The sequence below is a fragment of the Gopherus evgoodei genome, chromosome 2 (assembly GCF_007399415.2).
Source record: "Gopherus evgoodei ecotype Sinaloan lineage chromosome 2, rGopEvg1_v1.p, whole genome shotgun sequence".
Lineage (NCBI taxonomy): Eukaryota > Metazoa > Chordata > Testudines > Testudinidae > Gopherus > Gopherus evgoodei.
Window position 1 is genome coordinate 221285524 of NC_044323.1, and position 1153433 is coordinate 222438956.

The following is a 1153433-nucleotide window of genomic DNA, read 5'->3' on the forward strand; positions in this document are numbered from 1 at the left end:
GGAAACACAGTGCAACAACCTGCCGATTAACAGATCTCTTTCTGAAACTGCATTCCTCCCCACCCTATTTTTACACACCTATTCATCTCGCCTTCAGTAGAAATCTCTCTTCACTTTTCTCATAACTCCCTGTCAATAAACTATCTGTAAATCCACTAAGATTAAATAGAAGGTCCTGAATCCTCTAGAGAAGTTGAGTTCCAAGTCATTATTGGTAAGGGAAGTTACTTACACACACGCATGCATGCGTTTCTCCATAAATTCAACAGCTGGTATCTTAGGTTCAATCTATACACAAGATTCTTTAATATAAATACTGTTTGTGATGGGTTGGATCATAGAAACCACCCTGGGAGCTTCCAACGGATGTGCCAAGACTATTTCCCTGCCAGCTCAGGACTCCAGCACCCCGTCTTGCTCAGCCAGACACTCCTGTCTGCTCTAACACAGATCCAGGGTCAGAGTTACTTGCCCCAAAGCTGCAGGTTTACCTGAAAGCAGCTCACAGAAGTGTGCTTGTCTTTAACACTCAGATGCCCAACTCCCAATGGGGTCTAAACCCAAATAAATCCATTTTACCCTGTATAAAGCTTATGCAGGGTAAACTCATAAATTGTTTTTCCTCTCTAACACTGATAGATAGATATGCACAGTTGTTTGCTCCCCCAGGTATTAATACATGCTCTGAGTTAATTAATAAGTAAAAAGTGATTTTATTAAATACAGAAAGTAGGATCTAAGTGGTTCCAAGTAGTAACAGACAGAACAAAGTAAGTCACCAAGCAAAATAAAACAAAATGCGCAAATCTATGTCTAATCAAACTGAATACAGATAATCTCACCCTCAGAGATGCTTCAGTAAGTTTTTTCCTCAGACTGGACACCTTCCAGGCCTGGGCACAATTCTTTCCTCTGGTACAGCTCTTGTCCCAGCATAGGTGGTAGCTAGGGGATTCTTCATAATGGCTTCTCCCTTTGTTCTGTTCCACCCCTTTATATATCTTTTGCATGCAGCAGGAATCCTTTGTCTCTCTCTGGGTTTCCACCCCTCTCCCTCACTGGAAAAGCACAAGTTTAAAGATGGATTCCAGTTCATATGACATGATCACATGTCACTGTAAGACCCCAGACCTTCATTCCTCCCAGCCTGACTCACCAGGAAGGCCTGCTTGCAAACAGAGCCCAGTCAATTGTCCTGGTTGATGGGAGCTATTAAGATTCCGAACCACCATTAATGGCCCACACTTTTCATAATTACAATAGGCCCTCAGACTTATATTTCATGTTTCTAGTCCCAGATACAAGAGTGGTACATTTATACAAATAAGATGATCACACTCAGTAGATTATAAGGCTTTGTAATGATACCTTACAAGAGACCTTTTGCATGAAACATATTTCAGTTACATTATATTCACTTATTACCATATTTTTCTAAATCCATATAGACTGCACAACATCTCACTGTCTGGTAAAACTTTATCTGTTTTAAGTTCTACATTATATTAGCTCTCTGCTATGGTAATGTGAGGTTCAATTTTAGCCAAGTTATTTGGCTTCTGTTTGTGCAATATCTCAAGACACTTCTGAAGCAAAAATACCTTTCAGCTTTTTTTTTTTTCCGATGTTAATGCTGCACTTGTGACAATGTTTTTGGATCATTCTTTCAACATCTTTAAAAAAATAAGCATCTAGGCCCTGAAATAGCATAGGTATGAACTATGAAACTCATTCTACCATCTTCTATTTTAGAATAAAAGATATGCTCTAGCTCACCAAGAGTTGTGACCTTGATGCAGGAATTACTGGGTGAGAGGCCTGTGTTGTACAGATCAAACTTCTTTAGATCAGACTCCTTTGGGGGCCAGTGAGCCACGCTAGTCGGACACTTAGGGCATTCACTTGAGAAGCTCAGGTTATTGTCCCTGTTCCAATTAATAATTGGTTATACAAAGGAGATAATCTTCAACAAGAGAAATTGGGAGAACCCCACTCCAGAATGCTCTATAATTCCATTTAAGTTTCTGACCTGTAATGTAAGAGACTCAAGTTCAAATCCCCTACTCTGAATAAGGCAGAGCACAGGTCTTCTATGTTTTATGTGACTACTTTAGCCACAAGATTATACAGGACGCTACCACCACCTCCTTCACGCCCTCTGTGAATTTAGTGCGCCTCCTTCCCAGGTTTTTTTGGGGGGCAGGGGGCTGAAACTAGTCAGCAAATTCATTTAGAATTCACAAATAGTTTTGTTCGACCCAAAACTACATTTTTTGGCAAATAAACTATTTCTTAAAAAAAATTCACACAGCTCTTACAGGAAGCAGGCCATAGAAGCTCCTCCCTTACAGAAGTAGCAGGAAAGGCTCTCTCCATAATGATCATTGAGGCAGTAGGAAAGAAGATTCACTAATGCACTGGCCTGTGTACCAAGGGGCATGCTTTTCGGGGGGAAATGTTTGGACCCCAAGCCAGCTACTTTGTTTGCTGTGAATAGCAGCAAAGTGCAACAAAGGGCCATTTTCTCAGATGGAGCAAATTGTCATAGCTCCATTAACTCCATAAAGCTATGACAACCTACACATGTTATGTTTATGACCCGAAGTGTCTTATCTAGTAGTTAGGAATCCTCTCCTAGCCAGCAGGACAAACTGGGGAAAAAATGCAAGTGATGGTTGTCTTTCAAACTCAGCGCACAATTGCAGCTCCACGCACTTAGGCTACAAAAAAGATGGTGCAACTCATTGAACGAAGATCATCCCGCGTCTGTCTTACATGGTTTGATCAGAATGAAATAGTTAGTGATGTTGACCTTTATATTATCATCACTAGAACTGATACCCCATTGAGATGAATGAGGCAGCTCACACTGCTCTGAGCTATTGTTTCAAGCTATTGACTTACATTCAGTTCACATTGGAGGTTTTTTTTCATACACATAAAGGACAGAGGCTTAATTTAATTTAAAAAATAAATAAATTCCAGACCACAGCCTGAAACTCCCAGGGAAAAGCACCAACTTGATGAATTGCTCTAAGCCATCCCATTTTGATGTCTGCTGACAGCATGTCATAATAAACTCTTCCCTGTAATATACTCACTAAAATAAAGTTGGAAATCCTACAGAACGTATTGTATACAATGCCAAAATGGAATTTGTGCCAGCCAAAGCCTTTGATATCTCCCCATTATTAAATCACACAAAATATAAAGCAGTTTATTTATAAAAATACAAGGCATAATTCTCAGATAACTGTTCTGTTACATGTACTCTGGTTTCTGATTGACTAAAGCACATAGTAAATCAGTTTTTGCTAAATCAATCAGACTAGAACAGCCAGGTAAGTAATGAGCATAACAAGCAACTGTCAAATCTATTGTATGCAACATCCATCAGATAAAATGATTATATCAGTTTAAACCAGGGGCTTTAAAAAAGTATGAATCTGGTTGGTTGATAAGGAATCTAAGTGTGGGTATTGGTATGACAGCATCTGTCACGAAAAGTTAGATAGTTTTTCCTCTGAGAAATCATTATCCACCCCAGGGGGAAAAATTAGTTAAGGGAAATCTCCCTTCCATCACCCAGATATAAACTTGTAAAATCTGTGCTTGTTTTTTGTGAATGGATGCTTTCAGTGCTCAGCAAACATTGGGAAGAGTGGCACAATCCTATGCTCATATACACAATCTAGTACTCAGGCAGGGTGGGAAATGCTTTTCCCATTCTACCTGGGGACAAACCTGAGACCATTCAGCATTAAAACAAGAAAAAACAGTAGCTCACCCCTAGCCTGCTGGTTAGGGCACACAGCACAGCTGCAAGAAACCCAGGTTCTAGTACCTGCTCCACCTAACTAGAAGCAGGGCTTTGAAACACTGCCTCCTACATCCAACTGTTTGTTTTCAGTAGGAGCTGTTCCTCTGTGTAAAGAAGTAAAACTGTAAAAGACTCAAAAAATCTTCATGGTTTTTAAAGCCAATATCATGATTGAGGGGAGGGCTGACTCATGATTGTTTGTACCGGTGGGCCTGGCAGTCCTGCATCCCCCTTGAGCAAAATACATCCTACCCAACTCCTTCCAGCTATCATAGTCCCCGTCAGCTCCTCCTGATTCCCACGATTCCTTTGAAGAGAGGACCCGAGTGACCTCTTGCACTTGCTAAAGCCCTCGGGGGAGAGAGCCTCTTTCCCAGCATTTCCAGTGCACTGCTCCAACCTCCCCTCCTGAACTACCAGCCACCTAAAAACAGATGAATGCCAAGTGTTACTGTTCTCCAGTATTTCATACCACCCCATCTCCTAACCCATCAATGCAGAGAGAACACTGTGCTACTGCAGTTGAGAGAGGAGTTGGTGAGCACCTAGTCTCTGCCTCACACCTGTATGATTTTCTGCAGCACAGGAGAGAAATCCCTGACTTGTTTTCTATCACAGCTGTTTCCCATGCACAGCAACTCAGGCTGATTCCACACACTTGGGCATACCTGCTGCAACCAGGAGTGATATAAGACCTACAGCAAGAGGTATGTAACCAATGCTATAAGGAGTGAGTTAATAGCCATGGTTACTGCTATCAATGGTGTGCATTTCAGAAATCAATATGAGCTGCATGTACGTAACTAATGGCCAATTTGGTATAGAGGTTACAACTCACAAAGACTGTTAAACTGCTAGTTCTGTGTTATAGTTTTGCTGTAAAGTCAATAGCTTAATGATCTGGGCTGATTCTTGTTGAACATCAGAGTAGATGAATATACAAGATGTTTCTAATTATCTGTATTGTTCTCCTGAGGGGGTGGGGAAATGGCAGCAACCATTTTTTTTCCTCACTACTCTCATTTTACTACTTTATGCTATTGTCGTGTTTACATATTTGGACACTGACTTGGAAAGTTTGTTAGTATTGTTATCCTAATCCCTCCTTTGCTGAAACCCACAAACAGGAGATAATGTGCAAATCAGGCCCCATGTGTCAACTTGCTGGTCCAAATTGCTTTAAAAATGTTGAGGCCAAATCCTGTTCTAGCTGAGCAGTGATGCTGCCTGCAGTATTCCCTGCAGGACTCTGTGGGGGAGGCACCGCTCTGTGGCGTTCACTGTGCTGTTCTTTTGAGCCCTCCTCTGTGAGTCTGTTTCTGTTAGCTAAATGCTGACTGCAGCAGTGTTTGCCAGAAGCTGGGAATGGGTGACAGGGGATGGATCACTTGATGATTACCTGTTCTGTTCATTCTTTTTGAAGCATCTGGCATTAGCCATTGCCCCAGTATGGCTGCTCTTATGCCTTGGGGTCTAGGCATGTCCTCCAAGCCATGCAAACGTCATGGTCCTGTAGGAATGTGGTGAGTAGGTTGGTGCATTAGCCAGGCCCACCTCCTGCCCTATTTGTGCTTTCAGGGGAAGAAGATGAGAAAAGCTGCCTGTGCTGTCTTTGCCCATAGCACTCTAGCACAATATAGGGCAGAATGTTTGCTTGTGTGCAAGTATCTGCCTGACATCTCGTGTCATCTTGGTTTATTTTATGAATAAAATATAACATAAAACATGAAATGTTACTTTCAGATGCTGTGGTGCTCATTTTACCCATGTGGCCTTGTCCTTACAGGGAAATCCACTTGCATGTGTTTGTAACATAATGACTAGGATGGGCAGGAGCAGAAGGGAGAATAGGCAGAAGAGCCTGTGCCCACGAGAGCACATTCCCCTCCAAAGTCTGAAATGGAACCGAAGATTCCTGAGCCTCACTATTCCCTGACAACAGCACAGATCTGTGAAACCCAATGACCCACACAGAAAGTGTTAACTACTATTGCTATCAGTTACTCTGTTAGCTCAAGCACAGTCCAGGTGGTAGATCAAAAGATTCTAACCTTGCTGTTGACCCATGTAGGTGTTAATACGATGCCATGTTTTAAAACTATGTTAAAAGAACAATAGGGGCAAAAAGTCAAGCACTTTAAAATTAGGAAATGGCAGAATTACAATGGCCAGTGCAACCATCATTTAGCCCCTTTGTGCAGGTACATTATGACAGTCTCTAATTACATGATGGCATTCTATTTTTCACAGGACCCCTGCGTCATTCAGTGTAGAGAATGAACCTGCTCTGAGGATGAGCAAGGGTTCTGTAGCATAGGAGACTCTTGCCTTAAATTTGAAGGTATGCAGGGGTTGCAGGAAGAGAAAGGATAATCTCATGGTTAAGGCAGTTGAATGTCACTATGGAGAATTGCATTCTAGCTGTATCTCTGCCACGGAGTTCATATGTCACTTAAATAATTTTTTTTGCCAGTAGTCAGCCACTGTGTGTTCCTCATTTTCTGTGTGTCTGACTATTGAGGCCTGGGTCTGATTAGCAGAAGTGCTGGGCACTCAGTTGCAAATGAAGTCAGTGGGAGCTGTGCTTTGAACATGTAAAGTGCTATATAATGGTAAGAACTCCAAAAAAATCAGGTTCCAGGTGTCTGAAATTGGGCACCCAAAATTAGTGGATACTTTTAACTTTAATCTCTCTGTGCTTCAGTTCCCTCTCTGTAAAATTAGAATAATAATGGCCCTTCACCTCACTGGAGTGTTGTGAAGATAAATTTATTCATATTTGTGGAACAATCAGATACTCTAGTGATGAGTAGAGCTGGATGGGAATTTTCTGGTGAGCCAAGTTTTCATTGGAAAATGCTGATTTGTTGAATCCATCATGAGGAATGCCCTAGGACCAGGCATGTCAGGGCTTCTGGGTCCACAGCTCCTTGGAAGCCCTGCTAACTATGTGATAGGAAGGAAGTGGCTGGATCTACACTAGAAGTCCGATATTGGCACCTCTGTAGTGCCTCTGGTGAAAACGCTCTATGCCAATGGGAGGCAGCTCTCCTGTCAGCATAATAAATCCACCTCCACAAGAGGTGGTAGCTATGGCAGTGGGAAAAGCTCTCTCACAGACATAGCGATGTCCACACTTGTGCTTAGGTCGATGTAACTTACATTGGTCAGGTGGGTGGCTTATTCACATCCCTGAGCGACATAAGTTATATTGAAGTAAGTGATAGTGTAGGTCTGGCTTTCATTGTTCATTTCCAGACTTTTTTACCTTTGGAGTTTTTAAGAAGTGTAAAGATTTTGGACAATAGGTGTAATTCATTGGGAATGTTAACAGCATTCAGTCGAAACACCTCTTCAACCTTAACTTTTAGCTGAAATTAACTGAAACTTCAAAATTCAAATCCTGTGTGTAAAGCATCAGGGTGCTGGTACTGCAGTTAGAAGGAGCAAATACTGATCGTGTAAAGCTCCCAGAAATAGTCAGATGCTTTTAGCTAAACATTCTGGGTGAGATCCTGGCCCCACCAAATAAGAATTTTTCTACTGATTTCAATAGGACCAGGATTTCACCCTCTCATTTCTGTATGGGATAATGGCCATTGTAATGTTTTTAAAGCAGGAGTCAGGTTAATCAGGAGAGAAAGCTCAGTATTTATTTGATTGCATAAGCACTCATCTCAGTGTGAATCTGTTCGGAATTCTACAAACACTCTAGGCATGCTTAGAGGCTCAACATGGGTATTAGCATAGTCACTCCTATATTAACATTACTTCATTTTCGTAGTATCACCCTTACTAGCAACATAATACCTGTCTGACCAGCCATGGCATGACCAGTCACATGGCTCTTCCATTGTCACCACTAGGAGTTTGGGGAATAATAGTAATTATATTAATTTTAAAAAGTTAAATAAAATGTAAAATCATCATGATGCTTTGCGGTTCAGGTACTGGACTGGGTCTCGGAAGACCTAGGTTCAGTTCCTAGATCTTCCATGGACTTTCAGTCTGACCTTGGGCAAATCACTTAATCTCTCTTTGTCACCCCCTGCAAAATGAGGCAATAATACTTTCTTCCATCCTTTGCCTGTCTTGTCTATTTAGAAGGTGGGTCAAATATTTAATAAATAATATGCACTCTATAAGGCATCTCTGCCACTATGTTTCCCCTTCCCTTGCTCCTTTCCCTTTTAAATTTCCCTGTCCCTGCCCTTACTCCAATTCTCCTCTCCTTCAATCTTGACTTGCCCCAACAACCTTAAAACTACAAAGCTCTAAAATTAAACATGGAATTGGCACAGTATCTAGTTTTTACCCTGTAAAGGGAGAAGTGCCAGAGACTCCATGAAGTCCACTAGGGATTCTGCTGTTACTGATTTTAGGTGGAAGGTGTTCATATACTATGGCAATGGGCAGCGATTTAAAACTCTAAGCTAATTAGGTATATGTTTGTCCTGCACCTAGCACAATGGGATGCCAAACTTGACTGAGGTCTGCAGTGGTATCACAATATGCATGTCTTTGCACTTGCTCCAAGCTCTGTAGTTGGGGAGGGGAGGGAAGAACCACTTTTAAGCAGTAGTCCTATACTAAATCAGTATGGCTGCTGCCAGAGCAGTCTGGAGTGTTGCTCCAGCAGCGTGGTTACAATACCACTGAAATTTGACCCTTCAGCCTTCCATCCACATAGAGGGGAGCTGGGCCAAATTTCAGTGAGTGGCTTTGCAACCTAGCGCATAGGGTAACAACACTACTCAAATTTGGCCTGGCATCGCCTCCATCCAGACTGAGGGGCAGCCAGGGCAAGTGGTGCCATAAGCTGGTGTACGGCAGTCTGTCCCGGAACAGGGGAGCCGGCTGAGAACTTGACTCCTGGAGGCACCTGCTCATGCTCTGTGTGGGTAAGAGAGAGAGTGGAGACTCCCTGGCCGGGTAAAGAGGTCCAGGGTCCCTGCAGGAGGATGAGGGATTGAGCATGGACTGGAACTGGCCCTCCCAAGAACTATCTGAATTGATGCCACTGCACTGATCCCTCCTCTTCCACAGTGAGTGAGTACTGGAAGTAGCACCTTGCCTCTGTCACCGGGATACTGTTGCCTCTGAAAAAGCAGGGCTGTATCTTAATCTCAGACACATAACAAATCATGAGTAAATGCAGCAGTGACCCTAGGTACAGTGAGAACCTGCAGGGAGGCTTCCAAGTAGAAAAAACTGTTTCAGTACATGGTGTCCCAATATCTGAAGATTTGCCTTGGCCCAGCTTGTAAGTCTGTAAACAATATACTATATTACCATGTTGGCATGTATTCAGCCAATCCAACACACAGCTTTATTTCAGCAGGGAGAGCTCTTTTACAACTTACCATATGTCAGGGACTTTCCAAGGCTAAGGTACTGTGAAATGCATTTTCAGTCCCGGCTGTCTGTTTTGGCCTGATCCATTGCAGTGAATAGAAGGGTTCCTATTGACTGCAATGGGCATTGGATCAGGACCTATGATCATCTGCAAAACTATATAAACACTTGCTTGACCCTTTCAAATGTTTCAGTGGGTTTTAAGGATACAGATTTTATCAGTTGTGTATATTAGTTGGATGGTTTCAAGTGTATGTTCAGATGTTAGAAATTTTGAATCCTGTGTGCTAGTGTTTGCACCTGTAAAATTTGGGGTGTGTGTATGTGTGCACAATTTTGTGCGTCCAAATATGAAGGCCTTTTTATAAAACATAGCCCAGTGAGTACATACCTGCCTGCTGGTGAATCGCCTGCATTGTGGTATTTTAGCCCTTTACTTTCTCCCACTATATTCTGCAATGTATCAGAAGAAGGAATTATCAACTCTCTGCCAAAAATAGAAACAAATTGTTTTACATGTAAAATCAGCTTGTTTTAGCTGGCAAAATAGCTCTGAGACCATACAATGGCCTACTCCAGCTGAAATGAAGAGGCACACTAGCACTGTTAAAAATGTATTATTGGCAGAGCCTCCTGCTGTTCATAGATTTGAAAACAAACTAGAAAATGGAGGAGGTTGGGTCATCCCCATTAATCCTTTGGTTGCTAGCTGGATTCCATTTTGACAGGTACATCGATGTGAAAGAAAGGAACAGCCCAAGTCATAAACAGGGGCAGTTCCCATGGGGAGTTTCACTTGCTTACACATAATCTAAATTCATTCCTCCACACCTAGATGTATTAGTTATCTGTTCTTTGGTGTATTCTGATGAACCAGGCAATAGCTAGGCCTCTGATCTCTATTGTGTAAGGGAGCAAATGATCAGTAAAACCAGCCATATATAGCTGTAAATCACAGAAGGGAGTGGAGACAGTGTGGCATGCATACCTTCTTCTCCTGAGGCCTAACAGCCCCTCGAAGCCATATTTCTAACATTAGAATACTTCTGGTATGATCAGTAGTTTGCTGCAGGGCACAGCGCCAAGGAATAGCCCCATGACACAAAATGTTGGACTCCCCATACTGGCAGAAGTGGAAGGATCACACAGTGGTGATGCTAAGCATGCCAAGGTTGTACCTATTGAAGACACTTGCATATCACATGTATAATTCTTACTCATTGCAGTATTAATTTCTGATGCACAGCTTCTATGCCATCAGTTGGAAGTAGTGCATAGTTATGGATCAATGCTAGCATAGTCACAGAGACATCTGTGCTAACATGGGGATGGCAGGGCAGGATATGGTATAGAGATAGACTGGCTCTCTGCAGGGATGTGATCAGATTGGTGGCGTTAGGGCCTGGATTTCCCATGGATCACTATGCTGCGTGTGATTAGGACGCCTTGTGAAAGATAGGATCATAGAAGCCAAGAGTCCGATATTTATGTGTGGGAGTCTGTTGACATCACTGTAAAGTATGGTAAACCATCTCTAGATGCTTAGAGTCAATGGGGCAGGAATTGTCCCTATCACCAAATCTAACATTTTTCAACTTAATTTTTTTTAAATGATGTTGGAGTTGAGCACACAGTAGAGTGGAATTAAAGTGAATGGAGCTGGATAAACTATTTGCAGTGAATATTTATTCTGCAAATTTAACCCTTTTTCTGTTTGAATTATCTGTGAACAGACATCAGTGGTTATGGTTTGCTATTCTAAATTCTTTAACGAATGCTTTATATGAACACATTTCAGCCGATGAACTGCTCTCAAACATGTGACAATTGCTGTGATTTGCTGTTTGTGCTATGATTGCTCACCTACATCAAAAGATACTGTTTTTGCTTCCCTATTGGAAGACCAGAGGTGAAAGTAAGCCAGTCCAGTCCGGCATACGGGCAAGAGTCAGTACGCCGGACCGGACCAGACCAGCTTCCCCAGGCCGGTGATTTAAAGGGCCTGGGGCCCCGGCCGGTGTGGGCAGCCCCCGGCCCTTTAAATCGCTGCTGGAGCCACGCTGCTGGGAGGCAGTGATTTAAAAGAGCTCAGGGCAATAGCGGTGGCTGGAGCCCCAGGCCCTTTAAATCACCACTGTAGTCCTGTTGCCAGAGCTCCTTGGGTAGCGGTGGTAGCCGGGGCTCTGGCAGCGATTTAAAAGGCCCAGAGCTCCAGTCGCCACTATTGCCCCGGGCCCTTTAAATCACTGCCCAAGCCCGGCTGCTGGAGCCCAAGGATAGCAGTAGCCGGGCTCCGGCAGTGATTTAAAGGGCCAGGAGCTCCAGGTGCCGCTACCGCAACGGAGCCCTGGGCCCTTTAAATCTTGATTTAAATGGCCCGGGGATTTAAAGGCCCCACCTCTTCCAGTTGAGGCACGCCCTTTCTGGTTGAGGCTCTGCACCCCTGCTCAGGACTCCAGCCTATCGGTAAATCCTTTAAATTACTTTCACCCTGTGGAAGACTGAGGCTTTATAAACAGGAGGAGGGTTGAAATAAGTCTGTTGAGATGAGAACATTTTCACGAACACATAAGAGGCCTGTGTCTGAGATGAGAGGGAATTAACTTATTTAAAAATAATAACCGTATTTCACATTGTTATAGCACCTGCTACCCAAGGAACTCAAAGAATTCATTACACATTAATTAATTACCACACATGCTCTCCAAGATAGGTGCTATTATCCCCATTTTAGAGAAGAGGAAGCTGAGGCATAGAGAAATTAAGGGACTTGCCCTTTGTCAAGAAAAAGTCTGTGATAGAGCTAGAGAACTGAACTCAAGTCTCACTTCCTAAGCTTGTTCCTTAACCACAGAACCATTCTTCATTTTCCAAAGTAGTGTCATCTGACAAGCAACAAGAGCATGTAAGAGTAGTAAAGTGATTTTATGTTGTTTTTTTCATTTTGAGTTTTTTTTATGACTCTTCACCTAAAAATTTAAGATTCAAATGTAGGTGTCCCATGGAACTCTCAACCCAGTGATGGTCTGTCCTGCACCTACCCAGTCACTGTTATTAAAAAAAAAAAGTATAGATAGACCCTGTTAATTTTCATCTTCTTCAGAAGTGATGTCTTCGCTCATAGTTTTGTAAATAAGTATGTTCTATTGATCTATTTTCATTATGCTGCATTTCCACCTCGCTGACTAAGAGGAACAAGCCATGAACTGCTGATCATAGCTCATCCTGGCCAAGGGAGATAATCAAAAAGATGCTTAGGCCTGTTTTCCATACAGTCTGTTAATTTTGAACAATATATTTTTTTCCTCCTGGGAATATGACTTATTAATCAGAACTTCAAAAGACAGATGGGGGCAGGGAGAAATAAGCTATGTACAATACAATGTTGTGGGCCACATCCACAAATTGATTCCGTTTTACTTCACTGTTACTCTGTTGATATCAATGAAGTTGCCACTGTGTAAATGAGATTCTCTGTCTTTTTCTCAGAACATTTTGGTTTTGATTCATATAAGGCAACATTAAAAACATGTTTTAGTTCTTGTAAAATACATATGTGAAAGTTAGCAGAGGAAACCCCAAGCCTATTTAAAATATAAAATAAACCACTAAGGGGCTTCAAGCACTTTTAGCATTCTTGAGAGGGAAAATAGGTAGAAAAATATATATTGTTTTGTAATGCTGCAAAAGACGTTTCCAAAAATCTGGGCTATTTTTTACCCAAGTTAAACAAAGCAACAGTCCAGTCTTCTGTGCTTCCAGCATCTCAAAAAATGTTAACAGAAGTAACCTGCTTATTTCACCATTTCCTCTGTTCCTCCACATATCAGATGTGTGTTTCATTAGCGAATATTGTCAACCGCAATCACTAGTCAGGACACAAAAAACTAGATTTCTAGCCCTCATGGTTGTAAAACCATGAGGGCTAGAAAGGTAGTTTTCCTTTCTTTTGTTGTTTTTCAAGGAAAGCTGAGATTCTTTTGTAAGCATTTTACTCCAGGAGATGGGACTTTAAGAAAGACACCAAATATTATGAAACCCATTATAACATCATGGGACTTGGCAGCACCAATACATAGGGAGCAACATATATATATAAATATTATTCACATACAATTTGCCTGGCTTTGCAGCCCCTTCAAACAGATTAATGGTTCTTGTGTAAGGATTTCTATGCATGGAGCCCTAGAATGAGTGTGAGATTACATTACTGACAGACAAATGTAGCTACAACATTCCTTTTCCTTAACTCTAGCTAGACAGTTACATTTTGACTTTAAATTAGGCAAGTGAGACAATCTTCACGGCATGATTTACCTGCCAAACATTCTCAACCACAACATCACCTGATAAATCTTTACTTGCTTGGCATTTTAGTTTTCATCCTGCATTCCCTAGTTTGAAAACCACTCCATTATTTCTGTTTTATGCTGGCTCTTTTCCTGCCCATTCAGGGCTGTTAAACAGAAGAGAGCTTTATTGGGTAAGCCCAAACCAAATCACCCTCCCCCATGGGCTGCGGGTATCAAAGGCAGGGGAAGGCTCAGCCTACCCAAACTGCCAGTGTGGCCCCAGCCACATGCTACCGACAGACTCCTTCCTGCCATACTCTGCTGCAGCTCTTGGCAGGGCCCAGGCCAGTGGCGCCAGAACCAGAGGAGCCAGGGGGATGCTGTGGCAGACCTTCCACCTGCCAGTGGTGTGGGAGGCCCGAGAGCAGCCCCCAGCTTGTGTCTCTGCCCCTGGTCCCCTGCACAGGGCATGTGGAGGGTTTGCACTGCGGCTTCCCACAGCTTCCCATGCGGCTCTTACCATGGCCAGACTGCGGTTCTGAGGCCCCACCCCCTGACCAGAGCCAGATTGGGGTAAGAGCCATGCAGGCAGTTGCAGGGAGCTTGGGACCCTCTACCTGTCTGGGGCTAGGGACCTGGGAGGTGGGGACACAGGCTGGGGACTGCTTTTGGCCCTCCCCTCCCTGATCTGGCTTCTGGTTTGGCTTGGGGTGGGGCCTCTGGGGGAAGAAGAGGGGCCTCAGGGAAAGAGGAGGGGCAGGCGCGGGGCCTCTGGAAGGTGGGGGCCCCTGACTCCCACTTTTGGGTAGGCCCTTCCGCCCCTGTTTAGAAGCCACCCTGCAGTTCATTATTTTATTCAGGTGCATGTTATTTCCCTTTTATTGCCCTAGAAAGTATTCTTTGCACATGACCTTTAGCCTAAAAAATTACTGAGGGATCCTCACATCAGAATGTCCCATAGCTCTATAGTTAGCATGCTCTCCTGAGGGGTGGGAAATACCTGCTCAGATCCTTTCTCCCCTCTAGTAGAGAAGGGGGAAGTGAACCTGGGACTTGCAAATCCCAGGTGAGTACTCTAACCTCTAGGCCAGTGGTTCCCAAACTGGGGTTTGCAAAATGTTACAGGGGGTTCTCGGGGAAAAAAATCCCTAATGGCAGACAGAGCTGTCCCTAGGAAACCTGGAGCCCGGAGACCCTGGACTTTCAAGAGCTAGGCAGATCAAAGCGAGCATATCTATCACACTGACGAGATTTAAACTTCAAGATTCCTTATAAGAAATGGAAAGGGAGGTGGATATTTATTTTTCTGTTTTTAAAATTAAATAGGCAGCTAGTATTGTTTTTAAAATTATTATGAAGAACAAGTTTAAGCTTTGTTGTCACGTGCGTTGTTTTCCTGGACTGCTCAAGACCTGAAAGCTTGTGTAGGAGGAACTCTTTGAGTTGGCTTCTTAAATACCTTCATGCTGTTTCACATCTGATACTCCTTGATGAAACATTGGAGCCTTGTCTTATAACAGGCTTATTCAAAGTGATACAAGCTACAAAAGTGAGATCTTGAAAGAGTGTTGCTATTTTCATAATGTAATAAAAATACTGTAATGATTTATAATTAATAATAAATACTATGTAATAAGCATGTCATAAAAACAAATTTTATATTTCCAAGATCACTGCTTTTATAATTTATACCCAGGTAAAGGAGAAAATCCCTGGAAACAGGGCCAGCTCCAGTCACCAGCCCAGCAAGCAGCTGCTTGGGGCGGCCAACAGTGAGGGGCTGCACGTCCGGGTTTTCGGTGGTAATTTGGCAGCGGGTCCCTCACCGTCTCTTGGAGTAAAGGACCAGCTGCCAAATTGCTGCCAAAGACTGAAGTGGTGGTGGTAGAGCTGCAGACCTCTATCGTGGCTTTTTTTTTTCTTTTTGCTGCTTGAGGTGGCAAAAACCTTGGAGCCGGCCCTGTCTGGAAATATTCATATTTAGGAGGGGGTTCGCAAGACTTGACATTTATTGAAAGGGGTTCACAGGTTGTTAAAGTTTGGAAACCATTGCCCTAGGCTAAAAGTTGTAAGCCCTCCTCCTCCTCGTTGTTTTGTGCAGCATGAGGCCTAACTCATTCCCCCAAGAAGCAGCTTAGGTGCATAAGCTGACTGACTTTCCAGGTAGCAGGTTCCCATTCATGGATGACAAGCAGAGATAGGTGCTGTCATAAACAGATAAGAAAAGTTAATAGCACAGAAGTACTTTCTATCTCTTTGATTGTAAAGGGTTAACAAGTTCAGTAAGCCGGGCTGTCACCTGACCAGAGGACCAATCAGAGGACAGGATACTTTCAAATCTTGAGGGAGGGAAGTTTTTTGTGCTGTGCTGTTAGATTTGGTTGCTGTTCACACTGGGGGCTCAGAGGGATCAGATGTGCAACCAGGTTTCTCTCCAATCTCCCTGATACAGTTTCTTATAGATCCAGAATAGTGTGAGTACTAGGTAGATAAGGCGAGTTAGGCTTATGTTTGTTGTCTTTATTTGCAAATGTGTATTTGGTTGGAAGAAGTTCAAATGTGTATTTGGCTGAAAGGAGTTCAAATTGGTATCTTGCTGAAAAGATTTTAATTTGTACTTGTATACTTAGGCTGGGAGGGTGTTCTCAGTGTCTATAGCTGAAAGACCTTGTACCTATTCCATTTTTTTTTTAATTTACAAAGATAATTTTTACTGTTTTTTTTCTTTCTTTAATTAAAAGCTTTTCTTGTTTAAGAACCTAATTGTTTTTTTTATTCTGGTGAGACCCCAGGGGACTGGGTCTGGATTCACCAGGGAATTGGTGGGGAGAAAGGAGGGAAGGGGGAGAGAGAGGCTACATTCTCTCTGTGTTAGGATTACTGTCTCTCTCAGGGAGAATCTGGGAGGGGAAGAGAGAAGGAGGGGGGAAGGTGTATTTTCCTCTCTGTTTCAGGATTCAAGGGGTTTGAATTACAGTGATCTTCCAGGGTAACCCAGGGAGGGGAAGTCTGGAAGAGGCAACGGTGAAGGAAAGGGTTTACTTTCCTTGTGTTAAGATCCAGAGGGTCTGGGTCTTGGGGGTCGCCGGGCCAGGTTTTGTGGGGACCAGAGTGTACCAGGCACTGTAATTCCTGGTTGGTGGCAGCGCTACAGGTTCTAAGCTGGTAATTAAGCTTAGAGGAATTCATGCTGGTACCCCATCTTTTTGGACGCTAAGGTTCAGAGTGGGGATTATACCATGAAAGGTGCCCAGATTAGGCCCCTATATCTGAGAGAGAGGCTTAATTTAGCACACATCCCTGTTGTCACCATCTCCTATAAGGTAGCTTAGCCAGTTCTGTGGATTGCTTTCTAAGGTTTTTGTGGATTTCATTCTAAGACACCTGTCTCTCTCTCTCCCCATTCATTGTATGGGGAGCCTAGGGGCCTAACCCAGCTTTGTGGATCACAGTGTTGCCCTGGTGATGTTGTAGACACCCAAAAGTGAGGCATTTTGATGCTCAGCGTTGTAACAGCTAAGTCCAACAGCGTTGGATCCCGCCCCAAATTCCCACTGGACAAGAACTGGATATCTGTGTTTTTAGTCAGACAACACACCTGAGGCTGAGGCTATAGTCAAATAGCCCCGTCCAATGTTTGATTTACTTCTTGTGTTACTGGGAAGATATTCACATTTATGTTTACTTCAAATAGGAGCCCCAGCTTTTTAGGTTCAAAGGTCACTGTCTGTATTCAGGTGCATGTTACTTCCCTTTTATTGCTTTAGAAAGTGTTCCTTGCTCATCACATTTAGCCTAAAAATCTACTCTAACTGAAGGATGGAAAGTCCTGTGTGAAGTTGGGTATTGCTGATGTAAATTGTATTGTTCTATGAGAGAGGATTTAGTCATTTATTATTAGTTTCCATATTGCTCATTGTAATGAGTGAATAGTTATTGGCTTGAATGTATTTTCAAATATAAAATTTAATAAAACAAACTTTAGTATCAAAAGACTGGTAGTGATGTGAACTGCTTACATAAAATCTGCAACCTAATTGGAAAATGTTATTTTTTATTGTCTTATTGTTACTCCCTCTGTTATGAGATGAAGCCAAATGTGCGTTCATGGGTGGTGTACAGAATTAATTCTCTGAGAGAACAAAGAAACACATGGTAGCATGACAAACAATGTTAGGAAGGTTTTTTGTTTTTTTTCCCAAAGCTCTATTGACTGGTGATATTCAGTCCCCAAGACTCTTCCACCATTGTTAGTTTTATTCCTTGTAGATTCATTTACACAAGTCCTGATCCAGCTTTCTAAACAGAGTTCATCTGCTTTTCAGGGTGGCTGGCTTTCTTCTGAGATATTAAAGCAGGGGTTCTTTCATTACCTGTACTTGCTAATTCACGGATTTTTATGTCAGATGCCATAGACTGAACTCATTAGCCTGTGGTATTAATCATGTGAATTAATTTATGTCTGAGGATGGAAGTGATCCCAGCTGGTATTAAAATCTGAAATGACTTCTGTGTCACAATAGAGGAAAAATGTCATTGTTTTTCAGATTAGGCAATTCCATTTGCCTTATCCTGTTATTTCATTTCTTCTATTACTGAGGGTCGTGGAGAAAAGAATACAGCTCTTTCCAACATTAGTGACAGTGAAAAGCACAAATAATCTTAAAGAAAATGTATTCTTTAAAGAATTTTAACTTCTGAGCCAGACTGTCCTATATTAGGGGAAAAACTGTAAAGAGCAGGTATCTCCATGAGTTTCAACTCAGTTTTCTTCAAATCATTTCATCACGGGAAGGATTTGTCCCAATTATAATACAGGCAAGGCCTGACTCCTTGCCCCAGCAGATGTCCATGTTCTGCATGGCTCTTGGGACAATTGTTAAACATTTGCAAGGCTGCCCGAGCCAATACCTCTCTAATGAGAACGTTTCCAGTAATAGCCATTTAATCTATCCTTTGCTGCTTCCCCTGTGGCTGTTCAGCAGTGGCGGTTCTGAGTCAGAGTTAATTATGCTGGGACAGTATCCATGCCTAATCAGATAGGTATGGATAGTGTCTGTGCTTGCCCCACCTCTGGCTCTCACATACCTCAGTTCCATGCACCCCAAGTTTCCACAGGTTACAGGGAAAGAAACATGTCACTGAGTCAGTGTTTCCCTCTTTCCATATGCGCTCCCTATCATTATCACCTGACAGGTATATTCATGGAGATGGCTATATGGCCCTAAAAAGAAGACTGTTACTTTTCTTTAATTGTAACCACCATTAAAGTTTAAAAATGCAATTCGTTCCCTGTTTCACCTATTTCTGTTTGACAAATATTTTTCTTCTGTTGCTAATGAAGCTGAAATTAATCTGAGTGTTTTTGTTTCTTTCCTTGGTTACACCATCTGCATCATGATTATCTGATCCAGAAATCTCATGGCTTGTGAGGCAGCAGCCAGAAGCCTGACAAAGAGCCACTGAGGCTGACAAACGCTAATAGGTTAAGCCATGATAACAGTGTCAATGGGAAGGCAAACTCAGTTAACCTGCACTAAAGCCATAGTAAGAGTCTGCCCAAACCCTTCAGCTTCATGGCCTACAATGAACCAAAAACAGATTATCCAAGATGACTGCATCACTTTGGGAATAAGATTAGTTGGGTCCTGATTCAAGAAAGCATCCCTAGTCAAGAAAGCACCAATACATGTTCTTAATTTGGACTTTGGTTAGCTGCTGCCTGCAGAGTGAGCAGGAAGAGCTCACCCATAGTGTGCATTATTTTAAAATGGTACCGTGTGTGTGTGTGGTTCCGGGTTTTTTTGTTTTTTTGGGGGGGGGGTTTGGTGGGGTAAGGGACTAAATATTATTTCTTGTCACCAAAATGGTGAATATTTGAATCAGGAAAAGATTTTTCTCTGGAAAATCATTTTTAAGTAGGTCATATTTCACCATGGGTCATATTTGACCCTACTGATAATATCCCTTTAACTTAATGTATTCTTAAAAGTAATTGGTTCATTCAGATTGAGTGAGCAGAAATAATATTCCCAGTGTATTTAGGATAGCAACAAAAACAAGTGACTATATCCTAAAGAATATTCCTTCAGAATTGTTGTAGTTCAGCCTAGCTTGCTGCAGTGGAACATTTCCAATGATTAATTACATTGCCTTTGCCTACGGGTGTCTCAGGATGTATCTCTGACAATTTATACTTCAGTGCACAACAGTAAGAGGTAAACTGGACAGGCTGTACTACTTCAACTGTAGAGACACCATTCAGGACAGGCTGTGTGCATTCCTCCAAACAATTCTACTCTCCCATCTAGCACTTGTGAGTTTCTTTCTGAAGACATTGCGGAAAAATGAAGAACTTTCTTAAATATATTTTACAAAGTTGTCATAAACAGATAAGTAAGAGTTAACAGAAGTACTTCATATCTCTTTTGCCTGTAAAGGGTTAACAAGATCAGTGAGCCTGGCTGTCACCTGACCAGGACCAATCAGGGGACAGGATACTTTCAAATCTTGAGGGAGGGAAGTTTTTGTGTGTGCTGTTAGTTTTTGGTTGTTCTCTCTGGATTCTGAGAGTGACCAGACGTGCAACCGGGTTTCTCTCCAATCTTTCTGATACAGTCTCTTATATGTCCAGAATAGTAAGTACTAGGTAGATAAGGCGAGTTAGGCTTATGTTTGTTTTCTTTATTTGCAAATGCGTATTTGGCTGGAAGGAGTTCAAATTTGTATTTTGCTGAAAGGATTTTAATTTGTACTTGTATACTTAGGCTGGGAGGGTATTCCCAGTGTCTACAGCTGAAAGACCCTGTAACATATTCCATCTTAAACTTACAAAGATAATTTTTTCTATTTTTTCTTTCTTTAATTAAAAGCTTTTCTTGTTTAAGAACCTGATTGTTTTTTTTTTTTCTGGTGTGAGACCCCAGGGGACAGGGTCTGGATTCACCAGGGAATTGGTGGGGAGAAAGGAGGGAAGAGGGAGAGAGAGGTTAATTTTTTCTCTGTGTTAGGATACTTTCTCTCTCAGGGAGAGTCTGGGGAGGGAGAGAGAGAAGGAGGGGGGAAGGTGAATTTTCCTCTCTGTTTAAAGATTCAAGGAGTTTGAATCACAATGATCTTCCAGGGTGACCCAGGGAGGGGAAGCCTGGGAGAGGCAACGGTGAGGGAAAAGGTTTACTTTCCTTTTGTTAAGATCCAGAGGGTCTGGGTCTTGGGGATCCCCAGGGAAGGTTGGGGGGGGGGGCAGAGTGTACCAGACACTGGAATTCCTGGTTGGTGGCAGTGCTACAAGTACTAAGCTGGTAATTGAGCTTAGAGGAATTCATGCTGGTACCCCATCTTTTGGACGCTAAGGTTCAGAGTAGGGAATTATATCATGACAAAAGTATGTCTCCAAACAAAGTGTTATGAACATATCTAAGCTACTTTCTCTCTTCAAGCTGTACTATTGCCATTTTCATTCTATATCTCACATAAGGAATGAGAAGACGGGAGGAGTTGCACCTCCACTAAAGGTGTTTATTCTTTAATATATTATTTAATCTTTCATGTTTCATACCCATTTGAACATAAAAATATTTAAAATTTTGCAACAACAAAAAAAGCATAATAGGGATTGCAATTACGTGACCTTCTCTTGACTGGAAGCTTCTTACACTGGAATTCCATACTCGATTCGATAAGTACTGAGTTAGAGCTTAATCTTTCTAGGAGCTGAGCACTCAGCTCCTATTGACTTCATATTTCCTATATTGCACAATGGAGCATAAATGCAGCGGGGTCCTGGGATCCAAAAAGAAAGAAAATTTCAAAGCCAATAATGTGCTGAATGCTAGAGCTGGTTGAAAGTTTTCTGTCAAAACTGTTTTTGATGGAAAAATAGGGATTTGGACTAAATGAATTTTTGTGAAAACTGCTTTTTATGGAATGTGACTTTTTTGTCAAAATATGTTTTGTTTTGCTTTTATTTTAGGCTAAAAACATTTTGGTTTGAGTTTTCAATGAACAATCAAAATTTTCCATGGACAAAAATAACATTTTCCAACTAGCTGTACTGAATGCTGCTTTTAATCAGACTATTGGTGGCATTCAGCTAAAGTTGAGGGAAATTTAATAATTCCTTGTGCTGTTCACCTTTAATTAGGCACTATATTTTTTCTAGGAAGCTTAGTTTTGTCACTATGGGCCCAGTTCAATACCTATTAAAGTCAATTGAAGGACTCTTAATGACTTTAATGAGAATTAGATCAGATCTTATGAACATAGCACATTTTGGGGCACTGTAAAGGTAAAAGAATAATAATACTGCATCCAACTCTTACAATTAATGAAGGAGTTCATGAAGGAGAAACAACTGAAGCCATAAATGCTGGCTTTAAATTCAGATGGCTTTGCAAGGTGTAAGTCTTTAGTAATATGACAAACTGTGCACTATATTTATGGGTTTGGTACTTTGGGTACCTCCTCATATACTCACAGAGTACTGTGCTGTTATGCACTACACAGGATAACTTACCCTTTCCTTCTCACTTTCCCAATGGAGAACCCACAAGATATTTTAAACTCAGTAACAAAGTAGGTTTAGAGAATTTAAATACAGTAATGAATTAAAGTGAGTCAGAGGGCCACATTTTGCCCTTAGCAGGAGCAACGTCAGGGTTTCTGGCTCCCTAGGCAGGATTCAGGAGGCAGCATTTTGTGCGCTCCCCACGGGGCGCACAGGAGCTTCCGTTTCCACTCCCGTCGCGCCGCCGAAGAAGGACCCTCCACCGAAATGCCACAGGTGACAGCGGCAGTCACTGAGCTGCTCAATTGCCTGCCGCTGTTTTCCGCGGCACGTCGGCAGAAGGTCCTCCTTCGGTGGCGTGACGGGAGTGGAACCGGAAGCTCCCGTGCGCCCCAAGGGGAGTGCACAAAATGCCACACCCCGAATCTTGGCACCCTAGGCAACCGCCTAGGGTTGCCTTATGGAAGCGCCGGCCCTGGCCCTTAGTTACACTCCTGCAAATGCATTGACATCAGTGAGGCTTCATGCATGTAAAAGATGGCAGGATTTGGCACAAAGTGTTCAGTAATAAATTAGGCTGAGCATCTTCCATTGCTTAATTGCTACTATTCCATTTGTGGCTGTATAGCAAGTGTAAAGAGCTCTTTACAAATATCTATAATGGTTTCTCACCACAAGGGTTGAGTGCCCAAAGATAAGCAAGCACACCTAATGATATACAATGACTGATCATATGGAGGACCTTCTATAATGCAATGGTCCTTTGTGTTTCAAGTTCAGTCCTGAACCAACTGCTGCTGTGTCCCTAGGTGTATAATATGTCCCTCTTTAGGTACTCATTCTATGTTTCAAATTCTGATCCTTGTTTTTCCTTTTTCTTTGCAGATTTGCTGCAGTTTTCTGTGTTTTTAAATGCTAAATGGGCACCTGAATTTAGGAGGTAGTGTCCTGATGAATGAACTCATGTGAACACTCGTGCATATGGCAGTGGTGGGCAACCTGTGGCCTGTGGGCCAGAAGCAGCCCATCAGGGTAATCCACTGGCGGGCCACCAGATTGGTTTGTTTGTTTACATTTGCACTGCCGCCCACAGCTCCCAGTGGTTGGGAACAGCGAACCGCGGCCATTAGGAGCTGTGGGCGGCCGTGCAAATGTAAACAAACAATCTGGCTGCTGGCCAGTGGATTATCCTGATGAGCCATGTGCAGCTGCAGGTTGGCCACCACTGGTCTAATCTGTTCCTAAAAACCTCCAGTTACATGGATTCCTCAGCCTCCGTTAACAGCCTATTCCAGTACTTAACTATCCTTATAGTTAGAAAGTTTTTCTTAATCTTAGTCTCATCTCAAAGCTATTTACAGACACAGGGAGCAGTACAGCATCACCCCCATTCATTCATGTCCAGAGTTTGTTTCTCAGTTAAACACAGCCTGGTCATGCCCTTGCATATAATGTCTCACCATCTAGTCATTGGTCTGTCTCTAGGTCCAACTGACCTTGTCTCTTTTTGCATCATTTTCTTTGGCATCCTATCATCTGTTTGTCTTCAGCAGCGTTCCCACCATCGTAAGCTTTTTGATTGCAGCCTGTAAAGGATTCACTCACTTCAGGTGTACCTCATTATGGTTGGATCTAATAATTAGCTTTAATCATGTCTGGCATCCCCTTCTGGTGGTTGCCCATGCTGTGGCCCCTCTCTCTCTCTCCATGACTCAGGGTACTCCCTCTTCATGTCTCAGCTCTCCAGACAGGTCACCATATAGTCCCCCTACTCCGGGGCAACAAAGTCCCATCAGACAAGCTGTCCAGAAGACTGCCTGAGATAGCAGATGTTCTGACTCCTAGTCCTGTGCCAGTTACTGTTAGGGGAACCCAGGCCTGCCCACTACTTTGGGTTCTAGCCAAGGGACCCTATGATTAGCAGCCTAGGTTTGCTCAGTCTCAGATACTGTTGCTGTTTCCTTGGGCTCCCTCCATCTCTACTTCCCTATCTCTTTGCCTGTTTGTGGGTTTACCCCTGGAGCTTCTTCCACTCCCTGTGGCTACTTCACCCTTTTCAGGCTCTTGTCAAATTCCCTAGTCTGGGGCAGGACTTCAGTGCTTACTCTCCCCCTGGATCACCTCCTTGAAAGGGAATTGACCAGGGAAAATGTGGGGTGGACAGCCAATCCCGTACCCTGACTTCACATCCTAATTGACTTCTAATTTCTTCATTTGTCTTAAAATCATTCCACTTTTAACCTGCTACCTTCTGAAAAAAACTCTCATCACTACTACTTCCAGCCTTCTGATGACTGTTCTGTTTAAGGCGGCTGCTTCCAGACCATAGAGTAATACTCATAATACAGTGGTATGAAAAATTCTCTTTGGCACCAAACAATGTTTTCCTCAGTCCATAATTTCATCAACTTCTGTGCAACACTTATCGCTAAAGCACATCTCCTTTTAGCCTTATCTTTAATGCAACCGTTGGAATTTATCAAGCTTCCAAGAAACACACAAGATTTTATTTCTTCTACAACTTCACTGCTGCTGTATTTAAACACTTTATTTATTGTCCCTTTTCCAAGATGCAACCACTTTGTCTTCTTGGCAATTATTTGTTAAGTCCAAATTGACTACACCAAACATTGACTTGAACTAGTTGCTTAATTTTCCACCAACTCTTACAGGAGTCTTCCTACATAACTGTTATAATTGTAGTTATCTTATCTGCAACTCCTTAAGATTTTACTACTTTCCATAATGTTTCCCTCCAAACCAAATCAAATGCCTTCATGAAGTCGATGACAACAGCAAGCATCTTTAATTCCTGTTCTCGCTTTTTTCCCCCCCATCAACTGTTGGAGTATGAATATATGATCAGTGCAACTTCAGTCCGGTCTGAAGCTGCACTATTCTGTGCCTACTACTTCCTTTAAAACTGCCCTTAATCTGTTGACAGTTACTTTCCTCATTATTTTTCCCAGTACTGATAATAAGCTTATTCCCCTATAATTATATGTATTGGCAGGCTTTCCTTTCTTCAGGATTGGTACAACTGTTGCCTTTATCTAACCATCTAGTACCTCCTGTTGCTCCCATGCCTTCTTATATACTCTTCCTAATGCTTTGACAGCACTTGTCCTTCCAGGTTTTTAAAAATCAGTGGATAAATTGTCTATTCCTGCAGCTTTCCCAATTTTTAACTCCTTTGCTGCTCTTTCTATTTCTTCTTATGGTGGTTCAGTGCTGGTAACCTTTCTACCTTGCAAGGGGACCTGTTCATCTAGCATTTCTAAAATCCTTGTATCTGGATGAACTGCAGGTTCAGCATTTTGTTAAAATGCTCCCTCCATCCTTCCAGCACCTCTTCTGCATTTGTTGTCAGTTCGCAGGTAGCCTTTCTTATTGCTTGAATTGTTGGCCTGATTGTGTTCCATACAACTTAACTTTTTTGCATATAATTTTCATATCTTTTCTTGACTCCGCCTCCATTTGTTGAGCTTTTTCTTTCCAGAACTTTTGCTAGTCCAATCCTTGTTATTTCTTCACAGTGCTTTTTAATTCTAATTCTTTCACTTTCCCAGCAGTCTTAGCCTGTTTACACTTTATCATAATGTTTTTGTTTCATTGCTTGTCCAGCTTTTCCTTGTTTGCTTATGCTTTCCAATAACTTCTCCACTGCATTTTTTATCCCTTCCTTGAATTTCCCCCATTCAGTCTTGAGTGAGATTTCTTTATTGTTGCATTTTAATGGCCTGAAATGCCTTGAAAGTGTCATCTTGTATATTCCCTCACAGAGCTATCCTTCAACTTATCAAGATCAAATTTGGCTCCAGTTGCACCCATCTTCTTTTTGGACTTTAACTTAATCTTTCCCATTAGTAGTTCATGCCACACTTGACACTTCTATAGACTCCAACATCCAGCAGTGACCATTTATGCCTTTTACTGATAATAATGTGGTCAATCTGGTTTATGGTTTGACCATCTGGTCAGTTCCATATAATCTTTGGCATATTTTTGTGAGGAAACCGAATATCACTTTGGCATTTCACAATAAGTTGATAACTGTTTCACATTATTGTTTGCTGTCCCAATGCTGTGTGGTCCAACACTGTTAATTAGCTCACCATGCCCACTACCAGCTTTGTATCTGTATCTGCCTCATGAAAATCATATCATGACCAGGAATCTTGTCTACAGTGCTAACCAGCTGTCCTCTTCCTCTTCTGCATCTTCTGTTGGTGCATCACAGCCAATCACAGTTGTGCATAGTTTACTGTAGGCAGTAGTAAAACCTTGCTATGACAATTTACTCAGACACCAGTTTCCAGCTCTTCACTGAAGTATCTGTTCTCTTGTCCACTGCTAAAGCAATGGCATCCTTATACTTCGCTTGTCCACCTGAATTTCCAGAATAAAGGAAAGAATAATTTTAAGCCGTGAATTCTCTTGTACACAGCTAGTTTGTGTCTTGTGTGGCAGAAACAGAAATATGTAAGTTCCTTACCTCCTCCTGCTACTAGCTCAGTCTGGCCTGGAGTAAATAGGGATCTAACATTCCAGCTCATAATATATGTAATATATTTGGTTGTTATCCAAAATATTCTAATATCTAACCTAAAACTCCCTTGCTGAAGATTAAGCTGATTACTTTTTGTCCTACTTATAGTGGACATGGAGAACAACTGATCACCATTTTCTTTATGATAGTCCTTACATATTTGAAGACTTATCAGCTCCCCCCTCAGTCTTCTTTTCTCAAGACTAAACAGGATCAGTTTTTTAACCTTTCCTCCTAGGGTCAGTTTTTCTATACCTTTTATCATTTTTATTGCTCTCCTATGGACTTTTTCCAGTTTGTCCACATCTTTCTTAAACTGGATACAGTACTTCAGCTGAGCCTCATCAGTGCTGAGTAGCATGGAACAATTACCTCCAGTGTTTTACATACATTCCTGTTAATACACCCCAGATTAATAATAATAGTTTATTTTGCAGCTGCATCATATTGTTGATTCATATCAATTTGTGATCCACTATAACCCCCCAGATCCTTTTCTGTAATACTACAATCTAGCCAGTTATTTCTTATTTTGTAGTTGTGCTTTTGATTTTTTTCCCTTCGTAAGTGTGTACTTTGCACTTGTCTTTATTAAATTTAATCTTGTGGATTTCAGACCAGTTCTCCAATTTGTCAAGGTTGCATTTGATACCTCCCTATCTCATAGGCAAGGTGTGAAAATAAACTCACTGATGTATCTGAGGAACTAAAATACTACCATAGAATATTAGGGTTGGAAGAGACCTCAGGGTGTTATCTAGTCCAATCCCCTGCTCAAAGCAGGACCAACACCAACTAAATCATCCCAGCCAAGGCTTTGTCAAGCCGGGCCTTAAAAACCTCTATGGATGGCGTGACAAAGTTCCTCCTCTACCTTGGTGGGTCCTGCGCTTATTGGCAGATTTGCTCACCTCAGTGATCTTCCCCTCTTGTGGAACCCACAGCCTGGGTCAGCTCCTCCTGTGTCTGATCAGGAGTTGGGAGGTTTAGGGGGGGAACCCAGGCCCACCCTCTACTCCGGGTTCCAGCCCAGGGCCCTGTGGATCGCAGCTGTCTATAGTGCCTCCTGTAACAGCTGCATGACAGCTACAACTCCCTGGGCTACTTCCCCATGGCCTCCTCCAAACACCTTCCTCCTGATGTCTGATAATGCTTGTCCTCCTCAATCCTCCAGCAGTTCACTCTCAGCTTCTTGCTCCTTCTCCTCTGGCTCCTCCCTGCCAGACTGGAGTGAGCTCCTTTTTAAACCCAGGTGCCCTGATGAGCCTGCCTTGATTGGCTGCAGGTGTTCTAATTAAAGTAGCTATCTCCACTGCCTTCTAGAAAGATCTTAAATGGCCCCAGGTGCCTTGATTAACCTGGAGCAACTGCTATTTGGTTACCAGGGCCCTATTGGCATCCAGTGGGGGTGGGCGGGCAAAGCCCGCCCACTTCTAAAGGGCCTCCCCCCAGCCTAAGGGGAGGACCCACAGGTCTGGGACACCAAGTAATTATGGGGGACAACTAATGAAAAAAACAGGATCGGGAGTGAGGTCATAGGGCTAAACGAAGGGAACCCGATGGGGACACCAAGCAGAGAACCCCGGACAACGCCCACTGCTCCTCGTTGGTTACCAGGGTCCTAGGGATTTGTTTAGCCTGGGGCTAACATACCTGTTTCTTGGTACTTTACTGTAGCCATCTGGCCTTGCCCCATCACAATGGAAATTCCACCACCTCCCTAGGTAACCCAGTCCAGTGCTTCACCACTCCGCTAGTGAAATAGTTTTTGCTAATATCCAACCTAGACCTCCCCCACTGCAACTTGAGACCGTTGCTTCTTGTTCTATCATCTGCCACCACTGAGAATAGCCGATCTCCATCCTCTTTGGAACCTCCCTTTCGGTAATTGAAGGATTCTATCAAATCCCCCCTCACTCTTCTCTTCTGCAGACTAAATAACCCCAGTTCCCTCAGCCTCTCCTCATAAGTTATATGCCCCAGTCCCCTAATCATTTTCATTGCCCTCCGCTGGACACTCTCCAATTTGTCCACATCCCTTCTGTAGTGGGAGGACCAAAACAGGACACAATACTCCAGGTAGGGTGACCAGAAAGCAAGTGTTTAAAAATCGGGATGAGGGTGAAGGGTAATAGGAGCCTATATAAGAAAAAGACCCAAAAATCGGGACTGTTCCTATAAAATCGGGACATCTGGTCACCCTAACTCCAGGTGTGGCCTCACCAGTGCGAAATAGAGGGGAATAATCACTTCCCTCAATCTGCTGGCAATGCTCTTACTAATGCAGCCCAATATGCCATTAACCTTCTCGGCAACAAGGGCACACTGCTGACTCATATCCAGCTTCTCGTCCACTGTAATCCCCAGGTCTTTTTCCGCAGAACTGCTGCTTAGCCAGGTCTATTAAATGAGGCTCGCAGAGGTGATAAGACTCTTTTTTAAGGGAGGAAGTTAATACCACTAGCCTGTGAGGTGACAAAGTAGAAATAAATCTGGCAGTTTCTCATGAATTTTTAAAAATGAGAACCTGTGATCCTAAGTATCAGTTTTGTTAAGGATTTATTTGGCTGCTCCCTTTTTTAACTGTTATACCTGGAATCTTGGTTATGTGTCTCTTTAGCTTTGTTTTATTTGTTTTTCCTCTTTGAAAAGAGTATGTTAACAGTTGAGAAATGGAAAAAAAAATCCATCAAGAGTAACAAGTAGTACCAATCCCCCAAAGACAGCATACACTTCTTATCCTCAGTTGGGATTTGCTATTATTGCCGTCCCCCACACCTCCATTTACAAATTTAGATGTTGCTTTCTGCAAAGTTTCCATGAACGTTCTTACCAGTAAACCCATTTGCTAGTGTATTCTTGGAAAGAATACAAATGGAGAATGAGCACAGTTAAAATAAATTCACTAAAAAATTCAAACTAATGTTCACTGGAGAATGATTTTGTGCAGTATTTTCCCAACTCTAGTTATACTCCGTTCAGTTCCCAAAACCAGGACTAACATATAACTATAAATTATCTGTTGAGATGTTTGAGCAGTTACAGACTTTTTCCTACTGCTGTATTGTTTGTTTTTGCAAACATAATGCCATAAACAAAATCAAATCAAACTAACATAGCTAATTAGCCATGTTCCTGCTCAGCAAGTTAGAGATTTGTACATCAGAGAGATGGAAGCTTCTCTAACTTGCTGAACAGAAACATAATTAATTGACAATGTTAATTAGCCATAGAATTACATGGTTATTTACACTCATTATAATATCCAAATGAAAACTGGAACAAAGTCATACTCTCAAAATAATACAAGTGTTGGACACCTGAGTAGTGTGTGCCATGTGATCATTAGCACAGAATAGCCTTGTGGAACAACTCATCTGAGGAAAGATATGGATGGAAGGCTGTTTCAAGAATATGAGTGATGTGACAGACATTGAAATCCAATGCATTATCTTTGGTGACTATATTGTATCAAGTCTATGTATCATTTTGGGCAAGGGATTGCATGGAACTCAGGGGGGACAGGGGAAAGGTTATAACAGTTCCTCCAGGAACCAAAAGCAGTGTGTGTATGTGTGGGGAAGGATGGAGGATTAAGGCAAATCACTTTGGTTGTAAACATCTCCTGAGACTTATCATACATTGGGAAGGCTTGCATATACTGGATCAATCTTGGCTTTCCAGAGATCAACAGACAAAAAATGGTTTTGATATAAAAAGGCTGGGTTTATACTCAGGGCCTTCTCTCTGATCCAGAAAATGAACAGGACCTTCTGTCCAAAGGGGCCCCTGCCTTTGCAGAAGGAATTAGAGCTAGTGTGGGTATATCTCCTCAGGTGGGAATTATGTGCCCAGCTCCAAGTGTAGACATACCCTAACTCTGCAGTCAAGCTAAAACCGTAACTCTGAGAAGTGTGAACTTCCCTAATTCATCTCAATAGGGTATTAACTCTGATACCTAAGTATAACAATTTGAATGTCAACACTTAATTATTTCACTGTTGATCATTTTAGCAGGAAAAGGCAGCTAACATGCTTACTCAGTGTGATGGGATATTACAGATTATAGATATTGACCGATTATTATATAAGACTAATGTGGTCATACAGTCCATCCCCCTGTCAATACATGACAGTTCTACAGCATACTGTATTATTCTCTATAACATTTCTAGTGCTTTATTCAGTCTAGTTTTAAATGAGTCAAGCAACGGGGCTACCATAACTTCAGGATAGGAAGGGATTTTTTTCTTACATTTTATTTTTTCTTAATTTCATCTAGTTATAACCCATGCACAAAGTGAACTTTCAGGGAAAGGAAAAGGAGGAAAAAAGACAACAGCAGTTATGAAAGGGGAAAAGGCACAGAGTGGGGATCACCGGGTAATGGGACATAACTAATTCCCTCACTATTTTTTTTCTACTTCAAACCCTTACTTATAGTGTTATGTGTTGCTTTTACAAAGAGAAGAAACCAGGGGGGAAATGTACAGAAGAGATCACCTATCCTCAATGTTTAATTTACAAGTATATGGACATGAGAGCTTAAAACCAAAAGACACAAAATGAAGATCCTATGTGGGCAGAACATCACTAATGGTCCATCTGTGAAGCAATGTATTAAAGACATGGTGTTGACAGCTTCATAAGGGAATCTCATTTCTTGGGAACAAGCTAGATGATTTTGGAAAAAAACCAACACGTGTGATTTCTAAGATTTTTATAGAAAAAACCAACTCCTTCCCTTATTTGGGTATTAAGAGCCCATTGCAGAACACAAGCTAAGGGGTTATGGGTTATTGTGCAGTGTGCAACTTCAGGGAGAAAACAAGGGAAATATAATAGGGCCTCATCCTACAAATAGCCAGCCCTAGAAGTATAGCCTAGTAGTTACCACAGCACTTGGATACCATGGAGATAGGCCTCTGCTATAAAAATCATAGCTGGAGAGAATGGCCCCCCTGGCGGAATGCTAATAGTGGGACTCTGTGCAGGAGTAACTTGATTTTTGAGCGTCACTCTTTGCACGCTCCTGTCCTTAGATTGTAGGGTCTTACCTAGATTGTGAGATCCCGAGGTCAGGAACCTTGTTGTCTCACGGTAAAGCGCTTAAGCTTAAGCTTGCTGCTACAGCTCGATACTAGAGAAGGAATGGAAATACGGCCGCTCTGTTTGGAACCGTGGCAAATTGTTCATCTGGGGATGTTTTTCCTATAAATGAAGATGTCCCAATCCCCTGGCACGATATTCTGTTGGCGGGAGGGGGGGTTGGGAGCTAGATGCATATTTTTCCTGGCTTTTTCTAGCTGCCACCGCTGAGACGTTTCCATTTAACTGCCCTTCCATCCAAGCCTTGTAACAGAGCAACCCAGGGCCAGCGTTACGGAGAAAAAAGAAAACATCAGGCTCCCCCGTCGCCGAGAATGTGCCCGGAGATAAGGCAGGGAGCGCGGGTGGCTGCTCACAGCTGTGACAAAGCCATTCCTCCGCCACTCGCCGGCACGCACACTCCTCCCTCCTCCCCACTTCCTCTGCCCCCGCGCTCCGCTCTCCTCCCATCCCCGGAGCGATCCGGAGCCCAGCGGCAGCCAGGGGCTTGCCCGGTTGGTTCACGTGGCTCTCGGGGTGGAGCAGCTGGCGAAGCGCAGGGGGTGGGTGGAGACAACAAAGCCCAGCTGTCAGCGGCCGGGGAGAGGGAAAGCTGCGGCGGCGGCGGCCCAGGAGAAGGCAGGTGAGGTGAGTCAAGTGCATTTAAAGCCGTACAGGCGCCTGGGCGGGGTGTGAGGGGTGCATGGCCAGGTGCAGTGGCTGGAGGGTGCAAGAAGTTGCCTTTGCCCACAGTCGCTGTGCGGACTGCCGCCCCGATTTAACCCCTTGCCATCCGGCAGCAAGGGACCAGCTCGCAGTCCCCTCCGCACCAGGGTGAAGGTGCTGTGGGCTGTGAGGGGAAGAGGCGCTGCCACGCTGGCAGAGCGCGAGGTGGAGGGAGTCACAGGACAACTCCCCAGCGCTCGCCCCCCGGGAAGGAAGGGCGGGGGAGGCGGCTGGCAGAACGATCCCTTCTGCAGAAAGTGCCTCGCCCAGCAGGGTGTTTGCGGCTGGGCAAGCCGCGCGGGCGGGGCGGGCTGTGCCCAGCAGCACTGCTGGGGACCGGAGTGGGAGACACGTGAGCTGCGCTGGGCTGAGCTGTCAAGAGGCGGCGAAGGTACAAAGCGCGCTTGGCAGGAAGTGGCTTGTTCCCCCTTTTTTGCAGCGCCCATCGCTTTGCTTTTTTTACAGGCGTTCAGGGAGCGGGGGTCCGTGGAGGAGGCGAAGTGTTTGGAGTCTTCGCCTCAGACGCACCCCCTGTACCTCTGCCAAGCAGCTCCTTAACCTGCCCTGAGCGCTATGCGGGGCACACGGGTTTGTTTGCCATAGTTTATCTGTTTCAAGATGAGCGCTCAGTTTGGAGAGCAAGTCTAGCAAGTACGTTCATCGCCCATGTGCGGAGGTTTCCGCTTGATTTGGAGAAGGGTATGGAAGGGAGGGAGGTTTTCGGCTAACGTCAAGCGTACAGGAAAAGATCACTACTTCAAACCGGTTTGGTTTTGGGGAAGTCCCCTTAACAACTAAAGCCGGGTAGGAAGTAGACCCCGCGTGTCAGCTAAATGAGTGTAGGCGGCTGCAGCACCGAAATAGTTTTCTGCTCTGTATTCCAGTACTCTAGGCTGCTAGAGCCACGCTTTGTGTATCAAGGGCTCTGCTGGAGAGGGAAACGAATCTATTGCTATATTGAGCTAAGGTGCATCCTAGGAGTAGTTGGGATTATTTGAGTTTGAAGTCAGTTTCCTGCAAAAGCTTTTATTTGTGGCCAGATTTTATAATTCAGAGAGAGAGTGTAATAAAAGATTCAGTGGATAAAGCGCACAGCTGTTTGAACATTAACTGGTATGACCTCTCCAGCTAGTTAACATCCATAATTCCCTTGTGTGCTGAAACAGCTGATGTCTTCTTCCCCTGCTGGTCTCTCCGCCTGTGTCTATCTAGACTAGACTTCTTCAGGAAATACTCCACTGTTCAACTGCTGCTACTGCACCCCACCAATGATAGCAATGATGACAGTACTAGGGCTGTCTAGTGTAAGCAGGGTACTGTTGCTGGAACATTTCTTTAGAGTAAGTGTGAGTCCAAAAATAACCCAGCTACAGCACATGTTGCAGAGTATACTAGACTTAAAAAGAAGGCTTACAATATGTTCATTGGCATGGGGTATGCATACAAGAGTAACTTCTACTGATATGGGTAGCAGAAAGACTCAGCTTTGATTTAGTTTTTACCATCACTACTGGGTTGCTTGAGATCCCTTATGCTCCTATTTTGGCCTTTTCTAAAAAAGGTGTGTAGTCTTGTAAACAAATGAGCAGATTAATATAACTGCCTATGGTTATTTAAAGAGCCCTGATATTGCTTTCATGTCCTTAAAAATAAAACATCTGATTTGAGACCTTGAACTTCTTGTCACAAGGTAATTATACATATAACAACCTAATCAGAGCTCTTCCGTAGTAGTTTTCTGCCTTATCTACATTATAATATTTTGGGAAACCTCTGACTCTTCCGTGTCGACGGGTGCTCGTCCACTGATGCTAGCAATGGTGGGAGTGCTACTGTAGACAGGGCTCAGATGGTCACTTAGTTTTTACCACTGTGGTAGCTAGATCTGCTCCAAGCAGGGTTAAATAGTACTGTGGTAAAAATGCTGCTAGTGCAGTGGTGGGAGATCTTTTAAAAAAGCTAGTACAGACACAGCCTTTATCTGTAGGTCTGAAAGGACTCTACAAAGGATGTGTAAGTATTATTTTATAGTTGAGGAAACTGAGGCACAGAGGCTAAATGATCCTGTGACACGTGATAGATCATTACGAGAGCCAGAATTACCCACTCCTGGACTTGACTCCAAGTCCAATGCTCTATCCAGTAACCTGTGCGGTTTATTTAAGCTAGCAATTTGGCAAACATTGTAATGTATACTGAATGTTACATAGGTATTGAGTTTCAGGGTGCATGGAAATTCAAATAAGAGTTTTGTCATTTAAGAGAAGGTTGCCATCATTGATATGATACAGGAAACATTTTGGGTGAGTCTATGATTAGTTCCTTACTGTGGCTCAAAGGGTTTCACAAATCACTGTGCCATTAAAGAGTTCCTTCTGCATTAATTTAAGTTTTAGCATTGCTGCTAACTCTATAATTACTGTCCAAGGCAGGTTTCTGCACTTCAGGTAAGAGAAGTGTAAAAGGAACCCTTCAGAATGCTGATTTAATAGAAAAGATCAGTGACAGGTAAACCTTATTACAGGGAATACACCTAAGAGAGCCTGATGAATCAGCATGTTGCATTTAGTGATGAGGCATTTAGCCATCACAGCATAGAAAATTACAGTAATAACAGTAGGGGTATTAACACCTATGGAAGCTGCAAAGTATACATGCAATTAGAGTATCTGATGTTAGCAAATGGGAGGAACTATTTTACAAACTATATTTTGCCACTGCTCATCTGTTTGTTTCATTCACAGATCTCTCTTAATAATGCAGAGAAGACCTCATTGTTTGTGGTGAATGGCGAAAATATGAAAATTTGTTCTCTGGACAGATATTTCCTTTTACCTGCCTCTTTTCAAATTGTGGGGTGTAAAAACAGAAGACACATGAGCTTAAATAACAGTATAAATGGCCTGGGGGACACATGGAGTGGGGAAGGGGAATGCCCAGGGGCAGAAGGTGGGGCCAAGGGAGAGACCCAACCTCAAACATTGCTGGAGTTGGGCTCCAGGCCAGGAATATTCCTGGTGGCCAGGCACCATGGGCCCATATAAATCACCGCCTATGCCTTGTAGCATTGGATTCAACATGACTAGGTGCCTGTTTATGACTTACCTACGTACCTCTAAGTTGAAAGACACCTGGAATGTGCGGGTATCTTTCTATGACCTCACTTTATGGGGTGTGCCATGACTTAATTTGACATAGTTTGGCAAACAGCTCTAACTGGCTGGACTGGAACTTTCTGATGCTGAATATGGATAAAACTGCAGTTCTGTGTTGTGGGTTTTGTTTTTGTTTTTTTTTTGTTAAGGTTTTGGCAACTGACCATCTATCTGGTGATTTGTTCTTTCAAGGTTAATTCTTGCTGCATTATGTCTATTTCAGTGATAAGGAACAGGAGTCTTCTGTAATGCCTTTGCTTCTTATTAGTGCTCTTGCCAGATGGTGTTTAGTTGCCAGATTTGTTTAATAGTTCAAACTTTAAATCTGACTCTACCTGTAGCTAAAACTCTGAGTCATGCTTTCATTTCTCATCTTGACTGTTACAATTCCAAACAATCTCCACTGCTTATCTCTGTCTCTTCTGGCCAATGCTTCCAGTCCCTGAGTTCAACTGCAACTTAAATTGACCTTCCCCAATCACTAATTAAGTTTCTGGGCAGGAAACAGAATTCACTACCAGTTTTAACCTTGATCAGTCACTTTTAAAAGGTCTTCAAACTCAATGTAATTTTAGCTACAAAATGTCATTCATACTGTATTTGTCTTTAAAGTAACCAGTGCTCCAGACTTCCCCCTCTTCTTAAATGGATGCAATTACATGTTTGAAACTTCCTCCCTTGTCACTCCCATACAGTCAAATCTCTCAAAATTGTTTCTATTTCTTTTAAATAACTTCAAGTAACTTGTCAAGCTGTTCAGTGGGAAATGATGCTATATCATATTAAGCTTCCAGTTGTCTCAAAAGAATTAGGCTGGGTCAGTTTTTGTAGGAGATGGCTAAGAAAAACGCAAATGTTGTTGCTCAAAGTAGTGTTGATGACTCTGTAGGTAGCACTGTTCCCTCAGAGTCATTTAATGAATCAGTGCCCCACTGTGGCATGGTGGCACATGTTTTGTCTCTGGGTGAGGCTTACCTGAGATCTTGACTACTAGCTTATTAAAAGTTTCATGATACTTTCCATGAGGACAGCCATTCATATCTATGCCCTGGCCCAATTATTCTGAGTGCATGGATTCTTATGACTTCAGTTGGAGTTGATTTTTTTTTCCTTAAGCAATGGGGATAATGTGCATAAGTCCATTTTCATGTGGCGTGGGGGAATAAGTGCCTTCTGATTTAGGCTTCTGCAATTTTAGAATTTAGATACAGATTTTATCAGAGTCAGTATTTCATGGGAAGTCAGCTTCTTCAGCTACTGCTGATGTGATGGGCAGACTATCTCAAGTTTCTGCAGCTTAAGCAGAAGCTAATTTTTTTTTAAATAGTTTCTGGGTAAGTGTTATAAATTTTAGAGGGTCCAAAAGCCTGTAATAACCAATGATCCCTTACAGTCTGAATGGAAAAAAATGTAGGCATGAAAAATGTTTTAGTCCTCTATAGTACAGAATATATGAAAATTACAAGCATTCAGTTTGTACTGAATTCAGTTATACTGGTTATCACCATACCATTACCATGGAAAACACCACATAACACTGGTAAACTGCTGTGAAAGAGGATTCCCTACACAGAGCTGAGGGCTAAGAAGAATGTGTTATACTTAAGGTGATCAGAGATGAGCCTTAGACATCTGAACTGTTCTATCTAAGTAAATCCATTTATGGATTTAGCCGTGAAACCCTTTTTAAAAAAAAGAAAACCACCTGCCTTTGATCTCAGCACATATTTCACAGTTGTGCAACGCTTGGAAGGTATAATATGAAATGGCAGCGAAAGCGTACATAATGATTTGTAGACCTACTCTTTCTTCCACTGGAATCTTATCCAGAACATGCCTTTGTGTAATAGCCATCTTTCACTTAAATTGCACTCCAATTTATTTATGAGAGGGAGGGTAGTTTCACAGATAGGACTGACTGGAGGTCAGAAACTGTGGGATCTGTTCCTGGTTGTGACAGACACGGTGACCCTTGGAAAGCAATGTCACATTTCACTGTACCTCAGTTTCCCTATCTGAGAGGTGGGGGTAACTCTACCCTTCCTCAGCCTTCAAGTCCAGGCAAATACTATGTTCCTACTTATACCTTTGCACCTGTTTCTTTCTATTCCCCCATCTTGCTTTATTTACTCTGCTACTGTTGAGGACATTCTGTGCCAAAAATTAGACATTCAGCACCCAATATTATACAATTCTGCAAATTTTGTCAAATGTGGAGGCTCCAGCATGGCATTGGGGGCACAGATGCCTGGCTGCACAGAGGTGAGAGATCACTGTACAGCTCCCCTCCCTCACCCCCAGGACACAGACTCTGCGGTGACTGGCTACACCCAAACTCGGCGCTGCACAAGGACCAGCCCTGCCCCACCCCTCTGTGCCAGGTGCACCAGCGTGGGCAGGTCGGCTCAGCAAGGCAGGATCCAAGTGTGGATGGGGTAGGTGTGGGTTGAGAGGGTTCTGTCTGAGGAAAACTGGGTGCAGGTAACTCAGTGTGGGAGCCAGATGCAGGGGAGATCTGCCTGCACAGGGGCTTTTGGGGAAGGGGTTCTGGGTGCAACCATAATGGGACTCTGCAGGTGGGTCCAGGTGAATGTGGTTGGGGCTCAGTGGGAGGATGAAGGGGGGGTATGGGGAGCTTAGGGGGTCCAGATGCTGGGGGAGTGGGGCTCAGTGGGGTGGGGATCCAGGAACAGCTGGTGAAGGCCAGTAGGGTGGGTGTCCAGGTGTGGGTGGCTTGTTAGGGTAGTTAAGATGCAGGAGGAGTGGGGATCATGGGGGGGCATGAGGCTCAGTGGGAGGGTCTGGGTATGAGAGAGACTGGATGCATGAGGGTTGGGCAGATGGAGGAGCAGTTCCCTGTACCGTGATCCCTCTCCCTGCAGCTAAGGAGCAATGGATTCAGGAAGCGCAGGGGGGGAGGGAGTTTGCAGAGCTTCCTACAGCCAGTGAAGAAATCTGGAGGTGGGTCTGACACAGCCCCAGATGCCATGCAGTGGAAGAGGCAGTCCTGTCCTCCCCCACCCAGCCAGGACTAGCAGCTGAGCCTGGCACAGGGTAGGAGCCACCAGCTGGGTCTTCCCCTGTCCTGTAGTGATTTACCTCTCTGCCAGCTGCCCTGGGCATGTGAAACATACTGCGGGAAAAGGCTGCATGACCGCTCTTGTTGCTTCCCTGTCAGAAAATCATTTTTCTGCAGAGAAGCGAAGAAATCTGCAGGAAACTAATTATGCACATGCACACAATTCCCCCAGAGTACTCTGCACAAGATCCCTTTCTAACTATTCTCTGTGCATGTTTCCATATTCTAGTCTCCTTGCCTTCCTTCTTACCACTCCTTAGGTTAGAAACTATCTCAGTCTTGTTTATTACCATCCTTGGATTCAAGTCCCAGCTTAAAACATACACCTGCAAAGCCTTTATCTAGCAGTTAAATATATACCATTAAAACAATGAGTTCTGTCATTGTGGAGAGCAGTGATTGGTTTATTAAGACTGACTTGCTTGCTCCTTGGCCTTCTGTGGTCTGTAGATTACTGTGTTCGGTGCCGATACTAAAAAATACTCGGGACAACTTAAAATCAGACTGAGAAGGAAAACAGCATCCATTTTGCTCAGCTCAGTAGCTTAAAAGTTTGGAATAAGTATTAATACAATGAGTCAATGAATCTAGCTTCATGATGGTAGATGTGAAATTTAGTCTTGGAAATCATGCCGAGGAACTAATATTTATTACAGCAGCAGTGCAACACCACTAGGAGAGATTTTAAACTGATTCTCAATGTGCTTCAACAACATTGACAATACTAGTAATAAATTATTCACATTTTAGGGGTGAAATAGGTATTAATTATTTAAAACTGCTTTAGTTTTCCATTGGATTCCTGAACTGTCAGTGTCCGAGATAACATCTGTTAACAAGATGGCTACTTTCAGCTATAGGCTCAAATACAAAATTGTTTATGGCAGCAAAAGTTTGTTGTGGTGTACTTTTGGGGAGAAGGAGGGGCAAATAAATACACTTCCCTACTATCACCACGACCATATGCACATAGGCACCTTTTCTTTCTAAATAAATTGGAAACATTGTGGGCATGTCTACAGCCACCATTAATGTTAATGGGAGCTAAATTAACCTATCAAGGAGATACCAAACCAGAGGCTCTGTAAATAGAGTAGGCATATAGGGGATATTTTTAATTCAGAGCGCCTACCTTATCAGGCTTACTGCTGAAACAGGAACTCGAGTTACCAGATTGCTCCAACAAGATAACTTCTCCTGGCACTCAATACTCTGAATAGCATCATAAGCATTGGAATCTTTCTAGTTGGTTTAATGGCCAAGGCATTACTGATCAATAGATTAAAGTGGTAGGACTATGTTAAAGCTAATTGATAGTTTAAAATATTTTTAAAGATAGATATACAAGGCACTGATGAAGAGTTTAGGATTTGTTTGATGACCTGCTTTAGTTAAGGGTTTCACTTGTTTGAGAGGATTGTGTAACTTGAGCTTTTAACTCAGCTATTGATTGTGGTGAGTATGAATTTTGGTAACTTTTTAGTCATCATAAGAAAGAGAATCAGATATTTTCCCCTTTGCGACTCAGCATTCTCCAGTTCCAAGGATCCCTTCACCCACATTCACACTCACATTGCCAGTGCCCTACTTCAGCAACCATAATCTTTCTGGACTGCACTCATTGAAGAAAGCAGTAAGTTTGGAAGTACAGGAGCACTAGTCACAGTGTTCAAATAAGTGATTGTGATTAGGGCTGGCCAGAAAATTCCATTCTGTGAACCTTGTCAAGGTTTTGAAAATGGTTTTTGTTCCAGTGCAGAACAAAAATAAGACCTTTAAATATTTTGTGGGGAAAAAAATGGGACGTCCCCTTCCCCCATCCCAAATAGCTCCATATCCCCATGATGAGGACATTGGCCTGTGAGTGGGAAACCAAAGTTCATGTCCCTGCTTCAGAGCAGAGTTAATCAATCAGGGAGAACAAGGATTGTACCTGGATCTCCTACAGTGCAAGCCTGTGCCTTAACCATCAGGCTGTAGAGTCTTTCCTTTCCTTTCTTCCAGCCCTCCCTCACAAATATCCTCGGCCTGCAAAACCCAATGAAATGTTGAACAGGTATGTTTCCATTAAATATTTTGATTTTGGCACAACAGCATTTTTTCCAATAGAAAAATGTTTTATCAGTTGTTTGGGGGGGAGGGTGAGCACTAGTCATGAGGATGATGCTTAGACCTCAGGGATCCAGGGACAAACCCCTGAAAGAGAGCTAGAGATCAGCATTTCTGAGCCAGAGACAATTTACTCCTCTGATCCCATCTCACCTGACGGATTGTTCCCTGTGGATCCCTCCAGCTTGCCCCCTCAATCTGTACCTTCCTTCTGTGATTTCCTGCTCATAATTCTGCCTTTGCCTGAACACTTCAAAAGTGACTTTTCCAGCACAGTTATTTTCATCCTCAATTTCTTCTAGTCAGCACATAGTCCTGCACATGCCATTAGTGCTCAGCTTGGTAATCAGCACTTGCTGCTTTGCCTGAACATGTTGCCAGATGAGGAAACAGACGCACAAACAAAGGAGCACTCATGTTACAGCATGGGTTTTCAACCTGGTCCCACTCTACCTCTGGGTATGGAACCTGTCAGTACTACTCCTTGGTCAAGGAGTTTACTCATGTGGATGCTCCGCTTTATCCAATTCAAGAGTTAATCACGTTGCTGTCATATCACCCCAGGTCCTACTGGCCCATGGAGTGGGAAGTTGGAAGTAGAAATGTAATATAGATCTTCCACATGGCATAGAGACTCTTGGTACTAGGTTGGTTCTACAGTTTAATTATTAAACACTGTCACAGTCCCTAATGGGGTCAAGGTTCTGATGGTATTTAAATTCTCTTACAATGTTAGTCTGTTCCTGGAAGTTTTGTACTTAATCCTATAGACTCTGAATAGGATAGCTAGCAGAAATCAAATTGATTTCAATAGAATTCCATGCTAAATTTTACTGTCATGCATTCTCAGACTTAGTCAACACTAAAAAAGTTTGTGCCTATAGCTGTGCCAATAAATGCTTCTAATACAGATGCAGCTTCTACTAACAAAAAATGCTTTACCAAGTCGTCAAAGGAAATAAGCTATACTGACAACATGACTCTTTTGCTCATATAACTGCATCTAAACTAGGGGTTTTGCCACTATAAAAGTGACATTAAAATCCTCCTAATAAACATTTATAGAAGTCTATAGTGAAGACTTGGCCTTAGCATCAAGATCAAGGTTATAAAAGTCTCCAAAGATGACTCTAAAAACATTAAATATGGAAGGTAAGTATGGCTTTTAGCAACAGAAATAGTTGATCCTTTACAAATTAAGGTCTAATTTGTTCTGGGATCTCCCCAGCCTAGTATTTCAAACAGCATGGACCTCAATTACATAGTGTAGTAGCAACAGAAGGTGACAGTGCACAATTTTATCCTCAAAAACAAAATTGATATTTACACCACATCTCACTTTTAACTTTGCCTTCCTCCCACAGCATGTCTCCCCCAATCCTATAAACACCCCCATTTGGTTCCCCTACTACCACTGGGAGAGAACAGCAACTAAAAATAAATGGGAATTCCACTGATTATACAGAATTTGACCCACATCAGCAGTACCTGGGGGGAATATTATTATTTGTACTGTCACAATCATGGATCAGTACCCCATTGTGCTAGGTCTGCATTAACACAGAACAGAAAAACAGCCTCTTCTCCAAAGAGAAATCTAGGGAAGAAGCTTGCCCCAGGACTACAACTCCACTGTCAGAAAACCTTAAAACCATGGTAAAGAAAAGAACTTGTATATTTCTCACAATGCACTAGTACTCATACATGTATATAAAGTATTTATCTACCTTTGCTTCAGTATTTTAATATATTTATCTTCACAACACCCACGTGAGGTAAGGAAATACTATCATCCCCATGATGATACAGACTGGAAACTAACCCACAGAGAGGGTAGAGCCCACCTAGTTAAAGTGTATTTTGCCATGTAGCTCTTATTGACTTCAGTGGGAGTTAGGTGCCTAAATACTTGTGAGGATTTGGGTTTAAGTGACTTGACCAAGATCACACAGAAAATATGTGGTGGAGCAGGGAATCAAGCCAGAGTCTCAAATGCCAGGCTAGTGTCCTAACCATTAGACCAGCCTTCCTTTTATCAAATTTAACTCAAAATATTAGCACGAAGTTAGAAGAAATTACTGAAACAAGGTTTCATAATTGGCAGCATACATAGCTCTGCAGAGCAATCTGGGAAGCTGCCTTTGAATTTATATACTCATTTTCTTCCTCCTTACACTGTGCTCAGTTTCTGGCAGGGGACAGTGCAATAGAATGTGGTCTCCTCCCCCAAATTAGCATTCAGCAACAAGCAATCTCTAAACAAAGTGAACTGCTTTTATAGCACAGTTAAAGTCTGCTGAATTTAATAATTCAGACACCAAAGAAGGCCAAATTATGAGTGTTCGGTCACAAAGAGAGATGTGGATCATTTATGCTGAATGTGTTATAAGAAATTAGGTTTAAATTCAAAAAAATATTTGACATCACTTTTTCATTGCTGTAGAAACCCTGCAGTAGAGAGAGTGAAAGTTAGTACCATAGCAGAGCTTCCTGTTGTCATGAAGATTTCTTCTTTTTTCAACTGACATTTCAAGTCAGAGCTCTTTCAGGGGGAGGGAGGGCAGGGCACTAAGTTGAGTGCTCTGATCCTAAAAATGCATATTGGAATTTTCATTAACTTGTAAAGGCCAATTTAATCTTTATAGAGAAATGATCAGTGTCCTTTTGCTGAGAAAGGCATTGAAAGAAAAATATATAGCCTAGCTTTATTTAAAAAAAATTCTAAAGAATTTGGAGAGAGCCGACTGAGTTACTAATTCAGAAACAAAACTCATTTCTTCACACAAAGAAGGAAAGATCAGAAATGTTGACTTTTGTAACAGCCATTACTTGTTCAGATCCAGTTAACAAGTGCATAATCACCTAATCGCTCCCTTGAAAGCATACCAGATGATAGTCAAAAACACTGGAAGCATGGCTGGAATCCTGCCAGGCAGCTCAAGGACTGAGATTTTCACACCAGATCTCCTGCAGCAGTATCAGGATGACCTCATTTAATAGAAGCATAAACTAATAGTCAAAATAAAGGGCTATGAATATGAAGATAATTTAAGACAACAGTGGTGGTGACTAGATGTCTTGAAAAGATAGATGACACTATTATTGATGAAATATGGTTACACTAGACTAGAAAGCCACTGAAAATAGCCATCTTGGTGAAGTTTCTCCCAAAGTAGTTCAGTGCAATGATTCAGCAGCATATATCAGTGAGTTTGCTTATATCACAGGCTATAGAGATAAAAGCTTATTAATGAGGATCTTTTTCACACTGTGCTGAGGTTGACTGTGGAGCACCACAAAGCAAACAGATGCATTAAGTGATCCACGTAGTGTGCTTCTTTAAAAGCGCATAAAAAGTTAGACAATAAAACCTGCTAGAGATAACCATAGCCACAACCACAGTTTAGCCCTAAACTTCTTGATTTTTGCAAAATAGTCAATCCTCAAAACTAGTATTACTTCCCAAATTGCCCCCATGAGCACACACAGTACAAGTAACTGTAAACTGTACATTCATTCACCCCAGCCCTGGTGACTCAAATACTGTACCTAATAAGCTCATAGAATTCTAAGTGGTTCCTTAAAAATCTTTTTATAGCTGCTCCCAAATTCTGGGTGGGATTAGGGGGTGGAGCTAGCCCTTTAGCTCTGCCCCTAGCCAGGTTCATAAAAGGGTGTGCTTTTCTGGGGAAATCTACTAGCGAATGGTAACTTGAGTGTTTGGTACTGAGGTTTTCTTTGCCCTACTTCCTCACTGCTGCTCTCATGCCAAAACACTGTAAATCATCCTCCAGTGGGGATGATTCTTTAAACACCTCTCTAAATACATCTTATAGTCAGCAATGCAAGGTAAGTCATGGAGCTTGCTTTACTGCTTCTCATTCCCTTTTTATATAAAATAATTGCCCTGCCCTTAGGTCTTTTAAAAGTAAATACAACTTGGCTATCCTTCTACAATATATATTTTCTTTGCCACCTGAATTTGAGTTTTGTTCTCCATAGCCCTTGCTCTCTATAAAGCTAACTCAGGGCAAAATTTAAGCTTTTAAAAAAAAAAATACCCAAACCCTTAACATAATAAACTTGCAAGTGGCTTCTACTTTCCACAAGCCCTGCCTGAATATCTGGGATGAATTAAGGCTAATTCACAACACCCTCCCCATGTGATCAAGATAGATTAATGTGGCTTTGATGACTGTTACACTTAAAATAGTCCAATCATAATTTCTCCATGTGTCTTGTGTTTAATTACATAATTGTAGCTTAGTCAGTGCTCTTTAATCCTTCCCTGGAGCTGTCTGATAACTTTTGGCCTGGAGTGTACCATGGTATTTTTGTGTACTTCTATGTACAATAGTTTGTGACTTGGCCCCTTAGTCAAAGAAATAAATTGTTTATCAGAGATCAAGTGCTGTAAGGGGCTGCTAATGGAAATGGGAGTCTCTGTGGGTGGAAAAGGGGGTGCGTGTGAGCTCTTTGGTACTTTGCTCTACCTATCTTACAGTAATTTGGTGACTCAGCTGCTTCTGAATTGAGCTATGGTACTATTCTATCCTCTCCTGATACAGCCACTTGTAAAACAAAACTATTCCTGTATATCATGGAATGCTCTTTTTGCCTTGTTTAGAGTGCCCCATAATGCAAAGTACCATTTTTGTTGTATATAAAACTTGACTAGGATGTTACATGGTAGTTAGTGAGTAGCTGAGCCATCTACATATTATATCAGGCAGGGGTGCTGGAACAGCGGGGGCCTGGGGACCATGGTTTCCCCACTTTTTACTGGCTGCAAGGATGAGAAATGGGAGTTGGGGGTGGAGAGGAGTGAGAAGGAGGGTGGTCTTGAGGGAGAAGGAGCAGGGCCACAGTTTGGGCACCTGTGGACCCCCACTTTTAGGAGGCTTCCACTGCTCCTGGCATAGGGTAAAATGCTGGCGGTTGCTTGCGAGAGTAGGATGAATGGACAGGCACCCCCCCTCTGACCACTGTTCCCCAGTTATACACTTAGTTGTCAGGGCATCCCATGTAACCCTTATGCTCACACCATTTCTTCCTACACACAGATCTTGGCAAACAACCCTTTCTTCAGCTTCTTGCAGCTGCTAAAACTTTCCACACATTGCAAGAGTTATGCGGTCTGCTCCTGTCCTTCTCCCAGTCCTGACTTCACCTGTATCTGCCAGTGAAAAATGCTCCTACCCAGCTCTGAACTGCAAAACCTTCCTGCAATCTCCACATAAATACTCTCAACTTGACCTCCTCTAGCTGATAAATCCTTCTACATCCACCCATCAGTGACAAGCACTACTAAACATTTCCCAGGCACCCCACTGACTAGTACCCCAACCATTGCCCCAGCTTCCAAACCCTCCTGCAACTTCCAGTGACAAGCAACGTTTCCTCCTAAGATGACAGAACCTGGCCAAAAAGCATCTTTCCTCATTCTAGCTAGAAAACATTTTTGCCCACTCCCCGAACAAGTCTCTGGGCTTCAGTTGCAGAACCCCTTATGCTGCTCAGCTACCAGAAACAACTCTCTCCTAGATGCCAAAGCCTTCTGCTGTGCACCATGACAAAAGGGAAGGGGTGACTTGATTAGTCTATAAGTAGCAGTATGATAACAGGCTATTCAGTCCAGCAGATGAAGGTCTCATGAGCCAGTGGCTGAAAGCTGAAGCGAACCAAATTCAGGCTGGAAGTAAGATGCAACTTTTTAACAATTAGTATAATTTACCAAAGGTTGTGGTGTTATGCTATACAAAGCACACGGAATCTTTTCAGAGGGAAAAGGCAAATACGCCGCATTTATTGAAAAGATAACAGTTAGCATATGCTTTTCAGTCACACACACACACACACACAGAGTCCTGCCAGTTGATGTTTATAGTTACCAGTCTGTTGTAGCTTGAGTCAATCCAACGGCCAGTTAGATTGAGCACGAGCGTGGAGCTGGGCTCTGTCAGTCGCAATCCGATGCTCTGAGGCTTTGCAGGACTGAACCCAGAGTTCCATGGCAAAACACCTCAGCTTTATAGTTGTAAATTCCCATTTGAGTCCATGCATTTTGCAATGTCATCCTATAATCGTTAGTCCTTAAATGGTGTTAATCTTGGGGTTTTCTGCTGTTATCATGTGATGGTTATTGTCGGACTTCCCATCGTTATCTTCTATTTGTTGTCTCGTCTTCAGGGGTGCCTGCCTCGCCTCTGAGGTCAACAATGCTGCTAACATGTTTAGCATTGGATACAATGGATGTTTTCTGATTGTCTCCTGGTTTTTCCAAGTCTCTCTCTTTTTCTTGACCATCTGGACATTTGTGATGGCTTTCGCACCTTATCTTTTCCTGATGCATGTGTTCCTCATTCACAAAAACAATCTCTTACAGACACAATCTCTTACAGAAACCTTGAAAGGTATACAGACAGCAGTATTTTATATTCAGCAGAATACACTGTAAATCAAGCCTTGCTAAATCTTGTAACTAGAACAATTCACATTGGGGCTTCAGGCCCTCAATGTTCCTCTGATCTCCTTAACATAGACACAATACAAGATCCTGTCTCTTACTTTCTAAACCTTAAAACAAAGAAATGTGTATTTAACTAGAGTGCCTAATTTGTAATGCATATAGGGCCACGTCCACACTACAGAGTAAAATCGAAATTAATAAAATCGATTTTATAAAACAGATTTTATAAAATCGATTTTACGCGTCCACACTAGGGCACATTACTTCGGTGGTGTGCGTCCATGGTCCCAGGCTACCATCGATTTCTGGAGCGGTGCACTCTGGGTAGCTCAGTAAAAGAATGGGACCAATAACTTCGATTTCCGTCCACACTAACCCTAAATCGATTTAGTAATATCGATTTTAGGGTTACTCCTTTCGTTTAGCTGGAGTACAGAAATCGATTTTAAGACCCCTTAAAATCGATTTTAAGTGCCTTGTAGTGTGGACGGGTACAGCGTTAAATCGATTTAACGCTGTTTAAATCGATTAACGCTGTAGTGTGGACCTGGCCTAGGAAACCAAGGTAGACATTATAACTTACCCTAAAACAAAAGGGCAACCATAATCAGTCATAAGGATTGTTCTGGTCTGTCATTCTGTTCTGTTATTAAAAAAGGGTGGCTGTCAGGATGAAATCAAATCATACATTAATTCTCATAGTACAATTATAAAATCCTGCTCCTACAGTGGTGATTTCTTTATTACTGGTACTTACTGGGGGGAGGGATAGCTCAGTGGTTTGAGCTTTGGCCTGCTAAACCCAGGGTTGTGAGTTCAGTCCCTGAGGGGGCCATTTAGGGATCTGGGGCAAAAATCAGTACTTGGTCCTGCTAGTGAAGGCAGGGGGCTGGACTTAATAACCTTGCAAGGTCCCTTCCAGTTCTAAGAGATTGATATATCTCCAATTATTATTATAATTTTTAAATCAAGACTGGTTGCTTTTCCAAAATATATGTTCTAATTCAAACAGGATGTATTTTGGAGAAGCCCTGTGTCCTGTGCTTTACAGAAGGTCAGAATAGATGATCACATTGGTCCCTTCTGGTTTTATTATCTAGGGGTATCTCTACTCTTCAGGCTGGGGCTATAATTCTCAGCTCAAGGGAGACATACCCACATTCATCAAGCTAGTGTGCTAAAAACAGTGTAGCTGTGGTGGCACCAACAGTGGAAGGGGACTGCCTGACTATGTACCTTGAGTCTCAGACACACGCTTAGGACAGCTAACCCCCTGCTCCCGTTGCTGTAACCACATTCTTGCTTTTAGCAAACTAGAATGGGTATGTCTCCTCTAGATGTGAATTGTGTCCCAGCCCAAAGTGTGAATCTATGAATATTTAGAAATGTCTTGGCTTTTTCTAAGAAAGTTTGGTCACCTCACTGGTATTCCATTGCCCATCATTACATAGAATATGTATACCACAGATACTTTTGGAAGAAAAGTTAACAAGCATATCTGAACATTTGCCTCACTAAGATTTGCAGTGGGTTTGCTTGTAGTGTGCTCTTTTTTTAATAGGTGACAGGCTCTGAGACTAATAAATTATTATATATTTTTTTCCATTTGTTAGTTGCTGCTTTGGAAGAAGTAAAAGTAGTTTTTGTATTTCTTTGTCAGTTATTACACTGGTTTGTATAATTCTATATTCTATATAAATATATATATATTCTATATTGTAAGCATTTTAGCAAATAGAACTGTCTTTTACTTGTTTTGCTATGTTCCTAGCATATTATTGGGCATTAGAAAAATAAACAGAAGGGTTTCTTAAATATTTGGTGGTTATCCATGAAGATAGGATAGCCATTTTCAAAGAAGATAGACCTGTGAATTTGTGTAGTTAGTTCTAAAGATCATAATTTCTCTTTACAAACTCAGATGCTGTGGTTTGGTGGCATTGACTGACAGGTTTTTAGCTGGTGTGGCTTTGAGAAAACAAGCACATTTCTTTACTCCAATAATTGAACTAACATATTTGTCTGGCTATGCTGGAAGGACAGGAGACACTGGATATGGTTTGATTAGGCCACAACTTTATTCCTAAATGCCTGGGAGTACCTGATGGATAGAATTGTACAGTGAAGATAATTTCATAATCATTTACATTTACCCTGGGGATAGGGGGGACTGGTGTCAGCCGTCCCTCTTTACCCATCCTAGTCCTGCTGCTGGGACCTTCCCACCCCTCCCCTCTAATGAGTGTTATGGGGGAGCTATAAAGGAACAGGGTGTTGACTCCCTATTATACTAGTCATAGGAGCCCTGACTCCCCCGTTTCTGCCCGTACCTTTAAAAAATACCTCCTTTTAAATCTTCTACCAATTCATTTTATCTGATTACCTTGTCCCTTTCCTATGGAGCACATGCCCTGGAAAGCCACGCTTACGTAATGAGTGGCAACATCATAGCCTACCCCCATTTCATGTCTGCCCCACTAAGCCCCCAACTTTCTGTGGAGAAGGCAGGGAAAAAACCTCACCTTGGCCAATCTGTCAGTGAAGAGGAAATTCCTTCCTAGCTCCCCCCCCACCCCCTTAAAAGACTGACTATTGTAGTACCTTCAGCAGAGCATGACAAACCTGGGAGGGAGGGTGCTGCTCTGCGTGGGCCAGGTAAAAGGGATTTTCTTGCACCAGCATGGACCTAAATAGTCTCCCCTGTTTTCTGATCACCCCTGCGGGGGATGGGTCAGCATCCCCATGCTGATGGGTATGAAGCTGCTGCAGCATGTCACTCTCTGGCTTGCTAGCCCTTAAAGGGGAACACACCTTTTCCAACAAGCCAGGCAACAGTTCTCACCTTGCAGTGAGATCATTATCCACCTTACTGGTGCTGCTTTTGTTTTCCCAACTATGCCATCATTAAACTTTTAGTGTGTTTATCTTCAATTATGTGGCCAGTGTTGTCCCCTCCCATCAATATTAATATATGTGATTTATTCTGAGGGCTGATGCATAATATTGTAGTAATAAAATGTCAATAACTGAGAAGGTAGAGTATCAGTCTAATAGCATAACAATCCCATGCAGATGAGCTCTGTTGGCTTGTTCTTATACCAGCTGTCTTGATACTCTTGTACAATGCAGTTAGGTTGTTTGTGGGCATTTTTAATTGCCTGGTATTTGATTTTAGTCAGTGCTTAGATGCCTTCCAATACATGCTCTATAAATTGATATAGCACTAAATTTTCAACAGTGACAAGTTAATTTGGGGTGCCTCTGTTTTTGGATGCTCAGCTTGATCTTCAAGCGGAGTGCCCCAGGGGTCAGTTGCAGGGCTGGTTTTGTTCAACATCTTAATTAATGATCTGGATGATGGGATGGCTTGCACCCTCAATATGTTCACAGACAACATTAAGCTGGGGGAGAGGTACATATACTGAAGGGTAGGGATAGGGTCCAGAGTAGACAAATTGGAGGATTGGGCCAAAATAAATCTGATGAGGTTCAACAAGGACAAGTGCAGAGTTCTGCACTTAGGACGGAAGAATCGCATGCACTGCTGCAGGCTGGGGACCGACTGGCTAAGCGGCAATTCTGAAGAAAAGGACCAGGAGGTTACAGTGGACGAGAAGCTGGATATGAGTCAACACTGTGCCCTTGTTGCCAAGAAGGCTAACGGCATTTTGGGCTGTATTAGTAAGAGCATTGCCAGCAGATTGAGGGAAGTGATTATTCCCCTCTATTTGGCACCGGTGAGGCCACATCTGTAGTATTGCGTCCAGTTTTGGGTTCCCCACTACAGAAGGGATGTGGACAAATTGGAGAGAGTCTAGCAGAGGGCAACAAAAATTATTAGGGGGCTGGGGCACATGACTTACGAGGAGAGGCTGAGGGAACTGGGGTTATTTTGTCTGCAGAAGAGAAGACTGAGGAGGGATTTGATAGCAGCCTTCAACGAGCTGAAGAGGGTTTCCCAAGAGGTCTAACTATAAAAGCTTGTCTATCTTTTTCAAAACCTTGAATGTCTTGTTGGCACCTTTAGGGTGCATGTTTTGTGAAATTTTATTTATTTATATATATATTTTCCCTAAATATTTTTTTGAAAATATATTTATATAATATGTACACAACTTTCATGTTTGAATGATTTATTCTCATGCAGGATGCTAAAAAGCCTCCAAGGTAATTATGGGAAAGCCCAAGAGAACTGTTCTGTTGGTTTGCCAAGTAATAAATGTGGAAAAAAGGAGCCAGGACAACTTAGATTACAGTAACTTATTGCATGTGCACTATCAAAGGACAACAATTAAATTTGAAAGAATGATCTTGCAATCTGGACTATCCCCAATAAATCACATTGCATACTAATATTTACCCTGCTCTTCACATTAAAATGTTTTAATAATAATATATATTAATAATAATATTTGCTATCAGAAGATCCAAGCAAGGAGAGCTGGCTTTAGTGTTTTTGGATGGACCATCAAGCCAATGTTTCTTTCTTCCCTCCCCCACCCCTATTTCATTGAAGGAGACTTCTGTCCATCATGATCACACTGGTGTGTTCAGGGCCAATCTGTAGATTTTAGAAAAGGTTATTGAGAATTTCTGGGGCTGGACCCCAAATGTGTTTGATTCATGTTTATGAAGTGTGTGTTAATACTCCTCCTACCAAAGCCCCCAGCTGCATAAGTGGAGCCCAGCTGCTTTTGCTGGAGTCGATGCATGGTTGACAATGGTTAAAGCAATTCTGAGGGACAATTGCCCAAATAAATTGGAGCTCTGGAGTACCCCAGGTCCTTAGCACAGGAGGGCTTTGTGTGCATTCTGGTGAACTTCATCTCTAAAGTGTCTCACATTGTCACAGCCACCCCAGAGGTAGATATTATCCCCATTTTTTGAATTAAGGAAATGGAGACTCTCATTAAATGATTTGACTAAGCTCACAGTGGAAGCCAGTGTTAGAAATGAGATTAAAACACAGGAGTACTGTGCTCTCATTTCTGTATTTAGTCCACTAGATCACAGTGCCTTGCATGCTATTTAGGAGCCTCTCCTTGTGGACAAAGTCACTAACATTAATATGTAGCATAGGAGCTGGCTCAGCTGCATGAAGCTTGGGGCGGAGAAGGGGAAGAGCTTGCATCACCCTAGTGCCTTTAGTGGAAACGGGTGGTTTTTCCAACTCTCTCATTGACTGAGCTGATCTGCATTCCTCAAAGCAATCAAGAGACTTGTTGACATCTGCAAAAGAGACTCTTCATATGCTGTGATCTTCTGGGGGGGGGAAGTAGAGGTGAAATTCTGACCCTTGTGAATGTTTTACATTTGTTCTTACATTTTCAACCCTGTTTTCCTAAAGAAGAGGACTAGAAATTTAGCTTAATATTTTCCAATGAGAGCACAATCTAAATCCACATTTCCACACCTAAATATAGTAGCCTCATATTCAGAAGTGCTGAGCTGACTTCAATGGGAGCTGCAAGTATGCAGCACCTCTGAAAGTTTGCCTGCTTAGTTGCATGCTTAAATGTAGGCACCCACGCTGAAAAATACTGATTCTCCTTTTTAATGAAATCTAAGGTCCTTCAAATTTCTAGGTCCCGAAGTCAGGGAAACTTCACAGATCCTACTGCCAGCTCTGGATGCAAGCTTGAGCAAAGCTTACTTCATATCACTGAACTCTCCTAAAATAATAGTTTTTTCCATGTGCTTCAAACCTGCTGTGTTTGAAGCATATAAGGGTCCTATCACTGTGCTACTATTTCACCCACAACTTGCATGAGAAGAGGACTCTTGCATTTTCCCTGGTCACAACATTGGACCAGTCATTCTATTGGTGAGGCTTTTACTTTATGATGTGCTCTCACTTCAGAGTCCTGTGTATCTAACCAAAGATATCTAAGAGTATCCCTCAGAGAACAGCAACAGAAAAACTAAGAAGACATTCTTATTCTCCCTGAAGAAGTGTTTGAGACTGGCTGACATGTTAATCTGGCACCAATCTCCCCTGTCTCTTCTGGTGTTGCAGACTGGCACTAGAATTGGGATTTTTTAAAAACTTTAATTCTGGTGAAAGTATCTTTTTTTCCCCATCTCCTAGCCATGCAAATAAGCCAATATTCCTATCACAAAGCAGAATCCTTAAGTTCAGCCTTGTAGCATCTTATGGAAAGCAGGCATCAACACTGTTAAACAAGGCTATAAGAATATTTCGTACCACTCTGAATATCACTGGATAAAAATTTCTAAAAATGGATATGCCAGCCAGTCACCCCGCTCTCTGGTGAAATGTTGCTTAACCAGAGACACCTATGAAGAGTATTTGTCAAAAATTTGAAGGCCACATTAGTGAAAGGTTGTGTTGTGACTAGTATCGCATGCAAAACCTTAATATTTAGAATGATGTATCATCTCTGTTGCAGTAAAACTCTTCATTGTGGTTCAGGGACTACAAGTGACACATGAACATGGTCAGACAGAGAAATACTATAATGCGGTTCTCCAGTGACAGGGAACTTATTATGTGGCTTATGGAACTGAGGATTTGCTGGACAACAAGAAATGTTTGTCTCACTGATGGTAGCTTTATCATTTGTCTTTATTTGAAAGGAACTAGGAGCTACTGGTACCGCTTTTTGTCGGTCAAAACAATAAGTCACACAGAAGGACTGGAAGGAGTGCTGATCTCTCACAGCGTTCCCTATGAATGCGTTAGAAAAACTCTAACCACCTCCTTGTGTGTTTGCTTCTTGAATTGTAGACATACTATGTTCCACTGAATTCAATGGAGGAAATAAAAATGCAAAGATTAGTTCTTGACCTTATGGTATAGCCTTGAGAAATATCTCTTATGTTAACTTTTCCTCCTCGTATCTTGTCTAGGAATTGAGTGCTCAGATAAGGAATTTTTTTATTATAAGTATTTTCCAACCTAAGATGTTAATGTCTATTTGCAACCTCTGTCACTTGTAGACTTGGTATGACTTGTTATGCCAGCTGGTTTACATGAGAAACAGACTGATCAGAGTATTTCATAAATGTAATGGTCATTTGAAACTGTTGCCTGGTGGAGTTTGATTTTTAATTACCCCATACTGCAGGGGTCCTTTAAGGGACTCTCTCAGGATATTTTAAACTCCTTTTAGCTTGGGGCTAGATTGTGATACCCTTGTTCACAGTGTTTAGGACCTTATTGCTCAGTTAGTATCATTGGAGCCTGTTACTCTTTCTGACAGACAGCATCAGAAACTGTCCCTTAATGTTCGATATCCCTTTGAAGCTGGAATCTGTTATGAACATTTTTTTTCATCATGGCTCTCACATTGACTGGTTTGTTGTTGGGTGGCTTCTGATTGTGACTGCTGGGCTTGCGGCCTTTGTTTCAGAGAAACAATTTTCTTCCACTGGCAGTGGGATAGACTAGATCTCCTAATAGTTCTAACTTTCAATGTAGTGGCTTATTTGAGGATTTTGGAAGAGCAGGGCGGAAGAAATTGCATGGACTGTACAAAAAGCTAGCAGAGTGTCAAATAATATACCTAGAAACCTTAATACTTTTCAAGTATCTCAGCAGTCCCTTATTTTTCATAGATATGGTTGTACTCTTCTAATTCCCTATAATTATATTACAGTCATATTTTTGTTCTGTGCATTCACCTTCTTCATATTCTAGCAGGTAACATGATTCAATTATTGTGCTGTTTCTCACTGAAGAATGATGACATGATCACATTTAAACTACATCGACTGTTTGGTGGCAGGTCCTTGGAAGCATGAACGCAATAGGCTCTTCCAATATTTCAGTACTTCTGAGGAAAGCACAACAATTTCTGAAAGTTCTTTGCCAAGAGACCTTTAGGTTCTCTTATTAACTGTGAATAAGAGGATAATTTGCCATAATTAAGTGCTTTGGAACTATGGTGATGAGCACCATATAAAAACTCTCAGAAATGTGAGCATTATATATTATGCAAGAAAACTTTATTTAAAGGAACACTTTACGTTTAGGTCTCACTTTTTTAATAAAGCAAACCTTAAATTCTTTCAGACCTAGTTGCTATTGTCACTGTTTACCTCACAGTTTCACCCCATTTAGTGGATGGATAACCCCATGAGGCTTGAACATATATTCATTTACAGAATAACACCTGTGAAGAGAAATATATTATTCAGTGATTGTGTAAAACCTCTGATAAAGACAAATTAAAGAAAAATATTTCATGATAGTTTTGCAACCAAACTGGCAGAATTACAAAAAGGGTATCTTACCAGATGCATGTAGACCATGAGATGGAGACCCCGATCCACTTGCTATATATATAGTAGATTTTATATCTACAAATCTTTTAGTCATGTTGGCACACTAATAGTTAATAATCACATTATAAAAATTGAAGTCCTAGGAAAGGTGTGCTCAAAGCAGGAGCCTGAAAAAGGGACTGAATCCTAGTCCCAGCCTTAAAGCTATCTTGCACATGGTATTGAGCAAATCATGTAGGGACTTAACCCAATTTCCAGTGGAATCAATGTGAGATGAGAGCTCAGCCAAGTTGAGTGCTGATGAAGTGTTTTGAAGATGAGAAGCAACATATCATGGCATGGAGAGCTATTAAAGACCAGCGGACACAGTTTTTATAGCATTTTATAATGCATATATTCCTGTGCTCTGAAAACTAACAAAACAAAATGGGTGAAAATATATGAACATAAATGTGGTTTCCAGAGATGGATCTTCTTTCTTTGGTATCACCTGATATCTGTGCTTCATGCATGTTACCAGATAGACCGGGGTGGGCAAACTTTTTGTCCCGAGGGCCATATCTGGGTATGGAAATTGTATGACGGGCCATGAATGCTCATGAAATTGGGGGTTGGGGTGCGGGCTCTGGCTGTGGGTGTGGGCTGTGGACTAGGGCCAGAAATTAGGAGTTCAGGATGTGGGGGGGGGCAGGCTCCAGGATGGGGCAGGGGGTGTGGGCTCTGGTGGGGCTGAAGATGAGGGGTTGTGGGTACAGGAGGGTACTCCGGGCTGAGACCGAAGGGTTTAGAGGGCGGGGGGGGGGATCTGGGCTGGGGCAGGGGGTTGGGGCACAGGAGGGGATTAGGGGTGCAGGCTCCTAGCGGCGCTTACCTCAAGTAGGTCCCGGAAGCAGCGGCATGTCCCTTCTTCGGCTCCTATGCAGCAATGCGGCCAGGCAGCTCTACGTGCTGCCCTGTCCGCAGGCATTGCCCCTGCAGCTCCCATTGGCCATGGTTCCTAGCCAATGGGAGCTGTGGGGGCAGTGTGTGGAGCCCCCTGGCTGCCCCTATGCATAGGAGCCAGAGAAGGGACATGCTGCTGCTTTCAGGAGCTGCGTGGAGCCACGGCATGCATGGAGCGAGGTAAGCTCCCAACTCCACTCCCCGGCTGGAGCGACGGAGTAGGGCAAGCCCTGGATCCCACTCCCTGGCGGGAGCTCAAGGACCAGATTAAAACGTCTGAAGGGCTGGATGCAGCCCCTGGGCTGTAGTTTGCCCACCCCTGAGATAGATGTTCATGTTCTGGAACAGACTCTCCACTCTAGTACTGAATATCTGTGGCTTGGGTTTCCAAATGTACAGAATCAGTTTTTAGAAGAAGCATCAACTTAACTTCCTAAATTTATTGGACTTTTTCCACTGCTATCAGAGAACTACTTTTATATCAATGTGTATCTCATATGTGCCACGTTCCTGGAGGGCAGCGGGGAAGAGGATCTAACTCTCTGCAAATAGTGACACTGTTAGAATGATCATATTAAAACCTAGGTCTCTATTTTATTGATGAAGGAATAGTACCATTTATGTGAATTAAAACATGTTTTTTTTTAAGGTAAGTTATTGTGTATTAGAAATAAGTCTTCTGGGACTGCATATATCCTTTCCTATTCTGGGATAATTTAGGTATCTTTTATCATTCAAAATTTTAACGTAGTGGATTTTTTGTATCCTGGAAATTCAAGTTCACATTTTTTTTTGTCCTGTGTACTGGAGAGGTGAATGCTAACAAACCTTAAATGTTTTGGTAGTGAAATGTTGAAACTAACAGTTTCTGTTGAGGAGGAATAGACTGACATGTTGAGGCAAAATGATGGCACTGATATGTGTAAGGCATTTGCAGTTTGTTTGATAAGCATTACTAGTGAAGAAAAAAAAATGGCTGCATGTTTTAGAGCAGTGGTTCCCAAACTGTGGTGCATGTATGTGATGAGGTTCCCAGGGTGCAACTTGGACTGCAGGACCACTGAGTGCTCCAAATCCACCAACCTGAGCTGGCTCTCTCATGGTGATGCTGGTGTCAAGCTGCAAGCCTCTGGCAGGCACTGCAGTTACACAGACATCCACAGGCAGGGACACACCCAACTGAGTTACGTGAGTGATCTCCCAGCCATTCATGAACCATCAATAGAGAGGCTTCGGCCAATTCTCCGCAACTGCAGTCCTGCACCCCAGAACTGTACCATCTTTGCAATGGTCAGAAGCCTGGCCAGTGTAAGCTCATTACCTACTTGGCCTCTTGTTCAGAGGAAAGTAGACATGCATCAGCCATTGTAATCTGAGCTGAGATTGCCTTAGCAATTTAACCAAAGCATGCTGTTCTAAGTAAAATATAAAACCTATTTATTAACTACAGAAAGATAGATTTTCAGTTATTTTAAGTAGCAGGCATAGAGATAAAAATTGGTTACCTAAGAAATAGAATTTAGACTGGTGTTTATATTTTAACTTTACAGACTAAGCAAAATTTGAATCAAGTAATCATAAAATCGAAGGACTGGAAGGGACCTTGAGAGGTTCTATAGTCCAGTCCCCTGCACTCATGATAGGACTAAGTATTATCTAGACCAGGGGTCGGCAACCTACGGCACATGTGCCAAACACGGCATGCAAGCCGATTTTATGCGGCACGCTGCTGTGGTCCTGGCCCCAGCCCCACTCAGCCCCTTTGCCCACCGCTTTCCCCAGCGGGGGCAGGAGGCAGAAGCTTGGTCTTGCGGCAGCCAAGCTTCCTCCCTCCCCCGCTTCTTCCCCTAGCGTGGTGCTTTCCTGCCCCTCCCCCTCTCCTTCCCTGCGCCAATCAGCTGATGGCCCTAGTGAGGGGGAGGGGGAAGAGCGGCAGCATGCACGCAGCTTTGTAGAGGAGCAGAAAAGAGGTAGGGACGGGGCCTTGGGGAAGGGGGTGGAACAGGGTATATCCCTTCCAGCCCCCTGCCATGTGCCTCAGATGGGGAACTGAGGCACAGAGAGACTAAATGGCTTTCCCAAGGTCACACAGGAAGTTTGTGGCAAAGGCAGGTCACCCAGTCTCAGGTGAGCGTTCTAATTACTGGACCATTCTATGAGCTCAGTCACACCTGTGCAAACTTACGGCCTTCAAATTCAGTCCTCTGATATTTGTAGTGTCTGTCTTCAGTGGCTTTGTACATGTGTAATTGTTTGCAATTAAGTAACTAATTCTTCGTATCCTGCTCATACTCTGCTGTTTTCTCAGCAGTGCTACCAAGAGTAATACAAGTTTATTTTCTATAGCTCTTACCTGATATCTCAGCATCCCACAAACATTAATTTAATTATCTTCACAATATCCATGTGAGGTAGGGAAGTAGTCCCATTTTTGGCTGGAGAAACTGAGGCACAGAGGTTACACAGGAAGACTGAGGCAGAGGTGGCAATAGAGTCCAGATGTGGTTAAGGCACTAGACTGATACTCAAGACAAGACCATCTACTGGGTAGGGAAGATGATTCCAGATGCAGATAGTGGGCAGCTCTCTGAAGTACAATGGCGGCATTTTTATATAGTCACTCTTTAGGACCACAAGTGCTTAACTATGCAACCCTAATATTTTGAAGAATTTTAAAAAATTAGTTAATGAAACAAGTCCCCAGTTCCATAACACACCAGACAGCCAAAGCCAATTAGTGCTTTTCATTGTTACCAGTAAACTACATACTTGTAATTTTAATATGCAACCATTGGTGAAAAATTGGCCTAGTATCTTAAAATTACAAACTAAACCTATGCATGTTCCTAGTCTATGCATGTTATGATATATTTGGAAGTGTATGAGTTAAGGTGACTCAAGGAATTGCTTACAAATACTTAAATAACTGCCTTTATGTCTACCAAACTGATTTGCTTCAATAAGGCTAGTAATTCTAAAGATAGGAACATTAAATCTATCAAAATTATTTTGAAAGTTGCATTGTAAATTAATTCACAGCAGATAGTGTGCATCTCCAAGAATACAGCACATCTTTGAACAAAATTTTCCATCATTCAATATTCAGTAACTGATTTCTGAAGGATATAACTTTGGTAACGTCAAAGCCATTAATTGCTAATTCTAATTGGTCTCTCCTCATGTTAAGTTTCTAACTGTAGTAGTTTTTGCAATAGTTGTGACTTAGAGTGTCGGTAGAATTTCTTAAATGGGAAAGACTGTGTTTTTTTTTTTACCTCTGCCAAACTAAAAACCTACAGAATTTTGCTTATACTCATTTTTTTAAAAAAAAAAAAAAAAAAAAAAAGCTACTTATGGCACAGAGAGAGCTTGAAAAATTTCAGCAGCAAAGCTGTACTGTAAGGCTGAGTATGTGCAAAGGGGTGCATAATGGAAATAGTATCCTTAGATATAGCAGTTACTGCCAGCCATCCTCTAATAAAAGTGCAGGTTATTTCCTAGTTACTGATGTGCCTCATGCCCTTAACCCACCTTGTCACTAATCTCCAGGTCCTGTCCTGTGCAATGGTCATGGTTACTTTTTCCAAATTATAACACATCTAACCGTCTAATATGGAGTGATTAAATCTAGTAAATTTTGATTTTGAGTTTAAAATATAACTTCAGTTCAGCCTCAAGGTAGTAGCTCAGTGCACTCCTCAATGGAAAATGTGGGTTCAGATCCCACTCTTTTTGCCTCATTGTTCAACTCATGGAACACCAGCATGGTGTGATGACAGGCGCTTGGGTTCTGAACTAATACATGAAGTTGGTAAGCAGCACTAATGCATGACCCAGAAATCTGATCAACTTCATTCATACTCAGATTATTAGACCTGTGGCGGTGCAATGACTCTCCAGTGCAGCACCTCCTGCTGGTCATCCAGGGAATTAACTCTTTCCAGCCCAGAGTGCCCTCTGCAGGCCAGTGTCTCGCTTGCCACTGGCCCTGTGTCCCTCCTGGACCCCAGGGCCCTTTGCCCAGGGGTTCTGCCCACCACAGTACCCCCTCAATGTGGGTCTCCCCTTTCAGGGGAATCCCCTATCCCCACCTTGCCTCAGTGGCTACTGCCAGTCATCATCTAACCCCTGCTCCCTGGGGCAGACTGCAGTTTGTAAACCACTCATCATCTGCCTATTTCTGGGCTGCCCCTCTGCAGCTCTAGTACCCTTTTGTGAGCCCTTAACTCGGCCTGCAGCCTGGGGCTTAGCTAGGCTGGAGCTCCCCAGCTCCCTCTGCCCTTCCCCAGCACTGCTCCACCCTAGGTACCGTCCTCAGCTTCCCAGGCAGCCAAGTCCTTCTCTCTCACAAAGCTAGAGAGAGAGTCTGTTTTTCTTCTGGCCCACAGCCCTCTTATAAGGAACAGCTGGACCCTGATTAAGCTAACCACAGCTGTGGCTGCTTTTCCCCATCAGCCTAGCTTTCTCTGCTGCAGCCCTCTCCAGGGCTACTTTATCTCCTTCAGGCAGGAGCGGGGTGACTACTCCACTACAAGACCCAACTCTAAAAATAGCAGACAGCCTACTGGTAAAAACAGATCAAAACATGTTCCGTTGGTATAACCTCTGTGCAGGAGTACCAGACTAGCAGACTTACAGACAGATGCTTAACATACTCATCCAGTGATCACACGCAAGATGTAGAAGCCAGCAGATATCAGACACATTGAAGATGCAGGTAGGAAAGACTTTAATCACTGTGACAGGAGAAACTGAAATGCGGACATTTTCTACTTCTCTGTACCAAAGAAAAAGAAAGGAGAGACTTGTTCTCATGATCAAAAAGTAGCATTGCATGCTAAAGTGGCAAAGAGAAGAAACCTCTGGAAGAAATAACAGTTGCAGAAAGTGTAGCAGCCTGTGCTACCAAATTAGAAATTAACAATAAGGCAAAATGGACACACTTTGTAAATCTCATTTATCCAATTACTATTAAGTCTACTATTTACATAGATACTTAGTGTATTGGCTGGCAATACTTGTCATACTAGTAGTAACAGAAATTACATTAACTGACTCTGAAGCCAGATCTATGGCACCCTCCCAGCTAGAAGATATTTATGGTGTCATTAAGCCTTTACAGAAAGCGATAGGAAGCTTATAAGGCATTGGAAGGGAATTAGGCCTTCATGAGAGTGCAGATGGGATCTTCATTCATAATTGCCAAGGTCCTGGATCCATGTATCATCTCTATATGCATCTCCATCTTGGAGGAGCTCAGCAAAAAGGAATTCTATTCCAAGGGTTAGAGCTGGCTGGCTGCTCTGTGAGGATGAAATCTGATGCTTCTTAGAGGTAAGGGCTGTGAGCGTACCCTAGCCACTTGTGAGGAACAGTGCCTGTTTGTCCTCCTTCTATGCCTATTAAGTCATTCAGCAGGACAAGACTGAATTTAAGAGTGTAACACTTTTCTTTTTGATCACTCAGAAGATTTATTGGTGGCTTTGTAAACAAGGAGAGGAAAACTTTTTCGCAGCCTATAGCCTTTATTCATGCCAATGCTCAATGTGAAATCAAGGCTTGGGAAAAGAATCAAAAGATTCAAATCAAAAATGTGTTTTAAATTACTAAGGTAGAAAGAGGCATGAAAAATCTGCCACATGCTTGTTGGAATATTCAGATGTGTACTCTCTGTCTCTCCTGTGAATTCATCTGAGTCAACAAGGATACCTTTGTGGGCTTTTTGGAATTGAAGGAAACACTGAATTCAGCTCCATTCCTACAATTGCTAGTGCTATTCTACCTGTGCAGAACCCTGCTCCCATAATATTTGTAGTTTTGAGATAGTCCAATTAATCTTCACCAGTTTATCTTGTAGCCAGCAAAATGATCCCATGCAGCAGTATGTTTGCTAGTTCACACTTCATGGCTATGACCCAGGGTATGTCCACACTACTGTCGAAAGTATGATTGCAGCACATATAGACATACTCATGCTAGCTTTCATCAAAGACACCTTCAGTAACAATAGCAGTGAAGCCACGTCAAGACAGGTGGTGGCGGCCCAAGTATGTAACCAGGGTACCTTGGCAAGCAGGTGTAGCCAGTGCAGCTGCACATGCTGCTGCAGCTTCGCTGCTGTCGTTACTTTAGCTAGCTAATTACGTAGAACCTCAGAGTTATGAACACCTCAGGAATGGAGGTTATTCAGAACTCTGAAATGTTTGTAACTCTGAACAAAATGTTATGTTTGTTCTTTCAAAAGTTTACAACTGAACACTGACTAAATACAGCTTTGAAACTTCACTATGCAGAACAAAAATTCTGCTTTTAATCATCTTAATTAAATGAAACAAGCACAGGAACAGTTTTCTGACCTTGTCAAATCTTTTTTTAAAACTTTCCCTTTATTTTTTTTTAGTAGTTTCCATTTAACATAGTATTGTATTTGTATTTTTGGCTCTGCTGTTGCTGCTTGTATACTTCTGGTTCCAAATGAGGTGTGTAGTTTACCGGTCAGTTTGTAACCAGGGATGGCTCCAGGCACCAGCGCAGCAAGCACATGCCTGGGGTGGCAAGCCAGGGATGGGGGGGCGGCATGCTGGTCATCATGAGGGGGGCAGTCAGGCAGCCTTCGGTGGCATTTCTGTGAGAGGTCCGCCGGTCCCATGGCTTCGGCAGCAATTTGGTGGTGGGTATGCCGAAGGCGCAGGACCGGTAGATCACCAGCAGAAACACCACCAAAGGCTGCTGACTTCTGTGCTTGGGGTGGCAAAAAACATGGAGCCACCTCTGTAACTCTGAGGTTCTACTGAAGATCACAACTTATTCAGGTATATCTACACATGCCACAATCACATCTCTTTGTTGAAGTGAGACATACCCTGAATTTATCCATTTCTGCAACCTGTTGTGGCTGGGGTAGTTATTCATTCATTGTGCAAAAAATGACTGTCCGACACTTTTGGCCCCTTTAAAATTCCCTTCCAATTTCTAAAAATTGTATTTATATCCTGTTTCTTTTTGCAAAAAGTGATGAAGACATTCAAAGCCAGGAGAGGAAACTTTCTAGCATGCAGAGCTTCTGTCTTTTTCACATTACAATTTGTTGTAAGAATTGCATCATGTAGCATTAAATTCCCAGTGCTTGGGGGGGAAAAAAATCTGCTTAATAGGATGGGAAGTGTCCAATCCCTTGAGGCACAGACGCAGAACACAGGGATTGAAACTCAAAAGAAAATACCTATTCCTAAGTCATTAAATTCTTAAAATACATGCTGAAATGTAAAAGATGCCTCCTGATTCAAATTGCATCAACAGTAGAACTAGGGGAAATTTTTTGGCAAATAGCTTATTTTTCTGAAAAATGCAGTTTTGGTTGACTTTATGAATGGTAATGAATTCTTGAATAATTTAGTCATTCATGATGACAATGAATAGTCATTGGGCCAGGAAAGCGTGCGACATGACCCTATAGCCTAGTGATAGGGCACTCATCTGGGAGACCCAAGTTTAAATCCCTGCTCCAATGAGTAACTATTGATGCAACGTGGAATTGCTTCACCAGAAGAGAGAGGCACCTTCCCTTCTGTTTTGTGAATCTAAGGCTTGTCTATATGAACAGTTAGGGTGTATATTTGCCTCACATTAGCCTGATGCACATGAACAGTCCACACTAAAAGTTCCCTAGTGCATTTTAATCTACTCTGCTTTGAAATGGGAATAGATCAAAGCACACTAGTGATCTTATAGCGCATGGCAACAGGGTCCATATGGACAGTTAGTGCGCAGCAGGCTAGTGTGAGGTAAACTTACATCCAGCTTCAGTGCACTAACCGTTCATATAGACAAGCTCTTGTGGTCCTTTGCTTTTATTAAAATGCCCAAAATTGAAACACAATTTTGAGTTTAGTCAAAAAAAGTATTCTGTTTGGCCCCTTTGTGTTTTCTGACTCTTCAATTGGCTAAAAAATTTGGAAAATGTTGGTTTTGGTTCAATGCAGCATTAAACATTATTTTTTTTTTAATGCTACCAAACCAAAAAGTCCATTATTCACCCAGCTTTGGTTAACAGCATTCTGCATAACCTCACCTCTCAGCCCCGTAATGAACAGCTGTGGAACACAGCAATGCAGTGAAATGTAGGGGATATAGAACCACGAGGTACAGTATATTGTGTTCTCTGCCTCTCTTCTGTTTCCTTTTCTTGACTTTCCTCCTTTTGTCTATCCTGCTTTCTTATCCCTTTGTTCTATTCCTTTTTTCACATTTTTTTGGAAAAAATTATTGGATTTTTTTTCAGGAGTACTTTGAAAATGCAGTAAGTTAAAGCCCAATATGTGTATGCAGTACTTTACAAAATGTTAAATAAGACAGTTCCTGCCTTCAAGAGTTTCTAACCTGACCATTTTTCTTACATGCTTGGTTCATTGCCAGGGCCGGCTTTAGGCCTATTCCGCCAGTTCCCCCAAATTGGGCCCTGCGCCTAAGAGGGCGCCGTGCCCAGTGAGAATGCCTTCCCTGGATAGAGGTGCCTTTTTAATTTTTACTCACCCGGCGGCGCTCCGGGTCTTCGGCGGCACTTCGATGGCGGGTACTTCGCTTGCTCTGGGTCTTCAGCAGCACTTTGGCAGCGGGTCCTTCAGTGCCACCGAAGACCTGGAGTGAGTGAAGGACCCGCTGCCGAAGTGCCGCCGAAGACTCGGAGCACCGCCCGGTGAGTACAAGCCCCACATGTTTTGGGGTTTGGGGGGGGTTGGTTTTTTTAAGTCACCCCTGTCAGGGCCCCGTCAAAACTGTTTGAATTGGGCCCCACGCTTCCTAAAGCCGGCCCTTTTCATTGCAGATGCTTTTCTGAAATTCTTAAATTAACAAAATGAAACTTGAACTAGATAGAAAAGCATCCATCTCCTGTTGCGAGTTCTCTTGCTTTCCCTTCTTCTTAATTATGTCCCTGCTTCCTCTCCACCCTCTAATCATTTGTTAGTCTCCCCCACATGCTTACCAGAGTAGAAGGAGTTAATATAGGTAGGATCCTTAATAGGCAAATGATTTACAAAACAGGTCCCCATCTCATAAAATACCTGCACTCGACTACTTAGTGAAAGTCTGCAGTCCAGAGAGCAGAAAATTTGGGATTGTTGATTTATACAATTACAAAAAAATCTTTATAGAATGCACTCTTCATTTATAATGGTTAGCATGCTGGTAGTGTTCAACAGCGAATGCCATTAAACAGGCAATGCTCATGCTTTTACTTTATGAAGAGAAAATGATATAATTTTTAAAGTCCACTTTGAGTCATAAGAGTGCAACTTAACTGTTTTTGTAAGGTGTTCTTGGATTACATGAAAAAATTTAATCATACAATGGTCCCCTTCAAAAGATGCTCAGTTGCCTTAGGTAATTAAATAATGTTATATCAGTATTTTCAGTATAGCATAGATATTGCCTTCTTTGTGTATAGGGAAGCGTATTATAGTAAATATTTACATAAGCTGAGGTAATGATATGTAGCTGCATAAGGTAAAACTGGAAAGCTTTTAAGGGAAGCCACTGCATTGTAATGTAGTATTAGCAAGAATATACCTTTACCTGTCTGCATTACACATGTTTTTCAACAGAGCCGACTCTACTGTTTTTGCCACCCCAAGCAGCGTGCCAAATTGCCACCACGGATGGTGGGGGCAGTCCGTGTGCCATTAGGGCGGCATGCGCATTTCCGCGGCGGCAGCAATGCGGCGGCAGCTTCTATGTTCAGCTGTCCATGGCGGCGCAGCTTCTGTCTTCCAGCTGAAGACAGAAGCTGCTGCCGAATTGCCACCGCTGCGGAAATGCGCATGCTGCCCTAACAGCACGTGGACTGTCCCCGCCGTCCGCGGCGGCAATTCGGCATGCTGCTTGGGGGCAAAAACACACAGACTGCCGCCCCTTGCAGATTGCTACCCCAAGCACCTGCTTGGAATGCTGGTGCCTGGAGCTGGCCCTGCTTCTCAGTAGTAGATTTTTTTATTTTTTTTTAAAGTGGGTCATAGCCAGGAAGATCAGTTTGGTGGAATGCTCATAAATTTACTGTGATTATGTTCTTGCTCAGAAAAGACTGGCAAAATCAAGGGGGCAGAAATATGACGTGCAACTCTGAATAAACTCTGAATGTGGCAGTGCAGGAGACCTAACAGATTTCCTATCATCTAGGAGGCACATATGACTGTTGTGCAGTTATACCAGACACTGTGCTATTGTGTGAACTCAGCTGAATTAGGGTATTGTGAGGAAGGGTTTCTCCTCTTGTTTCATTTTTAGAACAGACATGGTTGTTGCATTGCTGCACATCCCATATAGACAAAGACTATTCATTATTTTTTCCTATTTCCTTGCTGAGCTAATTGTTGTCATGTTTTCCTTCTAGTTCCAAATTGCTGCAAGGAATACTTCTTTCCGGCAACCAGGGAAAGTGCTTGGATGCTCAAAGTAAGTGTTTTATTTCTCTCTGTGGTGTGATAAAATGTACAGTATGTTGTGACTGACGTTAAAAGTAATGAGGTATTGACTTCAAGGTTGACTTGCTCTTTAAAAATATAAACAAAATCAAAGCAACAGTTGGGTGACATTCAGTATACAGTAGTTACTGAGATTCCTTTGCAGCAAGATCCAGCATGCAAGAATATATAGGTACAAGTCAGAATAAGTTGCCTTTTTTAAATGGTAGTATCCATGCAATACAAATTAATGGTAACATATTCACAGCTAGCAGCACCAATGAAAATTGCTTCCAGAAAAAATATTGCAAATGTGTAGGGAATAAGGGCAGGGGGTTAATAAAGAGGGAAGCCAAAGGTGGGAGAGGAATCTTTCTCTCTCTCTCTCCTATTCCTTGTCTCTCCTTCTCTCCTGCTTCAGGAACTCTGGTGGAAAACTGTCTGATGCTCTCTCTTCGATGCTCCTTTTACTTCATTGAGTTATCAGCTCTACCAATTAAATAAGGCAGCCTTCCCAATTTTAAATGGAGGAAAAGAGAGCTAGACCAAATGTTACTGTACATGGTTAATAATGCATATCCAATAAGGAACAACTCTTTGTAAATTTTCAGTTATTTGTGTATTGGACACTAGGTTAATCTATCCAGCCCTCAATTTGTCATGTTTGCAATTTGCAGTCATTATTTGACTCACCTGTAGGAACAGCAGAGAACAATGATACAATTAGAGGTAGGTCCACAAGATGGCAATGTTTTGAAAATCTTTAAAATGATAAACACACAAGCTGCTGTTGATAAAAGAAACATTGTGACTTATTAACTGTCTTTTTGTATCATGGTTGCCAAGTGTCTGTCTTGTTGCACATCCTGAATTCTAAACTTTCCCCAAAAGGAAGACTATTATATACCTACACTATTATAGTTTTTTTTTTAAGTAAAATAAAAATAAGAACACCTTCTAGCATGTGGTGTGGTGCTGTCAAAAGTATATGCACACATGCAGTCTCTCTTGGCAAGGTACAGAGAGTAAAGTTCACTGTATGGCATATCTTGTAACACATTATATTTTATGTAGTTATGCACTTAATATATACATAAAATGACATATCCCTGTTCAGAAACTTTTAGTTTAGAACCCACCTGCCAATGGTTGAAAGTCTGTCAATGTTACCATTTATAAAGTCTGACTTTGATGAGGCCATAGGGCATGTTTCACTTGCTAGAATATTTTATTTATGTTGTATATTTTAGCAAAGATGAGCCATGTTTTTCCTGTACTCTCTAAACAATATTAAGGCTTGTTTCACAAGGGAACTAGGGAGATGGTTCAGCTGTTGACTAAGGGTTTTGAATATCTTGAAACAGCTCAGACATATTTGTTAAAAATTAAAATAAAAGGTGCTACAAATGCACAGTCAATGGTTTTTTCGAATCAATAGAGACCTGAATGCTGCAGAGAATTGGGATATGTTGATAGGTTAGGATTAAAACACTTCCTAGTAAATGAAGAATTGGCGCTGAGCCTTGTTTAACAGGGGGCTGGGGAGAGGGAGCAAGGGGGGAGGGATAGCTCAGTGGTTTGAGCATTGATCTGCTAAACCTAGGATTGAGAGTTCAGTCCTTGAGGGGGCCATTTAGAGAACTGGAGTAAAAATCTGTCTGGGGACTGGTCCTGCTTTGAGCAGGGGGTTGGACTAGATAACTCTTTGAGGTCCCTTCCAGCCCGATTCTTCTATAAAAAGAAGACTGAAACCATGATAGGGAGAGCTGCAAGGGGATAACTGCAGACTTTAAAAGCTATGAGAATGAAGTGGTGAGAGCTGAGAGAATTTGAGGAACCAGAAGACACATGCAGTATATTTAAGCTGGGAGTTTTCATATTAAGACCAGTGGATAATTGCTATAGCACAAAAGAAGCTGAAAGAGGCCTGAAATGAGTCAAAGATGAAACAAAGGATCTGGGCCCCATGAAGAAGCTGAGAAACTCAAAGCTGTAGAAATTCTAATGGATTTCCTCCACCTGCATCTTGTTTAACAGTGGCAGGGCTGCACTACTGGAAGTGCCTATGTAGAGTGACCATAGCATTTTAATCATGTATTTTCTAACCCTGCTCAAAACATGTCTGGATGACACTGTTAAAACACTCACAGCTGCAATCAATCGGATTATACTAGTATTCCCGTAGGTGGTTGTGAAACAGTAGGAAATCTGAAGAAAACTACTAGTGTAGAGGCAACCGGGATATATAGTCTACTTTACGAAAGTCTGCTTGTGACTACACATTGCCTAGTAAAACTTATCTTGGACATACAGATTTCCTGGAGTGAATAGTCCCACCCTCAACCAACCGGCAGCTTTCCAGAGTATTCCCTCTGGTCTCTGCCTACTTAGTAGTCTTTCCTCCCAAAATCCCTGGAACTTTGTAGCACACTGAATATCAAAATAAAGTCCCAGCTGCCAGCTTTTTAATACCAGAGGTTCATCATATTGCTATAAAGGTAGCTGCACTGTAGCTGAGCATGGACCAAATCCAGGTTTCACATATCAATATGCAATGGAATTTTGATGCACTTTCATGCTTCCTTTGACATTTCAGTGATGGTTTGTGGGTTTTTTGTTTAATTGTTAAAGTTTTAGGGATAGCAATATAGGGAAGGAAGTTCAACTATCCAGGCAGTTTTACAACTTTCATTTAGAATACTCCCCCAGGATATGTAGAAAAAGTTTTCATTGGCAGTTAAACATACAATGCATTAAACAAGGAATTTTAAAAGAATAGATTTAGAATGCATCCTAACAACAAAAAACATTGCTGTTTCTATGGTGCTTTAGAGTACATGTTAACTTGAAGTTATTCAGTATTTTCTGGCTAGCAGTACAGGCCGCCAAAAGCATCTCAGTATGGATTAGAAAAAAGAATTTGTTCAGGAAAGGAACACAATGAAATTTCAATCTCCTGGCAAGTTTTCTTTCCTTCACTAAAGCTAAAACTTTCTAAATTTATTTGATAAGAGGCTTTCATTATTTGCTCTGCTGCTTGCATGTAGAAAAGTTATGCATAGTTACTTGAAAGCAGGAAAAGTAGAGGAACACAGTCTTTCCTTCCAGGCAGGGGAAAAAAGTTCCTCTACTTCTTTTGCATCTTCATTATTAGCCAGAGGGTGTCACTAAAACAAGTCACTTTAATCCTTTGGCTGAATGCTTCACTTTCACAGCATTTACATCCTCTGGAAACTGATTGATTAGGTCTCCCAAAAGTCAGTGCAGGGTAACATCCTATGACAGTCACAACTGCATGAAGACACAATTATTTTATGGTCAATTTTGATTTAACATGAGAAGAGAGCTGTAGTTTGGATCTAAATTTTGAACCTAAATGACAAAGTTAACTTGAATGGAATGTTTGTTTATAGCTTCATGCTAACCAGTATCCTTTCCCTCCCTTATTTAGTAATTGAACAACCTAAATATCCTTTTATGGTCTTGTCTTAAAATGTTCTGAACCACAGGGTGACTTTTTTTCCCCACTGTCCTAATACCAGGAACTATCCCACAGGAGTTTATCAATGCAACTGACTCGTTTAAAAAAAAACAAAAAACAAAAACCACCACAGTATTTTTTTTAAATGCAACATATGTATGTTTTTGTTCAAAGTTAATGACAGTCCATTCCGATGGCCAAGCTATCAATGTTAACTATAACTCATAACTATTAAATATATGGGTTTTAGTTACCTTGCATTAAATAAAATCAGCACATAATTTTCTAACACCATGAACAAAATATATTATTATAATATCATTGCTATATTTTTGTGTTTAAAATACTTAAAAGGTGGGCTTTTTACAACAGAGCAACCTAAATTCATAGTAATAAGACCCATTTCAGGCTATTGAATTTCATTACTTTGTTGCTATTCAAAAATATGCATAAAATAAATGGACAATAAAGTAAGGATTATATCATTTTATGGGCTTTTGGTAGATGGATGCCAGATTCTGGTTGGTATATAGTATATTGCATTTTGTCCATTTCAACAATGTATTCCTGTATTAAAGATACTTCAAGCAATGACTAAGTGCTCTTGCAGTCTGAGTAGAGAAATCTTCGATTGCTCTGCTTCTGTGATTCAGCAGTTTAAGAAACCCAACCTGCTTGCTGGAGCTGGCTCACTGGAAATATTTGTGACTCAATATGGCACACTCAGATTTTGCAGAAACAAGTTTTCATTTTAGAAAAAGTTTCTACTTCTTAAAGAACCTTCCAAATGTGAGCAGAGTCTAATCCAATGCAATGCTTTCTTCCTCAGTCTGCAGGTAGCTTGAAACAAGACTGGGGTAGTATTTTCCCCAAACTAACCCCATTAATCTTACTAGAGCAGTGGTGGGCAACCTGTGGCCCTCAGGCCGAACGCAGCCCATCAGAGTAATCCGCTGGCGGGCCACATGACTGTTTGTTTACATTGACCATCTGCAGGCATAGCTGTCCGTAGCGCCCAGTGGCTATGGTTCACCATTCCTGGCCAATGGGAACTGCGGGAAGTAGCGGCCAGCACAGCCCTGCAACCCACACTGCTTCCCGCAGCTTCCATTGGACAGGAATGGTGAATCGCAGCCACTAGGAGCTGCAGGAAGGTGTGCCTGCAGATGGTCAATGTAAACAAACTGTCTCACGGCCTGCCAGCGGATTACTCTGACGGGCCGTAGGTTGCCCAAAACTGTACGAGTGTACAAAACATACTGGTGATACTTAAAATATCATCAACTATTTAATTGTTGATCATTTTAGCAGAGGGAAGGGGAGTGATGGGTGATTTTTGGAGCTGCTGCAGGGAAGGATATGCAGAGGGAAGAAAGAAGGGACAAAGGGAATAGGAAGAGAAATGAAAGAAACATGGGGAAAGAAGAGAAACAAAGGGCTGAAATAGCAGTTGTCCTAAAGGTGAGCATATTTTCCCCCCAAGTGATATTGATGAGTGTGACAAAGACCTTGACATGTAACTAAAAATTTAGCTACTGTATATAGGCTATCTTCTGTTCCTCCCTTTGTGCAAATTTGTCATTGACATCTGTGGGAGATCAGGTGTGGAATGAAGGAAGCACATAGTCCTAAATGTGTGCTCCTGCCACAGGACCATAATTAGAAATGGAGTTCAGTCCCCTCCACAGAATGTTTGACAGCCTGCTTTAGTCATCGTCTTTCTTACATGAATTCTTTAAGACATGTAGAGGGAACGTCAGATGGAGAATCTTCTAAAGTATAGTAGTTGCCTTTAACATTTCCAATTTTGCCTTGCAAGAAGATAACATTACCGCAGTGCAACTGAAGCTTGCCTATACTAAGAATGGAGAATACCCAGGGAATAGCATGAATGTTGAGGGAGCAATATTTAATTGCATCAGACAACTGAATATTAAGCACTTGAGTGTTGCCAGTCTCCACATTCAGAAATCATGATTCAGGCTCCTCAAACCATGAGATTTGACTAATTTAAAAATCGAAATAAATATAAATGCATTTTGGGATCTTTTTATTTGACTTTTTGGGTTTGGAATCTTTAAAGGTCCACTTGGGTCCACACTGTTCTCTGCAGGCAGGAGGGTTAGCAGCTTGTTTTTATTAAATGAAAGGTTAGATTATCATGTAATTACATCATTCCAGGAGCTGGGGGCTTGAGAAAATCACCAATATTATGAGACTCGCAATAAAATCTCAAGTGTTGGGATCACTGGGGTAAGGTGGATGTGACAAATTTCTCAACTAATGTTAACTCTAAATGTTGTCTTCATGCGTAAAAAGTTAAATGCTGTGTATAATAATCACCTGCTCAGCCTACATAGAGTTGTTCTGTCATAACTAATAGTGTGACTAAACCACTATCATGTGGGCTACAATTTTTATTACAATAGAGGATGGTATAAAGCAAAGCAAAGATAAAGGAGTAGATAGTCAAAGTGCCTTTTATGTTTCAATAGGAACAGGGTACCTAAAGTACTCTTTGACTTTAAAAATCCCCCTCCAAAAGATTATATAACTTTAAGTGGCATGGCTATAATTTGATTCCTAAACTACTCAGAAAAAATCATTTTACCCCCTATAAACTTTTTGCAGCAGGACCCTGATAGTGCCTACTAGTTAAGATTGCAAATTGGCTTCCATTGGAGTACCACCCATTTATATTATGCTCAAATTTGACTCATTCTCTTTAATTGTCTAATCCAGGGGTCAGCAACCTTTCAGACGTGGTGTGCCGAGTCTTCATTTATTCACTCTAATTTAAGGTTTTGCGTGCCGGTAATACATTTTAATGTTTTTAGAAGGTCTCTCTCTATAAGTCAATAAACTATTGTTGTATGTAAAGTAAACAAGTTTTGTAAAATGTTTAAGAAGTTTCATTTAAAATTAAATTAAAATGCAGATCTTATCAGTTTAGTGCAGTGGTTTTTAACCTGGGGTGCACACAGCCCTGGGGCAGGGCTGGTGCAAGGATATTTTGCGCCTTAGGGGGAACTTCTACTTTGCGTCCCCCTTCTGCCCCCCACACATCGGTTCATTGAGGGGCAAATCTCAACAAGCCTTTATAAACCCCAGGGGCCAGCCTGCCCAGGGGCCAGCCATGCCCAGGGGCTGCTCCCCAGACCAGGTTCCCCCCTCCCTGCCCTCTGAACTCCCCTGGAGGATGCACAGTCCCCCCGCCCCCACGAGCCCTCCCCACCCTGCCCCGGTGGCCCCTGCTCCGAGTCCACTCACTGGCTTTGCTGGGCTTGGGCCGCTGCAGCAGCTGGGCAGGGAGGAGCTGCGTTCTGGAGGCACAGGAGAGCCAGAGTGTCCCACTTGCAGCAGCAGCGAGCCCCAGCCATGGAGCAGCCGGCGCGGTGCAGGGGGGCAGCAGCTCTGCAAAGGCGGCGGCACCGCTAGCAAGAAGCAGCGGCGGCCCGGCACCCCCCCGGGGGCTCCTGCAGGCTGCAGTGGATGTATATGGGTGCCAGCCCCCATGCGCTCCCCAGCTCCCTCCTCACTAAGGTTACCATATTCCAACAATCAAAAAAGAGGGGAGAGCCCTGCCCTTGCCCTGCCCCCATCCGCTCCCTCCCAATTCCCACCCCAAATGCCCCCATCAGAACCTCCAACCCCCCCCCCGCTCCTTGTCCCAGGACTGCCCCTTCCTGGGACCCCCACCCCTAACTGCCCCCCAGAACCCCACCCCCTACCTAAGCCTCCCTGCTCCTTCTCCCCTGACTGCCCTAACCCTTATCCACACCCCCGTCCCTAGACAGACCCCCGGGACTCCCACGCCCCATCCAACTGCTCCCTGACAGGACCCCCAGAACTCCCAACCCATACAACCCTCCCCCCGCTCCCTGGCTGACCCCCGGGACTCCCCTTTTAATGGAGTTCTATCTTTTTGGGGAGAGATGAGCTTTATATTGTAAGTGCCTCCATTTCGAGTAGACAGGAAGTAGACATACCGAAAGTACATACATCTTATTGGGAAGATAGCTGGATTTACTTCCTTTCATTAACCAATGACCCACTTTCCCTTTTCATTGTCTTGGTTTTGTTATCACAATGTGCTAACATAAATGTCTCACTAAAGAGCTGAAGTTCTTCATCCATAATATTTTCTGTTCATTTGAAATTTTCTCGTTAATAACACTTAGCATTTATTCAGTATCTTAGTGTTGTTCAAACATTAATCCTCATCAATCATGTGAAAAGGGAAAGTACTACTTTCATCTTATACAGATGTTAGGAAAACTATGACACTGGTTGCGTGACAACTGGTCAGTGGTAGAATTGTGGTTAGAACTCTAATTCCTGGCTCTCAGACCAATCTTCAGTGTGCTAAGCTATGCAGTCTTGTTTCTGTGCTATTTTTGCAGCCTTCTTTAACCTTTCAAAGGGCGAACCTTATAGATATTTTAACAGCCAAAAGGTATTTTTGAGGCTTAATTCGCTAGCTTGTGAAGTGCTTTTAGGTTCTTTGGTGGAAGGCTTTGTATAATGGAAGTGCTTGTGTACTCTAGGGCTTGCAAAATATTAATCAGCTAGCACTCTGAGCCATAACAGATTGGTAAACACTATAAGCAGCAAGGTAGGAAATTACAGATTTTAAAATTAACTGATATTAAAGAACTAGACATGCAATTCAGATTAGATGTAAGCAATAAGTAGCCTGAAATGCTTTTTTAAAAAGTACCTAACAGTAAGAGAATCCATGATAAAATCTAACCTCTAGATACAGCATGGTGAAGTGATGCAACCAAGTAGATTAACAGTGTTTCATGGTTCCCAGTAGTCTAGTACTGTATTCTTCTTAAGTGCTTGCATATGACCAGTCCAATGTAGGTGTGTGCATGGCTCATGCACAGTTGCTGGAATTTTTACCCTTAGTGGTATCCATAGGGTGAGCTCCAGCACTCTCTGGCTCTGTGTGCTTATAGCACTGGTATAAAGGGCCCTGCCAACCCTGCATCCCTTCAGTTCCTTCTTATCACCTGTGACAGTTGCTGGAACTACTCTTTGCTTCAGGCAAACCTCCCAGTAGACATTTTCTCTTCTTTTCCAGTGTATATACCCTGTTATAGTTGTGATCGTTTAGTTTTTGTAATTGTTGGACTCATTCATGCTTAGTTAGCAAGGTTCATCTGCTTCCTGCTGCCAGGGCATGACTCAGTCACCAGGCTTCAAGTCCTGTGCTTCCTGCAGCAAGTCTATGCCATTGAGCAACCCTCACTCAAGCTGTCTCAAGTGCTTACGGCAGCGGTTCTCAAACTTCAGTAACTCGAGGACCCCCATTTTTTATTTAAAATTTTGCCGTGGACCCCCAAGCTCCATGCTCAGCCCCAGGCCCTGCCCTTACTCCACCTCTGCACCTCCTTTTCCCCACCTCTTTCCATCCCCAAGAGCCCCTGTCCCCCTTCTCTCCCTCCCTTCCAGCACCTCTTCAGTGTTTAGGAGGTGCTGGGAAGAAGGAGGAGGAGTTGATCAGCGGGGCCAGATGGACCCCAGTTTGAGAAATGCTGGCTTAGGAGAGTCTCAGAGAAAGGACCACTGCCAAATCTGCAAGGACTTCAAACCTCACACTATAAAGAACCAGGAAACGAGATTGAAGGTCCTTCGTACAGACACAGCCCTAAGACTCGCTTCTGAGCTGTGCTTGGACTTGAGACCAAGTACCTCAGCTTTGATGCAGAGCTTTCCCCCCACTGGTCATGGCACTGGTCCCATCTCCGGTGCCCAAGAAGAAACATAGGAAACAGTCGGGAGAAGAGTTGATGCCCAGTGCCGAAGTCAAGCAGGCACGAGGACCAGGGTAGAGCGATGCCCACATAGGGCTGCATTTTTTCCCTGGCATTGCAACAGCCAGTATGGATGGCTCCAGTACCTATGCTTGACCCCCTGACTCTGGCATCTGAGACACTGTCCTCAGGCAGACAGCATGCCAGTCAGTTCACAGTGCCGTCTACTCCGGAGGTACTAGTGGCAGCCAGGGATCTACTTTCATTTCTGGTTCCTGTGTCCCTGGTGGAACAAGACTTGGCACTGCTGTACCATTGAATGGCAGGGAACCCTCCCCCACCCATCCTCCAGTACCACGACTGCCCTCTGGGGAAAACTCCCTATGGAAACTTCATCACAGGCTAATCTGCAGCACTGATCACCGGCACCAAGGCACAGCTCTGGTCCCATGAAGGGACTCTTCATCTTCATCAGAGTCAGAAGTGAGATCCTACTCTTCCCGTCATTGCAGCCGCCCATGCTGCTCCCTGGCCACTCCTATTCCGTTGTGCTCCCAAGCACAGGAGTACCACCAAGTGCTTGACTATTGGGTCCATGGGGGCCGGTATCCATGCAATGGCTCTTCTGGAACCCTTGGGGGTTCGTCCAAGGTCAAGGCACTCTCTTGAGGTGCTCCTACTTGGTGACCTCAGAGCAGAGCACCTCTGGTACTTCACTATGTGACCCCCAATCCAGACTCCAGTACCAAGCGTGGTACCGAGCCCCAAGAAGAGGCCCCGCGAGTCCTGATCATTACTCCAGAGGAGGAGTGGAGGCCCCTCAGCCGGTGCTAGACTCCTCTTCCTCTTACCCACTGCCACCACAGCCTCATCTGAGGATGTCCCCATCGCAAGATGATCACAATGCTTACCAAGACTTATTAAAGCGGGTGGCCTTGAATCTAGGCATCCAGGCAGAGGTGGTCAATGAGGCAACTCACAACCTATTGAACATTCTGTTGGTGGCAGGCCCCCCAAGCATGGCTCTCCCACTCAATGAGGCTATCACGGACCCAGTTAAAGGGCTACGTCAGACCCCTGCTTCCCTCCCTCCCACGGCAAAGCATACAGAATGGAAATATTTCATACTATGTGAAGGCTACAAGTTTATATTCCTTATATTCCTCCTCTGAGATCCCTGGTGGTAGTGGCCACCAATGAGAGAGATTGCCAGTGACAATTGGGCACAACACCTAACGCAAAGGAACAAAAAAGTTAGACCTGTTTTGGCCAGAAGGCCTATTTACACAGGAGGACTACAGCTTTCAAACCACTATCTCAAGAGCTTAAAGTTTCACATGGTCTCCCTGGCTTCCATCATTCCCTCTCTGCATCTGGGGGACTGATATGACACCCTCAGTTTAAAGGACACTTATTTCCACATATCATTTCTCCCCCCCAACCCCAGGCCACAGAAGGTTCCTAAGATCTGGTAATGTACTTGGTTCACAATGAGTTTGCAGTGCTTCCATTTGGCCTGTCAGCCACTCCACAGGTTTTCACCAAACATATGGCAGTGGTGGTGGCTTTTCTCAAGAAACGGAGTGCACATCTCTCAAGGACTAGCTAGTTAGTGGCCAGTCCAGAGCTTAAGTGGAATCCAAATATCCATCTCATCCAATCAGCCTTCCAGGCCCTTGGTCTACCAATTAATACCCAGAAATTCACCCTTGTCCTGATGCAGAGGATAGAGTACATCAATGCAGTTCTTGACTTCGTTCAGAAAGACCCTTGCTTCCGGCAGACCATTTTTGAGCAGTCACGGTCTTGATAAATCCCATCCAGACCCATCCAGTCACGACTGCTTGAAAATGTCTGTTTTCTGGGCCACATGGCATATGCATTTGCATAGTGTAACATGTAAGGCTGTGTCTCAGACCTTTCCAAACATGGCTGGCCATGGTGTATTCACATTCACAGCATCTGGATTCAGTGCTTACTGTGCCTGCTCAAGTCCTCGATTTACTGACTCGGTGGCTGAACTAACACATGGTCTGTGTAGGAGTGATCTTTTCATGGTCCCAACCATCGATGTCTCTAGTCTCACACATCAGCACTGGGATGGGGAGCCCACTTAGGGTCCCTCAAGACTCAAGGTCTGTTGTCCCCAGAAGAGCGCTCTCTCCATCTCGGTGTCAGAGAGCTCAGGCTGCCCACCTAGCCTGCCAACTATTCCTGCCCCATATTACGAACAAAGTCGTTTGGGTTCTCAGACAGCGAAACTACTGTGTTCTACATCAACAGGCAGGGCGGAGCTCACTCCTCCCTGCCCCATGTCAGAAAGCAATCCAGCTGTGGGATTCTGCATAACCCATTCAATCCATCTCGAGGTGTTGGACCTCCTGGGAGCACAGAACCAGCTGGTGGCTCACCTCAGCAGGTCTTACTCTCACCATGGATGGTCCCTTTGGCCAGACATCGGAAGGGACATTTTCCAGCAGTGGGGGATTCCCCTTATAGACTTGTTTGCTACCTGCGACATCAGTAAATGCCACCACTTCTCTTCCCTGTGAGGCCACAGCTCAGGATCTCTTATGGTCACCTTCCTGCTATCATGAGTAGATCACCTGTATTATGCTTTTCTTCCTACCCTGATGATACACAAGGTTCTGATGAAAATCAAGCGGGATCGGGCACAGATCATTCTCATAGGCCCAGGATGGTCCAAACAGCATTGGTTCACCACCCTGTTAGGCCTCTCAATGGAAACCCTGCTCCTGCTTCTGCTACACCCAGACTTCATCTCCCAAGACCATGGTCAGTTGCTCCATCAGAACCCCAGCTCTCTTCATCTGATGGCCTGGAAGCTCCATAGATGAATCCTTAGGAGCAAGCTTGCTTGGAGCAAGTCCATAGAGTTCTGCTAGGTAGTAGAAAACCCTCTACTAGGACCACTTACCTTTGAAACTGGAAGCCATTCTCCATCTGGTCCTCCCAACTCGGAGTTCCACCCACGCAATCCCCGTTGCAACTCATATTGGAGTACTTTTTGCATCAGAAACAACAGGGTTTGGCTATTTCTTCAGTCAAGGTCCACCTAGCAGCAATATCTGCCTTCCAACCCTGGGTCAACAACTGGTCTGTCTTTTCCCCCGTTCAAGCCACTGGCAACATGTTCATTGATGCACCTCTCCTGGACAGTGGCCTTCTTTGTGGCCATCCCCTCAGCCAGAAGGGTTTGAGATCTGTGCCCTCATATCAGAGCCCCCATATATGATCATCTTTAAAGATAAGGTGCTGCATCCGTACCTGGCATTCCTCCCGAAAGTGGTTTCACAATTCCATTGCAGTCAAGCGATCTTTCTACCAGTTTTCTTCCTGAAGCCACATGCAAACAGGGAGGAGCAATGTCTACACTCCTTGGATGTTAGAATGCCAGGGCATGTCCATTTACAAAGAATCAAGCCATTTCACAGATCAACCCAGCTGTTCATAGCAATAGCAAACAGGATGAAAGGCCTTTCCACCTCCGCCTTGAGAATCTCGTCCTGGATTACACTGTGTACATTGCAAGCTGGTTGGCATTCTGCCTCCAGCTAACCTAACTGCTTATTCCACAAGATTGCTGGCCTCCTCCACTGTATTCCTAGCACAAGTTCCATAGAAAAAATAGCATGGAATATCAGGGTTGGAAGGGACCTCAGGAGGTCATCTAGTCTAACCCCCTGCTCAAAGCAGGACCAATCCCCAGACAGATTTTTGCCTCAAATTGCACCCTCAGGGTTTGAACTCTCGGTTTAGCAGGCCAATGCTCAAACCACTGAGCTATTCCTCCCCCCCTCCTTCCTATTCAAGACATCTGTAGGGCAGCAACCTGGTCCTTTGGTGCACATGTTCTCAATGCCCTATGCCATCACTCAGCAGGCCAGATATAATACTGATTTTGGTCATGCAGTCAACTTGTTCTTGAACTTTGCCCACCTCCTATGCAGCTTCTTGAGAGTCACCTACACTGGAATGGACATCTGCAAGCACTCGAAGAAAAAACTGTTACTAACCTTTCTGTAACTGTTATTCTTTGAGATGTGTTATCAGAGTCAGCTGGTAAGAATAAACTGAGGGGGCACAGGGTCGGAAAGGCCCTTTATTTGGGTTCTGTGAGTGTGCAGCACCAGAGAATGCTGGAGCCGACACGATGGACACCACTAAGGGAAAAAACTCCAGAAACTGTGCTCAGGGTGTGAACCCCTGCTTTGGAATGGACATGTACAACACCTCTTGAAGAACAGTTACAGAAAGGTTAGTAATCATGATTTTTTTGGTTATATTAGCAGATTGAAGTGTATTATTGATACTTGCTTTTAATAAGCATGTTATATCCTTTTGTTGCTCGTGTGGCTGTTCTGTGGTAGGAATGTTAAACTTGTAACACAGAGCTGGGAGTCAGGAGACCTGGGTTTTACCCCTGGCTATGGCACAAGTTTGCTTTGTGATTAAAGCAAGTCTTTGTGACCTGAGAGGCATAGGGCTTTAATAGGCGCCGTAGTTGCTCAGCCCCTCTGAGAACCAGGTCATTAACATCTATGTTTGTTTTCGCATCTGTAAAATGAAGATAACTGCCCAAGGGATGTTGAGGTGAAGTTCATTATTCTTTGTAAAGTACTAAAGATGAAAGCACTAAGAAAAAATTGCACAACAGTGTTGTGTAATTTCTTGATAGTGTAATTTAGTGAGATCCAGGGAGTGGAACACTTGCTGTAAATTCCTTTTTCTTCAGAGAGAATATGTAATACTGTGACATGGAAGTGGAAATTGTCTGTAATATTTTTTGAATCCTAGGCATGCCTCAGTTTCCCTCTGTATGTTGCATGGCTACCCAGGGGGTGCCAAAGGGTTAACACTGCTCCTGGAACAGTGCAGGAGACAGTGGCTCCTCCCTGTCTGTGTAAAATGAATAGTAATTAAAGAACTGGCTCAAACCAACCCAAATCAACAGAGGGTTCAGCAAGACAGACACCCCAATGACTGAACAATCAAAATCTAACAGGAAACCCCAGCAGATAGGTCTTGTGAACTGAGCTGGAGAACAAGGTGTCAGGTGACTAGAAGAAGGAGCTGATATTTTGGAGGGACTCAGGAACCCAGCCATGAGGGGACATGGGGAGAGAACCAGAGATGGAGTCCACCATAGCTTGGCTGGCTCATCATGACATTGGCTTGGCCAGGATGGGCTGGCTTCAGCTCACCCCTCTGTGCTAACCTAAAGACTTTCAGATTGTGTGCCAGGTGACTAAAAAATGGTTAACTTGTTGTGAAAAAGACTGTCACTGTCAATACTCACTGAGAGTACTGTGCCCTGAAGGGGGACAGTAACAGCCTCCCATGGGATTCTGGCTCTCTCTGAGAGACAGGGATTGCTGGTGCCGAAGGCCCAATCTCTGAGTCTTGGAGACTATGGGTTTGGGCCTGTGGAAGTGTGTGGGTTCTTGGGGCCCAGCACATTAAAGGAGTCACTCCCAGGAGACTGGGTACAGGCTGGGGCATAGACCAGACCTTGTGACTCTGACAAATGCTTGTTGTACTAACAACATAAGAAAACTGTTCATGGAATTCTTTGTTCACAGTAAGGAAGTAATCACTTAAAGTGCCAGCCTTCTATCTTCGTTTTTCTTAAGCAGTGATGTTACAGATTCTTGACAGGGGTTGGCAAATGTAATGCTCATTGTGTTAGGTTACAATTCCTGTGCAGCTCTAACTCACAGGAGTCCTACCACTGACTCTCTAGACATGTTAGTATTGTATGCTGGGCCAGCTTCTAATGATTGAACTTTACTCAGAGATGCATGTAACAGTTTTATTGAACAATTCCAAAGTGTTTACATTTCCTCTGCTCCTTATGTAGACATCGTACACATGCAACAGGTATTTGTGTGAGGGATTAAATTTATTTTACTGTGTGCATAAATGAAATGGCCATTAACTGCAAAACATTTCACAATCAGAATCTTGCAATGTACTAGGAACAGAGAATTACCAGTCCCAAGAGACAGCATTCACTTTTTTGGAATCCATTGTGTAACATAAGGGCCAACTCATTATTTCAATTCAACAAGTGAGTTACAGCATTAAGATGATTACTTGGTGTATGTTACCTTGTTGGCAGGCAAGTGCAGGGCTGCCCAGAGGATTCAGGGGGCCTGGGGCAAAGCAATTTCAGGGGCCCTTTCCCCTCAGAAAAAGTTGCAATACTATATAATACTATATTCTCGTGGCGGGGGCCTTGTGGGGCCTGGGGCAAATTGCCCTACTTGTTCTCCCCCCCCCCCCCCAGGCAGCCCAGGGCAAGTGAGATGTAGGGATGTCAGACTCACATTTTGGAAAAGTTCTCTCTTCTTTGTCACACAAAGCTAACTAACTTTTTTTAAACCATTGCCTGGTGAAAGTGCCAGTTGGCTTAAAAGTCTCTCAGAGAATGTGTTTATCTCCCATTGAAGGACACAAGACATGACTTCATGCAGCTTCTTAAATCAGAAGACCAATGCCACTTATCTGTTCTGATTTTTTTCCTTTTGCACTTTTCCAGCTCCAACTTGGGCCACTTAAGGATAAAATTGAGTGTTTAGGAAGTGGAGAGCAGTTCTAAAATTCCTTAACAGTTTGAAATCCATCATGAGTCCTTTTTATACTTTACCTTCTCCCCCTGCCAGATATTCTCTGCTGTTCCCTCAGGCTTCCAGCCTGATGCCACGTTTATTTTATAGATTCATTTTATTTTGTCAAATGTAAATTTTTGTAGAAATGAATAAAATCTGTACAACCTAAAAATTGGACCAAAGCTCAAAACAAGAACCCCTCTCTAGAACATCCCATCTGCCTCCCACCCAATCAAGCTCTTCTCATCCCCAGAAAAAGCCTGAGAATCTAGATTACCTGAGTTACCCTCCCACCCCTAAAGGTGGTCTTCAGGTAAAACACCCATAGAGGGAAAGGTCCCAGAGCCTGGGCTTCAGCCTGATCCTTAACATCTCTCCTCCAATTTTATAACCCAAACCCTGTGAGCCTGAGCCAGCTATAGGTGTTTTATTGCAGTGTAGATATACCCTTCATGTTGAGTACCATCCTCAAATTTTGGACACTGGTAAACCAAAGTGAGGAAGCTAGTTCCAGCGTAGAGGACTCCTCCCTGCAAACACACTGGGCTGGACTCCGCTATTATGCCAGCATAAATGTGGAGCAACTCTGCATTTTGCACTGGAGTAAAACAGGTATAAATAAGATGGGAATCAGGGTCCTGTGTCCAGTCCTTTTCCATTTACAATGAGGGACAGAGGGAAAGTTACTGCCTCAGTTGATCTCAGCCCATTTATGACTTTATAGGTCAACATCAGCACTTTTTAAAATTGTACCTAGAATTCAGCTGAAATCAAATGAATACCACTGAACACAGGTGTAATATGCCCCTATAAGAATTCCATTGATTGTTGCTATGTCTGGAGGTAATGCAAGTAAGAGAATCCTTTTTAATTTCTCAGACTGAACTTTCCTTCACTGGGTGTGTGCTGCTGTACTGTATAGTGCCTTCAGCTGATGGCTTTATAATGTTCTTAAGTAGCTGGTGAAGTGTTTATTCATAAGAACACACCGGATATTTGGTGCAGACTTCTTATAATTGGATAAGCAGGAGAGGTTTAGTGTACACTGAAGGTTGTATCTTTCTAGACCATATCTGAGGGTGTTTTTTAGCTAAAGGACTTTTTGGCTTTATGGCCCAGTGGTGCTCAAGTTGGCTTGGGGAATGTCTAATTAAACATAATCTTTTCCATAACTTGTTTTCTTCAGCCATGTTAATTGAAGCATAGTGTTTTATCTTGTGATTCATTGTATGGTGATGCATTTACCTTCTGCTGCTAATAATCTGAGTAAATATTTCTAGTTTGGGGGAGTATCTCCAGAACGTAATAACTTAGTTTAAAAATGCTTTTAATGTTGACCATTTTCTGTAACTGTCTGTGTCCAAAATGTTTGGATCTGTTCATGTTTGGATCCACTGATTTTTGTGGTAACTAAAGGATGGCTGCTGCTAAAAAGCATAGGTTCCCACAGGCTACGGGGCAGAGCGTTAGCATGTGTATGAATTCCCTACTATGGGTCAGATCTTCAGCTGAGCACATTTGAAAAGCAAGCTTTAAGTGGCAAGCAGCTGAGTCTTTCCTGTTACTTTTCCTTACAGACACAGAACACTTTTTTTTTTAAAATACGAAACCTGACCCCTGGAATTTCAGTATGCCCCATCTTTACAAAAAATAGAGATTGATTCCCTCATGGTAATGTGGTCCATGCACATGGTGTCCTTGGCAGCCTGCTTTCTCCAGAGCAAACAAATAATTAAGGTCTATCCTGAAGTGGCAATAGGGGGCCTCCTTTCTTATCTACAAGATAGCTGGAGGGATAAGGAACTGTTTAGTAAATCGCATGCTGTATTTCTTTTTCTGCATAATGCCAGAAATAGCATTTACCATTTTGGTATGGTAGTGTTTAAACCTAATGTGACAAACATTAAGGAATAGAGCAAGTACCCAAGGGGATTTTATCGGTACTATGCAAGCCAATAAAGTTCATAAAAGGTCTAGGATCTGAATTTTCACTCCATCCACTTTAACATCACCACTGGATTGTCCCTTTGAGTTAATCAGAGTGATGCTGGTCACACGTCATGGAAAAATGAGAGCTGAGTAGTTCTCTCTGCATAACCTAGTTTAGCATGAATTTAAGCCACACAGTATATCACATCTGATTTGGTGTGCTCAGTATGTTGGTAACACTATATTGTCAACTGCTATTAATTCCTTTAAAGTAAGCATTTATGTAACTTATGCACTTATGTGTAATGTATGTCATTAAATCAGTACAGTATTCTAATCTATTGTAATCTGGCACAAATCTATGCCCCATAATACAGATGTACAATCACATTTGTCTATTTCACACTTCAGTTAGGTGACATCTTATCGTGGGCTCCCTAACACAATAACAATTTTCTTTAACTATTTAGTAAATAGAAAACATCAACAGAAATTTTACATTCTAAATAGATATTTGGAAAGAAAATATACATCCTGATTCAGCCTAATTTTAAATATGTATTATAAGTGATTAGTTCTACTAAGGTTAGTGGAACTACTCATGTACTTTAAAATGAAATATATGGCTAAGTAGCTTATCAGGTGTAGCTGAACAGTTAAGATGTGTCCATGCCTTACTGAGTAACCATGATTTTATTATTGTAATCTTGTCCTAAACCTTCTCTTCCCCATTTATCACATCTTTTTTACATGTATTTAGTGTGTAAGCTCTTTCAAGCAGGGGCATCTCTACGGGTTTGAAAAATACCCAACACGAGGGTGCTAAAAGATAATTTTAAAAATAATTTTCTGAACTTTCATTTTGCTTTAAAATGTCTCAGTTGGTTTTTCTTCAGATAACTGTTCATTCCCTCGTAGTGAATTCAAAGAAAACAAGAGTGACTGTTGAATGAACTAAGGAAATTGCATTGATCGGAAGTTCAGTGCATTGTTGCTTTACAAGTGACTGAGATGTTACCATCTAACACTTCATATGAAATTATCTTGATCTCACTCCATTTCCCAGTGGGCAATTGTCCATATCACAACATTGGTCATAAAACCTAGCACTAACTGGCACCTTTGGTTGCCTTAGCAGAGAGGCCAAAGATTGAATGGGTATGTAGCTGGAGTTTGACCTCTAGTGATTAGTGGTGAGTTCTACAGGCTGGAGTTGAGGCACATTATGAAGATGGTGCAGGAAAGTTTATACTCTGATGTCCTTACCTTTTAAAGACACCATAATAGAGGCTCAACTTAAATGTATACCCCCAAATAAAAAAACATGGAGAACTAAAAAACTGCCACCATGGCTAAACAACACAGTAAAATAAGCTGCGAGAGGCAAAAAGACATCCTTTAAAAAGTAGAAGTTAAATCTGAGTGAGGAAAATAGAAAGGAGCATAAACTCTGGCAAGTGAAGTGTAAAAATATAATTAGGAGGGCCAAAAAAGAATTTGAAGAACAGCTAGCTAAAGACTCAAAAAGTAATAGGAATTTTTTTTTAAGTACATCAGAAACAAGAAGCCTGATAAACAACCAGTGGGGCTACTGGAGAATCGAGAAGGTAAAAGAGCAATCAAGGCTGAGGATATGAGGGACATCCCCAAGGCTGAGCCATTATTTGTAGGTGGCAAACCTGAGGAACTGTCCCAGACGGATGTGTCATTAGAGGAGGTTTTGGAACAAATTGATAAACTAAACAGTAATAAGTCACCAGGACCAGATGGTATTCACCCAAGGGTTCTGAAGGAACTCAAATGTGAAGTTGCAGAACCACGAACTTTGGAAAGTAACCTGTCCTTTTAGATCCTTCTCTACCAGATGACTGGAGGATAGCTAATGTGTTGCCAGTTTTTTTTAAAAGGCTCTTGAGGCGATTCCAGCAATTACAGGCTGGTAAGCCTAACTTCAGTACCAAGCAAATGGGTTGAAACTAGAGTAAAGAACAGAATTATCAGATTAACACAATTTGCTGGGGAACAGTCAACATGGTTTTTGTAAAGGGAAATGTTGCCTCACCAATCTACTAGAATTTTTTGATGGGATTAAGCATGTGGACAAGGTGGATCCAGTGGATACAGTTACTTAGATTTTCAGAAAGCCTTTGACAAGGACTCTCACCAAAGGCTCTTAAGCAAATTAAGCTGTCATGGGATAAGCGGGAAGATTCTCTCATGGATTGGTAACAGGTTAAAAGATAAGAAACAAAGGGTAGGAATAATTGATCAGTTTTCACAGTGGAGAGCAGGGGCAGCTCTGTGGTTTTTGCTGCTATATGCACGGCAGTCAGGCAGCCTTTGGTGGCATTTCTGTGGGGGGGGGTCCGCCGGTCACGCGGATTTGGTGGCAGTTCTGCGGTTGATCTGCCAGTCCCACGCCTTCAGCGTACTTGCCGCCGAATTACCACTGAAACCGTGGGACCGGTGGACCTCCCGCAGAAACGCCATCAAAGGCTGTCTGATTGCTGCCCTCAGAGCGACCAGCAGGCCGTCCCCCACAGCTTGCTGCTCGGGCACGCGCTTGTGCTGGTGCCTGAAGCCGCCCCGGTGGAGAGAGGTATCCCTCAGGGGTCTGTACTAGGACAGTTCTATTCAACATTCATAAATCTAGAAAAAGGGGTAAACAGTGAGGTGGCAAAATTTGCAGATGATACAAAACTACTCAAAATAGTTAAATCTCAGGCAGACTGTGAGGAGCTACAAAGGGATCTCGTGAAACTGGGTAACGGCAACAGAATGGCAGATGAAATTCAGTGTTGATAAATGCACACTGGAAAACAAAATCCCAACTATACATATATAATTATGGGGTCTAAATTAGCTGTTACCACTCAAGAAAGAGATCTTGGAGTCATTGTGGATAGTTCTCTGAAAACATCCAGTCAATGGGCAGCAGCAGTCAAAAAAGCAAACAGAATGTTGGGAATCATCAAGAAAGAGATAATAAAACAGAAAATATCATAGTGCCTCTATATAAATCCATGGTATTCCCACATCTTGAATACTGCATGCAGATGTGCCCCATCTCATTAAAGATATATTGAAATTGGAAAAGGTTCAGAAGAGGACAACAGAAATGATTAGGGGTATGGAACAGCTTCCATGTCATGAGAGATTAATAAGATTGGGACTTTTCAGCTTGGAAAAGAGACGACTAAGGGAGGATATAGTAGAAGTCTATAAAATCATTACTGGTGTGCAGAACATAAATAAGGAAATGTTATTTACTCCATTTCGTAACACAGGAACTAGGAGTCACAAAAAATGAAATTAATAGGTAGCAGGTTTCAAACAAATAAAAGGAGGGATTTCTTCATACAATGCACAATCAACCTGTGAAACTCTTTGCCAGAGGGTGTTGTGAAGGCCAAGGCTATAATAGGATTCAAAAAAGAACTAGATAAATTCATGGAGGATAGGTCCATCAATGGTTATTGTCCAGGATGGGCAGGGATGGTGTCCCTAGCCTCTGTTTTGCCCGAAGCTGGGAATGCGTGACAGGGTATGGATCACTTGATGATTACCATGACAGTCGATTAATCATAGTTAACTCATCCGATTAACTCAAAAAAAATTAATTGTGATTAATCACAGTTTTAATCCCATTGTTAAACAATAGAATACCAATTGAAATGTATTAAATCTTTTGGATGTTTTTCTACATTTTCAAATATATTGATTTCAATTACAACACAGAATACAGAATGTATAGTGTTTGCACTGTAAAAATGATAAAAGAAATCATATTTTTCAATTCACCTCATACAAGTACAGTACCATAGTGCAATCTCTTTATCATGAAAGCGCAGCTTACAAATGTAGATTTTTTTTGTTTTGTTTTTGTTACATAACTGCACTCAAAACAAAGCAAAGTAAAACTTTACAGCCTACAAGTCCACTCAGTCCTATTTCTTGTGCAGCCAGTTGTTAAGAGAAACAAGTTTGTTTACATTTACGGAAAATAATGCTGCCTGCTTCTTATTTACAGTGTCACCTGAAAGTGAGAACAGACATTCCACATGGCACTTTTGTTGCCGGCATTGCAAGGTATATTTACTTGCCAGATATGCTAAAGATTCGTATGCCCTTTCATGCTTTGGCCTCCACTCCAGAGGACATGCGTCCATGCTGATGATGGATTCTGCTTGATAACTATCCAAGGCAGTTCAGACCAACGCATGTTCATTTTCATCATCTGAGTCAGATGTCACTAGCAGAAGGTTGATTTTCTTTTTTGGAGGTTCAGGTTTTGTAGTTTCCACATTGGAGTGTTGCTCTTTTAAGACTTCTGAAAGCGTGCGCCACACCTCATCCCTCTCAGATTTTGGAAGGCACTTCAGATTCTTAAATCTTGGGTCCAGTGCTGTAGCTATCTTTAAAAATCTCACTTTGGTACCTTTTTGCATTTTGTCAGATTTGCAGTGAAAGTGTTCATTTTAAGACAAACATGCTGGGCCATCATCCGAGCCTGCTATATCTTGAAATATATGGCAGAATGCGGATAAAAGAGCAGGAGACATACAATTCTGTTCGAAGGAGTTCAGTCACAAATTTAATTAATGCATTACTTTTTTAACAAAGAAGTAAGACTGAGTGGACTTGTGGGCTCTGAAGTTTTTATTTTTGAATGCAGTTATTTTGTACATAACTCTACATTTGTAAGTTCAACTTTCATGATAAAGAGATTGCACTATAGTACTAGTATTAAGTGAATTGAAATATACTATTTTTACAATGCAAATATTTATAATAAAAATAATTATAAAGTGAGCACTGTACACTTTGTATTCTGTGTTGTAATTGAAATCAATATATTTGAAAATGTGGAAAACATCCAAAAATATTTATATAAATAGTATTCTATTATTAATCACAATTAATTTTTTTAATTGCTTGATAGCTCTAATAATTACCTGTTCGGTTCATTCCCTCTGGGGCACCTGGCATTGGCCACTATTGGAAGACAAGATACTGGGCTAGATGGACCTTTGGTCTGACCCAGTATGGCCGTTATTATGTATCAATCTGTAGATAAATAGATGATGTCAAGCCAGGTCTACTTTAGGGAAGTTTTTTGCTGGTATAGCTATACTGGCAGTGGCAACCCCTCCTAGTACAGAAGCAACAAAAAAAGTGCTGCTGCCTACATAGCCTATAGTTCTTCACTTAAGCTATATTCACAAAAGTACTTTTTTGCCAGTATAACTTCATCTATACCAAGGCTTAGCCAGTATAAAATGTTGCCAAAAAATCACCCGGTAACCAACGTTGCTGCACTGGCAAGTTTCTTGTGTAGGCCTGTCCTTGGTTTTCTCCTAATAAAAGATGGTCTAAAGCAGGGGCGGGCAAATTTTTTGGCCATGGGTTTCGTAAATTGTATGGAGGGCCAGTTAGAGGAGAGGGTTGTGGCCCGGCCCCCACCTCCTATCTGCCCCCACGCAGGACTCCTGCTCCATCCAACCCCCACATTCCCTGATGGCCCCTCTGGGACCCCTGCCCCTGGAACTCCCACCCCTGACTACCCTCTGCTGCCCCATCCAACCCCCCTCCTTCCTGACTGCCCCCCCGGGACCCTTGCCCCTATTCAACCCTGTTTCCCACCCCGACCCCTATCCACTCCCCTGCCCTCTATCCAACCCCCATGCTCCCTGCCCCCTTACAATGCTGCCTGGAGCACCAGTGGCTGGCGGCGCTACAGCCACGCCGCCTGGCTAGAGCTGGGTCATGCCACCACTGCCACCACCACCACTCAGCACAGAGCACTGGGTCAGGCTGAGCTCTGCAGCTGTGCTGCCCCAGGAGCTCACAGCCCCACCACCCAGAGCATTCCGCTGGTGGTGGAGTGAGCTGAGGCTGCAGCGGAGGGGCTAGGGTAGCCTCCCAGGCCAGGAGGTCAGGGGCTTGGCAGGATGGTCCTGCAGGTCGAATGTGACCCGTGGGCCATAGTTTGCCCACCTCTGATCTAAAGCCTTGATTAAAGTATGTTTGAGGTATTTCTAAAACCAAAAGTGTTTTTGTTTCTTTAAGGGCTTAGTATCACATTTTTTTTGTTTTGGGGGATTTTTTGTTTGGTTTAGTTGTTTACCCATCCACACTGTGGCTTTTGATAGTAGTAATGAGACAAAGAGCACTAACTAGAATGGAGCTGAAAGTTCTGAGCAGAAAGAAGCAAACAGTGTTTTGAAAAATATTATGTCTTGGTTGTTGTGCTCTTTGCTGCTAGGCAGGAGAGCTGGGTTTCAATTACCATTCACGCACTCCGTCCCTATGCTGGTATTGGTAAGAAGGTAGAATGCTGACAAGAGACTTGTATTGGCTTTAGTGACTTGCTGGCTGGTTAAAATGTAGTATGATTGGACTTGCATCCCAGTCTCTACTCAGAAGTAATGTAGTCCCTCGTGGCGGGAATTAAGAGGGACATGGAGTGGAATCTCCAAGGATGCAGCACATAGGGATGGTGGTAGAAGGAAAAGCTTGAGCATTAATCAGGCTTTCCAGGTTCTTTTGCTTTGCTTAATTAGTGGCAATAGTATCCATTTTTCATTTTTATTAAAAAGTGCATTTGGATCTTCACTGGTGATCAGGGGTGCTGGAACAATTTTTATAGTTGGGGTGCTGAGAGCTATTGAACCAAACTGTAAACTCTGTATATAATGGAAACCACTTCAAGCCACTGAGTGCAGCAGCACCCCTAGTTCCAGCATCTGTGTTGGTGATGATAGAAATGTAGGATTTTTGACTTGACCTACATTCTTAAAGCTGCATTTCTGTTTGTGTGTTTACTGAATGTGAAAGCTATAAATAAAATCAGCAAGGAATGGTACAGCCATTTCATAACTCCTATGGCTTACTAGCTTTGTTCTCTGTCAGTCTAGATCTAGAATTCTTTGCAGAGAACTATGAATGTGGGAGGAGGAAACCTACAAGATGATTTACTGTACTTGTAGTGGTTAGCTTGCTGTACCTACAAAATGAGTTATATTTGTAGCACATGCGGTGTTTCCAAATGGAGACTTAGCCAGCCAGGCTGAAGGACTGTCATGCATATAGGACACAAATCACTCCCCCCCAATGTTTCCCCGATTGCATTAGATAAGATGTAGAAACACTGTTCTGTAAACAAATGAAAAACTGTAGTCCTGTCCAGATCTGGCACAGCCTGCAAAGGGAAACTAGATCTCTCTGGCCAGTTGAATTGAACTAGAATCCTAATGTGAACACACTTGAGAGAGAAATAATGCTGTAATGTTGTCTTCATCTGCTCTTCTCTGTGCTGTAGCTTTGTCAGTGCATGTTTTAAGCTATTTTGATGACCTCAATAAAGCAGCCTCTGTTCTTTGCTGTTGGTGAAGAAATAAAAATGCTTTTACAAGTTAGAGGTGGCTGAATGTTTTACTGCTTTCTGGTTTGATGGATCAGATAGGAATGTCTGGCAGCCAAAGACCTGCTACAAATTATTTTTATATTGTCTATCACTATATAGCAGCTTTTGCATCTGCATTATCTCATGTACTTCTAAGGCACCTGTGAGCTGTTTAGCAGCATTTATTTGCTTAAAAAAAAGGCACAGAAAAATGTTACAATGCTGACTATGAATGTGTTGTCTTTCCTGTGTTATTTCAAGTCCATTACCAATTTAACAATGGGGGTATTCTTCAATCAAGTGTGGGGACATAAGGTAACTGGGTATATCCTGGGACTGGTAATTGAAAAGTCTTCCACCTCTGTTTCCAGTTCAAATCCGGTGTGAATCCATAGTGAAAGTTCCCATCTGTCGGTTCAGTGGCCTGTAAGGGGTCAGTGGTCTCAGTTGAGTTCCTCAGAGATAGATGCCTACATTACAAAATTCACCACCATAACTTGAGTAGGCTTCCCTTCAGCACAGCCGGTTGTTTTGTTCTGTGGTTGAGCTCCTGCCAAATTAGCTATACTTGAACTCTGGATTTTTTTTAAAAAACATCACTTTATACAAAGGTGCAACTCTATAAACTAAGGTAACTTTTCCCCTAAGCATCAAATCCATCTGAAAGGTCACAAACCAACTATATTTAATCAGTGCATTAATTTTACTTTGAGAGGGAAGGGGAAATTGCTAACCCTGTCAGAAAATATAAATTTGGCCAGAGTCTGTGTTTATGATAGCTGAGAAAGCTGTGAGGTTTTTATTAAATCTTCTGTCACTGAGATCTAATCACTTACAGATATATCTCATGATTTCCACTTGATCAAACACTTGATTTTTAAAAGGTAAATGTAAGTGTTTTGCTTAATTTTGAAGCCAAAAATATCATGAGGTATCTGCCCAATTACTCATTACTCTTTTCCAACTCCCAGCCTTGAGTTTCCATAGACCTAATTAAAAGAGACTGTCCTCCCACACAGTTCAATGCACACTTGCTTATGTTCATTTTAGAGAAGAGCCAGAGAAACTCATTTAAATGGTTTGATTTTGGTTAACATATGTGTGAACCATCATGGTTTAACCTCTCATAATGGTGGGTGCCCAATTAAGCTTTTAATCCACTTGTATAGAAATGAATACTACTTGTTAAAACACATATTATTTAAAGTCAAAGCTCATTTTCCTTACTACCTTAGAAATGTGAAAATATGCAGGGAAGTTTTAACTATCTGTGAATATGCAGAGTAGTTTAAGGGGCAAAAGAGCCTGGGGGATAGGGAACTGTTTCTGAACTGTGGGGTAGAAGGGAAGGAAGAGGTACTTAACATGGCTATTTGCATAACTGCTAATTCTATTAGCAATGCTAGTTATTCAGTAGTCTCTCACCATATGTTGGCACCATTTCCTCTTTTTTACCCTCCCCCAACAAGATTTTTAAAAAATGGAAGCCATCAAATGGTTTTAGTACATACTCTAAAATTGGGAGAAATCTGGAAACTTAAAAATTAAGCTTAAAATGTTCATTTAAGCATGGTCTCAGATGAAGCTACAGGACACAAAATAGTGGATAGGGTCTCAAACCTGTTACAGGTTTAGGGGGAAATCCAGACTGAGTAGCGGAGAGGAGAGGAAAGCAACTACAGGTCTGGGTACTGGGAAGGTATTAAACGTAGACCTTTATAATACTTTATAGAGTGGGGCTCAATTCTGATATGCAGTTACATAATAACGTACATTTAAATACAGCCCCTTTCCAATAAGGGTCAGATCTACTTTCTATTTAAATTAAAAAAAAAACCCTCAAAAGCGGCAACGTTTTAAATGGGGAGAAGAAAGAGAAAATATTCGCGTTACTGCACATCAAATATGGCATGCATATTAAAATAGAAAAATACTGGGGGGAAATAAGGTGGATGTGTGAGCGTGTGCGCGCTGTTTTCACGTTTGGATTTTATCACTACCAGCTGGGCATCGTGTGCGACTATTGTGAGGCTTCCATGCTAATTCCGGAAGCCCGAGACCGAAAATAACTGCGTATTACTGGGGAGAGATGACAGTGGATTATGATCTTTCAGAAACGCTTGTTTTGTTCCCTCATGAATGTAGGTCGAAACACGGGTGACTCCCCATGTCACATGAAGCAGGGCTCAAAAGACGTGTTGCATCTCTGCGTCTCGAAAATGGCTTTTTGCCATGTCCCCCTTCTCCACCAACCATCAGAAGAGAATTGGGCTTTCACCGGGGGCAAAGTTAAAGCTACTGTGGAAAAGACCGTGGGTCATCCCAGCTCGTCCCCTTCCTCTCCCAAGTCCCGGCGGCTCCCTGCAGTGTGTTCTCAAGGGCTGCGTGCAGCAGCCTCCTTGTAAAACCCCACCGCTGACTACAGCTGGGGCTCGCTGCAGTTTCTGCCTCGCAGTGACTCTGCAAGCCGTGGGGTCGGCCCGCCTGCTCCCGGGCCGGTTCTCTGGCTGGAGCTGCAATGGAAGCACCCGCTGGCTGGGGACGCGCCGGCCCTGAGGAGGTTCCAGGGCGGCCCCCCGCCCGGGCCGGGCTCTTTGTGTACACAGCTGCGCTCCGCGCAGGGGACCGAAAGGAAATGGTTAGAGGAAGGGCTGGCTTTGGAGGCGGGGGGGGCTGGCGCGCTGCAAGCCAGATGTAGGCCGCCCCCATCCCCGCCTCTTCGGCTGCACTGGCGCGGCCACGCCGGAGCCCTTGTGCGAACCGAGCAGATCTGATGAGTTAGCTGGTTGCCATGGTGAGGGGGCCGTGTCACGTGGCCAGGGTGCTGCTCCAGGCGGTTTGACGTCAGCAGGCAGGCAGGCAGGCAAGGGGAGAGCGAGCGCGAGGAGCGAGCCGCTGTGGCAAAGCAGCAGAGCAGCCCCGGCGCAGCCTCTCCGCCGGCCTTCCGCGAGCGAGCGAGCCAGGCAGCCAGCCAGCCAGCCGTGTGGGGGTGGGAGCGCGCGCGCCAATGCCGGGACCTACCCAAACGCTGTCCCCAAATGGCGAGAACAACAACGACATCCTGCAGGATAACGGCACCATCATCCCCTTCAGGAAGCACACGGTGCGCGGGGAGCGTTCCTACAGGTAACCCGCGCCGGCTTGCAGGGATCGCCCTGCTGCGTGCGCGCGTGACTGGGGTGGGGGCTGCTGCGGGCATTGCAGCGAAGGGACAGGCAGGGGGATTACATAACAAAACACCGTGCTCTCAGCGGCGTGTTAAAAATAAGCTGGGACCTATTAGCTGCGGGTCCTGCCTCGCCTGCATGGAAGCCTGGTTCTTGGAAATAGCGTTTGCATTGTCCAGCTGGAAAACATTTTGTGAGTAGACTTGCTGCCTGTAGGGGCTCTCCCCCCCACGCCCCACAGATCCCTCCTTCCTTGCGTATTGATAAAAAATGCAAGCGAGAGAGATCTGTGGGGTCTTCCAAAGGGAACCGGGTTGCAGCGCCGAATTTCTTGCTGTGCCGGGGTCACCGGGCATCTGTGCGTGAAAGCCAAGGCGAAGGGATGGAGTAAAAACGGCTTGTGCCTGCCCTGGTGTGTGCAGGAAAAATGGAATCCTCTAGATTAAACTGCAGTCTGTGATGATGATGTTAAAGCGCCAGATTGATGGAGCTTTGTAAGAATTCTGCTCTCTGATTGGTGGAAGGCTTGACAGCAGAGGTCACGGTGTCACGCATTAACTAAAATTTCCTCCTCGAAACCGAGGGTTTATTAGAGACACGGTGGACTGCAGCCGTTTCTACAAGACACTGCGTATCCCGTGCCTTTTCTTTGATTCTGGTGTGTTGCAGGGAACACAGCCCTTCTTTCCAGTAGGGAGGCAATTGCATTACATTTTTGAGTATATGGTTTGAGGATGGTGGCTGTGTTCTTTGTTGCGGTTGTAAGCATTTTTGATTAATGGTTTGGCATGTATTGTTGGCACCATTTATACATTAACATATCTGACAATATGGTCCAGTAGATAAGCTAATTAAATTGTTGGCATTTTTTGATAAGGATAACAATGTAGCCTTGAGTGCAACTAGTTCTATGTGCTCTGAGCTGTAGACTTGAAGGATGATAATATGGTCAGTTGTATCTCCTCGGAAGTTAAGATGCATTATTTTAAATGCTGCTTTGATGACAGCAAGCTGTGCCTTTTCAGAGAACACACATCTTTCTACGCTCATATTCTCAAACCAGAAACAGGAAATGATACTGTCCTTAAAATGTTAGCTAAATGTTTAGGTAATGTATATTATTTGATTGCACATAGAACTGGATCAAAATAAACGTGAGTGTTTTGCTCAGTTAGCCAAAGAAAATCAGAGTATTTCACTTAATTTTTTTATTAGGAATAACCTGGCCCTAATAACTCAGTTATGCCAATATTAACTTTGTAAGTAAATCTTGGTTGAATCCATACAGTTCCCCAAAATCTCCTGGCTTATCACTCAGATTAATGTGGTGAGGTGACATATTTGTGGAATCCAAGTGCTTACTTTACCCTGAATGCCACACACAAATTTAGCCTGCACTTTCTTAGAATCTTATTGCTTCCCAGAGGCCTTCAGGTCTCTACAGGCATTTCCTTTATGTTCACTGGGCTTAGTTTTAAAGCAACATTATGAAACTTCCAATAGGTTTTTCACCTTTTGTAAAGAGTCATTCCTACTGGCAGGAAGACTGAAGCTCTCGTTTCGTAGATTTAAATTCCTGTCATGTAGCATAGTTTTGTTTGAGAGGACAGCTGGATTTTGACCACATGGCTAAATGGAAGCATTTTGCTGCATCTTTGCAGTTGGGCTGTACTCTGGTTACAATCTTTTGATAGAGGTAAGTTTAATTTTAGGCACTCCAGTTTGACTTACAAGAAATAGCACTGTCTTCAGTGTTTGTTGAAACCCTTTGTTCAAAAAGATCCTCCCATAGCACTATTGCACCAAAGACAAATCACTGTTTACATTTAGTACTTCTGCACCTACCAACAAAATAATCAATTTTCTTGACTGACAATAATGCATGTTGGAATGATAGTCACATCAACAAGACTATACCTAAAAATTGAAATTTTGAAAAATTGCTATATTAAGACCACTGGAGACTTTACGGTGGAAATGAATGTATCAATTGAATAATACTTCACATGAAAATTGCTTACATTTAGCCTTTTACCCAGAGACTATCCAGGCCTCAAGATGTGGCAAAGCCTCTTTATCATTCACCCACCTGTGAGAATGGAATATAGCACATTACCTGTCAACACTAACACTATATGTCATTTTAGGATACTTAAATGAATAATCTAATTAAATGCAAGCTAGAATGGCATCTTTATTTAGTGAATAAGCACTAGACTGGGATTCAGGAAATCTGGAATGTGTTCTTGGCTCTGCTAACAACATCCTTGTGACCTGGGACAAGTCATTTTACCTGTCTGTGCCAGTTTCCCTATATATCAAATGGGGGTAATGGTACTTTAATAAAGTGTTGTGAGACCTACAGATGAAAAGTGCTCTATAAGTGAACACTACTTAACAGAAACTTACAGGAAATATTTAGTTAAATAGCTAAATTGGGATTTCATGATGTCACAGGATCACATTCTTAATTTTGCTGAAACTGCCATGAAATCTTTAAAGACTCAGTTGGTTTAGGCCTCTGATGTACCCTGAGTTCCAGTAGGATGAAAGTCCTTATACATGAGTAAATTATATTTAATCTGAAAGGCAGCATTACATCCACTAAGATCATGCTGGAGTATTAGTTCAATTGAATTTGAGGGGAGAAAATGCACCTTGTATAAAACTCTGTCCAATTTCTTGTATAGCATTTTGCATTTTCCTTATAGCTTTCATATTCAAATAGTGACCAGAACAAACATCTCATAAAATCACACCCCAAGCTGGCATGACTCTGATGGTTAGTTGATTCCATCTATATTTAGAAATATGGATTAATTGTACTCTTAAAAAAATCCTAAAACAAGAAGTAGAAGTCAATTGTTGGGCAAATCTTGTGTTTAAAAAAAAACAAACAAAAATATTCTGCTCACGTTTGATCAAGTTAGACTGTGCCTACTATGTTTTCATGAAAAGCAAATAGTGTCTCTTTCTCCTACAATGTTAGACACCATCTCAAGTTATCCTCCATAATATACCTTAGATGCTTTTATGTAAACACATCTCAATTTAAACGAAATGGTTAAGTTAGTCATAATAAGCAAAAGTATATTTGTTAATCTAGTGAAAAATTAGTGCTTTTATAATATTTAATATTGTTAGGCATTATTTAAATCTTGTACAGTGCTTTTCATGTGTAAATCTCAGTGCACTTTTCAAAGGAAGGGAGTATCCTCTTCATTTTGCAGATGGAGAAACTGAAACAAAGTGACTTGGCCAAGGTTGTCCAGCATTCCAGGAGCAGACCAAATAATAGAACCTGAGTCCCAATACAGTGGTTTATTCACTAGGCCATGTAATAGTCTTCAACAACCTTGTAAGATAGATATTATCCCCATTTTACAGATAGGGGAACACATATACAGAGTGGTACGTGGCTTGCAGGAGGTTACCTAGAGAGTCAATAACAGAGCTACTATTCAAACTCTGAAGCAATTCCTGGTTTCTAATTCTGTGCTCAATCCATAACATGACGTTGCATCTTACAGTAAATAATTGTAAATATTAAATCTATATTAGTTTATTAAAATGCTATTTCTGGAATGGAAAGGAAGGACAAGAGGGTGTTAGTTTGATACATCTCATTCAGGAGGCTTGGCTGTAAATTTGGTTTGGAACTAAGGTGTAATAAATTTTGATGGCCAAGAATGAATCTTGGCCCCTGCCAGAGAATAGCCCATATTTGCTCATAATTACAATTCTCTGCCCTAGGTAAATATGAGTAAATCAGTAAAGCAGCAAATCGGGAATGACAGAGGTGGGTGGGGACATTTTTAAACAGCTATCTGCTCACAGCAGATACCTATGCCACAGTCTAGGCAATTCAATCAGTTCACCAGCCACACACAAATATTTAAAGTACTTGTCAAGTTTCATATTACAAATCTGAAGTAAAATTTTTAATTCACTAAAATAGTGGAGTCTTACACCCTCTTTCATGGGATACCACTCCTAATTTGTTTTATCCACATGCAGTTGGAAAATCAGATTTAATAATTGACCCTTTAACCAGTAGCCATATCACTTACTTCCCTATCCTAAGCTTTTCAGAATGATCGTTTAACGTTTTCAGGATTCTTTCAGGGTTTTTGCTGGTACATACAGCTTGAGTGTGTGTGTGTGTATATATATATATAATATATATATAATTTTCTGACACAATATCTTTGTTTAGTTATAAATATTTACTTACTGTAAGTGTCCTCTTCTCACTTTATAAAGAGAAACTGGTATTTACACTGCTCATGTGTAGCTTTTCTGTGCATAATAACGAATGTGGAACAGAAGTGGTGGTGTCCTCATCCACTGATTACAAATACTATAAAGTTTGACAGAATATGTCCAGAGTTTCAGTTGGTGTCAGGGTACAGGGATTTTCAGATGGTAATTTATTTAGGGTTAAATTAATGGTAGAATGTTAACAGTTTTAGGACCCAGAAGTCTAGAATCATACTTCACATCATTTTAATTACCAGTATTTTCTTTTATTTCTATTGTATTAAGTCCTGGACAGATTTTCTACTTGAGAATTTTGGACCATGAATCATTCATCCGTAAGAAAACCTGTAGTATGTCTCAAGAGGGTTTCTCTGTATTGTTAAAGTAGTTTCGTCCACTGATATTTTACTCTTGAATAAGTCTATTCCTTCTGTATGTCTAGAGCAGTGGAATTTACCTTTTGGTACAAAATAACTGTATTCTTTACTTAATGCAATAAGTCCTTCTTAAATTGGTTAGACAGAGCACAAACTCTTGTTGGCCACACTCCAGCAAATAGTTCAATTGACTTTAAATAAGGCTACTCGGATGAAATGAGTACAATAGGGCTCGAAGTCTTGTTGCAAGGAATGATGGGAGAAGATACTAAATTAACAAGTACTCTCATTTTATGGGGTTGGATAAGTAAGGCTGATGAACTGCAGTTCAGTACCACACCCTTCAGTCTGAAAATTTCAAATACTAATCATGACAAGTGCTGTTATAAATTAGATATAAAGGTTAGACTTTAGAAAGTGCTTAGTGTTGATCTGCTTGCTCCCATTGCAGTTTATGGGAGTCTTAGCTTTGACTTCAGTGATAACCCTTCTCGCCTTTCAAGCATCTGAAGTAAAATACTACCACTGTGGTAAGGTAATACCCTTGGTAATGTCATGTGTGTATTAAAAGGTAACTTAAAGGAAGCAATTCGTATTCAAGGTAACTTGTATGAGTGATGCAAGAATCTTTCCTTACCTCTTGCCTGTTGTCTGTCTGTCTGTCTGTCTGTCTGTCTGTCTGTCTGGACAACAGATGTTCTTCTGTGTTTATCTTTATTCCCATACAGGTTGGATTCCTTTCTCATCCCAATTCCCTTCCACAGAGTCTACTGTGTTTTGTGTGTGTGTTGAGGCTATTTTCTCCTCCTTAAAAGCTGGAGTGAGCAAATTCTGATTCTGGGATAAATTGAAGACACTGTTTCAATGGCTATAGCCTGTTTGAGAGATCCTGTTTACAAAAATGAGATAGAGTGGCACACCATGGAGCTTTACTTAAAGAAAACTTGTTTTGGCAAAGCAAGTGTTCTGAGTGTACTCAAACACTACAGCTGATCTGTAGGGCAAGGGGCTGATCTCATTTGCAGAATAGCATTGCACTGGCATTTCAAAATATAAATATTCCTTAGCCTGAAATTGTTGGTGATCCTATTCTGATTCTTGTTGAAGAGAACCTCTTTATGACTTACAAGAGAGTCTAGCATTAGGTCATGTAACAAAGTGAAACTAAAACTTTTTCCAACATACCACCCTCTTCTCAGCCTGTAGGCCAGTTCTGTCTGACTAAAGTGCTTTGGGTATAATTGAAATATATGCTGTGTTTGTAGGTCTATGAAGCATCCTGTGGCTAGATGGGTTTTATTTTAAAGGTGCAGCTTGTGGAGCTGCTTATTAATACGATCACCAGCCCAGTATTGTGTGGCTGCTAGCAAAAGGAGAGTAGATTTAAGATATTGGAAAATTTTACCTGATGTATCCTTTAGGAATAACCTTTTTGGCATTGCCCCAGCCATGTCCTCTTGTGGGGAGACCTTGTTGCTAGGTACTTTCCTGCTGGTGAGGTTAGCGTTTCCTGCTGCCACTGCAGCTGGCAGTGAAAAATGTCTTAACAGAATTTATATGGAAAAAAGGTTGGGTAGTTTGGGGGACATAGGTGTGGGGAGCTGCATGGTTTTGGATCCAAGAAGAAAGGTAATAAATAAATTGATAGGAGCAAAGTAGAAACCTTAATTGGCCTTTTTCCTTTGCTATGTGGGTAGAGAGAGTGAGGTCCAACTGCCCTGTCACATTTGGACTAGACTATAAGAATTGAACCCTCTGTGCAGGCCTAGGTTCTGTGAGATGTAATGGACCCATTGAGGCACTGGGGACTGGTGGATGTCAGCCTGGCCATTGCTAAAGCTCCCTCCCCCCTGCAGCATCAGGGGAGAGAGGAGCCACCAAACCCAGGCATCAGCTAAATTTGGGGAACAACAAATAAGGAAACAGATGGGAGTGAAGGTCAAAGGGATAAAGTCAGGGATTCAGAGGAGGACACTGAGCAGAGGACCCCGGACAGTGCCTGCTACTCCTCAGAGGTGTCCATGGAGGCAGTGGACACCTCCCAGAGGAACTCCGCCTGGATATGTGGCTTAATGAGGGACCGAAAATAGGCCCCACAATCACAGAGCACCCACCATCCAGCTTTCTTCTCCTGGTATGATAGATGGCCATCTTGGCCAATGGCAGGAGCAGGCTTATGAGGTGGTCTTGTGACTTTGTAGGGCCATAGACAGAGTGTCCTTGGATCAGGAGGTGTGGGGGAGAAGGGCAGCCAATAACCTCAGGAGGAGACTCTGGAGGAACTGGAAGACAGGTTGCAGTATGGTGCACCCTATATAAATGCATACCATAGTCTCCCTCTTGCTGGAGAAAGAGCAGGGATTGGGGGAGGTTGGGAACCATGCCAGATGCATGCTTGTACTCATGGTGAGATGTGAGGCAGTGAATGAAGTTAGATCAGGCAGTAACCTTTCCCATGTATACGATGGGTTGGAGGATAGGGAATTAAAACTAAAATAGTGTAGAGCTATATTTGAAGCACTTATTCACTCCAAAATGCAAGTGAATTTTTGAGATGTGTAACAATTGTTGGAGAAAAACTCCTGCACTCATCCTCCTTTCTTCCTCCCACTCTAAGGCAGCCATAGCTCAGTCTTGGTAAAGAAGCAGATTAGCATGTGTCAGCTTTTTACTCCCTGCAGACTTTCCAACCAAATCTCTTGATGGTTTCATAATAGAAAATTAGCGGTTTCATCACATATGTTGTCAATCCTATTAACTGGTGATCTTGTTAATACTAAAATGAATACAGTGTAGTTCAAAATGAGGATCTACTATCTGCATGTAATAATCTGGCTGTGAAGCTTTATTACTGAAGCGTTGCTGAAGAGTAAGTTTTGTGGCCCAACACTTATGTGCACAAACCATGGGGAAGGCTAGGACCATCTGGTAAAATCATATATGTATTTTAAAGGTCTGGCTTGACCAATTTGATTTCGTTCTCCTTTCATGTATAGCAGTAAACAAACTAACTGAATTATGATTCAGTTAAATCTGTTTCTCTGTCACACTGTCCAAAAAGGATTGGTTCATCAAGAGGAAATGTAAACATTAATCAGTGAAGGGAGGCTTAAGGATGTAGCTTTCATAGGAAATCCTACAACTGTGCCAAATTGAGCTGCTGAGGGAGGAATGTCCCATGCAGGCTGTGGGCCAGATCCTGCCCCTATTTATGCTAGTTTTACACCAGTTAACTTGTTTCAGATCAATGGGGTAATTCTCACCTACTGCCTTGTCAGAAAAGAATCATATGTTATGAATCTGGGACATATGTGGATAGCAAAGGAAGGGAAAGATTATTAGAATGATCTTGTGTAAATGTGGTTTTAAGAGTGCTGTATAATAATATTTTAAAAACCAGTGGATTTGACCAAGAAACTATTTCTCAAACGAAAAAACTTTAGCCAAGATTTTTGTCTGCATAACCAGGGTCCTGCACCAATAGTACTGCAATGTGCAGCTGAAGAAAGGAACAGCCCATCATTTTACTTCACTGAGATGCAGAAAATCAATTAATAATGTATATGTGCTTTTGTGTGTGTGTATGTTTTGTTTGTTTGTTTTGTAATGGTGTGGGAAGGTACGGTGAATGTAATTTCAGCTGCTTTTTAGATATGCATTTTTCAGTATTGCATTTCTTGGCAACGCTCTAGGAGATGGTCAGTCCAAAGGGCTGTGGATAAGTGACATTTCAGAGAAGATATATTATTAGAAGTATGTAAAATGAGCGTTCCTCGTACAGCAGGGCTGCTTTTTGTACAGTGCAAGTTTGCTACCTAAAAAGCTATGTTTAGTCAGAGATGCACTTGAATGCAAATTATTGTTTGTCACTCTGGAATGCAGAGTGTGGATTCTCAGAAGGGCTGTTAGTACAGTACTGTGTTCTAAAAAATAAAAATATGCCTCAGGTAAGTTTATACATTATTTTGAAGAGGAAAACCTTTTAAGGTTAATCCCTGTGGAACCAGTGCGATAGCTGCCTGATTGAGATGCATTAAAATAATATATATCCCATTAAAATATTTCAGTTACGGTGTTCAGTAGCTTAAAAAGGGTAGCTTATCATTAAAACCATTATAAAAATCCTGAGTAATAGCTTGGTATGTGGAGGTGGAGTATATATCTCCGGTGAGAGAGAAGCCCCTTGGGGAGTTTCATTTACAGAAAGAATATCATTAGTGAGAGCTGGAAACATGGAGGCTGTGAAATTAAAATTGGTCAAATAAAAGGGATGTGTCATACTGAAACTACAGCATTAGCTCACAAATAACAGAACTCTGGTGGAATCTTGTACACAGAGAGGGCTATGAGATTAAGTCGCTAAATTTTACTAAATTTGAATTATTTGTGTTAGGCCCTGTTGTAACACTTTTTTGTCTAGTTGTCAATATTAAAAATTGTGAATGTCCTACAAAATATTACACAAGATGCATGCAGATTCTGATTCAGAATCTGAAAACAGACTGTTCTCAGTTGCCATATTGCTCCATCCCAAAAATCAAAATGTCGCAGCCGTTAGACATCTTTGTGCATTACTGCCTGGCACTACTCACTGTCCAGCACCTATCGTTAAATCAAGGCCCAAACGCTCCTTTGAAAGTAGTGTAGCTTCTTTATGTGCTCTTTCTGTCGTCTCTAGGTCACATGCCATGGATTAGGTTTATTAGCTAAAATTGGTACTTTCTGAAGGGCAGGTTCTGTCTTTCCAATACCACTTCCACCATTTCCTGACGAATTACTAAATGTTAGAAAATGATAGAAATTAATTGGATTCAGAGCAAGGCATATAAGGGCTAACCTACACTACAAAGGCTTTGCTGGTATAGCTATAGTCTGTTAGGGGGGTGATTTTTCTTCTTTTTTTTTTTTCCCCTCTCTTCAGACTCCTGACAGACATACCTAGGCCAGCAAAGCTTTGTTGTGTCGACCTGGCCTAAGGTTCATGAAATGAGCAGAACATTTTAAAAGTTAAAAGAAGAGTCAAAAACAACTCTTTATTGTTACCAAAGTGAAATCCACCCCTTCTTATTTAAGGTAACTGTACGAAAACCTACATCTATTTTCTAATTAATCTCACTTCCTGCTTGGAAAAAAAATTATTTGCAGGAGGATGGTGTCATTAGAAATAACTTCTTGTAAATGTGCCATACGGTTTGGTTTTTTTTGACAGCTTGTGCTGTGCCAGAGGGCTGCTTCTGTTCCTGAAATACGTTGTCACCAAATTTCATCCAGCAGGACAGTGGTGTGTAAATTATAGGGAAATATTTCTTTTACAATATCACCATACAGAAATGACCACAAGTTCATAGGGCAGTGGAAAGGGGAGAGGAGTATAGGGTTTCTGCATAATAGGTAAATAGTGGGTTTTGATGCCAACAGATGATCTGATGACGTCAGATTTTACAATGCATTTCTTTAGGGCTGTCAAAAGGTTTTAAAAAAATAATTGTAATTAATCACGAGATTTTAAAAAAGTCATGATTAATTGCAGTTTTAATCTCACTGTTAATAATAGAATACCAATTTAAATTTATTATAAATACTTTAGGATTTTTTCTACATTTCCAAATATATTAATTGCAATTACAACACAATATCAAGTGTACAGTGCTCATTTTATTTTTTGTTTTTTATTACAGATATTTGCATTTTTAAAAGGTAAAAAATAATTTTCAGTTAACCTCATACAAGTGCTGTAGTGCAGTCTCTTCAAAGTGAAAGGGCAACTTACAAATGCAGAATTACTTTTTGTTTTTGAGTGCAACTATGTAAAAAAAAAAAAAAAAGGGTAAAACTTTAGAGCCTACAAGTCGAAATATGAAGTGGCACACGAATATTTAGCATATCTGGCATGTAAATACCTTACAGTGCCGGCTACATCAGTGCCATGTGAATGACTGTTCTCACTTTTAGGTGTCATTTTAAATAAGAGGAGGCTGTCATTATCTCCCATTAATTAAAACAAACTTGTTTGTCTTAGTGATTGGCTGAACAAGAAGTAGGACTCAGTGGATTTGTTTGAGGTGATTTAAAAAATTCAGTTTTTTATCTTTTTAAACTCTTACCTTAAAGAAATTCAATAAAGATCACAGCCACATCTGTTAAATCTAAATGTCATGTGAAGTATGTCATCTTATTGCACATGGATTAATGTTAGGGGGAGGGGGAGGAGCCTGACTAGTTTACAGGCCTACAGAGCGAACCTGTTTTGTTACATGACCTTGTAAGCAGATTGTTTGACAGTCTCAGGATTTAATAAATGCATACTGTAAATATGTAACTTAATTTACATACCAAGTGCGCCTATAGGTTACTGCATGTTGAGGTTTGTTTGTTGCATGATGCATTTGTCTTCAGCTAAATTGCTTGTTTGTTATTTACAGTGTTTATGGTGGGGATCGAACTCACCAGGGTCACCATGTGTCACATGGGAGTGTACTTTAGGACTTAACCTTAAAATATTCCATGAAGGGAGGCCAAACTCTATTAAACAGTACATCTACCTTTCTCTTAGCTTAAGGTGAACTAGGGCAAGCTTTGCTAGCCCTTTCAAATAAAAGAGGTGTGTCTGAACGGCCACTGGTAATTCTGTTCTTGGGAATTCAGTAGCATCAAGGCAACTAGCACAATCTAAAAGACGGATTGTCAGACAAACTGCAGCTGGTTCTTTTTAGTTTGTGTGTTTCCTTACATGGTCTAATAATTTTAAAACTGCTGGAGCTCCATCAGAGACCAATGTGGTAGGGGAAATGAGATTTGGGGAAAAATATTGTATCATAGTGATCAATGGTGAGCAACCTGTGGCCCACGCAGCTTACTGCAGGTCCCATTGGCCAGGAACGTCAATCCGTGACCCCTGGGAGCTGCTGCTGGCCGTGCCTATAAACTGTCAATGTAAACAAACTGTCTCGTGGCCCACCAGCAGATTAGCTTGACAGGCCACAGGTTGCCCACCACTGATACTGATAGTTTCAACCAGGGGGGGATTGATTAAATCAAGGCAATATAAAAAGTTATTTAAATCACCAAGTGGAAAGTCATGATTTAAATAACTGATTTTAATCAACTTTCCCACTTCTACTTCAGTTTTCTAAAGAAGGTTGCATTCTCATTGCTTGATGCAACCTTTAAAACATGTTGATTTACAACTAAATAGAGCCTTTATACTAGATTTGGTACATCTTTTTGCTACCTAGAATAGTACACTGTAATTATATACATTATTTAAGCAATTATGTACACCTCTACCCCGATACAACATGACCTGATATAGCGTGAATTCGGATAGAACATGGTAAAGCAGTGCTCTGGGGGGTGGGGCTGCACGCTCCAGCAGCTCAAAGCAAGTTCAATATAATGCAGTTTCACCTATAATGCGGTAAGATTTTTTTGGCTCCTGAGGACAGCGTTATATCGGGGTAGACGTGTAGCTTAGTATTTTCAGATTCTTAAATTGTACATTTTTAGTATGTTAGAAAATGATGAACAACATTGCTTGTTTACTAGATAATTAATTTTTGGTCATGGTTTATGTCAAGCTGTGCTAGGATGTTAACTGGAATTTAAACACACAAAACAGCATATAACATTTATTTTTATTAAAGAAAACAAACCTTAGATGTTTTGGATATATAAACATTTTATATCAAAACATGTTTCACATTTACCGACTAAATTTGATTTCTTAAATAAACGGGGATTATCTGTAGTCAGTGAATTAAACTGATTATTTCAAGTCAGCCTGGAAAATTTTTCAAATATACTTAAGTGAAAGTGACTGAAACTTAAGCTCCTACTTGCTTAAGTCTCTTGAAAATGTGAGAATCTCCTAAATTGCTTAAGCTGTCCTTCAAACTTTTAAAACTAGTTGATCTCATCCCCTCCTCTCTTGTTTTTATTCAAGACTGGAAGAGAGAAGTTTTTCCTGCTTTTTCAGATCCCAGTGAGTTTCCCAGTCAGTTTCTCAGATTTGAATGAAGAGGTTACTGCTGTTAATAGTTGATTTTAGCATTTCAACAAACTCTAGTTCCAGGTGCTTATTTAGTGACTTCCACCAGTGGTGAAACATCAGCAAACGTGTAGTGCTTGAATGGTTCACTTCCAGTCCTGAAATGTATTATGGTTGGCTTGACTGGTGGGTGATTATTAGATGCCCATGCTGTAGTAGTGTCTTCTTCTTTAGCAGTTAGGCATCTATCCTCGTGCTTTGGGTTGAGAATATTGGCAAGAAAATGAGGTGTAATAACTGCTTGATCCATCCATTCTTTACTGCCTGGAATTTACCTTGGTGAGTATTTCTTCAGTGTCTCTTCAATTCTTTCCAAATTTCAACAGCATCAATAATACAGCAGCAATCTTTCTGCATTTTTTTCAGTGCTATGGAAATAGTTTTCAGTATATTCAGCATATATTTCACAGTAGTCCGATGCTGACTTCTTTGGCTGCATTGATAGTTTCATCTGTTTTGTCATGTTTTTCTTTGCAAATTGTCATCAGGATAGGCCAGTTCTTAATAAATAGCACAAAACAGTCAACCAATGAATTCCATTGTACATCTTGGGAGAGAATTAGTTTCCTGCTCTCTTTAGTGAAGCTGAAGCAGCTGTAACAGAAGTATTTTGCAATTTAAACAACATTTTCCTTTATTCCTGGAGTTATGCTTGCGTCTTTGGCTAAAAGATGCATCAAGTGAGAACTACACCCATATATTGCAAGTTTCGGGTTCTCTTCATTATCTTCTTCTAGATTTCTTCTCATCTTTGCTACATTTTGAGCATTGTCTGTAACAAAGCTATACACTGGATACTTTAGTATTTGTTGGCAATTTGTTACAGCGTTTACTGCTACTTCTCTTAAGCAGTCTGCTGTATGGGCATTTCCTGATGTATCAATTATTTCTGTAAGACAGAAACGCCATCTTCTGTTGTGACACAAGAATATATTACTGGATCAGTGTGTACATGCTCATCCATCAGCACTCAGATTGATGGAAAATTCGTTAATTTTTTTTTCAGTGTTAAAATTTCCTTCTCATATGCTGTATCCAGCAGCCTTCCAGCAATGTCTTCTCTGCCTGGAGGAGTGTATGCTGGTCGTAAGATTGAATTATATAAATGAAATGTTTTATTCTGAACTAGACGAAAGAGAGAATTTGTTGCATAAAGGAACCGAGCAGTCTTTTCATTTATGGAGTTTTGATGGAATTTGCTGGTCCTGATTATAAATTCATCCATGGTTTTACTGGATTATGAAGAAAATCTTTTTTAATATAGGTAATTTTTTTGTCTGATGCAAAAAGTTTAGTTACAGCACTGTTGGTGGTACCAGCAGAAGTCTCTGAAGTGGTAAACATTTCAGATGGTGGACAATTATAACACCTTATGTCTAAGGTGGACTCTGAAAGAAAATGAGGAAAAAAGTCAATCTTTCTCAGTGCGTATTACCAAGTGCACTGCTTTAAAAAATGAGATTGTAAATGAAAGATTCCTTCTATTGCAGCTGCTTGTACCATTGTTTCAATGATATAACTTATTTTCTAAACTTAGTTTTATAAGGGAAATAATGAAGCATAAGAATTATCTAAATCTAGTTAAACCTTTATTTCTAGCACCATACCAAACAGCTTGAAAAAGGAACATTTTTAAATGTTGAAATTAATAAATGCCTAGTAAAACTTTACTTTTAAACAGGAAATCTTCACCTGTATTTGATTATATTGAGCAATTAAGAAATCACTACAGAAATCCAACAATAGCAGTAAAACATTGACATACTTCTCCAACAAACTAACATACCATTTATATATTGAACACAAACATTTTGAAATTCATAAGTAATCCACTCAAAACATAAATTTACAGTAATAATCTAAGTTAACATTTATTAGCATAATAAGACTTGGTAGGCAGTCCATACGAATGGTGCAAAAGTAAGTTTACTGATTAGTTGATCTAGATTGTTCAGACTTGTCCACAACATCATCTTCAAAGTCATTGCCTTCTGAGGAGCATTTTTCATAATGTTGTTTCATTTTGACAACCAGCCCTTGCAACTCTTTCTTGCAGTGTTTACATTTGGCACATGTTCCTCTTTTACTCGGAGGTACAGGAACTTCTTGAAAATACTCCCAAATAGGGTTTATTTTACAACTTGCAGCCAGAGCAGGATTATTTTTTTTTTGCCGTGTTCCCTGATGTTGAAATAAACGTTAGAGACTGCACTCTGAAGAATTTTGAACGTTCTTCCCACACTGTCCTGCTTAACACCAGTGTTACTCCTTGTTGCATACCCTGATCTTTCTCCCTTGTTACTTAACTCTCCCGCCTTACCCCTACCCTTACCACTAGAAAAACAAACTAACAGCAATCCAGGACTTCAGCTCATGTAACCCATGTGCCTTTTGCACTGCAACATTTTATTTGTTTAGGGACGGGGGCAGTTGAGAAACTAATTCTGTTTGTATCTGGCTGTGTGTATGTGCAAGGACACAGAGCACGGCCATTTATTTGAAGTGCCCAGATCCGAAAGAAAGGGCTGCTTGTTACTGGGCAGATCAGTGTTTTTCCATGAACTGGAAACTAAGTTTCCATAGTGGATGGAGTCATAAATATTCATAATTTGAGGACTGAGCCAATCAGAGCTCAGGTAGGGAGAAGCTATAAAATAGGCGTATGAGACCATCCAGGTGGGCTCAATGGATGACCCTGATGAGATACATGATGGTGTCTCCTGGAGTCAGAGGGGAGGTCCCAATGCCTGTGATGACTTTGCTGGTCTCTTGCATCCAGTAACACAACCCCAAGTCCCCCAGAGGATCAAGCCCTTAATACAATACATGACCTATTATGCCATATTTATAAAGCTTGAACTCAGAAATTAGGTCCTTTCCCCCTGAGTCTTTCTTTGTATGCACAAGCATTTCAAAGTGCTTTAACAAAGAGATAAAGATTTTATCCCCATTTAACCAATGGAAAACCAGCCACTTTTCAAAATTGGCCTTTAATTATGAGTGCCTAAAACTTGAGATGCCTAAGGCCACGTTTTCAGAGATGCTGAGCACCTGCCACTGTCTCTGACTTTCACTGATGTTGGGGGTACACTTTCACTCTAAAAGGACTGGGACTTCACGGGCTTTCCCTCAGTTCTAACTTCAATTCTCACCTTTTCTATACCAGTTCAGAGACTGCCAATAGTGTTTAACTGCAAGGTAGTTTTCAGATGGACAAGATTCAGCTAGGTAGTAGGATGAAATCACCAAACTAATTTAATTTTTGACCTGTGCAGAATTTTCACCTGCATATTCAGAGCCCTGACCTACTTAACCACTTACTCAGTGTATGTAGGCTTCAAGATGAGGTATTGTAATACTGTGTACTCATCCTCACCGATGCCCTAAGCAGATTCCAAACTCCTCACATATTTGCTAACAGCTAACTATGTATAGCTCATTCAAGGAATAACTAAGCAGGAGTGATGAACAGAACAATTTGTGAAGATTCAATGAGAGTGTAAGCATCAAGGAGGAAGGGAAACTACCTAGAGAGGTACACAAAGGGAATGACTAGAAGGAACAGGATGAAATTCACAAAAGTTGTGGCTAAATATTGGGAAGAACTTCTTGACAGTGCGATCTATCAGACTATGGAATAGCCTCCCCAGGGAAATTGCTTGGGACATCTGAAACTACGATGGACGCTAGAAAGTGTCCCCATAAGGAACAATCTTTCATTGGCAGAGAGATAATCCTAGTAAATATTTTCTATTCTTAGTTTCTACTTATAAAGAACCAGGAGATGGTTTGTGCCTGACGAGGATCAAGAGCACTCCAATACAAAGTATTTCATAGCCACTCTTGGGTTATACTTAGAGGAGGCAGGAGCATGATCAACAAAGACAAATCTAATTTTAATTAGATAATCTTTAATTAACCTGTAACTGTAGTTTCACATGGTCTTCTAATATATTTGTTTAAATACATGAATGCTATTTAATTCCAACTATCCATCATTCTCTAATATACACCTCTACCCCGCTATAAAGTGGTCGTGGGGAGCCAAAAATTCCTTCCGTGTTATAGCTGAAACCCCATTATATTGGGGTAGGGGCGGCAGAGCTCCAGCAGTGATTTAAAGAGCTCCGGGCTCCAGTTGCTGTGGGGAGCCTCAGGCCCTTTAAATCTCCAGTGGAGCCTGCTGCCCCAGCCCCGGGGTTGGGGCAGCAGGGCTCCAGCAGTGACTTTAAAGGGCCCAGGGCTCCCCGCGGCAGCCAGAACCCCAGGCCCTTTAAATCGCTGGTGAGCCCTGCTGCTGCAGCCCTGGGGTAGCAGCAGCAGCAGGGCTCCGGCAGTGATGTAAAGAGCTCCGGGCTCCCCCAGCAGCCAGAGTCCTGGACCCTTTAAAGCACTGCACGAGCCCCGCACCACAGCCCTGGGGTAGCAGCGGCAGGGCTCAGCGGTGATTTAAAGGTCCCAGGGCTTCCCACAGCAGCTGGAGCCCCAGGCCCTTTAAATCGCTGGCAAGCCCTGCTGCCACAGCCCTGGGGTAGCGGTGGCAGGGCTCCAGCGGTGATTTAAAGGGTCTGGGGCTCCCCACAGCAGCCGTGTTATATCAGGTCATGTTATAGCGGGGTAGAGGTGTACCTCTGGATTTTACTTACATGAATAATCTCTCTCAAATTATAGTCATGCCACTCAAAGCCAAATTAAAGCAGTCCAGAGCCCCCACCTAAATGTTTTACCTCTGCACTATGGCCCTGACACTTGGGGAGCTGGTGGCAGGGGCTACCCACAGAACAACCGTCTGCTTGGCAGGCTTCCAACACCACAGACACCTGAAAATGGGGGATTCCACAGAGTCCTCAGTTTCCCTCCCTGCCAGCACCATCTCAACAGAGCTATAATGAGATGGCAGCACAGAGCCCACACCATGTGTCTTCTGTTAGGTTTGTGTTTTCAAGCGTTCCCTCCCAAGAAATACATATAAATAAGAACTAGAAATATATATATGATTAAATGAAACCCTGGATTCTGACATAATATGACTGAGCAAAGGTCTTAATCTAGCTCTGATAACTCCTACTTTTGGTCTGTGCAACCTCAAATAGCTCAATATTGATAAAAAGTGTTATCTGGCTTTAATATTTCAGTCATCTCACCTTTAGTTGTTTCCTTGCAAGACTAAACAGTTGCATCACTCTCCTCATATTTTTGTTGCCCTGTGCCAGGGGTTCCCAATGTGGTGCCCGCGGGCGCATCTAAATGCACCCGCGTCCTGGCCAGCGGTCGAGCACCCACCGAAATTCGGCGGCAACGCCTCTGGATGACACCGCTTGTCAGCGTCAAGCAGCGTCATCGAGAAGCGTCGCCGCCGCCACGGTCCTTCGTCTGGCGCCCGCCAGATGAAAAGGTTGGGGACCACTGCTTTATGCTATACTCTCTCCACCTGCAGTGGGTGCACTTGGAAAGCTGATTCTGGTTAGAGAACATACTAGTAATATCTATATCAACTTAACAATTCTTTCCCGTTGTAGAGATATTACTGGTTCTAACAGTATTCTTCATTTCAAATGCACAGACTGTACAACTTCCAAATTATCTTCAAATAGGGTGGCCAAAACTGGACTGTACACTCCCTTGTGGAATAAACTGCCCATTATAAAAATTGTTTGCTCAATATCATTTGATTTATGTAATAAATAAATTCTTCTTTATACAGGCCAATATTCTATAAGCCTACTTTGTTGCGGCTGCACAATGAATCAATTTTAATGTTAGGACCAGGATGGATAAAAACTAAAATTTAAAAAAAGGTGGTGGTGTTTTTTTTAATTTAAGTCCTTGGATTTTAAAATGGGATTGTTTTTGATTATTTAAATTATAATAAATTCTGCTTTCTAAAAATAAACATGTTTAAAATTAGAATTTAATATAAAATATGTTAAGGCCTAAACTCATTACAATCTCTTAAAACATTTAGGTAAAAAAATAAATAGGCTGAATTCATGAGCCTCCATCAAAAACTGAGCCCCATACTGGTGAAAAGCATGATGTGCAACTGCTAATCATCCTCTGCTTAGAACCACAGATAATCTACTCATGGGTTGATCTGCTGTCTGCTGCATCTAACCCAGGAGTCTAATAAAGTGGCAATGTATTTATATCATGATGCCTTTTATAAATTGCTCCACGTATACAGTTGTATTGTCTTCGTAAGTGTGCCTAGCAACTCTTTAATTTAAATAGCAGTTGAACCACTTTACCAAGGCAATCTCAAATCCAAAGTCTCTCTTGGTGGGTTCAGGCTTATTTCATTGGGGATCAACCACAGATTAATAAATCTTCTCTTTCAAAGCATTGCAGTGACAGATGATCAGAACTCATCCTCAGTGTCCTTATCTAAATATTATGTAGATTTTTAAAATTTTACAACTTAAATTTAATATAGAGAATGAGTAATGTACAGATGTATTATGTGAAAAGCCCTGGAACGAGGGGAATCAAGCACCATTGCCAATGCCTAGCTCATTGAAAATTTTATAGATTTAATCTCGTCCTCCTGGAGGACAACATCGAAGGAGCAATTCAAGCGTAACTTTTTGGAGCTGAAGAAGGCCTCATCAGTAATATTTTAAATAAAGTCTGGCCAGTTTTGAAAGTGTTACCTCATTGACACTTAAAGCTTAAATTCCTCCCTTAAGGCCAGTTCAGAAATCCAACTGGGTATTGATCCAGCCACCATTGTAAGACCCCGTTTTTTATTGTATATTGTGAATTATTGGTTCCAAGCTGCTCATATATATAAAAACATATACATCTCTTTAGACTTTTCTGTTCCTGTCTTACTGATGAGTCTCTTTGGTTCACTCTGCTGCTCTCCTCATAAAATGTGTGAGCTCTAGTACAAAAAGATGCTTGGGTTCTCCAAAGCCCAATCATGTTTGTGAGCACGAGCTCCATTGCAGGTTAGATCACACAACTAATCAGAGTATGGACACTATGGAGATGGGGATCAATTATCGTAAAGTTGATGCTTGTCTCTAAAAAGTGGGACCCACATCCATTCAGGGCAAACTGCTGATAGCTGTGTAACGGTACCGGAAGACAAGCCAAACTTAGCTGAAACTACATTCGTGAAGGTTGATGTGCAGATCTACGCAGATCAAATGCAGACATGTTCAGTCCATGTTAGTTCCAAAGACATGACAACATATTCATAGATTCCAAGGCCAGAAAGGACGACTGTAATCATTTAGTCTGACCTCCTGGATGACATAGGCCGTAGAACTCCCCCAAAATATCTACTTGTGAACTAGACCTTTAAAAAAAATCTAACTTTGATTTAAAAATTGCCAATGGTGGAGAATCCAGCACAACCCTTGGTAATTTGTTCCAGTGGTGAATACCAGTGTTAAAAATGTACACTTTGTTTCCAGTCTGAATTTGTCTAGCTTCAACTTCTAACCATTGGATCTTGTTATACCGTTGTCTGTTAACTGTTTAACTACAAGCAGTGCATATGTAAAGACATGAACACTAAGAAACAGCACAGTTTGTAGTTATGCATAAGCTGGATCTGATACAGATTTGTCTGTACAGTTTACTGAATTGCAGTAAAATACTGTAGTGGTAAAAAATGGCAGGAAAAGATATAGAGAAAGTAGCCAAAGAATGAAAAATTTTGTCAGTTATCTGTGGCAGAGGTGAGACTGGAAACGCAAAATATATAAAATTCAATTAAGCTGTTGGACATGGCTTGTATTCTTTGAGGTGCCCTAAAGTGTTTTTAAGAACATCATCGCTTGTATGGAATTTGTAACTTAATTCTTTGCATTATTACAACTTAACTGTATTTTCCCAATTGGCTCAGTGAATAAACTTAAAGTAAAAAAATATCTTACAAGCAATAGCAAAGTAATATAAGGGGTACTATTTACTAGGTTACTCTAAAGATTTTGGCTCCAAAGCCCCAGTGGTGTGTATTGTCTGAATATTTTCAGGTGTGCTTTTGGGTTTTGGGACCTGGAAAACTTGTCTGAATAAAGTGGTATGGCATTTTTCTATCTAGCAAACAGTTTGCTGGTGTATAATGGTACACTTTGTGTAGTACAGTACAGTAATTCCCCTTTTAACATTGTCCCACTTAACATTGATTCAATATTACATCCCTGCTCAGTTAGGGAACATGCTCGTTTAAAGTTGTTTAGTGCTCCTTTATAACATTGTTTGGCTGCCTGCTTGTAAGATTCTGTGGAAGAGCAGCGACTTTACAAGGGAGCATTGCACAAGTTCTGCTTCTCCGCCTCCTCCTCCTCCCTCCCAGCGCTTCCCCCTCCCAGGGCTTCCTTGCTCCTGCCCCTCCCTTCTAGAAAGTCCTAAGCACGAAGTGCTGGGAGGGAGGAGGAGGAGCAGGGAAGTCCTGCATCTCCACTCCTCCCTCTCCCTCCCAGAAAATCCTAAGCACCACTAAACAGCTGTTTGGCAGTGCTTAGGACTTTCTGGGAGGGAGGGGCAGGAGCTGGGAAGCGCTGTCTCTGATCCACCCCCTCCCTCCCAGAAAATCCTAACAGCTGTTTGGCGGCTCTCCAGGACTTTCTGGGAGGGAGGGACAGAAGTGGGGAAGTGCTACATCTGCACTCCTCCCACTCCCTCCCAGAAAGTCCTAAGCACCACCAAATATCTGTTTGGCAGTGCTTAGGGTGCAGGGGCAGGGAGGGAGGGATGTAGGGTGCTCCGGAGAGGAGGTGGAGTAGGGGTGGAAAAAGGTGGGCCTGGAGTGGAGCGGGAACAGGAAGAGGTGGGCCTGGAGCATTCCTGGCAAAATCCGAGCCTGTTCTCCAGGGAAGCTGCTGCTGCAAAGCTAGCATCCTTGCCCGCAGCGGGCTGTGCCTGTGTGGGGTAAGCCAGGGGCACTTCCCAACCACAGTACAGTACAGTATATAATGTCTTCTGTCTGCCCCAAAAAAATTTCCTTGGAACCTAACCCACCGCATTTACATTAAATTTTATGGGACAATTGGATTCGTTTAACATTGTTTCACTTAAAGTTGCATTTTTCAGGAACATAACTACAACATTAAGTGAGGAGTTACTGTACTTAATTAAATATGGTCTCAACACAATCACTGAAATCCCAAACACCTTAATTTTTTTCAGGGTCAGAACATCATAGCTTTGATACAAAAATTAACATGTTATTTCAAATCTGTTTGGTAACACTTGAGAGTACAATGCACAGAGATTGACTATCACCATTTTTAAAGGTTTGATGTATTGGCTAGGATACGAAGAGAAATATACCAAGTAAGAAGGGTGTTTTTCATCTTTGCAGCTTTTATGGGTGATTGACTAGACTAGATAATTTGTAATACCTGCAACATAATTCATTTCAGTTACTGGTTCTGTGACCTATGAGAAAATTCTGGATTTGGGGGTTTGGTTTGTGTTTTGTTTTGTTACAGTTGCTTTTGGTACAGGAATATATTGTAGCTTGAAAATTGGAGGGTGTGCATCATATGTTGCCAGGATGTGCTGCAGCTTTTTTCACAAATTGTGTCCAGAAAGTGTGTTCAATACAGTGAGCTCCAGAGGAGTAATTGGCCTCTCTAATGATCAAAACTGAATATTGTATCTGTACATAATCTGTGTTAAGACAGCAACAAAGATCTAACCTTAAAACAACCTCTTCCCCCACCCGCACTCCAATTCGGGATGACATCAATAATTTTTCTCCCATAGAAAAATGGCCAGTGTGAAGCATAAGCTTCCCCTTTTTTCTGCTGCTTTGGGGTTTTTATTCTTTTGCAGAAGCAATTCATTTTAAATGGACTTCTCACACAGAACTGGCAGCCTCACTCATCTATACCTTGGCCTATTCATATCTTTTGCTTCAACAGCTTTGTTGTGAGAACTTTCCTTTTATTCAAAATGTGCATCTTGGTACTGTCAGGGGAGAACTTCTGGAGAGATTTCCCTTGGCATTATCAGAACAAGGTTTTCCCACTTTAACAATTTTTTATCCATTTATCCACATATCTCTTTCTTCTAGCACCTATGAAAATCCGCTGTTTTTTTTAAAATGATTTTCATAAATTGCATAAAATGGGTAAACTAATTTGGAAGTACTCCTCACTTGTTTAATCATTTATCTGGCTTCTACTACTGCTTTTGGCAGAAATAACTTCTGCTGCCAGCAATTGTTTGCTTATTATAAAAAAGTTGCTAAGTAAATGTTTCACATTCAAAAAGTTCTCCCCAAATATAACTGGATGATTTCTCTTATCAGTCATAATTATCTATAAGCATTTCTGGAGCACTTTTGTCATACCTTGTAATGTATGTTGTGCCACACACACATATCTAGCATTGTTTTGGATCAGAGTATGTATTATCAAGGGATACGCTAAACCAGGAACATCCTGATCCATCAGATTATTGTAAGCATATGCATAACTTTAAGCACCTGATTAATCCTGGTATGTCTACTCTGGAATAAAAGATTTGTGACACAACTGTAGCTGGCGTGGGTCAGCTGACTTGGGATTGGGTTGTAGGGCTAAAAATTGCAGTGTAGACATTTGGGTTTGGGCTGGAGCCTGGGCTCAGGACCCCATCCTGCCTTTTTCCAACCCTGCGTAGACATACCTGAAGAAGTCAATGAGAGACTCAAGTGCTTAGTTACTCATATGCATAAGTGTCTTGCTGAAACAGGGCTTGAATGTATATAATGTGAAAACTGATAAATATTAATTTTCAATTACATGGATTTCAATTTCATGTTTTCATAAATGAAAAGTGACTTTTTTTTCCTAACTACAACATTTGCTAACTCTTCGCTGTTAGAGGTCTGTGAGCTGCAAATTTCTGCTCTGAACTTTTATGAAGTATGGGGTATAGAAGGCCCAAGATGGAGTTCCAGATCTAACTCCTGTCTCTAGTTGTTGCTGAACACTGATATCGTTTTTTTGCCTAAAGGCTACAGTTAGATTGGGTCCCACTGAGCTGGGTCCCAAAACATAATGAATGACAGTCCCTGTCCCAAAGAGCATACAGTCAAAAAGACAAACATAACAGGTTGAAAATGCAAACAAGTGGGCATGGGAAGGGTTGGTGAGTCAGGGTAACAAACGTAATCAAATCTGCAAGTTCTTAGTTGCTTGGTCAGTAGTTGTGAACACAGCTTTCTTCCTGCTTAGCCATTATGTTGCACTTTGCTGAATATATTTTAAATTTGGTTCAGACTCTCTAAAGAGCTTAGCATGTTGGATACTGTGCTCTTCAGAAAATCTGGCCCGTGCTACAGATAGTGGATTGTTTGTTTTTTCCTGCATAGTTGTTGATTTATAAGGCGATAGTCTGTGTGAGCATCCATACAGGAAATGAGCACCAATTTAGAACAACACACTTACTTTAAATGTGGTCTTACAACTAAGCTTTTCCTTTGTTTATTTAAAAAACAAAAAATCTCTTCCACTGGAATAAACTCCAGGGTGGTGTACAAAGAATTTAGTGGCACATTGTAAACTATTTCAAAAGAAGATAATAAGGAAGATTCAGGAATGCACTATAAACTATTGCAAATAAAAGGCTTTATCCTTCTGTTTGATTGAGTGGCAGTCCCTCTCCCCCACTGACTTCATGGGAAATTTCTATTTTAAAATGGGTCATATTTAAAAACTGGCATGACATGGCCAAAAATATGCATCCAGATTTGTAAATATAAAATTGTCATCTCTTTAGCATTAACCTTAAAAAAAAAAATTGTGTTTGACCCCTGATTGTAATAAAATATTTTCTTACTATTGTACCAAGATTATGCAAATAAGAATATTACAGAGCTACACCAGGGCATCCTTTTAAATTTCAGGTTGTTCATTTCCTTGCACATTTTCCTTATGTGGAGTTGTGCTTTCTGTGTAGTATAGCATGTAGCTCATGTTACCGCTGTCACCGAAGATGAGCGTTGTGGGTTTTCTGCAGTATTAGCTTTTGGAAGAGTGCTAAGATGGGTTTATTACTTTCTTCGTTCTTGACAGATCTATATTTGTCTAATTGTATTTCTCATGGGCTAAATTTGCTCTCCCCAAACTGCTGGTAATTGGAAAAACTAATCATATTTTAAAAAAAGAGTAGCTTAACGTATTAAATTATCACTGAAGATTTCTTTGGCTATTTGTTTTTAGAGTCAACAGGCCAGCTGTATTCTTTAATACTAAAACCACAGCGATGAAAATCTTCTATTGATGTTTCTTAAGTTCAAAAAGGAGAAAAGGAATCCCACACGTCTCAGGGTTGGCAAAAATTAAGTTCAAATTTCAGTAACAGACACAGATTTATGCCTACCCAACCTCTCATCAGTTCTGGCCTTGGGAGCTAAGTTTCTAACAGGCCATAATAGACTCATAGAACATCAGGGTTGGAAGGGACCTCAGGAGGTCATCTAGTCTAACCCCTGCTCAAAGCAGGGCCAATCCTCAGATTTTTTGCCCCAGTTCCCCCAATAGTCCCCTCAAGGATTGAACTCACAACCCTGGGTTTAGCAGGCCAGTGCTCAAACTACTGAGCTATCCCTCCCCCCTTTAAAGGTAAGCAGGCACTCCTTGTTGCTAAATCCTTGTCAATGCTCCTCAACTCAGTCCAGATGTTGAAAAATTGTTCCTGCTTTAATGTTTAGCAAGTGAACAGCCCTCAGCACCAATGCAGTCAACACAATAATGGGACTACACAGGTTTAACTGAGAGCATAATTTGGCAAATAGAACTTTTACTATTAGAGAGAGAACCCAGCTTGACTATCAGATCCAAGGCTGAATTTCAGGACTGGCCGTTAAACTAGCAATTTGAGCATTTTCTATAAGGAATCACTGTGGCCTAAACAGTAGGTCCCCCGCAAACCATGTTAAGTACAACTTCCGGTTCTGAAAATGCTTCAGGTTTCCAGTAGTGTAGCAATTAATATAGCCAGCTCTTTCAGAAATGCACAAATGATTGAAATGGACTTTAAAAATGGAAAATAAACTGGAATTTTACAAATTTTACCCATGTCATCTTGAGCTGATTCATTCTCTCTTGGTAAGGGGTAACTTACAAGCCTTACTTTGAACAAGAATTCCTAGAACCACTCATTGGGATTAATAGGACAAACCATTTTACTCAGTAAACATCTTAAAGTATATTGAATATTAGACTTCAAATATAAGTACTTCCCAATTTACAAGATCCTTGTGACTTGTCACTTAAGTCAGGGTCCCTCCAACCCAGAATCTCTGTTATCTTTCCCAAACAGCATTCCCATTAGTATAATCTCCTCAAAGATATCTATCTAAATTGCCCTGACCATCTCTCACTATCCCCAGGAACGGTTAAAGATTATGCATTAGTTCCAGTCTAGTCCATCTTCTATTTCCTGGGCAACTCTGGCCTGGTCCCACTCTTCCCTAGACAGTTGTAGTTCATGGCTCAACTCATTATTGCTGTAGCTATTTTGGTAGCATTTTAGGCAAATCAAGCCAACATCAGTCCACTGATCTCTGGTTTCCCACTAGATGTTACTATGTTGGATAGACTCCTGGGCTCATTACAATACATTCACTCATTTGAACATGTCTTAAACCATGAATAATCTTTTAGGAAAGATGTGGAGCACTGCACAATTACAAATATGGGAAAATCTGTAGTAAAGTTCCAGAGTGTATGGATATATACCAAGCTTTTCCAGTCCTCTTGTAGTCTGTGAGGAAGCCTGTGCACCCCATTTACAGACAGCTTCTCAGTTTGGATATCCATGGAAATATATATATTTGTCTACACTATTACATGGATTTTTGCTGATGGCAGGTTACTGCTGCTTAGAGATTTTTTTAATTTACTATCAGTTTTCTGTGACAGATCATTTTGATTTTTGCAAGATAACATACCATACATTGTATTTAGGCTTGGTTGTGACTCCTCCCATATTTCTCCAAACCATACCCTCTTTCAGCAAATACTTTGAGTGACTATAGTGTAGGCATGTCAGCAGTATATCAAATAGAAAACATAGAATTTGGAGGCAAACTTTATATTGAGTTGATATGTTTTTCAGCACGAAAGCAGCGATGGAAACATATTGCACTTAATTAAAAGAAATTTGATGCATGAATCAGAAAATAATTTGGCTCAGTCCCCTGTAGCTAACTGTATTGGGTCTGTAGAATTAACCAGAGTCAAAGTAGGAAAAGCTTATTTTTGTCAGTAAAGCAACCAGATTGAGCTCCAAATATGCTTGAGGAATATATATCATACTGAGTAAAAAGGTGTTAATTTTAGTCACCTTCATAAACAAAACCACACTTAAGCTTATAGCTTTTCTTTCTTTGCATGTTTTTTACAATTTTTTGTTTTCCATTACATTCCAGAGTATTCAGACTGTTTTATTTTACAATAATTGTCCTGAGCCGATGTCATGTTCATAACTATTATGATCTTTGTAGTTTAATATATTTATTAATGTGCAGCACTTGTAGAACATCATACATCTTCAAAGTGCTTTATGTATATTAACTAAGCACAGCACCTAGATAAGGAAACTTCTAGCTGCAGAAACTACTACAGAGATATTAAATGACTGCAGAATCACACAGCAGTAAGTGGCAAACAGAACTAGACCCTCAGAGTCTCAGATCCTAGTCCCGTTCAAACTCCTTTAGACCATGCTTTATCTGAATTACACTTCAGCTTTGCTCCTAATAGATGTACACTAAAAAGAATTGCCACCATCCTAACTGAATGTCACAAACTTCTGTATGATATTCTCTTCTTTAAAGTTTGCCCTTTGCCTTTCTGCTGTAGTTGGCATAGGAGGAGACCTTTGGGAAATAACCCCTTACCAAAGTGGGTTATAAAATTTATGTGGAGTTAGCCTCCTTTCTCCAGAACAGAGAAAAGGTGTGTTTAATGCAGGCTCTTTCTTATAGACTGTGGAATTTTGTTTCCTTCTCTAGCACTGATTGAAATTACATGAAACTTGCTCTTTTTAAAATGTTTGTTTATCAAATAAATTCATTCAAATGTCAAGCAGACTTATTTATTTAACTTTTATTTTCTAGTTGGGGAATGGCGGTCAACGTGTATTCTACCTCTATAACCCAAGAGACTATGAGCAGACATGACATCATTGCATGGGTTAATGACATAGTAGCTTTAAACTACACAAAAGTCGAACAACTTTGTTCAGGTAAGATATTATTTTAAAATACTGTATATTCATAAAAAAAACTGTTGAATCTAAAAATCTGATTTGATGAAAATGTATATTTCTAATGCCATCTGTGTCAGAGGATAGCTCTTTTGAGGGAAGACAGTCTGAAGAGTATATCCAACCATGTGTTTTATGTAGCTGAGTTAAAAATAAGTTACGGAAGGATAAGGTTGTTTGAGGAAGCAAAATGAATGCAGAACACGAAGAGTCTAGATAAAGCTGCAGATAAATCATATTTATTACTAGATTTTAAGCAGCAAAGGAAAGGAATGCAATAGAGAATTTCTGTATTAAAAGTATAGTACAGTTACTGAAGAAAGTAGCTTTAAAACATAGGTACAAAACTGGGAATTATATTATCTGAAAAGTGGCAACCTTACTGAAAGCAACATTATACACTAATGGAATGGTGAGTACCCAGATGAATAAAATACTCTAAGAGTTATTCACTAGTGGTAAGTGTCCTGAAATCCTTGTTGGAGAGTACACAAAAAAATCACAGATAAGTGATGATGTGAAATGAAGTGAGACATAGTGAGTTTGAAGAAATCGTCATTTAACTGCTGCAAGGTGTTCTTAAAGTGTGTCAGGCACATCTGCTTATTTCCTCTGCATATATGACAGGCCCTTGCTGTAGGCAATACAATCAATGAGATCTAGGAATAGAGAAGATGTTTTGAGGAACTCCATGATTTAATGAAAGTGGAGGTTGCAAGCTGTCTGTAAAACAGCAGGTTCTGTAACTAGATGGCAGCTAGGAAAGTGGAAGTTATGGGCAGTGGGTGGTGTCAGATTGCATCATGGCTTCTGTTTGTAGTTTTTCAAAATGAAAAGTGTTTCTGTGAAGGAGATCTACTAAAATCATTGCTCCAAACTCTTTACCTGGCATGCTGTGACTTCATATCTGCTAAGACAGTGCTTTGAGGGTGCAGGACAACTGAATCCATGTAACCACTTCATCAAAAGTAGATCCATTGACCAAGGTGAAATTTTATTGTAAGAATGATGACCCAATCTTAGATATTTGATATTTGTAGATGTCCATTTCAGTCAGATTTTCATGAAAGATATGGTAAATCGTGTCCTCCAAAATGCTAGCTTACTGGGTACTGGAACAAATTATTGAACAATTATTTTGTAAGTACCTAGAGAATAATAGGATTATAAGTAATAGCCAGTATGGATTTATCAAAAACTTCTGACAGGGTTACTGGCCCAATGGACTGGGGCAGGGAGGAGAAGGTCTAGGCTTCATATAGCTTGATTTTAGTAAGGCTTTGACAGAGTCGCACATGACATTGTCATAAGCAAAGTAAGGAAATGTGATGTAGATAAAATTACTATAAGATGCTGCATAATTGAGTGAAAGACCATACTTAAAGAATAATGATCAAGGGTTCACTCTCAAACCGGGAAGATGTTATCTAATGGGGTCCTGCAGAGGTCTATCTTGGGTCATGAACTAGTCAATATTTTCCTTAATGACTTGGATGATGGAGTGGAGAGTATAGTTATAAAATTTGCCAGTGACACCAAGCTGAGTGACATTGCAAGCACTTGGTAGGATGGTATTAGTCCAGCAACAACAAGATAAAATTCAGTGAAAACAAGTGTGAAGAACTACACTTAAGGAAAAAAAATCAACCCCCCAACTACAAAATGGGGAATAACTGGGTATGCAGTGGTACCTTTGAAAAGAATCTTGATGTTACAGTGGATCACAAATTGAGTTAATCAACAGTGTGATGCAGTTAAGAAAAAAGCTAATATAGTTCTGGAGTGTATTGATAGGAGGGTTGTGTGTAAGACATGGGAGGTAACTGTCCCATTCTTTTTTTGGCAGTGGTAAGGCCTCAGCTGGAGTACTATGTCCAGTTCTGGGAACCACGCTTTAAGAAAGTTGTGGACAAACTGGAGAGAATGGGGGGGGGGGGGACAAAAATAAAAGGTTAGAAAATATGACCTATGAGGAAAGCCTTAAAAAACTAAACATGTTTAGTCCTCAGAACAGAAGACTGAGGACGACCTGATAAGTCTACAGATATGTTACGGGCTGCTACAAAGAGGATGGTGATCAGTTGCTCTTCTTGTCCTACGTTCAGTATACACGAAGTAATTGGCTTGATTTGCAGCAAGGGAGATTTAGGGTAGATATTAAGGAAACTTTCTAACTATAAGGATAGTTAAGCTTCGTCACTGAAAGTTTTTAAGAACAAGTTATATAAATGCCTAACAAGGGTGGTCTAGATATACATGGTTCTGCCTCAGGGCGGGGGGGCGGGTAAGACGAGATGACCTCTTGAGATTACAGCCCTACATTTCTGTGATTTTAAATTATCTGAATATAAGCTCCACAGAGTAGTCAAACAATTAAAAACTGATATGAAGGAACAACCTTGCAGAAATCTGTCCACTTTCCATACATAAGCAAATTTCACTACAGGACTTGTGAAAGTTGTGTTGCTACAGTACAGGTCAATGTAACTAATATAGTTGCAAACTAAGATGAGTAGTTAAAAATATTGCGTCATAGCATGTTATTTTTGCTGAACCGAGATATTCTTGGGTTGTTTTTTTTGTGAGTGTCTAGTTGAAGCAAAACCACTACATCTAGCTGGTGATTTAATTAAGTTTCATACATTTGTCTGAATATTGTTTTTGGCAAATTGTTTTAAAGTATTGGCATCTAAACATATAATTTGACACAATAAGGTACATGAGGATAGACACCTGATCCCAAAACTTCCAGCATTTATCACTGTTTAAGACAGGAGATGAGCTATTGATTTGTTCCTGTATGACCATTCAGATGCCTCTGAAATTTCTGCAGTTAAGCTTCAGAGCTAACACCCCATCATCTTGAATGTTTGCAGATTTAAATACTTCCATGATATAATTCCATAACCAAAAAGGAAAACTAGTTGATAATTTAGAATGGAAGAAAATTTAAATGTGGAGAATGCAGTGAAAGTTAGAGATCTTAAATCTCTAAATCTGGATTGTCCATAGTTGTCAGGAAAAATGTCATGAATTCATTATCCTCTTTTATTACCCATGTGAAGTTCTCATAGGAACTCTTTCTGTGCCTTCAAGGAAGGATTTTAGGGTGTACCACAGGGGAGGAACTGAAACAAGGCTGCTTTATCATAGTTCTCATCCCCACCTTTTCTGTACTTAGTATTAAATGAAATCTAGGATTGTATTAACTTTCAGATTCTGTCTTTGTATATTTTTTCCATTCTCCATGTTATTTTTATATTCAAATATTGATAGATCAAATTGCTTTACATTTATTTACCAATTCAGTTTGAGATTTTAGCTTTATATTTTTTTCCAGAGGCGTTCTTATTCTACTGCCTAAATGCTCATGTAAGAATCCAATCAAGGATTCAATCTTGCATATTTTGGTGTGAGAGAGTTCCAAGTTTCTGCAATCCAAAAAGATCTCAGTATCTGAAATATTGACACCGATTCAGGTTCTCACAAACAATTCTCATAATGTGGACTACAGCAGTCTGATGGACCACTTCCCTGGCCATTTGTGATTGCACAGATCCGTCTCCCTCCCCCGTCCTCCGCCTGTGTTATTAAAGAAAACCCCTGTGGCAGCTACAGTGATTGTTCACATGGCAAAGTAATATTAAGGAAGCACTAGTATTTTTTAAGTTGTCTTTTAATGCAGTTTAGCAGATGAAAGGAAGGAGGCAAGCTAGCACCCTGTGACCAGTGAGCTGTCTGTGGACCACCAGCAAGGGCTGCACGGACCACAGTTTGAGAATAGCTGATCTAATTCATTCATTGTAACATTCTTTTGGCCATCATTCCTTAATGCATTTGCAACCTTCATGCAGCTTAGCGTTAGTTTCCATAAAATATGAGCATTTCTGGAAGACTTCAAAGGGAAGGAGGATATGGGAAACTTTGTAACACTTGGAAGCATTTCACAGTATTATAGTGAGCTACAAAGCGACTAAGATAACTGGATTTTATCGCCTAATATAAAACTGTACGGGCATTTTGCTTTCTTTAAAATAAAATAAAATAAAAGCATTAAGATTTGTCATGCAGTCTTATGCATTTTCAATTTGTGCTCATTTTTGGCAAGAAGAAGCAATTCAAATGCCAGAAAAAGCTGGGGTCAAATTTAAAAAAAACGGAAAAATCATCTACTGTTTGAGTGGAAAACACTAAGGCCTGGTTTTGTAGAATGATGAACATCCTTGGCTCCCACTGATGCCAGCTGAAATAATGGCACTCAGGTTCTGCATACACTGGAGTAAAGCATATACTTCAGAAACAGTTTTAAACATTTTGAGTATAAAGGAAAAACAATAGAATGACACTGTGCCTTTAGGTAAGTTTTTGAGTTCTAAATAAATATTGCAGTGAAAAGCTTCAGGTGACAATTTTTAATGGAAGGAAGAACAGCTAAGGCCACTGGAGTCTGTCTTCATTTTTCATTGCTGATAAGTAGTTAAGGAGTGGTATTAATAGTGTATGTACTATAGAGAGACCAGCTTGTTTCCCAGTAGCTGGTTAGATTAATAGAGCTAGGATGAGAAGTAGCAAAGGAAGAGGCTGCTTTTACAGTTATAGTATTTGTATTCATCTTGAGTTTTGGATGTGTTTTTGTCCTTGCTAAGTAGGTCGAGTGCAGCGTAGTGTCCCCTGTGCTTTCAGAATGCCTGCTGTAGTAGTGATGTGCCAAAAGGACTGGGTTATGGATGAATTCAGCCCTGGAGAATCTAAATTTAGCCTGCAGCCCTGATAATTTAGTTTTGACAACATAGACAAGGAACACTTTCCAAATATATAAAAGCCTTGGAATTATCTTAACTTTGGAGGCGGGGGCAGTATTTTGTCATTCTTGTTCTCTAGCCAAAGAGGTTGAATTGGTTTTGCATTTGATTGTTGGAGTTGAATATGAAAATGTATATCTTCAAGTACGTGTCAGTATAGCATGTCAATCTACTGTCATAATGTTCTCCTAAGGATCTAGAACATTGTAGACTGTCATTCCTGTATACCAAACCAAAAAAACAACTTGACAGGCTTTAATGAATTGGTATCCTTAGACATAGCAGCCTTATTTCTAAGTTACGTTAGTTCAGACAGAAGGCAAACTCCATTGTCATACTTTTCCCAAGGGTCAAGTTATTTTTGTAATGAGTAAAAATAGGTTTTAAATAAGATGTATAACTAACCTGTCTTGACTAAAATTGTTTTTCCTCCATGGTGTATGCACAGTTGATTGAGTTTTTTGTTATAGGGTCGCTTGTGAATGTACTGCTGTGGTGTTGGAATGTTTATTCTAAACGAGTCATGCAAGGTTATATAAAAATAGAAAGGACATGTATATAAATGAGTTATATATGTTTGTATACGTGTGTGTATAAAATAGATCATTCTCTTCCTTGTCTTTAATGAATGCCAGTCCACATTGTAAAACAAACACACAGTTTGACTTTTGGAATTTTTGTACCATGCCGTTTGTCTTCACCCTGGTATCTGCAAAGTCTTGATCAGGAAACTTATTTCAAGTGATGAATAGCTTGGTTAATCTACTTTTTCTTTGCATTACTGTTTATACAAGTCTCTTCCACTCTGAGGACATTTCTGGTCACATTACAGGTAAAATTGTTGGTACTCAAACTGTTTGCTTTGTCCATGGATGCAGAGTAACATCTGAATAGGACAAAAATTAGGTCATTACAGGTGGAGGTTTTGGATGTGTTTGGGAGAATTTCATGCTGTATTCTGTGCTTTGGATCTTTTGTCTCTCGATTTGTGGAGTCCAGTGGGGAAGTACTGGGACCTTTGCTAGTGAAGATTGTCTCCATCTCCTTTGAGTAGGGCAGGATGCCAGTTGTTTTAAAGGAAGTACATGTTGGTCCTCTGTTCAAAGAAAGTCTCTTGCCACAGACAATCCATCCAACTATTACGAAGCGTTTTCAGCATAATACTCAGCTTCATATTTCTCATGCAGTCCACAGGGTGCTGCTGAATGTTATTCTCCTTGTGTCTGGAACCACACTGCTTGAGACAGGATTTCCCCTGGAGGTTATTTTGCCACAATGGAAAATCAGTGGAAGTGCTTAAGCTAAAGATCCCTCAGTGATAACATAAAGGGAAGTGTCAGCCAGACTCTTCTGTGAGGAAAGCAACTTTAGAATCTACTCCCCTAATACTTCCTTTGGTCTGATGCACACAAATTTGTTTACCTTCAGAGCATGCTTTAAAGACCATGTTTGAGTAGGGCCCTACCAAATTCATTGTCATGAAAAACGTGTCATGAACCGTTAAATCTGGTGTGGTTCCCCTCCCACCCCCAGTGAAATCTGGTCTTTTGTGTGCTTTTAGCCTATACTATACAGATTTCATGAGGGAGACCAGCATTTCTCAAATTGGGGGTCCTGACCCAAAAGAGAGTTGCAGGGGGGGTTGCCAGGTTATTTTAGGGAGGGTCACAGTATTGCCACCCTTACTTCTGCACTGTCTTCAGAGCTGGGTGGCCAGAGAGAGGTGGCTGCTGATTGAGGGCCCAGCTCTGCTGACAGCAGCGCACAAGTAAGGGTGCCAGTACTATACCATGCCATCCTTACTTCTGCACTGCTGCTGCTGGCAGCAGCTCTGCCTTCAGAGCTGGGCTCTTGGCCAGCAGCCACTGCTCTCCAGCTACCCAGCTCTGAAGGCAGAGCTGACGCCAGCAGCAGAGCAGAAGTAAGGGTAGCAGTACCAAAACCACCCCTACAATAACCTTGGAAACCTCGCCCCCCCCGCCGCGCCACACACACACATGCAACCTCTTTTTGAGTCAGTACGCCTACAGTTACAACACCATGAAATTTCACATTTAAATAGCTGAAATCATGACATTTATGATGTTTAAAATCCTATGATCATGAAATTGACCAAAATGGACCGAGAATTTGGTAGGACCCTCCTTACGAGCAAGGCTGAGGGTGGCTGGGGTAAAGTTTATTCAAGGATTCTACAAGTGGGAAGAAGTGTGTTTTGCTGTCTTGTTGTTATATACAAGAGGGAAATGTGTTTGTTTTGCTTTTAATTGATGGAAAAGGATACATAAATATTTGGTTACATATTGATTAATGTAAAAGCAGCAAAGAATCCTGTGGCACCTTATAGACTAACAGACGTTTTGGAGCATGAGCTTTCGTGGGTGAATATCCACTTCTTCAGATGCATCTGAAGAAGTGGGTATTCACCCATGAAAGCTCATGCTCCAAAACATCTGTTAGTCTATAAGGTGCCACAGGACTCTTTGCTGCTTTTACAGATCCAGACTAACACGGCTACCCCTCTGATAATTGATTAATGTGTTTGTTTTAAGCCAAATAAATAAGATTCTTATGCACACACTATGAAAGCCTGTGCTGTGGGACCCTTTTAGACCAGTTCTTCCCAAACATTTGGTTGGCAGTGCAGGCAGAACTGAAACATATTTCAGCATTGTTCTCTAATCACACTGCAAAATCAAGGCTGTAATGTGACTTGAAAACATGATTAAAACATAGGTTGATCCTGTCTGCGCTGTGTAACTGAACCATGTTTTAAGGCATTACCATGCTGTATTGAGGTCCTGCTACACAGTAGACTCTCAGTGTAAGTGACTCCTTAATGTCTTCCATATGATGTTTAGCATTAGAGTGCAGTGGATGTTGACAATCAGTTTTTAAGACCATGTACAGAGCTTCATGAGGAAGCTTGCCAAGCAGCTACTCGTAAACTCTAAACAGACACCAGTTATTTTCTTTCATGGGCATTAATAGTAATTCAGCAAAAACTTACAAGGAATAATATTTTTAAAAGAAAACAACCACCTTGCATATTTCTGTTAAAATTACTTGTGTTTCTTCTCAAACTGTCACTCTTAAAGGTAAATTGACTTTTATCCACATTCATTACTTGTCCTTTATTTATTAATTTTAGCTTAAAATTATCATGGAACATATGTCCAGAGCAAAATGCTTAAAATGAGTTTTTAGACAGGAGATGATTTAGAAAAACAAATTTAATGTAATGAATTCAGAATAAGTATTACTGATACGGAAGTACTTAATAAGCACAGCAGGTAGTGTTGCCAGGTGTCCAGTTTTTGGCTGGGGCGGGGCTGGCAGGCTCCATGCAGCTCCCCAGAAGTGGCGACATGTCCCTTGGCTCCTAGGTGAAGGGCCAGATGAGGGGGGGGGCTCCGCGCACTGTCCCCGCCCTGAGTGCTGGCTCTGCAGCTCCCATTGACCAGGAACTGTGGCCACTGGGAGCTGTGGGGGTGGCACGTGCAGACAGAGGCAGTGCACATCGTTTAGAGCTGCCTGGTTGCCCCTACGCATAGGAACCAAGGGACATGTCACTCTTCTGGGGAACCCCCTGAGGTACACGCCACCTGGAGCCCGCTCCTTACACCTTCTCTCTCGCCCCAACCCCTGCCCCAGACCTGAGCCCCCTATCACATCTAAATTCCCTCCCAGAGCCTGCATCCCCAGCCATGAGCCCCTTCCTGCACCCAAACTTCCTCCCACAGCCTGCACCCCTCACCTCCTCCCACACCCCGTCCCAGCCCTGAGCCCTCTCCTACATCCAAACTTCTTCCCAGAGCTTGCACCCCCAACCCTGAGCCCCCTCCTACCCCTGCCTCAGCCCAGTGAAAATGAATGAGTGAGGGTGGGGGAGAGCAAGTGACAGAGAGTGGAGGGATGGAGTGAGTGGGGGTGGGACATGGGCAGGCATCAGGGCAGGAGGCAGGGCAAGGGTGTTTGATTTTGTGGGATTAGAAAGTTGGCAAGCCTAACAGCAGGATTTTTTTTAACTGACTGCCTGAGGCTAACACACATTATTCAAGGAAAGAAGATTTTGAGGTCTTACAATCCAGAATGCATTATTTCATTCAAGTGTTCAGTGAATACCTGGATTGCATCACACAAACTCTTAGACATACGGAGTTCGATTTTCAGAAGCACCTATGTGATTTAGAAGCACAAGTTTCATTAATTTGCAATGGGACTTGTGCTCCTAAGTCACTTAAGTGCTTTTGATGTGCACTTAAGTGCTTTTGATGTGCATTTAATAACTTCTATTACTCCATGGGGACTGCATGCAGTATAATAAATTCCTAAACACATGGATACATTTAGCATGACTTTTCCATGCTACTAGTGCTAAAGATATTTTAAAAAGCATCATAAGAGCGGCATGAAGGTGCATGGGAATAGATGAAATATTCCATTAAGCCTCTTCAAAACAAAACTAAACAAAAACCATTTGCTTGTTCTCAAAATTCTTAGTAACTAAATCTTATCTAAAGATGGAAAGTTAATGCCTAACGTGCCGTGTAGCCATTGAAAATAGGAACATAAAAATCATGTTCAGGGAAGCAATTCTAGGAAGTCTAAAAATATGAAACTTAAGCCTCAAGTGCTATGTACTGTGTAACAGTCATTGCTGTACTCTGCAGTTTTTTCTGTTCGCATCAAAACTATGATGTCATGCATGCTCATTGCAAGATGCTTCTTTTTGACCCATCAGTTAACAGACAAGGTGTATCCCTTCCCATCAATGTTAATACCCATAATTTTTATGACTTGAAGTGTTTAATGACTAATATATAGAGAATTAATTCTGGGCTTTCATCTTTAATGTATTACTTTGTGTGTTCAGTGCCCATTTTCTTCTCCCAATAAAGCATGAGGATTATCAATCTTAAATTTTGTATTTACATGGTCAGATTGTCACAACTTCATTGTTAATATAATTTGCAGGAGTTTGCATCTAATTTCATGTGTTTTTTTAATTTAAGGATTAGCTGAAAAATCTTTAAAGAAAAAAACCTCTTAAGTATCCAATTTATTAGTAGAATATGTAGAGATACTTAGGCACAGGTTTTTAAAGCCATGTAGGCATTGCTATGCTCAGTGTTGTAATACCTAACTGATTTAGAAGCCTCAGTCTCTTTTCAGAATGGATTAAGGCACATAGGAGCCTAAATCCTATCAACTGTCAACGGGTTTTAAGGCTCCTGAGTGCTTAAATCCATTAAATAGATTTAGGATCTTAAATGAGTTTGGCACAGCAACACCTAAATACCTCTAAAAAATCTGGACCTTAAGGCAAAGTTTTCTGAAGTGCCTAAGACCCATTTTCAGACAAAGACACTTAGATGTGGTGACACTAACTTTTAGGTTCCCAAAAAATCTTTGGGATTCACAAAGCTCGAGTTAGGTACCTTGCTCCCTTTACAATAAATGGGGAGGGAAGGATGTCTCAGACTAGGACTCTCAAAAAGCCAGCACGCTGGGTGGCTTCTCGCCTAAGCTAACCTGAGGGAGGCCACGCTGAAGAATGTGTCCTAAGCCATGTCTCTCTCTCGGGCAATCTGTGCTTAAGTGCCTCCCTCTGCTTGGAATTCTCAGCTGCAAAACCCTCTCTTGGAGTTTGACACCTACCTCTCTTTAGCAAGAAGCAAAGAGGGAGAAGAATTCCCTCATAATTTTCAGTTCAGGGCTTCGGGTATTCATCTGGGGTGTGGGAACCCTTAGTCCAGGTCCCCTCTGTCTGAGATGGCGAAGGGATTTGAACTGGGATCTAATGCTTCACAGGTAAGTGCCCCAACAAGTGGGCTATGGGCTATTCTGATATGTGCATCCCTCAATCTCTCCTGTTGAAGCTGTCCCACTGTGGATAAATAATTTTAAAAACTCATTGAAGCAGAGGGACTGGATCAAAGGTCGTCCAACTCCCAGGGGAGCAGGGTGGATTTGATTTAAATCAAATTGATTTAATTGAGGCAGACGAGTGGAGATTTTATGGATTTCAGTGGGATCGACTTCTGAGAATTAGGAGTCTAAAGTGGCTGTTAGGTTCTTAAGGGCTAGATTCACAAGAGGACTTAGAAACCTATCTCTCTGCAAATCAATGGGACTTAGGCTCTGAAGTCTCTTAAACACATTAAAAAATGTTGCCCCTAAACTACATTTTAGAACAAATCAAATCAGTTCTTTCTTTATTTGTTTAGTTACCAGTTCAGGATCGAGTTTCTTTTGCCATAGTTTTGACATCAGTTAATAACTTTTTTGCATTCCCCTGCAGTGCTCTTTTAGTCTGAGAAGTGACACTGTAAACAGACACTGGGGGGTGCTGTGATGTCCTCAGGATGAAACTTAAAAGATGTTTTCTCTGCCAATCCTGCACCTTAGAAAGTAAAGCAGGTTTCTTGCATATTGTACATCACCATTAGAGCCCTGCAATTATGCGGATATCAGTTTTATATCTGTGGACATCCACATCTGTGGATGCAGATATATCCGCAGACCATATTTGTGGATCAGATGGGGATCCAAATTTTGTATCCATGCAGGGCTCTAATCATCATTAGTAATAGAGATTCTGCAGGCAAAATCATACCTCGAGTAACATCTGTGGAAGCCTACTTCTTCAGTAGGCTTGCACTGGAGTGACTAATTTTTAACTTGGTGCTAAGGAGTTAATATATGAAAAGAGTTGCAAAACTGTCTTGTTTTCATTAACAACTGACTTCATCAACTCTTCTTTGCGTCACTACCCAAACTTACCTCTTTTTAAAACTATCCATCAAGCCCCAAGATCTCCAAACCATCACCAGCTATCTGACCCAATCATCAAAAATATCTAGGTCCATTAAAAAGAAATTTCTTCAGGTACACAGTCTCATTAATAAAATCAATATTATTTGCTTAACTAACACGTGACACTCAGATTTATACTTATTCCTGTATTCCATTATCTTTTTGGGCCTACTTTGTCTTTGAAATATCCTTTGCCTTTATTATAACATAATCATTACAACCATATGTCATTTTCAGTTTCAGGAAATCCCACTTCCAAGGATTTTGTGAGAGTCTGTCAGTAGTGTTGTCAGGAGGAGGAATTTCTGGCTGTCATATCAGAACTCTGGGCAGCAGAGTCCCAGCCCTGTTTAACCCCTGTAATCCTCTAAGGCTGGAAACTTGAAAAGAGAGATGGAACAGTATTGGGAGGCCAGAACCATTGGGATAGTCAAGTACTGGCAGGGGTTCCATGCATGGAGGTGAGCTAGTATTATAAGAATATTGGGTCATTAGGAGGTGGGCAGAACCTGTTAATACGCATCGTGAGGTAAAGAGTCTCTCAGCAGGGAGAGGAGTTGACCTGGCTTCTGCTGCAGGGGATGAAAAATGACAGGACATGTTTGGCTTATATCAAGGACATTTTGTATAAAAATAACTAGGTTGTTTTTTATCAATAAAACTATCGTCTCCACATGTGCAAACCTGATAAAAAATACTATTGTATAATTGTGCAGGAGTCAGATGACCGATTTCCACTTCCAACTGGAATTATTTAGAGAAGCAAACTGAGAGCTGCATAAAGTTTTGAACAGTAAAGTTGCAAGGTGCCATTTCATTAGGAAACTAATGAGCAACTTTGTAAATTCCTTCCTGGAGATGGTTCTCATTTTCAACCATTTCTCCACTGTTCTTGCTCCTTTAGCAATCGGTCTCTCAGTGTTTCCACTGTGAACTCTGGATTTGTATTGACTATTTAATAATAATATAAATAATAATAATTGCACCAAGGCTCCCATTCAGTGCTTGGATATCATGGTGATGATGTTTCACTCTCTAATGCAGCTCAGCTATATGTGAATCGTATTAAACAGCAGCAGCTCATGTCCAGTTGTGTTAGTGAAAGTGAGTGATGTATTCATTGTCCCTTTGAAATGCCACAAATCCCAGGACACAAGATTCTGGGCCATATTAAAGATCAAAAGGCTCCAGCCTCCAGGTGTTAAGCAGAAAGAGTGCAGATTGTTTCTCAGGAGAAGACGAAGGGCAAGAGGGGACCTGGAAGCACTGTGCTGAAGACAAAGAAAACTTGAGATATGAAGAAAATGAATGTATGCAGCTTTGAAAACATTACTAAGAACTACCATTTACTACTATTTTAACTGTAGTTCTGGTTTTAAAGAAATGTACAGTCAGCAGCAAATGTCAGCCTTAACATTGCATATACTGAAACATTTGAATTAAAATTTAATCATTTGACACTTTTACAATCAGCAGTTTCTTCTTCCATGCCTTTTTTCTGCCATAAATGCCAGTTCCCTCCCCTACTACAGTTGTAGTCATCCTAGTTAGCATTGTGGGTGTAGTCTTGTCATTTACATTTGAGGCATGCTGTGTAGTAATCTCTATGCAGGAAACCAAGAAAAAGCCGTCAGTGTAAAGGGCTTGCTGGCAGAGCAACTCAGCACACACTTCCACACCCGAGTTATGAAGACTTAGTGATGTTCAGCTTTTAGATCTTAATCACAATGGAATCTTCTCTCTTGGAGGGAAGGAAAATATTATTCACAAGCCTCCCATGGGCCAGAAGCAGTAATACTTTGGCACCTTAGCCTGATTCAGGACTATAGAAACCGTCAATTGTAACTTCAGTGTATGGGGAACTAGTTATTTTCTTCTAAATATAAATACTTAAAACAAATCAACTTCATGTCTTTCTGCCAGCTGTATACAACAACAGAAGTAGGCAATACTGCTGTGTATAAGAAGTTAATTGCTATGCCACTTAATTTCAAAATGGGTATAGAATTTCTACATACTGATTGGATCAAAAGTAGTGACCGTTCATGTGTAATCAGCACAACCACACTTGCAAATACTTTCTGTGATCTAGCCTCAGAATATTAAAGAAGTCAATGACCACCAGATCAATATGCCAGAAAAACAAATATAAGATTTACATAGAAATTCAGAATTGATTTTAATAATCGTTAAAAACTCTTTCTTATTCTGTTCCAGCATTGGTGCATCTACAAAATCCAATAACCTCTCTATTGGTATACTGCTGATTATAATTTCATTTAAAAAAAAAGTGGAGTCCCTGGTAATAATTTCAAAAAATAAGATGTAGAGGGAAATATAGTAGGGGGTAGTCGGAGGCAGATTAACCATGAGAGATGATAGGTCTGATGTGGTTGTGGCTGGACAGAGACAGACTAACCATGAGAGACAGTCCTAGTGTGGTTGTTGCTGTACTGTTTCCAACATCCAATTTTTCGCTTTGTAAACTAGAGCAGAGAAGGTAAAGTTTTAAAATAAAGTAAATGACAAGTGGTAAATCTGCTGCAGAAACCTTGTTCGTGTAAATTACATAATAGCTATAATAGTTTTTTTTTAATACAGTTTCATTATTAGAATTTTCAGTTACATTAAAGGGGCTAACTTAAACTAGTCAATTAGTATTTGACAACTTTTATCTGCCCTGTGTCCCTTGCCATGTTTCATGATTTTTTTAATTTTATTTTGTTTTTTTAATTTCTCGCCCCTGGCTGTGCCAAAACTCTCCAACATTGTGGGAAAGTGACTAAACTAACTAGGCACAAAAGACCAAATATTAATCTTTGGTACAACACTGCACTGGGAAGCAAAGGAACATAGGATGCATCCTTACTTCCTGTATTATCTGGCAAGATAGCAGCATTCACCGTGCTAGCTATGTATGAGATTTCTTCTTGACACTTGTCCTGACACACATTTGAGCTCTGACACCATTCTCCTTTCTAGAGTTCCTAAAATACGTCAGCTGGTGATTGTGACTTGATGTGAGTTAGTCTTTGATGTCAACTTTGGCCCATTCTACTCCACTTTTATATTTGTTACTGTAATGAAACTTACTGTAGAGGAAGTGTTCTGGCAGCAAACTGTGCTGTCATTGGAGATCACAGTTCAGGTCAGTACTGTAAAGTGGATGTACTCAGTGTTTCTGGCATTTGGGTATTGCACGGAACCAGAACCTCCTATTGGCTGATATGAAATACAAGAAAAACAACTACCAACATGAGAGGGAAAGGACAACAAGGGGAGTTCATCACCAGGGTTTCAAACCTAGTAAGCGACTGCCTAGAGGGATGCAAAAGGAATTTGTTACCAGCAAAAACAATAAAAGATGACTTTGCAAACACATATATACTTACAAAATGATAGCTATAGATAAAATGGTGAGAACCTCAGCACTGTGAATATCTTTAACACTAGCGGTTGTGCAGTGAGTATTCAGGGACTCTTGGCAATTACCTAGGTATATTAGAGTATAAGCTTATATGTGAGGAAAAGGTAGGGAGAGAGAGTTTGGCGCAAACTCCCTTTATACCATGAATCAGTTACACAATTGACCCCGTAGACTGAACAAAGCGATCACTTTATATCTGACCTATCAGTCCACATCCTCAAAGGAAATCTGCACAACACTTTCAAAGGACGCACCTAAGAGCTTAAATTCATAACTTTGCTAGACACTAAAAAGCATGGTGTTAATAAAGACACTGGACTTAGGTTTTATTTCAACAATCTGTAACCCACTAGACCCCTCCCCTTTTTTTTGTCCTTATGACTGCAGGGGTTTTAGTGGGCTACTTCACCTTGAATGGCCCCTTAGAATACGTGCTAACTACTTATGCTAAACTATCTATTGAATCTAGTATTTAGCTGTGTTGCTCTCAGTACATTTCCCAGACCTGAAGAAGAGCTCTGTGTAGCTCAAAAGCATGTCTCTCTCACCAGTAAAAAATATTACCTCACCCACCTTGTCTCTCTACTATCCTGGGATTGACATGGCTAGGACAACACTGCATACTAAATAAATCCACATAATAATAAATAATATGGTATAATCAAGTCAAGCCATTCAATACTGTATCACTCTACTCATCTTCCTTTTTGGCAATAATATTTCACATACTTTCTATTGGTGGGCATTTATTTACTAGTTCCCATGTGATATAATTGTAGGCTCTGTGCAATTAGTTTGCTTTACAAAGCTTTCTGTATGATACATTATCTGAGGTTTTTAACTTGCCACAAGGCTCCTGTTCTACAGGGATTCTTTATTTTACGTCCTAAGCATACCAAAGCTATTGCAAGTAGCTAAATAAAAGATCTCTTTGGAAATTCAAATCTTTCTTATAAACTCCACCCACAAAGTCAGTAAGTATAAATATACCTCCTAAGAAATGCTGTGCAAAAAGGGTATTAAAAATGGCAGCAGTTTCTAGCACTAAGTCTTGGCTGTTGTCACAGCCTTGACAATATGTCACATGAAAGCCTCATTTGTAGCTTATGTAACTTGTTTTCCTGTGACTCTAGTTCAAACTGTTTTATTTTTTCTTTTCTGGGAAGATACCCTCTGCCTCCCTTCAAATGATGGTTGACTGAGTATAAAGAATAATGGGCCCTCCAGAACATGTTTGAGGCATATTGATAGAAAAGTGTGGTAGAGTTTCAACTGTTGCTATCTGTTCGAATCTGTCCTGTGGATAAATAGAGGATAATTTAGGATCCAACACATCTGTCACCTTGTAAGAGTACTAACAATTTCTAAAACTTTGGTTAAAAAAGGCTATTTGTGTGACACTGAGCCAAATTGTCAAAAGCAGGCACCCAAGTTGTGACTTTTGCCCCATACATCAGCTGATTGCACAAAACAGCCCTTTTTATAAATACTATTTGCACAAAAAGTTTAAAAACTTATTGTGCAAATAATTTTTAATGTGCAATTATCTGACTTGCATATGCAGCTATATAGGTGGTTGAGCTTATGCACATCTGAAAATTGACCTTAAATATGCTAATACAGTGGAATACTCTCCCAGGGTAAAGGACATCATTGTTCCACAAAGAATCTGAGTTGTTTTCTCTTCAAGCCCCCCCCGCCCTAATTTCCCCATCCCACATTTTTAGCACTTCACCAACATGTCATGACATTTTCGTGTCTCGATAGTAAAGATTACCCCTTCCCCAATGATGGTGCTGGTGTGACATAAGGACCTTTTAAGAGAAAGGTCACTAGGTGTAACAAAGTGCTACTTATATATTCCTAGCTAGTTCACCTTTTTTTTAAATTTCCCTGCACATTTGTGTAGTTGCACATTTTTATCCCCTGTGTCTGGTATCTAAATTTACTGAACCCTCATGCTAAATTTAGTAACCCTGTTTTGTGACAGAATTAAAACTGGCAGCAGTAAGAAGCCCAATATCTGGGTACGTCTACACTACGGGATTATTCTGATTTTACATAAACCGGTTTTATAAAACAGATTGTATAAAGTCGAGTGCACGCGGCCACACTAAGCACATTAATTCGGCGGTGTGCGTCCATGGTCAAAGGCTAGCGTCGATTTCCAGAGCGTTGCACTGTGGGTAGCTATCCCATAGTTCCCGCAGTCTCCCCCACCCATTAGAATTCTGGGTTGAGAGCGCAGTGGCTGATGAGGCAAAAATCATTGTCGCGAGTGGTTCTGGGTAAATGTCGTCAGTTTCCTTCCTCCGGGAAAACAATGGCAGACAATCATTTCGCGCCCTTTTTCCCTGGATTGCCCTGGCAGACGCCATAGCACAGCAACCATGGAGCCCATTCAGCTTTTTTTTTACAGTCACCGTATGTGTACTGGATGCCGCGGACAGAGGCGATACTCCAGCACTACACAGCAGCATTCATTTGCTTTTGCATGATAGCAGAGACGGTTATCAGTTGTTCTGTACCGTCTGCTGCCGGTGTAAATTGGCAATGAGGATGACGGTTACCTGTCATTCTGTACTGTCTGCTGCTATCGTGGGTGCCCCTGGCTGAGGTCGGCCGGGGGTGCAAAGGCAAAAATGGGAATGACTCCCTGAGTCAATCCTTCCTTTATGGTTTCTAAAAGTAGAGTCAGTCCTGCCTGGAATATGGGGCAAGTGTGCTAGAGAACCAGTGTATCAGAGAGCACAGCTGCTCCGTGCCAGATCCCGCAGAAAGGATAAGCTGCATGCGATTCACGAGGGGTGCCCCTGCAACAACCCCACCCGTTGCTTCCCTCCTCCCCCAACCTTCCTGAGCTACTGTGGCAGTGTCCCCCCCATTTGTGTCATGAAGTTATAAAGAATGCAGGAATAAGAAACAGTGACTTGTTAGTGAGATAAAATGAGGGGGAGGAGCCTCCCGGTGCTATGACAGTCCAGGCAGGACATTAAGCGGTGCGGGGGAGAGGAGCCCAGCATGCCGCTGCTATGACAGTCCAGGCAGGACAGAATCTTTTCTTTACACAGGAAAGGGAGGGGCTGATGGAGCTCAGCCCCCAGTTGCTATGATGAGGATGGTTACCAGCCGTTCTGTACCATCTACTGGAAATGACCGAGAATCATTCCTATTTTCACCCAGGTGCCCCCGGCCAGCCTCACCTGAAGCCAGCCAGGAGCACTCACGGGTTGATAAGAAGGATGGCTACCAGTCCTACTGCACCGTCTGCCACCGGGCAGGGGAGAGGAGTGGATACTGCTCTTCACTGCTGCAGCATCGCATCTACCAGCAGCATTCAGTAGACAGAGGGTGACATTGAAAGAAGTCAAGAAACGATTTCTTTCCCTTTTCTTTCACGTGTGGGGAGGAGGGAGTAAATTGTCAAGCTATACCCTGAACCATGCCGGACAATGTGTTTGAACCTACAGGCACTGGGAGCTCAGCCAAGAATGCAAATACTTTTCGGAGACTGCTGTGGACTGTGGGATAGCTGGAGTCCTCAGTACCTCCTCCCTCCCTCCCTCCATGAGCATCCATTTGAGTCTCTGGCTTCCCATTACGCTTGTCACGCAGCACTATGTAGCCTGTAGATTTTTTTTTCAAACGCTTTGGCATTTCGTCTTCTGTAACGGAGCTTTGATAGAACAGGTTTGTTTCCCCATACAGCGATCAGATCCAGTATCTCCCGTACGGTCCATGCTGGAGCTCTTTTTGGATTTGGGACTGCATCGCTACCCGTGCTGATCAGAGCTCCACGCTGGGCAAACAGCAAATGAAAATCAAAATTTCACGGGGCTTTTCCTGTTTACCTGGCCACTGCATCAGAGTTCAGATTGTTGTCCAGAGCGGTCACAGTGGTTCACTGCGGGATACCGCCTGGAGGCCAATACCGTCGATTTGCGGCCACACTAACCCTAATCCGATATGGTAATACCGATTTTAGCACTACTCCTCTCGTCGGGGAGGACTACAGAAACCGATTTAAAGAGCCCTTGATATCGATATAAAGGGCCTCGTAGTGTGGATGGGTACAGTGTTAAATCGGTTTAACGCTGCTAAAATCGGTTTAAACGTGTAGTGTAGACCAAGCCTCTGAATGCTTTGGCAGTGAGGTGACTCTGGGTGTCTCCTTATACAGATATTTACGTTTTGAGCTTTAGAGATGAAAAATTGTAGGATTTTGTTTTGGGAAAGGGGGAGCCATAATTCTGAAACTCTTTTTTTTTTTTTTTTTTTTTTTTTTTTTTCCCAAGCCTGTATTCATGTCACATTGGGTTTTTGCTCTCTCATTTTCAGCCTCTATTGCTGAGAGCACTGAATAGGATTGGCTGCCAACTGAGCAAGCTACCTTATATCAATGTCATTGATTTCTTTGGTTCCAGGAAACAAAAATCTTTTCCCTTGATTCAACTTCGGGAAGCTGTAGGGGTCTGAAGACATTTATTAGGTGGCTTCCATTTAAACTGACAGCTAGGGACTTTATTACTTACTGTACAGGCAGCCCTGCTGTGTATAGGGATTCTACTTCAGTACAACACCACTTGTAAATGGAAGAATGATTTACTTTGCCTCAGTCATGGTCATCTTTTAGATGTTACACGACAGTGCTTGGTGCATCCAGACTGAATGAAAATAATATAGATATTAATAGGTCACTTACACTATTCAAAATTGTAGTGGACAGATAGGCATTGGGTACATGGCACTAGAAATGAATTACAGCAGTAGCTCTTAAGCATGGTTACTTTCTTTTCTGACTATAAATGCCACTTATTTATAGCTGGGTGCATCAAGATTAATGTCAATGCATTTTCTTGTTATAGGAGCAGCTTACTGCCAGTTCATGGACATGTTGTTCCCAGGGTGCATTAGCTTGAAGAAAGTAAAATTTCAGGCAAAGCTGGAGCACGAGTACATTCACAATTTCAAACTTCTGCAAGCATCATTTAAAAGAATGAATGTGGATAAGGTACGTTTTTAATATTTAAATAATTGTAATGTTTTACAAAACAATTTTCTATACTGGGTAGTGTATAATGGATATTGAGAACCAAAATGATGAATAACCAGACCCAGTTTTTCAAATTCTAAAGCCTGAAGTGGAGATCCCAGTTCTGTATTTAGATGCTCTCTCTGGCATTTTGACATCTAAAATGGGTATTTGGGTACAAAGGCAGAAAATGTGTAAACAGGTACACTTAGTGCTCAAGGTGAAAAACTGGGCCCAAAATAGTTAGTTGTCAGTAATTAAAAAATTACCACTCATTAGGTCCCCAAGTTCACGAGAGGGCCTCATGATAAAATGCTGTCCATTGGTAGATCCTTAAAATGAATAAATACTGGGATCCTCGTAAGGTGAGGGGAAAACTCAAGATCATGTGTGGTGACATTCCCAATAGAAGTAAACAACAAGCATTCTGTATCTATCGTTGTACTGAATACTACTTACTCAAGGTAGGATGTGAGGAGTTGTACATTTTTAACTATTGGAACAACTTTCCAAATGATGGAACCATATTGCTTGATAAGTCATTAAATCAAGATTGGATGTCTTTCTTTAAATAAACAGACTACCTAAACCACAAGAAGCTTGATGCTTCTATGGCCTATTATGAAGGAGTTCTAAAAAGATGATCCTGCCAGTCCCTTCTGGCCTTAAAACATATGAAACCATGCAATCTATCCAGAATTTACCTTTGAACATTACCTGTGAACAAATCAAACCATGCCCTGCCTGTCTTAAATGTAGAAAACTTATAAAATATGTAATCAGCATTTTGTCCAAGCAGGTCGACTTTCCTAGCAAAATACACATTGACAAATGAAGCTTTTTTCAATGTTTGTTCTTTGTGGTGTTTAGTCTCTCACCTGTTGTGCATTATTTGTTCTGTAAAGCTAAATATGTCTTTACCTTTCCTTTCCTTGACTTTAATCAATCATGTTGACCCATCCTCTGTGTTCCCCAGGCTACTTCCCCTTGATACAATCAGGTGTATATTCTGTGTGCAGATAGGTTCCTATCACACATTTTACTCAAACTAAATTTGAAGTGGTATAAGATTAACTGTTTCTCAACATGAATTTGCCCAGTTTGTGTAAGCAGTAACAACATAAACTAAACTGAATAAAAGTGAAAAGGTTTAAAATGCTGTCATGTTTCTGTTTTGCACGTACAAAATATCTGTTTGTAAAGATTTAGCTTAAAAAATAGTTATATGCCTGCTTTTAACCTCTGTATTCTGAATCTTAAACTGTTTTAGAAAGCACTATATTTTGAATGAATGTTATAGGACTTTTTATTACTAATTCATTATTACCATAATGCTGTAGATGCTTCTATTTAAAATGGATTGTTTTGGCAAAGCATTGAAAAGCCTAATAAAGTTGACGATCATGTCTTATTTTATAGGGAATAAACTCATTGTTTGGCAGTGCATCATTAAAAATACAAGCACAATAGACTGAGGGGATATTGTACAAAATGTGACATGATCTGTGATGTACAGGCTAGCTCTTGGTTTTTTAAAACACTGTGTTGTCGGCTTAGCCTTGTCATTTCCATTCCCCCTGAGACTCTAGGCACCCCTTTTCCAGTTGAAGAAAATGTGAATTGTTGCTAAGCAAGCCAAGGTGGCACTTCTAGCATTCCTACAGTAGTCCTTATCTGCCCACTGAAACGGGGAATGGCAATTGAATCGTGATCTTCAGAGAGCAGTGCAGAACCCTATCATTATGCTGCAGTACTGGGATTTAATCAGTTTCATTAGAGTCTTCACATTGGTGAAGAATTCACAAGATATTGATACAGAAGGGACTTTCTCACAGTCTTCATTATAGCTCATTAAAACTTCATGGGCAGTTTCCCAAACTCTTGCATGTAAACAAACCATTCTGTATACAGCATATGGGGAAGGTGGGGTGGGAATGATCAGGTTAGTACCTCAGTATTAGAATGAGTGTGTATTTCAAAAATATATATGAGTTTGAACTCCATTGTGGCTTTTAAATCCATTGCTTCACTACAGAGACAGGGTAGAGGGTGCCAGGGCCTAGCAGTATTGGTTGGTGACAATCTTCTTGAACAGGACATAGGTGAGAAGAATGCTTCTGAGGATTTTGTGGGAGTGCACCAGGGAACAGCTTCTTCCCCTTTTGGAGACGTACAGTATCGTGGGCACCCCACTTTAAGAAAGATGAGGACAAATAGGAGAAAGTCCAGTGGGGAGCACCAAAGAAAAAAAAATTCAGAAAACATGAATGATGTAAAACAATGTAATACTTTAGAGCCTGTAAGTCCACTCAGTCCTATTTCTTATTTAGCCAATTACTCAGACAAACAAGTTTGTTTACATTTACAGGAGATGATGATGAGGAAAAGTTGAAAGAATTGGGCATGTTTAGAGAAGAGAGGCTGAAGGAGGACGATATAAGTCTTCAAATATGACAAAGGTTATTATACAGAGAATGGTGACCAATTGTATTCCTGGCCACTGGGGGTAGAACAAGAAGTAATTGAATAAATGTCCAGCAAGGGAGATTTAGATTATGTATTAGGGAGAATTTTTAAGAACTGGAATAGGTTTTCAGGGGGCTGTGGAATCCTCCATCACTGGAGGTTTTTAAGAACAGGTTAGAGAAACACCTGCCAGAGATGGTTTAAGCATACTTAATCCTGCCTCAGGACAGGGGAGCAATTAGATGATACATTGATGTCTCTTCCAGCCCTACACTTCTATGATTCTGTGAGCCTTTTGCAGACACAACCAGCACTGACAGTGCTTACATAGGTTTGTCTAATGAGAACGCTTGAGATTCTGTTTCCCCACCATGCGTACACAGGAAAGTGTGAAAGAGAATTTCCTGTGTTCTGACAGCTCCTTGTACACCTACTGCATGCAGGCCAGAATCTGACCCTTTGCTTTTTGAAGAAATTATTCTTTTTTAGGACATACATCTAATCTCATGAAATATGTTAACGAAAATCTCCAACAGACTCCCTGTTACTTGTTGTTAAAGATGACAGTAGTTTCAGACTGGCTACATGCAACCACTCAAAGCTAAAATGAGCGTATCTGAAGAACAACAGTTGTAAAGGCTTATGTACAATGGTAGAGGTCTGCACAGGCCTCATTTTAAAGCCCGTCCCAAACTTGACTAGCGCATGGCCAAATCCAACTTGAGTGTCAGGTTGTTTTCAGACCTGACCCAACCGAAACCTGACACTCCTCCCCACTTTCCCAACCTGTGTCAACACTGCTGCCATCTCATCCTTAAGGTTTGTTCTGGTGGGGGCTCCCCACGCCCTTTGCCCACAATCCATCTCCATTCACCTCCTGCTTGTGGGTGTCGTCACAGCAGTGTCTACATGTACCAGTGCGGCTGGCTGCCCCACCTCATTGCACTGTACATTCTACAGCATAATAGATGTTACAATTCCTTAGCATACTTGCTCTATGGTGCGCAAAGCTCAGCACAACCATGGCCAGCAGGAGCAGGGCACTTAGCAGCCTCTGCCACGTTGCCTCACCAACCCCATGGGCAGGAGGAGATCATGAGAGACTACCCGAGTCACGCCCAAATGTGTTGGGTTGTTCTCAGACCTGAGTTGAACCCGACACTTGGAGATGGGGCATCATGGTGTTTGGGTCAGGTTGCAAGACACCGTACTATGGTATCGTAGTACTGGTACTTCTACCTTTTAGAAGAACATGCACTATTGAGAGGTTAGCTTGATGTTGTTAATGGAAAAATAGTGCTAGAAAATGAGTATTTAAAGGGGCTTTATATATAACTAAGCACAAACCATATCACTGTAAATCCAGAATGATGCAGGAGACACCACATTGGTAGTTATTTCTCAGATTATCTAACAATTTATGTATGTACTGGCAATGCAGTGTTACTGGAACCTTTTACCATTGTATTTTATAGGTGATTCCAGTGGAGAAATTGGTGAAAGGGCGCTTCCAAGACAACTTAGATTTTATCCAATGGTTTAAGAAGTTCTTTGATGCCAACTATGACGGTAAAGAGTATGATCCTGTCATGGCTCGACAAGGCCAAGATGCTCTTCCCCCACCAGATCCCGGTGAACAGATCTTTAACTTACCAAAAAAGTCCCATCATGCAAACTCTCCCACTGCAGGTATTGTAAATCTTGGAGATTTCCATTCCCATTTTACAGATAATGGTATAGTAATGTCTTAATCTGCTGTAAATAGCTTCAAGGTGGGGTCAAATTAGAAATGGGGTTTCAACATGCAGCCACCACGCTCTTTGTGTTTGTACTTTGCGCTATCTGGGGCTCACCATCTAGATTACATAAATGGACTTTTTGTGGGCATTTATTTAGTTGGTGTGTTTTGACCTGCCACATTATTACTGAAGATTTTACGGTCTGGGAGATAAATCCTATGACTCCAGTGTACCTAATGTTGGAGACAAAGCCAACTGACTGTTTTGCTGCAGAACCTGGGTGATATAAACTACTCAAGAATATAACAAATAGTTCCCCCACATACAGTTGCTAGCATAGTCCGGTTTTCTAGTATCTGGAATGTTTCCAGATCCTAAGTGCTGGCCCAAAAGCAGAAAATGGATTGATTTGTATTTTTAAATGTGCTGATCATTCAGACACCGTAATCTTCTAAGTGGACCACATGAAGTAATGTCCTATATCTTCAAAGGCATCATTGATTTTTTTTATTATTATTATTACTCAGCATGTATCTGAAAGGGGAATAAGCACCAAAGATCCATTTCTCAATTGTTCCTACACTGTCCATAGAGAATATGGGTCACAAAACAGATGCTTTTTTATCACTTTGACTAAACCAGGGAACAAGAGGGCAGCAGAAACATCTTAAAAATAACCCTAAGCATGTAGTGCAATCTCATTGCTTTAATCTGTTTTTCATTGTTTTGGGGGTGAGAGTAAGTCCTTTCCCAGCCTGCTCTCAAATAAAATCCACACATTGTGTAGAGTCAAATACTCACCTTTTCCTGGAGTTTGCCTTCAGCATTTAAATTAACAATAACATAAAGTTCAGTTCAAAACTCTACCTACCCTAGGCTTGGCTGCTTCTACAGTTCCTTCGTCAGTCTAAAGCCTAGATCCTTGAGATGGAACATGCTGCTCCCTACTTTCCCTTATATCCATGTGGGGTTGAACCACCTACCTCCATGAATTAGCAACACTCACTTAATCCACTTTCCCAGCAAGGTCAACACCTGCTAGCGCAGTGGAGTGTTTCAGAAAAACACTGCCAGCCTCTTATGCCGGGTTTGTAACACGACCACATTTTGGTTTTGTACCTCCTATATTTTTAACCTTTCGTTCTGAATTTCTGAGGAGCTGGTGTCTTTTGTGTACTTAGAGATGGCCATAGGTGTGTTGTCACATAGGGTGGGACATGTTTTTGATGCTTCCTGAATGGCTAAACGAAAAAAACAACCCTGATTTGGTGCACACACTCCCCAGGTCATCCCTGGTAATGGTTTAGCACCCAGGGCAACAACCCTGATAGACAACTCTGTGTATACTTCCCTGAGTGGTAGTTCCCTACCCCCCTTCAGAAAAGGAAGATTGCTAAGCTCTATTGCTAATTTAAAGTGAATGGTTTTAAAAATACTTATTAAGTATAAGCTTAACATGGATGGCAAATCAGACTATCTGCAGAGGGAATTAGTGAGTGTTGCTAATAGCTGGAAGATTGAGGAAATGAAATAGCTTTCAGTATTTGAACTGGGCAAGAGAGGTGTGGGTAGTAATGCCATATCCTCAGTCTTCAGGCTGCTGCTAGTTTGAAGAAAAAAATTAAAAGCGACACTGGATCAAAAACTGAGACACAAGACATTTCTCCAGTTCAAGTGATGGATGGGACAAATAAAGGTCTTCTGACAATTTCTAGACAGGCTTTGAGGAGTCAGGAAGTACATTGCTTTTCTTTCCATTAATTTAAATCTAGTCCGGAATTAGTGTTTATCGGTAATGCTGTTTTGATATTTTTTTCTACCAGATTCCAAATGGAGAATGTTTGTATACTTCAACATCAGTTGTCCATTATATCTAGAACAAGATTCTGTGTTTAGTCAAAAGTGTTGGTAGTTCATTGGAAAGTAGGTTTAACCCATTTAGTAACGTGTATATTAGTTTCACCAATATGTCATGTCTTAACTCATGTAAATTGCACTGTCTAAAGGAATAAGGTCTCTTATTGGATGAGAATACTTGCACTTACCAATAGAGTCCCAAGAGGAATATATCATGCATGTATATACTAGGGCAGTCAACCGGTTAAAAAAATTAATCATAAATGTTTTTTTTAACTGCACAATTAAATTGTGCGATTGATCACACTGTTAAACAATAATAGAATGTCATTTATTAAAATATTTTTGGATACTTTCTACATTTTCAAATATACTAATTTCAATTATAACACAGAATACCAACTGTACAATGCTCATTTTATATTTATTTTTATTATTATTTGCACTGTAAAAAACAAAAGAAATAAAATTTTTCAATTCACCTAATACAAGTACTGTAGTGCAATCTCTTTATCATGAAAGTTGAATGTAAAAATGTAGAATTATGTACAAAAAATAATTGCATTAAAAAATAAAACAATGTAAAACTTCAGAGCCTGTAAGTCCACTCAGTGCTATTTCTTGTTCAGCCAATCGCTCGACAAACAAGTTTCTTTACTTACGCAGGAGATAATGCCACCCACTTCTTCTCTCCTGTAAGTGAGAACAGGTGTTCTCATGGCATTGTTGTGGCTGGCATCTCAAGATATTTGCATGCCAGGTGCGCTAAAGATTCATGTGTCCCTTCAAACTTCAACCACCAATCCAGAGGATGTGTGTCCATGCTGATGACGGGTTCTGCTCAATAACAATCCAAAGCAGTGCAGACCAACTCATTTGCATTTTCATCATTTGAGTCGGATGCCACCAGAAGGTTGATTTTTCTGGTTCAGGTTCTGTAGTTTCCCCATCAGAGTGTTGCTCTTTTAAGACTTCTGAAAGCTTGCTCCACACCTCGTCCCTCTCAGATTTTGGAGGGCACTTCAGATTCTTACACCTTGGCTCGAGTGCTGTAGCTATCTTTTAGAAATCTCACATTGGTACCTTCTTTGCGTTTCGTCAAATCTGCAGTGAAAGTGTTCTTAAAATGAACAACGTGCTGGATCATCATTCGAGACTGCTGTAACATGAACTATATGGCAGAACGCAGGTAAAAGAGCTGGAGACATACAATTCTCCTCCAAAGTGTTCAGTCACAAATTTAACTAACGCATTATTTTTTTAACAAGCGTCATCAGCATGGAAGCATGTCCTCTGGAATGATGGCCAAAGCATGAAGGGATGTATGAATGTTTAGCATATCTGGCATGTAAATACCTTGCAGCAATGTTGGCAACAAAAGTGCCATGTGAATCTCTGTTCTCACTTTCTGGTGACGTAAATAAGAAGCGGACTTCTGAGCTCTAAAATTTTGCATTGTTTTGTTGTTGAGTGCAGTTACATTAAAAAAAAAAATTAAAAAAATTTACATTTGTAAATTGCACTTTCATGATAAAGAGATTGCACTAAAGTACTTGTATGAGGTGAACTGAAAAATACGGTTTATTTTGTTTATCATTTTTATGGAGCAAATATTTGTAATAAATAATATAAAGTGAGCAGTGTACACTTTGTATTCTATGTTGTAATTGAAATCAATATATTTGGAAATGTAGAATAACATCCAAAATAGTTTATAAATTTCAATTGGTATTCTATTGTTTACCAGTGCGATTAATCACGATTAATTTTTTTAGTTAATTGTGTGAGTTAACTGCGATTAATCGACAGCCCTAGTATATATGCATTTTGTGACCTGTTATCTCCATAAATCAGGAGGACTAGGAAGCAAGTTACAGTGGTATGAACAATGACTCTCTTTGCAACTGAAGATAGCGATCATAAGAGATCAGGTATATGTATACCTCTGAACAATGTATAGATGGTATATAAACACATAATACATTAGTGTACTATGATTAGTCTTAGATGCAATGAAAATCAGGAAATTCAAGGTTTATAGTTTCTGTAGCAGCTGTAAGTTGGCAATACTACACACCCAAGCTAAATCCTACCTGCATTACTCACGCAAGTACTATACTCCATTGACTTAAATGAGACTGCTCATGTGAGTAAGATTAGTAGGATTTAGCTAGTTATATTAAGTAACTAACATTAATTGTAGGTCAGTATATGTGGCAAAATAACAGTTACTTTTGAAAAGAAAGTTTGGATTTCCTAATTTTTGGTCCTAAGTCCTTTCATCACTGAGTAAATATTTGAATGCTGAAATATGAACTCTTTAAAATCTAAAACATAATGTCATATTAATTTAGGTTTATATTTACTTTCATTAACCAAACATAAAAGAATTAAATGAAAAGTAAAATCAAGTGCCAGTACGTTTGTTTGAATGATTGATCATTTGATTGCTGGCGCATCTCAAATTTTGAAGTAATGAAACCTAGCATAGGTGGTGCATAGTGGAGGCAGGGGGAGGCTAAGTCTTCGCAAACCTTGCACCATTTGGGTGAAGGGAAACAGTGGAAGATTTAAGACCCCCTGAAAAATTCCCCCCCATCACAGCACCAGGGCTCTTGCTCCCCACTACAGCTCCAGAGCTACGGTGGGGGCATAGGCCTTTTCTGATCTTGAGGTGGTGAGGGGGGAGCTCATGGAGGGTCTGGCCTCACAGGTGAAGAGACAGAGTGAGGCTGGAATGGGGGCAGGCCCATGGATGGATGGAATAGGGTGGGGCTGCAGTTGAAGGGGGGAGGGGCTCCTGGCTCGGCTCTTCAGCTAGGGCAGAGAACTCTACCACGGTCGAGCTCTCACCCTTCTTCCCACCCCCCTCTGGTCAGCCAGGGCCACGGGGCAGGAAGGGGACAGAGCAGTGAGTGGGGGCAAGCCCTCAGCTGGAAAAGGCTGGCAGGGGCTAAGCTCCCTAAAGGGAAGCTTCACCCACCGCCCATGAAACCTAGGATGAGAGACTTAAAATTGCAGGTACTGGGACCTGGCAAAGAAGCTACAAGAGCTTCTTAGTCCCATTCTGATGCTTTCCTGGCATAGGTAGGCAGCGGAGTGATCTCTTGGATCACGTCAGTGCAGGGACTGTCCTGAGGATGTAGTTGTGTGAATGGATATTAATAGCTGCATTCTGTCCACTGCAATCAAATAGTTTTGTGGGATATTCAGATGCAGTCAGCACTGGTCTAACTTTGTTCCTATTGAAGTCAGTGGTAAAACTCCCATTTACTTAAGTGGGGGCAGAGTTTGGTCAGTGCTGAGTGCTTTTGAAAACTCTACCTTTAATGCTCTTTGCATGCATAATGCATTGTATTAAGCTGCTTTTTAAAAGCATCTAGAAATAAAGCAGATGCCTTTTTGACTGTTAACTTTAGTTTGCTAGCAAAATGCTAAATTATACAATGAGTATTCTCCCACTCTTCTACAGGACTAAAACTGCTCCAAATGTGTGTGAAAACTTCACTGGTCAGATTTTCAAAAATGCTCTCAAATTGTTCTGTAATATCTACACTTGTATGATTATCTGTTTGCAAATCAAGATAACCACTGTACGTGCAGAAACATTGATTTTATAGTATCTCATATTTTCAGCATTTCACTAAACTGAAGGTGACATCTGGTACAAAAATGCTAATTAGACTCTGCGAGGTATGAGTGTGCAGGTAAGCACATACGAAAACTTTTGTGGATACAGTGTAGAAGGTCCCTTCTGAAAGTTTGAATTATGTTGGTTCAGAGAGGGTCCTGAGGATGCAGATCTGTGTGTGAATGCCAATATATAGTGCTTAAGAGTGTCAAGAACAGGATAGATGTGTGGACACTAAAACTAAATTTTTAAAAATTTTAAAGTATGTTTCCTTTTAATTCTGGCTAACATTCTTTATAAATTAGTCAAATAATTCCAAGAAACGTGAGTAATATATATTTAGTAGAGCTATCAATTAATCACAGTTAACTAACTGTTTAGGAGGCGGGGCTTACCTGCTTAGGGGTCCTATAAAAGTAGCCAGCCAGTCAGGCAGCGGCACAGACAGCTGCAGCGGCACAGCAGCCAGCAAACAGAGGAGTTCCAGAGGGAGTTTACAGGGGGAGGTTGTGGGGGAGACTAAGAGACCTAGACAGAGGAACTGACAGGCTAGTTAAGGGAGTGGGTAGTGGTCTGCCAGTGTTCTGGTGCCTGTTGGGGGTTTGTGTTGTGTTGTGTTTCTTGGACTACCAGGCTTTAGATGGAAAGGCTATGGCTGATACAGAGGCAGCAGTGAAAGACACAATGAGGATGACTGGATGTGGAAGCTGCGGCATGTACATGATCCTGGAGGGGGTACCTGTAAAGAGTTTTTTGTCTGCATGAATTGCCATAGAGCTGATGGAAGAAAAGATCCGAGGACTGGAGATGCAGGTGGAAACTCTAATCGAGTTTAGAAGGGGGTTCGAGCAGATGATGGAGCAAAGACATGAGGAGGCTGAAGGGATAAGCTCAGACTTGCAGATGGAAGCAGGACCAAAGAATTCTGAGGAGATACTGGTGGGTGAGGAAAGTGGACGGTGGAAGCATGTGACTAAGAGAACCAGGCAGAAGAAAAGACGGGGCAGTGAAGGAGAAATAGAACTCAGGAACAGGTTTGAAGAGTTGGAAAATGAAGAAGGGGCACAGCAGGTGGTTGCTGAAGGAGAGAGGGCAAGGAAAAAGAGAAGAGCTGTTAGTCCTACAGGAAGAGGGGAGGAGTCAATGGAGGCAACACCAAATATGAGCCCCAGGAGGATTGCAAGGGTGAATAGGAATCGAGAGGACTTGCAGCCAGTGGGTGCGGGGGATAGACCAGAGAATCACACTGTCACCAGGAAAAGGCAGGTCTACGTGACTGGGGACTCCTTACTGAGAAGAATAGACAGGCTTGTAACTAGAGCTGATCCAGAGAACAGAAGGGTGTGCTGTCTGCTGGGTGCTAAGATACAGGATGTGGACCTGAGGCTGAAAAGGATCCTAACGGGAGCAGGAAAGAATCTGTTGATTGTCCTTCATGTGGGAACGAATGATACGGCTAGATTCTCGCTGGAACGTATCAAGGGAGACTATGCCAGACTGGGGAAGACGCTTAAGGAAATCGAGGCTCAGGTGATCTTCAGTGGGATTCTGCCGGTTCCTAGAGAAGGGCAACAAAGGTGTGACAAGATTATGGCGATCAACAGATGGCTCAGGCAGTGGTGCTATAAGGAGGGGCTTTAGGATGTACGGCCACTGGGAAGCATTTATGGACAGAAGACTGTTCTCTCGGGATGGACTTCACCTGAGTAAGGAGGGAAATAGAATTCTAGGATGGAGGCTCGCCCAACTGATTAAGAGAGCTTTAAACTAGGAATCTGGGGGAGATGGTTGGGAGATGTCCAGGTGATCTCCACGCCACAATTTAACCTTGAGAGTGAAGAAAACAAAGTAAGACGGGATACAGCCGTGGACAGAAGAATTGACATAAGGAGGAAGGGTAGTGTAGATACCAGTCTAATAGGTGATGCTGGTGGTAGAATGTCTGTGCCTAACAGGGTAAAGAATGTCAGTGAAGCCAAACGGCAAAAATTAACATGTCTGTACACTAATGCGAGGAGCCTAGGTAACAAAATGGAGGAACTAAAGCTATTGGTGCAGGAAGTGAAACCGGATATTATAGAGAGAACAGAAACATGGTGGAATAGTAGTCATAACTGGAGTACAGGTATTGAAGGCTATGTGCTGTTTAGGAAAGACAGAAATAAAGGCAAAGGTGGTGGAGTAGCATTGTATATCAATGATGAGGTTAACTGTAAAGAAATAAGAAGTGATGGAATGGATAAGACAGAGTCTGTCTGGGCAAAAATCACACTGGGAAAGAAAACTACTAGAGCCTCCCCTGAGATAGTGCTTGGGGTGTGCTACAGACCTCCGGGATCTGATTTGGATATGGATAGAGACCTCTTTAATGTTTTTAATGAAGTAAACACTAATGGGAATTGTGTGATCATGGGAGACTTTAACTTCCTAGAGATAGACTGGAGGACAAGTGCTAGTAAGAATAATAGGGCTCAGATTTTTCTGAATGTGATAGCTGATGGAACCAACCAGAGGGGATGCCATTTTAGATTTGGTTTTGGTGAGTACTGAGGACCTCATAGAAGAAATGGTTGTAGGGGACAACCTTGTTTTGAGTGATCATGAGCTAATTCAGTTCAAACTAGATGGAAGGATAAACAAAAATAGATCTGGGACTAGGGTTTTTGACTTCAAAAGGGCTGACTTTAAAGAATTAAGGAAATTAGTTAGGGAAGTGGATTGGACTGAAGAACTTGTGGATCTAAATGCGGAGGAGGCCTGGAATTACTTTAAGTCGAAGCTGCAGAAACTATCAGAAGCCTGCATCCCAAGAAAGGGGGGAAAAAACATAGGCAGGAGTTGCAGACCAAGCTGGATGAGCAAGCATCTCAGAGAGGTGATTAAGAAAAAGCAGAAAGCCTACAAGGAGTGGAAGAAGGGTGAGATTAGCAAGGAAAGCTACCTTAGTGAGGTCAGAACATGTAGGGATAAAGTGAGAGAGGCTAAAAGCCATGTAGAGTTGGACCTTGCAAAGGGAATTAAAAACAGTAGTAAAAGGTTCTATAGCCGTATAAATAAGAAGAAAACAAAGAAAGAAGAAGTGGGACCGCTAAACACTGAGGATGGAATGGAGGTTAAGGATAACCTAGGCATGGCCCAATATCTAAATAAATACTTTGCCTCAGTCTTTAATAAGGCTAATGAGGAGCTTAGGGATAATGGGAGGATGACAAATGGGAATGAGGATATGGAGGTAGATATTACCACATCTGAGGTAGAAGCCAAACTTAAACAGCTTAATGGGACAAAATCGGAGGGCCCAGATAATCTTCATCCAAGAATATTAAAGGAACTGGCACATGAAATTGCAAGCCTATTAGCAAGAATTTTTAATGAATCGGTAAACTCAGGGGTTGTACCATATGACTGGAGAATTGTTAACATAGTTCCTATCTTTAAGAAAGGGAAAAAATGTGATCAGAGTAACTATAGGCCTGTTAGTTTGACATCTGTAGTATGTAAGGTCTTGGAAAAAATGTTGAAGGAGAAAGTAGTTAAGGACATTGAGGTCAATGGTAATTGGACAAATTACAACATGGTTTTACAAAAGGTAGATCGTGCCAAACCAACCTGATCTCCTTCTTTGAGAAGGTGACAGATTATTTAGACAAAGGAAATGCAGTAGATCTAATTTACCTAGATTTCAGTAAGGCATTTGACACAGTTCCACATGGGGAATTATTAGTTAAATTGGAAAAGATGGGGATCAATATGAAAATTGAAAGGTGGATAAGGAACTGGTTAAAGGGGAGACTCCAAAGGGTCGTACTGAAGGGTGAACTGTCAGGCTGGAAGGAGGTTACTAGTGGAGTTCCTCAGGGATCACTTTTGGGACCAATCTTATTTAACCTTTTTATTACTGACCTTGGCACAAAAAGCGGGAATGTGCTAATAAAGTTTGCAGATGACACAAAGCTAGGAGGTATTGCTAACACAGAGAAGGACCAGGATATCATACAGGAAGATCTGGATGATCTTGTAAACTGGAATAATAGTAATAGGATGAAATTTAATAGTGAAAAGTGCAAGGTCATGCATTTAGGGATTAATAATAAGAATTTTAGTTATAAATTGGGGACACATCAGTTGGAAGCAACAGAGGAGGAGAAGGACCTTGGAGTATTGGTTGATCACAGGATGACTATGAGCCGCCAATGTGATATGGCCGTTAAAAAAGCTAATGCAGTTTTAGGATGCATCAGGCGAGGTATTTCCAGCAAAGATAAGGAGGTGTTAGTACCGTTATATAAGGTGAGACCTCATCTGGAATACTGTGTGCAGTTCTGGTCTGCCATGTTTAAGAAGGATGAATTCAGACTGGAACAGGTTCAGAGACGGGCTACTAGGATGATCCGAGGAATGGAAAACCTGTCTTATGAAAGGAGACTCAGAGCTTGGCTTGTTTAGCCTAACCAAAAGAAGGTTGAGGGAGAATATGCTTGCTCTTTATAAATATATCAGAGGGATTAATATTAGGGAGGGAGAGGAATCATTTAAGCTTAGTACCAATGTAGACACAAGAACAAATGGGTGTAAACTGGACACTAGGAAGTTTAGACTTGAAATTAGACGAAGGTTTCTAACCATTAGAGGAGTGAAGTTCTGGAACAGCCTTCCAAGGGGAGTAGTGGGGGCAAAAGACATATCTGGCTTTAAGACTAAGCTTGACAAGTTTATGGAAGGGATGGTATGATGGGATAGCTTAATTTTGGCAATTGATCTTTGATTATCAGCAAGTAGATATGCCCAGTGGTCTGTGATGGGATGTTAGATGGGATGGGATGAGTTACTGCAGAAAATTCTTTCCTGAGTGCTGGCTGGTGAGTCTTGCCCACATGCTCAGGATTTAGCTGATTGCCATATTTGGGGTTAGGAAGGAATTTTCCTCCGGGGCAGATTGGCAGAGGCCCTGGAGGTTTTTCGCCTTCCTCTGCAGCGTGGGGCATGGGTCACTTGCTGGTGGATTCTCTGCAGCTTGAGGTCTTCAAACCACAATTTGAAGACTTCAATAACTCAGACATAGGTTAGAGATTTGTTATAGAAGTGGATGGGTAGGGTTCTGTGGCCTGCTTTGTGCAGGAGGTCAGACTAGATGATCATATTGGTCCCTTCTGACCCTGAAGTCTGTGAGTCTGAGTCTATGAATTAAAAAAAATAACCGTGATTAATCACAGTTTTAATTGCACTATTAAACAGTAGAATACCAATTGAAATATATTAAATATTTTGGATGTTTTTCTACATTTTCGTATAATAATCTGTTTTATAATTGAAATTAAAGTGTGTATTTATTACAAATATTTGCACTGTAAAAATGATAAAATAAATATTTTTCAATTCACCTCATACAAGTACTGTAATGCAATATCTTTGTTGTGAAAGTGCCATTTACAAATGTCGATTTTTTTTTTGTTACATAACTTCACTCAAAAACAAAACTATGTAAAACTTCAGAGACTAAAGTCCACTCCATCCTGCCTCTTGTTCAGCCAATGGCTAAGACAGACAAGTTTGTTTACATTTACAGGAGGTAATGCTGCCCACTTCTTATTTACAGTGTCACCAGAAAGTGAGAACAGGCATTTGCCTGGCACTTCTGTAGCGGGCATTGCAAGGTATTTACGTACCAGATATGCTAATCATTTGTATACCCTTTCATGTTTCGGCCACCATTCCAGAGGACATGCTTCCATGCTGATGACACTTTAAAAAAAAACACACGTTAATTAAATTTGTGACGGAACTCCTTGGGGGAGAATTATATGTCCCCTGCTCTATTTTACCTGCATTCTGCCACATATATTTCATGTTATAACAGTCTCAAATGATGACCCAGCACATGTTGTTCATTTTAAGAAGACTTTCGCTGCAGATTTGACAAAACGCAAAGAAGGTACCAATGTGAGATTTCTAAAGATAGCTACAGCACTTGAGCCAAGGTTTAAGAAGCTGAAGTGCCCTCCAAAATCTGAGGGACGAGGTGTGAGCATGCTTTCAGAAGTCTTAAAAGAGCAATGCTCTGATGCAGAAACTACAGAAACCAAACCACTCAAAAAGAAAATCAGCCTTCTGCTGGTGGCATCTGACTCAGATAATTAAAATGAACATGAGTCGGTCTGCACTGCTTTGGATCATTATCAAGCAGAACCTATCATCAGCATGGATGCATGTCCTCTGGAATGGTGGTTGAAGCATGAAGAGACTTATGAATCTTTAGCGCATCTGGCATGTAAATATCTTGCAATGCTGGCTACAACAGTGCCATGAGAATGCCTGTTCTCACTTTTAGGTGACATTGTAAGCGGGCAGCATTATCTCCTCCAAATGTAAACAAACTTGTTTGAGTGATTGGCTGAACAAGAAGTAGGACTGAGTGGACTTGCAGGCTCTAAAATTTTAGATTGTTTTATTTTTGAATGCAGTTTTTTTGTACATAATTCTGCTTTTGTAAATTCAACTTTCATGATAGAGATTGCACTATGGTACTTCTATTAGGTGAATTGAAAAATATTATTTCTTTTGTTTTTATACAGTGCAAATACTTGTAATCAAAAATAAATTTAAAGTGAGCACTGTACACTTTGTATTCTGTGTTGTAATTGAAAACAATATATTTGAAAATGTAGAAAGCATCCAAAATATTTAAATAAATGACATTCTGTTGTTTAACAGTGCGATTACTCATGATTAATTTTTAATCGCTTGACAGCCCTAATATTTAGCCACCAATAAATCTTTATAGATATAGATAAATTGAAATATTATCTATATCTGCCTAGTTGGCAGAGACACTAATATTGATTTGCTCCACAAAATAACATTTTGTGTTTCAATCAGACACTTATGTAAATCTTTTAATTATTATTCCTAACTAGTTAATGCTTTTCCTAACATTTTGTTCTGTTTTTTCAGAAGTACAAAAAGATTTAGCTGGGAATCTCCCACTAACAAAATTAAACTGCTAAATCCCTAAAGGCTGCTTTGAAAGTTTACCCCTAAAAGGTAGTTGTAACAAGCTAGAATTATTTTCAATCTGCCTTAATCTGATGCCAAACCCTCAGAGCCAGATGGAGTTTGTCATCTGTTTACCATTTCTGTAAATAGATGTTTATCCATATCTGTGCAAATGCTGTGTTTGCTCCCCAACTTGCATTTAGCAACCTAAGTTTGTTTTGTTTGTAAAAATTAAGAATAAGGAGAAATATTAACTTTGTTTCAAAAATGAGGGTTCCAAGGAGCTTTTTCTGACATCTTCAAAGAGCAGTCACTCTTAAAAGTCAGGGCAGGTCAAGGATAATGCAGCTTGGAAATTGTAGCATAAATAGTTCCCTGGGACTAATCTTCTGTGCCACTCTCATGTTGCCTTCATTCCTTGGTAAGTCAGAGCCAATTTGTAAAAGAACTGATATATAGTATGATCTGTGTATGGAATTTGATAATGGTACCTTTCAGACTACATGAAGTGGCAGTTCTCTGGAATAAGGAGCCCCAATTCATCACATACTATTCCACTGTACAAGGGGAATACACATACCTGTTTTCATAAGGATTGGTACCAACAGTATATACTCCATTACAGGCTTGCCGCCAGCACCACAGGTTCCTCATATATAGTGCCATCTGCCAGCTCAATATTGCTCAGGTCCTTTAAATATTCTCTTATACCCTGTTTTTCCTTATGATATAGTAAACAGTCAACAGATGTAGGCTCAAAGTTGTTGTGCGGGATTAAAATACAACTTTTTTTTGTTGTTTGTGCCGATTTTAATTCTACCTGTATGAAATAGTCTGATCAGGTTGTTGGGATTTCAGCTCAGAAAGCTTATGCAAGCATTCCCAAATGTAAATCACACCTCAATAGGCCACCATATTTTTGGGGTGGGGAGCATCAAAAATTTGTGGACAAAAGACAACTTAGTATGGAAATAATTTTTTATTAGGTTAAAATTCCAGAAGATTCTTCAGTCTGAAGAATGTTTTGCCTTTTGAAGTATCCTGTGAGAATCAGATGGCTAAAGCAGTGCCTGGAAAATACTGGAGAATCACATGATGGCTAAAAATAAGCACATCTATGACAGGGAAAATAACCAGGGCAGAATTAACTGTTTGTCCGTGAACGTTTACAGAGAATGAAACAGCCATCTGAAGCCTTTTGTGCAAGGAGAACTGGTGTTTTTTATAATGCTGTATGGAAAGAGAAATATGTGAGATCTGTTTGCATGGGTTATAGCATCATACAATGTGAGGTGTGCTGTAAATTAATTTTTGGATAAAATATTTTTTTTTATTCTTAGTGTAATAAAACTTAAATGTAGGTGTTAGTGATATGCTGACAAACATGGAGACTTGAGTTAGCAGGTATTACTCAAAGAATTAATTTCTGCCATCTTTTCTCTCTCCTCTTTCCTTCTCCACCAAACCCTGTTGCCACCCTTCCTGTAGGTCAGACACAACTATATAATCACATCTGTTTTCATTTCAATATGTAGTTCTTTAACTCTTTCTCATGTTGTATTGTTGCAGAAGATCTAGAATGCTTTGAGGGCATAGTCTGTACGGGTGATATATATGCTGAGAGGGCATATTCAAAAGTGTGTTGTTTTTTACTTTAAAAACCTGGTGTTTGGAGTTCAGGGAAGGAGTTGAAATACCATTGGAAACTGAAGTGGTCCTTTCACAGAATCGGTACAGCACTGACAGTGCAGGCTTTCCTGTTCCACCTTGATACGTAGGAACCAGCTGTAAGAGTGAGAAGGTAGTTCAGTTTCCATTCATATTAAAAGTAATGGCCTCTCTACTAGAGGGCCAGCAAGCTTGTTCCAAGGTGACATGGACTACTGTTCTAGAAACTGGGCTGAAAACCTAGAAAAATATGGCACTATCAAGATGCTATAAATTATAAACTGTGCATTTAACATTAGTCTTTCTTGGGTCTCTTACTCTTTTTTCTAATCTCCAGTATGCCAATGTAGTTCTAATTGAGAAAATTTGTTAATAAACTGTCTTTCCCTCTGGGCAGTTTTTTTTCAGACTTCCCTTTATTGATGCACATTGCTAAATTCTGAATATATAAACAAAAACAAAACCCCACAGATATCGGTTTACAAGACATAGTGACCAATTTAAAATGGCTCCTTCTGCTGCTACAAAGTGGTTGAACCCATTTTACCTAAGCCATCGGGTGGTAATTAAGGCCAGGTGAAATTTTTCCATCAAAACTGTTTTCTGGTGGAAAATTGGATTTTCAATTAAACAATTTTTTCATTACATTCAAAAATGTCAAGTTTTTCCTTGAAAAATCTAAACCAGAAAAGCTTACGGTTTATGATTGAATTTTTGGTTGTAGGATCAAAAGTCAAAATTTTCCACAGGGCAATAATCCATTTTCCAGCTAGCTCTAGTGGTAATATCTTCCTAAATGGCTTTCCCAATCATTTTCAAATTGTGGTCTACAGAGCCTCTTCCATCACAAGGAGGAAGTATGTATAATTGAACTCCATCAGTCACACCCCATCCCAGAAATCTTTTACTGTGCATATACTGGATTACAAGTAGAGATTCCAGTATGTAGTCCTGTTAGGTTGCTGGAGTCTGTTTACAAAGATTTTCTTTGTCAGCTTTATGGCAAACACAGTCAGTGTGGGTTTATTAAGTTTGGAGGGCAGACTCAAACTGCAAAGAGGCCAAGGGCAGTGAGCGCTGAAGGCAAGGTGAAGAGATTTGTTACTAATGTAAAGTCCTACACCCATGGAGAGGAAATAAATAGCACAGTAGTGTCAAGCAGCTGAATCTATTGCATTAAAGCAAGTTTATTTCAACTGGTCTCTATAATAGTGTCCTACTATTTAATGTAACTGAGTCATCCAGCCACCACATGGAATGGAAGGTGTGGATAAGGGATGGGAAAAAGCTCTCTGAAGCCTCCCTATCTTAAATTCTGACCAATATGAAAGTTTGAGAACCACATCTATATCCCATTACTGATCTGACTTTCACATGATCCAGAGGAGAAAAGATCCTTAGTCTCTGCTAAGTTACTGGAGTGTACAACCATGGTAGTTCAGCATATTACTTACCGGTATGTTGTTAAGATTTACTACTTTGAACTGTAACATTTGTTTTAGACCAGCTGCCTCCATTCATGCCTTCTACTTTGAATGATCAGTTACAGGTTTTACTGGAAACAATATTTTTTTCCAACAAATCCCTCCATGATGCCTTGTAATTTACATTCCTGATGGATTCAACTGCTTCAACAACAGCAAAAAAAACTGCCTGGAGTGGCAAGCAGAGCATATGTACTCTTTGATTAATATCTAATGAAAGGAGTTGAAACTGCATTGCAAAAAATATATGGGGCTTAATGTTTTATTATGTTAAGTTCTAATTATACACATGCTGAAGTGGTTAATTATATATAGCTCTAGGCCTCTTACATAGTGTTCTATAATATAGAACAGAAATGAGTTATTCAGAGACATGGCCAACATTCAAGAGTGAAATGCAGAGCCTCATTTATGATACACTTTTAAGCAGAGTGGTCACACTTTGCCCAGCTAAAGCTGCTTTGGCAGCTTGCTGCGAGCCTAGGAGCATACCTAATTTGTCTAATATTAAGCAAATTGTGGCCTCCCTTCTTTAATGCTAAAGTGGAAATCAGACTATCAATCCACGTAGATAGTGCTCCAAATTGATCAAAGAGACCTCCAGTGGACTAGGTCTAGCACAAAGGCTGCACTTTCGCCAACCTGATATAAAGGTTTCCAGATCTGAGAATAGCAGTGTGCACTAAAATTCTGCTCTGTAACTTTCCCATGCAGACACTGTGGAAGTGAATGATTCTTGCCTACAGCATCCACATGGGAGAGATACAGCACAACATTTTGATGCATACTGCTATTCATACCCTTTTAGGTCAAACTGTGAGGCAGTGTAGACGGACTTTGAGTTACGCAAGCTCATTTCCTTTAGGTATGGGGCAGACTTAAGAAACAACATTTAAGTTTTTAGCAATAGCTAAGAAGTTTGGTCTGAGGATGTCAGTGGGTGAAAAAGGGGCCCTAAACAATGCAGTAGAGTTACAGTTCTTCTGAAGACCGAGGATTAGATTTTTGTCTTGGGTCACAAATGAAATGCGTTAAGTCTCTGATCCCATTCAGCGGGGAGGGTGTCATCCCCCCTACCCCACGCAAACCCGCCACACAATCGAGCAGGCTCCTGCATGTCCACTGAGCTGTGAGGGGAAGCATGCATGACCACTAATTCCCTTGTCTTTAAAACAAATCTGTGGGAAAGAGGGATTCTCTCAGTAATGATTTAGTTCATAGGGAAGCTGTTAATTCAAATGACCTTTTCTAAAGCTTAATCTTCCTGAAAGATTGTTTCTTCTCAGGAGCATGTCACCAGTGTAATTTCTTATTTCAGCCCCCTTTTTTTTTTAGTGAAGTTGACAGAAGAAATACTGCAGTTAATGTGAGCGAGTCCCAGATTCCACTCAAGCAATGACCATGAATGATGAAGCAGAGTACAATGTTTTGGTGTGTCCCTTCTCACTGCATTCATGTCGTTGTCACATGAGCAGAAGTTCATGCCATTTTCCACAAATATTAAGCAAGTTACTAATTACTGACATAGCTTCAGAGATAATTTGCCCTTGAGGCAATCAATAGTTGGGGTATTTTGTCTGTAGAACTACAAATAAAGCCTAGAAGTCATATTTAGACAGAATCCTGTACCCATTAATATGAATACATCTACTCAGAGTATTAAGTGACCTGACATTCTGATCCCACATTTTTGTAATCAGCAATGAAAAGTTTGGGATTGTAGCAGTTTATATAAAATTTAAACATTTTAAATCTGGACATAAAAACTCCTGTTTAGCAAAAAGGAAAGAAAATAGAAGCTGTAGTGGGAAATTCTTTGGCATAATGAGACTGATAGTAATTATGTTTTTTAGGGCATCATTAATATACTGCTTGAGAATTGTAATGTTTTTAATATCTGCTCTATCCAATTTATATTACATTGTCAAGATAAAAATAATTGCTGTCTTTATAAACAGTATATTAAATGATCTTACACCGGTGGTGGTTGTATGGCCAGGTACAAACTAAAATGAACTGAGGGTTAATTCAGGCAGCTGTGATGCTGCTAACAAGCTCAGTGACATGGTACATTTAAAATTGAGATGTGAGCTAACATAAAATCATAACAAACTGTCAGTTTTGGACATTTAAAGTTAACCCTGTATGACTGGGAGTTGAGACTGCCTGTTAGCATCCCATCTGTTGGTAATGAAATGCCTCATATGCCAGTGATGATTGAAAGGAACTATTACATGACATGATATGTAGGGGAGTCATTTGATTGTTTTCATGAATCTTTCTTTTGAAAATACAGTTGAAACTGTCATGGACATCTGCCTAGACAGGAATGTATAATAGATATTGCTATTTATTTCCATAGTACTAGCAAAGTGTCTGGTACTTTTGCAGGTAACAAGATATCCCTGTTACCCAAACGAATAAATGTATAGTTAAAATGGACAACATGCTGACACAGAGCAGGCTGGAGATCAGAGGCAATAAAAACTACGTTAATGAACAAAGACATACACAGAGCATGTATCTTGTTAAGCTGTTTGGGGCAGGGACTGTCCTCCTTGCTGCATATCTGTCCAGAGAATATGTAGTACAGTGTGGGCCTGATATCTGATTGGTGCCCTTGGATTCCATAATATACAAATAAATAATAATTAAATCACATTGGCTGGAGTAAGTGCACAGACAAAAATTAATAATGAAAGTAAAATACTCTTTTTCTCAATAAAGAAATAAGAAAGTCTGCTGCTATTCAGCTCTGAGGAGATACTATCCTATTTTCTGTGTACTGCATCTTTAAATGTAAGGACTTTGCCAGTCTGCTGGGAGAATGAAGGGAGGTGGGAAGAGTGTTGAGGGCAGGTTCAAGATGGAGGATGTGAGAGACTCAGTACCATGGGATTCTGGCTTGGAATCCTCATGCTAAAATAAGTCATCTAGACTGGAAGAACATGTTGGCTATTTGTGTATGGAAAATATAGCGCCTTTCCACACAGAATTAATGGAGCCATTCCAGATTCACAATGGTGTCAATAAGTGCAGCATTTGCACTCCTAGTGTTCAATTGTGCAGTTATTAAGTCTATCAAGGTTTCCCGTTGTGAGTCCCAAGTTACAGGTACTTAACTGATTAAAAATGGTCTGGGCTGAAATATTGCATTTAATCATCGTTCCGGATTGGAGCGGTTACACTTTTTTATAAAATTACGGTTCTGTTGGAAATTCATTTCCTCCCAGGGGCTTTCCCTGAGGCCAAACCAAAAGAGTAAACGTGGAGGTAAAACTTACTTTAATGCAAAAGATTTTCAGTTAGCAGAGGATGCCCAGCAAATTCTATTTGAATTTCATTTTCAGCTGTCTCTAGCTCATGCCATCTGGAGCATTCAGATTATTTAACTTTTTTTAAACTACATTACTGATTATGGATATCAGAACATCCTGTTCATTTAGGGCCTGATCCTGAGCAGTAAGGCGCATAGCTAACTCCAGCTGACTTTAGTGGGGTTGAAGTGCTTAATGTCACTCAGCACAAGGAATTAAAAAAGCCATAGACTTAATATTTTAAAGCATAGTCCTTTAATAACTCTTATGCTTATGAAAGATGCTATATGAGCAGTGTTATCAAATGATCTCTAACCACAGGCAGGAAACAGTCTGAGCTTTCCCAGAATACCCCACTATGGTGCCTCAAATTGCAATTGAAAGAGAACATCTAGAGGTGAGAGAGTAGGTAGATGACTGTGCCTATCCAGTTCGTGCTCTCTGCTCATATTCAGTACATGCGTTTTTATGATTAGAAGTTTTATGAGGTGGACTCAGGCTGTATAACATCAGATTCTAAACATATTCTATGTCCAGTGATTTATATGTTTCACATCCCATACCTAGGGACCTACCAAATTTATGGCCATGAAAAATGCGTCATGGACTGTGAAATATGGTCCTCCGTGTCCAGTGAAATCTGGTCTTTTGCAGGCCCTTACCTTACTATACAGATTTCACAGGGGAAACCAGTGTTTCCCAAATTGGGAGTCCTGACCCAAATGGGAATTGCAGAGCGATCACAAGGTAATTTTAGGGGAGTAGTGTTATTCCTATGCTTGCTTCTGTGCTGCCTTCAGAGCTGGGTGGTTGGAGAGTGGCAGCTGCTGACTGAGGGCCCAGCTCTGCAGTGCAGAGGTAAGGGTGGCAATACTATACCATGCCATCCTTACTTCTGCGTTGTTGCTGGCGGTGGCTCTGCCTTCACAGCTGGGCTCCCAGCCAGCAGCTGCTGCTCTCCAGCCGCCCAGCTCTGAAGTCAGCAGCACCGCCAGAAGCAGCAGCACAGAAGTAAGAGTAGCAGTGCTGCAACCACTCCTATAATAACCTTGCGGAAATGCCCCCCACCCCCGCTCTTTTTTTTTTTTAAGCCAGGACCCCTACAATTACAACACCATCACATTTAAGATTTAAATTGCTGAAATCATGAAATTTTATTATTTTAAAAATCCTATGACTGTGAAACTGACCAAAATGGACCATGAATTTTATATGTCCCTAGCCAGACCCTATTACTAATTCCTAAAGTTATACCACCATTTTTTAAGTTGGTATTCTAATGGTATTAGTTTTTGCCATTGTAGGTTGCAGTTGGAGATAATAAGTCTCGATCCTTGATCTTGATATGCATAAAAAGCCATATTCAGTTATTTTCTGGTAACAACTATCTAAGTGTGTGTGCGCGTGCACACGTGGGTGTGTGTGTTTTTTCAATGGGTGGCTTCTTCCGTTCATTGTGTTCTGGTCTAGAATGTTGTAACCCAAGGCATTACTGGACAAAGTGTGTCCATATTGCACTGTCTTGTCACTTCTGCTGTCTCCTGTTCATCTGTAAATGCAATTCAGAAATGCCCTCTTGGGTTAAACAGACATGAACTTACTGCTTCCTATACATCTGACCATGTATCCACCTAATTTCTACACTAGCGCTGCATATTAGTTATTCTGTACATTGTACCCTACTATAGAAGTGAAAAAGTTACTAGTTTCTGGAACTCCTTCTTTCCAAGCTTTTCAAATCTTTTCAAAACCTGTGTTCACTTTAACCTGTGACTCTAAATCATCCTCGCCTTGCCCGTCTTCTTCACATGCTGCCTTTCTGTCCTCTGATTGACTAGTCTGCAAAGATACACACTGGACTTGTTTTCGCAACTTAGAAACTTTATCTTTCTTTTCTGTTACTTTTTCTCTTTGTTTTTAAGTTTTATGGGTCACTGTACCAAGTTTGATGAAGCAATGTTTGTTAATAAGGGGGTCAACTTCCCTGCAAATGGTCTAATATCTTTCCAGGGACAATGAAGAGGATTTTTTTTCCCTTGCCTAATCCTTTCTGTAAGAAATATGCTCGGTACGTGCATTTGAAGACAGACACGGAGGTAGAGCTCCGGGTTCCATGAAGGCTGCCTTTACTAGCAGATTTTCGGAAATCTGGGCAATCTGAGCTAGTTGAATGCACTGTGACTGGTCCCACCTGGCTATGTTGCCTGCAGTCCCACTCAGAATGGCGTGACAGGAAGAATGAGATTGCACCTAGTTAAAGTCTGCTTACGGTGGCATTCTACCCTCTAGTTTGGAACGTCTCTCAAGTGATAGAATTGCACGGCTTGTTTCCTTTATGTGGCCCTTCTTTATGTTTTAACATCTTGGTCTTCAAGAAGTTTTTGCTGAACTCTTAAGTGGAAACAAGCCAGGAAGGAAAAGAAACAGGCTGCCCTTGCCCTAGCTTTTAAAATATGCACCTTTGTTCCCACTTTACAAAACTTACCATGTATGTGAGGAGATTATTTATCTGGCTCTAGTGAAGAGTAAGATTTAGAAACACTGATAAAAGCATTCCTATTCTACTTATGTGAAATATGTGGTGGCGATGTGTATATAAAAGGTATTGTATGAAAAATGAAGCTTATTGTCATATGAGATGCAGGGATCACTTAAATGTCAGAGAAGGCTGCTGGGATCCTAACAAAAGATTTGTTTTAATGAGTTGTGATTTCACTTGTTTTTAAAGTATTGTCCTGGCCCTTGGGGAAAATGTCAGTGAAGATTATACACAAAGATCTGCTGGTCTCTGACAAAGGAAAAATTGGCAACTAAAGATCTTACTCTATTGTCAGAGTACTTTACCAAAAAGACTTACTGCTTTGTTTGTGTAAGAGCAGTAGGGCACTGTTGGTGTGTATTGATTCATGTTAGCCTCATGAACCAAATTTTATTGTTCAAGATACTAAGTGCTGTTTCAAAAGAATAAGTAATTTTAGGCATGCGAACAGTGTAAATTTCGTCTTTACGAACTCTGTATACTGTACTTGAAACTCTGTTATCAAGAGGTAATGTGGTCCATGTATGTAACTTATAAGGACTTCAGGATGGAAGATGCTATATTTTGGCCAGAGTGGAGTTTTAACTTTCTGTTGGCATGTATCAATAATTTTATTTTGTAACAAATATGAAAAAGTGTGGTGGAATTTTAGCCAAAATGGTGTCCACTAAAAGCAGATGAACTGCATAATTGTTTATTCTCCAGTGAATGCCCTGAGAGTATATAAAGTGATGAGAAAAGATAACTCTTGGTACAGTAACCAGTGCAGTCTGTGACTAAATCACAAGAACCTAACAAGCTGGACTGAATCACCAATCATTGCAATTCCTCCCAATCAGCTTTTGAGCTTCTTGACTGAGAAGCCTGAGGGCATCTTGCGGGGGGAGTGTGTGTGATGGGAGGGGGGAGTCTTGCCACATCAAAGCTTATTTGTGGATTATTTGAGTTTCTTAGGTTTTTACTCTTTACTCCATTCCTTGAAGGAAAATAGGCAACCTAACAAGCCTAACTTTTCCTCCTCAAGCCTTAAGTATAATTCAGGTTGGCAGAGAGGTCTAGGGAGTTCATTTCTGTGCTTTTTAATTCTGCTCAGGCATTTTTGTTTTAAAAACTGGTAACCTTAGGCCACATTGATGTAATCACATCACAATGTTTGTGCACGTAAAGAGAGGGGGGCAGGAATTAGGAGCATGTGGTATAAGTGACTGTTTAGGATGGCAGGCTAGGTAGAGACCATTAAGTGGGTGGTCTCTTCTGAAGAATAATTGGAGTGGAATGTCCTGTGCTTTGGGAGTTGGTGCTGCTCATTACAGTACATGAAGCTTGGGCATCTCCTTCCACAAATGGTAAACTCAGAGCCCAGTTGAGACTTTAGTAATCACTCAAACCATAAAGAAGAGAGGAGAGAAGGGAAGGGCACCATATCAGTTGTCAGCCCTAAGTGCATATAAAGATAGCACTAGCACAACATTTTCTTGTGTCTGTACTTAAGCGTTTGTGAGTGCTTGATGCTTGTGAAAGTAGAGTACCTATCTGTGTGTGCTTGGTATGGGTGCTGTTTTCTGTAGGCAAAAGTGTTGCTGTACATTTGGGTACATTATCAGCTTTGCTTTTCACATAATGTACCAAAAACCACCTAAGCTGATCAGAAACATGATATTTTGGCCACTGCAGCAACCAAGTGCTCACTGATGGATTTAATTCTGTTTGCATCTGCTGAATTTCAGTGTGATTGTACAAGTAATGGTGTTAGTTTCTTCTCCATTTTAAATCATAGAAGCAGATAATTTAATTTGTGGTGATTTTATTTGTAAATCTAACTTGCCTTTTTCTCCACTAAATTTTTAAAATCAAGAAATATTAAATATTAAGCTAAATGATTTAGTTGTTGCCGGTGTCATCTTTAAAACTGTAAAGTAGTAGTAATTAAAGAAATTATGTTATTTATTCACCTTTCTTTGAGTATCGGTGAGCTATTTTGTCCTTTGAAATTGAAAGTAACATTCTTGTTATGGTATTTACTTTCCTTTTCAATATTTTGCACTAAAGTGATCATCTTTCTACTTACAACTGGGAAGTAACAGCACTAATGGTCATATTAGTGACCATTAATTAAACAGCTTTTTTTCTGTATCTGGAAGAGGTAAAAATTCAAATTTTGGGGAGTATAATACTTACACTGGACAGAAATACTGAAATCTGATTTTTAAAAGTGTGTTCTCAAAACAGTTTTATTCTTGTGCTTTCAGGTGCTGCTAAATCCAGTCCAGTTTCTAAACCAGGGTCTACACCTTCTCGTCCATCATCAGCAAAAAAAGCCACACCGAGCAGCTCAGCATCCAAATCAGATAAAGATTTGGAAACACAAGTCATGCAACTCAGTGAACAGGTAACTTTGCTTCAACCACAGAATTAGTTATCAGTAGGGACCTACCAAATTGATGGTCCATTTTGGTCAATTTCACAGGCATAGGATTTTAAAAATAAATTTCATTAGTTCAGTTATTTAAATCTGAAATGTCAAGATGCTGTAATTGTAAGGGTCCTGAAGCAAAAAGAAGTTGTCGGGGGTGGGGATGTGCAAGGTTATTGTAGGGGGATTGCAGTACTGCTACCCTTACTTCTGTGCTGCTGCTGACGGTGACTGTCTTCAGAGCTGGGCAGCTGGAGAGCAGCAACTGCTGTCCAAGAGCCCTGCTCTGAAGCCAGAGCCCCCGCCAGCATCAGCGTAGAAGTAAGAATGGCATGGTGTGGCATTGCCACCCTTACTTCTGCGCTGCTGCTGGTGGGGCGCTGCCTTTAGAGCTGGGAGCCCAGCCAACAGCCACTGCGCTCCAGCCACCCAGCTCTGAAGGCAGCACAAGAGCAAGCATGGGAATACCACGATCCCCCTAAAATAATCTTGTGACTGCCCTGTAACTCCCTTTAGGGTCAGGACCCCCAGTCTGAGAAATGCTGGTCTCCCCTGTGAAATCTGTATAGTATAGGGTAAAAGTACACAAAAGACCAGATTTCACAGGGAGAAACCCGATTTCATGATCAGTGATGCATTTTTCGTGGCTGTGAATTTGGTAGGGCCCTAGTAATCAGAAACACTAGGAAAGATGAAAAGTCATGAAACTGAAGATTGTACTGAGACAGAGCAAAACATTGAACAACTGAAAAATGAACTTCCGATTTCAATCTGGATTATATTCACTTCACAATGGTAAAGGATCTAACAAATGGAATAGCTCAGCTACAAACAAAAAAGTGATGTCATTAAAAAATCCTACTCTAGCAGATGGCTGCAGGATGGCCAGTGTTGTACCCATATTTTAAAAAGATGCTAAGGATGATTTTGGGTGAATCATACTGCAGTGTGAGAGCTGCCTTAAAGCTAATTGTACTTGAATATGCATATTACAGTTTTACTTGAATACATAGCTGCATGGTTTATAAGAAAAATTCTAGTCCCTCTAACATGTTGCATGAGAATTTAGAAAGAAAAAGAGAATTGATGGATTTTATATATTTAGAGTTTAAAGAGTATCTTGGTAATTATTTTGCCCTGTTATGAAGAATCCAGTAACATTTTGTGAGTTAAGTCTATCCTTATGGATTAAAACTTCTGATAGGAGGAATAATAAAAAAAAAACTTTTTTCACCAGGGAAAGAGGTTTAATAGTAGGGTGCCAGGGATCTGTAGTAGAATTGGGAGTTTGGTGGTGGTCAATATACTTTGCTATCTGGAAGGAAGACAACACAGAGGCAAAATACCTTTTTCAACTGAGAAAAGGATATATCTTTACATAGTGATTGACTAACCTATAGCAATGGCTCTCAACCTTTCCAGACTACAGTGCCCCTTTCAGGAGTTTGATTGGTTTTGTGTGCCCCCAAGTTTCACCTCACTTAAAAACTACTTGCTTACAAAATCAGACATAAAAATACAAGAGTGTCACAGAATAATTACCGAAAAATTGATTACTTTTTCATTTTTATCATATAATTATAAAATAAATCAACGGGAATATAAATGTTGTACTTACATTTCAGTGTATACTATATAGGCAGTGTAAACAAATAGTTTTCTGTATGAAATTTTAATTTGATCTGACTTTTTTATGCTTTTTATGTAATCTGTTGTAAAACTAGACAAATATCTAGATAAGTTGATGTACCATGAAAAACCTATGCATACACCCAGGGGTAGTGTGTACTCCGAGTTGAGAACCAGTGACCTATAGAACTTTGTTACAGGATGTTATTGAAGATTAAACTAAGATTTTTAAAAATTAGACTTTTATATTAAGAATAGAGAGCTTGATTTTCATTTCCACTAAAGATTCTTTACACTTATTTGACCTTAAACAGGCCTTAAATTAGGCATAAATTCCATTTACATCTGCTTTGAGGCCTCTTCACACTACTAAAATGGTGTACAGGGCCCTTAGTGGGTATGAGAATCAGGCCTGAATTATAATTTTACTAACTAGGACAGAATTACAAAGGCTGTTCCCCCTCGTGCTTCAGAGTAGAGACTGTGTACCTGTTTGAACACGGCTAAACATAACAGAGGTTGGATCCTGATTGGATCCTCTGTAAATATTTTTTTAGAAATCTATAATGAACCAAACTATAAACTAAATCATCTCTACTAGATTGCTGTATGTAGGAAAAACGTAGAACAGGGCTCAAACATTATGCACCATATCCATGCTTATAGGTGCCTGAAGTTGGGCACTGAAGTCTGTGGTTAGGAGCCTAAATAAGTGGCCTGACTTTCAAAAGTGCTCGGTTTCCCTTCCACACTGAGAAGGGTTCAGGCATGAGGCCTGATACCTGAATGGAGTGCACACAGAAGCTAGAAAAGGGGTCAAAGTTGCAGCTAGCCATGTAACCATGATAACATGGAGAGAACAGAACTTGCTAGACTGTAGTCACTGCTTCAACTCTGTTATTTGGAGTACTAACTGGTGGAGGAAATAAACTGGTTTGTGTTCTAGTATGGTGAGTTATCGAAAGGGAACTTCTTGGTACACCATCACGAATCTTCTACTAGCTGACATGTTATCAGGTTATTGAAAATGTAAATTTAGTCTATTTCTTTATAGAGATAACTTGAGTCTCAGGAACTACTGACTTAGAGCAGTGGTTTTCAACTAAGGGTACGTGTACCCCTTGGGGTACACAGAGGTCTCCCAGGGAGTACAGCAGCTCATCTAGATATTTCCCTAGTTTTACAACAGGCTGCCTAGAAAGCACTAGCGAAATCAGTACGAACTAAAATTTCATACAAACAAGTAATTGTGGGGGAGGGATAGCTCAGGGGTTTGAGCATTGGCCTACTAAACCCAGGGTTGTGAGTTCAATCCCTGAGGGGGCCATTAAGGGAACTTAATGGGTAAAAATCTGGGGATGGTCCTGCTTGGAGCAGGGGGTTGGACTAGATGACCTCCTGAGGTCCCTTCTAACCCTAATAGTCTATGATTCTATGAATTGTTTATATTGCTCTATATTGTCATAAACAGATAGCTAAGGGTTAATGTCTCTTTCACCTGAAGCACCTGACCAGAGGACCAATCAGGAAACCGGATTTTTTCAACTTTGGGTGGAGGGAATTTTGTGTCTGAGGCTTTTTTCTGTCTGCCTGCTTTCTCTGAGCTTTGGAGAAGTAGTTTCTGCTTTCTAATCTTCTGTTTCTAAGTGTAAGAACAAAGAGATCAGATAGTAAGTTATATGGTTTCTTTTCTTTGGTATTTGCATGAATATAAGTGCTGGAGTGCTTTGATTTGTATTCTTTTTGAATAAGGCTGTTTATTTATATTTCTTTTAAGCAATTAACCCTGTATTTTGTTACCTTAATACAGAGAGACCATTTGTATGTATTTTTCTTTCTTTTTTATATAAAGCTTTCTTTTAAGACCTGTTGGAGTTTTTCTTTACTTCAGGGAAATTGAGTCTGTACTCACCAGGGAATTGGTGGGAGGAAGAAATCAGGGGGAGATCTGTGTGTGTTGGATTTGCTAGCCTGATTTTGCATTCCCTCTGGGTAAAGAGGAAAGTGCTTTTGTTTCCAGGACTGGGAATGGAGAGGGGGAGTCACTCTGTTTGGATTCACAGAGCTTGTGTCTGTGTATCTCTCCAGGAGCACCTGGAGGGGGGAAGGGAAAAAGGATTATTTCCCTTTGTTGTGAGACTCAAGGGATTTGGGTCTTGGGGTCCCCAGGGAAGGTTTTTCAGGGGGACCAGAGTGCCCCAAAACACTCTAATTTTTTTTTCCTTTCTCCCTCTAGCGTAAACTAGAAAAACCACTTTATTTGCATGATATAGTGCTGGTACTTGCCTCCTAATGGGAGGGCTATTGCATGACAAAAGACCTGTAACAGCTCCTTAATGGCTTCTTGCTTAATATGCAAGCCACAAACTGCCAGAGAGAGCAGAAAAAAAAATTCTCTCTGGTTCCCTTTTAAAACCAAACTGTTTCTCTCTGCTAAAAAGCCCCTAGCAGAGAAAAGAAAAATAAAATATTTCTACTGGCTTCTGGATTCTGTCTATCCCGTAACCGCTGCACACCGTGTCATAACTCTAGTCCCAGATTTGGACCTTAGCGTCCAAAATATGGGGGTTAGCATGAAAACCTCCAAGCTTAGTTACCAGCTTGGATCTGGTACTTGCTGCCACCACCCAAAAAATTAGAGTGTTTTGGGGCACTCTGGTCCCCCTGAAAAACCTTCCCTGGGGACCCCAAGACCCAAATCCCTTGAGTCTCACAACAAAGGGAAATAATCCTTTTTCCCTTCCCCCCTCCAGGTGCTCCTGGAGAGATACACAGACACAAGCTCTGTGAATCCAAACAGAGTGACTCCCCCTCTCCATTCCCAGTCCTGGAAACAAAAGCACTTTCCTCTTTACCCAGAGGGAATGCAAAATCAGGCTAGCAAATCCAACACACACAGATCTCCCCCTGATTTCTTCCTCCCACCAATTCCCTGGTGAGTACAGACTCAATTTCCCTGAAGTAAAGAAAAACTCCAACAGGTCTTAAAAGAAAGCTTTATATAAAAAAGAAAGAAAAATACATACAAATGGTCTCTCTGTATTAAGGTGGCAAAATACAGGGTTAATTGCTTAAAAGAAATATGAATAAACAGCCTTATTCAAAAAGAATACAAATCAAAGCACTCCAGCACTTATATTCATGCAAATACCAAAGAAAAGAAACCATATAACTTACTATCGATCTCTTTGTTCTTACACTTAAAAACAGAAGATTAGAAAGCAAAAACTACTTCTCCAAAGCTCAGAGAGAGCAGGCAGACAGAAAAAAGCCTCAGACACAAAATTCCCTCCACCCAAAGTTGAAAAAATCCGGTTTCCTGATTGGTCCTCTGGTCAGGTGCTTCAGGTAAAAGAGACATTAACCCTTAGCTATGAAATCCAAGTAATTGTTTATATTGCTCTATATACTATACACTGAACTATAAGTACAATATTTATATTCCAATCCATTTATTTTAATTATATGGTAAAAATGAGTAAGCAAGCAATTTTTCAGTAATAGTGTGCTGTGACATTTCTGTATTTTATATCTGATTTTGGTAAGCAAGTAGTTTTTAAGTGAGGTGAAACTTGGCGTATGTAAGACAAATCAGACTTCTGAAAGGGGAACAGTAGTCTGGAAAGGTTGAGAACCACTGACTTAGAGGTTTGATGTTCTCACCATCTTGAATTGAATATGATAATGAAACCCGTGTATTTACCATTTGGCAATGCTACCCTTAATGGTCCTCACCTGTGCCTGTTCTACTGTTGTCTTCCCTTAATATCCCAATAAAACTAATGGAGTTGGTAACATGTTATTGTAGAGTTAAGTATACAGCAGCTAAGATATTTGTAATTTGGCTTTCGTTCACATAAATACTTTTTGAAAGAATAACTTTGAGGGCTCTGTTCTAGTTTATGCGAACCCTGTTATTTTAATATAGTCAGGATAAACCATAAATGAGTGCTTAGCAAATGAGCGCAACAGGTATAGTGGTGAAACAAAGCTGCCAAAGTGTATATTGGAATTAGATTCTCATGTACAGGTGTCAATTAAGAGAGTTACTTTGAAACTGAAGCAGTTTCAGCTTTTCTATCATGCGGCCATCATGGGCTTTTCTTGTGGCCACAGCCTTCTGGGCGGTGATTTGGGGGGGGGGGGGCAGAATAGTGCAGTGGCTCATCCCCCAAGGCTGCTAGCAGGGGTTCAGCCCTGCCCCACTCTGGAGTCACAAATGCCAGAGGATCAGCCAGCCGGTGCCACCTTCCTGGGGACACTCGGGCTCGGGCTTCCTGCTTCAGCTCTGGGGTGGCAACCACAGGCTCCAGCTGTGGGGCTTCGGGTACCAGCTGCAACTCTGGCCCCAGCTGCATGGTGGTGGGTGCTGGCCCTGGGCTCACCACCCCTCCATCACCCCTGGCCCTCAATGCCTCCCTACCCATCTCTCTGTCCAGGGCTTAATTTGTCCCCCAGGTTTCCACAGCAGATTTACTCATCCTTGGCAAGTAATATTTGTATGTCAATATCACTTTTCGCTGCCTCCCAGCTAGCTAGCAAGTCTGCTTCTATATATAAAACATACAAATATCACTTTTCACAGGAGCAGACTTACAAGCTAGCAAGTCTAATAAAAAAAGCAACCAAAAAAGCAAAAGAAACCACCACCACCACAACAATAAAAGAAGAGAACATGAAAAGCACCTTGTGTTTCTATTCTGTGTAAGTCCAGTGTAGAATAGAGACAATTGTATTTATTGTTGAGTTTACCACAAAAAAATCCCTACCTAAATAAATTACAATGATTTGGACATGATTATGTGCATAGTTATTTGTTTTTCCTAAAGTTAAATAAGTATTTTAGGAAAAATTGTTAGAGTGGCCACCAGCAAGAGTTGATGGCCGCTCTCTAAGGCCATCAAAAAATTTGTTGTGAGAACCCCATCAAGGAGCACCTGGATCAACCACCTGAAAGCTGGTATTTCAGAACTACCACTACATTTTATGCCAGCATGAGAGAATTCTGAAACCCAGCACCAGACCAGCTAAACAAGTGAAGAAAGGCATAAGCAGCCACACACAGTCCTTGCGCTCAAAAATTTTTTTAAAAAATGTATTAGGTCATCTAATTATTATTCTGCCAAGGCAGGATTGACAGAACACTAAAAAAAAAATATCAGGAAACAAAACTAAATGTTTTTAAGGAATAGATAAATTTTAGGATAAACAATACCTACAACAAATGTACATTAATTCAGTTGAAGTAGAAATGCAGCTATTATGAATATTGTGTTAATTGCCATCACAAATGGCACAGCATGGCACTTATAGCAGTCTCACCAGGAGCCAGGTTTTATTTATAGATCCAGAGCCACTCTGTCATTGTAGTTTGCTATTGCTATGTGTTACCACAGCACTGAAAAATTCTGTAAAAATGGTCCCTCTAGTGTCAGAGTTGAGGTGCATTGGTGGGTATTATGGGGAAGTTTACACTGCTTTGCCTATACTGCTCGGTGAACAAGGATATCTTTATTCAGACAATCTGGCACCTTTAACAACTACTAAATACACCTTATATTTAAAGAGTTGTAAAAAAGTATATGTATTAAGAGTATGCCTGTTGTGCACTGTCTTGTTCTGTAGGAAAAACCCACTCATAATCTATCTCACAGATGGCATATTCTGTGTCCCTGTTATTGGAACATGTATGTTTTATTCACAGGTACATACATTAAAACTTGCACTCGAAGGTGTGGAGAAGGAAAGGGATTTCTACTTTGGAAAATTAAGGGAGATTGAACTTCTCTGCCAAGAACATGGGCAAGAAAATAATGACCTTGTCCAAAGGCTAATGGAAGTCCTTTATGCTTCAGAAGAACATGTAAGTGCAAGATATTCTTTATTCTCGTGCATTTCCTTAATGTAAACAAACAGGCTTAATTTCATTTGAAGAATCACTGGCACTATATTGGGTCAAGTTCTCTAGGTAGATCAGCACAGCCTGTTGCAGCCTAGTCTTTTTAACAAATGTCAATTTAAAAAAACACTTTGCATCTAGAAACCAATAGTGTTTTGCTATTGGTGAATGCACTGAAGGGGCTGATAGCTTTTTAACGCAGTTGTGAAATTTTATGTGCTCTAATTTTGTTGAGATGTTAATCTGAAACAGACGGGAACGTCATAAGCATTTTGAAGTATTTTCATATATTCTTGTTCCTGCCTCTGCTTTGTAATCCTGTACCTTGACATGTTCTTGAAAATCAGATTGCATAAATATGATGAAATATAGAGGTTCTTAAATATCTCAGAATATTAAATTGAAGACCATATAGACATGTTCACACGTTTGCACACTGTATACACTGTGATTAATTCTGGTACAAGGAACATATTGCTTTTTTATTTATCATTTTTGTCCTGTTGCTGTAGGCAGAATCTTCAGTGCACAAAACCCAATAATCTTTTGTCCTTTTCAGTCACCAGTATTTCAGAATTATTTTATCTGGACAATTAAGCAAGAATCTCACTAGTATTATAGACATAGCACTGTAAACATTTAATAGAGCAGGAAGAAGAGGTCTGACAAAGGGTACTGACTAAATTCCTTAGATATGTTCAGGGGTAATGACTCCATGAGAATTTAGTTGGAACTGTTCCCATTCATGTTAGCTAAATCCCTGTGTACACTACTCTGAAGATTGATACCATGCACATGGACGCACCTCACCCCTCAGTCTCCAGTGGACTGTAGCTTTGGTTCCAGAATGTATTGGCATCAACATACTCTCACTGGTACTATGGCTTTGTTGGCACTTCCTTATTTAGCAGCTATTCTTAGATGATAATTTCAGTAGTAGTTGGTTTAGTTGTCTTGAGATAAGATTATTGGGTCATTAAAAGCAAGGCTAGAGTAATTTACCTTGTGTAGTTTTAAAAATACTATCAAGAACTTGAAAATTGTAATTATGATCTTGATGGCCACACACAGCTAAAACTGACTGGAAGTGGGAGGGATACATGGAGGTTTCCTTACAAACCAGTATTTCAATAGTGATAGGAGCAAACATTTAAAAAAAAACTTGACCAGACATTTGAGCAAAGTCATAGGAACTGCACATATATAGTGGTTAAAGAAAATGTCTGGATGCAAGAAGAGTAATTTATTTGTAAAGGGAAGCCGGAGAAATCCCTTCTCCCCATATCTATATTACATCTATTTGTTTGTTGGCTCGAATTGTTAAGCGACTTCCTAGCTAAAGAATGTTTGTTGACTCCCTTTTCTTTAGCTTTCATTATTGGCAAAACACATCACAAAATTCATCTTACCTCAGATCATAGTTCTGAGCCCTTTGTCTGGTTCCTTCCATCCTCCCCACTAGGAATGTCATAAACTAATAGCTGCACAAAAACATCTAGCATATACAGTGCATCCTCACCTGAAGTCTGTGATCAAGCGGAGTCTGCGGGTTTCATGTTACTATTACAGCCCTGTTCTCCCACATCTGGATACAGATAACTTCCAGAGAATTATTCATATTCTGCAATGGGAAAATTGAGCCCTTTGCTTTAGTAGGTGTCTTTTCTCCTTAGCTCTTTGGTGCTCAGTGCTGGTTTACTGAGGCAAGACATCAGCGCACTAGCACTTAAAACGAAGATCTAGGTGCTCTGATGCTAACAGTGGAGAGGGTACTTGCATAGCTTGCCTACTCTTTCTTTTGCAATTTCTTCTCTTTTCCTTGGCTTGCCTTGCATTCTTTGAGTTCCATTTTCTGCCTGTGCAGTGAATCTGTTCCTCATCTCCAAGTTAAATTTTCTCTCTATCGCCGAGCATTTTATAGGCTAATCCCTTGGTAACAGCAGTTAGGATTTCCTGAGCCCCAACTCCCAAAGCTACAAGCAGCTCCAACATTTCTGGTTTCTTGCTGAGTTCTTGCTAAATCCAGCTTTGGTTTAACCTCTGGCCCAGAAAGTCCCAAACTGCTAATGAAAGAGCTGGAGTGTAGGGGCTGTCAGTGAAGCGAAAGGGTTAACTTAGTGTTCAGGGTGCATTTTAGATATCAAGGGTCATGAGGCTCTCCTCAGCAAAAAGTTATACTTAGAACAAACTGTACAAATCATTCCTGGCAAAGGCCTCATGCTTGAAATATCATTGTTGACTTAAATTTGTTTTCAGTTCATATTTCCAGTAACCTTTTGGTAGCACTCACATGCCCTGGTTCATTTAAGCTGTAATTTTACAGGCATATATTGTATTCTTTCTAGAGAGCATGCCCTATTCAGACATGCCAACTGTTTTTATTCAGGACTGACAAATCCCTATTTTTAATAGCTCTTTTTTTTAAATAAACTTAATTCTTGTGAAAAATTCTGAATTGACAGCACTGGAGACTGGAGCTCACCTCTCAGATCAGCTACCCCCTAAGCAGGGCCATCCTTAGGATTTATGGGGCCCTATGCAGTATTATTAAACTGGTGCCCCTATGCTGATGCATTCAGCTCTGTGAATACTGGTGCCCCTATACCGGGGCAACTGGTGCCCCTAGGTTGGCTCTATGAATATGGCCCCTGCCTTCTGCCTAGTAAGGAGACTGCAGCACGTGCTGTGCGTGTGTGGGAGCCAACCCACTCTTACCTGCCGTCCCAGTCGTAGCCGCGGACTCCATGGGTGGGTACTCCGGGGCTGAAGCACTCACAGGGAAAATTTAGTGGGTGCACAGCACCCACTGACACCAGGCTCTCCTCCCCTCCCCCAGCACCTCTCGCCCAGGTGGCCCAGGGCTTACCAACTGCTCCCCCTTGCCCCCCAGCACTTCCTGAGTGCAGCAAACAGCTGATTTGCAGCGTTCAAGCTCCGGGAGGGAAGGGGAAGAGCGGGAATGGGGTGTGCTCAGGGGAGGAGGCGGGGCTGGGGTGGAGCAGGGGCGGGAAGGGGTGGAGTAGGGGCAGGGCCTGGAGTGGAGGTGTGGGGGGGGTCGAACACCCCCTGGCAAGATGAGAAGTTGGCGCCTGTGGTCCCAGTGGTGCCCCAAATTTTTGAGTGCCCGACACAGCCGCATATGCTGTGTATGCCGAAGGACGACCATGTCTCTAAGTAAATTCCTTCTCCGGGGGGCAGAGGCAGCCCGGAGCCAGCAGCACCGGGGAAGAGGCCACCGACCAGCTGCTGCTCCGGCCAGTCCCGGGGCTGGATCCCTGCTGCTGCTTCTGCTGCCTCCGGGCCTGATGCTCAGAACAGCCATACTGGGTCAGACCAAAGGTCCATCCAGCCCAGTATCCTGTCTACCGACAGTGGCCAATGCCAGGTGCCCCAGAGGGAGTGAACCTAACAGGTAATGATCAAGTGATCTCTCTCCTGCCAATCCATCTCCACCCTCTGACAAACAGAGACCAGGGACACCATTCCTTACCCATCCTGGCTAATAGCCATTAATGGACTTAACCTCCATGAATTTATCCAGTTCTCTTTTAAACCTTGTTATAGTGCTAGCCTTCACAACCTCCTCAGGCAAGGAGTTCCACAGGTTGACTATGCACCGTGTGAAGAACTTCCTTTTATTTGTTTTAAATGTGCTGCCCATTAATTTCATTTGGTGGCCCCTAGTTCTTATATTATGGGAACAAGTAAATAACTTCTCCTTATTCACTTTCTCCACACCACTCATGATTTTATATACCTCCATCATATCCCCCCTCAATGGCCTCTTTTCCAAGCTGAAAAGTCCTAGCCTCTTTAATCTCTCCTCATATGGGACCCAAGTCCATTAATGGCTATTAGCCAGGATGGATAAGGAATGGTGTCCCTAGCCTCTGTTTGTCAGAGGGTGGTGATGGATGGCAGGAGAGAGATCACTTGATCATTACCTGTTAGGTTCATTCTGGGACACCTGGCTTTGGTCACTGTCGGTAGACAGGATACTGGGCTGGATGGACCTTTGGTCTGACCCAGTATGGCCGTTCTTATGTTCTCATGTTGTTCCAAACCTCTAATCATTTTAATTGCCCTTCTCTTAACCTTTTCTAAAGCTAGTGTATCTTTTTTGAGATGAGGAGACCACATCTGTACGCAGTATTCAAGATGTGGGCATACCATGGATTTATATAAGAGCAGTAAGATATTCTCCGTCTTATTCTCTGTCCCTTTTTTAATGATTCCTAACATCCTGTTTGTTTTTTTGACTGTCGCTGTGCACTCCATGGACATCTTCAGAGAACTATCCACGATGACTCCAAGATCTCTTTCCTGATTAGGTGTAGCTAAATTAGCCCCCATCATATTGTATGTGTAGTTGGGGTTATTTTTTCCAGTGTGCATTACTTTACGTTTATTCACATTAAATTTCATTTGCCATTTTGTTGCCCAGTCACTTAGTTTTGTGAGATCTTCTTGAAGTTCTTCAGAGTCTGCTTTGGTCTTAACTATCTTGAGCAGTTTAGTATCATCTGCAAACTTTGCCACCTCACTGTTTACCCCTTTCTCCAGATCATTTGTGAATAAGCTGAATAGGATTCGTCCTAGGACTGACCCTTGGGGAACACCACCAGTTACCCCTCGCCAATCTGAAAATTTACCATTTATTCCTACCTTTTGTTCCCTGTCTTTTTTAACCACTTCTCAATCCATGAAAGGACCTTCCTTCTTATCCCATGACAACTCAATTTAGGTGAGGGACCTTGTCAAAGGTTTTCTGGAAATAAGTACACTATGTCCACTGGGTCCTCCTTGACAACATGTTTGTTGACCCCTTCAAAGAATTCTAATAGATTAGTAAGGCGTGATTTCCCTTTACAGAAACCATATTAACTTTTGCCTAGCAGTTTATGTTCTTTATACCTAACAATTGTGGACTTTTGCCTAACAATTTATGTTTGTCTGGCTGGTGGGCTGCCCAAACTGCTGTCTCAGGTCCACCTGAGCAGCAGTCCCAGGGCCAGCTGCTTGGTTGGCCCTGGGGTCATCCACACTAGCTGCTGCAGAAGTCACGGAGGTTGCGGAAAATCACTGAATCTGTGGCTTCCGTGACCTCCATGACAGCCCTATAAATAATCCATAAGGCACAACATGGTCAGTGGCTTTATCAGCTTCTCTACATTGTCTCTGTACTGAATTGGAGATAACAATTTTAGGGTATGAATAAAGCAGCTTCCATTCAGTCAGTGGACTTTCTCTCCTGAGATTGACGAGACAGGCACCAACTTGGAAGTGTTGTTTTTTCTTTTTGGTTTGTTAAATCTTTGTTTATAAGAATTTTTACTCAGTAACAAAGACCTGAAGGGAATACAAACAGATCACCCAGAGAAAAGCTAAATAATATTAGCAAGTAAAAATCATTTATTTATGTCTTTAAGAACAAAGCTGGATATAAAGATAGCTTGAGAGGCACAGTGCTGAGGAGAGGAAAGACTTTAAAGACTTCAGCAAAGTCACAGGAGCATTTAAGAAAGACAGATACTGGGTCTTTTTTTTTTTTTTTTTTAGTAAATGTATTGCTTATGACAGGGGTCAGCAACTTTTCAGAAGTGGTGTGCCAAGTCTTCATTTATTCACTTTAATTTAAGGTTTCCTGTGCCAGTAATACATTTTAACCTTTTTAGAAGGTCTCTTTCTAGAAGTCTGTAATATATAACTAAACTATTGTTGTATGTCAAGTAAATAAGGTTTCAAAATGTTTAGAAGTTTCATTTAAAATTAAATTAAAATACAGAGCCCCTCAGACCAGTGGCCAGGACCCAGACAGTGTGAGTGCCACTGAAAATCAGCTCGCGTGCCGCCTTCGGCACACGTTCCATAGGTTGCCTACCCCTGGCTTATGACATGGATCTGCTGAGAACTAAACTGAGACTTCAGTTAGCAAGTAAAACATTTGATAATCTGTTTAGCATAACAGCTTTCAGTCACTTTTGAACTGGGGTAATTCAGTCTTGTAATCCAGAGGTGAAAGGCTTCATATCCAATTATGAATCCCTGAGCCATGCAGTTCTGGCTTGTAGTGAAAAATTTGCTGCTTCTGTTCTCTCTCCTAAATAGTCTAGTCTCTTGCAATTCAATGGAAGCTAAAGGCTTGCAGTTGTTAAATGCTTTAGTACATATGTATCCCTGTCAGTCACTGAGCTCAAGGTTCTCTAGCAGTTTGTCTAAACTTCGTAAATTTTAGCACCCTACTGCTCCAGTCCCTCAGAAAGAAACTCCTATTGAAAGAGACACTTCTGAAGTAGTTGGACTTCATAATACCTGCCTTTGCCTGCAGTCACACCTGAGCAGTTAGATGGCTCACGGTATAAGTCAGATAGATTGAAGAGTCAGGTTATTCACAGCTGGAAAGCTAGCATCTCTGTTAAGGGAAGCTTGAGGTGACACAATCCTGCGATATAAGCTTAGAAGTAAATGCTTTTTAGGGGTGGTGTTCAAATAGACTATACAGTCCTAAAGTGATTGTGCATAGTGAAAGTCTGACTTTCCTATTTCATTTGTATAGGTACAGACTGTCTAAACTGAGAAATTAATGCCCATATTTCAGAACTTCTTCAGGAGTGGCCAGGGCACGGGGGGAATTTGCCATTTCCAGCCCAAGGAAACCATTCCTCAGGCAGACAGAAGACCACGAGTCTGTTCAGAGTCAGAGTAGGTTCCCAAGCCAGTTCTTAGCTCATGATTAGCGGCTTTCCCTAGCACATGTACAAGATCAGTATGTACAAGTTTATAATAAAATGCTGTATTTTTTAACTAGTGCCTCTTATAAAAAATCTGCAAGTCAGGGTGGATTGATTTATATCAAATGTATTCAAATAACTGATTTTAATCATGATTTAAATCAGCAGCCATGAAACATGATTTAAATCATGTTTTACATTCATACTTTTTAGTTATTTTCCTGAAGAAAGGTTTCAGAGTAGCAACTGTGTTAGTCTGTATCTGTAAAAAGAACAGGAGTACTTGTGGCACCTTAGAGACTAGCAAATTTATTTGAGCATAAGCTTTCGTAGCCTATGAAAGCTTATGCTCAAATAAAGCTGTTAGTCTGTAAGGTGCCACAAGTACTACTTTTCTTTTTCCTGAAGAAAGTTGATTTTTGTTGCTTGGTAATCATTAACACATCTTGATTTGCAACTAAATATAGACCTTACATTAAATCTGGTGTTTGTGTTATTCAGGGGGATATCTATACATTTTTATTTAAGCGATTATATTCATTAATTTTTTGCTTGTTGTTTGTGTTAAGCTCTATTTCAGTGGTGCCCAAACTTTTCCTGTCATGCCCCCATTACAAGTAATAGAATCTGTCCACACTCCCGCTCCGTTTCAGCACAGCCAAGGCTTCCTCAGCAGAAGAGCTTAGGCTGAAGGTGGAGCTGCGGGAGGAGCTGGAGCTAGAGGCAGAGCTGGACTGGGAACAAAGAGGGAATGAGGGCAGAGCTGGGCTGGGGGCAGAGTGAAGCTGCGGCTGGGGTCGAAGCTGGGCTGGGGCAGAGCTGGGGGCAGAACAGGGCTGGGTGGCACTCTCTCCATCTCTCCCATGGGGCTGGCCAAGCCCTGTGATGCAATCCCCAAACATTCCTCCGTGCCCCCCCCCCCCCCCAATGCTCCCTCCATAGTTTGGGACCACTGCTCTATTTGGATGGAAATTCAAATGCAATTAAAAATGCACAAAACCAGCATTTTTTTAATTAAATAAAACTGCTTTAAATATGCTGGTATGTGAAACAAAAAAGTTTATCAAAACATGTTTTGCATTTAAAACTAATTGATTTATAACCTGTATTGTCTGTAGTTAGTAAATTGAACTAATTGTTTCTGGTCATTATGGCCTTCAAGATTTTAGAATTTATAGATCTCATCCTCTTATGTTTAGCTTTTATACACAGATTGGTAAAGGAAAAACAAGCTTTCCTGCTTTTTTTTAACTCCCATCTGCTTTCTTAACTTGAAATAAACTAGTCTTTGAACTGAACTAGTTAAATAAACTGAAGTGAAGAAGATATTCTGTCTCTACCGGCAAAAGAGGCTACTGCTGTCAAAAACTGGTTTAGCACTTCAACAAACTCAGGTGACATCTACCAGTACAGTGGTTTTGACTGTCTTTAAAATTTGGCAGCAGACATGTACTGCTTAATATTTTAATGTTTAAATTAAATAATTTTAAGATTGTAATAAGTTTTGGCCAAACATAGGTTGTCAATTTAAAATTTAATTTTAAATAGTATATTAAAAAAAAATCCTGTATTTAGCTTAAATAAAATCCAATTTAAATAATGAAGAAAGCTGATTTAAAAAAAAAATCATCCTTATCAAACTCTAGCTTACAGATAAACTATTTATTCTTTAATGCCTATTCATAGGAACAATTTACCCTCGCATCTTATCAGACAAACACACAGGGAGGTCACTTTAACACCCAAGACTAGGAGCATCAGTGCTAATATTTTGACTTTTATGTATCATTCTGTTTTTATTTTGTTTAACTTCCCATCAGAAAAGGACCATTCCTACATGAGATGTCTCATGTGTAACTGTAGATAGATGGGGAAAGTTGAGGCTGCTGTGTCTCTGTACTGTGGGAACTCATATGTACAGCTCCCAGCCCAGGTTTACTTAATGTAGTCCTAAAGTTTTATACGTCTCGAACCCTTTAAATTCTATCTGTGACAATGGGCTATTTAATATTAATGTTAGAAGCCATTTTGGCCTGATGTACCAATAATATATGTATTAAGACCACTTCTCCCAAGGGGTCCCGAAGTGTTAAGTTATAATTCTCCGGATCGACACCTGGTATCTGCCTGAAAATTGCTTTTCCTTTAGCTTCCTAAATGAAGGATGATTCGGTTTGTTCAATTTGGAATTTTCCTGCTCTTAGAAACCAACTCAGCATTGACACCAAATGTAAAAAGCCTTATTCTGCCTCCCCTATCCTCCAGAAACATATTGTTAACCTGCTAAAATGGAAACACTTTATTGCATAGCCTGCTTTGAATTAAATTGAGAAGCCTCAAATTCTCTCCATCAGACTCTTCCCTTCCCTCCTCCCCTCTTTTTTCCCCCCAGCCTCTAAATTTGAAAATTAACAATATCCGTTTTGGAGCGTTATTTACACCAATCACGTCTAATAAAAATGGTCTGGAGATAGCAGGTCCTGCAGAGATACTGCATTATTGATGGTGCAGCTTGAATGGCAGCTAAGCAAAGTTTTCCCCCCGTCACCCCCGGCGTAGTCAGCTAGCTATCACTAATGTAGGGCAGGGATGAACTGTGTAGGATCTTTTCAGTAAAATCATTCTCCAGAATGATGAAATCTGCTGAGACAAAGCATAGCTTTTAATGGTGCTAGAGTCAATGGGAACATGGAAAAGGTCAGACAGTGTCACTAACAGGAGCCAGTGAAATCAATGAATGCCGAACTGAGATTTGTTCAAAGAAAATAAATACATTTTTCTATTTAATTATTCTTAAGGTGCATTTGGTGGATTAACTAAAACTCCCAACAAAGTTTAGGTATCCTTTTAAACTTTGATTTAGGTTAGCAGAATCGTGACTAAAACAACTAGGGAAAATAAAAATATCTGTTTCCTGAAGTGCATCCAGTTTTTGAACACGAGACTGTATTTCCTTCATTTGTAAAGCATTCTGGCCCTTGTGCATTTTATAATGTAATTTAGCAGATCATGCTTATGTGATAACACTTAGACTGCAGGAACTGTGGGATAGCTACCACAGTGCAACGCTCCAAAAGTCGCTGCTAGCCTCGGACTGTGGACACACACCGCCGACTTAATGCGCTTAGTGGGGACGCACACAATCGACTTTATCAAATCCATTTCTAAAAAATCGACTTCTATTAAATTTTCTATTAAATCGACCTAATTTCGTAGTATATACATATCCTTAGTTTTGCTGGGGAAGGGCAAGAAAATCTGCTCCCTAGTGCACCTCTGCAGGAGGCAGCGATACTGTATTGTAGGGGAAAGGAGGAAGAAAAACTAGATCTGCCATCTGTGCTAGCCAGCCCCAGAGGCCCTGCCCCTAAAGCATTCTCAGAGCTGCATTGGGGAAAATTCTTCCAAAAGGTAGCACATTGTTCTGGCCAGTGCTGCTCCCAGTGCCCAGAGAGTATTGCACCTGTGGGTATGGTGCTTCCTTTCTCTCCTCAGTTTGGATAATATTACTGCCAACCCTAAATGTTCAAAGGTGATGGGTCAGGCCCAAAAAATCATGAGAATTTTTTAAATGTTGGGTTCTTTTTAAATGCGCTTTCTGGCTTTTGAGCCTTTCAAGCTTCTAGCCATGAAGGCTAGACTTTTTTTTTTTTCTTCAGCCTAAGCCTGGGTACTCGTGTAATGATATAACTGAAGCTTTATGAAAAACAGCAAATATAGGGGTACTTGCAGTAAAATCATGAGTTGGCAGCACTGCTCAGATTCTTATGAGCCACCATTGAATTTTAAGAGACTTGACCAGGGTAGGTGAATGACAAATCAGGGAATATGTATCAGGAGCTCTTCATTTAGCCACTTGGCCACATCCTTATCAAATTCTAGCTTACAGATAAACTATCTATTCTTTAATGCCTATTCATAGGAACAATATGTCACTTAATGCTGTTCAAATCAACAGAATTTTGGGAGGAATAATCCCAGTTCCCGTCAAGCACAAACTGGTTAAAATAAAATCCATGTATTAACTAGTAAATGGGTTAATCTGTTATAATTAGGGCTGTCAATTTGTCACACTTAATGCATGCAATTAACATAAAACAAATTAACTAGATTTTTAAAAGACACAATCGCAATTTTAATAGCACTGTTGAGCAATAATGGAATACCAATGTTGGATGTTTTTCTACATTTTCAAATATTGATTTTTAGTTACAACACAGATTACAAAGTGTACAGTGCTCACTTTATATTATTTGTATTACAAATATTTGCAGTGTAAAAAAAAGATAAAATAAATAGTATTTTTCAATTAATCTCATACAAGTCCCCTCAGTCCTACTTCTTGTTCAGCCAGTCGCTAAAACAAATAAGTTTGTTTACATTTATGGGTGATAATGCTGCCCGCTTCTTTCTTACAATGTCACCCAAAAGTGAGAACAAGCATTCACATGGCACTGTTGTAGTCTGCATTGCAAGGTATTTACGTGCCAGATATGCTAAACATTCATGTGCCCCTTCATGCTTTGTCTTGTTGGTGCTAAAGTTTTAAATTGTTTTGTTTTTGAGTGCAGTTATATAAAAAATAATAATTTCTACATTTGTAAGTTGCATTTTCACGATGAAGAGATTGCACTACAGTACTTGTATGAGCTGAATTGAAAAACACTGTTTTTTGTTTATTTTTACAGTGCAAATATTTGTAATAAAAATAATAAAGTGAGCACTGTACACTTTGTATTCTCTGTCGTAATTGAAATCAATATATTTTAAAATTTAGAAAACGAAAAATATTTATAATAAATGTAAATTGGTATTCTGTTGATTAACAGTGCAATTAAAACTTCAATTAATTGCAACTATTTTTTAAATCTCATGATTAATTGCAATTTTTTAATTGTTTGACAGCCCTAATTATAATGTAATTCCATGATGAATCTGTGCTTTCCCAAGCTATTAGCTCCAGCCCATGTTCAAGTGGATTTGTCTGAATTGTTCTCTAAGACCAGTTGTGCAGTTTTAACTTGTTTACCACAATCATGTACCACAGGCCACTGCAGCAGACTGTATTAAACATGGTCTTATCCCAGTTTTCAGAGTCTTTAAGTAAAAAAAGAAAAGCTCTCCCAAAGTGCTCTGAAACTTATTTTTCCATAAAACTGTTATGAGTCATGTTACCTAGTATGCAACATTTATTCCACTGAATGAGTGTCTTTTGTACTGGAAATGAAATTATTCAAATATTAACCCCTTAGTCCCAAAGGTTCATCCTGTTACATTAAACAGATATACTTGCAAAATATTTTGGATATTGAGACTGAAGGGGACGTGGGAGTGTCCAACAGAGATGTCTTGCCTTGGTAGGCTTGAAATAATGGCTACCTGTTGTCCTCATACTTGAATGAAAATTAGAAGCCAAAACATAGACTAGGTTAAGTGCTATGGTAATATATCAAATCAGGAGTGTGTTCTGTTGAAGTCTCTTTTATTTTTTTATTTTTAAACATGCAGGAGAGCCACACAGATGAGCATGAAGGCGAGGAGCAGGTTCATGAACAGCCCCAGCAGCAGGAAGAATACTGACCTGTCCAACGTCTTTGACAGTTTTCATTCTGTGTGGGAACTTTCTTCTGGAGAAAGGAACATGTGTGGCCTCAAACTCGAAACCAGTCACTCCCAGTCTGCCATTAACATTTATTGTACCATAGCGAGTGCCAGCAAACCACTGCATTCTGTACCCATATTTTCCAAGATGCATTTGCAGAAGTCTTCTTTCAGTGTGTCTACCTGAGAGGTCGTAGGGCTACATCACCTACTGTACATCACTGCAACTTCACCACTTGGCTGCTTGAGATTTGTTCCGCTTTTTAAAAAATATATATATTTATTTTTTCTTTTTGTCTTAAGTATGATACATTTGTAATTTGTTCTAAAATGTTTATATTGGCATCTCTTGTGGCAAGAAGTATTGTACCACAGATGTGTTTGTCACTTGGTGGTGCTTTGGTATTTTCAAGTACATCTGCCTCGGGGCATAAATTTGGTCAAACAATTGGAACAAAGGGATACATTAGAAGTGATACTCAAGCTATAATGAGGAAGTGTGTGTTGTGGAGAGAAAAGGCTTATGTGACCCATATCGTTCCTATCCTGTATTCACAAAACAGAAAGCAAAGCAACAGTTTCCCTAATAAAGATTTAAAACCCCCTGAGTGTTTTACACCAAAGCATGTTAGAAAGCTGCACGATATGTTTTTATTTCTGGAAGATACATGTCTACTTAACTGTTGGAAAGTCCTCTCAATTTCCTGACTTTTCAACCGAAGCTTTCCCTGCAGCTTTCTTTTGAAGGACCTGTATTTATTAGAAATTCTGTCGCTGCCTCCAGCTCAGTGCTGATTCAGAAGACAACAATCTCCTCTCTCTTGCAGCTGCATCTGCAAAATACCATCTCTGACCTTGTGTTCTGCCTGCCACCCCTACAAATGAGGATCAAGTGGGTCAGCCATTCCTCTTTCCTATTGCTTCCTCTCCCCTTGGCCATACACATATGGAAGAGGAAGACTTCCTTACTGGGGCTAGGCATGTCCAAGGTTGATTTGCAGCAAGCCAGCTGCAGAACCAGTCCTGAAACTCTTAAGAGATTCTCCTTTTAAACATGAAATTATTTGAATACTGATTGAAGGATATTTTCCCCATTGGTGCTTAGGCCAGTTTTCATGCTTAGGGAACCAGCCAGAAGTCCTGTTAGAGGTAAAGAACACATTAGCAGGGGATCACCTGCAAGGGACAAAAACAGTTCTGCAGGCTGACTGACCTTACTACTGGATAGATTGGCCCAGTGCAGAACCAGAATTTAGAGACTTCTGTGCCAAGGGTGTTTCTTCTTAATTAGGGTCCTTGTTATCCTGTTCTAAATTATGGCATTTTATAGGCAGAAATATAGCATAAAATACATTTAAAAGCATTCCTTATTTTTAAAAAAATCGTAAAATTGCACATTTTGGATCTATTTCTGAATCAGTATTGCCTTTCTTTTACACTTGGTGTTCCTGGCTTCCATCACGTTATTTCTTAATTCTAAATTTATGACTTCGGTTATTTTTTGGCAGGCACAAGGAAAAGTCTCATCCCAGGCTACCATCACTGAAAAGCTCAATAAAACCTTCTGAATGGTGTGTCTTTTAAAATCTTTATGGAGTTGCTTTACTGATTAAGCTCCGGTACTAAATTTATACTGAAGCAGAAGGTTTTTTAATTTAAAAAAAAAATCTTCAATTCTCAGATCTTTTTCAGCAAAGTTAATCTACTTTAGTTAAATGTGAGCAATCACTCCTACAGAGTTTCATACCACAGCCAGTACATAAAATACCTTTAAACATTAGAACAGGTGTTTCCATTTCCTCAATTGCTCCCTCAGCTCAGCAGCATAGTATCCAGTCCCTGTGGGTTGAAAGAGTTTTCTGGCCCTGACCCCAGCATTGTCCTCACTTCCTACCCAGTAATAGGTAGTGAAAGAGCTGTACCCTGCAATGTAGCACTTTCATTGCTATTTTTAGCTTAATTGATTTGCTTGGTTTCAATTAAAATCCTATATATAAAGCAAATTAAAAAGTGAGGAGTTTTTTATAAGGATATACAATATATTCCCATGATCCACCATAGATAGAAGATCCAGGATATTTTCTGCCTAAAATATCAGCATTTAGGACCCAGTTCTTAATTTTGTCTCAAAAATTTCCATTAGCATCTGCAGAAGTTCTGATGGTGCAAGGAATTCAGGATCAGACCCTACCCTGCTACTGGCATCAGCACCAGATTGTGATCCCTGATACAATTCCATCATCTTTCAATTTATCGGCAAGCAGACGCTGGAGAGCGCTTCCTTAAAAAGTGCTTTTGCAAGGCTGCAAAATGGTTAGATTTTTCTGCTTGCGAGGTGGTTCTTGACAAGGCTACTCTGCCCTACCCCTTTCAGCTGTAAGTATAAAAAAGCCAACCTGTCCTTTCCTCCCTTTCTTCTTACTCTGCCTTGTAATTGGTCCGTGGAGTATAACCCTTTCACTGCTTTGCATCAGGCAGGAAGTGATTGATGTAGGGCACAGGAATGGTAGTTACCTTCCCAAGCCAGAGAGCCTCAAATGTGCTGAGAAGTGATACTCTGGAAGGGGATAGAGTTGTCCTCTCGCCCGGGTGAGTAACACCATTATTCCGTTATGGTTTTAATATGCATTTGTAATTACTTTTACTAAATAGCACACCATGAAGCTTTGGTTATATATTAAATGTAAACTGAAAGGAATGTAAACATATGTATTGTTAATTATAAATAGATAAGTAATGACATCATAGATGCAAAAAGGCTTATTCAGATGTATCAGTCATTTTACATTACCCACAAATTGTTGCATGGTAGAGTAGATTTTTTTTTCTGTCTCTGAGTATGTGAATAACTTGACTTGCGTTTATCTTTTTACATATTTAATAAAAAAAGTATATGTTAAAATCTGTGTAGCTCTAGAGACTATTCAAAACAGTTTAAAGTGGTAGTTCTCTATTTATATATTTAACTGTTTCATTATTACTTGCAAATGCGAGCAAGGAAAACAAGCCAAATGGTTTAAAAGAAAATGTGGTTCATAATGTATGTAGAAATTTCTTTTCAGGAGCCCAACAACTGTATCGCCCTTCCACAAATCTCAGGACGAGATGAATGAAAATATTAAAAAAATAAAATAAGATGCAGATTATTCTTTTGGCAAACTCTTTCAGTTTCAGAGTACTAAATCTCTTGCAGCTGTAGTTTAGTTTGGATATAGGTACAGCAAAAATAAACTCAGAGGTGAACAGGGAATATTATAGTGAAGATCTACAGGGAAATCCCAGATGGATCTTTGCCACAGAGGTCTAATTGTAGGGATGCCATCTTAAATGCAATTTCTAAAAGATTTAAATTGGGATCAGAAATACTTGCTCTGTGTGACGAAATAGCTGAAAGAATGCATTAAAGCCAACCCCGTGGATCTGATTCAGTGTACTGTGGGAAAGTGTGCTTAGGTATTTGCTGCTAAGCCTAGGGAACAGTAATGGGGGGCAGGGAATGATTCCCTTCCTAGAGGGAAGAAGGATCTAATCTAAATTGCTCTTGATCTCCACCTAGAAGTTTGCTGTAATGTTTCATCACAACTTCAGAGAAGGCTGCTTTGTCCATCCATTCAGCATGGGAGCAATTCAGCATCTTTAGCATGTCCTATAACAGTTCTTCTTCTTCAAGTGGTTGTTCATGTCCATTCAAAGTAGGTGTGCGCACGCCGCATGCACGCCAGCCGGAAGATTTTAACCTAGCAGCGTCCGTAGGGTCGGCCCCAGCGCCCCCTGGAGTGGTGCCACTACGGCGCCCTATAAAGGGGCCTGTTGACCCTCCACCCCCTCAGTTCCTTCTTACCGCCGGTGACGGCTAGCTGGAACTTCTCTTGCGCACAGCAAGTTAGCAGCGTCCTATCCTTGTGTATAGTCCCATGTATATAGTTACGTTATAGTTAGTTTACTTAGGTCATTGTATATAGTTCTTGGTAGTTGGGGAGTCCCTCCCCAAGTTTTGTCACCCGCTGGGGCATGCCCAGGTCCCCCAGGTTTAAACTCTGTAAGGACTGCGGGAAATTCATGCCCAAGAGTGACCTGCACTCTGCTTGTTTGAGGTGCCTCGGAGAGAGCCACCAAAAGGACCAGTGCTCTATCTGCAGGGGCTTCCGCCCAAGAACTCTCAAAGACAGAACTCAAAGACTTAAGAGTCCTCCTCATGGAGGCTGCCCTGCGGCCACCCTTGGAACCGGTTGAGGTGGTGCCCAGCACGTCTTCCTCGGTGCGGAGCACCTGGGCACGGGCATCAGGACTTAGGGCCCAGCCCAAGTCATCTAAATCCCGACACCGGATGGAGTCAGGTCCTAGGAAGTTGGCCTCAGTGTGGCACCGCTCACCGTCGCCGGTGCCCACTAAGAAGAGAGAGCTAGTGAGAGAACGGTCACCCCACCAGGACTCGAGGCCGATGCCGTCCGCGGGTGCAAGCAGACAAGCTGGGCTACAGCCCTCGGCTGCTCCGTTGACTCCCGCACCTCAGAGAGGACGGTCGAGTCCAGACCGGCCTAGATCCCCGGACCTCAGCTGAGACTTGCGCCTCCTTTCGACACCGGAGGTGTTTGAGGCAGCCTCAGACTTGATGGGACTCCCGGTGCCGGCCTCCCTGCACCGTAGGGAATTGCCTACCGCAGCCCGTCCCCCAGTACAATGGAGGGGCAAGCCAGCAATGCTGTCGCCTCCCTCCCCGCTCCGCGCCGCTAAGGTGGCACCGGACCAGATAAGAGGCTCCCCGCCGCCTCAGCATCGCTCTCCAACGGCACCAGGTGCTGCTTCCCCCAGTTCCTTGTACTCAGAGGCTTCAGACTCAGAGGCAGAGACACCTACCGTTCCAACCGGTCACGGAGCAGGAGATCAGTTTCGGAGGCGAGCCACCAGCATTACCCACAGTGGCAGCAGCAATGGCACCCGCCCTTGCAGTGGCCGTTTTGGACCCCCTGAGCCTACCACCAGTCCGTAGGCCAGGCGTTTGGTCCTTGATCAAAGTCGGCCTCGGTCTCTTCGGCGTCGGTGGCCCCGGCACAGCTGCCTTCTCCACCAGCACCGTCGCTGGGCAGGGGTGTGCCATATCCAAGTTCAGCACCCCTATCCGAGCAGCCGCACCGACAGTGGCTACAGTTTGGGCTCAGCAGGCACCGCCTAATATGCCAAACCACTCACTTAGAATCAGAACTGGCCACACAACTACAGTACCGTGTGCCGCAGGACCCTAAAGGTCTGCAGGCACCAGAGGAGGGGCCGATCCATGTAATTTCCTTGTCTTTCTCTCCAGACGAAGCAGTCTCAGGCATGGCTGCGGCACCGGCCCTGGAGGAGACCCGAATCCCCCAACAACTGCTCCAGCAAGCAGCTCAGAGCCTCACAATCCAAGCTGAGGAAATTGAGGTGGATGCGGACCCTGTAGTAGACATCCTGGCTCCCTCAGGGCCATCCAGGGTGGCGCTCCCGCTGATAAAGACCATAGCGGATACGTCCCGCACCTTATGGCAAACGCCAGCCTCACTGGTCCCTACTGCCAAGAGAATGGAGCAGCTCTATTTCATCCCCTCTAAAGGGCACAAACACTTGTACACACCCACCCCCCCTCAGACTCCCTGGTGGTGGATGCGGCCAACCAACAGGAGTGGCAGGGGTTTCAGGGGTCAACTCCAAAGAGCAGGGACGCTAAAAGACTCGACCTCTTTGGCAGAAAAGTGTACTCCACAGCAGGCCTACAACTCCACATTGCCAACCAACAGGCAATTGTAAGCCGATATGGTCATAACACGTGTTCAGCCATGTCGAAGTTTACAGAGCTCCTTCCCCAGGACTCGAGGTCTCCCGAGCCTCTCTCCAGGCTGCCCTAGATGCGGCGGACTCAGCATCACGCACCCTGGCCATGGGCCTGGTCATGCAGCAGGGAGCATGGCTCCAGGTCTCGGGCCTGCACTATGAGGTCCGGCAGACCATTCAAGACCTCCTCTTCGAGGGGCAGATGTTGTTTTCAGAAAAGACGGACAAGCGTCTGCATAGCCTAAAGGACTCGCGGGCCACGCTTCGCTCGCTGGGCTTCCATACCCCTGCGACCCAGTGCAGGCAGTTTAGGCCGCAGACGGCCCCATGCCCCTACCAGCCTCAGACTCGCCAGGAGCTGGGGCGGAGGCAGGGCAGAAATGGCAGAAGGCGTCACCAACACCGCCCCTCCGGCCAGGCGTAAAGCCAATTGAGACCACCATCGTGGTCTAAACCTCCTATTTGATGGTACAGTCAAGGGCGACCTACCTGTCGAGATTCTGGATCCTTCTACCCCTACCTTTGGGTCACGTCTGTCCCCATTCTGCCGTGCCTGGTCCCGAATCACATCAGACAGCTGGGTGCTCCGCACGGTAGAGAGGGGATATTCTATCCAGTTCTCCTCCATCCCACCCCACCAGCCCCCCTCCCGTCCCTCTTCAGGGACCCATCTCACGAGCAACTTCTAAGTCAGGAAGTGAAGTCCCTCATGGAGGCAGGGGCAGTGGAGGAAGTCCCTCAGGAGCTCAGGGGCAAAGGCTTCTACTCCCGGTATTTCCTAATACCAAAGGTGAAAGGGGGCCTGAGACCCATCCTGGACTTGCGGCGGCTGAACAAGTTTGTACGGAAGCTCAAGTTCCGCATGGTCTCCCTGTCCTCGATCATCCCCTCCCTGGATCCAGGAGATTGGTACGCCGCCCTCGACTTAAAGGACGCTTATTTCCACATCGCCATAATTCCCTGATACCGTCGGTACCTCAGCTTCGTCGTGGCCAACACCCATCTGCAGTTCATGGTGCTCTCGTTCGGCCTGCCAGCTGCTCCAAGGGTCTCCGCAAAGTGCATGGCAGTTGTGGCGGCCTTCCTGCGCAGGCGGGGCATCCAGGTATTCCCCTACCTGGACAACTGACTCATAAAGGGCCACTCCAAGGAGCAGGTGGAGACCCAGGTGTTGTTCATCAGGCGGACCTTTCTCAATCTCGGCCTCCTCTTGAACGAAGCCAAGTCCACCCTGTCTCCGACGCAACGAATAGAGTTCATAGGAGCAGTTCTGGATTCCACCCATGCCAGAGTGTACCTGCCCGAACCCAGGATCCGTGCAATTTCTGAGCTCATGCTCGGACTGCACCGCGTCCCGATTACCACAGCGCGAGTCTGCCTCTGGCTGTTGGGTCACATGGCGGTGTGCACCTATGTGGTAAACCATGCCAGACTCTGGCTTCGCCCTCTGCAGTCCTGGTTAGCGACAGTATACTCCCCGGCCAGGGACCCCTTGGACTCAGTAGTGTCCATTCCCCACTTGGTGCTAAGCTCGCTGCGGTGTTAGCTCGACCCGCAGAAAGTGTGCATGGGTGTCCCCTTCACTGCCCCTCAACCCTCCTTCTCCCTGGTAACGGATGCCTTGGATCGGGATTGGGAAGCGCACCTGGGGCACCTCAGGACGCAGGGCTTATGGTCGCCGGAGAACCTCAAGTTGCATATCAATGTCAGGGAGCTGAGAGCGGTTCGCCTGGCTTGTTTGACCTTCCGGTCCCACCTGGCCGGCAGATGTGTTTCAGTCCTCTCAGACAACACATCAGCAGTCTTTTATATCAACAAACAGGGGTGCACGCTCCTCTCCCCTGGGCAGGGAAGCCCTCGCGCTGTGGGATTTCTGTGTCCACAATATGACACCCCTGACAGCGTTCTACCTTCTGGGGGAGCAGAACGGTTTGGCGGACACCTTCAGCCGCTCTTTCCAGGGTCACAAGTGGTCCCTCCGATGGGATGTGATAACGCTCAATTTTCCAGTTCTGGGGCTTTCCCGGTTAGACCTGTTCGCCTCGAGGGAAAACAGAGAGTGCCGACAGTTCTGCTCCCTCCTGGGCCACAGTCAGGGGTCTCTGTCGGACGTCTTCCTACGGTCTTGGAGGAGTCGGTCTGCTCTACGCCTTTCCTCCGATCCCCCTGATACACAGGGTGATTTTGAAGATTCACAGGGACCATGCACAGGTAATCCTGATAGCTCCGGGGTGGCCACGCCAACATTGGTATACGTCACTCCTGCACATGTCTGTTCAGGCGCCCTGATGCTGCCCCTGCTCCTGGACCTGATCACACAGGACTGGGGCTCCCTCCGCCACCTGAATCTGGAGTCCCTTCATCTCACAGCGTGGATGCTCCATGGCTGAACCCAGTGGAGATGCAGTGCTCCCAGCAGGTCAGACAGGTGCTGCTCGGTAGTAGGAAACCATCAACTAGGGCCACCTACCAGGCCAAATGAAAGCGCTTCTGCAAATGGTTGGATCAGCTAGGTCACAATCTGCAGGAGATCCCAATACTCATTGTCCTAGACTATTTGCTCCACCTCAGACAACTGGGCCTCTCCCTCTCCTCGATTCGTGTTCACTTGGCGGCCATCTCGGCTTTCCATCCGGGAGAAGAGGGTACCTCCGTGTTTGCGAACCCACTGGTCAGGCGTTTCCTCAAAGATATGGACAGGCTATTTCCATGTCTTCGTCAGCCCGCCCCTGCTTGGGACCTGAATCTGGTCCTCTCCGCCCTCTCGGGACCTCCCTTTGAGCCTCTGGCTTCGTGCTCCCTGTTGTACTTGTTGTGTAAGACCGCCTTCCTGGTGGCGATCACCTTGGCCAGGAGGGTGTCAGAGCTCAGGGCATTAACATCCGAGCCCCCATATACTGTCTTCTATAAGGACAAGGTCCAACTTAGACCTCACCCGGCTTTTCTACCTAAGGTCGTCTCACAGTTCCACATGGGTCAAGATATTTTTCTCCCGGTGTTTTATCCCAAACCACACTCTTCCAATGAGGAGCGGAGGTTACATTCCCTGGATGTCCGCAGGGCCTTGGCTTTTTACATTGAGCATACCAAGCCATTCAGACGCTCAACTCAGCTCTTCATCGCAGTGGCGGATAGGATGAAGGGGCTCCCAGTCTCCTCTCAGCGAATCTCTTCATGGATCGGGACCTGCATCCAAGAATGCTACCGCATAGCTAAGACCCCTGTCTCTCCAGTCACGGCCCACTCCACTAGGGTGCAGGCCTCCTCTGCGGCTTTCCTGGCTCAGATCCCGACTCAGGAGATTTGTAGAGCGGCCACATGGTCCTCCATCCACACGTTCTCCTCACACTATGCCATCACGCACCAGGCTAGGGATGATGCAGCCTTCGGCCGTGCAGTACTCCAGTCAGCAGTGATCTCTGACCCCGCCACAAGGTTAGGCTTGTGAGTCACCTACTTTGAATGGACATGAACAACCACTCGAAGAAAAAACAGTTACCCACCTTTTAGTAACTGTTGTTCTTCGAGATGTGTTGTTCATATCCATTCCAATACCCACCCTCCTGGCCCTGTGTTGGAGTGCCGGCAAGAAGGAACTGAGGGGGTAGAGGGTCGGCGGGCCCCTTTATAGGGCGCCGTGGTGGAGTGGAGTGACCCTACGGACGCTGCTGGGGAAAATCTTCCGGCTGGCATGCACGTGGCACGCACACACCTACTTTGAATGGACATGAAGAACAACAGTTACTAAAAGGTGGGTAACCGTGTTTTCCCCACCAAAATTTAGTAATTTAAGAAGAGAAGAAGGCCATGAAGAGGTAGACAGAAATGTTGTGACCCCATTCAGTCCAAACAGATTTGAGCTTATTATCATAGTGAGAAGATTATTATGGTAGGTGCCCTTCATCAGAATAGATAAGCAAATCTGTGTTCCAATGTCTAACATGCCACATCATAAAGAGTATAAATTCACTTATTTAATAACTTTCATTTGAAAATGATGGTGAAACTAACCATCTGTGGCACAGATATACCAAGTAAAAGGAGGCATGGTGTCCAGTTTATCTTCTCCATAGTCCTTAGCAGACCTTGTGAAAAGTCAATCAGTGCTCCTACTGCCCTGCTGTGAACAAACCACTCTAGTCCATTTTGTTGAATCAAAGTTAACTTATTTCCCAAGACATTCTCTAACAGTGTAACACACACTGTACAGTATATAATCTGCATCTATACTTCACTTTGCCTTAATGTAGCTTGACCGTTCATTTTTTTTTAAATGGACATAATTTGCATATATTATATAGCTTCCACATTAAATAGTACAAGGAATTCATTTACATTAAAACTCTGTGCTATGCATTTTTTAAAAATCTATATAGTAGAGATGTGGACAGGATGATGGCATTTCAAGTTTTGTCATTTGAGTTAGTGAATTATTTCAAGGAACTACAATACAGTAACTGCAATACACTAAATTAAGCCACTTCTATGTACATGCACATTTCCAACCGTTTACAAATAAATTGGGCAGGGCGACAAGAATACACAGATAATAATCCATATAACTTAACCTGAGGTGTATTTTTCTATTACACATACTTTTCATATACTGTTCTTAAAAAATTACTATCTGCTTATATTCACCTAAATATTTTCCCGGTTATTTTTTGATGGATGGATTTAAAAAAAGATTAAATATCTACAGGTGTCAAAGTAGGTGAGAAAATTCTGTTCCAATATATACATTCCATCGAAGAATGAGACTTCAGAATCTTTGCCTGAAACTTCAGTTTCTTAGCTATGTGCACTCAGGGCTTCCCCTCTAGCATCTCATTAAATACACAATCCTTTAGACCTGGTAGGTCCAGCAAGTATTCCTTCCTGCTCTGAAAACCCCCAAAAAGGCCTGGGGTAACCAAACCCTCACCTTCATCTCCATCTACACCCTCCACATGAGTTAGAGGGAAGGGAACTCATGATTCAAGAAATGATAGCAGCACTTTACCTAAGTGGCTGATTCAACCATTGGCTTGAATTGATGTGATGCAAGCACAATTGACACACACCTGAATAGCTGGGACTAGAACTCAGGGCCTTCAAATCCACAATACAGGCCTCTGAGTCTAAATGAGATCTCTCTGAGTTGGGAGGAGGAGTAGGTCCCTTGTGTCCTCCTTGGGCAAAGCCAGTATACTGCATTCTGTCCTGAGCACTTGCTCACTCCAGTGTGATAGATTCATATGGGAGCCAGCATACAACATACTTGGAATTTTAATCCATAGATATTGATGCTTTACAAATGTAAATAGCAGATGTAAGATGGGGAAACTAGGCAAAGAGACGCAATCTTGCTGAAGGTCACACATCTTACATCACTGCTTTGGGAGAGTGACCCCTAGCAAGAATGACTTGTAGCTGGAAAGCCAGGTCAAGCCATCACCTGTAATATGGTACACAGACTGAACTTTGAGAAAGGGCAAGTTATAAACCAGTCCCATTCCAGCACTGTGCAGATTACAGAATTAATTAATGCTCCTCTTGAGAGAGCCTTTAACCTAAGCTGTGGATGTGGGTCTGCTTGCTGGTGGGAGAAGAGTGAAGAGGGGACAAAGACAGAAAAATGGCATTTCAGAATCAACAAATGGGGAAATGAAAACTGAAGGAACCTGCCAATAACTTGGCTGTTGTGTGATTAACCCCTGCTTTTCGGAAGTGAAATATCTAAGTATTCTATAAACTCATCAACCAGTCCACAGGTTCCCTTATGAAGTAAGTATAATGCTTATCTTGTGCATGTGGAAATTGAGGCATTGATTTCAATTGTCCAATGTCAGAAAGCCTCTTTGGCTAGTACAGCCTGTGAGAGGAAGAGAGCCCAAGCTCAGAGGCGTGTGAGAACAAAGGACATAAACTTAATAAAGTAAACAGTTTTCAGTGAAGGACGAACACTTGTATTTTAAAATATCTCTGTAGCCCTCCTCCCACTCCACCTGCAAAGTCTTATTTCCCCTATAACCTGAGTAATGTATTTTAAAAAGCAACAGGAGTTTGGAACTCTGCTATATGCACCAGAAGACTGATTAGCCTAGATAGTCAAGAATGCAGGCAAAGGGCTGATTAGTATGTATTGCATACACAGCTGAGGCTGAAAAAATACTGTGTACAAAGGATCTAACTGGCCATTCATTTTGTCTGTTTGGTTTTGCAAATTTGTTTGCCAAGTTACTCTAGCATTCAGGCCCTACCTTCACAACAAGATTAGGCTATGTCTACACTACAGCTTATGTTGGCATTATTACGTTGCCCAGGGGTGTGAATAAACCACCCCCCGAGCAACATAAGTTATGCTGACATATATCCCTCGTATGGACAGCACTATACTGGTGGGACAGCCTCTCTTCTGTCGGCATAGAGAGCATCTCCACCAGATGCACTGCAGCGTGTGTAGACAAGCCCTCAGAGAATCTTCAAAGCCTTGTAGTAAACAAGTTTTCTTTCATAAACAACCAGTTTAGAGTGGGGTATGTTGCTTGTTGTTACTTAGGTAAGCATCAACAATGTGCTTTGTGCTGTATAATTCACAAATGTAAGGGCAATCCCTGCCCTGCAGAGCTTGCAGTCTGAATAACATAGCTCAGACAAGGATCCCTGAGAAACCAAAGAGTATGGGATTTAAAGGGTCTTGTTTTGCTTGCAGTTTCCTCATCTGATTCTCGTCACTGATTAACTTGAGGTAAATGGCATGGGTTAGTATTTGAGAGCAGTGTCGGAGAAGTGAGACTTTAGGAGGGAAATGGAATGTGGCTGGCATATTGGAAGTTCCACACAAATATGGCATCACTTAAGCAGGCACAAAGATATGAGCCAGGGAAAGAAGTGTAGGGGACATCAAAACTGGCTTCACTGGTGAATGGAAGGAATGGAGAGAGGGCACTATTAAAAAAGCTCAGTGATGTAGTCTAGCCAAGGACTGATTTGTGCAGGGCTTCAAAGGTAGGGGCAAGAAGTTCAGACTTGATATTCTGGGCAAAGAGAAAGAAGATAGGATAGGTGGGATAGGCAACATAGGCAGCAGAATGATGAGTGATACTTTCATTAGTGGGCTAGCTTTCTCTGAACCCTGCTGAGTAGCTCATTGTCTCAGCAGTTTGCATATCTAATCCATTATACTCTTTGGTTATTTTGATCAACAAAGCACCACTATTTTTATCACAGAAACACAGATGAGAAGCTCCATGGTAAGGTTTATGCTCTGGTCACAGCAAAGATGTTTATTCTTGAATGTGTTTCTTCAATGAAGAGATGTAAGTGTTGAAATCCTTACTCAACTGTCTCTCCAAAAGATAAATTAAAGAGGGTTGAGTGTTTTGATAAGAAAACATTATTGTACCTGCACAAGAATTCAAAGTCTCTGTACTCCCACTCATTGGGAGTTTAGGTTTGGAATTCTAAGCGTTAAAGCTAGTGAGTTCTTATTTTAAATTCCTCATGTGTATTGATGAGAAATTAAGCCATTGGGGACCAGATTCACAGTTGGCATAAAAAGTGAATAGAATTAGGCCCTCTTATGCCAGCAGTGAATCTGGCCCAAATAATTCAGATCTAATCTGTGCTATTTTGGCCTGGATTGACATATGTTTTAAAATCTATTATGGCACTTGCATCCACAGACTGACAAGGGAACATTTTTTTCAAGGCAGGAGGCAAAGCTTCCCCATACCACGCAGCAGCAGGCCTTCAATAAAAGGATGTCAGCTGTATATTTTCTAAACAAAATGTTTGCTATTTGGGACATTTGCTCTTAAAGCAAAGTCAAATTGAGGCACATTTAAGGATTATTCTACAACATCGGTAGGACAAAATGCTATTGAGTGCAGAAGAATGAATTTGATCAGTAACTCAGATGGTGATCAAGTATTAGAGGGTAGCCGTGTTAGTCTGGATCTGTAAAAGCAGCAAAGAATCCTGTGGCACCTTATAGACTAACAGACATTTTGGAGCATGAGCTTTCGTGGGTGAATACCCACTTCCTCAGATGCATGTAATGGAAATATCCAGGGGCAGGTATATATATGTGTGCTAGCAAGCAAGCTAGAGATAACGAGGTCAGTTCAATCAGGGAGGATGAGGCCCTGTTCTAGCAGTTGAGGTGTGAAAACCAAGAGAGGAGAAACTGGTTCTGTAATTGGCAAGCCATTCACAGTCTTTGTTCAATCCTGAGCTGATGGTGTCAAATTTGCAGATGAACTGAAGCTCAGCACTTTCTCTTTGAAGTCTGGTCCTGAAGTTTTTTTGCTGCAGGATGGCCACCTTAAGGTCTGCTATAGTGTGGCCAGGGAGGTTGAAGTGCTCTCCTACAGGTTTTTGTATATTGCCATTCCTAATGTCTGATTTGTGTCCATTTATCCTTTTCCGTAGAGACTGTCCAGTTTGGCCGATGTACATAGCAGAGGGGCATTGCTGGCATATGATGGCATATATTACATTGGTGGATGTGCAGGTGAATGAACCAGTGATGGTGTGGCTGATCTGGTTAGGTCCTGTGATGGTGTCGCTGGTGTAGATATGTGGGCAGAGTTGGCATCGAGGTTTGTTGCATGGATTGGTTCCTGAGCAAGAGTTATTATGGTGTGGTGTGCAGTTACTGGTGAGAATATGTTTCAGGTTGGCTATGGGCACCCGCATGGCCCCACAATATGCCAATATCTTCATGGCCGACCTGGAACAACGCTTCCTCAGCTCTCGTCCACTCACACCCCTTCTCTATCTACGCTACATTGATGACATCTTCATCATCTGGACCCATGGGAAGGAGACTCTGGAAAAATTCCACCATGATTTCAACAGCTTCCACCCCACCATCAACCTCAGCCTGGACCAATCTACACGGGAGGTCCACTTTCTTGACACCACGGTGCAAATAAGTGATGGTCACATTAACACCACCCTATATCGAAAACCCACCGACCGCTATGCCTACCTTCATGCCTCCAGCTTCCATCCTGGGCACATCACACGATCCATTGTCTACAGCCAAGCACTGAGGTACAACCGCATCTGCTCTAACCCCTCAGACAGAGACCAACACCTACAAAATCTCCACCAAGCATTCTCAAAACTACAATACCCGCACGAGGAAATAAGGAAACAGATCAACAGAGCCAGACGTGTACCCAGAAGCCTCCTACTGCAAGACAAACCCAAGAGAGAAACCAACAGGACTCCACTGGCCATCACATACAGCCCCCAGCTAAAACCCCTCCAACGCATCATCAAGGATCTACAACCCATCCTGGACAATGATCCCACACTTTCACAGGCCTTGGGTGGCAGGCCAATCCTTGCCCACAGACAACCTGCCAACCTGAAACATATTCTCACCAGTAACTGCACACCACACCATAATAACTCTTGCTCAGGAACCAATCCATGCAACAAACCTCGATGCCAACTCTGCCCACATATCTACACCAGCCACACCATCACTGGTTCATTCACCTGCACATCCACCAATGTAATATACGCCATCATATGCCAGCAATGCCCCTCTGCTATGTACATCGGCCAAACTGGACAGTCTCTACGGAAAAGGATAAATGGACACAAATCAGACATTAGGAATGGCAATATACAAAAACCTGTAGGAGAGCACTTCAACCTCCCTGGCCACACTATAGCAGACCTTAAGGTGGCCATCCTGCAGCAAAAAACTTCAGGACCAGACTTCAAAGAGAAACTGCTGAGCTTCAGTTCATCTGCAAATTTGACACCATCAGCTCAGGATTGAACAAAGACTGTGAATGGCTTGCCAATTACAGAACCAGTTTCTCCTCTCTTGGTTTTCACACCTCAACTGCTAGAACAGGGCCTCATTCTCCCTGATTGAACTGACCTCGTTATCTCTAGCTTGCTTGCTAGCACACATATATATACCTGCCCCTGGATATTTCCATTACATGCATCTGAGGAAGTGGGTATTCACCCATGAAAGCTCATGCTCCAAAACGTCAGATGGTGATAAATGCCAAAAATAAATTCAAATGGTATCCAGCTAATCTGAAAGCTTTTGGAAGATATTCCTAGAACATACATACAATGACATCATGGTACCTCTAACATGGGAGATGGTGGAGGGGGCAACATAGATTAAATGTTTGAAATGCTGCTTTGCACATTCAAAACAAAATTACCATTTTTATTATTATGTTTTGTATTTTAGTCTGTTTTGACTTCATTGGATTAATCCCCTAGGGAAGAGGCTGGGGAAAATGTAGGACATATATAAACTGTTATGTAAAACCAATCAACAAAGATTATGACTCTGATAGGCTTAGCTGAGAGTAATCACTGTCAATTCAGTATTTCGAGCCACTAAAGATTCACTAACGTAGTGAATATGGTAAATGCCATTTCCTCATTCTTGCCCAGGAACCCTGTTACCACTGTGTAGACCACAAGAGCTAATGGAAACAGGAGCCAGTGGAAAGCTTCAGATGTGGTGTCGCCCATCTGGCAAATTATCACTCTGCACTGTTAGAATAATGTGATCAGTCAGATAAGATGTACTGGAGCAAATTATTTAAAGGAAGCGTGTTAATTTGTCTGCTAGAGTATTTTCAGTTGAAAAAGTGTGTGGCTTAGGAAACATGAGTAGTTCCAAGACTGAGATTTACCATAAATGATTGTCTTTGCTCCTTTATTGGCTGTGATTTTTACAGCACTTTATTACATGTAATTTAAAACACATATTTTATAAAGACAGTGTTTTGACATGTTACACTTTGAATTTAAAAACAACTTTACATAGAGGGGAGCTGGTTTGACACTTGTTTTCACAGAAACTCAAAAATGTAATACTAAATCAAACTTAATCATTGGAGCAATGGATTGAGATAGAGGGATCATGGTCAAACTGATGATTGAACATATAAAATGCTGTATAAATCAAAAGTACTAGTGTTTTATTGAGATTCTGAAACTGTAATATTATTGGTCTTCTATGTATTTTCACTAAATGAATTTTCATATCCTTTACCAAAGTTTCTCTCAGCTTGAAATGACTAAATACCAAACCATGGATATTATTTTCAAAAGCACCTAAGTCCCATTTTCAAAGGTGACATAGGCTTTTGTGAGTCAGTGTTTTAAAGGTATTTAGGCACCTAAAGATCCAGACAGACTCCTAGTAGGATTTTCAAAAGCACCTAATTCAGTTGGTTCAAATGGGATTTAATGGGATTTTGTAAAGCCGCTAGTTGCGTAACGCCCTTTAAATCAGTGGAGTTAGCTGTGTAGATGCTTTTTGAAAATCCCATGAGGCACCTCTCTGCATCTTTAGGTGTCTATATACTTTTAAGAATTTGGCCTCAGGCCTGATCTAGGCTTGAAAATTAGATTCACTTAGGGCTGTGAAAAATGTGTGCCCTCTGCAATGTAGTTAGGTCACCCTAACCCCACCATAGGTGCAGCTAAATCAACAGAAGAATTCTTCAGTCAACCTACTACCACCTCTCAAAGAGGTGGATTACCAACAATGATAGGAAAAAACCTGCCATCAATGTGGGAAGCATCTACTCCATGGCACTACAGCAGCACTGTGCTGTAGTGTAAACATGGCTTAAGTCTCATTGAAACTCAATGGGGCTTAAGAGCCAAAATCATTTTTGAAAATGAAATAGTCATCTAAATCACTTATGCACTTTTGAAAATTTTACCCCTTGTCAATTTAAGTTTAGTGCAAAATTGAAATGTGGTAAAAAATAGTGTTTATAAATCCTAAAATCAATAGAAATATTTTCACAAATTAAAAAAAAAAATCAAATGAAAAGTCTATTCCCCTGTAGAGATTGAAATCCAAACACTACAGTATTAAGACTCTGAAAGTAAAGGTGACACTGACTTCACTGGTTCATTGTGGAAACTAAAAGAAATGGAAAAAGTAAATTATGTGAATTTATTTCACATTCAGTAATTTAAGGTGAAATTATTAAAAGTGCAGGTAAACTTACTTGCTTACAATGTATTCTTGAAATTGACAGTGTCCCTTTTAAAACACAGTCAGTTTTAGAATTCACTTAGGGAGCTGTGTTGTGCTTTGCAATATATCAATGAGAGTAAGTTACAGTAATCTTCCTATTGCATACATAGTATCTTTTTGCTGAGCAACTGTATATATCCAGAAGGTGGAATATGTATTGTTAATTATGTTAAATATGATTTTCCATTAAAACTGATTTGTTAAATTCTCAGTGTGTTTGTAATGTTTACTCACATTATTCCCAGTTTCCATCACAATAAATTACTTCTATTAATATAAGGCATCAACAAACTAGATTGTGCATAAAGAATTGTAATTGCAGTCATTTACTAGTTCTGAGATATATTGGCCAATAAATAATATACTATTTTAAACCTGAACTACTCTAGTCACTACAGATGACAGTAGAAAAAAGGTTAGAACTGAGTTTGTCAGATAAAAATGGAAGTGGGATATTAAGACTTTTCTGCTGATCTAATCCATTTCCCTCAGAATCGTTTCCTACAATCTATTCTCAGTGCTTTGGTTCCATTTAAACTAGCTTCAGAAAGGTGGGGTCCACTATTCCCATTCCACAAGCTAATTGTGTTAGGAATGTTTCTTGATAGGTTAAAATTTTCTTTCTTAATTCCATCCTGTTAACCTCATTCCCATGTGTGAACCCACCCAATTCCTCTTTCCTTAATGTTTACACCCTTCCAATGCTACAAGTATTTTTATTTGACTTGTATTCCACATTTGGACCTTAGTGGCCATACTGTGTATACTTGTCTTTCAAAGGTTATTCATGAGTCTCTCTTTTTCTATTATATTAGTATTGATACCATTGTTTTAGTATTTATTATTGGGTTCAGGAAAAACTGGCCAGACTTAGACATAGCCTGGATCAGAGGCTCTAAAGAAAGAGCAGAGCTGAAGATGATGCCCTGGTTATGAGCCTGAATGGTGAGGATGGATGGATGGTGATGCCCATTGTGACAGGAGGGAGGAAGAATGGCTTGTGGGGGCAGGGAAATGGTTAAGAATTCTGTTTTGGCTATGATGATCTTAAACATGCATGTATTCTAGTTGTTTTATATTTCAGTCTATGTCCTCAGTCTTCTCCCACTTTGAACTCCCTGTTAACTGTGTCCATAGTTATGCTCACCTCCGACCCATCCATTTATTAGCAGTGAATCTGAAATCCCTCAGGCAGTCGCAGTCTCCACACCCAGCTCCTTGAGGAGATCCAAAAGGGCTCAGACTCTCCCATCCACCATCCTAAATCCTCAGTACAAAGTGTTCTGTTATTCTGAATATAAATCTCTGCCTGTTTCAGGGGAGTTTGTAAGCATGCCTCTAGTTCAGACAGAAGTGTGACATTTGTCTTCTGTGACTGTATGCTCAGACCAGCCAACAATGTTGCCTGAACTTTTCCCAGGATGCCTTTGAGGTCCCTCGGAATAGAGGGAAGAAAGTTTTGTGCTTCAAACAGCAGAGAAGTGGGGTGAATGGAGTGGCTCCAAGACTGGGCTACTGCCCCTGCCAAAGGAGTAGTGTGTGTGTGTCGGGAGGTGGGGGGAAAGAGCTGTTTCTTGGAGATACCTTTTTTTGTAAGCCTTGTTTTTTCCAGTTAGATGCTAAAACATTGGGAACTGTCTGTCTCTTAGAGCTTCCCATTAGAGGCTTTTCTCTTTTTTTCTTTCCCCCAGGAGGCCCTTGCTTTACCTACCAAGTCTGACATTGCATGGTTTTGAGGTCAAGTTGAAAACAGGCTTGAAGTCAAAAGTGTCCAGTGGACAAATAAATATGTTTTGAAAGGAACGAGACGTGCAAGATACTGGCAGGTAGAGAAGTGGGCTGCAATTTGTGGTCTTTAGGGCAGAAAATGAAAACACAGTGTGTCGGAATCTCAGGGTGAACCTCTATTGCTATGACAACCATTACTTAGTCTCTGAAGGGAATATGTATAAAAGGTACTGATGGGGAGGAGAAAAAAGATGTTTGTTTTTGCTTTTGAAATGTTAGTGGTTTCAATTACTATTTATTTACACATTTTAATTGATGTAACCCTCTAATTCAGCAGTAATTATCTCAGTAAGACAGGATCTTGAAATACATACTACACTGATTAGCCGCAATAAACTGCAGAGTAACAAGGAACTTTTGGTTCTCCTTGTTGTTTGCCCCTTAAAAGTATCTTGACACTCTATTGTTCTTCATTGGTTGAGATGCTTATTTAATATTTGCCTACTGCCTGTCAATTTCCCTCACTAGCAGGAAATCCTTATTTCTCACTTAAGAACATGCACAGCTCGCTTAGAAATGTAAATTGTATGACATTCGTACAAAGAAGCTTGTACCCTTGAAAAATGAGGCAACCCTCACGTGGCTGAGTGCACTCTCCAAAATGGAGCTAATTCAGTTGTGACTGTCAGAGGCATATTTTTAAAAGGCTATTTGAACATCAGCACTATCCATGAATAGCCATTTCTGGTTTTACAAAATAAATGTTTAGAGGCCTCTAATGAGCGCTCATGGCTTCCATCCTGAACTGACAGGATTTCACATCTCCTGTAATGCAGGAAACTTCAGTTTCTGTACATGTTATATTTGGTGGTACTGTATGCCGAACTAACATGTATACTATAGTAATAAATACATATGCACTTTATTACAATAAGCATAGTACTGATTGATAGTCACTTTTATAGTGAAACTGTGTACTGCAAATTATACCAGAAGTATGGTTAAAAATATGTTGTAAAATGTGCATCTTCCTGTCAAACAACTGAAATATATTTACCTGTGAAGAAACAATTATACTGAAAAGGTGTACACAGCTATAATGTGTGTTGAACATCTCAGTGCATTTGCAGGTCTCTGTATGAAGTTAATTGTTCACTTCATATCATTCTCAAAAAATCTTTTCATCCTTATATATTCAGTTGCACTATTTACTTAATGGAGTCGTACGATATCTTTTGCAGGTTGAGGCATATGGATTCGATATGTTCCCAAAACTTAGTGCCAGACATGAAGCTCAGTTATTCAGGGTTTGTCCTGAGGCAGGCAAATTTTTCAACATTAGGGCCTGATTTAGCAAAACGTGCTTAAGTCCCATTGAAATCAAGTGCTGTCGTGAATCAAGGCCTAACCCCTGATTTCAATGAGAGCATTAAGAATTATGTTCAGTTTTATTGCATGGTATTCCATAATGCTACTTCACAAAGATTTATCTTCCATCTACATTACATGAGGAAAGAGGGTGCTAGGGCACAATGAATACGTAATGTCAGAGAAATTCGGAGAAGCATCGCAAAGCATCACTTATGCTCTCAAAATATTACGTATACTATAATACTTGTGATGGTCCTCTAAATTGAGCTGAATTTCACTCAGGGAAGTACTCAATTACACCTATATGTTGGAGGATATCTGGTATGTTTCATGAAATAAAGACAGCATTGTACATAAAGCCCTGAAAGAGAAACCTTATAAAATTTTACTCTATTCTGGAATAAATATCAAAAAACCTGTACTAACACTGCCGAAAGCTTCAACATTTCAGGCAATTGGTGAAGTATATTTTTATAAACCAGGGTGTAATGTGGACACACTATTTAGACACTTAATTCCAGTAGCACGAGGAGTGAAAGTGATTCTGGTGAGTTTTTTCTTTTTTTTTCTTTTTTTTTTAAACTAATGTTGCTCTTTTCTTTCTTTCTTTTAGTCACATCGAGTAAAAACAATTTAATCCTACTCACACAATAGTGTATCTAAATATAAACCATAGTCACAAAAATACTTACAATAACATTTGAGAAAACAACACCAACCATCCATAAAAACAGCCTGGTTTGTTTTTGCTAAAATATCACACGGCGATAAAATCACCCAGATAGTAAGCAGAGCAAACAGAAGCACAGGAGATACCAGAGGTAGAAGTCCTTCATACAAAGAATCTTTCTTCAGTGTTTTTTTTAAGTGTGCTCTGCAAATAAAGAAAATTATCTATTTTATGGAGTGAGATACATGTTATCTAATTTACCCCTCCCCAATAATTTCAAAACTCTAGCTTGAAGAAGGTCTATGAATCTCTCAAATACTATTACCACTGTGCAAATGTTTTAGAAAGTTAAACATTGTAAGAGATCCTAGGATACCTATGCAACTCTTCTTACTTGGCTAAAATTAGATTGTTTTATTCATATTAGGTAGTCTTTGCTCAGCTTCCCCTATTCGTCACTGTCTAGCAATAAAACTCAAACCTCATACCGAGTGATTTGCAGTAGCTGTGTTTTTTGCAATTCTCATCCAATTTCACAGAAATCCACATGCTGTGCAACTATTTATTTAGATGATGAAACACATTTATCTAGAGGCTGCTGAAATGTTTTCATCCATTATACATCACACTTAATGCTGGCACATTATCATTTGCTTAGTTTTATATATGTTTCTGCTAAATGATTGTTGTGGCATCACCTAAATGCTATTGTAATGTGGAATCAACTTTAAGTAGTAAAATATAACAAAATTAATGTTTGTTTTTTCTTGATTGTTGATCTTTTATAGTACTTTTAAAAGGGATAAAGAATTGATTGTCAGAGGAAAGGATAAATGTAAGATAAACAGCAATTGTGTCTGTACCCAATCTCTTTACTAACGCAAAACTCCCATAGAGCATATATTAAATCAATGGGAGTTTGGATCACTAAAGATTATATGATTTAGGTCATTGATTTATACTTATGATTTAAAAGAACAACTTTACATACAGTATGTACTGCAAGATTCGTGTGTGTGTGTGTGTGTTGTGATGGGGCAAGGCCAGAAGGCTACAGGAAAGTAGTGAGGAACAGGCATGCTAGCCCCAGGCTAAACAAATCCCTGGTACCATGGTAACCAAATGGCCGTTGCTCCAGGTTAATCAAGACACCTGGGGCCAATTAAGATCCTTCTAGAAGGCAGTGGAGATAGCTAGATTGATTGGGACACCTGAAGCCAATCAAGGGCTGGCTGGAACTAGTTAAAAGCCTCCCAGTTAATCAGTGAGTGTGGGTGTTAGGAGCGAGCTGTGCTGTTGGAGGAATGAAGCAGTACAAATCCATATCAGGTACAAGGAAGGAGGCCCTGAGATAACAGTGAAGGAGATATTGAGTGGGGGGCTGCTTTGGGGAAGTGGCCCAGGGAATAGTACAAAGTCAGCTACCATAGCTGCCAATTTTAGGGTCCCTGGGCTGAAGCCTGGAGTAGAAGGTAGGCCCGGGCACCCCCCTCCCCTCCCTGATTAATCACTGAGACTGGAAGACAACAGAGACTGTGCGAAGGAGGATTGCTTCTCCTCACCTCTGTTGTTGGCTTATGATGAAAATGGCTCAGTAACTGTGACCCTTGCCTCTAGAGAGAGAAGAGCTATATAATCAGTGGTCACCAACTGGTTGATTGTGATCTCTGGACTCTAAAATCCAATGGCACAGCAGCAGACTGTCTGCCTGCCCTGGCCTCATGCTGCTCTCAGAAGCAGCTAGCATGTCTCTGCAACCCCTGGGGGACAGAAGGGGGACAGGTGGCTCTGCTGCCCCTTCCTCCCAGTGCTGACTCCACAGCCCCTATTGGCTGGGAACTGTGGCCAATGGAAGCTGTGGGGGGTGGTGCTTGCAGCCCTGGGGCAGGGTGGGGGCAGTGGGTCTCCATCCCCTCCTGCACCCAAACTCTCTCCCAGAGCTGGCAACCCCCAACACCTCCTGCACCCCACCCCACTACCCCAGGCTCAGCCCAGAGCCCCCTCCCACATTCTGAACCCCTTGGCCCCAGCCCAGGGCCTGAAACCCCTTCATCCCAGCCCAGTGAAAGTGAGTGACGGTGGGGGAGAGTGAGCAATGGAGGGAGCAGGGCAGAACCTTGGAGAAGGGGTGGGGTAGATCCTCGGTTGATCTTAAATTCAAAAAGTGATTTTGTGTGTAAAAAGGTTGGAGACCACAGATAGATAGATATAAAATATTAGGGCTGTCATTAATTGCAATTAACTCAAAAAAATTAATCACAGTTTTAATAGCACTGTTAAACAGTAGAATACCAGTTGAAATTTATTTATTTATGGTTGCACTTTCACAGTAAAGAGATGGCACTACAGTACTCGTATATGGTGAATTGAAAAATACTATTTCTTTTGTTTATCATTTTTACAGTGCAAATATTTGTAATAAAAATAATATAAAATGAGCACTGTACACTTTGTATCCTGTGTTGTAATTGAAATCAATATATTTGAAAATGTGGAAAACATCCAAAAATATTTATATAAATAGTATTCTATTGTTGTTTAACACCACTTGATTAATTGCAATTAATTTTAATTGCTTGATAGCCCTAATATATACATTTACAATATATGAGAATGAATCAGGTCTGCTGAAAAAAAAATTTTTAATAACAAAAAAACCCCTTGCTGATTAAATACCTGCTGATGTTCAGAGTAGCAGGATGGGGAGAAAAGAGGGCAAGTTTACCAGAAAACCTGAATTTCTAATTACCAAAGCTTCTGAGCATGACCAATAGAATCCAATAAATCAGACCTTGCTGGATGTTTAGAACTACTGTACTTTTCTGTTCAGAGTAGTGATATAAACCAGTAGAAGGCTTGAGAGAAGCCCTGCCAAATGATTACATAAGAGGGAAAATGCTAAGCAAAACAAAGTGCTGAGAATGAGAGGAAAGAAAATACAGAATATTCACTAATCAAAATAAATACTAATTCTACCAGGTCTCTGGCACTTTTCAGGGCCAGTAAGCCTACATTATGGGTTGGTTGCAGGCCCATTTTTGGAATGATACAGGAGACATCTCTGGTGGAAATATGCTGCGTGAGGCACAATGTCTCTTGGAGTATCCTAGTATGCAGGTGAAGAGCAAAAACTGCACCATTTCTTTGGATGGTGTAACCTACTCCAGCAGCTCAGCAAGCTGGTGTGCAAAGGGACTGGGATATGTCCATTCCTCTTCCCTGCTTCCTTGGGCTCTGTCTTTGTAAAGCACTTTGAGATCCACAGTACAAAAATGCTGTGTTAAGTGCTATGTATTATTTTATATTCTATTTATATTGCACTAATGCTTAGAGGCCTCAACCAGGTTGTACTTAGTATTATATATGCATGTAATAAATGACAGTCCTTCCTCCAAGGAGCTTGGAATCTGAAACAGCAGATGTAACAGGTGGATGAAATAAACAAGCAAATATAAGGGAGAGGGCAGGAAAGTCTAATTAAAACAGGCAATTTTAGCATAGACTAGCTGTGCATACAATTTCATAGGTGTAATACACCGTTAGCAATAATCACAACTTGCCATCTGCCTAGCCATTATCCGATGGTAGTTTTCTATATGCTTCATGGCAGGGGTGAGTTTTAAAGAGGGATTTGAAAGAGGATAAGATAGTGTATTGAGTGTAAGGTACTCAACAACAATAATTTACCTACAGTGGCCAATAACATTTGGAGAAAATCATGGAGCACATCTGACTGCAAATAAAACACAATATTAATCAACAGCGTACCTCTGTTTAATTTGCTTGTTGAAAAACTGGAGTTATAAAGAGGAACTGGGTTAGACTGTAGGCCGGTGGGAGAAACGCTTCCAAGAGCTTCTTCCATTAGCGTAGGTACTCCACCTCCGTAAGGGGCCGTAGCTATGTTGATGGGAGAGCCTTTCCATCTACATAGCATTGTCTACACTGGGGGTTAGGTCGATGCAACTGTGGCACTCAAGAGTGAGTGATGTAGTTATAGTAACAGAAGTTTGTAGTGTAGACCAAGTCTAAGTGTCTGGAGGACTGAAAGTGACAGGGAAACAGGAAGAGTTATAAACATGAAAAAGAAACCAATGTTACAGATGGTTGGGTTTTTTTTCTGTAGTCTAGTTTTCACACAGCACATCTGTGCACCAGTTGCTGACTGAAAGGAACATAGCTTTTTCAAATGTTACATTTATTTCTCTTGTGAGGAAAGCATAAAATGCAATGATTTAAGTAGGATGGTATGACACTTATGTTAATGCACTTACTTACGAATGTTGTACAGTGTCTGCAGAAGTGAAAGAAATATACTGCAGCCTGCAAAGAAACAAGATTCATATATGATGTTTTATGGACATGCTGCACTGATGGCATCAAATCTTTACTGACATGATAACTGAACTATTCTGTTATGAGAGAATTCTCTACTGGGTGTGTAAACTGAGGTCAAAGGAGCAGACTCCTGTGGCACCTTAAAAACTAATAGATATATTGGAGCATGAGCTTTCGTGGGTGAATATCCACTTGGTCAGATGCATGTATTCACCCACGAAAGCTCATGCTCCAATATATCTATTAGTTTTTAAGGTGCCACAGGAGTCTGCTCCTTTGACCTCAGTTTACACACCCAGTAGAGAATTCTCTCATAACAGAATAGTTAGTCTATAAGGTGCCACAGGACTCTTTGCTGCTTCTACAGATCCAGACTAACACGGCTACCCCTCTGATACTTGAGGTCAAAGGCTGATTGCAGCTATATAATTATCACTATTAAACAATATATTTTTATTAAGTGATGCTGCTGCAAATGGTTAACCATATAGATTTCTGCATTTTGTAAGATGAGCAGTAGAAGCTTTTAAGAGACATTCAGAGCAGAGTGTGTTGTAATGGTGTTACTACAAGATTGCATCACAGTTCAGTAATTATTTGTACTATAGTAGCACCGATTAGCTCCAGCTACGATCAAGTCTCCATTTTGCTAGGCGCTGTACATTAACATAAGAGACAGATCTACCACAAAGAACTTGCAGCTGAAATAGATAATTAACCATAAACACAGAAGTCAAATTATTTATAGATCAATATGCTTATTAGGAAAATGGTAGGTTGGCAATTTAATATGTAAATATTTTGTTTATAATATGATTTTATATTCCATTGTTACAATGATTTATTTTCACTACTGTCATCATTTGACCGATTGTCATTTTGATATTCACTTTAAAAACACGGGCTTTTTTTTTTAATCTTTTTTCTTCTTCTTTGAGTCTGAGGTAATTGGCAAAGGAACAGGGATTCCCTTGCATAACTATGCCAGCAGCTATCTGTGTTTATTTGTATTACCATAGCCTTGGTGCCCTAGCCATTGATCAGTACCCCACTGTGCTAGGTGTTGTACGAAGACTGTGACTGTGCAAAAAGTTTACAACCCTAAGTATGAGACAACAGATGGAAATAGACCAGGGTGTACAAGGAAACAGACAATACTGGTCAGCATGATGGGCAGTGGATATATGCGGTACTCCTGTGATCTTTGGTGGCGTACCTTCTTTCCTTTCTGTTTGTCTATGTAGTATTTTCCTTTCTGACCACCTATCAAGTGTTTTCCAGATGGCTTATTTGTTGCTTGAAGTCTCAATAGGATGGCTCTGCCTCAGTTTCATGATTATATGGCTGGATAATGGTCAGAATGTCTGTGTTTTAAAATTGTGCAAGACTAAAAGTTTGTTACGAGGTAGAATTGCACCCTCTGGTGATGTAAGCTTTGAGTTTATAAGTTTAAACTTCCTAAAATCTTAATTATAAAAAAGTACTCTACTGGTTTCACAATACTAGCATTTTGTAACAATTTTTGTAAAAACAAGGAAATTCAGGATGCAGGATCCTCTATTTGTAGAAGATGATGTGCAAACAAATTTAGGATAGTATATACTGGGGTCAACATAGCACAGCAGGGTTTCTTGTCTCCTCAAGAGATTCTGGCTTTCACCAGTCAGTCATTTGTCCCCATTGTAGAACTACCAAAGTCTTTAGCATGATTTGGGATGATTGGTAACTCAACAAAGGAAAACTAGAAGAGTAGGGATATTGGAGTCAGGATAAAGTTGTATTAAGGAATACTGCACTAGCTGCATGGAGACTAGTCAATATAGCCTGTATGTTCTTTAACAAATATCAAATTTCAACCATATTCCAAAAGGAGAAAAAATAAAAGAACAGTTCAGATTGTAATTTTTTGGGGTGGTGGGGGGTTAGCCCTCATCTGTCTCTCCTTCCCTATCCTTACAAAAAAAATCCATCCTCTCTATCAAACAGTTGGAGGACTTGCAGCTTGAAGAAGCATCCCAAGTATTTTGTAAATATACTTATATACATTCTTAAGCTTACCGCTCTCAGAATTGTCTGTTTAATGTGCATTGCAGCTAGCTATGTTTTCTATTAAGCAAGGAGGGCTAGTTCAATAAAATCTTGAGTTACGTACAGCAGTCCTACCATCTGCATCATATTACAGCAGACATGAGACAAAACACCGACTCTTGAGGTTAAATCTAAATTTCCTGCTTCAATCCTGAAGTTTGATTTGTTAGAAGAAAAGCAACCAAGAAGAACAGAAATAGAGACCGGCGCTAGAAATAGAATTCAAAGACCATTAGGTCCCAGCAATTTGTTATTTTTATGAAGTGTCATTTTAGTTAGAAATAACACACTGACCACAAATGATAATCTTGCTAGCTAAAATTCCATCTCCAAGAGGGGACAGGTACACCAGTCACTGCTTTATACCCTTCACTCAAATAAAATTTTACCCAATGTAATCTTTTATGAGGGTGGGTGGTTGAGTGTACTGGGGAGGGGGTAGTTTTTATGAAGTCGCCCAATTTCTTCAGCACATTGCCTCCGCTGTCTTTTTAGCTGAGGAGGCCTGGCTAGGGGTTGTCATTGGAACTCATCAAGACTGTTTGTTTGTTTTTTAATTAGCATTAAGAAATCCCTTCTGCCCAGCAACTGCATAGCAGCTTCTGCATCACTCTCAGTCCCTGCTGATTCAGGGAACAGAAGGCATGGAGTGAGAATCTAACCCAATCACAATCGCTCAGCTACTGAGCCATCCTGACTCCTGTCCCAGTGGTGATTTTTGGGTCTCGATTTTTGAAATTCCCTAAAATCACACATTCAGTCAATTACCTGTGTTGATTGAAATCTCAAACTTGGGACATTAGGAGACATTCTCTCAATAGAAATCATTCAGTTTTTTAAAAAATCTAACTACAAAAAATTAGAACATAAAGTAATGCAAAATCTGAGTGTGAATATGAATGCTGTGCACTTCTACAACGACTTCATTCTGAAGTGAACAGAACTAGTCAAGCTTTTTGTTTACACAAAAAATCCTTACCACTTCTCAACCCAGTCTGTTTCTGAGCTACATCTCAAAACACCACTGTGAGAAATTATCTCTATTTTACAGTGAGGAAATTGTGTCACAGATAGGTGACACAGAGTAACACAGGGAAATCCAGTGGCAAGATGGGAATAGAATCCCCAAGTCCCAATCCTGGGCTTTAGCGACAAGATTATCCAAACCTCTTTTAGACACGTAAAATAGGCAGTTAAAATGTATTTGTATCAGTAATCATGTTGGTCATGTCAGGAAATAATAAAGGACAAAGGCACATTAGGAACAAAGACACCTTTTGAATTTCCAAAGCTATTTTTGAGATCCAAGTTTTCCGTTATCAAAGAGGCAGCTGCAGTGGCAATTCTAACACCTCAAACTCTTGTTTAGGGCTTTTGAATTCAATCCTTATCCTAACACAACAAAGTGTTTGTTAGTTACTTATGTGACTATTTCTACAGCAGATGTTGCCATAGCATATGTACACTTTATGGAAAATTAAAAACAAATATCTGTCATCTTAAAGGATGACTTAATAAAATCACTGACTCATTTTGTGCCGTGTATAAGCCTTTCACCTTTGTCTAATGATAATTACGTAACACTTGTTTAAAGAGCCTTCGGCCATGCCCAGAAGGTCACCAATCTCCTCCAGATTGTGAGAACAAGTTCAGCAATGAGACCTGCCACGCTACACTGTTGCTGTCATTTTTAAGCCACTGTTGTACTTCAAACCAATGTCATTCTTTCAGATAAAATTTGGTTTCTAAACACTTTCCATCTGAAAAGGGAAACTTCCCCCATTTCGGCAGCAGGGTGAGGGGGAAGAAAAGGGAGACAGGGAATAGGGCTGGGCAATTCTTTGCATAAAGCAGAAGCTAAGGCTTTGTCTACACTATGCGCCTTTTAGTGGCAGCTGTGCGGCTACAGAAGTGCCACTAAAAGGTGCACAGTGTAGCTGCTCTTTGTCAGCAGGAGAGAGCTCTTCCACCGACAAAAAACTTCCACCCCCCAACGAGCGGCTGTAGCTTTGTTGGCAAGAGAGCGCTCCTGCTGGCAAAGCGCTGTTCACACCGGTGCTTTTCATCAACAAAACTTTTGTCTTTCGTGTGTGTGTGTGTGTGTGTGTGTGTGTGTGTGTGTGTGTGTGTGTGTGTGTGTGTGTGTGTGTGTGTTTTAATACCTCTGAAGGACAAAAATTTTGTTGTTCAGTTGCCAGTGTAGACAAAGCCTAAGAGTTAATTCTGACTGAACTGAGCCCTTAAATGCTTGGCAGTTTTGTAGCATTTCAACCTGCATCACTAATATTATAGAGACCAATTCTCAGTTGCTCAAATGACAGTGATCCTAAGGTTACATCTATACTTCAGAAAACAAAACAAAACACAGCAGCGGGTCTCAGAGCACAGGTCAACTGACTCAGGCTCGAGGGGCTTGTGCTACTGGGCTAAAAATAGCAGTGTAGATGTTCCCATTTGGGCTGGAGCCTGGGCTCTGAAACCCAGCAAGGGAAGAGGTTCTCAGAGTGCAGGCTCCAGTCCACATGGGAATGTCTATGCTGCTATTTCCAGCCTGGTAGCATGAGTCCAAGTCAGTTGCCCCAGGCTCTGAGACTCACTGCCATAAGGTTGGTTGGTTGGTTTATTTGTTTGCAGTGTAGATGTGCCATAACTGGCCCATTTCATCACCACAATAGTTCCCCTTTCACTCTCTAGATTGATAACCCTATATTCAATGGCTGCTGAAGAGTCAACTTTAAAAATGATTCATTTATACCTAGCACCTGGAAAAATTACTTAGCAAAGTTTGGCATCTCAGAGCCTAGAAAACCCCTCCCTACCCCATATTCCGCATTTTAGAGACGCCAGACTGTTGGGGAAAAATTTCACTGTATTTAATATTTAATACGCCCTTGTTAAACTTTTAACATTCAGAGGCACTGGTAGCTGGAGAAGTGGCTGTTCATAGAACAGGACTGATTCTCACTGTTATGTGTTTCTGGAAAAAGGAACTTTTTTATTTTCATTTAATTTCTAATTCCACTGAGTGGCGGGGCAAACAAATTATTACATAATGAGCTGCTTGCTGACTACACAATCAGTATTTTATTATTAAAAATGTAAAAGTTTGCACCACTTATGAACTGAAAAGAATCAATTGAAGAAAAATTTAGAATTTACAAACTTAACATGTCTGAAATATGCAAATTTAAGCAAACAAATACATATTCAAGCATACCACTACAGCATGAATTTGCATGTACAAGACATCTGATTTTACATGGAGACAGGATAGTTGTGCAAAGCATGCATGCTATCTGCATGCACAAAGACTCTAACATTTGCATGCATGTGTTTTGGATTCACAGTGAGTTTGCATCCATATTTACCACCTAAGACATTGTCATGGCAAGGCTACATGCTAACCCACTGTAGAAATCTACCATAAGATAGCTCCATATAGTACAGTATACATTGCTATCCCTTTTGAATCAAGTCGTTAGCCAATGTTCATGATCTTCTGGGTTGTCTGAGTTAGGAGGAGAAGTTAATGATGGAGACTTGTATTTCTTTAAGGTAATCCTCTTTATTTACAAACAATGTACACAAAATCCTGTTTCCCTTAACACTGTAGGAATCAAACAGGCAGGAGTTTCTTTGCTAACAATTCCAAGCCTCTTTTCAGCTAGCACTCTGACCCAAAAGCTCTCCTTCTTGCATTTCTCTGAACCATGTTACTAGTGTTTCTCTTGCTGGCTGCTTCTCTGGTGTGTCTCCTCATGCACAGCTCTACAAAACATTACCTTTCCCCCCCTATATCTCCCTAAGCCCCCAGAGAAACTCTAAACACATATAGCTCGGCTTCTGTCCAGCTGAGCATGTAGCCTGTGTTTTGGGCAGTTGTTCCTATAGTTTCTCCAAAAAGGATCTTACCTGTTTCTTACATCTATCCTGAATGAATTGTGGCTAGCCACATCAGCTTCAATAGGGTTTCACCCAGCCTCCATCATAACAACACTTTCACATGTACTAAGCTGGTGAATATATTAGCTACCACATGCTAATATCACACCTTAAAATCCTAATTGAGCCAAAGTCTAAGTAAACTGTACAGGTTTGAAAGTATATCCCTTAACATTACCTAATGACTATTCAGAATGATTGGCTGTTTTGCAGTAGGAAGTACAGGAAATCATTATGAAATGAGTTACCAATATGTATGGAAAATTTATATTAGCAGTATATGCAAATAAAAAAGCACTCTCTCTCCTCCCTCAGTTACCATTTGAAATGTGTTTACTTTGACTATGCAAGAGATCTGAGTTCTCACTCTTGAAGCGGACAAAAGCTGGGGGCATTCTAGAGGCAGTGGCAGAGAGAACACATTGCCTCATTCTAAAGCAATCCCTCTAGCTGATCAGCACAAGGCCCTGAGAGTTTAGCTTTTTTTTTTTTTCCTCTCACTTTGACGCTTGGGGCAGCAAAAAAACTGGAGCCGGCCCTGCTCCTGAGAGATGGAAGACCCCATATCTCCCTCCTCTGGCAGACAGGGGGAAATTGAACCTGGGTCTCCAACAACCGAGATGAGTGCTGTAGCCCCTGGGCAAAAAGTTATAAGGTAGGCACCTCCTCTTCCAGCCAGATTTAGAATGGGCCTTGATCCAAAAGGCAGCCTCTGAGAACTCCTTCCAGATCAGGCCCCACACACAACTTAAATGGCTGAATGGCTATCCTCCCCTGGTTCTCAAATTGCTTCAGGACTTAGGTGGGAGATAGGTGTCCAGATGCCTAAAGGGAATCAGCAGTGCGCATGCTTAGAGACAGAAACTTAGATTCTGAGGAAACTTTTTACTCTAAAAAACTTAGGCATCGAATGGGTTTAGGTGCCCACAGTGTTCAGTGGAGTTTTGTGGATTGCAGTAGAGTCAAAGGGGAACTTAGGCACCTACGTCTGGGATTAGGTGCCTAAATCAATTTGTGGATCCCATCCTTACTGACCAATCCCAAAGGTTTGAAACATGCAACAATGCTTGGATTATAGAACAGCCTTTCTATTGTGCACTTAGAACTGCTCCGATGAAATACAATGAACCCACTGTAAGGTCTAATGGATCTCAAGCACAAGAACAATTTTATAACCTCTGATTTTGATTAATATTGTGGGGTGTGGGGAAAGGAAAGCATTTCTTTCTGTGCAGTCAAAAGTAATTTTTTTGCTTGCAAGTGAGCAAAAAATGTATGGTAGCTTTTTGGATTAATTTAAGGTACCAAATTCACTTGGGAAATAATTGTGTGAAAAGATATGTTTTTCTAAAAATGTTCATATCAATATCTGCCCTATATACTATGCATTGTTTATTTGGGGTGTCTGGATCAGTTATGACACACCCTGTCCGAATGTGATCCTATGGGAGATCCTACTGAGCCAGTGAGTGTTGAGAGACAATTGTGGTTAATCCTCACATGGCTTTCAGGGCCTTGCGGGTTGAGGTAATTAGGTCCAGCTGAGTCTACTTAGCGTCTGAACTTCTAAAAGGGACTGGGCTTCTCTCATACTATGATAGAAAAGGCATTTGCTGTCTAGATATCGGGACAGGGAGATCTGTAGACAGAAGAGTTGTCCTGTTTATTTTGTTTGGCGTGTAGCTGAGAGTTTGTTTTGGGGTTTAAGGATTTGAGCTTCATGATAAAAATGTGGCCAGGACTCATGAAAGTCTTGTGGGCGTGTTCACGTGGCAGAAGAAATACTATAAAATACTCTGGAGTGGTTTATCTGCTTAACCTGGGACTCTAGTGAGATTTCTATCCAGTGTATCTGACCCTGGATTTCCTAGATGCACTCACAGCATGCAAGGTGATTCACATGAAAGTAAGGAAGACTGTGTCCTAGCCCTGCAGATCTAACACTTTGTTTTACTGTTGTTTTTGTAAATCTTAGGCACACTCAATCCTGGTAATGAGAGTACATGAGCCTCACTCAGTAAAACTACAACATCTATTGAGAATGTGTTGAGTGAAATTCACCATTAGGTTCTGACTGAGGGACTCCAATTGCTGAAAATCCATTAGAGACGTTTGCAAACCCTACTCTTGCTCTTCTAAGTTGCTTGTCCAAAAACTTGACAGCCCGGCAGCTGTGCTTCTGTACTGGGGGAGGGGGGAAGGGGGGAGAGAATGAAACTGCATTCAGATACTTTGCCAAGTATTGATCAAGCAGATACAGGCTCATTGTTAAAGTGCCAACAGTGATTAATAAAAGCCACCAAATGGTTATGTGATGCCCCATTATGATTTAATTGGGGGCCTTGGAAACAAACTCATAAGTGTCAGTGTCCTGTTGTATTACTCTTTTTTTTCCCCTATTTATAAGTGCTCACGAAAGGCACTGAATTGCAAGAGAGTGGATTCTCTGATATAAAATATGAAACCAGTTCTATAAAATGCACTTGCAGTTCAGGCTTCCCCACACTATCAACTAATCTGGGGAAACAACCTCCGAGTGAGAAGGTAGGTTAGTCTCTCTGTCTGTTCATCCCTTAGCATGTCTGAGACTGTCACTATTTTTAGGAACCCTGGCACAGAGCAAAATGGATATGGTGCTACGGATCTCAGACTACCATTACAAACTGAACTGAACCTACTCATTGCACATAAGCTGATGAACAGCTATCAAACAGTAACCACTTCTGGTCTCTATTACTGAACGCAGATTCAAACTTGTGACATTGATTAAATGCTTTCTAGCCCAGCGTCAATTCCAAGGAGACTCTCATCTGCCCTCTAAAAACAAAATTGAAGACCTATTTCAATAAAGTTACAGGGGCTGTGAAAACAGTAATAACTGAGCCAATTAATATAGTTCATTTGGGGGTGTTCTCACAGTTAAAAACAGTCATATATATATATGCCAGCCATGAAACCTGTCCAACTAAGGGCATTGTAACCACTGTGTGACGGATGACATTTTAAAAGCCTCTCTGGGTTCTTAGATAGGTGTAAACTACTCAAGACAATGATGGAAAGAACATTCAGTTCTCTTGCTTCAAGAATCCATTCATATCACCGTTGCCTGACTAGCACGCAATATATAAACAGAGCCTAGCAACTCTTAAGTGATATTATTGAGCTTTGCTTTGAGGTGGTTTTGGGTTGAGTGCAAGTGAGGAGAGGCTTCTTGCTTCTGGGGATTTTAAAGCTTTAACAAGCCTCCCTTCCACAAATCTTCTTAATATGTTGAACAGTGTGAACTAAAGCTTCATCCATGGCTTGTCAAGCCCAAGGAAGGTCATTACTTTTCTCCTTAAACTGTTGTCACATGCCTTAAAGACAAGAACAAGGGAAGACAGGTGCTTGGTAAAGGAAGATTGCACTCAATTGACTAGTTCAGGATCACATATCGCATCATCACATAGCGAACTTCTGGACAAGTGGGCATTGATCTTCTCGGAGTGCCTATGATGCTCGAACTTGTACACAAATCATTCAATATCTCCCTATTTTCCCAGTTCCAGCCACCAGATGGCATTTTAAGCGCATCCCCACATAAAATATGTTGACAAATTCATGGGATATTACTGTGGCATGTTCTATTTCACACTTTTTTCTCCAAAGAGCACAAAATGGGCATATTGTGGACCTGAAATACAAAGGATTATACAATTCTGGCTGCCGTCATAAGATTTTACATTGAAGATAAATCAAGAGAGGAAACAAAAACACATCCTGTACATATTCCTTCTAAAAATTATGCCTATATATAGGGTCCTTCAAATAGCTCTATTTCCTTATAATCTGTGAATTCCTGGAAGGTACAATTGAAGCTGAAGGTAGTAGCTTTTAATGGTTTGTAAGAGGGGGGGTGGGAAAGGGAGAGAGTGTGAATTTAATAGGCACAATTAAATTATCTCCTCAAACACATTTGTGCAGCTTCTAGGGAAGACAATGGGTGATAAAAACACATACCCAAGAGCTTAATTTGGCTCAAAGAGTGCAAATGTTTCCTAAGAATTATTTCCATACTGCATGTGTTAAATAGTGTATTAGACCAACTTCTCCTTTTCCTGTCTTTTCTCTAGATAATTAAATTCATTACAAATATAATCTAATACATCAAGATATCAAAATTTGCATGTTAATTTCTTATCTTCCAGGATTTAGCTGGAATGTTATTTCAGACACATTCCTGATTCCATGTTAACAGATCAAACTACTGCTGTTCTCTTTCCAACTATAATGCTGTCTGTTTCCTGGCTTAGGAAGTTTTTAGTGCTTATATCAGAATCTAGAAAGAAAAGTGATTCCATCAGATAGGAAGTAATGCTAAACATCAGCTAGTAGGAGGAAATGCAACTCTTTAGCATTTCGGTACTACAAATACTTTAAAAACTGAATAGCCTGCTAGTCAGGTTTACAGTTTTGTCTCCTAACATTATTTAAACAATAAAAGCCTTCATTCTTTCCACCACATCACTTTGTACCAATAGTATCTAAGGCCCAAATTCTCAACGCTAGTTAGGATTTGAATGTTGGTTGAAATCAATAGAAGTTAGGAGATTAAATACCTTTGAGGATCTTGTCCTAAGAACCTATTGTATTATGGATTAGAAGGGTCAAACTCATACTAATAAACATACATATTCCATGTGTCTCTCCTCCTCCACCACTCAAATAATGACAGCAATCTTACTTGTGTGACATTAACTACACTTGAATCTTTGGAAATCTGTCAACCAAGCAGCAAAAAGAATTAGACCCCTTGATTAACTCAGGTTCTTCTGTTTGTCAGTTGTGAGTCAGTGAGCATCAGAAAGTATGAACGTGAAGAGGAAATATTTCCAATATTTTCCATTTCTCTGTGGGAGATTCTCTAAATCACTACATTATTGACCTTATTAAATCAGTCTAAACACATCTCTTTCAGTGGCAGATAACAAATATGTAAGAAGAGAAAAATAATTAGAAAGAAAAAGAAGCAAATAGGCTATGAAAAACCATTTAGATTTTCACAGCTCTGGAGACTTACCTATCAGCAAGATTACTAATATAGCTGTAATGTAATAACCAAATAGGAAAGGCTTGTGCCAAACTTCTACCCCAACAGCAGCAGTCACCAGATATCTTGCTATTAATGTCTATAGAAAAAGGATAAAGCCGTTTTAATCTTCCACTTATAAAGGCAAATTTAAATGCATAAAATTTCACTCAATCTAGTCTAGCATAAACTCCAGGGTACAAATATGCTGGTTTCCACCTCTTCCCTCCCTACACAATAGGGACTAATCCTGCAACCCAACACAATACTTGGAGGTAGAGGAACAAAGTTCCAATACAGCCAACAAAATGACTTTAAGAATAAGCTGTACAAGATGCAATCCTGGTAATGTGTGCATCCGCCTCTTCTCAGTGTGCTACTAGTCCAGAAACTGCAACTCCCCAATCTCTTCATAAAGCCAGGTCTCACAGGTGTCAATGGACCTGCTTATATCTAGATTCAGATTTTCAAATCTGGTTATGTAATTATTTTCTGTCTGTTTAATCCAGGGGTGGACAAACTTTTTTGGCCTGAGGACCACTGCTGGGTATGGAAATTGTATGGTGGGCCATGAATGCTCACAAAATAGGGGGTTGGAGTGTGGGAGGGGGTGAGGGCTCCAGCTGGGGGGTGCGGGCTCTGAGGTGGGACCAGAAATGAGGAGTTCAGGGTGAGAGAGGGGGCTCCAGATTAGGGCAGGGGGTTGGGATGCGGGAGAGGGGTGATGGCTCCCACTGGAAGTGCGGGCTCGGGGGTGGGGCAAGAGATGAGAGGTTTGGGGTGAACGAGGGGGCTGGAGGTGGAGAAGAGGGGTTTGGAGTATGGGAAGGGGCTCTGAGTTGAAGCAGGGGGTTGGTGTGTGAGGGGGGTACAGGCTCTGGACTGGGGGTGTGGGTTCCAGGGTGGGGCCAGAAATGAGGGATTGGGGGGGGGCTCCTGGCTGGAGAAGGGGGTTGGGGTGTGGGGGAGGATGCTCCAGGCTGGGACTGAGGGGTTTGGTGGGTGGGAGGGGGATCAGGGCCAGAGGAGGGGGTTGGGGCAGAGAAGGAGGTCATGGGTGCAGACTCCGGGCAGCACTTATCTCAAGCAGCTCCCGAAAGCAGCAGCATGTCCCCTCCTCTGGCTCCTATGTGGAGGCATGGCGCCGGCCAGGCGGCTCTATGTGCTGCCTCATCCGCAGTGCCACCCCTGTAGCTCCCATTGGCCACAGTTCTCAGCCAATGGGAGCCGCGGAGCCAGCGCTTGAGGTGGGGGCAGCGTGTGGAGCCCTGGGGCTGCTTCTACGCATATGAGCCGGAGGGTGGACATGGTACTGCTTCCAGGAGCTGTGCAGAGTGGGGCAAGCCCTCAACCCGCTCCACAGCAGAAGCTCCAGGGCCGGATTAAAAGGTCTGACAGGCTGGATGCAGTCCGCGGGCCATAGTTTGCCCACCCCTGGTTTAATCCAACCCATTTTTCCCCCTAAACAGAATAAAGTAAAGTACTTTGAGGGGAAATAATAGCTGACATTAATTTCTTATTAAAGCAGAATGGAAAAAATGGAAAAATAGGGCATCTTTTTTTGTACAGATTCTTAGTATGGCTAAGAGATGCTACCATTATTTATTATAGGTGGGGCTCTACCACCAAATTCATGATCCATTTTGGTCAATGTCACAGTCATAGGATTTTAAAAATAGCTGAAATAATGAAATTTACTATTTAAATCTGAAATTTCCGTGCTGTAATTGTAGGGGTCCTGACCCAAAAAGAAATTGTGGGGGGGGAGGGTTGCAGTACTGCTACCCTTACTTCTGTGCTGCTGCTGGTGGCGGCGCCACCTTCAGAGCTGGGTAGCTGGAGAGCAGCAGCTGCTGGTTGGGATCCCAGCTCTGGAGGCAGAGCTGCTGCCAGCAGCAGCGCAGAAGTAAGGGCGGCATGGTATGGTATTGCCACCCTTACCTCTGTGATGCTGTCTGTAGAGCTGGGCCCGCAGTCAGCAGCTGCCACTTTCTGGCTGCCCAACTCTGAAGGCAGCAGCACAGAAGAAAGGGTGGCCTGGTATGGTATCGTCACCCTTACTTCGCTGCTGCTGGCGAGTCACTGCAGAGCTGAGCGCCCGGCCACCAGCCCCCGCTCTCCAGCCACCCAGCTCTGATGGCAATGCAGAAATACGGGAGGCAATACCGCAACCCCTCTAAAATAACCTTGCCACCACCCCCTGCAATTCACTTTTGGGTCAGGACCCCAATTTGAGAAACGCTGGTCTTCCCTGTAAAATCTGTATAGTCTAGGGCAAAAGCACATAAAAGACAGATTTCACAGGGGGAGACCAGATTTCACAGTCCATGATGCATTTTTTATGGCTGTGAATTTTGTGGGGCCCTAATTATAAGACAGACGAGGAAGCAAGCAGGCAACTTTATTAACAATAAAAGGAGTAACCACTTAATTCATTAGGCACTGCACTGAAAACTTTACCCTATGTGGGTTAAGTTACTCTAGTTATAACAGTGATGTATGTGTAATTTGGATATTCTAATTAAAGTTAATTAATTAATCTCCCTTTCCCACTCCCACTTACAAACATTCTTGTTGTCTTAGCTCTATTTTATTGCACATTGTAGTCATTGTATCATCATAATCTTCACATCACCGCCTATTAGCATTTGAAGGCCCAAAGCTGACTAGTGTTTCCTGTCATTTTAAGGGCATACGGTGGACATACAGTATTGAATGTAGAATAATAAAAGAGCCTCCAGTCAGGATACTGTAGGTAGGACTGGTAGTGCCGCCTATTATTAAGGTTGCCTTCCCATTACAACACTGTGTTCTCAGTTGCCTACCTTTAACAGTTCAGGCTGAAATTTTACATGCTAGGTGTCTGCCTCAGGCTGAATTATTCTAGAAAATTTCAACCAAAACGATGTAGTTGTGTCTAAGAATGAGGCTAGGGGAAAATACATTAATGTGCTCATGTAAAATTTTGGTGATGTTTTCTTTAAAAAGCTCTAGCACCTCCATGCTTTGCAGCAGGGACTTGAATTTTTACAGTGGGGTAGCATTTGTGCCAGGGATGTGCCTTTTACCTTTTTGCTGTAAATCTGCCCAAATTTGGCAGGCTGCCACACTGAAGGCTATTGAGGAGTCAGGGAGGGAGGCAGGCCGGAAACCAGGAAGGTTTCTGTTGGAAACCTGCCAGGCATCTGTCAGAAATTTGTTGAAATTTGAGATGTTCCCCCAGAATGTTTCAATTTTGAAGCATCAGCATTTTCCAACAGAAAACTGTTCCATCAGAAAAATTTCTTACCAACTCTATTGCCCATGCACCATTCCCAGAAAGCAACAGAGGATGCTCTAGCACGGACTACGGGGCAAAGCTGGACTTTCCTTGAAACAGATACTTCCAACTGCTCTGTACCGGGATGGGCCAGGCACAGGAACTGAAAGCAGGGAGCCTGTCTCTCCTGCGCTCTCAATGACCCCTCTGTTGGCATGCTAGCATGGAGGAGGAAGTTATTGGAGCTGAATGCAAAGACAACAGCAATACATAACACAGACAAAAATCAGAAAATATGTCGTGTTTAAGATGTCCATACCCCAAGTATGTACCACTGATTCCAATTTTGAAGATTTGAAAACTTAGGATATGAAAGGTTATTTGCTTCTGGGCCCTGTGGTATAATAGAGTAGGCACCAGGCTTGGAGTAAGGATATGTCAGGTCTAATCCTAGTCTAAATACTGACTTGCTATATAATCATGGTTATGGCAATTACAATAATTTAATCTCAGTTTTTCCAGCTATAAAATAGGCGTAATGATACTTAATATTTGTAAAATTCTATATAAGATCAACCTCTTATTAATGCTGGTAAGTGGCAAAAGTGAAATAAAAACTCCTGGTTTGTAATCAATATGTGATTTTTGAGAGGCACTGCCTCTTCCAGGTTTCTGAAGATTCACAAAAGGGAATTTTGTGACTGAAGTTTTTTGAATGCTGATATATGCAATGTTTTGGCCTCATCTCCATGTATATATTTCACATACAAGCACATATGTAAGACTGGGTCTGCTACACCCACAAAAAACTGGCAAAAAGTTTCTCATAATTTTCCCCTAGTTCTGCTTAAATTTAGAGTTATGTGAAACTCCTGACCATTCCTTTTGTAAGCAGAGTCAGGATAAGCTCTACACTGACATCTGGTGGAAAGAAGTTCAGAGAGTGTATTTGCATAGGTACGCCCACCCTATCCCAGACTCCCAAGCTGTGGGATTGCTTGGTGACAAATTGCTCACCCTCAGTTGGTGGTACTGGCTAGACATGGGACATGGGTTCCAAAACCCAGAGAATTGAGAGAGGTTGGGAACAGGTATCTGTGCCTGGTGGTGCAGTGTCCTTGTGGAGCTAGAAGCACCAGTTGCACCTCCTCCACTCTCCACTGTGGAATGTCAGAGATGATTTTTTTATTTCCTTAAGAATCCAGATACAGGTGACTGAGCTGAAATCACTTTGGGCTAATGGTGCACTAGCACTGGGGCTCCCCTACTATGAGCTGGAATCACTAAGAGCTGAAAATCACTAAAAAGCTAAAATCACTGAGCTGAGAGCACTGAGTACAGTGCTAACTAGTGGGGAGCCCAAAGCTATACTGTGCAACAGAGCTGTTGGCGGAGTGGAGCAGTTTGTGGGGATGGCTGGAGCGGATCATGGGACAGCTGGTGGCAGCGGAGCGGCTGGCAGAGCGGAGTAGCTGTGAGACGGGTGGAGCAGCCCACAGAGCGAGCAGAGCTGAGCAGTTTGCAGGGACAACTGGAGCAGCTCACAGGGCAGCTAGTGGAGCAGAGCAGCTGGCGGAGCGGAGCAGTTTCTGAGAATGGCTGGAGGAGCAGAGTGGAGCGGCTGGTAAAGCGCAGCAGTTCGTGGAGAAGGCGGGAGCAGAATCCACAGAGAGGCAGGGCAGTTGGCCCCGGACCACATAAGGTGCCCCTTTCTACCAGGCTGGGGGGGGGAGGCCTCTGTAGATAGACTCTCGAACTTTGGGGCTGCACTGACCCAGGACAGAGACTTTTGGGACTGTGGGTGATTTGGGGGTTGCTGGACTCAAGAGCCCAGGAAAGAGGACACAGCTCAATTTCCTGGGGTGGGTCTTGGCTCACGGTTTGGTCTATGAACTCTAGTAGAGGTGTTTTTCCCAATTTAGTGTTTGTTGTTTATCTCATGTATTAAATCTTTTCTGCTACACCAAGACTCTGTGCTTGCGAGAGGGGAAGCATTGCCTCTTTGAGGCGCCTAGGGGTGTGTGTAAGATTTTCCCAGGTCACTGGGTGGGGGCTCGAGCTGGTTTGGAATTGGGTTATTGAAACGGAACCCCTGGATACTGAACCCGGCCCTTGTTGCTGCCAACTCAGAGGGGCAGAAGGGTTACACTTTAAAGTCTCTACAATGCACCAAGAATCACAGCATTCATTTTATTGCAAAAAGTTAAGTCAAAATTAAAGATTTATACTTTCAGTTTCACTGGGATAATAGAATAGCATTAAATAATTTGTATTATAAAAATTTCAGTTAATTTTATGCTTACGCTTGATACATGAACCTCTAGAAGGAAGATTCGTTTTCTGCTCCCAAAACATTACATAAATGTCACTCTGGAAAATAAAGTAAACAGCCCAGCAATCTTCTGGGTCTGGTTTGAATAGGTTCCAACCTTAGTCTGATGTGAATTTTTTCAGACTTCTTTTTTTTTTTAATTTTAACATGATGACATTATGTGCAATAAATTGACACATATAGAAACAGGTAGAGAATTGGTGACAGGCAGTTAAGTAATATGTAAAAAAAAATTATTCTCAAAGAGGCTTGCTATGCATTTAGATTTGAGCAGATATTCAGTAATAGGAAAAACAAACAAAAAAGGTGTTTCACAGAAAAACCAGTTAATTATAATTCTACTGATGGGCTTCTTGATTATTTAATCTAACACAGAGTAAGAGCTAGTGCAGCAGAATTCCACTGATTCTAATGGGCCTTTCACACCTATGTCCCAATCCTGTAAAGACTTACACCTGTGCTTAACCTTATGCATTGGGAGTCACCCTGTTAACTTTGACAGATCTACTCATGGCATGTACAGTTAAATATGTGCCTAAGGCCAGTCTAGATGGAGAGTTGGTGCACAAAAAACTGGAGTGTAAATTTCTCATTGGGAGTAGATTATGTTTGTCTTTCTTCCGGAGGACAGAAGTGACTCTGTATGAAGTAAAAGCTGGTCTCCATACTGTAAGGAAAGGTTAAAAAAGTAGAGAGACCATGTATCGACCTTGCACTGCACCAGAGAAAATGAAGACTTTTTTTGATAGAAATCAGGATTTGTTACTTCAGGCACAGCCTGCTGAAGAATCAGAGAGGGCATTGCAGGAGGGACTGGAGAACAAGGAAGAAAGTTGGCAGCATGTGTCCTCTAGAAGAATAAGGAGGAGAATCAATATATCCCCAACACAGATAGAAGTAAGCAACTGCTTTCAGGCTACTACTGCTGAGAATGCCTTGGAAGCATCATCTGAGGGAAGGGATCAGGAGACCATGTCGACCAGAAGGCATGGAACGCATTGTCCTAGAGATAGGGGTTCCACAACCCCCACTCCCAAGAGGACGAGAAGGATAGTGGTGGTCGGGACTCTCTCCTAAGGGGGAGAGTCATCCATCTGCTGTCAAGACTGGGAATTCTGAGAAGGGTGCTGCTTGCCTGGAGCTAGAATTCAGGATGTGACTGAGACTCATCAAGCCCTCAGACTGCTACCCCTTCCTATTTATCCAACTGGACACCAACGATACTGCCAAGAATGACCTTGAACAGATCACTGCAGACCACGTGGTTCTGGGAAGAAAGATAAAAGAGTTTGGAGTGCAAGTGGTGTCTCATCCACTTTCCTTGTTGAAGGAGAAGATCTGGGCAAGGACCATTAAATCACGGAAGTAAATGTGTGGCTACGCAGGTGGTATCGTCAAGAGAGCTTGGCTGCTTAAACAAGGAGTTCATGTTCCAGGAAAGGGGATTACTGTGCTGGCATGGGCTCCATCTATCAAATACTGGGAAGAGTATCTTTGAACATGGTCTGGCTAACCTGATAAGGAGAATTTAAGCTAGGTCCTATGAGGGATGGTGACAAAAATCCGACCAATGCACATCTAGCCTCAACTAATGAGGACAAGGGGAAGAGGCTAATTTCTGGAGAAGGGACTAGAAAACACAACTACATTAAAAAGGCAAGAAGAAAAGCAACAGGACAAGCTACAAAATATCTTTGATGCCTGTGTACAAATGTAATGAATATGGGGAACAAGCAGGATGAACAGGAAGTAATGGTATACAAAGAAAATGACTTAATTGGCATTACAGAGACTTGGTGGGACAACTCCCAGGATTGGAGTACCAGCATTGAGTGGTACAGATTGTTCTGAAAGGATAGGTATGGGAAAGAAGGAGGTGGTGGTGTGCTATACATAAGAATGTATACACTTGGTCCAAGGCCCAAGAGGAAGTGAGTGACAGATCTACTGAGAGTCTTTAGATGAGGATAAAAAGGGGAAAGGACAGTAGCAATGTTATCATGGGGTTCTATTATAGACCACCAAATCAGGAACAGAAAGTGGATGAGTCATTCTACAAGCAGATAACAAGATTAGCTAGCACACATGAGCTAGTATTAATGGGGGATTTTAACTTCTCTGATATCCATTGGAAGACTATTACAGCAAAACATAATATGTCCTGCAAATTCTTAGCATGTGTAGGGGATTACTTTCTGATTCAGAGTTGAGGAAACAACTAGGGAGTCATCAATTTTTTTATCTGATCTTGACCAACTGTAAGGTCTGAGGCCTTTTTTCTGCAGTCACATTAGGACACCAGCAGCCATGAGCCAAGAAGCAGAAAGTCACATCCTCACATTCCATCTAAATTACACTAAAACAATTAAATATCAGGCTGTTAAGAAGGCGCTCCTATACTAATAGTACCCACTCACCACCAGATAAAGAAACAGTTTTCTTTAAACATCTTAAGCGATTCCCTGCCAGACAGAATGCTACTAAAGAAAGATCTTATCAACCGTTGTGGTTGTGATATCTCCACTACTTTATTGTTTTGCCTTTATGGTCCCTACTTCCTTATTTTTTATCTGTATTGTTTCTGTTTGGTTCTTTGATTATTACTGTCTGTTGCATAACTAAATTTGCAAGATTTAAATCAACTAAGGTGGTGGGGTATGACTGGGTAAAGAATTGTTTTGCAATATGTTAGGATTGGTCAAAGAATTATTTTGTAGTACTTTAGTAAAATGATTGGTTAAGGTACAGCTAAGCAGGACTCAAGTTTCACTATATAAAGTTCTTTGGAACCTAACTCCAGGACACAGCCCCAAGATCAGAGCTGCCAGACCTCAACACCCTGCCAACTATATCACGCAGAAGCTGGAGTCCCCGGATGATCTGACTGGCCATTAGGAAAAGTTCATCTGCTTTATTGGGAGTGGTGAGCATTGTATGCTTAGTGTGTGCATTCTGTTTTGGTAACTGTTAATAAATAGAAGTTAAGGATATTACTGTGTAAGGCTCTTTCACTGATAAAAGACCTCGCAGACCTGCAGAAGAGTATGCCCTGAGCCCTAGGAACTGAGAAATGGGAGTACTTAAATGAACCAGATTACTCCCTGAACCCTCAGAATTGGGTCTGGGTGGCCTTGAGCCCTACAAATGGGGTAAGAGTGTGTGCCTTTCGCCTAGAGCCCTAGAATCTGGGAAAAGGTGCAAGGTGCCTAAATTAACTGGGTTATGCCTTGAGCCCTATGAACTGGGTAAAGGTGTGTGCCCTCTAGAGTGTGCAGATAACACAACAGGGATAAATTAACTAAGAATGTGAAAGTGGTTGGGAACCTGGGAGGGAAGTGATCCTGATCTGATCCTATGGAAAGGAGGACATGAGAACAGCAAAACAAGGACCCTAGACTTCAGAAAGGCAGATTCAACCAACCAATAGTAGGCAAAGTCCCATGGAAAAGCCAATTAGGAAGAAAAGGAGTCGAGCGAGGTTGGCAGTTCCTAAAAGACACAATACTAGAGGATCAACATTAAGCTACTCTGATGCAGAGGAAAGATAAGAAGAGCTACCTAAAAACCAAAAGGGATACATACAGGAAATGAAAGGAGGGGCACGTCACCAAGGAAGCATACATAGGAATAGCGTGAGCATATAGTGACAAAATCAGGAAAGTCAAGGCAAAGAATGAGTTACAGCTGACAAGAAATGTTAAAGATAACAAGAAGGGGTTCTTCAAACATGTCAGACCAAACAGAAAGATCAAGGATAATGTGGGTCCACTGCTCAATGGAGAAGGTGAGTTGGTAACAGAAGATGATAGGAAGGCAGAGCTGCACAATGCCTATTTTGCATCAGTCTTCATACAAAAAATAACATGGCCAGATGACTAGCAAAGTTACCATAGACAATAAAGAGGAAGGGATGCAGATCAGGATCACATCAGCAATCTTCTGATTAATCTGAATGAATTCAAGTCAGCAGGGCCTGATGCGATTCACCCAGGGTGCAGAAGGAATTAGCTGAAGAATTCTTGGAGCCACTGGCAATAATATTTGCAAACTCATGGATGACAGGAGAGGTCCTAGAAGACTGGAAAAGGGCTAACATCTTTTAAAAGGGGAAAAAGGAGTAGCTGGGGAACTATAGACATATAAGCCTCACTTTGATGCCTGGGAAGCTACTAACTAGAGCAATGTATAAAACATTCAGTTTGTGAATACCTGAAGGATGAAGGGGGTAAATCACCAGCAGACAGCATGGATTTACTAAGAACAAATCATGCCAAACCAGCTTCATTTCCTTCTTTGACAGGGTATCTGGTTTGGTGGACAGGGGGAATGTAGTGGATATAATATACCTGGACTTCAGCAAGACTTTTGACACTGTCCCACATGCATTCTGATAACTAAGCTGGAGAAATGTGGGCTTTGTGGAACTACCATTTTGTGGATACATAATTGGTTAAACAACCACAAACAAAGAGTGACCATTAATGGAATGATGTCAGATTGGTGGAAAGTCTCAAATGGGGTTCCACAGAGATTTGTTATGGGTTCAGTGTTTAACATCTTTATTAATGGCTTGAATGTAGGAATAGAGAGCATACTGATCAAATTTGCAGATGATACAAAGCTAGGCGGGGTTGTCAACACTTTGGAGGACAGAGCTAAAATTCACATGGATTTTGATAAATAGGAGAACTAGGCTATAAACAAGAAAATGAAATTCAACGAAGACAAATATAAGGTGTTATACTTAGGGAAGAAAAACCAAATGTGCAAATACAGAATGGGCAATAACTGACTTGGAAGCAGCACTGCTGAAAAGGATCTGGGAGTTGTGGTGAATCACAACCTCAACATGAGTAAGCAATGTGATGCTGCCGCTGCAAAAAAAGCAAATGCAATTGTAGGTTGCCTTAACAGCGGCACAGCATGCAAGTCATGGCTGTGATAGTACCGCTCTATTCAGCACTGGTTAGGCCTCAGCTGGAGTACTGTGTCTAATTTTGGTTACCAATGTATAGAAAGGATGTGAAGAAACTGGAAAAGATCCAGAGGGAAAGATGATCAAAGGGATGGAATGCAAGCTATATAGGCAAAGGCTGAAGGAACTGGATATGTTTAGTTTGGAAAAGAGGAGATTAAGGGGGGACATGATAGAAGTTTTCAAATACTTGAAAGGCTGCCATAAAAAAGATGGAGAAAAGTTGTTCTCTCTTGTGATAGAGGGCAGGACAAGAGGCAATGGGTTCAAACTATAGCATAGCAGATTTAGATTCAATCTCAGGAAAAAATTCCTAACTGTAAGAACAGTAGGACAATAGAACAGACTGCCCAGGGAAGTTGTGGAAGCTCCTTCACTAGAAATTTTCAAAAAGAGGCTGGACAGCCATCTGTCTCGGATGGCTTAGATAACAAATCCTGCATCTGGCAGAAGGTTAGACTACTAGATGATGCCTGTGGTCCTTTCAAATGCTATGATTCTATGAAAGTGCACTCGGGGACTGTTAGTGCACAGTCATGGAGTCCACACAGTCAGTTAGTGTGCATCAGCCTGGGGCGCTGTAAATTTACACCCCAGCTTGCCGTGCATGAGCTGTCCATCTAGACAAACCCGTTTGCAGAATAGAGGCTGTACAGAACCTTACTGTGGTGTGTCTCTCACTGTAGTAAATCAACCCTTAACATTAATTCTATTTTAATATTTAGTAGAAGCAAGAAAAATATTTGGAGAAAATGACTTTCCAACAAAACCTGACTGTTAACAGGTTCTCTTTTGAAGCAATTCTACAAAATTTCAAAGTTTTCTATGCAATTGCACATAAAAATATTCTTGATGTTCATGTGAATTTGAACATGTCATATTCACTTAAATTAATTTCAAGCATGTTAGTTGATTGTGATCACTGGTTCAGCAGAGCCTGGTCAACAAACAGATGGTTTGTTTGTTTTTGGTTTTTAACTGGTATAACTATTTGGGTTAGAAGTGTAATTTTCTTTTTAGCTGAAATAGCTATCTGAGTTCAACTCTTAATGTTGAAATAATAATGCCACTTCATCTTTTCAGTGAATACACACTATCTGGGCTTTTCTGGTGGTCCACTGCTCAGACTGAGAGGCTCCTTCTCACAACTGCTGTTTATTTTTTCCTTTTATTTTTAGCTTTGTTTCCCTTTTCAACTGGTAATAGTGAGTGAGAAGTAGGGACATAGCCTATACACCTAAATCACTCTAATTATTACCAACATTTGTAATTTATCTGGTAGGATTTAACTTACCACTTTATTAAAGAAAAATTTCCCATAGTGCTTCTCTGGGACTGCACACAGTAGCAGTGCTACACCTGTCAATAAGAAGCAATACATTCTTTGATACCACTTCACACTAGCTGCTGGAGCTGGCTTAGAGCCACAGCAGGGTCATGGTTAGAGCTAGTCCAACTTTTTCATAATCTTTTTCAATTATAATTTTTTGACCAGAATGAAACTTATATTTCCCATTTTGTCACCCAAAAACCAGAAAACAACAAGATTTTCTATATAAATGGATGGGGCAGTTTCTTTTAACTTTTCAGCAACATTTTTTCAATTTTTGTTTAAATATTTTTTAAAAACTTTTGTTCTTTTAATCTAACATCTCCAGTGTTTTTTCCACAAGAATTACAAATACATGGAAATGTTTAAATCTACAGAAATTTCCTGTGAAAAGTAACCAGCAGCACTCACCTTTTTTTTTGCTCCGCCAGTGGACCCCCTCCACCATGTGTCCCGATATTTTCTCTCTCATCTGGTCACCCTAGCATAGTACTAAGAGCTTGTGTTTACTGGAAAAACAAACATCATTAAGGCAGCATCCTTCTTGATATTGGATGGTTTTAAATAACAAAAATATTAAGGACTTGATCAGTTGTTCTCCATGTCCACTGAAGGCAGCACAAGAACTAATGGACTTAATCTATAGCAAGGGAGAGTTAGGGTTAGGTATTAGGAAACACTATAAGGGTAGTTAATGTCTGTAATAGGCATCCAACTGAGGCTGTGAAATCCCCATTGTTGGAGGTTTTTATGAACAGGTTGGAAAAAGCTGTCAGGAATGGTCTACATTTACTTGATCATGTCTCAGAGTAGGGGGCTGGACTTGATGACATATCAAGGTCCCTTCCAGCCCTACATTTCTATGATTCTATAAACATAGATGTTTTTGATCACCTATCCTTCAGAAATTTTACACCTAATTTTCAAGTTTACGTATCATGGCCTCCTATGAATGGCTAGCTCTAAACAAAGCTAAATGGAACATCAATTACAACCAAAATACTCTAATTACATTACTAATTCTGATGAGTTATGCAGTGGCAAATAAGTGATCTGCATAAATTACAAGAATTTCTCTGTTTCATGACTTTTTCATGATGAACCACAGCTATTTTATTTTCTAATTAAGATAGAGGCAATTACAGAGGATAATCTGCCACTGCATAGAATGAAGCTGAGGCGTCATCATCATCATCTTGTAAACTGCACAATGAGGGTTAAGTTTTCATTGAGCTTACACAACTGCTGTTATCATACAATTCCAGTTAATATATGCAGCACTTCCTGCACACTATGCTGAAAATGTGGCTTTGAGTGATTGGCTACCATCAGTTTAAAAATAGGATCACCAATTTTGATTGGACGTATTCCTGGAGTTTTCATCATATGACATAAACTTTAATTAAAGATTAATCTTTAATTCCTGGAGACTCCCGGACAATTCTAGAGGGTTGGCAACCTATTTTAAAAGGAGGCACATTTGTAGGGGGAACTGGATCGTCTCTGTGCTTGAAGTCGTGGTGTAATAGTGTAACTGTGCCTTTGAATGAAGTTAGAGGAGTCGTCTTCTGTGCTGCTGGAGGTAATAATGATGTGCTTGCTTTAAATAGAACCTTTCATCTAAGGTTCCAAAGTGATTTACAGATATGGATAAGTATTGCCTCCATTTTACACATGGGAAAACAGAAGCATAAAGAGATGAAGAGCCTAGTTCTACTACCCTTATTTGCCTTGTGTAGTACCTTAATCTGTGAGAAATGCCTTTTCCTACAGTGGGGTTTTAGTACAATAAGGTACTATTAAAGTACTGTACGGAGTATTGGTGGCAAAACTGAGCCTTAAGTAACTTCACTAAATTTAACCCAGTGAATTAGTGGTAGAGTGAATAATGGGAAGTGGAACAGACTCACCTTTCCCTAGTTTCAGTCAGTGTATAATGAGCATACTTCAATGCCAAGCACTAGTTGCTGGAGTAAGGACACCTAGGGTGTGAGCCACAAAAATACTTTTTTAGACATAACTACGATCCATGAAACTCTGCTCAGCTGCTGCCTAACCCTGTAGGCACATAAACTCACTCATTGCCTGTGTTTTTGCATCTGAATATGCTCAGAGACAGCCTACGGGATAGCGACCCTCAAGAGAGTTCACACAAAACAGCTATGTTGGGAGGGGATAGGGTACTCACCCAGAATGTGGGAGACCCATGGTTCAAATCCCTCTTCCTCCTGAGGGAGAGAAGGGAGTTGAAGAGGAATTAGCCATCTCTCAGGGGAGTGTCCTAAACATTGGGCTATGGAGTAGTCGGATGTGAGGCTCCATCAGTCTCTCCTACTGAAATTTCCCTTTAATTGAATAACTAAATATTAATTGGGCCAGTGACAGAGTTAGAATGATTCTACAGCCTAGTAGTTAAGGCACTCACCTGAGAGATGGCTGATCCCTGTTCAAATGGGAGAGTACCCTGCCCACTGGGCTAAAGGTTATAAGGGAGGTCCTCTTCTCTTTTGTTTCAGGCCCTGCACACAATTTAGGCAGCCAAACACCTATCTCCCCTAGTTCATGGCTCGCATGCAAAGACAGGTGCCTTCCTGCAGCCTAGCCTTACGTGCCTATCTCCATGAGAAGGGCAGGGCTTACCACACACTTTTCTTGTTAACATTTCCTATTGGCTAACTTAGACAACTGCCCCTGCCCCCAGTGCTGGCTTTGTGGATCATACTGTAAGGTGCCTCTCTTCCCCCATTTAATGTCTAGATGCCAAGGTTTTGTGGATCACAATTTTGTTCCTGTGGGGTTTTTTTAGATGCTCAAAAGTTAGGCGCCACAACACTCAGTGTCAGAATGCCTAAGTACCTTTGTGGATTGGGCCCTATATATAGCGCTTGCCTTAACACCCTCTCTACCTCTTCATGTAATTAATAGATATTTAAGTTTATTTGCTTATCACTCTGACTGTGAGTGGGTCATTACGGATGTTACTAGAAACGAGGTATAAAAACAAATACAGTGGCTTGTGGAATAAGTCGATGGAAAATGGAAGTAAGAGTAGTCTGCATTTTGTTAGTGCCTTCCACCTGAGTTGATCAAAGCCCTTCACAAGCACCATTGAATTAAGCCTCACAGCACAACTATGAGATAAGAAAGTTTTATCATCTTTATTTTACAGATGAGGAAACTTAGGCATAGAGCGGTGTTTTCCCCAAGGTCACATGGGAAATTGGTGCCACAGCCAGAAGTACCACCCAGATCAGCTGGTTCCCAGTCCTGTGCTTTCCTCCCTAATAGAACCTCATGAATAGGGGACATCTCTCTGAATCTTCAACACTGGATCAATGATGAACAGCTTTCCGTGAGGATTCATATTAATAATTTGAGCTTTAAAAATTGATTGTTTTCACCCAGCTGTATCTGCCATGCAGAATGAACCTTTCTGGAAGTCCTAAAGTGTGATGGCAATACAACTGGTCATCAAAATCCTTCCTAGGATCTGGTTTCTGAAAGAGCTCCACCGGGAGTCTGCTTAGTAAGCCACCAGAAGTAGATAACTGAGATTGGGGAAATCAATCCAGGAGGATGAATTCTAAATAAAGGTACTTGATTTTGAACTCTTGCATGGGTAAAATCATTTGGGAACACCATATGATCATTGTGCAAATAGTGTCATTTATATCCCTGCATTTTATGTAAGGTTTGATGGAGCAGTGGAGGTGAGGGCACTGGGGGGCTCAGAGCAATGATTATGGCATTTTAATAAATGCCATGTGTACTAATTCATACAGCGCACCAGAGCCTTGTACTGATGAAGTAACTGCTATGCTTACAGTTTCACTAAAACTACTGTTAGCTAAATGTCACAAATCAAATCTAGCTAAGTTACATTCTCATTTATGTCATCTGATTTGTATACTTGCTGCAAGCATATTTTTCTGATAACGTAATGAAACTATAACACTGATGATTTGTTTGAGCATGCCCCTTCCCTTCAAATGCACAAATATTTCTGCAATACTTCTAGGATTATGCTATTTCCTATTCAATTTCTTGGCCAAGTTCATTTGCCCTGAGCAATATTTTTCTCTTTCCTTTAATACTTAACAGTAACATAGTTTTAAAAACAAGAATCATAAATACTTACCACTTGGCTTAGATCATATCCCCAAGGAAGAAAGAGAACTCGTGTGTTATACTTTTCTCAATGTGAAAACATAAAGTTAAGCAAGACAATACTTAAAGATATATACATTGTGTGTACAGAAATCCCAGTCTTTCCATTATTATGTGAGCAGATAGAAAAATAAGAGAGGATGAAGATGGAGGTAGCCCAGCTATCTAGCCCATGGTCAAATAACTCCCCCAAAGGGCTAATGGACTGAGTCCTTTGGGCACGCTTCCCAATGCTTTACGATTTTGTTAGATAGATTTCATGCTACTGTATGTAATAACATGGGGTAAATGTACCCGTAGACCAAGAACAAATGGAGTTCTGCTCTGTCATAACTTTAGTCCCAGATTTGGACCTTAGCGTCCAAAATATGGGGGTTAGCATGAAAACCTCCAAGCTTAGTTACCAGCTTGGAGTTGGTACTGCTGCCATCACCCAAAAAATTAGAGTGTTTTGGGGCACTCTGGTCCCCTTGAAAAACTTTCCCTGGGGACCCCAAGACCCAAATCCCTTGAGTCTCACAACAAAGGGAAATAATCCTTTTCCCCTTCCCCCCTCCAGGTGCTCCTGGAGAGATACACAGACACAAGCTCTGCGAATCCAAACAGAGTGACTCCCCCTCTCCGTTCCCAGTCCTGGAAACCAGAATCACCGAGTCAATCTCCCTCCCCCCCCCCCCTCCCCAACCCAGAGGGTATGCAAAGTCAGGCGAACAAATCCAACACACACAGATCTCCCTCTGACTCCTTCCTCCCACCAATTCCCTGGTGAGTACAGACTCAACTTCCCTGAAGTTTCCCAGTAAAGAAAACTTCAACAGGTCTTAAAAGAAAGCTTTATATAAGAAAGAAAGAAAAATACATACAAATAGTCTCTCTGCATTAAGGTGACAAATACAGGGACAATTGCTTAAAAGAATATTGAATAAACAGCCTTATTCAAAAAGAATACAAATCAAAGCACTTCAGCACTATATTCATGTAAATACAAAAGAAACAAACTCTTTGGTACTCACAACTTGGAAACAGAAGATTAGAAAGCAGAAATACTTCTCTAAAGCTCAGAGAAAGCAGGCAGACAGAAAACAAAGACTCAGACACAAACTTTCCTCCACCCAGAGTTGAAAAAATCCGGTTTCCTGATTGGTCCTCTGGTCAGGTGCTTCAGGTGAAAGAGACATTAACCCTTAGCTATCTGTTTATGACATGCCCCCCAAATTGCAGACAGTGGGGAAGCTCACTGGCGGCGATTTCCGTCTAGAACTTTAAAATAACCAGATTACTACAACACATGCACCTTTACATATACCACTAAGTATATAACTAACAGACTTGTACATTTTAAGAACACTTTTTAACTACTGAATTCTGGGAAACTCTCACGGGAGAGTGCATCAGCTACTTTGTTAGAAGCTCCTGTGATGTGCTGAATTTTAAAATCAAAATATTGGAGAGCTAAACTCCAACGAAGAAGTTTCTTGTTGTTCCCTTTGGCAGTATGAAGCCACTTTAGTGCAGCATGGTCAGTTTGTAGTTGGAACCGCCGTCCCCAAACACAATGGCATAGCATTCCTTTTCACTGACTGACCAGTGACTTTCCCTCTCCGACAGTTTCTGGCTGAGAAACACGACAGGATGGAAGTTGTGATCTGTTGCTTCCTGCATGAGCACTGCTCCTATACCACGCTGAGATGCATCCGTGGTTACTAGGAATGGCTTGTCAAAGTCCGGGGCCCTGAGTACAGGGTCAGACATGAGCGTTGCCTTAAGTTGGGTAAAGGCCTTTTGACACTTAATCAGTGCACTTAACTGCATTTGGCTGGGTCTTTTTGGTCAGGTCGGTCAGTGGGGCAGCGATTTGGCTGTAGTGTGGAACAAATCGCCTGTAGTATCCGGCCAAGCCTAAGAAGGATTGGACCTGTTTCTTTGACCTTGGGACAGCATCCTTTGGATAGCATCCACCTTGGCCTGTAGGGGGTTTATGGTTCCTCGACCCAGGTATGACATGCTCCACCAAAACTTTAGTCCTGCTCATATAGCATTGACTTCTGCCCTCATCTAAATATTTTTCTGTTACAACTCTTCTTCCTCACAAGCTTTGCCAGTAGACACTTGCATTTATTACCCTGTCTCCCAATGGCCTCCCTGATATTCTGTCCAAGCACTGTAGACCCAAGTCCTGCAGAAAATAACCCTAAATAATTATGATTTACACCAGGGGTGGGCAAACTTTCTGGCCTGAGGGCCACATCTGGGTGGGGAAATTGCATGCAGGGCCATGAATGTAGGGCTGGGACAGAGGGTGTGGAGTGTGGGAGGGGGCTCAGGGAAGGGGGTTGGGGGCTCAGGGCAGGTGGTTGGGGTGCAGGAGGGGTGCAGGGTTCAGCAGGTGGCTCAGGGGAGGAGGCTGAGGTGCAGAAGGGATGTGGGGTGCAGCAGAGGGCTCAAGGCAGAGGGTTGGGGTGCAGGGTACAGGAGGGGTTTGGGGTGCAGGCTCCGGCCCGGTGCCACTTACCTTGAACAGCTCCAGGGTGGCAGCGGCACGCAGCGGGGCTAAGGCACACTCTCTGCCTGCCCTGGCCCGGCACCACAACTGAAGTGGCCAGCCCATGTCCCTGTGACCCTTGGGGGAGGAGGGGCAGAGGGCTCTGCACGCTACCCTCATCTGCAGGTATCTCACCTAAAGCTCCCATTGGCTGTGATTCCCCATTCCCAGCCAATGGGAGTTGCAGGGGGCCGTGTCTGAAGGTGAGGGCAGCACATGGAGCCTTCTGCCTTCCCTCTCCACCCCAGGGCCCGCAGGGATGTGGTGCCAGCCGCTTCTGGGAGTGGCACAGGGCCTGGGCAGTCAGGGAGCCTGCCTTAACCCTATGGCACCATGGGGGTGGCAATCCCGTGGGTCAGATGCAAAGCCCTGATGGGCCAGATCCAGCCCACAGGCTGTAATTTGCCCACCCTTGATCTACACGATTTTATAAATCTAACCTGATTATTCTAATGTGCAGATAGACTAATCCTTTTATAACTTTCTTTAATTCTGGGGAAAAGATTTTTGTGTGTGTGTTAAAGTCTCTGAGTTAGAGTTAAATACTCATGAAAATATTTGGGGTGGAGGGGTGCGTTGGGTTATTTATTTATTTAACACTTAGGTGGATTCGGATGGCTATTTGCTGGCTGAATCCTAGTAGCATCCTATAAAAAGAATAAATAATGTTTCTCTTGATCATATATTGTCAAGTATAGTTGCTGATTTATACATACCAGTATCTTATGTTCATATCTATAGACATTTTCAGTTCATTTGTGGTGTTATTCGATGGGGAACTTGGATCAGGACACAGGAGAGAGACCGTTTCCTTCAAATAGTTTCATGAGATCTTAAATGTCTTGAAGGCAAATGACCAGGCCTAAGAGACCTGTTTTTTTGTCTCATGTTGGTGGATGACACCTCCCAGCTGTATATTACAAAGTCATAGAGTTTAAGGCTGGAAGGGACCACCAGATAATCCAATCTGTCCACTCGTAATCACAGGCCACTAAATCCCACATCAATTACCCCTGAATTGAGCCCAAAACCAGAATTAGAACCAAAGTATTTATAGCCCTGAAGAGACATAAGAGCATAAGAACGGCCGTACCGGGTCAGATCAAAGGTCCATCTAGCCCAGTATCTGTCTACCGACAGTGGCCAATGCCAGGTGCCCCAGAGGGAGTGAAGCTAACAGGAATGATCAAGTGATCTCTCTCCTGCCATCCATCTCCATCCTCTGATGAACAGAGGCTAGGGACACCATTCTTTACCCTTCCTGGCTAATAGCCATTTATGGACTTAGCCACCATGAATTTATCCAGTTCCCTTTTAAACATTGTTATAGTCCCAGCCTTCACAACCTCCTCAGGTAAGGAGTTCCACAAGTTGACTGTGCGCTGTGTGAAGAAGAACTTCCTTTTATTTGTTTTAAACCTGCTACCTATTAATTTCATTTGGTGACCCCTAGTTCTTGTATTATGGGAATAAGTAAATAACTTTTCCTTATCCACTTTCTCAACATCACTCATGATTTTATATACCTCTATCATATCCCCCTTTAGTCTCCTCTTTTCCAAGCTGAAGAGGCCTAGCCTCTTTAATCTTTCCTCGTATGGGACCCTCTCCAAACCCCTAATCATTTTAGTTGCCCTTTTCTGAACCTTTTCTAGTGCTATAATATCTTTTTTGAGGTGAGGAGACCACATCTGTACACAGTATTCGAGATGTGGGCGTACTATGGATTTATATAAGGGCAATAAGATATTCTCAGTCTTATTCTCTATCCCCTTTTTAATGATTCCTAACATCTTGTTTGCTTTTTTGACCACCTTTGCACACTGTGCACACGTAGGATGCCTCAATACCCAAAGTCCCTTTAATGGCCAGGAAGTGATTTGTTGATATACTCAGATGATCATTTCATTAAATTCATTAAGGCTGTGCAAAGAATGATAATTATGAAATAAAACACTTCTAGTAGTGATGATGATGATTGCACAGGATTATTAGCCAAAGTTGCCTGATCTTCAACTTCCAGAAATGATCATGCCAATCATGTATTGTACTACAGAGCTACAGAAATCCCCGTCAGTATATAATCTTAGCACAAATTTCAGCAATAGAATAGAAATACTGAGGCATACACCAAGACATACAAAAATCTAATCTGGTGTAAAACATGAATATGAAACTGAAAGGTCAGAACATGGTTAGAATGTTGCCATGAGCAGAAAAGGCAGCAAAATGGGCAATCCTAGATGAAACTGAATCATTAAATGCACTTCAGACCAGATCTATAATGCTCATATTGTCTTTCTGGACAGACACTGAAGGATCAAGGGAGTTGCAACAGAGACAAAACAAGAACACTACATTCATTTCCCCTTTTTACCTGCCCTGTGTCTTTTATTTCCCCTAGTTTCTGTAGTTGTGAGTGCCTGGGAGCTTCTTACAGAGTCAGTGGTTAAGCGCCAAAGATTTCCATAAGAACCATTGCTAGTATGCATGCGGACAGGATTGTTAGATGTTCATGGTCAATCTTCTCGAGGAAAACCTGGTTAGAGTAGTCAGGAGGGCGTTAAACTGTAACAACAGTGTAAGATAAAAATAGGGTAGATATGAACCCTCTGTGCAAAACTGAGATGTTGAGAACAAAATTAATCAAGGAAGCCAAGGACATGAAGAGAAGAAATTCTTTAATTGTAAAACTATTTCCCCATGCTTAACTTCCCCCCATAACCCCCCTACAGTTCCTTATATCTCCTTGTCAAGTGCTGGAAATGGGCCATTTTCACTACCACTACAAACAGTTATTTTTCTCTCCTGCTGACAACAGTTCACCTTAACTGATCACTCTCCTTATAATGTGTATGACAACATTGTTCCCTGTGTGTGTGTATATATATATCTTCCTTCTGTATTTTCCACTGCATGCATCCGATGAAGTGAGCTGTAGCCCATGAAAGCTTATGCTACAATAAATTTGTTAGTCTCTAAGGTGCCACATGTACTCCTATTCTTTTTAATTGCCTACACACCAGTGCCAGAAGCCAGGATAACAAACAAGAGAAATTGGAATTGCTCATAAATTTGATGTAGTTGCTATTACATAAATCTGCTGGGGTGATTCACACTACTGGAATGTTAAAATCAATGGTTATAACCTATTTAGGAAGGACTGAAATGACAAAAGGAGAGGAGGGATAGCACTCCATCAAAAATGGCAGTATCTGTTTCCAATTAATTGATAACTCAGATGAAAATGATCTTGAATGCTTAAGGATCAATGTCCTAACAGATAATGCATAAGATGCAGTATTAGTATGTGTCTTCTGCAGACACAAAAATGACACTGGGAACAGAATGATCACCTCCTTACGCACCTATTTATGATGTGTAGGGAAAAAAAGCTGTGTGATCATCGAGGACGTCATTTTGAGTGATCTATATTGGAGTTGGTATGCTCCCAGTACTAAAAGATCCTTGGTATTTCTAAATATTATAGATGACAATTTCCTACTCAAAAAGTGTTGCATCCAACACAGAGAGATTCTATATTAGATCTTGGCTTGACAGATAATGAGGAACTGATCACAGAACTAAAAATTAATTTAATTTAGGTACAAGTGATCATGACTTGATAATATTTATAATGTGCAAACTCAAAAAAGTCCAAACAAGAGAGATACACACTTGGTGCTTTAAAAGGGCCACTTTCACAAAGCTGAAAACAGTTAGGAGCCAAATCAACTGGGAAGAAGAATTTAATCAGAAAAATGTGAATGATGATTGGAAATTATGATTTTGTTATATTTATATATATAAATGGAAGAAAGGGGAAGCTGATAATAATGAATATAAACCAGAAGCTAAGAATTGTAGAAAATTGACAAGGGACGCAAATGGGCACAAGGAGAAATTTATTGCCAGTAGAGCTAAGGACAATAAAAAGGAGATTTTTAAAGATACTAGGAACAAAAAGAATCTCAACAATGGTATTAGTCTATTACTAGATGAAAATGGCATAATTATAAATAACAATCCAGAAAAGGCAGATGTGTTCAATAAATGTTTCTTTTCTGTATATAATCATATCATATGCCCATACTCTTTCTATTCCACTTGTACTTCAAGAGGATGTAAAATAGCAACTACTAAAGATAGACATTTTTAAATCAGCAGATCTGAAAAACTTGCATCCAAGAATTTTAAAAGAGTTGGCTGAGGAACTCACTGGACCATTAATGTTCTTCAAGAAGTCTTGGAAAACTGGGAAAATTCCAGAAGACTGGACACAAGTTAATGTTGTGTCAATATTTAAAAAGGATAAATGGAATAACCAGGGTAATTATAGGTCTGTCAGTCTGACATTGATCCTGGGCAAGATAACGGAATGGCTGATTAATTTAATTAAATTAATTAATAAATAACTAAAGTAGGGTAATATAATTAATGCCAAAAATATGGATTTATGGAAAAACTAACTGGATATCTTTTTTGATGAGATTGCAAATTTGGTTGATAAAGGTAATAATGCTGATGTAATATACTTCTGTAAGGCATTTGATCTGGTACCTCATAACATTTTGATTAAAAACTTAGAATAATATAAAATTAACATAGTACATATTAAATGAATTAAAAGCTAACTAACTGATAGGACTCAAAATATACTTGTAAATGAGGGACTATTATTGAACAGGTATGTTTCTAGTGATGTCCCACAGAGATCAGTTCTTGGCCCTATACTACATAATATATTAATGACCTGGAAAAAATATAAAATCATAACTGATAAGGCTTGCAAATGACATACAAATTGGGGGGGTGGGATGGTAAATAATGAAGAAGACAGGTCACTGATTCAGAGCAATCTGGATCGCTTGGTAAAAGGAAACAATATGCATTTTAATATGGCTAAATGTAAATGTATACAGCTAGGAACAAAGAATATAGACCATATTTACAGGATGGGGGACTCTATCCTGGGAAGCAGTGACTCTGAAAAGGATTTGGGGGTTGTGGTGAATAATCAGCTGAACATAAGCTTCCAAAGCAATACTGCAGCCAAATGGACTAGTGCAATCCTTGAATATATATACAGAGGAATCTTGAGCAGGAATAAAGAGGATCTTTTACCTCGGTTTGACACTGGGGTGACTGCTGCTGGGGTACTGTGTCCTGTTCTGGTGTCTAGAATTCAAGAAGAATGCTGATAAATTGGAGAGGATTCAGAGAATCATAGATTATTAGGGTTGGAAGGGACCTCAGGAGATCATCCAATCCAACCCCCTGCTCAAAGCAGGACCACTCCCCAAATGGTCCCCTCAAGGATTGAACTCACCACCCTAGGTTTGTTAAGCCAATGCTCAAACCACTGAGCTATCCCTTCCCCCTTGAAGAGCCTCAAGAATGAATAACAGATTAGAAAAGGTGCCGTATAATGGACTCAAACAGCTCAATCTATTTAGTTTAACAAAGAGATGATCAAGGGGTGACTTGATTCCAGTCTGTAAGTACTTACATGGGGAAAAAAAAATTAATGATGGGCTCTTCAATCTAGCAGAGAGAGGTATAACACAATCCAATGGCTGGAAGTTGAGGCTAGACAAATTCAGACTGGAAATAAGGCATACATTTTTAACAGTGAGAGTAATTCATCATTGGAACAACTTACCAAGAGACATGGTGGATTCTCCATATCTGGCAATTTTAAAATCAAGGCTGCATGTTTTTCTAACAGATCTGCTCTAGGAATTATTTTGGGGAAGTCAGGTCAGACTAGTGATCACAATGATCCCTTCTGGCCTTAGAATCTATGAATCATTCTTAAGAAAGGGCAAATGTACAGGTAAGACAAAGCTGTCCCATTCTGAAACATCTTCCCCCACTAAAATAATACACCCAAAGGTAACAATGAAATTATTTTTTTAAGAAAGCCAAGGACTGTAGCCAGTATCATGGACAGCAATGTCAGCACTTAGTGACAATTTGCCAAGAAAATGTTTAGTGTTGTCATGCTGCAGAAAAATTCTGCTTGCATTTGTTAGGGAGATGAGCTAGTTATCAAGGCTGCAGTTTACCAATATGGAAAGTTTCAGAATGTTGGTTTAAAAATACATCCTACGAGTGTTAAAAGTTTTCAGCACATTATCAAATACCTATATTTCAGTGCTTTGGGAATAGGCCAGTAATTTATTCACAACCTTTTATTGTTTTAATTACAACATACTGGACAAAACAATATGTTGATATGAATTATACAAATTCTCTTATCATACTTTACAGAAAGCATAAGCACAAGCACCAAACAGCCATACCCATGTTGGAACAATTCCAGGACTGGCAAGATATGGGGTGAGTGGAGGGGTGGGAAGGAATAACAGTGGTTATAACTAATGAAATCCACCTAAATGTCTTGTGTGCAACAGATGTATTTGTGTGTATGTGCATATCCTCACTATGTGAAAAAGAATTAAAACAAGATATTTTTGTGAATTGGAAGTAATGTGCATCATCAGCAATCTATATTGATTATGCTTCACTGAATTTAGTGGAATAATGGAGGCCCAGAGTATTTACAAGTACATTCATATTGTAAAGGGGAAAAAATATACAGTAGATTATTTCAGCTGAAGTGATTACAACATTGTATGAAAGTAATGATAATAGGGCAAAAATCTTCATTCCGGTTCTGTGCAGACCACCCAACAACTAACTAGTTAATATTTCTGCAATGCACTGTGTAATTTTTAAGTTCTTAGTAACATTAACATAAATGAGATCTTTGTGCAGTTTTACTGTACAGATCAGAGAGAAAAACTTTGCCCATAGGCTAGAGGGAATACAGTAGACATAGTTTCTCTTGATTTTTGGAAAGGTGCTTGATACAGTGATTCTTGATATTCTTGCATTTAAACCAGGGAAAAATATGAACTGTATAGAACTACAAGATGGCTACAAAACTGCTATTCTCTAAATCCTTGTTTATTTAGAGCACTAGGTCCCTGTCCGAAAGAGCATGCAATCTAAATTAGACGTAACCCGGCGAGGGTATCCCAACAATAAACGTTCATATATACAAACCTTTTCAGTTTTCTTACAGTCTGGCTGGTGCAGCAGGAAGCACAGCACCAAGAACAGAAATAATGTGCAGCTCATTTAACACAACCTAGGCAAATGGCTCTGTGGTCAGTGTGGTAAATGTTGTTCTTCCCAAATTGGTCTACAGACCCAGGTGAAAATCTATTAATACAAATTGTGATTGTTGATGTCATCCTTGAAATCGGAGTGAGTGGTATTAGTAATTCAGCCCATTATAGAGATAAGTTTGGATTTGGATCCTGAGAATAGATCTAAATTTGTTAGGAGAGAGCAGGTGTTTTGAATCCATTTCTGTAGTTTAGTATTTGGCCAGAAAAATACTTGAATTTGGAGTTGAAACTCACTTATTTTGACATCAGAAAAGAAAGGGAAATGAATACGGATCTGGACACAGATCTTAGATATTACGGTCTCTGAGGTAAATGAAAAAACTCTATGGAAGGCGTGGGTTTTTCTTTTTTTATTATCTTATTTATGAACGACTATGGCATAAGAATCCTGTGATAGTGCCTAATCCTGCACCATTGAATTCAATGGGAGTTTTGGCTTTAATGGGTGCAGGATCAAACCCATAGTGTAAAATCTCAGCTAAATGACCTTCTGTGAGTCTTTGCCACTCACAGCCCTGATCCTGCAATGAGATGTGGGCAGGTAGTTCCCACTGCATCCGCATGGAGCCCCATTGAAGTCAATATGGCTTTGTGTGGGAGGAGGCAGGCAGGTATCTTGCAGGAATGTGGTTTGAGTAGCTCTACAGTTGTAAAAACCAAATGGATAATTACCTGATGCAGTGTAGTCCCAGTCATAAAAAGATAACAGAAAATAATTAATTAAAATCAACAGGAATCCAGAGAAGGTTACAAGTTAGGAGCAATTCACAGAGGCACTATCTGTAAAAATATTTAAAAGAAAAATAACATTGATGTTAAGACGCCATATTTTAACAGAACATGCCACAACATTTGTAATAACTAAAAGAAGTACATGTTAATAAATCAAGGGTTTCATAAGGTACAAAATCAGCAAATATTTCACAATTTTAAAGATTCCTCAGTTTTTTAAATTAAAAAGTTCTGGAAAATATGCAAGAAAATTTCTTCTTAAATATTGCCTTTATTGCCTAAATCTTTTAGTGACATTTTTTATAAATAATGTAGTTTAGAAATGTTTTATTTCATGCATTATACATTTTTAATTATAGTCCTTGTTCTCCCAAGCACTACACTGAAAGTTTCTCATGCTTTTAGACAATAGAAAAGCTAGAAGACTACAGTTACCACTGTGTGGTAACTCAGCATCCAGGCAGCACTGTGACAAACTTCCAAAGGATTCCACTGCCACACTGTAATAAGTAATTCTACAGGCAGTAATTCTGCAACCCCTTCTTTTCTATAAATAAACACTTTCAGATGTGACACACCCACAAAACAGTATGACTTTATAGGGCAGGTTCCCCTTATTAAATGAACTTCCTGAAGCAAAAAGTCTTTCTGCTCCCTTGGGATATAAATGTTCTGCACATAGTCCTCCCTCAAGGTATAAAGATGGCTTGCATGCATATGCTGTAGTTTGGCTCCTCTTCATATGCTGTCTCATTATGAGAACGGTCTACAATGGACGCGTGCATAACAAAAATGCTGCTAGCACATTGTAAAATCATGGCATAAAGCCAGTCTTCCTCCACTTTCTGTTTGTTCATGATAATCAGTGGAAAGTGAATAGATGTCTAACCAAGAATGTGTTTATGACATCCAAAAAATGTGTAATAAATGAAAGTAACATACAGTAATACTATCAGACATGATACTGTACCTAAGAAAGATGCACTCACCAGCTAGTAATGCTCAGAATACCCAAATGAATCGCCTACCTACATGGATATTCTGCCTGCTCTGCTAATATTCAGATAAATGCTTAAACCAGCTAAGCTAAGGTAGTTTTCTTTCTCTTCTTGGGATATGAATATGTCTGTCTTGCTCTATACTTATCTCTCCTTCAGTGCTGGATTCTCCTCATGTCTCTCATAATGCAGTAAATGTATGTGCATTAACACAGGGTAAGCTGACAAGTGGATGCTTTCCTTTCTGTTCTGGAATACACAGAAATATGTGTCATAAATAGGGTTAAACTGGCACATGAAAAGCTAGACCTAATTCCTAAGCATCCATATTAATACATTTTTTTATAGACCATCACACTTTGTCCTTTACTTGACTGGCTCTGCAAGACTTTTTTTGTTTGGTTGATTGTTTTTTTAAACTGCTCTAGGGCACAAGGAAGATAGGAAATATAGTGCAATGGGGTTTCTTTGGCTTTATGGATTCAAAAAACATACAGAATTTATTCATATTTTGTGCATATGCATGTATGTAAGTATGGCAAATTGTATAGGATAGCTGAACTAAAAGGAAAGAGATTTCTCAGTCCTCCAAGGGCATGATTTTATTACCCAATTTTTAACAAACAAATTTCAAGCAATTTTTAAAATTTCTAATAACATTCCTAAAACTCTCATTCATCTCTGTACTGTGATGTACCTTTCTCACATCAAAGTCAAATGTCATACTGTGAAGTGTAGGTTCAGTATTATTTGCTAGATTATTGCTTTTAGCCCAGTTCTTGTATTTACTGTGGATACAAAACACAAAAATAAATAATCTGAATAAATAAACGTGGTTTGCAAAATTTCCCAGCTAAGGATAATATCTATTCACTTACCCTTACCATTATGATACAATTTGACTTGCTGTTAGAAAAAAAATTACTCCCTTTGTGAGCAAGTGAGTAAAATTTTGTAGGGCTGAGTGAGAGGAACTGCAGTTAAAGCTATTCTCAGTACTCAGAGACAAACATCCATACTGCTGTACTGGAAATTCTAGTCTAAAATATTCATCTGGTTCTCACTAGTCCTAGTTGGCCAACTGAGTTTTGGAACAGAGCAAAAAGTCTATTGGTCTACTGGTTCTGTGGTTTGGCTCCTGTAGAAACAACCAGAAACCGGTCAAACAATCCTAATGGACTCTACTGAAATTTCTACTACATACTGGATCTCCCATTTTGGCTGTGCATTCTCACATCCTCTACAGGAGTTAACAGTGGTCAGTCTAGCATTAAAGCGATGTTGTCATGTAAAACATGGCCCAAGGTGTATGATTTTAAAAAGAAACTTTTACAAAAGCTGAGAACAATAGAAATAATTCTATGATTTTTTTTATTCCTGTGGAGGCAGGGTTTTTTTAACAGAAAAAAACACACTATCCTGCATTGCTCCAGATTAGAACTGATAGTGAAAATAGTCAGCTTCACTTTTGCTCCTAGTTATCTTCATTGCTGAAGCTGAAAGAAATGCAAAGAGTAGAAAGGCACCCATTCCAGAGATTTTGGCTCCAGACCCAAAGTTTGAGGGGGATTTCATTCCACTATTCTGGTTTGGGCCCCTCTTTAGTAGAAAGATGGCACATGAAATGGCAAGCCCAAAGGCAAGAATTTTTAATGAATCCATAAATTTGGGGGGTTGTACCTTATGACTGGAAAACAGCAAATATAGTACCTATATTTAAGAAAGTTTTTTTTTTTAAGTGATCTGGCAAACTACAGGCCCATTAGGTTGACCTCAGTTGTATGCAAGGTCTTAGAACAAATTTTGAAAGAGAGAGTAATTAAAGACAGGATAACTAGGAATAAGATACAACATGGTTTTACAAAAGGTAGATCTTGCCAAACTAACCTGATATCTTTCTTTGAGAAGATAATAGATTTTTCCAAACAAAGGAAATGCAGTACGTCTAATCTATCTGGATTTCAGTAAAGCATTTGATACAGTTCCACATGAGAAATTATTAAATTGGAGAAGATGGGGTTTAATACGAGGATCGAAAGATGGGTAAGGAATCGGTTAAAGGAGAGACTATAATCATATTGAAAGGTGAATTGTCATGCTGGAGGGAGGTTATTAGTGGAATTCCTGTAGATTCATACTTGGAATCAGTCTTATTTAACATTTTCATTAATGACCTTGGCCCCAAAAGTGGGAGTGTGCTAATAAAATTTGTGTCTGACACAAAGTTGGGAGGTATTGCCAATATGGAGGAGGATCAGAATATCATACAAGAAGATATGGACTGCCTTGAAATCTGAAGTACTAGAAATAGGATGAAATTTAATAGTGCAAGGTGCAAGATCATGCACTTAGGGACAAACAACAAGAGCTTTTGTCAAAAGCTGGGAACTTACCAGTTGGAAGCAACAGATGAGGAGAAAGACCTGGATGCACTGGTTGATCCCAGGATGACTATACACTGCTACTGTGGTATAGCCATGAAAAAAGGCTAATGCAATCCTAGGTCACATTAGGTGAGGTATTGCCCATAGAGATAGGTTAAATAGGTCTTACCTGAGTTTTTGGAGAGCAGACTTAAGGAGCTTGACTTGTCGATTTTTAGCCTAACCAAAATAAGGCTGAGGGGAGATATGATTGCTTTCTATAAATACATCAGAGGGATAAATACCATAGATGGAGAAGAGTTATTTAAGTTAAGGGCCACTGTTGGTACAAGAACAAACGGATATAAACTAGCCATCAACAAGTTAAGGCTTGAAATTAGATGAAGGTTTCTAACCATTAGAGGAGTGAAGTTCTGGAACAGCCTTCCAAGGGGAATAGTGGAGGCAAAAAATGTAACTGGCTTCAAAACTGAGCTTGATAATTCTATGGAGGGGATGGTATGATGAGTGGTCTACAATGGCATATGGTCCATCTATGTCTGCTACTAGCAAATACCTCCAGTGGCCAGAGACTGGACACTAGATGGGGAGGGTTCTGAGTTATTACAGAGAATTCTTTCCCTTGTATTTAGCTGGTATAGATCTCTAGGTCTAACTGATCATAATATTTGGGGTCAAGAAAGAATTTCCCCCCATTCAGATTGGCAGAGACCGTGGGGGTTTTCTTACCTTGGGGCCTGAGTCCCTTGCTAGTCTGAACTAGAGTAAATGGTGAATTCTCTGTAACTTGAAGTCTTTAAATCAAGATCTGAGGACTTCAGTAACTCAACCAGAGGAGATGGGCCTAGTGCTGGCATGGGTGGATGAAGTTCTCTAGCTTGTGATGAGTAAGAGGTCAGACTAAATCAATGGTTCTCAAAGCCAGTCCGCTGCTTGTTCAGGGAAAGCCCCTGGTGGCCCGCGCTGCTTCCCGCAGCCCCCATTGGCCTGGAGCGGCGAACCTGCGGACACGGCAGGTAAACAAACTGGCCTGGGCCACCAGGGGCTTTCCCTGCACAAGCAGCGGACCGGCTTTGAGAACCACTGGACTAAATGATTATGATCGTCCCTTCTGGTCTTAAAGTCTATGGAGTCTAAAGTCAACAAAAACCAGAATCAGTCAAAAGTAAATGAAGTTTTGAAAATTCTAGAACTCCACGATGGTGTTAGGAAGACAGGCCAAGATATTTTAAAATATATATTTATATGAATTTTAACTTGACAGGGTCCCTTTAAGCTCCATGGCAACAGGCTGCAGAATGTAACCTTCTGTCTATGGAGGCCATAGAGTGAAGCTGTTCCTCAGTTCCCATTCTCTCCCTCCAACTTGTGGTACCCCAGAATATCCATGGAGTAACAAACACTTGTTGCCTGTATAGGGGAACTTCTGAAGGCTTTGGAGCATAGGGAAACGTGATGAAGGCTCTGCTCCTCTCCTTATGTTGGGTATTTTTAGGGAGTAGCATGGGCGAGGAGAGCTTTTCTATTCCACCGTTGCCCTCTATAGCATGATAGGGGACAGAAGCATTTGGTCCTGAAATGCCAACTACCAGGGTTAATTATGTTAAAATTGCTCCCTTACATACCATCTTCTCCTCTGATTTGATCCTGAAGTGAGGTCACAGAGCTGAATTTGTGACATCACAATCATTTTCGTGACAAAACACTGAGGCCATAACCATGGGATTATGACTTCATTGCTGGATCAGGGATAAGTAATGGCTGTATTGTTAAACAAATATGGAACGAGCAAAAAATTACTAACCAAATACATTCATTTCTTTAGTTATATATGATGTCTGCTCTCAAGTTTGCTCCACTATAAAAATTCCCCTTTACAGATGCCATTATTTTCCTGAAAGTGAATTTGGATGTACATGTAGTAAGTTGGATCACAGAAATCTCCTGGGGGCTGCCAAATGATGTGCCAAGACTACTTCTACCCCTGCTTTCCCTGACAGCTTGGGACTCCAGCACCTTGTCTTGTTGAGCCAGACACGCCAGTGTGCTCTAACACAGACCCAGGGTCTGAACCACGTGCCCCAAAGCTGCAGACTTAACTGAAAGCAATTTAAGAAGTGTTCCTGTCTTTAATACTCAGATGTCCAACCCCAAATAAATCTGTTTTACCTGTATAAAGCTTATACAGGGTAAACTCATAAAATTGTTCACCCTCTAGAACACAGAGAGATATGCACAGCTGTTTCCCCCCACCCCCCCAGTATTAATACATACTCTGTATTAATTAATAAGGATTAATTAATAAGTAGAAAGTGATTTTATTAAATACAGAAAATAGGATTTAAGTGGTTCCAAGTAGTAACACACAGAACAAACTGAATTACCAAGCAAAATAAAATAAAACACTCAAGTCTAAGCCTAGTACAGTAATAAAACTGAATACAGATAAAATCTCACCCTCGGAGATATTTCAAGAAGTTTCATTCATAGACCGGATGCCTTCCTACTCTAGGCACAATCCTTTCCCCCAGTACAGCCCTTGTTCCAGCTCAGGTGGTTAACTAGGGGATTTCCCATGATTTCTGCCCCTTTTGTTCTGTTCCACCCACTTGTATATCTTTTGCATAAGGCGAGAATCCTTTGTCCCTGTGGGTTCCCACCCCTCCTTCTCAATGGAAAAGCACCAGGTTAAAGATGGATTCCAGTTCAGGTGACATGATCACATGTCACTGAAAGACCCCAAGCCTTCATTCTTCCCAGCCTGACTCACAGCAAGGCCTGCTTGCCAACAGAGCCATCCACAGTCAATTGTCCTGTTTGACGGGTGCAATCAAGATTCCAAACCACCATTAATGGCCCACACTTTGCATTACAAGATGCCCTCAGAGTTATATTTCATATTTCTAGTTTCAGATACAAGAGTGATATATTTATACAAATAGGGTGACCACAGTCCATAGATTACAAGCTTTGTAATGATACCTTACAAGAGACCTTTTGCTTGAAGCATATTTTAGTTACATTATATTCACACTCATCAGCATACTTTCATAAAATCATATATAGTGCAATGTCACAGTACAGATTTATATGAGACTTATTAGCTACTGTTTTACCCCAGTTGCAGTAAATCTAACTGTGAGCAGCTTCATTAAAAAGAAAAAAGAAAAATCTGCTCATGGCATTGCATCTGACGGATGGTACCTCCCAACGTTTTTGGTGATCATAGTAACTGCTCCTATTTTCAGCTTGTTAAAGAAATATCCAGCTCCCTGGACAAGTTCCCTTGGGAGAATATTAGACAGTGCTTGTTTGTAATCATTTGCACAACAGAAAGATAAAGAGATGCTGGTGGTAGAAAGCATATGCTGTAGGAAAAATAACTTGTACTAAGGATGTCTTTCAATGTCTCAAAAAATTCAATAATGAGGAATGTGATGGCAACTGATGTTTTCTGTTATAATGATGACAAACAATAGGTACAACACTGGTAACAGATACATAAAAATCTAAAAATACCCATCTCAAATATATCCATTCAGTAAGCTCTTGTGTTGTGGGGGTTTTGAGGGTTGTTATTTCGGTATTTATAGGTTTAATTTCAGCTTTTTAAAATCAGTATCTATTGTTTAAAATTAAATCTACCTTCTGCACCTTAAAACAAACCCTTACATTATGACTGCGTAGTTTTTATAAACAATAAGACTCTTATCTTTACAATTCTGTTCCAGAGGGGCTGCATAACATAGACTGATAAAGGGTTTGTGTCCACAGCACTGTACTGTGAGCAAAGAAACAAACATGTAAAAATGCAAGACATTGAGAACACTGTTTTCTATGGGTAGAATATGGCCTTCAGCATTTAGGAAAAATCAACCTAAATTTGATTGGTATAAGTGTATTTCACCATGATTGCCACTAATGAAGTTTTAATTTAATTATGATGTGCTGACCTGGTTTACCAATAACAAACAGATTTTGTGGAAGACAAATGGAAGATAAATATCCTGAGACTTAGATTAAAATATAACACACACACACACACACACACACACACACACACACACACACACACAGATTTCACTTTGACAAATTAGTACAGATCGGTTCTATAACCACTCTATGCATAGAATTCCCATTGACTTCATTAGCTATCCTTTTAAGTCTTTTTTTAGTTAAATTGTCTTCAGTAGCACCCTTTGAAATGTGTATTCTCAGCAGCAGTAGTATATTGCTAGCATGAATGTGGGATTTGAAGAAAACAACAGCATTATTCTCCTTTACATCTCTTTTAGAAAACAGCCATGAAAGCTTTCACATGCCAAAGTGATCATTCATGACTTCACCATGCTATTACCGTGAGCTAATTTCACTGTAAGAAAACATTTCCAGTAGAGACTTGGGTTATTAAAATAAAATGTCCCTAAAGGCCAGATTTTTAAAGGTATTAAAATGCCTTAAATTGCAGATAGGTGTCAAGTGGGATTTTCAAAAGCACCTAAGCATATAACTCTCATTCATTTCAATAAATAAATTTCACTAGTGTGATTTAGGAGCCCAAATATCTTTAGAAATCTTACCCTAAATGTCCTCTCTTTGGATTATTGTTATCTGTTCCTGAACTAACATTATGAGTCATTTCTTCTTCACCAGACAGTATCAAGACTAGGTAACTTGTATAATATTCTTAGAACCAGATCATGCATCAAGATTTCCTAGGTCCCTGCACCTGTTCAGTGTTCCTTTAATTTAAATGGGACTCAGCACTAGTGTAAGGGTCTGCTCTACCAGATCCCAGGTTTTTCGTTGCTGATACTCTCTCTGTCTGGCAACTCTTTAAAAACTGAAAGGTCCTTTGTTGGCTCAGCGATGATGTTAGCTTTCCTTTGGGTGAAAAATTGAATACTTGTATGTATACTTCTCCATAATAATACTACATCCAGTATCTGTCTTCTGTTAAACAAAACTGCACCAAGTACTTTGTTCTTACTTGAACAAAACAATATTGTTCCTGAAACCTTTATGCTTATCTGTGTATTATAGGCAGGGCTGGTAGCCTGCCTGTTATTAAGGTTCCCCAACACTTCCCATTATAAGCAGGGCCGGCTCTAGGATTTTCACCACCCCAAGCAAAACAAATTTTGGCTGTCCCCCCCCTTTTTTTCATGCCCCCTGCCCCGGCCCAACTCCACCCCTTCCGAACCCCTTCCCCATATCCCCAGCCCCGCCTCCTCCCCCAGGCGTGCTGCATTCCCCCCCCCCCATTGCTTCCTGGGCCCCCCCACAACCTCTTGCCCTAGCTCACCTCCACTCCGTCTGCTTCCCCGGGTGCGCCACCAACTCAGGCGAGGGAGGGCAGAGAAGCAGAGTGGCGGCACGTTCAGGGGAGCAGGCAGAGCGGAGGTGAGCTAGGGTGGTGGGGCGCAGGAAGTAACAGGAGGTAGAGGAACCGGTCCCCGCTCCAGCTCACCTCCGCTCCACCACCACCGCCTCCCCCGAGTGCCCACCGCTCGGCTTCTCCTCCCTCCCTCCCTCTCTGCGCAAAACAGCTATTTCGCACGTGGCAAGCCTGGGTGGGAGCGAGGGGGGAGAAGCATAGTGGCGCCGCGTTCAGGGGAGCAGGCGGAGCGGAGGTGAGCTAGAGTAAGGGGGGGTGAAGGAAGTAATGGGAGGTAGAGGAACCACTCTCCGCTCCAGCTCACCTCCGCTCCACCACCGCCAGCTCCTCTGAGCACCCTGCCACTCGGCTTCTCCTCCCTCTCAGACTTGCTGAGCGAAACGGCTATTTTGCACGCAGCAAGCCTGGGAGGGAGGGGGGAGTATCGAAGCGGTGGTGGCATGCTCAGGGGAGCAGGCGGAGGCGGAGTGGCAGCAAGTTGGGGCGGCAGGGTCACTTTTTCCCCATGCCCCGGAGTCAGCACCTATGATGGCCAGCACTAGAATGCTGCCCCTAGAAATGTGCCACCCCCAGCACCTGCTTGTTTTGCTGGTGCCTGCAGCCGGCCCTGAGTGTAAGACCTTGTTTTCAGTTGCCTATAACTTTGTCAAACTATAACCATTTGGGTTGAAAATGTTCATGATAGATATCTGCATCAGGCTTGTTCTGTTGTTTTCCTTTTTTGAACATTTGCCAGAACAAGGCTAGGGGAAAATACATTGTTTTGCCCATGTTAAAAATTCTGGTGACCTTTTCTTTTATTAAATGCTGTGGCGCCCCCATGCTTTGAAGAAACTTTTGGCAGGAGTTGGCCTTTGTGTCAGAGATGTGCCTTCTGCCTTCCCTATGAAATCTGTCTCACTTATAAGCTTTTGAATAATTGCCGTTTGCACATGCTCAACAGACCTCTTCAATTTTAACGAATAAAATCTCAGAAGATTCTTGAGTATGCTCCATTCCTTCACAGCTCCTATGCATGAGCAGACTGTGCATGTGCCATCCCCAGAGAATGACTGAGCATGCTCCATCCCCAAGCTATGAGGCCAGCCTGTATTGACTGCGCCCAGCTGCTCTGAGTGGGGTGGGACCAGCCACTGGTACTGACAGCAGGGAACTAAGAGTCTGTCTCTCCTCTGTTCTCAGTGACACCCCTCCCCCCCCCCCCCCCCCCCGCCTTGCTGGCAGCCATGAAGGAGGAAACCATCTAACTTGAATGAAGGGGGTGGGAAGCCAAACTGGAGGTAAGGGAAAAGAGTAGATAGAGCCAAGAACTCTAGTGAGCCTAGAACTGGAGAGGGATGTGAAACTGTGATTGAATTGGAGGGCGAAATCTGGGACTGGTTGGCCAAGAAGACTGGGATCTGGAGAGGAGATGAACTGGTTGGGCAAAGAGACTTGAAGCCCAAGGGAGCGAGGAGGCTGGGACTGAGAGCCATATGTGGTGGAGAATGGGACTGGGAGCCAGTGAAGGAAATGGGAAGATGGGAGCCAACTGTCATAAAGGAGTAGAGACACTGAGATCAGTGAAGAGCTGAGGAAGAGAAGAGATTGGGACTGGCTAGCCAAGGAGACTGGGGACAAGAAGCAGCAGGAAGGAGGAATTGGGACTATCTGGGTAAGGAAACTGGGATTGGGTGTGGGGGCACAGAGAGACTAAGAGTTGAGGGGATACTGGGGCTTGGACAGAGAGAGACTGGAGGGAGAGATGAGGACTGGCTGGGCAGTGAGACTAGGATGAAAATCCCAAGGAGTGGAGGGTAGGGCTGCATAGGCAAGGAAAAAGGAGGACTGATACCAGGACTGGGGTTGGGTAAGAGACAGGACTGGGACAGGGACAGTTTGGAGGAAAACAAGCAGAAGAGTCTGTACCCACCCTTCCAGAGCTTGGAGCAAAGATTCCAGAGTCTCACTACTCCCCTGCTGTCCGCAAATCCCTGTGAAATCCATGTGCGTCCCGTCCCCCTCTAGTGCGGGTCCACATAAATGATAACTGACTCCATTATTTCAAGAGCCAGAATCTGTACAGTGGAGCTATAGGTTCCAACCCTGCTGGTGACCCATCTGGACGTCAGAATGATTCCACATGATGGAATTTCTGTTTTTTCATTGTCTTTAACTGTCCCTTTTTTTTCTGTAAACCCCTACCTCATCCTACAGACAACAGCCTAAACCCTGATTCATCCCCAGAGCAGGGCCAGCCTGTGCACTAAATCAGGCTGCTGTCCTGTGGAAAAAAAATAGTATGTCATCCTGTCGTTAAAGACTATCATAATGCACGTGCACAAGAGGGCAGAACTAGGGTTGCTGGGCTGGAATTTCCTAACTTCCTAACATTAATAATGTTCTTTTAACATAGTTTGTGTGTGTGTAATTTTATATGTATATTTGCTCATTTATTTTCTTAAGTGTAATTCAGTTTCAACTATTTATAATATTTCATACTGTACAAGTACATGTGGTAGATTCTGTAAAAATCATTAGATTTTAGTTATATGCTATTATATATCAGTCATTTGCTAGTAAATATTGGTGAGAGATGGGCAGAAAATGACATTTTTGTGTAAAATTATAAAATGTATAGTTTAGCTAAATTAAAATTATTGTATTTTCTCTAAATAATTAAAGAAGCTCTTACTGTAGCCTTTCTGCTGATTTTGTCAACCATGTTATTTCCAAGATGACACTGTTATGCTTAGGGTTTCAACCTGAACACCTGGTCAAAAAGGGATCCTGGCAGCTCCAGTAAGCACCACCAACCAGGCCGTTAAAAATCTTGTCAGCGGTGCAGCAGGGGCCCAGGGCCAAGGCAGGCTCCCTGCCTGCCCTGGCTCCGTGTGGCTCTCAGAAGCAGCTGCCAGGTCCATGGGTCCCTAGGGGCATGGGTGGCCAGGGAGGCTCCACTCCTAGTGCCGGCTCCGCCGCTCCCATTGGCTGTGGGCATGAGGGCAGTGCACAGAGCCTCCCTGGCTGCCCATTCACCTAGAGGCAGCTGGGACCTGGCAGCTGCTTCCTGGGAGCTGCAGTAAGCGCCACAGTGACCCCACTCCCACTCCCACTCCCAGATCCCTGCCAGAGCCTGGAGTCCCCTCCTGTACCCAAACTCCCTCACGGAACCTGCACCCCCCCAACACTCTGCCCCAGCCCTGACCCCCCTCCTACACCCCAAACCCCTCATCCCTGACCCCACCCCAGAGCCCACGCCCCCAGCTGGAGCCCTCACCCCCCCCACACACACCCCAACCCTTGTTCGTAGCCCAAAGCATCCTCCTGCATCCCAAACCCCTCATCCCCAGCCCCCACCCCAGAGCCTGAATCCCCAGCTGGAGTCCTCATGCCTCCCTCACACCCCAACTCCATTCCCCAGCCTGGAGCCCTCTCCCGCACCCTGAACCCCTCATTTATGGCCCCACCTGGAGCCCACACCCCCAGCCCAGAGCCCATACCCCCCCACATTCCCACTCCCTGCCCCAGCCCTGAGCCCCCTCCTGTACCCAAAACTTCTCATCTCCAGCCCAACTCCAGAGCCTGCACCCCCAGCCAGAGTCATCAACCCCCTGCACCCCAACCCCCTGCTCCAGCCCGGAGCCCTCTCCCACACCTCAAACTCCTCATCCCCAGACCCACCCCAAAGCCCACATCCCCAGGCAGAGCCCTCACCTCCCTGCCCCAGCCTGGTGAAAGTGAGTGACAGTGTGGGAGAGCAAACAATGGAGGGAGGAGGGGCTGAAGCGAGCAGGGCTGGGGCCTTGGAGAAGGGGTAGGGCAGAGACTCAGGGAAGGGGGGCAGGGGTGTTTAGTTTTGTACAATTAGAAAGTTGGCAATCCTAGTTATGCTGAGAGTTCTTCTGATAGCAGAGATACATTTATTTTTTTTTAAAGTAGGAAAATGCATTACATAAACTAAATTTAATTTGTAGGATGGTTTTGAGTTTACCACTAGCCTGTATGTACAGTATTCCCAGTTGTAGCTACAGTACTTTATCAGCACGTTATCTCCATATTGTATCATCCAAACCTTAACTGCACTGATTGATTTTTTTTTATGATGATGCTTGCTACTAAATAATAGAAGTTTGGAACAATGCATGTTTGTTCTTTTATGAATATTAAGATTGATGTGTACATCAAGCCATATACCTCGTATGGCGAATGGAGTAATCATGTAGCATATATTTTGGAGGGTGGGGTGTGATATTCCCTATGGCAAATGGAATAGTCAGTTAGTATATATTTGAACTTCTGAGACTTCATGTAAGCAGGAAGAGTCCTAAAGTTTCCCTCTGTCCCCCCCGCATCTTCCCATTCCAAGCCTCATTGCCTTTCATTTTCAGAGGAAGATTTCAATGGCAGTTAGATGCCTAAATAGTTCTGAAGATCTGCCCCTTGGTGCTTTTGAAAATCCCACCCTTAAGACCTCAATTGTGAATGTAAGTGCCCAACTTCAGGCTCCTATTTTTGAAAATGTGTATATAAAAATAAATATTTGCATTAAAGTGAATGTATCCAAAGGCTAAATAACCTTGTTATTAACAATGATGCAATTTTGTTTTGAAGTGTCCAAGCTTTTATGCTACTTAGAGATACGTTTTTAATAAAAACAAATTTTAGCCCGTGATACCGCAAACACTTATGCCCATGCTTAACTGCAGGCATCTTGATAGTTCTATTAAAGTCAATGATACTATTTATGTGAGTAAAATTACCTGCTTAAGCACGTGTAAAATCTGGGTCTTAATTTGCAATATTTTGTTTTTTGCTGATGGCAATTTTGTAAAATTCAAATAAGATACCTGACTAATCATAATATTTTTTAAAAACCCACATTGATAATTTCATTCATTGTAAATTTTAATCTGAAATTGCAATTGCCCAAATCTGCAAATTAGTTTTACACACCTTTCACTAATTTAAATAAATTATTCTTCTTTTTAAATCAAGTGACTGATCATTATTTCAATTATTTAAATAACCTTGTTTTATATTGCTCCACCCTGATGTATTGTGATTATTTTTCTTTAGGGCAAAACCTACAGCTTTAAGAGATGTCTGATGTCATCACTAAGAAGCCCAAGATACTGTAGTTTGCCAGCATAAGTAATGAGAAATCTCTAATATCATACACAGGCTATCTGATAACATGCTGGACAGCAAATTCAACAAATTCAGTCATATTGAAACAAGAACAGTCATGGTAAAAAGAAGTAGTACCACCTAACCTTCAATCTTGCTCTTTCCTCCTCACTCACCCTCTCTTTTTCCGTTAAGCACACCATAACATTAAAATACTAAAATATCTATTAAATAACAGTAAAATACAGCTTCGTGGCCAAAGTATTCAGAAACTCTCCAGAATATCTACCTGATCCCAAGGAGAAAACCCATGTCAGCTCATTTTCTAGAAATATTTATATTGCTCTTAATTGTAAATATGGATCTTTAATATACCTAAAAACAGTGAAACAAAATCAACACTTGCCAGAAAATGAAAGCAGTTAAATTGCTTTGCGTAAGAAAGGTTTTTGTTTTTTTTGTTTTTTGGTGAAGTCATCAAGCCTTGATGATAACTCCAGGGGTGAGTGTCATTATTTTTAGTAAAACATCGTGGACTGCAGCAACAGGGCTGGCTTTAGGATGATTCACTCTATTCCCCCAAATCGAGGCCCATGCCCCTAAGGACTCTCCGCCGATGTGCTGCCGAAGGCACCGGCAGCCAATAGAGCTGCTGCAAAAGTCCCGTTGCTGTCTTCGACAGCAGCTCAATCGCTGCCGCGGCAGAAGGACTCTCTGCCGATGTGCCAATGAAGGCACCGGCAGCTAATTGAGCTGCCGCCAAAGTCCCGCCACTGTCTTCGGCAGCAGCTCTTTTGAATCAGACCCCGCAGTGCCTAAAGCCGGCTCTGTGCAGCAATATTCTGTCACATCACATGCAGACGTTTCAAGAACAGTTTACAGTATATGACAGGGTCACTTACAGTACATTGGAAGGGAGAAAGGGTTCCCCTGTTCTTGGATGAACAGTGGACTTTTGGAAAGTGGGGGAATGTTCAGGAAGATGTGAAGAACTAGAATAGAGACCTGCTCTTTTTTATTTGCTGATCTGTTTTAGTTAAACTGAAAAAAACATATGTATAAACTGGATGGTGCTGGGAGAGGCATTCAGACATTCTTCTTTCAAGGGTAAAAGCAGCTGTGGCTCTGTTCCAAAGAAAATACTCAGAGCCTTCAAGACCATAAGTTTATTGTTCCTGGCTCTTTAGGAGACCAAACTATTCAGTAAAACAGAGGTTCCTAAACTGTGGTCTCTGAACCCTTCTTGATTGTTAGACTTACTTGGCTGAGGGAGGTAAGTATTATAATCTCTTATTTTTCTGAAGTACAAATGAGTCAGACAGGTAAAAGCCCACATTCTTAAGTGCATTCTTTAACTTTGAGTGCCCAGCTTTAGAAATGTGTGGTCATATTTTCAGAGGTACTAAGCATATACAGCTGTAATGAAGTCAAAAGAAGTTGTTTGATGCTTAGAACCACTTAAAATTATGCCTTAGCTCTCTGGAGTTAAGCACCTGAATATTAAAGCACCCAAAGTTAGATGCAACTTTGTAGAAGAAAAATGTTTTAGAGAACTAGATAAATTCATGGAGGTTAAGTCCATTAATGGCTATTAGCCAGGATCTGTAAGGAATGGTGTCCCTAGCCTCTGTTTGTCAGAGAGTTTAGATGGATGGCAGGAGAGAGATCACTTGATCTTTACCTGTTAGGTTCACTCCCCCTGGGGCACCTGGCATTGGCCACTGTCGGTAGATAGGATACTGGGTTGGATGGACCTTTGGTCTGACCCGTATGGCCGTTCTTAGGTCATTTATGAAAATATGCTTTTTTGAAAGTCACAGACTCTGTGACTGGGTCCTTTTAGAATCCAGATCTTAGTTCCAAATCCTGTGCTTTAACCACAAGACTATCCTTCCTCTGTGTTTAAATGAGCTGTAAATGTGGCTGTAGCAATACCAGTTTTTTTTCCTGGTGTAAACAAGGCTTTAGACAGAGCACTAGAGCACAGCACTAAGGAAATAAATGAAGGTACTGAAGAAACTGGCTCACAGTTTAAACACTAGATCCTCATGACACCAATAACACTAATAATGACCTTTGTTAAAGCTGCTAGATAGAGCAGGCCTGTGGGGTTGTACTGGGCAACTATGAGCAGAATTTGGCCCATTTTCAGCTTCCAATAAATGTTTATTGTTGCAAAAGTAAAATAGTGGTAGGGTGCTCTTTGCACAAAATCAAACAGTGCTTGTATATAAAAAACAAAATTGTATTGCCATTGTATTTATTTTAATGGAAATACCAAAGACATATAGCTATATCTCTTTTAGGAAAGCAATAACAATGGTTTTAGGAACAAGTCTTAATAGACTGCAAAAGGACTTGGGGTGTTCTTTCACTGATACCCCAAAGAGGTGTTCAGATTTATCAAGAACATTTAATTTATTATAAAATAATAACACTACTATAAAGATTCCCATCAGGGACAAGGAGCGGCTAAAGGCAGTGGGATGGGGAAAACAGCAGAGCTGTTCCATCCTGCTCCCTACTCCAAATATACTTCTATTGTGTTTAGGACAACTGGCAGCTCCTTGAAAGCCACTCTCCTTTTCTCCCTGCTCTAGGAAGGGCTCCTAATAGAGCTATACATCGGAGTAATTCACATATTACTACTCCTGGGGGAATTCTGCACCAAAAAAATTAAAATTCTATGCACGATATTTTCAAATACTGAAAAATTCTGCATATTGTCAAAATAACACACTATAATCATTCCACTTGCAATAAGTTTTGGGTATTTATTTCAAAATACCTATCAGCAAGTATGTCTGTAACAATACAGACAACAAAAAAGATTCAGGAAATGTTTTTTGACAAATAGACTCTTTACTAGACATATTAATACAGAAGTCCAAGTAATAATTCATTTAAACTACAATATGCAGCCATAGTTCCCACGCGCCTCAGAAGCAGTGCAAAAGCTTGGGGGGTCTGTGGAAACAGAGGAGCTGAGGGAGAGGGAAGTAATTTCTGGGAAGCAGCCCAGGTGTGAAGTTGGAGGGTTGTTGGGTATGGGTGGGAAAAGTATGGAACAGTTTTTTTTGGGGGGTGGGTGGGTAGGGAGGGATTGTTAGGAAGCTTTCCCCATGCAGACTCTGGCTGACCCCTAGCCTCTCCCATTCAGTCAGGTACATTTGCCCCTGTCCACATGTGTCCCTCCACCCCCCACTCAGACACCCCCTCCCCCTGACCCCATGTGTTTCTGTACCCTCACTCAGCCAACCCCTGTCCCTATGTGGCCCTGCACTCCCTCCCCCATCACCACATGGCCCTGCACCTCTCTCGTGGCCCTGCGCCTCCACTCCCAATCAGCCCCTGCCCCACTCTGTCCTCCCTCACTAACCCTTATGAGCCCCTGTCTGACCCTCTAGCAACCCCACATTGTTTGTCTCCCTATAGCCCCTGTCTCCTGACACGCACTGTGAAGAAGGCAGGCTCTTTCTCTTCCCTAGCTGCAGGGACCTGCTGCTTTGTTCTATGCCACAGCTTCCTCTGCTGGGAAAAAGGCAGAACTGCAGCAACTTCCTGGCAGAAGCTTTTTTCTGCGCAAAAAATTAAAAATATGCGTATGTGCAGTAGCACAGAAATTCCCCCAGGAGTAGACAAATACATGACTGCAGACTCAGGAAACAGCCTGTCAGCGCATGTTTCTCTTCTCTCTGATCTTGCAGTTTAGCCAGGAATGGCTTAGAGTAGTATGCAGCCTTTTGCTGAACTGAAGGAATGCAGAGAGAAGAGAATGCTAGCAACAGGAGAAAAGGAGCAAAAAAACCAAGTAAATAAGAATAAGAGTGAGAGAGAATGAACTTCAAGAATGATTAAAGGATTAGAAAACGCCTTATAGCAGGGGTCGGCAACCTATGGCGCGCGTGCCAAAGACGGCACGCGAGCCAATTTTTAATGGCACGCTGGAGCCTGCCGGGACTCCAGCATGCCACTAAAAATCCTGCCCAGCCCGGCGCGCTCTCCTCTGCCTTCCATTCCCCCCGCAGGGGCAGGGAGCAGAAGCATAGCCGTGCGCACGGGGTGGGCAAATAGCCCCACTCTCCCGGCACGGCAAGCCACGGGGTCCGTGCTCCCGGGCCGGAACGCGGGGCCGAGCGCAGCAAGCTGCCAGCCCTCCCCCACCTTATCCCTTCCCCTGGAGCCCGGCCACCGCGCACAGCGCTCTGGGGGTTGGGGCTGCGCGGGGAGGCAGACATGGTCCCCGCTCAACCGGAGGGGCGGGGCTGTGTGCTCCCGTGGAGCAGCGTATCTAGCTCTTTGTGGAGCCTAATGGTAAGGGGCCCAGGGCTGGGGGCAGTTAGGGGACAGGGAGCAGGGTGGGATCCCGGGGGGGTTTGGCTGGGGTGGAGGTCTCTGGAGGGGGCAGTCAGGGAGCAGGGGGGGTGGATGGGGCATGGGAGTCCTGGGGTCTATGAGGGGGCAGGGAGTGAATAGGGGTCAGGGCAGTCAAGGGGCCAGGAGCAAGGAGGGTCCTGGGGGGGAAGTTAGAGTGGGGGGTCTCTGGAGGGGGTGGTCAGGGGACAAGGAGCTGGGGGGTTTGTATGACTTGGGAGTTCTGGGGGTCCTGTCAGGAGGCAGGGATGTGGAGGGGGGTTGGGGCAGGCAGGGGACAGGTAGGAGGTAGAGTCCAGTCTGGGGACAAGGAACAGGAAGGCTTAGATAGGGGGTGGGGTCCTGGGGGGAGCAGTTGGGGGCAGGGGTCCCAGGAGGGGGTAGTCAGGGGACAAGGAGCAACAGGGTTGAGAGTTTTTAGGGGAGCAGTCACCCAGCACTCTCCCCTGAGCCCTGACCCCCAACGCCCTCCACACACACACCACGCCCTCTGCCCTGAGCCCCGCACCCTCCCAGGCCCCTGCCCTGAGCCCTGTACATCCCTCATACATACCCAGCCCTCTACTTGACTCCTTCATCCCCCCCCCATCTGCAACCCTAGCCCTGACTCTGGCTTCCCTACCCATACCCAGCGCCCCCTCTGCCCTGACACCTACACCCCCTCACATACCCAGCCCTGACTCCAGCCCTCCGCATCCTGGCCACTGGCCCTGCACAGCCCACTGCTGGTCTGGGGTTCTGGTAGACGGACCCTTGCCAGCCGGGGTCCCGGTCGCAGGCCCCGCTCAGCCCGCTGCCAGCCTAGGTGAACAGAATCCCAGACCAGCAGCAGGCTGAGCGGGCTGGCAGCGTAAGATCAACATTTTAATTTCATTTTAAATGAAGCTTCTTAAACATTTTGAAAGCCCTGTTTATTTTACAATACAACACTAGTTTAGTTATGTAATATATAGACTTAGAGACCTTCTAAAAAACGTTAAAATGTTTTACCGGCACGTGAAACCTTAAATTAGAGTGAATAAATGAAGACTCGGCACACTGCTTCTGAAAGGTTGCCGACCCCTGCCTAATAGTGATAGACTTTAGGAAATCAACCTATGGAGCTTAACAAAGAGAAGGTTAAGGGGTGATCTGATTCCAATCTATAAATACCTATGGGGGAACAAATATTTAATAATTAGCTCTTCAAACAAGCAGAGAAAGGTATAAAATGATCCAGTGGCCCGAAGTTGAAGCTTGACAAATTCAGACTGGAAATAAGGCATATATTTTAAACAATAAGAGTACAGTAGAACTTCAGAGTTACGTACATCCCAGGAATGGAGATTGTCCATAACTCTGAAATGTCCCATAACTCTGAAGAAGAGGTTATGGACTTCAGCCACATTGGGGCTTGGGGCTGCAGCCGTGGGGGTGGGGCTTCTGACTCTTGGGGCACCAGGGCTCTGGGCTGGGGGCTCAGGGCTGCTGCCTGTCAGGGCTACAGCTATCCCCCTATTCCATTTTGTTTCTTACAGCTGTCTCCACTCCATTTTGTTTTTGTTCTCCTCCTGTGGCCGCCCTTCCCTGGCTGTTAAGTTGTTTACCAGGGCCACTGCCCTTCTCAAATGGAGGGCCCCTTAAGTTGTTTAACAAGAGCCATTGCCCTTCTCAAAGGGATGGCCACTTGTGCTGCGTGCTAAATGGGACCACTGCCCTGTTCAAAGGGTTAGTCTTGTTATCACTTCATTGAACCTGGGCTCGGTGTAGGGCAGGCAATGTCCAGAGCTGCAAGGCCTATTGTGTTTTTAAGATCCTGGGCATGAGTCATAGGCCTCATGTGCTTTTGAGTCACCTATTGCACAGGACTCTGCCCAGACATGTTTCTGTGCTCGCCTGCAGTTTTTCCCTGTGCCTCCTCCCCTGTGACAGAGGGAGCCTATCAGGATTACTGGCGGGAAACTGCCTGAGTTTGCCTTTAAAAACAGACATTTTTGAAACAAACATCAGAAAGGTTCCTGCATTGCTGCCTAGTCTGATCAGCCAGGGGTTTTGGGGAGTCCTTTCTCCGCTCTCATTTTATTTTTGAGCGTACCCCCGGTTTTTTAAACCCCCCCATGAATAACGAATTGCTACCTGAGAGATCTCCTGATTATTGAAACTGTACTGAGCCCTCCTTGCTTCTTCTGATATTGCTGCTGCTTCTGCCTTTGCTGCTGCCTTGGGGACTGGTAAGAATCCCTCTGTGAAATTTTCCCTACTTTTATTTTATTATTTTAGCTGCTGGCTCTGTTTCCCCAGCACACAGACTCAAGCTAAACCTTGGTCTGTGTCTTAAAACCTCTCTTAGACTCCGCAGCCTATGCCGCTAAAAATAAGTTTGTGCCGCTGCTACTCTCTGCTCCTGTGGGCTTTGCCTCGGGGCTCCCTGCTTTCAGCTGTATCCATTGCTGCAGCCACCATCCCTTGGCTTCCTTGGGGGCTGCCTTGGGAGCTGTATCCTGGGCACATACCACTCTGCCCTCTGTGACTTCCCCATAGCATAAGGTGCACAATAGGTTTTGGTTTTTTAGTTTAATAAGTCATAGTTTGTTAAGATTGTAGAGCTTGTAAGTTCACCTGCCTTGTTATAGTTTACTGTTTTGTTGCTCTGTATAGTTGCTTGTTATAGTTTTGCTTAGAATTGTGATATTTGTTGTTTTGCCTAATCGTTGGTTAAGATAGATAAGGTTTTTGCTGCTTAAATTCATCTTCCCGCTGTCCCGATCTCTCCCTGAACTTTCCCGTGTCTGTTTTTCCCCCACTCCAATCTCCCCCTCTGTGTGCTCCTCCGTGTCTCCCTGTTATAACCCTTTGCTGCTTTTTCCCCCGCATCTGCACTCTCTCCAAACTTCCCAATCCCTTGCTGCTTCTCCCCCTGTATAACTTCCCAAACCCTTTGCTGCTTTTTCCCCCGCATCTGCACTCTCTCCGAACTTCCCAACTCCTTGCTGCTTCCCCCCTCCCCGCGTCTGCATCACCCTCCGAACTTCCCAAACCTCTTGTTGCTTCTCCCCCTGTGAAACTTCCCAAACCCTTTGCCGCTTTTTTTCCCTTTGTTTTTGGTGTCTGCTTGTTGCTTAAACCTCTCTCTAGCCCTTCTTTACACTTCTCCGCTGCCCCTCCCCTACTGAAGATCACCATCACACTGCTCCGTTGTCCTTACCCTGCAGGGCTTCAGAGTCTCTCGCTGCTTCCAGCCGCACTCTCCTCTCATCAGTTGCCACTAATCATTCACTCCCCTCCCCCTTCCTGTTCCTTGACCCAGCCTGTAGGTACACTCTTGCAGATTATTTGCTATCCTAGCCTCACAAATTAAGTCATTAATTTTCTTTTATACCATTACATTGCATAATTTCACTTATCACCCATATTGTATCATTGCACTGTGATTCACCTTTTACTTGTAATTATAACACCCCATTGATTGCTTCCACTTTTCTGATATACTTTGTATTTGCATTGATACCATTGTGTTACATTGTGTATAAGGCCACTAACCACTTAATACATTCTATCTAAGATTGTTGACCATTTTATATAGAAGCTACCATTTTATTTTGCATTTCTTTTGATACGCTTATTGACTGTACTGGATCCCATTGTGCTGAACCCCACTTACTGTACCCCACTGTTAGAACTCCCTACACTGTTCAATAAGCAGAACCCCCCCATCATTGTCTATTGTAAACACCCTATACACCCCATCCCATCATATTTCATTGTTAAATTCCCACCACTTCCTTTTTCCTTTAATAAAGAAATTAATTGGCACCCCATCTGTGTGGTAATTGCTCCCCAAGATCCCATATACCTGCAGGCAGGGACACTGTCCTACAGGAGCACTGGGGCTCAGCTCTTTAGACCTGGGGAGAGTGTTTGGCTTGGGGCTTCAGCTCTGCTCTTGGTTTCAGCCTTCTGCTTTGCACCAGGGCACATGGCTTCAGCCCTGCAGTTCCGTTCCTGGCTTTAGTCCTATGCGGGACGCCGAGGCTCCCCATGGCTCCGCTCCCAGCTTTGGTGGGTGTGGGGCAGAGCTCAGGACTTTAACTACGAGGAGAGTGCTGGTGCTGAAACCAGAGCTCTCCTCATAGCTAAATCCCTGAGCCCTGGCACCCCCTATTGGGGCTGAAGCCAGGAGTGCAGCTGCAGGGCTGAATCCCTGAGTCCCAGCACTCCTCCCCGCCAGTCTAAAGCCCTTAGTCCCAGTGCTCCCAAGGGTCAGAAGCCCCTCTCCTCCCTCCCACCTCCCAGAGCCCTGACCCCACCTCCTCCTCCCACGGCTGCAGCCTCAACCCCCCTTGACTGAAGCCATGAGCCTCAGAGCTAAAGCCCTAAGGCAGTACAGTATTTGCTTTTTAAATTTTGTCTGTGCTGCTGGCCGACTGAGAACTTCCTGTTCCAGAGGGTGTCTGGTTGTCCAGTAAGTCCTTAACTCTGGCGTTTGTATCTTTGAGGTTCTACTGTAATTAACCATTGGAACAATTTACCATGGGCCATGGTGGATTTGCCATACCTAGCAATTTTTAAATCAAGCCTGGATGTTTTTCCACAAGATCTGCTCTGGGAATTATTTTGGGGAACTTCTATGGCCAGTGTTATAGAGCAGGTCAGACTAGATAATCGCAGTGGTCCCTCCTGGCCCTGGAATGTATGAACTGTGCTGGGCATGGCACAAGCAGACTGGAGTGGAGCGGGAGAGCCCAGCTGCCAACCGACCTTAAGTGGGCTCCACAAATGAACGTCTCCAAGGGCAGGAGCATATAGCATCCGTAGATTTTAAAATAGTATTGTAAATCCTACAGTTTGGGATCTTAATATTACTTTGGAAGGTGTTAATGGTTGCCCTCAAGCATGTCTTTGATATGTAGATCAATCACAGACCTGGAAAAAATCAACGGGCATATTAATCACCTTTCATTCAGGCTAAATGGGAGGAGAAATTAGATATCTCTTTGTGCAGCGATAGCTGAAACTACTGAAGCCACCGCCCCAGGCACTGGTCAGCATGCCAAAGCCTGAGCAGAAGTGAAGTCATATGGACTGAGGGGTTTACCTTGGAACTGATTGCAAATGCGGGGGCTGCAGCACTGATTGGTTATAACTGTGTGTGTCTGTGTGTGAGAGGTAAAAAGCCACAGAGTGTAAGAAAAGTCATGAATGTAGACTAGGAGGAAGCTGAGAGAACTTCTTTTGGACAGTACCCACTGGAAAGGCAATTTTGGATTTTTGAATAAGGAAACAGACTACCATTGTTTGTTTCTGGTGTGTTGAGTGAAACAGGGCTTTGTGAGCATTCTTTGTAAATAAACAGGCTTCCACCAGAGAAATACTTGACTCTTTCACCAGTTTCTCCTTCTAACATAAATAACCCAATAAGGCCCCAAATATTGGCCAACTGCTCAGGCCGAAAAGGAGCAACAGCAACAAAGAAACAGATTTTTAAAAGATTTACATATAAGCAGCTATAAATCCTTAACAACACTTTGCATTTTGGCCTGGGAGTCACATTATAATTAATTATCACAATACTCCTAAGAATTAGGTCAGCACTATTATTTCCTTTTTACATAACATGAGATTAAGGTACAGACAGGCTGTAACTCACCCCAGGGTGAGAAAGCCAGTGGAGACAGAGCTGAGAGTGTTGTTTATTGAAATATTCCAGAGAGAGAGAGAGAGAGAATTTAAGCATAAGTAATATAAGATTGTTCAAATAAAGTATGAATGTTTCAACTCAACTTTGTACTTAAGAGTTCATTTTTATGAAAGGAAAGAAATGGGATTATTAGGAATTGAATGACTGGCAAGCCTTTTTCTTAGAAGAACTAATAGTTTAAAGCAGCTATATATCAGGTGGTAATCATGGATTAGGCTGAAATACACAGAAGACAGGGTTGCATGAACCCTCTGATATTTTATGTGGAATTAGAAGTCTGGCATTGTAGTAAATAGGAATACCTGCAGGAGCTTAAATATAGTGTGGAAATCATTGAAACACAACACCAAAACCAAACTCAAGATTTATCAGGGCTGTGTACTTTCAACACTACATATGACATGTCCAAACTGTCTTCCTTCCATACAACCTGCCTCAGAAAAATCCTCTCTATCTTTTGGCCCAGAACAGTCTCAGACCAAGATCTATTGACACAGTGCAGCCAAGAGGATTTGAGCACCATCATTGCCAGGAGGCATTGGAGATGGATTGGTCATGTGCTTCGGATGGAAACTGATTCCATCACCAGAGTAGCAATAAGATGGACACCTGAAGGCAAGTGAAAACGAGGCCTCTCAAAAACAAAATGGCAAAGAGCTGTGGAAGCTGACCTGAAAAACCTGGGACACAGCTGGGAAACCATTGAAAGACTTGCCAGAAAGAGACAGGAGTGGAGGAGCTTCGTCAATGCCCTAAACACCAGAGGTGTAATAGGAACATGATGACAATAATGATGTTTGTAGTAAATTATTAACGAGTATAATAGTTGTTCCAACACAGGAAGGGAAGGAGCCAACTAACAACTACAGGGGATCTTATATGAAAGTCATAAAACACTTGAAGGTTTTAATAAAATGAATAAAATTAGTCAAAGAAAGACATAAAAATAATCTACAGTATTTTATGAAATAAAACTAATTACAAGCAGGATAAAACTATAAAGAGAGTGGGAAGAAAACCACCAGTTTTATCCATTTTAAACTCAAAGTTGGAACATTTTCCACTTCACCAATAGGGTGTAACATTCAGGAGTATTAGCTGCTATCATTGGCCAGATCTTTTTCTTAAATGTGGTTTAAGAAAAACAGGTTTTCCCAGCATGCACTGGACTCAATGCATCACAGCTAAGGCAAAAAAGAATAACAATTTTTGAAAATCTTGGGCCAGATTCTCGGGTACACCTAAGCTATGTTATATGCACTTGATGAGGCAGAGGACGAAATGTGGCTTTCCTCAACCTCCTGTGCCCCGTCCTAAGAATAGTAGGGGGCTAATTCAACTGCTGGGGCAAGATACAACAGCCTCTGGACTTCTTTAACTTGTGCCAGTTACTGGAAGACCAATTTCTCCTATCCCCTCACTCCCTGTACATTTGCTTTTCACAGGTATAAATGACAGTAGAAGGTGCAAGACAGTGAAGACTTGGGCCTGTCAAAATTTAAATATATATAAACAATTTCAAGAAACAGAAATAATTAAATATGATAATTGCAGGAAAGTGTAAAAATGCTAAGCTACAGTATATAAAATTCTGCTCTTACGTAAGTGATGTGTTGAAAATAATGATCTTGCAGTACTCATTTCAAAAATAGCACTTCTTTCAAGATAAATGTAAACAGAGCGTATAGCATTTTACTGGCCTAGCATTTATGGTACAAGTTTCACAACAGCAGATATCACTACTGCATGAGGTATTTGCTTATTCTTGTACCTCCCTCATTCATACTGCTGCCACTACTTGTTTTCCAAATATTCCCTTTGGTAGAAGAGAAGGCACACATGTCGACAGCAATCTTCACCATACATAACTGCCTTCAGCTTTTTCCACTCACATCTTCTACTATGTTGTGCTTATAGAATTTCACAATACAGATTTTTGTTATTAGCAGGACAAAATCTTAGAAGGATTAAAAAAATTGTTTATATGGATAATGAGAACATCCACAGTTACATTAAATAAGGTTTTCTTTTAAAATAAGAAGGGATATAAAACCTTATATGGTAAGGCATGGTGCCTCCTCCTCATCATCATCTAACACAAACACTAGTCACCCTGGAATTAAATCCTGTCCCCATTGGTCACTGACTTCACTGGGGCCAGGATTCACCACTAATTTCCCACAGAAGGAAGGAAGGATGGATGCAACAATGATGCATCACTGCTGATGGAAGAATGAGTTTTGGAAACCCAGCTCCAAAAGTGTTCTGCCACTGACAGAGAAATTAGAGTACAGAAGGTTGCCCATGACCAGCTCTTTGCTAATGAGGGAGGAAAGATGAAGACTTCTCTCAGGTAGAGCAATTTCAGAGCAGAAAAGAAGCTTGTTAATAGTATAAATTATGCAATCCTTAAACCTCTCTTTCGAAAGCTGGTTATGATTTAATTTGCAGCCTATTTTTAACTTTTTTTTAAAAACTGTGCCCAATGTTTCATTTTCTGTAGCACAAACAGTACAACTGAGGGTTTTTTTTAACAAATCAAAGGCCCAAGTCACATACAATTTTTCTAAAACAATTTTTAACATAATCATTTTTGAGGCAATTATTAGGTGGGGAGCAATACTGAGTGCAATGAACTCCTTAGTATACCTTTGCCATCTGTAATAGATTAAATGAAATCTGTTCATGTTTATAGATTCCTCTGCAGGCTGAACTAATAGAGCAACAGCTCAGTTACTTCCCCAGATAGAAGTCTGTTTCTTTTTTGGAGTCGAAGGTTGTCGATTCTGTTCCCTGATGCCAGAACTATATACTACTAACTAATGATTACATTGTCTGTACAGTTAAGAAATATAGGTCATTGCTTCCTTTCACTTAAACTAGTCTCAGTACAATATGTCTCAGTGATGAGGATGAAACCTATTGTTGGGGACAGATTATCCCGCATCTGCCTACTGCAGGGTTCTTACATCTGGTGTTGGCTACTGACAGAGACAGGATACTAGACTTGATGACCTTGGTTCTGATCCAGTATGGTAATTCCTATATTCCTATGTACAGTACCTCAAAGCTGAGTGGCTAAATGCCTACTTTGCTGGCCTCTCAGTATGACTTTGTACAATTCAAGTACGTTCATCACATTTTTCAGCTGATTGTGCTTTAATAGCAGAAAAGAATCATGACTTCTAATTTCAGTAAAATATGTACTTATTTACATTGCCACAAAGAACACAGGCAATATAAAATCAAATTAAAGATATCTTAGGAAAATGGTAATTGTCATACAGTGGTGTCTATCTAGTTTAGTATCCTGTCCAACAAGGGGAGGTACTACACCGCTACCTCAATATAACGCCACCCGATATAACACAAATTTGGACATAACGCAGTAAAGCAGTGCTCCGGGACGGGGGAGGGCTGCACACTCCAGTGGATCAAAGCAAGTTCAATATAACATGGTTTCACCTATAACACGGTAAGATTTTTTGGCTCCCAAGGACAGCGTTATGTCGAGGTAGAGGTGTATTTCAGAGGAAGGTACAAGAAACCACATGTGAGTAGTTTTCTTCACTAATCTCTGTGACTAGTTTCCACAGAAATATTAACAAATAATCCATTTCTGCTTCACATATGTATAGCTTTGAAACTATTTTACCATCAAAACATAGTTGAATAAAAAAATGTGAAATAACCAACATGTACAGGCACATGCTAGACCAAATTGGTGGTAATTAAATTTCTTGTCTATCCTACCAATAAACTCCAGGTTAACTTTTTATTATAGATTTTATATACATATTATCTCTCTATAGCTCTATATTTTATATAGAGATGATATATCTAAACAAAGGGACACATCAAACAGGGGCGGCTCTAGGTATTTTGCCACCCCAAGCATGGCAGGTAGCCTGCCTTCAGCGGCTTGCCTGCGGGAGGTCCTCAGTCCCACGGATTCAGCGGCATGCCTGCTGAGGGTCCGCTGAAGCCGCGGGACCAGCGGACCCTCCACAGGCATGCCGCCGAAGGCAACCTGCCTGCCGCCTTTGCGGCAACAAGCAGATGGCCCCCCGTGGCTTGCCGCCCCAGGCACGCGTTTGGCATATTGATGCCTGGAGCTGCCCCTGTGATCAAAATAGGTTGTCACTATTTGCAATGTTATGAGAACCAGCAAAACAAAAAGCTTCTTTTACACCCAAATTATTTGCCTCAGAAATGATTCAGCAAACAAGAATCTGCAGTGAATTTACTGATAGAACACTGCTCTTATTGAGTTCCCCAAGGGTATATACAATAGTGCCACCATTAGGAACAAGTCCTGTGATCAGTGACATTGGCTGCAACTTCTATGCCAAATAGGGTGACCAGATAGAAAGTGTGAAAAATCAGGACGGGGTGGAGGGTAATAGGCACCTACATAAGAAAAAGCCATAAATATTGGGACTGTCCCTATAAAATCGGGATATCTGGTCACCCTAATGCCAAATGATTTCATTATGTTGCTCTCTCATATGATTTGGTGTCTGTAAGAAAACTAATGATTATGCAGCTACTTGCATACTACATTACATCAAATATTTCTAGGGCAGGAATAAATATGTAGTGCAAATTCTGGCATATTGCTTTAAATATAATGACTTCAGTGGGGTCAGGATTTCACGAACTGATTTATTACATCTGTACAAAAATAATCTAAAAAAGCCTCATAGAAATTAAGGTTACTGACTACTATTTTATTAGGAACATGATACACTAGCAGATTTCTAATTAGACTTTTAATTACTTAATTCATCAAAGTAAAGTGAAAAAAAATAAGATTTCATTCTCAGAACAGTAGGTGGTTGAATCTCTGTCTTGTTTCTAAAAGGTGGCAGTAATTCTCTTCTGAAAAGTTAGTTTGGGGGAGTTTGACAATCTTAGGCTTCTCCGCTGTTTAAGATGATCAAAGTTTTAATTAACCTGATTCCGAGATGCTGTGCAAAAATAACCACAATAGGCTGAGCTGATAGATAGTTCAGATAGAATTTCAAGGCAAATGGAGAACAATTTTGTCTATAGAGGCACTAAGCTAATTAACATTCACTATCCGTGATACACTGAATACTGTCCATTAAGAAATCATATTTAATGTAGATGGGTAGTATCAGGACCCTGAGAACTGAATTGTTGCATGGGAAAATATACACTAAAACCTCTTGTGCTCTGAAATCTAAACTTTCATTTTAAAACCATTGTGTGAAATCCTGGCTCTACTGGAGTCAATGGCAAAACTCCCATTGACTTCAATAGGACCATGCTTCTAGCTATGTTTCTAGGCCTTGCAGTCATGAAGCTCCTTGAAAATGTGAACTGAGTTTATATAGTCTCTGTCAGGGTTGGTCTAATCGCAAACTTTCATGGAAATTACTAACTTTGTGGTAAGTCACTGATTTTGGTGCAAGTCTGAGGATAAAAGTGTCATTTTAATTTAGCTTAAGCAGGTAAAAAATGTACCGTAGTTAAAAAAAAGATAGCTGTTGGCTATGGAAAGCAAACTGACTACTGCATTAAATTGGAGTACGTAGGCCAGGGCGGAGAGGTCATGTGTGATAAGATCAAACCTTATTGTAAACCTGTTAACATAGAAGGATGCTACTTTCATTCTTGGTTTGGTAATGGCAAGGTCACACTTAGCCATGTCAGGGAGCCAGAAGGATACAAATGACAAACATTCATCTTAATGCAGGTGGCAGAAACTCACTCACATTGAGCTAAAACTCTTATATGTTAAAGCTTGAAGGCTCAGACCAGCACCTTGACTCTCTGAGAGAAACATACACCTCTAGAAATGTGAACACCATATTTTCTGATTTTGTTTTTGTAACTCAAAGGGTTTAGACCTACCTGGGGAAAGTAGGGAGCCTTAGACCTTCATATATTTTTTGTAATATTTATCTTTGATTTCCTGTTGATCTTTCAATTTTGTAATTTGGGATATTCAATTCTTCTTGGGATAATTCACTACAGTTTGTTTTTGGAGACAAGGAGAAAACTTCTGATCTCTGGTGAGAGGTGGAAAAGTGGTCAACAGTTCCTGACTTGTGGAGATTTAGTCCGGTGTGATACCCCAGGGATTACCAAAAGGCTGACTCAGACTGGTAAATTATCAAAGGTAATATTAGCATAACTGTTAGAATTATTAGATTCTGGTGGGGGAAGAGCAAAATAAAAATAAGGGACCAAATTTTGGCGCTCCACTTTAATTTGTGCTCACTTTCTGGATGGCCCATGAGTGCTTGTACCCACCAATAATCAAAACAAGATTCACAGGGAGGATTCTTAGAGGCTGCAAGCAGATTGGCAGAAAAGGGTACACATTATCATAGAATCATAGGACTGGAAGGGACCTTGAGAGGTTATCTAGTGCAGTCCCCTGCACTTGTGGCAGGACTAAGTATTATCTAGATCATCCCTGACAGGTGTTTGTCTAACCTGCTCTTAAAAATCTCCAGTGATGGAGATTCCATAACCTCCCTAAGCAATTTATTCCAGTGCTTAACCATCTTGACAGGAAGTTTTTCCTAATGTCCAACCTAAATCTCCCTTGCTGCAATATAAGCCCATTGCTTCTTGTCCTATCCTCAAGAGGTTAAGAACAATTTTTCTCCCTCCTCTTTGTAACAACCTTTTATGTTTTGAAAACTGTTATCATGTCCCCTTTCAGTCTTGTCTTTTCCAGACTAAACAAACCCATTTTTTTTAATCTTCCCTCATAGGTCATGTTTTCTAGATCTTTAATCATTTTTATTGCTCTTCTCTGGACTTTCTCCAATTTGTCCACATCTTTTCTGAAATGTGGTACTCAGAACTGGACACAATACTTCAGCTGAAGCCTAATCACTGTGGAGTATCGCCTTTTTTGCAAGTGTTACACTGTTGACTCATATTTAGCTTGTGGTCTACTATGATCCCAGATCCCTCTCTGCAGTACTCCTTCCTAGCAGTCATTTCCCATTGAACCCCATTTGTTCCACTAACAGTAAGAAATTGGTGGTGACTATCCCAGCTGATCCCTGCTCAGAACTCCAGAAGAAGGTGAAAACACATCAAGATTCTAGCCAATATCCAGAGCAAGAAAATTTCTTCCAGACCCCAAACTGGCAACCAAAGGAACACAGAATTTAACCCAATTTTTTATTTGCTTTCTTACATCAGTCTCACCCACACAAAAGAGATGAATTGCCAATTTTTTAAAAAGTGACACACACAATAGCCAAAGAAAAACAACCTTCTTGTCCCCATCTTGGATCAGAAATTGTATAATTGGTCCATACGCTCACCGGCAACATCTCATCTCTCCCTTTATCAGTAAATATTCTTGAACACTGCTGACATGATGCAGCCTTCTACACTAGCCACCCCACAAAAATGTTTGGTTTTAATCATTCCTACTACATTCCACCCATACTTTTTTTCCCACATGTTTTTGATTTTTTGTTTTAAAGCTTGATAATATTCACCTGGGGCCATTTCGATTCCTCATTAGTAGCCAGTTCCAACCCCCCTTGCTGACCTTCACAGTTAGTTCAGTCAACAATTCTGCTGACACTATTTTATTTTAAATAAAAATTATAATATACTGATTTACACCCACAAACATCGTAAAATAATTTTATCCAACACATGTCAACTTTCTCAAACTCAAAAAACCAAAATCATAAAGGGATCCTTAAAACTTTGCAATAGCTAAATGATCACTGAAGTAAGCAAAAGCGGTCTGATGTTTTTTCCAGTGTGGAAAAGCATTCATTTGATTTTTTCTTTAACCAGAAGCCAAACTTTGAGCCTAGACAACTAGGAGAACCTGAAAAGGAATCTGATATTCCACTTGGCTCACATTCATACACACTCAACCTTCCCTAGTTTGGTCTTTCCTCACTGACCTCTGCCAGCAGCCACGGTGACACCCAAACACCGTGTAATGACCCTCAAGTAATAATTGTATTTGATGTGCTAAAAAACAATCCAACCAACCCACACTCTAGGGTGTAAAATGTAAGTACTGGGTTGCTAGGGCCCCTTCAGGAGTTGGGAGGAGAGATATCACAGAGTGAAGAACAAGTAACATGCTAGAAGAAAGAAGCACATTCTTCCCATGGTGCCAACCCCAGGCTTGTGCATCACACACCCCTGCAGGGCCAGGGCAGGCAGCACCGCATGAGGACAGGCAGCTGAGCACCGGTACTGACTTCTCTTTCATGCCCTGGGGTTCCTGACGCTGCTGACTTCAACGTGACCAGAACCCGGCCATGGGTCTCACTTCTGGGGGCTGATGGAGGGGAGACACCGCAGATACCCACATACACGCACAGAAGCCAACACCCCACAACTTTTTGGCTCCCAGAGATCCCAATCCCTAGTCATCCCCGGAATCAATAAAACATCCAGAGGCTGCAGCAGCTTTGGGGGAGGGAGCTAAACAATGTATTTTTTGTACCCCCATTGCTTCAGGGGGAGAGGAATGGTTCAGTGGTTTGTGCACTGGCCTACTAAACCTAGGGTTGTGAGTTCAGTCCTTGTGGGGGCCATTTAGGGATGTGGGGCAAAAATTTGTCTGGGGATTGATCTTGCTTGAGTAGGGGGTTGGACTAGATGACCTCCTGTAGTCCCTTCCAACCCTGATATTCTATGAACAAACAACAGCTGCTACAGAGGAGGTAACTGAAAAGTAGCAACTCTAGTCAAAGGATCAGTGAGACTTTGACCCCCCCCCTTCCACAATGGGCAGATACAAAATATACTGCCTCAGACAAATGAACCTTCTGGTCTTTTCCTGAAAAGAGTGGAGGAGGATCCAATTTAATATATATATGCTACAGCATAGAGGTAGTTACATGATAACAAAAACAGCTTAAGTTCAGGAAACCAATTTCCCCTTACTCTCAGCCAGAAATCTATCAATGGTGTCTAGGATATTTTCCCCCCTCAGGATATTCAGGACCCAAAGAATCTGTGAGTTCATCATCCCCACATCAGAGTCACTACTGACCACAAGGGGAGAATCTCAGAGAGACTGGAGGGAGGGGCAAAACTAATACCAGAGAATTCTCTATGTCCCCAGTCAAGGAACCACCCTCAGCAGCACCCTCAACAGTGTGTTTCCCAACTGCACTGACCAAACTAGCCCACTTCATAGCACCCTCTGAAACTGGAACTGCCTCCTCCTTCAATGGCCTTTTTTGTTTTAGGGGCTTTGCCAGCAAGCCAGAATCCTCAGTCTAGAAAGGTCACAGATTCCATAGCAACAGGCTCAGCCTCTATTTTGCAGTCAGACTCAAGCCAAGAGGCCACTGAGTCAGGAGCCACAGAACTAGTAATGCCATTTCCCCCAGATTGTTAAGGGGGGCATTAACCCCCCAGAACCAACATCCCTAGAGACACCCAGAGCCTGTTGGGACACAAGCTCTGCCACAGCCAACCCATCCTGTGCTTTACTCTCAGAAACCCCCACATTCCCAGGCACAGAGTCACCATTCTAAGGAGCAGCCTGCTGCCTCTTCTGAGGGCACTGATTAACTCCCATAATGAAAAGTGGCTTGGATCCCTGCAGAGCATATCTTAACCCCACAATGCCTCTTGTAGAGGAATGGGCCGGATCCATTGGTAGGGGTGAACCCTCAAACTGTTCCCACAGCCAAAGGTTACATGCCCTGCTCCTCCTGCATTTGCAGTCTGTGTGATGGCTGTGGAGTCCCTGTGTTCTCTACATGCTAAATGTTTTGTTCATAAAGGGTGAATACAGATTAAGTTGAACAAGTGAAACTTTATTAAACTCTTTGTACTGCTCTGTCCATGTGGCTGAGCTGCTTCCAGCCTAACTTTGTGTGTTCCCTTTTCTCCCATTGTCCGATCAATAACAGTGCCTCCAGAGAATGTTGGCCCTCTGAATCTAGTTCCACTGCTCATGATACACTGAGGAGAGCAGCACTTCCTCCCCCACCTGCCTTAGAGCCATTTACATTTTCACAGATTATAATACAATTATAGATAGAGGGAGTTCTTGTGATTGGAAGTTCACCCCGCATTGGCAGGGAAGGGGTTAATAGAGCCCTAGGGAAGCTGTGCGGAAAGCAGCCAATAGGAAAGAGACTGCAAGAAGCAGCCAATCCTGGCCCAGTGGGCTCACATAAAAAGAGCTGCAGGGCCAAAGTCAGTCTCTGCTGGGAGCTTGAAGAGAGAAGACTGTGTCCTGCAGCATCTTGGACAGAGTAGTGCAGTTAGGGACTATGGAGTATAGAAGGAGCTCCAGATGGGCTGCTGAGACTGAGTAGGGTGCTGTGGGGAAGGGGTCCAGGGAAATGCAGTGGTGGTCAAGTCAAAGGAATGCAGTAGATGACTGTGGTTCAGAGAGTCCCTAGTCTGGGGCCCAGAACAGTGGGTGGGCCCAGGTCCCACCCATTTGCCTCTGGTGAAATGGCTGTACAGTTGATTGTAGATTCCCTGGAAGTGGGGAGTAGAGGGCTGTGTCATTAAGAGGATGCCACAGTCCTTGGAGTAATGTGAGCAATGTGACAGTGGTGAGGCACCATCAGGAGAGGGTATGCAAGATGGCCAGCAGGAGGTGTCAGTGTGGTGAGGGGAGCCCCATCACAGACCTTCCCCTTACCTCTTGGCTGCTTCTTCCTTTGTATTCCCCTAAGCAGTGGCTTAACACTTACCTTGGGCTTTTCCAACTCCCTGGCAGGCATTGTATGGTTGACAGTATCCCTTAGCAGCCAGAGTGTCCCATCTCCCTGTGGAGTTTGGATTCATAGTACTTTCATCTGTGCCTTGGTTTCCCCCACTTCCACATGGAATTCTGGACACTGCCATGCTTAATACTGGCTCTGTTATCTGGCTGAAGGATATCTGTGAGTAGGCCCTTTGGCCATGGGGCTGGCTCTAATGGATTTACAGCTGAGCTCTTGCAATAACTCTTTCAAATACATCAAAAAGGAATATCCTCCAGTATCCCCATTGTCAAGTTCACAGAACCTTCTTCGGTGTCTCTAATAACATGCCCCACAGGCAGAATGATGGGGTTCATGGCAGGAACCTTCACACAGGGGCCTGCCTGTCAGCACCTGTTCTCAGTACAACATGCAGGTTCTAAGGCGTGAACAGTGCTGGTGTTCTACCACCCTGTAAATGTCTCCCCATTGATTCTCACCTCCAATTTCTGTTGGGATCTGGCTGTATTTGACGCTCAAGGATGCAGCAGGATCTATAAACCGATGGGTGTGGTGTGAATTCAGTTGCATCATACTGTATTTATACTGCATTTATACTGTACTCCCATGGTTACCCTGTATCCGAGGGGTAGCCGTTTTAGTCTGGATCTGTAAAAGCAGCAAAGAGTACTGTGGCACCTTACAGACTAACAGACGTTTTGGAGCATGAGCTTTTGTGGGTGAATACCCACTTCATCGGATGCATGTAGTGGAAATTTCCAGGGACAGGTATGTATGTGTATATGTGTGTGTTTATGTATATATGTGTGTGTATGTATATGTGCAAGCAAGAAGCAGGCTAGAGATAATGAGGTTAGTTCAATCAGGGAGGATGAGGCCCTCTTCTCACAGTTGAGGTGTGAAAACCAAGGGAGGAGAAACTGGTTTTGTAGTTGGCAAGCCATTCACAGTCTTTGTTTAATCCTGAGCTGCACCACTGGGCCAGTGTCCGAGCCCCTCTTGGGCCAGGCTGCAATAAAGTTAGTACATGCTGCCTCAGCATCAGTGCCTGAGCCTTGGGTAGACAGCCCATTTGTGTCCAGCCCACTGACAGTGATGATAACTCAGATCTTGGGGTCCTTACCAGTGCATTGATTTGGGGGTGCTGAAACTCCCTGTTTCTTAGCTTGACATTGTCCAATCCCCAATTCTGGGGAATCCCACATATTCACCTCCTGTGACCCAGGCTTGGGCCAGTCAACCTTGTTTTTTCTCAGAACCAACCTAATTAGCAACAAACTCATCAACCAGTCTGCTCTGAGCCCTCACCCACAACCTCAGGTCATATGAACATAAATCATGAAATTGTTCTAATCCAAACATTTCATACAACTGATCTCTGATACTGTCTCTTTACCTCCCCAAATGGGGAAAAAGATAATCTATCTGGCTTGTCACCTCCATATAAGTTACACATTGATGCTTTTGAACCCACCCGAAATTTTTTCCTGTAAGCTCAGGGGTCGCATCAAACTTTAAGGAGTTTAGTTGTCTTAAATTTTTCATAGTTCACAATTTCTATTCCATTCATTTGGCTTTAGGCATCAAGGCCCTTTGCACCACCAATGGAGTTGAAATTTGAGCCTCTCTGATGGGGTCCTGGTGCAAATCATAAGCTTTTCCAAAGCTGGTTAGAGAGGAAGAGGGATAGACACCTACCAATGTAGCACTTATGCCCCACGCAGAACTGTTGTCTTGTGGGTTATCCGCACCTACTGATTCATCAGGCCTCTGGTTCCCTAGCTCATGTTGCCTCTCTTTTATGCTGTTGCTTATCCTTCTCCTGGCCTGGTTGGCAGAGCGTGTCCCTCTCCTCCTGTTTGGGTCGGTGTTTATTTGTCCTGGTCAGCTTGTCATTTTTCCTTCAGTCCCAGACTCCTTTTTTCCAGCTGCAGTTCTCTGCTTTGGTCTCCCTCAATTTACAGCTTATGTCATTCTAGAGCCTAGCTAAGGGATCCTGGTTGAGGTGAAGCTTGGCCATTGTCCCCACTGCTACAACATGCTCTGGTGGTCCTTGGCAGGGGAAGAATGGAGGACCCTGGCATAAGTGGAGAAGGAGTGCACAGAGTCCCTAGCATAGGGAGAAGAATGGGGGGATCCTGGCATAGGAAGAAAATGGGAGGGATCACAGGGAATTGCTGGCAGTGGAGCCATGGAGGACTCTGCTGTGGGGGCCACTGACGGAAGGGAGGTGTGGGGTTGGATGGGATGCTCACAGAGTCCTTGTCATGAAGGGTATAATGGGTGGCACAGAGATTCTCCTGGCAGGAGAGGGAATGGGGATCATAGTACAGAGGGAAATGAGTGCAGCACACAAAGGCGCTGGCATGATGGGGGTGGGAGGGTTGCAATGAGTCCCTGAAATAAAGGGGAATGGGAGAGTGGCCCACAGGGTGGGGAACAAGGGAGGAATGCAAGGACCCCTTGTGCACAATAACCTCAGCCTAAAAAATCAACAAGCATGTGACTCCCTCCACTACTAGCACTGAATACAAAGGAAAAAGCAAATATGAAAATGGCAGCCACCACAAAATGTGCAGAGCCTGGTAATACTGTGATTCCTAGATTTTACTACTAGTGTGGTATGCATTGGAAAGTCCTCTGCTGTACAAAGCTACCCTCTGCTGGCCAGACCAGGAGCAGCATGGGGTTCTCTTGCAGAAACAGTTGCCGTATGACTTAAATAGAGAAAGTGGAGCTGTTCCAAAGACACACAATTAATATGTAGCTTCATTCAAATACTAGTTATGGTTTAAAAAAGAAAAGCAGATATTAAAATGTTCTTCTGATGAAGGTATAAATATTAATGCAGCTTACCAAAATCTGGCACTTTGTTTATCGCCCATGTCCACAATCAGTCTCAATTCTTCAGAGCCAGCTACCATATCATCAAGCTATCATACCACCACAATAAATTTAATATGACATTTATGGTGTCAAACTTCATAATTTTCCTCCTTTGATCACCTAACATTGCATATTACTCCCTCAGAACCCCAAAAAGTTACTAACGGCCCAGCATGTAAAAAATCACTAATAACCTATTCTTTAATTCTTGTTCTTCGAGATGTGTTCCACATCTGCATTCCACTCTTAGTCTGCACTTGTCCTAAGCACAGTTGTTGGAAACTTCAGTGGTACCCTTCAGGGGAGCTGGAGCACCCTCAACTGCCATGCATCTCTGCGTGCAGGTATATGGGCAAGGCTGCCCCCCAACCCTCCTCAGTTTCTTCTTGCAGGCACATTCTGATGTAGGTGGTAAGGTCTAGGAGGGGCAAGCTCTGTGGCTGGGAAACATAATCTCCAACCTCTGATTCAGAAGAATAATAATCACCATCTCCTGTCAGTGCTGGAGACTGGTACCGAAAGTCTGGAGAAGACTAAGAGAAACCAATTCATTGATGGTTTTTCCTCTGGACAGTACAGACCAATGACAACTCTGGGACATGGGAAGTTGAGAAGGTATTGGGTGCTGCACTGAGGAGGCTGGCGCCATGTTCTACTCATATTGTAGGAGCAATCTCCTGCACCACTAGAGACACTGGTATCAATTAAATCAAGTCCCTTGCTGCTGCATATGTCTCTGGAATACTCTTTCACTGGTGTGTGAGATGAAGACAGTAATGCAGATGATGAAGGCACCACTTTGAGCCACAGTTTTTGGGCCCTGGCACTGGGAGTCAATGGTGCCATATTAGCTAATGAATGAATGGAGGAGCGCTTTGATTTTTGCATGCACTCTTCTAGACCCTTTGTGTTCTTGCTTGGCAGACTTGGGGACCAGTGATCTGCCATTCCCTGAAGTGTTGTTGTAGGCCTTGTTTCTTCCTGGGTGCTGGGGAGGAACAATGATGTTGGGACTCAGAGAACATCAGACAGGCATTTCTCACAGAAGCCAGAGTGCAGGGCACCCTTCCTGACTAAGAAAGCTCTGAAGGTAATCTCAGAGCAACCTCCATCAAAAGCAACAACCTGGACACTCTGGATATGTCTACATTACATTAGACACCTGTGGCTGGCTCATGCCAGCTAACTTGCTCTAGCCCTGCAAGACAAAGGGGCTATTTCACTGCAGTGTAGACATTGGGCCGAGCTCTGGGACCTTTCCACCTCACAGGCTCCTAGAGCCTGGACTCCAGCCAGAGCCTGAATGTCTACACTGAAATTAAGGGGCTGTTTAGCCTGAGCCCCGTGTGCCCAAGTCACAGGTTTTTAATTGCTTTATAGACACACGCTCTTTTTCTGGTCCTTGCTTGAAGTAATTACAAATCTGGCACTGATCTCTAATGTGAAACTCACCCAGACACTTTTGAACAACTAGTGCATAGGTCACTCAGAAGCATCAGTTTACAGCACGAAAGACAGGGCTTGAAATGCAGTGACAGAGGCATACCTTGGTACCAATAAATTGAATCTCAACATTGGGGAACTGAGGAACTTTTACTGTACAAAAAACTTATCTATTAACTAGCATTAAAAACTACTCCAACAGGTAAACTATACATAGAGAACTTGCTGAAGCAAGACAAACTGATTTTTAACAATCATCAGTAAGAAGGAACTGTGGGGGATTGGGGCAGCTTTATCCTTTATACGCACACACCGTGGTGTGCAGCAAGAGAGGGTGCTTGAACTGCCCCAGAAGGTACCACAGAGGGAAAAATTTCTGACAACTGTACTCAGGGCAAGCACACAACAAGAGTGGAATGTACTTGTGCAATCACTCAAAGAATAAAGACTGCAACACAAATGTACTGCTTCAGGGACATCCATCATATGAAATATTCACATCCAACCGTTACTAATACTGCGGGACAAATTCTGAAGTCCTAATCATTATTTTTTTTTTCCTTGGGTACTGAACATCCTTCCATTGAAATTATTTGGAGTTTTGTAACCCTTCAATCTTTACTAAGGCAAAAGCTGACAAGAAAATCCTTTGCCAAACGTGCAGGTCCTTTAAAAGTGATTCAAAAATATTTTGATATCTTGTATGGAATATACTCTATGAAATACATTTTTGTTGTAAATTAATCACAAGTTAATAATTTCAATATAAATTATTTATAATACTCTATTTAAAGGTCTGGTACTCAGCACAAAGTGTCAGTTCTTATATATTGGAAACATTTAAGAGCTATAACTTTAGAAGCATGGGAAACTGAATCCCTAAACTACATCTGAATCAGAGACAAATTTGTTCAGTTTGAGTAGTTTATGCCACCTTCTCAACATTTATTTTTTATGTAATTAGTTATTTCCTCACAAGTCCTGTACTACTTACATATGGATTGCAAAGTATTATTCACTTAGTGCATCATGGAAAATTAATTGCTATTCCCTGTGAACTCCACTAAAGATATGTTTTTTTTGCCAACAGGAATTTACATTTTAATATTTGTGTTTCCCTTAAAAATATTAGTTACAATAGAAAATTTGAAATATATATAATTTTCATTGTGCAGTGGCAGGTGCCCTTTATTTTGTCTCATCTCTGATCTTGAATATATCATGATGAAGCTATTGATTCAGGTAAACAGCAGACCTGAAATGCCATCTAGACAAGGGTAAGCATGGATAGGTGTACGTAACTAAACAGAGCAGGTTCTTTTTTCCCTACAAAATATTGTGGCTAATCACATTAATGATGGCCTTCCAAACTGAACTTAAGAATGTTTGTTTTTAATGAGTTTCCTAGTGAACTTGCAAAAAAAAATAAATAAATCCTATGTTAGAAACCTTTTTAAAGAGCTCTGTGAGGCTGCCAGACATACCATTCCTTCTCCATTCCTCTATAGCAACATCAATTTACTTTGAAAGCAACAAGGCCTTTTGTTTTGAACATGTGGGATATTTTTCTAATTTCTTCTTAAGGTCTAATATACTCTCTCCTCTTCTGGTTTTTTGTTTTGTTTTAGCAGATGTTCTACATATGACATTACTTTGATTTTATTGCTTATAATATGTAACAAAATAAAGTACATAAAACAAACAAAGAAGTCATTGGCGTGGATTACCCTCTTGAAGTAAAACTGCTATAGGGGGTGCAGTTGTAGGGGAGCAAAGTCCCCTGTAGGTGTGACTTCCCTGGGACCATTGGAAGAGATGAGTAGAAAAGAGAATTCAGATTCATACTTATTTATTTTTGAAGAATCTCTATAGTACAGGAGGTGGGACACTGTGATTGTGATGTTCTTTGCATATACTGCAGCCTTCTTCCCTTAACTCTCCATGGTCTCTGTACTCACATAGGGTCTCTTTGCATGTGTGCACACTGCAAAAAAAAACCCATGGCACTGAATCTCAGAGCCTGGGTCAATTGATTTGGGCTTATGGGGCTAAAAATAGCAGAAGGTGTTCAGGCTCTGGCTGGAGTCCGGGCTCTGAGATCTCCCCTGTTGCTAGGTTTCTTTGCACAGAAGGGTGACAGCTTGGTGTAAGGTTCCCTTTATGCATGGAGCTGGGGGATAACCTTTCCCATGGTTTGTTTGAAAAAAACCTTTTACTAAAGTCTAGTATCAGCTGATGTAGTTGAATGCAGCTCTACAATGCAGTAACAATACTTTTTTGTGTATCAAAGCAGATCACTTTGACAAATGCTCTCAGTTATAGGGAATCTGCAGATTTATATATATGAAAGGGAAGTCCTGCTGGATTACAGAAGTGTGAGAACAGTGAATTTTACTGTTTTGAACAACACATCAAGAGGGAATAGAGGTGCTGACTTTGCAGTTTCCTGGGGGGTACTGGATCCCCATTCTGTGCCAAACCCCTGCCCGGCCTCTGCTCCTCTTTTTACACCTCCTGCATGCTGCTGAACAGCTGATCAGGTAGGCAGGAGGTGCTGGGAGGGAGGGTAGGAGCTGATCAGTGGGGCCTGGTGGACAGTGCTGGGGGGCAGGGAAGAGGAGCTGATCTGTGGGGCTGCCACTGGGTCCTGAGCACCCACTACTTTTTTTTTCCGTGGGTGCTCCAGCCCTGGAGTACCCATGGAGTCAGCACCTATGAGAGGGAATATGAGCTGTGGATAACTGTATCTGCTTGCCTACAAAATCCATTTGAATTAGCAATAGCTATTTTAGGGACTGCTGAAAGGATGCTGATTGCTGGGTGATCTGTAGTAGATAAAACAACTAGAAGGCAAGATGACTGGCTGTCCTAATTTACCTGGGACAGAATCCAAAGATTATGACTACAATCTCCAAACAGTTAGCATAAATATTGTGTATAGACTTTTTAATAATACACTTTTGCACTTGACTAGTTCCCTCCATTAGAATGTTTCAAAGTGCTTTACAAACACTAATGAATTAAACCACAACACCTTTTCGGGGTAGGAACTGGAAGAACTATTATTCCTGTTTACAGAGGAAGACAGTGGGACTGAGCAGCTGTGATTTTTTTTCCCACAAGGTAACACAGCAAAATCAATGGCAGAGGAAAGAAAGTAACCCAGATGTTCCTGCCTTCATTGCTGCTTCCATTTGTTTTCTTTAAAAATATTTCCAAATAGACTTGTTTTCTCAAGTTTATGTTGGCTGGCATTAGGAGTTTACCTCATGGAACTAACATAGTTGAAGTCCCTGATCACAGAAATGACTGTCCCTTTTCTATAAAGTTACATGGTTATCCTTTGGCCTTAAAGACAGGACTCTGAAAGCACAGGAGCAAAAAAGTTTGGTTAACAGCCAACACATTCTATAAAGCTACTTGCAGTGTCAGTGTTTAGTGATAGTATCTATTTTGTATTCTTTTGGCAATAGGAATCAATACTTAGTCTCTGTAGATTTACTTTGTTAATTAAGCTAGAGATTGTGAAAGAGGCAGGATTCAGAGCCTTAGGCTAGGTGTACGCTGCAACTGGGGAGTGCAATTGGACTGAAGCACTGGCAACACTGAGCAGCCACCCAAGTAGAAGCAGGGACCCTGCATAATTATAATCTGTGCTGTTGTCGCTTGACTGCTATCAGTACCTGAGCTATCTATACATACAAAATGATGAGGTCTAACAATCATCGAGCAGATATTTTCAGAAAAACAATGTGTAGTGGCAGTCAAAAAAGCTAACAATGTAAGAACTATTAGGAAAGGGATAGATAATGAAACGTAAATATCATGCCACTATATAAACGCAGCAATGCCCCCACCTTGAGTACTGGGTGCAGTTCTGGGAACCCCATTTAAAAGAAAAATTAGAAATGGAAAAGGTACAGGCAGGGACAACAAAAATGATTAAGGTTGTTAAACGCTTCCATGTGAGGAGAGATTAAAAAGACTGGAACTGGTCAGCTTGGAAAAGAGATGATTAAGGGGGAGAGATGATAGAGGTCTATAACATCATGACTGGTGGGAGAAAGTGAATAAGGAAATGTTGTTATTTACTCCTTCATATAATCAAAGAACCAGGGCTCACCAATGAAATTAATAGACAGCAGGTTTAAAACACACAAGTGCACAGTGATCTTGTGGAACTTGTTGCCAGGGAATGTAGTGAAGGTCAAAGCTATAACTGGGTTTAAAAAAACCTAAAGAAATTAATGGAGGATCAGTCCATCAATAGCTATTAACCAAGATGGTCAGGGAATCAATCCCATGGAGTGGGTGTCACTAAGTTTCTGAGTGTCAGATGCTGGACCTGGACAAGACGGGATGGATCACTTGATAACTGCCTTGTTCTGTTCATTCCCTTTGATGTTTCTGGGCTGCTGTCAGCAGACAGGACACTGGGCTAGACAGACCATTGGTCTGAACTAGTATGGCCGTTCTTATATAAACTAGCTTTAATATATGTCTACATGCGCTGCATCACACTCCACACTTGCCCTGTAGACATACTCTTAGAGACTGAAGTTCCATCTCTACAGGAAACAGAGTTCTGGTAGTAGCATTCCTCAATAGTATCCCATTAGCCTGCCTTAACCTAAAGTGGGATCACTCCAAAGAGACAGACCATTCGTTCTGCATGACCTTTGTACTGTCAACACATTAGTTCTTAAAACAATGGTTGGTGTGATGTTACATCGACACTTCTGCACTAGGAAAGGGATGGCAACAAACCTGATCAAAGTTCAATAAAACTGTGACATACCAGAGTATGAGCCAGACTAATGAGCAGCTACTGTAGTGCCTAGGCCTCTCCTGGACAATACAAGTTATATAAGGTCTGTCAGTTCTTTAAAAGGAAGACTATGCATACAACTTGCCACCTCACATGGAGTTTCCCAGACAACTTCAATTTAAACACACTGAATTAGATAAAACAAGTTTACTAACTACAAAGATTCAGATTAAGTAAATACAAGTATCAGAGGGGTAGCCATGTTAGTCTGGATCTGTGAAAAGCAACAGAGTCCTGTGGCACCTTATAGACTAACAGGTGTATTGTAGCATAAGCTTTCGTGGGTGAATACCCACTTCGACAAATGAAGTGGGTATTCACCCATGAAAGCTTATGCTCCAATACACCTGTTAGTCTATAAGGTGTCCCAAGACTCTTTGTTGCTAAATACAAGTAGTGAGGCATAAAACCAGAAATGGTTAAAAGAAAAATAAAGATAAAACATAAAAGGTGCCTAACAACTATGTTTACAAAGTTTTCTCATTGCATGCTTTCAGTAGTCTTCCTAGGTCAGGACCCCTCTCCCAGTCCAATGGTTGTTTCCTTTGTCCCTTCAGGTACAGGTTTCAGAGTGGGTTGAGAGAGGGGTTTCTTGGGTAGTCTGTCCCTTATTTTTATAGCCCTCTGAGAAGCATTGCCAAATGGGAGCAAGGTGCCAGGGAGTCTGTGTGGAATCCATGCTGTTTCTTTATTAAGATGTATGTTTTTTTGCCACTGCCTCCTTTCTTGGGAAAGACGAGCTACTGACTAGGTAGTAGCCATCAGTGTGCCCTTGGTTTCTGAGGAACTGATCTGGCCACTCTCCCTTTTTTTCTGAAAAACATATTTTTATCATGATCTCAACCTATGTTTATTGCTTCACCTATAACACCACTATATGCATGTTGCCGTGCTTTGAGCAGGGGCTTGGACTAGATGATCTCCTGAGGTCCCTTCCAACCCTAATAATCTATGAATCTATTGACCTGCAAGTTATGAGCTTTTAAATGACCCCTCCCAAGAGATGCCTTGTACAAAAATTACAATAGCGTGTAGGGTGTGAACACAGACACCTCCCCTCACAATCACAGACTCACTTCCTTTTGCAAAAACCTGGTTTTGAAGACAGATCTCCCATAAAACTCAGCCAAGCCAACTCCTGTGACTGCTGTCAGGCTCACCGCCCCAGGCGCTCTGACGGCGCGTGGCCGTGGGTTAGGCATGAGCTGCAATCCCGGTGCCCAACAGATTATTTAACCCTGTACGAAAATGTGCGGCCGGAAGGCCCGGCGCCAGAGCGGAGAGCTCTACCCGCTCCCACGGCGCAAGGGCCTGTAGGGGGCGGTATGGGCACGGTCCCTGCGCGATGTGCCGCCCCCGGCCTCGCGGGGGCGTCCTTTGCCTCTGCCACAGCACCGCTGGTGCAGGCTCTGGGCCGCCCCGCGCCCCTGCCCGAGAGCAGCGCCGGCCCGCAGAGCAGGGGGAGGGCTGGCGCCCCCGAGCTTCCCTTGACGGAGGAGCGCGCTCCTTCGGGTCCACAGGCTCCCAACCGCTTCCCACTGCAGCCAACTGAAGCTTCCGCCAGCGGCCCGCCTGGGCAGGGCGCGCAGACCCCGTTCCCTACGCCAAAAACCGCGCACCGTGCGCAAACCGCGCATGCGCACACTCGGTAAGGGGGTAAAAGGCACGACCGCTCTCCGGTCGCTCGGTGTCTGCAGCGGACTGCTAAACGGAAAACGAACGAGTGCCTCCTCTGTTACGTCACGCGCGTCCCGGCACGGCTATCCAATCAGAAGCCGCTGTGTCGCGGCGCCAAACTGGAAAGCAGGGGGCGTGGTAGGAAGGACGCAGGCCCCGCCTTCAGCCCGGGGACTGGAGTTCGGGCTCCCCGCGCCCCCTTCCGGGGTTTCCCTGTCACGTGGCAAGGGAGCGGCTGTTGCAGCGTAAGGGGCCGGGGGAGATATGCCCGGTAGGAAGGTACTAACGGCCGGAGTGAGAGCGCGAGCTGTGTGGGGCGGGCGCGGGGTCTCCGTGCCGGGGCCCTGAGGGAGGGCGGGGGAGGACTGGAGTCCCGCAGTGATCTGGCGCCAGGGCTATGTTAGCTTCCGTTTGTACAGCGCCTAGCACAGTGGGCGTCGTTCGGTACCGTTATTGGTTTGATGTATGGGAGGGCACCTAGGTACATGAGGGTGCCTCGGTGCACAGGGTGTAAGGGGCTGGTGAAATACAAATATTAAAGATACAGGGGGAGCTAAATTGCATGGGGAGCTCAGCGTGGACCCCCTCCAGAGGCAGAGAAGAGAAAGCATTGTTTGCTATTTGAACTTCTTGCAGGGCATGCGCTCCTGTTAGTTTCCCCATTTGTAACATGGGGACAAAGATGCTGATGTCCTTTATAAAGCACTTTGAGATCTACAGAAGAAATGCAGTAGGCAAGAGCTGGCTATTACTGTGTTATCTGTTGTGGGAACTGCAGCATATTTGTCTTTAGAGAGGGATGGTGGGCAAAAGTGAAGAACCCTGGCTGTTGTGGGCATCTCTTTGGCATTTGCAGTGCCCATGCCTACTGTTTAACCTCTGATAACTTGTAGAGTGGTTTTACAAGAGAGCTTGGAGCCATTCTGAGTATGGTATTATCACTGACAGACACCTTATTTGTGCAAATGTGCACATGCTTAACTTTAACTTCATCTTCATCTTCAAATGGTGTCTGGGCCTAAAGTTAAGCACATGCAGAAGTGTTTGCAGAATTGGAAACCAACTGACCAGCTATCCCAATTTGCTACTAATGTCATCGGCATAGCCCAGTGGTTCTCAAACTTTTTTACTGGTGACCCCTTTCACGTAACAAGTCTCTGAGTGCGACTCCCCTCTTATAAATTAAAAACACTTTAACACCATTATAAATGCTGGAGGCAAAGTGGTGTTTGGGGTGGAGGGTGACAGCTCATGACCTGCCCCCCTGTAATACCTCCTGACCCCCATTTTGTGAACCCCTGGCATAACCAAAGTGTAACATCATTTTGCCTGAAAACAATGCTTCTGCTATATCAAGGGTTCTCAAACTTCATTGCACCATGACCCCCTTCTGGCAACAAAAACTACTACAAGGCCACAGGAGGCGGGACCGAAGCCTGAGTCTAGCTAATTCCCACTGCCCTGGGTGGGGGAGCCAAAGCTCAAGCCCTACTACCCTGGGTGGGGAAAGGGTCAAAGCCAAAGCCCAAGGGCTGTGTCCAAGGACTGCAGTCCCAGCCAGGTGCCTGTAATGTGAGGCTTCAGCCCCGAGCCCCAGCACATCTAAGTCAGGCCTGGAGACCCCATTAAAATGTGATTGTGACCCAGTTCGGGGTTGTGACCCACAGTTTGAGAACTGCTGTACTATATGTTCCTTTCAGAGGTACTTAATGATCACTTCCAAATAGCAGACAGACCCCCCCCCCCGCCCCACATAGGAGTCCAGGTTAATACTTTTCCCCATCATAATAAATAAGTCTTGTAACATTTCGCTAGCCCTTTGTGTGGAAGCTGACTGTTGCCATGTTTAGGTCTAGAAAACTGCAGTGCTCACTAACCACCCAATTGGATTTGATTTGATTTTCTTTTCTTTTTTCCTGTGGATTCCAATACAGGACAGAATATCATTCATCACTTCGAAGCTAAAACCATGCAAAAGAACTCCCCAGCTATAGATGTCTCTCTTAATTTTAATATAGTTCTTCACATTTCCAGCCTCTCTCTGGTTGTGGCCAAGAGGGATAATGCAATTCTTGGATGTATTAATAGGATAATATTGAGTAGTCCTAGAAAGAGTGTATTTTCTCTGTATTGGCATTGGTGTGATTTCTGTTTGGATGTTGTGTCCGGTTCTGGTGTCAACAAAGTAGGAGGTTGGTAATGTACCCTTAAATTTTATTTAAAGTAAATTTAGTAATGCTATATTACACCATCATAGATTCAACTCTGGTGGCTACAGTATCAAGCTCAACAGAGTGAAAGTCACCTCTGCTACCTCCTTCAGATTTAGAACCTCTAGGAAAACACAAAGACCAAGGATAGTGACCACACATACATTTATAAGTATCAGATCTAGTCTGTTTTATTAATTTTATTAAAGTTATGATAAGGTTATGATTACCCAAGCATATAGAAATCCTGTTAAGTTACAAATATAGTTATCCTTAGTGATATCCTTAAGGTCTGATAACTGCCTTGCCAACTGATCATAGAGGGATGGTTTCTGCTAGTTTTTTTCCCACAGGGAACTCATTTTACCCGGTTTGGAAGCTCTCTTTTATCTTGTGATTCTGACTACACCGAACACTAGATGTATGTGCATGAAAGTGTCCACCTTCTTTTTCCTTATTTGTATTGTGTTCTCCAAGAATATTGAGGTATGCTATTTTTCATAGGTTGTGTATAAGGTCTTTTTATACTTATTAGCAATGACAGACAACCGGTATCCTGCTGCTAAGGCACATGTTAGAAAAATGTGCCTCTAGGGTCATTTTGTGATCTAAAATAAATCTTGTGGCTAATTTTTTGAAATACCACCCATTAATACATCTGTTCCCATAATTTTGTGGCATAGGGTCATTCTTTGGTTGCTTACTTCTGTCAAGCATTTCTTAACCCTATGGCCTAGTATTGCTAAGCCAAAATCTTACAGGCCTCAGCCTGTAGGCCTTGCATTTCAGCTCTACTTACTTAGACATGATAAGTGTTTTAGGTATCTAACTACTAATCAATCTTATACCTCTACAGTCTGTCTATTTAGTATACAATGATTATAGATAACATGACATGACATTCACAATGAATGAATGATAAAATGAAGTAATTGACTACAGTAAATTGGAAAGGGTGCAGAGAAGAGCTATGAGAATGATTAAAGAATTGGAAAATTACAGTGAACATGCTGTTTACACTCTGCTGAATAAAGAGATAGTTAAGGGGTGACTTGGATCAGTCTTTAGGAAGGTACATGGAAACAGAAATGTAATAATGGTTAAGGCTAAGATTTTGTCATGGTTATTTTTAGTAGAAGTTACAGACCGGTCACGGGCAATAAACAAAAATTCATGGAAGCTGTGACCTGTCTGTGATGTTTGGTTCCATGGTTTCCCCCACCACCATGGTGGCTGGGAGCTGTGGGGCCGGTTTACCCTCCGCCCACGGCAGCTGGGAGCTGCAGGGTGATCATATTTCCCAAAGATGAAAAGGGACACCCCCAGCTGCTCACCTAAGGTGCCCCCTACCCTCCTACCATGCGAGGCTGTCACCTGTTGATGGAACCCTGAGGAGGGACACCTTAGGAGTCTGTTACCTGTTGCTAAAACATTGGGGGGGGGGTTCACCTGTCGCTGAAACCCTGCCAGGGCCCTGCTGGCTGCCAGCTCCAGAGTCCTGCAGCCCATGGGGCTGAAGCAGAGAATCTCAGGGAGGTCTCTGGAAGTCATCGATTCCGTGACCTCTGTGACATAAACATAGCCTTACTAGTGATCTCTTCAACCTAGCAGAGGAAGGTATAACACAATCCACAGGCTGGAAGTTGAAGCTAGGCAAATTCTCACTAGACATAAGATGATAGATTCTCTATCACTAGAAACTTTTAAATTAAGATTGGATGTTTTTCTGAAGGAGATGCTCTTGTTCAAACATGAATTAATTTAGGGAAGTTCTATATGCAGGAGGTCAGACTATAATTGATCAGTGATGGAGTGAAATAGATTTTAAATAAAGATCTAAGGAAGGATGGATGGCACACAATAACAGAGAGGCTGTTCCAAGAGCAAGGGCAATAGTTTCATTCATCTGGAAAACAAAATGTTGACTATTCTGGGAAGGGCTTAAGGTGGAACCTTGCAGTTGAGTTTGAGGAAAAACAATTTTTTTATTAATAGCTGGTAGTTTTGGTAAGTGAATTCCTTTTCAGAAACCCATTGGTACTCTATTTTTATCCTCATGCACTGTATTGTGTGCTTGTGTGTATATTTTGGGCACCCAGGGGAAAATAAAGGTATGCAGATTAACTTCCATACTAGAGTTTTTGTTTTGCTTTCCTCTCGTCTTCCCTTCCCACCCCCAACTTCAAAGGTCTCTTTTAACTCTGAAGGTATTCTGGTGATGTTAAGTTGTGACCTGCACACTCCAGGGCACCCTACCTTTACCCTTTCATGGGATCAAGGCATAACCTGGTTAATTAATTTAGGCACCCCTACCTTTTCCTAGTACCTAGAGCTCAGGGCAAAAGGCACTTGCCCTTACCCAGTTCCTAGGGCTCAGGGTGTAATCTTCTGCGGGTTTATAAGTCCTTTTAGCAGTGAAAGAGCCTTACATGGTAATGTCCATAACCTCTATTAACTGTTACCAAAACAGAATACGCTCGCTACGCATACGATGCTCACTGCTTCCAATAAGGCAGACAAACTTTTCTTGGTGGCCAGTTAAGATTAGATCATCCAGGGCACCAGCTTCTGCACAGTATGATTGCCAGGGTGTTGACGTCTGGCATCTTTAATCTTGGGCTGTGTCCTGGAGTTAGGTTTCAAAGAACTTCCTTTTGGATCCAAGTTTATATAACTAAAACTTTTGTTTTACTTAGCTATACCTTAACCAATCATTTTAAACTAAAATACTACAAGATTGTATTTTTCACCAGTCGTAGCCCACTACAAAACAATTCTTTAACGCATCATTCCTCTGCACCTTAGTTGAATTAAATCTTGCAAAATTAGTTATGCAACAGACAGAAACAATGAAAGAATCAGAGACCATCCAGATAAAAAATAGAGAAGTAGGGATCATAAAGGTAAAACAATAGGAGTATAGACTGCATAATCACACTGTTGATAAGTGGTTTCTTGTCAGACAGAATACAATCAAACAAAGTTTTCTTTAACCATCTTAAGATCTGTTTCTTTATCTGGTGATGGTGGGTGCTATTAGGATGGGAATGCCTTCTGAACAGACGGATATTACATTGTTTTGATGCAATTTAGATGGAATGTGAGGATGTGACTGCTTCTTAGCTTACGGTTGCTGCTGTCATACTGTGGCTGCTGCTGCTTACTGCAGAAAAGGGCTTCTTCAGACCTTACAAAGTACTGGTGGATTGTATCTAGATTTTATAAAGTATTTGGTCCTTAATACAGACATTGCTGCTATGAATTTGGGAAGGACTTCTATTTGAATAGAACTATTCCCGGTTAAGAATGGGGGGAGAGAGAGGAAAGATTTAGACACTTAACGTTTAAGATAATTTAATTACATTTGTTTATAAAACAGTGGCCTGGATATCCTATGTACAATCTAAAACTGTAATTGTTCCAAACTCATAGTTTCATAGGGTTTGAAGCCAGCAAAGACTGTTAAATCATCTAGTCTGAGCTCCTGTATATCTCAAGCCATTACATTTTCCCCATATATCTCAATATTAAGACCAAATACTTTGGTTAGACCAGGTCTACACTGTAAACTTACACTGGTATAACTATGTTGCTCATGGGTGTGAATTAACTGCTGACTACTCTCTGTACAACTTCAGAGTACTGGTCCACCCCTTCTGGTGTCCTCTCTCCAGCTGTGGACAATACCTCATTCTTCAGAGGATGAGATTTGATTATAGTTAAGGCTCTGTATTTGTCACTGCAGCAGCCCTGTGCTGCTGGACCAGGAGCCGCCTGAGCAGCTCAGGCAGCCCCCAGGCCAGGTGCACCGTCTGCTGCTGGAGCAGTCTCAGGGGCCTCTTTGCCCCCCAGCAGCAGGCATTTGGGTGTGGGAGGGTCAGGGCTTGGGTTGTGGGGTGGTGCTTACCTTGAGGGGGGGTCCCCTCTCTCAGCTCCCTTAGATCTAATTGGACCTGCAGAACCGGGGCTTGGGGCACAGTGGAAGCAGCAACTGGAGCTAGGAAGCTGCAGTCACCGCTTCCCAGTAGCCGGGTAGGGAGCCCGGCCCAGCACCTGCTGCGCCCCCCACCCCCTGGCTGTGACTTGCCCTTCTCCCCCCGAACACCATGCCCTCTCCTCATTTTAGTCAGGGGTATTTTTAGTAAAAGTCATGGACAGGTCACGGGCTGTGAATTTTTGTTTATTGACTGTGACCTGTCCATGACTTTTACTAAAAATACTTGTGACTAAATCGTAGCCTTAACTGTAGTCATCTTAATGAAGAATTGCAAGTTTTACGAGCATACTAAGGCACAGTGGGCAATTCTGTTCTCCCCAGGGCCCAGGAAGGAAGGGAACTTGTAGAGTCATGAATTATAAGGCCAGATGAGACCACCACGAACATCCAGCCTGACTCCCTGCACACAAACCCTATAGAATTTCTCCCAGCGTTCAATTAAAGCAATCGTTTACAAAGATAGCTAGTCCTATCTTAAAGATTGCATGATGGTGAGCTAACCACTCCCTTGGTGAGCTGTTCTGATGTTTAATTACCCTCAGCTAGGTAATTGCATCTTATTTCAAGAATAAATTTGTCTAACTTCAGCTCTGAGCCACTGGATCTTGTCAGCAACATTGAAAGCGCCCCACTCTTAGGTGTGTTTTTTCAGCTTGTAAGTACTGCTACACAGTGATCAAATCACCTCTCATCTTTCCTTTGATAAGCTGAATAAATTGAGCTCCTTAAAACTTCACATCATAAGGCTTGTTTTACAGCCCCTGGATAATTTTTGTGGCCTTCTTTTGAATTCTCTTCAGTATGCCCACATCCTTCTTGAAACATGGATATTAGAACTGGACTCAGTGTTTTTACCAGTGCTTCGTACCAGGGCATTGTACCTGATATTCCCCCTTTTATATGTCCGGGGGTTGCATTAACTCTTTTTCCCACAGTGTAATTCTGAGAGCTCTTGCTGAGGTGATTATCTCTGATGACCCCTAAGTCTTTCTCTGAATTATTGCTTCTAAGGTAGTCCCATCCTGTGAGTATAACCTGTATTATTGATGCCGAAATGTATTGCTTTGCATTTGGCTATATTAAAACTAATTTTGGGGGATTATGACCATTTAACAAGGCAGTTAACCTGTCGTCCTCATTATTTACTACTCCTCTGCTGGTAAAGTTTACAGATGATAAAGATAGTGATTTTATATCCTCTAGATAATTGATACAATTGTTAAATGTCATTGGACCAAGAGTCAATCCCTGAAGAACCCTACTAGAAACAGCCCTATTAATTGATATCTCGCTACTAACGGCTACATTTTGAGATCTGTCAGCCAGTTTTAGTCCATCTAATGTGTACTCTGTTAATTCCATATAATGCAAGTTTTTAACGAGTGTCATATGGTATGGCATGAAATGCCTTGGAGAAATGCAAGTATACTGTATCATCAGTTATCTTTATCAAATAGATCTGTAATCCTGTCAAAACCACAACAGTTTTGTGTGTTAAGGTGTACCCTTCATGGGGTCATGTTGGCTAGCATTAATTATATTTTAGCCTCTAATTCTCTGTTGATAGTCCTGAATTAACCATCCCATTATTTTATCTGGGATTGAGATCAGGCTAATCTGTCTTTCGTTCCCTGGGTCATCCCTTTTACCCTTTTTAAATATTGGAACTACGTTGACAATCCTCTGGAAGTTCCCCCATTTTCCAAGATCTGTTACAAATGTTAATTTTTAGTTCAGAGACTCCTCAGATAACTTCCACTCAAGAACTATCAGAGCCTGTTGATTTGAAAATGTTTAATTTTAGCAGATACTGTCTCATATCTTCCTTTGTTACAGATTATAAACTTTCTGTTCCATCCACCACATCGTATGAGATGGTTACATCCTCTTGCTTCATTCCAAATTCAGAACAGAAATAGCTATTTAATATTTCTGCCTCTTTCTACTTCACTGTTTACAGTTTTATTATCTGTATTTAGCAATGGATCTATACTTGACCTAGGATTTTTTTTTTGTTTCTAATATGTTTTAAAAATTCCTCCTTATTATTTTTAACCCTATTGGCCATTGATATTTCATTTATTCATTTATTCCTTCCCTTCTCTGTTATCTACTTTTTTAAAAAATTGTATTTATTGCCATTTACTTCTCCTTTTTTCTATTCTGTATAAATACTCTTCTTTTTTGTCTTATTGCCACTTCCACTTCTCCTTTTAACAATAATGGTTTCTTGCAGGGCATAACTTTTTTTGTGTCTGTGGAATCATGGCTTTTTGGGCATGCAATAGGATATTTATCTTGAAACAGATTAGTGTAATCCAGATGTTCTGATCTGATGATGATCATCACAACTTTGTTGTTGGTGAGATGAGAACACTTTTCTCCTGAAATCCCAAGCCACACTGGTATTTAATAATAATATTTTGCATTTAAAGAGCTTCATTGTTCTAGGTGCTTTACAGACATGAAGATGTGATTGTAGAATTCGTGGTGCTGCAATCTTATACCCCAGTTCTGCATTGTAAAATGAGTGTGCAGATTACTGAAACCATGGCAAGCTCCACTGGGTCTCTGCAATTGCAGCAGACTGCCCTTTCATTGTACACTGCTGAGTCGAGGTATAAGTGCCCAGTCCTGCCAACTCTTGATTGCATAATTAGTCTTTACCTATGCAAGTGACCCATTGATTTCATTGGGGCTGCCTGTATGAGTAAGAGTTTACAGTGTCAGGCCCTAAGTATGTGTTGAGAAATGGCTTCATCTGAGGAGTCTGATTTACATTTGGCAGAAGTCCTTGGTTTCAGTGGTCAAAATAAGATTATGAACCTGGGGAAACATAAAATTGTCTCTATTGAATTTCTCTTATGTAATTTGGATCGCTTCAAAGGATTTAAAAACCATAGTCTTCAAAAAATATTGATTCTAAATCATGAGGCTCCCAAGATGTTAGTTCTGTTTTTTGGACAGCCTGGTAAAAATTGAAAGACCCCATTAATCTATGTTTCACTCCCCCTATGAGCTTGTTCATTCTGGTACAAACTTTAAAGTGACACAAACAACTTTAAATAACACTTCTATGATACATATTTAAACTTACTAGTGTTACAAACAACACCTAAGATAAGTTTTCCTCCCCTCACAATTATCTTTTGCTTTTTGCCTCTGGTTAGTTTACTTAGTGCATTTGACAGCAGTTGCAGTATATTAAGTGTCACTGGTTGGTTTGTTTGTTATTTAACATATATAATATTACCATGCCATCCCTGGCATGGCATTTACCAGAGGTGAGTTTTCTAGGTAAAATCATGAGAAAACTAATTGGTATGAGTTTAATTAATGCACACCATATTATGCTTAGTTTTAATTAAACATTCAAATTAGCTGCATAAGACTTCTAGATTAATTTAGGGTTGTACAAAGAAAAGGTAAAACCCAGTAGGCATAAAACTAATATATGTAATTATAATACCGAACATCAGGATGCCTGTATACGTTTTGGTTGAGTATTTTTTCATGTAAGTTATACATGTCATGACTCATATTTCAGTTTTCAATGTTCTATAGACAAATGAAGAAAATTTGAATATATGAAAATGACAATAATACAGCTTTGTAGGCTTGAAGCATTAAGCAATCAGAAGCATGCAGAGTTGCAGACTACCTGTCTAGGTCCATTTGGCCATGCAGCATTCTGTAGCAGAAGCCAACTTTCATGTGGTGGATAAACTGACTCCGTTCTTCAGTCTTGAATGGATGTATTCAAAGTTTGAAAAAATGTATTCTATGCATGCTGAACATTTTGGACACTGATGCAATTATTTTTCCCAGTTTCCTGGTTTAAACCATGTTTAAGACAGTATCTACAATGCTCTGTGCTAAACTAGTTTTCCCTGAGAAATTGCCAGCCCAGTGCCCATAGATCTTGATCAGGATTGGGGCCTTATGTTGGCCACTGTACAAATACGGATAGGAACTGTTGAGAATTGAAAAGTTTGAGTTCCCCCACCCCCTTTCATGTAGCAACATGGCAAGAGAAGTATTTTTAAGAAAAATGTGATTGTAAAACCACAAACTGGTAGAACAGGGACTCAGGTGGGGGCAGGAGCAAGTATAGTACTTATCATTACTTCTAACTTAAAAAAAAAAAATTGGCTAAATTGAAATTTGACGGTATTCCCTCTTGGTTGTGCAGTGACTGAGGCCTTGGCTACGCTTGCGAGTTACAGTGCAATAAAGTCTCCCAGAGCGCTGTACTTCACTCCCCGTCCACACTGGCAAGGCACATACAGAGCTGTGTCTCTGCGGCTACAGCGCTGCTGGTACTCCACCTCCTCGAGAGGAATAACAGCTGTTGCATATTGGCTGAGATGCTGCTGCTCCAGTGTAAACGGGGAGTAACATTATTAGCACTTTTTGACTTCCAGAAGCTCCCCATAATCCTCTTAACTGAAGCATCCTCTCTTGTTTTGTTGTGAACTCTGGAGGAGGAAGTGTCTTTTCAAAGCTCCCTTTCGGGGTCTGCTTATCAAAAAATCAAACACAGCTACTGTCATGGTATAATTCCCCAATCTGAACCTTAGAGTCCAAAAGATGGGGTACCAGCATGAATTCCTCTAGCTTAATTACCAGCTTAGATCTGATAGGCTGCCACCACCCAAAAATATAGTGTTTTGGGGCACTCTGGTCCCCCCAAAACCTTCCCTGGGGACCCCAAGACCCAAATTCCTTGAGTCTCACAACAAAGGGGAATAAACCATTTCCCCTCCCCCTCCTGTCTTCCTCCCAGATCTTTCCCGCCCTGGGTACACTAGGAGATCACTGTGATTCAAACTCCTTGAATCACAACACAGAGAAATCAGGTTCTTTCTCCCCCTCCCAGGCTTTCCCTCCCTGGGCTATCCTGGAGAGAGAGACAGATTCAAGCTCCGTGAATCTAAAACACAGAGGAAATTCACCTTTCCTCCCCCACTCCTCTTTCCCTTCTCCCACTAATTCCCTGGTGAGTACAGACTCAGTTCCTTTGAGCCTTAACAAGGGAAAAAATTAATCAGGTCTTTTAAAAAGAAAAGCTTTTAATAAAAGAGAGAAAAAGTAAGAAATCTCTGTAAAATCAAGATGGAATATTACAGGGTCTTTCAGCTTATAAACACTAGAAAGAAGTCTCCCCCCAGCACAAATACCAATAAAAATCCATCCAGCAAAATACACATTTGCAAACACAGAAAACAATCAAAAGACTATAACCGCCTTTTCTACTTAATACTCACTATTCTGAATATAAGAGAGACTGTAGCAGGGAGATTGGCAAGAAACCTGGCTGCACGTCTGGTCTCTTTCAGGACCCAGAGAGAACAAAGCAAAACCCAAAAAACACAAACAAAGGCTTCCCTCCACCGAGATTTGAAAGTATCTTGTCTCCTGATTGGTGCTCTGGTCAGGTGTTTCAGGTTGACTGTTAACTCTTTACAGGTAAAAGAGACATTAACCCTTAACTATCTGTTTATGACAGCTACTATTTATCTCCTGTCTGTGTGTTCCATTCTGTGCATCTGAGCTGTAGCCCACGAAAGCTTATGCTGAAATAAATTTGTTAGTCTCTAAGGTGCCACAAGTACTCCTGTTCTATTTGCTTTGAATGAGTGAGAGGCAGGCGGGGGGGCTCTGTTTGGAGTACCGACAGCTAATGTTTGCTTGATGAGAGAGATGGGGTGGTGGTGGTTGGGGTCCATTTCAGCAAGTGACTGCTTATCTGGTCTATGAGAAAAAACGAAACTGCAGCTGTTTGCTTTCGTTGAGTGAGAGAGAGATGAGGGAGGAAGGAGGGTCTGAACTTACAAGACAGTGTGCTGACACACATTCTCAGCACTCCAAAAACCCACTTTCTCTCCCCCAACGCTCCCTGTCACACTCCACCCCCCCCATTTGAAAAGCACATTGCAGCCACTTGAATGCTGGGATAGCTGCCCATAATGCACCACTCCCAATGCAACTGCAAATGCGGCCATGACAGTGCACTGTCAGCTGTCAGTGTGGACAGATTGCAGCGCTTTCCCTACTCAGCTGTGCAAAGGTGGGTTTAACTCAGCGCTGTACATCTGCAAGTGTAGCCGTACCCTTAGCTCACTAGTATTAATTTGAATAGCCACAGGAAGATGCATGCTTTCCTTTCTAGAGAAGTGAGAGGCTAGCCTTGCATGGCTGCAGCCTTGTAACACTTTTTGTAGGCCATAACTTATGTCAGAAAAGCTCAGCATGCGAAACTGCAGCTAGAATTTTCAAAAGCGCTTAACTACCAATCAGACACCAAAACAACGAGCCACAGTTTCAATAGAGTTCAGCACATAGGTTTTCAATAAAGCTTAATATCCAGTCCCAAGCTATGGGTGCTGAGCACTTGAAAGTCTGCTTCTGCGCTCTTTCAAAAATATGGCTCTCAGGATCTGACTGCTACTCTTCATCAGTAGTCCCTTTGATAATTCTTGCTGTCACGGTTGATAACAGAATAATGAGTTGCAAGATCAGGCCCTGATGGCTGCATTTTTGAAAGAGCTCAGAGGCAGACTTTCAAGTGCTCAACACTCAAAGCTGGGGATAATGTTTTCAACAGAGCTTAGCACCCAATGTACTAAATTCTTTTGAAACTGTGACCATGCATTTTGGTGACCTTGTCATCCTTTCTTCTGTGACTGATTGCTTCTATTCATAGTCGAGGTCAGTCTGTGGTAACTAGAACTGAAAATGTCATTCCCTTTCTTTTTTAGTGGGACAGTTCACAGAGTTAAGTACTACTCAGAGTGAATATAGGTGGGAGAATTAGGCTCTCTGTGAGAGCTTGTCTATACTGACATAAGTTTTGTTGACAAAACTTGGTAACACCCAAAAGTCGACAAAACAAAAATCGCCAAAGGGTGGTCACACTTGCTCCCTCTGTCCACAGATCATGTCCACATTGTGGACACTATCATCGACAGGGTGAGCGTTTTACCATGAGTATGTACCCCACAGTGCAGTGTTGTGGGAAGGAAGAGCTGATCGCTGCGCATCTTGGGCTTCTCTCTGAGTTCTCCCACAGCCCCCTCAGCTGCCAAGAGCAGCATCGTGAGTAGCTCTGTGAGCTCTCCATGCTGAGGAATGGCAAAGCAGCATAGCAGTCTGTCCCCACCCCCTGCATCAGCAGCATTCTGCCTGCTGCTGTGTTCCTAGTGCAGCACAGAACAGGAGTATTCCAATTAGTTGCCCTTTGTTTGTTCAAACACACACATACTTCCCGGAGCTTTGAAAGGGGAGGGGTGCATGCCTGCAGGGTAGCAGAGATCAAAACACTGAGCAGAGCAATCACGGCAGGCATTGTGAGATACTGGCATAAGCCAGTTCTGTCAACAAAACAATCAGCAGTCTACACTGGCTCTTTATCGCTAATAAAGGGAGGGGAAAAGACAAAAGTAGGGGTGGGAGTTTTTGTCGCCAAAACTGGGCGTTTTTTGTGACAAAAGTCCCATTGTAGTGTGTCCCTCTTGCTTTTTTGTCACCAAAAGGCAGTTGTTGTCGACAAAACTTGGTAGTGTAGGCAAGGCCTGAGTAAACCTTATGCAGCTAACTTCAGCAGGATTGTTTGCTAACAATTTACGTGGCACAAGTAAAAGTTTGCAGAACTGGGTTCTTGTTTTTGACACTAGCAGCACTGGAGTTCTATATTAAGGGTTATTCAACCATTGTGCCTCATACTTGATCCTGATTACAGTCTGACTTGGCTGTAGTTTAATCATTATATACTTGTTGAATTTTCAGTTCTTGCTCTTATAGGCTGGCTGACCATTCACCTCACTGGAAATGATCATAGGAGTGATGGCTGCAGGATTAGCTTCTGAGTCGGTTACACAGGGGAACCGAATATGATTCCACTTAAATAAATAGCAATACGACCTTTGACTTCAATAGAAGGAACAATCCCAGAGACAGAATGGAACGCCTTTCTGAATGAAAGGCAGCAAATATTTTCCATCAAAGAAAGCCATCAAACATAAGCACTTTCTCTGATTTTTTTAATGTATGTATTCAGAGGCCAACTTTTGTCTTCAGAAGTTCTGTTCATTGTGCTAATTTTTTTAACATAATTTTTTGAGCTGTAATAAAATTTGATTTTATGAGGAACACATTGAGTCTTTTTAATTTAGCTCTCTTGAGCCTGATTCAGCAACCTTTCATGCCAGATGTTCTGTTTCTTTATGCATAACATTCACAAATTACTCAAGATGTGTCGAATTTTCGTGCCAGAGAGAAAATAACTAATTTTATTGCAATTTTGTGACTAAAGAATAAGAATTCACTGTTGCTGCTGTATTTGTTTTGGGAGCAATGTGTCCTCAGGATTAACTTTGTTACAAATATTTAGAATGAGGTGAAAACAGGGAGAAACTGGACTCTTAAACTACTATTTTAATTCTCATTTGTTTTCACCTGTCTTAAAATATGAATCGGACTAGGGTGGGGAGGAGAGAAACAAAACCATTAAAATTTCCCAGTCCTGTAACTTTTCTTATATATATATACACACACACACCTTGGGCAGAGTTGTTGTACTAACTTATAGAAAGACATGCGTTAAGACCCTAGTGTAGACAGGGCAATATGAATCTTAATCTACGATAGCTGTTGAGGGTCAGCCCTACTATAGAGGGCAGTATGACTGCATTGCAATAAAGGACCCGTGGCTGGCCTGGGTCAGCTGACTTGAACTGGGGGGTCTCAGGCTGCAGCTATAAAATTGCAGTGTAGAGGTTTGGGCCTGGACTCTTGAGACCCTGCAAGAGGTCTCAGAGCCTGGTCCTGGACCCAAATGTCTGCACTGCAGTTTTATAGCCCTGCAGCCCCAGCTCAAATCAGCTGACCCAGGACAGCTATGGCTGTGTCTCTGATCTTTTATTGGAGTGTAGGCGCACCCTAAGATTTCTCTCAACTGGCATGTTAAAACTACAACTTGCCTTCTCTATTTTAGCATATGTTTTAAAACACATCTTTTCTTCCTAGTGTAGACGTGGCCTCTGCATACACCTTAACTGCCTCTCTGGGGAGAGGAGAGTATGCTTTATAAAGTAGCAGTTACACTACATAGGGCTTGGCTACACTGGAGAGTTGCAGCGCTGGTGGTGGGTTTACAGCGCTGCAACTTACCGTCCACACTTGCAAGGCACATACAGCGCTGCATCTCTGGCTGCAGCGCTGGCTGTACTCCTGCTCTGCCTGGGGTATAACAATTGCAGCACTGGTGATGCAGCGCTGCTTCTCCAGTGTGGCCACCAAAAGCGCTGTAATTGGCCTCCAGATGTATTTGGAGGTATCCCAGAATGCCTGTTCAGCCACTCCCAACAGCGCTGCAAATGTGGCCACACTGCAGCGCTGGTAGCTGTCAGTGTGGCCACACTGCAGCGCTTTCCCTACACAGCTGTACGAAGACAGCTGTAACTTCCAGCACTGTACAGCTGCAAATGTAGCCATACCCATAGTCTCATTCTAGCATGCTGCTCCCTACTCAACCATGAAGTACCAACCACCTGTTCTTCTGCTCTTACAGCTTCCCTACTCCATTGTATTTTTATTTTCTCCCCCCTGTGCTACATATCAGATGAAAGCATAGGGGTTCTGTGTGCCAGGAAACTTAATCAGAACTTCAAGGACAATGTGACCAAGAAATTTCATAGCAAGCAGTATACCTCTTTCTCTAGTTTTATAAAAAGCACATTAAATTCAGTTATAAAAATGGATTAAGAATGCTGTTTTACAAAACCTTTCTTGGCTTTTGTTTTTAATCTTGCATCAGAAAAACAATTGATTGTAAACTCTTGAGTAAATTGCGAAGTTCCTGCTGAGAGGATGGCATGGAGACAGAATTTAATTAAAAAACAAATTTTCCTCTTCAGCAACAGAAATTTTAGATTAACTGCATTCTGATTTCCCATTATTACCTTTTTATCTCTCATTACCAGAAGCCATCAGAACTACAAAAATTAAACTTTTTTTCCCCAATAATACTTTATACCAATATATTCATATACATGTTTAAAGGGTTGTGAAAATAACTAATCTTTCTTGTTAACTGTAAAAGATTGTTTTTAACATTGAAAGTAACAATTAGATAGACTTATTCTAAGAAGCATAAGACTGAGAAAAGCAGAACTGCATCCCTCTTAAACCATGTCTACATTAGGAAATCTTACAAATATTTTCACTTGTGGAAGCCTTAGTGTAGACAGGGGTGCAAGGGCTGATTCTATTATTCACCATTATGGTAAAATGCTGGGAACTGCTGGTACCTGCCTCCTTTACACCAAGGTTCACATGGCTGGGGATGCATTTGTAAGATTCATTAGGACAGTCAGTCTTAGCAGCACATGGGAAATCAAAATGCTGTTAATCTAAAATTTCTGTTGCTGAAGATGAGAATTTCTATTTGGTAATCAAAAAATATATAAAAATTACTTTTATCTTTTAAAAAATATTGTTACGAAGATATGATTTCTTGCTATTTACTGGCCAACACCAATATTGTGATGCTGCATAAAATTTGCATTTGGCAGGGCTTATGAATGGGGATATCTGTTCTAGGTAATGGCACAAAGTAAACCAATATAACTAGTTTTTAAATCAACATAAGACAGTCCGCAAACAAAGCTGCACCAGTTTTATTAAAATGATTTTAGATAAACTGGTACAACCTCTGTGTTTAGAGGAGTCCATAGTGTTGTGCCTGAAGTGCCAGGTTGCTTTCTAGTTACATTAAAAGTTAAATCCTCAGATCAGGCTACTGGTGGTGCTCAGCATTGCTATGTGGTTTCAGTTACTGGTCTCTCTCATCTTGAACTAGGTGTTCTAGGAAGCAAATGAAAGTGGCTTTTGTTACTCGAAAGCAGCTACTCTATCTGATTAAAGCAGTGATAGTGACTGGCTGTCCAGTTCTTGGATGAAAGAATCAATGCATATTGAGATTTGGACATGTAAAATGAAGAGAATCAACAGGGCTGTGATGTAAGTGTGGAGGACCCTTTTTCCCTTCCACAAGGTGGTAAAGTGATGAAGGGTCTTGTCCTTCTGTCCTTGAAGTAAATGAGAGTTTTGCCTTTAAGTTGACAAAAGCAGGCCCAAAGTAAACAATGTAGCATTTTATGGGCCTGATGTTATCCTTACTAATGTGGGTAGTCCTAAGTGTGAGTTGAAGGCTTAAACCCTGTGCCATTCCTGCTGGCTCTATAAAGATACTGAGTAGGAGGATTGATCGCTGTGGGATTTCACATGTGAGGACCTGGAGAGGGAGGAGCAGGAGCATATCATGATTGACTGAGCTCTGAGATGAAAGATTCAAGTCATCTTGATGTGAGTGTCTGGCTTAGAACAGAGTGGTCTGTGTGTTTGCTCAGTGTGTAAGCTTTAGTGCCCTGCACTCTGTGATGGCTCCCTGTTTAGAATCAGGACACAATGGAAAGTTTTGCTTCACATCTTCAAAACCTTCCATAGAATTACCCGTGGGTACATTTTCACTTAAATGATAATGATCTTCTGTAACAGCTTCCTTTCTGTGTAAATAGCAACTTCAGGAGAGAACCTTATGGGTAGCAAATCTGGAACTCACTCCTAGAAAGTGTCAGGATGATCATGAGCTTTGCTGCCATCAGGAAAAATTGCAACGCTCACTTGTTCCATGTAATCTTTCCACAATACAGCAATTACCAAAATAAATAAATAAATCCAAGCCCTGTTGGCTGTAGGGAAGAGAGAGAGATGTATTGTGTTCACTTTGGAATTTTGGAAGGCATTTAAATTCATGATTATGGACGCCATGAGAACTAGCTAGATAAATACACGTCAAAGCCTGCATATGTACTTCTAATGACCTTTCTGGTTTACTATATACTAGGGGGGCCAAACTTACTGGCCCTCTGAGCCACATATGACAATCTTAAGAAGTTTGAGAGGTAGGGCTTGGGAGCTGGGGGTTGGAGATTCCGCCCCACTCCTGTTGAAGCCCCGAGCCCTGCCAAGGTGCAGCCTGCTGGGCAGAAGCCCCTACTGCACTACCCCACTGCAAGGCAGACGTCCCGAGCTTCCACCCCCCATCCCCCAGTCTGATAGATGGAGAATGGAGGGGCTGGGCAGGGGGTCACCAGGAGCTGCACTTTAATGGCAAAAGAGCCACATGTGGCTTGCGAGCCACAGTTTGACCACCCTGGTATATACTGTAGGACAAGGGTTCTCAAACTTGATTCACAGCTTGTTCAGGGTAAGCCCCTAGCGGGCTGTGAAACACTTTATCTGAGCATCTGCAGGTAGGGACGCTCGCAACTCCCAGTAGTCACAGTTCGCCGTTACCAGTCAATAGGAGCAGCGGGAAGCAGTGCGGGCCGGGCCACTGCTTCCCACAGCTCCCATTTGCCAGGAATGGCGAACTGTGGCCACTGGGAGCTGTGAGGCGGCTGTACCTGCGGACGCTCTGGTAAACAAAGTGTCTCACAGCCCGCCAGGGGCTTACCCTGAGCAAGCTGTGAACCAAGTTTGGGAACCCTTGCTGTAGGATTTATAACCTTTTTCCTGTAGTTTTGAAATACAGAATGTTTTATATCTGTGTTTAACTCTACAATAGGCTCCTGACTGGCAACACATGTACCAATTCAGAGAAAATCTGAGTAATTCTTAATGATTCATAGGAATATGAGTAATTTAAATATAAGTATAACTTGTAAACTGCTGTGAAATTCTAAAGACATTGGATGTGCCAATATATGCTACTTACATCAACAGTTCTCAAACTCTAATACCTGCTGTACCATATCTAACATTGAACAGTAATGGGCATACAGCCTTCATAACGTCAATTGATTGTGGTCCATGTGCTACCAGTGGTATGTGTACGACAGTCTGAGAAATGTTTATGTAGATTAACCATTATTTTTAAAGGTGGAAGGAATCACTATGATAATATAGTCTGTCCTGCATAATACAGAATTTCACTCAGTTCCTGTAGTGGAGGAAATTACTTAGTCATTAAATGCATTGCCTTTAGCATTTTCTGCTTATTTTAAACAGGAATTACTATCTATCTGAAATGACAGGTAGTGTTTAGATTGACAGAATATAATGCAGTTATTAGTGATGAAATTTCCTTTAGACATTGTGGTTAAATCTTATTCTTGATATGTGTTTTTGGATCTATAATGATTGCAAGTGTTCAGGGACTTCAGTTTCCCATCTCAGAGATTAATAGATTCCAAGGCCAGAAAGGACCATTGTGAAAATCTAGCCTGACCTGTATAATGCAGGCCACAGATCTTCCCCAGTATAGTTCCTTTTGAACTAGAGCATATCATGCGCTCTCTTTTCTTTTTTCTCTTTTTAATTAAAAAGTCAAATGGCCAGTGATGGAGAATCCACCATCGCCTTTGGTAAATTGTTCCAATGTTTAATTACCCTTACTGTCTTATTTTAGTCTGAATTTGTCTAGCTTCAAATTCTATCCATTGGATCTTGATATACTTTTGTCTTATAGACTGAGAAGCCTATTATCAAATATTTGTTCATGTAGTTACTTACAGACTAATCGAGTTACCCCTTAACCTTTTCTTTGTTAAGCTAAACAGATTGAGCTCCTTGAGTCTATCATGCTTAAAGCATATTTTCTACTCCTTTAATCATTCTCCTGGTTCTTTTCTGAACCCTCTCCAATTTATTGAAAAGCAGAAATTACAATTCTTTGGTAAGTATTCAAACCAAAGTGGTGGTCTAGATTAACTAGACTTTACTGTATTTAAAATAAAAATAAATATGAACGATAAATAGTTTAATGGGTTTACAATTTTCTTTGTAGAGGAAACGAGCTTGGGATGCTGAATGTACATCTTTTCCAGATGAGATACCTCTAGGGTTGAGAAAAGCAAATGCTGGGACAGCAGTGGCAGCTACTTCCATTTCCAATGCATGGCTTAAATGTGGCGATGGATTTCAGAGCACTTCCATGCTTGAGGTAAAATCCTGGTTTACTTGTGGTGTAGGCTAGAGATGCAAGCTGATGATCATAAGGCTTTCCCCCTAATTTAGCTTTTTATGCACAATTTAAAAAAGAACAAACCTACTGTTTATAGCAAGCATACAACAAATCCTTGAGGCTTTAATGCGGCTTGTAGTCCTCTCCCAAAATTTCCATTGTTTGAAATATTCATGTGTTCCATTTCTTCTCCCCATATTTGCTTATATTGTCAGTTGTCCTCCTTCTCTTGGAACACCACACAAAAGTTGTGTCAACAGCATATTATTGAATTGACAAGTTAAGCAGAACTGGAAAACAAGACTGCACAAGAATTAGTTTTCATTCCAAAGTGTAATTCTCTCTGCACATGATGGTATCTTACACTTATCCTGGTCAGTACCTATCATCTGGAAAAAGCTCAAGCATCTCCAAACTATATTTATAGTATCAAAAAATAATTCCATCCGTTCCTGGGATGCAATACAGCAGCTGTTTAAAAGTTCACAGCCACACTCAACAGCAGTTCACGGTGGATTTCAGTTGATATTTCAGTTTTATGTCTCATTCAAAATGGCATTTGCTGTACCTTTACCTCTGATACCTCACCAGGATGTTTGTTCAATTCTGGCTGAGATTGAAGGAATGCTATCTACTGAATAGCCAACTCCGCATCTTCGTGCACTTGTTTTTTTCCCTGGAATCTCCTATCCAAGTACTGGCCAGGCCCATTGGTGCTTGGTTTGTGAGATTTTATAAGAGCAGAGTCAGTACAGCTGCATGCTTCTTTCCCTGCCCCTTTGAATATGTTAAGGATCATATTTTCCATCCTTCAGCCTGCTCTCCCACTTTGGAATTAGGGTACAATTGTTGCCTACCTCTCCCCCTGGCAAAATGTTATGTCAGTGCTTTGGGCAGGGAGAGGGGACATTTTCCTGACCTAGAGCAGAGATTATGCAGTTCTGAAGTTGTTGTTCCTTAGGAAGAGTATGAGGGAATCAGTAAGACTGCTTAATATATATATAATGATTTTAATAGAAAATAAAGCTCACTGACTTGAAAGTAAACTGCCACGTTAATGTGAATAAATAATGGAATAGTTCTAAGCTATAGGTACAGCATTGCTACAGTGACTATTACCCTGTTCCTTTAATCATTTGGGGTGTGTGTGTGTGTGTGTGTGTGTGTGTATATATATATATATTTATTTGTTATATTTTTTGTTATGTAGACATCAGAATCTCCTGAAAAGAAGTCTAGAGGTGATAAGCATCTTGAGCCACTGCTTACCTCTGCTGAAGGAACACTAGGTACTATCACTATTTCACATTAACATTGTAAAAGCATGTGGACAGTGCAAACTGATAGTCACATTTTCTCAGTTCTTACCTGTGACATCAGCTGCTTCCAGCTGCTGGCATAGTCTGTGCATACAGAGGGTGGTCTCTGGAAGAAATAGAACTGATCCTATCTGACTTGCACCTGCATTCCTGGTCTCCATCTTCCCTGATCTCAGGATCTCTATCTGGAGAAGGGAGGTTGCCACTGCTTCTGCATGTGCAGAAGGAGCTCTACTAATGCTGAATTTGTTGTACCGTCCTATCCTGCCAGGGACAGTATTTTAAAGTTTTTTCCCCCACACAGTTTAAAAAAAAAAACAAAAACACCTTTTAAAGTGTATAGATGGAAGGTGAGGCAGTTGTGAACTCCACTTGGAGAGAGATAAATAAGGAGACGAAAGGTGGAGCTAGGGGGAAAAGAAAATGGAGCCTATCAGCTGGATTGATGGCAGCAGCACTGCTGCTTTCATAGCCTTTTCCCTTTGTGTGAGGACACCCAGGATAGCAGCATGGAGCAACTACTATCGTGATAGGAATTGCAAAAATGGATGCAGCCATAACAGTAAATTTTGAAGGGGTAATTTGACTTTTACTGTTCAAAAACAGCTTAGATACAATGTAAAATAAGTTCTAATTTGCATCTGTGTGTATATATGTATATATATATAATATGTAAATATGGCAAAACACCTTATTCCAAAAAAGTCCCAGATGCTTTGTAGGCTTGGGAATGTAATCAGCTATTGATGAAATGCAGCTACCTCTGGTAAAACATATTAGTGTTACTATGAACTCTTAGAATTAAAAAGTGAAGAATAATGCTATATCTAGGTGAAACTTCAGGGAGAACTTAAATTTTAATTCCATGAGATCAGTTTGATCAGTTGGCCAATGATTGCACTCCATTCATGTACAAAGTGCGCTGGGATAGTGATTGTGGCTTCAGTGCTCAGAAGGTAACACTGCAGCAGCATTGTACTGCTGATCACCTTTCTGGGAACTTACTTTGGGTAGAGTATCACCAGTGGAATCGCTAACATCTCTTCCTGGAGCACCCCGGAAGGTGTTTCTTGGTAGTCTCGCTTGTGAGATCTGACAGGCCTCTGCCACTTGTTAGTATGTCAGAGTCTGCTCTTAAATACTGTTTTAAACACTTCAGTCAAAATCACTCATATTGGTCTTCCTAGCTTCTCTACCTCCTAGCCTCCATTGCCAGTCAAAGTCCTCTCTTCCTTAGAGGTGCAAGGTAGGGAAACTACTGCTGCAGACTCTTTCCACTTTTCCTCAAAGGAGTTTGAAACCCACCACAGGTTTTTCAGGCTCTTTTCAGGTGTGTCACTTCTACCCCCTGCCTCCAGTCCTTGTCTCTCCATTTTCCCCGGAGGCTCTGCTGCCTCTCTTGGGTTCCATGAGTTAAAAATAAATAAGATAATGGGCATCGCTTCTCCATGCTGTCCTTGGAGTTCAAAATTATGCTTTTCCAGATTTTTGAATGAAATCTGTGTTGGGAGTGGGGGAAGCTGATTTTGTTTTTTCTCTCCAGTACTGGTACCAAACAGCTGGATTTTTCAGAATGAAAAGTCAAACTTCAAAGTGGAAGGAAATAAGAGATCTCATTTGCTTGTGCCTGCCTGCTCTGTAAACTGAAATTCATTGTGCTATTAACCTGTAATCCTCCTCCTTTATATGCATTAATAATAATGGGTAAAAGGTATTTTGGAATACTTATCTGTTGTCTTTACTTTATCTCTAAAAACATGTTGGTTTCACCAGTTATCTGTGAATGAACAGTTTTTAATTACTCTTGAACAGCTTAATTGCCTTTTCTAATTTTGCTATGACAGAGAGGCTCTACAATTCTGCATCTTAACTTTTGTTGTTATGATAATGGTGGCACATTTGTTAGTTTTTGTGTGTAAATTACTAGACATACCTAAAAATAAATAAATCCAGGAACTGATTTTACTTTCAGGTTTTAAATATTTAAAGTGTCTCTGGAGAGGTGGAGTCTGAGGGTGACAGTGATCTAGAGGAATGAACTGGGGACTGTGTCGAGATTTCTAGTCCTGGCTCTTCTACTGACTTGCTCTGTGGCCTTGGCCAAGTCAAGTGACCCCTCTGCCCCCCATTCTTTTTCTGTAAATGGAGATATTACTATTGGCCTCAAAGAGTTGTAATGAAGATGGATAATGCTTTATATTTTAAAAGTGTAAGTGGTAAATGCTGTAATATTTTAGTATTAAGTGTGGATACTCAAATAGTTGCACCTGATATTGGGGGGGAGGGGAGGGACAGGACTTATGATTTATTTCAGATCAAAAAGAAGGCAAGTTTAATTTTAAATTCACTAGTTTAGAAACTCATATTGATTTGATAGTGTTACATACTAACACTGTCTCATGCTCTCTGATAGGAGTTTCTGCTGCTGTGAACCCAGAAGAGTTTGCAGACATAATATGGAGCTCCAGTGGCAGCGACTTCTCAGATGATGAGAATAAAATATTGATTTCAAGGTTGTATAACCAAAAGAGTCATGGTTCCAAAGCACAGAAATCTTACAGCAAGCATAACTTATTGTCCGAGGACAGGAGTAGCGAAGGTGAGTTAAAATGTTTTGCAAGTGCTTTTTGGAAAGAAATCCTGTTTGCTGAATTTTAAATATTTTATGGGAAAATCATCTGAAGTTATTGCAAAATGTTACAGCTCTGATCCTGCTCTAATTGAAGTTGGTGAAAAAACTCCCTCTAACTTCTGTGGGAGCCAGAATGGGCTATAAACAGCATTAGCAAAAGTGGACTATACACTAAAGTGTGATGGGTGGAATGGCAAGGGATAATAGTTTTTAATTTGTATTGGACAACTATTCCTAATATATCGAAATAGGATGACCTACTCTTTATAGGATGGTATACTAACTCCTTTGTCCATTCTGTTTGTGGAGTTGTGAACCCCTAGGCCTTCAGTCCCCATGCAGCCAGTGGTGCTACTGCTTGCTTTTACCTAGGGCTTGATTTCTTCCCTATGGGTGCTTGGTTTCAGATGCGCAAGCACCTCTCGAGCCCTTGATTAGAGATTTTTCCTTTAGCAGTGTCTGTTGGGCCTGCACATATGCTCTGTACAATCTGGTCCCGCGTTCCAAGGGTATGTAGGGTTGCACATGTGAACTGCCATCAGTTCCTTCTCTATCACCTCATTCTGAGATGGAATGTTAACTTGTCCGCCTGGTGTGTGCCTCAGTGTGTTTTGTAGTTTTGTTTGTTGGTTTAGAGTTAGTTATTGTTAGTATAGAATTAGTTGTAAGAGGTTTCAGTTTTTCCTCTTTCCCCAGTTTTTTTCCCCCATTTTTCCTGGGGAGTTTATTTGGCCTGGCTGGGCTTGCCAGCTTTCAAATGCTGCCTCTCCTGTCAGGAGACTGTCCCAATCAGTGGCACTCTAAGTATAGCCATTGCTTGGGAGAGTCCCGTATCTCCCAAATGTATAACTTTTTTTTGTGTGGCTCTTAAAATCTGGAGCTCAGAAGAATCAAGAGACTAAACTGAAGCTGCTCCCGATGAAGCACTCCCCTTGATCCACTTTCAAATCAGGTCAGGAGATTCCCTCCCTCCCAATGGTGTCTCTACTCTCTCTCTCTCTCCATTCAAGCAAGTGTAGACAGAATGGAGCAAAAAGTGTGTTTACTTGCTTTGCAAGCAAGACAAGATATTTCCCCTCCGGAGTTTACAATCTCAGGCCTGGTCTACACCTAAAACATAGGTCGATTAAGCTATGTCCCTCACAGGTATGAGATATTCACACACCCTGAGCATCGTAGTTAAGCCCAACTAGTCCCCGGTGTAGACCACTGCTTGAACAGAAGAATTCTTCCATTGACCTAGCTACTGCCTCTCAGAGGGATGGATTAATCAGTGACAGAAAAACTCCTTCCACTGCTGTAGCAAGTGTCTATAGTATAGTGGCATAACTGCAGCTGTGCTGCTCTAGCATTCATAATGTAGGCATGCTATTAGATCCTGATCCTGCAATTTACTGCACAGGGAGGAGGAAGACTGTTGTACCAACACAGAGCCCCTCTGACTTCAAAAGATCTTGAAATGGGATCAGCATGACTAGACCCTTGTGTCTGATGCAGTCCCATTTAAAGTAAACTAGATTCCATGTGTTTTTAAAGATAATCTTTTTTGGAGGATAAGGGCCTAAATATCCAATGTACAGCTGAAGGATAGGGACTGGGTTTCTTTCAGACAGAGCTGGGTTCTATAAGTGGAGAGAAGAGGCCTATTTTCAGGGGAAATTGGAAGAAAGAAGGGGTGAGTTGGAGGTTTGATTGGACCTGGTATTAACCTGTTTGTTCTGTCTACACTAACTGAGCTGGGAAGCATGTTCCCAGCTGTAGACAGACAGATGTTAGTCCAGTAGGTCAGACAGGGCTTAAAAATATTATTGTAGCTGGGGATAGCATATGCGGTGGCTTGGGCTATCCCCCTGAGCACAAACTGACTCAGATACCCTGAGCACATCCCCTGAGCTGCCGCTTGTGCTACTGCAAACTATACTTCTATTTTTAGTGTGCTAACTCAAGGAGAGCTAGCGTGTCTCTCTACCTGTTCTAGAAGCACAGTGCCAGCGGCAGTGTAGATGTACCCATCATCTTGTTGCTGTTGTCTGCACCTTTTTTCTTTTGGAACAACCTTCATGTGTCTTTGGTTCGTCAACTGTCTATTTTTGTTTCAAATCTCTGATGAAGACTTAATTTTTCTCTCTTATCCTTTACTTCTCTTACCCTCTGTTTGATTTATTCAGCCAAACTTGAGCTAGGGCTTTTGGAAAATGTAACTAGATAAATCCTAATAATTAAAAACCTGCTACCTTCTTAAGGAGGATACTATCAGATTGCAAACCAATCAGATTGTATATGGAAATAGTCTGTCATGTTGAGATTTGCCTCCACAAAAGTTAGCATTTACCTGCTATTTAATTTTATAACTGTACTATTTAGTTCTGCAAAGTATATTAGAATTCAGCTTTTTATGGAAGATGCTATCAAAGTTGTTTTGTGTGTTATGGAAAGAGTAAGAAAAATATTGGTTGAATGTACACAAAATAACATCACTTACATTTTTGAATTAGAGATAATTTAACAGCATGTTTACTATCACTGTTGAATTTATAGTTATAGATAGCACACAGACTCATTAGGAAAAATGTCTTTAATTTTAACAAATACTTCATTAAGGTGAACTACAGTTCATTGACTGGGAGAAAGACAGTGATCCTGGGAATAGTGGTGATGAATGCAGTGGATCAGGAAAAGATGACAGTGCATTGGACATATCAGACTCTGATTCCTGTGCAAGCAGTAATTATCCACCCCTTGAAGAGAAGGAAGGTGAACTTCTTAAGGTGAGAAAATGTTTCTGCTTAAAAATACCAAAGCTTAACTGTACAGCTAAGGTTTGGAGAACTGATTTGGGTGGGACATGAGGTTTTTTGTTTTTGTTTACCTCTTCTCCCTAAAAGAGAGCTTCACAAACAAGAATATTTCAAATTCTCATTCTTCCCCAAACTTACAAATAGGTAAGCAGTGTGGTCAGTGAATAGAATAGTCGACAGGGCGTCTTGTTGTTCTTAAATCATCACATGAGATCTGATTTAGAAAATAAAATTGTTAATTCATAAGAAAGTTATACAATGTCTTGTGCAGTTTAAGTGGCATGGGTTTTTGCCTTAAAGTCAGAGTGCTCTGCCAAAACAGGCTCTTCCAGTATCAGACCTTCCCGCAGTTCCCATTAACTGGGAATGTCCAACTGCGGCCATAGGGAGCTGAGAGGCTCCATGCCTGCAGACGCTCCAGTTAAACAAAATGACAGTGTATTATATATTCAATTCAAGATTCCGTAGAATTTAAAATCATCATCAGATTTTGGTGTAGACCCGTTTTATAAGCCGCTTCTTGCTGTATCACTTTTTTACGAAAAATATTCGGCTTATGAACAAGTACATACGGTAAATTTCTGGAGGATAGGTCCATCAATGGCTATTAGCCAAGATGGTCAGAAATTTATGCTCTGGGTGTCCCTAAGCCTCTGACTGGCAGATGCTGGGACTGGATAGCAGGGAATGGATTGCTCAGGAATTGCCTTGTTCTGTCCATTCCCTCTGAATCATCAGGCATAGGCCAGTGTCAGATGACAGGATACTGGGCTTGATGGGCCATTGGTCTGATCCAATATGGCTGTTCTTATGTTCTTAACAAAATGGTTACCTGTTTCTTCCCACAGAAGATCCATTATCCTTCAGGCACCAGTTTTACAAACACTGTCTCCAAATTTGCATGTCTAAATTGTAGGTGCCTGCATTTTTTGGGTGTCCCAAATCTTGGATTGGTTTGTGCCAACTTGATTTTTGTGCTTCAGCTGGGAAATTAAATGACAATGGCTGTGCACGAATGCTATTTGCATGCAGAAAAACTTGATGTTTGAAACTGCACTCATAAAAATAAGCATACATATTTTAGGGACTGGATTGAAGTAATTTCTAATATTTAGCCGTTGTATTTAAAAGTTAATAGTACTGTACAAGTATGTTCTCAGAATTTCCAGTAGAGGGTGCCAAAAATTAACTATTCAGTTTTACTTTTCAGTAACAAATTACTTGGGCATTCTAGAGAAAATTGGATTTAGAATAGTATACTCTTATGTAATTGGATACACTTAATGCCCTGTAGTGGCAATTAGACATTGTGCAGGTTAAATTGTCCAAAAGGGGTTTGTGTGTATAGTGGGTGGGATGTTATGATGAATACAGATGTCAACATCAGATCTGACATATGAGCAGACATAAGGTATGGTGTGTTATTCTAGATAAAAGGAAAAACAAGCAGCATATCTGTAGTAGTAATGATAATAGGAGTGTGAAAACAATAGGCCAAACTAAATTGTATCACAACTTCAGTTAAATCAATTGAGTAGCAACTACTTTCACCAGGCCAAGACTATGAAAAAAGGATCGGTCTGAGAATAAGATTTCTGTTTCCAGTCTAATAATCAGAAGTGGAGTAGAATCACTGCCAAGTAGCAGATTCATCAGCCATGTTCTAGTGACTAACATCTGCTTCTGGCTAGTTGGTTATAGACAAGGGTGAAGGGACTCCACTCCCAATATCTTGGAGAAAAGCCTAGCCTTCCTGACACCCTTTGCTATGAAGGGAAAGGTACAGGGCTCTTTTCCAGAAAACTGCTTGTGGAGCCATTTCTATTTCTTTTTTTTAATTTGCCTCTGACTAGTAAGATGTCTTATAAACTTGATGCTTCATCCCTTCTAGATACTGTAAATAAGGAGCATTTCCCCCTGCAAGGGTCCCAGAGCTTGGGCTGCAGCCTGAGCCCAAACATCTACACTGTAGTTAAACAGCACTTAGCCCAAGCTCTGTGAGCCTGAGTCAGCTGGCACAGGGCAGCCGTGGGTTTTTAATTGCTGTGTAGACCCTCTACCCTTTCTTCCACCCTCCAGTTTAGGTTTTTCACCCCCTTTCAATTTCTCCAGTGCCTACATTTTGTGCCCAAGCAGCAGGGAGACATTAAATGTGATTCCTGATCGTTTTGCTGCTATGCACAGGGTTGAGTAGTAGCAGTGAAACTGAGAAGCTTGGTTTTCATTTTTGCTGCTGTTTGACAAAGCCATGAACAATAGTGGAAACATTAGAGCTGCCGATCTGTAAATTCAGGAAGACTGTACTGCTTTGGTTTGTTTCAAAAGGAAAGGCTATCTTCACAATCATAAGAGTTTGAAGCTTTTTTAATGGAAATTTAAATTCTATACAACTCGATGGCTTGGGCCTCATGTTATCTAGGAATAACTTCCCACTCTACACCGGCAAGTAAATTTTTCATGCTCTGCCAACTAGTAATCTTGTTACTGTTGTGGTAGATCACCTGAAATCAAGTCAAAACTGATAGTCAAGGCAGACAAGATTACATAAATCTGTAAATGGAATAGTTGAGGAGTTAGATGATACAATTTAATGGATACTTAGTGTATAAGCTCTCAGTTGTCAAATCATTTCCCAAATCTGACCAGCAGAGGGAGAAAGGCTGTCCTCCCAGATCTTCCCCATCCATACTATGTCAGGTGTCAGTGGGTGATGTGTAGGTAAGTACATCCTCACCCCTACACGCTCTTCAAAGCACCATCGGGAATCCTGGGCAAAATTAATACAGGATGAACTCAAATGAACTCTCTGCACATGGAAATCCTTTAAACTTTCTTAAATGTGGAATTTGGGAGTCCTAATAGCAGAGCTGGAATGGAGTGTCCCATCTCCACCTCATACTATCCCAGGAAAACACACTTAAGGTTTGTCTATACATGACAGTTTGCCACTTTAACTATACTGGGATAATGAAACTGGTACAACCTGTTCTACCCCAGTGCGGCTGCAGTTATACCAGTATAGTTGATTCCCCTTTCCTGTATGGAATAAACTATACCAGGGGTCGTCAGCCTTTCAGGAGTGGTGTGCTGAGTCTTCATTTATTTACTCTAATTTAAGGTTTTGCATGCCAGTAATACATTTTAACATTTTTAGACGGTCTCTTTCTATAAGTCTATAATATATAACTAAACTATTGTTGTATATAAAGTAAATAAGGTTTTTAAAATGTTTAAGAAGCTTCATTTAAAATGCAATTAAAATGCAGAGCTCCCCGGACCAGTGGCTAGGACCCGGGCAGTGTGAGTGCTACTGAAAATCAGCTTGCGTGCTGAAAGCGGCACACGTGCCATAGGTTGCCTATCCCGGAGCTATACCAATATACAGCACCTTTTATACTGGTACAACCCCTGCATCTGTGCTAGGGGTTGTACCGGTACAACTGTATTTCAGAAAAAAATCACACCTCTAAGCAGAATAGTTTATACTGTTAAATTGTGTGTAGACCAGGACTCGGAGGATTCCTTTTCAGTTTTCTTTCTGACAGAACTCCCTTTTGTGGAAATTTCCATAGGAGTGGTCAGTCTGGGCTATACTTCAACTCTGGGGGCTAGCTCATGCAGGAAGTTAAATCCCCAGTGTAAATTACTGGCTCCTTATAGCTTTGGCATATTTTGCCGTGCTATGCAATATTTGGGACTTGCACCCTTGTAGGAATAATTCAGGCAAACTATTTGAGGAAAAATACAACAGAACTGAAAATACGTGAGAGGTGTTTGCTTCATGAATGCATTTTGTACAAGATTAATCTTTTAAAAGGCCTGTTAATTTAGTCGCCTAACACTGCAAATGGGCAACCATTTGAGATAAAATATTTATGTAGTATTTACTAAATCTTTGAAACCTAATGGAGTGTCTGCATAATTAGAAGACTTTTTTGTGTGAAACTTATTTTCTACTACTCAGAAATATGCTACACTCTATTAGGTTCTGGAGGGTTAGCAATTCTGTCAAAATATTTTTCTGCAATATTTATCCATTTTTACATTGTGCTAGACCTCTAATTTCATGGGCCATTTTAAAAATGAACAAGTTTGTGACTGATACACCAATAGGTTTGGTCTGAAAATTACTTCTCTCCAGTGTTTTGTTACAAATAATTTTTAAAAGAATAAGCCCTCACCCTCCTTTTTAAACAAAAATGTACAAGCTAGATGTATTACACCAGGATCTATGTGCGCAGCTTTTACTTATGTGTAGGCCCTGCACTTAAAAAATAAGAGGATAGGATTTTCAAAGTTGCTTAACATTGGCCTAACTCTGCTCAGTCTCATTAACTTCAGTGGGAGCAGAGCTAGGTCAATACACACAGTTTTGAAAATCCTACACAGAGTTGGATGGATTGTGTGCTTTTTTTTTTTTCCTTTTGGTGAGTCAGGGAAAGATCGGGGTGGAAAGGACATGTTGCTTTTTGTTCAGATACAAAAAAATCCCTTAATCTATAACTGACTTGATTTTTTTGCTTAAGAAAATGAAGGACAGACAATACTGAAGGCCTGGCCCAGGAATAGTCTTCCTCAAGAACTTCCAAAGGGGCGGGGAGGCACTAGCAGCCTTTTCCTTGGAGATTCTGGTGTGCAATGATGGTGACCTCCTTTCCAGTATACTTATATAATGCTTTCTAAGAGGACTCTGTTTCCTTCAACACAGATCTATGAGCACATTTTACTGCATTACAAATAGTGGTTTGAATGACCCAACCAGAATGTGGCCTTCGCTAAAAGCCTCCTCTCAGAGATAAAAGACCTCGAATGTAATAAAAAAAAAGACTAATCTCTTAAATATTTTAAATTTTAAATATTTTCATTCCAAGGGATTAAACAGAATCTAATGTTGTTCAAATCAGATTTCATCCCTCCTACCATGTGGCTTCCTACACTAGGAACTGCCTCTCTCCATGCCAAGTGGCCTCCTTTTCTTCCATCAGATTCCTTCTAAAATAGTTTTCTGTGAAGTCTTCAGCATTAATCCCCCTAAAGTAGGTTAACTCTGTTTTATTAAAATATATAATGTCTGCCTCAGTTGGAGCCTGGATACTCCTCTAATGTCCTGTATGCTTAGACTGTGTATTGTCTATGACTGGTGTGTGGCCATACTTGCTCACTTTTTGTGACTAGCCTCATTTAGGCCAGAGGAATTTAATTACATGAATGAAGTGAGGAAAATTTGTCCCCTAAATTATGAATTTCTTGGCGCAGTGATCATATTTTCCTTTGTATGTACTGTGCGGAATAAGTAAGGCTTAATAATTATTTAAGGCAGACTCTTTGTTGCAAAACACACTTAATAAGCCTGCCTGCAATATATCTTTAAATTATAACATCTAATCTGGATGCAAAAGAATCCAGCAAAAAAAGCTAAGTTTATAATTTGGTAAAACATTTTTTTCCCAAAGGAATAAATAGAAAACGTTAATCGTTCCCAAATGGGAATCTTGTTGTAGGAGGATATTCCTTAAACTAGACTATTGCCAGGTTTTAAATGTTTCAGACTTCACTGAAATGTATCATTACTAGTATTCTAAAAGCCCTGTTGCTTTTTGGCATTGCATTGGAAATGGGAGCTTTAAATGATTTATGTAGAATAGAAAATACGCTTCTGTGCAATTGTCTTCCCTTAGTGAACAATGTTGAGAAGTTCTTCCAAATACACACCTTTCAGTAGTATGTCAGGCTTTCTGACCTACCAGAATTGGGGCCATGGATGAATCAGTGATTGATATACTAGTTTATTGCTGCCGCAGTAACTTAGCTCAAAAATGACAAAATAGGAAAGTGTAGCAAGTGATTTGCTTCTCTCTCTCTTTCTATGCCCTGGTCTAGAGTGAATTAGATTTTACATCTTCGATGGTATCCCAAAAATATCCCTCAAAGGTGAGCAGTATCTTGAGCAGCCTGTCATACAAGTATTGTGCATATATGTGGCCTTTCTCTTTTGTCCTCATCGTCTTGCATCACTATACTTTTTCTACATGTAAAATTAAAACTGAATCTAGCACCTATCTTGTGCAATACAGTTAAAAATAGGTTATTTTAGGGCATTGAATCATAATATCAAATGGAATCTGTATCAAGTCAGATTGATAACTTAAACATTGATAAAAGATTGTTTGTGTTGCTGCAAGCATTTATTTTGGCACCCATGACTCTTGTATCTGGGCACCTTAAAAAGCATATATTGAGACACAGTAATAATCTTAATGAGAAAGAGACCAAACACCACATTCCCCTGCTGCCTGCAGCATTACTAGTCAGGATGCTAAGATGTAGTCAGCTGGGAAGACCTGGACAAAGAGGAGCATCTTGCAGCTATTTCTGAAAGGGTATTTCTGCAAGAAGCAAATATCAGAATTATGAACTCACTACCAAGAAAGTTCTGCCTCCAGAAAAACAAATACAAACACATCAACCAGCTTATTAGAAACTTCTACACTTCTAAAGAAATACTTTCTGTGGACAAACTTTGACTGCAGTAGGCCTGTTCTCAAAACCAGCTGGTCAGAACACATCAGGTCAATAATGGTTCAGGAAGCAACTATCACTTTGCACTCACATCAGTCAGGTAAAATGATTAACTGTAAAGCAACCACTTGATATAACAGAAATAATATTCTTGTAATGGAACACAGTAAGGGAATTAGCCTTTCTGTAGCCAGAGAAGACTTATCTTGTGACAACTGGTTTCCATTGACTTGATCAATTTAATAAATTTAAAAATAGACTATTACACTTTTTCAGTATAGCATATAGTCCACTCCTGGATGAGTTGTGGTAGTCTGTGTTATAACTGCTTTCCTTTAGGGCTCCACATTCATATTAATTGGGCCAGTGTTTGAATGTAGCTGAAGATCTGAGTTGAATCATTAGGTCTATATTGGTCTGTGGGTTGACAGTTGAAAATATTTAGTTTGGGAATTCAAATCTCAACGAGGCTGATTTGGTTCTTTATCCTCCTGAGGTAGATAACTGGGTGGTGGTAATTCAAATAATACCTTGGAATCTCAAATCAACTCCATGTACTGTGCATAGACATTAAATAGCCATGTTACTCTTAATGAGAATAGAAGTGTCTGACCAAAATTCCCTCCGCCCTACACATAAATATACTTTAGTTCTATAAGTTAGGTTGCTTAAAGGTGGCCACATTTTGTTAAATATTCTGGGATGTTTTTCTATGTAAATCTAAAATAGCATTGTGTATATTAAGCTATTCACATAGACTCTGACAAATAGCAAAAGTTACTGTAATGAAGTGGAGCCTAGGCCTTGATGGCACATGCTGTTCATACTAGACCTATCTATTTTCACTGATTCAACTGGGCAAACAGCTGGCTGTTTGGGTCTACTAATCCGCCAGTTCTTCTCTGTTTAACTTAAGGATTCAGTTAAGCCACATCTTCTTTCTTGCATAGCTCTGGAGAGCCGCAACTTAAATGCAGCTGACAGCTTAGCTATCTCTGCTTATGTGTACCAAATGCCTCCATCCCACCCCATGTTTTAAAATAACATTAAAATTAGAGTGACCGTATTTCCCAAAGGGAAAACGGGACACCGTGTGGGGCTGGCCCAAGGCACCCCCTCCCCCACGGGGCTGGCTCCAGGTGCTCGGCTGAGATGCGTCCCCTCTTCCCCCACTGTCACTGGTCACTTGAACCCTGACGACCCCCCACTCAAGGTTGTCAGTGGTGGCTCAAACCCTGCTGGCTCCCACTCAAGGCTGTCCTCAGCACTGGAACCCTTTCTCCCTTTGCCCCCTTCCCCCTGCCTCCAGCCCAGTCTCCCTCCTGCATGAGGCTGGCATCTCTGTTGCGCTCTCTCTCTCTCTCTCTCTCTCTCTCTCCCCCCCCCCCATTCTGCCACATTGTATCCCACTTTTTTTGACAAAAGTGGGCATTTGTCCCATTTGCTCTTACCAACTGATCAAAAAAAGTTGGGACGGCTTAAAGGGAGTGTCCTGGCCAAAACAGGATGTATGGTTACCCTAATTAAAGTGGAACTCTTTGGTTTTCCAGAGGCAGCATTCCATGGGAGGGATCTGGAGTTTTTCAGGCTTGGACCCTCTAGGCAACAGTGACTCTGTTTGGAACACTGAAGAGGGAAGTTTCTGAATACTGGGGAGAGGCAAAAGAAATGCATGCTGCTATGCCAGGCCCTCCTCTCTCTCCCAACAGCAATACTGATTTATAAGTGTAGGTCAGATGTTAGTTTTTAACTCTTGCTGTGGAGGGAAGTAGTGGGAAAGGAGGCTCATTATCGTGAATAGGGTCAGTCTTAACCTCTGGATGGTCTGGCATATGGGCATGATGGGTATCTACTATGGGCTTAGTAGTATTAGAACTAAGGCTTGACAAAACATTTTGGGAATTATTTTAATTCCATTCTCAACCGCAGAAAAAGGTTTGTGCACATCAAATTGTAACAAATACCTGTGTCTTGAGTAGGTTTGGATTTGATCACCAAACTGTCGACAGTGCTCTAATTTACACAGATTGAATTGTTTCTGACTTCCTTGCTAATTTTTAATTTAAAAACCAAACTTATTTTACAGTGATTTACAAAGACAATTTATCCTCAAGACATTAGGTGGATAATTCTCCATCAAATTTACACCTTCACGATTGTCTGTCTCAGCAAAAAGGTGACGGATTGAATGGGTTTGGGAGTGTGAAATATCCTCTCATCCATAGAATGCGTGCAGCGCAGGGAGAGGCGCAGTGGCAGGGTAACTTAAGGAATCTCGTGCTGCTGCTGCTCATGCTGTACCTGTTCTCAAATCAAATTGTATTGACTGAAGGTTTTTGCCATGTCAAAGACAAAAAATTGCATACCAACAGCCGCTAAAATATGCAGTAGTAAACAAAATACATTTAAAATGGCTAGTCAATCAAAAACCAAAATTGAAACAAAGCAGTAAGTATACAAATACCCTTGCTCTTAAATCTCCAAATTTATTATTTTAAACATTTAGGACCCGCTTCAGTTTGTATTTAGGGGTTTCGTGCCTTTGACTTCAGTGAGAGCAGAATTGTGCCCTTTGCGAAAAGTGTTAAGCATGTAGAGTTCATGTCCATCTTACTGTATAAAACAAGACAGTTCAGTAGATTCTGATAAGAACAATAAACAGAATATGATGAGATGGAACAAAACTTTTAAGTTTTTCTGGCTGTAAGCGGAGTTTGGAAGGTTCATAGTCCAGAAACCTGGTCATTTGGGGTGCAAGTGTCTGTTTTCTCCTTTAAACAGATAAGGTTCTTTTCTTCAGATGTGTATCTGTTGTATACAGTATCTTTTCACCCATTTTATTTCGTGCGACGGAGGCTAGCTATATATTTTCATGCTGCTGCTGGCCTCTGCTTGGAGGGTGTACAGTTAGGTGGTGTGGGGCAAGGGCATAAGAGGTGCTACTGCTGTCACTAGCTGCCATTGCAGTGCAAGAACATAGAATAATGGGGTTAGAAGGGACTGTAATGATCATCTAGTCCAACCCCCTGCCAAGATGAAGGATTTGTTGTGTCTAAACCATCCAAGACAGATGGGCATCCACCCTTTTTTGTAAACCTCTAATAAAGACACTTCAATGACTTCCCTAGACAGTTTGTTATGTTGTCCTACTATTTTTACAATTAGGAAGTTTTTCTTGAGCTATAATCTAGATCTAATGTTGTTGTAGTTTGAATCCACTGCCTCTTGTCCAGCCTTATGTGGCAAGACAGAACAACTTTTCTCCATCTTTTTTATGGCAGCCTTTCAAATATTTGCAGACTGCTATCATGTTCCCCCTTAATCTCCTCTTTTCCAAACTAAACATACCCAGTTCCTTCAGCTTTTACTCGTATGTCTTGCATTCCATCCCTTTGATCATCTTTGTTGTTCATCTCTGGATCCTTTCCAGTTTCTCTACAGCCTTTTTATACAACGGTGATCAAAATTGGACACAGTACCCCAGTTGAGACCTATCCAGTGCCAAGTAGAGCAGTACTATCCCTTCCTGTGACTTGCATGCTATGCCTCTGTTAATGCAACCCAAAATTGCATTTGCTTTGTTTTGCAACAGCATTGCATTGTTGACTCATGTTGAGGTTGTTATCCACAAGTCCCAAGCTAGTTATGCCCCATTCTGTATTTGTGCATTTGTTTTTTTTCCCATAAGTGTAGCACCTTGTATTTGTCTTGTTGAATTTAATTTAGTTGTCTATAACCCAATTCTCCAATTTATCAAGATCCCTTTGAATTTTGCTCTATTCTGAAAAGTGTTTGCAATCGCTTCCCCAGCTTTGTGTCATCAACTGCTAGTAGCAATAACACCCAATGGCCAGAGATCAGGCAGTAGATGGGGAGGGCTCTGAGTTACTACCGAGAATTCTTTCCCAGGTGTCTGGCTAGTGGATTTTGCCAACATGCTCATGATTACACTGATCACCATTTTGGGGGTTGGGAAGGAATTTTCCTTCAGCTCAAATTAGCAGAGATCCTGAGGGTTTTTCATCTTCCTCTGAAAGATAGCCACATAACTTGCTGATTTAAACGAGAGTAAATGGTGCATTATCTGTAACTTGAAGTCTTTAAATCAAGATTTGAGGACTTCAGTAACTCGGCCAGAAGTTATGGGCCTATTACAGAAGGGAGTGCATGAGGTTCTGTGGCCTGTGGTGTACAAAGAGGTCAGACCAGATGATGATGATGGTCCCTTCTGGTCTTAAAGTCTATGAGCACCTCTTCTAAGTCCCCCTGTTTAGAAGCAGCAAATCTCATTGCTTGGCCACTGCAAGATTAGTTCATGCTTAGGGCATGGTTTTTAAAGTTTTCTGAGAAACCATAAGATTCAATAATTTTCATTTTTTTTTATTTATTTTTTTTTAAATCTTGGATGCTGCAGAAATAAATGGCATTTGTCATATTCGCCTAGCAATGCTGTCTTCTCACTCTGGGTGAGGTGAAGAGGAATTTCATCAGACTGGGATTTTTTTTTTTGTAACTGCTCATTAAAAGAAACGCAAGACAGTAATCTGATTGTAACTTGAAGACTTTTATATTTGTAACATTCTGGGAAAAAGCTCAGTGTTTTTCAATTGCATTTGTCAGTGTGTTTTTAAAAAAATATTCATTGTTGCTTTTAGATGTGTGCTAAAAGTGCCATACTTGAGTGATTGGGAAAGTGATTCTATGTTTTGAGAAATGTAATTTTTAAAGCAGTTTAGGATCCTTTTGTAATGAGAGGAGCTGTATAATATAACATATGAACTTGTTAGAAGCGCTTATTTGAATATTTAGGAGGATGTTTTGAGTAAAGTAGTTGCAGCTGTGTTTTTTGGGGTGTGTATGCCTAAATAGGGAATACCTAGTGATGTGGTATAAAGTCCTGAATTTGAAATGGGTCTCTTTCTGCTGAGTAGTAAATATGTGCATTACTCCTAAGCCATGGGGATCTAGGACTGTCATCTCAAATAAGTGCTGATAAATCCTTTTTTTTTTTTTTTTTCATAGAATCTTAGAAATGTAGGACTGGAACGGAACTCAGTAGGTCAACTAGAACAGTCCCCTACACTGAGGTAGGACTAAGTATTCAGTGTCCCCCCTCAGGATCCTCTTCTCCAGACTAAACACCCTCCCCCCCCCCTTTCTTTTTTTCAGTCTTTCCTCATTGGTCATGATTAAAAGTCTAGAAAACATTTTTGTTACTCTCCTCTAGACTTTCTCCAATTTGTCCGTATCTTTCCCAAAGTGTGGTGCCCAGGATGCAATACTCCAGTTGAGGCCATATCAGCCCTGAACAGAATGGAAGAGTTACTTCTCGTGTCTTGCTTACAACACTTCTGCTAGTACATTCCAGAATATTTGCTTTTTTTGCAACAGTATTACATTGTTGACTCATATTTTGCTTGTGATCTATTATAAGTCCCAGATCCTTTTTGGCAGTACTTTTTCCTAGGCAGTTATTTCCCATTTTGTATTTGTGCAATTGATTATTCCTTCCTAAGAATAGTCCTTTGTATTTGTCCTTATTGAATTTCATCCTGTTTATTTCAGACCATTTCTCTAGTTTGTCAAGATTATTTTGAATTAATCCTGTCCTCCAAAGTGCTTACAACCCCTCCCAGCATGGTTTCATCCACACGTGTTAAGCTTACTCTCTGTCATTATCCAAATCATTTATGAAGCTATTGAATAGAACCAGACTCAGGACAGATCCCTGTGAGACCCCAGATGATATGCTCTTCTAGCTTAATTGTGAACCACGATAACTACTCTCTCTCTGAGGGAACGTTTCCAAACCAGTGGTGCACTCACCTTATCATAGGTCCATCTAGACAAGTGGTTCTCAAACTTATTTGATTCCCCCCACCCCACCCTTCTTTGTGTCTGTCCTCACTGGGGATTGGGACAGTGAGAGAGAGAGGAAGAAGAGCCTAAGCCTGAGCTGCTCCTGGTGAGGGATTGGAGCAGGGGGTGGTCAAGGAGAGCCCAAGCTCGGGCTACCTCCCTGTGAGCTATTGGGGGGAGGGGAGGAGAGCCCAAGCCCGGGTAGTGGGGCTCTGTCCCCTTTTACCGCTGCCTACCCGGTGTGCATGGCCCTTCTGCATGAGCCCCAGCCTTTTGGGCTGACAGCTAGAGCCCCTTTTTTTTTTTTAAATATAACCACACACAACAAAACAGTACGTGACTTGGGCCACCCTTGGAAGGTCTGCCCCAGTTTGAGAACTAATGATCTAGACTCTATTTCTGCAGTTTGTTTGAGAAGGTCATGTGAGACAGTATCAAAAGCCTAACTAAAATCAAGATATACATGACATCTGCTTCCAGGGTATCCACAAGGCTTGTTATTCTGTCAAAGAAGGATATTAGGTTGGTGTGACATGATTTGTTCTTGACAAATCCACGTTGACTGTTACTTATCAATTTATTTTCTTATAGGTGCTTACAGATTGATTGTTTCATTATGTGCTCCATTATCTCTCCAGGTACTGAAGTTAAGCTGACTGGTCTGTAATTCCCTGGGTTGTCCTTATTCTCTCTCTCTCTTTTTTTTTTTTAATAGATAGGTACTATATTTGCCCTTTACTTATCCTGTCATCCATGAGTTCTCAAAGATAGTTGCTAATGCTTCAGAGAGCTCTTCAGCCAGTTTCTTAAATAGTTAAGAATGTATTTCATCAGGCCCTGCCAACTTGAAGACATTTAAGGTGTCTAAGGCTGTGTGTACACTACAGAGCTTACAGTGGCACAGCTGTACCAATGCAGCTGCGCTGCTGTAAGATCTCTCATGTAGCTGCTCTGTGCCAATGGGAGAGAGCTCTCCTGCTTACGGAATTAAGCCACCCCCAGCGAGTAGAGGTAGCTATGTCAGCAGGAAAAGCTCTGCCACTGACATGCACTATGCACACTACTGTTTAACCTGTCATAATTTAGGTCACTTGGGGGTGATTTTTTTTCACACCCCTGAACGACATACATTTTGTTGACATAAGTGGTAGTGTAGACATGGCCGAAGTAATTCTTGCCTTGTTTGTTTCCTATTTTAGCTTCAAATCCTACCCAATCTACACTTCTGCGATTGCTGCATTTTCTGTTGTTGTCGCTCCATCCTCATGTATAATGTGCCTACCCTATCCTTGGTCTACCTCTTGCTTCTCTCATATCTATAAAAAACATTTCTTGTTACCCTTTTTGTCCCTAGCTAGTTTAATCTTTTTTTTTTTTTTGCCTTGGCCATTCTAATTTTGTGCCTACATGCTTGTTTTTTTTTTTTTTTAATATATGCATTCATGTTTCATAATTTGACCTAGTTTCAACTATTTGTATGACTTATTTTTGAATTTCAGGTTATTGAGGATCTCCTGGTTAAGTCAGGGTGATCTCTTTATGATACTTCTTATTTTTCCTATGTATTGGAACAGTTTGCTCTTATGCCCTTAATACTGTCTCTTCAGGAAAACTGCCAACTCTCCTGAACTCTGCTTTTCCCTTACACTTGCTTCCCATGGGGTTTTGCCTACCAATTCTCTGAGTATGCTGAATCATAGAAGTGTAGGACTAGAGGGGTCTTCAAGAGGTCATCTAGTCCAGTCCCCTGCACTCAAGGCAGGACTACATAATAACTAGACAATTCCTTACAGGTGTTTGTCTAACCTGTTCTTAAAAACCGCCAATGATGGGGGTTCCATAACCTCCCTAGGCAGTTTATTCCAGTGCTTAACTACCCTGACAGAAAATTTTTCCTGATGTCCAACCTAAACCTCTCTTGCGTCAATTTAAGCCCATTGCTTCTTGTCCTATCCTCAGAGATTAACAAGAACAATTTTTCACCCTTCTCCTTGTAACAACTTTTTACGTACCTGAAAACTGAGGTGAGGGGGCATAAGTCTTCTTTTCTCCAGACTAAACAAACCCAATTTTTGCAATCTTCCCTCATAGGTCATGTTTCTAGATCTTTAATCGTTTTTGTTGCTCTCCTCTGGACTTTCTCCAATTTGTCCACATCTTTCCTGAAATGTGGTGCCCAGAAGTGGACACAGTACTCCAGATGAGGCCGAATCAGCAAGAAGTAGAGCGGAGGAATTACTTCTCGTGTCTTGCTTACAACGCACCTGCACTCATCCCATAATGATGTTCTCTGTTTTTGCAACAGTGTTACAGTGACACACATTTAGCTTGTGATCAACTGTAACCTCCAGATCCCTTTCTGCAGTATTCCTTCCTAGGCAGTCATTTTCCATTTTGTGTTTGTGTAATTGATTATTCCTTCCTAAGTGGAGAACTTTGCATTTGTCCTTATTGAATTTCATCCTATTTACTTCAGACCATTTTTCCAGTTTGGCCAGATCATTTTCAATTTTTATCCTATCCTCCAAAGCAATTGCAACCCCTCCCAGCTTGGTATCATCCATAAAGTTTATAAGTGTACTGTCTATGCCATTATCTAAATCATTTATGAAGGTATTGAACAGAACTGGCCCCAGGACCAATCCCTGCAAGACCCCACTTCCAGCCTGACTGTAAACCACTGATAACTACTCTCTGGGAATGGGTTTCCAACTATTGTGCCCCACCGTATAGTAGCTCCATCTAGGTTGTATTTCCGTAGTTTGTTTGAGGTCATGCGAGACAGTATAAAAAGCCTTACTAAAGTCAAGATGTACCACATCCTATCACTGCCTCCCATCCACGAGGCTTGTTAACCTGTCAAAGAAATCTATAGGTTGGTTTGACATGATTTGTTCTTGACAAATCTATGCTGACTGCTACTTATCACCTTATCTTTTTGATGTTTTCAAATTGATTGGTTGATTACTAGCTCCACTATGTTTCTGGGTACTGAAGTTAAGCTGACTGGCCTGTAATTCCCTGGGTTGTCCCTATTTCCCTTTTTTATTGAATGGCACTATATTTACCCTTTTCCAGTCCTCTTGAATCTCTTGCATCTTCTGAGTTTTCAAAGATAATTGCTAATGGCTCAGATATCTCCTTAGTCAGCTCCTTAAGTATTCTAAGATGAAGTCTGCCTTCTTGAAGTCCACTGTCTTTAGTCTGCTTTTTTCCCTCCTACCATTATTTAAAATAAATATAAATAATCTAAAAGCATTGTAGTTTATAAATCTTTTGGACAATTGACACTAATTCAGATGTCTTGAGTGGAAGAGGAGGGTAGAGAGATTGGGGGTGAGGAGAAAAATTTATCCAACCCTGAATTTCAGAAAGCTGTGAGGAAGAGTTATGTTTGTGCCAGGTTTGTGCTGTGTAATGCATAATATACATGTTTTCATAAACAGTTTCTTAGGTCTGAGTACGAGAATGATTGATTGATTTGGATTTAAAATCAAACAACTTAACTGGGAAATAAAGTTTTGGGTACAGTGCTTTGTGTATTCTTTTTTAACATATTTCAGTTTCCTGTTCTATGTATTCAAAAGTTGGCACTTCCTACTGAACATTGAGGCCATTGCAAAAATAAATAAATAAATAAAATAAATAAAAAATCCTTATGTTCTGGAAAAGATTGAACCAATGCAGCATGATCAGCTAAAAGCAATGCTAATGCTTTATATCAGAAACTAACGGCCAGACTTTACCCTGCCTTATGAAAACCTATAAGTAGCTGAAGGAACGGAAAACTGAAGTTCCCTTTGCAAAGATTCCCCACTCTGACAGGAAGTGGGAAAGGAGAAGACTGTTTGTTCCCCTGTAGAAGAAACAGAGCCTATTCCAAAGTTCTGTGGATTTCTGGGATTTGTAAGGGCATAGAGCAATGCTTAGATGAAAGAGGCCAGAAGGGTGAAAATATTATATCAAACTCTGATTTCCATAGCTGGGTAAGGAAGAGTTATGTTGGAGTTGTTGCCATATAGCTTGGGTAGAGTGACCAGATAGCCAGTGTGAAAAATCAGGAACAGGGGTTGGGGGTAATAGGTATCTATATAAAACAAAGCCCTGAATATTGGGACTGTCCCTATAAAATTGGGACATCTGATCCCCCAACCTGCTTGGGTGGAATTGAAATGCTAGAGTTTTGTGTATCTGCTGCAGCCTGCAAACTCTCCTTTTCAGAAGGGGTTCCTAACACAAATAAAGCTAAACAGGAAAGTTAGCATAGTTCATATTCTTGGCCTCCAGGTTTCCAGAAGAAACAATTCATGTCTAACCTAATTTAACCTCTGGTCCTCCCAGGCCTACCTCTTCCACGTGTGCAGATTCTCAGAGCAGATCAGCCCTTACTGGGGCAGAAAAGCCACAATGCTGTGGAGGTGGCTAACCTATCAGTTCCCTTCAGGCAGGCAAAAGAACTATACAATCTGGCCTTTAGTGAGGCTTCCGCCCTGTTAATTAAATGAATAAAAAAATGCAGTATGTAGGTTTAACTTTTCTTCAGTTCTTTGTTTCACAGGTGTAATATAATCTTGTTTATTCAAAACAGAACCAGGTACCCCTGAAGTCTATTAATGACATTGAAGAGTCTCATGATTATCCTAAACCTTGATTATTCAGGTGTCATATTTGGGCGGCCAGTGTTGTGTTGGATAAAGTACAGTACAAATATTTATAAAAGAACATTTTGGCATTAGGTACATACAGAATTTTTAATACAGGGAAATCGGGGACAGTATTTATAAGCCTCAGTATTTGGAGGGATTACCTCTATATAGTGGCTTGTGGGTATGGCTGAATGAATTTGCATCAACTTAAATGTTTGTATTGTGTTTTTCTGGAGGAACTACAAAGAGCATGTACCATAACTATAGATTTTAGTTTCTGGCATGAATCATAAACAACTTATGAAATAATATGGATCATATTTTCTAAAATTCCTTTCACAGGAATAAAAATAGGAATATTCCTGCCTCAGTTGCATGCTTATTTTGTATGTCTCATCTGTCATTCAGCTGACGTTTGTCACTGAATTTGCTAATAAGCATTGTGGGAAGTCCCACTTCCCGTATTCTATTTAACATGTGTTGTGTGTGCCCCAGAGATGCTGAATAGACGATGGTTGAGTGACTACTGCCTTCATCATTGCTCTGAGGCAAATTTCATTGTCATTCTCTTCTTCTTTTTCTTAGATCAGAAAAGTAAGACTGCTGCTGATTATGCTTGCCAGCTCACTAATTCTTATGAGGGCGGGACTTCACAGATGATTAACTGATACTGTTTGTTGCTTTGTAACTATGCTCATCTTAAACAGGAGATGAGAAAATGGATTTAATTTTTAATATGGGTTCGTGTAACCAATTAATCATAAAACTATTCTCCATCTACTGTAGGCTGTGCTACAATCACCAGTTTTAAAAAGGGGAGAGTTTCACAATATTGCTCATGGATTTGCCTGAGCTTTGAACTAGAGCGATGATCCAATAGGTAAATGCTCTGGAAAAGAGCACTGGATGCTAGCGCTCTGCCCAGGTCTACCCAAAAGAAAAGCATCTTCCACACTTCTCTAAAGAGGGTCATTTCCCCTGTCTGTCTCCTCCTGCTGTAAGGTCTTTTTAGATTATAAACTCTTTGGGGCGGAGGCTGTCTCTCCCCCCCCCCCTTTTTTTTTTTTGTTACAGAGTTATACAATGGGCCCCTTACATGGATGAGGGCTCTAGGTGATACCACAATAAAATGTTTAATTATTTAAGTCATCACTGACAACTGTGTCCACTGTTGAAAATTAGAAATGCATGATGCTTTAGTTGTGCTCGTTTTGTTTACTTTTAATGCTTGAGATAATAATGGTTGAGTTAGAAATAGCTGAAGCAGTAATGCTATCTTTGTGATTGCACCCATGCCAACTATTTTTTGGAATATTTATCAAAAGAATTTGAAAATGTGTGTTGTATTTATAGTGATTCAGCATTGTCTGTGAAATAATTTTACAGACACCAAGCTAATACAGGATTAAAAACTTCCATAGTTTGAGATGCATGCCATTTGTTAGCTGGTGCTGTACAGTATCTGGAAAAGTTGCTGAATTAATTTTTTTTAAACAGTTGGCAACGTTGTCTGTAATGCTGCAGAACTTTACAGCATAACAATACCAGTAATCCATTTCTGCTTTATAATTAAATTACCTAACTTTCAAATTAGTAAATTGACATAACAGAGCTGACGTATATCACTCTTCTTTTTCTGTATCAGTTTTGTTTTCATGTTTATTAGTTTCCTTTAAGGAAGCTGCCTTATATTATCCCGCCTGCTCTTAACTTTAACATGGCATTTACATGTAAAAACATTCTCTTTTACATAGTGTCACCCCCAAAAATGTGTTAATCTAGATCTAGTCTTGTGCTATTCTAGTCAGTTTCATACATGCTTGGGTGGTGAGGGTAGGGGAGACACTGATTAGTTGAGGCTCATGTGAGAATAATATGAAAAATATCCAGTAAATGATGTTTAATATTGATAGGGATGTGGATGGGTTAGCTTTTTCTTATTTCACGCTTAATTTTCAAAATAAAATGCCCCAACTGAAAAGCATTAAGTCAAGCAGTGTACACAAAATTAGGGAAATGTGTTACCCTCTTTGGTTCTGGCACAGCTAACAGGGTACGGTATCCGATCACCTGAGATTCTCTAAATCACAATGGAAAATGTTCCAGAATTCAGCAACTTCCCAGTAATCCTCCAGGGAGACTGAGTGACTTTGGGAAAAGGGTAATGGAATAGAGATCTTGCTGGTCTTTTAGTTTAGTTAGAAAAAAGACTGAAAAGTTGAATTGACAGTGAGCCTTCTCAAGAGACTGAACAGGTTCTTCAAACATCGATGAGACTATGAAGTTAGAGTTTACACAGAAAAGGGAATGCACAACCCGATCAATACGTAATTTTACAGTACATTGAAAAATTTTATCTCCTCCTGTCTGAGCTAATGGTCTCATGCATTTGTTCAAAGATTTATGGACTAATACATTACTAAAACAAGTAACCCTCATGACTGTAGGATATGTTACATCCTCCTTTCAGCTTTGCCCTTCTTAGAGATTGTGCCAGTCTCCAGTGGGTTGCCCACTAACTGACAGGGAGTGGCTTTAGAAAACCTCACTAACCTGTGGATCTGGTTCTCAAGCAAACTTTCAGACTTAATTCAACTTGCCATGGAATGACAGCTTACTGTTAGGTGAGAGGGAAGTATATTAGGGCAGAGTTTGAGACTACATAGAACTGATCCATATTTTTGTGATTAATAAAATCTTATGTATTCCAAAGATCTTTTTCCTACTTAGCAGCCCAGAATGCTTCACTGTAAATACTGAAATTGTTTCATGGTCTCCCTTAATTTATGCACACCACCTCCCCCACCTCTTTTCTATCAGTGTTACAGAACGGTGTATTTTGTTCGTGTTTTTGTTTTGGATGAGGGTGCTGGTGGACTAATTACATCATTGCTAATGGCCTACAGTTTGTCTAAGATTTATCCCTCTTTTAAAAATCCCGATGGAGAGAATATCAAACAAGACCTATTCTTTTAAAATTAGGAATTGCATATTAGCACATTGATGCTGTTGTCATTAGTAGCAGCTTGCATACTCTCTAGTTTTAGCACCTGCATTCTCTTCCACTCCCAACCTGTCTACTCTCTTGAAATAAACTCTATTTCTGCTGCTTGTTTAAATCATTTTGTTCCATAGTCTGACCATCATAGAAACCCAGAGAGATAAGACAGGAAGTGCTGAGTTCCACCAATGCCATATGCTTACAAGAAGCAGATGGTGTGAAAATGCCCCCTTGATCCTGTCTGATTCCTATTATGATTGCAAAGAGATTTTGAATTTCATAAAGTATAGACTAGTCCCATCCTTAACCTCATGATCAGTAGTGTTTGTTTTCAAGTCTGGCTTATGCTTTCAGTAGGCATTCTCCTTTTCCTGTGCGTGAGAACTAAAATTTATACCTCTTTATTCCCCCATTCATGTTTTAGGATGTAATTCTGCAGAGAAGGGCAGTCAGGCAAACAAAAAAATTACAAAAAAGGAGGTTGCTTCCTCTCCCCTCCCCATATTTAGGAACTCAAAACAGACTTTAATACTGTTAATATGCTTCTGTAAACATAGTTTGTCAACTGATGGGAGGCATAGGCAGAGTTTATTCTATAATATATGTTAGAAAAGGATTGGAAGAGCTTAGTTTGTGATGCCAAATGGAGACGTAATTCACGTGCCATGCAAGTTACTTTGCTTCTTCGTTCATATGCTGAGCTGTTTAATTTTGTTAATGTGAAACGTTTAGTGGTTGTGGATGTTTTTTCCCCTCCACTCCCCAAGCAAAAACCAGTGCAGCTTTGCTACACGCTGCAAGTACTGGATGTGGGGAGGACAAGTCAGGGGGTAAGAAGTCCCCTCCCAGCCATGAAGTTCTGTGTGTGACTGAAGGATCCATTGCTGAACAGATCTCTAATCTTCTTTCAGCAGGGGGCTGACAGTGATTTAGGGTGGCACAAGTCTATTTCAGTCAGTGACCTGAAGTAGCTTCTGCAAAGCAGCTCCAGAGTTACTTTTAGGGCTTCAAGGGTGGTGGGAAGCATGCCTGCTTTGCTTCTACCCAGTTCCTAGTGCCTCGGGCTATGGGCTGGTCTAAGGATTTGTGTGGCATGTTATGAGAATGATAATTGCTCACTATTGCCTATTTTGCTAGCTGGAGGATGTTGCTGTGATGCGAGGCTTGCATTTGAGGGTCTGATGGAGTCATAAACCAGGAATCAGGGCCGTCCTTAGGATTTATGGGGCCTTAATGCAGTATTTTTAAAATGGTGCCCCCATGCCCAACTTAGGGCACAGCTACCACCTCCGCCTCTGGACCCTCAGAACCGCCCCCCCCCCCACCATTGCTGACACGCACCGAGCTTCATATGCAGCAGACGCAGTGTCAGCTCGGAGGAGGAGGGACGAGGCAGCAAAGGATACCGAGCCACCCAGCTTGCCTCATGGTGGCGGAGAGTCACAGTTCCCTGAAGAGACCCCCATACCCTCTTTCTCAATCAGAATGCTGGCGCATTCGGCTCTGTGAATATGGCCCCTGCCTAAGAGACTGGGTCACGCACTGTGTGACCCACTCTTACCTGCTGTCTTGGTGATGCCTCAAATTTTCAGGTGCCCTATGCAGCTGTGTATGCCTAAGGATGGCCCTGTCCGGAATGCTCCCTAGTTAATAGAGTGATGGAAGTGACGAGGCTGTGTGACTGACCTGGGAAAGGCCCTTTAGCTGTGTCTGCTTCTGGTGATAGTGGTGGAATAATACAATCCTTTGCTGGAAGGGAAAATGGAATACCTGAGACAGAAGAAGGGGTCGAACAAAGGAAGGGAAAACAGGACATGCAACTGAGCTTGGAAAGAAAATAAGGGGGAATCATAATGTGGAAACAGGAAAGGAGATAATAACCATATGTTTACATGCAGGAAGTTTATTGAGTGCATGGTAAGTTTTTATTTTGCCTGTTCTCCCTCTTGTTTCCTCTTCGTTTTATGACAGAGAATTAACATAATCCATTTAGGAATGACATAACTTTATAACAAAGTATTCTATACAGAAGCATCGCGTGAGATGCCTGCAGTGTAGCCTTTACTTCAAGGTTTTGGGCGGAAGTGAGTCATGAATTGTTTCTGGCTTTACAGGCTGTCACTCCCTTTGATTGCTAGCTAAAAGGTGTATTGGAATTTTCCAGGTATAGCATTGTGGGAGGTGAGAAGGGGAAGGAAAGAGGAGAGGCCATGGGCTGAGATTTGGAGAAGTAAGGAAGGGCATATCTCGGAGAACTAAGTCCCTTAATGTAACTTGTTTAGTGAATGACGGAACAGTGGAAAGTTTAAAAAAAAAAAAAATTTCTTGCAGCAAATCTGTATTCAAATGACTACTGCTGTCTTTGTGTTTGCTACCTTTTTATTACCACTTCTTTTTATTAATTTGAAATGCAAACTGATTTTCTCTCCAGCATGGATTTCAACACATTTTTGTGCTCATGCCAAGAACACTCTGTTCTGTTAAGTCATTCCGTGACGTTGAATGCTGGCCCGAAGCCAAGCTGGGTCAAGTTCATTCAAATAAGTTTTAGCGTAGGCTCTCACTGGGTGAGGAATGTCAGTCTTGTCTTCACAGGATAGAGTGCACTGTAGTGTCAGTTTTTCTAAATAAGTTTTAAGTGAGTTTTTTTGGTTTGTTTTTTCTAAATTGGTAACACAAAAAAAATCATTTTCTTGCATGTGAATGAGATGGTAGAATGGATCCAGAATGAGGTGGGCAAACTTTTTGGCCTGAGGGCCACATCAGGGAATAGAAATTGTATGGCAGGCCATGAATGCTCACAAAATTGGGGTGGAGTGCGGGAGGGGGTGAGGGCTGTGGTTGGGGGTACAGGCTCTGGGGTGGGGCTGGAGATGAGAGGTTTAGGGTGCAGGAGGGTGCTCCAGGCTGGGATTGAGGGATTTGGAGAGCGGGAGGGGGATCAGGCCTGGGGGAGGGGTGTGGGGAGAGGCTCAGGGTGCAGGCTTCAAGTGGCGCTTACCTCAAGCGGCTCCCGGAAGCAGTGGCATGTTCATCCTCCAGCTCCTACGCGGAGGTGCGCCCAGTCGGGTCTCCACACTGCCCCATCCCCTAGCACAGCCCCCGTATCTCCCATTGGAGCATGTAGGAGCCGGAGCGGGGCCATGCCGCAGCTTCCGGGAGCCATGTGATGCAGCCCCCAACCCTGCACCCCAGCTGGAGCGCTGGAGTTGGGCTGAGCTGTGTGGTGCAGCCCCTGACCCTGTGCCCTGGCTGAAATGCCAGAGTGGCCTCCAACCCAGCACCCCGGCCAGAGCAGCCCCTGATCCAGTCCCCCAGCCGGAGCGCTACAGCAGGGCCAAGCCATGTGGTGTGGGCCTTGACCCAGTGCCCCAGCCGGAGCACCGGAGCAGGGCAAGCCCCAGACCCCGCTCCCCAGCGGGAGCTCACGGGCCATAGTTTGCCCACCTCTGATCTAGAATATAAAACAAAACCTGTATACTGTGACTTTCCTTCCCTTTATCAGATTTTTTTTTTAATCCATCCCTACATCAATCTTGACATTGCCATGTATCTTTTCTGTTCAGCTCTGGGAGTACTACTGAAATCCCAGTGGCAGAGCCCTGATTGTGATAGAAATAGATACAGCATGGTGAATTGTATTAACACCACAATGTCCCAGTCTGGGGCAGTAGTTCATATGCTCCACATTTAAGATTATGGGATTCACTGTCTTATCTTCAGTGTGTTTAGGGCTGTATTTTAAAATACATACAATTATTCTTCTATTCCAATATACACTTACACCTTAAAGAAATCTATTCCATTCTGGGTCCATGTCCCTCCTAAAGAATTGTACTATGTTATGGTGGTGAAAAATCTACCTTCATGTTGCTCTCTAGTTCCAACTTCCCTGTCAGGGGACTGACTGTATTACTGCTACTTTGCATAGTAGCGTACTTTTCCTTCCTGTAACCCCACCACAAATCACGCTTCAGTCCCTCCCTCCCCCCTCACTTCCAGTAACTCTGCTCTGTGAGCAATAATTTTGGAACCACTGGCAAAATAAGAGCCTGTTTGACAGGTTCATAAAACTCTTACAACAGGAGACTAGTTAAGATATATAAAGTTAGGGACGTCATTAAGCTGTCTCTGAGACAACTGTTTAATGCTTCAAGATCAGAAGTGAAATTCATTTTTTTCCACCATATCTCTTAGATTTTTTTTTTATGAATAAAATATCTGGGACAATTCCATGATTAAAATGGGGTGGGGAAGGGAAGAGAGGGAACAGTATATGTATGAAAGAATGGAAATGTAAATTAAGGACGTGATAATTCACAGATCGCAGCTGTATTAAGATCTTGTTTTTTGGAGTCATGTATCGTATCGTGTTTCTGGGTCTTGGCTCAATTGTTGTTTCGTCTTTAAGAGAGAGAAACTTAGCAGTACCAGGTTCCCATGGTTCAACACCCACTCTTCAGCTACTTGTCAGAGCTTGCTAGCTTATCTTGACTGTGTGGGAGAGTAGAGGTTGGTCAATTTTATGCTCATCACTAGGTGTCAATCATTTGCAATTATTTGGAATATCATTTGGGTTGGATTTTTTTTTCCTAAAATCATTCTGCTTCCTTGCTGCCTCGGCCAAAGGGAGGAAAAAAAAAAAGAAATGCAAGAAATTCTAGTGAACGGTTCCATCCTATCACCTACCGTCCCACAAAATTGTCCTATTGTGGTAGTTACTAGTTTTGAATTATTATATGGCATATTCCTTTCTCTTTGTTCTTTCTTTGTCATTTTTATATAGTTCTGCTGCGAGATAGCATTTACTTTTTCTTGCTTGTGCGTTTCCATTGATGCTTTTTTCATTTGTTCACTAGTATGTGAGAGGCAAAAATAACTACAGCTGATCTCTTCAAAAGTGATTTTAAAAATATAAACAAAGGGAGACAGTGATCAAACAGTTGGCTCACAGAAAGGGTTACCTAAAAAAAACAACATCCCCAAACTGAACTAGTACATATGAAGTGGAAAAGGAAAAATCCCAAACAAAAAAAACTACTCAGGGGTTAACCGCTGATGCGTTTTGATGTGTTAGGCAGTGCATGAGGATATAAAAAAGAGAGAGGGACAAGGGGTGCATGTGTGTGTGTGCGCACCAAGATGATTTTGCACATGAGCCTGCTGAGATGATTTCGCTATTGTTGTCTAGTACGTTCTGTGGAATGTGATACCTCTCTTGGCCTTTGCTCTGTCTTCTCCAGCATCTTTATATTAGTTTGGTGTCTGTACTAACTCTGCAGTGTAAAATACCCTAAAGTTTTAGGCACATTACCATTTTTTTTTAAATGGGGTGGTGATGAGGGGGACTAGCTGGTGATGACTTAGCTATATGACTTAGTACTACTGAATGCCTAGCTAACCTTCAGCATGTTTACTCCAAAAGTGGAATTTCCAGAGAGAGAAATATGTCCATCAGAGGTAAAATGTAAACAGGTATATTACTGGAAGTGCTTCACTCTTTCCTCACTCTTACCCTCCCGCCCCACTATTGAAATGTGACTTTGAGAGAGACTTCTTGGTACTAGTCAACTTAATAGTACACAGGCACCTATTTTGAGGCCATGCTGCTTTATAGGTTGGTAGGCGGGGACCACTCTGCCAAGTCGTTTCATAGTGGGTCCCTTCTCCCTCCTCCTCCATCCCCCACACACATGCAGGGGGTGGGTCAGTTCTGTGCTGTCTGATTTTATGTAACCAGGGCAAACTAGATGTCCTGAAATGTCTTCAGAATTCATTTAATAATAATAGTTTAACAGTACTTCTGTAGCACCTTCTATCTGAGGATATCCTTGTTCTTCAAATGTTAACAAATTAAGACACTTGATGGCTTTGTGAAGTAGGTAAGTAGTATTTCCATTTTACGGATGAGAAGCCTCACTTTCTCATTTTACAAATGAAGAAACTGAGCCATTGTCTGCACAGAACTTTTTTTTTCTAGATAACAGAAGTCGTGAATTTAAAATAATATAGTTATACTGTTATTACCCTCCGTTTGGACACTCTCTTGTTTTCCAATAGGAGTGTATTTTTTCAGTTTAATTTGTCTCTTGGAAAGGAGTATAAGATAAATTGAAAAAAGCTACTCTTGTATCAGAATAAGAATGCTCAGGTGTGTGTGTGGTGAGCTACATTAATGTAACTATATGGGTACAATTGATTTAAAAAGTTTCCCATATAGACAAGCTCTAAGACCTGGAGAGAATGACTTACTCAAAGTTATACTGGAAATCTGTAGCAGAGCTCAGAAAATATGGGAGGAAGGATGAAAGTGCCTTTCTTTTAGACTAGTCCTGAACAGGATTTTTAGGGCCATATTCTACCAGCTCTGCACAAACTACCCACTGTCAGTGGGAGTTCATGCCTGGACTGAGTGCTGAACATGGGCCATATAAAAGCAGATAAATCCATTCATATTATTCTTAAATCCTATCTTTCTAACACTTTTGATTTTAGGTTTCAGTTTTTTAATGCAGTTTAGTGATATTTTAAGAGTATTTAACTTTTTACATGGCACAGTAGAGAAAAACAGATATTTCCTCTACTGATACCTGTATGAGTTTTGACAAATGCTTAATCATAAACCTCCAGTTTCCCTTTACTGAGGTTACAGGATAAAGGTGTCCATCTCTGCTTTACCTAGGATTACTAAGTATTTGTGGCAGTGTGTCATTGTATTTGTCTAACACACAGTTAGTATTATCATTATCCTTATTTGACTTTAATTGAGAGAGTGCTTTGATGAATAAAGCAGTATCATCTTCCCCCCACTTGCCCTGAAGTAGGTTTCTCTGATGGAGGGGTTCCTGAGTTAGAGTTCCTCTCTCCTCTGACGGTTTCCTTCTGCTGCCTTGTACTGTTAAACTGAGAGTGTCTTACATTGACCTAACTCTGGAAGTATCTACACTAAAATGTAGCTCCCACTGATATAACTCGCCTACTATACTGACTTAATAACTCCATCTCCATGAGAGGCATAGTGATTAGGTCAATGCAGTCTGCGTAGACACTGGGTTGCTGACCTCGATTGTTGCTGCCTTTCAGAAGCCGTCCCACAATTAGGGTGAAAACCTGCCCAGAATTGGGCGGAACAGTACCTAAATGCAGAATTTAAGTCCTGGGCTGAATGACTCCAGGACATTATTTGTCCCAGACTGCCTGTGGCACCGATTCACACCTGCCTGAGATTCAGGAGCAGCACCAGCCTCTTCCCAGTGAGGTGATGGGGCTGAGGTGGGCCTTAGCCGCCACCGCCACCACCATGAGGGCCTACCCCTGCTCCTGCTCTTCTCTCTGAGGTCACATCCCCTGGCCAGGCCAGAAGCTGGAGCCGGGCAGTGATGATAGCTGCCCAGTGAGCCTTTTGCTGTGGGAATCCCCAGACCCACCACCCTTCCCTGGGGGATGGGGGTGTGGTCTGGGAGATGCTCTCTGGCACAGTGGCCTGGACTCCCTGGGCAGCTCTTACCATGGTCCAGCTCCAGCTTCTGGCCTGGCCAAGGGTGGTGGCTCAGGGGGTGAGGAGCTTGAGAGGAGGGGCACAGGGCAGGGCCTCAGGGGAAGAAGAGGGAATGAGGTAGGGTTGCCAGCTTACAAATTGCACAAAACCAAACACCAGGGCCTCAGGGCAGGGCAAGGGTGTTTGGTTTTGTGCAATTCGGAAGTTGGCAACCCTACCCCACCCCTCCTTTTCCTCCTGAGACTCTGCCCTTCCCTGCCTTGCCTTCTCTGAGGCCCTACCCCCTGCTCACTCCATCCCTCCTCACTCCATTGCTTGCTCTCCCTCCCCCCCCTTACGTTCACTGGACTAGGGCAGGGGTTGGGATGCAGGAGAGGCTGAGGGCTCCAGCTGGGGGTGCGAGCGCCAGGCTGGGCCTGAAATGAGGGGTTTGGGGTGTGGCAGGGGGCTCAAGGCTGGGGCAGGGGGTTGGGGTGCGAAAGGGGGTGAGGGCTCTGGCTAGGGGTGCGAGCTCTGGGGTGGTGCCAGGAATGAGAGGTTTGGGGTGAAGGAGGAGACTGGGGAAGGGAGTTGGGGTGCAGAAGGGGGTGAGGGGTGCATGCTCCGGCCAGGCGCTGCTTACCTCAGGTGGCTCCCGGAAGTGGCTGGCATGTCCCTGGCCAACGGGCGCTGCGGAGCAGGCGCTTGGGGCAGGGGTAGCACATGGAGCCGCTTGTGTGCCCCTGCGAATAGAAAACCAACATGCTGGCTGCTTCCGGGAGCCATGCAGAGCCAGGGCAGGAGGAGAGCCTGACTTAGTCTCGCTGCACCACCAATTAGACTTTTAGCAGTCTGGTCATCAGTGCTTACCAGAGCCGTCGGTGTCCCTTTTTGACTGGGTGTTCCGGTCGAAAACCAGACAGCTGGCAACCCAAGGGCAGGGCCACGGAGGCGAGCAGGGCTCCTGCATGTGTCCTGCTTTTGCCTTTTGACACAATGCCACACACTGACGGTTAAATCAGTTCAACTGCCCCTTGTGAGGACATGCAGTGCCAACACAAGGAATGTTGTACGGATGTGCCAAAGTGATTTAATTACTGAAGTGGCTGTATGTCGACGTAACTTAGGCTGACTTAATTTTTGCGCTTACTAATGACTGTACAAAATCTGCAGACCTTGTTGAGCTTGTGAATTGTGAACTCACCCTCCAGTTAACATAGGATAATTAGGATAAATTAATCACAAGCCTCAATCTGAGACAAAAGGCGTGTTGGACTGAGTGGCTGGAGACTGCTAAAGTTTGAGAGTCACGGGTAGCAGGTCCTCCCCACCCCCCAAGACATGTGAATGTTTCCTGGGAGGAGAGGGGAACTAGGGGGAGAGGACTTTTGAGGGATAAATGGGGATGGGTGGTAGAGGCAGCAAGAGGTTGGGGGCTCGGGTGAGGGAGGGATAGCCTCCCCAACTCTGCCAGTGCACCCCAATCCACTACACCCCTCAGCTCTGCCAGTGTGCCTCAAACTTTACCAATGCACCCTGACCCTATGCTCTCTACAACTCTGCCACTGCACACCATCCCCTGTGCAACCCCTGCTCTGCCTGTCTGTGTCAGCCCCACATTCTCCCATCACGTATGTGTGCCTAGCTCTAGGGAACTCTTGCCCCCCAGGAGAATCTCACCCCCCTTCCTGCCCCTTGATCTTCTGAGGGTATCTTAGCCTCTCATGCTCCTCCCTGTGGGCATGCCAGGATCTTGGGGTGGGGGAGGGCACTGTGCTCATCTACAGTGGTTGCACATACCCCTCTCCCTCAGTGTGAGCCAGGAAATTTGCTATGCCTTCTGGGAGTACAGAGTAGGATTAATGACCCATATTTGGGGTCATTTAAGCCTAGTGTTCTGGAGGTATAAGCCCTGATTAATATAGCCATTTTCCAAAATGTCTAGCCTCCCCCTCTGGCCCCTCCCCCCCAGGCTACTAGCTAAAACTGTTGTTGTGATGTGGGTCAAAATGGTTTCAGTTGATCAGTTTTTACCCATGGTAGTGCATGGCAATCACTAAGGTTTGGTTTTGTTTTTTGTTTTGTTTTTTGGGGCGGGGAGACGGGGACCCAAACTGGAAATTGTATTTAAGAACGTGTTAAATTCTTTGTGTAGACGTATAATCTGGAAGGATTATAGTGCACGTGCACCAATAAAGAAAAAAAAGTGAGAAGGTTTCTGTGCAGCCAGTTCATGCTTGCCTGGGTAGTTTGAGGGAACGGGCCAATGTCATTGCCCCCGGTGAACTCCCCACTGCTGATATTTCTGGTTTAAACCTTTGTACATCTGTGCAGTAAAGATTTAATGACTCATGTTGCTTGCTGGAAGTTCTCTCTTATAATATGACATCCTTATTTAATGGGGAGGTTTACTGTGAATGTAGCAGAAGTCAGCAGCTGGTCTTACCAAAATGTTTGTTATATTGGAGGGGGAAGAGCTGTAGACAGTTGTGGGGGGAAAAGGGGTGGGAACAGGGGCAGGGGTTATGATGGGGTTAGACAATAAGGACAGGTGGCAGGCAAACCGTGGAATGGTTGTTTGGGAAAAGCATTATTTTTACTAGACCCAAAGGTGGTTGGTGAGGGCATGGTGGACAATTGGCTACTTTCTGATCTTGGGCCAGATTACTGTGGTGTTTCCAAAGATGGGTAGTGCAGAGGCTCAGAACTCATAGCACAGGTACCTTGATTAGTTAGGGAAAAGAAATATGTGCTGCTAGGGATGCCAATATATGGATTCTGGGTGATTCCTAGATCACGAGGTTGCAGAAGTGTGCAGGAAGCAAGGCATACACAATGGCCTGGGGATTGCTGACTATAAGCTGATTTGGCTTGATATGCAAATTGCAGGCATGATATGTACAGTTGCCTAAATGACTGCTAATGCCTACCAACAACATATCTTTTCCTATTTAAAAAAAAAAAAAACCTAGGAATTTCAGTGGCAAAAAAGCTACATTAATGTAGAGCTAAGTTTGTTCAGTGGTATATCATTTCTTTGCAGAACACTGACCTTAGTAAAACTCAAAACATCTGAAAACCAGGATGTCAAGCTGTCTGGAGGACACATACCCCAAACTGGTTGTGTTCTATAATTAGATTTCACGAACCAAGTATCAAGTTTGAACTCCTCAAGCGCTATAACAGTCTTAGACAGGAGTGCCCCAGGGGACTCCATATTATTTTGCCACTCTTGTGAGTCTGCCTTTATGTTAGGTGGTCCTTTACATCAAAAATTGCAACAATATTTAGGTTACTTCCAGTCTCAAAGGACCACTCAGGTCAATTGTACCTTAAATCTCTCACCAAAGACAACAGTTGTAGTCAATTCTATAATAAACTAAAGATTTATTAATTAGGAAGAAGAAATAAGATAATTATTTACAAGGTTAAAGCAGGTAAACATACACATGAGTTACAGTCGTAGGTGTCAAAAGGTAACAGAAGCTGCTATAATATAAAAGTGGTATATGTCCTTTAGAACTAACCCAAGCTAAGCAGCTTGGGGATCTCTTGCTTCATCTTAGAAATACTGCCCTCTCCAAATTCCAGGCAGTATAGTGATACAGATCTTTCTGGTCAGAGACTTTTATTCCCTTTCCCCGGAGTTCAAGCTATGATGGGTGTGAGGTTAAACATCAGTGGACGAAATATTTTGTTGTTCCACAGTGGTTTGTCTGGAGTCAACAGGCCTTCTTTTGTTGGGCAGGAGATGACACTCTTGTGGTAAACTAGTATCTCACACTTGATAATGCTGCTCTCCTGACTAGGGCTGGAGAGCGGGGGGTGTTTTCCAGTTTCACAGCAAACACACTTATTGTTACAGAGCAAAACACTTAAATATTACCTTCTAACATGGGATACAGATATAAGTGAGATTACTACTTGCAGCAGCTCACAAGCAGCTCATGAAGTTCAAACACTGAACACATTCCTATAAACTTGACATCTTTTAAAAAATGGTAACACATAGGTGAGCCAGACTGATTTCCAGCTATGCATTTGTCAGTGTTCGGTGAGACCTAGGGGCCTTGGCATGTGCTGGCACTTGATCTACCATCATTCAGGAAAGGCAGAGTTAACGTTGCTTAGACATCCTTAACTCTGTCCTCGTTTAGCAATGCGCTGGTATATACCTCATTGTCACATACCTTTCCTCTGCCAGCCCCACAGTGGGGAACATAAGAATGGCCATACTCAATCAGACCAATGGTCTGTCTAGCCCAGAATCCTGTCTTCCAGCAGTGGCTAGTGTCACAGGAATGGGCAGAACAGGGCAATTTAGCGAGTGAGTCATCCCCTGTCATCCAGTCCCAGCTTCTGGCAATCTTATTAGAGACACTCAAAGGACAAGATTGCATCCTGGATCATCTTGGCTGTTAGCCATTGATGGACCTATCCTCCATGAATTTATCTAATTCTTTTTTGAACCAGTTATAGTTTTGGCTTTCACTACATCCCCTACCAGTGAGTTCCACAGGTTGACTGTGCATTGTGTGAAGACGTACTTCCTTATGTTTCTTTTAAACCTACTTCCTATTAATTTCATTTGGTGATCCCTGGTTCTTATGTAACGTGAAGGGATGAATAACACTTCCTTATTCATGTTCTCCGTGCCATTTATGGTTGTATAAACCTCTGTCATATAGCTCTCTTAGTTGTCTCTTTTCTAAGATGAACAGTCCATCTTTTTAACCTCTCCTCATATGGAGGCTGTCCCATAGGCCTGAACACTTTTGTGGCCCTTCTTTGTACTTTTTCCAGTTCTAATGTATCTTTTTTGAGATGGGGCAACCAGAACTGCATGCAGTGTTCAAGAAGTGGGTGTACCATGAATTTATGTATTGGCATTATGATATCATCTGTTTCATCATCTGTCCCTTTCCTAATGGTTCTTAACATTGTTAGCCTTTTTGACTGCTGCTGCACATTGAGCAGATATTGTCAATGAATTACGCACAATGATTCCAAGATCTTTGAGTGGTAACAGCTAATTTAAACCCCATGATTTTGTATGTAGAGTTGGGGTTATGTTTTACAGTATGCATTACTTGCATTTATCAACATTGAATTTCATCTGCCATTTTGTTGCTCAGTCACCCAGTTTTGTGAGATCCTTTTGTAACTCCTTGCAGTCTGCTTTGGACTTCACTATCTTGAGTAATTAGATCATCTGCAATCTTTGCCAGTTCACTGTTTACCCTTTTTTTCAGATCATGTTAGAATAGATTGAACAGCACTGGTCTCAGTACAGAACCTTGGGGGACTCAACTATTTACTTCTCTCCATTGTGAAAATTGACCATTTATTCCTATTAAGCTTGGAAAACAGACTATCAGGGGGGTGCGGGGAGAGAGATATGATTGAGATCTAAATCGCTACTGGTGTGGTGAAAGTAAATAAGGAAGTTTATTTACTCCTTCTCACAATACAAGAACTAGGGGTCACCAAATGAAATTAATAGGCAGCAGGTTTTAAACGAACAAAAGAAAGTGGTTTTTTTTTTTTTTTGTTTTAAACACAACGCACAGTCAATCTGTGGAACTCTTTGCCAGAGGATGTTGTGAAGGCCAAGACTATAACAGTGTTCAAAAAAGAACTAGATGAATTCATAGAAGATAGGTCCATCAATGGCTATTAACAAGGATGGGCAGGGATGTTTGCCAGAAGCTGGGAATGAGCGACAGGGAATGGTTCACTTGATGATTACCTGTTTTCTTCATTTCATCTGGGGCACCTGGCATTGGCCACTGTTGGAAGACCGGATACTGGGCTAGATGGACCTTTAGTCTGACCCAGTAAGGCTGTTCTTATGTTCCTACTCTTTTGTTTCTTATTTTTTTACTAGTTACTCTTCCAGAGGAGGAGTTACCCTTTTATCCCGTGACTACATATTTTGCTTAAGAGCCTTTGGTGTGGGACCCTGTCAAAGGCTTTCTGAAAGTCCAAGTACTCACTATCAACTGGATCACCCTTGTCCATGTTTGTTGATACCCTCAAAGAATTTGAATAGATTGATGCACGATTTCCCTTTACAAAAGCCATGTTGACAGTTTCCCCAAATACTATGTTCAGCTGTGTTTCGTAATTCTGTTCTTTATTATAGTTTCAACCAGTTTTCCTGCTACTGAAGTTAGACTTACTGGCCTGTAATTGCCAGGATTGCCTCTGGAACCTTTTTAAAAAATTGTCGTTACGTTAGCTATTCTCCCATCATTTGGTCCAGAGGCTGATTTAAATGATAGGTTACATACTACAGTTGCAATTTTATAGTGGAGTTACTTTAGAGCTATTGGGTGAATACCATCTGGTCCTGATGACTTATTAATTCATCAGTTTGTTCCCAGCCTCCTCTATTGGCACCTCGATGTGGGACAGTTCCTGAGATCTGTCACCTAAAAAGGATAGCTTGGGTGTAGGAATCTCCCTCACATCCTCTGCAGTAAAGACCAATGCAAAGAATTCATTTTGCTTCTCCACAATTGCTTTGTCTTTGAGTGCTCCTTTAGCACCTTGATTGTCCAGTGGTTGTCCAGCCCTAGATTGTTTGGCAGGTTTCCTGCTTCTGATATACTTTTAAAAAAAATGTTGCTGTTAGTTTTTATCTTTGGGTAGTTGCTATTCATATAATATATATATATTATATATATACAGTACATGAAAAGATGGAAGTAAAGTAATGAGCCCCCCTGATTACCACTACAAAAGTGATTTTTTTGTTCTGTTGATAATAGCCCACTTTAATTGAATTGGCTCGTTAGAACTGACCCTCCTTTTGGTAGGGCAACTCCCATCTTTTCATGTACTGTTCCTACTGTATTTTCCACTCCATGCATCTGATGAAGTGGGTTTTAGCCCACAAAAGCTTATGCCCAAATTAATTTGTTAGTCTCTAAGGTGCCACAAGTACTTCTTGTATCAGCAAAAACAGACTAACATGGCTACCACTCTTAAGTATGACTTTAGTAGGAAGCATCAGTAAGGGCAAGAGTGACTGCCAGTCTTGTCAGCCCTTCTCCCAGTTCTCCTCTTTGAGCATTAGGAGTGCCATAAGAGGGGACAGATTGTACAGAATGTCATAGTGCTTAGGGCAATAAAGGGAGGCTTGCAGGAGGATGTGACTCTTCACTTATGGGGAGCAGTTTTTATCATGTAATTCAGTGCAGCTGTGGTTTTGGGGTTTTTTTTGGGGGGGACAGGGGCAGCTCCAGGCACCAGCACGCCAAGCGCGTGCTTGGAGTGGCAAGCCACTGGGGGCGCTCCGCCAGTTGGCGGGAGAGCGGCAGGCAGGCTGCCTTCTGTGGCTTCCCGTGGGACCAGCGGACCATCCGCAGGCATGCCGCTGAAGGCAGCTTGCCTGCCGTGCTTGGGGCAGCAAAATGCCTAGAGCGCCCGTGTTGGGCTGGGGGGAGGGGGGAAATGTGGCACAGGCCAGAGAGACCACAGATGCCAGTAAACAGTGGTCCGTCTTGATCTTGGTGAGCTACACATCTATATAAACAACAAGAGCAGCTATCTGTTCTGTTCTATGCAAACTAGATGCAGCCTTCTAGCTTCTGGTAAGTTAAGAATTCAGCTCGGAAGTGGACTAACTGGGTGGGTGGGTGTTACTGTCTAAAGTGGGTTCTACTAGTAAAATGAATGTAGTAATTTTAACTTCTCCCCACTAATTTAGATAAATCTGTGCTTTTGTTTTTTATAATTAATTCTCTAATTGTAATGCAGCCCTCTTGATTTCAGTTCTTTTAAATAAGTTAGATCATGAGCTGGCTAAGCACTCATCTAGCCTTTTATTTTTAAAATACTCTAGCCTCAAATACCATAGTTTTTGGTTTCTTGTTTATTTTCTCTGTTTCATATCTTTCTGGTATATTTTCTTTCTTGGTACAAAACAAAGAATGCATTTCTGTTATAGTTGGAGGGAAGGAGCACAGATATCACTTAGTGAAGGAGGAGTGATACTGTCAAAATGTTTATTGGCAGGAAGGGCGAGGTACATACAGATAATCAAGGGGCGCACAGGTTGTTGTTTTTCCTGTAATCTCCCGAAGAGAGAGATTTTAATTCTATTCTTAAAGATGGGATATAAACTATGGAGGACAGCTAATATTGCTGTAGGTTTTGTAGCAGACACTACTGTATCTGAAAGTCAAAGGCCAGAGGTCCAGAAATGGGCAGACCTATGTTCCAAAGATACATGTGTTTTGCTTATTAGACTAAGAGAGCTTTCTATGCTTAGTTATGTGTTTGTTATGGGATCCTGCCCCAGAACGAGCCCCACATACACCCAAGCAATTTCCTGTCCAGAGTCCCCTTGTGACTGGATGCATGGGTTGCTGGGCCTTCCTCATAAGTCTCCTTCATCTGGGTTTGCCAAGGCCTAGTTCTGCAGCCAGGCCACTTGAAGGTTCAGTCTCCTTCTAGGGTACTCCAAAGTCCCAAAATAAACCTAATCTTTATCAAAAGTCCCAGGTTAACATAGGAGAAAGCAAAATAACTTAAGTTCAACTGTCACAGGTCTTCTCGCTCCTTATCAGAGTGCTGACTCCTCAGGCTTTTCTTTTGTGGGAATCCAAGTACAATGTAAATCACAACAGTCTTCCACCTCTCCTGAGCTTCTCTTCAGTTCCCTCTTTCTCTCTTAAAGTATAGAGCCCTGGATCCCTTGCTTTGGAGCACCTGGCCTCTTGCAGACCCTGGCCAGGGTCGTCCCCAGGAGCCTTCCCCACTCACTGTGGTTCCAAGTCCTGACTGATCTCAGTCTTTAAGGCATAGGTGTCCTTTTAAACTGTCACCTAACTCTCCTTAGTCTCACCCTCTCAGGCTGGGAAGCAGCTAATCAATTGTGGTACTGGTATGGCTGGCATCATCTCCCCTTTAAAGGGTCAGTCATTCTATGACAACATCCTTTTATTTAATCAGGAAAGAATCTCATCAAGAGTATTTTAAAAGACAATCCTAACGAGGACCTTTTACCACCTATGTTCTCACAGTTTACCACGTGTACAAAGACTTCACAGCGATGTAACCGCATTAAGGCCTGATTTACCGAATTTAGCAGCGTTAAACCGAATTAACCCTGCACCCGTCCACACAACGAAGCCCTTTATATTGATATAAAGGGCTCTTTAAACCGATTTCCGTACTCCTACCCGACGAGGGGAGTAGTGCTGAAATCAGTATTGCCATGTCGGATTAGGGTTTGTGTGGCTGCAATTCGACGGTATTGGCCTCCGGGCGGTATTCCACAGTGCACCATTGTGACCGCTCTGGAAAGCAATCTGAGCTTGGATGCACTGGCCAGGTAGACAGGAAAATCCCCGTGAACTTTTGAATTTCATTTCCTGTTTGCCCAGCATGGAGCTCTGATCAGCACAGGTGGCGATGCAGTCCCAAATCCAAAAAGAGCTCCAGCATGGACTGTACGGGAGATACTGGATCTGAAAGCTGTATGGGGAGACAAATGTGTTCTATCAGAGCTCTGTTACAGAAGACGAAATGAGAAAGTATTTGAAAAAATCTCCAGGCTATGATAGACAGAGGCCACAGCAGGGACTCAGCACAGTGTTGCGTGACAAACGTAACGGAAAGCCAAAGAATCAAATGGACGCTCATGGAAGGAGGGTGGGGGTATTGAGGACTCCAGCTATCCCACAGTCCCCTCAGTCTCTGAAAAAATTCATTCCCGGAAGACGATACAAAAAGCTTGGTAACCGTCCTCATCATAGCAGCTGGAGGCTGAACTCCATCAGCCACCCCCCCCTTTCATGTCTAAAGAAGATTCTGTACTCCCTAGACTATCATAGCAGCGAGAGGCTGCGCTCCTCTCCCCGCCCCTTTAATGTCCTGCCTGGACTATCATAGCAGCTGGAGGCTGCCTCCCCCTCATTTTATCTCACTAAAAACTCAGTGTTTCTTATTCCTGCATTCTTTATTACTTCATCACACAAATGGAGGGACACTGCCACAGTAGCCCAAGAGGGTTGGGGGAGGAAGGAAGCAACGGGTGGGGTTGTTGCAGGGGCACCCCTTAGAATGGCATGCAGCTCATCATTTCTGCGGGATCTCTGGGGCTCTGACCCGGAGCAACTGTGCTCTCTGGTTCTCTAGTACACTTGCCCCATATTCTAGGCAGGACTGACTCTATTTTTAGACAAAACATAAAGAAGGGAATGACCCAGGGAGTCATTCCCATTTTTGTCCATGCGCCCCCGGCCGATCTCAGTGAGGCGAGCCGGGAGCACCCATGACAGCAGCAGACAGTACAAAAGGATTGATAACCGTCATTGCCCATTTCCAGTTGCAAACGGTGCAAAATGACTGATAACCATCATCTCATCGCCAATTTACAATGGCAGACGGTGCAATAGGGATGGTAACCGTCTCTGCTACCTTGCAAAGGCAAATGAATGCTGCTGTGTAGCACTGCAGTACAATGTCTGTCAGCAGCATCCAGTACACATACAGTGACAAAAGGCAAAATGGGCTCCATGGTTGCCATGCTATGGCGTCTGGCAGGACAATCCAGGCACAAAATGATTGTCTGCCGTTGCTTTCACAGAGGAAGGATTGAGTGACGACATTTACCCAGAATCACCTGCGACACTGTTTTTGCCCCATCATGCATTGGAATCTCAACCCAGAATTCCAGTTGGCGAGGGAGACTGCGGGAACTATGGGATAGCTACCCACAGTGCAACGCTCCGGAAATCGACGCTAGCCTCGGTACATGGACGCACACCGCCGAATTAATGTGCTTAGTGTGACCTCGACTTTATACGACTTTATACGATCTGTTTTAAAAAAAAGGTTTCTGTAAAATCGGAATAATCCCGTAGTGTAAACATACCCTTAGATAAGAGTGATAAATTTGAATAAACACAGTAAATGACAAAGACTCCGTAAAATGCACGGCGAGCCATGTTTAGCACAATGCCTGTTGCCATGGTTTTCAGTTTACCTGGTGGGGCTACTGTCTGCTGCCTCCCCCCATGCCATATTTTCAAACAATGATCTCTAAGTTTTTTCTGCAAAATGTACATGCTCAAATTGATAATTGGACACACCACATGGGTAGCTGGAAAGTTGTAGCTTATATTCTGAGTGCGTAGTTATATGTGTACGTATTTTGTGGGTTTAGTTTAGATGCTATTGTTTGGAAACTTGTGCTAGGCCTGTGATTGAGTGGGGATGGAGCTCTGCTAACTGGTTAATACTACTCTATCTGCTAACTGCTGTCTAGATGCTAATGTTTTTAGTTAGCAATTTTTTTACTTTATTAATAAATAAATAACAGTCCAGCATGCACTTAGTCCCTATGCACTCTGGGCCAAGAACAATTTTTGTGAACAAAAACAGTTCCTTTTAAACTAGCTGATAAAAAGGTTTGGCTGGTCACTCTGATGTACACACTGTGTACCAGCATAGACCTTGATATTCCTTTAGAACTAGGTACTCAGATGCTGTAGTGCTGAGCGTGGTCTAAAAGTGTTAACAGAATAGAATGGAATAGAAGCTCTGATTTTTAAATGCCTTCAGTAACATATAATGTCCTAGGACTTGAGACAACAGACTTATTGTTTTCTTCTGGTCTTGGACAGCTAGCTTTTAGGACATCTGCACTGATGTAGTCTATATTATTGGTAATTGGATCCCAACGTGACAGAGATTACAATTTGAGATGTCCCTTTTCTTCTTCTTTTAAAAATAAATGTAATTAGTGGAGACACATTGTAAATTTGTTTTGTTTTTTTTTAATCTGAGATCTACTAAAAGGCAGATATATTTTCCCAAACGTGTCCTGGTTAGTACGTTCAGCTTGTATTTGTGGTTATAGATGGTTTCTTCACATATAGCCCTTCCCTCTCTCTAATTTCTGAAGTTTATGGAGCGGAATTAACTGTTCCAAAGTCTTCCTCTTTGACTTGAATTTGCAATTTCCTTTGGAGGAACAACTTCCTATTGAGTACTACCCTTCTGACCACTTCTATCTCATACTGAGGGTTTTTTTTTTCTTAAGTCCCGAATGCATTGCAACACCAAACAGTGTAAGCTTCTCTGCCTGAATTTCATCACTGGCTGAATTGAGGAAGTGTACAAAGAAATAAGAACTTGTTATGCTAAAAAAATGAAAACTAGATCAAATTATGCTTTGTCATGTTATGTCAGAATAATTTAGGCATTTTACTTTAATTTCACGGTTGAATATTGGATTGCTTAAGAGGACTGAATTATAGGAAATTTGCTTGACCAGTGATAAATTTGACAACATTTGCTTGAAGGAGGGTACTCAAGATATTGACATGCTTGCTTCTTATAGTGTGTTTCACACACAAAACACTTGACAGACATTACTTCTTCTACTTATCATTCTGAAATAGGTATGTATTACCAATATCCTCCTTTTACAGGCAGGGAAACTAAAGCTAAAGCAATTAAGGCCACAATCTTCAATTGTCCATCAAATTTGAATGCCCAAGTTTTTCGATGCCCAGCCTGAGAAGCCTAAGACTTGATTTTCAGAGGTGCTGCGCGCCCTCAATTTAAATTGAAGTCAGTGGGAGCTGCACATGTTCATTATCTCTGAAAAGCAGGACTAGATTCTCAGACTGCCGTCCAAAATTAAAGATCGCTTTTGAAAACTTTTTTCTTAAGCAGTGTTCCCCAAACTACATAGAGAGTTGGGGTCAAATCTGGTATTAGATGCCAGGATATCCTGACTCATAGTCCTGTGCTCACACCACTGGCTCATGGGCTGTGTATGTGGTTTTTTTTGTTTTTTTTTTTGTGAGGGTTCACATGTTCAAGCTGTATTATTTTGTTAAAACACTTAAACTTTAATACATTTCTTGACTCTTGAGGGTATAGCAGTAGTTTCCTCTTCTGTACCCAAATTAGGAAATTCCCTTGAACCATCTTTCTTCCTAATACCGAGTGGTTTTGTACGTTCTAGTAAAAAATTATTTAGAACATTTAGACTGCGAAGCCTTTTAATTGGTTCTGCTTCTGCAACAATCATTAGCAAAACCTTTTCCTTCTGCCATCTACTGTGGATAAGTTGTTGTTCTTTCATCTGTGTTTTCATCAAACCAGTTGTGCATGGCAAGTCTTCCATGTGGCTTTGGCCATCTGCCATGTTTCTGTCTGCTGCCAGGCTTAGATGCACACTAGTATATTTTTATTTATGCTTTCCATTTTTTTGGTTTCTACTCACGTCTTCTAAGTGCCTCCTAATCGATAAGAGCTTGTCTACACTTAAAATGCTACAGTGGCTGCTGTGCCACTGTAGGCTTTAGTGTGGATGCTCCTAGAGCAACAGGTGGGTTCTTCTGTCAACATAGTTTAATCTACCTCCCTGAGAGGTGGTAGCTAGATGTACAGAAGAATTGTTCCATCTACCTAGCACTGTCCACTCTGGGGGTTATGTTGGCTTAATGATGTCACTTGGATGTGGATTTTTGACACCACTGAGCAACTTAGAATGGTCAACTTTTCTTTTAAGTGTAGAGTTGGTCTAAGCCAAAGCATTGGTTAACTCTGAAATGTATAGTATTTTAAATTATCAAGATCTGATTACTGATTTATAGTTTAAAGGACTCTCCCACAAAATTTAACACACTCCATTAACCATAAGATAACAAAGACTGTACCTGAAATAAATTCTTAATTTCTAGCCGTCCTTACTCCTTTAAGCACTAACCTCCCCAAATGCCAGAGAAAAGACATGAGGCAATGATCAGCAGCAGTTGACAAAATTATTATAGGAGGTTTTGGAACAAACTGATAAACTAAACAGTAATAAGTCACCAGGACCAGATGGTTTACACCCAAGAGTTCTGAAGGAACTCAAATGTGAAATTGCAGAACTATTAACGGTGGTATGTAACCCATTGTTTAAATCCGCTTCTGTACCAAAAGATAGCTAATGTGATGACAGTTTTTTTTAAAAAGACCTAAGAGGCAATCCTGGCAATTACAGGCTGGTAAACCTGACTTCACTACCGGGTAAATTGGTTGAAACTATAGTAAAGAACCAAATTGTCAGACACACAGATGAACATGATTTGTTTGGAAGAGTCAACATGGTTTTTGTAAAGGGAAAAGTTACCTCACCAATCTACTAGAATTCTTTGAGAGGGTCAACAAGCATGTTGGACCTGGGTGATCCAGTGGATATAGTGTACTTAGATTTTCAGAAAGACTTTGACAAGGTCCTTCACCAAAGGCTCTTAAGCAAAGTAAGCTGTCATGGAATGAGAGAGAAGGTCCTCTCATGGATCAGTAGCTGGTTAAAAGATAAAAGAATGAGGAGTTCTTGTGGCACCTTGCAGACTAACAAATTTATTTGGGTATAAGCTTTCGTGGGCGAAAACCCACTTCATCAGGTGCATGCAGTGGAAAATACAGTAGGAAGATAGATATATATACAGAGAACATGGAAAAAATGGGGGTTGCCATACCAACTCTAATGAGAGTAATCAATTAAGGTTGGTTGTTATCAGCAGGAGAAAAAAAAACTTTTGTAGTGATAATCAGGATGGCCCATTTCAAACCGTTGACAAGAAGGTGTGAGTAACAGTAGGGGAAAAATTATCATGGGGAAATAGTTTTCTATTTGTGTAATGACCCATCCACTCCCAGTCTTTTTTTCAAGCCTTGTTTGCAAATTAATTCCAGTTCTGCAGTTTCTCATTGGAGTCTGTTTTTGAAGTTTTTGTGTTGAAGAATAGCAACTTTTGGGTCTGTAATTGAGTGTCCAGGGCGGCTGAAGTATTCTCTGAACTGTTTGAAATGGACCATCCTGATTATCACTACAAAAGTTTTTTTTTCTCCTGCTGATAATAGCCCACCTTAATTGATTCAACTTGTTAGAGCTGGTATGGCAACTCCCATTTTTTCATGTTCTCTCTGTGTGTGTACATGTATGTCTGTGTGTGTGTATGTGTGTATGTATGTGTATATATATATATAATATATATATATATATATATATAAAATCTTCCTACTGTATTTTCCACTGCATGCATCTGATGAAGTGAGTTTTAGCCCACGAAAGCTTATGCCCAAATAAATTTGTTAGGCTCTAAGATGCCACAAGTATTTCTCGTTGTTTTTGCTGATACAGAATAACACAGCTACCATTCTGAAACCTGGTTAAAAGATAGGAAACTAAGGGTAGGAATACATGGTTAGTTTTCGGAATGGGCAGGGGTAAATAGTGGTGTCCCCCAGGAGTCTGTACTGGGACCGGTACTGTTCAACATATTCCTAAATGATCTGGAAACAGGAGTAAACAGTGAGGTCGCAAAATTTGCAGATGATAAAAAAAAAAAAACCAAAAACTACTCGAGATATTGAAAAGAATGGGAGTTGTTGGGGGTTGGTCACTTTTGGACATCGGGCTATTGATTTAGGTGGATTTAAGTTCCTAACTTCATGTATCCACCTTTGAAAATCTTGTCCATAATGTATATAGTTGCATCTGGTATGTAATGCATATATATTTAGATATGATGCTATTCATAAAATAGATTGAATTTTCATGTACCTTTCTGAGCACCTTGCCTGCACTTTGGTCTTTAAATCATCTCCACCGGGAGTACTTCTAACATCTTTGAGATACCTCAGAAAGCTGTCTTTATTTCTTTCAAACCTTCTTAGGAAATGTTTTCTGCTTTGTTTCCAAGTGTGAAAATTTCCCCTCCAAATGTATACAGGCCTGAGGACAGGGAATATTTGGTCCTGTATTAGTGACAAGTTTAAGTTCCACAGTTTGCTTTCAGGACTAGTAATGGCAGCTTTACACTGCTGGACAAAGGAGAGACCCAGCTTTCCAAAGACACTTCATTTGCTTTTAGCACTGGAACTTCCTGGGTTTTGGCCTTAAATTTTTGTATATTTATATACAGAAAAAGCTATTTGGGGTTGCTTTTTTTTTTTTTTTTAAAGTAGTGTTTTAATTTTATTCTTCCTCTGAGACTTGTCAAGTGGGTCTCATGGTAACTAAGTCATCTAGTTTTACAAGTTGAGGGGTGCAGAAAAGACTCCAAAATGTTATAAAATCTTTATTACACTCTATAAAATATTTAAACATTCCTAAATGTTTTCTGTAGCACGTAGCATACACACAATGGTTGATAGTATGATATGAAACTTTTTTTCTCTGTTTTTATATATCTGTTGAATCCAAACATTATATTTATTTGTCTGCTTAGATAAAAATTTATCTTGAAACTGTATAGCCCATTAGTGTGTGGAAGAACGTAAAGTAAAGCTAAGTTCTCCACACTCCAGGAGGAGAATCAAAAGCAGATTGAATTGTGAACCCTTGTGGCTTAATCATCTTTAAAACAAAACAGTCCAATCAGTTCAGCACTGTCTAGTTCACTAGCAATGTCAAATATGTATATAATAATACTTAAAGACAAAAATAAAACTAACAAAGGGATGTTGTATGTTACCCTAAAGGCAGAAACACATTGCTGTTTAAAATCTCATTAATTGATTCAACTGAAATTTAATTTATTAAATATGTTAGAGGAAATAAGCATTTATTAAATGTGGGATTTTTGTTAACAGTTTTCTTAAGCTGATTTTAAATTTCTTGGAGCTATTATTCCCTAAAATGTTGCCTTGACATAGAGTAATTCTTAAATTGTATAATATATTATAAAATTCCATCATTTTACTTAACACTAGACAATGCATTTCACTGGTGTGTTTTACGCTTTCATTACAATAAGTGTTATGCCATAAATTTTTTTAACTGTATCGGAGCATTTTTCTAATAACTGAAATGAATGATTTGCCATTATTTTTGTGAATAGTAAAACGAAAGGACAAAAAAATCACTTATTTTTGATGCATTTCCCTCAGTTTATTCAAATAGTGCATTTTATATAAAACACAAGAAACTGTTTTCTTCTCAGTGGTCAGCACATAACAAAATCTGGCCGCTTTTGGCAATTTGGAGGGAAAATGCATTTAAAAACAGCTGAGATTTCCAAGTTTAAAATTTGGCTGTAGTAGATGTCAGTAAACATGTCAGAAGGATATTTATCCTGAAGGCTTAGCCAAACTGATGAGTAGATTGCAGCAGCTCCAATGAAAATCTTAGGTCACTGGTTTGAAAACAAAGAAGGATTCAAAGATGAACCTGCAGTTACTGTAGGTAAAAACAAAAACAAAGAAAATAAAACTGTCAAAATTATATTAATGCTGTGAAACAGCCTTATCCAAGAAAATTCAGACTCATGTCTGAGATTGCCTCCTGAAACCCCTAGTGAAATACACTGGATGGATTTGCCTAGTGCTAGGGCTTCCAATATCTAGACGCGACTGTGTAGTTTTGGTTTTATTTCTGAATTTCCTTAATTGACTGAGGGCATGTCTGTGCTACGAAATTAGATAAATTTTATAGCAGTCGATCTTTAGCAGCCAATTTTATACAGACAATCGTGCATGTCCCCACTGAATGCATTAGGTCAGTGGAGTGCGTCCTCAATACCGTGGTTAGCATTGACTCACAGTGTTGCACTGTGGGTAGCTATCCCACAGTCCTCGCTGTCCATTGGAATTCTGAGTTAAGTTCCCAATGCCTGATAAGGCAAAAACATTGTTGTGGGTGGTTTTGGGTACATGTCGTCCATCTCCCCTCCCTCTCTCCTTGAAAGCAACAACAAACAATCATTTTGCACCTTTTTTCCTGGGTTATCCATGCAGATGCCATATCATGGCAAGCATGGAGCCCGCTCAGCTGCACACTGTTTTTGTGGGCATTGTAAACACCTTGTGCATTATCCTTCAGTATGTGCAGGGCCTAGTTAGGAGCCGCCAGCACGAGGAAGATTGTGAGGAGGACATGGACACAGATGTTCCTGAAAGCATGGAATGTTGCAACTGGGATATTATGGCAGCACTGGGGCATGTTGATACAGTGGAACGCCAATTCTGGGCCCCGGCAAACAAGCACAGACTGGTGGGACTGCATAGTGTTGCAGGTATGGGATGATTCCCAATGGCTGTGAAACTTTCGCATGCGTAATGCCACTTTCATGGAACTTTGAGTTGCTTTCCCCCGCCCTGAAGCGCAGGAATATCAAGATGAGACCTGCCCTGACAGCTGAAAAGTGAGTGGCGGTAGCCCTGTGGAAGCTTGCAGTGCCAGACAGCTACTGGTCAGTCAAGAATCAATTTGGAGTGGGCAAATCTACAGTGGGGGCTGCTGTGATCCAAGCAGCCAAGTCAATCAATAATCTTTTGCTAACAAGGGTGGTGACTCTTGGAAATGTGCAGGTCATAGTGGATGGCTTTGCTGCAGTGGGTTCCCTAACTGGTGGGGTAATAGATGGAACACATATCCCTATCTTGGCACCGGACCACCTTGCCAAAGAGTACATAAACTGCACGGGGTACTTCTCAATGGTGTTGCAAGCATTGATGGATCACAAGGGCCATTTCACCAACATCAACGTGGGATGGTTGGGAAAGGTGCATGATGCTTACATCTTTTGCATCTCTAGGCTGTTCGAAAAGCTGCAAGAAGGGACTTTCTTCCCAGACCTGAAAATTACTGTTGGAGATGTTGAAATGCCAATAGTTATCCTTGGGGACCCAGCCTACTGCTTGCTCCCATGGCTCATGAAGCCATACACAGGCAGCTTGGACAGCAGTAAGGAGCAGTTCAACTGTAGACTGAGAAAGTGCAGAATGGGGGTAGAAGGTGCCTTTGGACGTTTAAAGGGGCACTGGCGCTGTTTGAGTAGGTTAGACCTCAGCGAAAGCAATGTTGCCATTTTTCAGGTTTCGTAGTAGCAGCAGTAGTTAGTCTGTATCTGCAAAAAGAACAGGAGTACTTGTGGCACTTTAGAGACTAACACATTTATTTCAGCATAAGCTTTTGTGGGCTACAGCTCACTTCTTCGGATGCATAGAATGGAACACACAGACAGAAGATATTTATACATACAGAGAACATGAAAAGGTGGAAGTACGCATAGCAACTGTAAGTTATTGCTGCTTGCTATGTGCTCCATAATATCTGTGAGAGTAAGGGGGAGACATTTATGGCAGGGTGGGAGGTTGAGGCAAATCACCTGATGGCCAATTTTGAACAGCCAGACACCAGGGCAATTAGAAGGTCACAACAGGGCGTGATGCACATCAGAGAGGCTTTGAAAAACAGTTTTATGACTGACCAGGCTACGATGTGACAATTGTGTGTGTGTGTGTGTCCTTGATGCAAAGCCACCCCCTCTGGTGAATATACTTCCCTATAAGCTAATTCCTCCCCCACCCCTTGACCACAGCTGGCACAGGAAATAAAGTCCATATTGTTCTGAATCCATTCATTCTTTATTTATTAAAAAGAACTTGAGATAACTGACAACACTGACTAGTAAAAGGTAGCCTGGGTGGGGTTGGGGAGGAGGGAAGGACAAGGCCACATGGCTTATTGTAGCCCCAACACAAATCAGAGCTGTTTGAACGACAGCCTTCTGTTGCTTGGGCCATCCCCTGGAGTTGAGTGGCTGGGTGACCGGAACTTCCCCTCCCTGTGTTCTTGGGCATCCGGGAGGGGAAGGATTTGGATATGGCGAGGAGGTCAGGCAGTTACACAATGGATGCAGCATGGTTCTGAACTCTAGTTGTCTTTCCTGCACATCGCGCCCAGCTAGGCAACAAAATTTGGGTTCCAGGCAGCCATGGTAAGCCAAAGAGTACATTGGGTTGGCTTCTTCCGCGTTCATAACATGTGGGAATGGTTTCAAACTTCAGTGCTCTCTTTTCCCATAGCAACCATTGCTGATTGGGTTTGCTGTTTAAAAGGAGGGGCTGCAGCTTTGCTGGGGCTGCACACCCATCCCCCCCATGGCTATTCTCCGGGATGATTCCTTTTAGTCAAGCGCAAACAGTCCAGCATGACCAGGGTCTAATGTGCTGGGAATCACCAAACAGAGGAGATTACTATTTCCTTACAAAAATTCCCCTATTTCAACCAGGTGACATGAATGATATCACTCTCTTGAGGCTGACACAGAAAGATAAAGACCGAATATTGCATGAATACGACCAAAACCCAGGACCTTTCGCTACTATGCTTTGTGCTGCAGTGATTCCATACTACTTGCTATTGGCTTGATGTGGTAAAATGTCCTACCGTGGAGGACGAAATAAGGCAGCCCTGCCCAGAAACCTTCTGCAAAGGCTTTCAGAGTACCTCCAGGAGAGCTTCATGGTGATGTCCCTGGAAGATTTCTGCTCCATCCCCAGACACATTAACCGACTTCTCCATTAGCTGTACTGGCTGTGAATGCATCCCAATTGTTCAAGGCAAATCAAACATTAAACACAATTGCTTGTAAGCCCTGTAGTGTAGTTACAAATGTGCGCTCACTAGAGGTGCCTTCTCCACCTTCAGGGGCCGGGAACAATTCGCCCTGGGAGGGTATTGGCTCCAGGGTGAGGTGGTTGCCAGGGAGAACAGATTCTCCTCCTCCTCCTCTTCCTCATCCACAAAATCCTCCTCCATGTTGTGTGAGGCTGCCACCTTGCAGGTGTCCACGGACAATGGTGGGGTCCCCCCCTAGAATGGCATGCAACTGATCATAGAAGTGGCATTTCTGCGGAACTGACCCAGAGTGAAGTTTTGCGTCTTTTGGTAGGCTTGCCTGAGCGCCTTAATTTTCACGCGGCACTGCTGGGTGTCCCTGGTGTAGCCTCTGTTCACCATGCCCTGTGTGATTTTGGCATATATCTCAGCATTTCTTCTGCTTTGTCAGAGTTCTGCCTGCACAGATTCTTCTCCCCATACAGCAATCAGATCCAGTGTCTCCCATTTACTCCATGCTGGAGGTCATTTGCGATTCTGGGACTGCATGGTCACCTGTTCTGTTGAGCTGGTCACGCTGATCAAACAGGAAATGAAATTCAGAAGTTCCTGATGCTTTTCTTGTGTACCTAGCTAGTGCATCAGAGTTGAAAGTGCTGTTCAGAGCACTAGGATAGCTCCCAGAGGCCAATACCATTGAATTGCACAGCGCTGCATCTACAGTACCCCAAATTCGACCCAGGAAGTTCGATTTTAGCACTACTCCCCTCGTCGGGGAGGAGTACAACAATTGATTTTAAGAGCCCTTTAGGTTGGCGGAACGGGGTTGGTTGTGTAGATGCATTCCTTATAAAATTGACCTAACATGGCTAAATTCGACCTAACCTCATAGTGTAGACCAGGCCTGAGTCTGTTGTATAGTTTAATGTTTAAGTATATTTGTGTAATTGGCCTGTTCTTATATTTTTTCATTGCTACTATAAAATAAATAGGCAGAGAATTTAATGAGAAATTAATCCTGTTAAGGTTGTTGTGGAAAAGCTAGTATATTAGTATGCTGCCTTGGCCTAAACACGCACATGGCACTGTTATAACTTTCCTTAGTTTGGTGGGAGCAGGCATGTGTCCATACACATCTCTCATCTACAGAGCTCTGTAGTTAAGTCAATTAATTGTCCTACCTTTTAACTATGGAATTCTGTACTGGTTATACAGATAATTTAGATGCTTTCCACTTCCTATATAGCCAAGTCAATGGAAGTTGTTGTTGCACTGCTATCCCACACTGCACTGCTCATTGAAGAATTTACCTGTGTTAACCTTTTTTGCACTCCACTGCCAAGGAGTCAACATCACTGGAAGTCACAGGTGACTTTGAGTTCTTCAGACCTAGACAGGACCCATTTGCAAGCCACCAATTTAGCAAGCTAGGTGTTAAGCATTTAATATTTTTTAAATCTTGCCAAAGCTTCTGTAATGCCTTGTGCATCTTCATGAACCCAAAAGGAGGTCATTGTCTTAATGAGCCAGAGAAACAAAGGCTGGAGCACCCAGGGTGATAATTGGGACAGCAAATTTTGTCTGTTGGGCAGTTGGAGGAAAAAATGTTCCTCACTGCAGGTTTTTAAGCAGTCTTGAACTTTAGGTTCTTCTTTGAGTGGTTGTTCATGTCCATTCCAAGCAGGTGTGTGCGTGCCGCGTGCATGCCAGCCGGAAGATTTTTCCCCTAACAGCATCTGTAGGGTTGGCCCTGGCACCCCCTGGAGTGGTGCCACTACGGCACCCTATAAAAGGGCCCGCCGACCCTCCACCCCCTCAGTTCCTTCTTACCACCAGTGACAGCTAGCTGGAACTTCTCTTGTGCATAGCAAGTTAGCAGTGTTCTATCCTTGTATATAGTCCATGTATCTAGTTAGTATATAGTTAGTTTACTTAGTCTTTTGTATATAGTTTTTGGTAGTTGGGGGGGTCCCCCCCAAGTTTTCATCACCCATTGGGGCATGCCCAGGTCCCCCAAGTTTAAACTCTGCAAGGACTGCGGGAAATTCATGCCCAAGAGTGACCTGCACTCTGCTTGTTTGAGGTGCCTCGGAGAGAACCACCAAAAGGACCGGTGCTCTATCTGCAGGGGCTTCCGCCTGAGAACTCTCAAAGACAGAGCTCAAAGACTTAGGGTATGTCTACATCTACAATTTTGCAGCGCTGGTTGTTACAGCTGTATTAGTACAGCTGTATAGGGCCAGCGCTGCAGAGTGGCCACACTTACAGCAACCAGTGCTGCAAGTGGTGTTAGATGTGGCCACACTGCAGCGCTGTTGGGCGGCTTCAAGGGGGGTTCGGGGAACGCGAGAGCAAATCGGGGAAGGAGACCAGCTTTGCCGCGGTTTGCTCTCGCGTTCCCCGAACCCCCCTGCAAACCGCAGGGAAGGAGACCTGCTTGCTCGGGGGTTCGGGGAACGCGAGAGCAAACCGCAGGGAAGGAGACCTGCTTGCACGGGGGTTCGGGGAACGCGAGAGCAAACCGGGGAAGGAGACCAGCTTCGCCGCGGTTTGCTCTCGCGTTCCCCGAACCCCCCTGCAAACCGCAGGGAAGGAGACCTGCTTGCTCGGGGGTTCGGGGAACGCGAGAGCAAACTGGGGAAGGAGACCAGCTTCCCCGCGGTTTGCTCTCGCGTTCCCCCAACCCCCCTGCAAACCGCAGGGAAGGAGACCTGCTTGCTCGGGGATTCGGGGAACGCGAGAGCAAACCGCAGGGAAGGAGACCTGCTTGCACAGGGGTTCGGGGAACGCGAGAGCAAACCGGGGAAGGAGACCAGCTTCGCCGCGGTTTGCTCTCGCGTTCCCCGAACCCCCCTGCAAACCGCAGGGAAGGAGACCTGCTTGCACGGGGGTTCGGGGAACGCGAAAGCAAACCGGGGAAGGAGACCAGCTTCGCCGCGGTTTGCTCTCGCGTTCCCCGAACCCCCCTGCAAACTGCAGGGAAGGAGACCTGCTTGCACGGGGGTTCGGGGAACGCGAGAGCAAACCGGGGAAGGAGACCTGCTTGATTACCAGAGGCTTCCTCAGGTATGCTGGGATACCTGCTTATTCCACGGAGGTCAAGAAAAGCGCTGGTAAGTGTCTACACTTGATTACCAGCGCTGGATCACTAGCGCTGGATCCTCTACACCCGAGACAAAACGGGAGTACGGCCAGCGCTGCAAACAGGGAGTTGCAGTGCTGGTGATGCCCTGCAGATGTGTACACCTCCTAAGTTGCAGCGCTGTAACCCCCTCACCAGCGCTGCAACTTTGTGATGTAGACAAGCCCTCAGAGTCCTCCTGATGGAGGCTGCCCTGCGGCCACCACTGGACCTGGAACCGGCCAAGGCGGTGCCCAGCACGTCTTCTTCGGTGTGGAGCTCCCCGGCACCGGCATCAGGACTTAGGGCTCAGCCCAAGTCATCTAAAACCCGGCACCAGACGGAGTCGGGTCCTAGGAAGTCGGCCTCAGTGTGGCACCGCTCACTCTCTGGTGCCTGCTAAGAAGAGGAAGGTGAGGGAACGGTCACTCCACCAGGACCCCAGAAGCCGACGCCGTCTGCGGGTGCAAGCGGACAGGCTGGGCTACAGCCCTCGGCTGCTCCGTCAACTCCCGCACCTCAGAGAGGGCGGTCGAGTCCAGACCGGCCTAGATCTGTGGGCCTTAGCAGAGACTTGCGCCTCCCTTCGACACCAGAGGCATTCGAGGCGGCCTCAGACTTGATGGGACTCCTGGCGCCGGCCTCCCCGCACCATAGTAGGGAGTTGCCTACCACAGCCTGTCCCCCAGTACAATGGAGGGGCAAGCCGGCCATGTTGTCGCCTCCCTCCCTGCACTGCGCCGCTAGGGCAGCACCAGACCAGATAAGAGGCTCCCCGCCGCCTCAGCATCGCTCTCCAATGGCACTGGGTGCTGCTCCCCCCTGGTCCTCTTACTCAGAAACTTCAGATTCAGAGGCAGACTCCTACTGCTTCAGCCGGTCGCAGAGCAGGAGATCGGTTTCAGGAGCAAGCCACCAGCATTACCCACAGTGGCAGCAGCAATGGCATCCACCCTCGCAGTGGCCGTTTTGGACCCCCTGGACCTACCACCAGTCGGTAGGCCAGGCATTCGGTCCTTGATCAAGGTCGGCCTCGGTCTCCTCAGCGTCGGTGGCCCCGGCCCAGCTGCCTCCTCCACTGGCACCGTCGCCGGGCAGAGGTGTGCCATATCCAAGTTCAGCACCCCCTATCCGGACAGCGGCACCGGCAGCAGCTACAGTTTGGGCTCAACAGGCACTGCCAGATACGCCAAGCCATTCACTGGCGACCCTGGTACCTGTCGCGGTGCCGCATTTAGAATCGAAACCAGCCCCGCAACCACAGTACCATGTGCCGCAAGACCTCAAAGGGCTGCACGCACCTGAGGAAGGGCCAATCCAAGTAATTTCCTCGTCTTCCTCCCCAAACGAAATGATCTTGGGCACAGCTGCGGCACTGGCCCTGGAGGACACTCGGATCCTCCAACAACTACTCCGGCGAGCAGCTCAGCCTTGCAATCCAGGCTGAGGAAATAGAGGTGGATGCGGATCCGGTAGTAGACATCCTGGCTCCCTCAGGGCCATCCAGAGTGGCTCTCCTGTTGATCAAAACCATAGAGGATACGTCCCGCACCCTATGGCAAACACCAGCCTCGCTGGCCCCTACTGCCAAGAGAACGGAGCCGCACTATTTCATCCTCTCTAAAGGGCACGGGCACTTGTACACCCACCCCTCCGGACTCCCTGGTGGTGGATGCAGCCAACCAACGGGAGCGTCAAGGGTTTCAGGGGTCAGCACCAAAGAACAGGGACACTAAAAGACTCAACCTCTTTGGTAGAAAACCACGGCAGGCCTACAACTCCGTATTGCCAACCAACAGGCAATTGTAAGCCGATATGGTCATAACACATGTTCAGCCATGTCGTAGTTTACGGAGCTCCTTCCCCAGGACTCGAGGTCAGAGTTTTCGGCCTTGGTGGAGGAGGGGAAGCTGATCTCTCGAGCCTCTCTCCAGGCTGCCCTAGATGCGGCAGACTCAGCCTCGCGCGCCCTGGCCACGGGCCTGGTCATGAGGTGGGGAGCCTGGCTCCAGGTCTTGGGCCTTCCCTATGAGGTCCAGCAGACCATTCAAGACCACCTCTTCGAGGGGCAGATGTTGTTTTCAGAAAAGACGGACAAGCATCTGCATAGCCTAAAGGACTTGCGGGCCACGCTTCGCTTGCTGGGCTTGCATACCCCTGCGACACAGCGCAGGCAGTTTAGGCCGCAGACGGCCCCACGCCCCTACCAGCCTCAGACTTGCCAGGAGCTGAGGCGCAGGCGGGGCAGAAATGGCAGGAGGCGTCACCAAAGCCACCCCTCCAATACAGTTCATAGGGGCGGTTCTGGACTCCACCCACACCAGAGTGTACCTTCCGGAATCCAGGTTCCGTGCGATTTCCGAGCTCATCCTTGGACTGCACCGCGTCCCGATTACCACGGCGCGGATCTGCCTCTGGCTGTTGGGTCACATGGCGGCATGCACCTATGTGGTGAACCATGCCAGACTCCAGCTTAGCCCGCTACTGTCGCTAACCAGGACTGTATACCGCTGGGCCAGGTATCCCTTGGACTCAGTGGTGTCCATTCCCCACTTGGTGCTACGCTCGCTTAGGTGGTGGCTCGACCCGCAGAAAGTATGCATGGGCGTCCCCTTCGCTGCCCCTCAACCCTCCCTCTCCCTGGTAATGGATGCCTCGGATCGGGGTTGGGGAGCGCACCTGGGGCACGTCAGGACGCAGGTCTTATGGTCGCCAGAGGACCTCAAGTTGCATATCAATGTCGGGGAGCTGAGAGCGGTTCGCCTGGCTTGTTTGACCTTCTGGTCCCACCTGGCCAGCAGATGTGTTTCAGTCCTCTCGGACAACACATCGGCAGTCTTTTATATCAACAAACGGGCGTGCACACTCCTCTCCCCTGTGCAGGGAAGCCCTTGCGTTGTGGGATTTCTGCGTCCACAATGCTACCCACCTGATGGCTTTCTACCTTCCAGGGGAGCAGAACGGCCTGGCAGACACCCTCAGCTGCTCATTCCGGGGTCACGAGTGGTCCATCCGACAGGACGTGGTACGCTCAATCTTCCAGCTCTGGGGCTTTCCCCAGTTAGACTTGTTTGCCTCGAGGGAAAACAGAAAGTGCCGACGATTCTGCTCCCTCTTGGGCCGCAGTCAGGGGTCTCTGTCGGATGCCTTCCTACAGTCTTTGAGGGTTGGTCTGCTCTATACCTTTCCTCCGATCCCCCTGATACACAGGGTGATTTTGAAGATTCGCAGGGACCACACATGGGTAATCCCATGGGTAAACGCCAACATCGTACACATTACTCCTGCACATGTCCGTTCAGGCACCCCTGACGCTGTCCCTGCTCCCGGACCAGATCACGCAGGACTGGGGCTTCCTCCGCTACCCGAACCTGGAATCTCTCCACCTCACAGCCTGGATGCTCCATGGCTGAACCCAGTGGAGATGCAGTGCTCCTAGCAGGTCAGACAAGTGTTGCTCGGTAGTAGGAAACCATCAACCAGGGCCACCTACCTGGCCAAATGGAATCACTTCTGCATATGGTCGGGTCAGCGAGGTCACAATCCTCTGGGGGTCCCTATCCCTATTATCCTAGACTATTTGCTCCACCTCAGACAACTGGGCCTCTCCCTCTCCTCGATTTGTGTTCACTTGGCAGACATCTTGGCTTTCCAGCCAGGAGAGAGGGGTAACTCGGTGTTTGCGAACCCCCTGGACGGGCGTTTCCTCAAAGATATGGACAGGCTATTTCTGCATGTTCGTCAGCCAGCTCCTGCCTGGGACCTGAATCTGGTCCTCTCCGTCCTCTCGAGACCCCCCTTTGAGCCCCTGGCTTCGTGCTCCCTGTTGTACTTGTCGTATAAGACCGCCTTCCTGATGGCGATCACCTCGGCCAGGAAGGTGTAGGAGCTTAGGGCATTAACATCCGAGCCCCCGTATGCTGTCTTTTGTAAGGACAAGGCCCAGCTTAGACCTCACCTGGCCTTCCTCCCCAAGGTCTTCTCACAGTTCCACATGGGACAGGATATCTTTCTCCCAGTGTTTTATCCAAAACCTCTTCCAGTGAGGAGCGGAGGTTACATTCTCTGGATGTCCGCAGGGCCTTAGCCTTTTACACTGAGCCTACCAAGCCGTTCAGACGCTGACTCAGCTCTTCATTGTGGTGGCGGATAAGATGAAGGGGCTCCCGGTCTCCTCTCGATTTAATCTCTTCATGGACCGCGACCTGCATCCGAGAATGCTACCGCATAGCTAAGACCCCTGTCCCTCCGGTCACGGCCCACTCCACTAGGGCACAGGCCGCCTTAGCGGCGTTCCTGGCTCAGATCTAGACTCAGGAGATCTGTAGAGCGGCCACGTGGTCCTCCATCCACACATTCACGTCGCACTATGCCATCATGCACCAGGCTAGGGATGATGCAGCCTTTGGTCGTGCAGTACTCCAGTCAGCAGTGAACTCTGACCCCACCACCTAGGTTCAGGCTTGTGAGTCGCCTGCCTGGAATGGACATGAACAACCACTCGAAGAAAAAACGGTTACCCACCTTTTAGTAACTGTTCTTCGAGATGTGTCCATTCCAATACCCACCCTCCTGGCTCTCTGTCGGAGTGCCGGCAAGAAGGAACTGAGGGAGTGGAGGATCGGCGGGCCACTTTATAGGGCGCCATAGTGATGGCACTCCAGGGGGCGCCAGGGCCAACCCTACGGATGCTGCTAAGGGAAAATCTTCCGGCTGGCGTGCATGCAGCGCGCACACACTTGCTTGGAATGGACATGAACAACAGTTACTAAAAGGTGAGTAACCGTTTTATATGCTGACATCATGCACTTTTTCCAGACTATCCAGTGTTAATGTTGGTAAATCTGACCCAGTGATCCACCAAGGCCTGCAGAGCCCTTGAGAAGTAGCCCTTCCAGTTGACAAAATTAGAGGGTAGGTGTTGGGGATACAAAAGTGCCATCCACTGCACTGTAACACCAACTGCTTAGTTCCATCTGTCTCATCAACTAGCCTGATAACTGTGCTGCAGAACAGACTAAATTGCCTTGCACACTTCCATCAAAACTGCCCCCATTGTGGATTTCACCTTTTTAGCTATTTTTTTTTTAACTGACTTTGTAGTAGTCTGGTGTGGCACACTTTGTTTGCCACTCACTTCTTTATGCTCAGGAGAGCTTCCGGAATGTGGCCTTTTGTATCCTAGTATCTTGAAGTTACTGCCAGTTATCCCAGATCTCCATAAGTACCTGGTCTCTCTATTTGGTGCTTATTGGTTAGGACTTAAAGCCTTGCTTCGCTGACTTCAACTGCATTGAGATAGATGAAACAGGAATGCCTAAGTGGCATGTAAGTGTGTGTTCTCCCCTAGAAGTCCCTTTGCTGGTGGATTTGTCTAGCAGACATCTCAGGTACAGTGCTGCAGTCCAATATAACAATCTTCTTGCTTGCCATAATAATGGACAGGAACACTGCATTCCAGTGGACCTCCACCATGTTGGTGGGAGCAACTAAGAAATGTTTAAGACAAGAAGTTTGTTGTGGGATACACCCGAGAAGATCTTGAGAAATTGGCCCCTGCTTCCAGTTTCATTGGATGCCAGCAAGTATCCCCCAATATGTCATGGAAATTGGCCAGAATGCAGTGAGTTTGTAGACAGTATAAAGTTCTTTGGGTTACCTACCCAGACTGTACAATGTTTACATTGCTGCAGCATGGCACTGTGTAGCTATAAGTCATGTTGCTTGTGCCAGTGGAGGCACAACAGTGTGAGTGCACTCAGCTGAAAAACTTGTGATGATTTAACTAAACCAATATCTGTTAAACTAGCACAATTTGTGAGTGTAGACAAGGATAAGGATGAATTATTTAACAATTTAGCTACATTGGGAGTTAAATTTTATATTTGTTTGAAAGGGACAAGGGGAGGGAGACCTTTCTCTAGACTTTCACCTTTTTTTTTTTTTTTTTTTTTTTTTTAGAAGTTATGAGTTAATCTTGTTCAAGACAACTTGAGATTCTACTCCTCCCATCTCCACTGCTTTTCTGTGTAGTTCCACAGCACAATATCAGGGGTACCAAATTCCACCAGTGGGATTACAGAGACCCTCAAAGAAGAATAAAGTTTTCAACCAACCACTAAACATCCCCCCCCATGTCACATTGCATAAAACTAATACTATATTTCAGAGAGGATAGTTCAGCCAAAGAACAAAGCTACAAAGATATAAAAATGGCTAGAAAGTGCTGTGATCTTTCCTCTGTTTCTGGGATGGAAGGGCAGGGGCAGTTCCAAACACTTTAGGGGAAGAATTATGTTTGAGTTTCCTATAGCTGGGTAGCCAAAAGAAGCTATAATAGAAGCCCCACCAAATTAAAGTAGGTTTCTTCTATGTTTTCATTTTCTCTTCCCATTTTTCTCTTCTTCTGAATTATTTTATTTGGTCCATGCATCCATTCCTGGGAAATATTTTGTTTTATTTTTGGTCCCCTTTTGTAATGCCCTCTGCTCTCCCTCCCATTGTTCTCTTCCCTCCCTGCTGTTTCCTACTCCTGCCTCTTCCCGCTCTGTGGTGTCACTCTGGCTACTAACTTTCTGACTCCATCTTCATGTGTGTCCCCTGCCCCCTCACTTCTTGCAGCCATCCTGAAGATGCTAGGACGACTTCACAATTAACAGTGCTGGGCAGGTTGTAGGAAAAAACTGTACAACACCATATCTGAGAGTGAGTATGTGATCATGTAAATACAGTTTTTTGTAATGCATGCACACGCAGGGCCAGAGTTAAGGTTGTATAATCAGTCTTAACTTTTTAGTATTTTTTGACCTCTGACTGCTTAACCATGTAACTTTTAGTATTGCTCTTGATGCTTAGCTGACCCATACGAGCACAAAGGAAATATAACATTCCCAATTGCTTAGAAGTGCTTCATTGTTGTATGAGTTGTAACAGCTTGACTGCCATCATAAATGTAATATTGTGAGACTTAATGTCTAATAACTTTAAAACCACCCCAGAAATAGAGTAAAGGTCACAGCTGTTCCTGTATATTTTTGTACCTTTGTTCTTTAGCTGAACTATCCTCTGTCTCTGAAATACAGTATTAGTTTTATGTATTGTGACATTTGGAGAGATATTTAGTGATTGGTTGAAAACCTTATTCTTCTTTAAGAGTCTCTGTAATCCCACTGGTGGAATTTGGCACCCTTGTAGCTGTGGAGCTAGAGTGAAAAGCAGTACAGGTTTGGGGCGTGGAATCACAAGTTGTCTTGGGCAAGATGAATTCCTCACTCTGTCTCTTTATAAGGGCATGCAACTCTCAGCCACCTCAGTTCCTTGTTGGTCACTGCAGAGAGCAAACAGAACTTGTCTTTGTGTCCCCCAGACTAAACCTTCTCTTATCCTTCCTTCCTTGCTCTTATAGTATATAGTATAAATAGTGTTGAGTAGTACAGAATAGTTTTAGTTGGTTTAGTGTAAATAATCTAGTAAGGGGCCAAGGAAAAGACTGTGTTGGGCCCTGCGACCTGTAAAGACTTTTAAGAAGTGCACCTTTTGCCTGAGTATATCAGAGACAGACATCCATGTCTGATGCCTTCTGTGTGTGGGTCAGACCTACTCAGTAACCCAGTGTGTGGTTTTCTGTGTCTTCTCTCCCCACACGAAATGGGAGACCCTTGAGGCTCCAGGCTCATCTGACTTTTCAATGCCCACAGCCTGTACTGATATTCAATTCTAAATTGGATCAGAAAATTAAGCCATCTGTCTCATAAAGCTTTGACCTTGGTGCCATCGCATGAGGTGCTCACCTCAACACTGACTACTCACCTGGCACTGGATATGTCCTCCAGCACAGTTACTTTCTCTTGGCATCTCACCTCAACTGCACTGTGGTGCTCATTTGGGTGAAAGGTGAAAGAAAGAGGAGGTAGCATATCTCACCAGAAGAGGTACATAAACAGAAGATGAAGAGGATGTGCCCTCCATCCCCCCTTGCTTATTCCTTGAATCAAGAGTGTTTTTGAAGCCTCTCAGATGGCACCATTGTCACCTCTTCTCCACACTCCGTGCGGGATGTCTCAGTACTGATAAAGTTGGACTCCTCCATGGATCAGATTCCAACAACATCTTTAGTCTCTGTCTGTATGTGAGGGTTTGCTGTTGAGACCACTCGCCACTCTGCTGCATGCTTTAGTGCTACCTGACTCTGTGCCTGTACTGACTTTTCCAGGTTTGATTGAGAGCTGTCTGAGAGCCTTCCACTCCTTTGAAATGTGCTTGGAGGGTTCCTCAAATCGACCTTGGGACGCCGGACCTTTCCTTCACCACAGGTCCAGACATCATGGAAGGATGGTATACAGAGGGCCCACTTCAGTTGCTTGTGTGGGCCTACATATAGGACTCTATGAAGGCACTTTTGGAAGTTGCGACACCTGTTCTGGCACGGACTATGTGCTGATACTCTCTACCCCAGCCAATGCCTGCACCGTTACCAATCCCATATCCAGTACTCACTGCCTGCATTGATATCAGCACTGGATCTCGCAGGTAGAGCCTGTCTGAGGGATGGGATGGGGCTCCTTCAGAGGATCCATACAAGTCCCTGTTGGGGGAACATATTCCTTGACACTTCATCAGAAGATAAAATTAGTACTTCATCTGTCTCCCCTCCTGAGAAATCAGACAATTTCAAGAGGTATGAGGGAGAATGGTCTATACTCTGCAGTTGAAACAGAGATTACTGTACCAGAGAGATCTGATCTCGTTTGATATTTTACAGATGCAGACACAGGAGAAATACTTGCATTAAGTTCCAGAAATTGTGTGTGAGTACAAGACACTAACAGTTTAGAGTCCATTTCCTGTCGACAGGTCAACTGGTCTTTACAAAGTGCTTTGTGGTGGTTGCTGCTCACCTCAGGCACCAAGAAATATTTGTTTATCCGTATGTGGACAACTAGCTCTTAACAGCCAACTATCAACAGGAGCTCTACACAGTGATCTGGTACATATGGAGCCTCTTCCAGTGATTGGAACTATTTATCAACTGGGAGAAATCCACCCTTAAATCTTCATTGGGGCAGTCCCAGACTCTACTCAGTCCTAGGCCTTTCTTCCAGAAGAGAGATTTTTTCAGGATATGGGATTCCCTGACAAGTCTAAGAGAACAACTTGTACAGACCATGCAGTTTTCCTCATGCTGCTTGTCCTGATGGCCTTATCAAACTGTGTTCACATCATTTGCTTGCCTTAACATGGAACCCTTGCAGCTCTCGGTGACAGGTCACTGCACACTGCATGTACACAACAGTCAGAGGAGACTTCTCAAGTGTTCCAATAGCTTCACTGGTAGGAGAACACTAACTGTCCCTGGGAGATAACCTTTGCTCCCTTCTTCAATACCATCACGGTTGCTACCAATGCTTTCAATCTGGACTGAAATGTGCATTGCCAAGACCTCCCAAGTATGTGGCCTTTGGAACATCTGAGAATTCAGACTCCATATCAACATACTGGAGCTCAAGGTATTCTGGTGGGCCCTCAAGGCCTTTTGTCCAGCCCTTCAGCATTGTGTAGTACAGATTGTTACAGACAACACCCAGAGCCACATACCACAACCACCGGGAGGAATGTGTTGTTACCTCTTATATGTGAACACAAGAAAACTATGGCTATTGTGCATCAAAAACCAAATCCATCCCACTGATCTTCACACAGTAGGAGAGAAGTGTGGAGGCAGACTCACACAGCAGGTGGCCTCAGGTTTTAACATGGGAGGTCCTTGGAACCAGCAGTGGCCAGAACACTATTTTATATATGGGGGCCACCCAGTAACAGATCTCTTCCTGTCCAAAGAAGACTTCAGATGCCATATGTATTTCACAAAAGCACACAGAAACAAAACTAATCTCCTGGGATGCATTTCTGCTGGCTTAGAGACAACATTCTACATGCCTTCCCTCCCATTTCCTAGACACCCGGGGTCATAATGAAGATCAAGTTGGCCAGAGCAAATATTGTATTAATGGCCTCAAATTGGCCTTGTTGGCATGGGTGTCAATATCTTCTGCAGCTGGCAGGAGAACCCCATATCTGCTGCCTCTGTGTTCCGACATCCTGTCTCAACAGCAGTGGAGCATTCCGCATCCAAACCCAGACACTCCATATCACAGAATAGAGGGTAGCCTGCTGACTTACGTGGACCACTTCTGCTCAGACTGTCCATGCCATCCTATTCAGTCCAGGAAAGGTTCTGCCCTGAAGTGGTATGAACAGAAATGAAAAGTTTCCTGTCTGTGCCTCCATCAGTCTCTATATGTATAGACTCCATCACAGTAATATCTGAATGCCTGACAGTCTTTAAAGTATTTATCCTTGCAACACCCCTTTTGAGGGAAGGAAGTAGTATTATCCCAGTTTAACAGACAGGGAACTGAGGGACAGGGAGACTAAGTGACCTGCCTGAGGTCACACAGGAAGTCTCTGGCAGAGAAGGGAACTGAACGCAAGTCTGCCAAGCCCTTGGCTTGCACTCTCACTATTTGTCCATTCTTCCTCTCCCACTCCAGTCCCACCTTATTCCACAAGTGTGAATACACAGAGCTGATGCTCAAAGAACAATACTTACTGGTAAGTAACCTCTCATTTTCTTTTGAGGATAGTTGTAGCTTTAATCATGTATCCCATAGAGCAGAGGTGGGCAAACTTTTTGGCCTGAGGGCTGAACCGGGTTTTGGAAACTGTATGGAGAGCCGGTTACGGGAGGGGGTCGTGGTGCGCCCCTGCCCCCCCAACTCCTGACCCATCCACCCCCGCTCCCTGTCCCCTGACCGCCCCCGGAACCCCTGCCTCTGACTGCTCCCTGCTGCCCCATCCAATCCCTCCTCCCATTCTTGGTGGCCCCCCGGGACCCCGTCCCATCCAACCACCCCTTCTCCCTGTCCCCTTACTGCCCCATCCAACTCCTCTCTCATTCCTGACTGCCCCCCCGGGACCCCTGGCCCCATTCAACTTCTTTGTACCCCACCGTCTCACACCCCCCCATCCACACCCCATCCCTTGACTGCTCCCTGAACTCCTCTGCTCTCTATCAAGCTGCCTCCCTCCCTGCCCCCTTACTACACTGCCTGGAGCACTGGTAGCTGGCACCGTTGCCACTGCGCAGCACTGAGCACCAGGGCAGGCTGGGCTCTGCAGCTGGGCTGCCCCAGGAGCTCACAGCCCCACCACCCAGAGTGTTGCACCAGCAGCGGGGCTAGCTGAGGCTGCGGGCGGGGGGGGGGGGGACAGCAGGAGAGGGGTTGGGGGCTAACTTCCAGGGCTAGGATCTCAGGTGGCGACTAGGAGGGTCTCGCGGGCCATAGTTTGCCCACCTCTGCTGTAGAGAAAAGAGAGAGAACCTTCTGTTGCAAAAACAGTGTGGGGGGGGAAATATTTTATTAAAAGAAAAGTAAAAGGGTAGGAGTTGGTGACCCGGAATGGTGGACAGTGACCCAAACTGGCACCTTGCTCAAAGCATTCACTTAAAAGTTGTTTCCACATGGTTTGAAGTCCTCCTTTTTGACAGGAAAGGTATTTGATTCTTTTGCACACCCACACCCATGCTCCCCTCCTCCTTAAAACGTAAGTGGTTTTAGGTTAAGAGAGAAAATTAAGACACTATAGAAGGTCCAGATACTTCACATATATAATGTTTTCCACGAAAATTCACCAACACAGATTTTGGTTTAGAAGCATATGCATGTGTTCTCTTTTGCTGTTATGTTTACTTATTATTAGTTTCAAACTCATTTTAAATGTCACAACTTTTCAGGGTTTGTGCTCCTAGGCTTGAGGTTTCAAAGTATAAATGCAAATTGACATGCCCTACACTTAATGGAAAAGAAAATGAGAGGTCTGGATTAAAGATCCTCCCCCCCATTACAAATGGAGAAATTGGTTGCTAGTGAATTGGTAGAGTAGTGATGTGCCAATCTCTCTGCTTTTTTGAGGTAATGGGGGCAGGAGGCCAAAAGATCTTGGCAACAACTCATCTGAGGCTGCTTAGTGTGCAGGCACATCTCCAGTTTTTTTTTTCCTTTTTTTTTTTTTTTAAACTATAGTGATTCTTAGTTATAATTTTTAATATTAGCTGATTATTCCAATTAGTAACAATACCATAATAAATCTCCCTAATGTATACTGTGTAGCAAGACTCTCACCTTTGTAACTTCTGTAAGGTATCTCATCAGCCAGTCCTGAAGGAGTGTTATTAGATGTTGAGTGCTTCAGACTACTTTTCAGGAAGTGAATTCTTACCAAACTCCAGCAGTGAGTTGATATTTGGATTTATTTATTTATTTATTTTGGTGTGATGTCCTCCCACAATAATGTGCTTATGTCAGAACTCCAGTTGAGTGTCCTCTCTTGACCACTCACCAGACTGCTTTGAGGGGACCCAGCTGCTGACTTCTGTGTCTCAATATACTCTGGAGTCTGAACAGAACTATAATCCCTCTCTTAGGGCCTTTGGGTGTGCACTTTTCAGAGTGTAAACCATGCAGCCCACTGCCCAGTCCCTGGAACCAGTGCTGCCCCCTGAGGTTCTCCCTGTAGCTTAAATACATCATTTCTCAGAACTCCACCTGAGCCTTCTAATTTACCTTTTCAAGGGACGTGTGATAGGTTTAGCATACAGCGCACACACATTTTGCACAGAATTCTAATGCAGTATTGTTATTTCTTTAATAACGTGAGAAATACACAGATATACACAAAAATAAACTATATTCTCATGTTCCTGCCCTCAATTTCCTCAGCACTCCAGAGCTAGATCAGAGTCATCTGGGGCTGTCCAGGATCCTTCTATTTCAGCGCATGAGTTAGGTTCCAAAATATAGAGCCTTCTCTGCCAGCTCACCTACTATGACCATTGTTGGTCCATTCACTTCCTTTCTGCACAAACTTCCTGCATGTGTCTCCAAGTCCCACCCCACCATTTATGACCTCCTGCTTTTGTCACCTCTGTCTCTTTGTCCTGCTTGGGAAATTTTGACACTCTAACCCTCCAGCCTTCTGTTGAGTGAAGCCATAGAGAACTGTTGTTCGCCCCAGGTAGGGCCTATTCAGGTGCTGATAGTACTTGCCTTTCGGATATTTTGCCTACTCTGGGAGGTGCATGCTTAAAGGCTTGTCAGCAATTTTCAAACTAACAATTTAACCAGAATTTGTAAGTTATACATAGGTCCCCCAAATCATCACAGCTTGCTCACAAAAAAGTTAAAAACCTTAAAACTAATGACATAATAAAATAATGATTGTTGCCATGTGTGCGTGGTGACAGTAAAGTGCTCTTTCTTGAGATTTAACTTACAAATAAGTTTTGTGCCTTTCATTTTAAAACATACTGATTTCAAATACGCATAACCAAAATAACCTAATACATAAAACTGTATTTGGGGAAAAACAGATGACGTAGTAATATCATGTGGTGATGATGATGATACTTTTTCCATTCCTGTAGTATCTCCGAAGTATGTTAAACAGCTGCTGCTAACGTTAGACATTTTTAAATCTGCAAGTCTGGATAATTTGCATCCAAGAGTTTTAGAAAAGCTGGCTGAGGACCAGGCTGGACCATTAATGTTGATATTCAATAAGTCTCGGAACACCAGAAAACTGAAGGAAATAAATTTTGTGCCAATATATAAAAAGTGTAAATGGGATGACCAGGGTAGTTATAATTCGTTCAGTCTGCCATCGATCCTGAGTAACATAACTGAGTGGCTGATGCTGTTATTTATTTTCCATAGACCCATGTTGATTAACATTCATTATATTACCCTCCTTTAATTCTTTATTAACAGAGTGGCTGATGCTGCTCTCAGTTAATAAAGAATTAAAGGAGGGTAATGTAATGAAAGTTAATCAACTTGGGTCTGTAGAAAATAAATCCTGTCAACCTAACTTGATATCTTTATTTTAATGAGATTACAAGATTGATCGAGGTAATAGTATTGCTATAATATACTTAGATTTCTGTAAGACATTTGACTTGGTACCTCATAACATGTTGATTAAAAAACTAGAAAGATATAAAATTAACATAGCACACATTAAATGGATTAAAAACTGACTTAACTCATGGGTCTCAAAATGTAATTGTAAATGGGGAATCATCATTGAACCAGAGTATTTCTGTTGGAGCCCCCCAGAGATTGGTTCTTGGCCCTATGCTATAACATTTTTATCAATGGCCTGGAATAAAGCATAAAATCATCACCGATAACATTTGCAGATGACACGCAAATTCGGGGAATAGTAAATAATGACAAGAACAGATCACTAATATAGAGTGATCTGGATTGCTTGGTAAGCTGGGCACAAGCAATTATGCATTTTAATATGGCTAAATGTTTACATCTAGGAACAAAGAATGTTAGCCATACTTACAGGATGCGGGGACTCCATCGTGGGAAGCAATGATGGTGAAATATTTCTGGGATTGTAGTGGATAATAGCCTGAACATGCGCTCCCAATGTGATGCTGTAACCAAAAGGGCTAATGTGATTCTTGACTACTGAAAAAGGGGAATCTCAAGTAGGTGTAGAGAAGTTATGTTAATTCTCTGTTTGGCACTGCTGCTGGAATACTGTGTCCATTTCTGGTGTCCACAATTCAAGAAGGTGTCCACAGTTCAGAGAAGAGCCATGAGAATAACTACAGAATTAGAAAACATGCCCTATAGCGATAGAGTAAATTAATGGACACGTCAATCTAACAGAGAAAGGTATATAACACAATCTAATGGCTGGAAGTTCAATATAGACAAAATCAGATTGGAAATATGGTTTAAATTTTTAACAGTGAGTGTTATTAACCGCTGGTTGTGGCGGATTCTCTATCAGTAACAATTTTAAGATCAAGATAAAATATTTTTTCTAAAAGATATGCTCTAGGAATTATTTTGGGGAAGTTCTATGGCCTGTGATATACAAGATGTCAGACCAGTTGATCACAATTGTCCTTGAAATCTATGAAAACATAAGAGATCTTTTGCAGTGGCTGGCACTTCTTAAGTCCTCTATAGCTCTTAAATTTTAAGTAAGCATATACAGTTTTCACAAGTCTTATCAGTTCCCTTACTAAACTTGTAGCCATTCTGAATTATTCAGGTTCTTTTTCACTTTCGAGGGCATCATTCTCTCATGTGCTGACAATCATCTCCTTTTGGGGGGAGGGGGAGTTATATTAATAAATATTGACTTCTAGATCAGCAGTTCCCAAATTTCACTGGTTCTTATCTTCTTAGATTGATACTTGAAGAACCACATGCAAATTCATCTTTTTTTGTGCACATTTATTTTAGGCCTTATTAGGCTTTGTTTAATATTTCCATACTCTCTAGTATTATAAATGCTTCCTCCCCCACAACCTAAAATGTTTGATTTATAACATCCATTTTAATCATCTCAGGTTTTCAGACTGCAGCAAAAAGAAATGCAATAAAGCGGCCATTATTATTATTAGTCTTTTGTGTTACTCAAATTACAAGAAACAAATGTCATAAATGAAGCCCCGATTTATTTTGGCATAGACCTGACTTACATTCAGAGGCTTTGCTTTTTAACTTGTATAATTTGAGTTTGAAATTCCTGTTAATTACGTGGATTATTGCTGCATATGAGCCAAAGTTCACTTTACTTCCCTTTTTAAAAAGTGTCAACAGAAAAAATACAAAACATTTTGAGTAACTCTTGCTTAAAAATGAAAAGTGCCATTAACAAGAAGTGTGTGTGTGTGTGGAGGGAGGCGGGGATGTCAGAGTCTTGGATGGGAGTGGGGGCCTTTATCTGGGCATCAGTTAGCTTCCACTCCAGGAGGCCTCTTGCTCCTCAGCGGCTATGCTGTCTCCCAAGCAGGGGCACTGGGTACCTGCAATGCTGGGCAAGCTACACAGGAGCTCCTCTTAGCAGGGAGGAGGCTCAAATTACAGCCAGCTACTCTGTTGCTGAAGAGCCACGTGATTAAGGTTGCCACTCAGTTGGGTTTTACCTAGACAATCTGTTTTTTGGCTTCTGTGTCTGGGTGCTGTTCAGGGTTGCCAGGTGCCTGGTTTTCAATTGGAAAATCTGGTTGAAAAGGGGACCTGGCAACCCTGAATGGCATCCAAACCAAAAGTCCAGTTACTGCGGAACAGGAGGAAGTGCTGGGTCACTAATCCATGCCCGACCTTACCCAGCTGGGACTGCTTCCTACCTGCAGGCAGGCTTCTTGAAATGATCCAGTGAGCAACGGCGGGGAGGGGGAAAGAGAGAGAGAGGAAAGAGCAATGGGGTTGTGGTCTCAGGGAAAGAGGGGGTGGGGCCTTGGGGGAAGAGTCAGGGTGGGGTCTCAGGTATGGTTACCAGCAGTTAGAAAGATGGTAACCCTACGGGTGATTCTGTTCAGACCTGTAGTCAGACTTTTATCCACTGGACCTGACTGGCTTCCTGTCCCACTCCTCTGCCCAACTTCCCTGTGGAGACAGGAGGGAATTCCCCATGCATCCTCCGCCTGCCAGGCCTGCAGGGACCAGGCTACAGCCTCTGCAGGGCAAAGAATACAGAGAAAGCTCCTGCTCGGCTACAGCGGTGTGAGTGGGGGTGGAGGGGCTTTGATCTCTGGGTTCCCTGCAACTGCAGCTTTTGCAGTTGCTCCGAACCAGCCCTGTATGCCTGCATCTTTTCGAACGAAAGGCTCTCTGGTTTTGAGATATAGAACTTTGTAGTTGTCCTCAGTTGCTTCAGCTATGTGGCTCAGAGCAAGCTGAAGGCTAGGCTTAGCAGAAAGCCATCCAGATGTGCACCACATGAGAGTATAACGCCCATCTGCACACAAGACACCACTAAATAAAGTGACTATGCTGCCATGATCAGTGAGTCTTTCACAATTATGGCTGAAAGCAGTCAGGAGTGTACATTTTGCTTCTTGGGCATTTTCTGGTGCGCTGTAATTCATGTGGCAACTTTTCATGTGAAAAAGAAAGAGTTATTAAAGAGTTTTTGCTACATTGCTTCTAACAATCTCACAAAGTACCACTGGTACACACATTACGTTTGGGACCCTCTAGATGCTTTAGTGATGGACACATTAGAACAGGGGTAGGTAACCTATGGCACGCGTGCCGCCTTGGGCACGCTAGCTGATTTTCAGTGGCACACTCACTACTCGGGTGCTGGCTATAGGTCTGGGGGGCTCTGCATTTGAATTTAATTTTAGATGAAGCTTCTTAAACATTTTAAAAACCTTATTTACTTTACATACAACAATAGTTTAGTTTTATCGATATAGCTATAGTTAGAAATTAGAGTGAATAAGTGAAGACTCGGCACACCACTTCTGAAAGGTTGCCAACCCCTGCATTAGAAGTACCTGAATTGAGATGATCGCTTATCCCCATATCTTATTTCTTATTCCTCTGTGGTTTTGGGTGGGTTAATGCAGCCCTTGTTAAACATTATCCTCAACTTGTTGAAAAGATTATCAAAGAAAACATTACATCTAGCAACCTGAAATTCCTCACATATTTACAGAAATGTTATGTCAGCACATTCCAGAGAAACTAGCAGGCATGGTATTTCAGTATCTTCTCATTAGTGGCTTATATAGTTATAAAAATCTGAATTATAAAATTTGAAATTGATAAACTTGTTTAATTAATTTTTTTTTTTTACAATAGCACATATACTGGATTTTTATTGAACTCAGTCTCCTGCCTTCCACGTTGCCACTGTCCTTAGATGCTTGGAGACTGGCCAAGCAGAACTACTCATTCTGCTAACAGGGTGTGTTTTACAAGCAGATGAGCAACGTTGACAGCATATTTTTTGTCTATGTAATGCACGCAATTCTGCTTAATGTAATGCATTTCCCCAAAAACTTCCCAGGGACAGCACACCTGGCCCAGTTTCTAGTGACTGACTTTCCCTCCTGTTCCCACCTCTCTACAGATTAACACATACGCTGTGATATTATATCAATAAACTTAGTACATTTCTCCCAAAAAAAAAGAGTTTTAGTAGAGTGCATTTAATGTAAATTTCCTTTTGCTCACTTTCATGGGTATAGTTAGGAGATGCCGATTGATTTAACTGGGAAAACAAATGAATACTTTCCCCATTCTGTTGCTAGTGTCCTCAGTATGCATGTATTGTCGTGATCATCATGATTAACAATCACTAAAAATGACATGATGCTTCAGAGGTGTAGAAAAGACACATTCGCTACCATGAAGACTTTATAGTCTAAAATAGACAATGCCAATAAAAATAAAACCTGGCATGGTATCTTACAAAAGGTAGGCATGGGGGAGATGAGACGGTAGGGAGAAGTAAAAATTTTAGGAAGGGATTTGAAGGAGATGAGTGCGACTGTTCCAGGCATAGGGGACAGAGCCTTATGAGTTGTGAAGCAAGAAGTGGGGCAAAGGGGAAGGGCAGTCAAGCAAGATGTTTGAGAGGAATGCAGTGAGAATGGGAGAAAATGAGTCCACTATAATGTTCCTTTAGTGCTGTAACCTAAATTCCGCAGCACTGCAGGAGCTGTTAATGTGGAACATTAACCCTGTGTTTGTGTGTGCACCTGGATTTATTCCCATAAAATGGTACTGAGAGCAGAGATGTAAATGGAAGCAAGATTGAGTCCATCAATAAGCTTTGCTCCAGTTTACTCTTGAAAAATGCAAACCATCAGAAATAGTACCTCTTCCCTCTCATCTTGAGCTGATAAGTGAACATTGTTTCTGAAGCCTCCGACAAAAATTTCATACCGATTGTGAACAAATCTGTCTACATGGCCAGCTCAGATGAAAGGGCCTAAGGAATGAAATGATTAGATAATCCAGTTTAATTCAAAGTACAGGTTGGTCATAATTGCGCTTTGGCACATGTGAACTACCTGAAGTTGCTGGAGGAGGAGGAAATGGACTAGTTTGTTGGAGTTTCGGCTGCTGGCACAGAGTCATGTCTAATCTGAAGTAGAATACCTGCTCAGAATTCAGCATTATGGCATAAGTGGCATTTATGCTTATACCAAGCTGTTCTGATCCCTTCTTTAGATAAGAGCTTGAAACATGCTACAGATTTTATTTCTAGTACATAGGATTTATTCCTGAATAAAATTCTCTCATTTCAAAATCAAAATGTTGGCAATTCTGACCTATTTTCTAGACAAGACTGTGGTCTTAAAACCTAGTTCTAATGTAGTTTTTCCCTGTTCAATTAAGGCAACCAAAGTGTTAGAAAGCAGTTTTGCAAGAATTGTTTTATACTGATTTTACTCACTCAGTCTCAAAAAACTGGGGTTTTATAGCCTATATCCACTCAGTTTTCATAAATGAAACTGAATACATAATTACCTAAAGCAAAACAATATCAAACAGGTTTAACGGTTGATGTAATGATAGCTCTCATACAGTTACTGATAGAAAGATAGTAATTACTAGCGACTTTAATGTCAGAAATAGTCCTTATATAAGTGACAGTAAGGATGAAGAGACTTCAATGGTGTTGGCCAAAATTTTCAAATTTAGGTGCCTAAAGATAGACATCTACAGCCAAGTAAGTTCCTGTACAAAAGCAGCCTGATTTTCAGTGGTGCTAACCATCTGCGCCAGTGTTTCTCAAACTGGGGCCGCCACTTGTTTAGGGAAAGCCTCTGGTGGACTGGGCTGGTTTGTTTAGCTGGCCTGTCCACAGGTCCGGCCGATCATGGCTCCCACTGGCTGCTGTTCGCTGCTGCAGGCCAATAGGGGCTGCTGGAAGCGGCGGCCAGTAAGTCCCTCGCCCCAAGCACGTGCTTGGTTTGCTGGTGCCTAGAGCCAATCCTGTACATAGGCTAGTTATGTACACAAGTTGATCCAAATCATTTTAATAATTTTTTGAAAAATAAATAGACGTTCATAATCTTCATGCATCTGACTAAGTGGGTATTCACTCACGAAAGCTCATGCTCCAAAACATCTGTTAGTCTATAAGGTGCCACAGGATTCTTTGCTGCTTTTGCAGATCCATACTAACACGGCTACGCCTCTGATACATAATCTTCATGGTCTCTCAACGTGACATAAGTGGAAGAAATTGAAGATATTCTTGTGTGATGATGAATCAGAGATTAGACAAGGCAATAAAACCATATCTGGAGATTCAGCATTGAGACTTAAACATTTATCAGGTTAATGGAAAACACAGGTTCTGTACACCTGTGCTACAAGCTGGTGGAGAGGACAGAGGTGCTGTTTGAGGTAGAAAAATCACAAAATCTCTGATTTTAAGGCCTACCTACATTACAAAGACAATGGTGTAAAGAGGCTCAGTTACAACATGGCTGTTCCAAATACCTAGATTGCAAGTGAGTCTCCTTCATACAGTCATATTTATAATATGGGCAGGGCCTCGAAGTAACCCTAAAACTTCACCTTTGTAAATTGTCACTTAGCCAGTTGTTTCCTTCTTTTAACCTGGACTCCTCTCTCCAATAGACAGCACTTTGTCTTACTATGCTTGTTGGTTTGATCTGTTTGTGCATTCAAAACTTAATTTTAATATTATAGCTGGCAAGTGCCTTTGGAAATAAAAATGAAATGAAAGGGGGGCACTTTTTTGTGTGTAAGAGTATACCTGGACTGAGCAAGTATATTCTACTATTTCTGTTAGGAGGATCCATGCTTAGACCAACCTGTTCTGAGACAGGCAGGCTGAAACAGCTTGCAGACATCTTCAGAACTGTAACCTGCTAAACCTGTTTGCCTCAAAAGATGCTGTTTCTGCTCAGAGTTGAAGATTAGAGGACGCCTATAGCTTCTATTTCTTTCTCCCTGCCACTGGCTCCTCATTCCTTTTTACCTGGCTAAAGCTTCACTAACCTGGAACCCTCCCACTAGGTCAGTGGAAAAATCTATTTTGTTACAAGTTAAATTGTTCTCTTGAGGTTTTCCAAAACCGCAGGAGAAAAATGCATTTTTGGAGGAGCAAAACCATGTTTCAGCCTCTTCTTTCATTTATGTTTTCTAAAACAAGTGGTGCTGCGTGCAACATCATGTTGGCAAATGAGTATCATGTGTATTGGAAGGAGGTAGGATTGTGTGCGTGATGACATGTGCATTTTTTAATTTGAGAAGTCAGTGCCAGCCGTGCTTTTTCTGAGCCAAGGCAGTATCATCTGAATAAGAAATCAGAGCTACTCTGTAACAATGCAGATAATTTGTTTTTCATTGCTGTTACTCTTTTTTGAGGCAATGGGTGTTAGTTGCTTGTAATAGAAGCCACAAAATTTCCTCGTTCAGGTTGCACTCTTTCCTATTACTCTTGAACAATATTCTGGGCAAGATCTCATTTGTCCCTCCTCTTGGTTATTGGGGTTACTGTTTCCTCTAATAGTTACTGTCACCACAGTTATTGTCCACCTGAAGGAGAACAGTTTCCTGAAACAAATGACACTATGTAAAATTGCTTGACAGGAGATACTTCTAGAACAAACATCAAAGGTTGTGCAGAAATCGAAACGAGTATACCATTTTGGTGTCTTGAGTATTGTGCTTTGATCTTCAGTCATTTTGGGGAGCATCCTATTTTTTTTTCTTTTCATTTTAGTATTCATGTGGATAGCTTGTAAATAGGTGAGAGGTTACAGTAGGATTCCACAGAAGCTGGGAATGGGCAACAGGGGACGGATTACTTGATGAGTACCTGTTCTGTTCATTCCCTCTAACGCACCTGGCATTGGCTACTGTTGGAAGACTGGATACTGGGCTAGATGGATCTTTGGTCTGACCCAGTATGGCCGTTCTTATGTTCTTAAGGCATGTTGTCTGTGAACATCTGCATACTTAGACCAAATCCCTTCCAATTCCTTCACCCTATGGAAATTTTTTAAAAAAATGTCCAGTAGGCTTTCAGTGACAATACATGTTAGTGCTAATGCTTTGAATTTGATCGCATGTATACTTGAGGTAACCTGCAGCTAATAAAGTAACTAATGCAAACACAGCTTCTGGTATTGTGATCTTGACAGAACTTTCAACCTTAGCAGTGTCAGAACTGGTCAATATTTCAACGAGGGACCTCCAAAGAAAAGCCAATGTGTTCCAGGAAGTGGTGCTGTTAATTTAGAAGCTGATCCTTTTCCTTCAGAGACAGTAATGAACCCATGCCCTGGCATCATGAGAGGAGCTGTGCAGCTGGAATTAACATCTTTCTGATGAGTCATTAAAAATGAAGTGCTAAGTACTTGTTAAAGATCTCTTAGCACTGTTTAGAAGAGATGGGGTATTTGGCTCTGGTTAAATTCTAATTTGAGAAACTACCACTTGTCGTATATCATTTCTTCTGCAGATTCAAGTGCATGTAGCATTCTCTCTCACTATTTGTCCTAAATGATTATGTAATGATTTCTGTGCACGGTTAAACTGCTACTGCATTCCACCCCAGAGGACGGTTGCATTTCATTGTGTCGATGTAAAGTGGCTATGTTGTGGCTTTTGTTGAGGTTGGGAGTGGTGGTTGGTTTAGACTGGGTCAATGTACTCAGGAGAGGCAACTGTTACCAGTTCTTTAAAAGGGTGCTGTTGCACTCTCTGTGGTGTCAGCCTCAGAGTAATAATGCATACAGAAAGGGATGTGGGGCATTGAGCAGGCCCAGGTCACTTCCCATTTTGCCTACTCAACACCCCCTTTAATGATATGGAGCATGTCTGACTGTGCTAGTGCATGTGCACAGAGGAATTGCAAGGAAGCTTCCTGCACTTTCTCCTTCCTTTGTGCACCCAAACAATCAACCACAATTTGATCTGTACTTTGTAAAGTAATTTGGTGTCCTTTGGGATGAAAGGCATTGCATAAATATAAGCTGCTATTATTATCAACACATTACATTATTGCTCCAGATAGGAAGTTTCAATTAATCTCCTCTATCAGTTTGGGCTTGCAGCTCCAAAAAATTAAGAACTAATGATTTCTCTATCTTATTACTCCTTTTTGTCATCATAGTTAACTCCGCCCACGCATTACTATTTATCTCACAGACTCTGCTCTCTCTGTGGTTATGCTGTCAGAAGAAAGGTGGTGGCTTTTGTGTGTGCAGTACCGTAGGAGACTATACCCAAGAATTTAGGCTTTTAAGCAAAGGTGTATAGCTGAATTTAACCCTTAAGACTGAAAAGAAATACTTACCTTGACTGAATTATCTCCCTGGGTCTTAGTAAAAGATCCTGGGTTGAAGTCAACATTGTGTTTCAATGAACATTTTTCAAAATGGGGGAGGGGGGAGATTTAAAGAGGAAAATATGTATAGCTTTAAACTCTTTATTCTTCTTCGAGTGGTTGCTCATGTCAATTCCATTCTAGGTGTGTGTGTGTGTGTGTGTGTGTGTGTGTGTGTGTGTGTGTGTGTGTGCCATCGTGCACAGTTGGAGACTTTTGCCTTAGTGGTATCCGTAGGTTGGCTATGGTGACTTCTGGAGTGCTGCACTCATGTCAGTATATCACGCGCTACCGGCCCTATGCCTTCTCAGTTCTTCCTTACCACCCATGGTGGTTAGTCAGAGCGCCTCTTTTCCTTGCCTCGCAAGTGGTCAGCAGTTTCTTTCCCTTTTGACTTAGTGGTCCAGCTGTAAATAGTTTTGTTTATTGTAGATAAGATAATAAGTAGCTGTTAAGTACTTTTAGTTAGTTAGTTAGGGTCCTGGTGGGGACTTTGCCCCAGACAAGGCATGCCCTGGTCATTGGGTTTTAAGCCCTAGGCTGACTGTAATCAGCCTGTGGACCAATCAGGAAACAAGACTTTTTCAAATCTGGGTGGAGGGAAGTTTTGGGTGTGAGTCCTTTTGTTCTTGGTCTGTTCTTTTCTCGGCTCTGAGAGTGATCTTTCTATCTCCTGGCTTTCTAATCTTCAGTTTCCAAGTTGTAAGTACAAGGATAGTAAGACAATAGGTGTATATTGTTTTTCTTTTGTATTTACATGTGTGTAGTTGCTGGAATGTATTCTTTTTGGATAAGGCTGTTTGTTCATTTTTTTTTTAAGCAATTGACCCTGTATTTTGTCACCCTATACAGAGACCATTTCATGTCCTTTTTCTTTCTTTTTATATAAAGCTTTCTTTTTAAGACCTGTTGGAGTTTTTCTTTAGTGGGGACTCCAGGGAATTGAGTCTGCAGCTCAGGGAATTGGTGGGAGGAAGAAGTCAGGGAGAAAATCTTTGTGTTAGATTTACTAAGCCTGACTTTGCATACCCTCTGGGTGAGGGGGAAGAGAGATTAGATCTCTTGGTACTTGTGTTTCCAGGACTGGAAGCAGGGAATCTCCTAGGGTCGTCCAGGGAGGGGAGCCTGGGAGGAAGTAACAAGGAAGGGGGTTATTTCCCTTTGTTGTAAGACTCAAGGCATCTGAGTCTGGGGGTACCCCAGGGAAGGTTTTGGGGGACCACAGTGAGCTAGGCACTGTATAATTCCTAGCTGGTGGCAGGGTTGGAAGGGACCTCAGGAGATCATCTAGTCCAACCCCCTGCTCAAAGCAGGACCAATCCCCAGACAGATTTTTGCCCCAGATCCCTAATGGTCCCCTCAAGGATTGAATTCTCAACCCTGGGTTTAGCAGGCCAATGCTCAAATCACTGAGCTATCCCTCCCCCCGAGGGAACCTCCTACCCCCCTATGTGATCTGCCACTGACTCCGGGGAGCGGTAGGGGACCCAGACTGATGGAGTCAACACCTTCCCAGCTTCTGGCGCCCAGAAAGCAAAGGACTCTCCCACCGCAGCCAGCATGCATGCGGCACTGGACCTGGCAAAGGCTTCCTACAAGGGCAGGCCAGCCATGAAAACCTCCCAGAAGGGAAGTGAACACTGCTGATCTCCGAAGCCAAAGCAGAGCTTTTTCTCCTCACACTTCTGGTCTCCGCATCAGCCCAGGTCACCAGTTTGCCACAACAGATTGCCGGCACCATGCTCCCAGTATCTGTCTTTGTGTCAAGACTTGCCCAGAGAGAAGTGCTGGTCATGATATGGTCGGCACTGGTCATCCTCATGCCGATCCTCTGCATGCCGACGATCGCTGTCACCTAGACCATGGGGACTCTCCCCAACATAGTGCTGCTCCCCCTACTCCTGGTCTGCCTACTCGAGGCACCTGTCACCAATGTCGATGGTTAGCCGCAAGATTCAGGTTTCGACGGCCCTGCCATGTCACCGGATGAGGATTCCTCTGGTACGTAGATGGAGTTCAGCCCTTCTCTGAGACAGCACCATCGTGACTGGGCTCCTGAGGCTGTGTCCAGCTCAGCAATACCGTCCTGGTAGCGTGGCCAGCACAATGGCCTTACTGGAATGCCTGGGGTGTGCTGGTTATGGTAATGCCCCTGTCTCACCAATTGTTGGTCACTGCACTGGACAATCACCAAATGGCACTGGGCTGGTGTGCAAAGTGGAGGGACTGGTGCCTACTCTAAGGCCCCCTCTCCACTTGGGGAATGATGCCCCAGGTCTTTCCCCAGTGGTTCAGTTATACTCATCCTCTCCAGATGAGGCTGTGGTGGAGCCCATTCACGCTAGCCCACCAGACAACTTTAAGGAGCACTAAGCCCTGTCCGAAGTGTGGACATTAACTTAGGCCTAGAGGTGGAAGAGATGGTGGAACAATCAGACAGTTCGTTTAATGTGCTCTCTACATCCACCCCTTCACGCACTCCCAGTGCACGAAGGGGTCCTAAAGATTACCAAAGCCCTCTGGTAAGCCCTGTCCTCAAGCCTGCTCACTTCCAAGAGGGCTGAGAAAAAGTGTTTCGTCCCTGCCAAGGTGTTTGAATATTTATATACACACACACACCCCGCCCCCAGTGTCCCAGTGTCATTAGTTGTTTGTTTCAGCGGCCAACGAGAGAGACAAGCAAGGGCATTCTAGTTCCACTCCCTAAGAATAAGGAGGCCAAGAGACTAAAACTTTTCTGGCTTTTAGTGACAATACATGTTAGTACTCTCCTTGTTTACTCTCCAAAAACAAAACAAAAACAAACACATACAAGATAGGACTTCTTGGGAAATTAATAGTTTTAATATGTATATAGTAATAAATTCAAACAAAAATATTGCCTTGATTCATTGGAATACACTTAAGCGTATGTTTAACTCCCATTAAATTCAATGGGTCTTAAGCACATCCTTAGAGTTAAGAACATGTTTAATTGCTTTCCTCATTTGGAATCTATGTGCACAAACTACTTCATGTTTGGAGCACTTTTTTGTTTTCGATGTGATGGATATTTTAGTCATTTATCTCAGTAAACTCAAATGTCTCCAAAAGCAAAAGAATATATCCAAGGGTTATCTAAAAATGAAGAACTGGCATACTAATTTATTACTGTGTGAAACCTTTTTATTTCTGGTTGCATTTCTAGGAGCAAAGGGTTGTCCTTAAAAAACCCACACACCCCAAAAACCCACTGTTTGTATTTTAACAATGTTGTAGGGGAAGGGGGGCTAAATACATTTTTTGCCATTCTTTTCCTCTCTGAGTAATTTTTAAAAGTCCTTCCAACTCCTTTTTGAAAGCATATGGGTGTTCTTTGAACACTTACCACACATCTCATAATTTACACTAATCTTGTGTTAGAGAAAAATTTAGAGAACTTTTTAAAAAATACACAGTTAAACACAATGTTTTGTTGCAAATAATTAGGTTAATTATTGACAGATGACACTGCTACCTTCTTGAGAGGAGGCATTAACCTCAGTTGTTATGATGGCACCAGTGATTTAAAGTCTTCATTAGAGATTTTGTCTGCCTTGCTGGCTCCATGGGGGAAAAGATTCTGTGATCAAGGGCACTGTTAACTGATGAAAATTTGACCTTGAGCAAGTCACTTACACGCTCTCTGTTTTTCAGTTCCCCTTCTGTAAAGTGAGGCTACTACTTTCAAAGAGCCAAACAGGCTGATAATTGCAAAGATAATTCTGAGTAATGTATCTTGTATACACTGAGGAGTTCTTTTATCAAACTGTCCCAGTGTTGCAATAGTACTATTATGGCTCCACTGGCACTAGCCCCCAGCAATTTTACTATGGTGTCATGTAACCCATCTTAGAGCATTGATAGAGGCAGCAGATTTGTATAGTTTTTGGTGGTGCCCAGAACCTGTCCAAGTCCTGCCCCGCCCCCACATCTGCCTAAGGCTTAGTGAGGGAGTTTGGGTGTGGGAGGGGTGCAGGCTCGGGAATGGAGTTTGGGTGCTGGGTGCAGGGTCTGGGCTGGGGCAGGGGGTTGGGATGCAGGAGAGGTTCAGGGTCTAGGAGGGAGTTTGGGTGCTGGGTGCAGAGTCTGGGCTGGGACGGGCTGGGGTACACGAGGGGGTTTGGGGTGCAGGCTCTGGGGAAGAGTTTGGGTGTGGGAGGGGTGTGGGCTCTGGGAGGGAGTTTGGGTGCTGGGTATGGGATCTGGGCTGGGACGGTGTGCATTAAGGAGTGCAGGAGGGGGTTTGGGATGCTGGGTGCGGGCTCTGGAAGGGGGCTTTGGTGCTGGGTGTGGTCTCTGGGCTGGGACACAGGGTGGGGGTGTGGGGCATGTGGCTGGGCTGGGGATGAGGCATTTGGGGAGCAGCAGGCAGGTTGGGACAGGGGACCAGAGAGGATGACTCCCCCCAGCCCTCTCCCTGCTGGCAGCAGCAAGCTCCGGCGGGGGAGGGGAAGTGGGGCCCCTCCCCGGCATGACACTAACCTAAGCCCCCGCCCCCAGCTGCTGCTCAGGAGCTCCAGCCAGGATAAGCCCCTGGAGTCAACTTGGAGTTGCCTGCCGAGGGACGGGGGGCTGCCATGTGCCTCCTCCCCCACCCTCCCTCCGCAGGTGCAGCAGCCGCCTCAGCCTGCCCCAGCACCACTCCCTTGTAGCCCACCATGGCAGCGGCCGGCGAGGGAGCACAGCGCGGAGCTGCAGGGGGCAGCTGCCCAGGGCAGGCAGGGCCGGGAGAGGCCATGGAGACGGCAGGCGGGGCCGGGGGAGAGACCTGACCCCAAGCACTGGTGGAGCAGGGCCCCCTGGGCCCTGAATTTGCTGAAGCCCCAGCACCACGGGCCTATACAACTTGACACCCCTGAGCAGTGATGGGAGAATTTGAGGAAAACCTCAATGTAGACAAGGCCCATGAGTCAGCTTTAGTAGAAGGTTACAGGCCTTAATGTTCCATAACATCTTCTGCCATGAGATTTTGTATAGCAGTTTATAAAAACATTACTTAAAGGAATCCAGTCTATTCTCTGAGCTGGAAATGAGGAGTCCCAAGGGACACCTTTAAGTCCCTTTAGAACAAAGCTGACTTAACTCAGTATTTCAGTATAGTCGGATAGTCAGTAAAGAGATCTTTAGATTGTTGGAGTCAACTATTTTCCCTAATTTGACAAACCTACATCCAAAAAATAAATCAGGCATACTCTTCTGTCAGTGTATGTTCAGACTTGATGCTCTGTTTGTTCTTCTTTTTATATGTCCAGACAGTTTCTACAGAAATTTCTGAATATTCATCTGAGAGTGAAAACCTGGAAGAAGGCCAGGGGGACACAGAGTCTTCTAATTTTGGATTTAGCAAAAAGCTACAATCAAGTTCTGAAGCAGATCTGGCACAGGCAACAGGCAGATCTGCAAGTGACTGGCTAAAATCAGCACAGGCCCTTCTGCAGACACCTAAGAAACAATTAGATAAGACCTCAAGGACTCCAGAAGATTCTGCAAAGAAAAGGAAATTGCTGAGGTAGATTACAATTTTTTTTCAAGGAAAAACTTCAATTGAAAAAATCAGAATTAACCAACATTTATCAAAACCAGTAGAATCTGTTATAAGATGAATTTTCTTTTTAAAGTTAAAATTTTTAAGAAGTCATCTTCACTTAGGCATTAAAAAACTTACGTCTATATACACAGAGAACTGGACTAGTCTTCCTACATTGTAGGTTTGACTTGCAGATTAAGTTAACAAAAGAACAGGTTCTGAGATATGATAGATGTAAAGCTTAGTGTTTAGCCACTGTGGAGCTGTAATAATCTGTCCAGAGTTTGGTAAAGGGGAATTTGCTGATGGAAGAAAGTGGAGAAGTCTACGAGGAGGTGAATTGCTGTCACTTTGGTTGCCTGTCTCTCTTTCTGGAATCTTCAGAGAGATTTTGTCATTTAAAGAATTACTAGATAACTGGGGACTAACGTTGTGCACTCCTTATTTGGCCGCCCAGCTTTATTCCAGAATAGCCCTGCATAAATGATTTTTTCAGATGATCTTATTCTCAGATGGATAAATATGAAAATGCTTAAGTTAGAGGTGAAGAAAAATGCCCAAATAGTTTCACAATAGTCCAAAGGCAGCTTCATACACACTAGTCCAGGGGCTCTCAAACTTTTTTTACTGGTGACGTGTAAGTGGGCACAGACTCACCCGGCAGCTCCTTCTGCTGGTCATCCATGGGAATTAGCTCACCAGCCCTCTGAAGTGCCCTCTGCAGGCCGGTGTCCTGCTGTTGCTTGGCCCCCGTGTCCGTCCTGGACCCCAGTGCCCCTTAATCTCAGGGTTCTGTCCCCCAGGCAGTACCCCCACACGTTCAGGTTCTGGGTCTCCCCACCCACTAACCCAACCTCACCTCAGTCTGGGCTACTGCCAGTCACCATCTAGCCCCACTCCCTGGGGCAGACTGCAGTATAAGCCACTCATCACAGGCAATGGGATTTGGACCTGCTGCCTTCCTCTACCACCCAGTACCCTTTTAGGCCTTAAACCAGGCCTTGCAGCCTGGAGAGTTGCCAGCCAGGAGCTTCTCTGGCCTTTCCCCCGTTCTGCCTCACTCCCAGTACCTTTTCTGCTAGGCAACCAGGCCCTGCTTCCTCTCAGAACAGAGAGAGCCTTCTGAACTCCTGGCTGCCCTGACCTTTATAGGGCCAGCTGGGTCTGTTTGGGGCATGTCCTCCAGCTGAGGCTGCCTCCCAATCAGCCCAGTTTTTCTCTCAACCCTCTCTCAGGGCTTTAAGGGCAGGAGCGGGTATCTACCCCACTACACGATCCCTTTCACATAACAAGTCTCTGAGTGCAACACCCCCTTCCCCCTTATAAATTAAAAACACTTTAACACCATTATAAATGCTGGAGGCAAAGCGGGGTTTGAGGTGGAGATTGATAGCTCGTGGCCCCCCATGTAATAACCTCATGACCCTCTGATGCGTCCCAACCCCCAGTTTGAGAACCCCTGCACTAGTCTATATGTTCTTAAACTAGAAAACTGACCCCTTTGGGAAATTACCTTAAGTGTGTATGTTTCAGATGCCACTGTTCCTTTGACCTTGAGAATGTTGAATTAATTTCTGTGTGGACAGTTTTCAGGCCACTGAAATGCACACTTGATCCAGCTTGTGAAATGAATCCTGGGGTAAAGTGTGGGTAAAAGAATATTTTTGCAATCATTTGTTGCCAACGGGCAAGCAATTTTGAAAAAGTGACTGTAAAGTGAACCCCAGGTGGAAGTTATGGATAAGGTGACATTCTTGGTGGGGCATTGCTCTTGACAGATGTGGACCTTTTCAAAATTGTCCTATATTTGTATCTGTTTTCTAATTTAAAAAAAAAAAGTGGAAGTGCAGAGGGAGAATGGAAATACTTCCTTAAACTCATATTGGTGGTGGACTGAGGGACTTGAAATTTTGAATATGATGAACATTTCTGTGTCTTGTTTATTGTACTAAACTCACATTTTATTGGGATTGTAGCCCAATCTGAATTGTCTGAGCAACTCTGTAGAGTGTAATTTTACAGTATGTCTCTGAGGGTCACAGAATAAATATTTCATCTGTCCTATGACTTGTTACTTGGCAAAACTGAATACTAATTCTTGGCTTAATTGAGCATTTCTTTATTCTCTGCAGGGGAGGGCTAGCAGAGAGGTTAAATCGGCTGCAAAACAGAGAGCGATCTGCCATTAGCTTTTGGCAACATCAATGTGTTTCAGAGTATAAAACCTCTTCAGGTAAGAACCATGTGTGTAGGCATGTTATAGGAAAGTATATATTTGTTACTTTTACATCTGTTCATTAGAAAAATACTTTGTGTTGCCATGCATATAGTAATATGGTGCAAGTTTATATAGCAGTGGCTCTGAGTTGCAGCATGTGCACCATTGATATTCTGCAGAACGGCATCTCTTATCTAGCACACTCGGTATTCATAATGTCACTGAAGTACTTGAGTTCAAAAGGTGAAAATTTTCTGTGTATCTAGGGGCTTAAATGTTAGGAAATGCCAGAATTAAGATTGCATAGGAAATTTTAATTTACCCTCTTGCATGTGTGCAGTTTTATGATACAGTCTCCAATTACATGATCACATGCCTCTCTGAATCTTCAAAGAATGTAGCTGCCAAACTCTGAAGACTCTACTGTTATTGTTCAGAAGCTCATAAATTGGCTGAATTTGAGTGAATTTTCACAAGGACAACAAAGGGCACATCTCTTATACCAGAGCAACCCCACTTCAAAATTTCAGGTCTGTCTTGCAAAGGGTCGAAGTGCTAGAGCTTCTCAGCAACATGGCTGTGATTTATTTTTTTATTTGATTTTTTTTATTTTGACATGGGCTGGACAACATATATTTCCCTAATCTAATCTGGTTCTCAAAAATAGCTGACTTGTTTTAGCTGAAATTAAAAAATTCAACCTAAGTCAGATGCCCAGTATGGAAAATTTCAGCCTGAATGGTTAAAATTTTGCTTTGACAGTTGGGCAACCTTAATATAACTGCCTGTAATATAAGAGTGTAATATTTTTCTTGTGCTGCTAACCGTAATACTTTTAGCTTTCATCTTACTGGAATTCAAGCTAAGAATCTCTTGCTGATCTCAGTGTAATGTTGGTAAACAAAGTGCCAGCTCTGGCCAAGGCTGTAGACAGTAGCTAAGAACTGACAACTCGTAGCTGGAAACAAAACCAGTTCACCTGTATGTTAGTTTTGTTCAAAATAGGTATTAGTCTTATAAGAATGTATTTAGTGTTTAGATTCTATGAAATGCTTGTAAATTGCCTCATACATTAATCTCACTTGTAATGTCTGTGTTCTGTGCGATAAAGTTTGTTTTACGATCGTAAAAATGCCTGCTCTGAAATTGTGAACTCAGACAGGAAGAGTCACTCCCGCTACCCATCCAAGAAGACTATCAAATATTAAGAAGGCCATGGTAGGACACAAGCTTTGTTGATTGCCCCATCCACCCATGGAGAAGTATGTGCAGAAGGCCTTGTGCATCCATTCCCTTGAATGCTGGAAGAGGGAAATAAAAATTACTAACATGAAGATTTTTCTTCTCTTTGCTGTTTGGAATCTCACGAGGGCAGGAGCTAAGAAACAAAAAGCAGAGATCACTAGGGTTGTCCTGGGTTAAGCCCTAAAAAGATGTTCGGTGTTGACAGATTACTACATCTGTCACCTTTTGAATCACAGACTTAAACTCATTGCATATATATGCTTGCCTGCTTTAGCCTGTAAATAACTCTTTCTTCTTTTTCTTAGTTAATAAACCTTTAGTTAATTTATTAGAAATTTGGCTGTAGGCATTGTACCTTAAATCTCATCCCAAAGACAGATTGATCTGGGGTAAGTGGCTGGTCTCTTGGGACTGGGAGCAACCTGAATATTTTGTGATTTTTGGTGTAAGTGATCATTTATCACTAAATCTAGCTTGCCTGTGGCAAGATAGACTGGAGACCCCAAGGGACTGTCTGTGACTCCATGGTAAGACTGGTACAGTGAGATAGGAATTCACATTTATTACTGGGTTGGTGTAATCTAATTATGGAACATACCACCAGTTTGGGGTGTCTACCCTGCTTTTGACAGTCTGCCCTGAAGTTGGTACTCTTGGCTATGAGCTGCTCCGGGCAGCATGATACTCAGCCTTCTGAGTTTTCTTTGCTCTGATAATATTTCTAAAATTCAGGATTGTTTCTGACTCTCATGCAGCTCTTGTCTCTGCTTCTGTTGCTAAAGGCAGACACAAAAGAGACAGATAGCACAGTGATCAGTGTGAGGAGAAGCAGCTTAGTTGTTAAAGATCTGTTAAGTCATTTTGGATGCTCTATATTGTATGTTCACATAGACCAGAAATTCAGTGATAAGGAAGGAGGGAGGAATTCCCGATGAGATTAATCCATGTGATTTTAGGAGAAATGTTTCCAGAAGACTGACCCCCTCATGGCACTTTATGTTGCAAAAACTGAAGCTTTCATTTTGCTATTATCTTGCATGTTGTGTCAACCTCCATGTCATCCAATGAAATCTTTCTTTTTGGCTTTATTCTTTAAAAATTCCTTTGTTTTGCTGACCTCCTTTCTGTTGCAGAGCTTAATTATATGTAACCAGTGTGGTTTGGCTGCCTCTCTGTAGCAGAGCTGAGTTTCTGCTTCAGAAAACAGCGCCCCCTTGAAGCATATGGTTCGTTGTCTTTCAGACAGTAAATTGAGACTCCATAGCAGCTTGGAATGTCTGAGAGTTTCCTGGGCTCTGCCTCAACAGAGCCTACACCTTATTCTGTAGAGAGAAGTATCTCCATTTTAGCACCTGTGGAATGGTGCATCATGTACTCCATAGTTGCCCCTTCTTGAGGTAGAGGCTATATTACATCGGATTGCTGTATATAGCTGTTGGACTTTTGGAAGATTTTTCAAGTGTAGGAGAAGGGAGTTGTGATGCTCTGTACCTCGGGGGGACACCTTGCACCCCCATGTTCATCCTTATAATATGTTTGTGTGGTATCCAATGCAAAGTTTGTCATGGGGTGTCTTTGGAAGGCTCATGCTGTACTGAGCATTGTTGTTTTAGTAATGTTATAGGTTGCATTTTCATATATATAGATTATGAGGCAGAAAATGTGTCCCCATGGCTGAAAAAAAGCCTGAGCAAAACTCTCCAGGAGCAGAGGGGCAGTTCACACCTCATCAGGAAATGTATGGGACAAACCCAGCCCAGCCTCACAGGAACAAAGGACACTGGCCTAGGCAGCAACAAAGGATCTGTTGGACTCTTGAGTGAGTCACCCACCCTTCCCATGGTCAGTTTGGGACTACGATGAGGTAATGCCCACGTGACTCTGAAGGTGGGAGGGCAAAACCAAGAGGGAAGAAAGAACTTGATTAAAAGGGAGACACGTTTGCCATGCTCTCTCTCTTCCACCTCCATCTACAGACACCACCACCATGCGACTGAAGGGCCAATCAAAGGGGAGAGCCTGGCTGAAGGGCAACCAGCCAGCCTGTGGTGAGAAGCATCTAAGTTTGTAAGGGCACTGAAAATGTTAAGATCAGCTTAGAATGCATTTTGCTTTTATTTCATTTAACCAAATCTGACTTGTTCTGCTTTGACTTATAATCACTTAAAATCTATACTTCACACCCCTCATCCCGGTCCCACTCCAGAGCCCTAAGTCCTGCACACCTCAACCCACTGCCTCACCCCGGAACCCCCCCTCGCACCCTGAACTCCTCATTTCTGGGCCCACTCCAGAGCCTACACCCCCAACCGGAGCCCTCACCCCTCTCGCACCCCAACCCTCTGAGCCAACCTGGTGAAAATGAATGAGAGTGGGGAGAGTGAGTGACCGGGGGGAGGGGAATGGAGTGAATAGGAGCGGGGCCTTGGAGGAGGGGCGGGGTAGGGGGCTGGACAAGGGTGTTAAGTGTTTGCGAGTAGAAAGTTGGCAACCCTATGGCAGAGGGGGAGCGCATACCTAGTGAACCCCTGGGTGCCCTACTATGGGAATGCAAATGTCAATTGTGAACAATTTTAAAGAGAGGTTGTTGTGTACATAACTTCATTGGGTTATTCTTGGCTCAATTTCAGTCAGAGAGAGAGAACAAGGCTAAGATAACCCACTTACCCTGTTAGTAAAAGGTGTAATGAGAGAGAAGAGACAGAGGCCTGGTCTACACTACGCGTTTATACCGAATTTAGCAGCGTTAATCCGATTTAACCCTGCACCCGTCCACACAACGAAGCCCTTTATATCGATATAAAGGGCTCTTAAAACCAATTTCTGTACTCCTCCCTGACCAGGGGAGTAGCACTGAAATCGGTATTGCCATGTCGGATTAGGGTTAGTGTGGCTGCAATTCGACGGTATTGGCCTCCAGGCAGTATCCCACAGTGCACCATTGTGACCGCTCTGGAAAGCCGTCTGAACTTGGATGCGCTGGCCAGGTAGACAGGAAAAGCCCCGTGAACTTTTGAATTTCATTTCCTGTTTGGCCAGCATGGAGAGCTCACCAGCACAAGTGACCACGCAGAGCTCATCAGCACAAGTAACAATGCAGTCTCCAGAGAATCAAAAAAGAGCTCCAGCATGGACTGCACAGGAGGTACTGGATCTGATCGCTATATGGGGAGAGGATTCCATGCTAACAGAACTCCGTTCCAAAAGACGAAATGAAAAAACATTTGAAAAAATTTCCAAGGCCATGATGCAGAGAGGCCACACCAGGGACTCAGTACAGTGCTGTGTGAAAGTTAAGGAGCTCAGACAAGTCTACCAGAAAACCAAAGAAGCAAACGGAAGGTCGGGGGAAGGGCCGAAAACATGCCGCTTCTACATTGAGCTGCATGCAATTCTGGGGGAGTCCGCCACCACTACCCCTCCCCTGTCCGTGGATTTCGAGGTGGGGGTAATCTTAGCCGTGGCTGAGGATTCTGCAGATGGGGATGATGAGGAGGAGGAAGAAGAGGACGAGCTTGCAGAGAGCACATAGCACTCCGTTCTCCCCAACAGCCAGGAGCTTTTTCTCACCCTGACGGAATTACCCTCCCAGCCCTCCCAAGCCACTATCCCAGACAAGGAAGCCATGGAAGGGACCTCTGGTGAGTGTACCTTTGTAAATATAAAACATGGTTTAAAAGCAAGCATTTTTTTAATGATTAATTTGCCCTGAGGACTTGGGATGCATTCGCGGCCAGTACAGTTACTGGAAAAGTCTGTTAACATATCTGGGGATGGAGTGGAAATCCTCCAGGGACATCTCCATGAAGCTCTCCTGGAGGTACTCCAAAAGCGTTTGCAGAAGGTTTCTGGGCAGGGAAGCCTTATTCCGTCCTCCATGGTAGGACACTTGACCACGCCATGCATGTAGCAAGTAATCTGGTATCATTGCATGACAAAGCCTAGCTGCGTATGGTCCCGGTGATTGCTGGCATTCAAGCAACATCCTTTATCTCGCTGTGTTGTCCTCAGGAGAGTGATATCATTCATGGTAACCTGGTTGAAATTCAGGAATTTAATTAAGGGGACAGAGATGTCCATTCCGACTGGGCTGTTTGCCTGTGGCTTAAAAGAAATTCTTCCTTGCATTTAGCCAAGCAGGGGGAAGGGGGGCGTGATTGGCGCTGAGCTTTTTTGCTTTTGGTTAGCAGGGATCTTCCCTGCTACCAGCCACGCGGTGGAGGGGGAAAGGAGTGTTTAGCAGTGATCTTCCATGATACCAACTGCGCGGTGGGGGGTGGGTAAAGCGATCATCCCAGAGAATTGGATTGGGGGGGTGGTTTCTGCTGCTGCACATTAACAGGAAAGAAGCAGCACTCAACGGGCTTTGCTTGCTATTTGGGAAAGGAGGGTGCTGGGTATATGAAGGCTGCAGAAGACGAAAGACAATGGCTTACCATGGCTGCATGCAAGCTGAATTCTGCTGCCCGGACCTGTGTCTGTGAGATCTCTAAGACCAGAGCCACAGGCACTCAATATTAAGATGCAAAATGCGACCTTGTAGTGAAATCACATGTGCTATGTAAGGTGAATAGTGTTGTTCACTGTGAAAGAGTATAACCATTGTTCTGTAAAATGTATCTTTTTAAATACTTCTCTCCCTTTTTTCCCTCCCTCATGCAGCTGCAAATTTTTCAAGCCTCCCTTCTCCATCCTGAAGGCTATCTCAGATAAGGCGGCGGAAAAAAAAGACGCTAGACGAAATGTTCTCGAAAATCATGGAAGTGACTCACGATGAAAGAGCTAATCTGAATGAGTGTAAGGACATGGTATCAAAGTACAGGAAAGATGTCAGTAAATGTGAGGACAGGAGAGACGAATGTGAGGTGAGGAGAGACGCTCGAGATGAGAGGTGGCGGCAGGAAGATCAGCGGTGGCAGGATGCAACACTGGGGCTGCTGCGTGATCAAACTGACATGCTCCGGCGTATGGTGGAGCTTCAGGAACGGCAGCAGGATCTTAGAGTGCCACTGCAGCCCCTGTATAACCACCCTCCCCCCTCACCATGTTCCTTAGCCTCCTCACCCACCAGACAAGTAAGAACGCATGGGGGGAGGCTCCTTGTACCCGCTCACTCCACCCCAGTGGATAGCCCAAGCAAAAGGCTGTCATTATTATGAAATTTTTTTAGTGGCCTTTTCGTTCCCTCCTATCCTCCTCCCAAACTCCACCCAGGCTACCTTGTCAGTTCTCTCCCTCTTTTTATAATTAATTAATGAAGAATACATGATTTTTAAACGATAGTGACTTTATTTCCTTAGAAAGCAAACTGTGTTCGAAGTGGGGGGGAGCTGGCTTACAGGGAATGAGTCAATCAAGGGGTAGTGGGTTTCATCAAGGAGAAACAAACACAGCAGTCACACTGTACCCTGGCCAGTGATGAAACTGGTTTTCAAAGCTTCTCTAACGCGCACCGCTTCCTGGTGTGCTCTTCTAATTGCCCTGGTGTCTGAATGCACGTAATCAGCGGCCAGATGATTTGCCTCAGCCTCCCACCCCACCATAAAGATCTCTCCCTTACTCTCACAGAGATTGTGGAGCACACAGCAAGCAGCAATAACAATGAGGACACTGGTTTGGCTGAGGTCTGAGCAAGTCAGTAATGTGCCCCAGTGTGCCTTTAAATGGCCAAATGCACATTCTACCACCATTCTGCATTTGCTCAGCCTGTAGTTGAACAGCTCCTGACTACTGTCCAGGCTGCCTGTGTATGGCTTCATGAGCCATGGCATCAAGGGGTAGGCTGGATCCCCCAGGATAACTACAGACATTTCAACATTCTCAACTGTTATTTTCTGGTCTGGGAAGTAATTCCCTTGCTGCAGCCGTTGAAACAGAGTAGTGTTCCTGAAGATGCGAGTGTCATGAACCCTTCCTGGCCATCCCACGTGGATATTAGTGAAACATCCCTTGTGATCCACCAGTGCTTGCAGCACCATTGAAAAGTACCCCTTTCGATTTATGTACTGGGTGCCCTGGTGCTCCTGTGCCAAGATAGGGATATGGGTTCCATCTATAGCCTCACCACAGTTAGGGAATCCCATTGCAGCAAAGCCATCCACTATGACCTGCACGTTTCCCAGAGTCACAATCTTTCGTAGCAGCAGCTTAATGATTGCTTTGGCTACTTGCATCACAGCAGCCCCCACAGTAGATTTTCCCACTCCAAATTGATTCCCGATTGACCGGTAGCTGTCTGGCATTGGAAGCTCCCAGAGGGCTATTGCCACTCACTTCTCAACTGTGAGGGCTGCTCTCATCTTGCTATTCTGGTGTTTCAGGGAAGCGGCAAGCAAGTCACAAAGTTCCCTGAAAGTGCCCTTACGCATGCGAAAGTTCCCAGCCACTGGGAATTGTCCCACACCTGCCACACTATGCGGTCCCACCAGTCTGTACTTGTTTCTCAGGCCCAAAATCAGCGTTCCATGGCTAGAACCTGCACCATTACCATCAGGATCTCCAACGCGCCGGGGCCCGCAGTTTGATAGAATTCTGTGTCCATGTCCTCATCACTCTCATTGCTGCTCTGCCGTAGCCACCACCTCCTCGCCTGGCTTTGCAGGTGTCAGTTCAGCATAGACTGCACGAGAATGCGCGAGGTCTTTAAAACGTCCATGACTGCTGTCTTGAGCTGAGTAGGGTCCATGCTTACCGTGGTGTGGTGTCTGCACAGTTCACCCAGGAAAAAAGGCGTGTCTGCCGCTGCTTTCATGGAGGGAGGGGTGAGGCTGTACCCAGAAGCACCAGCAACAATGTTTTTTTGCCCCATCAGGCACTGGGATCTCAACCCAGAATTCCAGTGGGCAGGGGAGACTGCGGGAACTATGGGATAGCTACGGGATAGCTACCCACAATGCAACGCTCCAGAAATCGACGCTAGCCTCGGTACATGGACACATACCGCCAAATTACTGTGCTTATTGTGGCCGCGTGCTTAGACTTTATACAATGTGTTTTAAAAAAACAGTTTATGTAAAATGGGAATAATCCCGTAGTGTAGACAACATCCAGAGTTCCTCCAACATTTCTCCACAATGATGATTTGACAGGCTCCTCGCCCCCAAATGTAATAGAGACTGGGGTGAGGAGTTTTTTCACCAACAGAATACCAGTGTTTTAGGTGTGAGTGATACATGAAGGCACTGTAGTGATTGGGGAAGGGCAAGAACCTTCCCCTGACAATCTAATGTATTTTCTTTTGTTCTTGGGTTTGTGTTTTTATAGCCATCTGGCCCATCTATGTACATGTGGTTGTTAAGGTTTCATAATCCCTTAGACTTCTTATCCCTTGGTGGGTGGAACAGGTAGTTCCAAGAATCTGAAGTCACTGAGTGCAGGAGTCTGTGAGGTCATTTATACACACCTTTTTCCTCCTCATCCAGCTCTGTATCTTGCAAACCAGAAATGTCATTGGAGCAAGGGGGAGTCTTTGGCAGCTGAACTTTGTACTGACTAGGTCTGCCTGTTGCAGAGGAAGCATCTGCAATTTCTGAGGGGCTTGCATGATGTGGAAGGCAACAGCTACGTTGTGCTGGATTATGTTGGGAAGAATCTGTTCTTCATAGCAGGGGATACATATGGTATTAGGGGATTGTGTGCTGTAGATTTTAAGAATGAAAACGCTGAAGCTTCGTACAGTATACATTTTATTTATCTGAGGGTTGTTTTCTTTTTATGCAATCATTACAAGAGGCTTAATACATTGCTGTGTTGCATATTTAACATTTCTAATACAAAAAAAGGACTAGATAGTCATAACTATTTATGCAAGCTCTATGGCTTTGAGACAGAGGACATAAATAACAAGGACTTCAGGATGTGTGTTTTGGGGTTGTGGGAACTTCTAGTTGCATGGGTTTATTAATGAGAAACTACTTTACTCCAGAGTTACAACCCAAACTTCTTTTGGGTGGGCAGATCTGTGGCAGGGCAGGCATTCAGTATGACGCAGGAACAGAAAAACTAGCAGAGGAGCAGAGTTGTGAAAGCCCTTGAGACAAGGACAAGAAGTATAAACTTCATGCAGTTGAAAGGTGTAGTGCAGTTTTGAAGGAACTGCACATTGACATAGTCGTCGTACTAAGCCAGTGTGCATAAGGGAACTTGTAGTCCGAACTACCAGAGACCACATGGATAGTTAGTGTGCAACATGCTGGTCTGTGCTAGAATTTACACCCTAGCTAGAGTGCTCTAATGCATTGTGTAGACAAGCCCTAAGAATATAAAAATCTGTAAGAGTTTGAGCTTCACTTGCTTGTTCATTCTATCCTAGTCTAGATTTCTTTTAATAGCTACTTAAGAGTTAATACTATACGTTATTATTTTAGACCTACAGAGGAATGGCAAAGGGCCACATTTCTGTTTGTATCCTCTTTTACTAGCCAAATGTCTGAACTTGTTGCAGTGTTGAAAACAAAACCAAATGTAAATTTGCTCCTTCTTTGAGTTGCTGGTGTATTCGCGTGGGTAAATGTGCACTCAGTGTGCCCAGAGCCAGAGAATTTTGAAAGCAGTGTCTGTTGGTCCACACCTGTTTCTGACCAAGGTGATAAAAGGCAGGGGAGACCGACCTCCTCTCTATTTCTGACTCACTGCCTTGTAGTCTAGGTCAGAACCTCCAGTGTCCAAAGCTTTGACTTTCTTATCTGTTGTCAGGGTTCCTTCATAAGAACGGCTGTACCGGGTCAGACCAAAGGTCCATCTAGCCCAGTATCTGTCTACCGACAGTGGCCAATGCCAGGTGCCCCAAGGGGAGTGAACCTAACAGGCAATGGTCAAGTGATCTCTCTCCTGCCATCCATCTCCATCCTCTGACAAACAGAGGCTAGGGACACCATTCCTTGCCCATCCTGGCTAATAGCCATTTATGGACTTAACCTCCAGGAATTTATCCAGTTCTCTTTTAAATGCTGTTATAGGCCTAGCCTTCACAACCTCCTCAGGTAAGGAGTTCCACAAGTTGACTGTGCACTGCGTGAAGAAGAACTTCCTTTTATTTGTTTTAAACCTGCTGCCTATTAATTTCACTTGGTGACCCCTAGTTCTTGTATTATAAGAATAAGTAAATAATTTTTCCTTATCTGCTTTTTCCACATCACTCATGATTTTATATACCTCTATTATATCCCCCCTTAGTCTCTTCTTTTTCAAACTGAAGAGTCCTAGCCTCTTTAATCTTTCCTCATATGGGACCCTCTCCAAACCCCTAATCATTTTAGTTGCCCTTTTCTGAACCTTTTCTAGTGCCAGTATATCTTTTTTGAGGTGAGGAGACCATATCTGTACACAATATTTGAGATGTGAGCGTACCATGGATTTATATAAGGGCAATAATTTGCCCGGTACTGATGTTAGACTTACCAGTCTGTATTTGCCGGGATCACCTCTAGAGCCCTTTTTAAATGTTGGCGTTACATTAGCTAACTTCCAGTCATTGGGTACCGAAGCCGATTTAAAGGACAGGTTACAAATCTTAGTTAAGAGTTCCACAACTTCACATTTGAGTTCTTTCAGAACTCTTGAGTGAATGCCATCTGGTCCCAGTGACTTGTTAATGTTGAGTTTATCAATTAATTCCCAAGCCACCTCTAGTAACACTTCAATCTGTGACAATTCCTCAGATTTGTCACCTACAAAAGCCGGCTCTGGTTTGGGAATCTCCCTAACATCCTCAACCATGAAGACTGAAGCAAAGAATCCATTTAGTTTCTCCGCAATGACTTTGTCATCTTTAAGCGCTCCTTTTGTATCTTGATCATCAAGGGGCCCTATTGGTTGTTTAGCAGGCTTCCTGCTTCTGATGTACTTAAAAAAATTTTGTTATTACCTTTGGAGTTTTTGGCTAGCTGTTCTTCAAACTCCTCTTTGGCTTTTCTTATTATACTCTTGCACTTAATTTGGCAGTGTTTATGCTTCTTCCTATTTGCTTCACTAGGATTTGACTTCCACTTTTTAAAGGAAGTCTCTTTCTCTCACTGCTTCTTTTACATGGTTGTTAAGCCACGGTGGCTCTTTTTTAGTTCTTTTACTGTGTTTCTTAATTTGGGGTATACATTGAAGTTGGGCCTCTATTATGGTGTCTTTAAAAAGCGCCCATGCAGCTTGCAGGGATTTCACTTTAGTCACTGTACCTTTTAACTTCTGTTTAACTAACCCCCTCATTTTTGCATAGTTCCCCCTTTCGAAATTAAATGCCACAGTGTTGGGCTGTTGAGATGTTCTTCCCACCACAGGGATGTTGAATGCTATGGTATTATGGTCACTATTTCCAAGCGGTCCGGCTACAGTTACCTCTTGGACCAGCTCCTGCGCTCCACTCAGGATTAAATCTAGAGTTGCCTCTCCCCTTGTGGTGTTCCCATACCAGCTGCTCCATGAAGCAGTCATTTAAAGTATCAAGAAATGTTATCTCTGCATTTCGTCCTGAAGTGAAATGTTCCCAGTCAATATGGGGATAATTGAAATCCCCCACTATTATTGAGTTCTTAATTTTGATAGCCTCTCTAATTTCCCTTAGCATTTCATCATCATTATTACTGTCCTGGTCAGGTGGCTGATAATAGATCCCTAATGTTATATTTTTATTAGAGCATGAAATTTCTATCCATAGAGATTCTATGGAACATATGGATTCGCTTAAGATTTTTACTTCATTTGAATCTACATTTTCTTTCACATATAGTGCCACTCCCCCCCCGCATGACCTGTTCTATCCTTCTGATATATTTTGTACCCCAGAATGATTGTGTCCCATTGATTACTCTCAGTCCACCAGGTTTCTGTGATGCCTATTATATCAATATCCTCCTTTATCACAAGGCACTCTGGTTCACCCATCTTATTATTTAGACTTCTAGCATTTGTATACAAGCACTTTAAAAACTTGTCCCTGATTATTTGTCTGCCCTTATCTGATGTGCCAGATTCTTTTTTATGGGACTGTTTATCATCTGATCTGGCCCTTACATTATCCTCTTCCATCCTCTGCTCCTGACTATAACCTGGAGATTCTCTATCATTAGACTCTCCTCTTAGAGAAGTCTCTCTATCCGATCCACATGCTCCTCTGCAGCAGTCGGCTTCCCCCATCTCCTAGTTTAAAAACTGCTCTACAACCTTTTTAATGTTTAGTGTCAGCAGTCTGGTTCCACTTTGGTTTAGATGGAGTCCATCTCTTTTGTATAGGCTCCACCCATCCCAAAAGTTTCCCGAGTTCTAATGAATGTAAACCTCTCCTTTCTACACTGTCGTCTAATCCATGCATTGAGACTCTGAAGCTCTGCCTGCCTACCTGGCCCTGAGTGTGGAACTGGGAGCATTTCTGAGAATGACACCATAGAGGTCCTGGATTTCAGTCTGTTCCCTAGCAGCCTAAATTTGGCCTCCAGGACGTCTCTCCTACCCTTCCCTATGTCATTGGTACCTACATGTACCACGACCACCAGCTCCTCCCCAGCACATAAATCTGTCTAGATGCCGCGAGAGATCCGCAACCTTCGCACCAGGCAAGGAAGTCACCATACGGTTCTCCCGGTCATCACAAACCCAACTATCTACGTTTCTAATGATCGAATCTCCCATTACTAATACCTGCCTTTTCTTAGGAACTGGAGTTCCCTCCCTCAGAGAGGTAACCTCAATGCGAGAGGCAACCCCAGCACCATCTGGAAGGAGGGTCCCAACTATGGGAAGGTTTCCCTCTGCTCCCATTGACTGCTCTGCTTCCCTGGGCCTTTCATCCTCCTCAACAACGCAGGGGCTGTCTGACCAGAGGTGAGACGTTTCTACAGTGTCCCAGAAAGCCTCATCAACATGCCTCTCTTAGTTCCTGCAGTTCCGCCACCCTGGCCTCCAAAGTCTGTACGTGGTCTTTGAGGGCCAGGAGCTCCTTGCACCGAATGCACACATACACCACCTGCCCACAGGGCAGTTAATCATACATGCTACACTCAGTGCAATAAACTGGATAGCCCCCACTCTGCTTCTGGGCTTCTTCCTGCATTGTCTCCTAGTTAATGAAAGGATTGTTTAAAGCAAGAAGTTTTGCATGTAGTTTGGTTTATAGCTCTCAAGGGGACTAAAGGGGCACAGATATAACTGACAAGGAACCCCGCTCCCTTCCCACTCCCCTTCCAAACTCCCTTGCGAAACTCCCTGTTAGCAGCCCCGGTCGCAAAGCTCCCTGGTCACTTGTGCGTAACTTTATAAAGCCTTAGCCTGAGTGAATGCCCTACCCACTGATTAGGGCTCAGCCAATTACCAGAGGCTTCTAGCTTTCAAACCTTCCTTTTGAAGCTCACAGCCTCCAACTGCCAGCCACAGCACATGGTCCTTCAAACAACCAAACAGACTGACAAACACAAGTTCAGCACACAGCAAGTAACCCCCAAACACAAACAAACACACACTACAGACATTCACTTACCCCACAGATGCTGTATTTGCTCCTCCTTCACCTGGAGAATTCCTTTGCGAATTTCCCTGTTAGCAGCCGCTGTTCCCCACTCTGAAATCTGGGGTACAGATGTGGGAACCAGCATGAAAGACCCCCTAGGCTTATTTTTACCAGCTTAGGTTAAAAACTTCCCAAGGCACAAATTCTTTTCTAGCCTTAGTATCGCCGCCACCACCAAGTGATTTAAACAAGCATTTAGGGATGGCCTCTTGGACCCCTACCTTCCCCAAATATCCCCCCAAACTCCTACCCCCCCTTTCCTGGGAAGGCTTGAGAATAATATCCTCACCAATTGGTATAGGTGAACACAGTCCCAAACCCTTGGATCTTAAGAACAATGACAAATCAATCAGGTTCTTAAAAGAAGAATTTTAATTAAAGAAAAGGTAAAAGAATCACCTCTGTAAATAACAAAAGACTCAAGAACACAGAGGATTTCCTCTCTAGGCAAAATCTTAGTTACAAAAACAGGGATAAACCTCCCTCTTAGCACAGGGAAAATGTACAAGCTAAAACAAAAGATAATCTAACGCATTTCTTTTCTGCTGTTATTTACTATTTCTGCAAGACTAGATGCTTAGTTCAGATATACTTAAGAAGATGCAACTTCCCTGCCTGCTTTCTTGGCTGGCTCTGAGAGACACAGAGCAAAACTTTCCTCCACAGATTTGAAAGTATCTTCTCCTCTTATTGGACCTTTTGGTCAGGTATCACCCAAGTTATCTAAGCTTCTTAACCCTTTACAGGTAAAAGAGGAATTAACCCTTTACAGCAGAGGTTGGCAACCTTTCAGAAGTGGTGTGCCGAGTCTTCAATTATTCACTATAATTTAAGGTTTCGCGTGCCGGTAATACATTTTAGCCTTTTTAGAAGGTCGCTTTCTAGAAATCTATAATATATAACTAAATTATTGTTGTCTGTAAAGTAAATAAGGTTTCAAAATGTTTAAAAAACTTAATTTAAAATTACATTAAAATGCAGAGCCCCCCGAACTGGTGGCCAGGATATGGGTAGTGTGAGTGCCACTGAAAATCGGCTCGCGTGCCGCCTTCGGCACACGTGCCATAGGTTACCTACCCCTGCTTTACAGGGTAAAGAGGGATTTTATGCTACCCTTAGCTGTATGTTTGACATCTGTAAAAATATATTTTGATATCTGTATTTTGCTCTGCTATAAGGTGTCTGATCTTCCCCCTCCTCATGAGGTGAGAGCGCATTCCACAAGAGCACAAGCAATATCTGTGGCATTGCTTCATGATGTGTCACTTCTTGATATTTGTAAGGCACTACTTGGAACTCAGTCCACATGTTTTTTAGACACTATGCTTTGGTACAGGATTACTCTGCTGATGCATCTTTTGGAACAGCAGTCCCTCATTTGGCTCTGCCGTCTATGACCTTGGACCCTCCTCCTATTCGAGTACTGTTTGTCAGTCACCCACAGTGGAACCAGCATTGGAAGAAGAAGAGAAAGTTATTTACAGTAGTGTGGTCCCCATCTGTATTTCATTATCTGTCCTCCTTCCCCTCTGCTTTGGATCTTCCCTATTTTGCAGTGGAGAAGGAACTGTAGAGGCAGTCAGTCTGCCCCACATTTTATCTTCCTGGTTGAAGGCATGAGGTGAACCAGGGCATATGTGTGGAGCAGTGGACGCTGCTTTGAAAATTCTCCAGGTGCATGTACTCCCACAGTTGAATAGTGATAGGGACACCACATCTCAGAAAAGAACCTACTGTCATCTCTCACCTGGTGGCAAGATCCCGCGTCAGTGCTGGAAGGAGTTCCCTTCACAGCCCCAGTATCGTTGGTGACTCTTGCTTCTGACGCTTTGGACCTAGGATGGGGAGCCCACCTGGGAGATCTCAGTATGTGAGATCATTGGTCCAGTTATGATCAATCCCTGCACATCAGTGTCAGGGAACTCAGGGTGGTTCACGTAGCCTGTGAAGCCTTTCTGCTCACATACATGGCATGGTGGTTCAGGTCCTGAAGGACAACATGGCCACTGTTTTCTATATCAATAGGCAGGGCAGAGCCAGGTCGTCTGCCCTCTGCCTAGAAGTCCTCCGGCTCTGGAACTTCTGTCTGCAGCATGACATTCATCTTGTAGCTGCTCACCGCACAGAGGCCAAGAATTCTTGGGCAGATCGCCTCAGCAGGACATTCTCGTCTCGCCACAAGTGGTCCCTTCATCTGGAGGTGGTCAGTTCTGTCTTTCACAAGTGGGGATCTACCCAGGTGGACCTATTCACATCCAGGCAGAACAAAAAAGTCATGTTTTCTGCTCGTTTCAGGGCATGGACAGAGGATCCCTGTCAGATGCCTTCCTGCTCCCGTGGTCGGGGGCTCTGATGTACACCTTCCCTCCCATGCTGTTGCTGCCCATGGTCCTCATGAAGGTCAAACAGGACAGGGTGAAGGTCATCCTCATAGTGCCGGTCTGGCTGTGCCAACACTGGTTCAGCACTCTGCTGTACCTCTCTGTGGCGACTCCATTCCAGCCGCCATTCAGGGTGGATCTGTTGTTCCAGAACCACGACAGTCTTCTGCACCTGAACCTGCACCTGGCGGCACTACATCTGACAGCTTGGTTGCTGTGTCGCTAAATGCACAGGAGTGGCAGTGCTTGGCCAAGGTCCATTGAGTCCCATTGGGAAGTAGAAAGCCTCTCCCAGAGCGACCTACCTGGCCAAATAGAAGCAGTCCACCTGCTGGAGGGTGGATAAGGGAGTCCGTCCCGAGTGAGCTTCGTTGCAACTTATTCTAGGCTACCTCCTGCATCTCATGCTCCAGGGCTTGTCACTCTCATTGATCAAGGTCCATCTAGAGGCCATATCAGCCTTCCACCCGTGGCTCGAGGATAGGTCTGTTTTCTCTCAGGATATCATGGCCAGATTCCTTAAGGGGCTGGAGTGCCTCTACCCAGATATCAGGGATCCTGTTCCTCCATGGGACCTGAATCTGATGCTGTCACAGCTCACGGGTTCCCCCTTCAAACCTCTGGCTTCCTGCTGGCTGCTTCTCCTCTCCTGGAAGGTTGCATTCCTGATCATGGTGATGTCAGCCCTCCAGGTATCCGAGATTTGGATGCTTACCTCAGAGCCACCTTACACGGTCTCCTTCAGGGACAAGGTCCAGCTATGACCACCCCTGGCCTTCCTTCCCAAGGTAATATCTCAGTTTCATTCAAACCAAGACGTTTATGCTTACTTTGAAGCCACATAAGTTGGAGGAGGAGCACAGCTACTGGACGTCAGGCGGACTCTGGCCTTCTACATTGAGAGGACCAAGCCATTCTGTAAGTTGAGGCAATTATTCGTCGCTGTGGCCAACAGGATGAAAGGTCACTCTGTGTCCACTCAAAGAATTTCTCCTTGGAAAGGCTGCATGTGCTTCTGCTATGATCAAGCCAAGGTGCCGTCCCCGGTGATCGTCACCGCCCACTCTACTAAAGCGCAGGCCTGTTCAGCAGCCTTTCTGGCCCAAGTGCCTATCCAGGACATCTGTAGGGCAGCCACCTGGTCATTGGTCCATACCTTTACATCCCACTATGTGCTTACCCAGCAGGCCTGGGACAATGCTGGCTTTGGTAGAGCAGTATCGCAAGCCGCAAAGCTGTGAATTCTGAGCCCACCTCCATAGATACTGTTCGTGAGTCACCTAGAATGGAATCGACATGAGCTAGCACTCAAAGAAGAAAAACGGTTACCTCGCTTTTCATAACTGTTGTTCCTCAAGATATGTTGCTCATGTCCATTCCATTACCTGCCTTCCTGCCCCTCTGTTGGAGTTGTCAGCAAGAAGGAACTGAGAGGGCATAGGGCCAGTGGCACCTGAATGCAGTACTCCAGAGGGCACCACAGCCAGCCATGTGGATACCACTAAGGCCAAAATCTCCAACAACTGTGCACATGGGTGAGCACACACCAAGAATGGAATGGACATGAGCAACACATCTTGAAGAACAACAGTTATGAAAAGCTAGGTAACCATTTTTCTAAAAAGTAAATAACTCTCTCTTTTTTTGCTTGTGTTTTTACGAGCAAATATTCTTTGTATTGTGTTTGGAACTTTCTCATAGGAAGGTCAATGGGCAGCAGCAGTCAAAAAAGCAAACAGAATGTTGGGAATAATCAAGAAAGGCATAGATAATGATACAGAAAATATCATATTGCTTCTATGTAAATCCATGGTATGCCCACACCTTGAATACTACGTGCAGATGTGGTCACTCCATCTCAAAAAAAGATATATTGGAATTGGAAAAGGTTCAGAAAAGGGCAACAAAAATTATTAGGGGTATAGAACGGCTTCCGTATGAGGAGAGATTAATAAGATTGGGACTTTTCAGCTTGGAAAAGAGGTGACAAAGGGGGGGATATGATAGAGGTCTAGAAAATCATGAGTGTTTATAGAGAAAATAAGGAAGTGTTATTTACATCTTATAATACAAGAACAAGGGCCCACCAAATGAAATTAATAGGTAGCAGGCAATCACAAAATATTTTTTCATGCAACATACTGTCAGCCTCTGGAACTTCTTGTCAGATGGTGTTGTGAAGGCCAATACTATAACTGGGTACAAAAAGGAGCTAGATAGATTCATGGAAGATGGGTCCATGAATGGCAATTAGCCAGAATGGTCAGGAATGGTGAGCCTAGCCTCTGTTTGCCAGAAGCTGGGATTTGGTAACAGGTCATGGATCACTTGATGATAACCTGTCTGTTCATTCCCTTTGGGGCACTTGCCGTTGGCCACTGTCAGAGGACAGGATACTGGGCTTGATGGACCTTTGGTCTGACCCAGTATGGCCGTTCTTATGTTCTTAAGTTGGGAGAGCATATCTACTGTGGTCCCACAGAGGTCAGTTCTGGGTCTGGTACTGTTTAATATTTTCACTAATCATTTGAATAATAGATTAGAGAGTATGCTTATAAAATTTGCAGATGACACCAAGCTGGGAGGGGTTGCAAGCATTTTGGAGGACAGAATTAGCATGCAAAATTACCTTGACAAATTGGAGAATTGGTCTGAACTCAACAAGATTAAATTAAATAAAGACAAGTGTACTTAGGAAGGTAAAATCAAATGCACAAATACAAAATGGGGTATAACTGGCTAGATGTTAGTACTGCTGAAAAGGATCTGGGGGTTGTAGTGGATCACAAACGGAATGAGTCATCAATTTAATGCAGCTGCAAAAAAGACTAATATGAACACGAGTGTTGTATGTGATACACAGGAGGTAAATGTCCTGCTGTACTTGGCACTGGTGATGTCCCAACTAGAGTATTTCATCCAATTCTTGGCACAACGCTTTAGGAAGGATATGTTCAACTTGGAAAGAGTCCAGAGGAGAGCAATAAAAATTATAAAAGGTATAGAAAACATGACTTATGGGGAAAGGTTGAAAAACTGGGCACGTTTAATCTTGAGAGAGAAGAAGACTGAGGGGTGATCTAATAAGTTTTCCAGTATCTTAAGGGCTGTTAGAGGATAGTGATCAATTGCTCTCTATGTCCAGTGAAGGTGGGACAAGAAGTAATGGGCTTAACTGCAGCAAGAGAGATTTAGGTTAGGTGTTAGGAAAACTTTCTAACTATAAGGGTATTTAAACTACCAAGGGATGTCCTCGAGTCCCCACCATTGGAAGCGTTGAAAAACAAGTTGGACAAACACCTGTCAGGGATGGTTTAGGTTTACTTGGTCCTTCCACAATGCAGGGAGCTGGGCTTGATGACTTCTTGAGATACCTTCCAGCCCTTCATTTCTATGATTCTATTAATATAAAATAAAAAAAAAATGAAACAAAAAGTTGAAATCAGAACAAAACATTACAGTTGTCCTGAAACATGAAAAATGATAATCTTATCCTTTTATTTAATTTTATCCAATATCATAGCCATCAACTTCACAGTGACATTGTCTTGAATGTGTAAACAATAATGGTGTATATCATCAGCAACTTCATGGGTGTCAAATTGGCACTTCCGTAGCATAAGAGTTGTGCAACTAAGGAAAGTATCTGCCTGGTGGGGCTTTTGAGATGCTGCACACTTGGAGTTCTAGCACACCTTCTGTGGATGCAGAAGACCCTAAACAATGTTGCTGCAGGGGACTCTGCAGTGCCTCTCTACATTACAGTGAAAGAATATGGGATGTGGCAGAAAGTATCCAAGCAATTCTCCTTTTGTCTGTATGATTTGCCTACTGTCGTTGTGTATGGGGTATGCAGAGGGCCCAGGTGCTATTAAGGGCTATGGACCGTATTAGGTGGCAGGAGATTGGGTGCACAACAACTGTATGCCTAGCTACCCCATTGCAGGGGAAGATTCCCATCACTTGTACGATTCCTCCTTATTCTAACTGCACAGACAAGACCGTATTTGGCCATAAAAAAGGACAAAAGAAGCGAGGAATTGAAAATTAGGCAACATTAAAAGACAGTTGGTGGCATATTGACAGCTTCAAAAATAGTGTTGGGTTTGTCTTTTTTAAATGGTGTATGGTACTGTGATCAGTATTTGGAACACAGAGAGACTTTCATGCTTTGTTCAGTTCATGACACCTATATAGAATATGTTTTGTGACCATGTCGTTTTTAACACAGCAGGTTCATAGCCTGGTGGTGTATTATTTCACTTTGTTTGTTTAACATGGCCAAACAGTTTTGACTGCTTTGTCAAAAGAAATGAGAGGAGTCTGGAAATGGGATGTGAATCTGTGTGCCACTACTCTGGTCTGCAGGACACGTCTTCCTAACTTTTTATTTTGTTTTTGTCACTTTGCTTACTTTCCAGGAGGCAAATCTGGTGTATTAATTGTGAAGATCTTGGAGGTGCATGAGGAGTGCACTATACAAGTTGCTCTCTGCCAGCATTTGGGACAGCTGTCTACTGACAGCTCCTCTGAAGATGTTGTCGTTGATACTGAGCCCAGAGTCAAAGTTCTCTTTACAAAGGAAACAGCAGCTCACCTCAAGGGAGGCCCACAGGATATTGTCCACATCTATCCTCCCTGGTAAGTACAATACGTTGGTTGCACCGGCCATAGTGTTAAAATATAAGGTATTTTTATCAGACTGTTCATCACATTATTATAGAAAAGGCTTGAGAGAGTCAGGCCCTGTGTCTTTTGGTGGCTTGTGAGAATTTCTGACAGACACATTAATGCAGGGGTAGGCAACCTATGGCATGCGTTCCGAAGGCGGCACACGAGCTGATTTTCAGTAGCCAAAGCCTCCTCGTGCCTGTCAACTTTGCCCCCTGCTCCGGGCAAGCTCCATGCAGCAGTGAGGAGGAGCCGGAGCTGCCACCACAAGAGGAGCTGGAGCAGGGAGTGGATTTGGCCAGGCAGTAATGGTGCTTCCGGCCGCTACACTGCTGCCTGCAGTGCTGCTCTGCTGCTGCCAGGAACTCTGGGATATATCCAGAGGTCTTCTGGGACCTGAGTCAATCTGGGACTGTGTGCACACAGGAAATCAATAGGCCTTGGACCCTAGGTGCCAGCTTAACACTGACTCAGACCCTCCAGCCCTGCAGGGTCCTGGGATGCAAGGGCGGGTCAGGTACCAGCACTCGAAGAAGAAATGGTGGTTACTTACTGGTAACTGGAAGTTCTTTTCAATTTGTGGTCCCTATCTGTGTTCCACTACCTGCCCTCCATTCCCTCTTCTCTGTACCTCTCTGGATTTACATTAAGAGGAGGAATTGGAGAGGTGTCATCCTGCATGCCTCTTATGCACAAGGAGATCCACTGAGCATGTGCAGGCCAATGGAACCTGCTTGTTATAATTTCTGGACTCAAGCACATGGTGCATATGTGTACCCACGTGTGGAATAGAGATAAGGACTACACAACTTGAAGAACTTGAAATAGATGTAACCTCTATTTATGCATAGTCATTTGGAAACCAACACAGAAAAAAGCAGATCTTTTACAAGCTCCTTAAGCCCTGAGCAGTCACAGAACCTCCACAGTGTTCTTCATATTGGCAAAAGATCATCTTATGAAGTTGGAATATTTATGCATTGGGCATTTCAGAGTTGTTAGAGCTGCTCTCATAATTTCTGTTGTAAGGGCTTATTTATAAAGACTGGTGAATAGTGGCAAAGTTCCGTGATATCTGATATGCAGTCCCATTTTACCTCATTTTGGTAGTATTTTGATGCCAAATTGTCTGTCTTCCTCACTCAGCCAAATGTTAAATGAAATTGGCCTGGATGTTGTTAAAATAAACATTTTTCTTGTTTTTAAACAAGGTTATAATTTCGAAGTTGTAATTTTACGTAAGTTTGAAACTTGTCTTATATTTAGTGGATGTTTCCTCCACTACACTTAAAAAATTATGCAGGAGTGGGGGTTATTTGGTTAAACCGTTACATAAGAGTAACAAAATATCCTCCTCTACCTTTGGATTGAATAAACATAAACATAAAAACCTGTTCATATCATATCAAATCAATGTCTCTTCCAAAGATAATGGGACAAATATATCCCTGATGTAAATCCACTGAAGTCAATGGAATTATGCCGTGGATTAGTTTGACCCAATATGTTATGAACTGAATATCTTTTGTTACTGTGTTACAATATTTATGGCTACTAACATAAGAAAATGTAAAACAAAAAGTGATTTTTTTTTCAAGCTCAGAATAGAGTACTCAATGTTTATTTTTTAAGTCACAGTCTAAAGTGTTGGACTCGAGACTTTACATGATCCTTTTAAGCTTGGTACAAAATCATATACATTAGATAAAATGAAGCTTTGAATAGTGTAAGATTCACTTCTATAACATTAATAAATGATTCCATCACATCAGCATTATGATTCAGCATTTCAGACTTTCCTAGTTAGAAAATAGGAATCAATAGGACTGTGGATGTGGACAGAAGTACGTACAAGTCTACAATGAGTGTAACTTGTCGTAATGAAATACAGCTGTGGCCTTTAAAGGAAAGCTGGCAGAAATTCATTTTCTAAAATAAAGCTATTTTTTAACATGTGAACAGGTGAAAAAAGCATCTGAAAACACCAAAATGCTGAATTAGAACTTCTATTTTTTTTAAAATGAGCTTATTTACAAATTTATTTTATTTATATCCTCAATCAGAAACAAAGGAAACTGAATAAGAAAATAAGATGTTAAAATAAGGGTTGAGGTTTGACTTATATCAACAAAAAAAGTCGTGGTAAAGGCCACTACCTCATCCTTCAATCACCCTGGTATACTTGGGACACATGGCACAGTATGTAAGATCATCCACTCTTTTGAGGTGCTTGCAGTGTGATGCAGAATGGGATGAGTTAAGAGAGGCCTGCTTCTGTTGGTGTAAGATGAATCTGTAGGGCAACACTTTCAAATATGTTCTTGAAATTACTCTCCAGAGTTTTGCACTGAATCTTTGTGCTCACAAATTGATCAACTGAGCATGTGAATAAGGTCATTAGACATACAAGTGCTGATTTGTGCATGCGCAGGACTTACATGCACAATTTAGGAGCCAGCATTTAAAGACTTTGCTCTTCGCATTATCTACAGTTTCAGAGGATGAGTTTGCATGTGGACATTTGTTGAGCACAAATCACAACTTGACATAAAAAGGCAAAAATGTTGCATAAGCAAATGGGTCCTGTAGAAAATATGCATGCATATTTTTGGAAGCATGTTTGGATTTGTCCCTAAACACTTATATACAGAATCCTGTGTTACTGTAACATTAAGACAAATACTAATTTTACTAAAAATTATTCCTTAGTCACATGAACGATCTTTTTATGAGTACTCTGACTGATGCAAAGTAACTTCACGTGTGAAAGAGAATGTGTAGGATCGGACACTGTTTGCTCCAATCACTGGATCAGTTTTCTTCACCTAATTAATGTTTCATACATTGTGTTAAACTTAAAATGTGTATTTACAATCCTCACTGAAGGGAATTTATTTTACTGAGAATTACTACTGTCTGCAGGGAAACAAAACCTTACAAGGCAGATGTGATCAGTCTTTGTTCCATTGGCACTGCTCAGCAGGGAGAAGGGAGTGAAGAGAAGCACAGGATTTAGTCCATTGCCAATGATGAAAATTTAAGTGAATACTTACTAGAATTATACAAACCTTTGTTTTTAGCATTAGATATTTTTAATGACTGGATTGACAGAACGATTGAAAAAGTATTTAATTTTTATCATCATGACTTTTATCCAAGTTGCATGACATACTCCCAGCCAAAATGTAAAAGGAGACCATCTCAAGGCAAAAACTCCAGAGTTCTGCTGCTGCTTGATCATTATGTGGCCACAGCTTGCCATCTGTAAAAGGGATATAGTTATAACTTACCTACCTAGCTGGAAACCTTGTCTTACAGTATCTCCATCACACCTGGGTTCCCCTTTTCTTGATGGCTACCAGGGGCAATTCAGATTTTTTTGTCATTAAGCTCTGGACTATAAGATGTTTCTTCTATTTCCTGCTAGAAGTTCTGCCTGCAACAGTAAAAGCTACTTTTGCCTATTCAGGTAGAAGTTTTTGGAGTAGGGAGAAGAGGCACACTGAACATTAATTGTAATTGTTAGTTCGTCCTGTATATTATGAATTTCTGAAGTTCAAACCAAAAAGGATTTTCTCTGGAGATGACTCACAGGAAATATATCGTTTACCTGAAGTGTGTCAGTTGGCTTGTTCTAAACAGGCAGAAAAAAAACAGAAGTTGTCTAATTTGTAAGATGTCTCAGTCCTGAGACTGAAGGAGACTTTTGTCAATTCTGGTCTTAGTCCAAAAATCCTTGCATGTTCAGAGAGTACTGGCTGTAGGAGGCATGGGTAGGGAGACAATAGCCAATGTTTGTTTTCTTATAGAGCCAATGCAGCATGTAGGGAAAGCATCAATCTTAATAAAACTTGGCAAGAAAAGGGATCCCAGAATGTTCCCCCCAACTTGATTTCATAGTTGTTGTAAGTTCAGATATATCTACTGCTTCCTCAACATACGTTTGAAGGGGAAAATATGGTTCTAACTTCACTTTTCCTGTTCAAGTGGGTACACTCTTTGTTAGACAGGAGGAAGACGTTTTGCCCATGTCACTGTTTTCCAGACAAGGAGGCTTTTAAAAAAAAAATGCTATCACAAAATACCTCAGCCTGTTTGATAATGATAAAGTAGCAGCTTGGGCTAGCTCTGTTAATGAAATACAGGAACAGCATGTTCCCCAGTTTGGTGCTGTCTAACAGGAAAAGAACTCTATCATTTGCACTCTCCTGTTCCTCATAAACTTTTTTTTAAATCATAAAAAAAATAAGGAAGAAATATCTTTGGCAAAACTTCAGTTCCTCTACGTGCTCCAGTGATAAAGGCAAGCTCTCTGAATCAGAGGTGATCAGTCAGACCAGGATCAACAAGAGAGAGTGTTTTCCGACAGAGCTCTTTGATACAATGTATACATTAAAGAAATTATCGATATAATAGACATTCAACCAGACAAAGAGGAGGAAAAGAAATCAACAGGCAAATCCCCACTATCAAAAAAGGAGTGAGCACTGTCTTTACATTCTTCCTTTGAAGATGTTATAATAGCAGAGTGGAAGAACCCTGATAAGGGAAAGGAGGCTCAACCAGCAGATAAAATTCTACAAAATTCCAAAGCCAGCGTGGTGACTATTTCTAAAGTAGATATGGCAGTAGCCTCAAAGCCAAAGATATGATCTTACCATCTGTAGGTGATTACTTTCTCAAGATCATGCAGTTAGGAAAAGTGAAGCCATCTTAAGGAGAAACTGAAACAGCTGCAGCCTTCTGAAAAGCATTATCATCTCCAACATATTTCGTTAAAACAGCCTGCATGTCCTGTTGCATTTACTTAAAAAAAAAACAAAAAAAAACCTGTCCTTAAAATCAGAACGATTTTTTCCATCTATTCTCAGGCCTGGTCGACACTACAAAGTTAAGTCCTCATAAGCCACCATGTGTAGACCTAGTTGTGCATGTGTGTGTGTCTTCATTTGTCTCCTACAAGCTCTCCATTATACTTACATAGTAACACCACCTCCCCAAGTGGCATTGAGTTATGGTCAATGTATTAAGGTTGACACAGTGCAAATGTAAATGCTCTGTTACCGATGTTGACGCTAACAGTCCTCCAGCATCTCTCCCACAGTGCCTGAAATTGACCACTCTAGTCACAGTTGTGAACTCCACAATCCAGGGGTTATACAGACCAGAAGATCTCTCCACCTTTAAAGCCCTGCAAATTTTTGAAGTGCTTTTTCCTGATTTGTCCAGATTGGCAAGCACACCTAGCTTGTCTCCACAGTTATGTGCAACTGTCCAGCTGACCGTGTTGGCTACACAAATCCAGACACACATCGGCTTGGAGCAGACAGAAGATTTTGGATCTTCTGGGCTGTGGGGAGAAGAGGCTGTACAAGCACAGCTACGGACTAACCACAGAAATTTGGACATATACATGCAAACTGCATGGGCAGCCGCAGGAGAAGGTGTATGACGGGGATCAGCAGCAGTGCTGTGTGAAAACAAAGGAACTGAGACAGGCATACCAGAAGGCCAGGGAGGCCAACAGTTGATCCACTGCCGAGCCACAGGCCTGCTGCTTTTACTAAGACCTGAATGCCACACTTGACAGAGACCCCACCACCACTTTGCACACCCCCATGCATATCTCGGAGGAGGCAGAGTCACAGGCCCCTGGTATGAACAGTGAGGCTGAGTAGGAGGAAGAGGATGGGGCACATACGAGCTAGGACCTGATTGAGAATCTACCACAGTCCAGTCAGTTCTGGCAGTCGAGCATGGGCAAGCCCAATGCAGGCAAAGGAGCCTTGGATAAGTGTGTTTATTTCCTATTACAGTGATGGCATCCCTAACTTAGAGGACACAGCTATCGACTTGTCATTTATTTACTCGTACTATAAAAGGTAGCTGTAGAACAGGGAGAGAACATAAGAGTGGCCATACTGGATCAGAGCAAAGGTACAGCTAGCTCAGTATCCTGTCTTCCGACACTGGCCAATGCCAGGTGCCCCAGTTTGAATGAACAGAACAGATAATCATCACGTGATCCATCCCCTGTCACCCAATCCCAGTTTCTGGCAAACAGAAGCTAGGGACATCATCCCTGCCCATCTTGGCTAATAGCCATTGATGGACCTATCCTCCATGAATGTATCTAGTTCTTTTTTTGAATCCAGTTATAGTCTTGGCCTTCACAACATCCTCTGGCAAGGAGTTCCACAGGTTGACTGTGTGAAGAAATACTTCCTTTTGTTTGTTTTAAACCTGCTGCCTATTAATTTCATTGGTGACCCCTAGGTCTTGTATTAGGAGAAGGAGTAAATAACACTTTATTTACTTTCTCCACACCAGTCATGATTTTGTAGACCTCTGTCATACCACACCCCCAGTCATGTCTTTTCCAAGCTGAAAAGTCCTAATGTTGTTAATCCCTCCTTATATGGCAGCCATTCCATACCCCTAATAATTTTGATGCCCTTTTCTGAACCTTTTTCAATTCCAATATCTTTTTTGAGATGGGGTGACCACATCTGCCTGGAGTATTCAAGATGTGGGCGTGCCAGGGATTTATACAGAGGCAATATGATATTTTCTGCCTTCTTATTTATCCCTTTCTTAATGATGCCTAACATTCTGTTTGCTTTTTTGGCTGCTGCTGCACTTTGAGTGGATGTTTTTAGAGAACTATCCACAATGACTCCAAGATCTCTTTTTTGAGTGGTAACAGCTAATTTAGACCCCATTATTTTATATGTATAGTTGGGATTATGCTTTCCAATGTGCATTGCTTTGCATTTATCAACATTGAATTTCATCGGCCATTTTGTTGACCAGTCACCCAGTTTTGTGAGATTCTTTTGTAGCTCTTCCCAGTCTGCCTGGGACTTAACTGTCTTGAGTAGCTTTGTATCATCTGCAGATTTTGCCACCTCACTGTTTACCCCTTTTTCCAGATCATTTATGAATATGTTGATTAGGACTGGTCCCAGTACAAACTCCTGGAGGACACCAGTATTTTTACCTCTCTCCATTCTGAAAACTGACCATTTATTCCTACCCTTTGTTTCCTATCTTTTAACCAGTTACCAGTCCATGAGAGGACCTTTCCTTTTATCCCATGATAACTTACTTTGCTTAAGAGCCTTTGGTAAAGGACCTTGCCAAAGGCTTTCTGAAAATCTAAGTACACTATGTCCACTGAATACCCCTTGTCCACATGCTTGTTGACTCCCACAAAGAATTCTAGTAGATTGGTGAGGCATGATTTCCCTTTACAAAAAGCATGTTGACTCTTCCCCAACAAATTATTTTCACTTATGTGTCTGACAATTTTGTTCTTTACTATAGTTTCAACCAGTTTGCCTGGTACTGTAATTGCTGGGATCACCTCTGGAGCCCTTTTTAAAAATTGGCATCACATTAGCTATCTTCCAGTCATTTGGTACAGAAGCTGATTTAAATGGTAGGTAACAAACTACAGTTATTAGTTCTGCAATTTCACGTGTGAGTTCCTTCAGAACTCTTTGGTGAATACCATCTGGTCCTGGTGACTTATTACTGTTTAGTTTATCAGTTTGTTCCAAAACCTCCTCTAATGACACCTCAATCTAGGACAGTTCCTCAGATTTGTCACCTAAAAAGAATGGCTCAGGTTTGGGAATCTCCCTCACACCCTCAGCCATGAAGACCAATGCAAATAATTCCTTTAGTTTCTCCGCGGTGGCCTTATCATCCTTGAGTGCTCCTTTAGCATCTTGATTGTCCAATGGCCCACTGGTTATTTAGTAGGCTTCCTGCTTCTGATGTACTTAAAAAAATATATATATTGTTGTTACTTTTTCAGTTTTTGGCTAGTTGTTCTTCAGATTCTTTGAGGTAGAGTCATTATCTGCTTTTCATTTCCCTGACAGTTAGGCAGGGGGACCATATGGAATAGTTGGTCTGTGTACACAGGGATGTCCCTTAAATCCTCCTGAGAGATCTTGACAAAACTTCCCTGGAGGCACTCTGCAGTCCTTTCTCAAAGGTTTATAGGAATGGCAGCCTTATTCCTTCTTCTGAAGTAGGACACTTTCCAATGCCTTTTGGTGATCACTTTGGCAGGTACCATTGCAGTACACAGGCTAGCAGCATATGGGCGCAGGCAGCTTTGGGACATCAGCTGAAGCTGTGCTTTTTGTGCCTTTGTTACCATCAGGAGTGAGATATCAGTTAAAATCACTACTGACTGTGGAAAATGGTGGCAGTATTTAGTGCCATTGCTCTAAACTCTTTGGTTTATGTAACTGAACATCTCTCTCACTCCTGTCAGCCCATACTCACTATGGTTGGTGCGGTGAGTGTTGCTGTGCACAAGCACTCTGAAGCAGAAGTGTCAGTAAACCTGTCGTCTTTACAACTTAAAGGGAGCAAGGGAAGGGAGCTTTGAATCATAACTTTCACTTTCCATTGTGACTGCACTGGCAATGGTATCTCTGTGTGTGCTATCTGTAGCTGCTTCTGTTGTGGCCTTGAGAGGTTCCCACTGCGCACCTGTGGAATGCCTGAGCTAGTTAAGCAAGAGAAAGAAGAGGACGTGGAATGACATTTTCAGTGAGAATCCTGCAAGCCAGTGCTGCATCAGACCATGAACAGGGGGCCTGGAGGATGAATATTTGCAGACTTTATGGAGAAGGATCCTATGGACAGGAGACAGGTCCAGGAGTGAGTCAGAGAAGGAGATGCACCAAGATGTAATGGGGCTTCTGCAGCAGCAAACACAGAAGCTTCAGACTCTTGTGTACCTACAGATTCAATAATCCTGAGCTCACCTCTTTGCTGTCCATGGAGAACAGCAGCATAACATGTCCCTACAATGCCCGGACAATGTTTCCCACAGCATCATGGACCACATCCCTACTCTTACCACTCCACACCAGGTGATGTCAAGGAGAACCACAGCTTAACATACATTGACCTATGAGAGCCACGGTTGATGTACGTGTAGCTAAAATGCACATGAATGTGGGTTCCCCTTCTTTAAGCTTTGTTCCATACATTTATTAAGGTTTTAATGTATTTGCTTTTAACTGGCACATAATTTTTGTCAAATCTGTTTTTTTGTTACTCGGTAAAACTCTCTATTGTTTGGGAAATAATTAATCTTTATTAGTTCCCAGTGTATGCTGCAGAATGGCTGATGGTATTGAAAGTATCCACTTACTTGTGACTGTACGCTTTGACAACTCATAGGATCAGTAACAAACATAGGGTATTAATCATAAATGTGCAGCAAGCAATACAAAAGTAATAGATGCATTGTTGGTGTTATTCCTACATGTGCACCAAGCACCACATAATTCCTAACAGTCCCCCAAACTGCATGATGAGGTAGAGCCTCAACACCACAACACATTACTGTGGCTCACTGTTAGTGCTCTTTCAAAGCCTCCATGTATACTTCCTTGTTGAGCTCTTCTGACCGCCTTTGTATCTGACTGTTCAAACTCAGCAGATAGCCACTCCACCTCTGCTATCAACCCTGGCAACAATTTTTCCCTCTTTGCCTCACAAATATTATGCAGGACACAGCAGGCAGCTATAACCATTGGGATATTTTTCTCATTGAGATCCAATCCTGTGAGTAAACAACACCAGTGCCCCTTCAATCTGCCAAAAGCACTGTCATTCTGCGCCTGCTGAGTCGGTAGTTGAATCTTTCCTTGGTGCTACGGGGGTGGCTGATGTATAGCTTCATGAGCAAGGGGTAGGCTTGGTCCCCCAGGATCATTGTTCGCATTTCAACATCACCAATGGTAATCCACCAGTTGAGGGAAAAAAAAGTCCCTGCTTGTAGCTTTCTGAACCGTCCTGTGTTCTTAAAGATGCAAGCATCATATACCTTCCATGATCAGCCCACATTGATGTTGGTGAAGCATCCTTGGTGATCCATTAATATTAGCATGACCACAGGAGAATAGCCCTTTCTGTTTATGTACTCTGTGACAAGGTGGTCTGGTGCCAAATAGCAATATCTGTGCCATTTATCGCGTTGCCACAGTTTGGGAACGTCATATCTGCAAATCCATCCATTCTGTCCTGAACATTGCCTGGAGTCTCAGTCCTGTGTAGCAGGAGACGATTAATGGCCCTACACATTTGCGTGATAGTGGCCCCACGATACATTTTCCAAAATGATTTCCCATTGACTGGTAGCAATCCAGTGACGCAAGTTTCCACAGTGCGATCACCACCTGCTTTCCCACTGTTAGTGCAGCTCCCATATTGGTGTCCAGGCTCTGGAGGGCTGGGGTGGGCTTGGCACACAGATACAGAAATGTGGCCTTTTATATCCAAAAGTTCTGCAGCCCCTGCTTGTCATGGTAAACCTGCATTACCATGCATTCTTACGGATCAGTGCTCATTTTTCAGGCCGAGAGAAACGAGCACTCCACCAGTTGGAGCTGCTCCACAAATGCTACAAACAATCTTGAATTGGTTCTCAGTTTGTTCCATCTGACCTCCTGGAAACTGTCATGTTCCCCGGAGCTGCTCTTGTGGTTCTGCAAATACCAGAGGATCATGTGTCCTTTGCTTGCAGTGCTCATGATAATTGTGCAGAGCTGTACAGGCTCCAAGCTTCTGTCACAGATGGCAGACAGCAGCACGTCCCATACAGATATCGGGGATTTTTAAAATAGGTATGAAAATTATGGGCTGGAGAATGCATTATGGAGTGGAGAAAGTTGCGTGATGGGAACTTGACCCCTTGCTCCCAGTCACTCCTTCATGACTTGTTTACAGGGCCGGCTTTAGGCCAATTCAACCAATTCCCCTGAATTGGGCCCTGCCCCTAAGAGGGCCCCAAGCCCCAGTAAGGTGTACTGGCAAAAGCCAGTGCGCTGTATCGGGGTGGCCTAGCTTCCCCAGGGGGCAATTTAAAAGGCCTGGGGCTCCCAGCAGGGGCTGGAGCCCCAGGCCCTTTAAATTGCCACCAGAGCACCACTGCTGGAGCCCTGGGGTAGGGCTGTGGGGCTCTGGGGGCTATTTAAAAAGTCCAGGGCTCCCGTCGCTTCTACTGCCCCGGCCCTTTAGAATCATAGATTATTAGGGTTGGAAGGGACCTCAGGTAGCCACCGGAGCCCCACCACTTCCCCAGGGTTCCCGTGGCTATTTAAAGGGCTGGGGTGGTAGAAGAAGGGGAGCTCCAGGCCCTTTAAATAGCCCCTGACCCCCGGGCTGCTGCTGCTACCCTGGTGGGGGAGGGAGGAGGAGGGGGAACTCACCATACAGGATGGGCTGTACCCCCTGTACCTGCACCAGCTGCCCGCAGCCAATCCCTGCTGCACCCCCTGCCTGCACCAGCCCCGCACTCCCTGTCCTGCCTGCACCAGTTCCTGTCTGCAGCCAGCCCTGCACCAGCCCATCTCTAGCCAGCCCCGCACCAGCCTCTGTCTCCAGACAGCCCTGCACCCCCTGCCCTGTCTCCAGCCAACCCCTGCCGCACCCCCCTGCCTGAAGCCAGCTAGTTCTGCACTCCTTTGTCTCCAGCCTTGCCAACCCATGCAACACACCCCCTGTGGCCCTGCCTGAAGCCAGCCAGCCCACCCCACACTCCCTGTCTCCAGCCTGCCCCACACCCCCTGCCCAGCCGGCAGCCAGACCCTACCTCCAGCCCGGTCCCCCGCCACCTCCAGCCAGCCTCATGTCCACTGGTGCCCTGCAGTTCCCAGGAGCAGCTGGGACCCACACATGTGCACCCTAGCACACCCTCAGGGAGTGACGGAGCTCATTTCTAGTTCAGGCTCATCTTTTTAAAAATGAACTTTAGGTAGGGTTAACATACATCTGTATTTTCCCGGACACGTCAGGCTTTTTGGTTCCTAAATCCCCATCTGGGAGGAAAATACGGACGTATGGTAACCCTATTGGTACAAAAAATACATAGTGTGGCAGAACTTTTTATAGGGAACCAGTTGCTAAGAAATGAAAGGCTTTTATTCACTTTTTTTTTTTCAGTCATCCCGACTGGGGCCCCGCCGAAAATGTTCGAATTGGGCCCCGCATTTCCTAAAGCCGGCCCTGCTTGTTTATGCCAAAATTTCCCAAAAGACAGTGTGCTGGATGGTGGCAAGCTCCATGCTGGGATACCTACTCATGGTGCACTGCACTCTGCATGGACACAAGCAGTCCTGCAGAGTATGCACAGCACTGATGCAAGGCACCAAGTATGCATCAGTGTGCAGAAGCGATATAGTAGCTGCAGCGAGCAGTTTCATGACAATACAACTTGTGTCAGCAAAAGTTTGTAGTTTGGACATGACTTCAGAAAGCTATCTGTAGCAAGTGTGGTATCTCTTTCATATCCATTTTGACAGAATAATACTAAGGATTTACCCATTTAAAAAAAATGCGAAGATAAATTCAGTTGTCACACCTCAGAGGAGATTCTTAGCATGTTTTGGTTGGGATCCTATAGATGAAAAAGAAAAAAAAGCTATGGCATAAAGCCCGCTATCTGTACTGTACAGCCATTCAAACATATTGTAAAAAAACTAAACAGATAGTCTTCGGTATTATTTGTGTCCTTTCATTCAAGATGTAAAAGATGAAAATAATTCAAATCCTTTTTAGCCAGACTGATAAATAATATATTTATATTAGGCTTATGCATAGATAGGCAAAATAATATCAGGACAGAGTTAAGAAGGACTTGTGGGTTAAAGATCTTTGACTTTAAGAAAACAGTCTGTAGATTCTACCTGTTCCTCAGTTCAAATAATTGTCACAGCCAGTTGAAGCAGTAGACCTCTGCAAATGCAAATTTCAGATTAAAAAAAAATCCCTCTATAGCAGTCATTGTCACTTGATACAATTCTTTTCAAGAGAATGAACAAATTCAGTTTTTTAACCACCAAACTGATGTATCATAGAAAATAATGCATAAGAGAGAGGCTATCCCTGTAAATTACAGGACAAGAAGTTACCCTATATGGAAATGCTACACTTGCAAGAGAAGAGAGCAGTAGGATGTGTGAGAAGAGGTTGAGAGGAATGGAGTGGATGACGATGAGAAGATGTAGGGCCAATCAGAGGGGGTGGGCAGGAGGGCCTCAAGCTCAAAGAGGACCTTAAATTTAGACACTTGTTAATTTTTTGACATTTGATAAGTTTCGCAGCTTGTTTTTATGGGAAGTACAAAGGTGTACAAGCAGTTCTGCTTGAGCATAATTCAAACTGTATTTTCTCCAGCTGTGGAAACCACACACTAAACCTTGTAGGTGTTGACTGTGCTGAATCATGCAAGGAGGCAATTACTTACTTTGGAACTGTTCAGCACATGTACAATGTCTTCAGTAACAGTCCACAAAGGTGGGAAAATCTGAAGCAATATCTTCCTGTTTCACTGCATGGGATGTCCAAAACTAGATGGTCTGCATGGATTGATGGTGTTCAACCAGTTGTGCAGCATTTGAATTGAGTGAGAAAGGCTTTAAATGAGCTTGAATCTCTCAATTTCACTGTAAAAAGCGACAGAGTCCTGTGGCACCTTTAGACTAATAGACATATTGGATCATAAGCTTTTGTGGGTGAATACCCACTTTGTCAGAAGCATGTGGTGGAAATTCCCAGGGGCAGGTATAAATATGCAGGCAAGAATCAGTCTAGAGATAACGAAGTTAGTTCAATCAGGGAAGATGAGGCCCTCCTCTGGCAGTTGAGGTGTGAACAACAAGGGAGGAGAAACTGCTTTTGTAGTTGGCTAGCCATTTACAGTCAGTCTTTGTTTAATCCTGAGATGATGGTGTCAAATTTGAAAATGAACTAAAGTTCAGCAGTTTCTCTTTGGAGTCTGGTCCTGAAGTTTTTTTGCTGCAGGATGGCTACCTTTAAATCTGCTATTGTGTGTCCAGGGAGGTTGAAATGTTCTCCTACGGGTTTTTGTATATTGCCATTCCTAATATCTGACGATGGATCATGTGGTGTGTCCGAGATGGAAGCTGAAGGCACGAAGGTAGGCATAGCGGTTGGTGGGTTTTCGGTATAGGGTGGCGTTAATGTGACTGTCGCTTATTTGTACCGTGGTGTCTAGAAAGTTTCTCCTCCCTTGGTGTTTGCACCTCATCTGCTAGAAGAAGGCCTCATCCTCCCTGATTGAACTAACCTTGTTATCTCTAGACGGATTCTTGCCTGCATATTTATACCTGCCCCTGGAAATTGCCACCACATGAGTCTGACGAAGTGGGTATTCAGCCATGAAAGCTTATGCTCCAATACGTCTGTTAGTCTGTAAGGTGCCACAGGACTCTTTTGTCGCTTTTCACAGATCCAGACTAACACGGCTAACCCTCTGATACTCAATTTCACTGCACAGGCTTGAACTGAACTTCAGTCTTTTCAGAATCACATGTCCAAATTTGAATGCATTCTGATGTCATCTTTGTGGATGAAGCTACTTACAATGATCCACTAAACTAATCTGGTAATAGACGCATGCAATGCTGCACTTGATGTTGACAGGGATAACATTGAAAGTCTTATCAATGACATTCAACAAATTTGTGAACAATGGGATGCAATCCTAACTGAGTCTAAATTAGTAGCACAGAATATTGGCATTTCATCTGAGTTCTCTACCAATCACAACTTACCTACTGAATCTGATGCCGACCAGCATTTTAGGGTCAGTGTCTTCCTTGTCATCATTGACTCCATTCAATCAGGCCTTACATGTCAATTTGAGTCACTGCAACTATTTTATACCCTTTTTGGGTTTCTTTGGCTCTTCAACAGTCTGAGTAATGAAGACTTACTTTCTGCAGCTGAACAATTTCAGCAACAATACAACAAAGAAATCTCAAAAGATCTAAGTGACGAGGTCATTTTCCTCAAATGAATATATTCCACTAACTTTAAATTGGATTGCAGTCCAAAGGAATTGCTTCAAGAAATACTTGAACTTGGACTCTCTGGGGTGTTTGCTAATATCACAATTGCATTGCATATTTTTGTCAGTTTGCCTGTATCAGTGGCTTCAGGTGAATGCATCTTCAATGTATTGAAGCAGGTAAAGATCTATCACCATTCAACTATGGGACAAGAGTGTTTGAATGGGTTCGCCATGCTTAATATCAGCTGTGATGTTGCACGAAAACTAGATTTTTCCTCAGTATTTTAGTGCATTTGCACAGAAAAAGGCTAGAAAAGCTTTGTTAAATAATTTTTTTTTTCAAATTATATGTCTCTCTTTTTGGTGCCTTATTTTGTTTTCATGTGTCATTTTTTTATTTTTATTATGGCTAGGGACCTCAAAAGCCTGGGCCTCTCTGGACCTCTGAGAGGGCCTGAGAAGATGAGACAGCCATGCTTCTTGCAGGCATGTGGAATGGGGAGTTCAGAGGTCTGTAGAAAACGAAAGTACAAGGTTTTGTGTAATACAAGTTTTGAGACATAACCATCCAGTTGTGTAACAGTAACTGTACAGTACTTGAGAGCAATGATGAGCCAAGACATTCCGCTTCATTTGAGCAGTGCATATAGCTATATAGAAGGTTAAAACGAAATGATCTTTATTATGAAATTCTATAGTTAACAGTCCAGCTTTCAGGTGAGTTGGAGAGGTTGGGTATGTCCCAGTAAAGGACCTGTCTGTGAGGCAATAGCCTGGGCCTTTGGTCGTGATTTTTTTAAAAACATTACTTTAATGTGAAAGGGCAGTCTCCAACAACCATAGGTGCTGGCTCAGTGATCTCCTGGCATTATATAATCTCTCCCAAGCTGGTGTTTCAAACCTGATTCTATGTTTCCAGGCCAGTAGAAGCTATGAGTATGGTGGAAGCAGTTTGCTGAGACCCTGGCTGGAGGAAGCACTGTGTATTGTTATATTGCTGAGTTCTAGTGGGAGTCTCAACCCGAAGGATCAGTCTGTTCAGCATGGGACATTTCAATGTTAATAAGAAAGGCAGGGTATACAAGAGGAGAACCTCAATAAATAGAAATGGCATGACTTCTTATAGTCTTATTTAACTCCAGCTATAGCATAAGAACATACAAGAACATAAGAATGGCCATACTGGGTCAGACCAAAGGTCTATCCAGCTCAGTATCCTATCTACCGACAGTGGCCAATGCCAGGTACCCCAGAGGGAGTGAATCTAATAGGTAATGATCAGGTGATCTCTCTCCAGCCATCCATCTCCAGACTGTGACAAACAGAGGCTAGGGACACCATTCCTTACCCATCCTGGCTAATAGCCATTAATGGACTTAACCTCCATAAATTTATCTAGTTGCCTTTTAAACCCTATTATAGTGCTAGCCTTCACAACCTCCTCAGGCAAGGAATTCCACAGGTTGACTGTGTGCTGTGTGAAGAAGAACTTCCTTTTATTTGTTTTAAACCTGCTGCTCATTAATTTCATTTGGTGGCCCCTAGTTCTTATGGGAAAAAGTAAATAACTTTTCCTTATTCACTTTCTCCACAACACTCATGATTTTATATACCTCTATCATATCCCCCCTTAGTCTCCTCTTTTCCAAGGTGAAAAGTCCTAGTCTCTTTTTAATCTCTCCTCATATGGGACCTGTTCCAAACCCCTAATCATATTAGTTACCCTTCTCTGAACCTTTTCTAATGCCAGTATATCTTTTTTGAGATGAGACCACCACATCTGTATGCAGTATTCAAGATGTGGGTGTACCATGGATTTATATAAGGGCAATAAGATATTCGCCGTCTTGTTCTCTATCTCTTTTGTTAATGATTCCTAACATCCTGTTTGCTTTTTTTGACTGCCACTGCAAACTGCATAGATAGTTCAGATCCACGATGACTCCAAGATCTCTTTCCTGTAGCTAAATTAGCCCCCATCATATTGTATGTATAGTTGGGGTTATTTTTTCCAATGTGCATTACTTTACATTTATCCACATTATAATTTCGTTTGCCATTTTGTTGCCCAATCACTTAGTTTTGTGAAATCTTTTTGAAGTTCTTCACAGTCTGCTTTGCTCTTAACTATCTTGAGCAGTTTAGTATCATGTGCAAACTTTGCCACCTCACTGTTTACTCCTTTCTCCAGATCATTAGAGTTGATAGGATTGGTCCTAGGACTGACCCTTGGGGAACACGACTAGTTACCCCTCTACATTCTGAAAATTTACCATTTTTTCCTACCCTTTGTTGCCTGTTTTTTAACCAGTTCTCAATCCGTGAAAGGATCTTCCCTCTTATCCCATGACAACTTAATTTATGTAAGAGCCTTTGGTGAGGGACCTTGTCAAAGGCTTTCTGGAAATCTAAGTACACTATGTCCACTGGATCCTGCTTGTCCACATGTTTGTTGACCCCTTCAAAGAACTCTAATAGATTAGTAAGACATGATTTCCCTTTACAGAAACTGTTGACTTTTGCCCAACAGTTTGTTCTTCTATGTGTCTGACAATTTTATTCTTTATTATTGTTTCAGCTAATTTGCCCGGTACTGATGTTAGACTTACTGGTCTGTAATTGCCAGGATCACCTCTAGAGGCTTTTTAAAATATTGACGTTACATTAGCTGTCTTCCAGTCATTGGGTACAGAAGCTGATTTAAAGGGCAGGTTACAAACCATAGTTAATAGTTGCGCAACTTCACATTTGAGTTGTTTCAGAACTCTTGGGTGACTTGTTACTGTTTAAGTTTATCAATTAATTCCAAAATCACCTCTGGTGATACTTCAATCTGTGGCAATTTCTCAGATTTGTCACCTACAAAGATTTGTCACCTATCAGACCAAAAAGCCATCTAGCTCAATATCCTGTCTTCCGACAGTGGCCAATGCCAGGTGCCTGAGAAGGAATGAACAGAACAGGTAATCATCAAATGATCCATCCCCTGTTACCCATTCCCAGCTTCTGGCAAACAGAGGCTAGGAACACCATCCTTGTCCATCCTAGCTAATAGCCACTGATGGACCTGTCCTCCATGAATTTATCTAGTTCTTTTTTGAACCCTGTTATAGTCTTGGCCTTCACAACATCCTCTCACAAAGAGTTCCACAGGTTGACTATGCGTTGTGTGAAGAAATACTTTTTTTTGTTTTAAACCTGTTGCCTAATAATTTCATTTGATGACCTCTAGTTCTTGTGTTATGAGGAGTAAATAACACTTCCTTATTTACTTTCTCCACACCAGTCATGATTTTATAGACTTCTATCATATCCCCCCTTAGTCGTCTCTTTTTCCAAGCTTGACATCTCTTTCTTGCTTCTATGTTTGTGGGCACAGTTCATTTCAGTTAGACAACTAAATATTTGACTTTGGTATTTAGATATCCATGGTATATTAATTGAATTTGTATGTAATTGTGCCCACAATCTGAAGTGCAGGGAAAAAAGGTCAGCTTTTAAATATCTGTACTAAATTGTCAAAGAAGCTGTTTTAATTTTGTCCTCTTAAGTTCCTGGGGTAAGAATTGTTATGTCCACGATTTTAACTAGTATGTCTCATTAAAATGTGGTGGTATGGTGCTATGTAAATGTTCTCTCTTAAATATACAATATAGTTTAAATCTGTTTGAGGGAGAAAAACATTTCATCACAATGAAAATTTCTTATTTAATAATCCTTCAGAAAAGATGTTCTAAATCTTAAAATTTAATAATGTGTACCATTCTATTAAAATAAAAGCTCTGTACTCAAAACTTTCCAGCACGTCCAAGTGAGGAAATTCCAAGCATTCTGCTGTGACAGATACTGTTAGTGGGTAGTTGTCCACTGACGTCAAAACAGAGAATGGCAAACAGCTTTGTTCATGTCATATAAAAATGCATAGTCTTGGATAAATTCTGCCTTAGTAACAGCACTATCAATGATATATGGGCAGCTTCACATGCGTTCCCATGTGCATTCAATTCAATTCTACATTCCAGATTTTATTTAATGAGCAACTGATGGAGCCAAGACCTGGCACTGCACAAAATACCATAGCCTCTCTTATCGAGTCCCGAAGGAACAACAAGATGAACAAGTTCAGAATTAACACAGGTTTATTACAGAGTTGTGGCTTTTATTTCTCCATTAATGATTCTGAATAACACATTTGGGATGTGTAAAATGATGCTTAATTTGTAAGGGTTTGTGCCAATATTCCTGCAGTAGTTTAACTACTAAAAGGTCAGTTTCGATTAATGTGAGTGATGTGTATGTAAAGCATGCAGAATTATCAGGATGCATCTCATCTTTTTTTGTATTTATATTTTTAAAAAAGATATTTCCTTGAGTTGCATTGTCTGAACAGCATTGCTATATCTTTTTTTTTTTTTTTTCAATACAATGCATTTCTTCAGGTTCATTATGGAGAGACATTTTTAGGGTTACATCATGTCCCCTTGCTGGAGTTGGTGGGGAGTGTAGTGTAGTGTGATATTGTACAGTTAAGTATATATTTGTGCATGCAGTGAAGTGTGCAATTATTCATGTCCCTGAATTTATCAAGCTCTTCATCTAAATGGGAATTTTGCATGTAAAATGAGTGCGGGGTATGCCCCTTTGTTTGTGCAATTCTGTGCTGGCAAGGAGATGGATTAAATCAGAGTTTCCCTATTTTTCTTCCAAAGACATGTTTTCTTGGACCCCTTCCCCAAAATTTCTTATTTTAACCATAGGGAGGCAAAATTTAATAACCGTAGCTATAACATAACAAATAGAGTAATAATAAAAAGAAAATCTGAAAGTGAACTTGATGAACTCTGCTGCCCAAAATGAATCATGAGAAATCTCCTTTTGCTGATGCCTTTAATGTTTCAGGAAAATATGCAGTTCTGCCCTTAATTTGAAGAGTCTGTTCACTTCTGCTTCTAGCTTCCTGTTATGCCACAGTTTTTAAGGCATTTTTAGCAACAAGAGCTTGGTGGTATATAAGAGAGTGAAACTGTGAGATGTTAGGTGCAGGGTTAGGCATCTGTTTGACCAGCCGTTGACTTGGCACCATCTATTCAGATGGCAATACGTGACTCCCACTGAATGTGGAAGTCTTTTCCAGCTTCCTGAAATATCTTGAATAAACATTCTCCTATTTTCTGTCTTGGCACAGCTTTACAAATGAACAAGTCTCTTTCAATAGAACAATCAGAATATACAATAGTTATAAATACAAAGTGGTTCAGCCCCAGAAATATTGGTTGAATCATAAAGCTGAGTTGTGAAGTAGTCATTTAGCCTAAATTTTGAAAGCAGTTGGCCTTGGACTTACTTCCTTGGCCATGTCACTAATGTGGCATAGAAGATTATTGTTCAACAAAGGCACTGTTTTCAGTTTGCTTTAAGCCCTGTAATTTCTTAAACCATATTTTTCAAGGCTTCAAGTTTTCTCTTCTTTAAAAAAAGCCCTCAGGTTCATTTATCCATAATAGATGTTTGTTTCTAAGTGTAACAATGACTTGAAGAGCCAGATCTTCAGAATGTACTGTGGTGCAGAATTACTGTAAAGCATCACATGGTATACGTTGTATGTTTGTGTTTTCATTTATCTTCCTGCATCATCATCAGAATAACTTCCAATGTCCTTCTCAGAAATGGACGCAGCTTTCTGAATTGCTTCTCAGAGCCAACTGAGCTGCAACACTGAATGAATGATATATGGACTGAAGTTCTGTGAGTCTCAGCAAGGTCCTCAGGCCTTAGTGATTATAGAAGACGCTTCTGGTAATCCTATTTCATGACTCTTTGTCATAAATAATGTTATAATAGGATTTGTACTGTTTTATAGGAGGTAGATATAAGAGCACTGGCATGGGCAAAGGCTTAATACCATTTTATCAGCAGGAGCTGTAGCAGCCTGCCACGCCCCCACATTGTACTAATCTGTGCTGGATCACTAATTGGGCTTCACAGATTACAAAAATATGCTGACCTTAAAGAGGCACACTTCTACTATTCATTTTTTAATTAATGAGCATTAGAATTTTGTAAAATGTTGCATTTTTTTGTATGATCTCTGGGGCAACCCTTCATCCTCACATATCTTCTCCTTTTGCAACCTTTGATGGTGGTGGCTGGGGGGATTGGAATTTACAGTTTGCAGAACTTTTCATTAGACAACTGTTGTTAATAATGGTCAAGTTTATTACAGTAGTGTCCAAGGAACAGTCAAGAATGGCACAGAGTAACAGTCTGTTCCTGCCCCAAAGAGCTTGCAGTCTAAATAGACGAACAGGATGGAAGAAGTGCTATAACATAAGCAGAGTGAACAATAGGATGGCAGCAAATGTCATGTTAATTCCATGATTTTGTGTGTGTGGGTGTGTGTGTGAGAGAGAGAGAGAGAGTGAGTGAGTTAGGAAGGGATATGCTACATCGGGGTAGGCAACCTATGGCACGTGTGCCAAAGGCGGCACACAAACTGATTTTCAGTAGCACTCACACTGGCCAGGTCCTGGCCACCAGTCCGGGGGGCTCTGCATTTTAATTTAATTTTAAATGAAGTTTCTTAAACATTTTAAAAACCTATTTACTTTACATACAACAATAGTCTAGTTATATGTTATCGACTTATAGAAAGAGACCTTCTAAAAAGGTTAACATGTATTATTGGCACACAGGACCTTGAATGAGAGTGAATAAATGACGTCTCGGCACAGCACTTCTGAAAGGTTGCCAACCCCTGAGCTACATGGAAAGAAAAGGGAAGGGAGAGGGTATATTGAAGGGAAGGTGGGTGAAGGACAGAACAGGGAAGAAGAGAGTAAGAGGGGCAGGTATGAGTGAAGCTGAGGAAAAGAAACTGAGTGGGAGATAGGAGATGGTTGGACCAATCAGCGCAGGACAGTCAAAACTCTAGAGAGTTCTCTGAATGTCCACAGGTCCTGCTTTGGCTACTTCTGCAGCTTCTCCTGGAGTCTGTGGCTGATTCCTCTCTAAGGGAGGAGGCAACATCTGGGTTTTAGTTTTGCAAAGTGTCAGAGGGGATAGTACTAGGTCTCTTCCATCTCTAACTTTTATGTTCTTGGAATCTTGCTGTTTGGTTGTTCAGAGTTGGCGAATCTTTCCTCTTCAGACTGGGGTTTTGAAAAACGTCTAGTGTAAACTAAAGAATTTCGCTTATCTCTTATTCAAAGTACAATAATTACATAAAACTGTGTGTCAAGCTGCTATAGAATAAGGTGAATATGAAATGTTTTACCCTGGGATTATCATACTGTGTATATAGGTTTTTATATCTTTTATCATATGCTGCATATAATAGTTTTAAGATTATAGATGATAAACACTACCCAGCTTAGCTGCTTATGTTTAACCATGCAGCAAGCTAAATATTTTGTAAGGAAAAAGGTCTAACATCATAAAATCTTTAAATGAAAAGAAATAAGCATTGCATGCAAATGTAATACATAGCACTAAACAAACTCCAACTGCATTGGCTGCCCACAGTGTGGGGAAAGAAGGGAGTCTTCAGTCGATTTTAGAGCATGATTAACAAGAACTCATAGCTAGTGGAGGCCTAAAACTTTAAGCAACTTAGTAACACCATAATTATATCCATGATTCTAACTTCAGAACACTGAATATTTTAACAGAGTCTGAGTTGTGGTACATAATTACAGATAGTCTTTTAAGACTTTGTCCCAGTTTTGAATAGAACATGCTTAGTGACTTGATTCACAGATCTCTGGATTCATTTTTCTTTAACATTAAGAGCATACCAAAGCCATTAGCGCAATAATTTAGCTGTGCAGCTAGAACTGAAATTTTAAGGTTTGAATTGTCTTAAGCAGAGTTTGCTCTGTGTCTTGTATACTCTGATCTTCTTAAATGGTGTATCAACCTCCTTAATGGCTTAGTACTAATGAAAATTCATCCTCAAGATGTTGGTTTAAATGAGTATCTAAACGTATGGGTACTGATCTGAAATGCTGATGTGGAAAGCTATGGGAACAGGCTATCTGAACTGAGTCAGTAATACAGTTGGATTGGCTTCTTTTGCTGTATTTCAACAATTCCATTACCCATGCCAGCCAGCAACAGAAAATGAAAAATACTCACAGGGGGTCTTTGGACTTCAAGGGAGGTTAAGGATGGGTTTGGGGCAAAGTTTAAGAGCTGTTAGGAAATATACCTTCTTAGCACCAAAATTCAGAAACCACAAGAGGGGCTTGATACTAGAAGATGCTGAGCATTGCAGCCTCAACCCAGCAAAGCACTTAAACCCATGTGAACAAGGCACAAGGCGATGTCAGTGTCTAAAATAAGAATTGAAACAACTACTTGCAAAATGCTGCCAAATGAACAGTTAAGCAAACTGGAATATAGGATCCATTTTCCTCTAATTCTTTTCAGTTATAACCGTTTTAGGTGTTACTTATGCGGACAATAAGTAAAACATTTTCAGACAGAAACACAATTTTTTTTCAAGCTGTCCCTGCAAGACAGGTCTGTGCCTAAAACAGCAGATAATCTAAATTGATAATTTAGAGGTGGAAAGGAGCTGCTTTTGAAAAATAAAATGACATTTCTCCCAACTTTTCTCTCCTAAATTCTTATCTATCTAATCCTTATTACTCATTATTTAATTCTGACAGAAAAAATAAAGTCTCCATGTTCCTTTCCTTCTGGAAATCCGAATCAGAAATGTCATTTTGCCCATTAATAGCAAAGCCCGTTTGTCTTATTCTCTTGATAAATTATGCCCACTCAATCTGTTGAGTAGCATAACTCTCTTGGGAAGAAGAATTTACAATTTAATATCAAATACTCCTATTAGTGACTGAAGTAGATCAAATCTCTTACCAAGTTCTCTCAGGGAAAGTTAGATGTTACTGCCTGACCCTTGTCCTCTGGAATGGGGCACATAAGAGTCATGGGATTCTTCAGAACAATACCTCCAGCCTACTTCCCTGTAGCATACATATGGAAAAATTTCTGCTGTGTTAAATTGCATATTTATTTATTTATCCATCATTCATTCCTGGTAATCAAGACTACTACAGAGGGCAGTAGGGAGGTGGGTGGGGGGAAAGGCATGCAAACAACCTCCAAGTGTCAAAACCAAAGAGAAAAAACTTTTAAGCTGCGGGTGAGCTCAATTCAAGCCTGTCCTTTGGTTCTCTGAGTCACTCTGGTCCCACCCTAGCCATTCACACCACGTATTGTTATAAAAATACAAACACTTTAAAACTGTTCCATAATTAAATCTTTAGTAGTGAGGTGCTTTCATATAATTTGCATGTTTCATCTGACAGACTGAAGAAAACGAAAAAGTCTCTTGCCCCCACACTCCATAAAAGTGAGAGAATTCTTAAAAAAAAAGCCCCGACACACGTGTCTTGTTACAAAGAAGGGGGTGTGGTTGTGATATTAAGTAAAAAGAATACTAACTACAAAGAGGGGGAAATAATTGATTTGGTTCTCCTATTACATATCTACATATATGTATTTCAGTGGCTACAAACCTTCTGAGTGTTTAGTTTTAAAAGACCTTAATGACATGTGTACCTCAATTTTTGTCTCTTTATCTGTTAACTCTGAATTTCAACGTGTTCAATGAGGCCTAAATCATTTTATTCTATTATTTATATTTTAGCTCAGGCAGTAGAATCAGATTCAATGTTGCGTCTGTATTTTCTTCTATTTTTGTGCAGGCTTTGCGCACTTTCCCTTTCTCCTTGTTGCAACACACCTACAGGGTATTACTCCATTCTCACCTCCGTTTTACCCTGTCGTTCCATTGGCTTCAGTGTAGTTACTCCTGATTTTTTTTTACTGACATAAGTGAGAACAGAATCAAACTCTTTGTCATTTGGATAGATCATGAATACCCCCTTTGTTTTCTACATCTGCCAAGTGAGATTGCTGGAAAAACTTTTTTTGCTGGCTTCTCCCATCCAGGAATGGAGTCTGTATTAAAGCATACCTTCACAAACAGGTGTTCGTTGTTGTACAAATTATTGTTGGTGCTTGATATGTTTATATTTCTCATTTCTAGGTTGAGAAGCTAGTGGTTATTTATTTGGTTTCCTTTTCCAGGACCTATTTAAGTGTTGTAAGAGAAAATGAAAGAATTGTCAGATTTTTTTTGTAATAAAGATCTTAGCTGTTTGCTTTCACATGAAAGAAGTTTTCCTGATAAACTAATCTGCTTAAATATTCATGATCAGTAGAAGCCAAAAATGGTTTTATTTTTTCCGGCTGATTAGCTGTTGACCAGCTAGGGCAACTAACATGCCATGTAAATTTCTGACCAAGAAAGCAGTTTGTTTACTTTCTGAAATTTCTCTGAGAATGGTTTTCTTTACTAATGTCATAGATAGTGTGGAACTAGTGTTCTGCATGAGAAAAATTTCTGTTGATTACTTTGATTCCATTTCCTCCCATTGATGAGAACAAACTTAAAATTTTCAAAATTATCATGAGTTGAAATTAACAACTATTACATCAGCATCAAGAAGGTGGTAAACTCACAGGTGCTGTGTACCAATCTGAATGCTGAAATGTAGAACTATGACCAGACATACAAGACCCTCACTGCACAGCATTGATTTGATTGTACCATGTCATATTCACTCTAAATTTGGAATTGCTTAATTGTTTTTCATAGTAAAGAAAGTACTTAAAGATACTGATTTTCTCACTATAATCCATCAAGGTTGATACATTATTATTTAATATGTAGATGCTTGGAAGAAAAAGATGTGCTGGAAGGGTTCATAACATCCAGTCCTCATCCTTGTCTATTCAAGGTGGAGTTTTGGCTTTTTTTGTTTTTCTTGGAAAATATTTAGTGATTAAATGAAGAGAGGTGGGTCCAAACTTTGTTTTTTTGTTTTTTTTTTTGTGAATGGGAATACATGGAATGCAAACATGTATTTGGAGAGCTTCCCTCCCAGCTTTTTTAATGCCCTCTTGGTCCTTCTTTGATCACCCTTCATGCCCCCAGTGATGAGATGATAGTGGTCTATTTCAGCTTCCTCCCAGGTTCAGTAACTACTCTACTTCAGATTCTTATCTCAAAGTTTAGAGTTCTCAGATATGCCACTATACTAGTATTACTTCAATAAAATTCATTACTCATCTTTGCAGTTGGCCTTTTAGTAGAACGAAAAATGTTAGTCTCAAGGAAATATCAGGATCTGGACCATTCAACCGAAACAGGACTATCCTTATGTAATTTTCAGTTGAATCAGTCTTTGAGAGTAGGGCGGGAGGAATTTTTATAATTTTTTGTTTTTTTACTATATTAATGTATACAGATATTAAGTTTTTATTTTAAACCCACAAAAGCAAGGAAATTCATAGCTGAAATTCTATTTCTAATCATCCCATTTTGCCAGACACTGTAAACTGAATATTATAGGCAATACAGGAAATATTGTGAGTTTCAAGGTTATATTGTTTACAAAAGCCCTCTCCCACTTACCCTTCAAAGACAGCACATTCATGAACAATTTAAAAGGGCTTATGTAGCCTCTAGATGTCCTTCACTCAGTTTATTGTTGATGTGGGGGTAGAGAGAAGGCCCCCTCCCCCTGCAAAAAAGTGCATTCCCTACTTGCAAATCTTTACTGTTTTTACTACATTTAAATCTTATCCTACCTCTAAACAAGACAAAACAAGACAGCTCTGTTATCTGTGTTATCTAGATGTATTGTTGTCACTACTTCATCTATCAAGGATTACTGTAGGGAAACTGCTTTGCATGTTTCTATCATACCTCCTCCTCAGCACCTTTGGACCTAGAATTGAAAAGTAAAATCAAAGAATAGTAAAAGCTGGAGTCCAAGCTGGTCACCCCAGGGTCTGACTTAAACCCACTGAAGAACCAATATTTGTTTTGAGCTGGAAACTGCTACTCTGAGGCAAGATACTGTCCTGCATGCTGGAGGGTGGGGTTGTGGAATGGCTGTGAAGTGGCTGGTGCCTCCTATAAGGAATTCTGGCTGAATCATGATTACCCTCTGTAATCTTAAATAAGCTTCTGGCTTTCCTCCTCGCTTCCCAGCTCCCTCATGAAGCATTCAGAAATGGTACATCATCCTTTTAAAAAATCCAACCTACATGTATCATCATATACCTCCACTTTAATGGGTCTTGTATTATTAATTATCACAGTAAGCACTGTAATATAACTTCTGAGCAAGCCGTTCAGGTCTTTGTTTTTTAAGCAGATAATATCACTGTCTATTGCTTTAACATGAAGGAGTTTTTAATGTGATTCAGTGCAGGCTACAGCTGTTATCACACTAAATGAGTTCTGCTGGAGACTGGAATTTCCAGACAGTCTTGACCGCTGGGAGGTGGAATGTTGCACTGACGTCAGGAGCTGCTCCTGGGAATGTTTTGCATTCCTCTTCCTGGCAATGGTCAGGTGGCTTCCAGCAAGAAGGAAGGAACAGCCGCTTCCAAAAAGAAGGAAAAAAAGAGGAGGAAAAGAACAGTTTATAATAAAAGTATTGTGGAGGCGGAACTCATGTTGTAAGCCAGATTTGAAATTAGAACCAGATGTTTTGCTTTTGAAAGCTGCACGAATGTTAAATGCATCTATTAATGACTATAATGGTTGAAGTATTTGTCTGTCTGTTGCACTCCAATCTCATTGCTCTATATTTAAAAACAATTGAGAGAAACAGATTTTTTGTCACTGGAATTTAAACAGCTTCTTTTATAAAATTATCAAAAATGACCCTTACTAGAAAGACATACATATACATAAAAAAGCAACAATATGTGTTTGTCATATGCTTTTATTACTGTTTTTATTCTTCAGAAATAAAATTTAGTTTAATTCTGAAGAATACAGTCTTTAAGGCAGTGAATTTCTTACCTTGTGCTAGTTGGAAAGTTTGGAGTGTGTAACTGCTGTTGTTTGCAAATGATTCCCTTTTTGCTCACCCTGTCCTTAATATCACTGCCAAGTTATATATTTAAAGCAAAACAATAGCAGATTCTTAATGTGACATCAGTAAAGTAGGAATTACACTAACCGTGGGAAGTGCTTTTGAAATGACTACATGTAGAACAAGAGAGTTATAGTTAAGTTCATGGTTTTTCAGGAATATTTTTGCCACTTATATTCAATGTGTACCCATTGCTTGGATGCAAATAATTAATGTAGTAAATTGCTAAGAGACAAATCCTGCCCTCAGTTTCAATGGGTGCATGGGGGTCACATTTGCAGCAACACTAATCAGATTCTAGTGTATGTAGGATTTGGAGACTCTTCCCAGGGGAAACACGCTCATTGCCCATCACTGAATCCAGGTTTGCATGGTGTTTTAACTGCTGTGTAGCAGAGAATTCTTTAGGAGCTTTTGGTCTGGGGCCACCTATGGATCCTCTGTAGTAGTCGCTGTGTATTGGTTCCACAGCTGCTTTGTGGCCTTGGGTGTGGAAGGAGTCTTTCCCTCGGGCTCCATGGAGAACCCCACTACTTGTCTATTAAGGCTGGAGACTGATTTCATGTTAGTTGGTCAAATCCTGCCTTATGGCAAAACCATTGTTGTTTTGCTGCTATCTGTGGATATGGGTATGAAGAAAACTTGGATGAGAATGTTCAGAGCCTTGCTGGGATCCCTGTGTGACTAGAGACATGTGGCATGTTGGTAAGCCTCATGCCACATGTCAAGGACCATGGCTGTGGCTACAGGATCCATTGCTGCACTGATCCATTGAGATGAAGACACATGTAGGGCTATTTCAGCTAATAATGATGTAGAAGCTGCAGAGCAGCTGCTTAGATTATTTCATTTCCTGAGAGGATTCTTCCTCTCCGCTCCCTTTTCTTCTACCTAGTGCCCAGCCCATCTGTTTTGGCTGGGTGCTGGGATGGGATTTAGCTTTCTATGCATTCTTCTTGCTTTCTTGCAGTAAGTCCTCTGTGTGGTTCAATTAAATCTGATATAATAGCAGAAAGGTGTTGATAGTTCTAGTTCTAAATGGAGTAAATACCATAAAGATTTAATATTTCTATGAGGAACTTGTAGTGATTTGAGCATAAGGTAGTGTGTTTCAGCTAATCTGATTTACTTATGATAATCTTTCCTCAGAATGCTATTTACCTGCAGATGAGAGAGTTATTGAGCTTATTATGGTAAAAGGGAACATATTTGATAGCCTCAGTACATTGCAATTAATATTTATACAGTTCAGGTGAAGCGTGTGAATGTGTGTGAGCTTCCTGTTATACACTGGAATGGATAGGCTGTTTCCTGTTGCAGAGGTGGATTATATTCTGAGGAATTTCCAGAAATGTTGAGAAATGCTGACTCATAGTGTACAATCAAATGAACCAGCTAGGGCAGGGTTTAGGGAGGCTTTTGAGTTCTTGGCTGAAGCAAGCAAAAAATGTTGCTGTAATGTACTGTTTTATTTTTAGCAAGAGGGCAAGGCAGCCTTACTTAGATTGAGATACTTGGTGGTGGTTTCGAAATGACAGACACTTTTGCTGTGTTTTTCTAATCTATTTTCAGAATTTGGAAAGCAGGTGGTTTTGCTAAAATACTTAACCTTCTCTATTTTCCCCCAATGGGATTGTTGTAAAGGTGCCTTAAAGAGTTTGTGCAAGAAAGGCTTTTACCACTCTCACAGATCAAGATGCCTTTTTCAGGTGTAAAATTACAGTAACTATATATTTGTTGCTGAATCTTGGTCAGTACCTACGTTTGCTTAGTCCTTAGGTTTGAAGAGTTGGAACTGTAGCTCAAATGGTGAAAGGTGACACATGTGAGATTACTTGTGATGGGTTCAATTTAAAAGCTCCAGCACTTTTGCTGCCCCCAGCTCATATTTATTTTTAGCGGTCACTGTAGAAGGAATTGTCAAATTGCCAATACTAAGTTCTTTCTGAACAAAAACTGCTACCCATTGTTTTCTGCTTGTGCAGACTGGAGACGGGGCAAAGTTTTACTGATAGTGTCCCTCAAAAAATGCTGATATGCCTGATAACTTTTAAACCTAACTTAAAAATCCATCTTCGTAATCTTTTCTTTCCTCTTTTTTTCTGCTGAGCCAAGCATGTTTAGTACTTTAGAAAGGTCTCTGTTGTGTATATTGTTCCACCAAGTCCTTCATAAACTGAATGTTTATTTGGAAAAACCACCATAGACTGGCTAATTATTACTAAAATTTGTTTCAGTTTTAATATTCTAAGGTGTCACCAGTAACAGAAGAAAATATTTAGTTTAAATATTAGTATGTACTTTTTAACTCTCTACCTCAGTCTGTAGGAAAAGTATTTGAGATATATATTTGCAAAACTGGAGATAATTTAATCTTTCAGTAATAAGAGGCTGTGTGGATAGAGTACTGGATGCAGACTCAGGAGACATGAGTTCTGTTTCCAGCTCTGCCTCTAACCTTTTGGGTGACTTTGGGCAAGTCGCTTCACCTCTCTGTGCCTCAGTTTTCAAATCTGGGGTAATGATACTGAGCTTGTAAAGTGCTCTGAGAGCTACTGATAAGAGCTAAGTATTATTATTAAGGCCTCAGTAACGAGTATTCTAAACTTTCATGCAGCTGCTCACCCAACGCAGCATATAGCAGCAAAATGGGAGACGACAAACACACGGAGATTCTGTGGCTTTCACGTAAGCTCATTGTAAAGGTTTCCCTTGCTGATCTAGTGGTAAGAGACAGACTGTGTCACTTTACATCATCGTAGAAAGATCTGTTTAACAGTAATTAAACAAGAGAGTATATGTGACTATCCTTCAGAATTGAGATAAGTTTTTGACTTATCTACTGTGGGTCTATAAACTATGCCAACTTATCAGCTGCAGTATTGTTGAGTCTAAGTATTCAAAATCATGAGTAAGGCTCCCAAAATGTATGAAATTGGCTTAAAATCCATGAGGTTCTTTATTTGTTTCCACATTTTTATCCTTTTGCAGTCATGATTTAAAGCTTTTCTCCACAGCTGTGTGACTAGAATTTTTTTTAAATTAAAGCTGTTGTTCTCACATAATCACATGACTCCAGGAGTTTGAGGTTTTAAGAAAATGGCCAAATGTTGTGAGACTGATTATAAAATTGCAAGAGTTGGCAACTCTGCAAATTGTTGTCTTTTAGTACAAGCTTTCAATGTCTCATAGTCTGGCACAGACCTCCTGGAACCTGTGTGAGGGGTGGGTGTGGGAGTGGGAAGAGGCTTGAAATGCATAGGGCATAGAATTATTGAATACAGAACTGCTCAGGTACAGAGTTACTCCCCAAAATGTTGAAGAAGAAAATATTTAAAGGACAGCCTTTTTTCATTCCATTATGTTGGATGTTCCTCCCTCTATATAGTACACCCAACTGTTGCCCTAGGAGTAACTTCATATTTCCTCTGCTATGAGTGTGTCAGCAAAACCTTTCTGGAACTGGTCTTTTATACCATTCTGCTAGTAATAAGTGCCTCAATCTACATAATTATTGCTGACTGGAATTTGGCTCTCTTCCTCAGAGAATTGTCTTTGTCCTCTTACATTATGCTGTAGGGAAACCATCATCTTCCCCCATTTTTACTGAAACATTTTCTGAGATATGGGCCTATGATGAGTTTCCCAACAAATTTGGCCTAGACTACTCATATCCCATAGTATTTCTCCCAAAAATCAAAATTGAGTGAGCCATGACATTAACCTCATCATGCTATCCAGTACCCACCTTCAGGAGTGAGCTATTTCATCTTTAGTTGTGTCCTGCCATTTACCACTATAGTTTGATAAACAGTAAACTACATTATTCCTAGACACCTGTTGGTAAACACCAGTCTAGCAATGACCATGCTATTGTCCACTTAGATTGATATGTCACCTGACTTGGGTAAACATGTATCAGCTGAATCACTTGATTCCAGTCACTTCTGGTACAATCTGTTGCTCCTTGATCCTTTTCAACTTTGGAGAGGCACTGCATGTTCCCTGAATGTATAAAATGCATGAGAGTGGTCCAGCTTTCCAGGAAAAATTGGTACAACGTGTATCAATTTAACAACAACATCTACTCATTTTACAGTCAGCACTTTGTAACTTAATCCATCCCATCAGATCCCAAGGTTCTTTCTAGTAACATCAGACTTTGCAATCCTATTCCTCTGGTATGGCTGTCTCATCATTAATACAAACCTGCCCACCACAGCATCCGCTTCTTTGAAGTATTGTTATTTTTATGTCTTAAGATGGAGAATTCTCCAGTATTTTGTCCTTCCTTTGCCACTTATTTTTGTGTCTGGCTTCCTTCTCTCTCTAATTTGCTTTATTTGATTTGCTGTTCTGTCAGCTGCTATAGAATTTTGGTTTGCCTAAGAAATCACACTGATACATATTGCCTGCGTTCCAAATTATAGTATTGCTTTATGTAACTTCACCTTCTTTTGCTGGAAATCTTGATTATCTTTGATCTTCTTGAACAGCTTGGCTCACCTCTCTCATGCAGTGACTCCTCTCCAAATCTTCTTCACCTCCTGATAACATGGTGTGCAGGGCATCCTCTGTAGTCACACACAAAAACAGGCCAGTAGAAGACTAGATGGTCCTGCTATCATCAGTGCCACAACTACTTAGCTGATGATGGTGTCAGCAATCTCTGTTGCTAAAATAACTCAGTTTCTTTATAATTCTTCTGTATCACAGTCTTCAGGGCAGCAAATTCCTAGGGGTGCTCACATATCACATATCACTATGTCATTTTGGAGGAGGGAAGCTGAGGTCAGTGAAAACTGAGTGCAAAGGGAGGAGAAGGGTGAAGGGGAATGTTATGTCAATTTTGAAAAAGGAGAGGAGACTGGGGAAATGAAATATATTTTTTTAAGTGTAACCCTTCTGCCGGGTGGATCTGGCAGCATCCAGGGCCAGATTCAATATCTAGGGGTTCCTTTTCAGCAATACAACACAGAACCGACTTGAGCTCCCACCTGGTAACCTGGGAAAATTACACCCCACCCCGGGCGCCTCTGAGAGGCATTACTTCCCCACTCGCAAGCACAGAGTCCGAGTGTAGAAAAGAAATTTTTAATGGAAGGAGAGAAGTCGCCCGACATTAATTAGGGAAAATGCCACAAGTGGGATTCATAATCATAAAACTGTGAGCGGGACACCCACGCCAAAGTGTGTGGAGCAGTGCCTTCGGCCTCATGTTCTTGAGTTCTACTACCAAAAATTCCTTTACTGTTCCCCTTTCTGCTCCTTCACCATATCCCACTCACAGTGGTTGTCCTTGGTCAGTAAGGACCCAGGGTTCAGAGGTGCATCTGTGTGAGTTCACCTCCCACTCGGGGAAGAAGGCACCTTGCTTGCACTTGCTCTGGCTGGCTCCTCGCCACTGGCTGCCCCACCAGCTGCATTTCCTCTCCACTGGCCGCCAGTCACCCTCTCCTGCCACCTGCCTCTCCTGCTGTGACCTCTGCACGTCAGTTTCTCAGGGCTTGTCTACATCAGAAAGTTGCAGCGCTGGTGAGGGGGTTACAGCGCTGCAACTTAGGAGGTGTACACATCTGCAGGGCATCACCAGCGCTGCAACTCCCTGTTTGCAGCGCTGGCCGTATTCCCGTTTTGTCTCGGGTGTAGAGGATCCAGCGCTGGTGATCCAGCGCTGGTAATCAAGTGTAGACACTTATCAGCGCTTTTCTTGACCTCCGTGGAATAAGCAGGTATCCCAGCATACCTGAGGAAGCCTCTCTGGTAATCAAGCTGGTCTCCTTCCCCGGTTTGCTCTCGCGTTCCCCGAACCCCAGTGCAAGCAGGTCTCCTTCCCTGCGGTTTGCAGGGGGGTTCGGGGAACGCGAGAGCAAACCGCGGGGAAGCTGGTCTCCTTCCCCGGTTTGCTCTCGCGTTCCCCGAACCCCAGTGCAAGCAGGTCTCCTTCCCTGCGGTTTGCTCTCGCGTTCCCCGAACCCCCGAGCAAGCAGGTCTCCTTCCCTACGGTTTGCTCTCGCGTTCCCCGAACCCCCGAGCAAGCAGGTCTCCTTCCCTGCGGTTTGCAGGGGGGTTTGGGGAACGCGAGAGCAAACCGCGGGGAAGCTGGTCTCCTTCCCCGGTTTGCTCTCACGTTCCCCGAACCCCCGAGCAAGCAGGTCTCCTTCCCTGCGGTTTGCAGGGGGGTTCGGGGAACGCGAGAGCAAACCGCGGGGAAGCTGGTCTCCTTCCCCGGTTTGCTCTCGCGTTCCCCGAACCCCCCTTGAAGCCGCCCAACAGCGCTGCAGTGTGGCCACATCTAACACCACTTGCAGCACTGGTTGCTGTAAGTGTGGCCACTCTGCAGCGCTGGCCCTATACAGCTGTACTAATACAGCTGTAACAACCAGCGCTGCAAAATTGTAGATGTAGACATACCCTTAGAAATTTTCAGGTGTTTGCGGGCTGGGCAGGAAACGCTGCCCATCTCAAGTAATTTCAGCTCTCTTTTGAGCATTTTAGCATAACAAAGAGATTCCTAATGAAGCCTGTTTAGCTTTTTCTTTGAACAATGGGGAGGAACATCTTAAACCAGACTGGGAGCCCTTAGAGAGAGTCCATACCTCTTGGCTGGAACACCTGTCACCACCTCTCATACTTTCACAGGGCTCTGGCATTTGAGCCCCTGGCTTAACGAGGTCCTTTCAGCTGAAGGTTGCCCGCTCATTTAGGACAGGTTAAGTACAGTTCTGCTCCCCTTTATTCATACAATAATGACAACAACGTTGGTAACACCATTGTACTACCCTTGCACCCAGTACTAAAGTGATTTGTAACCTACCACCAGCCAAAGTTGATCACTTTGAACAATACCGCTCTATCTGCTGGATATCTAAGCAGAGTAGATGTGTTCATGTAAATACCGTTTGCTCCTGAAGTCTTTCCCCCTCACAGCTAGCTGTCAGGGGAGAATTCATTCAGACCCTGCTTACACAAGAATGAATGATCTGGGAAATCCCAGCATCCTCCGTAACATGATTAGAAAATCCTGCCTTACTTACAAGTAGTTTGCAGTAATCAGTGGCAATTTTATCACTAACTGGTTCAAAACAAAGTTTAGCCCATCTTTCTGAAAATAATCCAGAGCCATATTTCATTTTATTTTTTTAAATGGTGGGGCAGGGAGAGGAAGAAAATAATCATTCACTAACCCTTCTCCCCATAAGTTCTCCACTTCTTACAGCCCTGTCTTAAATCCTCTTGAACTTCTTGGGGTACTTTTCAGTCCTTTCTTGTGGCTTGTCTACACTTGAAATGCTACAGCAACACAGCAGCACCACTGCAGCACTTCAGTGTTAGACGCTATCTATCTGCACCGACAGGAGGGGTTCTCTCACCCGTTTAGGTAATCCATCTCTCTGAGAGGCAGTAGCTAGGTCGACAGAGGACTTCTTCAGTTGTCCTAGCACTGTCTATGCTGGAGAGCTAAATCAGCTTAACTACGCCACTCAGGAGTGTGTGGACTTTTCACGCTCCTGAGCAATGTAATTAAGCTGCCTTAATTTTCTAGTGTAGACAAGGCCTGAATCTTTTCTTTGAGCCTTCTCCTCCTAGATTTCTTTTGATCTGTCTTCTGTTAGTCGGCACTATCTTCCGGCTTCCTCAGCACTTGGCTCAAGAGCAGTCCTCTTAAACTGAATCCAGACTAAGGTGATGATCTTAAGAAAAGACAAGTACTGTTAAGGTCATCTTTCCTCAAATTTTGTTTGCTTACTTGTTGGACTCCTCAGTGTATATTGGATCATCAATAGCTGTGGTGGCAAAAAACATCAGCCTGAAGATTGTGCTCATCCTCTTGGACACAGACCTGATCAAGATTATCCACACATGCACAACTTTCAGGCTTGATTATTAAAACTCGTATCTAGGAATGAAGCCTCACATCCAGAAAAAGCTCCAACTTGTACAACACCCATCCATCCATCTGCTTGCCAGCCTAGATTATAGTAAATGCATCACTCAAGTACTCCATTCTTTGTACCATTCAGAACAGAGTCCAATTCAAAATTTCTATCCTGATATATGAAGCCTTCGATGGGTCTGACCCCATCTACCTGAGAGTTTATCGCTCCTTCCATGACCATGACCTTGCACAGTAGCTATGTCCTACTGCAACAGCGAAATGGTCAGAAAAGATAGATATGGCCAGGGCTCCAAATTATTCCAGTCTCTCTCTATCTATGGTACTTGTATGTCCCCCATCACTGTAGTGTATGATCACCTCACAATCCTGTGACTTATTTATTCTCACAACACCCCTTTGAGGTAGGTAAGTACTATATTCACCCTCAAAATGAACCTCTGCTAGTAACACAATTCTACTTCATCCTGATCACATCAACACAAAGGAAACAAGTTGCAGTTCAGAGGTCGGGCATAGGAAACATTAAAATCTTGTGCTGTGCACCAAAAGAAGGAAAGTACTTGGGGAAAGACAGTCTTAAATGTTAGTCCCTCTCCTTCTGAAAAAGAATAAGCAGAAGTTTGCGTTTTGTGGAATATATCAGAATCATAGATGTTAGTGAAGAACAGTCATGTGGTCCATTCCCCTATCAGTGTAAGTATAGTAAATTGTGGCACTTCAAGACTGAATTTTGGCTAAGTAGTTGCACAGCAAAGAGATTGGTGCCTAGTAATGATGTCTCTTTACACTCCTATGTGATGTTTATCTATATTATAATAAAAGTCCAATATGTGGCACTGAATAAAAGCTCCAAATGATAGCAAATAATGCTGTAAGAAATAAATTGTTGTATGTAAACCTTGAGTTATCATATGTAACTGCTATGGGCACAGTGTTCCAGTTGCCTTAGATAATAAAAAGACAGTTGAGGCAGCAATAAGTGTATAATGTAGAAAACACCCTTGCTTCATAGGTTTTTTGTTTCATGTGTATCACATTCTATACAAGAATATGGACTACACTGAAGGCAAAAAGAACATGCAGTCTTGACAGCTTTCAGTATGCTATGGAATTTGTGCTGCTGTTCTGATAGGAGGGGCGTAACTCCCAAGGAGGATGTCAAAAATTATATTTAGACATTTCTTCTTCATATGATACAATCTGTAGTTAAAACATCTCAGCTTGTGTTTAAGTACAGGTCACATAACATTTTTATTGATATAATAAAGAACTTCAGTGTTTTATTCATGATCTCTGGGGCTGTGCTCCCAGACATAGTTTAGAAAATGCATGATATTTCTTTTTATGTTTAAAAGTGAAAAGTGAACCAGGATGAGCAGGAAGGGCATGCCAGTGCTGAGTGAGTCTTTTATTTTAGCAGTTTTTCAATGTGTCATGTTTGTTTTGCAGAAGGATCCTCTGGTTATTGCAGCATGCCCAACAAATAATTTGTTGCCTCATATTAAAATAAACAAATAAGACCATGGAAATCTACTAATTTGCTGTAAGAAGTTATTGTTGAGTCAGTTATATTCACAACATCTTTTCTCTCCTTTTCTTTCTTCCAATTGGAAAAAATATAACTTCTTCAAATAACCTTACAAATGCTATTTACCTTCCTTCCTCTCCTCCTCCCCCTCCCCCATCCCCTGTAAAATGCTAATAACATCCTTTTAAATTTCTGTGTTTTGTAGTCTTGGTTCTTCCAATTATAATATGTCTCCCATAATGCTGATAACAGGCAAACTACTTCCTGTCTTCACAGGCTTCCCTTTTTTTTACTTTATTTTTATTTAAGAACTCAGATGACATACAATCATTATTAATTGGAACAACTGCTTGCTTTTTTCCTTTTCAGAACAAGGGTTGGTAGCTCTGGTAGAGAAAATGCCGATACACATCTGTCCTGTACCTGACTTGATTTTTACTTTCTCTTTGGATCTAACCGTCTTTGAAGTAATTATAGAGTCTGAACCAGTATCCTGCCAATGTAACCACTTACTCCTTCCTCTGCTTCTCTGTGGCCTGATAAAGAGACTGTGGCCCAGTGCACTGATTTTAGGCGATAACTCGAAATTTGGCAGATACATTGTTTCTGGGTTGTGTATATACCTTCCATTGATCTGAGGAAACTCCGTTCCTAAGGTTTCCACAGAAAACAAAAAAACCCTCTCACAAATGAGCCTTTGGTTAAATGATGACACAACTATTTCCCAGTATTTCATTGTCAATATGCATGTTGCACACACAAACTGACTGAATTGTGGAATGTGATCTGTGAAGGAGCTGTGCATGGGAAAAGACATGCCTTCAGAGCAATTTGGCTTCTTTACGTATGGTTAAGGCCCTTTGCTTTCACTATTTACTCATTTTTAACTAAAAATTCCCAGGTTTTACAAAAGATATCTTGATTTTTATTAATTTTCACCCAAATTTTGGACCACTTAAGTACATGAAAATATTGATTATGTTAAAAAAGTACAATACGTTACATTACATTAGATCAGGGGTCAGTGTAACCTTTCAGACATGGTGTGCCGAGTCTTCATTTATTCACTTTAATTTAAAGTTTCATGTGCTGGAAATAATTTTAATGTTTTTTAGAAGGTCTCTCTCTATAAATCTATATATTATATAACTAAACTACTGTTGTATGTAAAGTAAACAAGGTTTTCAAAATGTTTTAAGAAGCTTCATTTAAAATTAAAATTAAATTAAAATGTTGATCTTACGCTGCGGACCCGCTCAGCTCACTGCTGGTCTGGGGTTCTGTTCACCTAGGCCAGCAGCGGGCTGAGTGGGGCCTGCGGCCAGGACCTCCAGCTGGCAAGGGTCTGGCTGCCAGAACCCCAGATCGGCAGCAGGCTGTGCGGGGCCGGTGACTGGGACCCCAGACTGGGAGTGGGCTGAATGGCTCAGCCCACTGCCGCTCAGGGGTTCCATCTGCCAGCTTCTGCCAGCCAGGATCCCAGCTGCCGGACCCGCTCAGCCTCCTGCTGGTCTGGGTTCCCGGCCCTGCCTACATATAGTGAGTACCTTCTCCCTGGTTCTGGCCCATTCTCTTCCTCTCTCTGCACTGAGCTGAGGGTGGGAGTGCACTGAGCACAGGGCTGGGGGTGAAGGGTCTGGCCAGGAGCTAGAATGAGGGAGAGGGCTCAGAGTTGGGGCAGGAGGTTTGGGTGTGGGGCACTTACCTGGGCCCATTTGGTGCGAGGGGTGCAGATGGGAATGTGTGTGTGTGGGGGTGATGCAAGAGCTCCCGTTTGGTGCTCAGAGTGAGGGTGGGGATGTCAGGGGTGCAAGAGTCAGGATGTGGGGGGTGCATGGGATGTGGGAGGGTGCTAGAGTCAGGGCAGAGGGCTTGGCACATGTGAGGGGAGTGCAGGTGTCAGGACAGGAGGGCTGGGTATGTGAGGGGGGTGCAGGTGTCAGGGCTGGGGTTGTGGGAGGGGGTGAAGGAGGCAAGCAGAGGGCTGGGTGTGTATGAGAGGGGTACAGGGCTCAGGGCAGGGGCTTGGGGGCTGTGCGGGGCTCAGGGCAAGGCCTGGGAGTAGGGAGGGCTGCGGTGCTCAGGGCTTTGTGTGTGTGTGTCTGAGGGGGTCAGGGCAGAGGGCTGGGGTGTGTGTGGTGGGGGGGTTGAGGGCAAGGGGCTGGAGGAGATATGCCCACCCCAAGGCCCTGCCTCTGCTTCTTCTCTGCCTCCACCAGGAGCAGCAAGCGCGCTGACTCTGCTTGTTCCCAACCCCCTTCCTCGCAAGGGCCATCAGCTGATAAGCTGGCAGGGAGGGAGAGAGGGGTGGAGGAGGGACAGGAACCCAGATTCTGCCCCCTTGCCCCCTAGCAGCTTTGGCCTGGAGCAGCGAACCGCAGCCACTGGGAGCCATGATCGGGCAAACCCGTGGATGCAGCAGGTTCACAAACTGGCCCAGCCCACCCCACCCCACCAGGGGCTTTCCCTGCATAAGCGGCGGAACAAGTTTGGGAACCACTGGTATAGAGCATTGTAATGTTCCAAATCAAAGAGCTGAAAATGGTGGATTTTTGTTTTTGAAAACTCATAGGAAATTCCATAGGGGAAAAATATATGTGAAAAGATCATTAGAGTTGCACGGTAATGCAGGCAAAGTTCAGGAACTAACAAAGTGAAGGTTATTTATGCAACCAGAACTCCTGCCTCCTTGTGCATGAGCATTGCAATACAGTTTTAAATTATCACATACTATTTTTCCTCATGACTCTTTCCTAATTCTTTTTGCATTTTGGACAGACAATGAAGCAGGGTTGTATGGCACCTTGATCTGATGACTAGAACACCACTTTTTTTATTTACCTCAGGAACTCTCAAATTAATTTAGTGTAGTAAATGGTCAGCGGCCTATTGAAAGAGAAAGCATGTTCGTGTGTTTTAGGCAACAAACTGGGACCCAGAAGATTGGGATTGTGCTACAGAGTTCCTGTATGAACTTCAGAAAATAATTTCTCTGTGCGTCAATTCTGCATATGTCAAATGGGGGGTATTGCTTGTCAAATTTGATAGTATTTCCCAGCTTTATAGGGAATTTGTGAAAATAAAATAATGTTAGCCAGGCATTCACATACTACAATGAAGAATGCTGTAGAAAAGCCAATATAGAAAGAAATAATTTCCTACTGAGTGCAGAGTTTGGGTACATTACGCCATGGGGCTGCCTCAGTTCCTGAAGCACCCCACAATTGGGAGAGCATAGAGAGGATTTAAAACTGCCTTAACCTACCTTCCCTGTGGCCACCTCTTAGAGGCGCAGCATGGATTCTCATCCATATTATATATTTGTATGTCTTTGGAAAATGCCTGAACTGATTTTATGTAATCTGCCCAAAGAACTTCACCTCTTGTAAATTCATCCCATAGGAGCTTCAACTGACAAAGTTTGGAGCATCTACAGGGATGGAGGGGAGAAGAAGAGAACAGAATGGAAAATGGATTTTAGCATGTGCAACCTATCCCCAGTGTACTATAGTTTACAAAAGAGAAAATCAATGTAATTTTTAATAGATTTTTAAGTGACTATTTTACAGTTTGACAATAAACTAATGTATTGGGTGTGTGTGTAATAGGATTTTATAAGTTTGTAAATGTTATTCACATGTATAGATTTCTTATTGAAATCCTAATGTAAAAGCAGAAACGTCAAGCCTACTGTATACTGTACAGAATATGCAGCCTTTAAAAGTCATTGTGCTTAAAAAAAAAACTTAAATAGGTCTTTGGAAGTGAAATTTCTGTCACAGGAAACTTTCATTACAAGAGAACTGCATTAAAATCCAGGTGTAAAGTCTCCATAGTGAATTAGATGACCCATTTTTGCCTTGGTCTAGATTTCCTGTTAAAGTTGCGATCGAGAGCATTCTTCCCGTATGAGGGCGAATGCCATTCTGATGTGTTTTCTTAAAAACTAAATCCAGTCATTGTGCTTGAATTTTGGCGTCCTGCCCACTCCGAAAGTACAAAGCAAACTTTAGCCTGCTACTCCCAAGCATGATATCCTCATTAAAGATCAGGGAAAAGAAAGGGGAAAACCCAAGGAGGGTGAAAGAGTTCATTTACATACTGTGCCAGAGGTCAGCATGTAGTTCATCACATGATAGAACTTCTATGCTGTTCTTACTCAAGCCATTGAGCTGTACTTCAGATTGCACTGAAATAAGGATTAAATTCCCTATATGTCAGCCAGCATGATAAAACTTCTTTGTAGCATTAAAATTGTAATTTTTACATCCAGTTTTCAAAATTAGTAACGCTTTCGTGTGAGTATTTGTGAAGCAACATAGGGGGCAGTGACAACGCTTGCTGTTTTAAGTCTTACCATGAGTATTTTCAAGATGAAGCGAATATTATTTGCCAAATGCCTGCAGTATGCTAGATGCTTATCTTCATATTTGTCTATAAAGATCCCTGTTTGCAGATGGCTTACAATCCATCTACAGAATTTATCAACACAGTAAGGGGAACGAGAAGCTGTTCAAGTTTACCATAATTTTTTTTCATTCTCTCTGTTTGGATTTTGTTTAAAGGCTAAAGATTTTCAGTTGCCTTGTTTTGTTAACTCTTTTTCAAGGGAGAAGTCTAAGGGCATGTCTTCACTACCAGTATCAAAGCACTGCCACGGCAGTGCTTTAACGTGGCTGTGTAGTCGCAGCACCAACGCTGGGAGAGAGCTCTCCCATGCTGGTGCACTGTCTACACTGCCACTTCACAGCACTGAAACTTGCATCGCTCAGGGAAGTGTTTTTTCACACCCCTAAGTGAGAAAGTTTCAGTGCAGTAAAGTGGCAGTGTAGACAAGGCCTTTTAGCAGAAGAATGTTTTATGGGGGACTAGAAGGAAGCAGAGGGTGGAAACATGATTGTTTTGGTCAAGAAAAAGGTTCCTGTAGTTAGGAAGCAGCATGGAACCAGGACCCAGAGCCAAGAGTGGGAGGAGACACAGGCCTTTTTTTTTTTTCTGAAAAATTTCCTGCCACTGCTACCATTTAGTTCAGTTCCACCGGTGGTAGCAACAGTAATAGTACAAGTGCAAACACAGAACTGGGAGCCTGTGGCATTGTAAGCACCATCTTTGAAGACCTGCTCTGAGAATGGTTAGATCATTCAGTATTCAAAAATATTGGTAATTGCACAAGCCTTGTCTACCCTACTACTCGCAACATCACTAATACTGGTGGGAAATATTTTAGGCCGGCCTACATTCACTTTTTGACCAGTATCACTATTTTGGTTAGGGAGTTGATTATTATTATTATTTTAACTGAAATAGTTGTAAAGTTAATCAGTTATACCAGCTTATTACCCATCCTGACCACGTATACCAGTATGAACAGGGCCGGATTTATATCTTACGCGTCCCTAAGCACAGCATCTTCAGCCTCCCCCTACCTACAGTTGACCTTCATGTTTTCCATAAAAAATGAAACTTTTAACTCACTTTTAACCTTTCAGGTGCTCCTAGAATGCTGGTGTGCCTAGGCACATGCCTAACAGCCTAATTGGAAATCCAGCCCTTAATATGAGCTATACCAGTATAATCTCTTTTATATTGCTATATCTTTCTTTGTACTAGGGAGGTTATACTGTTGTAGCTATAGCAGTGTAGTTAAAGTGGTAAAACTTGTGTGTAGACAGGGTCTTGACAGATTATGGTGGGCAAGAGGCTAAGTGAGACACATGCATGTATTCAGCTCATCCAAAAAGGCCATAATGGTTTGGTTGGGGCAAAATGGATTGTTGGAGAAATAGTTTTAAATTGTCCTCAAATGATGGTATGAGCTTTGCTTGTGCTGTGATGCTTGAGGAAAGGTGAAAGTAAAAATAATTGTTATGCTACTTACGGAAAAATGTTTCCACATGAGAGTTTTTCATGTTGAAGTGATGAACTTGACTTTGTGGCCCTTTATTATTTGTTAGTTTGAAGTTACTTTTTAAAGACAATTAGAGTTCTTTAAAATGATTTACCTTTCACAATAAGAAATCTCTGTAGTTCCCTCATAAAAATTAGAAATTTCAGGTCACACATTATTATACACAAATACTATGCAGTGTGGTCTACCTGAGCTTTATCCTAAATATCTTAGTATTTCTATCAATATGTTAATATCAATTGGATAGTTTTCAGCTCCTGTTTGTTTTATTTTCTAGTTTGGACTAATAGATTATTACTAATTTTTAGGAAAAACTACCATTCAAAATAAATTGAGACCTAGTTCCTTTTGATGTGCACATAACTAATTTTAAATGTCAATGGTTGTTACATGTGCTTCGTGAGACTATACTTCTCAAAGATTTTATGAAGCACTGTGGGACTTCTGTCTGTTGGGCCTAAGCTGAGAACATGAGACATGTTTATTATGATCTTGGTTGTTAAATTTTCTTAAAGATCAGAGTTTAATTTATAACTCTACATTCTAGTAACTAGAGCTTAGTTAAAGTGGAGCCAGTGACTGATTTCCTGTAACTTTTTTTTTGGAGGGGGAGGGTGTTAGAACTGAGGTGCTCCCCTTTGACTACACACGGAAATGTTTATTTTGTCCCCTAGTTTATTATTATTTATTTTAATTAGAGGACATATGAGTGCTTTCCACTTAGTAACTTCTCAGTGAGGAAGAACAGAAATGTTGTTATGTTCTAATAATTAATTAATTGAAAATATCTAACCTCAGAAAGAAACCAAGGGTTTGGTTTGTAGGATAAATTGGAGTTCTCTGGTCTTGGGAAGCCTCATTTTAGTTTAGGTAGAGGTAAGATCACATCATGAAGAGCAAGCTTTTAAAAAAAAAAGTCTTAATCATGACACAGTAAAATAAATTCCAATCCTGTATGATTGGGCTGTTGATCATATGGCCTGGTTTTGTACTCTTCTCAGGCAAAAATACCATTGACATAACTAGGAATCTTGCTTGATTAAGGGCTTCAGGATTGGGTCAGTGTTGATCTTAAATTTTGCTGAAAACACTTTTAAGAGAACACTTGACTTTTTTTTATTTAATCCTTGACCGTATATAATTAACATTACTGTTCTAACTTAGCAGCCAAGTTATTCTCCTGCAGGATTTCTGATTGCTTGGGTTCAGTGATTGCAAACGTGCTGTATTACACTGCATCATTGTTTTGAAATAAGAATTTCAACTTTAATGTTTGAGTGGTGATGTAAGACCACATTTCTTTTAATGTCATCTTTGCAATTGACACAGTCAGAAGTAAAGGCTAACCTTTCTTTAGTTCCACTTGGTTAACAAAGTACTTAATTTTACTTACGTCTGGAGTCTTAAGAGTTTATTTAAGAAAATGAAATGTGGAGTGAATGCCTAGTTTGAATGCAAGCTTTGTTTTGCTGCTTTGCTTACAAAAGGCTCTACCGCTCCTTTTCACACCTGGTAAAGTACAAAAGCTCAAAACAGTAAATGAGAGGAAAAAAGAAGATTGATCTTCTTGAGGTGGATGGACAATTATACCTTTAAACTTAAAAAAAAAATAATTTTTTTTTAGTAAAATAAATAGTCCCTGTCTGCATTAGAAAAATGTAACCCTGTATTCTAGCAACTTCTAGAAATGGTGCAGCTACAGTAACGTAAGCACTAGAGATTGGTGGTGAATGATTTTGTATCAAGTGAGAATTAAAAAAAAAAATTCTGTCCCAAATCTGGACAAAAGGTCAAACTCTGTTTTTGCAAACCAAAGTCTGAAATACCATTTGGGATCCAGTCAATCAAAATATTTCATTTCAGTGATTTCTGAAATGTTTAGTTTCAATTTTGACCTTTAAAATTTTTTTTCTATAAATGCACTTAATTTTGAAACAAAAAATAATGTCAATCCCCCAAATTGAATGTTGTTGCAAAGTGTCAAAATGTTCCGTTTCTTAATATTGGAATATTCAGCATAAATTTACTATGGTTGTGGCTCCTAGAGTTTAAACCCAATCTCTTTGACTTTACGTATATATACAAAAAAATGCATGGAATAATTTTTTATATTGGTGGGAATAGACAAACAGTGGAGCTACATTGATTAATCCTATATTTCTGCAACTCTCTGTATAGGCGACCCCTATTTTTCTTGCTCGCTTTACTCCCCTACTTCCCACCATTCAGAGAGCCTATCCTTTAAATTAATCATTTGCATTTTGTGTATACTCAGGTTATTAGTTTGATGAGGTTCAAATTGACTGTTGCATTGTTTTCTTTACAACATTCTAGCTGGGCTATGACATCTCTATTTGCTTTTATATAGTCTTCTTGTTTAATTAGATTAAGGATGGTATTAATGGAACCAATTCCCTTACCAAAAAGCAATTGTGGTTTAAAAATCTGTAAACAAGTTTTAATTGCTTTTCTGTTCTTTACAATGCAGTAAAATATAACAATGGGAGCGTCAAACTGATAGAGTTTCCATGTTGGAAAGAGTGCAAGACAGTTTGCTAGTTTAAAAAGTTCTTAATGAGGTAAAGGATATGGGTACCAGTGAGACCCCCTTCCCATAAACCTCAGAGGTTTGGTTGATATGAGAAACTGTTTGCGGCAGCTTTGATCTCCTTCTGCTCTAGAAAATCATTTACCAGGTCAGACTTCGCATAAATTTCTAACCCTTTCTGACATAACAGAATGAAGGGATGCTGGTGCATCAGGTCTAAATTAGGAAAATTAGGACCTATAATTCTCCACCAGTGTTAACAGTAATGGAGGTTGTGCTGTGGGTGTTTGAGTAGTATTAAACAATATAGTGGTTTAAAAAATCAAGAGTCCTGTCCATACTACAGCTTCTAACTTTGCTTCCACCAGCAGAGCTGCGTGGGTAGTGACTCTGGGTCTTAGACCATGTCTGCATGGAAAAATTGTGCTGACCTAAGTTATGTTGGCATACAACTGCCGCAGTTGTTATATTGCTTGTGTGTGTGCACTTTTCTCCTTGTATCAGTAGTGTGAATCCTCATCAGGAGTGCTTGTATTGACGCAGAATGCAGTGCACCATGGGTAGGTATGCATTGTGTGATTCACCACCATCCAGTGCAAGGTGTTTTGGGAAGATTTTGCAATGCTTAACAGCCGAAACGAGTTGCAAAGGGATGACTGGAAGCGTGGGTTCAACTTCCCATAATGCAGTGTTCTCCATCCCATAATTTCATCTGCATGCCATAATATTTCATACCTTCTTTTCAAAAGCCCCACAAACCCATTTGTCCCTCCTCGCTAGCCACCATCTCTGATGGAAGCATGGAGTCTGCGCAGCTCTGCACAGTTGTCATGACCATTGCTGCACAAAGCACCTAATCTGCAGTATTTGCAGAACCACAAGAGGAGCTGTGGGGAATATGACAGTTCTTTAGAGGCTAGATTTCTGCGCAAACATAGAAACAATTCAAGGTGGTTGGTGGCGTTCACAGAGCCTGTGGAGAGGGACCATCAACACCAGAATGGGGGGCAGGGTGCAGGGGACCATGGCCCTCCCACTTTTTGAAAGTGGATGGGCCTGTCCTGTCCACTTTTTGCCTCCCTGCTGCCCCTTGTCTTCCCTCCTGTGGATCCGCTGTGACGCAGACCTCTGCCTGCCTGGGATGGGAGGTCCAAGAGCAGCCCCTGGACTTTTTCCTGACTAGCAGAATACCACTGGGACTGTTGAAATGCCAGTAGTGATCACTGGAGACCCAACCTACCAGGGCCATCCATAGGCATACACAGCTGCGTAGGGCACCATGAAATTTGGGGCACCAAATTGCCCCAAATTTCATGGTGCCCTAGGCAGCTGCGTGCTGTATATGCAGAAGCACCAGCTCCGGCAGCCAGCTCTATGCCCCAGCCGGCCCCTCCGCAGGCTTCACCCACTGCAAGGGGCAGGGCCATCCCAAGAGGGATGTGGGGCCCACAACAACTCCGTCCACCCCGCCTCTTAGCCTTGCACCCTGCTCTGCGCCTGGCCTGCCCCGTTTCCACCTTTTGTCCCCCCAAGCCTCTCCTACAGTGACCTCGCGCTCACCTGGCAGCGGTGGGAAGTGGAGCAACCGAGCTCCCAGCTGCATCGCTCTGCTTCCCACTGCCAATGAGTGTGGGGGGTGGTCCTTCCCCTCCCCCCAGCGACACAGCTGGGGCCGGGGCTGAGGAAGTGGAGCGGGGAGGTGGGGGGCGGACCCCTTTCCCCAAGCCCTGTTCCCTGAGCGACATGGCTGGGGCAGGGGGAGCAGAGTGGGCTGGGGCCGGGTTGTTCTGCATCCTGCTGCCAGCACCAGGCCCCTGCTAATCCTCCGGGCCACTCTCTATGAACCCTTTGAGTGCTGTGTGTGTAGTAGGGTGACCATATCACCATGCTAAAATATTGGGACACATTGGGGTGCCATCAGCCCCACCCACGGTCCTCCCCCACTCTGTCCCAAGTCCAGCCCCCCCCATGTCCCTCCTCAGTCCCCCACCCACAGCTCACCTCTTAACCCCCCTGCTCACCAGTCTCTCCTATGGCACCAACTTCTCCGGTGCCAGGTGGGTGCTCGCCTACCCCCCGCCTCTTCCCACCTCTGCACCGCCCTCGCCCTGTCCCCATTCCACACCGTTCCCCCAAGTCCCCACTCCTGCCCTGCCTCTTCTCAACCTCTTCCCCTGAGTGTGCTGCATACCTGCTCCTCCCCCCTCCTTCCTGGAAAGTGCTAAGCGCCGCCAAACAGCTGTTAGGCAGTGGGAAGCACTGGAGGGGGGAAGGAGCTGGGACGTGGCGGGGGGAAGCTTGGCTGCAGTTTTTCCCCGTGGGTGCTCCAGCCCCAAAGCACCCACAGGGTCAGCGCCTCCCTCCCGCTAGTCTCCTTACCTGAATATCGGGACAAATGGCATCCCAATCGTACATTGATCGGGACATGGGACAAAGAGTTAAATATCGGAACAGTCCCGATTTTATTGGGACATCTGGTCACCCTAGTGTGTAGTAACATAACATTGCCAAAGCACCTATTAATACTGTTTGTGAATGATGTCATTATCACCCAGCATATGTTGTGAACTAATAAAGATGAAATATGTTTCCAAAAACACTTTTATTCCATTATAATCCAAATAGAAAAACATTTATAACTTAATAAAATTTAATAAATTAAGGGAAAAGAACTTATGAATAGGAAAGCACAGTCATTTCCTTTTCAGATACATACACCAATCGTGTCTTTCATACGTCAGTGTCTGTTAATGTCTTTAATGTCCCCAGGGATGGAGTGATAGGAGTAGTGCAGAGGTTGCTCATGGCATGTGGAATGTTGAGGGGGGGCGTAGGGAGGTCCCGATATACAGTTCTCTGTGGTGTAGTGTAGGTGAAGCTTAAGTGAAGATATCAACAGCTAGGTCAACATAAGCTGCCTTGCGTTGACCTAAATGTGTTGTATAAACCAGAGCTAAAACAGATTAAGGAAATTAAAAAAAAAAAATTCTGACTGGTTTTAAAACCGATTAGCGCTTCAGTGTAGACTGGTTTCATGCTGGTCCATACTATGGCTCCTACCAGTTGTAAAACAGATTAGCATTTCAGGAGAATTTCCCCAGAATGGATAGGCCCTTGGAGCCCAGTCTTGCTCCCATTTCATAGGAATTTCGGACGGAATCAGGTCCTTAAATTTGTACGTAGTTTACATTTTGAGGAAAAGAAGCCTATACCACTTGATGGTAGGAAGAACATTCTATAGTCACATATCCATATTATTTTAAAAAGGAAGTTTATTTCTATTTGAGATTCTAATTTGAGAAATGCCAACACTGATGCCTGTTTCCCCTCCCCTCCATCAGTATGGTATATAATTCAATTAGTTTTAAATACTGGTTCTAAAGCGCCTACAGAATCCTTTGTTACACAGGTACTAAAATAATTCTTTATGTGAAAATTCTTTTTTTTTATTTCCATGTTACTCAAACTTCTGTTTCTGCTTTTGTTTCTTGTAGAATGGAAGATAAGAAAATCAGATTTGTCCTGCAATTTTCTGGACAGGGCAACTCTTTTTTGTATTTTTTTTAATGAGTCTGTAACATTTTTTCCACTACTATGAGTAAGTTGTATTAACTTTTAACCCAGGATAATTCTGAAAGTAAACAGTCTTTTTTTTCCCCGCTCCCTCTCTCTTATTAGACTATCTATACTTTATATGTTGAGTAGGAGTGCCTAGTAGTAGTATCTCAAACAGATCTGTAACTGGCTAATTTTTAACTGGATACCTCTGGAAGGACTTCCAGATCTATCTAATTGCAAGGCAGCTGGCATTGTTGTATGTACGTCTGTGACAACCAGTGTCGTCATTCATATCTCAGAAATGACATCAGTAGTCTGTGTTCAAGGTTATTTGTTTGTTTATTTTTTAAGTCCTTGAATATAATCAGCTCAGAGGTGGTCAAGTTTTTTAAATAAACAGAAGTTTCAATGGAACAAGTGTACACAACTTTTCTGCTTGCCTCATGGCATTCAAGGCAATAGTCGAAAGCATTCTCCTGAATGTAATAAAGAGCTGCTTTTATACCTTTTAAAAAAGACTTGTTGTTTCCTATTACCAAAAGTATAAAATGTGTTAATTTGGGAGATATGAAAAGATTATAATGTGTATTGGGACAGGAGGCAACACATGTAAAGCAATGCATTATTAGTATGATATATAATGAACTCAGATCAGATATGAAAGTCTAATAGATAAGTATCGAGAATTAACTTAAACATCCTGTTGGTTTATGTTTTTACCTTATGTCTCAAATTAATCATCAAGTGAAGGTTTGGCTCATTGGTTCACATCACTTAAGAGTCCTGCTTTGCATTAAGGGGGCACTTGTGCTCACGTTATTCTTGCTGGGTATCTACCACCTTTCAGAACTACTTGTATTTAGTTTCAGTAATGAACAGATTATTTCTCTCAGAAACTGCACCCATATTCCACCCCCCCTTGCTCCCAAGTCCACTTCAGGAGTTCCCAGACAGGTCTCAGGTCTGTCACTATCACCTGTCTCTAGGTATCAAGTATCAGAGGGATAGCCGTGTTAGTCTGGATCTGTAAAAGCAGCAAAGAATCCTGTGGCACTTTATAGACTAGCATATATATACCTGCCCCTGGAAATGTCCATTACATGCATCTGAGGAAGTGGGTATTTCACTCACGAAAGCTCATGCTCCAAAACGTCTGTTAGTCTATAAGGTGCCACAGGATTCTTTGCTGTCTCTAGGTAGGTACCCTTGTCCCAGTCCCTTCTGACTGGGAGCTTTTAAGGATGCACAGCATCCTTCCTTACACTATGGTAGGCTTGCTTGGTATATCTGCCAAAAGGCCAGTACCTGTTCTTTGCTTTCTCTCTAAGGGCTATAAACTGTGTATTGTGACAGTTACAAGTTACCAAACAACTCTTTCTAAGCACCATGTTTAGTTTTAAGGGTAAAAGCAATACAGATAATCCATATATAATTAAAATGGATTTAGACACACCAAAAAAAACCATGAGTCTTATGGGTCCCCAGTAGACCAAAGGTTTTTCTAGCCCTCCCCCAGGAGTTGCAGACTGCCCTTGAACAGAAGATCCTGTCCATTTGTTGAATCAGAAAGAAGACCTGAGTCAATTCAAGTTCATCGTCCTTTTTATACCAAAAGTCCTATCTGTGTCTCTTTTTCTCTGGAAAACCCATCTTAAACTAATATATGCAAAGCATTCCAGGGGGTGGTACCTTTGTAGAGATGTTTTTAAATTAATCATCCACCACTGTTCTTGGTTACCACAATTCCTACAGGAACTCTCCCATGCAGTAGAGCACAATCATACATAAATCATTCATAGATTTAATACAAGATGGTATGTCATGCATTAGTAAGCCAGTAGCTTTTTTTTTAGCTTCTTTAAAGGCAATAAGAAGACCGGGAGGTGGTGTGGTTTACTAATCAGAGCACTTCACTGGGAATCAGGAGCTTGGAAACTGACTGACTTTCTGGGTGACGTTTGGCATGTTACTTAACATCTGTGTCTCCATTTCACAGCTGGTAAAATTTGGTGTGGGGACATCCGTATCTGAAAATTAAATAATTTATAAAAATAAATGTAAATTTAAAAAACTAATTAAATTTTGTCAGGGTTAAACCATATTTTTAAAGCTGTTTAGGCATTGCTATGCTTAGCCTTGCAATGTCCAACTGCTTTGAGAGCTTAAATCTCATTGTCAAAAGGGATTTAGGCACCTAGCAGCCTAAATCCTTTTGGCTGTAAATGAAATTTTTGGTTCTTAAGTGCCTAAATCCCTTTTGACAATGAGATTTAGACTTCTTAAATGAGTTAGGAATTGCAATGTCTAAATATCTTTACAAAGCTGGGCCTTAATCAGTTAATGTTTGTGAAGTACTCAGATCTTCAGATGGAAAGTACTATATAAATGCTCTTTTTCTTTCTTTTCAAAAATCATCTGCATGTATGCTCTTGCAATAACAAGATAATATCTTAATTAAGTTTGTCTCAGTGAAGATAGGGTGGAGTTTAGTTGGATTCTATCAGACATAGCCCTGGTCATGGTAATCCATATATTTGACTTTCAGGTTTTAATTTACTGCAACTCATTATTGTTCCAGGAATGAAGCCATATGCTTTGAAAAGCTCCATCTGGTACAGAATGCAGCAATCCTTCTTTATAGGTCTTTGTGAAAACACGACCCAGTGCTCTACTTTCTGCTCCCATTCTCCATTGAATAGAATCTCTCTCAAGATCTCTGTCCTAATAATCAAACACTTCTATGGGATTGGCCCTCAATGATCGCTCCATGACCATGACCTTTCATGGCTTCTGTGTTTCACTGGGGGACAGGGGGCACACATGGGCATGGGAGATGGAACTTTCTGGACTTAGACTATAGAATTCACTCCACGTAGGAGATGAGTGATCATGGAGCTAAGTACATTTAGTCCTAAATGTAAAAGTAACTTTTTCAGTTTAGCTGTTCCTCAATAATTTCCTCACTTTTTCTGACAAAGGCCAGCACGCCCCCATACATAAATAAGCAGATAACCTCTAAACTAATCAAACTCACTTTCTCATAGGCTTAAAAGGAAGTGGGAGGGGGTGGTTGTTATTTCTATTTTTAAATATTTCAAGACACTCGGAGATAAGCACAGTAATGGAAGCCATATAAACACCTAGTTAGATAGTGCATCTTAGAAATTCGCTTTTAACATTTGGCAAGCAGCAGATGGTTGTGGTATGACTTACTGTAGATTTTTGTTTTGTTTTGTTTCAGCCCTGGAGGGTTTCTAAGTAATGAAGCCTTTCCTCTTGTCATACAGGAAAATGTACAACTGAGATGATGACTGGGTGGGGGTGTGGTTAAGATTCTCATCAAGCTATACTCTGATGCTTTGAAATCCTGGGAAAGTTAAGAATTTCTCAATTTAAAAAAAAATCTTCAACATGTAAAATTTGTTTTCTTCATGGCAAATTTCCCATTGGTAATGGATTTCTATATGTCTGGTTTAAGATTGCAACATTTAAACACTTCTTGGGACTTCTATATTCCATAGATCCAAAATAAGTACAAGAAAGGGCCCCTGTAAGGGCTAGAGGGAGGCCCTGGGAAGAAGCACCACATATTTATTAATTCCTTTTATCAGAACTGTAATTGGAATATGGTTCCAAGTTCACTGAGTAAGTCATCACATATTACAATTATAATACCACACTGAAGGAAAAGAGACACTGAATTTTGTAATTCCCTGGAAATCCCAGGAAAATATCCTTGCATTTCAAATTCCTACATCAGTGGACACCCTGGTATAGCATCATATATGAGATTTTGGAGTCTCTATCACAGAACTCTGTGTAAAATTGGGATCTCTTACTTTATGCAGGAGCGGCACCAGGGTTTCTGGCACCCTAGGCAGAATTCAGGGGGGCGGCATTTTGTGCGCTCCCCACGGAGTGCGCGGGAGCTTCTGGTTCCGCTCCCATCGCGCCACTGAAGAAGGACCCTCTGCTGAAATGCCACAGGCGACAGCAGCAGTCAGTGAGCACGTCGGCAGAAGGTCCTTCTTCGGCGGCACGACGGGAGCGGAACCAGAAGCTCCCATGCGCCCCGTGGGGAGCGCACAAAATCCCGCCCCCCGAATCCTGGCGCCCTAGGCGATCCCCTAGGGTCGCCTAATGGAAGCGCTGGCCCTGACTTTATGCATTTTTCCATGTTTCAGCTATAACACTGTAGTAGGATTAGGCAAGATGGAGATGGCAGAAGAAGCTGTATTGCAAATCTTTCAGGTTAACAAATTTACAGTCTAATTCATAGAGTAATGTTAGTGAAAACAACTGAGTAAAGCCACATGTCCTTGAAGCAACCAAGATCTGAGAAAAGGAATTTATTAAACTAGAGCTAATTTTAAGGCTTATCTACATTAGGGTTTTCTGTACTGGAGTAGGCACAGTGATGCAAAGCTCCTATGTAGGGGCCTGTCTACACTTAAAATGCTACAGCAGCGCAACTGCCCCCAGTGCCACTATGGTGCTTCAGTGTAGACAGTTCCTGCTCCATCAGTGTAGGTAATCCATCTGCCTGAGAGGCGGTAGCTAAGTTCATGGATGAATTCTTCCATCAAACTAGTGCAGGGGTGGGCAAACTTTTTGGGCTGAGCCACATCTGTGTATGGAAATTGTATGGCCAGGACATGAATGCTCACAAAATTGGGGGTTGGGATGCGGGAGGGGGTCAGGGCACTGGCTGGGGATGAGGGGTTTGGGGTGCAGGAGGGTGCTCCAGGCTGGGACTGAGGGGTTTGGAGGGGGATCAGGGCTGGGGCAGGGGGTTGGGGCACAGGATGGGGTCAAGGTGCAGGCTCTGAGTGGCGCTTACCTCAAGCAGCTCCCAGAAGCAGCGGCATGTCCCTCCTCTGGCTCCTGTGTGGAGGCATGGCCAGGCGGTTCGCAGCCAATGGGAGCTGTGGGGGTGGTGCTTTGGGCGGGGGCAATGTGTGGAGACCCCTGACTGCCTCTGCGCATAGGAGCCAGAGGGGGGGGACATGCCACTGCTTCTGGGAGCTGCTTGAGGTAAATGCCGCCCAGAGCCTGCACCCTGACCCCTCCTGTGCCCCAGCCCAAGTGGGAGTTTGAGGGCTGGATTCAAACATCTGGAGAGCCGGATGCAGCCCCTGGGCTATAGTTTGCCCACTCCTGATCTAGTGCCATCTACATGGAGACTTGGATCAACTTAATTACCCTGGTCAGGAGTGTGGATTTTTCATACCCCTGACCAATGTAGTTAAACTGACCTAATTTTCTAGTATAGAGCAGACCTAGGGGTGTGACTTTCTGTGGTTTTAGATAAAGTGGAGCACTAATTGAAGCTGAGCTAAGTTGTATCAATGTACATCTACATAATTGAAGTAGTACTGGTGTAGCCACTTGGGTAAAAGTCCCTAAATGTAGCCAAACTGCATACATTTAGATTTTATTCTAAAATTAATACTTAATTGTTATAAATAAAAAATATGATAAAACTTAGTATGAATAACAATGTTTACATTTTGGTTATAAAATAAAAATAAATGCTTTTGATTTTTGATACATAAGAAATATTTGTTAAACAAAGCATCAGTAGTATTACAGATTAACCTTGTAATAAGGTCTGAGAGGTATTAACGTGCACAGTGCCATATCTTGTGCTTTATCTGACCTTTATCGGCTGACTTTAATATCCTTTGTGGTTGCTGGTGACGTGGTTTGTTTTAGACAGTGAGAGATTTGGGCTCCTGTTTGTTTCACTGGTTTATCCCTGTTCTCTGTATTCTTTCCTTTTAAAGAATTAACTAGGTAAAATACAAGAAAACAAAACAACAAACTGCATACAATGGGTATGTCATGAGCCTGATGTGTCTGAAGTATACGGTCTAGATTACAGAAAGCATGTTGAATAATTATGTAGCATGAAAATGTGTTAGAATCTAAAGGAAAAGTTGTTTGTAGTGGTAACAATGGGAGAAGCTGATGAATGAAATGCTATATTGTAGCTCATCTAGAGTAGGTTCAGGAGAGAGCCTTTTCTTTTTCCAGCACGGCATCCCAGGAATATGAGCACAAGGGCTTTCTGAGCACTTTGAGATGGTAGGGGGTATAGACATTGGTGTATTAGCGTCCCAGGTAGTATGGCTAGAGCTACACCTTATCTTCATCTGGAAGCAGGTATTCAAGAGCATGCAACCTTCACCTTTCACCAGCAAATACAGGCTATGTCTACCTTGTATACCTTACAGTGGCACAGCTGTGCTGCTACAACTGTGCCCCTGTAAGGTGTCCTGTGTAGCCACTCTTTGCCGGCAGGAGACAGCTCTCCTGCCAGCAAAATAAAGCCACCCACAGTGAAAGATGGTAGCTTTGTGGTCAGGAGAGCATCTCCCACAGACACAGTGCTGTCCACACCGGTGCTTTTCGTTGGTAAAACTTTTGTTGTTTTTTCATTGGTAAAACTTGTCATTTTTTCACACCCCTGATGGACAAAAGTTTTACCAATGAAAGTGCAGTGTAGACATAGCCACAAAGTGCTACGCAGCGCATTTCTTCCAGCAGTAGAGGCATTGTACCTGCTCCTTCCATGAGCAGAATTCCCTGAACCTTCCACATGTCTCACTGTTTTTCAGGGAATATGGCAATTTTAATAAAACATTTAAGGACAAATTCTGTCTGTAGACGCACACAGGAAGCTTCTGTTAACTTCAACAGTAACTCCACGTGCACATTTGGAGGCAAATTTGGCCCTAAATATACTTTGGCCAAATGTTGCCCCCAGTTACTTTAGTGAGATTGGGACATGTGTAAATGAAGGTAGAATATAGTCTTTTGGGTGGTGGTGGTAGAGATCGAAAAACAAATTTCTGCTCCATGACATTTAAAGATTAGTTTAAAAATGACATGAGAAGAACTACCCCTCCCAGTGTACAGGAGACAAAAATGAGGGAAGACCTGCTCCTAGGAGATAGCAAGGGTCTTGAGGAGTCTGCCAAGGAGACATCTGGGTCAGCATGTTGGAGAGGAAACTCAGTCACCCTTCTCGGCAGCAGAGAAGGGATTGCTGGCTTCCTCACCAGGGCACTGCTCAGTACCCTGCTGGTATGACCTCCTGTCTTTCCCATCAGCCTCTGCTTAGATAATATTATTCCAAGCTTGAAAAATGTCTCTTCCTATAGTAGAATAGCCATTGGGTTGGTGTATTTTAAAGGTTTCATTTGCATGAGTGTACTGTGACTGAAGTGAATTATCTTGAGTGAGTAAACATGTTTACTCTTCCTCTAGGACATGTGCTGTATTTGAGTCACAGGAGTAGATTATTATTGTTTTTATAAGCTATAACTTTCTTGCTTGGCTTCAGTTACTTCAGTAACTACTGTTGAAGGTTCAGTTTGGAAACTGTTTCTGTTTGAAAGGATGATGTCATTGATTTACATAGGATTCATCCCTGCCTCTTTCCTACGTACCCGACAAGCATAGAGAGACCTGGATGCAGGAGACCTAGATCAGTTGTTGTGCTGGATACAAGATCCTGGTAGTTTACTGCACCACTTGTACACGGAGAATAGGTTTGGGTGACAGAGGCAGGTCAGGGGAAAAGGAGAGGCTAATGGGATTTGTTACTGTTAGTTCATCTGCCATTTCCCCCACCCTTACACTTTGAAAGGGCAGCAGCCAGGAGTTCACAATATTGCAGCTTGAGAATGAAATATTGGCTGTGGAGTAGCTCGGCTTATGTGGTATGATCCGAGGGTGAGGTTTCAGATCCCCAATGGGATGGTCTGCTTAAGCACACAGCCTAATGACTTGGGTCACGTGTGGGGTCAGGCTTTTCCTCATAAGGTGTGCATTTTTAATTAGCCAGAACAGATCTGTTTCTACTGGAGAAATATGCTCACTGTTGCCTCCATCCTACTCCAACAGAGCCCTCAGCAGTTGCCGTTGGTAAAAATTTACCCTCTCCCTGGCATTTGGCTTTATTGACAAAAGAAACTCAAAATTAAAACTACAGAAAATCTAGCTCAACTTGGCTGCCACCAGGGTTCCTCCCCAGGGGCTGCTCAGCCCACATCTAAGGCTCTCTGTAGAGCCACATCCGCTTCCCTTGTAGCCAGGTGGTGTAAGGAGCCACCTATGATAATGAGTCAGCAGAACCCACTTTAGATCTTCCAGCAGGATTTTCACCTGGTAATAAATGTGCACTTTCAGGAAACAAAGCAAGCCTGCTGTAACACTTACAGTTTGTTGAAGGGGCACTGTAACCATGCGGGACTCACCCCTGCGGCGCCTCCTGTTGGTACCTTCAGGGAATTAGCTCTCCAGCCATCGGAGCACCCTCTGCAGGCTGGTGTCCTGCTCTTCCTGGCCCCAGACCTGGTGCCCTTTGCACGCCAGGGTGCTGCCCCCTGGCCATACACCCCTCAGTCTCTGGGTCTCTCCTCCCCCGGGAAACTCCCCTCCCCCACTATCCCCACCTCACCTCAGTCTTTGGCTACTGCCCAGTCTCCATCTAGCCCCCGCTCACTGGGGCAGACTGCAGTATAAGCCACTCATCACAGGCAAGGGGGTTTGGATCTGATGCTTCCGCCTACCCTTTTGGGCTGCCCCCTGCAACCTCAGTACCTATTTGGCTTTATACTAGGCCTGCAGCTTCGGGGTTTCCAGGCCAGAGCTCCCCGGGCCTTTCTCCAGCCCTGCTCCACCTCAGGTACCTTGGTACACTCCCAGCAACCAGGTCCCTCCCTCTCAACAGGCTAGAGAGAGAGTCTGTGCTCCTAGCCCACTGCCCTCTTATAAGGGCCAGCTGAAGCCTGGCTGAGGTGTGGCTACAGCTGAGGCTGTTTCCCCACTCATCCTGGGAACTACTCCTGGCAGCCACGGCCCTCTCCTGATATGTTTTAAGCCCTCTTAAGGCTGGAGCAAGTGACCACCCCGCTACAGGCACCATCAAGTAAAATTTGGCCAAAATGTAAATTTTGTATCAGCAAATTTCTGCAAAAGCTAAAGACCACAGAAATCTTCCCATGGCACTAAATATATATGAATATATCCAATAAATACAGTAGCTTTTAAACAAATAAACCATACCCTATAATGTGTGCACACTGAACATTGTACGTGGAGTACGTGAAAGTGAAATTGGTTTAATTTATTTTCATTATCCAAGATAAGGAAACAGGAAAAAGCAAACAGCGTAGAAAATGATTAGTAAATTTGATTTTTTCTTTAATCTTTTCAATTTTACTAATCTAAAATAATGCTAGTTTCATAGACATCAGCTGAAAAATCCACATGCCAGTGGGAAGCTTTCTGCAGTGAATGAGTCTATGTCATCCCACCCATAGAACCTGGAGATGGTTCTAAAACTGCACTTGATCAGTTGATGCTTGACCTCTTGCTGGTGATGGACAAAGAACAGGTGCCTGTGTTGATATTATTAGCTCTATTACCTATCTTTGATATCATGGACCACGAAGTGGTGGTAAAAAAAAAGCTGTGCATGCATATATATGTATATTTATTTTATTTTGGTTTATTGGCCAAACAGAAAAATCTAAAGGAAGAAAATGTTAGTTTTGAACCAAAACTGAATTTCTTTGGAGTTTTTCTCACTGAAACAAAAAATATTTCTTTGGATTGGAATGAAATGTTTTGAATGCCAACTCAAATAAAAAAGAAGTGTCAAATCAAAACAATCTTTTCTAAATAAAATGTTGAATTGAAATGACATTTTGACACAAAATGTGAAATAGATTGAACATCTTTGAAATGGTTCAGTGTGATTAGTTAAAAAAATGCAACATTTTCATTTTTTTTCAGCCAACACTTTGCCAAATTTGCACTGAATTTGCAAATAGCTTTGGTGCCCTGAAAAATGCATTTTTTGGCAAATTGATTGTTCACTAAAAAAAATTCACCTAGTTCTAGTGGTGTTAGCTCACCGATGGATCCTGTTGGGAGTGGGCAGAGTTTCTGTATATTTCTGAGTCTTTCCAGAGGGTAGCAGTGGATTAGTCTGTCCCGTGTTATTCTGCAGGGTTATATCTTGCCATCCCTTTTGCTAATCATATTTATGAGTTTGTTAGATGGTTAGTGAGGAGATATAGGGTTTGTGATCCCTTCAATATGCTGACCACCCCGAGTTCTGTGTTTCCACCTTGTCTAACACACATGGTGTTATCTCAGTGTCTAGTTGAGACTGAAGTGGGGATGAGGGCTAGCTGGTTGGGGCTCAATCCCAGTAAGACAGAGATGATGGGATGGGGAAGCAACCAGGAGAGCTGAAGATTTTATTAGCCCCTGTACTGTTTGTGTAAACCATCTAATTTTTATATAAGTTTGCAATTTAGGGGGCTTGTGAAAGCCTCATTTGCTTTCAGATGATCAAGTTGCAGCTGTGTGTGAGGATGGCTCTTTTAAATCTGTGTCTGCCCAGAAAGTTGCAGCCCCTTTTTTCTGATGCAGACCTTCTTATCCATCATCCATGTTTTTGTCACGGTGAGGTTAAACTACAGCTGTGATCTCTACATAGAGCTGTACTAAGCATTTGGAAATGTACAGTAACTCCTCACTTAAAGTCGTCCCGGTTAATGTTGTTTCGTTGTTACGTTGCTGATCAATTAGGGAACATGCTCGTTTAAAATTGTGCAGTGCTCCCTTCTAACGTGGTTTGGCAGCCTCCTGCTTTGTCCACTGCTTGCAGGAAGAGCAGCCCGTAGGAGCTAGCTGGTGGGGGCTTGGAACCAGGGTGGACCAGCAGCCCCCCTATCAGCTCCCCGTTCCCTTAAGTTCCCTGTGCAGCAGCTGCTCAGCAGGCTATCAATTGCTGACAGTTCAGCTGTCCCTCCCCCCACTGCCATGTGCTGCTCCTGCCCTTTGCCTTGGAGCTGCTCCCTGAGCCTCCTGCTTGCTGTGCGGGGACAGGGGGGAAGGGGAGGGACTAATGTCAGGGTGTCCTCCTACACCCTGCTTACCCCTTCTCCATATAGAGCAGGGTGCGGACACAGATGGAGAGAGACAGAGAGAGCCTGGGGCAGCAGCTGCTGTCTCAACCTCCTGATCCACTTAAACAGAGGATGCACTTAAGAGTGGGTCAGCTTACTTAAAGGAGCAGTGTGCATTTCTCTCTCTCTCCCACACACAACGTGTGTGCAGGGCCGGTGCAACCATTTAGGCAGACTAGGCGGTTTCCTAGGGTGCCAAGATTTGGGGGTGCCAAAAAGCGCCCCCAAATTTTTTTTTAAGTGGTTGTGCGGCCACTGCTGCTGGGATCGAGAGGGACTCGGAGCTGCCGGCAGCATCCGCAGCCGGCAGCCCAGGGTGTCCCCTGGGTCAGGGCGCCGCCGCGGCAGCCAGCAGCCCAGGGTTTATAGGGGGCACGTTCTATATGTTTGCGGTGTTTGAGCACCAGCAATATTCAGGGCTGGGGGCCCTGCTCCAGCAATATTTGGAGCTCGGTCTCTTCCCCGGCCCTGCCTGGATCGGGCCCCGGCCCCCGTGGGTCTCCCCCCCCCATGCCCCGCCGCGTCCGTGCCTCACAGAAAGCAGCGCAGCACCTCTCCCCTGCCTGCTTCTGTTGCTGGAGTAGAGCGGCTTCCGACAGAACTGCTGTCTGCTGTCCCAGGGTCCTAGTGCCCCCCATCTCCTACTGGCAGGGCAGGCTGCCCTTACCCTGTGCTTCCGCCCTTGCCCTGAGTCTCTCCAACACCCCAAACCCCTCAGCCCCCCACACCCTAATCCTCTGCCTCAGCCCTGAGCCCCCCCCACATCATGAACCCCTCATCCTCAGCCCCAACCCTCATCCCCCTGCGCTCCCTCCTATCCCCAAACTCCCTCCCAGAGCATGCACTCCCTCCCAGAGCATACACCACCTCCCCTTTCCCACACACTCCTTCCCACCCCCAAACTCCCTCCCAGAGCCTGCACCCCTCACCCTTTCCTACACCTCTACCCCCAGCCTGCACCCAAACTCCATCCCAAAGCCTGCACCTCTCCTGCACCCTAATCCACAGCTCAGGGCCTGTACCCCAGAGCTCTCTCTCCAAACCCCTCCCAGAGCCTTAGGCAAGTGGGGGCGGAGTTTGGGGGGCAGGTTCTGGGCACCACCAAAATTTCTACAAACTTGCCACCCATGCCTGGGTCAGCATGCCACCGGCAGCCCAGGGGTTCCACTGCGCAGTTGCTACTTCACTTCTCCCGCCTCCCAGGCTTGCGGCGCCAATCAGCTGTTTGGTGCCGCAAGCCTGGGAGGAGAATTAGAGCAGGACAGCGTGCTCGGGGAGGACACGGAGCAAAGGTGAGCTGGGATGGGGAGGTACCGCAGGGCTCCTCGGGCCAGGGGGAGGAGAGCCGCCGCAGAGGCGGCGAGCATACTTCAGGGCGAGGAGCTGCTGCAGGGCTGGGGGGGCGCAAGATGGAAGTTTTGCCTAGGGCACGAAACTTCCTTGCACCAGCCCTGCGTGTGTGTCTGTCTCCCTGGTACAGTCCTTGTTCCAGCTCAGGTGGTCTGTAGTTGAATGTGACACTGTGTTGAATGCCACCAAATTCAGGGCTGACTTTGAAATGTATTAAAAACCATGCAATGTTGCTTCATCACTTCTCTTCCATCTCTCTTTTCAAACCTTCTGATTTTCCCTTCATTTCTGCCTCTGCCCTACCTTCAGTTTCTGCTAGACTGTGGCTCCGATGGCCTTGAAATAAAGTGTGGCGGCCATGTATGAATTTGGTTTAAACGTAGTTTCTGTGAAAACAGTTTCTTGCACACTTAGGCTGGCTAGTGTGGATGGGGACAAACCAAATTAGAACCAGCTTTAAAACAGTATTCTCTCAGTTGAATGAGAGTTTTAAATGAGCCGTTAATACATACACCTTGGCTGGTTACAGGTTTCAGAGTTGTAGCCGTGTTAGTCTGTATCAGCAAAAATTACAAGGAGTACTTGTGGCACCTTAGAGACTAACAAATTTATTTGGGCATAAGCTTATGTGGACTAAAACCCACTTCATCAGATGCACGGAGTGGAAACCACAGTACTATCTTTTCATGTACTCTGTATATATCTTCCTACTGTACTTTCCACTCTGTGCATCTGATGAAGTGGGTTTTGAGCCCATGAAGGCTTATGCCCAAATAAATTTCAGTCTCTAAGATGCCACAAGTACTCCTCATTGTCCTGGCTGGTTAGATTGTGTTAAAAATTGTATGAAGTGAGGCATGTTTGAATACAGACCCTTAACTGGGTTTCAGTAGGTTTGGAGCCTTAGTTTAGAAGTGCATGCTAACATGTTAGCAAACATTTTAAAAAGAGAAAAGTTTTTTGTTTTGTTTGTAAACATAATTGCCTCCACTCTCTCTCCAGAAACATCCTCTGCTATTATTGTTTGTTTATTGGGTACTTTTACAGAATTAAAGTTATGTAAGTCTTTGGTTTCATTCACTCCTTAATTCTGGCCTTCCTTCTCCGTTCTAGAATCCCATCCATCTTTCCGGTATGTCAATCTCTCTAGAATATTGCAGTGTTTGCCTGAGGCAGAATGAGCCGACAGTCTCCTCTGAGACTGTAATACTGCTGTTTGGCTGATGTCCCAGAGGTGCTGGAAAGTGATGTGGTCTGCACAATCTCTCTCTGCCTCTTGACCAGAAACTGTCAGGGTCACAAGACATGAATATCATGTTTGTGACGCTTTGAGCAAGCAAACAGATAATATTTTTTAAAGAATGTTTTATGTAGTCGGTTGAATGTAAAAGCACAATATGTTTGAAGAGCCGTTCCCTGCAGGGAATCTTCTAATGGCTCATCTGCCTCCTTGGTGGAGCACAGAGAGAGAGAGTGCTGTAATTATGGAATTGCCTCTGGTCCCTTGATGAATCCCTTCTTTTCTTTCTGACATTAACTAGGCAAGCGAACTTCTCTTCCACACTGTATAATGGTCTGGAAAGCTTGCATTTTTCAGTTGAATGCATTTACGTACCGGAAGTCAACCATAATCTCCTCTTACTTTTAAAAGCATTTATACTAGATAGTTATGCTCACATGGCTTCAGATATGCATTTAGTTTTCATAAATGCTAGGTTAGAGTATGCAGTCTGTACTGAGAGACCAAAAGGTGGTTACATAAACAATAAATGTATAAATACATTTAAAAATATAATTTCCTAAAAATATTTATTTGTACAACTTTAAGCAAAAATGTGCTGCATTTGGCCCATTTTTTTTTCTGCTCCTCCTCAATGCGAGGGTTGAGTAAGCTTGGATTCAGATTCAGTTTTGGGTTCAGCTTGCATTGTAAAAGGCATGTGAATTCAGAATCCGCACTTTTTGTTACCCACTGTCCACTCCCAAATCCTTAAGTTGCTGTGCAGCATGTAGTAATATCTACCATCTTTTCAGTGAAGTTATATACAATAGTATGAAGTACATCAGTGATTGTTGTTCTTCAGGACAATTCCTCTCTAGTTAAGTCTTTCAGCATTCTCATTACAAGCCCTTATTTCTAAGAAATTAAGACTTGGCCATAAAAATCTTATTTGTTCTGGAACTTGGCATTTAGAGTTTTGGCTTGGGAGAAGTTTTTTTTTGTTTTTGTTTTTTTAATAATAAAAAAGTACATTAAACTGTTGTTAAGGATTTCTTCAAACCACAAATATGAGGGAATCTTCAATAAAGGATGAAACCCCTTTATTTTTCATAAACATTGCATGATTCTCCACATATTTTCTGATCTTACTTTTGTTAAAAATGTGCCTAGCCCAGTGGGGTTACTTTGGGACAGAATTTCAGCCTTAGCTTTAAATCCCCTCCTTTTTTTGAGTTTGCCAGCATTTTAAATTTACTTCAACTTAATAGTTTACCTTCCTGTATCTCGCTGCCTCATTGACCCTCCACCTCATTCCAAAGAGTATTTGTCCTCTCTTGCTTATACCTTTTAATTTCTCTCTCGCTATTATTTTACATTGTTTTATTTGATTAAAGCATTTGGGGATATAGTTTGAAGGAAAGATGTTACAGATAAAATAAAGTTGTTTTATTAATGCAGGTAGTGTTAAGTTTGGCTGCATAGTTTTTCGGACAATAACAATCTTGAAAACAAGCTAGCTAATCTGAAGAATTTCATCTTAATAAGCAGGCTGTTGCAGGAGTAAGCCCTACATACATTTCCAGCACTTTTCCTTCTAAACTTAATTTTATGTTCTGTGTTCTCTGGTTATGGCAAAAAAATAAATCTTTTTTTTTTTAAATAAAAGAAATCATTTAAAAATTGTTGGAGAATATTACTTTAGTCTTAGATGTCTACAAGGGCTACCTTAAACACTCTGGAAAGCAGTGTTCAGAGCTGTAACTTCACACCATTTGGATTTGGTAATATTCTGATGGAGGGCAGAATTATGAAGATCCAGTTTGGCTCAACCCCTAACCAGAATCACTGAGGTGTGGTGCAGTGATCACTGTTCTGTAGTCAGCAATGTAACAGGATCATGCATATTCAATATTTTAGAATCGCTGCCAAGCCTTCCAGGCTCAAAGGACCCAAATGCCTTTCCTCACCTCAAAGGCCCTGTGTCCATTCTTTCCAGCAGAGGGGGGCTGAATACAGTTCCCTCAAGAGCTTGTCAGTGCTGATCCATGGGCCATTTAGGGCTGGTCCACACTAGGGGGGGAAATCGATCTTAGATACGCAACTTCAGCTACGTGAATAACGTAGCTGAAGTCGAATATCTAAGATCGAATTACTCACCCGTCCAGACGGCGCGGGATCAATGTCCGCGGCTCTCCGTGTCGATTCCGGAACTCCGTTGGGGTTGATGGAGTTCCGGAATCGATATAAGCGCGCTCGGGGATCGATATATCGCGTCTAGATTAGACGCAATATATCGATCCCCGAGCAATCGATTTTAACCCGCCGATACGGCGGGTAGTCTGGACGTACCCTTAGAGAAGTTGTTAGACACCTACAATGCTTCCTTCCCTTGGGAACATGCTGTTTCTACAGAACTCTTATCTAGAGCTCAATGAAATTTTTGTCTGAAATTTTTTGGGGTTTTTGGGTTAAAAAACACATTCAGATCGGCTGAGACATTTAGTGAATTCTTGCTGATTTAAGTGAATCGTTTTTTTTCAAAGTGGGCAAAAAAAATGGAAATGTCAAAGTGGTTTGTTTTGACATCAAAATGAAATATTTTGATTTTTCAGGCTGGGTTCATGAGCCGATTTTGGCGCCATTCCAAAACCAGAAGCTCAGGCTGAGGAGGTGGTGGTGGTTGCCCCCAATACTCAACAGCTGCATAGTTAAGGCATTCATCTAGTAGGAGGGAAACCCAGGTTTGAATCTTCGCTCTGGAGCAGAGCAGTGACTGAACCCAGGTTTCTCTTCTCCCAGGGAAATGTCTTAATCACCAGGTTATAGGTTAATGTGGGGCAGGTCTTTCTCATTCTCTCCTGGTGGAGCGTTTCCACTTTATGTAAATAATTAAACAGTCATTGGAGCAGGGACTGGAACCTGGATGTTCTCGTTCCCAGGAGGGTTTCCTAACCACCAGGCTATTGAGTCATTCTCATTTTTCCCCTATATCTGTGGCCCAGTGACTCTGTTTATACAAAGTAAAACAGCTGCAACAGGAGAGATTGACAGAGAATCACTGCAAAATACACTTACCCCTCTCTAGGCAAAGAATTTATCCCAGGTCTCGCCCCTCCCAGGTGAATGCCCTAACCAGCAGGCTATTGGCCGTAAGAGGGGTGGCACCACTGCCACTTTCTCCATTTTGTGGATCTAGTCCTTTATTTCCTTTTAAGTTAAAAAGGTTTAAAATGTCCAAAATTGTAATGAACTTCAATTCACCAACAATTGTGAAAAATGTTGGTTTCGGTTTGACCCAACCTGATTTTTAAAATTTTTTTAGACCTTATAATGAACCAAAAAATCAATTATTTGCACAGCTCTGCTCTCAGCCTGAACATCGGGTGGCTGAGAATGGATTCTCCGTATGTCAGCACAACACAGTGCCACTATACTAGGGGACAGCTTCCAATTTGTTTTTGACCCTAGATGACTTACTGTTTTTGTTTCAGACTTGAATATAGTTTATTTCAAATTTAGTGACGTTTATTATTATTTTACTTCAGTGTATCGTGGTAATACCCAGAGGCCCCAATCAGGATGGGACCCCATTCTGCTAGATGTTGTAGAAACACAAAGGTAGATCTGTTCCCTGCCTTGAAGAAGTTATTCATATTTCTCTCTGTAGAGCTTTTTCTAGAATGTTCCTCGGCCCCTCAAGCCTAGAGCGACCGTATTTCCCAAAGGGAAAATGGGACATCGTGCAGGGCTTGCCTGAATGCACCCGCCTCCCTGCATGGAGCTGGCTCAAGCCGCTCGCCTGCACTCTGCCGCCCCCCCCCCCTTGCAAGGCTGGGGCTGGCATCACTGTTCACCTGAGCCCTGCCTCTGCCCCTATGTGGGGCTGGCATCGCCGCTTGTCCTCCCACCAGATGTTCCTCCACACCACACCACACTTTTTTGACAAAAGTGAGCATTTTTCCCTTTTGCTCTTGCCAGCTAATCAAATCAGCAAGAGCAAAGAGGATAAATGCCCACTTTTGCCAAAAAAGTAGAGATGGACCAAACTGGGCTTAAAAAATGGACTGTCCTGGGCAAAATGGGATGTATGGTCACCCTACTCAAGCCTGGCTTTCAGTTACAGTTTCAAAGAAACAGTACTCATATCATTGCAGGTACCACATCAGAATTATGTGTTTCCCATTCACTTGCTCATTTTGTTGGTAATGTTTGTTATTTTATTTCTTTTTCTTATGGAGAGCGCTCTGTGTGTGTGTGTGTGTGTGTGTGTGCGTGCGTGCGTGCGTGCGTGCGTGCGTGCGTGCGTGCGCGCGCACAAAATTATAAAAATGTGTGGTAGGTCCTCTGCTACCGTAGGTAAAGGAGAGGAAGAAAGGAACAAAGTCCATTTTCTTCTTGCAGTAGATGTCAAACTGACTAGCTAATGCAGGAAATATTCCACCTCCATGGCTTTAAAGGGCTAATAGGGTTGTCAAAGCTGCAATGCACTGCTACCGGGGGAAGCATGAATCTCATGTCATTATACTAATGAGTCTCACCAGCAATTTAGAAGCACCATTGAATGAGTCAAAAAAGTGACATTAGTTAAAAATAGAAATATAGTGTGGTGTTGGATGACAGTTGTGAGTTTGGGGTGACCTGATGCCTTAGTGCAATTACAGGTACTTAGTGAAATAAAACAAAAGAACAAGCCTATCAACAAATCATAACGATAACCTAGTGGTCAACGATTCCATGGTTTGTGGTGTTAGTGCAGAGACCCATGGCTCATCTAGTACATATAAAGAAAATAATTATGTCTTTGAAACAACATTCCTATCAATTCTGACATGCAAAATGAATGCCTAACTATTCAGGGGGCAGAATCTAAAATGTAATAATTTCTCAGCAAGTTTTTTTTCCCCCCGCATCTGCAATTGAGGAGGATATTCCACAAATTCCATCTATTGTAATTAATGAAAGAGAGACACAACATTCCCCAGAAGTAAAACGTTCAGAAAATAATTCTTCAGTATGTCTCAAAATAAAAACAAAAACAAAAAATTCTACTCTGGGTTGCAAGTGAAAAATCTTATATATACTGACTACTGCTTTCTACTCCAAAAATACAGAAGAAAGGTATTTTGTTTATTATGGAACTAAAGTTTCTTCTTCGAGTGATTGCTCATATCCATTCCAGTTAGGTGTACGCGCCGCGCGTGCACATTCGTCGGAAAACTTTTACCCTAGCAACTCAGTGGGCCGGCAGGTCGCCCCCTAGAGTGGCGCCACCATGGCGCTCCATATATACTCCTGCCGGCCCACCCGCTCCTCAGTTCCTTCTTACCGCCCGTGTCGGTCGTTGGAACAGTGGAGCGCGGCTTAGCTGACCTCCACTTCCCTAGCTACTCGTTTTCTCGTATATAATTATGCAGTTATAACACTTTTATATATATATTTGTATGGTTATACGTGTTTCTTTGCTAACATGGTTAGTTTAGTTAGCGGGGTTCAGGAAGTAGCCCCTTCCATGAGCCCAGTGCCGGAGCCATGCATGGCTCACCGGGTTTTAAAAGGGGCCCGGCTTGCCAGAAGCCGCGGCCGAAGAGAGATCTACATGACTCCTGTTTGAAGTCACACTTGACAGATAAGTGCCCCATTTGCAAGGCTTTTAAGCCGAGAACAAAAAGGTGCGGGACTTTCACTTACCCCTCCACCTTGGGTGCCGAGCGATGTTCAAGCGGCGGGCAGAAGCGCCTCCTCGGCACCGGACCCCGCCGGTACCACCAAGGCCTTTCGGCACCGACCGTCGCCGGCACCGATGTCGACTCGGCACCGCTCCCTTCTTCCGAGGTCGAGAGAGTCTACGATTCCTGCTGGTGCCTGGCGGCTCCCCGGCACGCGCCGTGGTTGAGCCCCCTGCTCCCGCTGCTTCCGTGCCACCTGCATCGCAGCCAGAGAGCTCACCTAAGTTGCGTTATCCGGCACCGTCACCTGCAGAGGCACCGATGACTTCGGCTCCGTCGATTCCAGTCCCCCAGGACCATGGAATCCGGTGCCTGGCAGCTCCCCGGCTCGCGCCGTGGTAGAGCTTACTGCTCCTGCTGCTTCTGTGCCAGCTGCACCACAGCTAGACAGCTCGTCTAAGATGGCTCGCCCGGCACCGACGACGTCGGCACCGTCGATCCCGGTCCCACGAGGGCCGTAGAATCCGGTGCCTGACGGCTCCCCGGCGCGCGCCGTGGTTGAGCTACTGCTCCGGCTGCTTCCGTGCCAGCGGCACCGCAGCTAGAGAGCTCGTCTAAGTCGGATCGCCCGGCGCCGACACCTGCTACGGCACCGATGACGTCGTCACCGTCGATCCCGGTCCCACAAGGGCCGTAGAATCCGGTGCCTGACGGCTCCCCGGCACGCGCCGTGGTTGAACGTATTGCTCCTGCTGCTTCCGTGCCAGCGGCACCGCAGCCAGAGAGCTCGTCTAAGTCGGATCGCCCGGCGCCGACACCTGCTACGGCACCGATGACGTCGTCACCGTCGATCCCGGTCCCACAAGGGCCGTAGAATCCGGTGCCTGACGGCTCCCCGGCACGCGCCGTGGTTGAGCGTATTGCTCCTGCTGCTTCCGTGCCAGCGGCACCGCAGCCAGAGGGCTCGTCTAAGTCGGATCGCCCGGCACCGGCACCTGCTGCGGCACCAATGACGTCGGCTCCGTCGATTCCGGTCCCACAAGGGCCGTAGAATCCGGTGCCTGACGGCTCCCCGGCGCGCGCCGTGGTTGAGCTACTGCTCCTGCTGCTTCCGTGCCAACGGCACCGCAACCAGAGAGCTCGTCTACGTCGGATCGCCCGGCACCGACACCTGTTGCGGCACCGATGACGTCGGCACCGTCGATCCCCGGTCCCGCAAGGGCCGTAGGATCCGGTGCCTGGCGGCTCCCCGGCACGCGCCGTGGTCGAGCTAAGGCTCCGGCTGCTTCCGTGCCAACGGCACCGCAGCCAGAGGGCTAGTCTAAGTCGGAGCGCCCGGCACCGACACCTGCTGCGGCACCGATGACGTCGGCACCGTCGATCCCGGTCCCGCAAGGGCCGTAGAATCCGGTGCCTGACGGCTCCCCGGCACGCGCCGTGGTTGAGCTCCTGCTCCGGCTGCTTCCATGCCAACGGCACCGCAGCCAGAGGGCTAGTCTATGTCGGATTGCCCGGCACCGAAGCCTCTGAGGCACCGACAACATCGGCACCGTCGATTCCAGTCCCACGAGGGCTATCGAATCCGGTGCCCGACGGCTCCCCGGCACGCGCCGTGGTTGAGCGTATTACTCCCGCTGCTTCAGTGCTGACGGCACCGCAGCCAGACAGCTTATCTAACTCGGTTCGCCCGGCACCGGCAGCTACCGAAGCTCTGATGACCTCGGTACCGTGGATCCCGGTCCCACGAGGGCCGTCGAATCCGGTGCCTGACAGCTCCCCAGTACGCACTGTGGTTGAGCCTGCTGTTCCCTTCACGCCGGAGATGTTACCAACGGCGAGGGCTCTCAGTGCCATGACAGAGTCAGTGCTGCCTGACCCGAGCACCGCCGGTAGGGGTAATACAGTCTCTTCAGGGGACTGTCCCCTGTCAGTACAGCAGAGCGTCACCGTTCATGATCACGGTCCCGCAGACACTCCAAGTCCTGTCGGCACGCCGGACACCACTGGCAGTCCCGGTGCTGTTTTCCTCGGTACTGGTCACGCTCGCTGCACTGGTCGGTATCCCGTTCGCCGACCCGCTATCGGCACCGTTCCGACATCTGGCACCGGGGCAGGTACCTTGACTCCTGTAGCTCTTCTCCGAGCCTCGAGACCTCGGTCGACCTCCCGACACCGTTCTGGTTGCGGGTCTGGATCTCGTTCCAGGTACCGATACGCCTCCCGATGCCGGTCCCCGGTGCCGAGTTGGGCAAGGTCCGAGTGAGTCAGAGACTCGGCCCGTGCCTTCTTTTAGTACCTCCATGGCCGTCCGGACACGCATCCGTGTCATCCCATATGCGCAGATTTTATGCTCAGGACCACGATCCTGATATGATGGCCAGCGGGCACCAGCCCCGAAGCAGAAAGAGCCTTGGCGAATGCAAGGTGTACTCTGCAGGGGCCCTGCAGCTCTGGGTAGCAAAGCAACAAGCCTTGCTTAGCTGCGATAATTATAGCACCTGGGTGAAGGAGTTTCTCCCTCAAAACTCCCACCTGGAGTTCGCTGCCGTCTTGGAGGACGGGGGAAAGAATTTACCCTTTGTTGGTAAAGGCATCTTCGCGGCAGAGACAGCCCCAGACTGCGAAGCCTGCTGGACAATAGGGTCCTAATGCGTCTCAGCATGTATGCGCCAGCGACCAAACGCAGGCCTTTATGGCCCCAGCCGCCATACTCTGTGCCTAGCCAGAGGCAGAACTCTGGAAAACGGCAAGGCCAAGGTGGTCGCAGACAAACGTCAGGCCCCCTAAAAAGCCAAAGTCAAGGTCCCTCGCAATTACCACTGGGACCAAAGACGGACCTTCCAAGGTTCGCCGGAGGGCGGTGTACCAGTCGCAGGACGGGATCCCGATCCCGCTTTCTCCTGGCATGGCCCCAGTTACTTTTAGATCGCTGGGTCCTGCGCACGATGGAGCATAGGTACCACCTTTAAATTGCTCCAGCCCTGTCCCCCTTCAGCGGACGAAAGGGGCAAAGGGTTTTACTCCCGTTATGCCCTAGTCCCCCACTCGAACACAGGTCTCAGACCTTCCTGGTCCTGCATGGACTCAACCGGTTTGGGATAAGGTTGAAGTTCTGCATGGTATCCCTGGGAACCATTATTCCATCCTTGCCTCCTGGGGGCTACTATGCCGCCCTGGATATGAAGGACGCGTACTTTCGCAATGCCATCTTCCCTCCGCACGGGAGATGCCTCCGCTTTATAGCCAGCGGTGAATACTCCCGGTTTACGGCCATAGTCGCCGCCTACCGTCGCTGATGTCGGATATGCGTTTTTCCGTATTTGGGCGATTCGCTTATCCGAGGAGACTCTGAGACACAAACCACTCAGCCCGTGGGCATCGTCACGGTCTTATTCACAGATCAAGGCCTGATGATTACTATAGAGCAATCCACTCTGGTTCCCACGCAGAGGTTGGGCTTCCTAGGGGCTATCTTGGTCTCCTACCTAGCCGGAGCCTGCTTATCACAACTGCGGTTTTAGGCGATGGCAACAATCATCTGAGGTCTGAAGGCTTTCCCAACGACCTCAGCTCGTTCTTGTCTCAGTCTCCTGGGTCCATGGTTGCCCGCAAGTTTGTAACCAAACACGCCAAGCTCCGCCTCCGTGCTTTCCAAGTCCGGCCCACCTCGGCGTACCGCTTGGACAGGGAGCCAATGGTCATGGTAGTCACCGTTCCCTCGAACGCCTTAGGCTCCCTAGAGTGGTGGCTAACTCCCTCCTTGGTGTGGACAGGGATGCGGTTTCATCCGCCCCAGCCCTCACTGCCCCTGACGGCGGACGCATCATCTCTCTGCTCGAGTGCTCGTGGTCACCTCCGAGCTTAAGGCCTTCGGTCTTCTAGGGAGCTGGCATTCCTCATTAATGCCCCAAAAATGAGAGTAGTCCGCCTGGCATGCCAGGGGTTCCAGCGGCAGCTGCGAGGCCGTTGTATCTCGGTGTTTACAGCCAACACAATGGCCAGGTGCTTCATAAGTATTCAGGGGGGACATGGTCCTCCCCCCTTTTTTGTCAGGAGGCCATCCATTTCCGGGTCTTTTGCATGGCCCACTCGATGGAGCTGGAGACGTCCTTTCTCCCAGGCGTTCGGAACGTCTTAACTCTTTGACTCAGCAGGTCTTTCCTGTCTTACGAGTGATCACTCTGCCCCATGTGAGGCGTCCCGCTTTCCGGAAGTGGAGATGGTTCCTCACACAGACCTGTTCGCTCACCGCGAGAGCAGGAAATGCCAGGTGTTCTGCTCCTTCCAAGGTCTCTCCTCGGAATCGATCTTGGACGCATTCCTGATGCCGTGGAACGGCCAACTGCATTATGCCTTCCCACTGTTCCCACTGGTTCGTTAGGTCCTGCTCAAACTCCGCAGGGGCAGAGCGCGCATCATCATGATCACTCCAGAGTGGTCCAGGCAGCATTGACATGCCACGTTGCTCGGCCTGTCAGCCCAGACCTCATCACTCAGGGCAATGACAGGCTTCGTCACTCGGACCTGCAGCCTCTTCGCCTCACGGTGGCTCCTGCGTACCTGAGTCGGGGTGACAGGCAGCCTTCCACCTGGTCAACGTACCGGGCCAGGTGGAAGCGTTTCCTTTACAGCTGCAGTACGCTCGATCTTGCTCCTGCTGAGGTCTCAATCCCCTCTATTTGGCCTGCCTCTGGCCTTCAGCGGCAGGATCTGGCGGTATCATCGCTGAGGATACTCTCAGCAGCCATCCCTACCTTCCAGCAGGCTAAGATGGACGTTCAGTGTCCCACGCTCTATGGGTTCGAGGTCCCTCAAGGGCTTGGAGCGCTTGCACCCTCGGGTGCGCCGCCCAGCCCCGCCCTGGGTCCTCAACCTAGTCTTGGCCAGACGGGTCTCTGAGATCAGAGCTCTTACGAAGGTTCCACAAAGACAAGGTGCAGTTATGACCGCACCCGGCTTTCCTCCCTAAGGTGTTTTGGCCTTTCATGTTACCCACAGCTCAACGCAATGGGCATAACCGTTGCACTCCTTGGACATCTGTGGAGTGCTCGCATTATATTGTGCTGACAGAATCATTTCCTAAGGTGCCCCAGCTCTGCCCCGGTAGCGGGCCAAAGGGAGGGCTTGCTTGTTTTCCTCTCAGAGGATCTCATCTTGGGTGATGGCGGACATCCCCACTTGTTATGATTTGGCTCATATTTCCCCAAGCCACATCACCGTGCATTCTACCAGGGCTCAGGCTTCATCTGCCGCCTTGCTGACTCGTGTTTCTACCCACGAGATCTGTCGCGAAGCTCCATTGGTCCTCGGTCCTTACCTTTGCTTCGCAGTATGCCCTGGTTCAGCAGTCAAGAGAGGCTGTAGCCTCTGGCTCAGCAGTTTTATTCTGCCACATTTCACTCCGACCCCACCGCCTTTGTAAGGCTTGGGATTCACCTAACTGGAATGGATATGAGCAATCACTCGAAGAAGAAAAGACGGTTACTCACCTTTGTAACTGTTGTTCTTCGAGATGTGTTGCTCATATCCATTCCGCACCCGCCCTCCTTCCCCACTGTCGGAGTAGCCGGCAAGAAGGAACTGAGGAGCGGGTGGGCCGGCAGGAGTATATATGGAGCGCCATGGTGGCGCCACTCTAGGGGGCGACCTGCCGGCCCACTGAGTTGCTAGGGTAAAAGTTTTCCGACGAATGTGCACGCGCGGCGCGTACACCTAACTGGAATGGATATGAGCAACACATCTCGAAGAACAACAGTTACAAAGGTGAGTAACCGTCTTGTTTCAGCTACAGACTTTTTCTAGTTTCCCTTATACTAAAGGTGAGTAGTGTTGCCAACTTGGTGGTAATTAAAAACTGGACACTTCAGCAGGAGTGTTGGAAACTCTCCTGCCCCGCCTCTCCCCCAGAGGCCCTGCCCCTGCCACACCTCTTTCCCTGAGGCTCCGCTCCCATCCATTTCTCTTTCCCCTTCCTCCTCATTGCTTGTTGCTTTTCCCTCCAGCCTCTGCGCCAAGCGCCAGCTCCCATTGGCTGGGAACCTCGGCCAATGGGAGCTGCGGGGGCAGCACCTGCAGACGGGGCAGTGCGCAGAGCTGCCTTTCCACACCTCCATGGAGGAACCAGAAGGGAAACATTCCGCTGCTTCAGGGAACTGCCTGAGGTAAGCGCCGCCCAGAGTCTGCACCCCTAACCACCTTCAGTGCTGCAACCCCATGCCCCAGCCCTGATTCCCCCTCCTGCTCTCTGAACCTCTTGATCCTAGCCCAGAGCACCCTCCTGTACCCCAAACCTTTCATCTCCAGCCCCACCTCAGAGCCAACACCCCCAGCCAGAGCCCTCATCCCCCCCCCCCCCCCGCCCCAACCCTCTGCCTCAACCCTGAGCCACAGCCCACCCTCCAAACCCCTTGGTCCCAGCCTGGAGCACCCTCTTGCACCCCAAAGCCCTCAGCCCCAGCCCCACCCCCAGCTGGATCCCTCACCCTCTCCTGGACCTCCAACTCCTGAACTAGCCCAGTGAAAATGAGTGAGTGACGGTGGGAAGAGTGAAGGACAGAGGGAGGGGGGATGGAGTGAGTGGGGCCTCAGAGAAGGGGCTGGGTTTCAGAGGAGGAATGAGGCAGGGGGCAGGGCAAGGGTGTTCGGTTTTGTGTGAGTAGAAAGTTGGCAAACCTACTCCCTGCCTCCCCTGCCAACAGTAACCGGACTTTGGGTGTCTGGTCAATAGAGCTGACCAGACACTGTCAGGTCCCCTTTTTGACTGGACTTTCCAGTCGAATACTGGGCGCCTGACTACTCTAGTAGTGAGGCTGTGTCTATGCCAGGATATTTCTTTTAAAATGTCCTGCTATTCTCACTGTCATTTCAGAGCCTCCACTGGTTACAACAGTGGGTGCATTACTGTAGGTAGAATTCCAAATGGTCGCTGGTATTTTAAAAATTGTATTCTATCATTGCTCAGAGCACAGGTTTGTGTGACACCGTGCTTAAAATGCTGCATGTCTTGTCTGCATTAGTACTGTCACTACTGCTACCACTGGTGGATCTGCACTGGTGCTAGGCCATATGTGGTGAAATTGTTGAAAATTCTCAGTATCAGCAATGTTTTAGAACCTTTGAAGACTGCTTTTTTCAAGTATCTCTCTTCAAAGGCAAGTTTCTCTCTTAACTCAGGCCTGAGCAAGAAAAAGTAGGTGAAAGATATCCTTAAGTGTAGGCTATGTTGGGTGCATAATCAATAGTATGAGTTGATTGTGCAATATAATGAAAGAAGTTACTCAGCATCCTGTGGACAATTCATACTGTGCATTATTTATGTTTCTAAAACACTTATCATGCAGAATGTGCGGTTGACCCCAGTGTCCAAAAAAGCAAAATTTACAAACTGAAAACCCAGGTGAAACAAGAAACACAATCGCTACGCTATTTTTTGCCATTACATTTTTAGTATAGTTAAAAGCATTTCCCTCCCCTCTGTATGTATCATGTGTCAGGTTTGTGTTTTGCAAGCATAACTGAGAACCAGTGCAGAAAACTAATCTACATATTTTCAGTGTGTTGCTGATGTTTAAGGTCATATGTTAGCTAAAAAGAACAGGATGCAAACCACATCTGACATCTTTCACTTTCAGTGTGAAAACTGAAAATACAGAGAGCACTAATATGAATCCAAAAAGCTGACGTTTCAGTACAGAGTTCCTGTCAGCTTCCTATTCTACTTCACAAGCAACTTCTCACAGGGAGAAGGATTTTTTAATTGACAGAATTAGCAGTATTTAATTGTTAAGGGTCATGGTTTTGAAACTGAGATCTTGATCTGACCAGTTGTGTTCTGTAATAAAGATTTTTTTCCCCAAAACTAAAGAGAGGTTACAGTATATGCTGTAGATTCTCTGCAATATTTTTTAAGGGAAAAATCTGTCTATCTAGTGTCTGTCAGAGTACTTCTCACCATGGGTTCTGACTGCCTTCCAATATTATAAAATAAAGAATTTTCTCTCTCACATACACTCTTTAGAAATTGGACATTCCGTAGATCCATTACAACAGGTCTTCATCCTGCAGGCATCTCAGGACAAAACCAGATATCACTGACCAGCAGAAAGGAGTGTCCCTTTCCTTGAAGAGCCCACCAGTTTTGTTCTACCTCCATAGTTTCAGACAGGATCTATTAGACCTCTCTGCTATTGACAAAAACAGAAATAGAAATTGGAGATTTGGAAGGAAGTTTTTGAGGAAAAAGGGATAGTCTCATGATATAGTCAGTATGCTGTTGGTATCTAGGAAAAGGCAAACAAACAGGGCACAGTATCAAACCTAACAAAGATCCAAGTGCTGGTTGCAAAGACCATGGTGTGCTTCCCATAGTAGCAGAAATTAAACATCTTAGAATTTCTACAAGAAGGTCTTAATTTTTACATCAGAGCTACTATATTCAAAGGCAAAGTGTCCCGGGTATGTATTGAAGAACAAATTTTTTTTAAAAAATCTGGGTAAAAGGCTCTTCCTGAGAACAGCCTGGATGGTACTCTCTCCACAGATCAGGGGCTATATATATTTTGTTTTGCACTAGGTGCTCACTCATTAGAATATCAGTATTGTGCATTCTGTTCAGGCAATGTGGGCCTTACCCCCAACTCCAGTACACATCCCAAAGTAAATTCAGTTTTCCTTGTACTTTAAGAAATAGTCCAATGTCCTCTGATGCCCCAAAAGTAGCTCTGCCACATGCTAGTTGTTTGCTGGTTCCTCAAGAATCTGCTAATCCTGCAGGAAATCCAAAGCCTGAGAAGTCTTCCAAGTAATTTCTTTCAACATGGACTAGACAGAGAATTTCAGAGTCATAAAAATCAAACCTCCTTTGAACTTTAGGGTTCATTCCTTATGACAATGATGGAAGCATGAGTAAAATATTCATGAACATTTCCTTGATGAAAGTTCACACACTTGACCCACACTTGGCAAAGAATCTTTATTGATCAGCTGAGTATAAATTTGCATTTTTTACTACAAGAATTTTCATTGCGAGAAGTTGATTAATAGTTGCTACTTAGCAGTAATAGTAAAAGATGTCTCCACTGGTGGGCCTTTTAGAGAGAGGGGCATCCTTCTCAAACTGATGGTGGGCATGTCTGCTTGTGCCATCGAGTGGCAAGTGTGCTTGAAAACCAAACATAATAGATCTATAGACCTTATTACTCAGAGAGGAGATTTTTCAGGTAAGTTTAAATAATTTTCCTTTTTTAAATCACGTTTTGTGGTTGTTTGTTGGGTTTGTTGGTATTGTTGCAAGTAGTGGTTTTATATATTGCACTGAAAAAGCTGAGATTAGTGGTGGTAGTACTTGCAATTTTGGTACCTCCATGTAAACATAATAACAAAACTCTGGAGCCTTAAACAGCTATTTGAACATTTTAATTCTCTTAATTGTTAAACATTATTTATTGTTTGTTGTATTGTGGAGAGATACATACATCTGACATAAGTATGACAAGTCTATAGATGTATGTCCTTCTTTACTTTAAGGTATGGGACGTATGTTTTGCCAAGAATACTCTAACTACAGGGAAAAAAGGTTTATCTACAAGTATGGAAGAAACAAAAGCATTTTCAGTGCCTTTGCAGAAAGCCTTCTTGAGACTTTCCAAGTAAAGACTTGTTAACACAGCATCTACTTGTGAGTTTAGATGTACCTAAAGTGTTCCCAAGGTTTTTCATATATGTAAGAAAACTGGCTTAGTGCTATAGTTGAGAGAACAGCTTTCATTGTCTAAGAAATAAGGACATATGCCTGTTTATGTTGGCCTATGTTTCTGGGTATTATATTTGGGTTGTCACGGTGGGAAGGGCTTACTCATCAGTCTGTGCAAAATGTTAACTTTTATTTAAAAGAAAAATCTCTCCCTTATAGTTGTGGAGATAATCATCCACACTGGAGTCAACTTAAAAAGTGTTCTCTTTCTGAATCTTCAGACAGACATCTTGGAACAATAGAGAGGTGAACTCTCTATACCCCAGATCTTGACTCTAAAACACAGCCCCAGGCAGCCAGTCTGTACACTGGATAGCTCCAGTGGGGCTGAGGGGAAGCCTTTCATGTTACTTTTGTGATAGTGAAACTGCTGCATGGTTGTCATTGCAACTTCATAGGTGCCATTCTGCTTGTGTTTCCATCGCAATAGGCGTGACTGGTAGGTCCATATAGTTCCTTGTTCTGTTGCCACTCCTCACTGTACAACAGTGCACAGGAAGCCACTGCATAGCTGGGCTCTTGGTGTGCAGCAGGCATGTATCCTTTCAGAGGTCAAGATTTGGGTAGCCCATTCTCCTGGGCAGTGGAATCAGGTTGATTCTGCTACTATTGGTTTCTCTCTCCAGAGCTGTGAAGGAGGGGGCATCACTTGTTCAGAAGAGAGATCCACTGTCTCCATTCATCTCAACGGAACATTATTTCTGAAGTCTCTCTCCTTGTGTCTGTTTTATTGCTCAGAACTACTACTGAATTTCTCTGAACTGCTAGGTGGCTTTAATCATCTTTCCCCAGCCCACCCCATACCCTCCATGCACTTTAGCACTGACAGCATATAGGATAAGTCTTCTGGATAATGTTCTAATGGATAATTTGTCAGAGATTGATGTGTACTATAAACACAGAGACTGGAATTCTCTCAGAATAACATCCTGATTATTAAAGTCTGGTGATATTTATGACCCCTCCCTCCCAATCGTTTGTAACACCTTCATAGTTGCTCTTTTTCACTTTCTAATGTTGTCCTTTTCCTTTTGGGCATTTTCTTCCACAGTATTTTTAATACATTTTAAAGCTAACATGACTTTATTGTATTCCACTCGAAATAAGAACATAATGACCATACTAGCTCAGAGTAATGGTCCATCTTGCCCAGTCTCCTGTCTTCCAACAGTGGCCAATGCCAGGTGCCCCAGAGGGAATGAACAGAACAGGTAGTCAAGTGATCCATCCCCCTATCTCCCATTCTCAGCATCTGGCAAACTGAGGCTTAGGGACACTTCAGAGCATTGTTTTGTATCCCTGCCCATTCTGGCTAATTGCCACTAATGGACCTATCCTCACTGACTTGTGCACTAAGTGCACAAATGATGTCAACATGGGACCTGAGTAGATTATTTTTAGTTAATTGTCTCAGAGGGAATAGCACAGTAGAACAAGAGATTGTTTTTGTGCAGACCTTAGGAAACTGCTGCTGTGGTGGAGTTTTTATATTTTTCATTTCTTGGTGCTGGAAGGCTTGAGTTTTATTGTATTAAATGGATCGATATAATTTTGAGGAACTTCCTTTGCCACATTATACAAGTTTTAAGGTCGTTCAGATTTTATTCCTAAATTATTAAATGGCACACTCACTCTTTGAAGGTCTGTCAGTGGTCTCTAAATGCCTTAAGACCTACTTTCTCATCCTCTTTACAACTGCCACCAAGGCCTTGAATTGTGACAATCTTCTCTGAGTTGGAGACTCCATCCATGGTATTCCTAAGTGAACCAGAAGGTTCTCTGAAGACTAACACAGTGTGCTGTCTACTGCAAGGAATGAAGCCTGGCAGCTAGGCCTGGGTGTTTGATGTAGTAGTATGTAATGCTCACCACAGGCTCATCATATTAACGCCCTTTTAAAATGTTTGAAAATGTAGTTAAATGGAAAGTGTCACATTTCAAAGGGCAATGCTGTGGCAAGCCTGTGATTTGTGCTACATATTTACTAAGAAATTAGTAAAATGATAAAAATAAATAAATTTGCCATCTTTGTGTAGGGCAACTTCTGTCTGGAATGTTTTCTCAGGTTCATAAATGATCTTGTTTAGAAGGGCAAGGTTATTTCTTTTCCCCAAAGAAGTTTCTGTATTCCCCAAAGAAGGTATATTCCTTGTACCCTTTTACTAATTTCATTTGCTAATTACGCTCTTCATTTAGGGTTGAGGAGGAACAAATGGCGACGGCTTGTGTTAAAACAATCCACCAGTTAATAATAGCTGTGGTTTCTTTGTTGATTTTGGATGCAATCAAGATTTTAAAAAGAGATTGTTTTAACAGGAAATATAACTGCCATTATATACTTACATAAAACACATAATGTTCTGCAAATAGCGTACATAGGAACACACACACATCAATACATCCCATGCAAGTTCAGCACCTATAGTAAATTGGTACAGAGGATGTGAAAATAGATGGAATATTATCAGAGATAGCCTTTGATCTGCATATACTGTGCTGAGCCAACTAACCAGAAATACTTCAGTTTGATTTCTTTGGAGGCTGGTTATATACAGAATTGCAAGTTGAGTGTAAATGATTTTGGGCATTAGTCTAAATTGGTATTTCATTCCTTTTAAATAAATAAATAAGTCATTTACAGCACAAGTGGTGGAAAATGTAGAGATAGCATAAGAGTTGTGCTTCTGAGTAATCTCTCACTTTGTGAGAGTTGGATAATTTTAGTGTTAAAAAGAGTAATAGCAAGATATTTTTATAGTTGCTTGTATTCCTGTCTCAGATGTTTGAAAATCGTTTTTCCCAATGATTTTTGGAAATGATCTTGCAAACACTTATATGGCAAAGTACTTTACTCAAGTGAGAAGTCCAAATAGGAGGCTGAATAAGTGCAGTGAGATTGCTCACATGAATAAAGTTACTCATGTACATATTGGTCGTACTGAGCCTTTTGTTAGGAAATATGGCAACTTTGAATAGTACATAGGGTTACCAGGTGTCCGGTCGAAAAAAGACTCTGTTAACTTTGGTTAGCACCACTGACCGGGCTGTTTAAAGTCTGTTTGGTGCAGTCCTGGCAGGCTTTCTGTGTGGCTCCGCATGGCTCCTGGAAGTAGCAGGCATGACCCTCTGGTTCCTAGGCACAGGGGCAGCTGGGGGGCTCTGCACACTGCACCTGCCTGCGGTGCATGCACTGCCCCGAGCACTGGCTCTGCGCTCCCATTGAGTGGGAATTGCAGCCAGTGGGAGCTGTGAGTATGGAGTCCCCTGGCTACCCCGGCACCTAGGAAGTGTAGGGACATGCTGGCCACTTCTGGGAGCCACCTGAGGTCAAAGCCACCTGGAGCCCGCACTCTAACCCCTGCCCAAGCCCTGAGCCCCTTCCCACACTCCAAACTCTTCAGCCTCAGCCCAGAACCCCCTCCTGCACCCCAAACCCATCATCCTTAGCCACACCCAAGAGACTGCAACCTCAATCGGAGCCCTCACCCCCTCCTGTACCCCAAGCCCCTGCCCCAGCTCAGAACCCCCTCCCATATCCCAACCCCCTGCCCCAGTTCTGAGCCCCTTCCTGCACTGTGAACCCCTCAGTCCCAGCCCAGAGCCTGCTCCTACACCCCAAACCCCTGATCCCCAACCTCACCCCATAGCTCTCACCCCTAGCTGGAGCCCTTATACCCACTTGCATCCTAATCCTCTGCCCCAGCCTGGAGCCCCCTTCTGCTTACTGAAGCCCTCATTTCTGGCCCCACCCTGGAGCCTCCACCCCCAGCCCAGAGCTTGTACTCCCTTCCACACCCCAACCCTCTGCCCCAGCCCGGTTCTCACACTCTGAATCCTTCTGTCCTATCCCGCAGGCCAGAGTCCCCTCCTGCACCCCAAGGCCCTCATCCCCGGCCCCATCCCACCCCACCCCAGAGCCCGCACCCACAGCCAGAGCCCTCCTCCCTCCCCTACCCAGTGAAAATGAGCAAGTGAGCGATGGTGATGAAGTGGAGGGATGGAGTTAGTGAGGGCAGGGCCTCAGGGAAGGGGCAGGGGTGGGGCAAGGATGTTGGGTTTTCTGTAATAAGAAAGTTGGCAACCCAGTAGTGCAAGATGTATGAATCTGTTCCAGCTAGCTAGTTGATTTGGGCTAGGAATTGGGAGGGAATTTACTATCATTGGTGGGGTACTGGTAGGGATAAATCTGTTCTTGTGTCAGTTGTTTGTTTTCAGTTTCTCTAGATATGCCCAGACATTGTTCGGGCTTGGCGTAAATCACCATGAGCTACACTGTGCAAACCGCACACAGACCAGTATAAGGAACAAAGTGTATCCCTGGGGCCACATACAAGCAGCAGTGACTGTGCCTCACTAGGTGTAGAGATGGACCTTTTTATGAGGCATGCAAGGGGGAAGGCTACTTGCACTTCCCCTCTTGCTCCTGGGTTCCCACATAACTGCCTGTTAGACTTTTACCCTGTGTAAACAAATACAGTTCCATTTGACAAATACTGTACTGAGTTTTCTTTGTCCTTCAAAAAGTTTTGAATGGACTTGAAATTAACATGTCTTGTTTGTTTAACAACTTTAACTTCTGTTTACTAAAACATATTGATTAACTTATTCTTTCAATCAATACAATGCACTTGTCCAAAATTCTTTAGGCCCTTGTATAACGTGTGATGAAAATGTATTTTATAAAACAAATCTGACAAAATGTCATCTTAAGTTCATGAACCAACGAAGCATCATGGTTTAATGTCAGTATGACTCTGGGGATGTTTGTGGTTTGTTACTTAAGCACAGCCATAGATTCTAAATCTGTCTCTGACTGAGTGTGAGGCTACATACAATGCAAGCACAGAAGTGGGTTATACAAGACATGCCACAATATGAGCCTTCTCAATATATGAGAGCAGGATTCAAACCCCTGGTCTGGGTTGAAATTTTAGCCACTTGCTTGTTCTGTCCTTCAGGGCCATCCTATAAGTGATTTTCAAAGCAATAGAGCATTTGCTGGTGGTCTGCAAAGAGCTGGCAGGTCTCCTGCATCTATCTTTAGTAGCAGCCACTCCTACATACAGGGAAGAGGAAACAGGCAATACCCTTGGGAGCTGGAGTTGCTGATGGAACAGATAAAAATGACACAATTAATATTGTCCATGTAAGCAGTTACTGCAGTTCTCAGAGGGATGTTAGCACAGGTGGTCTGTGGGACTACAAATGAGGAAAAAAGTGATCTGCAAGATTCACTCACTCTAATGGTGATCCATACTATAAAAGTTCAAAGTCTCTGCTCCAGATCATTACGAAGTAACTTAGAATGTTTTTTGCTCAGGTTGATCTACATTAATTTAAATTTTACAGGCACTCAGTGGGTAAGTAGAGTACTGACAGCACACGTTTTAAATACATTTTGCTGAGTAAAGAAGCAGCATAAAGTTCACTACAGACATTTTTAGGATACATGAGCTCTCTTTTCTATACTTTCAGTTTTTATATAAGTGATTGTTTGGGGCAGTATTTTTTCTCACAATATGAAAGTAACCGTTTAAACCTAACAAAGGCACTGTTTAAAAAGAGAAGAAAATTGGAAGAGAGTCTGTCGCAGTTTAGGAAATGCTTCATATTACAATACATCTGTTAAGATTGTTGGAAATCTTAAAAATTAGTTTTCTTTCCTCTTAAAAATAATCCTTCACTTTTTTTTTTTTAAGTTTGGGAGGAAAGTTTGTTGGGTTGCTGTCTGTGGGTCTGATTCTGCCATTTTTACTCAGAATGAAGACTCAGTAGACCTTCATATGAAGTAAGGTACATCTGAGCATGAGTAAGCATCTGTAAAAATTGGGACTGCAGAGGATAGCACTCTTGGAGAGCCTCATGAGAAGAGCCCTCAGTACAAAGATCACTCAGTATCCTATGGGCTGTGTCAGAAAGAAAGGAATGGAGCTGCTCCAGAGACTATTAGGAAATGCAGACATATCCCCAAAACCTCATGGTAAATATTATCGAAGGCAAGCTTCTAAGTCTGGATTCTTAGGTGCCCACTGCACTTAAAGTTGGATTGTTTAGCCTCGCTATCAGCTGAAGCAGAAGGATTCCAAGCCCTGGTCACAGACGAAGCAAAATTCTTCAGATTTTTAAAAGGTTTTAAAGCGAATAGTTAGTTTGCCTATATCGCCTCAGAGCACCTTGCCATCAAAAGGAGATGAGGGGTGTTTTTCACTGATTGCTTCTGTTACTAAGGGAGGGCTCTCAGTGTTATACAATGGGGATGTAAAGCCCAGAGATATTGTTCTGACTTGCCAGCTTTGAGAATTTACTTGAGTTTAATAATTCTGGTTGCAGCATCTCTTCCTGAAAAGAGATTTTATTCTAGGTATGTCCTGATACCTGAAAACAGAAATGGGCACATGTCCATCTTAGGTCACAAAAACCTCAATTTTTAATTGGTCAAGAAAAATTTCACATCAGTGCCTCTGGGAAACATGCTTGTCTCTTCTAGAGCAGGGGTTCTCGGCCTGCGCCACTTCCTGCAGCTCCCATTGGCCTGGAGCAGCAAGGGGAGCCACAATCAGCTGAACCTGCAGACATGCAGGTAAACAGACCTGCCCCGCCTGCCAGGGGCTTTCTCTGAACAAGCAACGGCCCTAGTTTGAGAACCACTGTTCCAGAGGGAGGTGCCTAACTGTGCACCCAACCGCATATGAAAGACGACTGCTGGTTCAATATAGAGTGTGGGAGTAACCACTCGGCCTCCATGCAGGTATACGTATCCAAAAAAAAAAAAAATTAAGATGTATATATTCAGTAAGTAAATGTTATAGGTAGGGGATGAACTACTTTTATACCTGAAAATAGATTTTCATATGGAAATGCAGGCATACCCTTAATTTGTGACATTACTCATCTAATGCTTTTATGAAAGATGAATGAACTGTTAGTGGTAATGAAAGTAATCAGAGGACGGAAGGCATAGATGTAGCAAAACACCATTCAAGTAATTTGTGTCAGCGAAGCCTATCAACCTTAATTTAAAGCTGATCAGATTTCTGTGCTGTAGGAAAATAAAAACAAAACCCTAAACCTCAGCCTTCCTGAGATGGTTTGCTACCCACGTCAGTGTTTTTAGAGAAAGAGATCAAGCTAGATCAAGCAAGTGTTCTTCTGACATCGGTGACGTAACAAATACCTGGGTTTTAAATGTTTCCTGTTTACATGTATTTTGAACACATCAGTGTCAGGAAAGTAGATTCTAAAATCCTCTTCTAGGGTGTACTCAAGGATATCTATGGAATGAATTGTTTTGAGGTTCTTTACAAATTTTGGATTTTTTTTCTTTCAGAAAGTAAATAAGTAATGCATTTTTATCCCCATAGATCTATAAATCTAATCAGATCACAGTTGTCTTATTAAACTGAAGTGGGGATAAGATTACTATGCATCATTAGCATGTTCATTTTCAAATATATGTAATATACAATATATTTGAAACTGTATCTATTAGGATGTATGGTGCAATAACCACCTGTGTGTATAAAATCTGGGAGCTAGATAGCCAGGGGCGGCTCTAGGTATTTTGCCACCCCAAGCACCCTTGCCTGCGGGAGGTCCCTGGTCCTGCGGATTTGGCGGCATGCCTGTGGGAGGTCTGCGGAAGCTGCGAGACCAGCAGACCCTCCGCAGGCATGCTGCTAAAGGCAACCTGCCTGCCACCTTTGTGGCGACTGGCAGAGCGCCCCCTGTCTTGCCGCCCTAGGCACGCGCTTGGCGTGCTGATGCCTGAAGCCACCCCTGTAGATAGCTCATCAAATTTGTGCTGGAAAATAGACATTCATATGTAGGTCACCAATTTGAACACAGACCAGATCAGTAATACCAAAAGTTATTATCAGAAGACAACTATTTGGTGGCCGTGAGTACCTAAAATGAGTTACCATCATAATCTCATTGATTGTCACCCTTGTTAGCTATCTCAGTCAAGAGGTTAAGGACTGAATGTCTGTAGAGACTCAGCTACTTGCCCGCTAAGTGTCCTTCCAGGGCAGAGTTCAGTCATGGTAGCAGGGCATTGTGATGAATCTTGTAGTTGCTTTCTGTGCTGTAACTTTCTATTGATAAATAGAGGAAATCAGTCTCTAATGTTGTCAAATTGGCACTTCTGAGTGTTCACATTCAGATTTTTTTAAAATGCATCCTATTTATAACTCATTTTAAGATGAAAGAGGATTTAAAATATATACCTTTTAAAAAAAATCAGTCTTTTTGCAAAGGGTGCTACATTATTTTATTAGTTATAAACAAATACCCCTGGGGGAATTATGTGCCATGGCACATGTGCAGATTTCATGTCCCCCGCAAGTTTCTTTGCTTCCCCACAGAAAAATGACTTTCTGACAGGGAAGCTGCAAGAGCAGTCACGCACTGCTCCCTGGCTGCGCAGATACATCATTTCAGACACCCGGAGCAGCTGGCAGAGAGGTAAATCACTGAAGGGCTGGGGACACCCCAGCCAGTGGCTCCTACCATGAGCTGGGATCAGCTGCTAGTCCCGGCTGGGCTGGAGGCAGGAGAGGATGGGACTTCCTCTTCCCCTGCAAGGAGTGCCTGGGGCTGTGTCAAACCCACCCCAAGAAACCTCCCCCTGCTACAGAAGCTCAGCATCCTCCCCTGCTGCCTGCCCCCATTGCTCCTCAGCTGCAGGGGGAGGGGTCACTATATAAGGAGCTCCAGTGCATCCAGACCTCCCATACCCGACACCCCCTGCCAAGCCTCACCCCTTACACCCAGAACCCCTCAGCCCTCTATACCCAAATCCCACCTCAATGAATCTCAACCCCTGCATCAGGAGCCCCCTGCACCCAGATTCCCTGCCTCCAGACCCCAACCCCTGTCCCCAGAGCCCCCCCCCACTGAGCTCCCTGTACTGAAACCCATACCCTGACAAGCCCCACCCCGTGCACCACCCTGAGCCTCCACATCCAGACCCCTATGCCACTGACCGCCAACTAGCTATACCCAGACCCCTACCCCACCAAGCCCCATTCCTTCAGCACCTAGGCCTCCCTATTGAGACCCCCACACTCAGACCCCTCCACTGAGCCCCAACCACCTTCACCTGGTTGTCCCTTTAGTGTCCCATTGCCCCTGCACCTGGAAACCCCCCAACGAGCCTCTGTGTGTCCAAATCCCCCCACACATAGACCCCAAACTGAGCTGTCTGCACCCAGATTGTTCCACATGGAATCCTCTCACCCCGCACCTGGATCCCCTCACAATGAGCCCCTCCACTCTTGGATCCTGTCTGTTTGAGCCTGTCTGCCCCACACCTGGTGTGCCTTTCGCAGAGGGGCAGGGCCCCCAGGGTGTTTCTGGGACAGGCCCAGGCCTTATGCTGTGTCAGGGTTAGGTGCAGCCTATCCACTGAGTCTGTGTCCCCAGGCTGAGGAGGCTGCAGGGTGATCTCCCACCTTTGTGAAGCCAGTGGCCTATGCTCCCCACTGCCATGCTGTAGCCTCTATATTTCTTTATTGACAAATAAAACTTGCAGATTTTTTAAATATAGTGCACAGATTTTTTAATTGTTTGGTGCAGAATGCCCTTGGGAGTAAAACAAAATAGGGAAATTGTTGAATAAAGTAAATGTTACTGCTACGTCAAGAATTATATGGTTGAGTTTTTACATGTACAAAAATCAAGAAATTTTACACCTAATGTAACTTGACCTTCTTATGCATGTGCAGTATTTTGTGTTTGTCCTGCACGTGCCAAGTTTAATGCCTTTATGAGTATGTTCAGTATGGCTAATTTTTTTCTTTACACAATAACCGTAACTGGATACTAAAAAACAAAACAAAAGTAAAAAAGATAGCTAACTGGACTTTCAGGTGAGACCAAGTAGGTTTGAGAACTAAGCAAGAGGCTATGAGTTTGGAATTATTGAGTTGTAATTTTCATTCTGGCTCAGCCTCTTTATGGGCTTGTCTATACTAGTAAGACAAAAAGTGTGTTTTTTTTTTAAAATAACAGCTGTCATGTTTTAAAATCCATCGCATCTTAACTATTACATTTTAAATACACACCTTTTTATCCTAGAGTAGATTTTTTCCTTTGTGGGATTTCTGCAAATCATCTCACCTCTTGGTGTTTCAGCTGTAAAATGGGAGTAATAATGTGATTCAGTTCGCAGACGTCTTGTTGCAAAGATATATTCATGTTTGTACAGTGGTTTGGAAATGTAATCTATAATCTATTATTTTTCTTCAGATTTACCAGGCATAAGAAATATTGACCCAAAGTGGAGCTATTTTTAAAAGATTAAAGCACATTTTAATGATTGTGCCCTTTGAACCATAAGTATTATATTCTGTTCATAGATCAGCGGAGCAATGTAAATAACTCAGAAGTAAAGGTGACTGACAAAATAAGGCATGTTTTTTAAATGTGTGTGTGTGTGTGTGTGTGTGTGTGTGTGTGTGTAAAGCAACTCCATTTAAGAAGCCTCTGTAACATTCTGCAACTAAGGGTATGTCTACACTACGGGATTATTCCGATTTTACATAAACCGGTTTTGTAAAACAGATTGTATAAAGTTGAGTGCACGCGGCCATACTAAGCACATTAATTCGGCGGTGTGCGTCCATGTACCGAGTCTAGCATCGATTTCCGGAGCGTTGCACCGTGGGTAGCTATCCCGTAGCTATCCCATAGTTCTCGCAGTCTCCCCCGCCCCTTGGAATTCTGGGTTGAGATCCCAGTGCCTGATGGGGCAAAAAACATTGTCGCGGGTGGTTCTGGGTACAGCCTTACCCTTCCCTCCGTGAAAGCAGCAGACAACCGTTTCGCGCCTTTTTTCCTGGGTGAACTGTGGAAACGCCATAGCACAGCAAGCATGGACCCTGCTCAGATCAAGACCGCAATTGTGGATGTTGTAAACACCTCGTGCATTCTCGTGCAGTCTATGCTGAACCAGGACCTGCAAAGCCAGGCGAGGAGGAGGCGACTACAGCAGCGCGGCGATGAGAGTGATAAGGACATGAACACAGAATTTTCTCAAACTGTGGGCCCCTGCGCTTTGGAGATCCTGCTGGTAATGGGGCAGGTTCTAGCCATTGAACGCCGATTTTTGGGCCCGGGAAACAAGCACAGACTGGTGGGACCGCATAGTTTTGCAGGTTTGGGATGATTCGCAGTGGCTGCGAAACTTTCGCATGCGTAAGGGCACTTTCATGGAACTTTGTGACTTGCTTTCCTCTGCCCTGAAACGCCAGAATACCAAGATCAGAGCAGCCCTCACAGTGGAGAAGCGAGTGGCAATAGCCCTCTGGAAGCTTGCAATGCCAGACAGCTACCGGTCAGTCGGGAATCAATTTGGAGTGGGAAAATCTACTGTGGGGGCTGCTGTGATGCAAGTAGCCAAAGCAATCATTAAGCTGCTGCTACGAAAGATTGTGACTCTGGGAAACGTGCAGGTCATAGTGGATGGCTTTGCTGCAATGGGATTCCCTAACTGTGGTGGGGTGATAGATGGAACCCATATCCTTATCTTGGCACCGGAGCACCAGGGCACCCAGTACATAAACCGCAAGGGGTACTTTTCAGTGGTGCTGCAAGCACTGGTGGATCATAAGGGACGTTTCACCAACATCCACGTGGGATGGCCAGGAAGGGTTCATGACGCTCTCTTCTTCAGGAACACTACTCTGTTTAAACGACTGCAGCAAGGGAATTACTTCCCAGATCAGAAAATAACCGTTGGGGATGTTGAAAGCCTGTAATTATCCTGAGAGACCCAGCCTACCCCTTGATGCCATGGCTCATGAAGCCATACACAGGCAGCTTGGACAGTAGTCAGGAGTTGTTCAACTACAGGCTGAGCAAGTGCAGAATGGTGGTAGAATGTGCATTTGGCCGTTTAAAGGCGCGCTGGCGCACATTACTGACTTGCTCAGACCTCAGCCAAACCAATGTCCCCATTGTTATTGCTGCTTGCTGTGTGCTCCACAATCTCTGTGAGAGTAAGGGGGAGATCTTTATGGTGGGGTGGGAGGCTGAGGCAAATCATCTGGCCACTGATTACGCGCAGCCAGACCCCAGGGCGATTAGAAGAGCACACCTGGAAGCGGTGCGCATTAGAGAAGCTTTGAAAACGAGTTTCATCACGGGCCAGGGTACAGTGTGACTGCTGTTTGTTTCCTCTTGATGAACCCTATAAGCAACCCACCCTCCCCTTCGATTACAGCTTGACTTTATTTCCTTAAGCACTATCGTTTAAAAATCATGTATTCTTTATTAAGTCATTATAAAATGAGGGAGAGAACTGACAAGGTAGCCCGGTTGTGGTTTGGGAGGAAGATAGGAGGGAAGGAAAAGGCCACTAAAAATATTTCAAAGTAATGACAGCCTTTTGGTTGGGCTCTCCACGGGGATGGAGTGGACAGGTGCATGAAGCCTTCCCCCACACGTTCTTACATGTCTGGGTGAGGAGGATATGGAACATGGTGAGGGGTGAGGGTGGTTACACAGGGGCTGCAGCGGCACTCTGTGACCCTGCTACTGTTCCTGAAGCTCCACCAGACGTCTGAGGATGTCAGTTTGTTCACGCAGCAGCCCCAGTGTTGCATCCCGCAACCACGGATCTTCCTGCCTACACCTCTGATCTTTCTGCCGCCACCTCTCATCTCGAGCGTCCCTCCTCTTCTCACATTGGTCCGTCCTATCCTCACGTTGGTCCCTCCTGTCTTCACGTTCACTGGCATCTTTCCTGTATTTGATACCACGTCCTTCCACTCATTCAGTTGAGCTCTTTCATTGCGGTTCACTTCCATGATTTCCGAGAACATTTAGTCTTGCGTCTTTTTTTTCCGTCGCCTTATCTGAGATAGCCTTCGGGATGGAGTAGGGAGGCTTGAAAAATTTGCAGCTGCATGAGGGAGGGAAAAAAGGGAGAGAAGTATTTTAAAAGATACATTTTACAGAACATTGCTTATACTCTTTCACGGTGAACAACACTATTCACCTTACATAGCACATGTGATTTCAGTACAAGGTCGCATTTTGCATCTTAATATTGAGTGCCTGCGGCTCTGGTGTTAGAGATCTCACAGACGCTGATCTGGGCAGCAGAATTCAGCTTGCATGCATCCATGGTAAGCCATTGTCTTTCGGCTTCTGCAGCCTTCATATACCCAGCACCCTCCTTTCCCAAATATCAAGCAAATCCCGTTGAGTGCTGCTTCTTTCCTGTTAACGTGCAGCAGCAGAAACCACCACCCCCCCATCCAATTCTCTGGGATGAACGCTTTACCCCTCCCCCCACCACATGGCAGGTATCATGGAAGATCACTGGTAACATCCCCTTCCCCCTCCCCCACCGCGTGGCTGGTAGCAGGGAAGATCCCTGCTAGCCAAACACAAAAAAGCTCAGTGCCATTTCCCCGCCCCCTCCTTCCCCTGCTTGGCTAAATGCAAGGAAGGATTTCTTTTAAGCCACAGGCAAACAGCCCAGTAGGAATGGCCATCTCTGTTCCCTTAATTAAATTCCTGAATTTCAACCAGGTAACCATGAACGATATCACTCTCCTGAGGATAACACAGCAAGATAAAGAACGGATGTTGCTTGAATGCCAGCAATCACCGGGACCATACGCAGCTAGGCTTTGTCATGCAATGATACCAGATTACTTGCTACATGCATGGCGTGGTCAGGTGTTCTACCATGGAGGACAGAATAAGGCTTCCCTGCCCAGAAACCTTCTGCAAAGGCTTTTGGAGTACCTCCAGGAGAGCTTCATGGAGATGTCCCTGGAGGATTTCCCCTCCATCCCCAGACATGTTAACAGACTTTTCCAATAATTGTACTGGCAGCAAATGCATCCCAAGTCCTCAGGGCAAATTAATCATTAAAAAATGCTTGCTTTTAAACCATGTTTTATATTTACAAAGGTACACTCACCAGAGGTCGCTTCCATGGCTTCATTGTCTGGGCTAGTGGCTTGGGAGGGCTGGGAGGGTAATTCCGTCAGGGTGAGAAGAAGGTCCTGGCTGTTTTGGGGAGAACAGAGTGCTGTGTGCTCTCTGCAAGCTCGTCCTCCTCTTCCTCCTCATCTTCCCCGTCCGCATAATCCTCAGCCATTTCTGAGATTACTACCCCCACCTCGGAATCCACGGACAGGGCTGGGGAACTGGTGGCGGACTCCCCTAGAATTGCATGCAGCTCAGCATAGAAGCGGCATGTTTTCAGCCCTGCCTTGGACCTTCCATTTGCTGCTTTGGTTTTCTGGTAGGCTTGTCTGAGCTCCTTAACTTTCACACGGGACTGCACTGAGTCCCTGGTGTGGCCTTTCTCCATCATGGCCTTGGAAATTTTTTCAAATTTTTTTTCATTTTGTCTTTTGGAATGGAGTTCTGTTAGCACGGAATCCTCTCCCCATATAGTGATCAGATCCAGTACCTCCCGTGTGGTCCATGCTGGAGCTCTTTTCCGATTCTCAGGAGACTGCATTGTTACCTGTGCTGATGAGCTCTGCGTGGTCACCTGTGCTGGTGAGCTCTCCATGCTGGCCAAACAGGAAATGAAATTCAAAAGTTCGCGGGGCTTTTCCTGTCTACCTGGCCAGTGCATCCGAGTTCAGATTGCTTTCCAGAGCAGTCACAGTGGTGCACTGTGGGATACCGCCCGGAGGCCAATACCGTCGATTTGCGGCCACACTAACCCTAATCTGACATGGCAATACCGATTTCAGCACTACCCATCTCTTTGGGGTTTAAAGAGCCCTTTATATCGATATAAAGGGCCTCGTTGTGTGGACGGGTGCAGGGTTAAATCAGTTTAACGCTTCTAAATTTGGTTTAAACGCGTAGTGTAGACTAGGCCTAAGTATGCCAGAATCAGGGCATGCCAAAGAGAGAGTTGAATGTGATACTGTAACTTCACCCCTTTCTGTGAGTGCTTTATAAACTATTCTTTAATTATGTGATCATGTATTTTTCACAGTATCCATGTTTTCCTACAGCCAGGTATCTATCTGTTCATCCTAATTACAACAAACTACACTGGTTGTACCAGATGCATTCATGAAAGTCATTTTTGTACAATTGAATAGTGAATGAGGCAATGCTCTGTCCCATGTGAGATGCATAATGAATTTGGTAAAGGCTTCTGATCACCTCCCCCCGCCCACACACACACCTTATTCAGTGTGCACCTTACTCCATGAGATGAGAGTTCCTGTGAAATTCTGCCTCATTGAACTTGTACTTCGAATTATTAAAATCTTCATGTGCTGGGCATATCAGCTTTTCGGCATTTTGGATTATTAAAGATAGGACATTGAATGAGCTAAGTTCCTACTGCACACATCTTGGAATATTTTATAAAGACATCTCTAATTCAGTGAACACGCACACCACAGACTATCTTCTCTCCAACTGCTCATTTAAAAAGCGCTGAAAAAGCAGATAATTTACAATGTATATGCATTAAGTAGTAGTACCAAAAACACTCAACCTGGGCAAATCAAAACCAATTTTGGAACACTCTAAAGCACATTTATCTTATTTATGTATGCTCTCCCACCCAAAGTATCTGTGCTCTTTCTAAATATTTGTGGATTTATCTTCACAACACCCCTGTCTATTAGGTACTGTCCCCTTTTCACAGAGTACTTGGATTACTTACTGAGGGTCATGCAGAGCTGGGAATTGAATTTAGGTTTCCTGAATTCTAGACCTTAACCACAAGACTGCTCTTTTCCCCTTTGTTCTATCTGAGGACTGTTTCCCTGATAAATTTTAACTTTCCACGCCTAGTCATAAAGAAGAGGATGCATGAATAGAAACCTTATTAATAATAATAGTTACTATTTTATTTGATAGTGCACTATTTTATTATAATGTTTGTTTTATTGCATGCCAATGTAGATTTCTATTTATTTCTGAATTGTTTTCTTAATACTGAATGCAAGTGACCCCTGGAGACAAGCTGAACTGCCATATTTTCCCATTCCATCTGCAAAGGAAATTGAGTCAAACTTATCAATATTCACCCTGTAGATTCCATGTACCCAAGCTGCTGGCATTGCTTAAAAAGAAAGCATGCCCTGTTATATCGAAGAGTGAATGTAGAATGATGATCCCATCACCATCTAATTTATCATGGCCACTGTATGAGTGAGCTGTAGAGTTTTCACCCTGGGTAATGAATAGAAGGAACAAATTAAGAAGTCTAGGGAGGTGGAATGAAACAGTATCTATGATAATATGAAACAAATATTTTAGAGGAATTATTCACCTTGTTTTATTTTTGCCATAATACTGTAGTCCTTAATCCCAGATGTGAAGACAAGGACATGAAGCAAACAAAACACAGTGATTCTGGAGTAGCCTGGGGAACTAGAGGTTGCTTCTGAACTCGGGTCAGCTGCATCTTTGCTGCCAAGAAGGAGGCCTTGTTTTACTCCCAAGTGATACTAATCTAACTGGGGAAAAAACATAGCTTTCAATAAACGCACTAAATTGATTTCATTTTATTTTTTTTTGACAAGCACTAGAAAATTAGATTAGTGGTTGTTTTTGTTAACTGGCTTCAACAGACTTGCATTCTTTGAGTACAAATATACCCGTCTCCAAACATAAGACTATGATATGTGCATGTAGGAGCAAATATCAACATCAGAACATGTTTGGTATTGAGTTACTCTGAGGTTATAGATTTTTTCCAGCTGTTACCTCAATCAACTAGCAGAAAAATTATTATATGTGAAACTGGAGATCTACTAAAGCAAAAGGAGCCAAAATACTAGTGATCAGGGGTAGGGTTGGGAAGGAAGTTTTACAAGATCAATAACATCAAGCAGGAAGAAAATAAATTTGAGTCAAGATACTATGCAGTATATCTCAGTAAAAGCACAAGAGAGACAGACATACACACAGAGGAAGAAAGACACATGGAAGAAGTTTTTAAAATAGGGTATTGGTGACATAATTTTTAAAAAATAATTTAATATTTGATTCTGACTCCTTTTTTCCAGGCAAAAGCTCCTTCTCCGTAATGAAAATGTCCCTGTTATCATGAATACATATTTTAGTCAGAAGATTCTTCTCAAAGATCATGCAGAAGTGAAAGATAGGACACGTTGTCCAGAGAAGTTGCATATTAGAAGGAACGTTATATCTTTGGCACAAATATTCAGATTAAATGATCTCAGAGACAGTCTGCCACAGGAATCTGCAGTTAATCAGGTAAGGTTCATTTTGTTTGAAGTTTAGCACTTTTTAATAATTTGGTGACCAGATACTTGGAAATCATAACATAAATATTGAAATACTTATGTGCTCTCTTGCCCTCCTATTTGGCCAAAACTGAGTAATATGATGTGCTGTTTGTTTTAATAATATTTTACAAGTAGAGACTTTTGGCCAGCCAAATGCTGAACTGCTGTGAGATTATTTTGTTGTGGCTCACTACTGCACTGGATAATATTGGTGACATTATGACAGCCTTCTTCCCCTTCTTCCCCTGTCCTTTCTTTAAAACACCAATGATTGCCTTTAATAGAAATAAGGTCAAGATTTTAAAAATGACTAGTGGTTGTGGGTACCTCAACTTTGGATGCCAAACTTAAGACACTTTTAAAAGGCCTGGCTGATAGTGAATGTCTAGCACTTTCTGAAAATCAGACCCCTTTAATGTATTTTGTTGGACAACCAAAAATGGAGGCACCAAAAATAACTTGTCACTTTTGAAAATCTTGGCCAGAGTTTCAGATGACTCCCTTGCAAAGCTTTCACCATTCCCATCATATCTGATCCCTCTTTTTAGGCCTGGGAATGAAAAGGTTAGATATATCAAATCAAAGCCTAAGATGACTTCACATTTTTAACCTATTTCCACTATATATGTGCCAAAACCAGAATAATTTACTCGCACTCCTACACTTTGGAGGGTTCAGAAGAAATCGGGCCTGTATCCAAACCATCCTTGGATTTGGTTTTGCAATACCAAACCCAACAAACAAACTTATAAAAAAACAAAAACACTTTCTTTGAAATGTCAACTAAAAAGCTCACTGTTTCAACCTTGTTTACATGGGATATTTTTGTATCAGCATAGCTTCTCTACAGAGCAGCAAATATCTTTATACACTGATGCAGTGCATCTGTAGTGGAGTTTGTTTTGGTTGCAAGTACTTTGATTTAGCTACATCAGTGCAGAAATTCAGAATCAGCGAGGACTCAGCCAAATCTACACTATGCAGCTTTTAGTGACAGGGCTATATCACTACAGCCGTGTGGCTAAAAGGCACACCATGTAGCCACTGTTTGTCGGCTCTTCTGTCGACAAAATACTTCCACCCCCAATGAGTGGCTTTTTTTTAACACCTCTGAAAGACAAAGGTTTTGTCGTTCAGTTGCCAGTGTAGACATAGCCTAAGTGGCTGTGAGCCATTTCTAGTAACAAGCGCCCTTTGAATTGAACTGTGTTCTTGGAGACCATCCTGGTCCTACTGATGTCAAAGGGAGTTTGGCATTAATTTGAATGGTATCGAGACAAATCCATTCATGCTAGCGAGTGACAGCTAGTAGGGATTAATTTTATGTAGTGTTTTTCTGAAAATGGGGTTTAGATTAAGGATGGCAGAGAGGAGATTGAGGGAAACAACAATTTTGCTATAAGAAAATGCAGGTGTTTAAAATGGGATGAATGTGGTTACTGATATGGGATGAAGCAGCAGACAGCATGGTTTTTTATTGCAAAATAAACTTACTTTTTTCAGATATAGTGAAAGAATGGAAATAGAAAGGGAAATAAATTAGGGTTCCTGTTTTCCTCATCAGTAATCTGGTTCCTTTGACTCTGTAGTTCATCAATTTGAGAGCTGAATTATTGCTTCATAAAACTATGCATCCTTATATTTTTCCCTCAATTTAGAAGTTGTAGAGTGAATTTTGAAGGCTAATGCTACAATTTAAAAGCAAGTAATAATTAGAACTACCAAGAATTAAGTAAAACATAAAATAGTGATAAATATTAATGCCAATTCTTTCTTCCCCCTACTGTCACCCTTGTCTCACATGAACAGAATTTGTTTAATCCAAGGCAATACACAAGAGATCACTGTGTGCTTACCTGTAGGGTTTCTTGTGCATTTATTTAAAATCTTAGATTAAAGCTGGCCATGTGTGGAAATTACAGTTTATATATACTAAATACTTAGCAAATAATCTTGTGGTGCTTTTTAATAGTGAATCTTGTTGAATTTTACTTTATGTCACTACATGGTTTCATAGTCTATAAAGTAATTTAATTTATGCCTTTGTCTTTACCAGGTTGCTTGTACCAATATGATTACACCAAAGACTGTACAGACTAACAGCAACCCTGAGTCCAAACTACATCCCTTTGCACTCAGTGCCCCAAATGACTCTCTCCTAGAAGTGGTGGAAAGCCAGGGAGCAGCGGGGTGGAAGGAAGTGCAGGTACAAGTGGTTGTCCAAAGGGCGTATTATCTGCCTTCAAGAGAGGGTTTCAGATGTCAGCTTCAAGGAAATAACCCAATTCGTTATGCAACGCCAATCTTAAATTCGGATCTGCCAAATGTTAGGTGAGTAATAAAACGCTTGCAAACTGGTCTGGTGGGGTTATAATATTAGGGAAACAAAAGAGAGAGGGGAAGTTGGGTCTGGCATTGTGATGCCCTTAGCTCACACTGGCTAAATATATTAAGCAAGGCCTAGTGTTCTAGTTGTAATAATATTACGCCTCTTTAATAGGCACAGGTGCAGAGCACCACTGATGTTACCTGAGGGAGGGGATGACCTGACCTCTTGCCTAAGATTCCTTTGCTGCACCAAGAACTACTGGCAGAAAGTTGAAAAATGAGTGACTGGATGGTAATTTAAAATAGGTGATGATTATGTTCCTGTCTTATATTATTACATGAGTTGCACTGTACTGCTACTAATTCTGTTACCTAATAGTTTTCTAACTATTTCAATCTTTAAAGCACTTGACAAATAATTAATTGACCCTCTTATAACACCCTTATGAAACAGGAAAGAAAAATTAGCTTTATTTTAGAGGTGGAGAAACTGAGGGCTTGTCTAAAATTGGGGATTTTACACTGATGTAGCTGCACCAGTACAACCTTCTGGTGAAGTCTGGCCCTATTGAAGTCAGTAGTAAAGCTTCCATTGACTTCAGTGGGACCAGCATTTCACCCTTAGTACACCAGTGTGAAAAATTATTTGTACTGCACAGTTACATCAGGATCCGTGCAAAAATCTCCAGTGTACACGAGGCCTGCAACATCTAGAGGCTTAGACCAGCATTTTCTGTTTCTTCTGTTTCTTCCTTTGCCTCTTGCAAATGGAATGTTGTTAGTGTCTGCAGTGTAGGAGAGTCCCAATGGGATCTCACCTTTCCAGTGCAGAAGACATGCCAGATACAGTTCCCTCTTGATGCCATCAATACTGACTACTGCTACAACTTTTCATTCTCATTGTTTTGACTCTAAAAGTGCAAAGCAGAATTGGAAAAGAATGAAATAAAATGAGTGTCTGTGATTATGACCACCATGATTTTTATTAAATCCCACTTTTGGGGGGGTTTATATCTTAGCACTTTCAAATCATATTGAGTTGAAACTTTATACAGCAAATACATTAAATTTTGTTCTCCTACAAAAAGCTTTATTAAGGTTATGTTAAGGTTGCAGGCATGTATCACAGATTAGAGTGTATATGCCTTTTAAGACCTCAGGAAGTCCCTGCAGAATTTTGGAGCTGTATAAGTGTGTCGCTGTACAAGGGTAAGTGCCTCAGACCCCCTGGGAAGCTGAAGGAGGCTCATGAGGGACCCTTCAGGCCTTAGAGCCTTCACTGAGGATACTTCCAATCAGACCCCTGTAGGCAATAGAAGGCTTGTGAGCACCCAACTAGCCTCAAAAACTTATAGAAATTCCTCAACCCTCATTTCTCTGTAAGCCTTATGATGCTCTACAGAAGCCAGTCGATCCCTAATCTTTCTCCACAAGCCTTAAGAGGCTTATTTTTTCCCACAGAACTAAAACTGTATCATCAGCCACTCAACGAACCTCAACAGGGTCATGAGTATTCTAGTGTTCTAAGGGCTCATCCTTATGCTCAAGTTTCACAGGTTTAACTGAATTCAGTTTAAAAACTGTGTTAAATGAATGCACTTTGTGTCCACTATTACAGAAAAATGATAGAAAAATTCTATATCGGCAAAAAAACAACCTGCCTATATTTCTTTCTTCATAGATTTTTAAGAAGGGGCTGAAACTGGGCTTCTGATGGAAAACTGTTTGCAATTTTAACTATGGAGTGGCTATTATCACTCCATAATTTAGCTCAATTATGATCTAAAATCCTAGCTCCGTCACCTCCTTTTCAGTTTCAAAATTTAAACAAACAAACAAAAAATTGCATCCATGAACACAATTCCAGATAGTCTTTGGTCTACAACCTTCACAGGAGTGGGGTGAAACTACACACACATCTCAGATTGTATTTTTACATCAAACTTGAAATAAAAATAGATCCTTTTGACTTTGGACATTAAACCCCTCAGTTCAGAACTGGATGAATGGTTATACAAGCAGAGAACATAGGGTTCTGGGTTTCTAAATACTCCCTACAGCTTTAGCTAAGCTGTCTCATATACAGTAGTTAAACTAAGCCATTGATAGTGCCTTAGAATTTTTGAAAGCATTTCAGCTGAGAATTGATCCTGACTTGTATCAGCCATAAGAAACTTCCTTCTACATCAGAAACTTCCATGCTCATCATCTTAAAAGTGACCTGGTTGCATCACTCCCTCACTAAGCTAATGAGTTCTTTCATTTCTTGTCACAAGTTACCATCCCCTAAACCAGCTGCCAATTCTTTACCTAAAACGTTTGTCATGGAAACAAGATGTATAGCTTATGAGAGAATATGAGTGAGCAGAAGTCTTTAATTTGTATATAAAAGTTTGAACTAAGTATCAGGGCAGCGCTACAGTTTATTGATTTAAACTGTTTCTGACAGACTGTTTTACAATTTTCTTATTGTTATAGCATCTAAATGTCACTGCAATAGAGAAACATTTTTTTAAAAAAGGCAATAAAATGAAAAGAAGCAGAAAATAAAATATGGAGCAAGGGGATGTTAATCCTGGTTGTCTGCCTGGTTGTGCTGGATTTGCATCTGGAATATAGTGTTTAGTTCTGGGCACCTAAATTCTACAAAAATATTTACAAGTTGTGGAGGTTTTTGGAATTTTCTCTTAAGAAAAATTTCAAAAACTGTTGCTAGTGTAATGTAAATGGACGAAGTACTAAAAACTGTAATACCTACCTTTATATAACTACTGCATAGGTACTTATATAATTTGTACCTACAGTAAAGTGCAATCCTTTACTGGTAGGCAAATGGACTAGATGACCTAATAGGTCTTTTGCATCTCTAACATCTATCAATCTATGAAATTTGGGGTTCTGGGCATTTTCCAGGACACTTAAAAACCACTATATTTGCCATTCCCTCCAGCAATGCGCTGCTGTTGAAGAAGATGTACTGTACATGCTTAGCGAGCAGGTAAAGGAAGAAACATGCCTTGCCATGATTCTTTTTCTTTCCCATTATCGTCTGGCATGCATATTGCTGCTGTTCTCCTCTCTTGGTGAAAGAGTAGCTTTTAAAATCGTGTAAAGTTGATTCTCAGTGAAATTGCTTTTGCTTAGAGGCATCTATGTGGAGAATTATGGGGTGGTTTGCCTGAATGGATTCAGCCCATCCCTAGAAAAAGGTGTGGAGCACAGGTGTAAGCCAAAAACTTTTCCATCTAACATTACTCTTTTCAACTCTTTTAGAGAGAGCCTAATTGGTAAGAAAATACAAAAAAAAGAAGAAAAAAAAGAAAGAAAGACAGACACCCTTTGTGTTAAGGAGCCTTCTGCTGATGAGATGCCTGATTTGCTGAGTCAGCCTTGTATTTTGTGTTTGTGGTATCAAGCAGTGTATAATTTGGATTTTGTTCTTGCCAGTATGATCTTATTGTGAGGGGGCTACTTGAGTTCAGGAAAATGTAGTTGGTCAGTTTTATTCTTAAAGGACAGGAACTATATGTAGTAGTTAGTGTAACCAGTACTCAAAGTTTGAAAGGTTACTGGATAATTAACCAATCCAAGAGCTCAAAAGATTTGGGGTTGGAAAAAGGATGTGGCCTATTGATGAAAAGCTTAGTAACTTTTAAAAAAGAATAGTGCTAGTTATGGCTGTGTAGCCACATTTTAAAATCTTTGTGTGTGAATATAGGAATTTTCCATTTGCTTCTTTTGGCATATGTCCTGACCTACTTCCCACCTTAATGTTAAAATTCTAGCTTACAATAACATTCTGTTCTCAGAATGTATACAATTTTTTAAAAAAAGGTTTGTAACCCCTTTTTTTCTTTCAGTAATGAATAGTCCTTTTATTCTTTCTCTCTATTTTATATTTTCTAGTCACTTTTTTCTTGTCAGGGCCTTGAGAAGCAGCCAGAGTTGACTCCACCATGCAAGCAGAACCCCAGAGAAGCAAATAATTAGGGAAAGCCAAGTGTTTGTGTGTATAAATAGGGGAATGTGGGTAATCTACATTTCCGTTTTGACTAGGGCAGCAAAAGAACTACAGCCATATCTGCTGGGATTGTTTGTTTCCTAGCAGGTTGTTGTGAGTTTCTACACAGTGTATGCCTATGTAATGCCAGGTAGAAAGGATCTAGTGACTTGCGCCAGTCCTCTGAAACTGATTTAGAGTCATAGATTATTAGGGTTGGAAGGGACCTCAGGAGATCATCTAGTCCAACCCCCTGCTCAAAGCAGGACTAATCCCCAAATGGCTCCCTCAAGTATTGAGCTCACAACCCTGGGTTTAGCAGGCCAATGCTCAAACCACTGAGCTATCCCTCCTTCCCTACCCCAATGATGGGGGGTAAACAGAAGTCACATCAGTGACTCTGACTCACTGTCAGGAAGTCTCCAGTCAGGAAGTCTCCATCTGAATTGTAAAAGCACCTATTAATCATATCAGGATCATCTTTCTTCTTTCTCTTCTTCCCTCTTGTGGTCTTAGGACATTCTCATTCCAATTTGTCTTAGTGCAAACACAGTTGCATTATGGATCAAATGCTACGGTTAACATTTCTAGTGTCTCTGGTGGTGTTTAGGTAAGTCATAGTGTCTAACTTAAGGAAAATCTCATCTTGAGGTATAAAAAGCCTTTTTAAAATTAGTATGTTTTTAATGTGAAGAAGGTCTGAGATGGAAAGGAGAATCATTTAAAGATCCATGCTCACAGATGTTAGCATCTGTCAAAACGTTTTCTTTTGTGGCCGACTTTATTCTGTTTACAGCATTCCAGTCATTTTTTTCAACAAAACATTTCTCAACAGTGTGTTCTAAAATGTATGATGGATTTTTAATTGCATTGGATTTCTGGGGTACAATTTTTCAAGTGGGAAGTAAACAGGAAATAGGTAACTGAAGGCTCTTCACTGCAATTCATAAACTAGAACATTTTCCCTGATTTCCTTTTTTCAGCTGCTTCTTGTGAGCAAAGATATGTGCTTTTAATATTCTTGTAAAGTTGTCTAATTGCTACTTGAAAGGCTTTTAATAGTTCCCTAAGCAGTTTGAGAAAACATATCCACTGCAGTTCAAGGACTAATAACTCGCTTCTGCTTTTCTTTCTTTCTCTGAGTAGAGTTATGTCTATAGTACAAGTATTACAGTTGCAGTGCTGCATCTACACCACTGTATGCTGTAATGCAGATGCTTCCTACATCAAAGACGGGGTTTTTCTGTCAGTGTAATTAAATCCCCTCTCTGAGAGGGGGTAGCTATGTCGATGGAAGAATATTTCCACCAGCCTAGCCATGTCTATGCTGGGGATTAGGTTGACCTAACTATGGTGCTCAGGGCATTTGAAATCCTGAGCAAAGTAGTTGGGTTGATTTAATTTTTAAGTGTAAACAAGGCCTTAGTGTCCTTCACAGTAGGATTGTTCACTCCTCCCCCACCCTTCTTTGCACCTTCTATAAGGAAAGCATTGCCCTGATCACAGCAACTGACTGACCAATGGGGATTTGAAATAGAGAAGAAAGAGACCGTTTGCTTTTTGAGAGTCCAGCTTTGGCATCTCACTGTCTGGCTGAGACATTAAATTATAATACGTTTCATGTCATCAATTCCCCGTACATCCCTCCCCAAACTCACTCCTGAAAAGCTGCCTCCCAGCTGCTGATTATAAAGTGTGACCGATTGAACTTCAACTCTTTCCAGTACTACTCCTTCACAACAATCTGGCATGGTCTATACTAGGAAATTAACTTGGCATAACTGTTGCTCAGAGGTGTGAAAAATCTCACTGTCTGGCTGAGACATTAAATTATAATACGTTTCATGTCATCAATTCCCCGTACATCCCTCCCCAAACTCACTCCTGAAAAGCTGCCTCCCAGCTGCTGATTATAAAGTGTGATCGATTGAACTTCAACTCTTTCCAGTACTACTCCTTCACAACAATCTGGCATGGTCTATACTAGGAAATTAACTTGGCATAACTGTTGCTCAGAGGTGTGAAAAATCCGCACCACATTTAAACCAACCTAATTGCCTAGTGTAGACAGCACTAAGTCAACGGGAGAATTCTCCTGGCAACCTAGCTACTGGCTCTTGGGGAAGTGGAGTACCTATTCTGACACGAGAACCCCTCCCATAGGTACAGGTAGTGTCTTCACTGAAGCAGTGCAACTGCAGTGGCGTAGCTGTGCTGCTCTAGTGGTTTATGTGTAGACATTGTTAATTTTACATTACAGTTTATTTTTCAATGCTAAACACAGAATCTTATTTCTATGTTAGGTAAACAGTGAAGTGGAGGGTAAAAGAGATATTATCTAATAAACGTGTTGCACGAGAACAAAAACTTGCCATTCTTTTTAAATCCAGCACTGGGTATAACAACTAATAAAATGATAGAATGATTTGTTAAGAAGTTGTTTTTGTCTCTATATTGTGTCAGAACTGTAGTAGACTAGCTGGTGTACAAGAAAAGTCCCACGCGGGTGGTGGTCAGTAAAAAGCACACATGTAAAGGGTACTGATCCTTCTGGCAAGGAAATTATCAGAAATGACCATTACTAGCTGTCCAACTGTGTGTGGGGATGGGGGCAGGAGGGTGATGGGTATGTGTGTGTGGATGGGGGGAGGGGCTGATGGAACCTTTGGTCACTCACTAGTTCTTCAGAAGAATCACGCTCCATTTCAGCGTGTTCAGATTTAAAATTTTTATTAAACCTAATGTTAAAAAATAATTATATAATAAATAGGTTGGGAAAAGAGTGTCTCTACATCTGGGTCTAGTGTTTACATTATACACAAATACAAAGTTAGTTTTTAAAGGGCATATGATACATACAGTACATAATCAGCAATAACCCAAATTTAGGTGAATAGATTTAACAATACAGTTTAAATATTAGAATCCGAATACTCGAATACATCACTCATGAAAAATGTAAGGAGATTTGGTTGTAGAAAGCAAAACATATCAATGAGTGGAGATTGTCCCTCAGTAATTGAGAATTAAGTTGGTTGTCCATTTAGAAAATACAATCTATGAGGAAAGTATTTGTTACTTTCCTGACTGCGCTTCTCACTGGCACTCCAACTCATCCCTGCTGGTATTGCCGATGTCCAATGATGTGTTCTATGTAGATGTCTCTCAACCACCTGGTGGCCTCCAGCACCATGAATTGTTGCATCAGCCAAGCGTAGCATTGACTGATTCCTTATTCTCTCAGCACTCACTCATTACTGGGGTCCCATGCGCCTAAGATTCCGATGATCAGTGCACATGTCTTGACCTTAGCTCTCAAGGTTTCGGCCAGAGGGGCATATTTCTCTACCTTTCAAGCTCGGACATCGTGGAAGGCCAGAGTCCTGTTCTCAAATGGTGCTATGATGTCCACCATGATGATCATCTTCCAGTCCATATTGGTGTGATGATGTCCGGTCGCAGTTGGCTGTCAGTTCCGGAGATGGTAGAGTTTAAGGCCACCTTCCCCAAGGGTGGGGAGATGGCTCTGGCCAGGTAATCTTGGATGGCGTGTCGCAGATGCCAGTGGGGCTTTCAGCTACACAGGACATGGGGTAGTGTCTCATTGGTATAGCTGCACTTCCTGCATCGCTTGTCCTGATTCCCATGGAGGACAGCTCCATTCAGTGGGATGCAGTTGAGCTGGGCCCTATAGATGAACCTCCAGTTGGCAAATCAGGGGAAGCTGCCTCCGGGGAGGAATTGTTTATTGGCGTCCCACTTGCATGTCACCCTGAATGCCTGGCCGTAGTCCGGCTTTTCATACAGTGGTGGCAGCCCTATAAGTACACAGATAGAAAGTAGCTCCCTCTGAAGATTAATACTTTGTTCAAGAAACAGTAGAATTCCTACTAATCTGTGGTTTTCCCATTATTATATACATGCATTTTTGCTAGCTTACTCACTGTTTCTCATGGAACTACCATTATGCACAATTCTGTAATCACCACCACCTACACTGTAATCACTCCCTTCTCCATCCTTTCCCCCTCCCGCACTGAAACGCATACAACACTAAGGGCTTACTTATGCTTAAAATGCTACAGCAGCACAACTGTACTGCTGTAGCACTTCAGTGTAGACACTACCTATGTCGACGAGAGGGGTTCTCCTGTCAGCGTAGATAAAGCAGCTAAGTCAACAGAAGAATTCTTCCTTCGACCTAGAGCTTTCTACATCTGGACTTAAGTCAACTTTACAACACTGATCAGGGGTGTGAATTTTTCATACCACCGACATAGTAAAAGCCTCCTAATTTTCTAGTGTAGACAAGGCCTAAATTGAATCACAACCTGTAGTTGTAGCATATGAACATCTTGTCATTCTCCTTGTCTTTTCTCCCTCCCCCTTCCCTCCACTTCTCCCCCCCCTCCAGTTTTATGTATGTGCACCAAGTATGAAAAACCTAATGATTCCAGAAAGAATATAGAACAGGGGTCGGCAATCTCCAGCATGCATGCCAAAGGCGGCACGCAGGCTGATTTTTAGTGGCATGCTGCTGCCAGCTGGGGTCCTGGCCGCTGACCCCACTTAGCCTGCTGCTGGCCTGGATTACAGAACCCCAGACTGGCAGTGGGCAACTCAGCCCACTGCCGGTCTGGGGTCCTGGCTGCCAGCCCTACTCAGGCCGCTACTGGCCTGAATGGGTGGAACCCGGGCTGGCAGTGAGCTGAGTGGGGCCAGTGGCCAGGACCCCGGCTGGCAGGGGCCAGTGGACGGAATCCCAGGCCAGTAGCGGGCTGAGCCACTCAGCCTGCTGCCGGTCTGGCGTTCTGTGTGCCACCTGTGCTGCCGGTCTGGCACGCAAAACCTTAAATTAATGAAGACTTAGGATGCCACTTCCCAAAGGTTGCCAACCTCTGATACAGAAGAAATATAAAAGTAGTATTGTTATTCCTCATGTGTTATCTAGTGGTAGAAAATCAGTTTAGGGAGTAGAAAGCGGGCAACTTACAAAGGTAATTTTCCAGCCGTAGATCAAAGATTAAGGTATGTGCAGTCACTGTTCTCAGATTGTAGTTTAAACTAGGGATAGTAATTTTCCAGCATCTGTTGTTTGTCAAGAATTGTTCCAAGATGGTCTACGTAAAAGGTATGGAATTTTCTCCCTTGTTTTTGACCTCTCTTCCCCTTGAATTTTGTGTCTTTGGAAGTTGTGTGGCTGATGGTGCTGAATGCAGAAATCTTCCATGTGTGTTTTTAACCCTACCCCTCACCCAAATACATGACTTGAGGCTGACCTGGAGGCAGTGTTTTAGTCATGCTGGAGCAGCTCTCCAAAACTTTTATAAAAGCCAGTTTGTGTCTCTGGAATTTATCCTTCTACTATGGTGCAGAAGGCAAGAATCTCAGATACAGAGGTGATAACTCTCTATTGCGGTATTTATAATGCATTTAATAGTTGGGCGAGACTCTAAATGGTTCCAAATATGTTGCCTGGAATTTGTACATGCAATTACATTTTTGCTTGAATTGTGTAAACACTGTTTGTACAAATGATTTTACATGCAAAATTAGAGGCCTGTTCTGAAAAAAAGTCTTTGTAAGTTGATCTATAATGAGAGGCTTGCCTGAGTGAAAACCACCTATATTAACTTTTAAAATTGGTCATCGTCAGCCCCAGAGAAGACATAATTTGAAAATAACTACTAGAGACACATTGGAGAGAAAATAGGAACATGACTTGAGCCCTCTTAATCTTACTCGACTGGACTCAATTCATTTTATTTTGTTTTTTTAGGGACAGAGTTAAAAATGTAGGAACATTCATTAGAGTCTACATTCAGAGAGTTTTGATGTAATCAGGCCAGACTGGAGAGTCTGACATGGCAGGGCATTACACAGCCAATTCTACTTTCCTCTCTTTAGCCTTTGATGTTGCAGTGAAGAAAAAAATTCAGATTCATTGGTTGAATAAGAATAAGCATATTTTAGGCTACAAATTATAATGACTTTACACTTATCCGTATTCATAGTGGGACTTCTGTGGCCATATTTGAAATGCCCATTCTTTTGTGCATCCACCAAAATCCCACCCCTGTGTAACCTGATATTTTTGTATTATCCCCCACTCTTTCCACTTCCCCTTCTTCTGCCACATTGTGCTGATTTACTTATATATTTGTCTAATTTAGTTCCAACCACCAATTTTCATCGTGTTGAATAGTGTCCTTCATATCATTGGGAATACTTTTGAGTGGAAAGAGGGCCTTTAGATTCTAAACATTGTGTCTTCTTATGTGTTAGTGCTATAGTGTGCAGGGTATTTACAATCTAAATAATAATATAGCTCCTTAGATTTTTCAACTTCTGAAGAGTGGGATATCCTGTGCACTATGCACTAATAAATGGGTGTAAAAGATAAGAAACATTGAGAAAATATAAGAATAGAAAAGAATGGTCCTTCATAAGGTCCATCTTAGTTCTTATCTTACTCCCTTTCTTATGTGCTATAATATGTGATTTTAGTGATAATTAAGATTTCCTCTCTACCTCTATCAGTTCACTTCACTCCTGATTTGTTAGAATTGCTGCTGTTCTACATCTGTGTTTCTCCTAGACAGAAACTTCAAGCCTTCCCAAACTGTGTCATTGTTTAATGGTGTGGCCAGATATCCAATATGGACCAAACTCATTTCAGTCAGTGTCTTAACTCCTCCGCCCCCACCCCCTCCCCTCAAATAGAATCATAATTGCAGCTTTCTGTGTGTGTAGACGAGCACATCCTCAAAATGATGTAAGTTATGTATAGGAAAACTACTGCAGTAAATAAATAGGAATTTACAAACTTTGCAATGTATATATAGTTGTATAGGGGTTAAAAGGGATTATTTGCTGCTGCTGTTACAACTTCTGTGGCAGAAAAAGGAAGTGATTTACACTTCTCTGACAAACTGACAAAGATTTTAAATGTTTTTATAACTCTGAGTTTTAGGTGTTTGATCTGAGGCCTAAATTTGGCTGCAGTACACACTTCTCTGAATGACCTATATTAGAAGCACTTGAGGTTAAGATTGAATGCAAATAATTCAGAGCAATTTTTCTTTTAAACTGACGCAGCGAAGTCATCAAACTATACAGAATGTAAGTGGAGTGCGCTTAGTTCCTCTTAATTAACAATTTTTCTATTGCATAATGACAGGACTTTTGACGTTTTGGTTCTGTATGATTGGGTCTTAATATAGTCAAAAGACTTTACTATCTCAGTGCTTACTCCAGAATTTATTAGAGCTATAGGTTTCTTCACAGTCCAATAGAATGAACTAGGAATGAATTAACACTATGTAGTGTGGTGTACCTTTCATTTTTTGTGTGTTTGTCCATTAATGTCCCTTGAATCCACGTAGTTCCTGCACTGGAGTACTTTTGTGAGTGAACAGGGCACTTATCAACATCAGGGTTCCTGATTTAGTTTAGATATGATTCACTCATGACTGTAGCAGATGTTTTTGCTTTTTTAGATCAATGTGCATGTTGTGAGGCTTTTTCCCTACCCCCAACAGATACCCCGATTTCTAAACACTCCATCCAACATGAGGGGGAAAAAGTGCCAGGATGTGAATCTGGTCATTAGGAACAAAAATACTTTTATGTCATCTCTTCTATATGGCACTACAGGTTAATCAACCATCTTAGAATAATCTAAATACAGAATATAAGAGCTTGTTAACTAAAGAATTCAGGACCTCATTTCTTGGCAAAAGTCATTTCCATTTCTCACTGGACTTCTATTTAATACTAGGTACATGTTTGCTTGGCACAGTGGCTGAACCAACAAAGGCTGCTTACAGTAGTCATGCTCAGTACTAAATGTCTAAATATATCAGCAATAGATGACCAGCTGCTAGGGCTGGGGGACCCAGTTGGTAGTGTTTAAATTTTGAGAAAAGAGAATTTTTAAGTAAACACCCTCAAAATCAGGGAAATCAGTGGGTCTGATTCTGATCTCATTTACACCAGTGTACAACAAGTAACTTCACTGAGGCCAGTGGAGTGTTGTGATTGTGAAAAAAAAATAAGCAAAAAAACCCAATGTAAATGAGAGGAGAATCAAACTGTGTGCATTGGGTTGGGAAGAGTGATAGCAAAAGAGATGGAAAAACATTTTGGTGGAGAAGAGATGGGTAGGATAAGTGTAGTGGGCTGATTTAATTGGTCAGCTACACATATGTAAACACTGATGTGATCAGGGTTGTATTCATGTAACTGAGTGCAGAACTTAACTCGGTGCTTTTAAAAACTACCCTGAGTCAGACTGCGATTGAATGTTTATTGCTTATTGTTTATTGCTTGTCCACATGGAAACTTAGTATGTGGCAAGCTGGGGTGTAAATGTACAAGTGATTAGCCTGCCATGTGCTAACTAGTCAAATGGCCCCTCCTAACTCATACTAAAAGTTCCCTAGTGTGCTTTCATAGAGTCATAGAAATGTAGGACTGGAAGGGAGCTCGAGAAGTCAAGTCCAGCCTCCTGCACTGTAGCAGGACCGAGTAAACCTGGACCATCCCTGACAGATGTTTGTCAAATCTGTTTTTTAAAACTTCCAAATATGAAGATTCCACAACCTCCCTTGGAAGCCTATTCCAGAGTTTAACTACCCTTATAATTAGAAAGATTTTCCTAATATCTAACCTAAATATCTCTTACTGCAGATTAAACTCATTATTTTTTGTCCTACCTTCAGGGGACATGGAGAACAATTGATCACTGGTCTCCTTATAGCAGCCCTTAACATATTTGAAGAGTGTTATCAGCAATATGGTTTTTCAATCAGTTGTGCACCCACTTTATGGTAATTTCACCTAGACCACATTTCCCTAGTTTGCTTATAACAATGTCATGTGGGACTGTGTCAAAAACCTTACTAGCATCAAGATATATCATATCTACTGCTTTCTCCCTATACAGTAGGCCAGAAACCCTGTCAAAGAAGGAAATTAGGTTGCTTTGGCTTGATTTGTTTTTGACAAATCCATGCTGGCTATTCCTTGTTTCCTTATTGTGCTCCAGGTGCTTATAAATTGGTTGTTTAAAAATTTGTTGCCGTATTTTTCTAGGAATTGAAGCTAGGCTGACCAGTCCATAACTCCATAGATCCTCTTTGTTCCACTTTTTAAAGATAGGTAAATATTTGTTTGCCTTTCTCCAGTCTTCTGGGACCTCACACATCATTCAGGAGTTCTCAAAGATCATTGCTAACAGTTCTGAGATTCCTCAGCTAGTTCCTTAAGTATCCTAGGATGAATATTCATGAGGCCCTGCTGAATACACCTAATTTATTTAAATATTCTTGTTTTTTTCCCTATTTTGGCTTGCATTCCTTCCCCCTTGTTGTTAATATTAAATGTGTTGAGTATCAGAATGCCATGAATCTTTTTAGTGATGACTGAAGAAAAATAACGAGGAGTACTTGTGGCACCTTAGGAACTAACAAATTTATTTGAGCATAAGCTTTTGTGGGCTAAAACCCACTTCATCGGATATATGCAGTGGAAAATACAGTATATATACACAGAGGACATGAAAAATTGGGTGTTGCCATACTAACTATAATGAGAGTAATCAGTTAAAGTGGGGTATTATCAGTAGGAGAAAAAAAAAACGTTTGTAGTGATAATCAGGATGGCCCATTTCCAACAGTTGACAACAAGGTATGAGTAACAGTAGGGGAAAAAATTAGCATGGGGAAATAGGTTTTACTTTCTGTAATGACCCATCCACTCACAGTCTTTATTCAAGCAAACACAGGTATTAAACACTTCAGCTTTCTTGATGTCACCTGTTGTTAGCTCTCCTTCCCTGATAAGTAGGGGACCTACACTTTCCTTCCTTCCATCTTGCTCGTGCTTCTAATGAATTTAAAGAATCTCTTCTTCTTGCCTTTTGTGTTCCTTGCTGGATGTAACTCATTTTGTCCCTTAGCTTTTCTGGTTTTGTTCCTGCATGCATGTTCTATTCTTATATGTTCCTCCTTAGCAGTTTGTCCATGTTTCCACTTTTTGTAGGATTCCTTTTTCATTTTCAGGTCATTTCAAGAGCTCCTAATAGAGCCACATTGACCTATTACTATTCTTCCTTTCTTTCCTTTACATTGGGATAGCTGGCAGTCGTGCCTTTAATATTGTTTTCTTGAGAAACTGCCCTTTCTCCTGTACTCCTTTCCCCCTTAGATTTTCTTCACGTGGAACCTTACCTGTCAGTTTTCTGAGTTTGTTAAAGTCTGACTTTTTTTAAAACCCATTATTCTTAGTCTGCTTCTTTCATTCTTTCCTTTTCTTAGAATCATGATCACCCAAGTTGCCTTTCTCCTTCAGATTCACTACCAGTTCCTCCCTGTTGGTTAGAATCAAGTCTAAAATGACTGTGCCCCTGGTTACTGCCTCCACTTTCTGGAACAAAAGGTTGTCTTGAGTACATTCCAAGAGCTTCTTGGAAATTTTATGTTTTCCTGTATTATTTTTCCAACAGATACCTGGGAAGTTAAACTCCCCCATTACTACTAGGTCTTGTGTTTTGGTTATTTGTCATTCACATCCTCTTTCTGATGTGGTAGTCTCTAATAGAACCCTTACATGATGTCACCTCTGTTTTTTTTTATCCCTTTTATGTTTTCCCTGAGACTTTCAGCTGGTCTGCATCCCATCTCCTTCTGGGCCTCAGAACAAGGTTATGCATTCTTGATATATAATGCAACATCTCCTCCCTTTTTACCCTGCCTGTCCTTCCTGATCAAGATATAGCAATATTCCAGTCACAAGACTTGTCCTACCAAGTCTCTGTAATGCCAATTAAGCCATGATTGAATGTATGTACTAATACTTCCATTCTCCTTTCATTTGTGCATAGATTTCTAAGATGTTGGGCAGATTTCCTCCGCTGATTTCCTTCTTGTTGCTCCTATGTCCCTATTCTAATTATCCATGTCCCCTCTGACGTCTCTGTTAAGGTCACCTTTTTTTTTATACTTGCCTGTGGGCTTTTGTCACCTGCCCCGTTTAAAGCCCTCCTCACTAACCTGGCAAGTCAGTGCATGAAGATGCTCTTCTCCTTCTTTGTCAAATGCACCCCATCTGCTTTAGCCTACTGCTGTTTTTTATGGAACTTTGTAGTAGCAGGGTCCATATGGCAATTTAGTGTAAAGCAGGCTAGTGCACTGTACATTCAGACCCTAAGTCTTCCAGTGGACAAACCCTTAGATATAGAATAGTGTTAGGGCTTCTCTAAGAGAAAATACATTGTTAGAAAACATGGTAACAAACATAATGTTAAATGGCATGGCTATAGTCCTTAGTGTGGACAAGGACAGTCATGTTTGAAAACCCTAGCTAACCCTAACTAACACATTTTTAAAAAACAACTGCCCTTGTCCAGTGTCCCAACTAGCCTCTGAAGTTACATCTTGATGGAATAAAGCAGATGAGTTGACACATTTGCTGCTGCTGTTTGTTATGGTTTTCTGCAAGGCTGTTTCGGTATAGTTAGCCCCATGTGCTCAAAAAACCAAGAGCCAAAGACTGGCTTTAAAAATGAGATATTTTAAAATAAGACTACATTTTGGGTTCCTTTTGATTTACTTTCTGGTTTTTGAACCTTTAGGTTACACTTGGGTCATATTCTCAAACTTTTCTCTGCAAGCTTGTGGATAAAAGATTACTTTTAACCAAAACATGAAAGCTGAGCTTCTCACGTATTCATGTGACTTCAGAAGTTGAAACTCATGGTAAAACTGAAGATCTGACAACGCTGTTCATTTTTGTTTATATCTTTGAAATAAACAAGGAAATTGAAATCAAAACATATGTTAATAAAGTTTTAAGGGTAAACTGTGTAAAGGGGCCTAAGTGTTGCCTTACCCAGTAGGAGCTCTTGGAGGCAGACACAACTGCTTTTGTAAGAATTGGGGGAATTCAGGTTGGATTGGTTCCTGCTACACCATTTGAAAGGGTGGCTGGCACAGCAGGTAAGTTTCCCTACTTGCATGCTCAGGGAGGGCTTGTCACAATCTAGCAAGACACAGTGAAACACACACAAGTTCTGCAATGATAAGATAACAGTTCTCATACCAACATTAGCTTACTTTAAATTGAATATAATTACACATGCTGTAAACAGTTTGCAGCCCAAATAATAATCAAGAATACTTAACATATATGCAGTGTGCTTGTTACCATTGCTACCTGCAGTACCATAACATTTTAATTTCCTGACTTGATTATGTCTAGATTTGCAACCTTAACGTTGCACCTTTTTCGCATTAAATAGAAATGCAGATGTGGTTTTATTTTCCATGTATGTACATGCTAAATTTGTATTTGTTCCTTTTTCTATCATTTTTTTAAATGATAAAGCTCAATAAAATAAAGTCCTGTTGTTTAAAAAAAGCAAAGACACAGCAAAGAGGTAAACCTGTAATGGGTCCCTTCTCTTTAATCTTGCAGTATATCATTGTATGCACTGAATCTAGACATTTTATTGCATAGTAAAGCATATGCTAAAATTAATAAAATTTCAAAATATCATATAGTATTCAACACAGGTAAAGATGGTCACATCTTTGTTTATAGCTCAATATGTTTTGTTTATAAACACTACTCTCCCCCTTATTCTATTTGTTATTGAAAACCACATCATTCAAGGCTGTCAGTAAAACTGGCTGCCTGAGCCAGCTGATCATGTGATTTTTCTCTCCCCCTTCATCCCCCATGATCAGCCTGTCTCTTTGCACACGCGGTTCAGTAAACAAACTTCAGAGAACCAGCCCAAGCTGGTTCAGAGCAGCCAGTTCATTCACACAGGGCACTTGGAAAGTGATGCATTTGCACAGCCTTGACGTACTGGCTCAGGAGGGCGGAGACGTTAGTATTTATGTTATCATTAATGCTTTTTATAGCTATGAGCCAGCTGTATCTGGTTAACATTAGCATGGGACATTTATTAGCGTGCAGACTTCTTACGCAGGAAAAAGGGCTTCTGATGGAAACAGAGTTGTTACTCATGGTGTTCATGGCTGTGTTTACATGAAAACTGTTTGTGCTGTCATAGAACATGTATTAGAACAGTATGCGTCTCTTTAATGAACTAGAACTAGAACTCTCCAGGATCCAAGGGGACTTCATATAAAACTTTAACATAGCAAAACACAAGACTTACAGAATTCAATTACATTTTTATAAACAATGCACTTAGTTATTATTTTAAATAAGTCTCAGCTAGTATGCAGCTGCATAAAGTATTTTCTATTTGGCATTTAAAATGAGTTAGGGATATGTCATATTCCTGTAAGTTTTGAATACTTCAGTCTGAACTGCTGATCTAGTTGCTTTGCATTGATTCAAGTGACTGGCTATTGGACCAAAGATTTTGGATAACAACTCAATTATCCTTTCCGGTTTCTCTTCTTTTTTTTTTTTTTTAACTTTTCCTTACTCCTCCTCTGAAAGAGAACTAGACAGAAAGCTACTTAGAGAGAGAGAGAGAGAGAAACCAAGGGAGTAAGAAATGCTGTCCTTGGAACAAAACTGAGGTGGTCTCTGACAATCCTGTCAACCCAACCTTTCTCCCCGCTGTAATTCAGGGTCCCCCACCAACTCTGATAAGTCTTCTCAACCAGATTACAGCACAGAAACCCAAAGAAGTAGTAGAAATTTTGTTTCTGCTCTGCCTACCATTTCTGCAGGAGATGTGGAATTAACAGTCCCTTTTACTAGCTAACCTAGCTATTCTAACAGTTAATCCCAGGAGTGTCCTCCACCCCAACATCTCCCTCCTAAGAAAGGCAGGCCTACCACTGCTCTCAAGGCTATAGCTGCTGTTCTTCCACTCCCTCATAGTCACTCTGCCTCCATTCACAGGAAATCTGAAAGTTTTTTTTGGTGAAAGGGCCATTCCTCTCACCTTCATTATCCTGGTAAGAATTGCCTCAGATGCTAGTCGTAAGAAATAGAGTTTTCAGAGTCAACGGGAGCTCAGAAAGTTCACTGTAATAGTTTATTTATATGTACAAAAACATCCCAGTCTTTTCAGAATACAGCTCACTACATCGGCCATTGTCACATAGTAGCTACACTTCACTGTGGAAGAGAAGGCTGATAATGCTATACCTTTTCACCCCCAAAACATTGCCCTTATTAAAAGCTATTCAGCAGCTCCTGTGGCCTAATTTACGCTGTCCATTCCCAAAGCTTAACTATACTTTCTGTAACTAAGGCAAAAATCTGGTTCTCTCCGAAGACCGAATCATTGTAATCTGTTGGGATAAATTTTCTTCGCCGATTAAAGATCATTACCCTATCAAAAGAAAGTGAACAGTATTTGTTCCTTACTTACAGCCTGTGCCCAGAAGGTACAGTTGAGAAAGTATCCTGATTTTCCTACAAAATAGCCCCATATGATCTGACCTCCTGTTATACCTGTGCTGTGGCTCATGGCTTATTCATCTCTCAGCTTGCAAAATGGCTAGTCATATGGTGGCTGGAAGATCCTTTTGATTATGTTCTTGGGCTAAAGGAGAGTTGATATAGTCATCCTCCATGCTTTTTTGCAGACCCCTTAGATCAAGCACGAATCACCTAAGCTGGACTAGAACATTTTAGACTATCATCTTGCTGATCCTGGATTCCAAAATGGAGGAACATTTTTGATAGACCTTGTTCACATTCATCTAAAACTTCATTTCCTTTCTTTTGCAGCCATACCTTAAATCCTTGGAAAACTTTTTATTCTGATGGAACTGTAGTCTTCTGTACATATGTCCCTTGGTCAGGGCCAGCTCCAGGCATCAGCATTCCAAGCTGGTGCTTGGGGCGGCAGTCTGCAAGGGGCGGCAGTCCCTGTGTTTTCGCCGCCCCAAGCAGCGCGCCAAATTGCCGCCGGACGGCGGGGGCAGTCTGTGTGCCTTTAGGGCGGCAGGCGCGTTTCCGTGGTGGCGGCAATTCACCAGCAGCTTCTATGTTTAGCTGTCCGCGGTGGCTTCAACTAAACATAGAAGCTGCAGCCGAATTGCTGCCGCCGTGGAAACGCGCCTGATGTCCTGAGGGCACACGGACTGCCCCCGCCGTGCGGCGGCAATTCGGCGCGCTGCTTGGGGCGGTGAAAACTGTAGAGCCGGCCCTGCCCTTTGTCCCAATCCTCCATAATTTGATCTCATGTTGTCTTGTATGTGCTCATGCTGTGAGATATTTCTTCATGAACTAAAGATACTAGCAATGACATTTTGGCATGAGAGGTTAAACCTTTCTGCAAAGGTGTTTTTTCCACCAGTGGTGTTGATGTTCTCGCTCAAGAAGATCTGGGACATAAGCCACATTGCTGGATTTGAAAAAGTTTTTTTCCTTTGAAATTGGTGCAAGTTCTGTTTGATCCATCACTTTTGGATCACAGCACTGATTTATGCAAAGACCCTGAGTCTGTCCTCAGAATTCATGCTTCAGTGAAATCTGAGAGAGTCTACTGTAACAGAGTTAGGCCTTGACCCCCTAGTAATCTGTTTCCTCCAAGCATTGGCCCTATTTAGCCTTTCCATTGGACATGTTGATCAAATCTAGAGCCTGAATTTGTTGCTCTGAGTCTGTCATCTCTTGAGCCGCTGGAACCATGAGACTTTGATCTTTAAGGTCCTTTTGTTATGGATTTTTCACTTAGAACAGTTACAGCTGACAGCCACTTCATTCAGATCTCCACATCTGGGATTTTACTGAAATAAGGTGGCTCTTCGAGCCCATCTGCACTTCTGTACTACAATACAACCATATCAAGATACCTGGTTACACTATGGATCTTCCCTATCCTGGTTGCAACACTGTGCCAGGTGATAGGTTCGCACATAACTGTGTTCTGAACCAAGCTAAAGCTTTATGTGTGGCCCAAGTTGAGAAGAAGGTTGAGAGCCACTGCAATAGAAAATATTACTTCACCCACCACTTCTCTCTGATATCTTGGGACCAGCACAGTTGCAGCAACACTGCATACAACTATGACAGCTAGCAGACGAGGAGGGCATTGCAGTGGGATAGGTGTAGTATGTCAAGGAAATATACCTAAGAGGGTTTGGGAATCTTGGGGAAGGATCAAGCTGTGGTGAGAGCTAGGGTTTCACTTGGCAGCTTCAAGGAAGGGTTGGCAAACCTGGTGGGGCTGGCTCTTTAGGTGCACTGGCTGGTGTCTGCTTCAGATGTCCAAGTGGAAAAGTAGGGCAAAACATTTGTATTTTGTTAAGTAAAGACATTCTCAGTTTTCTGAGACAAGTGATTACCCTAAGAATGCAGAGGATGCCACTTTTTTTATTTTTACTGGTTCAGCAGAGTGTGCTCAAATGCAGAGAGCAGTTGGAAATCTCTTCCCCACACAGTTACCTCCACTCTCTTCTCTAAGGCCTTATCTACATTGCCACTTTGCAGCGCTGCAAGTTTCAGTGCTGTAAAGTGGCAGTGTAGACAGTGCACCAGCACTGGGAGCTACTCCCGTCATGGAGGTGGATTTTCACAGCGCTGGGAGAGCTCTCTCCCAGAGCTGGTGCTGCCTGCCATGGCAGTGTTTTAACACTGCTAGTGAAGACATGCCCTATTATGCCTGATTCCTACTTGAGAGTTCTCAGTTTATCAGCATTATTTTAGAGCATTCAAGAGTGTAGTTGGCATCTCACAGTACAAATAAAATGTTCCCTTCCCCAGAAAGTCTGATTTTTAAACATGATGCAATGAAGGAAGTTACAAAATAGTAGGTAGGAGGAGGCTGGATAAGAAAGAGTTACATCAGTGAGATTGTGTGGTAACTCTGCAAAGGCTAATGTAGATTGTAACAACAAATTTGTGAGTGTATGTGTATTGTACAGGCAGTTGGTAGCAACTCCTCTACTTAGGCAGTCTGACATTTTCCGTTAAAAGGATTCTTGTGTCCTTTTATTTGAGAACCTCCAGACCTTTGATATTTGGCAGGGGGAATGCCCTCAAGGTAGAAAGTGCCTTGTTTTCTTTGGCGGCAGCAGCAGCAGTTGCCACTGTGCAGGGAATACTTGGAAGCTGGCAGGACGGAATGGGAGAGTCTGGCTGGGCTTCCCCCTTTCAGACCAAGCATATCGCCCCCTCTAACTCCCAGGACATGTAAAGAGAGCTGGACCAGGATCTCCCACATTACTCCCAGATCCTGCATGTGAGCCCTAGCAGCAGTCTCTCTCTCTGGGAGCACTATATGAGGCAGGAGCTACTCAAGTCTTGGGGGTGGGCAAGGGAGAGAGAGAGGGAGGCTGGGGCTAGGGCTGGGGCTGGGCTCCTACAATGATCTCCTGGACCCAACCTTCCACCACCAGCCCCTCTGGAACAACAGCATTCTCCTGCTGCTAGCTCATGTAGTTAGAACTGTAGCCAAATGGAAGCAGCCTATGCTGCATTGCTGAAGGCTCAGAGCAGAAGCCCTGCTGATGAACTGATGTTCTCCAGCTCGGAATCCTCCATTAAACTCAAATACAGACATGAGGAGGGTAAAAGAGGGTAAAAGGGCTACACAAGGCCTTTAAGAGGACTGCCTATCCTCTCCCCTCAGTACTGAGTGAAAATCTGCAGAATGGGTGCAATTCAAGAATGGGTTAATCTGGAGCTCATGGGGGATATGGACTGCAATCGATGGTATTGGGAGCATCCAGTGCTCCAAAACTATCCATGAAGGAGATGGGACCAGTCCTTTACACCCAGGAAGGATAGGAAGGAACATTCGCCTTCCACGTAGGCAATACCGTGCTGCATCCAAGCTTGCACTGTTGGACTAGCCTATATCAAAAACTCCAGCCAGCTTGTTACACTCCTGTTGAGGACCTGATGATTTACACCAGGGATCGGCAACCTGAGGCATGCGGCCCGCCAGGGTAAGCTCCCTGGCAGGCTGGGCCGGTTTCTTTACCTGCCACCTCTGCAGGTTCGGCCAATTGCAGCTCCCATTGGTCGTAGTTCACTGTTTCAGGCCAATGCGGGCTGTGGGAGGCTGCGGCCAGCACATCCCTCAGCCCACGCCACTTCCCGCATCCCCCATTGGCCTGGAGCGGTGAACTGCGGCCAGTGGGAGCTGTGATCAGCTGAACCTATGGACGCAGCAGGCAAACAAACTGGCCTGGCCCACCAGGCGGCTTACCTTGGCAGGCTGCTTGCCAAAGGTTGCCGATCCCTGATTTACACTGATCTTGAATCACCGATCCTTTCTGATCCTTTCAGACAGTTGAAGAACCGGTTCTCTCGAAAGCCATCATCACCTCACATGCACTGGTCCCAAGTATTAGCTGTGACATGGATGCTCCAACACCATTTAGGCACTATTTTCCATTGTATGCATCCAGCTCTGCTGCTACAAGATGCAGTGCAGTCAACTCCACCTATAGAACTCCTTTGACGAACAGGAGATGGTGCCAGTAATTCCCCTGACAGCACAAGCATGAGAGGTTAGCCTGGACAGGGCTTCCAGAGCTTACCAGAGGTTTCTGCATCCCTGTGACCTGTACTGTGGGTTTAGGAACCCACAGTAACACCTTTGGGGCCTGCTTCCATACCCTTATGAACTTAGCTGCTGGCCATATTGAGGTCCATGGGATGTGTAATTTCAGGCCCCAGACTACAAGGACCCTGAGCACTACGTTCCACAGAGATTGCTGCCAAGAGAAGAGCCTCAGTCCGTCTCAGAGCATGTCGCTGAGCTGGAACAGCCAATATTGACAGAGCTGCCAACAGCATTTCCTTTACATCCAGATGAGGCAGTGGCACCAGCCATTCCATCTTCCCAGGATGATTATAGCCAATACCAGGACTTCCTTGAACCTTCGCAGAAACCCTTGAGATCTCAGTGGAGGAGGTTCAGTATTCCATCCATAAACTTCTGGACATGCTCAATTCTATGGTTCCTTCCAAGGTGGTGCTCCCTACCAGTGAGGCTGTATTGGAGCCTGCTAAATCTATGTGGCACACCCGTGCCCTGACCCTGAAGAATGCTGAGAAGGAGTACTTTGTGCTGTCCAAGTGGGTAGAATACTTGTTCTCCCACCCTAACCTGAACTCTCTCGTCTTCCAGGTGGTCATGGAGCAAAACAGGCTCCACCAGCCTAGGTCCACTCCATGGAACAAAGAAGCCAAGAGACTAGATCCCTTCGTCAGAACAGAGTAGATTTGATTTAAATCAAATTTATTTAAATCATGATTTAAATCATTAGTCAGGAAGACTTGATTTAATCAAGGTTTTCTACATAAAAGTGCATTCTCATTGGTGGTTATAACCTTAACACATATTCTTCACAACTCAGAGATAGATGTAGGTTTCATTTTTAGAAAGTATGCACTATACATTTTTAAACACTGTTTTATTTTGAAAACTTTTCAGATTAGTTTTACAGCTGTATCAGAAAATGATTGTTTGGTTATTTCATTTACTAAAGGTAGTTGAAGCAGATATTTATGAAGTCATTGGGAGGTGAACTACCTCCAATTTAACAGGTTAATCATTAATATTTGGAGGATTTTCTTGCCGTGCTGTATTAGGAAGAGAACTTCACCAGACAGACATTTAAATTGTTTTATTTAACTAAAACAACAATGTTAAGTATTCTGGATATTTTTCTTCAGCGGCAAACATATAATATTTTAACAGAACAAGCATATGTCCCTTGCTTCTCACCTTTATCTCCAGACTTCTTCTCCTTGTCCAGATCTATTCCGCCCCCAACAATCTTCTATTCATTTAACTTTTTGAAACTTTGCACTTTTAGAGAGCTGTGAGGGATTGACTCTGTGTACACAAATTTGCAGAGGGACAATAGAGTTGAGGTCTGTTATTTCTCACCTCTAAGTATTATTTATTTATTGAAAACATTTTTGCTGTTAACAACATGTTATCTCTGGAGACACAAATCCACAGTTTGAAAACTTCAAAACTAAGCATCTCCGATGGTATCTTCTAAACTGAGCACTGAGTCCCATTGGGTAGGTAGATAGACTAACCTAAATAAGCTATACAGAAGCCTGTGGAACCCCATAAGATTGGGTCCCTAATCCATGAGCTACTGCAACTCATTTACAGAACTTTTCTTAAACGTTCATAGAATTATAGAATATTTGGGTTGGAAGAGACCTCAGGAGGTCATCTATTCCAATCCCCTGCTCAAAGCAGGACCGACACCAACTAAATCACCTCAGCCAGAGCTTTGTCAAGCCAGGCCTTAAAAACCTCTAAGGATGGAGATTCCACACCACCCTAAGTAGCTCATTCCAGTGCTTCACCATCCTCCTAGTGAAAGTGTTTCCTAATATCCAACCTAGACCTCCCTCACTGTAACTTGAGACCATTGCTCCTTGTTCTGTCATCTGCCACCACTGAGAACAACCTCGCTCCATCTTCTTTGGAACCTCCCTTCAGGTAGTTGAAGGCTGCTATCAAATCCTCCCTCACTCTTCTCTTCTGCAGACTAAATAACCCCAGTTCCCTCAGCGTCTCATTGTAAGTCATGTGCCTCAGCCTCCTAATCATTTTCGTTGCCCTCCACTGGACTCTCTCCAATTTGTCCACATCCCTTCTGTAGTGGGGGGACCAAAACTGGATACAGTCATAGAATATCAGGGTTGGAAGAGACCTGAGGAGGTCATCTAGTCCAACCCCCTGCTCAAAGCAGGACCAGTCCCCAACTAAATCATCCCAGCCAGGGCTTTGTCTAGCTTGACCTTAAAAACCTCTAAGGAAGGAGATTCCAATACTCCAGATGTGGCCCCACCAGTGCCAGATAGAGGGGAATAATCACTTCCCTCAATCTGCTGGCAATGCTCCTACTAATACAGCCCAATATGCCATTAGCCTTCTTGTCAGCAAGGGCACACTGCTGTTTCATATCCAGCTTCTTGTCCACTGTAATCCCCAGTCCCTTTTCTGCAGAACTACTGCTTAGCCAATCAGTCTCCAGCCTGTAGCAGTGCATGGGATTCTTCCTTCCTAACTGCAGGACTCTGCACTTGTCCTTGTTGAACCTCATCAGATTTCTTTTGGCCCAATCCTCCAATTTGTCTAGGTCCCTCTGGACCTTATCCCTAACCTCCAGCTTATCTACCTCTTCCCCCACCTTAGTGTCATCTGCAAATTTGCTGAGGGTGCAATTCATCGCATCATCCAGATCATTAATAAAGATGTTGAACAAAACTGACCCCAGGACCAACCCCAGGATACCAGCTGCCCGTTGAGCCTGACAGTGTAGCCAGCTTTCTATCCACCTCATAGTCCATTCATCCAGCCCATACTTCTTTAAGTTGCTGGCAAGAATACTGTGGAAGACTGTATCAAAAGCTTTGCTAAAGTCAAGATATATCATGTCCACTGCTTTCCCCATATCCACAAAGCCAATTATCTCATCATAGAAGGCAAGCAGGTTGGTCAGGCATGATTTGCCCTTGGTGACTGTTCCTGATCACCTCCTTCTCCTCCAAGTGCTTCAAAATGGATTCCTTGAGGACCTGCTCCATGATTTTGCTGGAATATATTATATTAATGTAAAATATAACATATTTTACATGAATACATTCTCATACTATAAAATTAGTATTTATAATCCCTATTCCATGATGAGATATCTTTGTGCTGTAATGTATCTTAATTAAAACTATTTTTAGATAATATGCTTTTTGAGGAAAAAACTTATCAAAAAATCCAATTTATTTTTTTTTCTTTAAATCTTTGATTTTTATCCTCCCTGGTCAGAAATAATTTCTCATCAGCCAGCCTATTATGTGACAAATTGTGAAATACCAGACAGTCATGTCAAAATACAACTTTATCAATTACAACAAGCTCTCAGAGTTTGCCATTAAACTACTGCAGGAATGTGGACTTCCAATTTCAGATCATTCGTCCAGGCATCACTTGAAGCAGTGAATGTGGCTTCATGCTCCATGATATCTTCTTGGTTATGAGGTGGGCCTCTTGGTTGCAGTCATTGGGGTTCCCCAGGGAGGTCCAAGTGACAGTTGAAGATCTCTTCTTTAAGGATAACAATCTGAAGAGACCTGCAAATCGGTGTGGACATCTGCGGACCATTTTTGTGGATCATAGATGGATGCGGATCCAAATTTTATATCTAAAGGCCTGCAAATCTGCAGATACCATGTATCATTTTTGCAGATCACAGATCAGATGGGGATACAAATTTTGTGTCTGCGCAGGATTCTAACAATCTGTTTAGTGAAAAGACTGATGAGTCACTTCACTCCCTCAAGCACTCTCCCGCCACTGTCCTTGGGAATATATACCCAGGGAAATTTTGTAAATTGCCTCAGCCCTTCTATCTTCAGAGGGCTTTTGAGCCTGCAAGAAAATTCCAGACACAATGCATCACCACCATCCCCACTTCAGACCAAGCTATCTATGAAGAGGGCATTTTGACAGGATGCTCAAGAGCCATCAGTCAGCCCACACCTAACCAGTTTCCCCACTCCCCTTCGATGACCTCCAGGCCCATTTTCTTCTGATGTGGCAGCATATCACTTTAGACAAATGGATCTTGGCATCATTTCAATCAGCTATATGATCAAATTCCTGTCTACCCCTTCTCCAAAACTCCCCTTCCCGAAAGGATCCTCAAACAACAGGTGGACTCCCTTACCCACTGAAGGGTAATAGAGCCTGTTGCTTGTCAACATAGGAGGAAAAGCTTTTATTCCAAATATTCCCTAATTCCCAAAAGGAAGTGGGGCTGGAGACCCATCCTGGTTCTAGGATGGCTGTGTCTTCATCCACCACTCATGATTCAGGATAACTACTCTGGCTGCTATAATCCCCTCCCTGAATAAAGGTGACTGCTTTGTAACTCTCTATTTGAAGGACTCCTATTCATCCAGCTCATAGGTGATTTCTGCTGTTTACCGGGGGCCTAGAGCACTTCCAATATGGAGTGCTTCCTTTCAGCTTATCAACAGCCTCGAGTCTTTACAGAGGTCCTGGCTGTGGTAGTAGCACACTTGTGTCAACAAGGCAACCCAATATTTCCTTTCCTAGACAATTAGCTTCCCACAGGGCGGTCGTATCAGGAGGTTGAACTAGCAGTCTTCTCCTTACTCAATCTATTTCAGTCCTTGGGACTTCAGGTAAATGCAGAAAAGTCCACTTTAACCCCCACAGTTTGAAGATGTAAACAGTGTATATGTATATGCATTTATTTTATATAAATACATACATATATATATGCATTTATTTTTAATTCTATTTGTGCCGGTACTTTTGCAGCTTGGTTGTTTCTTCTTTCTGATGCATGATGTGAGAAATTGAATCTTTCCAGTTTGATGTATCAGAGATCATGAAATTCAGTTAATACCAAAATCTTTAATTGTTTCCTAGAGTGATTATTTTTAAATTGTTGCCAAAATTAGATATTTTAAAATGTGAAAATCTCCTACATTAGAAAAATGTGAAATATTCTGGGTATGCAACTTACTGTGTTTCTGCAAGGAAACTAATAAAGGAGTACAATCCCACCTAAGAATGCAGCTAGATCTTCTGATATTATGGAGTCTACGGTATATCTTTGAAGACTGTCTTTTTAAATTGTGCATATGAGACCTAGATACCACAGTGATGGGCACATTACATAATACATCAGAATGCTAAATGATCTAAATAAATTTACATGTATTAAAAGTTACTTACTTATGTTTTAAAAACCCAGCAATAAAAAGTGAAATGACTAATTAGTTCACATATTTTAGTAATAATATTTTCTCAGATCATTATTGATCCCCTTTACTGAATATCCAAGCACAGACTACACACATGTCAGTAAACAAGCTAATGTCAAATTGAAAAATGACTTTTTACAACCATGGCTGGTGAAGCCCTAGCTGGCAGTACATTCAGTTCCATGTTCAAAAACCTCACAAGACCCAGTTTAAAATACTATTAGAAATATTTATGATCATTACCATTAAGTTAACTTAAAGCTAGAAGCAAGCTATAATTCTTTATGGCTGGACAAACTGATGCTGATTTCTGAGAACACAGTCATCTTTTAAATTTTTGCCTCCTTGGTACAATTACACGATTCTTCATTTTCTATTATTATATTAACAGTGCGTAGGACTGCTAACACAACTATACTAGAGACAAATATTGAGAGTTTAAAGATACTGCCAAGAGAAGCACAATGATTTTAAAAATCATTTTGATACGATTTTTTTTTTTCGGTAAGGGAGAGTGTCAGGCTATGTCTACACTTAAAACACTACAGCTGCACAGCTGGAGCACTTCATGTGTACACAATCACTACAGCAACGGAGGGGTTCTTCTATCACTATAGTTAATCCGCTCCCTGAGAGAAGGTAGCTAGGTCAATGGAAGAATTCTTCTTTCGACCTAGCGCTGTCTACACTGTTCACATCCCTGAGAGACGAAGCTATGCTGATGTAGATTTTCAGCGTAGACCACCATTCAGTTAAGCTTAGCATAGGGGTCACTATGTCTCCTTCTTCAATAAATCCTTAGAGGCTAAAAAATAAAATCTTTTTCCATAATAAAAGCCAATCACTCATGTAGGCCTGTTTTTTCAGGGTTGCTCATAAATGCTGGTCAGTGCTTTGAACTAAAGAAATAATGTTGGAGATTTGTTTCTGAAGAGGGAAAAACCCACCACTACACACACTCAAGCAATTATAGAACAAACAACCACTGTACAGGTGGGATGAGGAGAAATAAAGGAAGCAGGGTCAAATCTTGAGTCTGTGCTTTAAGAGAGCCCTTTAAATCAGGGCTTGATAATTCCTTGACACACAGCAGAGGACCACACCCAGGAAAAAAAGTAGTGTAATAGCCTAAAGCCATGACTATTTATGTACATTGCCACAACTTCAGTCCCCTCTCTGAAGTTCAGCTCCGTCCCCTGACACCAATTAATTGATTTTTATCTCCACAAATAAAATCAGCACTGTCATTCGTTTCCCACATAGCGCAATCCCAGTCAATCAAATCTGGGCACTCCCTTCAACCCCACAAGAAGTAGGCTATTTCATTTATTAGAAGGAATGTTCAGACGTGTTTAAGTTTTTAAGCCTTTCATATTTTGTAGAATACTGTAACCATTAAACATGTTATAAAATGTATTTCTGGAAACAAATCTCAAAGACTATTGGAATTCATAGAGTGGTTTAGGAAACACCCCTGATATGTTACTTGTAGTTTGTTCTTGCACATATTTTTCCTTCCTCCTGTTAAATCTAACTGCACATGTACATAGGCCAAAAATAACTGCTTTTATTTCAGTCCATTCAGAATACATACCCTGTGGCAATCAGATCCATGTTAATACTATCTTTAGTTGCAAATAATGAAACAATAGTATTGGGTGTGAAAAAGCATGTTTTCCCAATAACTGTAAAATTGAGAGTCTTTGTCAGGTGGGGAGGAGAGTAGATACGGACTATATCTGCCTTTTTGAAGTTTAGTGTTATAAGTATGTCTCTAGCATTGTGTTTTTACCAGGTACCTTTATGGAGGGAAATATTTTACAATTTATTTTTCCATAAATATTTACTTGAGGCACTCTTGTATTGAGAATTTCTCATTCTGCAGGAATCTGTACTAAAACCTAGTAAAGCTTATAGGTTTCATAACATAGACAGTCTTTCCAGCACTCTGGCCTGAATTTGGCATTGGCCCCACCGTCTGAAGACTTGTGTCCTGTGGACAGTTAACTTTTTTGTTTTGTTTTACCTCACTTCCTATTGATAGGTAAGATATTACTGGTTCTAGCACTAATTCCCCATTATAAGCACAGAGAAGATACTGATAGTATGTTAACTACCAGTAAAATGGTAAAAGAAACCTTTAATTGGTGGTCTTTCTCATTAAGTACATTACTTGGAAATAGCCTCTATTCTTTCCCTTCACTAGCAGATAGTTGTCTATATGAGAAGTGGAAACTGTACAGCTTATCCAGTTTGACTGAACACTATAACTTGTCATTGTGGTATATGTCAAGATGCTAGCCCTCAACAATTTGGTGTTACTATAGGCTACTACTTTTAGTAAAACTTCCCTACAGGAATACAATTGAGAGGCAATGAAATAGAACTCTGAAAAATACCTAAATTTTAGCTAAGGAGTTGTATAAATTCAGCAAACCATCCTGAAGATATAAATAAATAAAATGGGCTAGGATATCGTAGATGAGGCTTAGACGCAACTTTTAATAGAATCTGCAGCCTGACTTTCATTTGTGGAGGTCTTTTAAGAAGGGGCTGTATATATGTGTGTGTGGCACAAATTCCTGTCTATGTACTGTATGCTGGGAAAACTAAATTGACTTCAAAACAGCGTAAAAAGAGAAAAACTTTTCATGATTTTTATCTCAGAGATGGGATTTTCCTGGGTTTTGTTGAATTTCTGCCATTTATTTAGAGATAAAGGTTTTTGGGTTCTGTTTTGTTTTTTAAACTGGCCCATTCCCTAAATCTCTGGGAAATTTTACAATTAAAATGCAATTGGTTTTAACATTTATACTACATACCATCAGCCGTATAAAAGGATATTCCCCAAATGTACAACTCACATAGAGGAACACAAGTGGCAAACCAACTTTCCCAACCAAAACCAAAGTTAAATTTAAGAGCATAACACTTTCTTTCACCAAAAGTCTGAGTACACAGACAAGCCTTGCACCATTTAGTTTCTTCGACGTTTGGAGGAAAGTCTGTCTCCCACCTCATCATTAATACAATATTAGGTTCGGTTTCTTTGCCTTTGAACTGTGGAGGTGTAAAAGGTCAATGTCAGGGTCCCATTTGTACTGTGGACTGACATGGGTGTTTTGGAGCTGATGCAGGTTATCATCCAAAGACCCACTAAAATTTCTCTACATTTGTGGATCATGGATCCCAAAGGTCATTATGGCCCATAAATAGATTTGTTATGGTCTGTAAGATTAAAGTGAGTTATGTAGATTGACAAGAAGCACTCAGGGCAAAATCTTGCTGCTCAGGCAGAGCAGATCAATTTTTAAAAAAAGATTAAATATGAAATTATATAATTTAATAGAAAAGATGTTTGTTTATTTGTATTACCATAGCACCTGGGAGCCCTAGTCTTGTACAAACACAGAGCTAAAAACCATCTCTGCACCAAAGAGTTTACAAACTAAGTTACTTTAGCTTAGTTATATACTTCAACAAACTTCTATTATTGAAAACCAGAATTGTGTTGAAATTTACACAGCATAAAAATGCATCTGAGCAGAAACAGAGCTTTTTAAAAAAAAAAAAAAGTTGAATCTGATCTTTACATTTATTTTGTGAGAAAAAGAGGAGGTTAATATTTTTTTTTCATGACTCAACCAGAATTTTATAAAGAATATAAAAAAGTTTTGTGTGCTGAGATTTTCTAAGCTAAGTTTCAGCCCAGAGCATTTTTTTAAACAGTACACAAATAGTGGTTTCTAATGGAAAAATTGATTCAGAAAGCATACCAAATCTTCTAGCTTCTGGAAGCCTAGGCAGCCAAAGCTTTCTGTCTATAAGCTTTAGATTTGTGGCTTTTTTCTCTTTAGCCAATCTTGCTTCTGACAATACGTGACTGTATAAAACTAATAAGAATGACTTAGCACATTTCTTTTTCATGTTATACTTTTCTGCATGTTACTTGCATACTATACTTTGCCCTCATCAAAATCATTCTGTATCTTAATTTGATTTCAAAGATATGATATAAAGCAGTTGCAAGAACAGGTTGGTGAGGCTGCCTCTGGCTGCTGAAGCGGTATTGTCATACCTCTGAAACAATTATTGTCTAAAACCTGCAGACGGAGTAAAGCCTGTGTGGAAGTCATATGCTCTATACTAAAATATTGCAGAGATGAGGGATAGAATTGTAGTATACGTGCAATGCTTAATTTGTAATGAAAGAGGTGCTGGGGTTCAAGTAATTTTTTTACAGTCATAACATGCAGCAAGCCCAGAGGTGCCGAGGCTCAGCCCTGGCAAGCGCTGGCACAAATTAAGCACTGTATGTGTGATGCTGCTCTACAGCTACTATATAGTATGGGTGAAGTAGCAGATCTTGACTGCTACCTCTTCCTCCATGTGAGGTTTTGGTTAAGTTGACTTGTGCCATGTGCATATATACTGTCTGAGTCCTTGATGCATCCTGCACCCTTCGCATGCCAGGGAGAAACCTGCTTGCATTTGGTCTGCTGCTAGGGTGACCAGATGTCCCAATTTTATAGGGACAGTCCTGATTTTGGGGTCTTTTTCTTAGACATATTTGAGATTTTGACTTTTCATCCTGATTCAAAGTGGAGTATTTTTCAAAATCTTGAAAATGTTCACAGGATGGAAAATGGTTTCCCGTCCAGCTCTAATTGCTGGCTAGGTTCTGAGGTGGTGGGGTCAAGTCATCACTCAGTCCTTCATTCAAGTCTGCACATCAGATGGTGAACCTGGACATTCAAAAGAGATACATTATTAAATAAGCACAAATGTATTTATTTTCTCCTACTACCTTTTGCAATGTACTGTGCTTAGGTACAGGTGGTACAGGCACCATAGATGATGATGACAATGCTAGTCACTTCAGTTTCAAAGATGAAGACAAGAAGCACAGTTTGTACTAATTGGGTCTTCAAGTGACTCCATAGGCCAGTTAGGGAAGAACAACGTTTACCACAATGGCCACAGAGCCATTTGGCTAGTTGTATTGATTGAGCTGCACATCGCTTCCATGCCTGGTGCTGTGCTTCCAGCTGAAACTTGATTCTTCTCAAAGTCATGGACACCCACTCTTACAGCATGGCTCCAGGCATATGATCAATCACCAGTTGTTCAAAGGAATCATATATAAACCTGTGAAAACTGAACTTAAAATAAATTGGATGAGGTGAGAAAGGACAAGATTTGAGAAAAGTTAGTTAGAGCCCAAGGTTCTCTGGTGGTGCTTCTTTCATGACCTATTTTGTATCAGAGAGGGTAAGTGTGAACATTAACAAATCTATTATTAAAAATACTGACATTTTGGCTTCTGATCTCATGAATAACATTTAATTTTTTGTCTTTATATATATTTTGTTTTAGAATGTTGTTTCCCTTTTCATTTAGGAACTTTCAGTCCTTGTATTTCTGCATGTGTGAATACATAGACAGCATGGGATGATGTAAAAATTGAAAGTAGCTGGCAATACAAATAATGCTATTGAAGGCAACAGATAACACATTCAAACAATGTATGACCAGCATTTTGAGCAATAACTCGCTACTTCTACCTGTTAGTGTCTCTCCAGCCTTTTTTTTATATAGACCAATAAGAAAGCTCTCCCTTCAAGGAACATCTGTCCTGTCAAAATTTCACTTGTTGGTTCACAAATTGTTTAATTCTGTGGACCACTAGGAACGGATCCATGGTCGAAGAGTTGTCCAGGGAACCTGATTTGAGAGCAATTCCTACATTCGACAGAAAGAACTTCTATTTAGTGGAGAACCCAAGAGAGAAGTATGGAGATGTTGTAAGGCTGACAGTATTTTATCTCTTCTGGGGATACAAGCACTAGCCCTATCACATATTATTCAGTGGGCTAAGTATAAGTATAAGTAATAGACATCTAAGCAGCTTCATTCTTGTAGGCCATGTATTTATTTATTTGTGTATTTATTCTTGTATTTATTTTTTGTAAGGCAAAAATCAGAATTAGAGCCCTGTTTTGTCAACTACTATACAAACACACAGGAGGACATGCTCTCTGCCCTGAAGAGCTCACAGTCTAATTTAAAACAAGAAATAACAAAGGAATGTAACAAAGAATAAGAGGAAATGAGAGAGACAATGAGGGTAACAGCAGTAAGCATTATGAGTAGGAAATGCAACCTTTAAAGACAAAATGTATGCTACTATCTTGACTTTGATGTTGTCAGATCTCATGCTTGACTGGCTGAGCCTGGTCAATACTTGGATGGGAGACCTCCAACAAAAACCCAAGTGCTACAGGATATGTCTCTTCCTTCTGAATGAAAGCTGAGTCGAGCCAGAGCTAAGAACACCAGCATTACGATAGAATGATATTCAAGTGTAGGTACTCTTTTGGATAAAGCACAAAGTCTTCCACAAGTTTTCCATTTGTGCCATGAAACATTAAATCATCACTTTTCCCATCAGTAGATATTTAATTAAGTGCCGTCGTCCAATTCTAATTTTCATTATTACCTTCTGTCTATCTAAATTGGTCCTGTAGTTTTGAAAGACGTGGTGCTCTTTCTCTTAGAGCAGTGGTTCTCCACTGGGGGTATGCATACCCCTGGAGGTATTTCATCTCATCTAGATATTTGCCTAGTTTTACATCAGGCTACATAAAAAGCACTAGCAAAGTCAGTACAAACTGTAATTTCATACAGACAATAACTTGTTTATACTACTTTATATACGATACGCTGAAATGTAAGTACAATATTTATATTCCAATTGATTTATTTTATAATTATATGGTAAAAATGAGAAAGCAAGCAATTTTTCAGTAATAGTATGTTGTGACACTTCTGTATTTTTATGTCTGATTTTGTAAGCATGTCATTTTTAAGTGAAGTGGAACTTGGCGTACACAAGACATATCAGACTCCTGAAAGGGGTACAATAGTCTGAAAAGGTTGAGAGCCACTGTCTTAGACTGTCTTGAATTATTAAACAGATGCTCAAGTATCAGAAGGGTAGCCATGTTAGTCTGGATCTGTAAAAGCAGCAAAGAATCCTGTGGCACCTTGTAGACTAACAGACGTTTTGGAGCATGAGTTTTTGTGGGTGAATACCCACTTCGTCAGATGCATGTAGTGGAATTTTCCAGGGGCAGGTATATATATGCAAGCAAGCTAGAGATAATAAGGTTAGTTCAATCAGGGAGGATGAGGCCCTGTTCTAGCAGTTGAGGTGTGAAAACCAAGGGAGGAGAAACTGGTTCTGTAGTTGGCAAGCCATTCATAGTCTTTGTTTAATCCTGAGCTGATGGTGTCAAATTTGCAGATGAACTGAAGCTCAGCAGTTTCTCTTTGAAGTCTGGTTCTGAAGTTTTTTTGCTGCAGGATGGCCACCTTAAGGTCTGCTATAGTGTGGCCAGAGAGGTTGAAGTGTTCTTCTACAGGTTTTTGTATATTGCCATTCCTAATATCTGATTTGTGTCCATTTATCCTTTTCCGTAGAGACTGTTCAGTTTGGCCGATGTACATAGCAGAGGGGCATTGCTGGCATATGATGGCGTATATTAGATTGGTGGACATGCAGGTGAATGAACCGTTGATGGTGTGGCTGACCTGGTTAGGTCCTGTGATGGTGTTGCTGGTGCAGATATGTGGGCAGAGTTGGCATCGAGGTTTGTTGCATGGATAGGTTCCTGAGCTAGAGTTACTATGGTGCGGTGTGCAGTTACTGGTGAGAATATGTTTCAGGTTGGCAGGTTGTCTGTGGGCGAGGACTGGCCTGCCACCCAAGGCCTGTGAAAGTGTGAGATCATTGTCCAGGATGGGTTGTAGATCCCTGATGATGCGTTGGAGAGGTTTTAGCTGGGGACTGTATGTGATGGCCGGTGGAGTCCTGTTGGTTTCTTTCTTGGGTTTGTCTTGCAGTAGGAGGCTTCTGGGTACACGTCTGGCTCTGTTGACTCTCATTAATAACCAAATTTCCATACAAACGGACTTCACTAAAATAAGACAGGAGATCTACATTACTCACTTCACCTCTCTACAAAGGAAAAAGGACTGTAAGCTGTCTAAACTCCTACCTGCCACATGGGGCCGCAACCGTGGTACCCCCAACCCACCCAGCAATATCGTCAATCTATCCAACTACACACTCAGCCCAGAAGAAAAGTCTGTCCTATCTCGGGGACTCTCTTTCTGCCCTGCCACCCCCACCAACATGATCCAGTTCTGTGGCGATCTGGAAGCCTACTTTCGCCGTCTCCGACTCAAAGAATACTTTCAGGACAACACTGAACAGCGCACTGATACACAGGTACCCTCCCACCAACAGCACAAGAAGAACTCCACATGGACTCCTCCTGAGGGTCGAAATGACAGTCTAGACCTATACATTGAATGCTTCCGCTGACGTGCACAGGCAGAAATTGTGGAAAAACAACATCGCTTGCCTCATAACCTAAGTCGTGCAGAACGCAATGCCATCCACAGCCTCAGAAACCGCCCTGACATTATCATCAAAGAGGCTGATAAAGGAGGTGCTGTTGTCATCATGAACAGGTCTGACTACCAAAAGGAGGCCGCCAGACCACTCTCCAATACCAAATTCTACTGGCCATTTCCCTCAGATCCCACTGAGGAATACACTAAGAAACTGCACCATCTACTCAGGACACTCCCTACACTAACACTGGAACAAATCAACATACCCTCAGAGCCCCAACCAGGGTTATTCTATCTACTACCCAAGATCCACAAACCCGGAAATCCTGGACGCCCCATCATCTCGGGCATTGGCACTCTCACTGAAGGACTGTATGTGGACTCTCTACTCAGACCCTATGCCACCAGTACTCTCAGCTATCTCCGTGACATCACTGATTTCCTGAGAACTACAATGCATTGGTGACCTTCCAGAAAACACCATCCTAGCCACTGTGGATGGAGAGGCTCTTTACACAAACATCCCACACCCAGATGGAATACAAGAGGTCAGAAACAGTATCCCTGATGATGCAACAGCACAATTGGCTGCTGAGCTCTGTGCCTTTATCCTCACACACAACTATTTCAAATTTGATGACAATATATCTCTCCAGATCAGTGGCACCGCTGTGGGCACCCGCATGGCCCCACAATATGCCAATATTTTTATGGCCAACCTGGAACAACGCTTCCTCAGCTCTCGTCCACTCACGCCCCTTCTCTACCTATGCTACATTGATGACATCTTCATCATCTGGACCCATGGGAAGGAGACTGTGGAAAAATTCCACCACGATTTCAACAGCTTCCACCCCACCATCAACCTCAGCCTGGACCAATCTACACGGGAGGTCCACTTCCTAGACACCATGGTGCAAATAAGTGATGGTCACATTAACACCACCCTATACCGAAAACCTACTGACCACTATGCCTACCTTCATGCCTCCAGCTTCCATCCCAGGCACATCACACGATCCATTGTCTACAGCCAAGCACTGAGGTACAACCGCATCTGCTCTAACCCCTCAGAGAGAGACCAACACCTACAAAATCTCCACCAAGCATTCTCAAAACTACAATACCCGCATGAGGAAATAAGGAAACAGATCAACAGAGCCAGACGTGTACCCAGAAGCCTCCTACTGCAAGACAAACCCAAGAAAGAAACCAACAGCACTCCACCGGCCATCACATACAGTCCCCAGCTAAAACCTCTCCAACGCATCATCAGGGATCTACAACCCATCCTGGACAATGATCTCACACTTTCACAGGCCTTGGGTGGCAGGCCAGTCCTCGCCCACAGACAACCTGCCAACCTGAAACATATTCTCACCAGTAACTGCACATCGCACCATAGTAACTCTAGCTCAGGAACCTATCCATGCAACAAACCTCGATGCCAACTCTGCCCACATATCTGCACCAGCGACACCATCACAGGACCTAACCAGGTCGGCCACACCATCAACGGTTCATTCACCTGCACGTCCACCAATGTAATATACGCCATCATATGCCAGCAATGCCCCTCTGCTATGTACATCGGCCAAACTGAACAGTCTCTACGGAAAAGGATAAATGGACACAAATCAGATATTAGGAATGGCAATATACAAAAATCTGTAGGAGAACACTTCAACCTCTCTGGCCACACTATAGCAGACCTTAAGGTGGCCATCCAGCAGCAAAAAAACTTCAGGACCAGACTTCAAAGAGAAACTGCTGAACTTCAGTTCATCTGCAAATTTGACACCATCAGCTCAGGATTAAACAAAGACTGTGAATGGCTTGCCAACTACAGAACCAGTTTCTCCTCCCTTGGTTTTCACACCTCAACTGCTAGAACAGGGCCTCATCCTCCCTGATTGAACTAACCTCATTATCTCTAGCTTGCTTGCATATATATACCTGCCCCTGGAAAATTCCACTACATGCATCTGACGAAGTGGGTATTCACCCACAAAAGCTCATGCTCCAAAACATCTGTTAGTCTATAAGGTGCCACAGGATTCTTTGCTGCTTAAACAGATGCTGTGTTTCAGTGGTAGATAAATGAATTCTCATTGCTTTCAAGGAAATTCTATTTATGTAGGGAGAGCAGAAAATCTGAATCTGTATCCATTAGGCAGTTAGTTTTTCAAGTGCTTTGAGAGTTTTTTGGGATGAAAGGCACTATGTAAATCAGAGGTGGGCAAACTATGGCCCGCAGGCCACATCCAGTCCTCGGGACCGTCCTGCCCGGCCCCTTAGCTCCCAGTTGGGGAGGTTAGTTCCTGGCCCCTCCCCCGCTGTACCCCATCCCCTGCAGCCTCAGCACTCTGTGCTGCCAGTGCTCTGGTCTGCCGCTCCTGCCGGGCAGTGCGGCAGCATGGCTGGCTCCAGTCGGGCAGCGGGGCTGCGAGCTCCTGCTGCTCTGAGTGGTATGGTAAGGGGATGGGGAGTGGGGGGGTTGGATAAGGGGCAGGGAGTACTGGGTGGCAGTCAGGACAGGGAGCAGGGGGTGGTTGGATGGGGTGGAGGTTCTGGGTGGGGCACTCAGGGATGGGGAATGGGGGGTTGGATAGGTGTGGGAGTCCCAAGGGGCCTGTCAGTGGGAGGTGTGGATAGGGGTCGGGGCAGTCAAGGGACCAGGAACATGGGGGTTGGATGGGGGGGTGGGGTCCCAGGGGGCCTGTCAGGAGGTGGGGTGGTGGATAGGGGGCGGGGCAGTCAGGGGACAGGGAGTGGGGCTTGGATAGGGGGCAGGGTCCCAGGAGGCCTGTTGGGTGGGAGTGTGGATAGGGGGCTGGGCAGTCAGAGGAGAGGGAGCAGAGGGGTGGAGTCCTGGGGAAAAGTTAGAAGCAGAGGTCCTGAGAGGGGACGCTCAGGGGACAAGGAGCAGGCGGCAATGGAGGGGTCAGGGGTTCTGGGGGGGACAAGTGGGAGGGGGCGGGGCCAGGCTGTTTGGGGAGGCCCAGCCCTCCATACAGTTTTGCAACCCTGATGTGGCCCTCGGGCCAAGACGTTTGCCCACCCCTGATGTAAATGTAGCCTTATTATGAATTAAAATGGGACAAGAGGCTATTAGCCTTTTGCACAGTGTTCAGAGGGGTGCAATAGAACTTCCAACAGGGTGACATTTAGAACTTATCCATCATGTGTCTTGTTCTATATAGTCTGAAAGCATTTACTTATTCTTCCTCAAATGCTTGCTCATGTCGGTTCCATTTTAGGTGTGCGCACCCCCACGTGCGCGGCTGTCAGAGATTTTTGCCTTAGCAGTATCCATAGGGCCGGCTGTGGCATCCTCTGGAGTGCCGCGCTCATGCTGTGGTATATCAGGTGCCACTGGCACTACGGTGTCTGTTTCTTTTTACCACCTGTGTTGGTCAGTCAGAGCACCTCTCTAGCTTGGCAAGAGCTAGCGGTTGTCTACCATTTTGAACTTTGTGCCTTAAGGCCGTTGTATTTAGTTTGCTTTGTTAGTCTTAATTAGTTGTTAAGTGTGAATTAGTTAGTAGTTAGGGTTCCAGCAGGACTTTGTCCCAGGCTAGGCATGCCCCAGTCTCCTGGGTTCAAGCCCTGCTCGGACTGCAGCAGGCTTATGCCTGTGAGTGACCCCCCACAGCAGCTGCCTTAAGTGCCTGGGGGAGTCACACATTAAGGAGCAGTGTCAGATGTGCAAAAACTTTTGTTCTTGCACCCAGAAAGACCGGAACATCTGCCTCAGGGCTCTCCTGGTGGAGTCTGCCCTCCGCCCAGCTTTCGAGCCGTCCGGGTAAGTCACAACAAGCAGGGATTTCCCTACACCTCTGCTGAATTTCCCCAACACCCCCGCCCCGGCCCGTCCCCAGTTTTGAGTTAAATGCAGTGTTGCCAACTTAGTGATTGGTTTTTGTAAATTTGAATTGAAATTGAAACATTAATACACACTTTAAAAGCATATACAGTGTATGATAAAATATATGTATCTGAAAAAGTATTATAGATTTGAAAAGTATGAACATAGACTAGCTTCCTGATACAGCTTTTGTTTTTATGACCGTGTCAGTGCATTCGTTTCAGTGATGTTGGCCAACCTAATAATTTCAAATTATGATTTGTAAGCAGAGTCTAAATGAGCTCTCCTTGACAGCTAGTCATGAGCAAGGGGCAAGGGGGAAAGGCTTCAGGACCAAACTGTATTTATATTCGCACCTTATCTGCCTAGGTATCTAGCAAACAGAGCTGTGTTGCCCAAGTGGTAGATTTTGGCTGAGGCTGGGTAACAAATCACTTGAATGCGGGGTGTGTGTGTGTGTAATGAAATATTGTTGTTCTTATTGTATTGTAATAAAGGGCAGTAGAACTGTACGTAGCCTGTGCTGGTTGAGGGCATCAAGAGAGAGGGTGAGGACAGGTGTTTTGCTTGAAAGTCTGCCTGAGTCACAAGTACTGTTTGACCTTCCCCTCTCCACTGTTTAAAGACAGAGCTGATTATGCTCAATAGATCATCTTTTGTTTTGTTAAGTGAGCACTACAGCTGAAATCACTGATAATCAGGTCTAAGTTCTTAGATCTGCTGTGGGACAGTGTTTCTGTGGAAGAGATGGCTCAGTCTGCATTAGCAACAAGGTACCCCCACTGAGCATTCAGTTGAAATCACTGAGAGCTGAGTGCAAGCTCAAGAGACCAACTCACAGAGGTCACAGTGGCAGGTGACTGTGCAGGGCCATTGGCAACAGAGCAATGGAGTGAATGGTGGCACAATGAACAACAGTGGCCAGAGCAAACAGTGAACAGCTGGAGGAACAAGCAAGGTGCCTTCTTGGCCCCCACCTGTGAGGTGAACTCATGTGAAAGCACCTCTGAACTGAGTCTCCACTGACGAAAGGACAACACCGGTGAGTGTTAATGAGGCTGTTAAGAATGCTAGACACACATGACAGTTCATGCAGAACAAACATGGCTGTGGCATCATACTTTCTATTTAAGCAAAAGATACCACACACTACAAACTGGAGGCCAGTGTTAAGTGCATTGTCACTTGTTCATCTTGAAGTTGAACACTGGTTCCGAACAAGACCAGCAAATGCTCAGTGTCTTTCTGCAAGAAACTCAACTGACTGGCTAGAAGCATGCAGTGCAACAGTGAAAGGCTCAACAGTTGAAAAAGTGAAGAACTCTCTAACCACATTCAAAAAATGTGCATACATGGCTAATGAATGCACTGATGCAAATGAGCATCAAGTGTTAAGTCATTGTGTACACTATCTTGGTGTCAGTGGTAGGCCAGTAGATGTATTTCTAGATGTTCAAGTTAAAGAAGACACATTGGCTTCAGCTGTGACAACCCACATCTTAGAAGAGTTAAATGCTTGTCAGTTGGATCCCAAACAGATGACTGCTTATGCATTTGATGGAGCTGCAAACTTCTCTGGAAGACATGGTGGAGTACAAGCTTGGCTCAGAGAAAAGTGTAACCCTAATCTCTCCTATACACACTACAGAGGCTATCTACTCCAACTAGCGCTAGTACAAGTTGCAGATTCTTCAAAAGACATTTAAAAAGCTATCAATTTAAAGTCTTAATTATATTCTTTTTTCAGCAAGAGTCCAAAAAGACTGAATATCTTGGAAAATATAGAAGATACACTGGGACTGAAGTTCAGATTAGTCCAACCTGGGAAACCCTCTGGCTTTCTCATGAGCAATCCTTAGCTGTTGTGTTAAAATTATTCCAGCCATATTACTGACTTAGGAAAGTATCTACCAAGATGGGATGGATCAAAGTAGTGAGGCTGGTGGTTACTTTTGCTACTGCATTCAGAGAAGACTAATGCCATTCTCTCTCGTGTAAGTAGGGTGACCAGATGAGAGGAAGAAGATATCGGGACACATGGGGGGTCCGCCGGTGGAGCAAAAAAAAAAAAAGCCGAATGCTGCTGGCAGAGGGAAAAAAAAAAGCCGAATGCTGCCGGCAGAGCAAAATATCGGGACAAATTGTGTCCCAACCAAGGATCAGTCGGGACACTGGACAAACACCTAAATATAGTCACTCTACTTGTAAGTCTACTGTTTAAACCACTTGGGTCATTAAACAATGCCATCCAGGCATCTGCTACAACAGTAGTAGATCTTTGTACAGCAACAGAAGCTACAATCAGAGAGCTTTCCATTGAAAAACTACTGGAAGAAGCAATGACTTTAGTCCAGAAGTTGACTAATGAAGGCATTTATATTGAATATATTGAAGTGTTTAAGACAACTGAAAAAGTACACAGACTTGATTATTAAAAATCTGCAACAGCAACTTTTAGATTCTACTCAAACTCTACATAGCTTTTACAGATCCCTGTCCTATAAAACACTAACAGTTGAGTGGAGTGAGGCACTACCAGCAATAGGGCTGCCATGTGCTCAGGACAGAATAGAGAATTTGAAGCAGACTGGAATATCATACAACAAATGAAGATTTGACTTTAACTTCTTTTTTATCATCACTAGTGGCTCAACCCGAACTTTATGCTGTGTTTCCTCGGATGAAAAAAGTAGGAATTCATCTCTTGCTACTCCCAGTCACAACAGCTACAGTTGAGTGTTCTTTTTCATCATTGAATAGAATTTTGTGTTCTGAAAGAAATTGCCTTCTGCATGATCATGTGAATGAACTAATGAGCCTATCAGTTGAAGGAATGGAAGTACCGGACACATGAGAAGCCACCAAGGATGAACACATTGCATTCAAGATGTTCATTAACAGAGTTGTACAAAATTATAACAAGAAACCAAGAAGGATGTAAATGTAGTGCTTCATAGAAGGCTTGAGTAGCCAACTTTAATTTGTGTGATGATTTTAAAACATGAGTTAAATCTAATAAAATGGTCATGAAACATTTTTCAGTTTTTACTATTGTGCCATACAGCCCACCTTCATCCTCACAGTCTTACCCTTCATTGGCCCTGACCTCTGCCCCCAGTAAATTTGAACACCCTCCCCCCAATTTCAATTCCTGGGGAAAACAGTGGCAACAAATACCTCGGCCTCCGTGCACAGCGCACCACTGGCACCCAACTCATCCAAACCGTCACTAGTAGCCACGACCAGCAAACAAACTCAGGCATTGATGGCTCCTCCCTGATTGTTGGAAGAGGGTTCCTCTGGTATGAGGGGGGGCAAGGCTGTTTGATTTTGTGTAATTAGAACGTTGGCAACCCTAGCCAGAGCAGAGCTGAGAGCAGACCAGGGCTGGGTGGTGCTCCCTCCATGGCCCCCATAGGGGACTGGCCTGGGTCCCGCTGTGTGCCCTCAGTGTTTCCCATACCCCCCCTCAGAGGGTGCAACCCACAGTTTGGGGACCTCTTCTTTAGAGCCTCTCTGGAGAGTAAAGGAGTGGTAGAACCATGACTTTCCCTGCAGATACATACTCCTCAGGTTTCTGAATGGGGTGGAGCAGAGTTTGTGTTCCACAGGAGCTCTGGGAGGCATTGTTCTCCATACTTCTCTCAAGAGGTTTAAAAGATAAATTAAATACAAAAGTATTTAAGAGCTCAAATCAGTAACAAAATGATTGTGTAAGCTTAAAACTTATTAATACATTTAAACATAAAAGATATGAAAATCTGCCTCACAGGTACTTATTTTCCAAGACCCAAATGAGAGGTCTGTTTTTTACCCCATGAACCATTGATGATATCATCCGTTCTACTGTGTAGGAAACCCAAAATCCTAAACTGAAGACTAGTCAAATAAATATTTTTTTCAAATCATATATATTTATGATTATAAGAAACCAAACAAATACTCTGTTAGTGATTTAGGATCTTAAAAACTTTTTAAATCTTGAATTTTTCTGTACAGTTTTAATTTCTTAGTGTCAGAGGTTGGGATTTCCTACTGAAAAGCAGTTACCCTGCAGAAGAGTACTCACTAGTAATAAGTAGTTAATAGGTATAACATGGTGGCTTCATAAAAACAAGATAATCAATTCCAGCTGTTTTTCTATTTAGTCATCCTTAGGATGCAAAATCAGGGACAGGATGAATTTACACAGTTAGCACGTATTGTGAAAAAGAGGAAAAGCAAGCAACTTATCAATTCATGGTGAGAAAACTACATACAATACACTCTCCCTTCCACCCCCTTTCTTGTAAAGAACTGACTAACACGGCTACCACTGAAACCTGACTAAATCAAAGTTTGGGAAGAAAGGAATCTCATATATACAGTATAGCATTTACCTATCCCGCAAGGATACCGCATGTAACAGTTTTTACCAATTTTGCTTGTTCATGACAGAAAAGTAGTAGTTAAATGAGAAAAATAACACACTGTGTTTGAGACTCCAAAAATAAAGTATGCAAGAGAGGGAAAGGTCTTATTCAGTTTTTGGCATCATTGTGTTAAGTCAGTTTAAGCCAAGAGAGATTGGTGTTCCTCACTGCCTGCCGATACTAGAAAGTTTACATACTTGATTATGTGTGGTTTTTTCCCCCCCTTTGGAGGAAAAAAATCTGTGCGAATTTTAGGGGAAAAATCTTTACTTTGCTATGCAGAAAAGATTGTTCTGTTAACAGCTCATCAAGAAAAAAAAAGATAAACAGGATTAACTGTTTACTTTGTGAGGAGAAGTCTGGTTGTTTTTCAGAAGAAGAACACAATGTACTGTTGTATCTGGTTTCCAGAGTGCTGTTTATCATAATTCCTTGTGCTGTGGTTGGTAGAGTGCTGGGAAGGCACTCCGCCCACTCACAGCTCGCTGGCTTTCTCTCTCCCATTGAGGCCTCACTACAGGATTTTGCGATTGAGTGAGCTGTCCTGTGTGATCTTTACTGCCTGTCATTAGCTGACGTTGACCTAGAATAAAATAGCAGGGGCCATTTCCTGGAATTCTCAATGGACTGCTGAGAATTGCTACCATAAGTCTTGTAAACAGTCTATACACACACACTCTCCCTCACTTATACACACACCTATGAAATTGAGCCAATGAATGAGAGCAAAGAGAAAAACAACCAGAGGTGAAAAGAAATATCAGAAACCTCAAGGAAGAATTGAGTTGTATTTTTGCCTATAAAGGATCCCGAGAAAGCCCTCACTTGTGATTTTCTTCTTCGCTGTTTTTTTTCTGCTGCTTATTTTGATGAATAATAGATACAGATTTTAGTATTGTTTCAGTAGGGTGACGTTACATTAAAACTGTAGAAAGAATTTCTTCCTGAATGCAGCTCCATAAAAAACCTTGCAGTGTTATATTTCACTCACATTACGTGTTCACTGAAGCAATAAATGTTTTATTTATCTCTTTTAATTTATGTTACCAGGAGTACATTTTGAATCCCCTATCACTCTTCAGAATGTGTGCTGTTCCCTTTCTTTGTTATTAAAGTTCATTTTATATTGTATTTTATACATTCTTCTCACAGCCCATTCATAGTCTGTGTCTTAAAAATGAATCCACTATATCCACAAATGATACATCGTTGAAAGAGTCAGTGAGGCCACTAGTATTGCTACAGCATTCTTATTTTGTTTCAGTGGCTACAATATTTGAAAAATGCTTGCCATATGTATTATTAAAGGTACTTAAGTGTTCTCTCAATGATGCTGCTGTATTTCAAAAAGAATGGTTTTGAAAGCCTTTCACTTACAAAACTGCCCTTAATTTAAATGCAAGTTTAGTACATGAAGGGCTTGCAGCAGGGTATGTCTTTCTAGGTACTTACATTGCCTCCATCCCCACAGTATCTGTGCTTTTCCTGAGCATTTATTCTCACAACACTCTTGCGAGGGAAACGTTTCTATTCTTATGTTGTAGACAAGAAACTGAGTCACAGAGGGAATGTGACTTGCTGAGTGTTAAACAAACAACCTGTGCCAGAGCCAGCAGTTCAACTCTGATCTCTTTGGAATTGAGGGCACCCATCAGTGTGCAGAACAGAATCCTCTGTTAGCTCCCCATTGAAAAATGTAGTTGAACGTTCAAACATAAAAAACGAAAAACAAACAAAAAAGCCCCTTCATATCAGTCTTATGTTGGTATGAGCCTACTCAGATTCATGGATAAAAGTGCTATTTAAGTGCCATGATGATGATGGTTGGATGTTAAATTTAGAATGTGATCTTCTTTTGGAGATTTCATATCACCCTAGATGGGTGGTGTTCATCTGAGTCTGTGGCTTTCTTCACCATAAAGTTTTCCTGTTGTTTAGTAAATTATTTTCTGTAGAAAAATGTTACCCTGTTCTAAGCTGATCCATACAAACAAATCAGGTAATTGTTATGAGACCCCATATGGAAGCTCTCCATAATTTAACATTACAGTATATGATGGGAGTCTGCATTTACTACTTTTTTTTTTAACTGCATTCTACCTATAGTTTACTGCCACAACAGTACTGGTGGCAGCAATTCTGAAACAAGGTGAAATGGTCTCATGTTTATTTACTTATATATACCCAGAATGCTCTTCTTGTTCTTAGTTATTTTATAGCAGTGCTGATGCCTGCACTCCAAAAACAAATGGAAATGATTGAAGATGCTTATGGATGTAGTTTTTTCTCATTGTATAATTAAGACTTTACCCTGGTGACATATTCAGCATGGATCCAGGCAAATTACAGAAAGCTTTAAAATAATTCTCTGTCTTTGGTCCCACTGGACTGTTTCTCCTGAAACTTCATCCGAGTTCTGAGATAAACATTTGAACAAATAACTGTTTTCTTTACCCCTGCTAGCCCCAATAGCTTGCTGGAACGTTTGTTTCTATTTGATGTAATTTTTTTGGCTGCAACTATTAATAGAATTATTTCAATATTCAGGAGTCCAAGACAGCCAAAACAACCAGAAAAATGTAGAAAATATTTCCCAAATGCATCTCTGAAAGGGTTTGGAACTGTAACTTAAGCTTGTTATTGAGCTTGGGTAGATAACAGAAACGTCTTTTTATCATTTGTAAATGTATGTTTGTTTGTTTTTTAAATAAAAAGGGATCTCACAAAACTCAGTTACTGGGTGACTGGGCAATAAACTGGCAGATGAAATTCAGTGTTGATAAATGCAAAGTAATGCACATTGGAAAACATAATCCCAACTATACATACAAAATAATGGGGTCTAAATTAGCTGGTACAACTTAAGAAAGCGATCTTGGAGTCTCATAGACTTTAAGGTCAAAGAGACCATTATGATCATCTAGTCTGACCTCCTGCACAATGCAGGCCACAGAATCTCACCCATCCGCTCCTGTAACAAACCCCTAACCTATGTCTGAGTTATTGAAGTCCTCATTGTGGATATTTCTCTGAAAACATCTGCTCAGTGTGCAGCGTCAGTCAAAAAAACTAATAGAATGTTAGGAACCATTTTAAAATGGATAGATAAGAAGACAGAAAATATAATGCCTCTATATAAATCCGTGGTGTACTCACACCTTGAATACTGCATGCAGTTTTGGTTACCCCATCTCAAGAAAGATATATTAGAATTGGAAAAGATACAGAGAAGAGCAACAGAAATGATTAAGGAGAGTTTATAAAGACTTTTCAGCGTGGAAAAGAGACAACTAAGAGGGGAAATGAAATCGTGACTGGTGTGGAGAAAGTGAATAAGCAAGTGTTATTTCCCCTTCACATTACGCAAGAACCTGGAGACACCCAATTAAATTAATAAACAGCAGATTTAAAACAAACAAAAGGAAAATCTTCACACAATGCATAGTCAACGTGTGGAACTCATTGCTTGGGGATGTTGTGAAAGCCAAAAATATAATGGTGTTCAAAAAACTAGAGAAGTTCTTATCTGTGAACATTATAAAAGAGAAACAAATGTCAGGAGTTTAAGAATTACAGGAAAGTGAATTACAGAGAGTGTGGCTAAGTTAATTTAAAACAGTGCATTGGTGCTTTATTAAAAAAAACTGCATAGGAAAAATGTATTCTGTTGAAAATGATCATCCAGTTCAAGTTCTGGAACCATTGCTTGTGTCCCTACAAATATAAATAGTCCATTTCTGTGCCACATGCTGTCCATGGTCTGTTGCCTATGTTCAGCTCTCACCAGATATTTGGAGTGTTCCATGTTGACTGGGAAAATTTAAATTATTGTGCAGCTCCAGTCATGTTTATGTTTGGCATTAACAACATAGCCAGGCCACCACATGGCTCCTGCAGGCCTATTCCTTCCTACAGAAGCAGTTTTTATCAGCTCCTTTTCCTCAAGGCACAAAAGCAGCAAAGAAGGCAGTGGAGGAGTAACGTGGGTAGAAAAATGGAGAAAGGAGTCAGCCAGGACAAGGTCATAAAAGTCTTTGTAGAAGATACATTTAATTTTCCAGGTTTGAGCTGCACTTGATTCTTTGAAGTGGGAAAACAGGCCATTTTTTTGAATACTGGCCATTAAAACATAAGTGACTAGATAAATGCAATAAATGTACAGAACCTGTGATTTTGGAATAAGGACACTGCAAAATGTATTTACTTTGTTTAAACTTTCTGCTGTATGTATGCATGGTGAGAAAGTAATTGCTAAAAATGTTTTAGTAAAACTTTTGGAGGTCTCTGCTGCATATTTGTTATTTAGGATGTTATTTCCCTGGCCATATTTGGTGTACTGGCTGGGGTCCTGGATTTTATTCTCAGCTCAGCTGCTACCATGCTGATTTGTGGACAGATAATTTAAACTCTAGGCATCAATTTCTCCATCTATAAAATGAGCACACTGCTATTTACTCTCCACTATAGAGTTCTTTAAGACCTGTGGATGAAAAAGGCAGTTTGGTAGCTAAGTATTAATAGTATCTTCTTTTTTATCAGTATCCTTCAAATTGTAGTTATTGCTGGTCTATAAAACATCCCTGCCTGTGGTGGCAACAAATGACGTGCATTTTAAAGGAGAACAGAACAGTCTGAGTCTGCGGTGACAATAATACAGTAGAGATATACTATTTAAATGGAGGCATTAAGCAATTTGTGGTTCATTGAATATGGTATTTTTGTTTTTACAGGAAAATCCCTGTGTTGTTACAGGATAAACAAGTGGATCATAGTCCCACAGTGTGTTCAGATCTGTAGGGTTGCACCTTTCTAATTGCTGGTAACTGGACCACTGCCCCGCGTCTTTCCCCAAGGCCCTGCCCCTGCTCTGCCTCTTCCCCCCAATGCCCTGCCCCCATCACTTGCTCCTCTCCCCCCCCCCCCCCCCCCGCTTTCCAACCCCTGTTGCTCACTGGATCATCTCCACCTCCTTCCCCAGCTGTGCTTCCTTTGCTCTGGTACTCGGAGGGGAGCTGTTGCAGCCTTACAAGAAGGTGGCCCTGGCTGAACAGGGGCTGGTGCAGATTAATGACCCAGCGCCTCCCCCTGCCCTGCAGTAACTGGACTTTTGGTGTTCAGTCTGAACACTGCCAGGTGCCCTTTTCGACCAGACTTTCCAGTTGAAAACTGGGCACCTGGCAATCCTAAATGGTACCCTGACACAGAAGCCAAAAACCAGACTGTCTGAGTAAAACCCGGATGGGTGCCAACCCTATCTATGTGTCTGGCTCTGATTTTTCCAACAATGACAGATACAATTAGCAGAAGGACTGCTTCATTTGCATGATGGTGGGTGGCTTCTTGTGTGCATGTGGGAGGTTCAGATAAGTTAAATCCAGCTTGGGTTGTGTCCTGAAGGTTACAGTGTGAATCTAAACTATGTTTACAGGAGTTTAGGAGCTCCACCTTGAGACTTGACTAGACAAGTTGCTGAATTGGAATTGTGTAGGCAGAGTGTTGTGCCTGTGGTGACTGAGAGAGAGGGGAGTGTTTTTAGGTGTGCTTTGTCTCTGCTAGGAGCACTCAAAAATAGATAAGAAATTGTAAAGATGCTGCCCATAGGAGCCAGCTGAGGTCACTCAATTAGGGTGAACTGCAAGCGGAACGAGGCAGACAAACCCCAAAAGCTGGTGGATATTCCAGTACTTAGATTTACTAAGCCAGCACAGGACAGTTTCTGTAGTACCTCACTGGTTACTCAGAAGTCCAAACAACACAATTCCCTTAAAGTACCCAGCCTCAGGCCTCCATCCAGATACACATGTCAAACATATGATGATAAATTCTGAAAATCATATTACATCATATAAAAGATTATTCCAAATCCTCCTGATTGCAAAGGACCAAGCCCCACACCCAGGTCAAATGATAACTTATATCTTACCCAAAATACATGCTTGTAGTCAATTCTTGTTAACTAAACTAAAATTTATTAAAAAAGAAGAGAGAGAGTTGGCTGAAAGATCAATATACATACAGGCTTGAGTTCAATTTCTTGAGGTCCAGATACATAGCAGAGGTGAGCTTGTAGTTGCCAAAAGTCCTTTTAGAAATAGTCCATAGGTTATAGTCCAATGTCCATATTCAGGGTGACTCCAGTCAGTGACTGGGGATCTCAATCCTTATGGCTTAAGGTTTCCTCCTCTTGAAACCCAAAGCAGATCTGAGATGAAGAAGGATCATGTCCCAGGATTTTTATACATTTCCTGCAGCTTTTTGGCCTGAGGAAAAATAGGCTTAACTTTCCTTCTCCTAAACATCATGGCAATTAGCACAGGATAATTTATCCATTAAACAGTTCAGATACAGGTTACCACAACCTTCAGAGAGAGACATAGACAATAATACTATTTCTCTCAAGTGTCTTCCTAAATATTAATATAAGTATTAATAGCGTAGCTGAAGTCGATGTATCTTAGGTTGATTTACCTGGCCGTGAGGATGGTGGCGCGTCGACCACTGCTGCTCCCCCGTCGACTCCACTTCCGCCTCTCGTGCGCGGTGGAGTTCCGGAGTCGACGGCAGAGCAATCAGGGATTGATTTTATCGTGTCTACACTAGACCTGATAAATCTATCCCCGATAGATCCCCAGTAGCTCAATCACTGCCTGCTGATCTGGCGGGTAGTGTAGTCATATCCTTAGTTAAGTTCTATTTATGACAAATCTGCTGCATATTTCTACAAGATGTGGAGATGGGCAACTGCAGCATCTTCATTCAGTGCCACCTTGCTCTCCACCCTAAGTCCTCTCCCCTCCTCTCCTCCTACGCTAGGCATATTTTTCAATACACTGTTCATCTCACTGGCAGAAATGGTGGAGGTAGTTGTCAACTGTGGAATGATTAAGCACAAGTGGGTTCTACTCATGCCCATCCTTCCAGAAGACTTAAGTGCAAGATACGAGGCAGTGCCATAGGTGTATGGTATGTTTCACATATAATTAAAAAGAAGAAAATGGAGTTTTACTCCTTCACTGTGAAGGATGTCTAATTAGGAGGGGCACAACAGTTCAGTCCTGTAATCATCTTCGCATTTCCAGTGGGAAATATTTAGTCCTTAATATTACTTCAGTCATAAAAATAGTGCAAAGTAATAAACCTCTCCTACTCCCTCCCCCATCCCCCAGGGCTTTTAGGAAATTAACAAAATCTTCCCAAGGTTTAAAGTAAGACTCATTGTGTCCTTACATTTAAAAAAAAGTAACTGACTAAGCTCTGCTTCATTTCTTATCATTCCCTGCCCTTGCCCCCTTTGCTCTTATCAGTGAGTCAGACCTCACTTCTTCCTTAGTTGTCTTCTCTCACACTCATCTTCATGCTGTCTCCCATGTCACTCTCTGGGATAGAACTAACTCTCTATTCAATCTGAACAGGAGTCTTTTTTTTCCACATCCCTCCTTTAAATTCAGTACTTCTGTAGGGCCACAAATCCTAAGCCTTATGGACTATTCTAGTGCATTCCTTTTATAAGAATCACATCTGTCCGAAATGATTTGATTTTTATAAGTGGTTGATTCTTGCAAGTGGAGTATTTTAGTTGGTATAAGAATGATTTTGTCCCAGTGGATTTGATCACTATGCGCAACTGATTCTTCTGTCAGTGAGTCTTATAAATTGAGTGCACTGTATTTTGAAAAAGAGGATATAGGCCCTCATCCCTACAACACATGTACAGACACCATTGATTAATAGTAATGTTTTTTCTTTTATATTAGTTCAGGGATATGTATAGCAACAAACAAGTGTTAAACATTTATTTTGAAAATGTACAATATTAGTCAAACTGTTAATGCATATTGTACTTTATGGAGAGATGGATTTGTGGTAAATACATTGCTGAATTTTCATAATTGTGTAATATAGTTTTGAACAATTAGATTTTGGATTATATATTTGGTCTCTTGTAATTTAGGTTTCAGATTTGTTCCGCATAGTGATTCCAAAGATAAACTGGTATAAATTGTTGCTTAATTTTGTATATATTGTTTGATTGAGAACTAAATTTTGAATGTATCTAATGAAATGTGGGCCAACATTTATAATATGAGAAAATGATGCAAATTCAGAATTTATTTCAGAAAACTAAAGTAAATAGAATCCTCTGTAAAGCATAACTGCCATGAATCAACATCCTCAAGGAGCCACTAGGCTGCATCCATTCATGGTGGTGCTGGTAATAGTGTATGAATGGATCTGTAAGAACTGAGCCAGCTGCATCTGAAATGACTTCAAGAGTTCTATGAATACGTTTCTGGGTCCTGTTGTGCTGCTAGGTCGTCTTTGTTGTAGGAGTGAAGAGGAAAATTGATTGTAATTAATTAGATAATTGTAGCATTAGACTGATTTTCTGTCCTTGCACAGTGAGATGCTGGGTCTATGATCAATACAGTCTCAGGTTTTTTCATTATATCACTTGTACTTGCAAAAAGGTTTTAAGGAGGTGAATATTTTTTGTGATGTCCTCAGTGTTGTTAGTCTGTGATGTTCCTTGTCTTGAGTTCCAATCTGGAATTCAGTTTTGCACATAAATTGATGTGCTAATCTCATGGGTCAAGTTTGCTAATTTGGATTAGACTCATGGTGAGCAAAGATACTATTTGTGCATCTCTACTGTACTGGTAGATGCAGTACTATTGTGGATTGGATTGTTGGTGTTATAGCTCCAATAGTACAATTCTCCGACCACCATTCCACATCCATCATTGCTCATGCAGCCTGTCTGGTATACTTTATGCACTTGACTATACATGGGTCAAGTTTGCTAGAAGCCACTTGTCTGTAAAAATAACACTGCACACAATGTGGGACTCATTTGTGCACTATATTGTAATGATCAACTTCTTCAGCAGCAACTGAGTTCATTTTGCTTCAGCCACTAGACTGTCTTAAGCCTTTGGCCTTAATATGAGCATGCTGCCATTTGGCCTGATGCTGACTTGCAGGCACTGAAGTCGATCTCAAGAAATGAGAATTTCCAGTGCTTCTTAAAAGAACATTGGCATCACCAAGTGTCTGAGGTAATAGCTGAGATGGACCTCACTTGGAGTGGCAAGCAAGTTCTGTGAAAAGAGTGACCCGTCGATAAAAATAGGTCCAGGGTGAAACAAAAAACTTATCTGTTTTTTGATAGGCTGGACCAAGTCCTTGGTATGCAGCCCAATATGCTTCTGGGTAGCGTGGAGGCTCCATGTATAGCATGAGTGAGAGATGAAGAGAAAGCTGATTCCATGGATCCAGAGGGATGAGGAGCTGAACTAAGAGATACCTGACTCTCTCTACCATTCACTGGTTGCAGTCCTTTCTCTGTGATTGGATCTTTTTAAAATGGGTTTGTGCTCTACCAGTGGAGGATCTTCGAGAATGGTGCTCACATGCTTGACCTACAAGGAGATTTCACAGGAAGCCCCTCTAAAATCTCTTGAACCAGTGCCTGCACTTTTAAAATTTATCTTAATTCTACCTTCTGTCACCCCTCTCAGTTTCCTCCAAAAAGGAATCAAGTGTCTCTAGATGTTGGAGGCATCTACGCTGTCTGCAAGGGTGCTCTGTAATTCCTTTCCATCCTGAAAAGTCTCCTTGCTCAATCCTCCCGCCCCCCCCACCCGCCGAGCAGTGAAACCAGTTTCATATCCAGCAGCCCTGTTCACCCACTCTTCTATGACTCATACTATTTTAGCTGCTAATCTCTGAAGTGGAACCTTGTGATGAAATACCTTTTTGAAAATCTAAATATACTTTATCCACTGACTCTCTCTTATATACCAGACAATGATATCTTCAAAGAACTCTAGCAGGTTAGTTAAACATGACTTCCCAAGCTTGATTCCATGTGGGCTGTCCTTAATCACACTGCTAGTTTAGGGGTACTCTTACCACATCCCTGAAGATCGTTTCCAACTGTTTCTATACAACAAATGTTAAACTCACTGATTTATAGTTCTCTGTTTTGTTTGTTTGTGTTTTATTCATTTATTTAAATAATTGGGTTGTGTTTGCCAATTTCTAATCCTCTGGATCACTCTGATTTCAATTAAATTAAAAAAATATATCCCACGGTTTCCTTTTTCTTGACTCTTGCGCATCTCATCAAATCCAGTGTTTTATTTAAGTAGATCAAATATATAATCAGTTGTGTTATCTGTGTATACCATCTATCAGTTCTAGAAGATTCATCCCCACTTTGGGCAGATCTGTACTCTTTCGTTATAGACACAGGAACAAAGTTTTACTTATCTACTGTTTCCTAATCTCCAATGTAAATCCTTTAATTCCATTTTCACTTGTTCTCTATAGCTTTTATCCTTTGTCTATTACAAATATATTTTGAAAAAATCTAGTGCTATTGTTGTTTTAATGTATTTATGCACAGTGCTTTAAAAGCATTTTAGGCTAATTCCTACTCTGAGGAACTCACAATCAAGTTTTCTGCAATTTATCTGTTGTTTCGTAATTGTGAGCAATTTGCTAACAGAGAAACATTAAACATTGTTTTGCAGATTATGCCTCCTTGTTCAGGATGCCTATGGAATGTTCAGTGAAGTGCAGTTGCAGATCCTCTGTTCTTCAGAGGACATTGAACAGCATAGCAGGAGATGGGAAGGAAAATCCTGCATGTTAGCTGGAATAAGAATTTTGCAGAGAACCACAAGGGGAAGGTGAGAACAATCTCCTGAAAAAGTATGATGTGTACTGTGGCAGAGGTGATGTAATTTTATTTAGTTAAGCATCAAGATACTTTGGAACACAAGGCAGACTTTGTTTGATCTGGTATATAATCACCATTTGTAGAACACCATGCAGGTAGCAAAGCAATAAAGAAAAAATATAATATTTGAACAGCTATACTCAATCAGCATAAGCAAGTTTAGATAATATTAAGTATTTCCCAGGAAAAGGGGTGGAGGAGGAGGAGAAGCAAGCTCATTACTGTTTACATTACATTACAAATAGTTTTCCTCACCTCTAACAAGATTCAAAGACTCAAAAAGACAGATCTTGTAGGTAATGTCATCCATCTCCTTCCCATTACAGGACTGGTCTGTACAGTACATTTTCTACAATTTTGTCCAGTTTGGTTTAAAATATCTCAAGTACTGCAGTTTCTTTTGGTATAAAAAGGCCTTTTCAGTTTTGCTTATGTTGCTTTGAAAGGGGTTTAAGCAAAACCGGGGGGAAAATCCTATTTTCAGTCCAGAATAAGCATGTCCACAATGAGTTATTCCAGTATAACTATATTGGTTTAACTATACTGGTAAAATTATACCAATATAACTGATAAAACTTTCTCATGTAGATAAGCCCTAAGAAAAGACTGTAGCAAGAAATCTGGAATACAAAATTAATCTATGGTACCTGGCTTAGTTTTGCTAATTGTGTGCAATTTGTTTTATTTTTCAATGTAAATGTCTGTAATCAGTTACAGAAAACTTATTTTAATGAGATTTATTGTTTTGTGGAATAGCTTCTCAAGGGAAGTGGTGTAAAAGTGTCCACAAGGGGACATAGGCCAATATATCAGTTTAAATTCTCACTCTATCTTATACCAATATAACTTTCCCATGTAAACAAGTCCTTAGCATTAGTGCAAGTACAAATATTTTTGATGAAACTTTTTTCTGTTGAAAAATGACTTTTAGTTGAAACTGAAATGTTTCATGGAAACATCCGTTTCTGCAACAGTTTTGTTGAGAAGTTTTCTCAGATCCAGCTCATGAGACTTTAAGAGCTTTCAAAATGTTTAATTTTCATTCTGTATCAAAATAAAAACATATTTTGAAACACTGAAATGTGTCATGAAATAAAATTGTTGTTTTCTGGCCAGACTATTTAATATAGTTTTCTGCATCTGCACCTGAAACGCCTTTTGTCCCCTTTTATTACTCTGTACCTGTTAGTGCAGTATTCATTTTTGGATCATCTACTTGGATTATTTATGTATCTTAAAGAACAAACGCTTCTCATTATTCATAGCTCATTATTTTGATATTTTTTTTAGAAGTTACATATTTTCCAAAGAGATTATGGCTTTGGAATGTTGGATACAAATGTAGCCTTATAACTGACGGTTAGTCAGCACTGCCTAGTAAATAAGAGACAGACTTTTAAAAATTTAAATTCTATTTCAAAGCAACAGTTACTCACTTCTGACTGCCCTGAGGAGGGTCAGACAATACAGTAGAGCTGGGGGAAATTTTTCTCTCACAACTGTTTTTCACTGAAAAATGCAGATTTTGGTCAACCAAAACAGTTTGCAAATTTGGATCAATTTCAGCAAATTATTTGTCAGGAAAAACAAAAAAAACCCAAAATGTTGAAGCAGTTTGTATAGTCATCTCTGAAATGAAATGTTAAGACATTTTGTTTTAGAAAAGTGTCTTGGTTTTGAAATTTGCTCAGTATTGTTTTAAGTTTAAGAACCTCAAAATGAACACAATATTTCATTTCAGGTTGACCTAAACATTTTGGGTTGACCAATATTTTTTTTTTCCAGATCTGCACCCAAACCAAACATTGTTATTCAAACAGCCCTCCTATGCAGTGCTTAAAACACTAGTGACTGGTCTGGGCTGGTGCTGCTGGAGCTGCATTGGTTCTAACAGGAAAGAAATGGGTTATGTAGGGAGGTGGTGGAATCTCCTTCCTTAGAAGTTTTTAAGGTCAGGCTTGACAAAGCCTTGGCTGGGATGATTTAGTTGGGGATTGGCCCTGCTTTGAGCAGGGGATTGGACTAGATGACCTCCTGAGGTCCCTTTCAACCGTGATATTCTGTGATTCTATGAAGAAGACTAATGTAAATCCAGGGATAGCTAACATGATTTGCAACATGGTTTCTCTGTCCAATGTTTAAATTATGCTTTATTCCAGCGGTTCTCAAACTTTTTTTGCAGACCCCCAAGCCAGCTTCTAATTTTCCCCGGGGGTGCTCAACCCCAGCTCAGCCCCAGGCCTCGACCCCACTCCACCCCTTCTCCCAAGGCCCCATGTCCGCCCCATCTCTTCCTGCCCCTCCTCCACCCCTTCCCCGCCTCTTTCTGTACCTCATTCCGCGCTACTCTCCCTCCCTCTCAGCACCTCTGGCACGCCACGGAACAGCCGTTCCACAGCATGCAAGAGACACTGGGAGGGACAGGGAGGAGTTGATCAGCGGGACTGGTGACACTGGATATGACTCACGGATCCCTAGAGTTCCACAGACCACAGTTTGAGAACCACTGCTTTATTCTAAAAATTGTTTCTTTACATTCATGTTTCTGTCATCTGTGTACCTAGCCATGACTGTTTCAAATGCTGCAGGAAATGCCAAAAGGTGACTCTTAAGGTGCTGGTTTCAGGAAAACCATTAATGGATTCTAAAATGGATGTAAAGGAATAAAGTATGAGGAAAAGTATTTTTTTCTCTCTGCCTCCCTTCACCCTTGGGGCATGTGAATCTGGAGTAAGCCAAAATGGGTGATAAGCTCCAACATGTGTCTGTTGTCCCACAATCCCAAGGACTGGAATCTTACTAAATACTCAGAATGCTCTCTGGTCCCTTGGCCTTGGGTATTTGGTAGAAAAGATTTTTATTACAGTCTAATAAGCATGTGCTTACTTTTAAGGACCAATATGTAGCCTAGGTTCAGAAGGCAGTAAAGAGTATTTTAGACTCTGACCATAGACTGACTAGTCTGAACGAATTCTGGGGATGGTGGGCCTGGCACATTAGGGTGGGGCAGAGGGAACCATATTTCATTCTGTTAGGGGACACAAATGCTCTGGAAGAGAAAGTGTGTGAGAGCTCACACAAATGAGTCATATCCTGACCCACAGCAGCCCGTGCAGAGCTTGACCATTGGGATTATGATGGTTATTGCTGTAGGGCTGCAGTAATCCCCATGCAGTGCCATTGTGGGGGAAGAAGTTGGTTACAGGGTCTCCCAGTGTTGTTTTTTGAAGGAGGTCACTGGGGGCTCTCTCTCCACTTCTCTGATGTTGGGGTTGAGGTGTGCCTTTGGTTCAAAGGACAATCTAGGGCTATGCAGTTCATTTAGGCCCTATTCTAAAGTCCTTTGAAGTTAATGGAAGGATTCCCATTGGGCTAGTTTCGGATTGGGGGCCTAGTGTCTGCAAGGAACACATTCTTCAAGGCTCTCACAGCAATGAACTCTTTCCCGTCAGGACACTAAAGGAAGAAATGTCTCCCCTGACATCATTGTCCAGTATCTGGCTGCTCTGTATGGCAGATTGATAGTGTGAAGTCACAGAGAAGCTGTTGTGACTTGCTCAGTTTATACAAGTCATTACTGTAGAAGCTGGATTAATAGCATGTGGTTCGGTATCTGTTTGCTGACCATCTTTTTCCTCTCCACTATTCTCATTCAGATTAGTCCACCAACCCTCCCTGCACCTCTCTTCCCTGACCTGCACATTTTGCATCAGCCTAACAGAAACTAAAGTATATGCATATTTTATTTTTCTCAAACCACCCCTCCCCCACTTGCTAATCTTATACATTTTGTCTCTTGGGAAAGGAGAAGTGAGATTGCCTCAGGTTTCCTCAGGGATGTAGATAGCAATTTCCACCTCCCCTCTATTGTATACTCCACATTTTCCAAGGTAGCTTCAGTATGATTACTAACCAAGTGGATACAGTTATGGGTAAAGATTGAGTAGTGTGTTCAATAAAAGATCGCATGAGGGGGAAAAATAACTTGCAAATTGCCTATGAAGTGCTTCCTTACTGGAAGTTAAATTTGTATGCTGCGATGTACATGGTGCTTGTCTAGCTACACTTATGGATTTCTCTGTGTTGGTACTTTAGTTCTGATTGGTGTTGGAAATAAGGTGTAAATTTTTAATAGTGAAGGTAATTAGTCTTTGGAACAATTTGCCCATGGATATGGTGGATTCTCCGTCATTAACATTTTTAAATCAAAATTGGAATTTTTCTTTTAGAAAGATATGCTCTAGTATAAAAAGAAATATTTTGGGGAAACTCTGTGACCTCTGTTTATCAGAAGGTCAGACTAGATGATCAAAATGGTCCCTTTTGGCCTTGAAATCTGTGAATACATACAATAAATTCTCCTTTAGTAGTTTATAAAGCTTTTTATCTGGTCAGGGAGGCACTAAGTGACTTCACGGTGACAATTCCAAAAGCAAACTATTAGTTCTTTTTCAAGTAGTATCCTTATGGATGCTCCACTCTAAGTGTGCTTGCCCTCCGTGCACCTTTGATCAGAGATTTCTCATCTGTTTGCCCTGTGCACGGATGTTACTCGGTCTTGTGATCCATGCAGTTGTGATATAACACTGCATGAGCTGCAGGAAGCAATGCAGACTGGAGGATGTGCTGGCCACCGCTTCCCGCAGCCCCCATTTGCCTGGAGTGGCTAAATGCAGCCACTAGGAGCTGCGATCGGCTGAATCTGCGGACACGGCAGGTAAACAAACCAGCCCAGCCCGCCAGGGGGTTTACTTTGGCGGGTCACGTGCCAAAAGTTGCCAATCCCTGCTCTAGGGTATACCCTGCTAGGAGGGGTACAGAGGAACATTTAAGGAGTGTGCAGTAGGGCCGAGGCTAGTCCCTACCAGGGGCAAGGAGGGAACACCACTCAGCTGCACTCTGTCCCCAGCCCAGCTCCAGCCACAGCTCCACTCAGCCCCCTGTCCACCTCCAACCAAGCTCAGCTCAGCCCTCATCACTCTCTGCCCCCAGACCAGCTCCGCCTCTAGCCCCAGCTCCTCCTCTTCCTCCCCAGCTCTGCCTTCAGCCTAAGCTCCTCTGCTGAGCCAACTGAGTGTAGTAATAGAGGAGTGGCGTGGACAGATTCCATTACTGGTAAGGGGGGCACAACAGGAAAAGTTTGGGCACCACTTCTATAGAGGCCCCTTTCCAGAAGTCTCTGAAAAGATGGATACCACTCATGAGAGACAACCTCAACCACCATCCATGCATGCCTCCGCCACGCCATGTGCATCACCTCAGGGACTCTTGGGCAGCCTATCACCATCAATTTTCTAGGGCCTTAAGCACCACCCATCACAGAGATAGACAACCTTCGTCACCTTCTCTCTATAGGAGTCCGGAACCTCAGGGAGAAACCTGTGAGAAACAGGAAGCTAGAGCTGATGAAGACATCTCTTCTTTGTCACATGATGGAGGAGTTATGCCACTTCCTCTATCCCTGCCAAATGATTTTAAACAGTTTCAGCAATTCATCAAGAGAACTGCGGACTCTTTAACCTCCTCAAGAGGGATCCGCAAAGAACCATATCATAAGCTCCTTGACATCCTCCATATAGCTTCATCTGCTGCATTGCCTTGCCAGTTAACCTTTGCAATGTCCAGCAGGGCCTCGTTATCTGGTACGCCCCGGCCTCAGTTCCATCTACATGCAAGAGAGTGGATAAGAAATGTTATGTCCTATATAAAGACTCACACATTTTATTTTCTCATCCCTCTTCTAACTCTTTGGTGGTTCATGTGGTTAATGAATGTGGAAGGTAGCTCCACGCTAAATATTTGCCCTGTGACAAGAATCATAAGCACCTAGACCTGTTTGAAGAAAAAATCATGTTTGTCAGCTACTTTGCAATTCAGAATCGCCACTACCAGATATTAATGGCTAAATATGATCATACAAATTATGCCAAGCTGAGTTCTTTCATTGAGCATCTACCAACTGAACATACCGAGCAATTTCAGGCAATTATTGTAGAAAACCAGTGGCTCACCAGAAGATCTCTGCAGGCCTCCCTCGATGCTGCTGATATTGCCACACATTCAGTCTCTACAGCTGTAGTTAGCAGGCGGGCCTCCTAGTGACAGCTTTCAGGATATCCAAAGGAGGTCCAAAATATGGTTGAAGCCCTTCTTTTTGATGAGGTATTAAACTGTTCGGCTGCAGCACGGACAAATTGCTACACACGCTAAAGGACTGCAAGGCTACTTTGCATTCTCTGTGTCTGTACACCTGCCCACAAGAGAGAGGTTTAGTAAAACCCAGACAGTGAAAAAATCCTGTCCGCTCAATTATTGAGCTCCCAGAGATCATACGGACCTCAACACAAAAGTTACCTCTCTTTTGCCTGCCAACTCTCTCCTTCCCCATTCCTTTTCAGGAGAGAGTTGGCAGGCAAAGAGAACCAGCTTCGACAAGAACCAGCTTCGACAAGAAATAGACTCTTTCTTACTCTTGGGTGCTATAGAACCAGTTCCCAGGCAGCACAGAGGGAAGCAGTTTTATTCCAGGTATTTCCTGGTTCCAAAAAATAATGGTGGTGGGAGACCCATCCTAGATTTAAGGTTTATATGAAGGTTCAGAAATTCAAAATGATGATACTTGCAGCAGTAATTCCATCACTGGACCAGGAGTATTAGTTCTCAGCCCTACACCGTCAGGATGCATATTTCCATATAGTGATCCACCCATTTCACAAACAATTCTATCATTTACTGTTAGACAGGACCATTTTCAGTACAGATTGCTCTCTTTCAGCCTGTCATCTGCCCCAGGGATCTTTTTGAAGATTATGTCAGTAGTAGCAGCACACCTCTGCAGAAAAGGAATTCTGTTCCCTTACCTAGATGATTGGCTTCTGAAAGGTCACTCGTTGGATGTAACCTCACGGGCAACTTGTGTCGCTGTAGACCTCATCATCAACTTGGGCATACAATTGAACATTCAGAAATCCACCTTGACTAGTGCAAAAGTTAGAATTCATAAGCACTTATCTAAATTCAATAGAAACAAGAGCCTGCCTCCCAATGTACAGATTCATTACCGTATCCAACATAGTACAATCCAGATCAGCCCTCAGACCACAGTCAAGAACTTCTGGGGCACATGGCAGCTGGCACTTTTGTTATAGACCATGCAAGACTCTGAATGCATTGCCTTCATGAGTGGCTCAGAACTGTTCATTCACTGAACAATAACAGTCTTAACTACACTACTGTCCATACCTACCTGTGTGAAGGAATCACTCAGTTGATGGAAATACCCTCAGAATATTTGTGCATGAATCCCTTTCACCCACCCACCCCCAACAGTGTCATAATGATGGATGCATCCCCTGCTAGGGTGGGCAGCACATCTGGACACTCACACAGCCCAAGGCAGGTGGATGCCTCAAGACACCACTCTGCACATCAACCTCCTGGAATTCAGGTATGCCTGTCTCCAGTTTTTGTCACTAATTAGGGATAAACACACAAAGGTCCTGATGGATAACATACCATGTATGTTCTATATCAAGTGACAAGGAGGGGCAAGACCCCCCTCTCTGTGTGCTGAGGCTGTCAAGCTTTGCAGTCGGTGCATGCCCAGTCAGATTGCCATCACAACAGCCTACCTTCTAGGAGTTCAGAATGTGACCGCAGGCACACTCAACAGGCACTTCTCATCATACTACACCACATATTCCAGCAATGGTGCACCCCGCCAACATACCTATTCACAATGGCAATGAACAAGAAATGTGCCCAGTTCTGCTTCAGAGGTGGGCTGGATCTCCATTCCTTGGGGGGTACCTTTCACCTTCAGTGGTCATTGGATCTACTGTAGGCATTTCCCCCAACACCTCTAATATCCAAAATTCTGCTCAAAATAAAAAAGGACAAATCCAGTGTTATTATAATAGTTCTGGTCTGGCCCAGACAAACATAGTTTCCTTACCTGATTGTCATGGTATAATTCCCCACTCTGAACCTTAGCGTCCAAAAGATGGGGTACCAGCATGAATTTTTCTAAGCTTAATTACCAGCTTAGAACCTGTAGCACTGCCACCAACCAGGAATTCCAGTGCCTGGTAAACTCTGGTCCCCCCAAGACCTTGCCCGGGGAACCCCAAGACCCAGACCCTCTGGATCTTAACACAAGGAAAGTAAACCCTTTCCCCCACCGTTGCCTCTCCCAGGCTTCCCCTCCCTGGGTTACCCTGGAAGATCACTGTGATTCAGACTCCTTGAATCTTAAACAGAGAGGAACATGCACCTTCCCCCCTCCTTCTCTCTCCCCCTCCCAGACTCTCCCTGAGAGAGAAAGTAATCCTAACACAGAGAGAAAAATAACCTCTCTCTCCCCCTTCCCTCCTTTCTCCCCACCAATTCCCTGGTGGATCCGGACCCAGTCCCCTGGGGTCTCACCAGAATGAAAAAACAATCAGGTTCTTAAACAAGAAAAGCTTTTAATTAAAGAAAGAAAAAACAGTAAAAATTATCTTTGTAAATTTAAAATGGAATAGGTACAGGGTCTTTGAGTTATAGACACTGGGAATACCCTCCCAGCCTAAGTATACAAGTACAAAGTAAAATCCTTTCAGCAAAATACAAATTTGAACTCCTTCCAGCCAAATACACATTTGCAAATAAAGAAAACAAATATAAGCCTAACTCGCTTTATCTACCTAGTACTCACTATTCTGAACTTATAAGAGCCTGTATCGGAGAGATTGGAGAGAAACCTGGTTGCATGTCTGGTCCCTCTGAGTCCCCAGAGTGAACAACAACCAAAAACTAACAGCGCCCACAAAAACTTCCCTCCCTCAAGATTTGAAAGTATCCTGTCCCCTGATTGATCCTCTGGTCAGGTGACAGCCAGGCTCACTGAACTTGTTACCCTTTACAGGCAAAAGAGACATGAAGTACTCCTGTTCTATTAACCCTTAACTATCTGTTTATGACACTGATAAAGCTAGCCATTTACTCACCAATCACTCTCTAAGCCATTCCTAATCTCGTTTCCTAGGGAGGCAGGAAGATCTTTCACCCCAATTTTGGACTTCTTCATCTCAAAGCATGGCTGGTAGATAGTCTGTGGGATTAGAAACAACCTGCTCAGAGGAAGTAAAGAGAGTGCTATTACACAGCAGAAAACAGTCTGCATGCTGCATTTGCTTACAAAATTGGACAAGATTTGCCTGCTGGTGTGACTTCAAACACATTCCACCAACAACCTCATTGCTGCCAGGTCTACTGATCTATACCCTAGAACTAAAAAATAGGAGCCTGTCAGTGAGCTCCATTAGAATCCGCCTGGCAGCTATCTTGGCTTTCCATTCTCCAATTGAAGGTTATTCCAGATTTGCCCACCCAATGACAATGAGGTTCCTCAAGGGGCTTGAAAATATTTTTCTGCCGATCAGGAGTCCTACTCCAGTTTGGGACCTCAGTATGGTCCTTAAATGCCTTTCAAGATCACCATTTATACCAATGGCTACCTGCTCGCTGTTCAATTTATCAATTAAAACAACATTTCTAATAGTCATCATTTTGGTTCGATGCATTGGGAAAATAGGGGCCCTTATAGCATTTCCCCTTTTTACAATATTTTTCAAGGACAAGACCACATTATAACCACATCCCAAGTTTTTAACCAGAAATATCTTCTGAGTTCCATGTTAACCAACCCATTCACCTTCTGAACTTCTACCCTAAACCTCACCTAGGCAAAGAGGCGGCACTGTTGTACATGCTTGATGTCAGGAGAGCCCTGGCTGCCTATCTTGACAAGAGTAGACCTTTCAGATGGATTCCCAAATTATTTGTCTCGATTTGCAGACAAAAAGATCTGCAGTCTCTAAACAAACGCATTTCAAATGGATATCCAACTGCATAGTTCTTGCTATCAGTCTTGAAATATCCAAGCACCTTGCACATACAAATTCACTCTACAAGGTCTATTTCTAGCTGTAAAACCTTTCTTAAAAATGTTCCTATTATTGAAATATGCAGAGCTGTGACTTGTGTCTCTATACATACCTTTGCTGAGCATCGTGCAGTAACTCATGACTGTGCTTTTGATGCTGCATTCAGCTTGACTATACTTTCTTGGTATTGAACTCAGTTCTGAAGCCCCCTCTTGCTTAGATGGAACTGCTCCGTAGTTACCTAGTGTAGGGACACTACTTGAAGAAGAAGAAGAAGAAGAAGAAATAGTTACTTACTCTGTTCAGGAACCATGGTTCTTCTTCGAGTGATTGCTCATATCCATTCCAGTTAGGTGTACGCGCTGCGCATGCACATTCATCGGAAAACTTTTACCCTAGCAACTCAGTGGGCTGGCAGGTCGCCCCCTAGAGTGGCGCCACCATGGCGCTCCATATATACTCCTGCCGGCCCACCCGCTCCTCAGTTCCTTCTTACCGCCCGTGTCGGTCGTTGGAACAGTGGAGCGCGGCTTAGCTGACCTCCACTTCCCTAGCTACTCGTTTTCTCGTATATAATTATGCAGTTATAACCCTTTTATATATATATTTGTATGGTTATACGTGTTTTCTTTGCTAACATGGTTAGTTTAGTTAGCGGGGTTCAGGAAGTAGCCCCTTCCATGAGCCCAGTGCCGGAGCCATGCATGGCTCACCGGATTTTAAAAGGGGCCCGGCCTGCCAGAAGCCGCGGCCGAAGAGAGATCTACATGACTCCTGTTTGAAGTGCCTCAATGAAGCACACTTGACAGATAAGTGCCCCATTTGCAAGGCTTTTAAGCCGAGAACAAAAAGGTGCGGGACTTTCACTTACCCCTCCACCTTGGGCACCGAGCGATGTTCAAGCGGCGGGCAGAAGCGCCTCCTCGGCACCGGACCCCGCCGTTACTACCAAGGCCTTTCGGCACCGACCGTCGCCGGCACCGATGTCGACTCGGCACCGCTCCCTTCTTCCGAGGTCGAGAGAGCCTACGATTCCTGCTGGTGCCTGGAGGCTCCCCGGCACGCGCCGTGGTTGAGCCCCCTGCTCCCGCTGCTTCCGTGCCACCTGCATCGCAGCCAGAGAGCTCGCCTAAGTTGCGTTACCCGGCACCGACACCTGCAGAGGCACCGATGACTTCGGCTCCGTCGATTCCAGTCCCCCAGGACCACGGAATCCGGTGCCTGGCAGCTCCCCGGCTCGCGCCGTGGTAGAGCTTACTGCTCCTGCTGCTTCTGTGCCAACTGCACCACAGCTAGAGAGCTCGTCTAAGATGGCTCGCCCGGCACCGTCGATCCCGGTCCCACGAGGGCCGTAGAATCCGGTGCCTGACGGCTCCCCGGCGCGCGCCGTGGTTGAGCTACTGCTCCTGCTGCTTCCGTGCCAGCGGCACCGCAGCCAGAGGGCTCGTCTAAGTCGGATCGCCCGGCACCGGCACCTGCTGCGGTACCGATGACGTCGGCACCGTCGATCCCGGTCCCACAAGGGCCGTAGAATCCGGTGCCTGACGGCTCCCCGGCACGCGCCGTGGTTGAGCTACTGCTCCTGCTGCTTCCGTGCCAACGGCACCGCAGCCAGAGAGCTCGTCTACGTCGGATCGCCCGGCACCGACACCTGCTGCGGCACCGATGACGTCGGCACCGTCGATCCCCGGTCCCGCAAGGGCCGTAGAATCCGGTGCCTGACGGCTCCCCGGCACGCGCCGTGGTCGAGCTAATGCTCCGGCTGCTTCCGTGCCAACGGCACCGCAGCCAGAGGGCTAGTCTAAGTCGGATCGCCCGGCACCGACACCTGCTGCGGCACCGATGACGTCGGCACCGTCGATCCCGGTCCCGCAAGGGCCGTAGAATCCGGTGCCTGACGGCTCCCCGGCACGCGCCGTGGTTGAGCTCCTGCTCCGGCTGCTTCCATGCCAACGGCACCGCAGCCAGAGGGCTAGTCTAAGTCGGATTGCCCGGCACCGACGCCTCTGAGGCACCGACAACATCGGCACCGTCGATTCCAGTCCCACAAGGGCTATCGAATCCGGTGCCCGACGGCTCCCCGGCACGCGCCGTGGTTGAGCGTATTACTCCCGCTGCTTCAGTGCTGACGGCACCGCAGCCAGACAGCTTATCTAACTCGGTTCGCCCGGCACCGACACCTACCGAAGCTCTGATGACCTCGGTACCGTGGATCCCGATCCCACGAGGGCCGTCGAATCCGGTGCCTGACAGCTCCCCAGTACGCACTGTGGTTGAGCCTGCTGTTCCCTTCACGCCGGAGATGTTACCAATGGCGAGGGCTCTCAGTGCCATGACAGAGTCAGTGCTGCCTGTCCCGGGCACCGCCGGTACGGGTAATACAGTCTCTTCAGGGGACTGTCCCCTGTCAGCACAGCAGAGCGGCACCGTTCATGATCACGGTCCCGCAGACACTCCAAGTCCTGTCGGCACGCCGGACACCACTGGCAGTCCCGGTGCTGTTTTCCTCGGTACTGGTCACACTCGCTGCACCGGTCGGTATCCCGTTCGCCGACCCGCTATCGGCACCGTTCCGACCTCTGACACCGGGGCAGGTACCTTGACTCCTGTAGCCCTTCTCCGAGCCTCGAGATCTCGGTCGACCTCCCGACACCGTTCTGGTTGCGGGTCTGGATCTCGTTCCAGGTACCGATACGCCTCCCGATGCCGGTCCCCGGTGCCGAGTTGGGCAAGGTCCGAGTGAGTCAGAGACTCTGCCTGTGCCTTCTTTTAGTACCTCCATGGCCGTCCGGACACGCATCCGTGTCATCCCATATGCGCAGATTTTATGCTCAGGACCACGATCCTGATATGATGGCCAGCGGGCGCCAGCCCCGAAGCAGAAAGAGGCTTGGCGAATGAACAGGCTTGGCCGCGGGGTGTACTCTGCAGGGGCCCTGCAGCTCGGAGTAGCAAAGCAACAAGCCTTGCTTAGCTGCGATAATTATAGCACCTGAGTGAAGGAGTTTCTCCCTCAAAACTTCCACCTGGAGTTCGCTGCCGTCTTGGAGGACGGGGGGAAAGAAGGTTCCCAGAGCGTCCCTCCAGGCCTCGTTGGACGCAGCAGACTCTGCGGCCGGCACTCTGGCCTTGAGTGTCGCCGTGAGGTGCATTTCATGGCTTCAGGTTTTAAACCTCCGGCCGGAGCTGCGGTATGCCATTCAGGATTTACCCTTTGTTGGTAAAGGCATCTTCGCGGCAGAGACAGCCCCAGACTGCGAAGTCTGGTGGGCAATAGGGTCCTAATGCGTCTCAGCATGTATACGCCAGCGACAAAACGCAGGCCTTTCTGGCCCCAGCCGCCATACTCTGTGCCTAGCCAGAGGCAGAACTCTGGCAAACGGCAGGGCCAAGGTGGTCGCAGACGAACGTCAGGACCCCTAAAGAGCCAAAGTCAAGGTCCCTCGCAATTACCACTGGGACCAAAGACGGACCTTCCAAGGTTCACCTGAGGGCGGTGTACCAGTCGCGGGACGGGATCCCGATCCCGCTTTCTCCTGGCATGGCCCCAGTTACTTTCAGATCGCTGGGTCCTGCGCACGATGGAGCATAGGTACCACCTTGAATTTGCTCCAGCCCTGTCCCACTTCAGCGGACGAAAGGGGTAAAGGGTTTTACCCCCGTTATGCCCTAGTCCCCCACTCGAACACAGGTCTCAGACCTTCTTGGTCCTGCACGGACTCAACCGGGTTAGGATAAGGTTGGAGTTCTGCATGGTATCCCTGGGAATCATTATTCCATCCTTGCCTCCTGGGGGCTACTGTGCCGCCCTGGATATGAAGCACGCGTACTTTCGCAATGCCACCTTCCCTCCGCACGGGAGATGCCTCCGCTCTATAGCCGACTGTCAATACTCCCGGTTTACGGCCATAGTCGCCGCCTACCGTCGCTGATGTCGGATATGCGTTTTTCCGTATCTGGACGATTTGCTTATCCACGGAGACTCTGAGACACAAACCACTCAGCGCGTGGGCATCGCCACGGTCTTATTCACAGGTCAAGGCCTGCTGTTTATTATAGAGCAATCCACTCTGGTCCCCACGCAGAGGTTGGGCTCCCTAGGGGCTATCCTGGTCTCCTACCTAGCCGGAGCCTGCTTATCGCAACTGAGATTTTAGGCGATGGCAACAATCATCTGAGGTCTGAAGGCTTTCCCAACGACCTCAGCTCGTTCTTGTCTCAGTCTCCTGGGTCCATGGTTGCCCGCAAGTTTGTAACCAAACACGCCAAGCTCCGCCTCCGTCCTCTCCAAGTCCGGCTCACTGCCCCTGACAGCGGACGCCTCATCTCTCTGCTCGAGTGTTCATAGTCACCTCTGAGCTTAAGGCCTTTGGTCTTCTAGGGAGCTGGCATTCCTCCTCAATGCCCCAAAAATTGAGAGTAGTCCGCCTGGCATGCCAGGGGTTCCAGCGGCAGCTGCGAGGCCGTTGTATCTCGGTGTTTACAGCCAACACAACGACCAGGTGCTTCATAAGTATTCAGGGGGGACATAGCCCCCCCCCCCTTTTTTGTCAGGAGGCCATCCATTTCCGGGTCTTTGGCATGGCCCACTCGATGGAGCTGGCGACGTCCTTTCTCCCAGGCGTTTGGAACGTCCTAACTCTTTGCCTCAGCAGGTCTTTCCTGCCTTACGAGTGATCACTCTGCCCCATGTGAGGCGTCCCGCTTTCCGGAAGTGGAGATGTTTCCTCACACAGACCTGTTCGCTCACCGCGAGAGCAGGAAATGCCAGGTGTTCTGCTCCTTCCAAGGTCTCTCCTCGGAATCGATCTTGGACGCATTCCTGATGCCGTGGAAAGGCCAACTGCATTATGCCTTCCCACTGTTCCCACTGGTTCATTAGGTCCTGCTCAAACTCCGCAGGGGCAGAGCGTGCATCATCATGATCACTCCAGAATGGTCCAGGCAGCGCTGACATACCACGTTACTCGGCCTGTCAGCCCAGACCTCATCACTCAGGGCAACGACAGGCTTCGTCACTCGGACCTGCAGCCTCTTCGCCTCACGGTGGCTGCTGCGTACCTGAGTCGGGGTGACAGGCAGCCTTCCATCTGGTCGATGTACCGGGCCAGGTGGAAGCGTTTCTTTTACTGCTGCAATACGCTCGATCTTGCTCCTGCTGAGGTCTCGATCCCCTCTGTTTGGCCTGCCTCTGGCCTTCAGCGGCAGGACCTGGCGGTATCAGCGCTGAGGATACACTCGGCAGCCATCTCTACCTTCCAGCAGGCTGAGATGGACGTTCAGTGTTCTCACGCTCTATGGGTTCGAGGTCCCTCAAGGGCTTGGAGCGCTTGCACCCTCGGGTGCGCCGCCCAGCCCCGACCTGGGACCTCAACCTAGTCTTGGCCAGACGGGTCTCTGAGATCAGAGCTCTTACGGGGGTTCCGCCGTACACTAGGTTTCACAATGACAAGGTGCAGTTATGACCGCACCCGGCTTTCCTCCCTAAGGTGGTTTTGGCTTTTCATGTTACCCACAGTTCAACGCAATGGGCACAACCGTTGCACTCCTTGGACATCTGTGGAGTGCTCGCATTATATTGTGCTGACAGAACCATTTCCTAAGGTGCCCCAGCTCTATCCCGGTAGCGGGCCAAAGGGAGGGCTTGCTTGTTCTCCTCTCAGAGGATCTCATCTGGGGTGATGGCGGACATCCCCACTTGTTATGATTTGGCTCATATTTCCACAAGCCACATCAACGTGCATTCTACCAGGGCTCAGGCTTCATCTGCCGCCTTGCTGGCTCGTGTTTCTACCCACGAGATCTGTCGCGAAGCTCCATTGGTCCTCGGTCCATACCTTTGCTTCGCAGTATGCCCTGGTTCAGCAGTCAAGAGAGGCTGTAGCCTCTGGCTCAGCAGTTTTATTCTGCCACATTTCACTCCGACCCCACCGCCTTTGTAAGGCTTGGGATTCACCTAACTGGAATGGATATGAGCAATCACTCGAAGAAGAAAAGACGGTTACTCACCTTTGTAACTGTTGTTCTTCGAGATGTGTTGCTCATATCCATTCCACACCCGCCCTCCTTCCCCACTGTCGGAGTAGCCGGCAAGAAGGAACTGAGGAGCGGGTGGGCCGGCAGGAGTATATATGGAGCGCCATGGTGGCGCCACTCTAGGGGGCGACATGCCGGCCCACTGAGTTGCTAGGGTAAAAGTTTTCCGACGAATGTGCACGCGCGGCGCGTACACCTAATTGGAATGGATATGAGCAACACATCTCGAAGAACAACAGTTACAAAGGTGAGTAACCGTCTTTTCTTCGAGATGCGTCCCCCTATTGGTGCTCCATTACCCGCCTTCCTTCTCTGCTTCAGAGATCTTTGCTAAAGAGCTTCTCAGTAGAGAAGGAACTGAGACTGGTTCGCCTGCGTAGTGCTATATAACGTCAGGGAGTATGAGACTGAGTAATACACGTAGGTGGGCCAGACACACATTGCTATGAGAACTCTCCAATCAAAGGTGCAGGGGGCACAAGTGTAAGTAGCGTGCAGCACTCATAGGAGGACACATGTCAAAGTACCACAGTGACTACACAGGATGAGTAACCATTTCTTCTAGTTATTCTTTCTCAGAATATAAAAGCATAGTCAACAAAATGAAGACAAATTTTAAAGTGGTAAAAAAAAAATACTTTAACATGATCCCTAACTAGCCTGGAAACTCGCTTTAAAAGATATAATTGATGCTGAAAGCTTAGCATGATTCAGAAAAGGTTTAGACATTTCTGTAGATAATGCAGACCTCCACAGTTGCATTAATTGATGGCGTTTGGGAAGAGAATTTTCTTATGGCAGTTTATTCCATAATTGTTCACTCCAGGGTTTCTTGCATCTTCCTCTGAAACATTTAGTCCTTCTGTCTGTGTCAAAAGCTGGATGCTGAACTAGCTGGTCCCATAGTCTGTTAATGACAATTCCTATGTTCCGAAGTTGTTGTAAAGTTGACCCCATTGATGAGTGAAATCCTGGCTCCACTGAACTTAATGGGATTTTACCCAGTGTTTCTAAATAGAGCTGTGCAAAAAACTGGTTTTGGTTTTCACTGGCTGTTTTGAGGGAAAAAATCTTTTTGGGTTTACCCAGAACAAAAAAACAAAATTTTCAGTGAGCCAAAAAGTGAGGGGAAAAAATAATTTTGGGTCAAACAAAACATTTGACCTAAAATAAAGTGTTTGGTTTAGTTTTTGTCTTATAAACTTTTTTTTATTTTTAATACAATTAATCTTTTTGTTTAGATTTTTTGATTCAAAATGTTTTATTTTGAAAATGTCAAAACAAAATATTCTATGTATTTATTTATTTTATTGCTGAAACAGTTTGGTGAATGCAACACAATTTCAGAAAATGTTTGTCAACCCGAATCTCCATTTTTCGGCTAAAAAAGTTTTGGCAGAACTGTATTTCTAAATCAGTATGAGCTCCTCTGATGGGAAATACTATAGAAATACAATGTATTTGATTATATCTGACCCTCTGTGATGAGCAGTTTATGTTCTGCATGAGGCAGAGGCCCAACTTCCTCAGTACCTGGGGGATGCTCGACCCCCCCTGCTCTGCCCCAAGTCCCACCCTCACTCTATCCCTTCCCCAAAACCCCACCCCCACCCCATTCCACCCCCTTCCCACATCTCTTCCTGCCCCTGCTCCTCCCCCTCCCCCCAGCACCTCCTGCACACCTCAGAACAGCTGATCGCGACTGGCAGAAGATGCTGGGAGGGAGGGGGAGGAGCTGATGGGTGGGGCCCACCGGCGGGCGGAAGGGTGGGGGAGACAGGTAGGAGCTGATCCACAGGCATGTCAGTTGGTGCTGAGCACCCACAATTTTTTTTCCTGTGGGTAGTTGGCACCTGTTGCATGAGGTCTTTTTTATGTAAATTAGCTACAAGTGTTAATATTAGTACATCACCTAGCCCCTCCTGAAATCCTGTGTGTGTCTCTCCCTTACCTTTTCTTACAGGGGCGGCTCTAGGCATTTTGCCAACTCAAGCATGGCAGGCAAGTTGGCTTCGGCGGCTTGCCTGCGAGGGATCCGCTGGTCCCACGGCTTCAGCACGCCTGTGGGAGGTCCGCCAAAGCCCCGGGACCAGCAGGCCCTCCGCAGGCACGCCTGCAGGAGGTCCGCCAAAGCCGCGGGACCAGCAGACCCTCCGCGAGCAAGCCGCTGAAGGCAGCCAGCCTGCCACCCTTGCGGCAACCAGCAGAGCGCCCCCCACGGCTTGCTGCCCCAAGCACGCACTTGGTGTGCTGGTGCCTGGAGCCGCCCCTGTTTTCTTCCAACCGTTTGCTCTGTGATTTACTTTCTCTTATACTCTGTTTCACATGCTGGCTTTATATAAAGACATGGTTGGTTATGCAGGACAACATTGATGACTGCTAACTGCCATAAAAGAGGGTTCTTCAACTGCTGGATGGTAACAGGAAACATGTAATGGCCACAGAGCAAGGAAATAGTAATTTCCTTCCTTTTGGTTTTCCCTCCTCCAAAAGAGTGCCATCTAAAGGAACCACCCACTTCCCTGGGGTTTTGAGGGCCTTGAAACCATTTAGTGTAATTGCTGTGGTTATATGCCTCAGTTTAAAGCATAACTTAAATAATTTAATGTTTTAAGATGCTTTTACTTTTTATTGTTTTTAATAACTGCATAGATATTCAAAACTAATTTATTTTCTAAATGGGTGTATCTTCTTTAACAAACTTTTGATTACTGCTTTGGTTTTCAGTGGCCCATAAAACTGGTGAGGATATATTTATTATCTATCACCACCACCTATATGTATATCTGAGAGTACAAAATGGCCTTGTATTGTATAAGAAAGCATTTCAGTCTCTCAGTGATGTGATATGGATTTTGGTTTTTGGTTAGCACTATCCAGATTATTCCATGCAGTATATGTAATTTCTAATGTCCCATAAAGAATGTAATTATACTAGCTAAAGTTAACAAAAATGGGAAAAAGTACAATTTTACTGAAATACCGACTTTAGTTCCAGGTTTTGACTTTCCCCTCCCCCCAGGCTCCCATACGTACATGTAGAGCTGAAGTCTAAGAGTGTATATTGTTTCATATCATACATTCTGCAATGTCTATGTGTAACAGGGGAAGTTGAGGAAGCAGTGCTGGCCGGCAATTACAGATTTACATTTGGCTTGCCTTGTCTTTTGATTGTTCAGATTTATGCTGGGGGAGGGAGAGGGGGATTTGTTTTTAGTATTGAACAAATTAAAATCTTTCATGGACGGTGAGTAATTGCTTCTCTCCCCACACACCCCTTTAATATTATTTGTGTGTGTTGTAATATTTGCCTGATGCAAGAAAGAAAAAACACCCGAACTGTTTCTTATAAATGTCTCTTTCTGTAATATTTTTAGACTAAAGGGGGAGGGGCAAAGAGGTGACGTAAATTATTTTCTTGCAATTTTTATAATATTGAAGCGAGATATTTTGTTTTGTAGTTGCAGAAAGTTTCAAAGACAGTGGAAGACCATTGCTTTCTAAGAGCAGTTTGGCTTCTCTCTAGTGTAGGCTGGTGGTTGCAGGGCCTGTATGTCTATATTGCCGGAAATAAGAGTTTTACTTGTTACAAGAGGCTCAGTTAAGCAATAATTAGCCTACTGAGCAACTAGATGCAGAAGCTCAGCAGGTCCCATGAACGGGTAGTGGTACTAGTGCCAGTTCCCACGAGGAATTGTGTAATCTCTGCACTTTCCAGCAGCCATGACTTTAGATGTTCTATGCTGCACTTCTCCAGTATCCCTGATGCTGCCAAATCCAGGTACCATATTCTGTTTCTTTAAGTGTACTCCACCGAACATGTTTGAGGTAATATGTGTTCTAAGATATGGGTGGTCTTTTCCCTGGAAAACTGACCAGGTGATTTAGCCAAAAGAAATATGGTGTGTATGCAGATATTTGCTACTGTGTTGTCTAGTACCCAAAAGATTGAAGATTCAATTTGAGTAAATATCCTAATTTCTTTGGCCTGTAGACAGGGCTGGAAATCTCATTAGATCAGGTTTTCTCACAAGATGTGCAGTTCTCTAGCTGGAAATGAAAGAAGAATATTCTCTTCATATATGACTTCGTTTTCCATTTCTAGCTGTGATCATTTAGGACATGTAGTTCTATTGCACCTTTCATCTGGGGATCCTGAAACACTCTAAAGATATTAATTTCAATACCACCGTGATGTAGGTTTGTATTATGCCCATTACAGTAGAGTTTATTGAGAAATAGAGGTTTAAGTAACTTGCTCAAATCCACATGGGAAGCCTATGGCAGATGGATGGAACCCAGAATTCCTGCTTCCTGATCCCTTCTGCAACCATTACACTACATTACCTAACATCTTACATGTTACTAATTCATAGACCCATTCTCTCCCTTCTTTCTTCTTTGTCCTTTTCTTCTTTTGTCTGTCTTGGTCTTTATCCTTTCTCATTTTCTCCTGAATTTGCTGTGTAATGATTTTAAAGTAAAAATATTTATAAATTGCATTTTGCTGCAGAAAAACTAATATAGATCTAATCTAGAAACATAGTCAACTGCTTTGAGTGCATCAGATAAACTTTCTCCTGGCAGGGTTAGGTGACATCATGCCAGAAGGTTGTCTGCAGCTAAACACCTGTCTATATTAGAGCTTCTAATGTTGCTGGTGTTCGCAATGTTGGGAAATTTATAAAAAATATCTATAGTGTCAACAAAGTCAAAGTCTCAGCTCACCCATCTGTTAAACAGATGTTAATAATATCTACCTTCTTTATCAAAAATCAAACACACATACACACTAGAAGACAAAAGGTAAGAAACAGAAGGTGGTTTGTGTTTCCTGATCCCACTACTGAAATGTGAAACTGGGGAGGGAGGTGGTTAGGCATATAAACGAAAGCAGCCTCAGAGCAGGGCTGTGCATTCATTACTCCAAGGGGGTGGGGGTGTCAGCTTCTTGTCTCTGTTATTGTTCATATCAGCATCTATCTTCTAGTAATTGTTCCATTCAGTGGTTTAAGATGATTTATTAAATAGGTCATGAGTTACTTCTGCACATGCAGAAGGTGGTGGTTTCGTTTTGTTGTTTTTTCATTCTGTCAACCATGTGTTCAACTTGTTTAATAATATAGATTATTAAAACCTCAACTAGAACTGAGGGTTCAGACAGGACAGTTTGAGTTTATGGATCTTCAGAAAAACAAGCAGCATGTTCAGCTTTTCAGAGTAAAGTTGTAAATAATGATTTTCAAGTATAATGGATCTAAAAACAAACCTGAACAGTTCCCACTGGTATGGGGTTTGAGCAGAGCTGGAAAGATTCAGGACAAGAGAAAGGGAGAGCATTTGACATGGAGAGGGGTCCTATGTCATAAGACCACTATTTCCTGCCTCCTTGTACACTATGGTTATCGATAAACAACATATTTCCGCATTCAGCGTGAGATGGAAGGATTTTTTCCACGTGTATATTTTAGTTTGTTATGGAGATGCTGGTCATGACTCCATTAGTTGAGGGCTTTTGTTTGTTTTTAATTTACAAAAGGGATTCAACTCTTTTTTGTAGGAAGAATAAGAATACAGAGTAATGTATTAGATTCCTTCTCTTTTAAGTAAGAAGAACATTATTTAAAATACAATGTTTTTTTCCTTGTACCTGTTGTTTCTTTTTATTTTGTCCATGTTTCTTTTGTCATGAAAATATTCAAAAACATTGTCACAAAAATGTTCAAAAAATAGTTCCATTATTCCCCCCTCCACTACCATGCATAAACACAGAGCAAACTTGCAGGGAGTTCTCCTTTCTTATTATACAATGAGATAAATTCCTTACTCACCGTGGGTCAACCCAGACCCTTCACTGTAGCACAGAGCCAGCTGGAGTTGCACACTTTGGCTTGGTTCCATAGCGAGTGCTACCAATGTCAGGTGAAATACAACCTTTTTCAGAGGGCCTGCATTAGGGTGACCAGGTAGCAAGTGTGAAAAATCAGGATGGGGGGGGTAGTAGGAGCCTATATAAGAAAAAGTCCCAAATATCAGAATTGTCCCTATAAAATTGGGACATCTGGTCACCCTAACCTGCACACACAGCCTACGCACCACTCAATCCTTGAAATGGCTCAAGTGAGACATGAGTTGCATAAGCCTTGTACTAGCTTGTTGTGCAGGGTTAATTTCACTCATTGTGAGGGGAAAGCATTTTCCAAAGATGAGGATATAGTCCCTGTGTGGTTTCCAACCCCTTCTACCCAACTGCCTAGGAAGCAAAGTCCATGACTGTTTGGAGTGTAGATATGCAAATACAATGCCTTCTGGACTCCGTGTGGGTGGGGAAGTAGGTCCTTTGGAAGGAGCACTGACTAGTACTCCCCTAGCATTCACAAATAGCAGCTCCAAAACAGGATTTCCAGCCTGGTAGAGAGAGAAGCACAACTTGATTTCTACCTTTGCAGATCCCAAACCCCATATTACTAGTCTGACTAATAACATCAGAGGAAAGTGTGAGTCGAAGATATTTAGTAGCTAGACAGTTGCTAAGTAATTTTGTTTCCCTGAATGGATTTGTAAACAAATAGTGTGAATTACTATGCAATTAAGTGCTTCTAGTTCAAACAAGATAGGCTGCTTCCCACTGTATGCTTCCTTACAGGAAGGTCAGTTACCCTTCCCCAGTGAAAAGTAAGTAATAAGAGCAAACTTCACATCTCCTGTGTGAGGCACCAGCACAGCCTCTGGGAGGAGACAGAATCATCCCTCGGGCGTTGGAGGCAGGGCACGGGTCATCTGTGCAGCTGAGCTTCTACAGTTTACTGCCTGTGTGAACTATTCTATTCTCACTTTTTGACCTCCCATGCATGCACTAAACCTCTATGGTGTAGTCTCTTATACAGAGGTAAGGTTGCCTTGGTTCCTGTAGCTTAATCCCCAAATGCAGCTCCCTGCACTAGCCATGAGACCACTTTGCCTCCCACAAACATCAAGACCACTTTACTTATACATGAGAGTGACCACACAGGGTTTTGATGCACCTGTAACTTATGTGCTTTAACTTTACACTTCTATACATTTGCAGTTTGTCTTAACTTTCCTGAGTGTAGACAATCCCTTAGATTCTCCTCCTGGCTCTACTAGAGACATGTACTCAACTTTGCTGTTCCACGGTTTTCCTATCTGAAAAACGCGGCCAATATTAGGAGGGATATCAAAGGGATATCAAAGCACTATAAAATCAGCTTTGTGAATGCTGATAATCCACTCTGAGATCCTTGAATGGAAGACATTAAAGAAGAGCAAAGTATTATTTTCATTTCTTTTTTTATTTTCATCCACCCTTATTTCTCCTCAATCTGTCATTCCTCTTTCCCTGAACTTGTCTCACCCCAGTCCACTTATGCAGGGTGTCTCTCCATTTTGTGTGTAGGTTTCTAAATGCAAAATAGAGTACTTAGTTTTAAAAAAAATGGATAAAGGATGAACTGCAAAGGAAAAATAAAGTGGGATTATGCTCATTTGTGCTTTTTTTATGATGAATAATGAAGGCTTGGAGTTATTTTAAAAATAAAATAAAAACAAAATCATGTTTATTTTTTACATTAGAATATCACATCTACTCTGGCTTTCTTGAAAGGTTCTATGGCCAGTAGACCTCGGAGGTCAGAGAAAAGCAAGAAAGTAAAACATTTTTAGTTCAGTGGCAAATTGGGTTTTACTCTGCTTAATGCAAATGTTGTAGATTGAAAACTCTTGAATAAGGAAATGGATTGATATGTGTCTTGTACAATGTCAGTGTTTAACAATAATCATATTGCATCTTTATATAGGCAAAGAATTAAATGAAACTTTGATATTCAGCAATTAATTATCTTTTTTTTTCTCTCTTTCTATGCAGCAGAGATCATGGGGATTAAATTAGGTCAAACAAAACCCAGCATCTGATGAACAAATATAACTTAGATTTGTTTTCACAGTCAAATGATGATTCAAATTAAATGTCTTTTTAATACAGCATGTTCAATTGAAAACATTTTGAAACAGGTTGCATTTTTTTTCCTAAGGGCATTGGGACTTTTCAGTCTGATAGACAGTTTGTGGCCTCCATTAGTGCCTCTAAAAGTTCCTGGTCAAAGTCAAGACTGTGAAGCGGTAAGGTATATTTTACTGAACTGTGTTTCTTCATCCAAAATGTAAAGTTCTTGTATGTATAGTATGCACATGTTTATTTGGGGTGTCAGATTCTCCCGGTCCCTTTAGCCATACAGCTATGCTCTCATGCTTCTCCCTTCATTCTAGGCTAACTGCCTACCCCTATACCCTAGACCAACACCTTGATCTCATCCGCAGAAGTGGATTACAGTTTTGTAGGGGCTGGTTCCCCCTCACCTCCCCAGAACATGGGGGTGCCCGTTTTTCCAGGGCCTCCCAATTGGCAGGGGCCCCTGGGGACAGGCCCCATTGGCCCAGTGGATAATCCACCACTGCTCATCCACCACTGTAGGTGGTGACTACCTCATCATTAACTCTCTATACGCATCATGGTGGGATACACTGTTGGTAGTCCTCTCCTTGTACAGGAAATACAAATTAGATCAGATGCTATGAAAGCAAACCAGAAAATATAATGGTAGAACTCAGCAAGGACAGTGCTGTTCTACAGGTCAAAATCAGGGCTCTTCTAACTTCCTTTGCATGCTGGAGTGATTTTGACTGTGGTACTCAGCCTGCGTGAAGATTATCATCTGGAGGTTTAACTGAGCACTAAAACAATCTTGGTATAATGAAAAATAGTGTAAGAATTTCTGTGAATTTCAAACTAAAATGTGATGCTAATGTGCACTGCAAATCTGGGATTTTATCTGTAAATTTCCCTTAATTGATATTATATTAAGAAAAGAAATGTTGCCTATTGTGTGGTGTTTGGGAGTATTACTCTGATGGGAAAGTTCTGAGATGTGGTGGTGTTTTTAATCATTGAGAATCAGGTACCTGTGCTGTTCTGGTATTCCTGTATAACTCTCGTGTTGGAGAAAAGTTTGATGTTATTTAATTATGTGCATAACATTAGAACTTAGAGGTCTCATCCACGGTAGGGCCACAATGTGCTAGGTGCTATACAGACTCCTACGTTGGGTGTGCATGATTTAAAAATAAAGAAACTTACCCAGGGGGAAAAAGGTAACCAACACAAAGGAAATTGAAAAGGAGATCATTATTGGTTACTCTAGGGAAAAAATCCCATGAATCTCTTTGCTACAATGTACTTTTTACATTGCTAAGGGGTTTACATTGGAGAACAAAATTAAAACCCTGTTGTTTTAAAATAACACCACTGAAGTTCTGACTTAACCTGAAAAAGCAAGACCAGTTCTGAATAAAACTACCGGTCTGTCCTGGTTTCACCCCTCATACAATCTAGGTATTTCACAAATCTCAAAAAAATTGATGAATGTGCTGCAACAAGTAGGCAGCAGTGGGAGCATCTATGGATGGAGCAGCACTCTTAAATGCTGCGTAATATGGTTATAACTTTCATTTGTTTTTAAATTTTTACTTTAATAATAATAATTAAAAATAAATAATCAATAGAGAGGAAACTTTCCATTGCCATACACGTCAAGTGTATTTCACAAACTAGGATTCTAATGGTTGAAGATGCCACAATGAAGTTTATTATTCCTGCCAATTTTGGCAGTTTGTTGTTTAATTTTGATACATTTCTTATTGATATAAATGTGCCTAGAAAGCATAATAATAAAATGCTACTGTATGAAGAGGTCTCTGGAATAGACTTCTCTTGTGCCATACATACACCAAGCTATCTTTTTTTTGATATATTCAAAAGGAAACATTTTGTTTTGACATTTTTTTTCTTATGTGGAAGTTCTTCTTAATGGCTGAACAGCTGTTTTCATTAATCCAGCTTTCCTTTATTATATTACGTGTTTCATTAACTCCTAAACAACATCCCCAGAGTAGAATTATACAAACTGATAAATAAAAATAAAACTCTAGGGCTGACCCTGCATCCTGAGAAGCGATTCTGGTTTGAAGCCTCTTTGAATGGAGATTTCTAGTGTGGTTATTCCATCACATAACTGTTTAAGGGAAATAAGGGCTGGTCCTAGCACAGAGAAAAGTTCATGTTGTTGCTAATTGCTGCTGTTTTCCATTTTCTCTCTGTGCTGCCCAGGATTTAACTTGGCAGCTTTCAGCATTCTCAGTAAAACTGCTTCAGCTGTTTACTGTCACCCACCCACATGCAAAAAAATCCCCAAGTCTCAGAAGTCGCACGTTTTTTTGAAAGCATGAAAATCATAGAATTCATAACTCTCACAACTGCCCTGTCACAAAGCTGTCATAGTGATTGTCCATTGTGCCAAACTGTGTGATATTTTTGAGCTATGGATCAATGTCAAATTAGGTAAAAGGATGACTTACAAACTGATTTAACTTGCGACATGAAAACATTAAATTTTCATCGGTTCCTACTTCACAGGGGTGTTGTGAGTATCAGTTAAATGTTTGGATAGCACTTTGAAAATGTAAAGTGTGATGTAAGTCCTAAGTATTATTACTTATCATTATTGGTCATATTGAAATACTTTTAATTAGGTTCCATATTTCTTTTATTTATTTTCAACAGATTAAAACTAATCTTCCTCCTCCCAGCTTCTGTTACATTCTTACGGCTCAGCCTGATCCAAGACATGTCAATATAGGTCAGGAAGGACAGATTTCCAATTTCTACCTGCCCCCAACTATACGTAGTCTAAAGGCAATTCTTCAGGTAACTTTTTTTTAAAGTGCAATAACAGGTATTATGTACTACTAATTTAATAGATTTACAATATCATATTTGACTAATCTTCCCTTTTAAATTGTGTGGCAGGTTGGTGATTTTAATCAACGTTGTAGCTTTTGGGCACAAGTTATATATCGAAGGCTGCAGGTAATTTTACTTTTTAGTAATGAAATGTACTAAAATCAATGTAATGTGTGTAAAGAAGCAAATATTTGCTGTGTTTAGATAAAACATTTACTTTTCAGATGCTCTTTAAGAGCCGTCTGAGTGGATCTATCAGTAGGTAAGATAGCCCTGTGAATGAGCAGCAAGAACAACTCACTTCTGTTTGGTTTAGAAAACTAATTTCTTCTGAATCAAGTGCTGTTTATCATGGGACAGATTTTCACCTTATATATGACCAGGCAGCTTCCATTGAAACCAGTTGGGATCTGCAGTGACAACCAAAAAGAGAATCTGCTTTACAGTTAAATTCTTCCCTCAGATGCACCTGAGAAGCCCCCATTCAGTGGTATATCTGAGTGCAGACTTTGGCAGATGATGGGTGTATTTATAGAGAGAGTGATTCTGTCCTTGTGTGCAACTGGGCAGCTCCCTCTCGCTTCAAGGGGAGCCATCCAGGTGCACCCAAGAGCAGAATTTGGCTTCTCTAATCTACTAGTAAAAAGCAGGAGCTCCTAGATAAATCTGTCTGCCATGCACATTGGATTTTCTACTTCTGGATTTTTTTTCAAAGTGATGCTTATCCCTCTGTATCAGTAGTTAAAAGGATTTTGCATTACTGATTTTCTGCAGACTACTGAATGTGCAGTAGATGGAGGATTTCTTGACAAGAAAAATAGTGTTAAACAAAACTAATGGACAAAGATAAGGAAATTTGAATGGATTTAATTCTAACAAGACCAGCTAAGAAGCTGGACGTGCTCCGCACCACCATGACATAGACCTGAATTCAATTTCAGGTCAAAAGGCTCTCGCTTCCAGGGCTCATGGGTTATAATCTAATATTTAGGCAAGCAGCACAATTGACTCCTGAGAAATTAGTGCCTTTTATTGCTCAGTGATGATTTTCCCAAGCTAAATGGCATAGGCATTTGTATGGGTTTTAAAGCAAGATGAAATTATGAGATCATGAGGGCTTCAACAGGGAAATTAGATACACAGATTTGTCTCCCTGCCCTATTTTCAAACAAACAAAAAAAAAGAAACTTTCCTCTAAAAATTGTTTTAATCACAGAAAAGTAGATTGTGTTTGTAACTGGCTGATTAGGAGATCGTTGATTTCAGATGTGCCTCTATCTGAATCAATATTGTGTAGCAGTATCCTATTCTAGGAGTTCCTAGTGACTTAGTTAGAAAAGAGATTGACTAAGCTAGGATGTACATTGCTTTGAAGAATTTTCATGTGCTTACTAGGAAAGACCTATATATACACTTTCATGTTGTTAAAATGTTTGATAAGCCAGGTGTTGTTGTAAGTGATCATTTGCTATTTAATTGTATGCACGAGACTTCTGTAGATTAACAAGGTAAAGACTCATAAATTATTGGGAAAAATACTACAAAGGTAATGAAAAATGTTTCACTTTTGGATAGCTGCTCTCGGGATGTAACTTACCTGTTGTTTGTGTGTCACTCATCTAATCCTTCCAGAAATAAAATGTCATGTGCGGCAACTTGTTGATTGCTTCAGTCTTTGCCAAGAGGAGTTGTCCTTCACACGCAAGATTATTGTGCAATAAAATGTGAAGTGAGGACCTTGATTCAGCTTTAATGTCTTCTTCAGACTCGTTATTCGGAACTGGGAAAATAATCTCTATGAATTGTGTACATTTTGTAGTTAATTTATATTATTGTACTTTAAAAAGCAGCAGTGTTCAGTCCAAATAGCCACTTGATCAGTATTCTGCAGTGCCTCATTTGGGTGAAGGGGGAATGGAAATATGCCCTTTATTATTTATTTATTATTCAAAATAAGTACTGTGGTATAAAAGAAAAATGAGGAAATATATTCCATCTGTGCTTGAGGAGTTGTCCTTTTTTATAACTCAATCCTGCTGCTGTTTGTCTGTTGTTTCCTTTCTGTTCAGAACAAATTGTCACACATACAAAGATGATGATTTTACAATGACTTGTGATTATTACTCTTGTAGTTGTTGTTTTACTTTTTGGCTGACTCTTCTGTTGTGTACCTCTAAAGACCAGCTTTTAAAAGCTCTGGGGTAACTCTCATGTGACAGCTGTAAAAGTCAGTCTTTCACGACTGTTTTAAAACTCTTCACATATGGAAGATGATCAGATGCATGTAGCTGTTACAGAAGGAAGTTGGAGATAAGTACAATAAAAACATATATTAAGGAATCAGAATAAATTGTTGCATCTAAGTTATGAATTCTGCCAACTACCGTTTCCAATCAGCGTATTTGTTCTAGGAGCTACTAATATGAAGAAATGGCTAGTTTTAAAGGGTCTGATTTTTTCAGAGGTTTGAATTTGCTGTTGGAAACAAGAGCTGAGGTTCTCGTTGCCTCATAACCTGTAATAGATGAATATGGCTTTAAGAGTTCATATATCTTTATTTTTAGAAATGTAGACATTCTCTTGGGGCGGGAGATGAGGTGAAGGAAATTAGAGTTAAACTCCAATAAATAATTGAAATGATAAAGATTCTGGTATTTGCAGAGTATCTTCTACCTATAGGACTGAATAAAAATTGTAATGTATTCTTGAAAATTAAAAGGATACATGATGTTCTGGTAGCACCCATCACCATATTATCTACGCTCTGAAGTATTGTTTTAAAACAAATCATAAATTCTTTAGAAAAAAAGTTACACAATGTTTATATTTCCTTGAATACTTGGATCTAAAGTAAGTTTATTTACCTTAAAATCTTATTGCGCACATACACTACTTCATCATTATAGAGCTGCTCCTGAGTGCTCTCTTTGCATTAATTGTAGATATAAAATAAAATGCTGAAGCATTTAAGGTGGATTGGGAACACACAGAGAATTACAAAAGCTTTGCAAACAGACACAACAAAATGCAAATTGCCAAACTTTAGCGCAGCCGATCTTGATAGATCTTTTAATAAATTTAATATCCATCTGTCTAGTTTTTTCATCAAAGTAATGTGAAACATTTTAAAACACTAATGAGCTATTGTTAATCATGTTTTCAAATATGAAGTTGAACATAATATTTTTCAAAATTTTTGAAAGATGCTATTTGTTCACCAGTAAGAAAAATATCCAATTTTGTAACCTATAGCAGCTGTTACCCAGGGAGTGGTGCATATGAGAGAGTTTGATGACAATATTGTTGAATTTGCTTATGCAGGAATAACATCACTGTGAGACTTTTTTATTTTTTAACTATAAAGCTCATATAGGGCCTTGTCCAGACTAGCATAAAAGGTGTATTTTTAAAACTTTGCTAGCTAAAACATTTTAACTAAATATTTTGAAACTCTAGTGTGGATGCAGCAAACTGTATTATAACACTAGCTGGTTGAGGTAACCCCAGTCTCCCTACTCAGGTCGACCAGCTAAATTAAGATAAAAGATGTTAATCTGCATCTGTGTTGGGGAAAGGGTTAACGCATGTTAACTAATCCTGTCCTAACCCTCACTTCTCCTGCTGTCCAAACTCTAAACATCATGGTCTAAGTGAGTTTTGTTTGTTATGAGGAGATGAAGCTGTTTTAGTCTTCGGTTCTGCTATTAGTTTAATCAAATTGTATTACAATTAAATAAAAATCTTTTGCCCTTTCTTTTTGAAATCCTAGGTAAAATGTAGTGTTTCTGTGGGTCAAAGGGAGTTGTGGTTATTTGTGACTGACTTCGCACTGCAGAGCGGGACTAAAGACAACTGTGGAACTCCAAAGACTGTACCTGTATATTTTGCTTCATCATGTGTTCTTGGTGAGAAAGTTATGGAGGCACTCACCAATGCGTCCCACTGTGTTATCTTCTTCAAGGATGCTTTGCGAGGAAATGGTAAGCTGTTTATTCATGGTACTGGGGCAATTGGAGCCAAAATAAATTAACTGTGCCCATGGGCATTCAAATCTTTATTATAGACATTCAACCTTCTGAGACTCTAAGACACTCAGATCAAGATGAAGCATTGCAAGCTGGGACCCAGTATCTGGGGAAGGGGGAATTGTAACTTGTTTTCAGTAATTTTTTTTCATTCTTTTACATTGTTAACTGAATTTACTTCCCCTAGAAGGAGTAAGGTTAATGACAACCAGACACTTGACACCTCTATTTCCCTACAGCCAGAGGCATTGCAAGCTGCCCCACGCTGCCTTTTCAGTGTAGCTCTTCGATGACCATATGGTCATCTATGGGAAGATAGTTCCATTTCTATGCCCATTCATTCTTTGGCCACTCTTCCAAGGCATCCAATTAGCATTCCAGTTTAGTGCCAGTGGTTGTGACAATATTAGAGTGTGCACATTTGTCCACCAGGAAATAGAGTGAGAACACCAAATTGATTTCACATAAGATGTCAGATATTAGTGACTTTCTGTCACCATCAATCCAGCCTAGGTTTGAACCACTGACCTACTTATGAAAGGCTCCATGTCCTGTTACCAAATCCATTGAACAATTTATTTACCCATAGGAGTTGAAATCTGGTCCATATTATGCAAATGAGATGTGGCATTTAGGTGCAGGTGAGTAAAAGTTGGGGCAGTTCCTGCTTTGGAGAGTAAAGTTCTGCATGTGCCTTGCCTTAGGACAGATTTAAACAAATAAAAACACCTCTAAGAGAAGTACAAACTTATATGATTAAACAACAGACAAAAACCACATGCTTCCAGTGAATAAATTACAATCCTGTTTGAACTGAATTTGACTGTCTCTTTTTAAAAAAATCTATGTAGCAAAATCTTTTTGCCCAGAAGGCACTGAGCTTACCAAGAGTATTATATGTGTTTCATTCAAAAAACAAATATGCTGTTGTGGGGGAAACCTGAAATAATCCATCTATCTGGTTAGTAACTGGCAGAAAGCATTGTCTTTATTGGCCGTGACAATATGGTCACCTTTTTCCTTGTTACTATAGTAAATTGAAATGTCTTTGTTGGCAGGTAGGATTATTTGTGTTGAACGTACCATTCTCTCCTTACAAAAGCCCCTTTTGTACATGGCTGCCGAGGCTGACTTTAGTGAGCTGACTAGCCCTGTCAAACTAGATGAACTGGATTCTACAACACAGGCCAATTCCATTTGTACCGTAAAAGGTTGGTACAGCCTTTTTTTGCTAACTATTTATGTTCATTTTAAGCATTTTGGTCCATTGAATAAAACAGTGTATTGAAGGGGAAAAAAGTGGGGGGAAAGAGAGGGTGGCTTGGGGGCAGTTGCTGTGTGTCATTAGGACAGTCAGGTTTATATCTCTTCCTGGCTTTTCATTACCTTGTTGCTGTGGAAAAGTCTTTTCTCCTGCACACTGTTGCCCATCTGAGCTCTGCATGGTCAGTGTTCCCATTCAATGCCTGTGTGTGCATGCATGTACACACAAATCTTTGCTGTAAAATGTTGCATTCTTTCACTTCATATGTCATTTTGCACCAGACTTTCCCATCTTACCAATTGGGTATAGCATTATCTGCAGTAAAATTATTTTTCTACGGAAAGATTAGATGTGCAAGCAAGGACTTCTGTGAGAGGGTTGGTTCTTCCACTGCCTCCTTCCCTTGGTGATATGCAGAAGCAGGGCAGTTTAATGTTCTACTGAGGGCTCTTGGCACAACTTGGCCACACTAGCTCCCCAACCAGTGCTGCTGGGTTTTAGACATTGCTGTGTTTAATCATTTAGTCCATCCACTACTGGGGCAGGAATATTCCCTACAATGTATTTTCTAATGCTTTATCTGATCTGCTTCTAAAGGTTTGAAGTTGTGGTGCTTCATTTCAGAGATTACTTCACAGCCTAGTAACTCTCACTTTCAATAAAAAAAAAATCCTTTCTTAATTTCATTCCATCATTCCTAAAGCTACGATTTAGTCCTGGGTATTTTTAGTAAAAGTCATGGATAGTCATAGTAATAAACAAAAAGTCAGGGCCCGTGACTGTTGACCTGTGCATGACTTGTACTATAAATATCCCTGACTAAATTGTAGGTGTTGGGGGCACTCCGGCGATACTACCGCTGTTCAGGGTGGCGAGGCTCCAGTGCACCCCTGCTGCTGCTGGGGCTGAACGGCCCAGGGCCACAACGATGCTGCTGGGGGTGTGGCCCGAGACCCTGCTGCTGCCTGGGGTTGCCTGAGCAGCAGCCAGTTCGGCTGGCTCTAGGCTGCCCTTGCTGCTTGGGCGGCCCTCGGATCAGCTGCATCTACCATTTCAGAAGTCATGGAGGTCCCAGAAAGTCATGGAATCTGTGACTTCCGTGACCTCTGTGAAAGACTCGCAGCCTTAATCATTCCTATTTATGTCCTAGACAACTCTTTACCTTCTCTGGAGTTTGCACCCATTAAATACTTACTAACACACTTCAAGTGATTTCTAGAATATTAGCAATGTTAACAAGAGGTAGTACTGAATCCTTACAGGCACAGATCCATATAGTTAAAAGCTGGTGGTGTTACCAAAAATACCCGTTCTGTTGTTGTGATAACGCTCTATGAGGCTAGAATCTCCATGACTACTATGAGTATATTGCATTGAAAAATCTTGATTTCGTGCACTGCATAATGAAGAACTATAACTGTAGGGGACTCATTCTGAGTCCTGGTGAGTTCTAATGTCTCAGATCAATATTAGCAGCTATTTTAATGGTATTTCAATCAACATGTTTGAAATACTGCTTTTTTATTTCAGCAACACTAAAATTTATGCTAAGAATATTTACTCATCTGCTGTTACATTTAAAGAGACCAAGTATGAGAAGCTCTTCCTTCTCCATGTCAGTCTGCACCACTCTTTATGGAGTGGGATCAATGCAAGATACCTCCCCCCGCACACCTTTCAACATCTACAGGAGAAAAAATCCACCTTCATATTCCTGTGCAAGTTAAAACACATAAGTGTAAAAATGAAGAGCTATTTTTAATGCTAAAAGTACACCAAAAAACCCCTCAGTCCCTGCTCTTCCTTTAGTTGTGAAGGAAGGGTTAAAGAAGAAATTAGAGAGGGAGTTGTGCTGCTGATCTGGGCAGATGTGTTTTATGGAACTTCCTCTGGCATTCGTCCCATTTGATTTTACAGTTACTTTCACTTAGGGTAACTGTTATTTTATTAATATTCTCCTGGGTCCTTTTGTTTTAATGCAGAATGTAAAATATCTTCTATTATAGGCAGAGCTTTCTCTGTCTGTAGATAATCTCTTTTCTTTGTATTTTCACATAGTAACTAATAGTTTACAGTGTTTAAAATGGATTTTCACTGCTTGGTAGTTTCTTTGGCTACTTCCTCTTTGAATCTTTCTAGTGAAAGATTGTGTAGCCCGGCTGTTCTTGTAGTAACAAATGTATTTGGTGAAATGATTAACAAAGGAGGTATATCTTTCCTGAAATGTTTGCAGCTTCTCCATTTGTATTTGATAACAGCATAAGATTATTAATATATCTTATTAGGTCCAACTGTTCATATGAGAGAGTTTTAGTAGTTTGTACCACATATGCTTTGTGGGAGGATTAACTGGTTAACAGTATTTTTTTTCAGTGAATGATTCAGATATGATATTCTGATTTTGACACTTGATGTCTTCATATTTAAGCCCCATTCCAAGATGCACTGTTTCCAGTTGTACTGATAAACTGCTCGAATGATGATAATCACCACCCTGCCTGTTCCTAAATATTGTCAATTGACCAGACATTCTACCCGCTCATTAATCACTGTGACAAGCTGAAGAAAACTTCACACCTATTGATTTTGGAGCTTTCAGTCAACACACTTCCTTTAGCCACCAGCTCTCATTCCCATTAGTGACCAGTGCCAATTTTCCAGAGCAGCCCAGATAGGCCATTCTCAGTCTCTTCATGCTGATGACAGCAGCACTCCAAAGAAATATAAGACATGTCTAAAAGTCAAATTACAACTACTGATGGGTCCTTAAAAAGAGAGATCTCAGGGACAGAGTCTAAAACTGCTTGAAGTTGAGGAAAAACTATGGACTTGATAATTCTATACAGCATTTAACCCTGTGTAGATTCTGTGGGACTTGTGTGATTGTCACCTGATTAGTGTGTCTGCCACTGCTTTCACTTGGGTTGGTACTGACCTTCTGCTATCATCTTTGATGGTTTCACTGGGGAGTTTACCTCTTCATCCAAGTAAATGTGAGTTTCAACACTTCAGGTAATCTAGTCAATAAAATTTGTATCCATTTTTCTCTCTAATTACTTGGATTACATAGTGCTGGTGCTAAATAAAGTATCTGGAATACTATACAAAAGATTAAAATAAATCTTTGGTAGAAGAAATTGATATACCAAAATAAGGACAATTTAAAAAAGTTCTGGTGGAAGAAGTGAGGGCAGAGATGTACTTAAAAAATGGATAACTATCATTCCTCCGTTCAGAAAAGAGGCAGTAATATACTGTGGCAGGTTGTGTAAAAAGCTTGTAATAACAAATTCTAATTAAATACATCTTGTGCATCCCTTCCACCCCCCATGCATTATAAATATTTTAATTAATTTTCATCACAAAAACAAAAGAAAATGGATGAAAAAGTTATCCACTTACTTCATGCTGTGTCATATATACCTGAGGGTCTCTGCTTGCATGTTACAGATTGCTCTTTAGCAATTGTACACTGCCCTTGAAATTCACTTCTTATCAGAAGTCTGTATTTTCTTTGCTTATATACTTAACTGTCAGGTCTTTTGAGCCATTCGTTCAAGCCACATAAATGCTGCTTCAGAATTCAATGATTGTCTTCTTGATGTCAGCTCTTGGATTTCTTCCAATTTCATGAAACTGAAAATCAAAGTTTTGTTGGTTTGTCCTAGTTGCATGCAGTGTATCTCCCTCTCCTTCGTGCCTGTTCCTTTCAGTAATGTTTTTATAATGGGAAAATAAATGTGTTGCCACATGACTATCAGCTACCTCCTTGTCTTTCTGGGATTTTATTTTATTGTATTGGATGTATTGTAAAAATGAGATACTTTTGCTCAAAAAGATCTGGAATTACTAGTCAGTGCCTTTGCCATATCAGCTACAGGTTGATTTAATGTAATTTGTCACTTGCAGTTGTCCAAGATCATGACATTCAGAAATGTTTATAGACACAGAATGGTGCACTCATAATTTTAACTGATCATCTCAGCATATTATCATTAATCTAAACCTCTTTAATGGCTTCCCATATTGTCATTAGTGGGGAGTGCATTAATAACAATCCAGAATATATCTAGCATTCTCTCCCTGATCAAACAGTTAATTTTATGGGTCAGATGTTAATCTGTTACATCAGTGTAAATCAAGTGTAACTCCGTTATTTATAGAATTCAACCTATTCAGCTGTTTTAAAAAGCAGCCTCTATTTTCTGATTACCTAGCATTTCCTAAATATCAGTATGAAATTTTCTGGTCTCGAGTACGAAGCAATCATTCTTCTCTGCCATGGAAACAGCAAAGGGTAAAAATAAATCTGTTTGGAGCTTTAGTTTTAAATGAAAGAAATGGAGATGTACATGCTTTTTTGAAGTACACCTCTACCCCGATATAACGCTGTCCTTGGGAGCCATAAAATCTTATTGCATTATAGATGAAACCATGTTATATCGAACTTGCTTTGGTCTGCCAAAGCACGCAGGCTCCTCCCCGAGCACTGCTTTACTGCGTTATATCTGAATTCGTGTTATATCGGATCGCGTTATTTCGGGGTAGAGGTGTATTTCAAGTTCTTATGCACCCTGACATTAAAATGAAGGATTCATATTTTTATTGTCAGATTTTTTTCTTCATTTGACCACTTTATTGATGATTGGAAAGCCATTGCCTGCTGTCAGATATTTATCAGCAAAGAGTGAAAAGATGAAGCCAAATTCCTACAATGAAGTAATGAGAACCTAAGTTAAACTAGTGGTTCATATAACCCAGTATCTTGTCTTCAGACAGTGGTCACTGCCAGGTGCTTCAGAGGGAATCAACACAACAGGCAGTCATTGAGTAATTCATCCCCTGTTATCCACTCCCAGCTTCTATTAGCCATGATGGGCAGGGATGGTGTCCCTAGCCTCCATTTGCTAGAAGCTTTCTGAAAGTCCAACTATACTATATCTATTGGATCACCCTTGTCCACATGTTAGTTGAACCCTCAAAGAATTCTAATAGATTGATGAGGCATGATTTCCTTTTACAAAAGCCATGTTGACTCTTAATAAATTTGTTCATCTATGGGTCTGATAATTCTGTTTTTTACTATAGTTTTAACCAATTTGTGTGGTACTGAAGTTAGTCTTACCAGCCTGTAATTGCCAGGATTGCCTCTGGAGTCTTTTTTAAAAATTGATATCACTTTAGCTATCCACCAGTCAACTGGTACAGAAGGTGATTTAAATGATAGTTCACGTAGTTCTGCTATTTCATAGTTGAGTGATGCTTCAGAATTCTTGGATGAATACCATCTGGTCCTGGTGATTTATTACTGTTTAATTTATCAGTTTGTTCCAAATCCTCCTCTAATGACATCTCAATCTGGGACAGTTCCTCAGATTTGTCACCTAAAAAGAATGGCTCGAGTGTGGGAATCTCGCTCGTATCCTCTGCAGTGAAGATTTATGCAAAGAATATGCCTTTTCTTACTTGAGTGCTCCTTTAGCACCCCAATCGTCCAGTGCTCCACTGATTGTTTGGCAGGCATCTTGCTTCTGCTGTACTTAAATTTTATTTTGCAATTAGTTTTTGAGTATTCGGCTAGTTGCTCTTCAAATTCTTTTTTTGACCTGCCAATTTATACTTTTACACTTGACTTGCCAGCGTTTATGCACCTTTCTATTTTTGTTGGTAGGATTTAACTTCTAGGTTTTCAAGGATGCCTTTTTGCCTCTGACCACTTCTTGTACTTCGTTGTTTAGCCATGGTGGCACTATGTTGGTCCTTTTACTATGTTTTGTAATTTGGAGTATACATTTAATTTGAGCCACTATTATTTGAGTCACATTTTTTAAATGTTTCCATGCAGCTTGCAGGCATTTCACTTTTGTAACTGTAACTTTTAATTTCTATTTAACTAGCTTCCTCATTTTTGTGTAGTTCTCCTTTCTGAAGTTAAATGCTACTGTGATGGCTTCTGTGGTGTCCCTTCACCCACAAGGATGTTAAATTTTAACTATAGTTACTATTATCAAGCAGTTCAGCTATATTCACCCCTTGGATCAGATATCCCATGCTCCACTGAGGACTAAATCAAGAATTGCCTCTCCTCTTTTGAATTCCAGGACTAGCTACTCTAAGAAGCAGTAATCTATAATGTCAGGAAACTTTATCTCTGCTTCCCATCTCAAGGTAACATGTACCCAATGAATATGAGGATATTGAAATCCCCCCTTGTTGAGTTTTCTATTTTTATAGCCTCTCTAATTTCTCAGAGTATTTCACAGTCACTGTCACCATCCTGATCAGATGCTTAGCAGTATATTCCTACTGCTTTATTATTATTCAAGCATGGAATTTCTGTCTATAGAGATTCTGTCGTACAATTTGATGCATTTAAGATTTTTACTACATTTGACTCTGCTTTCTTTCATGTATAATGCCACTCCCCCACCAGCATGGCCTACTCTGTCATTCTTATATACTTTGTACCTTGGCATTACCCATTAATTATCATCATTCCACCAGGTTTCCAAGATGCCTATTATATCAATATTCTCATTTAATATCAAGCATTCAATTTCACCCATCTGAGTATTTTGACTGCTAGCATTTGTATACAAGCATTTATAAAATTTGTCACTATTAGTTGTCTGCCATTACGTGATGTAATTGGATGGGACGCTTTTTTCATTTTTCTTCATTTCCTACCTGTACTTTACCAACTTCCATCCTCTCCTCCTTACTAGGATATAGAGAATCCCTATTAATAGTTCCTTCCCTAAGGGATGTTTCTATCTGAACCATGTGCTCCTCCACACCTGTCAGCTTTCCCCCAGCCCTTAGTTTAAAAACTGCTCTACAATTTTTTTAATTTTACATGCCAGCAATCTGGTTTAGGTGAAGCCCAATCTTCCTGTTTAGGCTCTTGCTTTACCAAAAGGTTTCCCAGTTCCTAATAAATCTAAACTCCTCCTCCTTATACTATCATCTCATCCCCGCATTGAGACCCTGCACGTCTGCTTGTCTGTCTGGCCCTTTGCATGGAACTGGAAGCGTTTCAGAGAACTGAAGTCCAGGTCTTGGTTCAATCTCTAACCTAGCAGCTTCAGTTTGGCCTCCAGGACCTCTCTCCTACCTTTCCCTACATGATATCTACATGTACCATGACCATCCACTTCTCCCCAAGCACTGCACATAAGCCTGTCTAGATTTCTTGAGAGATCTGCAACCTTCACATCCAGCAAGCAGTTCACCTTGCGGTTCTCCTGGTCATCACAAACCCAGCTTTCTGTATTTCTAATGATCAACTCTCATTACTATTACCTGTTTCTTTGTAATAACCGGGATTCCCTCCCCCGGAGAGGTATCCTCAGTGTGAGGGGAGACCATGACATCATCTTGGGGAAGGGTCCCAGCTATGGGATCATTTCCCTTTGCTCTACTTTGATGTTCTTCTCCCCTGAGACTTCAGTCCTCCTCAACAGCACAGAGGCTGTCAGTGGGACTGCTCTACTATGCCCGGGAATTCTTATCTATGTATCTCCCTTAGTTCCTCCAGTTGAGCCACTCTGGTCTCCAGAGCCTGTACTTGGTCTCTGAGGGCCATGAGCTCCTTGCACTGTATGCACACATACAGGAATGCTGGAACAATTTGTACAATGGGGGTGCTGAGAGCCACTGATCCAAAGTAAGCCCTATATATGATGGAAACCACTTCAAGCTAGCGGGTGTGGCAGCACCCCCAGCACCTCTACTTTGAGCACCTATGCACATATATGCCACCTGCCCCCAAGGCAGGTTATCATACATGCTGCATTCAATGTGATAAACTGGGTAGCCCCCCTCTGCTGCTAGACTTTCCCTGCATTCTTTTTACTCCTGCAGATTTTTGTTGGGTTTTCTCTCTCTCTTTTGGGGGCAAGTGGTGGTATTTATTGCCCTAAGTTTAGAGAATGTTAATCAGGTGTATCCAGCTCTCCTACTCCCTCAAAAAACTCCCATTAGCTGCTCCTTTTTCACTAGCTTTTCTAATCACTTAGGAACTGGCTTTTTAAGCCCCTTTTCTCAAGGGTTAAGGGTGTTAAAGGACTTAGGGATCAGAGCCTTGTTAAGTTCTCAACCTTGCCTAGCAGGCTGCTGGGCTCAGCACATGGCACCCCAAACAAACAGACCACACTATATACTTCAGTCAAGCAGCAAGCACATTAACAAAGACAACAAACTCACTCAGAGGTTATGTAGTCTCCTCCTTCACCTGGAGAACTCCCTCCCTGGGTAGTTGTATTCACCAACATACATTATACCTTTTGTAAGAATTTCATTTTTGTTTAGGCACCATCTCTGGAGTTAACAAGAACACTGCCTTCTCTTGGCCCACATGTAACAGATGTGGCAATGGAAAACTGGAGCAGCATCCACAGGATGGGTAAGAATCAGTGTGGTATTTAATGTACCAAGGCTTTTTTTGTGCAGATACAGCTTTAAGAGTCATATGTGGTACACTCATTCCTACAGTATTGTCTATGCCTGTATCCTCCCCCAACAGCTATACAGGGCTGGGGTTGGGAGGGAGAGGGACAAAACTGCAGGATTTTTATTGCTGATGGAATTGACACAAGCAGTAAGGGTAAGATTCACCTATTAAGGAAGAAACAACAAGTAGAATCAGAATGGCATGAGTTTCCTATGATATATTTTTGTAGGTTACCTCAAACTAGTACTAATATAGTACTTCTCTCACTTTTTACTGGTATGTATTAGTTAACTTATGTATTATTCCTCCTATTACATTAATGTAAATGAGAGGAGAATCAGGCCTGTTAAGTTTCTAAGCCTTATAAAAATGATGCTTTTCTGCAAATAGATCACAGCTATAAAGCCTGATTTCTCAGAATCTTTCAGGGCTCAAAGCAAATGCTATCTGTTATCTTGAAAGGGGCACCGAGGCAACTGCATTCTGGGACATTGATTCAGTACTGGCTCAGGAAGAACTCTACCAATTAAATTACAAATGCTACCTCCCACTACAAATTCTACCAGCTGAATTACCCATGCTATTTCCCACCAGAATGTCCTTGGGAAGTCCCCCATCTAAATACCTCCCTAGTCTCATCTTGCATAGTTTGAGAGACTTTGATGGAATGATAGCACAAGACAATAATGCTGTAGGCATAGGATAAAGGGAAGAAAAAAGGATGTCTTCTAGTGACATAAGATACATAGAGGGATAGAGTGATTTTGATTCTAGATTCTGGTAATTTACAGTTAAAGAGATAAAGGAATATTTACAACAAAAATAAAAAAAATCACACTGTGTTCTGTTTCCCCTGAAAAACTGCAAGCCAAAAATACAAAGCTTGCCCTATACACCTCTACCCCGATATAACGTGAATTCGGATATAATGTGGTAAAGCAGCGCTCGGGGGGGGCAGGGGCTGTGCACTCCAGCGGATCAAAGCAAGTTCGATATAACGTGGTTTCACCTATAACACGGTAAGATTTTTTGGCTACCGAGGACAGCGTTATATCGGAGTAGAGGTGTTTTTGGTAGGTTAAGTATATCTAATTAGTAGTGCCTCTGTGTATGTGTTTTCCAGTGGATCAGACCCTCTCGTTTGAAAGAAAATTTGCTGTTATTTAGCTAATAATGTACTGTAAATTTATACCATAAAACCCGAATTCACCAAAGCATTTAACCATGTGCTTAATTTTATTCATGTGATAAGTCAGTGAGACTTAAGCATGTAGTGAAAGTTAAGCAGCTGCTTGAGCACTTTGCTGAATCAGGGTCAAAATCAGTACATCATTTACTTATGTGCCCTCTGATCTGTCGACTGATACTTGTCTTTCATATGTCTCTTCCATCACTATTTGTTCACCTGTGTTTCAGGGGATCATATTACTGCAGCTTGTGCTCCCAAATTTTACCAGTTCTCAAAATGCAACTGGAAGTCTTTCTGCACTGTCCATCCCGACCTCATTGTACAGTAAAAGTAAAGGTGAGAGTAGATAATAAAAGTGCTAATTGTATCTAGTATATTTAGGGTAAGTGTGTTGATATCAGGTGCTCTGAGACACAATTTTCTGTGCAGCCCGATTGAAGAAAAATGATAACTTTATGAATACAACAAAAAGAAATTCCTAAAATTAATGTGGTACTGAAATGGAGATTAAGGGTCTAATCCTGCAGTCCCTACTCAGGTAAAAAATACCTTCAGTTCACTCTTAGAGCTTCATCCCACAAAATGCTGAGCACTTCCTGCAAGGTGCTGAGCATCATCAACTCCCATTGAAGAATGTGGCTGGATTGGGCCCTTAGGAAATTATGAGCCATTGATAGGTTTTCTTCAATGAGCCAACTGATAGGCCATAGCTTAAAGAAAATGTGGGTGTTTTGACTTGCATCCTGAAGTTCTTTTTCAGTATTACCCTTAGGTCTTTCGGTTTTGTCAGTCAACTGTGTTGTAAAACATAGGACAGACAGTTCTAGGCTCAAGATATTAATTTTCATTTTTAACATGCAAAGTGAATGTTACACATAAATGTGATTTTTGTCTTGTCCTCCTTTCACTTTCTTACTGCAGCTCTTACAAGAAACAATTTCTTCTGTCCTGATGGCATCATCCAGTGAGGATGGGGTAGGTATACATAAAATTAAGATAAAGAAATTGAAACTTCTTGAAGTTTAGTTTAGAGGCAGAGTTCCAAAGTGGATAGTAGATATTCTGAGCTGTATGTGAAGAAACTGGAGCAAAACATGCTAAGAATACTTTGCTCTTATATAGCACCTTTCATTTGGAAATCTGGGAATGCTTAGGGAAAAATAGTCTCACTATACCAGGGGTGGGCAAACTTTTTGGCCCGAGGGCCACATCTGGGTATGGAAATTGTATGGTGGGCCATGAATGCTAACAAAATTAGGGGTTGGGGTTAGGGCTCCGGCTGGGGATGGGGACTCTAGAGTGGGCCAGAAATGAGGAATTCAGGGTGCAGGAGGGTGCTCCAGGCTGGGACCGAGGGGTTCAGAGGGTGGGAGGGGGATCAGGGCTGTGGTCGGGATGCGGGAGGGGGGTCAGGGGTGCAAGGTCCAAGTAGCGCTTACCTCAAGCAGCTTCCAGAAGCAGCAGCATGTCCACATCTCCAGCTTCTATGTGGAGGCACAGCCAGGTGAGACTGCACACTGCCCTGTCCACAGGCGCCACCCCTGCAGCTCCCATTAGCTGCAGTTCTTGGCCAATAGGAGCTGCGGATGCAGCACTTGGGGTGGGGGCAGCATGCGGAGCCCCTGGCTGCCCCTACACATGGGAGCCAGAGCGGGGACATGCCATTGCTTCCAGGAGCTGCACGGAGTGGGGCAAGCCCCCGACCCTGCTCCCTAGTGGGAGCGCCAGAGTGGGGCAATCCCCGGACTTGCTCTCTGGTGGAAGCTCGAGGGCCAGATTAAAACATCCAGAGGGCCAGATGGAGCCCTCCGGGCTGTAGTTTGCCCACCTCTGCACTACACCCTGACAGAAAAGTATGAGTACACCTTTTTACAGATGGGCACTTAGTGCAAGTCAGTGTCAAAATTAACAAGAGTCCTGGCCCGCTAGTACTTTCCTCTAACACCCAGACCCAATTGCTCTCAAGTAACTGCCACTGAAGTTTCATCAGAGGAAGTAGCACTAAAGAAACCTGTAAAATATGTAATGAATTGTTTTATTGGAACCTGAATAATCAAACCACAGATACATGAAACACAAGCAACCATGAACTATAAGACATAGTCATCAAGTGGTTACTCATCAGGATAGCCCTATTTGCTTGTCTTTGTGTTTTATGTAGTATGTTTAGTTGTTACTTACACAATACACTGTATTAATATGATCTATAAGGAATATTTTAAGCGGAAAGTTTTTCTTAAAATTATTTTTCAGTGAATTGTTTCATGCTCTTTTATATTGTAGATAGTACATGTAAGCTAATAGACTTATGGTTTATAGAAGACCGTTTTTAAAATGAGTAATAATCTTCCTGCAACTCTTGAATACAAAGCCAGTGTTTGATAGAGTACTTGCACACTCTATTCTAAAGTCTATTCAAATGTCATTTGACACAAGCTTCTTTCCATTAACTATTTTTTGTTTGGAAAGTATAACAAAATAATTTAGCCCTTTTTTAAGTTAGTTGGATTAGTTAACTAAAACAAACAAAACCCAAAGAAACTCATTTTCATGCGTTGTTTTAAGAATATTTACCAGTTATCCATACAGATTACACCTGAAAACTTGCTGTTTGGAGGGGGGCGGGGGGTTTCCTGGCTGAAATCCAGTGATAACTTTTTTTCCCCATACTCCACTAATTCAAACTGCAACATTATTTTAAAAAGAAAGTACATTTAGGGAAAGACTAAGCATGAGAAACATCACTCCAAATTGTAATTTTTGCCAAAGTTAGAGTGGGGTTCAAATAAAAATGTCTTTTTCAAGCGCAGTTCGAAGAGCCACTAGTCCTGTTTTCTAATCCTGGTTCTACCATCTTTTTGTGTAACCTTGGACAAATCACCTAACCGTTATATCTTAGTGTACCACACTATAAAATGAACATAATAGTACTTACCCCACAGAAATGTTGAGGCACAATTAGTATTAAGCTATATTGTGATCCTTAAAGAGCTATATAAATGCAAATTATTATAACTATATGTAGGGCAGTACAGGAACAAGTGTAAAGTTTTTGTTTTGTTTTGTTTTGAAATGTATAGTTTCTAATGGGATGTTTTTCATTGGTTACCTTCTTACAGAATACACCCACTCCCCCCACACCCACATGCACGATCCTTGGGTGTCCAAAAAAGCTATATTAAGAAGCACTTGGCTATGCTTTCATGGACTGGGTGCTAAATTGCAGTAGCCATTATACCTACTGCAGTTTTAAGAGCGGGACAGTGAGATCCATTCTAACTGTGACTGCTGGGAGATGTTTTATTTAAAAAATTATTGAAAATCTAATTCATTTATCAGACTAAGTACGTTCTTTGCAGCAGCATTTCACAATCTTATTTTGTTTAGCTTCCTTTTTGAGCAGTAAAAATGTTGTACACTGAAAGAGGACCTTACACTATCTTTGAGTTGTGTGCTGCCTAGAACAGAACGTACAGTACTGTTTGTTTAATCAACATGCCTTTATCACTACAGAGTTATGAGGTGAAGAGTGTGCTGGGAAAGGAGGTGGGGTTATTAAACTGCTATGTCCAGTCTGTAACCAACCATCCTAGCTGTGTTGTATTGGAGGAAATTGTCCTTCTGGAAGCAAGAAGAAACTAACCTGAATGCTGTCAGCTACTATATCTATGGACTTTGTAATGTGGTTATTTGATAACTATGCCCACAGATAATGTATAATGCAAGCATGATAAGTAGTGAGGTAGTTTACTAAAACTGATTTAGAAAATATATTATTGCTAAACAAACTATGTAAAAAAAAAATTCTGAATGTTTATATTGTTTTTGATCAGTCCGGAAGTTGAGTATAGTTCTTGAGAGTGTTCTGTTGGAATAAATGTTCATGAATGTAAAACAACTTGTCCTGGAGGTTTGAATGTTTGTAAAGCATGTTTTTGGTGATATTTTTATAATAGGTGTTATGAATATTTTAATTTTGTGTGTATCAAAAGAATAATTTTTTAAAAATTTTTTGAGTAAAGATTTTAGCATGAATGGTGGACCTTAATTAAATTATCTGTTTTAATAATTTCCAGAAGCATTATACCCTGCACACCATTGATACTTAACTGTAACATTACCACACTGCAATAAATATTAAATACAGATTTGAATGAGCCTCGTTATCTTTCAGATGTGATAAATGGTGTCAAAGGTATATTCAACTAATGTTTTATAGTTAGTCATAGTCTAAATATAGAAATACTGTGGCATCTAAATTTCCCATGAGGTGGATGTTTCATTTATATAGTATGTGTTTGAAAAGTAAAGAAGAAACTGGTTCAGGAGTGGTATAATCGTACTGATAGCTGCACATAGATAGGGTGATATGGTTATAACCTTAATCTGAGTTTTTTATCCCAGTCTTCTTTTGTGTTCATAACTGAAATTTAATGTAAGACTAGACCTTAAGGTTAAGGCACCGACTGATTCTTTTCTTTGCTCTGTACAGCACAGAGCACAGTGTTTGCACTTAGTGAAAAAAACAATAGACCAGAGTTATACGGTAACTAGTTTTGCATGAAAAGATTTTGCCACCTGATCTGTGGCTATTGAATAGACAAATAACTGTATATCTGTCTCCTACTAGTCATTTCAGATAATGGAATGACTTTTGAGCACTAATAAATAACCAAGCCTTTGAGTCAAAAAAGACCATTTCTTCCTTAGTCATTTTATCTTAAGAAAAAGCTACAAACACTGGGCCTAGTCCATCAGATAATATCAGGTGTAATACTTACTGCTGTGAATAGTCCCACTGAAATCTATGGAACTATTTTCTGCAGGTAAGCACTACACCCTAGTAGTGTTTGCAGCATTAGGCTGATTTTCTGCAGGTCACTGCTGCCCCCACACAGCTGTGCTGTTAATAAGTATACTTCCAGATTATGAACAAATTTAGATGACTAAACTGACAAATATATGCAGTTATTTTCAATGGCAGTTCTGCCTCTTGGACCCTCACTGTCAGTAGAACTGCACAATAAAGGTGGTCAGTTTGTTCATGGAGTATAATTCAGAATACTAAACCTGTATCCACACACAAACTAAAGAGTCATGTACTTGCAGCAATAATGTAAATAACCTGTTCATTCCACAACGAATACATTTTTCCTGTGAGATTTCATAGCCTTAAAACCTCTTTGTACAAGTAACAATATACGTGGCTTGACCTGATTTAGGGTTATCTTACAGCTGGAACTCTTAACTGTTGTCCTGAGTTTTTAAATTTAATAGCAAAATTTAGCTTCCCTTGTTTTGTTTGTTATGCTACTTGAGAACCATGATAGGAAATGGTCTACTGGTTGTTAAGAGTTCAGTCACTGGTCGATACAGTTAGCTTGAACTGTTATAAATAGTAATTACTGACAACATTTGTACAGCAGAGTGTAGTCGGAGCAGGAAGGTATACTTTATAACCATTACACTGGCAGAAATGAATTTTAGCCCTATTAATGAATACCAAAGTGTTGCCTCCATTTTCTTTTGAGATGTTTAAAACGTTTATAGTGCACTAAATAAGCCTACTTGTTTTTCTTCCCTAATTTAATAGTATGGAAATTAAACTTTTTAAAAAGTTGTACTTAAAGCACACCTCCAGTTTGGGTTTTACTGAAGAATCACAATTTCATATTAAGAACAGGAGTACAGACTAACACGGCTGCTACGCTGAAATTTTCATATTAATACTACTACGCATGGTTGTTAACTCCTGGGAAGTACAGCTCCACCTGTTGCATTTACTCTCAACCCCTGGCTCCAAAGATAGGGCAAAGACATGAAGCAGAAGTGATTAAAAATGCTTTTTTATTCTTAGAAATGCTGTAAAAATTGATATAAAAGGTTGAGCATGCTCAGTCTTTTTCCTCCTCCTATCTACAGTATAAAGGAGTTTTGAATCATTTTTACAAATGTACCATAGCTGCATCAATATGAATAAAATGTAGAAAAAGGACAAAAACGACTATTACAAAAATAATTTAAGGGGAAAACCACAAAAGTTTAGCTTTTTTCCCTTTCTCTATATATATATAATTTTTTTTTGCAAGTTTGGCGGTTAAAAACACAGGCCGAGCCCAATCTTGCTACAACATTCAAAAGAAACTGAAACCCAGCACAATTTCACTGTTGTCTCTTCCTCTCTCCCTTAATGCCGCTTAGGGAGCCGAGCAGCAGCGGCCCCTCCACAGTCCCAAGGCGCCGTCCCCACCGCAGGGAGGCCAGTCCTGGCTCTGCAGCGCCGGCTGCTCCGTGCAGGTCTCTGAGGTATTAGTAGGCTAAGGCAGTCCCTGCCCACGGGGTTACCGGCAGTCGGTGCCCGAGCCGGGCTGCAGGAAGGAGGCGCCAGGCAGCTGCTTGAAGAAGTGCCTGAGGCTGGTCAAGTCCCGGCTCAGCTGCTCGATCTTCTTGTGCAGCTTCTCGTTCTCGGCCGACAGCTCCAGCAGCTTCTGCTGCATCTCCTGGTTGCGGCGCTTCGCCTTGTCGCGGCTCTTGCGCACGGCGATGTTGTTGCGCTCCCGGCGCTGCCGGTACTCGGGGCTGAACCTGTCCACCCACTTCTTGCCGCTGCGCTCCTTGCCCGCCGCCGCCGGCTGCCCCTGCCCGCAGGAGGAGGAGGACGAGGGGGACCTGGTGCTGCAGCTGGAGGGCGAGCTGCTGCCCGCGGGCTCGGGCGAGGTGGGCGGCGTGGGCTGCCCGCTCAGGTTCATGATGGTCTGGGCGCAGGTGGCGACCTGCGAGGGCAGCAGCGAGGCGGAGAGGTCCCTGTCGCTCCAGTCTGGCTCCCGCTTCAGGGCGGCCCGCGGGGCAGAGGAGGAACCGGGCCGGGGCTCGCCACCCAGCAGGGCGCCGCCGAAGTCCTTGGCGGGGTCGCGGGCCGCCGGCGGTAGGTACTCGCCGTAGTCGCCGCCCCGCTCCGCCTTGTGGTTGCTGTTGAAGAGGTCGGCGAAGAGCTCGTCGTTGCACAGCTCCAGGTTGGGCACCGCCGACATGGAGTCGATGTAGGAGCTGAAGTCGATGGCGCTCTCGTCCTCGTACATGGCCGGGGCGGCGGCGCTCAGCTCGGCCAGGCTGCTGGTGCCGCCGCCCCCCTGCTCCTCGGCGCTCATGCCGCCGCTCCCGGGCTTGCAGGAGGGGCTCAGCCCGCCGCCGCCCGCCTTAGTGTCGTAGAAGTTGGCCGGCTCGAGGGACCAGTTCCTGTAGCATGCCGGGGAGTCCAGGCTGTACAGGGCGGCGGCGCTCATCGGAGCGCGGCCAGGGGCTGCACACGAGTTACAGGGGGCACCGGGGCTCGGCTCCGCGGGCTGGTAGCGCCGCAACAGGTGAGTGGCTCCCCCTCCGCTGGCCCGCTTGGCTGGAGGCTGCTCCTCGGCTCACCCTGCCCGGCGCCTTCACCGCAGAGCAAGCGGCGGAGTGTCACGCTGGGGCCGCCAAGAGCGCCCAGTCCTGGGCCGACGAGGAGTTTGCTCCGAAATCGGGGACAGCGAGTCTGAACCTGGGAGCAGCCGCCCGCCCCGCTTTTATGCAGCCCCGGCCCCGCCCCCTGCCCCAGTGACGGGGAGCGAGTGTTCCAGGAATCCCTGGGGCCCCGGGGCGGTGCAGCGCGAGGGGAGGGCTCGGCCCTGCGCCGCTGCCGGGGGGGGCAGCGTAACCTAGAGCTTAGGCTGTGCCTCGTAAATCTGCTGCAGCAGCAAGTGGGGGGTGGGGTGGTGAGGCTGCTTCCGCCACAGAGCCGGAGCCCGTGCAGGCTCCGCTGGCAACGCGCCTGTGGTGCCAGTGCCTAGGACGGGCGGCAGGACTTGCTGTTCTCATTCCCACCTTCCTGTTTATCGGAGTTCGCGCTGCTCGGGTTCCTGGGGAGGGGAAGGGGGCGAGAAACCACTTGCCCTGAAACAGACACGCACAACGCACGTGGGCTGCAAACGTCCCCCCTGGGCAGGCCCAGGGTAACTGTTAAGCCCCAAGAGCAGCGCCAAGTAATTGAGAGCCAGAGGCGAGCGGCTGAGGCAAAGCTCAGCGTCGCCGGGGCAGAGCGTGTCCGAGGCGAGGCCGGCCGCGGTTGCCAGGGACGGAGCTGGGTTACAGGCTGACAAGCAGCGTCTCGCCTTCACCCGGGCGGGGGGGTTGCCTGGTGAGGCGGCGGCGAGCGAGTCTTCGCCTGCTGCACTTGAATCTGTGCGTACCTCGCCGTTTGTGTAGTGCAGTGAGCGGCACCAGACGTGGGTTAGCGGGAAACTACGCCTGGCCGATGAATCCCCCACCCCGTAGCAAGGCTCCGCTCCTGTGCGGCCGCTCTCTTTTCTAAAGGTGCTCACACGTGCGTTGTAGCAGTGCGGTGTTGCACGTTGGAGTTTCGACAGGTTAAGTGGCACGTACACAATGCATGAAGCAGTGGGGGGGGGGTAGTCTTGTGCTGTTTGACCACGTGCTAGATTTTAGCACCACAGAAAATTCGTTCTCTGCATGAAAACCATGAAGTGCTTTGCCTCCTTGGTACGCGTTGCTCTCTTGTGGCTGAATAGGGCATATTTTTGTATCGGTCACCTCAGCCTACGATGTAGGTCACTTTAAAAGTTTGTGGGGGGAGGAGTGGTGTACTGCCACCTACAGCCAGGGTTGGGAACGCACTGGTGCCCCGGTTCCTAGTTCAAGCAATCATCACATCGTAGCTAATGCGAAGCGTTTTCCTCGAGGTAACTCGTGAGTAATGTAAATAGTGAAAATGTAACGTGTTCTGCGTTAGCAATACAGTCATTTCTCTGTTTCGTTTTTGAGGAGATGCTGTAGAATTACAACAATGGTTTGCGCGGTTTTGATGCTAATAATTAGCGTCCGCACAGCCTTGTGACCGGGTTGCAGCTGATGACACTATAAAATAACACTCCAAATAAATAGTTAATCAGAGTTTCCTACCAAGGAAGGAATGACGAGAAAAGAAAAGAAAAACTTGTAAGTAGAACTGACCTGAAAACTGAATTGTATGCACTATAGCCAAGCAGTTATGGGCAATGAAACTGTCCCCATCCTTTCCCAGAGGTTCCAGTATAGTAATACACCTGCCAGCATTTTCATCAGGAGCCCTTATGACAGGGGATTTATGCCATACTAGATATGCCAGTTCACAGTCACTAATAACTGAGGGGGTGGGTGGAGGGTGTCTGATATCATGGCCTCAGGGGCAAAACACAATCTACTTTAATAAGAGTTTTGCTTGAGCAATCACTGCAGGCACATACTGAAAAGCTTGTCTTCCTAAATACTTACCTCTAAAAGTGGATATTATCACCACACCGGTTTATAGGGCTGTTGCTGTGGGCTTTTAAAGAGCTGCCGCTTCCCCAAAAAGAGAATTTGAGGGCAGCAGTGAACGAAGTATTCCGCTTGCTCTGAAACAAACATTTTGAGATCTTCCAGGCTGAAAGGTACTGTAAAAACATAAAAAGAACTAGGAGTACTTGTGGCACCTTAGAGTCTAACAAATGTATTTGTTAGTCTTTAAGGTGCCACAAGTACTGGTTCTTTCTGCTGATACAGACTAACATGGCTACCACTCTGAAACCTGTAAAAACATAGTCATTAAACGTTCTGTATGTAACTAATTATTAGGCTCAGAAATTTTTGGTGATGGGGAAGCTAATAAAAACACTCTTAGAATTTAGGAAATCTTCCTGCTGGTTTGCAGTCTAGTATTGTTAAATGAACACCACCTCCGTCATTCATATTGGCTGGAGGAGTGCATACCAGTGGTTGCCTGACATTTTGATGGATAAACTCTTTTGACCTGGCACACTGCCAAAGTCACTCTGAAATGTAAATGAGTGTAGAAAATACAACTTTTTCCAATGAAGGCTTTAAAGAGGAATCAGTATATATTTGTAGAATAAACATACAGACACCTGAGTGTTTCACTTTGTGAATGTCACTCTAGTGCCCTCCTGAGGTTCAGTTAGTTTAGGAGAAACTACTGTGGCTACTAAAAAGGCAAGAACTCAGCCTGACAGGTTGGGACAATCTGTTCTAACTGACAATATATTTGCCTGTATGTTTCAATACAAGATGTTCTTTTGACAGCAATAATATTGTAAATGTACATTTATGGTGTTAGATTACGAACTAATCTGTCTTCATTTTACTCTAAAATTTCTCTCTTCCCTCATTCCTTTCAGTGGCCTATTAAAAAAAAAGTTTTGATGAATATACTCCTATTTCAAAATCAATAATTGATACTGGTAAATGAACAAGTATACCTGAAACAAAATAAATGTAATAATAATTAAAGATACAATGTGTAACATTTAATTTTCCCACCTCCCAAACATTTTAAAAGAATAGTCCATTGGCTGCTTATAAAAGGGAAAACAAAATTGTCAAAATATGTTTGCTTGGGTTTTTTAAGAGAATTAGCTAAAGCAATTAATATTCAATATGAGTTGTCTAGTTTCTCTCTTCATAGTTAGACTTTAAAAGGACATTGCTAATAGGGTGACCAGATGAGAGGAAGAAAATATTGGTACACATTTGGGGGGGGGGGGAAGTCCACTGGCACAGCAAAGAAAAAAAAAAGCCAAGTGTGCTGCTAAACGAGTGAAATATCGGGACAAAGACCTAAATATTGGGACAGTCCCGATTTTATCGGGATGTCTGGTCACTCTAGTTGCTAAAGTCTGGTCTACATATATTAGTTTTTGTACTGGTATAACTATTGCAATTAGTGGTGTGCATTTTTTGTTTGTTTATTTTAACCAAAATAGTTACAGCAGGATAACTCTCCTTGTGTGGATGCAGTTATACACCTATAACAACTTCTTCTTTCTTTACGGGAATAAGCTATACCAGGGGTTGTCAAACTTGCATCACAACCCCATTCTGACAACAAAAATTACTACATGACCCCAGGAAGGGGGAACTGAATCCTGAGCCAGCCTGAGCCCTAGGTGGCAGGACCAATGCCAAGCCCCACTGCCCCGGGTGGGGGGATCAAAGCCAAAGCCCAAGGGCCTGTAACCTGAAGCCTAGGCCTGAAGTCCCCCACTTTGGGGTCCTGACTCACTCTCAGTTTGAGAACTACTGAGCTATACTATCTCAAGTACCTTCATACTAGTACAACTGTCCACACTAGGGGGTTGTATCACTTTGCACACAGAAGCTGTACTGCTTTTAACTATGTAAGTGTAGTTAGACCAGAGGTCGGCAACCTTTCGGAAGTGGTGTGCCGAGTTTTCATTTATTCACTCTAAGGGCATGGCTACACTGGAGAGTTGCAGTGCTGGTGATGGAGTTACAGCGCTGCAACTCACTCTGTGTCCACACTTGCAAAGCATGGCCAGCGCTGCTACTCCCTGGTTGCAGCGCTGGCTGTACACCTGGTTTGCTTGGGGTGTAGCGATTCCAGCGCTGGTCATCAAGTGTAGCCACCAAAAGCGCTGTTATTGGCCTCCAGGGTATTAGGAAGTATCCCAGAATTCCTGTCCACAACAAACCGGAAGAATGGCTGAACTCTGATCTCCCCCTAGCTACTTAGCTAAAAAAACAAACACAGTTGCTCTTTGCTCCAGCGAGCGAGCGGAGGCAGGGGAATTGCTTTGGAATGTTCACAGCTGTTTGCTTGAGGAGAGAGGGGAGGGGAAGTGTTGAGCAGCTGCTTATATGGTCTAAAGACTATTTAGGAGTGCATAATTTGCATTTAGTGAATAAGAGAGGGGTGGGGGAAAGGTCAAAACTTTTAAAATGATTGAAGGTAGGCACTGTGTATCTTCCAGTCCTTAGAACTTGCAAGGCAGGGAGCTGAGAAGTGTCAGCTCCAAAAATCCACTCTCTCTGTCTCCCCCAGTCACACTCCATCCCACCCCCCTCTTTTGAAAAGCATGTTGCAGCCACTTGAACGCTGGGATAGCTGCCCACAATGCACCACTCCCAACAGCGCTGCAAATGTGGCCACACTGCAGCGCTGGTAACTGTCAGTGTGGCCACACTGCAGCGCCTTCCCTACACAGCTGTACGAACACAGCTGTAACTCCCAGTGCTGCACATCTCCAAGTGTAGCCATACCCTAATTTAAGGTTCCGCATGCCAATAATACTTTTAGAAGGTCTCTTTATATATTATAAGTCTATAATATATAACTAAACTATTGTTGTATGTAAAGTAAATAAGGTTTTTAAAATGTTTAATTTTAAATGAAGCTTCTTAAATTAAAATGCAGAGCCCCCTGGACTGGTGGTCAGGACCTGGGCAGTGTGAGTGCCGCTGAAAATCAGCTTGTGTGCTGCCTTCAGCACATGTTCTATAGGTTGCCTACCCCTGAGTTAGACAGTCTTGTAGGCATAGCTTTAGTTTGTTCTCTCTGGACCTGATCATGCAACTCTTAGTTAAATCAATAGTCCCCACTGAGTTTAACCTTGACATGCATTAGCGTTGCATGATTGAGCTGTATTAACATAATTGTAATTTTGTAACACTAAATGTACCTTATAAATCAATATTTATTTTAGGTGGATCAGACAAGTAGCTTAACTACAATACAATATACTTACAAATGATATTAAAGATCAGCAATGGACTCTGTGTCTCACATGTCTCGGTGATCTCTGAGTTCACAATGCTTGCTAATCTGACCTATAATCTGTCTGGACACTGAAGACACAGACGCCTTTCTTTCCATTCTCATTATTCATTATTTTGAAACCTAATACTAGTCCCATTTTTTTGTCTATTTAATATAACTTTTAAATTGTTTAAACATATGAATTACTATAGATAAAACGTGCAACAACCTTCGCATATGCTACATATGTCTACACTACAAAATGTAATGCCCATATTGCCACAACAGCCAAAAATGGTAGGGATGGACTGGGATTTAAACAGGACTCAAACATTTTTACTGTCATAAAAGTGTGTTCTTCATGATCTCTCTAGCTCAGATGCACCATTGTTTTTCTAAACCAGATGCATAAACTCCCCAGCCTCTGTTTTACATTCTGACCTGGAATTATCCACCTAATCATTTGTTTTGGAACGCACTCTTGCTCTCTATATATGTCAAAAATTAAATAGTGTCAGCCTATGCATAGGAGCGATTGATATAAAATTTAACTTGCTTATTATGTAAAACTCATATTCCCTGGCATAATCTGTGATGCCATATTCCATTTCTACTGAGCTTTGAAAATCCTCTCATGCGTGTTTCCAAAATAGACACCCCTACCTCAATATAATGCTGTCCTTGGGAGCCAAAAAAAATTCTTACCGCGTCGTAGGTGAAACCGCGTTGTATTGAACTTGCTTTGATCCACCCGAGTGCACAGCCCCGCCCCTTGGAGCACTGCTTTACCATGTTATATCCGAATTTGTATTATATTGGGTTGCGTTATATCAAGGTAGAGGTGTATATTAGAAATTCTTTTAGCTGACATTGGGTTGGGGGAGTTAATCTTGAAACAGATGCAGCGTTTGTTCAGTACAGCATTTTTTGGCTCTGCAAGGCTTGGTTAGCAAAACCTATTCTCAGGGTTATGCTGCCTTTCATGATGGTACTGATGCACAGAGGGAAGTGAGTTCCTATTAAACACAGAAGGAATCTTTGGCACTGTGAGGAATTCTTTCCATCCAACTATAACAATGTTAAATTATTTAGGCCCAATCTCTGACCTATGTTGATAATTTCTGTTACAATAGAGGTGGAGCTACACGGAATCTGAGAACATTTAGTATGCCGGTGTTCTGTTTCCTTGACATAAGGTTTGTTATACTAATATGGGAGGGTGCTGCCACTTCTGTCTGTTGTATATAGATGCAGTAGTGACATGTGGCATAGACAAATACAGCAATGCAAGCAGAATGCATTTCTATAGAAGACTTTTCTCACCTCCATAAATGTGCTACGTGCCAATTTTGTGGGTGGTTTTTCTGTTTTTTTTTTTTTCCCATCCTAGTTGCTCTTAGCACTATGGCCTCTGTTTATATTGCGACTACATGCCCTACAAACTTTGGCCTAGCAACCTGAAAGTCAGCTAAAAGGTGTTACTTGTAAAGGTGCTCTTGTAGTCTTCCCTGCAGATGCACTAAAAGGGCATTAGTTTACATAGCTGGGTATATACAACATAGGGAAAGGCACTTCAGCTCCCTGGGATCAAGTTTAGTTCACAAGCGTTTTACTAGTTTTTCTCTCACACACACTCTTTATGGGATGGTCCACAGATGAGCAGGAAGGAACTGCTTTATGGGTAGTGTTTCTGGCAAGTGACAAGTTATCTTAGAAACTACATTGTTCTCTTCCCCAGAGTGGAATCTGTCATGAAGTGACCCTGATGGAATGGAACCATGCCAGCAAAAGGTATTTTATTTAATATTGATTGGATTTTAACAAAAAACTTAAGATGCTACTTTTCAGTCTGAAAATGGATACTAGTGTCACAGCAGGAAGAGAACTCTGCTTTTGCCTAATGAAATATCAAACCTAGACATTGTGAATCTGATCTGTTCCTTTTGAAATCAGTTTTATCATTGATGCCAATAGGAAAGGGCAGAATATCAGGCTTAGAACAAATGGAAAAATGCCTTCTGTATTTCATGTGACTGAAATCTTAACATTGTTTAATGAATGCAAAATAGCAATGCATGTGCTTGAAAGCGAGGGAGTAAGTCCTAGGAAAAGCAGTACCTTGCAATAGGAAGAATATTTAAGTAAAATGGAAACAGGAGTTAAAATGTTGCTGTAAAATTCAACACTAGTATTTCCAGACACCATATCTTTCCATTGACAGTAGAACAGATAAACAACATTTATGTAATACACTAAAATGCCTCTGAGTTCTGCTGTCACTGACCCCCACAGCTAGATGGTCATTGTATTTTTGCTTGTTGTTTTTTTTTTTTTAAGTGTCAACATTTCTGTATACATTTCATATGTAAATCTTTGCATAGTCCATTGCTACTAATATGACTGGCTGACTCAGAAAACAGTCTCACATCCTTGATCATAGGTCAGCGACTACAACGTTGAATGAGTTTTAGAGCAATAATATTTGGGAAACATTCCTTAGCATATTCAAGATTATGCATAAAGTAAGTTTGTGGAGAGGGTTCTCAAAAAATATTTTTCCAATAAAGTTGCTTTATCTAATTGTGTGACGTTTCTAACCAAACCTTTCAGCAGGGCAGACCAGTTGTTGAAGGGGCTTTCACACTCTAACAGAGTGACCAAACAATCTCTGCTCTGGAACACCTTGCCGGTTCCTTGAGATATATATGAGGAAAGTTAGGTGCAAACACCTAAAGCCTGTAATATCTAGGGCCTGGTCTACATGTAAAACTGAGGTGTACCTAGCTACATCAGTTGTGTGGTGTGGGGGTGGGGTGTGAACAAAATTCACACCCTTGAAAACCATAGTTAAGTTGACCTAAGCCATGATGTAGACATCGCTAGGTCAACTAAAGCATTCTTCCATCAACCTAGCTATCACCTCTTGCAGGGGTAGATTAAATAAAATTACAGAAAAAATCCTTCTGTTGCTTTAACTTCTGTAGTATAGACACAGTTTAAGTTAGGAGGGGGAAAGGTAGTGTTGAAGTGAGAAAGACAAGGGGTGTGTGAAGAACATGAACTTCATCAGTAATCTCTAGGAAAGGATGCTGGAGTTGGTCATGGACAGGGCCAGCTTTAGGCCGATTCCCGGGAATCGGGCCCTGTGCCTTAGGGGCCTTTTTAATTTCTTTTTTTTACTCATCCGGCACCTGTAGGGGAGGGGTCCTTAGGTGCTGCAGAAGACACGGAGCGGACCCCCCACCTCACCCCGCCGAAGTGCTGCCAAAGCCCCGGACCGCCACTAGGTATTCAAATCGAGCCCTGCAGTTCATAAAGCCGACCCTGGTCATGGAAAGTGGTGTCTTTTTTAAACTTGTGGTTGGTGTGGAACAGTATCCCCAATTGCAAATCAGCAGAGCAATGCTGAGAGAAAGATGATTTTTTTCCCCCTCCAAAGAATGTGTGATCCAGAGTATTTACGTATTCTGAACAGTTTCTTTTTATTAGTTGTTGAATAGAATTTGTATTTATTGTTTATATAATTTCCTGCATGCAATTAATGTATTTTTCTTTAGTTAATCTAGTATATCTGCTTGTTTTAACCAACGGCTTAATGTAAAAATAAGCTAGCCTTGTGGCTAATTATAAAGTTATTCTATTTATCACCTTCTTTTAAGCCAGTTGAAACAGTCTCGCACTTCCTGTGTGCCAAATACGCTCTTGTTGCCTTCTTCTGAAAACCCTTCCTGTTTGTGTCAGCACCTTCCCATACCTTGCCTGTTGCTCCATGTATTTGTCTGTTAGACTAAATGCCAGAACAGGGGCTTTGTTTTTTTGACATGTATGTATTTAGCTGTAGAGCTGTAACTCAGCATAGCACAACAGTTGAAAGGATTAAACGATGGGGTTGGTTTACAACTAGATAGTGAAGTACTCCTCTGACTGGGTAACTTAAGTAAAGTCAATGGCCTGGTATTAAAACCTTCAGCTTGGATCTCTTAATTCCTGGATGGAAGAAAAGGCTGTCATAGTGAGATAGAATAGTATCAGTAATACATCACTCATGGGACTGAGTGGTCTGTTGCTTATAAATCAGACATCAATTTTATATCTAAAAATCATCGAGGTAGGAATCGCATGATAAAGTGGTGCCCTGGGACAATTAGTACATTTCAGCAGCTGGGCTACATCAAAGGCTTCCATTGCTGACTCTTGAGCTTACACAGTACTCAGAACTGGTATGTAAATCTTTTTGGTATTCTATTTTCCCCCTCCCCTGATCCTTTGTAGTCCACATTCATCACACTTTTTCCAAGGGGAAGGGAGTTGTCAGGGTGGCTGGGACAATGGCTATGGGCGTTGGCTATCACTTCATAAGTTCCACTGAAAAATTCTTTACACCAACTCCTTCTGAGAGTGTTGAGGCAACTTAAGTGTCCAAAAAAAATTTTTTTTTTTTGAAGTGCCCAGTCAGAAAAATGCAAATTTCTTGTGAAAGCTTCAAAACTCCTATGTGAAAAACCTGGTTAAAGTGTAAGCCTAAACTATCTATTTTACAGGTCAAAGTACTCAGCAAGTTTAAGAGGAATGTGCAAAAAGGGCAATTTAACACCTCGTTGGAGTCAGCCACTTGACATCTGAACATGAACTCAGTTTTTCATGTGACTCTTTACTGTGCTTTATGACTTTAGAAGAGACACACAGTCCTTCCACACAGACAGCTTTAAGTCATGTTGTCTTCTTTATTGATATCAAAAGATAAAAGGAGCAACATGCATTCAGAAGAATCATACAAAGGTGAGTATATAAAAATACATTACTACATTGCACATGTTGCAGTGGACAAAAAAACAACTTTGCATATATAGTGCCCTGCAATTTAAGAGGAGGGAAAAAGTAAGTGTCCTAAAACTATTAATTTAGAAATGAGCCATTACTTATTCTACAGCTTATTTTTTTTAATAGACAGACCTCCTGTACAGCACCCAGGAGTTTTTGTGCCAGTGGTTTTCCCAGTAAAGATCTAATATGGCCCCAGACTCGGTTGTACTCATTCAAAATGCTGTTGACTGAGAATCTGGAGATGCTGATTTACAGTGCGAGAATGGAATCAAAGTGAACAATGCAAAACTCTTAGCATTAGAAAGGATGTTAAAATGTTCAACCTTTTTAGAAGGGGGAAAAACACCTCACAGAAATATTATTTGTTGCTTCTTTGTGCCACTCAGTTTCCAACTCTGAACAATTCCCTTTATGCTCTTTAGCTTCAGTTTATACATTTACCTGCTCTTATTTGTTTTATAGGTTCTTATCCAGCAGAGAGACTGATGGTCCATCTGCTTTCAGGTTGAAACTGATGCCAGGGAAAGGAAGTCAGTGTAGAAGCAGGCCTGAGATGACCTATAACAACAGTTGCAAAGAAGAGCCTACCACAGCAGAAAAGTCAATGGTGCTTGCTTTTCATTTTTTAAAGTTATACTTGTTCATTCCTCCATGATAATCACGCATTATTAAAATGTCAATGGGAAATGTCTTCTTAAATGAATTCATGTTAATAACTAGTCATAATATTCTGAAAGACACTAATTCATTCCCATATACTCTCTCCTGCACTTTGTTTGGCACACACACAGGTTACCTCTAAAAAACTGCTTTACAATAGATAAATCATGCTTTTGGTGTGGCTAAAGTCAGACTTTCCCCCCTTAAATCTCCTCATAAGCAAGTACTGTAAAACAACAGACTATGTTGTCCTGTGCTGCCAGCTCATCCACAGCAGAAAACGGTAGAGATACCAGCAATGCCTGCTTTCAGGTATGGACTCAAGACACTTCTGTTAAATATGATTCTTAAAACATGAAAACTTTGCAGTTTAAATTTATGCAAAACCATAAAACATCTTTATGATTAGTCACAACTTACTAAACATCTCCTATAATTGTTAAAACAGGCTATGTTTTGGTCATAATTGGTATTATAGCAACTGATTTCTACTTCTAAAAATGAGAGATTTCAATGTGTATCATTCAATAGGCTATATGTGTTGATTTTATCTAATCGCTCTTTGTGTGGATTAAACAATACAGCATGTTAAACATCCATTCAAAGATTGTGTTGTTTTTTCTGTTAAATACAATAGCTTAATATCATGGGCCTTAGCCTTCAGTTACCATATTCCTTTCAAGTTCCTAGTACAGAGACATTAGTTCATAAATTGTCATCTTTGAGTAAGTTCTACCATGGTATCACAACCCTTAATCAGTTCAGACTTACCACTGTGGAAAATACAAATTAATTGTTTTTCTGTCCCTGCGCGCCTCCCCCACCACACAGTAACTTGACTGTAGTGGTTTGGCTTAGAGAACACACTCCATTTGATTATTTCCTTACAGCCCTTCTTTCACATCCAGGGTTCCCATCCTTCCCAAACTCTGCCAAGGAGATTGGGGTCTGTTGCTTGATCTATAAGGCATCTCACTTGGATTTCTTCCAAAAGTCCATCCTCTGGTTCTTTGGCTCGGATGTTGTGATCTCTGCTTCCTTGAGCTACAGCTACATATTCCTTGTAGGCAGGTGATTTCTCATGGCCCAGTCGTAATTCATCACTGAAAAAAAGAAAATTCTGAAAATCTAGACCTTGGGGTTTTTTTATTTTTAAATGAGAGCTTTAAGGCCTAATCCTATGAGGTAGTGAGTATTCTTGACTTAATAGGTGTTTAGAGTGCTTAGCAAGTCAAGATCAGGTCCTTAAAATGAGTGATCTCAGGCTCTTCCCTCATATTGAGCATTTACTATGAACATCTTCGGCTTGAGCTCAAGTCTGTGAGATTTTCAAAGGGTATGTCTACACTGCATCTGAGAGCGAGCTTCCCAGACTGGGTCCACAGACTTGTGTTAATGGGGCTCGCACTAGTGTGCTAAAAGTAGCTGTATAGACAGTGCTTTGACATTACAGCTTGGGTTCTGAAAGCCGCCCATGCCCGGGCTTCTGAGCTGCACCCTTAAAGCACTATCTACACAGCTACTTTAGCAAGCCACAAGTCTGTGGTCCCAGTCTGGGAGGCTCGTTCCCAGATACAATATAGACATACAGAAATTCTGGGTAAGCCTCTCAATCAAACTGCTACTTGTATTGTACTGTCTCTCCCCTCCCTCACCTGCCAAGTGCTCATCTGAAAAAAGGCAGCCAGTTGTTTTCTGCAAAGTCTGCCTCACCAATGGAGGTCAGAGCAGAAAACAGTTACTCATTCTGTCACACAGCAACCTAAAGGCAATCAAACCTGTTGCTGCCACAGCTCTCCTGGGTGATACGAATTGCACTTGGTCCCGCTAGTGAAGGCAGGGGGCTGGACTAGATGACCTTTCGAGATCCCTTCCAGTTCTATCACACACACACACACCCCTCCCTTTCTATTCAGCCATTTAAAAAGTATTTTTAAAATTTTAAACAAGCTTTTCATTCATTGCACCAACCCAAAATTAATTTAAAAGGAAAGGATTAATTGAATTTTAAAGACTAAAATACTGTGATTTCTAGCTTGAGCCAATCTTGACTGAGCTGATTAAATCTCAGTAGGCCATCACATTCCTAGGCAATTTAACCATTTTTTTTGTAAACTAACTAATTTATTTGTATGCCTCCCTGACAGTTGCCTCAAGATTCCTGCTAGACTACTATTTTTTTTTTTTTTTTTTTTTTTAAAGAGTCCATTCAAATTTCACCTCTACCCCCAAAGCTTTATGAAGAGCAACAGCTTGTGAGGGGTGGGAAATAAATAGGTTTACATGGTGAGGCCACACATGCTGCCAAGAAAAATAAATGCCCAGGAGTACAGAGGAAAACTGAGCTGGAACAAGGACACTCAGGAGCTACAGGGTAGTTTGGCTACTAAGATGATTCAGACAGCTTTTGTACATCAGAACAATTCACTCTGCCAAGAAGCGAAATGATTAAATTGCCCCCTTGTCTTCCTTTTCTGCCATTAAGTCTGAAGGTAACAAGTCCCTGACTCTTTCAATTGCAAAGGTTTTTAGTCTCTCTCTTGGATTTCCAAGTCCTTTAATGCCTTACCAGGTGAGTACTGCTGGATTGGCACCTGCCAGCTTTCTTTTGGCACAGTTCACTTTCTGCAAGGGATACCAGTTTATTTCAGCTGTGTTTACTTCCTTAGACCATGTGCCGCCTTTTTTCAACTGCTTCAATTCAAAATTCTAATGAGAGAAAATATTTTTCTTCATTTATCATAAATTACACAAACAATCATACGCCTAAACCTCTCCTACATTCTCACGGCCACCCACATCCTCAGGAACAAGTCAGAAAATAATCTGTATTGCAAAGAAAGTGGAGGGCAGGATATTTAGCGGAAATTTACTTCTGCCTGTGACTTAAGTTACTTTGCAACTGAAAATATGACAAACATTTGTATTTCTGCAGATTCAGCAAAATGGATGAACAATGCTAACCTGAACATAGGAAAGCACATCATCTTAAACTCTACTTTGATCTGCTTGAGTGAAATCTCAAAATGTTGCTGCCTCTAAAACTAAGGAATAATTTATTGCACATAATTACATCAGTTTAGCAAATTCTGTACAGGTAAAGGTAGTCTGAAAATATTTATACTCAAACTTTTAATTCAGTAACTGGTTTCAGAAGTATTTTCATAAACAGCACATTGTATGAAATGCATGATGTCATGTTTTACATGAAACTAAGTTGTGCTGCTTATCATGTGACAAACTGAAAATACTCTATTTATACTACATTATGGTGATTCATGCTATCACCCTAAGATTTGACAATCTCAGGGTACGTTTACACTATAGGATTATTCCGATTACACATAAACTGGTTTTGTAAAACAGATTGTATAAAATCGAGTGCACACGGCCACACTAAGCACATTAATTCCGCAGTGTGCATCCATGTACCGAAGCTAGCGTCAATTTCCGGAGCATTGCACTGTGGGTAGCTATCCCGTAGCTGTCCCATAGTTCCCGCAGTCTCCCCAGCCCATTGGAATTCTGGGTTGAGATCCCAATGCATGATGGTGCAAAAACTGTCGCGGGTGATTCTGGGTAAATGTAGTCACTCATTCCTTCCTCCGTGAAAGCAACGGCAGACAATCATTTCACGCCCTTTTTCCCTGGATTGCCCTGCCAGACGCCATAGCATGACAACCATGGAGCCCGTTTTGCCTTTTGTTACTGTCACCATATGTGTACTGATGCTGCTGACTGAGGTGGTGCTGCAGTGCTACACAGCAGCATTCATTTGCCATTGCAAGGTAGCAGAGACTGTTACTAGTCGTTCTGTACTGTCTGCCTGTGCCACTGTAAATTGGCAATGAGATGATGGTTATCAGTCATTCTGTACCATCTGCTGCTGTCATGGGTGCTCCTGGCTGGCCTTAGCTGAGGTCGCCAGGGGTGCAAAGACAAAAATGGGAATGACTCCCCGAGTCAATCCCTTCTTTATGGTTTATCTAATAATAGAGTCAGTCCTGCCTAGACTATGGGGCAAGTGTACTAGAGAACCAGTGTATCAGAGAACCAGAGAGCACAGACGCTCCGTGTCAGATCCCGCAGAAATGATGAGCTGCATGCCATTGTAGGGGGCGCCCCTGCAACAACCCCACCTGTTGCTTCCCTCCTCCCCCAACCTTCCTGGGCTACCGTGGCAGTGTCCCCCCATTTGTATGATGAAGTAATAAAGAATTCAGGAAAAAGAAACACTGACTTTTTAGCGAGATAAAATGAGGGGGAGGCAGCCTCCAGCTGCTATGATAGTCCAGGCAGAACATTAAGCGGTGGTGGGGAGAGGAGCCCAGCATCCCGCTGCTATGTAGTCCAGGCAGTACAGAATCTTTTCTTTAGACATGAAAGTGGGGGGGCTGATGGAACTCAGCCCCCAGTTGCTATAATGAGGATGGTTACCAGCCGTTCTGTACCATCTACCGGGAATGACCGAGAGTCATTCCTATTTTCACCCAGGCGCCCCCGGCCGACCTCACCTGAGGCCAGCCAGGAGCACTCACAGGATGAGGAGGACAGCGATCAGTCCTTTTATACGGTACCGTCTGCCACCAGGGATGGGAGGGGAGAGGATGCTGCTATTCATTGCCACAGCACCGCGTCTACCAGCAGCATGCAGTAGACATAGGGTGACATATAAAAGAGTCAAGAAACTGGTGGGGAGGGGGGGTAAATTGACGAGATATATCCTGAAACACCCCGGACAATGTGTTTGACCCTACAGGCACTGGGAGCTCAGCCAAGAATCCAAATGCTTTTTGGGAACTGTGGGATAGCTGGAGTCCTCAGTACCCCTTCCCTCCCTCCAAGAGCATCCATTTGATTCTTTGGCTTTCCGTTACGCTTGTCACACAGCACTGTGCTGTGGACTTTGTATCACATCCTGGAAATTTTTTCAAATGCTTTCTCATTTCGTCTTCTGTAACGGAGCTGTGATAGAACAGATGTGTCTCCCCATACAGCGATCAGATCCAGTATCTCCTGTACGGTCCATGCTGGAGTTCTTTTTGGATTTGGGACTGCATCGCCACCTGTGCTGATCAGAGCTCCACGCTGGGCAAACAGGAAATGTAATTCAAAAGTTCGCGGGGCTTTTCCTGTCTACCTGGCCAGTGCATCCGAGTTCGGATTGCTGTCCACAGCGGTCACAATAGTGCACTGTGAGATACCGCCCGGAGGCCAATACTGTTGATTTGCAGCCACACTAACCCTAATCCGATATGGTAATACCGATTTCAGTGCTACTCCTCTCATCGGGAAGGAGCACAGAAACCAGTTTAAAGAGCCCTTTATATCGATATAAAGGGCCTCGTTGTGTGGACGGGTGCAGCGTTAAATTGGTTTAATGCTGCTAAAATCGATTTAAACATGTAGTGTAGACCAGGTCTCAAGATCACTCATTCAGTACAGAAATGAAACTAAATAACACAAATTAGAAATGGATAAAAGCTATCCCTCTGTCCAGTCCATCTCTTACCCCATAAGAAATCAGTGTCTTATTTTACATGTTTCAAGAACTTGGCTTCTGCCAGGATCTCTGAAAGATTATTCCCCAGCTCAATAAAGCTGCTGATAAAGATAAAAGGGAAACGTAGGCTGACTATCAGGAAGGACTTCATTGTTCTATCACGAAAAATGATCAAGTAACAAAGGCAAAACTAATCAACTTTAGGCTTTGTTCATGAATAGAAAGGCAAAACCGAAAGAACAACCAAAAAAATCTACCTGCCAGTCTAAGGAAGGTTCTTTTACAAACACATCCATAGTGCTGATCAGGAGGTCTGGCTCTGTGCGGAAGGCTCTTAGGGAATGTACCATCACACTATAAATGAGACCTGATTCTTTCATTGGCAACATCAGATTAATGAACTGGCGAGTTAGACGAAAAGGCATCAACTCTGGCACTTGCAGAAACTACAGAAGAACAAGGAAAAAGCAAAACCCATGAATTAAGAAACCTTGAAACTCAGACACAAAGATAAGTCTTCTGCATGAACCTTAAAACATTGCTGGCTACTGAACTGAAAATAAGGAGGAGCTCACTGAAACCAGAGCGCTCTTGGGTTAAAGTTATCGCTATGAATACTTGTCAATAACTACTATTTGAAAGGATGGATGAGCAAGGCCTTCTGATTTTCAGAAAGCATCAAATACTGATACCAATATTAAAAAAATACTTTGCTCCCTGCATAGAGCTGTAGAATTTATCAGCTTGTTAGCATCAACCAAGTTATCTGGAAAAAGATTCTGTTCTAATGGTAACTAGAATCATTTTCTTAACTTATGGTGTCAAGTATGAGAAATCATCAAATTCAGCACAAATAAAATACTTTTAAATCCTTTAACGTCAATACAAAATATAAAGTAATTGACTGACCACCAGCCACCGTCAGCCCCCAAGACACCCAATAGAGTAGTCAACAGAAAAGGATCAGAGGAAACATACCTGCGTCGCTGAACCAAATGCATGTCCAAAGTCTATTCCCACCATGCCGCCTGTCTCCATATTAATCATGAAATTGGACAGATGTCTGTCTCCAATACCAAGAATCCAGTGGCTGATGCACATCAGTGCATGAGAGCTGGCAAAATGGGATCGCAGAGATAGAAAGGCCTCAGGAGCTGTACTCATCTTAACAAATCCCCTCCTTAACAAAAACAAAAGTCCAGATGTTGTGAAACAAACATTGATATAGCTTTTGTAAAACAACACACAGTAACTGTCAGTGTACTCACCTTAAAAGGTCTCCTGGAACACTGTTTTCCCTGTTTCTGAAAGACAGGACTGTTTCTGTACGATTAGCTCTACTGCAAGTCAACAACAGAATGCACTAGTTATTGAAACTGTACAATGAGAAGATATAACACTTTTAAGAGAATCTGGGTCCTTACATCAAAGAACTAACATTTTGTTTAACTCTGGAACTGTACCAATCACAGGGAGTGTTTCCTCAAATTCAGAGGAGAAAAGATGACAAAATGTTGTTTGTTCCTAGGAAGATAGAAAAGACCTACTTTCTAGGCAGCCATTCCCAGAGTGAAATCTCCTAATTTATCAATTCAATACAGTGGAAATCAGGGAGAAAATAAAATAGATGGGATAAGCTTCAGTGTTAATGCAGAAATACAATCAAACTTAAAAATCCAATTGGACAATCCCAAAAAATTGGTTTAGTTCTAGTTTGGAACAAAAGTCCAACATTTTTAAGTTCTCTGTGAAGCAGAGTTACTGTTTTCCACCCAGCTGCGCTGAAAGCCCAGGCTCAGGGGCAGATAACCAGGCGGGGTGCGCTAGCGTTGGGGATCCTGGGCTTCCAGGCTCTCTGCTCCCTGTCAGCCTACTAGGTGCGCTGTCAAGGAGGCGGATGGAAAAGCTGGCAGGAAACAAGGCAGGATTTTGTTGGAATCTTACCTGGTTTCTGGCTGAATTTCATCAAAATCAACACTGTCCCAGGAACATTTTGATTGAGATGATTTAGCAAATTCCACCAGAAATGTTTTGTCGATGTTTCTTACCAACTGTTTTTCTGAAAATTACGTAACTGTGAGACCTACCTGTACATAGTCTTATAGCGTGCAATGCCAGTCTCCTTCCCAGCCATCTTGGACAGCCAGTCACTGTACGCGATACGAGGGCCTTTTCGGCTGCGGACAAACAAAAGGACGGGTGATTTAGCTACATTTTTGTGTGCGCAAAATGCAAAAGAAAGTAACACAATACAGTAAACCAGAGTGAAGTACAAATATTTTGCAATCAAGTTCATACAAAGCAAATATTAGACACAGGCCTTCACCAGCCACAGGGCTCTCTAACTCAGTGCATTCTGTTGAACTGTTTTTTTCAATAGGAACAGCAAGGCCTTGAGAAGGAAGTGTGAGAGAGCAGGAATTGATCCGAAAGCTGCCTTGGAAAGAAGGGTCTTGAAAATTTTGTAACTCGTGCAAAAATCTATTTGACCACTTTTTACCATGCTAATTGATGATAGAGAAAAACCTGAATGATATTTTATTCACCTGCAGCAAGCAGAATTTTGCCAGGCTGTTCTAAACAGAGAACACACAGTGTCTGAATCTGCATTACAGTAAAGAGAAAGCATATGGTGGAAAGATTCAAAATTTTCCATACCCTACTATCCTTGAAACAACTGTCTACAATCTGCAGCTGTGCTTCTCATTGTTAGTAACAATATAAGGAGGGTCAGGACAAGTCAATATCTGAATAAGAGACCTTTAAATGAATGCTTAATTGCTGTAGGAAATTGTGCTGTGGTTCAGTAAGGTGGCACTTTCTCAGTACTGGGAGGAAGACAAAACTGTGGTCAAAGGCCTACCATAGGGCTTCCTGTCTGACATTGGGCAGGTTAGGTCACTTCTGTGCATCAGTTTCCCCCATTCATAAAAAATTGGGGTAAGACTAATATTTTCCTATATTGTAAGGGTGTTTAGATGCCTAATTTAATGTTTGTAAGAGCCTGGAGAGCCTCGGATGGAAGTTGTTATGAGGCACAATTATCAGTTACTGAACCTATTACCCACACTAGCCCCTAAGCACTGTGTGCTGTTGAAGGTTCTGTCTTTGTAAAAAGAATATGTAAAGCTGAGGTTCTGACCTCTTGTAGCTTAATGCAGGTCCCGTCATATTTTTTCATAAGGGAGAAGAGTGCTACCTTCGCTGGCCTAGCCAATTGCCTATGCACATAATTCCATTTTGCCTGCTTAAATTGCTCCTGCATTTTTTTTTCTTCCTGTATGTCAGGTGTAATGTTGCTGGGTGCTGTTAAACAGCTGTGTGTTCCACCAAAGGTATGAATGCTTTTTAGTAAATGGTGAAGTGATATGTACCCATAACCTCCCACCCCCACCCCCTGCCTTACTTCTTAGCATATAGAGGATATTCTGAGGTTAATTAATGGTTTGGAGGTCTTTGTTGTTCTCAGATGAAATCTTCTAGTAAAGTATTAGTATCCAGACTGATCTCAACAATGTCTTTAGTTCTCTTATCTTGAGTCTTTGCCAGTCTATATATTTCTCTCTCACCCTCCTTTATTTCAAAGCCATTAAAAGATAGAAGTGGAAATATGTTAATCAATGAGAACCAGATTAAGGAAGAGTGAAGAAATTACTTTGCAAGGCTCATGAATGAAAAGAATCCAAGGGAACCAAGCCATATATAAAACCAACTCAGGGCCTGGTGGCATCAGTCCTAGAAGAAGTTGCAGAAGTATTGAGGAACATGAAAAAGAATCCTCTCAGCTCCAACTGCATACCAGCAGAAGTATGGAAGCACTTGGGGCAAGCAGACAAAAGACGGTTACTCACCTTTGTAACTGTTGTTCTTCGAGATGTGTTGCTCATATCCATTCCAGGTAGGTGTACGCGCCGCGCGTGCACGTTTGCCGGAAACTTTTTACCCTAGCAACTCCAGTGGGCCGGCAGGTCGCCCCCTAGAGTGGCGCCACTATGGCACTAGATATATACCCCTGCCGGCCCGCCCGCTCCTCAGTTCCTTCTTGCCGGCTACTCCGACAGTGGGGAAGGAGGGCGGGTGTGGAATGGATATGAGCAACACATCTCGAAGAACAACAGTTACAAAGGTGAGTAACCGTCTTTTCTTCTTCGAGTGACTGCTCATATCCATTCCAGGTAGGTGATTCCCAACCCTTACCTAGGCGGTGGGGTCGGAGTGAGAGGTCGCGGCCTGGAGTACTGCAGAGCCAAAGGCCACATCATCTCTGGACTGCTGAACCAGGCGTAATGGGAAGCGAATGTGTGGACCGATAACCAGGTCGCCGCCCTACAAATCTCTAGGATTGGCACGTGAGCAAGGAAAGCCAGCGATGATGCCTGTGCTCTGGTGGAGTGAGCAGTCACACGGCCCGTCGGAACGTGGGCCAGGTCGTAACAGGTCCTGATGCAGGAGGTAACCCAGGAAGATATCCTCTGCGAGGAAATCGGTAGCCCCTTGACCCGGTCCGCTATCGCCACGAATAACTGGAGGGTCTTGCGGAATGGTTTGGTCCTGTCCACATAAAATGCTAGCGCCCGACGGACATCTAGCGAGTGGAGCTGTTGCTCCCTGTGGGACGAATGGGGCTTTGGGAAAAAGACGGGGAGGAAGATCTCTTGGTTAATTTGGAAAGCTGAGACCACCTTGGGAAGAAAGACAGGGTGTGGCCTCAGCTGCACCTTGTCTTTATGGAAGACGGTATATGGGGGGTCTACTGTGAGGGCCCATAGTTCTGACACCTGTCTAGCTGAGATAATGGCCACTAGGAAGGCGGTCTTCCACGAGAGGTAGAGGAGGGAGCAAGTAGCTAATGGCTCGAATGGAGGACCCATGAGCCGAGTTAGGACCAGGTTGAGGTCCCATGAAGGGGCAGGAGGGCGGATCTGTGGATAGAGACGCTCCAGTCCCTTCAGGAATCTCGCCACCATAGGGTGGGAGAAGACGGGAGATCTGTCCACCCCAGGATGAAATGCGGAGATAGCCGCTAGGTGGACCCGGAGGGACGACAACGCCAGACCCTGGATCTTGAGGGACCAGATGTAGTCTAGAATAGTGGTGATGGGAGTCTCCATAGGGTGAAGACCTTTCTCTGAACACCAACAGGAGAAACGCTTCCACTTAGCCGAGTAAGTAGCCCTGGTGGAAGGCTTTCTACTGCCCAGGAGAACCTCCTGAACCAGGGTAGAGCAGCGTAACTCAGAGCCCGTCAACCACGCAGGAGCCATGCCGTAAGGTGCAGAGACGGAAGGTCCGGGTGACAGAGCCTGCCGTGGTCCTGGGTGATCAGGTCCCGATGTAGGGGCAAGGCAACTGGGTTGGCTACTGAAAGGTCCAGCAACATGGGGTACCAATGCTGTCTGGCCCATGCTGGAGCTATGAGAATCACCTGAGCTCTGTCTCTGCGCACCTTGAGGAGAAACCTGTGTATCAGCGGAACGGGAGGGAATGCGTAAAGCAGGTGGGTTTCCCATGGGATCAGGAATGCATCTGCTAGAGACCCTGGCTCCCGACCCTGGAAGGAGCAGAATGCGCGACACTTCCTGTTCTCCCTGGACGCAAAGAGGTCCATCCGGGGACGACCCCACCTCTGGAAGAGTGAGAGGGCGACGTCTGGACGGAGGGACCACTCGTGCGAGCGGAAGGATCTGCTCAGTCGATCCGCTAGAGTGTTCCACACTCCCAGGAGATAGGAGGCGGAAAGGTGAACGGCATGGGCTATGCAAAACTCCCAGAGACGCATCGTCTCGGCACATAGGGGAGAGGACCTGGTGCCGCCCTGCTTGTTGATGTAAAACATGGTCGTCGTGTTGTCGGTGAACACAGCGACACGACGACCTTGAAGGAGATGGACAAACGTTTGACAAGCAAGACGGACCGCCCTCAACTCTCGTACGTTGATGTGGAGGTCCATCTCCTGCAGGGTCCACAAGCCCTGAGTTCTTTGGGCGCCGCAGTGTGCCCCCCAGCCCAGATCTGAGGAGTCCGTAATCAGGGATGCCGAGGGCTGGGGCGGATGAAACGGGAGCCCCGCACAGACTACGGACTGGTCCAGCCACCACCGAAGGGAGTCCAGCACCCTCTGAGGAATGGTGATGACTGTGTCCAACGAATGTCTGGCCGGCCGGTACTGCGTGATGAGCCAAGATTGAAGAGGCCTCATGCGGAGTCGGGCATATGCCATCATGAACGTACAGGCCGCCATATGGCCCAGGAGGGCCAGACATGTTCGTAGAGAGGTCAGCGGGGCCGCCTGCAAGCGCAGAATGATGGCCGACAGCGACTGGAACCTGGGCAAGGGTAGCAAGGCCCTGGCCAGGGTAGAGTCCAGAACGGCCCTGATGAACTCTATCCTCTGCGTGGGGAGCAGAGTAGACTTGTCCACGTTGATGACGAGGCCCAAGGCAGCAAAGAGGCTGCTGATCCTGCGGACGTGGTCGCGGACTTGCAGCTCCGATGTGCCCCGGATCAGCCAGTCGTCCAGATAGGGGAACACGTGAATGCGGCAACGCCGAAGGTGTGCGACGACTGCCATGCATTTCGTAAACACCCTCGGGGCCGTAGAGAGGCCAAATGGGAGGACCGCAAATTGATAATGTTGGCGGTCGACCACAAAGCGGAGGAAACGTCTGTGCTGGGGGGAAATGGAGATGTGGAAGTAAGCGTCCTGCATGTCGAGGGCGGCGTACCAGTCTCCGGGATCCAGGGATGGGATGATGGTTCCAAGGGATACCATACGGAACTTCAACTTCACCATATACTTGTTAAATTCCCGCAGGCCGAGGATGGGCCTGAGGCCGCCCTTGGACTTGGGGATTAGAAAGTAGCGGGAATAAAACCCCTTGCCCTTCTCGCTCTCTGGAACCTCCTTTATGGCTCCCTTGACGAGGAGCGTGTGCACCTCCTGACGGAGGAATTGCTCGTGAGAGGGGTCCCTGAAGAGGGACGGGGATGGGGGGGGGGGGCGAAGAAAACTGCAGGTGATAACCGGCCTGCACTGTACGCAAGACCCAACGGTCCGATGTTATTCGGGTCTACGCCAGGAGGAAAAAAGAAAGACGGTTGGAAAACTGCGGGGAAGGATCCGGAGGGGAAACTGGTACTGCGCCCTCGAGCGCACCTTCAAAATGAAGGCTTAGGTCCCGGGGGGGCCTGGGCGGAGCCTTGGTTCTGCCCCGTTTGGCCACCGGGCTGTCTGCGGCGGTTGTTCCTGCCGCGGACAGAACGGAGGATACGGCCGACGCTGCTGCTGTTGGTTCTGCTGCCGGAATGGCCTGCGCTGTGTCGCACGCGTATGCATCCCCAGCGACCGTATTATGACCCTATTATCCTTAAGGTCCTTTAGTCTGGGGTCTGTTTTATCGGAAAACAGGCCCTGGCCTTCACAGGGGAGGTCCTGGATAGTATGTTGGAGCTCCGGTGGAAGGCCAGAGACCTGCAGCCAGGAAATTCGGCGCATCGTGAGCCCCGAGGCCAGGGTCTGAGCGGCCGAGTTGGCAGCATCTAGAGAGGCTTGTAGCGATGTCCTCGCTACTTTCTTGCCCTCGTCCAGGATGGTGGTAAACTCCTGGCGGGCGTCCTGTGGCAAGAGCTCTGCGAACTTCCCCGCCGCTACCCATGAGTTGAAGGAGTAGCGGCTGAGGAGGGCCTGCTGATTTGAGACCCTGAGCTGTAGCGCCCCCGCCGAATAGACCTTGCAGCCCAGGAGGTCCATTCGTCTCGCCTCCTTCGACTTGGGCGCTGGGGCCTCTTGACCGTGGCGCTCCCTGTCGTTCACCGACTGGACCACCAGTGAGCAGGGTGTTGGGTGAACGTACAGGTATTCATAGCCCTTCGAGGGGGCCATGTACTTCCTTTCCACCCCTCGAGCGGTCGGAGAGATGGAGGCCAGTGACTGCCAGATATTAGCTGCGTTGGCCTGGATTGTTTTTATAAAGGGCAGGGCCACTCTGGTGGGCGCATCGGCGGAGAGGATGCTCACCACCGGGTCCTCGATTTCAGACACCTCCTCCGCTTGCAAGTCCAGGTTCTGTGCCACAAGTCGGAGGAGGTCCTGGTGTGCCCTAAGATCCAGCGGGGGAGGGCTGGAGGACGAGGTACCCGCCACTGCCTCATCCGGTGAAGACGACGAGGAAACCCCCGGCAACAGAGTGTCCACGGGGGGTTCCATCTGGGGCTGCACCTCCGTCACTGGAGGGAGGTCTGGGTCCTGGTGGCTGGACCTGCCGTCTGCTTCCGGGGAGGGAGGGGGTCTAGACACAGTCGCCTCCGGTGGCCTGCGTTCCCCCGTAGGGCGGGGGGTAATGTGTTGTGGACCCTCGGCTTGGCAATACGCCCATGGGGTCCAAAACCCCCACTGTTGAGGCCCTCGCTCCTGTGGTGGAGGGTCCTGGAACAGGGCCAAGTGTCTGTCCTGGCCCAAGGCATAGGCGCTGTCAGCCTGAGAAGACACCGATGGTTCCCTAGAGGGCTACGGAGGCGCTGAGCCTGTTTGGTAGGCGTCTCTGTGCACCAACTCCAATGCTCCCCTCGGTGCCGAGGGTCGGTGCCGCGACCCGTATCGGTTCCGGGATCGGGAGCGGGATCTGGAGCGATGTCGGTGCCGGGAGCGGGACCGCGAACTTCGATCAGCGCGGTGCCGGGATGGCAGTGGGGATCGGGACCTACCACCGGCTCGGTGCCGGGAGGTCGACCGAGGAGCCGAACGTCGAGGTGAACGGCTCCTACAGTCTCGGTGCCGGCGGTGGGAGGAGCCAGACCGGGACCGTGCAAATACCGACTGGTGCTGCGAGTACAACCGGTACCGCCTGGGAGAACGGTGCCGGGACTGCGAGCGGCGCCCCAAGCCTGAGCGTTCACGTCTCCGGGGTGATTGGTGCCAGGACTCTGGAGACAGCGCTCGTAGCATCGGTTTGCCCGTGGAGGTTACCCGTCCCGGGGGTGCCGTCTGAGGCTGCGATGGCTCCGTCAGCGCAATCAAGTCCCGTGCCGAGGCAAATGTCTCCGGCGTGGATGGTACTAGCAGCTCAACCCCTGATCTTAAGGGGGAGCTAGGAAGGGCTGGACTTGACGGACCTTCCGGGCCCGGAGTTGACAGCAGCCCTGCAGGCGGTGCCGTGGCCAAAGTAGGTGCCGGGCGCTCCACTCGGGCCTGCCTTGATGGTGTTGCAGACGCCGAGGGTCGTGGATCTGCTCTCGGTGCCGGGGATGGTCGGTGCCGGGGAGTCTTGCCGGTGCCGGCGCGGTCCGGTGCCGGAGTAGAATTGGCCGACTGCGCCGCCGGTGCCAGAGTCAGTGCCGCTTCTATGAGGAGAGCACGGAGTCTTTGATCCCTCTCCTTCTTCGTGCGAGGCTTAAAGGCCTTGCAAATACGGCACTTTTCACTTATGTGCGATTCCCCCAGGCACTTGAGGCACGCGTCGTGGGGATCGCTTGTAGGCATCGGCTTCTTGCATGCTGAGCATTGCTTGAAGCCCGGCGAGCCAGGCATGAGCCCGGTGCCGGGCGCAGGGGAGGGCAACGGCCCACCCGCGAGCAAGTTAAACAACTATATACAATACACAACTAACTAAAATACTATCAAACTATCTATGAACTATCTATGAACTATTTACAACTATGACTACGAACAAAGTACAGGAGAGCTAGGTACGTGGAGGACAGCAAGCCGCACTCCACAGTTCCAGCAACCGACACGGCGGTAAGAAGGAACTGAGGAGCAGGCGGGCCGGCAGGGGTATATATCTAGTGCCATAGTGGCGCCACTCTAGGGGGCGACCTGCCGGCCCACTGGAGTTGCTAGGGTAAAAAGTTTCCGGCAAACGTGCACACGCGGCGCGTACACCTACCTGGAATGGATATGAGCAATCACTCGAAGAAGAACTGTTTAATTTCATCATGAAGACACAAAAGCTGCCTGATGCCTGGAGAAAGAGCGCATTAGTACCAATATTTAAGAGAAAAAGAGACATTTAAACTCATGATGCACACAATGAAGATCTAGGGAAAAGTTAGGATAAGAGATTATGAAGAGAAGTAAAGGTCAGTGACTATCAGAGTGGAGTCATGCCAGGCAAGTCAACAATGGATGCTACCTTTGCATTAAGACTACCTGTCGAAAAATATAGAGAAAAGAGAAAAACTGCACACGGTATTAATCGATCTTGAGAAGGCTTAAGACTATGTTCTGAGAGAAGTCAGCTCTCAGATCTGTATGAGAATGAAACTGATACCTGAAGACTACATCGGACTTGTCCAGGACACGTTCAAGGGTGCTGTTACCTGTTAGAAGGCCCTATGGAGAAACTGAACAGATTCTAGTAAGTGTTGGAATACATCAAGGCTCTTTTTGTTCATGTTGGTGCTTGATGGACTTACAGAAAACATTCAGAGTGGCATCCTGGTGCATGCTTTGTGCGGATGATATAGTGCTTGTGGGAGATAACAAAAAAGATTTAGAGAGAGACAGAGGTGTGTAGTTAAAAGAAATGGCATGAAAAAAAATCAGAAATATGACTTCTACATTTGATGTATATTTACAGGAAGGCAATGAGACTAAGTCTTGGGAGCCGGCCAGCCACTACCGGAGGTACAGAAGCTCAAGTACTTAGATTCAATAATACCAGGGCCAGCTCCGGGCACCAGCAAATGAAGCGGGTGGTTGGGGCGGCCAATGGGAAGGGGCGGCATGTCCGGGTCTTCGGTGGCAATTCGGTAGCGGGTCCCTCAGTCCCTCTCGGAGCAAAGGACTATCCACCAATTGTGGCTTTTTTTTTTTCCTTCGCCGCTTGGGGTGGCAAAAAAGCCCAAGCCGGCCCTGAATAATACAGGATGAAGGTAAACTCAATGATGAACTTACAAGCAACACTGGAAAGGGATGGACTAAGTGGAGAGAAGTGAGCAGAATGATCTGTAATAGGAGAACGCCTATCAAATTGAAAAATAACGTAAGATCTGCAAGATGGTAATTAGGGATGTCCTTTTGTATGACTCCAAACACTGGGCACTGAGGAAGAGACAGGAACAGATCCGGAATATATTGGAAATGAAACCATTAAGATGGATGCTTGACATTGCAAGGATGAACCATGTTTGGAATGAACAAAGTAGGGGAAGTGTGAAGGTATCATCAATTATATAAAAGCTGAGGAAATCCTAGCTTGTATGGTCTGAGTGTGTGAAAAGAGGAGCTGAAGAATATATAAGAAACTGGGTGTTATGAGAAATGGAGGGTAAGAGAAGAGTTGGAAGACCCAAAACTAGTTGAATGGATGTCATACAAGAGGAATTGATTAGCTGTGGAGTTTCCAGGGAACTGTTTCATGACAGACTGGAATGGAAAAGCTAGACTCGAAGAGCTGACACATTTAGATGGGACTAAGGGTAGAAGATGATGATTAGTATCCAGGCTTCATGGTGTGTCTGCTTTGCAGAAAGCAGAGTAGAGTAAAGAAATTCCAAATCCTCCTATCATTATTTTGGGTTTTTTCCTCCTCCCTTAAACCAAAGTTTAGTCAGTGAGAATTCTCATCAGTATTTCTTTTGGGAATGCTGCTGTTCCCTCAGCCAAGTGTGGAAATAATTAATAAACTGTATTTACAACTATAAAATAGGCTTATGTTTTAAATTATACAACTGTTTTCACAAAGACACAAACATACATTTCTATGTACTTACCCTACATGTTAGGATTCTCTCTTTTTTGCGCATTGTGATCCCTCCCCCGCAACTTTCCCACCACCCAGAATGGGCTTTACATGACCCCCTTCTCACTCAGCAGTTCTTACATGCTCAGTGATTACTCCATCACCACTTGGAAAATGGAGAAAGACTTTTCACAGCTCTCATTTCTATCAGAAAAGCGCTAAAGGACTGTTAACTTGGTTTTGTACAAACAGAAGATAGGAGCACAGTTAATTGTCTCAGCTGAAGGACACAATCAGTAATGCAACTGATGTGTCAAACTGGATGCGAGCCTTGCTGTGAGACTTGATTCCACAACCCTGGTTCAAAAACGAGAGCGCTTGCAAATGAATCATGCCAATATTTCGACAAATTTAAACAAAACTGTGTAAAAGGGAACAAAGCAGGTTAGCTAAAGTTATTCCTAAAGCCTCACAAAGATAATAGAGATTGAAAAATTAGAATTCATCTGATTCTACAAACGTTCATCCTTTGAAAACCAACAGCCAGGAGTTAGAAAACTAGAATTTCTAAAATCCACTCTTCATGCAAAGGCAACATTTCTTTTAAACTCAGATAGACTTGTATTTCATGTAGTTATAGGCAATATCCTCAGTTACTGACTCATTGCTGAACATACAGTTTTCTAAGTAGCTCTCTCTCCTTGCTGACCTAAGTCCACTTCCTGCTTGTTCAATGCAAGAGATCAAAATTCTTCACTTGTAAAACCATAATCTGTTGATAAGGAAACAGTAATGATAACATCAGAGGATTACAAACTCCCTGTTTACACAAGTTGGGTGGAGGATATGGATGACTGGTACTCATTAAACAGCTGCCAATTACTAATTTGGGTCAGGAAGTATTAAAGAGACTTCTGTCTTACAAATACTTTATTTCTTTTACACCATTAAGCCTAGGTTTTTCATCGGACAAACAGACTGTCAGAAAGAGCCCAGTAATAGTTATTTCTGTTCACGGAGATAGTTAAAACCAGCATCACCTGTGATAGTCATCTTTTTCCTCTTCGGACATTGTTTCCATAAGGAAATTCTTTAAGGTACAGGTATTTTCCAACCACTCAATCAGCCCTAATCTGAAACAAAAGAAATCATCTGTGGGAACAAAACCCTCAGAGTTAAACAGAAAAAGAGGAGCAATATAACTAGAAAGCAGCATGGTCCAGTTGATAGGTCACAGGACTCTAGGTTTTGTTCCTGATTCTGGTAAAGATCATTGTCTTGAGCAAGTCTCAAATTTTGTGCCTTAGTTTCCTTGTCTTTAAAACAGGATAATAGGATTTACCCAACTTTGGGACATGCTGTGAAGTCTAAACTCAGGAAGTTTATATAAAACTGCCAAGTTATAATTATAAACCCAAATGTATTTAGAAAAATAATTGCGACATGGCACTTATGACAAAGATTAAAAATATTATGTAAATGGTCTAAAATTTTTCTATATCATATAGAACAATTCCCAGAGCCAAGTGCCAAAAATTTTTGCACCAGCATTTGGCACAAAGAAATCCCACCTCCCAGCATAAAGAAGGTAAGTGACTTTTGATGTGAGGATTTTTATCCCTGAATGACAAGACCACAAAGTCCCTACCTGGTTGTCATGGGTATGACTTTGTAAGTTTTTATATGCATGTTCCTTTGGCTGCAGGCAGCATCTTGGGAAAGGATAATATTCATGACATCAAAGAGCTGCTCAATGCGCTGGTCCTGCCGGAGATCTTCACCACCTTTGACAAGAAAGGGATGTTCCCGCTCATCACTGCCGCGGATGTTTATACGTTTTGGTTTCCTGATAGACTCCATTACTTTTATCTTGAAGAGAGGGAAAGATGCAAAACATTTTTGGCACAGGTGAGAGCGTGCATTGCTGTAGCATCAGGGCTCTCCCTTAAACTCTTGGGCCTCTTGTATTCCTGTGTACTGTGATCATGTTGTTCCTGTACCACTAGATTGCTTTATTTTTTACTAATTTAGAAAAAAGTGTAGATAAATCCATTGCCTCTGCAGAAAGCACCCAATTATCCATGTAGAAAACACCGCAAACTAATACCAATGTGTATTTAATGTTGTTGTTATAATGGCCATCTAATTAATAAGATTAATCCTTTGTGTACTGTTAGATATCTGCTCACACGCTGCTTCCCTCCCTTGCAAAAACGCTACACTGAGCCATGTTTTTACGTTAGAAGCCAAAAGGGATATTGTCTTTAAAGTTGTTGGCATACCCGTTCATCAAATCCGGAGATTTTTGCATGGTATTCTGGCAATGGTTTACCTTTACCATCATACTGACCTGAAGAAAAATAAAACAAAGAGGCATACAGTCTTCATTTAAATATTAAAATACTTAAAAATTAAACTGTAATTAACGATGGCGTGCATATTCAGCCTAATATTGCATCTTATTAAACTAGCAGAAAACTAAGTGTATATTTAAACATACAGTATTTCATTTTGTCATTCAGTGACATGTATTATTTTTTCACCTATGCCATTAGATTTTGGAATTCATTGCTTTCAGAGGACAGACCTTTTTCAAACTAGAATGCAAATCCATTATATTTAAAACCTGCTGGGATCAAGGGGCTAGAAGCAACAACATAAAAGTTCAATGATTTTTTTTTATTTTTTATTTTTGTTTTTTTAAAGAAAAGCCATTTTAAAACATCACAGCAGTAAAAATAGCTAAATCTAGTCTTAAGAAGAAGAGAATCTTGGTAGTCTGAGACAGAAAATATCCCTCCGATTACCAAATGCATTCCCCTGCAATGGCAGGATACAGGGCCACAGGGAGGACGCATAAGGAATCAAACTGAGAAGACTCTTGTTCTCAGCTAAAGAAGACTGGAACTTAAGGGTAACTACTATTTTTGTAAGAGTTCACTATCCATAGTGAAATGGTAACATACCAGGGATCTCAAGTTCGTTCCTCAAGAAATCAGCTTTGAAGTCACTCATCCAAGGTGAGCATTCTTTCAGATTTCCAGGTTCTTTCTGGTCTTTCATTTTTGAAAGGAGAGAGAATGCAATTCTGTTGAAGTCATCAGCCTTCATATCTAACAGCTTTGAGCCGCCTTTCCCAAAATGACTGTTAAAATCCTTCCCGAAGGTCTGAAGTTGAAATTAATTTACAGAAAAGGAATTCAAGTTCACTTCATACATAGCAAGATCACACTGAGCCTCAGAGGCACAGCAGTGCATTTTTAGAGAATCAGTTTCATTCTAGTGGGGATTTGTTTTTTGAATTCCTGGACATGGTAATTAATTATTAAGACAAGTCCTCTCTAACATCTTATTTATACAAATAGCTATAAGCAACTTAGAAGTATGACCTATCATTTTATTTGTCTATAAAGCATCATGAACATCTATGACCCTGTAGTAAGAAATAAAATGAGCTGTCAAGGGCATTGCATTCTGATTCCCATGGAGACTGTGAAATGAGGATCCACTATGGAGGATCTGAGTAATATCTAAGGTGGCTCAGACAACTGTTAAGAGTATTTTTTCCTATCATTTATGTTTTATTTCAGAGGTGGGCAAACTACGGCCCACAGGACCGTTCTGCCCAGCCCTTGAGCTCCTGGCCAGGGAGGCTAGCCCCCAGCCCCTCCCCTGCTGTCCTTCCTCCCCCACAGCCTCAGCTCACCGTGCCGCCAATGCTCTAGGGAGTAGGGCTGCGAGCTCCTGCCAGGCAGCACAGCTGGCTCCAGCTGGGTGGAGCAGCTACCAGTCCTAGTGCTCTGAGCAGCATGGTTAGGGGGCAGGGAGGCTGGATAAGGGGCAGGGGATTCTGAGGGGCAGTCAGGGGGCGGGGGTGTGGATAGGGTTTGGGGCAGTCAGGGGACAGGGAGCGGGGTGGTGGTGGATGGGAGTAGAGTCCCGGGGTGGGGATCCCAGGAGGGGGTGGTCAGGGGACAAGGAGCAGGGGGGGTTGGATGGGTTGGAGGTTCTGAGGGGGGCAGTCAGGAGGCGGGGGCCAGGCTGTTTGGGGAGGCACAGCCTTCCCTACCCAGCCCTTCATATAGTTTTGGAACCCTGATGTGGCCAGGCCAAAAAGTTTGCCTACCCCTGTTTTAGTTGAAAGGTTTTTTGGCTTTGAGTTCAGTTTTCTTTCTTGTTTGGTTACTAGATTAAGAGATTCTAAGGCCAGAAGGGACCACTGTGGTCATCTAGTCGGACCTCCTGTATGACACAGGCCATAGAACTTCCCCAAAAGAATTCCCCGAGCAGATCTTTTACAAAAACATGCAACCTTGATTTAAAAATGGTCAGTGATGGAGAATCCACCACAATCCTTGGTAATTTATTCCAGTGATTCATTAACTCTCACCATTAAAAATCTACACCCTATTTCCAGTCTAAACGTCTAACTTCAACTTCCAGCCATTGGAACATGTTATATATCTTTCTCTGCTAGACTGAAGAGCCCATTATCAAATACTTGTTCCTCACTGCAATCAAGTCACCCTTTAATCTTCTTTTTGTTAAGCTAAATAGACTGAGCTCCTTGAGTGTATTGCTACAACATCCTTATTGAATTGTGGGCACCACAACTGGACACAGTATTCCAGCAGCTGTCACACCAGTGTCAAATACAGAGGTAATAACCTCTCTGCTCCTACTTGAGATTCCCACTTATGTTTCACAGGATCGCATTAGTTCTTTTGGCCACAGCATCACACAGAGCGCTCAAGTTCAGATGATTATCCACCCCCCCCGCCCCACAAATCTTATTTCAGAACCAGAGTCCCCCATGCTGTAAGTATGGCCTATATTATTTGTTCCCAGATATATACACTTACATTTAGCCATATTAAATGCATTGTTTTGGTTTTTTTTGCACCCTGTTAACTAAGTGATCTAGAGTGCTCTGAATCAGTGACCTGTCCTTTTCATTGTTTACCACCTCCCATTTTTTGTTTCATCTACACACTGTATCAAGTAATGGTTTCATATTTTCTTCCAGGTCATTTAAATGTGTATATCACTCACAGTGCTGCACTGAACAGAAGATACTGTATGAGGAATGGCCCTTTTAAAGATCTGAACACAGATATTTTTATTGTATCACAGTCACTTGGTAAAAGTAGGCTGGGCTGCACAAAAGTAAAACAAGTTCCACTGAAGACAAGATCAATGTAGTGTGTGTGTTGTGCTGCACATTTAATAAAATTTATGATTAAAAAGGCCTCCTTTCTTTTGTGTGTTCTTGAAATATATCAGATTATTTTTAATTTTGATGAAAATTAGTTAAACTAGTGAGGACTTGACCTAATAATTAATTCAAATGTCCAGAGATTCCAAACTCAAATCCACTAATCCCCATTAGAATGAAACTGCTTCTCTAAAAATGCAGTGCTGGAAACCATCAGCATGTTTAACATTAAAAAAAGCACACACTATATACACACACACACACACACACACATGTACACAAACTCTTCTTCCTCTATTTCTTTGTCACTAAGTGCTCAGATATTTCAGGATTCTCTGCAGAGCCACAGCCATCAACAAGACCCCAATTAAACTGTCCATCTGGTGCCCCTAAAGCATTAGGTTAGGAATAAGAGGCCAGAGTACCACACAAGTACATAGGCAGAAAGTTTTGGGTAGGGACAGAGGCAAATGCACTGGCACGTAAGCAGAGAGGAATTGCTGAAGAAGTGTAAACTAATGCCTCAGGTGGGAACATTCTACATGGCAGAGCAGTCAAGAAGTGTCAGCTGAACTGTAACAAAACTAAAACATCACAGATACCAATTAACAAGTATTAAAGGCCCAGTCCTAACTCAATCATTCATATCAGTGAGGGCTGCAGGATTGGGCCAGAACCTCCTATCCGATTGATACTGTCCTTCTTAACTTTCCAGTATAACCTTCCCACCCCATTACACACCAACAGTATTCGATATCATTGAGAGGGATTTCATACATACCTGAATAAATCTCCTTCTGAATGACCCAAGACCTGGAGCTTGTAAATCTCCTAAGTTTCTGTACATTCCTTCATACATTTCCTTAAGGTTATTTTTATTTCTCTGAGTTTTTCCCAATTCATTTTTGACATCCTCAACCCAATCCTGTGAATATAGAGAGAAAGGACTGAGGACTGAAGAAAATGATTTACACGCCCTCTCTTTTGTAACCCAGTCAGATGCTATTAGGTCTACTGATGGTGTGAATCAGAATTAAAAGTCTGCTATAATCATGTTAGAGCAAGCTGAAGCTACAGGATTGCTATATAAAATGCTGTTTCTTATACTTTATTTTTTGTAATGTTTGTTACAGTAGTGAGTACAGGGCCTCATTGTCCCTAACCTAAAGAGTTTAAACTCTAAATATACAACACAGACATAAGTAAGGTTAAGGAGTATATCGAACAAGCAGAAAGAACAATGCAATGATTGAAAACATGTTTGTTCTACCATATCTTCCGCTTTCATTTTGTTATTTAAATCCTTTCAGTGAGGTTATATTAGGAGGCAATTAGCTAGATGAAATGCTAAAGGGAAGGAGCAAAAATGGTTAGAGATAATGAGGAAGGGGCTAACAGCCGACCAGAACAGGGAGAGAATGTTCAGAGAGAAAACTGCAGAAAGCACACTAATGACATCATCTGTGGCCATCTATCCCTGACAATCCCTGCAACTGTTCTCCAGCATCAGTCTGGCTGGCTCCTCTCTGCATTGTCTCTCTCAAAGGCCACATGGCTGAGGGGTTCCTACTGTACCTTAAAGAGCATCACTGGATTGGAAAGCTGTTCCAGGGCATGAACAAAATCTTGAATCACTCCTCCTCTGTCTAATTTACTCTTTATCCTGTGAAAGAACAGACGATCAAAATTGGGCAACAAAAGCTGCCATCAGCATATTCTTGTCCAGTCTTCACACAAATACTTCTATGTGTAAAACCTGAACAAATAAAATTCTGTGGGGCGAAGGGACAAGAGGGACTCGAGGATGGGAATTCTCTCTCAGGCTGCAGAGGAACAGCAGCGCCTCTAATGCACTTAAGTCTCTCCATCTCTCTCTCTCTCTCTGCAACTTGTTATTTTTTGGTATTTGCTAAGCGTCTGCTGTGAAAATAGCAACATTCTGAACTGGCAGCTCTCTGGTGGGTACAGCAATCAGCATTAACAAGACTGTATACATCCAGCACGCCACTGAAGCTGTGTGTGCATTATTTATTCTGAGTAGCACAAGAAGTGTGGACCTTGCATTCTTGTCTCAAACTAAGAAATAATGCAAAAGTCGTGAACAAAGACAAAGGGACACATACAATAATGGTAATTTTATAAGGGCTGTGTTATAGCCGATATGAGAAAGTTAGGCATTACAATGACTTGGTAATCAACTAAAACAGCTCTTGCCCCACCAACAGATGGTGGTGAAAAACAATGCTAGGGAGACTGTGATGGTTCAGGGCCCTAGAATAAGGGAGCAGCATGTTTTTCACAGTAGGAACAACCTTCCAAAAAGGAAAGCCTGGGCACTCACCTCACTGCTCTTTTTGATGTACAAGGATAGTTTTTTTTAATTTGTTAAATTACTTTAATTAACAAGTGTCCTTGCTCGTTTTGTTACATTTGAAAGATTATAAATGTCAGCTGCTCACTTTCCTCTCTTTGCTAAAGGATCTTAGCAAACGTTAGCAGATATGAATAGTGATGTAACTGGAGATTGAGTTGTGGATTTCCCTCAACCCTAGCAGAGCAGACAAGGAAGGAACCTCACTCTATGATTTTTCACCTGAAACTTTATACTTCAAAAGAGCAGGAAAATGCAAACATTTTTCTTGTATGTTTTGTAGTTCATTTTTATAGGGCTGTGAGAAGCTAAGCATAAGCAAGGATTGTGGATGCTCAGCATCTCTGAAAATAATCTATCCACTTATTTAAGTTCTTAAATATGGATGTAGGTGCCTAATTTTAGGCACCCACATTAGAAAAGTTGGCTTAAGTACCTGTTTTTCATGTCTTCGAACCAAGCACAGGAGATACCTGAATTTATCTACTATTTTCTATGCTTTTCCCAGGACTATCACTTCCTATTAAAATCTTATAGATTTGTAAGCAACATTTCAAATTCCACCTTGCTACAAACTCCTTGTTCTTGTGGCTAGCTGCAGTGTCTTTGAAGGAATAGTTTTCACTGCTGATCAGGAAAGGATAGATGATTGCCTGTGGGTAGCTATTTGCAATCTCTTCTACAGTATGTTGCACAGCTACAGCTTCCTCTTTGTCAAGCACTGCCATCAACTGGCTAATCCAACCAATGAACTGCCAGCAGGGAACTGATGAAATCTGCAAAACACAGACAGTGTTTTCACCTTCTGTATATCTTTATAAATCCAGACTAAAAAGAAAAGCAAACAAAACTACTCTGTGTTCCAAGTCAACAGGCAGAAACAGGTGGAAAAATAGAGAACATTAATTAAATTGCACAGAATGTCCCCTACCAAAGCAATCATTTTCAGTTCTTGATAGGTTTTCATCTGCAAACATTTATGTCTTATTTGCTGAGCTCACTCAACTTGATGGCATTTCTGTGTCTGGTTGGATGCAGGGCCGGTGCAACCATCTAGGCGGACTAGGCGGTTGCCTAGGGCGCCGAGATTTGAGGGTGCCAAAAAGCACCCCCCAATTTTTTTTAAATGGTTGAGCAGCCGTTGCTGCTGGGACAGAGAGGGAGTCTGAGCTGCCGGTGGCAGCCGGCAGCCCAGGGTGTCCCCCGTGTCAGGGCACCTTTGCGGCAGCCTGCAGTCCAGGGTGTCCCCCAGGTCAGGGTGCTGTCGCGGCAGCCGGTAGCCCAGGGTGTCCCCCGGGTCAGGGCGCCTTCGCGGCAGCCTGCAGTCCAGGGTGTTCCCCGGGTCAGGGTGCCGCCACGGCAGCCGGTAGCCCCGGCAGCGGGCAGCCCAGGGGCAGGGGTCCCCTGGCCCAGGGAAACCCAGGGCTGCCGGCTGCCGCGGAGGCGCTCTGACCCTGGGTCAGAGCGCCGCTGCGGAAGCCAGCAGTCCAGGGTGTCCAGAGGGGGCGGCAGGTAGCTCCCGTGGAGCTGCTGCAGTTGTGCCTGCGGGCGGTCAGCTGCTCGCGCGGCTCCAGTGGACATCCCACAGACACGACTGCGGCAGCTCCACCGGAGCCGCGGGACCAGCGCGCGGGGCGGCGAAATTGCCGTCCACCTAGGGCGCCCAAAACTCTAGCGCCAGTCCTGGTTGGATGTAACACAATAACATTTGCATCATGCATCTGATCAATTCCAAACTTTCAAGGAATGTTTTAGGTATCAATGGACAGAACCCTGTTGATTTTGGGGAAACCTGGAAAAGGATCACTTGCTGCAGGATCCTCTGCACCTTGAAGTCTTTAAACCATGATTTAAAGACTTCAATAGCTCAGACATAGGTCGGGGTTTGTTACAGGAATGGGTGGGTGAGATTCTGCGGCCTGTGTTGTGTAGGAGGTCAGACTAGAAGATCATAATGGTCCCTTCTGACCTTAAAGTCTATGAGGAGAAAACAGGGGACACAGAGCTCCTGGCACCTGGTTAGCCCAAAATCAGTAGGGTTCAACACAGCAGCTTTAACCAGGTCTCTGTTTGATGGGAGCCATTAACACCTTCCAGCATCACAACATGCCGTGATCTTAGTTCTGCCCTTTGCCGCAATGGAATTTAAAATGTTGACACCCTAAATGACTTTCCAGACAGCAAAGAAACAATAAAGGACCCTTGATGAGTGGCTATTGTTTTTGTGGCATCTGTTATCTAGGACAGACTTCACCAATAATGTTCTAATTGGTAATTCATTACTGTCACAGTTCTTAGGCCTGGTCTACACTACGAGTTTATCTCAAATTTAGCAGCGTTAAACCAAATTAACCCTGCACCTGTTTACATGAAGCCCTTTATATCGATATAAAGGGCTCTTAATATCGATATCTGTACTCCACCCAAACGAGGGGAGTAGCGCTAAAATCGGTATTGCCATTTTGAATTAGGGTTAGTGTGGCCGCTATTTGACAGTATTGGCCTCCAAGACCTATCCCACAGTGCACCATTGTGTCCACTCTGGACAGCAACCTGAACTCGGCTGCACTGGCCAGGTAGACAGGAAAAGCCTCACGAACTTTTGAATTTCATTTCCTGTTTGCCCAGTGTGGAGCGCTGATCAGCACAGGTGACCATGCAGTCCCAGAATCAAAAAAGAGCCCCAGCACAGACTGTACGGGAGTTACTGAATCTGACCTCTTTATAGGAAGATGAATCTGTTCTATCAGAATTCCGTTCCAAAAGACAAAATGCCAAAACATTTTGGCCATGATGGCCATGATGGACAGAGGCCACAACAGGGACTCAACACAGTGCTGTGTGAAACTAAGGAGCTGAGACAAGCGTACCAGAAAGCCAAAGAATCAAATGGACACTCACGGAGGGAGGGGCGACTGACAACTGTAGCTATCCCAGGGTTCCCGCACTCTCCGAAAACCATTTGAATTCTTGGCTGAGCTCCCAAAGCCTGAAGGGTCAAAAACATTGTCACGGGTGGTTCAGGGTATATGTCGTCGCCCCCCCATGAAAGCAAAGGGAAAAAAATCCTCTCTTGCCTTTTATCAATGTCACCGTATGTCTACTGGATGCTGCTGGCAGACGCGGTGCTGCAGCGCTACATAGCAACATCCCTTTCCTTTCCCTGGCCTTGCGGACGGCAGATGGTACAGTAGGACTGATATCCATCATCGTCGTTCTGTGAGTACTCCTGGCTGGCCTGGGTGAGGTCGGCTGGGGGCACCTGGGCAAAAATGGGAATGACTCCAGGTCATTCTCTTCTTTAAGCTTTTTCTAATGGAGATTCACTCCTGCCTGGAATATCATAGCAGCTGGAGGTTGCTCTCCTCTCCCCCCTTTGGTCTCTACTTGCACAGGCAATAAAGTCAGTGTTGTTTCTTATTCCTGCATTCTTTATTACTTCATCACACAAATGGGGGGGATAATTGCCACGGTAGCCCAGGAGGGATGGGGAGGACGGAAGCAACAAGTGAAGATGTTGCAGGGGCACTCCCTAGAATGGCATGCAGCTCATCATTTCTGCGGGCTGTCTGGGGCTCTGACCCGGAGCAACTGTTTGCCTCTCTAGTTCTTTAGTAGGTTTGCCTGATATTCTAGGCAGGACTGACTCTCCCTTAACTTAAAGAAGAGAATGACTGCAGCAGACAGTACAGTATGACTGGTAACTGTCATTGTCAACTTGCAAAGCAGCAGACGGTACAGTAGAGTTGGTAACGGTCTTTGCTAACTTTCAAAAGGCAAGGGGATGCTGCTGTGTAGCGCTGCAGTACCACGTCTGTTAGCAGCATCCAGTAGACATACAGTGAAAAATACAGTGAAAGAAGGCTGAATGGGCTCCATGGTTGCTGTGTTATGGCGTCTGCCCGGGCAATCCAGGGAAAAGGGCATGAAATGATTGTCTGCCGTTGCTTTCACGGAGGGAGGATTGACTGACAACATTTACCCAGAATCACCCGCAACACTGTTTTTGCCCCATCACACACTGGGATCTCAACCAAAAATTCCAATGGGCAGTGGAGACAGCGGGAACTATGGGATAGCTACTCACAGTGCAACACTCTGGAAATCGACACTAGCCATGGTACATGGATGCACACCGCGTGCACTCGATTGTATACAATCTGTTTCCAAAAATCGGTTTCTGTAAAATCAGAATAATCCTGTAATGTAGACATACCCATAGGGTGTGTCTATACCAAGTGGCTACAGCAGCACAACTATGGTGCTGCAGTTATGCCACAATAGCCTCTGTAGTGTAGATGCTTCCTACATAGATGGAAGGGTAATTTCTGTCAGTGTAGTTAATCCATGAGAGGTGGTAGCTAGGTCAATGGAAGAATTTTTCCATCAACATACTTGAGCCTATTAGGGTAAGGTTAAGCTAACTATGTTGCACAAGGTGCAAAATTTTTCATAGCCTTAAGAGATGCAGCTAGGTTGACTTAAGTTTTAGGTGTAGTCTTCCAGTCTTTGCTTCCACAGATACATTCTCAGCTCAGTGGGGACAGCCAAGCTGATATTCTGTTCCTATGATGCCTTCTCAGGATATCCCCATATCAATGCACTGCCCCACAATCTGTAAGCACTAGCATATAAATTCAGTTAAAAAAGGAGGGTTGAAACAAGCCTGTGCTAACAAATGCAGAAACTACACCAGCATAGCTAAGCCAACATAAACTTTTCATGCAGTCACTGCCTGCACCAATGGAGGAGGTTATTCCCAGTGGGGTAAGAGCACCACCTTCCTGGAAAAAGTTTGATTCTGTCAATGGACGCATTCTTCCATCAAACACAGCTACGTCTACACTGGGGAGTTAGATCAGCATAGCTGCGTGCATCAGGAGTGTGTGGAGAACTTTTCAGTGTAGACCAAGCTTAAGATAAGCAGTCACAAGGATGGAGGGGAGGATGTCACAGAGGCCTGGCATGGGGAGAAAGGTGGGGTATCATACTGAGCCCCTGGCATGGAGGAAAAGGGTTACAAGGAGTCCTTGAAAGTCAGAGATGGGAAACTTGCAGCGAAAAAACGAAGGGATCCAAGGAGCCCCTCGTGTGTGCAAAGCACTTGGCTGACAGAAGTGTGCAGCCCCCTAGTCCAGTGGTTCTCAACCTATTTATCATTGTGGGCCGCATATGCAGCTCAAAGTGTTAAGTGGGCCCTCAGGTCGAGAACTACAGTGCCCCCCACCTAACTCCCCCACAAACCCTATGCTCAGTGCCTTCCACCCACAGACCACTCCCCAGAGTGAGGCCAGGAGCGGAGAGCTGAGTGTGGGTCAGGGACACCAGACCCTGCTGCACCAGGACCCAGACCCCCGCTGTGTAGGGCCAAGGGAAAGCCAGGACGCCAACCCTGGACCATGCACCCGTTGTGCAGGGCCAGGTGGCAGCTGGCTGCCTGGACCCTGCTGCAGGGGGCCAAGTGGCAGCCAGGACCCTGACCCTGGACCCTGCCGGAACCCTGTTGTGTGGGGCCGAGCAGCAGGGCAGCTGGGAGCCCAAGGCCTTTAGATCACAGCTGAGCTAGGCTGCAGCTGTGTGCTAATTGGGCTGCATGTGGCCTGCGGGTTGAGAACCACTGAAATAAAGGGTCTGGAAATGGCCAGTAGGGGATGGGCAGGCAGTCGCTGTCTGCTGCAGGCAGCCCAGGGCACACAGTGCAGCCTGGAGTATGTTCATTCCTCCCGGAGGCGACACATAGCAGTGACTAGTGGGGAGAGACGTGCCCCCACTTCTCTCCACACAGACACCCAGAGGCAACGAGGTAGCACTCCCTCCTGGTGACAGCACTCTCAGTCATCCCCTTCCCTTTCCTCTCTCCACCCCATCCCCTTTCTTCTCCACACTGTCTCATGTCCCATTCCCACATCCTATATCATCTCTTTTCTTTCCCCACTGCCTCTTCCCCCCAGGACCAGCTCTGGCCACCCCAAGCAAAATAACAAACAAAAAAAAACCCCCCACACATCCCATTAAACTAACATGCAGATTTACACAATAATCCAAAATTCAACTTGAAATAAAGGGATTCCGTTCAATAAATATTTGGTTCACAATCAACTTTGCTGTCCCAGGAATGGAAGTAACTAACCTCTCGCGCCATTAGGCCCAGTGTCTCTGCTGGATACCTTTCTATTATTTGCAGCAGCCTAGGAAATTTTAGCCTGGCATCTCTGGAATTCAATTTTAAAGCCTTTATCATTTTCTCCACTACAATGGCTGGGAATGTCTGCAGATCCAGAGCACTGATATCTGCCAAGAAACGTTAAACAAAAATTATCAGAAACACCATCTTTTTTTCATCCCTTTGATCATCTAAAACATTCATCTTTACTTTTAATTGTATTATCTGCTTTCTTGGTGCTCTGTAGAGAATTTTAACTTTTTTTGTTTTTTACTTAGTTCTGTTTCTCATTTGAAGACTTATTTGAACTGCACACACCACTAGTATGTGTATTCTTGGATTGTAAGCATTAGCTTTTATCAGGAGGCTGCATCATCACTAGTATCTTGCCCATTTTATACACAGCATTGTCGTGGTCTGGGAATGAACAAGAGGAGCATCTCCTGGATAGGATGCATATCCCTCCAGTAAGATGGAGACCTCATGACTCACTAATGGTGAAGCCAGAAGGAGCTGTCAAAAAGAACAAAAAGGATGTAAATAACATCAAAGTTGAGGATAATCTGTTTACAATTAAATCCAAGCCATATAACCTGCTGGGATTTCAGGAGCAGGATGAAACCTGATGTATTTTAGGTAAATCTTCCACAACAGGAGGGAGTTGCTTGCTATTAAACACCACCTCTTATAAATTCTTCCATGTACAATAATATTTTCTTTTTAAATGGCCCACCTCTAGCCCTCACACTTGAATGCTCTCTTTTGGCAATCTCTCATCTGAAATTTGCATTACAGCAGGATGAGAAAAATATTTTAATTTCTGACTCACCATATGAACCTTCTTCCTCTTTACGGAGATGCTTGTCACAGAAATCAACCAAAGTCATGTAAGCATTTATGACTCCAGTCAGGTCTACGTGCTCCATAGAGTGAGACTGCACCTCTTCCTCAGCCTTCCTCACTGCAGTGCTGAAGTGCTGGAAAGCCTTCTTGTTCAGACCTGCTATCACCTGAAATTCAACCATAAGCGGACGCCACAATAACAATGAGAGTTCAGCAAATAGTTCATGGTGAATATTCAACAAATTTAGTTCTTTTTCTATTTGCAAATGAAGACTGAGCATGTATTTGTTAAATACGTTATGTGAATAGTTCTTGATCGGTAGATCTTTCTTGGCTGCAAGTGTTCAATATTTGAAATTTGAGCTGTATTGGATACACAGATCACATGGTATTAGTTCTGTTCCCTGTCTGGACAGGCATAAGTCTTAGATTGGGGCTTCCAATGCAAGTCACATTTACTAGTTTAAAATTCACTTTCTGTGAACATTCTCTACAACTTTGTATTTCCAAGCCAGTAAACTCATTCAATAGACTATTTGCAAACAGTTAACATGAAAGAGAGACAAACACAGTGGAAGAAAATTAAGTTTTTTTAGTTTGAATGAATGTTCATGAGAATAAGTGGGGGATTTTTGTTTGTTTTGTTAAAAAGCTCTTTGCCCAGCTCTAGTTTTAAACCTTTATTTATATACAAATTGTGTTTCTTCTGTTATGAGAATTGAGGCACAATGTAGTCATCCCAGATTTCTCTAGTACAATGTACTTAATGGAAGAAATAATTTACAAAGCATTTTACAAACAAACTTATCTAAACTCTGCATACAGATTCCGTCATTTACCAATGCTATCACCTCCTTGGCAGATATGTGCCAGCTGTTTAGCAGTATTCAGCTATACCACCCAACAGTTTAGGAACAGCAAGTGAAAAATACTGTATTCCATATATACTACACTGTGAATTTTTTTAGGACAGTCCCAGGATATAATCCTTTTGGCTAGAAGCAGGCGGGAGGACTAATGAGATAACATGCATCTCCTTAAAAATCACTTCCTAGAACTGTATTTCGTGATATATCCCATTATCTTGGAAAGTCAACAACTCATGGAAAGCTTGGTTTTCTAGAGCTGTGCCTGTAGCAAAATGATTCATATTACCTAAAATGAAAGAGCAGACTGTGGCCAGGGACAGAAGCTTGGCTCAGCAACTTGGCTGACCTGGCAGGTAACAATTTGGAGAAAGGGACTTACTTCAGACAAATTTGAAAAGACTTGGTCTAACTTTTGAAAAACGTTTGATTAATTCCTAGTAGATGGAAACCGAGATGTCACTCTGCTTTCTCCACCCTACTCCCACTTCCTTTCTTCCCTTTCCATTCGTTCATCTTTTCTGTTCTTCCCTTATTTGTTTTCGGGGAGGGAGGGAATCAAAACATAAACAAAAAAACCACATTTGAATTTTATGTAGGCAAAGAGAAATTACTGAAGTTGGAATTTGGTCAGGAGACAAGTGTTAACACCCTTAGGTCTTGCAGAAGGTATCATGTTATCTCAGTTTGGTATCTCATCCAGAAGGCAGTAGAATGCCCTCTACCACCATGCTGGGACACTGGTTAAATACTGACTCAGAGGGAACAGAATCATCCACAAAATTACGGACACCACTTCCTGCAGTATCTTTCTGGAGGTCTCTCAAATAATCTGATCTTTCTTAGTTTTTAAGGATCACAGTGAAAGGTGCTATAGAAGAGATTTCATGCTCTTTTCAACAGCTCATTATAAAGAATGTTGTCATTCATTCTGGTAGAGTAACTAGCACAATCATTTTTAACTTCATTTATAAATATTTCATACTAATTTTTGTCCTTGTTGTATTGACACTGTTCATTTACAGATTGTATTTGCTCCTAGAGAGACAAGTAACAGTGTTTGTTCATTCTGATTGTAGTTACTCCCAAGGCTTTTAATAAAGGGTAGCTATCAAGATCAGCAGATATAAATTGATATACGCAGTTTAACTCTCCGTTTGGATCCCTTTGAAAGACATAACTTCAGTTCTGGGGCATCTTGAACAACTCTGAATACATACATTTGAAGATCTAGTAGGGTCTCCAATTGTGTGCTCTTTATATTGTACTCCTGCTCAATTAAGGCAAAGGACAATGGGACAAATTTTACTTTTTTTTACTCCTAACTATGGCTGATCATTAAAATGACTAAGCAATCATTAAAATAAATAGAAAATTAGCTATATTAATATTAGGAAGTGACGATCTTCATGGGAGATTCATGCGACCAGCCCTGCCTGATGTTAGCATGGATATCAAAGAGCACCATCCATTCAACTATCAGGCTGGCCTCTGCTCCCACACCCTTCTTGCCCTTGTGCATGCACATGCTCTCGGACAGACGTCCTTCCTCCATGTAAGATGTCGGTAGGGACAAACATTAGCACAATCATGGAGGCTCTGGACACAGCAGATTCAAACCTGCTTCCACAAGTTTTACTTTACCATTTTGGTGGGAGTTCGGGGCCTGGAACCTCCTTTCCAGCAGTGAGTGGGACGAGACTGTCTGGGGCAGGAGCCCATGACTGACTACGTGGGGTCCAGGTCAGACTAACAGCAGCTGCAGCACTACTCTCACAGCTGCAGCTCATTGGAGAAATCCGTGCTAGCAGCAGAGAGTACTAGCATGGGTTTACTGTTGTAACATGGGCTTAATGTAACTGAGTTAATGAAGTACATAACAAAATTAGCAATCTACAACAATGAGTAAGAAGCTCCTTTCCCTTCTCATTTACCTTCTCAGAATTTTCAGGCCTCTCTCCAGAAAGCATCAGGACTTTTCTAGCTTTTTCTTCCTCAATTTTTTCAAGACATCCTGGATCTTTGCTAAGGGCACTGGCCAAAATATAGTAAGTGGTACCCAACAGAAGGTTTTGGTTGCGGAAGGCCACTATGTTCTTACTCAGGTAGTCAGATTTGCTCTCATCTGTTGGAATTCAGAAACAAAAAGTTGATAATTTGGCAGTAAAATGGATTCCCATTACAAATAGGAAGAGAATCCATAGCATGAGTTCTGCATCAGTGGAGTATGAATAGATAAAATGATTACCCAGTAAAGAGATGGTTTTCAACACAGTGAGCATTTGTTCAGGACTATTCTGGCTCTGACTGCGACTATGGCTAAAGCGGCAATAGCTGTGATTCCATCTCAAGAGCCAGTCTTCTCTGGTTTTAGACTCTCTGTGCAGATCCTTCAGAAGCTTCATGGCAACGGAGAAGCTGTTCTACATTAACAGATCAAAATGGGAATGTTTAATAATGCATTAGAAGAAGGGGAAATAAAAAACTGTTTGCAGCAAATGAAAAGATCCAAGGATTTTGCAAGAGCCATTACGAGATTCACAAAGTATATCAGGAAAGGTTCCGGAAATTCCAGCAAAGTGTGAGGGGCTCCAATGCCAGGTGGGCTCGGTGTGAAAAACAGGCATGTGCTAATGGAAGTATTTGTTTTTGTATTTTTTTATCTTTATCAATCTATCTTCAGTCATTTTTAACTCATATCCTACTTAAAATCAGAGGTCACCACGTCAACATATTCCAACTTGATATCTAAAATTAGGTCTCTAAATCTATCTTTAGATCCATTAATAAGTAGTTTGACTTTCAGAGGTACTGAGTACCACAACTCCCACTGATCTCAATGGAGACTTTGGGTATTTAGCACTTCTGAGGACCAGGTCACTTAGGGTTAGATTCAGAAAGGATTTAGGTGCCTAACTTCTACTTTTGGTGCCTAGATCCCAGGATCAGACACCACTGGTATTAACAAAACTCCCACAGCTCAACTGCTGCTGAATCTTGTAGATGTTTAACTCACTTGGCACCTAATTTTTTGCAGTAAAAGTTCCCTAGGCACCTGTGTTTCTGCCTCTGTGTATGAGAACCTCTGCTCCATTCTAGACATCTGGACACCTAAGCCCCAGTGTGATGCACAACCTGGGGAAAAACAGGTGTTCCTCCACCTAACTAGCATACAGGGCCTGAGCTGGTAAACAGGCTCAGCGCTTGCCTGCTGGATTCAGCCCCACAGGTAAGCTCACACAAAACAGACAATGGGACTTAGCTCAGTCTTTATGATATTCATATGGAACATGGAAAACCAGTTCAAGAGCTCGACAAGTGAGGGCCCCAATCATTAGGTACAGAATATTCTGATATGGCCCTCCCTCAGTCTCTCCTGTAGAAGCAGTTCCATTGTGGATAAATAATTAGAGTGTCATTAGGCCAGAAAGTGAGAGAGAGCCTGGTGGTTTGAGCACTCACTCAGGATGTGGGAGTCCCAGGATCCAGTCTCCCTATTCTAATGACTAATTATTTTTCCAGAGAGGAAAAGCTTCAAAAGGAAAGACTGACGGAGTCCCACATAAAAATATCCCATAGCCCAATGGTCAGGGCACTTGCCTGAGAGGTGGTGGCAGATCCCTTCTCCCCTTCAAGAGTGGGAGAGGATGGGGGTCGGGGGGGGGAAGAGCTTGAACCTGGGGTCAGCCACATCCCAGGGGAGTGCTCTAGCCACTGGGCTAAAAGTTATGAGAGCCCCTCTTTCTCCCCCCATCCCTGGCGTCTTGCAAAAATGATGTAGGTGCCTAACTCAAAGAGAGGGTTTGCAGCTGAGACTCCCAGGTAGAGGAAGGCACCTCCCGGCAGTCCAGACTTAGATGCTGTACTCCCTGAGAGGTTTGGGGTTTGAGACACTCTCCATTTGCCTTAGCATCTCCCATTGGCCATCTTAGGCAGGGAGCATCCTAGCATGCTGGCTTTTGTGAATCCTATTTTTAGGTGCCTATGTCACTCCATTCATCATATAGGCTGCCTGAGAACTTAGCTCAGGCTTTGTGAATCTCAGTTATTTTCTAGGTACCTAGAAGTTAGGCATGGTGGCATGGAGTATCACAATGCCTCAGTCCCTTTGTGAATCTAGCCCCTCGTTGCTAACTTTAGACAAACACTGGCCACAATATCTATTAATGTTATACAAGAAGAAACAAAGCGTTTCAGTGTTAGTGAGTGGGGTAAGGTAAGTGATATTGGTTCAATCTCAGTTTGGTCTGTACTGTTTTATACAGAACATTTATCTTATGCGCTAGTAAATTTACAAATCAAAGTATGTTGTTAGAAATACAAATGCATAAAATTAAAGAGCTTTAAAATGCGATACATTATGCTACTTTTACTTGCACAGACACGCCCCCCACCGGCCCACAACTATAACATTTCTGATGTTTTATTTATTTGTTCTGGAAAGTACCAGGAGCATCTGGTGAACAAAAAGAGCCCTTTGGGCACATTTCCTGAAATAGCACATTTTAGAAAAGTTGTTAATTAACAGTAGTCATCTACAGTTCAGTAGAAAAGGAACCAGGCTTCCCCAGGCATTCAAGAACATACTGTGGGGGGAAATCCTGCATTGGCAGCAGTATGACCTGGACAACCTAATCTGTCTTTTCCAGTTCTAATAGCTATGTTTTTTTGATGAATCAAGCACTACAAGACAGTGACGAATCACCTGTTTCCGGGCACTCTCTATCATCTTCATTTTCATGTTGAATTTGCAGCTTCTAATCATTGAATGAATGTCTTCTTCCTGCATATCTGTTTCCATTTTGTCACCAACATCTCCTCTTCCATCCACTTCCATACTATCATCAGCCTGAATGTTAGGCAGTTTCTCCTGAATTTTTCCAAGAAAGAAACACCTGCACAATGGTGAAAGTAAATAAGATATTAATATATAGTGGGAAGCACACAGGTGATTTCAACCCTTCCTCTCCTTGATCATATTCAATGCTGCCATATTTCCCACTGGTAAATATGGCTAAGCGGCTTCAATCACTGACTCGTGTCATTATTATTAGTGATTGTGATCCTCTTCAGTAAGGAGTAGGCATATTCAACTAATAGAATTAACAGTCACAACCAGGGTGACCTAATGAGTACCCCAAGGTCTTGAAATGGTGTCCCTTACACATTTCATTTTTTAATCCTGGCTACTGGGTTAGGATTTTTATTGGAGACTATGAAGTTTAGGTGCTAGAAAATGTTTATAATTACATTTTTACTAGAATATTACCCTAAATGTACCAAGACAAACCTATAGCCCTTGCCCTGATGCCAGCATAACTGTAAGAAACATGTTGACTGGATTATAAACTATAAATGCCAGCTAGAGCTGACTGAAACTTGGGATTCATGGACAATTTCAGTATTTCAAAGAGCAGTGGTGAAGCTGACAAGAATCATGTCAATTACAGTCAGCAGCTGCCAGGGTTCCCAGCCTCTGGGGGTCCAGGGCAGCCCCACTATATGCACACCCCTGACTGGGGGCTGCAGAACTTCCAGACATCTGGGCCTGCTGGCTCCAAGTCTTTCAAGTGGGTGGGTCCTGGGAGCCAGTTGACCTGGGAGTAGTCTGCATGGTGGGGCTGCCCAGAGCCATGGACCCTAGAAGCCCAGGCTCCCCAGCAGCCTTCCATGAAACCAAGCAGAGTTCCCTTGGAAACCTGCCTATGATTCAATTAAAGTTTGTCAAATCAGAGATGCTGCTGTGACACACTTCAGGTTCAGTAAATCGGCATTTCCCAGTAAAACTCTGTTTCACTGGAAAAATCCTGACCAGCTCTAGCACTAGCCTGTATTTCATGTCTAACTTTGACCCAACTGCAAACCTTATTTAGGTTTACATAAGTGCCCTTTAAGAGTTGTATTACAGTAGTGCCCTGAGACTCCAGTCACTATCAAGGGACCAACTGAGATATCCTTATTCACAGTGACTAGTACCTTACTCCATAAGTAGGCCCATCAACTTCAATGGGACTGCTTACCATGTAAACCAGGGGTCAGCAACCTAGGGCACATGTCCCAAAGACAGCACGAAAGCCGATTTTTAATTGCACGCTGCAGCCGACGCTGGCCCCGCTCAGCCCACTGCTGAACCATTAAAAATCCTGCCCGGCCCAGCCTGCTCTTCTCCACCCCCTGCCTACCGCTCTCTCTGCTGGGGATGAGGCAGAAGCAGCTGGGTCCTGCCGGCTGCTGCTGTAGGTCAGGCTCCACCAGCAGCCGAGCTTCCCCCTCCCACACCTCTTCCCCAGCGTGCTGCTTCATGCCCCATCTCCTCTCCCTCCCTGCCGCCGATGGCCCCTGTGAGGGAGGGGAGAAGAGGAGCCCCAGCACCCTCACTGCTCAGACTGGGAAGTAGGTGGAGAAGACGCAGAAGCGGGGCCTTGGGGAAGGCGGGTGGAATCAGGGCGTATCCCTCCAGCCCCCTGCTGTGAGCCACTCAGGGCAGGGGGCTGGGAGCACCCCCCGATCCCAGCCCACCCCCCAGCCCTCTGCCCTGACTCCTGCACCCCTCTCACACCCCAGCCCCCTGCAACACCCCCCCACGACCCCAGCCCTGACTCTGGCACCTCCCACACATACCCATCCCCCCGCACCCCATGCCCTGTCTCCTGCATCCCCCCTCACACCCCCAGCCCTCTGTCCTGACTCCTGCACCCTCCTCACACACACCCTGCCCTGACTCCTGCACTCCCCACACATCCCCAGCCCCCTGCACACCCCATGCCCTAACTCTTGCAAACCCTACACATCCCCACTCTGAGCACCAAATGGGAGCTCCTGCACACACACCCATTCCCACCTGCACCCCTCACACCAAATGGGAGCTGCCCAGGTAAGCACTCCACACCCAAACCTCCTGCCCCAACCCTGAGCCCCCTCCCTCATTCTAGCTCCTGGCTAGACCCTAAACCCCAACCCCCAGCCTGCTCCTTCACCCCCAGCCCTGTGCTCAGTGCACCCCCACCCTCAGCTCAGTGCAGAGAGAGAGGAAGATAATGGGCCAGAACCAGGGAGGGTAGGTACCCACTCTGTGTGGGCAGAGCCAGGACCCTAGACTGGCAGCGGGCTGAACGGGGCCGCAGCCAGGACTCTGGCTGGCAGGAGCCAGTGAATGGAACCTCAGACTGGCAGCGGGCTGAGCTGCTCAGCCGGCCGCCAGTCTGGGGTCCCTGCCGCTGGCCCTGCTCAGCCCGCTGCCGGTCTGGGGTCCCGGCCGCTGGCCCTGCTCAGCCTGCCGCCGGTCTGGGGTTCCAGTCCCTGGCCCCGCTCAGCCCGCTGCCGGTCTGGGGTTCCAGTCCCTGGCCCCGCTCAGCCCGCTGCCAGTCTGGGGTTCTGGCTGCCAGCCCCAGGCCAGCTGGGCGCCCGCCCCGCTCAGCCCGCTGCTGGTCTAGATGAATGGAATCCCAGGCCGGCAGCGGGCTGAGCAGGCTGGCGGTGTAAGATCAGCATTTTAAATTAATTTTAAATGAAGCTTCTTAAACATTTTGAAAACCTTGTTTGCTTTACATACGACAATAGTTTAGTTATATAATATATAGACTTATAAAGAGAGACCTTCTAAGAAACATTAAAATGAATTACCGGCATGCAAAACCTTAAATTGAAGTGAATTAATGAAGACTTGGCACACCACTTCTGAAAAGGTGGCTGACTCCTGAAATAAACTGTTATTAAATGGGAGTCTGGGTATCACAGTCTGGCTCTATGCTAGGTGCTGTGTAAACACCATAGAAATACAGTCCCTGTCCCAAAGAGCCTTATAGCCTAATTTAAGAGAAGACACAAGTGGGTATCTTAATAGCTCATCGCAAGCTTTCAGCAGTCTGGCAACTCTCCAAAGCTTGTAAGTTTTGAGGCTTTCCCAAAGGATAAAATATGAAATGTGTTTTGGTTCACCTCTAACCTAAGTAAGCTCCTTTGCCTAGGAGGTTTTGGCTCCTGGCTGAACAAACACTGCCAAGCCTGCTGAGACTCCATAATCAGCAAATTTTAAGGCACTTATTGGCTCAGAGAGGTAATGATGAAAGACTGAGCCCTGGTCCACATTACGGGATTAGGTCGAATTTAGCCGCCTTAAGTCGATTTTAAAATGAATGAGTCCACACAACAAACCCTGTTCCGTCGACTTAAAGGGCTCTTAAAATCGACTTCTGTACTCCTCCTTGGCGAGGGGAGTAGTGCTAAAATTGACCTTGCTAGGTCAAATTTGGGGTACTGTTGGCACAAATCAACGGATTGGGCTCCAGGAGCTATCCCAGAGTGCTCCATTGTGACCATTCTGGACAGCACTTTGAACTCTGATGCATTAGCCAGGTACCCAGGGAAAGCCCCACGAACTTCTGAATTTTATTTCCTGTTTGGCCAGCGTAGCAAACTCAGCAGCACAGGTGACCATGCAGTCCCCCCAGAATCGTAGAGCGTAGAATGTTTTTACGCTCCCCCTATCATCTCTGTCCCTGTGGTTATTGCAAATTAGAAGGCGAAGAAAACGCACTCGTGATAATATGCTTTCTGAGCTCATGCAGTCCTCCTGCATTGATAGGGCACAGCTTAATGCATGGAGGCATTCGGTGGCAGAGGCCAGGAAACAAGTGAGTGCGAAGAGCGGAGGCAGGACGCAATGTTGAGGCTAATGGGGGAGCAAACGGACATGATGAAGTATCTGTTGGAGCTGTAGGAAAGCCAACAAGAGCACAGACCCCCGCTGCATCTGCTATATAACCGCCTCCCCTCCTCCCCATGTTGCATAGCCTCCTCACCCAGACGCCCAAGAACGTGGGGATAGAAGAAGATCCGGGCACCCAGCCACTCCACTCCAGAGGATGGCCCAAGCAACAGAAGGCGTCATTCAAACAATTTGATTTTTAGTGTGGCTACAATAAGCTATGTGGCCTTGTCCTTCCCTCCTCCCCTACCCGACCCAGGATACCTTGTCCGTTATCGCTCTCTTTTTTTTTTTTTTAAATTAATAAAGAATGCATGGTTTCAAAACAATAGTTACTTTATTTCGAAGGGGGGGAGGGTGGTTGGCTTACAGGGAATTAAAATCAAGACAGGGAGTGGGTTTGCATCAAGGAGAAACACATACAACTGTCACACCAAAGTCTGGTCAGTCATGAAACTGGTTTTCAAAGCCTCTCTGATGTGCAGCGCACATTGCTGTGCACTTCTAATCACTCTGGTGTCTGGCTGCTCAAAATCAGACACCAGGCGATTTGCCTCAACCTCCCACCCTGCCATAAATGTTCCCTCTTACTCTCACAGATATTATGGAGCACACAGCAAGCAGCAATAACAATGAGAATGTTGGTTGCGCTGAGGTCTGACCTAGTCAGCAAACAGCACCAGTGAGCTTTTAAATGTCCAAAGGCACGTTCTACCACCATTCTGAACTTGCTCAGCCTATAGCTGAAATGCTTCTTACTACTGTCCAGGCTTCATGAGCCACGGGAGCAAGGGGTAGGCTGGGGTAGGTGTGACCACGCAGTGCCTCCAGCTGGGAGAGCAGCCTGAGGCAGAAGCCTCCAGCTTGCATGATAGTCTAGGCAGGACTGAATCTCCAAGAGATGAAACTTGAAGAGAATGACCTGGACCTCCCATTCCGTGCTCTAAGAGGAGGATAGCCGTGTCTGTCCAGGCACCCCTGATCGGCCTCATCAAGGTCTGCCAGGAGCACCCAGGAGATGTACGACAGCTATCAGTCCTACTGCACCATCTGCCGCAAAGGCAAGGAGCTGCTGCTCTGCAGCAATGCAGTACTGCATCTGCCAGCAGCACCTAGGAGACGTACGGTAAAGGTGAGCTGAGCAGGCTCCATGCTTGCCGTGGTATGGTGTCTGCACGAGTAACCCAGGAAAAAAGGCAAGCAACGATTGTCTGCCGTTGCTTTCATGGAGGGAAGGGGGCTGATGACATGTACCCCAAACCACCCACAACAATGTTTTTGCCCCATCAGGCATTGAGAGCTTAATCCAGAATTCCAATGGGCAGCTGAGACTGCGGGAACTGTGGGATAGCTAGCCACAGTGCACCACTCTGTAAATCAATACTAGCCACAGTAGTGAGGACGCACTCCGCTGACTTAACGTGCTTAGTGTGGACATACCAAATTGTCTGTATAAAATTGGTTTCTAAAAATCAACCTACTTTCATAGTGTAGACATACCCTGAGGAAAGGAAAGTGATGTGAAGTTGCATTGAGAGAAAGAAGATGTGGAGAAATATTATGGGGAGGAGAGAGAAATTAAAAGGTTAGAGAAAGCATCTGAGCCTCTTGAGAGCTTGACTAAAGAAAGTCTCTCAAGGATCAGCCATTTCAGGTAACTGTTGCATAGCAGACGTTTTGGTTATAGTACAGGACAGTCACATAAATACCTGAAGAACATGGTAATGACCGGGGTTGGGTTCTTTGTATAAAACCTTGTTAAAACTTCTAGCTGTTTAAAGACATCTGGTAACTGAGGGCCCATTTTTGTGACTTGTACTCATGTAGAGGGGCACTTAGAGAGTAGTCCCATTGTGATAAATGTGACTATTCACCCACGTACTCCTCAACATATGTAAGGATTGAAGAATTGGGCTGAGGATTGCTAGCTGGCAGAAGTTTTAATTTATAATCCTGATTTCCTTACAGTGTACCTAGCTATTGATGGATGACAAACAATTTTAAGCTTTAGGCTATTGGTCTAATCTGCTAACTACACTATTTATATGAAAACATCCTCTTATCCAACTACCCATCCTGTCTGCCCTTTGCTCCTCTCCATATGTTAGTAATACGAAAACAATTTGTTCCATCTGAAAGGCAAGACATAATAGAACTTAGAAATCACCAAGTGCTGGATTCCAACCAAGAACTTCTACAGGCAACATCAGGAATATAGCAAGCTTATCTAACATGTACACTCATAGTTAACAGACAAGTGTTTCATCTTACCGGTTTGTAATGACGTCATCCCAGATGTTCATGGGATCCATTTTATCATCTGGATATCTGCTTGTCCAAATTCTGAGAAGTCTCTTAAGAGAAGCTTGAGAAGCTAAGCTGCCTAAAATCATTAAAAATACTTTAAGAAAAGGCTGCATGGAGGTAATGTGAAAATGTAGGGAGTCAAACCATGATGTTTAGAATCACAGAATGTCAGGGTTGAAAGAGATCTCATAGAATTTAAGGTCAGGAGGGCATCTAGTCCAACCCCCTGCTCAAAGCAGGACCAACACCAACTAAATCATCCCAGTCAAGGCTTTGTCAACCCAGGCCTTAAAAATCTCTAAGGATGGAGATTCCATCACCTCCCTAGGTAACCCAGTCCAGTGCTTAACCACCCTCCCAGTGAAATAGTGTTTCCTAATATCCAACCTAGACCTCCCCCACTGCAACTTGACACCATTGCTCCCTGTGCTATCATCTGCCACCACTGAGAAAGGCCAAGTTCCATCCTCTTTGGAACCCCCCTTCAGATCACTGAAAGCTGCTATAAAATCTCCCCTCTCTCTCCTCTTCTGCAGACTAAATAACCCCAGTTCTCTCAGTCTCTCCTTGTAAGTCATGTGCCCCAGTCCGCTAATCATTTTCGTTGTCCTCCACTGGACTCTCTCCAATTTGTCCACATCCCTTCTGTAGTGGGGGGACCAAAACTGGACACAATACTCCAGGTGTGGCCTCACCAGTGCCGAACAGAGGGGAATAATCACTTCCCTCGATCTGCTGGCAATGCTCCTACTAATACAGCCCAGTATGCTGTTGGCCTTCTTGGCAATTTTAAAGAGATCATTTCTATTTTAAATAATCATGGAAAGATTTCATTGCAAGGGCTAGAAAGATAAAACATAACAGTGAATGACCCTTTTAAAAAACAACATCTTCACTATATCAGACACAGATTCAGAGTCTTTTGACATGTGAAAATAACTACACCCACTCTTCCCAAAAACAAAAAGGTGAATGCCACAATGTATATACACAAAATAAGAGAAAAATACTGTGGGGAAAATATCTTACTTGGTTTGCTTGTAAAATTGATGAATTCCTGTATTTCTGTTAAAGCTTGGACAGACTGAAGCTTTGTTAGTCGACTCTGGTGTAACAGAGTGTCAATACTGGAATAGTTCTAGGAGAAGGAGAATGATTTTTAAGTGATTTCTTACCATGTTTTTATTTAGAGCACTGTAGAGCAGAAAAATAACCGCTCTCTCTATGTGCTATGCTCAACTAGATTGTGATTCAGACTATCTTTAGAAAAGATGCATAAAACCAACCAGTATCAATTTACGCTAGTTAGAGGTTTTCAAAATGAAACATCAGTGAACTAGGCTGAATAAACTCAGTACGATATACTAGGGAAGAAGAGGGGACAGAGTGAATAAACTGAAAGAAAGGAGTAAGACACCCCCAAAATAGGGTAGGCATGTTGCACCGGATAGCTGTTTCCATTTCTTAAGTTCCTGGGGTGAAATTCTGACACCAGGGAAGTCAATGGAAGTTTTGTCATTCACTTCAAGGGGGTCCAAATTCCATCCTTTATATTTTTATCTTGAAGCAATGTTCCAGTAGCAGCAAGGGCTGCACCTGACATGATTTCCTACAGAGAATCACAGCAGACATGTCACAGCAGCTTTGTTACCTGCATGAAGGCCTGCATGCCACTGCTGATGTAATATCTGGCTCTATCAAAGTCATCCTGCAAGATGTAGAGAAGACTCAGCTCTTGGCTGTAATACATTTCTATAAGGGCTTTCCTCTGTTCTATCTTCATAGCCTCATCAATGAAGGTCAGCAAGGACTGGTCATTGCCCCCATGGAGCAGTAATTTCAACTTACTCCGTATTATATATGGCAGATAGGTTTCCTACAGAGGAAAAAAGAAAAAAGTATCTTTACTCCCAGGGCAGGATACTGAATAAGCACTTCTGCCATCTGTTGCTGGTGATGTAGAACCATATGCAAGACATATAGGGGCCTGGTTCCATTTGCTACAGGCCTAAAGATTTTCAAATTAGGAAACGACTAACATATTTCACCAAAATGTAATTATACTTTTCAGTGTATCTTAACCTTTTTCAGCTTGACTCTGATCACCCAACAAGTCACACAGCACCCTCTTCTGGTGGGCTTATGCAGTTGCAAAGGTACTGGTGCTTGGCATTTCTTATCAGCTTCAAAATAAATTCTGTGGGATCCTCCAAATACAGGAGGAAGAGAAAAATAAATGACAGCAGCATGACAAGTGCAAAGAGGACAAGGTGACCAGGCTGGAGCCATTTTCTGAGTCATGGGACTAAAGGACAACATGAGACGCTACATAATAGCAAAAAATAGTTTCTTTAATTACTGTTGACTGTAATTTTTATAAGAAAACTCATCTAAATTGTGCAAAGTACCTTTGTGATCAAGTCACTTTACCTCTATCCCTAATCAAGGCACCTCAGTAAAGGCCCCTGTACAAATGCAATCAGTATGATATCAACTCTAATCTAGCAATGATTTCACAAACCTGATAAAATGGATCACTCCACGTTTTGTTTAGGTCTGGAGGTTGTCCGCTATCAATATTAACAGTGGAACAATACTCCAGTGACTTCCACTCTGTCAGATGGTTGTAGCATTCAAGAGACGCAAGTTCCCAGAAATCCTTTTCTGCTTCACTAGGTTCACCATCCAACCAGTCTTGTTTAGAGAGAGCCTAGAAAAGGAATGTCAGATGAAAAAAAACAGGTTCTGAGCTGCAATATTACGATTTTTTTTACTATTCTAGCTGAACACCTTCAGGAGAACCCATAATGTTTTCACTGTTGCATGACAATATTTTATTCCTTTATCAGCACTTGTGTTTAACCAGCAAATAGGACCCAAGAAAATGTTCCAAAGAATTCTTGAAAATGTACATCAGTCACACCTTTAACATATAAAACTCAGCTCAGATGTGAGCTTCAGTTAACCTGCATTTGCAAAGAGCTGCATTTTTCCAGCTTTCATTTAGACACAAACCTTCTGTAGGTAAAATGATTTCCACACATATTTTTTAATGATTATCAACTTGTGAACACAAATAGAACTTATATGTGCAGACCATAAGCACTTAATTTCCATTCTCTAATGATCTTATGTGTGTGTATTGAAATTATATTGATTTATGCCTGTAAAGTTGTGTGACAACAATGGATAACTTGAAAATTTGTCTCAATAAGCACTGTCTGTTATGAACTGTTATTTACATTGCATTTGACCAAGTATCTTTTATGGATCTTGACTCATATAATGAAGTGAACCAAATAAAAGAACGTTTAAAGCAGGGGTCTGCAACCATTCAGAAATGGTGTGCCAAGTCTTCATTTATTCACTTTAATGTAAGGTTTCGTGTGCCAGTAATACATTTTAACATTTTTTAGAAGGCCTCTCTCTATAAGTCTATATATATTATATAACTAAACTACTGTTGTATGTAAAGTAAACAAGGTTTTCAAAATGTTTAAGAAGCTTCATTTAAAATTAAAGTAAAATGCTGATCTTATGCCGCCGACCTGCTCAGCCCGCTGCCGACCTGGGGTTCCCTTCACCTAGGCCGGAAGTGGGCTGAGCGGGGCCTGCGGCCGGGACCCTGGCTAGCAAGGGTCCGGCAGCCAGAACCTCAGACAGGTGATAGGCTGAGTGAAGCCAGGGGCCAGGACCTCAGACCAACGACGGGCTGAGTGGGGCCAGCAGCTGAGATCCCAGACCAGCAGCGGGCTGAGCGGCTCAGCCTGCTGCAGGTCTGAGGTTCTGTCTGCTGGCTCCTGCCAGCCAGGGTCACAGCTGCTGGCCCTGCTCAGCCCACTGCTGGTCTGGGGTCCCGGCTCTGCCCACACACAGTGGGTACCTACCTTCTCCCTGGTTCTGGTCCATTCTCTTCCGCTCTCTCTGCACTGAGCTGAGGGTGGGGGTACACTGAGCACAGGGCTGAGGGTGAAGGAGCAGGCTGGGGGTTGGGGTGCAGGGTCTGGCCAGGAGCTAGAATGAGGGAGAGGGCTCAGGGTTGGGGCAGGAGGTTTGGGTGTGGAGCGCTTACCAGAGCAGCTCCCATTTGGTGTGAGGGGTGCAGGTGGGAATGGGGTGTGTGTGCAGGAGCTCCCATTTGGTGCTCAGGGTTGGGGGGGTGAGGATGTGGGGTGTGCAAGAGTCAGGGCATAGGGGGGCTGGGTATGTGTGGGGAGTGCAGGCGTCAGGGCAGGGTGTGTGAGAGAAGGGTGCAGGAGTCAGGACAGAGGGCTGGGGGCATGTGAGGGGGGTACAGGAGTCAGGGCATGGGGTGGGGGGGGCTGGGTATATGTGGGGAGTGCAGGAGTCAGGGCAGGGGGTGCGGGGGTGCAGGAGGCTGGGGTGTGAGGGGGATGCAGGGGTCAGGGCAGAGGGCTGGGGGGTAGGCTGGGATCAGGGGGTGGCTCATGGCAGGAGGCTGGAGGGATACGCCCTGATACCACCTCCTCTTCCCCAAGACCCCGCTCCTGCCTCTTCTCCACCTCCTTTCTGGTCTGAGCAGCGAGGGCGCTGGGGCTCCTCTTCTCCCCTCCCTCACAATGGCCATCGACAGCAGGGAGGGAGAGGAGGCGGGGCACCATGCAGCACGCTGGGGAAGAGGCAGGGGAGGGGGAAGCTTGGCTGCCGGTACAGCCTGCCCTACAGCAATAGCTGGCAGGACCAAGCTTGCTTCTGCCTCCTGCCCCCATCAGAGAGCACGGTAGGCAGGGAGCAGAGAAGAGCGGGCTGGGCCGGGCAGGATTTTTAATGGCATGCTGCTGCCTGCAAGGGTCCCGGCCGTCAGCCCCGCTCAGCTCGCTGCCGGGGTTCAGCAGCAGGCTGAGCGGGGCCAGCGGTGGCCGCAGTGTGCCATTAAAAATTGTTTTGTGTGCCATCTTTGGCAGGCATGCCATAGGTTGCTGACCCCTGATTTAAAGCAACATGCTGTCTCCGAATTTTTATTGACAGAAGTAAAAAAAGGGGTCTTAAAAAAAAATCTGAGAGGAAACAAACTATATTTGTTATGTAGTTTTTTACCTCATCATATTGTTTAGCTGCTTCAGCATAATCACTTCTTGCCTCTGCTAACAGTGCATTCTGGGTAATTTCCTTAGTTCCAATCTTTCCACTGAAAATACCACGAAGAACATCATAATCTCCAACAGATCGATAAAGCCTAGTAAAGTTAAAAGGCAAAAAAATATTATTTGAAAAAGAACAGCTTTCTATTCAAGTGCAAAGTATCCAGGTACAAAGTACTTCAGTATTAAAACTGATGCATGTTAGACAGTCTATGCAAACTTACTGCTCTATAACTGCCTGGCTACATAGAATGCATTACTGATGCATAGATATTATTCTTCTACCAGATTATAAATTTATAGTGGATTGTGTAAACTTTACTCTGACCAAAAAATGCTTAAACAATGCTGCAAACACTACTCCGAAATCACCTGCAAGAGCATAGCATTTAACTGTACTGGAAACCAAGTTGTTGAATCTGTACCAGAGAATGTGTTGGAAAAGATTTATGACATGGGAGGAGCCCTGCCTGAAAAGTCAATAATTAGCTCAGAAATATTAAAAATACACCTAGTATGAAAATCAAGCCTTATATATGACTAGAACTCTTGGCTGATTTAATTTGAATAAAAACTACCCCAATTAATTTCTGCCCAAACAAGCACTCACTTAGCAAGTTCAATCCATCTGATTACATCTGGAGAGAGCTCTGCCCTTCCACGCATTCGTTTGGACCGTGGTGGTTCTTCTGAAGAAAGAAGAGTTAGAGCCTGTTCAAGAAGCAGGATGCCCACAGGTTGCTGTAAACTGGCTAAGCAGCTAGTGCTCACAGTGGCCGAGTCGAGGTCTAGCAGCTCTCTGTGCTGGTAACTCATTTCCTGTAAAACAAAGACATGGGCAGTTAACAGGCCTGTAAGTATTGGAAATAGGCTTTAGAGAGAAAATCTTTTGGTTTTCTTTTCCTAAAGTGAAAGAAAGTTTGGAAGGAGGCCGGTGTATCTAGTGATTTTGTGAATAGTTTTTCGCATGCCAGCTGGTGCAGGAATTTTACATCTTGCCTGCAAACAACTCTGAGGCCCTAAGAGCTAGGCATTTTGGATAGAATGAGATGAGCAGGCTACATTTGGTGTATGTATGCCATGTGCTTGAGACATAACTTTAGAGCTCGAGGAATGCCCATTTATGCCATAATTTTCCAAGGATTAGAACAAAACAATGGGAGAACTATTCTCCCGGAACTGTGGAAAGAGGAATTTACCTTGGACAGAAAGGTTTCTGGAGCTCGAAGAATAACCTTTTCCTTATGACAAAGGCAGTGTGGTTCTTGTATGGATAGGAGAACTAATTCCAAAATCTGCCTTTTGGAGGTAATGGTGACTAAAAATGCCAGGCACATGCTTGTCTAATCCATCATTCTGATTAAATTTGGCAGAGATACTCAAACAGAGGAATCGATGTGCCTGTCTACAAAATGCTACTATAGCTGGTCCTACATTTCTGAAGGTGCTTGGTTGTAGGGCTCCAACCAAACCTCCTGGAGAAACTCTAGTGTATCTATCAGAGGGGCAGCCATATTTGTTGCTTTTTACAGATTCAGACTAAGAGTCCTGTGGCACCTTATAGACTAACAGACTTATTGGAGCATAAGCTTTCGTGGGTTTCGTCTGTTAGTCTACAAGGCGCCACAGGACTCTCTGTTGCTTTCTAGTGTACCTGGGATCACCAGAACTTTGAGATTAATATTTGTATCTAGAGATCAGACTCCTTTGTGCTGAGTACTGTGCAAACGAAGAAGCAGTCTCCGTCCCAAAGAGCACCAGAAATGTACATCTGACCAGACCAGTGAAAAGACGGTTACTCACCTTTGTAACTGTTGTTCTTCGAGATGTGTAGCTCATATCCATTCCAGTTAGGTGTGCACGCTGCGCGTGCACGTTCGTTGGAAGACTTTTTACCCTAGCAACTCCAGTGGGCTGGCAGGTCGCCCCCTAGAGTGGCGCAGCCTTGGCGCTCGATATATACCCCTGCCGGCCCACCTGCTCCTCAGTTCCTTCTTGCCGGCTACTCCGACAGTGGGGAAGGAGGGCGGGTGTGGAATGGATATGAGCAACACATCTCGAAGAACAACAGTTACAAAGGTGAGTAATGGTCTTTTCTTCTTCTAGTGATTGCTCATATCCATTCCAGTTAGGTGAATCCCAAGCCTTACCTAGGCGGTAGGGTCGAAGTGAGAAATCGCGGCATGAAGCACTGCAGAGCCGAAAGCAGCGTCATCTCTGGACTGCTGGACCAGGGCATAATGAGAAGCGAAGGTGTGGACAGAGGACCAGGTCGCCGCCCTACAAATCTCCTGGATGAGCACGCGGGCGAGGAAAGCCATCGATGATGCTTGTGCCCTGGTGGAGTGCGCAGTCACATGGCCCGTAGGGGTGTGAGTCAAGTCATAACAGGTCCTGATACAGGACGTCACTCACAAGGAGATCCTCTGTGAGGAAAAGACGGTTACTCACCTTTGTAACTGTTGTTCTTCGAGATGTGTTGCTCACATCCATTCCAGGTAGGTGTGCGCGCCGCGCGTGCACGTTCGTCGGAAACTTTTTTACCCTAGCAACTCCAGTGGGCCGGCAGGTCGCCCCCTAGAGTGGCGCCGCCATGGCGCTCTATATATACCCCTGCCGGCCCGCCCGCTCCTCAGTTCCTTCTTGCCGGCTACTCCGACAGTGGGGAAGGAGGGCGGGTGTGGAATGGATGTGAGCAACACATCTCGAAGAACAATAGTTACAAAGGTGAGTAACCGTCTTTTCTTCTTCGAGTGATTGCTCACATCCATTCGAGGTAGGTGACTCCCAAGCCATACCTAGGCGGTGGGGTCGGAGTGAGAAGTCGCGGCACGGAGCACTGCAGTTCCGAAGGCCGCATCCTCCCTCGACTGCTGGACCAGGGTGTAGTGGGAAGCAAAGGTGTGGACCGATGACCAGGTCGCTGCCCGACAGATTTCCTGGATGGGCACACGGGCGAGGAAAGCCAGCGACGACGCCTGCGCCCTGGTAGAATGCGCAGTCACACGGCCCGTAGGGACATGGGCCAAGTCATAACAAGTCCTGATACAGGACGTAACCCAAGAGGATACCCTCTGGGAGGAGATAGGAAGACCTTTCATACGATCTGCTACCGCCACGAAAAGTTGGGGGGATTTCCGGAAGGGCTTAGTCCTCTCTATGTAGAACGCGAGAGCCCTACGGACATCCAGCGAGTGGAGCTGCTGCTCCCTGCCTGAGGAGTGAGGTTTTGGGAAAAAACCCGGAAGGAAAATCTCTTGGTTGACATGAAAGGCTGAGACCACCTTGGGCAGAAAAGCAGGGTGTGGCCTCAGCTGCACCTTGTCCTTGTGGAAGACCGTATATGGGGGGTCTACCACAAGAGCTCGGAGCTCCGACACCCGTCGAGCTGAGGTGATAGCCACTAGAAAGGCCGTTTTCCAAGAGAGGTAGAGCAGGGAGCAAGTAGCTAACGGCTCAAAGGGGGGTCCCATGAGCCGGGACAACACCAGGTTAAGATCCCAGGTTGGAGCAGGGGGACGGACGTTAGGGAATAAACGTTCCAGCCCTTTAAGGAATCTCGACACCGTCGGGTGAGAAAAAACGGAGCGACCGTCCGCACCCGGGTGAAAGGTGGAGATAGCTGCTAGGTGGACTCGCAACGACGATAAGGCCAGACCTTGCCCTTTGAGGGACAAAACGTAGTCTAAGATTTCGGATACCGAAACTTCCATAGGGCGGAGATTTCTCTCTACGCACCAACAGGAAAAGCGCTTCCATTTCGCTGAATATGTGGCTCTTGTGGACGGTTTCCTGCTGCTCAAGAGCACCTCTCTCACAGGCGTAGAGCAGCGCAGCTCGGAACCAGTCAGCCACGCAGGAGCCACGCCGCTAGGTGCAGCGACTGCAGGTCTGGGTGACAGAGGGTCCCGTGGTCCTGGGTAATCAGGTCCGGATGAAGGGGCAGGGGAACTGGGTCGGCTATGGCCAAGTCCAGCAGCATGGTGTACCAGTGCTGCCTGGGCCACGCCGGGGCCACCATGATCACGAGAGCCCTGTCCCTGCGCACCTTCAGGAGGACCTTGTGGACCAGAGGGAACGGGGGAAATGCATAGTACAGGTGGGTCGACCACTGGATGAGGAAGGCATCCGCTATCGACCCCGGCTCCCTGCCCTGAAAGGAGCAGAACGCTTGGCACTTCCTGTTCCCCTTGGACGCGAAGAGGTCCACCCGGGGATAACCCCACCTCCGGAAAATGGAGAGAGCGACGTCCGGGCGAAGGGACCACTCGTGTGACAGGAAGGATCTGCTCAATCGATCTGCCAGAGTGTTCCGTACTCCAGGGAGGAAGGAAGCCCTGAGGTGAATGGAGTGGGCTACGCAAAAGTCCCAGAGACGTATCGCCTCGTGGCACAGGGAGGAGGACCTGGTGCCGCCCTGCTTGTTGATACAGTACATGGTCGTCGTGTTGTCCGTGAACACGGCGACACAACGACCCTGAAGCTGATGACAAAACGCTTGACAAGCAAGGCGGACCGCTCTCAACTCCCGTATGTTGATGTGGAGCCCCACCTCCTCCTGGGACCACAGGCCCTGTGTCCGCAGGGTCCCTAGGTGGGCCCCCCAGCCTAGATCTGAGGCATCCGTTGTCAGGGATACCGATGGCTGAGAGGGGTGAAAGGGAAGACCCGCACATAATACGGACTGGTCTAACCACCAGCCGAGAGAATCTAAGACCTTCTGGGGGATTGTGACTAACATGTCTAAAGGTTGCCTTGCCGGCCTGCAATGACTGATAAGCCACAGCTGGAGAGGCCTCATGTGGAGCCGAGCGTAGCCGGTCACAAAAGTGCACGCCGCCATGTGGCCTAACAGGGTTAGACATGTCCTCACTGACGTCAATGGGGCTGACCGCAAACGTTGAACGATCGCCGCCATGGTCTGGAACCGTTGCAGAGGCAGCGAGGCCCTGCCCACAGTGGCATCCAAGACGGCCCCGATAAATTCCACCTTCTGCGTGGGCCTCAGAGTGGACTTGTCTGTGTTTATCAAGAGGCCCAGACTTGCAAATATGGCGGTGATCATGCGGACATGGCTGTTGACCTGCTGTTCCGACGTGCCCCGAATCAACCAGTCGTCCAGATAAGGGAACACGTGGACACGGTTGCGCCGAAGATGCGCCACGACAACTGCCATGCATTTTGTAAACACCCTCGGGGCCGTGGACAGGCCGAATGGGAGGACTGCAAACTGATAATGAAGAGCCCCCACAACGAAGCGGAGAAAGCGTCTGTGGCGCGGCCAAATGGCAATGTGGAAATACGCGTCCTGCATGTCGAGGGCGGCGTACCAGTCTCCCGGATCCAGGGATGGAATAATGGTCCCCAGGGATACCATGCGGAACTTCAACTTCACGAGGTATTTGTTGAGTTCTCGCAGGTCGAGGATAGGCCTGAGGCCCCCCTTGGCCTTGGGGATCAGAAAGTAGCGGGAATAAAACCCTTTGCCTTTCTCGTTTTCCGGAACCGCCTCTATAGCTCCTTTGCTGAGGAGCGTCTGCACCTCCTGCCGAAGGAATTGCTCGTGAGAGGGGTCCCTGAAGAGGGACGAGGAAGGAGGGCGGGAAGGAGGAAACGAAACAAACTGCAGGCGGTATCCCGTCTGCACCATGCTTAAGACCCAGCGGTCCGATGTTATTTGGGACCACGCCGGGAGGAAAAACGAAAGGCGGTTTGAAAACGGGGGGAAAGGATCCATAGGGGAAACTGTTACCGCGCCCTCGGGCGCACCTTCAAAATGAAGGCTTAGGACCAGGCGGGGGTTTTGAGGAGCCTTGGTTCTGCCCCCCTTGGTTCCCAGACTGCCTGCGCCTGCCGTTCCTGCCGCGGCGCCTGTAAAGGTCCTGCCGCTGGCGGAACTGGGAAAACGGCCTACGTTGTTGCTGTTGTTGCGACCTAAAGGGTCTACGCTGCGTCACGGGGGTGTGCATCCCGAGGGACCGCATGATGACCCTGTTGTCTTTTAGACTCTTGAGTCTGGGGTCTGTCTTATCGGAAAACAGGCCCTGGCCTTCGAAAGGAAGGTCCTGTATAGTGTGCTGGAGCTCCGGCGGAAGGCCGGAAACCTGCAGCCAGGAGATGCGACGCATCGTAACTCCTGACGCGAGGGTGCGGGCAGCCGAGTCCGCAGCGTCCAAGGAGGCTTGTAAGGCCGTGCGTGCGACCTTCTTGCCTTCGTCCAAGATGGCCGTAAACTCTTGGCGAGCATCCTGTGGCAGCAGCTCCTTAAATTTGTCCACTGCCACCCAGGAGTTAAAGGCGTATCTGCTCAGCAGGGCCTGCTGGTTAGAGACCCTGAGCTGCAGCGCCCCAGCCGAATACACCTTACGGCCAAGGAGGTCCATCCGCCTGGCCTCTCTGGACTTGGGGGCCGGAGCCTCCTGGCCGTGACGCTCCCTATCGTTCACCGATTGCACTACCAGTGAACCGGGAGTCGGGTGAACATGTAGATATTCATAGCCCCTAGAAGGGGCCATGTACTTTCTCTCGACTCCTTTCGCTGTTGGAGGGATGGAGGCCGGGGACTGCCAGATAGTATTGGCGTTGGCCTGGATGGTCCGTATGAAGGGCAGGGCGACCCTGGTGGGAGCATCAGAAGAGAGGATGGTGACAATTGGGTCCTCTATCTCCGAGACCTCCTCTGCCTGCAGACTCAGGTTTTGAGCCAATCGCCTGAGGAGGTCCTGGTGCGCCCTGAGATCCAGCGGGGGGGGACTGTTGGAGGAGGTACCCGCCACCACCTCATCCGGGGAGGAGGATGATGAGACCCCAGGCACGATAGTGTCCAACTGAGGGTCTTCCTCAGCCCTCGCCTCTGCCTCCGGAGCCACAGCGGAGTCCTGCTGTTTGGACCCTTCCTCCCCTTCCGGGGAGGGAGGGGGGCGAGACAAGGAGGCTTCAGGGGCCCTACGCTCCGCAGTCGCCGGTCTAGCAGGGAGCTGCTGGGGGCCCTGGGCCTGATGGTATGCCCAGGGTGTCCAGAATCCCCACTGTTGTGGGCCTTGGTCTTGCAGCGGCGGATCCCCGAACAGCGCCGCCTGCCGGTCGGTGCCCAGCGCATACCCACTGTCCGTCTGGGAGGATACGGACGGCTGTCTCGAGGGCCACGGCGGGGCCGACCCCGGATGGTAAGGGTCTGCGCGTGCCGGCACGGAGGATGGTCTCGGTGCCGGGGACCAGTGCCGGGAGTCATATCGGTGCCGGGACCGGGATCGGGACCGGGATCTATCACGGTGCCGGGATCCTGATCGGTACCGGGTGCCGCTTCGGTACCGGGACCTGCCACCAGCTCGGTGCCGGGAGGTCGACCGGGACCTGCCACCAGCTCGGTGCCGGGAGGTCGACCGGGACCTACCACCAGCTCGGCGCCGGGAGGTCGACCGAGACCGGGACCTGCCACCAGCTCGGTGCCGGGAGGTCGACCGGTGCGGCGAGTAGCGTCGGGACCTGCTCCTGGAGTCGCGGTGCCGGTGTCGCCGACTGGAGCCTGACCGCGACCGTCTCGATGCCGACCGTTGCCGCGAGTGCGACCGGTACCGCTGAGGGGAGCGATGCCGGGACTGCGAGCGGCGTCGGGATCTGGAGCGCCCAAGACGTCGGGACCTGGATGGCGAACGACTGTCTCTGGGCGGCGCCGACAGCATGGGCTTGCCTCTGGACACAACCCGCACCGGAGGTACCGGGGGTGGCAGCCGAGTGGGCTCAGTCAGGGCAATAAGGTCCCGAGCCGAGGCGAAGGTCTCCGGTGTGGATGGGACCACTATCTCAACCCCAGATCTCATGGGGGAGCTCGGCGGCACCGGACTCAACGGACCCGCCGGGCCCGGAGTCAACGGTGCTGACGGTGCCGGCGGCGCCGCGGCCGATGTCGAGGCCGGGCGCTCAAGCCGGGTCTGCCTGGCCGGAGTATCAGACTTCGACGGCCTTGGCTCTGATTCCGGTGCCGGAGAAGGTCGGTGCCGGGGAGTCTTCTCTGTGCCGGAGCGATCCGGTGCCGGTGCCGATACCACGGCCTGCGAAGCCGACGGGTCAAGTGCCGCCTCCATTAGGAGAGTTCGGAGCCTCTGATCCCTCTCCTTTTTTGTCCTCGGCTTAAAAGCCTTACAGATGCGGCACTTGTCAGATCTGTGCGATTCCCCGAGGCACTTCAGGCACGCTTCGTGGGGATCGCTGGTAGGCATGGGCTTCTTGCAGGCCGCACACTGCTTGAAGCCCGGCGAAACAGGCATGAGCCTGGCGCCGGGTGCCGGGAAGGGCTAAGCCCCCGGCAAAGAACTACTTAACAACTATTTAACTAAACTATCTACTTAAACTAATTAACAACTATATGGAACTAGAGATAAACGATAGACAAGCGATAGAGATACTAGGAGAGCTAGGGACGTGGAGGACAGCTAAGCCGCGCTCCACAGTTCCAACGACCGACACGGCGGTAAGAAGGAACTGAGGAGCGGGCGGGCCGGCAGGGGTATATATAGAGCGCCATGGCGGCGCCACTCTAGGGGGCGACCTGCCGGCCCACTGGAGTTGCTAGGGTAAAAAAGTTTCCGACGAACGTGCACGCGCGGCGCGCACACCTACCTGGAATGGATGTGAGCAATCACTCGAAGAAGAAATGGGTAGTCCTTTGATTCGGTCCGCTACTGCCACGAAGAGCTGGGGGGATTTGCGGAACGGTTTGGTTGCCCGGCGGACATCAAGCGAGTGGAATTGTTGCTCCCTGCGGGACGAATGGGGCTTTGTGAAGAAGGCGGGGAGAAAGATCTCCTGGTTGATGTGAAAGGCTGAGAGCACCTTGGGGAGAAAGGCAGGGTGTGGCCTCAGCTGCACCTTGTCTTTATGGAAGACCGTATATGGGGGATCTACTGTGAGGGCCCGAAGTTCTGACACCAGTCTGGCTGAGGTGATGGCCACCAGGAAAGCAGTCTTCCAGGAGAGAGAGAGCAGGAAGCAAGTCGCTAAAGGCTCAAATGGAGGGCCCATGAGCCGTGTCAGAACCAAATTGAGATCCCAGGTAGGGGCAGGGGGTCGAACCTGGGGGTAGAGACGTTCTAGTCTTTTCAGGAATCTAGTCACCATAGGGTGAGAGAAAACCGAACGGTCATCTTCCCCCGGATGAAAGGTGGACATAGCCGCCAGGTGAACCTGAAGGGACGATATCGCCAGGCCCTGCTGCTTGAGGGACCAGATGTAATCGAGAATACTGGCGATAGAAACCTCCATAGGGAGGGAACCCCTCTCCGTGCACCAACAGGAGAAACGTTTCCACTTGGCCGAGTACGTCGCTCTAGTGGAAGGTTTCCTGCTGCCCAGCAGTACTTGACGTACAAGGGTAGAGCACCGTAGTTCCGACCTGGTCAGCCACTCAGGAGCCACGCCGTGAGGTGTAGAGACTGGAGGTCCGGGTGACGGAGCCTGCCGTGGTCCTGGGTGATCAGGTCCAGGTCCAGGTAAAGGGGCAGGGGGACTGGGTCGGCCAGAGACAGGTCCAGCAACATCGGATACCAATGTTGTCTGGGCCACGCTGGAGCTATCAAAATCAAGCGTGCCCTGTCCCTGCGCACCTTCAGAAGGACCTTGTGGATAAGCGGGAACGGAGGGAACGCATAGAGCAGGTGCGTCGTCCACGGGATAAGAAAGGCAACCGCTACCGACCCTGGTTCCCGCCCTTGAAAGGAGCAGAACATCTGGCATTTCCTGTTCCCTCTGGACGCAAAGAGGTCCAGCCGGGGACAACCCCACCTCTGGAAGAGTGAGAGGGCAACGTCCGGGCGAAGGGACCATTCGTGCGAAAGGAAGGATCTGCTCAGATGGTCTGCCAGCATGTTCCGTACTCCAGGGAGAAAGGAAGCCATGAGGTGGAGTGGGCTATACAAAAGTCCCAGAGCCGCATTGCCTCCTGACATAGGGGAGAGGATCTCGTGCCGCCCTGCTTGTTAATATAGTACATGGTCGTCGTCTTGTCGGTGAATACCGAGACACAGCGACATTGAAGCTGATGGGAGAACGCTTGGCAAGCAAGGCGGACCGCTCTCAACTCCCGTATGTTGAAGTGGAGGGCCACTTCCTGAGGAGACCACTGGTCCTGCATCCTCAGGGTTCCGAGGTGGGCCCCCAGCTCAGGTCTGAGGCATCCGTTGTTAGGGATACCGAGGGTTGGGGCGGATGAAACAGGAGCCCCGCACACACTATGGACTAGTCTAGCCACCACCGGAGGGAATCCAGTACCTCCTGGGGGATGGTGATAACCGTGACCAGCAGATGCCTGGCCCGATGGTATTGAGTGATAAGCCAGGACTGGAGGGGCCTCATGCGAAGCCGCGCATAACCCGTAACAAAGGTGCAGGCCGCCATGTGACCTAAGAGGGTTAGGCACATCCTTATAGAGGTCAAGGGAGCCATCTGTAGACGCCGAATGATGGCCAACAGCATCTGGAACCTGGACAGCGGCAGAATGGCCCTGGCCAAGGTGGAGTTCAGAATGGCCCTGATGAACTCTATCCTCTGCGTGGGGAGCAGAGTGGACTTGTCCACATTGATAATGAGGCCCAAAGCTCCAAAGAGTCTGCTGATCTTGCGGACATGGTTGCGGACATGCGACTCTGACGTGCCTCGAATCAGCCAGTCGTCAAGTAGGGGAATACGTGTATGCGACTGCGTCGAAGATATGCGACGATGACAGCCATGCATTTCGTGAATACCCTCGGGGCCATGGAGAGGCCAAACGGGAGGACCGCAAATTGATAATGGTGGCGGTCGACCACGAACTGAAGGAAGCGTCTGTGTTGCGGAAAAATGGCTATATGAAAATAAGCATCCTGCATGTCGAGGGCGACATACCAGTCTCCAGGATCCAGAGATGGGATAATGGTTCCCAGGGATACCATGCGGAACTTCAACTTCACCATATGTTTGTTGAGTTCCCGCAGGTCAAGGATGGGTCTGAGGCCTCCCTTGGCCTTGGGGATCAGAAAGTAGCGTGAATAAAACCCTTGCCCTTCTCGTTCTCCGGAACTGCCTCTATAGCTCCTTTGTCGAGGAGCATCCGCACCTCCTGAAGGAGGAATTGCTCGTGAGAGGGGTCCCTGAAGAGAGACGAGGCTGGGGGGCGAGAGGGAGGGTGTGAAATAAATTGCAGACGGTATCCCATTTGCACAGTGCGTAAGACCCAACGGTCGGAAGTTATTTGGGTCCACGCCGGGAGGAAGAACGAAAGGCGGTTGGAAAACGGGGGGGGACGGATCCGTGGGGGAAACTGGTACAGCGTCCTTGGGTGCACCTTCAAAACGAAGGTTTTGGGCCAGGTGGGGCTTTAGAGGAGCCCTGATTCTGCCCCACTTGGTTGCCCGATTGTCTGCGCCGGCCATTCCTGCTTCGGCGTCTACTAAAGTCTTGCCGCTGGCGGTACTGGGGATAGGGCCGGCGCTGCTGTTGCTGTTGCGGCCGGAAGGGTGTGCGCTGCGTCCCGGGCGTGTGCATCCCTAGAGAGCGCATGATGACCCTATTGTCTTTCAGGCTTTTCAGCCTGGAGCCAGTCTCCTCTGAAAACAGGCCCTGACCTTCAAACGGGAGGTCCTGGATGGTGTGTTGCAGCTCTGGAGGAAGGCCAGAAACCTGTAGCCAGGAGATGCGGGGCACTGTAACCCCTGACGCCAGAGTTCTGGCGGCCGAGTCTGCCGCGTCCAAGGATGCCTGCAATGAAGTTCTTGCGACCTTCTTGCCTTCATCAAGAATTGCCGCGAATTCTTGACACGCATCCTGAGGCAACAACTCCTTGAACTTATCCGCTGCTACCCAGGAGTTATAGGCATAGCGGCTAAGGAGGGCCTGTTGGTTAGAGACCCTGAGTTGGAGGGCGCCCGCTGAGTAGACCTTCCGGCCTAGCAGGTCCATGCACCTCGCCTCCTTGGACTTCGGTGCTGGGGCCTGCTGCCCGTGGTGCTCCCTCTCGTTCACAGACTGCACGACGAGGGTGCACGGGGTTGGGTGGACATGCAGGTACTCATATCCTTTGGAGGGTGCCATATACTTGCGCTCCACCCCGCGTGCAGCAGGAGGGATGGAGGCCGGTGATTGCCAGATAGTATTAGCAATGGCTTGAATAGTCCTGATAAAGGGAAGGGCGACTCTGGTGGGAGCATCCGCTGAGAGAATGCTCACCACAGGATCTTCGATTTCCAAAACCTCCTCAGCCTGCAAGTTCAAGTTTTGCGCTACACGCCTGAGGAAGTCCTGGTGCGCCCTGAGGTAGAGTGGTGGGGGACTGGAGGATGACGTTCCCGCCACTGCCTCATCGGGGGAGGACGACGAGGAGACCCTCGGTAGGAGCGGGTCCACGGGGGGCTCCGTCTGTACCAGCGCCTCTGATTCTGGAGGGAGCTCAGTGTCCTGCTGGTTAGATTGGTCTTCCCCCGCCAGAGAGGGCGAGACAATAAGGCCTCCAGAACCCTGCGCTCAGATGCCTCTGGTTGAGGTGGAATGTGTTGAGGGCCCTGGGCTTGATGGTACACCCAGGCTGTCCAGAAACTTCACTGCTGCGGTCCCTCATCCTGCAGAGGAGGGTCATGGAAGAGGGCCCCGGGTCTGTCCGCATCCAGGGTGTACATGCTGTCTGCCTGCGATGAGACAGACAGCTGAAGGCCATGGTGGGGCCGAAAGTGGCTGATAGGGCTCCCTCAGTCTCGACGTCGACGATCTTCTCGGTGCTGGGGACCGGTACCGGGAATCATACCAGTGCCGGGATCGGGACTGGGACTTGCCACCAGCGCGGTGCCGGGAGCTCGACCGGGACCTGCCACCGGCGCAGTGCCGGAAGCTCGACCGGGACCAGGACCTGCCACCAGCTCGGTGCCAGGAGGTCGACCAGGGTGCTGACCGCTGACAGGAACGGCTCCTGGAGTCTCGGTGCCGGTAGCGGCGACTCGATCCAGACCGGTGCCGGGAGTAGTGAGACCGTCTGGAAGATGACCGGCGCCACGAGTGCGACCAGTACCGCCGAAGGGAGCGGTGCTGGGACTGCGAGCGGCACCTGGAGCGAGAACGTCCACGGTGCCGGGACCTCAAAGGGGATCGGTGACGGCTGGGCAAGTCCAGAGACGGCGCTCGCATTATCGCAGGCTTGCCTCTAGATATAACCCGAGCCGGGGGTAAGGGGGGTTGAGGCTGGGTAGGCTCCGTGAGAGCAATTAGGTCCCACGCCGAAGTGAATGTCTCTGGCGTCGAAGGGACCAACAGCTCAACCCCAGATCTTATAGGGGAGCTAGGAGGGACCGGACTTGACGGACCTCCGGGGCCCGGAGTCGACAGAATCCCTGCTGGTGGTGCCACGGCAGAGGTAGGTGCTGGGTGCTCCGCTCGAGTCTGCGAGGATGGAGTCACAGACGTCGAGGGCCTTGCGTCGGGTCCCAGTGCCGGGGAAGGTCGGTGCCGGGGCGTCTTTCTGGTGCCGGCGCGGTCCGGTGCCGGTGCGGAGCCGGCGCTCTGCGTCAGGGCCACAGGGTTAAGTGCCACTTCCATCAGGAGAGTCCTTACCCTCTGGTCCCTCTCCTTTTTTGTCCGAGGCTTAAAAGCCTTACAGATGCAGCACTTATCTGAAATGTGCGATTCCCTCAGGCACTTCAGACAGGCGTCGTGGGGATCGCTGGTCGGCATCGGCTTTTTGCAGGTCGAGCACTGTTTGAACCCCGGAGAACTAGGCATGGGCCCGGTGCCGGGCGCAGGGAAGGGCTACAGCCCAAACCCGCTGATAAGTATATACAGCTATACTACAATTAACAATAACTAACTACAATTTACAACTATCTACAACTATGAGAACAGTGAAACGAAGGAGAGCTAGAGACGTGGAGGACAGCTATGCCGCGCTCCACAGTTCCAACGACCGACACGGTGGTAAGAAGGAACTGAGGAGCGGGTGGGCCAGCAGGGGTATATATCGAGCGCCATGGCGGCGCCACTTTATGGGGCAACCTGCTGGCCCACTGGAGTTGCTAGGGTAAAAAGTCTTCCGATGAACGTGCACGCACGGCGCGCACACCTAACTGGAATGGATATGAGCAATCGCTTGAAGAAGAATGAAATATTCCGATTGTTACAGTTTGTTTTCCAGACAGAATTCAATGGAGAATCCATGCTGAGAACGAAACTTCTCTTCCAACACCCAGGCTGTTAACTGTAGGTGTTCCTGTAGGAGTCCCCGTTTCAAGGGATCTGATGTTTTCTCCATGTACAAGGTGTGGTCTTTGGTTATCTAGCAAGTCCAACATGCCTTCTGGGCCAGTGGAGGACTAGCAGGAGGACCACAAGAAGTTTTTCTTCTTTTCGGTATCCTTTATGTGAACTGTCTTGAAAGGCAGCAGATTCTACTCTACCCAGGACATTATTTCCATTACCAAAGAGAAGCTTTGACTCTGGTTACTCCCTAGTTATGGAAGGGATATAAACACTCATGCCTCAACCATAAACCAACCTCTAACAGCAGTTAGCAGGATACGTTCTCTGCTAGTACCACAATTTCCCACAAAATGGTTTCTTGCACCTTACACTGATGCAGTCAGTACTGGCAACTATCATAAAAAGAATACTAGACTGCATGGACAACTGGATGACTCCCGTAGGGTCAATATTTGCAGGTTTTGCTTTTTTTTATTTTTTAAATAAAGACATGCCCTATAGAGATGTCAAAATGAACTGAAATGTTGCATACTATGAGATTCTGTATATTTGTCTTCCAAGTATGCTTGCTTCCATAGTGAGAATGCAAGAGTTTACAGTGAAAGCTAGGTTGGCTTTCTGCATGATGTTTGCACTTACCCGTCCCCAAAGGGTCATTTGGATTTGATCTGAGAATTATACCTAACTTTGCATTGCATCAAGTGCATGGCTCTATGTTCTCAAAAGGAATATCAGCAGGAGTATTTTGAGAATCCCACACAAGGGATGAAGGTGATGCATAACATCAGCAACCCTAGCCATTGGAAATAGCTGGTTACTCATGACCCCTTCGGAAATGACTGATGCCATGAAGTTTTGGATTTCTGAAAATCTTTACCATATGACAAAATTACAGCCAAAGCCATATCTTGATCTCTGGGTAGGAACTCTGCATTACGATTCAAAGTTCCCCTTGATTATAAAAAACTGGTGTCTATGAATCCTTTCCAGCAGCTGTTAACTTATGATTGAGTCTGTTTTTCTTGATAGGTGCTGCAGAGGTTTATTTTTGTTTTGTTTTGTGATGCATGTGTGGTATTTCTTCCCCTGGCTGTATACAGCGGAGAGATAGAACACTATTTATTCTAGCATGGGAACACCACAACAGAGGAGGGCAACTGGTACTCATACCTCAATTGTGGAAGTAACTTGCTAGAAGTTCCTGGGAACCTGAAGGCTGGCACCCAAGTAAGTATTGTAGGAGCAACCTAGAACCACTCAGTGCTTTACTCAGTAAAACAGGATAATTTTGAACACGAGAAGGGACTTGCCCTTCTGTAATCCCATGAAGGTGCACCTTTGTGGGGAGTGGAATACTCATGTGCCTCCATTTGGGTCATCGACTACCTCAAGTGCTACTAAGGCTTTAGTGTAGAGCCAGCCTGTGAAGCAGGGAGTATCTCTGTGTGGGGACTCTGGATCTTCTCCAGGTATTTTCCCCTTCACTGCCTGTTTATTGTGGGACCTACCCCATGAGCTGTCCAGAGAACTTCCCCCTCCACCTCATTAGGCTCACTCTCCAAGACCTCACAAAGTCATGATCAGGCTTTTCTGCACTGGAGTCATGGCTCCTTGGGGCAGGATGGGGATCTGACATGCTGGTCACATTCTGAACTCCGTGCCCTAGCAGTGCAAGGGTCAGCTGGCTGGTCACAGGCAAGGCATAATTCATCCTCTCTAGAGCCCATACATGATGTCTCACATAGGGAACATCACTTAGATTTAAGCTGGGTGTTTTCAGGATAGCTCTGCCATGCCTGACTGAGGGCAGAGGAGTCTAGCAGGGAGGTGCTATGCCTACAGAGGCAGATCCAGGTGGCAGACATGAACATGCAGCTATTACCTGATCCGGGGAGGAGGAAGATACGTTGCACACACACACACACACGCACTTTTAAAAACAAAATGGTCAGGAGAATCTGAATCACCAAATTGTTCCACTGCCAGAGGCAAAAAACCTGGAGCTTAGTCCTGGAGTCTCCAGCAACAATATTCCACCTCCAAACTCCACTGGTGAGGGGCATTAGCCAATGAGGAGAGAAGCTGAGCAACAGAAATAGGTCATTACTTCATGTGCATATCTGAGGTTCTTCGAGATGGCTGTCCCTGTGGGTGCTCCACTTTAGGTGTCTTGATGCTCTGTGCTTGTAATCAATCAGAGATTTGTGGTAGCAGTGCCTGGTTAGGCATGCACTGTAGTCATCTCGCACCACATCGAGTGTTTACATAGCAGTGCACAGCCAACTGTCCCTCTGTTCTTTCTCTGCCTCAGAGAATCGGCCTAAAACTCCGAAGTAGAGGGGAGGAGGGAGGGTAGTGGAGCATGCGCAGGGACACCCATCTAGAAGATCTTCAGTTACTGCACAAGGTAATTAACCCTCCCTCCTCCTTTGATGAATGCCTCTGAGGGTGCTCCACTTTAGGTGACTGTTGAGCAGCACCCCTCTGTGGAGGGGAGGGGCTTTGGAGTTGGTCTATTGACAGCGGATAACACCACAAGTCCAAAGTGAGCATCTGATGCTGACTGTTGTACTAAAGCATAGTGTTTAGTGAAAGTATGGGCTGATGCCCAGGTAGCTGCTTTGAAAATGTCAGTGATGGGCCAGAGATGCCACCAGCGCTCTGATGCTGTGTGCGCCATCTCCAGTGTAGGTTTGTAGGTTGTTTTGGTAGCACAAATGGATACATCCAGATATCAATTTGGATAGTCTCTGTTTTGAAATGGTTTGAACCATCGAGCGTTCTGTTATGGAAACGAATAGTCTAGGTGATTTTCTAAATGTTTTTGTTCTTTCAGTGTAGAAAGTTAATGTTCTGTGAGCATCCAGTGGAGTGAGGCCTCCCTTCCATCCACATGTGGCTTTGGAAAAAATACAGGTAAGTAAATTGATTGATTTAAACAAAAAGGGGAGGCAAGCTTGTGTATGAACTTTGGATGTGGTTGCAGGATTACTTTATCTTTAAAGAATACTGTATAACGTGGGTGTTCCACTAGGACGTGATGGCAATGAGGAAGGCCACCTTCATAGATAAGGGCAACAAAGAACAAGTGACAAGGGGTACAAACAGTTTTCCTGTGAATCTGCGTAGAACAAGGTTGAAGTCCCAAATGAGTGTAGGGTTTCTTAGTGTGGGATAAGTGTTTTCAATGCCTTTAAGGAAGCATTTAATCGTTGGGTGAGCAAACAGTGACCCCGCCCACCTTGTGGAAGGAGGTAATAGCAGCCAAGCTTTTTCTGATGGAGCTTGTGGATAGTCCTGATTTTTTAAGTCCGAATAATTAGCTGAGGATCCTGGGTAGAGAAGACGACTGTGGTATGATCTGTTTTTCTTGGCACCAGGTGCAGAATCGTTTCCACTTATGGATATATATCTTGTGCTTAGTCTTTGACTGTTCAGTAAAAAACTGTTACTCACCTTCTTGTAACTGCTGTTCTTTGAGATGTGTTGCTAATACAGATTCTAATTAGGCGGGCATGTGGCGTGTGCACAATCGTTGGCAAGTTTTTCCCCTAGCAGCACCCGTCGGGTCGGCAGTGGAGCCCCCTGGAGTGGTGCCTTCACGGCGTTCAATATATGACCCCTGACGACTCGGCGCCTCCTCAGTTTCTTCTTGCTGAATACTCCAACAGAGGGGAAGGTGGATGAATTTGGAATGGATATGAGCAACACATTTAGAAGAATGACGGTTACAAGAAGATGAGTACCAGTTTTTTCAAGTGATTGCTCATAATCAGTTCCAATTAGATGACTTCCAAGCTTTACTGTGGCAGTGGAGTCGAGATATAAGAATCTCAGACTGGAGCACCGCTCTGCTGAAGACTGCATCATCTCTGGCATGCTGGATGATGGCATAATGAGAGGTGAACGTATGCACTGAGGACCAAGCTGCTGCCCTGAAAACTTTTTGGATTAGGACCTGGGCCAGGAATTCTGCCAATGAGGCTTGTGTCCCTGTGGAGTGTGCTGTAAGAGCTGGAGCTGGTGTCTTGGCTACAGGACGTGATCCAGGAAGATGTTCTTTGAGATGAGACCAGTAGTCCTTTCATCCAGTCCGTTACCACAACAAACAGCTGGTTCAATTTCCTGAATGGCTTGGTGTGTTCGATACAGAAGGCCAACACTCGCAGAACATCCAAGGAGTGCAGCCTATGCTCACGGCTATTGGTATGCAGTTTTGGATAAAAAACATGCAGGAATATGTCTTTGCTGGTATGGAAATGAAACACCACTTTAGATAGAAAAGCTGGATGAGGTCTTAGCTGCACCTTGTCTTTGTGGAAAACTGTATACGGTGGGTCAGAGGTAAGGGCCTTCAATTCAGAGACTCCTCTTGCTGATGTAATAGCCACTAGGAAGGCTACCTTCCACAACAGGTAGAGGAGGGATCAATTCACCACTGACTCGAATGGGAGTACCATTCATTTGGAGAGGACCAAATTAAGGTTCCATGCAAGAGCAGGCTGTCTAATCTGGGGATGTAGCCAGTCCAGGCTCTTGAAAAACCGGACAACCATAGGGTTGGCGAAAATGCAGAGTCCCCAGATTCCAGGGTGGAAAGCTGAGATAGCTGCTAGGTGTACCTTTATGGATGACCTGCCAGGTCTTGCTGTTTCAGGTGCAGGAGGTACTCCAGAATAAGAGGTACCGTAGCCTGAAGTAGGAGAGTATGACACTGGCCACACCAGCAGCACTTCACCAGATATGTGGCCCTCGTGGAGAGCTTTCTGCTGCCGAGCTCCCCAGCTGTGAGCACAGCAGTTCCATGAGGTTCAGCCATGAAGCTTCCAGGCCATGAGGTGGAGGGGCTGGAGGTTTGGATGGTGAAGACAACTGTGGATCTCAGTGATCAGGTCAGGGAGGAGCAGCAACATGATTGGCGTGTCCACTGACAGATCCAGAAGCGTGGTATAGCAGTGTTGCTGAGGCCACACTGGCACCACCATAAATTACCTCCACCCCCTCCCTGAAAACCCTAAGTAGGACCTTGTGCATGAGAGAAGTAGCAGGGAAGCGTAAAGCACATGGCCTCCCCAGGGTAGCAGGAACGTGTCCATGATTGAGCCCAGGCTGCTTTTCTGGAAAGAGCAAAACACTGGGCACTTCCTGTTGCTCCGGGTGGCAAACAAGTCGACCTGGGGAAACCCCCACCTCTGGAAGATGGAGTGAATGACATCTAGCCGGATGGACCACTCATGGTTGAGGAAGGACCTGCCGAGGTGGTCCACCAGTACGTTTTGGACTCTTGGCAGATATGATGCTTCCAGGTGAATGGAGTGGGCTATAAAGAATTCCCAGAATCTGAGAGAGCAGCAAAGAATCCTGTGGCACCTTATAGACTAACAGACGTTTTGGAGCATGAGCTTTCGTGGGTGAATACCCACTTCGTCAGATGCATGTAGTGGAAATTTCCTGGGGCAGGTATATATATGCAAGCAAGCTAGAGATAATGAGGTTAGTTCAATCAGGGAGGATGAGGCCCTGTTCTAGCGGCTGAGGTGTGAAAACCAAGGGAGGAGAAACTGGTTCTGTAGTTGGCAAGCCATTCACAGTCTTTGTTCAATCCTGAGCTGATGGTGTCAAATTTGCAGATGAACTGAAGCTCAGCAGTTTCTCTTTGAAGTCCAGTCCTGAAGTTTTTTTGCTGCTGGATGGCCACCTTAAGGTCTGCTATAATGTGGCCAGGGAGGTTGAAGTATTCTTCTACAGGTTTTTGTATATTGCCAGAGTCTGAGAGCCTCCTGACAGAGGGGCGAGGAACGGGTTCCACCCTGTTTGTTGATGTAAAACATTGCAGTGGTGTTGTCCATCATGACTGCCACATATTGGCCTTGCAGTTGAGTCTGAAAGGTCTGGCACGCGATACACACAGCTCTCAGCTCCTTGATACTTATATGGAGAGGGGGCTTGTCCTGTGATGAGAGGCCCTGCGTTTGGAGTTCTCTGAAATGTGCTCCCCAGGTGAGAGCTAATGCATCTGTAATTAGAGACAAGGAGAGTTGAGAGCTATTGAAGTGGACTCCTTCGCAGACTATTTGAGCATCGAGCCACCCCTGGAGTGACTTTAGCACCTACTGTGGCACCATGACCACTAGGTTCAGGCTGCCGCGTCCCAGGCGGTATGTCGAAGAGAGCCATGTCTGCAGAGGCCTGAGCCTCAGCCTGGTATGCCAGACTACATATGCGCAGGCAGCCACATGACCAAGGAGAGACTCGGACATCTCCTCGCTGTAGTGACCGGGTACTTCTTCAGGCCTCAAACGATGCTAGTCATGGCAGCTAGGTGCCAAGATCTTCTTTGAGTCTGTGGGTGCTGAGTGGGAAGTTTCACTTTAGTACGTGAACCTCCATTAGAGCATGCCTGCATAGGGTCTTTAGCTCATCAAGGAACTCTCCATGCCATCGGTCCTTGGGCAGGTCCTTCAGCAGGAAATTGCTTTCTTTTGGTCGACTCTCAATGTGAGTGCTTTTCTGTAGCCTTTCTAGGAGCAGGCTCTTTGACAGCCGCTGTTGAAGCAGAGCCCCTATCAGAGGCTGCCACTGGCGCCTGATGACCAGGATGCGACCTGGACGTGTGGTCAGAGGCTGGCCTGAGGGATTTCTCCATCATGAGGAGCTTCAGTTGGAGATCCCTGGCTTTTCTTGTCCTGGCTGTCAGTTTTCTGCAATGTGAACGCTTTTGAGTAATGTGTGTCTCGCCAAGGCAGTGGACACACTAAGTGTGGCCGTCAGAGACCAGTATGGAGAGAGTACAAGTTAGGCAGCATCTAAAACCAGGTGATCCTGGCATGCCTGAGTTGGTCTCTTAGAGAAAAAACAGGGATAAACCCTGTTTGAGGCTAAAGCTGTACACTTGTTGGAGAGACAGGAGAGGTAGAAGGGGAAAAAATTTTTTTTTTATGAAATTAAAAAAATTAGAGTAGGGCAAAGGGAAAGGGAAGCTAATACTACCCTGTGAATTATCTACTATAATTTTTTTCCTGAAGTAGGAGAGGGAGCTGCTGATCGCTCCAACTACTCAAGCCAAACGTGGTAGAGAAGGAACTGGGGGACGGTTGGCTGCAGACTGCTCTGTAATTGCTCGGAGCGGCACAAGATGGCTATGGCGCCTGCATGGCACAACCGGGCACTGCTACCACAAATCGCTCATTACAAGCACAGGGCATCAAGACACCTAAAGTGGAGCACCCACATTCCTGAAGAACAAGATCACGTTTCCTACCCAATTTTTGTCAGGAAGGGGTCTTGGGATAGGAGATGAAGCCAAGGCAAGGCTTAGAACCTGTTGGTGTAAGGAAACGTAACTATTTCAAACCAGACATCTAAAAAAAATTAATTATTCTCACGAATAATTTTAAATTGTTTTCACTTCCAACCCCCCATTTATGCAGCCGCTGATGAAAATACCAGGTGACTTCTCTGGGCTCCATTCCTGTGCTTTTTATTAAGTTTAAAAGGTGAAAAAGTAACAGCAGAAGCAGAATTTCACCATTTAGTTGTGTGTTTTCATCTTACTTTTATTTTTCCATAATTTTCTGTAATTTCATACCGTAAGCAGCCAAAATACAACAATGATATTGATAGAGGCTAACAGGCAGAGAGCACAGTTCAATGCAAGTAACAATAAAATACTGAGCTTGGGAACCAGCAAAAAAAAAAAAAAAAAGAGAGAGCCAAGAGGGAATACATGATGAATAGAAAGCCATAGTCAGATGCTGGCCTGGAAAGCACAGAATAATTCCCAAAGCATTCAACTTTATATGCAGCTGCAGGGAGGAACGTAAACAGGAAGCTGTAATTTTTCATATGTGCAAATATTAAGTGCGAGAAAGTGAGAAAACTGGCTTGACTCTAGATATGATTTGCAGAACAGCAGCATTTCACTGTAATAAGTATGACACCTGCTGCCACAGATTAGGTTTTTCAAATTTCTGTGCTAGAAAGTTGAAGCTAAACTAGTTGCCATTCTAAAGGAATGTTATTGTGTAATGACTTCAGAGTTTTATAAGTTACGAATAGATTGATCAAAATTAACTCAAATGAGAAGAGATGTTAACTATAGTGAGGTTAGTATATGAGAAGTGTTTAATTATTACTGTGATTACTTGGATAACCATAAATTTTACTAGAATCTTTGAAAAATAAGGTAAAACTGGAGTAGACATGCTATTAAAAATTGTGTGTTGGTGATATGGAAACATATCAAAGAGGAAGCAGAGGAGAAAGGCTCGAGGATCAGTCTCAATGGGAAAAACTTTCCCTGCAGCAGAAAGTTGTCTGCATCACTAGTGAAAGTACATTGGTAATTATTGTAAGGGAATAAACTGAAGACATTGCCAAGCAATGAATAAGAGTTGCTGGAAAAAAACATATGCTATCAGTGTTTGTGAGACTTACACCTCTAAGTATTTAATGCAGCATTTCCAAAAATGTGAAGTGCGTGCCCCTGAGTGAATATTAAAAATTAGCTGGGATGCCCAGACTTCTCAATTATTCTCTGAACTTTTATTTAAAAACAAATATTTCTCTGTTGTGGTTGCAGAAAAAAATGTGACCTCAATGTACCAGATATCGCAATGCATGCCTGAATTTGCAGATAGCCTGAAAAGTAGCTCTGAGGTGAGAGTTACCCTATTTACCTCAATAGGTGCTACTTCAAATTGCCAAGTGATGATACTTTAAATGTCATCACTATTATTCTCAACAGTTCATCAAATTAGGTAAGAAAGGAAAGGAAGAACAGCATTATGAAGATCTATACCAGCACTTCCCAGTATATCCCCTCTGGCGTACATGTGAGAAACTAGCCAGGCAGGGTGAAGAAGACGTTTACATTAAAATGGGTAGGTCTTTAGTTAACATGTGGTGGTGCTACAGAGCAACTGGTTTCATCTTCCTGAATGGGGACTTAGCTTTCAACATTTCGGGAAATGCTGCCTTAAGGCATTCTGGCCTAAGTCACATATTTCGTATCTATTGTTTAACACACATGAAACACAAAACTGTAGGAAGGATTTGCTATGTCACATCATTCTCACTTTTACAGAACAGTTATTTTAGCATCTTCATTCACTGTTTGCCCCCATTTACATTCCACCTCCTTCTTTGGCTTAATCCTCTAATAGGATTAAAATGCACTTACCGGAATTAGTTGAGACACCATAGTTCATCAGTGTTAGGGTAAACAAAGACAACATGCCACACAGGAAGTTTTACCTGGATGCAGGCTACGAATGGTGGGAAGTAAGACACTGTTGTGCTCAGGAAGCGGTTGAAGTTTTGCAGCAGCTCCTGGGTGATGCAGTTTTTCTCAGAAGGATTCTTAAATTTGTTCATTTCTTTCAAAATTCCAGTAAACAAACTGCTGAAGAGCTGCTTGGCCAACGGTGGATCTCTCTGTAAATTACCAGTAAGGCCATAGTACAAGTGACTAAGGCAATGTAACTGATTTCAGCTCAGAGTGCTAGAAAGAAGGACTTCACTGTATGCCAAGTATGGTGTATTCCAGACAAAGTAGACCAAATTTGAAGTGTCAAGTCCTTTGAAAGGATCTGAGGGGCCAGTGGGAGGGGATCACTAGTTTTCTTCACCTACTTACAGCCGCCATATTAGATATTTTGAGGAAGATCTACCTTATACAGCATCTTTTAAATGTCTCACTCAAAACATTTGTGAAGTGTGACCCTGTATTTTTACTATATGAAATAAGGTGTTTTCTCTGAAACCTGTTCAGTGAGTGTGCATACAAGTGTCTATAGGAGGGACTGAGGGCTCAGAATGTATCCTATTCTTCACATCCCGCCCACCCAGCCAGGCCACTTGAAAGGACTAGGAGAGGTAGTAACTCCCCTTCCAGGTGTCCTTCCCAATGTGCCCTAAAAGCCTTGCTGCTTGGGCACAGACAGCCAACACCCTCCCAAAGACATGAGAGACAGGACAAGGGATCAGCTGACTCAAAGACAGAATAGGAAGCCATCGATGTGTGAGGATGGAGCAAAGAGATAGAAATGAACATATCAGCCCAGATTCACATACATTTATTAAATGGGGGTAGATATTCGCAAGCGTAGCAGAGTCTAAACCCACCCTGATCTTCAGTGGGACTGGAGTTTAGGCAAACTGTTCATGAAGCCTGACTTATGTACGCTTATTCCTCACTATGATACTGCGATAAGGAGGGAGAGGGCTAGGGTGGCCAAAGATGCTGTAAGGGCCTATCAAAAGTGATGAGGAGTCCAGTCCACAGCTGCTGCTATTTATAGAGTAAAAGGCCAGCTACCTCTTTTTCTTCATTTTTGGTTCCGCAAATTAAGACACTTTAAAGATGCCTGATTTTCAGAAAGTATTGAACCCGCCAGCTGAAAACCTGGCTCCTTTAAGGTGTTTAAAGTTGGTTACCCCACAACTGAGGTACCCCAAATCACTAATCATTTTGAAAAAAGCTTGGCTGTCACATACTCAATTTGTCTGGCTGAGAACAGTTTTGGAACACTTGGCTAGTGACTTGTGAACAAAAGACAGACCTGTGCCACACCCTGCAGAGGAGTGATTAAGCTGCTGTATTCAATCTGGATATCAGGAAGGTCTCCTTGTCGGTAACTCCTGTACAGTGTGACCTGAGCATCATGCTTCATCTTCAGCTCAGATTTTATCTCCTGCAACAATTGCCAGCAAAAAAGCAGCCTTGATTACATGTAGAAACAAAAGATCATGTAATACCTACTCAGTGACATCTGTTTCTGGTTTAATGGAGGAGATGTAGTAAATGTGATCAAGTTTAAAAATTCCTTTAAAAACTCTAAGTGTTAATGGATAAAAACAGTTACAGATATCATAATAAGGAGTTAAAAATCAAAACACCAAAATGATCTTGGTCTGTAAAAATAAAACAAAAAACAAAGCCACTTCCAAAAGCTACTTTCACCCTTCCTTAGTACCATTGCATCTGAGGCCTTATATAGAGAAGTGGCATTAGTTTACCTTAAGTCAATTTTTTAACCGATTTACCAAAACCAGTGTAAACCTGTAGATTAATTCTGTTTTAAGAATGGCTTGTTTCATTTTGGCTTAAACTTATTCCTAATTAATTTAAGCTAAGCAGAAATAAACCTGCTTTGAAATGAAATAGGACTGTCCAAACAACCTTTTGCACCAGTTTAACTAATCAGTTTTATATTACATCTTAAACTAAACAGGTGCAACTCTCTCATGTACACAAGCATTTACTTTTCTCTCCAGATTGCTCTGCCTTTTTCCTTTTATGCAAGTGAAAATACTGATGGGCTTTGGCAAAGGGGAAGGAGGGAGGATTAACAGTAAAAGGATCTTGGGGTTTGCTTCCTCCCTATCCTCTGCAAAAAAGTTACATATATATTGCTACTGCTATTTGGACCACCTGGAATTGCATTTCTGCACCTTGGAAGAGTGTGCACACTACCCTGGGGAGGAGACTGCAATTTCTTTTATTCTGCCCAAATCCTTCCTCTTCCTGCTCTTTTGGGCTTCCTATTTCTCACCTCTACAGCTCTATCCCTCATCTTCCTCCTAAATGGATCCTCTCTCAAAAGATTAGAAGACAGATGTCATGGGGGGAACTAGAGCTTTGGTGAAGCTCTCAAAGGACTAGAAATTTTTTTGGCTGCTATCTATTCACTCCTGCTGCCCCATCAGACATGACAATATTGACATGAGGCTTTGTCCAGCTGCATCAGTTTCCAGGCAACAGTGCTTGCAATTTTTAGTAACATACCCTCATTAAACCTAGTAGTCTCCTCAAAAATGTGAGATAGGTGAGTTTGACACATCTAACATGAATGGGTTAAACAAACAGCTACTACAAATGATTTTAGAAAATTTTTTCAAGACCTGACACATCATAATCTGCAATCTATAAACCCTGAAGGAAATCCAGTATCACACTTTACACAGGCTAAAATATTATTATTCCTATCATCATAGTGCCTAGGAGCCCATCATGGATCAGGACCCCTTTGTGCTAGGTGCTGTACAAAAACACATACTAGCTATGTGACATTTCAGATTATTCCAACAGCCATTTCATATTCTGTATGTGAGGGTGAACTCTATCAGAGATGCATTATAGAACAGGGCTCACTGAACATATCATCAGGTTTGCATGTACCTGCAGATCTTGAGCAGAGTACAGAAACTGGCCAGTTTTCCAACATACTTATCTAAAAATTGTCAATTTAAATCCATATTTAGGCATCGAAAAAAGGGGGGGGTGATTTTCAGAGTTGATGAGTACCTTCAACTCTCACTGAAGATATTGGGACTTGCAGGTGGTCATTACCCTGATTACCAGGGCACATTAAAGTTGCGCATTTAAATAAGACATCTACATTGGAAAACTATGCCCTATGCATACAAGAAACATTTAAGTAATATTAGAGTTTCACAGTATACCACAACAGCTGAGGACTTTAAAGTTAAGAATAGCCCTTCCATTTTTAACATGCAGCATCACTCCCAGGAGTAGTGATACAAGTGGTGTACAAAATCACATAGTCCAAAACCCACACGCAATACGGGAGAATGGAATAAATACCCCCAGCGCTTTCCCTGCTGGAGAAGTTTAAGTCACACACAGCTTTACACGCACAAATAATGTATTATAAAACTTGCAATACATAATCACAGATACTATCTCTGTAACAGTACCTATCTAGGTTCTTCCAATGGCACCCAACACCATAATTTTCTAATGACATGATGCTTCTATAGGTAAAATATCAGACTTCTCAAAAACAGCTAACACATCCTACCAGTCCTTAAAGATTTTAACCACTAATTATTAAGAAGCAAACAAACCTTTTCTCGTTTCTGCTCAGCAACACCTTTCCTTGCATAAATCAAGCTGAGTTTCTCTTGGTCCTTTAAGAAACGCCTGCGCAACCTTAGAATTTCTGCCCGTTCGTCTATACCTAATAAATAATGAGTAAGCACCAACAATTTACACTCTTGTTTTGGAATATCAAGCCTTATAGCTATCCCCTTTGAAGACAACCTTAACTTATTCCAATTTTCATCAGCACTTCCTCATATATATTCTATGTCTGACCTGTAAGTATGTAAAAATTTGTGAGTGAATTGTACTATTGTCATTATTGTTTATGTGATAAATAGATCATAAGCTCCTCAGTCCATGTATTGTATTTTATCCAAGTTCTGAAAAGCATTCAGCATGTTTTCAGCTTCTGTAAACAACAGAGTTGGACAGATCAAGCGATTTGATAATAGATTAGACAGTTTTCCATCTCAAGCCTCACTGGTTCAAATCCAATGCAGGACAGTAATGGACAAGAGTCATTCCAATGGCTGTTCAGTGGGGCCCTGTATGAAATAAGTCTGTGATCTCAGTCCAACTCTTGGTAAACAGGTGCCCATAAACAACTTACATCATCGCGACAGACACCCTGGCTAGCAGTCTCAACAGGAAGACTGTGGACTGACTGGCCTGGAAACTGGACTACCTCTTTTTACTCTGAGTATATTCCTTTCAGAACAAGGTTGAAGTACCTTGACCTGGCAGTGTGAGGTACATTGTCCAAGTTGAAGGGGTCAGACTCCAGAGCTGTCTGCCTCACACTTTATTTTTAACTATACAAAAAACCTCTAAGCAGTTCCAGAACGATTCTAGTGTTTTTCAGACGTGGAGTGCATAAATGAAAGCTCATTTTCAGAGACTGATTTAGAAGAACAGTGGTTAATTCTGCTGCCAAATTGGAATCCATTTGAAAAATGTCTGAGGCACTACTCAAATTATTTGAAAAAGAAATAACTGTTTTAATGCTTACTACTTGCTAGGTTTATTTATGGAGACAATCAGACAAATCTAAAGATACAAGGAAATATAGATTTCCCTGACATTTGCTTTCTGGTCATCTTGGAGAGAACAAGGAACATAAATAAGGAATGCTGGTGTTAGACAATGGAGGTTTTGTTACCCACCCTATCATTTTAGCCAACAACATTCCATTTTGTAGACACCTAAATAATTCCACTACTCAACCACCACTTATATTAAGAACAGCCACATCTGATATATTTATCTGGGGACAATGAATGAAAGACATTAAGTAGGGTACAGTAGCCCACTCAAACTGAAGGACTCACATCTGACATGCTCCTTACATCAAATATGACAGGAAGCAGAATTTCCAGATTGTCCCTTCATTACAACATCCCAAAGAAGATGTCCTTCCACCCACATCACTAGCACACAGAGTCAGTTCTTCTTTAACAAAAAAAATATATACATATTACATTGGCATTGCATCAATAAGGTATTGATACCTTTAGCTTTGCTGTCCACCTCATCTCCTGGCAAACCCAACCTTTTCTTCCCAAAATTGGGTCCCAATGGTTGTAAGGTTGCCCTCTGTGATTTCTCACTCCGCTTGCTAACAAACAGCATGGATGAGGACAATGATTCAGAGGATGAAGGGACTATATACTCTGCCAATGTGTCAATGCTGCTTCCTGTTAGCCAGTTAAAAGAGCTTCTCCCATCTGTAAAAAGCAGAAAAATGAAATATCAGTATGTGACTTCATTGAAGTCAAAACATGCACAAAATTTCCTTCCAAAAAGGGCACAGCTCCCATATTTATAATCCAATTATGGGGGGAAAATCAGCATTCACATCTTGGTCCCCATCAGTACCCAGCCCAGGCAAGCTAATGATCCAACCAGTGGACCAAATTCACAGATGAATCCTGATCAAGTGTCACTTGAGGCATGTTGCTCATAAGAAGAGTCCAATTATTATCTAAAGAATGCTGCATTTTTGCAGCAAAGTAGATCAATAGGAAGTAAAATGTTCAGCTGGGAGGCCAATCTTTTTAAATGGACATGAGGCTTAAAAAAATAAGACCAAAGGAAACTAAGTGTGCAGGGCTTACTAGTTTGGAATTGGAACAAATTAGTACCATACTTCAATTTACAGCTGGTCAGAGTGTTTAGATGTTTTCATAAAAATGATACACTAAATATTACATTTACTTATACCTTTGCTTTAAAAAAAAAATAAAAAAGCATACACAAGAGAAATAAGGAAAGAAGAATTGTTCCTTTGGGGAACAGAAGAGCTTCAGAACATGCTGATCTGTACTTACTGACATTCTGTGTAGGTGTAAATTCGTACTGCTGTTGGGTAGCCCTCACTTGACCACCTAGTGACCCCTGAGTTGAAAGGGATCCTTCTTGTGACCGATTCCTCTTGGCACTTTGGGTAGCTTGAGTCTCCACAAACATAGGTGTGAGAACAGTACTTCGGTAACGCCAGTTAGAATCAATAGTGAAGTCCTAAGCATGCAAAAAGGTCTTAATAAGAGCACAGGGAATTGAAACTTTTTTCCACCATTGAGATGAAATGGCTAGTATGTAATGTATTGCTTTAAATTCAGTACTGACTGGTCTCCTTAACATATAGAACCATGTGACAACTGTTCATATTTCAGTAACATTGCATGATCCTGGTTCAAATACGAAGCAGTCATTTAGTATCAATTCTGCTATGATAACACTTGAACCCCCAACTTTATTCTTTATTTATTCAGTTATCTTTCCAAGCTATAGGTGCCCTTTTTATTTATTTAATTAGTACACAACACATAGTCTAACAAAAGGATCTCTGACATTAGCATATCTCATATATAATTATACTTCAGTTATAAATAAGTTCTTACCTTCGATTTTTTAAAATAAAAGCTCACGTTAAAAGTGTGAAGTTATCCACCCAAAATAAATATCAAACACCTAAGAATCTGAAAAGCTCACGACTGCCTCAGCTGTTACTGACCTAGCACGCAGCACACATTCAACAGTCTCCTTTATTACTTCAGCTCTATTTAATTCTTGCTAAGGTTATTGCTACATTGATAACAGGACACTGCTGCATAGTTCTATAGCATTACACAAATATTATAATTCACCTGAAATCTGCATTCAGAAAGTGGATGCTCAAACATTTTTCTGGAATAATCTGGGCTCTTGCTGGTCATTTCAAGCAGAAAATTCGTCGCTAAACTCAAAAATTGGGTTTCTATCTTGGTAGAGTATAAGGAATTTAATAAAGCCAACATACGATCGAGTGTATTTGTAGGCAACCTAGTTTCATCACTCCAAAAATTTCTAACAATCAATCTGTAAAGAGAGGAAAAACATACCTGAACACCTACAAATGGGACACTATAGCCTTACACAATGCTTGACTCAAAAACTTCCTTTTTTTTTAAAACTAGTGAATAGCAAAAATATATAAGAAGGATTTGGATTAGGACTATATCACTCCACCAATTTCTTTACCCCAATGATTCCACACTGGTTTATGTTAATCATCTCATTTCCCACTCTTCACCTCTAATCTGTATTTCATCTAAATGGTATTAAAAACTTTAGTAACATCACAAGGATTTTTATACTTCATAAATTTGAATTTTACTTATGATTATGAAATCATTTCCATGTAAATAGAAGAGAAGAGAGATTGTGGACACAGATATATACACACACCTTTTTTCCTATCGTGCTTCATTATAAAAGTTAATAATGAAACTATCTTACAAAAATGGACCTAATTTATTATATCGGTTTATAAAGCAAAAGTTTAAATGTTGGCATAGAGACTGTGTTATATTAACAGAGGATTAAGTCTAATATAAACTGAAGAGACTTACTGATTTAGGGCTCCCACTGACTTAGTAGGCTTTGAACCAGGTCCTTAACATTTTTTCAAATTCTCACTATTTCAGCTAAATGTGCAAGAGAATAGGATACGCACACTTCTTAAAATGTTAATCTTTTGTTAATTTTATACAGTAGAACCCTGTTTATCCAACCCTCCCTTAACCAGCTCTCTACATTTACTTAACAACCAGGACTTCTGGGCCAGAAGCAGGTGATCTCTCCTGGGGCCACTAGATGGCGATGCAGCATTGTATTTTCCCATTGTCCAGTTTTATCCAGGGCCACCCAGAGGGGGAGGGCAAGAGGGGCAATTTGCCCCAGGCCCGGGGCTCTGCAGGGGTCCCCATGAGAGTTTTTCGGGGCCCCTGGAGCAGGGTCCTTCACTTGCTCTGGGGGACCCGGAAAACTCTTGCCACAGAGCTTCTTCCGCTCCCGGTCTTCACCGGTGGGGGGGTCCTTCCGCTCCGGGGCGCAAGGACCCCCCGCCAGCGAATTACTGCCAAAGCAGGACCTGCCGCTGAAGTGCAACCCAGTCTTTGGGGGTAATTTGGCGGTGGGGGGCCTTTCCATTCCGGAACCCACCGCCAAAGTGCCCCGAAGACCCGCGGCGGGGGCCCCCCGCCACCAAATTACCGCCAAAGAGCGGGCTGCACTTCAGCGGCGGGTCCCACTTTGGCGGTAATTCGGTGGCGGGGGGCCCCCGCCTCAGGTCCCAGAATGGAAGGGCCCCCCGCCACCAAACAAGGCCAGCTCTAGACATTTCGCCGCGCGGGAGGTCCACTGGAGCCGCCTGCCGCTGACGGCCCCAGGCCCCCGGAATTCTCTGGGCAGCCCTGGTTTTATCCAGAGTTTTGATTATCTGATCTGGACCCAAACCCATTAAACCGGATAAACAGAGTTCTACTGTACTTTAAAAAGTTTATAATATTGTCTTTACTTGTCAAATTGATCATTGTTAGTGATACTGCATCAGCAGGTTAAGACCAGCAGCAGCCAAAGCTGGGACTGCTGCACTGGGGTTGGGATAAAATGTAGCCCAGGCAGAGAGTCATCTCTCCCCCAGCATGCCCCGGTCTCAGAAATGCGAAGTGAAGACCCTGCCCAGTTTGGGGGCACTAAAACCCAGATGGTGCTTCCCTGCCTTTCCACCATATGTCTTTGGGAGAGAACTGCAGAGAGAAGCCAGCCAGAGGCTCCACCTGGCAGGAGCAGCAGCAGCCAAAGCAAAGACTTCTGGACATTCCAGTCAAAACTGCAGAATGTTCTCTAACTTTTTCTCCCTGTACTGATTTGCTCTAGACCTCTCCTTGCCCCTACATCCTCACAGCCTCTTCACCTCAGCTTCACTCCATACCTGCCCATCATACTCATCTCCCCTGCCCTGTTCCCCTCACCTCCCTTTCCTTTTCTTTCCATTTATCATATCCCCTCCTAGCTAAACCCACACTCTTCAAAAATAATTGTGGAACTAACATGACTTTTGGCACCATCACGTGTTCTACCCCATCCCCCCACCTTGTATCTCTCTCGTCTATTTAGACTGTAAGCTCTTCAGGGCAGGGACCATCTCCTACTTTGTGTTTGTACCGTTTGCACAATGGGGCCCTATGCTTCATTGGCCATTAGGCACTACCATATTAAGCATGATTAATAGTAATACTATTGCCTTAGCCTCTTCCTCAAATGTAACTGGAAACTTTGAAATAGGGAAAGCTAAGTCTTCCAATTAAGAAGGAAAAACAAGATAATCATCACCAGAAACAAAACGTGAAATTTTTGAGCGAGGTATCACTATTACATTTACTACTTAACATATCTTAATAGCCTAAAAACCCCTAAAAAAAACCTGTTGTACGAAACAAAATAAAACTATATTCACGACTTGAGCATCTCAGCTGACCCATCACAACACTCGGTGTGTTGACTCACTGTAGTCCAGAGTTTTCATCCATCAGTCCCTGAAGCAGCATTTCTTTTGCTAGTTTGAACACTTTCTGAGATTCCTCCTCTGCCTGGCTTTCTGGATCCCTGATATAAAATGCAAAAGAAAGAAATCAATAAGACTTTCTCATGCAACTTGCAACAAAAGGAACAAATGGGGAAAATAAATCTGATGGCAGTGCACTTGGCTCAAACATGCTATGTTTTCTTTGCCCGAAAATAATGACCATTTGCTGTTTGTTTTAAAGAGAGATAACTAAAGCTTGTTAGCTACCCCATGCAAGACCCTCGCAGAGACAAGGCTCTATAGCCATGGTCCCCAAACTGTGGAGCACACCCCCCCCAAAGGGGCACAGAGGAACTCCAGGAAGGTGCAGTGGGCCTGGGCCAACCCCCTGGGGGTGTGAGGAGGCAGCATTACCCAGGAATGCCTGGTTGAAAAGGGACCCTGGCAGCTCCCGTCACAATTGTTGACTGGGCTGTAAAAAGTCCAGCAGTCAGCAGCGCATCAGGGCTAAGGCAAGCACCATACTTATCCTGGCTAGACACAGCTGGTACGTCCCTGTGGCTCCTAGGCACAGGGTCGGCCAGGAGGCTCTGCACCTTTCCCCCGCTCCAAGCACCGGCTCCACAGCTCCCATTGACTGGGAACCGCAGCTAGTGTCAGTTGCAGGGGCAGTGCCTGCGGGAAGAGAGAGTGCGCAGAGTCCCCTAGCCCCATCCACTTAGGAGCTGTGGGGACATGCCAGTCACTTCTGGGGAGCCATCCCAGGTAAGCGCTGCCCGGCCAGAGCCTGCACCCTGCACCTCCTCCTGCACCCCAGCCCTGAACCCCCTCCCACACTCAAACTCCCTCCCAAGCCAGCACCCTCTCCCACACTCCGAACCCCTCTGCCCCAACCCTGAGCCCCCTCCCCAGCTGCTGAGCCCCCACCAGCCCCTGCACCTCAACCTCCTGACCCGGCTTGGTGAAAACGAGCAAGTGTGGGGGAGAGATGAAGTGAGCAGGGGTGGGGCCTCAGAAGGGGTGTGTCCTTGGAAGGAACATGGCAGGGGCATGGCAAGGGTGTTTCGTTTTCTGCAGTCAGAAAGTTGGCAACCCTAGAGATCCCTGTCTTGCCCCAAGCATAGTTTCTCCTCCCACTCCTCAGTCCCACTCACGCCCCCGCCCCCCAATCCCTAGAGCACTGCAGACAGACCCTCTCTCCATACATAAGAGAAGATCCAAAGCAGAGGAGAAAGAGGGTGGGTAGTGAAATACAGATAGGGACCACTCATCTCCACGAACTTCCAGTTACAGGTGAGTAACTTCCTCTTCTTCTTTGAGTGAAGGTCCCTATGTTATGGCTGCAAAGCATGAACATTCTAAGGATGATGCCCATCTAAATACCAAGCCCTGAGGTGTAATGGATACATATCGGGGTGCTTGATCTTGCTGTTCCACTGAGTGAACAGCAATGGAAGAAAGGACTCGCATCCTTCCACAGCAACAGAAGAAAGGACGGCTTGGAACTTCTGGGCTCTCAGGATGTCCAGGTAGCTTGTGTTTTGTGGCTGTTCATGTGGCCTCCCCAGCTGTAATAATGGTCCTTTCTGGTGAGGAAGGGAGAAAAGAGATGCCATACGTACCAGACGGGGATTTATCCACAATAGCAGGGAAGACCCTGTTTTGGTGGGAATCTCACCATGAGGTTCCTGGAATGGCAGTTGGGGGTATATACCAACTGGAATGGCACGTTTGGAGGCAATGAAGGTGGAGTCTTGCAAATGATGATATTATGCATGGTCTGGATCCTTGGGCAAGTACACTCTTGCAATGATAGAATTCAAGGTGGCCCCGATGAAGTCCAGAGACAGTGTGCAAGTGAGTACAGATTTTTTCGGCATTTATGCTGACTCCCAGTGAGGAGAGGAGGTGCAGCATGATAGAAGTTGATGCATAGGACTCCTGGAGGGACTTGGCAACAAGGAGCCAGTTGTCGACGTAAGGGAAGGCAATGAGACCACAACGTCTGATGTGAGCTGTTTATCAAGAATACCTTGGTAAAGATTGTGGGGACAATAGCTATGCTGAAAGGAATACTCTGTCTTGAAAATGATCAGAGCCCACCATGAATCTGAGGAAGCTTCTGTGAGTGGCATGAATATTTACATGAAAGTAGGCATCCTTCATATCAAGAATCAAACCAGGTGTCCTTTTCTAGAGATGGGATTATATAGATCACAACATGACCATGAGAAACCTGGGTTTGCAAATGAAGTGGTTGAGATGGCAGAGGCTGAGGATTGGTCTGCTACCACTCTTCTTCTTGGGTACCAGGAAGTATGTCGAGTAAAATCCACTCCTTTGGCATTGAGGAGGGTGTGTTCTATCGCTCCTGACTCTAATTGGGAGTCTACCTCTTGTCTGAGAACATAGTAATGAGAGTGGCCCCTGAAGAGAGGCAGGGAGGGTTTTTTGGAGGAAGTAGGGATGCAAACTATATCATATAGTCAGAATGGATGACGTTCAGCACCTGGCTTGTTGGTTATTGCATCCCAGGTGTTGAAAATAAGTGCTAGACAACCCTCATATGGTATGTGGGGGCTTGAAGGCATCTGGCTTAGTGGTTCACGGCTCTCAAACGCCTGTCAAAAATAATGTCTAGCCAGGGGCTGGGTCTGAGATGCAGAGCCTGTTGCACTCTGTGCAGGGAAGAGGGACTTTTGAACCCTCTGCCTCTTATGTGGTCATTCATGGGGCCTCTGGTGGAAAAAACTGTTGAGCCACATGTCTAGGTATAAATGACAGAAGAAGTTTCACTGCCAAAGGGGGCAGGAGTGTATATCCCCAAGGAGCAGAGGTTAGCCCTAGAGTCCTTCAGGAGGGTATGGAGGGACTCCATCTTTTGGTGCAAGTGTCTCTTGTTCAGTGCTGTCTTTTGGACAGTTCCAGTGGATGTCAGGGTTTGGGAGGTGCCAAGGATGATGGTACCAACTGATCGTGGTCTGCTACTGATGTAACTCTATGCTTACGAGCTTTCTTGTCATGTCTCTGGGACTTAGGACATATTAAGTCCTCACGGGCCAAACCGATGAGTTTGCTCAGAGTTGAATCCGACCTCCTTGAAGTGGATTTAGAGAAAGACTTAATCTCATGCTTATGAGTAGGGCCCTACCAAATTCTTGGCCCTGAAAAACGCATCATGGACCATGAAATCTTGTCTCCCCTCTTCCGCTTCCTCCCACCCTCCACCCCCACCAGTGAAAACTAGTCTTTTGTGTTTTTACCCTACACTATACAGATTTTACAGGGGAGATCAGTATTTCTCAAATTGGGGGGGGGTCATCACAAGGTTATTTTAGGGGGGTTGCAGTATTGCCACCCTTACTTCTGAGCTGCCTTCAGATCTGGGCAGCTGGAGAGTGGTGGCTGTTAGTCAGGCACCAGCTCTAAAGGCAGCACCCACCAGCAGCAGCACAGAAGTAAGGGTGGCAATACCATACCATGCCAACCCTTACTTCTGCGCTGCTGCCTTCAGAGCTGGACAGCCAGAGTGTAGTGGCTGCTGATGGAGGCCTGCAGACTGAGGGCCCAACTCTGCAGGCAGCAGTGCAGAATTAAGGGTAATACCATACCCTTATACCATACTAACTTCTGCACTGCTGCTGGCAGCAGCTCTGGCTTCAGAACTGGACTCTCAGCCAGCAGCCACCACACTCTGGCTGTCCAGCTCTGAAGGCAGCACCGCTGCCAGCAGCAGCGCAGAAGTAAGGTTAGAAGTACCGCAACCCCCCCCACAATAACGTTGCAACCCCCCACCCTACAACTCCTTTATGGGTCAGGACCCCTACAATTACAACATTGAAATTTCAGATTTAAATAGCTAAAATCATGAAATTTATAATTTTAAAAATCCTATGACTGTGAAATTGACCAAAATGGACTGTGAATTTGGTAGAGGCCTACTTATAAGAGGGCTTCCTCGATTCCTGACAAGATCCTACTGGGGTATCTGTGGGGCTAGACACTCCTGCACCAGAGCTGGACTTCACACCAGGAGATACAGTGCTTCCTGAATCAGGCCAGTGTCCGGGGATGGTTCCCTGGCCTGAGCCCAACTGAGGCCTTATGACCTCTTCATGAAATGTTTCTGGAGATGAAGTTCCTGGCCTTCTTTGGTAAGGCTGAGGAATGATCAGCAGATACTGCAACTCATCACGATGCAGGCTTCCCCAAGGCATACAGGCAGTGCAGGTAGTCATCGCTGATCAAAAAGGATTGTGGGCAGCAAGTGCAGAGTATGAAGCTTGGAAACCTGGGCATAGTCGAGTACTCGAACAGGGAACGGTTCCTCCAAAGAGACTAAATCTAAACATTAAGAAATCTATAAAACACTAAACTGTTCAAGCTGTTAAAACTATTTACAACACTAAATAAATCTAAATCTTGTAGGACGAAACCAAAACTAGAGACACTGGAGGTTCCATCCCAGACCAGGCAGAAGTGAGAAGGAACTAGCGAGGTGGTCAGTCTGCCCTGTCCTTTATTCCCACCATCAGAGGCCGAAGCTGAGCCAGGGTGCATGCACAGACCAATAGATGCTACTTTCAAATTCTCTGGCTCCAGGTGCATGGGTAAACCCACAGTGGAATACAATAGGGACCGTCACTAGAAGCAGTACACAATTATCATCCCCATTTAACGGACAGGGAAATGAAGACAGAAAGGTTTAAGTGAGTTTTCCAAGCCTGTATCAGGAAGGAAATTAGAACTCAAAAGTTTCTGCTTCATGCTGTGGTAACACCATTCCCTCACTTTTTACATAGGGAAATTAACTATTCAGATCACTTTTATCTAATTTCTCTTATCCAGTTGGAAGACACTATTTGCAACTGAATCCATACCTGTAGTTATCATAAATCCACATCAGGATGACATACATGCGCTCCCGACATACTGGAGAAGGGTGAGAGATGAACCCTGTTACTCCAGGAAGAAGTTCTGTTAGTTCTAGAGGTTTCAGCTTAGACAACATTTTGTATACGATATCCAAACACACCCTCTGCCTTTCATCATCTCTAAAGGAGATAAAAAGCAACTGCATTGGTTTCTTTATTCTATTTACAGTTACACACATACAGCTGAACATTAAAGTAATATTTAGCGATTTAAATTGCATAAAAATGTTTTTAGTTACTGTTTCTGTGTTTAACTGGAAAAAAAAATCAGTCTAACCAAACTGAATACATATTAAGGGTGAAATCCTGGCCCCACTGAATTTAATGGGAGTTTTGCCATTGATCTCAGAAGGGCCAGGATTTCACCATATGGATAATGAAAAAAGCTACAGTAAGCATAGTTTTCAACTTAAATAGGGGAAGTAGAAAAAACCTGCCAGATTTTCTAATCTATATTTGCTCAAAGAAAAAAACTGGAACTGTAAATGCATGTGGAATGTAAAACTTGCATCATTACTAGAAAAAGACAATGATGCAAAATTCAGACTATAAGCCCAGGTTGCTATGATGATCATGCAATGGTCGTGTGCCCACTTACCTGTGACTCATGACTTGGATGAAATCTTTACTCTTTAATTGTAAGTAGAGATCAGTTATCTCCTCTGCACGGTACATCACCACCTCCAGACAGTATGTTTTCAGAACACCATGAAGTTTTGGTATCAAGAAGAATACTGCATTCATAAACCTTTACATGACAAGGAGTCCATAAAGCAAAAAATAAGAAGTTATATTCTATTACAGTGGTGCCCCACCTTTTTCTGTTGTATCTCCCATTACAAGTAATGGAATCTGTCCACATACCTCTCCACTACTGCACACTTGGCTCAGCAGAGGAGCCTGGGCAGAAGGTGGAACTGGGGGCTGAACTGGGTATGGGGGAGGAAAGAGAATGAGGGCAGAGCTGCAGCTGTAGCTGGGAGCAGAGCTGGGCTGTGCTGTAATCCGTCCCTGCCCCGCTGGAGTCTGGCCTAGGCCCTGACCTGGATGTTCCTCCATCCTCCTCTGGGGGGGGGCACCCCCCACAGTTTGGGGACCACTGTTCTATTTGATTATGATTTTTCTATATACAAGGTATCATTTTATCTCACTACCTGTCAGCAAGAGGAGGAAAGTTCTTTGCCACTTTATTTAAGCACACAATAAACTTGTCTTCTTTGGTGCTTTGATGCTGTTTTATCTGTTTTATGACACAGTCATAAACCGGACCCTCAAATATCTGAAAGATCAGAAACATTTTATCATTAAACAAATGCCAACACCAGAAACTCAGGAACACTCAAATTATGAAACAGTACTATTACATTGGGGATATTTTTAATTACAATGAAACTTCACTGGCTTAATCTTGACATTTATGCCAATTCACAGCAGTAGTACAACATGCCTGGATGAAATACAGCTTGTCTGCTTTAACAGAACTGCTGTCTAACCATTTATAAGTTTCCATTAACTGTGCAGAGACCAAGTGCTTAAATACAGAAAGAAAAAATGTCACATGATATTCCTATTTCAAACAATAAGTAATTCCTGATTGTGCGTGGCAGGTTTCCAGTAAAATGCTGTACAATACTACTATACAAAGCCATTTTCTATTAAATTAACATTATCTGCAAAGAAATACAAGGTACACACAGAATATTAACCACCACCACACCTGCTTACTCATTCAAAAATCACATTTTTTTTTTTAAAGGAAAGGAGGAATGGATAAAGACTGAAAATGAGAAGAGGGCAAGGGTTCAACAATATTCATCATGCATCCTAGAGAATGAGAAAGGATGAATAAAATGGAATGTGTTGGACAGGGAAGACAGCTACATACCTGCTTTACAGGAGTGCCACAATTACAGTGCAAGAGCAGCAGCTGAGGAAGCATTTTCATTCGAAGTCCCTATTTTCAGGTTCCTAAAAAACTTCTAGCAAATAGAGCCCTGAGAATGCCTAACTTGAACATTTATTCACCTTCCCTCATATCTGAAAAATTTCTTTCTATTGTGTCAGTCCCACTGGTAGGAAAGAGGTGAACACAGCTCCCCCAGATCCATTCCCTGCCACGGTCAAGACAAAAGATTCATAAGAAATGAGGCAAAGTGTGCCAAGCCTGTACTGATCTAGTCCTGAATTCTGATCCTCATGTGATAGCATCTTCTGCTACTGCCTAACTTCTGGGGAGGCCTCATTAAATTTAATATTCTCTCATTCTGAAGCTGGAACTGGGTATTCAGTTTAGACTTACAGATAAAACAGTCTTTAATGCAATAATGATAAAAGACACAATGTAACACACTCACATTTTCCTTCTCAGCCATGTATCGAAGAATAAGTCCCAGGACTTCTGCTGCAGCTGCATAAACTTCCTTATACCTTATTAAGGACATGTTATTGGCCAAAGCCTGAAAGTACCTAGCATACAAAGGAAATCAGTTGTGATCTATTCACCTTAGTATTTGATTTTCCATTAAAATCAGACATCTAAGAAACTCTAAAAATATTCTCTGCCCCTTTCCATTTCATGCATTCACATTCATAGTCTTAATTGCAGTCTTTGCGGCGCTATTACACTAACACCCCATAGCCATGAATGTTTCAGAGCATCACAACACTTCGCCTTTGAATTTTTGGGTACAGTGGGATCTGGAGTGCCACAAATACCCGTTTTGCTACTCTTGACTCCACTCTGTGCCAAAGAGCTCAACAACTGTAAAAGCAGTGGTCACAATAGGGCCCAGGGCAGATATAGCTACACCCTGGCCAGTTCACTTCCTAAAGTAAGGAACAGCTTCAGAGTTAGCTGTAGCAACCCACTCGACATAGGAGTTTAGGAGCAGTGGTGGGGCCAGAAAGAGTCAAGAAGATCCAAGAGGTGAGCATTCCAAATCCCACCCTCCATGCTTCCAACATCCTTCTTGGTCAACTTATTGTAAGGTTTATAATAAAAAATTAACCCTCTGAATAGACATGCTTCTCACCTCACGCTGTCTATTTCACACTTTGGGTCATAGGGAGACAAGTTGTTAGCAAGAACGATACCTAACAACTGAATTCCCACTGAGTTGTCCTTTGTATTAGGATCGCCACCAGAAAATTGTTCAAATATTAACCTGCAGCACAAGAATGTAAAAAGGTGCATGTGACAGAATACATGCTAAAGACAGTACAAATCTGGTGAAAGTGACTGTGGCTACATGAACAATACTTTACTGGGAATGCATATAGTATAAAATGTTTGCAAATTCCCAGAAATTATACCCCCCACAAAACTTTCACCCTTTGATTTCTGTGTTCTACCCTCAACGACTAAACACCAGCTGCTAACTCAGTGGTGCAAAAACAGACAAAAAATCCTCTCAGTAGTTTCTCCTGCCTTCTGCTCTCTCATTGCATAGGGCCCATTGTAATTCGTATCTATCCAGGATTCTTGCAGCATAAGTTGCCTGTGTTGGTGCCTCTGCAATTTTGGTGTCAACAAATGACAGAAATGCAGGTGACTTTACACGAGAGAGAGAGAGAGAGAGAGAGAGAGAGAGAAAAAAAAAAAAAAGCTGGCTAGAGCAATAAGATTTGTTTTTAAAAAATGGTTAGTTGGTCAAAAAGCCACTAAAATCTATGTATAATCCTGGACTGAGCTACTGTTAGCCAGAAGCATTACCACTTGAAGAATTACAGATGCCTCACTACTGCCTGTGAAAGGACCAGATCCTCAGACCATCTGCAAGTTTTTTGTGTTACAGTTTGAAAACCACTGGGTTAACCCTTTCACCTCTGCAGAGCTAAGGTCACATTTTCCTTACATTATTTTTATACTGAGAAATACTACCTGTATGGTATGGAGAGACAATCCTTCCAGCACTCCACAACTGTCTTTATAATTTCCAAGTTGTGTCTGAACACTGCTCTTTTCTGGTGAAATACATTCTTCATCAAGAATTCAAGTAATCTGTTTGCCAGTATCTCATCTTTAATATTCCCCTAATATGAAAGAACAAAAAGCAATATGGTAATTCTGTATAAAACAATATTTTTGTTCTTAATCTGAACGCACAGAACATTTTCATTCTTCATGGTTTAATGTTTAAAACAGGACTGTGAATTTTCAAGTTAGCTAACACAATGTGGGATATGAGTTTGCAATCAGTGTATACAAGGATAAGTCATGTTCAGCAATATAAGTTTGTAGGGAAGTCAAGCTTGGAATTCACCAGAACTTTGTGGTGACTTTATGTAGGAGAGTCCTGCCATTTTGTTATGAAAAGAGGTGAAAGTCCATACTTTGAACTATAGCAGCTGGGCCAACTAATCCACTATATGTGCAGTATCCCTCATACAACCAACGAAATTGTTCCATGCAAATTATCTGTAGAGTAATGGTGGTGATGTATGACATCACAATGGTCTAGGACTCTTGGCATGGAAAAAGATAACATCTAATTTTTAAACTCTGGGTAACAGACCCACAAATCCCAGTGATGATTGAATGTGGTGATATTCTGAATAAAAAGTGCTCTAAACCATGCTAGTGACTGTTTCCACTGACTCAAAAGAAGTTCTAGACTTCAGAGTGACACAGAGTAACTACCCAGGCATCTTATTACAATTAGCAAACTGACTGTCCAAAAGGCACTAGTAAGTTATACCAGTACTGATAATTCTTTTGGGGGAAAGAACTATGAAAGTAGCACTAACTTTTACCATCAGTCTAAATATTACAAGACAACATGACAGGATGTAGATTTCTGAGTCCATTAATACATTTCTAAGGTACGTTGTGGACTTGTGCATTCCATAACTTAAGGTGTCCATTAGTGGACCAATAAGAAAGAACCTGGAGGATCCCATGCTCAGAAAGTTACTTACAGTGTTGCCAGAGAGATTGATTTAATTAATGAACTAAACTTGCTTCTTATTAAACTGATCTAGTTATTTACAGTGGTTAATGATTAAAGCAGCACTGAGGAAAGATCAATAAAACAATCAAGTACATCATTCCATTAAAATAGGGAAAGAACAAGTTAACAATTACTCAGACAAGCTAGATGTCTTCAAGCCACCAGGGCCTGATTAAATAAATCCTACAATACTCAAAAGAGCTGACAGAGGAGATATCTGAGCCACTAGCAATTATCTTTGAAAAGTCATGGAAGATGGGAGAGATTCCAGAGGACTGGGGGAAAGGACAAATATAGTGCCAATCTATAAAAAGGGGAATAAGGACAACCTGGGCAATTACAGACCAGTCATCTTAACTTCAGTATCCAGAAAGATATGGAGCAAATAATTATGCAATTAATTTGCAAACAACTGGAAGATACTAAGGTGATAAGTAACTGTCAGCATGGATTTGACAAGAACAAATCATGTCAAACCAACCAAATAGCTTTTTTTGAAAGGGTAGCAAGCCTTGTAGATGGGGGGAAGCAGTAGATGTGGTATCTCTTAACTTTAGTAAGGCTTTTGATACTGTCTCGCATGACCTTTTCATAAACAAACTAGGAAAATACAACCTAGATTGAGCTACTAGAAGGTGGGTGCATAAAATCGATTGGAAAACTGTTCCCAGAAAGTAGTTATAGTGGTTCACAGTAAAGTTGGAAGGGCATATCAATTGGGGTCCTGCAGGGTGCAGTTCTGTTCAACATCTTCATTAATGATTTAGATAATGGCATAGAGCGTATACTTATAAACTTTGCAGATGATACCAAGCTGAGAGAGGTTGCAAGAGGTTTGAAGAATAGGTTTAAAATTCAAAATGATTTAATTCGCCCTGAACTCCGAGGCTTCCAGCCGCCTCTGCAGCTGGGAGCTCTGGGGTGATTTAAAGGCCCTGGGGCTCCTAGCCACAGCTGGAGCCCCAGGGTCTTTAAATCTTGAAAGGCCCCGCCTCTTCCAGTTGAGGTCATGCCTCACCCAGGACTCTGGCATACCGGTAAGTCCTTTAAGTTACTTTCATCCCTGAGTTGCACATATATAAAATGAGAAATGACTGACTAAGGAGGAGTACTGTGAAATGGGATCTGGGGGTCATAGTGAATCACAAGCTAAATAAGAGTCAATGGTGTAACAAAAGAAGTTGCAAAAACAACTGTTGCAAAAAAAGCAAACATCATTCTGGGATGTATTAGCAGGAGTGTTGTAAGCAAGACACAAGAAGTTAATTCTTTTACTCTACTCCATGCTGATTAGGCCTCAACTCGAGTATTGTGTCCAGTTCTGGATGACATGTTTTGAGAAAGATATGGATGAAATGGAAAGAGTCCAGAGGGGATTCAGATATTGGCAATGGCATGCTGCTTATTAAAAAACATTTTTTGGAAGAGGCAGCACCTGCACGCAGCTTTGTGGGGCTGTAACCAGGGGAAAAAGTGCAGAGATGTGCCTTGCCATGCTGCAGACCTGCAAACCTGCCTCTGGCCAGTGCTCAACTCATTCTAGGGCTTCCTTCTGGGGCTGCAGCACCAGAAACCTGCCTGTTCATACAGGAGGTAAGGGACTGCAGGCTGGAAACAGAGTGGAGGCTGCAACCTGGAGCTTCACAGTATCTCTCCCTGTGCTCCCCAGGCTGCTCCCCGCAGCAGGGTTTCATGCAGAGAAGAAAGCGCTAGGACACGCTGAATCCTGATTCCCAGATAATGGAGAAAGAGGTGCAGTGCAGCCCTATGGGCTTCCAGCACCACTGCTCCCCACAGAAAACCCCACCATCGGGGAGAAAAGCCCCTTCCTCACTGCTGCCCTGCACACAGGCAGGTTGCAAGGCTACAGCCATGGAAGGCATGTCCCAGCTCTTCCTTCCCTGGCTACTGCCCCAAAAACCTGTTTCTGCTTATTTGCAAATGATGGCTAATAGCAACTTTTTACTGACAACCCATAGGTTGCAAGTGAAGTCTACTGTAATTAAACGTGTTCCAGATTTCCTTACTTTGGGAGCCGCTACACTAGTCCAGGAAAGCAGAGTAACTACTATCTCCACCACCATGTAATGAATTCCTTCTCCTCCATTATCCCTAGAAACAACAAGCTGCAGTAAGGGACCAAGCCATTGTCTTGCATAAGGTCGGAAAACCTAAGAGAAATAAAGAACAGTCATCTATACAAACCTACTATGCAAGAAGCATTTATGCATCACATTCTTACAGGAATAGTTATTTTTTTACATAAGAACACAAAAATGACCATACTAGGTCAGAACAATGGTTCATCTGGCCCATCATTCTGTCTTCTAACTGTTGCCAGTGCTCAATGCTTCAGAGAGAATGAACAGGACAATTATCAAGTGATCCATCCCCTGTTGTCCAGGTCCAACTTCTGGCAGTCAGACATTCAGAAACAGCCTTCTCTGTAAAGTTTTTGCCTAACACTGTACAAAGTCCTCATGATAGTAATTTCAAAAGCTCCTAAAGAAAATTTCCCCATTGATAAATTAGTTACACACCCTGTTTGTATTTGTGTGTGCAAGCCTTCAAAAGTCAAGTTCGTTATTACTGGCAAAGCACATGATTTCTTCCACTGGAGCCCATCTATCAGCTTTCCATACACTAAGTCTGACCCATGGAAGCCAGCAGGGCCGGCTCCAGGCACCAGCTCAGCAAGCAGGTGCTTGGGGCGGCCAAGGGGAAGGAGCGGCATGTCGGGCTCAACGGTGGCGGGTCCTTCAGTCCCTCTCAGAGGGAAGGCCCAGCCACACAAGTGCTGTCGAAGAAGAAAGCGGCGTGGTGGAGCTGCCACCGATTGTGGCTTTTTTTTTTCTTTTTTTCTTCTCGGTGCTTGGGGCGGCAAAAACCCTAGAGCCAGCCCTGGAAGTCAGAATAGTAACTCACTCATCCAGAATGAACAAGCAAGCGAGTGCACACACACAGGCATGCACACACAGGTGCACATACACTTCTCATTTAGCTTTTAATGTCAAAAGCTGCTACTCTGTCACCAGATTAATACTAAGCTATTTTGAAAACAGTACTGACTGATAATTCACTGAATTGCAGCAATTTCATTTAAGATCTGATATACAATGCAATCGGACGGCATGATTCATTTGGTCAATAATACATTGTTTTAAAGAGAGTGGCTGAAGTAGGATGGAAACATTTTACACCTGAAATAGAGGAAGAAAGAACATTTCCATAGAGTCACTACAGACCTCAATCAGTGACTATATATCTTTATATTCTGTTGCAATTAGAGCTGTACAAAAAACTCTGGAGTTCTGGTTCACAGGAGTTGCTAAAACTCATTTGAACCAACTAATACCACACGGTTTTCACTTGAAGCATAAGCCAGGAACACCTTCCCTTCAATAGGTCAAGTAACCAAAGCTGAATTTAGGAAAGGTTTAGCTGGTGTGGGGTTTTGTTCTGAAAGGGTTACACAGCTGAAGTTGTAATCAATTTATGATAATATTTTACTATAGAGACAGAACATGCTACAATTTAAAAGAAAAAAATCACTCACTTCCTCAGTATTAACAAGAAGTTTTGCTAAGAATAGGCGAATATTTAGTGGCACAGATGGATTCCCCAATTTGCCATGTATAAACTTCATCCATGGAGGAAGGTCTCGTGGAACTATTCCCTGAAATCAAAATTAAATAGGTCACTTGAAATACATATAACTCAAGATTACCACAGGTTTTATTCTATTGCACTAGGGACTGATAGCAACAAAAGTTACAAAACAAGATTTCCATTATAACCCCCTTTCTTGAGTTTAAAAAGTCATAGAAATATAGGACTGGAAGGGACTGTGGGAGGTTATCTAGTCCATCCCGCTGCGCTGAGTCACAGCCAAGTGCACCTAGACCATCCCTGACAGATATTGGTCTAATCTGTTGTTAAAAACTTCCCATGACAGGGATTCCACAACTTCAATCAGCAACCTATTCCAATGCTTACCTATCTTCTTAAACTAGAGAGGTGCTAAGCCAGGAACCAATACTGACCTCATCTACTTTGGGTGTAATCTGATTTCTCTGCATATGTTTAATCAGGGTCGTCATAGAGGCCATACATTCATGCTGATTGAGCTCATCCATCTCCAGTTCCATCAGATCATCTGGATCCATGGATTCTGTGGGTTCCTGTCAAAACAGGGAGAGCAGTTAATCATGAGGGGCTCTATTCACTATTTTTTAAAAGCCGTAATTATACCACTTGTTATGCTGGTTTTCTGGTCAAGTCTATACAAACTGTATTACAATAATAAAATTGTATTCAACAATATTTAAACAAGAAATAGGTCAAATATGTTATTCAAACCAAAAGCTCCCCACCAAACATAGGAACTAATTTTGCACATCTTCAAATCTCTGTGTCTAAGGGTGCCAGCTGCATGTCACTCTGACTCAGATAAGTAAAAGAGTATGGCGGCAAAAATCTGAAATGTAAAAATTAATTGGTCTCCATGGAAGCTGTAATTCCACTTCACGGCTGAGAGTGCCACCACCATACACCTTCCTCAAGACTTCATGCATTTTCCCTAAATTTTACTCGCAAACTATTTGTAAAGTAATTAATCTCTGATGAATTCAGAGGCTGTTTTCCAGTGAGGGCCACCATAGCCATTATACTTCCCAGATGAGGCCTCATTTGACAGTAAAGAACAAATAAAAATTTGACTTCACCATTACAAAGAAGTGGAAATCAGAATTCTTTGAAATTGCTTATGGCAAGTTCTATAATTACAATAAAATTTTGGTTAATTTAAGTCAACTGTTAAAATATCCTCCTCACTACAAAATATGAAAAGAGTTAGTTATCTGATATTAGATAACATAATTATTTTGATAGATCTTGCTTCAAACACTGATGATACCTGGATGACCAATGTTTTTAAAACTGTGAAGATGATTCTTTCAATCTTACTTTCAATATGGCAACCTCTTGCCTAAGGGTATGTCTACACTACAAAATTAGTTCGATTTAACTGAAGTGGATTTTTTAGAAATCAATTTGATACTGTCGTTCGTATGCGTCCCCACTAAGCACATTAAGTCGGCGGTGTGCGTCCACAGTACTGAGGCTAGCATTGACTTTTGGAGCGTTGCACTGCGGGTAGCTATCCCACAGTTCCTGCAGTCTCCATCCCTCACTGGAATTCTGGGTTGTGCTCCCAATGCCTGATGGGGCAAAAACATTGTCGCGGTTCTGGGTACATGTCCTCAGCACTCCCCCACCCGCCGCATGAAAGCAACGGCAAAAAATCATTCCTTGCCTTTTTTCCTGGGTTACCCACGCAGACGACATACCATGGCAAGCCTGGAGTACGGTGACATGAGCTGACCGGGCATCAACTGGGTGCTGCTGACAGACGCGGTACTGAAGTGCTACATAGTAGCAGCTCCTTGCCGTTGCAAGTTGGCAAAGACTGTTACCAGTCATACTGTACCGTCTGCTGCTGTCTCCTGGTTGCTCCTGGCCAGCCTCGTTGAGGTCAGCCAGGAGTGCCTAGGCAGACATGGGTGCTCCTGGCTGGCCTTAGTGAGGTAGGTCAAGGGCGCTTGGGCAGACATGGGAATACTCCCCAGGTCATTCTCTTCTTCAAGTTTTGTCTAATGAAGATTCAGTCCTGCCTGGAATATCAGGCAAGCCTACTAAAGAACCAGAGAGGCAAACGGCCATAAACCAAAAGGGGTACTTTTCAGTGGTGCTGCAAGCACTGGTGGATAACAAGGGACATTTCACCAACATCAAAGTGGGATGGCCGGGAAAGGTACATGACATTCGCATCTTTAGGAACTCTGGTCTGTGTCAACGGCTGGAGCAAGGAACTTGCTTTCCAGACCAGAAAATAACCATTGGGGATGTTGAAATGCCTATAGTTATCCTTGGGGACCCAGCCTACTCCTTAATGTCATGGCTTGTGAAGCCATACACAGGCAGCCTGGACAGTAGTCAGGAGCTGTTCAACTATAGGCTGAGCAAGTGCAGAATGGTGGTAGAATATGCATTTGGACATTTAAAAGTGTACTGATGCGGTTTACTGACTCGGTTAGACCTCAGCGAAACCAATATTCCCATCGTTATTACTGCTTGCTGTGTGCTCCACAATAGCTGAGAGAGTAAGGGGGAGAAGTTTTATGGAGGGGTAGGAGGTTTGAGGCAAATTGCCTGGCCGGTGATTATACGCAGCCCGACACCAGGGCAATAAGAAGAGCACAGCAGAGAGCGGTGCGCGTCAGAGAAGCTCTGAAAACCAGTTTCATGACTAGTCAGGGGGCTACGGTGTGAAAGTTCTGTTTGTTTCTCCTTGATAAAAACCTGCTCCCTCTTGGTTCTCTCTACTTCCCTGTAAATAAACCACCCTCCCCTCCCCGCTTTGATCACCGCTTGCAGAGGCAATAAAATCATTGTTGTTCAAAATTCATGCATTCTTTATTACTTTGTCACACAAATGGGGGGATAACTGCCAAGGTAGCCCGGAGGGATGGGGGAGGAGGGAAGCGACGGGTGGGGTGGTGGAGGAGGGGAGAACAAGGCCACACTGCACTTCAAAACTTCTTGAATGTCAGCTTTCTGTTGCTTGGGCAGTCCTCTGAGGTGGAGTGGTTGGGTGGCTGGAGGTCCCCTCATCGCATTCTTGGGTGTCTGGGTGAGGAGGCTATGGAACTTGGGGAGGAGGGTGGTTGGTCACACAAGGGCTGCAGTGGTGGTCTGTGTTCCTCCTGCTGCCTGTCCTGCTCAACAATAAGCCAGAGAATATGAGTTTGATCTTCGAGTAGCCTGAGCATTGGTTCCTGCCTCCTTACATCACGCTGACACCACATCTCCTCTCGCTGGTGCCTCCTGTCCTCTCGCTCATTTTGTGATTTCCTGCACTCTGACACTGTCTGCCTCCATGCATTCTGCTGGGCTCTTTCACTGTGGGAGGACTGCATAAGCTCAGAGAACGTGTAATCGTGAGTACCTTTTTTTTGCTTTCTAATCTTCACTAGCCTCTGGGATGGAGACGATACAGCGAGCGTTGAAACATTTGCAGGGAGAGTAGTGTTTAAAAAGACATTTTAGAGAACAATGGGTACACTCTTCCATGGTGAACCAAGCTCTTAACATTACATAGCATCTGTATTTTCTTTACAAGGTCACATTTTGATTCTTATATTGAGGGCCTGCCAGTTTGGTGCGAGAGATCAGACATGCAGAGCCGGCAGGCAACAGAATTTGGCTTGCAGGCAGCCATAGTAAGCCACAGTCTTTTGACTTCTTTAACCTTCATAACACGTGGGAATGGTTTCAAACAGCAGCACCCTCATGTCCCATACCAAGCACTCATTGGGTTGGCCATTTAAAAGGAGGAGCTGCAGTTTTCAGGTTAACGTGCAGCAGAAACCCAACTAAAGCCCTTCACCTCACCCTATTTCCTGGGATGATTGCTTCACCCCGCACTGCATAGCGCACAGCAGGGACAATTTCTGTTCAGCCACAGGCAAACAACCCAGCAGGAACAGCCACCTCTGAATGTCCCCTTAATAAAATTCCCCTATCTCAACCCAGGTGACCATGAATGATATCACTCTCCTGAGTATAACATAGAGAGATAAAGAACAGAAGTTGCTTGAATGCCAGCAAACACCAGGAACATATGCTGCCATGCTTTGTTATGCAATGATTCCAGACTATGTGCTACTGGCCTGGCATGGTAAAGGAGGATGGAATAAGGCTGCCCTCCCCAGAAACCTTTTGCAAAAGCTTTGAAAGTAAACCCAGGAGAGCTTCACTGAGATGTCCCTGGAGATTTCTGCTCCATCCCGATACACGGTAACAGACTTTTCCAGTAGCTGTACTGGCCGCAAATGCATCCCAACTCTCCAGGGCAAATTAATCATTAAACACGCCTGCTTTTAAACCATGTACAATATTTACAAAGGCACACTCACCAGAGGTGCCTTCACTGCCTTCAAGGTCCGTGAGCCTGACTTGGGTGGGTTGGGAGGGTACTGGCTCCAGGGTGATAAACAGTCCCTGGCTGTCAGGAAAAACGTTTTCTCCATTTCCTCGCTGGGTGCTAACTTCAACATTCTCCTCCTCCTCCTCCTCCCCTAAATCTGCATTCCTGTTGCATGAGAGTCCATTAACGGAGTCAAAGCACACTGGTGGGGTCGTTGTAGGGGCACCACCTAGAATGGCATGCAGCTCATCATAGAAGCGACATGTCTGGGGCTCTGCCCTGGAGTGGCCGTGTGGGTTTTTTGGTAGGCTTGCCTCAGCTCCTTAAGTTTTACGTGGCACTGCTGCGGGTCCCTGTTATGGCCTCTGTCCTTCATGCCCTTTGAGACTTTTTCAAATATTCCAGCATTTCATCTTTTAGAACGGAGTTCTGATAGCACAGATTTGTCTCCTCATACAGCGATCAGATCCAGTACCTCCCGTTCGGTCCATGCTGGAGCTCTTTTGCGATTCTAGGACTCCATGGTCACCTGTGCTGATGAGCTCTGCATGCTGGGCAAACAGGAAATGAAATTCAAAAGTTCATGGGGCTTTTCCTATCTACTTGGCCAGTGCCTCAGAATTAAGAGTGCTGTCTAGAGCAGTCACAATGGAGCACTCTGGGATGGGCCCCTGGAGGCCAATACTGTTGAACTGCGTCCAGCAAGGTCAATTTCAGTGCTAATCCCCTCGTCAGGTAGGAGTACTAAAATCGATTTTAACAGCCATTTAAGTCGACAGAAATGGCTTCATCGTGTGGGAGGGTGCAGGGTAAAATCGATCTGACGCTACTAAAATTGACCTAAACTCGTAGTGTAGACCAAGGCTAAGTGTTAAAGGGCCACCGTCAACATCAAGTCAGGCTTATATAGGAACATACTGCTGCAAGCAATACATAAGACACTATATGAGCACAAGAGTAAATTCAAAATAATACTGTTCTCTCTCTTTTGTTCAGTTTATTGTGTACATTCGATACCAACTGTCCAGTTTCAGGGTTTTCCCTACATAATCATTCATTCATTTGTGTGTGTTGTTTCTGTGGATCTTTCACATAGTAAAAGTAAAGCAGGAGGTGGGAAATAGGAATCTGTGACTAGTAAACAAAAAATGTCAAGGGAACTCAGGCACAGATGTAAATTATAAAACCACTTTAAATCTACCCAAATTCAGAAAAGTACAGAAGACACTGGCCCTGTAACCTATATTATATTTAAGATACTTCTAAAAAATATTTTAGTAATGGATTTTTCTTTGTACTTCGATTCGGTGATTTAGAAACCCTGTACTATAGTTCCCCTTCAACAAAGCAAGTCCTCTGCCTTTGTGAGCAAGTCTCCACCTTCAAATTAAAGGAAGATTAAATAAATTCTAAAACAGAGTAGAGGGACTCAGATTGACGGCAAAAAATACTGTACTGCCAATGTGTGTGTCTGTCTATAAGGGAGCCCAAGGAATACCTCAGAGGCTCCATAAGGGGCTCAGTTTGATCTGTACAACTTCCCTCTATCCTACTTTCCTGTGACTCAAAAGGCTAAACAAGGCCTCTCGTGCTGCATCTGTTCAGCCAATGGGGCATCCTACTGTAAGGAAAGAGGCTCCCCTTCTATTCCAGAAGCTGAATAACCCACCTCTTCACAATCTGAACTCTGGTCTCTTGCAAAGCAACATAAATAGTACTAATAGGCTAACCTATATTGATTATTTTTTTAGACAACAGATTTGTTCTTTAAAGGCCAGGCCTACCAACACCCAAGGATTAAGGAAACCAATCTTTATTAGCCAGTATGTCCAAAATCTTCATTTTAACATCAATACATTCAAATAACGTATCTCCTATATCACACTTATCAGTGCTTCTCTGACACCTTTTCCCAGTTGTCAGAATATTCTCCTCAGACAATAATCCAATTGTACATTTCTCTTCTCAACACTGTGCTCCAGCAGAGGGGCTGATGCTCTTCTGTCTCATTCTGATAGCATTTTAACCCTTTTCCTTCTTCTACCGACTACTTCACAACTGAATAATAACTAATGATATATTCTTATCCGACATTCTGTAAGTTTACAGGCTAGTTTTCAAAATGTAAAAAGTTTGTTTGCATTGTCAAACCCACAAAAGTCACTCTTTTCCCTGTACTTTTTTTTAAGTTTTTTTTTTTTTTTAAACAGTAAGGATTTTTAATTGTAGAAAAATATATATATTACTGACCACAGGAAGTTCTAACATTTTTCTAATAGTCAAAATAAGACTTGGAGCCATCACCATCATTTCATGTTAATGTGCAAGTTTATATCATTTAAGAGTACAGCAAGACAATATATCAACAATGCAAGGCCTCTGCCTTCGTGAGCAAGTCTTCACCTTCACATTAAAGGAAGATTAAATAAAATTCGATAACAGAGTAGAAGGACCCAGACTGATGGCAAAAAACACTTGCTCTGATGCCTCAAGCTTCCCATTAAAGACAGACTTACCTATAAACAACTACTGTATCCAATATTTACTCCCATTGAACCTTTCACCTTTCCCAGCACAACATATACATTAACTAAAAGAGCAAGTTTCATGTACAAGTTTACTGAGAGTTTTAGAATAGTGACACTCTTGTTCCTCCACACAGTATACATCTCTAATCACCTTTCTCCTGAAGTGTATACTGGTAGCTGTAGGGTCTTGTGAGTTATAAGAAAAACTTTGGACTCCAGTTGAGAAATCAAATTGGCTCATTTCCTCACTCAGACTGCTGTCTACCATATAAGATGCAGAAGGCAAATACTGAGGCTCATCTAAACAAGAAAAATAATGTACTGTTAATCATAACACTAATTAGAGTGAAAGCTGTCTTCAGTGACTACTCAAGAAAAATAACAAAATTTGGTTGCTTAACCAAGGAGGTATTCTAATGAAAGCTAGACCAAGTACAGTGTCTGTTTTTATTTGCATCTGGAACAGTAGTGAGCACATCAGTGGCAGTTTTATAAAGGTGGTCACTTGTCCAGGTTTCACTATAAGGCACAGGCCTGTTAACAAATATGATGAATTGGTCTCTCTTTGTATAATTCCTCCACAGATGTAACAAATTTTCTACACATTTATATCGGTTAGCAATTCGTAGTTTCTTGCACTTCAGTATTAGAAAGGCATGGAATGGATCACTTCCCCAGAAAAATAAAACAAATTGGAGTGGGAAAATGTTTACTAAATGGTTTCAGATGATGTTAAAATGCAAAAATGCAGTCTCAGTTAGCAATTCTTATACAGTTGTCTGTTTTCTTGGGGCTGTTGAGAAAGAGGAAGGAAATCATACTTTATATGGTCCCATTCTAATTACTGAAAAAAACAGCTTCAGGGCCTCGTGCAGTCAGAAGATGCACAGGCACTGCCACCTGTAGGATCAGCTGTAATTTAGACACAATAATCAGCTTTTCTAGATGCATCTCTACTAAAATCAGCACATTCTATATAAGTGCAACGCAATGGTGAATTGTACATTTAAGGGGAAAAAAAGATAGAAAATTTTAATCATTATAAATGTATGTCATACCTGAGTCCCTATTTACTGCATCCCTGGCTTCCTTCCTAATAGTAATATACCTTTTCTTCCTTTCCATAGGCACCTAGAACACCAACGAAAATATGAGCTTTGAAATTAGTTAAATTTGCTTTTCAAAAAATAATTAGCTGATAAAAGTAAGAGTTCTATTTTGAGTATCTTTTACAAAAAGATTAAATAGAGAATTATATTGATTATCTAGCAAACTCGATAGAACTTTTATTTATAACATAGCTTTTTAACCAATGCGGGGGGATAAAGTATTCAAGCTACATAAAACGAACAGGAGTTCCAACTTATAAATGCTAATAATCAGTATTACAGAATATATCATATCAGCTGAACTAATGACACTAGAAATGATTTATCTTTGGAATAAATCTGCCAAAACACCACATTAAATGTGTACATCCGACTTGTGCTTTTCATTCCTTGGACTTGGGATTTTCCAGAGACACTGGGATTTTACTATGCAAACTACATAACATTCTAAAGGGTCAGAGATCTCCACTGGTATTTGTCATGGTTTCAAACAGTATCATTTCTTTCTATGTATAATTATGTAACACACACACACACACACACACACACACACACACACACACACACACACACACACAGCTATGCAATGATTATGTAGTATTAAAAGCAATGGCCATTTTCACTGTATTACAATAAAGCACAGAACTTACCTCAACTTCAACAGGAAACGAATACTGGTGCTTCAGATCTAGCAAGTTTTCAAAAATAAACAAGTTCTGTGAAACAAAGCATATTTGGAAAAAAATTAACATACTGTAAACAATAGCTGGGGGACTAGCAACATTTTATTCAAAAGACAACAGTCTATTTCAAATTACCATACAAAATAAGGGATAGTCCATTCCATTACACTCATTTATGAGAAATTACCATTATGCAGACATCTAAGAACAAGTTACTTTAGCTACTTTAAAAGAGTAAGCAAAGCCCTTAACATTATTTTATTCAAGAATATTTCAAAAGATTGGAGGGCTTTTGTAATATTTAAGCACTTTCCATAACTAGTGATTGAGATAGAGTAGAGAAGATGAATATTGTTACTGTACCCTCACTCAATCATATGCAAAACATCCAGCAGTGATTCAATTGCCATGCAGGATCAAAGAAAGCCATCTACATAGAATCATAGGACCGGAGGGGACCTCAGATCTTCTGGTCCAATCCCCTGCACTCAAGGCAGGACTAAGTATTATCTAGGGCTGGTCTACACTATGGGGAAAAATCAATCTCAGATACGCAACTTCAGCTACGTGAATAACTTGGCTGAAGTCGAAGTATCTAAGATCGAATTACTCACGTCCTCACAGTGCAGGATCAATGTCCGCGGCTCCCCATGTCGACTCCGCAACTCCGTTCGGGTTGGTGGAGTTCCGGAATCAATATAAGCGCATTCTGGAATCGATATATCGTGTCTAGATGAGACGCGATATATCGATCCCCGAGCAATCGATTGCTACCCGCCAATACGGCGGGTAGTGAAGATCTAGCCCTAGACTAGACAGGTATGTGTCTAACCTGCTCTTAAAACCTCCAGTGATGGAGATTCCACATCATCCCTAGACAATTCGTTCCAGTGCTTAACTATCAGGACAGTTAGGAAGTTTTTCCTAATGTCCAACCTAAACTTCACTTGCTGCAATTTAAGCCCATTGCATCTTGTCCGAACCTTTGAGATTAACAAGAACAATTTTTCACCCTCCTCCCTGTAACAGTGTTTTATGTACCAGAAAACTGATATTCTGCCCCCTCCCTCAGTCTTCTCTTCTCCAGACTAAACAAACCCATTTTTTTCAATCTTCTCTCATAGGTCACGTTTACTAGACCTTTAATCATTTTTGTTGCTTTTCTCTGGACTGTCTCCAATTTGTCCACATCTTTCCCGAAATGTAGGTGCCCAGAACTGGACACAATACTCGAGTTGAGTCCTCCTTGCTTGTTTCCTCTCTCAGTTTCTTACATAACAGCATTATATAGGTTCAATTCTTGGGTTAAGAAGTACAAACTTTCAGTTAGTGTCCAAAATGTGCTGTATGGACCTTGCAGACCTTTGACATGACAGTAGCCTCCTCATTAAATCTCACCTTTTCCGGTTTTTCTGTGAAGAGAAAACCTTGGTAGAATTTACTTTCGGTGAAGACACAACTGATGACAGCAATGGCACAGTTATATGCAGCACAATGGTACTGTCTCCTCTTCTCCAACAGCTGACTCTCACCAGCCATGTTTTCTGTAAATGCATCATAGCATGACCTTTAAAACAAAACAGACCAGAAAATATTGTCAAAATCTTTTTTAGAAGGCCATATAGAGTCCAATCCACAGGCCAATGAAAATCAACAGAAAGACTTCCATAGGCTTTGCATCAATGTCATAGCACAGCCTACTGATGCACCATCTCAAATATTAATTTGCGTTTAAGTCTTCTCATAGAAATATTTTATTAAAATTGAATCAGCAGCACTACTGAAGCCAAACATTAACTGGCATTTCCACAGTGATCCGCAATGCTAGGGATCTAATACTTTGACGAGTTGAAATCAGACAGAGAACATTTTAGAGACAAGCTCTCAATCCATATTGGAGACTTTCACATACCTCTTATCTATCAAACTATGTGCAAACAGGCCAGGCTGGCTATATATAATAGATTAGCAAAATTATACAAACGATCTAGACTCTCTCAGTGATAAGCCACAGTAAAAGATAAGGGAAATCCGCTGAGTCATTTTAAAAGATGCTGAGTCTCACATCTTTCATTAATAAACAAACCAAACAAAACCCTCAGCCGTCACAAACACACCCATGAAAAAAGTGGCACCTACTCTGACAGAAAAGTACTCCAGTTTTTATATCTGAACATCCTCACAACCAGGCATAAATTCAATTCAACACCTTATACTGTGGTTTAAACCAAAACTCAGTTTTCAAATTAATATAATGAACTTTTGCTTTAAACTGCATCTTTATAAAAAATATCTGGCATAAAGACAAATCGGTAGCAAACAAGTTTATGGAACAATGAGAGCCTTACTTTATTAGTGTCTTGGTAAGTTCATTTCCTTCTACATTTGTGGATCCCTGGTAAGCCTGGTTAATTCTAGAGTCCTTGGAGTAAATATCCTCTTTTGAGAGACGGGAGTACATCACTTCCAAAATCTTATAATACCCCATTTTCTTGGTGATTTGTGTATCAAAAGCAGATTCATTTGACTAAAAACAAAACATGTACGGAAGAAAAGATCACTTAGCTTTTGTCCTTGCAATGGATCTCCAAAAGCTACTCAGTAGAAACTAAACTATTTTTTTATTCTACCTACCATATTCTAAAACTAAAATTCCATATCAAAAGTCTCACTGCATAATGTTAAAAATAAACATCCAGACACTAACTACTTTTCATGATAAAATGAAATGTCAATTTTAATTTAAAATTTAATGAGTGCATCTTAAATATCTCTTTGAAGATTCCATAAACATATTTATAGAGTGCATGCAATATTCAACTATTATCCAAAATATAGCTCTAAGGTTTTGAAAAAATACAGTACCAGTACATACACAAGAGTGCAGGAACACATAAATGCAGAAAAGGAAGATTAGGAAACAGAAGAACTAGGTTCTATTTCCATTTGTACCACACATATCGCATATGACCCTGGACAAGTCACAACCTCTGTGCCCACATCCTCATCTGTAAAATGGGGAGAACAGTACTTCCTTACCTCACAGGGGTGTTGGGAGTCTTACTTAAAGGTTTGTAAAGCACTCGGATCTTTGGTTGAGATATATTATCTAAGCACAAACATTATTAAAAATATTTATCAGGAAATATGTCTATGACATTAATGATTAGTGCTCAAAAGCCCACAGCTTTAGATTTTATGGCAATCCCACTGCAGCAAAAAAGAAAAGCCTTAAGTGTAACCTGCATCTGTAACTTTTTATATCAGAGAGAAAGCGGCCCACAGAAATACAGGCTTATAATTCTATTTTTTCGCATTGCAATGAGCCTTCCTATTTATGTATTTAATTTTTAAAAATAGGACCTTGATATGATAATATAAAATAGGAGCCATAAGTGAAATCCTGTCTGCAAAGAAGCCAATGAGAGTTTCACCCTAGGATGGTCAGCACTTCGGTATTTTGAAATAAAAACAGTAAGGATTTTTAATTGTAAGGATTTTTAGTTGTAAATATATATATACACACATATACATATATTACTGACCACAGGAAGTACTAACATTTTTCTAATAGTCAAAATAAGACTTGGTGCCATTGCCATCATTTCATGATCATGTGCAAGTTTACATCATTTAAGAGTACAGTAAGACAATGTATCTTATAGACAGGCACACACACACAAACCACAGTTAAGGTTAGGGCAGGATTTTGTCTTTGACAGGACTTTTAAGCTTCTCTGGATATACACAGATGACACTTCTTCTCTCTTTTCATAAGCTACATATAAGTTAATATACAGTAACTTCACAGTAATAACATGTTCAGGTCAGATCCAACACACATTCAAGTCAATGCAAAGACTCATAGTGACTTTAATTTGTGCTCTGTAATGTACTCAAAACTGAAAAAAATTATCTTTATTTGACTGTTGTATTTATAGTTAAGAAAAATATAATCTGTAACATCACAGAACAATATTGGCATTTTAGAGGATTTGTTCCAACCTTAAAGAACAAATGAAGCTCACCTTTGTAAATCTGGTCTTCAGTGTATCCATGGCTTCCAATACAATTTTGCTCAAGAAATCTTTCAGTGCATCCAAGCTGCAGTGCAACAAGAGAGTGAGGAAAGAGCGATCCACAAAGGCTTGTCGAGTGGCATTTGAAAGAAGGGCTTCGCTCTGGAACATTTTGTGCACGGTGTCTAACAGCACCACTTGTTTTTCACAGCTGCTCCTAAGGAGGATGAGAATTTTAGCTGAACCACTCCTATACCAAATTTCCATTTAAATTTTTAACTCCACAACATTTACTTTTTGACTCTCTTCAGCAGTCATATCAACTTGGGTTGTAATCTCAGCGGATCTCACATGGTAAGCAAGGTCGTCAGCACTGGGGTGGGATACCTATGATACTCAGGTGTTGCAGGAAGCAGTTTTTGTCATTCAGTAAGTGGCATTCTGCTCTTTGGCTACATCTGCACTGCACACCACTGTCGGTGCTATGTAGGGTACATTTAGCTATACTCCTCATTAAAAAGGCTGTGTCCACACTGCAGTGTGTAGCTACATGTCAATTATGAAAGGCTCTAGCAGGGTGAGACAACAGGAAAAGGCTTCAGCACCTCCCCATTGCCTCACCCTGCCCAGAATATCTCCCTGTGGTGGAGAAATGCCGGAAAAATAGCAGACTGTACAAGAGTAGCAGATTGCGGAGGCTTGCTTTGGCTGTAGAGGAGGGGAAGGCAACCTATGGCACGGGTGCCAAAGGCGGCACCCAAGCTGATTTTCAGTGACACTTACACTGCCCAGGTCCTGGTCACCGGTCTAGGGGCTCTGCATTTTAAATTTAATTTTAAATGAAGCTTCTTAAACATTTAAAAAACCTTATTTCCTTACATACAACAATAGTTTAGTTATATATTATAGACTTATGGAAAGAGACCTCCTAAAAACATTAAAATATATTACTGGCACGCAAAACCTTAAATTAGAGCGAATAAATGAAGACTCGGCACACCACTTCTGAAAGAAGAACAGGAGTACTTGTGGCACCTGAGACTAATAAATTTATTTCAGTATAAGCTTTTGTGGGCTACAGCTCACTTTTCGGATGCATGGAATGGAACACACAGACAGGAGATATTTATACATACAGAGAACAGGAAAAGGTGGAAGTACGCATACCAACTGGAAGAGGCCAATCAATTGAGATGAGCTATCATCAGCAGGAAAAAAAACCAAACCTTTTTCACTTCTGAAAGGTTGCCGACCCCTGCTGTAGAGAGTCACGGAGTATATACCCAGGTACATACCAGGTATATTCAGGCTTGTCTTTAATTGCCTAAGCAGTGCCTCATTATCTACATTGCTATCTGTACCTGTGCTGTGCGGGGGAGGAAGGGGAGCTGTGTATGTACTCTACATGCTACCATAAAAAGCGTAGGCAAACTTTTTGAGTCATTGTTAATTCAGCAACACAGCATGCCATTTGAAGGCATTGGGTTAGTGGAGGTGCTATCTGATGGTTTATAAATGAGAGGTCCAACTCTAGACCAATTGTGGTCATGAAAGATTCTACAGCATTCTACAGAACAGTATTAGTCCAAGCATTTTAGTTCAATGCCAGATTGGATAATTACATTCGGTCTACATGATCTTCCCCCTGCATTGTCAATATATGCCATGCTTTTCTTCATTTCCTATCAAGCAATAGTGCAGTGCTGCTGTGTGCTGTTAAACGGAGGCCATATTTCACCCCAAAGACAGCTGCATTTCAGTAGTAGATGACAAATCTTGTACATATGTAATTTTCAAGTGTTCTGGGAGCTTTCAGGACAAAGACCACTATATAAATTCAAAATAGTACTTGCACACATGAGCACTTGAAACATCAAACCATTAAAACCCTGTACCTAGGAAACAAATATCCAATAGCCTAGACATAGGAAGCTTGTTATGTAGAATCATAGAAGATTAGGGTTGAAAGAGACCTCAGGAGGTCATCTAGTCCAAACCCCTGCTCAAAGCAGGACCAACCCCAACTAAGTCATCCCAGTCAGGGCTTTGTCAAGTCGGGCCTTAAAAACCTCTAAAGATGGAGATTCCACCACCATATACAATTCTTAGAAATATTTAACAGGATTTATATTCTCCTGTCCAGTTTTGCTTAATTTTCTGAAGCAGCCTGAAAGTAAGCAATAGCATTAGCATCAATCACAAGTATAAAGAAGACTCAAATACTGGAGTCTGATGATCCCTGGGAACGAAGGTTAGCTGCCCAAACACACTTTGGTGACCTAACTATGCAAAAGCACAGTATCAGATTTGTCAAGATACACAGCTATCAGTATTAAAAACTCAGTTATATCTTTAATAATGTTTACACAACATCACCTGGAAATGTGGTAGTAAGTAGATAGCAAATAAAAAAATAGAGTCCATTTGTGCACCCACCAAATCATTCACAAAGAGAGAAAACTAGAACTCTTTGAAAAGGACAGCTTTTCAAGAGTCAGCTAGGTTGGAGCTATGCTTCATTTGGTTTCTTGCTTTTTGGACAACAGGAGAGACGTACCTGATCTCCAAAGAGGAAGGAAAAGAGGAGGACTTGATTACTGCCCAGCACCTACTGGCATGGTAAATTTTGGCTTGTCAGTGATGTAGTTTTGCCACATATTGGCTGTTATTCTGGATAGTTACATAAAACTAAAAACAAACAAAACTGAAATCTGGACATAAATGAAGACTTCAAGTCAGGAAACCTTAACACACTCTTTTCTCAATACCACATTTGTAAATGATTCTGTCTTATTGTCCTAGTAAAACTCATTCCCCATAAATTTGCACAAAGTAATTATTAGTAGTCTTCTTATGGAAAATGTTAACTCTGTTAAATATACAATTGGAAGATCAACTGAACATCCCCGGGTGCATGTTTTCCAAGATGATTATCTTAATTTGAATTGTATTGGAAGACACTCAGGGCTGGTCTACACTGGGGGGGGGGGGAGAAACCGATCTAAGATACGCAACTTCAGCTACGTCAATAGCATAGCTGAAGTCGAAGTATCTTAGGCCTAGTCTACACTACGCGTTTAAGCCTATTTTAGCAGCATTAAACCGATTTAACGCTGTACCCGTCCACACAAGGAGGACCTTTATATCGATATAAGGGGCTCTTTAAATCGGTTTCTGTACTCCTTCCCGACGAGAGAAGTAGCGCTAAAATCGGTATTACCACATCGGATTAGGGTTAGTGTGGCCGCAAATCAACGGTATTGGCCCCTGGGCAGTATCACACAGTGCACCACTGTGACCGCTCTGGACAGCAATCCAAACTCAGACACACTGGCCAGGTAGACAGGAAAAGCCCCGTGAACTTTTGAATTTCATTTCCTGTTTGTCCAGCTTGGAGCTCTGATCAGCACGGGTGGCGATGCAGTCCCAAATCCAAAAAGAACTCCAGCATGGACTGTACGGGAGATATTGGATCTGACTGCTGTATGGGGAGACAAATCTGTTCTATCAGAGCTCCGTTACAGAAGACGAAATGCCAAAGCATTTGAAAAAAATCTCCAGGCTATGATACAGAGTCCACAGCACAGTGCTGCGTGACATGCGTAACGGAAAGCCAAAGAATCAAATGGACACTCATAGAGGGAGGGAGGGGGTACCAAGGACTCCAGCTATCCCACAGTCCCCGCAGTCTCCGAAAAGTATTTGCATTCTTGGCTGAGCTCCCAATGCCTGTAGGGTCAAACACATTGTCCGGGGTGGTTCAGGATATATCTTGACAATTTACTCCCCATCCCCCTCTGTGATAGAATAGGGGGGGAAATCGTTTTTTGACTTTTTTATGTCACCCTATGTATACTGCATGCTGCTGGTAGACAGGGTGCTGCAGCAGTAAAAGTAGCATCCTCTCTCCTCCCCTCCCCAGTCGCAGATGGTACAGTGTAGTAGGACCGATAGCCATCCTCGTCATAAGCCCGTGAGTGCTCCTGGCTGGCCTCAGGTGAGGCCAGCCAGGGACGCCTGGGTAAAAATAGGAATGACTCCCGGTCATTCCCAGTAGATGGTACAGAACGGCTGGTAACCATCCTCATCATAGCAACCGGGGGCTGAGCTCCATCAGCCCCCTCTCTTTCATGTGTAAAGAAAAGATTCTGTACTGCTTGGACTATCATAGCAGCTGGAGGCTGACTCCCTCTCATTTTATATCACTAAAAAGTCAGTGTTTCTTATTCCTGCATTCTTTATTACTTTATCACACAAATGAGGGGGACACTGCCACAGTAGCCCAGGAAGGTTGGGGGAGGAGGGAAGCAACGGGTGGGATTGTTGCAGGGGCACCCCCCGTGAATGACATGCAGCTCATCATTTCTGCAGAATCTGACATGGAGCAGCTGTGCTCTCTGGTACACTGGTTCTCTAGTACACTTGCCCCATATTCTAGGCAGGACTGACTCTATTTTTAGATATCATAAAGGAGGGATTGACTCGGGGAGTCATTCCCATTTTTGTCTTTGCCCCTGGCTGAGGTCGGCTGGGGCGCACCCATCACAGCAGCAGACGGTACAGAATGACAGATAACCATCTCTGCTATCATGCAAAAGCAAACGAATGCTGCTGTGTAGTGCTGCAGTATCGCCTCTGTCAGCGGCATCCAGTACACATACAGTGACAGTAAAAAAAAAAAGCTGAACGGGCTCCATGGTTGCCGTGCTATGGCGTCTGCCAGGGCAACCCAGGGAAAAAGGGCGCGAAATGATTGTCTGCCGTTGTTTTCCCAGAGGAAGGAATGAGTGACGACATTTACCAGAACCACCAGCGACAATGATTTTTGCCCCATCAGGCACTGGGATCTCAACCCAGAATTCCAAGGGGCAGGGGAGACTGTGGGAACTATGGGATAAGTACGGAATAGCTACCCACAGTGCAACGCTCCGGAAATCGATGCTAGCCTCGGACCATGGACACACACCATCGAATTAATGTGCTCAGTGTGGCCGCGTGCACTCAACTTTATACAATCTGTTTTACAAAACTGGTTTATGTAAAATCGGAATAATCCCATAGTGTAGACGTACCCTTAGATCGAGTTACCTACCGTCCTCACACTGCGGGATCAACGTCCGTGGCTCCCCGTCGACTCCACTACCGCCGTTCGCGTTGGTGGAGTTCTGGAGACGACAGGAGCTCGTTTGGGGATCGATATATTGTGTCTAGATGAGATGCGATATATCGATCCCAGAGAAATCGATTGCTACCCGCCGATACGGCCAGTAGTGAAGACATATGCTGAGCTGTGAAGGCGCTGCAAACTCTTCCAGATATATGAAGTGTTATGGAAATCAGAACCTCATTTACTTGGTGTTTTACAGGAAATATTGGTTCAAATATTTTGGGAGAATTTCAGGAGGAAATGTTATTGCTCAAGAGAGATCAGGAAGAAATTGACAAGTTCTCTCCTCAAAAGTACAGCTGGAAATATAATGCTCATAACCGTAATGGTCTGCATGACAGGACTTGATTACTGTCCAGCATCTATTAACAAGGTAAAGCTTCACAGAAGAACAAAAAATGACAGCCCAAGCTCACCTTCTGGAAATTCTTTTGAAACTGGTTTGAAACAAGTCCTCCATAAAATGTCTGTGGTCCCTACAGAGGATTTCTGTCATCAATTGTAACAACATTGGACTCTGAGATAATTCTAGTGCATCTAGAAACTGGAAAAAAGGAATACAAGAGTTGTCCATACTGGATCAAACCAATAGTCCATCAGATCTGCTATCCTATCTCTAATAATGGTCAGCAGCAGATACTGCTGGACCATGCTCAAGAGAGTATTTTTATTTCATATACTTTCATTTGTCAGGAAAGAGAATCTCTCTACCCCCACCCCTAACCTCAGAAAAGTCACCAGTGATAAAGAAAGCCTCTTCCTTTGAGGAGTAGGGGGATGTGGCAGCTGTCAGGGAGCAATCTTAATTCAAGAATTCCATATGTTTCCTGCACTTTGGAGGTAAGGTCATGGATGGAACTACTACACTGGGGACAGCTATTTGCTCCACTTTATTGATGGATGGACAAAACGCTCACTACCATGTGTGGAAGAAGCAGCCTGAGAAGAGATTGTGCCTCTCCATTATTCCTTTCTGCACTGCACCTCCCCTATAGAGGGATGTGGTTCAATAGTCACGGTCTAGACCATGGAGAATACAATTTAGCTCTGTCTTAATACAGACACAACATATTCTTAAAGAAAGTAATCTGATTAGCTTAAAGTAAGCTGATTAGCTTAAATATGACCTTTTTTTCATATTGAATTACCATGGGCCCTATCCTTTAAACCTTACTCCTGTGAGTCATCCCACAGAGGTCAAGAGGACTACTTGTATGAATAAGGATTGTTCACAAGGGTAAAGGTTTGCAGAACTGGACCTTGTATTTATATTCTTAATTTCTGATGTTTGGAATCACCAACTTAAAGGAATAAATTAAGATACATTGGTGAACTAAATAAAGATTTAGAGAAAACAATCCTGTCATCTCAAAGATGACAAACATACTGATAAACTACATTGTTTCTGCATACAAATTCACTTAATGTTTTTAAATATACATTTTAAACATATTCAAGTACTGACCTTTTTAGTGCAGTCCACATAGTTATTGTGCCTTAAGGTTCCCTTGGGAAACTCATCAGACTTCATGGGGAAATTGAAAGCCACAAGTTGGTCAAGAGCATTCTTAAGCTCACTAATCCTTTCTCCGGTCAGATTAGTGAAGAATGGAAGAATAATCACTGCTTGACTCTGAAGTAAACAGAGGTTATTCCAAATTAGAAAAACTTTTTCACCATCCAACTATGGATCAGATTGAAAAAACTACAAGTTATTCCTTAGTAGCAGAGTTCGGTGAGTGGATAGCTCAGCTGCTTGGTAATGAGTTAATATGTAGCCTTCTATCTTGTAAGCTGCTGGTCCAAAATCAAGCCCTGGTCAGAGGTGACCAAAAATTATCCTCCAATGGATATTTCACAGTTGACGTACACAATGAATAAGTCTCAGTCCATTTTCTAGTGAACAAGTGTCTACTAGCACAGAAAAACACCACTACTAATGCACCGATACCCTTCTTAGTAGCTACAGCAGAAAGTCTAAGTTCAATTGAATACGTACATACAGGCAATCACCAGATTAATCTGCCTAATTCAGGGCAGACTCACATTAGCAGGGGGGAGGGATAGCTCAGCAGTTTGAGCACTGGCCTGCTAAACCCAGGATTGTGAATTCAATCCTTGAGGGGGCCACTTAGGGATCTGGGACAAAATCAGTACAATAAAGGCAGGGGGTTGAACTCAATGACCTTTCAGGGTCCCTTCCAGTTTTATGAGATAAGTATATCTCCATATATTAGGGCAGTAAGCTAAATTCCTTCTAAGCAGCACGGCTGGCAGGTGCGCAGCCACAGAGTGCTAGAGAGGAGAAAGTTGGGGTGTGCAGAACTGCCGGAGGGGAGAGGTGCATCTCTCCTCGAGCTGCTGCCGGCAGGGAGAGAGCTGGGGGAAATCCTCTTTCCCTGCAGCAGCCTGCACTCCAAATCCCTCATCCCAGAGCCCACACCTCAACCTCTGCTCCAGCCCTGAGTCCCCTCCCACACTCCGAACCCCTCGGCCCCACCCTCACTACACATCACCTCCATATTGGTGCACATAACAAAATTCATTAAAAAATTCAAGGGAACATTGGCAGTAACCATACTGTACTACTTCTGTAGGCAGAAAACGTAAGATGCCAGAACTCTCAGTCCTGCATTATTTGTACCTCATGCTAACACAGTGTGATTCTGTGTCCCCGCTCTAGTGCTTAGGCTGTATATAGAAGTTTATGAGTTTGGTATTTAGCTCAAGCAGTAGAAAGCTAATTCTACATAGAAGTAAGGTCCCAGGTTCAATCCCTACAGATAGTGTTCAAAAGTGAAATAGCATCCCTGATCAAGCTATATTCCTCTTACATTTTTAAGTGAGTTTATAACTACATCTATATCTCCATATTATTGACTTTTCCTAAAACTACATGATCAAAAAGAGAAGGAAAAACGAGGAAGATTGAGAAAAATGTACCATTTAAAAACTATGACATTAATTTGTTATTTTTAGCTTCCTGATCTACGGGAAGGCAAAGAAGAAAAGGACATTTGTTATGTTATTATGAAAAGCAAGGGAAAGGTACCCTTAGTGACGTAACCCAATTAAAACTGTTTTTTTAATCCACGAGTCGTGTTAGCATTCAAACTTGGGAGAAAATAAAACAAAATACAACTTACCTTTAGATTTAGACCTAAATTCTCATCAATAAGTAGGCTGGTATATGTATTAAAAACAGCAGAGAAAGCCTCATGATTTGTATTAAAAGACACTGAGGAGTCAATCTGGAGAGAAAAAAAATTATTAAAACTTATAAAAATATTTAATATATAAAAAGAATCTCTGTGTTAAACACAGTTTCCATGATTTTTGTTCAGAGTTTCATAAGAATCATTCATTTCTGATATTAATTTCATGGGACAGCAGATGTGTATATGATGAAGGTTTGGGTTTTACATGTGTCCTTAGCATGGATTCAAAAGTTCCCACCTATCACAATGTTGGGAATCATGTGTTGTGACCTTTTCTGGCCAATGAAAAACAATATTAAGCCCCTTCCCAAAAGTAGGTCTCCTATGATCATTGCACTATTACCAGCTAAACCATTAGGATAATCCACTTTGTATATTTTCAAACACACCTTCCAGTAATAAACCTCAAGCCGCTGCAGAATGAAAATAAAGAAAATAAAAGATGAATAGGGGAGATCATCCTGATTCTTTCCCTAGATATTTTCCATGGGTTTACAAGTGGTCAAAAAAGCTCTGTCTTCAAGATATGAGCCGAGGAAGAGCATCTCAGGGTACGTCTACACTATAGGAGTATTCCGATTTTACATAAACCGGTTTTGCAAAACAGATTGTATAAAGTCGAGTGTATGCGGCCACACTGAGCACATTAATTCAGCGGTGTGCGTCCATGTACCAAGGCTAGCGTCGATTTCTGGAGCGCTGCACTGTGGGTAGCTATCCTGTAGCTATCCCATAGTTCCTGCAGTCTCCCCAACCCCTTGGAATTCTGGGTTGAGATCCCAGTGCATGATGGTGCAAAAACAGTGTCGCCGGTGATTCTGGGTAAATGTCGTCACTCATTCCTTCCTCCATGAAAGCAACAGCAGACAATCATTTCGTGCCCTTCTTCCCTGGATTGCCCTGCCAGACGCCATAGCACGGGAACCATGGAGCCCGCTTTGCCTTTTGTCACTGTCATCGTATGTGTACTGGATGCCACTGACAGAGGCGGTACTGCAGCGCTACACAGTAGCATTCATTTGCCTTTGCAAGGTAGCAGACTGTTACCAGTCGTTCTGTACCGTCTGCTGTGCCATCGTAAATTGGCGATGAGATGACGGTTATCAGTCATTCTGTACCGTCTGCTGCTATCATGGGTGCTCCTGGCTGATCTTTGCTGAGGTCAGCCGCGGGCGCAAAGACAAAAATGGGAATGATCCCCCTCCCTCCTTTATGGTTTATCTAAAAATAGTCAGTCCTGCCTAGAATACAGGGCAAGTGTACTAGAGAACCAGTGTACCAGAGAACCAGAGAGCACAGCCGCTCCGTGTCAGATCCCGCAGAAATGATGAGCTGCATGCCATTCTAGGGGATGTCCCTGCAACAACCCCACCTGTTGCTTCCCTCCTCCCTCAACCTTCCTGGGCTACCGTGGCAGTGTCCCCCCATTTGTATGATGAAGTAATAAAGAATGCAGGAATAAGAAACACTGACATTTTAGTGAGATAAAATGAAAGGGAGTCAGCCTCCAGCTGCTATGATAGTCCAGGCACTACAGAATCTTTTCTTTAAAGATGAAAGGGGGCGAAAAGGGGGGCTGATGGAGTTCAGGCCCCAGTTGCTATGGTGAGGATGGTTACCAGCCGTTCTGTACCATCTGCCAGAAATAACCAGGAGTCATTCCTATTTTTACCCAGGCGCCCCCAGCCAACCTCACCTGAGGCCAGCCAGGAGCACTCACAGGATGATGACGAGGACGGCTACCAGTCCTACTGCACTGTACCGTCTGCCACCGTGGAAGAGAAGGGAGAGGATGCCGCTGTTCAGTGCCCCAGCACCGCGCCTACCGGTAGCATGCAGTAGACATACAGTGACATTGAAAAAAGTCAAAAAACGATTTTTTTCCCCTTTTCTTTCATGGGGGGGGAGGAGGAGTAAATTGACGAGATATATCCTGAACCACCCCGGACAATGTGTTTGACCCTACAGGCATTGGGAGCTCAGCCAAGAATCCAAATGCTTTTCGGAGACTGCGGGGACTGTGGGATAGCTGGAGTCCTCGGTCTCCCCTCCCCTTCCTCCATGAGCATCCATTTGATTCTTTGGCTTTCCATTACACTTGTCACACGCACTGTGCTGTGGACTCTGTATCATAGCCTGGAGATTTTTTTCAAATGCTTTGGCATTTCATCTTCTGTAACGGAGCTCTGATAGAACAGATTTGTCTCCCCATACAGCGGTCAGATTCAGTATCTCCTGTATGGTCCATGCTGGAGCTCTTTTTGGATTTGGGACTGCATCGCCACCCGTGCTGATCAGAGCTCCACGCTGAGCAAACAGGAAATGAAATTCAAAAGTTCACAGGGCTTTTCCTGTCTACCTGGCCAGTGCATCCAAGTTCAGATTGCTTTCCAGAGCGGTCACAATGGTGCACTGTGGGATACGCCCAGAAGGCCAATACCGTCGATTTGCGGCCATACTAACCCTAATCCGATATGGTAATACTGATTTCAGCACTACTCCTCTCATCGGGGAGGAATACAGAAACCAGTTTTAAGAGCCCTTTATATCGATATAAAGGGCCTCGTTGTGTGGACGGGTGCAGGGTTAAATCTGTTTAACGCTACTAAAATCAGTTTAAACGCGTAGTGTAGACCAGGCCTCAAATAGGTGAGGGAATACAGAGGCAAAGAAGTTGACGTTCTTCCAGACAGAATGGTTTTCTGAAATGGTTTGGTCTGGGGACAGCCACTCCAAAAAGAACTGTCTGGCTGCCAGTGAGACAGACAGTACCTCATCAGGGGCTGCTTGCTTCCCAAAGATTACTCCTTCCATTGGCAACTCTTCTTATTAAGGAGAAGAGCTAAAACATCAGACACAGGAGTAAAAATGGGAAAGTGAAGTCAAGAGTTCTGCCTGCCAAAACCTGCTTGTTTGTTTTTTTTTAAATAAATACTTAGTATTCATTATTCAGAAAACACTAAAGTTCTACAACTAGCAATAAAAGTAATAAAACAAAAATAAACAAACAAACCTTCAAAAACTAACACTGCCACTCTTCCAAGATGTGGAGTGCCCTTACAGATTGCTGTTAAAGTGGCTTTAACTTTACCAAACACAACATATACCTGCAGAACTTTAGCCAACAGTGTCAAAACAGCCATTTTACTCTCTGGAGCAGAATCTTTGGCCCACCAGCTGTCAAGTCTCATCCAGTTCCTCAGTACTGCCGTCACCAACTTCATTCCTTGCTGCTTGCGTACAGCACGCTCTCTAAAGCTTTGATCTAACATACCATTCAGGATGGTACCCACCTGAAATGAAGACAAAATAAAAATTCCATGTATTCCATATGGTAACAACATTTAATTCAGTGTAATCATGATACTTGGTAACTGGGATGGATGATTACATACAATAAGCATCACTAGCTTGGGAGACTTGGACAGCCAATTTCCACAATTTTTAATGGGAACTGGGTCCAAATTCTCTAGGTGATTTTGAAAATCTGAGCCTAAAATATTAAATCAACTGAGGATTAGTTTCATGTATTAAGTAGTAGTGTTAACTTCAATTTTCCACAAGGACATACTAGCATTAACGATCAAAAGCAATCAAAAGCAAATACTTCAAGTTGCTCTTATATTCATTCCTCTTTTATTCTATGCATGGTGCAGCAGTTCTGTCTCATGCTTATTAAAGTTTGTGTGAACATGGGAAAAGGGAGTATGTCTGAGTGAGACAGATACAGTAACCTAATAAACTCCAATTCTTATTTTAAAATAGTATCTAGAATGGACCTAAGTAACATCTAAAAATAAAATCAAAATGTATCTCTGTTGGCAAGTACACAAAGAAGCCAAGAATAAAGGTGTATCACACATGGTAACAGGCAAGCATTTTTTGCTCTTCCCTCTCAATTTTGCAATCCAAGACAGAGTGTAACAGGATGGGATCACAGTTTTCATAAACAGAGAATTCTTCTAAATGGAGTGATCAGAGCATAAAACAAAATCACTATGTACTATACCTGAACTCTGCATCCTGCTCTGCAAGGATTACTTACACTTTTGACTACATAATCATCATATTTGGATTCCACCAGGTTTAGAATACCACTGTTCAACTATAGGTATTTTTCTTCCCAAATCCTCAAAAGCAAGGACATAAGACTGTAAAAGAAAAACCTCACTAATCTGAAAAAGAAATCTCCAAGTTCTAACGAGATAACGGAGGAGGAGGGAATGTGGTTTTGGAAAATAATTGACCATGCCTCCCTAACCTCCAGCGCATGAACCAGCCACAAGAAGTTTTCAAAAATAAAAAGTGGAGAATTTAAAAAGCAGGTGTTATAGAGAACATTAACTGCCAGCTACAACTGTGTGAATATGAATATTTAGGAATCTACTAGATACGAGAGATCCAGTTTTCAGATTAACAGCTATTATGGCTCTGCGCACACAACAAATTGGAGAATCAATATGCAAGTGCCAGACTTTTAAAAAAAATCATTTCTTTGCTGCTTACATCAGCTTTAATGACAGTGGAACCTATTTAAAGTGATACCACCAGCTTGATTATTTTAAAAATTGTCTGAGAAAAAACATCTTTTAAATGGCATGTCCAGATTATTTTTTTAAATTCCTTTGATTAATTTTTAAGTGGGGTATCTTCTTCCTTGCTGAATTTTTCTGCAAAAGTGTGTGTGGGCTCAAAAGCAACACTGGCAAACACGCTTGACCCCTCTGCTGGGCTCTTTAGCAGCAATTTTGAAACAATGCCTTCCAACTTCTAAATTCTTTCCAGGGACCTGTAGAGGAGTCCCCAAAAAAGAAAAATCACCTGTCTCCTTGATCCCAGACAGAGGCCACAATTCCTCAGGTTTCAGTCACTACATTCTCTGGACCCCTATCTGGGCCAAGAAGGCAGATCCCCACCTTCCATGGGCTTCTGCTGTCCCTAGCCCTTATCAGGCATCTTGAGCCCAATCTTAGAAACATCAGCTCTGCTGCTGTATTACTGGTAAACCCTCTTTAACTAGCAAACATCCTTTATCGGGGCCTGGGAAAGAGCATGAAGGTGAGAGTGCAGTGCATGGGAATTATGCCATCTTGCTATGGTGCATGAGGTAGGCAGTATCAATAAGTATCAACATTACAACAAAAAAAACTCCACAACAAAGTGAAACACTGAAAAAAGAAAAATTTAACACCCCACCCCCTCAACCCCTAATCTTTCATTTATAGTTATCTTAGGTGTTTCTTCTAACTAGAGAGGGTATGATATTTTCAACTGACTGTCCTTTTGAAGAAAAGGTCCAATACCATTTTGGGGCTGTCCACAGATGATTTCATAAGCTGAAGTATGGCCACATCCAGGTCTTTCAGCAGTTCTCGATTAATGGTTTCTGAGAACAAACTGTAGAAATACTCTCCGTGGGAGAAGCTGATCAGACTCCTCTGTGATGTTCCTGATAGTGGCACAGACAGCATCACTGTGTTCAACAGGAGACTTACCAGCTCCTCACACTGTGGGAATTGGCACAAGAAGAGAGGTCAGTCCAGAGGTACTGAAATCACTAAGTGTCACTAGTCTTCTACAAAATCAAAAGAAACTCTTTTAAAGCTACCTTCTCAAATAGTTGTACATATACTTATAACACAAAAACAAATGTTAAAACTTAAGGAAAAAAGCACAACCCCCAGAATAGTATCAGGATATTTCCTGTACTAAAGAATCCATGATTTGCCTTTGCCACTGGCACTCAACAACGTACAAACTCTGGCTTTTGGATTCAAAGTGTTGAGGGAACTTTATAAATACAGCACACTGTATACATACAATTTTCTGTCTCAAAAATACATGTTACAGAAAAATGGACCAATCTCTTCTACAATGTTCCTGAAGATAGTTAATCTTATCTGTCCTATCAGAACAGGAAACATTCCAGAACCCAGTACTACAGAAATGGCCTTGGAGACAGTACATCAGAAGAGGTGATCCTCCTACCTGGCCACCAAAAGCAAAGGCCAGCTGCAGGAGTCCATCAGCCAGTCGCTTGCTGCTGATGTCCAATGATGGAAGAGATTTCTTCTCATCTCCTGGTGCAATGCTTTTATAAACAACCGAAAGAAGCTTAGAGCCAACTGTGAAATGGAGCCCCTGACCCTAGAGGATACAGAGAAGGGTGGGGAGGGGAAGCCTTCTACCGTAAGTCTTCATGAATGCATTTACACTGTCACATTATAAATGGGGCATCCTTCAGCAAATAGCAGAGTCTTTGTCAATCCTGAATGGCTGCTACTTATCTTGCTTCTCTCTTTCTTTACGTACAGTGACACAGAGACTGGCTAAGACATGAATTCCAGAACCTTGGTAACAGGGAGCCCAACGAATATCTCGGAGGCTCCATAAAGGGCTCAGTTTGATCTGTACAACTTCCCTCTATTCTACTTTCCTGTGACTCATGAGGCTAAACAAGGCCTCTCGTGCTGCATCTGTTCAGCCAATGGAGCATCCTACTGTAAGGAAAGAGGCTCCCCTTCTATTCCAGAAGCTGAATAACTCACCTCTTCACAATCTGAACTCTGGTCTCTTGCAAATCAACATACATAGTACTAATAGGCTAACCTATATTGATTTTTTTTTAGACAACAGATTTGCTCTTTAAAGGCCAGGCCTACCAACACTCAAGGATCAAGGAAACCAATCTTTATTAGCCAGTATGTCCAAAATCTTCATTTTAACATCAATACATTCAAATAACGTATCTCCTATATCACACTTATCAGTGCTTCTCTGACACCTTTTCCCAGTTGTCAGAATATTCTCCTCAGACAATAATCCAATTGTACATTTCTCTTCTCAACACTGTGCTCCAGCAGAGGGGCTGATGCTCTTCTGTCTCATTCTGATAGCATTTTAACCGTTTTTCTTCTTCTACCGACTACTTCACAACTGAATTATAACTAATGATATAATCTTACCTGACATTTTGTAAGTTTACAGGTTAGTTTTCAAAATGTAAAAAGTTTGCCTGCATTGTCAAACCCACAAAAATCACTCTTTTCCCCGGACTTCTTTTAAAGATAAATCAAGTCGGTGTTTTTTTACTTTTGTCAAAAACTAAGCACATCCTCCTCTTCTTTTTTCCCCACCGTTACTGTTTGCAATCTAATCTTCTCTTTGGAATTAAACATCTACCACCCCATTTGAAGTGCAGATATTTTCTTGAAATAACCTCCATTTTGAACATTAAGGTGCACGCATGTGGCCAGATTTTTAGCTACATTATCAAATTTACCACCCAATTGTATAGAACCACAGATGAAGGGATTTTTCACCATTCTCTTCTATTGTTTTGGTACCCCAGTGTTTGGTATTTATTGACTGCAATGTAAAGAATTTATTTAGGTGAGCTATAGTCTGAGCACCAGCAACTCCAGAGTTCAAATCCCAGTTTCAACACCAACTCCCTAGTGTTACTTTGGACAAGTTACTTAGTCTCTCTGCCAGAGTATTCTCATCTATAAAAAGATATTATTTATTGACCTACATCACAGGGAAACTGAGAATTAGCTAAGGCCTATTCTGCCATTTTATTACACAAGCAATTCCCCGTGACTTCACATCAGAAAAGCTCTTATATGAAAAATCTTAACTGTTATTCTCTGAATCAATATTTACCTGTGATTGAAGTGTGGAATGAAGCAGGCCAGCCTTGTGGAGCTGCCTGCATGCAGACAAGATGGAGCTTAATCTAACATGATCAAAACGAGCATCTGGATTATACAGCTCAACAGAGCAAAGCTCCTCGATGCTGACAAGGAAAAGGAAAAAAACAAACAAAAACATTGATTACCTGTGGGTGTATGAATATAATATGAAAAAAAAGATATCATCCTATAACTGTGCAATGGAAGCTTCATTTACTTTGCATCTCTCACTATGTACTGCACTTGTTCTGATTTTAAATTAGACATTTTGGCTATCAGAGAGCTCTTACCTTTGTGATGTTATTCTTTCCTTTATGCTTAGCTCCAAGGATTCTTTATAAGGAGATTTCATCAAAGCTTTTATGAGTCTCACAGAAACATCTGGGAGATTTTTCATGACTTGTACATCAGCTGTATTAAAGCCTATGTTTGCTGGATCACACACGATCCTCACAAGAAGCTCTATCAGATTTGCATTAAGCAATTCCTTCTCAAGTAACTAGAAAGAATAAAAGATAAAATGAAGCTTGAAATATTTTATTCTTAATCCTATTTGTTGACCTATTCTGCTTTCCATGATTTTTCCTGTGCCTGAAATAAGCGAAATATGGCTATTCAATTGTTAATCTTAATCTCTCTCTCTCTCTAAAATGGCTCATTTTCAGTACTGTTAATTACTCTGATTTATAGAAAATAACTGACCATTTTTAAAGATGCAGGTGCACATCATATGTGCTTATTTTAGCGTTCAAATAACGTGGAAATACTACAGACTTCTACACACAAAGACTGCAAGTTAGGCATCTAAAACAAATTATTCAACTGCCAGTTATGCACCAGTAGTCCCAGAAATTGACTTGGCAATGCCCTTTTTTTAAACTCATAAGAAACTGTAGATATTAAAACTTCAATTTATATTACGTTAAATACACAGAGAGACATATAGAGACAGACTTGCACGTTCATTCTTCAAAAAGGAATTTAACAAGAAACACACAGCGCAAAGTCATTTCTATAGCCATTGTCTCTCTCACGCTCTCTGTACTATGATCACTTAGAAAAATTCCTAAATTCAACAACATAAGACATCCTGTGTGGAATACCATCACCATGGGTGTCATGCTGACGATGATTCAAGCAACCTGACTGGAAAATCTACATTGTATTAATTTCTCTTGATTAGAACTGCATCACTCATTGCAAAATAATCCATGAAGTGAGGGTTTCCTTCAGCTTACTGAAGCAGTAATGTCCAAAGAGCAGGACACTTCCTGGGGCTTAATAACCAGCTAAGATTAATGGCCCAAGGTACTGCAAAGGATGATCCACTCCTAGCTAGTCATGAGTCTCCCACTCTCCCTCAAATCAACAATGCTTAAACAACAACAACTTTAAATAACAATTGCAACAACTGCAGAGGTCACCTTCTACAGGCCAATGGCTTCAAACACTTACCTTCCAGAAATCCTGTTGGCAAGTCTCCAGGATCATGCTGACAAATGCCATGATTCGGACTATGATTGTGCATTTGCTGTAATTATACTCTTCTCTTTCTTGTGGGCTGAACATATTGCCTTTTGACCCAGTGTCAAAGCATCGCTCTGCTGCAGATATATCATGCAAGACAATAGTTTTAAGGAAGAATTCCACAGCTCTCAGGAATGAAGACCTCATCTTTGTACCTAGAAGGAATTATACCAAGTTTAAATATACAGTGACCTCACAAATCTAAAAACACATTTTATACTCAGCACAAAGAGGAAGACTGACATAATGCAATGACAATGAAAATATGGGGGGAAAAAGGTAAAAATCTTTCCTCCACCTGTGAAAGAACAAGCTTTTTTCTTCAAATCATATTTCAATTACATTGTTAGTATTAACTTTTGGACATGAGGGATAGCTTTTCAGAGAACTATGCATTTTTAATGGATGTGTATATTAGGTTTCTGCACACAAGTCAGGCATATGTAATTATATTGAAGTAAATCTAAGTCCACGTCTTTGAAAATCTGGCCCTCTAATAACTGCATTTAGTAAAAATCTTATTGCATAACTTTAATAAAGCTAGGTATCTTGCCCTGACACATACAGACCAGTATTTTACAAATGGGTATCTAACTCCATCATTACATTTTACTACTATGGAAACATGCTGTTTAGAAACATATGAATAATTTAAAAACTTTTATTGGATGCAGACCCAATGGCCTAATGGCTACACAAGATGTTGGTATTCATGTCACCAGAATACAAGTACTGAGCTTGGTAGGTTGAGTGGGACTGAAGCATGAGAAAAGCAACAACCTCAAATGACTGGGCTAGCAGTGGAGAGGGAAGGAAGTACCTCACATTGCTAATTGGCAAACTCCAAGTACAGTAAGTGAATGAAAGTGGTGATGGGCTTTAGAAGGAATCATGCCCAGACCTTCTCACTGGAGGTAGGGTTGCTGCACTGCAGGGCCTTTTAAGGTGGCTGAAACTGATTGTGAACCTGTAAATCAAATCTATTCTTGAAACAAGTGTTATAAGCCGAAGCTAGGAACCCCTCAGAGTGAGCTTATATAACGGATAATACTGACCCAGCTGCAGCCAGGATTCACCTACCTAGTATTTCATTTGGTTTGATCATTCCTTGCTCAATGAATGTATTGTAGCAGTCCAGAGCTGCTAAAAACATATCCATCCACTGCACAACAGCTCGCAAACTAAAGGGCTCCTTCATGTCACACAGTGTTGGCTGAGAAAGGATTCCAGAGAGATTGTCACCATCATTACCTCCCCCTTCAAATTTGTTGATGAGGAAAGAGATTCCTTGTTTCTTTAGAACATCACCTAGCCACAAAGATGAGGACTGATTTCCTGATAAAGAAGCATAGAGAAATCAATGTTCTTTAGGTAAATACACAGCTGCATTCAGCAGGGTATTATGGGCACAGCTCAACACTCAAAAACCTATTCCATTAGTTGCTCTTATTTTCTGGAAGAGGAGACAGCCAATATAGCAGTCAGAGATTCCCTTGGCCACACTGCATATGTCAACTGCAAAGACGAGGGTGGCTTAGGCATCACTCCTCTAGCTCTGCATCAGCTGAGGATCTCCTCACAGCTGGCTACAATAGTTGTCCTGCACCTAAAGGTGGTCTTATCCAGGTCAGAATTGAGAGACACTGGCTGGAGAAAGCTTGCAAGGTAAAAAATGCAGTTTTTATATTGAATGAAATACTTGCAGCTACTTGGTACTTATTTAATACTAAAAGGGGCCTATTTCAAAACACGTTTCATTCAATAAATGAAAACTGACAGTGCACAGAAAATGAGAGCAGAAATGCACAGTTATGTGAAGCAGGAGACTGGAGGTATATGTGATGGCCCACAGTACCTGGTAGCAAAGGAACAAACTCATAGAAGAGCTCCATGGATTTATGCCGACATTCTGTCTGGGGTCGCCCACATTGTACCAACAGCCACATGACAAGGTCCAACAGACACACTGACTTAGCATTTGGAAATCCTCTGTACAAAAATAATAAATACAAATCAACAACCCTAACTGATATTTGCCCAAAGGCTTTTCTTTGTTTCAAGGAAAAAACATAACAGCCATCATGTTAATGAAGCCATATGGCTTTATTTGCAAATCTAAATATCCAATGAAGAATTTTGGATGCTCTTCCATTATCTCATTAGAAGAAGGATGGGCAGAGGTGAGGGACTGGATGGGTCAAATCATTCACCCTACAAATACAAGGTCTTACACAGGTGTAGTCTGGACTTATTTCCCTGATCTGAGCTCCAATTTGATTAGTGGTGGAGATTGAAAAAGAAAACAAAATGTCAAGACTCAACTCTCTCTTTCCTCTCCCCTTCAATTCCAGACAAACAAACAAACAGATTAAACCTCAAATAGCTTCTCCTACCTCCTCCTCTGGAAGAGGGAAATCCAAGACTATTTAATAGCCCTGAGGATCCAGTCTCATTTTTTCCTGCTCGTTCCTATCAAACGCATAATATTTTTGCATAGAAAGGGTTGGATGCAGCTCCTTCTAGAGGCTACCCAACACTGCCCCTAAGAGGGTCACAGAGTTTACAGTGAGGAAACCTATGCCAGTCTCTTTCCCATCTCCCCATGGAGGTGAATGAGTTGTTTCAGGAATCAAAGATAGTCTTTGAGTCTCAATCTCTGATCCACCATGTAGCATCATGCACTGCTATTATTCTAGTCAGTTCAAGGAGCATTTCAGGAGAACGTTTTCAGCATATGGGGGATGCAGTTACGCATTAATGGGAGTCATATGTCTATGTCCACACCCATCACCCGAAATTTTTACAAGAGCCATATGTAACAAACTCAGATGTAGTATTTGGAAAGGCAAAATCTCAAACAACTGACCGTGGTATTCGCCGTTTTTCTGCCTTATTTAGGGAAGATGCTTTGTGCTTAATTATGCGCTTTAGATGATCAATGGCATCACAACATTGCTGAACTGTACCTGTTATCAAAGAGAAGGGAAGTGCTCATCAATGAATAAATGCCAATAGTTTGGCCCAGTTAACAAAGAATGGAAAATTCCTGGCCCAATAATTTCCTTTCTTCTAGCTGAGTCTCTGAAAATTATATTATGTCTGGGATGCTGCCCTCAACTCTGCAGTTTCTGGAGATGGTTTCAAGTTATAGCACTTCTCATGCTGAACACGCCTCCTTCTCCCACTTGCTGCCAGATAAGTTATTTCTAAGTTGCATAAAATTAATGGAAAGCAATTAGTAACAATAACTCAATGCCAACTCAATAACTATTTATAACAGGCAAACAGCCTATGTGCTAATGATCTAAATGAAAAGCTTATCCTCAACAGTGAACCCATCCAGGATGGGTAGAACTGTGGGAGATGCTGCTGGCAGAAACAAAATTACTAAATAAGAAATTTTCCATTCTGCAGCCCAGCTTCTCCCACAATTCTGTTACGTCTCGGGAGCAGTGAGCAGAAGTAGGGAGGAAAAAGAAAAAACAGAATGAGATAAGAAGGGAAACCCCTCCCCCTTATTGAAAATTGCTTAACAGGCAATACTATTATTGGGTCACCACCTGCTGCACTTTCAATGCAGAATGCAGCTTCTGCAGTCAAAAGAAAGTCCACTTTATATAGTGTCTGATAAGGTGTTGGCCAAAGACCAGAGAGCTGCTCTCCACATCTCTGAGGTGGAAGCCCTTGCCCGTTAGGACTACGAGGCTGTCCTGGATCTCGTGGCGCATGACTTGATTCCTTCTGAATAGAGATGCCAGATGCCTTGTAGGCCTCAACAATGCATAGTCTGATCCATCTGGCAATATATAGCTTGGAAACTCAGTCCTTGGCTACTTCGGATGGATTCTGTATACTTGATGTAAATCTTCAGTGCTCTTCTGATGTCTGAAGCGTCCCACAGTGTCTCAGGAGGGTGCTGTGGACCTGGACAGAATGAGTGATTAATTATCTACTCTGAAGCATGGAAAAAAGTTCACCTTGGGAAGAAATAATTCCCAAGTTCTCATTACTACTTTGTCATCATAGAACATGCAGTAAGGTTCTTGCATAGATAGAGCTAGCACTCTGACACTCACCAAGCAGACATAATAGAGACCAGAAAACAGGTTTTGAGTGATCAGTAGAATGCCGACAATGAAGTCAGAGGTTCAAATAGTTCAAAAAGCTAAGGGAAGACTGGCCGGACAACTGGCCTGATCAGTTTGACTGCCCTGAGAAACTTGGATACGTAGGGAGTTCTCTGCCAAGGAGCCCAAAGACCCTGAGTATAGAACACAGTGGACGGGTGATACCTGGTGTGCTATGGTACTGGGTAGAAGACACTTTACCCACACCCTTTTGGAGGACGTCCAAAATAGCCAGAATCCCTGGATCTCTTGGGTCTAACACTGTGCTCCAGGCATCAAATGCTGAACTTGGCCCAGATACAGGAGTAAGCCTTTAACACAGAGACTCTCCTAGATAATAGCAATGTCTTGATGACTTTGGAGGACAGATCGAGTGTTATTAATGGTCCTCTTTCAATTGTTAGTTGTAGCTGATCTGGGTCTGGATGGAGAAAACGATCTTAGAAAAAGATATCTTGTCACAGCGGTAGCTGTAACGATGGTTCCAGTCTCACCTCTATCATATTGGAAAACAGGCCCCTTTGGCCATTCGGAATAAGCATTGCCACCTTTGCTGGCTACAGCTTTATTGTTCAGATCACTTTCCCTAAGAGTTGGAAGGATGAGAAGGCATATAGCAAACCTTATGGCCATCTGTGTGACAGGGTACCTAGTCCCATCGAGTTGGGGTCTGTTTCGCTGGTGAAGTATTTTGATTGCTTTGTATTCCTGAGGTTTGCAAACAAGTTGGCTGAAGGGAGACCAAATATCTGAGAAAACAAGTTGAAGACTTCCTAGTTCAGGCACCAGTCCAAGGTGTTGACTTTGTGTTTACTGAACCAGGCTGCCTTCCAGTTCCTCTCTCATTTCACATGGCTCACTCTTAGGAAGGAAGAAAGCATTCTGCTTGTCTCATTACTTCCATCACTCGTGTGTGTAGCACTGAGCAACTCGTGCCTCCTAGGTTGTTTATATATGAGATCATGGTAGTATTGTCCGACTGAACCAGAAAGGGATTCCCCTCTAGGGGCTCTGGAACCTTTGTAGGGCTAGTATAACCAGTCTGAGCTTCAGGACACTGATGCGGTGGTCACTTTCTTCTGGGTTCCAAATTCCTTGTGTGGTTTTGGGTCCCAAATGTGTTTCCCAATCCTTCAGACTGGTATTGGTTGCAAGAATCAGAGGGTCTGGAAGGCACATGGGGGAGGGCCCTTGCAGACATTCTGAGGCTGTCCATTATGTTAGGAAACTGAGCACCTGATCCATCATGCGCCCATGAGAGTGGTCTCATACTTTCAGGAGGAAGACCTGGAGAATTCAGATGTATCACCTTGCCCTTGAAATGATCCTTGCGCATGAGACGAAGATGACTGGTAGCTGAAGACACTGAGCTATTGCTGGCCTTTTGCACCCTCATAGTAGTCTCTGGAAACTGAATAAGGTGAAAAACCTCCTTAGGCAATGAAAGTACCTTACTACACTCTCTTTTAGACCTTTAGGTGCACATTTTCATTTTTTTTTGTAACCCATTCTAAATTTATTCCTTTTACCTGGCATCACTTAACCTAAATCCTATTGTTAATAAATCTGTCTTAATTTTACTATAAACCAATTCAATGCTGTGTTTAAAGGGAAGGTGTACTCACCTCAGTTAAGTTAATAAACTGTGATGTGCTTTTGAGTCTTTAGAGCCAGGGTGGCCAACCTGTGGCTCCGGCGCCACATGTGGCTCTTCAGAAATTAATATGCAGCTCCTTGCATAGGCAGTGACTCCAGGGCTGGAGCTACAGGCACCAACTTTCCAATGTGCCAGGGCGGGAGGGTGGGTGCTCTCTGCTCAACCCCTGGCTCTGCCTTCACTCCACCCCTTCCCACTCCCTCCCCTGAGCCTGCTATGCCCTTGCTCCTCCCCCTCCGAGCCTCCTGCATCCCACGAAACAGCTGATCAGGAGGTGCAGGGAAACACTGATCAACCGGGCTGCCGGTGGGTGGGAGGTGTTGGGGGGAGCTAGTGGGGGGCTGGTAACGTATTACTGTGGCTCTTTGGCAATGTACAGTGGTAAGTTCTGGCTCCTTCTCAGGCTCAGGTTGGCCACCCCTGCTTTAGAGAAACAGTGTCTCTCAAGTATCTGAGAGGGCTGGGCATTACAGAGCATATGGTTTTGGGGAAATTTGGGACTGGGGGTATATGCTGGGGTCATCTTGCTGTAACAAAAGCTAGGGAAACCACAGTGAGGCTGCAGACAGTCTGCTGGGGTCAGAGCTGCTGAACCAGGGCTGTCCAGTACACAGACATTCAGGTTGTGACCTGCATGCTAGTAGGCTGGTTGTGAGCATCTCAGGCTGGGAGCTACAGCCGGAATGCAATATGAGGCAATTCAGAATTAGAGGGCAACCACTCATTGGTCTGGACTGCCCCTGACCCCCATCACACACTCCCTCTGAAATTTCTGAGAGGAGCAGGAACAAAAGGAGCGTCTCTGCCTGAAAGCAGGTTTGCATCCCTTCTGAGAGCACTCAGTGGAGGGAGAAGGGATTACTTCGATTTTGCAGCATTTTATGCTATCTTATCTAACTTTTCTCCAAAGAAGAGAGATCTTGTGATAATCGGAAAATTCACCTCCAGCTAAGCCTGGGAAAGCTGCCTTACATTAGATCCTTTTGGATTTAGACCAGTGCTTACACGGTTGCGCTGCCTAAAAAGGGGCAGAGGAGCTGAGCTTGGAGACACTGCAGCAGAGGCTTCAGGTGGCTGTGACCATCATGCTGCTCAGATCCTGAACCAAAAAGGAGGAGAGGAGGCTCGGAAAAAGAGAAAATTGCTCGTCAATGTCCAAAATGGCTGAATAACTAATAAATGGAAAGGACAGGAGTAAAATAAACAGCTTGACTATTGCTGCAGAGGCAGAAGATCTGGCAGCAAGCAAGAGAAAGGGGCGTGGCCAGCACGAGCAGTGCTGTGAGTTCAAACCACCTACAGAAACTGCAGAGTGAAGGAGAGCAGCCCAGACATAACAGAATTGTGGGAGACTCTAAGCTGCAGGAATGTATATTTCTGTTATGGGATTTTCATGCGGATTACATGCAGGATCATGCCTAACAATAATCAGGCTTTGCATTTCTATGATAATTTGCTCAAGGTCACAGAGCAAGCCTGTGAAACAGCTGGGAGTCACAGTAATCATAGAAATGTAGGACTGGAAGGGATCTCAAGAGGTCATGTAGCGCGCGCACGCACGCACACACACACACACCAGGATTTTTTAAAACCTCAAAAGGATGGAGATTCCACAACCTCCCGAGGTAACCTGCTCCAGTGCTCAACTATCCTTACAGTTTGAAAGTCTCCCCTAATATCCAACATAAATCTCCCTTGCTGCAAACTAAACTGATTACTTATTGTCCTACTTATAACAAATGTGTACATATGAGAAGACTTATGGCCCCACCCTTCTCTTCTCCAGACTAAATATTACCCTCGGGGGGAATTCTGCGCCTAAAAATTCTGTGCACAACATTCTAAAATTCTGCAAAATTCTTTATATTTTGTCAAATAACATAATATAATCATATCAGTTTCAATATTTCTGATGATTTATTTCAAAATACCTGTCAGCAAGTGTGTATATAACAATACAGACAACAAAAAAGATTACCCCAGAAGCAGAAATTTAAAGAAACCCTATGACAGCCCAGTTGCTGTTTCTCTACCCCCTGCCCTCCCAGAGCCCAGCCACCTGCACACATACCTCCCTGAGCTGCAGGGCCAGACACCCAGACCCTCTTCCTCCAGACTTCAGCTGTACCTCCCTCCCTGCCCCAGCTCAGATACCCGAATTCACAGCACCCAGCCACAGGGCCCCCCCAAGTCTAGACGTTCGCATCCCCTCCCTCCCAAAGCCCAGGGATGCAAAGGGAGAAACAGCCTAATACTGGGTCCTGGGCTTGTACGGTGTTTCCTGCATGCCATCTGCTTCCTTCAAGGCATGCTGGGAACTGCAGCTGCTGCGAACCCTCTAGCTCTGTCTCCTGCCCCCAGCAGTGTCTTCTATTTGCGAGCTGGGCTCTGCTGGGTCCAGCAGCCCTTGGTGGCAATCAGCAGGTCTGCAGCACCAGTTCTACAGAGAAAAGGAAATTCTGTACAGAATATTAATTCTGTGCATATTCTGCATTGCACAGTGGCATAGAATCCCCCCAGGAGTGTAAATACACCCAATTCTTTCAACCTTTTCCCATAGGTCATGTTTTCTAAGGTCTTCTTTATGTTGTTCCCTTCTGGACTCTCTCCAATTCATTAACTTCTTTCTCAAAGCGTGGTGCCCAAAATTGGACATAGCATTCCAGTTGAGGCCTCACCAGTGCTGAATATAGTAGAACAATTACCTCCTATGTCTTACATACAACACTCCTGTTAATATATGACAATGTTACAATGACATTTACCTTTTTCACCACACCATCACTCTGTTGGCTCATATTCCATTTGTGATGCACTATAACTAACGGTGCGAGTTTGCCACAATGGTCACAGATTCCATGACTTTCTGTGACCTCCGTGACTTCTGCAACGGCCGGTGCACCTGGCTCAGGGGCAACACCGGCCGCTGCTGGGGCAGCCTCGGGACCCCAGACTCCCCACCCACCCCCAAGCAGCAAAGTTTGGGTGTGGGAGGGGGCAGGGGCACAGAACGGGGTGAGGTGGGCTCTGGGCAGCACCCACCTGAGGGGCTACCTGGACATCCCCCTCGCTCAGCTACTAGGTGGAGACGTTGCCAGGGAGCTCTGTGGCAGTGCTCTTTGTGGATGCAGAGTGCTGGCTTTCCAGCTCCCATTGGTTGGGAATCACGGCCAATGGGAGCTGCAGGGGCAGTGCCTGCAGACAGAGGCAGCACACAGACCTGCCTGGCCATGCCTCCACCTAGCAGCTGAACGAGGGGGATGTCGCCGCTTCCAGGAAGCCCCCCAGGTAAGCACTGCCCAGAGCCTGCCTCACCCTGTCCCGTAGCCCAAACCCCTCCTACACCCCAAAAACTCTGCTGCTGCAGGGGGGAGGCGTAGTGCTAGGTAGGGAGCCTGCCATCCCTGCCAAACCACACTCCCCCCAGCACCAGTGGGGGTCCCAGGCCGCTGCTCATGCCCACCCAGCACCAGTGGGAGTCCTCTGCCATGTGCTGCCACCCATAGCCTCCCAGCACCAGCAGGAGGCCCAGGCTGTGCGCTGCCACCCACCCTCCCCCAAGCAGCCAGGCCACCCTTTGCAGCACCCTTGGGACCCCCGGAGAGTCCCCCTGGCCAAGTTTTATTCACTGGTACTTTTAGTAAAAGTCATGGACAGGTCACAGGCCTCTACACATCCTGACTCCCAGACCTCTGCCACAAAATCATCTTTCATACCTCCTGTATGCATCATTTAGAGATAATTTCTTTGGCATATATGACCCAACTCACACAACAAAGGAGCTCATTCTTTTCCATATGACCATTCCCGTGGCCACTCCCACTAAAATATCACAACCAAAAACTTTTTATTTGAAAGAAATAAAGAAAGATTTGTAAATAAGGTTTTGGTTTTACATTTTAACCATTATTAGTTGACTGGACGTGCTAATAAATAAATACAACTATGATGCTGGCATCACCAAAACTTGGTGGGATAATACACATGATTGGAATGCTGGTATGGATGGGTACAGATTGCTCAGGAAGGATAGACAGGGGAAAAAGGGAGGAGGTGTTGCCTTATATATTAATACTGTACACACCTGGACTGAGGTGGACATAGGAGACAGAAGTGTTGAGAGTCTCTGAGTTAGGTTAAAAAGGGATAAAAAACAAGGGTGATGTCATGCTAGGAGTCTACTACAGGCCACCTAACCAGGTGGAAGAGGTGGATGAGGCTTTTTTTAAACAATTAACAAAATCATCTAAAGCCCAAGATTTGGTGGTGATGGGGGACTTCAACTATCCAGATATATGTTGGGAAAATAACACAGCGGGGCACAGACTATCCAATAAGTTCTTGGACTACAATGCAAGCAACTTTTTATTTCAGAAGGCTGAAAAAGCTACTAAGGGCGAAGCTGTTCTAGATTTGATTTTAAACAAATAGGAAGGAACTCATTGAGAATTTGAAAGTGGAAGGCAGCTTGGGTGAAAGCGATCATGAAATCATAAGAGTTCACAATTCTAAGGAAGGGTAGAAGGGAGTACAGCAAAAGAGAGATATAGGATTTCAGGAAAGAGGATTTTGGTAAGCTTAGAGCTCTGACAGGTAAGGTCCCATGGGAATCAAGACTGAGGGGAAAAACAACTGAGGAGAGTTGGCAGTATTTCAAAGGGACACTATTAAGGGCCCAAAAGGAAGCTATTCCTCTGAGTAGGAAAGATAGAAAATGTGGCAAAAGACCAGCTTGGCTTAACCACAAGACCTTGCATGATCTAAAAAATAAAAAGGAGTCATATAAAAAATGGAAACTAGGACAAATTACCAAGGATGAAGGAATATAGGTAAACAACACAGGAATGCAGGGGCAAGATTAGAAAGGCAAAGGCACAAAATGAGCTCAAACTAGCTACAGGAATAAAGGGAAACAAGATGACTTAATCAATACATTAGAAGCAAGAGGAAGACCAAGGACAGGGTAGGCCCACTGCTCAGTGAGGAGGGAGAAACAGTAACAGGAAACTTGGAAATGGCGGAGATGCTCAATGACTTTTGTTTCGGTCTTCATCGAGAAGTCTGAAAGAACGCCTAACATAGTGAATGCTAATGGGACAGGAGTAGGTTTGGAAGATAAAATAAAAATTAAAAAGTTAAAAATCACTTAGAAAAAAGTTAGATGCCTGCAAGTCACCAGGGCCTGATGAAATGCATCCTAGAATACTCAAGGAGCTAACAGAGGAAGTATCCGAGCCTCTAGCTATTATCTTTGGAAAATCATGGCAGACAGGAGCAGGAGCGGTGTCAGGGCTTTTGGCGCCCTAGGCGGGGGTCCTTCCGCGCTCCCGGTCTTCGGGGCACTTCAGCGGCGGGTCCCGGAGCGCGGAAGGACCCCCCACCGCTGAATTGCCAGCGAAGACCCGGAGCGCGGAAGGACCCCTCGCCGCTGAATTGCCGCCGAGGGTGGCAAAATGCCACTCCCCCAAATCCTGGTGCCCTAGGCGACCGCCTAGGTCACCTAAATGGAAGCGCCAGCCCTGGACAGGAGAGATTCCAGAAGACTGGAAAAGGGCAAATCTAGTGCCCATCTAAAAAAAGGGAACTAAAAACAACCCAGGAAACTACAGACCAGTTAAACTTCTGTGCCAGGGAAGATAATGGAGCAAGTAATTAAGGTAATCATCTGAAAACACTTGGAAGGTGGTAAGATGATAGGGAATAGCCAGTATGGATTTGTAAAGAACAAATCTGATAGCTTTCTTTGATAGGGTAACGAGTCTTGTGGATAAGAGAGAAGCGGTGGATGTGATATACCTAGACTTTAGTAAGGCATTTGATATGGTCTTGCATGATATTCTTATCAATCAACTAGGCAAATACAATTTAGATGGGGCTACAATAAGGTAAGTGCGTAACTGGCTGGATAACTGTACTCAGAGAGTACTTATAAATGGTTCCCCATCCTGCTGGAAAGATATAACAAGTGGGGTTCCGCACGGGTCTGTTTTGGGACCAGTTCTGTTCAATATCCTCATCGACGACTTAGATATTGACATAGAGAGTACACTTATTAAGTCTGCAGATGATACTAACCTGGGAGGGATTGCAACTGCTTTGGAGGATAGGGTCATAATTCAAAATGATCTGGACAAATTGGAGAAATGGTCTGAGGTAAACAGGATGAAGTTTAATAAATGCAAATTGCAACAATTAGGAAGGAACAATCAATATTGCAAAGCCCACAGGTAAGTGGGGAACAAGACCTGGGAGATGGGTTGGAAACAGGAGGGAGCACGGGCTATAATAGCAGAGAGGAAGGAGGGTCAGGGCAAAGCTGGGAGGCGAGATCAAACCAGTATCTTAGATGCCTTTATACAAATGCAAGAAGTATGGGTAATAAGCAGGAAGAACTGGAAGTGCTAATAAATAAATACAACTATGACATTATTGGCATTACTGAAACTTGGTGGGATAATACATACGACTGGAATGTTGGTGTGGATGGGTATAGTTTGCTCAGGAAGGATAGACAGGGGAAAAAGGGAGGAGGTGTTGCCTTATATATTAAAAATGTACACACTTGGACTGAGGTGGAGATGGACATAGGAGACGGAAGGGTGGAGAGTCTCTGGGTTAGGCTAAAAGGGGTAAAAAACACAGGTGATGTCGTGCTGGGAGTCTACTACAGGCCACCTAATCAGGCGGAAGAGGTGGATGAGGCTTTTTTCAAACAACTAACAAAATCATCCAAAGCCCAAGATTTGGTGGTGATGGGGGACTTCAACTATCCAGATATATGTTGGGAAAATAACACCGCGGGGCACAGACTATCCAATAAGTTCCTGGACTGCATTGCAGACAACTTTTTATTTCAGAAAGTTGAAAAAGCTACTAGGGGGGAAGCTGTTCTAGACTTGATTTTAACCAATAGGGAGGAACTTGTTGAGAATTTAAAAGTAGAAGGAAGCTTGGGTGAAAGTGATCATGAAATCATAGAATTTGCAATTCTAAGGAAGGGTAGAAAGGAGTACAGCAGAATAGAGACAATGGATTTCAGGAAGGCGGATTTTGGTAAGCTCAGAGAGCTGATAGGCAAGGTCCCATGGGAATTAAGACTGAGGGGAAAAACAACTGAGGAAAGTTGGCAGTTTTTCAAAGGGACGCTATTAAGGGCCCAAAAGCAAGTTATTCCGATGGTTAGGAAAGATAGAAAATGTGGCAAAAGACCACCTTGGCTTACCCTTGAGATCTTGCGTGACCTACAAAATAAAAAGGCGTCATATAAAAAATGGAAACTAGGTCAGATCACGAAGGATGAATATAGGCAAATAACACAGGAATGCAGAGGCAAGATTAGAAAAGCAAAGGCACAAAATGAACTCAAACTAGCTATGGGAATAAAGGGAAACAAGAAGACTTTTTATCAATACATTAGAAGCAAGAGGAAGACTAAGGACAGGGTAGGCCCACTGCTCAATGAGGAGGGGGTAACAGTAACGGGAGACTTGGAAATGGCAGAGATGCTTAATGACTTCTTTGTTTCGGTCTTCACTGAGAAGTCTGAAGGAATGTCTAGTATAGTGAATGCTTATGGGAAGAGGGTAGGTTTAGAAGAGAAAATAAGGAAAGAGCAAGTAAAAAATCACTTAGAAAAGTTAGATGCCTGCAAGTCACCAGGGCCTGATGAAATGCATCCTAGAATACTCAAGGAGTTAATAGAGGAGGTATCTGAGCCTCTAGCTATTATCTTTGGGAAATCATGGGAGACGGGGGAGATTCCAGAAGACTGGAAGGGGGCAAATATAGTGCCCATCTATAAAAAGGGAAATAAAAACAACCCAGGAAACTACAGACCAGTTAGTTTAACTTCTGTGCCAGGGAAGATATTGGAGCAGGTAATCAAAGAAATCATCTGCAAACACTTGGAAGGTGGTAAGGTGATAGGGAATAGCCAGCATGGATTTGTAAAGAACAAATCGTGTCAAACTAATCTGATAGCGTTCTTTGATAGGATAACGAGCCTTGTGGATAAGGGAGAAGCGGTGGATGTGATATACCTAGACTTTAGTAAGGCATTTGATACAGTTTCGTATGATATTCTTATAGATAAGCTAGGAAAGTACAATTTAGATGGGGCTACTATAAGGTGGGTGCATAACTGGCTGGATAACCGTACTCAGAGAGTAGTTGTTAATGGCTCCCAATCCTGCTGGAAAGGTATAACAAGTGGGGTTCCGCAGGGGTCTGTTTTGGGACCGGTTCTGTTCAATATCTTCATCAACGATTTAGATGTTGGCATAGAAAGTACACTTATTAAGTTTGCGGACGATACCAAACTGGGAGGGATTGCAACTGCTCTGGAGGACAGGGTCAAAATTCAAAATGATCTGGACAAATTGGAGAAATGGTCTGAGGTAAACAGGATGAAGTTCAATAAAGATAAATGCAAAGTGCTCCACTTAGGAAGGAACAATCAGTTTCACACATACAGAATGGGAAGAGACTGTCTAGGAAGGAGTATGGCAGAAAGAGATCTAGGGGTCATAGTGGACCACAAGCTTAATATGAGTGAACAGTGTGATACTGTTGCAAAAAAAGCAAACATGATTCTGGGATGCATTAACAGGTGTGTTGTAAACAAGACACGAGAAGTCATTCTTCCGCTTTACTCTGCGCTGGTTAGGCCTCAACTGGAGTATTGTGTCCAGTTCTGGGCACCGCATTTCAAGAAAGATGTGGAGAAATTGGAGAGGGTCCAGAGAAGAGCAACAAGAATGATTAAAGGTCTTGAGAACATGATCTATGAAGGAAGGCTGAAGGAATTGGGTTTGTTTAGTTTGGAAAAGAGAAGACTGAGAGGGGACATGATAGCAGTTTTCAGGTATCTAAAAGGGTGTCATCAGGAGGAGGGAGAAAACTTGTTCACCTTGGCCTCCAATGGTAGAACAAGAAGCAATGGGCTTAAACTGCAGCAAGGGAGATTTAGGTTGGACATTAGGAAAAAGTTCCTAACTGTCAGGGTAGTTAAACACTGGAATAGATTGCCTAGGGAAGTTGTGGAATCTCCATCTCTGGAGATATTTAAAGAGTAGGTTAGATAAATGTCTATCAGGGATGGTCTAGACAGTATTTGGTCCTGCCATGAGGGCAGGGGACTGGACTCGATGACCTCTCGAGGTCCCTTCCAGTCCTAGAGTCTATGAGTCTATAATATCACACATAAAGAATGGGAAAAGACTGTCTAGGAAGGAGTACAGCAGAAAGGGATCTAGGGGTTATAGTGGACCACAAGCTAAATATGAGTGGACAGTGTGATGCTGTTGCAAAAAAAGCAAACATGATTCTGGGTTGCATTAACAGGCGTGTTGTGAGCAAGACACGAGAAGTCATTCTTCCACTCTACTCTACGCTGGTTAGGCCTCAATGGGAGTATTGTGTCCAGTTCTGGGCACTGCATTTCAAGAAAAATGTGGAGAAATTGGAGAGAGTACAGAAGAGCAACAAGAATGATTAAAGGTCTTGAGAACATGACCTATGAAGGAAGGCTGAAGGAATTGGGTTTGTTTAGTTTGGAAAAGAGAAGACTGAGAGGGGACATGATAGCAGTTTTCAGGTATCTAGAAGGGTGTCATAAGGAGGAGGGAGAAAACTTGTTCATCTTAGCCTCTAAGGATAGAACAAGAAGCAATGGGCTTAAACTGTAGCAAGAGAGGATTAGATTGGACATTAGGAAAAAGTTCCTAACTGTCAGGGTGGTTAAACACTGGAATAAATTAACTAGGAAGGTTGTGGAATCTCCATATCTGGAGATATTTAGGAGTAGGTTAGATAAATGTCTATCCAGGATGGTCTAGACAGTATTTGGTCCCACCATGAGGGCAGGGGACTGGACTTGACCTCTCGAGGTCCCTTCCAGCCCTACAATCTATGACAAAGGGCTACCGGAAAAAAGGCAAGTAAATCTAATAATATAGGTTATTATTTAAAATTGGGGAAGAGGTCATGAACTAGTCACACAATTTCCATTTCCAGAACCAAATGGGGGCTTGTTGTTGCTAAGTAGGTGAAGCCCTCGCCATCAATGAAGAAAAATGTGGTTTTTGAGCTCCATATTTGTTACAAAATAGCCTTTAAACTCTAAAAACCACTGGGCTCCATTTTCACTTTGTGTAACTGTGAGACTAGGAGATATAGGTCAGAAGAATCCCTCAGCTTTTTGAAGTTTTGCTGTAAAACATCTGTAAAACTCAGATTTATTTTAAATACAGATATAAAAATCCCACACATTTAAGAAATTTGCACAGAAATGTCAGTAAATCAGAAACCAAATTTAATGAGGAGCACTGCGAATGGAAAGTAACTTATCCTCTGGTAAGAAGGGAACTGCACTGTAGTTTACCTACAACTTCAATATCATGGTTTGGCTTACTGAAGATTGTTTCATTAGCTATCTAAAAGGATGAGAGACAGGATGGGTTATTCGTTTCATTTCATTTCACAATAAATCAGTTTCAACTCACCTAGTGACTTCTCATCTGTATGGGCCAAAGCCAGACTTTCCAAATATACAACCAATACTTCAAACACAAATTGTTCTACAAGAGAATTTTCTTCCCTAAAAAATGAGGAACAGAGCAAATATGCTAAGAAGCATGAATAGGAGTAGCAATAGACAAGTGAATATGAAACTCAAATATGAAATTTAGAAATAAGTTAAACAAAATAGTGCCACATTTCAAATTAACAAAGAAACTTCTTAACAGACTGCAAAAATATTTTAGACCATTAGCAGCAAAAGAGAAAAATTACTTAGCCATCATTAGAAGTGGTACTTTAAAAACAAAAAAAACTATTAGTAACTTATCATTCTTATCTGGCTTTGGGAAGGAAAGTGGGAGCCTCACTGCTCTCCACCCCACATAGAACCCAAATATTTAGGCTCTCTGAGAGTCAAGTGAATTTCATTCACAGTATGTAGTCTTAAGAGGTCCATTGATACAGCTTCTTTACATATTAATGGTCAGCATCAAGCAACATCAGTGTAAGTGGATAAAAACCTGGGTTCTCTTCTCAAAATGTCTCTTTCCCCTAGTATATTAACATTGCTTATTTTACTCTAGCTTAGCCACAGTTCATGTTTTCAGCTCACCTAAATTCTCTATAGATGTTGTTAAAAGCAAGCGCTGCTCCCAGCCTCTTCAAAGCATTAGGGTGAAGAGCAAGGCTGTACAGTCGCTTGAAGAGTGACTTGGTGTTCACTGGACTTTTCTCCTGCTGTTGCGGCGTTGTCTGCTTAATGGACCATTTCATAAATTCTCTAACACATTGACCACAGAAGTCTCTCAAAGAGCTGTCAACAGGATCCACTATCCCATCCTGAAATTAAGGGCAGACTTTTTCATTACAAGAAGTATAAGCTGTATTGCTGTGGTTTTCTACTTCATACAAAAGTAGGTTTCTCCCTGTCCGTTACAGGCCTACTTTCACTCTAGTGCCCAGATGAAAGGATATGTGAGAGATAGAATAATGTAATGTATAAAGCGAAGAACTGGACAGAATAAATGTCTGGAAAAAAACCTCCAACAATCTTCCAGGATAGAGGGAAAAATCTATGCCACTTGTTAGACTCTGTCTTATATTACAGTTTATTTATTTACTAATAAGTGCTCAGATACTATGGTAACAGGCATCTGATAAGAACCTAGAAAAATTAAATTAGACAATCAGAACAAGGTTCTAAACCTGGTGCTGTTAGAGGCTTGCTGTATGACTGTGGGCAAGTTAACTTCCAAGCCTGTCTTCCTATCTTTAAGAAGGGGACAATATTTATCAGAGTCATCTCGTAGAGGAGATGAGATCTCTTCAATTAATGTTTGTGAAGGGCTTTGAGAACCTCAGATATAAGTGCTAAATATCATGTATTATTCCAATGGACATAAATATAAGAATAACCATAAAGAAAAAATAATTCACAGTATAAATGGCTCAAATAAATAAATAAATAAATAAATAAATAAAAGGTTTGCGCATGGGGAGGGCAGGGAGGAGAACATTGGTGCATGTGAGTAAGCTTTTAGATTTCAGTAAGGAATTTTACTTTTAGTCATCCAGACACAATACCCTTTGCCCGTCTAAACTGACTTCCTGCATTAACACAGTACTTCACAGATCATCTACAAAGGGAAGGGAGGTTGGTCCCCTTTATCTTTACAACATATAAAGGCATCTGGAATTTTGTTTGTTTGGGGCAAAAATAATTAAGATTTTTTTTCTGCTTGTAGTTTCTATTTTAAATTCAGAGTCTTGTCATTGTACTAGTTCTCCAGTTTTTCATAAACTTCCAGGGGCAAAATGGGTAGACATCACAGTATTAATGAAGTATATACTAAAAGCCAAATGGAAAAAGGATATTTAACCAGACAATTTCTGGGTGGTCTTTTTGTTTAATATCTATTTCAGCTGAATACCCAACAAATGGGAGAAAAAGTTCTTTTGGTTAACAATTCCATTCACCTGACCACTGTGATAACTTTTAATTAAATCAGTATGGTGCAAAAAGTAGTTAAACTTTTGCCTGAATAACAGCTGTAGAAAACTTTCAAACAGTCTATACAAAACAGTATTTTAGTACTTTCTTGTACACACTGATCATGAAAAGGATAGCTAGGATCTTTCCAAGATTAACAATATGCTTGCTAATTTTCAAGATACTTGACTTATTTAGAGATTGTCAAGTGAAAAAAAAAAAGGATAAAGGATTCACAGGAGTATAAAGCCCAACATAAAAGTAAGTACACCTCTACCCGGTATAACGCTGTCCTCAGGAGCCAAAAAATCTTACTGTGTTATAGGTGAAACCGCATTATATCGAACTTGCTTTGATCTGCCAGAGCGCGCAGCTCCGCTCCCCAGGAGCGCTGCTTTACCATGTTATATCCAAATTCTTGTTAAAACAGATCACATTATATCGGGGTAGAGGTGTAATAATGAATAAAGATGGCTTACGGAAGAAAGTAATAAATTGGATTTCTTCTTTACATGAGAGGAAGGTCTGTAAAATGTGTATATTTGTTGTTAGAGTTCCTTTAGCAGATCATACTTTACTTTTTAAAAAGACATCACACAAGAACAACAAAACAATAACAATAATAATAAAAAGAGAAACCAACTTCCTACCAGAATAGCTTCCAGCAATGCTACTGTGTCCTGACTTTCAAATTTTTTGTTGTTGGTGAACCAGTGAATCAATTCCATGACTAGAAGCTCATACAACTGCCTTGTTACCTGAAGAGATGAAAACCACCACCCACTAGGTTAAAATATATATTTATATTCTAGTTTGTCTTCATTTGACAAAGAAAAAAAAACATTTAAAAAAAAAGTCTGTAAAGCAAATGAGTGAAAAGCCAATAACTTCATAATTATAGGTTCATCTATCCAACAGCAAGGATAAAAGCAGCATTTGAATGGGAATCATCAAGACTCTGTTTTCCCTTTTCAGGTCCTCAAAGCCAAAAGCTCACCAAGCTCATTCTCACTCACACAGTGACCTCACACACCACAACCTTCTGGTTGACACTGGTGCATACAACCAGCCTTTGAAAGGAAGGCAGGTAGGTAATTTATCTAGTTTTTAAACCATACTTAGTTGGGGGGGAGGGGTAGCATCTTTTTACCCTTACTATTTAACATGTTGTTGGATTTTAACACTTACTTGAATCTCAAATATTAACATCTTGACAGAAAAGAGCATTTAAAGAACCTAAATGTGCCAAGTTCAACCTTGATGTAATTAATGTAGATCAATGTCTGCAAAGAGGGGTTTACTTCAATTGGTATAGTCATTTTCTACATATTTCTCAAAATGCAAAGTCTATTTGATCTCAAAATAGAGAAAACATCACACAGACTGAGGACGCCATATTGGCCCCATGCACACTAACTTCAGACTTGCATAGCTGTAATTGGGCACATCACCACTCACTTCAGTGGAGCTGTACCCACATTTACACCAGCAATTAGTTAGATTTGATGTCTAATCTTTTTATTTTGGTGCACTGGAAGAGAAACTCAGCTGGTGGATATGAAAACATAATTCCTTTATAGGATGAAACATTTCAGAAACTGAAAAACCTTATATGTTCAGTTATTTTAATCTGTGTGAATTAGCTTCCCCATCTGTAAGAGGAGGATGATAATACCTTCCTACAAGAGATGTGAAGGTTAATATGCTTCAAGATCTTTGGCTGGAAGGTGTTATAATTCTGTGTGCTTCTATGTATATCACCACCACCAGATACCAAATATCACAAATTGTGCCTCGTGTATTTTTTCTCTGGAGCATGGCAGCTGTACATTAACTCCATTTGGAATTATTAATTCCCCCCTCCCAAAATTAACTTATTTTGCTATAGAAATCAAGAACTCCTACTTTAGAACACTCTTGGAATGAATCAGAGAAGACTGTTCCTTTAATGATACTCCTGTGAATTAATCTGTATTGCAGTCCATCACTGGACTTTTCCAGGAAGCTTCTGTCTTCCACTTTGGAAGCTTGGGGAATAAGGATCTCGGTAAAGTAAAGAGAGAAAGAAAGAAAGCAAGCAAGCAAGCAGCAGCTTGTGCCATAATGTTTTACATCATGTAATAAATGTATTCCAAAGTTTAGATGCTTTTAACCAAGCTAAAAAGGAATTTTCTAAGATATAACAGTACAAAGGGTGAGCTTCAGTAGGAGGCACTAACAAATAAATGTATTTACCTGGTCTACATCGCAGGCAAGCCGAAGCAGTACAGGAAACATTCGTTTATACAGCTGATACATGGCTGGGGAATCCGGAGGTCCATCTGGCATTTGAGATGCTTTCCCCAACATGTACATAACTATGCTATGCAAGAGCTCACATGCTGCAACCTGCAATAAAGGTTTGATCAGCCTTTTTTGTTATGTACCAGTTACTTACACAAGCAAGGAACAGGGGCAGGGGAAATTATTGTCACTAATAAATGCTAATGAACTGGTTTTGATCCATACTGCATCCTCATACTAGCTACAAGTATTGCACTAAGAAGTACTTCAATGCTGTGCTCACGATGTAATTCAGATACTATCCCAGTTTTTCATAGCAAGTTATTGCTTCCCATTTCATTGTGCACAACTGGGGGTTTTTGGCTGTTTTTGTAAAAGATACATTCTAAGAATTATTTTGGGGAAGTTCTATGGCCTGCGTGTTATACAGGCTAAATCATCACAATGGTCCCTTCTGGCCTTGGAATTTATGACCAGGAGAAATCACATTACTGAAAACCATTCATAGCCATGGATTCCTACTGGCCTCATCTTTCTTTGAAAACCATGATCCCAAGCCAGCAAAGAACTTAAGCATGTCCTTAATTATTTTCCTGCACTGGGGCCAATAAAGAGGGAAAATACAAGCTTGCATACTATGCCAGGGAAGGAGGCCAGATAGAAAAAGAAAGCCACCTTAATCCCTCGTTTTCACTATAAGTTTAACCATGGGAGCACATGGCTGTACAGTACAGTTCAAAGGATCTATGTTCTATAACTTCTTAGTTTGTAGCGTGGAGAGCAACATGATTATAGAGCAGCATCAAGGATCCATATTACAGTCTAGGATTTAGTCAAAAACCGAAGTGCCTTCACAAAGGAAGTAGATCTTTTACAAGCATTAGCTGACAATTATTTAATAATGAAAACAAACACAAAAATGGCAATACTTTAGTCTGCCTGTCGCTAGCAGATAGAGCTAATTCAGTCACACGAGGCAAGAACAAATCCAAATAGATGACTGGCTTCATGTCTGCAAAGGGTACAGCAAAGCTCAGGTGCTTCTCAGTGTCCCAGGACACAAATTTCTTCATCATCTCTTCTGCAGAAGCAGCTAGTATATTAGGAAGAGAACAAAACAAAAATAAGCTTTATGCTATGCATCTAACCAGACAAAATCAAACATAAGTCATAAAGAACTGAGATTTTTAGGCACTTTGATAGAGTTGTTTAACTAATCCCTCCAGCTTCAAACAAAGGGTGCATCACAATACCTAGCTAATCAAGGAACTTGTCAGAATAATAGTGGTCTCACTTTCACAGTGAAACAGCTCCACTGTCACTTGGAGAAAGAGTAATTGCTGTCAACTTTTCACAAGACAGCATTACTATCCAACTCCAACAGAGGTAATTTCAGAGTAGTTTATAAATTTGGAACATATTGGAGCATGCTTGTTTCAGAATCTCTCTCAAAAGTCCAATATGGATTTTTTTGGTCTGCTACTGTTAGAAGCAACGCTTAGAGGTGGGATTCTACAAATGGATCCAGGCAGCAGACCCTCGGAAATGCACAGAAACTCACTAATTTCAAACAGGATTCAGTGTGAGTATCGGGTCTAAACATGTGGATCCAATTACAAGATATGACCCTAAAATGTCTACAACTAAAAGAGAAAATGATAGTTAACCCGGGGAATGGAAGGGGTAAATGGGAGGCAGCAAAAACTGAGTCCGACATCACTTTCTACAGTCAGTTTCACATTTTTCCATTAATAGTCATCAAAAGGACCAATCCCATGTATAAAGTGAATTATATGTATAAGGCTTTGCATGACTGGGGGCTAAGTGACTTTTTGGGTACGTCTCTAGGTTTTAGTTAGGAGGAAGGGATGGAAGAGGATAATGCAAGGGTCAGATCAGACAAGAAACATTCACATAAAAAGAATCAGATGCATCAGAAAAGGGCAGACAAACAGTGACAAGTTTTTAAAGTGCTTGTACACAAATGCTAGAAGTCTAAATAATATGATGGGTGAACTAGAGTGCCTCGTGATAAAGGCGGATATTGATATAATAGGCATCACAGAAACCTGGTGGACTGAGGACAATCAATGGGACACAATCATTCCGGGGTAAAAATATATCTGAAGGACAGAACAGGTCGTGGGGGGGAGGGGAGGAAGGGGGGAGTGGCACTATATGTGAAAGAAAAAAGATTTTTACTTCATTTGATTCTACATTAAGTGAATCCACATGTTTCATAGAATATCTATGGATAGAAATTTCATGCTCTAATAAGAATAGAACATTAGGGATCTATTACTGACCACCTGACCAGGACAGTGATAGTGATGATGAAATGCTAATGGATATGAGAGAGGATATTAAAATTAAGAACTCAATAACAGTGGGGGATTTCTATTATCCCCATATTGACTGGGAACATGTCACCTCAGGACAAAATGCTGAGACAAAATTTCTCGATACTTCAGATGACTGCTTTACATTACATTTATCCACATTAAATTTCATTTGCCATTTTGTTGCCCAATCACTTAGTTTTGTGAGATCTTTTTGAAGTTAAGACCAAAGCAGATTGTGATGAACTATCTTGAGCAGTTTAGTATCGCCTGCAAACTTTGCCACCTCACTGTTTACCCCTTTCTCCAGATCATTTATGAATAAGTTGAATAGAATTGGTCCGAGGACTGACCATTGGGGAACACCATTAGTTACCTCTCTCCATTCTCAGAATTTACCAATAATTCCTACCCTGCGTTCCCTGTCTTTTAACCAGCTCTCAATCCATGAAAAGACCTTCCCTTTTATCCCATGACAGCTTAATTTATGTAGGCGCCATTGGTGAGGGACCTTCTCAAAGGCTTTCTGGAAATCTAAGTACACTATGTCCACTGGATCCCCCTTGTCCACGTTTGTTGACCCCTTCAAAGAACTCTAATAGATTAGTAAGACACGATTGTCCTTTACAGAAACCACGTTGACTATTGCTTAACAGTTTATGTTTTTCTATGTGTCTGACAATTTTATTCTTAACTATTGTTTCGACTAATTTGCCCAGTACCGACGTTAGACTTACCGGTCTGTAATTACCAGGATCACCTCTAGAGCCCTTTTAAAATATTGGTGTTACATTAGCTAACTTCCAGTCACTGGGTACCGACGCCAATTTAAAGGACAGGTTATAAACCTTAGTTAATAGTTCCGCAACGACTCATTTTGAGTTCTTTCAGAACTCTTGGGTGAATGCCATCTGGTCCCGGTGACTTGTTATATTACGTTTATCAAATTAATTCCAAAACCTTCTCTAGTGACACTTCAATCTGTGACAGTTCCTCAGATTTGTCACCAACAAAAGCCGGCTCAGGTTTTAGCAGGCTTCCTGCTTCTGATGTACTTAAAAACATTTTATCATCATCTTTGGAGTTTTTGACTAGCCGTTTTTCAAACTCTTCTTTGGCTTTTCTTATTACATTCTTGCACTTAATTTAGCAGCGTTTACGCTCCTTTCTATTTGCCTCACTAGGATTTGACTTCCATTTTTTAAAGCAAGTCTTTTTATCTCTCACTGCTTCTTTTACATGGTTGTTAAAAAATTGCCACCATGGCTTAAATTCTTTTACTGTGTTTCTTAATTTGGGGTATACATTGAAGTTGGGCCTCTATTATGGTGTCTTTAAAAAGCACCCATGCAGTTTGCAGGGATTTCACTTTAGTCACTGTACCTTTTAATTTCTGTTTAATTAACCCCTCATTTTTGCATAGTTCCCCCTTTTGAAATTAAATGCCACAGTGTTAGGCTGTTGAGATGTTCTTCCCACCACAGGGATGTTGAAAGTTATTATATTATGGTCACTATTTCCAAGTGGTCCTGTTATAGTTACCTCTTGGACCAGCTCCTGCACTCCACTCATGATTAAATCTAGAGTTGCCTCTCCCCTTGTGGGTTCCCGTACCAGCTGCTCCATGAAGCAGTCATTTAAAGTATTGGTAAATTTTATCTCTGCATTTCGTCCTGAAGTGAAATGTTCCCAGTCAATATGGAGATAATTGAAATCCCCCACTGTTATTGAGTTCTTAATTTTGACAGCATTTCATCATCACTATCACTGTCCTGGTCAGGTGGTCGATAATAGATCCCTAATGTTCTATTCTTATTAGAGCATGAAATTTCTATCCATAGAGATTCTATGGAACATGTGAATTCACTTAAGATTTTTACTAAATTTGAATCTACATTTTCTTTCGCATATAGTGCCACTCTCCTCCCCTACACCCCCCCCCCCCCCCCGCACAACCTGTTCTGTCCTTCCGATATATTTTTTACCCCGGAACAATTGTCCCCCATTGATTGCTCTCAGTCCACCAGGTTTCTGTGATGCCTATTATATCAATATCCACCTTTACTACGAGGCACTCTAGTTCACCCATCGTATTATTTAGACTTCTAGCATTTGTGTACAAGCACTTTAAAAACTTGTCCCTATTTATTTGTCTGCCCTTTTTTTATGAGTCAGAATCTTTTTTATATGAATGTTTATCATCTGATCTGGCCCTTACATTATCCTCTTCCATCCTCTACTCCTGACTATAACCTGGAGATTCTCTATCATTAGACTCTCCCCTAAGAGAAGTCTCTGTCCGATCCACATGCTCCTCTGCAGCAGTCGGCTTTCCCCCATCTTCTAGTTTAAATACTGCTCTACAACCTCTTTAATGTTTAGTGCCAGCAGTCTGGTTCAACTTTGGTTTAGGTGGAGCCTCTCTCTCCTGTTTAAGCTCCCCTATCCCAAAAGTTTCCCCAGTTCCTAATGAACGTAAACCCCTCCTCTCTACACCATCGTCTCATCCATGCATTGAGATGCTGAAGCTCTGCCTGCCTACCTGGCCCTGCGCATGGAACTGGAAGCATTTCTGAGAATGCCACCATAGAGGTCCTGGATTTCAGTCTCTTCCCTAGAAACCTAAATTTGGCCTCCAGGACCTCTTTCCTACCCTTCCCTATATCATTGGTACCTACATGTACCACGATCACAGGCTCCTCCCCAGCACTACACATAAGTCTGTCTAGATGCCTTGAGAGATCCGCAACCTTCGCCCCAGGCAGGCAAGTCACCATACGGTTCTCCCGGTTATCACAAACCTAGCTATCTACGTTTCTAATGATCAAATCTTCCATTATTAACACCTGCCTTTTCCTAGCAACTGGAGTTCCCTCCCCCAGAGAGGTAGCCTCAATGCGAGAGGCAACCCCAGCACCATCTGGGAGGGCCCCAACTATGGGAAGGTTTCCCTCTGCTCCCCTTGACTGCTCTATTTCCCTGGGCCTTTCTTCCTCCTCAACAGTGCAGCGGCTGTCTGTCCCGCGGTGGGACAATTCTACAGTGTCCCGGAAAGCCTCAACATACCTCTCTGCCTCTCTTAGCTCCTCCAGTTCCACCACCCTGGCTTCCAAAGTCCGTAATGTGGTCTCTGAGGGCCAGGAGCTCCTTGCACCAAATGCACACATATACCACCCACCGACAGGGCAGGTGATCATACATGCTGCACTCAGTGCAATAAACTGAATAGCCCCCACTCTGCAGCTGGGCTTCAGCCAGCATTGTCTCCTAGTTAATAAGGGTTGTTTAAAGCAAGAAGTTTTGAAATGTAGTTTGGCTTATAGGTTTTAAGGGGAATAAAGGGAAACAGATAGAACCAGCAAAGGACCCCCGCTCCCTTCCCAATCCCCTTCTGAACTCCCTTGCGAAACTCCCTGTTAGTAGCCTCTGTCTACACTGCAAGCTGAGGTATAATTTCCAGCTCAGATAGACATAAATGCACTAGCTCTGGTCAAGCTAATGTATTAAAAATACCAACATGGCCATGGTGGCTCAAGCTAGCCAGAAGTACAACCCTGACTGAGGCCCTAGATACATACTCGGGTGGCTAGCCCAAGCCACCACCTGTACTGCCGCAATCACACTTCTATTTTTAGCATGCTAGTTTGAGCAGAGATCATGCATGTATGTCTACTCAAGCTGGGAACTGCACCTCACTTATTGTTCCACAGTAGGTTTTGCTTTGTTCTTGTGAACTGAAAAGCTTAACAAAATGGAACCAGCCTACTAAAAGAGTTGTTATTTGGTAAGGTCACCTTATTTCATAAAAGGATAACATTTATGAATCTCCACTTAAAGTCAGTTGTAAATGAGAGAAAGCATAAAAGTGTTTAATATTTTTGGACACTCACCTGTAAGTAAATTTCGATTGATCTGCCCTCCCAAATTTCCAAGAAGTCGTACCACTCTAGTTCTTACAGCTTCCAAGGATAGATGATCTTCCTGGATAATTCAGGATATCATTAGAAAAGTGAAGACAGTGGGGCAACTCACGCATGTGTATAACTTTACAAATATAAGTGGATACAGGATTAGAATCTTAAAGTTAAAACAGTTGAGCGGGGAAGGGGAATTCTTGACTCAGTAAGACACAGAGATGCACTGCAAAACATTTTATTTTATTTTTTTTTGGCTCTATATGCAGTTCCTCTCCCTGTTAGATTTATTCTGAAAGCATCAAAACAGTCACTGTATTTTGTGACACTTTAGTGGCAATTTCTGCAGAAAGGGTAAAATAATTTTGTGACACATACCTCCATTCTGCACAGGAATATCACATGCCTACAGAATACATTGTTGGGTGCAGAAATTTCACAAAAAAAAGTTGTTGTTTTTTCAAATAGGGGCTTAAAGTTAGGCTCCTAAATCCATATTTAGGCATATGCTTGATTTTCAGAAGTGCTGAGTACCCACCCAACAGCCAACAATGACGTAAATTCATTTAATGTATAAACTAACTGGCTTTGTTCATAAACTGCTGGATTTCACACGATCTGCACAAATAGAAAGACAACGCGGATGAGGGAATATCTTTTATTGGACCAACTTCTGTTGGTGAGTGACCAGCTTTCGAGCAACACAGAGAATAATAAAACATATTACCTCACACACCTTGTCTCTCTAATACCCTGGGACTGACACGGTTACAACACTGCATACAGAACTAGGATTAGCTATTGTTCACATGCTTAAAACCATCTCCTTCCAGGTAGTTTATACATTAAGTTGCACTAATTAAGTTATACATAAATTAAATTATGCCAGTGTTTTCTAAAGTGAGAGAGAAGCCCCTGGGTTGGATGAGTGATATGCCTGACTTTCATGAGTTTCAATTAAGCTTTGGATAGGATACAAAATAAATATCCACAAAGTACCATTCAGAACCACTGTAAAGCCAGATTCTGATTTTAGTGTGGCTTGAGTACCAGTCAGGAAAATATCAGATACTTCTTATGAGCAAGGCCTCTGGTACTCTGCAGCAAACTGGATGTAAATCATCAGTAGTCTGGTGGATGTTCTGGAAATTCTGAAGTAGTTATAGATACATTGTTATTCTGTAGGCCTTTTTTTATTATTTTACTGAAATACATAAAGTTAAGCACCACAATCAATTAACTAACCCCTGCATTACTCATGTCACATTCAACTCCAATTATTTCATATTGCTGCACGTTTTCAATATGTCACAGTTTATCAAGTTTATGTTTCAGAGTTAATATCTCATTGAGATGAGTGGGACAGTTCATCTCTCAGTGCCACTGTTTCTGGTTGTCCACAGATTCATGAAGACATCTCTGCATCAATTTGTACCCAAGATTTACTCTGCAATCATGTGGGCCAGAAACATATTTTAAAAAATAAATGCTTAAATTCTTGAGCCCAATTCTGTGGTAAGAAATGATTTCCACAATTAAGGGCCCTATTCACAAGCCTATATGTGCAGCATCTGATTTTGGAAGGCATCTCAAAAACATCAGTTTATTCAATATTTCAGTCAGGCCTCATATTATACACAAGAAAAAAAGTGCATGAAATGTCGCTAAGAAAAATGAGAGAATTCATGGTTATATGCACTAACTGCAAGTAAATAATAATGCATTCTGATTAAGATATATACAGTGTATTTTCACATCTACTTCTGAAAAGGTATAATATAATACTCTTTGGTTTTGAAAGCTGAGCAGAACAGAAATTTTAATGTCAGTTTCAACAGAGAAAGGGAAGGATTTATTTACCAATGAAAGGGTCTTTGCTTTTTTCAGACGCTGTATCACAACTTTGTTAAACCCTTTCTGGGCTGCACGAGAAAGCTTCCTCACTTCCCAATTATTCTGGGATTCATCTGATCAACAAAAAGCAGCTTATTAATGCCCACATACTATACTCACCCACCCTCAAATTCTACTGAATTTATTCTCTTAAAAGTGATTTTGCAAAAATTAAGTTTCCTTTTCAGATCTCAGACATGGAAAAACTCTTCATGTTACAGAAACAACTTTAAGCTGACTCAAAGGAAACTTAACACCAGAAAGGACACAGTGGGACTATTGTCATCAAGAATTGGGAGCGTGGGTGAGCTGAAAACAGAATTTGTGAGGTGCAGAGAGAAGGGCAATAGCCATTCTCTGCAACAGAAATCCCCCCCTTCTCCCCACCAAGCAATTTACAGGGTGGCACAAGACTGGCCATGAAGAGGTTCTGCTAATTTTTCAGAAATTATTATTTACACAACGGCTAATTGGGGTGTCGGTACAGGTAAAATATCACCATCCGATATGGGCCTTTTACTTGGGCTATGAGCACTGAAAAAGCCAGTTATTATAGCTGGAACTGAAGACCAGACAACTGGGGTTACGAACCACTCACGGGTGCATAGAACTCCCACTAACATCACAAAACTTACCACAATATACTAGGGGTAATACAGTAGTTATTGTCCTGTTAGCAACTGCTGAAAACAATCTGAAGGATGGCACATATAAATTGATACCATTTGCTATTGTTGGGATTCTACTTGCAGCAGTCACTAATATCTCTCAGATAAAAAAAAAAGCATAATTCTTGGTTGTAGATGAATCTCTTAATATTCCACATGCAAGAGTTTCTACAATAAGCTGCAAGTATCCTACATCTGCATCCTCAGGCTCTATTGAATTTTTTATTATTAGTTATACTTGAATATATTAAAGCTTGCAAATGTCCCCAACTCTGTATTTCTACACTATTAATGTTTTCTACTACATACCTGCCAATCCAGTGGTTTTCAAATAGCCATCAAAGAGAGGCAGGACATCCTTGTAGTAAGGCTGCATTATATGTTTGGGAATGCGAGCTGACCAGTCTTCCAGGGCATCCAGCCCCGCATCAGCCATTGGGGTATAGCTGAGGCCCAGCTTAAAAGCATTCTACATATTAAGCCAACAAAGCTATTAAATATTTTGGGAATCAATACTAAGATTTAAAGAAAAAATAGCTTTATGAGTAAATTATAACACAATAAATTATAATTTCCTTTTATATCTTTAGCTCCCTACAAGCTGACATGCTAATATACCAAACATTTATTTTACTACATTACAACATTAGAATGCCTTTGCATGATTAGGATCTTCAGATGGAGCTGCAAACATCACGTAGTAGCCATACAAATTTACCAGCCCTCAAAAAAAGTTGGCTCATTGACCCTTTTATCAATGGTGATGCTAGTGCAAAAGTGAAAGATTTCTTACCTATTTGTACAAAAAAAAACAACAAAAAAACATATACAATTAAAAAATTTTGCAAGACCGATTTTAAAAACAAAAGCCAACAAAGAATGTTAACCGTACATCACACTGACCCACCTGCAATGCAGGAATGTATGCTTTGATATCAAGCATGATGATGTCATGTGGTAAGGAGAGTACAAAGGTCAGACATGATGCTAACAACTCATCTTTGTACTGTTTCATTTTTGCTGTTACCTAAAATTCAGAAATGTAACAAACAATAATTGAGCAGATCATTTGTTTAGTTGGTAAATAAAACTTTAAAGGATCTTGAAAATGTTGGCTGAATCACTATATGTTGCTATATAATTCACAGGACACAGAAATCTTGTTTACTGATTAGAACATAAAGGGTAGGATAACAGAAATTAACAGCAGCTTAGAAAATATTTTGAGAGTAAAAGTTGTACTTAAGAGTTGGTATTTTAGGTACTGTAGAAGCAACCAAAACCTTTAAACCCCACTGGAACAGAGGGTTTTGTGAGGTTTCATGGTTTTCGTATGATTTCAATTCAAAGAGTAAATTGAGAATCTAGTTCTAATGAGGGGCTGTACTGACATCACATGTTTAAGTGTTTTTCTTTTTAAATATTTCACTCTTATCCCATATTACAAAAAGTCATAATCATGATGTCATATCAATACTATGACTGCATGTCATTCTCTGTATGTATAAATATCTTCTTACTGTATGTTCCATTCTATGCATCCGATGAAGTGGGCTGTAGTCCACGAAAGCTTATACTCAAATTTGTTAGTCTCTAAGGTGTCACAAGTACTCCTGTTCTTTTTGCTGGTACAGACTAACACGGCTGCTACTCTGAAAACTGTAATTGGATGATTTGTCTGCTGCTTAACTTAAACTGACTGTAGTCAGGAGATGAGTTCAAGGACAGTGCTTACTCTTAATATTGTTAAACTTGTTTTCTGAACAAAAAACTCTAGGACCAAAGATTACATTTTAATTATGGAATCTGCTTTCTCCATTGGTCCAACAAAGCCTAACTTGCTGTATACGTAAGCATACTACAAAGCCTACACATTCACATAGTTTTCTCTCAGCTGGTGGACTGAGTCAATTTTTGAACACCAGAGTATGTTTTAACTGACATTATGTCAACTTACATTTGTTTTGTAATAAGCATTTTTAAATAGCGTTTGTGACCGGTCCATTCTATAAACTCAAACAATAAATCCAGGTATAGGATCTGAATGCCACATAGAGAATAACTCATTATCATGGAATATATATAATGCACAACTTAAGTAACTGTGCAGTTGTAGCTCAGGAACTGCAAAACATCCTTGTACTTTGATTTGTCGAGATGATTCCACTGCAGTATGGTAGAATTTGCCATTCATGTTTAAAAAGAGAAATGACAATTGTTCCCCTTGAATTAATTATTTTCATTAACAATGGAAGATGTGCATTGATATTTATTTTATACTACGCAGCATTTCCTTCCCTGAAGTTCATTCTTGGCACTAGTAATTTACTATGGGAGATGGACTAAAAGGCATGATAATAGTTATATTTGTTTAATAAAACAACTTTACATTTTTTAAGTTGAGTAAGGGATGTAAATATCTTTCTCCCAAGTCAGAATCACTTCCAGTCATTTTGGAACTTTAAAGAAAGAAATCATATTGTACTGCACTATTGGGTTATCTGACACAATTACTTCAACTTACTGGAATGACCTTGTTCGGTCGGAAACATACCAGTCTGGAGGCAGGTGCTGATCCTACTTGAGACTTTTAAGGTGTTTTTGGTGACTTACTCAGGCAGGTGGTTTATTTCTCCACTCATATATAAGAGATTTAGGGTGTTGGCTGAGCAGCCAAGTCAAGAGAAGGTTTGAGCTGAATTTGATCTTATTGTTTGTTTCTACGTGAATGAAACCAAACCTCAGAAAAGCAGCAAAGCAAACAGGCAAGGAAAGACACTGCTCATGGTTGTATTTATTTAAAGTAACTATCTCTTACAACCCAAAATGCTTGGATAATGCTGTGTTATGATGGAGACAAAAATAAAAAAGATACTACCATTAAAAATTCTGTACTGGAAATAACACAGTTTATAGTGATACAGTAATAGAAGCCTAACAAGGAAAATGGTTTACCTCTTTTCCAAATTTTGCATATAGTGCAAAGCAAGAGCTCTTCTCAGGGTCATCAGGGCATTTTTGGTAACTCTTTGGACTTACACCCTGACAAATAGAAACTATCATCAGTGCTATGAATAATAATAAAAAAAAAAAATACACAAAAGGTACTGACAGACATCAAGACTTGTTCCACAAGTCAGGCTCAAAACAAAAAGCTGCAGGATAAGAATATGTTACTGCCTGAATACTAACAGATCTGCTAAAGTGAAAGCTTAAAATATATGTTCACTCTCTTTTCTCAGTAAAAGTCACAATTACATACTACCAAAAAGGACTGAAGGCTAAGTAATCCTCTCTGCTTTGAGGTACAGAAGCACTTACTAGCCAAAGTGATCAATATGCATGTGGATGGAGGAGTTTAAGCAGCAGCATCACTTCCTCTCCCCGCCCATCACTCCTGACCAAAGAAAACAGAAGCAAGATTCTCTCCATGACTGGCGTACACATATGGCTTTGCAGGTTTATAAAGATGTGGCTAGAAAGGGAGTAGGGTAGGAAAAGAAGGCAGCTCACTATAGCATAATCCCCTCACGCTAACCTGCATAAATGTCTACACAATTTCTGTGGAAATCAGTGGCAACCTTCTTAGTTTGAACTTTTGTGAAAAACTGGTTCTTTCCTTCTACAGCTTTTGGAGAGGCAGGCACAGCCAGGCTCTTTGTATGAACTATGTTCCCATTTTTGGTGGGAGAAGGCATGCAGTGCAGAAGGACAGCTTCTCTATGAAGGTGGTTCAAGATCTGTGATTTTCCCTCTCTCACAGCTCTAAGGATATACATTGAATTGAAGGACCTCCTTCACCCACAAGCTTCCTTACACATGAATCCTCCTCCCACAACAGCATACAAACTCAGAGAATGAAAGAGTAACTTATTTACTTGGTAATTCTACTTCTCTGAATTTATTGGATCATCTTCCTAGTTTGTATAAATCAGCCTCCTTCCCTTGAAGCCAATGGATCTATGTCAATTTACATCAGTTGAGAATCTGGCCAGTCACCTTAAACATCAAATACCCTTAAGTGCTAGGTGAGTTCTATTAATCTCACACTAAGAAGCGAAGATCCAGCAGAAAGGAATCCTGTATGGATGATATATTTTAAAAAGCTGAGTTTTCAGCCTAATTTCAGCTTTCCAATAGGTTTTGGGTTTTTTGGTTTTTTTTTTGGCAAAAAGGCATAATTTGCACTGAAAATTTGTTAAGTAAAATAAGGAACAATAACTACTAAATATTTTCAGTTGTGTACAAGTACATCTTAACTTACATAGTCATTAAAAGACAACATTAAATGCCGCAAGTGAGAATGCTCACCTCAAAATACTTTATTTTCTTGGCAATTTTCATCGCAACAGAGAGCATTTTGTAGAATCCACTAATAAGAGGTAACCGTGTTGACTGTATAATAAGCTCATAACCAAAGGAATACATCCATGGTTCAAAAAATTCAACATGCTTCTCTAGCAGAATTTCTCTGTAAAATAAATGCATAGGGAACATTCAAACAAATAAACTGAAATGAGTTTTTCTTACACCCGCTTGAAAGTGAAAAACATGAGAACTGCTATAATGTAACAGACCAACTATCCGTCTTGAAAATAAATCAGTTACAGGATACTAAAGAGGAAGGAGTAAAATTCCCAGACTGCCCCTAATTATACAACATTAAACAGGGCACAAAGAATTTCTTCCTGACTCCATCCAGTGATCACCCTTATAAAGAATATACTACAATATTTCCACAATAATGATCCTAAACTCTTACAGGTTACAATATTGTAGAGTTTGGGGCCTTCATAGTAAAAATAGTGTAGTATATTTTAAAGGAGGAGATCTTATGACTTTAAGCATGAGAGCTGAAAGTCCTCAATTATTATATCCTACAATAACTAGCGTAATTATAGATGTTATTTTTAACACACGCTGCAGGTATTATAGGCAAGCATGTCTGAATAAAATGAAGGTGAATGACTAACTTATCAAGCATCTTATAAGAGTACTAGAATGGTGACACAAACCTCTAATATTGAACTATAAATTTCTGAAATTTAAGAATTGGAAGCTAAGCACTTAGAATATATGGATGACAAAGCACTAAAGTGCAGCAGTCATACAGTTAATTCCTCACCTCAATTTTAAGGGCATCGTGTATCCTGGAATTTGCTGCAAATCTTCTATACATTTTCAGTGTACTGATATTTTCACCCACTACCTAAAAGTTCAAAATGTGCTTACTGGCTTCCAACTTGTGTTCTGGACATTGTGCACTTTAAACAGACTTCAAATATGGCTAGAAACCAGTAAATAATCACACTTATTACTAATGGTTAACATTTCTATAGCATCTTACTATCTCAGCACCTACTCTGTAATTCTCAAATGATAGAACATGCAGTACCTGCAGAATTCTACTAGGTTAACGAATGCTACAAAATCTTTAGGCTTAGTTGGCCGAAGGTTTGAAGCTGGATCAGAAGTAGGAACAACCAAAGCACTGTCAGCTTCATTTTCATCCTGGGAGGGAGGGGGAAGGGAAGAGAGAAAAAAAAAAGGGTAATATGTGCTTCAATAGAGAGGGCATTACAGATTGGGACAACACTTACCCACTGTTATCAGTCAGCCACAGGGCATGAAAAAGAATATGCCCACTAGTTTGCTACATGTTAATCTGTCTTTTTAAAAACAGACACACGTAATTCATTGGATTTGTAATAACTGAAAATACTCACTCTAAGAAAAACAAAAATAATGAGATCTCAAGATGCTAAAGAGGGAATTTTGTCTGTCTTGAAGACAACCATCATGGCAGTTTGGAAATAGCTTCCAGAAATAAAATGTAATACATTTTGACTATTATGAATTTTAACTCAAGGAGACCTCATGGGCTACATTGTATGGAAAGAAAAGCAAAAAAGACTGGGATTTGGGGTTTTCATCACGATAGTTATTGCAAAATATCAGGCCTCACCTGTTCGCTAACATTCAGTTTCTGAACTGTCAAGTCCAACTTCTCAATAATCTTCAATATCGATTTTATAAGTTCATCATACAACAAACGGTTCAGAGAAAGCAGCGGTGAATTTGCAATCAGAAAGGTTTCATCTGCCAAAACGGACTCCTTTGTGGGGAAAAAAAAGAGAGTAACTTCAAAACAATGGTAAGAGCTCTTCTGAAATTTATATTCTCCTTTATTTTTAAACTTGTAAAATTTGGGGGGATTGTGGTGCAGTGGGATAGTATAGAAGCCTTTCACCCCAGGAAGCCAAATTCATATTTGTTAAATTAATGTAACCATCGCACTCTCAGCCCACATACAGAGTCCATATAAATTAAACCACTATACTGCAGCATGATTGGCTGCCTGCCTGGAAGAAATCTAGGGTTGGCATAGCTGGGATAAGAACAAGATAGGATGAGGATTCTTTAGCAGAACCAAGCAAGGCAGTCTACACAATATATGGCTGTACGAGGCCAGGTGTTAGCCAGCGATGTTAGTTACTTGCTTTCAAGAGCAATAAACTTTACTCAAACAATAATCTTGGATTAATTGAATAAATGTAACAAAAAAATCAAGGAGTTCAACTTTTTCCTTGTTGGGTCTCGGCATTAAGTTTTTACCTTCATTGTGTCACAGTTCAATAGGCTTCTAAAAAGATCCAGATAGTCCTTATATGTAGGTACTTTCCATTTCCCAGTTCTGACCTCTCCAGCTGCTGTGGGCTCTTCCGATTTAGAAACGTCTTTCCCAAAAATCTCCTACAGGGCAGTGCAATAAATCAATACGTTATTATTTTTAAATAACTGTACAATACATTGCATGTGAAACTATCTACAACAGACTTAGCTACATATTTCCCTTAGAAAGAGAAGAAGTCTCAACAGAGGCTAAGATAAGTAACTTTTAGATCAGACGACTGAAACAGACAACTTCCTGGTTTTACCATGCTGGAGACACAGTACAACTAGCAGCTTATAAAATTCTCCAGTGTATGTGCTGGACCTCCATTTCATTTTTTCTTCAGGTAATTTGTTAGTTTAGAGAGATTCTGATTCAATGCAGTGTAAGAGATTAACTGTTACATTTTAAAATTCCTTCACAAGGCAAGTGTTCTATCACAGGGTGGCAAGCCCACCTCTTTAAGAGGAAATGGGGCCTCAGCCTCACCTATGAGAAGATCAGCTCACCTCTCCAGGTGGGTAACAATGAGTGAGATCATGAGGTCATGTGATAGGAGAAGGAGAAGGAAGGAAAGTACAGACTCCTGGGGTAAGTCCCTGGAGAAGGGAGCTCAAGTGGGACCATAAACACTCCTGCTAGGCCCAGACTAGAAGTGCCAGGCATGACAGAAGCCTGGGAAGCTGCAGCTGGCCTGAGAGACTAGCTGTAGGAGTGTGCTGCAGGAAGTAAAAAAGGCTCTATTTGATTACAACCCAGGGAGCTCCTGACACAAGGAGGGAGGAGAGTATAACAACTCTGAAGGGAAGACAGACTCTAGGGAGGAGGGCCTGTGCCAAGCTTGGGACTAGGGCAAAGACTCTGGCCTTGTCTACACAAACACTTAGTTCTTCACAAGCTGGGGTGCAAATCTACCTTACATTAGCCTTCCACTGCCTATCTCTCTGTGTAGACCCTACTGCCACACACTGAAAGTGCCCTAGAGCACTTTAATCTACATCTCATTTTGAAACAGAAGCAGACAGTTAGTACACAGCAGGTGAGTATGCAACAGCTTGGCACCAACTAAATGTTCGTATAGACAAGCTCTCTGTAGTTTGAGTTTGCAACATACTGTGCAGGTTTTAATAAATGAGACTCCCGAAGGGGAATGCATTGAATATTTAGATTGCGCGGACTTTAAGGGTGATGTAGCGGAAGGGAAAACTGAGGCAGGGCGCTATAGAGCCACCCAAGTCATAAAGGATTGCCTGAAAAGTGGCTGGCCTTGTTACATGCTCAGTTAGATTTATCCTTTGGAGTTTCTATGATGTTTACTAACATGGATTGAAGTCTCACTGATTAGTTACAATCTAGTTTGAGATGACCAATCTAAGCAACAAAGAGTTTAAGAGGTGCAAGGCACCTTTTCTTGCTATTATATGAAAAAAAAAAAAACCAGTTACTCACCTTCTCCTAACTGTTGTTCTTAAAAATCTGTTGTCCATGTCCATTCGTGCATGTGCATGGTAGACAGAAAAATTTTCCCGTAGCAGCCTCCCATCGGGTTGGCCTGGGTGCCCTCTGGAGTCACGCCTTCATGGCACTTAATACAGAGCCCTGCTGACCTGCCGCCCTCTAAGTTCCTTCTTGACAGCTACCCTGACAAAGGGGTAGGAGGGTGGTTATTGGAATGGACATGGCCAACACATCTCAAAGAACAACGGTTACGAGAAGATGAGTAAGTTTTTTCTTCGAGTGCTTGTTCATGACCATTCCAATCAAGTGACTCACAAGGCCAAGTTCAGGAGGTGGGGTCAGAGTCATCAACTGATTAGAGCACTGCTCTTTCAAAGGCCGCATCATCTCTGGCATGCTGGGTGATCACACAGCACATGATGAAAGTGTGTATGCTGCTCTGCAGATTTCCTGGGTGAGAATCTGCGCCAGGAATGCCATTGAAGAGGCCAGAGCCCTTCGACAGGTTGTAGCACTCACGGATGCAGGACGTGATCCATGACAATATTCGCTGAGAGGAGACAGGAAGACCTTTCACCCTGTCCGCAACTGCCACAAATAACTGGACCGACTTTCTGAATGACTTTGTTCTCCCAATGTAGAAGGCTAGCGCTCTGCGGATATCCAGTGAGTGAAGCCTTTGCTCCCTGATGCTCAAGTGAGGCTTAGGATGGAATACTGGGAGAAAGATGTCCTAGTTGATGTGAAACAGAAGAAACCTTTGGGAAGAAAGCCAGGTGGGGTCTGAGCTGAACTTTCTCCTTACAGGATACAGTATAAGGGGGCTCTGATGTCAGGGGTCTTGAGCTCAGACACTCTTCTGGATGAGGTTATTGCTACCAGAAATGCTACTTTATATGAGAGAGAGCAAGGAGCGTGTCGTCAAAGGTTCAAAGGGTGGACCCTTGAGTCTGGAAAGGACCAGACTGAGGTCTCAAGCTAGAACCAGCTGTCAGACCTGCAGGTATAGTATGTTGAAACCTTAAAGGAAGCTAGTAACCATAGGGTTGGCAAAGACCGATCAGCCCTCTGCTCCTGGGTGAAAGGCAGAGATGGCGGCCAAACGAACCCTTACTGACAACATGGACAGCCCCCGCTGCTTGAGATGGAGGAGACAGTCCAATGTAACTGGCACGGAGGCAAGTGTCGGGGATGAACAGTGCTGCACTGACCAGACTGAAAATCTCTTCCACTTGGCAAGGTGGGTAGCCCTGGTGGAAGGCTTCCTACTGCCAAGGACAACTTGTCTAACTGGGCTCGAGCAAAAAAGCTCCATCGAGTTCAGCCATAGAGCTTCCAAGCCGTGAGGTGCAGCGACTTGATGTTCGGGTGTTGAAGACAGCCGTGATCCTGAGTTAGTAAGTCCGGGAAGAGCAATAAGATGACTGAAGCTTTCACGGACATTTCTAGGAGTGATGTGTACCAGTGCTGGCAGGGCCAGGCTGGAGCTATCAATATCACTGAAGTTCGTTCCCTCTGAATCGTGAGAAGTACCTTGTGAAAGAGTGGAATGGGCGAAAACGCGTATAGGAGACAGCCTCCCCACTGGAGGAGGAACACATCCGCAATGGAACCTGGACTGTAATTCAGGAAGAGAAAACTGCTGGCACTTCCTGTTGCGTCATGTGGCGAACAGGTCTATCTGGGGAAAGCCTCACTGATGGAAGATTGAGTTCGCCACATCCGGGTGAAGGGACCACTCGTGGCCGCGGAACAACCTGTTGAGATAGTTCGCCAACTCATTCTGTACTCTAGGGAGGTATGATGCATTCAGATGTATCAAGTGCTTGTTACAGAAGTCCCACAACATGAGGGCTTCCTGGCACAGGTGAGAGGAACGTGCACCCGTTTGTTGATATAGAACATTGCCGTGGTGTTGTCTGTCATAACTGATACACGTCTCCCTATTGAGTAGGCTTCGAAAGTCTAGCATGCCAGGCGGACCGCTCCCAGCTCTCTGACATGGATGTGGAGAGCGAGTTCCGCCTGAGACCAGAGGCTTGTGTTCTCAGTTCTCCCAAATGTGCTCCCCAGCCCAAGGCTGACACATCCATCACTAGCAAAAGGGACGGCTGAGGGCTAACGAAGGGGACCCCTGCACATACTATATGTGGGTTGAGCCACCAGCGGAGCACGTCGAGTATAGGGCAAGGCAGGGTTAAGATCCTGTCCAAGCTGTCCTGGACTGACCAACACACTAACGCTAGCCACAACTGAAGAAGTGGAAGTCTGAGTCTGGCATGCTGTAATATGTAGGTACAAGCTGCCACGTGTCCCACGAGTTTCAGGCAATTCTTTGCTATGGTGGTAGGGAACTGCCTCAGATCTCGTATGATGTCACCAAGGAACTTAAACCTTGCTTCCAGGAGGTATGCCCTGGCTTGTATCGAGCCCATTACTGCCCCTATAAACTCTACCTTCTGAACTGGGGACAGTGCTGATTTTCCCTCGTTCAGAAGGTGGCCCAGTTCATTGAACATTGCTCTTATGAAGTTGGCTTCTGCCTCCACTTGAGACCTGGAGCGGCTCTTGATGAGCCAGTCATCGAGGTACGGGAACACCTGTACCTACTGTCTGTGCAGGAATGCAGCCACAACTGCCATACATGTCATAAAAACATGAGGCGCCACTGAAAGGCAGAACAGGACGACTGTGAACTGGTAGTGGGTGCTGTTCACCACAAACCTGAGGTATTTTCCGTGGGACAGAGTTATTGCTATGTGAAAATATGCATCCCTCAAGTCGAGGGCGGCATACCAGTCTCCTGGATCCAATAAAGGGATGATGGCGACCAAAGAGACCATGCGGAACTTGAGCTTCTTCATGAATTTGTTGAGTTCTCGCAGGTCTAGTATGGGCCTGAGCCCACTCTTGGCTTTCAGTATTAGGAAATACCGAGAACAGAAAGCCTTGCTCTTCTGCTTCTGAGGAACCTCTTCCACTGCTCCTAGCAAAAGGAGTGCACCTCCTGTATAAGGAGTTGTTGTGAGAGGGGTCCTGAAGAAGGATGGGGAAGGGGGGTGGAAGGGTGGGAGGGAGTGGAACTGGATGAATATCACCTCTCTACCATGTGGAGTACCCAGCAGTCGGAAGTGATAAGGGACCATGCACAGTAGAAAGGGGAGAGTTGGGAGTAAAAGGTAAGGCGGGATAGATCCAGGTTTTGTTCTGGTGTGCCGTACTTGACCACACCTTCAAAAAAGACTGGTTTGGGGCCGGAAGGTGGTTTGGGTTGGGTTGGCCCAGAGCCCTGACCTGAGGATGGATGAGGACTCTTTCTGCTGTTCCTATTCCTCCTCCGGGAGCTGTCCTGTCAGTTCTATTGGTAGAACCACGGAGGAGGTTTAGGCCTAAAATGCTTCTGCTGGGTGGTGGGAGTGTGTAGGCCCAAGGATTTGAGGGTGGCTCGAGTCTTTTAGGCTGCGTAGCCTTTTATCAGTCTTCTCCAAAAAAAAAAAAAAAAAAAAAAAAAAAGAATCATACCCTCAAAGGGAGGTCCTGTATGGTCTGCTGGACCTCGCATGGGTGACCAGAGACCTGAAGCCCCTACTCATGGCCACCCCTGTAGCCATGACTCTCATGGCTGCATCAGCACTGTCCAGTGGAGCCTGGAGGGAAGCTAGGGAGATTAGCCTGCCCTCCTCAAACAAAGCGAAAAACTTGACACGAGAGTCTAGGCGGTGCAGCTCTGCAAATTTTTCCATTGTCATAAAAGTATTTAAAAAGTACCAGCTGACAACGGCCTGTTGGTTGGAAACACGGAGCTGCAATCCACCGTCCTCCCAAAAAGGTCGCGTTTTTTAGCCTCCTGTTGTTTTGTTTTGTTTTTGGGCGGGGCGGGGGTCTTGATTAGCAGGGCGGATCCATAACAAGAGTATCAGATTGCATGTGGGAATAAAGATGTTTATAACCCATAGAGGGCACAAAATATTGCCATTCATTGTGCTTGGCAGTGGATGGCAATGAAGCTGGGTTCAGTCACAGGCTTTGGTGGTGTCCACAATAGATCTTATGAGCGATAGAGCAATACAGGAAGGTCCAGAGGGCGCAAGGATATCCACCATGGTATCAGAGTCCTCTACTACCTCCCCTGCCTTGATGCCCAGACTCTGGGCAACCCAGCGCAGCAACTTCTGCAACACTCGATTGTCATCCTGCGCCAGGGCTATGGCGGTGCCAGCCAGTGCCTCGTGTCCTAGGGGGTGAGAACAATATACAAAAATAGAGATAAAGGCACTTGCTAAACCAGGGCTATGAGATGTTTCAGCTAACCATCACTGGCGGTAAGAAGGAACTGAGGGGGTGGCAGGTCAGCAGGACTCCCTATTAAGCGCCATGAAGACAACTCCAGGGGGTGCCCAAGCCGACCCAACAGAGACTGCGACAGGAAAACTCCTCCAGCTATCATGCACATCTGATTGGAATGGACATGAACAAGCACTCGAAGAACAACAACAGCTTACAGGGCTTTTCATTCATTAAGTAGTATGCAAAACTATCACACAAGATCGTTGATTTGTTTTTAAAGCTACCAGTTTATTTGCATCTTTTTGGTAACAAATATCACAGATGGCCAAAGAACAATCAGCTGACTCCCAAAAGGTTATTCCTACTTTACAGCTCTGATAATTATATACAGCAGTCTTTGCCTTTTGCATTGTTTAAATCAAAAACACTTCTGGTAAATAACTTACCCTTGAGAAGGTGATAGGCTTGGAGCAGACTCTGACTAACCCCTGATGCACTGAAAGAAAAAAATTTATCTGAAGAGATTTCAAAGGCACATCATCCAAATGATTCACTAAAAGAAAGCTGTGCATAACTTTTTATTTCTGGCAGTCTGATAGAATTTGGGTTTTAAAAATAGAGGGGCGAGGAAGTTTATCAATTGGCAAGCACAGCCAGAAGTGAACTCCAATTTCAGGATCTCTCAAAGGAAAAAAAATTTTGAACTGCCTCCACATCACATTTTGTCAGCACTGCCTCACCCCTTCTCCAGATCTGATGCTGGTTGTACTCAGAATTGAGTACTTGATCTAATGCCCATTGCCGTAAACGAAAATGCCCAATGGACTTCACTGAGCATGGAGTCAGGACTTGTGTTAGAGTATAATACTGTGGGTACTCAATACATCACGGGATCAGTTACTAAACAGAAAATTAATAAACCTCAATGTAATAAAAAAAAGATTTGCAATTAATATAAAATTAAGGGGTGCTGCAAAATCTTGGAAACTTTATAAGCATTGTTATGTTCACAGGATTGTATCTCATCATCATTACAACTTTATTTTATACCATTAATATGTTCCATAAAGCAAAGAACTCATCATATATTTCTGGTAGAATCTACAATAGCATCAACCACAAGAGTGCTCCCAGGCCTAAACACGTGTACACTTTTTTTTTTTTTAATATAAAGTTTAAGAATTTTGCAAATGCGAAACAGTGATTTTTTATTTTTGTTAGTAGAGTTCCCCTCAACCCAATGCATCTGACCCACAGCAGTAACAGCTACCTCTGTATTTTTAAGGCACTATTGCTTCATCTACTCTTTTGTGCACATCATCGTCAAGTTCTCATACAAGGTCATTTGTAGAGAGTGACCTGGTAGAGGATGTTCAAGTGTAATGCAATCAGCACGCTAAACCCTCTCCTGGAGAGTGGGAGTCCTCAGGTTGCTCCCAAAATGGCCATTATCAATGAGATTATCTCAGATAAATATTCTGCAGGCTTCTCTTACAACTGGTTTATCATTGTAGATGGAAAAAATCAGGAGTCAGTAACATATACTCACCCACTGTGCTGATGAAACTCCAGAGAACTGGTCCCTTTCCTGCTAGGGCTAGGAAAATCTTTACTATGGATTTGCAACAGGCCGACTGCATTTTTACACTGTACTGTGGAAAACTATCTATCTGCACCACAATTAGATGTTCAAGAACTGGAGTGTACACTTCAGGAATCTAAACAAAGTAAGAGCAGTAAAAAAAAAAAAAGTGTCCCGTAAAGCAATGATTATAACTTCACTACCACTCAGGAAATAATGCAAATCTTCCCAAATAAGAGGCAATTCCCAACAAAAGGTAAAAGGAGAGAAACGTTACAAAATTATCTACTATCTTTTATCTACTGGTAAAAGAAAGACTTAGCGAGCCACTCTATGTGGACAGAATTTAAAACATCAAGACAGACAGATAGGAGTTAATGAAAGCTTCCTGGGGCCACATTATGTCCCAGGAAACAGAAAGGCAGTTTCTGAGTGAAGGCAAGTGTTAGCAGACACAATTACACTAATTTCTTATTATTATGAATATAAAGTGAGAGCTTCATTCACACAAAAGCAGAAGCCTTATCTGTTTTTATGCATCTGAAACCAGAGCATTCAAGTACAGCTCATCTTATTCCCAACCTATGGCCAATGATCAGGAAGCCCTCATTCAAAACACACACTCCAGAAATACAAAGGAGTACATGTAGACTCACTTACCCTTCTCAGTGTGGCACTTTAAGTATCAGATTTATCAATCTGGGAGCGGATAAAGACAGTAGGCTGATACAAACACAACTGATACAAAGCTGTACTGCTGGAGAAACATTTCTCTTTCCATTGTTGTGTGAAAGACGGATTGAACAAGAAAGTGATTGGGTATATGGGGAAAAGGTGAAGTTGACTGTATATAAAGTGCTGTTCTATGCACAAAAACAAACTGAAAAAACCCCCAGACAAAATTAACCTTTATTGTTTAACTAGGGTTTTTATTGTTTTATGTAGTCTGTGTGTTTACCGAGTTTGTGTGTGTAGTGTTTAGATGTGCTTGTAATTATTAGAACTGGGAGCACTGGCTGTTAGGAATCTGAAAGGACAGGAAACAGGAAGGAGTGGGGAGGAGTTGAAGAGGCTGAGTGAGAGTTACAGAGGGTGCAGCAGCAGCTTGGTACAGAGGTTTTCACTGTAAAAATAAAGTCCTGTTGAAGTTGTTAGTACCTTGCCTGGTTGATACAACAGTGTGTTAACCTTAGTTTTAAAAGAAATGTAGAAGTGTGGCTATTAAGTTGATTATGTCCCTTTACAACAGACATCACCATGCCTGCCATTTCAACACAAGTGACCTAATCCAGAGACTTTTTTTTTTTTAATTTCACTCCTGATTACTGAGCTTGTCCTATAATGCACCAATTGTCATAGTATATATTGTAGTTCAACGCATCCTTAACACATCCATATATGGCTCTAAAGGTACAAAATAACTGACTGATGCTTTAAATATTCCACTTACTGTATCTATGTGTAATATAACGCTTGCAATGGACTGAAGGAAACTGGGTAGCTGATACACATGTTCATCTGCTGTCTCCGCCTCCGTGAGATACATTTGTTTACAGCGCTGAAGGAGCTCAATGTACATGAAGTCAACATCCTTAGAATTTATAGCTTTACAAGGCTTTAATGAGAGAAAGTGAAGTATCACTTCAATAATTAGTATTAATGTTAAACACAAGAATGCTGCAATACTTAAAAATAAATAAATAAATAAAACTCCATAGCTGGGTTCAGATAAAAACTACTTCTTGAAATTTTACAGGAACCTGATAATACATTTGAATATTTTTTCCATGTTGTTCAACAGTTAACTAACCTTGCTTTATAATTTATTGCAACTGTATTAATAATCTGATCCTGAGCTTTCATTTACAATACTTTTCCAACTCAACCTGAGGAGCTAAGAATTTAGGTGGCTCTCAGCTCTACGGGGGAAGATGGTAGCAACATGTTACTCATAGCAACCCGCACTGGCCAATCAGGAGAAGCATTGTTGAGATTCCAGAGTAAACCCTGTCCAGCACTCCCAGTTGAGAGAGAGGAAGGAAAAAGAAGAATTATATAGTGGCAAAAAGGTTTTATTTTCAGCCCATAGATGCAACAACTCCAACTTTTAATAGGTGCCAAGGCTGTAGATTTTGTATCCAAGCAGAACAAGATAAGCCTAAATTGAATTAATGTGTCCAAAATTCTGACAGTGGAAAGGGTGTTTTTAACGTCTAAAGTCACGTATTAAGGAGAAAGGCTATAATGCTTTAGAGCCCAATCCTGCAAGTCTTCCAGGTGAATTCAGTGGGAGTTCACTGAGCCTTTCATGATTACTTTAAGTCAAAACGTAGAGGTCTGTCTATACAGTTGATTTCTTTTATAAAACTCAGCTCAGAAACAACTGAGGTTGGGGGGAGGCATTCTCTGCATAACAGACTCTGCCAATCAAAACAAACATGTAAGATGAATGACTTCCTAATTGTAACATTAAACCCATCCAATACACTATTTTGTCAGAGTAAGCTTGCCATACCGCAGCAAAAAGCCCATATCCACGAATGGCAATGGACAACTCCTTATTGCTCGAATCCATTTTTCTGATGATATCATAGAACTGCTCCATGAAGAACTGCAGCTTGCTCTTGTGCATTTCTGCATCTTTAGTCACCATTAGAGAAATCTGCAGATTTACACAAACAATTACGAATTTCCAGAAACTAGAAAATAACCAAAATGAAAATAAAGTAAAAGAAAACTTTAAGAAAATCTATACCACCTTATCAGATAAGAGATTATTATTATTTATGTAGGACCATTATGCATGAATATATATTTGAACAGTCCCCACACTCTACTAGTGTTTTGAGAACTAACTCCTTGATAAAGTCTTAGAGTTCTTATGTAAATTCGCAGTACCTGTTTAAGGAACGAATCTAGGGCTGAATGACCGCCTTTCTTCAGCTCTGCATTTGTATGGCCACACCACTTGGACAGTACTTCAAAGAGTGAGCTATAGTTGTCCAGAAGGAAGGTGCCAAACTGAGCAGCATGCATACTGAACAAATGTAAGCCAGCTGTAATTCAAAACCACAATTATTAGTAAAACTCAGATTTGTGTTCCAGTTTCCGAAAACTGACCATGCTCTAGAACAGGGGCTTTCAAACTGGGGGTCAGGACCCTCGGGGGGTAGCGAGATTATTACATGGTGGGGGGGTCACAAGCTGTCAGCCTCCACCCCAAACCCCACTTTGTAATGGTGTTAATTGTATAAAAAAGTGTTTTTAATGTATACGGGGAAGGGTCTGCACTCAGAGACTTCGTATGTGAAAGGGGTCACCAGTACAAAAATGTCTGAGAACCCCTGCTCTAGAAGTTTACATTAGGCCAACAGGAAGTCTCTGATATCTCCTGACTAAATTGTATTTCTGATTATTAGAACATCTATATTTACACGTTTAAATCTACATATGAGCTCACAACTGAAAACAACCTTCCTGCTTTTATCCTAGTATAGATACAGCTAGGCGAAGCAGCAGTTCCTTTCAGTGGTTTGTATTTTACTGTTGGTGGTATGAGGGACTCCAGATATTACGAATGAGAACTTTACTTCATCTAGGCCAGTGAGTCTCAGACTTTTCCATGCCAGGAGACATGCCAGAGGCCCCTCTTCCGTTTAGCTGGGATATAGGCAGGAACAATGGCACCCCTGTGCCCCCCACCAAGCAGCTCACATTTAGCAACATAGGAAATACAGGATGGTCACAAACCCCAGTGAGGAGTCACAGCCCTCAGACTGAGAACCCATGATCTAGTCAATCTACACCACCTTTACTAGAGGGTCACACACTTTTTTGCTTACCAAAAGTTCTCCAGATCCCTCCATTCTCCCTCAGTTGCCTGTATGCTACCTTCCATCCTCCTCTATTTTGGAGGCTCTGCAAACTTCCCCACCTCCTCCTTTCACTCCATACCAGTTTCATCCAATCTCCCCCCAGACCAGGGGGCCCATATCCCCCCCCCATACTCTGATCCCCTGTTCTCTCCCTGTCCAGAACTGTGTGCCCCCCATTCCTTCCTTTGCTCCTCATGCTCTTCCTTTTCTCCTATACCAGGATCTCCCATTCTTCCCCATACCATCTATGCCAGGGGATGGGAGACCTCCCATTCTCCCCCATACACTGGGAATTCTGTGAGATCCCTCAATTCCCCACTTCCTCCCTTTCTCCACCAAGGCAGGGGCCCTGCATAACCCACTTCCATACACACGCCCCATGCCAGGGGCTCTATTTGCTCCTCATTTCCCATTTTTTCCCATGCCAGGGGCCTCTGCGTGCCCCCCACTGTCGCTGTCTCTGCAGCATTTTAAATACTGTTGGGAGGATGGGCAGAGCTGAGATGAGAATATTGTTATATGGAAGGCTTAGCTAACCTGTTGCTTGGACTCTATATGTTTCCCATTTTCACCAAAATCAATAGTGCTCTGCCCACAGATGCTGTGACATACCTAGGGTACAAGTCTAATGAGTAGCTGTGTCATCCGTGCCCTCTAACCTGGGGTATCCTTTACACTGCTTTGTTGCTGTAGCCTCCAGTCTGGACTGCTGACAAACAGCCTCCCGCATGCAAGTCACTTACCAGCCTTGGTTATACTGCAGGGTGACCCCAGTCCTAGACCTTCCCCCCAAAAATGTATGTTCTGTGTCCACACCTTACACACACTCATAATAATCTTTGTACAAAGTATATCTTGTGAGGTGTCATCTGAAAACTCAATTTGCTGGTCAATAGTGTCCTGATAAAATGTGTTGCATTGTCTCTGTATAATGGTATTAACACACATTCCAAACCACAGCAGAAGTTGGAAAACAGGTCTGTGTCAAACAAAGGAATGTGTGCTCTGTTTCATTTGCATTTAAGCAATAAACAGAATCAAGCAGGAAGGGTAAACAAAGAAACCTCAGACAAGTGAGGAAAGGCAGCAGTGAACAGCTTTTCCTACACAGACTCTCTATCCCCTGAATCTCAGGTGGAAATGTTCTTCAGGAGGACAACGGATACTATAAAAACGAGAGACAGAGAGCCCAAGGCACTCCTCTTCTCTCTGTTCATCAATTCACTACACCAAAAGGAACAAAGGAAGCAGCCACTGATCTGGAGATGATGTCCTGGCCTAAGAATGTTGGTCATTAAGACTACTGAGAGTGTGTGGTGAGAGAAACCTTGCTTGAATCTGATACCATTTCTTAAGTTAGGCACCGGTAGTGTTTTAATTTTATTTTCTTGTAACCAATTCTGATTTTTACACCTCATTCCTTGTACCTCACTTAAAATCTCTCTCTCTATAGTTAATAAACTTGTTTTGTTGTTTAATCCAGTGGCTCTCAAACTTTTTTACTGGTGACCCCTTTCACAGAGCAAGCCTCTGAGTGTGACACACACCCTTTATAAATTAAAAACACTTTTTAATATATATTTAACACCATTATAACTGCTGGAGGCAAAGCGGGATTTGGGGTGGAGGTTGACAGCTCACGACCCTCCCATGTAATAACCTTGCAACCCTGGGGCGGGTCCCGACCCCCACGTTAAGAACCCGTGGTTTAATCTAATCCAGTGTGTTTTGTTTGAAGTGTCTGGGAAAATTCCATTTGGGGTGCCAAGTTATCTAGAGATTGGTTGTGAACAATCCAAACAGGAGGCTACACCAGCAAAGCAGTAAAGGACACCCCAGGTTAGAGGGCAGGCATGACATAGCTACTCATTAATCTGGATTTTATCCTGGGCATGCACAGATGCCTAGAACATTCCCTGAAATTTTGGAACACATTGGATATAGCATTCAAAAACTGTCACATTACAGAAAGAGAAATGCCATTAAGTTAAGTGTTGGATGCAGTGTTGGTGCTGAGTTGCTTTGTTCAGCCAACTACTCCATTATCAACTCCTTAGATCACAAAGGCACACTCTCTCACTCCACTCTTCTAGCCTAGAATGCAGAATATGCTGTATTCTTTGAAGGGAATAAGCAGAGGAGGAAACATGTCTCCTCCAAAATATGCTTGGTATCCACAGCACTGCAAACAGTTATAAAATAAAATCTTACCTAAAGGTACTGCATATCGCTTTAGGTCAACCTGTAAAAATAAAAAGGTTCACCATAAATGACTTGCTCTTCAGAACTAATATATGTAGAAGAATGCACACTTGAAAGATACTCATCAAAAATTCTACCTGTGGATTGATCGCCTTCACTGCAAAATCAAAAATCTCCTTTGAAGTGTGGGGATCTGTAGGATAACAACAATGAAACATTTTACTAAGGGCACCTCTGAGAGAGTCAAAACGGCAAGATAAAATTATCTTGTTATGGACGTGAAGAGACAATATTTAAAGGTCTTCAAAATATCACATTCTTAAAGGAAGGGAAACTCTCCCTGAGGATGCTTCTAGAATTTTTGTTTTAAAATATACTTCTCTGTTTGACTTGCTGAAAAAACACTCTTTAAACAACATGGGTATGCTAGTGTAAATGTGCCTGTGTATAATTATGAGTAAGAATGTTCAAACTTTCACTTGGGGATGTACAGCTGCCCAGTACCTCCTGGATACATAGGACTTCAACTTCCCACTCTATGCAACCACTCTGACCACACGGTCCTACATACTGGGGGACCCCAGGGGTGCTTGGGCATGAACGGCCTTGCATGAACAGGCCTTCTGCCAATGGGGGGAAATTCACTCAGAATGCACAACTGCTTGTATCTATTCTTATATATAAAAAAGAGTGAAACTTGAGACCAGATGAACAGCTGCTCCCTGTCAGGTGTAAAACAGTTAAAATGTCTTTATATATATTTAAAAAAAGACTGCACCTTCATCCATGGATTTAGTAAAATTGTACATAAGCGCAGTCAGTCCTTTCAGACACCCTGCTACTACTGGTAGTTTGGGCTCTCTTGTTGCTGAGGTCATCTGAAAATAAAAAAGTTTTAAAGAAAATATTATGCTTAAATTAGAAGAGTAAGATAGAAACAAACAAGTGAGGACATTGGTAAGGTATAGCTGTGATGCCAACCTTCTGAACCAAACAGTGAAATGAAGTTCTGCAGCTTACTAGAGGCCTTGGCTACACTGGCACTTTACAGCGCTGCAACTTTCGCGCTCAGGGGTGTGAAAAAACACCACCCTGAGTGCTGCAAGATAAGCGCTGTAAAGCCTCAGTGTAATCGGTGCCGCAGAGCTGGGAGCGCGGCTCCCAGCACTGCAAGCTACACCCGCAGAGGATGTGGTTTACGTGCAGCGCTGGGAGAGCTCTCTCCCAGCGCAGACGCTCCGATCACACTCACACTTCAAAAATTTCAAGTGTAGCCATGGAGTCTAAATAAGAAAATGGCCTCTAAAGGAAATCACATCCCCTACATAGGGCACTAAGGCTGCTGATGATCATGCTCTTTCCTCTCCCCCCCTACATTACTCAGCTAATGGCCACTAGGTCTCCCCGCCACCTGTAACCTACCCAAGACCCCGTAACCAGAGAAAACAAACGCTCAACTGCTATAAACAATAAAATTGTTCAAACTGTGTTTTATAATTATCTGGTTAAATGAAGTATCCAACAATCTTGGCATTTATGGTAATTCAACACACACAATACCCCCCAGAGAAAAGTGATTGACAGAATCCTACAAGAGGTTCCAATCATACCTGTGTTTTGAGCTCACCCAAGAAAGCTCGGAATAATTTCTCGGAGTTGTCAACCATGTCACTAGGTTGGACTTCTCCCAAGACTCCAAGGAGCTCATATAATTTTTCCAGTACTAAAAAATATCAATATATACATCACTTACTTTGAGATCTCTGTGGCATATGATACAGTAGTTAGACACCATTATAATAAAGTCAGTTTGTCTGTCCACCCACCACTCTAGGCACTTAAGGCTACTGGTATCTTGGCATGACTGGCAAACGAAAGAGCAAAACAGTGCTTTCATATATACACGTTCTTCCATGCTTGGATTTGAAATTAACCACCAGTTCATATAGTGAAGATTAATTCATTCAAGTTATTCAAACCACTAGTTTTAAATACTAAATTATAGGGCTCAATCCTGTGAGGTGCCACACATCCTCAACTCAGACTGAAATCAATGGGATTTGAGAAAACAGTGTGCTCAGCACCTTGACATTCTAGAGTCCCTAATCAAGGAGTTGAGTGCAGCAGTGAAAGTTTAAAAACAATGCATCATTAATATAAATATAGCTAGGGCCAGCTCTGACTTTTTTGCAGCCCCAAGCAAAAAAAAAAAAAAAAAAAAAAAAAAAAAAAGGGCACAGGGCAGCCAGACCCGGAGGCAAAGCCAAAAAAAACAAAAAACCCAGGGTGCAGGATGGCCGGACCCAGAGACAAAGCCAAAAAAAGCCAAAAACACTCACTGCATGGCAGCTGGACCTGGAAGCAAAGCAAAGCAAAAAAAAAATAGGGCAGTAATGCCACCCTAGAACTGGACGGAATGCCGCCCCGAGGATGAGCTTGCTTGGCTGGTGCCAGGAGCCAGCCGTGAATATAGCCTAAGACTCCTGTCAAGAGCTCTGTGCGGGCACAACCTCACTGATGTAAGTGGAATGTTGCTAACATGGCGCTGGACCACTGAGCAGAAAACCCCTACCTAGCTCTACCATATGTGACAGTCAATATTTCTGAGGACACTTATTCAAGAGAGGATGATGATGATATTGTTTTATTGGTCTTACAAAGCATATGGACAGCTAACTAGTATTTAGAGCCAGTATACTAAATAGTAACATTTCATGATTTCCCTATTCACTGATGTCAAATGCATTTATACATAATTTTCCAACTCCCAACTGAGCAGTCTTGCCACCACTACTGTATGTAACTTTTTTATTATTCATTAAAGACTGTTTTTGAAGTATTGTTTTTATTTTAAATCAAGTCCGAGCTTCTCCCGTCTTACCCACATTACTGTTGGAAAAAATCCATCAAAATATTAATACAGTAGAATCTTAGAGTTATGAACACCTTGGGAACGGAGGCTGGTTGTAACTCTGAACAAACCATTATGGCTGATCTTTCAAAAGTTACAACTGAACATTTACTTAACACAGCTTTGAAACTTCTATGAAGAAGAAAATTTCTGCTCTTAACCAGCTGAATTTAAATGCAATAGCACAGAAACTGTTTCCTTACCTTGTCAAATCTTTTTTTTGTTTTTTTAAACTATCCCTTTATTTTATTTTTTGTAATAGTTTATGTTTAATCCAGTACTGTACTGTATTTGCTTTCGGGGTGGGGAGGTCTCTACTGTTGCCTGATTGTGTACTTCCACAAATGACATGGGTGGTTGACCAGTCAGTTTGTAACTCTGAGGTTCTACTATACTAAAAGATAGTAAATAAAATAAGTAATAATGTTGCTAGTAAAGATAAGGCTCACCTGTGTCAGGCACTTTACTTCTTGCAGCAAGTTCCCCATAAAATTTGTTAAAGATCTCTCCAACTTTCAATTCTTCCATCAGAAAGGAAGACCGTAAATTTTGAAGTAACTAGAAATATATACAAGATACCCACAAATGAGGAAAAACTACTATTTTATTTGTTTCCACTTGGACCCAGGTAAATAAGGCCCCCAAGTCAGAAAGATACTTAGCTGCACACCTAACTTTAAGCACAAGTAGTCCCACTGGTTTAGCGGATTAAGTTAAAGGTGGTTAATATGTCTTCTGATCGTATAAGATGTACGTAAAGACAAGCTACCATTTCTATACAATAAATATTGGTTTTGTTGTGTTTTCCTCATGCAAATCAAGTGCTCCTCATATTGTATATGTAGTTCACACCTATTTTTTTTAACTTCCTATGTTCCTTGTACACATTTTGGCTGTAATTTTAGGTCAAAAGGGCACCATCAATTTAAAATATAATCAGCTTAAAAAATGAGTTATAATTAGTTTTAGGCTATGACACCTGTTAATGTCTGCAGTTTCATAAGCATGTTTGCCTAGTTTTAAAATGTTTCTCTCCCTGTTGCTGTAAGGCCCACTCAAACCACAGAAGAATTAACTCCAAAAGGACTACTGCCATATGTAAAGTTAAGCACATGCATAAATGTTTGCAGGATCAGGGCATAATGCACTATACAAGGAAAACAGTAAAAATTATTATACACAAAATGATATATGCACTAAGGAAACTTAAAAAATATAAAACTAATTTGTGCCTCAAATCTCTTTCAGTTGTATTATTTTAGTTGTTATCTGTAACAAATTAATATTTTCAAACAGAAGTGTGATTTTTAAGTTGACAGTGTTGCTTTAAAGAACAGCAATTAAATTGGGAATAAAGATGCACTCTGTGATTGCCCTCAAAATCCAAGATGTCTTCCCACACAAATTAAGGGATGGCACCTTTAATTAAGCAATTCGGTCAAAGGAGATAAGGACTAATTCGTGGGCAGAAAAATATCTTTTTAATACTCCTCCTACAGAATTAAGCCACTAAACCTCCCTTGTTATGGTAGACTTTTTGAGTTTACTGCATTCAACACCAGCCGTGGCATAACTCAAAAGTCTCTAGGCTTAGAAATAATGAACTGTAAATTATGTTTTACCTTAATGAGAAGCTCCAGAGCTGGGATTTTACATTTTGCAGCCTTTTCTTTTGTGTAAACGCTAATACAAGTTAGCTAGGTTGGGAAAAAAAAATCATAATGATCATTAACAAGATGGAAGATTTAAAAATATTTAAATAATTTAAGATATTTATTTAAAATACCTTTCCCCAATGATTTTAGATATTTTACAACATTTAAAATGTACAAAACCCAAGAATAAAAATACACAGCTTCTCATACAAAGCCAATGCAGACTAGAATATACGTTCACCCAGAAAACAGCAATACTAACCCATTCACATGACTACCCCATATCCCTCAACCAAACCCAAAAGAAAAGATTGGTTTTGCAGTGTGTCCTAAAAATTAGCGAATCCAAGTTTCGGTAAACCTAGACAGAAGCAAATAATAAAAGGACCCCATGCAGCAAATAATCTGTTACTAGTCACCTTTCCTTTTAAGCAGCAGGCTATTACTACGAGCTCAAAAAGTACAATGGCACAAACACCTGCAGTTAAATGGATACTACTGAGCAGTTTAGACTCTTCAGGCAGTCTACACTGCAATTAGACATCTGCAGCTGGCCTGTGCCAGTTGACTTGGGCTTGCAGGCCTCCGACTAAGGTGCTGTTTAATTGTGGTGTAGACATTCCGGCTCAGGCTGCAGCCCAAGCCCTGGGACCCTTCCACCCCACAGGCTCCTCAAGTCTGGGCTCTAGCCCAGTGGTCTCCAAAGTTTTTTAATCACACACCCCTATCAGTAAAAAAAATTTTAAGCACATACCCCCTGCCGCGCGGGCTCTACCGTTTTTGCTGAAGCAAAAAAAAAAACAGAAAGCCGCTCAGACTCCTGCCTGAACTGCCAAAGCAAAAAAAAGCACTCCTCCTGCCACGCACCCCCAAGGATCCTCTTGCACATCCCCCTGGGGTGCGCATACCCTACTTTGGAGACCCCTGCTCTAGCTAGAGACTGAATGTCTACATTGCTATTAAACAGCCCTTAGTCTGAGCCCCACAAGCCCATGTCAGCTAGCATGGACCAGCCATGGGTTTTTACTGCAGTGTAGACATACCCTAAGGGACACATTTTCAGAAATGATGAGCACCCACAGTACCCACTGACTTCAAAGTTCTACAGGTACTCAACTCCTCTGAAAAAAATAGGCCTTAAAAAAAGTCACTTCAAAGGTTACAAACTGGAGCAGAAGAATTCAAAATATTGTATTATTTTTAATCAAATATTTCACTGACAGAACATTACAACACAAAAAACTCAAACTCAGCAACTACCATTTTTTTGAGAGAGAGAAGAATATATTCTAACCCTGCTGGCTCCAAGATACTCGAATAAATATGACCAAAGTATATTAACATTTTTCATGACACTAGTGCATTAATATGTAAACCAAAATTGTGCTTCTGTTTTAGCTCTATTAGAAACATTGGGCAGGGGGGATGAATTAAATAAAGGAAAGCCGTGAACCTGGTATTAGTCATATTTTTATACATCTTTCAAGCTTTCATGTTTAAATTAAAAACACTGCAGAAATGTTAAAAGGATTAGAGATTTTTAAAAATAAGTTTTCCTTCATTTACCTTAATATCCTGGGCATAAGGATGAACTTGCTGACCAATCTTTTCCAGAAAGGCACAGAGAAATTTTAAAGCTTCTTCCCTGCACTCTCGAAACTGAAAAAACAAAGTTCCTTTTTAGAAATGAAAGCCTGTATACTCTCAGTTACCAATGAAAAATATTGCAACAGTTCTTAAAAAAAAAATCATATCTAAGTTTATCAACTCACTTCCTCAATGCTGAGAGATCTGCGGACAAACACAAGTAATCCATTATCTTTGGAAAACACCAGTGAAGTTTGCAATGCTGTAGGAAGAGCAAAAAAGCAACAAACTATTTGCTTTGTTATTTACACTCTGTTTCCAAACAAGTGGCTCCTAGCACCTGATTATTTAGATAGTATTGGGCATTATTCAGGACATCTACTTTTAAAGAATGTCCTTGTGCCAAAATGCAACTAATGATTTTCAGTGCTAAATAAGGACATGATTTTGCAGTTCTTACTCACAATATTCCCACTGAAGCCAAAAAGGCCAATCACAATAATTAGCGCTGCAGGATTAAACCCTAAATTCTGTTTGTAAAATGTTCACTTCACATATGCTCAAAGCTCAGGTTCAGTCCAACTCTGCTTGGCACAGAACCAGGGATGAGAGAAAGGTGGCTTTACACCACCTTTTTACCTCCCAATCTTGGGGCCAGAACCAGTACAGTAACATCAAGTCTGCAATGAACCCGAAGGGCAACCTGTCAATTATGTTTTAATCAATGAGTATGAGGAGTAGTCATCCTGGACTAAGACATTATCTATATTAACATCTGAAGCTGTGTTAGCTCCTATCCAGAGATATGTTTAAATAATATTCTTGCCAAAAAGGTTCTATCATGATTTCAAATACCAGAGTAGACAGGACCAAAAAGGTCGTATCAACAAGTCTTGATTTTCATCTAGTAAAACTATGAGGAGATTGGACAGGAACATAGTATTTTACATGACAGATCAGACCGATGGTCCAGCAAAGTCCACTATCCCACTTCTAATGGTGGACAACATCCAATGCTTCAGAAAAACAGTAAACCCAGTGTTATCAATCCTAAAATTATTCTGCTCTTTTAAAAATCCAAATACAGAATTTAATCTCGTAATCCCTTGTGGCAGTGAATTCCATACAATAACTACATGCGACGTGAAACAGTATTTACTTTCATTTCTTCAAAATACACCTGCCACTAATAAATTTTGTAAAGAACTTCATGTAGTTCAAAAGTTTGTCTCTTGCACCAACAGAAGTTGGTCCAATAAAAACTATTACGTCACCCACTTTCTGTCTCTAATATTCTGGGATCACCATGACTACAACAATACTGCAAACAACTAATTAATTTCATTTCTAAACCTAACAGCTGTTATTTAAAAAAAAAACAGCAATTAGATAAATCAAACTGCTTAACAGTTCAGGAGGTAACAAACATGATCCTCAGTTAAGGGTAGAGTGAACTGAGAAGCATGAATACACAGCAGAGGAAGTGAAGCTGTAAGTTTCCAACACCTGCAGCAACACTGCCAGTTGTAGATTCGGCAGTTGGAGTATAATTTTAGGACCAGATTCTGCCATCCTGACTGATGGATAGTACTTTTCTCCATGGGTACCGTCAGTGAACCCAAACTGCCACATAAGGTATTCCACAATGTAAGAGTGATAGGAGTTTGAGGGCAGGGCCTGAAGTGCCTTAAGCACTCAGGTCCACGTCTTCCACCTCCAGGCCCTGCAGAGGCTTCTTTATGATGCGGGTAGTCCGGTGTGGAGAGTATTGGCGCACACCTTCCTGCACCGCTTCCGAGGGCTCCGATACAAACAGCAGCTCCTTTATCTCGATCCGAGAGGTCTTCCGCGAGACCTCTCCAAGCTGCCGGTCTTCTAACGGGACCTCCTCTGGACCTGGAAGCTGTTCTCTGCGACCAGGTCCATGGCGGCCACCGAGCGGGCAGATCTCCTCACGGGGTCCCTGCTACACAATCCCCAGCTCTGTGTGCAGGTGGCGGAGTCCCCCGCAGTGCGCCAGAGGTTGGTCCTGGCAGAAGCTACCAGGGTCAGAGACCTCCTGAATTACAACCAGGGAGACTGGCTGGATTCCCTGACGCTTGCTCGGCATATGGGGCTCTCCAGACCTTGTACCCCCCGGCGCGTATTATAGGAGGTGAAGGCCACTTTGTCATCCGCTGCTCAGGCCTACCTCGACCGGGTCCTGCACGAGGGCATGCCCCGCTCAACCTCCATTCTGGGCCCTCCGGACCTTTTCATCAGGCCCCTGCCCCGTGGAACCAATCGGCCCCCCCCGCCCCTTCTCTGCAAGCTGGCTTCACGATCTGCAGCCGGTCCGCTTCCAAGCCGCGCCAAGGAAACATCTCTACATGCTCGGGCTCCACACCCTTCACTTCCTCACCCTCGTTTCCCGCCCCGACACAAAGTGGCGGGACTTTCTGCCAGCTCTGGAGGGTGAGGAGTCCCGGTGGGCCAGCCTATATTCCACCCTGGTCCCGAGGCCCGCCAGGGATATCAACTGGTGGCTCCTTCATGGGGCCGTGAGCATGGGTGTGTATTTGGCATGGTTTACCCCTGTCCCAGACACCTACCTGTTCTGTGGCGTGAAGGAGACCCTGGCGCACGTTTACTTGGAGTGCAACAGATTGCAGCCCCTCTACTGGCTCCTCATCAATATACTGTTGCATTTCTGGCTGCACTTTTCCCCTCACCTCCTTCTCTGTGCACTCCCTATCTGTGGTCCCACAAAGTCATGGGACCCCCTGGTCAACCTCCTCCTGGCCCTGGCTAAAACGGCCATCTACAAAACCAGGGAGAGGAGGTTGGCCAATGGAGACTCCTGTGATTGCGGGGCTTGTTTCTGATCCTCTGTCCGTTCACATATCCGGGCAAAGTTCCTCTGGGCAGCGTCCACTGGCTCCCTTGACACCTTCGAGGAGCAGTGGGAGCTGTCTGAGGTTCTCTGTTCAGTGTCCCCATCAGGCTCCCTTCTTTTGAACTTTTAATCACACTCCTGTCCCTGTTCTTTTATTAGTTGTCCCCCAAAATCAATTGGGTTTTAAGGTCCTGTAGATCCTCCCCTTCGGCTGGGGGGGATCCCTTAGCAGTGGGCGGGCTTCTGCCTGCCCACTTCCAGGAACACAATAGGTAAATGAGTCTCAACACAAGTTATATGTAACAGATCTGATACTTTTGTGATCTACACTCCTAATCCCTATTTTAATTATAAGGCTCTTTTCTGGTCCCCAGCACACTGATGCTGTCTGCTTTTTATTCCACTGCTCCAGACCAAAGTCAAGCTGTAGGGAACGCAGCTGCAGACAGTGGCACCATGTTCACAGCTGAATGGAAAATGTCAGTAACCACTGCCCTGATTCCCACTGCTTTACACTTGGTGTATTCATTTACACCTGTGCAAAGAAAGTACAAAGTGAAGAATGAAGTGTTATGAATTCAGAATGGCAGCATTCTATACTCATTTTGCACCAACGTAAATGACTACACAAGATGCAAAACAGTGGAGAATTAGGCTTCATTGAAGCGTCACTGCTGAACTTTAAACAAAGGAACATACAAGGGACCTCCAGGGTCACTGAATCCAGTTGTCTGCTTTCGCAGGCAACCCCTTCATATAATCACATTCACAAACACAGCAAGCTCCATCTTAAACTAGTTAGCTTGTTTGCCCTCGCCGTTCTTATTGGCAGGCTATTCCAGAATCTTACTCCTCTAATGGTTAGAAATCTTCTTCTAACTTCCAGCCTAAGCTTATTCATAGCCAGTGTATCCCCATTTGTTGTTATGCAAACACTGTCCTTTAGCTTAAGTAGCTCTTCTCCCACCCCTGTGTTTACCTCTACCCACTGTATTTGTAGAGAGCCAGCAAATTCCCACTTAGGCTTGGTTTTGCTAGGCTTAAGAGAGCTTAGCTTGTTTGTCTCCTCTTCTAAAACAGGCTCTCCATTTACCAAACCCAACTAGTAGCTCATCTCTGCACCTGTTCCAGTTTACATTCATCTTCATTGAACATGGGTGACCAGAATTGTACATAATATTCCAGATGAGGTCTTACAGTGCCTTGTTTTATGGTATTAATACTTCTCCAGCTCTACTGGAAATGCCTCACCTGCTATAGCCTTTTTCACAGCCATTTAACATTAGTTATCCCGTGATCAACTTTCACACTCAGGTCTTTCTCCTCCTCCTCTGTAATTTCCAACTGATGAGCCATCAAGTTAGAGAAAAAATTCCAGTCCTCCAGGCTATCCCATTCTTCTTGTATAATATTCCAATCCTCCTCTGTATCGACAATGCCTCCTGACTTTGTGTCATTAGCAAATTTCATTTGTACACTACTGTACTACTTTTTGTGCCATGGTCATTAATGAAAATATTAAATAAAATCAGTCCCAAGACAGACCCTTGAGGAACACCACTAATAATCTCCGCCCATGGTTCTCCTTTCAACAGAACAAGCTGCTGTTTCTCCTTTAGCCACTCCTTATGTATTTTATAGTTCCTGTACTAATAACCATTTTCTCCAACTTCACTAATAATTTCCCATGTTGTGTCATGTCCAATGCTTTACTGAAGCCTAGCTAGATTAGGTCTACCTTGTTTTCCTCATCTGAAACAATCAGTTTTCAGTTTAAAGTTGATATTCCAAGCAGATGAATGGTGTTCATCCCTTTGAGTCAGTTTCAAGCTGTCTGCATACTCAGGCAGACATCACTGCTTTGATTACACTTGGCTCACTTCTGGAAGGTTTCCTCTGTAACTGGGGTGGGCAACCTACAGCTCACGGACCAGATCCAGCTGCAAAAGCTTCTGGGCTAGAGTGAGGGTTCAGTAGGCTAGAGCTCCCAGGGTTAAGGTTAATTGTGTTACAGCTTGCTGAGCTAGGGTGAGGGTTCAATAGAGTAGGGCACCCCACGAGAGGTTCAGGGTTTAACAGGCTAGGGCTAGAAGGGCTGGGGTTAGTGTTCAATAGAGCACAGCTCCCTGGGCTAGGTTCAGGGATCAAAGGCTAGAAATGTCTAAGACATTGTTAGGTTTCAATAGGGCAGGGCTCTTCAGGCTAAGGTGAGGGTTCAATAGGGTAGGAATCCCTAGAGTAGGGTTAGGGTTCAGTGGGGTAGGGCACCCCAGGGTAGGGATAGGAGTGGAGCTGCAGGGAAGGGTTCAGCTTCACTAGGCTAGGGATCTGCAGGGCAGAGACAGGGTTTAATAGGCTAGGGATCCCTAGTGTAGGGATACACTCAAGCTGCAAGGGCTTCCCAGGCTAGGGTTAGGATTTAATAGGGATGGGCTCCACAGGGCAGTACATGACTGGGGCTGCTAATACTTGATTGTCCAGGGTTAGGGTTCAGTAGGGTAGGACTCCCTGGGTTAGGGTTAAACTAGGTTAGGGCTCCCTGAGACAGGGTTAAAGATAAAAATGGAATGTCTCCTGGGGCGACAGTTAAATAAGCTAGCGCTTCCCAAGACAGAGTTACATTTCAGAACAGTATGGCCACCTGGTCTACGGTTAGGCTAGGGCTCACCAGGGTAGGCAGGACTTAAATTCTCATAGAGTATCTCCTGATGCCCCTGGCTTCTGCCCCACATGAGGCTCCAGGGCTCAGGTCTTCTGCCCCATGGGTTTGAAAATACTTACCAGAGCTCCACTCTGAACAGCTCCAGCTGAATAGGGATAGGGCTGGGGCTGCAAGGGCTCCCCATGCAAGGGTTAGTGTTCAATAGGGTCAGGTACCCCAGGTTAGGGTTCAACTAGCTCGGTCTATGGCTCAAGTTTGGGCTTCCTGGGCTAAGGTAAGGGTTTAAGAGGGTAGGCTTAAGGTTCAAGAGGATAGGGCACTCTGAGTTAGGGTTAGGATACAACAGGCTAGGTCTCCCACAGCTACGGTTAGGGTTCAATGAGCATGGCCAGCATTTCTCAAACTAGAGGTCACGACCCAAAAGGGAGTCTTAAGCCTATTGTGACTCTTTGAAAAACCCTGAGCCAGGAGTCTACAGGGTAGGGACAGGTGTGTGGCTGCCAGGCTTTTCTAGGATAGTATTAGGATTTAATAGCCTGGGGCTCCCCAGGGTAGGGGCATGACAGCTGCTGCTAGGGCTACCTGGTATAGGATTAGGGTTCAATAACATAGGGCTCTCCAGAATAGTGTTAAGGTTCAGTAGACTAGGGTTCCCTAGGCTAGAGTTAAGATTCAATAGGCTAGGGATTCCCAGGCTACGGCTGCAATTGCAACGGTTCCATGGGATACGGTTGGGATCAAAAGGGCAGAGTTCCTGGGGATAAAGATAGGTTTCAAGAGGCTAGGGCTCCCTGGGCTCGGTTTAAAAGGTTAGGGCTCCCAGCACTAGAGTTAAGGGTCATTAGGGTAGGGCTGCAAGCATCCCCCAATTAATTGCTAGTGTTCAATAGGGTACAGGGTCTCCAGGCTAGAATTAGGGTTCAAAAAGGTACAGCTCCTTGATCTAGGATTAATAGCATAGAGCTCCTGGGGCTAGGGTTCAATAGGATAGGAGCCCCCTGACCTAGTAAGGTAGGACTCTCCAGGCTATGGTCAGCATTCCACAGAGTTAGAACGGTGGCTGGTAGGGCTGCACAGAATAGTTTTAAACTGTCTTATATAGTATATTGTCATAACAAGGAAGACAAGGTTTGTAAAACAACAAAAATCACAGAGCTATCTAAAGCTAGTCAATGACTTCTGAGTGGTCAGTGTCCAGTTTGCAAAGACAGGGGAGCTCAAGAGAAAAAGAGGAGTCATCCAGCAAGTATGTGTGCAGTATGCTCCACAGCACCAAATGCACAGTGGGCTGCAATAGATGTCCCAGGCATGGTCAGCCTTGGCACAGCAAACCACACCACACGTGAACCTGCTCAGCTGGCTCCAGAGAGGGTATGGTAACCCAAAACCCTCATCAACCAGCCTGGTGATGGGGGAGTTCCTGGTACCCGTAGGCAGCAGCTCGCTCCCATTCAGTATCCCTCACATCAGTGAGCTAATGCTGGCGGAGCAGCTCGATGCAGAGTGTGCAGCACTGTGCAGTCAGGACCGATAAGCTTGTGTCTCTCCCCCCAAAAAGTATCATCCCCTCACCCACCTAGTCTCTCCATGTTTAACACAGGAAGCTCCCCAACAAGGCTCCCCTTGGGCTACTGAGAGCGGAGGGTCAGGTTTGGGCCGCTGGCGCTCTGGAGAGCGTTTTGCAGGCTAACTGGGTGAGGAGGACACAAGGAGTGGGGACGGGGTTCCCTGTCTCCATGCACGGGCCACCGGGACCCACTTCTCCAGTCCACATGGGCCCCCCAAAACGCCTCTGCAGGGCCCTGCTGCGATAGGACGGGCGCAGGCCACAGTGACCGAGGAACGAGTGGGGCTCACTGCCATGACCCCCCTTTCCCCAAGGGGGTCAGCCGTGGGGATGGGTTCCCCTGACCCGCCGGCCGGGCGCCCGACAGCCCTTCCCAGGCATAGGCTGAGCGCGCCCCGTCCCAACATGCCAGGGCCCGGGGCAGCCCCGCCCAGGGGCCCGCTCGTTACCGCCGCTCAGGTCACACGCACCGCGGGCGCCGTCCCCGGTGCTGGTCAGGCACGCCTCCCCCACGCTGCGGATGAGGTGGTAGCCGCGCAGGGCGGCAGTGCCGGGGTCCGGGTCCTGCAGCGCGCAGGAGAGCAGGTGCAGAGAGCCCTGAATGCCGCCGCCGCCCACGGGCAGAGCCGCAGCCATACCGCGCGCGGCGCCGGGCACAACCAACGAAACCAATTCCGCTGGCGGGGCAGAGGGAACGTTGGACCGTCCCCAGACAGGAGTTTCATTGGGCGGAATCAATCGCACAGACGCACGTGCCTGGGTGACTGCACTTGCCCAGGCAGAGCCAAGTAACCCGACCCCGCACGGGAGCGAGCTTGATTGGTTCGGTCTGAGACAGGAGATGTTGGACTAAACCATTGAGGTCGCGGGGGTGTCCGTTGCCCCGCCTCCTGTCCGAGACACAGGAACGCTTCCGCAGATTAATACAAGCTCCCCCCACGATGGCAATGGATCGTCTTAGTCTCCAACCATCATCGAGCTGCTTTCAATAGCTGAGCCGCGAAACCTGGTCAAGTATGGGCGATACCATGTCTCACCAGGAGGAACCCTGCCTATGACTCTGATCTAGGCTCTATGTGGGTGAATCCCCTGTATTGTGGGAGAATCGGGCTCCTGTCAGACTTTGCTCTGTCCCTACAGAGAGGCTCACAGAGCCGCTAGGGGGCGATCGTCCGTACCCGGAACTTAGATGAGTGGTTCCGTCCTCCTTTCTGGGCTGAGTTGGGCTCTGCCGTACGGCTATTGGTAGGAAAACCCGGGCGAGCCCGTTCACGTGACCCGTTTGGCGCGAAATTTTCTCGGGGTTCAGGGGCTGGCCGAAGGTGCTTCCGGAAGAAAAGGGGGGGGTAAGAGCGCGAGACGCCGCCGCCATCCCCCCCCCCCGGCACGAATATCTGCGCGCGAAGGGGATCGAGTGGCGGGTGCGTCCCTCTGGAGCGGGCTGGCGGTGCTGAGGGGGGCGGTGCGGCGGCTCCGTGTCGTGCCTTAATTCCCAGGAATGTGCTGGTCTCAGGGCCCGGCTCGGAGCAGGTGCCGTGGGGCGGCGCAGAGCAGCGCTCTCCGCTCCCGGTGGGCTCGCAGGAGAGGGGGCTCGGGGCGGGGCGTGGGGGGGGTCGCTCTGCTCTGCCTCAGTTTCTCTCTCCGCCTCCGCAGGAAGCAGCAGCAGCCGGGGAAGCAGCGTCATGTCCTCGCCGGCCTCCACACCGAGCCGCCGCGGCAGCAAGCGCGGGCGGAGCAGCAACCCCCAGACTCGTAAGTGCAACTTTTCCTTGTCGGGTGCGGGTGTGTCGGGATGGGGTGGGGGGACCTGCAAACTCACTAGGTGGTGAGTGTCCAGCCGGGAAGGCATGGGCAGGCTGAGCAATGCCTGGGGTGGGGGACGTGTGCAGCCCCTCGTTCTCTGTTTGGTCTTTAAAGGTACATTCATAGTGCGGAGAACATACAGTACTGGCTTAGCTGCTGCTGCTGCCATAGCATGAGCACCGCCTGCCCTGAGTAAGTTAGGGGTTTTCTGGGGTAGTAGGAACTCCTCCTCCCCAAGTGACAGTAGCTGCCCACCTAGCAGCATCTCAGGAGTGTGGCTGTTTCACATCCCTGACTGGAGTAACTAGGTCCACTTACATTTTAAGTGTAGCCTAGGCCTAAGATGATGCCCAAGAACAGATGGAGTCTAGCTCACTCACACCTGTCTTTGCAGGGCTAATGCCTTAAGAAGAACAGTAAAAGTAGCTTTTTGTCATTAAAGCAGGAATTTAAAAATCTGGACGTGCGGGAAGAAATTATAAGTTTAGACTCTTCAGAGGAGCATGACAACTTATATATACCTACCCCTGGAAATTTCCACTATATGCATCTGACGAAGTGGGTATTCACCCACGTAAGCTCATGCTCCAAAACGTCTGTTAGTCTATAAGGTGCCACAGGATTCTTTGCAACTTAAGCAAACTAACTTTGTTAGTCTCTGGGCTAAACTTGTTTTTTCTGTAAGGCCTTGTCTGCACTGCAAAGTTTTTTTCCAGCACAACTATAAGGGAAGAACAGTGCTTCTATCAGCATAGGTAATGTCAGTAGTAAGCTCTGCTCACTGTGGGGCAGTCTTTCCCATTTGAGTGACACTCTTCTGTTAGCAAAGCTGTTGCTACAACTGTGGGTTTTGGCTGGCGTGGCTGTGTCGAGACTGGGGCTATGTTTTTTTCACATCCGTCACCGGCATAGCTATGTTGACAAAACTTTGTTATATGGACTTGGCCTTAGTCTTCAACAATGCATTAGTGCAACAGGATGCTTTTTAAAAATGAAACAAAGGCAAATTTACAAGTGTTACGAATATGATGCATGAAACTTATCACTGAACTTGAAAAGCTTTGATACTCATTGGTATGTAGGTTGCTTCCGCCTCTCTGTGCCTTTGTTTCACCAGCTGGAAAATAGTGATAATGATATTGCTCTCCGAGCACTTTACAAAGGAGTCTACTGATGAAATGCGCTATATGAGGTACATTTTCATAGCACTAGTAGTAGCAGCTCTGATTTCTTAGGCATTTAGGAAGATAATTGCAGTATTAATTTTAAATTGTTTTAAGCTATTTTCCACTTTTGGAATCTCACAAATATTCTTCATTTTCATTTCAGCAAAATATTGCACTTTGCTTTTTAATTTTATATCAGCCAAGTTCTTTGCTATTCTATCATATGATCTATTTTGTGGTTTTGGTCTTTTAACATTAATCTGTGTAGAATGTTGCAGCTAACATTTGAAATTGCTACTTTCATCTTCTTGCAGCACGCACTGAAGATGCTCAGTCTCCTCCTTCACAAAAACGTCGAACAGATGACTCTACATCTACAGGAGATCTACAGCCAATGCCAACTTCTCCAGCAGTTGACATGCAAAGCCCAAATGCTCAAGATGTTCTGTTTTCCAGCCCACCACAGTTTCGGGAATCGGGTATGCTTGTAGGAGCAAAATGCTGATATCTTTGTACTATTGGCTATTAAATGGCCTATCTGGAGAGATTTAATGTAGGCTTTTACATAGCTGTCAATTTAAAAACAAAAAAGGACCTTTTTGAATTAACAGGATTGTTTTCAATTACAGGTTAGTTGGTGGCTCGCTTTTAATTTAATTAATTGATTTTAGTGTACAAAACATACACCCAATAGGCCTTAGTGTGAGCTTGTTGTTAAGCTCTACAGTGTTTTAAAATATTGTTGAGGTTTAAAATAAACTATTTTAGCAAAGTGTGTTCCTTCTGGCTTGGAGAAATATAAATTTTAATCCATACAGTACATTCTATGACTAGTACAGCCTTGTAAAATACAGCTATAAAATTAACAAGATTTACAAACTTTGCTAGCCTGCCATCACACTGACTAACACTAACTTATTTACTTCATTAGGGCAAAGTGTATTCATTAATATTTTGAAGTATAATTAAACGTTTTCTTTGTAGCAATTCCACTGGATTTTGATATTAGTTCACCTCTGACCTATGGCACTCCCAGCTCTAGAGTGGAGGGTACTCCAAGGAGTGGTGTGCGAGGAACTCCAGTTAGGCAGAGGGCAGATCTTGGATCTGCCCGCAAAGCCAGACAGGTGGACTTGCATTCTGATGGGGTAGGTAGATGTTTCAGATTTTGCTGGTAATTCTTTTTCTAAAATGTATTTATATTATCCATACTAATGGCTTTTCCCTTCCCACAGCCAGCAAAGGATGCATTGGCAAGTGAACAATCTCTTGGACAAAAGCTTGTGATCTGGGGAACAGATGTTAACGTAGCTTCATGCAAAGAAAAGTTCCAAGTAGGTGAACGTGTGTGGATACCTCTATTTCTTTCACAAAAAGCTTATTTGTATATTCTCTATGTGCAGTATTTGATTCTAGCAAATATCAGAATTGAGTTATGTTTAGGATCAATCCAGGGTGTTTGAAGAACACTGATGTTTTCATACCGTGATCTTAAGAGGAGGAAAAGTAAAATTGTTTTCTAGGGTTTCTTTCCTCTAATTCCACCATAGAGTTCATCAATTTGGATTCCATCCCTTGGGCTACAATGAAACTTCGCTTCCCAGACTCTCTAATCACCATTTACTAGCTAAAGCTCAACCAGTACTCTTATCCTCATTTTCCTTGACCTGTCAGCTGCCTTCAGCACACTCAACCGTGCTCTTCTTGAAGTCTTATCCTCCTTTGGCTTCCATGGCTTCTCTCCTTTGCCTGTTCTCCTTCTACCTCTTTAATCACTTCCTCAGCATGTCCTTTAAAGGATCCTCCTCATCCACCCTTCAGCATTCTGTGGGAGTTCCAAATGGTTCTGTCCTGAGTTCCCTTCTCTTTTCCTTTTCCATTTTATCTCTGGGTAATCTCTATCTGCAAACACAAATTCAGCTATCCGCTCTATGTACAAAACTCAACTGTACCTCTCTACTTCAGGCCTGCCTTTGTGTTAACCTAAAACTGCAGCCTGTCTCTCTGACATTTTCTCATAGATGTCTAGCTGTGAGTTCAAACTCAACATATCTAAAACACAGCTCTTAATCTTCCCCTCAAATTCTCCCAGCTACCCTGTTTCTTGATCGTGTAGAAAACATAACCTGCATAACCCTTCTAAGATACAGTCTTCTCCGTCTGTCCATCTAAGGGCAGGTCTACACTAGGGTGACCAGATGTCCCAATTTTATAGGGACAGTCCTGATTTTGGGTCTTTTTCTTATATAGGCTCCTATTACCCACACACACCTGTCCTGATTTTTCACATTTGCTGTGTGGTCACCCTAGTCTACATTTAAAATGCTGTATAGGTGCTCCTGTACTGATAGGAGAGCTTCTCCTGGGAGCATGGTTAATCCACCTCCCTGAGAGGCAGTAGCTATGTTGGTGGGAGAAGCTCTTCTATCGACATAGCGTTGTCTACACAGGGGATTAGAATGGTGTAACTGTGTCTCTCGGGTGTGAATTTTTCACACCCCTGAGCAATGCAGTTATATCAGTATAGGTCTGTAGTGTAGACCTTGGCTAAAACTCTCCTCTTGTGTCTTGATTACTGCAATACCCTTTTCTCTGGCCTTAACAAATGAAACCTTACCCTGCTCAGGCCAGTTCAGAATGTTGCCACAAATATTTTCCTGATATGTTGTTTTGAGCAGATCACTCCTCTCTTTCCATCTCTTCATTGGCTCCCCCTTCTCAGCTACATTGAACATAAGCTACTTGGGCTTCACTCTCAAGCTCTGTCATGGCCCATCCCCACCTTAACCATCAACTCTCATTAACTATTGGGAAGTCTTCTTTCTTTTTCAGTTGGACTGCTTCTATCGTCCATTTGTTAAATTTTCAAATGAGTACCTTTGTGTGTTTTCCCATGCTGCCCCTTACACATAGGAAGAGTTCCCTGTAAATATCTATAAAGCTGCCTTATTCTCCTCCTCTAAAGCTCTTCTTAAAGCTCTCCTTTTCTGTGATGCCTACAAAAGCCTTTACAACAGCTAGTCTGCTGGTGTACTGAGACCACTGCCTGTCATACTGATCAACACCATTTCCTTCTTTCTTTTTATGTCCCTGTCTGTATCCATCTGTTGTCTCTTGTCTTATACTTGGATGATAAGCTTTTTGGAAAAGCTCTTTTTATTCTGTTTATACGGAGCTTACTATTTTGGTCCAGGAGTAAGGTTTGTTTGTAGGCATTAGGGTGTAATAGAAATTAAAATCCTCAGTAAAATTTCAGATACTTTTTTTAGTAGTAATATGTTTAGCGTGTTATCCTGTTCCCGAAAGTGTTCTTTTAACTTGTATTTATAAAATTATAAAAAAAAAATTAGTTCAAAGAAAGGGATAATAGCTTGATAAGGCTTTTTCGAAGTAATTGGTATGCTTTACAGTGTGAAATTTGTGTAGGAATGGTGTAGCAGTGAAATCACAGCTCTGTCCCTCCTAAATATATTTGGGCACTCCTAAATATAACTTTTTTTTGTTTTATTCTCAATATTCAGAGATTTCTTCAGCGCTTTATTGATCCATTGGCTAAAGAGGAAGAGAACGTTGGCTTGGATCTTAATGAACCACTCTATATGCAGCGACTTGAGGAGGTACTACAGTAATACAGCTAAAACTAACTTGTTTTTCAGACTTAAATGCTGGTTCTTTAATGTGGCGTTTTTAAACATCTTGCAGATCAATATGGTTGGGGAACCATTTCTGAATGTAAACTGTGACCATCTAAGATCATTTGACACAAATCTATACAGACAGCTGATCTGCTATCCACAGGTAACATCCGGCCTTTTTTAAAGGCTCTCTTCCAGTTGAGTTCTATTTTTTTAAACTGCATTACTTAAAAATAAATTAGTATGTAACTGTTTAAGATTATCGCTCAATGAGGGAACAGTATTTATCACTACATACCCCAGTGCTTAAGCACTTGTGTAAATATCTAGAAAGACAATATAACATTTGTGTTTACAGACTTCTGCATAAAATATAATTTATTGCTTAAAGGTCTTAAAATATTTATCAGACACTTCATAGCCACAGACAGATACAAGAGAGCTCAGGGGGAGAGTTGTTGCTGTTCTCCAAAGGCAAATTGCTGTGAGAAGCTCAGAAAAAACTCCCCATTCCACTCACCAAATTTGTTCACAAAAGGGATTGTCCTGGAATCCTGCCAGTTTGTAGTCCTTGGATCCTGCTCAGTGATCCAGTTTTTCTTTCTGCCATGTAGGTGTGTGAAGGAAGCAGGCAGCTTCAAAAGACAATAAGGTTCAAGGCTGAATCCCAGCATGACAAAGTAATGGTCACTGGATCTTTATCAGTCTTTCTGTGACTGTCTTAAATCTGTTCTATACCTAGCTACAGCTGCAACCATAGGGCTGCCTTTGAAATTCTTTTCCTTGCCTTTCTTTTGAGTTCCTGCTCTCCCAGCGAATAGCTCCAGAATCTGATTCTGCTGCTGCTCACAGCTTACCTATGTAGCAATAGAATGAAACTGTGGCTCAGTTTTACTGCTGCCCACAGGATTCTGAAGAGAAGTTTGCTGCCAGTTTTCACTTTGTTGTAGCTTGAGAAAGTTACTGCTCTGAGCAGCAGAACAATGGAGCTTTCTGCACATTCTGACATTTCACCGTATCCTTGTCTTTGCAACCATAAGAGCTAGCAACCTACTTCTTGAGAGGAAAGTTTAGATTCTAATCTTTGTTAAATAAGGAGCCTTACTCTCTAAAGGCTAGTGATTTTTTTTAGCGTAGTGTGTGCATTGTATATTAATGCTAAATATTAAGGAAGATGACTAAAAGTCAGTCTGCATTTAGTGAAATTGTCACATGGTAATGCAATACATATGGTTCATTATAATAATTGTATATGTGGCATACTCTTCATGTCCTCTTTTTTGCTGTCCTTTTCCACATAGATGTTACACATTTCATTTTGTATTTGTAACTTGACTCCTTATTGACTTTTAAAGTGATATAGGGTATCATCAAAGATTCTATCTAAACCCACAAAGGTAGGGAAATTGCACTACAGCTAAGAGTTCCAAGACCAGATAAAGTGTGCACTGCTTCTGCAGTACAAAGAGGACAAAAAGCTCATTTAATCAGCCAACTGGCAATTCCTCCTCTGTGAGGGAATGCCACACAACTGTGGTCATTTCCTGTCTCCTAACACCAAATGGGGTCACAAAGTTGAACATTTTTGGGGTAAAAAGTGTTAACTACTTAATGCCAGGCTTTCTTACACATGCATCTGTTCCTTTTAAACAGGAAGTTATCCCAACATTTGACATGGCTGCTAATGAGATCTTTTTTGATCGTTACCCTGACTCAATATTAGAACACCAGATTCAAGTCAGACCATATAATGCATTGAAGACCAGGAATATGAGGAGTCTGAACCCTGAAGGCAAGATGTTTTGATTGCAGTGTGTAAAAAGAAACTTGAGGATGTATGAAATTTGTTCAACAACTAGGAAAATACAGATTAAAAAATTAAAAGATCAGACTTGAGGTCCATCTAGATTAGTATTTTCAGACTTTCATAGTCACTACATGTGTTGCAGAGGAAAGTGCGAAAAACTATAATGGACAACTCTTGAATAACCTGCCCACAAAGGAGGTTTTTTCCTAACCTCTGTTGGTAAATGACTGATTTATATCTGGAAACATAAGGGTTTATATCCCTTGTGTCAAAATTCTGATGTAACTGTGGCTTATTTTTATTCATACATTTTATTTTCTCTGTCTCTCAGATAGAATATTCTCTACTTCATGTGTGGGGACTGTAAATGCCCATTTAGCTGTAAAAATAAAATCTAGGGTGGACTTTTGAGACAGGCAAATGAAAAGCATGATCAAATCCCATGTATCTCTTTCTGTGTTGTAGACATTGACCAACTTATCACCATCAGTGGTATGGTGATCAGAAGCTCCCAGTTGATTCCTGAGATGCAAGAAGCATTCTTCAAGTGCCAGGTTTGTGCCTTCACCACAAGAGTAGAAATTGACCGTGGCCGGATTGCTGAACCATCAGCGTGCAAGAACTGTAGCACAACACACAGCATGGCATTGATTCACAATCGCTCTATGTTTTCAGACAAACAGATGGTATGTTGCTTTGTTTTGGTGTTGTAAAATGGAAAAGTTTTGCTTGCTTAATAGTTGCCTTTTTCTTTAAAGAGTAACTTAACCATATTAAAATGTGTCTTTCTTAGGACTTACTATATTGCACTTCAGAATGATTCACAGCTCTTTAAGCATATGAAGCAATATAGGGTTGCAATTATACTTAATATTTAGAGGGGGGGAAAGAAATTGAAGGATTATCTATCCTCCATTTGGAGGGGGAGTTAAGTGTTTTTTTTCATGCCAAAAGTTAGTCAGACCAATTAGTGTTCACTTACAGAACAAATGTAACCACACAGAGACTGTTCTAATGTCATAGGACATATGTGGGATAGGTTAGCCCTGTCTGTAAATCTTGCTTGTTACACTTCTGCCAATGTGAGATAGTAATCACTAAATGCATTGTCTCATTTCTACAACTAAATTACATAATTCTGATGGGGAATTCTAATTCAGTAGTGGGATTCCACCATGTTGTGAAATCTTTGAAAGTTTTGTGTTTTGGTGTACTCTAATATGTAACAGTATCCATTTGAAGATGCCCAACTTCTTTAGTTGTAAGATCCTTTCTTACAAATGAGTTGCTATCTCTAAACAATAGAAACTAACTTTTAATGTGGTTTTGTCAGATCAAACTGCAGGAGTCTCCTGAAGATATGCCGGCTGGCCAGACGCCTCATACTGTGGTGCTGTTTGCGCACAATGACCTGGTTGATAAGGTTCAGCCAGGCGACAGAGTTAATGTTACAGGTAAAATTCAGTTTCTTAACTTCATCTGGCCAATGCATGTGCCCTTCTTTTCAATAGACCAAGTGGTCCAGTCTGGAATAGTGTCTGTTGAATATTAATTGAGTACCTCATAACTGGTGACTGAAGTGTGAAGTGGAAATACCATCTGATTTATATAGTGATATCTTAGTTTTAGTGTAAAATACCTTTAGAGTTCTGCATATTTCCCCCTTTAGATCAGCAATAGTGTAACTACAGCTGCCAACAGGTACTATCTATGTAGACAGAGGGGTATATGTATTTTTGCCATATGTTTGTATTATCCAATTTCTAAAAATTAATGATTACAGCTCTTAACCTATACTTCAAAGGGAAAGAAGCATTTTTATCATCAAACAGCTTTTGAAAAGCTTACATGTACTTACAAGTTTTGATTTCTTGAACAGATGAAGGAAGCATGTTGAAATTATTTCAATTAACACAATTTAAATTGGGTTGAGGCTTTTTAAAACTAATTTAATTTAATTTTAAAATTATGCTTTTGAAACATTAGGTTAGAATTTATAATGAATTAACTATAAGTGCTTTCCTTAAAGTCACTAGTCTAATTTACATTTTACAAAACTGCTGTAGACCAAATACTGAAAATTATGATCTTGATACTGCAGTCACCTAACCAGGTACCTGACTTTGCTCATGTGACCAGTACTATGAACTTAAATAGTACTACTCATGTTTAAATTTACATGTGCCTGTTTGCAGTATCAGACTAAAATAGTTTTTAATAAATTTTTCTCTTATTAGCATAAAAGCACTGCTTCAGTTTTAATACTGAAAAGTAATTTAGACTTTCGGTGCACTAACAAAATTGTCAACTTCTTATGTGCAGGCTGACCTTTTATTTTTTTATTGTTACAAGAGCTGGCTAAAGTTAGGCTCTAAGGGTAGGATTTTCTAATGCACTTTAGGTCATGATCCTGCAAACCCTTAAGGCCATAACTTTACTACCATGAGTAGCCCATCTGAAATCATGGGACATGGTAGTAAAGGTAAACATGTGGTTAACTGTTTGTAGGATCAGGGCCTAAATGGCAGAAGCACCGGTATCATTGATATCAGGAGGATCATAGCCTGGTCAAAGCATTTAAACTTTCAGAAAACTTTCTAGAGAATTGCTGCTCTGTGATGTGGCTAATTCTGTAGAAGCAATCTGAAAATTGAAGTGAAAAGTAAAACTGTAGATAAGTGCCTTTTTAAACCTCCAGCATTTGGGCTGAGCTTATTTTTTAATTCATATCTGCATTGTAATTCTGTGGGTTTGGGGGTGTGTTTTTGTTGTTGTATTTTTTTTAAGGTATCTACAGAGCAGTTCCTATTCGAGTTAATCCAAGAGTGAGCAATGTAAAATCAGTCTATAAAACCCACGTTGATGTCATTCATTACCGTAAAACCGATTCAAAACGTTTGCATGGTGTTGATGAAGAAACAGAACAGAAAATCTTTGCAGAGGAACGTGTGGAAATGCTGAAAGAGCTCTCCAGAAAACCAGACATTTATGAAAGACTTTCTTTGGCTCTGGCTCCAAGCATTTATGAACACGAAGATATCAAAAAGGTAAACAATGTTTTACAAGTCTACCAGAACACCTGATAAGATATTTTAAATGTAGATTTACATTTATACTGTACACTTTCTTTGAAAATGATACTCTATACGGAGTCTTTCAAATACAGAAAAATAACAGGCCTTTGTGAATTTGAAATTGGGTTTGGTACATCTCTAATAAACTTTTGAGTTTTATTTACAGTAAGTTTCAGTTATCAGAAGGCTTCGGGAATCAGAAATCTTTAGATAATGAGACAGGGGTTTCAGATACTAGGGAAGGAAGCCTGTAGCTCCACTGTTCTCTTCTATTGGCTGGCTTTAAGGAAACTGGCCAGCCAATAATTCTGCTTTTTTCTTTGGCCATCTATCTGCTCTGCAACAGGCTCCAGATAACTGAGAATGCAGTCGCAACTAACAAACATTGGGAAACATTATAGACAATCAGTTGAGTGGGGCTCTAAATCTTTAATTATTACAGTGGGGCAGTAACACCACTATAGTTCAGGTTGAGACTAGCTTACTGTTTTGTATGTGTGTTTATGCCCTAGGATAGCTAAAGAAATGCTTGTATAGGTAGCCTTTTATCGGCTGCCCCAAATAAGTCCATCCGTTTTTCAGTAGTACTTGTAGATAATTGTGCCCATTCAAGGATTTCTTCATTTTATTTTAAATATTCTACACTGACACCTGCATGGAAAGCTGTTCAGTTTGCTTTGGATGGACTTACATTTCCAGTTCTCTGCTCTAAGCATCCTCCTCTCTTGGACATTACTTCTGAAATTAAGTTTGGTATTTCTGCTATTGAATATAACACATTTGGCATTGATCTCAGCTAGGGTCTGGCACACACTGTCCCTTTGGGGAAACACAATATTTTAAATTATTCAGGGTAAAAATTGGATCTGTAATGTGGCTTGAGCCCATGCTGACAAGCTAGAGACAAGTCACTTGTGTATGTGCAGCGGGAATGGAGCTGTTACAAGCCAGAGTGTTTTGCAGCTACTCTGATGTCAGAGTAACTGGATGGCTCAGGTGACATGCTATCGCACTGAACCCGAGCAGCGTCCATGTACTATGCATTCAATTTCTGCCCTCAATAGCTTTCTGAGAACATGTGTTTTGCACTTCAGTAACTCTCTTCTTCCATTCTGCGGGAGCTCCTTTTTGAAAGGTTTGCTCCTGGGCAAAGCTTCTGGTTTGAGCCACCATCTCAAAGTGCTCTAAAATCCATATGCATAGTCCAGTTGTGCTGAAAATTAACGTGTCGTCAGGACCAGAGCCACAGTTAGTAGTGCAAGTTTGGAGTCATTTGGTCCAGGGGTTCCTTAGATACAGCCCTCCAATAAGGAGTTGATTTTTAATTTTTCAGTTGCTCTAAAACCCATGTGCATGGAAATTGATATGCTATAAGAGGGATTGAGGGTAGAGTTTGTAGTGGAAATTTAGGGACATTTGGTCAAAAGCTTTGTGAGATACAGGCCTGGCTAAAATGAGTAGGCTGTAACTTGTTTTTCCAGATTTTGTGCAACTTTTTTGATGCAAAGCTAGGGTGAATCTAAGGCGCTGACCTTAATGAAATAGCAGGGACTCCTCTTGATATCAGCTGTTGAATGGTACTAAAGACAAGTCCAGAAATATTTCAAAGTTAATAGCACTCAAAGCTTTAGCATCTCTGGGTACATCCACACTACCGTATCGATCGATCTATCGGGGATCCATTTATCACATCTCATCTAGATGCGATAAATCGATCCCCGCTGTACTCCCCGTCGACTCCAGAACTCCACCAGGGCGAGAGGCGGAATCGGAGTCGACAGGGGAGCCGTGGCCGTTGATCCCATGCTGTGAGGACTGGAGGTAAGTCAAAATAAGATACATCAACTTCAGCTACACTATTCTCGTAGCTGACATTGCGTATCTTACATAGACCCCACTCCACCTCCCAGTGTAGACCAGCCCTCTGGCTACAGAAGTTTACACCTGTGAGAGCAATTGTTTCCTCAAACATGTTGGTGAATGACATTCAGAGTAACATACTGCCATGGTGGTTTAAAGTAACCAGATTTGCACCTTCAACAAAAGGGCAATACATTCAGATCCTTTCCCATGGAATTTTGCATTTTGTGCACATTAGTGCTATCAACTTGCCTTTTTGCTCGATGGCTGGGGCCACAATGGGAATCAGTGTAATATTTTATATACTAGCTAACATGTAATAGTAAACCTGAAATAAGACGGAAGCTGCTGCTGTTCTGTTAGTGGAGGTCGGGGGACAGGCGCATGGTATTTTATTTTGCCTCATGCCTTATCAACTAAATTAAGTAAGTTCCAAATGTTAAACTGCCTGGTTTGGGTTATCTCTGTCCTGATTTTGGCGCACTCAGCTGTGACCCAAAACTGATGGTTTATTCTATCATTAGAGATCACCAAGCTAGTAACAAGTGAGCTCTTGTATTACTACACTAGTTCACAGAGAGCCACACAACAGTCCCTTAGGCCCCTCAGCCCCTGGTCACTACAACTGGCCTTAGGGATGAAAGGTTATTAAACCAAAACCGCATCATCTTAAGTTTTTCTAGTTCCAAAGAACCAGCCACACACCCCAGGTCAATATATAGGTCAGATCTTACCCAAAATCTATGGTTGTAGCCAGTCCTTTAGTAACTAAAAACTAAAGGTTTATTAATATAAAAAGGAAGAGTTATTAAAAGATTAAAATCTTATATATCAGAGATTCTCAACCTTTTTCTTTCTGAGGGCCCCTAACATGCTGTAAAAGCTCTGTGGCCGACTTGAGCCACAATAACTGGTTTTCTGCATGTAAAAGCCAGGGCTGGCGTTAGGGGGTCACAAGCAGGGCAGCTGCCTGGGGCCCCATGCCACAGGGATTCCCGCAAAGCCACATTACTTAGGCTTCAGCCCAGCTGACAGGACTCTGGGCTGAAGCCTAGGGCCCCATGTGGTGGGGCTACAGTGTTCTGCCCTGGGTCCCAGCGAGTCTAATGCTGGCCCTGCTTGGAGGCCCCCCCTGAAACCTGCCCTGGACCCCTGGTTGAGAACTATTACACATTAGAGTTGATTTCAGAGTTGGTAGATCAAGATATTAGCTATGATGTTAAATTTGTTAGCTCGCAATAAGTCTCTGGATCACCCAAAAGGACTGAGGGTCATCAGTCCTTTTATTCAAAGTTTCCCTTTCTTAGAAATCATAGCCCAGATATGTGGAGCAGGAATGAAGACCAAGACTGATGTCACAGTCTGCAATTTATACCCACAGCACACATGCACTGAAAGTTACTGGCACAAATGTGGAGTTCTGGGTCACAAATAGGTTTACTATATGTCCTGGATTTTTGCAGAGCAGATGCTGTAGCTCGGAAAGAGCCTCAATTGGTCTGCTTCCCGATTGGTCCCTCCCCTACATCCATAGCTGATTGGTCGATCCCCTTGCAGCCACAGCTGCCGGATCCCATCCACCCATGTCTCGGCTCCTAGCACTGGGGAGGGAGTCCCTCAGGGAGGCCATGATTGATGGTTGTCCTTGCATCATGGGCTGTTCCAGCCACCATGACAGGGAGCAACATTCTCTTCACCCTCCCAAGTACCTCCAGCTCCTCTCCTCCAACACCCCCCCATGTCCTGTTTTGGGGCACTTGAAATATGGTAACCCTACATCTGCATGGAAAGTTACTAGTACAAACAAGGAATTCTGAGTCATGAGGAATTCACTGCCTAGGTGCTGCCTGAAGGAATCTTGGGAGGGGTCCCTAGAAGAGCTGATTCTCCTTAATGGGCCATCAAGTAGGCTGGCTTGGCTTGATGTAAGTCTGTCTGGGGCTGTTACCAAGAAACACAACAGGTTTGAGATACAAAACTTAGGGTATGTCTACATCTACAATTTTGCAGCGCTGGTTGTTACAGCTGTATTAGTACAGCTGTATAGGGCCAGCGCTGCAGAGTGGCCACACTTACAGCAACCAGCGCTGCAAGTGGTGTTAGATGTGGCCACACTGCAGCGCTGTTGGGCGGCTTCAAGGGGAGGTTCGGGGAACGCGAGAGCAAACCAGGGAAGGAGACCAGCTTCGCCGCGGTTTGCTCTCGCGTTCCCCGAACCCCCCTGCAAACCGCAGGGAAGGAGACCTGCTTGCTCGGGGATTCGGGGAACGCGAGAGCAAACCGGGGAAGGAGACCTGCTTGATTACCAGAGGCTTCCTCAGGTATGCTGGGATACCTGCTTATTCCACGGAGGTCAAGAAAAGCGCTGGTAAGTGTCTACACTTGATTACCAGCGCTGGATCACCAGCGCTGGATCCTCTACACCCGAGACAAAACGGGAGTACGGCCAGCGCTGCAAACAGGGAGTTGCAGCGCTGGTGATGCCCTGCAGATGTGTACACCTCCTAAGTTGCAGCGCTGTAACCCCCTCACCAGCGCTGCAACTTTGTGATGTAGACAAGCCCTTAGCTGTGTGTTTCTAACTTCATATACAATGATGATTCATGCATATAAACAGGGTAATCATACTTTTCGAATGATACCTTAACATGATATGTACAAGATTCATCACAATTGCACAATGGGGGTGATACATCAGTGATGATACCTTAGTGTAAACATGGTCATCTCTCTTTTATGCAGCATCATACCAACTGTAGAGTCTTTGTTGATAAAAGATCCAGAAAATTCAAAATTGACTTTGCAGAGATGGCAATTTAATTTAAGAAGTAATCTAAGCAGATTCGACATGGAAAATCTTTGAAGCTTCAAAGATAGAACTCCACTACCCTTTTTAGTGATACTGGACAGAAAACAGTACTCCAGCTTTACATGTGTTCTGTTAATGATCTGAGACAATTTTCATATGACATTTCAGTTCACTCAGTCAGAGATTGGCTCATGTAATTATCAAGAATTTTGATGTCTGAGTTGGAAAAAATCTTATTTTTATAGGGCATTCTGCTTCAACTATTTGGGGGATCAAGAAAAGATTTCAGTCATACGGGAAGAGGCAATTTTCGTGCTGAGATCAACATTCTTCTGTGTGGTGATCCTGGCACTAGTAAATCACAGCTGCTTCAATATGTCTATAACCTGGTTCCTAGAGGCCAGTACACATCTGGGAAGGGTTCTAGTGCAGTTGGTCTCACTGCATATGTAATGAAGGACCCAGAGACAAGGCAGCTGGTTCTGCAGACAGGTGCTCTGGTTCTCAGTGACAATGGCATTTGCTGCATTGATGAATTTGATAAAATGAATGAAAGTACAAGATCAGTACTGCATGAAGTTATGGAACAACAGACTCTTTCTATTGCCAAGGTAAGACTCTAGCTCAACATTGTACCACGCTACCCAGGTTAATATCTGTTAGATGATTAGATGAGATAATTGAAAAGGTAACATAGGAATTGGAGATAAGACTATTGACAGAATTGGGTCACTTAAAACCTCAGAGTTGAATGACGGTATAGATGTTGGAGCTGTATTTCAGTGATAACATTCAACATGTTGCAGACTCAGCATATGTGGCTGCACACTGCATGTAATAGTCCTTCCAGATAACCTTGTTCCATTTTGTACCCGATCTTTTGTAATGAGGTTGTTTCTCTTGATCTAGAGAACCCTTTTTATAAAGTATTTTTGGTGAACCCAGCAAGAGTTAATTCTTTTAAGTCTTTTATGTTAGAATAAGCAAGTCTTGGAACTCTTAACATAGCTGCTGGAATCTTCCTTCCACTAGGAAAGGTTGTTTGTTCTCAAATGTGTTTCTTTTTGACAGGCTGGAATTATTTGCCAGCTGAATGCTCGCACTTCTGTTCTAGCAGCTGCTAACCCTATAGAGTCACAGTGGAATCCAAAGAAAACTACTATTGAAAACATCCAACTTCCTCATACGTTGTTATCCAGGTATTACAGTTAGACTTACATTTCCATGCTGCATGCTTTGTTTTTACAAAACAACTTTCTAACTCTTCCTGTATAAATGGTTTATTTTTGTGTGTGTGTGCTCGTGCGCACCGAAACATGTTCATTGGAGGTGGCATTTGCAATGTAGAAAGCTGAAGTTTTTTTTTCTAAATTTACCTGAAAAGTAATGTTCTTAACTAATACTCTAGCAAAGGACTGTAAATGGCTGACCAGTTTCTAGTACATAGTGCTTGGTATTGAATAATGGCATTTGACAGTGTCTCTAAGGTTTTGTTGTATCCATTGTTCTGCTTGCTTCAAGATTTTGTGTCACTGCACAGGCACTGGGATTTTAAAATCTCAAGTATTTTACCTTTAGTTTTAAGGGCATGTATCGACTCTGGAGCTGGAGTGTAATTTCCAGCTCAAGTAGATAAACCTGCTGTAGTGGTCATCAAGCTGCAGTGCTAAAAATAGAAGTGTAGCCACAGCAGTGCAAGCAGTGGGGCAGGATAAGTGCTTCAAGCATGATCTCATCTGAAATTCTTAAGTGCACACTTGGGCAGCTAGTTAGTTCTGCCAGTCATGCCAAGGCAGCAACAGTTCCATTCTTTAGAGCACTAACTCAGAGCTAACCTGGGTATATCTGTCCAAACTGGAAGTTAGTGTAAGTGGTGGAAAAAGTTTATGCACTAGCTATTGGATCTTTATTCCATGCAGATTTGATCTGATCTTTCTAATGTTGGACCCTCGTGATGAAGCCTATGACAGACGTCTTGCTCACCACTTGGTTGCGCTGTACTACCAAAGTGAAGAGCAGGTAGAAGAAGAGTACATGGACATGGCAGTATTGAGGGATTACATAGCATATGCTCGGAGCTATGTTAATCCTAGACTCAGTGAAGAAGCGAGTCAGGCCCTTATTGAGGTAAAAAGTTGTGGATGTGAAATTTAAAGATTTAAAAAGTGGGGGGGGGAACCTTCCTGTGGGATAAGATTTACCAGAACTGTGTACACCATTTCCTTTATTATTAGGCTCTTAACATAGATTTTAAAAAGATTTCATGTATTGACTATTCTCCTTCCTTTTCATCCTGCATGAAAGTCATCCTGTGCTAACCTGTCTGTCCCAGAGCAGGTTTCCTGTACTCTTACAGGGCCATCACATCATTTCAGGAGAACTGGAACTTTCTCATGCTTTTGTGTAGATATTCCTGGATAGGTAGTAGTGATAGGCTTTCGCATTCTGTATATTCTTTTGTGGTTTGAGACCAGATTTAGCTATTAATGATAACTGTCTCAGTAACTGCACCTATATTTCCCCTCCATGATTCACTCTGGAAATGCCCAGTCAAGTCTCCAGCCATCACCTTTCTCTGGATAGGGACCCTTCTGACTGGGCTGCACAGCTCCTTGCCATCCACTGTGATGTCCCCAGCAAGCCAATCTACTTAAGGGCTAGCCCGTGTGCATTGCTTTCTCTGACGACAACAACAGTGATTTTTACCAGTCACCCCACAGCTCTTCCAAGTAAACATTTAGCCACAGGGCAAAAGCATTATAGTGAAAACCGAAACAATAAACAGATTTAAATCCCCGCTAAAGGGCATTAATTTTCCAAATGGAGGCTGATGGGCCCACCTCCCTTCCACATTTCCAAAGAGGTGGTAGCTCGCTGCCCAAGGGGCGACATGTCCATTTCCTAATCAAAACGAAGGCCATGAGTTGTGCTCATCCTCTTATACCAAAGCCCTTTTTTTTGTTTCCTAGTCTCTGGAAAACACAGCATGACCCAGTCTATGCTGGAAGAGTTTAACACACACGAATTTAATACAGTGATCCCCAGAGATACTGTGTAGGGTTTCAGGAATAATCTGCCCAATTTATTATGGCTTTGTTACAGGATCAAGCACGAGGAGAGACATACTAGCTGTGGTAGATGTCAGTCATGGCAAGGGAAATAGTGAAGATGTATATGGCATTTATCTTTAAGGGGATACACAATATTTGGAATTTTTTTCCCAGGCTGATGATCCTCTGAAGGATGGAGGCTGGATGCATCCTAAATAATACATCTGTGAATTACTCTCCTTCAGGCTTATGTGGATATGAGAAAGATTGGCAGCGGTAGAGGAATGGTTTCTGCATATCCCCGCCAGCTTGAGTCTTTGATCCGTCTGGCAGAAGCTCATGCTAAAGTACGTTTTTCCAACAAGGTTGAAACAATTGATGTTGAAGAAGCAAAACGCCTCCATCGGGAAGCTCTGAAACAGTCTGCTACTGATCCAAGAACTGGCATTGTGGACATATCCATTCTCACTACAGGTTTGTGTTAACAAGGATAAATTAGTATCTAGTGGGTCTGGCTTGAGCAAACTATATGCTATTTCAGTTTGGTGGTGATACCTTCTCAGTGATTGGTTTGTGGATTTGTAAATGCTTCAGATTGGATATTAAGCAATCCAGGTAATAAATGTCAGACCTGGATGACATGTCAAAGTCAGTATATTCATTTTACAATGAAATCTGATTTTTAATTGAAACTATTTGTTTGAAATCTGCTAAACTTTCCCCAAACACGTCCAATACCTAAAGTGAACAGTTGATACAAGAGCCTATATTGTTTGTCCTCTTTCGGCTACAAAAAATTCAGTTTCTAATGTTGGCATTTTCATATTTAAAGCAGCAATGACTGTCAATATTCTATCCTTTGTAACTTTTATGTACTTTTTTTTCAAGGGATAAGTGCCACTGCCCGTAAACGTAAGGAGGAGCTGGCTCAAGCCTTGAAGAAGCTTATCCAATCCAAGGGTAAAACACCAGCTCTAAAATACCAACAGCTTTTTGATGATCTCCGTGCACAGTCTGACGCAGTAAGTTTCTGCTTTCTTTGTATGCTACTTCGATTTGGAAAAAAAAATTCCATCTCATGGGGGATCTTCTGTGTACTCAGCAGGGTTCTCAGTACTGATTATAGTTGTCTCTCAGTTGAATAGGAAAACTAAATGGAAATCTTGACTAACAGTGGAGAGGTTATTTTATCTCTCTAATTGGCCCCGGTGCAACTGCTGTTGTAATACTTGTCCAGTTCTGGTGCCCACAGTTCAAGAAGGATGTTGATCAATTAAAGGGGGTTCAGAGAAGACCCTTGACTAATTAAAGGATTAGAAAACATGCCTTAAAATGATACTCAGAGCTCAGTCTATTTATTTTAACAAAGAGAAGGTTAAGGGGTAAGTTGATTGTAGTCTTAAGTATCTACATGGAGAATAAATACTTAGTATGGACTCTTCAATCAGAGAAAGATATAATATGATCTAATGGAAGTTGAAGTTGGACAATTTTTAAATCAAGGTTGGATGTTTTTCTAAAAGATATGCTCTAGAAATTGTATGTAATGCCGTTTGTTATACAGGTAATTAGTGTTTACAGTGGTCCCTTCTGGCCTTGGAATCTATTTACTTGCTGTCCACCTGACACATGAACAGGCATAAAATTAGCCTGCCAGTCAGTTGGTCATCAGGTGTTCCTGATTAACTAGCTTAATTCTGGTTTAAATTAGTGTTTCTTTCATAGACATAAGTTCCACCTGTGGAATAGAAGAGATCTTGATTATTTACACACTTGTCTTGCTGACAAAAATAAGCTGATTATTCTTGTCAGCCATAGGTGTCTATTCTTGTTTGTATGTCAACAGAATCATAAGCCATGATCACAGAATCTCTTATTACCATTGAGGATGCACAGGCTAGAAAGAACCCACTTTAACTATTGCATTCCAGGATGAATTTCACAGCTTAAAAAAATTTACCTAAGGCCTGGCAAATTTGACATGGAAGTTTTGTGAGACAAGCAGAATCACATGGTTTTTGTTTAGGGGCTTTGTAGCATGTAGTCTTTTGTATATGTTCTCAAGTTGTTCTCAAGTTTTTCTCTTTTCTTTAAGGCTGTCACTAAAGAAATGTTCGAAGAAGCACTTCGTGCCTTGGCTGATGATGACTTCTTGACTGTGACTGGAAAGACTGTTAGATTGCTGTAATGAAATGCTGGCTTAACAACAGAGTTTTACTGTTTTTTCCAAGTACTTCCCTTGAGACCTGTATCACCTTTAAGAATATTATTCACTGTGGCAAAACTCAAGATGGTGTCCTGTTGGTGAACCACTATTAGCACAGTAAATAACTAGATTCTGATAGACTGCAAAAAGCTGAAATTAAACACAGCAATATTTGTTTGAACAAAATGGGTTACTAACATTTTAGTGCCATGTGTATTTTCAATAAAGTGCTCGTTAGAACAAGCTAACAATTTTTATGCATTTTAAAGCCCAACTATCAAAATTCATCTAGAACCACTGCTTTTTGACATCAATGCAACTTAAATCAGTGCATATTATGCTTGTGACTTTTGGAAATTAAAATCCATTGGCTTTATAATAGTTTATTTGCCTTTCTATGCATTTCAAAAAGTGAAGCTAAATCTTGGTCAACACTTCAACCCAGTGTTCAGCAACTGCAAACAGACTTCATTTTGTTTTCTAGCAGTTTAAAAGAACAAAGTAACCATTTTTCCTTTTCCCTCAGATTACTGCTGTTTCTCTTCCTCCCACCAATGTTTGAAATTGCTGTTCAAAGATGTCTTTCTACTTTCAACTTAAAACTTTTACCATAACAAGATACAATGAAGTCCAAGTTTCATATTAGGTCACTTTCCTACAGTAAACACACATTGCTGTAAGATTTATAATGTATAGGACAGCTCAGAATGTCTTCCCAGTCATTTTCTCTTTTTTGTTGGGGTGGGAAGGTAAATCAGAAGATACAGCATGTAGGCATAACACTAATATTACAGACATTTTATAGATGTGGAAAGGTGGCCTTTACTATTGAATTATGCTCCTTATCTGCTCTCAGAGCACATGGTCAGTTCTCACACTGTTTCAGATTATGCACAGCTTCCCTACCTGTAAATGAGACCAAGAGACTATTTGAACATCATAGAAAGTTTCTCCAGAAAACAAGCTAAAGATGAATAAAGTTCAATACCTTAAAAACTGATCATTTTATCCTACTGTATTGAATTTGTCAATATTCAGTACAGTAAAAAAATATTAAGCAGATATTCCAATGTGTTTCAGTACTAAGTTATTGAAAAGGAGGTAAATAGCAAGGAGGCCAGAACTTTTAAATGACAACCGTTAGTCAGAAGTAGCACTTACGCTAGACAGTCAAAAAATTTATGTTGACAAATGCCTGGGAATGTATGTTAAAAGGAATCTCTAATTTGAAATATTAATACGGGTGGCTAGATTCTAAATTAACCACTGAGAAGGAAGTTGTGGGTGTCTTTATGGCTAGTTCAATGAAAAATTCTGGTCTCTGTGGAGCAGCAGTAAAACTGAACAAGGTGGTAGGCTGCATAAGGAATGGAATAGAAAATACTACCAAAAATGTCAACTCATTGGAGTCATAGTACACCACATTTGGAATACTGAGTTCAGTTCTAGTTTACCCTATCAAACAATACTCATACCTAGAGAGGGTTCAGAAATGGGTGTTACTAACTTGTAGAATATATTATTATGGCAGAGGCCAAGAGCTTACTTGGATAAGATACTAATATGAATAAAATATTTAAAAGGGGGAGGGGACATGATGATAAACTTTATTCTTCAGAACACAAATCAACCTGTGGTTCATAAGTGTTATTGTAAGTATCTTGATCAGATAAGATGCAGAACTAAATTGATGAGTGGTTCAGTGGCAATTCCTTGGTTAGGTTTCCTCAGGAAGGAGGAATAATAAACAGCTATTTTGTATAAAGCTTGAATTAAAACAGTACACCCCCAGTTACTGCTGTAGAAGGAGAAATCCCTAAAGTAAAGATCAGTCTTCAAAGATAGAAAGAATTATCATACAGCAATAGCAGGCCCCATATGCTTACAACCTAAAGCTACATTTTACCTACAACAAATTTAAAATGCACGTTGCAACATGCCTCTAAGCAACGCTGCCAGGCAAGTTTCTTTCCCTGAAATAAATACAAAGCACTAATTAATCATGTGATGTTTTCCAGCTCTTGGACTTCAGCTCCCTTTCAGTTCAGCAGCATTCCCCACTCTCCATTTGCTGAGATTTTTGTCCCCTGTTTCAAAAATAGCAAGTAAGGCTTATCGTACTTCCTTTGGGAAATTATGCTGGAGCCTAATCGAGCTGTCAGAAACCTTTTCCTGGTCTTCAGCCTATGTTTTCATCTTCAGAGCATTCATAATCAATGTATTATCCTAAAAATAATTCCTCTTATCTTTACTGTTGCAGAGAATATCTTTAGAAGGAAGAGGTAGCAGCTTCCCACTTGTTTGACTCTTATGCTTTTGCTCAAATGACCCTATTCTGTGAAGGAAACGAATTGGAAATTCTCTGGAGCCAGGGAATAAATTTCCACATCACTGCATGCTCTTATGAGGTGGCTCTTAAAGTTTCTACGTGATCTTACTCATAATTACCAGATCTATTTGAAGAATTTATTCTTAGTACACAATAATTGGTGACACCTTCTTACATGTGAACACAGACAGAGTGGTGAGAACCTCTCAAATCCCACATTAGTAACTGGGTCAATAAAATTATGGAAACACTTTAGAATTGTATGTGAAAGTAGTTCTTTACTGAAGGTTTTAAGTATATAATTGGGTCCTTCCCTATATGAACTAATGCTTTTCCATCACAAACATCAATCCTAAAATGTACATTAGAAAGGGATGAGAAAGGCCTGTATCACTCCTCAAGTGCTTGCTCAAACAGCTTGAGAATTTCTGTTCATGTAAAGTCTCCATAAAGGAACAGTGTTTTCAGTTAATCTAATGTTCACTCCAATTTATTAAGATATGTTTAGCTACCCCTTCATGTGAGTGATTAAACCTAGCTGTAAATGGGGAAGGGAATGCACAGCAATGAGAGAGCAGTCTCTTGTCTGTCCAAGATCCGACAGTCCTAATATCAATAATAAGCAAGAAAACCTTGTGCAGGCTCCTTTATGCATAAAGTAATAAAGAGGGGATAAGACAACGGTTAGATACTGTCCACATCCCCATTAGAGGACGTAGCATTGGCAATTGCATTGCCTTAGTGCTAAAACGAGAAAAGCTACAGTTAAAAGTGGAATGGGACCACCAGAAATTTATACTCTCCTAGCATGGAGATAAATGGGGAACTAATAGAAATAAGTATTATGTCATAAGATTAGTTCAATAAAATCAGGAGCGATGGAATAGAGCAGTTTAGGTGGAAAAATGTTATTTTGCTTCATTGCTAGTTTCTAATTTTGATGCCTGTACTATTTGTTTCACTGTACAACTATATTAGATCTACAGTGGGCACTGGCTTACTCCTACACTACTGAAGTCAACGGTAGTTTTGTTACTGGTTTTATTACTTCACTGGTAACAGGATTAGATCTTAAGTGAGAGCCAAGTGCCTTACTCCCCCTATCCCCCATAACAAAACTAATATAAAGATTAAATATCCCAGGCCAGCCATCTTCACAAAGCCCCAGATGCATGGTTGTGGAAATCATTTGATTTCCTTGGGGATTGGTCCTGCTTTGAGCAGGGGGTTGGATTAGATGACCTCCTGAGGTCCCTTCCAACCCTGATATTCTATGTGGGATTCCACATTAACTTCTCAGACAGCCCTGTGACACTTAAGGTTAGTGCTGAAAAGAGGCACACCGTACAAAGTAGCTGTGCAGGGAGATTTGATCATACATTCTGCAGTATTTTTGCTTTCCTATCTTTTCAAGTATTCAGTCAAAACAGGTGTTTTCATAATCACACAGCTGCCATGGTGCCTGGTAATTCAAGGGGTTTGCCACCCATATACAGCAGCATGGATTAAAAAAACATTTTGCAGATGTTTCTGACTTTGAAAGAGTAAAGACACACACACAAGTCATCCTAAAATAGAACTGGTTCATAACACATTGAGTGGTTTGCTTATGATTAAATAATGGATTCATGCATAGTACAAACTGCTGTAAATATGGAGGTGCTCAAAAACTCTCATTAAGGATTATCACTTTACAGAACTGTATAGAGTAAGATATAACTATACCACAGCCTGTTGCTAGCATGATTCACTAAACACACAAAAGGAATGTTTATAATCACACGGATTGTAAGATTGTCATACCAGGCCCTGCATTTTCCTTCAGTAGATGTTTGTATGGCCAGCACAATATAGCCCCTTGTGCTGTTTGGGGTCTCTGAGCACTACTGCAACACAAATCAGTTGTAGAGTGGTATTTCTGGCACCATGCACAGTGTTTCAGGAAAAATTAGACCACTGCTAAAAATCTGTTACAGGATCCCACTTATTTAATGATGCTGCGCTAATATTGTTCCTAAAAGCACTGTGTCAGGGCAGACTGTATTTCCACAGATACTGTTCCACTAGAACCAACTATAATTCACATAGCTCTAAGATGTGCCACATCAATGTCTGTTGTGATCCAGTAACATCTCACAAACTGCCCATAGTTATTCCTAAGTAATAGATGGTTGGGAAATGTCCAAATAAAAAATATATGCTGTATAATACAGAGAAACTTTCCTAATATAAGGCATTGGGAAATTTTATAATGATTTTAAAGCTTTGCTGTCTAGGGAGGTTCACATTTGTGGACATCTTAATACCTGTGTAACCTGCTTTGTGAACTATGTTACATCTCCAGAGTAAATTCCTTGAACCGTCAGTGTGTAATAGAACTATGGTCAAACTACTAGTGCAATTTGCATCAGTGTAACTACCTCAGTGCAAGCTCCTGAACACAGACATGCTGTACAGTTTACTCATAGGAATTATCATCCAGGAACTGTGGTCCATCCTATCAAGAATCCTGCTACCAGTCATGACCAGCACCAGATGCTTCATACATAGTGCAAGAAAACCTGCAGTAGGGAGTTAAACTGTGCACAGGGAAAGTTCTGCTAACCCTCCCATAGATACTGGCTAGCGCTGCAGCATGAGGGTTTCTATCCTTCCAAATGCTGTTTTGTAAGTTGGAGATTCTTGTTTATGTAAATATCTAATCTCTCTGTAATGGGTGCACTCACCTCCTACAAGTGCTCTGGTCACCTGTGTGCATGCCTCCAGTTTTCCCTGTACTCACGAGTGCTCCCGAATTGCTCACTGTACTTGTCAGGTTGGTTTTTGGTGACTCAGACCTCCAGACAAGTCACTCTCTGTCCATGTGCAAAACAAAACCCCCTTCCACAGTACACAATCCAGAATGTTCTGCAGTTCTCCCTGGGCTCAGTCTTCTAAAACAGCCCAACAGTGCCCATCATGGCAGCCTCAGTTAGGCATGTCCTTCTCTGTAGCCTGTCCTTTTCTGTAGCCCTTCCTGGGCTCAGTCCTGCAAAGGGTTTTGCTCTGAGTGGAGCAGTGCCCCTATACCTTCCTCCCTGGAGATTCTTTGCCTTAATTTGAGTCCTCAGTGACCCCAGCTAAACCACTCCTCTTGAACTCAGTTTGCTGATCATAGCTCCCCAACTTAGTCCTAATAGTGCAACCCCTTTTCTGTGGTGCCACAGTTCTAATTCCCTTCCTCAGGCATAGCCACTTCTACCCTGTAGTTGGTGGGGGGACCCAATCCCATCCACTGCTCCAGGTCCCAACACAGTGACCTTTTAAGTATAGCAGCCTTGTGCTGCATCATCCCTTTACTAACCACTGCTCTATGTTTCCCTGGGTCACTTCTTAGTTGAGTACAGGCAATCAGCCAGAAGCTCCTTCCTCACTCCCCCATTCCCTGCCAGTAACTACATACTTAGTTCAAGCAGCCAGCCAGGAACTATGCTCAAGCTCCCCCACACCCTTTCAGCCAACCACTCATTTCCCCAACTCCTTACAAGCAGCAGAATGCATTTATGCTAGCACTGCAGCTCCTTTTATATAAGTCTGATGGGCCCTGATTGGCTTCTCCCTGTAGCCTCTTTGCTGATTGGCTGCATCCCACACAGCCACTCTAGGCAGCTTGGAGGACCTCTCAACTGCCCTTTTCTAGGGCAGAATATGGCAGGGCTGTGAGGCTTCTAGCGGGGGACTTCAGGGAGATCATATTGAGTTATATGTCAGACATATCCACCTTAATAGGAAATCACTTGGGAGTACATTTCTCTACCTATTTGGAGTGCTATAGGAATAAATGTTTGAGCTCAGAAGCTATTGTCACAAGCCTCAAAGGAAAGCCTGTTAATAAAATCTCATTCTCATGGTTTTCTTTCTTAGTTTTATCCTGCTGCCCACCACCATAATATCTAAAAGGCATACACATAAAATCAATAGCAAAGACCCTCAGGGACTGTTAGAAAACTGTGTAATGAATGGTCTTATTCAAATATATACTAAACTGTTAGAGAAATGAGTATTATAGTTTTATAAGAAAATAAAGGAATTTTTGATTTTTATAGGTCTCTCTGCTGATGCGGCATTTCAGAACTTAGCTGAAACAGGTTCACAGTTGTGTAAATCATGAAACCTCATTTGTATGTCTTATATATAAATTCCTTGGTCTGTGCAAACTGTAGGGTGAAGCAGAGTTTCAAAAGGAACTGTAAGCTCCAAGTGCTCACATCCCTCCTACCAAGGCAAGCTAATAAATAAAAATGCTGCCCTGGTAACCTGCTAGCTAGCCGTCTGTATCAGAAAGTATGGATCCTACACTGCTCTTCAGTCTTGGGCTGTGTGTTATGAACACAAGCCTACAAGAGGAGGCTATTCAATACTACCTTGACACCACTTGTCCTTGGAGGAACAGCACGTCTGTAGCTCTACACTAAAGGCAACTATTTGCCTTCTGCTATTACTGCTGCAGCTGTTTTATTTTTACAGTTCTGATTATGTTTGTTATTTTTATTAAATAATCAGTGGGACAAATCATTTTGTATTAACTGATTTTCCAATAACAAAAATCAAGTAATTAATTGTGTTTTAATAGCTTTGTGTACGAGCCTTCTTTAGATAAACAGAAGAAAATTCAATTAATATTTGTTGCACATATAAGTCTGAGAAACAAGAAATGTAAATTAAAACAAAAAACATCACATAGAAGAATACAGAAGGGTAAAGAAAAAGGGTTTCGTTACTATTTGCTCCCTGCCTCTCCTAAAAGTTTTCAATGGAGAATGCGGGCATCGATCCCGCTACCTCTCACATGCTAAGCGAGCGCTCTACCATTTGAGCTAATTCCCCTCCTGATTTGCTCTATAATACGTTGTTTACAAACAGTTTTTGAGCAGTTCTCTTCAAACACTACAAGCTCTCCAATCAGACAATAAAATGGGGTCTGATGAGTCCTCAGACCCATTTTGCACTAGCAAGAACTCTCACATAGCTGCTCAGCCTACTCAAGAAATACAATTCTTTCAAAGAGTGGAAGATTTCTCTCACCTCTGACAGCCTGTGCCATCAGTCTGACCAACCGGGACCTTCAACGGCTCTCATCCTTTTGTCTGTTCAGTTAGGTTTTACACATTCAAACTGAACTCTTCGGTTGTTTAAAAGCAAGCACATCTCATTACTCTCATTGCAGGATATAGTTTGCCCCTAGAAAGCTTCACGGCATTGCTTTAAACCTCTCTCTTGACCACTGAGGTTTACCAGCATGCATCTTATTCTCAGAATAAAACACAATGTAACAGCTAAGGTCACTGGGGACATAGTCTTTGAGCAATAGCAGCAAAATCTGTAGACACTTTCTGCCAGTCTCCCCAGCCATTAATATCACAAGACCACAGGAGGGTCTCTCTTTTGGGTCATTAACATGTCAATTACAGTGGTGGCACAAGAAAAGTTTCTACCATTTCTGAACAATCAGGACAGTTTCAAAGACATTCTATATATTTAAGATAGCAAATACATTAACTGTGTGCTTGTAGTATTCTCTAACTGATAGGTCTCAACATATAATTGTAAATGAGATATCATCATTGAGCAGGTATGTTTCCAGTGGGATCCTGCAGGGATCAATTCTTGGACCTACACTTTTTAAAAATTTTATCAATGACCTGGAAGAAAATAAAATCATCACTGAAAGTTTACAGATGAGACTGGGGGAGTGGTTAATAATGAAAAGGACAGGTCAGTGGATTGTGAGCATAATGGACTGATTGGTAAACTGGGTACAAACAATATGCATTTTAATACAGTTAAATGTAAATATAGGAACAAAGACTATAGGCCATACTTACAGGATGGGAGAGACTATCCTGGGAAGCAGAGACTCTGAAAAGGATTAGAGATTGTGGTGGATAATCAGATGAATATGAGGTCTCAGTACTAGTTATGAAAATGCTCACATTCCATGACAACTGAACACATAGTTTATAGAAGAGTAAAATAATGTTAAATAATGCCAATCTGTTCCACTTCATAGTTAGCTGCAACATTGAGTACCTTTCCCAGATCTGAAGAACAGGTCTATGTAAGGTCAAAAGCTTGTCTCTTTCACCAAAAGAAGATGGCACAGTAAGGGATTACCTCACTCATTCTGCCTCTTTAATATAATGTTAAAGATGTTTTTATGGACACCAATTTCTTTTGGAATTGCCACATGCTTCCTGGTCACCTTGCTTTTCCATGCTATAAGAACAGACAAATGACACAACCCTCTGCCCTAACCATATTTGCAAATGGGATGACCTCATTAAAAAATCATCCCTGATATAGCTTTTACAAAAATTATATTTATACCTACTATAACTCAACCTATTATGCCTCAACTCAGCTGAATTGCCTTATCCTTTATATTGTGAATGTTCTTTCAATACTTATGAAAGGAAATAATTTGTGCTGTCAAAATTAAGTTTATCTTCAATAAAGAGTTAAAAAATATCAAGCATATTGTGCACATCTCTTTATTAAAATGTGGTGGATTCATTTAATATGTACATTTATTTTGATCCCTTACAAAAATGTTAAGAGCAGGACGCACCTAGAATTTAAAAAGAAAATAAGGACAAGTGATTAGAGGGGTGAAATATCAAAGACAAAAATCACAAGCAACAAGTGGCAACTCTTGCAGTCCTTTTGTTTCATTTTTTCAGCTGTCAAAAATTACCTCTCTTGCAGTGCATGCAGCTGTGATAATCTTCAAGAAAGACCACAAACCCACCTTCCCACATAACACCCCCCAAAATCACTTTCTAAAATCAGAAACCCTCAAGAAATAACTTAAAATATGCATATTCTTCACAATTGAAAAAATGGGTCACTTTGAAATAAATGTTCTCTGATTTAAAAAAAAACATTTTGGAGAATGCGGGCATCGATCCCGCTACCTCTCGCATGCTAAGCGAGCGCTCTACCATTTGAGCTAATTCCCCTTACAGAAAAAGAAGTTCAGCTATATATGAGTCACTGTTCTCTAGCCCCTCCTTGCCCAACTGACCCAGAGGAAATGACACTGTCATCTTCTCAGTCACCAGAAAGCCTCAGTTTCCAGCACAAGTTATTTCGGAAGGAATATTCTGCTTTGCAGCCAAGAGCAACAATATCTCGCTCAACTTCTTAGCTGATTAGTAGTGGGAATAAAACCCATACTCTTTCCCACAATAGACTCCACTGACACTGCAGAAATTGTTTATTTTAGGGCAATTCCTCAGATCTTTACAAGCAAGCAAAAACAAACTCATTTGCATTTCATTAATCCGACTTTTGCTTGAGTAAAATAGGACTCAAAACCTCAGCGTTTGACTCTTTACAAATTAGCCAACTGAGCTGTAACTGGATCACACAACTTTACAAAGAGTTCTCCGGATCCAAACGAGGTGTCGACTCAGCTGCGCAACCAAACAGTTGTGACACTTAAGCTGTATCATCTTGCTCTTAAAACATCTGATATCATCATCTCAACAGATCTGAATTACAAGTAATTAACAGGATACACAGAAATTTTCCCCACTATAACAGTAATCCCTGGGTAGCAACAAGCCAGACAAATTGCTCTAATACCCTCCACAGACTCTATTGTAATAGGTGTAGATGGGGGAAAATGGCATGGCTGTACTGCCCCTCAAATCTTCAGTGACCCTGTAGGCAGTAAGGTGTAAATTAAACAAAAGCTAAAATCAGCTTCCAGCCAGTCCCAAAACTGAGAGCTGCAAAAGGTACCTTCGTTTTTCCCTTGGGTCCTTCACTCCCCACAGCTTGGCTGGACCCAAGAAATGAGGTCACTGTGGTTACTGGAGAATCTTCTACGAGTATATTTCCATTCATCTCCGCTTCTATTTTTCTCTACTTTTTCATGTTCCCCTTTTTAAAAATACTGTATTAATTTTCAAAGTAAAAATATACTATTCAATGCAGAAAGAAAAGGAATTATGACTATTTAACAAACAAGGGAAATAGTTAAATTCCTAGTCACTTCAATACACGCTTTCCAAATATATCAACCTGGCCAGCATGAAAAATGGGTGTAACAAATAACTTATTTCACTATAACAATTGTGTAGGGTGCAATAATATGAAACAGTGCATAGAAGGAATAAGTCCCTATCTTTCCACAGAACAAGTATATCATGGACAGTGCACACTTCTTCATGTTGTCTCACCAATCTGACTCACCCCTAGCATTGAGACCACCTCTGGGGTGAAAGGGTAGTTAAAGTCTCCCAACCCCATTCAGTCCTTAGTCTCCTTGCTGAGACTGAAAGCAAAGATGTTATTAATACCGTTTGTGTAATGATTTTTGGACAAGTGTCCACATTACACTTGGATTTAGAAATACAATAAATGTAATGAACTATTTGTATTATGTCTTTATGGGATTTAAAACTATACAAAATTATACATCAACCTTTCAAAAGCTACAGGCAAGTAAAAAGCAAAGATTTACAAAAACTAAATCCTGAACTGTTCAACATCTATTCTCCTTAGAAATCACGAGGCTTCTTGGATATCTATGTTTTCCTTTAGATGGAACAAATTCCTCTCATATATTACATTCATCAATGTTGTCATTCGTCTTCTAAATATTGTGCTCTTTGGAAGCAATTTCTGTCATATCAACATACCAATCTCTTCAAACTAGGACTCAAAGATTCTCCAAGCCTGAAGTATCAATCTCTTGCATAACCCAAGATACTTGCAATCCATCTTGAAAAGATTTTTGTAGTTCTATTTACTGATGAAACTTCATGTAGCAAATATTTCATTTTCATATTGCACCCCTGGCCACTTGTTTAAATGTGTTCTACTTGGACAATGAAGGGTGCTGGTAATATGGGAAACAGGATGGTAATTTGTCATATTATTTGGCAATATATTAGTTTTAGAAATTCATGGTCAAGAACAACCACTGTTTACTTCTCGGGGAATTCTGCGCCAAAAAAATTAAAAAGTCAGCACATTTCGTAAAACTCTGCATATTTTATTTCGCAAAATACCACTATATAATCATACGTTTCAATTCTTTTGGTAATTTATTTCAAAATACCTGTCAGCAACTATGTCTGTAATAATACAGACAAAAAAAATTCTCCCAGCAGAAGAAAGTTAAAGAAACCCATATGACAACCCAGTGCCTGTTTCTCTACTCCCTCTCCCCAAAGCCCAGCCAGGGAGCCAGATACTACACACTTCCCCTGAGAGCCCAGCAGCAGGGCGCCCCCCAGTCCAGACACTTGTCCTCACCCCTCGCAGCCCAGCTGCACACCCCTCACCAGCCCAGACACTCGCACCTCTTCCCTCAGAGCCCAGCCGCAGGGTGCCACCAAGGCGCGGACACTTGCACCCTTCCCCAAGAGCCCAGCTCCGCCACCTCTGCCCTTACCCGCAGCCCAGACACACACACACCCTACCCCCCCCAGTGCCCAGCTGCAGGAGTAAGTGTTATAGAAATATACTGAATCATAAAGTAGTGGATGCATCAGAATTTGTTACATATGCCTTTCTTGTTGTATAGTATTGTGCTTGGATAGTTTTTGGCTAGAGTTACAGAGTATTCATTATCGAAAATGAAGAAAGAATTCATACATTCAGAACTGGGTGAGATTGCACATGCAGTTCTGCTCACTGACTTGTTGTTCCAGCTCTCTGAAATAGAAGAGTCAGAGGTCAGTTTCAGAAAGGAGGATTTCCCTCCCTTTTGCTTACAATTACAGGGCATGACTATTCTCACATTGGTGTAAAAATAATAACTCTTTACATCAATTTCATTAATCAAATCTCTGGCTCCTTCTTTGCTTCCCTCCCCCACCTCCTTGTTTTCAGTGCCATCTATCCTCTACATTTACACATTTGGGATTGTCCAGGCTAAACCTAAAGCACTTGGACTGGTATTTGCTAATTCAAAGTATTATTAATTATTTATATAAAAGCTATTTTCTACTGTGTGTGTTCACTTAATATGTACAGGGAGAAATAAGCAGTCTGTAGCTGGAAAGCCAAATAGCTGTGAGTTTGTTTGTTTAACCCTCCTCCCCTGATTCCCCTGCAAAAAAGGAAAACTTGGGAATTTTGTTCCTGTCCTGAATAAAGGAGGAATGCAGACATGAGAAAGAGTTTAGGGTGATTTTATTTATTTGCTTTGACCCAGAAGAAAGAGGGAATTAAGGAGTTCTGCTTAATCCTCAGACAAAAGGAATCGGTGAACTCCACTGTTTCTCTGATCCTGGATAGGGGGGAACTTTAGGACTATATTTATTATATGCCCTAAAGAAAACACTTCTTGTTTTGGTTTTCTTTCTTGATTTGACTGAGATTCTTTACAGCAGAATGACCACCCACATGTAGGGACATTCCATATATTCCCCCTCTTTTCCCACTGCCTCTCTCTCCAATATTCAGAATACTAACTGAACTCCAGCCTTTGCAGGATAGTTGGGGTACAGCAGTGGTCTCCAAACTTTTTTGATCACGCACCCCTATCAGTAAAAAATTTTGGAGCACGCACCCCAAATATATGTATATTTATTTATGTATAAATTATATACATGTACTACTATACTAATATATTATGTACATTATAAAACATACAAAAAATAGAAATTAAAAAAGGATGAGATAAAGATGAAATAAACAATATTTTTTAAATTTTTATTGTATTTTATTTAACAGTAAAAAAAACCTTTTTGCTCTCTCAGAAAAAAATTATTAATATTTTTTTGTGAGAGCAATGTGACTGAATATGCATTATTTTTGAAAATCTTGGTTTAACACTTTGTGATACGACTATTCAAAGGTCTGGATTAGAGTTAAGGTGCGGGAGGGCACTCAGAGTTGGGATATGGGGTCTGGGAGGGAGTTAGGGTGCGGGAAGGCGCTCAGGGTGGGGATGTGGGAGGAGGCTCAGGGCTGAGGCAGGCAGGAGATGCCTTCCCTGGGGTAGCTCCTGTTTGGTGCAGGGGGTGTGCAGGTGGCACTGCACAATGCGGCACCACCCCCATTGCCACAATTCTGCGAGCTGTTCCCCCTGCCCCCAACTGGTAAGGTCACCTGGAAAGTAGGGGCTTTAGGGGCTGGAGGGCCCTGGGCTAAGGGGACCCCGGGGCCCTGGCCTGCAGTTCTAAAGCAGCTTTCGGAATGCGGCCCTGCAAGCATGAGCCGCAGGACTCAGGAGGAGCAGGGGCAGTCACACAGCCAGCGGCGGGAGAGAAGTGGTGCTTTCCCTGTCAAAGCGCTGCTTTACCCTTCAAAGCCCCATTTCTCTCCAGCTGGTTTTGAAAGGGAAAGCGCCGCTTCTTTCCAGCCACTGGCTGTCCAGCTGCCCCTGCTCCTCCAGGGGCCAGAAAACTCAGGGCCACATTCTAAAAGGGGCTTTAGAGCTGCAGGCCAGGGCCCCGGGGCCCCTTAGCCCAGGGCCCTGCAGCCCCTAAAGCCCCTGAGTTCCGGGTCGCCCTGCCTGCGGGGAGGGGGGGGGCAGTTTCCCCGCTCATTCGCTCCATCCCTCTTCTGGCCGCCCTCTTTGGAGACTCGGTTAGAACCCAAAAACACCTCCCCCCCGATATAACGCTGTCCTCAGGAGCCAACAAATCTTATCGCATTATAGGTGAAACCGCATTATATTGAACTTGCTTTGATCCGGCAGACTGGGCAGCCCCGCCCCCCCCCGAGCACTGCTTTACCGCATTATATCCAAATTCGTGTTATATAGGGTCACATTATATCGAGATAGAGACATATATATATATTTTTCCCATTATAAGTGGGATTATCTTTATTCTATTGTAATACTCTTAAATTACCCCTAGATTCTGTAGAACCAAATACTTAAATAAAACTCAGATCATCCACTTCCCAGGAGACATAAAATTCATGGCATGACCTCGTAGATTTTAACTCTTTTCTGTATGAGGGAGGGGGCCTTCACGCTAACTCAGATCTTTGCCATGATCAAAGAAACCGACGTTAAAGATGGAGGCCTATTAAACACCTAATCCTGCACTCCTTGAGGCTGAAGGATTGTACTCTACAGACAGTATATTCTTCAGCGTTTTGACCAGCCTAGTTTTACCACCAAGACAGCTGTGAAGTTTTACAGTAGTTTTACCAAAGAGAAGTCCCTATTCTCACCTGTCTATACTCAGAATTAGGGCTGAATTCCTTATTGCTCTTTTCCCTCAACATAGGTCTGTGTCTCAGAGGCTTCAGTCTCACTCTCCTGTCCTGGCAGGTTCGTAACGAACGTGGTATTGTGGCATAAGGGCTATCGGACACTAGCAAAGGGAAAAAATACAAAAAGAATTAGCAAGGGACAAAGGTTTGACTGGAAATCTGAAATGCACATATAATATACGGGTGCAAGTGTCCCATTGTGAGATGGTTATGAAGATAACCATCCACAGAAAGGGAAATTTAGGTTAGAAATAAAGAAAATCTTCTTACCTCTAAGCATAGTTAAACACTGGAACAAATTACATAGGTTGTGGAATTGTGGAATTCCTGTCATTGGAGGTTTTTAAGAGCCGGTTAGACAAACATCTGGCTGGAATGGTCCTAGATAATACTTAGTTCTGCCTCCATGCAGGGAACTGGACTAGATGCGCTTTCCAGTCCTATATTTTTATGACATTATTGTGGCAATGGGATTGGAGGGGGTCAGGACAGTCTGCAAACCTATTTCTGGACCGCCAACCCACCCCTCACCAGGTTCTCTGTAACATGGTTTGCAGTATCAGAGCTCCTTTGTTCCAGTGTAGTTCCATCACCATCGTTGCTCTTCTCTTCAGACAAGCAGGGGCTACAGCTTTCTTCTTTTCTTGTCAGACATGCACAGTAAGAAGCATCGCACCCAACCCTTTCTCTATTACATCAGAATCTTGGTGCCAGACAATCTGCCAGAGTCTGAACTACATACAGAGCACCAAATGATTTAACTGAGAAGGGCCCAGCAGAGACAAAACCAGGCCCAAGTTCATACTTAAGATAATATGGTAATAATAGTTTTAGATTTAAAGCATATCCACTTCCCTCCCTGCCTTCCAGGCAGTCAGAGAGCTGTACAATAGTCTCTTAAGATGCCACAAGTACTCCTGTTCTTTTTAATAAAATGAATATAAATCAAAGGAAACCGACTTAGGAAAAATGTTTGGAGAAAAAAGAAGGGGAAGGAAATCTCTGTAGGTAGCATGGAAGCCCAGGGGTGAGGAGGAGGGAACTAGAAGACCACTGAGGAGTCAGGGAACTGGAGGAAAAGTCATAAGCAGGCACCCTCATAGTGATAAGCACTCTAAATTTGACCTCACTTTTCCATCTGCCAAATCCAGTATCGCCAACTTCAAGAGAGCAAAAATCATGAGTCAGACCCCCACAAAACCATGAGATTGGCCCAAAAAATCATGACTTTAAAGAAAAAAAACCTTTATATTGTGTTTTTTAGGCCAGTCTCTTGATTTCTGACCACTGCTCTCCCCCCACCACACACACCCATCCCCAGGGTGTATGCATGTGACAATTAGTGTTGCCTGCTCTCCCACATGTACTGGATAACATGATTTTGGCCCCTGCTGCAGGTGCTCTCTCACCCCACATCTGCTTGTCTCCTATCCAACACTTAATCCTGTCCTCAAATTCCCCATCAGTTATATTCTCCACTCAACCTCCCTCAATTCAGCCCCCAGCCGCCATCATCACTACCCCATCAGTTCAGCCCCTACTACCTTATCAAACCCCGCTACCCAGAGCTCACCCTCTCAGCACTCACTCCATCTGCTTAGAACCCACCATCAATACAGCCCCCTACCCCATCAGCTCCCACCATACTCACTTCAGCCCCTCTGCAGCCCCCAGGCCACAGCTCAGCTCTCCCAGCCTCACCTCTGCTCCTCTTAGGGTTCTTCACCCTTCCCAGGACACATCCCAGGCTGACAGCCAGAGCCCTGTCGCCTGGGGTTGACAGCTAGAGCTCCACTGCACAAAATCCTGAGATTTCAGAGTTCTATTGTGAGATCATGAGCGAGGCTTAATTTTACTTAGAAATCGCATCTCTCACCATGAATTTGTGAGAGATGGCGTGTCTGCAAATCCTCCTGCAATGTCAAGCACTTCCAAATCCCCTTTCCCTTGCCACCAGCACTGACAAGTACTTCAACTTCCAAACCTTCCCTCCTCCCATTAGCAAGCCTCATTCTCAATCTGACCTGCTTTTTCCACACCCTGCACCAATGACAGTATGTGCCCCTACAAGAATAGTGTTCTCATTTTCCATATCAAAACATGGTCAGCTAAGGAGAGTTAAATTAAAGTGATTATGCACAGAGAGAATATAATAGTTCTTACAGCTGGCAGTATCACTCAGGCTGTGTAGAGATGTCAACAGTTGGCTGGTGGGGAGTCCTATTAGCCGAGAAGCCTGGCAAAAATAAGTAAGACCACTGCACTTTCTATTCAGTGAGGTCTTCGGGTAGTCAGTGGGACTCTTCTGCTGAAAGCTCCTCCAGAAGTTTCTTTGCTTTAGCTCATAATAACTAGGAAAATAAAACTCAGTTACTATAATCTGAGGATGAAACTATCAACACACCATTGACCAAGGGCAATTTTTTCAAAAGTGCCAAAATGACTTGGGCTCCTAAGTCTAATTTCCAAAAGTCACTTAGGCTCCTTTGGCTATTGGTGTGTTTTGTATGAAAACAATAGAAAGATTATATTAAAAAAGCTCCGTTAAGATCAGCAGAAGGTCTGAATAACATGGCTGCATGTAGCCTGAGCTTTGAGGGGATAGCAAAGGTATCTGCCTCCACTGACCCCCAAAACCTACTAAATTCCACGAAAGAAAAGCACAGAGTTGCAAGGATGGATTTGCCAAGAAAATAAACAAATTTAAAAAAAAGGTACCTCACTAAAAATAGTGTTTCTGGCTCACAGCGTGGAGAGACGTCTCAGACATCACATGAAGATTTTGCAGCCAAATCAGACAGATATGCCAGGGCTGACGAAACTCTAATGGCAACCAAAACAGACATTCTGGATATGACCTCTGAGTTTAAGGCCAAGAGAGATGATCTGATGACCAAACTTCTTGCAGTAAAGTAGGAAGTTGCAAACTTGGAAGAGCAAGTCACTGTGCTAGAGACTGGCCTCAGAGAAGCAAGTGAGAGAGAAACAGCCGCAAAGCCACAGGGCATCTGAACCCTGAGCCTCTCCACCTGACTGTATGAATGATTTGAGGTTGAAAACTCATGAGAAATCATGTTCCCATGAGGTCCAGGCCATCCTCATGAGCAACAGAAAGATCTCCACTAGAACTACATATGCTGTGTTGCCTCTAGACAGAATCTTTCTAGCTGTATTTGTACTGATAGTGCCAACATGCTTGTGTTAGGATTATGATTCCATCCTGCTAAGCAGCGTGCAAGCTCAAGGCAAAATTCAGTTTCACTGTTTCCCCTGTACAATTTGTCAGTCAGTCAGCCTGTTTATGCTGGTCATTCGCACAATAACAAGGAAGAGAAACATTTGTAAAATATATGAAAATATGATTGTAAAACAATCTATTTTAGAGCAACTCCGAAAAAAATGTAAACTACTTTTAATTCATTTTCTGAAATAGTCTAGATTCCTAGTTGTTTGAGAGTTTTGTCATTAAAGTGAAATAAACATGGGTCCCTTAAATTATACCTCTAAATACCTTTTCAGGCGCTGAAGTCAGTGAGACCCAATTGTTCTGAAAATACACACCCTTATTTAGAGGCTTAAATGTAGACTTGCACAGCAAAATTAGGTACCCATATCTGAAAATTTTGTGCTCAGCGAGACTTGCCAAAAAGCCCCAAAAAACACCACCATAAGAAATCTGTCACCGCCAAGAATAGAATCCAGACATTCTAACTCCCAGGCTTACTGGTCTTTAACTACAGTACTATATCTTTTCATACTGCTGGGGGAATTCTCCACAAAAAAATTAAAAATTCTGCAAAATTGTCCATATTTTGTCAAAACAATGCAATATAATCACACCAGTTTCACTTATTTTGGTAATTTATTTAATCTACCATACAGGAAAAAAAAATCACAACTGTTCATAATTTCCTAAACACATGAAAATTTTGTTACAAATACTTGATAACCTCAATACTCTGCATTCCAGTTATAATCCTGGATTTTCATTTAAATTAAATTACAGAACATCAAACACCAAAATAAAAGTAAAGTAGAATGTAAGTCATACAGTTTTGCTAATCATTGTCCTGCATTTTTTTAAATGGGCAAATAAAATAGATCCTGAGCTGTAATCTAACCCCATTGTGACAAAAAAAGCAAGAAAGCACATAGATCTTCCTAGCTGAGAATTTCCTTACTGTCATTTACTAGAAGGCTCCTTTAAACCACCCTGGCAACGTAAAGGAGCCTTAAAGCTTTTTTCCATTTTAGGCTCCTGGGGCAATTGATTAAGAATGGGAACAATTAACTGACAATGGGAACATTAGCAGCCTGCCTTCTTAGTTGTTACACTTCAGTTCTGCCTCAGGGAACAGAGCCTGCCTCACAAAGCCCTACCCTCCAAGCAGTGATACTATATGAGGGTTAGCGACTATGGGCTTGTCTACATCAGAAAGTTGCAGCGCTGGTGAGGGAGTTACAGCGCTGCAACTTTGAAGGTGTACACATCTGCAGGGCACCACCAGCGCTGCAACTCCCTGTTTGCAGCGCTGGCCGTACTCCCGTTTTGTCTCGGGTGTAGAGGATCCAGCGCTGGTGATCCAGCGCTGGTAATCCAATGTAGACACCAGCGCTTTTCTTGACCTCCGTGGAAGGAGGAAGCCTCTGGTAATCAAGCTGGTCTCCTTTCCCGGTTTGCTCTCTCGTTGCCGGAACCCCGAGCAAGCAGGTCTCCTTCCCTGCGGTTTGCTGGGTGGCTCCGGGAACGCGAGAGCAAACCGCGGCGAAGCTGGTCTCCTTTCCCGGTTTGCTCTCTCGTTCCCGGAACCCCGAGCAAGCAGGTCTCCTTCCCTGCGGTTTGCTGGGTGGCTCCGGGAACGCGAGAGCAAACCGCGGCGAAGCTGGTCTCCTTTCCCGGTTTGCTCTCTCGTTGCCGGAACCCCGAGCAAGCAGGTCTCCTTCCCTGCGGTTTGCTGGGTGGCTCCGGGAACGCGAGAGCAAACCGCGGCGAAGCTGGTCTCCTTTACCGGTTTGCTCTCTCGTTCCCGGAACCCCGAGCAAGCAGGTCTCCTTCCCTGCGGTTTGCTGGGTGGCTCCGGGAACGCGAGAGCAAACCGCGGCGAAGCTGGTCTCCTTTCCCGGTTTGCTCTCGCGTTCCCGGAACCCCCCTTGAAGCCGCCCAACAGCGCTGCAGTGTGGCCACATCTAACACCACTTGCAGCGCTGGTTGCTGTAAGTGTGGCCACTCTGCAGCGCTGGCCCTATACAGCTGTACTAATACAGCTGTAACAACCAGCGCTGCAAAATTTTAGATGTAGACTTTTGCAGCGCTGGTTGTTACAGCTGTATTAGTACAGCTGTATAGGGCCAGCGCTGCAGAGTGGCCACACTTACAGCAACCAGCGCTGCAAGTGGTGTTAGATGTGGCCACACTGCAGCGCTGTTGGGCGGCTTCAAGGGGGGTTCCGGGAACGCGAGAGCAAACCGGGAAAGGAGACCAGCTTCGCCGCGGTTTGCTCTCGCGTTCCCGGAGCCACGCAGCAAACCGCAGGGAAGGAGACCTGCTTGCTCGGGGTTCCGGGAACGAGAGAGCAAACCGGGAAAGGAGACCCGCTTCGCCACGGTTTGCTCTCGCGTTCCCGGAGCCACCCAGCAAACCGCAGGGAAGGAGACCTGCTTGCTCGGGGTTCCGGGAACGAGAGAGCAAACCGGGAAAGGAGACCCGCTTCGCCACGGTTTGCTCTCGCGTTCCCGGAGCCACCCAGCAAACCGCAGGGAAGGAGACCTGCTTGCTCGGGGTTCGGGGAACGCGAGAGCAAACCGGGGAAGGAGACCAGCTTGATTACCAGAGGCTTCCTCAGGTATGCTGGGATACCTGCTTATTCCACGGAGGTCAAGAAAAGCGTTGGTAAGTGTCTACACTTGATTACCAGCGCTGGATCACCAGCGCTGGATCCTCTACACCCGAGACAAAACGGGAGTACGGCCAGCGCTGCAAACAGGGAGTTGCAGCGCTGGTGATGCCCTGCAGATGTGTACACCTCCTAAGTTGCAGCGCTGTAACCCCCTCACCAGCGCTGCAACTTTGTGATGTAGACAAGCCCTATTTCTAGATGCACCAATGAATCATTTCACACCTGGACCAAAGAAAAAAAGCTGTAAAAGGAATTGGCAGTTTTCACTGCCATTAGAAAATGGCTGCCACTGACACTATTAAGCTCATTTGGGGAAAATCTATTATACTCCATACCAGTGCTCACTTTCCAAAGTGCTGGGGGTTGCTCGACCCTAGATCTGCCCCAGGCTCCACCCACACTGCACCCCTTCCCCCAAAGCCCCAGCCCGCCTCTTCCCACCCATTTCACCTGTTTCACTCCTTGCCACGTTTCACCCCTTCACTTTCCACCCCTGCCTCTCCTCTTTATACCCAGTTCTGCCCCCTCTCCCGAGCTCGCCCCAAACTCACTCCTCTCCGCTCCCTCCCAGCAAAACAGCTGCCTGTGGTGGGTGAGAGGCACTGGGAGGAAGGGGAAGGCACTGACCCATGGGGCCCGCCGGTGGGCAGGAGGCACTGGGGGGTGAGGGGAAGCTCATAGAGGGGCTGCTGGTGGGTGCTCAGCACCCATCATTTTTTCCCTGTGGGTTCTCCAGTCCCCTGAGTCTGAGCCTATGGTACTCCAACTGCAAGGCAGTGTAATAGGCAATGTTACCAGCCCCGCCTATAAGGTTGCCAAACACTTCCCACTGTAAAGGTACCTCTACACTACCCGCTGGATCGGCAGGTAGCGATCAATCTATCAGACATCGATTTATCGCGTGTAGTGTAGACGTGATAAATCGATCCCCGATCGCTCTCCCGTCGACTGCTGAACTCCAGCAGTGTGAGAGGCGGAAGCAAAGTCGACGGGGGAGCCGCGGCGATCGATCCAGCACCGCTAGGACGCAAAGTAAGTAATTTTAATTCAATCTAAGATATGTCAAGTTCAGCTAAGCTATTCTCATAGCTGAAGTTGCGTATCTTAGATTGACACCCACCCTATCCCCCACCCCCAGCGTAGACCAGGCCTAAGACCCTGTTTTCAGTTGCTTATAACTTTACCAAACTTCAACTGTTCAGGCTGACAATTTCCATGTTAAGTGTCTCACTCAGGCTGACTCCGGGGAAATTTTCAGCCAAAACAATTCATCTGTTTCAGAGAACAAACTTAGGGAAAAATATATTATTTCTAAAAATCTAATGACTTGTTCTTTGGAAAGCTCTACTGCTTCCATACTTTGGAGCAGGGACGTGAAGTTTGTCAGGGGGTGGCTTTTGTTTCAGGGATGTGCTATTCACCATCCCCATGAAATTCGGTCCAACTTTCATGAAGTTATAAGCCTTTTTTTGGGGGTGGGGAGGGAAATCACAGTTCCCCCATGCTCAGTTAAGGCTTGCTAGAGCTTAACAGCTAAAATCACCAGATTCTGTCCTCACTGAAAATCCCTGAGCTTCTGACAGACTCAAGGCTGACCAGACTGCAAATGTACCATCCCCCTCACCTCCAGCACGTGCCGGGACTGCACATGTGCAATCCCCATAGAGCAACTGATCATGCTCCCCAGCCCTGGGTAATAGGGATGAGGTCAGACTTCCCTGTATTGGCTCCTCCAGGCTGGGGTTGGACCAGACATAGGAACTGAATGCAAGGAGCTTTTCTGGCACCCTGGCAGCAGGAAAAAAGTAGCCATCTGACTGCAATGCAGAGGGAACAATAGCTGAACCAACCTAGGGCACTGCAGGAGAGCACGAAGGGAGTAGACTGAGACAAGGAGTCTGAGGGCAGAGCATGGGATTAGAGGCTGGCGGGACGGCAGGGATTGGGACTGGCTGGGCAAGGAGACTAGATCTGGGAGTAGGGTTGGGGTGAAGGTAAGCTAAGAATGGCTAGACAAGGAGACTGGGAGTGGGAAGGGGGGGGAAGACTGGCACTTGAATGGAGAGCCAATGGCGAGGTAGTGACATGAATGGGACAGATAAGATTGGAGGGAGCGGGGCAGAAGAGGTCAGTCTTGAAGGTAGAAGAGTCTATGATCAACAATGAACGCTTGTCTCCAGAGGCTGGAATAGAACCCAAGATCCTTGAGTTTCACCATTCCTCTATCAACAAATACCTGTGAAAACCACTGCCTAAGTGTCCCATTCCCATCTATCCTCCACGCAGAGGATAACAACCTACTACTGTCATCAGCTACTCTGTTAATTCACATGGTAGGGGTCTGTGCAGTGTATCTAAAAGTTCCAGCTCTGCTGGTGACCCATGTGGATGTCAATATGATGCCACATGATGGGATTTCTGATTTTTCAGTTTGCTTTTTTACATGCAAAAAGCCACTTTAAAAATTATCACATCTCACTTTAAAAGATTATCAAAGCTGAGAACTCAAAAAGGTAGTAAATGCCAAAATTAAGGTTGCCTGTGCAACCCCTTGTGCATATGCATGATGATATAGTTTTTATTTACACAATCACATACCAATTTTTCCAACTTTTTGAGAGGATGAATAAGTTCCCACAATCTCACAATCCCCACCTCATTTGTTTCAGAAGTTGGAAGGCGTGCAGAGAATGGGACAGGGGATTGCACGAAGAGAGAGTACATTTATGTGGTTATGGTAGTTAATGCCACCTTGGAGAATTGAGTCCCACAGCAACCAGTTAATGGCCCTATGCTACTTAATATTTTTACCAATGATCTGAAAGAAAACAAAATGACACAAAGATTGGGGCAGTGGTAAATAATGAAGAGGACAGATCACTTGTTAAGTTGGACACAAGCAAACAATATGCATTTGAATACAGCCAAATGTAAAGTTATACATGTAGGAACAAAGAATATAGACCACACTTACAGGATGGGAGACTATGAAAAAGACTTAAGAGTTATAAACTCCCAGTGAAACACTATAGCCAAAAGCCTAATGCAATTCTTGGAGAATCACCAGAGAAACACAAAATGGAGCTAGGATGAACTCTAATCTAAACAGTCAGCTACTTTAACAGTATAACCTCAATACTGGACTTCAATGTTAGCACATCTCTTGGTTTGAAACCCAAGACCTGGGGCAGAAATGAGCTTGTATTATGTTACCAACTGAGTAATCCTGACACTGAGTAATTATGACAGTGCATAGCACAGGATAATCAGAATGTTTTAAATTAATACTAACTCTTTATTTGTGTACCATTTATTAAGAATGTGTTGGCACTGCCACTCACCTTACAACTTCCTTCTCTGATTTAATCGGCAGAGCTGACATCTCCACCAGCTTTGTAAGAACTTCAAAGAAGAGAGTCTCTACACTGTAAGGGTCATGTATTATGCTCTCTTTGGGCCGAACTGAAGAGAAAATACAGAAGATTAGTTTAAAGGGCATTCCACAGACTATCTCCACTGTAAACATTTTACCCAGAGAGGTATATTAAAACAAAATTTAATATTACCCAGAAGTTTAATGAACATAAACCAAAGAATGTTACACTGCCTGGGTGCCAATTGCTAAAGAAACTCACAAGATGCAAATTCTAGAAGTTCTTCTGAAAGGAAAAAGAAAAATTACTTTGGCAGTCTGGTTGAATTGCTGGCTTGGAAGTCTTAGACTTGTCTGATGAACTAAAGAGCTGTATGTTTACACTATTTAAGTTTTTCCTTCCAAGGTGTGAAGAAAAGGTCAGGTCTGGAGGTGATACTGCACCCCATATTCTTCACAGTGATATTATTATATGATTATGACATAATTATGATGTACTTTATGCAAAGTACGTCATATGAGGGGTCATTGGAAAAGTTATAATTTGATTAATATGATTATCCTATTTGTATGCATGTACCATTTTTGTATCTGAAGCTATTAATATTGACTATGTACCTGTATTTCAAATGTAGTTACAGAACTCCTCACTTAAAGTCATCCTAGTTAACGTTGTTTCATTGTTACATTGCTGATCAATTATGGAACATGCTTATCTAAAGTTGCGGAATGCTCTCTTATAACGTTGTTTGGCAGCTGCCCGCTTTGTCCATTGCTTGCAGAAAGAGCAGCCTATTGCAGCTAGCTGGTGGGGGCTTGGAACCAGGGTGGACCAGCAGCCCCCCTATCAGCTCCCTGCTCCCCTAAGTTTCCTGTGCAGTAGCCACCCAGCAGGCTACCAATTTCCAGAAGTTCAGCTGTCCCTCCCCGCACTGTGCTGCTCCTGCCCTCTGCCTTGGAGCTGCTCCCACCCTGGAGCCTCCTGCTTGCTGTGCAGGGGAGGGGGAAAGAAGAGGGTTAATGTCAGGATGTCCCCTTCTCCCGCCTCCCACTTACCCCTTCTCCATATAGAGCAGGGTGGGGACATGACAGGGCTCAGAACGGAGAGAGCTTGCTGGTCGCAGCTGCTGTCTCAACTTCCTGATCTTTTTAAAGGCAATGTACTTAGAGTGGCATCAGCATACTTCAAGAGGCAATGCACATCTCTCTCTCTCACACACACAGGGTGTGTGTCTCTGTCTGCCATGCTGTCTCCCCTCCCTCCACTCCTGCTGCCTTGTAGAGTGTTAGGCTACATTAACAACAATGTGTTAACCCTTGAGGACTCAGCCGAATGCTAGTTCATCATTTAGCAGTACGGCATCCCCTGGGAAACACCCTACCCTCTGACTTCACCATCTCAACCAAGCTTCACAATCATCATTGCTGTGTACAATATTAAATTGTTTGTTTAAAACTTATACTGTGTGTGCCTATAATATAGTTTTTTGTCTGATGAAAAAAATTCCCTGGAACCTAACCCCGCTATTTACATTAATTCTTATGGGGAAATTGGATTTGCTTAACATCATTCCACTTAAAGTTGCATTTTTCAGGAACATAACTACAATGTTAAGCGAAGAGTTACTGTACACCTGTAACTAGGGCCGTCCCTATGAGGGGGTGCGGGGCCAGGGACAATCCCCTGCACTCATCTGGCCCAGGCCCCACCCCCACTCCACTTCTTCCCCCAACCCCCGCTCTGTCTCTTCCTGCCCCTGCTCCACCTCTATTCCACCTCTTCCCCCAAGCCCCCTCCCCAAGCAACGCCAGGAGCCGGCGGAGCGGGCCAGCGCCAGGCCCCCCACTGCTGCCAGTGCCAGGCCCCCCTACTAACTCCCCAGGCAGCCCAGGACCCCACATCCCAAGGAGCAGGGCCCCACAAAGCACAGGGCCTGGAGCGGTTGCCCTGGTCCGTCCTATGGACAGGACAGCTATGCCTGTAACATCCACTAGACAAGATGCTTATAGTCTAGATAGTGGGTGGGGAAGGGCCTATTCAGGGCAATGGGCCTTAAGAAAAGCTATCTACCTGGGAAGCCTTCCTGAGAACGTTACAGACAGCCTCCAAGTAATGGCTACTATGATGCTACAAGGACATGATGATGGACTCCATCTTGGGATGTCAGTATTTTTCCACGGACTGGTCTGGGAACCAAGCTTGGAAACAAAGGGTTCCCGCCATATGCAAAAGCTATACAAGGGAGGGAGTGACATCATCTGGTGTTCTTCACTCCCCACCCAAGAAGACTCCTGGAAACACCTGAGGAACAAAGACTGAACTGGGGGAAGTGCTGGACCTAGGCTAAAGGAATTTCTAGCCTGTGAATGAAACACCTTGGGTTTCCAAGCTATAAAACAAGTGCAGATTGCCCCTTAAGAGTCTGCAGCCTGCCTATATCACCTCTTAGGGTGAAAAGCTGCTATTCATATCCAATCTATTTAGTATATTAAGCTTAGTTTGAGTTTTTTGTTTATTCGCTAGGTAATCTGCTTTGATCTGTTCGCTATCACTTACAATCTATCTTTTGTAGTTAATAAATTTGTTTTTGATTTATCTAAACCAGTGAGTTAGAGTGCAGTGGTATGTGGGAATCATAACTCAGGGGGCAAAGGGTGTTGCATATTCCTCTCCACACAGAGGGAGGGGGTGAATTTGATGAGCGTATGCTGTACAGTTCCCTGTGCAGCGCAAGATGGTAGAATTTTGGGTTTATACTCTGGAGGGGGTGCACACCTGGGAAGCTGGGAGTTGCCTTAACTGCAGCCTTCCTATGCAGGGGCTGGTCAGAGATCCTGCATGTAACTGCAACTAGGTGTGTCCCTACCTTTATGTATGCTGGTGAAAGTGCAGCTGGGAGGGCTTTGCAGTTTGTTACAGCAGTATAGTGTGAGGTGGAGCCCAGGCTGGTGGGTTGAAGGCTCAGTGGTGCCTCAGTTCTAGGTGGCACCCCAGAGGGAACCCATCACACTGGGCTCTAGCCTTACAACAGAATAATGTGCTCTGAAGTGAGGCTACTATCGGGGTTGAGAGAAACCCATTTTTTGTTATGGAAAAGGTTATTGTTTACAATTCCAAATAATTATGTGCAGCATACCTGTATACACATAAGTTCCGTTATAGTAATTTCTTTTTTTTTGCTGTTATTTCTTGAAGCCTGGTTCAATTTCCCTTTCTTATTTTTGTAAATTTGTATGTAATCCATTACGAGTATTAGACTCCATAAATAAATATTATATTTTAATCTGTTTTCTCCTGCCTTGTGGAGACTTATTTTAAATATCAGTAAAGATACACACAGAGAGGGAAGGAGTACCACATGACTACCTTTGAAGCATGCTACTCAATATTCAAAGAGGGATCCAAGGAGAATACCATTCTTGGTTAAATTAAACACTTAAAATATGGATTAATTTGGTGGCAGCAAAATCCTAGGCAATATGAAAGGGGAAAGGAATGTATAAGGGTATGGCTACACTTGCACTTCAAAGCGCTGCCGCGGCAGAGCTTTGAAGTTTCGAGTGTGGTCGCAGCGCCAGCGCTGGGAGAGAGCTCTCCCAGCACTGCACGTACTCCACATCCTCTACAGGTGTAGCTTGCAGTGCTGGGAGCCGCGCTCCCAGCGCTGCGGCACTGTTTACACTGAGGCTTTACAGTGCTGTATCTTGCAGTGCTCAGGGGGGTGTTTTTTTTACACCCCTGAGCACGAAAGTTGTAGTGCTGTAAAGCACCAGTATAGCCATGGCCTTGGTCTTTCCCCTTCACTAGTTATTTTCATTCTTTTAAGGTTTTGGGGGATGAAACGTATCCTGCCATAATCTTAACAGACACTAACTGTAGTTCTCATTTGATAACCTCCTAGGTTTTTTACATAGTTTTAGTGTTCCTTAAAGCATAGCTTCCCACTGTCAGGGAGAAGAGCTGCCCTGCCTGGGAATCAGACAGAAACACTGCTGAAGCTGCTCCTAACTATGTTGACTCTTCTGAAGAGTGTGGGAGGCTGTGATATGCCTCAAAATCTTTGTCCATGCTGCATTTTATCCTTGTTTAAAAAGTTACGGAAAGTACACCAAGAGCAACTCTCCACATTTTAGCAAGTGATGACAAACTGTCATCTGGAGGGAACTTCCATGAAGTAGTCTGTATCACCACTCCACTTCCTCCAACACTCGGTAGATACTTGTGGACTTCTGGAAATTGGATACAGTCAGGAGCAACTGCAGCAGCAGGGTGTGTGCCCGCATTACATCGGCAGGTCTGTGTTGTGCTCCCCCCTTCTCTGCCACCAGTATTAAGGATGTATCTCAACCTACAAATATGTTAAATGTGGGACATCTAAAAGTGCAATAGACACCATCTGGGTTAATACTGGGGCACCGAAACAATGACCTCTCATTTAAAAGACTGTCTTTATAGCTTGTGCTAAAAGGTCAGGCTCTCAAACTGTCACACACACACATCCTCAGCAGACTGGGCACAAAAGGGGACACTTAACACAAACTGACAGGTGAATTACACAAACAAGTGGGTGACAAATGACTGAAATGTTAAACTATTTTGGAAATTCACACCAAAATTTTCCACATCATCAGTTTTTAAGTACAAACCCTGTTCTAAAAAGAGGTCTTTTCACTGTGGGAATCACATGCAACTGTAACATCTCCCCAAACAGGTGAGTAACAGGGTATGAATCCCTTGACCTCCTGATATTAGCTATTCATAAGTTTTCTCCTTGACATGCTAGTAGTCTCTCACTACGTCTCACTCATCCTTTCAGATTCTTGGGTTGGAGCTACTAGGAACCACCTGGTCTGGCTACCAAGAACTTGACACCAAGATGAGCCAGCAGAATAGTTCTTTATCTCTGTGCAGGGTCCTAGAACTCAATATTCTGTCAAACTTACCTTACAACAATTAAAGTTTTCAAGCTATGAACTGTATTCTCTGAATCCTAACCTATATCACTGGATTGTCAAGATGCCAGTTTCCTATTTGACTGCTGACTAAACTTCTATATTATCTTCAAGACATTTTCCAAAGTTATTTTAGATGACTGACTTATTAGTGACAGGTTTCCGAGTAGCAGCCGTGTTAGTCTGTATGCGCAAAAAGAACAGGAGTACTTGTGGCACCTTAGCGACTAACACATTTATTTGAGCATAATCTTTCATTGGCTACAGCCCACTTCATCAGATGCATTGAATGAAACATATAGTAAGAAGATATATAAACATACAGAGAAAATGAAAAGGTGGAAGTTGCCATACCAACTCTATTGGTAATTAATTAAGATGAGCTATTATCAGCAGGAGAAAATAAAACTTTTTGTAGTGATAATCAAGATGGCCCATTCCAGATAGTTGACAAGAAGGTGTGACGATACTTAACATGGGGAAATAGATTCAATTTGTGTAATGACCCAGACACTCCCAGTCACTATTCAAGCCCAAGTTAATGGCACCTAGTTTGAAAAGTAATTCTAGTTCAGCAGTTTCTCATTGGAGTCTGTTTTTGAAGCTTTTCTGTTGCAAAATCACCACCTTTAAGTCTGTTACTGAGTGACTAGAGAGGTTGAAGTGTTCTCCTACTGGTTTTTGAATATTCTGATTCCTGATGTCAGATTTGTGTCCATTTATTCTTTCATAAAGACTGTCAAGTTTGGCCAATGTACATGGCAGAGGGGCACTGCTGGCACATGATGGCATATATCACATTGGTAGATGTGCAGTTGAATGAGCCCCTGATGGCGTGGCTGATGTGATTAGGTCCTCTGATGACAACTTCCACCTTTTCATGTTCTCTGTATGTATATATACCTTCTTACTATATGTTCCATTTTATGCCTCTGATGAAGTGGGCTGTAGCCCACAAAAGTTTATGCTCAAATTGTGTTAGTCTCTAAGGTGCCACAAGTACTCCTGTTCTTTTTGACTTTTTAGTATTTAGAATATTCTTTATGTTACTCTCAAGATTTCCTTTTATATCAATATCAAATTCTCTAATCCACAATCTCAATTCTTCTCCCTTATCAATGAGAGTTTTGCCAGCAGAAAAAAGGAAGAAGGATCAGATATTTTCACTGTACAGTTCTTACCCATAGATTGAGCAAAGCGCTGATCATCTGTTAGAACGGTTACGAAGTCTGTGAAATTCACCTGCCCATCACCTGCCAGATTAAGGAAAGCTCAGCCATGGAGAAAATAAACGACATGATAGACTATGTAAAGTAATAAAACCATCAATTAGAAAATATTATCTATATTAATATGGATTTATTTTCATTTTCTTTCATCGTTACCCTGGATTTTAGCATCTCTAATTTGAATAAAAACCAAATAATTTAACCAGGTGCCTAGTTACAGAGACACAACCAATCTGATATTCCATAAAACAGAGAAAATAAAATCAGCAGATACCAGAAAAAACAGAAAGAGCATGGGGACAAGAAAAATGAAAGCCAAATAGATATAGAATGGGTTCTACTCAGTTTGGGATTCAGTCTTAGTATCTCATATGCAAACATGGGGCCTGATTCTCACAAGTGCTCAGCATCTCTCCAGACTAGGCCCATTATTATTAATTATTTGAATGACCGCAGTGCCTAGAAGTCCTAGTTATGGACCAGGACCCCATTGTGCCTTGTACAATCACAGAACAAAAAGACAGTCCCTGCCCCACAAGGGACTTACAATCTACAATCTGTATTCTCACATGCACAAACCAATGCCATTCCCAAGTATCTCTCACTGACACATGCATATACACACACATGCTCTGCCACGTTGTCCACAATACTACCCATGCACACACATGCTCCATCAACAAATATGTATTGCTATTCTGAAAACATACCATCAATATCTGCTCGATTCAGTGCCTCATGGATTTCTTGATGGGTTATATTAATGCCCACACTGTACAGAATCAGCTTCAGGCCACGCAGCTTAATGTTACCCTCTGTGCTGCTGAAAACCTTGAAGACATCTTTGAATGCTGCAAACATATGTAAAGCACTTCAAGTTAGCCAGATTTTTCATGCATGTCTACTGCAACGAAATAACAAGTTTATGTACTGTACTTCCTGAAACAAATGGCTACTCTTAACATTGTCTCTATCTACTCTCTTCAGCCTGTTTAGCACCAGCCACCTTTTTGTCCCTTCCAAAAATCTATTTAGGTTGTAAGAGCCTTCTCCCCTATAGTCCGTGTCATCTGGGCCTGCCCTCCTGCATCTATCTGCATAATTGATTCTCCTTCTTGCATTAAACTAAAACTTCTTTCCTTTCTTGACTATATTTCAATTCCTTTCTTACTCTATTATTTTTTATTTTAAAATATTTTAAAAGCCTTTTATTTTGATTTGTAAAGCAATGTGTGATACACTTACTAGTAGTAATGGAATGAAAATGAGCAACACTCCCTTTAAATCACCAATGCAAAACAATTTTTAAAACCGCTAATTTACATGACTAAAGACTGAGTTGAAGAAGTGAGTCAAGGAGGTTCTACATTACCTGCTATTTGCTTTTGAGTTAAGAGTTCCTCATGCTCTCCTGGAATATCCAGAAGACTGAAGAGACCACATAGATTTCTGCTCCTGCTGCAAGGACACATATTTAACAATATGATTTCTCCTCGCTGTCTTCCAGTTCATGGACAGTCTTAGCCCTACCCAACTTATTAGATCTAATAACATCACTGTCCAAGGTGACAATATTAATTCAGTATGTTAATTAGAATATATCTAATTTGGTATCATTATTTCTAATTCTCTCTCTTTGGCACAGAGTTTTCAGGACTTCCATAGTGGCACTACAGCCATGAAAGAGACATGGATGGAGGAACCAAATATGCTAGCATCAGTCACAATGTATTTGTGTGGCTGCCCACCTCTATGTAAGCAGAGTCTGATTGAGCTCTCCCCTGACATCTAGAGATGAGCTGTGGAAAAAGATATCAGAAGCTGATCTCATTTGCATGGACACACCCACCCTGCCTAGGTGCTCAGCATGATGGGACTGCTTGCCGAAACGATTACTTGTGGCTGGTGTTGAATCCCCAGTTTCCTTGTTATTGGGGCAGGAGTAATAAAGGGTTTTTATCCTTGTTATATGAACTGAGGGCAGCAGAACTGTATCTGGCATACCCCAATGGAAGGATTCACCCTCAACTAAATGGCACTCACTAGACAGGGGACATGGGTTCCAAAGCCCAATGAGTTGAGAGACAGTGGAGGTAACTGTGTATACCTGGTGGTGTGCGCTTGGTTTAAGGATCCTAGACACAATTTGACCCTTCCTCTCTTCATAGTGTAATAAAAGAGCTAATTTTGACTCAATGGAGAGTCTTGTTACATGCTGCAGAGCTTAAATTGCTGATACACAGGTTTAAGTATTAGACTGGTGGTTCTCAAAATTTTGCACTGGTGACCTCTTTCACATAGCAAGCCCCTGAGTGTGACCTCCCCTACACTTATAAATTAAAAAGGCTTTTTTATATATTTAACACCATTAGAAATGCTGGAGGCAACGTGAGGTTTGAGGTGGAGGCTGACAGCATGTGACCTCCCCCCCATGTAATAACCTCACAACCCCCTGAGGGGTCCTGACCCCTAGTTTGAGAACCCCTGCATTAGATCTACTTTGGGACAGTGTCTTTATTGCAAAAGACTGCCCAGTGTGCACCAGCAGTGAGGCTCCCCTACTAACTGCTGAAATCACTGAGAGCTGTGTGTTCAGTGGGTGTGAAGGGCCTTGAAGACATCTTGGTGAGAGTGTCAGTCGGGCAGCTGGTGGAGAGGCGTGAGTGCCCAAGCAGTGCAGCGTGTAAGATGCCACGTTACCTCCCGCTCCGGCCTTCAACACAGGGTGGGAGTTGAACTCTGAGGATGAACCTGTGAATTCTGGTCTGCATTGGCCAAGGACAGCAACTGTGAGTGGGGTACAGAGTAGGGATGGACATGTTAAAGGGACTTTTGGATTGCTGGACTTAAGACCCTGAGGGGAAAAGGACACTGCCCAACTTACTTGGGGGTGGGTCTTTTGTTCATGGTTTGTGTTTATGAATCCTAGTTGCGGTGTTTTCCCAAATTAATGCTAAGTTAATTCCCTCCTTTTATTACAAGTTTTTGTTACACTCAGACTCTGTGCTTGCAAGAGGGAAGTATTGCCTCTTAGAAGCACCCAGGGGGTCGTGTGTAACTGTCCCAGGTCACTGGGTGGGGGCTCGAGCCGGTTTTGTGTTGCATTGTTGAAAAGAAAACCCTAAATACTGAACCCAACCTTTGCTGCTGCTGGCTCCACCTGGCAGAAGGGATGGATATCTATTCCTATATCTAAAGAGGGAGAGAGAGAATTGGTCCTAAATAATTAAAAACAGAATATATGGCTAACAAATGTTTTTCTACATAGATGGATAAACGGTAAAAGTATGTCACAACTATACTATAACCAGAAACATCAAAACTGGCCAGAGATATATTAAACTCTAAATATCTGATTAAAAAAATACAGACAAAGCTCATCTGCCAAAACAAGAAACCTATATAGCGGGTCAGGCTTTTTCTACTCACTTCTTTGTTTGTACAATCAGCCCAGTATCTGTTGAGAGTGAAGTTTTCTCTGCATCTCTTATGTCCAGATCTGAGATGAGAATCTCAGTTTCAGTATCCAATAAGGATGGAAGCTTCTGTATCTCTAGTATTTCAATATTTGAGGGTTCCACTAGTGCCTCAGTTTTTAAGAATGTCAGAGGCTCTTCTATTGATGTTTCAAGATGTGAAGATTGCTCCTGAACCTCAAAATGTGAGAGAGACAAAAATTCTAGTTCCCCTCCTTCCACCAGCTCTTTCTTTTCTTCTTCCTCCTCCAACTCCCCCCACAGTATGTCAGGATTTGAGCTTTGCATATGGGCTTCAGTTTTTAATGAGGATAGAGGATCCTCCTCCACTGCTAGTATTTCAAGATTTGAGGTTTGCACCTGGTCCTTAGTATGTACTGGAAATTTAGCATCCTCTTCCTCCTGAAGAGGCAGCAGAGCAACAGACTCTTGAATCTCCACTTCCTCCTTGACCTGTTTGTCTGCTTTTTCATAGTGCTGTAATAAAAAACAAAAACTCACCATAATTATGGCTATCTAGTCTCCAAAATTAAAATTATACACCTCAGCCAAGAAAACTGCTGTCTGAACACAGCACCCAGTATAAATCTTCATCATGAGCCAAGTAACACTCTCCTTAGGCAGACTGCTCACTCGGCTGCTGTACTTTATGCGAGCAACAGCTTGCCACTGGTCAATGTCTACCTCTGTAAAAAGAGAGGCAAGTGTAAGGCCAAGAATATCCCAGAGGCAAAGATGTGGTTATGAACTAATGACACAGGTTGGTGCAGAACATCTGCTGTCTAATCTTAATATAAAAGACATAGAATGAACCACTTATGGCCCTCCTTACAAAAAGATGCAGAACAATGACAGAAACAGGACTAGATGCAATTAGTATACTTTGTGCATACATTCCATTTACATACAGTGACTACAGCACATAAGCTGTTCAACTGCACTCCTGCAACACACTCCAAAAGAACATTTGGAAAAATAGTAGTCCCATTGGAGGTCTGAGAGTCAAAGCCAACGCATGGTAATATATAGAAATTATTCAGATATATATAGTTTTAAAATATAAAATTAGACTGTGATGCATTATTAATTATGTGACTTCTGTGCATGGTTCTTTTACACCAACCAAGATAGGGTGCCTGCCCTGAGAAGTTTTACAACAGCCATCACAAATACATCATCGGTATCTCTATGATAAATTAAGTACCTTAATTCAACTAAAGAGATAGTCACCTAAAAAAAAATTGAATTTGTCTGAATTGTTTTTCAAGTTAACACCAAAGATGAATATACCTAAAAGAGGTTAGAAAAAAATATTTTCTTTTTCAGTCTGTTCACTCTGTGAACTTGACAGCTCTGTGTGTGAGGCCAGCAGGTTTCCCTTTCAGAGGAGAGAGAGGCATTTCTAAGAACAGGAATGTGTGACTAAAATCATAGGAAGATTCACTGGCAGGTGTAGTATAGGGAACAAGTTTTAACTCATTTTTCTGTATTGACTTGATTTCTGTTAATAATAAAATATTATAGCTAATAATAATAATCATATAATGTTAACACAGCAGTGTCTTCCAGTTTTAACAAACAATACTGAACCATGAAAAACTTTGATAATACAGACCGGCTCATTCCATTCAGCAAACGGTTTCTCATTCAAGGCCTTTCACAACTTTGCCCCTTATCATTGACCCACACCCTTTTACTCTGCTGGAGAAGCCTCTCTCACTGGTCCCTTAGTATATTTCTCACGCCATCATCATGTTGTACTCTCCCTCCTCTCAATTCCCTCCTCAGACATCCTACTTCTCCTCATAGCTCTTAGCTGATTACTGATGTCAACAATACTGTCACTAACCCATTCCCTACTTTTGTTTTAAAAAAATACTTTAAGAAAAAACTTTTGCCTGGGTTGCCCCAGTGTACTTTGTAATATCAGTCTATTATTCTATAAGCTGCATCACAAGGTAAGCTTAGTGTTTAAGAGTGTTAAGGAACACTCCCATTGAGAAGGAAATTACATCAGGGTGCATGAAGCAGGAGGTGTGACTAGAAACCAGGCCTGTTGGGAAATATAAGGGCTGCCTAAGTTCAGTCCAACCATAGGCACCCACAGAGAAAAAATGGTGGATGCTGAGCACCCAATGGCAGCCCCCCTATCAGCACCTCCTCCTCCCCAGAGTGCCTCTATCATAAACAGATAGCTAAGGGTTAATGTCTCTTACACCTGGAAAGAGGTAACCTGAAGCACCTGACCAGAGGACCAATCAGGAAACCAGACTTTTTCAGGTCTGGGTGGAGGGAAGTTTGTGTCCGAGTTCTTTGTCTTGTGCCTGTCTCTCTCTCGGCTATGGGAGGATTTCTGTCTCTTGCTTTCTAATCTTCTGTTTCCAAGTTGTAAATACAAATATAGTAAGGCAGTAAGGTTTCTATTGTTTTCTTTTGTATTTACATGGGTATAGTTGCTGGAATGCTTTGAATTGTATTCTTTTTGAATAAGGCTGTTTATTCATATTTCTTTTAAGCAATTGACCCTGTATTTGTCACCTTAATACAGAGAGACCATTTTTATGTATTTTTCTTTCTTTTTATATAAAGCTTTCTTTTTAAGACCTGTTGGAGTTTTCTTTAGTGGGGAATTCCAGGGAATTGAGTCTGTGCTCACCAGGGAATTGGTGGGAGGAAGAAGTCAGGGGGAAATCTGTGTGTGATAGATTTACTAGCCTGACTTTGCATTCCCTCTGGGTGAGGGGGGAAGAGAGATTAGCTCTCGGTACTTCTGTTTTCCAAGGCTGGAAACAGGGAGGGTGGAATCCCTCTGTTTAGATTCACGGAGCTTGCTTCTGTGCATCTCTCCAGGAACACCTGGAGGGGGGGAAGGGAAAAGGTTTATTTCCCTTTGTTGTGAGACTCAAGGGATTTGGGTCTTGGGGTCCCCAGGGAAGGTTTGGGGGGACCAGAGTGCCCCAAAACACTCTAATTTTTTGGGTGGTGGCAGCTTTACCAGGTCCAAGCTGGTAACTAAGCTTGGAGGTTTACATGCTAACCCCCATATTTTGGACGCTAAGGTCCAAATCTGGGACTAGGTTATGACAGCTTCCTGTCCACCTGCAGGTTCCGCCAATCAGCACTGCCCCCTTCCTCTCCACGCCTCCTGCCTGTTACAGTCAGCTGTTTCACGGCGCACAGGAGGCTCTGGGCAGAAGGAGGGAGGAGCAAGGATGAGGCGCACTTGAGGGAGGGGTGGAACGGGGCAGGAAGGGGCATGGCAGGGATGGTTGGAGGCAGGTGGGGGTGAGGCTTTGGGGAAGGGGGTAGAGTGGGGGAAGGGCTTGGGGCAGATTCGGGGGTCAAGCACCCCCTGGGACATTGTAAAGACAGTGCCCTGTGAAGACAGCTGTTTAGGAAGACAGCAGGTGACAACTCTCCAGAGCTCCTGTGCAGAAGGCTTGTGCCAGAGACTTCAGGAAGCATTAGCTTGCTGGATGAGAATCCACAATTTGGAGGACTGAAAAGAACAGGAACCCCTGATAAAGGACTGGGAAAACTTTTGAGCCAAGAGAGAAGGCTACATGGTTGTTGAAGCACATATGAACTAAAAGGACTGACTTAGCCAAGTTAAAAAGGGCTGGAAGATTTTGTGATCATTTTATAGTATTAAATCACATCAAGGGGAGCCATATTATGAAAACACCAATTGTATTATCCTTGCATATGAATTTTAAGGAGTTCTTTAAAATATCCCTTCACGTTTCAAAACCATCTATTTTTCATAGCATAATATATACATTTAAAACAAAAAAGAACAAATCGAGAGATCCAAATCAACACATACTCGCTGTCTCCATTGCATAATTTCCCCTTCTCAGGTCCTTAGAGAGGACCAGTATTGAGTTTACAATGGCAACGGGCCCACTCTGGGAAGAGGCCCATTATGGACTCATCTAACCCACGCACATGACCGCGTCTGGCCCCTCACGCAGGACAGTCCAGCGCCTAGGCCTTGCTCTGTGAGTGGCTGCTAGCCAGCAGGTCCTAATTCGCCTATAGGAGGCTTGCCACCCAGCAGACAAGCTCTGCCATGAAGATCTATCGGCACACGGCTGGTGGGCATTTCCGCCCTGGGTGGGCTCTCGGGGGTTATGTCATGTGGGTCTGCCCTATTCTCCAGTGCAGCTCCTAATAGTCTCTTCTGCGTGCCACCTGTGGGGCGCTGCCCACCTCTCCAAGGCTAAGCTGCCTGGGCCCAGTGCAGAGGCTGGTCTGGTCTGGTCTCAGCTGGGCGAGGAGAGGGATGCAGTGCAGAGGGCTCAGCCAGCCCCACCAGGCAATCAGGTTCTGAGGGAGCCTCGCTCAGACAGGCCCCACTCCCACTCCGGCCTGGCTGATCACATTGCTCTGGAGGGTTCAGAGTGAGCCTCACCCCGGGACTGGCCCCATTGCCAGTTCAGTCCAGTGGATACAGTCACCTCCTGCTGGGGGGCAGGGCACAGGAGAGTGGTTCTCTGGGGGTCATGTGGGTGGGTGCTGGGCAGTGGGGGAGATTTGTATGTTTTGGGTCTCTGGGGTTCTGTGAGGAGGGTGCTGGGCAGGGGAAAGTCTGTGGGGATAGTTGTGGTGGTGGGACTGTCGGATGGGGGTGCTGGGAGGGACAAGATGCCAGTGCAGAACTGTGTGGATCAATGTTCATCTGGTGGCTGCTGGTTTGTAAACAATGCCCTCGTGCTGAGCTGGGCAGAGCAGGACTGCCCCAACGCACCATGTCCCATTGACTATGTCCGGCCTCTCACTCTGGGGACCAACTGCCGACCAACATCCCTCCATCGCCCCGCGCCATGCCCCATAGCCCCCATGGGGGCCCACAAATATGTTTGCATCTGGCCCACAAAAGGTTAATCCAGCCTTGCAGAGGACTAGTGAGCCACACGAGTGTGCATTATGTCCTCACCCCTGTACTCAGCAGAGTTTACCTGGAGAAGGTAATACAAACTGGGGCTCTATTACCTTTCCTGGAAATTTCACTCCATATCAGGAATCCCTTCCAGGGAAATCCCTAGGACTGCTGTGGCCAAGGAGTCTTTGCAAATGCAGCTCCAGTGCAGTTCTGCATGTTTCTGGATGGGCCCTGTGGCCAAGTCTGCTGCATTAGGGTGGGGGAGAAACCCAACAGAAAGATTAAGGAGCAACTATGAAGGAATCCTCAGAGATTTTCTCACCATGAGCTCCCTCCTGCACTTTTTACCACAGGAAAGAATGATCCAGTCCTCAGTCTATGGGAATTTTTCCTGAGTAAGGAACTATTAAAACCTCAGGATTTGGCTCTGTGAAGTGATCTAAAAAGCACCTTTGGCTGAATTTTTTTCAAAGGCGTTTAAGGAACCGGGCACCCAAATCCCACTGAAATTCAATGGAAGTTTGGCACTTAACTCCCTTAGACTTCTTTGAAAATCCCAGTCATTTTCTACATTGGCTATCTACACAAGCACAGGACAGGACATAAAATCCAAAAATGGCACTTCAGACTTTGTATGTTGTTACCATAGTCACATTCACTGAGTAGGTTAAAGGCACAAGGCTACTTACTCAGAGTGCACCCATGATTATGGCATAATAATACATACCATGGCATAGCTTAACTGATTTAAAGATAGATAGATAGATAGATAGATAGATAGATAGATAGATAGATAGATAGATAGATAGATAGATAGATAGATAGATAGATAGATAGAGCTAAAGTTAGCACCCACTGCAGGAGGTCCTTCTGGCCATGTGACTTCCTGGTTTGATTCTTTACCTTCCTTCTTAGATTCACCAACCCACTCTGGATGAACTTTGTTTGAACAACATCTGCAACATGAGATATAAGAAAGAGATTGGCAGATGTTGAACTTTTACCAATACACAGGTAGGGCTGGTGCCTTAATAGCAGTTGGAAAACAGCACATTTAGGGTGCTGGGAGTTGAGATATCCAACTACAGCATCCTAACAAAGTGCTCTTTGGAGCTATGCATGTGGCTTGATGGAAAAACATCCCATCTTAAGTATCAACAAGAAAAGAGTAAAATGGAGTAATCTGGTTCCTTACATCTTTACTTGATTTTGCTATGAGGTAGCAATTAGGTCTCCAATATATAAAGATCCTCATCCACACAGTGAGATTTTGCAACCTCCAAAAGACAATCATTTCTGAATTTCCTTCTTTAATAGTCCAGTGTTAAATTATGCACTGTCTAGTTTGGATAATATGAAAGGTGGTGTTTAAAAAAAATCAGACATTTGAATCATCTACTAGCCCTGCCTAAAGTAAGATAACAGGGGTAGCCAAACTTACTGACCCTCCAAGCCGCATATGACAATCTTCAGAAGTTCAGGAGCCGGGGTGCACCTGCCAAGGCTCGGGGCTTCAGCCCTCCCAGGAAGCACCTGCCAGGACTTGAGGCTTTAGCCTTTTAGGGAGGGAGGTCTCGGGTTTCAGCCCTGCTCCTGCTGAAGCCCTGAGCCCTAGCAGGCATGCCCCCCAGAGTTGAAGCTCTGAGATACCCCCTCCCTGCTGGACTGGGGGAGGCATATGGGGTCACATGCCCCCCAGATTTTTGCCAGGATTTGCTGGCCCAGCTTGGTCACAGCTTGTCACTAGGCCCCCTCCTTGCACAGCAGCTGCTGGAGTTGGCAAGCTGGGAGCTGCGGCTGGGGGGAGAGAAAGCTGCAAACAGCGTGGAGCTTCAGGGAGAACTGTTGCTGGTAAGAGGGGAGGTGTGCCCAGGGGAGGACATGACTCAAGCTGTGGGGAACCTTTAAATTGTAACCACTCACTCTCATCACTCAGCAGTCATCTCTGGCAAAAAGCCCCTAGCCCGCCACAGAGCAGAAATCCCGAGCTTCCCCCACCTAGTCTGGTAGGCAGAGAATGAGGGGGCCAGTGGGGCTCCTCAAGACGCACTTTATCTGTAAAAGAGCCACATGCAGTTCACAAGCCATGGTTTGGCCACCCCAATATAATATTTAGCACTTTTTAAAAGCTTTTAATCTTCAAAACTCTTTACAAACTTACAAATTGCATATAGGCATTGACTTCTTGATTTCCCGGCGAGGGGAGCTCGACACCTGCTCTGTCCCAGGCCCCACCACCACTCTACTCCTTCCTCCAAAGCCCCACCCTTGCACCGCCTCTTTCTGCCCCTGTTCCACTCCCTCTCCCAAGGGCACCCTATCGACAATCAGTATCTCCCTATATTGGGTGGGCACGATTTAAATGGGAGCTCATCTGCACCCCCCAACCCTGCCAACACCCTCACCCCCAACCCAGGGCCACCACGCTCTCCCTGCCGCTGCACATTACTGGGGGCGGGGGCTCTGTCCTCCCACTGTGCCTGACCCCCACCAGCTCCCAGCACATTCCTCTGCTCTTTCTGGAGGGAGGGAGCCCAGGTGGGGAGCGGGAGGGAGACACTTCTAACACCCAGCCCTTCCTTGTCGCTGCTTCGCAGCCCAGCAGCTGCCTGAAAGAGCCTGGCTGTAGAGGCAGCTTCCACTCCCCACTCGGGGTTGGCTGCCAGGGACCACGACTGAAAGAATCAAAAACGTGCCGGGAGGGGGAGGGGGGCTCCGGCTCACTTGCCCCTGGTCCCCAGAAGCCAAGGCCAGGTGGGGAGCGGAAGCTGCCTCCGCAGCCATGCTCTCTCATGCAGCCGCCAGCCCGTCACACTGCAGAGCAGCATCCCAGCAGCCTGAAGGGGCTAGTCCTACCCCTTTCACTCCCCGGCATCTGAAGAAGTCCCCTCTGACATTGCCCAGCCCTGCCTCACCTCTTCCCATCCCATCCCCATATCTCTTACTGCCTTCCCACTCCTCCCCTTGCCCCAGCACCTCCTGCACACCACTGAACAGCTGATTGTAGCAGGCAGGCAGGAGGCACTGGGAGTGAGGGGGAAGGTGCTGATCAGCAGAAGGTGCTGGGTGGGGGGAAGGCCTGCAGATGGGTGCTAAGCAGCCCCCCCTTTTTTTTGGAGCCTCTGAAATTACATACAAACATTCACTACCAAACAGAAGAAAAAGTTGTACAGTATTCATTTTTCACAGTCTTGATTTTAGGATTTTCAGGTTGCACTGAATTGATGGGGTTAGGCTATCAGACCCCCATAAATCCACAATATACCTTTCCAAAGTTATCATCCTCACTTTCAAAAATCTCCATAGCTCTATAGCAGCCTATATCTCCTCTTCTATCCATTCCTACTCTTCTTTTCTCTCTACCTAAATACGTTTTTTCCCACCTGTCCGCTACACTGGAAATTCATTCCAGTTATGATGAGTAGGGCTCCATGTATGTCACAGAGGTCGTGGAAGTCACGGATTCCATGACTTTCCACTACCTCTCTGACTTCTGCAGGAGCCAGTGTATTGACCTCCGGGGCCAGCTGCTCAGGTGGCCCCAGGGACAGCCACACCAGCCACTGCTGGAGCAGCTCTGCAGCCAGCTGCACTGACTGCTGCTCAGGCAGCCCCAGGAAGCTGGCCTGGGGACCACCTGAGAAGCAGCCAGTGCAAGTGACCCTAAGGACCGCTAGTGCTGCTGGTCCCAGACACCACCCTCCCCAGCAGTGGCCCCCTGACAGGGGTATTTATAGTATAAGTCATGGACAGGTAACGGGCTGTGAATTTTTGTTTATTGTCCATAACCTGTCCATGACTTTTATTAAAAATACCCATGACTAAATCATAGCCTTTATAATGACCATATAACATCACATGCTTATATTTTGTATTGAACTGTATTTTACCACCTCATTGCTTTAGACTACAAACTCTCCATCTTCATTACTGGATCCTGTCTGTCTCCCACCCACACAGTGTCTTACATAAAGAAGTGGCAAATTCTTTGAAAGCAAAAATATGGCTTACCTTAGAACTGATTTATTGTCTGGTGGAGGGCCAACACAGCAGAAGAATAATCTCCATCTCCCTGTAAATGGAATAGCACAAGATTAAGTGGTAGTCAAAATGTCCACAAGATGACAGCCAGAGCACAATGTTTCGGCTTTGTTTGTGTATGATTGGGCAATAGGTGGCTTCCAAAGATGCCAAGCTGGCAGTGCCAGGTTTACAATGGCGCCAGTAGTGCCATGGAGCTGGGCCCATGCTCAGAAGGGGCCTTGGCCTGCTCTGCTCAAACTACGCCCCGACACCCCGCCAGCCCCCTGCCACTTGCTCCTCTTGGCCAGCCCGCTGGTCAGCCGATAGCTCCTCTCCACCCTCTGGCCTCACCCGCTGGCTTCTCACTGCCCCCTGGCCGGACCCCAGTGCACCTCCAGCTCCAGGCAGTCTCTGCTTCCTACCACCTGGGGGTCCCGCCTGTCTCCCTGGAGCTGAGCCACTTGGGACTGGTGCAGAAGCCTGGCCAGCCTCATCCAGTTGTGGTGGGGTGACAGTGTGGGGGGCTTGGCTGGTCCCCTACAGTCAAGTGGGTCCTGAGGGGCGGGAGGAATTCCCTGCCCTGGGACCAGCCCTGGCTGCACTGACAGCTCAGCCTGGCAGACATAGTCACATCCCAGCAGGTCCGGTGAGTGGAGCAGCAGGCAGAGCGTGGGGCAGTGGGTCTCTGGAGGGCCTGCGGGGGGTGCTGGGCTGTGTGTGTGGGGGGAGACCTCTGTTTGCTGGGGCACTAGGGAGTGGGGGTTCTGTGTGGGGTATTGGGCAGTTATGGTGGGGCTGTGGGTAGGGGGACGCTGGGCAGTTGTTGTGTTGTGCCAGGCGCTGTGCATTTGTGACAGGGTCTGGGGAGGTGCTGGATATAGCAGGTCTGGACAGCGGGGTCTGGTTCTAGGGAAACGGGGAGGTGGTGGTGTGGTGTTGGGCAGGGAGGCTGTGTGGCATGACATGGGTCCACCCCTGAGGGGAAGGGGCACACTGACAGCACAGAGCCGAGCGGGCCATTGTGATTCTGCCAACTGCCAGTTTGTAAATAGTGCCCTTGCCCTGGGCTGGGTGAAGCAGGGCCACCCAACCACACCCCATTGCCCCTGGCTGACCCTTCTCTCTGGGGATCGACCCCCTTGTGCTATGCTCCATTGCCCTCATGGGGGGGCCCACAAATATATTTGGCTCCAGGCCCACAAAAGGTTAATCCAGCCCTGGCCAAGGGACCCACAATACTATTGCCAACTAAGGCATGACTTCTTTAGGGCAAGGGATAGAGGCCTTTTGTTTTAGAGCTGAAGGACCAGGGCTCTGATCCTGGCTTTCCAGGGGTAAGCAGGCATGTGGTTTATATCATAAATGGTATCTGTTGTCTGCAGAGTACTTTTACATTACAAAAGGTTTTTGCCTATAACTTAACTCATCTCAGGGACTCCAGGAGGATATACATTAAACATGGAAAAGGTACAGAAATGGTACAGTCAAGTCCTGGGTTTAGCTGAGCTCTAAGAATCCAATCACAAACTGGGATTTGCCAACTATTTACATATGCAGATTGTCAAGCAACTCCCCTGGCTCCCCATTTATTTCAGGATCATCTCTAAACTGTTCCCCTTAAAGTCTTCCATGGACTTGCTTTGCCATAACTCACAGATCTCACCACTTGCTTTCTCTACACTCCAATTCAGATGCTGAGTGGAAGTTATATAATGAGGAAGAGAAGGGAGTGAATGGGAAAGGAAAGGTGTAGCAGAGTGAGGGGATGTGCCTAGCAGACAGTGTGTGGAAGCAGAGGGGACTGCAGGAAGATGATGGGGTGTATTGAAGAGACTGAAGGACAAGGTAAGTGAGTGGGCAGAAGGAAAGAGTGATGAGGACAAAGTGTGAGGGCTAGGAGGTGACTAAGAACAAGAAGTTTGGGGATTTCTGAAGAAGATAGGGTGTAGGTGCAGGTGACTGTGTTTTTCGTGGCGGGTAACTGAAAACTGGGTGCAAGGCCAGGAGGACAGAGAGTGGGGACAAGGGTCTGTGCCTGAAGACAAGTTGTGGGGGCAGGGGCGAGAGCACAGGGTGATTTAGGTGTAGGGCTAGAAGAAATCAGTAACTGAGCAAACTGGTGGGGGGGATGCAGGGGTGATTGAGGAGCACAGGGTTAGGATGGGGAGGGAGGTCTGTGGGGGGGCAGAGGCCCCGCTGAGGAGCACACGGTGTCAGTGCAGGGAGGCTGAGCAGCACGGGGGTGGGGGGCAGCAGGGGTGGTGCCTGTGAGGGGGCGGGAGTGACTGAGGAGTCTGGGGCGGGGAAGGGCGGGGCGGGTGCGTTCCCGCCTATTTGCCCTGCTCTCTCCCTCACTCCCTAGCGCCCCTGGCGAGGCCCCGCGCTCTGTCCCTCACCCGTGCTGCCCATAGCGTCTCCGCTGCCAGCCGGCGCCGCATCCCGCACCTCGCCCCAGCGCCGAGCGCGCGCTGCGTCAACTAGAGAAACTGTGACTGAGCCTCGACAAGCGCTGACGTGGCAAAACCCCGCCACGTGCCTGCGGGCGCATTTCTGCGCGTGTGCTACCGCCCCCCGCCTGCAGGCACCGCCCAGCTCCGCGGCGAGGGGAACCGGAGCCGCAGCCGCACGTGATAGCGTTTGCCGCTAGCAGGAGGGCGGCGTGTGGGGGGTTGCTGGGCTTGAGGGAAAGCTGGCAAACGGGGCTCGCACTGAGAGAGTAACCGCACGTCCCCGCGCCTTCTGCCCTTTCTAGCAGCTGGTCGGTCACCCTGGTTGTTTCACGCCCGGAGTTGGTTTAGACCATACTATTGGGTTACGACCCAGATTCTCTCAGGGGGCCGTCACTAATACCAGCGGCAGCAGATGTTCCTGCAAAGATCAGTAACAGTCCAGAGTAAAACAAAGATACTGAATTTGTTTGCAGTTACAGTGGCTTTACACGGGGGGCATCCCTTACCTAGGCAATAAAATCAGGTTAGAGGGTTGTTTTTTTAACCTTGTAAAAGATTGGAAATTATCAGGAAAGTGTGTCTGGTTGTGCTGTAGCAATTGGCAATTCCTGATTGACACACTTCTTGAAAAAACAAGTATTTGAAGATCTGGATACTCCAAACATGCTGCTTTGGATCAGATGTTCCAAAGTCTGAACATGCTGTTGATTTTGTAATAAATTAGCTGAGATACTTGAGATGAACTAGTATCAGAGGGGTAGCCTGGTGTTAGTCTGGATCTGTAAAAAGCAAGAGTCCTGTGGCACCTTATAGACAAACAAATGTATTGGAGCATAAGCTTTTGCATGCATCTGATGAAGTGGGTATTCATCCATGAAAGCTTATGCTTCAATACATTTGTTAGTCTATAAGGTGCCAGGGGATTCTTTGTTACTTTTGAGATGAACTGTAGCTAGTAACAGCTATATGCGCTGTTCTGCTGTTTATTCCAGCTTTCAATAAACTGATGTTTCCAGGTTCGTTTTAAAGAAGGTGTCTTTGGTGGGTAGTAAAGTTAAATACCCCAGGGTAGCCTGGAGAAGAAAGGACATTCGTATGTTTGATGTATGCAGTGTGTTGAGATGCAGCTGCCTGTAATAGGTTGTATGTATGCTGCTGTGCTCAGCCAGACATGGACTTGCTATTGGAAAAGGGAAAATGTAGATGTTCATTTCTGCTTTCCAGTAATCAATCTTCCTAGGCTCCTGAAAAAGCTGTATTCATTATAGGAAGGTGCATTTGAGGAATTAATAAAAGGGGAGAAGATAGAGGTATTCCAATTCTATTCTGTGTCTGTCCCCACAGAAACTCAGTTGCCAGACAGTCAGTGTAGGCCCTCCAGCCATAAATTGTTAGGAAGTAGGGATAAAAGAGGTGGCCTGGGTGTGGTGTTTGTTTTAGAGTAGGGAAAAACAGTAGAGAAAAAAATCTGTATGAGAGGGAGAGTTGGTTTGTGAGGCTTTAAAGCCTATCAGAAAGGGGGAGGATTAAAACTCTATCCCAATACTGTGACAATATTTTTTTATTTTCCTCTAACGGGAAATAGGTTCCCTTGTTTTTTTCCTGAATTAAAGGAGCAGAATCAAAGATCTTGCTTTTCTTATGTTTTATGAGAAGAAAAAAATACTCTGTAGATATTCCTTTTGATAAGGTCCAGTTGTTTAAGAGCATGCCCAGAAAACTGGAAGGAACACTTTGCTTTCCTTGTTATTAAATTTGGAGTGGCTTGCATAATAAAGTTTTCAAAGGAGAAAAGCCATGCACACCCATACCTTTGGCTTCCTTTCAGTAATTACTGATCATTTGAAGAACTTCTAATAATAAAAGCTGCAAATAAAGTTACAAAGAGGGGGAAGTATGAGGCCATATCAGTAGTGTGTATGCTGGAAAATTTATCACAAGCTGCCAGCTCTGAGTTGCTGTTTTGCTGGAGGCTGAGTGGAAAGTATGGCTCAGCAGGAAACAAAGCAAATGAACGATTATCAGAAACAGCTGGATAGTAGTTTAGGACAAATAAGGTCAGTGTAAAACTATCTGGTTGAAACCTATAACTTAAAATTTAGTACAGTTAATTGGTAGACTTAATAGTATTTACTTATTAGGTAATATGCTACATATATAAGTTCTAATTTCACTTCACATTTTTCACACATCAGGGGTTAGGCACATACTACTCACTGAAGGCAATGGGACTCCTTACATGAGTCATCTTATTCCTGTTTGCAAGATCAGGCACTTAGGTTGTAGTAATCTGTGGAACATACTATACAATTGGAAATGTACACTATAAGTTTATATTTTTGTAATCCAAATTTAAACACATTCAGTGCTAGTTACATTACCCTTCTGCATCTTCTGGGATTGAAGGCCTTGTTCCCCTCACTTGGCAGTTTTTGAGAGGCAGACAACCAGCATGAAACTAAATAAGTACAAATGCATGTCCACGCCCTGCTGCCTGGGAAAACTTTAAATTATTTCTACAGTATGTAGTATATTACACATTGAACAAATGTCAAGACCTGGGTACGACACACTCAATCAAATGGAAGAGGGAGCAACAAGCAGTCGTTTAGGGGGAGACAATCTGTGGAGATGAGTGAGGAGAGTAGCATATATGGAGTAAATATATGAGTGAGGAGAGTAGCATATATGGAGTAAATTAGGGGGACCAGGGGCTGCTAACAGGGAGTTTTGCAAGGGAGTTCTCCAGGTGAAGGAGGAGCAAATACAGAATCTGTGGGGTAAGTGACTGTCTGTGGTGTGTGTGTTTGTGTTTGGGTGTTACTTGCTGTGTGCTGAGCTTGTGTTTGTCAGTCTGGTTGTTTGTTTGGAGGACCGTGTGCTATGGCTGGCAGTTGGAGGCCCTGAGCTTCAAAGGAAGGTTTGGAAGCTTGAAGCCTCTGGTAATTGGCTGAGCCTTAATCAGTGGGCGAGGCATTAACTCAGGCCAGGGCTTTATAAAGCCGCGCACAAGCGACTAGGGAGCTTCCAAACAGGGGCTGCTAACAGGGAGTTTTGCAAGGGAGTTTGGAAGGGGGGGGGGGGGGGGTCCCTTTTTGGTCCTGCCTGTTCCCCTGTAGTCCCCTTAAAACCTATAATCCAAACCATATTCCAAAACCCCTTTCTTTAAACTACCCTTTCATTAACTAGGAGACAATGCAGGCAGACGCCCAGCAGCAGAGTGGGGGCTATCCAGTTTATTGCACTGAGTGTAGCATGTATGATTACCCGCCTTGTGGGCGGGTGGCGTATGTGTGCAGTCGGTGCAAGGAGCTCCTGGCCCTCAGAGACCACGTATGGGCTTTGGAGGCCAGGGTGGTGGAACTGGAGGAGCTAAGAGAGGCAGAGAGATATGATGATGAGGCTTTCCGGGATACTGTAGAATTGTCCCACCTCTGCTCAGACAGCCTCTGTGCTGTTGAGGAGGAAGAAAGGCCCAGGGAAGCAGAGCAGTCAACGGGAGCAGAGGGAAACCTTCCCATAGTTGGGACCCTCCTTCCAGATGGTGCTAGGGTTGCCTCTCGCACTGAGGTTACCTCTCAGAGGGAGCGAACTCCAGTTGCTAGGAAAAGGCAGGTGTTAGTAATGAGAGATTTGATCATTAGAAACATAGATAGCTGGGTTTGTGATGACCGGGAGAAACATATGGTGACTTGCCTGCCTGGTGCAAAGGTTACGGATCTCTCGAGGCATTTAGACAGACTTATGTGTAGTGCTGGGGAGGAGCCAGTGGTCGTTGTACATGTAGGTACCAATGACATAGGGAAGGGTAGGAGAGATGTCCTGGAAGCCAAATTTAGGCTGCTAGGGAAGAGACTGAAATCCAGGACCTCTATGGTGGCATTCTCAGAAATGCTCCCAGTTCCACACTCAGGGCCAGGTAGGCAGGCAGAGCTTCGGAGTCTCAATGCATGGATGAGACGATGGTGTAGAGAGGAGGGGTTTACGTTCATTAGGAACTGGGGAAGCTTTTGGGATAGGGGGAGCCTATACAGGAAAGATGGGCTCCACCTAAACCAAGGTGGAACCAGACTGCTGGCACTAAACATTGAAAAGATTGTAGAGCAGTTTTTAAACTAGGAGATGGGGGAAAGCCGACTGCTGCAGAGGAGCATGTGGATCGGACAGAGACTTCTCTTAGGGGAGAGTCTAATGATAGGGAATCTCCAGGTTATAGTCAGGAACAGAGGACGGAGGAGGATAATGTAAGGGCCAGATCAGATGATAAACAGTCACATAAAAAAGAATCTGGCACATCAGATAAGGGCAGGCAAATAAACAGGGACAAGTTTTTCAAGTGCTTGTACACAAATGCTAGAAGTCTAAATAATAAGATGGGTGAACTATAGTGCCTTGTGATAAAGGAGAATATTGATATAATAGGCATCACAGAAACCTGGTGGACTGAGGACAATCAATGGGACACAATCATTCCGGGGTCAAAATATATCGGAAGGACAGAACAGGTCATGCAGGGGGAGAAGTGGCACTATATGTGGAAGAAAATGCAGATTCAAATGGAGTAAAAATCTTAAGCGAATCCACATATTCCATAGAATCGCTATGGATAGAAATTTCATGCTGTAATAAAAATATAACATTAGAGATCTATTATTGATCACCTGACCAGGACAGTAATAGTGATGATGAAATGCTAAGGGAAATTAGAGAGGATATCAAAATTAAGAACCCAATAACAGTGGGGGATTTCAATTATCCCTATATTGACTGGGAACATTTCACTTCAGGATGAAATGCAGAGATAACATTTCTCAATCCTTTAAATGACTGCTTCATGGAGCAGCTGGTACGGGAACCCACAAGGGGAGAGGCAACTCTAGATTTAATCATGAGTGGAGCGCAGGATCTGGTCCAAGAGGTAACTATAGCAGAACTGCTTGGAAATAGTGACCATAATACAATAGCATTCAACATCCCTGGGGGGGGGAAGAACACCTCAACAGCCCAACACTGTGGCATTTAATTTCAAAAGAGGGAGGCATTTAATATACAAAAATGAGGGGGTTAGTTAAACAAAAGTTAAAAGGTACAGTGACTAAAGTGAAATCCTTGCAAGTTGCATGGGCCCTTTTTAAAGACACCATAATAGAGGCCCAACTTCAATGTATACCCCAAATTAAGAAAACACAGTAAAAGGACTAAAAAAGATCCACCGTGGCTTAACAACCATGTAAAAGAAGCAGTGAGAGAGAAAAAGACTTCCTTTAAAAAGTGGAAGTCAAATCCTAGTGAGGCAAATAGAAAGGAGCACAAACACTGCCAGCTTAAGTGCAAGAGTGTTATAAGAAAAGCCAAAGAGGAGTTTGAAAAACGGCTAACCAAAAACTCCAAAGGTAATTACAAAATGTTTAAATATATCAGAAGCAGGAAGCCTGCTAAACAACCAGTGGGGCCCCTTGATGATCAAAATACAAAAGGAGCACTTAAAGATGATAAAGTCATTGCGGAGAAACGAAATGGATTCTTTGCTTCAGTCTTCATGGCTGAGAATGTTAGGGAGATTCCCAAACCTGAGCCGGCTTTTGTAGGTGACAAATCTGAGGAACTATTACAGATTGAAGTGTCACTAGAGGAGGTTTTGGAATTAATTGATAAACTCAACATTAACAAGTCACCGAGACCAGATGGCATTCATCCAAGAGTTCTGAAAGAACTCAAATGTGAAGTTGCGGAACTATTAACTAAGGTTTGTAACCTGTCCTTTAAATCGGCTTTGGTACCTAATGTAACGCCAATATTTAAAAAGGGCTCTAAAGGTGATCCTGGCAATTACAGACCGGTAAGTCTAACGTCGGTACCGGGCAACTAAAATGATTAGGGGTTTGGAGAGGGTCCCATACGAGGAAAGATTAAAGAGGCGAGGCCTCTTCAGCTTGGAAAAGAGGAGACTAAGGGGGGATATGATAGAGGTCTATAAAATCATGAGTGATGTGGAGAAAGTGGATAAGGAAAAGTTATTTACTTATTCCCATAATATAAGAACTAGGGGTCACCAAATGAAATTAATAGGTAGCAGGTTTAAAACAAATAAAAGGAAGTTCTTCTTCACGCAGCGCACAGTCAACTTGTGGAACTCCTTCCCTGAGGAGGTTGTGAAGGCTGGGACTATAACAATGTTTAAAAGGGAACTGGATAAATTCATGGTGCCTAAGTCCATAAATGGCTATTAGCCAAGAAGGGTAAAGAATGGTGTCGCTAGCCTCTGTTCATCAGAGGATGGAGATGGATGGCAGGAGAGAGATCACTTGATCATTGCCTCTTAGCTTCACTTCCTCTGGGGGCACCTGACATTGGCCACTGTTAGTAGACAGATACTGGGCTAGACGGATCTTTGGTCTGACCCGGTACAGCCATTCTTATGTTCTTATGACAAGGGACTCCTCCCCCATAGGAGATTAAAATGAGGAGATACCCCTGTAGCTGCAAGAATGGCTTTCTTTCTTCCCCTGAATGTATTGGGGAGAGGTACTGGATCTTCTCCAAGAAGATAACTGGACAACTACAGGTAAAAGGTAGCCTGCTGTGGAGAAGGTTTATGTAGAGAGGAACAAAAGTGTGTCATTGAGAAGTCTTCTATTGGTTCAAATAAGGATGCAAACATCTGAATGTTTTCATGGTTAAGGTTCTGATCTGTAACTCAGGACACTTGAGTTCAGTTCCCAGCTTGACCACAGACTTCTTGTGTGATCTTGGGTAGACTAATTAACATTCTGCTGCCTCAGTTCTCCATCTGTAAAATGGGGATAATAATGCTTCCTTTCTTTCATCTTTATATGTCTTTAGGCACTGGTCTTGTATGTGACTTCAGTGGGGCTGTGCACAGGTGCAGCAGCACACCTACATGTGGTCACTCACAGGACTTGGGTCTTGGACTTTAAAATCTCCAGAGCAGAGTCTGCCAGAATGGGACCCATATCTCCCTTAGGGCCTCTGCTTTTTCATCTTTTCTGAGGCTATCACTATTGTGAATTTTTACAAAATCATATGGGGCAGGAGTCAAGGAGAGAGAAGTGTAATACGATAGAACCTCAGAGTTACAGACACCTCAAGAATGCATGTTGTCCATAACTCTGAAATGTTTGTACCTCTGAAAAAAACGCAGCTCAGGCTCCAGCAGTTCACACTCTGGGCCAGGTTCCAGAGACAGCTAGGCAGCTTCCTTGCAGGCGAGCTTGTCCCACTCCCAACCCAGGGTGGTGGTGGTGGAGAAAACAGCTCGTCCCCTTCCCAGCGGGGGGAGGGAAGGTTGGGGGTTTGAAAACAGAGCCCCCTTTTTGGCCAGGAGGTGAAAATAACACTCATGGCTTACAGGAAAGCAGCGCACACCCTAATGCTGCTCCTGTTCCGGCTGCCTTGCAGCAACTCACAGCTTTACCTGGGAATATCAGCATCTTCAACTCCTAGCTGTAAGTGGGTGTCCTGTGAGTGGGGATGGGGACAGGCAGCCCAGATGTGCTTACCTTTAAGATGCAATACACTCTCAGTACAGTATTTGCTGCTTCTTTTTTTGTCTCTGTTTCTGCCTGATTGGATACTTCTGGTTCCACATGGTGTCCAGTTGATCAGTCAGTCCATAAATCTGGTGTTCATATCGCTAAGGTTCTACTGTATGGTTTTGATTCCTTAATAAGACTCTTAGAATCATATAAGATTAGGGTTGGAATAGACCTCAGGAGGTCATCTAGTCCAACCCCCTGCTCAAAGCAGGATTAACCCCAACTAAATCATCCCAGCCAGGGCTTTGTCAAGCCAACCCTTAAAAACCTCTAAGGATGGAGATTCCACCACTTCCACCTTAGGTAATACGTAACGTAAAATTCTCCAGAACATGCATGCAATCTTCTGGTAGAGGCTTAAATGGCTTCCAGAGTCCTGTCTTATGTAGTAAATTCTCCAGAGGGAAGAGGGAAGGGGATGTTAGATGCTGACCATTACGGACAGTATTTTTCAGCAAGATAGCTGCTTGAAAAGCTATGTGCAGAAATGTCAACTATAAATTGCCCACTTCATTTTAAGTGATCTCCTAAGCATGTGTGAACCCTTTACACTTAACAATGTCCCACCTTGCATCTAGCTTAGCCTCTCTGGTTATCTTCTCCAGACCTGAAGAAGAGCTCTTTGAAGCTTGAAACCTTGCCCTGTCCACCAACAGAAGTTGGTCCAATAAAAGATATTACCTCACCCACTTTGTCTCTCTCATATCCTGGGACCAACACAGTTACAACAGCACTGCAAACAACTATAATGAAAAAACATGTAAAATAAATCTGTTTCACAACATGCCTGCAGTACCCTCCTACATCTGGACTGAACACACTGGCAGTTTTAGAAAATGTCTGGATTTTCGTTAGAGCAGGGGTTGGCAACCTTTCAGCAGTAGTGTGCTGAGTCTTCATTTATTCACTCTAATTTAAGATTTCGCCTGCCAGTAATACATTTTAATGTTTTTAGAAGGTCTCTTTCTATAAGTCTATAATATATATAACTAAACTATTGTTGTATGTAAAGTAAATAAGGTTTTTAAAATGTTTAAGAAGCTTCATTTACAATTAAATTAAAATGCAGATCTTATCAGTTTAGTGTGATCCTTGCCCTTGCTTTTCCTTGCTGAGTTTTCCAATGTCTGGCATGTATTTGGATACTTTAAGCTGCACACAGGCTTCTGAGTGATCAGTTGTTAACCGGCTCCAAGAGGAACAGAGAACAGATTTCATGTGTGAAAATACCTGTTCACATAAGTATGTGGATCCAAATGCTGAAATCATTGCAAACGCAGTTTTCTTCAAACAGTTAAATTTCACTGGCAAGGACGTCCAGCAGGTCAGAACAGAGGCCCCATGATCTCTCTTGGTAGCTTCAAGTGCACTCTGCAGATCTCCAAATTTGGATACCCACAATTCTGAGCTTTTTAACTGAATGAGCTGCATTTTGAAATCTTCAACACCCATCCACTGAAATACAGACAAATCCAAGTTGCTTTTCATTTAATTTTTCAGGTGTAATTAGAAAAGAAAGCATTGGGCCAAATCGCTTGAAATCTATCAGAAAATTCTGATTCCAGTTCTTGCATGTACATTCTAATCTCAATGTCAAATGCAGTGTGCTGTTCCATATGGTGTGATAGTGATGTAAGCAGCAAATCAGGACTTAAAAATATCCCTGTACAGTGGCGCTGGAATAATTTTTAAGGTGGAGGTGCTGAGCTGTGCCCTCTCTTGCCCCTGTCTGCAACCCTCACTGTCCCAGCTGGGGGCAGCTGCAGAGCCCTGGGCCAGTGGCCGGGACCCCAGGCCAGCAGCAGAGCCCCCCGTACCGGTGGCTGGGACCCAGGGCCAACAGCAGGCGGAGCGGGGCTTGTGGATGGAAACCTGGCTGGCAGGGAGCCGGCAGCCCATACCCCAGGCTGGCAGCAGAGCCCCCGGGACTGGTGGCCGGGACCTGGGGCCAGCAGTGGGCTGAGCAGGGCCAGTGGATGGAACCCCAACTGGCAGGGGGCTGGTGGCCAGTACCCCGGGCCAGCAGCGGAGCCCCCAGGACCCAGGCAGTGTGAGTGACACTGAAAATCAGCTCACATGCCACCTTTGGCACCAGTGTCAGATTGCCTACCCCTGTTTCAGAGAAATAAATAAAATTATAAAATATTTAGTAGTCTTCCTAATGATTATTTTAATTTGAACTTGAAGGGAATCTTTATGGGATTTGTTTTCTTGTTAGAAAAAGTATCTTCTCTACTAGCCAGTTGGTTTTGTTGCAGATTGAAGATGCTTAGTTTGCCTGAAGCTCCTTTTAGCTGCATTCAGCATTACTGCAAGAAATAAGTTAGCTCAAGCAAAAGATAGTTTGTATAGCTTGCAATGGTTTTGGGGATCTATGCATGTACTCTCCATTTATCAAGAATGTAGAGAAAACAGAAGTAAATGACAAACAGGAGGAACTAGGTTTCCTTATATACAAATATACTACACTTTTTCTATGCCAGTTGTCCAAAATCACTACCTTTTACAATTGTAATACTATTTTAAGGAAATTACGTACATTTTTTTATAAGCATTATTTCAAAATGAAAAGATTCTTTCAGTGTTCCTTATGGTAGCCCCAAATATAATTACATGAACTGAGCAATGCAAGTTAGAATCCATTTGTAACTAATTCCTGTCATAATTCAGAAGATCCTTGAATCATTAAAATAAGTTTTGCAGAAACAATCTACATCATCACATTTTATATAACACATTTGAAGGGCCTATTGATGTGAATGGCTAAAATACCTTTGGTTTCAATAAGAGCCTAGATTCTTGACAGAAATCTAATTAGCTGGTAGGTGGATTATCTGAAGACAGTAGAAATCTGTGGAGGAACTAACAAAAAAATCACATTAACTGCTGTATTTATCCATCAACAGATCTGCAAATGACTCCATTCTCAGGCACAAAAACTAACCAAGATTAAGGAAATATGAAGACTGTTTCCAGCTCCAGCAGCACTGTCAACCTGATAAATTAATTTCAAAATCAACAATTCTGTTTTGGCATGCAGAGTTAAGCTTGAGTCTTTAAAAATAATGGAATAAATGGTCTCAAACATGACCTGTGGATGACTTTTCTTAACAGGTCACACAATTCTGAAGCATTAGTTCTGCTCTCTCAAATGCTGCTTTTTTCAGGATAGAAACAGAAGAGCGGTTAAAAAGCTGTTGGAAGACTACTAGCTATATGCCATAAAATCAGCACTAGTAGAGCATTTTATCTTATTACCATCAGGGCATATTGCAATGCTCATTGTTTTTCCCAGACATTTGAAATTGGTGAGGAACTGTTTGAGGGGAGAAAGATTTGAGTTTTTAAATTGCTTACTGGTGTGGTAGTTGATTATCTTTAATTGCACCTCATATTTAAAGATGTATTTTAAAATTATATCAAGGGTACTTAGAACATATGGATAGGCACTTGTCCCTATACCAGCCCCACCTATTACACTGCTTGTCAGGTGGAGTATAATAGATTTTCCCCAAACAAGCTAAAGAATGGCAGCCATTTTCTAACGGTAGTGAAAACTGTCAATACTTTTTACATGTATTTGTCTTTGGTCCAGGTGTGAAATGACTGATCATAGCATCTAGAAACAGTTGCTGACCCTCATCTGGTATCACTTCACAATGAACTCTTCATCAGCCAATCAGATTTCTTCTCTCAGAATGGTCATTATGAAAAGACATAGTTTAAAGACCAGCAAGCTTGGGAGTTAGCATGTCTTGGTTCTCTTCTTGGTGACAGATTTCTTGTGGTGGTATTTTGGGGGGCCTTTTTTGACAAGCACAACAGTTTCAAATTTGGGTGCCTAATTTTGCTGTCCATATCTATATTTAATCCCCTAAATAAGGGGATATATTTTCAGAGATTCAGAACAATTGGGTCTCATTGAGCTCAGAACCTAAAAATGTATTTAGAGACATAACTTGAGGGACCTATGTTTATTTCACTTTAATGACAAAACTCTCAATCAACTAAGAACCTAGAATATTAAAAAAAAGTTAAAAGTAGTTTAATTTTTTCTGAGTTGCTCTGAAAGTGATTATTTTACAATCATATTTTCATATATTTTGCAAAAATTTCTCTTCCTTGTTATTGTGTGAATGACCAATATAAACAGGTTGACTGAATGACTAATTAAACAAGTGAAACAGTGAAATTGTGAATTTTGCCTTGAGCTTGTACATTGCTTAGCAGGATGGAATCCTAATCCTAACATAAGCATCTTGGCACTATCAGTACAAATACAGGTAGAAGAATTCTGTTTAGAGGCAACACAGATTTTTTTTAAAACTGTTTGTTTATTTAGGATGTTTTAACAAGTTTGCAAATCCTTGCCATGTAATTATCAGAAACAAAACAATAATTACAACAGTTAGTTTTTCTTTAAAGAGACATTATACAGGAATATAGTCAGATCTTTCTATTTATCAGAGTGCTACCATATTACAGAGTGAAATCATTACAGCACCTACAATATGTCGCTTCTAGTGATTTTTATTAAGTTGAGTGAAATCTCAATATACACATTTAACTGACCAGGCATGTCTAGTATTCAAAAAGAAAAAAAATGGGGAGGTGTGCTGTTTTATTTTGAAGGTGAATGTACTTTGAGTATTGAATAAAAAGTAACTGAATATCTGTCCTCTATCCGTTTTGATGGGTACGTAATTGGTGTGTTAATTTTTCCAAAATCACAATCTCACATATTTTTTGAACCATTTCCCTGATTGGACTATTTTTTGCCATTGAGTGGCTACCAATAACTGAGCAACTACCAGCAGATGAGAGATTAATTCTTCATTTCCCCGTGTGACCATTTCCTCTAGGAAGCCCTATGAGGATTACCAAGGGATTATTTGGTAGTAAATATCCAACAATTTGTAATATTTGGTTATAGATTGCATCCCAGTACTCTTTAGTGATTGGGCCTTTCCATAATTTATACATAAAATCTCCCCTTCACCACAGTTTCTCCAAAATGTATCCTAATTCTCTCTCTCTCTCCCCATCTGTGTATATATATATATATATATATTAACCTGAGTGTGAGGGACCATTGAAACATTATTGTAAAGAAATGTTCTTGTATTGTGCTACAGACTGAGGATGCTGGTCCTTTTCCTGTTCGAACCCCTTTCTTGTGGGTTAATTTGTCTATGCACATCCTTTTCCCAGCACATCCTATGTGGACACTTTTTTCTTAGGATAGCTGTCTGCAAAGATGGATGTAAATTTGTTATAACTCTTTTTTTCCCTAACGGATGCCATACTTCTATTTAAAGTTAGATTTCTATATTTTTCTGTATTTCTTTCTCTGTTTTTCTAAAAAGCAGAGAAGCATAATACCTGACCTGAAAGAACTGGTACAGGGGAGAGTTGGACAGTTAAAGCTACTTTTGATCTATAAATAAGTTAGAAAAGTTTATTTACTGAACAGCTGGCCAATCATGTGTACTCCATGGCTCTCCCATTCTTTGATACTCTGATTTGCAATTTGGGTTAAGATCAGGATTATTTGCAATGGGTGTCATAGGTCAGTGCTTCTCAAAGTGGTGGTCTGCGGACTGGTGCCAGTCCACGAGTCATCGGCTGCCAGTCCACGGCAAGTTTCCTCATAAGAGAATCAAATAGGATAATAATATGACACTGGTCCCTGGCACATTGGAAAAAAAAATTGCCGGTCCCCCACATCTGATAGCTTGAGAAGCACTGTCATAGGGGACAGTGTGTAAATTTCTGTAGGGTGTGGGGAGGGTTTATGAATCCATGGTAGCCTAGTGATATTTACACTGCGTCAATTTTCTTGTTTGTTAAAGACCCAGTGTTTTGGCTGGGTTAAAGCACCCCTCCCCCCCACTACTGCCTTGAACTTGCTCTCTTCATAGTACCATAGAATATTTGGAATAGCTAGTCCACTCTGTTCAGTGGGAGTGTACAAAGTATTGTCACTCACTCATGGTCTTCTATTATTCCATATAAATTTTAACATCTTCTGTATTCCTCCTTGGGTTTTATCTGTGGTAATCACAGAAAGATTTTGAAACAGGAAAGAAATCTTTGGCAGAATGTTCATTTTGACTGTGGCTCTTCTTCCTCACCAAGAAATTGAATATTCCCCCTGCTCCCCCAGCATTACAGATATATTTTCATTTGCCAAAGTAGTGGTTTGATATTTAAATCACAGAGCTCTTCCAGGCTGGTTAAGATTAGAATTTCCAGGTATTTTATAGAATTTGTTGCCCATTTGAATCCAAATGATTTTGAAGGCGTGACTTTTCAAGAGTCTGGCAAATTTATAGCTAGCATTTCAAGATTTGCATAATGTGATTTAAATCCAGATGTTTTCCCAAAGTCCTGGATTTCTTTAACAACTAGTATTAGGGAAATATCTGGTTTAGATAAAAATAATATAATGTTACTTTCTCCTTCAAGTGAATGTGAACATATACCTTTCACTGCAGGTGTATGGGCACCCAGTGCACTTAGATCTTGGGATTTTTGCCAACATTACCACTAGGTGGTGCATGTGCCCCTGCTCTCCTCATGTTCTCAGGTGAGAGCATAAAAGGGATGTGTCTGCTGTCTTTCCCCTTACTTCCTTCTTACCACTCATGGCAAGAGTTGGAGCTCCCTTCAGTTTTTGCTGTTGTAAACAAACTTTTTTGCAAGTAGTTTAGTAAGTTAATATTTAGTATAGTACTCTTGTTGATAGTTGTTTTAGTATCAGGAGAATTCATTGTTTAAAACCTGGGGATTTCTTCATAATGTGCTACATGCAGTGTTGTTATCCCTGTGTGACATCTCCCAGGATACAAGCTGGACTTTTGAACAGTAGTGTCCCCTTAATTCTCCAGACCAGGGAATCTCCTACACTGTTTTGCCAGTAATAAGCACAACCATCAGCATGTAATGGGCACACCCATCAGCATGTAATGGGAACACCCAAAACTACATGAATGATCTCACAACCAGCCACTCATGAACAGATACACAGCAACCCCCGCATATCCCTCAGTACTAACCTTGCATCTCTGAAATGTGAGTCTTACATTGCTCAAGACCCCCTAGGACAGTGCAAGCTCATAAGTTTGTCATTTCATCAAAGATAATGAATATGCAATAGCCCTTGTTAACCTGAGTATATTCCCCAAGCCCTACAACCAAAACCATACTGGTTTAGATAAAATATTAAAATAAGTGTATTATAGAAAGATAGATTTTAAGTGGTTATAAGTGGTATGGGCATAGAAGATCAGAACTGGTTACAAAAAGAAATAAAAGATAAAAAACACAAGCTGTTTCCTGAACCTAACCAAGGCTAAATTTGAAGCTAGCAGCTTTTCTCACCCCTCTGGATGTTGCAGGCTTTTCACAGTTCTTACTACACAGGCTGGGACCAGTCTTTCCCAGTTCCAAGTCTTTCAAGCAATCTTGTTTCAGTAGAGATGGGGGAAGAGAGAGGTGGCCAGGGGTCTTTGTTCCCCCTTTTTATATCTTGACCCTTTTTGTTGGAAAAGTTCTTGCTGTGTCATGGGGTCAGACATCCCCATTGCCTTCCTGCTCTGCACTCAGTCCTTCTTATGAATTGCAAACTCTTGCATGCATCTTCTGTATACAGGCAGCTTAAGGTGTTTCCAGGGATGACATGCCAGTCCTTTGTTTATAGTTCTTTTGATATTTCTAAAGAGCTAGTCTGTGGGCATCCCCCAAACTCACAACATGTTTTAGCAACAAACAGAGAGCAAAATCTCATAACTCCATATACAATGATGATACACATATGTTAACAGGAAAGTAATACTCAAATGACAATGACTTTTCCAATTATACCTCACAAGGCATACTTTGTACAAGATTTATCATAATTTTATAAAAGTGGTGACCATAACAGTTTGGACTGTCACACCCTGTCATGGATGGGAAGCTAGTTATTTAATATGTCTAGGTGAGGAACATGTGAGGGAGAAATATTTTATTTGTACCTCCTTCCCCACCAGAACTAAGAAACAGAGAGGCAGTTGCCTGAAGATTCACCTTATGAAGGAGGCAATATGAAGGAGCAAAGCTCGTCCTGAGATACAGGGGACTGTGATTCAGCTCCAAGTGCCCCTCCAGCTGCATCTCACTCAAGTTGGGTGAAATACATCATATCTCATCTTTCCACTTGGATTGAAAGCATCCTAAGCACTCTGAGTCTGGCAGGGATTCAAAAACTAATTTTTTGTCAAGAAAATCCTTCACCAAATCCTCTGGTACCAGTTTGAAGCCTTCCAAACCTCTACACTTGCCATTTTGTCTGAGGTGATGCTGTCGACTGCAGCTTCATCAAAGCCATTGAAACTGGTGTCATTACCAGTGCTGAGTATTACCGCTGCTCAGCTGATTTGGCCTGTGTTGATATAGATACGTATGCCAGAGCTGCCCTCCACTCCTCAGGCTTCATTATCAATGGGAGATCTTTTTCATTACCTGACTCTTCCTTGATAAAGCTGAATCCTTTGCTAGCTCTTGTGACATCACCATCACCATCACCATCACCAGCCTCGTAGATGTCCTCAGTGACCATGCTGGCTCTACCAGTGCCTCCAGCTCTGTTGATGCTTATCACAACATCGATGCTTGGTGCAGTGCCAATGCACACTCTACTGCTATAACGACCGATGCACTCTCAGGGGCCTGTATCATCAGTGCGCTTGACACCCTCAATGTTGGTTCCCCCAACCCGTTTGGTGCCATCACTACAATCTCCTCCACCAGTGCACTTAACTTGGTCAGATCGTCAACTTCCCCAACCACCAAGAACCCTGTCTGGAACTGCTCCTGTCTACTTCAAGGATGTTTTTTTCTTCTTCAGACTCTGTCAGAGAACAAAGCAAGATCTTTTACCCAGTACAGGGCTTTCAGATACCAGACCTGGGAATGACCACTGGGTCCCTTATGGAGAAGCCTCAGCTTCAGGTCCCCTACCATGGATGGCTTATTCTGTGCCATTTGCTCCATGGCCTTATTGGTCATGTGCTGCCCCAAGAGACTGTAGGCATCAATCTCACATCACGTCCAAAAGGAAATTTCCTCCTTCTGAAATGCAGGATCCTTCTGTCCAGCACACAGCTTCATTTGCAGTGCTAGAACTTATGGAGGAGGGGAAGTTGTTGGAAGAATCATTGTCACCAGAGGAGGCAGGACTTTACATCTTTTCAAGAATTTATGAGAAGGGTGGCTGCTTCCGTAGAGGTCCAGGCAGAGATTATTCAAGAAAACCTGCATGCTGTCCTGGATGTTTTGCAGACTTCCATCCCAGAAAGGATTGCCCTTCTTATTAATGATGCACTAGACCCAGGAAAAACCACGCAGGAGACATGGCCTCCATACCTCCTGCAGCAAAATGGGTGGATAGGTGCTAAGTCTTACCAAGACTTTGGTTACTTCTTTAGCTACCCAGTTCCTGGTTTGTTGTTGATTAGAGCTGCTTCCCTATCTCCCTAGTCTTTGTTTTATCAGATCTGTTCCAGTAAGGTTTCAGTGTGTTGGTGAAGTCTTCTCCAAGTACAATTTCCCCTCCCGCAAGGTGTTGCAGTGTTTTAAAGAAATCCTTAAAATATATTTGGTTTTGGTTGGGAGCATACACTGAGCTCACTATTATTAATAACCCAGCAATTGAGCTCTTCAACAATATAAATCATCCCTCTTTATTCTTAAATTGATCTTTAGTTTGAAAAGGTATGTGTTTAGCAAATATTATGCCCACTCCTCTTTTCTTTTTTTAAGCTGAAGCAAAAAATCTATTGAAGCCAATAACCTTTCATGCCCATAATTTGCCACTCCTAAAAATGAGTTTCTTAAAGAAGAATAATCTGAGAATTTTTCTTTCAGTTCTACAAGGGCTCTTTGTCTTTTAATGACATTATTTAGCCCTTTGACATTCAAAAATGTCATTTTTTTAAAAAGGAAGAACCATTGAGCGCAACTATTTAGTTTACTGAAAAACTTGAAATTATTGTGATTCTTCAGCTGTTTGATGGCATGGTTTTTGTTCATAAAGTTCCATATCTATTTCTTGTATTAATCCCCTCTCCTCTCCTGCATTACCCTTACTCTAATTTCATAAATAAAATACCAACATAATATGTAAAACAGCCCCCAGATGACTGTGCTTTTCTGAACCCTAAACCCTTGTACTACTCTGTCATGAACACTTTAACTGCTTCTCTTGCAATCCAATGGAGGTACAATCTCCACCTAAAGGACCTTGACCCTCACCCTTATGCATAGATTACTATCTGATCATTTGTGTTATGATGAGGATTTACGCAGTACCCCTGTCGGGTCGTCCCCATCCCTTCTCTATTTCGTCCAATCTCCTCCATCCTTGGTATTCCCCCCCTTTATTGTCCTTTATTTCCTTCACATATTAAAATACAGAAGAACGCTTTACTGATCATCTTGATTAAAGCAACTTTCATACTATTTGCTTTAAAACATTAACATAGTTACTGTTTATTTGTTCAACTTATTCATAAATGATCTGGAGAAAGGGGTAAAAAGTGAGGTGGCAAAGTTTGCAGATGATACTAAACTGCTCAAGATAGTTAAGACCAAAGCAGACTGTGAAGATCTTCAAAAAGATCTCACAATACTAAGTGACTGGGCAACAAAATGGCAAATGAAATTTAATGTGGATAAATGTGAAGTAATGCACACTGGAAAAAATAACCCCAACTATACATACAATATGATGGGGGCTAATTTAGCTACAATGAATCAGGAAAAAGATCTTGGCGTCATCATGGATAGTTCTCTGAAGATGTCCACACAATGTGCAGAGGCAGTCAAAAAAGCAAACAGGATGTTAGGTATCATTAAAAAGGGAATAGAGAATAAGATGGAGAATATATTATTGCCCTTATATAAATCCATGGTATGCCCACATCTTGAATACTGCATACAGATGTGGTCTCCTCATCTCAAAAAAGATATACAGGCATTAGAAAAAGTTCAGAGACGGGCAACTAAAATGATTAGGGGTTTGGAACAGGTCCTATATGAGGAGAGATTAAAGACGTTAGGACTTTTCAGCTTGGAAAAGAGGAGACTAAGGGGGATATGATAGAAGTCTATAAAATCATGTGTGATGTGCAGAAAGTAGATAAGGAAAAGTTATTTACTTATTCCTATAACACAAGAACTAGGGGCCACCAAATGAAATTAATAGGCAGCAGGTTTAAAACAAATAAAAGGAAGTTCTTCTTCACACAGCGCACAGTCAATTTGTGGAACTCCTTGCCTGAGGAGGTTGTGAAGTTCCATATCTATACACTATACACATAACAGTGTTTAAAAGAGAATTGGATAAATTCATGGAAGTTAAGTCCATTAATGGCTGTTAGTCAGGATGGGTAACGAATGGTGTCCCTACCCTCTGTTTGTCAGAGGGTGGAGATGGATGGCAGGAGAGAGATCACTTGATCATTACCTGTTAGGTTCACTCCCTCTGGGGCACCTAGCATTAGCCACTGTCAGCAGACAGGATACTGGGCTAGATTGACCTTTGGTCTGACCCAATACGGCCGTTCTTATGTTCATTCCAGATGTCTCCCAAGAAGTCCCTTCTGGTTAGTCTTTGGTTCATCCTCAGGTGTCCAAGCTCTCTTGTTCAGCTTCACTTCTGCCATTGCCATTATGGTCTCTAGAATGTTTTGTCTTTTCTTTCCCCATCTGTTCTCTTGGGTTTCAGTGTTTACCAAGAGTTTTTCAGAAGCTTATCTGTAGTTACTGCTTCTGGAGAGTCTTCTTGTACATCTGAAGTTTGGATTTTTATCCTAAGCAACTGGAGTGTATTTTTCCTTGTTTAAAGTCTCTTACTGTATGATGCTAATTTTGGAAGCTGAATAGGAGTTTAAATGGGAATCCCCGTCTGTAGCAGAATTCTGCCCTCTTGAGTGTTGCTGTCATTTCCCCCAGCTCTCTCCTCTTTTTTTAAAGTTAGGGCAGAAAGATCATGGAAAAATTGCAGCTTGTGGCTTTAGAGTATGAGCTCTGAATGCTGTCTGGCTTTTTTAAAATTCTTTTCTGCTGATCATCATGAAATTTCAAAATAGGTCTCTAGGTTTATCACTATGAACATAGGGCATGGGTCACTTGCTGGTTTGAACTAGAGTAAATTGTGGATTCTCTGTAACTTCAAATATTTAAATGAAGATTTGAGGACTTCAGTAACTCAGCCAGAGGATATGGGCCTATTGCAGGAGTGGATGGGTGAGGCTCTGTAGCTTGTGATGTGCCAGAGGTAAGACTAAATTATCATGATGGTCACTTTTGGCCCTGAAGTGTATGAATCTATGAGGCCCAGGCAAGGGGAGCAGTGCTGTATGTGCTGTCTCCACTTTTACCTCTTCCAGACAGCTCAGATGTAACAACTCCACAATTAAAGTGTTTTACATACCAGATTGGGCTTCCTCCTTCAGAGTTTTCAGTCAGCCCTTTATTTCTGATGTTCCTCCTTCTCTATCTGTTTTCTATATCAACTAATTTAAGCTGCATCTCTCTCTTTCTCTCTGTGTTCCATCAGTGTCTGTGGCCTTGGCTACACTTGGAGGTCTGCAGCGCTGGGAGTTACAGCTGTCTTCGTACAGCTGTGTAGGGAAAGCGCTGCAGTATGGCCACACTGACAGCTACCAGCACTGCAGTGTGGCCACATTTGCAGCATTTGCAGCGCTGTTGGGAGTGGTGCATTATGGGCAGCTTTTCCACAGAGCACCTCGTCCCATTTTGGCGCCGTGGGTTGTGGGAAGGGGACGGAAGGGTACGGGTCATTCTGCTTCCTGTCCCAACGCCCTGTGATGCATCGCTTTACATCCCAGCAGTCCCTGTTTTTCCGTCCATGTTTGGCGCCATTGTGACTCTCCCAACGGTTTCTGGGCAGCGTGATTTCTGTGGGAAATGGAGCCTGAACTGCTGAGGAGTATGCTGATGAATCTCACCAGCACATCACGTTTGGCAGTTGAGCTATTCCTTAAGCTCCAAAGTGATGAGGAGTCCGACGATGATTGCGAGTCGCCTGACGCGTATGACATGACATTGCTTGTGGAATTCACGGAAATGCTCAGCACCGTGGAACGGCGCTTTTGGGCTCAGGAAACAAGCACTGAGTGGTGGGATCACATCGTCATGGAAGTCTGGGATGATGAGCAGTGGCTGCAGAACTTTCGGATGAGAAAAGCCACTTTCATGGTACTGTGTGAGGAGCTCACCCCCACCATGCGGCGCAAGGACACGAATTTGAGAGCTGCCCTGCTGGTGGAGAAGCAGGTCGCTATTGCAATCTGGAAGCTGGCAACTCCAGACAGCTACCGATCGGTCGGGAACCAGTTTGGAGTGGGAAAGTCGACCGTTGGAGTTGTTTTGATGCAAGTTTGCAGGGCCATTAATCGCATCCTGCTAAGAAGAACCGTTACTCTGGGGAACATGTAGGACATTGTGGATGGCTTTGCACAAATGGATTTCTCTAACTGTGGAGGGGCGATAGATGGGACGCATATTCCTATTCTGGCACCACCCCACCTAGCATCCGAGTACATTAATAGGAAGGGGTATTTCTCTATGATTCTCCAGGTGCTTGTGGATCACCGTGGGCATTTCATTGACATTAACACAGGCTGGCCTGGAAAGGTGCATGATGCACACATCTTTCGGAACACTGCCTGTTCAGGAAGCTGCAGGCAGGGACTTTTTCCCCAGATTGGAAGATCACAGTAGGGGACGTTGAAATGCCCATTGTAATCCTTGGAGACCCCGCTTACCCGTTAATGCCTTGGCTCATGAAACCATATACAGGGAAGCTTGACAGGAGCAAGGACCGATTCAACTACAGGCTGAGCCGGTGCCGAATGACTGTGGAGTGTGCTTTTGGCCGTTTAAAAGGGCGCTGGTGATCTCTGTATGGGAAGCTAGACTTGGGGGAAAGCAGCATCCCTGCAGTTATATCTGTGTGCTGTACCCTCCATAATAGTTGTGAAGGGAAGGGTGAAACATTCAGTCAGGCATGGACCTCTGAGGTTCAACGCCTGGAGGCTGAATTTGCACAGCCAGAGAGCAGGGCTACTAGAGAGGCCCAGCACAGGGCTTCAAGGATCAGGGATGCCTTGAGGGAGGAATTTGAGGCTGAAAACCAACAGTAATGTTCGGTGCCTTGCACGGGAGTGAAGTGCAGTGGTTACAATGTTAGTAAGAATCTGTTTTTCCTAAGCTGATTTGCAGTGCCTGTTTCTTTCCTGGGCTAAGGTATCTTTGACTTTCTGCAATAATAAAGACTGTTTTCAAAGCCAAGAATTAATTTATTGAAAAGAAAATAACTTTCTTGACAGACACACAACATTTTGGGAACCTAAAAGGGCAGGGGGGTGTGGTGGGGAACTGTACAGTCACAGGTTTGAATATGTCCTGTCTGGAGTGCTGTGCAATGACTGCTGCACTTCAGGATGCCTATACTGCATGGTGATGGGGGTTGAGTGCAGAGGGTAAGGGTCGTAGTTCTCAGGGCTGGTTGGTGAACGTACAGGAGTTGGAGGCAGCTGGTGGAGGTAAGAACCTGGATGCTGGGGAAGGGGGTTTGGAGCTGCCATTGGGGCACAAGGGAAAGAGCTTTGGGACGGGCGGGGGCGGTGCGGTAGTGCTCTGCCTGCATGGCTACGAGCACCTGGATAGCGTCTGCTTGGCGCGCCAGGATGCTTATCAGCTGCTTTGTGCTTTTCTTCCTGGCCGCTGCGTTTCTCTGGCAAATCCTGCTTTCCCTTTCCCTCCAGTCCCGCAGTTTTTTCTTCTCTCTGGCAGAGTGACCAAAACTGTTTGTTTGCAGCAGGTCATCTTTGCTTTCTCGTGGCTTCTTCCGCAGGTTTTGGAGTCTTTGAGCTGCTGTTAACATGGGCAGCTGAGAACTCAAGGTCACTTGTGGAAAGGAAAAAAAGGCAACAGTTAACAGAGGCAGCATTGTTTATATCTCAGACAGTTATTCCCACACAGTGAAGGAGTTTACAGTCTTCACTTTAGCATAATTTTCCCATACCAAAGAGAGCGCACATAACCCACAGGAGCCCCGAAATGGTGAATAAGGGGGACTGATTGCTTCAGGGCTGTGCTGGGGTTTCTGTGCATTGGGGAAAGCAAACAGCTGCAGGGGGCACCTACAGTGAACACTCTCCCAACATTTTCCACAGGAGTTAATCCTGGAAGATATCTTGCTGCTGAGGGTCACCTGGGAAGAGCGGGAGAGTCTTCTACAGCAATGCGGATTCTGCCCTGGCCCCTATGCAGCTTGCCTGTGTGCAGCTATGGTCCCCCAACCCTCACGGCACAGTGGCGCAGATGCGTTAGCCTAACTGGGACAAGGACCACAGTGGATCTCCCTATAAACTTGCGCAAGCGCATTGCCCACGCTGTGGCTGAAACTTTTGAAGAGATTACCGAGGCCAATTACCGTGATGCGATAGACCACATCAATGGGCTATTCCACATCTAGGCATGCATGCATGCATGCAGCCCTAACCCTCCCTCCTCTCCCGAAACATTTCCATCCTGAAAATAAAAGCTGCTTACTGGGAACCCACTCTTCTACTTGTCTTTCACCAAGTACTGGCTGCTGCAACTGGCTACCTTCCTCCTGGCTTGAGAAGAGCTCCTGGCTGCATGCCTCCTGGGACTCTGGGGTGTCTTCCCCCACCCCAGTACCCTCACTCTCGGTTTCCTCCTCCCCCCCCCCCCCTCTACCTCCACCTCCTTCCCTCCGCTCTGAAGTGTCCATCGTGGTCCTCAGATTGGTGGTGGGGTCACCCCCAAGTATTGCGTCCAGCTCTTTGTAAAAATGGCAGGTCGTGGGGGCAGCACCAGAGCGGTGGTTTCCCTCACGGGCCTTGTAATAGGCACTCCGCAGCTCCTTCACTTTAATCCTGCACTGCACTGAGTCCCGGTCATGGCCTCTTTCCAGCATGGCCCTTGATATCTGCCCATAGGTATTGTAATTCCTACGGCTGGAGCGCAGCTGTGACTGCACAGCTTCCTCCCCCCAAACACTGATGAGGTCCAGCAACTCGCCATTGCTCCATGCTTGGCCTCGTTTGGTGCGTGGAGGCATGGTCACCTGGAAAGATTCACTGATTGCACTCCACACCTGGCTGAGCAAAGAGAAAGGGGATTTTTAAAATTCCCGGGGCATTTAAAGGGCAGGTCACCTGAGGCCAAGGCAGTACAGTTTGAACTGATGAGCAGAGTGGCTGAACAGGCATTCTGGGATACCTCCGAATACCTCTGGAGGCCAATAACAGCGCTTTTGGTGGCCACACTGGCAGTCATTATTCCCCAGGCAGAGGTGGAGTACATGCAGCGCTGTAGCCAGGGAGATACAGCGCTGTATGTGCCTTGCAAGTGTGGACGGTGAGTAGGTTGCAGTGCTGTAAAGCCACCACCAGCACTGCAACTCTCCAGTGTAGCCAAGGCCTGTGACTCTGCAGCTCTGTTTCTCTCTCACTTGCTTCTCTGAGGCTAGTCTCTAGCACAGTGACTTGCTCTTCCAAGTCTGCAACTTCCTTCTTTACTGCAAGAAGTTTGGTCATCAGATCATCTCTCATGGCCTTAAACTCAGAGATCATCTCCAGAATGTCTGTTTTGGTTGCCATTTGTGTTTCATCAGCCCTGGCATATATGTCTGATTTGGCTGCAAAATCTTCATGTGGCGTCTGAGAGGTCTCTCCACGCTGTGAGCCAGAAACACTTCTTTCAGTGAGGTATCTTTTTAAATTTTTTGAGTCACTTGACAAATCCATCCTTGAAACTCTGTGCTTTTCTTTTGTGGAATTTAGTAGGTTTTGGGGTCAGTGGAAGTAGATTCTTTTGCTATCCCCTCAAAACTCAGGCTTCAGGCAACCATGTAATTCTGGCTCTCTGCTGATCTTCTCAGCATAAATATTTTTAATATAATCTATCTATTGTTTTCATTAAAAAAACACCTGAAACAAATCAAGGGGGCAGAATTAAGGGGGTGTGTGGAAAATCTGTTCACATTTATTTGTCACTGTGTCTTAGTAATGGTCACAATTCATTATCTACGAAGGGTATACAGAAATATTTGAGACGCAAGAAGGGAAAGTTAATTGCTATGAAATCATTAACACAAGATCCAGTATTATATGTACACATTTGAAAGAAAATTGTGCACCCAGTCTATGGCAGATCTGGATGGTTCCCATTTATGTAGTTAGATGCCAATAGCCAAAAGAGCCTAAGTGACTTAGACTTAGGAGTCCAAGTCATTTTGGCACTTTTGAAAATATTGCCCTGGGTTCATGATGTGTTCATAGTCTGCCTCAGGGCATAATAACTGAGTTTTATTTTCCTAGTTATTATGAAATAAAGCAAAGAAACTTCTGTAAGAGCTTCCAGTGTTAGAGTCCCAGTGACTATCCAAAGACCTCACCGAATAGAAAACATAATGGTTTTACTTATTTTAGCTGAGAATCCTGGCAAACACGCCATCTCTCACAAATTTATGGTGAGAGATGTGATTTCTAAGTAAAAGTAAGACTCACTCATGATCTCACAGTAGGATTCTCAAATCTCAGGATTTTGTGAAACTGGGCTCTGGCTTTCAGTCCTAGACGACAGGGCTCTGGCTGTCAGTGTGGGACATGGGAGAAGGGACCCCACTGCAGCCCCTCCAGGCCTGAGCAGGGTGAAGAATCCTAAGAGGAGCAGAGGTGAGGCTGGGAGAGCTGAACTATGGCCTGGGGGCTGCAGGGGGGCTGAAGAGAGTATGGTGGGAGCTGTGGGAGCTGATGGGGTAGAGGGCTATATTGATGGTGGGTTCTAAGCAGATGGAGTGAGTGCTGAGAGAGTGAGCTGTGGGTAGTGGGGTTTGATGTGGTGGTGGGGTGAACTGAGGGGAGCTGAACTGAGGAAGATTGGGTGGAGAACATAACTGATGGGGGACTGGAAGACAGGATTAATTGCTGGGTAGGAGATAGGCAGATGTGGTGGTGAGGGCACCTGCAGCAGAGGCCAAAATCATATCATCCAGTACATGAGGGAGAGCGATCAGCACTAATTGTCACATGCACACACCATGAGGATAGGCAGAGGGAGTTCAAAAATCAAGAGACTGACCTAAAAAACACAGTATAATGTTATTTTTAAAGTCATGATTTTTCAGGCCAATCTCATGATTTTGGGGGGGGTCTGACTCATGATTTTTGCTTTCTTGAAGTTGGCGATGCTGGATTTGGCAGATGGAAAACTGAGGTCAAGTTTAGAGTTCTTATCACTATGACAGTGCCTGCTTGTGACCTTTCCTCCTGTTCCCTGATTACCCAGTGGTATTCTAGCTCCGTCCTCCTCACCCCTGGGCTTCTATGCCACCTCCAGAGATTTCTCTCCCCTCCTTTTTTCTCCTAACATTTTCCCGGAGTTGGTTTCCTTTGATTTATATTCATTTTATTATTGTACAGTTCTCTGACTGCCTGGGTATCAGGGAGGGAAGTGGATATGCTTTAAATCTAAAACTTCTATTACCATATTATCTTAAATATGAACTTGGCCTAGTTGTGTCTTGGCTGGGCCCTTCTCAGTTAAATCATGGGTGTTCTGTAGGTAGTTCAGACTCTGAAGTGTGCCAGATTGTCTGGCACCAAGATTCTGAGGTTCTCAAATTCCACTGCATGGCAGAGTGTAGAAAAATGTAACAGAGAGAGGGTTGGGTGTGACGCTTCTTACTGTGAATGTGTGACAAGAAAAGGAGAAAGCTGTAGCCCCTGCTTGTCTGACAAGAAGAGCAATGACTGAGATGGAACTGTATGCAGACTGTCCTCACCTGTCCAATTCCATTGTCACAATAATATCATAAAAATGTAGGACTGGAAGACTCATCTAGTCCAGTTCCCTGCACTGAGGCAGAACTAAGTATTATCTAGACCAGGGAGGGGCAAACTTTTTGGCCTGAGGGCCGTATCGGGTTTTGTAAATTGTATGGAGGGCCGATTGGGGGGAGGAGGTCGTGGCCTGGCCCCCACCTCCTATCTGTCCCCCCCAGACTCCTGCCCCATCCAACCCCCCCATTCCCTGATGGCCCCTCTGGGACCCCTGCCCCATCCAACCACCCCTTCTCCCTGCCCCTGACTGCCCCCTGCTGCCCCATCCAACACCCCCTCTTTCCTGACTGCTCCCTGAGACCCCTGCCCCCATTCAACCCCCTGATTCCTCCCTGACCACCATCCACACCCCTACCCCATGACCACCACCCCACACTGCCACCACCACCACGCAGCACAAAGCACCAGGTCAGCGTGGGTTCTGCAGCCGCGCTGCCCCAGGAGCTCACAGCCCCGCTGCCCAGAGCATTGCGCCGGCGACGGAGCGAGCTGAGGCTGCGGGGGAGGGGAACAGCAGAGGAGGGGCCAGAGGTGAGCCTCCCAGGCCAGGAGCTCAGAGGCCGGGCAGGATGGTCCAGCAGGCCGGATGTGGCCCATGGGCTGTAGTTTGCCCACTGCTGATCTAGACCATCCCTGTCAGATGTTTGTCTAACCTGCTTTTAAAAATTCTAATGACAGGGATTCCATAATTTAGGTAATTTGGTCCAGCGCTTAACTACACTTGGAGGTAGGAAGTTTTTCTTAAGGTCTAACATAAATTTCTTACAATGGGACACATGCATCCATATATTACATGCGCATTTCAGATTTCCAGTCAAACCTTTGTCCCTTGCTAATTCTTTTCGTATTTTTTCCCTTTACTAGTGTCTAATAGTCCTCATACCACAATACCACGTTTGTAGCGAATCTGCCAGGACAGGAGAGTGAGATTGAAGCTTCTGAGACACAGACCTATGTTGGGGGAAAGGAGCAATAAGGAGTCCAACCCTAATTCTGAGGACAGATAGGTGAGAATAGGTGGGAAAACTACTGTAAAACTTCATAGCTGCCTTGGTGGTAAAACTAGGCTGGTCAAAACACTGAAGAATATAGTGTTTGTAGGGTACAATCCATCAACCTCAATGAGTGCAGGATTAGGTGTTTAATAGGCCTCCATCTTTAACATCTGTTTCTTTGATCATGGCAAAGATCTGAGTTAGTGTGTAAGCCCCTTCCCCCACACAGAAAAGAGTTAAAATCTACAATGTCCATGCCATGAATTTTATGTCTCGTGGGAAGTGAATGAATTGAGTTTTATTTACATATTTGGTTCTACAGAATCTATTTTAAATCAGTGTCCTAGGTGTAATTTCAGAGTGTTACAATAGAACAAAGATAATCCCACTTATAAAGGGGATATATATATCTATTTGGGCTCTAACCCAGCTATCCTGCAAAGACTGGAGTTCAGTTAGTATTCTGAATATTGGAGAGGCAGTGGGAAAAGAGGGGGAATATATGGAATGTCCCTACATGTGAATGGTCGTTCTGCCATAAAGAATCTCAGTCAAATCAAGAAAAGAAACTGAAACAAGAAGTGTTTTCTTTAGAGCATATAATAAATATAGTCTTAAAGTTCCCCCCCTTTCCAGGGTCAGAGAAACAGTGGAATTCACTGATTCCTTTTGTCTCAGGATTGAGCAAAACTCCTTGATTCCCTCTTTCTTCAAGGTCAAAGCAAACAAATAAAATCAATCTAAACTCTTTCCCACATCTGCATTCCTCCTTTATTCAGGACAGAAACAAAATTCCCAAGTTTCCCTCTTTGGAGGGTGGTGGGGGGGGACAGTTAAACAAACAAACTCACAGCTATTTGGCTCTCCAGCTACGGACTGCTTCTTTCTCCCTGTACGTGTTAAGTGAACACACAGTTGACCATAGTTTTTATATAAATAATTAATAATAGACACTTTGAATTAGCAAATACCTGTCCAAGTGCTTTAGGTTTGCCTGGACAGTCCCAAATGTGTGAACATAGAGGATAGATGCCACTGATAACAAAGAGGTGGGGGAGTGAAGCAGAGAAGGAGCTGGAAATTTGATTTTTGTGGACATCAGCCTCACGTGTCATGCATAGTGGACTGGCAAAGTTCCCATTCCCATACAAACTCTGAATGAGAAATAAGTAAAAATCCAGAACCCCATCCCACAATACACATCCTTCCATCCTTGCTTCATCCCATCACCGCCTCTTTATCTGTTTTAGTGTCCCATTTATCCTGATGGCAAAGAAAGGCTAATGATCTAATATACATCAGTATGAGATTAGAATCTGAAGTAACGAAATTGATGTAAAGAGTTATTCTTTTTACACCAATGTGAGAATAGTTATGCCCTATAATTGTAAGCAAAACTGACCTCTGCCTCTTTTTTTTCAGAGAGCTGGAACACCAAGTCAGTGAGCAGAACTGTACGTGCAATCTCACCCAGTTCTGAATGTATGAATTCTTTCTTCATTTTTGATAATGAATACTCTGAAACTCTCAGACTCAGACTCAGACTCTAGGACTGGAAGGGACCTCGAGAGGTCATCGAGTCCAGTCCCCTGCCCTCATGGCAGGACCAAATACTGTCTAGACCATCCTGGATAGACATTTATCTAACCTACTCTTAAATATCTCCAGAGATGGAGATTCCACAACTTCCCTAGGCAATCTATTCCAGTGTTTAACTACCCTGACAGTTAGGAACTTTTTCCTAATGTCCAACCTAAATCTCCCTTGCTGCAGTTTAAGCCCATTGCTTCTTGTTCTATCATTGGAGGCTAAGGTGAACAAGTTTTCTCCCTCCTCCTGATGACACCCTTTTAGATACCTGAAAACTGCTATCAGGTCCCCTCTCAGTCTTCTCTTTTCCAAACTAAACAAACCCAATTCCTTCAGCCTTCCTTCATAGGTCATGTTCTCAAGACCTTTAATCATTCTTGTTGCTCTTCTCTGGACCCTCTCCAATTTCTCTACATCTTTCTTGAAATGCGGTGCCCAGAACTGGACACAATACTCCAGTTGAGGCCTAACCAGCGCAGAGTAAAGCGGAAGAATGACTTCTCGTGTCTTGTTTACAACACACCTGTTAATGCATCCCAGAATCATGTTTGCTTTTTTTGCAACAGTATCACACTGTTCACTCATATTAAGCTTGTGGTCCACTATGACCCCTAGATCTCTTTCTGCCATACTCCTTCCTAGACAGTCTCTTCCCATTCTGTATGTGTGAAACTGATTGTTCCTTCCTAAGTGGAGCACTTTGCATTTATCTTTATTGAACTTCATCCTGTTTACCTCAGACCATTTCTCCAATTTGTCCAGATCATTTTGAATTTTGACCCTGTCCTCCAGAGCAGTTGCAATCCCTCCCAGTTTGGTATCGTCCGCAAACTTAATAAGCGTACTTTCTATGCCAACATCTAAATCGTTGATGAAGATATTGAACAGAACCGGTCCCAAAACAGACCCCTGTGGAACCCCACTTGTTATACCTTTCCAGCAGGATTGGGAGCCATTAACAACTACTCTCTGAGTACGGTTATCCAGCCAGTTATGCACCCACCTTATAGTAGCCCCATCTAAATTGTACTTTCCTAGCTTATCTATAAGAATATCATGCGAAACTGTATCAAATGCCTTACTAAAGTCTAGGTATATCACATCCACCGCTTCTCCCTTATCCACAAGGCTCGTTATCCTATCAAAGAACGCTATCAGGTTAGTTTGACACGATTTGTTCTTTACAAATCCATGCTGGCTATTCCCTATCACCTTACCACCTTCCAAGTGTTTGCAGATGATTTCTTTGATTACCTGCTCCATTATCTTCCCTGGCACAGAAGTTAAACTAACTGGTCTGTAGTTTCCTGGGTTGTTTTTATTTCCCTTTTTATAGATGGGCACTATATTTGCCCCCTTCCAGTCTTCTGGAATCTCCCCCGTCTCCCATGATTTCCCAAAGATAATAGCTAGAGGCTCAGATACCTCCTCTATTAACTCCTTTGAGTATTCTAGGATGCATTTCATCAGGCCCTGGTGACTTGCAGGCATCTAACTTTTCTAAGTGATTTTTTACTTGCTCTTTCCTTATTTTCTCTTCTAAACCTACCCTCTTCCTGTAAGGATTCACTATACTAGACATTCCTTCAGACTTCTCAGTGAAGACCGAAACAAAGAAGTCATTAAGCATCTCTGCCATTTCCAAGTCTCCCGTTACTGTTACCCCCTCCTCATTGAGCAGTGGGCCTACCCTGTCCTTAGTCTTCCTCTTGCTTCTAATGTATTGATAAAAAGTCTTCTTGTTTCCCTTTATTCCCATAGCTAGTTTGAGTTCATTTTGTGCCTTTGCTTTTCTAATCTTGCCTCTGCATTCCTGTGTTATTTGCCTATATTCATCCTTCGTGATCTGACCTAGTTTCCATTTTTTATATGACGCCTTTTTATTTTGTAGGTCACGCAAGATCTCAAGGGTAAGCCAAGGTGGTCTTTTGCCACATTTTCTATCTTTCCTAACCATCGGAATAACTTGCTTTTGGGCCCTTAATAGCATCCCTTTGAAAAACTGCCAACTTTCCTCAGTTGTTTTTCCCCTCAGTCTTAATTCCCATGGGACCTTGCCTATCAGCTCTCTGAGCTTACCAAAATCCGCCTTCCTGAAATCCATTGTCTCTATTCTGCTGTACTCCTTTCTACCCTTCCTTAGAATTGCAAATTCTATGATTTCATGATCACTTTCACCCAAGCTTCCTTCTACTTTTAAATTCTCAACAAGTTCCTCCCTATTGGTTAAAATCAAGTCTAGAACAGCTTCCCCCCTAGTAGCTTTTTCAACTTTCTGAAATAAAAAGTTGTCTGCAATGCAGTCCAGGAACTTATTGGATAGTCTGTGCCCCGCGGTGTTATTTTCCCAACATATATCTGGATAGTTGAAGTCCCCCATCACCACCAAATCTTGGGCTTTGGATGATTTTGTTAGTTGTTTGAAAAAAGCCTCATCCACCTCTTCCGCCTGATTAGGTGGCCTGTAGTAGACTCCCAGCACGACATCACCTGTGTTTTTTACCCCTTTTAGCCTAACCCAGAGACTCTCCACCCTTCCGTCTCCTATGTCCATCTCCACCTCAGTCCAAGTGTGTACATTTTTAATATATAAGGCAACACCTCCTCCCTTTTTCCCCTGTCTATCCTTCCTGAGCAAACTATACCCATCCACACCAACATTCCAGTCGTGTGTATTATCCCACCAAGTTTCAGTAATGCCAATAATGTCATAGTTGTATTTATTTATTAGCACTTCCAGTTCTTCCTGCTTATTACCCATACTTCTTGCATTTGTATAAAGGCATCTAAGATACTGGTTTGATCTTGCCTCCCAGCTTTGCCCTGACCCTCCTTCCTCTCTGCCATTATAGCCCCTGCCCCCTCCTGTTTCCAACCCATCTCCCAGGTCTTGTTCCCCACTTACCTGTGGGCTTTGCTCACATGTCCCCGTCGAACCTAGTTTAAAGCCCTCCTTACTAGGTTAGCCAGTCTGTGCGCAAATAAGGCCTTTCCCCGCTTCGAAAGGTGAACGCCATCTGTTCCTAGCAGTCCTTCCTCAAATAGCATCCCGTGGTCGAGGAAGCCAAAGCCCTCCTGGCGACACCAGAAACTAAACAAGAAAGGTATATGTAACAAATTTAATTCTGACTCATCCTCTACTTTATGATTCAGTATATTTCTATAACACTTACTCCTGTAGCTGGGCACTGGGGAAGTAGGGTGTGTGTGTGTCTGGGCTGTGGGGAGGGGTGTGTGTGGCGCAGCTGGGCTCTTTAGGGAAGAGTGAAGTGTCTGGGCCTTAGCTGTGGCTGGGCTCTGGGGGAAGGGGTGCAAGTGTCCTGGCTGGGATTGGGAGCGCAGCCCGGCTGCAAGGGGTGGGGTGAGTGTCTGGACTAGGGGTGACCTGCAGCTGTGCTCTGGGAGGAGGGATGTGTGTATATGGCTCCCTGGCTGGGCTTGTGGGGGAGGGAGCAGAGATATAAGTATTGCGTTGTCATATGGATTTCATTAACTGTCTTCTGCTAAGGGGATTTTTGTTGTCTATATTGTTACAGACATAGTTACTGACAGATATTTTGAAATAAATTACCAAAAGAATTGAAACTGGTATGATTATATAGTGTTATTTTGAGAAATAAAATATGTAGAATTTGATGCAGAATTCCTCAAGAAGTGAATACTGGTAATACTTGACCAGGAATTTCTAAAACTAATATATTGCCAAATAATATGACAAATTACCATCCTGTTTCCCATATTACCAGCACCCTTCATTGTCCAAGTAGAACACATTTAGCATGTAGTAAGTGAAGGCCCTGATAAAGGCCCAGTATGAGGCCTGAGGCCTGAACTAAGGTAATGGCCAAGACTTTGCTAACATAAAGCAAAGTGAAGCTGTGAGCCAGAGGCAGGCCCTGCTCACAGAAGCTGGCAAGGAAAAGGCTGATGCTGCAAGAAGATACGTACCTAAAAGGTACTGAACACTAGAGATCAGAACATTCACATACTTGCACATTCCACACAGATAACAAGGAACAGACTGACCCATCCCAATGACAGGGCAAAAGGGTAATATGATGGATAGAGTTGTTTTGATCGAACCAACATGTACAAGGTGAGAGGCGGCACCTTACTACGTATAGGGGTTGTACCTTGCTACGTAGAAGAGTTGTACCTCAATACGTCAGAAGTGATGTGTAACTTGTTTGTACCTGTGTATAAAAATGTATCCTTGGGGCGATGTCTTTGTCTGGGCTAGGGGGCAGTGGAAAGTCCCGCCACTGACTGAGCCGGGTCCATTGCCAAGAGGCACTTTCTCGTAGTATGCCCTGAATTAGGCTAAGAAACCTACAGGGAACTGCAATTGTGTCCGAGATCGCAATAAACCTGGCCGACGTGCCTTCGTACCTTACTAGACTCGGTGGTTATTGGGGGTTCTCTTCAGGTCTGCTGTGTCAGCTATCTGCGCAGAGCTGGGGCAGCACACTGAGGGAACACATGCACGCAGCCGAGTGATACCAACAAGGAGAGAGCAGAGCAGAGCACCACACCAGTAGCCTCTGACAACAACGCCTCTGACAACACAAGTGGCCAGGGGTGCAATATGAAAATGAAATATTTGCTACATGAGGTTTCATCAGTAAATAGAACTACAAAAATCTTTTCAAGATGAATTGCAATTATCTTGGGTTATGCAAGAGATTGATACTTCAGACTTGGAGAATCTTTGAGTCCTAGTTTGAAGAGATTGGTATGTTGATATGACAGAAATTGCTTCCAAAGAGCACAATATTTAGAAGACGAATGACAACACAGATGAATGTAATATATGAGAGGAATTTGTTTCATCTAAAGGAAAACATAGATATCCAAGAAGCCTCATGATTTCTAAGGAGAATAGATGTGGAACAGTTCAGGATTTAGTTTTTGTAAATCTTTGCTTTTTACTTGCCTGTAGCTTTTGAAATATTGATGTATAATTTTGTATAGTTTTAAATCCCATGAAGACATAATACAAATACAAATATTTCAGTACATTTATTGTATTTCTAAATCCAAGTGTAATGTGGGCACTTGTCCAAAAATCATTACACAAACGGTATTAATAACATCTTTGCTGGCAGTCTCAGCAGGGAGACTAAGGACTGAATGGGGTTGGGAAACTTAACTACCCTTTCACCCCAGAGGTGGTCTCAAGGCTAGAGGTGAGTCAGATTGGTGGGACAACATGAAGAAGGGTGCACTGTCCATGATGTACTTGTTCTGTGGAAAGATAGGGACTTATTCCTTGTATGCACTGTTTCATATTATTGCACCCTACACAATTGTTATAATGAAATAAGTTATTTGTTACACCCATTTTTCACTGCTGGCCAGGTTGATATATTTGGAAAGCGTATATTGAAGTGACTAAGAATTTAACTTCCCTTGTTTGTTAAATAGTCTTTCTGCATTGAATAGAGTATTTTTACTTAAAAAATTAATACAGCATTTTTAAAAAGGGGAACAATGAAAAAGTAGAGAAAAATAGAAGCGGAGATGAATGGAAATATACTCGTAGAAGATTCTCCAGTAACCACAGTGACCTCATTTCTTGGGTCCAGCCAAGCTGTGGGGAGTGCAGGACCCAAGAGAAAAACGAAGGTACCTTTTGCAGCTCCCAGTTTTGGGACTGGCTGGGAGCTGATTTTACTTTTTGTTTAATTTACGCCTTACTGCCTGCAGCCCCAAAGGGTCACTGAAGATTTGAGAGGCAGTACAGCCATGCTGTTTTCCCCCATCTACACCTACTACAATAGTGTCTGTGGAGGGTATTAAAGCAATTTGTCTGACTTGTTGCTACCCAGGGATTACTGTTATGGTGGGGAAAGTTTCTGTGTATCCTGTTAATTACTTGTAATTCAGATCTGTTGAGATGATGATATCAGATGTTTTAAGAGCGAGATGATACAGCTTAAGTGTCATAACTGTTTGGTTGCGCAGCTGAGTCGACACCTCGTTTGGATCCGCAGAACTCTTTGTACAGTTGTGTGATCCAGTTACAGCTCAGTTGGCTAATTTGTAAAGAGCCAAACGCTGAGGTCTTGATTCCTGTTTTACCCAAGCAAAAGTCGGATTAATAAAATGCAAATGAATTTGTTTTTGCTTGCTTGTAAACAGGGCCGGCTCCAGGCCACAGCGCGTCAAGCGCGTGCTTGGGGCGGCATGCCGCGGGGGTCGCTCTGCTGGTTGCCGGGAGGGCGGCAGGCGGCTCGCGTGGAGCTCCCGCAGCCGTGGCTGCGGAGGGTCCGCTGGTCCCGCGGCTCCGGTGGACCTTCCGCAGGCACTGCTGCGGGAGGTCCACCGGGACCTGCGAGCTGCAGAGCGGCCCCTGTGGCGTGCTGCCGTGCTTGGGGCAGCGAAATTGCTAGAGCCAGCCCTGCTTGTAAAGATCTGAGGAATTGTCCTAAAATAAACAATTTCTGCAGTATGTTGTGGTAAAGAGTATGGGTTTTATTCCCACTACTAATCAGCTAAGAAGTTGAGCGAGGTATTATTGCTCTTGGCTGCAAAGCAGAATGTTCCTTCCGAAATAACTTGTGCTGGAAATAGGCTTTCTGGTGACTGAGAAAATTACAGTATCATTTCCCCTGAGTCATTTGGGCAAGGAGGAGCTAGATAACAGTGAGTTACAAACAACTGAACTTCTGTTCCTGTAAGGGGAATTAGCTCAAATGGTAGAGCGCTCGCTTAGCATGCGAGAGGTAGCGGGATCGATGCCCGCATTCTCCAGGAGGATTTTTTCTTTAAATCAGAGAACATTTATTTCAAAGTGACCCGTTTGTTTCAATTGTGAAGAATATGCATATTTTAAGTTATTTCTTGAGGCTTTCTAATTTTAGAAAGTGATTTTGGGGGTGTTTTGTGGGAAGGTCGGTTTGTGATCTGTTTTCTCGAAGATTATCACAGCTGCATGCACACAAGAGAAAGATAATTCTTGCCAGCTGAAAAAAATTGAAACAAAAGGACTGCAAGAGTTGCCACCTGTTGCTTGTGATTTTTGTCTTTGATATTTCACTTATCTAAATACTCGTCCTTATTTTCTTTTTAAATTCTAGGTGCTTTCTGCTCTTAACATTTTTGTAAGGGATCAAAATAAATGTACATATTAAATGAACCCACCACATTTAAATAAAGGGATGTGCGCAATATGCTTGAATGATATTTTTAACTCTTTATTGAAGATGAACATAATTTTGACAGCAGAAAGTATTTCCTTTCATAAGTATTGAAAGAATGTGCACAATGCAAAGGATAAGGCAATTCAACAGAAGTTGAGTTGTAGCAGCTATAAACAGAATTTTTGTAAAAGCTATGTCAGGGATGATTTTTTAATGAGGTCATCCCATTTGCAAGTACGGTTAGGGCAGAGGGTTGTGTCATTTGTTTTTATAGCATGGAAAAGCAAGGTGACCAGGAGGCGTGTGGCAATTCCAAGAGAAACTGGTGTCCATAAAAACATCTTTAACATGATATTAAAGAGGCAGAACGAGTGAGGTAATCTCTTACTGTACTATCTTCTTTTGGTGAAAGAGACAAGCTTTTGAGTTTACATAAACCTGTTCTTCAGAACTGGGAAAGGTACTCAATGTGATAGCTAAATATCAGGTGGAACAGATTAGCATTCTTTAACTCTTCTATAAACTATGTGTTCAATTGTCATGGAATGTGAGTATTTTCATATCTAATACTGAGACCTCAAGGTCATCTGATTATCCACCTATCTAATCCTTTTCAAAGTCTCTGCTTCACAGGACAGAGTTTCCCATCCTGTAAGTATGGCCTATAGGCTTTGTTCCTCTAAGCATACATTTACATTTAGCCATATTAAAATGCATATTGTTTGTTTGTCCTCTTCATTATTAACAACTCCCCTAGCTTTTGTTTCAGTGATGATTTAGTTTTCTTCCAGGTCATTCATTAAATTTTTAAATAGTGTAGGTCCAAGAACTGATCCGTTTGGGGGACCTCTAACTTAAATATATAGAATGTCTTTGAAACTGTCCTGATTGTTCAGAAATGGTAGAAACTTTTCTTGTGCCACCACTGTAATTGACATGTTAATGACCCAAAAGAGAGACCCTCCTGTGGTCTTGTGATATTAATGGCTGGGGAGACTGACAGAAAGTGTCTGCAGATTTTGCTGCTATTGCTCAAAGACTATGTCCCCAGTGACCTTAGCTGTTACATTGTGTTTTATTCTGAGAATAAGATGCATGCTGGTAAACCTCAGTGGTCAAGAGAGAGGTTTAAAGCAATGCCGTGAAGCTTTCTAGGGGCAAACTATATCCTGCAATGAGAGTAATGAGATGTTCTTGCTTTTAAACAACCGAAGAGTTCAGTTTGAATGTGTAAAACCTAACTGAACAGACAAAAGGATGAGAGCCGTTGAAGGTCCCGGTTGGTCAGACTGATGGCACAGGCTGTCAGAGGTGAGAGAAATCTTCCACTCTTTGAAAGAATTGTATTTCTTGAGTAGGCTGAGCAGCTATGTGAGAGTTCTTGCTAGTGCAAAATGGGTCTGAGGACTCATCAGACCCCATTTTATTGTCCGATTGGAGAGCTTGTAGTGTTTGAAGAGAACTGCTCAAAAACTGTTTGTAAACAACGTATTATAGAGCAAATCAGGAGGGGAATTAGCTCAAATGGTAGAGCGCTCGCTTAGCATGTGAGAGGTAGCGGGATCGATGCCTGCATTCTCCATTGAAAACTTTTAGGAGAGGCAGGGAGCAAATAGTAACGAAACCCTTTTTCTTTACCCTTCTGTATTCTTCTATGTGATGTTTTTTGTTTTAATTTACATTTCTTGTTTCTCAGACTTATATGTGCAACAAATATTAATTGAATTTTCTTCTGTTTATCTGAAGAAGGCTCGTACACAAAGCTATTAAAACACAATTAATTACTTGATTTTTGTTATTGGAAAATCAGTTAATACAAAATGATTTGTCCCACTGATTATTTAATAAAAATAACAAACATAATCAGAACTCTTTAAATGATTACACATATCCTGAAAACCTTCTTTTCTGCTGTTCTCACCTTTCCCCATGGCTTAATTCCAAAATGAAATACTAAACACTGCAGTTGTAAAGAAAGAAGTGAATAATATTAAAAGCCTTTGCTGTCTACTGTTGGAAGCTACATAAAAGGTACAATCCTTTTCTATTGTGAGTAGAAAGACCAACACAACAGCAATAACACTGAAGTTATGTACATTTGAAATATGAACTGTTACAGTAGAATATCATACACTGGATAAACACAGTTGGCTGGTTACAAACCGCTTTCATATACTCCTGCAAAAAGGGAAATTAGCTCAAATGGTAATCTACTTGCTTGGCATATGGCAGGTGGTAGGATTGATATTCATGCTCTCCAGTATGCATTTTGACTTGATTATTTATTCTAAAACTGAAAATCGGTAAAACAAAATAAACACTTTTAATCTTAGCTTTATTCAATGCAAAAACTTTATTTGATAATGACAGTCACATGCAACAAGGGGAATTTCTATATTTCTTCATTTATATTGAGGAGGGGGATGAAAATATAACTAAAATAGGAACAAATATTCCTCTTTGGTATATACAGCAATGAACGGCTGTTTTGAATTTGTTTCGGTACTGATGTGAAGGTTTTGTATCTACACTGCACTCTTTCTCTTTGACAGTCTGATTTTCATATGTTGTAACATGCGCCTGTAAAATTGTTCCAGTGCCACCACACAAAAAAAATATTTATGCATATAGACACTATTACAATATGAGTGATTAAACAGCCCATTATTTCAATTAAATTCTGCTAAATAGTTAGCTTTTGAGTTTTTATTTGGCCTATAAACTCCACAGTTTCATCAAACAACTTGGGAAATGGTAACTCTCTACAACCTTTGTCCTGCTAATCTGCTCCTATTTAAATGTACCAGTTCTCAGCACTGTCACCTTTTTAAAAGTGATCATTTCAGGAATGGTAACTTCATTTATGTGCTTGTTTTATCCCTGACTGTATAAACCTACAGAGAATTTTTGTTAAGATTGTATATTCTAAGAATATGTCTACACTACCAAGTTAAGTCAACTTAAGTTACATCTGTGTACAGCCACCACTGTAATTAAACCCCTGTGGTGTGCCAACACTATGCTCCTTGTGTTGGTAGAGCGCATCCACGGTACACAAAACTGTATAGTGTAGACATGGTCTAAGATTCACTTGCAGCCAGAGATTTTTCAGTATTAGTTTACCCACCCAAATTCAACTTGAATAGAAGATCAGATAGTGATAAAGATAGAATCATACATGATCTCTTTTTGAATGAAGCATCTGACTTTACTTGAATCACTAAGGTTATGTCTATACTACACAATTTGTCCACATAAGGCAGCTTACGTTGATCTAACTATGGAGATGTACACACTGCAATGCTCCTCGTGCCCTTTTAACTTGCTTGCTTTGTCGACATAATAAAACCGCCTTGACTAAAGGTGTGGATCTTAGGCTGACGAAGTTAGAGCGACGCAGTGTCGGTTGTTACCCCAAAATCTGTTACAGAATAAAAAAGGAGGTAACATATAAATAACAGGTTTGACTCCTACCAGCATCAACTGTGAGAGTGAGAAAACTGTGTGCCTTCCTCCTGTGTTGCATTGAAATAAAGAATAGAGAGAATATAACCTTAAACAGAAAGATTTATTAAAGGATAGTTACAACTAGGGGGAGAAGAGGTACACTAAGGGGGATCACTACAAATACCCAAGAATAGATTCCAGCAAGAGACATAGTGCCCAGACCCTTAAACTGTTCCTTGGTTAAACTATTAAGCGCCCAAAAAACAATTACTGTCTGTCTTTCACTGCAGATAGAGGTCTCTGGCAACTGATGGACTGTCTCAGAAACATCGGAGGATCTGGCTCTCTACTGCCAAAGCAGGAGATCAACAGATCTGGGCTGATGGCAAAGTTTTCACTGGATCTTTTGATGGAATGCAGGAATCAGATATCAGGTAAGTATCAAAGTCCTTGGTAGGTATTAGTGGCTGAAGTCTTGATTTGATGCCCGTGCAAAGAAACTGGAGGTGGCTGCCTCAGTGGTGGACAGCCCCTGCATCATCACTGATAGTTCCTTATATGGTTGATGTGGTGCGAATTCCTGAGGCACACTCTGGCAGACACTATCCCAAAGTGGTTCCAGCTGGCTCTCAGTCCCTCAAAGTTATGGTGGGAAACAGAATTTCAGCAGGAAAATGCCATGAAGAAAGGATACCAAGATGGAGTTCAAACCTTTCCTATCACAGGTGCTGTCTTGAATTCTTATTTTCAAATTTTGAATTGCAGCAACATTTATTATAATACATAACAAAAGTATAACCATACACCAACAACACCCTACACAGTGTAAACACTGTGTTGCCTACGTTGCCCTAAGTAGCTTCCAGGAGATAACTCACGATGCCCACCAGGGCCACTCTGGTCACCATTTTGAACTCCGCTGCCCAGCATCCAGGTAGACAGGTGAATACCCCTCCCCTGTTAAAACCCCATAAAGTTTTGAACTTGCTTTTCCTGTTTGCTTGGTGTGGAGAGCTCACATAGCAACTCCCAGCTGAGCAGGCCGGCTCCACACACCAAACTTGCTCCTACCTGGAGTACATGGGAGATGGTGGAACTTCTGGGTCTGTGAGGAAAGGAGGCTGTGCAGTCACGGCTCCACTCCAGCTATAGGAACTTGCTTGGGGCATGGAGGAGAAGGGCCATGATAGGGACATGCATCTGTGCCATGTAAAAATGAAAGAGCTGCGACAGTAATAACAGAAGGCAAGGGAGGCAAATAGTTGCCTCTGGTGTGGAGCCACAGACATGATGCTTCTACAAGGAAGGGGCTGGGATCAGGGTGGTGGTGAATAGCCTCCCTGTTGAGCTCCTCTTGTAGCCTTGTGTTCATAATGTACAGCCCAAGACTGAAGAGCAGTGCAGGATCCATACTTTCTGACACAGGCTACCAGGACAGTTAAAAAGCAGCTGGAAATCTAGTAGTGTGTGATTATAAGCATTCCTTTTGTGTGTTAGTGAGTCAAGCTAGCAACAGGCTGTGGTATAGTTATATCTTACTCCATACAGTTCTGTAACGTGATAATCCTTAATGAGAGCTGGTGAGCACCTCCATATTTACAGCAGTATTAGGGGCGAATACATTATTTCTTTAATCATAAGCAAACCACTTGTGTTATGAACCAGTTCTATTTTAGGATGACCGCAAGAGTAAAGGCCCCCCACACACACACACGTCAGAAACATCTGAAAAATGTTTTTTTTTTAATCCATGCTGCTGTATACAGGTGACAAACCCCTTGAATTACCAGGCACCATGGCAGCTGTGGGATTATGAAAACACCTGTTTTGACTGACTACTTGAAAAGATAAGAAAGCAAAAATACTGTGGAATGTATGATCAAATCTCCCTGCACAGCTACTTTGTACGCTGTGCCTCTTTTCAGCACTAACCTTATGTGTCACAGGGCTGTCTGAGAAGTTAATGTAGAATCCCACATGATTTCTACAACCATGCACCTGGGGGCTTTGTGAAGATGGCTGGCCTGGGATCTTAATCTTTATATTAGTTTTGTTCTGGTTGATAGGGGGGAGTAAGGCACTTGGCTCTCACTTAAGATCTAATCCTATTACTAGTGAAGTCAGTTTAAGTTCAAAGCAGAAAAAACATCTTTGAACAGCAATTACAAACATTGATGGGAGGAAGAGAAACAGAGCTGTAATCTTGAGGGAAAAGGAAAAATGGTTACTTTGTTCTTTTAAACTGCTAGAAAACAAAATGAAGTCTATTTGCAGTTTCTGAACACTAGGTTGAAGTGCTCACCAAGATTTAGTTTCACTTTTTGAAATGCATAAAAAGGAAAATAAGCTATTAATAAAGCCAATGGATTTTAATGTCCAAAAATCACAAGCACTAATCTCTCTGTAGTAAAAATACTAAAGAATAATATACACTGATTTAAGTTGCATTGATGTAAAAAAGCAGTGGTTCTAGATGAATTTTGACATTTGGGCTTTAAAAATGCATAAAAATTGTTAGCTTGTTCTACAAAGCACTTTATAGAAAATACACATTGCAATGAAATGTTAGTAACCCATTTTGTTAAAACAAATATCACTGTGTTTAATTTCAGCTTTTTGCAGTCCTTCAGTATCTAGTTATTTACAGTGCTGGCAATGGTGTTCACCAACAGATCATCAACATGAATTTGACCACAGTGAATAATATTCTTAAATGTGACAGGTCTCAAGAGTAGTATTTGGAAAAAACAGTCAAACTCTGCTGTTAAGCTAGCATTTCATCACAGCAATCCTAACAGTCTTTCCAGTCACAGTCAAGAAGTCATCATCAGCCAAGGCACGAAGTGCTTCTTCGAGCATTCCTTTAGTGACAGCCTTAAAGAAAAGAGAAAAGTTTGAGAACATATACAAAAGGCTACATGCTACAAAGCCCCTAAACAAAAATCATATGATTCTGCTTGTCTCACCATGTCAAGTTTGCCAGGTTTTAGGTAAAAGTTTTGTCTTTTAAGGTGTGAAATTCATCCTGGAATGCAACAGTTAAAGTGAGTTATTTCTGGCCTGTGCATCCTCAATGGTAACAAGAGATTCTGTGATCATGGCTTACGATTTTGTTGATGTATAAACCAGAGTAGACACCTATAGCTGACAAGAATAATCAGCTTATTTTTGTCAGCAAGACAAGTGTGTAAATAATCAAGATCTCTTCTATTCCACAGGTGGAACTTATGTCTATGAAAGAAACACTAACTGAAACCAGAATTAAGCTAGTTAATCAGGAACACCTGATGACCAACTGGCTAGCAGGCTAATCTTATGCTTACTGATGTGTCAGGTGGACAGCAAGTAAATAGATTCTAAGGCCAGAAGGGACCACTGTAAACACTAATTACCTGTATAACAAACAGCATTACATACAATTTCTAGAACATATCTTTTAGAAAAACATCCAACCCTGATTTAAAAATTATCCAACTTCAACTTCCATTAGATCATATTATATCTTTCTCTGCTAGACTGAAGAGCCCATATTAAGTATTTATTCCCCATGTAGATACTTAGACTGCAATCAACTCACCCCGTAACCTTCTCTTTGTTAAGATAAATAGACTGAGCTCTCAGTATCACTTTAAGGCATGTTATCTAATCTTTTAATCATTCTCAGGGGTCTTCTCTGAATCTCCTTTAATTGATCAACATCCTTCTTGAACTGTGGGCACCAGAACTGGACAACTATTCCAACAGCAGTTGCCAAATAGAGAGGTGAAATAACCTCTCCACTGTTAGTCGAGATTTCCATTTAGTTTTCCTATTCAGCTGATACACAACTATAATCGGTACTGACAACCCTGCTGAGTACAAAGAAGATCCCTCATGAGATGGAAAAAAGTTGTTTTTTTTAAAAATCGAAGTAGCATACAAAGAAAGCAGAAACTTACTGCGTCAGACTGTGCACGGAGATCATCAAAAAGCTGTTGGTATTTTAGAGCTGGTGTTTTACCCTTGGACTGGATAAGCTTCTTCAAGGCTTGAGCCAGCTCCTCCTTACGTTTATGGACAGTGGCACTTATTCCTTGGAAAAAAGTACATAAAAGTTACAAAGGATAGAATATTGACTTCTATGATGAGATAACTGGCTCTGTAAATGAGGGGAAAGCAGTGCACGTGCTATTCCTTGACTTTAGCAAAGCTTTTGATACGGTCTCCCACAGTATTCTTGTCAGCAAGTTAAAGTAGTATGGATTGGATGAATGGACTATGAGGTGGATAGAAAGCTGGCTAGATTGTCGGGCTCAATGGGTAGTGATCAATGGCTCCATGTCTAGTTGGCAGCTGGTATCAAGCAGAGTGCCCCAAGAGTCGGTCCTGGGGCCGGCTTTGTTCAATATCTTCATTAGTGATCTGGAGTATGGCGTGGACTGCACTCTCAGGAAGTTTGCAGATGACACTAAACTGGGAGGAGTGGTAGATATGCTGGAGAGTAGGGATAGGATACAGAGGGACTTAGACAAATTAGAGGACTGGGCCAAAAGAAATTTGATGAAGTTCAACAAGGACAAGTGCAGAGTCCTGTACTCAGGACGTAAGAATCCCATGCACTGCTATAGACTAGGGACTGAATGGCGAGGCAGCAGTTCTGCAGAAAAGGACCTCGGGGTTACAGTGGACAAGAAGCTGGAGATGAGTCAACAGTGTGCCCTTGTTGCCAAGAAAGCTAACAGCATTTTGGGCTGTATAAGTAGGGGCACTGCCAGCAGGTTGAGGGACGTGATCATTCCCCTCTATTCAGCATTGATAAGGCCTCATCTGGAGTACTGTGTCCAGTTTTTGGCCCCACACTACAAGAGAGATGTGGAAAAATTGGAAAGAGTCCAGCAGAGGGCAACAAAAATGATTAGGGGGCTGGAGCACATGACTTATGAGGAGAGGCTGAGGGAACTGAGATTGTTTAGTTTGCAGAAGAGAAGAATGGGGTGGGGGGGATTTGATATACCTGAAAGGGGGTTCCAAAAAGGATAGATCTAGCCTGTTCTCAGTGGTAGCAGATGACAGAACAAGGAGTAATGGTCTCAAGTTGCAGTGAGGGAGGTTTAGGTTGGATATTAGGAAAAACTTTTTCACTAGGAGGGTGGTGAAGCACTGGAATGGCTTACCTAGGGAGGTGGTGGAATCTTCTTCCTTGGAGGTTTTTTTAAGGTCAGACTTGACAAAGCCCTGGCTGGGATGATTTAGTTGGGGATTGGTCCTGCTCTGAGCCAGGGGTTGGACTAGATGACCTCCTGAGGTCCCTTCCAACCCTGATAGTCTATGATTCTATGACTGTTATTTCTGAATTCTGAATTCTTTCTGAATAGCCGAAAGAGGGCTAACAATATAGGCTGCTCTATCAACTGTTCACTTTAGGTACTAGACATGTTCGGGAAAGTTTAGCAGATTTCAAACAATTTGTTTCAATTGTAAAATGAATATACTGACTTTGACGTGACATCCAGGTCTGACATTTATTACCTGGATTGCTCAATATCCAATCTGAAGCATTGACAAATCCGCAAACAAATCACTGAGAAGATAACATCACCAAACTGAAATAGCATATAGTTTGCTCAAGCCAGACCCACTAGATACTAATTTATCCTTGTTAACACAAACCTTGAGAATGGATATGTCCACAATGCCAGTTCTTGGATCAGTAGCAGACTGTTTCAGAACTTCCTGATGGAGGCGTTTTGCTTCTTCAACATCAATTGTTTCAGCCTTGTTGGAAAAACGTACTTTAGCATGAGCTTCTGCCAGACGGATCAAAGATTCAAGCTGGCAGGGATATGCAGAAACCATTCCTCCACCACCACCAATCTCTCTCATGTTCACATAAGCCTGAAGGAGAAGAAAAGGGGGAAATGTTTTATGTATGAGTAATTCACAAATGTATTATGTAGGATGTATCCAGACTCCATCCTTCAGAGGATTATCAGCCTGGGAAAAAAATTCCAAATATTGTGTATCCCCTTAAAGATAGATGCCATATACATCTTCACTATTTCCCTTGCCATGACTGGCATCTACCACAGCTAGTATGTCTCTCCTCATGCTTGATCCTGTAACAAAGCCATAATAAATTGGGCAGATTATTCCTGAAACCCTACACAGTATCTCTGGAGATCATTGTATTAAATTCATGAATGTTAAACTCTTCCAGAAAATTTCCATGCCTGGTGGTGGTTTGCATAGACTGGGTCAGGCTGTGTTTTCCTGAGACTAGGAAACAAAGAGCGAGCTTTGGTATAAAAGGATGAGCACAACTCGTGGCCTTCGTTTTGATTCAGCAAATGGACATAACTTGCTGCCCAGGGGAAGGCCCCATCTCTTTGCGGAAAGGTGAAAGGGAGGTGGGCCCATCAGCCTCCCGATTTGGAAAATTAGTGACCTTTAGGGGGGATTTAAATCTGTTTATTCTTTCTGTTTTCTCTATAATGCTTTTGCCCTGTGGATAAATGTTTGCTTGGAAGAGCTGTGGGTTAATTGGTAAAAATCACTATACTTGTCCTCAGAGGAAGCAATGCACATGGGCAGGCCTTTAAGTCAGTGGTTTTCAAACTTCTTTTTTCCTGGAGACCCAGATGAAGAAAATTGTTGATGCGTGTGACTCAACAGAGCTGGGGATGAGGGGCTCGGGTGTGAGAGGGTCTCAAGGCTGGGGCAGAGGGTCGGAGTGCAGGGGTGAGGACTGTGGGGTTGGCTGAGGGGCTTGGGGTGCATAAGGTGACCAAGCAGTCCCGCAGGGCTCTTACTCACAGGCACCGCCCCCTAGCTTCCACTGGCCGGGGACTAGCCAATGGGAGTGCAGAGCTGGGGCTCGAGCAGCGTGTGGAGCCCCATGGCCCCCTGCCTAGGAGCCGGACCTGCTGTGGGCCACTTCTGGGGCGCAGTGAGATGTCAGAACAGGTAGGTGCTAGCCTGCCTTAGCCGGGCAGCACTGCTGATGGGACTTTTAACAGCCTGGTTGGTGGTGCTGACCAGAGCCACCGTGACCAAGTGCCTTACATTCCTCGAACCAGTACTGGGTTGCGACCTGCAGTTTGAAAACACTGCTTTAAGCAGACTGGCTTGCTGGGGACATCACAGTGGATGGCAGGGAGCTGTGCAGCCTTAAGATCCCCTGTTAGACGGGTCCCTAACCACTTGTATACTATAATATTTGGCTTCCTAATTTGTAAAAACATGCAATGGCTTAAAGACTACTTTTTATACTTTTCCTAAAATGTGATGCCTCTATCATGTCTACACTGGAGCTGAGGTGTAACTTCCAGCTTGGATGGACATATCAGGTTAGCTGCCTGAGTATGCACTTTCAGATGGGATCATGCTTGGAGAACCTATCCTGTCCCATTGCTTGCACTGCTGTGGCTACACTTCTATCTTTAGCACTGTAGCTTGATGACCACTTACAGCAGGTATAGCTACTTGAGCTGGAAATTATACTCCAGCTCCAGAGTCGATACATGCCCTTAAAACTAAAGGTAAAATACTTGAGATTTTAAAATCCCAGTGCCTGTGCAGTGACACAAAATCTTGAAGCAAGCAGAACAATGGATACAACAAAACCTTAGAGACACTGTCAAATGCCATTATTCAATACCAAGCACTATATACTAGAAACTGGTCAGCCATTTACAGTCCTTTGCTAGAGTATTAGTTAAGAACATTACCTTTAAAGTAAATTTAGAAAAAAACTTAAGCTTTCTACATTACAAATGCCACCTCCAGTGAACATGTTTCTGCGCGTGCATGTGCACACACACAGGAAGAGGTAGAAAGTTGTTTTGTAAAAACAAAGCATGCAGCATGGAAATGTAAGTCTAATTGTAATACCTGGATAACAACGTATGAGGAAGTTGGATGTTTTCAATAGTAGTTTTCTTTGGATTCCACTGTGACTCTATAGGGTTAGCAGCTGCTAGGACAGAGGTGCGAGCATTCAGTTGGCAAATAATTCCAGCCTGTCAAAAGGAAACATATTTGAGAGCAAACAACCTTTCCCAGTGGAAGGAAGATTTCAGCAGCTATGTTAAGAGTCCCAAGACTCACTTATTCTAACATGAAAGACTTAAAAGAATTAACTCTTGCTGGGTTCACCAAAAATACTTTATAAAAAGGGTTCTCTAGATCAAGAGAAACAACCTCATTACAAAAGACTGGGTACAAAATGGAACAAGGTTATCTGGAAGAAGTATTACATACAGTGTGCAGCCATATATGCTGAGTCTGCAACATACTGAATGTTATCACTGAAATACAGCTCCAACATCTATACTCTTACTCAACTTTAAGGTTGTATTTCTGTCAATAGTCTTTTCTCCAGTTCCTACTGTCAAAGTTAGACTCAGGACTCACAGTTTGTCAGACCACTCTGTTTTATTAGCACAGCGCTCTGCTAATAACATCCAGATAATGTGAGCACCATGCAAGACACAAACTATCTTATTTATACAGATAAAAGGGCGAGCACTTAACAAGATAACAAAGGAAGCAGAATCTGATAAGTTTACCTGGGCTAGGCATGCATATCTTATTTCCTTACTAACTATTACCGATCCTCTGTTAATGTTTTGCCATTAGCATCCTTGTTTATGCCTAATGTTTCTTTTCCTGGCACCTGTATTTCAACATTTCTTATTTCTGCTTAAAGGTACATATACATTTCTTTAATCCAGTCTTATTTTTACAATTTAATTCATTCTACTTTCACACTACATTACCTTTTCAATTATCTTATTTCATCATTAGGGTTCTTGATTATTCGCAGTTAACTCGTGATTAACTCAAAAATTAATTGCAATCGCAGTTTTAATTATACTGTTAAATAGAATACCAATTAAAAATTATAAAAATATTTTTTATGTTTTTCTGCCTTTTCATATATACTGTATTCTGTGTTGTAACTGAAATCAAAGTGTACATTTTTTATTACAAATATTTGCACTGTAAAAATGATAAACAAAAAAAATAGTATTTTTCAATTCACCTCATACAAGTACAGTAGTGAAATCTCTTTGTTGTGAAAGTGCAACTTACAAAGGTAAATTTTTTTTTGTTACATAACTGCACTCAAAAACAAAACAATGTAAAACTTCAGCGCCTACAAGTCCACTCAGTCCTACTTCTTGTTCAGCCAATTGCTAAGACAAACAAGTTTGTTTACATTTACGGGAGATACTGCTGCCCTCTTCATATTTACAGTATCACCAGGCAGTTGCATGGCACTTTTGTAGCTGGCATTGCAAGGTATTTACATGCCAGATATGCTAAACATTCGTATGCCCCTTCATGCTTCAGCCATCATCTTTGTACGTGTGCAATCAGTCACGATTAATCTTTTTAATCCTTTGACAGCCTTATTAATCATTTAACAGATATTAACCTGGGTAGCGTGGTACAATGTTGAGCTAGAATCTTACCTTGGCAATAGAAAGAGTCTGTTGTTCCATAACTTCATGCAGTACTGATCTTGTACTTTCATTCATTTTATCAAATTCATCAATGCAGCAAATGCCATTGTCACTGAGAACCAGAGCACCTGTCTGCAGAACCAGCTGCCTTGTCTCTGGGTCCTTCATTACACCAATGAAGATCAACTGCACTAGAGCCCTTCCCTGATGTGTACTGGCCTCTAGGAACCAGGTTATAGACATATTGAAGCAACTGTGATTTACTAGTGCCAGGATCACCACACAGAAGAATGTTGATCTCAGCATGAAAATTGCCTCTTCCCGTATGACTGAAATCTTTTCTTGATCCCCCAAGCAGTTGAAACAGAATGCCCTATAAAAATAAGATTTTTTCCAACTCAGACACCAAAATTCTTGATAATTACATGAGCCAATCTCTGACTGAGTGAACTGAAATGTCAAATGAAAATTGTCTCAGATCACTAACAGAACACATGTAAAGCTGGAGTACTGTTTTCTGTCAAGTATCACTAAAAAGGGTAGTGAGTTCTATCTTTGAAGCTTCAAAGATTTTCCAGGTCAAATCTGCTTAGATTACTTTTTAAATTAAATGGCCATCTCTGCAAAGTCAATTTTGAATTTAAACATTGAGCTAGATTCTTTCTGGATCTCTTATCAACAAAGACTTTACAGGTGGTGTGATGCTGCGTAAAAGAAGGTGGCCATGTATCATTCCTGTTGCACAATTGTGATAAATCTTGTACATATGTCATGTAAGGTATCATTGGAAAAGGTATCATAGTCTGCTAAGTATGATTATCCTGTTTGTATGCCTGTATCATCATTGTATATGAAGTTATGAAAGTGAAGTTGCATGGTACCCACCCTGGCGCTGGCTCCCAGCACAGGGAGGCCTGACTGAATAGCTGTCACACTGAGTCCTCTGCCTGCGCCAGCTGCCATGACAGGAACCAACATTTCTTCCCCCTGCCCCTCCCCCTCCAGCGAGTACCTCAACCTTCCACTTCCAAGCCCCAAGTGTCCTCTTTTTGGAACTTGAACTATGGTAACCCTACATGTGCATGGTAAGTTATTGGCACTAACATGGTTTCCTGGGTCACATGCTCAGTCATGAGGCATTCAGTGCCTAGGTGCTGCCTGAAGGGATCTCAGGAGGGGGTTTCTAGAAGAGCTGATTGTCCTTAATGAGCCATCAAGCAGGCTGGCTAGCAGGGTGGATAAAAATCAATTATTAAACAAAAATTAAAAAAAAAATGATTTTTTTTATTTAAATCAGGTAATTTAAATTACATTATAGCTCCAAAATATCTTATCTCAGCATAGAATAGGGATTATAAATTCTAATTCTATAGTATGAGACAATATATTCATGTAATGTTTAAGAAAAGTTTTGTAAATGAGTTCCAATAGTTCATGGATTAGGGACCCAATCTTATGCGGTTACAGAGGCTTCTGTATAGATTATTTAGGTTAATCTTTCTATCTATCCAATGGGACTCAGTACTCAGTCTAGAAGATACCATCAGGGATACTTAATTTTGCAGTTCTCAAACTGTGGATTTGTGTCTCCAGAGATAATGTGTTTATTAACAGGAAAAATGTTTTTCAATAAATAAATAATATATAGAGGTGAGAAGTAACAGACCTCAACTCTGTTGTCCCTCTGCAAATTTGTGTACACAGAGTCAATCCCTTACTTCTCTCTAAAAGTTCAATGAACAGAAAATTGTTGGGAGTGGAATAGATCTGGACAAGAAGTCTGGAGAAAAATGTGAGAAGTGAGGGACATATGCTTGTTTTGTTAAACTATTATATGTTTGCTGTTGAAGGAAAAAATCCAGAATACTTAATGTTGTTGTTTTATTTAAACAAAACAATTTAAATGTCTGTGTGGTGATGTTCTTCTGCATTACTGTAGGACCTCCTCAAGTTGCTGCTTTTCGAGTGGTTCATTAAGATCCAAGCCAACATTCTCTTCCTCTTTAGCCAATGGATCAATAAAACGCTGAAGAAAGCTCTGAATATTGCAAAAATATTTAAGAGTGCCCAAAGGGGCAGAGATGTGACTTCACTGCTACACAGTCCTACACCGGATGACATTTTCTTGGCTCAAATTACCTTCAAAAATACTCTCTATATTGCAGGTATTCAAAACTCCTAAAGGGTAGTGTGGCAAACCCAGGACAAATGGCTACAAAGGGAGGGGTAGTAATTAGTTCCAGGTGGGTTAAAAGGCCTCTCCCTAACCACTGAGGAGAGAGAGCCATGGGGAAATAAGGTTCAGCTCTTGGAAAAGGAGTTACCAGGGAACTAATTAGGGTATGGCTACACTTGACACTTCAGAGCGCTGCCGCGGCAGCGCTTTGAAGTGTGAGTGTAGTCCAAGCGCCAGCGCTGGGAGAGAGCTCTCCAGTGCTGCACATAAACCACATCCCTTACGGGTGTAGCTTGCAGCGCTGGGAGCCGCGCTCCCACCGCTGCGGCACTGATTACACTGAGGCTTTACAGCACTGTATCTTGCAGCGCTCAGGGGGGTGTTTTTTCACACCCCTGAGCGCGAAAGTTGCAGCGCTCTAAAGCGCCAGTGTAGCCATGGCCTTAGGTTCAGCTGGCCTCAACTGCTGGAGACCTTTTTAAACCATCCCTGGCATGATAGCAGGGGGGATAGTGAGAGAAGCTGCCAGCAAGTTAGGTGCAGCAAGGAAGAGTGCACTCTGTCCCCAGAAGGGGAGAACCCAGCACAAGGGACTGACAGAGAGGGATCAGCCAGACCCTGTGTGACCTGGAAGGATTTTGCTTTGCCCAAGCTTGTGTCTCCAAGGCTAAAAAGCACTGAGCCTCCTGAGGAGAAGCAGGTACTTTGCCACAGTAGGAATCTCTCTAATGCATCCCCCTACAGGATATTTCTCTCACGCACACTACAAGTTTATTAATTCCAACAATATCTTTCAAATGTCACAGTAAAGCATACCAATTACTTTGAAAAAGCTTTATCAAACTATTATCCTTTTTTAGTGAACTATTTTTTTATAATTTTATAAATACAAGTTAAACGAATACTTTTAGGAATGGGATAACATGCTAAACATATTACCATTAAAAAAAGTATATGAAAATTTACTGAGGATTTTAACCTCTATTACACCCTAATGCCTACAAACAAACCTTACTCCTGGACCAAAATCCCAACATAGTAAGCTCTGTACAAACAGAATAAAAAGACCTTTCCCAAAAAGCTTACCATACAAGTATAAGACAAGAGACAACAGATAGATACAAACACGGACATAAAAAGGAAGAAGGAAATGGTATTGATCAGTATGACAGGCAGTGGTCTCAGCACACTAGCAGCCTAGCTGTTGTAAAGGCTTTTGTAGGTATCACAGAAAAGGAGAGCTTTAAGAAGAGCTTTAGAGGAGGAGAATAAGGTAGCTTTATAAATATTTACAGGGAACTCTTCCTAAGTGTAAGGAGCAGCACGGGAAAAACACACAAAGGTGCTCATTTGAAAATTTAACAAGTGGCCGGCAGAAGTGGTCCAACTGGAAAAGAAAGTAGACTTTTCAATAGTTAATGAGAGTTGATGGGTAAGGTGGGGGTAGGCCATGACAGACCTTGAAAGTGAAGACCAAGTAGTTTATGCTCAATGGAGCTGAAAAGGAGGAGCCAGTGACGAGATGGAAAGAGAGGAGTGATCTGCTCAAAACAACATACTAAGAAAATATTTGTGGCAACATTCTGAACTGGCCTGAGCAGGATAACGTTTCATTTGTTATGGCCAGAGAAAAGGGTATTGCAGTAATCAAGACACACGAGGAGAGTTTTAGGCCAGGTCTACACTACAGACCTATATTGCTATAACTGCACTGCTCAGAGGTGTGAAAAATTCACGCCCGAGCGCAGTTATACCAGTCTAATCCCCTTTGTAGACAATGCTATGTCGACAGGACAGCTTCTCCCATCAGCATAGCTACTGTCTCTCAGGAGTTGGATTAACAATGCTGACAGGAAAAGCTCTCCCATTGGAATAAGACTGAGGTGGGCACACTATGGCCCGCAGGCCACATCCGGCCTACGGGACCCTCCTGACCTCCGGGCCCGGGAGGCTAGTCCCCAGTCCCTTCTCTGCTCTTCCCCCTCTCCTGCAGCCTCAGCTCACTGCGCTGCTGGCACAATGCTCTCGGTGGTGTGGCTGTGAGCTTCTGGGGCAGCACAGCTGCAGAGCCCAGCCTCAGTGCTCTGTGCTGCGTGGCTGGCTCCTGCCAGGCGGCACGGCTGTAGTGTTGCCAGTTACTGGTGTTCCAGGCAGTGCGGTAAGGGAGGGGAGTGTGGGGGGGTGTTGGATAGAGGGCAAAGGAGTTCAGGGTGGTGGTCAGGAGTAAGGGTGTGGACAGGGGTCGGGGCGGTCAGAGGGAAGGGAATGGGTTGAATGGGGGTAGGGGGGAACAGTCAGGAAGGAGAAGGGGGGCAGTCAAGGGCGTGGGTTCTGGGGGTTGTCAGGGGACAGGGAGTGAGGGGGTGGGGTGGATGGGGCAAGGGTACTGGGGGGCCGTCAGGGAACAGGGGGGTTGGATGGGGCAGGAGTCCGGGGGGGCATGAGGGGGTGAGAAGCAGGGGGGTCAGATGGGGGCCGAGCCGGGCCACGCCTGGCAGTTTGGGGAGGCACAGCCTCCCTTAACCAGCCCTCCATACAATTTCCCAACTCCAATGTGGCCCTCAGGCTAAAAAGTTTGACCGCCCCTGGTATAGGAGCACCTGTACAGCATTTAAAGTGTACACTTGCCCTTAGATGGGCAGACGGACGAAGGTTGTATCTTAGATGGGTTATGCAGGTTATGTTTTCTACATGATCAAGAAACAGCATAGCTGGGAGAATTTGAGGGGAAATTAAGCCCTCTGTTTTAGATATGTTGAGTTTGAATTCACAGCTAGACATCTAGGAGGAGATGTCTGAGGCACAGGCTGCAATTTTAGTTTCAACACAAAGACAAGTCTGAAGTAGAGAGGTACAGCTGAGTTTTCTACATAGAATGGATAGCTGAATTTGTGTTTGCAGATGAGATTACCCAGAGATAAAATGGAAAGGGAGAAGAGAAGGGAACTCAGGACAGAACCATCTGGAACCCACAGAACGCTGGAGGGCAGATGAAGAGGATCCTCTAAAGGACATGCTGAAGAAGTGATTAAAGAGGTAGAAAGAGAACCAGCAAAGGACAGAAGCCAGGGAAGCCAAAGGAGGATTAGGCTTCAAGAAGAGCATGGCTGAGTGTGCTGAAGGCAGCTGACAGGGCAAGGAAAATGAGGATAGAGTACTGGTTCTGAGCTTTAGCTAATAAATGGTGATTAGAGACTCTGGGGAGAGCAGTTTCATTGTAGCCCAAGGGATGGAATCCAGATTGATGAACTCTATAGTGGAATTAGAGGAAAGAAACTCCAGACAACGATTTTACTTTTCCTCCTCTTAAGAACACGGTATGAAAACATCAATGTTCTTCAAACACCCTGGGGTTGATCCTAAACATAACTCAATTCTGATATTTGCTAAAATCAAATATTGCACATAGAGAAGATACAAATAAGCTTTTTGTGAAAGAAATGGAGGTATCCACACTCATTCACCTACCTGGAACTTAACTTTGCATGAAGCTACGTTAACATCTGTTCCCCAGATCACAAGTTTTTGTTCAAGAGATTGTTCACTTGCCAATGCATCCTTTGCTGTTTGTGGGAAGGAAAAAGCCATCAGTATGGATAATATAAATATATTTTAGAAGAAAAATTACCAGCGAAATCTGAAAGATTTACCCAAGTCCACCTATCTGACTTTGCGGGCAGATCCAAGATCTGGCCCCTGCCTAACTGGAGTTCCTCGCACACCACTCCTTGGAGTACCCTCCACTCTAGAGCTGGGAGTGCCATAGGTCAGAGGCGAACTAATATTAAAATCAAGTGGAACTGCAACAAAGAAAATGTTTAATTATACCTCAAAATATTTCCTTTGCCCTAATGAAGTAAACAAGTTAGTGTTAGTGTTAGTCACTGTGATGGCAGTATATTGTATATTGAGTATATTGTTACTGGTTGTATGTTTTATGCGTTAAAATCAATTAATTAAATTAAAAGCAAGGTACCAACTAACCTGTAATTGAAAACAATCCTGTTCATTCAAAAGGCTCTTTTTGTTTTTAAATTGACAACTATGTAAAAGCCTACATTAAATCTTTCCGTCTATGCCATTTAATAGCCAATAATACATAGATATCAGCATTTTGCTCCTACTACTGACAAGCGTAACCAAAATTGTAGTGGGCTGGAAAACAGAACATCTTGAGCATTTGGGCTTTGCATGTCAACTGCTGGAGAAGTTGGCATTGGCTGTAGATCTCCTGTAGATGTGGAGTCATCTGTTCGACCTTTTTGTAAAAGAGGTGACTAAGCATCTTCAGTGCGTGCTGGAACAAGATGAAAGCTGATAAGTAGCTATTTCATACATTAATCTGTGTAGAATGTTGCAGCTAATGTTAAAAGACCAAATCACAAAATAGATCATATGACAGAATAGACAATAACTTGGCTGATATAAAATTAAAAAGCAAAGTGCAATATTTTGCTGAAATGAAAATGAAGAATATTTGTGAGATTCCAAAAGTGGAAAATAGCTTAAGAATTTAAAGTAATTAATACTGCAATTATCTTCCTAAATGCTAAGAAATCAGAGCTGCTACTACTAATGCTATGAAAAACTAACTCATATAGCGCTTTTCATCAGTAGACTCCTTTGTAAAATGCTTTGATAGCAATATCATTATCACTATTTTCGAGCTGGGGAAACTGAGGCACAGAGAGGCAGAAGCAACCTACATACTGGTGAGTATCAAAGCTTTTCAAGTGCAGTACTAAGTTTCACAGTATTATATTCGTAACATTTGTAAACTTGTAAACTTGCTTTCACTTTTAAAAAGCATCCTCTTGCACCCATGCATTGTTGAAGACTAAGGCCAGGTCCATACAACAAAGTTTTGTCAACATAGCTATGCCAGTGACAAGATGTAAAAAACCATAGCCCTAGCTGACATAGCTATGCCAGCAAAACCCCACAGTTATAGCTACAGCTATGCTACAGAAGAGATTCACAGAAACGGGAAAGACGGCCCCACAGCAAGCCGAGCTGACAAATGACATTACCTACCTTCCCGTATAGCTGTGCTGGCAAAGCCTCTGTAGGGAAAAGTTGCACTTACGAGTCTAGGGGTTGCTGCTCCGCCCGCGCTTGCTGCCGCGGCGGCTCGGTGTGGAGGCCGGCTCGGACATGACGCTGCTTCCCCGGCTGCTGCTGCTTCCTGCGGAGGCGGAGAGAGAAACTGAGGCAGGGCAAAGCGACCCCCCCCCCCACGCCCCGCCCCGCCCCGCCCCGCGCCCCTGAGACTAACACATTCCTGGGATTTCACGGCACGGCACGGAGGCGCCGCACCGCGCCGCGCCGCCCCGCCCCCCTCAGCGGGACGCACCCGCCACTCGATCCCCTTCGCGCGCAGATATTCGTGTGTGGGAGAGGGGGGCGGCGGCGTATCGCGCTCTTACCCCACTTTTCTTCGGGAAGCACCTTCGTCCAGCCCCTGAACCCCGAGAAAATTCCGCGCCAAACGGGTCATGTGGACGGGCTCTCCCGGGCGACTATTGGTAGGTAAAGCCAGGAGAGCCCAACTCGGCCCAGAAATGGGGACGGAACCACCCATCTAGATTCCGGGTACGGACGATCGCCCCCTAGCGGCTCTGTGAGCCTCTCTGCAGGGACAGAGCTTAGTCTGACAGGAGCCCGATTCTCCCACAATACAGGGGATTCACCCACATAGAGCCTAGATCAGATTCACAGGCAAGGTTCCCCCTTTCTCCTTGGTGATAATGGTATCACCCATACTTGACCAAGTGTCGCGACACAGGCCAGCCCTCTCATCATCACCCCCTTCTTACGGAACCGGGGCCAGCCTCCAGCTCTCCTGTTAGTTTCGCGAGTCCGGTGGTGGTTACTAGGAAGTGACGTATTTCGTGAGGCGGAGGTGACGTGAGGCGCACAGGCTCGGGCCGGTGGGAGGGGTTTGGACAAGATGGCTGGATCCACAGGTCTGTGGGGGGCTCGAGATGGGCCTGGGACGGGTGCGGGGAAGCAGGTCTCCGCTCTGTGGGCTGCGAGAGCCCCGGGGCGGGGCTGTACCTGCCCCTTTCTGGCAAAGGGGAGTTGGTGTCTGGGCTGAGCCGCGGTGACAGGGCCCGGCGCCAGCCAGAACCGGGGCGTGGGGGTCCCCAGCGGAGCCTCGGTGCAGGGGGCGGTACGGCAGCGCATCCTTCCTCCGGGTAGGTGCGGCCGGACAGGAGTTCCACCTCCGTGCCTCGTGCGGCGCGCAAAGGGCTGCGGGACAGGCCGGGGTGGCGGGGGCACCCTTCTCGGGCCCTGTGCGGCGGGCCTGGGGTCTCCGCCTGGGAGAGCGGAGCCCGAATCCGTACGGCGGGAAGGGAGCGGACCTCAGTGCCCGTACAGAGGATAGGGAAGCGGCGGGGCAGAGCCAAGGGGAGGTGATGATTTAGTGCCCACTGCCGAGGTGGTGTGGGTGCCTGAAAGGCAGGGCCGAGGAGGAGGGACAAAACTCATTTCAGTGCCTAGTGCAGAGCGGCTTATTGTGCAGCCAAGGGGAATAGATACCACGTCTTAGTCTGCTGCAGATAGTGACAGACAGTATGGCAGTACTTGGGACTGGGCTACCCCACCTCGGTAACCAGTTTGGCTGGTGTGGGGTAGCTCAATAGCCCAGCCTGCTGGAGCGGAGCTCACCTTGTTGTTCAATAAAGGTATTATTGGGCACAGGACAGAGTCTTAGCTCTGGGCTTCAGTCTAATACCCAAGTGAGGATTTAGAGTGGATTTAGGAGGCAAAGGAATCAACGTGAACAAATGGAGGGAACGGGAAGGAAGAGCTCGGGGCAGGGGAACGAACCGACTTCAGTGCTCAATTCAGGGAATCAAACTAATTTGACTTAGTGTTTCATCTATTGAGCTTATGGAAAGCTAGGGCTGCACACCCGAATCTTGTGATGTAGAACCCCCCTCTGTGCCTAATGCAGGTGGTTAGCAATGGAAGAGGAATAGAGAATACTAGGTGGAACTTGGGAGAGAAAAACTCCCCTCACTGTGCCAGACTTTGGAAATAGGGTATGCATGGCAGACCCTGCAGAAAGGGGAGAGAGCAGCTCTCAGTACCTTGGGGAGCTCCCACTGCAGAGACGGTGCTGCTGTACTACCATTGGTGGCAATGAAAAAGCCTGCATTGCCCAATGTGGGCTGAATTGGGGTGGGCCACCATGTGAGAGGGATGGGTATATTGAAGGAACTATATTTACTTTATTGTGGGAGAACTGTATTTTGTTACTCTTTGTAGAAATGCCTTCTGGTGTTGGAATTAAAATAAAATAAGATTTTTTTTTTTAAGTACTCTTGGGATAGAGTGAGTTCCCAGATTCTTTGCACTCTTGCCTGTCTCTGAGTTCTAGGTCATCTGGTTTCCTCCAATAAATAGAAAGTAAAGTTGGTTTTGCTTGTGAGTGAATCTTGTTGCTGCTTGCAACTTTTTGCTTTCAAAACAGTTGTTTCATTCCGGCTGTAACTAAAAATTGATGATGTTGAATCAGAAGACTGTCCTCCTTCTGCTCTGTATTCACTCAGTTCTGTAAGGTAGAAATAATAAGCTGCTAAAACTCACTGCATTTTCTATCCCAGTGCTCTTTGCATATTAACAAATAATAGTTATTTTGCAAAGCTTGTATGTGTATATATGTACATTTACAGGAATTACTTTCCTTATTATTGAAATGCAGCTACTTGTATAGTAAAACATAGTTGGTGCTTAACTATAGCTATATACCTTTTCATTTCCAGAGATCCTAAAGTGCTTTATTCTATACTTCCCTAGCACCACTGAAAATCAGCCATCTTTTCAGTAGAGGAGGAAACCAGGCAGAGTCAGAGAACTGCAGAACAGGAAGGGAAGTTAGTTTTTAAGGTCTCAGCCAAACACATATGCTCCTTTCCCAGGAAACTGCACGGTACTTTCTTGGGACAAAACTCACTGCAGGCCTAAGCAGATATGACTCCAATGAGGTCAATGGGATTCTGCCTACTTTGAGTCATGGCTGAATTTCATCCTTATTTCAGAAAGAGGAAGGGTCAGAGCTGAAACTGCCAGAATGTGTAGTTTTTGTTTGGATGAACTCTAGGGGGTGTAATCCTGGCCCCATTGAAGTAAATGGCAAAACGCCTGTTGAATTCAGTTTGGCCAAGATTCACCCTGAGGCATTCCTTTCCTGAGACTTAAAGCACTAATCAGCTATCTGAGCACATAGGAAAACTACAGAGCATTTTAGAACAAGAAGAAATGTTTGAAAATAACTGTCTCTGAATATGCCTTAATGAAAATACGTACTTCAACATGGCCAGTTATATTGTTCTTAGATAGCATCCTCACCGTAACCAATTATCTATCCTTCAAAACTCCCTCATCTGTTTATTTCGTGTGCAGATGTTATATCTGTTAAGCAGCTCCTCAATCTGGCCTTCAATATTGCCATTATTTTTGTTTGTAATTAGACCCATTCAGAAGCCTACATCAGTTTGTGGGCAACATTAAAGGTTTTTGGAAACTTGGGTCAAGATGTTTCTTTAGGAAAAGGATAGTTATTGGTAAAGTACACTTAAAATGTTATGGATAGATGGGACTCATTGCATTCAGTTCCTTGAAATACAGTGTAAATTTTTTTTGAAAGGCATAAAATTGCCAGCTGCAGGAAAAAACATCAAAGAATAATATTTAAAGCCTTTTATAAAATTGAAGCGAGAGAGGGAGGAAACAATGTGATCTTTATAACCAGTTAAAATACACAATATATAACTCTTAATACAACCAAAATTCTAGCAATGCCAAAGAGAAGTCTAAATACATAATCTACACTCTGTTTTCTATTATGTTTGTATTATAATGGTTATGAAATATATTATTTTTCAGATATGTGTTTTCTACAACTCTGGATGCACTTGTATCTAAGAGCCATGAGCAAATAACTAAACTATATCATAAGAAGTGTGAGTTATCAGGGTTTAAGCTGTGCATTTATCTTGAATTTTTTCATATTCTCTTTCTAATTGCTTAAATATATAACCTTAACCATTGTTTTGCCTTTAAAAACTTTAAAACACCAATAAATTAAAGGAAATGAGATAGAGAAAGTTATCAGGTCTTTAGTAGCTACCAAATGGTAAAACTGGTAACTATTAATTTCAACTTTGGAGACTTATAATGTAGCTTTTGGCCAAAGGTTAGTTACTTTAGATTTGAAGGTTGACCTCTAGTTAATAACAGACTATTTTAACAGAGGTAGAGTTGAAAGTGTGTTTTGGAGGAGTCCAGCTAACACATCAAACCAATATTACCTTTCTTTATCAATTTCATCTTAAAATAAAATAAACAGAATGTCTCAAAAAGAACTGTTAGGGCATTCAACCTGTTCCGCACTGCCACATAATCCTGTTGCATTTGCCCTGCCCAAATTGCAGTGTGTACACATAATTATCTTTGCCTCCAAAATTTGAAAAAATAGGAAAATATTTAAAAAAAATCAAGATTATGCATGTTCAGTTCCCACTCAATAAATCAGTGTGCAGTCGTAGCCTAATCTGTTTTTACCTCTTGCATATCTTTAAAAAATATTTAGGGAACATACATAGTTAACTAGGTTGGAGGTGTAAACTGGGTGGGGTGAGAATGAGTGTGTGAAACATTTTACAGCAATAGAGCACCTTGCTGATTGTATTTCTGCACTATGGAGACTGTAGCACCATAGCTGTGTTGGCATAGCCTCATAGTGTAGATGTGGCCTACACCGACAGTTTTTCTGTCAATGTAGGTTTTCATAGCTCTGTCTACTCTGGATATTATGCCAAGTATAACTAAGTGAGGTGTGGTTTTTCACACCCTTGACTGATGCAGCTATACTGATGAAACTTTCAAGTACAGACCTAGCCTCTGACACATCTTATAACTCTTCAGAGCAGGTCTCCCCTCCTCTACACTTCAGTAAGTCTGTAGGAGGAGAAGTTGTTACACTAAATTGAAAACTTTACATGTTTAAATCTCTAAAATGTTAAACTTCAAACACAAACATAAAAAATAAGTCTGCATTTTCTCTGTCCCTCTATATGTGTATTCCTCCGTGCTCTATGCCTCTGTTCTCTATGCCTGTCTCCTTCCTCCCTTGGTGCTCCTCATTCCATGACCAGGTAGCAATCTCTTCCTGAAGTCCATGCCCCTTCCAGGGCGTTGCCCCTCTTTTATATCCCTAGACTCCAAATTTTTTACTGTCTACCAAGAATCCATTCCTGGAGTCAGTAGCAGATAAATTTGTGTTTAACAATTGTCATGGTATAATCCCCTACTCTGAACCTTAGCGTCCAAAAGATGGGGTGCCAGCATGAATTCCTCTAAGCTCAATTACCAGCTTAGTACTTGTAGTGCTGCCACCAACCAGGAATTCCAGTGCCTGGTACACTCTGGTCCCCCCAAAACCTTGTCCGGGGACCCCCAAGACCCAGTCCCTCTGGATCTTAACACAAGGAAAGTAAACCCTTTCCCTCACTGTTGCCTCTCCCAGGCTTCCCCTCCCTGGGTTACCCTGGAAGATTTATTGTGATTCAAACTCCTTGAATCTTAAAACAGAGGAAAATTCACCTTCCCCCCTCCTTCTCTCTTCCCCTCCCAGACTCTCCCCGAGAGAGAAAGTAATCCTAAATCAGAGAGAAAATAACCTCTCTCTCTCCTCCTTTCTCCCCACCAATTCCATGGTGGATCCAGACCCAGTCCCCTGGGGTCTCACCAGAATTAAAAAACAATCAGGTTCTTAAACAAGAAAAGCTTTTAATTAAAGAGGGAAAAACAGTAAAAATTATCTTTGTAAATTTAAAATGGAATATGTTACAGGGTCTTTCAGCTATAGACACTGGGAATACCCTCCCAGCCTAAGTACACAAATACAAATAAAAATCCTTTCAGCAAAATACTAATTTGAACTCCTTCCAGCCAAATACACATTTGCAAATAAAGAAAACAAACATAAGCCTAACTTGCCTTATCTACCTAGTACTCACTATTCTGGACATATAAGAGACTGTATCAAAGAGATTGGAGAGAAACCTGGTTGCACGTCTGGTCCCTCTGAGAATCCAGAGAGAACAACCACCAAACACTAACAGCACACACAAAAACTTCCCTCCCTCAAGATTTGAAAGTATCCTGTCCCCTGATTGGTCCTCTGGTCAGGTGACAACCAAGCTCACTGATTTTGTTAACCCTTTACAGGCAAAAGAGATATAAAGTACTTCTGTTCTATTAACCCTTGACTATCTATTTATGACAGCAATATTTTGCAATCATTTTAAACTTTGCTCTGCATACTCAGCTGTGTAAGAATGGCCTTGGCTGTAGCTGCAGGCAACAAAAGTGAGGGAAAACAAAGTTGGAACTAGTACCATCTTTTGCCTGGTTGAATAAAACTCGGCAAGCAACAAATAGTGATATGCGTCAGCCAGGGTGAAAACAAATAATTTATAGTTTACAAAAGGCTCTTGTAAGCTATATGTAGTCCTTGGGTTCTTCCCTATCTTGTGGCATAGATGGGCAAGAATTTTTTTATTTTTCCACAAGGTCCTTCCCTTAACAGTCTGGTGACTCCTTTTTATAACCCTGCCTTAGCTGCTAGTTAACTCCTTTCCCTACCTGTCTCAGTGTGGTATATCACAACTGCCTTTACCTACCCCTGACCTCCACATATGCATACTCCTCAGCCCCCACCAAAAAAAAAAAACCAAACAAAAAACCCCACCACCCAACTAAAACACACTTCTACTGGTTTTTGAATGTTATGATTCCTGATGAAACCATGAAATCGCCTTCCTTCACCTTGTTTTAAAAGGATATTAAAATTTAAAACTGTAACTTGAAAATCAACGAATTTCTTTACTTATGTGACTGCCACCACCTTGGATTATTAAAAATGAATTATTTTAAACTCTAGTTTACTTGTTGCTATACTCGTTTACTTTTTTCATTCTCTCTAGTTGGACAGTGAAAAGTTGATTGTCACTTTCAATTTTGTATAGTTGGTTTCAGTTTTAGGAGTGCAATGCTGGAGTTAAAATAACTGTTTTTGTTGAACTCTAACGATACTATGAAAAGATTAGGCTTTATAACATTAAAAAAAAAGTTACAAATTTAATTTGATGGTGTCTTTTTGAATGTTTGGGACAGAGAGTGGGCCCTGAGCTAAGCCTTAGTTCACAGCTGCCTGTGTCACATTCTACTGTACAAAATCTAATTTCTAATAAAATTGGCAATTTGCCAACTCCCAGAATGTGCCATTTCATGTACCAGGAATGCAAATATACCTTTACCCTGATATACCGTGACCCGATATAACACAAATTCAGATATAACGCAGTAAAGCAGCGCTTGGGGGGGTGGCTGTGCATTCCGGTGGATCAAAGCAAGTTCAATATAACGTGGATTCACCTATAATGCGGTAAAATTTTTTGGTTCCCGAGGATGGCGTTATATCGGGGTGGAGGTGTAGTAAAAAGTACGGAAATAAACAGTGAAACTATTCAACATCCCATCTGTGCTACATTCATTAGCTCCTCGTCTCAAACTCAATTACCTCCTTTCCACAATTTTCAGCTCACCTATCTCCACTCTCCTCCTGAGCAACCCTGAGGTGTTGAATGATGAGCTATTAAAAGACATATCTGCTTATTTCCTTGTGGGTTTTTTAGTTTACTTTACTAGAACATACAGTATATCAGCTTAACTCAGAAGTTAAGTCAACCCAGCTATGTAACTCAGGGATGTGAAAAATCCACAACCTGAATGATGTACTGTATATACTCATTCATAAGCTGAATTTTTGTAGTAAAAAAGGGAAACACCAGGGAGTAAGGAGGCGGCAGAGCCAGAAGGGATGAGGCAGGGCCAGAGTCTCTCTGCTTCTGGCCATGCTGCTCTCCCCACAGCCTCCAAAGCAGCTGCAGCTCCTGGGCTGGCAGGCTGCAGCCATGCTGCTCGGCCCCACCCAGCTTAGTCCGCTGGAGCATGCTGCAGCCATGTGTCCTGGCCCAGCCTGTGGGAACATGCTGCGGCCATGCCGCCCAGTCTGGCCTGCTGGAGCAGGCTGTGGCCATGCTGCCTGGCCTTCCAGAGCAGCTCTAGCCAGGCCAGAGACATCCTCCCCTGGCCTTCCCCAGATAAAGTGGGAAGGGATGGGATGAGGAGAGTGTAGAGTTCCTGGGCTATGGACGGGTTACGTCTCTCCCCCCACAAAAACTTCCTCTCTGGGGACACTTTACTGTAGGTTTACCTCCGTGCCTGCAGACACTTGAGGTAAACAAACGATCTCGGCCAAAGTTTGCTGACCCTTGAATTATAGAGTCGGCTTATGAACGAGTCATAATTTTTTTTCCATTTTTACTTATCCATCTGGAGAGGTGTGGGGATCGGATTATGGACAAGTATACACGATAGTTAAGCTGACCTAACCCCTGGTGTAGATGGCACTAGGTCTATGGAAGAATTCTTCTGTGAACCTAACTACTGCCTCTTGGGGAGGTGGATTAATTACATCGATGGGAGGAACCCATCGTATTGGTGTCATGTGTGTCTACACCGAGGCCCTAAAGCTGCACAGCTGTAGCCTTGCAGCTCTGCCACTGTAGCATGTCAAGTATAGATAAGCTCTACATTAACAAAGGCCTTACCTATATTAGAAAGCTTGCACTTGTGTGATATCCATTTAAAATGTAAGAGAGTTTAATAGTGTTTAAATGCATCTAAATCAGTTTAGCTGCCTGTATGTTAAGAATTTGCACCAGTTTGCTAGATTTATTTTAGTTCCTACAGTGAACATTTACTAATAGAGATAAGATGAAAGTCTTGTGTGTGAGAATTTCCCGTTTTGCCTTTTTTAACTACATCAGAGTAGATACGCTGATGCAGACTCCTAAGATAATGATATTGCAGTGGGTTAAATGTCAGTCTTACGCCAGTTCTATGCTCGTTCTCTGAGGGTTTGCATGGGTTCAAAAAATGCAGTATGGATAGAATCTAAATATAATTATCCACTTTATGTTCATGTGGATAGCTGTAAGCATTGATCTTTAGTAGCTGCCTTGCAGTGCTCCAGTGTCTCCCATGCCTCTTCGTATCTCTACTTGTATCCACTCCACAACTTGTTCCTCCTGACCTCCATGTGCCCACAATCACTATCATGCTTCTGTATATGCATGCCACATACAGCTTTTAAGCATTATGTATAGGATCATTGTAACATACTATCACTTTTTATAAATTTAATTGTGTGTGTGGGGGAAGATGATGTGGTTGGGACTTGGGTTTCAGGGGCTGGAACATGGGGCAGTAAGTGAGGTTTGGGTCTGGGAGTGGAGAAGAACGGCAGAGTAGAAGTGTGCTCTCATAAGCTTCCTCTGATTCATCAGAACAGAATTCTGCCAGACCACAGGAGGTTTGTTGGAGGGCATATCTGCTTTGAGGTTCATCAGAACAAAGGAGGTTTATCAGAACAAAGTTGTTCTCTGGTCCACTTTTCCACTACTGAGGCAAGCTGGAGAGAGGAGGAGGAGGTTTATGGTCTGTCCTGCGAAGGTCCATCAGACTGGGACTTCCTACTGGTGAACTGTAGATTTGTCATAGAAAGAAGCAGCCTCCAGAGTTGAGCTGAAATTTTTCTAATAGATCTTGAACTCTAGGCCTCAGGTCTCCTATTTTCCCTGATAGTTAAGAGGGAGAAGGGGAAATACTTGCAGCTGAAAGTGTGTCAATAGTGGAGTTAACAGCTCTGCTCAAGAGGCAACTTTTCCCTCTAGCAAACTTAATTGCTTCTGAATTGTTAGAAAAAAAGCTCAGTGAAGTCTGAAATTCTGTTAAGATATTTCACACTTAAAGTGCTCCTTTATGCTAAAGACAAGTCCCGGGCCTTCTCATCATCCTTATTTACTGATAAATTCAAACACGAAATTGATAAGCAATAGCACCAACGCCATCTTCTATGATATTGAACTTTCACAAGTCAAGAAACCAGAAGAGCTTCAACTAGGTTATAGTCCCTAATCGAGGTTTTTAGTTCATATTAGTGGATGCTTTTGAAAATCCCATCCAGAGATGCCTAAATGTTTTTGAAAAATTTGGCCTATGTTTTTTATTTTAAAATAAAAAAACCCTGACTTTATGTATTGAAAGTGTAAATAACTTTATATTGTTAACACTGAAAGCAATTTTGTTTGAGGCATAAAATCTTTATCATTTCAAAAGAGAAGCTTTTAATAAAAATACAGTGTTAATGCCTGATGCTGCAAACACTTATGTACATGCTTAATTTAAAGCAGATGAGTAGTCCTATTGAAATCAGTTGGATGTAGTCATATGAGTAAAGTTAGTACCTGCTTAAATGTTTGTAGGATCAGGTCTTGGTTTGCAATATTTTGGTTTTTGCCTGTAGAAATTCTGTAAAATTCAAATTAGATACTTGACAACAGTGACATATAAAAACAGTGTTTAAAATTTAGTTTTTTTATAATGTTAATAAAATTTACAATATTATAAACTTACTTCTGTTCTGACCTCTTTCTCCTAATAGGCTACTATATTCAAAATGTGTAACATTTGTGATTTCTTTCTCATATTGATAATGACTGTTTCACTTTAGATAATTGTGACTTAAAACTACATTTTGAATGCTGGTTTTAAGAAGTGAATAGTTTTTGCATTAACACATTAAGATACATAACCTGTTTACTGTAAATTAAAATCTGAAAAATCTGCTCACCACTAGTAACTGTGAAGCATTTCCTAGTAAGTGAAGGGCCTAAATTGTTTTTGCAGAATTTGACCCATTTTTAAAAAACTGAATAATTTCAATGTTTCAGGAATTACACCTGCCCCAGAAATATCTGCCAATTTTTGTTTTAAAATAACTTTTTTTCCCTATTTTAAAATGTCTCCTCGTCCCCTGTTGCAATGTAAAAGATCAAAACTGGAAACTCTAATTTACTCCATGATCCTGAAAACACTTAAGCGTGTGTGTAATTTAATCACATGGGATTAGTTCCACTGAAGTCAGTGGGATTTCTTAAATGAGTAAATTTATATGTGTAAATAGGTGTTTGTAGGTTAGGAGCTTTACTGGCTATACAGGAGAACAGTAAAGCTGACTTGGAGATAATGGTGGGTAGTCAGCAGAACATGAGCTCGCAGTGACTGTGTCCAGAAGAGCTAGTGCAATTCTTGGATGCATAAACAAGGGAATATTGAGTAGGAATAGAGAGGTTATTTTACCTGTGTACTTTGCATTGGTGTAACTGTTGCAGGAATAATATGTCCAGGGCTGATGCTCACAATTCAAGGAGTATGTTTGAAAATTGGAGAGGGTTCAGAGAACAGCCATGATTAAAGGATCAGAAAACCTGCCTTATAGTGACAGACTCAAGGCTTAATCTGTGTAGCTTAACAAAGAGGAGGTTGAGGGATGACTTGGTGCCAGTCTGCAAATACTTACATGGAGAATAAATATTTAATAATGAGTTTTTCAGTCTAGCAGAGAAAGGTATAACATGATTAATGGCTAGAAATTGAAGCTAGACAAATCGAGATTGGAAAGAAGGCTTACATTTTTTAACATTGAGAGTAATTAATCATTAGAACAATTTACCAAGTGTCATGGTGGATTCTCCATCACTGGCAATTTAAAAATCTATATTGGATATTTTTCTAAAAGATATGCTCTTGGAATTATTTTTGGAAAATTCTATTATACAGGTAGGTCAGACTAGATGATCACAAATGGTCCGTTCTGGCCTTGGAATCTACTTACAAGGTGTTGTCAAAAGCATAAAATAAACAAACTGAAAAGATAGGCGGCCAGGTATACCAGTGTAAGTCTATTGACTTCAGTGGAGCTATTCAAACTTCTACAAGCTGATGATTTAGCCCAGAGAATTTTGTTTCCTCTAATTCCTTTCACTTACATTTATTTTATTACTTTTTTGTGCAGAAAAGTGAGCTTTTTTTAATGATGTCCCATTTAGCTCTTTCATATATTAAAAGTTTCTAGCCCATATGGTTCTGAAAACTTAGCAAATTTAAACTGATGTAATTTTGTCTGCATGAGTCTGCAAAGATAGTGTTCATGCTTCTCTTACTGCTTATAGCTTGGCCAATGACAAGATGGTGGTCAGCTTCACTGAAACTGTCAGGGATCCTCTGAGCAGTAGTGAAACTGACAAGGATCATGTCACTCTCATTCTGATTTTTGGAATACCAATGAGCAAGAGCAGACAGACTGAAGTTGTGACCTCTGGACAGTGCTTTTGGCCCACTTCTTTTGTCTTTTATATATTAGTCAGATATTTTGTACAATTTTTCAAGCCTTTTTGTAATCAAAGTGCCAGTGATGGGAGTTTGTGCATTTGGTTACATATAATTAGATCATTATGACAATTGGAATGTTGTTACAGAAAATAAATATATTTGTATTATAATTGTATTGTAATGGTAATCTGTTAGGTGCTGGAGTCACCTAGCACTCCATTTACCATGCTGTCCAATGTGTGTGGTCCCAACACTGCTGCTGTAATCATAGCATAACTTCTCTACTCCACCAGTCTGGAACAATAGGACTTGATACATTCCCAATTTAAGTACAGAACATTGTTAACAGTGTAGAAAATTCCATAATCTGCATTTCATTGTCTTTGTGGCACAGTAGCTGAAAGCAGCAGGGAGAAATCTATTAGCATATGGCTATTTAGACTTACAAATGTATTTGGTGGTACCCTTAGACCCAAAGTTACTGTTTTCTTAAACACATTTACTGTGGGCATTTAAGATAGCAGGTTACTTTATTTGACGTATAGCTACTATGTAATACTTCATTATTTGAACACAGTAGGATTTGCAACATAATTACTTAATCTTGAAATGGATGCCTAAAAATATTTTATATTAAGATACTCAAAATTTGCTTTGTGAGGTTTTTTATGACTGAAATGATATTAAATTGTGATTTTAAGATGTCATCCAGGCTATAAATTAAATAATCTCTGATTTATGTTTTCTCGTGAATATTGCTATTTACATTACTTCACTTTATTTAAATAGTTAAAGTCCCTCGTAATTTTCGCTTGTTGGAAGAACTTGAAGAAGGTCAAAAAGGAGTTGGCGATGGTACAGTAAGCTGGGGCCTTGAAGATGATGAAGATATGACACTTACAAGGTGGACAGGCATGATTATTGGACCACCAAGGGTCAGTACAGTAGGTTAAAACTTCTATTTTTTTGTTTGTGGGCAGTACAAAATCCTATATTAAGATTACATTTTAGAGAAGCAATTCACTTAAAAATGTTTAAAATGAAAAATGCGTAGTTGCAACGATAGATTGTGACAGAACAATTGTAAATTAAACTGTATTCAGTGTATAACTAATCATAGCCTGATGAAGTAACTTGAGTTAAATAGGAGAAGCTACGTTCTAGTACACTCAGATATGTGCCAGCAAGCCTATAGTTGGGGAATTATCCACATCAATTCTGATTTCCTTAAAATCTGTAGAAAGGCTAGAAAGAGTTGCATAGAACATTGCACAGGCCTAAGGGTCACATGGTGTAGGCACATACTTATGTCTTCAGCAAAGCAATAGCTTGTGTGTATCCATATCTCTGCAGTTATTTTTATGACTATTGAGTAACCTGTGTGAAGGGGTTGTTCTTTGAGGCTATTGTTGCCTGGAATATAGGCACAAATTAAAGCTGCATTTCCATCATTAATATGCAGCTATGCCCTATGATAGCAAACTAATTCTATACAGGAACTGTTGTTGGGGTATTCAACCACCTTTTTGCTACATGGGAGGTGATGTTTTACTGCAAAACTAAATCTGCAAAGAGCATATGATAAACAATATCATTAAAAATTGACAGACACCTATAGTATGAGAAATTTACAGAATTTAAGAGAGAGGATAAGTAGCGTTTTCAGCTATATCACATAATTCACTGCACAGTGTGTGAACGTAGCTCATGTATAAAATCCACCAGTGTCACCTTCAAAGATCAGACAATTAAGTTACCTCTAATGAGACAAATTAGCATTAACAAAAGTTCAAGTTCCAGCTGAACTCTGAATTTCTTTAGAATATATTTTACAACGAAACACCCTGCAAAAGAGCTAGTAATCCTAAATTACTTATTTCTTTTTATGTGAGCATCACCAAAAGTTAATGGACAGATCTTGGAATGAGGTGTTTTATGCTAAGGAAATTTGCTGGCAAAGCAGCTTCAATGATAATGGAGTACAAAACATACCTCTACATAAATAGAGACTTGGGCTGATACTCAAAGCAGCATTGTGCTACTAGGTTACTTTTACTGCTAGCGTTGAGTGACCATGATAGTAGTGCTATAGTTTATTCCGTTGTAAGTCCCTCCCTGCCTTACTGGAAGAAGTAAACTAAGGCTCATATTGATAGTTGGGGGGGTATAATGACGGCACTCTCTAAGCTCCACCAACAATCCAAATTCAGCCTACTTGGGAAACTGGAATGAGTTGTCACTTTTAGTAGGTTGTTCAGAATATCATCACACGTGTTCTGCTAGGCTCCTGAGGTTTGGATATACCAAGGCTGAGTTACTCTAAGCTATGCAGCCGTATATTAAGCCCCGTGCCCCTTCCTGCTCACCCCGAGCTGCTGCATCGAGAGGGGTTTGGGGGGAGTCCTCTCTCCCGCTGCAGCCCTGGGGCAGCCTGCACCCCAAACCTCTCATCCCTGGCCCCACCCCAGAGCCTGCACCCACTCGCTCCTCAATCCTCAATCCCCTGGCCCCAGCCCTGAGCCCCCTCTCGCACCCTGAAACCCTCATCCCTGGCCCCACTCTAGCTCCTTCACCCCTAGCCAGAGCCCTCATCTCCTGCTTCCAACCCTCTGCCCCAGCCCTGATTCCCCTCCCACACCCTGAACTTCTTGGTCCCGCCCCCACCACATGAATTTTGTTATGTGCACCAATATGGAGGTGATCACCTCCATATTTGTACACATAACAAAATTCACTCCACACATGGACATAAAAAAATTAGAGGAAATGCTGTACTAAGGGACAAGGGCAAATAATGTATAGGCACAATAGTTACTTGCCTTGGACCCTGGTTCCAAAGTTGTGTGATGTCAGAATCTAAGCTTATTTAAAACCCGCCCGCCTCCCCCCTTCTCATCATTGTAGAGAAAAGCATTTAAAATGTAACCTGTTAACGGATACAGTCAAGGCTTTGGAGCTGTGCTTTGACTCCGCTCCAGGCAAAAACCTCCAGCTCCGGGCTCCGCTCCAAAGCCCTGGATACAGTAGTATTTGCCTGGATCTGCAGAGAGCCTCCAGCAGTGGGAGAAGCAGCAGCCACTAGGAGAGTGCTTCATGGACCCCTGCTCATTATCAGAGCAGTCTAGACATTCGTTACCCTGAGGAAGTGTGCTGGCCTGGTCATGGCAGCGGCTCAAATGCCCCACTCAGCTCTGCAGGATTGGCTTCTATTGGTGGGACTCAGTAGTCTCTGCTCTTACATTCAGTAGTGAAATTATTTACCATGTAGACCAGGGGCATGCAAACTTTTTGGCCTGAGGGCCGCATCAGGTTTTGTAAATTGTATGGAGGGCCGGTTAGGGGCGGGGGTCTTGGCCTGTCCTCCACCTCCTATCTGCCTCCCCCACAGGACCCCTGCCCCATCCAACCCGCCTGTTCCCTGACAGCCCCTCTGGGACCCCTGCCCCATCCAACCCGCCTGTTCCCTGACAGCCCCTCTGGGACCCCTGCCCCATCCACACATCCCTGCTCCCTGTCCCCTGACTGCCCCTGGAACCCGCTGCCCCATCCAACCCCTCCTCTCATTCTTGATAGCCCCCCTGGGACCCATGCCCCATCCAACCATCCCTTCTCCCTGTCACCTGACTGCCTCTGGAACCCCTGCCCTGACTGCCCCCTGGAACCCCTGCCCCCATTCAACCTCTTGTTTCCCCCCTGACCACACCACCCCCTATCCACACCCCCGCTCCCCACCCTGAATCCCCCTGCCCTCTATCCAACCCTCCTTGCTACCTGCCCCCTTACCGCACTGCCTGGAACGCTAGTGGTGCTACATCTGCGCCGGCCGGCTAGAGCCAGGCCATGCTGCCACTGCCGCAACCACACGGCACAGAGCACCGGGTCAGGCTGGGCTCTGCAGCTGTGCTGTCCCAGGAGTTCACAGCCTCGCCACCCAGAGCGTTGTGCCAGCCACAGAGCGAGCGAGCTGAGACTGCGGGGAAGGGGGGGACAGCAAAGGAGGGGCCGGGGGTGAGCCTTCTGTGCCAGGAGCTCGGGGGCTGGGCAGGATGGTCCTGCTGGCCGGATGTGGCCTGTGGGCCATAGTTTGCTCATCCCTTATGTAGACATTTAAATGATCATCACTGGGCATCTGATTTAACACCCCTTCTTTTAAATAAAGGTGAGAGTAACACCCTTGAGCTATACTTTCAAGTTGTGTGTGTGGAATTAGGCAGATGTCACTGTGTGGCTTGTGCTGGCTTTACATTTTGAAGGTTTTCTTCAGTATCATAAGGGCTATCAATATCTTTTTTTTTTTTTAAATAAAGTGAGATTCTGGAAAACAAGATGACAGTCTTGTGGGAGAGAAGTACCAAGTCACCAGCCTAGTCTTACCTTCTTCAATTTGAGCCATAGGATAGACAACCAGCAAACCTTTCGGTGTTGCAGGTTAGAGTGCAGGAAAGACCATGTGGGTTGGGATGCAAGTACAAATTCTGCTTAATTTAAAACTTTATGGTTTTATTTTTCATCAGTATTTTATTAGGGGGCATTGGCAAAGAGAGATGGTGGATCAAATGAGCTCAGGGGGTTGGAAATAGTAGGACCCTACTAGGAGTGAGAATTTGGAGGATGGGGTCAGTCCTCCAAGCTAGGAGTTGGAGGAAGGTTAAGGGGCTCAGGATGAGGGTGAGCAACTGGGAACAAAAGGAAAGTTTGGGGAGGAAGATCATCAAATTTCATTGCCCTGTGCCCACGTGAACTGGGGAAAACTGGGAACCAGCTTTTCAGTGCTATGATTCCAGCGATGATTAATACCATGGCCCAAAAAATGAACTATTGATAACTTGGGTCATAAAGGAACATGGAGTTAGTATTAGCCTATTCCATATTAAAAACTTTTGGATGGTTGGCAGTCTCTATTAAATAGAAACATTAATACTAGGGTTATTGCAGGTCATGATTGAGGTTATTATCAAAATTGTACTGGTTTCCCCACATAGCATTTTTCTGCATGTCTGGCCCACACCATTGCTGTTTGTCCCATACTCTTAAATAGAGGGTTTTTCAAAAAATATTTAGATTATACGGAACATCCTTAGAGATGTTTAAATCTATCTACAGTAACTCCTCACTTAACATTGTATTTATGTTCCTGAAAAATGCGACTTTAAGTGAAGTGATGTTAAGCGAATCCAATTTCTCCATAAGAATTATGGTTGGGTTCCAACGAAATTTTTTTTGCCAGACAAAAGGCATTATATACATTTTAAACCATTTTAAACAAGCAATTTAATACTACAGTCATCATTGCTGAGTATGAAGCTTGGTTGAGGTGGTGGAATCAGAGAGTGGAAGAGGGTGGATTGTCCGGCTGCTCCTCTTGCTGATCTTGTTGAACTTTCTGAACTCTTAAAAACGCATCTAGAAATTGTTGTTTTGCTTTCTTTTTTTTCCTTGGTAAATTTCTTTATAGCAGGTCATTAGATGACCAACTCCCCTGATCACTTTGAAGTTGTTCTCTGTCAGGATCTCAGGATTTGCAAGCCAGCTTCAATCATTTGGAAAGCTTCAGAAAGACATTTGGCAGTCAAATTTCAATGGGTTGGTGGTTCTTCTACTTCTTGGCCCTCTTCTTCCATTGGTCTTGTCACCTCTAGTTGCATCAGATCTTCATTCGTTAGCTCTTTTCCGTGTGATTGCAGAAGTTGTGTAACGTCGGCTTCTTCCATCTCATCAAAACCTACTTTCTTGGCCAAGCCAAGGATAAATTTCTTCATAGCGGGGACAGCATCTTTAAGTCCTTTTAAGTCATTGGCACATTCAGGCCACAACTTCCCCCACACACCATTCACGCATGCCTGAGTAACTTCAGTGCAGGACTCACCAATGTTATTGATGCACTTCAAGATGTTGTAGTCACGCCAAAATAGCCAAATCGTAGGTTTGCCTTCCTCATTGGTGCCTCTGAGCTAGTCAAAAGTACGGTGTAAGTAATATGCCTTAAATGCAGCGATGGCCCGTGGGTTGGATGAGTGATGTGGTGTTAGGTGGCAGAAAGACAACTTTGATGTTTTCACACAGGTCGTCCAGGTTGATTGGATGAGCTGGTGCATTATCAATAAGCAATAAAATCTTGAAATCAAGATTTTCCTTGGCACAGTATTCCTTCCATCCAGGGACAGCATAGAGAGTCAGCCATTCTGAAAAAATAGCTCCAGTTATACATGCCTTCTTATTGGATTTCCAAATGACCGGAAGTTGTCCTATGAAAATCCCTTGAGAGCGTGTGGTGTTTCAGATTGGTACAATGTCAGTGGCTTCATCTTCATGTCTCTGGCAGCATTACTACCTAGAAGCAAGATTAGACAGTCTTTAGCTGCTTTAAATCCGGGCGCTGTCATCTCCTCTCAGGAAATGTAAGTCCGCTCAGGCATCCTCTTCCAGTACAGGCCCATTTCATTGACATTGAAGACTTATTTAGGGGAATAGCCACCTTCCTCAATTTATTTTCTTGAGATAGTCAAGGAATTTTTTAGCTGCTGCAGTATCAGCACTAGCCACCTCACTGGATATCTTGATGTTATGCAGTTGGAAGCACCTCTTGAATCAATCAAACCATCCCCGACTTGCTGTGAAAGTCTCTGTGATCCTTCACCTTGGTCTCTCTTCAAATGGTCATACAAACTTTTTGCCTTAGCTTGTATCACTGGCAAATGTAGAGTATGTTTCGCTGGTTTTGGTCCTTTATCCACAGTGAGAGAAGATGCTCCATGTTTTCCAGCAAACTGCTTTTTGATCGACTTATTGTAGTAGCACTAAGCAGTGTTACACACTGAGCACTCGCCCTGATCTTGTCGGCATTATTCCAAATTGTTCTCACAGTGGTCGGAGTAAGACCTAGAGTGATGCCAGTGTCTACTGCATGCTTTTCTTGCATCAAAACGCTTTAAAATGTCTAGTCTCATACCCACACTAATGGTTTTCCTGTTTTCTTGCTGCTAGTGGTACTGCTACTGCTAGGCACTCCAGTATCGCTTGCTGGATGTTTCTGACTCATGGTGCTGGGTAATGCTTCTCCAGATGTGCATGCATGTGCTACTCTTTACTCCTTTAAGCCTGGACTGGCCGGGGTCATGCAGCATCAATCAGCTGTTGCAAGGGAAAGAATTTGGAAAACCTATGTCATTCTCCATGGTAATCTGCTCCCCTACTGGAAGCCCTGTGGGTTTAGGCCAGGACTAGTTATGGAGGTTCTTACTTTCTTGCAGGTTCTTACTTTCACAGGAGCTCTCCTGGAGGACCAAAGGCCTCTCTTCCAGGGTGCCCTGGAAAAATGGCCCTGCTGTAGCTCCCCTAGTAACCATGCACTCAACACCTGGGCAGCATTGCAGCCAGTGTAGTAAGAGGAGGAAAATAATGTTTGCTGCAGGGGCAGAGAGATGTAGCTGGCATTAAAGAGAATGGCAAAGCTCCTGTGGATTTCCTACCTTCATAGGAGTAGGGCCAGGTTCTGTGTATCTCTATGCCGCTCCTCCCCCTTGCTACAACAAAGCAGGTGCTGGAACTCTATTCTTGTAACTTACTTTGGGCAGGCTGCTACCCCCTGTGTTCTTACCTCCCTCCAGCGAAGGGGGGGAAGCAGATCAAACATAGTTTATCCTGTAGCAAGGCAGGGTCTCTGCTATGCACTACCCGCAGCCGCTTTGCAGGCATCTGATGGCCTCGCAAGCTCTTGGTGTAGAGCCCTATTCCCAAGCAGGGCCGTTGGGCCATAAAGCAACAGTGAATTGGTGGGAGTGGAGCAGGGGGTAGTGTGCATGTGCTGTGTGTTTACAAAGATACTGTACATACAGTACAGTACTATAATTGGGAGGTGCCCCTGCCTTACCCCACATAGGCATAGCCCACTGGTACTGGAGACAATGAGGCAGGCCAGGGGGCTGAAGGTGCTGTAGGCTAGGAGAAGCACACTGAGCAGCAGCAGTGGTAGCTTTCCCTACTCTGCAAGCACCAGGGGTGGGGGCTCAATCCTCAGTCAGCCTGCCCACTCCACCCCTTCCCCCAAACCCCCACCCTTAACCCACTTCTTCTCCCCCTTTACTCCACATGCCACATCTTCGTTCCTCGCCCTTCCCTCCCCTGCCTTCTGCCCACACCAATCAGCTGGTTTGTGGCATTCAGGGAGGAGGGGAGAGGAGCGAGGACACAGTGTGCAGGCTCCGCCTGCCTCCTAAATGCCATAAGCCATCTGATTGCTGTGGGCAGGAGGCAGGGGAGGGAGGGGGGAACCTGCACGCCGCACCCTCACTCCTGCCTCCTGAACATGCCACAAGCCAGCTGATTGCCGTGGGGAGGAGCGAGGGCATGGTGTGCAGGTTACCTCCTCTCTCCCCTGCCTCCTGCCCGCGGCAATCAATTGGCTTGCGCCGTTGAGGGATGGGGAGCCTGCACTCCAAGTCCTTGCTCTTCTCTCCTGCCTCCTGAATGCCGCAAGCCATCTGATTGCTGCAGGCAGGAGGTAGGGGCAGCAGGGGGAAAGCGCTGATCCACGGGGTCTGCGGGCGGGAGGCTCTGGGGGAGGCGGGTAGGGGAGCTGATAGGGTGCTGTCAGCTGTGGACAAAGCAGGCAGCCAAACAACGTTATAGCGGAGCATTGCACAGCTTTAAACGGAGCATGTTCTGTAGAGGAGCAGGGATGTAAGATCGAAACAATGTTAAGCAAGGGGACATTAAGTGGGGAATTACTTTATTTCCCAATTGTGTGAAACTAATATATAAGCAGTCTTATTTTCCATCAAGTGGAAACTGGGGATCAAAGTGGTACTGTGCCTTCCTGTGCTGTCCAGTGCGGAAGGACACAAATCTGCACACATAGCAGCCATATGTGACTGTGGAATGTGGAAAGCAGCTGCACGTAATCATTCTTTACGTGACACTCAAGCTAGCTGCAGCACATTAGCACAAACAACTCCATATGCAATTTCAGTGGGTACAGACACCTGGAGGTAATAGAATCAGAGAAGAGCTACTGTAGGCAATGTGTAGCTTCTGGCAGAAAACAGGAAATTGCTAATGTTGCTCAGAGCATTAAGAGCCTCTCTGTTTTGAAGATGAAGGTATCAGCTGCAGAGTAAGGAAACAATGGCAGCATGGCCACTGAACAAAAGGTTGTTGACCAGTGAATAGGAACATGGAGGGATAGTCATTTCACAAGGAAGTCCTGAGATCATTTGGAGCTGGGATTGGTATTCCATGCATATCCACTGGTTCTATGCAATTATAAATAAGCTCTGTCCCATCTATACTGCTGCTGATCCCAGTTCCCAGTGGGATGATGGATTGATCTGTTTGTCTTTTTAAACAACTAGTTTTATATTCTGTTGTGTGCCTTTTTTCACCACAAGAGCAACTGATTAAACCTAAATCTGTAGCAATCACTTGCCTCATTTCTTTAGGCCCTCAGATTTCTGGAGTATCCTTGTTTTCTCTATAAATAATCTTAGATTGTCCTAAATTTTAGGAATTGTAGCCACAAGCCAAAACTACTAATCAATTTCAGTGGTGTTTGAATCTGTTTAGAACTCCCTCTTTCAGGGAAGAAAATTGGAAAACATCATGACTGTACAGCTTCAAGGTTTTCTCATCTTAATGGAATTTTTAGATTGTCTACATATCAAGACTGCCCTGATTAATGCAGTTGAAAATCTACTCTTGGCACTGAATAATAAAAAAAATGTTCCTGATGACACTCAGATCTTTTAGCAGTCTTTCACACTATTAACTTTCAGGTGCTAATGATAAAGCTGTGATCCCTTAAGGAAGGATCTGGATGCCCTTTCCTAGAAGGGAGGAATTAGAGGGTGGTTATGAGCACTGTCCTGTAGTCAGCCAGATATCTTTCCCACTGTTTCATTCTGTCCCTTTTGCTGCTTTGTGTATATAGAACCCTCTCAGGGGAGATAATCTGATGATATGGATTGTGATGTCATCGCTATAATCCTTACTGTGTCTATTAATTGGCCTGATTGTGGACAGTTTCTTGATCACTGGACTAATTAGCTGAAATTTTTACTCGGGGAGAGTGACAGCTAACTGTGACATACAAGGTTAAGCGTAGTTCTTTGTAGCTAGGGGAAAGAGTTTTGAGGAGCATGTTGCCATTTTGGGTTTTTCGCCTTCTTCTGCAGCGTGGGGCACGGGTCACTTGCTGGAGGAGTCTCTGCACCTTGAGGTCTTTAAACCACAATTTCAATAACTCAGACATAGGTTAGGGGTTTGTTACAGGAGTAGGTGGGTGAGATTCTGTGGCCTGCATTGTGCCGGAGGTCGGACTAGAGGATCATAATGGTCCCTTCTGACCTTAAGTCTATGAGTCTGTGTATGTTATATGCACTGGTGAGACATGTATGGAACTTGGGTTGATCCTGACCTGCTTTGTCAGGATGGAGGCCTGTATGTCAGTGGCCTTGAATGGCCATTGTCATCTATAGCTGTAGATTATTCAGAAAATTCAGTTATTGTAGAACTGACCACAATCCTCCATGCTTTGATCGTGTCTATGCTAGTCTGCTGTAATAAACTTCAAACTGGGCTTCTCTTGACATTGCTAGTCTCCAACAGTTTTTCTTTGAATTCTTGCACGTTTTCATTCCTTTGTAGGCGTGTGCACATCTCATGCATAGTTGTTGGGTACCACTGAGGGAAAAATTTCTCCATCGAGATGGCTCAAGCACCCTCAGTTGCCACATGCCATTACTTGGAGTCCAGACTCTAGGACCCTGCAAGATGGGAAGGTCTCAGAGTTCAGGCTCCAGCCCAAGCCCAAACGCCTACATCAGAATTAAATAGCCCCTTAGCCTGAGTCCTGTATGCCCAAGTCAGCTGGCATGGGCCAGACACAGGTTTTTCATTGCAAGGTAGACATACCCTCAAAGATATTTGAGGGAGTCTCTCTCACTGGAGCATACTTCAACTAAGAAGAAGGAATCACAATCTTCAGAGCCTGCACCAGGGCCATCAAAGGCTTCTCCCAAAAGATCTCTGGTGCAGAACCATCAGTCATTGCTGCTTCCAACCACCCTGGAGGTGTATGCAACTGCAAGGGATCTGCTTAGCCTCCCTGTAGCAGTATCCCCAGAAGTGCAAGAAAGTTTACAGTCAGTACCTATGCCTGCCATGCCAACCTCTCCATGTGAGGAACTCATGGTACTGTTACCTTCCATGTTACTGGAAAGGCTGGTGCAGTCAAAGGGCAAGGCTCCAATGATATCCCTGGTATCGCAATCCCCTGGCTCAGGTTACCAAGCCCCAGTCCCAACTTGTTCTGCTCACCCCATGATGTCGAACATTGTGACATACCAGGGTACACTCCAGTCTAATGAGCAGCTGTGTCACCCCTGCCCTGCAACCTTGGGTGCCTTACAGTGCCTTGTAAGTAGCACCAACCTGGGCTGCTCAGAAACAGCCTTCCAGCATGTAAGCCACACCCTCAGTGTCTGTGCATAACTGCAGCCTGCCAGCCAACTTGGGTTACACTCTGGCTCTCACCAGCCTTGGTTATACTGTAGGGTGACCCTAACACACACACTGTCTTAGATTTGCCCCCAGAAATGTATGTCCTGTACTGACTAGCCCTATCCTGGACAACACAAGTTATATTAAGTCTGTTGTTCCTTTAAGAGAATAATATGCACACAGCTTGTGACTACGCGAAATGGAGTTGCCTAGACACCTCCGTTTAAACGCACTGATTAGATAAAGCAAGTTTATTAACTATGAGACAGATTTTAAGCGTCTGTAAGTAATGAGGCTTAAAAGTCAGAAATGGTTGCAAAAAAATTAAGATAAAACATTATTGGTGCCTAATTTAACAAACTATGTTAAATTCAAAGCACAATTTTCTCACCATATGCTTTCAGCAGTCTTGCTGACCAAACTTCTTAGGTCAAACTTCTACTAGCTTGCCTGCATATATATACCTGCCCCTGGAAATTTCCACTATATGCATCTGACGAAGTAGGTATTCACCTACGAAAGCTCATGCTCCAAAACCTCTGTTAGTCTATAAGGTGCCACAGGATTCTTTGCTGCTTTTACAGATCCAGACTAACACGGCTACCCCTCTGATACTTCTTAGGTCATAGACTCATAGTAGTGTAGGACTGGAAGGAACCTCAATACATCATCTAGTGCAGTCCTCTGCACTCAGCGCAGAACTAAGTAATAACTACACAAGGGGTGGCCAACCTGAGCCTAAGAAGGTGTCAGAATTTACCAATGTACATTGCCAAAAAGCCACAGTAATAGGTCATCAGCTCCCCACCCCCACTTCCAACACACCTGCCTGATCAGTGCCTCACCCTTCCTCCACACACCTGCTGATCAGCTGTTTCATGGTGCACAGGAGGCTCAGGGGAGGAGTGAAGTCATGGCAGGTTCAGAGAAGGGGCAGGAGCGGGGCTTGTGGCAGAGCCAGGGTCTGAGCATTTAGCACCCCCTGGAACATTGGAAAGTTGGTGCCTGTAGCTCCAGCCCCAGAGTCAGAGCCTATACAGGGAGCCGCATATTAACTTCTGAGCTGCATGTGGCTCCGGAGTCACAGGTTGGCAACCCTTGATCTAGACCATTCCAGACAGGTGTCAGGATCTCTCCCTCCCCTTCAACCCCGAGTCCAATGAATGCTTCCTTTGTTGCTTCAGGTGCAGTGAATGCAATGGGCAGGGAGACATAGGAGTGCCCTGGGTTGTTTGTCCCTCCTTTTTATAGTTTGTCCCTTGCTTGAAAAACATTTCCAGCTGGGTATCAGGAGACAGAGAGTCTATGTGGAAGGATGTTTACTGCTGGCTTTTTCTCACCTGTTTTGGAGCTTTATTTGTTTCCCTTCCTGCTTGATGACTCTGTTTACTGCTTAAATGCAAATGAAGCAGAGCACACATGCCTTTGTTTAGAATGGACCTGTTTACCAGTCTCAGTTTGGGCAGGGCTGTGGGGTTTGGAACGTGTGTTAATAACATCATACAGGGATATCTTATAATTTCACATACAATATTGCCATGCATGTTACCAGGACAATAACAACAAGCAAATTATGAATCTTCAAATGATACCTCACAATGCTTTGCATGCTTTGTACAAAGCTTATTAAAATAGTGTGTAGAGTGTGAATATGTGGCTGGCACAGATGTTTCAGATTCTTCCTCTTTGAACTCAGAAGTGCATTCATCTGTGTCCCATACAAGATAGTAGGCATATCCTCCAGCAGAGACTTGGGAACCAAGGGTCATGCTACAGTCACAGCACTAGTCTCTGCATTCTAAGGGGCAATTGCCTAGTTTAAGTTGGGTCTGAAGCCAGTATCAGTGGTCGTTCTGGACACCATGGGGTGTCCCTTCTCCTGTTAGGCCATCTTTGCAACCATCTTGTTCTTTGGCATTAAGATTGCTATGGGGGCATCATTCTCTGGTATTCAGTACCGAGATCTGCAGCCAGAAGTTTCTCCAACAGCTTCCCCATCACAAGTCATGGAGCAGCTACCACCTTGGAATCATGTGGTGTCCTCTTCATCATCACCAGGTGAGGCTATTGTGGCAGCAAGTGATTCACCACTGTCAGAGGGCCACAGGGCTCATCAAGATCTATTGAGAAGGGTGGTCTCTGTTCTTGACATTCAGGCAGAGGAGGTGTGTCCATGAGTTGGTGAACAATCAGATATCGGTAGCCTCTGCCAGGGTGGCTCTGCTGATTAACAAAGCCATTATGGAGCTGGGTCAAGGGGTTGTGGCAGACACCATCTTCCTTATCTCCCATAGCAAAGTGAGCTGAAAGGAGATACTACATCCCCTCTAAGGGATCTAGAATATTTGTACTCTCCTCCAGCGTCTTTGATGGTGGCGGCTGCTAACAAATGGGAAAGATAAAGGACACCAAGCATCAATGCTGAAAGGCAAAGAGGCTAGACTTTTTTGGATGCAAACTTTATTCTGCAGGAAGTCTGCAGTTTAGGATTATGAAGTAATAGGCACTCCTGAGCCACTATGACTTTACCTTCTGGGAGAACGTTGTAAAATTTAAAGGCAAGCTACCAGAGGACTGTAGGCAGAAGTTTGCAGTAATGGTGGATGAGGGCAAACTGGTTGCCATAACTGCTCTCCAGGACAGTTACAGTCATCTGGGCTTCCCCAAGAAGTCCAGCAGACCATCTAGGACTTCCCTTTTGAAGGTCCCTCTGTGTTTTTGGATAAGATGGACAGTAGGCTCCATAGCCTAAAAGATTCTGGGCGACATTACAGTCTCTTGGAATCTGTACTCCAGCAACAAAGAGGAAGCAGTTCCATCCTCAACATCCATACAGATACCAGGACTTTCTTCCCTGGTTTCAAAATCCACTGAGGAGAAAGGGAAGGAGTTATGGGGGACGACATCCTCTGCCCTCCTCTTTAGCATCAGCTGGTTCATCCCATCCAGCCGCCTCGTCCAAACAGACATTTTGATGTGTTACTCAAGGGCAATGTATCAGTTACTGTAGTTCCATCTGTTTCCCACCTTGTGTTTACAGATTGCTTATTGCACTTCCTGTGTGGGCCCAAGCATTTAACATTGGATTGGTGGGTTTTGAGCACAGTGGAACTAGGATATGGCCTCTAGTTCATTTCTACCACTCTTTCCCCTCCCCTTTCCCCATCCTTCTTCAGGGACAATTCTCACAGAATTGTCCTTCAGCAGGAGGTCCAATCTCTACTTCAGGTAAAAGCCATAGAGGAAGTCCCATTGTGCCTTAGGGAGAAAAGTGTCTATTCCCACTACTTTCTGATCCCCAAAGCAAGGGGAGGTCTCAGGCATATTGTAGATCTAAGAGAGCTGAACAAAATAAAATTCTGCATGGTTACTCTAGTCTTGATTATTCCCTCCCTGGAACAGAGGGACTGCTATGCTGCCCTTGACTTCAAGGACACTTACTTCCATGTCGTAGTATGACACAACCATTGGCTGTTTCTCAGTTTTGTGGTAAATAGGGCCTATTATCAGTTCAGTGCTCTCATTTGATCTGTCTTTCCTTGGATGTTAATAAAATGTATGGCAACGGCAGCAGCAAATATATGAAAATCAGGAGTCCACATGTTCCCTTACGTGGACAGCTGGTTGATCAGAGGTCAGTACAAGGCTCAGGTGTTATCTAGTATATCTACAGTCCTGCCCACATTCAATGCACTGGGGCTCCTAGTAAATTGGGACAAACCAATTCTAAAACTTGTACAGAGAAAAGAGTTTATTGGAGCTCTTAGACTCTGCAAAGGCCATGTCCTTGCTGCCATAATCCTGGTTCGAAGCACTGTGGGGCTTGGTGCTGCAGCTGAAAGCTATCACCACAGCGTGCAGCTGCCTCAGCCTTGTGAGTTACATGGCAGTGTGTACATATGTGGTTCAACTTGCCAAGGCATGGCAAGTTTTGGTATATGCCCCAAGTCGTCGTCATTTGGGCAATGTGGTTTGAGTGCCAATGTCAGTTTTGTCATTTTTTGGATTGGTGGATGGACTTCTGAAAGTCTGAGGGTGGGGGCCTGTGACGTTATTGATATAAACTGGGACCATATAGAACATGGGTTGCAACCAAGGTCCTGTAGTGGCACCAAATCCTAGGTAAAGGGGGTCATATAAGGTGTCTAAGACCAGGTTATGGATTACTGGTTATGATTATGCTGTCTGTATCATTTTGGAAGTTGAAGTTATGAATATTGGCTGTATGCTGTCTATATTTCAAACTTGTGCTGTGTTACTGGGAAAGATCCCAGACAAGCTGGTGTCAGCTCTGTTTAGCCTGCTTGATGGCCCATTAAGGACCATCACCTACACAATTGTCCCATCGAGAGAAGGCAGTTACGCCCTGTGACTCAGCAGGGTTTGCAGAAACTGGCCCATGTGACTGCAAACTCCATTTTGCTGTAACTTTCCACAGCAGGAACAAAGGAGTGTTCTTACACCTGGAAAAGCCTATATAAGGCGGAGGCCTCATCTCCATTTTGTCTTCAATCCTGCTTCTTACCTCTGGAGGGACTTTGCTACAAACAGAAGCTCTGCACAAAGGACTGAACGACCCATCCCAGCGGGGGATGTTCTCCAGAGACTTGATTTGAACCTGCAGTTTACTCCATCACTGCTACAAGCCTGAACTAAGAACTTTGCCATTACTGTATGTAATTGATTCCATTTAACCAATTCTAGCTCTCATCTCTATCTTTTTCCCTTTATGAATAAACCTTTAGATTTTAGATTCTAAAGGATTGGCAACAGCGTGATTTGTGGGTAAGATCTAATGTGTATATTGACCTGGGTCTGGGGCTTGGTCCTTTGGGATCGAGAGAACCTTTTTCTTTTACCGGGGTGTTGGTTTTCATAACCATTCATCCCCAGGACGTGTGGCACTGGTGGTGATACTGGGAGACTGGAGTGTCTAAGGAAATTGCTTGTGTGACTTGTGGTTAGCCAGTGGGGTGAAACCAAAGTCCTTTTTGTCTGGCTGGTTTGGTTTGCCTTAGAGGTGGAAAAACCCCAGCCTAGGGCTGTGACTGCCCTGTTTGAGCAATTGGTCCTGAATTGGCACTCTCAGGTGGGTCCCGCCAGAACCACATCGTCACAGGGCCTTTATCCCATGGCTACCACTTAAACCTCACTTTAATCACAGACACAATCAGCCCTGGGTTTGGGGACCCATATGGAGTCCCTGCAGCATCAAAGTCTCTGGTTGCCTCAGGATCTAATGGCTCATATAAATGTCTGGGAGTTAAGAGCTGTACAACTAGCCTGTTAAGCTTTCCTCCTACATACAGCAGGGAAGAACTTGTTAATTCTAACAGACAGCTCTGCTACAATGTCTTGCATAAACAGAGCTGCGTAAACTATACTCCTCCCTATGCCAGGAGGCAGATTGTCTCTGGGATTCTTGCATAACCAATTCAATTAATCTCAGGGTTGATTACCTTCGAGGGAAGCAGAACATGTTGGCATATCGACTAAGCAGGACCTTTTCCGATCACCACGAGCATAATCAGATCCATCTTCCAGTTCTGGAGGATTCCCCAGGTGGACTTGTTTGCAACAAAGTCCAACAGAAAATGCCATCGTTATTGTTGCTGGGAAGTTGTCAGCCCAGGCTCGTTGACAGATGCTTTTCTGCTACCCTGGAAGGACCTCCTCCTGTATGACTTCTCTCCAATTCCCTTGTTGCCCAGGGTCTTGTTCAAAGTCAAACAGGACCATGCTCATCTCACCCTTATATCACTGGCTTGTCAACACTGTTATTTGACCCTGCTGACCTTGTCAGTCAACCCTCCACTGTCCTGCTGGATCCAGACTTGCTTTCTCAGGATCACCATTACATATGCCATCCCAACCTGCGAGACTTCCACCAGATTGTGTGGATGGTTAGTGGTTAATGCCTTTGGAAAGATCCTGATCTAAGGATGTCCTGGAAGTGCTTCTGTATTGTGGAAACCTCTCAAATAGGGGTACTTAACATGTATAAATGGAAGCGCTTTTCCATTTGGTCCCAGAAGAAAGGCATATCCCCAGCATGTTCCTCTGAGCCTCGTACTTAACTATCTTCTATACCTAAAACATCAAAGTTTGCCATCTGGCAGCTATCTAAGCCTTCCAGAGCTCGGTGGATAGTAGATTCCTTTTCTCCAAACCCATCACTACCAGTTTCCTAAAGGGCTTGATCAGATTGTACTCACATGTACAAAATCATATACCTCCATGGGATTTGAACTTCGTCCTAGCAAAGTTAATGGGACCACCTTTTGAACCCCTTGCAACTTGCTCTTTGCTCCAGTTCTCCATAGAGGTAGCATTTTTAGTTGTTGTTTCCTCAGCAAAAGGATGGGCAAGTTGAGAGCCCTAGTGTCAGAGCCTCCTGTCATCAGGATAAAATTTATCTGCCTTCACCCAAAATTTCTTGCAAAGGTAGTCTCTAATTTTCGTGTGAACTAGGAAATCTGTTTGTCAGCATTCTTCCCGAAACCTTGTGTGCATAGAGGTGAGAGGAGACTTCATTGGATGTGAGGGGCTTTAGCTTTCTACCTTGTGTACTAAGTCCTATAGATCTTCCACACAGTGTTTGTTGCAGTTATGGACAGGGCTAAGGGCCAACCAGTTTCCACTCAGAGAATCTCATCTTTGATCTCCTTGTGCATTTGTTTATGCTACCAGTTGGCTAATATAGTCCCCCTCCCCCGCCCCATTTAGAGTATTGGTGCATTCTACTGGAGCACAGGCAACTTCAGTGGCTTTCTTGGCACAATTGATGATCATAGTCATTTGTAAAGCACTGTCCTGGTCATCAGTCCATACTTCTTTCTTCTCATTATGCCATTTCCTTTCAGTCCAGGGCCAATGCTAATTTCAGGCGAGTTGTCCCATAATCACTCTTCAGGTAGATTCTGAGCCCACCTCCATGTTTGTCTGCTTGTGAGTCACCTACAGTTGAATGGACATGTACAAGCACTCAAATTTAAAAACTGTTACCTATCTTTCTGTAACTGATGTTCTTGGAGATGTGTTGCACATGACAATGACAGGTTGTGGAATGGACCTCCTCCTCAGAGTCTACCTGGTACACAGGAACTGAGGAGGGTTGGGGGTGGCTCCTCTTATATGAGCATGCAGTGACGTGGTAACAGAGGGTGCTTGAGCTGCCCCGACGGGTACCGCTGAGGGGAAAAGTTCTCAGACCAACTGCAAGGTGCGAACATATGGAATGGACATATGCAGGACATGTCGAAGAACTACAGTAGGTAATTAGTTTTTACAGAAAGTAGCTGCTTCCATGATTGCTCCTGTGTAGAGGAAAAAGGGAGAGTTGGTTGCCAGAGTGAGGCACAACTGAATGTCATAGCATATAAATCCTTTCATAATCTAGCCCTGAGTACTTGATCATGTCCTCTTTGGCAGTTGGATTGGTTTTCTTTTTTCTGTGTTCAGGCAGAGCTTTCTTGCTCATAAGCCATAAATTGTGGAATTTGTTTCTGGAGTTGTTCTACTATAGTTACTACTTAACTGCTTCTACAGGATTTGTTGTAAGTTCCATTTATTTTGGTCTTTGTTCTTGACTGTTTCTAGTCTTTTCTCCTTTTGTTTTATTTTCATCTATCTCTTCCCCTGTCCTGATCTTTGCTGCCTTAGAGGATTTACCTTTTGGTAGGGGTGGTTTGCCTGATGGTTTAGGTTTGCCCTTGTGCCAGAGTTCAGGGGTGGGGAGGAAGCTTTTCTCTATATAAGGTTTTTTATGTCTTTTTTGTTTTGTTTCTTTTGTATGTGGTGCTTGTGATACTATAATAGGTGCCTTTTTAGCACATTGATCAGCTAATCAAGATAACTGAGGCATTGATGTGTCGAAAAGTAAGCAAAGGCATCAATTGTAAAATAATAAAAACGGAGTTAAAATCATCCCATTACATACTCCCTCTCCCTAAACCAGCTTAGCTATGTTTGTGTTTCTCTAAAGTACTTTTAAAATAACAACTTTCAGTAAGATGCATTAATCTTTTTGTTTTTTCTTTTTAGACAAACTATGAAAACAGAATATACAGTCTGAAAGTAGAGTGTGGACCTAAATACCCAGAAGCACCTCCAACAGTTAGATTTGTAACTAAAATTAATATGAATGGAATAAATAATTCCAATGGAATGGTAAGTTCACATGGTAAAACCAACCTTCTTGTTATTCTGTACTTTGCAATTATTTATAGTAAAAATTCCATTGAGCATTATGGGTGAGTGGGAAAGAGCCTTCATAGTTAAATGGTACATTATAAACGATTATTTGTTTAAACGAATAATTTAATTTTGTGATTATTTGGCTTGCAAACAATGTACAGGTGTAAATTGAAGCTTTTCTTTTTAAGTTGAGTAAAACAGCTTTGTGTTTTAAGCAGCTCCTTTACAGAATTCTTCTTCAGTGAAGCTTGCGTTTACCTAAGAATACGGAATGCTGTACTGCTCAAGACTTTGGATATCTACCTTACTTAACCACTAAGGATCATTTAAACCTCTCTGAACAGTTTTGGCTATTGCTTTCAGCTAATGCAAGTCATTATTTATAAATTACTTTTTGTTACTCTTGACATTTTAAATTTGGGGAGTACTGAGAATGAAAGTGAAATTGCAGTCTTTAAATATGTTCTTATTTGCTAGGTAAGAGACTCCAGATGAAGTTCCAAACTTAACATGCAGTTTTGTTTTGAAAATTGGGGGCCTCTCAATAAATTCCATATCAAATGTGCATGGGTTACAAGTGAAGTGGTTTGGGAAAGACCAACGCAATCCCATTGACAAATTAATAATCCAGGAGAAACCTTGAAACTGACTATACAAAGTACTATCAGAGTAAAAAAAAAAAAAAAAAATAATAGTATTTTTTTTCTTGTTTCTATCATAGGTGTTATTTGTAGGAGAAAATATTTCATATAGAAGAATGTGTTTTCTCTTTGTTGACAGCGTCCTTTTATTGTCCTTGGTCACAGAGTAGTGGTAATCTGTGTTTATACAAACGAAGACAGCACTCCTGCAACTGGATTAGCATTGATAGTTCCCAATACCATTGCATTGCCCACTGATGTCAATATGACTTGCCTATACAGGGCCAGTGCCTAAGTAGGAGCTGAGTTTAGTAAACTCAACTGTTTTTGTTGAACAAAATTACAGACAACAACAAAATTAAGAGGTCTTCCTGGTGAACTGCAAAATTGCTGCAGTGCCTATGTGGGACTGTAAATAGTAGACTATAGAATCCACTAGCAAGCTTGAAGGTTTCCCTGCCTGAATGTCACTTTTTCAGGCATAGTAACTCATCTCTAATAGGTTTCAGAGTGGTTGCCGTGTTAGTCTGTATCAGCAAAAATAATGAGGAGTACGTGTGGCACTTTAGAGACTAACAAATTTATTTGGGCATAAGCTTTTGTGGGCTAAAACCCACTTCATCAGATGCATGCAGTGGAAAATACAGTAGAAATATATATATACACAGAGAACATGAAAATATGAGGGTTGCCATACTAACTCGAACGAGACTACTCAATTAAGGTGGGCTATTATCAGCAGGAGGAAAAAAAAGTGTTTGTAGTGATAATCAGGATGGCCCATTTCAAACAGTTGACAAGAAGGTGAGAATAACAGTAGGGGAAAAATTAGCATGGGAAAATAGTTTTTGTGTATCCACTCCCAGTCTTTATTCAAGCCCAATTTAATTTCCACACAAAGATGGACTACAAGCCATCAGGAATAGTATCCCTGATAACGTCACGGCAAACCTGGTGGCTGAACTTTGTGACTTTGTCCTCACCCACAATTGTTTCACATTTGGGGACAATGTATACCTTCAAGTCAGCGGCACTGCTATGGGTACCCGCATGGCCCCACAGTATGCCAACATTTTAATGGCTGACTTAGAACAACGCTTCCTCAGCTCTGGCCCCCTAACACTCCTACTCTACTTGTACTACATTGATGACATCGTCATCATTTGGACCTATGGGAAAGAAGCCCTTGAGGAATTCCAGCATGATTTCAACAGTTTCCATCCCACCATCAGCCTCCGCCTGGACCAGTCCACACGAGAGCCACTTCCTGGACACTAACAAATAATGGTCACATAAACACCACCCTATACCGGAAACCTACTGACCACTATACTTACCTACATGTCTCCAGCTTTCATCCAGATCACATCACACGATCCATTGTCTACAGCCAAGCTCTAAGATACAATCTCATTTGCTCCAATCCCTCAGACAGAGACAAACACCTACAAGATCTCTATCAAGTGTTCTTAAAACTACAGTACTCACCTGCGGAAGTGAAGAAACAGATTGACAAAGCCAGAAGAGTTCCCAGAAGTCACCTACTACAGGACAGACCCAACAAAGAAAGTAACAAACAGCCACTAGCTGTCACCTTCAGCCCCCAACTAAAACCTCTCCAGCGCATCATCAAGGATCTACAACCTATCCTGAAAGATGATCCCTCACTCTCACAGATCTTGGGAGACAGGCCAGTCCTTACTTACAGACAGCCCCTCAACCTGAAGCAAATACTCACTCACCAGCAACCACACACCATACAACCAAAACACTAACCCAGGAACTTATCTTTGCAACAAAGCCCATTGCCAACTCTGTCCACGTATCTATTCAAGTGACACCATCATAGGACTTAATCACATCAGCCACACCATCAGGGGCTCGTCCACCTGCACATCTACCAGTGTGATGTGTGCCATTATGTGCCAGCAGTGCCCCTCTGCCATGTACATTGGCGAGGCTGGACAGTCACTACACAAAAGAATAAATGGACAGAAATCAGACATCAAGAATTATAACGTTCAAAAACCAGTCAGAGAACATTTCAACCTCCCTGCACATTCAGTTACAGACCTAGAAGTCGCAATTCGTCAACAAAAAAACTTCAAAAACAGACTCCAACGAGAAACTGTAGAACTGGAATTAATTTGCAAACTGGACACCATTAAATTAGGCTTAAATAAAGACTGGGAGTGGATGTGTTATTACACAAACTAAGAACTATTTGCCCATGCTAATTTTTCCCCTACTGTTACTCACACCGTCTTGTCAACTGTTTGAAATGGGCGATCCGGATTATCACTACAGAAGTTTTTTTTTCCCTCCTGCTGATAATAGCCACCTTAATTGAGTAGTCTCGTTAGAGTTGGTATGGCAAACCCCCATTTTTTCATGTTCTCTGTGTATATCTATCTTCCTACTGTACTTTCCATTGCATGCATCTGATGTAGTGAGTTTTAACCCAAGAAAGTTTATGCCCAAATAAATTTAGTCTCTAAGGTGCCACAAGTACTCTCTCTAATAGTCCATTTGGGGACTAGAGATTTTCCTTACGTAAGAATGTCAGTACTGGGTCAGACCAGTGGTTTGTCTAGCCCATATCCAGTCTTCCAACTGTGGCTTCTGCCACATGCTTTAGAGGGAATGAACGGAACAGGGCAATTATTGAATGATCCATCCCCTATTAGCCAATCCCAGCTCCTGGCCTCAGAGGTTTAGCAACTCCCAGAGCATTGAGTGGCTAATAGGTCCATCAATGGCTGTCTTCCATGAATTTACCTGATTCTCTTTTTTGAACCCAGTTATACTTTTGGCCTTCACAATATCCCCTGACAAGTTCCACAGGTTGACAGTGTGTGTTGTGTGAAGAAGTATCTCCTTTTGTTGCCTTTTAATTTCATGGGGTGACCCTTTGATTCTTGTATTATGTGAAGAAGTAAACACTTCCTTATTCACTTTCTCCACACCATTCGTGATGTTATAGACCAGTGATTTTCAAACTGCAGGGTCGCGGAATGTAAAGCACTGGGTCGCGGCAGCTCTGGTCAGCACCGCTGACCGGGCCATTAAAAGTCCTGTCAGCAGTGCTGCCTGGCTAAGGCAGACTAGTCCCTACATGTTCTGACACTGTGGTACATCCTGGAAGTGGCCAGCAGCAGGTCCGGCTCCTAGGCAGGAGGGCCATGGTGCTCTGCACGTTGCCCCCCCACCCCAAGCACTGGCTCCACACTCCCATTGACTGGGAACTGGCCACTGGGAGCTGGGAGAGGTGGTGCCTGTGGGTGAGAGCTGGGCGGAACCACTTGCGCGCGCCTCTGCCTAGGAGCTGGACCTGCTGCAGGCCGCTTCCAGGGCACAGCACGGTCCACAGTGCCAGGACAGGCAGGAAGCCTGCCTTAGCACCCCAGCTGCTCCACTGATTGAGAGCAGCCCACACCCTCATCCCTAGCCCCACCCTGCAGCCCTCACCCCCACACACCAACCCTCTGCCTCAGCTGTGAGTCCCTCCCACGCTCCAAAACCCTCATCCCCAGCTCCGTTGGGTCGCGGGCATCAAGAATCTTCAGCTGGGTTGCCAGAAAAAAAAGGTTGAAAACCATAGATCTTGCTCACAGCTCCACTTAGTCATCTCTTTTGCTAGCTGAACAGCCCCAATTTTTTTAATCTCATATGGAAGTTGTTTCATGCTCCTAATAATTTTTGTTGCCCTTGCCTGTACCTTTTTTTCCATTTTAATATATCTGTTTTTGAGATGGGGTGACCAGAACTACACGTAGTATTCAAAGTGTGGTTGTACCATAGATTTACATGATTATGATATTAACTGTCCTATTATCTTTCCTTTTTTCTAATGGTTACTAATATTGTTAACTTTTTTGACTGCCACTGCATCTTGAGCAGATGTTTTCAGAGAACTGTGCACAATGACTCCAAGATCTTCCTTGAGTGGTAACAGCTAATTTAGACCCCATCATTTTGTATGTGTAGTTGAGATTGTTTTTGTTTTTCCAATGTGCATTACTTTGCATTTATCAACATAGAATTTCATGTGCCATTTTGTTGCCCAGTCGCCCAGTTTTGTGAAATCCCTTTAACTTTTTGCAATATCCTTTGGATTTAACTATCTCGAATAATTTTATATACTCTGCAAACTTTGCCACCTCACTGTTTACCCGTTTTTCCAGATCACTTTTGAACATGTAGAGCAGCACTGGTTCCAGTACATAGCCTTGGGAGACCATGCTATTTATCACTCTCCATTGTGAAAACTGACCTTTTATTCCTGCTAGCGCTGTCAACTGATTTAAAAAGAGTAATCACGTGATTAAAAAGAGTAATAGAATACCATTTATTTAAATATTTTTGGATGGTTTCTACATTTTCAAATGTATTAATTTCAATTACAACACAGAATACAAGTGTACAGTGCTCACATTATATTTATTTTTTATTAGTGCAAACTCTTTATCATGAAAGTTGAGCTTACAAACATAGAAATATGTACAAAAAAACCTGGAGTCAAAAATAAAACAATGTAAAACCTTAGAGCCTACAAGTCCACTCATTCCTGTTTCTTGTTCAGCCAATCACTCAGACAAACAAGTTTGTTTACATTTGCAGGACATAAAGTAGCCCACTTGTTCACAATATCACCCGAAAGTGAGAACAGGTGTTTGCATGGCACTACTGTAGCCGGCGTTGCAAGATATGTGCATGCCAGATGCGCTAAAGATTCATATGTCCCTTCCTGCTTCAGCCACTATTCCAGAGGACATGCATCCATGCTGATGATTTCTGCTCGATAAGAATCCAAAGCAGTGCAGACCAACACATGTTCATTTTCATTTTCTTAGTCAAATGCCACCAGCACAAGGTTAATTTTCTTTTTTGGTGGCTTGGATTCTGTAGTTTCCGCATTGGAGTGTTGCTCTTTAAGACTTCTGAAAGCATGTTTTACACCTCATCCCTCTCAGACTTTGAAAGGCACTTCAGATTCTTAAACCTTGGGTCAAGTGCTGCAGCTCTCTTTAGAAATCTTACATTAGTACCTTCTTTGCGTTTTGTGAAATCTGAAGTGAAAGTGTTCTTAAAATGAACAATATGTGCTGAGTCATTCTCCGAGACTACCATAAAATGAAATATATGGTAGAATGTGGGTAAAACCAAACAGAAGACCTATAATTCTTCCCCAAGGAGTTCAGTCACAAATTTAATTAACACATTCTTTTTTTAACGTGGATCATCAGCATGGAAGCATGTCCTCTGGAATGGTGGCAGAAGCATGAAGGAACATATGAATGTTTAGCATATCGGGCATGTAAGTACCTTGCAACGTTGGCTACAAAAGTCTGATGTGAATGCATGTTCTTATTTTTTCTGACCCCCTCAAAGAATTGTAATAGAGTGGTTTGGCATGATTTCCTTTCACAAAAGCTATTGACTCTTCCCCTACATATTGTATTCATCTGTGTCTGATGATTCTGTTCTTTACTATAGTTTCAAAAAATTTCCCTGATACTGAAGTTAGGTTTAGCAGCCTGTAATTGCCAGATAGCCTCTGGAACCTTTTTAAAAAATTAGCATTACGTTAACTATCTTCCAGTCATCTGGTACAGAGGCTAATTTTAAGTGCTAGGTTACATACCACAGTTAGTAGTTCTGCAGTTTCATATTTGAGTCCCTTTAAAACTCTTGAGTGAGTCCTGGAAACTTACAGTACCTCAGAGTTGTGTACACCAGAGTTACGAACTGACCAGTAAACCACATGCCTCCTTTGGAGCCAGAAGTAAGCAATCAGTCAGTAGCAGAGACCTCTTCCTCCTCCGCCCCCCAAAAATCAAATACATTACAGTATTGTGTTTATTTTTTTAGTAGTTTACTTTTAAAGGGAAAGCAGCATTTTTCTTCTGCATAATAACATTTCAAAGCTATATTAAGTCAGTGTTCAGTTGTAAACTTTTAAAAGAACAACCATAATATTTTGTTCAGAGTTACAAATAATCTCCATTTCTGAGGTGCTCATAACTCTGAGGTTCTGTTGTATTACTGTTTAATTTATTGATTTGTTCTCAAACCTCTTCTGTTGACACCTTAATCTGGGACAGTTCCTCAGAAGTGGGTATTCACCCATGAAAGCTCATGCTCCAGTATGTCTGTTAGTCTATAAGGTGCCACAGGACTCTTTGCTGCTTTTACAGATCCAGACTAACATGGCTACCCCTCAGATGTGGGAATCTCCCTTGTCTTCACTGCAGTGAAGACTGAAGCAAAGAATTAATTTAACTTCTTCACAATGGCCTTGTCTTCCTTGAGTGCTTGTAAACGGCCTGCCTTGCCTCTGGCTGGTCGACTTGGTAATTAGCTCTCCAACCTCTATCAGCTGGTGTCTCTCTGCCGCTGGCTCCTGCCTTCCTCCCAGACCCCGGATGACCCTTTCTCTGGGTGCTACCCCCAGGCAGTACCCCCACAGTTTCTGTGAGTGTCCCCACTCAGGGGAACCACCACCCACTATCCCCACCCTGCCTCAGTATTTAGCTACTGCCAGTCACCATCTAGCCCCCACTTCACTGGGGTAGACTGCCGTGTCTCAGCCATTAATCATAGGCAAGGGGGGTTTGGACCTGCTGCCTTGGCCTACCTGTGGGCTGCTCTCTGCAATCCCAGTACCCAGCTGGCCTTAAACTTGGCCACAGCCTGGGGTTTTCCAGGCCGGAGTTCCCCAGCTCCCTTGGCCTTTCCCCAGCCCTGTTCCACCGAGGTACCTTCTCAACTCCCTAGCAGCCAGGCCCTTCTCCCTCTACTAACAGAGAGAGCATGTCTGTGCTCTTGGCTCAAAGCCTTTTTATAGGGGCTGGCTGTGGTCTGTTTGGGGCATGGCTCCCAGCTGTGCCTATTTCCCCAGTCCGCCTGGGAGCTGCTTGCCCCAGCCCCAGCCCTCTGTTGGGCTGTTCTAAGCCCCTCAGGGTAGGAGCAGGTGACCACCCCGCTACAATGTTCCTTTAGCACCCTTTTCATCCAGTGGCCCCGTGGGTTGTTTGGCAGACTTCCTGCTTCTGATGTATATAAAACAATTTTTGCTGTTAGTTTGTCTCTTTTGCTAGTTGCTCTTCAAATACATTTTTGGCCTGTCTAATTTTATACTTCACTTGCCAGAGTTTGTTTCTTTTTTATTTTTCTCAGGAGGATTTGACTTCCAATTTTTATAGGATGCTTTTTGTCTGAGGTGTCTTTTTTTACTCTGTTGTTCAGCCATGGTGGCATTTTTTTTTGTCCTCTTACAATTTATTTTTTATTTGGGATATACCTTTTAATTTGTGCCTCTATTATGGTGTTTTTAAAACTCTTTTGACTGTTCCTTTTAATTTCCATTAAACCAGCTTCCTCGGTTTTTTTGGTAGTTCCCCTTTTTGAAAATAAATGCTACTATGGTGGGCTTCTTTGGTATCCTCCTCGCCTCCCCCCCAAGATGTAATTAAACATAACATTATCATCACTATTGCTGAGCTGTTGAGCTATATTCACCTTTTGGACCAGATCATGTGCCATTTAGGACTAAATCAAAAATTGCCTCTACCCTTGTGGGTTCCAGGACTAGCAGCTCCAAGAAATAGCCATTAATGGTGTCTGAACTTTTATGTCTACATCCTGTCCATAGGTGACATGTACCTAATCAATATGGGGATAGTTAAAATCCTCCATTATTACTGAGTTTTCTGTTTTTGTGGCATTTCAGATCTCCTGGAGCATTTCACAATGACCATCACCATCCTGGTGAAGTGGCCAGTAGTATATTCCTGTTGCTATACTCTTATTTAGGCATGGAATTTCTATCCATAGAGACTCTATGGAACAGTTTGATTAATTTAAGATTTTTACTGTAATTGACTCTGCTTTCTTTCACATAATGCCACTCCCCCACGGGTATGATATACTCTGTCATACCTGTGTACAGTATACCCACACTATAACGAACCTAGTCCCTGGATCCCATTTCAAGTCTCACTGCTGCGGCAGGAACTGATAGCTGTTCCAACCTGGATGTCAGCCCTCGCTGCTGCTGGAGGAGCTGTCAGCCACCCCCCACCTCACTGCACCCAGGTGGTGGGGCTCTTTTGCGATAACAAACAAATGGCTTGGATCCCGACGGGTTTGTTATAGTGACGGTGTACTGTATACAGGAATGACAGAGTATTACCATGTACCATTGGTTATCATCATTCCACCAAGTTTCTGTGGTGCCTATTATATCAATATCCTCATTTCACACCAGTCATTGAAGGTCACCCAACTTAGTATTTAGACTTCATCCAGGACCACTGTTTTTGTGTTTTGTTTTGTGTTTTGTTTTGTTTTTCCCCTTACTCATCCTTATGTGTAAATTATGCGTATTTAAAATAGAGAAGTATTCTCCAAGACAGTAATACTACCGCAGTGTAACAGTGGAGAAGAGCTGGAAGGCACTGAACCGTTTCTATTGGAGGCATGCAGATATTATATTCTGAAATTCTTAGGCTAGTACTGGATCTACTTGTGCTCTTTTATTGAGCAATACAGTGTGCTAGTTGCTAAACCTAAACTAGCACTGTAAATAATATTTCAGATATCCTTCAAAAAGAATCCTTGAAAGTAATCCTTTGCATAGCAAACAGCTTTGCTATACCTCAGAGCGTTTCTGTCCCATAAAAACCAGTATTTGCAACCCAGAAATATTGCCATTTACCCAAGCTGTGGTGTGACGCATAATAAACATATGTATAAATAAATGTTGGTATAGGAAGCAGCCAGATTGAAGGTGCCATTCAAAAGAGCTTTACTGTATAATGCTTACAATGTTGTTTTTAGAATCCTCCCCTTAGTTAAAACAAGTAATGGGTGCCCTTGTTCAGTAATGCAGAACAATATACCTTTCCTGTTTTTGTCTAGGAATATGTATTTTAGTTTCATATGGCTTATAACAAAAGTTTGTTAGCTTCTCCAATCTAAATAAAATAGAACTGGGTGCAGAAAGATAACTTTGTTTCTTGGAGTTTTTAGCTTTTTTCAAATTTGGTTTCATTCTGTTTCAGAATAAAACCCCAAAATTTTGAAATGCTCTGCAAAAGGGAGGCAGGACCCTAAGCCCTGGTGTCCCCTGAACCATGGGCCTTATGGTCTAGGTTCCACGATTCCAAGGCAGTCTACTTGGTGTACTGCTGCAGAGCCACTGATCCTAGAAGCCCTCGGGTCTTCTACTCAGAGGCAGTGCCTGGCAGACTGTCTTGTAGCCCTGGACCCTGGAATCCCATGATCTGCAGGCAAGCTGATAGGAAACCAGGCAGGTTTCTGTCAGAATCCTGCCCAGTTTCCAGGGGAACTTTGTTGAATCATCACAACATTTCAGTTTCAACAAATTGGGAAATTCTGATGGAAAAACTGTTTTGTTGGAATTTTTCCAACCAGCTCTATAAAATAATCACTTGTAAATAAATGATTTATTTTTTAACTCACCAAATAGCCTCAAGTGGCGTTAGGTTGAATTATCGACCAAAATCATTACAGGTGATTCGTTTCTGAAATTTTACTCTTCTTTATGTAATCTGTCAAATTTTTAGTGTGCTCATCACCTTGGTACAAAAGTTCACATACAACACGGTAAAGCTCTGACACGCTGCTCTGAGCAGTGTGTTAAGGGGGCTGGGCTGGGGCCGAGGAGTTGGATAAGGCGCAGAGAGTCTCGGGCTCCCCCCTGCCCCCCAGGGTCCAGGAGGCAGGAGCTGTGAGGGGGGCAATTTTGGGGGCCCTGCAGTCCCAGAGTGGCCCAGGGTATTAGCAGGGGGCTGGGATCAGCCCGCTCTGCTTCCCTTGCCCCAGCCATGTCACGTGGGGGAGGGGGTTTGGGGGAAGGGATCCCCCGCCCCCGCACTCACTGGCAGCAGCAGAAGTGGAGCAGCCTGGCCCCAGCCCACTCCACCAGCTCCCAGCCGCGGCACTCCACTTCCCACCACAGGTGAGTGGCCCCGCCCCCCAGCGACATGGCTGAGGCTGGGGCAAGGAAAGTGGAGCAGGCTGGGGCCATGTTGCTCGGCTTCCCACTGCAGGTGAATGCTGGGGGTGTCCTTTTCCCAACCTTTCTGCGTTCACCAGCAGCAGGAAGCGGAGCAGCCCGGCCCCAGCCCACTCTACTCCGCCAACTCCCAGCTGTGGCGCTCTGCTTCCCGCCACAGGTGAGTATGGGAGGCATCCTTTACCCAACCTCCCTGTACTGTGCCGTGGCTGGGAGGTGGCGGAGCTGGGGCCACGTTGCTCTGCTTCCCGCCGCTGCCGGTGAGTGCCTGGCAGGGGGTGTGGATAGTGGTCAGAGCAGTCGGGACAGGGAGTAGGAAGGCTGGGTGGGGGAGTGAGGTCCTGGGGGTGATTAGGGACAGGGCTCTCTCGAGGGGGCGTCAGTGAACAAGGAACGCCAAAGCAAGTTCGATTATAACGCAATCTCACCTGTAACGCAGTGAGATTTTTTTTTGCCTCTGAAGGACTGCGTTGTATCGGGGTAGAGGTGTATCTTGTCTGATTTATGGCACAACCCTAACCAGGAGTGCTCCATTTCAGTTTTAAGGTGAGAGCATGGTCTGGAAGTTAGAGCACAGGATTGGGAATCTGATGGGGACCTAAGTTCTGTGACTAGCTTTGCCTCAGACTCACTTCTTAATCTTAGATGAGTGACTGAACTTTCTGTCTTGATTTCCAAATCTATAAAATGGGGATAACATCATTGGGGTGTTGTGAGGATGAGTTAGTTTATAAAATCCTCATAAATCCCCAGATTAGGTGGACTATAGAAGTGTGTGTGTGTGTATGTATGTATATGTATGTATTTAGTGGATATATATATTTTCTTTAGTTAAGTTTTTTTCTTCTAAAGAAGTCTCAGGCCAGTTTTAGAATCACTAGTTTAATAAATGTTGGTTTTGAGAGAGAACACATCTGATGCAGATTATTTTAATAATATGCATTTGTATTATAAATACATTGTAATTACCAAGAAGGTTAGCTAGATTAGATTAATTAATTGTTTGTATTTCCAGGGATTCAAATGACCAGCAGCAGTCATCTTTGAAGATAAAATTCATCCTTTCTTTTATCTAAAAATGGGAGCGTATCTATGCATTACTTCTCTAAATAAGAATTAGGGCCCTATCAACTTCACAGCCATGAAAAATGTATCACGGACTATGAAATCTGGTCCTCTCTTCCCTTCCCCCCCAGTGAAATTTGGTCTTATGTGCTTTTATACTATACTATACAGATTTCAAAGGGGAAACCAGCGTTTCTCAAATTTCTGACCCAAAAGGGAGTTGCAGGGGGGGATGTGTGTGTGTCACAAGGTCATTTTACGGGGACTTCAGTATTGCCACCCTTCTGAGCTGCCTTCAGATCTGGGCAGCTGGAGAGCAGCAGCTGTTAGCCAGGCACCTAGCTCTGCAGGCAGTGCCCCACCAGCAACAGTGCAGAAGTAAGGGTGGCAATACCATACCACCCTTACTTTTGCACTACTGCTTTCAGAGCTGGGTGGCCAGTGCGGGGAAACTGCTCACTGAGGGCCCAGCTCTGCAGGCAGAAGTAAGGGTGGCCATACTATACCATGCCATCCTTACTTCTGTGCTGCTGCTGGTGGTGGCTCTGCCTTCAGAGCTGGGATCCCAGCCAGCAGCCGCCACTCTCCAACTGCTCTGAAGGCAGCGCTCCGCCAGCAGCAGTGCAGAAATAAGGGTAGCAATATTGCAAGTTCCCTCCTCACCCCCAATAACCATGCAACCCCCCCACCTCCAAAACCTTTTTGCGCCAGGACCACTAAAATTACAACACTGTGAAATTTCAGATTTAAATAGCTGAAAACATGAAACTTATATATATCCTATAACCATGAGATTGACCAAAATGGACCATGACTTTTTGATAGAGCCCTAATAAGAGTGTAACAGGGTCTTTGGCGGCTGAGTGGCCTAGTGGTTAGATTGCCTGGCTCTCAACCCCTGCGTGGGCTGAGTAGTTTCACTTACTATGTCCGAGGACAGGTAGGGGGAACCTAGGCTCTCCTTCTCCACCAGGTTCCAGCCCAGGGCCCTGTGTGTGTCAACCCCTGAACCGTGGGGTTGGTGTCTCTCCTGGCGAGGGATCAGAATCTGCTGCCCTCGGCTACTTCCTACCAATCTGAGGCAAGGCTACTCTAGTTCAGTCTACCATAGGGTTCCTTGTTGGATCTAGTCCCAGGTTCCTTCAGGGGCAGGATGGTGAGGGTGAGCTCCACAATGTCTCTGGGGTCTGCTCAGTCAGTTACTTCCACTGCTGGAGGTTCCTTCATAGTCTCCCTTTGGATAGGGAGATTGCTTTCAGACGGCTGCCCTGGCTGGCAGGCCAGTGTTCCATCTCTTCAGGCAAGGAGGCTGCTAGCTAGCCAGCTGGCTCTTGTCTTTTCACCAACCAGCACTGTACTGAGACAGGTTCTCCTCTTTTCTCCCCCCTCCAGGACTGGTATTGGCTTCAGGAATAATGGGGTGGGACTAGCTGGGCACAAAGGCTCTCCTTAACCTTTTCTGTGCTGGTGGGGTGGTTCCATTCATCACAAAGAGTCACACTTAATGTATTCTAGGACTCTGATATGCTTAGCATGCTTCAAATACAACATTATAGTATTTAATGTAATAGGTTTTTTTAAATTAAATAGTTTTGGGGGTAAGAAACATTTTTTCCTGGGTATATAAAATGTACATAATGATTTAGTAACTAGTTGTATTTCAGTAGTTCCTAAAGGATCTGCTCTAAATCAGGGCCTCATTATGTTAGGTGTATATATAGATATATTAAGAGTTTGTTCCTGTCCTGAAGAGCTTATGATCAAAATAGACAAAACAGACAAGAGACATTATTGTGGAGATTTTACTGATGGAAAACTAAGGAACTAAAAGATTTAAATGACTTTCCCAGGATCTCACAGGAAGTCTGGCAGAGACAGGAAGTGAGCCCATATCTCAAGACCACATCTTTCCTCTCTACTTTGTGACCTAACGTTCCATTCCATTTAAATCTCTCATAATTTCTCAGGAAAATGCCTTGTTGCCACTTTGTGAGATGTTCCCTCTTGTGACAATCTCCTGCCCACCCTCCTGACTGCCTGTTTCATAGATCAGCTCTCGTCTCCTGCCCCATCCTGTTGTTCAAGGCTGTTAAATTCATTGGAGGAGTTGGGGCATCAGTCTACTCTGTTTTATCATCAGGCAACCTTTGCTGCCCAGGCGCCATGTTGTTGTCATATGCCAGATTGTGTTGTCAGTGTGAGGCTTCCTAGCAAGGAAGGTCCTCTTCCAGAAATGTAATACAGGCATGAATCCAAATGTTGCAGTAGCAATATAGCAGGTTGTGGGATTTCTGAATGGAGAGAAACAGAGGGAGCTCTCTTTGGGGGAGGGGATCCTCAAATTCCCAAAACTAATACATTTTTAAAAGATCAAGATTGATCACGTATCCATATTGACCCTCACTTTGAAAATGCAAAAACAGAGTTAGCAAAAATTCATTCCAGTTGCATTTCAGTTCACAATATAGGCTCCTTTTCAAAAAGGTAGCCACCTATACTGAATATGCATATGAGCACTAACACTCATAGTGATCTGTTTGTATATGCAACTGCTGGATTTGTACACAGAATTTAGAAATCTAGTTTTGAAAACCTGGCCCAAATAGATGAGTACAACTAGGCAAAACTACTTATTCTCTGTAGAGGGTGTCATGGCCGTAAAATAAATTATAATTTTTAATGCTGTGGGGTCTCTCCTTTTTAGAGCCTATAGTGTATAACAGATTGATAAAACACAGGTTGTGTTCTGACATACTATTTATTTTCCCATGGATTTTGAGGATGTCTGATTTTTTTTTGAGTATTCTTTAACAGTCTGTTGGTATCTCAGAGGATTTGCAATCACTTGTGTTTATTTAAATACCATTTACAGCTGGAAGTGTTTGTTTCTTATTTTTAAAGACTTGGGATTTTATCAACTATAATTCTGTAAACTCTGTTGTCCAGTCATCATTTTGAATCTGTTTATAGTGGGCTAAGCAGTTTGCTACTTTTTTAAAGTTATGCTATTTGAAGCATTATAAACACTGAACATTTTGCAGCATTCTTCTATAATTTATTTTATGTTTAAAAAGCATAGAAGAATTCCTTGGTTATTCTTGGATCGTGTATAATGTTGCTGCTATTGTCATTATTTAAAGATTTATATTGGATGTGCTGATAGAATAAAAATAGTTTTTGTTCTCAGTTTTCAGCTTCACTAGCCTTCAGACTTCCATGGAAATGATGCTTCCTTATACTTGAATACAATTTTAATATAAAGTGGGTACCCCCCGGGTATCTGGTTTTGAGCATTCCTAACACTATTGGAGCCAATGAGATAGCTGAAAAGAGAAGGCTTACTTTATTAAGGAGTATATCATAAGTAGATTGAATGTGTAATCTCTTACATGTAAAATAGGGCCTTCAATGCAGGGAATAAAACTAAGCCAAATCTTTATTGCCTGTAAGATATGTTATGCAGCAAAAGATGATGACTTGCAGAAAATAAAGTGGCTTGAGTTAAAAATAAATATTTATTAAGTCATTTTAGTAGTAGTGTGATAGTGCTGAAAATATGCTCGGCACTATGCAGGAAGAGACAGTCCCTACCTTGAAGATATTTGTCTGTTAGCTGAAAATCCCTAGTGAAGACCAGAAAGTCAATATTTGCACGGGTGAAAATCATTTTGCTTGAAGTTGTAATAAACTCCACCAGTGGAAATAAATAGTAGATTTGACTGACTATATTAGAGGGGTGTTAGTGCAGCTACATTAGTGGCTGGCCACTGATAACTGTAAATGAGGCTAGTCCCCAGTCTACACATGTCCTAAAAAGAAGATTAAACAGATAAAGTGTGGGGAAAAGGAATATACCATGCAATCAAAATGCTTATGATGAAAATGGGTATTCATCTTGTTTGTTCCACGTTTTCCTGTTTGTTTTAGATAGAAACAATCTGCAGCTGCCTCTCCAGCTATTTAATTCCCCATCTAACCATCACCCATGGTTTCACAATTATGTGAAGAATTATTTTTCAAACCCACTGAAATCCCACCTAAACTGTCTCCTAATCCATGCTTGCCCATCTGGCCTCCCTTAAATCAGCAAACTTAGGTTCTTGTCCCCTCCTGCTTCTTTACTGGAATCTTTCTGTTTCCACAGTCAGCTCCGGCCTTTGACAATCATCTGTTGCAACTCCCTTTTAATTCCAGTTTATAAAAATTCCCTGTCTGGTAAAACCACAACCTATTACACTTCTTTAAAATCTACCCTTCTCTCCCTTCTGATCTCCTTCCCAACTAAACCCTGTGCCCATAAAACATGGTGAGCCTGAGTTTTATTTCTGTTCTTAGTACACTTCCCTCAAACAGCCAGGTCTCTTCACTGTACAAGTTTCCTTCCATTCTGGAATTCTTGCCTGTGGAGGGTAGTGTCTTGGACCCTTTGCTGCATTATGTGGGATATGGAGGGTGGGTTCAAACAGTACCATGTCCAGAGTTCAAATTTTGAAATGAAGCTGTGATGTTACTGGGCTCTGGGGCCTCAGTGGCACATTGCTTCTCTACTGCTTAACGGCAATCAGAGAAGGCCTCTCCTCAATATAGCCCAGGAGGCTGGAGGGAGGAAGGGTGTATAAGAGGGGGACATTTGTGCCTTGGAGAGGAAGGTCCAGACTAGATGCTGTCCTCACCAGAACTATTACTCTGCAGCTCAGGAAGTCTCTCCTGAGATGGGGGGAAGAGAGGGGGATTTTGGAGGGATGTATTTCTTCACTGTTTTATTTCCTCTGATAGTGGATTGATTTTAGTACTCCATACCTGCAAACAAATGTTAACATAGGTGAAAGCTGTGTTTGCAGTCACACAGGCTCCCACCTCAGTCCTCAGAATTGCATCTCTAGTTATCTGTAACATATTAAATACTTTTTTAAAATGAGCTAGTAATTATAATGGTGGTCTGACCAATGCAACTTTCAAACCTTGCTGTAAAATATTTTTTTTTAAAGGTGTTTCTTAATTGGTGCAAAAATCACTGCATAAGCAACTGGTTGTTGCTTTCCTTTTGCCACTGTTTTGCCTTCAGTATTTAGTTTCTTAATATTGAAAGTAATCATTGGTAATCTTAATCTCCCAGTTGCTCCTGCAAATATAAGCAGCATTATCCTCTGTATTCTGAAACCAGGTAGCTTGAAGTTAAGCAATCTAGGTCTTATCTGGAGGTAAAGTTGTTATGGCTAGAACTTGATATTTCTGATTTTCTCATACTTTTATATTAAAAAGTAAAAATAATCTACAAAAATATTTTATGCTGTATATACCATAAAAGAATCGAAAAGGGTGCACACATTTTCCTTTGTAGTTTACCTTTAAACTATCAAGTGATATGCAATAAAGTCTCTGTGCTTTAAGAGGTCCATAAGATAATTTATAATAAGAAACAAAGAAGAATTGAGAAATGTCCTGATCTTATATGGAACTTTATAAGTCAAATTACTTCACTATTTCCAGTCATATTTACTGGGAGAAGTAAAAGGCATCAGAAGGGCCATATAGCAATAAGCATTCAAAACAAATTACAGACAAAAGCTATTTATAGTAGGTAAATTTTCCTGTATAAAAATTTAAGCATAGAATATTGTGCATCAAATTGCTTAATAAAGAATTGAAAGCCAATTTTGAGAAAACCACATATTACATGTTGGTGCTGTAATCAAGTAATACATTCATATGATTGTTCTCTTTAAATGTTTTATTGCAACATTTAGTAAAGAACTTTTCGTTATGATGGATAAAAACCTCCCTACTTTAAGATATGGCCCCAATTTTGCATTGAACTCTCCATAGATTGACTTTCTCTTTGCCCACCCTCTCCCCCACCATTGAAGTTAATGTTGTTGAGCATGCTATGCAGGGGACAGCTGTGTGGGTCTCACTGCAGGATCTGAATTTGTGTGTAAATATGCGCTAAGCATTCATTATAAATATTTTATGTATTTATAACACAGTTGGGAAGTGCTGAAGAGATTGCAACGTATGCTACCATTTCTTAAGTTATTAAGTAAACTAAAACTAATTCTGTAGGAATTTTGTATTTTATGGTACAAAAACATTGTCCTTATTTAACTTGTGCTGTCTTTCTTTGCAGGTGGATACACGGAGCATACCAGTGTTAGCAAAATGGCAAAATTCTTATAGCATTAAAGTTGTACTTCAAGAGCTAAGACGTCTAATGATGTCCAAAGAAAATATGAAGCTTCCACAACCTCCAGAAGGACAAATTTACAGCAATTAATTTTAGCTGATTCTCAAACTTCTGTCTTAAAACAACCACCTTCTACTTATATTAATGTCTTGATTAAATCTCACAATGCAAACCACCCACACATTAAAAGAATTTCAGATGGTATACATGACCTGGACGTTTGTAAGAATATATATACTATATGTACGCCCAGTATGTTTTTAGGCACTATGGGAGGATAAAAAAGGCAGCACAATTTATTTTTTTCTCTTATCAATACACTGTCATTTAAGCATAAGCCTGAAGTAGCTTAAAATTGAAATTCAGGTTTTACAAGATGAAAGCATGACAGAAAGTGTCAGATTGCTGTGGATTAATGTATGTTTCAGAAAATTAATCTCTCAAGAAGAAAAATTATAAATGGCATGCTTTATTCATCTGGCTTAGTTAAAAGAGCTGCAGTTAAAATTGTTTTAAAGTAGCAGGTAAAGTGAATACTGTTGCTCATCTTGTTTAATTTTTGCTAAGGTGTGGGTGCCGACTACTATTAGTGTCACAAAGTATGTTCAGGATTGTTTTGATACCTGTATTTATAAAAGGGGGGAGTGGATTTTGTTAAGCGGCTCCTGTGTGTTACATGTAATGGACATGGCAAATATTTGTTTACAGTCTTTGTTCTAATAAACAATGCATTTAAGTTTTAGTGAAACAAAGGAAATAGGTGTATGGATATGTGATTGAGATTAAAGTTAGTCTTAAAATGTAAATAAAATGTGGAAAGTATCCTCTGAGGCTGTGCCATTTCTATAATAATGTAATATATGTATTGTATGTTGCAGAGGTAGCAAAAAGTTAAACACAATGTAGCAGTGGGTCTACATGCACCTTTTATTCTTACCACTATTTCTATACGCTTATTTTATTTGATAACTGAAGGTATTGGGATTATTGCAGAGGAGCAAATAATCTGCAGTTACACTTGTTTGAACAAACTTGCAGTTCAAAACTCCTTTTAAAAAAAATAATTTTGAACTATTCATTCTAGAAATGACATTAATTAGGACACTTGGCCTAAGCAACTCCGGAGCAATTTCTAAACTGGACTGCTGAAATTCTGTCCTGCTTCTGTCTTTTCATCCTTGGAACCATCTTCTGCAGATGCTACTTTGTTTTTCCATGTCACATTTTTTTCCCCCTGCACTTATTTTAACCGCTTTTTTAAAATCTTCAAGCTAGTTTCCTTTTTATTCTGTCTCACTTTCTCCTTACCCCAGCGACACATAAATGAGAGACTTCAGGCCTTATCATTTTTATTAAAACATCTTGTACTACTGTTAAGAACCGTGTGGACATGCTGTATTTATCCATCTGCATTCCATGCTTCAAGTGCCAATGGTGCAATTTCACTGCTTAGAATGAATTCTGCCCTTTCAACAGTGAATTCTCCCCCTTCTAATTTTACTTATTCCTTTCTCACTGTCGTAGTTGGTGACATCCGTGGGTTTGTTCTATAGGTTTCTCAATGTTGTTCATGTTACATTACTGGAAATGAGACACTCTCTAATGTCTTGTGTGGAAAATGCAAAGATTTGTCCAGTTTACTAAAAAAAATTGTAACCGTGGGACTAGGTCAGTGACTTGTCATTCAAAACTTCATCAGTAATTCTCTTGAAAAAACGAATTTAATCAAAAGTCATCAACAGCCAGGGAACTTTCAAGTTTGGTATCCTTATTGCCTATCCCTAATATGAAGAAAAAATTGTAGGAAAAGCAATAAACTAAGCTTTATTTTTTTTGATAGAGTTTTAGGTGGTGGTTGTCAGTAGAGGAAGGCTGTATTTTAGAGTCCTTAAACACATCTGACACATTTCCAGAGTTCACTCAGTGAAATGATAGCTGTCAGCTACCTCATGTCCATGTTGTAGAACACATCACAGTATAGGATGGAAAATTTGACTGAAGTGATTTCACCGCTATGTATTCCTATTGCCTGATTTTAAATTAATTTAGATGTTTTGGATTCCGCTAAATAAACTTCCATTATGCTAGCACTGCTAGTCTATATGTAATCTGTTAAAATAGAAATGGAACTATTCAACTCAGAAATAAATGTTAACTTTCAGGAATCTCTCTTTAGATTAAATAACTGGAAGAGATTGAGATACATTGCCAGACTATCATATAGTTGGTGACGGGATTAACAGACAACTAGTGTGAGTGCGGAGCCATTGAGAAACTCTCTCTCTTCACTGAGTCGCTGAATACAGAAAAGTGTTGGCTTTCTGTTTGCACCACATGTTGTCCAAGTTAACTGTGCAATGTCTATTCCTCCTCTTTTGTTCTTCAGTTATGGATCTCTGTGGAAATCTGCATGCCAGTTGCAGTTTTTGAGAACAAGATCCATTTTGCATGTTGCAAACAAGCTGCACTTGATTTTCAAATAGCCATGCTGTTTGTCCAAAGGGTTAGTTACAAAACCACTTATCATAATGAAATCTAAGCAGGACAATTTTGAAGCAATATCCCCCTTGTCCTATTGAAAAAAGGCCAGAGTTGTAGGATTGTGTTAGTTTATCATTAAAGAAACTCTTAAAATGGCCATAGATTATTGTACGTAGGTCAATAGGTGAGACCCTTAAGGATGATTTCCTACTGTTAAAGGATTCAAAACATAACTGCTTGTCCCCCAATTAGGTCACATTATGGTTTGATAAGTCCAGTTTTTTGTCTAGTAATTTATTTTCTGTGCTTTTTGGGGGGTAACTCTTTAAACCAGGTTTTAAAAAATGTATTACTATGTTAGTATTATGATATAATAGGATTTTTAAACATGGGTTTCCAATGGTTAGTTATTTGTAATTTAATAAAAAAAAGTTTGTGCCTTTTTTGTAAGTGCAATACTAGGGTAAATAGAGCACCAATTTAAACCAAACCAGATGGGGGAGAAAAATCAGAAACTCCACCTGTAGTTCATTTTCAAATTACGTTGGAGAGTTGGTATAATAGAAGTGATCTTTAACTGGAATTTAAACATGTGCTGTACTCTGATACTTAGCAAATGTGCTAAATTAAATTCTGGGTAAATGCATAACAGGAGAAAAATTTACATATGTTGTATTAATTTCATGTATTGTAGTGACTTACTGTTTAAAATTTAATGAGCTGCCCTTTATTTCTACTACCTGTGCTATTTCTAATGTTCTGTATTCTTTTACATTTTGCAAGAAAGTGCAAAGTATTGATATAATGCCTGATCCTGCAACATGCCTGGCACACTCAAATCCCCATAAAAGTCAATGGTATTTGAGGAGGTGTATGTAGCACCTTCCAGGCTTGGACCAAGAGTGAGGCTACGTCTTCACTACCCGCCGTATCAGCGGGTAGCAATCGATTGCTCAGGGATCGATATATCACGTCTCATCTAGACACGATATATCGATCCCTGAACGCGCTTATATCGATTCCGGAACTCCACCAACCTGAACAGAGTTGCGGAGTCAACATGGGGAGCCGCGGATATCGATCCCGCGCCGTGAGGACGGTGAGTAATTCGATCTTAGATACTTCGACTTCAGCTATGTTATTCACATAGCTGAAGTTGCATATCTGAGATCGATTTTCCCCCCATAGCGTAGACCAGCCCTGAGAGTCCTTAAACCATTGTAAAAAGAGGGATATGGAAGCACAGCCAGCCTTAAATGTTCATTGTTACTGTGAATACATGTAAAAATTATGATTAGGACTGTCAATTAATTACATTTAACTCGCGTGATTTAACTCAAAAAACATTAATCATGATTAAAAAACTTAATTACCAGTTTAATCATACTGTTGATAGAATACTAATAGAAATTTTAATAAAATATTTGTGGATGTTTTTCTACATTTTCAAATAGTGATTTCAATTACAACACAGAATACAAAGTGTACAGTGCTCATTTTATATTATCATCTTTGATTACAAATATGTCCACTGAAAATGATAAACGAAATAGTATTTTTCAATTCACCTCATACAAGTACTATTGTGCAATCTCTGTTGTGAAAGTACAATTTACAAATGTAGATTTTTTTTGTTACATAACTGCACTCAAAACCAAAACATTTCTAAAATTTTAGAGCCTACAAGTCCATTCAGTCCTACTTCTTGTTCAGCCAGTCAATAAGACAAACAAGTTTGTTTACATTTACAGGAGATAATGCTTCCTGCTTCTTATTTACAATGTCACCAGACAGTGAGAACAGGCATTTGCATGGCACTTTTATAGCCAGCATTGCAAAGTATTTACATGCCAGATATGCTAAACATTCATATGCCACTACTGGCTTTGGCCACCATTCCAGAGGACATGCTTCTATGCTGATACTATTTAAAAAATGCGTTATTTAAATGTGACTGAAATTCTCTGGGTGGAGTGGAGAGGGGGATTGTATATCTGCTCTGTTTCACCTGCATTCTGCCATATCCTTCATGTTATAGCAGTCTTGGATGATGACCCAGCACATGTTGTTCGTTTTAAGAACACTTTCAGTGCAGATTTAACAAAATGCAAAGAATGTACCAATGTGAGATTTCTAAAGATAGCTACAGCATTTAACCCAAGGTTTAAGAATCTGGAGTGCCTTCCAAAATCAGAGGGATGAGGAGTGGAGCATGATTTCGAAGTCTTAAAAGAGCAACACTCCGATGCGGAAACTACAGAAACTGAACAACCAAAAAAGAAAATCAACTTTCTGCTGGTGGCATCTGACTGAGATGATGAAAATGAACATGCTTTGGATCATTACTGAGCAGAACCCATCATCAGCATGGACATGTTCTGTGGAATGGTGGTCGAAGCGTGAAGGGGACATACGGATCTTAACCACATCTGGCACGTAAATATCTTGCGACACCAGCTACAACAGTGCCATGCCAAACACCTGTTCTCACTTTCAGTTCACGTTGTGAACAAGGAACGAGCAGCATTATCTCCTGCAAATGTAAACAAAATTGTGTGACCAGTTGACTGAACAAGTAGTAGTGGACTCATAGGATCTAAAGTTTACATTTGTTTTCTTTTTGCAATAAGTTTTTTTTGTACATAGTTCTACATTTGTAAGTTCAATTTTCATGATAAAGAGATTGCACTACAGTACTTGTAATAGGTAAATTGAAAAATACTGTTCATTTTGGTTTTAACAATGCAGATATTTGTAATAAAAAAGTGAGCACTGTACACTTCGTATTCTGTGTTGTAATTGAAATAATATTTGAAAATGTAGAAAACATCCAAAATATTTAAATAAATGGTATTCTCTTTTGTTTAACAGTGCTATTAATTGAGATTAATTTTTAATTGTTTGGCGGCCCTAATTATGATTAATGGAGTATGTGGGTGACATGCGGCCAACATTACAATGCAAGTAATGTATTTTGCCCTAAAACCAAATTGTAATCTACAAGAAGATAAATATTTGGATTATTAATTGGATACATTTAAATGTGTGGGGGGTTTGATTTACGTAGGTGGAAATGTATTTCCCCACTGCAACAGCCTCTGGGAACATATAAGTAATCAGAACAATAGAGCAAATATGTAGGACCTGATTATCTGCTTAACCACTGCTGCAAAGGGATTGTAAAACTGACCATCTGAGAATTCTACCAGTATAGAGGCAGTTTAGAAGCTGTGCACTAGCCCCTTGCAGCTCCTGATGTAGGCAGTATGGTCAAAATATGTCTACACTCTTGCTAATCTCAGCTGCAAAGGTACTGCAAAGATTGCTTAAAGCTAGCTTTGGCCTATCTCTCCTCTGTTTGTTCAGGTCCCACACAAAGTGCATTCCAGCCAAACCCTCAAAGGGCCATAATATTTTGATACAGTATTCATAAGAAATGCAGCTCTGAAGAATCTGTTTTCAAAATATTCTAGGAATTTAGGAATTGCCATATCAGAAGGGGGCAATGGTCCATTTTAGTCCTCTCCAATAGTAATAGATGCTTCAGAAGGATTTTTCAAGCCCCTGAAATGTACTTGAATATCCTGAGACAGGCATGCACACTTTTTTCTGAACTGCTTTGGTGATCTCTTTATTCTCTAAAACATGATGTTTGATAACTTGTGTTTTGTATCACAAGATGCTTCTTGGCATGCCTGCTGAACAATTTTTGTGCATTGCAGACTTTCTTTTTCTCTTGCAGACCTGATTGGTTTTGTGCTGAAATGACCCAAGGCATACGTCATGTCCAAATGTTGAAAACATAAAAGTAACTTATATGTGCTTCCAAGTTGGGAGAAAATACAGGAAAGGATTGCGTATGGCCAAGGAAAGACTATACATTTTATTAGTTAATATTCAACCATGCCCACTAAAGGTGTTGCATTTCTATTTTTATCTTTTTGGAGACACTAATATTACTCTTTCTATATGAATGAAAGTGATGTGTTCAGTGGTTAAAATCAGCAACTTTTTTATTTTGGTGGTGGTACCGTTATTTATTTTAAAAAAATACAGTGTATTTAATGCATCTGTATTCTTCAACCATAATGCTAAACTGTTACAAATGAATATTGTTACTTATTAATCCATAAAATGAAATTGTCATACCTGCTCTTTAAATAGCATCCTCTTGTTTAAGTAGTTTCAATGATTTTTTTTTAAATTTCGTTAGCATTTTAAAAAATGATGAAATGTAAAGCAAGATCACTTTTATTATTTATGCTGTTGTCAAACTCTATAAACCGATAACCTAATGGATGATGGTGAGATAGTGCCTGATTAACCATTATTTGGGATTTCCTGATAAGTGCTCATGCATTTTTTCTATACTAATTTATGACTTTCCATCATTTCTTATGGAAACAACCCAACCTCCTGGTTTTAATATATACAGTATATAATATATAATAATGGTTTGTAGTGTGCGTATATACTTTACATCACAGATAAAAATGCATGGTGTAGATCATATTTACCCCAAAATACCCCTAAGGAGGAGTTATGTAGACATAACCAAGGAAGATGTTTTCATAAGCTGCATTCTGTGTGTACTTTTTTCTCTCCACAGTGATTCTTAAATTATGGATATATAAGTAAGTAGTATGTTGGGTGTTTTCATTATGCGATAGGGTCATTCAGAGGGTATGCAACTCTTTTTAAAAATGCATCAGTGGAAGAAAATAAAAGGTAGACTGGTTCCCTCTTGTTTTGTTTTAGCTGGATAAAGATTCTCTAGGAAGTGATCCTGGTGGCTGTAAAGGCAGCTGTTACTGCCTGGACAGTCTTCATTGAAAGTAGCAAAGATCCTGTGGCACCTTATAGACTAACAGAAGTATTGGCACATGAGCTTTCGTGGGTGAATACCCACTTTGTTGGATGCACCCATGAAAGCTCATGCTCCAATACATCTGTTAGTCTATAAGGTGCCACAGGACTCTTTGCTACTTTTACAGATTCAGACTAACACGGTTACCCCGCTGCTACTTGACAGTCTTCACTGAGAAGACATTGAGTTGAATCTTGCGCAACAGACCTCGAAAATTCAATTTCTGTCATCCAACATTAAGAAGAACGAAATACTCTGTATTTGAGATGAGCATCTGAAAAAAGTAGAATTAGGGAATTTTGCAGCTTTTCATAGAATATCAGGGTGGGAAGGGACCTCAGGAGGTCATCTAGTCCAGCCCCCTGCTCAAAGCAGGACCAATTCCCAACTAAATTATCCCAGCCAGGGTTTTGTCAAGCCTGACCTTAAAAACCTCTAAGGAAGGATATATATATATATAAAGCAAACAGTTGATTAGGAAGCAAAACTCCAAAACATAACTTGCAAGATTGGGCCTAATAACCTGTGAATTTCTCATGATAAAAAATGAATATCCTGAAACTAGCAAAATCATAAAACAAAATTATTACAGGAGGGTAACTTGTGTGTTCTTATCCAAACTATTCTACTATCTTTTACAAATAATGTTTGGGTTTGTTTTTTTTAATCAATTTCAGTCAACTCTGAGATGGATATTTTTGGCAGCAGTTTAGTATTCAGCCATAATTTAAAGGAACATACCTATTTTTTGAGGGTTTTTGTTTTTTGTCTTTTATATATAGATACACTGGTCAGTTTTGCACATTTCAGGAAGATCCTGACATTGAGGGTTGCAGGTATCTGGAGCAGAGGTCATTGGTGATGGGCTGCCTTTCACAAGAAACAAGGTTCCCCTTATATAGTCTGTTTGTGCGTGTTTCAAAGGAAAAAGTAAAGCAATTCTCAGTGTTGGATTAAAGGTCTTCTAAATAGGTTGTTCTGTGACTCTAGACTGAAAGAATGGGTATTTGAATTCCCTCATTCTGATGCACCAGAAAAGTAGTGCATTCTATTTGTGGCACCTCATTAAAATAACTCCTTTAAATGTTTTCCCCAGCAGAAGGTTAAGTACTTAACGTATCATGTTTGCTGAGGATGGACAAAAATGCATATATGAAATGAGGAGAGAGAGAGGAAAAAATTGTTTGTTTTCTATGTTTGTCCTATTTATAATTTCAGCATACATTACTAAATACTATAACAGGCCATAAACAAAAGAGACACTAACAATAATATGCCAGAAAGTTGCTTAGAGCTTTTGAGTGCCCTCTGAGATTGATGGGAAGAATCCTATTGACTCAATGAACATTGAATCAGGCCCTGAAGATATAAAGATACCCTCTGTTCAGTTCAGTTCAAAACTGACTGAAATAGGTTGCTAGGCATCACAATAGGCTTTCTTATGTGTAATTAATTATTCAGACTGCCAATACGTTAGGCAAATAGTCTAAACTAATCAGATTAACTGGTTTTCAATACCTTCTATAAAGATCAAAGCTTAAATTTAGCCATATTATGTTTCTCTGATATAATTTATAATGAAGCAGTTATCAATACTGGAGATGATGAACTTGAAATTTGAATGTTTAGAGTGGTATGATTTTCAGGGTGGTGAGCATCCACAGCTCCTGCTGACTTCAATGAATTGAATTTGACTATCTAATTTAGAGCCAGTGTAGGGAACTGAGCACCAGGACATGAGCTCATGGTAGCTGAGCTAAACATGTGTTTGGTGTATTTTGAAAGGTTGTTTTTTTCATAGCATGTGGCTTCATTCCTAGTTTTGAGTATGAATTATAATAATCCAGACCAGAGCTCATGAAAATGTAGATCATAGTGGCCAAATCTGTGGCTGATAGGATGCAGTACAACCTTTTGGCTAGTCACAAGTAGGTGTTTAGCTATTTAGGGATCCAAAAGGACTTCAAGGCTGCTAGATCAGTTTAACAATCTGAGGACAGATGCCCTCATTGGTATGAAGTGCTGTTGAGTACTAGAGTTCTTTGAGGGACTTCACTCTTCCTAGTAGTATCACTTCTGTCTTGATGCTAGATTCAGCCTTAGCATTAGCCAGCTGCTCCATGTACTGTTTTCAGCAAAACACTGAAAAAAATAGAAGCTCTTTGGGGCAGAGGCTGTCTTTTTGTTCAGTGTTTGTACAGTGCCTAGCACAATGGAGTCCTGTCTATGACTGTGACTCATATGCGTTATGATAACACAAATTAATAGTAGTGCTGTTTACATATGACATGAAGGAGAATATGGAGCTGGACGTCTTGGTGTGTTTCCGGCACTTCCGGCAGTGTTGTCTTCAAAGTCTTGCCATGGCACTATGTAGATATTGAATAACATGGGGAGAGGATTGAGTCTTGTGGGAGACTCTATGAGGAAGGCTTGGGAGGTGAACTAGCATTTTCCCATAACAACCCTCTAAATTCAATCTGAGAGGAGGGACCTGACCCATTTTCCATTCATCTCTTCCATCTTTCAGAGGTAGGACAGGAATATTTGGTTTTCAGCATTATTAAATCTGCAGTGAAGTCCAGCAAGATGAATTTGGGCACATTTCCCTTGGTTGCAGACAGGAGAAAGTCACCCCCTGAAGCTTGAGGGAGAAGAATCTAAGATACTGACTAGAGATGATATTTTTGCTAGATTCTTGATTTACTTGCTTTAAAAAGGGAGGCTAGACATTACGTGATTTGAGTGATGGCTTCTTTAGCACTGCTTAGACTTCCATGTTTTTACATGGATGACAGATTCCCCTTGTTAATAGGGGCCCCATGAGGTCTGTTTGTCTTTTACAATCCAGGAAAGGCAAGTGTTGCAGGTGGTGGTTCTGATTAGAATGAGTACTTCCATAGCTACTATTTGCATGACTGGGTTGAAATCTCATGAGGAAGGTTTTTGGTCCTATGACTAGTTTGTTTCCCTTGATGGCCCTGAGGCTTTCCCAGATAGAACCTCTTTCTGGAAAGAATTGTGTTCCCAGATTGAGTAGAGACTGTCTGTCTGGTTTACAAGCAATTTACAGTTACTTGAATTTTTGTTTTCTAAACGTTTTTTCCTCTTTACTTTCTGTTAGCATGACTGTCCAAACCAAAGTACTTTCTACCAAACCAGAAAAATCTCTGATCTCCTGCCCTGTAGTATTGCCCTGAAGCAGTACATATTATTTGCAATATGTAAACTTTATGCTCATACCAAAAGTGTTCATTTAACCATGTATTTATATAAAATTCAGCATGTATGAAACTCCACAGGATGCAAATTTTTACCACAAATGCAAAGATTCATGTCTGATTTTTTTTTTCCTTCCTTAAAAAATATGGTTTGCCATTTGAAATACTGGAAGAACCTGGTTGCAGATTTTCATGCTATTGTGATGTTTCTAGATGTTTCTAGATAATGAGATGTTTTTGTCACTATTATTGATGATATTTACATTTTTCTGTTAAACCGTCACTCAGAATATGGGTATTTAACATTGATTTGATATTTTTAAATCCCATAATAGTCTTAACCTGATTGGTAATGTAAGAGATTGGGTTTTTAGTGACATCTTGAATAGGTAGAATATAAAATTCAAGCGCTCCATTAAACCATTTTGCTTTCAATCTGTTAGAGTTATATAAGCTTCTCGCGCTACTGACTGATAGTGATGAACAATACTTCTCAGCAATTTAAAAAAATATATAGTTGAAAACATACTGGATTAGCTCCTTGAATTTGATTGAAACTTCCTTATTATACAAATTACATAACAAAGTTGCATATCAATCTCCAGTGCTCCATTGTATTCAGAAATTAATTCCACATTCCTTTTGTGATCTATGATCTAGAATGTATGGGTATAATGATGTACAATTACTATTATCTGTATTGCAATAGTGCCCAAGGAAGACTATATGCATTGTTTTGCTAGACATAAAGGCATGATCCCTGCCTCCCCAATACTTATAATTTAAGAAGATAAGTGATATATGGGAGGCGAGGGAGATGGATACTATTGAGTATATACAGTTTTTATATGTACACTATATGTTTCTTAGAATACATCTCACCTATGTCTGATTTGAACTGGGGTGCCAAGCAACTGAGCAAGTGTCTGGTGTCTGCACACCTTCCAATACAGAGAGCTGAAATTCCACAGGAGAGTCACCTAGATAAAATGGCAACTGGGCACTTCATACCTACAGAGAGAGCTGTTGGTGTGACATCAGAACTATGAGAGTGAACCTTGAGTGGTTCAATATTACCTAAATCAAAAGTTAGAATTATAGCCTAGTAATCAGGGGTTATAATGTGTAATAAATCTTCTTGTTTAATGTCTGGAACCTGTTTTATTTCTATATTTTCAAAGTGAACATGCAAAATCATGCAACAGAACATACATGCAAATCAAGAGTGAATTACCTCCCCCCCACCACAGATAGACTAATGTTGGCAATAGTCCATCAACTTCCTTTTCCCATCAACTGGCAAGACTGTCCCACAGTTGCTTGGCCATATCACCACACCCCACTAATGGTTTAGATCAGTGAGTAGCAGTAGTTCAAGTGCCTCTTTACAGGTCTGCCTCCAGTCCCAAGAGACATGCTTTGCCTGGAGACACCACCACCTGACCCAGCTTAGCAATTCAGTTTTATTAAGGTGTTTGGTATGCAGGGCCTCACCAGAGCCCATTCAGCTGTCTGTCCTCTGTGTTACCTCTCAATGAGAAGTTTTCTCAATTTGCATTATCATTTGCTGCAGAGCCCATATGTGAATGGGACACAAGAGAACTTAGGATCCTAGCTTCTTGGAAATGAGCTCCTTCCTCATTCTGTGAGCAGAGTAACCCCCAAAATCCAAGTTCATGTATATTTATGGTGATGCCAAGTGTCTGTAAAGGAAATATTGGTAAGTAGCCTATGCAAATTAAGCTCTCTATGGCAGCACTTTTTCCTTCTGGGGATTCTGGCCTTAGGGTTACACAAGTACATCTTCATTCTCCTGCCAGAAATCTCTCCTCTGCTCTGTTGTGAAGGATTTCAACATCTAATATTGTGGAGGCAATGATGGTAGAATTCACCAGTGACCACTTCCCAGAATTCAGTGGAGGAGTCAGCTTTGTAGGACAGCCTCAGACTAAGGAGAGAGTTCCCAGCATGGATTTTGGAGAAGAGAATCTGTCATAAAAGGCAGTCGAGCTCTTCTTCCTCATTCATACTGTGCAAGACAAAGATGTGTACCCTAAAAGGACCTTTGTTGAATAAAAGGGAAAATTCATGCTCACCCATGTTAGCAAAAGCAAAGTAGATGGTTTAATTGTCTAATCAGGAGGTTTGAAACATCTAGACTCTTTGGGACTCAAGTTTGAGTTCTGACGTGGATGAAAAATTCCTTCATCCTCCCAGTGGAGATCAAACTGAGCTCCGTGCAGTGACTTTGGTCCACAAGAAAGAAATTTCTTAATTAAAAATTTCCATAGGCTCATGTAGAAACATATTATGGGGCCTAACCAGCCCTCCAAAGAACTGCCTATCTGAAGGAATTAAGCAGAGTGAGCTAACTCAGAGGCCCTTGAAAGCACTACCCCCTGTATTGGGTAGACAAGCCCTTTCAAAGTGTTGAATGTTCTCTGTTGCATTACATTTTTTGCATCTGCACCACACAATAAGGTGGCTTCATTAATTTGCCACACAGTTCACTGGCTTCTGGAGGGGTTATGTCTAGATTTCAGTCTGATTGGAAAAGGGGTTGTGAGCCTAAAACGCCACCTGGCACCTCAGAAGAGCAAAGAGTAGAGCTCAGCCACACAAATACAGGAGATTGACTGACTGTCTCTCTGTTCTATGAGATCATGTAGATATCTGTTGTGTAAACCAAAAGGTAAACTTGGAATGAGGCATATTTATGCCATCTGTGAGGAACAGCTTGATTTTTAGCCTGATCCCCTTTCTCCAGAATTTAAGTTATTTAGGTATGTTTCACTCATTTCTATGCCTGTTCAGTAGATTTTTATCTTCATATACACAGTATGAACACTATTATATACAGGGCCATTTGTGCACACAAATATAACTCAAAATATTTATATATTGTATAAAATTTATATATATATGCATGTACAAGATGTACATAAATATATCGGGTGAAATCGACATCAATGGGTAGTTTTCTTTTTCTTTACACTCTCTCCTACTGCCCTCCTCCTCATTTTGAGTTTGGAGCAGAATTATAAATCGAAGCAAAAACAGCACACAAATTTTAGTATTTAATTATAACATACGTTTTATCACTGAGGAGGAGCAAAGCCAAGAGCTCAGCTACTTGTGCTCACTAAAGACCCTAATATTCTTTAGGCAAACATCAGCTGAATTCTAACTCAGATTATTGTTATGCCTCCCTAAATTGTGCCTTCAGTTTCAATTGGAAAAAATATTCTTCACTCTTTGCTCTGAATTGTTGCATAGTGTTTGTGTGCTGTTAAATAACTGCTGGGTTCCCTCAAGTTGTCTATATTTCAATGGTGTTGATGTAATAGCTCCTTGTTATCAAAGGTCTGTCAAGAATACCTCATGTATTCCTAATGCACCCATTGCTGTGGTATCCCAGCACCAAAGACACAAATTAAGGACAAATTAAGACTAACATTTTTCCTAAAGGGACCTCATTCTCCACCTCTCTGACTATTCTCCTTTTTCTCAGGGTTTGAGAGAAGGTCGCAATTCTTTGTTATAGTCTGTAAAGTGCTTTTGAAAGTCTTGGAAGCAAAGGACCAATACAACACAGATACTAGAGCAATGGACACATGGTATAAGGACCTAGGTGGATAGATGTGACAGTTAGCAGCCCCTCCCCTAACAGCTAGTAGCCTTATAATAGCTGGCAACCATTAACAGAAATTGGACAACTCATGAACACAGTAGCCTGAACTTTTGAACTGTCTTTCCTTATCAGTTTTGAGGCAGTGGGAGCTGGTCCTAAGCTGGTTTTTGCTGAGCAGATTGCAGAAGTGCAGGGTTTGCTAAACACCAATCAAATGCTAACACGACCGAAGCCTGTGTGTAAGTGTGTATAAAAAGTTATTGGTTTTTGTATAAAGTAAAGTTTTTTGTACCAAGGTACAAGGCACTCCTTTCTTCTGCAGAATAAAGCAACTTTTCCTTATCTGTGTCTGGCTGTCATTGGCTCTCAGCTAGGCGGACCCGACATTTTGGTAACAGTTTCTGGCACCCCAGATGGGACCCTCCTAGCTTGGACATCGGACTCCGGACGGCTGCGGCAAACTAGGAGCTGCGCCACTGGGGTGTTTAGCCCCTCTTCCTCACTTCACCATGGCCCCTGGGGTTCGTGCTCCGATAAGGTGAGCCCTAATAAAATAAAAAAAATAGGGTTCTGGTTATATTGTGGTTACTTGGTTACTGTATTTCTGTCTTATACCTTTGGGTGTTAGGTGTGTGGACAAAACTGAGCTTCTTGTTCGTAATTCCTCAGGGTGGAAGCCATAGCGTGCGAGGAAGCCCTAAGGTTGTATTAAGATCCTTCTGTTCTGCCCCCTGTAGCAGTCAGTGTAAGCAGAGATTGCTGGCTTGAATTTTTTAAATTAAAGAAATTGGACACCTCATGAACACAGTAGCCTGAACTTTTGAACTGTCTTTCTTTATCAGTTTTGAGGCAATTGGAGCTGGTCCTAAGCTGGTTTTTGTTGAGCAGATTGCAGAAGTGCAGGGTTTGCTAACCACCAATCAAATGCTAACATGACCGAAGCCTGTGTGTAAGTGTGTATAAAAAGTTATTGGTTTTTGTATGAAGTAAAGTGTTTTGTACCAAGGTACAAGGCACTCCTTTCTTCTGCAGAATAAAGCAACCTTTCCTTATCCGTGTCTGGCTGTCATTGGCTCTCAGCTAGGCGGACCCGACATTTCGGTAACATAGATAATGCAGATGTGAGATCATTATCAAATATAAGATGTATCTGACTTTCATGCATTTCTTCCAGTTAACCAGCAATCACACTTAGTGATTCTTCTTACCCCAGCCATTTAGCACTCATCACTTGCAGCCTGACCAGGAAGCATTCATGCGAAATCTGAAGAAATCTACTGTAACTTTTCCATATTATCCCATTGCAGAGCCAACAGTATATAGCAGCTGGAATGTAGCAGATCTATCCTCCTCTGTCCTGTTATGAATTACCAAAAGCTGCACCACAGAAGGCAAGCACACAGTATTGTTACTTTATTTTCTGTTTACAATAAATATTTCTGTTCTACTGAAGTATATGCAGACTGGTCTGCCCTCATCTGACAATATGTTCTCATAAAAATGCCCCTACAGAGTGGTTGTGCTATGCTGATTTCTGGTGGTCTTTTCTCCCTTTTATTAAGTTCCCCTCAGACCTGTTTGCCAGGGTAGAAATACATTTCAGGATTTAATGAGAGTTTCAGTTAAGCATTTTTCTTTAATAGAAAAAGAAGAAAACAAATAATTAAATATAAATAGAAAAAACAAGAGATACTTTTGTTGCTGAGGGAACATTATCTCCTATTTACTGTGTATTTAGAGGAGCAAAGAATCTTATGAATTTGTGTTGTAGAGTTAATTTGTTCAAGAATGAAAAATTTCAACCATTTTTACTTGTGCCATTTAAGTCATTTTTAAAGAAATGCTCACATAATTTTCAAATGTTAAAAACCAGAAAGCATTCCAATTCATTTCAATGCCCATTTTAGGGGTTTGAAAGAGCTTTAACGCTCATTGTGCCCTACTCTCAAGATTGTACATGATTTGTGATTAAGTATGTAGGCAGATGTTGGTGATGAATTTAAGTGAAATGAGAGATACAGTTCAGTAGTTTATAATTAAACTACTGAACACCCTCAGTGTTTGAGGATGTTTGGATCAAAAGCTGAATTCTGTAGCATGGACCTGTTTATGCTTATATCAGATGCAACCTTTTTATGGACAATGCATGCACAGTACGGAGGGTTCAGTGTATTACTTCAAATGCTTCAGTATTCTATTTTTTTATTGTATGTTTACATGAGTTAACTAAGACTTTTGAAGAACCCAACATGTGTACAGTTGACATTTTACAAAAAATCTCCCTTTTTAAAGTCGTCTTCACTTGTACAGTCACTGAGGAAAAGCTAGAATTATTTCTGACTTACCAATCCACAACTAAATCCCTCTACATCAAGTGAATTCTTCCCCAATTCTAGTTCATACAAGCTCTCAGTGACACAAACAAGCCAGATCTATGTACGGTCACAACAACAAACCAAACCCAAAACATAAATCAGCCGGTCTCTGGTGTATTTTTCCATCTTTACCCTTCATTGGGAAGCAAACTGACTATGTATTCTGTCTCAAACAGTTCTTGTCAACACTCCAACTTGAGGTTTTGGAAATGTCATCCCTTCTTTCCTGTAAGAGGTGTGTGGATAATAGTGAAGAGCAGATGCTGCTGATAGAAGAAAGGCCTGATTTGATTCATTCTCTGGATCCTGGGAGGTGTTGCAGCAGCAAGCAAGATGGCTTAGCAAACTCTAATTGCAGAAAGGAGGAGAGAGAATGTCAAGCACCCCAAGAGAGTTTGGATTATTTACCTTCACACAGTAGAGTTTACAAGAAGTGGCTACAAGAGAAAACATACAGGTAACAATGCCCCCAGTATGTACTGTCTTGTTCCTCTTAGATCGCAGGCAACTTGTTTTAACTCTGATTAGCACCAAACTGTAGATAAACAAAAAAATTGAAGTGTGTAGGTCTTTCTAAAGAGTAAATTCTTCAACTGTGGAAAATTGGGGAGCAAAAAGTCTATTTACTGATATGTGCACCTCTCTATTGTAGTTTGAGTGCCCCACATATACTGATGAATTCATCTTTGTAACACTCTTGAGAGTTAGAAAAGTATTATCTCCATTTTACAGCTGGCATCTGAGTCACAGAATAAATTATTTGGCTAAGGTCACACAAGAAGTTTAAGCTAGCTTTATCTTTCCTCTTATGCTGCTCAGAAGGGTAGGAGGGTCAATAAGTTAAGTAGATACTAGAATCATGAGATGAAATTCTTTTATTTGTGGAGTTGGGGAGGCAGAATGGTCTTGTGGCTTATACCATGAACTGGACATCAGATGACCTAGATTTTGTTCTAGCTACATAAACATACCCCATTCCCTTCTGCATCTGTCCTAGAACATTTTCTTATGCCTCTTTGTCTAGCTCGTAAAATGGTTGGAGTCTACATATTCTATATCATAGAGGTTCTGAGAGACTCAATTCACTAATACTCACAAAGTGCACTGAGCTAACTATATGTAAGTTGCTACTGACCTGCAAAGCCTTACTTTAAAAACAATAAAGTGAATTGTGAAAGATGCTCACAAAATGAAGGGGGTAAGGGAATGAGTGGCCTTTTCATTTATTTCCCTATTTAAGAAAATGTTTTAATGTAATTGTACCCAAGAAGGGAGGCAACTGGACAACTAACCTTTTTATTCAATGTCACTTAATGTCACTTCCCTGGAAATGCTTATACCTTACTGAGCATGCAACTAGTATAACCCGTTGTTCAATTTGTACAATTTGGAAGGAAATGGCATGTTAGAGACTTTGCAAGGGGGTACCCTCTTCAGGGGAAATTGACCTCAAATATCTGTATTCTAAAGCCAAAAATGTTCTCTCCAGAAATGTTTTATGAGCCCAAGAAATAAGTAATCTCTGTCAGGGATGATTTAGCAGTAAGTTATACCTTATGCTAAGCAGGAATTATTTGTATAACACCATAGATATGCACTCTGTTTAAGGGATATATGAACTAGAGGCAAAGGCATAATTTTATATAATTTATGCTTTGTGTCAGTACATTAACTAAAACTGGGGAAAACACAGTAAAACTTTTGAGGCCAAGATGATAGAGATAAAGCCACTGCTGCCATTCAATATTTAATGCTACTTAATAGCCTTCTATAGCACTTGGCTTCTTATGAGTGCAAACCTTAACTGCCCTATTAGCCCTCAAATAACTAAACTGCATGATTTCAGCAAACATTCTTTAGTGCTGGGCTCTGCCTGGGCCCACCTGGTGAGAGGTTATAGTGCCACCAGACCCCTATGGTTGTGTATATGTAAGATTTTAGAGTCTTTTTCCAATAAATTATTGGTAAAAAATATTGCCCAGGATGGTAGCGTCCTAAAGTTGGTTTTACTATGTGATGCCTATTAGGTGATTGCTCTGAAATGAGTTGGTGATCCAGATCACGTCACAGGTATTCCCCCTGTGAAAATCTTCACTACAGTGGATGGTTATTGGGAGCTCCTTCATGTCTCGGCAGAGACCAAGCGTTACATAGATCTGAAGAGACTGCCAATGGGGTGGTCCATTCAAGTCAGGGATGGGGCAGGGTGGGGATATGAGCCATGCCAATAGAACAGCTGTAGCATGGCCAGGGACAATAGAAAACTTCAGTTTTCAGGGTTGTGAGTCTGGCACCTCCATGAGCACTCAATTCACTAGAGAGGAGGAAAAAACCTTACTTTTTCCATTGGTGCTCAGATACAGAAATACTATTTCTTGGCCCTTGGGTTTAAAAGTTTTAACATCCCTCTGTGTGTTTGTGTTATGTTATATCTACTATAAAATAAATTTTGAAGTAGCACTGTCTAGCTCCTTAGCCAAATGGAACTGATTCCCAAAGGAAAATGGCTTTTTGTGAGTATATGTAGTCTTCTGCTTAATATACCAGGTTTGTGTGGTTTGGCCTCTTTCAGTCAGATAATAATCAAAACAAGCATACCTTTTTGTGGGAGGCAATTTGACAAACCATCCTGAGCTCACTGCAAAGGACTAATGTTACTATTCCATCTTTAGAACTGACTGGGATCGATGGATGTTGATGGGGCTAATTGGAATAGGAGTAGGAATGCTGGGATTCCTGACACATCAGATAATTGACTATCTCATCAAACTAAAATGGGAACTGGTGAAAAATTACCTCCAGGTGAGCAGAGGAAAAATAAATTGGCCTCTCTCTTTTTACTTTGTTCTGATTGGTAGTAAAACTCCATGAACATGAAGTTTTTACTCAGCTACTCTACTGGCATCTTCTGTCAATGATTTTTTTGCTGAAGAATTTCTTCCTAAAGGCTTGAATGAAGCATCTGCTGACTCACTGAGAAATACAATAGCTGTCATTCAGTACATGATAAGCAGTTGGTTTAGCAAGTCTTCTGCATATACAGGCAACTATTCGGTAAATGCAATCCATAACAAACTCTTCAGGACTGATATGCAGATCTGAAAGGAAAATTAAACCAGGTTTAATTTTCTAGAAAGCTGTTTCCATCAATCACTGTCTCAAAAGACTTCTATTTCTATTAATCAAAATTTAAGAGATTTCCCTACGTCTTGAAAAAGTAACACTATGCATGTCAGTTACTATACACCTGTGGGCCCGATTATACAACTCCCTACTCTCATGAGTAATCGCACGGCTAATGTGATTTATTGCATGAGTAGGGATAGCTGGTTTGAGAGTTAGAATTGCATCCAAATTTTAATACATTGTATCTTGAAATTGGAACTAAATATGTACATGCCTATGGTAGCAGATGGAAATAAAATTCATCTGCATCACTGATAATACAAAAGCAGCTAGAAGGGTGGCTTGGATGCCTATGCTTCAGGTTTGTAATGGCTACACACTCTGGAACCAAAGGTACAAATCCTGGTGGAGTTAACTCAGTCTCAGTCTTTCTAAGACAGACAAACTGAGTACCATGCAGTTTATTGTGTGTGTGCATGCTTGCTTGCTTGCTTGCTTGGTTGATTGGAGGTGGTGAGGACCTGATGGATGGGAAAAGAAGGAAGCTGGTTGTCAGTACTTGGCAAGCCCACAGTTAAGAGGTTCATATCTTGAGTAGAAAAATGTAGACATTCTAGGCTGGACTCTGATACCTGAGCACAATGGGTATGGATGGGTGTTCAGATATCAGTCACGAGCATGGTCTGAATACCTAACGCATTTGTTGGACGTCTCATGAGAAGTCGGGACTTAAAAATAATGCTTCCAAGGCCTTCTCAGCTGAAGGGAGCTTTAAGGACTTCAGAAAAATGTAGAGGTGGACTTGACATCTACAGGAAATGGGGGATGAGAAGATGGGTGTACCTCTGAGATACGAGAGCAATTAAAAATAGGTTCCAATAGTATGACCTATATGATGATCTGAGTCCGAGTCTGCCAAGAAACCAGATTTTGTCCCCCGGAATTGTAAGCGTCCTAGTACTGGATCACAAAATTTCCATTGTGTGTGTCACTGTTTCCAAGCAGTAGGCAGAACTCATCCCACTATCCTTGTGGTGGTGGTGTTGCATTACAGTAGTGCCAGAGACCACACTAAGATCAGGGCCCCTTTGTGCTAGTTGCAGTGCAAACTAGTATTGAGAGGGTTCCTGCCATGAAGACCCCACAACCTAAATTCATTTTCCAACTACAGAGCATCAGTTCTGAATTCAGTTCTGTTTTACCTTCCTGTTTTGCTGCTCTGTACAGTACACTAGAAGAAAGACCTGGCATGAGGTATAGACAGGAAGGTTGAGGTGGCCTGCTGTACTACTATGATTTGGGAAACAAAGGGGGCAGCTTTGGCTTGCATTCAAAGTGAATCAAAGCTGAACAGTCGGGAATTTTATAAAGTACGTTGGTGCTGATGTGCTTCTGATGAGTTCTGGAGACAGCATGACTGCAGTTAATCCAAACACAAACAAACCAACCAACCTTGGCAGACTGGAACATGTTTAAATTGAAAAAAACTGAGTATAAGAAATGTCACTTTTTATTAAAGAAATAACAGAGGGAACTATCTAGATGAATTTATGATTAGTATTACTGGGTAAAATATAAAGTTATCTATTGTAATAGATTCAGGCCCCAGTTCAGGAAAGCATCTTCATTCAGTATAGCACTTAAGCACTTAAGCAATGGAGTCAATGGAACTTGAGTAAGTTCTGTCCTGGTTTGGGACCTTCAGGGAACACTAAAATATTCTTTGCTATGTTGTATGAGCATGGGCAAATTGGTATGGAAAACTAATAGCCACTGTGAACCTTTGCCCTTATCTAAAACCTAGACTCAACCCCATATTTTTGAATAGTCTGCAACACTTGCTTCTCTCTTTCTCCTGTTTTCATTCTTGTATGCTGTAAATTGTAGGACTTGCTACAGTGGGTTATGTAAGAAAATGGACAAATGAACTGAAAAATGTATCTCTAAATATATATCACTATATAGTGTCGGCAGGTTTGAGGCAGTACACATACTTGTTTTCTGTACCATTGCTTATGCTAATAAATTATTTGTAAAACTGGCAGAATGGCAACTTCCACATGACCTGGATTTGCATACTTGGGTCAGGACTGGCCATGATTGTTGTATCTTCAGGGCTAGTGGTGGTAAGTATGTCTCTTACTCAACTACTTTAAAATATCAGTGGAGTTCTGAGAGATGGAGACTTAATTACAGAAAAGAAGTCTTTAGAACATATACCTTGTATAGTCCTCACTGGGAAACAGTCAGAGGTCCAACAAAAGTCTATAATGCTGAGATCAGACAAATCCCTTGCTCTTGTGTGGTTTTTTTTTTTGTTGTGTCAGTGCCTTCTAAGTGCTACTATAGTTAAGCATGATCAGGATTTCTCCATGATTTCTCTTTTACTGGCTATGTAGGGAATCCTGGGATTGATATCCAGTCTGAGATCCAAATTCAGGCCCTGTAAGCACATGCAATTCCTATGACAGTCTCAGGCAAAATAAATGGTGGTGTAAATGGTTGTGTAAGTTATACTTTAGATATACATTGGTCATAAAATGGATACAAGTGGCAAATTAGCGTAACTTGCACAGAGCTGGGGCCTGATCCTAAAATAAACACTCACAATGACTTCAAATGGGGTTTGGCTCAGACGTCTGTGTAAAATTAGCATAACTTACATTTCCACTTCTCCTTTGAGGCTCCAGCTCCTCTACCAGACTGCAAAATCAACACAGAAAGCTGGTTTCCCATCTACCATCTTACTGGGTTCAATTTAATCCCAAGAAGGCAGCTAGCAGCCTCGGGAGTTGGGGGTGAGGGTGAGGGGAAGAGAAAAATAAACATTTAATTGAACTTTCCAAAAAAGCTAAGGAAAAAGTATATGTGGGATACACTTATCTATTTGCTTAATACAGAAGTCTTGAGCTATGTAGGAGGAGGAACTGAAAGAATGGATGACTTGATAGAACAAGTAACTGTAAGTTGTGAGAGAAGTTATGAAGTGTTTGTGAAAGCTGCAATAATTAGCTGCAGGTGGATCTGAATTCATGTATTTAGAAATCATTTTTGACTCTTCTCTTTACAGTTCTTTTGCCCAGCAGGTGCACCATATGGGCTTCCAGAAGTCATTGGGTTTCTGAATGGTGCTTCTATTCAACACATTTTTAATGTCAAGACTTTTTTGGGGACGTTTGTTTCTTGTGTGCTGGCTGTGGCTTCTGGGCTCTTCTGTGGACCGGAAGGCCCTATGATTCACTTGGGGTAAGGAACACCATGCAAGAGTTTGAACTCTCAGGGCCTGAATATCCATTGCTTTACATCTTGTGTAATCACTTACACCTGTGCCAAGTAGATGTAAAATGCTCAAATCAGAATTATTTTCTCACACAAGTGGTGGTATTTTATGCCCGCTATGCATGGGGTAAATGACTGCATAAGGTGCAAAGGAGTGGGAAATTGGATGCTCAGGTTCCGTAAGATCCCTAGATTACAAAGAAGACAACCCACAGTTATAGTCAATAGTGACCACAGAATTAGTCAAAACTGCTTCTTTCTCTTTGCAATTCCCACAGAATAGTAGATTGCAAGTCAGAATGGAGCTGCAAATTATTTAAATTCCAGTGTGATGTCATATTTGTAGTTGGGAAAGTAATATCAGAATATGCGCTTGCCGAAAGAAACATTCGATTTATTTTTTTCCTATTTAAATAAAGAAACAAACAGAAATCCTCCCAGTCTTTCAGCTGGGTCCCTGGGAGAGGAATCCTCTCCTTTTATTTCCTCCTATTGAGCAGTCTCATGAATGGGGGTGATAATGTCAGGTTCTTTCTGCTGTGTACTACATTTCCTTTTTTGGCTGACTTGTTAGGGTAAAGTATTTATCCTTGAGGTTTGCTCTCGTCATCTCCACCAAACCCCTTTCCTCCACTCTTATCATTTTACTTGTACATAGGTGCAGCAGCCTCCAAGGATGACTCAGGTTTTCAAAAATAAGAGAGTAAGGTTTAGTCAGAGGCAAACACAACCATTTCAGACAATGATTACTAAAGCCTAGCTCTCCTTTTTAGGTTTCTTTTGTTTGCTTGACTTTTGTTATAGACGCTCAGTGGCTGCAGCTGTAATCTGCCCCCCTCATTTAGTTTTGTAATAGTGATGCATGATCCAAACAAATATAATCAAATTTCCATAAAGAAAATCAGAACAGTATTAACTTAGTGCCTGAAAAATAGTGGCATAAAGAACTAATTTAATTAAATTTATTTTGTTAAAATATCCAATTTTTATTGTACTTCAACAACACAGTTTTGTTACAAAGAGTCTTGTACAAAGAATATAAATATTTTTATGATTTTAAATGTCAATGAAAACTGTTTTCTTGGATTTAAGTGCAGCCCTGAAGCATTGTCTGAGACATGGTATAGTAAATGAAATCACTATGCATCTTCCACTGGGAGTGAGACTCGTTGCTCTCAACGGTGATTAAACTTTAAATGGATGATTGAAATGGACTATAAGTAAGGTTAAGATTTTGTCACGGAAGACCTTCCAGAGACCTCTGTGACATTTTCTGCTTCAGCCCCAGGGCAGTTTGGCAGGAGGTGTCAGCTGGCAGGGGCCCAGCAGCTCTCAGGGGCTAGCTCTAGCAGCCAGCTCTCAGCCATTGCAGGTAGTGGGGAAACCCTTCAGCACATGCAGGTCATTGGCAGCTCTCCCACAGCTCCCAGCCACTGACGACAGCAGGGCTTGTGGTCCCAGCCACCATTCCCAGCCACTGTGGGCAATGGGGGCGCGCAGGAGGGACCCTGGAGGCCAAGCAGCTGTGGGTGATGGACCCTCCTCACCTGTGACCTGTCTATGACTTTTACTAATCGTGACAAAATCTTAGCCTTAACTATAATCCATTGTTGTATGCAGTGTAGCTGTACCCCGTGTCAGTCCCAGGATATAAGAGAGATAAGGTGGGTGAGGTAATATCTTTTATTGGGCCAACTTCTGTTGGTGAAAGAGACAAGCTTTCGAACTGCACAAGCTCTGTGTGGCTCGAAAGCTTGTTGCTTTCACTAACAGAAGTTGGTCCAGTATAAGATAATATCTCACCCACCTTCTCTCTCTCTCTAATCCATCATGTCAGTACTCTTAGGCAGATGTTAACATGCAGCTCATCAAAGGAGCCTTTAGAGTCTTTCTTCATAGAACGTGTTGTGGGGGGTCCTTTTAATCTCTGAATTATTAACCTGGAAGCCTTTAATAGCTTCCTCTCTTGTGTCAACAGGACTTTGCATATTGAAAAGCAAATGTGTTCTACAGTCCCATGTTACCCTTTGTTGAAGTCAGTTTAGCTTTGCTGCTCTTTAGCAGCTGAGGATCTGGCCCTTTTATCTTTAATGTCAGTTGATATGTGAATAGCATATTAAAATAACACTAACTTTTATATTATTATTTTAGGGCAATAATAGGGTGTGGCCTGTCCCAGTTCAAGTCAGACACCCTCGGAATTCAGCTGCCCTTCTTCACCAGGTTTTGGAATTCAGCTGATAAGTATGTAATTGATCAGAAGTAATTGCAAAAAAGTCTTCTGAGACACAGTTGCCATATGCTGACTCTCAAATCAAATGCATCAAGGGGTTAATCAAAAAGCTAGGGGCTAATAGAATCTAGCAGAGAGTTGGAGTGAATGATCTAATAAGATTCTAGTCATCGCTGATATTTGTGATCTTAAATGGAAAATACTGGGAGATATTCCTGGCCCTCTCCATCAGAAAGTAATCTCTTCCTCTCTCTATGATGGGCTCTAGCAAATGTAGAGCCATAATTAAAACAGCTTGTGATAAATACGTATGTTGAATGCTTATGAAAACAGTGTGCTTAACACTTGGGGCCTAATTCTCTGTTGCTTGGCACCTTATGTTTTCATTCACACTGCTACAAAATGAGTGTAAAATACTAGACTTTTGAATTTAGATTTGTCTAAATTAATATAGCATTAAGATACTTATATTTAGTTAAAATGTTTTTTCTTTCGTCCTGGCTATCCTGAGAATTCCATAGTTTCAGTTCAATCTAGACATTGTGCACAGGAGACACAGGCTTGTTTCCCTTTTTTCCCCACTGTAAAATGATAGACTGTTCATACTTCCTTTAATCTGAATCTTCTCTGTTAATGAACATCTGTGGCCTGGATTTGCAAACCTGCTTTTGTAAATACTCCCACTGAAGTCAAAGGGATTACTCACATGAGTAAGGATTACTTGCATCAGTAAGGATTTGCAGGGTCAGGCTCTGTCTTATGCATATTGCTCATTAAAGTAATAAATAAAAAGCCCCATATTATACTGGGGTTTTTTTGTTTCCAAGGCAAGGGCAAAGCAGGGCAAAAACCTCACTTGCCAAAAGAAAAGGCCATTGTGAACTATTTGTGGCTCAAAGGATAATCATACAGTACAGCTCATACGATATGTGATATGCTTTGTCTTTAACTTTCATCTTCAGTTAGTGAAATAAATCCTGAGACATGCCTATTAAAACAAATTGTTACTCATGGAAGAAATTAGTACTTGCTGTACTAGCAAGTAAAAGATTTTGCTTTTGTTTTTTAAAAGTACAACGTAAGATAATTAGAGAACAATTGATTTACAGAGGCAGGAAAACTCCTGGGAGAAACATGTCATCTAGAAATCCTGTTTATACAGAAAGGATTAACTGTGAACAGCAAGCTCATCTTAGCTTCTCCTCCTTTCTGGTGTATTTTTGGAGCAGCAAATAGGTTTGGTAACCTTTTTAAAGTCTTTTAAAGCAAATGTTATAGCTTCATAGATGAAGCAACAGTTCAGTAAGTATTCAGGCATCATGTAACACTTTAGTAGACAGCACTAGTTGATATGGATAAGAGCATGTCTATAAAAAAAAAAAAAGCAACCTGTGGCACTGAGTCTCAGAGCATGGGTCACCTGACTTGGGCTTGCAGGGTTCCGATTGTGAGGATGAAAATTGCTGTGTAGACATTCCCGCTTGGACTGGAGCCCGGGCTCTGAGACCCTCCCTCCTTGCAAGGTTTCAGTGCCCAGGTTCTAGCCCCAGCCCAAATGTCTACACTGTGATAGCTAGCTCTGCAGCCCGAGTCCCACAAGCCTGAGTCAGCTGAACTGGGTTAGCTATGGCCATGTTACTCTCAGAAAAACTATGTTAAAAGAAGGTTAAGTTTCCAAAGTCAAGCCATAAAAAATTAGGAAATGCCAGACTTAAGGTTGCCTGCATAGCCTTAACTCAGCCCTCTTGTGCATATGCATTATGATATGGTCTTTAGTGACATGGTCACCTACTATTTTTTCCACTACACCTCTGCATCATTCAGTGCACAGGATGGACAGTGCTCACTAAATGAGCAGCAATTCAATAATTTGTTTTTTCCTTGTTTGTGTGGTCCCAGGCCTTATTTGCTGCATGCTGTTCAAACCTTGCTCTGAAAACTGAATTATTTATTTCCTGATTGACTTTTCTATGGCTTCACAAACAATGAATTAATTTATCTTTCTAAAACCTCGGTGAGGGGAGGTGGTGGTATTATCCCCATTTCATACAACAAGATTAAAACATTTTAAGGTCAGAAGGAACCATTAGATCATCTAGTTTGACCTCCTGTATCTCTCTGGCCATTAAATTTCAATCAGTTACCCTGGTGTTGAGCTTAAAGCATATCTTACAGAAAGGCATTCAGTCTTGAACTGAAGAGGTCAAGAGATGGAATCATAGAATATCAGGGTTGGAAGGGACCTCAGGAGGTCATCTAGTCCAATCCCCTGCTCAAAGCAGGACCAATCCCCAACTAAATCATCAACAGCACAGACATCTGCCACTTGAGCTAACAGAGTAACTATAGCAATAGTAGGTTGTCATACTTTGTGGCCCAGCCACTAGAGAGAGATGGGGCACATATTTTCCCAGTGGGTTCCACAGCCATTTGATGACAGCAGGGGAATGGTAAGACTCAGGAATCAGGTTTTATTCCAGATTCATATGGGAGTGTACTGTTGTGGTTTCAGATCCTTCTTCCTCTTTCCCTCTGCAGATCTGACCCCTTTCTGCTGTTGGCTGCTCTAGCTTGTCCCAGTCTCCCCTCCATGTTGTAGTCTTCCCCCTTGCCCATCTGCAGTCCAGGCCACTTCCTTGTCCTTCTCTTCACTGCATGGATGCCAGTAGTAGAAGCACTGAGAGCACAAAAGAGATACTCATTCTCAGCTTCTGTTCCTGCATCATAGCAGCTCCCAGCAGTGTGGAGGTGCAATTGCAGGGAAAATCTTGCTCTGCTTCTTCAGCCTCGAACTGGAGCATGCTCCCTGAAGACGGAATGTTCAGAGAATTTAGCAGTCAAGTTCTAACAAATCTCTACTGAGCGTGTGCAAACTGAGATTTTCAGAGGCCTATAACTTGACCAAATTTGGGTGGATTTTCACAGCGCTGGCAAAAGGCACATCCCTGATAACAGTATGATACTTCTCCTGGTCCCCATCATTGCCAAGTTTCAAATCCCTGCTGCAAAGCATGGAGGCAGTAGAGTTTCACACTTAAAACAGTTGGAAAGATTTTTTTTATCATTGGCAAAACATTTTTTTTTAAAGAAAAATAAACACCGATGAACCATGTGAGTTGAAAATGTTTAGAAAATTTCAGTCTGACCAGACACCCAATATGGGAAATTTCAACCCAAAAGTTTGGCAGAATTATAAACCAATGAAAACAGGGTATTTTAATAGAAAGTGTTGAGAAAACTTAACTATGGTGTCCCTACCTATAATACATGCAGTGCTCTGAGGAATCAAGAAATTGGTCAGCCTACAAACACACTCTGAGTTCCTAATGCAATGCACTAGGAGAGAAAAGTTCATTGGGGACAGGGTTAAAAAACAGAAAAGCTAATATCTTACAAAGCAAACAGAAAAATCAATCAGTTAACCAATCAACACATTCTCTGCTGCCCAGTCCACAGCCCCTTTCAGCCTCAGATTATGACCCTCATAGTATTACTAACCCATGGATTCACAGTGAACATTTCTGAGAGTTATGTTAGTCTTTGGGCTCACTGACCCCTCTTTTGACAGCCTAGTTTGACATGGACCTTTGTGTCCTTGGCAGTTGACTGATGTCAGCTCACTTCTCCTATGCCACCAAACAGCCACTAGTTATTACTGCTGTTGTGGATCAGGTTTGAATTTAGACCCCAGAGGTGAAAAGCTCTATGTCCCCAAAACAATGCCCTGAATGAGCCAGTCCCCCTATATTCAGCCTTTAAAAATCTATTTGCTTTAACAATAAATAGACAAGAATTATTTTTTACCATTGCTGAGTTTTCTAAATATATAAATCTTGAAGCATGCCTTGCTGTGCCTCACTGTTTTCTGATGAATTATTTTTCTCCATGTTGTAGGAGGAATTTCATTACAGCTGGTGCAGGAGCAGGAATAGCCTCGGTATTCCGTGCTCCAGTGGGTGGACTCTTGTTCACATTGGAAGAGGTGGCCTCTTTCTGGGATATCAGACTGGCCTGGCAAACTTTCTTCTGCTGCTTGATGGCTGCCTTCACTACGGATTTACTCTCTTCATCTCTTTCTGGGTTTGTTTACAGAGGTCATTTTGGATTTTTCAAAGCAGAGAAAAGAATTTTATTTTGGGTATGTACCAAACAGACTATTTTTGACTAAAAATATAGCTCATGGATTTATAATTTATATGGCAAATACCCATGTCTCTTTGGGCCTGTGATGGAATCTGGGAAAAAATAATCTGTGGCACTAGTCCTGTTTTTCTGTCCGAGGTGAAGAATCTTGAAGCATAAATAGGAAATTAGCCTATGAAAATTAAAAATAGCTCATGGACTCTTTTTAAGCCTTTAGGGCTCTAACAGCAATTGACGCTGACCGGAGGACCCCTTCTCTTACCATGCCATACCGCATACCAGTAATATTAAATGACTACCTCTGACAGCAACATCATTTCTGATGACGCACTTAGTGATACAGTCTTAGGCCATGTCTTAACTAGGAAAAGAGGTATGTTCATTAACAAGTGGTAACTAACATGAGATGTAGTGAAGCTGAGGCAGTTTGTAGTTTTAACTATGTTAGGAATTGGAAGTAAACCCTAGGCTCCACCTTAATGCTGGAGCTAGCCAGTGAAATCTCCAAGGTGAGAGAGGTTGACAAAGCTGCACTCTCCTGTTGCCACCTTATCTGAGGGGTAAATTTCCCTCCCTGAGCATGCTACGCCTGTGGGTAGCAAGTGGGGAGAATTGCAATTTCCAATTTTCCTTGGTGTGAGTCTGGTCCATTCAGTTAATCTTTCTCTCAAAATCACTTTCTGTATGCAATTTTTTTTTCTTAAGCAACTTTTTAAAGTCTCCTCCAACCTGTCCAAAAATTTTTAGTCAAACATTAGTTAGCAAAATTCAGCTGCCTAATAGACTTTTCTCTATCTGCCTGGGTGGAAGCTTAGATGGGTTTTATTATAGTTAGTTTAACTGTTGCAGTTTTTGCTGAGCTGGCATTACAGTGAAACAACGCCAAGGGCAACCTTGTTGATTTCTGCACGTGGTTCCTCCTTAATGGCTGGGCCTCAGAGTGGGAACTGCATTCCTGGTAATTAATAGAAAATGGTTAGCTCTTAACATAACAGAACAATTATTTCCAAAGCTCTTTTCCTTCCCCATGCATTGAGCTCAGGCTATTAAATGGCCAACAGCTTGCAGTGTTTTTGGCGGGGATTATCAAAGGGTTAGCTGCCCAATTTTCACTGAACTGGGAATTGGGCATATAGTTCTTTTATTAGGCGCTTTTGAAAATCCCAGCCCCAGCTGTTACCAGAGAACAATATGAGGTTCCCTGGGATATGCAAGAAACATACTAAAAAAATGTGAGATATTGGTGGTAAAGGTCTCTTTTTTGCATAACATTAATATCCATCATTTTCAACCTGCTGTGGCCAAGATCTGTGACATGTTGTTTTTTAATTTTGGATGATGCTCAAAACAAAGGATACATTGGAAAAATAGCAGAGTGTTTAGGCAACAATAGGTAGGGAGACTTAGGTGGTGGTTTAACACTTGGCTCAGCTAAGTCTTGCATAGCTTCCTGGGAAACTCTCTCTTTGTTGCTGTTTACTAGCTGTTTCATTTTGTTGCCTCTAAATGGATACAAAAACAAAGAAAAATAAATAATACTTGGAAGACACAAGTATTTATTTATATACTAAAAGATATTGTTGAACATGCCAGATCATGGCACTCCAAAAAATTTGCTCAAACTCTCCACCCTCACAAATTTTGTTTGATCTCAGGAAGAATATAAAACAACAGACATGAAATTCCATAATTTCCTTTGTTTTTCAAAAGCAACATGTATAAGGTAGCCGTAGAGCAGTAGCTGTCAATCTTTTCTCAAGTACGGTTGAGGGCTTGGGTCTGTATTTTGCAAAGTGCTGAGTAAGGGCCCTTGGTTCCCACTGACTTCAAGCAGAGATAACAGCACTCAAAACCCCATAGAACTGTGTGGCGTTGGTCAGATTTGAGATCCACTGGACAAGCTGAGTGGGGAAGTTTGCACAGAACAATCTTGCTTGCAATATCCCTGCCTCTAACCAGTGCTTAGTAATGTGTAAACTTCATCATGAGTACCAAGAATTGTCCCCTACCCTAGAAGAAGAAAGACTCTGCAGATGCTACTCAAAAATACTATTCTTTGTTTCTGAGGGGGGATGTAAAACCCCCAAAGTGGACAATAATGCAATAATTTTTTGAAGGAAGTTATAATAATATATGGAGATATACCTATCTCATAGAACTGGAAGGGACCCTGAAAGGTCATCTAGTCCAGCCCCCGCTTTCACTAGTAGGACCAAGTACTGATTTTGCCCCAAATCCCTAAATGGCCCCCTCAAGGATTGAACTCACAACCCTGAGTTTAGCAGGCTAATGCTCAAACCACTGAGCGATCCCTCTCTTTTTTTCCTAACACTAAGTAGTTAATGGTTGGATAACGTCCTGAAGTATGAGGTTTTTGATATTCTTTTTGAATTTGTATTCTGTCCAGTATTGCACTGGATATTCTTATTATTCACATAAATGTCTGAATTCTACTAAGCTTTTTGCTTCAATAATATTTTTGACAGCTACTTCCTTCATAGGTTAATTACACATTGCATTAATACCAAACCATATGCTTCTTTCTGTACCATGGCATGGAGGGAAGCAACTGCATGCTATTCATGCAAAATTAGGTATGGAAGTGTAAAGCAGCGGAAAGACCAGAAACCGTATCTCTTTCATTCCTTGTAGCTGCCAGGAAATCTGTACCACTTCCCCTGGGTACACATTATGTGTATACACTACCTTGTTTGTGTGGGGACTTCTCATCTCAGAATTTCATTGTCAGGAAGATATTCCTGACAGTCAGGCTACAGCAGGGGTCGGCAACCTTTTAGAAGTGGTGTGCTGAGTCCTCATTTATTCACTCTAATTTAAGGTTTCGCTTGCCAGTAATACATTTTAACATTTTTAGAAGGTCTCTTTCTGTAAGTCTATAATATATAACTAAATTATTATTTTATGTAAAGTAAACAAGGTTTTTAAAATGTTTAAGAAGCTTCATTTAAAACTAAATTAAAATGCAGAGGCCCCCAGACCAGTGGCCAGGACCTGGGCAGTGTGAGTGCCACTGAAAATCAGCTCCCGTACCGCCTTTGGCACCATGCCATAGGTTGCCTACCCCTGGGCTACAGTCTCCCTTTCTTGATTTCTTCCTGCTACTCTGTTATCTTGATGTTCTACTCTAACTCCCTCTGGTGTGTGAGCACTCTAAAATACTTGTAGATTATTAACTTGTCTTAACCTATACAAATATTACCCAACTATTATGTAATGCTTTTCATCTGTTGATTATAAAGCACTTTATAATAGAGGTAAGTATCATTATCCTTATTTTACAGATGAGGAAATGTAGGCAGGGAGAGATGAAATAACTTGCCCAAGGTCACACAACAGGCCAATGGCAAGGTCACACAACAGGCCAATGGCAGAACTGGGACTACAACCTAGCTCTCCTGAGTCCCAGCTGAGTATCTGCTCCTTAGTGCATTCCTCATAAGAACATAAAAACAGCCATACTGGGTCAGATCAAAGGTCCATCCAGCCCAGTATCCTATCTGCCGACAGTGGCAAATGCCAGGTGCTCCAGAGGGAGTGAACCTAACAGGTAATGATCAAGTGATCTGTCTCCTGCCATCCATCTTCACCATCTCACAAACAGAGGCTAGGGACACCATTCCTTACCATCCTGGCTAATAGCCATTAATGGACTTAAGCTCCATGAATTTATCTAGTACTCTTTTAAACCCCGTTATAGTCCTAGCCTTCACAATCCCCTCAGGCAAGGAGTTCCACAAGTTAACTGTGCGCTGTGTGAAGAACTTCCTTTTATTTGTTTTAAACCTGCTGCTCATTCATTTCATTTGGTGGCCCCTAGTTCTTGTATTTATGGGAACAAGTAAATAATTTTCCTTATTTACTTTCTACACATCACTCATGATTTTATATACCTCTATCATATCCCCCCTTAGTCTCCTCTTTTCTAAGCTGAAAAGTCCTAACCTCTTTAATCTCTCCTCATATGGGACCCATTCCAAATCTCTAATCATTTTAGTTGCTCTTCTCTGAACCTTTTCTAATGCCTGTATATCTTTTTTGAGATGAGACGACCACATCTGTATGCAGTACTCAAGATGTGGGCGTACCATGGATTTATATAAGGGCATTAAGATATTCTCAGTCTTACTTTCTATCCCTTTTTTAATTGGTTCCTAACATCCCGTTTGCTTTTTTGACCGCCGCTGCACACTACGTGGATGTCTTCAGACAACTATCCATGATAACTCCAAGATCTCTTTCCTGATTAGTTGTAGTTAAATTAGCCCCCATCATATTGTATGTATAGTTGGGGTTATTTTTTTCCAATGTGCATTACTTTACATTTAGCCACATTAAATTTCATTTGCCATTTTGTTGCCCAATCACTTAGTTTTGTGAGATCTTTTTGAAGTTCTTCACAGTCTGCTTTGGTCTTAACTATCTTGAGCAGTTTAGTATTGTCTGCAAACTTTTCCACCTGACTGTTTACCCCTTTCTCCAGATCATTTATGGATAAGCTGAATAGGATTGGTCCTAGGACTGACCCTAGGGGAACACAACTAGTTACCCCTCTCCATTCTGAAAATTTACCATTTATTCCTACCCTTTGTTCCCTGTCTTTTAACCATAAGTAGACTTCACTGGCCCAGATCATTTTTCATTGCTTTTCTCTAATTCCCTCCAGTTTGTCTCTGCGTTTCTGGTAATGTTGTGCACACAACTGAGGCAGTATTCCTGGCTCTGTAGATCGGATTCTTACTTGCATGCTCCATGCTATGCTGACTCTGTATGTTCTGTACAAAATTGTACTGGGCACTTCTGCTTCCATATCACATTAGACTTGCATCTAACTCACTGTATCTGGCACCCCTTATCACTGCAGGTTTTTATTAACTCAGCATGCTTGTTTAGTTACCAACCTCCTTTTGCATTTCTGGTAACTTTTTTTTTTTTTTTAAACCTCATGTTTCTGAGTTGTTCCTCATGAAATCACAATAGCCACTCCCTGTCTTTAGAATTCCCCTTTTATAGAGGTACTGAAGTCTCCTGCTTTCTAGTTAGAGCATCTTTTAAAATTTCCCAGTCTTCTTTCACACTGACACATTTTAATACCGCTGCCTTGTGCATGTCTTTTCACAGATGTCAATACCACTCTGTTTTTAAATTCCTTGACATTTTCTGTCCTGAATTGCAACATATTTGTACCGTTGTGTTCTGTGAATTCAATACCCCATTCAAACTAGTTATCATGACCTGCAGTGGAAAATGTCTCATTCTGCTGTTCAGTACTGGAAAAGTATATAAATATACATAGCAGTTGTGAAAACAAACTGGAGGTTGACCCAACACAAAAGCACACAAGAGGGTAAAATATGATAATGACTCCTGTTTTTAGTATTTGTAGCCCTTTACAAGCTCCTATTAGGACATCTTCAGAAAAAGGCAGTGGATGCTGGCCCTTTCCATCTTCTTTTAGTGTCAAAGGAAAAACTGGATAGAATTACCAGCACATGACTTCTGCTGGTGTTCTATAGGTTTTGGCTATCCAGATGGTACAGATAATCAGAAATATTTTCACTTCAGTTAGTTTAGGGCTCAGGGGAAATTTCACTTCTTTCATTTGTGGCATTAACCAACACAGTTTATAGTGAATAAACTCTGAATTGAAAGCTTGTGGGTTACGTTTCTCAAGAAAAATATTTATTTTCCTCAGTTTCACTCTACCCAGGATAATGTTACAAGAGGAATTTATTGCATGGCAGTGCCATGTGATTCTGCAGAGCTCAAGATTTTTAGGAAGCACTGGGTTTTTTACAAGTGTGAATGAAGCTCATTGGGGCAGGCGATGGATCTCTCTTGTGGGTTGGTCTCAAGTTGCAGCTCGAACTGTCACAGGAACTAAGATCCACCAATACACTTTGCCACTTTTTGTTCCAAATGCAAGACCTATGTGTATTGCCTTTGCTAATACAAACGCGCAGCGTACATATAATATATTAAAACAATAGTCTTCATTCAATTTCTCCCAGGGAAAAGGAGGCAGAAAGAGAGAACCCACATGACTGATGTTAGTCACATAACTTAATGCAGTCTTGGAAGACACTCGGGTACTATAGTGCTGCGGATGGTGTGAGAAACTGAACAGAATAGAATTCTTGATATTTCAGATTTAGCAATTGCCCTCTCTTTAATTTTTTTATACTACCTATTTAAACAGTTAGGTCTGTGTAGACAGGTCATTGTTATAAAGAGGATGATTTTATTGTAGCAATTGCTGAAAATAATGTCAGGGTTGTACACCATGGACAGATAGCATTGTTAAAGCCCTCACAGTACTCTGTGTATGTGCAAATGTTTGGAGATGGTTTTTGTCCCCTCCAGGGTCTTTCTGAGTGCACCCCATTAGGTGTCAGGCCTCTTGCCTTCATTTTTTCTGAGTTGGAATCCCATAATTCCCCCACTCTTAGACCTTGTCCCAAGGCTACAGCATCCTGTGTACCAACAGTGAATACTTAGCAGTCCCAGCTGAGTTTAGGCCCTGTATGTCTTTCCTCATAGGTGATTTGCCCAGTGGTTAATACAGTGACCAGGCATCTTTCTTAAAACTAAGTATTGTTTAATCTTAACAGTAGGAACAAAGCCTAAGACAAAATGGGTTTTAAAACAGTTAAGTCTATACACCTTTATCTCACTTGAGGCTTGCCATCCCCTGGAAGATGAGGAAGACCTGATTACTTCAAACCTCCTTTGCAGCCCCTGACAACTGCCCCTACCCCCTCTTCTAGTGAGTCACCTTTTAACTGTTTTTTGTGTCCTTCTGATCTGTCTATTCCCAGCTGTGGCAAAACAGCAGTGTAACCTTGGGCTGGAGCAAAGGAAGTAGCATTTACTTAGCTTAATAGCCCGGTATTGATTCTTAATGACCCCTGCCATGTTTTCTAGGTGGTTACTGGTCTAGATCACATTGTGTTGCCTTCCTGCTGGTTTCCTAACAGTCCTGCTATAAACCAACATATGCATACAGTAAACATTTCCAGTATAAGTATAAAATAACTGTCCAAATAACTAGGTCATACACAGTATTAATGAACGGTTACAGGTTAGCCCTACCTCCTTCAGTTTTACTTACAGTTTATTCAGTGATTTTGAAACAGGTAGTTGAAGACTGAAACTTAATAAATGATTATGAATGATGAGGTGGTTTAAGGTACAAATCCTGGCCTTGCTGAAGTCAAGGTAAGTTTCTGCATTACACTCTGAAGTTCTGAGCTCTCTCAGTAATAAGAGATGTATCACAAAGATTTCTGCCTGATCGACTGCTTCTACTCAGGGAAAGAGGGGCCCAAGAAGGAGCTGCAGTACTGAGCCTTCAGCCTGATTTGGTCCTTTCCAATCTTTTTAAAAATCAAAACAACTGGCTGGTATAGCTATGTGCTGCCTGGGCTTGTACTTTCTGATCCTGATCCTGATCCTGTAAGGTTCTGAGGAGACGGCTCTTGGCTCCTCATGGGAACATCCCTAAATTTGAGAACTGCACTCCTTAAGCTGCTAGGAAAGATCTGTTTCTTATAAAGTAAATTTTGCTTATTTGTTGCATTGTTATATCATGTTTCACTTAGCAGAGTAGCTGCTGTATTTCAAATCACTGGCAGAATTCTCAGAACATACTGTCTTTCTTTTCTCCTTCAATTCAGGTTAAAAACTTGCTGGATATGAGTGTCTTGGCCTTCGTTCCAACCATTTTCCTTGGAATACTTGGAGGACTTTTCGGCGCTCTCTTTGTTTCCCTAAATATAAAGATTAATAAATTACGTGAGCGTTTCTTTAGCTCAATTAAAAAAACATCCCTCAGAAAAACAAGCAAGCTCTTGGAATCTGTGCTGGTTCTTGTAAGTAAATGTGTGTTTCTCAATTAAAGATTGAAGTCATGTTTAAAATAGTTCAGGTAATAGTGAAGGCTAGATGAAACAGCAGATGACAGGGATAAGTGACTTTCTGGTACACGATTTAGCACAATTGATGTGCAATAGGCAGAAGGGACCCAAAATGTTGTACTGGGATTTTCAACCTGTGTGTATATGGGTAGGAGTGTACAGTGTTTATCTATAGTTATTATTAATCATTTATTATTTTTACAGCACTTACCGCATTACTTTCCATGCTGCCCCAAGCCATTCCTTCGTTCTTATGATACTACATTTATTTAGCAGTATGGAGAACTGGTTTGCTGGGTTGATGGCTGTCACATTTATTTTTGGTGTTTGGATGGTTGCCACCAGTAGGTTCCAAACATTTCCTTTCTCCTCATTCTTCCTCAGCAATGACAGAACACCTTGGCATTTGGGAGAGGCATGGTTGCTTGCATCCTCTCTCCATCCTCTCTGCCCTCATCAAGGGGTGACACGTTCTCCTCCTAGGCCTTTGATATCTTCAGGTGGCAGTCTGGAAGGCCTGTTTCCCCTCTAATCCACTTGTCATTTTGTGAGATCAGTCTATTCCCCTGCTTTGGTGCAAAAGAATCATTAGATCCCTCTGCTGCATCTGCACCTTTATAACATAAAAGGCAATTGAGAGTGTATACCCCTTAGGATTGTGACATATCATAGAATATCAGGGTTGGAAGGGACCTTAGAAGGTCATTTAGTCCAACCTTGTGCTTAAAGCAGGACCAATCCCCAGACAGATTTTTGCCCCAGATCCCTAAATGGCCCCCTCAAGAATTTAACTCACCACCCTGGGTTTAGCAAGCCAATGCTCAAACCACTGAGCTATCTTTCTTGTAAATCCACTTTTGATCTCACCTCGTAGCAAGTAACCCAGCATAAACACACAGAGGCATGCCCAGTATTCCTAAAAATAATACAGATAGTCCTCAGTTTGAGTCCATGGGAGTTGAATGTGTTCAGCATCTTGCTGAAGTCATCAAAATAGCCCAAATGTTTTAGTTACTAATATAGCTTTGCTTAAAGCTTCATATTTCCCATGGTTTAAATATTTCATCCCTTCCCCCCGCCTTTACTTTTTAAAATAAACATTTTATCTAAGTTCTTCACCAAAGTTAATGAAAGCAACAAAGTGAACTCCTATTCAGATTCTTTCCTTTTTATTGGCTTTAGAAGGTCCTTCTCAGTTTACAAGCCTTGTCTTATCATGTCTTGATCAAAGCAAGGCAGGGCAATAGTGATTTTGATCTGAAAGGAACCATATAATGCATTTATTAAAATGATGTAGAGTCAGGCAACTAAAAGAATCTATGTCACTGTGGCTTTAATTAACCAAGACTAATCCTATATAAACAAGTCAGCATTTAAACTTGGAAAGAAATCATAGTGGTATCTCCCACTCCCACAAGATAACCCTGAGCACCTTCCCTTTAACTGGAACTGAATTCCTAATCTCCAGCCCTTAGAATAGGGGTGGTTGTCTTTATAAAGTGCCCTCCTGACCTATAGCCATATTTGCTTCTCCATAATTCATCACCTTTCCCTGCAAAAAAGAGATCACAATGTGGATAGTGTTTGCCAAGAATCTAGGGAACATATCTTTCCTTTTCTTTATATTTTTATCATGATGTCCAATTGTTAAGTTCCAAAAGCTCAGTTTCCCTAGGTTGGGTGAACCGTTTCATGGCACATTTTTTAAAATTATCAAAACTTTTAAAAGTTGCTTGACTTAGCAATGAAAACCAGCCACAACTGGAATCCCCTAGCCAATCACCTGCTAACACCCACCTACAAATTTTGGGGGCTTTGAATAAAGTTTGAGCTGGATCTGAACCATATCTTTTTTTGATTTTTGCAAAAACAAAACCCAACTTATGTTTTGTAAGACCCAAACTATTCCCAGTTCAGTCTGTCTGTTTTAGCAGGGCTATGCCCATAAGCTTGTTATGTTTGGGATAGAGAGAAACAAAGACTTGAGATACAATTGTATGACAAGCAGCTATAATTGCAGATACAGTTATACCTTAGCTCCTTGGTTTCCATAAATGTACTACCTAATGTGTTTTAATAACTATAGAATCATAGGGTTAGAAGGGACTGCAAAGGTCATCTAGTCTAAACCCCTGCCAAGATGCAGGATTTGTTGTGTCTAAACCATCCAAGACAGATGGCTGTCAAGCCTCCTTTTGAAAACCTCCAGTGAAGGAGCTTCCACAACCTCCCTAGGCAGTCTGTTCCATTGTCCTCCTGTTCTTACAGTTAGGAGGTTTTAATATAAATCTGCTATGCTGTAGTTTGAACCCAGTGCCTCTTGTTCTGCCCTCTGTGGCAAGAGAGAACAACTTTTCTCCATAGTTTTTATGGCAGCCTTTCAAGTATTTGAAAACCCCTATCATATTCCCCTTCAATTTCTTTTTTTCCAGACTAAACATGCCCAGTTCCTTCAGCCTTTGCCCATATAGCTTGCATTCCATTCATTTGATCATCCTGTCGCTTGTCTCTGCATCCTTTCCAGTTTCTTCACATCCTTTCTATACATTGGTGACCAAAATTGGACACAGTGCTCCAGCTGAGGCCTAACTAGCACCGAGCAGAGCAGTACTATTACCTCCCGTGACTTGCAACCTGTGCCTCTGTTAATGCAAACTAAAATTGCATTTCCTTTTTTTTGCAACAGCATTGCATTGCTGACTCATGTTGAGGTTGTGATCCACCACAACTCCCAGATCTTTCTCACCAATGCTGCTGCCAACCTAGTTATCCCCCAGTCTGCATTTGTGCATTTGGTTTTTCTTCCCTAAGTGTACCACCTTACATTCCAGAATGTGTCTGAATGTCTCACTCATGCCTAAAAAAGGGCACTTTTTATAATGGCCAAGTGTGTTTCAGTAGTTTCCTCCTAGACACCTGCCTAGTTGTAGGGCAGATCTATAAAAAAAAAAAAAAAATTCTTCCTTTCCTTACACTAATTTTACCTTCATTTGGCTAGAACTATAGATGGACCTAAATCATAGTTCAAGGTCCAACCAGTTTTGAAGTTTGGGGCAGTTAGGATCAAGATCTCAGCATTGTGGCTTAGTCCTGTCTGTAGCTGGAATACATTCAGACTGCTGATTTTACACACTGTGGGTGCTTTTAAACAAGAACAAAACAATCAGGAAAAAAACCCTCATTAGTTTTATTTTTAGTATCCTCTTCCAAATGGTACAATAGAACTAGCAGAAGGAACGTGGATGGTGAGGCCTCTCCTTTAGGAAGGATTACAGTGCCTGGTTAAACCTAATCTCTACTTGTCTCTGTACAATATTTTATCTAATTTATTTCAGGCATTTGTAAGGTGCTCATCACTACTATAGTGTCTAAGAGCTTTATTTCACTGAGCAGCAGAACAATATTTCTTTCAAACCTTTCAGAAGTCTCTTCTGAGCGGATTGGTTAAGCAATGAGGCTACAAGGCAGAAATAAGTACCTGTGTACTATGCTGATGAGTGCTGTAAGCATGTCTACAAATAAGTATTACTGTAGTAAAATAGAAATAGCCAGACATTACAGGGTTTTAGGGGGGTGGGCTTGGGGCTTTTTTAGAGCACAGATAATTTAAAGGTGCCCCAAAGTGTGGTAGATTCTTCCCAAAAGGTACATGGAACACAGTTTACACAGTTTCAGTTTTCAGTCTAAGATCTCTATCCTGCAAGGAACTCTGTTTGGGAGTGTAACTCACCTGTGTGTGTTTTTTACAGGTCCCACTCCATGCTGATTCATAGAGAATAGGAGTTGATATAGCCCCCAGCTACAAAACCTTGATTCTTTAACTCAAGATGTAGCAGTTCAGCTCATGCTTTTAGCTCTGGTGATCTCTAGTTCAATCCCTACGTGTTGGCCAAGGTGGTGGCTGTCACAGGTGGACTCCCATTGACTTCACTAGGGTTTGATGTGGACACAGCGGTCTGACTGTGCGTGGGATGTTTCAGGATTGAAGTTTAAGTGATTGTAGTCAAACAAGGTTGATCTCTCAAGATATGTTGGCCACATTCCACAGAACAATCTTCTTGTGATAGCAGCTGGTGTTGGTGATTCTAGATCCTTCACGTTTTCTTCTTCTGTGTTTCTACCTCACATGTTGACGTTTTTGACTTTTTACACGCAGGGGTGTACCATCACTGTTACAGTCTACTTGCCATATTTCTTTTCTTGCACTCCAGTCATGAGTCTGAGAACTTTGCAGCTGAAGAACAGTTCAGAAATGTAAGTGGTGAGAATGGCACAAGCATCTTTGTGTGAAATGCTAATTATTATTACAGTATGTCCATTAGTCTCTGACATCCAGGGATAAAAATTCATATAGATGCACCAGAATTGAATGTTTGAAATGCAGAATTTTATTTATGCATGTGAACTTTTCCAATGTGGCAGTTGGGAATGCAACAACCAATGCATGCTTAAAGACAAATTCAAAAATGAATGAGCAGGCCTTGGGGGTATGACCATTCATATATTTGAGCCTACAAGTGCATTTTCAACTTAGGTTTTGCTTTAAAGTTTAAAGTCATAATTTTACTTTAAAGTTTATAGATGATAAATATCTATGTTCAAGGAACTCAGAATTAAAGAAAAATTCTTTGCTCTCAATTTCTAACAAATCCATTTACTAAGGGGCATATTTGATTGTGAACTTATATAATAATTTTCTTTTTCTTTTAAACTTCCCTTGCATTGCTTTGTCCCTAATTTTAAAAAGCAATGACAAAAGCCCACCATTAATTGTGACAAAACACATAACAAAAGCGAACTACTCAGTTTTTCAGAAACAAGAAACCGTATAAATCAAAGTAGAACAAAGTAACAGTTACCTAACAGCCCTGACTATGCAAGAAATGCTTGGGGTTGAACCTGGTGCAAGGCAGAGAGCCCATGCATTAAGCCACGCAGAAGACTTACTTTAAGATCTTACCTGGCGTTTATAGGGGTGGAGGGCCCTCCACTGATCCTCTGGAATGGGGTGCATTTTACTTATCAGTGTCTGATCCATTAAGTGAGAAAAAGGAATTGGATTAATGTCAGTATTGTGGTGGCAGCCAGAATACCCAATCAGAATGGGTCCCCATTGTACCATGTATAGTACAAATATATAGGAGCACATGGTCCCTGACTCAAGTAACTTACACTTTAAGGGCCTGATTCAAAGCCCATGGAAAGGTCCCACAGACTTCTCTGTAGGCTTTGGATTAGACTGTAGTGGACTGAACCTTCAACTTGTTCCATCTGTACCTCTATGACTCTCGCTTGACTTCAACAGGCCTTTGCGTGGTAGAAGGGTACACCAGCAAGGAATAAGTTTCAGGTAGGGGTCTAAGATGACAAGTGTCATGTGAGAGTGATACAATCCAATGTATGTAAATTTTGTAGAGATGTTATATAGATGAGCTGCCTCAGGTTTGATTTTGATCTTGCAGCCAAGTATATTTCTCTTTCTAGCTAGTATCTGTGAAGAATCTAGGGGATTTGGACAAAGTTTGTTAAATGACAGTTTATCTCTGAATTTTCATCATTTTACAAGGGTGAATATGGTACAATTACGCTGTAGAAAAGGATGGCGGCACATTATATTATATTGCATTAATTTTATATGAAGATTTATTTGCCACTCATGACAATGGACTCTGAATGCCTTACAAAAGTCAAATAAAAATGCAGACATATATTACTTTGTATACCACTAGTTTCAGAGTATCATTTGATCTATGTTACATGAATAAATGCTGTGTGCTGTAGTAAAGATTTTCTTTTCTTTTGAAAAAACATAACTTGTCACCTTCTTTAAAATCAGGATTTGGCAAACTTATCACAGCTCTTTGGATCTTTATAGGGAAAAGCCTTTTCCTTCTCCTCAACATTTTTAAATATATTTTAAGGGCTAACTGCTTGTAAAATGTCATTTTTTTTTCAAAACAAAGCTATTTTTGTTCTAAAGTTGTATAGAAAGTGCTTCTGAAATCACAAGAATTTTATGTCTTTTTGCCTGTCTTTGAATCAAAAATTGTCCAGCTGATCCGTGTTAGAAACTGTCAGTCTTTGTGCCAACTTTTAGTCTGGTGCACTTAAATAGGCCCAGTCATAAAGACTCCATCCCAATGAAACTGGATAGACCTAAAGAGAAGTAAATGGTAGGTTGTCATGAACTCTACCAGGCTGCACATAGTCTCACCGGGCTTCCGGCTGTAATAAACCACAAGAATGAAAGTGGACTAAAGCCTTGTTCATGATTTTCTTAGAAACAAAGAAGCAGACAGTATATGATTGAGATCCGTTGATCCTTGCAATTGTAGGAAGTTAATACTGATCATCTGGGATATACCTATTCCAATGTAATATGACCCTTCACTGAGTGCTCCAGAGAAAGATTTATTAACTTCAGTGTCTCCACAAAAATAGCAAAACTTCTTTCCTCAACACCTTTGTTTCATAGAACACATCCTATCATAACACAAATAACTGATTCCTCAGTTCACTGGCAGTTGAAAAAAACCACAAAGTAACCAACCCTGAAAAACCAAAACAACAACAACAAAATTGCAGTTGGGTCAAATTGAAATGGAAAATTCTGAAAAATGTTGTTGAGTTAAAAAAGTCAACAAAAATTAGTTTCAGTCAAACAAAATATTTCATTTCCAAGACTAAATTTTTTAAAAGAAGGGCTAAATTCACAAAATGGCCAGGAGGACCACGCTTACCCAGGATGTGGAAACTCGGGTTCCGTTCCCCCCCATCCTGATGTGGAGAAGGGATTTGAACTGGGGTCTCTATAGTGCAGGTGAGTGTACTAATCACTGGGCTATGGTATAGTCTGGGGCACAGTGTGCTCAATCTCTGCTCTTGAAGCTGTTCCACTGTGTATAAATAATTAAAATAGCCGTTGGAGCAGGGACTTGAATTTGAATCTTCCACATCTTAGGTTAGTGCCATAATGATTCCCTCTCTTTGGCCCAGTTGCTATTAAAATATTTTATACAACATGGATCAGCTCCCACAGGGCAGATTGAGAGAGACCCACCTCAGACTATCCTATTGCCCAGGGGTTAGGGCATTCTTGCAATATGGGAGTGATAGAAGAAAAAATATGAGATGTTGCTGATGAGGATATGAATCAATTATACAATTTCTGACCCAAGATGGGGACAAGAAGGTTGTTTTTCTTGGGCAATTGTGTGTGTCACTTTTTTAAAAATTAGCAATTCATCTCTTTTGTGTGAGTGAGACTGATGTAAGAAGGCAAATCAAAAATAGAATTGAATCCTGTGTTCCTTTGGTTGCCAGTTTGGGGTCTGTAAGAAATTTTCTTGCTCTGGATGTTGGCTAGAATCCTGATGTTTTCACTTTCTTCTGGAGTTCTGAGCAGGGATCAGGTGGGCCAGTCACCACCAATTTCCTATGTTGGTAGAACAAATGGGGGTTCATATTGTTTGTTGTAAAAGCAAAAATATGGTGGGTACTTTCCAAACCCAGAGAGAGACACAATCCCTGCCCGAACGCACACGCACAGTCTAAAGGAAAAAGAGATAGGGAAGAAGGATGGCGAAAGTAATGCTATGTACAAAGAGGACAATCAGAATGCTGACAGGCCCATTCCATTGGTTATAAGTTTGTATGAAATGAAATACCTGGTACCGACAGGTGCACATGGCTCTTCTCTCTTCCTTGCAAAAAACAATCCAAACAGCAAACTCCACTCTGGTCTTGGGGCCCCTGTGATTTGGACTTATAGAGAGAGAAATATTTATTAGGAACAATTTGGTGTGCTAATGATATTTTACAGTATTACAATAATACTCACCTGGTAATGAGGTCATAACCAGATCGGGCACTGAATTTTTAAAATAGAATTTTTTTTCTCCAGTGTTGTAGAGTGAAGCCCGTGACTCCTTAATTTTGGAAACTTTAGCTTTTTCAGTGGCAGGAGAATATCTAGTGGACATGACTACTAATAAACTAGGGCCAACTTTAAGGGAGTTGGATTGGGCTACTAGAGAAGATACAGAAGGGCATTCTTTCTGGGGGATCTCTATCAGAAGTGTCCAATAAATATATTCTGTACAGATGCTCTGCATTACACTCATCCATTTAATATCATCCTTTTCCCTTTAATTTTTAAGCATAAACCCATTTGAGAGAGAAATTTCAGAATATAATTGTCCATCAGGCACAGCGTGGATAGGACCAGATGGAGTCAAATATTCCAATCAAACCTTTAATGAAGGTAAGAAGAATTCTGCTGAATGGTAGCTAAGAATAAATTGTGTTTGTGTAATTTGAACTTGGTCTCCAAATAACCTACATTGCAGCTAAAGATTTCTTTAAAGTGGATTTTATTTTCATTCTCCAGAGACATGCCAGAAGAACTGAGTCCCCCATTTAAAATGTGTGAGTTGGGAAGCTTGTGAATTATAGCATTTCTGAGGTTTATAGGGGAGGGAAAGAGGGTCTATCAGAGAGACTAATAAAGGGAGAAGCCAAGAAGTTCCTTTTTTTTGGCTAAATGGCTACTGTTTCTCTCCATTTAGGTCATCTAAAAGAATAATATCACAGACTGCAGACTGTAAACACAAATGGTTCTCATTTTCCTGAAGTATTGTATACCTCAACTAGCACTGTAGGCTCAACCTATTGACTATGAACTTTATTTAATCATAATCAAGGTTGAAAGTTACAAGAACTGTTAGTGGGTATTTTTAAAGGATCTATTTAACTTTCTGTACTCCTGTTTTTCTTTTCTCTCCTTGAAGCAGCTGCACTCTTAGCTGAGAATGGTAAGCAAGGAATCATGTACTTGTTCAGACGTGGGACTCATGAAGAATTTGGATATACCTCTCTCATTACAGCTCTGGCATTTTATTTCCTTCTCTCTTGCTGGACTGCGGGCTCTGCTGTTGCTAGTGGCCTGGTTATACCCATGCTGTAAGTATTGCATATCTAAATTAATAGCTTATATATAGGAAAGGCCTATGATGGCGAGGTAGTTGTATGGGTTGGAAAATGAAGGCTTCCAATAGGAATGCTGTCATTGCTTTGACTGGGTCACCTTGCTGGAACAGGGTCACTCAGCAGAAGTTTAGTTGAGTAGAGGGGTAAAATTGCAGAAGGGAAATGAGGGAGAAAACATCCCCATAATAGCTATGGATGGGGCATAACCAAAACCCTAAACTTGGAAACCCCTTACATTTGGAGCAAGCATTCAAACTGGTTTCATCTCTATAACAGTAGTTTGGATTCAGACTTTGCATTTGGACCCTGTGTCCATAATGGACTGAATTTAAACCCTCAACCTGAATATGTCTAAATGTTGGGGAAGTTTGCATCTAGGTCTTGCCTTTGTGGTTCAGACCAATGTCTTCAGTTAGTAGGTTGCCGCATATTAGTGCGGAATCCTTACAGTAATGGTGGGAGGATGTAGTATGAATACTGATGTCATCAACCTATAAAGGATGAATTGCTGATGACTGGAGAATGGGTAACCAATGTAATATCACTTAGGCGTTGAAGGAATCCCTACGTTTGAGAGAGTTTTGTAATATGAAATCTTCTGGCTTTTCTTTGGCTAACACTTTTTTTCCTGAGAGTTGATATCTAAATCCATTTTTCTCTAGAACGTAGTTGCTAAAAGCCTGGCATGTCTTTGCTTAAGTAGATATTGGGTAGTCTATACGTCTAACAGCAAATTCTTGTGTCTATGAAAACTGGTAACCTGACATCTACGGCCCAATATACCTGGATGCCAGACATCAATAAAATATATCAGTTACACAAGTAAATGAAAAGAAAATTGAGTAATAGTGAGATATGATACTCCCCAAATCCTTCTAACTTCAGGTAATACAATGCCTCTTCTGACAGGGGAATAGTTGTACAAGCCCAAGACTTTATTCAAAGCTTGAATTCTTTGTAAATTAAATATATTTTACAAGAAATAAAAAACTATGACTGAACCCAACAATTTCACCTTTATGGCAAGGCTGTCCATACTGAAAATTCTTGTGCTGCAGTGTAGCCTTTTGTTGAGTGCAGGGGACTGGGACTCCTGGGTTCTAGTCCTGGCTTCATTAGTGATTCACTGTATGACCTAGGGCAAGTAACCTTTCTTCACTTCAGTTTATCCATGTGTAAAATGGACATAATAATACTGTCTGTGCCTAATTCACATGGTTGTTGTGAGGTGTATTTAATGCTTTAAAAACCCTTTGGAGATTCTAGGCTGGAGCTATAGAAGTGCAGATTGATGTTATTTGGATTGGCTTGACTGATATACCCCAAATCCCTGCTATCTGAAGGTTATCTTCATTTAAAGTGCTGCAACGGCACAGCTACACAGCTGGAGTGTTTTGGTGAGGACACTATCTACGTCAATGGGAGGAATTCTCCCATCTGTGTAGGTACTCCATCTCCCCAAGAGGTGGTAGCTAGGTCAATAGGAGAATTTTCCCATCGGCCTAGTACTGTGTGTCCTGGGGATTAGGTTGGTTTAACTGTGTTGTTCAGAGGTGTGGATTTTTCACACTCCTGAGTGATGTAGTTATACTGACCTAATTTCTTAGTGTCGACCAGGCTTTAGTGTATGCCTCTAAACCTCATTGTCACTGAATGTTGGAGAGCATTAAATATTGCATCATACTATACCCCCTCTTTTTGAAAAGCAGTTGATATATTAGCCTCTTCATACAAAGTGAGGGAAACTTGGTAGGTAATTCAGTGCTGTACTAGAGGCTATAGTGATAGGCACTAAATCAGTGGCATAATAAGGCCCCAGAGGACCCTGGTGCAAGAATAGATTGGGACCCTATTCCCAGTTCCAAAATCCACTCCCCTTCATCTCCCACATAGCCTCAATCCATCCTCTAATCACTGCCTCGATCTTCTGCCTCACCACCTTAGTGCAGCCCTTCCAACCCCCAGCTGCTGCCTAGATACTCCCAGCTCCTGCCTAATTCCCCATAGCCTCAGCCTAGCCCTTCCATCCCCCAGCTCCTGCCTAGCTTCCCTCCACTCCCCTTTAAATCCACAGTTTGCACCATGGGCCTCCCTTGCTCCCTTCTAGGTCTGATCCTGTTCCCCCTGCCCCACTCTCCCTCAACCCTGCTCCAGCCTCCTTCAATCCAGTCCTCAGCTCCCCCAGCCCTGATCCAATTACTCTCCAGGTCCTGTTTAGCTCCCCTTCTGCCCCTGCTTCCTGGAGCTGTGTCATAACATTTTTCCCAGATCTGGACCCTAGCGTCCAAAATATGGGTGTTAGCATGAAAACCTCCAAGCTTAGTTACCAGCTTGGACCTGGTAAAGCTGCCGCCAGCCAGGAATTATACAGTGCCTAGCTCACTGTGGTCTCCCCAAAACCTTCCCTGGGGGACCCCCAGACTCAGATGCCTTGAGTCTTACAACAAAGGGAAATAACCCCCTCCCCTTGTTTCCTTGGTACTTCCTCCCAGGCTCCCCTCCCTGGACGACCCTAGGAGATTCCCTGCTTCCAGTCCTGGAAACACAAGTACCAAGAGATCTAATCTCTCCCCCTCCCCCAGAGGGTATGCAAAGTCAGGCTTAGTAAATCTAACACAAAGAGATTTTCCCCTTGACTTCTTCCTCCCACCAATTCCCTGGTGAGCTGCAGACTCAATTCCCTGGAGTCCCCACTAAAGAAAAACTCCAACAGGTCTTAAAAAGAAAGCTTTATATAAAAAGAAAGGAAAAAGGACATTAAAAATAGTCTCTGTAATAAGATGACAATATACAGGGTCAATTGCTTAAAGGAAAAAAATGAATAAACAGCCTTATCCAAAAAGAATACAATTTAACACATTCCAGCAACTACACACATGTAAATACAAAAGAAAACAATATAAACCTATTGTCTTACTGTCCTTGTACTTACAACTTGGAAACAGAAGATTAGAAAGCCAGGAGATAGAAAAATCACTCTGAGAGGGTCAGACACAAGACAAAGAACAAAGAACTCACACCCAAAACTTCCCTCCACCCAGATTTGAAAAAGTCTTGTTTCCTGATTGGTCCTGTGGTCAGGTGTTTCAGGTTACTGGTGTTACCCCTTTACAGGTAAAAGAACATTAACCCTTAGCTATCTGTTTATGACAAGCTGCCCTTCCCCAGCACCCCAACTTGGTCTCCTCTAGCTCTGTTCCAACCCACTGCAACATTCTGTACCTTCGAGGAATGTCCTGGAACCCCCATAGTGCTCATTTTTATATCATTGTAATCTTACCTTACAAGGCATGCCATGTAGGGTATCAGGGGAAAGGTTATGATCTGCTGAAAGTCATTTCTCTATCCATATATGTATTTCATTAATGCATGTGAAGTTGTGAGAATTGTGCAGTATAGTTGTCACTAAAACATGCTGTAAATTGGGGAATCAGCCAGGTATTGGTTCCCCAGAGGCAACAGGAAGGAAAGTAACCAACACCTAGGTGGGGTATCAATCAACTAGTGCAAGATGATATATTCCTGGGTACAGTGCTGGGAGCTGGGGGGGGGGTTTGGCTGGTGTGATTCATGAGTGGCTCTGGGAGCATTCATGCAATCTAGCTGGGTGTGGGGTTCCACATGCTGTTGTGCTGAGTGATTACAGCGCCTGGAGGGGCTTGCTGCTGGTCACTAGCAAGGCATTGTGAGAGAGAGTCCAGGCTGGAGAGAGTTAAGGGGGCACAGCGATCCTACAGTCCCAGGCTGCACCCCGGGTGGGGGGATCCCATCACAGTGGTGCTGTGAGCAGGATGAAATACATAACTAATTGTACTGAGCAAGATTTGCATTTCATACACTGGTGTAAACATTTTAAGTGAGGCTTTAAGTGTGGTGGCTAAGGACAGTCAGGAAGAGACTTTGTTATTTTCTGTTTGCTTATTTCGGGAAAGGGAAGTAGGGACAGAAAAACAGGAAAAATGACTGAAAGCAGTGAAATAATTGCAAAGTTGGAGCTTTTCAGATTACAGATTGCAGAAAAGGAGAGGGAGTCCCAGAGACCCTTTCAATTTAAAGAACTGGAGATAAAGGAGAAATGGGAAGAGAGAGGGGGAAGAAAGAGAGCAAAAACAACTGGACCTGCTAGAGAAGCAGAACCAGAACCCACTAACCGATTCCCAACACTCCAAAAATCTGCAGTTGGGATCTTGCATACAAGGAGACAGATGATATTGATGAATATCTGCCTACCTTTGAAAGGCTGTGTGCAGTGCATGAGATCCCTGATGCCAAGAGAGTTCCTACCCTGATTGCAAAATTAACTGGTAAAGCTCTGAATATAGTCAATGAAATGCCTATTGAGGATTCTTTAGACTATTGTAAATTTAAAAACACTGTTTTGCAAAAAATCCTGAAATACATAGAGCTAAATTCAGGAATCTTGAGGGCTATTGATATGAGTAATGGGGAATATGTGAACAAAATGAAAGATTTTCCCCTCACCCACTTTCCCATCAAAGTTGGTACAAGCTTTGAGGGAATGTTGGATTTTGTTGCTCAAGAGCATTTCCTAGGCGTATATTAGGCTGATGTAAAGTGGTGTCCATGGGACAAAGATGTAAAGTTGGTGGATGAGATGGCATCTCTTACTGATCCTTTTGAACAGACCCAGGCATCTATTGAAAACATACCACTGAAAGAGGTGTTTAAATCTGGTGGGAAAGGAAGATCCCATTTTATCGCTAGCAAGAGGGAGGATGGGTGGGAGGCTGGGTACTCACCACTCGCAAACCATTCCTCTAACCCTTCTCCCAAATTGCTTGTAAAAGCAGAAGAGCCCAAAAGGTGCTATCAGAGCAATTCCATCGATCACCCGAGGAATAAATGCCTTGTGCTAGGAGGAAGCAGCCTACCAATAGCTCATGTTAATTCTGTTATCCTCAACACAGAACCCCCCCAGGCAATCGAAACCTATCATATTGGTTTTGTGAGATTAGCCTCTGCAGAACCAGACATGGAGCATGTTAAGGTTGTTGAAATTAATGGCAGGGAGTACTTCGGGCAGAAGGCTACAGGTGCCCAGATCTCTCTGGTTAAGCAGAGTGTGGTCCCAAAGGCCAGCATATTACCTGACCAAATGGCAGAGACTGTGAGGATGGGTGAAAACAGATTAGTTGTACCACAAGCTAAAGTCCATGTGGTGTGGGAAGGTTTGGAAAGTATTTTGACTATGCGGTTAAAGGAACACCTCCTAGTCGACCTGCTCCTTGGTAATGATTTTTTTTATGTAGCTCAGGTTAAGGTATATGCCTGCAACAAGAAAGAGTTTTATGCTGGGACCCCCGAGGGAATGGTAAGGTCTCAGGAACTGCTGAGAGAATGGGAGAGAGTCTCCTTGATTCTTCTGCAGCGGGGGAAGCCACATGCTTCTAAGTGGGAGGATGGTTGAGACCAACTCCTGCATTGCAGCTGGAAGCAACACCACATCAGGAGAAGATGGAGGTGTAATGCCTTCCAGGGAGAGAATTGTCCAGGTTGTTAGCTGCCAGCAAGTTGAGCCAGACCCAGACCCCACTCTAGGGAGCATAGAGAAATGTATCCTGTGGGAAGCCCAGAGAAAGATGATGGGATCTCAGAAATCACTGAACTGGGTGAGGATCCCTGCAACTCTAACACAGGGAAGCAGCATACTTTCAAGTATGGGAGGGACTGAGACTAGCTCCTTTCCCTGCAGAAGGCAACATGCCCTTAGGATTCAGGGCAGGAGAGATATTGTCAGTGACCAAGAAAACTGTCCCATTTGTTAGCTGGCAGAGTTTTGAAGCTGAACAAGAGACAGAACCCTTCCTAGGGAGCACAGAGAAAGGAAAGTAACTAACACCCGGGCGGGATATCAATCAACCCATCAACAACCATTGTGCAGCAAGGGAGCTACAATGCAGTGACTCACCTGCATGAGGCCACACCAAGAGAATTGATAACCTTGCCTGGAAACTCAGCAGTGCCCCCAGACATACCTGGACTTACGTTTTCCAAGCACATGAAGTGAGGGTATAAAACAAACAGAGTGGACACATACAGGGCCCTTCTCCTGCCCCCACCTATGCTGCAAGCAACCAAGACACTGAGAAGAAGACAAGTCTCTGTTAAGATTGGTCCAGGCTGAAGGAAAAAACCTGTATATTAAGGGCTGCAATATCCAGTGGGGTGAGAAAAACTGCTTAAACTGAAGTGTGTGGTAAATCTGTTCAGATTTGACAAAGGCTGCTGAATAACCACTTTCCATTGTTGAAGGGGTGAACCAATTAATACATTTTCATTGCCCATTTTGAGCAGTGCAAGATGGTATATTCCTGGGGTACAGAGCTGGGAGCTGGGGGGATTTGTCAGGTGTTTTTCTGTGTGATTCATGAGTGGCTCTGGGAACATTCATGCAATATAGCTGGGTGTGGGGCTCCACATGCTGTTGTGCTGAGGGATCACAGTGCCTGGAGGGGCTTGCTGCTTGTCACTAACAAAGCATCGTGAGAGACAGCCCAGGGTGGAGAGAGTTAAGGGGGCACAGCAGTTCCACTGTCCCCGGCTGCATCCCAGGGGGATCCTGTCACACCCCCCTCTTCTTGTCCCCCTACCTCTGCTTCAGATGCCTCCATCTCTGCTCCAGTCCCCTTTCCCCACCCTCAACAGCTCTGAACTAGTCACTCAGTTCTGCTCCAACCCCCTGTCCCCACCTCCAGCTCTGAACTAGCCTCCCCCAGCTCTCCCTACCCCTAGCCATTGCTTGTTGTCCCCCCAGTTCCCTGCCCCATGCAAAGTGGCCCATGCTTTTACCTTATGCTCTGTCTCTGGGTGGCTGCCATGTCTTCCCTCTCTAGAGCCCTTCCTCCGCGCCCCCCCCCCCCCCCCGGACTGCGATTCCCTCATGCCTTCTGCACACCTCTTTGTTGACTGCTCATGCCTGGGGTCACCCCATCTGGAGGAGTGCCCCATCCCAGCCTCCTCTCTGCCTTGTGGGGCCAGCAGGCCCTACTTTCCCCCAGCTGCCTGGCTGGTTGGGCCCCCATAACTCCAAGGACCCTAGTGCTACTGGAACAGTGCTGTGTTACAAAAACAAAGCTGACAGAATGAAATGCCAGGTTAGCAGAGAAGAAGGAAAACATCCTGGAAAATAATGTGTCTGGCAAAAGTAGTGTCCTAATTTTCTTCTCCTCACATGCAGGTACACAGGAGCTTTATATGGCAGGATAGTTGGCCTGATTCTTGTGTCCATTTTTGGTGTTCAAACCAATGAACAAGGGGCGTGGATTGATCCGGGACTCTTTGCTGCTGTTGGCGCTGCTTCTTTTTTCAGCGGTGTGTCAAGACTAACCATCTCCCTCACAGTTATCATGGTAAATGTATTAAGTTCTCAGATATTTGGCCAACTTGCAGGCTAGGGTGGCCTAAATCTTCCGCTGTCACAACTAAATGAACTCCACACTCATGCCGCACAGACACAAGTTCATAAGTGGGAGGCTTGTTGGGTTAGTTTTATTTTTGGTTATCTTGGGGTGTTTTTGCAAGGATTTTCATTAGCAAAATATGTTTGGAATTGGCACCTAAATTTAGAGAGAAGAGAATCCATTTCTTGTCGCCATAGTAACAGAGGTGTCAATAACGTACAAGCAAGGAAGAAGAATCCAGGACCTATGTTTTTGATTAGTTTTAAAACATGGATTATTATATTTAAATATCTTACACCTTAAGTGAGAGGTGACTTTTGTGGGGAGAGAGGTCTTGCACAATGTGTCTTTGTATGTATACTTCTGAGATTCCCTCACAACAGGGTGCCCCACTTGTTTTTGTGTACCTCTACTTTTTCCTTTAGAACACACGGGGACTGTTCACACTGGGGGCAAAGTTAAAGACTAAAAGGAAAAGTATTACAATTAGAGGGGTCTTAACCTATCCTGGTTTCAATACCTGTGCCTAAGGATTGAGCAATTAGTTGTGCTGAGGATGGGAGGGACAGATGAGACTTGAGTTGGCTGAAATTCACACTAGACAAGATAAGTGATGTGGAAACCACAGGTTCAGATCCTGTCAGGAATGACTCAACATTTCATCCTCCCAAGGTACATCAATCATGTTCCATGGATATCGGTGAGTGTGTGGGTGTGTGTGTGTTTGCGTAAGCACAAAAAACATTCAGATGGGACCTTAAACCAATGTCCTGTCTGTCCTAATTGATTTGTTTTAAAAATGTCATGATTTTATGACCTTGTAAACTAGAGTTATAGAAATGGATGAAAATTAATAGTGGAAAGTGGAAAGTCATGCTTTTAGGGAGTAACAACAAGAATTTTTGCTATGGGGGGGGATGTCTTGGAATCATTGTGGATAGTTCTCTGAAAACATCCACTGCAGTCAAAAAAAGCTAGCAGAATGTTGAGAAAGAGATAGATGATAAGACAGAAAATATCATATTGCCACTATATAAACCTATGGTACACCCACATCTTGAATACTGCATGCAGATCCGGTTGCCCTATCTCAAAAAAGATATATTGGAATAGGAAAAGGTACAGAAAAGGGCAACAAAAATGACTAGAGACATGGAACAGTTTCCATATGAGGAGAGATAAAAAAGACTGGGACTTTTCAGCTTGGAAAAGAGACTTCTAAGGGGAGATATGATAGAGGTCTATAAAATCATGGCTGGTGTGGAGAAAATAAATAAGGAAGTGTTATTTACTCCTTCTCATAACACAAGAACTTGGGTGTGTGTGTGTCACCAAATGAAATTAATTGGCAGCAGGTTTAAAACAAACAAAAGGAAGTATTTCTTCACACAACACACAGTCAACCTGTGAAACTCTTTGTTAGAGGATATTGTGAAGGCCAAGACTATAACAGGGTTCAAAAAAGATCTAAATAATTTCATGGAGGATAGGTCCATCAATGGGTATTAGCTGGGATGGTCATGGATGGCATCCCTAGCCTCTGTTTTCAAGAAGTTGGGAATGGTCAACAGGAGATGGATCACTGTTCTGTTCATTCCCTCTTGGGCACCTGGCATTGGCCACTGTCAGAAGACAGAATACTGGGCTAGATGGACCTTTTGTCTGATCCAGTATGGCTGTTCTTATGCTTTTGTGACATATCAGTTGGAAGTGACAGAGGAGGAGAAAGATCTGGGTATACTGGATGATCACAGGGTGATTATGAGCCACCAATATGATGTGGTTCTGAAAAAGACTAATGCAGTCCTAGGATGCATCAGGGCAAGGCACTGTTGGGATGTCATCTGCAATAGTGTGTGCAATTCTGGTTACCCATATTTGAAAAAGATGAATTCAAATTGGAACACGTGAAAAGAAGGGTTACTAGGATGATCCAACCAAAAGAAGGCTGAGGGGAGATGTGATTGCTCTCTATAAATACGTCAGTTAAGTGCCAATATGGACACAAGAACAAATGATATAAATAAGTTTAGGCTTGAAATTAGATGTAGATTTCTATCCATCACAGGAGGGAAGTTCTGGAATAGCCTTCCAAGAGGAGCAGTGGGAGGCAAAAAAGATAATTTGCTTCAATATGGAGTTTGATAAGTTTGTAGAGGGGATGGTATGATAAGACTGTAGCTGATCTGAAACTGCTAGTAGCAAATATCTCCAATGGCCAGTGATGGGACACTAGATGGGTAGGGCTCTGAGTTACTACAGATAATTTTGTCCCAAGTGTCTGGCTGGTGGATCTTGCTCACATGCTCAGGGTTCAACTGATCATCATATTTGGGATTGGAAGGAATTTTCCCCTGGGTCAAATTGGCCAAGACCCTGGATTTTTTTCACCTTCCTCTGCTGTATGGGGCAAGGGTCACTTTAGGTTTAAACTAGTGTAAATGGCAGATTCTCTATAACTTGAAGTCTTTAAATTATGATTTGAGGCCTTCAGTAACTCAGCCACAGGTTAGGGGTCTATTACAGGAATGGGTGGGTGAGGTTCTGTGGCCTGTAATATGCAGGAGGTCCGACTAGATTATCATGATTATATTATAATATATTGTATAAAATAAAATGAAAAATAAAAAATGCTTAGTTCAAAAAATGTTGAAACAGGACATTTTGACATTGTCAGAATCCTTTCCCACTAATTTTCTTCTGAGAAAAATTTCTGGGGAAATCCACAGGGTTTTAGCAAAGCATTGTGTTTTTGATGGAACTGTCTATTCTGACAGTTTATAGTTGAAAAAACCAGCTCTATTTGTCACCATTAACCCAGAGGTGGTTACATGTCAGTAACGTTTTATGTATATGGTTTGTAAAGCATTTTTTTGGCTCCTTCAAGATGAAAAGTGTTATGTATACATAAGAATATTCTTATTTTATTATGAAATGATGAACAGATGCTATTGTTTACTGAAGCCCTCTCTATCCCATGCCCACTCCCTTCCCTTTTAAGTGTGTATGTGCTAAAGTGTTCTTCTGCTGATTATCAGATTATAGATGTTCCTTTTTGTTTTGAAATTGGGGTATTGAAAATTCACGGTTGATTGTGATTGGTTGTGAAATCTGGAGGAACTGGAGCTGGGATAGTTACTCCCTACACAGCTGCTTTAAGTTTTCTGAAAGCTACAAGATGGCACTAGCCTCGTCCCTTTGCCAGGGGCGTCTGGATTTACTGACTCTATGAAAATCCAATTTAAATATCATTTGTATCCTGTCACTTTAGGAGCTTGTTGCCGATGTAGCACCTCAGTGGGAAGGCAGTTGATTGACGTCTTCCTGAGCTTGGTGCCTGAAAGGCTGTGCTTCACAGTAGGGAAGTTCAAAATTATTTCTTGCCAGAACACTTAGCAGTTTTGCATGATGAAGCCAGAACTGTGCTTAATACAATTCTAATAAAGAGGCAGACACTGTAAATTTTGTTCTTTACAGCCTCCCTTCCCTGACTCCTGTTTTTCTGAGTGCCAACTGTGAGCATACAGAATTAGCATTGAACTGCTAAGACAACAGCACAAAAATCAGTTGAAAAGGCACCAGAAAATTGATTATGGTTGCACTGCAGTGTGCTCTGGAATCCCCTAGGTGTCATGTTCTAACTCCTCTGTGCCTTGTTGTTTTGCAAAGGGAGATTGTGCTTCAATTCAAGTTCACCCAAAATAAATAGCTGTATTGCTTTAGGAAATATTAATTTTTGAGGGGGAATAAAAGGACTTGGACATGACAATGCAAAAACATAGTTATAAGGTTGTGCCCCCAAACCATAAAATGCACATATTTTCCTATATAGTCTGATAGGTTCAAAAAAATTGGGAATGTTTGCTTTGGCTTTCCACATAGCCTTCCATTTGGAAACAGTTATGAATGTGAGGCTTGTAGTGAACAGGTTTGTAAAATGCTTTCTTTTCTTTTTGTGGTAGACCCCACAGGCATTTGGCCACCTCTTCTTTCTTGGCTGCCTCTTTCTACCCCCCTGTATTGACACTTGATCCTCATCGTTTGCCCTTTGTGGCAAATAGTAGATGTGGTGATGTTTCCCTTGGAGACTACAAGAAGTGCAAGACCTCTGTCCCCACATCCTCCTGTTTCTTGAGGCTGCATAATTGTCCTGAGTTCACTGCAAGAGGATGCTCAGGGAGCAGGAGCACATTCTATTGAAATAGATTTTGTCTCGGTAACTTTTTGTTCAGATACTTGGAAAGCTGTATCTGACTTGCATGGCTTCCCAGGTGTTAAAAAGGAAGGATGGGGCTGTCCTGGTGTGAGATTAGAGTTCAAATCCTGTACTCAGGGCTTGTCTCCAGACAAATGGTCTCTCTTTAACTAGTATAAGTATAGTGCTACAAGTCCTGCTAATGTGGATGCAGTTATACTGACATAGCTTTCTCCGTAAGTGAAGAGGAGAAGTTATACAGGTATAAGGCACTATTATGCTGATATCTAAACTAGGGGTTGCACTAATTTAACTATTTTGATAGAAAATCACACCCTTGCCTGAAATAATTAAATCAGTCCAAAACTCTGTATACACCAGGCCCTTTTCAGTAAGGGCTACCTCTTCTGGTGGATACAGGGAATGGAGTTGGTGGAATTTAGATGGAGCTATACCAGGAGTGGGCAAGCTTTTTGGGTGGAGAGTCACATCTAGGTGGGAAAATTGTATGCAGGGCCATGGCAGGAGGTTGGGGTGTGGGAGGGAGTGTGGTATGTGGGAGGGGGTGTGGTGTGCAGGAGGGTGCTCAGGGCAGGGGTGCAGACTGCGGCAGGGGGCTCAGGGCAGGGGGTTAGGGGCGGGGTGCGGGAGGGGTTTGGGCTCAGGCCCGCTGCTGCTTACCTAAAGCAGCTCCGGAGTGGTAATGGTGTGCACTGGCCAGGGCAGGCTCCCTGCATGCCTGCCCTGTCCCCGGCCCCTGCTTTGCTCCAGGAAGTGCTGCTGCCCCTGGGAGAGGGGGCGGTGAAGGGCTCTGCATGTGCTGCCCTTGCCATGCCTCCAGATACCTCCCCGAAGCTCCAATTGGCTGTGGTTCCCCGTTCCTGGCCAATGGGAGCTGTGGGGGATGGTGCCTGGAGGCAAAGGCAACGCACAGAGCCCCTTTCCCCCCCGCCTGGGGGCCGCAGGGATGTGGTGTCGGATGCTTCTGAGAGCAGCACGGAGCCCACGGCGCCACGGGGTGCAATCCCATGGGCCGGATATGAAGCCTTGAGGGTCTGGTATCAGCCCATGGGCCATAGTTTGCCCACCTCTGAGCTATACACAATGCTCCATCTCTGGAGGGAAGGTCGGTTTGACATGAAGCCTTTGTAAGAAGGGTGCTTAAAAAGGAAAAAATGTGGGATATCCTTGGGGCTCAGAAGATTTCCCTCATGCTCCGCAAAGAAAGGGCAAGCATAATTTTGTATAAAGCAAAATTAAAAGAAAAATATACTCAGAGAACTGGATAGGTCAGTGGCCTGGTAATAGAATACAGAGCATGTAACCTTGGGGCACCAGTCTGAATCTGACTCTACTCCATAAAAGAAATATTCATTTAATTTTTTTCTGTATTCAGAATGAGCAACTCCCAGACCTCCAGTTTAGAATTTGAGTCTCTTCCTCTCCTACCTTTTCACCCTCTTACTGTATCCCTGCCAGCAGAGGGTGTGGCTGCATAAACGTGTGGCTTGGGAGTGGTAGGGGAACCCTGATAGTGAATTAAAATTGCAAACCATCTGATGATTGTTTAGTAGACTGTGTGACATTGTCTCAATCCATTTCCTAATGGACACACATTCATATCGCACAAATGGCACTAACTGCGTTTGATGCTAGTTCAGCAGTGAATCCAAAGATTTATGGGGAATGGAGACTTACCTAGCATCTCAACCTCAAAAGTGCCCAGATCAAGACTGAGGCATGTTGGCAGGGCATTACTTGTAGTCAACCAAAGAACATTGCAAATGAACCTCTTGTCCTATACTTTGAGAATAGTTGTATCTGGTTTACCTTTTTTTTTCATGTACACTACTTCGTATTGATGTATGAGCATCTAAATGTAGAGCTGGCCAAAACTCCAAATTTCTAGTTCATGGGAAATTCAGACATTTTGAAAATTTCCATGAAGTAGAGATTCTCAGCACTTTTCCTTCTGGAAAATTTTCAACCAGCCCTACTCAAATGTGGAAGGGGCACCCAAATTGTACTCTTAGCATACCTTTTTTTCTCTTAATCTGTAGGTAAAGCTATTTTTAATCAGCTTCTGTTCCTTTACTCTTTCTAGTATGGTGCTTTTTCAAAAGCTTAACTTTTAACCTAAAGTGTATGGGATATTTGAATATCACGCATGTGAAATCCTCCCACTTCCAGTTCAGCTTTGGTCAGGTATTGCAACCCAGCAGTCAAATCTTAGGTGATGGTAACTACACAGAGTCTATCCATTGTCTCCTTACTCCTCATTGTGCTATGGGACTTTTGCGAAATCTAGGTCATGTTGTCAATACTGGGTGAAAGCATTGATTTTAATAGTACATGTTATATGGCATCTTTCACAGCAATGTTGCAGGGCACTAGAAGTTACAAGTAAATGTATTGAGAAGTATTTTCAACAGGCTTGTGGGTCCTTTGAGTGTTCACATGAGATTCTGGTAATGCATCAAATGTTGGCACCAGCAGTACATACTGAAGTGATGGACATCGTAGAAATGCCTAAACAGAGACAAGATTATAGCACAAAGCAAATGATCCACAATTCAGATCCAACTGAATAGCTGGGAATATGTAAGTACAGCAGACTGGTTATAGAAGATGGGCTACAGCTATTCAAAGCTGAAAGTATAATGATTTTAAAATCAATGTAAATTTTGACAGGAAGCCAGTGGAAAGATTTAAAAATAGGAGGCTCATGATCAGACAACCAAATGCTTATTAGGATGCAATCTGCTGGATTTTGAATGAGCTACATCCTACGATAGATCTGATAAAAGCTGGAGCTCCTGAAAACAAGAAAGCTTTGAAAACACTAAACTTGCTGACCAGAAATTCTAAATCCTCCTTTACTGAGTGAAGCTCTCAGTCTGGCAATACATTACAGACAGTGACATGAGGCTATATGATGAAAATAGAATCTAATAGTCAATGGCAGGGACTTTGGTTATCTATGCCTTCTGTATAGAGACTGTCTTGGTTAAAGGGATGTAGCAGCATCTTTGTAAGCAAATCAATTCTGCACTATGTGAGCAGGGTTGACATAATGGACCCCAGTTCTCCTGTTTACCAGGTGAAAATTTAGCAAGTGAAAATGGCTAGTTTGTGCAATAAAATCATGGAACTTATTGCACTCAGATTAAGCGTGGACTGTAAACATCAGTGTGTACTTTCTAGCCTGATGAGATTCAAGAAGAATGCCACTATAGATGTGCCTTGTAACAGGCTGTGAGTAGCTGGATTGTGTATTCTCCACTTCAGCCTCCTCCTCTGGGATACATAAGAGCCACAAATTAGATTGCCAGCAGCTGTGATTTGTTTTCAAGGTCCCCAGTTTTACCTTGTGGCATTTCTGTGAATTTTCTCTGCTAGCTTGTGTGTCACTTATTCTGTGCTCTTGCCAGGGCCGGCTCCAGGCACCAGCCGAGCAAGCTGGTGCTTGGGGCAGCAGATTCCAAGGGGCGGCATTCTGCCCAATCCTTTTTTTTGTTTTGCGCTTCACCGCTTCCGCTGCCCCTGCAGAATTTTTTCTTTTGGTTTGCTGCTTCTGCCGTCCTGTAGGGGGCAGCGGCACAGAGGAGGGGAGCTGCTGGGAGCGGTGCCAGTTCTGCAGCAAGCCTGGCAGGCAGCCCGCTTCCCTCCCTGCCCGCCAACCGGAGGGGCACTGAGCCCTCCCAGCAGGCGGCTTGGCAGGAGGGGCCGCATGGCGAGCGCCCTGCTTAAGGAAGCCCTGGCCGCCCCCTTCTCTCTCTCCCCCGTGCTAGCTGGGATGTGCACTCCGCTGCCCGGGGTCTGCAGGGCTGGGAGTCCCCCTGCACCTGCACTCCCGTCGCCCTGCAGGTATTTTTTTTCTTTTTTGTTTTTTTGTTTTTTCATCCTTTTGCCTTTCTGGCCGGCCGGGCGGTTTGTTTCATGCCCCTCTCCCCCTTCGTTGCTCCGACCAGCTGGCAGGTTTCCTGGAATTCCTGCCCGCCCCCCTTGCTGCTCCGGCCGGCAGGTAGGTTGGTTTCTGGCCCACCTCCTCTTTGCTGTTCAGGCCACTGCACAGGCTTGTGTGTGTGTGTGTGTGTGTGTGTGTGTGTGTGGTGTGGCAAAAAAACTAGAGCCGGCCCTGGCTCTTGCTGAAGGATTTTGTTCCATGTCATTCACTTCACATTACTTGTGTTGATTTTTGTTTCAAGTTCTTGAAATGCCCAGTATTCCATATAATGTTTTAAAACTCATAAATATTCTGTCCTCTGACGAGAAGGACTTTGTTTTCCTGGGGAGTTCAGTGTCCCTATCAGAACTCAAATGGTTCTTTCACACTGTAAGTTGCACCAGCTGTTACACTCTGTCTACTATATTATGTTTTATATTGTGCTAATCATCATGGTATCTGCCTCTTTTGTCTCTTTCACTTCCCCTCTTTGAGACTCTAATTTATAGGCAGCATTTATTTTGGCAGAGGCAGGAGAAAGTACGCAGGTAGCAGAACTGTAGCCTAGGTGATCTATATTCTCAGTCTCATAGTTTTCTGCCTAGATGTTCCCCCTTATTTTGTTGTTTTGTGAGAACTTTCTCACTTGTGATGGAGGTGGGACCTATTAAGGGGTCTGGGTGTTACTTGGGAGAGTGATCGGAGAGGGGTTCTTTCCCCTGCCCCAAGTTGAATGACTAGGAAGGAGTTGAGGGTGAGGAGTGTGAGGTCTGCATATGTGGAGCAGAGACTCATTCATCTGCTCTTCCTTCCAAACTACCTGTTCTCTACCTCCAGTGATTTATTGTAAGGGAGGCGTAGTAGTAATTAATCCTATTCTTCCCATACCCTTCTTTTCAGTCAAGGTATCTCTTGACTTTAAGGTATCTCTTAAAACATCCACTAACTCCCCACTGCAGGTGTTTCTCTTTGGCACCATAGTTTTCTCTATTTTGCATTATTCTTTGTTAAATATATTCTCAAGTGCCCCCAAACTGAATTGGTCCAGAGTTCAGGTTGCCTATTGTTGCCTCATGCCCTTCCAGAGGGTGGGGGTGGCTGACCTTGAGCTTTTTAGGATCAGGTTGTAAGGAGTTGGAGTAATGAGGTGTAGACCTCTGAAGAGCAGGAGATATGAAGTTTGGGTGCCTGCCCTCTCCCACAGTGGGGACTTAACTTTCCCTCCTGTAGCTGGCAATAGCCAGTGGGAATGGTTTAGTGAGGATGGTGCAAAGATTAAGAAACTACCAAAGTGGATGAGGATTCTCTGTCTCTTGAAGTCTTCAGATCCAGATTGGATGCCTTTCTGGAAGATATGTGTAAGTCAAACACAAGTTATTAAGCTCAGTGCAGGGGTAACTGGCTGTTATAGAGAAGGTCAGACTAGATGATCTAATGGTCCCCTGTGGCCTTAAAACCTATAAATCTTGTTTTCAGAACACTGTCCCAAAATGAGAAGTGTTGGCCTCCTAGTGAGACAGGATGGGATTCCCTTCAGAGGTCGTCATTCCTTTAAAAAGCAATAAGGTTCGTGGTTAACAGGTGTTGCCTGATCACAAACACTTCCTTCAGGAGATGAGTGTTCTGCTTTTGTTGCTCCAGCAGTCCTTGCTGGCCCATTGAGCAAGTGCCTAGGCTGAGAATTGACCCAAGGTCTCCTGTATGGTGAGAGCAGCACAACAACTACATACTGTTTTAAAATAAAAGAGTTTTATGTTTATAATAGACCTAAACAGGCTTGCTGTTAAATACAGCAAATAAAGTGACTGCAAAAATGGCATGGCAGAATTCCATGTTTACAGAGTCAAATGGGTTAGAGTGGATTGAACATTTAATATCAAAACTATTTTCTGACACAAAATTGTTTTTTTGACTAAACAGATTATTTTGCAAGAAGTGTCTGCTATCCATGGAAAATTCTGACTATTCCTCAAGAAACTGAACACACAAATATTTTGATTTGGAAATACTGCCACAGTGCCTCCTTGGAATTATGGTTTGGTTGTCTCATTTTTCTTTGACTGGGCTCTCCAGCCACATGACATCTCCCATAATACTCCATGGCTAGAGATTTCTGTGATATAGCACAGAGGAATAGTAAGGGAGAAGACTGTGGTCCATCATAGGACATGTAGTCTGGTCAGGGGGCTCAATCCACAGAAAAAATGGGAGCATAAGAGGCTCTGAAATGATAATTTCCATGAGGGATTGTGACAGCATTTCCAATCAAAATTTTGGGGTTTTGATTTTTTTTGACAAAAAATGAAAATTTTCTGCAGGGAAAACAGCTGATTTGTTGACCAGCTCTAACCCTGGTACCATAATTTTTTTTTTTATAGTTTAGATAGGGAAAACTCCCATCTATCTTCTGGCCCTGAAAACTCAACCTGTGATCCAAAAGTCAAACTGACTCTTACTGGCTCTTGCATAATCACCAGTAGAGAAACGTCTCTGCAGCTAGAATAGAATTTAGTTAAAAATTGAGTCGATATTGCAAGCCAGAAGAAAACCCAGTTTTGTGTTTTTGATAGTGGTACACACTTGGATACCTGAAATAAAATGCAGTAACATTTCTTTTTGTTAGTTAAATAAGTGGACATGATCCTGCATTGGAAATAGACCAAAATCAAAACTCAAGATTCAAAAATCCTTGTACTGTGGGAAAGTTCAGACCTGGAGCTGGTTTTTGCCATTCAGATTCATCTCTGCTGTATGTACACATTGAAAACAGAACTGTAGCGTAGGAAGTTATCATTGTATAGTCACTTTTCTGACCATGGCTTATAGCAGATTTAAAGGTTATTTATCAAATGATCTAATATATTCCACTGCGTAATTATACATTTGGGACATGTAGTATGAAAATTCATGAGAATTTACTGTGCAGAAGTTATTTTTAATTCATATCTTCTCTGTTTTTAATTTCTTTCAAATTACAAAAAGCAGTTGGATTCTGCTACAAACTAAATCCTTGCCAAACGTAATTTGTTTCCAAATTAAATCCATTTTGAAGCTACATGGTCATAAAAAGTATCTGAAACCATTAAGCTATATTTTATTTTTAATTTATGTAACTCTAGAATACAGACTAATTTTTTCCAAATTTTGAGAAAATGAATTATTTCTGGGACAAAGTCTGGTACAGCAAGTTTCATTCAGCGTCGAGTATTTATCATCATCAGAATTAAAAAGCCCTGGGGTTTATAATACATATACTGGCACACTCTGCAGTACTGCAAATGGCCAGGGTTCAGTATGCTGAACTCTAGAGCTAGTCAAAACATTTTCAACTGAAAGTATTTTTATAAAAAATAGGGTTTGGTCAAAAATTAAGGTTTTTTTTGTTTTGTTTTTGTTTTCTACAAAATTGTTCGTGTTTTCGCTGTTTTGGACTACCCAAAAGAAAATGTTTTGTTTGTCTCAAACTCAAATATTTTTGACCAAAAGGAAAAATTTTTTCCCAAGGGGATGGGGAATCACAAAGTTTTGACTAGTTCTACTGAGTTTCCCTCTCTGGCCTTGCTGTTCCTCCTCCGAGACAGGAGTAACTTAGCAGATGCACAGCAGTGCTCTTGTGAATGCAGAGTTGAGTTCTCCTGTATTTGCTGTCCTGCTCAACACTCTTTTGTACTTACACATGTAACATTGTACAAATGATGTGCAGAATCAAGACCTGCTCTGGGTTCAGTTACATGGTCATGAAGATCCTATGCCTTGCCTACACTAGCGTTTCCAATGGCAGTAGTATGACCATAAGAAATGTCCCCAAATATGCCAGTGGAGGTTCAGTCCGAGAAGTGGTCAGTCCAGGTCAGAGCATATCAGTGAAGAAACTTGCACTGCTGTGATCAGTGTTCCAACCACGGGAGCATCTTTCCTCCTTTCCTGTCGGTTGTTTACTTTCTACAAGCAATAATTTTTACTAATGCTTGGGAGGATGAATGGCACTGGGCAGTGATTTGGGAGACATTGGTTGAATTACTGACTACCACGTGGACTTCCCAAGATCACACAAATCTGGACCATGCTGTAAAATGGAGAAAATAGTACTTCCTTATCTCACAGGAGTGCTGTGAGGACAAACTCTATTAATGAGTGAGCTGTTCAGGTACTAGGGTGATAAGGGCTATGTAAGTAACAAGGTAGATTTTTCTTCTTTTAAAAAAGACGTAGGTGGGAAAAGAGCCCTTATCCCATACATTGATATATAACAGCATCCCTTATGGAAAAACATAAGAGAACATTATAAATGAATGTTAGAAGATGCTATCAACAAAAACATCTTTAAAACATTTATTTGGCGGTCGGGCTTGTTGAAAGAGCTGTATTGTCTTTCTGTCCTTCCAGCCCAGTTTTAACCTCACAACAGCCTTCTCAAAAATGTTTTATATTAAAACGGCAGGCAGTACAATGTAAACAGCTTCTAGATGCAGCTCTTTCTGCCAAATGTAACACTAAGCCCCAAAACGAAATGGTAAGAGAAGAGTGCATTTGCTCGCAAGGCTCCTCTTCCCCTTCCTTCTCCTTGCCTAGGAATGCTGCACCCAGTTCTGAGGGGACGCAGACAATGAGAGAGAGAGAGAGGGCTGTAAAAGGCTTTCCTCACTGTCCTGATGGCAACACAGGGGTGTGTGTGTGTGTTTGTTTGTGTGTGTGTGAGTGTGAGAGAGCGAGAAAACAACCACCACAACACCACACACCTCAAGACAATGAAATGCATTAAAGGGAAATCAAACTGACTGGACAAGCACATTTCAGCTGAAGAAACTTGCATCAGCAATCTTGAGAGAGCAGTAGGAAAGACACTCCTGCCGTTAAGAAAGAACTGTTTTGGTATAAATAAATATTAGATGACCTGGAAAATAGGTCACGTAGAAATAATTTGAGGCTGCTGGAACTACCTGAGGGCTCAGACACAGGCACTGTAGAGGATTTTCTGCAGGATTTGCTAGTTAAATCTCTGGAGCATGAAGCATTTCCTGCACCACTAGTCATTGACAAGGCAAATACTACAGGGACCTCACCCAGAGGCTGATTTTGGCTAGCAAGAGCAGACATGCATCCACTCCTGAGACAAGATCAAATTTTGTTCTCGGCTATGCCCATTTAAATATAGATACCTTTTTTACTTTAATGGAGTTATTCCAACTTTACAGTGGTGTAACTCAAGGCCAGATTTGGCTCAGAGTCAGGGTCCTTCAAGCAGCCAAATATTTTGGCAAAACTAGCACCAAGGGCTCTGCACTGTTGTTTCCCTACTAGTTTTGGTTGGAAGGTTTTAAAAAAGTGCAAGTCTTTTGAAGAAGCAAGGGTAAGCTTAGTGAAAGAAATCTCAACACCACCATATTTTTCCTACAAAGCTGAGAGTGGATTATTGAAGGGAAGCATCTTCTCTTTGCTGACCCAGAGGAAGTGCTTACTTAACTGGAAACTCACCCTGCAAGTTCTTCTCAGGGCTAGAATGTCTAGTGAACCAGCCAGTCTTACTAAAATACTTTAGGGCTCAATTAACACTTTACCCCAACACCTTAGATGCTTCACAAAAGTTGTGTTGACGGGGTCTGGTTTCCTGTCACTCAGTTGTCTGATTTTTCAACTATGGCAATTTAAATTATACTAAGCTACTTAGACCTATTCTCTAAAAATGTCTTGGCCTTCAGACATTCATGGTAGGACAATTTGTTTTGTTCTGCCTTCTCTTTGCTGTCAGGAGGAGCTACTATAGTTCATCTTATTCCAAAAAGCAGCACCAGAGCCTCATAGATTATGAAGTCTAGCACCTTTTATAAAGAAAGGGTGACATGCTAGTGTTTATGCCCCAAATTTATGCTCTAGAATTATTTGAAGGAAGTTCTAAAGCCTACGTTATACAGGAAGCCAGCCTAGATGATCACAATGGTCCCTTCTGGCTTTGGAATCTATAAATCTATAAATGGAATTAACTCCAGTTTTATTCAAATTATCCACACTTCAGAATTGCAATTACTGATCTTTACACTTCAGGATAATCACAAAACCTCAAATATATTAATAATATACAGAACTGGATTGCTGCCCCTTTTCTACCTGAGAAGCTAGTCAAAGTTTAGGGGCCTGGGGATGTTCCAGTTGAGAGTAAAAACTGGTGACAGTCAAAGGTATTTCTTTGATACATGTTTTTTTTAACCAAGAATGTACAAAGTCCTGTTTCTCTGAACTCAGAAAGAATCAAATAGCAGGAAGCAGCTTCTTTTGCTCACAGCACCCATCAGTTGGCTGATGATGAACACTCATCAGCCAACACCAGACCCAAAAGCACACTCTCTAGCTTTTTCTAGGATCACACTGTGCTCACAGGCTGTTGCTTGGCCTTATTCCTCCTCCGAGTCTCTCTGTTTACATCAGCTCCCCCTCCCCAATACTCAGCAAAAAGTCCTCCCCTCACAGTCCAAAACTCCTGGGCAGGATCTATTAGGCCTTGATTTAGATGTGGGCTGTTAACTGTCTCATAACTACTGTATCTTAAGTGAAGGGTGCATTCACACATCAGTTTGAACAAGGTTTTAGGTCAGCCCATAACAACTTTTAACTCAGCTCATGACAGGGGCATTTAAAGGTTCTGGTTCCACTACTGCTTAAATTGGGCAGAGATCCACTCCTTACTCCTTCTATAAGCAAGTAATCCCTGTGAATAGCGATTTAAAGATTTTTACCTCAATTGCAAGGTAGGAGAGTTGAAGGGTATTTACCTGGGTTAATATACAATGCCCAATCTGGGTTTATTTAGTACAGGGGTTCTCAAACTTCAATGCACCATGACCTCCTTCTGACAACAAAAATTACTTCATGACCTGAGGAGGGGTGAAGGGTGGGGGCAAAGCTTGAGCCCCACTGCTCCAGGCAGGGGGCCAAAGCTGAAGCTCAAGTCAGGAGACCTGAAACCTGAACTGAAGCCCTCGGGCTTTGGCTTTGACCCTACGGAGTGAGGCTCGGGCTTCAGCCCTGGGCCTCAGCAAGTCTAAGCCAGCCATGGCGACCCCATTCACAGTTTGAGAACCGCTGGTTTAGTAGCATCTTCCATCCAAAGGTCTCTCAGCAGTTTTCTGAGGCTCTGAAAAGAATCCCACACGATGCTTCTCTTTTTCAGATGTTATTCTGCCATAATCTATTTATAGTTCTCTTTCCAAAGCTTGTCTACTTGTTGTTTTTTTACCTTTACTTGAGATTCAAGAGCATTAGTCTTTAATGAGCAATTCAAACAATAAAATAAAATAAAATAAATAAATAAAATGCTGAGCATTTTGCCTTGTTGGTGGGCTTCAGACAAGTGCAAATATTTAGGCTCACATGTAGAGAATCAGACTAGATCTCCCTGAATTTTTTTCTATCAAAGCAAATTAAAGTTAGTATAGAAAAGTGTATTTATAGTTCACAGAAGTTAGGTACATCAATGTCATTAAAATGAACGTGTTACCTAAAGTCCTTTCTATGCTTCAGAGCCTTCCTGTACATAAACTGTGGGAGACACTATTTCAGAGGATACAGAAGACACCTTTGTCAGTTGGTTCATTTTGGAATAAGATTGCTATAGTAAGGCTAGCACCATTCTTCTTTTAGAGAAATGAGCTTTGTCAGACCCCTGTTTTTAGATATTTGGGCTACGCATTTGTGGGTCCTGGAGATTACTTGTCTCTAGGATGCTAGAGACTCCTCACTCCTTTCCATGGCCCAGGAATTGCTGAGGAGCTGCAAGCTCTGAATAGAAGAATCTTCCTAATTGTGCAATTCTCATAGCATTTGTAATTTGGCATGAAGTCCTTACAAACTGTAAATCTATTCAGGGTGTGTTGCCTTTGTGGAGTCTGATGCACAATTCCCATATGCGAGATGCTTTAAGAAGTAATCTTTTTCAGCAGGCGAGGAGCTGGATATCATAACTTTTCAGGACCATTGTGACAGTAGTGTCTTTTGAGAGGATTTATTATTCTTGCTTACTATATCTCAGCATCCCATTTGTACAGCTACCTCCAGCAGAGACGATTTATTAAGGAAGTGACTGACTTTACAGTTCTTAATCTGTTTTTCATCAGTTTATGCTTACTGAACCACTTAGAGAGTGATTTTTTTATCAGTATTTAAGAATAAAGTAATAAACATACTCATTTACAGACTAATTTGAAGATGAATGGTGTCAGAAAAGAATTCCTGTTAATGGACATGGTCTTAGGATAGTTTTCTTTAAAGATGAACTGTCCTGAACAAGTATCTGTTCTCCAAATGTTGAAGACAATTACACAGAGAAACTAGGAAATCTGCTTAGGGCGTGTCCCTACCCTGGGAGAGCCTTCCTCATGGCCTGATACCAAATTAAAATGGAGGGAGTCTGACAATCCAACCAATAGTCAGAAGTGTTGTAGGTATATTATTATTTGGGAGAGAAGATAGCTCAAGTGCTTTGCACGAAATTATGAAGAACCACCTGATCGTATCCTATATATAGCTCAATAAGTTTGTTTACTGGAAACTTTTGATGTAAATCTCTGTACCCCGTGAGCTGGTACTGACACTGGCAAATACCTTTAGACTGGGGTGGCATACAACCATTACTGCTTTAAAACCTTTAACCTAAAGGAGATATATATGTTCGTGTTATATTGGGGTAGAGGTGTATCATTTTATTTATTTATATGTGTGTGTGTGTGTGTGGATATACACGCACACACACGTGTATGTGTGTATATATATATATAAATAAATAAAATGATACACCTCTACCTCAATATAACACGAATTCTGATATAACACGGTAAAGCAGTGCTCCAGGTAGGCGAGGCTGCACACTCCAGAGGATCAAAGCAAGTTCGATATAATGCAGTTTCACCTATAACATGGTAAGATTTCTTGGCTCCCGATGACAGCATTGTATTGGGGTAGTGATATTAAGTGGTCATATCACAGTCTTGTTGGCATTTCCTCCTGGAAAATGAGAGAAATGATCAAAAGGTTTCTGTTGACTACAGAGAACTGAAACAGCTGCTGAAGCTATAAGTGTTTTTTTGGCTGCATTCAGCTCATGGCAGCATATGCTTAAAGTGGAACAGCTCTGCTTCCACTTGTCAGAAAAGAGATGCTTTCCTTGGGAAGTGTTTGCATCTCCTTTTTCTGTAAAATTTTATAGCGTGATGGTCTCTAAGAGCATGCCAAGTGCCAGTGTTGCTGCCCAATGCCAGACTTTACATGGAAACCATGGGATTTAAAGATCTAGCAGGACTAGAATGCCCATTGCTTAATTCTCCTCTGAAGCGCTAAATTGTCTTATGCTTGTGAGAGGCTGTTTGTTCAGTATCTTCCCAAATTCTAAACCTCCAGGCAGGTGAATATTATGTTTGTAAAGAATAATGATGAATTCTTACAAAGGATTCCTGTCTACCATGGACAATGTTCTGTAAATCTGGGGAGGGAGGGAGTAATTTCTGTCTCTTCCTTGATTTCTGCTCAATGAGGAAGGCAGCTTGTATGTTTGAAAGAATAGTCATATGTATTGCAGTCACTTGCATCTTTCCTGTTCATGATTGCAATCGTGAACTATGCCTTTTCTGCATTTGTGATAAGTGTAAATAAGAAATGACTATTCACTAGAAGAAAGTGATTCCTTCCCTGTGACTGGGTGTGTATTACTTTTTCATGAATGGAAATAAAAAATCTTTGGGGGAAGTGTTTTCTATGTCAGCAACCTTGAGTGGAATGAAGTTCTATTGTGACTGTATTCACAGAGGTAAAATAAAACCCAGAAACATGTTAACTATAGTTTGATTGAAAACGGGGGGTGGTTTTTAACAGTCTGTTTTAAGTAAACTGCATCTTTTAAAATTTCCTGAGCATCTGTCCTCCTCACTTTGATGTGTTATACCTGGTGATGCTGTTAATAAAATACATAATTATGTGTTATGTAATAAAACCGAACTAACATGAATGTCACTAATGGATTATAATGATGTGGAGGCCTGCGAAACTCAAGACCATGAAGTTTGCTGAAAAGTGACATGGGTAACAAAAGGAGATATTGTTTTGAAACATTTTGCTAGTAAACTAATTACATAGCAGAAGCAGGGTGAAACTTACTAGCTTGCTGATCTATGAAGTGCCAGCTCAGAGTGCTTCCATACTCTTCTGGCTTTGGGCAAAGAATTTTTTGGCATGGCCTGTTGCACCCATGAGATCAAAAGGAAAATCGTTAGGCTATATATTAAAAATGTGTGCCCACTTTGAATATATATGTATATAAAACTAAATTACATCTTGCAGAACTCCCCCTAAAATGCTGGTTGGAAAGAATATGTAAGTTTTTGTTTGTTTTTATTTTTGTTAATTCTTATCTTTCCTTAGCTTCCATGTCTTTATCTTGTTCCATCTCCCACTTGCTTTTCTGTCCCTCTCCACATGCCACAGCTGTTCTGTTCCCCTCCATGCTCCATGTCTCCTTCTATACTGTAATTAGCCTGAAGATTCTTCTGTCACAGTCTGGGCAGGCATAATGATCCTCCAGCCTGGGCCAAAGTTCCTTTTGGTGCAGGGCCAGGGTTGGACTGAGTTGCTGCTGTTGTGCACTTTTAAGGCTCTGTACTTTGAACCTCTCAGCAGCAGGGGGCAGTTGACACTACTCTGAGCTGAAGATGCTAATAAAGCATTGTTAGAAGTACTGTACGTTAAATATTGGATCACTTGAATCCATCAGAGGTTTAACAAATCAAGTTCTTTGCTTCTTAAATCTTACTGCGAGACCCCCCAAAAGCATTTTGTATCATCACTTTGCATCATCACCACCACCACCACCACCACCACCAGAACTTTGTCCTTCAGCTGTATGTTTTTGACTGGTTTTTGCTGTTGCATTTCTCTGCAGTTAGTGACATTTTTACAGAGTGATTGCTTTTATTGTACTCATGACACTGTAACCTTGTGCTGGACACCTCTGTGTGTTAAGTGACTCCTTCGCCGTGTATTGCAATCAATTGAAACTTTGTTCTAGCCTTGTATTCTGTGTGCCTTTGTGTGCATTTTTAATGAGATGCACTTCAAGTCTTTCACTGCTTGCTAGGGTGACCAGATGTCCCATTTTTAAAGGGACGGACAGTCCTGTATTTAAGCCCTCCTGCAGGTGTCCTGACTTTTTCTTAAAAATGGGCAGATTGTCCTGTATTTTCTGTCTTCCCCCTCACCAGTACTGGCAGGTCCTGATGATGCTGGCCGGATCCCTGCTTGCCAGCCGCTCACCCACCAGCACTGAGTCGGGGGGTCCAGTGGGTGTGCAAGGGGGCTGGTGGCGGGGCAAAGATACAGCGCACAGGGCTGACCACTTCCTCTGCTGGTCTGTCAATGCAGTCCCAGCTGCATGCCGGTTCTCAGCCAGCAGGGCCCCACCCCAGTCCCATTTCCAGCTGGGGCTGGCTGCGCTCTGCAGTGAATGGTGAGTGTGGGGAGGTGCCAAACGGTGACCAGTTATGTGTCTCCTCTGCTGCCCACCCATTGTCCCTTTACGTGCGCCCTCTCTTTCTGTCCTCTCCTTTCTTTGCCCCTTCACCCCTCCCAGTCCTGTTGCTCCTCCATATCCCACCCAGCGGGGCTGTCATAAACAGATAGCTAAGGGTTAACAAACAGTGACCTGAAACACCTGACCAGAGGACCAATCAGGAGACAAAATACTTTCAAAACTGGGTGGAGGGAAGTTTGGGTGTGAGTTCTTTGTTCTTCTCTCGGAGGGTCTGAGAGAGACCAGACATTACTATAGGCTCTCTAAGTTTCTTTTCATAGAGTAAGTAAAACAGGCGGTTTAGGCTTTTTAATTGTTTTAACTCTATTTGCAATTGTGGATCTGGCTGGTTAACTTTTATATGTGTAGTTGCTGGGAATATTTTGATTTGTATTGGTACTGGTGGGAAAGTCTCTTTCTGGTGTCTGTAAGCTATAAGACCCTGTAATATTTACATCTTGAAGTTACAGAGATAATTCTTTACTTTTTCCTTTCTTTTATTAAAATATTTCTTTTTAGAGAACCTGATTGATTGTTTTTTCTCTGTTTCCCTTGTTTTATCCCAGGGGATTGGGATAACTCACCAGGACGGGTGGGGGAGATAGGGAGTGATAAAATCTCTCTCTCTTTTCCTTGAATCTGTTTGCCTTTTTGAGGAAGGGAAGGGAAATGCTTCTCTGTGTGGTGATTTAAGAGGTTAGATCAGTATCTCAGAATAGCTGAGGGACGGAAATTCTGGGAGGGGGAGAGGTGGGGGAATGGTTTATTTCTCCTTGTTTTAAGAACCCAAGGGATCTGGGTTCTTGGGGTCCCCAGGGAAGGTGGGGAGGTCAGAGTGCCCCAAAACACTATATTTTTGGGTGGTGGCAGCCTATCAAATCTAAGCTGGTAATTAAGCTTAGGGAAATTCATGCTAGTATCTCATTTTCTGGACTCTAAGGTTCAGATTTGGGAAAGATTGCTAGGACAGGGGCGTGTTCCGCTTGTCAACAGGATCCTTTTTTTTCCCCATTGCCTATGGTTGGGCTGGCATCTGGGGAAAACCCAAGACTCTCTGGCCTGTGCGCAAGTGCCAAAGCCTCGCACAGCACTGCCACGGGGATCCTCTCTGCCCTTCAGCTAAGTTCTGGAGTAGTGTGTGTGTGTGTGTGTGAGTGACTTCCAGCCTGTTCCTGCCCCAAACCTGCAGCCTCCAAAGCAGCCTCTGGGGCACCCTCTTCCCACCCCCTTCCACCCTGGGTCCTGCCTCCAGGGAGCACGAGGCTGCTCCATCCCCTAGGGACCCTCCCCTGCTGAGTCACCTCTCTGTCTGAGTTTGCTGAAGCCCCTGCAGTCCGGTTCCCTGGGCCCTGGTGTACAATGCATCCTGAGGGCTTAACCCCTTCCTGCCCACACTGTAGCCAGAGGTGGCTGAGTTATGTAGGTGGCCAGCAGCAGCCTGGAAGTGTTTGCTGCCTTTCGACACTGTGCAGGCAGGAAGGGACAAGCTGTTTCCAGCCACATGGCAGAGTGGGGATGGGGGGTGGGGAAAGGGGAGATGAGAAGAGATGAGCTCTGCAAAGACATCGTTTGCAGACGATACCAAACTGGGAGGGATTGCAACTGCTTTGGAGGACAGGGTCAAAATTCAAAATGATCTGGACAAATTGGAGAAATGGTCTGAGGTAAACAGGATGAAATCCAATAAAGATAAATGCAAAGTGCTCCACTTAGGAAGGAACAATCAGTTTCACACATACAGAATGGGAAGAGACTGTCTAGGAAGGAGTATGGCAGAAAGAGATCTAGGGGTCATAGTAGACCACAAGCTTAATATGAGTCAACAGTGTGATACTGTTGCAAAAAAAGCAAATGTGATTCTGGGATGCATTAACAGGTGTGTTGTAAACAAGACACGAGAAGTCATTCTTCCGCTTTACTCTGCGCTGGTTAGGCCTCAACTGGAGTATTGTGTCCAGTTCTGGGCACCGCATTTCAAGAAAGATGTGGAGAAATTGGAGAGGGTCCAGAGAAGAGCAACAAGAATGATTAAAGGTCTTGAGAACATGACCTATGAAGGAAGGCTGAAGGAATTGGGTTTGTTTAGTTTGGAAAAGAGAAGACTGAGAGGGGACATGATAGCAGTTTTCAGGTATCTAAAAGGGTGTCATCAAGAGGAGGGAGAAAACTTGTTCACCTTAGCCTCCAATGATAGAACAAGAAGCAATGGGCTTAAACTGCAGCAAGGGAGATTTAGGTTGGACATTAGGAAAAAGTTCCTAACTGTCAGGGTAGTTAAACACTGGAATAGATTGCCTAGGGAAGTTGTGGAATCTCCATCTCTGGAGATATTTAAGGGTAGGTTAGATAAATGTCTATCAGGGATGGTCTAGACAGTATTTGGTCCTGCCGTGAGGGCAGGGGACTGGACTCGATGACCCCTCGAGGTCCCTTCCAGTCCTAGAGTCTATGAGTCTATGAGACATGGGCCAGGTCATCGCTTCCCCCACTCCTCCTCCCCTTCTGTGGCTGGAAGCGGCTCCCATCCCTTCCCTCCTGCACAGTGCTGAAAGGCTGCTGCTGCCACATTCTGGTGTGAATCCTGGGAGAAATCGGGGGGGGGAGGGCATGTGGACCTGCTTGCCCCCCCCCATGTGCTGCCTCAGGAAGACGCGGCTCCAGCTACCAGTAGAGATGGGTCAGTCCCGGGGGCCCAGCTAGGCATGGAAAGTGGAGAGTTCCGGGGAGGTAGGATTGGGTAGGTCTATCACTCCCCCTTCCCCCGCCCTATATGAGGGAGGTGTACGGGAGTGTGTGTCACCCCTCTCCATGTGGACCTTAAAGCCTTGAAGATAAGAAGGTAAATAAAAAGAATCCAACTACGTAGTATTTATTTTTAACAGGGGCTCAGTCAACTTGATGGGAATTTTAATATTTGTACTGTTTAGTTCTGACTGATTGCTCTTGAACTCGCTTTCATATGAGTAATTTTACCAGGTGTCTTATATTCAGCATAGGGAAATACAGTCACCCTGCTGCTTGCTAACAGTATCATTTGGGAAGCTCAATCTTCTTTAGCCCTGTGAAGCCAAGACCATTTTTTGTGACAAACATACTTTAAACTGGTTATTGCTTGTGCCAATAACCAAAAACAATTTGTTCTCTAATTGCTCTATATGTTAACTAGTCAAATTCGTGTGACTATCAGGCCTTTAAGGTAAGGATCAATGGTCTTACTTGGCATCTGGTTTGTTAAAAAAGAAAAAGTACCTCTATCAAGTGACATTCTTGCACAGATCAAAGTTTCCTTGACATTTATGAATTACTTTGTTTAGCAGTTTGCTCCCCCTTCATATTTCCACTTTGAATGTATTATGATTCCCAAGGCCTCTGATATTTTTGCCTTCCCCATTTTAGCTTCAGTACCACTTGCTTCCAGGAAAATTTCAAAGCACTGTAATCATCTTCAGTTCCCTTATCTAAAGAAGATTCAGGGGAACTTCATTTGCTCTGTTTTTGCCAGAGATTTAGTTTACGTCTGCCCCCATGTAATAAAGATGTGACATGCAAGAGTACTGGTTACTGACCTGTCTTTATTAATTGGCCCCAGCCATCTGACATAGGCCTGTCTTATCAAAATTAATATCTTTATTGCACAACAGTAGTTAGAATTCACACATTCCAGTGGCCAATGTTTTTGCAATGCACCATTATAGAGAAGGACATGAACCAAACCCCTGGATCACAACACCCCAGAACTCTGGGAAATTTCAGATCTGCACCTGCACTTTGCCGCTGTGGCCCATTATTGCAAATACCTTTTGCCTATTTCATTGCATATCTTGTCTGCTGTATGTTGAACAGTCTGCCATCTGCAACTGAAAGAAAGGAGGAAACACATAGGTTGAAATAGAGCCAAAGAAAGGATTAAAAACTAGTGAACATAGAAATCTTAATATTAATTATAAAGCAGGACTGTTAAGATCTAGGCAATTTAATGAATGGGATCTCAACATATTTGGAAGAAGATTATAGATGATAGACTCTCATGTTGATGTTGACGTATGAGAATTCAAAAAACACTGAAGAAGAACATGTGTATGTGAGTTCAGACCAATGCAAGAACCACAAACATGCTTACATGTGGGACAGACAAGATTGTCCATAACCATTGCAGGCTAAAATTTTGTAAAGATTATAAATGTGTAACTGAAACACTTAGCAAAATTCTTCATCTGTCCTTCATGAGCGGTTCTTTAGAATTTAGTAGAAATAATGATCTTTCTATAGAATTATAAACCAATGTAGAGAATGCTATAATGTAATGCTGTATTAAATTCTATATGGTGACTTAAGACTTCTATAGGAACAACACCATTCTTTATTACTTTTTAAAATAGTTTCTGTAGAATCCTATTCTGTAGAATCCTATTGGTTTTATGCCTATTAATTCTGTAAAAGCTTTTCCATAAGGGAGAATAGCAAGATGCTTTTTAAATAGCCTTAAAAGAAATCCACAATGGAGTCTCTTTCCAAATGAGTGAGTTATGGCCAATAAGATGAAGCAATTTTAAAAATCCCCCTGTTACTGTTTTTCTTTTAAATGACATTTTACTGGTGTTTTAAAAATAAAGCAGTTGGGTTCTAGGCTTATGAAGACATTCAAGGAATGCTGCAAAGTTATTAGATGTCATATTAAGTATGTCCAAACAGAAAGGACATGTCGTAGAAGGTCACACGTACCACACAAAACCCTTTTCATGGTCTTTAAATCACCCTTGATGTTATGATTTGGAACACAGAAACAAGGGCAGGATAGGGGTGAGAGAGTAATCATTGGGCAAATGTGTTAAGGCTACCAGTTTATCAGGTAGGCTTACTGATGTTCTTTGAACACAATTTTTTTGGAGGGGTCCTTATTATTCTCTAGCTGATATTGCAGTTTAACAGATACTATTATGCTATAATTCACTTTATCTAAAAATGAAGTAAGGTCTTTGTGTGTGTGTGTGTGTGTGTGTGTGTGTGTGTGTGTGTGTGTGTGTGTGTGTGTGTGTGTCTGTCTGTCTGTCTGTCTGTCTTGCAGCACACTGGGAAGGAAGTTTGAATGGAAAAGAAATGAAAAACATATCTTTAGAATGTAAGTGCAAGGGAAATAATGGGTCAGTTGGAGAATATGGAGACTGGATAAAAATTACTGTTAGGAAGCAAATGTTTTAAAAAGAAAATTTGCAATGGAATAATGCTGTACTATTATCTTAGCCAGCATAAATATTTGTTAATGGCTCAGTTGTCAGTTAGGCATAAATTGTATTGGTTTCATCCATGTCACTTTTTTTATGATGCTGCACTGCTGTCCTGTAACCAAGAGTGTCATCTTGTATTGTAAAATACAGTTAGCGTTTAGAAAGAAAAGGAGAGTGAATAAACCTTCAGTTTATTCTTACTAGATTTTTAGACTATTTTATGATAGCACACTGTACACACATACATCACACATCTACAGTCTAGTCTGCAATTGTCAGCCCTGAGGGTGGGGAGCAGGGTGCTGTTTTGCTAAGAAGGAACAGCCAGAGAAGCATGCCTAACCATGGGGAAACTAATTCAATATTTGTAGCTGTAATAGTATCCCACTGCCAGTGTTCTTCCTCCTCAGGTTTTGTGTGTCTTGAACCTGGGCTTCTGCTAGGGGCTTCTTTTTTCCTTCTCCAGCATCCTCTAGAATAATGTCCACCCAAGGCAGCCTGTACAAGGAGCTTGCTCTGTCAGGAAGGAGAATTGTGGGGAAACGGTCTGTTTGCCTAATCTATTGTGAAACCAGCAAGAAAGGAAAATTATTAATCTGATTTGTTTGTTTTTCTTTGAAAGTATTTGTCACAGTGGCAAGGCGTTACAAATCTAGTTGCTCCATCTCTCCTTACTCTGGCCCAATGAGAGAGATTGTCATGAGCCACTTGAAATCTAGGAGTCAAATGTATTTTAAATATAAGTGCAGTTCTTAAAGGATGAGGAGTTCACTTCTACTTTCAGCGGGGACAGAGAGCAGTGCCCCTACCCGCTTCCCTTTAACTTAACCCCTGTATTATGTCCAGGAGTTGGTGGTCTTGTTCCAATTCCCATTGGATTTGCATCACAGCCATCGCTAGCACTGTTCTCTCCAAATATGTCAACAAAGTAACAGAAAGCCTCATTCTCCTTTTCAGGTAGAGATCACGAACGATGTACAGTCCTTGCTACTTGTGATGCTGGCTGTCATGGTGGCCAAGATGATCGGTGACTGGTTTAACATGTCCCTGTATAGTTCCTTACTGAAGTTGAAAGGCATTCCCTACTTAGACTCTGAACCTCTTGCTAGCCACAGGAAAAAACGGTGAGTTTACTAATTTTTCTGGTGTTAAAAGATTATGGGCCTAATTCTGCTCTCGGATACATGGGAGATCTTTGTTAATTTAGGACTTGATGCTCTGGAATATTGAATAAAGGACCAAAGGCAGGGCTTGTGTCATGCAAATACCAGGGACCAGGGGTAGGCATCCTATGGCACGGGTGCCGAAGGCAGCACTCAAGCTGATTTTCAGTGGCACTCACACTGCCTGGGTCCTGGCCACCAGTCCAGGGGGCTCTGCATTTTAATTTAATTTCAAATGAAGCTTCTTAAAACATTTTAAAAGCCTTGTTTACTTTACATACAACAATAGTTTAGTTATATATTATAGACATAGAAAGAGATCTTCTAAAAACGTTAACATGTATTACTGGCACGCAAAACTTTAAATTAGAGTGAATAAATGAAGACTCAGCACACCACTGCTGAAAGGTTGCCCACCCCTGCCATGGACAATGCCATGCAACTTAAATTACTGTGTTCAATACTCAGATATTACTGCGATAAGTGCTCTAGCAATGCCTAAGCTAGCTAAGTAGGCAGCATTTAAAAGAAAGGTCTGATTGGTCTAATAGAGATTCTGTGAGACTTGTGAGGGAATCATGATAATTTTTCTGGTCTGGTTATTGCCTAATTTCTCTAGCTTGCTTATTGGCTAATGTTGTTCTTGTCCTGGAGCATAGGAATTGCTATGTCAGATCAGACTAGTATTTGGTCTAGTGCATTAGTCTGTCTCTGACAGCAGCCACTGCCAAAAAGCTTCATCACTGTAGTGGACACTTATGTAATATCTGACCCATAAGGGGAAGTTTTTTCCTACAGGTTGGCTGCTGTTGCAAGACATGAGGTTTTATAGCCCTTATATTTTTATGTTGTCTAATGTAACTGTGTATTTTCTCATTATCCATATAAATTTCAGTTAAATTAGAAGTCCCCTTGCGTTATACTATGAGAGAAGGTAAAATGGAGTGTCTGATTTACCTTCTCTGTACCATTCATTATTTTTCTCTTCTGTAAACTAAATCCTTGTTCCACATAATATTTGCTAACCAGGAGTAAAGTAGAGCAATCGTGAGGAAACTATGAGGGGAAAAAGTGAAAGTATTTATTTATCTATCTGGGTTCTGACTGAGATTATGTGTACACTTTGAGTTAGAGGTGTAATTCCCAGCTCAAAGGAGCATACCTATGCTAACCATGATTGAGTTAGTACTCTAAAAATGAGTGGTTTTGCAGCAGTGCTAGCAGAGAGAGGGGTTGGATGCCTCAAGTACTTGCCTAGTATCTTGGATGGCATTGCACCTTGGATGAGTAGTATCTCCTGCCACGGTGGCTACACTTCTGTTCTTAGTGCATGAGCTTGATCAGAGCTAATGCAGGTATATCTACTGGAGCTGGAAATTATACCTCCAGCTCAAAGTGTAGACATCCAAAGTTTCTTTCTGTTTTACAGACTCATTTGAATAATATTTTGCCAGGTCCAAAAGCTCTTCATAGATGGCTACTGCTGTATTACCTATTTCCTCTAGTATTATGGTCCTTTGGACAGTCTTGATTCCTCAAAGGAACCTTTGGAAGAATCAGAAGTATCAGTGATTCTTACTGTCCATGCTTTGTTACTTTTGACTATCATTGCATTTGATAAAAAGTCTCTATCAGGCACAGGGTTTACTAACTGCATTTGATGCAAGAGAGAGCTAGCAATGTGGTAGCAGGGCCGGCTTTAGGCCTATTCCACCAATTCCCCCGAATCAGGCCCCGTGCCTAAGAGGGCCCCGTGCACTTCCCTGAGAGAATCCCTTCCCTGGCTAGAGGCGCTTTTTAAATTTTTACTCACTTGGCGGCACTCCGGGTCTTCAGCGGCACTTTGGCAGTGGGTCCTTCGCTTGCTCTGGATCTTCGGTGGCACTTCGGTGGCAGGTCCTTCAGTGCCACGGAAGACCTGGAGCGAGTGAAGGACCCACCACCAAAGTCTTGGAGTACCACCCGGTGAGTACAAGACCCACGTGTTTTACATATGTGTGTGTGGGGTTTTCTTGGTTTTTTTTAAGTCATCCCTGCTGGGGCCCCATCTAAACTGTTTGAATTGGGCCCCGCACTTCCTAAAGCTGGCCCTGTGTGGTAGGAGGAAGTAAAAACAATCTGCAAAATTATGGATGTCCTAGGTATGTAACATAGCAGATAAAATAGAGCAGAAAGGGAGATAAAGTTTCCCTTAGTATTCCAGTCAGATGACATGGCCATGGAAAGAATTACAGCTAGTTTTCCTGGTTCAGGGTGAGGTCTCATACATCTGAAGGCACAGACATAGAAAAATATATCATCTCAGTCATTTCACTCCCACTCTGTTCCCTTCCCTCCTCTTCAGTCTCCTCCCAGGACCATTTTTTTTAAAGAGCTTTTTGAAACAGCTCAGTTACTCTGCATATTAATGTTCTTTTAAATAAGACACAAAAGATAGCAAGGTCAGTAATACAGAAATTAGTGATGAACTTACCCTTGAAAACAACTGATAATTTGCATAGTTGAGTTATCCACGCATGCGCACACACATACACACACACACACACAAGACTTATCTGGAATTGCTTTCTCAAAAGTCATAATAAATTCCACTTGGCTCTTTCAAATAAAACTGGAAGGAACTTTGACTATCTACATGCAGATTTGGTCTCCCCTTCTCCAAAAAGATATTTTAGAAATGGAAAAGTTACAGAAAAGGGCAACAAAAATGATTAGGGGTATGGAACAGCTTCCGTATGAGGAGAGATTTAAAAGCCTTTTCAGTTTGGAAAAGAGACAACTAAGAGGGAATATGATAGAGGTCTATAAAATCTTGACTGGTGTGGAGAAAGTGAATAAGGAAGTGTTTTTTCCCCTTTCACATAACACAAAAACTAGGACTCGCCCTATGAAACTAATAGCCAGCAGGTTTAAAACAAACAAAAGGAAGTACTTCTTCACGCAACGCGGTCAACCTGTGGAACTCATTGTCAGGGGATGTTGTGAAGACCAAAATATAATAGGATTCAAAAAAGAATTAGATACGTTCATAGAGGACAGATCCATCAATGGCTATTAGCCAGAACGGTCAAGGTTTCAACAGGCTGCTCTGAGTGTCTCTAACCTCTTTTTGCCAGATGCTGGGAGCGGATGATGGGATGGATGATTGCCTGATGATTGCTGACATTGGCCACTGTGGGAAGACAGGATACTGGGCTAGATGGACCATTGATCAGACCCAGTATGGCCATTCTTACATTATAATAATGTATTATTTGGTAATGGAGTGGAAATGAGGGAAAGAGAGAGGTCTTACATTTTTGGCCTTTGGCACCCATAGCTAAAGAGGCCCAGCTTGAGTCTCCCCTTTCCCAGTACATCATATATGTTAGAGATGGAAAAGATCTATTGTATTAGCTCATCTAGTCCCCTAGGAACATAAGAATGTCCATACTCGGTCAGACCAAAGGTCTATCTAGCCAAGGATCCTGTCTTCAAACAGTGGCTGGTGCCAGATGCTTCAGAGGGAGTGGACAGAACAGTGCAATGTCTGAAGTGATCCATCCCCTGTCCTCCAATCCCAGCTTCCTCTCGTGGCTGAATATAATCAATCTCCAGCTAGAGGATGTGTCAGACATTAAACTGAGACCAGCAAACTATCCATTGACAAACAGGTGAACAATTAGGCCCAACTCTCTTGTTGCCTTTCTTGCTATGGAACAGAGAAACTCACTTTGTTCTGCATTTCTGAACCTCATTGATCTTACAGTCTTACGTTCTGTGCTCTGGATGATAAGGTTCCCAATACAGCTGTATCTAATTCATGGCTGCTACAGAGCACTGTCACTTTCAGCTATACTGCACACCACTATAAACACCCTCCTTATAAAATCTAGTTCACTGGTTCACTCAAAGCTGCTAGCTGCCAGGGAATGCTCTTTAATGAGGGTAAAGAGTACTTGAACACATCTACGACTTGGCAACTCTTCCTACTTTTTATAAGCTACTATACACTTCAGAGAGAGAGTATCTTAGAGGCTACTTTTTAATGGAACAAGTTTACTTAAGAGCTGAGTCGATCTGGTGCCAGTAGTTCTGTTTTGTTCTAGCTTAATGTTAGCCTTGTCAAAGTTCTTGTGTAGTCTCCTGGGTGTTTCTGGATTACATACCATATAAAGATGTATTTGGGAGCCAAGAATTCTGGCTGCAGAATATGTTATAGCGGGCTCATTATATGTTCCTTTTTTTAAAACTATATCAGAAGTGGTCTCATATTAAAGATCCATGGAATAAGGATGATATTTTCTTTCCCTGTCTACTTTTCCTTGAGCTCATGCTGCAGACTTCAGATCCAGATATCAAACTAACCAGAGTTTGAGGATTGTTTTGGATCCAAGGTCTTGGTTTGGCTCATTATAAAGGTAGGGGCAATTAGTGAATTTCAGATGTGGTTTTGGATTTTGAAAATCCCTAGGCTTTGGGGGTGATCAGCCTTGGGGTTTTGGTAACAACCAGACTAAAAGATTCCTTACTTATTTTGCTGATGGAAGTCTTAATTCAAATAGAGCTTTCCAAGACATACATGGCACATCTCATTAAACCTCTGTTCAAAGCAAATGCGTTTCATGCATAATCAGTGCTTACATCCTGATGGGCATTATAACAAAACAAAAGAGAAACATATTTGCACATCAGAGGGCACATGACCCATCTGTTATAGACAATTTGGGGCAGATCCTGGTCCCTGCATTGTCAGCACAAAGGGAGGAGAGTGTTTCCCTAATGGACCAGCTGAGGGTTCCCTAGTCTGGGGAAAACCCTGGGTGCCATACAGCTAGCACAGGAGACAAACTGGAAGATGGGTGAGTGTGTTCTAAGTTAATCTGGGGCCCCAAATGGCCTCAGTTTTAGGGGAATGTGAAGGTGGCATAGAGCCATCTTTGCTGCTCTCTTCCCCTTTCAGCTCTGCTGCTCAGCATAGCTGAGGATTTTAGTAACATTCATTAGCTGGGAAGCTGCTGTATGTAGCCAAATACAGTATCTACAGCCTAATAGTAAAGGTACTTATTGAAGTACAACCAGTCTCCATTTATAAGTTCTGTTAGTTGAGAGAGAGGTTTTGGTCAGCCCACTTACCTGTGAACAAGCCTCCAGGTTATGCATGGTTCTGAACTCTCAAGAACCATTCATAAAAAATCAGGACTTTGTAGGTTTGTAACTGAGTGAGAGAAATTGTTTTATGTGAGCATGAATGAGATGCTGAAATTGCCAGATGTAGTCTTACTACTGTGTGTTCACCTGAATGCCCCAATTTTTTTTTGAGTTTTTCTAACTGTCAAGTAACCATAGGCAGGGCTATTTTGCATTTTTATTTGTATGAGATCTGATCTGACATGTCTATCTATCCTGCTGTCATTCTCTCTCTACTTTACAATGATATATAGTATGTTGTTATGTTGACTGTTCTAGATTTCTAGCAAAGCTGATTTCTAATAGATAGACTTTTTTTTTGTTATGGCACAAATAAATAAATTGTGTGTGTGTATGTACGTACACATACGTACTGTATGTTTATTTTTGCCATAATAGAAAAAGTCTGTCATTCTAAAAATCAGTCTGGCTAGAGCTATGGAACAGTGGTCATGATGATATATATATTGTTGCAAAGTGGAGAATCTCTCATAGATTCAAGTCATTTTAAAAAAGAAGTTTGTTCGTAGATAATTTTAATGGAATTCTTAATATATCATTTGTAAATCAAGTTGTCCTCTGATCCATATACAAGATGGTTTCAATTTGTCATGTGAATGAAATTTTAAGGATGGTGTAAAAGCTGGTTTTAAATATAGGACATGTCTGTACAAAGTATAGTGATTCGAACGTCAATCTCCATCATGAATAGTGTTCTTTGGGTTACTTGCTCCTGTTGACATAGAGTGGACATACACAGAATCAGTCAGTGCACTGCATGTGAAGCCTTGGATGTGTAAGGCTGTCGCTAGTCAGTCTTAGTTTATAGGATGGGTGCCACTTGTGCCTCTACAAATTTGGATACTTAATGCTGGGTGGTTCCATGACCAGTTAGCATGCCAATGTTCTAACATGCCCAAAGCTTAAACCAGAAAGCACCTGTTTGTGCCATACATAATAAATGGGTTAGGGGACAACTATATTGTAGCTGAGTCCCTTGGCTGGTTGTAATGATGGTTAAATGGGGCCTTACATGATAGGATACCCCTTCCTGAACCTAGATCCTATATGGTGAGACCTGGTTTTGGTGAGCCAGGTATGGTTGAGAGAGGATATTTCATATCAGACCACATACCCAGAACATTTCTTTCCTTCCCATAAATCTTTAATGTTTTTGATATCAGTTTCTCCTTATCAGATTTGCATCTTTAAACCTACCTGTCCTATTTCTTCTTGCCATTTTTGCTTTGTACCTTATCCTTTGGATCTTACGGTGGGATTCAATGGCTGTGTAATTTGTCTGATTATGGTGCCATTTTGGTTTGTAAAATGCATATTTTAGGTCCTCCTGTCTGGACAGGATCAGGTCAGCTGGTCTTTTATCAAGACAGAATTTTCATGGGTGATAATTTACACAATTAAGACTAACCCAAAGGCTTAGATACAGAGTAAAATTCTGGTCTCTGTTATACTGCTGTAAATCCAGAGAAGCTTTAATTAAGACTGGAATTTGGCTCTGTGTATGTAAGCATAAATCATCAAATTTTGTCTTGGTAAAAATACATGGGGACTTAATCCAGTCTGGAGCGGAGGTCTTAAGACAAGCAATTTACAAACCAGAAGGGCAGTATGACGAAGTTTTATTCAGTAGAGTCACTCTGGATTTATACTGGTGTGAGCACAGAATTTGGCCCACAATATGCATCTTACTGTACATCTGACCTCATAGAATGATTGCCTTTCATTTAGGATTTGATCTTGCACTATTGAAGTCAATGGGTGTTTCAACGTTGACTTGAGAGCCAGTAGAATCAGACTTTTACACTGGTATAGATCAGAAGTAACATAATATAAACCAGTGGTACTACACCAATGTAAAACTGGTGTTAGTGAGAACAGACTCTACCTCGCTAGAAGCATTAGACCTCTGATTAAAGCAGCTTTTTAGATCCTGCAGAACTCTTTCCAAAAACATCTCAGTTACCAATATAACTCATTTTATGTTGAGGGAGGAGAATGTCAAATCCACACTCTCTATTGATGTTTTCTATTTCTGAGGAGTCCCACAAAACCAAAAGGAGCAACTTCTACGCACTTTCCACAGAAAGAAATGCACTACAGCAGCACATGGAATGAATAAGTTTTATTTCAGGGGTAGTGCATGAGCCATTCCAGCCTCCTATAGGCCATTATGTAAAAGATGCATTGAGTCATTTCCAGCTAGGGGAAGCCTGATACAGTTTCTCCTGGCTCAGCTAGAGGGAGACTCCTTTTTGACTCACCTGGTGCAGCTCGCTGCCTGTGGATCAGGAGGGTCACAGTTCAGATTTCAAATGTGGTAATCTGCAGGTGGAACACACAAGTTCAGCAACTGGAAGGGATATTCCACTAATTGGTTAAGCCTGTTCTAATGTCTGGCCTCCGGTTGGCAGACACAACAAATTACTGACATTTTCCACTGAACAACAACCAAACCCACCAGAAAACCAGCTATGCTTGCACAGCAGTGAGTCAGACAAGCCCGTTTTCTTGAAGATGTCAATACCAGTGATTTGAATTCAAACAGTTATTCAGCAGAATAACTAGTTTGAATCAAAGCCCATTGAAGTCATTTAGGAGTCTTTATACTAACTTCAAGGCACTTTGGATCAGGGTACATGTTATGGTGTCAGAATAAATATTTTCATTGTAAGCGTTTTAATGCTATTGAGGTACAATGATATCTTTATTATTATACTTGGAAACCTTTCCAAATTCACCTCAAGCTGAAATTATTATTATTTATTTGCTGATATTCAAATCTATAACTTCTTCTTTATTACAGCCCTTTGCACTTTTTGCCTCATCCTCAGTAATAATAATTAATTAGCAATGGTGGTTGTCACAGCAGCAATTATTCTTTATTTACAATAAAAGTGAAAGCACACAGTATTGTAATTAATATAGAATTGTTTGTCAGTGCACATCATGAGAAGTCAAATATCCTTTTCAAAATAATATAAATTGTTTAAAAACATTTTATAATATTTTACAAATAGTCATTGGAGGAACCGATACTTCAGTACACTGGAAATATGTAGAATCAAATTAGGAAAAATACATGGAGGAGAATTGCTCAGCTGTAGAATGATGAAGGTGATACAATCACGATTATTTTTTGGGGGTGTGGCGAAGGAGGAAAGAACCAAATCCAGAAAGTCAATTTTTTGGTCATGGCCATGACAAACATACAGCCTTAATAATTATAGATGGGTCAAAGCTACAAATTTCTGATCTGGATCCAAAAACCTATAAAATAGGGGGTGGTGCTTATAGTTGTAGGTTTTTGGTTAAGGGAATATCTCTAATAATGAGTTTTGGCAATTTGTATAGTACCTTTCTTTTGAAAATATCTGTGCTTGTACAAATGACAGTAAATGTAACCTGGCAACATCTTTGTGAGGTAGGATTTAGTATCATCCTCATTTTACCCACTGGAACACTGAGGCTTGAGGGTCGAAACAACTTTCCTAAAGTCACACAGGATGTTTGTAGCACAGCTGGGAAAAGAGTCCCTGCCGCATTGAAGTCAATGGCAAAACTCACTGAATTTACTGTGGCCAGGATTTCATCCCCTATCTCCTGTCTGCCACTGCTGTGCTTTAGCTACAAGATGAGCCTTTTCCGACATAAGGACCTGATCCAAGGACAGGCCAAGTGCCCTCAAATCCATGAGTTTATATTCCCTCATCTTGATGACTGCAATCTCCACTTTTATGGTCTCCCTAAGTTCCAGATCTCCAAACTTCAGTTTGTCTGAAAGGCCATCTGATAAACTCTACCTGAACATTAAAACACTCGTTGTCATTCTGCTGTGCCCAAATACTATGTTAGTCAGTTTTTCAAATTTTAGTCTATGCTGTCGTGCATCAGCCAGAATGGAAATGTTAAGGTGGCTGTCACAGTATATGGTGGTGGAGGCCATGCATGAAGCTTTCATAAAAATGGTCCCACAGGAGCCCTCCTCACTCTCTGTTTTGAAATAGTTTTATTGGTACAAGCCTACAAGAAACTCAGATTATTGCATCTGAACGGCAAGAGTCAATTTAATTTTTTCAAATTTCCAATGGAAAATGCTCTGAAATGATCTATCCAGAAAATGTTTATTTTCCCATTTGGATTATGGGGTATTTAGTTTAGCACACAATATTACAGGTTTCTCTCTCTATGCCTGTGGATGTTTGGAACATTTGTTTGAATTTAAATAACTTGCATTTTGGGAAATAACTTTCTCTGACTCTGATTGGTTATACTACCAGAACAGTTGGAGTGTGGACAGGTCTAGCTTTTAAAGTGAACATTTTTGCAGATTCTTTTAATGGTCTGGAGAATGCAGGGATAGCTGAAGTATTACCATACAACTCTGGGAAATAAGGCAGGGTATACCTACACTGCGTAAAAAAAAACCGCGGCACCAAATCTCAGTGCTTGCGTCAGCTGACTCAGGCTTGCGGGGCTTAGGCTACAGGGCTGTGAAACTGCAGTATAGACATTTGGGCTTGGTCTGGATCCTGGGCTCTGAGACCCTTCAGGGGAGGAGGATCTCAGAGCCTGGGGTCCAGCATGAGCCTGAATGTCTACACTGCAATTTTATAGCCACAGCCCGAGATCTATGGGCCTGAGTCAGGTGACCCAAGCCAGCTGTGTCTGTGCCATGGGTCTTTTATCACAGACTAGAGCAGGGATCAGCAGCCTTTGGCACGTGGCCTGTCAGGGAAAGCCACTGGCAGGCCGGGACCGTTTATTTACCTGCAGCGTCTGCAGGTTTGGCCGATCGCAGCTCCCACTGGTCGCAGTTCACTGTTCCAGGCCAATGGGGGCTGCAGGAAGATATGGCCCAGCCCGCGCCACTTCCTGCAGCTCCCGTTGGCTTGTCCTGACTCTGTACTGTGCCCTGGAAGCGGCCAGCAGCAGATCTGGCTCCTGGTGTGGGGAGGGCAGGAGGCTCTGTGCACTGCTCTCACCCGCAGGCACCCTCCACCCCACCCCCCGATCCCTGGGCTGCAGTTCCCAGCCAATGCGAGTGCGGAGCCGGTGCTCGGGGCAGAGGCAGCATGTGGAGCCCCATGGCCCCCCTGCCTAGGAGCCAGACCTGCTGGCCGCTTCTGGGGTGCAGTGCGGTGCCAGAGCAGGTAGGGACTAGTCTGCCTTAGACCCGCAGCACCGCCAATCTGTGTTTTAACGGGCTGGTCGGTGGTGCTGACTGGAGCCACCAGGATCCATTTCCAACCGGGCATTCCGATTGAAAACCGGATGCCTGGTAACCCTATAGACAATGGGCCTGGTTTTCTACTGGCCAGTTGCTTGTGCCATCATTTATACCTTCTCAAACTGGGTATAAACTGCTACTATTCTGAATAGCTATTATCGTATCTTCATTTTGCACTGATATTAAAGACTTCACAAGGTGAACAACTAGGGTAGCCAATTTTGGCTGGACATATTTCTGGAGGTTTGATCACATGACAATCTTTAATTAAAGATTAATCTTTACTTCCTGGAGACTCCAGGACAATCCTGGTAACTCTAGGAACAGCAGCTGAGCATCAGGATTTATGTGTTTTTTAAAAAAATGTTTGTGTTTTCTGCAAATCCCCTAAGCTGCAGAATTTCTCCTTTCCAGAAGTCATAAGTAAGGCTAAGAGTTTGCCACAGTTATTTTTAGTAAAAGTCATGGACAGGTCATGGGCAATAACCAAAAATTCAGGGAAGCCAGTCACCTGTCCCTGACTTTTACTGGAAATAACTATGACAAAATGGGAAGTGAGGAGGGTCCAGCAGCTATGGTTGCTGGGGCTTGGGGGTTCCCCCTGCTGCCCACGGTGGCCAACAGTGCAAGGTCCCCCCTGGTGCTACTACTAGCTGGGAGCTGTGAAGTCCCCAACATGGCCCATGGTGCCTCGGAGCTGTGGAGAGGGGGGAGGAGGGTTCCCCACCACCTATGGTGGCTGGGAGCTGCGGGGTCTCCCGCTGCCTGGCAGCTGAGAGCTGCTGGGCCACCACCAGCTGACGTATCCAGCCACGCTGCCCCTGGGCTGAAGCAGAAAATGTCCTGGAGGTCTTTGGAAGTCATGGATTCTTCCGTGACCTCTGTGACAAAATCTTAGCCTTAGCCTTAAGCATTCTCATCCATTCCTTTTTTCCCTTTTGCTCTGCGTGTTCTCACAACATACAGGGGTCCTGTTTCCCAATAGATATCTGAGACCATGTGGAAATCCATTTGTCATCAGTGTACAGTAGTTGCTAAACAGATAGAACTTTTAAATCCTCTCTGGGAAACAAGTGACAGAGACATTCAGCTAACCTAAACAACACATTTCAAACTAAGTACTGTGCTGTCTAAATGACTTCTAGCTGGAACAGCCAAATCTCCTCTCATTTGAATGGCTTGAGAAAGCCAGGACCAGAGGATGCTGGGAAGCTTGCCTTTTTGAGATCAATAGATATACTTGTGACTGTATTAAACCGAGTTTGAAGTCTCTGCCAAACCTTTGCCTCCTGATTTAACTAGAGGGCACTCCCAGTAGTACTCAGCTATCCAGTAGATGGCATAGAATCTCCGGTCATATATGTATTAGAAGTTTATCTAAAATTGATTTTAAATAGATCTAGTTCAAACAGTGCATACCCACACTGTAGACATACTTCAGTAGGTTTAAATCTTGCTTTTATTTGTTTAGTTTAATTTGGTAATTTTTAATAAATTTAAATACCTGTATTTTAGGTGCTTGGATGGATTTAAGTAGATCAGTTTTAAAATAAATCTAGCTAAACCAGTGTGATTTTCTAGCATAAGCAAGGTCTTATACTGCTCTCGACTTGCATACATTGACATCAGTGGGTGTTCTCCCTGTGAAATCTATTTCAAAGCTCCTGTTGCCTTTAGTGGCACAGGACTGGGCTCTAAGGGCAGTATATATGATGTGTGTATTATTATCCGGACTCCAAAATATGACTAGATCAATTCTGGAATGCAAGGTTCCTGATTAGGATACTTTCATTGCTAGGCTTTATTAATGACAGTGTCTACTTTAAGCTAAAAATTTGTGTAAAAGAAAGGGGTTAATACATAGCTATTATGCACTGAAACCTTTTTATTAAGGTAAAAAAAGAAAATTGATTTTAAATGTAAACAGCCCCCTGCTATGCTGTGAGCCCAAGCACGTCCGGATTCCTGTATGGTTGCTTGAGAACCAGAAAATGAAGTAGAGCCCAGAGGCCCCAGTAATAATAAGAGTGGGTGCTGTACTTGAATGGAAGTAATGAAACAAATCCATCTAGTTTCACTGTCCAAGCATACCTGGTGAACATAAATTATATTTAAACAATTGAACAGTTTTGATGATCAATGGTGTTAATAACACAGGTAAGTATTTTTTACAATTTCCACCTAGGCAGTGTCTCTTTAAGTTAATCACTCTGAACTTTCAATTATTAGGAGTTTGAATTGTTCTGTCTAAATGCTCTTGGCAACCATCACAAACATAAAGCAAACCCAACAACAATCTCTTGAGAACTATTTATATAAAAGCCAATAATCAGACAGGATAATAAAACAATGGTTTAGAAGAAGCCCAAATAAAATCCAATGCCCTTCTGAGCAAGATGGCCTGTAGCTAGTCAATAGGTAAACATTCTCACCACATAAAGTGAGGGATTGGAGTGATTGCTAAAAAGAAGAAAGCGAATAAATCTGAACAAGCACAATGGACTATGTTCTCCTGCAACTCAGTCCTTAGAAAATGGTCTGATTTGGGTTTTTTAAAAATAACTTTAAATCCTTTAGTCATTTGAAAGTTGCTCAAAATGAAGAGAACTGTATTTGAAGAGGCAAAGTGGTGTCCCCTTTGATTGAGTGAGCTGTTGTCTAAGGAAATCTCCATATTATGATTAGATCCTTTTGCGATTTACTTCAGTGGGAAAATTTCCATTGAATTAGAGAGTAGCAGGACCAGAACCTATATTTTCATTAACCATTTCAAGACAGTCCTACATCTTGGGATATTCATTTTTTTACCAAACGAATGTGTCTTGCTGAGTTCCTGTTGATTAAGGGGCAGTGTAAGCCGGTGGTGTCAGGGCTCGTCCCTCTCAGGCTCGGTGGGGAGCCAGAGCGCCTCCTTACACACACAGCAGTCCGGTAGGCCTAACCCCTCAGCAAGCGTTGAGGGAATAAAGGGTCTGCAAACAAGGCAGAGTCCCAGCCCTCCAGCCGGGGTCGGGTAAGCACAAAGTACATAAGCCCAAGCCCTGGGGCAGGGCGGGGCAGTAAGCAGTTCAAGCTCAGACTCTCAGGCAGGGGCTGAGCAAACACTGTATATCAGCCCACGCCCTTGGGCAGGGCGGGGCAGTAGCAGTTCAGGCTCAGGCCTTCAGCAGGCTGAGCAACAGTATATCAGCCCGGGCCCTTGGGCAGGACGGGGCAGTAGCAGTTCAGGCTCAGACCTTCAGCAGGCTGAGCAAACACAGTAACCCAGAGGTCCACACAGAAGGCCGCCTCAGGCCAGGGAGAGGGGGAGTCTACCACCCTGGGGGGGGGGCAGGGGGAACGCAGACCCTCCCACTCCACTGCGTTCCAGCCCGGGGCCCTAGCAGCGGTCAAGACCCGCTGCTGTCAGTGGGAGTCCTGGCCGCAACACACTGACATGGGTTCAGGCTCTTCAGGAGCCAAACCAGGGTTGGCTACTCCCGGGCCACTTCCAACCTCCCCCTCTCTGGGTACCTGTCTCTCACCAGCGTCGTCTGGTGGGTCCCAGACCATGGGCTCCTCCGGGTACCGGTCGTAGGGAAGCTCAGGCTGCTCCTCGGGATACCGGTCGTAGGGAAGCTCAGGCCGCTTCTTGGGATACCGGGCACAAGGCAGGTCAGGCCGACGTTCCTCCGGGTACTGGGTATGAGGCAAGTCCGGCCAGCGCTCCTCTGGGTAGTGAGCGCGGGGCAGGTCAGGCCAAGCCAGTGCTCCTCCGGATACTGAGCGCGAGGCAGGTCAGGCCAGTGCTCCTCCGGGTAGTGAGCACAGGGTAGGCTGGGCCCGGCGGGAGCTCAGGCACCAGCGTCTGTCCTCTCCGGCAGCTGGCTGCCAACTGAGCGCTTGGGCCGGGCTTTTATACTTCCTGTCCCACCCCTTTACTTCCAGGGGGCGGGGACATGCAGCGGTGGCTCCGCCCACTGAGGCACCTGCTCTGGCTCGTCCCTCTCAGGCGCGGCGGGGAGCCAGGGTGCCTCCTTACAGGCAGATATTTTTTATTCTGTATTGCTTGAAGAATTCTGTGCAATTCTTATTACTGTTCATGGGAGCTATGCAAGACATTTGTGCTCTGGTGAAAAAAGAATCGGAAACTTTGATGTCATTTGAAATACCCCAGTGCTGTTGTGTATGGTATGTTATACTTAGTGATTCCCATCGGAAAACATTGTTCTCATGTGTCTTAATAAATGAAGACCTGTGCCATTTCTATTTTAGTGATATAACAGTATTTAGGCAATGCCACTATCAAATCCAATCCTCCATCCCTCCCTTACTGACAGCTCACATCAGAAAGGTCTATAGGATCTAGATCCATAATTAAGTATCTGTCATTTCAAGTCTAAACTCTTTAAAGGGACTTTGAAGAGAGACAAATTAAATTGCTTAGAATTCAGCCTGGTTGATAAGCCAAGGGACACATTGCATAAGTGGATATAACTCCACTTTGTCTTGATGTTCCCCAAGCAGCAACAAATTGGAAAGGGCTGAATTTGGCCAATTATGTTTAAATTTCCCTTTGCCACGTAACTCTGTTTTATAAACAATACTGTTGCATACTTTTCCTTTAAGCAGTGTTCTCCCTTAGAATAATGGACAAATAAAAAAAAAAATTGCTGCTGATGTTGAACAGAAAGTCAGCACTGAGGGGTGACATTTTTTTCCCTTTAGTGAGTTGTCTCATATCTGTAAAAGCTGACTTGTGATAATTCAAGCTCTGCCGTTTTAATAGCCGTAATAGACTCTTTGTGATCCCAGGCACAGCCAAGAATAGTTAACCATATAACAAGCCAGCTGTTTCTCCTACACTAATGACTTATTTGAGAAAGCTTAAGGACGTTTAATGGCATATTACAATAATGTGAAACATTCATCCTGCATGCTAAATAGCAAAGTTGAGGGTAAGGGGACAGCAAAACCCAGATACTCTCTGGTGGTGAAGAAACAATTTTTTACCAATAAAAATAAATGGTAGAAGCTGCTGTTGTTCAATTGTAATCAAATAACATTGATTTCCACATTTATTGTATTTACAAATTATATATATCTTTCATTTGCATCTTGTAATACAGGAAATACTTAATCATATGTTTGCATTCAAATCCAGTACGCTATTTGCAGTACATTCTGTAGTAGTATAACTAATGATTTGTGCAGATATACCTTAGGATGGGAAGTATATTATATTGTAGTCTATTTAAATGTTGGGGAAACAGGGATATTAAAATATAAAAGGTTACCTAAATATAGCAATTTATCCAACAACAAATCTGCCAACCATCTCATGGAGAGTAGCACCTTTGCTTTGTGAGTACTTCCGTTGGTTACAATGGAAGAATTGATGTTTCTCAATGAGAGTGAGGATAGGAGAATCTGACCTGGTTCTAGCAGCCTTATTTGCACTGAACAGCATTAAATTCTTCATGCAGACTGATGTAAGTGTGAATAAGAGTGACAGAATGTGGCCACTAGATTTTTATTTGGCTATAAAAACTGAGGATGGTGTGTCATGTCTGTTATTGCCTGGAGCCTGTGTGGGATCAGTAGGAATGGGGTACTGTGTGGTGCAAGAGGTCTTGCAAAGGGAATACAGGACTTTGCACCTGTATATGACTTGTTCAAAAATCCAGTCTAGATTAGTAGTGGCCAAAACTCATTATTGTTTCATGGCTACTTATTGCCGCATGGTAAGTGAGTTTGTCACCTCAGTTCAGTTCCTCCTAGACAGGTGGCATATCACAAAACCACCACTACAGCTGGCATTATTTGGTACCCTTGTTGTGACTCTCAATAGGGAGGACAGTGACTGACAGCATATAAATAATGCATTCTTCTTGTACCCCTCGAGGTGGTATTTTCAGGTCAGGGTTGAAAAATACCTGGGTAAGTCAGGATGTAGATAAACTTATCTTGATGTTAAAGGATTTTGGTCTCCATGATTATCACATAGACATCTTTAAAAATGAATACATTATCTAAAAAGAAAGACAATAAAATAATAAAACAACACAGGCCAGGTCTACAGATAGTGTAAACTGATGTAGTTCCATTGACCTCGGCTCAGGCTCTATCCCAGTATATATCTTTAGAGGTTACTTTAGAATTTTGCAGAAAATATCTTAATTTTACATCCCTTTCCACCATAAAAAACAAACCAACCTCCCCCCTCCCACTCCAGGTGTATGTACATCATTTGCAATTAACGTACATCAGAGCTACAACCCATAAAGCTTGCCCAGGACCTTAAAGATGCTACAAGAAACTTAAAAAAATTCCTTACATTTGGTTTGTCAGAAATCTTCAAAGGCTCACCCTTGGTCACCACCTCTACTGTGAAAATTACAGCAAAGTTGTGTGGAAGCTAGAATATTTCCAAAGTACTTTACTTCAAACTATCTAATCTGGGACAGATTTCCAGAGGATTTTAGTTCCGATTAAGATTTTTTTAAACTGAGAAAAGTCATGGAAGTTGATGAATAGCTTCTACAACATCCTGCTATGCATATGGTTGAATTTATCATGTATCTTAACACACAGAGAGGCAAAGCTTGATGAGCAATTTTATTTGGTAATTACTTTTTTTTATATTCCCAAATAAAACAGATTGATTTCCAGCTTGAAGTAATTTACTAACACATTATAAACTCGTCAGATGCTAACATGGTACAGTATGCCTCATTTCCTGTTTACTAAATAATCCTTTGGATGTCTGTTTTGTGTCTTTCAGGTTAAACCTGGAATTGTTTTTTGCCAGAGATGTCATGGAGCCTTGTGTTAGAGTCCTGCACTTAAGGGAAAACATTGCCTCACTGGCTCAGCTTATTGCTAGCACCAGCCATGGTGGATTCCCAGTGGTTTACAAACCCAAGCCGGACCAAGCAGAGGTGTTCCTAGGAACTATTACAAGGTAAAACGTTATCAAGCTATTCTTTGTTGTGCGGCCTTTCTGGCCATCTTTCAGGTTATGAAAGAAACGTTTCACAGCGTGTGTTTAGGGGGGAGGGATAGCTCAGTGGTTTGAGCATTGGCCTGCTAAACCCAGGGTTGTGAGTTCAATCCCTGAGGGGTTTATTTAGGGATCTCAGGCAAAAATCTGTTTGGGGATTGGTCCTGCTTTGAGCAAGGGTTTGGACTAGATGCAGGGCTGGTGCAACCATTTAAGCAAACTAGGTGGCCGCCTAAGGCGCTAAGTGGTTGGGGGCGCCTAAAAGTCCCCTCAGGTGGGGTGGGGTGGGGTGCACGGGGAGGGCCAACCACCCGCAGTAATGGGGGGGAGGGCGCACAGAGGAACAGCTCCCTGCCCCAGCTTTCCTCCATTGAGCACACAGCCCAGCTCTAAGTCTCTGCCAACCAGCGCCGCACGCCTGGGCGGGGAGGAGAATTAGAGCAGCGCCAGCGCGCTCAGTGGAGGAGGCAGAGCCGAGGTGAGCTGGATAGGGGAAAACCCAGGCAGGGTTAGCTTCCATGGGGGGAGTCTCCCCAGGCAGGGTTAGCTGCCACGGGGGGATGGGGGAGAGTCTCCCCGGCTGGGGTTAGCTGCTGTGGGGGGATGGGGTGGAAAGGGGTTAGCTGTCGTGGTGGTGGGGGCAGCTGTGTGGGGGGGCTGAGTTAGCTGCTGTGGGGGGGGTGGGGTTAGCTGGGTGGGGAGTGCAAGGTAGAAGTTTCGCTTAGGGCATGAAACTTCCTTGCACCGTCCCTGACTAGATGACCTCCTGAGGTCCCTTCCAACCCTGATATTCTAAGATTATAGGGTGTAAATACAGGTCTTGGTCCTGCTTTCATGGAAGCCAACAGCAAATCTCCCTTTGGTTGAAGCAGATTTGGGACACTGATCTGTGTTATATCAGATATTGCTTTTAGAGCTCTAAAGAGGTGCCCCAATGTGGTATATGTGGGTTCACAGGAAATGGGAAATACCTCTAATCCTTGAAGGCTCACAAGAATTATAATGCAGAAAGAATTAGGAGATCAAACTAACCATTAAAATAAGCCAAGTCAAAAGAAAAGTAACCTGCTGAGTAATCACCATCATCTTCCTTTTTTAATATGTGCTTTTACTGGAATTAAATGCTATTAAGATAAAACATATCATAGTCAAGATAAAACAACAAAGTCAGAAGCGCAAACAACAGATTACTGTAAACAGGATTTAGTCTAAGCAAACTCTGTCATAGTGAGGACTATCAAAGGGTAAAGAAAATCTCCTGATAAAGAAACTATTGCTGGAACTTCATTTCATAATAACACAAGTTTGAGTCCATTCCTGCAGGAATAGACCTTAAGATTGGCCTCCATTCTTGGGGAGGGGTGGGTCAGAAGTGGAAGAAATTGCAGCTTAATCACAACCTTGCTTATAATTGGGGAGAAGGGGGAGAAGGAAAATAATGCACAAAAATGCTGGTAAACAGGAATTCACGTATCAAAAAGCAATAAAGTATTAATCCATATAATCACCATAACACAAACATGCAGCCGCTCTGTTTCATAATAATATTATAGTGTCTTGTGCAATGAAAGACACTATGTATATACAAGTTCCTAAAACTCTTGAGTCTTTTCAAGCTTTCTTTAAAAGAAGTCCTTTCATCTACTGCTGGAATTCTACCACCACTGGAGGTGAAGCCAGAAGCTGCTTAATAGCAACACAAGGATACAAATACTGTATCCAACTGAACTGGTAGAGTGAAGGCAGAGGCTCTTCAATTGAAATTTGACCAGGACTTACTCTTAGAAGAAGTACTCAAGGATCTTTATGGACAAGACAATGAGATGGCATTTATCATCTGGTTGAATTAACCTCTGGAACAAGACTAAGGGCTTGTCATCATGTACAGCTATTATTCTGATGGGAGAAGTGGTAGCTATGTCAGCGGGAGAATCTCTCCCATCAATGTAGCACTGTTTATTCGGGGTGGTGGTGGTGGTTAGGCTGGCATAATTACATCACTCAGTGTGTGGATTTTTCACACCCATGAGCGACGTAATTATACAGATAGAGGTCTGTAGTGTAGACCTGATCTCTGGAAGTTACAACTAAAATCCTCTCCAAACAGACACATCAGAGGTCTAGAAAGGCCACTTAGGAGATGGGTAACATAATCTCTCCATTCTGTTGGAAGTGTCTAGCCAAGAACCTATGCCTCTGTTCCTCATAGGCCACGCTGATGACTTCTTTAGATTCTTGCACAAAACCTGCTAGCCAAATTACTGTCCCAAATGATGCTTAACTTGAGGCACAGCATTAACTGGTTTTTGGAAAGACTCACATTACCACCTCTAGCCTTACCCTGAGGGACTAACATCAAGAAGTGTGTGAATGAGTTCATTGCAGGTTGGGAGAGGGCAGCCTGGGAACATTTAAACAACATCTTTTTCTGTGACTGCCCAGAAAATGTCCTTCCCACACCCTAACCATTAATGTGTTTTTCCTAAGGGCAATTTGGAAGTAACTCTGCATGTACATAAGGTCCTCTTTAACATTTTAGCTCCAGCAACTTGAGACTGATGAGCTTTCAACAGGATCAGGCTGCCCACATATTTTGGGCGTTCCAGTTATTAAAGCAATCTCTAAAAAGAGGAGCACTTGATTTTAAACCTTGTACTTATTATTATTTGTCTGTATGAAAGTAGCACCTGCAGGCCCCCAATCAGAGTCCCATTTTATTAGGCACTGTACAAACACATAACACAAAGATAGTCCTTATACCTCAGAGCTTACAATTTTGCTCTGAGAGGTCTGTTTTCAAATAAATAAATAGACTGATACTTAGCAGCTTCCACTTGGTCATTATTGGGCTTACCTGATGGCTTTATGGTCAGATAAAGTTTAGGTGAACAATTAAGGGGAAAAAAGTGTTTGAGAACATTTGCTTTAATAAAAACCCTGTATGGGTTTCCCAAAAGGAAGGAAATAACTAAGTACAAGAAAATCCACTGGAAAACTGCACCCCAAACAAACCCAACAAACAGAATGTAGGCACCAATAAAATGGAATATCGTATAGATAACCCTGATTTGCTTGTTCCCACATACTATTGCTCTCGGTAATGTTATTAGGAAAGGAGAAACCACTGAAACACAAATCCAGTGGTTGACAAGCTGCAGAGTGTGCTGGTTTGAAGATGTTGCATAACATAAACAAATACATTCATTTATTTCCCAACTATCCACTGCAATAAAATGAGAACTCGTGCTAACAACTGATCCAGCCAAATGTTCATTTACAGTCTCATTGTTTCCTTTAGCTCATCATGTTACCTTGCAGTGAGAGTTGTAGGCTGTCAATGAGTATTCTACCTTCAAGTACATACCTTAATTCTTTGTACCATGGGAAGAATAACAATAGTTGAAGCAAGGTGGGAACAAAAGAGGCATCACATCTTAAAGAGAGACCCAGTTTTATGAAATATTTCCATCTACCAATCCCAGGTAATCCTAGCAGGATAGTAGCTTGCTAAAAACTCTTCTATTATTAATTTCTGTCAAAAGAAGAGTCACAGCAATTAGAACCATATTTTACAAATGGATGAATGGAAACAATTTTTTGTAGGATTTATGGTATAAATGATATTATCTGAGTCTCAATCTGGAAAAAGACCAGGATAATGCTTGGAGGCTGGGGAGACAACCAGAAGAAGTAGATGATGTTGTTTTGACTGTCTTAGAGTTTGTCACTCACTTCAGTGGAGCTCTGTAGGCAAATACTGCCCAGGGGATGTGCTGAATCCTGGTGTCCTGAGGACTCTCGTTAACAACTTGCCCTCTCCAGTGTCAATCACAGCAGAAGGTTTGCTGGCCTGCTCAAGGTGCCTTAGTGAAATGAAGGTTGTGGACAATTTCCTTGTATTGCTATGACACCCCTACAGCCTCATGAGTGGAATTCTGTGCAGCCATTGCCTGAATCTATCCATTGAACTTGTAACATGCCATGGGACTGTTAATGAGCACAGATAGTTAGGACTTGATTTTATGACTTAACTCCCATAACAAAAGGTGTTTCTACACTGGAATTAGACACCCCTGGCTGGCCCATGGCAGCTGACTTGGGGTTATAGGGCTCTAACTAAGGGTCTGTTTAATTGTGGTATAGATTTTTGGGCTTGGGCTGCAGCCTGAGCTCTGGGACAGTCCCTCCTTGCAGGGTCCTAGAGCCTGGGCTTCAGCCCAAGCCTGAATATCGGCACCACAATACAACAGTCCCTTAGCCTGAGCCTAAGTCGGTTGTCATGGGCCAGCCATGTGTTTTTAATAACAGTGTAGGTATACCCACTGTGTCTTCTAAGACCGTGATGAGAGATGCTTTAGAACTGATTCAGAGGGAAGAGTGTTGCTTACTGAATCTAAGATGCCATTCTCTGTAGCTCCTTTGATTTCATTTAGACATCTCCCATCCAAGTACTGAAGCTGCCTGATTCTGCTTAAGTTGTGAGATCTGACATGATCACAAGCTAAGGTGGTATGATTACAGGCAAAAAAAATTCAGTTTCAGCATTTTTCCATTTAAAAAAATGTACACGCCCCAAGGTTTACTTATGGACTTGTTTTGACAGTGCTATTATGTTATCAAATGGGTTTCCTCTGGCACAAAATAATGATGACAATAGACAAAAATAAATCAGAAAGAGGAACAGAGAGGGGAAAAGTAACAGTTCAGCCATGAATTCTGTGCTGAACTAGCTGCCTTCATGCACCAGGACTTGGAGCACATAATCTTAAAACTATTTCTCATTTCAAGATTTTCAGTCATTGGTGTTTGTCTACCATTTCTCCTCGTGGAATAGCTATGGCTGCCCCACAGTGAATATAAAAGCATATACTGAACTTTCCCACACTTTGAGATGCTGGAGATGAAAGGTGCTGTATGAGGGCAAACTATTATTTATTGTAAGTGTGAATTATTCTGCCTCTTTAACAAGAAAAGGCTGGTGAACTTTAGTTCTTACGAAAGCGAAGACTAGAGCCAGATAGCTTACAAAGTGCCTGCCAACACTTTCTCACACAGGTCTACAAATGCACCTCAGTGCTGATTTGTAACAAACACCCTGCTAGTCCAACCCTGTTCAGACTTCCAGCCTTGCTTAATAGAGCCAAATTTGCTTTTGTGATATGGACACACATCCACTTGGGGTTAGGATGAGATCACCACACTCATTTTTGCTTGGGTGACCTAAGCGTGTGGACTTTACCTTCCCTGGTTGAGAAAGTCCAATATGAAACTAATAACATACTTTCAATAGAGACTAAAATTGTTAAAGAGAAAGGAGCTATAACAGAAGCAGAAGCTTCCAGAGCAAAGGACTCCTTAGAGGAAGGATCTTGACATTTTGCCACATGCAGTACACAGTGCAGGCCAGGGAAACCCTCACAGAATTCAGATTGAGGAACGTGTGTCTGGAGAACTTGATGCATGGAGTTAATAAGAATGGGGGATTTATGCTGCTGAATATAGAGGATTCAGAGTCTGGCTTTAAAAATGCTCCAGCTGATCCCAGCTTGCCAAAAGAGAACAAGCTATTTTCTATCAGGATAGGTGAAACAGGATGCTTAGCAAACACAGCAAATGAAAAGCACTGTATAAATGGGTCACTCCTGGTGGTTCAGAGGGCTGCAAATTGCAGTGCCCTGCTCCCCTGGAAGTAACTGTGTCCAAGATGGAATTTACCCTTGAGGAAGGCCAGTGGTACTGCTGCTACACTACCATGGGGGTTCTGCAGGAGAAATGAGGTGCAACTTTAAACTCTTGCTGGGGATCAATAAGAGCATTTTCAGCAGAAGCTGCTTGGGAGATGCTCTGGCCTTCCAACTGTCTTGGCTGCTTTGGGTGTCTCCAGGGGAAGTAGGGGCTGCTGGGGTTCTGAGTTCACTTTTATGAGAACAAGGGCAAATTAGAACTATTTTACAGATTCATAGATTCTAGGGCTGGAAGGGACCTCAAGACGTCATCAAGGCCAGTCCTCTGCCCTCATGGCAGGACCAAACACTGTCTAGACCATCCCTGATAGACATTTATCTAACCTACTCTTACATATCTCCAGAGATGGAGATTCCACAACCTCCCTAGGCAATTAAGTCCAGTGTTTAACCACCCTGATAGTTAGGAACTTTTTCTTAATGTCTAATGGGATAGCTCAGTGGTTTGGGCATTGGCCCCATAAAGCCAGGGTTAAGAGTTCAGTCCTTGAGGGGACCATTTAGAGATCTGGGGCAAAAAAATAAAAATTGGGGGATTGGCCCTGCTTTGAGCAGGGGGTTAGACTAGATGACCTCCTGAGGTCTCTTCCAACCGTAATATTCTATGAACCTAAACCTCAGTTGCTGCAGTTTAAGCCCCTTGCTTCTTGCTCTGTCCTTAGAGGCTAAGACAAACAAGTTTTCTCTCTCCTCCTTATGACACCCTTTTAGATACCTGAAAACTGCTATCATGTCCCCTCTCAGTCTTCTCTTTTCCAAACTAAACAAAGCCAATTCTTTCAGCCTTCCTTCATAGGTCATGTTCTCTAGATCTTTAATCATTCTCGTTGCTCTTCTCTGGACCTTCTCCAATTTGTCCACATCTTTCTTGAAGTGCGGTGCCCAGAACTGGACACAATGCTCCAGCTGAGGCCTAACCAGTGCAGAGTAGAGCAGAAGAATGACTTCTTGTGTCTTGCTCACAACACACCAGTTAATGGATCCCAGAATCATGTTTGCTTTTTTTTGCAACAGCATCACACTGTTGACTCATATTTAGCTTGTGGTCCACATAACCCCTAGATCCCTTTCTGCCATACTCCTTTCTAGACAGTTTCTTCCCATTCTGTATGTGTGAAACTGGTTGTTCCTTCCTAAGTGGAGCACTTTGTATTTGTCTTTATTAAACTTTATCCTGTTTAGCTCAGACCATTTTTGCAGTTTGTCCAGATCATTTTGAATTATGACCCTGTCCTCCAAAGCAGTTGCAATCTCTCCCAGTTTGGTATCATCTGCGAACTTAATAAGCGGACTTTCTATGCCAATATCTAAGTTGTTGATGAAGATAGTGAACAGAGCTGGTCCCAAAACAGACCCCTGCGGAACCCCACTTGTTATACCTTTCCAGCAGGATGGGGAACCATTTATAACTATTCTCTGAGTACAGTTATCCAACCAGTTATGCACCCACCTTATAGTAGCCCCATCTAAGTTGTATTTGCCTAGTTTATTGATAAGAATATCATGCAAGACCGTATCAAATGCCTTACTAAAGTCTAGGTATACCACATCCACCGCTTCTCCCTTATCCACAAGACTTGTTATCCTATCAAAGAAAGCTATCAGATTGGTTTCACATGATTTGTTCTTTACAAATCCATGCTGCCTATTCCTTATCACCTTATCATCTTTCAAGTGTTTGCAGATGATTTCCTTAATTACTTGCTCCATTATCTTCCCTGGCACAAAAGTTAAACTAACTGGTCTGTAGTTTCCGGGGTTTTTAGTTCCTTTTTTATAGATGGGCACTAGATTTGCCCTTTTCCAATCTTCTGGAATCTCTCCTGTCTGCCATGATTTTCCAAAGTTAATAGCTAGAGAGTCAGATACCTCCTCTAGTAGCTCCTTGAATGTTCTACGATGCACTTCATCAGGCCCTGGTGACTTGCAGGCACCTAAATTTTCTAAGTAATTTTTAACTTTTTTATTTTTATTTTATCTTCTAAACCTACCCCCTTCCCATTAGCATTCACTATGTTAGGCATTCTTTCAGACTTCTCAGTGAAGACCGAAACAAAGCAGTCATTGAGCATTTCCGCCATTTCCAAGTTTCCTGTTACTGTTTCTCCCTCCACACTGAGCAGTGGGCCTACCCTGTCCTTGGTCTTCCTCTTGCTTCTAACTTGATAAAAAGTCGTCTTGTTTCCCTTTATTCCTGTAGCTAGTTTGAGCTCATTTTGTGCCTTTGCCTTTCTAATCTTGCCCCTTGCCCCTGCATTCCTGTGGTGTTTGCCTATATTCATCCTTTGTAATTTGTCCTAGTTTCCATTTTTTATATGACTCCTTTTTTTTTTTTTTTTTTTTTAAGATCATGCAAGATCTCATGGTTAAGCCAAGCTGGTCTTTTGCCACATTTTTCCTACCCAGCAGAACAGCTTGCTTTCGGGCCCTTAATGTGTCCCTTTGAAAAACTGCCAACTCTCCTCAGTTGTTTTTCTCCTCAGTCTTGATTCCCATGAGACCTTACCTATCAGCTCTCTGAGCTTACCAAAATCCGCCTTCTTGAAATCCATTGTCCTATTTTGCTGTACTCCCTTCTACCCTTCCTTAGAATTGTGAACTCTATGATTTCATGATCACTTTCATCCAAGCTGCCTTCCACTTTCAAATTCTCAACAAGTTCCTCCCTATTTGTTAAAATCAAATCTAGAACAGCTTCCCCCCAGTAGCTTTTTCAACCTTCTGAAATAAAAAGTTGTCTGCAATGCAGTCCAAGAACTTATTGGATAGTCTGTGCCCTGCTGTGTTATTTTCTCAACATATATTTGGATAGTTGAAGTCCCCCATCACCACCAAATCTTGAGCTTTGAATGATTTTGTTAGTTGTTTAAAAAAAGCCTTATCCACCTCTTCCACCTGGTTAGGTGGCCTGTAGTAGACTCCTAGCATGACATCACCCTTGGTTTTTACCTTCTTTTAGCCTAACCCAGAGACTCTCAACACTTCTGTCTCCTATGTCCATCTCCACCTTCGTCCAAGTATGTACATTTTTTAATATATAAGGCAACACCTTCTCCCTTTCCCCCCATCTTTCCTTCCTGAGCAAGCTGTATCCATCCATACCAACATTCCAATCGTGTGTTATCCCACCAAGTTTCGGTGATGCCAACAATGTCATAGTTGTATTTATTTATTAGCACTTCCAGTTCTTCGTGCTTATTACCCATACTTCTAGGATTTTTATATAGGCATCTAAGATACTGATTTGGTCTTGCCTCCCAGTTTTGCCCTGACCTTCCTTTCTCTCTGCCATTATGGCCCATGCTCCCTCCAATTTCTGACGCATTTCCCAGGTCTCCATATTCTCCACTTCCCTGTGAGCTTTGCTCACCTGTCCCTGTCGAACCTAGTTTAAAGCCCTCCTCACTAGGTTAGCCAGTCTGTGTTCAAATAGGGTCTTTCCCCTTACTGAACACCTGTGGGATGTAGGTGTTGTACCTTCATTGTAAGCATGATGTAGTGCAATGGAGACACCGAGAGGTTGCTACTTGACAGATTACTCTTTGGGCTTTAGTGTGCCACACCTTCTTTGACAAAAAGGTAACCGTATAATATAAACCATAGTAAAAGTAGAATAAACTGGAGATGAGTGTGAAGGAAGGCTGCTGGTAGATGGTTTTCTTCCCCTTACTATGGGCACAGCTGGAATGTGGTGGGGAAGCTGATGATAGCTTATTGTCTCCAGGAAAGAGACCTCCTTTGCAGTTCTCCCTCCTCTATTGCCCCATAGGACAAAGGATAATCTTCTTGAGGCACCTACTATTCCATGCATATTTGTCTCCTTCATGCCCACTTCCCTGAGAAACTTGCCGCCACTTTGACACATCACTACTTCCTTCTTAGCAGTTCCTTCCACATGCACTCTTCTGTGAGACACATCCGCTGCTCAGATCTGGTCTCCTCTCTCCATCTAACAACCCTCATAGGGGCACCATTCTCCATGATATCTAACCCGTCCAATGTTTGTGCCTCCCAAGACGCTTGCCTTCTCCACCCCCATGCAAGCAGTCCTCTCCAACTTGCTCTCCTTTCTTCAAGATGTGAGGGAATAGCACCTTTCACCCAAAACCAGGGATAGCCTCTCAAGACTTAATTCCCCATTGTCCAAGAAAGTGAAAAACTGGGTATTTCTTCAGTTAGATCCTCCCAACATTCACCCAGGAAAGGCAGGTGAATGGATGACTTCTTGTGGTAGGATCTGTTTCTTCGGCTTCCTTTTGATGAGGTGTCACTGAGGTGTGAGGAAAAGATTTTTTCATAGCCTGAGTTCTTCCTACCCTACCCTAATTGCTGCAGCTTTAAACTCTGCTCAGACAGGGCACTGAGTTCCCAATGCTACAGCTGTATCATGGAGATAGGCTATTCAATGACCACTTTGCAGGCAATTTGGGTATCATTAACACAAAACAGGCCATTTTCTTTATACCTAAACCTGTAGGCTTTGCGTCTTATACAATTTATCTGCTGGAATGGACAGGGGCACTTTTCCCTATATTTGCTGTTGTATCATTACCTGCACAGTTGTTATCCATTATTTCCCATTTTAACTGAAGGAATTTTTTTAGTTTGATTTAGTTTGATCAGGAGAAGGTAATTGCACAGAAACCACAATGTCATAGAGTCTAAGCAGGACTGTACAAAATATGTTGGCTCTAATGGAAAACTGGTAAAATCTTGGCTTACTGCCACTGAGTGGGAAATTTCTGGCATCATGCCCACATTTTGTGTGTGTACTTTTTTCACCTAGGAAACCCCATTTCCTCCCACCCAGGGTGTTCACTGAGATGTCAGCATTTATGGTTAATGGAAATTATTATACTTCAGACAAAACTGAAAAAATAAATAAAAGTACACTGCCAAAAATTTTACATCCAAAATGAAACTGTCACAAAGCCAAAACAAACAAACAAGCAAACAAACAAGCCAGTTTCACTTTGGTTGCAGCTATTTTAGCAGTTTTTGATATGGTGCTATATTGGATATGGGACAGGAGTGGCTGAATCCTGTGCAATTGCCTCCCTCAGATCAAACTACCTCAGCTTAAAAGCTTCCAGGTAAAAATATCTAAGTGATTTAGGTGCCTAAATCCCATTTTTCAAAACTAACTTGGGAGTTTGTTCCTTTGGAAAATGGGACTTAGGCTCCCCAGTCACTTAGCCACCTAAGTTCATTTTTACCCTTCCTCTAATTGAAAAGGTAGAAACTGAGGTCAAGATTTCAAAAGTGGCTAATTAGTCTAAATGCTTCAAATAATGGGTGTCCATCTTCAGACATCTTAAAGGGGTCTATTTTTTTCCCCAGAGTTGGTGCTTGGCATTGTTTGAAAGTCAGGCTCCTTTAAAGTGTATCATGTTTGGGTACTGAAACATTTGAGGCACCCAAAACCATTAGTGACTTTTGAAAATCTTGGCCTAAAAGCTGAATTAGGGCTTGATCCATCATATTGGTACCCTAATCATGTGCGTAGTCTGTATTCATGTGAGAACTTTCAATACAACTGGTATTACTTGTATGAGTAAATCTCCTTATGTGACTAAAGATTGAAAGTTTGCATTCCTGGAGATCAGGAACACTGGTAGTTACTACACAGACAAACAGAGCTGCTGTTATGCTCTTGTGAACAGTTCCTACACCACACTGGGTGTTAGTGCCTGTTTTAGTTAAGCAGGGAATGCTGGCCAGGATATCCAGGGCTGCTATTTACTCATTTCAGGAAGTGCATCGAGATATTGAACCTTCAACTGTACAGCCACTAGAAAATCCTGTTTGACTTCCCATTCAGAGGACACCTTTAATGTTCAGTCCTGCAGTGCACATAGGAGTCCAAGCTTTAGTGTGAGGCTTGAACTTCTGATAACCTTCTATCCTAGAGGCAAAATTGCTACCAAGAGAGGGAACCAAACAGCATTTATATCTGCAACACTGTTATTTGTTGTTGCTGTGCTAGTCATTCTGCTTTGTGGGGAAACCAAGTACAGAACACTATATTCAAAAACCCTCTATTGGATAGTCTTTGTTTTAAATTCCCTGCTTGTAAACTAGTAAGGAAAGAGGATGCTTTGTTTTCCTCAATTTAAAGAGATGGTAGAGCAGCTGTTCCAAGTAACAATAATGACACTATGCTGAGACAAACATTTTCATGATGATGCATGGGAACACTAAATCCAAACCACATTGTTTAGCTATTGCATGCTTTCACTCCAGTAAAGGGGAATGTCACAGACCTGAAAGTAAATCGAAGAGATCATAGTTTAGAAAATATGACAAAGTTGAAAACTTAAAGCTGTATTACACAGTAACATCCTTTAACAGGGAAATAATTGCTCCAAAGTACTGTATATATGTATATTTCATGGCAGTTTATTAGGTATGATTTGTCTCTGGTCAGCAAAGTGAATAGAAACCATTGTGAGTTAAGAATGTTTTGTGGCACGGTACAGACTGCTAATATGTGCTGCTGGTAAAGGAACATGGCACTGTGAAAAGTAAAGGATCTCTCCAGGACAGTATCATAGAAATGCTTCTATGACTTGAATGCATCCATAAGAGGGGACAGTTTTTTCTAGTTTACTTCCATCCACTTTACCAGATGGGAGATACTATGACATGCCTTCCCACATATACACACACATGCTCACGCACCCTTTTAATAAACCAATGTCCCTATATTTTATAAGAGAAGCATTTGCATTTGGAAAGAAAAATGCAGTACAAGAGTTTGGGAGTGAATGGAAGGCTTAAGAAAAAATCCTAACATTCATGATGCCCCAAACACTTAATATGTGAAGTAATTCTTGAGTATGACTGTGGAAAGATTAACCTTAATATCAACAAAGTCTCTCTGCTGGCACCGTCTGAAATAATTTGTCATTTTGCAAGTTGGAGAACTTTTTCCTTCTGGCACTTTGTTAAGAGGATACTAAATTCAGTTACCAGGAATGCAAAGTTACTCAATCGGGTACAGAAGGCTGCAAAGTTCATGCAATACATGGGGAGATAATTGTATTGCATAAAGATTTTCTTTTCTTCTAAAAGAACATCCATGGTCTTCCCATCATCCCTTCTTCATAATGGTGATCCTTCTAGCACTGATCAGTGATAGAAATGAGGCAAATTATGTGGACTACACTTTAAAATGCTGAATTTAAGTTGAGCTAGCAAAAAATAAAAGTGCACATACATGAAAACTTTGTGTGTGTGTGTGCAAATGGGATAGTTGACTGCATATAAAGGTGCTCTTGCAATTATTTGAGTGCAAGTATGGGATCTGAGGGCATATTGTTTGTTTGTACAATGTCATAAATTCCTGAGTTTGAAAAGCTGGCCCAGTTAGTTTAAATGTGAGATTAAAAAAAATGATACAGTATACAGTAACCTGACATTTAAATTAGAACAACTCACTGAGAGTAACCTATTGCTGATTTGGGTTTCATTTTGAAATAAATTGAATCCAGCACTTTCAAGAAAGCCCTTTGACATTACACTCCTCCCCATATATTCAGGGATGCCCAGAGTGGGGGTGCAAGTGGGGCAATTTGCTCCAGGCCCTGGGTCCCGCAGGGGCCCCCACGAGACTTTTTAAGGGCCCCTGGAGCGAGGTCCTTCACTCGCTCCGGGGGGGCCTGGAAAACTCTCAAAGGGCCTGGGCCCCCGGAGCTTCTTCCGCTCCGGGGCTTCGGCAGCAATTCGGCTGCGGGGGGTCCTTCCGCTCTGGAACCCACCGCCGAAGTGTCGGGTCTTCAGTGGTGGGGGGTCCTCCTGGCCCGGGACCCACCGCCGAAGTGCCTTGAAGACCCGCCGCGGGGGGTCCTTCTTCTCCGGGACCCGTCACCAAAGTGCTGGGTCTTTGGCGGCAATTCAGCAGTGAGGGCCCCCCGCCGCTGAAGCCTCCAGGGCCCCTGAGTCCTCTGGGCAGCCCTGCATATATTGTCAGAATCCTAGGACAGTGTAGCTCACGGGCAATGAAGATGGAGGAAGGTTTCGGAGTTTATGGCACAGATTTTTATTTTGGATCTTAATGTGAAACTTCTTTAAAAGAACAACGTTATTTGATACTTTAATAATTAGTGGGCCTGTTTGATTATACAAATAATTGTGCAGGTGTTGCAGGATTCTGCCACACAGCCTTTTGGAGTAAATGCCAGAGTGCTACAGAGTATAGGTGCTTAACTCAAAAAGCTAAATTAAAAATGTATGCAGCCACATGTGAGTGGCTTTTAGGCAAGTGGACTGTTAAATATGGAAATCAAATATGGGCCTGGGGAAAACTGGTGTGTGTATGGAAAGACTGATCACATATTTTGTCCTATAGTTTAATCTGGATGGTAGCAAACCAGACTGGAGGGAGGGAGGGTCAAATATGAATCCAGTTCTGGGTTTTTGCCCATGTCTAGAATCAAACCAAATGGAATCTTGTGAAGATTCAGAAATATTAAGTTTGCATTTATCCATTTGTTTTCCAGTTTTGGTGTGATCTCTGTATTTTCACATTTAGGCTAGGACTATCTGTCTATTTATTCATTCACTCATTTACTTATTGCAGTGATGGGGTCCTAATAGATATGTATCTGAGAACTTCGCAACCTTTAAATATTTGACTTCATAACCTGCTGTTGAGGTAGGGAAAATGGTCCTCATTTTACAGAGGCGGAACCTGAGGCACTGAGATTAAATATCTTGCCCAGGTCACATGGGAAGCTAGTGGCATAGACAGTTTTTGATCCCAGAATTTGAGGATCTGAGTACAGTGCATCAACCACAAGACCATCCCTTTCGAAGTCAGAGCGCCAAAATCTAATCAAAGACTGTTCTTACACAGTTTCTAGCCGAAGTTTGTAGGCTCAAGTGGTTTGGATAAACACTGGCAATTTTGGCTGCTTAACCTGAACTGACCCTCTAACTGTTCAGAGATTTACCTGTCATAAATGAAAAATCTGAGCTCTCTAGCAGTGCCCTATACCCAGGGATCTAATCCTCAAACTCTCGCTAATCCTCCCTAAAAGGAATAAATCATGTCCGCATTTTACAAAAATTTCAGTTTTTCCACAATTTAAAGAAACATGTGAAAACCATCTTTCCTAGTTTAACAGCAGCTATGTTAATACAAAGCATAAATAACTCAGAGAAATAGGCCTGTTTGCCTCAGACTGGTTATCCCTCTTATAGTTTTATGCATAAAGTCTCTCTGTTGTATGATCTTGTGAAGGCCACATTACGGTAAGTGTTAGAACAAGTGCTTAACTTTTACTGAGTAGTAGAGTTATGACCCAGCTCTGCTGAGGGTTTCCTATAGGGTGCTGAGCACCCACAATTCTTATTGACTTTTGTAAAAAGTTGAAGGTACGTGGTGGCAGATCTTCAGCTGCAGGAAACTGTCATAGCTTCATTGATTTCAATGGAGCTTTTACAATTTACACCAGCTAAGGATAGGATTGCCAATTTTGGTTGGACATATTCCTGAAGGTTTCATCACATGACCTAATCTTTAATGAATGATTAGCAGTCCTGAAGAGTTGGCAACCCTAGCTAGGGATCTGCCTGCCAGTGCATTGGATGAGGCAATCAGTAGCACCCCTACACATTAGGGATCATTAGAGACCACAGAGGGGCTTCTGTATCTCTTTATCATGCTATTTTGAAACCTATCTTCTTTACTTTACAAAAAGCATAGCTAGGATATGGAGTCTAGTCTAAAGCCCACTGAAACCAGAACTTGTCACTGGACCTTTGGATCATGCCTTAATGAAGATGCAACAGAGAAGCTGCTCTTTTTGCAGATGGAGGGATAATTATATTACCTTCCTTCATTGTGCTCTGCTTCATACACGACACACATTAATTCACAGTCCATATCAAGCCACACATAGACAATAAAATTTCAGAAACAAAATGCACACGCAAGAAGCAGTGCAGGTATCTTTGGTGAATTAATGCAGAAAAAGTTGGTTTTAAACATCAGTGAACAAACTGAAACAAATACTCCAGGTTCTCTAATTTTCTCAATAAAATCCATGGCTCTTCTTTGCATTCATGGTGAAAGAGTCATGCCCTGAATGGTTTTGCCAGTGATAGGATTTGTTTAATCTACTGTCTTTTTGTATTTATAGCTATTTTTGAGCTTGTGTTCCTCTTATGTCACTCCCCCATGCACAGAATTTGCAGTTTCCTCTGATAAATGGGCTTTTCTGACCAGAAAAGGGTGACATTCTAAGTTGTCAGATACTTTTAATTCCTGAGTATCATGCCGAATATGACACTTGGAGGTTGTGATAATAATCTATTATCTTAATTATGTGTGTCCTCATGATGCATGTTTTGTAATAGATATAGTATATAAAACTACAACAGTGCCTTTGAAATGAGATTCATTACTTAAGGGTTTTCTTCCTTCTTAAATAAACAAAGAGTAAAAGAATAATTGCTGAGTCCAAGTTTGAATCATAGAACTTCCTGTTAAGTCCAAAAAATAGTGCAAGGAACATGTTTGGTCTGCTCTTTCTAAGGCTTGATGATGTGATAGGAAGGATGTTGTGTGTAACATCAAAGTGTGATGTTGTTATGCCTCCAAAGCATGACTTCTGGAGGCCCAAATCCAATAACGTGCACTCATTTTTCTCTCAAATATGGCAAGCTTTAATAGGATTGGATTCTTATCAGAAATGTTCCAACAATTTCCTTCATTGTGTCTCTGGGTGCCTTTTTTGACTAGCCAAATTCCTCTCACTTCTCAAAGCCCTGCTAAGTGACTCCCCACTGAGTTGAGTTAAGAACAGTGTTGAGCAAATTGCAAGCTCCCAAAACCAGCCAAGAAACCACTGGTGATGAGCAAATGTTTCTGCTCTTTAAGCTCATGGTAAACGTTGCCTGCTTTTTCCTCCAGTCAGACACTGTTAAAGTGGAAAACAAAAGGGTTTGTGTGATGGACAGGCTCAAACCATATCCTGGATATGAACACCTCCAGACTTTGGACAGTACCACTGTGGATCAGAACTTTGCATTTGGGGTCCATCTCTAGCTTGTAGAACAATGTATTGTTGAAAGCCACAAATAGAATTCTGGCCCCGAGATAAGCCATACAGTTTTGCTCCCTGAAGGTGGCTGCATTTCAGTGGTGAATGAAATGATCCCATGGTAGTTGTAAATGAATATCTGGGGGAAGAGTTTGGCTCAGGTGTATAATTCACAATTACTTAATGTGATTTGGAGGCTTGTGAGAAATGTTATATAATGTGAACCAGTAAGTATAACTGTGAACAGGTGATCCTTGCAGGCAGAGGGCATAATACATTAAAGACAAGACCTACTGCATTACTGGATTTTCATCTTGTCCATGTCTGCCGCTGCAGTGAACATATCAGGAGGAGTACCTGCCTTGAGGAAGAGTACTTGGCTGCTCTTCAGAAACAACTGTCTATCAAGAGTTAGAACTGCACTAGTTAGGTACAGACCAAGGGCTGCCTCAGAGATTTGCTCTCATTAATAATGTGAAAGTGATTTTTAAAGATGTCAGTGCCAAAAAAGGTTGTTTGGGGAGGGGGATGTGTAGTGAGTAATTTTGTTGCAATAGTAAATATGAGCTATGTTAGTTATTTACTCATTTTTCTTGGGAGGGTAAGGTGTGTTTAATGGTTGGAGCAGCTGACTGGACCTCTGCCTGGCTCTGCCACTGATTTCCTATGTAACCTTGGGCAAGTTATTTCATCTCTTTGTATCTCATCTGTGAAAAAAGCATATATATGCCCCAGTTACAGGGATGCTTAATAATCCTAAAGCTCTTTGAGAGCCCTGGATGAAGGGCAAAATATCTCATTTTAAATTTCGGAAAGGTTTGATGACAAGTGTTTTTCAAAATACTGAACAAATAGAAGAGAATAAATAAATTGTATTAAATTGTAATAAATACTGTAGCTAATTAAGACAATGTGCAGGAAAGTAATGTATATTGCTGCATATTCTTTCAGATTTGAATGAAATAAGATTTTTTTTCTTTTGCAATATTTTAAGTTCTTGATATACCCCCAACACATTACCTGCCATAGCACAAGATTGAGAAACACGTTCTCCTGGAGATTATCTTGAGTGTGCCAAGAACAGTTTGAATCACTGTTAAACTGGATCAGCAAATCTATAGTTACTGTATATTCATCTACAGCATAAATCCCTCTTTAACCTACTTCCAAGTAACCGAAACTAGTAACTGGGTCATGTCCCTAGCTACTATGGGAAACATGCATTTTCCTCCCCCCATCCCCTTTTATAAAAAGTCCCGGGAATCATAGGGAAAAACACTATATTGCCCATATTTTTCATTTTCAAATTCATTAAATATTTTTGCTCATTTTTCCTATTAGTCCTCCTTTATTTAAATTTCTCCTACTGTCTACAAATTGAGCTACACTGATCCGTATCCTGGAAGTTTCTGTCATCATTTCCCTCCATAGGTGGATCCCCCTCCATTAGTTGCCCCCACTAGCACCAGACATGTGACCCTCCTTCTGGCTGGGGAGAGATGGATGTTCCTCCTGCTGGAGTCTATTATAGCCTTCCCTTATGCCAGCCAGGAGGCTTGCTAGAACCTTTGAAGGACCCATGCCATTCTGATCATCTTCTGGCTTAGGAAAGTTGGATGTTTCTCTCTCTGGGAACCTGTCAGTGCCTCATCTTCTGTCGTCCAGAAGGTTCACTAGAAAGTGGTGATAGCGTTCCTGTCTGGAAGCGAGGGATCTGAAGTTGGGTCTCCATCTTGAACCCTGTGTATGTGAGCATATTACACTCCCACAGACTCTGTACTCTGAGAACACTGATGGGAGTTTATAACAATAACTTAGGAACTGGAGTTTTGATCCTAATTCTTCATTTTCCATTTAGAAAAGTCACTTTGTATTTCAATCTCTTTCCTGCCGAACTCCTAATTAAAGGTTTGTGTGATTGCTGTTCCCTGTGTCCGACGTGTATCTCAGTGGCCACAAATTTTACATATATTGATAAAGATGGCCATTTGAATTTGAATCAGACAGCAAAGATGGATGTCTCACACAGATCGTGGGTGCAATCCTGGTCCCACTGAAGTAATTGGGTGCCAGGATTTCACTCCTTATTTAAACCACAATGAGTCTGAATTTTTTTACAAACATGGGTCTCATGCTTTAATGTGGACATAAGTGGAACTGAAAAAATCTATACAAAAAAAGATGACAAACCTGATCCCCTTTGTAACTGCAATTATGACTTGATTGGAACAAACTAGATAGACTCCACAAGCAGCTTTTGCCAATCCTATTAATTCAGATAAAAAATAAAAATGTAGAGAGGATAAATCTATTTTCAAAAAATGTAGGTTTGGGAGGAGTTCCACACCAAACCGAAACCCGAAGAGAGAGACACAATTTACACTGGAAATCTAGGAAAGCAAAACTTGCTTTGTATAAATAATGTATTGCCCACTAATATTAGACTCATCATCTCTGTATATTTTTAGCATTGTCAGGCACTGGTTTCTGGAGATAATCCATTATGTTGGCCCTTTTTTAATTTGGCTTTGATGGTGAATGTATTCCTTGTAAAACCTAGGTTAGAACTATGCATGCTGCTGCAACATGAAGCCATCTTTGAAACAGAAACTAACCATGGTTCTCTTTCCTGCTGTCCTCTTCTCCTCTACCAGAAGGTAATCACTTTTCTTTATTTCTCCCTTTTGTTAATTGATGCATGTTTGATATGCCCAGGGATTGTACTAGGAATGAAAATGGTTATTAATATGTTGTTACATAAGTAGTAAAATTATAAGCTAAAGAAAAGGGCAGCCCATAAACAGCCAGATGAAACTGCAATAAGTTACAGGTGCTCCTGGAGCAGCCCAGACTCTGGGAGGCACACAGGAGTGGAAGCCGGGAATTTTTGTATTCTAATCCTGGCTCTGACACAGTCCTTAAATCAGCTACTCCAGTCCCCTCTCTGTTTCCTGTCTGTAAAATGGGGCAGGTAATACTTAGCTTGGTGAGTGTAATCACCTTTGCCAATTATGAGGTTTAATTAATGTTGATAAAGCATAACGAAGGTGCAAAGAACTGTAGAAGAGCCAGGTATTATTAATTTATCAAAATGAAGAAAGGATTTAAAAATCCTAAACATGAGATTGGTGTAAAAAAATTAGGATGTACAGATGCAGATGAAAATCCATCCTATGGTTTAGAGTCAAATTAGAAAGGTTTGGAAGGAGAAATAGAATCTTGCCTATTGCAGATAACAGTGGAGAAGTTGCCTGATCCACCACAGATGACCATGCTGCTGAATCGCTACAGTACAGATCCTCAGTATCAGCAACTCTTCATCAATCTGGTAAGAGTGAAGCCAACTCTAAAAACAAACATTTCCTCCATGAACAATGTATTTGTTATATTTTCTCATTTGTTTATGATGGCTGTGTCAGCCACACTGACTTACATAAACACTGCCAATCCTGGGACGTTACACTCTCAACAAAAGTAGCTGAGTACAAAGAGCATTCCAAAGTTTTAATTCATATTGTATAAACGTAACAGATGTTGATAAAACGAGCCAACAAGAAAATACAACAAAGGAGACCATTTCAAGGAGGCTTTTGATTAAAATACATTCCAGATTGACCAAAAGATACAACGTTAACGGAATAGATCATTTAACTGTCATCATTTGGCTCCTTTAGCATTATAAAGCAAACAAAGCATTTCCATGTTTATTTCCTAAATACTGCACCAGAATACTGGGCCCAAGCACATTATAGTTTTTGGTGCACTGTACAAGACTTAAGAAAAATAAATAAATAAATAAATCAAGTCTTTGTCTCAATGAGTTAACAATGCACAGAGTAGACACACACAAAATGTGGCACCCAGGGAAATTCAGAGTTGGGACTGACTTAGAGGGTTTTTATTAAAAAAAAATATATTTTGAGCTCTGCTCGAGTTGACTGTAGTGATCCTAATGAATACAGGAATTGCCATACTGGGTCAGACTCGATGTCCATTTAGGCTGGTATTCTGCCTCTGACATTGGCCAGAAACAGGTGCTTTAGAGGAAGCACCTTGCTTCCCTTCCGGGATAATTTGCCTCCTACATGGATCTCATCCTGATCTGTAATAGTTAGAGATGGGTTTAAACCCTAAGGCATGAGGTTTAATATTCCTTCTAAATTTTTGTTAGTTATTCTGCTAACTCTGTATAGCCTTGGTGTCCATATACATGTCTCATCTCTTTTGATTCTTGACCTCAGTGACTTCCTGTGACAATGAGTTCCACAGTTTAATCACACATTGGGTGTGAACACATTTCCTTTTGTTGGTTTTGAATTTCTGTTCTTTCAGTTTCATTAAATGTTCACTTGTTCTTGTATTATACTATATGATTGGGAGAACACAAGTTCCTGATCTACCTTCTTGATATCATTATCTTATCCTGTCCTCTCTTTTTCTCCTTTCCAAAGTAAACGTGACCTTAAGATCCCCTCAGAGCCAACTGGCAAAGGGTTCACTGTCATGTAACAGCTACTCTTAACAGGCTTGACAAACTCACTATGCCTAACATATTGCTGTCATAGTATTTACCTATAAAGAATGTCTTGTAAGTTATCAGATGAAAACTGGTAACATAAGGGTTGTTAATATCATTGTGAAACGTGTGTTAATACTATATGAAGAATTATGGATAGTCACTGATATTATGCTTTAAAGTCTGTAACCAAACAAAAGGAGAAACAGGTTTTCTCCCAGACAGGAGGGAAAGTAGTTATCTCTCTGTTTGCAATGTAAATTGAGCATTGTGGAGCCCTATATAATGGGAACTACCTTTGCATGGAAGTCAATAGGAAAAGCCAGGTTGACAGGAGTGTGTGAACTCAGCTTGGGCAGACCCTGGAATCTGAACCCATCTCTGGGAATAAAGTCCCTATGAACCTTGGGAAATATAAGGAGAAGCAAAAGAACATTCTGTTATCCATTTACTGAGGAGATCCCTGGTAAGGAGTAGGGAAAATCATGAAAATCTGGATCCGGATTTGATTGAAAACCAGCAAGCTCTACAGAAAAACTCAGAGGGTAAAAAAACTGCTTTAGCCAAAGGATTGTAGCTTGCTAAAGTTATGTTTAGTCTCTTAGAAGTGTGTTATCCTTCTGTTTCATTTGTAACCAATTCTGTTTCCATTATCCTTGCTTTGTATCACTTAAATCTCTGTCTTTGTTAATAAACTTCTGTGTTTTATGAGTAGATCTCTCTGCTGTAATATTAAGCAAAATGTGAATTAGTTGAATCAAACAAGCTGGTGTACACACTCCCTTTGGAGATAGTAAACTTTTTTGGGAAGTTCTGTGGCCTGTGTTATGCAGGAAATCAGACTAGATGATCACAATGGTCTCTTCTGGCCTTGGAATCTATGAAGTTGGCAATTTTTCTGAGTGTCCAGTGATGGGGGCTGGGTACTCCAGGAGAATGATCTTCCAGGGGCTTGGGACCTGCACATATTACCTGCAAGCAAAGTAAAGGCCATCAAAGTCCTGAGAAATTTGTCTCAGATAGCTAGCAGACTGGGCTAACAGGGAGTTTAGAACCAGCAAATATCTCTTACGGAAATAGACGCATGGTAACCTATAATTTTGGGTGTCCTGAGAAAGTGTCACAAAACAGTCTGTCTTTTTAATCTCTTTTCATTTGTGAGTTTCCCCAGGCCTTTGATCATTCTCACTGCTCTTCTTTGACCGCCCCCACCCCTTTAGTTCTGCAGTATCCTTTTTGAGATGGGTTGACCAGCATTGTGCACAGTATTCCAGATGAGGCCATACTACTGATATATATAAAATTATTATAATATTCTTTGTATTATTCCATGTCCCATTCCTTATGCATCCCAACATTTTATTAGCTTTATTATTATTATTATTATTATTTTTTAACTACAGCTACACATTAAGCAGAGGTCTTCATTGAGCTGTCTACAGGGAAGACCAGGTCCCTTTTTTGAGTTGATACAGTTAACTTACAACCTGTATTGCATATGTATAATTTATAGGGCTGTCACGTGATTAAAAATATTAATTGTGTGATTAAAAAAATTAATCTCGATTAATTGCACTGTTAAACAATAATTGAATACCATTTATTTAAATATTTTTGGATGTTTTCTACATTTCAAGTATGTTGATTTCAATTACAACACAGAATACAAAGTGTACAGTACTCATTTTATATTTATTTTTTATTACAAATATTTGCACTGTAAAAAACAAAAGAAATAGTATATTTCAATTCACCTAATACAAGTAGTATAGTGCAATCTCTTTATCGTGAAAGTTGAACTTACAAATGTAGAATTATGTAAAAAAACCCCCTGCATTAAATAATAAAACAGTGTTAAACTGTAGCACCTCCAAATCCACTAAGTCCTGCTTCAGCCAATCGCTCAGACAAACAAATTTGGTTACAATTTGCAGGAGATGCAGCTGCCCGCTTCTTGTTTACAATGTCACCTGAAAGTGAGAACAGGCATTCGCATGGCACTGTTGTAGCCGGCATCGCAAGATATTTACATGCTAGATGTGCTAAAGATTCATAGGTCCCTTCATGCTTCACCCACCATTCCAGAGGACATGAGTCCATGATGATGATGGGTTCTGCTTGATCATGATCCAAAACAGAGCAGATCGATGCATGTTCATTTTCATCATCTAAGTCAGATGCTTTCAGCAGAAGGCTGATTTTCTTTTTTGGTGGTTCGGGTTTTGTAGTTTCTGCATCAGTGTTGCTCTTTTAAGACTTCTGAAAGCATGCTCCACACCCTGTTCCTCTCAGATTTTGAATGGCACTTCAGATTCTTAAACCTTGTGTCGAGTGCTGTAGCTATTTTTAGAAATCTCACATTGGTACCTTCTTTGTGTTTTTGTCAAATCCGCAGTGAAAGTGTTCTTAAAATGAACAACATGTGCTGGGTCATCATCCGAGATTGCTATAACATGAAATATATGGCAGAATGTGGGTAAAACCAAACAGGAGACATACAATTCTCCCCCAAGATGTTCAGTCACAAATTTAATTAATGCATTTTTTTTTTTAATGAGCATCATCAGCATGGAAGCATATCCTTTGGAATGGTGGCTGAAGCATGAAGGTGCATATGAATGTTTAGCATATCTGGCATGTAAATACCTTGCAACACTGGCTACAAAAGTTCCACGTAAACGCCTGTTCTCACTTTCTAGTGACATTGTAAATAAGAAACAGGCAGCAGTATCTCTGGTAAATGTAAACAAACTTGTTTGTCTTCATGGTTGGCTGAACAAGAAGTAAGACTGTAGCATCTCAACAGTGTCCTTATCTTCCTTAATTACTCTCTTCATCCACTGGTGATCCAGTGAAGACACTAATTCTTTTGTGAGCTTTCTGCTTCTGAAACATTTAAAGAATTTCATGTTTGTTTTTACACATTTAGTTATCTGCTCCTCAAAATGGTAGAGAAATGTGAAGGTAAAAGTAGTTGCTCATTTTCTTCTTTGTGGATTCATTAATTAGAAATTCCCTACAACTGATTAAACTGGTTGTCATCAAAGATATATGTCCAAGATTTTGCTTGGGATTTTTGATGATATTGAATTTAATTTCCTGCAGCCTCTGGGTTTTCCCTGCTAATCTCCCAAACAATATTGGCTCTATTTAGTTTATAAGATTTGACTAGATTACATCTTGAGAGGTGATGTGACTGCAGACCAGACAAAAGAATACCAAAGAGTATATTATTATTCAACCTATATTTTTACATGAATTGAACCTATATTCCAGTGGTCCCCAACCTTTTCCTCTGGCGGGTGCCAAACGAAGGACCGTAGCGGTGGTCGAGAATCCACCGAAATGCTGCCGAATTTCGGAATTTCGGCGGCAACGTCTCTCGATGACACCGCTTGTCAGTGGCAAGCGACATCATCAAGAGGCGTTGCCACTGAAATGCCTCTGAAATTCAGTGTCATTTTGATGGATGCTCGACCGCCGGCTAGGATGTGGGGGGAATTAAGATGCCCCTGTGGGAGCCATGTCGCCCGCAGGCACTGCACTGGGGACCCCTGCTATATTCTATATTTTTACATGAAATATTGTTTTCAAAATTTCCTTTTTTTAAAATTCCAGAACAATAAAAAGATTGAAACTGAAACAAAATGTTATTGAAATTAACATTGTTTGACATGACACAATTTTCTTTCAACTTTTCAAAATTCCCAACAAACCACAAAGTGCATTATTCACCGACCTTTAATCTTAACTACTAACCAACTCTTGCTGGTTTCCCTATGAGGTTAATCAATGAGGTGTGTCTGCATTTTTTATGTCACACCTTGTCTGTTTCACATTGTTTTAGACAGTTTTTCACGAAGAAATGTCAGAAGTTTGACAATGGGAAGCAAGGTAATCTGTTTCATAATAGCAGAAAAAGAAACTCTGGCACAATAGCCGGTCAGGGCTAATGGGAGAAAAATCCCTGTAGAAAGAGCTTGAGAACATATTTGTAGTGTTTTCTTTTAGGCCTTTTGGGTGAAATACAACTTTAACTTAGACATAAGCCAATGCATGGAGTCTCTGGTGGTGGAAAGTCTACTATGGAGGAGTTTGTGGAGGACAAAGTGGCTGTAACCTCACTTTGCCAGGTAGCCTAGAGGCCAGAAATGGCTGGGGTGAGGATATGGGCAGGGCAGTTGAGAGATGCACTGTTCAGTGCAGCAATCTCTTGATGGCCTTTGCTGATAGGCTCCTACAGAGCTCCTGGTCAGAATTCAAGCTGACCTATACGGATGAATCCTGCTGAGAGCCTCCCTGTTGCAGTGAGGTTCAATTTGTACTTCTGGGTACTTTCTGGGTAGATCTTGCCCTTCATTAGTTCTTTAAAAAATATTTTGACAAGACATCTGAATGCTCTCTCTCCTCTGGTTCCAATCTGCCCACTATCCAAAAATATTCCTGGAGAGACTACAAGACACACCATCCTCAGGTGGGTGTGGGGCGCTTCCACTGATTTCCCGGTGCACCCATATGCTCTTGAGGATAGAATTTGGCCCATGTTATGAGTAGGATGCTGTATGGATAGGTAAGATATAGAAACTTGGTGAACACCTACTTAAAATACCAATATTTACCTTGGAAACCTATCAAATTAGTTTTAGCTAAATCTGGAAACATTTATGTCTAAGGTGGATTCAATGATCAGCATTCAGCACCCAGGAGACCTCATAGTATATATTTTTTCTTTGTTCTCTCTCATGTAGTATATAGTTCTGATTTTTACTAACATTAACTAAAGAATATTACAGGATGTCACAAATGGGGTGTATAGTGAGAGAGCAGTTATTAAACATCTCTTTAACTTAATAAATACTTGGTCATTTACTATTTCCAAACAGGAATTCAGACCATATCAATGGAGCTCAGCTTAGCTCTTCCAGCCTGTGAAATTTGGGTATATTCCAGTCATAACAGCTTAATGTGAACCTGATCTTTTAGTGGAAAAGAAAGGGCTCATTACTGTGTACTTTATACTGATTTGGGGACAGCTGAAATCCCTGTTACAGCAGGCTTCCCCATCACTCAGGAAGCCTGCTGTAACAGGAATGACTACACACGTATTTTTTCCAACCCCCACCTCTTTGTCTTGCAGGAGCCGTACATAAACAAATCAGCGGTGTCAGTTCAGGCTCATTTCTCTCTGCAACGCACATACATCATCTTTCGGACCTTGGGCCTTCGCCACCTGACAGTTGTTGACCTACAGAACCGAGTTGTTGGAATAATAACCAGGAAAGATCTGATGTCTTTCCAGCTGGAGAAGAGGCTGGCACATCAGCTGGCATCGCAGAAACGTGACTCAGATGAGCAGCCCTTAGATTAGGAAAAGAGAACAGAACTGTGAATGTTTTATTTCTTAAGATTTGTCACTTTAATTTTTTTTTTAATAAGCCTGCATTCTTCTTAGGTAAGGGAAAAAATGGATATGACTGTGCTGTTAGATTCCTTTAGAGCAGGGAAGTTCAAAAGGCATCCTCCTTGGGCCCTTAAATGTATCCTACCACTAGCTCCCTCGAACCATAGGATGATGGCAAAGTTCATTGACTGCAGATTTGACAGGGCACTGGGTTAGATGGACCATTGGTCTGACCCAGTATGGCTGTTCTTATGTATGTTCTGATATTTTTAAGGCTTGTGAACTAAATCAGAATTTTTCTACTCATCTACCATGGAAGGCATAAGTACAAGTAGATACGAAGGTTGAGGTTAAAATGTCCCAAAGCGTCTATTTTCAAAAGTGACATAGTCATTTAGCGGCCTAAGTCCTGCTGATTTTCATTGAGACTTAGGCTTTGTCAACACTTAAAGTTGCACTTCTATAACTAAGGCTGGCATTCTATGCATCTGAAGAAGTGAGCTGAAGCTCACGAAAGCTCATGCTGAAAGAAATTTGTTAGTCTCTAAGGTGCCACAAGTACTCCTGTTCTTTTTGCGGATACAGGCTAAGGCCACGTCAACACTACAGCATAAAATCGAAATTATTAAAACCGGTTTTATAAAACTGGTTTTATAAAATTGATTTTATGCGTCCACACTAGGGCACATTAATTCGGTGGTGTGCGTCCTAGGCTACCATCGATTTCCGGAGTGGTGCACTCTGGGTAGCTCAGTAAAAGAATGAGACCAATAACTTCGATTTCCGTCCACACTAACCCTAAATCGATATAGTAATATCAATTTTAGGGTTACTCCTCTCGTTGGGGAGGAGTACAGAAATCGATTTTAAGAGCCCTTAAAATCGATTTAAAGTGCCTTGTAGTGTGGACGGGTACAGCGTTAAATCAATTTAATGCTGTTTAAATCGATTTAACGCTGTAGTGTGGACCAGGCCTAACACGACTGCTACTCTGAAACCTATGCTGGCATAGTTAGATGCAAAAATGCCCTAGAACAGATGATATTATACTGGTATAAAAGTGCTTATACTGGTATAACTTATTCTGGTTTGGCGAAGCAAAATAATCTGTATCAGTATAAAACAACTTACAGTATAACTGGATCTACTCTAAGGCTTTTACTGATACATTTATGTCAGTAAAAAAAATCATACCCCTTACATACATAATTATGCCAGTAAAACTTTAAGTGTAGACTAGAGCTCAGGCTCCTAAGTGTCTACTTCACTTTTAAAAAATAGGATGTAGGCGCCTAAGTGACTTAGAATCTTTTAAAAAATATACTGTGTGCACCTTTCTTTTTTATTTTAAAAGCATGTCCTTGTAGGCTGATTTTAAACACCGCCTAAGGGAGTTGGACAGCCAATTAAAATGAATGGGAATTGGACATCCTACTTGCCTGAGATATATTTTAAAATCTTGGTTTCAATGAGTATGCCAGGCAGACATAGTCCTGAGACCCTAGGGCAAACTCTAATGTGGCCCGCAGCAGTGCAAGTTTCAGTATGTCTGCTCTTGACTATATTTCCTTTCCTGTTTGCAGCTATTAGAACAGTCTCTTTTTCTGTATACCCACCTGGTGTAATTTAATATGTAAGGAGCGACACACACAGAGGAGATGATCACAATTGTCCCTCTGGTTTGGATGTAGTTGTTGTTTATTTTATAGCATATTTGGAAACCAGGCACCCACAACACAATATAAAAGTCGCCATTTGTTGTAATTTTTGGTTTCAAACATTATATGCTACCATGGAAACTTCATTAAACATTGATAAATGAATGTGACAAATTTTTTGGATAAGAGACTGGTAGACTTCCTCTCTGATGTAATAATTAATTGTTATCTTTGTTCTGCTAAATAATTTCCCATAGACATGCATATTAAATCCACACTATTGTCCCAAGGGTCCACCAGGATTAATGTTATAATGAATATCAAGAAAAACTAGTAACTGTTTACTGGTTATAAAAAGTTGCCAGATTATCTGAAAGTAGATTTCTGATATTTGAATTGTGCATTTTTAAGCCTCCTATTAGTCAGAGATTTATAGGACTTTCCCTGATGTAGTTCTTCATTTAATAATGCTGTTTTCCTAGCACAGCAGAGGATACAGGGAGCATTGAAGCATGTGAAGTTTACAAGACAAAGGACAGACAATGAAATGTTAAAGAGCTTGCAGTCCAAAGCATAATTAAGTACAGGAGAGATAATGAACTAGGAATGTCTTGTAAAAGCAGCAAAGAGTCCTGTGGCACCTTATAGACTAACAGACGTTTTGGAGCATGAGCTTTCGTGGGTGAATACCCACTTCGTCAGATGCATGTCTTGTGGACCATCTAGCTAGTAGGTGGTGGGGAACAGGTGGATTTTTAATTATCTCCCTTTCAAACCAGTAATATTATACTAACTAGTATGTTGGCTGGGTTACTGTCATTACTGACATGTGCTTCACCTACTCTAGGGATGTGGGGATAAAGTGTTCTGAACTTCGTGGATCACTGAGCATCAGCAGGACAGTAGATCTAATCTAGAGTCCTCTTGTGAATGCCCCTAAAAAGCTGATGCTATGAAGCTGGCTTTGAGTCCCACTCCCTCTGGTAACTAATAGCAAATCCCATATTTGGAGCATGCTTGCTGTAAACTTGTGCTCTTGGTTCAAGGCCCAGTATTCCATCTGGTAAATCGGCTCCTTGATTCTTTGAGTGCATAAACAATGCTATCCCAGTAGTACTCAGTCATTATGTGCCCATCCATGCAGGGTAAATCTCCACTAATTACATCTCAGGGTGATTATCTCAGGAAAACAGTATCAACTATGTTCTGTAGTTGTGGTCTATTGAAATGAACACAAGGCTTAGAGAGAGAGATTCATCGAGTCAAATCCCAGCACTGCCACTAACTTATCACACGACCTTGAGCAAGTCACTTAACTTCTTTGGCCTCAGTTACTCCATCTAAAAAATCGAGACATTAATGGTGAGCCACCTTCATAAAGGGCTTTTTGCAATGCATATGAAAAGTGCTATATAAATATGAACGATTAATATTAAATTATAATGATTTATCTCATACCAATGATAAAGCAGTGCTAATTTTGCCATCACGACAATGTTGTATCTCTCAGGAAACATTCATCCAGTTTACCACACATCACCTAAATGCCCTGTTATGTGTAAGGGGACTGTTATCCCCTTACTAACATTCAGTGGGGGTGTTTGGTTGCTAGCTCCCAGCACTAAAAGGAGAAGAATCGATGGCAAATCAGGACCCTGAGACTGATAGTCTCCAGGAACAATGGCGAGAGGCCAATGCTCCAGGTCAGCCTGATTGACAGGGCGGGCAGGCTAATCAAAGAGACAGAAGGCCAGGGTGGGTCCTGTCCTCCCTGTGAGCTGGAATTGCCTGGGTCAGACAGAGTGGGGCCGAGCTAAGGAGAGAGTAGGGGCCCAAGGTAAGCTGCTGGGAGCAGAGCTGCAGCCCAAAAAGCCAAGGCACAGCCCAGAGAGAGAGACCTGCCCTGGGAGCAGAGCTGCAGCAACCACAGCCAGAGGGGCCAGACAAGCAGCCCAGGAAGCAGGTGAGAGCTGAGAGAGAGAGACAGAAGCAGCCTGCAGAGCAGACCTGCTCTGGGAGCAGAGCTGTAGCAACTGGAGCCAGGGAGGCCAGAGAAGCAGCCCAGAGAGCTGAAGGCAGAGCAGCAGCAGCAGCCGTGCTGAGGCAGTGTGGAGCTGGGGCTGGAGCAGTCTGGATCTGGGTGCGGTGAGCAGCTGGGGAGAGTGAGGGGGACTCTGGGCAGTGGGCCCAGCACAGGGAGATGCCTCAGCCAAGAGACTCTGCAGGCCAGACTTGGAGGGGGATCGTAACCCTGACAGAGCAGGGGTGACACTGGGGAGAAGGGTCCCTGCCACCCAGAGCCTGAGAGAGTGTGTGGCCACCACCAGAGCAACTGTCTGACCCGCAGCATCCCTGCAGCACAGCCAGGGCCTGAGAAGGAGGCCTGGGACCTACAAGGAACAGACTGTGAAGTGCCCTCATGTCCAGAGACACTGTTTGTGATGGTCCCTGCCACAGAGCAGGGTGATGTGTTTTCCTTTAACCTTTCCCATTTTTCCTTATTCTTTTTTTAAAATTAATTGTTAATTAAATAACTTGTATTTGCTTTAAATTGTATGACGTGATCTGTGGGTCAGGAAGATGCGCAGTGCAAAGAGAGTACCCTGGAGTGGGGACACGCTAGCCCCTGTCCTGGGTGACCACAGCAGGGCTGGGGTTGAGCCCCCCCAGGAATCCTGGGCCCATCCTTGTTGGGGTTACGAGGACTCTGCCAGACAGGAGGGTGGAAGGGGAGCCCTCGAGGGCAGGGAGGCCTCTGGGTAAAGGAAGTGGGAGCGAGGACTCAGATCCTTTCGCTAGCCCACTTCACCGGGGTAGTGCAGAAGCCAGGAAAGTTCCCCACAATAGCGGAACCATTCCCCCGCTTACATAAGTATTATGGGGATTGCATTCTCCCTCATGTTATGCCCAATATCACCAACAGATGAGGCCTAAAATGGCAAATTCATACAGGAAACAAGCGTAAGATGTGCATATACTACTACAAATAGAATTCCTTTCAACATTTCCCAAGAGACATGAAAATGAGGCTCAAAGGAAGAGATGTATTGTGGGTCCCACAGTTAAAAGTGTCCTACTTAGAGAGACTGACAACACTCATGACACAATATGTACAAAATGGTTAAAAATGAAATGGCATTCTGCAGTCTATCCGTCGTGATACTTCATCAACACATTGGCTCTCATGATCCCCACATCCAACAGGTAGGTGAATCTTTTGGTACTTGGGCATAATGATTTGAGAAACTGAGATAAATTGTCTTATAGTTTTGCATGAGATATGTTTTTAGATTATGGATGTTCACAATTTACCAACACAAATCCCAGTGTAGAAGGGGGAGAGCTCCTCCAAGGAAGGTCCATTTCAAGTCCTTCACTGTCATTTTTGGTCTTTGTATACAGTCATACATCTTCCTACTGACTCCATTTTTATGATGTTTGTTTCCCACTACTTATTTGTACTCCAGAATGAAATCCATTTTGCAAATGATGCGGCCTTTGTTTTGTCCAGATTTGGGACAGAAAGCTCCAAAATAAGGTATTTTGAGGCAAAAAGCCCCCTTTTGAGTTAAGAGTTTCTTTTTAGCAACATTGTGTCTGATACAGTAGTTATTACAAATCCCTATACATGAGCATAAAATCCTAAGAAGGGTCATTGCTGAGGTAAATAATTTTCTGCCACATGTCTCCTGGGAGAATATTACACCACTTTATTACATACCTTGCGTGGGTAATATGACCCACCTGTTCTTAGGTACTTATTCCTGTATTCATTGCATTAGTGTTCCTATCACACTACACTGGTCTGATATGTACCTTGGAATTAGCTGTTTAGTGCTTAAAGTGTAACTCATCATAATGCAAGTTCCTTTTTAATTTCCTTGGTTTCTAAATGAGTTATTGGGCTCATTATACTGGTATTATTACTATTATAATATCTAACAGGCAACTATGCAAAAGCCAACAAAGAGCTCTATTTATTACAGCCATTACAAAGTATAGACTAATGCCACACTTCATCTTTATTTATGGTGCCGAAACTTTTTCTCCCACTCCTGAGTGGGTGGTCTGGTTACACTGATGGTAAATCATTTACATCACTTTCCCTAAAGTAACACAAAACCCACCCAAATGATGAAAAATGATTTTTTTTGTAGTAAGAAACCTTTTGAAAGAAAATCTATAGCCATGTGTAAGGTTTCCCATTGGCACTTTCTTTTCCCTAAACTAATTTTCATGTTGTTCTCCCAGCAGTTCCCACTAGTGCCATGTTTTGAGGATCTCTTTGTACTTTATATTTATTTAATAATATGGTGCAAAAATAATCTGTGTTCACTTTGGAACTCTGCAAAATGTTAATCCCTAAAAATGTTACTTTATGGAGATTATCCTACACCAGTGGTTCTCAACCTGGGGCACTTGCTGCCCCAGTCACAGACAGCTGGCTGGTCACGTGGTACTGGCTCCTCTGCCTTGTTGCTAGCTGCCAAACTGCATTAAAAGGAGCTCTAAATACATTAAATATGTTCCAAATGTTACTTTTCCATGTAAGCAGTTGCTGTAGTTGCTAAAAGGAAGTGATGTGATGGCAAAGTAATTTGTGTGACAATTTATCTGTTAAAATGCAGCCCACATTATGAATGTCTTCATATTGGATGTGGAGCTTGCCAAGCTAATTTGTGGCAGCCTCATCAGCAAAGTGCAGAGCCCTAAAACCACCATCAAATCTGGTCAGAGGGCAGTTGTCAGTGATGTGAGACGTTGTCCATCTGTCTTCGGCCACAGCTAATGTGGAATCTTCTCATCAGTCCCAGGTATGAAAACTGGCTGCACATTGACCCTGGCCCATTCAAAACTGATGGTGTGGTGAAGCCAAGGCAGGTCAGTTATAAGAGACTAGTTTCTGACATCAGATGCAGACCACTCTTCATGCCACATCAATGGCACAGAGAAATCTTGGCAGCACTAATGGGCACACAACAGGTGCCTCAATGACAAGCGTGCTCCGGAATGGTTGCAGAAGCCTGTGTATTATGGTAGACTTGGGTTTGCCCTGATCTTCTTAACCATTCTGACTGTAGCACCCTCACAATAGATGTGTGGAGGAGTGCTTAACACAGGAATGTTGCTTAATACATGGAAGTCATGGTACTGGCGTCATCAAATTATCCCAGTTATGAGGAGCATGGTTAAACATAATGGTCAAGCCATCTGGCTAGCCCTCAGAATATCACAGCTCAGCACGGAGGACTGCTGGCAGCCAGACACATCATTATCGCCACTATGAATAGATTCATAGAATCTCAGGGTCGGAAGAAACCTCAGAAGATTATCTAGTCCAACCCTCTGCTCAAAGCAGGACCAACACTAACTAAATCATCCCAGCCAGGGTTTTGTCAAGCCAGGCCTTAAAAGCCTCTAAGGATGGAGATTCCACCACCTCCCTAGGTAACCCATTCCAGTGCTTCACCACCCTCCCAGTGAAATAGTGTTTCCTAATATCCAACCTAGACCTCCCCGACTGCAACTTGAAACCATTGCTCCTTGTTCTGTCATCTGCCACCACTGGGAACAGCCGAGATCCATCTTCTTTGGAACCCCCCTTCAGGTAGTTGAAGGCTGCTATCAAATCCACCCTCACTCTTCTCTTTTGCAGACTAAACAAGACAAGTTCCCTCAGCCTCTCCTCGTAAATCATGCCCCTAATCATTTTTGTTGCCCTCCGCTGGACTCTCTCCAATTTCTTCACATCCTTTTTGTAGTGGGGGGCCCAAAACTGGACACAATACTCCAGATGTGGCCTCACCAGTGCCGAATAGAGAGAAATAATCACTTCCCTCGAGCTGCTGGCAATGCTCCCACTAATACAGCCCAATATGTCGTTAGCCTTCTTGGCAACAAGGGCACATTGCTGACTCATATTCAGCTTCTCATCCACTGTAATCCTCAGGTTCTTTTCTACAAAACTGCTGCTTAGCCAGTCAGTTCCCAGCCTGTAGTGGTGCATGAGATTCTTCTGTCCTAAGTGCAGGACTCTGCACTTGTCCTTGATGAACCTCATCGGATTTCTTTTGGTCCAATCCTCCAATTTGTCTAGGCTCTATAATATGATATAACTATGTTTAATGTCCTACTTGAAAGAGGGCAAAGGTAATTTAAACTCTCTCTTAACTTTGCAAAACTTTGCTTATTGTTACATTTTAATGACTTATTTGGTTTTGGTCTGATACGGTTTTCAGACTCCTCCTAGCAACCAAAAGCTTCTGGTTTAGGACTGGAGAATGAGGAGGCAGTGGAGAAGTACTCACACTATCTGACTCTTCAAATGTATCTTGTTCCCAAAATATGTTGTTTTTTTCCTTTTTGTTCTGTTGATCTACGTGGTTTGATTCAGGTGCTAGCAAATTGGCAAGTGGGGAATTTATGACTGAACACTTCTGCTTTTAAATAGGTGTTATATATTCTTGGCTGCACCTGTCCAGTGGGTTACCACATTCTTTCCAGTGGAGAATAAGGAAAAGTTTCTCTCTCCAACTCACATTACTTACTTCTCCAATGGGAAATAATGATACATGTCCCTGTTTAAGTTACTGGCCAGTGAGAAAGGAGCTTGCAAGACTGGAAATAGCAAAAGGAACATTTATTTTTATGAAAAAAAGGTGTGTTAGTGTCCCGTTGTCTGGGGGTACTGCATGGCACAAGGTAGTATTGGTAAACTGCTATGGACTTTCTTCCAGATCCTCTGTTTGAATCTAATTCAGATAGTTAAAGCATTGTCATCTGATGTGTATTTTGACATAAGTGAAAAGCGTAGATTCTTAGTGAACAGGTGTTCACACCACAGAAAGACATCTTTCCAGCTGGCATCCTTTATGCCAACCTCTTCACTGAGTAGCCAAAAACTGAACGGGAATGGAAAAATAACTACCCATTGCTGCAAGAGGTGGTCCCCTTGGGCCTACATCTGGAGAATAACTGGTGAGGCAGTGCAGTAAAATCTGTGTTAATGTTGCGTGTGCTATACCTGCGTTTTATAAAAAGAGGATTTCAGTCAACAGAGCTGTCAGTGCACCTTGGGTGATCAATAAATTGATTAACTGCTAATTGTAGGGTAGGGGTTTGCTCTCAGCACAAGTGCCTGAACATTCTATCTAAAGCTGGTCTGAACTTTTTCAGCAAAACATTTTCTCATTGGAAAGTGCTGATTCATTGAATGGAACTATTTTGTGGGAACATGCTAGGGTCAGCAAAATCAGGAAGGGTTTCTCAGCTCCACACAGGGCAGAAGAATGCCCAAAATCACCACTAGCTCAGTGGTTAGGGCATACGCCTGGGATATGGAAGACCTAGATACAAATCCCTGCTGTGCCTGCTCTGGAGCAGGGACTTGAACCCAACTTGTTTGCATCCCAAGTGAATGCCCTAATCACCAGGCTATAGAGTCTCTCTCTCAAGTTCACCTGTTGGAGCTGTTCCACTTTGTATAAACAAACATTCCTCAGGCCAGGGAGAGACTGAGCACATAGTCCAGTGGTCAGGGCGTTCACTGCTGATGTGGGAAGACAGGTTCAAGTCCCTGCCCCGAATCTAACATTTTGTTTGTTGATTGCAGGTCTTCCCTCTGGGCAGCAGAGGCTGCTCCTTTGAGAGATGCTGTCTAGCCATAGAACCCCATTCTGCAGCTGCTGTTGATTCCTCTCCTCTGTTGCCTTCCTGGGACAAAAGGCAGAGGAAAGGGGCTGCTCCAGCTCAGACTCCCTAAAGGGGGAAAGGCCTGCAGTGTGTGTAGTGGTGGTGCTGGTAGAGAGGAGAGGAGAAGTACCAGGTCAGTCGGTGGTGGTGATGGTGCTGGGAGACCAGAGATAGTAAGGGGAGTGAATGAGGAGAAGAGACAGCACAGGGAACCTCCCAGGAGTTGGGAAAGAGCAGCAACTTTACAGGGGATTGAGGGAAAGAAAAGGGGAACATAAAAATGGGTGGAGGAGAGGGGATGGGAAAGAAGACAAGAAGGAAGAGCCTCCAGAATTGGGAACTGGGAGAAGGAAGGAGGGATTGGAAGAGGAAAGTTTGAAAGGAGGAATGCTACAGAAGGGAGCAGGCCCATTGACTGCCTCTGATCGTATCTTCTTTTAGTTACCTCTGAACTGAGCTAGAGACATTTAGCTCTTACGTTCTTTCTTCATAGAGGACGCCAGCCAATTTCATAGTCTGTTTTGGTAGATTGCCCTGACCTACCTTCCCTTTTACTACTCCTTTCAGATGACTTGAACTAAACGTATTTTTCCAAGTGAGATCTTTCCCAAATCCCATCCGGAGGGACTGCCGCTTCTCCCCTACACGACTTGCTGCTTGAGAGTATGGACTTGAAATGGTGTTGGCCTTTTTGGTTGACATATTGCCCTGTAAGATCAAATTGGATTTGCTGTCCACTATCACACCTAAGTCTCTCTGAGCATTTCAGGTTTCTCTCTCCCATTGGATATCTGGGTTTCACAGTATTTCTCTTTAGCTGAATTAGCTGCATTTTCCCAAGCTGAATTTCATTGTGTCATTTCCTGCCCATATTTCTGTCTTTTTTATGTTCTTTTGCATTTATTTCTCTATGTTTGGTGGAGTTTGCATCTTCCTCATCACTTTTTAATGGAAATTATTTTATTGTTTGGGCTAGGGCTGTCAAATGATTAAAAAAATTATTTGCAATTAATTGCACGATTAAACAAATTCATTGCATGATTAATTGCATTGCTAAACAATAATAGAATATCATTTATTTAAATATTTTTGGATGTTTTCTACATTTTCAAATATATCGATTTCAATTACAACACAGAATACAAAGTGTACAGTGCTCACTTTATATTTATTTTTGATTACTAATATTTGCACTGTAAAAAAACAAAAGAAATAGTATTTTTCAATTTACCTAATTACAAGTACTGTAGTGCAATCTTGTTATCATGAAAGTTGAACTTACAAACGTAGAATTATGTAAAAAAACCAAACCTGCATTCAAAACCAGAACAATGTAACACTTTAGAGCCTACAAGTCCACTCAATCCTACTTCTTGTTCAGCCAATCACTTAGACAAACAAGTTTGTTTACATTTTCAAGAGATAATACTGCCCTCTTCTTGTTTACAATGTCACCTGAAATTGAGAACAGGTGTTCACATGGCACTGTTGTAAACGACATCACAAGATTCATATGTCCCTTCATGCTTCAACCACCATTCCTGGGAACATGCACCCATGCTGATGATAGTTTCTGCTAGACAACAATTCAAAGTAGTGCAGATCGAGACATGTTCATTTTCATCATCTGAGTCAGATGCTACCTGCAGAAGGTTGATTTTCTTTTTTGGTGGTTCAGGTTTTGTACTTTCTGCATCAGAGTGTTGCTCTTTTCAGACTTCTGAAAGCTTGCTTCACACCTCGTCCCTCTTAAATTTTGGAGGGCACTTCAGATTCTTAAACCTTGGGTTGAGTGCTGTAGCTATCTTTAGAAATCACACATTGGTACCTTCTTTGCGTTTTGTCAAATCTGCAGTGAAAGTGTTCTTAAAATGAACGACATGTGCTGGGTCATCATTTGAGACTGCTATAACATGAAATCTACGGCAGAATGCGGATGAAATAGAGCAGGGACGTACAATTCTCCCCCTAGGAGTTCAGTCACAAATTTAATTAATACTTAATTTTTTTAATGAGTGTCTTCTGGAATTGTGGTTGAAGCATGAAGTGGTATATGAAAGTTTAGTGTATCTAGCATGCAAATATCTTGTAGTGCTGGCTACAAAAGTGCCATGCAAATGCCTGTTCTCACCTTCAGGTGATATTGTAAATAAGAAACGGCCAGCTTTATCTCCCGTAAATGTAAACAAACTTTTTTCTCTAAGCATGGCTGAACAAGAAGTAGGACTAAGCGGACTTGCGGGCTCTAAAGTTTTACATTGTTTTGTTTTTGAGTTTAGTTATGTAACAAAAAACCTATATTTAGATGCACTTTCATGATAAAGAGATTGCACTACAGTACATGTATGAGGTGAATTGAAAAATACTATTTTGTTTATCATTTCTACAGTGCAAATATTTGTAATCAAAATAATAATATAAAGTGAGCACTGTACACTTTGTATTCTGTGCTGTAATTTAAATCATTATATTTAAAAATGTAGAAAAACATCCAAAAATATTTAATACATTTCAGGTGGTATTCTACTATTTAACTGTGTGATTAAAACTGTAATTAATAGTGATTTAATTTTTTAAATCATGATTAATTTTAATGGTGAGTTAACTGCGATTAATCAACAGCCCTAGTTTGGGCTAATTTCAGGAAATATTTTTCTTATGCTTCCACATAGTCTGGGCATTGGCAGAAAAAATGACGCACTGTTTCAATCTATCTACCTATGGTGCTTATATGGCTCCATCGTTGTTGTATCTTTCCCTTCTGAGGTAGGGAAGTGCTATTATATGTATTTTACAGATGGGCAAATGAGGCACAGAGAGACTTAATGACTTGCCGAGGGTCACATAGGATGTTTGTGGCAGAGCTGGAATTGAACCCTGGAATCCCTAGCCTAGGCTAGTCCTCTAACTATCCTTCCTCTAAATCTCTTTTCTCTGACACTAGTGACGCAGCGATTGTTCTCCAGGTTTGTGCTATGCTTCATGTACCCCCATTTCTATTTCTAATTTAAGAGCAATGGCTCTGATTTCCCATGGCCCCCTACCCATTGTGTGTAGTCATCTACATTTTTTCAAAGTGGATATAAAACACTACCAAATCAGAACGGCAGTTTTTATGCCCACCCGCTCACTCTGTTCTGGTGCACATTATTCAACATGGTAAATGGGAGTGGAGTCATGACACGTGATCCTGAATGTGGTGATAGTTTTCATTTTGCACAGTGTAGTAACTGCAGTAGTTTGTCAGCATGAAAAAAGTTCTCTGCAGTGAATTGTAGTATGTTTCCCCCCCATGATTTGTATATTAACTTAAGTTTCAATTTTGTGTTCCGAGTGTTGGAGTTCGGAGTTGTTTCATTAGTATGTTGAGGCAGGCTTCAACAACAGTGTGCAAAACTAAGAATCTCACTGAATACAGGAACCTGATCCTCCTGTCCTGTGTCCTATGTGGGAGTGAATTATGTTTCTACTTGGATTTGTTCCTCAAGTGCTCTGCAGCAGATAGAGTATAGACTGTTTGGCTGAGATATCACAAGATATTGAATCTTCTTTTGGTCTACTGCTAGGAGTAGGAACCCTTTCTCAGTTCCATTGATTTTAATGTGCATTCTTTCTGAATTAAGTATTTCAGGGTTGGGTTCACCCTACTTGAATTTTTGATGGGGTAGGGGAGCATTAGTTGATGGGTTTTCATTGATAAAAAATGCTTGTTGTACATACAATTACTAGCACACCTGATTCATTTTATGAATGATTTCATCAGATTTTTTGGTGAGAAAAATCTCTTCATGAAAAATATGAGCAATGGATTTCCAGACAAAAGACTGGAGGAGGGAGAATGAGCACAGATGTAGTCGGAGGAGGGCTGTGTTATACAGCGTCACACACTAAGCAGTATAATTCCAGGAGCTAGTATACTGGATGGTAGGCTTGCATGGAAAAACCCAGGCTACAGGAAGTGGTGTTGGTGATTCAGTGATAGCAGTCTTCCCTCAGAATCATCATTGAACAAATGCCCCAGTGAGATGTAGGGGGACTGTGTTACTGTCTTTCAGACAAGATTGGACACAGGGCATAACCGCTTGAGGTCATTGAGCGTCAGTTTTTTGTGTAAGTAGGGACTTTGATGCCTGCATCCTGGCTAACTTCCAGTTGTATTAGTTACATTGTGCAACCTAATTTTCCTTGCAGTTTCAACTGGACACAGAATTCTTCACATCTTGTTCTAAATTTTTGTTATATTGCTGTGTCCTGTTAAACTATTTTCATATTCCCACCTGGAGGTGGCTGCATTTCAGTGGTAGGTGAAATGATTCTTCTTTCTGCATATAGTTCAATCAAAAAACGCTCTGCAAAGTTTCTAAATAAATGTAAGCTATTACTCTAGATAGCATACCTTCACTTTTTTTTCTCTAATTATATCTGTAATATAAGCATCAATATACTGTAAAGGGTCTATTTATAGTTCTTATTTTTTAGTAATTCTATGGGGCTTTACATATTTAAAGCACTGTACACACTTTACTAAATAACTAGATTTTGGCGAACGTGATACATGGATTTTTATACACCACTTAAGATTCCAATTTAGAAAAGGCATTGTATTCAATGTTGCATTTGTATGTGTTTGTTTGCCTTTGAGAGACAAAGTGGGTGAGGTAATATCTTTTATTGGACCAACCTCTGCTGATGAGCGAAACAAGCTTTTGAGCTACACAGAGCTTTTTCCAGTCTGGCAAAGGTAGTCCCTGCATCACAGCTAAATATAAGGTAAAACAGGTTGTTTTACATAGGTAGTTAGTACTTATTCTAAGGGACCATACAAGGTGGAGTGCCTGTTAACACTTTTGCAGTCATAGGACATGTGCACACACAAAAAAAGGGGAAGGGGTTTAGTGGATTACAGATTGTTGTAATAAACCATAAATCCAGCATCTGTATTCAGACCATGATTTTTACTGTCTAGAGAATAGTATATTTAAGCTCCCAGAATCATCTTTTGAAAGTGTCATGCAGGTTTACTTTGATGATGAGAACTGATAGGTCAGACACAGAGTGATCACTTCGTGAAAAGTGTTCACTGACAGATGAGAAGGTGCTTTGGTCTTTTCTCATTTTCCTGTGTGAGTTCATTAGAGAGAGTAATGATTGTCTGGTTTCATCCACATAGTTGTTGGGGCATTTAGTGCACTGGATGAGGTATACCACAGGTTGTGACAGGCAAGCGCAGGATTCATGGCTTTTGAAAGGTGTGTTGTGGGGGGTGCTGATTATTGTAGTGATAGAGATATGTCTGCAGGTTTTGCATCTGTTTTCCTTTGACACAGCAATCTCCTTATCAGTGCTGGAATTATGCCCCATTATTATCTATGCCCCCATTTTTGATCATATAGCTTCAAGGGTGAAAATGCCAATCAACCCAGGGAGGAGAACAGTTAGTAACATAGTAAACACTTTGTAAGCTGACACAGAACTTGATGATCATTCTCCAGTCATATTCATGCTTTATCAATGGCAAATTCCTTCCTGTCTGATTGTTTCTGACATGCCAGGTCTCATTCCAGTACAGTGAGTCTCACCCTGAAGAGCAGCTCATGAGGATACACCCACCTGCTTCAGCGTAAGGTTTGCTGCCTCCGGCAAAGCAATTCTGGCTCCTGGTTTAGCCAGATGAGAAAGCCTAACAAAAGCAATTTCCCACACAAACAAGGGACATTTTCCAGCTAAGCTTTCTCTTCAGCATTATTGTTCTTAATGTATAGTTTGTTTTTTTTTAAAGAGCCACGTTATAATTGTCCATTCATCTTCTGTTTCATTTTACCTCTATAACCTTCTCATTAGTAAAGGTTTTGGTTTGACGTGCAAATCACCTGCTAATAGGAACCACTAGATGCCGCTCTTTTCAATATGTTCACAAGGTAGACTGGTCTTACTAATGAGCTGAGTGAGTCACACACAGCCTGCCGTGTTTGAACAGAACTGTAGCACCACAGTATTGAAAAAATGACCTCAGTAGAAGTTTATAGTTTTTGGACCATTTTCAGTGGTTTTGTGCCAAGCTAAAAATGAAGGCTAAAAGATGAATCAAAAAGAGCTAAACGTCCCGGGGTATGGTTCTCAAAGTCTCTCATTGCTTAACTCTTGAAACACTTTTTTTGTTTTTAATCACTGTTGAAAGAGCTTGTTTACTTTTATGCTATTTTCCTGAAGCAGCAAGTTGTTGTTTCATTTCTATGAAGAATGTTCTAAACACAGCTAGGCACTGAGCAGTAACACTAAACCGAAGAGACATTTCCAGTGGCCATTAGTGTTATATTAGCACATAGCTAGTTCAATGGTGATTGCATTATAAATATCAAAGGAAAATTAATAGATTAGATATTGCAAAGATGTCGATGATGGAGACTTCATGTTTATTTCCTTTCTGCTGTCCTAGTGAAAGGCACCTCAGATGACACTTTATGAGAGAGAACCCACAGACTCATTGAAGTAAATCACTTTAATATTAAATTGCAATAGCAAAGCTCTGTGCTGCACTTCTGGAGGATGTGCTTTTTCTTTTCCTCCTTGCAGTCTTCTCTTCAGAACAACAGATGCATTGACTGCATAGTATTCAGCAACAAAATCCTCCAAAGCACATGACTGCGCACCGGCATCTGGACGGCTGTTTAGATTACACTCGAGAAAATATTCAAGAGCAGTTAATCCACATGTGAAGATTGCCTCTCATAGGTCCCAGGAACACAGAGACTTTGGGTTATCCATGCTTCTAGCCTGGTCATGCAAAATCAAATTATCCATTCAACAGAAAGAAACAAAGAAAACGTCATTAAAAAAAAGGTTTTATGTAGCTTAAAATAAAAGAATGCAAGCACACACCTAATTAAGTAATTTAGCATTTGTGTGAGATGCTGTATTGGCTGGACTCCTTTATTTGTACACAGAATGGGTAGCAGCAATGCAAGAAATAATATGCCTTAGCTATGACGTGGAATGACCCCCATAAATGAAGAGTAGGGGTTAGTAATGCACAAGTTGGAAACTTTCTCCTCTTAACTCTGGAGTATTAACATGTAGAAGTTGCTTGGCTCCTCTGACGAGATGCCATGGAGTTCCAGCCATCATGTAAACATCTGTCCACTGAGCAACTGCACAGAAACTACCATTTCATTTTGTACAGGCCACTGAGCATCTGTCAAATGGGAATATCTTGCTTATTACAGATCTGACTCAGTGTCCTAGACATGAAAGTTTATTTAAGTCTTTATCAAGTCCTTGAATTATCCAGTGTCCTTTGTGTAACTTTCTTGTTTTGGACTGGATCCTTTTCTGCTCTGTGTTTTCAGTCTCTAAGTAGGCTTCTAAACAACTGCCTACAGTGAACTAGCCACACAGTTCAAGCCGTTGCACTGGAGCACTGAGTTCATTATGCTTTTCTGATGCAAGTTATTGTCTATGGTAAGATCACTAAGGAACGACTCAAAATTCTTTTGTGTATCTCCTATCAGTCAGCATCTCATCGCCAAGAGGTTTTATTATTAGTCTTGACAGGACACATGCTGTATCAGACTATGAAAAGAGAATTCAGCAGATAACATTGTGAGTGACTGTAGTATCAGCAGCACTGAGATCCACAAACTGATTTTTCTTGCAGGGCATGGGTGCATACACTGCTTTGCAATTGCAGTGTCATTCAAGAGTGCTGGGCTGTTGATGTTGCCTCTCTTCAACTACAGAAAAATATGCTGAGGATTTGAAGCATTTTGTTTGAAAAAAATACTCTTCATGTTTAAATATGGATTTAGCAAACAAGAACTATACTGAGCAATTGCCAGGCCAATTGAAGTCAATGGGAGTTTGAATGTGCGTGGCTCCTTGCAAGATCAGGCCTATACAGTATATAAGAGAAAACATTGTTTAAAGTTAATGAACCAACCTTGTAAAAATGATGCTGTTGTGGTTGGGCAGATCTTACAAAGTTTGGAATTTGGGTCCTATTAGGAGTTGGGATGCTCATCGGAAGATTGTTCTGAAAGAATCATGAGAACAAGCTTAATTTCAAGATTGCCAGTACTTCCCACTTCTGGTAGGATTGGAAATATCAGAAGCATAGCCTTTTTTGTGGCATTCTGTTAATTCTGCATCTGGTATTAGGGAGTGCAGGGGGAAAATGGTGAGGATGAATTTACCAAACTTTTTAAACTTTGAAAAAAGTTTGGTTCAATTTGGGGAAAAGATTGAGTGGTTCTTGTTTTTCATTTGTAGGGAGAGGAGGAGGATTTCCTTCCTAGGAGGCTACATTGTGCAAAATTCCTCTGAGCAGACATTGAATAAGTGAAGAAGAATGAGATTTTACCAAAGCCACAGAATTCATTTGAACTCTGCCAGGTGTTTGGCTGTAAGATTGTGAGGTCCCCTTTTTAACAGCTCATATACTTTATCAATAATACATGAAGTGTTTCATTATCTTACACACTGTAGTTGACACACATCTGTTTGCAGAGAGTCATGGCTTACAGTATTTGCTGATTCCATATTTTGTTGTTGCCATGAAACGATGCGTGGCATATGATAAGACAAGTATTCTAGGATGAAAGTCACTAGAGAAGGGCAAAATATAATAAATACTTTCAGGTCACTGGTAAGTAAAACCATAAATTATTAAAATAACAACAGTGTTTTGCCTTTGCCCTTGCTCCCATAAATGTAGGAGTGCTTGAGTTAAAGAAGAAACTCCATTTATTCTTAGTCCACCCATTGTGCACAAGTAGAACACACCACAGATGATCATGAAATAACATTTTTGAGACACCTAAATTACCTAGCCTCTGAGTGATTCAAGGTCCACATTTCAGACCCACAAGGTTACATTTTCAAAAACTGGAGGCCAAGTTGCACAACCTCCCTCCCCCAAAACAACTCAGCACCAATATGTGTAGCCACATTTTGTGCTCAAAAATCAGGTAACTGAACATGCAATTTAGTATTTGCATGCACAAATAGGTATTTAAATGCATAATGCAAGATTTTGTGGATGAAAAGGCAGGTGCAAGAATTTTTAGAAGTGATTTTAGCAATGTAGCTCTCAATATTACTTTTCTGTATTTTATTAATTTTAAGCTTTTTGAATTTAAAAACTCTTAAGAACTGGGTTCCACTGTTTCTCATTAAGGCATGTGCTTAACTGCTTTGCTAAATAGGCATGGATTTAGGCACGTACTTAAGGATTTTGCTGGATCAGAGCCTAAATTAGTGAGGAAAAATGACTCACTAGGGGATAGAGGATGGGAATTGGAGCCATTGATTGAACACATAACACAAAGGCAGTCCACGCCCCAGAGAGCTTCTGATCTAGTATCTAGATCAATGGTGGGCAACCTGTGGCCTGTCAGGGTAATATACTGGTGGGCCGCGAGACAGTTTGTTTACATTGACCATCTGCAGGCATGGCCTCCTGCAGCTCCCAGCCAATAGGAACTGCTGGCTGGGAACGGGGAACCAGGGCTACTGGAAATGATGGGTGGCCGTGCCAATGTAAACAAACTGTCTCGTGGCCCGCCAGTGGATTACTCTGATGGGCCACATGTGGCCTGTGGGCCGCAGGTTGCCCACCACTGATCTAGATAGTAAGCAAAAGGTGACTAAAGACACAAATGGGGGCAATGAAGGAAATGGGAGATCAAGGTAATTGTAGAGATTGGTGGATTTGTATAAATTAGCCGAAGTGGCTACCGTAATCATAGATGGTCACCTCACCAAATAAATTATTCCTTTTTAATACCCATTCTCTCCTCTGGTGAAACAGAACATTTTATACATTCTATTCTCAATATTTTCAGCTGTCAGAGAAACAACAGGCAGGGCACTGGTGAAAAAGTGCTAATTCTCTGGCATATAGTAATTTATATGAGGAACATGGTGAAATTTCACCTTGCAACAAATGTAAGGCTTCTTTTGGTGACGCTTTCATGATGACATTTACTCTCTAAGAACTGGGAGGAGGGTCATCAACTAATTTGTGAGGCCTCTCGATGGTAATGATGCTAACTCCATAGCAGCAGGACTGGAAGAGCCCTATGGAGCCCAGTTTGTGCTTCTGCACTGTCACTTTACTGACACTGGAGGCTGAAAGAAGCATCTTTGCCGTGTCAGTTTCCCTGGGAGTAGGTATCTCTCCATCCACATAAAGGCTTGTAGGCATTTAGAGCCAGTGACTCCATTGGAACAACTCACATGAGTAAGGGGACTACTTCTGAGAGTCAGCTTTGGTCTCACTGGGTCATCATCGAGGACTTTGCTGCATGGATATCGATTACATGAAGTGGTTGGTTGCCCTGTTTGATCTTGCAGCAGTTTAGTATAGTATAGCAACATTTATTGTGAAAACTGATGCATCCATGCAGAACACATCTTACATCCATTTATTTCAACGAGTCACTTTTGGATTTCTGAAGCACCTATCCAGTAGTACCTAGCTAATTGCTTTTGAACACGCGGTAATGAATGCATTACATGTTTGAACAACTAATACTGACTTTTGAACAGACATTGAAAGACGTGAACATGATGACTTACATCATTCAGTACTGTGCTTAATTTGAACTATTGACCAAAAGGGGAGAGAGACTGCCATTTCTTTGAGCCATTTCTCCCCAACCCAAATTTAATTTAAAAAAATGCCTGTAAGAAAACACTGAGCAATTATATAATCTAAAAGGTTGGGGATTTAATCAAATACTCTATTTGTTTTGGCTCTGCTCTGTCTTAAAAGTGAATCTGATAAAACCCTCAAGGTAAATTTTCTAATTATGTTCAAGTGCACCTTGCATTGATGCTAATGGAAATCCCTGAATCCTAACTGCATAAAAAAATCTGTACTAATTTAGAGCAAGCAGTTCTGATTTTAGGTGAAGGTAACAAGATCTGAGGCATAATTTCAAGGGTCTTTGTCCTAAAAAGTCAGACTTAGCAATGAAGTAACTGAAAATAAATTCCTCTTATTTTGAATTTTAGCCTGGAGAAAATTATTGATTGAGTCACATACTGCCCATAACAATGCACCCATTGCTGTGTCAGTAGAATTTGCATGTTTCGTTAGAAAAAGACATATACCTAGAAAGAAAATGGGAACAGACCCTTAGTTATGGCAATACTAAAAGGCATTGCTACAAAACCATTATCTTTTATATCACTATTACGAACTTGGCATGCATTGTTTGTGCTCAAAATTTAATTTCCTTGGTTTTGTATTTTTACAGTCCTAAAAATCTGCCATATATCCAAGAATGAATCCAGGCAATTTAAGATAATCTCATAAACTTTAAAATTTAATATCTTGAGTGAAAAATAGCTAGAAAACAGAACATTTGTATCAGCATCTTATTTATTATAGTGACTATTCTCTCAATATATGCATTTGGCTCCCCATTGTCATTCATGGGAATGACGTATGCTGAAATACAGCAGAATTCAACTCTTATTAGCAGAGCGAGCGGTACTATCATTGTGCTCTGCAGATAAGATATTTCTTTTAAAATACGTGTTCAGAAGCTCCATTTATAAATTTTATTACCTAGATTTCATGTCCATTACCTTATATTAATATATTATCCAATATAGAGGTTTTGAAGACTGCAATATGCTGTATAACATCCTCTGTGTTCTCAATAAACCTAAAATTTCTCATAGCAACTTTTTTTACTGAAATGCAATGGGAAATATGTCTGACCTTTACTATTTCTTTAATTAAATGGTCTGGACCACTATTAGCATTGCAGTGTTATTAATTCTTCATGGCCTCTGATGCCAACGCTAACACTCTGAAGCAGGCCAGGACACCAGGATCCTGGGTTGCAAGGTCTAATACATGATGACCTTCCAATCCTTCATCTATAATGATCTTGGGGTTCATTAAATAACAAACCAGTTAATGAGAAAGGAATAAAACTCTAATAAAACAAACTGGAGAGCTTCTATAGTGAACTGCTGCACACAGCCATTTGGGGTTCCCAACCCCCGCCTCTAAAGCACATCTCCAAATTCCTATGTTCATAATAATGTCCTTATGAGGGAGTGTCTCTAATTTATAATCTCCTACAAACATATCTCTTCATCTTCCTTCTTAGATAAAAATAGTTAATTTTTTTCTTCATGTATATAAGAGTTAACAACTATCTAATAACACATGCATCAAATTCTCAACCAATGTAGTACATTTTCATAAACCCCAAATGTCAGCTACCTAGAGACGAGAAAGTATCAGAACATCACTCCTGAGTGAGTCTTTGCCACTCATTTTCCTCAAATACCACTTCTCCAGGCAGGTTAGCAAGTCTCTGAGTCTTTCAGGACGTTTAATTTCCTGCTCTGATCATCTTAGTATCAGTCTTTCATTAGAGTCTGGATTGTTCTCTTGTTCCGTGACAGTTTCTCCTTTGTGTGTTGATAAAGGATCAGTCAGGTGGGAAATGCCAGAATCCACATCTACTGTCAAAGTGTTGAAACTTTCTGGGATTACTTGTAAATCCCTTTGATTATGTCAAAATGTGTCCCTTTGGTCTGTCTGGACTGGGCAACATAAGACCTTGGATGCAGCTGTTCTTTAATGGCTCCTCTTTGGCCCCAAGTATTAGAGGCATGATTCCTCAGGCACGCTCTATCACCTGGGTTAAGAGATGGGAGATCCAGGCCCTTTTGTCAAAATAATAGTTCTGCTTCCACCTCTGATTTTCTTTCATCTTCCATATGGTTACATTGTTATGAGATTTCAGCAAATTGTCAGTAATTGGTAAAATAGATCTGATCCTTCTTCCTATTAACAGCAAAGCTGGAGAAAAGCCATTCTCCAGGGGTGTACTTTGGTATACCAGTAACGCTTTATACAAATCACCCCCACTGTCAAAATTCTTTTTCACATGGGTCTTTACTCTCCATATAGATCTTTCCACAAGTCCATTTGATTGTGGGTAATTTGGACTTGATATTCTGTGATGAAAATCCAATCTATGTCAAATTGACTAAAATCTGCACTGAAAAATTGTGGCCCATTACTGCTAAAAGACTTCATCTGGAATTCCATGTCTGGAGAAGCAGCAAAGAATCCTGTGGCACCTTATAGACTAACAGACATTTTGGAGCATGAGCTTTCGTGGGTGAATACCCACTTCATCAGATGCATGTAGTGGAAATTTCCAGAAGCAGGTATATATATGCAGGCAAGCTAGAGATAATGAGGTAGGTTCAATCAGGGAGGATGAGGCCCTGTTCTAGCAGTTGAGGTGTGAAAACCGAGGGAGGAGAAACTGGTTTTGTAATTGGCAAGTCATTCACAGTCTTTGTTTAATCCTGAGCTAATGGTGTCAAATTTGCAGATGAACTGAAGCTCAGCAGTTTCTCTTTGAAGCCTGGTCCTGAAGTTTTTTTGCTGCAGGATGGCCACCTTAAGGTCTGCTATAGTGTGGCCAGGGAGGTTGAAGTGTTCTCCTACAGGTTTTTGTATTTTGCCATTCCTAATATCTGATTTGTGTCCATTTGTCCTTTTCCGTAGCGACTGTCCAGTTTGGCCGATGTACATAGCAGAGGGGCATTGCTGGCATATGATGACATATATTACATTGGTGGACGTGCAGGTGAATGAACTGGTGATGGTGTGGCTGATCTGGTTAGGTCCTGTGATGGTGTCGCTGGTGTAGATATGTGGGCAGAGTTGGCATCGAGGTGTTGCATGGATTGGTTCCTGAGCTAGAGTTACTATGGTGCGGTGTGCAGTTACTGGTGAGAATATGTTTCAGGTTGGCAGGTTGCCTGTGGGCGAGGACTGGCCTGCCACCCAAGGCCTGTGAAAGTGTGGGTGTCTGGAGAAGATTCCCTTTGTGCCGGCTATCAATGACTTACCATTAGTACTATGCAGAGTGCAAATTTCTGGATACAGAAAGTAATAATTGGTGACTAATAAATAATCTTTTGATCACCAGATAAATAAGTCTGTGCCGACCTTCTCATAATGCCTTTGTGGAACTGGATGAGGTCTCAGTGGCTCTGTCTGTTGCTGTGGCTTGTATTTAAGCAGGAAAAATAGTTTCCTACCACATTTGTGATGTTGTGATTGATCCACAGCCAATGCCGCATCTCTTGTGCTCATTTGCCATTCTCAATTCCTAAGTGACCTTGTGGATCTTCTGTAGCATTTCTTTTCAATGGCTCATTGGAATTACAACCTTACTGCCCTTGAAAATCACCCCATCTGTCACATTAAATTCATGTCTGCAGTTTCAATAGTCTCTTATACATGGACAGCAACTGCTTATTTCTTCAGGCCACCTTTTAATGATCATTTCTTTAAGGATTCCCAACGATTCATCTTTCTCCATTTCCTCTCTTCTTTGGTGCAGTTTCCAGTTAGCTATGGGAATTGACTTTACAATCAATTCTACATAGACTTGCATCTCTGTCTCTAAAGTCTTTTCTGTTTTTTTGGGAGCCACTGCTCTGGAAAATGCATCTGCACTGAACATGAATTTACCAGGTATTTAGGTCACAACCAAGTCATACTTTTGTAGCTTTATCATCGTTCTTTGAATCATTAAGGTACAGTCATTTAGTGGTTTGCTAAATAATGCTATCAAGGGCTTGTGGTCTGTTTCCACTTCCGTTTTCGGTCCATAAATACACGGACTGAATTTCTCACAAGCAAACAATATTCCTACAAGCTCCCTTTCAATCTCTGCATATATAGTTTCTTCCTTAGTCAGTGATTTGGTACATAAACCACTAGTTGCCAACACTCCTCATGCTTCTGTAAAATCTCTGCATTTAACCCAGACTGTGAAGTATCTGCTGAGATTTTAATAGGCCTTCCAGGTGCATAAAACTTCAACACTGGTTCTTGTATAAGTTGTTGTTTTAAATGATCCCATGATTCCTCCTGTTCTGTATCCCAATATTATTCATTTTTATTCTCTAGGAGTTTTCTCATAGCTGCTGCTTTGGTTGGTAGATTAGGTATGAATTTTCCAAGATAATTACCCATTCCAAGGAACTGCTGGACATCTTTCTTTGACTGGGGATGTGGCATCATTTCAATTGCTGAAATTTTCATCTTATCAGGATTTTACATCTTTGTGGGAAATAATGTCCCCAACAAAAGCCAGTTCCGTAACTCCTAAAACACATTTCTACTGATTTAGTTTGAGGTTTGCCACACTAGTTGCATCCAGGGCTTCCCAAAGTCTATGATCATGTTCCTCTTTCACTGAGCCCCAGATGATGATGTCATCTATTGAAGTGTGAACTCCATTAATATGTTCACAGATCATATGTGTGTTTTTGTGGTACCTTTGTGCCGAAAGGTAAGCGTAAGAATCTGTATCTTCCAAATGGAGCATTAAATGTGTATTGTTTTGAGCTTTCTTCCATTAATTTTCGCTGCCAGAAACCTAAGGAGGCACCCAATTTACTGAAATATTGAGCATTTGCAAATTGAGCCATAATCTCTTCTCTAGTTAGTAGTTTGAAATGTTCCTTTTATAGCCTTATTAAGGTCTCTGGGATCTATGTATATGCATAATTGACCGTTACTTTTCTCTGTGATGACTAGGGAGCTCACTCATTCTGTTGGCTCCTCAGTTTTTTTCATTGCTTCCATTCTTGCAGACTCAGCCTTGATTTTATCACAGAGTGCAAATGGTACCTTTCTACATGGATGGATAACTGCAGGGACCTGCTTGTTTATCCAGATTGTATGTTGACCCTGCAAGCAATCCAACTCTTGAAACAGGTCATGTTATTCCTGAAAGTGTGTCTCATAGCCAGGTTCACTATGATTTTGTAGTGAAAGCACCCATTTTACCAGACTGAATTTCTCACATGCATCCAGGCCTAAAATTGGTGTCACCTTCTTTGACACTATAATGAATGGGAGCCTGTACGTGATGTTTTTATGGTTGATGCTAGCAATGCACCTCTCCTTCAGAATAACCAGTTACTTTTATTTTGTTGGTTCCAGTTTTGGTCTTATTTTCAGTCTCTCATAATCTTGTTAAGACAGAACCTGAGCTTCTGTGTCCAGTTTCAGGGGAATAACTGTTCCATTCACTGTCATAGGCAGTATCCAGTCCCTCCCATCAGGCTTGCTAGATCCCAGTACGTCTATGAAAAACTCCCCAACCAGGTTGTCTTTAACTGAATACACTTGACTTTTCTGCATTTGGGATCTGCAGCATTTTGAAAAAGTATTTTCCCCATATTTATGAAAGTTTCCCAAAGGGAACACACTATTACGGGCTATGCTGTGATCCACTCCTTCCACATGACCATCTGTACCCAGTCTTACCCTTAGCAGTGGTCTTCATAGCGAGTGGTTCCACTATTTGATGTGACCTATTCAGACTATATTCTTTTGTAGTTATTACATGGATAACCTTTTCTGGTGAATTCTTTGGCTTGTGCTTCCACAGTTTCTCCTGCCCTGCATATTCAGAGAGCTTTTTCTAAAGTTAAGTCTCCTTTGTGGAGCAGTTTCTCTCTCTTAACAGATTGTCTTTAATACCACAAGTGATTCTATCTCTGGCCAGAAACCCTGTCAGCTCACCAAAGTCACAGGTTTTACTGAGTTTCCTTAATTCTGTGACATATTACCATATGTATCATCAGTTTTTTGCATACATGTAAAAATATGTCTCTCTCAAAGGTTTCATTACTTTTTGGCATGCAATGTTCCTCAAATTTAGTCAATATTTTACTTAACTTCATGCTTTCACCTTCTTCAAACTTAAAGTTTTATAAATATCCAACGCTTCCTCCAACAACATGCAAAAAGATTGATGATCTCA

General features: G+C 42.6%; 8 protein-coding genes, 2 long non-coding RNA genes, 3 other non-coding genes and 1 pseudogene across 25 annotated transcripts; 7 read left to right on the forward strand and 7 right to left on the reverse strand.

Annotated features, from left to right (window-relative positions):
- Positions 1-15458: 15458 nt before the first annotated feature.
- On the reverse strand, positions 15459-32044 carry LOC115646768. The gene is made up of 2 exons (XR_003999118.1): positions 31580-32044; positions 15459-15671 (listed from the first exon to the last, which is right to left on the reverse strand). It is a non-coding gene; the product is annotated as an uncharacterized LOC115646768 (long non-coding RNA).
- On the forward strand, positions 32034-194266 carry MAPRE2 (microtubule associated protein RP/EB family member 2). 6 transcript variants are annotated; one of them, XM_030553050.1, is made up of 9 exons: positions 32182-32258; positions 32802-32987; positions 66725-66786; positions 122925-123052; positions 142987-143132; positions 147095-147308; positions 171097-171236; positions 178594-178752; positions 191028-194266. In XM_030553050.1, exons 4-9 carry the CDS (start codon positions 122932-122934, stop codon positions 191097-191099), a joined length of 852 nt encoding a protein of 283 aa, XP_030408910.1. In that variant the 5' UTR covers positions 32182-32258; positions 32802-32987; positions 66725-66786; positions 122925-122931; the 3' UTR covers positions 191100-194266. The 6 variants fall into 6 exon arrangements, with proteins under 6 accessions (XP_030408913.1, XP_030408910.1, XP_030408911.1 ...); XM_030553051.1 differs by having other exon boundaries at positions 32238-32253; XM_030553053.1 differs by lacking the exon at positions 32802-32987 and having other exon boundaries at positions 32034-32258.
- Positions 194267-200628: 6362 nt separating this feature from the next.
- On the reverse strand, positions 200629-289361 carry LOC115645045 (annotated as a pseudogene).
- A 10997-nt stretch (positions 289362-300358) lies between these two features.
- Positions 300359-630740, forward strand: SPIDR (scaffold protein involved in DNA repair). Its single transcript, XM_030553056.1, has 20 exons — positions 300359-300456; positions 320237-320392; positions 321624-321702; positions 324146-324331; positions 326966-327132; positions 406626-406882; positions 409033-409133; positions 429659-429878; positions 525171-525381; positions 527470-527744; positions 582696-582854; positions 606918-607005; positions 609503-609646; positions 609749-609808; positions 613452-613662; positions 614766-614918; positions 623282-623375; positions 624840-624948; positions 625534-625587; positions 628126-630740. Exons 1-20 carry the CDS (start codon positions 300442-300444, stop codon positions 628252-628254), a joined length of 2868 nt encoding a protein of 955 aa, XP_030408916.1. The 5' UTR covers positions 300359-300441; the 3' UTR covers positions 628255-630740.
- CEBPD (CCAAT enhancer binding protein delta) lies at positions 630443-632158 on the reverse strand. The gene has a single exon (XM_030553063.1). It carries the CDS (start codon positions 631893-631895, stop codon positions 630954-630956), a length of 942 nt encoding a protein of 313 aa, XP_030408923.1. The 5' UTR covers positions 631896-632158; the 3' UTR covers positions 630443-630953.
- Positions 632159-638929: 6771 nt separating this feature from the next.
- On the forward strand, positions 638930-642566 carry LOC115646773. Its single transcript, XR_003999120.1, has 3 exons — positions 638930-638986; positions 640393-641974; positions 642482-642566. It is a non-coding gene; the product is annotated as an uncharacterized LOC115646773 (long non-coding RNA).
- Positions 641906-831627, reverse strand: PRKDC (protein kinase, DNA-activated, catalytic subunit). Of its 3 annotated transcripts, none has more exons than XM_030553055.1 (86): positions 831352-831627; positions 823963-824039; positions 823757-823849; positions 822158-822232; positions 820985-821093; positions 819235-819347; positions 818403-818502; positions 817762-817817; positions 817634-817664; positions 814446-814603; positions 814063-814209; positions 812998-813162; positions 811515-811683; positions 810412-810461; positions 804163-804300; positions 803513-803662; positions 802943-803058; positions 801859-802018; positions 800503-800589; positions 798455-798574; positions 797857-798016; positions 796847-796953; positions 794963-795053; positions 789663-789826; positions 788686-788838; positions 787101-787208; positions 785074-785300; positions 784445-784539; positions 771025-771124; positions 770014-770147; positions 769239-769493; positions 768087-768313; positions 766922-767130; positions 766603-766735; positions 764926-765084; positions 764241-764444; positions 762045-762230; positions 758866-758970; positions 757185-757352; positions 756136-756263; positions 750562-750769; positions 748882-749060; positions 747932-748100; positions 746501-746566; positions 745800-745872; positions 744893-745041; positions 738270-738407; positions 737783-737902; positions 736254-736397; positions 733158-733309; positions 732310-732441; positions 731632-731743; positions 730432-730556; positions 729876-730025; positions 729224-729397; positions 724325-724423; positions 721642-721852; positions 720823-721012; positions 720004-720219; positions 718519-718631; positions 716211-716342; positions 714904-715083; positions 692048-692256; positions 691394-691532; positions 688857-689045; positions 687987-688211; positions 687365-687473; positions 686300-686411; positions 680027-680216; positions 677570-677744; positions 677256-677446; positions 674442-674622; positions 673580-673740; positions 668014-668225; positions 666654-666741; positions 665860-666003; positions 662830-663031; positions 662146-662213; positions 661512-661732; positions 660904-660996; positions 650270-650359; positions 649451-649522; positions 649161-649362; positions 648440-648628; positions 645249-645388; positions 641906-643782 (listed from the first exon to the last, which is right to left on the reverse strand). In XM_030553055.1, the coding sequence occupies exons 1-86, from the start codon at positions 831515-831517 to the stop codon at positions 643578-643580; spliced, it is 12432 nt and encodes a 4143-aa protein (XP_030408915.1). In that variant the 5' UTR covers positions 831518-831627; the 3' UTR covers positions 641906-643577. The 3 variants fall into 3 exon arrangements, 2 of the variants coding, with proteins under 2 accessions (XP_030408915.1, XP_030408914.1); XM_030553054.1 differs by having other exon boundaries at positions 831331-831627; XR_003999119.1 differs by lacking the exons at positions 641906-643782; positions 645249-645388; positions 648440-648628; ... (6 more) ...; positions 662830-663031; positions 668014-668225 and having other exon boundaries at positions 665921-666003; positions 831331-831627.
- Positions 831628-831832: 205 nt separating this feature from the next.
- LOC115646771 (DNA replication licensing factor MCM4) lies at positions 831833-852910 on the forward strand. Of its 5 annotated transcripts, none has more exons than XM_030553062.1 (17): positions 831833-831895; positions 832535-832633; positions 834165-834329; positions 834835-834998; positions 835086-835184; positions 837372-837467; positions 837553-837648; positions 839139-839277; positions 839758-839978; positions 840626-840746; positions 842080-842339; positions 847281-847646; positions 848107-848234; positions 848955-849162; positions 850331-850559; positions 850974-851107; positions 852181-852818. In XM_030553062.1, exons 2-17 carry the CDS (start codon positions 832564-832566, stop codon positions 852271-852273), a joined length of 2589 nt encoding a protein of 862 aa, XP_030408922.1. In that variant the 5' UTR covers positions 831833-831895; positions 832535-832563; the 3' UTR covers positions 852274-852818. The 5 variants fall into 5 exon arrangements, with proteins under 5 accessions (XP_030408922.1, XP_030408920.1, XP_030408921.1 ...); XM_030553060.1 differs by having other exon boundaries at positions 831875-831957; XM_030553061.1 differs by lacking the exon at positions 831833-831895 and adding an exon at positions 832055-832126 and having other exon boundaries at positions 852181-852910.
- A 6503-nt stretch (positions 852911-859413) lies between these two features.
- TRNAA-AGC lies at positions 859414-859486 on the reverse strand. Its single transcript has one exon. It is a non-coding gene; the product is annotated as a tRNA-Ala (tRNA).
- A 2059-nt stretch (positions 859487-861545) lies between these two features.
- TRNAA-AGC lies at positions 861546-861618 on the reverse strand. The gene has a single exon. It is a non-coding gene; the product is annotated as a tRNA-Ala (tRNA).
- Positions 861619-932902: 71284 nt separating this feature from the next.
- TRNAA-AGC lies at positions 932903-932975 on the forward strand. The gene has a single exon. It is a non-coding gene; the product is annotated as a tRNA-Ala (tRNA).
- A 6186-nt stretch (positions 932976-939161) lies between these two features.
- LOC115645046 (DNA replication licensing factor MCM4-like) lies at positions 939162-954322 on the reverse strand. Its single transcript, XM_030549451.1, is given in 10 exon segments — positions 939162-939685; positions 940750-940883; positions 942430-942685; positions 943870-944014; positions 944681-944808; positions 946267-946435; positions 946437-946630; positions 951902-951996; positions 953468-953618; positions 954197-954322. Coding segments are annotated over 10 exon segments (1416 nt in total). The 5' UTR covers positions 954236-954322; the 3' UTR covers positions 939162-939580.
- UBE2V2 (ubiquitin conjugating enzyme E2 V2) lies at positions 954307-1004192 on the forward strand. 2 transcript variants are annotated; one of them, XM_030553064.1, is made up of 4 exons: positions 954307-954399; positions 966536-966690; positions 985286-985411; positions 1003314-1004192. In XM_030553064.1, the coding sequence occupies exons 1-4, from the start codon at positions 954384-954386 to the stop codon at positions 1003458-1003460; spliced, it is 444 nt and encodes a 147-aa protein (XP_030408924.1). In that variant the 5' UTR covers positions 954307-954383; the 3' UTR covers positions 1003461-1004192. The 2 variants fall into 2 exon arrangements, with proteins under 2 accessions (XP_030408924.1, XP_030408925.1); XM_030553065.1 differs by having other exon boundaries at positions 966536-966681.
- Positions 1004193-1020154: 15962 nt separating this feature from the next.
- LOC115645047 (chloride channel protein C-like) lies at positions 1020155-1127646 on the forward strand. The gene is made up of 16 exons (XM_030549452.1): positions 1020155-1020402; positions 1022618-1022747; positions 1025117-1025197; positions 1026142-1026317; positions 1028502-1028594; positions 1032478-1032721; positions 1040421-1040615; positions 1044817-1044914; positions 1048820-1048923; positions 1049450-1049621; positions 1056847-1057018; positions 1082941-1083107; positions 1100327-1100506; positions 1119898-1119994; positions 1120570-1120665; positions 1126991-1127646. Exons 1-16 carry the CDS (start codon positions 1020155-1020157, stop codon positions 1127219-1127221), a joined length of 2484 nt encoding a protein of 827 aa, XP_030405312.1. The 3' UTR covers positions 1127222-1127646.
- Positions 1127647-1153433: the final 25787 nt, after the last annotated feature.

What these genes read in the sequence shown, in the direction of transcription:
- MAPRE2 (XM_030553048.1), top strand. Translation starts at nt 95,011, where the DNA reads ATGCCGGGACCTACCCAAACGCTGTCCCCAAATGGCGAGAACAACAAC. An exon ending in AGTCGAACAACTTTGTTCAG is followed by an intron (nt 123,053 to 142,986) that starts GTAAGATATTAT and finishes TTCTTGTTATAG; the next exon opens with GAGCAGCTTACTGCCAGTTC. An exon ending in TTTATGCTTCAGAAGAACAT is followed by an intron (nt 178,753 to 191,027) that starts GTAAGTGCAAGA and finishes TTAAACATGCAG; the next exon opens with GAGAGCCACACAGATGAGCA.
- SPIDR (XM_030553056.1), top strand. An exon ending in AGAGTATAAAACCTCTTCAG is followed by an intron (nt 409,134 to 429,658) that starts GTAAGAACCATG and finishes CTTACTTTCCAG; the next exon opens with GAGGCAAATCTGGTGTATTA. An exon ending in GAGCAGCATCCACAGGATGG is followed by an intron (nt 623,376 to 624,839) that starts GTAAGAATCAGT and finishes CCTGTGTTTCAG; the next exon opens with GGGATCATATTACTGCAGCT.
- CEBPD (XM_030553063.1), bottom strand. Translation starts at nt 631,895, where the DNA reads ATGAGCGCCGCCGCCCTGTACAGCCTGGACTCCCCGGCATGCTACAGG.
- PRKDC (XM_030553054.1), bottom strand. Translation starts at nt 831,517, where the DNA reads ATGGCTGCGGCTCTGCCCGTGGGCGGCGGCGGCATTCAGGGCTCTCTG. An exon ending in AACTGAATGTTAGCGAACAG is followed by an intron (nt 803,059 to 803,512) that starts GTGAGGCCTGAT and finishes CCTCCCTCCCAG; the next exon opens with GATGAAAATGAAGCTGACAG. An exon ending in TTCAAAAGAATTTCCAGAAG is followed by an intron (nt 750,770 to 756,135) that starts GTGAGCTTGGGC and finishes CATCCTCCTTAG; the next exon opens with GAGCAGCTGTGAAAAACAAG.
- LOC115646771 (XM_030553062.1), top strand. Translation starts at nt 832,564, where the DNA reads ATGTCCTCGCCGGCCTCCACACCGAGCCGCCGCGGCAGCAAGCGCGGG. An exon ending in ACCACAGTTTCGGGAATCGG is followed by an intron (nt 834,330 to 834,834) that starts GTATGCTTGTAG and finishes TTTTCTTTGTAG; the next exon opens with CAATTCCACTGGATTTTGAT. An exon ending in TGGACTTGCATTCTGATGGG is followed by an intron (nt 834,999 to 835,085) that starts GTAGGTAGATGT and finishes CCCTTCCCACAG; the next exon opens with CCAGCAAAGGATGCATTGGC.
- UBE2V2 (XM_030553064.1), top strand. An exon ending in GACCACCAAGGGTCAGTACA is followed by an intron (nt 966,691 to 985,285) that starts GTAGGTTAAAAC and finishes TTTTCTTTTTAG; the next exon opens with ACAAACTATGAAAACAGAAT. An exon ending in TAAATAATTCCAATGGAATG is followed by an intron (nt 985,412 to 1,003,313) that starts GTAAGTTCACAT and finishes CTTTCTTTGCAG; the next exon opens with GTGGATACACGGAGCATACC.
- LOC115645047 (XM_030549452.1), top strand. Translation starts at nt 1,020,155, where the DNA reads ATGTCATCCCTTCTTTCCTGTAAGAGGTGTGTGGATAATAGTGAAGAG. An exon ending in GCTAGCCACAGGAAAAAACG is followed by an intron (nt 1,083,108 to 1,100,326) that starts GTGAGTTTACTA and finishes TGTGTCTTTCAG; the next exon opens with GTTAAACCTGGAATTGTTTT. An exon ending in AGCAACTCTTCATCAATCTG is followed by an intron (nt 1,120,666 to 1,126,990) that starts GTAAGAGTGAAG and finishes TTTGTCTTGCAG; the next exon opens with GAGCCGTACATAAACAAATC.